At 36.9% G+C, this 975,642-nt stretch overlaps 81 protein-coding genes and 7 long non-coding RNA genes across 129 annotated transcripts; 43 read left to right on the forward strand and 45 right to left on the reverse strand.

Moving 5' to 3' along the window:
• Window positions 1-985: 985 nt before the first annotated feature.
• Window positions 986-1,871, reverse strand: AP-2sigma (adaptor protein complex 2, sigma subunit). The gene is made up of 3 exons (XM_066291051.1): window positions 1,741-1,871; window positions 1,459-1,608; window positions 986-1,402 (listed from the first exon to the last, which is right to left on the reverse strand). The coding sequence occupies exons 1-3, from the start codon at window positions 1,741-1,743 to the stop codon at window positions 1,127-1,129; spliced, it is 429 nt and encodes a 142-aa protein (XP_066147148.1). The 5' UTR covers window positions 1,744-1,871; the 3' UTR covers window positions 986-1,126.
• A 484-nt stretch (window positions 1,872-2,355) lies between these two features.
• LOC136350953 (3'(2'),5'-bisphosphate nucleotidase 1) lies at window positions 2,356-3,929 on the forward strand. Its single transcript, XM_066303153.1, has 7 exons — window positions 2,356-2,751; window positions 2,801-2,932; window positions 2,987-3,124; window positions 3,174-3,285; window positions 3,339-3,514; window positions 3,567-3,715; window positions 3,768-3,929. Exons 1-7 carry the CDS (start codon window positions 2,632-2,634, stop codon window positions 3,877-3,879), a joined length of 939 nt encoding a protein of 312 aa, XP_066159250.1. The 5' UTR covers window positions 2,356-2,631; the 3' UTR covers window positions 3,880-3,929.
• A 107-nt stretch (window positions 3,930-4,036) lies between these two features.
• LOC136350962 (dynein light chain Tctex-type 5-like) lies at window positions 4,037-5,395 on the forward strand. Its single transcript, XM_066303163.1, has 3 exons — window positions 4,037-4,888; window positions 4,945-5,138; window positions 5,187-5,395. Exons 1-3 carry the CDS (start codon window positions 4,571-4,573, stop codon window positions 5,350-5,352), a joined length of 678 nt encoding a protein of 225 aa, XP_066159260.1. The 5' UTR covers window positions 4,037-4,570; the 3' UTR covers window positions 5,353-5,395.
• Window positions 5,396-6,569: 1,174 nt separating this feature from the next.
• LOC136343431 (uncharacterized) lies at window positions 6,570-7,346 on the reverse strand. The gene is given in 1 exon segment (XM_066290159.1): window positions 6,570-7,346. A coding segment is annotated over 1 exon segment (777 nt).
• Window positions 7,347-8,399: 1,053 nt separating this feature from the next.
• Window positions 8,400-11,306, reverse strand: LOC136341602 (acidic mammalian chitinase-like). Its single transcript, XM_066286752.1, has 9 exons — window positions 11,163-11,306; window positions 10,950-11,108; window positions 10,808-10,903; window positions 10,631-10,749; window positions 10,460-10,581; window positions 9,167-9,297; window positions 8,944-9,107; window positions 8,769-8,885; window positions 8,400-8,717 (listed from the first exon to the last, which is right to left on the reverse strand). The coding sequence occupies exons 1-9, from the start codon at window positions 11,218-11,220 to the stop codon at window positions 8,592-8,594; spliced, it is 1,092 nt and encodes a 363-aa protein (XP_066142849.1). The 5' UTR covers window positions 11,221-11,306; the 3' UTR covers window positions 8,400-8,591.
• Window positions 11,307-11,774: 468 nt separating this feature from the next.
• LOC136341591 (chitotriosidase-1-like) lies at window positions 11,775-15,919 on the forward strand. 2 transcript variants are annotated; one of them, XM_066286741.1, is made up of 6 exons: window positions 11,775-11,984; window positions 14,623-14,766; window positions 14,821-15,157; window positions 15,209-15,500; window positions 15,551-15,667; window positions 15,718-15,919. In XM_066286741.1, exons 1-6 carry the CDS (start codon window positions 11,921-11,923, stop codon window positions 15,847-15,849), a joined length of 1,086 nt encoding a protein of 361 aa, XP_066142838.1. In that variant the 5' UTR covers window positions 11,775-11,920; the 3' UTR covers window positions 15,850-15,919. The 2 variants fall into 2 exon arrangements, with proteins under 2 accessions (XP_066142838.1, XP_066142828.1); XM_066286731.1 differs by lacking the exon at window positions 11,775-11,984 and adding an exon at window positions 14,278-14,559.
• Window positions 15,920-16,381: 462 nt separating this feature from the next.
• On the reverse strand, window positions 16,382-24,264 carry LOC136343440 (acidic mammalian chitinase-like). The gene is made up of 15 exons (XM_066290169.1): window positions 24,151-24,264; window positions 22,812-22,985; window positions 22,513-22,748; window positions 22,338-22,465; window positions 20,906-21,032; window positions 20,661-20,849; window positions 20,366-20,608; window positions 19,975-20,311; window positions 18,052-18,090; window positions 17,818-17,997; window positions 17,486-17,721; window positions 17,301-17,428; window positions 17,126-17,252; window positions 16,777-16,962; window positions 16,382-16,721 (listed from the first exon to the last, which is right to left on the reverse strand). The coding sequence occupies exons 1-15, from the start codon at window positions 24,212-24,214 to the stop codon at window positions 16,446-16,448; spliced, it is 2,670 nt and encodes an 889-aa protein (XP_066146266.1). The 5' UTR covers window positions 24,215-24,264; the 3' UTR covers window positions 16,382-16,445.
• A 4,868-nt stretch (window positions 24,265-29,132) lies between these two features.
• On the forward strand, window positions 29,133-45,728 carry amon (amontillado). The gene is made up of 12 exons (XM_066286663.1): window positions 29,133-29,352; window positions 35,322-35,426; window positions 35,579-35,825; window positions 37,094-37,131; window positions 37,190-37,266; window positions 38,345-38,433; window positions 39,619-39,794; window positions 40,529-40,741; window positions 43,921-44,021; window positions 44,074-44,472; window positions 44,522-44,639; window positions 44,687-45,728. The coding sequence occupies exons 1-12, from the start codon at window positions 29,182-29,184 to the stop codon at window positions 44,846-44,848; spliced, it is 1,896 nt and encodes a 631-aa protein (XP_066142760.1). The 5' UTR covers window positions 29,133-29,181; the 3' UTR covers window positions 44,849-45,728.
• Window positions 39,417-48,101, reverse strand: LOC136341571 (protein AATF-like). The gene is made up of 3 exons (XM_066286707.1): window positions 46,621-48,101; window positions 46,427-46,565; window positions 39,417-39,584 (listed from the first exon to the last, which is right to left on the reverse strand). Exons 1-2 carry the CDS (start codon window positions 47,895-47,897, stop codon window positions 46,454-46,456), a joined length of 1,389 nt encoding a protein of 462 aa, XP_066142804.1. The 5' UTR covers window positions 47,898-48,101; the 3' UTR covers window positions 39,417-39,584; window positions 46,427-46,453.
• Window positions 48,102-48,306: 205 nt separating this feature from the next.
• Window positions 48,307-49,037, forward strand: tsu (40S ribosomal protein S12 homolog tsunagi). Its single transcript, XM_066286766.1, has 2 exons — window positions 48,307-48,627; window positions 48,681-49,037. Exons 1-2 carry the CDS (start codon window positions 48,438-48,440, stop codon window positions 48,980-48,982), a joined length of 492 nt encoding a protein of 163 aa, XP_066142863.1. The 5' UTR covers window positions 48,307-48,437; the 3' UTR covers window positions 48,983-49,037.
• On the reverse strand, window positions 49,028-50,973 carry TTLL12 (Tubulin tyrosine ligase-like 12). The gene has a single exon (XM_066286674.1). It carries the CDS (start codon window positions 50,853-50,855, stop codon window positions 49,059-49,061), a length of 1,797 nt encoding a protein of 598 aa, XP_066142771.1. The 5' UTR covers window positions 50,856-50,973; the 3' UTR covers window positions 49,028-49,058.
• Window positions 50,974-51,072: 99 nt separating this feature from the next.
• On the reverse strand, window positions 51,073-52,779 carry LOC136341561 (ataxin-10). 2 transcript variants are annotated; one of them, XM_066286685.1, is made up of 4 exons: window positions 52,516-52,779; window positions 51,437-52,466; window positions 51,326-51,389; window positions 51,073-51,266 (listed from the first exon to the last, which is right to left on the reverse strand). In XM_066286685.1, exons 1-4 carry the CDS (start codon window positions 52,644-52,646, stop codon window positions 51,079-51,081), a joined length of 1,413 nt encoding a protein of 470 aa, XP_066142782.1. In that variant the 5' UTR covers window positions 52,647-52,779; the 3' UTR covers window positions 51,073-51,078. The 2 variants fall into 2 exon arrangements, with proteins under 2 accessions (XP_066142782.1, XP_066142792.1); XM_066286695.1 differs by having other exon boundaries at window positions 51,437-52,452; window positions 52,516-52,644.
• A 376-nt stretch (window positions 52,780-53,155) lies between these two features.
• LOC136341582 (trafficking protein particle complex subunit 13) lies at window positions 53,156-54,880 on the forward strand. Its single transcript, XM_066286719.1, has 7 exons — window positions 53,156-53,302; window positions 53,355-53,608; window positions 53,662-53,786; window positions 53,837-54,051; window positions 54,100-54,326; window positions 54,383-54,483; window positions 54,540-54,880. The coding sequence occupies exons 1-7, from the start codon at window positions 53,269-53,271 to the stop codon at window positions 54,805-54,807; spliced, it is 1,224 nt and encodes a 407-aa protein (XP_066142816.1). The 5' UTR covers window positions 53,156-53,268; the 3' UTR covers window positions 54,808-54,880.
• Window positions 54,881-57,503: 2,623 nt separating this feature from the next.
• Window positions 57,504-82,729, reverse strand: LOC136340698 (uncharacterized). Of its 2 annotated transcripts, XR_010732352.1 has the most exons (5): window positions 82,292-82,729; window positions 71,384-71,412; window positions 58,049-58,220; window positions 57,929-57,991; window positions 57,504-57,796 (listed from the first exon to the last, which is right to left on the reverse strand). It is a non-coding gene; the product is annotated as an uncharacterized lncRNA (long non-coding RNA). The 2 variants fall into 2 exon arrangements; XR_010732351.1 differs by lacking the exons at window positions 71,384-71,412; window positions 82,292-82,729 and having other exon boundaries at window positions 58,049-58,641.
• LOC136340654 (protein Wnt-7b-like) lies at window positions 58,826-90,592 on the forward strand. Of its 2 annotated transcripts, none has more exons than XM_066284891.1 (7): window positions 58,826-59,042; window positions 70,347-70,444; window positions 70,581-70,709; window positions 88,272-88,543; window positions 89,480-89,616; window positions 89,670-89,896; window positions 89,949-90,592. In XM_066284891.1, exons 1-7 carry the CDS (start codon window positions 58,972-58,974, stop codon window positions 90,098-90,100), a joined length of 1,086 nt encoding a protein of 361 aa, XP_066140988.1. In that variant the 5' UTR covers window positions 58,826-58,971; the 3' UTR covers window positions 90,101-90,592. The 2 variants fall into 2 exon arrangements, with proteins under 2 accessions (XP_066140988.1, XP_066140979.1); XM_066284882.1 differs by lacking the exon at window positions 58,826-59,042 and adding an exon at window positions 61,840-62,114.
• Window positions 90,593-91,564: 972 nt separating this feature from the next.
• On the forward strand, window positions 91,565-112,304 carry brp (bruchpilot). Of its 5 annotated transcripts, XM_066284754.1 has the most exons (26): window positions 91,565-91,770; window positions 92,671-92,962; window positions 95,546-95,689; window positions 96,106-96,367; window positions 99,163-99,312; window positions 100,280-100,376; window positions 100,800-100,855; window positions 102,113-102,313; window positions 102,494-102,820; window positions 103,414-103,583; window positions 103,638-103,819; window positions 103,997-104,319; window positions 104,552-105,169; window positions 105,255-105,958; window positions 106,050-106,485; window positions 107,102-107,570; window positions 107,653-107,871; window positions 107,928-108,169; window positions 108,293-108,505; window positions 108,647-108,907; window positions 109,145-109,329; window positions 109,387-109,447; window positions 109,688-109,993; window positions 110,050-110,210; window positions 110,268-110,415; window positions 111,031-112,304. In XM_066284754.1, exons 2-26 carry the CDS (start codon window positions 92,682-92,684, stop codon window positions 111,133-111,135), a joined length of 6,321 nt encoding a protein of 2,106 aa, XP_066140851.1. In that variant the 5' UTR covers window positions 91,565-91,770; window positions 92,671-92,681; the 3' UTR covers window positions 111,136-112,304. The 5 variants fall into 5 exon arrangements, with proteins under 5 accessions (XP_066140851.1, XP_066140861.1, XP_066140870.1 ...); XM_066284764.1 differs by lacking the exon at window positions 102,113-102,313; XM_066284773.1 differs by lacking the exons at window positions 110,050-110,210; window positions 110,268-110,415; window positions 111,031-112,304 and having other exon boundaries at window positions 109,659-109,855.
• A 754-nt stretch (window positions 112,305-113,058) lies between these two features.
• On the forward strand, window positions 113,059-115,103 carry Hexim (Hexamethylene bisacetamide inducible). The gene has a single exon (XM_066284914.1). The coding sequence runs from the start codon at window positions 113,232-113,234 to the stop codon at window positions 114,108-114,110; it is 879 nt and encodes a 292-aa protein (XP_066141011.1). The 5' UTR covers window positions 113,059-113,231; the 3' UTR covers window positions 114,111-115,103.
• A 269-nt stretch (window positions 115,104-115,372) lies between these two features.
• On the reverse strand, window positions 115,373-118,313 carry IntS11 (integrator complex subunit 11). 2 transcript variants are annotated; one of them, XM_066284873.1, is made up of 7 exons: window positions 117,774-118,313; window positions 117,334-117,566; window positions 116,667-117,207; window positions 116,452-116,615; window positions 116,265-116,399; window positions 116,082-116,213; window positions 115,373-115,976 (listed from the first exon to the last, which is right to left on the reverse strand). In XM_066284873.1, the coding sequence occupies exons 1-7, from the start codon at window positions 117,884-117,886 to the stop codon at window positions 115,507-115,509; spliced, it is 1,788 nt and encodes a 595-aa protein (XP_066140970.1). In that variant the 5' UTR covers window positions 117,887-118,313; the 3' UTR covers window positions 115,373-115,506. The 2 variants fall into 2 exon arrangements, with proteins under 2 accessions (XP_066140970.1, XP_066140962.1); XM_066284865.1 differs by having other exon boundaries at window positions 116,667-117,210.
• A 122-nt stretch (window positions 118,314-118,435) lies between these two features.
• Window positions 118,436-121,364, reverse strand: LOC136340666 (GMP reductase 1-like). Its single transcript, XM_066284903.1, has 7 exons — window positions 121,098-121,364; window positions 120,512-120,631; window positions 119,914-120,041; window positions 119,516-119,645; window positions 119,150-119,338; window positions 118,915-119,098; window positions 118,436-118,859 (listed from the first exon to the last, which is right to left on the reverse strand). The coding sequence occupies exons 1-7, from the start codon at window positions 121,182-121,184 to the stop codon at window positions 118,660-118,662; spliced, it is 1,038 nt and encodes a 345-aa protein (XP_066141000.1). The 5' UTR covers window positions 121,185-121,364; the 3' UTR covers window positions 118,436-118,659.
• Window positions 121,365-122,015: 651 nt separating this feature from the next.
• LOC136340682 (uncharacterized) lies at window positions 122,016-125,556 on the reverse strand. 3 transcript variants are annotated; one of them, XM_066284943.1, is made up of 8 exons: window positions 125,409-125,556; window positions 125,167-125,363; window positions 125,056-125,120; window positions 124,961-124,996; window positions 123,948-124,092; window positions 122,475-122,519; window positions 122,413-122,444; window positions 122,016-122,366 (listed from the first exon to the last, which is right to left on the reverse strand). In XM_066284943.1, the coding sequence occupies exons 1-8, from the start codon at window positions 125,427-125,429 to the stop codon at window positions 122,176-122,178; spliced, it is 732 nt and encodes a 243-aa protein (XP_066141040.1). In that variant the 5' UTR covers window positions 125,430-125,556; the 3' UTR covers window positions 122,016-122,175. The 3 variants fall into 3 exon arrangements, with proteins under 3 accessions (XP_066141040.1, XP_066141033.1, XP_066141024.1); XM_066284936.1 differs by having other exon boundaries at window positions 122,016-122,351; window positions 122,413-122,519; XM_066284927.1 differs by having other exon boundaries at window positions 122,413-122,519.
• A 2,457-nt stretch (window positions 125,557-128,013) lies between these two features.
• On the forward strand, window positions 128,014-136,209 carry yl (Putative vitellogenin receptor yl). Its single transcript, XM_066287273.1, has 25 exons — window positions 128,014-128,156; window positions 128,218-128,416; window positions 128,473-128,603; window positions 128,655-128,821; window positions 128,879-128,964; window positions 129,019-129,147; window positions 129,288-129,443; window positions 130,042-130,343; window positions 130,398-130,585; window positions 130,637-130,838; window positions 130,891-131,203; window positions 131,254-131,514; window positions 131,603-131,747; window positions 131,810-132,006; window positions 132,117-132,266; window positions 132,316-132,499; window positions 132,796-132,970; window positions 133,023-133,335; window positions 133,389-133,637; window positions 133,690-134,035; window positions 134,337-134,749; window positions 134,846-135,303; window positions 135,359-135,568; window positions 135,618-135,799; window positions 135,849-136,209. The coding sequence occupies exons 2-25, from the start codon at window positions 128,218-128,220 to the stop codon at window positions 136,015-136,017; spliced, it is 5,325 nt and encodes a 1,774-aa protein (XP_066143370.1). The 5' UTR covers window positions 128,014-128,156; the 3' UTR covers window positions 136,018-136,209.
• A 1,517-nt stretch (window positions 136,210-137,726) lies between these two features.
• On the forward strand, window positions 137,727-138,992 carry LOC136341907 (uncharacterized). Its single transcript, XM_066287285.1, has 2 exons — window positions 137,727-137,952; window positions 138,011-138,992. The coding sequence occupies exons 1-2, from the start codon at window positions 137,947-137,949 to the stop codon at window positions 138,719-138,721; spliced, it is 717 nt and encodes a 238-aa protein (XP_066143382.1). The 5' UTR covers window positions 137,727-137,946; the 3' UTR covers window positions 138,722-138,992.
• A 292-nt stretch (window positions 138,993-139,284) lies between these two features.
• LOC136341915 (small ribosomal subunit protein mS37) lies at window positions 139,285-140,003 on the forward strand. The gene has a single exon (XM_066287297.1). It carries the CDS (start codon window positions 139,578-139,580, stop codon window positions 139,941-139,943), a length of 366 nt encoding a protein of 121 aa, XP_066143394.1. The 5' UTR covers window positions 139,285-139,577; the 3' UTR covers window positions 139,944-140,003.
• Window positions 140,004-140,040: 37 nt separating this feature from the next.
• LOC136341926 (uncharacterized) lies at window positions 140,041-141,094 on the reverse strand. Its single transcript, XM_066287309.1, has 3 exons — window positions 140,767-141,094; window positions 140,358-140,486; window positions 140,041-140,302 (listed from the first exon to the last, which is right to left on the reverse strand). The coding sequence occupies exons 1-3, from the start codon at window positions 140,905-140,907 to the stop codon at window positions 140,252-140,254; spliced, it is 321 nt and encodes a 106-aa protein (XP_066143406.1). The 5' UTR covers window positions 140,908-141,094; the 3' UTR covers window positions 140,041-140,251.
• A 643-nt stretch (window positions 141,095-141,737) lies between these two features.
• Sec10 (Exocyst complex component Sec10) lies at window positions 141,738-145,344 on the forward strand. Its single transcript, XM_066287321.1, has 17 exons — window positions 141,738-142,042; window positions 142,102-142,203; window positions 142,265-142,392; window positions 142,446-142,563; window positions 142,615-142,812; window positions 142,864-142,928; window positions 142,984-143,167; window positions 143,277-143,494; window positions 143,548-143,658; window positions 143,722-143,817; window positions 143,873-144,032; window positions 144,088-144,323; window positions 144,373-144,459; window positions 144,641-144,746; window positions 144,803-144,959; window positions 145,013-145,170; window positions 145,219-145,344. Exons 2-17 carry the CDS (start codon window positions 142,171-142,173, stop codon window positions 145,303-145,305), a joined length of 2,142 nt encoding a protein of 713 aa, XP_066143418.1. The 5' UTR covers window positions 141,738-142,042; window positions 142,102-142,170; the 3' UTR covers window positions 145,306-145,344.
• Window positions 145,345-145,482: 138 nt separating this feature from the next.
• On the forward strand, window positions 145,483-147,006 carry LOC136341944 (BRCA1-associated RING domain protein 1-like). 2 transcript variants are annotated; one of them, XM_066287342.1, is made up of 2 exons: window positions 145,483-146,788; window positions 146,863-146,987. In XM_066287342.1, the coding sequence occupies exons 1-2, from the start codon at window positions 145,606-145,608 to the stop codon at window positions 146,904-146,906; spliced, it is 1,227 nt and encodes a 408-aa protein (XP_066143439.1). In that variant the 5' UTR covers window positions 145,483-145,605; the 3' UTR covers window positions 146,907-146,987. The 2 variants fall into 2 exon arrangements, with proteins under 2 accessions (XP_066143439.1, XP_066143429.1); XM_066287332.1 differs by having other exon boundaries at window positions 145,483-147,006.
• A 162-nt stretch (window positions 147,007-147,168) lies between these two features.
• LOC136341976 (glutathione S-transferase theta-3-like) lies at window positions 147,169-148,110 on the forward strand. Its single transcript, XM_066287403.1, has 3 exons — window positions 147,169-147,431; window positions 147,484-147,652; window positions 147,711-148,110. The coding sequence occupies exons 1-3, from the start codon at window positions 147,169-147,171 to the stop codon at window positions 147,963-147,965; spliced, it is 687 nt and encodes a 228-aa protein (XP_066143500.1). The 3' UTR covers window positions 147,966-148,110.
• Window positions 148,111-148,153: 43 nt separating this feature from the next.
• On the forward strand, window positions 148,154-149,642 carry RfC38 (replication factor C subunit RfC38). The gene is made up of 3 exons (XM_066287377.1): window positions 148,154-148,882; window positions 148,935-149,273; window positions 149,327-149,642. The coding sequence occupies exons 1-3, from the start codon at window positions 148,286-148,288 to the stop codon at window positions 149,459-149,461; spliced, it is 1,071 nt and encodes a 356-aa protein (XP_066143474.1). The 5' UTR covers window positions 148,154-148,285; the 3' UTR covers window positions 149,462-149,642.
• Window positions 149,643-149,726: 84 nt separating this feature from the next.
• Window positions 149,727-151,063, reverse strand: LOC136341970 (UDP-xylose and UDP-N-acetylglucosamine transporter-like). The gene has a single exon (XM_066287391.1). The coding sequence runs from the start codon at window positions 150,760-150,762 to the stop codon at window positions 149,734-149,736; it is 1,029 nt and encodes a 342-aa protein (XP_066143488.1). The 5' UTR covers window positions 150,763-151,063; the 3' UTR covers window positions 149,727-149,733.
• A 292-nt stretch (window positions 151,064-151,355) lies between these two features.
• Window positions 151,356-154,237, forward strand: Rbsn-5 (Rabenosyn-5). 2 transcript variants are annotated; one of them, XM_066287362.1, is made up of 8 exons: window positions 151,356-151,600; window positions 151,650-151,909; window positions 152,331-152,481; window positions 152,531-152,745; window positions 152,799-152,996; window positions 153,048-153,225; window positions 153,280-153,450; window positions 153,822-154,237. In XM_066287362.1, exons 1-7 carry the CDS (start codon window positions 151,465-151,467, stop codon window positions 153,432-153,434), a joined length of 1,293 nt encoding a protein of 430 aa, XP_066143459.1. In that variant the 5' UTR covers window positions 151,356-151,464; the 3' UTR covers window positions 153,435-153,450; window positions 153,822-154,237. The 2 variants fall into 2 exon arrangements, with proteins under 2 accessions (XP_066143459.1, XP_066143453.1); XM_066287356.1 differs by having other exon boundaries at window positions 153,280-154,237.
• Window positions 154,238-154,363: 126 nt separating this feature from the next.
• Window positions 154,364-155,228, forward strand: ATPsynCF6 (ATP synthase, coupling factor 6). The gene is made up of 3 exons (XM_066291046.1): window positions 154,364-154,497; window positions 154,639-154,799; window positions 154,976-155,228. The coding sequence occupies exons 2-3, from the start codon at window positions 154,639-154,641 to the stop codon at window positions 155,142-155,144; spliced, it is 330 nt and encodes a 109-aa protein (XP_066147143.1). The 5' UTR covers window positions 154,364-154,497; the 3' UTR covers window positions 155,145-155,228.
• A 726-nt stretch (window positions 155,229-155,954) lies between these two features.
• On the reverse strand, window positions 155,955-165,911 carry DNApol-epsilon255 (DNA polymerase epsilon catalytic subunit 1). The gene is made up of 29 exons (XM_066291012.1): window positions 165,386-165,911; window positions 165,205-165,328; window positions 164,937-165,155; window positions 164,654-164,886; window positions 164,357-164,601; window positions 164,067-164,300; window positions 163,482-164,019; window positions 163,281-163,431; window positions 162,756-162,948; window positions 162,562-162,707; window positions 162,388-162,509; window positions 162,078-162,339; window positions 161,887-162,030; window positions 161,631-161,839; window positions 161,210-161,575; window positions 160,917-161,100; window positions 160,709-160,865; window positions 160,051-160,226; window positions 159,564-159,997; window positions 159,283-159,510; window positions 159,099-159,236; window positions 158,582-158,813; window positions 158,261-158,529; window positions 157,866-158,210; window positions 157,559-157,813; window positions 157,153-157,506; window positions 156,840-157,096; window positions 156,629-156,789; window positions 155,955-156,571 (listed from the first exon to the last, which is right to left on the reverse strand). The coding sequence occupies exons 1-29, from the start codon at window positions 165,472-165,474 to the stop codon at window positions 156,404-156,406; spliced, it is 6,633 nt and encodes a 2,210-aa protein (XP_066147109.1). The 5' UTR covers window positions 165,475-165,911; the 3' UTR covers window positions 155,955-156,403.
• A 592-nt stretch (window positions 165,912-166,503) lies between these two features.
• Window positions 166,504-167,227, reverse strand: LOC136344000 (tRNA-specific adenosine deaminase 2). Its single transcript, XM_066291035.1, has one exon. The coding sequence runs from the start codon at window positions 167,225-167,227 to the stop codon at window positions 166,688-166,690; it is 540 nt and encodes a 179-aa protein (XP_066147132.1). The 3' UTR covers window positions 166,504-166,687.
• Smug (Single-strand-selective monofunctional uracil-DNA glycosylase) lies at window positions 167,159-168,314 on the reverse strand. The gene is made up of 2 exons (XM_066291024.1): window positions 167,542-168,314; window positions 167,159-167,487 (listed from the first exon to the last, which is right to left on the reverse strand). The coding sequence occupies exons 1-2, from the start codon at window positions 168,190-168,192 to the stop codon at window positions 167,230-167,232; spliced, it is 909 nt and encodes a 302-aa protein (XP_066147121.1). The 5' UTR covers window positions 168,193-168,314; the 3' UTR covers window positions 167,159-167,229.
• A 564-nt stretch (window positions 168,315-168,878) lies between these two features.
• Window positions 168,879-170,641, forward strand: Art1 (arginine methyltransferase 1). Its single transcript, XM_066289074.1, has 2 exons — window positions 168,879-169,023; window positions 169,282-170,641. The coding sequence occupies exon 2, from the start codon at window positions 169,292-169,294 to the stop codon at window positions 170,360-170,362; it is 1,071 nt and encodes a 356-aa protein (XP_066145171.1). The 5' UTR covers window positions 168,879-169,023; window positions 169,282-169,291; the 3' UTR covers window positions 170,363-170,641.
• A 1-nt stretch (window position 170,642) lies between these two features.
• Window positions 170,643-176,511, reverse strand: alph (alphabet). 4 transcript variants are annotated; one of them, XR_010732695.1, is made up of 10 exons: window positions 176,361-176,511; window positions 176,086-176,233; window positions 175,256-175,491; window positions 174,955-175,200; window positions 174,629-174,897; window positions 174,450-174,567; window positions 173,033-173,135; window positions 172,925-172,979; window positions 172,705-172,762; window positions 170,643-171,278 (listed from the first exon to the last, which is right to left on the reverse strand). XR_010732695.1 is itself a non-coding variant. In XM_066289056.1 (10 exons), the coding sequence occupies exons 2-9, from the start codon at window positions 176,151-176,153 to the stop codon at window positions 172,714-172,716; spliced, it is 1,116 nt and encodes a 371-aa protein (XP_066145153.1). In that variant the 5' UTR covers window positions 176,154-176,233; window positions 176,361-176,511; the 3' UTR covers window positions 170,643-171,278; window positions 172,705-172,713. The 4 variants fall into 4 exon arrangements, 2 of the variants coding, with proteins under 2 accessions (XP_066145153.1, XP_066145144.1); XR_010732694.1 differs by having other exon boundaries at window positions 170,643-171,314; XM_066289056.1 differs by having other exon boundaries at window positions 172,705-172,734.
• Window positions 176,512-176,666: 155 nt separating this feature from the next.
• On the forward strand, window positions 176,667-177,914 carry Sec13 (secretory 13). Its single transcript, XM_066289088.1, has 2 exons — window positions 176,667-177,422; window positions 177,473-177,914. The coding sequence occupies exons 1-2, from the start codon at window positions 176,802-176,804 to the stop codon at window positions 177,776-177,778; spliced, it is 927 nt and encodes a 308-aa protein (XP_066145185.1). The 5' UTR covers window positions 176,667-176,801; the 3' UTR covers window positions 177,779-177,914.
• A 786-nt stretch (window positions 177,915-178,700) lies between these two features.
• On the forward strand, window positions 178,701-182,762 carry LOC136342823 (BTB/POZ domain-containing protein KCTD3). 3 transcript variants are annotated; one of them, XM_066289015.1, is made up of 13 exons: window positions 178,701-178,868; window positions 178,928-179,241; window positions 179,293-179,478; window positions 179,532-179,735; window positions 179,822-179,915; window positions 179,972-180,153; window positions 180,201-180,404; window positions 180,463-180,579; window positions 180,678-180,698; window positions 181,442-181,581; window positions 181,639-181,955; window positions 182,005-182,186; window positions 182,240-182,762. In XM_066289015.1, exons 1-13 carry the CDS (start codon window positions 178,813-178,815, stop codon window positions 182,440-182,442), a joined length of 2,220 nt encoding a protein of 739 aa, XP_066145112.1. In that variant the 5' UTR covers window positions 178,701-178,812; the 3' UTR covers window positions 182,443-182,762. The 3 variants fall into 3 exon arrangements, with proteins under 3 accessions (XP_066145112.1, XP_066145120.1, XP_066145131.1); XM_066289023.1 differs by having other exon boundaries at window positions 182,249-182,762; XM_066289034.1 differs by lacking the exon at window positions 180,678-180,698.
• A 437-nt stretch (window positions 182,763-183,199) lies between these two features.
• Rchy1 (Ring finger and CHY zinc finger domain containing 1) lies at window positions 183,200-197,465 on the reverse strand. Of its 3 annotated transcripts, XM_066284654.1 has the most exons (8): window positions 197,337-197,465; window positions 195,049-195,232; window positions 185,161-185,289; window positions 184,808-184,969; window positions 184,599-184,754; window positions 184,263-184,541; window positions 184,022-184,115; window positions 183,200-183,970 (listed from the first exon to the last, which is right to left on the reverse strand). In XM_066284654.1, exons 3-8 carry the CDS (start codon window positions 185,254-185,256, stop codon window positions 183,852-183,854), a joined length of 906 nt encoding a protein of 301 aa, XP_066140751.1. In that variant the 5' UTR covers window positions 185,257-185,289; window positions 195,049-195,232; window positions 197,337-197,465; the 3' UTR covers window positions 183,200-183,851. The 3 variants fall into 3 exon arrangements, with proteins under 3 accessions (XP_066140751.1, XP_066140743.1, XP_066140758.1); XM_066284646.1 differs by lacking the exons at window positions 195,049-195,232; window positions 197,337-197,465 and adding an exon at window positions 185,350-185,474; XM_066284661.1 differs by lacking the exons at window positions 195,049-195,232; window positions 197,337-197,465 and adding an exon at window positions 185,350-185,455 and having other exon boundaries at window positions 185,161-185,269.
• On the forward strand, window positions 185,503-186,517 carry LOC136340516 (omega-amidase NIT2). The gene has a single exon (XM_066284673.1). It carries the CDS (start codon window positions 185,616-185,618, stop codon window positions 186,456-186,458), a length of 843 nt encoding a protein of 280 aa, XP_066140770.1. The 5' UTR covers window positions 185,503-185,615; the 3' UTR covers window positions 186,459-186,517.
• Dhc98D (Dynein heavy chain at 89D) lies at window positions 186,815-207,664 on the forward strand. Its single transcript, XM_066284730.1, has 23 exons — window positions 186,815-187,094; window positions 187,187-187,336; window positions 187,419-187,703; window positions 187,755-187,813; window positions 187,873-188,103; window positions 188,156-188,457; window positions 188,510-188,690; window positions 188,738-188,977; window positions 189,032-189,222; window positions 189,272-189,470; window positions 189,526-189,773; window positions 189,821-189,965; window positions 190,022-190,223; window positions 190,278-190,481; window positions 190,531-190,859; window positions 191,042-192,649; window positions 193,682-194,756; window positions 198,339-203,365; window positions 203,527-206,197; window positions 206,249-206,380; window positions 206,437-206,816; window positions 206,863-207,042; window positions 207,099-207,664. Exons 1-23 carry the CDS (start codon window positions 186,851-186,853, stop codon window positions 207,393-207,395), a joined length of 14,580 nt encoding a protein of 4,859 aa, XP_066140827.1. The 5' UTR covers window positions 186,815-186,850; the 3' UTR covers window positions 207,396-207,664.
• Window positions 207,665-207,774: 110 nt separating this feature from the next.
• On the reverse strand, window positions 207,775-209,574 carry LOC136340524 (trimeric intracellular cation channel type 1B.1). Of its 2 annotated transcripts, none has more exons than XM_066284685.1 (6): window positions 209,438-209,574; window positions 208,985-209,145; window positions 208,631-208,787; window positions 208,306-208,578; window positions 207,958-208,247; window positions 207,775-207,903 (listed from the first exon to the last, which is right to left on the reverse strand). In XM_066284685.1, the coding sequence occupies exons 2-5, from the start codon at window positions 209,103-209,105 to the stop codon at window positions 207,968-207,970; spliced, it is 831 nt and encodes a 276-aa protein (XP_066140782.1). In that variant the 5' UTR covers window positions 209,106-209,145; window positions 209,438-209,574; the 3' UTR covers window positions 207,775-207,903; window positions 207,958-207,967. The 2 variants fall into 2 exon arrangements, with proteins under 2 accessions (XP_066140782.1, XP_066140790.1); XM_066284693.1 differs by having other exon boundaries at window positions 209,332-209,471.
• LOC136340484 (putative glycerol kinase 5) lies at window positions 209,524-213,337 on the forward strand. Of its 2 annotated transcripts, none has more exons than XM_066284626.1 (10): window positions 209,524-209,663; window positions 210,303-210,459; window positions 210,510-210,603; window positions 210,658-210,827; window positions 211,022-211,111; window positions 211,787-212,330; window positions 212,534-212,628; window positions 212,686-212,840; window positions 212,891-213,021; window positions 213,079-213,337. In XM_066284626.1, the coding sequence occupies exons 2-10, from the start codon at window positions 210,349-210,351 to the stop codon at window positions 213,234-213,236; spliced, it is 1,548 nt and encodes a 515-aa protein (XP_066140723.1). In that variant the 5' UTR covers window positions 209,524-209,663; window positions 210,303-210,348; the 3' UTR covers window positions 213,237-213,337. The 2 variants fall into 2 exon arrangements, with proteins under 2 accessions (XP_066140723.1, XP_066140732.1); XM_066284635.1 differs by lacking the exon at window positions 209,524-209,663 and adding an exon at window positions 210,005-210,152.
• Window positions 213,338-216,252: 2,915 nt separating this feature from the next.
• shn (schnurri) lies at window positions 216,253-233,124 on the forward strand. The gene is made up of 9 exons (XM_066284592.1): window positions 216,253-216,722; window positions 225,742-228,220; window positions 228,268-228,379; window positions 228,478-228,598; window positions 230,065-230,213; window positions 230,283-231,273; window positions 231,511-231,628; window positions 231,710-231,949; window positions 232,008-233,124. Exons 2-9 carry the CDS (start codon window positions 225,749-225,751, stop codon window positions 232,104-232,106), a joined length of 4,302 nt encoding a protein of 1,433 aa, XP_066140689.1. The 5' UTR covers window positions 216,253-216,722; window positions 225,742-225,748; the 3' UTR covers window positions 232,107-233,124.
• LOC136340559 (uncharacterized) lies at window positions 218,018-219,660 on the reverse strand. Of its 2 annotated transcripts, none has more exons than XR_010732326.1 (2): window positions 219,433-219,660; window positions 218,018-218,846 (listed from the first exon to the last, which is right to left on the reverse strand). It is a non-coding gene; the product is annotated as an uncharacterized lncRNA (long non-coding RNA). The 2 variants fall into 2 exon arrangements; XR_010732325.1 differs by having other exon boundaries at window positions 219,341-219,660.
• Window positions 233,125-234,054: 930 nt separating the features above from the next.
• LOC136340544 (transmembrane protein 50B) lies at window positions 234,055-234,897 on the reverse strand. The gene is made up of 4 exons (XM_066284718.1): window positions 234,695-234,897; window positions 234,510-234,641; window positions 234,316-234,451; window positions 234,055-234,255 (listed from the first exon to the last, which is right to left on the reverse strand). The coding sequence occupies exons 1-4, from the start codon at window positions 234,794-234,796 to the stop codon at window positions 234,155-234,157; spliced, it is 471 nt and encodes a 156-aa protein (XP_066140815.1). The 5' UTR covers window positions 234,797-234,897; the 3' UTR covers window positions 234,055-234,154.
• A 155-nt stretch (window positions 234,898-235,052) lies between these two features.
• On the reverse strand, window positions 235,053-238,504 carry Cse1 (chromosome segregation 1). Its single transcript, XM_066284602.1, has 3 exons — window positions 238,385-238,504; window positions 237,163-238,229; window positions 235,053-236,992 (listed from the first exon to the last, which is right to left on the reverse strand). Exons 2-3 carry the CDS (start codon window positions 238,224-238,226, stop codon window positions 235,150-235,152), a joined length of 2,907 nt encoding a protein of 968 aa, XP_066140699.1. The 5' UTR covers window positions 238,227-238,229; window positions 238,385-238,504; the 3' UTR covers window positions 235,053-235,149.
• A 309-nt stretch (window positions 238,505-238,813) lies between these two features.
• On the forward strand, window positions 238,814-242,016 carry LOC136340477 (uncharacterized). The gene is made up of 3 exons (XM_066284615.1): window positions 238,814-240,704; window positions 240,761-240,868; window positions 240,927-242,016. Exons 1-3 carry the CDS (start codon window positions 239,010-239,012, stop codon window positions 241,002-241,004), a joined length of 1,881 nt encoding a protein of 626 aa, XP_066140712.1. The 5' UTR covers window positions 238,814-239,009; the 3' UTR covers window positions 241,005-242,016.
• Window positions 242,017-242,565: 549 nt separating this feature from the next.
• shrb (charged multivesicular body protein shrub) lies at window positions 242,566-244,460 on the reverse strand. Its single transcript, XM_066284706.1, has 5 exons — window positions 244,174-244,460; window positions 243,909-244,086; window positions 243,689-243,854; window positions 243,558-243,639; window positions 242,566-243,502 (listed from the first exon to the last, which is right to left on the reverse strand). Exons 1-5 carry the CDS (start codon window positions 244,349-244,351, stop codon window positions 243,450-243,452), a joined length of 657 nt encoding a protein of 218 aa, XP_066140803.1. The 5' UTR covers window positions 244,352-244,460; the 3' UTR covers window positions 242,566-243,449.
• Window positions 244,461-245,266: 806 nt separating this feature from the next.
• On the forward strand, window positions 245,267-246,506 carry galla-1 (cytosolic iron-sulfur assembly component galla-1). Its single transcript, XM_066302576.1, has 5 exons — window positions 245,267-245,605; window positions 245,765-245,836; window positions 245,886-245,965; window positions 246,021-246,204; window positions 246,260-246,506. Exons 1-5 carry the CDS (start codon window positions 245,566-245,568, stop codon window positions 246,355-246,357), a joined length of 474 nt encoding a protein of 157 aa, XP_066158673.1. The 5' UTR covers window positions 245,267-245,565; the 3' UTR covers window positions 246,358-246,506.
• Window positions 246,507-247,021: 515 nt separating this feature from the next.
• Apf (purine phosphoribosyltransferase family protein Apf) lies at window positions 247,022-248,078 on the reverse strand. Its single transcript, XM_066302590.1, has 2 exons — window positions 247,703-248,078; window positions 247,022-247,642 (listed from the first exon to the last, which is right to left on the reverse strand). Exons 1-2 carry the CDS (start codon window positions 247,812-247,814, stop codon window positions 247,323-247,325), a joined length of 432 nt encoding a protein of 143 aa, XP_066158687.1. The 5' UTR covers window positions 247,815-248,078; the 3' UTR covers window positions 247,022-247,322.
• A 23-nt stretch (window positions 248,079-248,101) lies between these two features.
• On the reverse strand, window positions 248,102-248,556 carry Pdrg1 (Pdrg1 prefoldin-like subunit). The gene is made up of 2 exons (XM_066290181.1): window positions 248,316-248,556; window positions 248,102-248,268 (listed from the first exon to the last, which is right to left on the reverse strand). Exons 1-2 carry the CDS (start codon window positions 248,554-248,556, stop codon window positions 248,102-248,104), a joined length of 408 nt encoding a protein of 135 aa, XP_066146278.1.
• A 1,125-nt stretch (window positions 248,557-249,681) lies between these two features.
• Window positions 249,682-279,118, forward strand: da (daughterless). Of its 5 annotated transcripts, none has more exons than XM_066282635.1 (12): window positions 249,682-249,806; window positions 253,431-253,480; window positions 253,540-253,797; window positions 266,207-266,518; window positions 268,763-268,936; window positions 269,074-269,145; window positions 269,256-269,451; window positions 269,513-269,627; window positions 269,945-270,031; window positions 271,596-271,741; window positions 272,051-272,175; window positions 272,232-279,118. In XM_066282635.1, the coding sequence occupies exons 1-12, from the start codon at window positions 249,722-249,724 to the stop codon at window positions 272,277-272,279; spliced, it is 1,668 nt and encodes a 555-aa protein (XP_066138732.1). In that variant the 5' UTR covers window positions 249,682-249,721; the 3' UTR covers window positions 272,280-279,118. The 5 variants fall into 5 exon arrangements, with proteins under 5 accessions (XP_066138732.1, XP_066138722.1, XP_066138741.1 ...); XM_066282625.1 differs by lacking the exon at window positions 269,945-270,031 and adding an exon at window positions 270,527-270,625; XM_066282644.1 differs by lacking the exons at window positions 269,074-269,145; window positions 269,945-270,031 and adding an exon at window positions 270,527-270,625.
• A 406-nt stretch (window positions 279,119-279,524) lies between these two features.
• Window positions 279,525-285,246, reverse strand: LOC136339374 (extended synaptotagmin-2-B-like). Of its 2 annotated transcripts, none has more exons than XM_066282580.1 (20): window positions 284,855-285,018; window positions 283,116-283,346; window positions 282,864-283,058; window positions 282,768-282,809; window positions 282,593-282,718; window positions 282,461-282,537; window positions 282,343-282,412; window positions 282,151-282,287; window positions 281,976-282,096; window positions 281,624-281,782; window positions 281,482-281,567; window positions 281,273-281,411; window positions 281,126-281,212; window positions 280,905-281,070; window positions 280,661-280,800; window positions 280,349-280,611; window positions 280,207-280,293; window positions 280,047-280,143; window positions 279,790-279,924; window positions 279,525-279,733 (listed from the first exon to the last, which is right to left on the reverse strand). In XM_066282580.1, the coding sequence occupies exons 2-20, from the start codon at window positions 283,341-283,343 to the stop codon at window positions 279,647-279,649; spliced, it is 2,442 nt and encodes an 813-aa protein (XP_066138677.1). In that variant the 5' UTR covers window positions 283,344-283,346; window positions 284,855-285,018; the 3' UTR covers window positions 279,525-279,646. The 2 variants fall into 2 exon arrangements, with proteins under 2 accessions (XP_066138677.1, XP_066138666.1); XM_066282569.1 differs by lacking the exon at window positions 284,855-285,018 and adding an exon at window positions 285,172-285,246 and having other exon boundaries at window positions 279,526-279,733.
• A 244-nt stretch (window positions 285,247-285,490) lies between these two features.
• Window positions 285,491-287,011, forward strand: Taf8 (TBP-associated factor 8). The gene is made up of 5 exons (XM_066282736.1): window positions 285,491-285,822; window positions 285,880-285,978; window positions 286,032-286,219; window positions 286,273-286,423; window positions 286,477-287,011. The coding sequence occupies exons 1-5, from the start codon at window positions 285,696-285,698 to the stop codon at window positions 286,782-286,784; spliced, it is 873 nt and encodes a 290-aa protein (XP_066138833.1). The 5' UTR covers window positions 285,491-285,695; the 3' UTR covers window positions 286,785-287,011.
• A 1,310-nt stretch (window positions 287,012-288,321) lies between these two features.
• On the reverse strand, window positions 288,322-319,715 carry tup (LIM1_Isl and LIM2_Isl domain-containing protein tup). 2 transcript variants are annotated; one of them, XM_066282694.1, is made up of 6 exons: window positions 319,303-319,715; window positions 298,706-298,898; window positions 297,961-298,280; window positions 292,729-293,036; window positions 290,418-290,618; window positions 288,322-290,362 (listed from the first exon to the last, which is right to left on the reverse strand). In XM_066282694.1, exons 1-6 carry the CDS (start codon window positions 319,445-319,447, stop codon window positions 290,162-290,164), a joined length of 1,368 nt encoding a protein of 455 aa, XP_066138791.1. In that variant the 5' UTR covers window positions 319,448-319,715; the 3' UTR covers window positions 288,322-290,161. The 2 variants fall into 2 exon arrangements, with proteins under 2 accessions (XP_066138791.1, XP_066138781.1); XM_066282684.1 differs by having other exon boundaries at window positions 290,418-290,630.
• A 36,282-nt stretch (window positions 319,716-355,997) lies between these two features.
• Window positions 355,998-388,620, reverse strand: ssp3 (short spindle 3). Of its 2 annotated transcripts, none has more exons than XM_066298252.1 (25): window positions 388,422-388,620; window positions 388,116-388,297; window positions 387,890-388,058; window positions 387,288-387,404; window positions 386,649-387,234; window positions 386,334-386,504; window positions 386,138-386,273; window positions 385,517-385,887; window positions 384,460-384,826; window positions 384,250-384,399; window positions 384,064-384,196; window positions 383,718-384,009; window positions 383,540-383,662; window positions 383,291-383,484; window positions 382,889-383,139; window positions 382,278-382,353; window positions 382,073-382,225; window positions 381,707-381,989; window positions 381,210-381,339; window positions 380,631-380,758; window positions 362,298-362,463; window positions 361,939-362,130; window positions 360,204-360,398; window positions 356,767-356,937; window positions 355,998-356,720 (listed from the first exon to the last, which is right to left on the reverse strand). In XM_066298252.1, the coding sequence occupies exons 1-25, from the start codon at window positions 388,510-388,512 to the stop codon at window positions 356,634-356,636; spliced, it is 4,914 nt and encodes a 1,637-aa protein (XP_066154349.1). In that variant the 5' UTR covers window positions 388,513-388,620; the 3' UTR covers window positions 355,998-356,633. The 2 variants fall into 2 exon arrangements, with proteins under 2 accessions (XP_066154349.1, XP_066154263.1); XM_066298166.1 differs by having other exon boundaries at window positions 382,844-383,139; window positions 388,422-388,619.
• Window positions 388,621-389,266: 646 nt separating this feature from the next.
• Window positions 389,267-392,359, forward strand: LOC136350648 (uncharacterized). Its single transcript, XM_066302604.1, has 7 exons — window positions 389,267-389,726; window positions 389,777-389,928; window positions 389,985-390,145; window positions 390,631-390,737; window positions 390,885-390,970; window positions 391,031-391,750; window positions 391,815-392,359. The coding sequence occupies exons 1-7, from the start codon at window positions 389,473-389,475 to the stop codon at window positions 391,991-391,993; spliced, it is 1,659 nt and encodes a 552-aa protein (XP_066158701.1). The 5' UTR covers window positions 389,267-389,472; the 3' UTR covers window positions 391,994-392,359.
• A 319-nt stretch (window positions 392,360-392,678) lies between these two features.
• Window positions 392,679-397,607, reverse strand: BicD (protein bicaudal D). Its single transcript, XM_066302309.1, has 8 exons — window positions 397,294-397,607; window positions 396,874-397,239; window positions 395,955-396,237; window positions 395,675-395,903; window positions 395,165-395,622; window positions 394,751-394,981; window positions 394,449-394,700; window positions 392,679-394,220 (listed from the first exon to the last, which is right to left on the reverse strand). The coding sequence occupies exons 1-8, from the start codon at window positions 397,489-397,491 to the stop codon at window positions 393,967-393,969; spliced, it is 2,271 nt and encodes a 756-aa protein (XP_066158406.1). The 5' UTR covers window positions 397,492-397,607; the 3' UTR covers window positions 392,679-393,966.
• A 389-nt stretch (window positions 397,608-397,996) lies between these two features.
• Window positions 397,997-399,533, reverse strand: Yif1 (Yip1d-interacting factor 1). Its single transcript, XM_066282707.1, has 5 exons — window positions 399,382-399,533; window positions 399,178-399,330; window positions 398,965-399,128; window positions 398,777-398,917; window positions 397,997-398,719 (listed from the first exon to the last, which is right to left on the reverse strand). The coding sequence occupies exons 1-5, from the start codon at window positions 399,413-399,415 to the stop codon at window positions 398,132-398,134; spliced, it is 1,080 nt and encodes a 359-aa protein (XP_066138804.1). The 5' UTR covers window positions 399,416-399,533; the 3' UTR covers window positions 397,997-398,131.
• A 279-nt stretch (window positions 399,534-399,812) lies between these two features.
• CCT3 (chaperonin containing TCP1 subunit 3) lies at window positions 399,813-402,848 on the forward strand. The gene is made up of 7 exons (XM_066282672.1): window positions 399,813-399,961; window positions 400,023-400,084; window positions 400,381-400,557; window positions 400,916-401,434; window positions 401,490-401,625; window positions 401,895-402,082; window positions 402,135-402,848. The coding sequence occupies exons 1-7, from the start codon at window positions 399,925-399,927 to the stop codon at window positions 402,669-402,671; spliced, it is 1,656 nt and encodes a 551-aa protein (XP_066138769.1). The 5' UTR covers window positions 399,813-399,924; the 3' UTR covers window positions 402,672-402,848.
• Window positions 402,849-402,946: 98 nt separating this feature from the next.
• Window positions 402,947-410,191, forward strand: LOC136339364 (integrin alpha-PS4-like). Its single transcript, XM_066282557.1, has 20 exons — window positions 402,947-403,609; window positions 404,213-404,310; window positions 404,361-404,428; window positions 404,479-404,593; window positions 404,646-404,716; window positions 405,875-406,016; window positions 406,071-406,192; window positions 406,245-406,484; window positions 406,540-406,648; window positions 406,701-406,883; window positions 406,939-407,109; window positions 407,168-407,576; window positions 408,097-408,298; window positions 408,362-408,519; window positions 408,576-408,645; window positions 408,696-409,053; window positions 409,105-409,186; window positions 409,241-409,370; window positions 409,428-409,481; window positions 409,535-410,191. The coding sequence occupies exons 1-20, from the start codon at window positions 403,425-403,427 to the stop codon at window positions 409,733-409,735; spliced, it is 3,168 nt and encodes a 1,055-aa protein (XP_066138654.1). The 5' UTR covers window positions 402,947-403,424; the 3' UTR covers window positions 409,736-410,191.
• On the reverse strand, window positions 410,172-413,612 carry LOC136339380 (zinc finger protein 385B-like). 3 transcript variants are annotated; one of them, XM_066282612.1, is made up of 9 exons: window positions 413,059-413,612; window positions 412,706-413,005; window positions 412,502-412,650; window positions 412,291-412,451; window positions 412,132-412,235; window positions 411,893-412,041; window positions 411,677-411,837; window positions 411,519-411,622; window positions 410,172-411,464 (listed from the first exon to the last, which is right to left on the reverse strand). In XM_066282612.1, the coding sequence occupies exons 2-9, from the start codon at window positions 412,936-412,938 to the stop codon at window positions 410,399-410,401; spliced, it is 2,127 nt and encodes a 708-aa protein (XP_066138709.1). In that variant the 5' UTR covers window positions 412,939-413,005; window positions 413,059-413,612; the 3' UTR covers window positions 410,172-410,398. The 3 variants fall into 3 exon arrangements, with proteins under 3 accessions (XP_066138709.1, XP_066138700.1, XP_066138691.1); XM_066282603.1 differs by having other exon boundaries at window positions 410,172-411,467; window positions 412,706-413,000; window positions 413,059-413,609; XM_066282594.1 differs by having other exon boundaries at window positions 410,172-411,467; window positions 413,059-413,609.
• Window positions 413,613-416,397: 2,785 nt separating this feature from the next.
• Window positions 416,398-426,747, forward strand: LOC136339445 (uncharacterized). The gene is made up of 6 exons (XM_066282719.1): window positions 416,398-417,177; window positions 421,886-421,968; window positions 422,139-422,379; window positions 423,201-426,115; window positions 426,209-426,515; window positions 426,604-426,747. The coding sequence occupies exons 1-4, from the start codon at window positions 416,557-416,559 to the stop codon at window positions 423,312-423,314; spliced, it is 1,059 nt and encodes a 352-aa protein (XP_066138816.1). The 5' UTR covers window positions 416,398-416,556; the 3' UTR covers window positions 423,315-426,115; window positions 426,209-426,515; window positions 426,604-426,747.
• Window positions 426,748-426,876: 129 nt separating this feature from the next.
• Window positions 426,877-433,999, reverse strand: sax (saxophone). 2 transcript variants are annotated; one of them, XM_066302028.1, is made up of 9 exons: window positions 433,927-433,999; window positions 433,221-433,577; window positions 432,958-433,159; window positions 432,608-432,895; window positions 432,027-432,249; window positions 431,730-431,920; window positions 431,329-431,554; window positions 431,081-431,246; window positions 426,877-430,661 (listed from the first exon to the last, which is right to left on the reverse strand). In XM_066302028.1, exons 1-8 carry the CDS (start codon window positions 433,988-433,990, stop codon window positions 431,097-431,099), a joined length of 1,701 nt encoding a protein of 566 aa, XP_066158125.1. In that variant the 5' UTR covers window positions 433,991-433,999; the 3' UTR covers window positions 426,877-430,661; window positions 431,081-431,096. The 2 variants fall into 2 exon arrangements, with proteins under 2 accessions (XP_066158125.1, XP_066158115.1); XM_066302018.1 differs by lacking the exon at window positions 433,927-433,999 and having other exon boundaries at window positions 433,221-433,920.
• Window positions 434,000-434,620: 621 nt separating this feature from the next.
• Sras (Ras converting CAAX endopeptidase Sras) lies at window positions 434,621-438,777 on the reverse strand. Its single transcript, XM_066290983.1, has 6 exons — window positions 438,637-438,777; window positions 435,645-435,750; window positions 435,451-435,589; window positions 435,234-435,401; window positions 435,107-435,175; window positions 434,621-435,057 (listed from the first exon to the last, which is right to left on the reverse strand). The coding sequence occupies exons 1-6, from the start codon at window positions 438,747-438,749 to the stop codon at window positions 434,777-434,779; spliced, it is 876 nt and encodes a 291-aa protein (XP_066147080.1). The 5' UTR covers window positions 438,750-438,777; the 3' UTR covers window positions 434,621-434,776.
• Window positions 438,778-438,900: 123 nt separating this feature from the next.
• Window positions 438,901-449,778, forward strand: FBXO11 (F-box protein 11). The gene is made up of 14 exons (XM_066290959.1): window positions 438,901-439,036; window positions 441,539-441,892; window positions 442,239-442,389; window positions 443,784-443,994; window positions 444,180-444,366; window positions 444,726-444,950; window positions 445,133-445,377; window positions 445,433-445,678; window positions 445,840-446,028; window positions 446,088-446,260; window positions 446,527-446,746; window positions 447,113-447,340; window positions 447,478-447,677; window positions 447,734-449,778. Exons 1-14 carry the CDS (start codon window positions 438,937-438,939, stop codon window positions 447,861-447,863), a joined length of 2,859 nt encoding a protein of 952 aa, XP_066147056.1. The 5' UTR covers window positions 438,901-438,936; the 3' UTR covers window positions 447,864-449,778.
• LOC136343949 (cyclin-dependent kinase 20) lies at window positions 447,944-452,023 on the reverse strand. Its single transcript, XM_066290971.1, has 5 exons — window positions 451,701-452,023; window positions 450,817-450,999; window positions 450,523-450,762; window positions 450,102-450,329; window positions 447,944-449,944 (listed from the first exon to the last, which is right to left on the reverse strand). Exons 1-5 carry the CDS (start codon window positions 451,881-451,883, stop codon window positions 449,804-449,806), a joined length of 975 nt encoding a protein of 324 aa, XP_066147068.1. The 5' UTR covers window positions 451,884-452,023; the 3' UTR covers window positions 447,944-449,803.
• Window positions 452,024-452,442: 419 nt separating this feature from the next.
• Window positions 452,443-453,861, forward strand: LOC136343968 (uncharacterized). Its single transcript, XR_010732889.1, has 3 exons — window positions 452,443-453,058; window positions 453,121-453,433; window positions 453,485-453,861. It is a non-coding gene; the product is annotated as an uncharacterized lncRNA (long non-coding RNA).
• Window positions 453,862-454,971: 1,110 nt separating this feature from the next.
• On the reverse strand, window positions 454,972-457,744 carry LOC136350292 (uncharacterized). Of its 2 annotated transcripts, XM_066301936.1 has the most exons (4): window positions 457,118-457,744; window positions 455,880-456,015; window positions 455,159-455,221; window positions 454,972-455,116 (listed from the first exon to the last, which is right to left on the reverse strand). In XM_066301936.1, exons 1-4 carry the CDS (start codon window positions 457,136-457,138, stop codon window positions 455,088-455,090), a joined length of 249 nt encoding a protein of 82 aa, XP_066158033.1. In that variant the 5' UTR covers window positions 457,139-457,744; the 3' UTR covers window positions 454,972-455,087. The 2 variants fall into 2 exon arrangements, with proteins under 2 accessions (XP_066158033.1, XP_066157949.1); XM_066301852.1 differs by having other exon boundaries at window positions 454,972-455,221; window positions 457,118-457,734.
• Window positions 457,745-462,210: 4,466 nt separating this feature from the next.
• LOC136338780 (uncharacterized) lies at window positions 462,211-463,306 on the forward strand. The gene is made up of 4 exons (XM_066281492.1): window positions 462,211-462,306; window positions 462,416-462,487; window positions 462,539-462,796; window positions 462,857-463,306. The coding sequence occupies exons 1-4, from the start codon at window positions 462,301-462,303 to the stop codon at window positions 462,971-462,973; spliced, it is 453 nt and encodes a 150-aa protein (XP_066137589.1). The 5' UTR covers window positions 462,211-462,300; the 3' UTR covers window positions 462,974-463,306.
• A 4,881-nt stretch (window positions 463,307-468,187) lies between these two features.
• On the forward strand, window positions 468,188-483,898 carry mfas (midline fasciclin). The gene is made up of 14 exons (XM_066282444.1): window positions 468,188-468,328; window positions 473,592-473,743; window positions 473,797-474,079; window positions 477,285-477,476; window positions 479,842-479,932; window positions 480,165-480,332; window positions 480,399-480,529; window positions 481,473-481,684; window positions 481,751-481,888; window positions 481,944-482,159; window positions 482,220-482,530; window positions 482,584-482,778; window positions 482,828-482,978; window positions 483,498-483,898. Exons 1-14 carry the CDS (start codon window positions 468,267-468,269, stop codon window positions 483,740-483,742), a joined length of 2,547 nt encoding a protein of 848 aa, XP_066138541.1. The 5' UTR covers window positions 468,188-468,266; the 3' UTR covers window positions 483,743-483,898.
• Window positions 483,763-487,228, reverse strand: mah (mahogany). The gene is made up of 7 exons (XM_066282492.1): window positions 486,538-487,228; window positions 486,253-486,486; window positions 485,078-485,210; window positions 484,764-485,023; window positions 484,506-484,712; window positions 484,206-484,455; window positions 483,763-484,156 (listed from the first exon to the last, which is right to left on the reverse strand). The coding sequence occupies exons 1-7, from the start codon at window positions 486,677-486,679 to the stop codon at window positions 483,916-483,918; spliced, it is 1,467 nt and encodes a 488-aa protein (XP_066138589.1). The 5' UTR covers window positions 486,680-487,228; the 3' UTR covers window positions 483,763-483,915.
• A 136-nt stretch (window positions 487,229-487,364) lies between these two features.
• Tpr2 (Tetratricopeptide repeat protein 2) lies at window positions 487,365-493,952 on the reverse strand. Its single transcript, XM_066282478.1, has 9 exons — window positions 493,590-493,952; window positions 491,364-491,579; window positions 490,017-490,289; window positions 489,367-489,499; window positions 488,558-488,751; window positions 488,183-488,329; window positions 487,946-488,104; window positions 487,710-487,888; window positions 487,365-487,651 (listed from the first exon to the last, which is right to left on the reverse strand). The coding sequence occupies exons 1-9, from the start codon at window positions 493,661-493,663 to the stop codon at window positions 487,539-487,541; spliced, it is 1,488 nt and encodes a 495-aa protein (XP_066138575.1). The 5' UTR covers window positions 493,664-493,952; the 3' UTR covers window positions 487,365-487,538.
• A 431-nt stretch (window positions 493,953-494,383) lies between these two features.
• On the forward strand, window positions 494,384-495,124 carry robl (roadblock). The gene has a single exon (XM_066282535.1). It carries the CDS (start codon window positions 494,537-494,539, stop codon window positions 494,828-494,830), a length of 294 nt encoding a protein of 97 aa, XP_066138632.1. The 5' UTR covers window positions 494,384-494,536; the 3' UTR covers window positions 494,831-495,124.
• An 829-nt stretch (window positions 495,125-495,953) lies between these two features.
• LOC136339320 (apoptotic chromatin condensation inducer in the nucleus-like) lies at window positions 495,954-502,234 on the reverse strand. Of its 2 annotated transcripts, XM_066282466.1 has the most exons (7): window positions 501,963-502,233; window positions 499,259-500,420; window positions 498,223-498,811; window positions 497,496-497,658; window positions 497,277-497,430; window positions 497,110-497,225; window positions 495,954-497,053 (listed from the first exon to the last, which is right to left on the reverse strand). In XM_066282466.1, the coding sequence occupies exons 2-7, from the start codon at window positions 500,418-500,420 to the stop codon at window positions 496,931-496,933; spliced, it is 2,307 nt and encodes a 768-aa protein (XP_066138563.1). In that variant the 5' UTR covers window positions 501,963-502,233; the 3' UTR covers window positions 495,954-496,930. The 2 variants fall into 2 exon arrangements, with proteins under 2 accessions (XP_066138563.1, XP_066138554.1); XM_066282457.1 differs by having other exon boundaries at window positions 497,110-497,430; window positions 501,963-502,234.
• Window positions 502,235-502,516: 282 nt separating this feature from the next.
• On the forward strand, window positions 502,517-516,265 carry Alh (Alhambra). Its single transcript, XM_066282435.1, has 18 exons — window positions 502,517-502,643; window positions 503,012-503,233; window positions 503,639-503,718; window positions 503,984-504,148; window positions 504,512-504,709; window positions 504,760-504,995; window positions 505,057-505,396; window positions 505,852-506,043; window positions 506,814-507,021; window positions 507,615-507,789; window positions 507,918-508,122; window positions 508,277-508,434; window positions 508,486-508,669; window positions 508,836-508,995; window positions 509,108-509,278; window positions 509,906-510,104; window positions 510,730-510,871; window positions 511,238-516,265. The coding sequence occupies exons 2-18, from the start codon at window positions 503,125-503,127 to the stop codon at window positions 511,295-511,297; spliced, it is 2,982 nt and encodes a 993-aa protein (XP_066138532.1). The 5' UTR covers window positions 502,517-502,643; window positions 503,012-503,124; the 3' UTR covers window positions 511,298-516,265.
• A 2,221-nt stretch (window positions 516,266-518,486) lies between these two features.
• On the reverse strand, window positions 518,487-521,319 carry LOC136339343 (uncharacterized). 3 transcript variants are annotated; one of them, XR_010732130.1, is made up of 8 exons: window positions 521,041-521,319; window positions 520,410-520,550; window positions 520,067-520,246; window positions 519,449-519,731; window positions 519,135-519,389; window positions 518,922-519,084; window positions 518,643-518,775; window positions 518,487-518,587 (listed from the first exon to the last, which is right to left on the reverse strand). XR_010732130.1 is itself a non-coding variant. In XM_066282516.1 (8 exons), exons 1-8 carry the CDS (start codon window positions 521,065-521,067, stop codon window positions 518,560-518,562), a joined length of 1,269 nt encoding a protein of 422 aa, XP_066138613.1. In that variant the 5' UTR covers window positions 521,068-521,319; the 3' UTR covers window positions 518,487-518,559. The 3 variants fall into 3 exon arrangements, 2 of the variants coding, with proteins under 2 accessions (XP_066138613.1, XP_066138603.1); XM_066282516.1 differs by having other exon boundaries at window positions 518,643-518,834; XM_066282506.1 differs by having other exon boundaries at window positions 518,643-518,843.
• Window positions 521,320-521,417: 98 nt separating this feature from the next.
• LOC136339300 (protein toll-like) lies at window positions 521,418-537,008 on the reverse strand. The gene is made up of 5 exons (XM_066282425.1): window positions 536,681-537,008; window positions 525,278-526,759; window positions 524,649-525,224; window positions 524,432-524,596; window positions 521,418-524,311 (listed from the first exon to the last, which is right to left on the reverse strand). Exons 1-5 carry the CDS (start codon window positions 536,681-536,683, stop codon window positions 523,448-523,450), a joined length of 3,090 nt encoding a protein of 1,029 aa, XP_066138522.1. The 5' UTR covers window positions 536,684-537,008; the 3' UTR covers window positions 521,418-523,447.
• A 1,688-nt stretch (window positions 537,009-538,696) lies between these two features.
• On the reverse strand, window positions 538,697-551,233 carry LOC136350729 (protein toll-like). 3 transcript variants are annotated; one of them, XM_066302753.1, is made up of 7 exons: window positions 550,952-551,233; window positions 547,913-549,454; window positions 547,522-547,752; window positions 545,399-546,674; window positions 544,840-545,349; window positions 541,605-541,772; window positions 538,697-541,548 (listed from the first exon to the last, which is right to left on the reverse strand). In XM_066302753.1, exons 3-7 carry the CDS (start codon window positions 547,542-547,544, stop codon window positions 540,748-540,750), a joined length of 2,778 nt encoding a protein of 925 aa, XP_066158850.1. In that variant the 5' UTR covers window positions 547,545-547,752; window positions 547,913-549,454; window positions 550,952-551,233; the 3' UTR covers window positions 538,697-540,747. The 3 variants fall into 3 exon arrangements, with proteins under 3 accessions (XP_066158850.1, XP_066158859.1, XP_066158868.1); XM_066302762.1 differs by lacking the exon at window positions 550,952-551,233 and having other exon boundaries at window positions 547,913-549,237; window positions 549,286-550,919; XM_066302771.1 differs by lacking the exon at window positions 550,952-551,233 and having other exon boundaries at window positions 538,697-540,801; window positions 540,856-541,548; window positions 547,913-550,919.
• Window positions 551,234-553,139: 1,906 nt separating this feature from the next.
• On the reverse strand, window positions 553,140-554,191 carry LOC136344033 (metaxin-1). Its single transcript, XM_066291100.1, has one exon. It carries the CDS (start codon window positions 554,095-554,097, stop codon window positions 553,210-553,212), a length of 888 nt encoding a protein of 295 aa, XP_066147197.1. The 5' UTR covers window positions 554,098-554,191; the 3' UTR covers window positions 553,140-553,209.
• A 16,860-nt stretch (window positions 554,192-571,051) lies between these two features.
• Sema2a (Semaphorin 2a) lies at window positions 571,052-944,431 on the reverse strand. Of its 3 annotated transcripts, XM_066281591.1 has the most exons (14): window positions 944,172-944,431; window positions 868,554-868,659; window positions 678,403-678,490; window positions 629,027-629,078; window positions 606,904-606,966; window positions 587,304-587,411; window positions 583,104-583,248; window positions 582,862-582,987; window positions 579,605-579,835; window positions 576,744-577,157; window positions 576,406-576,685; window positions 575,326-575,549; window positions 575,052-575,263; window positions 571,052-574,988 (listed from the first exon to the last, which is right to left on the reverse strand). In XM_066281591.1, the coding sequence occupies exons 2-14, from the start codon at window positions 868,633-868,635 to the stop codon at window positions 574,914-574,916; spliced, it is 2,100 nt and encodes a 699-aa protein (XP_066137688.1). In that variant the 5' UTR covers window positions 868,636-868,659; window positions 944,172-944,431; the 3' UTR covers window positions 571,052-574,913. The 3 variants fall into 3 exon arrangements, with proteins under 3 accessions (XP_066137688.1, XP_066137698.1, XP_066137679.1); XM_066281601.1 differs by lacking the exons at window positions 868,554-868,659; window positions 944,172-944,431 and adding an exon at window positions 822,318-822,647; XM_066281582.1 differs by lacking the exons at window positions 868,554-868,659; window positions 944,172-944,431 and adding an exon at window positions 775,800-776,335.
• Window positions 677,168-678,674, forward strand: LOC136338917 (uncharacterized). The gene is made up of 2 exons (XR_010732033.1): window positions 677,168-677,272; window positions 678,348-678,674. It is a non-coding gene; the product is annotated as an uncharacterized lncRNA (long non-coding RNA).
• LOC136339227 (uncharacterized) lies at window positions 817,137-817,544 on the forward strand. The gene is made up of 3 exons (XR_010732105.1): window positions 817,137-817,226; window positions 817,287-817,381; window positions 817,442-817,544. It is a non-coding gene; the product is annotated as an uncharacterized lncRNA (long non-coding RNA).
• Window positions 833,037-836,807, forward strand: LOC136338756 (lactosylceramide 4-alpha-galactosyltransferase-like). Its single transcript, XM_066281447.1, has 5 exons — window positions 833,037-833,191; window positions 833,259-833,631; window positions 834,211-834,385; window positions 836,172-836,414; window positions 836,466-836,807. The coding sequence occupies exons 2-5, from the start codon at window positions 833,277-833,279 to the stop codon at window positions 836,773-836,775; spliced, it is 1,083 nt and encodes a 360-aa protein (XP_066137544.1). The 5' UTR covers window positions 833,037-833,191; window positions 833,259-833,276; the 3' UTR covers window positions 836,776-836,807.
• A 3,287-nt stretch (window positions 944,432-947,718) lies between the features above and the next one.
• Window positions 947,719-950,107, reverse strand: LOC136344739 (uncharacterized). Its single transcript, XR_010733010.1, has 2 exons — window positions 949,805-950,107; window positions 947,719-948,054 (listed from the first exon to the last, which is right to left on the reverse strand). It is a non-coding gene; the product is annotated as an uncharacterized lncRNA (long non-coding RNA).
• A 2,333-nt stretch (window positions 950,108-952,440) lies between these two features.
• Window positions 952,441-954,786, reverse strand: LOC136350226 (uncharacterized). Its single transcript, XR_010734116.1, has 2 exons — window positions 954,400-954,786; window positions 952,441-952,654 (listed from the first exon to the last, which is right to left on the reverse strand). It is a non-coding gene; the product is annotated as an uncharacterized lncRNA (long non-coding RNA).
• A 13,458-nt stretch (window positions 954,787-968,244) lies between these two features.
• Window positions 968,245-973,094, forward strand: LOC136338876 (O-acyltransferase like protein-like). Its single transcript, XM_066281657.1, has 12 exons — window positions 968,245-968,470; window positions 968,533-968,672; window positions 968,734-968,942; window positions 968,991-969,076; window positions 969,127-969,329; window positions 969,383-969,555; window positions 969,608-969,779; window positions 972,020-972,213; window positions 972,326-972,467; window positions 972,516-972,687; window positions 972,740-972,882; window positions 972,934-973,094. Exons 1-12 carry the CDS (start codon window positions 968,389-968,391, stop codon window positions 973,072-973,074), a joined length of 1,857 nt encoding a protein of 618 aa, XP_066137754.1. The 5' UTR covers window positions 968,245-968,388; the 3' UTR covers window positions 973,075-973,094.
• Window positions 973,095-975,642: the final 2,548 nt, after the last annotated feature.

Here is a 975,642-nt window from a genome sequence, read left to right on the forward strand (position 1 = left end):
AGTAGATATACAAGAGTTTCATATGCAATTATTAGGTTGCATTTTACGACGGAAAAGGTTCATATGGTTTAAATATTTAGGTAGGTAGTGTACAAAAACCCGAAGTAACTTACCATGCATATTAAGTGTTTATGTATGGACGATTGTAGGGGTTCCATTTTTGATGCTGTCATTTTGGTTTATGTCTCTAATTGTCGATAACATGAGTGATTTTCCGATAAATTATAATCAGAAATTTGTTAATTGTGCACGTAGAGCGTGTCAAAACACCTTGATAATCCAAAATTTTGATATTTTTAACGAACATTTAGATTAAAATTTTTCGACCGCCATGTTGTGTTGTCAGTTTCATGTGTCAAATTAACTGATATTATCCGAAACGTCTTTCAACATAAAAGGCAATTATATGATGACGTCATCGATTGTATATATTAAATACATATATAGTAATTTGGAATTAATTAATTGTTGAATTAAATTAAGAGTTGTCTATAGATAAATTATTTATATATAGCTACATATTTTCCAAACTCAATGAATGTCAATTGAGTGCTAAGGCTCCTTTGGATTCCATATTAAAACGGGAATTTTTTTCAAATTTACTAATTTTCATTTTAATGACCAAGGCCTTTCTTTTGAAGTATTGCCCCTTAAATTTGCCTCTACATGGGTAAAATTCTCAATTTGCTTTCCAAGAGCCTCGTCACATTAGTATTAATTAAACAGTGTTTGAAGCGGAATTTTCATCTTCACGAAGACGCAAATAAGCACCCGTTTTGAGCGTAGTTTTTCCGAAAAAAGAACAAACTGCTATAACGGATTTGCCGAGACGAATGGGCCGCTGCGCAGTCTACGTCATTAGTGCCGGCAATGGGCCGTTTCCGAGACGCGTTTCACTCGACATTCTCGGCGCACATGACCAAATATTGTGTTTTATTTTCGGTCAAACATATTTAGCACCTACCAGGAACTTGTAGAAACAAAATTAGACTTATACACTTACTTTATTCTGCTTCAATTAACATACAACATAAAATATAAATAAGAAAACATTACGTTATAGTGGAATGGCTTCGAATACACAAACACTATTCAAAGCATTTTATACACACACACACTACCAGACCTATTCCAAAGAGTTTAACATGAGCAATTGCTTGAGGACTTTCGTTTGTGACGTTTCTCGGATTTCGCCGGCTAAAAACATTTCATCGACCACTGTGTACACTTTATAAAAATTAAAAACCAAGTCCAACTCGCACACGTTATGAAAGTATTCATTCAACACTTCAACAAAGTTATGAATGGCCTCCAAATAAGACAAATTGTTGTCATTTACATCAACACATATGCAAAAATACAGGCCTGCATATCTGCGGTAGACTATTTTGAAGTTTCTGAACTACAAATTTGAAAATTATACAGACTTATAGCATTTCAGTGACAAAAACAAAATACCTCAACAAAGTTAGTATGTTTAGCATCTCGAACTGTGACCACTGCATGCACTTCTTCGATAAGCTTTTGCTTTTCATCGTCATCAAAATTCATGTACCATTTGGCCAGGCGGGTCTTTCCAGCCCTATTTTGGATCAAAATAAAGCGAATCTGGAAAAAATTTTGAGAGCTAAATGTAACTGGAAAGGGGGCGTCGAGGATGGGAATTTCAGTTTATTGAGGGATTTTTTTATTTGTTTGTATGGATTTGAGGCTGCGGTGTTAAGTAGGGCTTTAACTTACCATTTTGGTTTTATATGAGGGAGTATTTAGTTATTAAAACGAGATTTAATTAGTTTGTTTTCTTAAGGATTAAATTGTTATTTATGTTATTATTTTATTTTGATAAGACGTCAATTTTAGCTAAATATTCGTATGACAAGAAAATCATGAAGTTTGAGGCTACGTAAACAATGTATAAAAAGAAGACAATTTTTGAAAATTTACAATAATCCAATTTAAAACAATATACAAACAATTTCAACTATATAAAACAAACTATTATAAATCAAATAAATTGAAAATAATACACTAAATAATACTCATACACAATGAGAAAGTTAAAACCTATTTAAAAGGTTAAAATGATATCAGCTATATTTAAGATGTAATTATTTATATAAATAATTACGTGTTATTCACTTACATTTGTTTTTATTGAAAGTTCAAATATAGTAAATGATAAAATATATTTTGCTAATGAAACTTTAACTAGATGTTTTTTAATAGTTTTCAATATTTTTAAAGAATTTGGGGACATTTGTGACATTCTTGTATCATAATAGTAAAAACTCATCATATCCTGTTGCTTTATTGCTTTCAGTATAAATCAAAAACAGCTGATAGAAATTTCTGAGGTTATATTTTTATATTTGTAAATTCATTTCTTCAACGTTATTTAATTTTATAAAAACCATTTCTTTCCTGCATTGCAGAATTGCTTATAACACAAAAAAACAATCTATCACAAAGCAGTGGTAAAACTTATTGAGTCATTTCAAAATATTTTACGTTTAAAGCCTCAAAAACGCACCAAAACACATAATTTAATCATAAGACCTCTCATCTACTCAAATCATCATTTAACAATTAAAAACTGCAGCTATTAATCCAAATTTACTTCTAAGTTCAATAATGCCCCAATCTTCTCCACTACTGCTCCGTTTATTGGCCTGTTCTACCACAGCAGCTTTCCAAGCTGGGAAAATTATCAAAGATATTATGGCTAAGGGAGAGCTTGGCATTGTTGAAAAGGTACTTTTATGTTTGATAAAAATTAAGATTTATCACTGAGACTATACAGGGCTCTGACAAAAACGACTTACAAACTGAAGCTGATAGATCTGCGCAAAGGTGCATTGTAGCCTCATTATCAAAGTTTTTTCCTGACGTGACAATCATAGGAGAAGAAGGACCTGACAACAATGTTGGAGATGTATGTGTTTTACTTTTAAATTAGTTGTTTTGGATCTTTTAAGGTCAGTTATAGGTGCCCCTTGAATGGATAGTAAAAGACATGGATAAAGGTGTTCTTGCAGGCAGCTGTCCTACAGAATTTAATGGGGTTAAAGCTGAGGATGTGGTCGTATGGGTTGATCCTTTGGATGGTACTTCTGAATATACACAAGTATGCATTTTCAAGACTAAATTCTCAAAACAAGTTAATCAATTATTAGGGACTTCTGGATCATGTGACAGTACTAATTGGACTTGCAGTCAAAGGCAGAGCTGTGGGTGGGGTCATACATCAGCCCTACTACAACTACAAAATAAATCCAGAAACTGAAGGTTATTTAAGAAGTCTTATTTTAGTTACATTTTTATAAGGTAAATAATTTTAGGACGTACTCTGTGGGGCTTGGTAGGTTTAGGTGTGGGGGGTTTTACTCCGTCAAGTCCTTGTTCAGATAAATTCATAGTGACCACAACTCGGTCACATGCTGATGTTACTGTGCTTAAGACTTTAGAAACTCTAAAAGCAGATGAAGTGATTCGAGTGGGGGGTGCAGGACATAAGGTACTAATCGATAAAGTAACTTGTATGAGCAATTTTTTAACAATAAATTAAGGTGTTACTGCTACTGGAGGGCAAAGCACACGCCTATGTGTTTGCCAGCAAAGGATGCAAAAGATGGGACACTTGCGCTCCTGAGGGAGTTTTAAGAGCGCTAGGGGGCGTTTTAACGGACATTCACGGCAAAGAATACGATTATTCTCGGTGAGTTGAGATTGAAGGAGTCTTTGCATTGTTGACGGAAATGTTTTTTAAGGGATGTTTCATATCCCAATGCTCAAGGGGTGTTTGCTACTTTAAAACAGGTGAATCATGCAGAGCTGATTGCGAAGATTCCTCGAGAATTAAAGGACAGATTTCCATATTAATTTAATGTTATATATGTGTAAAAATGTTTTAATAAAGTTCATTCTTTAAATGTGTTAATTTTAGTTCAAATATATTGTTTGAATTTTCAGAATATCTGAAATAGGCGCCCATTTTGTTTTTGTTATTTTCCATTGGATACCGTAGTTAGATATCTGTCATCTGGCAAATGTAAGTATGACGTCTTAAAAATATGATTTTCATAGGTTTTGACGTAATCATCTACAATGTGATATTGTTCTCAATATCCTAAAAACTTCTTGAATATAATGTGGGCAATATTTAAGACATTTTTTCATAAACTCTGGTTTATAACTAAACCCTTAGAATCGATCAAACCAAAACTTCAATATCTTGTCTAAATCTAAACCAGCATCGTCAGAATGTGAGCCCCAAACAGCAGAACCGCTTGCTGAGACTCCTACTTCATATATCCTTCAGTAACTTTTCACCCATACTCCGACAATTCATAGTTTTCCTCTCTAAATATAAAACATACACCGCCTCCAAAACCTCCATCAATACCTTTTAACCAGGTTTTCATGATCAATTCCCTCTTATTCCTTTTTATCCTGACTTTACTCCTCACATAAACTGCTATTTTCATTTAGATAATTTCTTTAAATTTATTTTACGTTTTTTTCCGTGACGACTTAGGTTGGTGTTGAATATATCAGCAGCCCATCAAATTTTATGTACTTTATTCTGCTGATGCGAAATCGATATCATTTTCTTTCGGAGCCTTGCACGACTATCTTGCCCTCATTATTCGCCTATATAATGGTAAATAATCGATTTTGTGTCTATATTGAAATAGACGCAAGGTCCAGAGGCGCTTCAAAAGAGGTTTACTCCTTAAAGACTTCGCCTGTTAATTCATACACGCCTATGCTCGGAAAACTATTATTCGGCATCATTCTTTGGATTATCGTGATTAGTAGTAGTCTTCGTATAGTCATGAGCGCCAATTCGCTCTTCGGCAACACCATAATCCATAATAACAACGATGAAGTAAAGAAAGTGGTAGTCATTTGCATGCGCTTGGCACTTGTACCGCTCTATTCCAGGGACCTCGTTATCAAAACACGTACAAGCTCGATTCGGACAATCCCTTCAACACGGAGAAAGTGAGTAAGATCTTGCAAGAAGTTATGAACGAGACTATCGAGAATCTGCAGTACGACCCTGAGAAGTGCGCTGCTGCTGCCAAGCAAGCATCCGTGGAAATCAGGGGGAAAGTGAAGCAATTAGAATTCGATAGGTATGCGTCTTATTTCATCTTAATCGGGAAAATGTGTTGTTTTTTTAGGTATAAATTAGTCTGCATTGTATCGATAGGAGAAAAGAATTCGCAAGATATTTACGCAACTTGTAGATTTCTGTGGGACCCTGAGAAGGACAGACACTCTGTTTATTCTCTGGAAAACACCTATGTTTACGCGATAGCTTATTGTTTTGGGCTTTATTATGAATGAATTGTTAATTTATTTTGTTAAATACAGGCGATTCACCTCTTAATTTTTCATTGTTGATATTCTCCCCTGTGTTCTCGTTACCTTAATCAGAGTCAACATGAGACGGTCAACTAAGTGTCAAAATAGAGTTTCCACTACTTCACTGGTCCGCTGTCGTCGGGTCCTGGGTGAAGAAGATGATGCTGTTCGGCCGATCGCATACTTATAAGACATTTGTCTCAAACATGTCTGCGACCAATTCGGAACATGTTTCGTTTGCAACAACAGTATTGTTATGATGATTCGTACACCACTCAAACACGTCGTAAACAAGATTAAACATGTAAACAAATTAAACACGATTCAGTTTGGTCAGATTCCAAGTGACATTTTTCACCGAGACCTGCGCAGAGGGTGAATGCGTATACTTTTAAGATTGAAGATAACCCAACGTTTAATATCATACTATTGCACGTTTGTACAAATAGTAGAAAAAATATAATATTCTATATGACTATACCATGCGAAATTATTCAAATCAGTAACTTTAAGAAAAAACATCGAATAAGGTTGGAAAAAAAGTAAATAAAACAGATACGTTTTTGTTTAATAGTTCTCCCGTATATTTTATAAATTGATGATATTGATTATTTGTTATCATGTACAGGGTCCTTGGAAATAAGTGCGAAATATTTTAAGGTGTGATTCTTCACAATGTAAATCTTGATAGTATAGCAAATAATCTATAGTTCAATACGGATTAAGTTAGAAACTACAGGGTGTTAAAGTTTTATAAAAAGGATTGAAGTTTATTAATTACTCAGAAAGAATTTAAAATATGTTTGTAACATCTTGTAGTTGTAAATTTTTAGGGGTAATAGTGGCAGCTGCACCGGCATGTCACAAGATATTAAAAAAAAAGTGATATGCAATTGTTTTTGTGTGTTTCCAGTGGCATGCCGGTACGGACGCCATTGGTGGACGAATAATTACATTTTCTTTTCGACAGAGACATCTACAGGACAGTTTACACCTACAAAATGTTATCAAAATATCTTCAGTTGTTCCTGAGTAATTAATAAATGTCTGAGTTTTTTTTTAACTTTAACACCCCGTGGTTCCGAAACGAAGCCGTATTGAACTGGACTAAGCTACAAATGTATTCATTACTTTTGATGTAGAATAAACACATTAAAATTTTTCACGTTTATTTACGAACGCCCTATATAGAGTTATTTTTAAATATAATATTTGGACTGCCAAGGCAATGCTACGTACGGCTGATTAATACACGTACATAATCTATCCCATAGCATCATCCGTGCCTCGCCGACTTTGAGGCTGAAAATTGCGTTGTTGCTCGGTGTTATTATGTTACAACCCGTCTGAGTGAAATGTTCTGACACATTTCCATCCATTTTTCTTACAAAATTAAATAATATACAAATTGCTATCACTATTTTATCGGCCTTATTTGGAGAGGATATAATAGGTCTTTCTGGTACTTGAAATTTTGAAATCATTATGCCAAAAGCACATTCTACCCTTCGACGGGACCGTGACAACCTATGGTTGAAGATCTTTTTCGTATTGGTTAAAAATCAAAATCAATAGGGCTTTAGTAAATTTTTGGAAAGCGGAAAGGCAACGTCTCTGGCAAAATAGAAGCGAAAGACCGCTTCCTGTGATTTTTTGAACAGAGGATACGGTCGTAAAATATTGAGCGTGCTTACTTTGAAGTTTCGTCCGATATTTGAATTTCTGGATACTGCACCGTCACCATTTCTTCCATGGTCGCCAACATCAATTGCCATAAAGTTGTTGTCTGCATCTGTTATAGCCGCTAACTGCTGTGAAAAATAACTTTTACAATTATAAAAGGCAGATTCACTTTTGGCTGGACAATGGATACCAATATGGTTACCATCAATGTTACCAAGACAGTTCGGTAAATTCTAAAATTCATCAAAGCGGTTAGTTGTATCAATCCATTGCAGTCCAGTTAAAATCGGCATACATATTCTATCGAAATTACTGCATAATAAAATATAGTATAGGAGAATACATTTAATTCCCTATATTTGGTCATTTGATGATGAAATCATTGTTTGTTGGTTTGTTTAGTCCTCTTGGGCAATTTGTAAGTCGTTTGGGTACATGATGATACATATTGAAATCCTTTCTTTCCTAAGCACGTCCAATTATAATATAAATACCCTCATAAATTTGAGAATGAAGAAGAAGGCAGGGAACAGTTTCAGAAGGATACAAAGATATGAGGGTTGAAACAGCAATATAAAATATTAGGTTCTTTCGCAATACCAAACCTTTAAGCATGCATAGTCAGAAAATTTCTTTCGTACGTGCTTCTTAGTTCTCGAACTGAAAATTGACAGAGAATTCCAATTGCGAAAGAAGCCGTTATTTACTGAATGTTCCTGAAAAGTGAAAAAATGCGGGCTACGAGTAGTTTAGTCAGTTCCTGTTTAAAGTTAAATGTATTAAATGTAAAGGCGTGAGTTTGTCTATCTGTTGTGCTTTTTTGTTGTTCCAAGAAAGTTGGTTCTAATGTAAAGTATAGATTACAGATACCTTCTGTTTTCTAAATTGGGCATCGATTCGTTTTTCCTACATCATTAACGGAATATCTGAACACAAGATACAAAGCCAGCGACATCGTACACGAAAAATATGAAAAGGACGCTTCGCGCGCTCAAAATCAAAATTGCGAAGGCGGCAATGGCAAATGTCAACTTGCAAGTCAGCCAAAACCAACGACCAATCAATGTCATTGTCAGGTAAGGATGGCACGACGTTAAAATGAAACTTCCGAGTTTCGATCACAGTGCTATCTAGACAAAAGGTCCCAACTATTCAACACAGATGCCTATACGAAAACAACGATGTGTGGAACAAGGACAATAATAATTATCAATAGCGAACCTATTCGGTGATTTGGTTCTCTGTCTCTTTTGTGTCTGTTTTAGTTCATATGGGGCAATTAGAGGAGCGCTTCGGCAAAGTGATGCGGCGAAGTATGTACATCGAGGAAGAAGAAATATACAAAATTTTAGTAAAACAGTGAGGGAATTTTGAATTTATTCAATACATATATACTTAACTACATCAGCCTATTCACATATTTTTTTAATCACTTATATCCATTAAAATATGTAATACCTGCAAATTCGAAGACAACAAAAATTTTCTTTTCATAAAGGAAATATTGTTTCTTAATCTAGTAAAGTATCAACGTATGTTTAAGCAATTGCCTTGTTAATTTCCTTCAAAAGAATCTGCTTCTCCCCGCAAGTACCGGTCATATCGTCTTGATTTATGGCCCAAATCATCACCCCCAGGAAGCCATTATCTTTAATCCATGCAGCCTAAAATCATATTTATGAAACAGTCTATTTAAAAAAATAGACAAGACATACTTTAAGCGAAGTAGAATCGGGATCGTCATATCCCAACCACTGATTCCCGTTGTATTTGCGAGGGCTCTTTTGTTCGTCGTCCCACACTCTAGTCCAACTTGAATAATCAGAACAGATCTGGAAAACATGAACCAGATGACATTTTTATTTCAATGTCACAACTGTCATACTATACAGTGGCGTAAGTGGGTGATCCGCCATCGCTTCCAGGTCCGGTAATGGCCGCGTGCAACCCATTAGAATTTGCATCGACTAGTGTGAAAGAGCGGCCATAAAATCCTGTACCAACGGTCAAGCGGTCTTTTGGAGCCCCGGCGTTCACCCAGTTAGAGGCGGCGGCTATAATTATTATTGTATACTTGCAGCCAAACGCGAGGAAAAGAGAAGCGAAGACTTACAAGCTACGTTCAGGTGTGATTTTTCCCACTCTGATTCTACGCTCGATGCGTAGAGTGGAGAATTTTCCCCTGTGTATTGGCTCCAAGGGCCGTAAAAATCGTAGGTCATTATGTTAATGAAGTCTAGATAACTGAAAAAAAAAGTTCGTATTACTGCATCACTCAGTCCAAAGTCGTTCCACCTATTCTAAGATTTCAATTTCTCAAAAATGTTTCAAGGGGTTCCAAATGCAGTCGAATCCCAGTTGTGTTATTCTACTGGGTGTCTCTAAAAGTTATGTAAAAAATTTCACCACAGATTTCTGAGGCGACAACGTAATAATTTTTCAAATAGAGGACGTCAAAATGAAGATTAAAAAACAAAAACAAATTAATTACTTGTTTTGTAACGCTACTGTACTATTATCTGAACAAAATGTCGCTTTGGGGGGTTTTTAAGGGAGAGGAATCAGAATCCGTTTAGATTTTCGATCAATATCATAGAGGGCGCTGTCAGCGCTAGGTGAACTCTCTTTAAAAGGGCATAACTTTTTTCATCACCCGGTATAAAATTTATTTATGACTAAATTTGTGTTCTTCTACAGGTTTTATGAAAAAAAAGTATCTTGGTGCAAGTCTCTATGAGCATTCTTTCTTGAGATAATTGAAATTTGAAGTTCGCTGCCTATCTTGAAAAATAACTTTGAAGTGCACATTTATTCTTTGAGTTGAAGGAAGAAAAATAAAAATATTCAATTCTTACCACATTTTCTAATCTTAATGTTTTTATTTCACAATACAATTGTTTATTATTTATTTTACTGTAGAGTTTAAATAAATATTTACTCTAAAGCAATTTTTCCAGACACTCAGATAACTTTCATCTTCAAATATCTCAAGAAGGAATGCTCGTAGAGATTTATAGCAAGATATCTTTTTTCCATGAAACGTATAGGAAAACACAAATTTAATCAGAAATAAACTTTATGCTGGGTGATAAAAAAAGTTATAACTCTTTAGAGAAAGTTCTCCTAGCGCTGACAGCGCCCTCTAAGTGTGCATCGAACACGTTAACGAATTCTGATTTCTCGCCCCTAAAAACTCCCCGATGGGAAATTTTGTTCTGACACAAGCATTACTGACCAAGTAAATATTTTTGTCTCTTTTTCAATCTTCATTTTAACGTCCTGCACTTTGAGAACCGTCCACTTTTGGACAAAGATTGTTGGGTTAAATCGTCCCGTTTTCACCTCAGAAATATGTAGTAGAATTTTGTACCGACCTTTTAGAGACGCCCTGTATAACGTAACTTACTTCAGCATTTCTGCCACGTTGTATCCATGGCTCTCTACATCAGAGGAGACTGCGGCTGTTAGGAGCCATCCCTTCTCGTTAAAAAGGGATTTAATCTCTTTTAATAGAGTTATATAGTTGTCCTACATAAAAATTTAGCTAAAGCTTAGTTTCTAATGAGCGTTCAGTTACCGAATCTGCAGCCTCCGGGTATTCCCAGTCAACATCCAACCCATCAAAACCGTAGGTTGAGATGAAGTAGGTGGAGCTATCTAGAAAGGCACTTCTCTTGGAGGAGTCGGCAGCCATAGCTGATGATATTGAAATTGGAATGACGGTGGCAATAATTTAAGAAAAAAACGATCTTACATCGGAAGATGTCTCCAGAGCTTTGACCTCCCACGCTGAGCAAAACTTTCAAGTTTGTGTTGCTGTTTTTCATGGCCGTTACCCTCTTGTAGAGATCTTGAAAAATAGATTAGTTTAAGAGATTCTCAGTGGCTCGTCCTACCTTGGCCAATGTCCAATTCTTCATCCTCAACTTTGAGGCTTCCATCCTCCGACAGCGAAATAAAGGCGTAGTTCACGTGGGTGCAGAGCGAAGCGTCGAAGTCCTCAGGGTTGATACCGCTCCATGCCACCCAGCTTTCGTAGTAGCAGATCACGTGAGCTATTGAGAAGTTGAATGGAGTGTTAATAGTAAAAAATTGGTTTTAGAATGTACTTGAGGAGGTCTGAGCGCTGAGCAGCGCTACAAGAAGAGAAAGGAAGAGGCGCTTCATGGCTTTTGGTAGCAGTTGGTTGCGTATTGCAGTATTATCGATTTATGTAGGCAATGCTATTGATTAATTGTTATTGAGTTTATATAGGCCGAAAGTGGTTGTTACGTAGTGAGGATGATAAAGATAATTGCGCCATTGTCGCACTTATTAATCAAGTTTACCTGGAGGCATACTAAAAATTCGAAATGTTAAATATTAATTTACTCGCAAATACATATTATTATCCATATTTTTCTATCCAGAAAAACCAAAAATGTGCACTTTTTAATGATACTCGACGAAAATTGCACGTAACTCAACATCAGGATACGCCCCTGGATTCCACGTCAAAAATACGTAATTTTAATTTAAAGCTATATGTTATTTTCACATTTTTACTCAGAACTACCACTTAAGATACGTATTATCGGCTTTCAAATCAGCTCATGCTTTAATTAGAAGAAAGCTAACGAATACGTTTAATCATTAAGACCTTGGGGTACTCCAATACAGAGGTGTACGAAGATTATTTAAAAGCATTCTTTTCCCACTCTTCGAACAACAAATCTCTAGTATTTATCAGCAGGAACAAGATGAAAATAATAATTCTAACAAGCAATAATGTTTAGTCTGTTTTATTCGGCAAATTAAGTACTCGAGTAATCGGTGACGCAGGAGTGCGTCAGTCGCGCTTATTTTAACCTTTTCTTTTGGTACCGAGATGAGGGAGCAACAGTTGTTAGGGTTGATGATTGTGTTATTCATGGTGGAACTAGGGCATGGAAGTAAGGAACCACAAAAAATAATAATTGCTCATGAAAAGTTTGTTTTATATTCCGTTGTGTCGAACCCAGTGGGCGAAATTTATACCTTTCTACATCGCTAACATTACCTACACCGATTTTTTAGATGCATGCACATTTAATCTACCGAATTATAACAATTTTTCAACTTAAATGGCTTTTATAAATCAAATGAGAACATATTCTACATTATCTACATCGTTGACGTACACGTATTCTAAGCTGCATTTGAACAATAGTTCACATGTATATGTTTCTGTAATACTTTTAGCTAATTAAGACTTACTTAAATTGTGGGCATTGTCTATACCAATTTTTTTTAGATACAGATATATTCTTGGTGTGAAACTATAGAAATTTTTTATCAGGACCGGATCCTAAAAATTAAAATGTAGATTATTTACGTTTTGGTTCGTAACCCCTGTGATTGCAGGGTATACAAAGCATTCATATCTGCAATGTAAACAAAACACCGTAGAAGTAGGTCTTAACTGGATCACAGTTCACTAATAATTAGAATTAAAGCTGCAGAGGCGGGAACTATTAAAAGATTTGGTAATAGTGTCACGCAATACAATTTAAGTATACTTGAAAATTTGTTGTCAAGGGCTCGAGAGGTAAGAGTACATTTAAGTAGAGAAAATATCAGTCTTAGTCCGGAAAACATGCATGTAACGTAGAAAAATGCAAACTGCGTTCTATGACTATAATCTAGAACCGGCAAGTGGCGAAAAATTTTTATGAAAACAATGCAAAAACTGGAGACAAATCCAATTAAGAAAACAATATAAATAATATTCCATAGAAATTATCTCAAGTTTTAAATGTACGCAAATATTCGTGACAATAATGTAAACAATTCAAATTAAATTAGCAGTTTTAAGAATTTTAATTGATGATATAATTTAATGGAATGGTCCATATTATTTTTACGGATGTTTTTTTTACATTTTAAAATTTGAAATAATATCTGTGGATCCTTGTTTCATTGTTCCCTTAATTGGATCTATCTCTATTATTTACATTTTCTTCATAAGTACTTACACCACTTTCTAATCTTAAATTATATCCATCGAACGCAGGGTTTATGTTTCTACATTACTTGCATGCACACCGTATTCAAACTGACATTTTGTATAGTTAACTGCAATTTTAACTGTCGAATCTTTGGATTTTTCAGCGACACACTTTACTTTGATTTCATTAACTCGCGCTATTGATAGATATTTTCATGGCTTGTGTCCGTTTACCTCTAATTCTAACTACACATTAATAAATTTTGGGTTAATTAAGACCCGTTTTGGCTCTATTTGGTTTTGTTTACATTGTAGACATGATCGTTGCTGAGACGCTGCGAACTTAGTAGTTACTTCAACTGCAGCACTTAGGCGTTACCAGACCGTTACCTAATTTGATGTAAAAATGTTCAAAAGAGCAAATACCTGACACGCAATATTCTCATCATTGGTTTGAAATTTATTTTTAGTTTCGGTTCTGTCCTAGTTTTAAGTATTTCCCACTATACCCGGCGATTCAAGAAGGGGGCTTGTTCTTATAACTTATTTGTTTTTAAACTTAGAAAGTTGAAATTTTGGAGGAAGCTATGTGAAAATAGCGTCTATTAATTGACATTAATGACCTTTATCTAACTCCAACTTCTTGACGAAAGACCTTTATTAATTGCCATATTTTTAGACTAAAAATGACTTCTAGATTTCAAAAAAGTAAAAAATCTATAGGGCATTACATTTAAAAATCGAAAATTGAGGTAATTTCCGGGTAAACCGGAAGTGTTAGATAAACGTCATTAATGTCGACCAATCGCGCGGACTTTAATCCCTAAATCTATACTTAGTCTATGATTTGACTTGTTGTGTTTCGTAGCAACGTCGAGGACTATGACACCCTACGCCGCCAATAGTCTGAAGACCAATCCCTTGCGGAAATTAATTTCCTTCATATTCTACTAATTAACTGAACCAATTGTAAATCCCGAAACTGCAATAAATAGCAAACATACGTTTGCATGAAAACTTCAAAGAACAATATCAATAATTTTGAAAACATTTCGGGTGAATAATCACATGCAAATAATATGATAAATATATGGTAAATCCCCATTTATTTTCTAATTATCCGTTAACACATTTCTATTTATCCAGCGGATACTATTGCTGTGAAATGTTATGATGCTTCATAATGCTAGTGGATATCCCCTAAATAAAACTACTGAGAACAATATAGTCGTAATTCGTTACATGGTCAATCTTACCTTGCCTCAAGCTCTTCAAGCAGCGTTGCCACGATTAAATACCCATTATTCCCGTTTAATTTGAAATTATTTAAAATACTATCGGGCAGTAATTGGTCGTTTTTATGGGTAAATAAACCTTGAACATGCGACTGATCAGTTTATAAATCATTGTAATGAATCGTGCAATTGCAAAGTTAAAGTGTGTCTGTTTCGGGTCTGTATTTCTGCTCGTTTTGTGTTACAGAGAGCACATGTGGAAGACTTTAGTTCTAAACCCTACACCGTTGGAGCCTCAGCTCCAAAGTACTGATATCAACGTCTAAAAGGCTCAAATAACCAATCATCATACATTTAATTAATTTGCAGAATACATCGGAGCTTACTATTGGTCAGGAGCCATAAAAACACTCGAGCCGGAAGAAATCAACGCGACCCTCCTTACCCACCTCTACTACGCCTTTTTGGATGTTAACGACGACGCGTCGCTCACAATCCAACGAGAAAAACAAGGTAAGATCTTCGTGATGTTAAAAATCCTCCAATGTTGCCAGATTCGCCTTGCAGGCTTTGTGCCTCGCTTGCTTGCTCTAAAACAAGAAAACCCCGACCTCAAGCTGCTCTTCAGTGTCGTTAATAAAAATGGCAGCTTTGCGAAAGTGATCGCGTCTGCCGATCTACGGGAAAAGTTCGTCAAGAATGCCTACGACATGGTGACCAAGCAGAAGTACGATGGGATAGATTTTGATTGGGAATTTCCCCAAGATGCAGATAAAGAGAATTTCGTGAGTTTGCTCAAAGAGGTCAGCACCGAGTTCAAGAAAAATGGCTACCTAGTCACTGCTGCTGTGAGGGCGATACCCATATATGACAACTCTGGGTATAATGTGCCTGAAATTGTCAAGTAAATTAGATTTTCTACATTATTTACTTAATACTCTTGCACATTTTGAAGGTATTTGGACGTTATTAATGTAATGACTTACGACTATTATGGTTCTTGGAGCAATGTAACTGGAGAAAACTCTCCCCTCTACTCTTCGTCATTGGATGGAAACTATGAGAAGAAATATTTAAACATCAATGCCTCAATGAATAATTGGGTTAACGCGGGAGCCTCAAAAAGCCTTCTAGCAATGGGCATCCCCTTCTATGGGCGTACTTTCACTCTCGTAGATCCAGAACAACACGACCTGCACTCTCCCAGTTCAGGTGGGGGTACCCCCGCAGCTCCGACTTATTACCAGGTAAGCGCCACCTATAAACTAAATACACAACTATACGTTGTTTTAAAAAGATTTTAAAAAGCTACAAGAACTATACCACTGTATTTAACGAGGAACAAGCGAGCAATTACAAGTATTCCGGAACCACTTGGTTAGCCTATGACGATGAGCGATCAATACAAATCAAGGTGCGATGTTTTGTTTTTAATCAATTGAATTAATTGGTTGCTGTTGGTAGGTGAAGTACGCTCAAGACCAAGCCCTGATGGGCGTGTTTATATGGCATGTGGGCGCCGATGACATGGCCATGGAGTTTTCCAGCAGGCGCCAACCTCTCCTACAGACCATCAACGAGGTTCTCGTTAATTAGGTCGTAAACTTGAAATTTTTAACATTCCTTGTTGCATTTTAATGAAATAAAGAACGATGATCTTAATTCATTTTGGAGATTACCATATTGTTTACAAGATTTATAAATTGTAATTCAATTAATTACATGGCGAATGCTAACATTTTTGTTTAATATTAGATGAGATTTAGTTTTGAAGCACGTACATTTTGATTTTGTTGACTCTATACTTTTTACTACATCACTATTTTTCGCCAATAATCGACACGATCCGGTTTTTAAGGAGCAAAAGTTTTTAATTTAAACGTCGGCTACATAACTTGCATTGTGTAAGCCTTTTTCTACATTGTCTCCATCGTGGGCATAACCGTTCGAAATGATTCAATGTAAAATACGTAATGTTTAAATGCAGACATTATTAACGTAATAACGGAATTTCAAATATGTTGTCTTCATTTTTACATTGTCGACTTGAACTCGGATGTTGTTTGCACTCGTTAAACAAACAACTTTTTTATTTGATTTGGGGTGAGGTATTTTGTGAAATATAAAATTTTCATAGCAAAATAGGAACATTTATTGATCAAACTATTTCATATTTAAAGGAATTAGCCGTCTTAATGGTTAGTTTTCAACTTGTAGCCGTGTTCGGCCAGTTTGGTGTGAATGGTCCTGGTCAAGGGGTAGGTGCCGTCTCCGCAAAGACCGGTAAAATCATCAGTGTCAAAGCTCCAGACCATGAAACCTCCCAACTGCTTCTCTAGGGCGTAATCGATTTTGATACCCAAAGACTTCTTGTTGTCGTAACCGATCCATTGGTTGTCGATCACCAAATGAGGCACTTTCTGTTCATCATCCCAGATGTCTTGTGCGTCAGGGTGGAGTTCACAAATCTACATTAATTATCAAAACTAAGAAAAAGTTTAAGATATATCGCATAGAACATACCTCATTATATCCCAAAATTCCATCCATTCTGGTGTAGGGACCGGCAGTACCACCGGAGTTGATGGGTGCGTAAAGGTCGGTATTTGAGGGGTCAGCGAGAGTGAAGGTTCTGGCGTAGGTAGCTAGACCAAGGTTGATTTTGGACGGGTCTGCTCCGGAGGAAAGCCAGTATTCGATACCAGTTGCCTGTAACCCACAAAACGTTTGTAGATGTTCGGAAAATTTTAGCAAATACGTCCAAAAACAAATTTCAATTCAGTCATTTTCGATAATGTAGTATATGTAGGATCTCAAAACTCTCTACTCAAGATTTTAGTGTTTTTTTTGCATTGTAGCTTTAGAAACTTACGATGTTCCATTCGGAGTTGTTGTGTTGGGCGTCGATTTCTGCGGAGTAGAGGGGAGTGTGATGACCGACGAAGGTCTCGAAATTTCCGTGGAAGTCGTAAGCCATCACGTTGATATGGTCCAAGTATCTATGTTCTTAACGTTGGCATCAACGCTACTTTAAAATTAAAACTTACTTAGAAAGAGCAGGGACATCGTAGGAAACATCAATGTTAACCTTAGCACTGTTAACTGCGGCAGACAAGAGGTATCCTTTAGGATTCAGAGCGTTGTGAAGTTCTTCTAACATAAGCGCGAAGTTTTCCTGAAACGCGTCTCGTTGCACTTTAACGAGTCGTCACTCACTCTTAGAGTTACATACCTTGTCGGCGGGATTAGTACTGTCCCTTCTAGAGGGGTATTCCCAGTCAAAGTCGAAACCGTCAAATCCGTGTTCGTCTAGGAATTCCACCACGGAGTTCACCAAGGTTTGTCTCTTCACAGGGTCCGCCACCACGGTGGAGTATTTTAAGGAACCTTCGTTCCATCCTCCCAGGGAGATCAGGGTCTTGAGGTTGGGGTTCTGGGTCTTAAGGCCGACGAAACGGTTGAAACCGTCTAAATTGAAAATCCAATTGTTAACGCTCCAATTACAACTTATCAAAGTGTGAGTGAATCACAAATTTAGAGATGTTCTCATCGATCGATACTTACTAAGTCCATCCTCGTTAGACTCCCAGGCGTCCAAAATGTTCAAAGTTCCATCTTCTTTTAGACCCAAGAAAGTAAAAGTGATGTGTGTGCATAATTCAGGATCGATGTTTTCCACATCAAATTTGCCATTTCCAGGCCTATAGACAGTCCAGCTTTCAAAGTAGCAAAAGATCACTTTGTCTGCAAAGGAAAGTCACTTATAGGCAGCACTCATGGGTGAAAGGGCCAACTAACCATTACTGGCAACGCTGGCCGCTTGGGCACCCAAAAAGGCTGCGCACAAAAAGAGGATAGATGCACTCAACTTCATGATTAAATGTCAGTTGGAGATCAATGAAAACTCGATATTCAGTGGTTGCCAATTTATAGGGTTTTTCTTGAATAGTCGAGTGCTTTATCTTATCTAGGGATGAGCAAACAAAAAATTCTTGTTGCGATATGTATCTAGCTTATCACTGTTGAGTATTTAGTAGTGATGTGTGCGTATTGTCGATTTGGGTAAAAGTTTCCGAATACACAAACATTTTCATCACAATCGTGTCATTGTTCTCTTATCGTATTCTTAGTTAGTTCATCGCCTAGAATTCATTGAATTACCTGAATTAAGTGTTATCTTTAATTTACATAGCCCTGGAATTGATTCATCTTAGCCGAGCCTTGAAAAACTACTTCAAATGGAATGCCGATAAAAATAACGTTTAATATTTTTAAATACGCACATGCACTTAGACAAAGAGGTCGAGAGTACTTTTAAATACTTTTAACCCGTAGATTATGTCGGTGTGAGGTCCAAGGTTGACTGCGTCTTGAAAACACTTATCAAGTGTGAGTGTATTATTTTCATATTTTTTCCCGTTAAGTACGAGTAGGTTTTAAAGATGTTCCAATATGAGTGTGAACTTCGTGATTATCACATTCCCTCCTTATGTTTCCCCGGGATGCTTCTAGAGATGTTTGCAACAATCGATTTTCACTTCATTGGATCATAAAGGTTATACTTCGAAAGAAATTTTGTGACTGTTAGAACATCAGTTTTGCCTTGAAAAGGTCTCATTCTAGAACGAAATGTTTGGAGGCGATGGTCAATTCTTAAAATATCTCAATTTCGATGAAAACTTTTTATCTTAAGTGCCCACAATTATTCAAACAATTCCATTGTTTCCTTTATTTTTCTGTGAATTTTTCTAGAAAATTTTAAGAATTGATCTTCGTCATGTTAAATGGACGTGATACACACACAAAAACACCACTCGAAATTATCTCAATATCCATTATTATTCAATTATAATGCGTCAATGCACATACAATTCTTCGTTCTTTCCTCAAAATTTATTACAATCCATTTATGTGGTATTTTAATTTTTGAACATTTTGAAAATCGCTAGTTTCTCATGAGTTTTGTTTCTTTAAATGTTGAAGATATTTTTTTATTCTTGTTGTGTAGATTCAAAAATGTTCAGACATGAATTATCATTGTATCAACTAATTACTACCGAGTAAAAGGTAAGATGGCGCTAGCATATTCCGGGATTACACGTTTATTCTTAAATTTTGTATTTTATTATTTTGGGGTTTCAAGAACGTTGAGGAACAATGTGAGTATATGAAAAAATTACGAATAACTGATTAATTTTAATTATAGTAAACATCCATTTGAACCCTTGCAGCATCGTGTTCCGCTAAAAACATTTTTTAAATTTAAACAACGTAAAATGGCGCCAACTGACAGTTACCAATTTTCTGTGTTCTACATCTGAATATATTCAATTTTTCAAAGTAATTTTTAGATAAAATTACGTAAATAATCCCTTCTAAAGTGAAATAAAAAATTCACAGGTATACCACAGTATCAATCCCTACCAAGGCGACATTTAAATGCTCAAAAAATGCCTGATATCCAGCTCCACTTCTAAACCGATTTTGTCGAAAATGAGCTCTAGATAGTAGCTCTAGAAGTTGTTATAGGTAAGTACGTATCGTATTGACCTTAGTACTAATTAATAAGTATCGAAGAGCATTTAATAGCTTATTTTATCACAGAATCTCACTCGGAACGCGGCACTTTAAAAGATCACTTGCTACCCACTTACTATTAATTATTATCAACTTCTCATTGATTTACAAATAAGAAGTCCTGCTCTAAATCTTCAATTTAACAGTCTGTAATAATAGTGTGATAATTGCAAATATTCAGCTTGGTGTCGTAATACAGTCCCTTGGCGCAAGTGAAGGTGCTGCCCTCGTAGGCCCCATTGACCCTCCGGCAGTAATAAAACACGTTACAGTCTATGGAACTGCCATAAAATCCTGATCCCGTGCAGGAATTTGCGTTGGGGATCCTCGAGGGATTAGCGCTGATTTCTGAAATTGAAGCATCATCTTCCTTTGCAGGAGACGCTTCTGGTGATTTTACGACTGGAACCGCGCTAGTAGTAGTAGTTGATGTAGGTGAGCTTGACTTAGGGATGATTTCCTCAATTATTGAAGTAGATCCCTTCATGAGATAACAGTAAAATTTAGTCATTGTCAATATTCTCAAAACACGTACCAGGATATCATTAATGGTCTTCAGCAGAGGGTACTGAGTACCACTGAGTCCTCGAAAGTCCCCAGTTTCTATTGACCACAACATCACCGCTCCCAAACCATTATTCTTCGCATATTCCACTTTCAAGGCTATGGATTGTTCGTTCTCAAAGCTCAACCAAGTAGAATCAGAATAGGCGTATGGAACTTGCTGTTCCTCATCCCATTGCAGAGTCCAACTCCCCTCATTGAATTTTTCCACTATCTATTAAAACATTTAATACACAACGAAACAAGTATTGCAAACAAAATCTGACTTCATTATATCCCCAAATCCCAGGAGTTCCAGTATAAGGCCCCGCAGCCACCGCCACCGCTGAAAGGGGGGATCCCGGGGCCGTAGCTCTTGATGAGGCTAAAGTCATGGTACGGCCATAAAACGGTATCCCCAGGGCTAGTTTTGAGGGGGGTGCACCGCGTGCGAGCCACCCTTGAATCGAGGCATTCTGAGAGATTAATGAAATTATATTAGAAATTAAAAAAGGGGGGGGGGGGTACTAACGACGCTATAGTCCGCGTATATGGTGCCAGCCAGTTTAATGGTGCTGTATAAGGGCGCGTTGTGGTAGGCGGCGGAGTTCCAATTCCCGTGGAAGTCATATGACATGACATTGATGAAGTCGAGATACCTTATTTAGAAATACGTAATTTGAATAATCATGAAAATCATTATTAGTTATATTGGTTAATGTGCACGAGAATAAGAATGCTTCTGCAGCTACCAGTTTTTGCCTTAAGTACTATACGCGAACGTGATCGTTTCTGCAGTTATGGAACGAGAACTCCAGAAATGCCTTTAACTTACTCTTATAATATTTTTTCATTTTACGCGGGTTTTTTAATTATGGAGCTCAACCATGGGGCTCTTGCTAGCCATAAAAGATACGAGGTCGGTTAAAATGACGTAATTTCGTAAAATTTGGGGTTCAAAAAATATGCCGTTTTCCAAAATTCAACAACGGGCATATTTTAGAAATTTGAACAAGCAGAATACTTTTGAAATTTGAAAAACGGAATATTTTGGAATCTAGATTGCAAAACTTTGCCCCAATTTGACCGATCTTGTGTATTTTACGGTTGACAAGATTCCCACGGTTAAGTTCCACAAACGTTATATCTTGTATAAAATGAATAGAAAATTGTAACACTTGAGTTGAAGACATTGATTGATGTCTTGTTATGTAACCGCAAAAACATTCCATATAGAGAACTAAAAGCAACAAGTGGTAGTTGCAGAACAAAAGATGAGATGGCGCAATATATGTTGTGAAGACCTGTCTTTTTATTCAGTTCTTTTCTCTCTAGTTTTGAATAAATTTGTAGGTTTACGTTAAATGTTTCATGAAATTAAATAGTAAATGCTAATTAATGACTAGAGAATTTATCTGTAGTTCTGAAGTGCCCATTTTAGCATCCGAAAAGTCTGTAAGTATAGTGTTGCACTAAGCCACAAAGTTGTGTGCGGCATTGTTCGAGAGCTTGCATTAGTTCCAGTTTATAGCATGCCAATTGAGCTATAAAGTTAGTTTTATTACTTTGTTATTGTAATGGAAATAATATCAATATATGTTTCCTCGTGGCCTTTTTGGAAACGCAAATACACGGTCATCGCGGCCCCTTTCGAGAGCTGTAGGGTTGACTGTAAACACGCACGTTATGAATCATACTCATATATTCGTAATATATATATTCAAGTCTCAGTTTAAGACTCAAAAATCTCCATTTGAGCAAGTCACGTATCCTTAAACAGCCATTTAAAATTTATTACTTATTGGCACTCTAAAAACTTCAAAAAACTTAAGAAAATTCTCCTGTATTAATAAATAATCCAGGTTAATGAATTTATAATTCGAAACGGTAAAATAGTGAAATTATCGTCAGATTCTCGCAACTCATTTCTCTATTTTGAAATGGATTGCTTTATTTATACCCACTTAGACACTGCTGGAACATCATAGGAAATATCCACTGAGCTAGGAGTGGCTGACACAGCTGCTGTCAGTAGCAGCCCCCGAGGATTGAAAGCCTGATGAAGCTCTTTCACCAAGGCCGCAAAGTTATCCTTAAAAAAACTGTTAGCTTCCTTTGAAACCTCGCCCGTCACAGTACCTTATCGGCAGCGTTTCTGCTGTCCCTCCTCCCTGGATATTCCCAGTCGAGATCTAACCCATCAAATCCGTTTACCTGTACGAACTTCAGGGCGGAAGCCACGAAAGTAGCCCTTTTCTGAGCATCTGCGGCCATTGATGAGTACTTGGCAGAGCCCTCGTTCCATCCCCCAACGGCAACCAATATTTTTAAATCTGGATTTTGGTTTTTGAGGTTTACAGCACTGGCCAGTGAGCCTGGGTTTAATTGAGCGCTATTACTTAAATTGAAATGTTGGTACTATTGTGGGAGAAATATACCTAAGTTGAAATCCAACCATTTATCCAGCGTGGTTACCTGGGAAGTGAACGAATCCAAGCCTACAAAGGCGTAGATGTAGTGGGTGCATAAGCGGGTTGGGACGTCCGAAATTGAGAATTTTCCTTTACCGGAACGGTAGTGGGACCAAGTGCCATGGTAACAAATCACACTTGCTATAAGTATTTGAAACGGTTTAAACAGATTTGCTGTTGACTCAAAAGCCTCTCGAACATTATGAAATTTAGTATAATGTAAAAACGATCGTAAACAGTGTTATCTGTGTCTCTGTGTTTTTTGCAAAAATAGCACGTTGACTGACAAGGAAATAATACAAATGATGATGATGATGATTGTGTAGTGTAAACTCGCGCCTTTGCGGCCTATTAGGGCCGAATTTGACCCATCCATTACATCGGTTTTTTCCGCGGAAAATCGATTTTTGCGTCAACAATGCTCGAAGTTTCTCTCAATATAAATGTATTTTTATATAGGGTGTTATTTAAGTGCGTGGCCAAACTTCAAAGGGGGATTCTCTGGATTGTTCCAAGACGAAAAATTTACGTAAACATAGGTCTGGTAATGCCTCGTTTTACAGATACAGGGTGTCACACTTTTTTTTTAATAAGTAATGTATTAAATAACAACTCGTAAATCTCAAGATGCGAACCAAGATGATATTGAGATGTGATAACAGTTTTTAATATAGCACGAAGGAACCTTTTAAGCTAAGAATCCTCGTCTTCTTTTGCTGGTGGCGTGCACAGGAGCAACGACAAAAATTGAAGAAAAATCAAATTAAAAAATGCTTCATTGAAACTATACTTAAGCAAGTGAATAATAAGATAAATAACAATAATAACAAAAAATAATATTTTATTGTTTTTTATTTTAAAATTTCTAACTTGGCATCGAAACATTACCAAACTTACGCTTATACTTAAGTCCTTAAGATTTAGGACAAGTAAACCTTAATGAAACTTACATTTATTTTTCTCAAGAAATCCAAAACGATATTAATATATGGGGTGTCCTATTTGAAAAAACATAACTTTGATATTTTTCACTTATTTAGAACACCCTGTATAAAACGAAAACAATTTTAGAATGTACCCATAATCGAGTTCTAGATAACGCAAAAAAAAAGAAATTCAAAATATTAAATTGTTCGGCCGTAATCTGCGGAGACCGCACTAAATGACCACCCTGTATAAACTTTTCGTCTTAGAATCACTCACAGAATCGCCCGTTGAAGTTTGGCCGCGTATTTGAATCACACCCTCTATACAATTGTCGTGCCCCAAAGGATCAATTTATACAAAAATAACTGTTTGTACTTACTGCTTTGAACGGTCTGAGAGATGCCTAACAATATCATTAGGGCCAAAGTATATGTACTTGACATTTTTCCACTTTTTGAACATGAACTACTATCGATAAAACACAAATCGTGTTTCCCTCAGAATTGTTGCTATTTATATTATCTTTTTGGGCCTGTAATGAGTAGTCTAATCTCCATTCTGGGTCTGAGGCCTAATCCTACTTAAGCCTTTTTATGGGACCTTAAACGCTCCGTTATGTTATTCTTTCAAATCTTTCATTTAGTCTTTGGATTTAGTGGGATTTTCCGTATATGTAGATAACTGGGAGGACATATTTTTCTAGTAATTAAAATAGAGGAATTCTCGGAGGGATTTTACTATGTTTTGAATAATGGAATTTGTTTTTTGTTAATGGCGGTGATTAGCGCGAAATTCAATTTGGGTTATGTAAATGAGCAAATTTAAATTAGTCATTTTTAGATCGAAATTTCATGTTGACACGTGCAGCAATTTTGAATTCTGCGTTGATCGAAAATTTGCATTATTTCGAAACGTAAAAATGTCAAACGTTTTCTTTTCATTCCCGATCGCCAAATTTTGAAAGTTTACGCGATTTTTTCGTGAAACTTCGAATGTTCTCATTAAAATTTGCCTCTTTCCCCACACGTCTGTGTAGTTTACAGCTTGTTTCATTTCATAGATAGCACTTTGAAGGCTCCAATATGGGATTTGTACGTTTTTTTTCTTCGCCTTCTTCATCACCGTTGGATTTGCATATTTTGAAGGTTCTCGCGACGATTTTGGTGCAACTCTGAATAATTTCATCGAAATAGCTTGACATTCCCAACATCTACGTCTCTATATTCCCTAATTTGAGTTATTTCAGTGAGGGAACTTCAAACGCCCTAATGTGGGTTTTACATGTTTCTCCTCTCTCCTTCATTAGGGTCGAATTTGCATGTTTTGAAGGTTTTTACGATGGTTTTGGTAAAATTCGAATAAAATTGCTGTAAAACCTAGCATCTACGCCCTTGAGGTTTATAGTTTGTTTCAAATAATAGCCGGAAACTTAAACTTTCCACTCTATACTCTACCAGTTTCTTCTCCATCTCCTTGATAATCAACATTGAATTAAAAGCACAATTACTCTCCACAAAAACCCATTTACTTCCACCATTGCTCACATTTTAAGCCTCCAAACATATTCTAAAGTATCGTAAATCGAAGATAATATTTGTCCGGAGGTGGAAAATTCGAAAATAACGTATAACTAATATACAGTGTGAAATAGCCACACGGAATACCTTCAATATCTGCATATTTCGACGTATGTGAAGAAACACCGGTACACGTCAATTTAAGGTTCGGAAATTACATCCTGCAACGTAAAAAATTCAACACCAAATTGAACCTCCTTTGGGTGGCAGCGGCAACCTCCAAATTTTTACATTCGAAGTATGAGTTTGTGATACATCATTTGAAGGGTCTTTTCATTCTCCATTCAAAGTTGCTTTGGTTTTAAAGTTTATTGCAAAGAACAATAAGAAAAAAATCGTATCATCGACGAAATTCTCTACGCCAAACTAAAAACTTAATAACTAATACCAGTTCGTTATTGATAATGTAATAAAATAACAAATCAAATCAATCTCAATGTGCTACGGGGTGTAAAAAATTTAAGCCACGAGCTTCTTGGCAACATTCTAATCGTAAATCAAAATGTCTTCTAACGTTAATCGACAGCAGAACTGTAACCCATATTAATCGCAATCATTATTCTTCTTCTTACATCAGATGTACACCAAAATTTTCACATATTCCCACAAAAAGTCTGATGGAGTCAAATCGGACAATCGTGCCGGCCATTGTAGCGAGCCTCGGCGCTCTATCCATCAAGTTGGAAAATTTAAGTCGTGGTACTCGCGGCCATTAATATGGTAATGGGCTGGTGCTCCGTTCTGCTGGAACCGTTTCACTTCAGCTGGAACTTGTGGGTCCGCTTGATTAGGATATAAGTTTGTCAACGATGGTACGATATTATCTTGGATTAGTGATAAATAAATATCTATATTCAAATTTCCATGAATGAAAAAGGGACCTGTGATGTGGCCTCCAACTATCCCTGTCCAAACTTTAACCTTTGTAGGGTTTTGCGCATGTCGGTCTCTTATCCGTGGATCATTATCTTCAGACCAAAAATGATAATTTTCATAATTAATATAGCCATGAATTGTCAATGTAGACCCGTTGGAAAATATTACATTTCCTTCTTGGATAACATGACCTAATCCTTGCCTCATTTGTTAACGCGTTTTTCTATCAATATCGTCTCCATGGAGCTCCTGAGTTGGTATAGTTTTAGAGTTTCTAACGTGCTATAGAGAGTTTTTTCCAATATATAAATTTATTTCTTTCCTATTATTATCAGCGACAAAATTCATATCAAATCAACTTTAAATGGAGAATGAAAAGACCATTTACCTGAAGAAACCCACAGGACCGATTTCGAAGTTTGGTGGTTGCAACTGCCATCCAAAGGGGATTGAATTTAGGGATGAATTTTTCACGTTGCAGGATGTAATTTCAGAATTTAAAATTGACGTGTTTCGGTATCTTTTCCACATGTGTCGAAATACGCGGATATCGAATGTATTCCATTTAATTGTTCCACACTGTACGGGGTGATTCACGTAACGGTTTCGTTAGAAACTTTTGGACTTGTAGCTATTTTTCACTTTTCACATTTTGGAGTTAAACTAATAAATACACTCTGTTCTCTAAAAATATTTGAAGCTCATACTACTTCCGGTTATACCGGGAGATAAGGTCAACTTCCTTGTTTCAAATGGAATAAATAGTATATTTTTGCATTTTTGGAATGTACAAATTAACCTGATTAAATTTTTATTAGATATCGCTACCCCTAAATCTAACCTTTTCGAAGATATTTCGATTTAAAAGAATAATCTCTCTAAAACGTCATTTCTCCAAAGTGAAAATTCTCAGCTGTTACTAAAGCGGGCTTCATGAAAATTTGTTGACATGTTAACCAGACGTGGTAGATTAGGTTAACGGGAGAAGTTTTTGTAAATATTATACAGGGTCTCCAAAAAATAATGTCAAATTTAAGGAACTTTCAAAGCAAAAAAGCCGCTTATTTTAACACCCCGTACATATTTCTATGTCTAGATTCTGAATTTTATCCTGAATCGATTTCTGTTAAGTATCCCTATACCTAAAAGCAACGATTTTCCTGTATTTTACGAATTTTTAATTTTGAACAATAATAACAAGAAATATCACTGTTGGCTTTGACAAGAATACGGCTGAAAGGAAATTTATTTCAATTTAAAATTCGATTTGAATTTTCTAAATTTCCGGTTCGATCAGGCTAATTCCTTGATTCCAAAAATGCAAAAGTATACCAGTTGTTCCCTTTGAAATAAGAAAGTTGACGTTGACTTGCAATACAACCGGAAGTAGCATGACCCTCAAAACATTAAAAAAAAATACAGTGTATCTACCAGATGATTCAAGGGGATGGCTCGCTTTTACAACTTTTTTGTTTTTAAAATTAAAAAATTGAAATTTGGAGGGAAACTATATGAGCCGATTGATTGACATTAACGGCGTCTATGGAGAACTTCCGGTTAAACCGGAAGTGCTGGATAAACGTCATTAATGTCGACCAATCGGCTCCATTCTCATATAGCTTCCCTCCGAATTTCAACTTTCTTAGTTTGAAAACAAAAAAGTTATGGAGGCGAGCCATCTTCTTGAATCATCCGGTATATTAGTTCGACACCGAAACATGAAAAATCAAAAATAGCTACAAGTCCAAAAGTTTCTAATGGAACCGTCACGTGAATTACCGTATACGTATGTGTGCACAATATATGGTCAATCTGCGGCTACCATCAAGCCCCTCCTGGCCATAAAAGGCAGCTGGAGATCGATTTTTCTATTGTTTTTCGAATCTTCCGCGTTCGTTTAACACCTCCTTTGGTTGCCCCATTTATCGTCGGCAAGGTACGAACAAGTCGGCAAAGTACAATCAATAACGGATTGTTGCATGTTAGTCACCCGAGAGTGGTTTATCAGACTTTGGTAACTGGGGTAGCACTCCATAGATTAACTCGAGAAAGTACAATCAAAGTTTAAATTAAAATGCCCTGTATTTACACTAACTGAACGCTACTATAGCAAATCCAAGTGAGCCCTAGGAGTCAAGTACCTAAGTATGAATGAGATAACGCGGAGCGCAGAACACTCAGAGTGGCACGCATAGCTTAATGACGAACTGATGATCTCACTGTAAAGGTCTATTTACTTTATGGTAAGTTTCTTCCACGTGGTGCAATTAAGACTAAAAGGGAAGCCAAATATTGGCTATTCGTTAGGCACTGTTTGAGCGTATTCCGCAAACGAAAGTTAATCCACAATCGGGGCTTATCCGACTTTACGTTTCATCCGTTAAAAAGAACCTTTGAGCGAAATTACTGCGATTCTAAGCACTCGTCGGCGGTCGCCTCGGATGCCGGGAGCCCCCCTTCTGGATGCCCTTCCAGTGTACCTTAATCCACTACATCAAACTGCGATTAATCCCTGTAAAGCAATATGCACGACCTCAACAAAACGCCAGTGACATCCGTGATGAATCGTGTTTGTGAACTATTTTTGGGCCCTTGGCAATCTCTTTATCTCGGACTATTTTTCCGCATCAATTATCGGGAGATCGTTAGGACGTGGTTTCCCTTAAAACCGGATAATCCGCGTCGCTGAGTGCCACAATCCCGGCTGTCACTTGCATCAATCCTTCGCGGGCACAGCCCTAATTACATATTGTAAATCGCCATCAGAGGGACTCATTTTTTTTTAATCTAAAATCATTCATAACCAACCCCCCCCTCCCCCCGGCCGTCTCCAGCACCCCCTGTGCTCGTTAAAATCGATGCTGTGACGTCAGAGTGCGCGCTGCTCGCGACGCCGAGTGTCGCTTCCGACCGACGTCTTGTTAGTCGTGCCGTCTCGACCGTGCCCTCGTGACGCTATGCCTCTGTTTTGGAGGCCAATCTTCTTATTGGTTGTAGCCTTTTCGGTTTTTCCGTTCACGGTCGCCGATCTGTTCAGTAACTCCTTTCTGGTCCGGTTCAAACGCGACCTGGAACCTGAGGAGGCCCACCAGGTGGCGAAACGTCATGGATTTGTTAATATGGGACCGGTAAGTTTTTGGCAACAGCTGGTAGTCGCTTTTGTTGACAATGGTTTAATGCGTCCAAATGCACTAGGAAAAGAAGCAGCACTGGTTCGTTCAGTGCGAAAGTTTAAACGCAAGAAGGGAACGCTGAGGACGCCGCAATTGAGCTTCGCTAAAAAATTTGAAAACCCCTAGAGGATCCGACTGAAGCCGGAACCGCGTGAGTCCGATGTCCAAGAAATCATATTCCTAGTGGACTTTGATGGCAGACATTTGTCATGTCTGGAAAAGGATTGCAAATTGGAGCGTTACGATCCTTTCCAACCGCAATCGTTGTTGTCCGTGTTCACATTTACGTGGTTTCTCTCGTTTAGGGTTTTTGGACCCAGATGAAGTTCAACGATTTGAACATCGATTTTCTCAAGTCAACTACGAATGAGATCTTTCGGACGTGGGACTTGGTCTCACGAGACTGAGGTTTGACAGATACGCATTGCATACTCGGTGTGAGTTTCATATTGACAATCTCACAGAACCGTGTGCAAGGAGCATCAGGTGCAACACGCTCTCGCTTAGGGTTCGCTGTTTGTTACACTGACAAAGCAAGTCACATCGAGCATACTACTGTTCACGCAAACCACTCTAAATATTCCAAGAATCGTATGTGTGCACAACTGAATCTAACATATGCTACGTTCCCACGCCTGATTTCTGTGTATGATTACCTTATTAGAGTCAGATTTGTTAGAAGACTAGAGCGACGTGCGAGAACAAGATTAATAACAGAGTGCAGGGCACTGTACAGTGCACCTGGTGCAGGTTTCTGAATTCAAAATGGGGAGAATCTTTCGCACTGCAATTCCCCGATGTACACTGCCACGGTGCATGTCCAAAACTTAGAAAATCGCCCTAACGTAAATGTGCCCATAGACGATCGAGTGGTGTCGTAGGGTGGCGCCTCCAAGCTCGTTTACTTGCCAACCCCCGGGGTTGCGACGTTCAAGAATCATTTGACTGAATTAAGGGATGTTTATGTGCCCGCATGGGGTGCTGGTGGCCTTTTACTGTTTTCGCGAATTTTTCGTACTTCACCAGCGTCAGAGAGCTCTAATGGCTTTTGAGTGATTCTCAACTGAACTCGACTGCTTGGAGAGGTCCAGATAAACAACATCTTGAGACGCCGCCAATTGTTTCATTATCAAATTTGCGTCAGCCAAACCCGATTACTCGGGCGGTTTGTCTGATTATGTGCACCTCAGTTCGAAAGGGTCACTTAATACCCCTTTTAAGCATCGATACTATACGTATTTGAATGTGGGAGTTGGTAGATTAATTAACCCTCATACTCACTGTAAAGTGTCAAACCCGGCTTAAGTCTTAGCGCAGCTTAAATTGCAGCGCGTAGACTTAAGGTTGCTTAAATAAAGTGCGCGCAATCGGCTTTTGTTGTGAGACATAACGAGTTTGGGGCCAACAGAACTCTTCGCCCCCCCCCCCCTTTTTTTTTCTTTTTTCGGATTGTCTTCACCTGGAAAATGGGGGAGCTTGAGGATAAAACCGTGTACTGTCATCTTGCACGATTAAAAAAAAGGAATTTAACGCTTAATGTACTCAGAAAAAAGGTGAATTCGAAAATGTGAATAATGGAGATAGCACGTATTAAAAAAACAGTTGTTGATGGTGGTTGCCGAAAATCGAAACGTCGGATTTGAAATGTGACTTGCCACGTTGTAGAAGTTGAGGAAAACAACGTTTTACCAACATTCTGCTTGTCTTCAAGCACCGAGTGCAGGCCATCAGAATTTTTTTAATTTTAAAATGACACATTTTTGAGCTCCAAATTTAGCAAATTTGCCCCAAATTGACCGACCTAGTACCCTTTATGGTTAACGAAATCCTCTTGCCGAGTTCTGCAAATGGACACTTTGTATAAAAGGGATATAAAGTCCTGAGGGTGATTTGTAGACATTTCCAGATTTTTTTGTTATGTAACAGTAGAAGCGCTCGTGCCCACATATGGACCTTAAACCAACAAATTTTCCAAAAATTTAAAGGATTACGTTACGTATTTGATTAAATTAACAGGGTGCTAAATAATAATTGAAAAATCCATCCATCTATTTTTAAACCGGACAACTTTAATGGTGTACTGGACGTCCGAAAATAATGTCAGTTTGCTATCTAAACCAACGTCCAGCGCGGCTTCCGTTAGTAAATATTAGTGGTTCAGATTAAATTTTAAAAATATTAAATTTCTTCAAAAAGGGCTGCAAATTCCGTAACGAAATTTAGGAAGTGTTAACTGCTATGATTAATGCATGTGCTTTCTTGGGAAGAGAAAAATTTGGACTCGTCCAGTGACGTGCCTGTCTCCACGTTAGCGGATATTTTTTTGGAAACAATGATACTCTACTGGTTTTTCGGAAAATAAAAGTTATTGTTGAATCTTGGAGAAATACTATCTCTTGAGATTTTTTCGATCGACCCACCGTTTCCAGAAAAAAAAATTAAAATAATTTTAACACACGTCTTAAATTAATAATTAGAACATAATGGTGCCGATACTTTACCGGAAATTTGGGAAAAAGGAAAACTATCCACCACATTTTTTTAAGAGTAAAGACAAGCCTTGAATATTTTTACGTTAAAAGTTATTAACGAGTAGGTGTCCATTTATGTATCACATTAACATCGATGTGCACGCAAGCTAAACGTGCAGCAAAATTATTTAAAAAATTTTTACTTGGAAACGGTGGAACGGACGAAAAAATCTCAAGAGAGACCATTTCTCCGGAATTGAACGAGGAATTCGAGAAAAGTTTTTATTTTCAGAAAACCCAATAGCATTTTTGCAAAAATGTCCTCTAACATGCAGATAAGCACGCCACTGGAAGAGCCAACAAATGTTTTTCCCCTGAAGAACTAACGCCTCATTTATAGTCGTCAGCAACTTTGAGATTTCGTTAAAGAGGACGTTTAACCCTTTTTGGAGAAATTTAATATTTTTTATTTTTCAAATCGAAATTTAACGCCCTCTGTCAGCGAGAAGAAACTTCATTGGAAGCGGGTTTATGTTCGAAACTGACATTATTTTTGGACGCTCAATTCGCTATTAAAATTGTGCGGGTTAAAACTGAAACTTCCTGTATAAGCTCCATAAATGGACGCCCTGTATACTAGATACACTCGATTCTAAACCCGGACTCTCTTTTGAGACATTTCACTGCCAATCCCTTGAGCAAAACGAATTACAAACAAAGCATCTAACCCCTTTAAAGATTGCCTTGAAAGATAAATCCACAGTTCAATTCTGTCCCAGAGAGAAATCAATGATGACTACCTCTCACTCTCTCTTGACGTCATTACTCCGAAAAGCGTGACATCACACAACGGATCATAAACAATCATCTTTAATTACTTCATAATACTGAAGTTTATTGGCTCCATTCGTAGTACAATTAACAGCAATATTTCAGGAATTCCTTTTATCGGTTCTATTGCGAGAAAACACGAATAATCACTATTTTCGACACATAAAAACACTCTCTTTCGCGAAGACCTCAGTGAAGCCCTATCGACCTGCTTATTAATGCAGCTCTCGATGCAGTTCCACTTGCATCCACTTAAGCAGGGCTTAAACGGAGGAAGAGGCAAATACGGGTGTCTTATTGGGGACTTTCACCTTTCACTCAGTGTAAATTCAATTTAACGCAGCCCCGATCGTGCTAACTGCATGCTGTTTTGCTTAAGGAACACGACCTCGGTTTAGCTGCTCTGGATTAGAGAGAAATTAGGGTTTTAGGGATTTTCGCTTCATCAGAAATTACTTTCGGCGTATTTAGTCTTTTGTTTATTTTTCATGTTCTCGCGCGAACATTTTTTCGAGTTGGTGAAGGTGAAAGTGACTTTTTGAGGTGCCTTCAGAGCGCGTCACACTTGCCGACCATTTTGTGAAATAAGTACCGAACGTGGCGCCGCCACTTTGCTGATTAGGTCCAAACTTCGCGGGAGATTTTGAGCGTTTCGGTTTTTCACTAATGTGAAAGATCTTTTGGTGAGTGTCCCTGGCACCGTCACTTTGGCAACACTTGGCGAAGCAAGTCGCGCATCCATTTGACGAAAAGAAGTGCTAAACGCGCCGTTGCGATTTTGCTAATTTGGTCCTAATTTTATGCACTACTTAAAATTATCCACTAATTAGAAAGACGTTCTGTCTTTCTCTTTTTTTCTTAAAAATCACTGTCACTTTGGCAATACCGGCAAGGCATATCTGGCAATATCAAACGTCAAATTTTCAAGAACAAATCCCAAAGGCGCTTATTGATGGAGGGTGTGGCCCTCTATATTGTAATATTTGTCTCGTCCTCTCAGATATGACCGCCTGACAACACTGCCAAAACATTTCTGACGGCTCCATGTGTCATTCAGATGCCTCGAAAAATAAATGCAAAACGCGACGTTGCCCTCTCCTCAGCTTAATCAGAACAATTGTTTCAAGACTTCCTCGTTAATTTTCATGTTTTGTTCATCAACCCCTCGTTATTAGCGTTCGTTGGGCCGCATGCACTTACATGCACATTCCACGAATTTACAACCATCGACGATAAATAATATTCAATATTGAACCCGAATTTCCATCTCGATCATTAATCTGAGAGCACACACATGGACACCTACACATGCGGAATCGTTATTAAACCCAGTGCAAACAATAAATCTGTTCATATTATTAATCTATGACAGGACCAACAACAATAATGCTCGATAAGCTTTCGGTTTTTCTCCTGATACGTCGTACACGAGGAATAACATGGAAGACTAATAATAAAACAATGCAAATATTTATTCTATTCTGCGACAGGTCCTCAAGTGGCTTCGAGTGGTACCCACACTCCATCTGCGTATACATAAACACAAGACCCTCTAAAAACTGTTAAAGCCTTAATTATCGAGCCGTAATAGAGTGCCAAAAGGCTGCCAGAGAAATTGGAACTAAAATTCAATTTACTAATGGAGAGCCTTATGAATATGAAAATTGCCGCTTCGGGTTAATAATAACTGAAATATAGTATAAGAGAGGGTCTCCGCCTACCAGAAAACGATGGTGACGACTAGATGTTTTTCTAATATAAATGTTAAGCGTGAGAGGACGTTACGTCAATTCATTTGTCGGGTTGTGTAGGGTTTCATGGGAGGTAGAAACAAATTTTCTACTTTGAGTGAATTGGAAGAACGGGCCATGCCAGCACGCAGAGTGGTTTACGGAACGCATTAAATTAATTGACAAACTTTCACTATTTGACGGAATCTTTGCACTCGGTGTGAGTGCGCGCTGCTATACGTTTCGGAGCGTATGCGAGGTGGAACGCACAAAAATTGATGCCTGGAAACTCTGATTTTAGACGTGCGAATGCTTGAAGAACTTTCTGCTCAAAGTGCACTTGAACGGCACGGAGAACCAACAGAGGGACTGTTGTTGAGGAATACGGCGCGTACACGTAACTCGGGTTCCTCAATGACGTTTGTTTATTGCTTACGGAGCATTTTATAGAAAAATTCATAGCTCGACACATTCGAAAATTCTGCACTTGTCGAGAGCGTTTACATTCCTTTTGCTGCGTATGTATAACGTCCAATTTGTGTGCATTTCAATTTGAAACATATATGTGGATCATAAGCGCGCGTGACACTTGAGTTTGACAGCTCGTCCAGATCTAGTTCAGACGTTCTACACCGAGAATGGGTGAGTGTACGGCACACCTAGGGGTGAGCAGGCCTAAACCATCCCTGTCAGTCTCATATAGTTTTTAATGCTGATTTATAGAGGTACGGCGTTTTCTGAAGTGGATAAAAACGCCCGCATTGAAAACTGGGTCTTAAGTCGGCTTACTAAAATCCTCTAGACGTCACTGTGGGAAATCGGCTTTAACGCTTAAATTTAGCTGATTCCAGCCGTCGCTAAAGCTCTATATTTAATTAGGGAATTGTTGCAGGTCCTCCAGTCTCGTTCAGAGTACCATTTCGTGAACCATGCACTGCGTCCTGCCCGGTCCAAGAGGAGCATCACTCATATGCGCAAGCTCAAGTCAGATCCTCTGGTAAATAGAGAAAATACCCTTATAAATACTTTTCTGAAGGAAAATTGCATAATTATTCAAGGGCGAGCGAGTAATGAATAATTCCAGCCAAATAATCGTCGTCTATGAGATAACTTTGAGAGAACTTTACTCTTTTTATTGCTGAATCGCAGATTCACGCTGCAATCCAGCAGCCCGGTTTCGTGCGGGTGAAGAGGGGCTACAAGCCCCTGAAGGTGGAGAATTTGGTGAAAAACATCGAGCCGCATCAGGATCCTAGCGACCCCTATTTTCCCTACCAGTGGTACTTGAAGAATACGGGGCAGAATGGCGGCAAGGCCAAGTTGGACCTTAACGTCGAGGCTGCGTGGGCGCAGGGGGTTACGGGAAAGAATATCACCACCGCCATTATGGACGACGGTGAGTTTTTTTTTTAATTAATAAAATAAAACTCATTTTAGTTTAAACGCCTTTAAATAATTGTCATAACTACTGACTCCAAAACATACCCTTACTTGAGTTTCAGACATTTTGTCTAAAACAAACATCTGGCAACACCGTATTTAGCAAAACGAGTGTTTAATTACCCTCTTAGCTGCTATCAGTTTTAAAAGGCTCTAAGGCGGCGTTGCCGTTTTGTGTTTCTGCGACTTTCAAATTTTTTCCATGCCTTTGTTGTCAGATCTAGTTTTAAGATTCATCTTAATACTTCCAATAACAACGCGTAACTAATTCTCCTGAAGTTTTCGGTCAGTTTGGCAACACCTGATCTCTCCTTTGTTTCTACAAGTTTTTTTTTGTGTATACAATAATACTTGAGTCTCCAAATTAATTTTCATAAGCGTTTTAGAGGAAGATTAATCAGTTTGGACAGCATTACGCTCTCCTTTGACCGTGAAATATTAAATCATGAGGCGGCACAAAACGCAGTCTCAAAAGGCTCAAAAAGCTAAAGTTTTCTTAAAAAACACATTTAATTAATTGCATTTTCACTCTAATCAGAGGAAGGAAAGCTGACTGAGAATCACTTCGCTTCTTTTTTGTCACCTTAAGACCAATTTTTGACGTCTGTCAATGTTGCCAGATGTAACTTCAAGTCTTGCATCTCACGTGTAATTCCTGATAGTTTTGATCGATTTCGACTCTAATTTTTTAACGGAAAGTTGATGAAAATGAAAACGCCCTTTGGTTTTCATCTTCGTTAATTTGACGAAACCGCATTTAAGCCTCGTACTTCATGCTGCAACTATCTCGTACTTCATTCACAGTCGGGTCCTGAAATTTTGAGTCGACTTCGGTCGAATTCGAGAAAGAAAATTCACTTTGGGAACATCGCATGCCGCTTTTGTTTCTTCAGTACGTGTTGTAATGTAAGCCATTGTTGCCACATGTCGTCTCAAAATTCGCACTCCATGTAAAACTTTTTTGCGCTTCCCTAACTCCGTCTCTGTTTGTTGGGCAATATTTGTCTCTTTTGTGTGCTGGGTTTCGAATGAATGAAAAGCCTCGACTTTGAGAGCGATGTTTTGAAGTAAACAGCCCTGAGGCGCTCCTGAATGGGCTTCAAAGGAAATAAATATGGGAAAACATTGAGTGAAAAGGTTTCACAATCCCGACAGATTGTTTCTGTTCTTACGAGATCTTTTCCTCGATTTTCCAAAATTTCTATAATCGGTCGTTTATTCCAGGTGTCGATTACATGCATCCAGATTTGAAGTACAATTATGTAAGTTTTACATTTTCGTTATAAAACGATTTTTTTAGTATGTTCTCGCACGTTTTAGAACGCTCAAGCCAGCTTCGATTTCAGCAGCAATGACCCGTACCCGTATCCTCGATACACCGACGATTGGTTCAACAGGTAAGTAATTAATGCAATAAAAACTTTTTTAACTTCACTGTTGCCATGTTTGAACTGTGTGGTAAACAGCTCGTTATCGTGTTTTTTTTTGTTATCCCGACAATGTTTGCAGGGGCATTTTGAAATGAGATGTTTATCTACTGAGCAATGGCCAATTAGAGGCAAAGTAGTAAACATAGTTGTTCAACTGTTTTTTGATCGATCAAGATTTGTTTCTTAGCGTTCAAGTGGCATTAAGAGGGTGACGAACGTTTTTTAAGGCTCAAAGTTTAAGCAGCTCCCGAAATTTAATACTCATAGAAACATAAACAAATCAACACGGTACGACTTTAAAATAGGTTCGGCAACATTGGACAAATGAATGAGAACAAAAGACGCGCGTGATGTTGCCACAAAGATGTTTTTTTCCTTAGACGTTGTTTAAGCCTTAGATGAGTCACACATTCTCCTTATGAAGTACCAGCCTTTGACCCGTTTAGAAAATCGTTGGTAAAGCCCTACTTTCGAGTGAAATTCAACTGGAAATTTCAACGCTAGACGCACAAACCTTGCAATTCTAGCAAGTCCCAAAACTGAAGATAGAAGAAACAAAAAAGCAGTGTTGCCATATCAAGAGTTTTAGGATAGGGGCACAAACTTGAACTTAGATCTCGCAACGTTGACATAGCATAAAGTAGCAAAAAAGGAAATTGACATGTTTTCAGCTCCATCTGCCGTGTTAGAAGAAAATATTACGAGAACGAATTAGTCTTTTTTTTCGTTGAAATTGATGTAAAAAGTTTTTTAAGAATTGCACATGGTAACCGAAACTTTGAACGTACTGCGGCAACAACGATGGACATCATTGTTTGAAAAAAATCAAAGAGAAACATGATGTTACCACGCGGACTTTGTTTCTCCGGTGCTGATCTATTCTTGCATGCGCAGCACGATGTTGCCATTTTTTTGCTTCAGTTTGACGTAATAACCTTTCAGAGCTTACAACTTGAGTCTACTTTGAGAAAAATTGACAGCTGTCAAAACAAGTTTAAGCAACGTTACTTTCTTTACTAATTTTCATTTGTTTATCTCTTTTAAGCCATGGTACCAGGTGTGCAGGAGAAGTAGCCGCCGCTCGAGACAACGGAATTTGTGGCGTGGGTGTGGCCTATGACTCTAAAATTGCAGGTAAACCCCCGAAACCACTGTATTACACCGACTAACAACTGTTGCCGCGCTATGGAAGTTACGCGCCTGACGAATCTAATTACGGTTTCCCTCTTTCTGGGTCAGAAGTTCCCCCTCACACGCAAATTGATTGTCAAGGAAGTTATGCGGTTCTGTTTTGAGCAATTTCCATACACGTCAAAACTTGTGCGTGTAGCGAAATAGTGGTGCCCCCTTTTAAGAACGCATTATGCATGCGACAGCCGTCACTCGCAATGGAGGATAACCAAATTATTTTAAACCGCTTCAGAAGTTACCCCTTTTGGAATATTATTTATGGATTTTGTGGAGGTGTCTGCCAGTCCAAAGGTCGTAGAAAACATTGTGCAGTTTCAGATTTTTCCTGTTTAATACAAATATATTCTACGTATTCGATTTCTATGTATATTTTCTAGCAACGATGTGTTAGTTGTCGAAAGAAAAATAAAATCGTATTATTTGTTATCGCATCTGAGTGACGTCACCACAAGTCGTTTTTTCCGAATTTTGAAGATGATAAAAATGGCATCGAGCTTTAAGATAATTTCGAATCTAACTTACGTCATCAACACAGTTCTTTTAACTCGTATTTTGACAATTACATGAACTGTATTAAGTTGGGCGATTCGGCATCTGAGGAGCGTCACTGAAGAATAGAAACTTTCGCAGATATTGAAACTAGCAAAAATGGCGTCGAAGCCGCGGAAAGTCCATATATCAATGACGTCACATTTTCTTATATATTTTACGGCAATGTGGCAATATCATCACACTCCGTGGGCGTTTTTGACATTAAACCTTTGCTAGTTCCAGGCATACAAACTTAAGGCAATGTTGTCACATTGACAAGCAATTTTTTTTGACGATTTTCTCTTCAATTTAGCGTAAATTTTTCGTGAGAAGTTCCCGCTGCAATTCAAGTTGTCCTAAAATTAGGTTCTGTGACAAACAATAAAAATTCGTGATTTTAAAAGTAGACATACTGTACATATATTACAAAATAAGTAACATATAATTATTGATAACTGGGAAGAGGACCTCATCCCTAATTGGGGCCAACATAGCTAGACGACTGCTGTATGATCGGTTAGTCTAGGAAAACAATCCAGTGTTGCCGCTCTTTCTGCTATTTGCTGAAAACACAAAAGAATTATTTTTTTTTTTGAGGCATTCGAATGCTAGACCAGCCGTACATGACCGATCTAATCGAGGCTAATTCAATGGGACACGAGCCGAACTTAATCGACATCTACAGCGCTTCCTGGGGTCCCACCGACGATGGTAAAACTGTGGACGGTCCCCGCAACGCCACTATGAGAGCTATCGTTAAGGGGGTGAACGAGGTGAGTCTTTTCCCGGTTTAAAGTAAGAAAAGTCCATTATTATTCCGATTTGAAACGTTTTATGAGCCCCCCAAGCCTGTTTGCGTGGCAGTTTAAGCTTTTTTGCTGGGATTCGTGTGGGCGGCGGTATTGTGGAGCGTCGGCTTTAAGGTTTAAGTGTATTAAGGACGGAAAGAGTTTTAAGGGTAATGAAGGAAGTCGCCCAAGATACCATCAGACGCATAATATAAAATTCTTCCATGTTGGAGTAACGTTTGTTATCCCTGGAAAACGATAAATCTCGGCACATTGGAAAATTCCTTCGGCTTCGAGTCATTTTATTTATTATATTCATGTTATATTGCGTGGCCGATCGATACTTCACGGGAAATATTCGGATGATTCCGGGAAATTCTAAAAGTTCCGGTTTAATAATAATGTTTAGGGTATCAAGCAGTTCGGTGATCGAAATATCTTTCTAATTAACCCCTTTGGAACTGTTTTTTTTTATTTGTGTTTACAATTGGAAATTGAGCTAAATCTCTCCCTAGACGTTCTCTTTCACTGCGCCTTTGTTTCGCTTAGCCATCAGAATAAAGTTATTTAAGGAAGGGATATTGGATATAAAATATCTGTAAAATTATCGCCACATTTTGATATATGTATAAAGAAATTCCGGTAACTATAGGAGATCTAGACTTTAATCCAGAAAAACCACCCAAAGTATTCAAGTGGTATTTCTCTGCCTCCTACAGGGGCGTAACGGCCTGGGCAACATTTACGTATGGGCCAGCGGCGACGGTGGCGAAGATGACGATTGCAACTGTGACGGTTACGCCGCCAGCATGTGGACAGTGAGCATCAACAGCGCCATCAACGACGGCCAGAATGCGCATTACGACGAGAGCTGTTCCAGCACTCTGGCTAGTACTTTCAGCAATGGGGCCAAGGACCCCAATACAGGCGTAGTAAGTGAGGTTATGCTATACATTTAAGTTTCTTTAGCAAAATGCGCGCGGATTCCACGGCGACTGCGGGCATCCAAAAAGTACATAGAAAATATCCGACTTTTAGTATCGGTCAGAGTCACGTTAGGCACTCATTCGGACGTGCCTCGTGCAGGACTTCTTATATGTGATATTTTTCACACAAGAGCATGCACCACTTTTATCAAGCTAAACTATATAAGCTCAGTAATTTCTACAAAATTAATAATTTCAATAAATCTTATTCACCATATAATCAAGAACGATTTAATACAGACACGTCCCGAATTACAAAGATAAAGTTTATCGAAAAATCCAAAACTTTCAGGTACCTTTTTGACAATTTATATTTTAAAATAAAAAAAAGGCATTTACTATATTGACAAGTAATTTGCTCTGAAACTTCCTATCCGTCAGTTTCAACGCACATTCCCCGCCAATAATTTTTTAATTATTGAGAAGACGCACATTCACCAGATTGACGGGAATTTTGTTCTTCAATAATTCCGTATTATACCATGTGCCTTAAAAAATTTCAAATTTAGCAGACCCTGGAATTATTTGAGCGCGACCTCGTATGTCTTTGATGTGTAATCTCGAACGTAAACGAACCAACCTAACCTCGGTTAAAAATACAACTCTGCCCGTATTATTAGTTGGTTTTTATTAAAAATAGTCTTTTCCAAGACTTCACCAATTTTCGCGTTGGTTAGTTAAAGTTTTCCGAGTGCAAACAATGGTGTTGACACTCGAACAAAAAGCCTTTATGTTTGAGGCTTATTTTCGGAAAGGCGAGTTAATAAACGGAGAATGGGCCTATAAAATTCAACCTGGTCTTCAAAAGTTTTGTGAAAAATTTCTCCACATTACAGTTGGGGAATTGCACTTCGGGACAGTTTGAATTATGTTGCGAAATTGTTTCGTGAAACTAGCGGTATTCAAACAAAATCAGAAAGTGATAGACCAACTAATATTGCGGGCAAACTGAGTTGTATTTTTAAGTAAGGTTAGCTTGGTTCGTTTATGTTCGAGATTACGCAGAACATATCAAAGACATACGGGTTCGTGCTCAAATAATTCCAGAGTCCACTAAATTTGAATTTTTTTAAGGCACACGGTATTTTCATCTGTAGTTCTGCGCGGCTTAACCATTGTCTTAGCCATACTGTGCGTTGGGCGTTAGCTCCCATGTCATTCCCTACTTTGCTGTTACTTCTTATATAATTACGCAAATCCGAATTCCTATTAGCAATCTACATTCGCCAATTTGTCAAGTGCAAGGCAACATGGCTGACCTTTTTCGTTGCCATTGTTTTGCGATGACCCTTTGTTGGGTTCGGCCGGCCATTGTGACAAGTATTGCCCACATTTTTTGAACAGATTGCCAAACGGGCCTCCGATACTCAAAGAGGCCCTTGCTATGGAGTTCTAACTTTTATCGATTAACCAGTACCCAATTAAAAGCACCAGGAATACACGTTTTTACGATCGGCCCTAAATTTTTTTATATTCCGCGCTTGACGGCCCCTTTATATTGCCAGTAATGCGAGCGTGTGCGGGACACGTTTAAATTTCATCCAAGCGATGTTGCCGGGAGTTTTAGAGCGCGTTCAACACACGATCACCTGGACGAGGTGAGTTATTGTGATTTGGCCCGAAATGCCTCACAACATAGTCCGCACTAAGCCTGGGAACGTGATAAAAATTCGAACGGCAATTGGGTATTCTGGGTTAGTTTGAGATGCTCGACAATTAATTCCGTCTAATACGAAACTATGAAAAATACGTTACGTGCACCGGCACAGACTTATTTGCATTTTTATTGCTCGAGAGGGTCATTCTAAAGTCAATAGGGGAGATATATTGTTGACTAGATTTTTGCATTTTTAACAATGATAAAGAGCGTAGCATGTGTTGAACGAATTTTTTTAACGATTATTCTCTCGACAACATGGTGAATGCGTATTATTTTTAAATTATTATGAAACTACAAGTTCTATAATCACTTCAAATCATGCTTCTTGCGTTGGGAGGTAATTTGGTCAATATGGTAAATGCGATTCATTGTATTTAATTAAAAAGATTGCAGAATGTGTGAAATGTAGTATTTGATGCATTTTTGCTTCGGCAACTTATAACTGGTAGTTGAACTATACATGAAAATCTTGGGAAGTAAATTTCTTTCCAATGCGATCAATTCGTTTTATTGCGATTATTTTCTACGATTAAACGGTGTCTGGGGGGTATGCGCTGTTTTAACTGGGTACGAATACACGTGCCATAAATGTTTAAACGATTAACTGTTGAGACTGGTGAATGGACACCGACGTATATAAGAAAAGCTTGAATGGTGAGCTTCTGGTCAGTATGGTGAATGCGATTTCGTAGACATAAAAAGAATTAATTAATCAAAGACTCGTGAGGGATTAACAATTTTACAAACTGTGAATGCGCTCATCGCTGTTTGTTGAGTGCTCACATTGTGAAGAGAGCGCATCTAGGATTTTTGGAATTTGAAAATATTGGACAAGTTTCTGTAGGAGATTGGCGAATGCGTTGGAATCAACTGTTTGATGGTGATGCGATGATGGCTGTGCCATTTTTATAGTTTTTGGTCTACCCATATAATCGTTTTACGGCCTTGAGCATCTAATTAGGACTATAATTGATGGATTATAGGGGAGACTATAAAAGGGTCGATAAATAAAAAAATAAGCTCCCGCCTTAATAGTTAATTATTGATATTGAACACAATAAATTGATTTTAATGGCTTATAAAGGAGGCCGGTCCAACTCACCGGTAAACGCTATAGAATTTTGTTTCGCATATCCTTTGAATTTGGCTCAATTACTCTGTACAATAACTGCCTTTAGCAACCAATTTGAAGAGAAATACTTTCATTAAAACAGACAAATTCAATGGAAGTTCCACGACTTGAATTCCCGAGGAAAGTGCTTTTGGATGCCGAATTTACAAAGGTGGAATTTTCTGGCGGAAAGGAAATTTCAAATATTTATCATCGAAAGGAATGCGTTTATAATTCAACCAAACACACGTGACTGTGAAATATTTAATGTGGCAGAGACGAGATGGCAAGCTAAAGCAGAATAAATACTTAGAACACGCTTGCTTTATTGGAAATGAAAATCTACTTTTGTAGGCTACGACTGATCTGTACGGAAAATGTACGACCACCCACTCGGGAACCAGTGCTGCAGCGCCGGAGGCTGCGGGAGTGTTCGCTTTAGCCCTCGAAGCAAAGTACGCACATTTTCACACTTAAAAGACCAATTTAACCATTAAAGCGTTTCAGCAAAAAGCTCACTTGGCGCGACATCCAACACCTAACGGTTCTGACCTCAAAGCGCAACTCCCTCTTTGATGCGAAGGGCCGCTTTCATTGGACGATGAACGGAGTGGGGTTAGAGTTCAACCATTTATTTGGTTTCGGAGTGTTAGACGCAGGCGCCATGGTCGCTTTAGCCAGGCAATGGAAAACGGTACCTCCACGGTACCATTGCGAAGGCGGCTCCGTCTCAGAGTTAAAAAGAATTCCCACTCGAGGCTCGGTTGTAATGAAGATTAACACAAATGCGTGCAAGGGAAATAACACGGAGGTTCGGTACTTGGAGCACGTGCAAGCAGTGATTACTCTGAACGCCACTAGGAGGGGAGACGTTGAGCTTTTTTTGACGTCACCAATGGGGACTAGGTCAGTTTGATTTTTTTAGTATAAAATAGGTGTTAATTGGGTTATTTAGGTCAATGATCCTGAGCAGAAGACAGAACGACGACGATGGGAGAGATGGATTTTCTAAGTGGCCCTTCATGACCACTCACACGTGGGGGGAGTGTCCGCAGGGAGTTTGGACCCTGGAGGTAAACGGTAACAATGTTAAAACCCGTGATGTATATATTTTTTTCAGGCAAAGTTCAACTCGGAGGTGCCACAGGCGGGATTTTTTAAGGAGTGGTCTCTGATGCTGCACGGTACTAGGGAGCCGCCCTATACAGAGTTACCGGTTTTGGACCCGCACTCAAAGCTGGCCATAGTGAAGAAAGCGCACGAAGCCAGCTCCAAGATGTAAAAAAAAATAATTAAAAAAAATTTTAAACAAAAAAACATGAAGAGATTCTTTTGTATTTTACCTACTTCTGGGGTGTCGCCTTTTCTCGGTTACAAAAACACATATCTGAGATAAAGAATTTTTTTTGATGAGACACCCTGTATGATTGGAAACAAAGCTTGTGATTTTGAGATGAAATTCCAGGACGGGCGCAACTGGTAGGATAATTCCACTTCCATTATTTAAGTGGAAAGCGGCAACGTTGCCCAGTCCAAGATGGCGATCTCGTCATAAACAAACGTGAAAACAATCTAAAGTTCGCTCTCTGAAGCACCAATCCTGGAGCTATACTTAAGGCGCGACGTTGCCACCAATATTAATTGCGCTCTCCCTGGGATGGATTACACTTCGTTATAACGAGAGAATATGGTTTAAATGTCTATAAAGATGATTGATATATTTTCTTAGAGACGAGGACTATGTGACACTCTCTATTAAATAAAAAGTATTGTAGTTTTAGAGGCTGGTTAACCGTTTAAAAGTAATATATCATAAAGATATACTGTCTATTTATAGCGTTAAAAAGTAATTAAGAATTTACAGCATCACTTCAAAGCTCCCCGATTCGGGAAGGTGCCGAGGCGGACTCAATTATTTCCGATCGAAAATGCTTCTTATTAAAATGCTTTAGCGGTATTTAAATAACGTTTAAGAGTAAAAGGAATTAACAAAAAAATGACCAGTTTTATAATAATTGTGTAATAATAATACTGAATAGATTTATTGAATGTTTTGTATAATTTGCCCGCCCCTCAAAACACATAATTGTACATACAAGATGACGATTATCCACAAAAAAACGAGTGTAAAATAAACAGAATAAAATATGTATACACATCTACATCAATGACTTTTTATTTAATAATTTCAAGAGGCACGAAAGTATCGTCAAATTATTGGTAATTCTGAGATTACACGTTGAATACATGAAACTTAAAAATTTTGATACTCCCAAAAACTATGAACTTTGGTTAACTGTCTGTGTAAGTAGAAGATTTTGAATCGCATAAATAGTATGAAATCGCAAAAACTCTAAAAAAAATTACACTCACGTTCACACTGACACACGAGCGTGGGGCTCCTTTTAACCAAACACACTGATTATTTTCCAATTTATAAATGTTTTCGAATTGCATAGGATAAATATGAATATCGTTAGTGAAATAGTGGTTTGTAATATGGGTATTTAGGAAGAGAGAACACGTTTTTACGCCAATCTCTCTCTTTTAACTGGTGCTATGAACTATAGCCTTCCAAGGCACTATTTGCACCTAGATGGAGACAAGAAATTATCTATTATTTTATTTCGGAAAAGACTAAATTGTCCTAGGAGCGCGATTAAAACCACGTTACGGCGTTGTTGACAAACTGGTGAAAATCACCTTAAAATTACCAAATATTAGGATTTGTTTATCGAATCAACGATGTTTATCTACCAGAAAAAGTGAGACAAAGAAACTGCCTAAAGATATCTGTTTGAATCCTACACATTAGAGAATAGACTAAAAATAAAAAGGCACTTTTTACAAAATCCTTTACCTGCAAACTCTCCTTTTATCACACCCTCTAATGGATTTTTCCAAACAACGAACTATACAATTCATTTTTAGCTTCTTCCGTCCAAGAGTGATTATCCATTGGAGCCATAAAATTCACCAATTTCGAGTGAACTGCATATCTACCAATCCATCCTTGTCATTTACCACAATAGTTATTCTAACAACTTAACATACCTAATTTTCCTGCCTTTTGTGGCTCTAGTATCAATTTTCCTTTTCATCTTGCTCCTCAAATTCTGCAGCTGTATCCACTGCCGGCCCAACTGCACTGAATCTGTGATATCTGCAGATTTGACTTCAATCAATTCCCTCAATAGTTGATGGTAAAAGTCTGTATCATCAAATATTTCACTGTTATATTCCTCCAACACTTGTTTCTGGTCACCATTAACTTCAATGCCTTCTTCAATAATTTGGTTCTCTTCACTTTGACCCAGAATCTTGAACTCACTTCTCTTCAGCTGTGTCTTCTTTATAAGCTTTTCCTTTTCTCCTAAAATATGCTCAATTTGACTTACAACAGAATGAGATTGCCCTGAGTTCTTTGTAATTGAAAGTCTCGTTTTTGTGTTCCAGTTCTCTATTACTTGATTTCGATACTGTTTGTAATCTGCATGGAAACTTGAAATATCTTCTTCATAATCAGTAAGTTTGCGTTTTTTAGTGGGTATTACTTCAGTGTCTGATTCCTCTTCCTGCTCATCTTCACTGCTGCTAGTAATTTCTTCATCTTCATTTTCCTGTTTTGCAGCACATTTCCTTAATTTCTTCGTTTCAGGAAATTTTTTCACCATCAAGGTTTGCAATGTTAAAAGCTTATCAAGGATATTAGAAACACCTTTTTGGACTTCCTTTGACTTTGTCTCAAATTCCTCACTCTGAATGCTCATTTCCTTAAAATGATCTTTTTGAGGCATTTTGTTCATTGATAACAAGCATTTTTGCATTTGAATCCTCAGTTCCAATAAATTTTCCCAAATACTCAATTGGTTCCTAATGCATAGCCCTTTTTTGACTTGATCTGACCTGTTAGTTTTATGCATATGTTGAAAATTTGAATCTTCTTCTTGCACATCTGACTCATCTTCATGTGAAACCATACTGGCATCAGAGAGCTCATTTTCACTTTCATCAGAAAGATCTTCAGACTTGTTGATATCTTCTTCTTTCTCAGATTCTAAAAATTCATCTGAACTGTTCTCCTCTTTGAGCTCTCTTCGACTCCCTGTTTTCCCTGCATATCTTTGATCCACATCAGCCAGCAAATCAACATTTACAGTTCTGAACTTGCTAAGCAAAGCCTCTTCAGCCTCATCGGTTTCTTCGAAATCGACAAATTCCCCAAGTTTGGCATTGGAGGTGTCTAAATCCTCATCATCAGAATCGAACTGGGAGGGAGCAGCGGTTAGCACTCCAGCAATTTTATCAGCTAGCGATACTTTGGATGACATTTTAATCACCTGAGGTGCTTTGAGCCACTTTAAATCACTTTAAAAGGTTTAAATGATGAAAAAACTGAGAAAAAGAGACTCCTTTGATCTGTCGACGCAATTTCAAATAACACAAAAAACAACACGATAAAACAACGTGCAAAAGAAAGGTTAGATCTCTAAGTCTTTACACACTTCGAAATATATCATCCCTTATGCAGGATTTCGTTATAAAGAAAGATAAATATATAATCGGAACACTTTACTGTTCAAGGCCAAGCAAAAACGAAGTAAACTAAATTGTGTGAATCATATCTTGATACGTCATGATGATACGGGAGACCATCTTTTACTACTTTTATTGAGCAAACAATCGAAAGCGTGGTCAAAGATGACGTCATAGAGCCATATATACAAATCTAGATGTCACTGTCAAAGCAGTTTATATAAAATCTATAGCCAAACATAGGAGAAAATTTTAGAACCCTAATTTGACCTACTGTAATTACCTTATTTAAACAAGATTACCCTTTTTGGGTTTTATTTTCCATTAAAAACATTATGGCGGATGTGTTGGACATCAACGATGTCGGCGATATCGACGTAGAGGACGAGGGGGACCAAAGTGTATTGAGGCTGAAAGAGAAAGTGGTGACACGAAAGGGACGCGGTTTTGGGGCTAATGAGCCTCGTGATCAGGAGAAAGTCCGTGGCTACGAGAGCATAGACCGTGGAGATGGAGATGAACCTGGTAATTAACCTCAAAAACGCCACTACATCTAACCTTAAAAGAACTTTTTTTAGGGCCTCAAAAGTCGGTGGAAGGTTGGATTTTGTTCATAACTTCAGTACATGAAGAAGCAAATGAGGATGACTTGACTGAAAAATTCTCAGAGTTTGGCCCAATTAAAAACATCAGCATTAACTTGGACAGAAGAACAGGGTTCTTAAAGGGTTATGCCCTAATTGAGTACAATACTTATGATGAAGCTGCAGCTGCTCGCGAAGCACTAAATGGCTCCGCTCTACTGGGACAAACAATTGGAGTTGATTGGTGCTTTGTCAAGGGGCCTAAAAAGTCCAAGAGAAAGAGTCGTAGACATTAAGAATTTCTGTAGTTTTGTATCCTAATTTGAATAATGAAAAAGAGGTTTGTAATAATATCATTTTTTATTTGTTTAACTACAGCTTAAAGAAACAGCCACTATCTTCATTCAAAAATAACAATTTGAAAATATCATTGTAGAAATTTGGATAATATTTACAAGCCCTATCACAGTCAGGCATGTAATTGATCTCAAGAATTTTAGGCTGCATGTCTTGATTTTGCCAATCCAGCATCAAATCAGCAGCATACAAAGCCCTGGATTGAGCATTTTCTGCTATCCCACAAGGAGGTTCAACTGCAGTGGCACACTCCATAATGTTTCTTAACATTTCCAATATTTTCTTTTCAATCACCTCCCAATTATAACTGGCATATTGCACTTGCCATTCCACCTTAAATTCCTCACACTTCATGTGCTTCAAAACCACCCCCTCCGTGTAATTCATCACAGTAAAATGTTTTTCATAGTCATCAAAATCAGTCAACTCAAAGGGCTTATTTGCAAACCTTAGGAAGAAGTTTTTGTACACAAAGACTTCAAGGGGTTTTATGGATTTGAGCAAAATTACATATCGCAGATCAAATTTGACTTTACCTTCACATTCTGGCCGGTAGAATAAAACTGGATTTGTTAGGTATTTTTGAACAATTTTAGGACCTGTAGCAGGCAGTCTCATGATGTAGTTCAAATTGTTTGTAATGTGCATGTCCATGCCTCGGGCTAAGTTATAAGGCTTGATTATCCAGTAATTGTTTTCTGCTCCTTCTGATTCCTGTTTTTGGAAGTATTTGGCAAAGTTTCCCACCTCATTTACGAGATTGTATGTGATAGGGAACCACGGAGCTTGAAGAGAATTGTTCTTATACCTCCGACAAGTCATACACAATAAGTCTTTTACAGTTAAAACATACTCATAAGGAAACTGGTTTATGAATTTATTGGGGTTTTCTTCACTAAGTTTCTTGAAGTCTCTAAAATGTTCCGTGTACCATAAAATATCTGCCTCGCCTTCATTGGTAGTGATTTCAAACTTTTCATCATTTAAATACTTTGCAATCAAATCATACTGAGTATAACAAAGATATTTTTTGTCTTTCTGAAGAGTTACTAATTTTCCTGGAACCTCTGGCAGAGTTTCTGTGATATGCCCACTGACAAAATACTCTTCATCAGGAATTTTTGCCAGAACATCTACATCCTCAAATGTACTAGGAACCCAGGGCAATAAAGCTGCTTTTCTCCTAACTATATCTGTAATACCCTCAGCAAAATCTCGACACATAAGCTCCCCCTCCTCTATACTCTCTTGCAAAAATAACAATGAATAAATACCGCCACTTAAATAAAAAAAGGGCACCATCCTGCAGTTGGGGTTATCACTATGTTGTAAGGCACAACCAATTTCATCAGTGACATACCACATTTGAGTCTGCTCAGTATTTTCCATATTACGCACATTATAAGTGCCATTAATCCTCCACATAGTTTCAAAAATCTTCTCTATAAGTTCCTCACGGGGCAACTCAGGATCTAACCCAAGAATATTGGCTAAACGCACTCTCAAAGAGTCATACTGAAGATTCTTCTTAGCTTCAGTTATATGGTAAGTCCAGGCATGGTCTACTAAATAAATATGCTCAGAATCATTTTTGTCTAAGTCTTTAATCGCTTGCAGACCCCAAACTGGTTCGTGGGGCTTCGGACATTCATCGTATTCGATTTTTACTAGTTGAAAAGACTGACCTGCATCAAAGGTTTGATTAAGTAATTTGCGGTACAGGGACTCCCAGTAAAGTTCAGGTATTCCGGAGGAAAGTAATTGGTTTTTATGTTGATCAAGGAAGACGTTTATTGGCGAGATGAGTCCCATTTTGTTTTGTTTTGCGGTTTAAGTTGGAAACGATAATGTAAGGTTATGATAATTAAAAAATAAGGTTAGGTTAGTATCGAACAAAATTCATCCTTACGAGATACAAAAAGCTGTTGCTGCGTGACGCCATTTCATAAAAGCTGGAAAAACCAAAATTGCAGAGCATTTTAAAGTCCTAAATGTTTCTTCCAATTTTGATAAATAAATAAAAGAAAACTTATTTTTAACGTTTATTTGTATCCAAAATAATACCAGTGCTGTGTTTTCCATCATTATGCAACTTCACCCCAAAGTTCTCCAAAATCTCAGAACTGATAAATTTCTTTTGGGTTAAACCTCCAATAATCAGTTGATTTTCCCTGTTGTTTTCGCAAATATTGCGAATGGCCAAAATTGCCCATTGAATAATAACTAAAAACATATAAACCTCAGAATACCTATACCTAATTTGCCTACATAATAAAACTTACAGGGATTTTTAGCATCCATATTACAACAATCTAACAAAACTGGAATAAGCTCAGCCTCCCTGGCCTAAAAAAAATTGTTTTTATACTTAACAATTTAACCTCACTCCTTACCAATTCCTGCATCACTCGATTCCTCCAACACAAATTTGCAATTAACCGAATTAAATCAGCTTTAAAACCAAACACTAGACTTCCTCTTAAGTCCTCACTAGGATTTTGCAGCTCTTCCAATTTTTGCATAGGAGTAAATACACTTCCTTCACACTTCCCAAGTTGATGTGCATTTATAAGCAACACTCCGCAATTTATCAATAAATCCTTGTCATTTGACAGGTGTTTTAAGTGTAATTCCTCACTTGAAAGGTGTGCAAGAACTTGCAAAAGCACCAAAACTTCTTTGATTGAGTCTGTATTGTTAGGAGTTGTTTGAAAAATTATGCTACCACTGTTGCTGAAAGTCCTTGCTAAGCATTGCAGACAATATTGGGGGGGATTTACTTTAATTATTAATGTATTTTTATCAGGGCTTGTTAAGGCTTCTTGAAGAAAGATTAGGATTTGCAATCGATGGCTTGAGGGAAGTTGAGGGAATTGTTCCCAGATTTGAGACTCAGAGATGATTTTTCCCATTAACATGTCCAGATACTCATTTGTATGATTCATATCCTCAGCAAAAGCTTTAAAAACCCATTTTAATAAATTTTCTTCAGTTATTTGTTGGTCATAATAAGCATTGTACAGCAGTGCACTAATTTCATAAGGAAAAACATTAAGCCCTATAAATTCAGAAATATTTAGTTGAGACCTTAACACCTCTCTTCTGAGCTTTTTACTTTCCTCAATTTCTCCACTTAACAAATTCAAAACAACTTGTAGCAATATTTTTACAAAGAGCTCTGATTGTAGATGCAAAACAACTATCTTTGAAACAACAGAGTTTAAAAACACAGAAAAATTTGAGTCTTTTCTAACTAAATATGTGGCAGTTGTATCATACACAGCACATTGTCTTAGGGCCCTCATGGCCTCAGTTAATGTTTCTAGTATTGGATCATCATTCTCAGAGAAATCTTTATAATACTCAAGGCAAAAATTTAGCCAGCAGCAAAGGTTATCCAGCAGGGGGCCTGAAATGGCGACTCTAGTATTAATTGTAGTGTGTTGTTGAGCTTTACGAATTAAGAACTTACTTGAAATGTTTTATTTCTTGTAAAATGTTCAGACACTCATCAAAAGAATTAGGAGGTGGTTTTGAAGGGTCAAGAGGCAAAAAAGAGGGTTTCGATGTGCGGTCGGATGAGCCATGGTTAGTGAGGCTCATTTTAGCGGTAAATTCAAAAAGTTTCTTGAGAGTTAAATTCTGCAGAAGATTCAGGAATGTTTGGTAATAGAGAACTACAGTGTATTAACTGAAGTTGAGGAAAATGTGAAAATGGAGTCAAATAATAGGTTATAACTAATACCACATTACATGAAAAGTTAGATGTGGCAACACACGTCAATACATTGACGTCATGAAGATACTCATACGACCATTATGATCGTGTCAAATTAAGATCGACATTTAAATTCCAAACTACACAAGCATATTTTTTCTGCCATTTAAAGGAAACAATTAAGGAGGTATAAATTACTATCACTGATTGTATATATGTTAATTTTCCAACAGTGCACTCAACGGAAAAAATACTTTATGTTTTAATTAGTTCTTGGGCGCGTTTGATACTAATACGAATTGCTGAATTCTTGACGCTTCCTAATGTCACAAGTAAAATAAGTTAATTAATTTAGTCAATAGAGGGAGCAACATCAAACTTAAAAATATAGGTTACGTTTCCAAACTGCTGATTGTCAAAATTGACAACGTAAACAAAAACCTATCAATAGCTAAACTACATTTTCTCTATAAAAGCCTGTAAACTTCACAATTAAAACCATCTACAATGGAAGCAGAAGAGCACCTCCTAGCGCTCAAAGGTACCCCGCACGTCATTACTATAATTCCATCCAAAAAAACCGTTCCATATAGTGATGAGACTCACGCGCCCTACTTTGGCGAGCCCCCTACCTATAACATGCGACAGCAAAGACTTACCAGGCAATTTATTGAATAATGCCCTCCAGCAGACCCCCACGGCAGTACCCGGGTCAGAAACCTTAGCCATTGGTCAATTTTTGCTGCTGCCCCAAAACCCTGTCAACATCTACTTAGGAGAAACCTTCTCAAGTTACATCTGTGTTTATAGTGAAACTAAACAAATTGTGTATAATATAACTGTCAAGGTAATATGTCATGGTAAAATGTTTGGTAGATTGTAAGCTTCGTTTGCATTTAGGTGGATTTGCAAACAAGTTCTCAACGACTGCCATTGGCTAATAATCCCTCCACGGCACAGCTCTCTTCAGATGAGACTGTTAATACTGTGATTCATCATGAGGTCAAAGAAATTGGACCTCACATGTAAGTTTAAAGTTGTTGATATTACACAGCATCAAATGATGAAGTTACAGCTTGGTGTGTGAGGTGTCTTACCAGAACTCAGCAGGAGTTCCTCAATCATTTAGAAAATTCTTCAAAATCCAAGTTTTAAAGCCTTTGGATGTAAAAACAAAGTTTTATAATGCAGAAAATGATGATGTGTACCTGGAGGCTCAAGTTCAAAACATCACAAGTGGCCCCATTTGCTTGGAAAAGGTTTCCTTAGATGCTTCTCATTTGTTTAATGGTAAACCTTGGCTTAAGTGTGTTTTACTAGCTAAAAATAAAATTATAGTGACCTGCCTAAATGAAGCTCCAAGTGGGGGCAGTGTGTTTGGCAATGTTACCTTATTGCATCCACAAAATATCAGTCAGTACTTGTATTGTTTGACACCAAATGAGAAATTGATTTCTGATGTTAAGTCATTGAGTGGAGCAACTAATATTGGGAAGCTGGACATAGTATGGAGATCAAACTTGGGGGAAAAAGGGAGGTTACAAACTAGTCAATTACAAAGAATGGTATAATTATCACATAATTATGGTTATATAGCAACTTGAGATTATATGTGTTTTAGAGTCCAGATATTGGAGATATCAAATTGTCAATAATGGAACTCCCCAATTTTGTAGTTTTGGAGCAGCTATTCACTTTTAAATGTAAATTAGTGAATAATGGGTATTGTGCTTGAACATCCTTGAGGAATTGTTTTGTTGCTAATTTTTTTTTTTTAGAGAAAGAAGAGTGGATTTTGTGCTTTATCTGGAAAACACCAAAAACATTGCTTGGTGTGACATATCGGGACGCAAACTGGAGGCGTTAACGCCTCACAGCTACAAAATTTTAGAGTTCAAATGCATTCCTTTAGTGCCCGGTTTGAGGACTTTGTCTGGAATTAAATTGGTTGACACGTTTTTGAAACGGACTTACACGTTTGATGAGTTGGGACACGTTTTTGTTGTTTTAGGTGATAGCAAAAGTGAAGAGAAGGCCAATAATTGAATATTAAAGTCTGTTTTAAATTTATACTTGTGTTTTAAAGTTCTACTGGTTCAATAAAATAATTTGAAATGTATACTTCGTTTTGATTTAAAGTAAAATTTAACTCAACTGATTGTAGGAGAGCTTTTGCTTTCAAGAGCATTCACGTTTTCGAATAGAAAGCGTATCTTCCGTTATGGGAAAAAAATTAAGAGGCGGCTGCATTTTTGAACAAAAGCTCTGTTGTTTTCACTATTTTGTTTGAAAATTTTTAATTTGCGGAACTTTTGCTTTTTTAAGAACAATAAATGGGGAATCGAAACCCGTTTAAGTACTCAACTAGATATTGCCAAAAACACAATAAAAAAAAGGAGTACCAGTAAGAAAGAAATTCTAAAAAACTTCATTATTTGAGAATAATGAGCTACATGTGTTGCAATGCGATTACAATTAATAATGAGAAACCCTCGGTATATATATATATATAAAAAAAAAAACTGAAATTGAATGCTTCTCGGTGTCATCAATCGATTACGAACTAAAACCTGCAACGTCTTCATACAGGAAATGTTCCCTTATTAAACTACAGAATTATGAGGTGAAAGAGGTCTCCAATAGATGGCGGAATGCGTGCACATTTTATTTTGCATTATCAATGGGACTTCCCACAGTATGCGCCTTTGAAGTAAAATTATAATTCAATAAACGCAATTTGTAAAGCGCATAATGACCGAATAATGTACGACTAAATTCAGCACTAACAGAATCCACATTTTGAGATTTAAAATTATACCATTCTCGTGTTATAATATCAATCACGAATCAACGCTGTCATCTTATTACAAATTAATTAGAATTGAATTCCATAACGCGACTTTAACGAGCTAATTAAGGGCAACAGTTGGCTGAAATCCGCACGGAGAAAACGACGCCGAAATAAGGGCCGGAATGGCGTTTTGGGCCAAGTCAGCGGACCCATCTATCACTTTATTTTGCGTCGTTCTTGCCCCTGTCTCATCCGTAGACTTACTCAGTTCTTTATAAGACGCAGAAAATAACTGAAGCGTGATTCCATGAGGCACTAACCTGACCCTCCCACCACACCTAATTAACACTCGCCCGGCCCTATTATAGTGATCTTTCAGGGCCTGATAAGCTTCTTGTTCTTGCACTTCAGTTTCAATAACGGCGGTAGTTGGTGCGAGAAGTTTTGATAAGGCACAATGTGATGATCATCACCATAATGATATTAAAGTGCTTGCAGTCTTTCTGGTAAGTACACGAGTTTCATAAACATATTGACACACCAAACAAAGGGTGTTCTCTTTTAATAATCATGGGCAAGTGCTTTATGGCAGTAGGATGTCTGTAATTGTTATGCAACCAAACCAAAGTTCAATATTTGCCTAAAGCAGCGATAACGAGGGAAATACTCCCTTTATAATAAATTTTTAAGATGTTAACAAATAAGTAATACATAAATAAATTCAAATGCGAGTGAATTGCTTATTGCGGTACAATTTATGGGCAGTTTATTGAAAAACACAAATGTAATTAAGAATCTATGGCTCGCGCCTGTTGGCCGGACGTTAAGTTATTGAAATTATAATTTGAATTTATGTCCATTCATTGGTCATTCCCAATTCACCATTTATTACCCACCATAGAAGCTTATAAGCTTGTTAGATGCAGACAAACTCTACACCTATATAGTTCTAATAAAGACGCCTCGGAATCTCTTATAATTGATGAGCGTCATAAAACCTCTTCAAAACCTCCCAAAGGTTGTAAATATTATTGGCAAATGCAATGAAATATGATCGCTCTTGAGCCAGCTTTTCCCTTTAATTTACGGTTTTCTCTGTGCTGGGTTTTGCAACAATAGTCTCGCCTGAGTGGCCTTATATACCCAATAATTAGTGTTATATTGTGACTAAACAATAGCCGCAGACAGTGTGGTAAAATAGCGGCAAACAGTGCCGAAACATAGAACAATCGAAAGTGATTTTTGTGCCACTGTTTCCGATTCTGGGACAAAACACCGGAACTACAGCCTATGGGTATAATGGGCTGTATACACGATTGCAATTATGGTATTATAATCGTATAGGATTGAGTGTTATTTGTAAATCACTAGTGCAATTGATCACAGAAAAATTGTCATAGTTCAGGAAACAAGATATCAAGCCTCGTAAAATTCACTTTAAAAAATCCGGGCAACAGATTGAGCAAATGCACTGAGAAAACCCACGGGCGGTTACAGAAATTGATTAAAACTAGTACGTTATCCATTTTCCACTCGTTTCTTGCTCAAGTTTGCCACTGTTTGATATAAAAAGTGAACTGCTCATAAAAATATTTTATGCTTAATTATAACGCATAATAACGGTTCGAAAAAACGGCATCTCTGTACGACATTTATAAGAAAACTACGCCACTGCCTTTTCTATATTTTAAAATTAAAAGCTTCCAAGTCTTCAGAAAAACATCTTACGACGAAAATCCAGTGACATATCAAATATGGCCAAAAGCAGGCTAAAATAAAAGCTTAATGACGGTTAAAAAAATAGCGTTTCTATGCGGCATTTATAAGAACGCTGAGCCACTGCCTTTTTACTAGTTTACAATCTTAGCCAACTTAGTGAACCGTTTAAATTTATTACGAAACCATAGTCGTATCAAAGGAGTAACTAAAGGGAACAAAAAAATGTGTTTAAGATTTAATTGAGTCAACAGTTTATACCCAATTTTGTGGGTATGTATGTGTTAAGCCATGGATGAACTAACTAGAACTAACCACGTCTCAAGACACGGTTCCAAAGGTACGGTACCGAAGTCGTACCAAAACGGAATTAACATAATCTTCTGTCTACTTAATAAGGTGTCACACTTTGTAGGTAATTACAAATAAATGAAGGTCGGCTCACATGGGTGGAACCTGACTGGAAAATTTTGTCATAAATTGTCTTAGAGCGCCATTCTACGTCTCTGATTTTCATGTGAGTTTTTCCTGTAAAAATATAAAAATTGTTAATCTATTAACTACAGTCCAGGGTGGTGCAACAATCAAATTGAAAGGAACCTAAACCATTCCATTCAAAAAATTCAAAATGATAAATTTCAATACTGACATTCTACTTACTGGTAGCGCAAATAAGCCAAATTTGGTGCTTTCCTGAGTCAGCGCCAAGACATATGGGAAGCACTAAAACAGTGTTTATTAAGAAATAAGGCTTCGATAATTAAAACTGACGTTAAGTACTTGTGATTGCGTCATTTGCGTCCTGAATTGCGCTAAGCTCGCGCTGCGTTGGGCTGGGGCTTGTCATTAGGGCAACGTTGCTGGATTCCGATTGGCTCGCGCTTTGAAACGTCCGATTACGATGAAATAATTTTGAAAAACTAGTATCTACTGGTGTTAACATGTGGATGAGCTGGTAAGGGCGAAAAGTGTGGAACATTTTTAAATACCACTAAGTATGTCCGAAAGCTTTAAAATTTGTTATCGGTTTAAGTTAGCGAAAGAGAATTTTCAATATCGGGACGACGCCATAGTTTCCAAACACAAATGTCAGTTCCGTGTAAGAATGGGCAATATTGCCGGGCAAGATAAGGACGACAGGAATAAATGTAGACAAATCAAAAATCGACGCTGCGTTGCATATTTTTGCATCATTTCAGGATGATTTGTGGTTTTGAGGAATGATAGAACAAAACTGTGCGCGGCGATAGTACCCCGGAACAAGCGCATACCACCTCAAATTACCGACTGACTACTCCTCTTTCCGCTCGCACCTACCGGCAGTAATTTATTACCGCTAACCAGTTTTCACAATATTGTATTACCGCGCGTATCACGTTATTTATTTATTAGTAATTCGGTTCGCAATAACCAGCACCTACATAATCTACGGCCGCGTTCACACCGCGCGTCAGGGGGGTGCGCCGCGATCCGATTGGCCCGCGCGCCGGACATGAGACCAGATCAACCTGACCGTCGTATATTCTTCTACTATATCTCTCATGTCCGCATGTATCTCTTTTAGTCAATTTCGAATCGCTGACACGGGAAGGACCCGGCACCGCGGCGCCCTCTTTTGTTCGTTTTTGTGTTTTGATGGTGTGTCAAGTGCGTGAGGATATGAGGTGATGCCATGATTCTGACCAGGCCCTTAGCTGCTCAGCATGCTCCCTAGGGACGGATGGAGCGCCGTCAGGGCACTAGTGCTGCTGCTCTCGTGCTATCACAACATTAGGTATGCAACCAACATTACGTGTAGTTTGGATGCTTTTGGACCGCTCAAACTCCAGGAAGTGGTTCAGTAATTTGAGGGATTTCGGAAAATCGGAAAAAAACTTCTGTTGAGTTTAGCCCGCTAAAGCTCAATCTCTTCGTATAGAACACTCTATATATACTCTTTTATTTGTTGTGCATTAAGATCGATTTCCCTACAGATATTTTCCATATACCTATGCCCATCTCTCTTAGTGTTCCTTAAAGTGCCTGAAACTCGATTTTAAGCCATAGAACACCCTGTATATTACCGAATATTATGAATATGGCGTCAAAAGGCAAACTTCCTTAACACACTTTCCTCCTTTCCTAATTTAAACCCTCACGCGATCCTTTCAGGCCAATATACCGATAAGGAGCGCGCCGCAACCCTCCAAAGCGTTGTTCAAGGAACTTTGCACATTCTACAGACGTTGCTCAGCTAGATTTCACCAACCCTTACCAAGAATCTTCCTTTTGGTTACAGCATAAAACCTCTTGCCGTAGCCCATAAATCTACTATAAAGAATTTAATCTATCGTTAATCTCTATTGAAACATCGCTCCACTTTTCACTCGTTTTTTTACGTGCGAGTGGAATTTCTCCAAACCCATCAAAGGCCTCGTTAATGGTGTGGACAAACACCGGTTTATGAAACGTCAAACATCGTAAAGAGAGCGATGTGAAGGCGGCACAATGCGGGTGACAGCAAGATTATGAGGATGATGCCGATGATGATGATCATGAGAGGCTTTTAGGTGTATTTTTGTCTCGCTAAAGTGTGCGGTAGATCGGGGAAAGGCGCGCGAATCAGTGTGAGAAAGGCACGATAGTCAAAATGAACTATGGACGTGGAATATAGGGGCGCTTTTGGTTGCACTGCTGATGAAAAACAAGTGAATATAAGTACAGGGGACTCACAGGTCGCTCCGCAAGCGTCGGCTGCGTCGATTTTTTTTTCAGAGCGCAGGCTTGACGTGACAATATCATGAGTATTTTTGATTTGAAACAAGAAAGTTTTTATGTTTAGGGAAGAAGCATGTACTTGGCAACGTTGCCTGTTTCATCATTTAATCGAGAACACTTAAATATCCCCTGTACATTAAACTTTTTGGGGTATTAAGTCGTTCGAGACTTTTGAAAAACCGTGTATGTTGACATAGGGAGTTTTCTCAAAATTTTTGCCAGAAACCGTGTGTCAAACATTGACAAAGTTATCGCGATGATACTGGGTTAACTCAACTTGATACCTCTTGGTACAAATGTTTCAAAGTCAATGGGTCTAGCTGTCACATCTCAGTCAAACTTTGTGACGTTTAATTTAAATTAGGGTGAAAAAATCACTGTCAAATTCTTGGCATCTGGACGCATGTAGTCCCACTATAATTTAACGAAATGGTCGACTATATACATATGTATTTTTGCTTTAATTTGACGGTAAATTTGGTGTCAAACCGGAGCCTGCTTAAATCCACCATAAAGTTAAACCACAATTGAAAAGAACGATCTCTGCACATCCCTAATCGATGAAATCGGTTGCCGATGAAGGTGCTGCGAAACATAGAAAAATCGAGAAAATCGAGAAAAACTTCATAACCCTGAAGAGTATATTATGTCAAAATTGATATAAACATTATTCTCTTTTTCACACGTTCATATTTTGCGCACCACTTGTCGCACTGCGAAGTTAAAAATGATCAAACGTAATAGAACAAAAGACGACACAAATTTGGTAATTTTGTTTACATTGAAGTTTAGTCGAAATCAATATGGCTGAAGCGTGACGGACAAAAACAGGACTGGATGTATAATTTTTTACGATTTGAGGCCCCTCATTGGCGGATGACAGATTAATCCACGGCGGTGACACCGGAGAAAGTGGCGTTAACACAATTTCTTGCCAATATGACGTTGTCATAGGAGCACTAATACTTCGCGGCTTTTCGATCGAAATATCGCTTCGCTTTTAACGGAACGTCGCCTACATCCTGTTTTTCTAGTTCATTGTCACAGACTCAAACGGGATTGAAAAAAATGGTCAAACGTCATAATGAAACAACAGATAGTTAAAAAATATCATTTTGTTGGACCGAATTCTAGCCGAAAACGACACGATTGGCATGTACCAGAAGCGAAAACGTGATTGAGAAATAAGCTTTATTCGATCACGATAGTGACCAAAATGAACATGATTGACAAACGGAGGCAACCTGAAACAATAACTGACAACTTGTCAAATGTCAGAATAAAACAAATAGCAGTCGCAGAGCTATCCTGTCATCTTCTTGATTTATATATATTTTTTTTTATTTTAACTTTTTTTATAGTTAGAATTAACATGGCCGGCACGTGACAAAAGACGTTTACGGCTAAGGCGGTGATGACAGAAGACGTACAATGACTGTCAATTTAGAAGGAAAATCAAAGCTTATTGCCGCACTCTTTCGTTATCTCGAACTCTGTTATCGACATTTTTTATTGCTATACCAAAAAAAAAAACGGAAAACAAGTAGCACGTGCATCAAATTTACAATGTGTCGTACTCACGGCGACATGTATTACGCCACGTTATCGCATAAAAATGTATCATTTACGTAGCTATTTAGTAACAGAACCCGAGCGCAGGTATCTTCCAATGCGAAGTAACAATAATTTGCCTAATGTGATTTACACTATGTTATTACGAATGATGCTATTTGACTTATCGCACTGAAGCGATCATAAATAACAATAAATAACTAATAAGGGAACGTTGATTTTTTTATTGCGGTCCCGTTACTCCGAGGTCGTTATCAGTGGTACCGATGCAAAACGGTATGAAAGATCGGCCCTAAAAGTGTACAGTGAAAACAGTAAAAATTCATGTTCCGTTGGGTACTTGCTAGTACCACGATGAATCTCATTCGGCTAGTTCACATTTCGGGCGAATAAATTAATCCGCGTGATGCGTTTTTGCATACTCAGTGATGTGCGAGTTTGAGGAGCCGATGGTGCTGATGGGGCACCGATTGCTCAAGGAAATGGTACTCCTGGTGCTTCTGCTGCAGCAATTCAAGTAAGTTTCTCCATTCAAATCTGATCTATCGCTGATTGAAATGCTCCTGGATATTCATCAGTTCCAACTGTCCCATCGGTGCATTTGAGTCACATGTCTGTTAAGTGGTTTCTTAACGCGTCAGACATATTCGGATTTGTAGTGTCGAACGTCAAGGATCATAACATGGGGTAAATGCGAAAGACAAAGACGCACATAGTGTTAGTAGTTAGGCAATGGCAGGCTAGTTCATGTTAGTTTTTGTGCGATTAGCACAACTCTGATTAAGTCCTGCTGTTTCCTGTCACTTCGAGTTAATTAATGCACTCACGTTATTAACGTCCACAATTTATTTACGAGTTTCGCACTTTGAAAAATTTAAAAAAAGACATAAAATAAATAAAGAATGTGGAATTCTAGCAGGAATTTTCGGGGAAAACTGATGTAGTCCTTTCCTAATTAATGTGCCTTAATTGGTTTACAATGAATTAACACTGCATCATCATTATCGTCATTGTCACTATTAAGTCCTTGCAAGGCCTCGATTCACGAGAAACAATTACTGCCGCGTAATCGGAGTATTATGTGATTAATCTCGAAAATGACGTTTCAGCAAATATTTGGTGCACCCGCCCCGAAAATAACACATTGTAGGCGTTTATTGACGCAATAGATAGCTGAGAAAAGACGTTGTAACATAAATCCCTGCAGTCTGTACGTGATAGAAACTTTGATTCTCTAACTATAAAGATTACAAGCGAAAACAGTCAATGATTGGTCACATTTTCAGAGATGCATCAGATTCACTTGTCAACATTGTTGTCATTGTGTCACTGCTTTAATTTCGTTCAAAACAATGCATATACTTCAGATCGAAGTGTCAATACGGCCAGGAACCTCATAATTGACATCTGTCAGTTGTCAGTTGCATTTGTAGTTTAATCAGTAATTTTCAACGTTAACACCGAAATTGAAAAAAATCGCAGCTTTGAATCTCATCATGACGATCTGTTTTTACTCTTATCCTTCAAGTTCAATAATTTGGAATACTTTGACAGCTCACTGTTACCGCTCACTTATCAGTTATTTCAGCACTTCGTTGACGACTTAATTACAGTTCCACAAACTAATTTGAATTGAAGATTAGCGTGGAATTCCACGCAAATTTCAACACTGGAATCGTTTTGAAAAAAATTCCTATTTGCACGATTGTGTTTTTTCCTACTATCGCCATTTGAAGCACACACATCTGACGCACACAATGACGTCTATCAGCTGCCAATTGCCTCCAAGGTACATTTTCACTTAATAATTGGATGCGTGCGCCAATTTGTTTTAAAGTGGTGCCCACTTGACAGAAAAAACAAAAGCATCCTTAATGCAAATATTTGCCGATCTATTGCATGACTGAACAACGAACAGAAGGTCTGCCCCTAGTCAAAAGTTGGCGACATTCTATTGACACGGGTGCCGTTTTTTGGGCTGCAGATCGCCACGCATTAATGGCCTTATTACACGGTTTTGTCGGCGAGACGCAGCATACGTCAGCACAGTCATCATGTATAAGAGGCAAGAGGTAATGCTGACATCATCTCCTTGAATTCGCCACCACGAAGTAGTGTTTTATTTTTCAAAAAGGGGAGAGGAAACTGTAAAAAATAATACTACGTTCACTTCTTTTAGACCGTTGAGAGAATGACGCAAATTGTCATACATATTTCAACTGTCAAACGCAAAACTGACGCCTGTCAGTTTGTCAATTACTATTACGTCACATTCGAACACAAGACTTCGATATATGCCGCTATATTGTTTGATAGGGATGTGCGTAGACCGTTATAATCTCTCTGGTGTTGAGACAAATGAGTAACAAACAAAATATCGACGAACAATAATCGTCGTCTGGCCGATGGTATTCAGGTAGCCGTCGTCACACGGTAGTAAAATGCATTATGTAAGAATTTTAACGCCTGAGTGATAATTAATGGCGTCTATTAAGCCCGCTACTGATAACAACACGAAATTTCTCCGAGGTGTGAACAATTTTATAATCAGAATCGAAAACGTTTAATTAACAGTATAAAGCCGCGGAGGACGTTCAGTCCCCGTTCCGAGTAAATGCCGAATCAATCTTGTAATGAAGTGTTGCGAGGTCTTGCTTTTAATTAATCTTTGCAGCCTAGAAAACGATGACAAGCACTTAGCTGCCAGTTGGAACCCTATAAACAATAAACAAAGTTTATAGAAGAATCGAAAGTACCCAGGATTGTCACTCGATGGGCAACAAATAGGTTTGGTTAAATTCGTGGAGTAAAGAGAAGATGGCCCATATACGGTGGATCAAAAAAATAGCTATTCCTGATGATGTAAAAGCGCCGAAACAAGTGTCAAATATTTTTCAAAACAGTACCTATTGACAACGTTGCCGATCGCCTTTAGTTGGCTCTTAACCGAGTGGTACCACGGTACCACTCCGTTACCATGTAGGCAGATTTTTAATGAACGGCCTCTCGAAATGTTTTACGTTCATTCACGGATTACCGGAGAGATAGTCAAGTGATCTAAGCTGCGATATTGAGGTGCGCCAACGCCATCTAATTTCGTGTAGTAATTGAGAAAGCTTTCAATGCGGAAAAAGTGTGCCCCTCTGGACATTTAATTCCTCAAAACCCATAAATAAAATTGAATATTATTTGTTTAATTCATCTGCTGTCCGCTAGAGTGACTGCGATCAAAGCGGCGGGAGTGCTGTATAGTTATTAAAAAAATAAGACCTCTAGCTGCGTCTCGAGGATAATTTATTAACCTCGTATCTTATTAGTGCCTATACGAAGTCGTTTAGCTCTACACGAATAGATACATAAAGCAAACATCTCTGTTTCGAGGAGAGAGAAAATCCAATCAGGGCCTGACTACGAGAAACGGTCTCTTGTCAACTGATAACACGTAAAAAATTGAACTTCATTCTTGCATAAGAAATGCACCACATCGAGAGGGACAGTGGCATTCTTGAAATAATCGCGAAACCTGTTAAGGTCCGATGATGCGGATTCGAGTTTTCGACACAGTTCTTTCTTTGGCAAAAAAAAATCTGAAATAATTGAGAAAAAGGCTCCATCTAGTGAACTCTAAAAACGCAAAATAATGTGTCCCCATCTAGCGACCATTTATATGAGCACACATGCTCATTCACACCCTCTATACAGATTTTATCACGTGGCAGTTGACAAATGGAATGACTGGTGAGATGATGAACAACAGCCGAACGGCATTTTATCTGATTTTGACAGATAACATGGACTGTTGGACCACTATCTCAATCTGGCCAAACGTGGGTGACGACAGGTGGCCATTCTAACGCACAGACACATAGCGCAATTTCCTTCTATGAAAATAAATGTGATGTTGCCTCTCATACTGATCCCACCCATACCAATCGACTGATTTCACCAACGGAACGAAAAGAAAAAAGGATGCAACGCCCTCGTAAAAATCTCACACTGACTTTGACAAGTGTTGCAGTGACGTCTTCAAATAATGGCGACATCTATATTAGGCTCCTTGACTCGGTGTTTTTTCCGCTTCACATGTAATAATAATGTCTTTTTCTCTTAAACTCAACGAGAGACGTCGGTGGGCCCCACCCATCAGCGGGGGTTCTCGTCGAGGGTACAACTCTTGACAGGGACCACCCGGCGGTGCTGTCATCGACTCGAATTTTATGATTCGACGGTCAAGTTGCATTTCGCGAAACGGCTCTCTCTGATACGACAATGTAAGCGTTGCCAACTGCTACACACCACAGTTAGCTCCACTGAATTGCCATCGCGATAATGAGGCCGCTAATGACCGTCCTTCAAGACAATCCTCGTTATCTGGCCGAAAAAATAAACCGGTATTATATAAGATAGCGCTTAAGTAGGTCCAGGTGTAGAACAAAACAGGTCAATTTTTACGGTTTATTTACGATGCGGTCACCGCAATCGACAGTTGTCAGGGGTAATAAACTTAGAAATTAACTGTAGGCCCTTTTTTTGTCAAGTTAAAACAGTGGCGGAGAATTTAAAAATTGAATTAAACTGAAATAAAGAAACGTTCCTGGTCGAGTCCACCGTTCGTCTCTCCGAGACATAGATTCCCAGTAAGGAAGGATGATTGTGACGCAAGCACGCATATGCGCTACTTCTGACGCCACTTTATGATAAATCTGACATTAGATAATGGAAGTTGTTTTCTTACAACGTTTCCAGCCATAAGGGTAGATTATGTTTGCCCTTAGACCATTGATATTAATCGTTCATTAATCCAATGAGAATGTATTTTTCCCGTGCTCTAAATTGTGTGCCCTGTAACATACCTTTCAGTAAAAATCCATTGACACTAGCGACTAAAATTTTTTGCCCGCGCAAGCGCCGTCTCTGTTACTCTTCAACGTACCCCACATCTACACTAGTCCACTATTACTAAAATAATTGATTCAAATGGTTGGTTGTCAAATGTGGCAGAAGCTCATCAGCGCCATCTAACATCAACTTTATTCGTTACATGACTGAAGGAGGGATATTTTAAGAGATTCCGAGGTTTATTGTCTCAAGGACACGATATCAACGTATCTGTTTTTAGTTTTCTTCATTCCGAAAAGAATGTGTTTGAGTAAATGGAAAGTACTTAAGCAATGCCTTCATGTAACCATGCGCAAGTTTTAAAAACACGAACGCGCCGGCTTGTTACGTTTCCGACAAACGAGGGCGATAAGCGCACTAATTACCGTTTACTTTTACATCTAATTAACGTTAATGACCCTCCAGACCCGCCTTAAGTGATAAATGGGCTGTGTGTAAGCTTCGTGCCTTAGATAGTTAGATGCATAAACTTATCATATTGAGACATGGAGACAGTTTGACATCATCTCGCCGTCAGTCGTCTTCAACCTCTCTACAACCGAACGTGCGGACTTCTTGTCCTATTGAGCACACCGATCACTGGTCACTGCTGTGTGGTCTATCACGCAATAGTTCTCATCTCTAATCAATGAGCAATACGGGCACTGTTCAGAAAACACCTGTTGGTTCCAGTTCGACAGTGGTGCTGAAGGTTACCTTATGCACTTTCTTCTTGTCTCATTGTGTCATCCCGCAATGATTGTATTATCCACGAACAAAGGGTAAAGGTTCTATGAACCGATACCTGAGCAAGCGACCTCCTATTCACTGAGATGGGAGATAAATGTTCTCTAAATAATACTATTTCTTCCCATACTCTTAATTTCACATTCTCGTTACAGCTATTCATTTGTTACCAATTCGTATACCTCCAAAGGAAATAGATATCTCCTGCAACTCCTGCGCCGCTGTTGTCCTCTAGTTCCGACTGATCGAGAGTACGATGGGCGCGTTCAGCTGACTCAATAACTTTGGATTTCTCTTTCCGTCCCCACACCTTTGCAGCGCACACTAAGGCTCTTCGCACAACCCACAACCTAGGTTTACTCACTTCTATGGGATTTCACCATTATTTCACAGTATTTACGTGATCACTATCAAAACAATAATTATTATTAACATATTTGACGAGATTTACCCGAACGCGGCCGCCACAATTGACAGATCCAAAGCACCGACGACATTCCCATGCAAGAATCCGAATCCGCCCATAAATATCTCAAAAAGAGAATAAGCCCATAAATCCAAAGGCTTTAAGGTAATTGGCCGTTTATATCGCTACATTATAATTCCGATTATTAGGGTTGAACTATTTTAATGGCCAATTTGAGGCTGATTATTCGTAGCGGCGGCGTATGTTAATTTTTGGGATAGGTAGCATGTAAATTATCGTTTACATTGCTCGGGCGGCTTGTTTAAGTCAACGATCTTTGAATATCTAATCTGTGGTTTTCTTCACAACTACAGTTACCCAAGAGCGCTCTTGTAACCGAGAAAAAACCTGCAGATGAATAATTATTAATTTCGCTCTCCTCACTCATATAAATATGTCACAGCAGCTCGTTTGATTAATGCAGGTTATCGAGTCTTATTTACACACCTGATACGTTTATGCAAATTCGATTTGATTTTATCGAAACAGTGGCGAAGGATAATGCTTGACGGGTGACAGTTCCCGAGATAATTAGACGCTAATGCCGTTAGAGCTGCAGCCTCAAGAGATTACGCAGACGTCGCTTTTCTCATGGCGCCAGTACAGCAAACAAATGGTTACAATTTTCTTCTTTGAAATTTCCCAAGAGTAACGATTTTTGACAGTTTGTGTAAATGGAGATCTTGTCGAGCCCAAATAGAGAGAAGAAGAAAAGCACAAAATTTCATAAATTTACACGTTACACTGTAGCTACAATATGAAATTTTTCGTCGCTAAGAAGACAATCAATCAAACACCGGCAACAGTGTTTAATATTTTGACATTGCTCAATACAACGTCAGACTGAAAAAGAGGGTGCTTGATAGCGAGACAGTGCTGAGTGCTGCAGTGTTGTCATTTCTCCAAACTGTCCGGCAAATCACTGGACACCGTAATACTCGATTTTTTATCGCGAGCTGCAGATATATTTATAGGCGTTAAATAAAAGTTTTTCCTAGTGCAACAACTATAAAATTGGGTAAAATACCACCTAAGAGAGGTGAAAAGACGTTTCTTGGATATGCATAATCCTCATGTAATTCCAAATATTGCATAATACCGCAATAATATTTTCAAGCTGCACGGCCTAACATGAATGAAGATGAAGAAGCGCATAAGCTTTTTGTTGTGGGGCTACCTGTTATATTGAAGCTTGAAAATTCATTATAACGAGATTGTATTCCAGGAAAAATCCTGGACATACTGGCAACGTTGCTCATCATTTTTAATATTTTCGCTATGGAATTGATGATGTCGAACTAGCAGTGAGGCAGTTTGGCAGCTGGTCAATTGGACGCTGCACCGTTGCTAGTTTATCGAACCGAAAGTTTTTCCAAAAAGCATTAAAATTTTTTGAATACTTTTTAGGTACCCAAATTTCCGAGTTTCTGTTCGCACGAGTTCAAATGTGCCGATTCCCCTTGACGAACTGAGAATTAAAATTAAAACAAGAGTCTAATTAATGAATGCTATATGATCAACCAGACAGGCGTGCTTTTTTCCACAGAATGCAAATGAGCAATAAATCACTTATAGTGATGTGTGTGTGGTTTTTTTCTATTGCGCAGATGGGTGTCGGCAATGAACATTATCATACAAACTGACCATTACTCACGCCAGTCCACCAATGCCACTCGTCCTAGTTCACGCCTATTTCTTTGTTTGTCTCTCAATGAGAACAATAAAACCAAGGAAGCAACCAATCGTATCGCCCCTCAAAGGTCACGCTCTAATGTCGTTATTCATGCGGCGGCATTATTATTATTATTTTGTATGTTTTATGAAAATTTCAAGGAAAATTAATGGCGGCAATTTATTAGCGAATGCCAAAACTGGGCCGCTCGGTAATAAATTAGCAGGAACAATTCAATTATTTATTTGCAAGCGGACAATTGCAAGGCTTCGGTCACCTCCAGGCGGTGTAACGATTCATTTGAAAAAGATCTGACCTCATAAAGCAATCGATTATAATGCGAAGATACTGATGATCGTCCGGAGGTGAAAAGACATTTATTATGCTGCAGCAAAATGTGCCCCAACTAGTGCTGTCTCAGTCGCTCCTCCATATAGTCGATGTTATTGAGCGTGCGTTTATTGTCATGAAACGTCAGTGGTTTCAATGTTTGAAAGAAACACCGCAGCGTCATCTAATATCGGACATTGGAATTATCTGGGAGGGAAAGAATTTGAAGAAACTTCTCGCAATTTTAACCAACGACGCAGGCCCGGCGGAAGGAAGTCAATGTAAAAAACAACGAGTAACCCTTGTCAAAATGCAATTAATTGATTGGTTGCGGTTGCGCTTTATTTTAATTTACGTCTTTTTCGTCAGAGGGTGCTCCGACATTTGAAATCGCTAATTATGAGGTTTATTGACAGCTTTCGTATTAAAAAAATTCTTCTGATTCAGACGCAGCATTTTAGACAGGGAACCATCAATAGCGAATTTAAGTGCCAATTCGAACACCATAAACCTAGATTTGTGTCGTTAAAACTCTCGTTAAACGCGATCAACAAAATGCGCATTTAACGACCGTTTAATTGTTTTAACGGTTCTTCATTTCGGTTCTCATTAAATTGCACCCGGTAGGGGGAATTCACCATCGTCCATTGTTGTAGGATAGTATACGGGGTGTTCAATCTGGGGGCGGAGGTGTTTTGCTCCAGAATACCAGGGTTGACGGCCAGGCAGAGGGACATGTGTCGATCTTCACCAGGTAAGGGATGATTAAGCAATAATAACTAAATTTTCCGGCCATGCGAAGTTAGGAATTCTGCAAATATCAAATTTCTAACCCTACTTATCTGCCAAATAAGTAGTGAATATCGAGCGAGGTTTATTTGATGTTTTAGATGCGATGGTCGCCATTGGTGACGGCATTAGGATGGCCACTGACGAGTGCAAGCACCAGTTCAGACACCACAGGTGGAATTGTAGTGGAATTGAGAATCCTTCTTCTTTCGGACATGTCGTCATAGTTGGTATGTAGGTATTCCCTTGGTTTATTGGTCGTTTTTATTCAATTTTTAATTGTAATTTGAGCCATCGCAAATTGCAAACACGGCGTATACGGCATTACTACATCCGAGCCGCCTCTTAATTATAACAACGTAATCCTATACTTCGCCAGCGGACGAATGTGGGCCGATTAAAGTTATTGTATGCCCACAGCCGCAACTTATTATAACAAATTTATATCTGATAGGACTGATAGGCCCCCTTGATATGCCTTATTCGTGAACAATGGGAACGAGAGAAAGACGCGGTGGATGTGACCGGAATACCGCGGCATCCCGTGAGTCAACGCCAATTTACCGGAGATCTCTTCTCTTGTTGCGCGTAAAAAATCGGGACACTTGTTTACAAGGAATACGCGAAATAACGCACCGCGGAGGTTCGCGAGCACGTCGCGCAACAAAAATAAAATGGTCGTTTAATTAATGAAGATAAAGATTTATTGCCGCGGTGGCAATAAATAATGGTAGCTGGAAAAGGCGAATTCACCCACACTAGCGCGCATTCACAATATTGAAAATAAACGTTAATTAATGGATGCGCGTGTTTAATTTACGGCTGCGTGCGAACATCTTCAGATTTTCATCTGAACCATTAATCATCGTTGAAGAGGGAAAGAAATTTTGCATGGTCTACTTACATTGTCATGAGGCCACCAAGCAATCAAACCTAAAACAACAAACAATTAGATAAGGATAAGTAATTAATTCGGTTGTACAGAAACATCAATGGAGTAAAAAGGCAAAAAATAATAAAGCTTCAGTGCCTTAAAAACAGTCGTACATGTCGAGTACTTCGCTCCAACTGGCCCCATCTCAAGGACGAGTGAGATTTGCCAGAAGCGCATCACGCCTTACTGTTGGCAGTTGAAACCTATCAAGTCCGGCAGGACATTTGATAATTTTTCCATCTTGCGTGCGATAAAATGACTTTACCGCTCGTACTTGCGAGCTGAAGGTTGTACTATACCACACGCATGCAATAAAAAGTTTTATACCACGCAGCAAAGCTTTTTGGAGGTATTTAACATTGGCGGTAAAATTTGTCGCTCTGACCGAACTCCGCTTTGCAGTGTTCGGTTAACTGCAATAATTGTCCGGTTAAAAGTCACTTTGGGGACATTAAATCGGGAATACAGTTCTCATGGAAATACCTCAATATAGCTTTCCTATCTATACTTAGCCTTAATGAGTGTTCACTCACACTTTTATTGTGATCCCAAATGATCTATTACCGATGCAATTTCTTCACACATATCACCAGTCTTCTACGTATGTTTATGGTACCACTTTCTTCTAATATTTAAGCGCAAAATTGGCTAATTTTGTATTAACTTTTTAGGAGAAAATTAAACATCAAATACACAATTTTTCAAATAGAACTGAAACGTCACTGTCAATCGTGCGAACTAACGAAGATTTGTGAACTGATCTGGTCTGATGCAAGATGGCGCCATGCACCAATTTATTTTCTCTCAGCTGACTAATCTGAGCTTTATGTAACGTCACCCAGCAGGCGCTAGGGGCTATTTTTGGGAGACTCAAAATGTTTTTGCGACATACTTAAGACACACCTAAAGTAGATAATTAGAGGGCATTTGTAGATGCCGATGGCCAACTGTTTTAGCCGGCTTCATCCCTGCTAATCGAAGTCGAAACTTAAAGTTACCTAAGGCATCCGCCAATCAGAAATAACTGTTACTCAGTATAGCCGAAGATGTCAAAAGCCTCTGTTTGAGTCAGCAACGGGAACTTGTAGATCAGAGTTTTGACGAGCATCTCGTGACGTAACTGAACAGTTATTGAATATTACAAAATGAGCTTTGCTATAACGGGTAAGGAAATCATCCCAGTAAGTTTCGAGAATCCTTCCGGGCAATACATAAGGGTTTTCGAACCGCTCAAAAACACCTTTCTGATGGGTTTAAACGGCCGCGCTGCAATTTATGAGAACCGCCGACATAAATAAGACTTAAACAAGCAACACATTTGGGACAGTTCATTCATGATAATTCTCTATTATCATCCAGTTTTTCTACCGTAAAAAAAAATCATTAGAACCCTGAATTTTCATGCTTAATATGGAATGCATCGCGGAGGGTTTAACGGGCAGTTGAAGAAGGCAACTGCCCCTAAATTGTCCCAGTTGCAGAATTTGGTGAAACGCCACGGAATGGTTCAGGGCCTTACGGTTTTTCTGCAGTTAAAAGTTCGCGCGTGCTTCATTAGAAAACATTGTTGGAACCTCAAAAAAAGCGCATTTCCTCTGATACGATTTAAACCATCGTGCGTTGATGTAAATGCCGAAGAGAGATAACGATCAGCACGAATAACGATAATTCGCCGGTTTAACGAAGTTCCGGGGCAAATTTATGCAAAGAAGGAATGCGCCCGAAAAGCGCGGCATTCCCTCAGCTGCTTTCTCGATACCAGACCGTTTTGAATTCCAACAAATTCAACGGAAATCCACGTTTTTCTAATCTAAGTGGGTAGAGAAGCTTATTAATTATGCATCCGAGAGAAACTTTTATCGGCCGATTAACTACATCAGCTTTGTTTCAAACACCGAATTAACTGTCCCGAAAATGGATCGATAACGATTCGTGGGCTTATGACAAATGACACTTTTCCCGGTATGTTAATAATCGGCCGTAATGAAGAACTGCACGAGATCGGCAGGTTGATCAAAGTCTCCTCAACCAAATTACACGAGGGAGTTATTTACGTAATAACCATTGTTTTCACCTGCGAGCATCACACCTTACCCATTAAACGGGGATCATTACTCTTCTACAAGAATCAACCTCGAGGATTATCATGTTATCCCATTTAATCCGTGACAGGCCATAAAGTACGGTATTAACAAACATAAACAAGTCCTTAACCAGCGGGTGGATCGATTCAGAGCCGCAGAAAAATATGGCCCCGGTTCTCATGTTATTATTGTAATAAGGAATGTTGGTATTACATTCATTGGTATTACTGCCACTTATTCGGGATTTTTATAAGTCGACGAAGAAAACGAAGGGAGAGAAGATTGACGTGGCGCCGCTAGATACGAAGAATTGCCGTTGTGACATTACGCGCGTCTCCAGTAGTTAATTACGTGCCGCAGATTTATGGCTGATCACGCGATATGCCTCTATTGAGGGCGAAGCCTGGGAACAGCAAGATCGACTTCATAACTAAACGAGTGCGGAGAGTGATATTTTACCGTACATTAATCCGTACATTAATAGATTTTTCTATCAATATTTAAATGATTTATTCTCGAAATTATGCTTATTCAACACGTCGTTAAGGATCCAAGGCTTGGGCGCATTTGCCTTGCCGCTACTTCGGCATTTATCAATGGATTCTGAAAGGTACTGGGAGAAGATTAACCAAATCCGTGCTTGTCGAAATGATAGTACTACCTTGCACCTGTCTTTCGGAGCTAGAGAAATTCGAGGCAGTGGTGATCTGGTTTGCATTGTTCAGGCTGCCCACTCTCTGCCGGTTGTTGGCTTCCTGCAGTCTCTTGTGGCTGTCCATCTTCTTGGGAGGGTCAAAGTTCACCCTATTTTTGACATCAAAGTCTAATTCGGATTCGCAACCTTTAGGAAAATGCACCAGTTCCGCTGCCGTTTCTCGCGTAGTTAAATTTCGTATTTTAGAGATCAAGCGGACAAAGTAAATCTGGCTGTTTCTCTTTAAGAAATTGAACGTAAATCTCTAGTATTTCAATTAAATAAACCTTAAATTCCGGGCTTTTCCAAGTTGATATCCAATTTGTAACCTGTAGGAATTAGATCTAGTCCGCCGATGTGCGGGTCCGACTGGCGAATCCTGGCTATTGAAGTTCGACCGGGAGGCCCCGGCCGTTTATGTGTGACCGAAGATGTCGACGACGCAGCTCCGGCCGGGGAGTCCCCGCCGTACTAATTGTGCATTTGTGCAAAATTGTATAACTCTACAGGGCTTTTGTAGAGTATAGAATAAATTCATTAATATTAAAAGCACCTAGATTTGGAAAAAATCACACAGGTCTTTCATAGAACAAAAAAAAATCAAATATTACTCATATTTATGACGTCGTCGCTATCTGAGATATAACGTCATCGGTCATTTTTTCAAAAATTCCCCGTTTTTTATTCAAAATATTAAAAAAGCATATTTTATGAAATATCAAACGTAACGAAATGAGGGAATTACATAAGACATTTTTTGAGGAACACAGCATTGATTCAATTTACAAAATTAATAAATAAAAAACAAATTATTAAACAAGATGGCCAAACTGAGCTGTATTCGCCGCCTGCCAATAAGCAAGACAGTAAATTCTTTTTGAACATAGTCGATGAAGTCTGGAGTTTAAGTCGGATTTATTCGTCTTTTTGATCGTCTAAATTTAAAAGCTTAGTGGAATATAATTTGCTTCTTAAATATTCCCACAAAAAATAGTCGAGGGGCGTCAGATCAGATGAGCGAGCGGACCACTCTATAACTCCTCTTCGCCCCATCGACCGATTAGGGAAACATTTGTTTAAGTGCGCTCGTATAGGTGCTGCATAATAGGCAGGTGCTCCATCTTGTTGAAATAGTACATATGTGTTTAGAAAGTCTGGTTCTTCTGGATCGTGCTATAAAGGAACTAGCGCTGGGACTAAGGCTTGAAGAAAACTTAAATGAGAACTTTATGAGAACCGAGAATTCTATCGTGTATTATGGCACTTCAAACATTCACTTTTTGAGGATAACAATTATGAAAATCCATCGTCCAATGGGAATTGTTAAAAGTCCAATAGCAACAATTTTACCAGTTGACGTGGCCATTTAAAGTCACTGTGGTTTCATCAGAACAACTTATTCTTTTTACAAAGGTTTTATCATTGCTGCAGAATTCTTGCATTTGTTCGTGAAACTGATTTCGCCGATCGAAATCATCTTCAGAAAGATCATGAATTAATTGTCCTGTACGTGGATGGTACTTATTCGTTTTCAATGTCTGGTGCAGAATGGAAGCGGCCCTATTAAAGAGAGGTGAAACGTTGCTTACTGTGGAATGTAGATCTTCTTGCACTGCCATCAAACTATTAATTTTTTCCTTTTGCGACATCGAGGATCGACCAGTTTTAGGTTGGATCTAGGACATGCCTAAACTCTCTAAACTTTTTTTCGGCTTTTGAAACTGTGCTTTCGTTAATTGGCTGTAAATCAGGATAATTGTATTGAATCGTTCTGCAGCTTCTCTTTGGGTACGCAGTTTGTCTTCAAATCCGATCACGCAGAGGATTTCAGTTCTTTCCCTTCCGATTAGCTTGGCGATTTTTAAACAATTTTAAGTGGCAAGTGCTATACAAATAATCATACAGAGGAAATGCAAAATAATTTAGACTTGACGAATAAATATTCTGTTGCCGTGAACATTTGTTTATTGTTTTAGTTTTTTTCGGAAAATATTAAAAATAACAAAGATTGGTTTGCATATTTCAATGCTATTTTTTTCGAAAAATGTGTTATGTTTCCCTCCCCCCACATTTATTTTTACACTTTATTTTGTAAAAAAATTGTTCTCTAATATTTGAAATGAAAATATGGCGGTTACCACTAAAAAAAAAAATGGTCGATGACGTCATATCTCGAACAGCGATGACTTCGTTAATATGACTAATATCTAAAAAAAATTGTTTTATTTTAACAAAATCCACGTGTCCAATAATTACTTTCAAAACATGTTAGTTTTAATATTAATGAATTTATTTCATACGTTTACGAAGCGCTGTCTAAACTGCCGCACCCTGCTGCGAAACATATTGACTTCAGTTTTCCATTTATTTTCATTTTTCCTTCCATTCAATTCGTCAAAACAATTCACTCAACAAGTCTCACGGGCTTTTTCTTTCGCATGCGGTTCTGGTTAGGGTAGGGCTGACAAATTCAGGCATTCGTGTTGATTCGCACTGAGTGCGGCAAAATGACCGACTTTCATGTTTTATTACGACGTTCAGTAACATCTTTGACAGACGCAGATAAGTTTCGCCGGCCATATTGCCGTATTGGTGTGGCCGCTCGAACTCGCCATCTGCCAACTGTAACCAGAACCACATGTGGAAGGAAAGCGCTGTCAATGTTCGTTTCGTCAATGACGTCACTCGTAATCAATATATTGTCCAAGTTCAGCAGAGTGATCAGTGAAGCAACTGTTAGGATTTCTGCCGGATGACACGCTGTTCTTCAAATACATTTAAATGGGACCTGTCGCAATTTTTGCCCTGACTTGTAACAGTTGCACGCCTGTTGATTCAGCTGGACTCGCAACGGTGCATTTGCGGCGTTACAACGCAAGAATAGAGAATTATCCCCGACTCCGGGAAATCCTGCAAGTCCAGGAAAACGTAATGATTTTTTTTTTTTTTATGTGAATAGGCGGGCGTTTTCTGTGAGAAACTTCTCATGGTCGAAAGTGCGCAACAGCCGGCGGCCCACCGCATACGTCCAGAGATTTGAAATTAATAGCGGCCGAACACGAGAAAATAAAATTTATTATAATTGATTTATAAGGTAGGACTTATTGATATACGGCGCGTTTTTAATTGATTTTCCCGCGATCGGTGAGGTCACGCGATCGGAAAAATGGCGGCGCCAAACACGCGAACACTGATCGAAACGTAATAATTAGCGATAAGGCCAGCAAACGCTCAATCAAAACGTTTCTATTAATCGGGCACAATCGTTTATTATGGTTCTTATGTTTTAGAGCCTTGAAGTGATTTGTGTGAAGAATTCCAGCGGAACCTGCCGATTCTTTGGCACTTATTTGTAGGGTGAACGACATCGAATTATTAAAAAGTCATAAATTAGATTATCGGGCAAAAAACGCGGGCCTTAAGCCTAATTAGGAATGCAAATCCTGCTTAAAATCTGCCCGTAACGAGTCTGCCTTCTCAATTATTACTGACACTACAGGGGCAGCTATTAAACTTTATATTATATTTACAGATAAAACTTTGTTATAGACCTAAACCCGATGGATAAGACACAAAGCAACGCGGGGAACAAATTACGTTATTCGAATCCCCAGGAGATAAAATTTACGGCGTTCAGGTGCGTCAGGTAGTGCGGATTAGTGGACAACTAATATTTAAAGCTTATCTTAATTCGCTGCCAGTCGGGCTTTTATTTATTGTTAAGAAAGACCCGCGAACTATAAACGGACGAAACGGATTTATCCGCGATCGCCGATAATAAATCGGCCGTGCCAAATAGATTTAATCGGCCCGCAGTTTAATTGAAATAAATCGGTGTTTATGTGCGCAAACGTCCGATTGATTTAAATCTGGATGGAGTGACGGACAAGTCACGTCTGTATGGGCAGTAAGGTAATTCTGTCCGCACCCACAAGACAACTTTTTAGTTTTAGATGGTAATAAAAGGCGTGTTATGGTATACCGCATACAAACCATATACAAAAACTATTATATTAAATATTTAAAATCATGTACATGGATGTAATCTGCTCCTATCTCTCTTTCCCGACAAAACTAATGAATAAACATGGCCTAATATCTTGTAGTACCGGTGTAAATGCGGCTTGTTTACATGAAATTGATTGACCAACATGTATAAATTGCCGGCTGGACTTGAACCACGTCACATACGCTGAGTTTATGCGCTGACACGGAGCGCTCAGCGCAGCGGGGAAGCTCTAATGCCTTTTATCCGAGGAGATCGGCCTCATTAGCCCGATCTTTATCGTCACTGCCATCACATGATTTATCGATATTATTTTTTTGTTGCGGTTACGCAACTCGAAACAATTTCGCTATCCGACGAACCTTTCGGAAAGCCATTTGCGATGCAACAAAAAAAAAAGCATTAAATCGGGACAATTTGCATACCGCCTCAATTACAGGGAGGCAGATAAGGTTGCTGTGGGCAGCGGACGTTTTTACGGTTCGCGGATAACATAAGTGGTAATTACTCGATTACATCTTAATTAAGACGGCCATTAACAGCCGGTAAAGTGATTTGTTTGCCCAAGGAAAATAAACCGGTCCGATTCGCTATACTTACGTGAGTAATCAAAAAATTGACTACTAACAACCGACATCTTGGAAATGGGAGAGGTTTCATGTGTCAAATTACCGCACGGTTGCCAATTTGCTCTAATTTTCCCTGCCTACCTAATTTCATAAGCCGTTGATTTACAATAATAATTAAGGAGGCAATGAGGAAATATAATATTCACCTTAATAGACCCATTACGGAGACAACATTATAAGCGTGATTATTTATGATCACTGGCTAAATCTGAAAATGGCTAATTCTGGTTAATCGATGAAAGAACTGGACGTCATATTTTAATATGTTGACAGGGCTCGTTAGCACTAATGTTTTAGACTGTTTTAAAAGGCTTTAAATTGGAATAATCGGGGCGGACGATTGGAGATTGCGTACCTGTCGTCGATATTAAAGATTTAGTAAATCAACCTTTGAGTACCATTTGCCAGAAGCACAAGAACAATCACTTCCAAGCGTGAAACAGATGAGGTTTTTTTGTTTGAACCATAAACAGTTTAAAATAAGCGAATATTTATAGTTTTCCTGTGAGGTAGCAAAGGATAAAAAAAATGGTGGCCTTCTAGGGCTTGGCTGCCGTTGCAGATAGGTATTTCGGACTCAGTCAAAAACGAGTTTCGTTTAGCTGAAGGATTTCAAGCTTGAACTAAGAGGAATGTCATTTAAAATAATCGTTATGGCAGCGAAGATTTATGCGTAAATCGAATTAACACTAGATCAAATGAATTTCTTTTTTACAGCTATGTCAAAGCTCAAAATTTTCCATGAGTTTAAGACACCCAGAAGAAAATGAGCACCCACCATTGCGTTAAGATTGAAACGTCATTTTGTGCATAAAAATTACAGGGTGTTGCAAATCGATAGTCATCAAGTTCCAAAAACGGTAACAAATCACTTTATTCGTCCAAAAATTGGTGGTCTTTTCTATGAGAAAATAACTTCTTTGATATCGTAATACGCGATTCTTTACCAAAAAATACGGATTTTATTAACTCATTTTCCAAACAAGTATCTGCGAGCTTTCGGGACCGTGCAGTGAATTAGGGTACTGGGAGGGTTTAAACAAAGCAAAAAAACATTTGAAAAATGTAATAAATAATATATGAAATATGCAATGTGTAACGAAACCTAAGCGAACCTAACCATAGCCAAACCTACCATGTGTATTTAATTGTTTTTCAATTATGTTATATGCTTGTTTTTATTTGGGTAAGAATGGTTTGGTTGGCTTAGTTTAGGGTTTGGTGAGTTTCGCTATGGGTAGGTTAGGTTAAATTTCGTTACGTTATTTATTACATTTTTCAACTGTTATTTTTTGTTTCATTTTACTCCATCCAGTACCCCTATTCACTTCATAGCCCAGAAAGCGTGTAGATCAATCTATATGGTTTTTCGACTGCAGATTCATACCAAGCGAAACCACAAATCAACTTCTCCTCTAAAAAAAAAAAAAATTAAAAATTAAAGTGAAGACCCCAATATTATTGGCAGATGGTCACATCGCTAAACTAAAGAATGACAGAAAATATTTGGGAGTACCGTTAGACAAAAAACAGAAATTCACTAAACACGCTCGAAGCATGAGAATAGAAATTACTAAAGGGCAAAACATTTTCGTCCGCTGACGTATAAATGTAAAAGAATCAGAACAAAAACTGCAACGAAAATAAATTATTTGCCCGTCAATTCCATTCGCATACCACTGTAAGACCGGGGACACATGCTGAGAGGAAATGCAATGAAAGAAATTAAGCAAACGCACAGTCATGACAAGAATAGGTGAAAAACTGCGACACATTCAAGTAAGATGGAATGACAATCGTCATAACTAGACCATTCTGAATCCTCTTTGCCTTACGAGACAAACAAGATCATTTCGCTTCATTTCCTTTCAACCACTCTATTTATTTATGTACATATAGAGTGACCAACAGCTTAAACGATGCAGTTGATATTAAAAGAAAATCACTTGTCTCAGAGGCATTATATGTATTTTGAAAAAACGACATAATAAAATTGAGTGTTTTAAAATTTTTATTTGTTATACTAGGTGATTCGGTCGTAATGGGGCATGGGAAAACTCGAAATAGGGGACGCCAAAATATGACGATTGGGCCCAACATGCCTTACACCAATGTTACGCATATCAGAATTACTGGGTGTTAAACATTAAAATTTTGTTTCCAAGTTGCCGATTAACTATTTGGATTTCTATAGCATCCACACCGAAATTGGTCTACTTAGGTTTTCTAAAATACCAAGTGAGAATTTTTATTTAATTTTTAGGCAAGTCTTAGAGGGCGTCAGTTACAATCCATCACTTCGGTATGTTTACTCATATTTTTTATGAGTGCAACTAAGGTCAAATTCTATTCAATACAATGAAAGAGTGTCTATTTGTATTCAAAAAAGGTATTGTGGTTTAATCCCGATATTTCTCTTCGTTTAAGAGATATTTACCCATAAGCTAATTCGTGTAGTACCATTTCAATTGCTTAATTCATTAAAAAAATTAATTAATGACAAAATTTAATTTGCCAATCATTAGGAAAATGAAAGGTCATTAACAAGTGAAAAATAAGTCTTATTATAAAATCGATTTTAGCAAAAATGCAAATCATAGCGCGCATCTCACTGAAGGATAAGTTATTAGATCTTGGCCTTGTTACTTTTAAATTAATTTTTTTTACTTAAAAACAACTGTCGAGAAAATAGTCCAATTACTTTGACAAGCTAAAGTAACAGTAGTTAATTAATGAATTGCTATGCGAGTGAACCAAAACCATAACCGTTTTTGAGGATTTGAAATGGTCCGACCTGAATTAGCTCATGGGTAAAAATCTTGTGAACGAAGGGAGAAATGGTATCTACACGAGAGTCAATTTTTTGACTAAAAATAGGCGCTTTTTCATTATATTGAATAGAATTTGACCTCAGTTGCACTCACAAAGAAGCATGGCCGAATATACTAAAGCGGCAGGTGGCAACTAGCGCCCTCTAGTGACTACGTCTAAATAAGATCAAAATTCTTACTTGGAATCTTACAAAACTTAAGTACACCAGTTTTGGTGTTGATGCCATCAAAACTTAAAAAGCTAGTAAAGAACTTTGCATTAAAATTTCAATCTTTAACACCCTGTAACTTTGATACACACACACATGGTATAAAGCATAATATGTTGGGTTCCATCGTCATATTTTGATATCTCCCGTCTCGAGTTTTGTTACGTCCCATTCCCAATAAATCACCCCGTATAATTTTTCTCATTTATTTAAAATTTGAATTTTTTAAAAGCATTTAAATTAACATTTTGCCTCAGATGAGACACACTTAAGAAACGATTTTTTTTTTTTTAGTGAAATTATATTCTATTTTAATATCAAAGCATAAATGGGGCTGAACGCAAAATTGCAACATTAAAATGGGTAGCAAAATTGATATGGCACTGCTAATACTTGATTAGTCCTCCTTTGTTGTCAGTGATTACCTGTAGGGATCTAGGCTTCGATTTTACCGACTTTCGTGTGTCTTCTGAGGTGATGGCGCTCCAAGCTTCGGTAACTTTGCTTATAATATATAGGATGGGGCACCGGAGCAACCCTTCACAGATCCTTTTATTTGGATGTCTGCTCCGGATACTTTTGCGCATAAACTCTCTAAGCTAGTGAACAGTTTTCTTGACACGTACACGCACAAGTAATAAACCGATTTGCTATTGTAAAGTGTAATCTAATTTTTAACTATAAACTTACGAAATTTCACTAAAAACCTTCGGGTAAAAAAACTTGTTTACAATAAGCTAACGACTATTATTTTTTGATGTTCGGATATTTCTGTAACCATAGCAACCAATCCAAGGCATACTCCAGCAATGATTTGTTTTCTTTCATGTTATTATTGAAAACTAAATAAAATCTCATATTAAGGAAAAACGGTAAATGCTAGGTGTAGGACAGCATAGTATCAATTGAAAGGGCATTAATTAGTGATTCTAATTAATACGTAAAAATGCATACTTTCCATTTGATATAAGAAAGTTATAGTAAATGATAAGTGAGCAAAATTTGACCACTCTTTTTGCTCACCTTGCATGTCAGTTTGGTAAAAAATTCATTCTAATGTGAAGAATAGTTTTCACTTAAGACGTAATAGTCAAAAAATAGTGGTCGAGCAACTCATTTCACTTTAAAAAGATGTTTTCTTGCCCCTTGCATTTTTACATTTTCTCAAACTCCTCGAGAAGTGCCTGTTTAAGACCTAATATGTGTTAGGCGAACGGCTACCATTTCCGTCTTCTGATTCCGAATATGTAAAAAATACAGGACACTCCAATAAAAACGCCATATGTTCGAGATGATCTTTTTTTGCACGCCCTGTGCAAATGAATTTTTTTAAAAAGCACCTTGTACACCTCTAGAAACGTTTTTCGATCAAAATAATTTATAAGGACGTATCCTTCGAGGCGCTCCTGGTGCCCTACCTTGTATTTTTGTTAAATGTTGAGTCATTATACACTTTATTTTTTAATGTCAACCGCAAGTTTTCTATTACATTTAAATCTGGTGACTGGGCTGGGTTTTTAATGACGTTCAAGCAGTTATAAAACAACCATAGTTAACATGATAAAAACAATAATTATTATTAAGTCCAAATTTGTGAGCTTTTGACACAAAATTTTGTCTTAATATAAAGGTGGTGCCAGAGGTACTCAACCTTGGATTAAGTCTTACATTTTCAGGATACCATCACTATTAACAAAGCAAAACTTTGATTCGTCGCTCCATATCACTTTGTTCCGGTCGAATTCTATCCAATGAAGATATCGTGCAAAATTAAGTTGGACACGTCTATTTCCATTGGATAAAAGAGGTTTTTCGGCCGGTCTTTATCCATATAATTTTCCTTCAAGCAACCTGTTTCTTACTATTCTAGATGTTACTGCAACACCGAGCTCATCAGAAATACGACCCTTAATTTTGTTCGATCCTAGCAATGGTTTGTTCTTCGTAATTTTAAAAATTTGTTTATCTTAGTAAGATTGGTTTTTGTGGGTTTACCATACTTCCTTTTTACATCAGTATTCCCGGACACTCGATATTGTCGGATAATTCGATAAAGAATTTGTTTAAATTCAATTTTTTAGCAACATTTGCTTGCTTTTGACCATTTCTATACAAATTAACAACACTTACTTTTATTTGCACTGATAAATGTTCGCACCGAGGCTTTTGACCAACGATATATCACAAATGAAATAAATTTTAAGGCAAATATTTGCTATAATTTGATAATTTGCTTTACTTTTTTTCACCAAAAAATACTATTGTTAATGTAAAATTCCACAAAAAAATTAAAATAAAGATTTTTTTTGTAGAAGTATTTGGACATACACTGACTTCCCATTGAACCTATACCTAAATATTTATTACTATTAAAACTCCAATTATATCAATTTTTCAAAAGTTGCTCTGCATTTTTCCACTACCGTATAGATGGCGTTTTTTTTTAAATTTACCTACATTACAAAAACCTAACCTTAAACAGTTTCTGCCTTAAGTTTGAGGGTGTTACATTGGTTTGTCGTTGTTTTGTAGCCCTTTTAAGTTGAACGCTTTTAGAGATTTTGTGTAAATGGGATAACAATTTAACTGATACGTGATTCAATTCTTTCGTTTGAAAGGTCTTAATCCATTCAATATGAAAGCTGAGTTAGATTCTACTCTGGGGAATCTGGTCCTTCATTAAAAACTGTAAAGCTTTGGGTCGCAGAGTTTAAATGCGGTCGCACCAGCGCCCAAGACAAACTTCATAGTGATCGACCCAACGAGGTAACCACTGTAGAAATTGTGTTGAAAATCCTCAAAGCTGCACTGGGAAACCGTAAGCTTAAATTGAATGAACTTGCAGACATGATAATTATTTTAAAAAGTACTGCACATCGTATTTTGATAAAGAAAATTTGATATGAGAAAGGTGTGCGCAAGATGGGTGCCGCGATTACTCACAATTGAACAAAAACAGGGCCGTAAGGATCTGTCGAGGAAACGTCCGATCAAATTCTGTAACAATAAAGCCGAGTTTTTGCGTCGACCCATTACCATGAACATGGATCTATAATTTCAAACCTGAGTCTAAAGAGTAGTCAAAACAACGAACTCAAAGGGAAGAATCGGCCCTAAAGAAGGTGAAAACCGTTACGTCTGCAGGAAATATGATGACGTCAGTTTTTCGCCGTGCATGCGGGGATATTTCTATTGGCAATTTTACCTAAAGGAAAAACAACAAATGGAGAATATTAAGTTTATTGCAACGTTCGAGAGAAGAAATTAGGAAAAAGCGACCGTATTTAGTAAAAATATCTTGTTCCATCATGACCACACTTCCGTCATCGCGATTAGCAAAATCAATCAACTTAGTTTCGACATTTGTCCTCGCCCACCCTATTCTCCAGATTTAGCCCTCTCAGATTATTTTCCGTTTCTACACTTGAAAAAACGGCTCGGTGGAGAGATTTGCCAATAACGAAGAGGTGGAGTCCGACCTTGATGCCTATTTTGAAACGCTCATAGTTTCTTACTATTAACAATGTATAGAACTCATAGAACTTCGCCAAGAAAAGTGTGTCATCTCAAAAGAGGCATGTTAGGAAATAAAGTAATATTTTCCCATTTTTTCCTTAAGTGTTAGGCCGGGTACTTCTAGAACTATCTTCGCATGTCCAAATACACATATCATAGAAAGTTTTGTGCCGCCGTAATTTTCCGTGAGAGAAGTCATCCAAATTAAAATGGTGTTGAAGATCACAAATCCAAGATCGGTAAAAGGAAACAACAAGAAAACGTTCTAATGCGACAGAGACTCGACAGTAAAAACATTTTAAATCATCGACAACAATTGGTTAAATATTCACTTTTGTTCTGCACGTCAGCATAGATAACTACACCTCTAGTTAACATAAAATTTGGTAAAAATGCCTCGAACGTCTCTATCGACTTTTGACCCATTCGTATCGTTACGTTAGCACGAGGGCAGAAATCACGATGACGTAAGAACCTGAAACCGCCATCAGTCAATTGAAGAATTGAAAGATCCTCCTCGTGCCGCATCAGGCTTTACCTACGTGTTTTGGCGCTCAGAAATCGATTTCGAAACGCAACGGATCTTCGCAGATCGTTCCTTAAGGTCACTGGAACGGTTACATCCACTCAAACTATTCGTAACCGGCTTCACGATAGTCACTTAGGAGCGAGACATTTGTGGCGAGGACCGGCTTTGACGGGTGTCACTGTACAACACGATACTCCAGGGCAGGGGCACGTGAGATGTGGAACCTGGAACGCTGGCGCTGTGCACTTTTTACGGTTAAAGTGCGAATCTGTTTAATGCCCGATAGCTATCGCCAACGTGTGTGTAGAGAGAACCAGGAAATGATTAATGTTTTCGACACTGCGCTCCGCACGTGCAGCAAGAGGACGACTCTGTGATGTTCGGCACTGGGATCATCTACGGAAACAGGACGTGGCTCGTCTCAATTCGGGGCTCAATGACGGCTGCGCTATATCTGGACACTATCCCGAGATCTATAGTTGAGTCCTTCCGTCCAAAATTTTTGGTAACGAATTGCTCTTGCAAGACGATAACGCTCGACGTTATTGTGCTCGTATCGTCAACGAGTAAGTCTAAAAAGTTGGGAGTGGACGATTGGCGTGACCAGCATTATGACCCGACGTGGATCGAATTGAACATGCTTGGGATTAACTGAAGGAGGCTGTGCGACGTCACAGGCGCCAGCAGTAAAACGTTGAGGAGCTTCAACAGGTTGCAATTGGGAAATGAGAAAATACTGAATGGCAACGCTGCAACGAGTTAATCGACAGTGCGCGCCATACTATTTAAAAAAATCGAGAAAATTGAAGTTGAAAAGGTGATAATTAAAGTTGTTATTGTGGACACTCTGTATGCTTTTTTGACTATATGAATATTAGTATCTGCTAAGGAGATCTTACGTCAGAATTCATCCTGAAACAGTCAAAATCTAACTTAAGATAACTGCGACATTATTTTTTTTACGAGACACTGCTAATGTCTAAAATTTCTTTTAAAACCTCATGGCTCCGACTCGCTACGTTCGAGGATAAAAAATTTAGGATCTAACACAAGATTAAGAGAGGATTGTGTCACGTGAAAAAAATGCGGGTGATCCCATTAAAAAAAATTTAATTTCACGTCGCCCCGATTTTTCGTGACACCCTGTAGGATTGTCGCTAATTTTAAAATGTATCTTCATTAGCCTCATATATATCCCCATAACTGATTTTTTTATTGGATCACAAGTAAACTTATAAGGCCTAATGAAGTCGCGCCTTTCGATCTTATTTGAAGTTAAACGTTTTTTCACTGCAGCTCTTCCAAATAATCCCTGAGCATTTACACGTCGTCTGGCAGTTCGTGATGATACCTAAATGACCATAACGCTCATTTGTTTGGCGATTTTAGTGGAAGATTTTCTTGGAACTGCCAATAAAATTCGGTTTCATAATTTATTCTGCTCGTTTACTCAACACCGTAGGTCGTCCTGGCTTGAAATTAATTGAAATCGTGCCTCTTTGATTGTACTTTCGAATGATTTTTGAAACAGTCCCTTTTTTTGGAACATCCCGTATAGGTATAGGTGTTTTTGTTACAAAAGCAAAAAAAAACTAAATGACCTACAGCCTCCCCTTTTTCATGCGCGAGGCCTCAAAATGTCCACTTAAATTACAATTCTATTGGTAAATTGAAGTAGTGATAGAGGAATCAGCCAGTAATACAAAAGGGAATAAAGCAGCTCATATATTACCGTTTCTGCGTCTGGGATGCGGCCCACGTGCTGTGATTCACTGTAATCAATTGATGCACTTTAAATTCGCACACGGTGGGCAGATCAAAGACCATCGCTCACGGGAAGTGGATAAATATTGATGCTCAGCTTAAAGAATAAAGCGGAAATTCGCTTCTTTCCGATGAAAACTTAAAATGTTGTATCTGTCAACGAGAGAGCTACCGGGTGTACGACAATAGTTCTTTAAAATAACTTTTTCCCTGATTATCTAATTTGATTTTAAGTTCACCTGTTAAAAACCGCCCACATAACCATTGTGGAACCTTCAAAGAGACTAAACGAGACTCATTTCTGCAGATTCTTCTGAAGATTGATTATACTTAGTACAATAAACTACACCAACTAGCAAACGCCTCTTGTATTTAAATCTCGAACAAACGTCGACAACCTGAAACATATTAGCGCGTCTAATGTGCAAGAGAAAGAGAGACACTATGCATGTGACATTTTGGTTTAACGTCATCAATCTACAGCGAAATGTCCTCAAGTTACTTTTAATACAACGAATTTCTTTGAATTGAAAAAATACATTTATTATTAATTACTAAGAATTTTTATTTAAAACTGATTTTGGTCGTTTCTTTAGGTTCCAGGGAGGCGGCATTTACCTACGCGATAAGCAGTGCCGGGGTAACTTTTGCGATAACAGCGGCATGCGCCAGGGGTAATATTTCGTCGTGCGGCTGTCAGAGCCCATCTAAAACACGAGAATCCGCCCCCAATGGGTGGAAATGGGGCGGCTGCAGCGTGGACATCGACTATGGGACCCGTTTTGCCCGGAAATTCATGGATGCCCGCGAATTCGAGGGAGATGAGCGTAGCTTGATGAATCTGCATAACAATAAAGCGGGAAGAAAAGTGAGAAAGTTTTTCTTCACCATATTGTTAAGAAAAAACAATTCTAATCCTTTTTCGCTCAACTGCAACTCAAAACATTGTGTAGGTTCTTCTACTTACTGCATTCGAATATGGACATAAGCAATTACTCTCTCTTTTTTTCTGCACACGAACCCGACTGCAATTTCTCTTTCATGATACACACATTACAAATGTGCTCCCCTATAGGGCAATAAATTAACATACTTAACCATAACCTAAGACCGATCCACACGACAGTAGATCTATACTTAAAGGCAAGACAAAAGGCGTAAAGTTACAGTTTAAACACGGCCTTTTTCAGTATGTGGCCTGAGGCGTGCGAAAGCCGTGTTATTTCCATATTACCACCATGGATTTAATAGGCGTCCATCTGTAAATCGTAGCAAAAGTGGCCCTCTAGGGTTTACGTGCCGTTGCAGATAGGTATTTCGCACTCTGTCGGGATCGAGAATCGTTTGGTTGAAGGATTTCAAGCTTGAACTAAAAGGAATGTAATTTACAATAATCGTTATGGTATCGGAAAGCTACACGCAAATCGAACAAACATCAAAGTAAAAGAATTCTCTTTTTAGTTAGCTATGCTGGCGCTCTAAATTTAAAACCTACAAAATAAACAAAACTTCTTTACCGTTGCCTCAAAATTGAAATTCTATTTCCTCAAGAAAGATAGATTATTACAAATTGATAGCCATAATTTTTGCAAAAACTAAATTTCCCCTTCACCATCCTGACCGGAAATACTCTCGTAATGTTTTTCTTTTCTAAAAATCACGTTAAAAATTCGACCATTTTAGCAAAATTTGAAAAGAGAAGAAACTTGTGGATTTTATTCTAAAAAAAAAATTACCAGTCTTTGAAAGAAATAAGCTCCTTCGCCGCCTTATCAAGAAATTATGAAAAAATATTCACTTACAGATTGTGAAATTGAGCCTTCTCCTAGAATGTAAATGTCACGGAGTATCCGGCAGTTGTACGATGAAAACGTGCTGGAAAACGCTCTCCACCTTCCGGCAAATCGGTGACGCCTTAATGGACAAATACTACAGAGCTAGGTGAGTAGTTTTCCTTGTTATTTTTAAACATTTTCAGTACATACATTTTTCAGGCCAGTGGTGGCAATACCGCAGCAGCAACAACCGCCCCGGAACAATGTAAATACGCGCAGAACCAAAAAGCAGCACCTAGTGCTAACCAAAGGCAAACTACCAAGCAAAAGACCTCCCAAAAAGGTCGAGCTGGTGTTCCTGCAACTGTCCCCCAATTACTGCGAACGAGATTTGAGTTCTGGAAGCCTAGGGACCATGGGGAGGACCTGCAATATCACTTCAAGAGGTAGAAACGCCGTTTTATCTATTTACATGAAACTGAAACAATATTTGTTTAGGTACTGAGGGATGCGAATTAATGTGCTGCGGTAGAGGGTATAACACCCATCAATATGTCAAGAATACTCAGTGCAGATGCAAATTTCATTGGTGTTGCACTGTGGAATGCGACACTTGCAGTGAAATAACTGAGGAATACACGTGTAAATGAACAAGCAATTATGACGATTTAAGGTTGTACTTATGTATGTAGTTGTAAATATGTATTGTACTGTGTATATTATTAGGGCAAACGTATCGTGACAATAACCACAAACAATTACGGGAAGCAATAATTGTTTAGTCTGCATGTGAATCTCATTATTTTCAGTAGTCAAAAGTGCAATAATTGTGCGCATTAATGTGAATATTTACCTATAGTTTTACTCCATGTATTTATACGATACTGTTGAATTTAAATTGCACAGAGAATCTTTTGTGATATATTTGTTTAGTAAACATTCAAAACCACCACTTGCTTTGTAATTTTTATTTATTTATTGTAAATACATAGAATGTAATTTTATTGTAAACATCATGATTTTTATGACTTAAAACTGTACGTTAAAATTAACAAAATGGCTTAAAAGATCCATAGAATTTTACAGTATTCTTATTGCTCTTTCATAGATTACTAAAAATAGATAAAAAATCTCCTTTGAAAGTGTTTTATTTTAAAAAAATGTTGTTATATCGGTGTTAAAAATCCCTAACCGAATAATTTTAACTTCAAAGAAGATCGGGTTGCCTATCCAATCAGCACCTGAGATTCAAGTAAGCGAAATAAACCCACGACAGGATTAGCTCAATTAGTTCTCTAACTTGATATATATAAAAGTAATCTTCATTGACCCTTCTTGAGGACAATTTTCAACTAAACTTTTCGATTAACGCTAACAATGAAATTAAATTATCTTACTACTCATCAATACTACTATAGCTATCTTTCTGTGATGTTCTATATTTGACCTGCATCTAACTAGAGCTAAAAAAAATTGCGTCATATTCAAAATATTGATTTTCAGGATAATTGAATTAGGACTTTAAATAATATTAATATAAACAATGAAACTTTAGTTTTCATGAATATTTTCTTGATGTGATGGTGAATGCAATATACATTGAATAACATCCACTAGGGTTTAGTTGCTTCCAGTAAAATTCTCTCAATGCCCTTAAGTCAGCTATAAAATTACAAACGCAAGTTGAGGCTTCACTGGATAAATATCCAGGTAAATGGCTCGTGTACTGTGTAAGAAAAACTTCTCCATAGTCACCGTGTCGTTTTCAATGGAAATTAAAACGGCCAATCAAACACTGTAGTAAAGGTTAAAGGACATGGAGTAATGAATAATAGTTGTGGGTGGAATTTCACGTCATAAAGCGCGTGCGAGTCCACCAGAGGCGTAGAATTTCACTGAGTTTGAGAAATATTCCCAAGCCTTCATAAAAAACCATTCAAGTAACTTCGAATTTCAGCCATACTATTTCAGTTTAATGAACTCTGTGTGATAACAATGTTTTAAGCAGATTTAAGGGATGTCTAGCAAAGTCCATGAATGCGCATTTGTACCCCACTGGACTAGTGCTCCAGACGTGCGCGCGTTCCACTTTACACTACACCCGTTTCATTGATCAACGTTGTTCCCGATCGGTTCCCGAGGAGTAAGTCGGCGCGTACGCAGAACAATGTCGGGACAGCAGGATTACGAGCACGGAAATATGTCGGTGGTGGTCTGAAAGTGTGCCGCGAGTGGACTATTACGAGTACTAATAACTCGAATCCATCGATGGATCCGTCAAACCCGAACTAACCTGCACCTACGAGGGTACTAGAACCAGGTACGGGCTTGCAGATCTCTATAGTCGCCCTTTCATTGATAACACTGCCCCGAATTGCGATTACAAGTGAACAAAGTTGTAAATTGTTTCCCAAATCAGGCCAGTGCGGATCGATGCCAGTGGCAATGATGTCTGCCTGTTGTTATAATGTATGGATTAAATAGCGATTTAGGTCGAGTCATGATGTGGATTTCGTGCCCCTAATGTCGATAACGGATTCGACATGGACTTTATAGAAGTTTTCTTCGAGACGACAATTAAGTCGTTCCGCTGACATAATAAGAACTAGGTTTTTACGTATATATTTACACAACTGTCATCAGTCACTTTAAATGACAAGCTCCATCATCAGTTAATGCCAAATCAAATTACGAAGTTTTTATCAGAAATGAGCGCCCTCAACGCCCCCTCAAGGGGCCGAACCCTCAAACTTTTCATCGCCCAATTACACTTCTGGCATATTGATGAGATACTTCCGACTTTCGCTAACAAAAATTTTGTTGTCTCGAAATCATCGTCGGTTAATGCATCGACTGTTAAGTCTATATGGAGAATTACACTCAGCTGAGAAGATTTCACTTTAATATGCAATAAAAAAAAAATTTCTCTACTGGCAACTTTACCTGTAAAAAATTTCGATCGAAATAACGAAACTGACCAATATTGTGGTTTTTGTTTCGTCGTTTTGACGGACATTTTTTATTCTCTAGCTAGAGCTGCCATGACTTTGATCCATTAGCCCTCAGGGAAAATAAAGTCAACGCATATGTGCTGGCACGAAAAATATTGTACTTAACACACGCGAAAATTTCTTTACCGCACTTGTCACTTTTCGCACTTGTTAGGTGAATTCCTAAAATTAAATATCTTTTAAATCGAAGACCTTCTGGCTTCTTCTAGAATGTCATGAAATGTCCCGTGACGCGTACGTGGGGGGCTCCCGCTCCCCTAGGGGCGTGAGGCTGCCCACCGTGGACCGGTCGCCCAGCAGGGCCTACCCAGGGGGCAGCCCCTTGGGCCGCAAGTCCGTGCGCCCCACTCGGTCCGGGAACAACTCGCCGGAGCACCAGGGCTACGGGGCGCCCTACCACTCCTACTACCGGGACGACGAGTTGGAAGACGCCATGTTGGAGGAACGGGGAAGGCCCATGTCCGTGGGGGTGGCTCATCATCGCTCCAGAAGTGCCACAAGGTAAATATTAAAATATCCTACAATTTTCCTTGAATTTGCCAAAAAATGAAAAATACAAAAATCCTGGAGGGAGGCCTATGAATTTAAGTTTTGGTTAAATATCCTGGATAAATCCGCACTTAAAGCAACAAAACTTACAGACGTGCTCTGTGCGGCCACGGGCATTTTACGAAGAATTTAACGGAATTTCTCAAAATAAAATTTTTTAGCTACGCCAATGGAGTTGTTTAGCTTAAGGGGTCAATTTTAATACGTTTAATTCACTAACAGAAAAAATCGCAAAAAGGTTAAATCTGTGCCAACGGCCTTTCACAGGACAACATTTCTTACATTTTCACTTATGAAAATCTGCACGTTGAAAATCTAAAAAAGCATACTCGTACGAGGGAAGTGCATTAAAAACTATGCACATAATGTCTTAAACATGAACAAAAGATAGTTTTTGAGCTACGCCAATGGGTTTCTATAAAATGGTCGGGTTAAAAATCCTCATAAATTTGTCTACTTATTTAGTGGAAACAAGGAGCGTACCAGGCGCACTTAATTATAATAATCAGTACGCCAATGGAGTTCTAAAATGCAGGAATTTGAAGTGGCTCCTTTTATCCTGGAAACATTTGCATTTTGACCCATTCAAAAGCAGAAACGTGTATGGCGGATTTGCTGACAAAAAAATTTCTGAGATATGCCTTGATAAAATCAAAAATTCGTGCGGAATTCATAAACTACTGGCAGAGCAAGAATGAATGAGGACATTATTCCTTTTGAACCAAGACCTCTTTAATTAGCTACAGGCCTCTCAAAATTGCACTTTCTAAATATAGAGAACACTGAGTGTTGTCCTTCGTGCAGTCTCTGTGTTTGTTTTCCCACTTGGGAGCCCCGTTTATGTTTTAGATCAACTCCGGAAATAAATAAAACTGCTCTGCCAACAAAGAGATGCTTTAATTGCGCGATAAAGTGTTGTTTTTCCTATTTCGATTGGATATTTCTCCCGTAACACAGGCAAATATTAAACATCAGACTTAATTTCGATTTTTTCTCATTGATTTTTTCTTAAAAAAAATCGTACGTTTGACCAAAAATTTATGGAGAATTTTCTTGAGAAGAAAAAAAAAGCGACTCACCCCGAATCCGAACCATGAATCGCTTAGTTCCAGCCGTTTCGTGTAACCGATGTTCCACATCAACATTCCCCTTATGGTCAGCTTCGTACAATATAAAGTACATTTAAAATATCATTAAAAAAATGTAAAATAAAAAAAAATGAATTTTTAACAGCAGAAAGTCTCATCAAAAAGAAATGAGCCGAGAGTGATAAAACAAGGAATTGGCCGTAACTTTGAATAGAAACGTTTGTACATATTTTTTAATAATTGCTTCTTGAATCATTTTAATGATTTTTAACACCAAAAAACGTACGACTGCTGTGGTATTTCCGCTGAAAATTTTAACACAAAATAAAGTAATTAAATTAGTCCAACGATAAAGAGCCGTAACTACTCCTTGTTGCTGGGCTCTTGCCCAAAGCAAATATGTCTTGGTTTCAAAAGCATTTTTATCGCAATCCTGATTGAGCTTCAGCTATTAACGACCAAAAGGCCTCGTAAACACGACCAACATATAGACTCCATAATTACCGTTTTCATGACCGAATCCATTAAATTTCGTTTAATGCCGCTGTCTCGTTCCAAACGGGAGCGAATCAATTTTTATTGGCGGAAGCGGCACTTATTACCCTCAATTGAGATGATTGCTTCGATATCTAAACCCCGACTGATTATGCACAGGGGGATTCAAAATGCAGTGGACTCGGGGCAGGTGCTTGTGGAAGACCTCAAAAAATCGAATTTTCTTTGAGGAGTTTTACCAGGCGTACGGTTGCATAAATGTACGTCACAAAAAATGTCTGAAGGACCACCAGTTTCATAGCAAATTCCTTTGATATCTTTTAGAGCTGGAGAAACGGGAAGCTGAGGAAGCTGGCTCTCTTTGCCGAGGAATGCCGTGGGTCGCGTTTACGGACGGAACGAGGTTTTACAGGTAGTGGTGATTGTAATCTTCAGACCAGTACCCGAAGATCGCCTCGGCAATTTAATATATCGCAGCCCACGTCCGTCCAAATACAAAATTGGTTCGATTACATTAAGGAAGTTTCTTAAAGGGCAACCTCCGTTCGTGATCGTTTGATCATACTTTTTCAAAAACCAGAAAATTTCAACGTCTTCCATATTTCCACCAGTTAAGTGCTCCCCCTTTTTGCTGCAAGTCAAGTTCCTGATTTTTCAGAAAAATCACGTTTTTCTCGAATCGGTGTTGCCTACTAGCGAATTTAGAATATTTAGCGTTGGCGTGACGGGACCATTCTGCACCGTTTAGACGAGCATTAGATTGAAGATAAACGGAGAAGTGAAATAACCGCGGATGCCGAAAAAAGTGACGTAACCAATATCTCAGCAACCGTAGGCGTTACGAAAAAAATCATAAGAAAAATCGATTTATTTTGAGGTCTTCTAAACACACGTGTTCTGTGTCCATTGCATTGCCAATCGCCCTGTATAATGAAGTACTGGTAATTTGCAGGCCATCAAACCCCATGTCGGTGCGCTACCAGTCGCTGGACCGGGGACCCACTGTGGTGGACCACGACCGCGAATTCTTGCCCATACGAGACCGCAGGGACCGGTCTTTGGAGAGAGGCCTATATTTCGAGGATGACCCATATCTGTGAGTTAAAAAAAATACTACGTTAATTATGTACATGGTGGCGCAGTTCATACTGGCAAAGCTCGAGAAGGCACTTATGTATATAATTTCATCGAAGTTATGTCAAGGACTCAGTTTAAAAAGCTGCCAAAAACGTGTTCGTATTCATTAATGCTCCTATTTTCCGGGAACTAAGAAGAGCACAAACGTCTCTATAGCTGGATCGACCCTAAGAAGTGCCGAATCTCAGAAATACCTTAATATATTGGGTGTCTTCTATGAAAACATAGTTACTGCGGCCCAGACGTATGGCCACAAATTAAATTTGTTGACGGTCGCTAGTCGCCTACGAAGGCAAAGGCCACTCACGTGGTACACATTTCCCTAAATTGTCAACCCGATCATCACCATTTACCTAATAAGTTTCTTCTATTTAGTTCTCGCTCAGCCCGCCAGTCTCCCACCTCCCATCAGCCCTTCATCGGGGAACTACAGCATCAAAACTCGGATCTGCAACGCGACTTAGCCAATCTCAAGAAAGAGCTGGACCTGACCAATCAGAAACTGGGCTCCTCCATGCACTCCATTAAAACCTTCTGGAGCCCCGAGTTGAAGAAAGAGAGGGCACTGCGGAAAGAAGAGTCGGCGAAGTACAGTTTGATCAACGACCAGTTGAAGTTGCTGAGCAGCGAAAACCAGGTAAAACTTATTTATCGACGTCCCTGCATCATGGCCTTAAATGCGATAAATGTAAATCTTGCGGGGGCTACTGCAGTCCCGGCAGTTCCTCCGCGAAATGTGAGGTTTTCCTCACTCTTTTTGTCCCCCCGAAACTTTTACATTGCCACCGCAAACACACTGGCAGACGCACAGGCCTGAAAAACTTAAACGTACTTTGTGACCTACTTTAACTTCCAATTGAACGTCCGCATGAATCCAGACACATCTCGAAACTATATTTAGATCATAGTCATGTAACTTATAGATTGATTTAACTGAAGAGGAAATTGGGTCGTGTTCCGCGGCCCCAAACTCGCCGGCGGGGCTGCTCATTTCAAATAAGCCCTATCAGCCCCAGGAGATCGCTTTCTAGACCGATCGATAAGAAGACGGAGGTTCGACGACCGTAGGCGGCATTCTGGCCGTTTTTAACCCGGATTTTAATCACATTCCCACCTTTATTACGTGCATAGTTCAATTGCTCGTGCACCTATTCGCCCTTAAACGAGACCTAAAGTGGCCCCAAAAGGAGAAATCGCCACGTAAACAGCAATGCAAACGAGCCTGTAATGGTGACTTTTTCATCTGACTCGTTCTTCTTCAAGTAATAACATGTAAATTTTCTTATTTAAAGGGACAAAATTTACCCCCGGGGGCAAAGTTTCAAATTTCGAAACTTTGAAGGTGTTGAGGCTGAAAGGGGATTAAAGCTGGTTATTCCTTACTTCAAGACTCAGCTTAATTTTTCCAGTGCGCTGGAAATAATGCGAACATTATTATTAATCATCAGAGAACCTCGTCAGAATCTCTCGAGGGGGTAATAATTCACGGAAGTAATAAAAAGTGCGTGAAATTAACTCGAACTATAAATACTTGAACCTCGCCTTGGATTTCATTGCCTCGGACCGACGAGTTTGTACGTTGCATACCGAGTGTTACGAACCTTCACAATAATTCGTGTTTAGGCTGAAGCACTATCAATTTAGGATAATAAAAAAGTTCCTCAATATACAGGGTGCTAAAATTTCTCTAACCATAGACCCTCATGTGACAACTACTCCAAAACTGGTAAAGGTAGCTGTGGAAAGTGCATCTGAGAATGTTGCCCCTTGTAATCGATGGGTTTGTAATGGTGGCCAATGTACAGGGCATCCTAGGGGCAAAAAGGACTTTCCAGAGCCAAAAAAAACATGTAAAAAACTCCCTTTATAAGGCATTGAGGATTGAGCCCTAATTCGAGGTTTCGAGGAAACTAAGAGACATGAGTATAGTTATTTCTGCAGCGAAAATACCGTTAATGGGGAGCAATTTAATAGTTTATTTCGTGAACTATGAAGTTTCTCGTGTGAAAAATGTAGTTTTATCACCCGAGACATGGCAAAACTGTTTTCTCACGATTTTCAATCATCGATTCGTGAAGACTCATTTTGCGCTTAATGGATGGAATATAGGGATAATATACACAGGGTTTTATTTGAAAGAGTGGGGTTTTATGGTCCCAAGCTAAGTAAAATTAACTTCTAAAAACAGGTTTCACGAAACTTAAAGAGTACCAATAATATACAGAGTGTGAAAGGAAAAAACGCAACACAAAAATAATGTGATGTGGAAGCATGAAACAGTGACCGCGAAGTTTGGACAACTTTGGCAATCCCATTTATCCACCAGTACTCTAACTGTGGAAACTTGCTAATTCTGGAATGTCAAACGCGCCACATCATCCAACTAAAATGAAATAACATCTGGTCAGTGTTCCAGACCGATTGGTAAATGTGGATTTCATGAGATCAGCCGCGTGTATTTGCTAAAGAGGCGATCGGAGGACGATAGCTGGTGTAAATAAATAACGAGAACTTTGTTTACGTCGCTTTCCGCTAGTAGACAAACAAGAAGTTATCTAGAGTTGACAAGGTTATTATTTGTGGATAAAAAAAACACTCATTAGTCGAGAGGATTAGTCCATTACACAACGAGCACGAAATGCGGCAATAGTCATTTTGAGTATGTTGTATACGATACTTTTCGCATGAGCACAGCATTTTGTGAAAAATAAAAAGAATTTAATTGCGGAAAACCCCAAAACTCGATACGTCTGTCACCAAAATAGCCGCTGAGCAATTAATGTTTGTATGCCTTGCCTTGTTGCTGTGAATGCCGGTGTGAAGCCTTGAGAAATAAGCTTATTTCTTTATCGTTTTTCGGTGCCCTCATGGGATAGATGGATTTTCAGTTCAGTTAATTACCTGGGAAATACTAATTTTCCGAGTCGTGTGATGAAAAAAATGTTACCCTAAAGCGAACATTATAAACTAGTTGAAGGAAATTCGAGTATTGCCAGTAACAATAAGTGGATGCTAGAAGTTACTGAGAGCCCAGGTAACTGAAACTAAAACCATCAGGCCAATTTACTGAAATCGGCTCTTTAACTCACTGAAGGCACCTGCAGCCAATGAGACGGCGCCATCAAACGTCGCATAATCGCGGGCGCCAATAAACAGGACTTACGTAACACCGTCGTTCTACTTAACCGTTTCTTCTATAGTTTCCGAGATTCGTATGGTTGAGTCCAGAAACCGACACCCTGTATAATTGGTTTTGTAAATGAAATCAAATTGGCCCAGCCGCTTACGCAAACGTATTATAACGAACGAATCTTATTACGTCCCTGTCAGTTTTTTTATTTAATTTTTTTCCAAAAAAATACAAGCACGCTCTGTTGAAAATTGTTTTCTATAAGGGATTTTTCAAACTTCTTATTGAAAACTCTGTTCCAGAAACAAGCAATGTTGGTGCGCCAGCTAGAAGAAGAGCTGCGCATGCGAATGAGAGGCCCCAGCGTGGAAGTTCAACAGCAAATGGAAGCTTTGTACCAAGAAAACGAGCACCTGCAAAGGGAAATAGCAATACTGAGGGACACAATTAAGGTACGCATTTGTTCGCACCTAAATCAACCACATTTCACACGCATGTTGCCACAAAACACAATATTAAACTACGAGAGCTTTCTCATAGCTGCCAAGCCTTAATATAAATATAAAATACGTTAACACGTAAAGTGCCACCTTGTCAAGTTATTTCCTTTTGGTGCTTCGCTTTAGATCGATGTTACTACAGATTCTGGATAATTTCATGAAGGCAGTGGTGAACATCCTCCAATTACGTCATACGATGCGTAATTCGGTAATTTGAGAATTAGAAACTGTCAGAACTACCATGGCACTTTACGTGTTAATAGCGAGATTCAATAATATCAGAAAATATACTAAAAATTCTTATTTACTGAGTAGAGAAAAATGATTCCGGCAACATTGCCTCAGTATGTATGTCTATACAGCCGTCTTACGCCCATGCGGCAGGCAACCCGGGATACTGGGGATTGTTTTAAATAGGCAATGTTGTCATGTCGACTAGATTTTATTTCTTTAATGAAAACTTCCATGTTTGCAAGTTTTTGCTGACAATATGTTCGAAAAACCAATGACATTATTCGTGTTTTCCTCCACTGACGTTGTTTTCAATGGGAAAATCCCAGCTGATTGATTTCCAAAATGTTATTTTTTCCACCTTTCTAACGCATCTTGGCATTTTCCGAACCATTCTAAATAATTATTAGGAGGCACTTTACGAGGAGAACGAACAACTCCATCGAGAATTAGGCGTCTTAAATCGCACGAACAAGGTAACAAGCACCTTCACGATAATAAGTATTAAGGCTTTTGTGACGCTTTTGTCTGGCTTTCGAATTGTTATTCCATTTTATTTCCACATTCACGTTCAACACTTCACTTCTGTTCTATCACACGCACCATTTTTGCAATAATTCCAACGTGCCTTTTGAGCCTCTTCTTCATTGTTGGGTTCACCAAGATTAATTCAAATAAGTCTTTCTAGGAACTGGAACTGCGCATCGAGACCCAAAAACAGACTCTTCAAGCGCGAGATGAGAGCATTAAAAAACTGCTAGAAATGCTGCAAAATAAGGGAATGGGTGAGTACTCGACTTGCCTGCATTTTAAATTATTATCAGTGTCTCGCTTTTATCCCTCTTTGGCACCTTCACCTCATTGCATCTCTTTCTCTCTCTTCCTTGATGTTTTCGTCAATCATTTAAACCAAGGGCGGCAACACACAATACAATATGACTCCCCAGCGATGCGCCGGACCCCGTTAAATACCCAACAAAACCAGTTACAGCATCAATTCATCGCCTATCTTCGTCCATCATCATCTCTATGTGTTGCGTGCCACAGACACCAAACAGTATAAGACACTTCAGAATATTTGCATATGAGGTAGATGTAAAAGCGAGAGACGGGTGTCGCCCTCTGTGCGGTTCGCTGTGGCGTTGACCGTTCGACGCGCAGTCAGTATCATTTAGAGCTAATGCCGCGCGATGGCGCCTCTGTTCCAGGTAAAGAAGAAGAGCGTGCAATGTTCCAACAGATGCAGGCGATGGCTCAAAAACAGGTGCTTAATCTCGTAGTTGAATTGCCTACGGTTGTCGGTGGAAAGGTTTGAGAGTGCGCAGTTGAATCTGTTGTGGTTGGCATAAATATTGGTGTATGATGAAGATGTATGAGAATATCGTCAAGTTATCTCTATTCGACGAGTTTTTTAAATATGTAGTAACAAACGCATATACAGAATAAAAACGAACAGCGCTCGTCAAAGTATTTCATATGCGTACTAAGAAATGATAAAGTGAACCTTTAAACATGGTTTACATATGTTGAAGAGAGATACAGGTATCTGGCTGATGATGTTTGATGATGCATTATTTTCATGAACACAAAAATGGAAGACGCGTAATTCAATTTCATTGGCGGAAAATGTCTATTTTATAGTTATGAATTTCGTTTAAGAAAATTCGAGTATTATTGTAATGACAAGAAATAGACGCCAGAAGAGTAGTTTTTGAGGATCCAGATAACTGAAACTAAAATCATCAGTCTAATTTACTGAAATCGGGTCTTGAACTCATTGAAAGCACGTATAGCCAATGAGACGGCGCCGTCATGCGTCACATGAATACGGGCGCTAATGAACCGGACTTACATAACATTGTTTTGATTAGGCGTCATTGGAAACTAAAAAAAATCTGTCACAGATGCAATGACGTGGATTTCACATGAATTCAAAATATCTCCTAGAGTGAGTGGTGATGGACATATGGCCGATAGTTTGAGAAATAGGCATATTATGCTACTGATAAGACTATTCGGACATTGATAATTCGCGTCTTAAGGATAAATTCGATTAAAATTTAAGGCTTTTTCATAGCGTACGACATTTTCACTGTTCGATAATGTAGGTTCAAGGTTCTCTCTACCTAATAATTGATTTAATTCCACGGATTAGACCGACCACCGTAGACCGTTTTTGGTAGTTAGATCGTGAAAGTGAGGTAGAGTAACGTGTGATTGTGTTGAGAATGTTCACATTCATCTGGCACATGAACAAGAATAAAGCCATCAAGCATGTTGAATGTTGCCATTGATTTAGATGTTGTAATTATATTGTTGTCAACATCACGCTCACGACGTGGGACTCATCATGTGGCGCTGGGAGACACTAAAAAAAAAATAAAATAAAGAAAGATCGGAAGAAAGAAAGAAATAGTGTGATTCTTGGTGATGTGTCGATGACGGTGGACGGTGGTAAAGCTGATGCGTCGCTGCGTGTCCGTTCACCCTAATGCGTCCGGTCACGGTCCTGGTCTTGCAGGAGCTGCAGGCGGCCAACGAAACGCTGCGCACGCTTCAGTCGCAGCTGGAACTGGTGCCCTCGCCCTCCAGCAGCACCATCAAGGTGCTGCTGGACACGAAGGACGCGAGAATCGCGACTCTGGAACGCGAGGTGCACCTCTTGGAAAGGGAGATCGATAGACTGGCGCCGCCCGCGCTTCTGGAGCCTCCTCGCCGCCAAGTAAGTTTTCTGTTGAACGATGTGCAGATCGGCAAGGATGGGTCCGTGATTGGTAGACTGTAACTAGCTGTAAGGCTCATCCGGTCGCTCGCTGGAGAGCTCAGTTTTACCACCTCACTGTCTGTCGGCACGCATGTGTCCCGCATGGTCAGTGCATGCATCTGCTCGTGTGTGCTACAGCTCGACGAGTTCCGCGTCGAGATCCAGAGACGCGACCAGGAGATTCTGGCGATGGGCGCCAAGATGAAGACGCTGGAGGAGCAGCACCAAGACTACCAGCGCCACATCGCGGTGCTAAAGGAGTCGCTCTGCGCCAAGGAGGAGCACTACAACATGCTACAGACCGATGTGGAAGAGTTGCGCGTCCGCCTCGAGGAGAAGAACAGACTAATCGAGAAGAAACAGCAGCAGCACCAACAGGAGAGGATGAGGGCTGGGGCCGAGATCGCCGAGATGCGCGAGCACATGGACATCAAGGATCGGAAGATCAACGTATTGCAGAGAAAGGTGAGTAGTTGCGCTGAGGTTTCGTTCAATTTTCAAATGAACAGAATTTTTTAAGGGCCGAAGAAGCGAAATGTCTCCAAGGTAGAGGCCTTTAAGGCTCACAAAATGTCGGTAATCAAGATTTAAAAGTGCCTGCAAAATGCTTCAGGTGTCAGGTCCCAAAAAATTGAAATTTCAGTTTTTTAAGGTCCAGTGTGTACAGTTTTAAACGCAACGAAATGTAATTTCCTAACAATTTTGGAGACGAAATAAATCATTTTTTAAAGTTTCGCGTACATCCCTTGTAATGATAAATCTTGAAAAATAAAATAATTCAATTTATAATTTTTCAATTATAAATCGACACAGATTAAAGTGTAACATCCTCTGTTGTGTAATATAATTCTGACGTAAGTAGAAAGTTTCCCAATTTTTTTCTAACAAAAATGAATTTATCTCTTTCAAATGGAACAATTTTACAACTGGCAACATCGCGATTCATTTTTGCTTCCAATACTAACCCCCCAAAAACGTCAACAAACATCAAGCCACGTTGCCAACTATAGTCACTTTTCACAGTACTTGGTTCTAACTTCACATGCACAACAATTTAGGTTGAAAACCTGGAAGATCTCCTTAAAGAAAAAGACAACCAAGTGGACATGGCGCGCGCCCGTCTGTCCGCAATGCAAGCCCATCACTGCTCGTCAGAAGGCGCCCTCAGCACCCTCGAAGAGGCCATCGGTGACAAAGAGAAGCAGATGAACCAATTAAGGGAACAGAGGCAGGACCTTTTCTGTGAATGATGGTTTTGTTTTGACAGGAATTTGCCTTGCAGGGATCGCGCAGAGCAGGAAAAACACGAAGAACGGGAGCTGCACGAGAGGGAGATCGCGGACTACAAAATGAAGATCCATGCGCTGAGCAGCGAAGTAGAGAAACTGACCGCTAGATTAGATCGAGTGCAAACGGACAGGGAGCGCATTGAGGCTAAGTTGGAGAGCTCACAGTCTGAATTAGGTAGTGATCAACTTGTGAAGGAGCGCGCTCTAACATCAATTAAAATACATAAAAATCATGAAGATCCTCATAGATGCCCCTACAAATTCAAATTGTTCTTAAACTAAATCTACCTATGTCCAATTTAATCACTTGCATGCTTCGCTGATTCGTATTAACATTTCAATTTCCCAATAGGAAAATCGAAAGCCGAACTGGACAAAGCTATGGAGTTCGGTCGTCGCGGTGACGACTATGACGCCGCGCGTCAGCGCATCGCTCGTCTTGAGTTAGAGAACGAGCGCTTGCGCCAAGATTTGGAGTTGGCGCAAGCGAAAACTACTCGATTCGGCAGCAACATTTACAGTAGCACCCACGAACTGGATCGTATCCATGAGCGATCGGATAAGACCTCGTCCGATTTGCGACGTTGCCAAGCCGAGTTAAGAGTGACGCAGGCGGATAGCGAACGTGCACGTGCTGAGGCGCAGGCACTGCAGGAGAAACTGGAAAAGTCTCAGGTGAGACGCCGAATTACAGTTTATTAATCTTCGAACTTGTTGAAAATCTGGATTTTGCATGGAAAATAAATGTTTTTTCGGGACAGACTATAGAATTTGCAAAAATAAAAGATGTCCATACGTATTTGAAGGATTTCCGGGTTCATTATTTTTTGCATGCCTTCTATCAAAAACCAATTGCATTTTTGATGGTATTGTTTCAGTTATTTAAAGTCCTCTTTTTCGCTTCTAGGGGGAAGTATACCGCCTCAAGGCCCGTCTAGAAAACTCCCACCAGGAGCAGGACAGCATCCGCGAGGAGCTCGAGAAGGCACAATCCACGACCGGAAAATTGCATGCCGACAAAGACCGAGCCTACGCAGAACTGGACAAGCTGAGGGAGGAGCTGGAGCGCACCACGGCGACCTTGGGAAAGGCTCAACTGCAATCCGACAAGCTCCAGAACGCTTACGACAAGGCGCAGACCGAGGCCGACAAGCTGCAAGAGAAACTCGACAAGTCCATTGGGGAGACCAGACGCATCCAGCTGGAAAAGGAAAAACTGGGATACGACTTAGAGAATATCCAGTCGCAATTGGACAAGGCTCTCGGCCAGTCTGCTCGTATACAGAAAGAGAAGGAGCAGGCGCAGCTCGAAGTCGATCGGCTTAGGGATAAACATGAGAAGCTGCAGGCCTCGGTCAATCGGCTGCAGAAAGAGAAAGACAGCTATCAGGATGAGTCCGAGAAGCTGAAGGAAAGGCTCGATTTTCAACTGAACCAGATCACCAAAGTGCAAAGAGAGAAAGCCGATGTCCAAACCGAGTTGGACCTCCTCAAAGAAAGATGGGAGAAGGCTCATATATTACAGGTAACTACTTTTTTGCAATCTATGTCGCCACCGACGTTAAAATCTAGTTCTCCATTATAATTTCAACAATAATCTCAATTTTCAGCAAAAATTGCAAATCGAACGGGACGATGCAGTCACTGAAAATGACATCCTCAAGGACAAACTCGAGAAAGCGCTCTACTCCTCACAAAAAGCGGTAGACGAGCGCGAAAATGTTCACCGCGAGTTCGAAAAACTCATCGAAAAATACGACCGCTCGCAAAGCGACCTCTATCGCTTACAAAACAAACTAGACACAGTGCAGGCAGACAAAGAGCGTTTAGAGCTGGAAATCGAAAAGCAACAAATCTTCATTTCAAAAACCAAAGAAGAGCAGAGAAAGTTGCAAGAAGAAGGACAACGCGTCCAAGAAATGTATGATAGGGCCTCCATGCAATTGGCCCGATCTAAAGAGCTGGAGGAGAAGCACAAAGAGGAGGTGGAGAGGCTCAATATTGATATTGAAATGATACGAGATCGGTATGAGAAAGTGCAGGTGGAGCTGAGGAGAGTGCAGAGCGATAGAGAGAAATTGCAGGCTGATAATGAGAGGTTGCGTTATGAGAATGAGAGGGCGCAGGCGCAGAGCGCAAAAGCACAAGCGAGTTACGAGAAATCTCAAGAGGACATCTCGCGATTAAGCATCGAGGTAGAGAAGCATCGAGATAAGCACGACAAGTTGCAAAACGAATTCAGAAAAGTGGTAGCAGAATATGATCATCTGAGGGAATCCAGTGGAATGACCGCCAGAGAAAACCGATACTCCAGGTAAGTAACTTGTCACGCCAACGCATTTCGTATCGCTTTCAAACTAGATCAAAATCAGTTAATGCAGTTCTAGATATCAATACTCTTTTAGATACGACAGAGAAGACCCAACAAGGACGAAAGAAGAAAACGACCGACTTCGTGCCGAAGTAGATCGGTTACGCGAGCGTCTTGATAAAACCCTCGGCGATCTGGACAAGAGTAGGAAAGAATTGGCGTTAGTGGAAAATTCACGGAGCAAATATGGATTTGAGGAGAAGGAGAAACTGGCCGAAATGGAGCGCTATAAAGAGGAGCTGCAACGTACCCTAAACGCCAATCAACAGCTGGAAACCAAGTTGCACGAAGCTTCGATGCAGCTCGATCTAGCCAGGCAAGATGTGGCTAAAGCGCAGGCGGCACAGGAGAAGCAACGTTTGGAGTTGGAGAGAGCGGTGATCGAATTGGAGAAGCTGCGTGATCGGTATGAAAAACTTAAGGCACAGTGCGAGAAAATGGAGAAAGATAACGACAGGATCAGAATGGAGGTACGTAAGACAAAAAATGGAAAAGGCGAGATTATGTAAGATGTTTATTCACCATCTTGTTCAGAAAAATATTTAAGACAAAAGCCCTTCACAAAAGCCCTTCTCCATTTCGTTCAGGATGTTTGTCTAGAATTAATAATTTTAAGACATCAAAGTCAAACCATATCTTTGCTTTAAAGTTTTCTACAGTGTGCTCAGCTAAAATTTTCCATTCACCGTTTTATCGATATTTAACTTCAGCCATTTTTTTATCTATTATCGATCTAAGCTTGATATGTTTTCAAGCCTTAAAGTTCAGTTCTAATCGTAATAAAGGAAAATTTCTATAGTTTACAATTAGCGTTGCTTCTGTATACAAACTACATATGTGTTTTGCATTTATTACTTGCACTCGCTAAAATGCTAAGAAGATAAATTATTATGCAATGTTGTTGGCAAATGTCGACAATAGGAATGCGATTTGATCAAGGGATTGGCAGTGAAGACTGTAGTATAGATTGAAAGCAGATTTGGCACAGTCCTTCACCTTTCTTGTGTATTTACCATTTTGGACGGAAAATTACGATATTTATTAACAAAAAATTTACTAAAACCAATGTTTCCATCTTCTCCGTAGTCGGCCCAACAAGAACGGAGACAGACCCTGGCAGCAGACAAAGTGCGTAACGACGAACGCCTCGAAGTTGAGAGACTCAAAGACAAACTGGAAAAGGCGATCCAGGCGCGTAACGCCACAGAAATGGAGGCAGGCCGATTGGCGCAGGAACTGGAAAAGTCACAGATGCACCTTACCAAAGCACTGGAAACCAACGAGGCTACGAAAATCGAATTTGAGCGCATGGCGAGCGAGTTGGCACGCATGCACGAACACCTGGAGCGCGACAAACTGGACTGGAAAACCATGGAGCAAGAAAGGGACGTGCTGAGGGCTGAATTGCAACAAGTGCGCAGCGGAATAGACTCGCAGCGGCGCACGTTAGATCATCGAACCCAGGAGACATTGATCAAGTTACAGCAGGAGCTGGCGCAGTCCAATAGAGAAAGAGAGAAGATGGCATCGATGTTAGATAAACAAGGAAGACAAGGTATATTTGTTATAGTAAAATTATATATAATCTATAATAACGACGGTCCGTAACCCACTTATAAATAATTTTGTATATTTAGGAGAATCGATAGAGAAGCAAATAATAAAGTACGACGCGGACATCAAACAATTGACAATGGAAAGGGATCAGTTGGTAATTCAACTTGAAAAATCGCAGGATATGCTGATGAACTTCCAGCAGGAATTAAATCATAGCGAGGCAGAACTGGAGAAGCACAAACAGGAAGTTGTCAGACTTAAGAATGAGCAGAAGAAGATGGCACAGGACGTTGAAAAGGGTTCGAATACTTATGATGAAGTTACATAATAAACTTACATGTTATCATTATTGCAGGAACAAAGGAGGTACTAGAAAATCGCGATAGAGAAATCGCAAATCTTCGCCAGCAACTACAGCAGACCCAAAAAGAGAGAGATACGCACAAACAACGCGCAGAAAAAACTGAGAAGATGCTTCATGAATCGGGATCGAGAGACGACGCTGAACTGGAACAGTGGCGAAACGTTATTGAGCAAGAGACTAAACGGGCCGATCAGGCTGAGAAGACCTCGCAGGATTTGCAGAAGAGAATCCAGGTATATTTTCCCTTGAAGATCGATTAAGTACCATTCTACTTAATTATTCTTAAATCAATATATTGCCTTTATACATTCGCAATTTTGTCAAAATATGTCCCATAATCAAACTTTTTCTTTAAGGTGATGGAGAAGCAGCTTCAGCAGCAACTCAACCAGATGGCGCAATACCAAAGAGAGCGCGGAATTCAGGCGCCTGCACAGGACGACAAAGAGATACAGAGGTTAAGAAAAGAGTTGGAAAAATCCCAGGGAGAGGTGAAGAATTGCACCACAGAAAAAGAAAGATTGCAAGCACAGTTGGAGATGTTAGTGCAGGAGTTGGAGAAAAATCAGGTTTGCTATGGAGGACAAAAAGGAAATAAAGATTTTCTGTTTATTTCTATAGACTTTTTTATTTAATGGTCTGTTGAATTTCTAACATCCCACATGAGATTATATGAGGTTAAAATCTGAGATTTCAATTCTTTCTTTCAGTTGGAACTGCTGGAAACCACGAAAAAGCTTCAAATGGCGCCACAGCAAAAACCTACCGAAGACTTATCTGGGCAAAAGAAGCAATTGGAGGACGAAAGAAGAAAGATAGAAGAGGTTAGAAAACAAGTAGAGGAACAGAGGAAGAGTGTCGATAACAAGCAGAGACAAGTGGACGAGAAGGAACGACAATTGATCGAGTTGGACAAGCAACTGCAGAAACAAAAGCAACAAATGGACCAATTACAGACTTCCCTCCAAAAGGTAGTGATAGTAAAATTCAGGAAAAATATATTTTTTAAATATAAATTTGTTGCATCCACCATTTTATAAGAATCCACAAAATACTTCTTTTAAGAATTTCCAGAATTATTCAAAGTTTTTTCCACAATCTGTAACGCCAAAAAAAATTTATTTTTTGACGAATTACCATACAGATTGAAAAATCGTCAAATCTTAAGTTTCCAGATTAGTTTAACTAGTTTTTTTTACGATTTTTAGACCGGAGGAACGGCAGCAGCGGCCACCGAACTGAACAAAAAACTAGCAGAGTCCGAAAAGAAGGTGGAACAAGCGCAGGAAGAAGCGAAACGATCCGCTACCGAAATGGAACGACTACTCCAATTGGTCCAGATGAGCCAGGAGGAGCAGAACCAGAAAGAAAAGCAGATAATGGAGCTGCAACAGTACGTCTTCATTTTCTTTTGTACTTTTTTTTGCTCAATTTAATAAGCCAATTTCAGAGCAATGAAAAACTTGCAAGCGAAGCTCAAGCAGCAGCAGCAACAGGCGCAAGCGCAAGAGGTACTTACATACTTCTTATTTACTAATGCTTCTTTTTACTAACATAAACATTTTCCCTCTTTTTCTAACACGCTAACATACAGGCTGGACCCGCCGGCTTCCTCAAGAGCTTTTTCTAAACCCTCTAAATGTATCGATAAGTACTAAATTCCAGAGCCTCATTCCTCCGAACGATTTCACATGTTTTTTCTCTTTTTATGTGATTATATAGTTAATCGTGTATGTGTGTGTGGGTGTTAGAGAGAGACACGCGACGAAATAGATGAGTTAGGGCAGCGGCTCCAAACCACCCTCGAGAGGCTCAAAGAGCGGGAGGAGGCTTTGGAGCGAGAGCTGAGGGTCAAAAATGAGGATTTGAGAAACAACAATGAAGATGGGGACATGTCATGGATAGTTAGGGTTAACCAACTTGAGGAAATTGCTGAAGACCGAGAGAAAAAAATCAACAGGTTAGAGGATGGTTTGAGGGAAGCTATGCAAATTGCTGAGGAGCGTGAAGAGGTCTTGCAGAGGGAGGAAGCGAGAAGGAGGCAGATAATGGAAAAGGTATTTCAGATTTCATCCATACGTTATTTAAATGAAATTTTGGAATTTCTTTTCAGGTTGGCAAACTAGAACAACGTTTACTCTCTCTTCAATCTGCACAAGCTCTCAGATGCCACAGCTGTAAACCCTATGTGCTCAGGACTAGTCTTCTAGAAGAAAAGCTGCGCAAATTCATAAACGAGCGCAAGAAAAACCTTCAAGAGTTGGCGCATCTCAAGTTTGTAGTATTTATCTGATCATATTTAAGGGGTTAAATGAGTTGTTTTGTGCTTAGAAGGGAAGCTCTTGAGGCTGCAATTAGCGAAAAGGATTCGCATTTGGCTCTTTTGGAGATGACGGGGATAAGAAACGCTCGGCAAGCCGAAGAAGCGGATAATTTGCGCGTGAATAAGAGAAGACTTGTGGAAATGCTCAAAAAAGAGGTGAGTGAGGAGAGGAGTCTGCTTACTCGACGAATGATTGGAAGTGCAAAATACGAATCCAGAATTGAATTTTGCGTCTCTAGAGTGTTTTTTTCTTCTGTGCAGTGTAACGAGTGCAATCGCTAAGTTGTCAAAAATATTTCGTAGAAAATTAACATTTTAAAACTATTAAGAGACACAAATTTAACATCCGTTATATTGTCAATAAAATTGTTCATTTTTCCAGACAGCTCTAAGGCAATTCAAATTAATAATAACAATTTAATCGAACTTATTTTGCATTTGTTTCACCTACCGATCTCATTCACCATATTGTCCATAAATATCAACTGTATATCAAAAAATTGCCGTAAGTTATAGAATGAAATTAAAACGCCTAACTTGAATTAAAACAGGTTTTCAAATGTTTTGTACTTCTCTAGGAAATTCACGATTGTGCCAACAAATATCGACGACAATTATTACTAAATAAATTCTGTGAAGAAATTAACAGAAATTCTGCACGGTTCTTCGTCGAACTTGTTTATTCACCATTTTGTCCACAATATGACCGACAACCTTTTTTTTTTAATTGACCTACAAAACTCTAAAATAGAATGTCTCGAATATATTTAGGCTGAATCTAGTGTGACCTTAATGGATGACTCGGACATTGATGTTGACGAGCTCTCTACCGACGTCATAGAACCAGATCCGCCCTCGACCCTAAAAAGCCCTTAACAACAACAAAAGTGCTTAATAGATTTAATTGTTGTCCATTCGAACTCCTATTAAAATAAACGAAGAAATTGTGACCTAATTTAAGCGTTAACTTATTAAGCTTAAGGCTAATGGATTGATCTCAGCAATAAGAAAGTATTCTCTATAACATTATTATGTAATTTGTGTGATGGACATTAAAACACGTGAAATCGCCCTGATGCTGCTGCTGATGGTGATGAAGACGTCGGACACATTTCTCACTGCCTACTGTGTATTATATTAACTATAATAATTAAATTGCTATAATAATTAGATTGAATTATTGAGAGCTACATGTAGTTAAATTGCTTCATTAAAGTACCACTATTTCGACGTTAGATATGACAATAATACGGGGAATGGGGCTAGAACTTTTGCGCACGAGGAAAAGTCTTCTCATGGAGAACAAACAGCAGTTTTGTATCATACAGTCATTGTTATTGATTATTATTATTGTTAAGCGTCACGTTAGCACAATTAGAGGCATTGAACTAGGCAATGTTTCAGTCCATATAATTACCACTAGAAATGTTTTTGTTTGAATTATTAACTATTGTATACAGAGTGTGCTTCATGGGAACTCCATTAGGATCCACTCTGTGTATTCATAAAAAACTTGTATATTCCATTGAAGTTCATATCATGATAAATAATTCTATATTGTTGTAATAAAGTGATGATCACTGCCATTCACTTATTGTAGTAGAAGTGTCATGTTGCAGCTTTCTTCTACTTATGAGAAATCATCTTCAATAATAAAGCCCATTCGTATCATCTGAGACATATCTCATTACTTATCAGTTGGATGCTTTTGTATTGTTATTAGTTAATGGGGGAAAGTAAAGGTAGTACCACTATGAACTTCTAATGAATAGGATATAGAACGAAAGTACCGAAGTTAAATGCGCAAGTCTCTTTACGAGGTCCAAACTATTCTTTAACGACACTACAAAAAATTATTTCATTGATAATACTTATATAGTATAATGACATTTAGATTTGCAAACGTGCAAAATGTAGCTGGTGACTGTTTTCGTTCCGCAATTCCATTTTTGAACACGCTGTTGTATACTTATTGATAAAATAATAATAAAATGTTATAAAGGGAATGTAAAATTGTGAGACGAAATGAAAACTTACGAACTCTGCGTGTGGCGTTTTATTTCCTGCTAAAATTTTTGACCAACTTAGGGGAGTTTTTGTGTATAACTGGTTGCCAATATTTTGCGCTGCAGAAAATTAAGGCAAATACAATACGAGGACAGATGCGAAAGTTCAACCATTTTCTTAGATTATGTTAAAGCTAATGTTAAGTAAACACTTACGGGGTATGTGGTTTACACACGGTTTTTCTAGTCATTGCTTGGTATTTTTCATAACTTTTCAAAACGTGTTCCTAACAACAATTACTTAAAACTATTTTAACACACCTCTCCTAGCTCCAGTCGGCTTGCCTTGTTGACTTTTTGCCGTCTTTTTTTTAGCCTTAATTTGAAATTTATATTGCTACTTAATATTCATACAGAACCACGTTAAAATCAAGGCAATGTTCTATATAATCATCTCCGTCGTTAACGTAAATTTAATTGGCAGTGCTAATACCAGATGAATGCTATAGAAATTGTCTAAACCTGAATATTCTAGCCTAAGAATGACGGCAACAATGTGCCATCTACCGCTGGAAGTGCAAAGTAGTGCAAGAGGATAAAAGGTGAAAGAAAATTACGACTCAATTGCAGATATGGAATATCATAAATAATAGATAAAATGTCGAGAATTGATATGATAATAATTGACACTAAAGTTACGTTCTAAATTTAAAAAATCCATAATTCTTCAAAATAGAAATCTGCACTATTAACAATAAACATTCTCTTACCAGTGATCGCTGCGCCCTCACACACCCATTCCCCCCAACCAAAAACACAAAACCGAATTTCCAAAATGGCGATTTCGCTGCAGTCGTGTAAACTCGCTCTCCATTTCGAGTGGTTTTTTAAAGTGCTCCCTAATACCAGCCCTGAGTGAGTATTTCCACTGCTTCCATGTGAATAGAGTGAGCGATTTTGGCGAAAATGAGTGAAAAAGGTGAGGTGGTTAACGGTGAAAATGCAGTTTCAAAACCGGACGACGCTGCTGCAGATCCCCAGAATGACGTCCTCCCGCGGAGTGAGGCGCGCGCAGTCAATGGCTCGGCGGAGTCGAAGATGGCCGAGGCGCCCCCCAAGAAGCGCAAAACCAGACGCGGGAAATCCAAACGCAAAGCCCCCTATCAGAAATACGGAGGGAAGAGCCGCAAAGTGATGAAACCTCGTATTGTAAAGCCCGAGGCCCCCCACAATGATAATCAATTTCTTTTTGAGGATCATGGGGGTTTTGAAGAACTAGATGAGAGACTCAAGAACATTGACCAAGCTTCCACCTCTTCAGTGGTAACTCAAACTCGAGACTCAAGCTTTAGCATTGACTCTGATGGAGAGGAATTTTACTCCTCACCAGATGACGAAGATGAGTTCTTAATGCAAGATTTTAATGATCAATACCAGAGCATTCAAACTGAACAACTACATAAAATGTCCAAGCAAGAGCTCATTAATGAATACCTAGCACTGGATAATCGCAACTCGTTAAAGAACCGAGATCTAGAAGACACCATTGCTCGTCTTCAAAAAGAGCTGGACAAGTATTGTAGTGAAAAGGAGGCATTGCAGAAGGAAATTGAAGCTTTAAAAGTTAAGCTGGAGACCAAGCAGAAAAGCAATTGTGACAGTGAAGACTCGGAAACAGACTCAAGTGATTCGTGTAGTTCTAGTTCTTCAGTGAGCAGCAGTGAGTCAAGTGGAGCTGGAAGTCTGGTGGGTGATGGTGAAAGTGTAGTTGAGGTGTCTTATATGAATGGACATGTGTCACCCCCCATGAATGTTGATACTCCTGTTTTTGTGTGTTCAGATTAATAAGTACTACTAATACTTTCTTTTCTTTTTTTTTTTGAAAATATTTGCAGATGGATTTAGTGCAATTGTACATCTGGCTGTTATTTGTTTATTTATTTATTTATTAAGTAGTAAATTTGTGTACAAAAGATGACATCATTATTGTCAAATCCATCTGGAAATAATTACAGATTATTAATGACATAGTCATAGAGTTATTATTGAGTAGAAGAACTAAATGTGGGATTAGTCTCAATTAGTGATTGTCAAGAATGTATTCATTCCGTTTTTTTTTTTCAAATTTAATATCTGCTACATGAGAATCTAATAGGTGAGCAATGCTTCAAATAGTCCTACCTACAAGAAATCAATTTTCTGGTAAAGAAGTGTTTACAAAACTTTCTTTTTATTTAACTATTTTAACCTAATTTAACCTACTTAATTGTTTTAATAGTAGAGTATAAATTGCGAAAATTAAGTCATATTTTGCTGTATTATAGTATGATCCATTAACATTAATTTATCATCATCATAACATAGACTATAGCCCCTCTCATTGACAGTAATAAAGCTTAACTGGCAATCAGTGAACAGTTAATTTTTCTAGGCGCATAAAAGGCCAAGTTATTGAAGTAAAACAGGGCCATAAAGTTGCTAAATATTTGCTCGTAGTGAAAACAACACTTCAATAATTTGGCTTTAAACTAGGTAAGATGAAGTTAAATTGACAACATTTTGGGGCGCCATTTGATGTTATATTATAAGGAAACTTTTGATCTCAAATATTTTTATTGTTATTTTTGTAATGAAAAACAAAAAAAATCGAAAAATGTATGAGCGCGTGTATGTCACTGGTAAACCAAAATGTTTCGCTGTGATTGTCCCTTTGTACAGGGCAACTTTTTGCTATTTTTGCGTATTCTTCTATTAAGTATAAGTCGTTTTAAATACTTGGCAATTAAAAGTTTTTATTAGTAGTTGTACATTTTATGTAATAAAAGTCTGTTCCATATACCATAGGTTTTCCGTTCGCCATGTCAAGAAAATTCGAAAACATAAACCTTTGAAGTGATTTTTCTTTAGTAATTATCACTGGAACACAACAAAAAGTACTGTCCGTTGTTGCTAAAGTTAAGATTCCGAGAATTAATTTAGAATACCTGTGTAGTCACCATTTCAATAAAGAGTATCATAGGTAGGCAATGATACCAAACTATTCGAATCTTGACAGAATGTGAAGGAAAATCCTTTATTCTGTCAGCTCTCACCCTTAAAAAGTAAAATACTACAAAATACACTTTATTTTGTACTTAATACATTCTTAAACATTAAAAAAACTTAATCTGATATTTTTGCCACTTTCGGCAAAATAATCACAGCTGAGACATCAACGCAGCTCTCATTCAGTAACAACTTTTCACTGCCCCATTACATTAATAAGGCCCAGAATGTAGCTGCCCAAATCCTCATCCTGATTGGTCCAGGACACGTAAACTACCTTCTGCGCCTCGTCCTCGTCCCCCTCAACCTTGACCAAAACCGACTCGACCGAAATTTCCCCCTCTGAGAAACTCACTGGCCATTGGGGCAGTTTTCCACTCAGAAACGAGTGTAGTTTATGGGCAGTGGAGACTGAGGGGCCGCTGTCGTTTATAGACACTGTAGAGGTGAATCTGATAACATGTCTGTTGATGCCGGCTTCTTTGCAAGCGTCGTCTACATCCATCAGGCAAACATTGTTGTCCTTCATGACTAACACGCCGTGCATTATGCGACGTCGCTTCGGGTCTGGAGGGAGAGCGTTAAATTTCTTCGCTTCGGATTTGAGCAAGGGGAGGGAGATGTCTATGGGGATTTTTACTGGCGTTAAGATGATGTTGGTTTCACCTAGAAATTACCAAAACTGAAACCTAAGACTTGATTTATATAAAGGTATTAACTTTTTAAAGATCCCATTTGTGATTTTTCTACTCATCAATTTCATACACTTACCATTGGCAGGATTGTAACATGTAATGCTGAACTCTTGCTGAATTTTCTCTTTTAAAAAAGCTATTTTTTCGGCCTCTCCATGCACTAGCATCACATTTCTAGGTTCACAATACTGTATCAGCTGCATTATTCCTGGAAAATATTTATTAAAAACTTAAAAACCTGTTTGAAGTTGAGGCAGACCTTTGGCATCAGCATGAGCAGAAAAACTCATATACTCAACAGACATTTTAACTTCCACAACTTGCCGGTTTTCAAACTCCACTTTTTTTGCCCCATTGAGAATTTTGTGGCCAACAGTGCCTTGCACGCAGAAACCTGTAATTTTCTATTATTTCACCTCAATACCCTAAATATTATAGTCATTTACCAGGCATTATAATCATGTTGTTTTCATTAGGAGCCCATTTTTTGAAAATTTGTAAACTCAAACCTGCATGTAACATGCCTGGGGTGGCAAATACAACCATGGGACCTGGATTTTCAATAAACTGCCGATCAAATGGCTTTATGTGTTTAAAATCAAACATGTTTCTGGAAAGAAATAACTACTCAAAATCTCCAATAAAATAACCAATATCTTACCTCTGCACAAAAGTCTTGCGAATTTTCTGGTTAGTCCATGTGATGAACATTTTGTAGTAATTGTTGGCTTTCTCAGTCAGCCCCAAAGCAAAATAAATTGGAGCTTTAAGATTCATTCTCTCCCAATAAGTTTCAAGTAAAATGCACAATTCCTGTGCTCTTCCTAATGCAAAAACAGGGATCAGCACTTTCCCACCTCGATCTATGCACTCATGGACCTTTTTTAAAAAATCTTTTTCTCTGCACCGTTTTGAGTCTCTTATTGTGGTCGCGTAAGTTGCTTCAGATATGAGGAGATCAGGGCGGCATTTGTCAATCCAGGCAGCCCCCAAGTGCCTATCTGGGGTCATATTATAATCACCAGTGTAGACTACTGATTGAGACCCCACTCTGATCCAAAACATTGCCGCCCCCAGCACATGACCAGCATAATATGCTTTAATTTCTAACTCATTATCTACAGTTACCGATTGATGCAGTGTAACTGCAACTACTTTTTTCATGCAGTCTTTGATCATTTGAGAAGTGAAGAAGTTTTGCTCTCCTGGATAAGAGTAAGTAAAGATATAAAGTTGTTTGGTTTAAATAAACTTGACAAAGGTAGATTACTGATTTAATTTTGAATACCAAAATACCTCAGCAAACTGCCCTTTGCACCACAATATACCTTTTTTTTCCACAGATACTTTACGCATATCCTCTAAAAGAATGGGTGTAATTGCCTTGGTGGGGTGGGTCATGTAGATAGGGCCGTTGTAGCCCACCATTTCTGACATGTAGGGCAAAGCACCACAATGATCTAAATGAAAATGGGAGATGATGACACAGTCAATGAAGGGGGTCAAAGGGCCTTCGGACGTAATATAACTGAAGTCAGGGAATCTTCTTTCATCATTGTAACTGCAAGGGAATTATAATGCACTTGTTATAAAATGGAAAGGCTGAAACTAAGGGAAAGAAAAAATATATACTATAGGAAAGAAAATATTAACTATGACACTTCTTCTGGTAAAATTAGATAACCGGAAAGGAATTGCATTAATTATAAATCAAACTGAAGCATATTATTTGCTACATTCACAAAACTTAAATGTAGCATTTACATACCCCATATGCATTCCGCAATCAAGCATGATATTTTTGCCTCCCATAGAAAGCAAAATACAACTTCTTCCCACGTCCTGACCGGCTCCCAAAGGGGTCACTTTAAGCTCGGGCATTGTAAAAAAGGGTTGTAAGCAAGGGGGCCTATTAGTATTGAAAGCAGCTGCTTGACATATTCTTTAAAACCTCATGTTTTTATAAAATCATTAACAGTAATATGTTATGTCAAAAAAGACAAGAAATTTTAATTACTTTTGATTAAAAGAATAGAAAATATTATAAAACTTAGGAAAATTTAATTGCAAAGCTATTTGAGGTTATGTAAGTTTAAATTAGTTGTTTCACAAAATTTATAACAGATGCCGCCTTTAATTTCCTATTTTAATGTCACTTATTTCATGGGTAACGTAATGACGTATACGAGAACTAGTAATCGTCATTATAGTACAGAACATTATTATCGATTTCCTCTGTTCTTAGCAATGAATAAATTAATAATGAATGAAAATGAACCATTCAAAGTAGTTATTATCTTATCATTTAATTTTACAATTTTACACAAAATCTAATCATATGTTATAGCACTCGTTATCAGCTGACTAATTTCTTAACAATATGGCGGATTCAAATATCAAGGATTCATATCAGTAATAAAACCAAGTAAAAAATAAATAAAATTCTCATATATTTAATATAACGGCATTCCAAAAACGTAAAACAATAAAAGTTGTGCGGCATGTATCTAGATAACTAATAAAGGCACCGTTCGAGAATGCGTAGTTTAAGCTATTAACTATAAAATTTGCTAAAGTCGAGACTTATAAGTTTCGAAGAACATTAATCAAGCTCTCCAAGGAAATAAATATTGCCTAGTGAACAAAAAGCGAAATTAACTATAAATAGTATTTAGTTGTTGCGTACATCTGATAAAAGTGGCCCTTCGGGGCAGCTCTTTGAGCTTCGAAGCCCCTGTGTATGTGCAAGCACTGCGAAGACCTCCTAAAATATCCAATACAGTTTCCTCTACGTCTCCCCTGTAGGCGACTTCCACAGTTTTTCCTTCTGAAGCTCTATATTCAGCCACACCCCCTATAAAAATAAACTTTTTCTCTTTTCTCCAAAAATAACTATGGCAAGAACATACCTGCATGCTTCATCATTGCAGTATTGGACGCCATTCCATAGAAGAGCTTAAACTTCTTCCCGTTTTTCTCTATAATGTCGCCATCACATTGGTCGTGACCTGCAAACATTCCTCCGGCCATTACGAAGTCGGCACCAGCCCCGAAGGCTTTGGCCACGTCTCCTGGACAATTGCAGCCCCCATCCTAAAAAAATAATCTCTGAAAACTTATAGTTTTTGACTAGGGAGAACTCACAGAAATGATATGCCCCTGTAGTCCATGCGCGGCATCAGCGCATTCAATTACAGCAGAAAGTTGTGGGTACCCTACACCGGTTTTCATTCTCGTTGTACACACTGAACCGGGGCCAATTCCTACTTTAATAATATCAGCTCCGGACAGAAGGAGCTCCTCCACCATTTCTCCAGTAACAACATTACCCGCCTGAAAAGAGGTAGACGGGGTTGGAGGAGGAGAGGCGCAAGCTTTAATCACGCATTCTACTTCCGAAATTAACCCTGATTTGCAACAAACTATCCGAAAAACGCTTCCTTTAAAGACTACATGAATTTTTTTTTCAAATTTTGGTACTAAATAAGCAAATCAAAATACTCCACTTACAATGATTGTGTGTGTAGGAAAAGCCGCTCTTACTTTGCGGACGTAGTCGACGAAAAATTGGGAATAACCATTGGCTACATCCAAACAGATAAAGGTTATTAAAGGAACTGCATTGAGGATTTCAGAGAGCCTATAGGACAAAAGAGATTAGTGTGAGTTACTTAAAAAAAATAGCAAATGTCCAATTGACAAACTTGTTTTATAATTTCGGTATTTGACGCTGAAGGTATTAAAGAACCACATGTTTTTTGCATATACTAAAATATATAGATATTTTTGTGCCCATTTTTCGATGGTTTATTTGACTTTATTAAAAATTATTTAAAATTTTTATCATTATTTAGGTACCTTTAAACATGATTTAAAATATCGTAAAAAAAAATAAAACCATAAATTACCTATTAAAGTCGGCATCTCCAGTTCCAGAGCTGGCAGCCACGTTTTTCAAGACATCTGGATTTTCGTCTGCAAATGCCTTCCATTGGTCCACAGTGTAATATTTGTGGAGACAGGTAAATAAACCGTGCTACAAAGCCATGCAATCATGAAGAAATTCGGCTTAAAAACACATTTTAATAAGAAAAATCTATTTTAATACCATTAAATAAAACTTGCATTTTGCATTGTCGACAATGCTAGCTGCAATTCTGAGCATTTCTTAGTAAATTTTGCTTGACAAAATCAATTTGCAATAGGGGCCAATGAACCGTAAATACCGTTTTTGTTATTCCAGCTAATGCCTCTTATGTAAACATCAATTATTTTGCTTGAAATCTCTGCTAAATTTATGTCTCAATAAACCCAAATTGTTATTTGTTATCTTTGCAACAAATCAGCAACTTGGCATTAGTTTCTTGTTTTTATTTTAACTCAAAATTCACGCAGTACAGAGCTGTGAAATCAGTTAAAGTTATATGCAGTGGATGTCCAAAAATTTTTTTCTTATCTAAATTTCTCTAAATTCACTCAAATCCTGATTCTAAATTTGTTCTTTACCTTCGACAGGGCCTTGGCCATCTGAAACGTCCCCACAGTGTCCATATTGGAGGCCATGACTGGGATTCCATTATAAGTTTGCTTGGAGTTTCTGAAGGTTATATGTCTATGTAAATTGACCTGTAAATTTTCTCTCGTTAGATAAATTACGCTATTATTTACGACCAAAACGAGAATGTTGCAGCTGTCGCCACACAACAAAATATTGGTCCAACGAGGCATTTTAATCTATGCCAGACGATACAATTATTTAAGATATCGCAATAATTCATTGAGATGAAAGTGCTTATCACTCTAGTGTCAAGAAACTGGGCCTCAAACTAGTTTTGTGCAGTTTAAGGGGCACTATTAAAGTTCAATTACAACAGAGGGGTTTCGTTTTGAATGGCAAATTGCTATATAAGAATTTACATTACAATGATGGACCAAAACAACGTCCTCTAAACAAAGCTTCTTCAAGGTGATTGCCTGCCTCATTGGAGGGCAAGCTTTTGGCACCTTTTTAGTAACAACATCTACTGACAACTAATTTTTAGAGTTAAATTAATAAACAGGGGTCTTGTTTCAGAAAAATCAATATACTCACGTCGCTGCGGCTTCGAAGGGTGGACCGTTTAGGCCTCAGCAGCACGTCCTTGAAGTCTAACTTAATTTCATTGACGATGTTGGGCATTATTACTGAAAATTCAACTCAGTGGTGTATGGGAGACGCGGTTAAAAATAGCTTTCAGCTGACTGCGGCACTGGGTTACGTCTAAAAGCAAATAATAATAATAAATTAGTAGATACGCTCCTGTGGCGAAAATCCATCATTTGAAACGGGGGAATTTGGCGCAGACGCCAGTCCCCTCTGATATCATTTTGCGCCTGCCCCGGTTTTTATCAAGCGGTAACGGACGATTCAAATGTGTCCTAAATTAGAAAACTGGATACTATCTGATATACAATGTTATAGGATGGGAATGGAATGACTTTAGGACAAAACCTTTTGAATGGTTTGAACCATTGTCGGGAGTAGGGCTATCCTCGGATCTGCTGTGCATCTGGTAAACTTTAATACTTGCTTTGCAATAGTTGTTGCGAAATTGATCTTGCAACAATCTTACTTTTAAACGGCAGTTTCAGTGAATATCGGCTACCTCCTTTAGAAATCAAGTAGGAATTGCGTTGGGCGGTTTTTAATAAATTGCTTATTCGAATGTTCATGTGTTCGGAAATCATTTGTAATATGAATCGGAATCAAACAGAATTTTACCTTTGGAAAAGTTATGTTAATGCGAATTTTATGAAAAAACTAGCAAAGGAAAATACGCACAAATAATACATAAACTAGCGAATGCCAAAATTACCGCCAAAATGCATAACTTTTAGGACTAACGCGTACTTGTATTTATAGCTATAGCGAATGTTAGTGAGAAGAAAAAGTCGAGAGCTATTTTCATATCTAAAGAGTAAGATGGCAACTTTTGTCCATAAAAACATGCAATAACTTTGACACAATCGGTTCAAAAAACTTAAAGCATGTGCCATGCTATATTTCCCAGTAATTTTGTTGTCAACATTTTTTAATCTTTATTATTACATATTATTATATTGTTATAAGATTACTATAAGATTTGTTGGCATAAAAAATTCGATAATTTTTAATTATGCAGCCACTTAGTCTAACTCTTAGAATCAGTAACACACTTCTCAGTCACTTTATCATAGATCTCTCCAGAGGGGCAGTCATTTAGTACCACATAGTAATTCCAAGTGGACAGGTAGCACTGATAGTACTGGATGTTAGAGCTTGCAGGCCAACGCTGTCCCTCTACGTTGCAGGTTTGAGGACCCGTAACTGCAAGAAGGCGAACTAGTTAAATGAAAAGGATTGATCTCATAAAGAAAAACGGCCATACCCGAAGAGACTGTTGTGGTACTCGCAGTAGTTGTGGAACTCGCAGTAGTGGTACTCGCAGTAGTGGTACTCGCAGTAGTTGTGGCGGTATCGCTGTCCGTGACGCAACTATATAGTATTTAAAAAAAAATACAAATATGAGGTTGTAAACCGTTACTAAACAAACAGCAGAAATTCAGCACGCTTTTTTTTGTATTATCTGAAGCTAGAAATCACGCTACTTTTATTATTATTATGCATTGAAAATGCGTGACCAATTAACTTTATTGTCCAATTATTACTACAATAAAACGGCTTGCAGAAAATTTTGAAAGCAAATAACCGTGTGGCAACACTGTCAATAAACAAATTTACAGGTCCGTTTCACACTGTAGACCCATCCACGATCTACTCCAGCTAAACACAAAGTTTAATGCATTAAGAAATAACCTGAGTGTAAGCGTAAGGGTTGCTTGACCTAGAATATGAAACTGATTTAGTGATACCTTTATTAAACCGTGCAACACCAAATTTACCCCCCCCCCCCCCCCCCAACTTTTTGATAATTTTTATTTATTTACAGCAGCATCAAAGAGAACAAAAAATACCGTCTTTGACGTTTGTTTTTTCAAATGCCACTTACGTCACCGGCGGAGCAAAATGGCCGATTTAAAATGATTCAATCATGGCTCAATTGACACTTCAAATTAAAGTTCTTTTAAAACTCCATTCAATGGTGTATTGAGATTCTAAATTTATCAGGCAGTTTTTGAGACAAACAGGTATAAGTTTGGTAAAAACCGGAACATAAACAAAGATAAATAGTACATAAAAAAAGAAAAAAATTGTTTGTTGATAAGAAATTGGTTTGTTTTCGAATTTGTTCTTACAAACAAGTCTTTGGTTAAACAAAAGAAAAATTAAATAAAGATAAGCAATTACCATTTTTGAGCACAGATTCGAAAACAAACCAATTTTCTATCAAAAAACAAGTTTTTTCATTGCTTACGTACTATTTTACTGAGATTGTACATATTGCAGTTTTTAACAAATTTATACCTGTTTTTCTCAAAAAATAATGTGATAGATTTTAAATCATAATACACCATTGAATGCAGCTTTGAGAAATCTTTAATTTGATGTGTCATTTAACGTATTTTTCAATTAAAAAAAAATCAGCCATTTTCTTTTTACCGGTGATGCAAGCAACATCGAAAAAAGAAATACGCTTCAAAAGATAGTATTTTTTGTCCTATTCAGAGTTGCTTTTGAATTTAAAAAAATTATTTGTTAAATTTAGCACAGAGTGGTACAATTTAGAGCCACACATTGCAAGTAACCAAACGTACATTCAAATCATTCAAAAAAGGATTTTTGAACAATTTCTTACAAAATGGCGAAGGTTAAAACCTGAACTTTACAAATAAATAATTTGGCTATGCTACGAAGGATTTCCAATGCAATATAACCACCAAGGGCTATATTGCTACATGCGTTAGAAACCGAGTTAAAAAATGGAGTTGCTAATTGTTTGAAACTTTCGAAAAAAAGCCTTACTTAGTGGTTCCACTGTTTTCGTTGCAAGTTGTTCCAGTGGGACAAACCACGTAGTCTCCGGTGTACCAGATGAGTCCAAGACCAGTTTTGCAGCTCCTATAGGTGGTCGTGTTGAAGCAGTGAATTTTATTAGTACCACATGAGGCTGTAAAACGATATTATTCTACATCTATAATGTAATTATACAAGGTTTCTCTAAACATAGCGCTATAAATTTAACCACATATTCAAGGTCCCAAGATGTAAAAAAAACATTCATACAAATATGTATCAAAAGGCGATTTGTTTTCGGTATACAGGGTGAGAAACAGTTGGTGCGCGCAGATGATTTTTTTGTTAATATTTTCGAAATGTTTCGAGGCAAATTAATGACATTTTGTACTTTATTATAACTTTTTGTGCTATTTCTGAATGTCTATAAAGAAGTTGGCATATGTTTTGAGGAGAAGGTAATGCAGGGGGCACTTAAAAACCCGTTGAACCTTTCGTATGTAACTTTATTGACGATTTTATAGAAAAAATATAAAATTTGAAGATGTTTACATAAAAAAATAGTCTTGTTAAAAACCTAAATCTCCAAAAGTTTTCGAGAAAATTCCTATATGCCAAATCGGTTGATATCATACTTTATCAAATAAATTTCCGATTTAAAACTCTTTTTTATTAATTTTCTTTAACGATCCCTGGAAAAGTACGGAAATTTTTTCATAGAGTCTCAAAAAAGCGCACAAAAAGTTATAGTAAAGTAAAAAATTTATAAAATATGTGTTTCGTTTATAGTCGTCAACGCCTCCAAAATTTCGTTAGACTCCTTAATCCGTTTGAAAAAAATTTTATATTTTCCATTTTTTAAATTAAATTTGAACCCCCTGTATCTACTGAAGGAAGCCTTATTGAACTTTGGTTTATATAACAAACTAACATTATTTTTGGACGTACAATACACTATTAAAATTAGGCATGTTAGAACTGAAACACCCTCTATATGTATGCGTAGGATGATCCGAAATTACCTTTTAGAGGTGCTGAAGTTGTTCCAACGGTAGAGGCTAAAAACGAAAGTAAACGGAAATGGGTGTATTTATAATAAACAACTAATATATCTTACTTATAGTTTGAGTAGTAGTGGTCGTAGTTGAAGTAGTGGTTGTAACGTCATTCTTAGCGACACAACTACAAGGAAAGGACATTTTTGTTTCCAAAACTAACAGGAACTTACTCTGTGGTGCCGACTTCTTGTTCACAAACAAAACCAAAGTCACAAGTGTATATATCAGGTAAATATACCACAACTGACATGAGCCTGTAGCAAGAACGATAAGAGGTGTCAGACATGCACTGGATAGACCTATCTCCACAAGCAAAGTCCCCCACTACCCCTTTTTGGCTAAGAGAGAAGGCTAGGAACAAGAAAACCTGGAAAAGACGTGAAGTGGCGCTGAGAAAATATCAATGTTTTACCAGAAAAGCGGAAGACGACATTTTGTGATGGTTTAAAGAATTCGGAATTCAATGCCGTGCAATTTTGCACTCCTGCGAGTTTTATGCTTTTCTAGACGACTTTATGTCGCGTTTAATAAAGTTTATTGTGGCAAAAACACTGAAATAAGCCTTTTGTTGATTTAAGCTAATTTGCTTCAAAAATACTTTTTGAGTGTAAGTCTACCTATTATTACAGAACTTCATAAAATTTAATGAGACTGCTTAAATGCCAAAGACAATAACGATGAAGCGCTAAGGAAAAGTGCATATATGGTGGATGTAAATGACTAATTAACGCGAATCAAAAGGTCTTCCGCTGGTGGCAGCAGTCGGTTAGTGTAGAATTTTGGGTCTACTAAAACTATCCTCTCTTTTCTCCCTGGCACCGAAACCGTCTTGTCGGTATTCATTCGAGGCACATTCCTAATTTGTTAACGCCCTATACATCTAAGCTAAAATGTTTATATTGCAAACTTATTTTCTCAAAAATCGGAGCTTTTTATAAAGAATGAATAATAAAGTTTTTTTCCTCTTGTACGCTCCATCCGCAGACACACTGTACATATACAAAGTATTCGAATTTATAAAACCATTTAAAACGATTATTTATTAACCCGGCCCCGTAATTTACAAACTGCGTTAATGGTATCTTATAGTGTATGTTAAGACGTGGCTACCCACGAAATTTGAATTAGTTAGAGCGATACATTAGGTCAAATGTTTTGACCACAAAATCATTGAGTAAAACAAGAAAAACGACCTGTATCTCTAGAATGAATCGACATTTTCCTATGATATGTGGCTAAATTTGAATTATAATGAAGCGCTTTAACGCCTGATAGCGTATATACAGTTCACTCTGACGCACCCTGTATATAGTTAAGCAAATTTTATGCAGGGTATCTCGTTAAATCTGTTGCAAAAAGATATCTCCGTTCTGATTAGAGATACTCAGAAATGTTTTTAGGACAAATTGTGTGGTTTGACGAAACACATTAGGTGGTGAGATTTTACTGTTTTGACTACTTCCTGTCATACCAAAAGCGAGTGTAATCTTCTTTATTTCAAATGGAACCCCCCGTATATTTTTGCATATTTAAATTCCACACATTAAAGTGATTAACTAATTATTAGGTCTCCCTATTCATAAACCTTGTATCTAAATCCCGTAACCGATTTTTGCGTACGGGTGAGAAGCACGTCTGTAATTTCTTCAGTACCCTTCTAATATTAGCAACAGGTCTCCGGAATAATTAATCGTACTTAATGAAATTTGTTTCAAGTTTCAATTTTAATAAATAATATATCGAAATATGTTTGTTAGCTTTGCAAGCAGTATTGCTGGTTTTTGGGAGAATTGCGTAGTCAATAATAGTAGTCGCTTATTTAGTCATTACCATGAAAAATGATCAAAATGAAAGATCAAAAAATAGGGACTAATGATTATTTAATCACTTTAATGTGTTGAACCTGAAAATATAAAGATACACAGGATTTTCCATTTGAAATAAAGGTGAAATTGACTTCCGGCATGACCGGAAATAGTAAAAACAGTAAAATCTCACCACCCAATTCGTTCCATCAAATCAAATAATTTTTCCCCAAAACATTTTCAGGTATTTCTGACCATAACGGAAATATCGCTTTGCAACAGAGCTATTGAGACACCTTGTATCATCAGTCACGGATGAAAATGTGAAAATTGTTATTTACATCTCCTTTGAATTCAGGCGTATATTGTGGGTTGCCTAAATTCAACACTTCTGAAACGAAACTCCTTCTCCTATGACACGCCGGTGATTAGTCGAACTTTAGCCAATCACCGGTCATTTCTACTATAAAAATGGCTAGTTGCCATGGAAACGGGAGTAACAACATATACGAATTCGAACCCTGTGCGCGCGATTTGTTGCATTTAAAATTTCGGTCCATTTTTGCTATAGTGGTCGTCGTAATTGACCGAAATGAGTGTTGAAGCGCGCAACTATGATTCCGTTGATGTAAGTAACTAACTTTTTAGTATTAAAAGGGCCTTAATTCCGTCTTAAATCTGCAGTTTCATCCCTGCTTACCTTGAGGCTGGAACGCCTCCCGTGCCTGTTTAAGGAATTTTCGATGGTACTAGGTAAGGGGACCATATGAAGGAGACGAGTAAAACAAACTTCAGTACTTAAATCCGAAACCATACAATATTATATTAGGGCTACTTTTTGACAGAAGTCGTAATGGCGGCCGGAAAATGGCGATGGTGTCGAAAAAGATCTATTGCTCAAATCTGCGCGAAGTGTGTCGTTTTTGCAATGTCTTCTAGGATATAATTGGCTTCAGGTTCTAGAATATGCTATAATAAAATGGCTGCTCGATATGGGGCTTCAATGTATTTGTGCACGTAGCAAAGGTCTGTATTTGAGCCACCACAAATTTCAGTGCCATCGCTTTCAACCGCATTGATATACTATATCGAATGATAAACATTGCTACAATAACAACAATATAATCTTTGTTGCTTGTATAAAAACCCTTCTTTCTCACATGTCCGAACCTGGCCTATTTCAGTTGGTTCTGCGCAGTAAAAAACCAAAAATTTTTTTGCCTTGTATAGGTAAAAAGGTCCAACAATCCATCCCTTCAAAAATCCGCATTCTTTTCAGTGGAAGATCGAGAACAAGCCACATGTTTTAATAATTTTATGTGTGTGAATTAAACTGTAGAAATTTTAATTATACAGTAAGTAGCCAAATGCAATAAAATTCTTAAATTGTCTTATTTTTTGCGTCGACTTATACAGATGTTTTCCATCACCGCTTTGCTGCTGGCTGGCGCGGTGATGAGTTCCCAAGCGTTCCTGGAAAGCCTCCTGAGGAAGATCCAATACAGCAACTGCCCTTCATCAGAGTTCCAATGCGCCAACACCAAGTGCGTATCAGTCCATTCAAGATGCGATGGTAAAAACGATTGCGAAGATTTCAGTGATGAGCAAGATTGCGGTAAGACTTCTAATTATTTAATTAAGAAGAAAGTCCTGCAGAAAGTTTTCTTTCAGACTTTATTCTATGTAAAGACTCGCACTTTTTTAAATGCGATAATAAACGCTGCATCGCCAAGTCCTTAGTATGCAACAAGGTGAATGACTGTGGGGATTATACGGATGAACAAAGCTGCAATTATTTCAAGGTTTGATCGAAATCCTCGGGTTTATTGAGATTTATTTAATTGTTTATGTAGGCAGAATTGGATTCCGTAAACACAACATGCGCTTCTGGAGAGTGGCAATGCACGGATTCATTATGCATACCGGAGGACTGGGTGTGCAACCAGGAAATGGACTGTCTGGACGGTTCTGATGAGGGTGTAGGGTGTTCTATAAAAGAACATAATTGTGATGGCTTTAGGTGCTGTTTGAAAACTCCTCTAATGTCAAATATATCATAATTGTTGAAATTTTCTAGGTGTATAAACCAAAGATGTATTCCACAGGAATGGAGGTGCGACGGACACGATGATTGCATGGATAACAGCGACGAATTGGATTGCGGTAAGAGCATAATATTTCCGTTAAAAAACACACACACAGAAATCTGATCCACAGAACACCATTTCGACCCCAAACAGTGTACCACCGACCAGAGGAAATATATTTGTTTGGACGGCAAAGCATGCGTCGATTTCAAGATGGTTTGCAATGGCAAATACGATTGTTTCGATAAATCCGATGAAGGTAATAGACATTCTAATGTCTTAGAAAATGTACTTTAGAAGAATTCCTGACGAGAGCGTGAATGAATAATTTTTAAGTTGCTACCTTAAACGTCCCAAATTGGAGTGAAACCTAATTAAAACAGATCATTTTTCCTTTAGGTAAACTATGCAATCACTCAGAACTAAATTGTTCGACTCATGGATGCTCCCACGACTGCTACCAACTACCCACCGGTCCTAAATGTTTCTGTCCCGTCGGGTACCACAACGTCGACGAAAAAACGTGCGTGGACATCAACGAATGTGAAGAATTTGGTAAAAGCTATAGTGAATCTTATTTTACCTTAATGTTTCAAATGACATGAGTTCGTAACAGTATCCTAAATGAACATTAATTTTAAAAGTAAATTAATATTCAAAATCCATCACGTTCGTGTTAACTTTAACGGTATCTAATACATCATATAATTCAACCACCAATCTGCTCGTACGAGTGGATATAGAAAACAATTGCCATAGTTTTTGAACGGAAGGCCTTGTAGTAGTACTCGTATTACGTCATTTTATCGTGGGAGATATGTCATGTTCCAGCGCAAACGAAATATATACAGGGTGTTTCATAAACATACCGACAAACGTTCAATAAGACATAAGATATCATGATGGCGATAACTCCTTCCGTTCTGCCGCCATGGACTAGTACTTAATTTGGCAAACATGTCGGACAAAACTGTAATTAACAATTAATGCTACATCTATTTTCACTAAATCGTTAATCACAGCTCTGTATTTCCCTTCTCCGTTTGAACCTGAATCGATGTTTTCAAGATGCAAACTTAAGTTAAAAACGGGGGAAAATTGTCTTGAAATGGGACTAGTATTAGCTACAACCCTAGTTGTTTCCGTCATACAGGAATCTGTGACCAAAAATGCAAAAACATCCCCGGCTCGTACGAGTGCTACTGCGAGCACAAATACATCCTTCAAGACGACAAAAGGACGTGCAAAGCCGTCGGGGGCGAAGCCACAATGATTTTCACCTCTAAAACAGAGATCAGGTTGTATTTACTCAACACCAATCTCCTCTTTCCGGTGGCCACCAATCTCAAGCAAGTGGTGGGTATCAGCTCGGACGGACACTATATTTATTGGTCCGATGTGTACAGTCAGCATGAGACTATTGTACGGGCTTTAGAGGACGGTTCCAACAAGGAGGTACGAAGATTTTCAAAAAGGGAACTATTTCGTTTTTGTCATTGTCAACTTTAGGCCATCGTGACATCCGGCTTGAGCCAACCCGAAGACTTGGAAGTGGATTGGTTAACCAAAAACATCTACTTTACGGACGCGCAAATGCAGCACATTGGAGTCTGCAGTAACGATGGATCTCACTGCACTGTGTTGGTCAACAAGGATATCCGGAAACCCAGGGCCATCGCGCTGAATGTTGTGGACGGGTGAGAGATATATTTTTTTAAATTAACATATTTGAATTTTTTTTGATAAAGAATTATGTACTGGACCGATTGGGCCGAACCCGCAGAAATCGCCTCGGCCTATATGGATGGAAGTAACGCAAAGCCCTTCTTGAGAGAGAACGTGCATTGGCCTAACGGTCTGACCTTGGATTATCCTAATTCCAGGTTATACTGGACCGACGCCAAGAAACTCACTTTGGAGAGCATCCATTTGGATGGCACCTCGAGACGCGTAAGACACAACTCCAAGCTCAGAAACACTTTCAATAATTTTTCGCCAACAGGTGATTCTGCAGGGAACAGTGAAACATCCCTTCGCCATTGCAGTCTTCGAAGACAAGCTGTATTGGTCCGATTGGGGCACCCATTCCATCGATTCCTGCAACAAATTCACGGGCAAAGGCCACCACACCATAATCAAAGAATCCAATGAATTTATCTACGGGATCAGCATCTACCACTCGGCTTTGCAACAGCGTGTGGAGAATCCTTGCGCCGTTGCTTTTTGCAGTGATATTTGTCTGTTGAAAGGCGATAGTTACGCATGCGCCTGCTCCGAAGGCCGACTTCTAGGGAATGATGCGCACACCTGTCAAGGTAAGCAATTTATGAGTTTGAAGGTAAATAATTATTGATGAGTTATTTAGCGGTGGATAAGAAGCAAATGTTGGTGGTGGCAGCTAAAAACATCCTTATGAGCGTGGAACACAAATCGCTGGGAAAACATTCTATTGGGGCTCTGCCCTCTATAGTACGCGATGCCGGAGCTGTGACTTATAACACGCGCAATCACAGCGTATATCTTGCTGATTTAACCAATGGAAATATTGTCGAGCTTAGCTTGCACTCTTTAAACAGCGTAACGCTACCCATTAAAGGACTGGAGAAGGTTACTTCCATGGATTACGGTAAGTACTAATCCAATATGTTGGTGTTCACAACATTTCATCGTAATAAATGAATAATCGAAAAATACCAAATAAAATAAATGAATAGACCCAACTGGTAACAACTTGTACATCTGCGATTCTGCCAAAGCCACTTTAGAGGTGGTCAGCTTGAACACGTTTGCGCAGAAGGTGTTAATTCATGACGCAGCTAACGAACTGCCCCAATCAGTGGCGGTGGTGCCTCAAGAAGGGCAAGTCTCTTGGAAGATTTTTAAAAACTACTTTTCTACGTCTCTATGTTATGTTACTTTAGAATCATGTTTGTCTCGTTTCGCGACAAAACCGAGGACCGCTCTCACATTGATAGAATGTCGATGGACGGCACTGGACGCACACATGTGGCCGAAAGGAGCATTCTTGGGCCGATCATTCTCCATTTTGATGCGCATTACCATCGGCTATATATGGGGGATAGCAGTACTGGAACCATTGAGCATATGAGCACGGACGGTAAGTGGAATCAATCGCGCTCTAGACACCAGTTAGCTGTCAGGTACCAGGCAACAAACTACTTGGTGCTGATAATGGCAATGATACTCGCTATACTTGATATTTTACAGGGGATGAGAGACATCTTTTCAAGAATGTCCGCTCCACGATTTCTGACGTTACGACCCTCAACTCGGACTTGTTCTGGGCGAACCATTTCTCCAAAAAGCTCTATTGGGCGGATAAGAGTACTGGCAAAAATACGCAGAAAATGATCTTAGGTACTTACAGAAAAGAATGGAAGCAAAGAAATGCAATTTCGTTTTTCAGATATGGCAATTGATATTGAGCGCATGCACCTTACATCGGTCACTCCGGGGCTTCACGTGACCAGCGCCTGTCAAATCAACAACGGCAATTGCAGTCACATTTGCTTGTCTTCGCATAAATCGATAGTGTGCGCATGTCCGATTAGAATGGTACTGGACAAGGACAACAAACGTTGCATTCATAGGTAAGAAAAAAGTATCGAGTACTTAGTACCGATCTATGACGGATGAAATTGGCAACTAAATTTCCTCACGAACCAGGGTCGTACTGAATTTTTTTGGTTAAAATAACCCCTCTCTATGAGACAAGTTTGAACAATCATTTTCCTTAAAAACCAGGTACGACACTGGCTTTAGCTCAATTTTCTGACCAAACTTTTCAACATAGCTTTCGGCGACCAATTTGTTGCACTTAACGCTGCGAAATGGCCCCAAATTACACGACTTTTTCACTTTTTCTCTCAACTTTTTCCATCATTAGACTGGAATGCGACAGCCACGAATTCATGTGCTCTCTGTCCAACATGTGCGTCCTCGCCACACAACGTTGCAACGGCAAATACGATTGTCAAATGGGTGAAGACGAAGAGGACTGCCGTAAAGAGGTTCCATGCCCCATTGGTTACTTTCCTTGCAACAATGGCGAATGCATTCCCGTAATAATATCAAATGAAATTCGTTTTTATAACTTAAAGATCGAATTAAAAGGAGAAGCAAATCTGCGACCATCACTACGACTGCAAAGACAAATCCGATGAGCAGAATTGCTCCGACAAGGCGGGTGCTCTGAGACAATGTGCCCCCAATCGCTTCCGCTGCGCAGACGGAGAATGCGTCGACGAACGATTCGTCTGCGATGGAGTTCCCGATTGCCATGATAGCTCTGATGAGCACAATTGTGTGAGCAACACCTGCACAGCTGAGCAATTCAGGTGCGAATCCGGAGAATGTATCTCTAAGAGTTGGGAATGCGACCACGAATACGACTGCAAAGATTTTTCCGATGAACATTCAGAGTGTGGTTCGTTTCTTCTGATAAGCCATTGCAAGGGTAATTAAATAAGTTGTCTACAGGTAGTGTCACGTGTTCCTCTCACATGTTCACCTGCGGAAATGGAAAGTGCATGGACAAATCGCTGCTCTGCGATGGCTCGGACGATTGCGGAGACCAGTCCGACGAATTGAACTGTTTTTCCCATATTCAGGAAACGTGTCAATTCGCGTGTGCCTCCAATCAGACCGTCTGTCTAGACCCCATAGTACGATGCAACGGAAGCGTGGAATGCCCCGGAGGGGATGATGAAAAAAATTGTAACAGCTGCGGTAGGACAACAAACTTTTGTTCTATTTAAAGATTGTTAATAATTATTTTCAGGAGCGGACTCCTTTGAGTGCTCCAACAAAAAGTGCATTTCTTCTTTCTGGACGTGCGACGGCACCGATGATTGCGGCGACCAAAGCGACGAGAACTCCATTTTGTGCCAGAACACCACGCCTGCTCCCTCCAAGTTCCTGCATATACCCTGCGACCAAGGTTACCGGTGTAAATCGGGAGCCTGTATCTCCTTCGATTTGGTCTGTAATGAGAAGCACGACTGCTTCGACGAATCCGATGAGGGGGGCCTTTGCGCCACCTCCTGCGACTTTGTAAACAACCCTTGTGGGCAAAACTGCATTCGCACCCCCTCCGGTCCAACGTGCACCTGCAAGGAGGGCTTTAGGTTGGTAAAATTGGTAATTTTTTGTACGTTAATGAGGGTCTACTTAATGCCAATCTCAAAGACCATCTTTGTCCCTGTCTCGTAGGGTCATTAAAGCTATTTGTCGCAATACTTAGGCAATATTTGACTCTGAAATTTGAGTAAATACAACACACATCTTGTTCCCTGCAGAAATTTTCGAGTTTGTTGTTTCATCAGTAAATGTGACTTCCCTGCGCCACTGTTATTTAAGCAATTCTTTAAAGTGTGTTTTCTGTACACCACTGATAGCGCCTTTTAACACTAATTGACTTTTTTGAAGGCTGATGGGCGACGGTCGCACGTGCAAAGACATCAATGAATGTAACTTGGAGCCACCGGTTTGCAGCCAACTCTGTGAAAACACCGAAGGAGGATTCCAGTGCGACTGCTACAAAGAATTCAGTCTCAGGGGCGACAAGAGATCCTGCAAAGCCCTGGGAGAGCCACTCACTTTGCTCTACACCATTTACAATCAAATCAGGCAGATCACACAGAAAACCAATTCGCTGCGCATTGTATACGCAGGGAATATACCGAAGATCGCCGCCCTGGAGGTGGCTATAAAGGACAATGCCGTGTTGTTTGCCATCGAGAACTCTCCAACGATTTACATGATGAATTTGGATACTTTGAAAATGGGATATATTGAGCATATTGGATATCCCACACAGATTGCTTATGACTGGGCTACAGGTGAGTTTTTGCAGACACGATGGGTTTTGAATCAACCCTTTGACATCTTAACTAACTCTGCCATCATGGGATGCACATAATTTCTAACATTCATAGGCAACATCTACTACCACAACGCCTTCTCCGCGGACAGATCCATCAGCGTGTGCAGCTTCCGCGACATGGCTTGTGCCAAACTGATCGACGTGGACACGAACCACCACGTGTCCGAACTCGTAATCGACTCGATCAATCGCGTTATGTTCTACTCGCTGACCACCTGGTTTGTGATCAACTCGCCTTCGTTCGTGCTGTACCGTGCCGCTTTGGACGGCACCGCCATCACCGAAATCATCCCAGCCACCGGCGGCTTTATTTCCGGTCTCACTTACGATATGAACAAGAGACAGCTCTTTTACGCTGACCAACAGGAGGGGCAAATCGTGAGGACGACTTACGACGGCCATCAAAAGAGTGTGATATTCGGCAACTTGACTCATCCCAAAGATCTAAAGTTCCACGAAAATACGCTGTATTTTACTACTAATAATGGCGAAATATCCAAATGTTTGCTGGTGAGACTTGCTATGATGCAGTGGGCGATAAACGAACTTATTGTGGGTGTTTTAGTATGGAACCAGGCCTTGTGAGAAGGTGAGACTATCTGCGTACAACTTCGATCTATTCACTCTGGCTCAGGAGGGACTGCAACCTAAAATGGAGGATCCGTGCGCCAACAATAGCTGCGCGTACATGTGCGTGATGGGCAGCTCGCGTTTCAAATGCTTGTGCGAGGACGGCAGTATCGTCGACGAAAGGGAGAAGTGCAGCGATAGTGTGGTAAATTTTACGATAAAAACTCTCGCTTTTCCACTAATGAAATCTTTAGATCTCCAAGAATTCGCCCTCAGTCAAATTCCATCACTCATCTCTGACCACCCCCGAAGATGACTCTGGAGACAGCACCAAAACCGTAGTGACAGTCATCCTCATCTCACTCCTCATCGCCCTCGTCGGTCTCGGTCTCATTTACTACGCTCGTAGGAAGAAGGGAGCGCAAGCGCATCTCAGGTAAGCACCAATTGGGTCGTGGCTCACTTTACTAATGTTATGCTTGCAGTATGCGCTTTTACAATCCTCGTTACAATAAAAATGCCGCGGATGGTCTGGAAAAGCCCATTTTGGTTCCAGGACAGCACGAATACGTCAATCCGCTGCCCGAGTCCAATCAGAAGTCCAATGAGTTCGTTACAGAAAATCGAAACGATACGCATTTGATTGATGTATAATTCTGAATCGGGGGTTCAAGATCTTCCCTGATCCTCGTGTCGTTTAAATTGTGTATTAGGAATTCTTGGTCTTGTGTCAATGCTGAATTTATTTCAAATGGCACGATTTTTAATGTGTTACTTTGTATTCGTATATTATGAATTTTTTAATGTTTACTTGCCTGAGATTTTGAAATGGAATATTTTATTGTAGTTCTTGTGCTTTATTTGCCGGGCTAAAACGATGGATAAACGTGGCAAAACTGATACCCTGAATATTTGCGTCTATTTATTAGAGTCGTTGATTCAGCGGTCCCTAAAGAGGCCTATTATTTTAGTATGTGTACGTCTTAAGAGTTAATTCGTCGTAATTACGAGGCACTTCGTCATACAGAAATGATCGCCCTCTTTCGATAGAGCAGCTCACGACAACAGGAAAAGATGCACATGGGAAACTATATACAGGGTGAATCTTAAGTAGGCATTTTACGTTTGACATGGTGAATACCTCAAAAACACTCGAAAGATGCGCATATGAAAGTTTTAATAATTAACAAAACATTTAATTGTTGTTCATTCCGACACTGGCCACAAACGGTGTTCGAAATCGTCGCTGTTGATTTCATTTACACAATTTGTCGCTGGCCTTATCCACGACTCTGTACATGCTGTTAGAAGAGATGTTTTTCGGCGAATGATTTGTGCCCCGTTTTCTATCCATTCCCGCAACTCTGCCACTATGTTAATTTCAACCGTAAACACGAAACTTTTCATGTAATTCCACAGATGAAAATGACATGGATTTAAGTCTGGCGATCTCGCGGGCCATCTTATTGACCAATTGCAATCCATCTATTTGTTATAAAATGGAGATTTAAGAAGTTCCGTAATTTATGTAAGTTTTTTCATACAGGCATATTTCCGTTGTTTTTGAGCTATCAAAAAAATGTTACATAAATATTTTGTATAGTTTTCTGAGGCCTGTGTCGTGTTAAAAGGAAAACCCTTATTTGAGATTTGCCCTGTATGCACAAGCACGAAGGGCCATGTGCCAGTTTTGCCAATGTGCCGTGCAGGCGTAAGATAGTTTTAAAATGTGCCAGTTGCTTTTTTGAAAAGGAATTGAGCTCAGTGTTACTTGGGATTAGTTGTCTTGAAGTCCACGTGCCCATTCGTAACAACATCGAGGTTAATTAGAATCCGGATGCGTCGAAAAGTAAAACAAATCGGTTACACGATCTTCTCTGGGATCTCCTTAAATGATTTGTGGACACCATCGTTTATCTGCCTTGATGTAAAATTTGCTGCTTATCAAAATACGTGCAGTATTTGGGAAAAACACACGAAAGATCGTTTATTAGTGAAGTACGACGGTTTCCGTATGGGAAAGCCGTAAATCAATTTCCGGAAAATTCAATAATCTTCCAGTGGGTTCGCCAATGTATAGGGTGTTCTATTCAAACAAACGCACTATGTACTTATTTAATAATTACTCGTAAAAGCATGATACATTGCCATGTTGTCTTTCTAGAGGGTGTTGAAATTATGTTTCTCATTCTGCAAATCGGAAATAAATCTTAAATCTTTTGATTCAGATACCGAGTCTATCGAAAATGGCCTAGCTTTATTTCGCAAAATATGGCAAAACTGATACCCTGACCGGTTATTTCTATTTAACAGGGTCACGGATACATAAACAATCAACACGTACGACCGCGCCAATCAAGAAGAGAAAGAAGTCCAATTAACACATGCGGTTGGAGATGAGAAAAGTACCGTACGGAAACGCATTATCCAAAGATGTTTGCCGTTTGCATTATCCGCCTCTCGGCCGTTCCATAACGGCACTATAACGCTCGTGGTGGTGGCATAACATACCTGATTACGAGGGTACGGCACATTTGTGTCTTAAATTTCGCGAGTTGCAAACGTGCACAAAGAACGGGCAACATGTTGGTAAGTGCGAAACAACACTTTTTGGAATTATAAAAAAACGTTAAGTTTTCCTAATTAGATCAATCAAGTTATGGCGGTTGTGGTCATCACCACAATAACAAACTGTTGTGTTAACGCAAAATCGCTATTGAACGCCGAGTCAAACTCATCCACACCATATCCAGAAAAACTGGCAAAAAAGCAAAACAAGGCCCAAAGATCTTGGACTGAATTTGAGGAGGCTGTTCCTGATAAATCAGTCACAAGCCTCATAGGTGATTCAGTTCCCAATTCTGAGAAAATCGCCATTACTGGTGGACCCGTGAAAATCCCAATTTTTTCATCAGACAACGTTCAGAAAGATGAAACTACTAATTTGTGCCCTAAGGAATTAGCTAAACTGCAGAAACGAATAGAAAACGAAAGATACAAAAGGCAATCGTCCTACTACCCGTCTCAAGACCACAATCAATCACCCGGAGCCATCAGACCCAAGTCGATGAACCAGCCGAGAAGCCCCCAAACTTATCATCAAATGCAAAGGCATTATCCCGCTAAAACCCAGTACCAAAACTACAAGCAGCCAGTGAAGGGATATCAGAATCCGAGCGTGTATGTGAGGTATCCGAGTAATGGCAACTTCAAGGGCAACTACTACAAAGTCCAGAGGAGGAGTGGTGGTAACGCTGGGGTTAGAACGCAGTATCAAGGAAGACCTGCAAGCACTACAGTAAAATCTATCAGAGCTACTATTAAGAAGAAGTTTAGACCGTCCCCAATCTTTGTATAAATACACTAAAACGTTTAAGAGATGAATAGCTATTTATTTTATTGTATAGGATTATAAGATTTATAAAAATAATTGTATTGTGTGGTAAAATTAGAATTTCTTCCTTAAAGAGATGGGGTTTTAATGACACAATGGCACCTTCCCTAGGGGTTATATAATTGAGCGTAAAATTCCTATTTATCGATCAAGCTTTTAACGGATTTGCTGTTATTAATTATCAATTTATCAATTACACTCACAGAAAAAATGAGCATTTTGAATTAAATTTTTTTTTAACTCAATTTCAGTTATTGGCGCTTCAACTTATTGACAGCAGCTTTGACATTTGGCACTTCAAAGATTTTTTCGTAGTAAGTTAAGAACGCACTTTAGAAAAGAAGTACTCACGTGATCATCGTATATTTTCCATTTAAACTGATCACATGATAGAGCTGGCTATCAAGGAATTTAAAGGGCATTTAGATATTTCATACAACGTTGCCAAACATTAAATTTTCCATGGAGAAATATAAATTTCAAATTTCATAATCATTCATTTATAATTAGTTATAAAACAATTATAAAATGAAATTCCCAAGAAGCTTTATATGAATTTCCGAAGAAACCGCACGGATACTGGGAAATGAACTTCATTAAAGATCATTATAATAATCGTTTGCTTAAAATTTCGCTAAATAGTTTGGAAATAATCATTACCGGACGTTACAGCACTGCGAATTTTACTATATGACATAACCTCACTCAATTCAGTCCCCTGATGCTCATCAATCTTCAAGGCAGGCAGGAACCTCAAGTATTCAAATTAAAAAATAATTGATAAAAACAATTTAATAAAACCCTTTCTTCTCAATTTATCATGAGAGTTTTCCCTCCCTTATCCGTGAAGCGCTATCACGCCCGTGCCAAACCAAAAGAACCAGTTCCTCTCAAAACCATCATACCCATAAGCCTAAAAGAGAAGGTGTCTGGTAAAGGAAGTAAACTTTCGGACGTGTGCTGCCTACATGAAATGTCTGTGCTATTCTCCTGCTTCACAGCTCACGACTTCCAGCAGGCTCCATGCAGCAAAGAGATCCAATCTTTTCAAAAGTGTTACCAAGTGTACACAACGGAAAAAGCACAGAAGTTCGATAGGGAAATGAAGGGATTGCTAACGCCTGGGGAGAAGAATTTGACATCAAAGCAGCTCAATATCTTATTGAAACGCTATCCAAAGGTTTAATCAGTAAGAAAAGAGTAGTTTATTGTTTTGCTACAGTTGTAAATAAATTTGTTGTTATAATTCTGTGGGTTTTATTATTGGAAATGAAACAACACAATAAAGAGCAAAATAACATTTCCTACTTGAGCTACAAGATTATACAGCACTTAAAAACTAAGTAATACACATAAACTTAATTGAACATTGTTTTGAACTTAATGTAAAAATCACAGTTTTGAATAACCAAAACGAACCGCTACATACATTTTAATATAAAAGATAGGTATTTACAAAACACATGCATCTGAAAAATAGGTACATCTTGATTTTTAGTATTCATTACTATGCATGGGGCATTCAATAGGACAGTTTCCATTTGCCTGCAAATAAGATCACTTTATCAAGAATTAATTATTCTTATATGACCCAACTCACATGGTATCGCTCGTGAGCCTTATACAACATATCAGAATGTCGAATTCTCATTAGTAAACGGTACTGCAAATCCAATTTTTCTATGCACGATTCACACACTGTTTTGGGTAAATCATCATATTTCTCCAGCTAAAAAGAGAGAACAATAGACATAAAATGCTTTCAAGAGTAATATATTTTATGCTTTTGAGACAAATTTTTGGTCCTTTTTTTAATTTTTGCGAATAAAGTTTCACACAGCAGTATGGCTTTTTGCTCTTGCTGTAGAATTGCACAATGTTCAATTATTATTGCAATAGAATATTGTGCAATATCACCATGATACCCATACTGGTATGTGATACATTATTTCCAAAAAAGGTTTTAAATAATTTCAAAAAACAATTAATTGAGTGAAGTCGGTACTTACGCTAATAGGCAGCAATTTAATTTTGTGCAATAAATTAAGTTTCTTGGCTCTGGCTGAGTATAAATGTATCACAACTGTTTTGATCTTGGAGCACAGACGGCAGACAAAACCGACCATTTTCGCTTCGCCTATGCTGCCCATTTTGGAACGTTTTAGTCTAATATATTGTAAATGAACGAAGAGAAACACAAATTCGTTTTAAAAAATCAAACTTTTTTGTTCTTCCACGTGCGACATTTCCATTAAAATGAAGTAAACATCTATAAACACAAACAAGAACTAACACGACTAACGAATTCACAGGAAATTGGGAGCTGTCAAGAGAGAACTGGTAGAAGTGGCGTGAAACGGTGTTGCCAAGCTGTCTGTAGAAATGGCATAAACCATTCCAAAATTATAAAAACAGATGTGGTAAATTTTGCAAATGAAGGACAATGAAATTTTGTATTATGTTACGGTGTAAAATAGCTTTTTGGTAATGTGCATTGACCTATTTCGGTTTATTGAATAATAAAATAAAAATAATAATGCCCCTTCTGGCACTATTATGCACCTAAAAACAACTTTGGTGTAAATCTAGCGCACTCCTACAGCGTCCCATGTTCCCTAATATTTCCGAATGAACCAACTGATATGCGGCATTGCCAAATTGTTTAATAGATATTATTAATCGGGAACCTACATAAAAAAATGAAATATGCGTTAGACTATCTTTATCTCTATCATATATTATCTATATATTATTTTATTTAGATCTGTATCTATGTTAATATCTTGTTACAACTCAATATGGTAAGGGAATACTATCAAATATTTTAATTAATTACCTTTTAATTCTCAATGACTTATTTTGCTGCGTATAAAATGATTAAAACAAATTGTTGATGTAGTTTATTATAAAATACCAAATTCAATTTCAGGCCTACATTAATTTAAGAATATAAGGACATATCAATCAACTTAATAATGTCACACAATAATTGTCTTAATTCGATAGCGTTTGGGAATATCGGATTCAAGAAACGGTTGTCATTTCATATCAGGGAATGAACATAGAGTTAGAAAAAATTTGGTGGAATGAAGTTGTAGTTATACGCTGTTTTTGGTTTGTCACGTGCTCTATCTTATTAAACAGTTATTTATTATCACGTGAACTGAGATTTTCTTATCCAGAAAGTAGAGGAAAACGAAGATACAATTAACAGGGAAGATCTTGCAAAACAGGTGATTACCCAATGGAAAGATGTCAAACTATCAAATATCTGCACAACTTGAGGTTAAAAACGATAAATATAAACAAAATAATAATAAATACTCAAAAAATTGTCTTTTTAGTAACGCAATTACTCTTTAAACCTACAGTTCCGTTTCCGGTTATATACATATTCATCAACTACTTCCAAAATGATGCAACAATACATGAAGGAATTAGAGCAGGCAAGTGTCAACATTTCCCAAATTGATTATATGTAAAAACCTCATTTAACTGATTTTCCAGGAGCCCTTTGACGCAGAAGAATTCGTGGAGCGCCTGGCGTGGAGGACCATTGCCGAAACCAAATCTGACGGCGATGAAGGAGATTTAAATCCCAGCTTATTACATGACTCCTTCGTCCAGGCAATTAAGTAAGTTTTTATCATGTTAAATTCCCTAAGAATGCTTGTACTTCATATTATAGAGACTTGACGTTACTTGAAGAGCGCCAACAGAAAAAGAGTGAACGGCTGGAAGCGGTAGTACGGGAAGATGAAGCTATGTTCTTCCAAGAAATATACACTCTGTTAGAGCAAAATAAAGTAACTACATTATACTGAAAAATATTTTTGGGTAATTCTATTGGGTTTTAGTTGTCAATGGACACTTTCCAAGAGCTGGATGGAAAAATCAACCATGTAGCCACAAAAGTATTGCATTTGGGAGATCAGCTAGATAGTGTTAATGGGCCCAGGGCTCGTGTTGTAGAAGCCCAAAAGCTAATGAGCCATTTAAGTGAATTTCTCTCGAATGGCCCTTTAACTAGCTCAATTTTCAATGATCCTTATAGGGTAAAAATATTAATTTGATCTTAAGTTGCAAATAGAGTTGGGGGATTTTAGATTGATGAGGCTGCTGATGTTATTCAGAAGCTCTTTTTGATTTCCCAAGATTTACCCTCTTCAAAGTATAGATCTTTTATATAATACCAGTTTCAATTTATTAATAGAGTGGTTTATTAGGTTTGATAGTGTGAAGAGAAAAATAGAAAGAACATATTCAGATATTGAGAAGGCATTAATAGAGGATTTCGTCAGGGCTATGAGTAAGGAAGACTTGATTCGAATGAAAGCAATAGCAAATATTATGTCCCAGTTCAAAGGATACTCACAGTGTGTTGATGCATACATTGACCAGAGTCAAATGGTATTAAATAAACAAAGTGCATTTTAAATCCTTTTTTAATCATTTGCTAACTAATGAGCACTTCTCAAAGTTTTTCCTTTCATTGATGCTTTGTTTACAATGATTGCAGGGTTGTTTGTTGAGTAAAGATGTATTTGCCCATTTGGGACCTTTATGTAAACACAACTATGAGATCATAAAGGATGTGTTCAATAACCCTGAGCAAGTAATGGCTAAGTTTGTATTGAACTTGTATCAACTTAAGTTGGCTGATTATGTGCAACAACGACTCGGCTCTAAAGTCGGCAGTTATGAATATTTGCACATTTTGTATGAGATGTATTCTAAGTAAAAGAGTTTTTACGCAAATTTGTCAAACATCTGAAGAATTTTCTTTTTAGAACTAATCAGTTTTCCAATGAGCTGAGCATGTATAACATGGGCAACGATCAGAACTACTTAAATAAACTGACTACTAAACTTTTTAGTCAATACATCAGTGACTACATTCAGTGAGTTTATAGTATTTATAAATAGATATATTATAGAAATAACTTAATAGTTTCTGCAAATAGGATTGAATTGAAATGTTTAAAAGAACGTTGCGCGGGCAATTTGCAAAAGTACTATGATAGCAAAAACCATCAGAAAAAAACCATTCAAAGCGGAGGGTAACTCTATTCTGTTTAATTAAAAGACATAATAAAAGAATATGAATTTCAATAGCTTTCAAGATCTGCGGAGAGATTTGCAAGCAGTAATAGGCACCAGAGCAAACATCAATATAGCTCAGATAGAAAACTATGGAGGAGAGACGTTTTTGTCTGAAGAGCTGGCAATAATGATACTGCAAGACACCAAAAACGCCTTATTGAGGTGTCAGCTGGTAATTCGTTGAGCAATGATCTTAACGGCACGTTAAAGAACATTAAATGTTGTAGCTTTCAAAGTCGGAAGAGAGAGCAGTGAATGCGTCTAAGATTCTCAACACCCTTGTAAACAGTTTGTTATCAGAACATGTAGATTATGCGGTAGAACTGGGCCTGCAGGCTATCCCAGTAGTTGAAGGTGCCAAAAGCCCTCCAGTACTCTATTTTTTTACAATAGTGCATCAATGTAATAATATAACTCATTTAGTGGAAAAACAGTTTATTGACTTGGTAATTCCATTGGTCATGTAAGTTCTAAACTCCAAAATTATGTCAATTAGGAAATTACTGTTTCAGAAATACCTCATTCTATAATGAGTGCTTGCAAAAGAAGAAATTTGTGCTTGAGGATATTGAGCGTAAAGTCAACTTGGGCTTGGACAGGTATTTTTGTTCATATAATAATTTACATTGTCTAGCTACATGGACGTTGATAGCTATCTGTTTTGTTAAGTCACATTACTAAACATCATAATAAAACAAAAACAGTACAAAAAGTTGGCAATTTTGTTGCCGTTGATGGGCGTATTTGCCAATACACTATAAATCATCGTTTTTTTTTCAGGTGTTTGAATGCCTTTACCGTCTGGGTAAAGCTATACTTGCAGGTGGAGCAAAAAAAAGCCGACTTTAAGCCTGAATCTGATGACTTTGACACAGTTTCTTCCCCAGTAATTAACTTGAATTTATTTGGTAATATTGGATCAAAAAGTAATAATGATTCCAGGCCTGCAAGACTGTGTGCCAATATATTAGTAGCGTAATAAAACAGATACAAGGCAATTTGGATGGTAATAATGTAATCGCGGTTCTTGAAGAGCTGGGAGTAAGATTGCATCGAACGATTTACGATCACATGTTGCAATTTCAGTACAATACTGCAGGTTTGTTTCTATAGTTTCGAGCTTAGTCCAGTTTAATTTAATTGTGGTATCAGGGGCGATGGTGGCAATATGCGACTTGAACGAATACAGGTCGTGCACGAAACCCTTAGGGGATTTGGTGACAGAACTCTTTGAAACATTGCATGCCTTGTGTAATTTGTTATTGGTAAAGCCTGAGAATTTGCATCAAGTTTGTTCCGAGGATTCTTTGGTGAGTTTTAGTTTGGGTTCGATAGGTGTTTAACTGTTGGTATTTTAGGTAAATTTGGATAGAGCTATTCTGCATAATTTCATACAATTAAGAAGCGACTTTAAGGCCCAGAAACCCACTATTTTCAAAACGTGATATGTTATTAATTTCAAATAAATTTTTTGTAATATTATAGCAGCTATAACGCCATCTTCTAGCAAGCGTGTGAATTCTTTGAGGACAGATTGTGTGTCAGGCGAATGATATCTTTCTGTCTCTTGAAATTGTTTCACAAAACAAGGACCGCAGTTGATCTTCATGCTTAAGATAAGATATAACAATAAATCCTTTCTTGGCGTCATTTTCAAAAATTTTTAGGTTAAAGTTTTGCATCTCTGAAGTTATTCTTTTGCCTCTCGTATACAATTACTTAAAATTAATCCATAAATCTCTCAGATGAATACACGTGCTTTAATTCTAAACCATCTCAATCGACTAGAAAACAGCTTAAAATGCCCAATATGCAACGACAAATGTGTGAAACCTCTCCGCATCAAAATTTGTGGACATTACTTTTGTACCTATTGTTTGCAATCTCAGAAAAAAGACCACAATTGCCCAAAATGCAACGAATTTTATGAACCATGCCATATCGATTATAACAATATTGCTACTGAGTGTGAAAAACAATTAGAAGAACTGCGACAACTGCTAGAAAGTCAAGAAAAGTACAATAACACAATGACTTACAACCACAATCAATATCAAGTAATCTTCATATCCGCGTCTCAAAAAACCAATGCCAAAGGCGAGACTGCATTGCATTTGGCGTGTAAACGCAAAAATTTAGAGCAAGTCAGGGAACTTGTTGAATGTCCTGATGACATAAATGCAAGAGATTATGCAGGTTGGGCCCCTTTGCATGAAGCCATACACACAGAAAATCTTGAAATAATAGAATACCTGCTTAAACAGCATTGTTTAGTCAATATTCCCGCTCTTTATTTTGAAACGCCTTTGCACCAAGCAGCTTCTCTAAACAATATTGAAATTGTGAAGCTGCTTTTAAAGTATGGTGCTGACGTGACCTTAAAAGATTATTCAGGGAAGATACCTATGGAAAACACTACAGATAAAGAGATAAAAGAACTGCTTAAGATGCCAAATGGCTCTGAAAAGATACCAAAGTTATTCAATGTATTTTTGCCTTTTAAAGTGTCCGTGTATTGCCACAGCATTGATGAACATGTGAAACAGAAACTAAAAAACTGTAAAGATGTTCAGGTTCAAGACAAAACAGACAATAAGAAACTGCCAGATTATCTGATTATTAAGAAAACACACAAGTTGTCTTTTAAAATACTGCAAGCCATGTTGGAGGGCATACAATTCTTGACTCAAGACAGAGTAGATGACTTCATTAGTGGCAATCACTACATTAACATTCCTGAAGAAACATTCTTAAATAATACAGAGCTGAACAAAGGAATTAGGAAAGCTTGCATGAGTGCCTTATTAAAACTTCCTCAGTTGTTCGAGGGCTTAAATTTTTACATAGAAGACCACACAAATCCTGTGGAGATATACAATTTAAAAGTTGACAAAGAGTATCTTCAAAAACTGATAAAATGTGGAAAAGGTAAAGTACTACGCAGACCTCCAGCCACCAGGACTTGTGAGGCTAACACCACGCATCCCTTTTTTGCCCCAAAGGATGCTGCCACTTTCAATTGCTGCAATTACATCATCTACAATGAGACCCATCCCCCGAATTTGCTGTACAAGATGCCTGAGCTGCAACATAGGAGCTCCAAATGGTTAATTGATTGCGTGGTTGGATATGAAATATCTGATTAAGGATTTTTGTATTTGTTTATTATTTTAGTTTGATATATGTATATGTACATATACATAACCTAAAACTTAAGAGATATGATGTCTGACCTTTGGCTTGAGCTATTTTTAATAGTGATTTGTGATCAGTTTACTTGCAGTTTTGATTGTTTGTTTTAATTAACGATGGCCCCTTTAAAATTGTATTATGATTTGATGTCTCAGCCCTCACGAACTGTGTATATATTTCTAAAACTAACTAAGATACCTTTTCAAGACTGCCCAGTTGCGCTTCGCAAGAATGAGCAGTCTTCAAAGGAATTCAAGGAACAATTAAATAGATTTCAAAAGGTCCCTTTCATCCATCATGGGGACTTCAAACTGGCCGAAAGCACGGCCATTGTAAGTTATTTAACTAGGGAGTACCGGGAGCTTGTGTTAGATCATTGGTAGCTAGTCAAATGATTAGTTTGAAACTCTAACTTGGAGATTGCTCTCTAGGTACCCCAAAAATAGTAAAGCACAGGCAAAGTTGGAGGAATATCTGGCCTGGCACCACATTAACATGCGACTTCCTTGCGCCACATATGCCTTTTATAAATGGATGATTCCAATATTGACTAAAACTCCTCCAGATGAAGAAATTTTATCTAAACACAAAGGCAATTTGGTAAATATTCCAGTTATTGAATTCAAAATACATTTTACGGTCCAACTGGGTTTTTAAGGTAAAATGCCTAGATCAAATCAAAGACTTGTGGCTGTCGAAAGAACCTTACTTTCTTGGGGATCATATATCTGTAGCAGACATATTTGCTGCTTGTGAACTTGAACATCTGAAATTGGCGAATGATGATGCTTTTGAAGGACGACCTGAGCTGATAGCCTGGCTGGAACGTGTTAGAGATGTTTGTAATCCAGTTTATGATGAGGCTCATGCTATAGTCAATAAAATTGCCGTTAAAAGCAACGCAAAATTGTAATTGTTAATGCGGGAGTAGAGGGCTGGTTTAGGGTTATTCTGTAAGCATTTTGATAAAAAAAAAAACATTATTATAGTAAGGTATTTAATCATCTTGTTAATAAATTCAATATGCGTTTTTCAAATTAAATGGTTTTATGTTTTTATTCATTTTTTAATTTAAAGTTGTTTTCACAAGGAAATACTAAATCTTATCGATTATATTAACGTCATATTAGCCTAACTTCGCCGCAATCATTCAAACACTTGAATAACATAACCTCAAATAATTCGCGCTCTTCAGTTAAATCGAAACGAAAAAAGGGGTCCAAATTAATCAACATGAGCATGTTATGGGTGGACAAGCATCGCCCCAAAGACCTGTCGCTCTTAGACTACCACCTCCAACAAGCGCAAGAGCTGAAAAACTTAGTGGCACACAGTGACTTTCCACATCTGCTTATTTACGGTCCAAGCGGGGCTGGTAAAAAAACACGGATTATGTGCGTCTTAAGGGAGCTGTTCGGACCGGGAGTGGAACGACTCAAGAATGGGACTGTTACAGTTACAACTCCCTCGAACAAAAAGGTGGAGATCACCACTGTAAGCAGCAACTATCACATTGAAATCAACCCCTCCGATGTAGGAATTTATGATAGAGTGGTTGTTATGGATTTAATTAAGAACATTGCCCAAACTCAGCAAATTGGGACTACAAGTAACCAACGAGAGTTCAAGGTGGTGTTATTAACAGAGGTTGATAATCTCACTAAAGATGCTCAGCATGCATTGAGGAGAACTATGGAGAAATACTCAGGAAACTGCAGACTCATGTTGTGTTGCACATCATTATCTCCTGTAATTCCTGCCATTCAGTCACGTTGTTTGCCTATTAGAGTGCCAGCCCCCAGTATCAATGAAATTTGCAGCATTTTGAAGGTACACAATTAAGAAAGTACATAAATGTAATTAATATCTTGCAACATTACAGACTACATGTAAAAAGGAGGATGTCCCAATAAGCCCAGAGGTGGCAGAGGCCATTGCTAAAGCCTCCAATGGCAATCTACGCAGGGCTTTGTTAATATGTGAATCATGTAAAGTTGAAAAGGGTAACTTGAAAGACAATGTAAACATCCCCGAGCCTGATTGGAAGGTTTTCATCCTTGGAACTGCCAAACTAATCACAAGTAAACAAAGCATTGAAAGCTTGATGAAAGTGAGGGAGCATTTATATGAACTTTTGGCCAATGGAATACCTGCAGAAATAATTCTGAAGGAACTGCTTACAGCCCTAATTTTGAAGTGTGATAAACAAATAATTCCACAAGTGAGTGCTTTGTTTTTGATATAGTTTTGAGTTTAAAAATGTTATTTATACAGGTCATAAGAGATGCAGCTCTATATGAGTACCGAATGACTCAAGGCAGCAAACATATAGTTCATCTTGAAGGATTTGTTACCAAGTTTATGTGTGTGTATCAGAGGCATCTTAGGGCCCTTATGGAAGGTTTTTGAGGGGACTTAATTTCTTTTACATTTATTTTAAGTACTTTTACTAAAGTTTGCTAAATATGAGTGACAGCACATGAAATCAACAAGAGAACGCCACACTGTTGGTCCTACAGTTTATAAGGTTTTTCAAAAAAACTTCTTTAAATATTTATAATTTTTCTATTATAGAGGTCAATAATCATAATGCCCATCTTTTATTGTACTCTACAACTTACAGCTAAATTTTCTTCTACTTGAAACTGTACTGAACAAATAATGATTTTGTTAAAAAAGTCTTAAGACTTTTTGACTTTCTTTTGCTTCTGGCTTTCCATCACTCTCTTAGGAACCTCAGTAAAAATTAGGGTTCCTCCAAATACTAAAAATGTCCCAAACCAGTGAGCCAGGGTAAAGGGATTGTCAAAATAAACAATGCTAAAAACTAGAGACATAAATTTACGGAGCGTAATAACTAGAGTCACAGTAAGTGAGGTACACTCTGTTGTCAACACATAGACTGAACTGATGCACATATATTGAGTGAGGACATTAAAGAACAGGTAAACAAATAAAATAGGAATCACAATGTTTGTGAGGGGAATTTGCACTAGTTCACTTTTGAGTGAGATCTCAAAGTGTTCCCAAATACTGCTGCCATAAATAAGGAACCCTGGGAGAGACAGTAAGTGGGTATAATACAAGGCTTCTGAGGGGTGTTTTCCATACTCTTGGTAAAGTGTTTCCTGGTAGATTCCCATTCTTGCAGACAGTAGCAAAGCACCAGTTAAAAGTAGAATCCCAATTGACCACCAAAAGAACTGAGCAGGATCTACACTCTCAGGTTGCTGCTGCATCACATTATTTGTATCTGAACAGTCAAGGCAGCTCTTTCCAACATTCTTTGATGAGTACAAAGTGCAGATTACAATTCCAGCTGTGATCATAAAGACTGAAAGATATTTGTCCCACGTGTACTTTTTCTTCAGAATTAAAACCCCCATGATAAGATTAGCAATGAGAGACCCAGCCCGGAAAATAAAGTGTAAGGGCACCGGAATATTGAAGGCAAAAGCCCAGTTATTAACCACACTAGTCACAAAAAAGAAAGCCACTAAAGTCAGGTATTCTTTGAGGGGGATCTTGCGCTCCGCCCTCCCGAATTTTGAGGTGAATATAACCCCGTGCAGGGCGATGAAACAGAACTGCAGAAAGGTGATAAGGTGCCCTGCACCTGGGTCCAGTTTGATGATGTACTCCAGGAAGATGTTGTTCAACATACATCCAATTATTACAGTACATATTGCCAAGGAGGCTTTAGAATTCATTGTCACTTAAGGACTATGCCTAAGGGCCACAGTAGGCAAAGTTGTTTGGCTTACCAGCGACCGCTACGTGGAAATGTTAGAGTATGTAGTGTGTAATACTACATAGTCGCCAATATCGCGCCGTGTGTACAAAAAATCATGATTTGCAGTTTGCGGAGAGATAAACGTCCTTTAATTTAAGTACCAATGGTAACTGGAATCTAATCACACTTAATAACTGTTTAATGAATAATAATAAAATACAGGTCCGTTTATTTATAAACAATTTTAGGCCGCCATTAGTCAGTATTCGATTGGTCGGGATTCCGGAGTTTGATGATATGCGCATTATAGCCCTTGGGATAAAGATGGCGCTAAAAGTTGCAATAATGTTTTTAATTGTTTATAATTGATTAAAGTAAGAAAATTATTTTGCCATAGTTCTTTTAAGTCTAATTATTATATATTATATTGTGAAATTTAAAATTCAATATCAAGTGCGTCTTTAGAAAGTTTATGGTTTACAAAGTTTAAGAATGTAACAACATTCATGATAGATGTCGCTAGATCATTATGAAACTATCAAATGAATAACGACTGAATTGGCTCAGCTGACTTTGAAATTTAGGTTAAGTTTACTCACTGATTAAGACTGTCCTTGGATTACTACTAAATGCAATCAAACCTTTCCTAATTGCAATTTAACAGTACTCACTTAAACCTATGGCCGAATCCGCAGACATTCAAGAAGGCTTCCTTTGTCCAATATGCCTCAAAGATCTGCGATCTCCCAGCAATCTAACCGCCCATTTTCAAGACCTCCACTTGGAAGAACAAGAATTCCTAAAATCTTTTAAAGGTTGTCTTTGTCACCCTCAGTAACTCGTCTTAAACCCTCATGGTTTCAGGTATTTACGGCAAAATGAAAAAGAAAATCCTCAAGTTGGATGACCAGGAGTTGGAGGGCTTCAAGGAGCTTACGCAGGAGAAGTATTTTCTTGAGCAAAGCGAATCTCAAGAGCCCGGTCCGTCTAGGAGTCAGACAGATTACTTTAAAGCTGTTAGAAGAGAGAGGCTAGATCATAGGACTACTGAGACCAATAAGTTGATTATAAGGCTTGATCGTCTGCTGAGGACTTTTGGATCTGACAGAAAACAGCAGGAACAGGTATGGAGCTTTCAAAAGCATAGAAAAGATATTTAATACTTCTAAAATACATTTGGTTGATACCACAGACAATGTGTATTGAGACTTTTGATCAAATTGAATTTCAGCCTAACTAGTGACACAATTAAATTTATCGACATTCAAAAAATTAAGTTATAAAAGTAAAATTCAAAAAAGAAACTCTTTAACTAATCTAATTCAAATTTTAAGTTGCCCATGTACAACCCTATAAGCTCTGTACAAGGACTTACCAAAGGGGTACAGCTATATGTGATCTTACAAAGAGGCATAGCCTTTATAAGTTCTTCTATATTTTTGTGTATGTTGGATTTGAAAGAAAATAAAAAAATGTTCAATTTTTTTTATTTATGAATATTTGGGGCCACTTGGCTTTACCGTTACTATGTAAAACAACTTCCAGGAATTGGTAGTATGGCTCGATGGTTCCACAGTAACCAGATGTCCTTCTTGCGCTGCAAGTTTTAATATTGCCCGTAGACAGCATCACTGCCGGCTTTGCGGTAGCATAATGTGCAATAACTGTTCCCGCTTCTTATCCTATGAAGTCGCCCGTAAGCATTTCCTTATCGCACAACCACAACCACATAAACATGCTTCCAGAAAGCATAGTTGCCCCCATTAACAGCGTGAGTGACAAAGAGTATTCAGGCAAAGAAACTGATACTCTAAGGATCTGCAATCACTGCCTAGATATGTTGGAGTGCCGTAGGAAAGTTCAGATCGATCAAATGGTTAAATCGACCACTTGGCAGCTTTACTCTCTGCTTCAAAGCAACAAGAATCATATTCAGTCTTCTGTGGACATGTATATTAAAGTAAATTGCTACTAATATTTTAAAGTCTGTAAGATTGAAGTAGGGAAATTTAGATGTACAACTCATTGACTTCAGGAGAGATTACATACTTGCTGCAAGACTGCCAAGCGTTGAGGTCGACGATCGCAGAAAAAGCTCAAATGATGGACACTTTGAGTAAGAAAATTGCATCAGAACCTGTAGATCCTGAAACGCCTAAAGCAGCCGTGTTGCAGAATAATATTAGAAAGGCAGTTTCTAATTACATTAAGGTGGTTTTGTTTGATTTCTTGGTAGTTTGAGGGTCTAAATTATAATACTAGGATTGCCTGTTGACCCTACCAACACTACCCTCAGTGGAGGAATTGGAGGCGATCAGGCATAAGCTAGCTATGAGCTTTAGGGAGGATAGTTTTATAGTCACTCCGAGACCGCAGAGAATTCAAACAGTTGCGGTAACTACAGGGTGGTCTCCTGCTCCTACCAATGAGGTGCAAACGGGTACATAATTGAGACAAATATCAGGAGGCAGTGTTATTTAGAGATTTTTCACAGATACTGAAGAAAATCCTCTACTTGAACAAATGAAGATTGTAAGGAATTACATAGACCAAGCGAGGCGTGCACAGAGATTCGATGAAGTGGCCTCGTTGGAGGAGAATTTAAGAATGCTGAAGGAGACTTACAGACAACAGCAAAGAGCTAGTTAGGGTGTTAAGTTCATAAGTAAGGTGGACTCCATTTCAAAACATTTTTGCACGAAAAAATTTCTTCAGTTATTTATATATTTATTAACCATGTAACACCTTCATGGGTTAAATGGTGAGTATCACAAATTCAGGTAGAAACATACGGATTATGTGAGTGGGAAAAAAACTGCACAAGGTTTAATATGTCTCTGATAAAGACGAACGAAATGGATAAAGTCGATTTTACTCTGCCTTCGCGGCCTTTGACGGAGGCATATTAAACTTTCTGTAGTTCTTGTGTCTCACTTGCACAATCGCTATGTTTCGACTTGAATATATGCTACTTATATTTTACACAGTGATCAGATATCATATATTTAATAGTATTTTCATTCTACTTATTATTAGAAATTTAAAAGAAGTTAAAATGAAATTCGGAGAAGGGTCCAAGAAAAATGCATAGCAATGTAGGGAGCGGGAGAACAAGGAAAGGCATCTAAAAATTACCAAAAAAGTGACAATGATGAGTTCTAATTGAGAATCCTCCAAATTAATGGAATTCGGAGAATTCTCAGAGTGTACAAGAGATATTTAAAAAACTAATATACATTTCCTATATTTATGTGTTCTTTCCTTTATTGTTTAAGCGTTATTGTACATGAATTTTTTTGTTTATTTAGTTTGGCACCTAAACTTAGTTAATAATTTACTAGTCACGTGATAAGTCATATAATGAGTTCATTATAGGATTAAGCAACAATTTTTGTATTTTTATGGTCATTGTTAGATTCAAATTTTAAAAATTTACACCAATTTAGAAACGCCGCCTTTAGTGTTCTTAATTTTATAGTGCTGGTGCCATCTATAATCTACATAAATAAACTTGAGAGAATACCACCATCTTTTTTTACTTCCATTGAATAGAGAGAGATAAAAACAAGTTTTCTTCTGAAATTTGAGGTTAAATTGACATTAATTTGATGGCATTTTATATGAACTTCTCCTGTTTGAGAGGCAAGTTCTAGTTCTTGTTCCAAATTTAATAAAGCAATTATTTTTGAACCCCTTTCAAGAGCAAGTTAAGGTAATTACGCATTCTTTCTCAATTTTTCCGACGAACGTTACCACCTCATCTAGTCCTCTTCTCAATTTTCAGCCCTTTGCCCATAGCAGTGATTACATAATTTTCTTCCAAGAATACAAATTGTCTTAATTCCCCTTTTAGATGTTGTCCTATCAAATCTTAAACAATGTGAAAACCTCTGTCAAGAGTGCTATTCACAGCCGCAACATTGGAATTTTGGCCCCCTGTTTGCAAAAGGCTACTGACCCAATTCAACAGCTTTTCGTCGACAAAATTAGAGAATACAAGCAAAAGAGCAACAGGCAAGTGAAAGATTCATGTATAAAGTTACAGCAAAAGAATTCATTTTAATATGAATGTCAATAAGCATAAGAAAAAATAATTTTAGTAAATATTATAAAGGTTCATGAAACAATAAGTATAAAGTTAGCATTTGTAGATAGGTCAAATATCCCCTAAACTTTTTTGTTCTTTTCAGCGGTAAATCGTTGGTTGAACCGACCCCTGAATTAGAAAAAGAGTTGAAACAAGAATTGGAAAAGGTGTCCAAGCAATATGGAGGTGGTGCAGGAGTTGATATGTCCAAATTCCCTGACTTTAAGTTCCAAGATCCCATCTTAGACCCCATCAACCTGGAATCCAAGTGAAAAGTATGTTCTTGGCTTTTATTTTTCTTGTTCCCTCTGGTCTTAGAGATTAGAATTATTATTAAACTTATTATCTAAGGAAAACAGGCCAAAAAGGTTTATTTATATTAGCGAACTATGTTCAGATAAGAGCCGCAACAACCTTCTTTCCTAACCAAAATGCATGTGAAATATTGTTGGAATTTGGTTATTGTCTCTTCTTTTATTTTTTTTTGGTGCATATACATACAATACTCTTTTGCTGTTATGCATGTGGAGTTTTAGTGAATGCACACAAAAGGCAATTAGGTGATTGTTAAGTGCGAGGGAGACAGGCTACTGTCATTAACTCACAAACAATACGTCTTAATTGGAGGACGAAACGGTGGTGTTAGTAGAGGTAAGGCTAAATTAAAATTCATCATGAAATTTGTTTTGTAAGAATGCATTCAAATTTCCATGTATGTGCGTAATTTGCGATCTCCAAAATCACGTAAACCTGAATCTGTCCTCGGATTAAAGCGTAGTGCTTGCAAGTCAACGAAGCTAGTTCCTCGTTGACAATGAAAAGAGAAACGGTAGCCCATCTCCCTCGCACTTGCCAATCGCTTAATTGCCTTTTGCATGCATTCACTAAAACGCCATTTGCATAGCAGGAAAAATAATACTATATACATATGTAATTGTGTACTTTCAAAAGCACAATGTGTGCTCTTCTCTCGGGAATAAGAAATGATATTTTCGCCACTAAAATATATTTTGAATTTCAACTTGAGGTTTAAAAACTTTAAATTCAAACTATGCGATTTTAATACAAGGTAGGGTATGGGAATCAAGTGTTTTTGAAATAATCATAGAATCATTAGTTTTTGATATATAATTTATTTCTTTCTTATAACAGCATAATTGAAAACATAGTCTTATATGATCACGAGCAGAAAATTATATCTGGTATGTGTTGTTCTAATGTCCGCGACAGCTCCATAGTGACGACTGGAAGATAATAATAATCAAATTTTATGAGCCAAAGAATGAAATGGCTATTGAGGCACCACCCTTCCTTATAAACGGTGGAGTACTATTCGTTATAAAAACGCTTGGTTTTCTCGCGGCACCTTGTATTATTCTAAACATTATAGTGGATGTTTTCGCAATCCCACTTACTTTTCTCGGTCCGTCAAATACAGATCCCCATGTTTAGAATGAAATTCTTCCTTGTAGTGTTTACCACAAAATTGTTTAATTTCATAAACAAAATTTATTCTTTACAAATAATGTTTTTAAACTAAAGTTAAAATACGTTCTACCGTTTCGGCTAAAGCTGGCATAGAGAACCTTCTTCCCAACTCCAAAAACGTCTCCAAAAGCTTGACTAAATCCTTCTTAGAGAGCAGACATCGAAAGTCTGAGGCACACTGACAGTGTTTGATCAAATTCTCCATTTTAATCTACAAAAATCATCGTTATTGAAACGTTTTTTTTTTTACCATTAAATCTATGCATACTTGCGCGCATCTCTTGCATTGTAAGTCCTGCAAATTATAAGCCAAAAATTTCCTGGAAACTGTGTCTAAAAGCAAACTCTCGATTTCTGCACTTTTATAAGCAGCCTCGCAGTTGGGACAATGCCAGGAGTGTTCTCTTCTATAGGGATCTCTGCCTAAATCTAAGTTCTACAAATTAGAAATTGAAAACATCTTCTCATGGGAAACTTGCCGATATCCCTGCAGTGATTGCATTTGCCGCAAATAATCTGAGGTACCATATAAGACACTGTAGTGTCTGACCATACAGCTTTTGACGAGAATTCCCCAATTCCAATCAGTCTCAGTAAGTTGCTTTTTAAATTGTTGACGACCTCCGACACTGCCGGGTCTAAACCTAATACATGACAGATCGATTTAACAAAGCCGAGAGCAGCACTAGTGCCATCTGGGGATGGTTTTACTACACTGTGCACACGTTCTGTCATCCTAATAACAATCAAAGAATTATAAAGTAATATTAACAGTAGTTATTGGTAATATACTTAAATAAGTTTTGACTAATTTCTCCACTGAGTAGTTCTTTGGCATACTCGATTACTTCGTCGTGCACGGCCAAGCCGAAGGAGGGCTGACTAAGTACTGCGGGCATTTTCACTGTTTTGTTTTGCCTCAGTTTGGTATAGATGGCGTAAATGTAGCCGGCCACCACTGCTTCGAAGCTGCGTCTGCAGTCTGCTCTTTCTGGCAGCTGCTCTATTAAATTCCAATGACAGTCCAGTATAGGCTCCTCCTCCTCTGTAATCTCCTCTTCTTCAGTGTCCTCTTGTTCAGGAGGTTTTCCCACTACTCCCGCATAATTTGCCGGGTCTAACCACACTAGATATTCCCAGCAGCGCCTGCAATATATTATTTTTCTCTACGAGGGAGTTGAGTTTTGTTGGAAGTTACTTGTAACTAATTTCAACGGAGTGGAATAGTTCTTTGTTTCGAATGGAGTTGACGACAAACTCAACACTGGCCAATCCGTCTGCAACGTAATTTTTCTTGGTGCAAACGACGATTTTGTTAAAATTGGCGTAGACAATGATACAGCCCAAACGTTTAAATTCTGCCACTAATTGCAGAAAAAGTTTCTTCATTAGAGTTTGCAGGGTTTTAAGTAGTGCGGGTTCGTAGAGGAGAGATTTGGATGATCTCAGCCATCTACAAGTATTAACGTTAGAGGTGTAATTAAAAGAATAAATGAGTTTTTTGCCTATAAAAGTGTACGACTTGAAAGTCGGCATAGACGTTATCGTGGAGGGAAATATCGCGCATCCATGTTGTTGCCATCACTCTCAGCACTTTGAATGCTTCAACGCACCGTGCCGCCTCATTGTATACCGCATTGGCATTCCCGGAGAGCATCTCGTCGATTGAAGAAGTTTGGTTCACGTCAAAACTGGTAGTGCTGCTGGTGCCCTCGATATCCGTCACGTGGTGCGACTGCAGCAACGTATTAATTGCTAAGCTGTCAATGTCCAGCTCCACACACACCGACGAATACCATCCGGGGGTATTACATACTTCGCTGGAGCCTTCTTGACTATCTGCTAAAAGCCTAATAAAACGACATGTTGTGAATCAATTGAAAAATCAATCTACCAGTACCTAGTATCTGTTTCCTCGCTGCCGCCCAAATCAGGCTTATCATAGGTCGAACACCAAAGCACGTGATTGGCTCGAATTAAGTGCCGAGCAAAGAAGAGGTCCGCCCCGAAAATGGCGGTATCCTCCGGCAGGTTTCCCACGGGTATGTGGAAGTAACGGCTATGCTCGATCATAATATCTAGGGCAGATTCACTGTTGAGATAGTGGCGAATCAGGGCTTTAGCTCCAAGTTTTTGCCAATCCATTACGTTGTACAAATCGTCCTCGTCCTATTTTAATTCGTTATGGCGTTATGTTATTTTATTAGCTTGCGAAATTTACCCTAACAAATATTTGCGTTTGTGGGAAATCCCCGAAAGTGCTCACGAAATTCTGCAAACTCGGAACGTCCATGGTGCTCTGAATTGCTAAAAGTGTGGGGCCTTTCTTCTCCTCTTTATACATCTGTAGAGCTTTGTTGAGGAGCTTGTAAACTTGTTTCAAATCAGTCTCGACGCGCACCTCAAACTGAATCCCTTCGGGAGGTAGTAGACCTTCACTGAGCTTCTCTTTTCTACAGGGTGTGTCAACATTAACGTGCAATAATTTAGTTAAACAGGTGAAAATCTTTTGATTCCCGATAAAATCCTAAATTTTACGGTTTCAATTCGAGCCCAAAAAACTTTCCACAATTATATTTTTGATTTGAACATTATGATAGATGCGCATTTAATCAACGTCTTTTTAGAAAGTCAAGTTTTGGTGTTTCCATAGTTTAAATAGTAATAAAAATACCAATATCAAATTGAGGATTAAAACCTAATAATCTGAAGTCAAAACAAAATCTAATCAGACTTACTTTCCATTGCGTTCCGCTATGTACAAATTCACCATATTCGGCATCAAATTCGTCCTCACCGTATCGACCACAATCACCAGCCCCTTTTTCAAGGGAGTCAGGAATAGGCCAAACATGTGCTGAGGTTTTGATGGATGTCTAAAAAAAATGTGCCGAATTCAAACTTTATAGCACTGCTACGTACCTGTGATGATAAAAAAATAAGTGTTTTAAAGAATCTTTGACTAAATATGGCTGCCGGTGCAATGAAACCGTGTCTAGTTCCTCGAGAGTGAACGTATCCAGACTGGTTACTCCTCTGGAGACTTTAACCACGCAACTAGTGGATATTAAAGCTCTGAAAAGGAGGGATGTTTTGGTCTCATAAACGCCCTCTACTGCCGGGTCTGACATAGCGGATTGCAGCAATTCTCTGCAATTCCGTAATATTAAATATCTTTTTTAATCCTCGCAATCAATACATACTCTCGGTTATCTTGAAACATTTCTTCAGGTATCGAGTACCGGTATAAATGATACACGTGCCTGGCCCTCGGTAAGGTCCTATTGACTTTCCGGAACAAACAGCACTCCTCCACTGCCTTTTCCGTCTTCAAATTGGCGTAGTAAACTCGAGAAATGTGTAATTTTACTGAGTATAATTCGCAATCAACTAAAGCCCATAATTTGAACACCCCAGGGGTGTTGGTATGGCAAATTTGCAACACTTGCCAGGGCGTTGTCAACAGCGTCCTTTGAGTTTTCTGCAGAAAAGTACCCAAAGTCCCGGGCGCTGAAGATCTTAAAACAGCCAAACTTCCTTTAGTTTTCTTCTTTTTGTTGCGATTTCCAATATTCTTTTGTAAAGCCTGAAACAGCCATTTGCGCTTTTGGAACATTATCCAGGTTTCCCTAGACTCCTACAAAAAATAAATGAGTTAAAGTAGTTTTTTGGTATATGGCAGGATTAAACCTTGGTGTCGCCCCACTGAGGCGGGTTTCCAAGGACTTCTCTCCAGGTTTTGTCCAGTTCTTCTTCGGTAAATTGGCTTTCTTTGTCTTTCCCACGTTTTCTCTTAGCAACATAGCCGATGGGCTTTTTGAATGTCGGTGATTGGTCCTTTGAGTGGCCGAAATCTTCCATATCAGCTGGTAGTTTAGTTTGATTCAATAAGTGGGAACAATGTGTGTGCGAATGGAAAACTTGCGAAAACGTTTAAATTTCCTAACTCTAAGCTTATGATTAACTTATTTAAACTTGCAAAATTGAAATTTGTTCCTCCTATGTGACACTCAAACCCTCGTTGCCGAAATACGAACAAGGCCTTAAAATGACAAAATGGCGCTTCCCGTACACTACGGGGGTGCTATAATAACTACACGCTTCGATTTAAATGGAGGCTCTTCGAGAAGCTCTGCTAAAAAATTGGTTTTAAAAATGAAAAATGGGGCGATACTAAAAACTTTAGCCTACAAACGTTGTTCTTGTACAACCGATCAAATTGAACAGGCAAGCGCCAACAACGGAAAAACTTCTAAATCTACCCTGGTACATTAGGTGAGTAGGCAGTGAGATAACACAACGGACCTTTTTATTTAGTTTTATTTGATTAATTTCTACTTGTTCTCACCTACAACGTTTTCTTCGTTTTTCTCTTTATCCGTCCACTTTGGTGCCTCTTTCGAAAACATATCTGTAATCCTTCTCTGTTTGTATGTATCGTTTTTCTCTAAAATCTTTTTATGCAGCCAATCGGGATGTCTGACTCGGGGCACCGGATTTGGAACCTAATTATCGATTACTGACATTAATTAAATAAGTTTTCAATTTATTCCTACCCCCTGCATGGCCGCTGGTATGGTAATAATCTTTTGAATCGCCCCACCTAATCGCTCGATATAGTAGCTCCAGTCTAAAACATCCCTGATGTCAATCTCGTTTAATGAAGTATCTTTGAGCCACTTTCTTAAGTAGTGCTTCTGGATGGCTTCCTCGGCTTGGAAAATAGCCAAAGGAATCGCCCTAAAATGCACGTTCTGAAGGTTAGTTTGGTATGTTTAGCGTTTATATAGACGTAGCTTCGTAACCACTAAAAATTACAACCTTCCAAAAATGGGAAATTTTCTCCCACCTTTCTGTCACGGGTGCCCCAGCGGGTTTCTTCGATATTACATAACGGCAGGACAATCCGGCATCTTTGACCATTTGATCGCCAAGAAACTCGGCCAACCGACGGGCTGTACTAATGGATGTACTTTTCTGAGCCCCATATTCCTCCAATTTCTTGGACATTGAGCGATTCTCCGAAATTAAATCAAACAGTTCAGAATCGGGCATGTTTTTGCCATGTGAAAATAACACATCTAACCAATAATCGGCTACTTGGGCCACAGCTGCGTAGCAGGACTCCAAAGTATCTCCTTTGAGGAAGGCTTCGAATACCGAAGATTGAAAATTTTTGATCAGTTGTAGCTCCCCTCGACGCTTAACTTCGAAACTGAAACGTTTTATAACGTTAAGAGGGTTAGGAGTAAGCGTTTTGGGTGATATACCCTTTGAGCTCAGCGAGGGAGCCGTCAAAATTGAACACTGCGTATCTCTTTTTCAGCTTTTTGCCCTCTTCCTTGCTGGCCGGCAATACCATGGCCTTATAAGGCCCGTCTACTTCAAAGAATATTGAGTTTTCACTTCGAATTTTATACTCCAGAGTTTCAGTGTTAACTAACTCGTGGTATTGATGATTGGTGAAGTGTTCTTTAACCTATACAGGTCGCTTAATGTGTGACTTTTAGAACGTTTTCAACATACCATGGCGTTCAATATGGTATTCGGATAGGAAATGACGAATTTCTTTTTCTTCTCCTGGGATGTGAGAACTGTGAAGTTCTCAGGGAAAGATGCAGGCAAGATGCACCAAATTCCATCGGTATCCAATTCTAGAGGTCTTCCAACCTACGAAAAACGTAAAATCTAGCTTTTTTGTTTTAATAAATTCTCACTTGTTCTATGATCTCTCGAGCCTTCATAATGATGTTGGCTCCAGTGAAACAAACAATGCCGGCCATTTCCATGCTGTACCATCGTGCCCCCTTGCGCATGACGTATCCGTAGAATGAGTTGAGAATGCACTTATGTGCAAGCTGCAGGGAGTCATATAAAATCTCTCGGTTTTTAGCCGATTTGATATCCGAGGCGTCTCCGCCTTTGATCGCTTCCCCAACGGCCTGTCTGGCCTTTTTTGAAAGACTTTTATACTCATATCTGTAAAAGTATCAGTGGACAAAAAATACATTCAATAAAGGGTATCACCTTCGGTCTCGAAAGGCGCGTACAGTGTCCACATAAAAAGAGTTCTCTTTTTGACATATTGTAGTAGTGTTTTCTCCCATCCGAGTTACTTTTAACTTTTTGTAGACTTTGCGGCAATAAATCTAAAACAAATCTTCCAAAACATTCACTTAACTAACTTTAAAAGAGCCAAACCTCCAATCTCTTTTTCTCGACATCGGCCTGCTCTAGTGGGTTCAATTGATGAAAAGCCCTTTGCGGGCCTCCCGGCTGAGCCGGGGGAAATTTCTCCATCTCTAGTTGCTGTTGAATTCTCTCGTATTCACCACGTTTTGCCGGCACTGGAACAATCTTTAAGCTACAGGTTCCTCAAAGGCAAAAATACCTACAGAACTCTTCTCGCATCATCCAGGCCATGCTGCGCTTACAAGTCGCATTAGGGCAGTTGTAATCACAGGATGCGCAGACGGTCTCGTCAACTATCGCGCAAGGCTGCAGACGATTAGTGAGAATTATGTTGGGGTACATCGCCCCCACATCCAAATGATAGATTAGGGGGCGTTCCAGTCTCAAGGGTTGTTCCTGTTATAAGGGAATTTTTAATGATTTATTTATGGTAAAAGCTCCAGAAATTATACAGAAAATATAAATTGTACGCTGTAGTTGAAGTTGTAAACCCCAAATACACAACTACAAACACCTAAAAAGAGTCTTAAAGCTCAATAACAAGATTAAATTAGAAAGAGTGAATACACTGAAAGGAGACAAAACAAAAAAGCAAGCCATTACACACATTTTCACTCAAGTCCACAGGCCCATTATTTCCATCATTGTTCACTATAATTTGCTGTTAAAACTTCAAAGGATTTTATTCTTTACAATATCAGAAATGTACTAGGAATATTCATCCATACCTTCATAGCTGTGAGCTTAGCTTTGATATCATTGGTCAACTCCTCTAGGTTCGTTACAGCCTCCATTGGCACTCCCTCCTCAACCACTATAGCATGTTCCAAAGTTTTGGAAACCTGCATAATCAAAGTATCCACAGCCTCAGGCACAATCCTGCATAAATGCAAGTTTTTTTCCTAAGAAAATTAGTATTTGCCTCTCACCTGAATCTACAAGGAATATCAGCTCTAAACACCCCACTCTCTAGAGCCTCCACATGCCCCCCCACATAAGTCTCTTGATGCAACACGTGCCCATCATGAGTTAACTTATTGAGAATCGTTTCCTGTTTATTGGGGAAAATAATGTTTGCATAGAAAGCTTCTACCATGAGCAGGGCTTCACATAAAGTGCCTGAGCCCTTGCGCAGCACCTCGTCAGGCTCGCAAGGAATTATAGTGCATAAAGCAAAGATGAAAGGGTGAACATATTGCATGTATAAATAGTACGTGGCGACTGCATCTGAGACTGAGTAGTTGGATAAAATTTGAGGGTTTGACGCAGCTAAAGGACACATTTCCTCAGGATCCAGCTCTACTGGGTCATAGCGCAACTTTGCCTTGGCTACAGCTTTCAAGTTCTGAGATCCCACCGGCAAATAAGAGTCTCGTTTTACCCAGCACAAGCAGTCCATGTGTATTGCAGGACGACAGATAAACACTCCTTCGCGATTGCGAGAAAACCCGATTTGCTGCTTCATATCTTAAAAAAAAATTTATTTATGTGCTTTTTAAAAAGGTACTTTTTACCTAAATCGTAAGCTGCGGCACGTGCCTCTACAAAGGGCCAATCGAAAAAATCCCCGTTATATGTGACGAAAATGTGGGGTCTGATATCCATTATGTGATCAAAAAAACGCTGGATCAGGTGCATTTCGTTTGGCTCATTGAAAATTGTAAACTTTCCCTCAAACTCGGGTTTTGGAGTGTACTCAAAGTTTTCAATGTCTGCAGAGAGAATCTCTCGATTTGTAATTAAATAACCTGCAGTGGACAGTCCCAATAGAACTCTTTTAATTTTAATAAATTTTCAAAATCACCTTGCCCATCAATCATATAAGAAATCATCATAATTTGATCAGTAGCTGCATCTGGGAATTTCAAAGGTAGTTTTGTAGTCTCTATATCAAAAGCCAAAACTATGGGTTCAGGACGTTCTATTATGTCTGTTCTCAAGGTTATTTGTGGAACATCAGTAGGGCCCTTTATTTTAATTGAATACCAAGACCCACAGAATATTTTCACGTCTATGGAGACCCTCACATGGTAGGGGACATCATACTCTCTTTTGCAGATGACTGTTCATATTTGAAATCATTAAATATTCAAAATCTTACCTGATATCTAAGATATTCTCCATTTGGTCAGTAGTAATCTTGCCAGCCACAGTCTCACTTCTATTGTCTGTTAAGTGAGTGGCCAACATTTCAGTGTAATAAGAGTTCTCCTTTAATCGGGCCTTATTTCTCCTGGCCTCCCTCAAAAGCTCTTTCCTAACTTTAACCAAATCAGTTTGGTTGTAAAATGAAAGTTTAATGTATCTTTGTTTTAGTCCTTTTAAGTGATTGGGCTGGAAGGCACTATAATAAACTTTAAAAACAAATTAAGCATCCTTATTACCAAGTCTAAATCCTCTTTAGTGACTGTCTCAATTTTCCCGAAAATCCCTGTATATTTTTTGGATAAATATTGAATGACTTCCTGAATAAGTTCTCTTTTAGTGAGGACATAAAAATAGGGCATAAAGGGGTAGGATACTTTAAAACGAGTGCCATCTTCTTCCATAAAATAAAAGTCCACTGCTGCACACAGTCTTTTATCCTCATCAAGGATTTCAGACTAAAGTCAAGATTATATAATTGTGCCTACGAGTTTTTAACCAACTTACGGAATGCATGTTTAAAAGAAATCCAGTTCTTTCAGAGTTGCTTTTGATTTTCTCAAAGCCATATTTAGAGTCAATGGAGTCGTTTTCTATGGTTTGTTTTAATCGATATTCCGAGCTTTCTTCTCTATTTTTAAGCACAATTGCTGTTAAAACCTCTATGGAATGATTTGACTATACTTACCGAAGCACTGGCCCTGAGTCCGCAACCTGACGTTGCTCCGATTTCTCCGGCCGTTCCTGCCGGAATTTGCCGGTGTTTGGTAGCACCATTAGTGGAGTTTTATAGCAAAATTATCTTATCATTAAAGAATCATTAAAATTGAATTATTTTGAGACGTTTAATAGAAAATTTCTAATTTTTTTCAAGGAGGAAAACTGAAACTAAATTATAACCTCAAATCTTATGTTGGTGTTTTAGTTTTCGCGCGATTTTCAATCGTGACGGCTTAAGAAATACGAAGTTACCCGAATAAATGAAAAACTGAAGTGTTAAGCAATGTGGCAACATGCCAAGGGGTTCAATTGTCTTTTTTCCCAGAATATCAGAGAGTTAATTATCTGAAAGTGCAGGATTGAACTTCCTTAATTTTAGTGTGGCAGGTTGCATGAATATGTTTTGTGACAACGCCAATGTTTGTATTAGTCGATGTGAAATGAACTCATAGTTTCACACCTTAGCTGAAGAAAATAGAAAGCTGCTTTTATTCTTAAGCTTCAATCGAAAGTTTAATGGTATTATTTAACTGACCTAAAAAAAAGTTCTTTTTTTTCCTAATTTTAGTTTCCAACTATTTTAAGTTTGCGCTTTCCTCGGAAAAGTGGGAACTGCAATAAAAAAAAGAACGGACGTTTCTCTTGCAACGTTGCCGTATCACCAATTTCTGGCTTAATACAATGGAAGTTTGTGACATGCTTTAATATGACATAATTTTGACATCTGCGAATTAAATTTTATAAGCCCTTACTTGGCGTCTTGATTATCTAACAGCCAGTTAACTTATCAAAAAAAGTAAGTATTTCCATGCATTCCGTTACCAATAACTAACTGAAAGAATCCCCTAACGATTGCATCCCATGTCATGTAGTTCCCTGCTTCAACACCCACTCAAGACTCCCATCGGAGGCTGCGCCCCTATATCTAAACATTACCAACTTTTAGAATGTTCGGCGCCACTAGTTCCAAATTCGTCCAGAGGCTCGCTCAGCAAAGTCGGAATATGTCTGTGATCTCAGGACCACCTACTGTAAGAGTCTCCTTTGCTGAGAAGGTTGCTCACGGCGTTTTAATCACTTTAGGACTTTTGGCAGTCCCAAGTTATGTACTAGTCAACCTCAGAAGCTATAAGAAATCCGATTAAGCTCCATAAGGTTATAACATGTAGTCACAGAAATTTACAATAAAATTATGTTTAAGAATAGTTTATTTTCAGTCACATAGAAAACCCTATAAACTAAAACTTAAAATATTACACAAAAATGAAACTCAACAAGTATTCTTAGCATTAACTTTAGAAGGAGGAGCATTAGGATTTTGGCCCTTATAAAACTCCTTGAGCAATTCCATTGCTTCATCAGCTTTATAACCTCCTTTAACCTGAGTTTGAGGCTTTAAAACTTTACTAACATCAAACACAGTACTTCCTCCAAATCTATCATTTCTGCACCCAAAAACAAGACTCCTAATATCTAATTGATACAGAGCCGCCGCACACATAATGCACGGTTCTACTGTAACATAAACATCAATTTCCTGAAAAACTTCCTTGAAACTTAAATTATGATTTTTGCAATAGGTTACAACTTGGTCAATACAAATAATCTCGGCATGACGAGTGGCGTTTTTAGTTTCATTTACCTCATTGCAACCCACTGCCAAAATTGTATTTTGGTACACAAAAATGCATCCCACTGGTACTTCTTTATGGGCTAGAGCTTGTTTTGCAAATTCAAATGCTTTTGCCATGAAAAACTGTTCTTGTTCACTTAAGTTTATCACAGAACTGTTACTAGTACTCATACTCATATTTACTCCAATTCAAAGTATTTTTTAAGATTGTTATTGTCAATAAACTGCAGGGCCTTTGCAGGCCAATTTTGGTTGTTAATGGTACGTGGACTTGGGTGAGGCATACACAAGATTGGGATCTTATTGCCTGTCCTTTTGAAAAGAAGATATGTGCGCTTCTCAATGTACCTTCCTATCGCAATTATGAAATTGGGTTCCATAAGATTGATTATCTCTGAATAGTATTCATCACAGATACTCTCAAGTTCCTTACATTCCTGCAACAAAAATATCACAACTGCAGGGAAATGAAACATCAATCAGGTCAGTACCTTTAAATCAGCAGGAGTGACATTACGCCCCTGCTTGTCCATAAAAGCTAAAGGGCAGTAATTGTAAACAAAAGCATTTTTAAAAAAATTCTCAGCTGTCCCACACTGACTCTCCCAAAACTTCCAAAATCTGTCCCCACTCTGTTCTTTGCGAATACAGTTAAAGCCTTGGATAGGCCTAAATGGGCACTCATTGGGAGGTTTGGATACCTCCCCTTTAATTTGAAGCCACTCTCTAACTCGACTAGTGTCTCCAAATGGAACTCCAGTTTGACACATCCCAAAGGGACCTGGGTTCATGCCCACAAAAAGCAGCTTTTTAGGTGACTGACAATATTTGGAAAAATAGAGTTCATTAGGGACTTTAGCATAGTCCAGGGGGTTATAAACATACTGAACAGGAGGTTTGAGAAAATTATGCTGATTGAGGCGATTGCTGAGGTTTCTTTGAACATCAAGGATCTGTTTTGTAAAGGACTGCATTGTTAAGGGCGATTGCTCAGTGTTGGAGAAGTATTTGGAAACCTCTCCAGACGGGCAGTTAATCAGGGAGAGATCGAGAAGCGCGGTTTGTTGAACGTTAGATGGAGTAGGTGGGCAAGTGAGTTTAGAACTTTGACTTTGAGGATCAAATAATTTTTTCTTTAACATATTTACATGGGGACTATGGGGAACATGTAGAAGTCAGCGAATTTACTTACTATGAATTGTCAGTACTTAATGAAATAAGTTTGATTTTATCAACGAAAAACATAACACGAAAACTAGATAGCAAATTTGTCATTCTTGTCCTTTATTAAGAAAATTTAAAATTATTAGTCTTGACGTGACATGTGGCAACACCGTGTCTAATGCTGTCGAATGCCATTTCTGTTTACAATTTTTAATTGAAAAAATTTTATATGTGTTTGTTCAATTGTATATGTGTGGAGCTCTAAAAGTTATGTAAAATATTTTTTTAATTTTCTTGATAAAGTATAGTTGTAAAGTATAGTACTTGTAAAATAAATAGTTGTCGAAAAGTAATGTTATTTTGAAATATCCATAAATTTTAAATAAAGAGTTTAAAGTTAAATATTTTTATTTATTAGTTACAAAAATTGACGTGAATTTTTGTGATTTATTTGGATAGAAAAGTTCAAATTCTAATAAAATCGAAAGTCGACAAGTAAAAATAAACAATAATCCGCCAATTCTATAGGTTATTGACCATGTTGCCGTATCTTAATTGTTGTTACTGCCTATTGTTGTGCATAAACAAATATCTGAACATTTGTACTACACCCAGGGTACACGAATTAAATTAAGCTATTAAGCGTCATTGTCATTGATTTTCAACGCTTTCAATGTCAATATTGACAATCAATGTTACTATCCTTGTCAAAGCTTCTTCAATTTTTCTTTTTGGAAGAAACGCTGAATCTTTGTCAGTTTCGGCGCCAAGTTTTTCCTAAAAATACGATAATTAGTCCTAAAAAGCAGGTAATATTGAATTTTTCATTTTGTATTGATTTCCTAGATAGCAATACTTATTCTGGTCAACCGATTTTTAACTCCCTTTAGCACGTGTTATTTCGTTACACACAACAACCGATAGTGGAAACCGGTGTTAGTTGAAAAAAAAAAACTGCTCCTTACCCGAATTTATATGTAACAAAGCGATTATATTTCTCCTAAAGCCTAACTTTCAAACGAGTCACTCAATCAAATATGAAGGAGAATTTTAATTTTTTTTCTCAGGTAAACTGCAATGGACACCATGGAAGCAGCACCTGCAACTAACCACATCGCCGAAAACCACAAAGTGGCGAGGATGGAAGACATCCCAGCTGAAGAGATGACTTCAAGAGATTACTACTTTGATTCATATGCCCATTTTGGCATCCATGAAGAAATGCTTAAAGATGAGGTGCGAACACTAACTTACCGCAACTCTATGTACCACAACAAGCATTTGTTTAATGGTAAAGTTGTCATGGATATTGGGTGTGGTACAGGAATCCTTAGCATGTTTGCTGCAAAAGCTGGAGCCAAAAAGGTCATTGCTGTTGAATGCTCGAATATTGTAGAATATGCCAGGCAGATTATTGAGTCTAATAAACTGGACCACATAATCACTATAGTTAAAGGAAAAGTGGAGGAAATCACCCTTCCAGAAGGCATTGAGAAAGTTGATATCATAATCTCTGAGTGGATGGGGTATTGCCTGTTTTATGAGAGTATGTTGGACACAGTACTCTTTGCCCGGGATAAGTGGCTGCAGCCCAATGGTTTACTTTTCCCGGATCGCTGCTCTTTGTTCATTACTGCCATTGAAGATCGCCAGTATAAGGATGAGAAAATCAACTGGTGGGATGATGTATATGGCTTTGATATGAGCTCAATAAGAAAAGTGGCTATAAGCGAACCTCTAGTGGATGTAGTGGATCCCAAACAAGTAGTAACTGGTCCAGCACTAGTGAAGGAAGTGGATCTGTACACAGTCAAAAAGGAGGATCTAGACTTCTCATCCAGCTTCTTGTTAGGTGTGCGAAGGAATGATTATGTGCAAGCATTGGTCACATACTTCACAGTTGAGTTTACAAAATGTCACAAAAGAATTGGCTTCACTACAGCCCCTGACGCTCCTTACACCCACTGGAAGCAAACAGTATTCTACTTTGAAGATTACATGACTGTACAGAAGGGAGAAGAGATCCACGGAGTGTTCACCATGAAGCCAAATTTGCGCAACAATCGCGACTTGGATTTCGTCATTAAACTGGATTTCAAAGGCGATCTTTGCGAGGTGCATGAAGAGAATAGGTATAGGATGCGCTAATACTGTCTCTAAGGTTGCTTATACATCTTTAATTTTTTTTTATAAATTACCGATTACATCGATAGAATCGTCGTACTTTGTCTCTTGAGTTTTTGGACTTTGGTGTATTGAATCCCCGTGCTTGCGCGGTTTGTTGTGACATTAAGGAGTGGACTTAGTTTTTAATGACATGATCTGTATTGCAAGTGATTTCTTTTTGTAATAACTTAATTGTAGGTACAACCCATTTAATGTACATTCTTGCGATTGAAGATCCAGTAAAAATTTCAAAAGGCAAAAGTTTTACTTAAATAAATTTATTCCGAGTATTCTATCTTATACAGCACACACACATCCCGATTTATTTTTACGTTATTGGGGTACAGTTAAAAAATAGACCAACACTAGTTATTAGTACAGCTAGAAACAATCGTTCACAGGGAATTACTATACAATTGTGTGGATCTTGGAACCATTTTAGTTACTACAACGATATGCCACAATGTATTCACATACAAAAGTGTATTCATATACATAACGTGCTACCCTGTAGAGGCCAAAACACTTCATTGAAGAATAACCGGCCAATTTGGCAGCTCCACCCTGAACAGCTTATGGGCCCTTGCAGGCACGAGACTTACACTTTTATAGGTTTATGTGCAACAACGTTGTTGCGAAAATTCATGTGTAACATTTAAGGGGAATAAATAGTCCTTTATTGTCCCTCTATTGACTGTATAACAGGTAAAAACTTACAAAAAAAAAATTACAATTGTGCTGACACATCAAGATTACGTACTATTAACAAAATGCAGTCACCGATTAAAAGAGTAAAAAAAAATTAAGTAACGAAAACACGTTTTTGTTGGTGCGAATGATGAGGATTTTGGCCCGTTGATTTAATGGCGAACGAAGGCTATCTTCAGCTCGCTTACAACTGTAATTGTATTTATTTCCTGCAGGTCACTGTGTTCTACAATAACGTGTATTTTATAATTATTAATGATACTATTTTACACATCCGACAGTTTTCGTTAAGTTTGAGAAAGTCAGTGGCAGATGCAAGTTTGTATAGAAAAATTGTAGAAAAGGCAGAGCATAGAATTACAGTTCAACAGGCAAACTTTCTTTTGCAGGATATACATTTAGTGTACAAAAACACTGTAATTGGTGGATTAAGACAGACATGTAGAATGACACCACATAACATAACACAAACATAGCATAAGCGTGAAACAAGTTAATAAATTTAATATTGCGGTTGCCAACATGGCTATGAAGTTGGCTTTTGGGTTACATATTTCCACTTGTTTCTCTTTCGTGACATGTGTTTTAAGGCAGGCAGGTGGAAACATACCTACTTAATTCGGAATGATTTAGAATTAAGTTCATTCTTAAGCAGCACACGTACTGGATCCAATTGGAACTGCCGACTTGAAGAAAATATTTTAGGACGGAAATTTTTTGGACGAAATGGTGAATGTGAAAACTTATAAATTCATTACGTTTTTTTACTTTAGACAATTTACGTGAAATTTCTAATAAAAAAGCGAATGACACATTACTATTTGCTAAAGTGTTGAATGTCGGTTCGTGATATGTTAAGCACGTCAAAACCTGTCAAAAAACCCTTTCCAAGTAAGAAAAATATAAAAGCAATATTACACATCGCGCGAACTTACTTTCATTGGGCCAAAAATGATTGGAAACGAGTCATTTTTAGTGATGAGTCGAAATTTAACTCGGTTGGAAGTGATGGGCCATTTATGTGAGACGTCCGAAAGGCAAGCGATTGGATAAAACTTTCCTTAAACCTAGAGTGAAATACGGCCGCGACTTTGTCAAAAAATCCAATTAAAAATCGGCAAGAACATTTTGTCAAATTGGAGAATGCGTGATGCACTACAGATCGAACAAAAATTGTAAAATTAATTAAATCTGTGGCGAAGCAAGGTCGCGATGCGATCAGGACAAATCGATACCACACTAAATATTAATTAAAATAAACATTAATAATTTTCACCAATTTCATGTTTTATGTTTATATAAACTTTTCGTCTTAGAATCGTCCCTTGAAGTTTCGTCACAAACTTAAATAACGCGCCATATAGTGACCGTAATCTTCTTAGGTACCTGCGATTTCGATGTATATAATGTAATTTTGATTTTAAGACACAACTGATGAACAGATTGGTCAAAATTATATAGCTAAAACATTTTTCTTTACTGTACTGAATGCATTTAAGAGTTTTTGCATAAACTTGAATCTGCCGCTGCCGCCCACCCCTCCTCATTAGGCTAACAATAATTAACTTTAAAAACCAACGTACTCTGTACAAAAATATTCTCCCCTCTGTGCTTACCTATTACACTTAGTTGAACGCATCCAAGTCCTATAAATGACAGAACAGACCATTTTTACTACAACAAAAATTACACTGTATTGGCTGTTTGTACTCATGGTTTTTAGTAGAAAACGGTAAAAAAAAGCAACAAAAAAACGCGGTTTATTACTTCGAGAGACATTCACAGCCAATAAAAGCCATCTTAAAAAGCGCCTGGATAATCAAAGTGAAGACTTACTGTGTCCGCCCGGTCCGGTAACAATTGTTTGTACATGCGCTCGATTAGTGCTCGTCTGGAAAAAATAGTTGCGCATAAAAACCCCTAAAAAAAGGTGCAAAAACTTACTTAGAAGGCAGCCCGCCCCCGGGAGGGAGGCCCTCGATCTCTAACGTGTCGAGTTTCGAAAGTAATTGCAAGAACTCAATGTCACTGTTCTGTTCAACGATTTCTGAAAAATACAAAAAGAAATCGGTGTCAATGAAACGCCATTGGTGCCTGCTTGAAACGTTTATTTTGATGTCAATTGCTAAAGTTAGTTTAAAGGGGACCCTTGAGCAGTGACAAAGATTCGAAAAATTATTGCAAGTGCGGCGATTAAAACAGGTACAAATGGGGGCACTTTGGTGGTAAATAAACACATTCGGCATAACATGTACACCTTACAATAACCTACGTTAGAGGCACTAAAATCGCAACAATTGGGCGACCGCCACACAAAGGAAGACTAGATTAATTATTGCATTACTCTTAATGCCTATTGATTAAGCTCTCGCTTATAACAATTTAGTTGGGTCTTTTCTCCTTCTAGAAGTATATCGATTAAGTACCTAAAAATCACATGAAAATCACAACAATCCATTATTGCTATTAGAGAAGGAAAATAATACTGAGTTGGGTGAATTCTAGAAATAAAATTTGCTGGTAAAAGTGACCCTCAATAACATTAAGATTGAAGATAACTGAAAAATTTTGCGAATTTAACGAGACCTAGATATTCGAAATTACATGATTTACGCATATTTAAAAGGTTTATATTTATTGAAAAAGACAGATCTTCGGCTTTAACATACATTTATGTATGTTTGCAGAAGTCTTTGGTTGTATTTTTTCTCTTGAATTATGAGACTGTAAGTCGCTCATTTATAGGAGAATTATGGAAAGACGCTGCAATGTAATTCCCACTTATTAAAAATTCCAACTTATACTAGAATGGAGATGTTTTACCGTAAATAAAACAAAGGCGGTGAGAGTTGCCGAATTTGATAAACGTGTGAGATTAAAAATTTAGAAAATTGCAAATTTTATTAGGAATGTACCAGATGTCTAGCCTCATTCCCTTGTTAAATTTGGCAACTGTCAGCGTTTTTGATTTCTCACTTGCACTCCATAGCAAGTCAGGATTTCTACCAAGATGGAACTACCTATACGCAAAAATTATAATAAAGAACATGACGCAAATCAGCTGTTTCCTTTTGTTAATGTTTAAATGTTATCTTCAAACTTTTCTCCCTGATCACTACCAGCATAAATGAACACAATCGACGAGGAACTGGGGAACATAAATCTAAATAACAACGGGACACATCACAACAAATTGACTAGAATAACAATTGACTAGAACTTTGCGACCCGTCGGTTTCGACGCCGACTATAAAGGAGAATCACGCGGACCGACCGGGACGAGTAGAGCGGAGCCTTTAACGCTATGTGGGGCTCCGCCCTCAAAACAGGTACTCCTGGCAAGTAATATAATTGAAACAACCTTTAATGCGCCGCTCCAACGTGGCCTCCAACTCCTTTTCCGCTTGCACAGCCTCGGGATAGGGCCGCGGCGCTCCGGGAAACACCACCAGCACTATGGACATGTTATCACGACTGCCCTGAAAATTTCAAAATAATTCCTTCACGTTTGCCACAAACCACAAAAGTAACTGGATATACCTTGTACAAACAGGTATCAATAACTTGACTAGTGACCTCTCGTAGATCGTCCGTAACCTGTAACCGACTTCTGACATACGCGCACAGGTCTTCGTTGCTCATAACGTCCCACACGCCGTCGCAAGCCAGCACTAGGAACTCGTCGACTCGGTCATCTCGCTCCTGCATGAATATCTCCGGCTCGGGGGACACCAACTGCTCGCAAGGGCCGCGTCCCTTTACGTTTTTGTACTCAAAATCGCCTAGAGCTCGGCTCACCGCCAGGCTGCCTGCATAATCCCTCAAAATTTATTATAGTTTTTGGTGTGAAGCGAGTAGCAAATTACCGTTCACCCTCTGAATCATAACGCTACCGCCCGCCTTAACGATGCGGTCCCGTTCGGAGGGTAAACCGGGCTTGTGGTCTTGCGTACTGAAGGCGGGTAGACCGCTGCGACAAAGTACTGCTCGCGAGTCGCCGCAGTTGGCAATAAATAGCCCTTTAGGCGAAACAAAGGCGCAGACCGCTGTCGTACCGGACTTGTCCTCACCCGAGCACATTTCAGGTAAATTACGCATTTTATCGTCCAACTCTAGAGTTCAGAAATTGAGTGAATTATTGATTTTGAGTCGATAAAGAGGTATTACCAAGAAATCCCTGTCGGATTCCCTTGATGACGTCTTCGCTGAATTCTTCTTGCGCGACGATAGCGTCAAGAAGATGGTCGGCGCAGTGGGCCGAGACGCGAGCGCCTGCGTGCCCGTCAAAAACGGCGAAATAAGACCAATCGCGCAGCCGTTCGTCGTCGGTCAGACCAGCGCAGCGAGCTGAGTGAGCGTCTTCCATTTCAACGCGCCAACCTTGCATACTGGCCACTGCATACCTGAACATACCGCATTTAGGATCAAATTATTAATGTGATTTAAACTTTAAAATCAAACTAAATTAGAAAACAATAAAGAATATAATGAATGCTTCTACTTCAGTATTTCTTTGCAAATGAACTTGAACTTAAAGCTAACAACACATTCATTATTTAGCCTAAAATCATTTCAAATCCAAATAGTTTCTAATAAAATATTTCTTGCACTAGACCTTTTAAAATAAAACTTGCAGATTTCTGAAAAGCAGAATACAGCAGATAAAGTTGATTAATTTGGCTGTAAGATACAAATTAGAAATCTACAGAGAAAATTAGCATTTTTATAAAAATGATCGCAAGCATTAATCTGACAGTTCTTTGGAAAACACCCTGCAGTTAAAGTTGACACCATATCAATAATTTGGGTTTAAGTCCTCAATTCAGTTAATCTGTTCAAAATTCAACTCAAATAATTAAATATTTACAGTTTTGGCTATTGCTCAAGTTACATAAATCCTAGATGATGCTATCAAGATCAAGGTGGGTACTGCTGATTCATAATCTCATAACTACAAAATTAGGCTAATTGGAGACACACTCACACAAGTTACGAACCTGAGTCCATTTCCCTCTCCGACCTCTTGGAACTTTTCAGTTTTTGGTTTATCGAGAAAAGCCCCCATTGCTTGTTGTTCCCCTTATTACACACTGTCTCACTAAAACGTCCTAACGTAGTTTCATCTTCATATCAAACTCAGCACCGCTGCAATCAGAAAAGTACCCTCTTGTAAATGTTGGCGCGATTGGGGCTTATAACTACACGTGCGGGGGAGAGGGGGCAGGTTCCAGTTTGGGAGAATTGAAGGAAGCCGTTATTAAGTTGTGATTACCTGCAAAACTCTTTCAGTTTATTGGGGAATGTGTGCGGTCTCCATAATCTAATTTAACAATAAAATCCTATTTTTGTGCACAATCGACAACAAATAAATTAGAGAAATGGCGGAAATTAAATGGTCTGACGCGTGCGCTCGGCTAAAAATAGATTTTTGACAGTGAGGTAATTCTTAACCAATCGCGGCAGTGATTTATCTAATGCAAAATCAGTTGACAATCGATTGTGCAATTGTATTCTCTCTCTTCCTTTAAACTATTTAAAACAAAAGGAGAGATATCCCGTAGTGACAAATCTGCCATAATATTGATTGACTTTGACGGTTCATGAACACGTCCTTCAAACTTAACCAAATTTTTTTGTTTTTCCAGTTAACTTCCATATTTTTTTCTTTATTATTTGTCCCATTTACAATATTAAAATAGTTCCATAGTTCGAAATGGTGTCCATAATTAACTCACTGGATACAGGCCATGAGGATATGATCCACGATGCCGAAGTAGACTATTACGGGCTCCGCCTGGCCACTTGTTCTTCGGACAACAGTGTTAAAGTCTACGACATCAAAAACGGAGCGTCCACCCTCTTAGATGATCTCAAAGGACACTTTGGCCCAGTCTGGCAAATTGCTTGGAGCCATCCCAAGTTTGGCAACCTTCTTGCCTCTTGTTCCTATGACCGAAAGGTGATCATATGGAAGGAGACCAATCGCAAATGGGCAAAGTATTATGAATATGCCAACCACGATTCAAGTGTCAATTCTGTGCAATTTGCCCCTGCCGAACTCGGTCTAATCTTAGCCTGTGGTAGTAGTGATGGCTCAATTTCAATTCTCACTTATACACCTGAGACTAACAGCTGGGATGCTAGAAAGGTCCAAAATGCCCATGCTATAGGATGCAACTCTGTGAGCTGGGCTCCAGCAACTACCCCTTTATTTAATGGCAATGAGAGTGAACAGCAGCCATTGGTAAAACGACTAGTTTCAGGGGGATGTGACAATTTGGTGAAGATTTGGAGAGAGGACCGAGACCAGTGGATTGAAGAAAACAAGCTTGAAGTTAGTCAATAAATATGTTGTTTGATTAGGAATTAATGTAATTATTTTAGGTTCACTCTGATTGGGTTAGGGATGTAGAATGGGCCCCTTCAGTGGGCATCTACCGACACACAATAGCATCATGTTCTCAAGACCGAAAAGTTGTTATTTGGAACTCAAATGATTGCATCAACTGGAATTCAACAATACTGCATCTCTTCGATGATGTTGTTTGGAATGTCAGCTGGTCTTTAAATGGGAATATATTGGCTGTTTCAGGTGGTGATAATAAGATTTCTTTGTGGTCACAAAATGCAGAAGGTGTGTGGCAGTGTATCAGTGATGTTTCCAAAGGACAGGGACATATTAATAACTAAATTTTCTCAAAAAGGAGGCTTTCATATTGAATAAATGGTTTAAAATTGCCTGTATTACATATGAGTTTTAACAGTAGCTGATTAGCAAGGAGTCATACAGCACATATTATTGATTATATTTTTTATTTCTTACAAATTTTATTTTTATTTTCACCCATTTATGACAAAGGTTCTTGATTCTATCTACACCACTTAAGGAAATTAATCTCTACCTGCTAATATGACATATGTGTATGAAATCTTGTATAATTAAATAAAATTTAGAGGTATGCAATAAACCCTAAACATAAAGTGCTGAGTAAGCTATTTGCTATCAAAATGCATCAAAGGTGTACTGAGCTTTCAGGAATAGATTGGAGAGTATGAAGGATAGTGAGGTAGTGTCTTTGGACCTTAAATAACAGATTCAAGTGGAATTAATACTTTTTACTCTGCCATCATTGTAGACTTCACCTCGTTTTCATCTTTACAACATTCCATTTGGTGTCTTAAAAGTGAATTGGTGGCATTTCCTAGATCCTGATTTGAAGTTTTCCTGCTGATGAGGCATTACGCCACTTTTTGTTTACCTAGACGTTTCTTTTTTCATCAGCTTTCTCCCTCGTAGGCTATTGCTTTGGAGTACTGTTGGCGTTGTGGGGTAAAATTTTCATGACGTGATATTTTCTGTGGTCTCAAGTTCCTTTTCATCATGACGAAAAAATTTGGCCTTGTTGCCTTTGGTTTTTACTTGATTTTCTCTAACTGTTTCTGCTACGGTAATTTCTGCTCCGGGTTAACTCCATAGCATAATTCAAGGTTTTAAAGAAATTTAAAGATAATTACTGCGAGAAATTGAAATATGAGCTAAAAAATGAGGTTATCTTGTAAAATCAAGAAAAAAAACCTACTGACAGTTAGGTTATAAATCACTGTCAGTGTCAGCTTTGTTTACTATTAATGTAAATACTAAATGTTTCCAATTACAACAATTTCCATTGCCAAGTTTAGTCTTCATCGCACTTAAACATGTATTAACCAAAAAAAGTAACAAAATGTTCCATCAGTCCTATTCTGGCGACATTTTGCATTTAAACGTAGGAGGAAAACGGTAAGAATACCAGCCTGAATTTCTAATGTAGTTGACCTAATTCTCAACACATTTTCCAGATTTTCTACGTCAAGACAAACTCTCACGCTCATTCCGGACACTTTTTTCACTGCCCTCTTAAACGGGCGCATCTCTAGTCTTCGAGATGAAAAAGGTTGCATTTTTATTGACCGAGACCCTAAAGTGTTCTCAGTTATCTTAAACTATTTGAGAACCCGCGAAATTGACGTACAAGGCGTCGATTTAAGGAGTCTTCGACATGAGGCTGAGTACTATAATATTGCTCCCTTGGTTCGAAGATTGATGTTGTGTGAGGAACTATCTCAGTCTGCTTGTGGAGATGTTTTGTTTTATGGCTATTTGCCCCCTCCTTGTAAGTATTTGTATTTCATTTCTGACTTCATTGCCTAATGGAAATCTTCAGCAATACCAGTGCATGACACACAAAATGGCAGTGGGGTTCTAGTGGAGACAACAGCAGTTCATAGGGCACGATTACCAGAAGGAGAGAGTGCAAGCACTGACAACAGCCAATCAGAGGCTGAGTCCACTTCCAGTGGTAGGGATCAGGGCCAAAACCATGGTATTGGAGCTTTTTATAATTCTCAAGGTAACAAATTAAAACTCAAAAATCTTTAGATGAGAAAAAATATACATGTGTAGGTCATTCACGGAATTCTTCATTGGAACTACGACTGCAAGCAGGTCTTCAGGGAAGCTACAGTAGAAGTTCTCAGGACTTGCGAGGGGTTTCCAATAGAGCTCATTCAAGGACAGCTTCTTTAGACCTGAGACATGCACGTAATTCTTCTGCTGATTTGAATAAACTTGTGAGGAATGATTTGGGGCTGGTTTTCGGGACAGCAAGTATGTTCATGGTGTTGTAAAAAAATATTTTTCTTTCTTACTGTAAAATGCATTTAAAAAAATAATATATTAACTATCTCTTTTAGGTTCTAGCTGGGCAGATCCTCTCAGAGTGCAAATCATTAAGGCTCATCACAATTGGATTGTGGTAGCTTATGCTCATTTTGTGGTGTGTTATAGGTAGCAATTTGTTTACTTTTGGGGAGTCTGATGTTGCTTTAAAACCTGTTTTTTAGGCTTAAAGACTCAAGTGGGTGGCAGCAAGTATTCACAAGCCCTCACATTGAAAGCTGCATCGAGCGTATAGCCATAAATGCTAAAATTGGCTCTAGTGAAACCTCTAAAATGGTTGCTATTTCTTATGGGAGTCAAGTGAGGTTGTGGGGTATTTCTGATGCGGGTACCAGGACCAATATTGGTAAGTGTAACCATTTAAAATATTTTAATTTAAATTATAATTTCCAGGCACCTTCAATTTACATGTCAGGGTCGAGTATTTGTTCTTCATTGGCAGCCAATTGGTGGCCCTTTCTCCTTTAGGGAAATTGGGAGTGTGGCATGCCATGACCCAGCATTGGCAGACTCAGGATGTGATGCCCATTGCCTCATTCGACACTGCAGGCTCCATTTTGCTGCTTGGATGCAATAATGGATGCATCTATTATATAGGTCTCTTGTGCACAACAATTAAAACTTGCTTTAATTTTGAAAAAAATTGCTTTTTTAGACATGCAGAAATTTCCTTTGAGGATGAAGGATAATGACCTTCTGGTTACAGAGCTCTATAGGGATCCCAACAATGATACTGTGACTGCTATTTCAGTCTATTTGACGCCAAAGACAAGTAAGTAGTGTGCCAAATAATGTTTTGTTGCATTGGCTGAGCAAATAGTTTAATGTAGATATTGAGCTCTGTAACTTAGGCCTTGTGTTTCATGCCAGCTTCAGAGAGAGGTCGGGAAGGTATGCGTTCCATTCGAAAGCTTTCACAATGATTACACTATGACACTTTTAATTGTTAATAATAACAAAAGAACTAGTGGGAGGGATTTTTGTGTAGTAATGGTAATTTCTTAAATTTTGAAATAAATTCTTTAAAACTCATGCACCCTCATGAAAATGTAACAATGCACCTTTCATTTGTTTCAAAATCATGTGTTATATACAGATATTACCAGCTCCAATGGCCGCATACGGATTATATTAGTGAAAGAAACACCGCACAAGGTTTAATATGCCTCGAATAACGACCACGAAGGAAGCGAAATCGATACTAATCTAAACATCGCAGTGACGGTGACTCTTCCCACTTCGTTGGTCTTTGTCGGAGACATATTAAACCTAATGCTGTCCTTTTTCTATTTACACAATCCCTATATTTTCCTTGGGTTGGTAATACCCGTATATGTATTTAAAATAACAGTGTTACCAATGTTGTTTACTTTTAGAAAGTTTCATACAATTTTTAACAACTTTTATTTGCACTAATATTGTTATACTGAGTGAGAATAGAAATTACTCTGTGTTGTCATTTGGTAGATCTATAGTTACATCATCTGAATATTCTGCGCAATGTCTTAAAGTAGCTGCACATTTTTGCTGGTATACAACACAAGACACCAAGCTACCAGATAACTCTCGTAAATAAATACACATTTTGCATTTAAAAGATCTGAAATCAAAGTGTTTTATGTGGCTTTCTCTAGATCTGTGCGGAAATTGGATCGAAATAGCCTATGGAACCACCTCAGGAGCAGTTAGAGTCATCGTGCAACACCCCGAAACTGTGGGCCATGGCCCGCAGCTCTTTCAAACTTTCACTGTTCACCAAAGTAAAGTCACGAAGGTTGTAAATTATTAATTAATTTCTACCCAAAAGTCTTGACTTGACCATTGCAAATAGGTAACTTTGTCTGAGAAATACTTAGTCTCGGTGTGCTCGGAATACAATCACGTGCGCTCCTGGCGTGTAACTCGCTTCCGAGGTATGCTTAGTACTCAACCAGGGTCAGCTCCTGAAGCTTCGTTTAAGATTGTGGCGCTTGAAGTGGCAGAGCCCTCTTTAGGGGCTTTGGGTACTTCTGGTGGTTTGACCTCAGCCTCTATCGCCGGCAACGATTGCGGCCCCTTTGGTGAGCAAGACGACGAGCAGGTGTTTGTTCAGAAGGTGGTACCGGATGCTGATCAGCTCTTTGTGCGATTGGCTAGTAATGGCAAAAGGTCTGGATTGATTGGACGTGCTTAACTGTGTAATCTAGTGAGTTTATAGGGTGTGCGTCATTAAAGCAGTGGACGGCAGCACTGTAAGCGCCTTTTGTGTGCACGAATGCGAAGGTTCCAGTAGGATGGGCTCACGTCCGCGTAGGTTCATTTTTACAGGTCACTCCAATGGTTCCATACAAATGTGGGATCTGACAACCGCACTTGATCTCTGCTATAAGACTGATATTGGTGAGCAAAAATCTCTTTAAGTATGAGCTAAAAGAATACTAGAACGGTTTTAGAAAAACTAGATGGTGGACCTAACCCCACAGAACTGTTGCGCATGCTCGACCAATGCGACATAAGCAACAGTTTGTGTTCAACGCCATGTATGTCGCCCTGTCCTTCACTGGCTGCAGCTGCGCGTCTCAAAACCTGCAACGTCGCCTTCTTGAACCAGCAGCTACACGTGCAGGACAGTGACAGGAGCAGCGGTTCCACGTGATTGGATGACGCAACCGGCTGTGGCAACAGTGCAATTATCTACTTTTTAAGTGCAATGAAGTTGATATATGTTCTATGCGTTTCTGGCGAATTCTTCATTTTTCTCTTATTTTGTTATGATAGTTTTCAACATAGTTTTGAAAACTATCCGTTCTTAGAGATTGAGAGGAGTTTCAGAGTTTTCGCATATTTTACTCTATTTGTGTATGAGGCATCATTTCTAAACAAAATGAAAGGAAAAATCCTCTGATACAAAAAATCGATAAATTACCGCCACTGTGGTTTAAGCTCAAAGCAGTAATATATTGTTTATATACGATATCGATTTGAGTGATTATTGTAAAATTATTTCAGTCGCAACACAAAGTAGCGTAATCTCATGAGCCCAAACCAAAGGTTTTCTATAAAATCACAATTTTTAACATGGGTTATTAACATAGATATATTGATCTCCTTAACACAGAAGACCTTCTTAACGTCTATTTCTGGTTCATTATTGATGAAGTGACGTCAATTAGTTTGATACAAATCGCGTGTTGCAAGACGTCATAAGACAAGTGACAATTATTAGACGTTTTCCTGACTACACTTACATAGTCAAAATACAGGATGTTAAAAATAAATTGAGTGCTATGGGGGCAGTGATCAAGATAATCTAGAAAATCTGAAAACGTTCTAAGAACAATTTTCCCTGGAATAGCGTTGCCATGAAACTCATTTTATTTGAAGATTTACCAACTAAAGAAATCGACATCGTCTTTTCCAGACATTGGAATGCGTTTTATTGCTACAAATCTAAATAAACAAGAAAACAACAACTTATCAAAACAATTAGGGAATTCAACAAAGACACAATGGCTTTACAGCTACTATCTTGGAGTCTGAGTATACTTTGGGCGCTTGCATTTCTATGACCCCATAATCTCATATGTCCTTTTTTTGCGCTAATACAGGCTATAATTACATAACCATATGACCATTACATGCATTTAATAAAATATAATAGTAGGACCCAAATACAAGCGAATATTAAATGAAATTAAGCAAGGTTTATATAAATATTTTTATATACCAAGTACAAGAACTATTCTTGGACACCCGTACATGCTTAAATACAAAAGATTCCTCTGCAAACATCAATGGAATCTTAATCTTGATTGGCTATCGCTTTGGCACAATGGAGATCTGCAATAAATGCTTCTTCATTCGAAACCACTAGAGCTGCCTTTTGTTCACTTTTCCACATTAAATGCCTAAAACCAGCTGTCCCCTATAACAACATCTAATTTTGGACCGTCATTCTCCCTATCAAAAGTCGATAAGATTCTCGAAAGGTTTAAAGCCCATCAATAATAAAAGAATCACAAGCGTGCAGAAAACAAAGGTCATTATGGACACGATCACCAAATGTTACTGGGCTGGAGTATTGCTGACCGTTTCTGTAGGACTTTCCTCCTGCAGAGGTTGGTTGTTATTGTCAATGGCAGCACTACCCTCTCCAGCTGCTTCATTACTAGCTTGAGCAGATGCTAATAAAAACTGATTTAAAATTCAAAGCTTATGAGATATCATATACTTACTGGCAGGATTCATGGGGCCTTTAATGCGGCACGTGTTGTAAGAACCGCAATGACAACATTTAAAACCAACAACGTGAAAGGGAACTGTACATTCCTGTAATTGTTTTAATAAAAATTGCGTCATTCACAAAAGGAGAGAAATACAGGCTTTGAGAGTTGAAATAGGTTTGACAGGACTTTTAATGAAGATCCCAAAGCCATTTGATTTCTTCAATATTTTTACCTTCATCCCTCCACTTACCTTATGACAATCCTTGCACAATATAAAAACAATATACTCCTTATATTCAGAAGGCATGGGTGTATGAGCCACCTGCTGATCCAAATATTTCCACAGTTGAGTCATATCCATGAGGGAGGTTTGGCAAATGGGACAAGCATAATGACCTGCTTGCAGTAACTGTTCAAAACAGGTGCGATGCAAGAGATGCCCACACATGGGGATATGACAAGGGATGCGAGAAGTGTGAATATCTTCTAGGCAAACTGGGCAATTGGCTCGAGAAACATTTTCTACACACTGGTATTCATTCAAAATAAATAAGGAAGGGGGGACTTATTCTTGGGGAGTTAATACCTTGTGCCCATTTTTCAATTGAACTGGAAGACACATGTTGCATTTTTTGCAATGGAAAAACCGGTCAGCTCCACCAATACGGCAAATACCACACCCCTGGCAGTGGAACTGATTTTTCTCTTCATCGTCAAATAAGTTGCATTCAAGACACACATACTAGAAATAAAGAAAAAAGTTTGTGGATGTGTGGTTTTGTTATCAGTATGTACCTTTCCAAAACGGACACCACAATTCCTGCAATTAGCCTGCACTGGCTGTCGTGTTTCGCATATTGTGCAAATTAGTTCTGTTACCTCCTTTCTGTTCATTGTGTGCTCCTCTTTCTCATCATGGCAAAAGCGGCAAGTGTACACTTTCTTACAACAAGGAGTCTGTAATCAAGGAATTTTTCTCAGAGTTCCAATAATAGAAATTTAGATATAAATGGTTACTAAATTGATATTCTTTGTTAATATACCTATAAATACTTTTAAAACAATGAACTTGTCTTAAAATCTATAAATACATCTCTTCAACAAAGTGTTAACTTGATTGAACTGTCTCCACAAAACTATGGACTTACCACAAATTTGGATTTCCTTTTGTAGTGAGCACATCCGACGACTTTAACCGTCTCTTCTGGAGGACCTTCGGCACTTGGGGTTGCTGCCAATTCCATTTTGAGGGGGTTTCTATTCAAAAATAATAAAATCTGAAACAAACCAATATGACGTTGGTTACTCACTTAACTGGATTTAATAACAGAACAAACCTTAATTAGCTGGTAAATTCAGTCTATAGGCTAACAAATAGTGTTAACTAATATTTATTTAAATTGGAAGAAATTAACTTTTATTGCACAAACAGCTGTTTCGCCATATCACGATTTGATGTCACTGTCACTGTCACTGTCACCAAGTAGCATTTTAATCTCAAATTAAAATTCAAATGTAAACAATGATGATTTCATGATAAATTGTTCATTTGGAATAAATCGCAATTTCAACTCTAAATAAACATAAAGCTAAATCAGGCTATATGCAGTCAGTGATGCGAACCATCCGGACGGCTTTAATCCAGTCGCGAGTGGGGAAAAATCGTTCTGAAAATCTTCAAAACGCCCGCAAACTCATTGACGAAGCGAAATGTCTGGGGGCCCGACTCGTCTGTCTTCCCGAGTGCTTTAACTCGCCCTACGGCATAAAATTTTTCAACGAATATGCAGAATCAATACCCAACGGCGCCACAAGTGAAATGCTATCTAAGGCAGCACAAGAGAACCAAATCTACTTGGTTGGGGGCACTTTTCCAGAAGTAGAAAATGATAAGTACTACAATACTTGCACTGTGTGGGGTCCTGAGGGCAAGCTCTTGGCAAAGTACCGGAAAATGCATTTGTTTGACATCGACATTCCAGGGGGGATCACTTTTAAAGAGTCTGATGTTTTATCTGCTGGAAATGAGTTGGCCACATTCGTTTTAGATGGAGTTAAAGTGGGGTTGGGGGTTTGCTACGATTTGAGATTTGAAGAGCTGGCCAAACTATATCGCCTACAGGGAGTAGAAATCTTAGTTTATCCTGCAGCTTTCAATCTGACAACTGGTCCCTTGCACTTTGAGCTATTGCAAAGATCACGTGCAATAGACAACCAAGTTTTTGTGTTGGCTATTAGCCCTGCAAGGGGGGATCAAGGGTATATTGCTTGGGGTCACTCACAAATTACCAGTCCATGGGGCAAAATCCTGGGACAAGCCAAAGAGGGAGAAGAGATTATTCATGTGGACTTGAATCTGGACGAATGTGACCAAGTGAGACAGCAGATTCCTATTTGTATGCAAAGACGGAAAGATATTTATGATACTGTACAGATATATAAGTGATAGACACTTAAATTTTTATGTAATTATATATAATATATTTGTTATTTATTAATAATAAATCAAGAGTTTTATTTTGGCACCTCAATGAAAATAGTATTTATGAAAGTAGTCATACTTGTTGGTATGGGTAGCAGTCTTAACATATAAATTATTGGGGTACTTCCAGAAACGATAACAGCTAAGGGGTAATTAAGATTTTGTACCTCACACAAGTGACATATTTTTAGTTTTGGATAACCAATAACATTTTTGGGATTCTCGGTCAACAGTATGTGGCTAAATTTATCGTTTCCATGACAACAATGTGGTCTCCCTGACAACAACAAATAAATAGCAAGCAAAATTCAACAACTTTTTCTCTTGATTGGTTTATTTAAACATTACAATAAAGAATGGAGACTGATTTTCGGCGGGAGTGGGTCAAAAACACGGTCACCAGGGTGTTGGGGCTGAACTCTGGCCATTATTTTGAAGATATGATGGCCAGTTCTGAAGAATTGGAAAACAAAATGACATCTTACTTTGAAGATGACCAACTGGACCAAGAGCTGAGTGTCAACAACAAGAGGTTCTTCTATGTGTACAGAACTACCTATGAGAAACTGGTGGAGAAGGAAATTCTAGTTCCTGAAATTGGTAAGCCCACAAGGAATTTTGTTAAATATAGAGAAGCCAAAACAACTACCAAATAAGCTCATTTTGGCGAAAAATCTTTATCCGTTTTGCAGTCAACAGGGAGGCTTCCAAAGTAGGAAGTGCGGAACACGCGGAGAAACCCAAAAAGAAAAAAGGTGGCAAAGAAAAACACAAAAAGGGCAGCAAAAAAGGCAAGAACCTTCAAATCGAATCCCGAGTATCTGAACCTGAAGACTACGAGGGTGAGACGTCATCACATCCATTTATGTTCTCCATTATACTCAATTATCGACCATAAATTCTCTCCTGATGAAGCTACAGCAGATACTGAAGCTGAAACATCAGAAGGTCCTCCTTCAGAGCAACATGAAGCAACCAAGGAAAAATCCCTGAAAGAAGAAAATCATGAAGAAGCCCCTGCAGAAATAGCTCATTCGCTTGAAGCAGGGCTTGAATCACTTTTAACTGATACAGAGGCATCTACTCTGCCATCAGCTGAAGTCACTGATGTGGAAGTTTCTGATATTGAGGAAGGCAGTGGTGGTAAAAAAAAGAAAAAAAAGAAGGGCAAAGCCAAAGGCAATAAGAAGAGAAAAAAAGTTGCTGAAGGTGAGTGATGAAATGAGTGTTACAAGGATTAAAGTTTATTTCATGTAATAGATGGAGGCCCAAAGCCGCCTGAAGAAGAGGAGGAGGAAGATGAAGTTATTTATGTGCCTGTAAGCTTTTATTTGTAGCACCTATCTTGTTTCCAAACTTACTGAAGTAATGATTTTAGAAAATAACTCAAGAGTTAGTAGTGGATTATACCCTCACGGGGGCGTTCAATTACATCACCGAGGGTGTGGCAAACACTGACAAAAAGTTTATCTACTTCTTTAGACGCACTGAGCTGGGAATCCCCAATTTTAGGTCATTGAAAGATGCCAAAATTGAAATGCCTCTATACGTCCTCCTAGGTGTGGTCACTGGGAATTTCATTCGGAACATATCAGTTCTAACAAAAGATGTGCGTTAAAGATTACTCAATATTTCTTAACTTTCATGGAGATTCCTAATAGATGTTTGTGCCCCTTTTCAAAACTATTTTCGCGGAGCCCAGCGAGATCCAGAAAAAGTCGGACTCCTACTTGACCGAAGGTCGATGTAAGTCTGCCACTGGAATAGATCAAGATAAAGGAGACTACAAGAGGATGTCCATGAAGATGGGACATGATGCTAAGAAGCCAATCACTCGATTTTCGGTGACTACCTCAGACAATAAAGAAACCGACGTAAACTTTAACGAACAGGCGCATTCAAATACCCCATTAAGGATCGAGTTATTAAACGAAGTTATCGCATTTCGAAACATGCTAGAATGGTAAGCTTTTGTCGGTGATGTTGATGCACTGATAGTGGTGATGATAGCTTAGGGTCTGTGAACATGTTGAAGACGACATTGATCTGCCAATGGCAGATTTATCGGACATTCTGAAATCGGACAGACCCAATGAGGAGCTTGTAAGAGACCCGAAGGTCCTGGAAGCCTTGGATGATGCAGTTATGGGCTGGGAGAGACACATCACCAAAGTCATCGAGAGTTATTTATCCAAGGTGATTATCAATGGAGAAAATGACTATGTTTGATTGCGGTAGTTTAGACTCCAGTGGGCAATGGGCCGCTCCCAGAGTTTGAATATTGGCACGAAAGAGAGACGGCTTTCAGCTCCATCGTGGAACAATTAAAGAAGCCTACGCTGGTGCATATAAGTGAGCTTCTGAGTATGACCAAGTCGCTGGTGATTGACTCCTTTCTTAACTATCAAATTGACCTCAAGCGGTATTACACTGAAGCGCGAGATAACGTTAAGTTCTTGTCCACGATAAAGAGACATTTGATGGTGATGACTTTACAATTATTAGCTAATTGAGCTAGTTAAACGTGCGATTTTTAGGTGATCAGCGACAGCTACGACTTCCGTAAAGTGAAAGACTGCATCCCGGATCTAATAGACGGTCTCCACTTGATCTGGGTGCTTTCCCGGTACTATAATACTGACGAAGTTATGGTCTCCTTCATGGAGCGGATCGTGTGGTGCTTGTTAGAGAAAGTGCGCAAAGTCTTGGACAGTCAATACATTTTCAGGTATTAAGTTTTATTACCCGAGCTAACTCCTCATGACAATCTAAAACAGGAAACCCCTGGATGAAGTTAAAGGCATCACCACCGAGGCTGCAGACATGTTGAACACTTGGAAGTCCTCCTACATGGCCACTAGGCAGAAAATCGAGCTTTCGGGCAAGGGGCAACGGTGGGAATTTGACAAGAACAAGCTTTTTGCCACCTCTGATTATATGGCCAAAGTCTGCAAAGACATTTATCAGTTTGCAGTGGTTGGTACCTTTTAGGGCTTGTTTGCACAATCCTAATATGATAAATATTTTTTAGACAGTGGGTCATTTTAAAAATATATTCGGGCCGGAGATGCGCGCCATGGTCAACGACCCTCAGACCATTGACAACGTGGCAAAACGCGTGGACAAACTGGTCGTGCACATTGAGAGCATCGACTTCGACATTTTCGACCCTAACTGCAAGGAAAATTGGGATGCGGTGCTCAATAATCACGAGAGGGAGGTGCACAAACTGGAGCTGGAGGGTGTGAATTTCATTGACCAGAGCTTTAAGATGGTTCGGTGAGTTTAGTTCTCTAAAGAGGACCCAAAATCATCAATTAAAACAGGTCTTCTGAGGCCGCTTTGGAGATGATGCTAAAGTTCAAGCACATCGAGACCAGAGAGCTGATTCGGAACAGGCTAATGCAGAAATTTGATGTTATTTTAAATCAGTACACTCGAGAGATTTTGACCGTAGATGACAATTTTACTGTAAGAGATTTTTGTAAAACTCAAGATTTACAAATTACTGACTCATTGCTTTGAAGAGGAACAAGCGACATCCGATTTTAAACAGAAACGTACCTCCACACGGGGGCTCAATTTATTGGGCGCGGTTGCTCTTCTACAAGCTAAAAGGGCCTATTTTGAAGTTTCAAAAAGTGCCCGAATTGATGGACGCTCCTTTAAGGGAGGAATCTTTCAATTCATATTTAAAACTGGCCAAGGAGTTGAGGGCCTACGAGGAGGGTGAGAGGTGGTGCTTTGTGCAGTTGCGGTAAACGTCAAGATTGTTTTTGGCAGCTAAAATTGAAGAGTGGCTGGAAATCTACAGCCCCACTTTGGAGAAAGTCACGCAAATGGACATTTTGAAAATCGCAGAGACGCCCAGGAAAAGACCGCATGTTAAGCTCCACAGAAGCTCTTTGCAGGACATCAACAGATCCAGGTCCCAAATCAAATTTGGGTCCATTATCAGCGGCGCCAAGTCTTTATTCCCCGTCAAAAGTACGCCAGAGTCGCTCGAATTTCCCCCATAATTCTCAATGTCTTTTAGACATCAAAACACCAATGAGAGCTCCGTTGGTTAGCCGCGCGTCTCACACCCTCATGGGGCGCATTCAATCGCAAAAGGACCTGACGTGGCATGAAATTATGGGCAACAACATTATGATCGACCACGGTTTGAAGTTTGAGCTCAATTTTGATGAGTCTCTGTGGCGCTGCTTTAAATGCATAGAACCGTTTGAGTTGTTGAATTTTACTCTACCAGATAATCTACGCTTGATTGCTATGCGCAAGGAGAAAATTTGCCGAAATGTTAATGCTGTTATTAGAATGCTCGAGATGTATAACGGGATTATGGATAGGCTAACCCAGCCTCAGGTGAGCGCAGTTTCTGATCACCTCTGGTTAGTTCAGGTTGTTTGATAAATTAACTTAATCATTTCACCCATAAAATAAGGCACTGATTGTTGTCACTATTTTTGTTATTATTTAATTATATATTTAACTTTAAAATTTCTTCCCCTCATTTTGTGTTAATATCGAAGATCTCGAACTTTTAGATAATGCTGATGAAAGGGAAAGTCTGCGACGTTGAGCTCTACATCCAGCAAGGCCTCTCCCGCATCAAATGGTCCTCGTTGAGCATCTACGAATACGCCCGGGAGTGCGAAGTCCTGATATCCGCCTTAAATGCCCTCTATGAGCACATTGAGCACATGGAGAAGAGTTTGAACAAGCGAGTGCGTAACCTGCAAACGTGCAATCTCTTCGATTTCAAGCCGGTCAAAATCAATCCTTTGAGACTGGCCTGCGACGACTTCTTCAACGCCATGTACGAGGATCGAACAGAAAAGGTGGGGCACCTTTTGAACACTTATGAATCCTTCGGGTCGATTTTAATTAAGTTGGAGTATCTGGTTTTGAGTACCAACACTGGAAATTCCCCAGATATGTGCACTTATTACAATTTCTGGGAGAGTGAAGTTTATAAAGCATTGATTTCTATGACTTTATGGAACTTGGAGAACTTTGCCGCGAAGTTTGAACAGAAAGAATTACTCTTTCAAGTGGACGCAGTTGTAGTGACCCCAGAGATTTTATTGAGACCTACAGCTTCGGAGATTTACAACATTATTATGATGAACACACGCGATTTCTTTGATCAGCTACGGATATTCCCAAGGTGGATGCACGAGACTTGTCTGCCATGCAAACCTATCCGGAGGGATAAAAAGGAGGAGTTTCTGTACTCTTTTTACGAGGAAGTGGTGAAAGTTCCAGATATAACAGACGCCATTCAGAAACTACAAAATGCGGCTTATAAAACTATAATAAATGTGCATCGAGTCCTGCAGAGCTGGAAGCGCTACAAAATGCTCTGGTCCTTCGAAAAAGAATCTACTTGCCAGAAATTCATGACCAACATAGTCACCCTAGAAGTCTATGATGAAAAGTTTATATTTTACAAAGACATCGCCACGGAAATGCTCAATCACGAGAGCTACGTTGACGTGGACAGCATAAGATTAAATTTGCGACCTTTATTGAACACCATAGCGCAGCACTGCATTGAATGGAAAGACACTCTGGGGCACCTCCTGGACGTTGAAACTGTGGGGAAGATGGAGGATATGAAGAAAACAATTGAATATCTGCATTTAACTGTAAGGATGAACATTAAAGAACAGGAGAGGTATACAGCCGTCATGAAAGCCATAACCACCGTACGTAAGAACAACATTCAAGCTGAGTTGGATTTTACGAAGTACCAGGAAATATATGCCATGCTACGTCAGCATGATATAAGTTTTGATTCACAGCATGAAGCCATGTCATATCAGCTGGAAAAAGAGTGGAAGTCTCTGTATTTGTCTGTATTATACCGGGAGCAAACTCTGGAATCTATAAAAGACCGTTTTGCTTTGCTGACTTTAAATGAAATTAATAGTTTCCTGGACGTGCTAGGAGAATTTCTAGGAAGGTTCCAAAACAATGGCCCAGGAGCTGTGGGGGAGGACTTGGATAAAGGGGTGCATCTCATGGAAAACTATCGCTCAGAGTTTGACTGTTTGGAGGTACGCAGGATCGAACTGGTCAAAGCGGAGATGCTCTTCGACATTCCGTTGGCTGATTACTCTGATTACTTCAAAGCTAAAACTGATTTTCAGGTACATTTTTAAAAAATTTCATGATGTTAAGGACAAGTCATTTTTATCAATTTTGTTGGACGTCAATTTCATTTCTGCGTACAAAATTATTTTGACTACTGTGTTCAATTTTTCTGAGGTTCCTCCATCCGTCTTGTAGTCCAGGGTTTCAGCTCTAAATTACCTCATCAGGATGTTTCTTTTATAATCAGAAATGTATGAGTTATAGATTAATGAAATGGAAGAAATGAAAATTTGCTATATTTTTTTGTCTTATTTTGGTTTACGAAATTATTCTTTAGCGTATACAAGCAGAGCAATAAAATTTATTGGTATACAAGTATCATCGGTTCGAGTCAGAGCACAGGAATTGTGCAAGTGGCAGGAGGACTGTGTAAGTTTTAATATGCTTCTGACAAAGGGCGTGGAGAGGGCAGTGATGAAAGTGGGCGGAGTCAGTTCGACCGGCGTGTCTTCGATGTTTAGATTAGTGTCGGTTTCGTCACATTTGTGGCTATGAAAATAAAAAAAAACTAACAGAGCAAAAAGCTGAAATGTAAAGAAATAAAAAAATCGGAAGCACAATAACCCTCTGCGTTAAAATCGAAATTCCTTACATTCTTTACCTGCAGTGGTCAATTTTTTTGTCTTCCGAAATCGTTTTGTACGATAAACGAATCATTGCGTTTCGTTTATCAATTGACCTCAAGTTTACAGCCAATGTAACTGGCTCAATCTTGGACGAATCAAAAGATAATAAACAAATATCAGCGGATTCAGAGGCATCATATTCATCAACAACGTACCTAAGTGATGCTACAATAAGGAAATGTACGATAAAAAAAAAGAACTCTGGAACAGCGAAGACAGATCTGGCAAATGAATCTGGACTAACTCTGCCAACTTCAATTGCTAGCCTCTAGACGCGCATCATTGGAATTTGTCGGAGGCATATTAAAACTTATGCGATCCTTCTCCCATTTCCACAATTCCTATGTTTCGCCTTAAACTGGTGATACCTACACAATTCGGCTTAATACTTTTTCCTTTCAGAGCATGGTCGTACTCTACAAGGTCTACAAGGAGCAGAAGCATGCCCGTGAACTCTGGGGCAAAACCTTGTGGACTGACCTCAACCCCCAAGCACTCCTCGATGGAATTGACGGTTTCTTGAATAAGTTCCGAAAGATGTCGAAAGAGATCAGATCGATGTCAGTAGGACTGAGTTTAGAGATGAAGATGAAGCATTTCCGCAGTTCCGTACCTCTGATGGTGGCTCTGAAAAACGAGGCGTTACGAGACCGTCACTGGGGCCAACTGATGGCCAAGACTGGGATTGTTTTTGACATGGCTGCCGATCGATTCACTTTAGACAACATATTTGCTATGGAGCTGCATCGTTACCAACAGATTGTGAAAGAAATTATTAATAATGCGGTTAAGGAGCTGGCAATTGAAAAGGGGGTGACGGAAATTGCTGAGACTTGGAAGACTATCGCTTTTGCGGTGCTAAAACACCCGAAGGGCAACGACGATCGGGGATTCATCGTTGGACCCACTGAAGACATTATAAAAGTCTTGGATGATAATTCGATGAATCTACAAAACATGGCGGGGTCTCACTTCGTAGGTCCATTTCTACCAGAAGTTCAAAAGTGGGAGAAAGCTTTGGCCAACATTGGAGAGGTCATCGCCCAGTGGTTAGCCGTGCTAAGAAAGTGGGTCTATTTGGAGGGCATTTTTACAGCTGGGGACGTTAGATCTCAGTTACCGGTTGAAGCGAAGAAGTTTGATGACATCGACAAGGTCTTTCGGAGGATTATGAGGGATACCGCCGAGAGGCCGATAGTCCTAGAAGTGTGTGGCCTCCCTGGGCGATTGGAGCAGTTTCAAGACCTAGAAGCGGGTCTGGATCACTGTCAAAAGTCCCTCAATGAGTACATTGATTCGAAGCGCAGGCGCTTTCCCAGGTTTTTCTTCATTTCCACCGAGGAGCTGTTGTCGATATTGGGGAGTAGCGAGTGTACGATAGTGCAAGGTCACATGATCAAAATGTTTGACAACGTCAACTCGCTCCGCTTCACCACCGATAGCAATGGCAGGGTGATCGCATCAGCGATGATATCAAGTATGTACCGAGCGGTCAACTGGTCAAACGTAGATGATACAGGATGTTTTTGTTAATCGCATCCACTATCGCTATTTCCGAAACGGTGAAACGCAGGAAATCATTTTTAAATACCAAAAGAGCATTTTTTTAGGCACTTAAAGTCACTCGCAAAAGTCTTGGTACGGCTTATTATTTCATTAAAAAGTGTTATCTTCTCTATACAATAACAAAATTTTACTACATGGAAATGTATGCTTTCTTATGCGCGCTGCTAGTAATAATAACAATTTGCATAAAAAAATTGACTTACCAGTTAAAAAATATCATTTGTTTTTGTTATAGGTTACATCCACAGAAGTCTTGGTACAGGACACATGTTTTCAATGTTAATGTTTAGAAAAAACCAAAAAGGCACTGTTTCACTATTTGTTTATCACGTTTCCATGACTACGTAAAAAACGCACAAGTTTCTGGTCCGGCACACCTATTTATTTCTTATTTTTTTATTAGTTTTAAACATGGCCAGAACAGAGTTAAGTGTGGATGAACGAAAAATAATTATTAATTTAATTGAAGAAGGAAAGTCTTTGCAATGATATTTCAAAAATCGTAAAAAGAAGGTGTTCTACGGTCCAAAGGGTTACTAATCGTTTCAAGCTCGAAAACAGAGTTTGGGATAAATCATGAACTGGGCTTTCATAACTGTTTTCGGAAAGGGAAACAAGATACATTTTAAATGGAATCAAGAAAGTTTCTGAAAAAACTGCTCCAATTTGGCTTCAGAAGTTAGGCAGTACTTTGGAAATACTGTCCACGAGGAAACAATTCGAAGAACACTTCATAGAGGAGGAAATAAGGGCTTTAGCGCAAGAAGGGAACCGTATGTAAGTCAAGTAAGTAGAAAGAAGCTTTTTTTATTTTTCCAAGCAACACTGACAGATGAAACCAGAATTTTGGGAAAATGTTATTTGGGCAGTTGCGAGTAAATTCAATATTTTTGGACCAGCCGGACGAAGAAAGGTGTGGAGAACAACAGGAGAAGCGCTAAATCCGATGAATATGCTGTGAGTAACTTTAATATTCAGACACTGAAATATTTTCATTTTATTGTCAGTAATTTTACTTGAATTGCAATTAATACTGTACAAAATAATGCAATTTATAAAATACGTGTTTCGTCGACTGCTGACATAATTTTCATTGTAAAAAAGTGAAAATTTCCAACAAATAGTGCAATTAAAATAAAAGTACGTGTAAATTCTGGGTCACTTTAATATTCGGACACTGCATAAAATATTTTTTTGTGCTCTGGAATGTCACTGGAATGTTGTTTTGATACATGCATATAAACTTGGCTGATAATAAAAAAAATAATAATTTCAGTTAAATTTAAGTCATCGTACTATTAATAGGTATAACGGCCCGCAAAAGGAATACCAGTTTTGATATGACGACAACTTGTGATTGTCCATAACGCCAATGGAAAATCTTACAGAAAAATTGCTGAGTACATGTAATGTAAGCAAAAGCACAGTGGCAGATATCATTAGACGATTTATAAAAGTGGACCGTGCAGCCCAAAAGGGTCAACCAAAGAAATTGCATGAGCGTGACAAGAGAATCATCCTTCGAAAAATCAAAAATGATCCAGCATTGAGCCTGCCAGATTTAGCCGATGAACTCTTCAGAGGCACTGGGAAACAAGTCCGTTCTCAAATAATACGCCGAAAATTAACGGAAAATGGATATAATGGAAGAGTTGCTAGGAAAAAACCATTTTTCAGCGAAGCCAACTGAAGAAGAAGATTGAATTATGCAAAAGAGCTCATGTTGAGGCATGATACTTGGTGAAACGACGTGATTTTCAGTGATGGAAGTAAATGCGACGTTTTTGGGTTCGGTGGTTGAAGAATGGTGTGGTGAAAGAAGATGAAAAATTTAAAATAAATAATATTAAACCTACTGTTAAATATGGGAATAGAAGCGTTTTTGTATGGGGGTGTATTTCCACATTTGGGGTAGGCGAACTCGTTTTTATAGATTCTATAACGGATGAACATTTTTATTTAAATATTTTAAAAAATAATTTACGTCAAAGTGCCGATAAAATAGGAATTTCAGATACTTCCAAATTCTACCGAGATAACGATCCCAAACGCAAATCACGGTTAATGCAGGAGCAGTTACTTTACCATTCCCCCAAGGTATTACAACCACCACCCCAATCGCCGGACCTCAATCCCGTCGTAGACCTATGGAGCGAATTAGACCGAAAAATAAGAAAAACTGAAATATGTTCAAAGGAAATGTTAAAAAAAAAACAAACAAACGATTAGAACAAGAATGGGACCATTTTCAAAGAGATTATTTGAAAAAATCACCTGCAATATGCCTGAACGTCGAGGGGCCGCCGATGTAGATATCAATGGTTATCGCACAAAATATTAACTGAGGAAATAAATTGTTTATTCCTACGTGGTAAATTAAGAAAACCAGTAGCGTCCGAATATTGAAGGGACAAAAAAAATGTTCACCTAATTTAATTTTAATTTCGATAGTTGTTAGAAATTGTATTTATTTAAATAAAAATTAAGTTACACGTTAATCAAACACGTATTTTAATAAAATGTATCGTTTCCCGTAGTATTAATTGTGATTTGATTAACATTACGATAGTTGTAAAATGAAATATCGCGGTGTCCGAATACTAACGTTGCTCCCCGTAATTCCAACCGTCAACTATGGAGGGGCCGGGATAATGGTCTGGGGTTGCGTGGCGACATCTGGTGTTGGAAATTTAGCAACAAATAATGGAATTATGAGTCATCAAGTGTACCTTAATATCTCAAAGGAAAATTTGAAACAAAGTGCAGAAAAATTGGGATCGGCACGCAACGATTACTTTCAGCAAGACCATGACCCCAAACATAAATCTTATGTAGTACTCCAGTAGTTGATACACATTATACCACATTTATTAAAAACACCTTCTCAAAGGCCCGACCTCAATCCCATAAAGCATCTACGAGATCATTTGGGAAAAAAGACTCGGGAAAACGTGATACATAGCAAAGGTGACTTGAAAAGAGTTGTCTGAGAAAAATGGGGACAAATATCAAGTAACGTTACGGAAAAGTTAGTTCAATCAGTGCCAAATCGTTTATCGGAATTCCTGAAACAAAAAGGGGTACCGTACTCGGTACAAAACTGACTTTATTAGTTGTAAATATAGTTCTTTTCTTATCTATATCAAGACTTCTGTGGAATTTATTTTTAATTAGAATAAATTAATCTTGTTTTTCTATAAGCAGGTTTAAGTTTCGGAAATAATTTGCATAACATTATTAACATATACATGCACTGAAATACATGCATTTAGTTAAATTATATATTCTTATTATTTCACAAAATTATTAAGGACTTTTATAGGTGGCAACGCGGTGTACCAATACTTTTGTGGGTGGCTGTACATAGTACGCCTCTGGTTTTTACGCAATCAAGTCGCTAATTTTTTTCTACAGTTCCTTGTATCCATACTATTCAATGACGGACCAACCCGCATTTACTTCCATGGATTCTTGAGAGTGATTAACATTTCAGGTGAAGAAGTGATGGAGTTCCAAAACCCCGTGATAATCGAAGGCAAAGTCGAAGACTGGATGAATGACGTGCTGGAGGAGATGCGCCGATCGAACCGATTTATCACCAAAAGCGCCATTTACAATTGCGGAAAAATCCGAAGGCCGCGTACGCAATGGATGCTGGAATACCCAGGGATGGTGTGCTTGGCGGGCAGCCAGGTGTGGTGGACTGCAGAAGTGGAGAATGTCTTCGCTAAGATCAAAAAAGGCAACAAGAGAGCCATGAACGAGTATTTGCAACAGCTCAACGCGCATCTGGACGAGATTATTGTTACTGTGAGGGCGGATTTGACTGCGAGCGATCGGACGAAATTCCGAACCATCGCCGTAGTAGATGTGCATACCAGGGATATTGTGGAGACCTTCGTCCGGGACAGTGTGACTGACGCGCAGGATTTTGAGTGGGAGAGCCAGTTGCGCTTTTATTGGGTCAACCATCTGGATAATTTATGGGTGACCCAATGCACCGGTTCCTTCGAGTATGGTTACGAATACATGGGTTTAAATGGCCGATTGGTGATCACGCCTTTGACTGATCGGGTTTATTTGACTATGACTCAGTGTTTGCTCATGCATATGGGCGGGGCCCTAACGGGGCCCGCAGACACTGGAAAAACTGAAACCACGAAAGACCTGGCAAAAGCCTTGGCCCTGCTTTGCATGGTCACCAATTGCGGAGAGGGGATGGATTTCAAAACCATCGGAGCAACTTTAACAGGGCTTGCGGAGTGCGGAGCGTGGGGCTGTTTCGATGAATTCAACCGTATTGACATTTCAGTACTATCAGTGATCTCCACGCAGCTGCAGACCATCAGAAGTGCACTCATGATGAAATTGGAGAGATTCACCTTCGAGGGAGTAGAAATTGTTTTAGATTCTAAAGTGGGGATTTTTGTAACGATGAATTTGGGTTGTGCGGGGAGGACTGAATTGCCCGAATCGGTTAAAGCTTTATTTCGACCTGTAGTGTGCATAGCTCCGGATTTAGAAATTATTTGTCTGATTTCATTATTCTCGGATGGGTTTCTGGAGGCTAAAATTTTGGCCAAAAAAATGGCGGTGCTGTATAAATTAGCCAAGGAGCAACTGTCCAAGCAGTTTCACTATGATTGGGGGTTGAGAGCTTTGAATGCTGTCCTACGTATGGCTGGAGCCCTCAAGAGGGCTTCGCCAGACATCAAAGAATCTTTAGTTCTGATGCGCGCCTTACGCGATACGAACCATCCAAAATTCGTCCATGAAGACGTGCCGCTTTTCCTAGGACTAATCCGAGATTTATTCCCCGGCATGGATTGTCCCCGAATGGAGTACCCGAATTTTAAGGCCGCAGTAGAAAAAGTCCTCGCTGAAGAGCGCTTTATAGTCCTACCCTGCCAAGTGGACAAAGTAGTGCAAATGTATGAAACAATGATGACGAGGCATTCTACAATGCTGGTGGGCCCCACTGGGGGCGGCAAGACTGTAGTCATCAACGTCCTTGCTAAGGCTCAAGCTCTCATGGCCCTCCCCACGAAAATATTTACTTTAAACCCCAAAGCTGTCTCTGTGAATGAGCTTTATGGCATTTTAGACCCGCTGACTCGAGACTGGACTGATGGGCTTTTGAGCAATATTTTAAGAGAAATGAACAAACCCACTGAAAAACCTGAGAGAAGATACTTGCTCTTGGATGGAGATATTGATACTTTGTGGATTGAAAACATGAATTCTGTCATGGATGATAATAAGTTATTAACTCTGGCGAATGGGGAGCGCATAAGGCTGCAAACCCCAGTATGCGCCCTTTTATTCGAAGTCGGAGACTTGCAACATGCCTCACCGTCCACAGTATCAAGGGTTGGCATGGTGTATGTAGACCCTAAAAATCTGGGATACCAGCCCTATTGGGACCGCTGGATTAACTCCAGAAAACATCCCCTAGAACGAATAGCATTTTCCGAGTTTTATAATAAAATAGTGCCTGATCTTATCGCTTATGTCCTGGAGGGCATCTTGGGGAAGAGACGGGTTTCCCCTCTCAGAACTGTGATTCCTCGAACGGGACTCAATATGGTCACGCAGCTGGGCCATATGATTGATGCCATATACCCTGAACCTGAAGAGGACACGAGGCCTTTAGATGAGGAGGTGGACCTCGATTTGATCAACGCAATTTTCGTTGCTTCTTTATATAATTCGGTGGGGGCCGTTTTGGTCGAAGCTTGCCGACGCGAATTTGATCACTATATGAAATCTCAAATTTCCATGCCGACAGTCAGTGACACAATCGACCAAAATTGCGATTTAGTGCATCTCCCCACAGCATTTCCAACTCTTTTCGAGTATTTCCTGGATATAAAACAAAAAGTATGGGTAGCTTGGCAGTGGTTAGTCCCAGGGTATGTGCATGAAAAATATCTAAGCTTCTCTCAAATTCTAGTCCCTACTGTCGACACTGTAAGAGTCACCTACATTTTAGAATTAATGAACAAAATTAAGAGGCCGATAGTACTGGTAGGGGATACGGGAACATCGAAAACTGCAATAGTTCAAGGCTTTTTGCGCAATTTAGCTCCAGAAGTTTTTATTTTATTAAACATTAACTTCTCCTCTAGGACATCCTCCATGGATGTCCAGATGATTTTGGAGTCCTCAGTAGAGAAGCGCACTAAAGAGATTTACGCCCCTCCAATGGGGAAAAAGCTGATTTGCTTTATTGATGACATGAACATGCTTCAAGTTGATGATTACGGTACGCAGCAGCCCATTGCTCTATTAAAATTATTATTTGAGAAGGGAGGAATGTATGACAGGGGAAAAGATCTAAGCTGGAAGATTTTAAAAGATATCTCCTATGTGGCTGCAATGGGTGTTGCGACAGGGGGTCGCAATCAAGTGGACCCTCGCTTTATATCCATGTTCACAGTGCTGAACTTAGTCGTCCCTACCACAGGCACATTACACCATATCTATTCATCAATTTTAAAGGGACACCTGAACGTCTTTACCCAAAAAATGCAGGTGGCAGAAGTCCTGCTGACGATGACGTTGAATTTATATAATTTCTTGATAGTGCAGCTGCCCCCCATCCCTAGTAAGTTCCACTACATCTTTAATATACGAGACTTGTCCCGGGTTACTGCAGGACTGTGCAAAATCACCCCTAAATTCTTCACCGCTCTTCATCAAATCGTTAGAGTTTGGAGGAATGAATTTGTTCGAGTATTCTGCGATAGATTAATCAGTGTTGAAGATCAGCAATTGGTCCGCAATGAACTGGTGGAGCAGCTGAAGAAGTATTTTCCTAAACCTACGAAAGTTTCACCTCCCACTCCTGACGATGAAAACCCTGTTCTTGTCCATGATGAGGAGACAGAAATGGAGGAAGAGGAGGAGGAGGAAGTTGATGTGTTGGATTATGTCATGCGCGATCCTTTGCTCTTTGGGGACTACCGCAATGCCACCAATGAAAGGGATCGTAGGGATTACGAAGATTTGCTTGACTATGATGCAATTTACTTTTTGTTTCAAGAAATAATTGAGCTGTACAATGAGAAGAAAGAGAAGTTGCATGTAGTGTTGTTTAATGACGCTTTAGAGCACCTGACCAGGGTCCATAGAAGTTTAAGGCTAGAGCGGGGACATGTGATGTTAGTAGGGGTAGGGGGTAGTGGCAAGGCCAGTATCACGCGACTTGCAGCATTTACTGCGGGTTGTGAACTATTCACAATCTCCCTCTGTAGAGGGTACAACGAAACCACCTTTAAGGACGACCTGAAGAAGCTGTATTGCCAACTGGGAGTTGACCGGAAACCCACAGTTTTCTTCTTTGCTGCGACTCAGGTGGTTGAAGAAAGTTTTTTGGAGTGGATCAACAATATCCTCATGATTGGCTATGTTCCCTCGTTGTTCACTGAAGACGATAAAGAACAGATTGTCAATCAGTGCAGATCAGCTGCTGTGAACGCGGGTCATGGAGAGTCCAAGGACAATATTTGGCAGTATTTCATCCAAACTTGTGTGGAGAATTTACATGTGGTATTATCAATGTCCCCTACGAGTGACGACCTCAGCAAACGTTGCAGAAACTTCCCAGGATTGATCAACAACACCACGATAGACTGGATCTTTCCCTGGCCTCTTCAAGCACTGTTCGCGGTGGCGTCAGTGTTCTTGAAAGAAAACACTAAAATTCCTGAACAGTATCGGGACACTATAGTCCAGCACGTAGTCCATGTTCATCAGAGCGTCAAGGAATTCAGCTCTAATTATCTGCAGATTATGAGGCGTAAGAACTATGTCACACCCAAGCACTATCTGGACTTCATCAGCACTTATTTGAGGCTGCTGGAGGAGAAAGGCAATTCCAATCATGCCCAATGTGAGCGCTTCAAGAACGGTTTATTGAAAATTGATGAGGCTAGTGGGGAGTTGGCCATCCTCAACGCCAATCTAGAGAAGCAAAAAGTCGTTGTTACCAAGGCAACTGCAGAATGTGAGGCCATGTTCGGGGAAATTGAAGCTCGCACCGCTGTTGCAGCAGAAAAGACAGATACTGCCTCTTTGAGAAGAACCGAAATCGAGGAGCAAGCTAGAATAATTAGCATCGAACTATCAGATGCTGAGGAGGCTCTTTCTGCGGCAGTTCCAGCATTGGAAACTGCGAAGCTAGCTCTAGCAAACCTGGAAAAAGCGGAGATCACCGAAATTCGCTCCTTCGCCACTCCTCCGGAACCAATTCAGACAATCTGCGAATGTGTAGTGATTCTCAGAGGGTACAAGGAGGTGTCTTGGAAGACTGCCAAGGGGATGATGGGTGACACCAACTTCCTGAAGACGCTGCAGGCGATGAACTGTGACACCATTACGCAGGCGCAGCAGCGAACCTGCAAGGCGCATATGAAGAAGTCGTCCAAATTGAACGAACTGGTGTCCATTAGCAAGGCGGGTTTCGAGTTGTACAATTTTGCGCAGGCGGTGTTGGGATATTGCGCAGTCTACAGGGAGGTAAGTACACTAACTGACATGACATTCCCAGAGTAACTGTCAATTTTTAGAGTAACCTTAGTAATTTTGATTTTTTTCAATCTTCTGGACTTTACATTAAACTGGATTGAACTGAACATTTTCAAAAAAATTCGATTTTTAGTGTTTCTCTCGTTCTACAGGTAAAACCCAAAAAGGATCGTGCGGAACAGCTGCAGAACGAATACAAGAGCGCAAAGAGCGATTTGGAGAAGCTGTTCAACGAGATCAGCAAACTGGAGGAGACCTTGGACCATCTGAAAAAGAAGTATACAGACGCCATGAAGAGGAGGCAGGAGTTACAGGAGGAGACCGACACTATGATGCGACGTCTAGAAGCGACAAATAGGTTGATATCCGGGTTGAGTTCTGAGAAAGCCCGATGGACTGAAGATTTGAACCAACTACACACTGAGAGGGAGAGGCTCGTGGGCAATTGCCTTTTATGCTCAGGCTTTCTAGCATACTGCGGCCCTTTTACCTTAGAATTCAGACGAGACATGGTTTACGGCAACTGGCAGAATAGTATTCAGGATAAGAATATACCACTTTCCTTGCCCTTTCGGCTAGAAAAGATTTTGATCACTGACGCGGAAGTGAGTTCGTGGGCGTCTGAGAGTCTTCCCTCTGACGAGCTTTCAGTACAGAATGGAATTTTGACCATCAAAGGCTCTAGATTCCCCCTCTGCATCGACCCACAGCAACAGGCTTTGAATTGGGTCAAGAAGAGAGAGGAGAAGAACGATGTGAAGGTGCTCAGCTTCGCTGACAGCGACTTTTTGAAGCACCTGGAGATGTCCATTAAGAACGGGACTCCGGTGCTCTTCCAAGACGTCGACGATTACATCGATCCGGCGGTTGAAAATGTCATTCAAAAGAATGTAAAATTATCTGAGGGACGTATTTCTGTGATCCTCGGCGATGGAGCAGTTGATTGGGACCCGAATTTCCGTCTATATATGACCACTAAACTTGCTAACCCCGTTTTCAACCCGTCAGTCTATGCTACAGCCCTTGTAATTAATTATACAGTGACTCTTTCGGGGCTGGAGGACCAACTGCTGGGAATAGTGGTCAAGAACGAAAGGCCTGATTTGGAGGAACAGAGGGAAATGTTGGTTACTGAAGCTAGTGAAAACGAGAACTTACTTCAGCAGCTCGAAGACTCGTTACTCAGGGAACTGTCCACTACCACTGGGAATATACTGGACAACGTAGAACTTGTTACTACATTGGAGAACACCAAAACTAAGGCCACAGAAGTGATTGAGGAGCTGAAGTTGGCTTCACAGACCTCCAAGGACATTGACAAGTTAAGAAATGTTTACCGACCAGTGGCCAAAAGGGGAGCTATACTTTTCTTTACACTCAGTGACATGGCAGTCGTCAATGCCATGTATCAGTACTCTTTGTCCTCCTACCTGGAAACCTATGCTTGTTCTCTAAAAAAAGCTCTGCCTCATATAGTACCGGAGCACCGCCTCTCCAACATCATCACGATGCTAACAAAGAACGTCTATGATGATGGTTGTACTGGCATGTTCGAGAAGCATAAGCTGTTGTTTTCGTTCCAATTGGCCGTGAGGCTGGAACAGGGTGCTGGGGTTGTGACCCAAACCGAATTAGATTTTTTCATCAAAGGATCAATGAGTTTAGAGACACCTTTAACGGAGTGCCCCGCTTCCTGGATCACCAATCAGGGATGGGAGAATGTTCTGAAGCTCTCCAGAGATTTTCCGTCGCCTTTTGGAACACTGCCCGAACAGATTGAGAAGAATGTGGATTTGTGGAAGAAGTGGTATGATTTGGACGCCCCTGAAGCTGGAGATATTCCCTTTGGATGTAAGCAAATTCTAAAGCCTTTTCAACTTTTATTGCTGCTCAGATGCTTTAGAGTCGATAGAGTCTTTCGAGCTGTGGAGGGTTACATCACAGAGACAATGGGTAAGGAATTCATAATGCCCCCAGTGCTCAGCATGGACTACATATTCGGGCGATGCAACGCCATCACTCCAGTGGTGTTCATCTTAAGCCCCGGCTCCGATCCCACTGCAGAGCTCATAAATCTCGCAGATAGATGCGGTTTCAGAGGATGCAAATTCCGCTATTTATCTCTAGGACCAGGACAAGGGCCTATCGCCTTGCAGCTTTTCAACACTGCAATCTCGAGGGGGCAATGGTTGATGTTCCGAAATTGCCACTTGCTCATACCCTTCATCAAAACGTTGGAAAAGCTGTTTGATAAAATCAGAAAACCGCATCCGGACTTTAGGTTGTGGTTGACTACTGACCCTGTAGCTACTTTCCCTATAGGCATTCTACACAGGTCTCTCAAGATCGTTACTGAGCCCCCTAGTGGCCTGAGGCTAAATCTGCGTAACAACTACTGTAAGATGAGGGAGCAACTGTTAGACTCATGCCCCCATTCTGCATTTAAGTCTTTGGTATTCGTGCTAGCATTCTTTCATGCGGTAGTGCAGGAAAGGAGGAAGTATAATAAAATCGGCTGGAATATATGCTATGATTTTAATCAGTCCGACTTTAATGTGTGTGTCCAGATTTTGGATATCTACTTGACCCAGGCTTTTGAGATCAAAGACACTCGAATTCCGTGGAATAGTTTGAGATACCTCATTGGAGAGGTCATTTATGGGGGGAGAATCATTGACGATTTCGATAGGAGGATTGTTAAGACGTATGTGAATGAATATATGGGGGATTTCCTCTTTGACACCTTCCAGTCCTTTCATTTTTACCAGGATCACACTGTAGACTATGTCATTCCTCCGGTTGGGACTAAGGATGACTATATCGGTGAGTTACGCATTCAAGTTATTGTCGTGGCTCTTTTATCCACTTTTATAGCTTTTATTGATGAGTTGCCTCTGACTAACAGTCCAGAAGTAATCGGTCTACACTCCAATGCCGAGATCGGGTACTACACTCAAGCAACTAAGGAAATGTGGAACATTCTCATAGAGCTACAACCGCAAATTTGTAGGTTTCTCAACTGCATTTTTTGCAAGTTAACACTGAAAAACACAAATCTTTAGCCGCGTCGGATAAAGGAATCAACAGAGACGAATTTATAGAGGGTATGGCCAACGAAGTTTTAAAAAAAATCCCTGAAGAGTACGAAGTGTGGAAGGTACGTCGGTACTTCCAGAGGATGATGTCGCCCACCATTGTAGTGCTGCTACAAGAACTGGAGAGGTTTAACAAATTGATTGCCATCATGAGACTCACTTTGGTACAGTTAAAAAGTGCCCTGGCCGGAGATATTAGCATGGACAGCATGCTGGACAATGTGGCTTGTTCCCTGCTCAATGGACAGTTGCCTGCTAGTTGGAGGAAATTGGCTCCGGCCACTTGCAAAAACTTGGGAGGGTGGATGGAGCATTTTGAGGCGAGACACCAGCAGTACTTTTCATGGGTAAGTTCTTTTAAGTTGTTTATGCTCCCTAATGAGCGAATCTCAGTCGACAACTGGAGAGCCTACGGTGCTGTGGATAGCAGGATTGCACCTTCCCAAGACGTATCTTGCAGCCTTAGTGCAGATTGCCTGCAGACTGCACAATTGGCCCCTGGACAGGTCCACTCTGTACACTTATGTTAGCGAACATGTAGACCCAGGAGATGTAATTCTGAGGCCTCCGGCTGTAGGTTTTTTCCTCGGAAATTCCTAATTTATTTGACAAATCAAATTCCCTTCTAGGGAAACTGTTTCATACATGGGCTGTTTTTGGAAGGCGCTTCCTGGGACACTGAAAGCAACTGCCTCAGACGTTCCACCCCTAGAGTTCTAATCGAAAAACTGCCAGTTGTGGGGGTGGTGCCGATTGAGTCATTTAGGCTGAAGTTGCAGAACACCCTGCGCACTCCAGTGTATACTACTTCCTTGAGAAGGGACGCTATGGGAGTGGGTTTGGTGTTTGAAGCAGATTTGAGGACTACGGAACATATCGGCCATTGGGTGCTGCAAGGAGTATGTTTGGTGTTGAACACAGAATAACAGCCAAAATTTTGAGTTTGACGGTTTTGTGTCCGTACAAAAATGAACATAAAGACTAGAACTTTTAGGGACAAGGGGCATGAGAAGTGTTTCCTTGGTACTACCGACGTTGTGTCTGTTTGTATTTAGTTATTAAGGTTTAATTATCGCAAGCTTTCAATTTACATGAAGTTCTCAATAGATAATCTATAAGAAAGTTACTCGGGTAAGTAACCGCTAGTAACTTGATATTGTTCCATTTTATTACATTTAAAATAAACGAACATTCCAAAGTCCCTTCTGTTCATCAGAAAATAAACCCTCTATTCAACTAGCGTTTCGGGGAAGCTGAACAGCATTAAAAATGAATGTTCAATGATAATGAAATCAAAAACAAATATCCTGCTTTATGCTTTTAGTACAACATTACAAAACAAGATGGAAGTGCGCCTTAGAGAATTAACAACAACCTCCGGAATAATAAATTGGACGACCGCACTTCGTCGAACCTACCATTCATCCTCATAATCTGCAAGAAAAAAATTATTTCCTCTATTGGACCCCCCAAAAAGGACGGCACTACCTGTAAAAAATCAATTAGTTTTCTTAATGTCTTTGACCTCGCCTTCCTTAATCTGCCCCCTTCCGAAGATCTTGGCTAGACTGTCCCATATCCCCCCGAAGAACAAAGCGCACATCAAATTCTCGAACGGAATAAAGGGGTCGTGAATCCCAAGAATAATCGAAGACAACTTGAAGTAAACGAAGAAAATCACAATTCCGAAATAAACTAGAGCGTGAGGCGCTGAAATCAGTTCCGTTTTCTTGTCCATAATAAAGATTATCGAGGCCACCAATGAAGCTTTGGTATAGCTGAAACACGCACAGAATTACCATTTTCCTTGTGATTACCAAGTGAAAAAATGCATACAAACTGGGCTGCATGAACTCCATGGCTGTGGGGGTCCACACACCCCTAATGAGCCGCTCCATGAGCCTCGTAAAACCAGCCCCGTTGCCCTTTAATGTCCCTATGATGATCATTATGAGGTAGCCGCTGGGGTAGAGCTTGGACGCGTGCGTGACCCCATCATAGACTTTCTTGCACCTATAGATTTCCTTCATTGCTGAGAAAACTAGCTTGATCGGCAGGAATTTGGCCAGTTTATATCCTACGTCCATTGGGGTGTAGAATACCACATACCTGGGAAAAATTTGAGGTATAAGAGTAGGATAGGCTAGTAAGGGTAATTTACCAGACAGCTGTAGCTACTAGGACTTGAGGGGTGTTTTTGAGAGGCGCTAAAATTGGCTCTGCAAGAAGGCCGTTGGCCACCATGCCTCCGGCAAAGACCACCAACATGTAGGAGAGCCAGCAAGAGAGGGGATGTTTGCGCGAGAAAGTCTGAGAACCTGAAATAATTTTTTGAACAGCTCTCGTAGGTATATAGATTCCAGATAGCCCTCGTAGCATTTAGGAAAGTGACACGATGCGACGTTGCCTTTCATATGATTAGGTTATCACTGAATTATTTGTTCAATTGCGCCAAAGTAAAAATATGTTGGCTCACAACGGATATTATTTGTTATTAATTGGACAATTAACTTACCGCTCCCGAGATCGTCCCTTACAGAAAGGGCACAGAGGGTGCAATGGGCTATATCGAAGTACGGAAACATCTTCAGTTTCACCACCTGATTGGCGATGTCCAGAAAGGCTTCCGGATCCATGGTGATGGCCCTTTTATCGTTATGTGATCGGGATTACTTTCTAAATTGATAATAATTTGACATCAGAAAATCGGCAACGATGTAAGATTGACGCTGTGTCAAATGAGCCATAGCCTTATGAGACAAAAAAGGCCATAACACACACGTCATCAATAACAAGTAGTCTATGATTGTTCTATGAAAGCGAGATTAATTGAATTTATTACATATTTCATAAATTACACACGGCTAAATACTCATTATTTTCTACGGCCTTCTCCGCCACTGTTTTCATTAACTCAATCTTAAAGGCTGCATGACCCAGAAACACACAGTCCAAACGGTTCGATCACCTCTAGAAGCACGTGGTCGCAGGGTCTGAAAACTAGACGTGATCAGTTCCGATGAACTTTCTTTTACCGAAACGGGGGAGACATTTAACGGGGCCGGGGCATTCTGATGGTCGGGAACGGACTGGACCCTCCAGGATTTGGCAGCATTTTGTCCCAGCCTCGGTCTATTTTCAGTCACCTGGCCCCCAATGGGGAGTTTAAGCAACTGCCGTAACGCAATTCGTGGGTAAGTGTTTTCATATACATAGTTGATCGGGATTTAAGGCTATAGAATACCGTGCGAAGCTGCAGCTGTTTAATATTAGCCAGCTTATCTGGCTAGACTAATCGATGAGTTATTTATAATGTTATGTGCACAAACTGTTGGAACTTCAAGGAAGACTGAGTCTTTTATGTAACAAGTCTCGGAAAATTCACTTTTCAGGGATTATTTCTAATTATAATGATATACATATAACGTCATTTGTGACCAAATGCCTCATTACTATTGGTCGCCGATAAGTGCGTCTCTACTGTTGGTGCAAAGTACACACGTGTCATTGTTTATATGCACATGGCAATCGTGACACAATATACGGCTTGTACGGGGCATCCTGGGATTAGTGCGATCCTGTTTGATAAGGCAAATTTAATTATCTAGAATATAACATATTTAGAAGGCAATAAATAAACAGTTAAATTTTAATCGTTGTTATTCATTGCTACTGTTTTATAGGTACGTAAGTACGAATAGGTAACGAATCATATTCCAAATAAAGCTATCACAATGACCTCACATAATCGACATACCCATGTATATACCAACACATTACAAACATTTCTATAAATAAATAAATAAATTAACAACAATCTACCATCACCACAGATTACAGGGCTGTACTGAGAAGCAAACACACAGTTGACCCAAAAATATGTCCAGTGATTCGTTGGGCTTCATCGCAGCCCTAGACATCGGCACCACAACCCTTCGTTGCCAAATCATAGACCATAAGGGCGAGTGCAAGGGCGCCAGCTTCGATAAGGTGCCACCAATAAATCGTCCTGGTCTCCACTCAACCTTTTATTATTATAGATAAATCTACTCTACCCAGACTCGAAATCGGTGGAAATTTTCCCGGATGAATTATGGAAAGCCACTATTGATGTCGTCAAAATGGCTATAAAAAGTACATATATTAAATAGATTTTCTTATGTGGCGAGTTTATAAGTGAAATTGCAGACGCAGACATAAGTGTAGGCGAGGTGCGCTCCCTAGCAATATCAAGCCAAAGGGCCACATTCGTGACGTGGAGGAAGGATACTGGGGAGACGTTACACAATTTCATTACTTGGAAAGACCTTAGAGCAGCCAATATTACAGAACAAATTAACAGTTCTTGGAAAATGGCGGTAAGATCTTGTTGATATTATGTAACAACATTTAGGAAAAAACATGGCATTGCGGCAACGTTGGTAAAACTCCAAATATCTCTTTGCTACAAAATTACTTAATTATGAATCGTTTATGAAGGGAGAAAAAGTTCTATCTAGCTGTAAATGTTCTCAATTCATTATTGAGTTTTTCAGTATAAGTTAAATTATAGGCGCTCCACACTGGATCCTCGGTCGCGCATTTTCTGAGCCGCCAAATTAAATTCGGCATCGTTGCCAATTTGAAATTCACCTGCAGTCATGTAAGTATACGATCAAACTATTCAAAAAGTACGAAAATCATTCTTAAACTCGACTAAATCCTCGAAAATGTCAACAATTTACATTGAAATAAAATCATCACATCGATTGGTCCGTCATTTTATTAATGGACGTCTAGAGCTCCAGCTTTTATTTGAACCACAGGTCTCCTTATCTTATTTCCATATCTGTTTAAGCCAATTATCTCTATAAGAAGTGATTGCCTTTATGTAATTATGGCATTACATAGCAATTCACATGGTTATAAAGATCTGACACAAATACTTTTTTAATTTCAAGAATACTTCTTGAAATTAAGCAGGCAACCTGCCTTGTTTTAAGAGGTGTATGTATTGAACACCTGGCTAACCAAAGATTCAATATTTGCGAAAAGGATAATTTAAAAAATGAAACATTTATTCTAAAAGATGTTGATGAAAAGTTCCGTTATAACGATATATCACAAGTTCATATTCAGAATCAAAATGATGGCAAATTTGATTTGGCAACATTGATTTTCAAAACATCAACATTCTGGCACTATAGTCAAAAGAAATGTGTGTCATTATGACATTTCTTCTATGTTGTGCGTTTTTCTTATAGCTTTATTTACTTTTTGCAACGCCCAGCGATTCTTAATTCCCTGCACATTTCCGTCAATATCCTTAATATTCTAGGTGACTCCACGCCTCCTTTGGCTCTTCCAAAACAACCAAGATGTGCGGGACGCTCTAAGTTCCCAAAACCTCCAATTCGGCACCATCGACACGTGGCTTGTCTATAAACTAACAAGCGGAAAAACCTACGTCACTGACATATCGAACGCAAGCGCCACCGGCCTCTACGACCCCTTCAGTCTCTGCTGGGGCATCATCCCCAAATACTTTAATATCCCCCTTAGCATACTGCCCCCTGTCGTCGATAACGACTTCGATTTTGGCGAGACATGCAGCGACATCTTCGGGGTGCCCGTAAAAATCGGGACTGTGGTGTCGGACCAATCGGCAGCCATGTTTGGAACGCTCAGTCACAATGAGGGTGACGTTAAATTGACTTTAGGAACCGGCGCATTTTTAAACGTTAATACTGGAAAAGGGATAAAAGAAGCCGGGAAGGGGGTATATCCTTTGGTGGGATGGAGAATTAAAGGGAACGGAGTATATTTGAACGAGGTGGCTTGCTCGGATGCGGGGTCGTCGGTGCAGTGGTTATTCAAAATTGGTAGGTTTGACTGGGATACACGTGCACCTTTGAGAAAATGGCCAACATTTTCATTCGTTCGGCCATATTTTCGTAATAAGTGCGCACATTTTGAGGCCCGAATTCGTCATTTGTTTTAAATAGTAGCGCCATCTTTACTGCTAGTAATTTAAAGCGGCATGGACAGATGGTGCCGTAGTAACCATGGTTAAAAAATGTTTTAGGGCTGATTTCCAACGTCAGTGAACTGTCCAATTTAATAGATAAAACTAAGGACAATGGTGGCGTTTACTTTGTGCCTGCTTTCAGTGGTTTGGGGGTAAAATCCACTATTTTTCTTGTTTTTTTTTTATTTGGTAAAAAAACTTAAATCCAGCCTCCAATTAATGACGAATGTGCCGCCAGTGGTTTTATAGGCATCGGAGCGAGTACGAGGAAAGAGCACCTAATTAGAGCAGTCCTCGAAAGTATTGTTTACAGGACCGTATTGGCTTACAACCTCTTTGACAATAAAAAGCTACAAAATATCATGTACGGCCACCATAACTTTTATAAATGTATTGTTAATATCCATAATATAGCGTCGATGGCGGGGTGTCGGGGAGCGACTTCATTTGTCAACTTTTGGCGGATTTGACAGGTGTGAAGGTGCGCAGGGCCAATGAAGAGATGTCAACGTTAGGGGCGGCATATTTGGCTGGACTGAATTGCGGTCAGTACGGTCCTGCTTATTATTTATCGAGATATATAAAAAGTTACTTTACAAAAGGTTTCTGGGCTAACAGTGAAGAAGTGAGGGCTATTGCAAAAGATGGAAATGTTTTCAAGCCTACAATGAGCGAAAAGGTGCTCAAAAGTGCGGTCGAAAAACTGGAAAAATGGAGAAAGGCTGCTGAGAGGTTCATGCATTGGTATGATTCAAAATGAAACGATATTTATCAGTGGTGTAACAGCAATGTAGACTACTCAAATACTTTACTCCATTCCTATTTTTATACTAAATAAATATTTTGGCATTTACATAAAAACATTTTTGACCATTGCCCTTACCCCTCATTGATAGCGCCACTAAAGCATGAGAGTTAAAAAAGTAAACAAGGATCGAATCGATTAAGCATCTGACTATTTACCAGACAGTGCGATCACGCAGCTATCTTAACTGCTTGATTATTCACATGTTGCACTCAATTTATAAAAAATCCTCCGGTTTTAATTCAGTTTAATATTAATTTCTAGAATTGCAAATTTAGATGTGAACAGGTGATGAGAGCAAATCGGCAACAATGCCGCACCTGATTTGTTAACAAGGAAAATGAGCCAAGGACGGTCCAGCGTATAGTACATTCAATAATTGCATGAAACAATTGTTGTCTTAACAAGTGCGGAAAGTGCCATTCTAGCACACGACTATCCGAATTCCGCTGCGCATCGTTCGCGTAAGCAGCCACTTTCCCCAAGAGTCAGTAACAATATTTTTTTCTATGAGTATGCTCTGACCTCAGGTTCTCTGTTTCATGAACAGATGTCACAATTATTTTCACCTGAATCACTTTCTCGCAATAATGGGGGAAAGTGCTATTTTCCGAACGGAAATAGAAAAATTATTTGTGCGCTTTAAGTGTTGCAAATGTCCAATGTGTCAAAGTACTAAGCCCGCAAGTGACGACGGGGAGCATCTGAGTAGAAAATATTTTCTCTTCCCAAGGCCTTAAAGTGCAACATTATTTGCTCTAGAATGCAAATATAAAGAGCCACTTTTAGGCATAGAAGTAAAAGTAGTTTCATAGAGTTGCCGTTCGAGTAGTGGTAAAGCAGTGCTAAACCGATTATCACATCGCAAGGACGACTCGTGTACATAATATCATCTATTGTCCAAACAATCCTAAGAATATTAAATTATAATACAACCAAACTCATTTCAATTAAACATTTTTGCGTTGTACTACATCAAAATAGCGACATAAAAGGGTCTTACGTACGAGACACTTATGTTGACCCCTCATGCTCAGAGTGACCTCTAACACCAGAACATCAAACTTCTATTTGTTGCCAAAAATGTATGATATCCTGAATGTTTGTAACTAATATTTGCCATAAAAAAGTGATTTTAAAGGGATGAATCTCTTTCTCAATGATAGATTCCACTCGTCATTCCCATTCATAGATAATCCGTTTCGAAAAAATAGTATTTATTACGCAGAGTGAAATGTCTTTGCTTCTTTGCTTCGCGCAGCTGCTTAACTTCGTCTCGGCCTTCAATCTATGAGCTGAGTAGAAAAAGACCCAATTTCACTCCTAGTAACATAATCTATTATTATTATTGTTTTCGCTAAATTTTTACTCTGTACATAATATAAAATATATATGACAACTGATAATTAATTTGAGAATATTTATTATATTATCGTTATTCACAGAGCAGTACAATTACGCAATTTATTAAATTATTATTTTTACTGTAGTTGGAGCCTTGTTCCCGCCGTCGGAAGTGACGCAAGCACCCTGAAAAATTGCAGTTTTTAATTTAGCCATGTTGTCAGATTGATGTTAAAGCCACAAATGCCTACAGTAGTGCTGATCTGCCATCTTTCGAATCATTTTCTTGCTGATTTGATTTTTATAAGAAAAAAAAATAGCACAATCATTACCCGTGTTTAGTGCACTGCACATATACTTATAACTACCAGAAAATCCCAATAGAGGGCGGTAGGCATATGTCTGATAAAAACCTCCTACATCTCACACGACCGATGCGTGCTTCACCGTGACGAAACCTGCACAAAACACCTTGAAAATTTACACAATCAGGCCTCCACAATGCCGATATCTCCAACAATAATTGGGACGCTTCTGGCCCCTCCGGGGGGCCGCCTATGCAAGAAGGAAAATAATAATGCTGTGGGCGATTACGACTAAAAGTGTCGATTCTCGGAATAGTTTGGGTATACCTACATAATATGAGTTTTGAACCAACACACGTGCTAAATTTAGCTGTGATAGACTTGGTCTGTAACGTTTGTTTGTTCTTACGACAATTTTTAATTAAAATGTCCCTAGGATATGTCATAAAGTGGTTAAATTTAAATATGTTTGAAATGCAATGGGGTTGTGCCGAGAACAACAAATCATTATTTACTTATTAAGATTAGGGGGAGAAGATGACGTCAGGGTAGATATAGTCATTAGTTTATATTAAACTATTAATGGGAACTTGTAAGCTTGCAGAGTACCAATAAACTTTGCACCACATCGAATGTTTTGTTGTTTCTGCGTCAAAGAGAGAGAGAGAGTGAACCCGTGATATATTTCTGATGAACTCATACTTTTGGAGTCACCTAGCAATCAATCACCTAGAAACCCATTTTACTGTGTTCAACTAATACTTCAATAAACAAAAAATTACATCTATTACATTCATTAAGTTTTTTGTCAAATTTTTTATAGTTTCATTAAAAGATTTAATAGGAATGTGCAGGTTTTTGTTGAGTTGTTCTATATTCGAAGCTCATTGAATGGGCCCGGTTAAAAAGAGAACAAAACAACCAGAGGCGGTCAGGCAGCACGAGGTGAATCCAAAGAAAGACAAAGACAGCTGCCGAACAGGTTTGAGATTCGAGGAAAGAGTCGAGTGAATGGTTGACGCTCAGGGGGGGCGGGGGCGACAGGCGATTCCGGATCAATGTTGTCGTTTCCTTCAAATTCTCTCCAAATTCCACTAATTGCTTTGAACAGCTTTTGCACTTTGGATTCTTTTGAGGGCTTTTCTAACTTTTTCGACTTGCATTAATCGTGTCTTGTAATTATTAGTTAATGAGAAAAGATGATGTAGTTATAATATGGTGATAATTATTCTTTTCAAATGTAAACAAATTCAAATTTATATCTGATGACTAACATGCAGTGAAAGTTGGCAACGCCGTACGAGGCAAGAGCAACAAAATTATTACGGATCTGAGTTGGCCGCGACCGAGAGTGACAGACGGATCGGTGCGTTGCGTCCGAGCGACAGAGACAAACCGATCGGGTGGTAAACATGGCGCCTTGTGACCCTCCATATCATATTTAGTGTGTACCGTACACGCAGTACCTCTCGATTATCTCGTAGCAGCACCAAGTACTTTCGGAACCCATTAATAAATTACAGATAAGTGTTGAATAAATAACTCGACTCAGCAAAAAACACGTTGTCGCGTCACAGCACCAGAGAGAGAGAGGACCAGTGCCAAATCCGTCTTTTCGTGCTGAATTTCAGTGAAAAGAGTGCGTACTGGGGGCCCCCCTGATTCACCAGCAGTAGGTGCCGTCCGTGAGATGAGCGGGAAGGTGGTTTTACAAGGCAGAATAATAATGTAAACAGAAGTTAGTGCGCCGTGCCGCCTGAAGCAGTCGTGGGCGATTCTCCCCGCAGATACGGTGAGCCCCAATTTGTCCGTTTATTGCGTAATTAGGGCTGCGAAACCGATAAATTAATCCGAATAGTTCCAGGAAAATTGAACCTTGAGCAGTATTTTGCATGGGTATTGTACGAGGCGACGTTGCCACGTCCGGTTTGTTTATTTCCGCGCATTCATTCATGGGACGTAATCCTTTTAAAAGCTTGATAAAACCTGATTGAGAACGTTCTCGCTTTTGAATTATCTCAGAAATTCTAAAAATTTGGCTTAGCAGGTTGATAATTCGATTTAAGTTAAATTTTGTTCAATTTATTGTTTATTTATCCATGCTTGTTTACATTTATTTCTCATCCTAGGTAGGTATAGAAGAGGCATGTTCAGACCAGTTTGTAAACAATTGGTTTGTTAGTAAACAGTCTTTTTTCTCATATCCAAGGTCGTACACTGAGTTCCACAGTGGCATTCTGATGTGCAGGATATTAATCTCACTCCAGCTCTTGAAAATGGTGTTAAAAAGTGAGAAAAGGTTTACTTCCTGCTATATTAAGCCCTTTGTGAACAAGGCCTATCAGAGACTTTTTTACTGTCTTTTCTGTGGAAGCCCTATCCATGTTGTTCAGTGACAACTTTATGAGAATCTGTATTCCCATAGAAACTCCACAATAAATATATAATATAAAAATGCCACTGTTGTATACTTCCTGTCACAAATTAAATTCACTTTTAATTCACATTTTTAAAAATTGTTTCTTATTGATTAAGGACATATGTATGTCCAAGATAAGGATGTCCAACATTTCAATAAATATTCCCTTAATTTATTGAGAAAGTATTATATCTGTATGTTCTGCATCCTCAATTTCCTAAGTACTATATTTAATCAATTCTCAAATCAATTTTATAGTCTATGATCGAAATCAATTCCTACCATTCTCTGTTTTTTTTTCATGGATATGATGTGTAACATTTGATATAGAAAGCATTGAAAACACACTAAAATATTTTGCAATTTTAAATCCTTCAATGTGCTTGGACATCAAATTAGTGCCTCTCAACTATTTCCTGATTCTGTGTCATGATCAGATTGCAAAAATACATAAGATTGCGATTGTTGAAAAAACAAAGATTTCAATCAAACTACTTTATGTGAGTCAATACATAATTCTACAATTCTGATTCATGTTGGTTTAAATTAGTCAAATACACTGCGAATTTTTCATTAAGGTCAATTTCGATTCAGATTAATTGTAATGGATACGGTGTTAGGTTAATTTTAAAACCTTAAAATAGATTATGGATAAAAGTACTTAAAAATTTCATTTTCAACTGTTTATTAATATAAGTCGTTTTTCTCAAACGATCAAATCTTTCTTGAGAAGGAACTGCCGCCGGGAGGCTGTGACTGGGTTGCCCATTCTTGGCGTCCCCCGTTCAGTAGAGTTTAAACGTGTTAGTTCTGCAAAACCCGACTTTAGAGAGTTTATACAAAATCACCGTAAGGTGTTTTACTATTGCTTACAGGCACACAATAACATAGTGAAATCAACCTGAACTCAGACCTAAATGTCGAAATTTAAAGGGGAACGTTCCGTAATCGAATGACATCAAAAAGCCGAAAGGTCACGGTATATTTAACTACCTTTTTCTTTATAGAGAGGTTAGAGAAATGGTCTTTTACAATCCCAGATTATCAGTGGTAAGATTGTGGTCGGTCTTGGTATGTGGGACTTTTTGATAGGCATTGCCGATTGTCCCTAAAACCCTTTATTCATTCATTGGGAATTCCACCACCGTAGCGCTAGACTAGCAATACTTCAGGAGGGAAATGGTGTTGAAATTTCCTATTACTTCTTCTGATTTCCAATCGTTCTCAGGTTTCAAACCGTATTTTTCCCTAGTGACTGTCTGCGTTCCCCTTCTTCCAGCCCCCCTGAACGGACTCCCGTTCCCTTTTTCTCTTTCCTAGATCCTTTTTTTTTCATTATTCCTCACATAATACCTGTCGTTACTTTCCATGGTTTTTCCTCTGTCAGCATAACGTCCGCTATATCTTGCACTGTTAAAGCCATCCCATGGAGCTTCTCCTGCGTACTTCGTCTTATCTCCGCAGGCCCCGGGAAAAAGGGTGTGCCTTGTATCGTTCCTAAGTTCAAAATACCTGTATTAATTATTTTCCTGCTTCCTGATTCTGTTCAGGTAACTGCAGAGAACTCCGTGACAGAGATTTACTTGTGTAACGTAAAAATCCATGGTTCAAAATTTCCTATTTACCCAATTTTCAATGCTTTTCATAAACGCTGTACTATCCCGCGTATTGTTCGCAGCGCTTCTGCTCATTTTTAATTAATTTCTGCCTGACCTCTTTCTTGTTTACTCTCTGCCTTGTTCACATTTAGCTAACCCGAACTAACTTGAAATAATTTTTTAGCCAGGCAAATTACAAATTTACTCAACGTTTCAAAGAACTCAACAGAAATCTTTACTGTTGCAAATGACTAGAGTGATCGATAATTGCAAATTACGTAACTAAAGGTTGTTTAGTTGAAACCATCTTTGGGCTTTCCCTATAGTTTAATCTTGAGGTTGGACACCATTGCCTCGAATTCAACATTTATACCACCCTTAACTTAAACTAACCTAACGTAACTTCCCTGAGAACGTTATTAAAAATCTTCTTAATTTTTTGACTAGCTTGACTCGAATTCACGGGAAAATTTGTCATGTCTTGCCTGATCTATCGCGAACTAAACTGCCTTGTGAAGCGTCACTAGGAGGGAGGGAATCTCTTCTATACCACACCTCTGATTTCATCAAAAACAATTTTCTCTCGAGAGCAAAAGGGGGCCCCGACACGACGCGGCAACGCAGCCTCACTGGCGCCAGCTAGACTATCACTTTGGCGTCATACGCTGTCTGTCTCGAACCGAGCAACACGGTTCCCCCCGGGCCCCCGCGCAGATTCCTTTAACCTCCACATGTGAACAACTTCGTAATGACGTTTACTAACGAGCCTGTTGCCAACAAACGCTGCCCGAAAGTTTTTGCCCACCACGTTCTGATTATTCTCTGACGGCAAGGGGGTGATTTCTGAAGAAATTCCCAGAATCGTCGCCAGACGTGGTTCTTGGGTTGGGTTCAATAAGTTTATGGTGTTATACAACGCAGAGGTAGTAAACACTTGTTTTTTCTTAGAATTCCGGCCCGATTCAAGGACCTTTTGAGTCATGTCTGTCGGCGACAGTGGGCTCCTGCAAGGTCGCCCAAGAACATTTCTAGTTAACAATCCAATGCGGAACAGGAGCGATGATTTCATCGGAAAATATTAAGAATTAAGTAGTATGCAATTAAAAACCGATTAATTCAGATGGACGTGAAAATATAGCGCGCTTTTATCCTGTTTTCGAATCGCTTTGTTGTTGAAGAGCATCATCGGCTAAGGGCAAAGGTCGACTGATAGTTTGTATTCGTTTGTAGAATGCATAATAATACCTACTAGTGTTTTTCTAGTTTAGTTATTGTATTCTATATGAAAAAAAAATCCTGAAAATGGTGACGTTATTTTAGCGATTATTCACGAGGCAACGAAACACTAGTTCCCATAAAAACCATGGTCCACAGCATTCAAGCGCATGTGACTTTGGTAGGATAGTTTCTATTGAAATAGCGATCGCCCCAGATTGTACGTCTATTCCCAAGTTAACAAGACCTTTGTTTCCCCAATAAACTTAACTGGACTTAAATAATTTGACGCTTAGCATAATGGAACGGTTGGCGGTTGCAGCTTTTGCTTTACTCAAAATATTAAATTTCTCTCAAACCGTGACACTAACGCTTGTCCCCAAGTGAATGACGTTATTATTCATAAGTAATAACCGAGTTTCCTACCTTGAATAAAGAGGGAATTCTAGAGCCGAGCTCCTTTCCTTAATGCCCTATATTAATGATAAACAAGATTCTTCACGCAATTTAACTTAGAAAGGGCCGCCGGGGATTGAACTAACTAAATATGAGGAAAAATTTACGTTGGAATTCAACAACTATTAGCAGGAATTTTTTAGGTTATAAAAACTGGCTTCGTTTCTTTAATTAGTGTAATTTGTCTCTCTGTCTTTTTTCCACCAGTGCGATTTTATAACCAGCACAAGACTGTGACTAATGCAGCCCGAAATGTGATGTTTGCACCTGCTCTTCCTTCACGCCCCTTCGAGTGAGATTGAAAGCCGCCATTGCCTTACAAGATGTTATAACTGTCTTAAAATCGATGCAGAACTAACAAATATTTTCATTGTTTATTTATTTTTCGACGAATGCAGCCTACTAAGTTTAACCCAACCGAAGGTCGTCGTTAGTGAAATTATTGCCAATTTCACAGGAAAATCCGAGCAGTGTAGCTATTTTTAAACGTCCGCTAATTGAGTTTTCCCTTGCCGGTGCTTACGCGAGAATGAAAATAACCGCTGTGTAATGGCGTAAAGGAAATTATTGTTGCATGGGCGACTCCACCAGAGTACCGCCTGTGGTTCCGACCAACGCGCGGTACTCGGCGATTCCGAGAATACCTGACCGACCGTTACTGATAAAAACAGATGTATACGCGAGAGATCGAGGGACTGCCGCTTATTTTCTCGTTATTGTTATGCATTAAGTGCGGTCAACGCTTGGCACCTGCAGCGGACCTTCCAGTTAAAAGTAGCGAAATTTGCAGAAATTATTTCTGGCCGTTGGGACGCTTCCAAAAATCCAGAAATCGAGGGTTCGAAATGGATGTGTTTTGAAAATCGCGCACTTCCAGCAAATCAACTTTATTTATAGCGAAAGCGCTCGTGCCCGCTAATCGGTTTATTTACATTTCCAATGGAATGACGTTTTTATGCTGCTTTGGGAAAACGATTAAAAGGGGCGCTCATAGAAATCCTCTCACGGTGTTTCTTTACTAAGCGCGCAAAAAGTGTGACTAAATGACACTCTCCTTCTTTAAAGCGAAACCTCAGGAATTTCGAACGAACGCGTCCAAGTTTGTGGAATTACTACTAGGCGGAACGAAAATGATTCGCAGAATCGTTAAATAACAAGAATTGGAGGTATTTTTATAAAGTGATGACTCGTTGCGTCGCCGCTTTTGCCGGTGGTGACCTTCGTGCAAATTCGCACAAAACGGTGACAATGATGTATTGAGTGTGTAGTCGCTCCTCGGCGGATAGTGATCACAGTAACTCTTCCTATTACTTCATCAATTGCAGTGTGCGCATTCCTCAATAGTCAGGTCTCTCGAAACACTCATAACTAGACATTTATTGATTCCTGACGCAAATAAATACTTAATCTTTTTTAAGATTGTGGTATGCAACATGCCTTCATTATCTCTCTCTTCTACTGTGCATCAGCCAACACGCTTAGGGTAAAAACGTTAGTGAAGCATCGCCCCTCGCCGAGCACCTCGACGCTCACCTCACCGGCCGGCGATGATAAACCAACTGACATTGTTTGCTGAGCATCGCACCTCGCCCTTCGCAGCGGGGCGGTGTTTGAAACTTGCTCTGTGATTGGTTCTCTCAACTCCCCACTCCCTCAATACGGCAACCGAGCACGTTGCGTTTAATCAACAGTACCCCATATTTTCCTCTCGATGAGAGGGCCCAACGTACCTTGAGGGTGGAGGAACGGAATATGGGGGTGTTGTTTGAGGGATCAGACCAAATTTAAAATAAACAAAACATAACTAGTAATAGCCACCACATCGAGGTATTCGACGGCTCGCTATCGCTACCTGGCAGAAGAATGACGAGGTGCAATGCTTCACTATGTTTTTACCCTGAGATTACTAATTCAAGATGGCGATACATATTGAATTATCACTTGCAGGTCACTCCGAGTTAGCCAAAAATCCTCATAAAATTTCGCAGCGATTGACCAAAGCTATGTTTTTTAGTCAACCCCGCAAGTGTTGAGAATTTTCGACTTGGGCTAACTTGACCCGGTTGAGAATTCGTAATTATTTGTTTGGATCAGTTCGGTTTTTAACTCTGGTTAGTTTGGGTTAGTCGAAAAAATTCGGTTTATATCAGCCTATATAAATTAGTCAAGAATTTAGTCAATTTGATTTAGGTTGGTAAAGTACCTTGAGAATCCCCTAATCTGATTAATTCAGGTTAACCAAAAATTTTAATTCAGGTCAGTTGAGGATTTCTCGAATTGTTAATTTCCAGAGTTCGACAAGCCTCGGCCAATTCTGGTTTGTCAATGAATCTGTTGATTTTTTATTCAGGTCGATGATTTAAAACTTGAGAATTTGTTAATTTGTGGTACATATCAGTTTGGGTGTGTAGGAAGAATTAGCTTGTGGCTCGTTGGCCCCCGGAAGGCCAGAAAATAGACCTAATGCTGCATTTCATATCTGGCATACAGCCTCCACTGAAACATGCAATTAATTGCGCGCTATCCAGTGGGCGTCTCCCCGAATGCCTCAAAAGGGCTCTTTTTCCCATACCCCTCCTTTCTCCGCTATCTAAAATTATTCAGGAACGTTTCACCTGGAAATTTTCTCATTCCTTTATCGTAAAGATCTGATGTGCCCTTCGCAATCCTGCCCTCGACCCTACATAAGTACTTGCCAACTCTCCCTTATTGGCATTTCTAGAGCACCTCCACACTCCCTTTAACTAGGGTGTTGTCCGTGTAGGTTTGTTGGGCGATCCTACCAAAGTCTTTGATTGTATTACTCATCAATGTGAAACTTAGAGATTTGTGATTTCTGAGGGAAGTCCGTGTACTGATTTTGCTCCTATCTGGAGGTACACATGAAGCCTCTTTGACAGGACTTGAGGTCACTGTTGGAGTGTCTCAGGACATATACGGGGTTATTCAGAATTATGGGATTTTCCCTTCTTTTTTAGAGATTATTCCGTGCGACAACTGAAGATATACATATATAGTGGACGTTATGGTGTTCTAAAACGATTATGCGCAAAAATGTGTTTCATCGAGTTTCAATACGTTTTATTTAGACTTCTTTGTATGAAATGACATTACAGAAATTATTTAAAATATCGTTCTTGAACTTGAATGCATTATAGTTGGGCCGTCAGTGCGGACGACATTGGATCGGCAGAGGTGGTCCAGTCCCGTGGCCCCCTAGGTCACCCGATCTAACGCCTTCAGATTTCTTTCTGTGGGAGACATGTACAGTCATTGGTTGATAAAACGCCAGTGGAATCAGAACAAGTCCTGGTTGCACGAATTTCTCTGGCATTTGAAGTCGTTTAAAGAGGCACATTCAACTTCAAACACGACATTTTGAACAATTATTATGTTGTTATTTTATATAAACAAATTAAAATAAAGCGTACTAAGAAACTAGGCAAAACATATTTTTTCATGCAGGTGCCTTAAAGCATCACAAGGTGGTAGCCCCTTAAGGAGGCACGTCCGAGCATGGGTTCTTCTACACAAATGTCTGCAATTGTTGGCCTGGATAACCCCTAGAAGTTTGATCCCATAGTTCTGAATCCCCCTGTATAAATGATTTGCCTCACTATTAGGTTCGTGTTCATCGTGTTGGCCGATAATGTCACCATCTTATGGCATGGCAGCCATGCGGCCCCTATGCAGTTACGGGGCAAATAATACTGTTGAACTATGGTATGATGGGTGACTTTATACAACCCCACTATGGTTCGAAAGCATTAAAATCAATGTTCCGAGGCTCAGACGTGCTGGCGCGTGCTGGTTTCTGGGCCATATACAGGGTCCTATTTAAGTATGTTCAAGCTGCAAGGGGCGACTCTTTGAGTGATTGGACGACGAAGGGTTTGAACAAACATAGATTTGGTAATGTTTCATTTTTAAGATACAGGGTGTCTAACTTTTTTTGATCGATTTTTCATAAAAACGTTAATAATCCTTTAAGCCGGTTTTGTTGCAATTTGGTGGTGTTATTTATGGTTATTTATACGTTAATGATTTATTAAACCTTTTAAAAAATTTTCGCATTAAGCAACCAAAAATACAACTTGATACGAAAAAATACAAAAGTTTTAGAAAAGTCAGTGGCGTAAATAACAATAATAACCATGAATAACACTGCCTAATTTCAACAAAATCGATTTCGAAAAAACGATTTATAAAAAAGTTCGACACCCTGTATCTGCAAAGCAAAGCATTATCGGACTTATATTTGTAAAAACTTTTCGTCTTAGAATCGCTCAAAGAATCCATAATTGAAGTTCGGCGATGCACTAAATAACACCCTGTAGCCTGGAGGGTGTACGTGCCGAGGTTTCCCCGGGCCGCTCGGCGATTTCTAATTGTCCGTTAGTCTCGCCGCATCTCCCATGTAGCGTTGGTTTTTCGGGTAGATCTTCTTCGAGACTGCTTGATCTCTTGTTAAAAAGGGTACTGAGATTCGGAGGGTCCAGTCATTCCGCGTTTGCTGGACAGAAGTTCCTTACTCTCCAGGAAAAACGTTCCTACTCTACGTGCTTGGCATATGATTGCGATTGTCTTCATGGTGTTTAGGAAACCTTAACTCCATGCATCGACTAACCAAAAATGGCGAACTCTGATTTATCTCGATGCTGTGTAAATCCTTATCCGAAATTTCACTGGAAGTTCCTGCACTCGTAAACAATTGTAGTGTCAAAGATTACGTGCGATTATCCAGGAACCGCAACAAATTACCGAGAAATCACTAATTAATGATTGTATGATAAGTTTAGCAGCGCACCCGAGCGCATCATCTACACTCCACAGCAGATTCTCAGGGACTCCAAACGACTTGACAATATTGATCGTACTCGTTTCCGGTTACTTTGCCGCACACACCCGGTATATCAGCACCCTCTTAAACGCGCTTTCCTCGTGATGTAAAGTAGTCAGATAAGTTTATTTATACGCCACATAATCAACATGGTCCCTTATCTCTCCGCGGCGTTTATCGCTGCCTCTCGGCGAGCGTTAGTGATTCATAACATGTAGCACCGCTAAAAAAAATAACACAACCCACACCGAATACGTGGTAGTAATCCTGCTTTGTGTTACAGAGCCGCGATGGACAGGAGCGTCGACAACTACCTGCACAAGAAGTTCAAGAAGCAGCTGAGCATCGTGGAACGCAAGCCGCAGCCATTGCACCAGCACAATGGCAAAGACAATAATGCAACCGCTGTGCCAAACCAAAGTACAAATAACGAGGGGCTGCAGACCACCAGCAACAGCAGCAAGTCTTCCATATCAGTAAGCGAAAGTAGTGGGAACTCCAAATCGTGCATATCATCTAGTTTAGTGCCACTGCGCCCAGATAGAGATAGTTTTGATACGTCATTTAGTAGCAGACCAATCGGGAGCGATGTGTATTGCGGGGATGAGCACCAGCAGCAACAGCAAAACGAGGAGGCACTGCCGACTCCCGAGAGGAATCCCGTAAGTGGGAAGTACGTGTGCAACTATTGCAACTTGGTGTGTTCGAAACCGAGCGTCCTGCAGAAGCACATAAGGGCACACACCAACGAACGTCCTTTCCCTTGCACCAGTTGCGGATTCAGCTTTAAAACGCGCTCCAATCTGTACAAACATTGCAGGTCGAGAACTCACGCCAATCGAGTTTTGGGAGTCAAGGCCCAAGAGTCCTCAACTGGAGAAACCGACTCTAAATCTCAGAATTACATTGACAACGCCACGCAAACGCAACAAGTTTACCCTGGCGAGGATAATAACTGTGAAGGTGCCAGAAACAAACCGTACAAGCCTCGCTTCCACACTGTGCCCCATCCCCAGCAGCAGCTCGACGACAACAGAGCTATAAGCGGCAACGACTTGTCTCATCACATCAACGAAATCATCAGCAAGAACAACTCTATCGTCAATAGCGAGTCCGCGGGGTTGTTGAAGAGGAGAGGCTTCAGCGAGGCAGATAGCGTTAACAATAACGAGTATAATGACGAGCCGCTGAACTTGACCAATAAGAATCGAAAGAGGTGCATGAGTGAGGCGACTGAGCCCGTAATGCAGAAGAGTCTGATCAAAGAGCTGCTGTTGAAGAATCTATACTCGGACATGCAGTGCATTTACTGCAAAATGATTTTTCAGACCGTGACGGAGTTGGAACTGCACAAGCTGCGGAGCTGCAAAGGCAAGCCCTCGGAAGCTAAGTATACCAGGAGTAGCTCAGTCAACGTGGCCTCGATACTGACCAAAAACAAAAACGCTTTCGATAGTATGCCCCAGTTCCAAAGCGCAGTTTTTCCTTTAAATTCACCGGGACCCTTTTTGGGCAAGACACGGTTGGTGGAGGGGGACAAAAACAAGTCTTTTTCTTTTGACGCGGTGAATCTCCCCAGTCCGACCAACGAAACGTCGCCTAATTACGCCCTCCCCTCTCCAGCCCCCTTTCACGAGGAAAAAAAGCATCACAAGCTCTTTGGAGGGGAGGTAAAGATACACAACAGTTCCGGAGAGAGTAAGACCTACATCATCGATAGCAAAGACACGGCCAAGCAGGTCGAGAATTTTGACTTCCCTAAGGGAACGATGAACGAGAACAGAGTGCTTAAATCTAGTTTACACTCTGGAGGAACTGTACTCACTAACAAGACTTCAAAGGAAGAACCCAGGGTTTATAGAGACATAATCAGAGTATACGAAAACACCTCGGTGTCCCCCAACATCGATGTAGTTAGTCTGGGCAAAAACCACTTCACTTTCAATGAGGAAAATAGGGAATCAAAACCTACAGAGAGCCCTAAGAAGGAAATGAGCGTGCTAAAGTACCCGAATATAACAGACTTTAGTCAAAACGCGGTGAAGTTGCTGGCTCCCAATTTGAAGCACCCCAACATCAAGCTTTCCGGAATGTTTTCACAGGAATCTAAGCACATATCTAAGATTCAGAAGCAGACGGACCAAACCAACAACCTATACAACCCGATGAATCTTCTGGTCAATGGTAGGGTCATTAGGTATGTGCCTGGCATGCCTGGACCAGCAGAGGGACCAATCGATATGGGGTATCCCAGCAGGGCCCAACCATCAACTACCACTGTGACCACTACAGTCACTTCCTCCCCGAAACCTGCGGAACAGCCGCTAAAAATCAAACCTCCCATTGAAACCTCTTCAAGCGAACCTAAGAAATTCGTTAGACCTAACACTCTAGCTCTCAAACCCTCCACTGCTTCCTTAAAACAGCACCATGGGTTAACGCCTACCATCTTCAACCAAATCCTAATCAGTCCTGACACCCCCCGAGTAGCCAAAAAATACGCCCAACACCTCTTCAATGGCAATTACTTCAGCTATTTAGGCCTAAAGAGTTCCACTAAACCAGTTTATTGCACCCTGAACAAAACTCAGCCCTTCTACGTGCCCCATTTCAAGAAGTTGAGCATGTACTCGGAGTGGAGACAGCAGGACACTAAAGTGGACAAAATGTATGTGAGTGCGTACGATTCGAGACAGAGGAATCAGAAGTTTGTTACTGCGGGAAAGACTGATGCCAATTTGATTATGCATTCGAGTTATAAGGTGAGTTGTTGAGGGTTTGAGGCATTGAGTGTATAAGGTCGTTTCAGTTCTTGGTGACAGAGTTGCCGAGCAGGACCGAAAAGGATGATGAGGCGCATAAGGCCGGACTCGTAGGAGGGTATGAGTGCAACGAGGAGTCGCCATATATTAGAGGAAGAGGTGAGTTTCGGAGTGGAAATTTTAAAGATTGATTGTTGATTTTGAGTGACTCGACTTAATAGATAAATTGGAACAGTAAGTATTTGATTTTTTGCTAGGCCGAGGTCGGTATGTATGCGAGCAATGCGGGATCCGATGCAAAAAGCCCTCGATGCTCAAAAAACACATCCGAACCCACTCGAATGACCGTCCTTACACCTGCAATCACTGCAACTTCAGGTAGGTATTGTGTTTTACATTTAAGTACTTTTCATAGCTTGTCACCTTGCACGTGTCTCACGTAACGCGCCTTTTCGTCATTTTTTGAGTTCTTAAGAAAGTCACGTTTTCTTATTTACCTCGCGAACTAGACGATTCACCTTCCTTTTTCACAGTATATTTTTTAGATAAACGTCATTTTAATTCCAAATTCGAAATTCTTGTTTCCCCAAAATCGCTAAAGGCGCATCCACCATATTGTCCATAATTCGGAAAATACTTCAGTCTTTGCCAGAAAACGTCGATTTAAGGATTTATATCAAGGTGTTCCCCTCCTTACGCGGATTCAACGTGCTATTAATTTTAAAAATTCGCAAGAAAATTACGTCTCGTTTTTTTTATCTCTTTTGCCAGTGTATCGGTCCATTTTGTCGAAGTGTGCTAAATAAGCAGGCCATGTATAGGTTGTTGACTCTTGCTGCTTTGTTAGGATTAGCAAGTCGAAAACTTCTTGATATGAAGTAAGCAATCGAAAGAAAAGTCTAATGAAAATTTTTTAGGAAATTAACGTTTTTGGCCTCCAGCCCCCAAAGGGTCGAAATGAGCAAACTTTTTAAGCCGTTGCTGAAAATACCGTGAAAACAATAAAAATTTGAGTAAAAACTAAGATGCATCGCCTTACTTCGGTTTCCTTCATTATCGGATTTTCAAACCCAGAATAAATATTTTCTACTCCTCGTCATTTGCATGTATATTAGTAAAATTCGTTTCCTCAATAAAGCAAACAATGTCAACTTGCAATACGTGATTAAAACGACAATTTTAAGGATAATAAAGTAGTCTAGAAAAATGTAGTTGGTTCCGTGTAATTCAAAAAACCTATCGCCAGTTCCGGTCAAACCGGACGTGAGACTAAATGTTAGTTGCGCCGAATAAATGCATACCTATATATCAAACACCCCTAGAAATGTTCATAATTTCATCCAAAAAAATAAGAAAATGTGATAAGTTATTACATGCTTCCTATCTCACGCGGTATTTCCTACTTAATTTAAATCTTTAATTTCCAGGATTTGTTCTACATTTCTCAATTATCATGCGCGTTCATCATTTTATTAGAAACTGACAAAAGAATAAAGTTTTGTCTTATTAACAAGAGTATCCGCCATTTTGACCAGAATATGAAAGAAATCCCAATCTACCGAAAAATTTTTAATATCAATTCAAATTTTCATTTCAATAGTTCTTCAATGTTTTCTACTAAAATATGAAAATCACGTCGTCCTCTTTACGTTAGAACATATCCTTCATTGGAATCTTTGATATTTATCTCTATCCTCCGGATATGTGCACGAGATGTAAAAATATAAATGCAGAATCCGTAACCTCAATACTTACCGTTTTATAAATAAATATCTCGTACTAAACGATATGTTCATCAACACTTGAGGCGCAAACACCTTAATAATGTGGTACAAAATTTACAGTTTCAAAACCAAAGGGAACTTGACCAAACATATGAAGAGCAAGTCCCACACGAAAAACTACACGGCAACCAGCAGTGGGTCTTCGACGGGGCTCAGTGTGTCTCAGAGCAGCGATTCGGACACTGATGACAGTGGCATGGACAGTAGTGGTGCGTTTCTAGATTTGTCAATGTTCTATTACGTGATAATGTTTTTTTTTTATTTATATGTGTATATAGATGAATCGATGACGCGCCAGCAAGAACACGAAGCGGCATACGGTCTCTTATCTCTATCCCAAAAAACGTCGACCTCACCAACTGAAATGCTGAGTCCCGCAAGTATAATGCGAACTGCGAGTCCTACACCAGAATTTATGACTACCGAAGAAGTCGCATATGTATCAAAGACAAATTATGCGAAAAACAAAATACTGGATGATTTGCAATTTAAGCCCATTACAAGCGACGCTAATATTTCAGGAAACAGCGAAAAAGATAAAGAAGAAGAAAGCCTGGTAGCCTATTTGGGTAAAACCCAAAGCAGCAGTCGACCTCTGACGTATCCCTACACGAGCCCGCTAGTGGAGAATCACAGGAAAGAAGCGCCTAGCGAGCCCAAAAACATAAGACAATTCCATGTGATTCAGAAATACGTCAAGGAGGCTCCGCCAAATGAGAAAACTCCATTCCTGCCAAGCCCAGTTCCTACTCTTAAAGTCAATGATGTGATAGTGCAGGAGCCTCCACCAGCAGAGCGTAAGCGTAAAATCCTCGAAGAGGAGAGCTTCAAGAGCAAGTTGCACCGCAACGACGAAGTCATGGACCTCTCGGTAACCTCGACCGATAAACGTCTCTATTGCACCGCTGATCCGGTTGACGACATGAACTTCCGGAACCTGGATCGCAATCGGAAACTGTCCGAAACTAATTATCATGATGTGGATATGCTAAGCAACAGCAGCGGAGAGTTTACAAGAGCGGCAGAGTACGATAATAGTGCCATGGAGACATTGGCGGATGTGGCCACCAAACAGGTCAAGCTGGACAAGAACACGTCAGCGAAGAACGTGGCCTCAGAATATCTGAAGTTGGCGACGCAGTTCGATGGAGTGGAAGGTGGCAATTTTGTTCTCAACAAAGAAGCAGTCAATGAGCTCATTGTCAAGTCGGAAGGAAATAAGAGCTGTACCATTTGCTCGAAGAGTTTCAACAAACCGTTTCAGTTGAGGTGAGTGTAGTTAGTATAAAATGGTTAGAATTTGCGAAGTTTTAAGGAAATAGTTATTTAAATGACGATTTTCATTCCTCAATTGTCAAGAAAGGTCCGTGAAAGTCGAGAAGGTGACCTTGATTGACAGAATAGTTTTGAAGCTTATTTTAAGCCAAAAAAATTGTTCCCTGATACATTTAAATTGTCTGTTAAATGTATACAGACATATTGTACTCATTTATATCTTTGTTTCAGATTACACATGAATATTCACTACTTAGAAAGGCCGTTTCGCTGCGATTCCTGTTCAGTGAGTTTTCGGACCAAGGGGCATTTACAAAAGCATGAGAGAAGTGCTGGTCACTACAGTAAAGTAAGTTAAGCAGACCGAAACTTCGAAAGGATTTCTTGACAATTGGGTGATGTGTCTATATAGAAATTTTTCTTTTATCAGTTATCCTCATCCCCTGCCCAATCGTCTTCCGAACCAAGGCCGTTTAAATGCTCGGACTGCAATGTAGCCTTCCGAATACATGGCCATCTAGCTAAACATTTACGTTCCAAGCTGCACATAATGAAGCTGGAGTGTTTAGCCAAAATTCCCTTTGGACTGTACGCGGAGTTGGAGCGATCCAACAGTCTACTCACTGAAATCAATACCAGTGACGGGGACCAATGTTTAGAGAGCTTAAAGGTCTGTTCCTTGAAGTTGCCTAGAATGTGTTTTTTATAATCAGTTAACATTGTTTCAGACTTTAGCAAAAAAGGTGTTTATCAACGATCCGGGCAAACTTCACTCGTTGATAAGCGAAGGGGAGCCGGGGTTGGCCCTTATAGACCCAGATAGCTAACTTATAAAAGAAAGTTTTTTTCTGTAGATAGTTATTTTCGTGTATTAAGACTGATGATTGCGGAATCCCACGGATGATGATTTTAATACCCAGAGAAAAATTTGTTCACTTTTGAATATCTGGGAATGCGAATTTCACATATTCACTGAAGAGGGAGAGTTTTGGAAAACCTTGATCTCATCTAATTAAATGTATGGTTGATCTTTTTTGAGTCGGAAGAGGTTTTAATTAGTTGTGATAACGCTTAATTCGGTTTGTGCTGGTTAAAGTGAGAGATACACTTTTATTGAGGATCGCCATTAGAGAGTTTTAGTTTTGAGAAGCAAAACGTCGACTATTATAATATCTACGTATACAACATTATATTGTTCTACAGTGTCAAATTTTTTATTGTGATATACCTAATTATTAACGTATAAATATTAAGAACCATTAAATACCATTTTATTTTTGAGGACCCTGTATTTTTTATCGAGTAGTAAAATAGTTTTTTAACAGGTTGTTATTATAGCTAGGAACTTTTACCTCTAATTTCTACATGAAACATGAGAAAATTTGACTTTTACGTTTATATTCGGGTGACTTCTAGGCAAGAAGTGCAGATTGATTTCATTTAAACGGGGGAATTTGTGGTATCTACTAATAAGAAACAGAAAGTGCAATTTCGTTGTTATTTCGTTTTCTGGACACGCTGCTTGTATTAAACTGCCAACCAGTAACTCTCAGAAGCGAGATTTATGTTTTTTTTTTGACTTTTAAAAAGTTGCTTTATTTGTACATTTTTGTCGCCTCTTGCGAACCACCATAAAACATTATTAAGTAATCAACTCGTAGGCGGATTTTCTGCTGTGCACTTAATCTCGAAGTGCGCTAGGTGGATTGGCGCGCGATTTATCCTGTTTTGTTTCTTGTATATATTTGTTTGTAAGGTATCTATTGTCTATTCATTGTTAATATTGTTTAAAGTGTTAAGAGAAACGCCAGAATTTGTTAATTAAATTTTGTTCAATTCAAATAACTCCATTGTTTTTTTATAACTGTAAATAATAAGATACTCGTATGATTTAGGCATCTAAACAACTGGCACACGGGATAATATTGTGTCTGCCGATCAAGATATGATCAGTGTTAAGAAGATTAAATTAAATATAAAATAGAAAAAAACACAAAAAAAATAGAGCTCAATTTCATTCTCTGCCTATCACAAATAATTGTGGAATAACAGCAAAGGAGATTTTTATTTTGCAATTTCATTGCTTCACATTCACTCCTACATCCGTGTAAACGTCAAAAATTCAAAACAATTTTTCACAGGTAACAAAGCTTCTATTCAAGTTACTTCTATATTCTTTAATCTTCTTTTGTAATGACCCCACCAGATATTCACGTGAAATTTAACAGCAGGACGAAAGATTGCCAATGCCATTATGCAGCTGACCAGTAGTAATTGAAAAAATTATTTATGAATTTGAGCTGTAAATTAATGTTCTCTTGACTTTTGAATTTCGTGCCCATTTGTGATTTAAAATCGAGAACGTTGCCCTTACCATTTTGAGTGATTTTCGAGCGGTATCAAGACGAGTGCCGTGTGAACGTTACTATTAAGGTGCATGCACACATACTGTATTCGCCGCATCCTTGATAACGGGCGATAGGAATATACATTATTTTCACTAAATGTTGTAGAATTGGTTTCATTCAGTAATTTTCCACTCAAGTATGCATTTTGGTATATATTAAGAAGACGCTCCACCATAGCAGTGATTCATAATCTATCACTTTTCATATAATATAAATCACCTTAACCTCATCACAAATGGTAGGGGGACAAATTCATTTCAAGTGAGTCCGATGTTTAATGATAAATAGCAAATGGTTTAACCAAAGTCTTACATTTAAGGTTGATTTTACTGTGAGGTTTTCTTTTAGTGATCATGAAAAAGAATAATTTAATTTAAATAAATATATTACAAATATTCAATTTAATTAATCCTAAAATAATAATCAAGTTCTTAATACCAAAATGCTTATAAGCTGTTATTGTAACACTAATGCCACGCATACTCAGATCTTCCAAACTTGAATATAATAGAGGCAATACAGATCAAAGTATTCTGAAGAAAGAGCGCCACTCCTGGAGCCTTTTTCTCTAAAAAAATTCTTAATTATCCCCAACCACATCCGTTACCAAGGCATATTGCACCATTACCTCTATTAATATAAACAGTAAAAAGGATGCTGCAAGATGCAATTACTGCGGCAAAACCCATGACAAACCCTATAAAAATCCATATCCTGGAACCTCGTGTGCCCATGCAGCCATCTTCATAACCGTCTCCCCTCATCTATTCTCAAAGAAACAAAATTAAACCTCTTTCAGCTATTATGACAAAGAAAACTAACTTGGGCATTAGAGACTGAATTAACCATAATCAAGGATAGAGTCCCTGCAATTCCACACATCCAATACCCTACTGGGATCTGGTTTGGATCAACAGTAGCAGAATCAATGACGATCCACCAGGCTGTGAAGAACTGAATTGATTTATGTTAAATGTTGATTAAATGATTTAGAGCGAGGATCTTACTAGTAGGCCTGAAAGTATTGAGGCGTAGGCGTTCCTTCTATCCCTCTCAAACCAAATGCAGGAGGGCATGTTGAGGTTTGCGAAACAGTCCAGAAGACCCATAAAAAATAAACAATACTTTGTTTGATGGTTTTTATGTTAAAAATTGGATGGATGATAAATCTTTGTTTATTTCTTTTCGAAATTTTATCAACTGACTGTCTTTGTCAGAAGTGTCAATGTCATAAATATTTACACGTTTCAATGAAATCATTTAAATTTTTACGTCATAGTGTATGCGCCAAACGTAATACTTCTTCGAGTAATATACCTTAGTAAAAACTCCAATAAGTTTTTCAACTTAAAAAAAAAGAACAACTTAAAGCGTAGTCTTTATTATTCAATCCAATTTACCTCGGCAAATTCAATAATAAAAAAATATTTATACAACACAGAATAGAAACTTACATATAAGCTTATACTAATTGAACTCCAAACTTAGACAAATAAGTCTGAATGACCATCTGAGATTCCGATGAAGTATTACTGATCAGTGTGGGCACTTTTCCTGGCTGACCCCTACTAAGAGTAGCTAAGCTTTGCACTAAAAACTGCCTCGGTTCTCCGATTCCGACCAGCGGATCTTCCTTTTTGCTATTTGCAAAGCTCAGTTGAGCATTTGAGGTCTGATACGCCGGGGTATCATCAATGTCTATGAAATGATCATCGGGTAGAGTTGACTCATCCGGGGGCATTTCGAAATACATCAATAATGCTTGCAACAACTGCGGCCAGTACTTTCCATATGTCCCGTCTACCATTTCAGGGCTCTCACACAACAATTTACTGACCCCACAAGAGACAATTTTGCGTTCAATGTGCCCATTCACCTTTTGGAGCTCAGGAATGAGTACCTTTTCCAGCACCATTCCGAACATTTGCGGCTGAATTCCGTCGATAAGTGAGACCAGGTCGGCGGGGCCATATTTTACTACAAACAGACACAAAAACACTATAAAACTTATCATAAACTTGGTAGTTTTGCTTGAGGAGAGCCTCTGAAATAGCAAGAAGAATATCTGCTTCAAATATGGGGACATGGTCTCTTTGGGCAGATTCTCAATTAAACTTTGCATGAGATAAAAACCTTCATGGTCGTTGCTTTTTGAGGCTATGAGTTTTTGAAATACGCCTAGAAAACCTGATAGTTTGTCTTGGGCTATTATTTGCGCTGTAGCCCTACTTATGAAAACCCGCAGAAGTCTCACTAGGGGGCTGATATTGGCGGGTCTATCCCACAAAACTGGAGCTAGAAGACAGGGCAAGAGTTGCAGGTAAGACTCGGGAATATTCCCTACAGAGGAGTATTCCATTAGCAATGAGATAATTTGAAACACATAAGGAATAAACTCTTGAATATCTTGCTGCAAAATGATCTGAAAAATGGGGAATAGAATATCTTCAAACGATTTTACGGCGGCTTGGTTGGTTTTGCAAATGATTCTTATAGACAAGGACAAGGTCTCAAAGAGATAATGATTGAAGTGGGGCTTTGACGGGTTTTTGGCCACCGCTTGTAATTTATTTGTCAGCTTTGGTAAAGCGACTCCTAAATATGGAATAACCGCATCTTGCAACAGGTAAAAACTGCGCATTATGGCCTTCATAACATACTCATTCTCTTCTGAGACAGGTCTCTCTAGAACTCCGAACAGCTGTCCGATTAAATCTGCAGTAAATGGCTGAATTTGGGTAGACGTTAGTACCTCATGATTGTTGCTGTCTTTCAACATTAAAATCTTTTCAATGCAGCATGCCGCATACGTGTGAACAACTGCGCTTTCACTGGATAAATGCCTGATTAATTGAGGAATTGTGGAAATTACTAGATCACTAGGTAAAACCGACCGAAAAGTAATAACATATCGAATTGCCGCAGCTTTTAAAATCGGTAATTCGTTTACATCAGCTCTGTCCAACTCGGGTAATACATGTGGCTCAAAAAACTGTGAAATATTTACAAGTTTGCTGGTTTGAGTTACTCCGTGTTTTTGCGTGGCGCCTCGACTTACAAGCGAAATCACCAAGTATAAAGCGGCATCCTTGTTTCGCCAATTTGCCTTAGGATTTTCTGAGTATTTGGCCAACATCACTTGCAAATATTGACTAAAGATTTGCACGATTTTCTGCTCAAAGTGTGTACTTAGAGTTTTTACTAAGTCACAGGCAGCTCTTCTGCGGGTATCCACATCAGAACCTTCGATATCCCGTCTAGTGAATTCTTCAGGGTTATCTTCAAATAGCTCCTGATCCGACTCTCTAAAATGAAATATACATATTAAGACAAATTCATTAATATTATATACCTTGCCTTAAAACAACTAAAAAAATACATTTAACCACTAAGAGATGAGTACCAGATTGAGTTTATAGTGAAATAAAGGGAAATCTTCAAGTAAGCAAATCAAATATAATATTGTTCAATTTACCTAAACTCCATATTGGGTATAATAACTTTCTCACATATGTTGCTCAGCACCTGTTCATCCTCAAATAAATTCCTATAATGATTTCTTTCTGCCACTGAAGAGAGAAATTGCAGAGCATTCGATACTAATGAATCATACTTTGTATCCAACCCAGTTCCCACCAACAAACTCCACACATCTGTCACAAATTGTGGTAAATACTGGCGAAACTCCTCATCATATTTTTGCGCATAGAGAGCGATATTGTCGCAAATTTGGGTCTTCAGTTGTTCAACCACTCCGGGAGCATCATCATCTGTTTGGAGATTTTTCAGATCAGCTGATAGTAATAGGTGAAAATTCTGCATCCAAACTTGCATGTTGTCTTCAAAGAATTCAGGAAGGTCTTGGAAATTCAGGGAATAAAACACTTTGCAAATCAGCACTAAGGAGCTATAAATCGTGCGCAGGGCTGTCACATCATTGGCATGTGTTTGGGTTAAGTTTACAGTTGCTATAAACAAGTCAGTTAAGGGCTGAGCCAGTTTTTCCAAGACATATTTGATTTCAGTCCATAATTCATTGGACTTAAATTCATATCTATATTTTTTGAACAGACTATGTCCAGTTCGAAGAATACCATTGATAACATTAAAATCTCCTGTTGCAAACTTTTCAACCATCTGTGTAATGAGTTCAGGCCACTTTACTGGGAAGTCCGTCTTGCCAATGATACTAATTGCATCACTCAACTGCTTTTGAATTGATTCAGGTGATGTAAGCATGAGAGTTACAATCAGATTTTTAATGGCAACCCTGTCTGACTGATGAATCCTATCAAGTTGGTCCTCTTCAGGATTCCAATTGCGCTTGATGTAGTTTTTGAATGCTACAGATCCGGCTATTCTCACAGTCATATCAACCTCATGTTTATGAATTAAATTGAGTAGAAGCAGAGGATAGTTTTGGTTCACTTCAACACCTTCCAGGAACTTTTCTGCAGGCCTACGTATGTTTACGTTGGGATTAAGGGTTTCTTGGAGGTATCGGGATAGAGTTTGGAGGTTTTCGTCAGAAATCTCCATTTTCTGAAATATAAAGTTTGACTTTAAGAAGCAAATTTCAACTAGTTGTTACAGGGACTAAGAAATTGATTTGAATGATATAGTAGAGCAGAGATCGATGTTTAACTGTGCCGGGAGGTGTCAAGTAGAAGATTAAATAATATTTAATATATACTTACGACTCTTATTCGGTTAAAATTGTATCAAACCTTAAAAAAGTACAAGAAAACATGAAACTGGCTTAGAAAAATCTTCCCGGCACCCGGTGAAAATAATTTCATCTAGTAATGTGACATATATCAACGCCTGGAAGACAGCTGAAGTAAAACAGTCAAGTGGTGCATACAGAGCAACTCTATGAACTAACCTCAAAACATTGGCATATGCAAACAACATTGGCTTTTTTTTAATCTAACAAACTCTATTTGTTATTAACAGTCAATAGTAGTTGATCCACAATTAATTTTACAATTTTTTTGTAATTTTCATAGTCACTTACACATGCATTATAAAAATTAATATTCCTAAAAACTCGTGAGTTACACCCGCTATTCCAAATTCGTAAACACGTAAACGGTGACAATAGAAAACTGACAGATATCAATGCTTTCAAATTGACTTTTATCAACACTACTTGATAGTTCGATTTAAATCGCTAATAATAACAAATGTTCCTAAATCCCGATTTCCCCGCAAAATTTCAATAGGATCTCAATATTTTTGAATTTTAATTTGAGCATTATAACAAGAATTTCATACTGTTTAAACTTACTTAACGTTGCAAATGTAGCGGTATTCCGAAAAATGATTACCCAGTTTCGGAGAGGACCTCTTGTTAATAAAACCAATATTCGTGTAATGGAAGTTCAAAAGAATGCCCAAGCAGCTAAAGCCTCTACTAGTCATCAATATCGCCGTGGAAGAAAGAAAATGCAAGCCAGAACAACCCCTGTTAAGGTACAAGTTAACAAAAGGGCTGTAACGAAAAAACAAGTCCACATGAAATATAAATCTGAATCTCAACATGATACTCCCACCAAAAAGGTGCACAACCTAAGAGTACTGATACCCAAGACTTATGTTGAAGAAGAGTCAATAATAAAGAGCCTCAGTCCAAAAAAGGAACATGTCCCTATTTACAGGCAGAAGTTGCCTGAAGACACCAAAAAAGATGCTAAGGATTTGTATGAATTTAGCGATTCAAGTCCGTTGCAAAAAGGGAATAAACAAACTCATAGATCTTCCATAGGGTTTGATAAGGATACATATGAGATTCTCAAAAAGATTGAGCAAAAGGAGGCTAAAGCTGCTGCTCAAAAGAAAAGAAAGGTTGTTAAAAAGAAAGTGAATAAAAAAGCTTATGAAGATATTGTTTCAAATATTGTTAAAAATGTGTCTAACAAGATTCTGCAGAGACATGACATGATAAAAGATACTTCCAGTTCCAAAGTCCCAATACATAGGACTCCAGTGTGTACAGATCAAATATTGACAAATACTCCCATCTCTGGCTCCTTAACTAGCTCTAATTTAAATGAAAAAATCACCATTGAAAAACCAATTGTAAATAATTCCCTAGAGACTACAAAAACAAGCACTGACAATTGTTTCGCTAAGCATAGCACTCCAATTCACAAAAAGAAATCAATAACAAGTATTCCTAACTGTGACCCTTTACTTCCTAGTTTTAATATAAAGAATGTATTCACCACTGAAAACTCCATTGTCAATAATTTGACAGACACTTTAGATGCAACCATTAACAATTGTTTCGGCTTTGATGCTCCTGCAAAAACCCCAATAAAGATACTGAGCAATATCCTCTTGAACAATGAATCTCCAATTGATTTTGTCACTAGACACCCCAATGCCAACAGTACTTTGGTGGAATGCATATCTAGCCCTTGGAGAGTTAACTGTGGCAATATCAAGCATAACCCCCACTTTTTAAGCCTCAAGCACAATGCATTACCTTGCATCAGCCAGGAGTCTGTATTGGAACACACCTTTGTGGAGAAATTCAAGAATGTATCTCCAAAAATAATTTTAAAGAAGAGCCCTCAGAAAAAAACTTTACATCAACAGAGTATACTTGATTTTATTGATAGTAATGTAGATAAAGAGAATGAAGCAGTACAAGGTTCTTTATATGACTATGAGGCTTTCAATAGTCCTGTGAAACGTGGCTCTTCCAGAAAATATTTAGGAGATTTAACAAATATTTCAAACAAAGAATTGTATTTTGGGTTTGATGAGAGTGGTGATGTGAATGAGGTTGCAAATAATGGGCAGGTTGGCCCTTGCAGGTTTGATGTGTCCAAGCTGAAGAGGTATAAGAAGAAGGTACAGAAAAATGTCAGTTTTAATGAGGAAAATGAAAAAGAGGTAGTAATGGATGGGAGTATATCAGTAATAGAGAATTCTGCTGAAGATGCGGTTGAAGATTGTGTTGGGGAAGTGAATTTATTTGAGGATCCTGAAGAGATGTTGACCAATATGGTAAGTAGTGTGACCTAAACTATGTCGTAATCTCACGTAAAACGCTTTAATTTCAGTCGCCGCCTCATGAAATGAGTAAGAGGAGAAAGAGACTAAACTCCTCAGATTTAGACCAGACAGATTGGGAAAGAAAGAAGAGGAAGGTAAAAAAAACTAAAGTGGACGTACGTTTGAAGTTTTCTTTAAGTATTCCATGTAGGTGAAGTAAAAAGTGTTTTGCAGGTTGAAGAAGAGGCCTGGGTTTCAGAATTTAATAAAATGTGCGACGAAGTCCAGAACCACGAATTGGAATTCGAATAAAGAAAAACTGTTTGCATTCCAGGTGAATTTTGGTGGGGGAAAATGTGAAGTGAACGCATATTTTTAACCAGTAAAATTAAGTGTCAGCTGCTATTGTATACGCAGTAGATCAAGTACAACAGTAACATTTCATAGCTCTCAGGCAAAGTTGCCATATTTTTTAATGCCATATATATTTTAAAATACTCTCCAGATTTCGTCCCCAATAATTAACTAAGTATAACTTAGAATACCGGTATCACTAGTTCAAGTGGATACATAGATGTGCTAGTGGAAGAAGGACCGCATAAGGTTTAGTATGCCTCCAACAAAGACGAACGAAGAGTTGCAAGGCTACCGGCTGATGTAAACAGCCAGTCCAGTATTTCTAGATATCTTACCTCTTCGAAAAATTTACCAATATAGGTCTTAGTGATCGATTAATCGTTTTTTTTTTGTTTATTTACCTTGCTACTTTATGGTCTGGTATTTTTTTAAACTTCCATTGCCATGAAAGCAGCTATATCGATACTAAACTAAACATTAAAGTGAGACTCCAGCTGGATTGAATGCCCACTTCGTTATTGGTCTTTTTCGGAAACATATTAAACCTTATGCGGTCCTTCTCTCATTTGCATAATCGCATGTTTCCTCTTGAACTGATGATACCTGTACAGGATCAAATAATGGTTGCATCATCTTTTTGTATGGATTTTTCATAGTCCTTTTCTTACAATGTATTAAATCTGACCTGCGTAGATCTTTATTAACAAATTCGTTATATTTTATGTTTTTTTTTTGCTTGGTAGAGTCTTTATAGTAATTTATGCTATGTTTTAGGTAAGACCATGTTTTCCATTATGGCTTATTTACATTTTATTTTTATCTTTTAAATATAATCATAGATAAAGTGACATACAATAATGCTCTAAAAAACGATTTTTTGGAAAAAAATTAATTTCTTAAAGATCTTGGTTTAATGTAAAAAATGTAATAAAATTTATAATTTTTAAATAAAAACTTTCAAAACTGCTGTCCTGTCTATGCTTCACTGTTGGTATAATATACTCTGGATGAAATATTGCATTGTGTGTTTCAATTGAAGATTTTACATCGAGATAATCCGTGTTCCCCCTCTTCAACTGCGTAATTTAAATTTTGTCTTACAAAGGCAAGTCAGCCAAGCCGGTTTTTTCTGGAAGCAAAGGTTTCTTAGCTAGGTGTTTATTATATAGTTTTGTGCTTGAGCAATCAGTATTAAACAATCGTTCAATAAACCTCCAAATTAGGAATTCAACAATTGTTATCAGGGCATATATCTATGAGTCACACACATTCTTTTATTTGTGTTAATACAAAATGCAGTTTTTTGTTACACTATTTGTGGGCAAAATAAATCATATGGAAATGGTAGTCACAATGTTTCCTTGTGGCTTAATATACTTAAAAAATTTCTTTTCCCACATGAGTTATTTACTTTGATTCAACAGTGTGTATTGTGTAAAACGATCGTATTAGATGACTGCTTTTTTAACATTAAGTTGGATTGGACTTAGTTCTTTAAAAAGGACTAGAATGAATGTATTCTTATATAAATATATTATTTAATTTTACCAAATACTCTAGTTCTACCCTAATGTTGTTATATATAAACAAAATTCCTTAAAACTAAGAAATAGTAAAAATTAACACCCGATTTCGCTTATCTTTTTCTATTGAAATTACTGATTTGCAGGATGTTTCTTAAACATACCGAGCAAAATGAAAAGAACAGCCTTTGCGTCAAAATAAGAAGAGTTTTAATCTTTTTAAAAATACTTAATTCAACCTATTGCAAATTTTCACCATTTAATAATAAAAGAGTATGTCTTTTAGATATATCAGAGTTTATCCTGAAAATTTCATGGCATGTTCACTGTACACAGGGTAGATTTTAGCTATTTTAACAATATTTAAGTTCGTTTCCTAGTTTAAATTTAAAATTCACATTTAATATAAGACAAGAAATTATAATGAATGGAATAAAATCTTAAAAACCTACAACTGTTTAAAATGATCACCAACTATAATACATCTTTTAAGTGACTGTTGAACACTTTCAAAAGGTCCTGCGTTGTTTCTCTTAATATTCTGTATTCTTTAATGAATCCGGACAAATGTTGAAAAAACTATTTTTTTCATTTTTTTGATTAGAGAAATATCCCTCAAAATTTACGCCCTATGTTTAGGAAACACCCTATATATATCAAAGGTAGGTACAGAAAATCAATGTAACTCATCATGTTAAAATGACAAAAGAAGTCAATTTGGAAGTAATTTTATGTTCTTTCAATTTCATCTTTAAAATGACTTCAACCACTGAAAAGAATCGCTAAGTTTGACTTGTTAAGCTTAGATTATTAAAGTGTTTTATTACATTAACAATTTCATAAAAACGTTAAAGCCAAGACAGATCAAAATTGATTTTTATAAGGCCCAGTTCTCTAACTCTTTCAGATCATCATGATCCTCGACTTTTTCTAAAAGAAAAAAGAAGGGAAAATTCTAATTTATGACAAAACAAAAGAGACTTACTTGCAGGCTTCTTGACCTTCTCTCCTTCATCCACAGTGGGAAGATCTGGAAGTTTGGTCGGTCCAGGGACATCAATAAGACCCTAACAAAATTATTGTCAAATAGAAAATAAAAAACTTACAAAAACACACCTTTTTGAGCTCTTCTTCCTCCAATTCTTCAAGCTGCTTCATCAACTCGTCCTCATCAACGTCCTCACCGAAGCCTACAGGATTACTAATAGCATTTGAGATCTCACTAGCTATATCATGTTGTTCAGCGATATCATCCATAATATCGTGGACATTGTCAATATCCCTATAATGACCAACTATTGACGACTATTGAACCTCACAAAGAAGGAAAATATACAAATTCTTATGGGCATTCTTAAGAGCTGCAGCAGCATCCTTCATGGATATTAGGACAGCAGCATTAGTATTGGCACCTTCCAAAGCATCTTTTTGGAGCTCTAAGGTGGTCAGAGTGCCATCCACTTGTTGTAAGACTTTCTCTAATCGTTTTTTCCTTTTTAGGGCCTGCAGAGCCACTATATAGTGAAATGATAAAGATTATTTTTATCATTGAGTTATATTCGCGGAAAATCGTTAAAACACTGGGACTGTTTTGTACTTACATCTTCTGTTTTTGGAGGAATTTTGCTTTGCGGTTAAATAACAATCGTCGATTTGTTTTTCTAAATACTCTTGTTTTTTGGTGAGCAAATCCTGAGTTTCGCGCAGCTTCTGGATGGCATCACTAGTTGATGGGGGCTCCTCCTTTTTGCCACCGAACAGTTTACCGAAAAAAGACATTTTTGCACTTCAAAATGCAGAAAATTGTGTTTTAGTTGTGGAGAAAAATAGGTATGAGTCAGAATTAGTGGTAATTTTTCTAGATAATAGTTTTGACAAGTTTACAATCTGTGACGGAGCTAGCAGGGCGATGAGCTGTCATCCGTCAGGCCATGACAGCGCGACGTGCCCTAGGGTGTTCGAAAAATCGGCGGGAAAACTTTCCTCCAGAACTTCCTGTAGGATGTTCCTGAACGTTCTGCCAGATGGAATAAAAGACCGTGGTCAACAATCACACACACACATATACTCTCTTTTTTTCGTCAAGATGAAACCTGGTTCCGACCGCCTAACTCCCACAATCACTTGGTGGGCATACTCAAACATTTCATATTTAGTCATAAGTTTATTGTGTACTATTTAAATATACATATTTACAAGTACCTAAAACTATTCTACATCCTGAAGACAATCTAAAGTCGGACAGCGAAAACACTACAACCGTTAACCAGACAATTACTTATCGCGCTGCTAGCTCCGCCATAAATCTTCAATTGACACTTTCGACATTATACAGACCATTGTTGACAGATATATATATGTATAAATAAAAATTAAGATTTGAGATTTGGCAATGCCGAGTGTAACGCTATTGAATGGTACTTTCCGGAATATTTTCATTTACATTAATAATTCATAAATCGAATCGAATATAAAGTTGTTTTTAAGACATATTTCAGTCCCATGATGGTCATTTCGAAACTTTAAAAAACCAAGAGTAGTTTTGCATTTTAGAAAATGCGAGAAAATGAATTATTAAATTCCGTCTCGATTTCCATGTTGCCACATTTCTAGCAGGGAAAAACGGATTATATTAATCAAAAATTTCACTGCGACGTTGCCACTGTTTTCACGTCTTCGAAAACCTCCCTAAATCTAGTGACTTTCTTAGGTAACCTTCCGAATGTGACCTTTCGAACTTAATTGAAAAAGTATTTTTCTAATTTGCAATGTTATATCATTGTAATTGTAATTTTTAACAGCAACATATTCTAATTGTTTTTACCAGTGAATGCATCAAATGCTGCTAGAATATTTCTCGGTGTGCAAAGTTATTGATAAGTAGGTCTTATCGATATTTGTTTACTGTTGTTGCACGCGGCTTTTGCACCCAGTAAATAAAGCAAATTTCCTCGTTTCGTGATGTGGTCACTTACTTTCGATATTTGAAAGAAATGCCTGAGGACTGTGACCCCGACGAGGACCAATTTGAAGGTTAGTTCCAAAACATGTCAAATCAAACAGCTGACTAATGTTTACCTTTGACCCAAATATAATGAGCTAAAGCTCCTTTTGAATTATTGTATAATTGTATTTTTTCTCAGTATTATTAGTTAATTGTCAATATGCTTTTGTCTTTTTTCCGGAAAAAAGTGGGCCTCCTTAAGGATAACAAAGAGGAAGAGGAGCCCAAGAGCAGTGAAGAAATAAAGGATATGGTATTTGGTAAGAGAGCTTTAAATCTATTTCAACATGAAAAACATGCACTCTTCAGATCTATTACGAAACATTAGGGATCCGGAAAAGCCTCAATCACTGGAGGAACTCAATGTAATCTATGAAGAGGGAATATTTGTAAGTAATCTATAAAAATCATTCAAAACTAACACTTTTAGCAATTTTGTTTAAGATTAAACAACCTACAGCAGCTAAAATTAATGTAGTTAGAGTTGAATTTAACCCGACGGTGCCTCATTGCTCTCTTGCGACGTTAATCGGACTTTGCATTAGGATTAAACTGGAGCGTGAGATGCCTTTTCCCATAAAATTAGATATATTTATTAAGGACGGAGCTCACACAACTGAACATGAAAGTGAGGTGTCCTCTATATTGTATGATGAAAGAAGAATTTACATTGAATATTTCAGTAAACAAACAAATAAATGACAAAGAGAGGATAGCAGCTGCAATGGAGAATCCAAATTTGAGGGAAATAGTGGAAACATGTATTAAAGAGGAAGACTGAAGAAAAATATTTTTTACTATAATCAATCTATTAAAAATATATTATAGGTGTGGGTGTATGAGAATTTTAACTTATACAACTTATTTTTCTGAAAACCATCACTAAAAAATAAACAGAATGTTAAAAAAACCTCTCCCAGTTTGTTTCTCTGCTTGGTTCAAACAATATTTCTAAATTATTTAAATAAATTTACACAAAAAACCACTTTATAATTTTAATTCTTAATCTGACTGGATAATATCACTTAAAATGCTTTTGAAACAACTCTCTGAAGAAAATATTCAATATCTTTTTAAATTATATCAGTATTGTCCAAAGATATAGAGATGATTTATTGAAAGTCTATCTAAAAAAATACCTATTTAAATTATGGACTTACCGTATTGGTTATTAATAGGTTGGAAAATTGAAAATCACAGATAAAGACTGATTTTATTAAAAAATAGTCTCCCCTAATTTTACGTTGCTTTTGTGTTTATTCAAATATGTCTTGATTTCGTAAAATCTGCCTGAAAAAGAAGTTGAAAAAAAACTTCAGTGGATCACATAATCGAAAAGTCACAAGAAACTGAAACTCTTATTATGCAGGAACATGAAAGCTTGAAAAAGACCCTGTAACAAATTGATCAGACTCTCATTAGCCTGAAAGGGCAATGAAACGCAATTGAGAGCATCAAAACTAATATAATGGTTGTAGATTCAATGAAAATGGCAAGAAAGATGTTGAATTGGCAAAAGCTAAATTCTCTTATTGAAGACCAAAATAACAAGATTGAATTTAAATCTAACAATTTCAGACCAGTTTGATGATTTTTATAGCTGGAAAGGGAAGTTTAAATGTGCCAAGTAAGCTCCCATCAGTGCCTGCAAATAAGGTAGTGGTGATACCAATTATAGAAAATCACAAGGAAAAATATGATATCAAAGAGTAATAAAAAATTATGTTGATAAAATGCGAATCGATATTAAAAATGTTTGTCTTTAATCAAATATCCCTCATAATCACGAAAAAGTTTTTGCATTTCTTCAAACTTAGCAATTTCACAGGCCTCCTCCAATGGCAGCCACTTATAATCTTTATGTTCATGAGACAATTTCACGTTTGCATCAGGGTTTGTCAACTCTGCAAGCCAATAATGCACAACTTTGGCTTTTCCCTTAACAGGGTAATTAAGGGTCTTCTTAGTATCCTCAAAAACTTTAATATCAGACTTAATAAGCCCTGATTCTTCTTCAGTTTCTCGGTAAGCCGTTTCCAAATCGCTTTCTCCTGGATCTACGTGGCCTATTTGTTTAATAGGGCTATTAAAATTTTCAAAATGGAAAAGACCATTAATATAGTTACCTTTTGGAGGAGTCCAGTGGTGAATGCCATAGGAGGTTTGCAACAGGAGATATTCTATATGATTTGAAACGCGGCGATAAATTACAAAACCTGTAGCTACTTTAGGGGTCATAATAAATTTATACAGCTTATTTAGTTCTTATTTATAGTTAATTTACAAAAACGAACAACAAAGTGCGGTTAGAAAGTCACTGTCAAGAAATTAAAGATAGACATACTGGAATATGACTAACTTTTTTTATTTCATGAATTGGACAAAGAAAAGGCTACATAATAAGGTTTTTTATTTAACCATCAGAATCTCATAATGACATCATAAGATTATTCTTTCACTCAGAGAAAAAAAGGAATATATGACAAAATTTATAAGTTTCCTTTTGAAGTAGGCCACTCCAACAACTATGCACTTCCGAATCCTTTATGCAACGCTTTGGCCTCAGCAACTGAAATGGGTTTCAAAGCAAACCCCTCTAACCTAGGCTCATGTTCCAAATCTCTCAATTTATGCACATTTTCTTTAATCTGCTTATGAAGATCACTTAAATCTTCCTCCGTTTTAGCTATCTCTAAACATTACAAATCACACAAAAAAGGCCTAGTTATAAGCACTCACCTTTGCGAAGTATGGCCTTACACTCTTCAGTTGACTGTTCAATATAAACAGACCCTATTTGTATCCAAGTGGTGCGGTCACAAATGTGTTCTAGGGCTCGTAGCCCTTCTCGATACTTGTTTTGGGCATTGGCAATTTCTAGTTTGTTATGTTTCAAAGAAAGGAGCTCTTGAGCTACGGTTTCAACTTCTCGTAGGTAGGTGAAGGATTTCTGTTGTTCTATGCTAGGGGATTGTGTCATTTTCATGAGCGATTTGTAATTTTTTAATATTTAAAAGATATATTGTTTTATGAGGATTTAAGGAAATTGTTTAGTGTGGGTTTTGCGCAGGGGCATATTAATAAATTATACAGGATGTAGAGGAGAATTTTCAGAGCTTTTTGTTGGTAAACATCGGGTAAATTAATAAAAATAACACAGGAATTTACACCGAACAGTAATTTAATTAAAAAAAGTTGAGGTTATGAAGTTACAAAAAACAGGAATAATCAATGTTAAGCATTTAATATGTTACGTCACGAAGACACCACGACGACCATTAATACTGTTTTCAAGAATAAATCTTAAAGTTAAATAATATTTTTGAGTCTGTTTCAGTACATTTTTAATGAAAACATTAATCTTATAAGATAAAATTAAAACTCACCTACAAGCAAAAATAAATAACACATGAATTGTGATCTAAAACCATATTATTTCATAAAAACCTTTTGTCGCAACGTAAAGCGTAAATTAAATTATAAATACTATGAAATTTACAGAAAAATTCTTATCTTTCAGCATGATCAGCTTAAAAATTTGAACTATACTTGAATATAAGAGTATTTTTTCAAAAAGGTGCCATTTAAATCATCTAAATTATTAAAGTCGTGAATCCTGATGACGTCAGAATCGGTTCGTTTTTTACATTTAATTTATACATTGCATAAAAGAGGCCGCCACTTAGGCGCTTATTTGTATCAAAATTTTCATATTAAAATGTAAAAAAATAGCTTCTAAATTATTGTGTACTGCTTTCAACCATATTTACAGAAGCTCTGGAAGTAAATTTCATATAACTTGTTGATTTAAATTGATGTTTCAGCCTAGTATGCCTTAATTTGCTTATTCCAATATTACAACTTTTAACAAATTTAAAAACTGATCAAAATCTGTGAGTTCGTTGCCTTTTTTGTATTTCCAGCTCTCATTTTAAATAGAAATTTACAAATTTATATATTTTTTTATGTTTTATACTTAAAGTTAGTATTCAAAATCATAAAATGTATGAGTAATTTACTGAAAATGTCTGAAAAGTATGCTTTTTTTTAAACTCCCCGCGATGCATCTGACGGGTAACCGCCGATTGGTTGTCTTTGGTGGTTGTTCTTGTCAAGTTGTCAGAAGTCTCTAGTAGTGTCCCAAAATGGCTGCCAGTGATGATGAACCTATGCAACATTTGTACGAAGTTTTTACCACTTGCTTTAACAAAATAGCCAACAAAGCACCAGGTAGGTAAACTAAAGACCCGTAGTTATTAGTGCAAAGTGAAAACGGGGCCCTTAACGGCGTCCCTCGCGCGTAATCCGACCGCGAAGTGGCGCTGTTGACAACAAGCGTGCGACCAAAAACATACCAATAAAGCCTGTGCGAAGGGCTGGTTCGAGGCAAGAGGTGATTCAGTGCCCTACACAGGGCCCCAAACGGCAGTTACACGTCCCATTTTAGTGAAAAATTCCGCGAAAGAGTATTTGCCCCTCTCGAATTCGACGGGCCTTATTGTCCCTTGTCTCATCTTAAATGCATGGCCCAAAAGAGATGAGATTTCTTTATGTGTGTGTACGGTATGTGTTGCAGCAGCTTTTATTTTTCTGTATATGGGAGGTTTTCGTTTTCAACAGTTTTTGGTGAGGATTCCAGCAGGTTTGTCCAAAATTGTTAGTAAACACTGCAAGGGGACCTGCAGTTTCAAGCAGGTTCTAATGTTATTGTTTATTGTTATGGAAAAATGTAAATGTCAAAGGGAGATCAGAGTAGGGAGGCACCAGAGGTCTGGTTTTGATTGTCTAAAGTTTCTGGACCTGAGTCACTGATTTTGGCAAATAGAGTTGATTAACTGCTTTGAATTTATGTTTAACACTTTTGCCTTTTTTAAATATGTGTCTTTGGTTCTTTAAGCTAAGGAAAATTAAACAATAGATGTTTTCTTTACTTTCTCAATAACTTAAAAGTAAAGTCAAATCAAAATTCACAATCTTCTCAGTATTAAATATCAACTTTTGAGGTTTTGATGAATTTTTCTCTTCCCTCCTTCATATTGTTTTTTCATGTTTTTTAGTTTTTCCACATAGTTTTTAGTAAACCATGCCCAACTCTTCTTTTTCGTAGACTAGAGCAACTGACCATGGCATCTTGTATTATTTTGCCATCATAAGATTTCTAAAAATCACTGCATTCCCTGGGACAAGTTCTCCTATAAAACATTTTATTTTTCCTTATTTAATAAGTATTGAAAAAAAAATTGTTGCTTATACTCATGTTCAGTTGGTATTACAACTCCTAAAAGAAGCCTTTGTGTCAAGAGTGTTATCTAGATGTTAATCTATTAGTGTGTCAAAAGGGACAGAAATGTGACTCAAACATTAGTAACTAGGTTCAAGGTTGTGTGGACAATGTGGGTTTTTTGATGTTATTCAAGGAACCAAGTTGGATGATTGCAAAGAGTTATTACTACAAAAATTCATACAATTTACATGAAACTCTTTAAGGTTTTTCATAGCTTGAAAAGATATAATTGCCATTTTTAGTGGTAGAGTCAATGAGAGAATATTTTGTCAAAAACTGCATTGCAAGTGTGTCCCTATTTTATTTCATTGTTTGCCTATCTTTGTTAACATTAAAAAAAAAACTCTGCAGATTTTCTAATCTGCTTTAGAGGTCAGTTAATGTAGTTTCCTTTATTAGAAATGTGCATTCTAAATTTTAACTAAATAGCATGAAAATTGGAAAAACTGTAAATAAGAAAAAATTACTTTAACAATCTGTATGTTTGTTGACAGGGTTGAGAGGATTTAAATTAAGGGACTTTTTCCAATTTAATTAAAGATTTAGCCTTGCCAGTAGTTGTTTCTGTTTTTGTCCTCAGACTCATTTCTGTCCAGTTTTGTTGTGATGTTCCTCTGGCACTCCCTGTATAATAATTATAGTGGCTGCTAGGCCCAGCAGTGTTGTGGTATAGACCATACTCTTGGTTCTTTTAACTAGGTACATGTTTTTTAACTCTTTCAGATAATTTTGCCTAGATTACCAGTCATGTTATATCCTTATAGAGTTTTGTGGAGAAATCTATGTATCCATATAGGTAATAGATACGACGACAGGTAATAGATACCAGAACAAGTACGTAATTTAAAAATCTCAGCCTGCTGTTCTTGCGTTAATTCGTCATTTGAACTAACGTTTCTCTGTCAACAAAGAGCCGACATTTGCATATCTTAAGTGCCGTTTTAAAGAAAAATAATTACCAAACAGGGGATTAATGCACCGAAATCTCTTCAGCGGCCAGAGTCCGTTATTCCCAGAAAGAAGGGGTCAGCTTTAAGACGCAATGAATGGAAAGTGGCGCGTGCTGCCTTTATTATTAATGTGGGGCATTGCTACGTTGCCATATGCAACCCCCTAAAATGCAACAAAAATAATTGAACACAACCCAATAAAATGATTTTGTGAAACCATAGTAAATTTCAGGTAAAAAAGCGCTCCCACCCCCTCGTGAGGGGCGAAGGTGAAGCTGTAAAGTGCGGTGGAAGATGAGATGCATCAAAGAGATCGAGAGAGAGCCACCAAAACACCACAGTTTCGGTGATCTTAATCGTCGGAGCCCCGGCGCAGTTGGCCGAGATGGGACAGATGTTTTGGTCGGCGTCTCGGTCGGCCTACTAAATGATTAGCGCCATGTTGCCGGTTTTATTTTTGTGTACCCTCTCACCCCCTCAGACACACCTGACAACTATTGAATTTGAGAATAGAAAAAATAAAAATACCCAGATGGAGAGTTACAATCTTATGTGCTGTTCCAAATTCTCAAAAGTTGGGTGGTACCGAGCAAATGTTTTTTATTTACCCGTGAAAAAATAACGGAAAACGACAGCAGCCAAAATTGGCGTATTAGTTAAGTTAGAAATCTAACAAATGTTAAGTTTGATATCTTGTGTCAATGTTTGCTATGGTGAGATTATAAATTCAACCTACACCTACTAAAATGGGGACGGACATAATGCGATTTAAAGCTTAGAGTGTCTTTTATACCGGTATAGGAATGTTGATCCGAAATCGATAAATGGCGATATCGATCTTTTGTTCACAAAGTTAAGGAGGTTTTTATCTAAATAACTATCAGTATGAATGAGTAAAATTGACCAGTTAATTTTTTTCTAAGAGTGGTAGCTTCTAGATGAATCAAATTCAGAAATTTCCGATTAAAATTAATTTTCGTAATCGACATTTTCGATAAATATGGACAATTTTCGCGTGCCTCAATGAAAAATGACGTCACCTCTCCCTGCCTAATTTGCCATTCGTTAAATTTCTGACCTCGCTCATATGTCAAATTCCGCTACTGTCACTGTTATTTATACAGGGGCAAAAGAATTGATGTCCATGACACCGCTCGATTTTTATTAAGTTGAAAATAGCATTATGTATGAAAGTTCGTGCTTTTATTACTGTCCACTGACCAACATATTATACATGTCATACATGCCATAAATCACCCTCAAGACGTCTTAGCAGAGAGCAATATTATACGGTCCTTTTAGTGCGATGGCATTTCCGCAAGACCGGAGCCCTAATGCCATTTGGTGTGACACTTTTAAGTTGTGCTATGGACCGTGAATGCAGTTACCGTAAGTCTGATGGAGGAGACAAGTTACTTAATAGAAAGAGGACGTTTTGGGCTCCGATGCAGGGCCCCTTGTACTCGACGTGCCCTGCCGGACCAAGATGACCCTTTCTTTTAACGAAACTCTTTCGGAAAGTTTACGGTTCTCTGTTTGTGACATCGGGAATTGTTGTCGAGTATTTGTGGGAAATCATGATTTTAGTGACTCAAATCAAACCCAGAACTTTTGTTTCAGAAAAACCTGGGTTCCAGCCTCCGTATGGAGCCGCAATCGATAACGGAATGGTAAGGCTCTACTTCCTCCTTAAAGTCAATAGTGATGTAACCCTGTAAAATCAATGCAGGCTTACGCATTGAGCCCCACCGGCCCAGTGTACACGGGCCCCGGTGCGAGCCCCACACAAGCGACAGGAGAGCCTTTCGCGGCAGACAGCCCCTTTTTTCCCTTTGGAGCCCGGCCTGGCAGCCGGTTGTCTCCTGCCAAAGCTAAAGGGGCAGGAGGTCCCTCGGGACCCACGGGAGCTGTAGCCAGGGGGCCCAAAGAAGAGCCTCAGCAACCCGCGGCCGCCACTACCCTGGACAGCCAACAGTGGACTGCAGTGGTAAGTTAATTTTTCGATATCATTTAACTGGTAAAGCATCGTTTATTACAAGTAAAAATCAACTACGTACATTGATGAATTTCTCCATGATAATCATTGAAATTTTTCATCTCTCGGAGGGTTTCATTGACGCACAGGAAATCGCGACATTTTTATTAACCTGAAAACTACCGTCAGTGCATTGTTACCATTTCTGAGACTGTCTGTACGGACGCCTCTGACGTTTCGTAGTTAAAGAAAAATTGATTTTTGGGTATTTTGGAGTAATGTGCGCAAACTAGTGTGAAGTTTTCAGTGACGTGCTGAAAAGTGAAAAAGTTTTGGTCGCCAGAAAACGTTGTAATCAAGCTTAGAGTGTGTTGTTGCAATTCTTCAGCCCATCCACCGACATCCCTAATATTTTATATTTAAATAAAATTTGGTTTTTGGCATTTCCAGGTCTAAAACGCTCTGTTTCAATTTAAAAGGTCACTGTTTAGCTACTACACAAATTTAGCTCCTTTAATTTCTAAATATTGAATGTTGTTTTGGCTTGAAGCTAAGGTAGCGCTTCATCGCCTCGAAAATTTTAAAAGGAAATAATATGAAATTAAATTTCCTAAACCATTTTTAAAAAATCTGAAAATTTTAAATGTACATTAATACACTTAAAATCCAGGTTCTTAGCGGCTCTCCAAAAACTGGTATATTTTTTAATATATTGAATTTTCCCAGTAAATGATTCAATTCGTTAAAAACACCCCCGTTTTTTGATCTTTTATTGAAGGTAATTTTATGTTGCCTTAGAGTCTTTAGTAGTTTTTCAGCTCAAAACTGACATTCACAGTGGCGCACGTAGAAGCCGGGCATTTTTAACGACAAAGAGTGAAAACCCCTACAGCTAAAAGCAAATTATTTGAACACCTTGTAGACAGAGCACATGTGTGCCAGATCCGATTGGACATTTTCGATTAGAGAATTTATTGAAAAATATTTACCTGCAAGAATGAGCACCGTGTGTGTATACTACAGGGTGTCCTTGAAATGGCCATGCAAGGCTTAACTAAGAGTAAGGCGTTTTAGACAAGCTCATCTTTATCCAATGTCGCTTCGCTGCAAATGATTTTCAGTAATTTTGGAACAGAGAGCTGTTGTGTAACTTGACGTGTTTTGACATAACGGGGAATTGTTTAACGGGTGGAAATTTTAAAAATAGCGTAAAAGACACTGCCCTAATAATCTTAATTTTTTCCTTGCAACTAACTAACCTTATTGTGAAACATTTTCGCCTTTCATAAAATTTCCCCTAGACGTGGCTTCTCCATAAAAATATTATTTACGATACTTTGCAATTCATTATTGTTATTTAGTTTGAACGGACACATGAAAAAGTTTTAATACGAAATGTCTAACTACTTCGTTTAATTTTTGCAACAAATGTTGAAAATGTTGTCCGTTTTCCTGAATACATAAATAAATTCGTTTTGAAAAATTAATCTATACTTTTGGCATCGTGTCGGGCTTTTTTCAACGTTGCTTTCACAACAATGATGGATCATAACGTATCGTAAATAATTTTTTTTTGTAGAAAAACTGCATACCTGGAGAACGTTTTACAAAAGACAAAAAAGTTTCTAAGCGAAGTCAGCTAATGGTGGAGAAAAAACTTAGTCGTTCCCACAGGGGGTAGAAAATGTATACTTTTATTTACGCACCCCGCGCCATTTTTAATATTTCTACGTGTTAAAAACTGATCCCGCTTACGTCGAAAAACGCCAATTTATGCAGTAACTCTTAGTTCAGGTTGGTTTAGGCAGCACCTTTTATTTCCAAAATTAGTGAAAATTGATTTAAAAAAAACCTTTAGCAGTTATTTCAAAAAAACGAATTTAATTTGAAAACGTCGGCGCCCTGTAGCGGCAAAACGAAGCAAGTCGGATGTGGGTGGGTTTACCTAAAACGCCTTATTTTCAGTTAGGTACTTTTGGCTGAAGCGTTGCACTATCATTTCGGGGACACCCCGTATACACGTATGGACTCTATGATGTGTAATTGTAATATAAATCAGTGTATTGGCAAAAACGCTAATACATATCTACACATCTGCACATGTTCTAGTTCGCACGCCAGAGGCTTTTTCCGCTCTTATTTAGGGTACATTACGATATTCGGGGGTGATTAATGAGTTTCAAAAATCGGCTTTTTGTCTATGAATCTCGTGATTTCCTCGTATGTTTTAACTTGCATATTTCTGTGGCTTTAATGTTGCAACGGCTGTACAATTTCGAGTAGGTAGTGGCTTTCTAATATGTATACAATAATATGTAAAGTAATTTGTGTTGTGCCGATTACGGCAAACCGGCTGTCAAATACCAATAATGCTCCTAATTTATTGGCTGGGCCTGTTTATTTATTGTTAAGTCGTATAAGGTGTGATTTTACGCAGATAACTGTCTTTGTCCGGGCTCGGTATATGGAAATCTGCCCTTTTTGGTTGATTCAAACTTGGGTTGCGTTAGTGCATTGTTTGGGAAGTTGTCCGATTTGCGAAAAGACATCTGACGAGGCGATTTGCATAGAAGGAATTTGCGTAGAGGAATATGGAAAAAAAATGCAAACATTTTTGATAATTTGGACGTGGCTGTCAATCCCCCGTCATAAGTGGCTTTATTATGCACAATTCAAAGTCGGCACCGCCGAACGTCAACTTTTCACCGGGGGTATTTGCAGCTTGTTTTGTTAATTGTCGAGAAAGAGAGAGAGACAATGGATTAGTCTTTGCAAATGTGTGCGACTGACCTCATTTAGTTGCTACGTTATGATTAATATGGCGGCTCCAGTAGTGCTAGGCTCCTCTAAAAGTTATATCCCAGCGTGTTCAATTCCGTTGCCTTTCGAAAGTCTCCATCCTGGATAATGAGAACGTAATTAAATTCGGAAGTCGTAACACCGTTTTGTAAAAGTACTAGGCCAGATAACCGCGTCCTTTGTGCCTCAATAGCCCCGTCCGCCACGCGAGGAGCCGCCAAACAAGATTTTTGCGCAATTAAACAACGGCGGCCCTTTTGATGTTCCGCAAACCGAACAGCTTGTAATTAATAAACTACAAATAATTAGGCCGATTGTTGTATTTGATAGCGAGCCGTTTATGGCACGTATAGTACCGCTGTAGCCAGTGTCGTGCGCTAGATGCGATATGTAATTCGTTGAAACGTCAGTAAATCGACGATGACAAGAGCAATTCTCATCGGTCTCGATTAAATCACATTTGAAACACCACAAGGCCGGATTCCGGACGAAATCGTTGAGAGCTACGCATTCCGCCTATGCAGAATGCGATGGCATTATTCAATATACCGAGAAATGACGCTTATTAGCCGCTAATGAAGGAGATATATCAGGTTTAATTTTGCCCGTTGTCATGCACATTCCTACCAGACGCATTTTTTTTGTGTCTCTTATAATAATTCTTAGAACCGCAACAAAGTTTTGTTCGCCATTTCGTCACCAAATAGTAGCGGTTTCCTTGATGAAATCGCTACAAAGCTCACCCCTTTGATAACGTTTTTTTTCCGATTAATAATTTGGATTATTGCACTGTGTGTAGAGAGGCAAAAGTGCCATTCTCCATTCTATGAAAGAACGGGGCGTTTTTGCGAGGAAATTGCACGTTCTCGGTGACGTCTCGAATGTCGTTCGTGGAAATTTTCAAACGTTCTCCCCGCTCGCATCTGAGAGCATTTCAATATAAAAGGTAAATAATTTAATAATAATGCTAATAACAAAGGTGCAGCCGCTCACTTGCGCCGGCAAAAATGCCGCGCTTTGGCGGCGCCCCCGGCCATTGTCTGAAAAAAATCTATCGGATAAATAAATTTATTAGCCGCGTTTAGCGCTTTGAATAAACAACGACTAATTTTTACGCATAAATTAGATTAATCAAAAAGCTTAAGCCGGACGACAGTTTCGACACGGCACAATAAGAAGAAAGCGGAAAAATGCCCTATAAATGGACTGGCCAAGGCGAAATACCTTATTAGTTGCCTCGTCGATTAAGCCCCATATGGGGGCATTTTTAGCGAAAACATCAACTGTGGCCGATTTAGCCGATAAATCAGCAATTCTAGACAAAGCTGGATTCACATGCCACACATTCCCGAAGGGCTTATTCACTTGCATGCAGCAAAGCTAAAGCGAAAAAAAAAAACCCATTGGGTGAAGTTCCAAGACGAAGCTGCTTGTTTTCTGGGGTATTTCCGTTTTGCGTATGAGGCAGAAGACTGTTGAACTTAAAGCCCCCATGTAAATAAATGCAAAATCGTGCCATAACGTATTTTCGTTTCCGTTGGGTGCTGCCATGGGGGCCGTCTTAAACGCACTTTTAATGTCCATTTCATGCTGCAACTAATGTAAACCACCATGGACTAGCTTTGCGACCATTTTGTAATTTGTCTTTTGTCCAAATGGCAGTGAGTGTAGAATCTGCTAATGGTGTTATTCTGAGTTTCTCAGGAAAAATTTCTGAAAAGCTGTAACTTAAGACTCGAAGCGCGGGCACCCGTAAATACCATTAATTGAAAGGAGTTAGTAATCCGATTACCGTCGGCTGTTCAATATTCATATCACAATTATGACAAGTCGGCGCATTAACAAACCGTTTGGTTAAATCCCATTGAAATGCCCAGAAGAAAAACACCTGTTCACACCACGTTACAGTATATCACTGCGAACGTGAGTTATTAGCCTACGTTCCAGTAAGTACGGAACGTAAGGGGGGTTGGTGATAAATTTACATGAAGCGATTTATCGGACGACTAAGATTGGTTTGATCAATACGGTTCAATAATAATTAAGTCTTGATCGAACGGGCATCTAATCTTCCAAGGAAGTTCTTGTGGATTCCAGTGCGCAATCAGATCTCAACACAGATATTTAAATTGCACCCATATTAACTGTACCATTAGCTATTATTTCGTCTTAGAATAGCAGGAAATTATAGTTAGTTTGGTAGATCAGATCTACTGGTAGTTCTACTTCTACTTCGCCTTTCTAGAGTAGAAGTCTATTGAGGACTATCTTGGCGGCCATTTTGTTACTTTTATTGCCCCCAGGGTGGTCATATAATTGTTGTTTGAACAATTGTTCTCCAATGAAGGAAGTGGTGTGTCTCAAGCAACAAGAATCCGATTCTGCAATAGCGATTTGCGCCAAGGATCTGTTGTTTGTGATTCAGCGCAAACGAAAATAGCTGATAAATTCTTTGGGCAAACTGATAAGGCTAAGTTGTATAATAATTATTGTCGTTGTTCGAGAACAATGTTAGCTCGGTCGCTAGTGCCGCTGCCAAGCAGTCTCGCTGGCCGGCCAACGGCACTGACCGGCCTACTATGCCTCTCCAAGGAGCCAGAAACCATCGCTGAACATTTGTCAAATTGTCAAAAGATGTCGAGCAAGCTATTGACCACAATTTGTCAAAATTTAAGAAAGCTTGACGAGTGTCATACATCGTTGCGTCACACGTATAAAGTTGTCTTAAAACCGACAAAGAACTCACCAGGGCCGCAGTTAGATAAACAAGTTGCAGGATTATCTTTTTTTTTCTTTTTCTTTAAATAAATGATAAACCAAACATAATTTTGCGGATCTGTTTTTATCGCGATGAAATTATTTCCTTGAAGGCGCAACGTGTCCCATTTGACCAAGTCTCGATCTGTTATGTTTTACGAAATATTCATGCTGAACATTTTCATCTCGGATATACTGTGTATCTCCCAAGTGTACAGAAATTATCTAATAAAGTAGAGCTGTTGAATACAATACTAATAGGCAGTCTGATTCCGGCCAGTAGCCATTCACGTAGGCCCATCCCAAGGCACCGGGTCGGGCGGGGCGACCGGGGGGGGAAACACATCCATCCATAGCCATAGAGCCGTGTTATTATTACATATTCATAGAGCATAACGTCACACGTCACCGTGCCGAGTACTTCTAATTCAGCAGTCAGTCGTACAGTGCAAGTGTTGCTGTGTGTCGGGAGCCCCGACTAGAAGCAGTTTTACGTGGGGTGCCATCGGTCGATCAGGAAGTGGAACCGTACTATTTAGAGGGCTGATCAAGGTCGCTGAGTACCCGCTGTCTTGTCTATTATAGTACCAATTGAATTTCGGTGGTTGGTTTCGGCGATGAGAATGTGACTGGTGCTCGGATTTTTGTGCACAATGGACTTTCAAAGCCAGGCCTTTGTTAACGGACAGTTGTCCTGGAAGTTCAATCATTATTTGAATGCGGACAGCGGGGTGAGTTGATTTTGGAGTAGACAACCTTTGGGCAGACTTCTTCATGTACTCTAGGGTGCAGAGATCACAGGCTCACCCTTACGGCCGTTTCGTAATATAGCGAGCCTCACGCCGCTCTACTAGAGCCACCCTTAAAATTGTTTTAAATTTGTGTTGAAAAGCTGTCACCGTGTTCAAATTGCACACTATTTTTTTATTTAGTTTTCTGAGGTGTCGAAAAAACAGTGGCGTACTTACCACTCTTCTTAATATTCGCTCAGTGAGGTGTGATGTAAGTACGCCACTGGTGGGACTGTAAATTAAATTCTTACTGCTCAATATTCGTTCCACACACACGAACTAAAAGGGATATTGAAAGAATAGGAAGGCATTTCTTGGTTAGGCGGTTTCCTAATCGCATTTGAGGAAAAGAGAATTTTCCTAAAGACAGTACCTTTCCCTGTCTAAAGTATAGATTTGGAAAAGGACGAATGTCACTATAAGCATAATCATGGTGGTGCCTAGCTGAGACAGTTCTGTTCAAGGTTGTCAACAACAGGCTGCCAAAGTACTTCGAACATTTGAAGATGAGAATAATAAGCGACGAAGCGTTCGTGTTACTTTAAATGTCAGTTCATAATTGAGTCTACATGCACACTCTTTGGATGTAAATGAAGTGGGTTTTTCCATTATACCACCACGATAACAAGCTTCCCTCACAATTTTTAAGGACACACGAACGTGGATCAATTTCACGTGAAGCACGCATGAAATACTTAAGCAACTCTGATCTAGAGATCTTACTAGTAATCATCATTGAAATCTTAATACAAAAATTCCCTGATTTGACCTCAAAGATGCAATTATTGTTATCATGCCGCCATTACTCACTTGACTATAATCGACGTCATTTTTGACGCGTTGCTTTGTCATCAACGTCTAACTACAGTAATGGCGATTACCGCGCAGCTAGATTCTCAGTTGTTTTTGCAAGTAGCTCAGCGACAAAAGAGCGTCGCTTTGACAGCTTTGCATGCGCGACTCTCAATTGTGTTTCCTCAACGATTAAACAGTTAACAGTTTAATGATATAAATGCTACGCGTCTTCAGCTCTCCCCCCGAAAATTCTTTAGGATGAACCCTTTTGGTGACCATACTTTATTGGAGGATCAGTTGTGGTGGAAAATTGAGCAATTGATTGGGGTGAGTGAGGATTTATTAGCAAATGTAGCAATTAAGGGTTAAGATGAAAAAAAAAATTAACTGCTTTCGCCTGTGTGTATATGCGGACGAATCACGCCGCGTCCATCCACGAACAAAATGGCATCTTTATTGCCATATTCCTAATAAAACGATTCGTTAATGTATCGATATAAATTCTATAAATATCGAATAAAACCTGCTTCCTCCAATTATTACGAAGTCAATTTATGAAATATTCAGAACGAGAATGTTGCCACGATCAAATGGCGTTGTACCGGGGCCCCTTGGAAAAGGCGCTTTGAGATTTATGGAGGGGGGGCAAATATAAAAATATAATATGTCGATCTTGGAGGAATTGAGGCATAAAGGAGGAGAATTGCGGTCGGGAAAGTGCTGACTCGCACCCTTGGATAAATCCGCAACCATTGCGGGATTAAGATGATTTGCAATATACGTACTTATAGGGTTCATTGAATTGAGATTTGCGAGCTTATCGGGGGATACTTGAGACTCTGACGTCAGAATTGTGACAAATTAATTGAAATTTGTTAAGTAAAAGTTTGAGTAAACAGTGATGAGTATGAACCACTCGAAAAGCGGGTTTTAATCGCAATTATCTCGTGATTTTGAGTTGCTGCCGTTGATTTTGGTCACGCAAGCGGGTTTTGATTAAACTACTTAGTTTTCGTATCACCAACGAAACCTTGCTTTGAAGTGGTTTCTCAGAACATAACTTGCAAGCTGTGTCATGAGAAAACTGTAAAAAAAATTGAGTAAAGGTGCAGTTTCTCAGTTTAGAAAGGGACGGATACAGAAACTCCCATTCCACGAGGGCAATAAAATCCCTAACAAAGGGTAATAAACCTTAAACTTAGATTATCTCGAGCGACTCCCTGAGCAACTTACAGACGTAAACGCTCGTAAAAACGCTTTTATTCCCGGTTTAATTACGAATCGTTTTTATTCCGCTAGCGTCAAGCAAGTTCATGTTTGCGTGCATTATTATTTAATAAAAAAAAAAAAATGTTGAGGTTAAGGCAGCTTTTTAGTGGTCAGTGTCACTTGTCATTAGTCCAACTTCGACGTGCGACTTTTATCGTGTTTAAGGCACCGCCAAGATTATTATTATTTATTAATTTAAATTACTGTGAGGAAAAAATGCTGCCAAGAAATGAAGATGATTAACGCGGACGCATCAAAATGAGATGTTCTAAATTTAGCTTTCTCGGCATTCGAGGAACAGCCGCAGTGATGTGTGCGCTCAGCAGGAGAGCATTCCGAGAACTTTATAATATATATTGTCAAACTCCCAACAAACTCCTTCAAAGGCGCTAAATTTTCATTAGGCAAACAAGACAATAATTATTTCTAGGGAAAAGTAGTAATTTCCAAACAACTACGATTATTACCTGCTGTTAGGCGCTACGGCTCGATTAATCAAAATCGGAACAAAGACAAATTAATCGCAATTATTACCTGTGCGTTTACTAACCGTTACCGACATTAAAAATGTGTATTAACCCAATTTGTATCCGAGATGAAACTGATACGCGAACGCAGCAGCAGCTTGGGACTTTCATCGTAAATATTTAAAATCGAATTACAACGAAAGAAAGCAGCCTCAAAAATGATTTATTGTTGTGATGCAAATCGCCGCGTTTGCGGCCGAAACCGTTAGGTGTTAAGGCCAAAAAAGGAAATTAAGTTTAAGCGAGTGATGCATGATATTCAAATAAACGCTCTTGACAGCCCAATCAACTTCTACACACAAACACACGCATACACACACACACACACACACACACACACACACACACACACACACACACACACGCACACGCACACGCGCACACACACGCATTTGTTAGTAATATTTGAAACGTAAACGCTTCAGACCGATGAGACGTAAGTCATTGCTGCCCAACTAAATTGTCCCGTCAACGAAACGATTGCGCAACAGACCTATGCGAGTCTAAAAAAAAAATTATATTGACCACGGAATATTATTACGGATTTCTTCAGTGGTTTACCAATAAGATTATTTTAATTGGGGCTAAAAGGTGTGGTTAGAGCACCCGTTAGATTTGTCGAAATAAATTTGAAAAGGGCTTTGAATGCGTGTCGGACACGAGCGACACGACGCGATGCAGTGAGTGCAACAAGAACGAAAGGGCTCGCGAAAAAAAGTGCGAATCAACTTCCGGTAATTCCGTTTCACGTTTTCGTTCTAATGGCGGTCAAGCTATTGTGACGTCGTAAAGTCCATTGAGTTCGACTGTTTTAAATGGTAACAAATTTACTTGATTCTCGCGTTCCGCCATGAAGCGTCGTTACTGAGAAAAGATACGAAAAAAAAAGAAGCTTTTCAAGGCTTAGTTTCCTTAGTGTAATTTTCGGCATTTACTTTTTCTTCGATGTTCCCAGCTTTCAATGGCGGCCATTTAATAATTGAATTGATCAGTGCATTAATGAAGGCAATTAATCATTCACACAGTTTCGCGCTTCGCTCAGGCGTTTATTGAGTCGAGATTATTAATCGTCCATTAATAGACGAAGAAGGTACAACATTTTTTCGTTGGCTACAGGTATTGCTCTTGGTTTTTAAAGAAAATCCAATTTTGGATTTGACGCAACGATTTAGATAGATTGAGCCGGTAACCTAGCGGTTCTCAAACTTTTGTTCTTACTATTCCCACGTTTTAACTCAGGCAATCCCCCCCCCAGTAATAATCTTCAAAAGGCATGGCGGTTAAGCATGTCTTTGAACTAGGAAAAGAAATAGCGATATTTCTAAGCGATGGGGGTACAAGCATTCAGCAAAATTCTACAGCAGATTATTGTTTATTAAAGACTTCTTATTTAGTGGATGTTTTCGAAAACCCTACTATACTTGATGTTCCGCTCCAGCGAAAAGATGTAAATATATTTGATTTGAATCGAGAGATTGACTCTTTTTGCAGGAAAGTGCAATTATGGCATAAAAAATTTAAAGAAAACTGTTTTAAAAGTTTCCCGCGTTGTGTGAGTTTATGTAGAATTTCCCGTTGGAAAAAAAATCACAAACTTGTGATGCTAAAAATTGTGGAAGGACATTCAGAGAATTTGAGTGCAAATTTCAGAGCATACTTCTTCCCAAAATACGATGTAGAATTGTTTGACTGGAACTGGGTTTTATAACGATTTTAAAGTACACCTGTCGGCCTATCACTACAAGAAGAAGAGCTGATGGATGTTTCAACAAGCACCTAAAGAAAATCAAATTTTATTAATAAAACCTTTATCAAGTTTCTGGAACTTCCGAGTGACTGCTCCTTTACAAAATCCAAAGCGCTTAAGATTCTGTTGCCTGTTTCAACATCTTATTTTTGTGAAAATCGATTTTCTGCCCTTGTCGCCTTCAAATGTAAATGCCGAAATAAACTTCAAGTAGAAAATGGACTCAGAATGACCATCTCTAGTATGGAATCAAATTTAGAGAGGTTCTGCGCCTTAAAACATGCGCATGGCAGCCATTAGTCCTTAGAATCTTAGAATAACTTTCTTTGTCTCTTAAATCAGATTTCAATTTAAAAAAAAAGCAATCCGTAGCCCGCTTTAATTACGCAAAGGCGCCCTCTTTGAGGGCGCCCCCCACAGTTTGAGAACCGCGGCACTAACCCATGACCACCCAATTGGAGGAAATCACCAGGACATCTTGCGGCTTTCACGTGCGCCGATTGCGCCAGCCGATGGCGCATCTCTGTCGTCAAAAATGACGTAATAATTGTGCTAGTACTCGTCGCCCTTTCCTTAAAAGACTTTGGGTAATTTTTGTGGACCGCCGGCAATTGTGGGGTCCGTCCAGTCCATTTAAATAGGCTAATTAACATAAATAAAATAGCACGTATGTCACAATCTCAATGCGCAAGTTTGACAGTGACGTGTGAACGCAACCCGCTATTCATAGGAGCATTGCTGGACGTGTGCGAGTTGCTTATTTCGAAAATTAAAACCCGATGGCAGCCACAGAACCGTGACATGAAGCAGGAAGGCACATAAATTTAATGTTTTATATACAACCGGTAATATCGCATTTGTTGATTTTGTATATACTCGCCTGCCTATAATAAAACCGTGCGTTAAAGTGAAACAATTAAAAAATTGAACATTCAAATGGATCATTGATGATGGATTTCGCACATAATAAACAAATGTGTTAATAGTCAGTCGAGAGAAATCACTTTTTTTTTTATTTCTCAGATTTTTTTGTGTTAATTTCAACGCTCTTGCTTATTTCGGCGCGTATATTGTTTTTTAGCTCAAGTGACGCCGCATATGGCAGAGCCTAGAATTCAAATTTTGTCGTGCTTAGGTGAGTCTTTAAATCCCACGTATCGTTGTTGGCAAATCCGTGCATATGAAACTGGCTTGGGTGCGAGTTGGGAGGCACAAATAGCCCTTTTCTTCGTAATTCGAGAAAAACAAATAGGAATCACGTATCGGCCATAAATTCGTCGAAGTATTAGGTGTGCCTGAAGCGAACGAGAGCGTACATAATTTACTCCTACTGCGGCCATGAACAGCTTTTTTAGTGTATACTGCAATAACATTTGAGGAGAAATATTAAGTTATTTTCCATAAAATGTGTGCACAGTATCTTTTCTTGGTTTCTTCAACCAGTGCCCTATTGGAACATGTGGTTGCAAGAATGAAGATGTTTCGGCCGATTAACATCCGCCAATTTAATTTTGTTATCTTAGATCACGTGTTCTTGCGCATGTCATTTGAACTCATTCTCACACGTTGCTGCAGAATGAGGGCACCGGAGAATAGAGCGAAAGTGAATCCAAACTAAATTAATCAACGCAGCATCGAATTATCGATAGATACACGTCATTTTGACACCATACATTCATTTTTATTTCAATTTGACAACCTCTTTTATATTATCTAACCAACTTCTCTTCCTCCAGTATGGATCGGACGAATTCAACGAATCGCCCCGTTACACGTCCCCCGGTGCCACTTCGGGATACTACCTGGGCGATGGGGCGTCCAACACAGTGGGCAGCGGGGACTGGCCACCCACCTACACGACCGCTTACCAGGCCTACGAGGCGTATGGCCTCATTCCAGAGGCGGATACGGGAGCACAGCAGGGTCTGCCACCCATGTCCTCTTTGAGGCCAAACGGGGCCCCTGCCACTACCATCGCAGGCCCTGGAAACGCCTTTGCCAGCCCCAATGGGCATGCGGACGGCGTTGTGGGAAAAGGATTGGGATCGGTGAGTAATGGAAGAAATAACCGACGGTACGTCCGGCAAAGAGCGAAAACGCTCAGTTGTTGCCTTAGTAAGCACGAAAATGGGACAGTTTCAGGCTAATTTCTTAAAAATGGCAACATCGCTCATTGATAACCCTGTTGAATGCGAAGTTTTATTTCATTCATAACATACAAATTTTGTTCAAATTGAAAGACACTCGAGAGATAGAGATATACTTGAGAGTTCACCTTTGTTTTCGACACTTTATTGAGCTCCGGCGAAAAAATACAGAGGGTCCCAAATTCCATTATTTCATTCTAGTATTTCCTTAGAACTTAAATATTTGTTTTGTAGTTTAATGAGCTAAAACCTTGCATTAAGACAACCAATATCAATCGATCCTTTCAATGGTTTTGCCTTAAGCATTCAGTGTTGACTTAGGTTTAACTTTTGCCTACGCAATGGTGACGTGTATAATAGGTGTTACGCCGTTAACCCACGCGTCTCTTACTGGCAACAGGTGACATTGCCATTATCGATGGTAAATATTTTATAGCTTCGATCAGTTTTTGCGAAACTGGGTTATGTTTATTTGTTAAGATATTCGCTCTCATACAGCTTAAAAAACAAAAACACAATGGCAAAACGTCAACTTCCCTGTTGGTATTTCGATGGAAACTATCTTGCGGACACACTTACCAGGAGTTCGACGAATCAGGTCTTACAACGTTATGGATCAATAGATCAAATTCCTCACATTTACCAGGAGGGTAATATCCGTGGAAACGTTAAAGTAAACAAGAGTATTGGTCGGAGTGCATCGAGTAGCAAAATTAGGTATAATTAATTAATACACTCCGTATGTGCGTCAAATAAGTATAGAATGATTTGTCCATATAATAACACAAATTTCGATTCTGGAAAATTTCATTCTTGAAATTTTCCAGAATTGAGGAGAAAACTGTCCTCTGTGGCTAAGTTCTTAAAGAGTTTGCCAACAATGCAGGAGATGCATATCGACGCTTTTTTGAGATTTTTGGTTTCAAGTTCACACTCTCATCGATACGACCCTGTCAGGTGTAAGGCGTCTTAAAAACGATTAGTTGTAACGCATTCTTTATTTTTGTAAATTTCCAACGCCCATAAAAAAAACAATAGCGTACTTCGACTATCTACACATTCTAGGAAATGAAAAATTTGAAAAGTAGGTGTCTTTTCCGATTTTTTCCCCAAAATTGCCAACGCTTTAACCTAAGGGACCCATAGGAAAGTGGTTAAATTAAAAGGTGTACAACTCTGCTTCGGCCGTTTTCCTGTAGAAGGTTTAGTGGTAAGTAATAGTTAAAATAAATAGATCATATACGCCGTCCAATAAACTTGGGCATCTATCAACATAATCCCATGGAAACGTTAGTAATTTTGTGCCGGCATCATAAAGTTATTCTCAATTGAAAATGTCAGTTTATGAACCAACTTCTTGTCATTTGCGGGAGGTTTTAATTTTCTACTTCGATATGGAGAAATCTGCGGCTGAGGTTCATCGAATGCTCTCAAATACTTATGGTGAGACCGCTGTTAGTGAAATGACGTGTTGTGAGTGGTTTTAACGCTTCAAGAACGGTGATTTTTTCACGTCGAAGACCGGCATAGCGGTGGAAGAGAAAAGGTATTCGAAGATTGAGAATTGGAGGCATTACTTAATAAAGGCTCGTGTCAAAGTCAAGAAGAATCGGCACGATCATGCGAGTTTGAGTCTGGGCCAAGTATTGAAAGATAAACGGCCGGAATTCATCGAAAGATATGATAAAGTGATATTGTAGCATGACAATGCTCGACCCCATGTTGTGAAAGTGGTCAAGACATACTTGGAACCGAAATGGGATAACTTGACCCATCCGTCGTATTCTCCAGACGTTGCTCCATGTGACTATCACTTGCTTCGGTCAACGACACATGGCCTGGCTGACAAGCACTTTCGGTCTTAAGAAGAAGTAAGAAATTGGATCTATTCGCGAAAGACTTTAAAAGATGACCAGTTTTTTCAACGCGGGATTAGTAAGCTGTCCGAAGAAATATGGGAGGAAGTAGGGGCCGACGATGAACAATATTTCGAATCATATATGTATAACCCGTTTTTACAATAAAGTCTCCAATTTCGGGGGAAAAACGGCGGAAGCATAATTGTATACACTTTTTAAAAGGCATTTTCTAGTGTTAGAATAATTAAAGTTTTACGCATTGTTCATTAACAATTTTTCCCTGCAGATATATCCTGCCGCTGAGCAAGCCAGCGCAAGTAGTTACAGTTCGGCCCCCTCCACGCCGGTCAGCTCCCCGCCACCACTCGCGCCAACAGGCTGGCTCACCAATCACGGCACACCGCACTCGCCCCACTACACGCAAACCGTGACCACGAATGCGCCCCAGAATCTACACATGGTACGGCCCTTATAGCCACCAACTACCTTTTTTGTGCTTTCCATGTTTTGCACTTTTTTTTTAATATGTCTTCTCGACTAGTGATTTTTCCATGTTTTGTTTTTTGCATGTGTTTTCTTTTTATTTTTCTCGTTAAGCCTACCGCCCCCGAAGCGCAGCGGTTAGACGACGCTATCGGCTTCCTCAGAGATCACGTGGAAGCTACGCAGGTAATGGCATTTTGTTTTGTTTTTTTTTCTTAAGTTTTGTTTTCATTTGTGTTTGCACTATATTGCGTTATTTATGATTGTTTTTATTACCAACATCTATGTCATTTTAGGGTGCGCGAATGGAAGAAAGACTGGATGATGCCATAAATGTACTGCGCAACCACGCAGAATCGCAAATCGGGTTGGGACAGTTGCCCAACAGCCTGGCGCCGCATCAGCTGACGCAGCTCGGATACTCGGCCCCGCCCCCAGTTGATGCCCACCTTGAGAACCCGGTCAAGGTGGAACGGCCCACATATAATACCAGTGAGAGCCTTTTGTCTTCAAAATGAGAATAATTCAGTTTAATGGTTTTTCTGTCTAATAGAAAAGCGCAAAGAGCCTCCAGACAGCGATACGAAGCCGTCGAGCTCAGTGGAGAGTAGCATAGCGCCGAATTCAACAAGCGGGCTAGGCAAGTCATCAAAGCGGTCCAGACGATGGTGAGGGTCGTTTATTTTGAGTAATGTTGCTGGTTCTACTGTTGGTAAAAACCCCTGTCCTTTGAGGGGGTTTCGTGAGCAGTAAAAAAAGACTATATCATTTAATTGCTCATTTTTTTTCCAATGCAAGTGACTGCCATGAGCGACATTACTTTCAACTCGCCAGTATTGCCACGTTGTTTTCATTTTTTGTCATTTTCCAAAATGCTCCTAAAAATTGCGAGGATATGTTTTTGCATTACATGTGTATTTACGGCTTTGTCAAGTTGAGACCCAAATTGTAAATTTTAAGTGTTTTCTCCAATTTCTATAATTAGTAACACCGACGAGGAAGACGGCGAGGACACGACCAACAAGGCCGTGCGCGAGAAAGAGCGCAGACAGGCCAATAACGTTCGTGAACGGTATGTAAACGCAAAGAGTAATTTAACCCTTTTCCGCCCTCAAGAATTCTCCCTTCCTGCACCGCTCACCTTGATATGTAGCCAAAGATAATATATATATATATATATTTCCAAAATTCAAGCAAATGCAATAAAATTCTCTTTTTCTGTTTTTGTTCACTTCAACCTCTCGGTTAACCTCCTTAATATTCTCCGTCTTCCTTCACTAGCCACCAAATCAATTCCAGGCTCATATTCATATTACAAATGTTACGTTTTAGACCCCAAGAGCGTAACATTCGTTTGACGAATTTGGCCAGTGCATGTTGTAGAATTTGATAGTACTCCTCATTCTGTAACAATATGGAACGCATTTTTGAATATGGGCCTGCCCAGAAAAGTGTGAAAAAGGGTCGGTCCTCGTTTGTACGGTCGGTTTTTATAATTGGAGCAAGCTCTTAAGAATCCGTTTGTTTGTTTTTCTTATTACTGCACAATGTGGTAAAGTGCGGTTAGTTGTTCCAGTGCCGATGAGACTGAGGACGGAGATTTAGACCCCGACGTTAAAGCGCAGCGGGAAAAAGAGAGGCGGCAGGCGAACAACGCCAGGGAAAGGTGGGATTTTGATACATGTTTTTTTTTCACTTACCCTACTCGTTTAGTGGCCTATATTCTTGCATGTGTTTCGATATTGTTACACTCTACTTCAGTGTCATTGGGATTATGTGCTAACACGTCAACTACTATCTATAATTAATGTCTCTGTCACTAATCACTGTCTAGTGTCACGTTTTCCAGTGCAACTGGACACAGTTTGCTTTAAATTAAAATTCAATGATGAGCGCCATCTTGGATTAACGTGACCCATCCGTTATCTCAACGGTTCAATGTCTGATATGTTGTTTTATTTCGTAATTAATTAATACAATCTATAAATATTTTTGAAGCGGAATGTCATCGCAGTGGCGTTCAAAAATTATACATTACGTCCGGATCTGCCAGAATCGTAATTTACAGCTTTTACGTCAAATTCTTGCTGAACTAATAACTTTCTAAGGAGTCATCTTGAAGTTTGTATTTTACAATTTTTATTTAAAATTCATCTATGCAGTTAAACTCTTGACGCCAACCTGAGTTAACGGCGTTCCGAGACGCTGTCTTGAACTTTCTATTTTGAAAATTTGATGTAGAATTTCAACTGACAACGGGAGAGACATCTGTTTTCACCATCTTGAAGCTATTAATTTAGTATTCCGATAACGTCAAATCGCCATCTAGGCCGCCATCTTGGAAATTTAATTCTTGACGTTTTAGATAACTGGAAGGAGTCGTCGCACGACTTGCACGAGGTGCGACAGAATAGCCTGCTAATGTTTTTTCTGTTTTATTCTGACGTTTTATAATGTGTTGAACTAACGTACTAAATTTTTGACGGCCATCTTACTATCTTACGGCCCAACTTACTCAAATTAACTCAAAATGGTCCTATCCCTACCCTACTGTTTCTCCTAATTTTCTTTCACTTTCCTGGCTGCACACGTGGCTATACCAAGTTTTACTAACCTCCTACCCTTGTATTCTCTAGAATACGCATTCGGGACATCAACGAGGCCTTGAAAGAGCTAGGCCGGATGTGCATGGCGCACCTGAAAACCGACAAACCACAAACCAAACTCGGCATTCTCAATATGGCCGTTGAGGTTATTATGACGCTCGAGCAGCAAGTTCGCGGTAAGTTTTGTCGGTGTGAAATGGATGAAAAAATCTGTTTGACCCAAAACTACGTTGAAATATTTCGGTTTTTCGTCCCTATGGAGACGCCATCTGTCTTTCAAGTGGGAATTCAAACTGTAGATGCACAAATTTGAGGTTATGTTTAATTTAAAGGACAAAAAACATTGGGAAATATTAGTGATGGTGCTTAAAAATTAAGTAAAGTTATTTTGAAGTCACCTCTGTTATTGAACCAATCTGCTGGTTCGAATAACGCTTTAATTCCCAATTGAAAATGTCCAATATTGACAATTGTTAACGTTACAGAACGTAACCTAAATCCGAAGGCAGCGTGCTTAAAACGGCGAGAAGAAGAGAAGGCGGAGGACGGTCCTAAATTGGGTCCCGGTCCCCCCCACCACATGCTCTCTACCCCTCACTACCCCCTGCCGGTAAGTGGTCCCTAATCGCAGTAGGTTTGGTCGGTTTGCTGATCGGATTTGTACAGGGTGTTCCCAGCAACTTGCCACACAACGGACCCGGACAGCCGCAATAGCATTGCCAGTAGCGCCTTCTCGCGCCGCGGTCCCCCTTTTGCTACCTGTACATAAATACTTTCGTACAAAAGCATTGTCATGGTTATACATTAGCGTAATGTAAAACGATGCCGGTGGGTTGGATGGGCGGCCCCCGTGCCGGGCACCCCGCCCCCCTGCGGAAATTATATTTTTTTAACGATGTTAAGTAAGTGACGCCCCAGCGTCCCGGGATCCCCCCTCCCCCTTATTGAGCTACTTAATTTTTATCTCGTTTAGCTTTTTATATTTGAGACAGCTTTATTGTATGTGTTCCCCTTTTTTTGTTGGTTTTGTCCGGGGGAACCCCTGCTTGACTCAAGCAGAGGTTTTCCCCCCCCCTATTGTTTTGTACGCTATATTTGGTTCGAGACGTTAATAAGGGAAAGTGCCAAACCGTCTAAAATACTCTCTATTAGTATTTACGATTAATTTAGTGTATGTGTATACGTCATAGACAGCTACTTACTTAATGATTTGATCTCCTTCGTTTTGCCATTTTTTTTTGTTTGTGTAGACAATTTTCGTGGGAGACAAGTTTTAGCTTTAAGGTTACGTGGAGTAGAGCGGAAATTTGCGTGTGCCATTTCTAAAATTTCCATTCATCCCGCAGGGAAATTGTTTCGACACAGTAATAACTGCGTGACCGCATTATCGTCCAAATGCAGCAATCACATTGATTGTACTGAAGGAACGGTCGTGCGGCCATAACAAGCAGTGTCATGCATCACTTTGGTTTTTATCAAAGAGCGGAAACAGTGTTACTGTCAATGAAAAAGAGAATTTCGAAGAGATGCATGACAGACGCTTTTGAGTATTATTATCTATGTATATTTCAGTCGAAGACGTACGTAGTAATCTCGAACCACATATAGGTCGAATCGAGCGCCAGTATTTTTTCATTTTTCCCCCATCATATTTTGGAATGGAGTGTTTACAACATTTGTAAATAAGCCCCAAAACAGTTCGCAATACGCATGACATGTTTAATTGTCTTGCGGTATGTTTCTTCAGGTTAGAGACAGACGCGATCTACAGTTAAAAAAAAAAGTTGCACATCGCAATGTTTTTTGTTGGCCATTTTGTTTGATAGAATCCTCAACCGATGTCTTATTGTAGACGTTATGTAACTTCTAACGCATCAAAATGGCCGATAGACGTCATTTTTATTCGAACGTTACGGCACAGATTGTTCGGTCGCATAGTTTTTTCCGCGTTTATTTTATTGTCGCTTTGTCGTTGAATTGTTGACCTGAATGCTCATTTTTATGTTAGAAACTATGATTTTGAAATCATTATAAGCTGGCACTTTATGTTGCGGTTGGTCTATTCATTGAAGTCCCTGTAAAACTGTTCCTCAGTCAACTTACCTCGTTAAGATTTAGGCCATCCTGCGTTTGGTGTTGGTTCAATTTGCCAAACAACCAACGCAAATTTCCCTTAACAAGCGCCCTCTATTGACACCTTTTTGTTTTCTGTTCAAAATTCGTTTCTTCGTCATTGCGCGGCACTTGTTCGAAACAAACGACTGTGGGCACAGAGACTTCACGCAACATTCGCCTAGTTGATTATTCCGAAGAAAGTGCCACTCGGGAGTGTGTGATGCTACACAGGGCTGCCATAGGAAACTTTTCGTCCCTGTCAATTGTATGCAGTGTCTATCGATCTTGCGTGTACACACGTATATGTTAAAGAAAACACTCGATTTTGGTTCTCAAAAATAATTTCTGTTACCCATTTTCTTCTATATTTCACAAGAAACGTATTAAAAAATATATACTTATGTGCAAATCTCTCAAAAAAAAAATATATATATATATATAAAAAACTGAACCAAATCTTTGCTTGCACAGTAATTGATCCCTATGCTGGAAAAACGTTGTAACCGCCAAATATTGTTTTGTTGGGAGATCGAAAAAAAAACAAAAACTGCCGATTGCTTTATCAAATAAAGTAAATATATACCTTATAGTACTAACAAAAAAAGACCATAAATGTATAACAGGCATTACAGACTTAACCACGTACAAAAATGTGATTTGCGAGCATACTTTCTTCATTTCAATCGAGCAACGTTGTATATCCGCATTAGATAAAACGTTGTTTTACGGAACGCCGGTTACAACGTTGTTTTCAAATTAAACACAAAATGTAAATGAAAATAAACGAATTTTTAGACGTCGCCCTTAATATTTTGTTAGAAATCAAAATATTTTAGTGGAATGTACTCACACATATCTAACAAATCGGCAAGTTTCTCTTTTTAGATTGGAAGAGGTCCTCTATACGCCTCCCTTACTTTATCCAGGGTTAGTTCGATGGTCGTCTTCTTGGGTGATTTTAGGGAATAAAATTCCCGTTGTTCGACTGTGTTGTGGAATTTGCTTATCCGGGTTCTGTTCGGATCATCCGAAGTTATTTGTATCCACATTGTCGCATTGATAATCCTTCCAAATTACGTTGATGATGTGAGAACTGTTACGAAATCTTAAATAGTAAATACTTTAAATCAACTTACTTCATCCGGGCATCTTAAAGCTTCTTTAGGGACGTTCCTAGACGAAACGCAGGGCTCCCTCAACCTCAACGACGTTGTCTGACATGCCGCTTCCAAGTGTCAATATGCATCTTTCGTCTTTTACCTCTGTTTAGTTGTGTCATAACAGGAATTTGTTATAGTCATCTTCACTTCTGCTTATAACAATAAACTATACACTAAACATATGTAAACAAAGCAAACATGCGCGAATCTAAAAGGCGCGGGGGCGCATACAACGTTGTTCCACTGAAAAACAAACTCGACCAATCGAAATTTCACCAGAAATCACCAGAAAAATTTCCTATACCCTTTGTATCACTTCCACGGGTTATTTAAGGCCCATACCACGCTACTCCATGGAAGTGCTAGATTTTACAATCATTAGCGGTTAGATCGTTGCTCTATAGGGTTGAATTGATTAATACCTTGTCGAGTAGCCCTTTGTTGTAATTGCTTGACATCTTTTATTTATAAATAAACTGACTTTTTGGAAATTTAGGGGCTCAATGTTTGTCGATTCTCGGCTTGCAATATTTTTGACGAAATTTAATGTTTTCTCATATTTCTTTTTTAAATTGTCCACGCATGCTCAATTGGATTTGAATCTGCTGATCAAGGAAGGGTTTTTAACAATTTTAGGACATTCGAAATTCGCCATTCCGTGTTGATTGCAGCTGGATGTTTTGGCTCGTTGCCATGCTGGAATCTATAAATTTGTATCCAACCTGATTTTTGTGCCTTTTGTTTTATTTTTTTCAAGTTTCCTTATAACCACATTTATTCACTATACCACCTATGAAATAGACATTTCCAACGCCATTTGAGCACATACAGCTCCAAATCATTACAGATCCATCCACATATTTTACAGTTGGGAGTGCATTATGTGGATTGTTATCTTCATCAACTTTTTCTACCCTCCGTAGATATTATTGATCGATACGCATGAATTTTTATTTTATCTGACCGAATTGTGTTTTCCCAAAACTCTTAATATTTATTTATACAGGGTGTTTCTGAATAGATGGTAAAAAACTGAATGGGTGAATCCTGAGCCAAATTTAAGACGAAAGGTTCGTATAAAGACGTGTCCACAATTGTTTTGGCTTCGATTTACAGGGTGTTAAAAAAAAACACTTTTTCGTATTTTTTTTTGTTTATTTTTTATCGAAACTTGCCGAAAAATTGTACATGTCATATGCCGAGTGTTTCCTAAAAACGAAACTTTTCAGGCTTTAATTTCATATACGGGGTGATGCGGATTGATGGGTCTTGAGCTTTTATTTATCGCATCTTTTTTCCTTATGTATATTTCTATACAGACGTAACCGGGTGCTTCTTACCATTAACTTTATTGATGTATAGCCTCTTCCGAGGGGTTCCACCATGAAAGCTTTCGGAATTAAAAGATTTTTTTAATTGTTTCGTTAATCCGAATTCCACAAGTAGATTGGATCATATTTAGCTAAGGCTGGTGAGCTTATTGAAAGATTTTATAAGATCATTTTCCCTAACATTCTCGAATTTTGTATATTTATATTGTTTATATTATAAATACTATATATATATATATATTATATGTTTTTTGATGTACATTACACCTCATACCTTTGGTGGTGTGCAAATTTCTGTCGGAAAATTCAATCAGAGGCTGATTTCATAACAAAATTCCCTTAGCCTTTGTACCGCCATCATTTGTGGCGTTTTCGTAATGTTTTCAAATGGAACTAGTCCAAATTTCCTGAAATAGCAGAAAATACCTGCGATATCGATGAAGCAAATATTGTGTTTTCCCATTGCGTTTTATCTTCGATTTTCTTGGAAAATTGAAAATCGCACCTTCGTTTTAAAATTTATATCTAATATTTTGAATCGTAGAACGCGTTTCATATTAGTTAATCCACCTCTCTTTCTTAAGCTGTAGCCTTCCTGTGCCGCTGCAGCAATAGATTTCTTTCAAAACGCAACTAAGTGCTTTTCGTTTGGATATTGTATATGAAATTGGAGAGAATAATAAGCGAATGAACAGGGCGATACGTAAACAAACATCACTCAACTGTATGGTATGAAGAACAAATTGTTTACAATATCTTATACGCGACAATCTAGTTAATTGCACGAGCAAATGTGTTGTAAGAAAATTTGTTGTTTTTGTTAATTTTATGGAAGACTCGGGCGGGATCGAGATTTGGATGCTCGGCAAGCCACTGCAGAAAACAAATCATTGAATTTTCATAATTCTTCAAGCGTTTTCGATCATGTTATCAAACTGGAAAATGTATGACCAAGAGATTTCCCATTCCGCATGCACTAACATCACTGTTTCCAATAATTCCATGTATTGGACCCAGAGAAAGACCTCCACACTATGTGCTCCATAATGTTTCTTCAGGGTGCTGAAAATGTATCTAGGAACCAGCTTGTTCCCAATTGCTTGATGAACCTTTTGACATCCTGCAGTACCATTCAAATTGAACTGGCTTTCGTCACTGAACAACATTATTTTCCAATTTTTTACAGACCAATAAAGGTGACCTGTTGCTAGTGATCTAGCGGCCTTGTTTTTCCTTAACAAAAGGGGTTTTACCGCCGGTTGATGGGCACCAAATCCAAATTTTACTAGATGTTCCTGGACAATTCGAGAAGAAAGCTCAACATCGCCTAATTCACGGTAAATGTTAGCTGAAGACCTCAAAGGGTTTTCTTTGATTAACAATTTTTTTTTTGCCGACGTCTGTGACAAACGTTTTTGGCTATTCCTCGTGAATGCCCCATTGCGCTTGCCACTGTTGCAATGTCGATAGTTTTATTTCCGCACGTTTTCCCTTGTTCAACGATTGTAGTTTGATGAGTTTCCCAGTCGCAACTTTATTGGTGTTTTTCCTGCCACAACTAACAGGCTATCGGTTTGGATACTCTTGTATGCCGATTCAATCTTTGTAGCTACTAACTTATTTATTATTTCAGGTTAGTTCAGGTTAGTTATCAATTTTCGTATAGTGACTGTATTCGAGATCTTTTTCTTTTTCTGGTTTGCGGAGGCGCCACCATTGAAAGCAAATTAATCTTGCAATTTCGGCCAGTTGCGCATTTTGTTGATAAAAAGCCTTGAATGAAGCATTGCTATCTCTCAATATGTTACAGTGGTTTTGCTCACTTTCAACAACAAAACAGTTAAGTTTTTGCACAAGCAGTCACAGGCAGCTACATTTTTTGTAAAATTTATTTTTTTATGCGTCTGTGATTCTTCTTTGCCTTTTTTCCTCTGATTTTACTGTTCGTATTCATGATAACAAGAGTAAAAATATAACCAAAAAAAATGTATACACAGGATACACGTTGTTTACATAGTTTTATGTATGTTCATGCTTGTAGAATATTGTACATTCGGTATTCCTTCCTTTCGGCCGCACTTTCAGCGATTTTCCATATTATTTTCTCTTCTACAACCCGTATAAATGTACGTAGTAGAAGTTTTCCGCCATACTCAAGATATGCTACAGATGCTACACCGAGAAAACGACGAACGTTTTAGTACGAATAACATTTTTCTCAGAACAATAGACTTCCATCGTTATTTTTCTTGGCTCTTCAAATGCATTGTTAATTCTACCTAAGCGATAACTCACTTAAATAAAATTTATATAAAAAATTAAGGCTCACCGACTGATAATAATAATAATTTATATTATCAGTCTTTATTAATAATAATAATAAAGACCAGCGGGTGAGGTGGTATGCGCCTAAGAAAGATCTGGGTCCGCGAAAAAACCTCCGGATCCTCTTGGAACATTCGACGCCCCCGAACTAACCCCTAGGGGATAAAGTGTGAGTACCGATGAGACGTCTAATTATCGTTTGATTTTATTTTCTTGTTTTCGTTCATTTTAATTTAATACTTTTGCTACTTGCCAACTGATTGTCATTCCTCTTATTTTATTATTTACCGTTCTTCTTGATGGGTACATTCCAACCAGTACTTTTCTTTAACCATCACTGCATCGGCCCCACTTGTTCTTTGCTCACCAGTTACCAGGCATTTCGCAATAAAAATTCCCGAGCACACCCGAACGAGTACTCGTTCGGGTTGTTTTAATGATGTTTTTAATACAGAAGTTTCGAATCCAATTCTAGAAATGCGTTTAGTGACGTCACTCTTGTCTTATCAATTTTTCGCAGGAAAAGATATTTTTACGAAAAAACACCGAAATCTTCTGTAGTTTCTGACGTAAAATAGAGTAGTATTCCGGTCGACAAATCGATGAGAAAACGACAATAAAATAGCTCCCGATCCGAACCCGAATGACACGTATCGTCACTTTTACATAAAAATGACAAATGTCCGCCATTTTGATGCATTAAAAATGACATAAAATTGACAACAAGATGTCGGTGGAGGATTCGATTGACCGAATGGCCGACAAAAGATATTACGATGCGCGATTTTCTCTAGCTCTATATCAACGTTTGTCATTAATCCGGAGAAGTATACTATATAATACCATGCCAACGTTTTAACGCGGATGTGTTTTTAATTATATGACGGTATATATGATTAAAATATTGTGTGATGAGAGGACAACTTAGATTATACAGTTTAGACTACAATAAAAATTATTATCAACTCTATGTAATATACATAAGTACATAATATACTATGCCATTTTTCTTAAAAAAAAACAAGTTGTGTTTCATTTACTCTTTATGAGAATTTATTGAAATCATATAAAACAATTTTTATAAATATAACTTACGGTAAGTTCAAAATTGTCACTTTTTGCTCCGGAATATTACCATGAAGCACCCGCATCAGTCAGACACCTCTTCTTCGTGCAAATCGAACCAATCACGAGCCTGACTTGCGCAATTCTTTATATAACTTAAATCCATTATTTTCTGAAAAAACAATTTTGCCTTTGAGTACATTAGGGGATAGTCAAGCGGGTTCTCACCTGGCCGATTATGCTCGAATTGAACATTTTCTTGTTTTTGACGGTGATTATAAGGCGATAAGAGCTCAGCTCCAACACCGAGAGAAGATATTCAAACTTTTCCTCATATACTGGGTCGCAAGAGTCTATTACAACCTTTAAAGTAAAGATTTCGTTAACAGTTTCAATTGTTAACCTCTGCTATGACAAGAGGCGAAAACCTTGAGTCCAAAAGATACCGAACAGGCCTAACAGATAAATAAGATATTTTTTTATACCTTTGTTCTGTATTTCACCGGACTGATCCCAGGGCCTTCCAGTTTCAGTTTGACGTAAGGATCTGGAATGTCGGTTGGTATTTTCAGTGGTAAACTGCTGCAATTATGCAAGTGTAGAGAATTATAATGAGTTAACGGTTTTTGTGCATAATTTGCTTACGAAGCTCTATGAACGATCACCGAAAATTTTTGTGTCAGTTCACTGTATTCTAAAGAAAGTTCGATTCGGCCGCATTGCTCGGGACGTCTGGAAAATAAAAATAACATATTGTGAAAAAAAAACAAAAAAAATGAACACTTACTGCACAAAATTTGATTTTCTAAACGTCGGAGGCGTCTCGGTGGCCTCCATTTCAGCTCTTCTAAATTTTTCCTCCGTCTCTTTAATCCCCGCCTTGGACAGTCGCGGTGATGACATCGAATCTGCCACAACCATCTCTTCATTGCCTACCTCCGCAACCTCCTTGGGCATTTTCGTCGAAGATCTTTTCCTGATACGCGAACCATCCTCGTCACCCGAGTCCGAATCCGAATCCTCAAACTCAAACTGTGCATTGTGGAGTATCTGGAAAAAGACGTTATACTCTCTATAAAGGAAAAAATTAGCTGCACACCCTTAACTGCAACGAGATAGTCAGAGTGGCCTCAGTTAGCTGCAACTGAAACTCTTTTATGCTCAGCTGCATCGAGGGTGCGTTTAGCAAATCTCGGATGTTGCAGACCAGTTTGTCTAAAGTATTGTTCGAGTGTTTGTCTGAAAGAAAACAACGTTTTGTGTCAAAGATATTCATAACAAGAAACAAGTGATTGATGTTTTTGCCACGGGAACTATTTCGCATTAAATAAGGTTAAGCCTACCTACGATAGTGGCAATTAGAGAGTCATTTTCTGGATTTTTAATCAACAAATAGAGCCCCTGCTTCCATGAGGGATTGCACGTGTGCTTTTTAGTGCGAGTTTTCACCTGGTTGTTGCCCACCGTAAGTATTACGAAGGGGTCAGGTCTCCGGTACGATTTCACTTTCTTAAAAAACAATTTGAATAAGACCTCATCATCATTATTTGTGTTGAGAACTTACAGGCAAGTTTACAGCCGAATCAATATAAATTGTGAGCAAACCTGCGTGAATATTGTCGTTTTTCAGCAATTTGGTTTCTTCACTTGCCTGAAATAGTAACTTGAGTTAAAACGGGTTTTTAAAATAAGAGTATAATTGGAATATTACAGCATTCATGGCCTCTTTGTCGAAGGATAGTGCCAGCCAGCTGAAGCGAAGATGCAATTTTCCATGCTTGGCATGCTCCAAAGAGAACCAACGATCAGTTTTACCTGGTTTGATTGCCTCATAGATTTCCACAGCTCCACTGCAATCATACGTTATCACAAATTCTTTTGGTTAGACTACTAATGGCGGACACGCAAGCAATTAAGTACCTGCCCATAAAGTCGTCCTCATAGATATCGTTCTGATCGAAGAGTTTGAAGAACAGTTGTTGTGCCATGGGGTCCAAAATTATGAACTAAAATAGCATTAGAACGATTGATTGTATAAGAAGATTTTGAAGGGATTTAGTACCTCGCAATAGTAGTCCCATTGAGGGTTCAGGTCGCGTTTGATCACAGGAGTTTTAAATTCCTGCGCCCCCACTTTAAGGATGACGTAGGGGTCGGACTTTCCAGTTATATCCTTTTTTTCCAAATCGCGAGCTTCGAAAACGTGGACTCGCAACACTCCCTGTTAAATCAAATTTAAACTTTAATGAAAACAAATAACAGAGATGTTAGTTATATTCTAATTTTTGAAGGTAGACCCTAAAGACTCTTTTGTTGTGTCTCAAGCATCAAAAAGACGGAGATAATTTTAAAATGCGTGTGTAAGATTTTTTTTTTACTTTCCCTTAAAATATATCAACACAAAAAGGTCTCACTTCAGCCTCGATGGACCTCAACTCGGTGGCCTCAATGGACTTTGTAAATCGCTTGGTTAATTTATTGGGAAACACCAGCTTTCGGTTGATGATTTCCTCCACTTTTTGCCGCACTAAATAACTGCGAAAAAACCAATTTTAAAACTAAAACAAACAGAAGTTTACCGGTTATCACCTGAAACCGGGAATTCCGGTGATTCCTTCCAGGTCGAAGTGGATATCGGGAATGTTAAGGAAAAACAACTGGATGCCGCCTATAATGGGCATTTTGAAGAGTAATGGCTTGAGAACCGTTCTCACGTTCACGCCCATCTTTAAAAAAATTTGGCATTAAGCCTGCTATTTTTGTTATTTTTATCCGTGTTACTTGGAAGTCTTTGATCCTCCCAATCTGAGCCCCGGACATGGAGAAGTTAATATCGCAATCTCCATCGTAGCTAAAACTCGTAATAACACATTGAAATTTTAATAATAGTCTAACTTACAAGATTTCAAAATCGATGATAATGGAATCTTTGGCAACAGCTTTGTTGTAAACCTTCACACCATCAATTCTAGGAGGCTAAAACCATAAGGCTGACATGACAGAGTTTTCATCAATTTAAGGCAATACTGACTCTATTTCCAAAATCAATATCTTCGAATCGAAAGGAGTCAAACTTTTTGCGAATATTGGTCTGAACCTTGGTGCGGCAGTACTTCACTATGTAATTATTCACATTGGGCCATAGCTGCGAGATAATCTGCGAAGGGAGATTATTATCGATTTTGCTGAGAGAGCGTAAGAAATACCTCATTGAGCCATTGAGCTTTCTCACGGTCAGGGAAATGGACCTGGAAAGTATAAAAATAGAGTCAATTAAGGAAGCAAATAATTCAAAAACCTACCCAAGACGGCAAGTCTTTAACTATTTCCAAAATTTCTGTGTTCGATAGGGAGGTGGCCCGCATTTTTCTCTGGATACGCTCTCCCTTGTCTGGTCTGGAATGCTGGTAGTATAAGACGGAGCATATTCCCACTATTGGGAGGGTGAGGGAGAAGTTAAAGTAACATACTAGATAGCCCAATAGAAGCAATAGAACCTAACGGGGCAAATTAATAACAAATGCAATGATTACAGGATTATTATTTGAACTTGCCCTTTGGGTAAACTGGACTGCCAATTTCACATACATATATTCTTGCTTCCTGTTCCCATTCCAGAAATTGATAACTGACGATTTTTTAAGTGAGCTTTTAATGTTCCGGGGTGAGGCAGTGTGCGAAAGCGCTTCTCTCGACTGGAGATCACAATTCGATGGCGCCGACTGGACAACTGGCGCCTGAGGGCGCCTCGATTCCGGCGTATAGTTTTCTGCGCTTTCCATTATCTAAAAATAAAATAGAAAACGTGTAGAGACGAAGATCAGTTACTTATTGACCTTTTGAATGGCCTCGAGAGAGATGGGATGTATGTGAGAAGCTACGAGAAGAGACATCAGGACATTTTTTTTTTTTTTTAATTAATATGGAAAAAATTCTCAAGTGGTAACTGGTAAACACCACCGCCTTCCTGAAGTAATGCTGTGCAGGGGGGATTAGGGGTTAAGGGAGTAGAGAGGATTTTAGTGAGTATTCGGCTATAGCTTGTCTGCGAGTCCCGCACTACCAGATCGATCAAGATCGTACTGTCAAGGTTTGGTGTGTGTAAATGCATTTTCCCAACCTCTATAAAAAAAATGTAGTTGGTTTGGTTTCCGACGGTATATTAGGCCTGGTGCCAGCCAATACTATTGGTAAATGAAGGCAAATTTGTTTTACTTACATTTGTGGAGAAAAGTTTGGGAAATTATTATATAGTTGTTAGGGCTAATAAATCCATTTAGTAGTTGGTTTTGTCAAAATAAGATTCAACGTTTACAAACAGCAAAAACGAAAGAAATCCCAATTGCCATTCGAGAACAAATCGTAAAATAAAAAGGAACTGGAAGAAGTTGTAGAGAAATTTCGAAGATTGCGCAGCTTCCGAAAAGGACAATTTCTAAATCTAAAAAATTAGGAACAACTGTGGATCGCCCTAGATGTGGAAGACCAAAATCTACTAATGTTCACGTGGATAGAACTATTAAAAGAATCGCCCAAGCAAACCCACGTAAGACTGCCAATGACATCCATCAAGACCTAGTACTATCTAACGTCCATAATGTATCCATAAAAACTGTCCAACCTAGACTGAGGCAAATGGGACTCTTTGAAATAAGACCAGTTAAAAAAACACTTAGCGTATTAAAAAAAAAAAAATGGAAAGGACAGTTTATGGTTTGGGAATGTTTTTCTCGCTCTGGTGTTGCCCCATTGGTAAGAATTATGGACAAAATGGACTGCTTTTCTTATGGATATAATTTGCGAAACCATATGCTTCCGTACCTTGAATGGAACATGACATTAATATAGTTTCAAAAACTGATATCTTACTTTCCAAAAATTATTATTACAAAAATCACTAAATTTCACTGAATAATATCATAAGGCGTGTATGATAATATATGTTAAAAAGCATTTAGACAAGAACAATTGAATTTTTGAAAATTTCTATTTTTTATAAAAACGTATTAATCTCCTGCCATTAGGGGCAAATATACATTACATATATCTAACTGAATTTATTCCTAAAAAATTTCATATGGTTCTAGTAAATACAAGATTCATAATAAGTTAATTGGAGTATTTATTTCATTGCTCACATTGTATAAGAGATGATAGGGCAGGTTGTTCGAATATTTAGTTGTTTGAGCACGTACCTAAAATTGGTTTTCACAACAGGGTATGTCTCAAAACTAGGTTACTTGAGTATGATTTTTATTACAATTGTTACTGAAACATACTGTAGCATACTTACATGTAGAGCAAATAAAACTATTGCAGTAGTAATAATATTAAGCAAAAAATAAAAGATTAAATGGTTGGAAAGCAATTTATAGAATGGGAAGCTGCTCACAAGAATATTTAATAGTTTTAAATATAAAGGTGATACAATAAACAAACGAATTAGCTTAATTAGTAATTATTTAGACCAATAGAGAAATGAGGTGTCATCCGAAATTAGCCACAATTACCAGTGAGACTGGCGAGAATATTCGAAATGTGCGAAAATATTTTTTTTTACTTTGAAAAATTCCAATAATCAATAAACTTTCCTTTTATTTACGAACTTACGTCATCAAACTTATCAGCTAATAGTTGACTTTTTTTATTTATATAACATAGTGTCGCCATCTAGGAACAGAGTTAACAACTGTAAGTGCAACCTAATTTTTTGCTCAATTTCCTTAATTATTAGAGTGATTTAGCGGCTATATATATAAATGGTCTTCTCCATATAACTGTAATAATTAATGGCAATCTGTGGAGTCATATAGATGGAATTACAACTCTTAGGTTTAAATTGTCAATTAATATTTTACTGATATGACTACTATGGCCGCCATTTTTTCGGATAACTCCAAGACATGTATGAAGGATTAAAAATAAATAAATGCATAATAAAAATTCATAAAAAATAAAACCAGTCACAGTTTACAAACAAATTACGAACACTAACATAGTTACTAACTAGGAAGCACAACAGTAAAGAGGACTCTTTAATCCGATATAACTCATAGCCTGGACATCTAAACATCATTACTCTCATCTTACCTTAAAATACCCACTTTCACGAATCACTATTAATAAACACCACAATGGAACCACAAATTGATCCCTACAGAAAAATGATAGCTCTATCTGTCTCGGGAATCCTGAAAGAGGCTGGTTTTGAAACGGCTGACAAAGACAGTCTGGGAAGCCTTACGGAAATGATGCAAGCATGTAAGTTTTCTTATAGCTTTAGCAACAGTTCCCTAGTTCCACTTTTTTTTTTCATAGTTCTCTCAGAAGTAGGTTTGATGAGCCGCAACTACTGTGAGCTTTCTGGCCGAGTGGAACCTCTCATTGCAGATGTAATTCTTGCTTTCACAGAAATGGGTTAGTCAAAGAGATCTCATAGAAGTTTTTAAAGCCTCATTTGCTCATTACAGGTTTTGACTTTAGTTCTTTGGAGCACTACGTTAAATTGGGCAAGCACACCTTATTGCCTACTCTGCAGCTGCAGCAAGCACAGAAGCAACTCAACATGCTTTCAGCAGGCACAAAAGAGGTTTTGCCCAGTCACATTCCTAAACATTTTCCATCTTTTCCTGACCCACATGCCTATGTCCGAACTCCTGTAAGTTTTATGATAATCCATGGAAATGTGTATTGAGGTTAGTAGTATTTCAGACTCATAAGCAACCAATTCTGGACTATGAATCGGTGAGGGAAAAGGCTGCCATCCAGAAACGAGATGTTGAGAAAGCACTTACAAAGTTCCTGGCAAAAACGAGTCCTACACATAATCTTTTTGATACTGAGGAATGCAACATTTTTCCTTGTAAGTAGTTTAATGATAATTGAAATTATTTCTGATGAGAATTGTTTGAATAGTGATTGCAATAAAGCCTCCTTATCCACCATACTTGAGTGCCCTAATGCCACAAGATCAAATCTTTGATCCAGAAGATCTAGATTTTGACCCAAAAAGCCAAATTTTGCAGCAGCAACAGGAACATAAAGAGGCGCAAAACATTAAGAATGAAGAGGAAGATGCAGAGCTGGGTGAAGAGGGTGATAATGCTCCAAATGAGTCTATGAAAAGTGAAGATAATGCTCAAAGCACCTCTTTTATCGATAATCCCTATTTGGCTGCTACGAAAATGCCTATTAAAGAACAAAATATTGATGTGCTTGGATGAAAACAGTTGAGAATGACACATGAACCTCTTGAAGTGTTTATTGCAAAACTAGGAAGAGAATCAGCTCAAGAAAACTGTTAATGTGTTGTTTTTATGTGGAGTATGATAGAAAGGTCAGGCCAAATTCAAAAATGTATTGTACATGAAAAATAAATGTAAACAATTTCGAATATTGTCATCCAGTTTTTACTTGTATACCAGTTATAGAATAAATAGTTTTTTCCTAACTAGCGTTTTATTTTCCAGTTCAGTTAAAATGTTCCAAAATACTAAACATTTATACAAATTTAAAATATGCAAATGTAGTATTTCTTTATGGTTTTGCGAATGGGAATGCTATAGCTGCTGCTAAAGAATATGGTCAACGGTTATATCTAAAAAACTTTATTAAAAAATCGCATTAATCAGAATTTGTAACAAGCTGTGCAAAATCAGAAAGTTTCCTAGTACAGACAACAATTAAACGATCACCCAACCAAGGTTTAAGAAAAATAGAAAATATTTTGAATTTGGTTGAAGATGTGACGATTAACCTGAGTAAAATTGCTACGCAATTAAGTATTCTATAAAAAAAAAACAGCAATAAACTGTTCGTGAGCAAGTAACATTCACCCATGGCAGCGGTAATAATGTGTGTAATTCTTATTTATGATCAGAGGAACATTCCCACGTAACAGACGAAAGTAATTTTGAACATAAATTTCAAGTAAACGAGCATGATTGACAGTTATTTAATTCGCCCTTTTATTTTGGAAAATTGGTTCACGAAAGAATACGACTTCGACTTCCTACAAAATGAATTCTCTGACTATAGGATATTCCGCTAAACATAGGAATCCCAAATGTACTATCAGCACGATAGGGCTTCTGCATATTTCGCTCGATAGATTAGGGCACTTCTGGACGAAAGATTTCTAGGGCGTTGGGTTGGTCGCGGTGGTCCTATTAGTTTGTCTCCGGGGTTTTCAGACTTCACACCATTAGACTATTATTTATGGACGTTTCTTTAAAAATGGGGTATACAAAATAAAAGTGAACACTCGGGATGTACTATTTCTACGAAGTTCTAATGCTGCAGTTGATATTAAAGGAAAATATGGGGTAATCACCAGAGCAACGAATGCGCTTCACATACGAAGTAGAAAATGAAAAAAAATCAAAGATGGTATTTTTGAATATTCATTAATAGAAGGCTAAGATAATAAAAATGCTAATGTATGAAATTTTTGTATGATTTATTTTTCGTTTACGCTGTAACTTGTAAACAAATAAAAGTCGGACAACGATATTTGAGTTTTTTACATTGATTTTTTTATATACAATACATTCCTGAAGTTTGGCGTGAACCTCCAGAAAAACCCTCCCTTCTTGCTATAAATTCTAGTAAGAATAGAAGACCAGAAAGGCAATAACTCTTAAGTAGTGACAGTTGAAAGTGAAGAGTGAGAGTTTTATTCGACTATTTCTTGTCACAGTCCACTGCATGCAGTGCTTAATATGGGATTGGTTAGATGGCGCTGCATAATAAAACTACGTATTTTCATCGTAATAATAATGTAATATATCTATATACAACAATTTCATTATTTACATTTAATGGGTCATTTAATTTACCTTAAATAGTAAAGATAAAATTCTCTTACAATAACCCTACGAATACGGTCATTTCATTAATCAGATAGTTTACATGTACACTTTAATACACCGGGTATTTAACTATTATTACTGGGTCCTGCAAAATTGTCATTTACAAACCTATATTACAATACAATATATTTACAAGTTTCATTTTGACTTATTATAGGTCTTTAGCAAGAGGTTTCAAGTCCCTTGATTCATGTCTTTCATATATTAAAAGTAACATTATAACAACAGTAAAAGTGAACTAAAAAGATTAGTAATACCTAGGACATTTTCGTTAGTTAATCAAGTAAAAACTAACATTTTTACAAATTAACATTCATTTCGTTATAAGTAATTGCACTTTTTTTGTCTGTAATTAGTTGATATAGAGGCAGCAAAAATGTAGGCTTCTAGATAACAAAACTATTACTGGATCTGTGCTGTTCTCACGCTCTGGTTTCTATTCTACAAGAAGATGTGAAAGTGAGAATGGAAATTTTGCGTGATAAGATTGGCAAATGGAAAAAAAGCGAATCATCAAAAAATGAAATTTTTGGAAAAAAAAATCTTTTTTCAAACGAAGTTTTTTACCAATCAGCGTCCGCAATAATTTTTATTCTTGCTCTAACATGTTCTTACACACAGTGTCCCAAATCTCATGTGGCATTGCTGTTATCTTCGACACGTTCGTTTCACCCTTTAAAGTGACAAGCCCATTTAATTCACAATCTACCCACTTATCACAAGTGAACGATTTTCGAGTAATTTGATCACATGTCCTTCTAATTTTTTAAATCGAATCATTCAACGTGGAAGGTACTGTTTTGACACAAGAAGCTTCGAGACGTAAAAGTCCATCGGAGTAAGATCGGACGAACGGGTGGGCCAGTTAATGGTTCCATAGTTGTCAATCCCGTAATTTCCCTTCAAATAATTTTTAAAATTTCCACATCGACACCGGCAATTATATTAAGGGGAAAATTATTCAGCAAGTTTTCAGTTAAAATGGATATTGGGAAAAAAGTTTGCTATTTTTTCATTTCTTCAATACACTTTCCGTATAAATATTAATGCAATTTTCAGACAATTTTACTTTTTCGCCAATATCTCAAAATTAAACTATTTGGCATACGACAAATTGAAAGGCTCCAAATATGCCAATTTTTGCCAACTTCAATCAATATTTTGAAAAGAGCAATAGTGCTATATGGCAGTTGGGACACGATGTAGAACCGGGACCCTGGATAGTTGAAAGTTGATTGTAATTTATGACGATGACTAAAAGAGGAAGTGACGGAAGTTAATGACTTTTTTGATATTATTCTGGATGGGTTACAATGCGGGAGTCTCAAGAATTTTTTTAAAGTCTTAATTATTAACGAGACGCCTACACTCTTATTGCCGCGATAGCACAAAAGAGACCAACAAACCGGAAAATAAAGTTAAGTACACATAATATTGATTGATCACAAATTTCCCCAAGGCAACGCTTGTCTCGATCGGTCATAAGCCTACACGTTAGCGCCGAAATTCAGCCCCATCAGATTGTTCCAGCAGGCTCTCATGAGGGCCGCCTGCGCTTCTCCATCCCACAAACTCCTTCGGCTGCCCTTTCTGGGCTTCGCCCGCCCTTCCTGAGCGGCTAGAAGGAGGTGATGCTCGAAATCAAGCTGCGGCTCGCTCTTAACTAGGGATAAATCCTCGGGGAGCGCGCTACTCAGGGGCCGATCAAAGGGCGTCTGCTAACCGCCCTGTTAGGGACTGGCGGGGAGGCTCTCGTCGCTCTCCAGGTAGGTGACGTAACCGTCAGTACTGTCAGGATGCGTCATTGAGTCGGGCGGAGGTGGGGGGCCTCCGGCTCCTAGAAGAGATCCCGGGTGGGGCCCTACAGGTCCCCCAGGAGCACCTGGAGGAGGTCCGCCCATTGACGGTGGTGGTAGATCATACCCATGCATCTAATGATTATAATATGTGATTCTGATTTGAAAAGGTGTTAGAAGGGTATCTTACCTGATTTACAAGCTGTTGGAAGGCAGGCTGGTGGGGCTGGTCCAGGTCTGAGTGCATAGCGAAGTCGTGTAGAGCTTTCCAAGGAGGTTGGTAGGCTTGAACTTCAAGAGGGTGTACTCCCAAGGGGGAGTCATGGCGAACGGGGGAGGAAGCCACCATGGGGATGCCTTGCATGGCGCCGTAGCCCAACTTTCTGCCGTCCTGTGTGAAAAACTAGGCTAGGTTAGTTAATGCCGCGAGCAGGGTATCAGCAAATTTCTCGGGGTTAATGTTTCACGATATGAAAATATTCTTGTATATGTATCACACTGTAAAAGGAATTTTAAATGTGTACTTGGTATTAACGGTATCTACTGTTGGGTCAACTGTAGAAATTCCGGGTTTAGGGGATTTCTTCCGGTGAGTGACTAAAATAGTGTGAGTTTTGCTCAACATGAGTGGCTTATTGGGTGTGATTAAATTTCTCGGTGCTAGATTAGGCATACTGTTTTGAATCTGGAATGAGTACGTTCATTATCGAAAATCTAGATGAGCAGTCAGCTGAATAAAAAACCAATAATTACTAGAACGCTATCGAGGAACGTGACATAAAAAAAACTTGATTTGAGTGAAGAGTTTATGCCTGAAGCCACCCATATACATATAATTTTAGAAACAAGTTTCGACTTAACAACATCAGAATATCGGTTGAACAAGGTCATCCGACCATCACCCAGACAAAAAACGACCATTATTATTCCGAGCTGGAGAGAGAACGAATATATATCGCTCAAATCGATTTTAATAACGAGCCCAGCCAAACTACTAACCAACCGAAACCGAGACAGAAAACATGTTGGAAACAAAAAACCATGGAGCACACAAAAAGAGACGAAACAAAGACTTGTCAGACACAGTTGTTAACAACGTCTCGGCGTACGGGATCCGGCTACCTACACGAGCAAACAATCGAATCGATCCGGACCAATCGCCCAACGCAGTTGACAATCGATGCCGTCAGCGGCACAGCTGATTGGCCGATCGATGGGCCGAAGGGTGGGGCGACGACCCAACAGCCCGCCCCTCGAGATTTATAGCCCGCGGGGGAACTGAGGAGGGCGAAGCACCGAGAATGGGCGAGAGGCGACGGCGACTTAAATGCTTTCATGACGATGTTACGTTCGAAGATCAATGCGTAAGAGGTTGGAGAGATAAAAAAGATTCGTATCAATACTGAGACTTTGGAAAAATCCTCATGGTCGTGAGGTATGTAGCGAATGTGTGGAGAATTAATGAGGGTAGAACAGAATAAAATTTATTCTAAAGCAGGGGGCACACGCATTCTGCAGATAACATTCTCTCACACATACTGTAAAAAAACGCTCAGACCGCAATAAGGCTCCTTGAAATGGCGTTTTCTATTGTAGACGAGAGTAACTAGATTCGATATTATAAACTTTAGGTTTTTAATGTATTCGTCATGAGAAAATAATAGAGCCACAGTTATCTTCGTTGATTTTAGAGTAATTTTAGCCTTTCGAAGTAGTTATTTGAATTTTTCTTGAAAACGATTTTTTCTACGTTTCTGACAAGAACATTCCACTCTTTCGTATGCAACACCCTGTGTATTATCTGATTTTGTAAATTTCTCAGTCATACAGTAAATTTTTGTTTATAAATCCCATTGGAGATATCTTTAGTTAACAGGGAAATTTGCGAATTTAGAGAAGCTCTCCCAGTGATTTCACAAGGTAGTTTTGACACTGCAATCCTCTAGAAATTTGTAGAAGATCAAATGGAATAAATTTCATCACAGAGCAAAGATCAATCGCAGTGCACACAAGAACACCGCAGATTAATCGAGTCACATTTGAAAGTCCCTAAAACGACGATTTTTCACATGCACTGCATACGCTCACACCGCAAAATTGATCTATTACCATTCGAAAGTTCCTTAATATACAGCTCCGATTCAGAATCAAGAACGTGACTTTTTCCTGATTCACCCTCTGGAGCAGAGGCCTCAAAAATCGCATTAATTCCCATTTGAAAATGCCTGTAAATAAATCACCTCGTGACGGGACGAGGGAGAGAGAAAAAGAGAGAGAACGAAAGAGAGAGAGAGAGAAAGAGAGCAAAAAACGCCACCCAGCACCGAAAATAAAAAGCGGGAGTGCGTTGGGGATTGGGGGAGACACAGGCTGGCGCGCGCGGCATTGGGGAATACAACACACAATCGATAAGCGACGCGATTATAACGAATGAAAGGGGGAGGCCAACGAATGGGGAGCGGCAGCACCATCGTGCATCAGGGCTCGAAATTACTACCAACCTTTTCCTGCTGCATCTGCTGTTTCATGAGGATGGTTTTCTTCTTGTCTTTGCACCGTTTGTTCTGGAACCAGACCCGGATTACTCGCGGACTGAGACTTGTCATCTCCACCAGCTGCTCCTTCATCAGGGCGTCCGGCCGGGGGTTGGCAGCGTAGCAAGTGCGGAGGGTGTGCAGCTGTTTTTCATTGAGAACCGTTCTCACCCTGGTGGGCTTACCATCGCCTCCACCGCCTCCACCGGCTGCGCTACCGGACTTGTTACTCCGATGACCTGCGCCTTTGTGCGATCCGCTTTCCGAGCCCGAATCTGAAACAAATGCATCACCGCTATAATCGCTACTGTAGTACAAATTACGTCACTTTTCATTCACGTCACCTAAATGTAACGATTGAGAGTCGCCTTACGTAAAATGACAAGTCATATAAATTTAATATGCTAAAAAAGGATAAAGGAATATTTAAATGTCTAAACGGAACACTGTTTTGTTGCATGATTGCCGCTTGATTTGTTGGCGTTTCCCGGTTGACCCGACAGCTGATATTCTGAAAGCGTCAATTTTCATTCACTTTTGTTGTTTTTGGTGTTTTAAACTCTTATTTTCTTTGTCCATCAACTTTAGCGGTAATAATCTGGTTTTTTGATGATTAAAATAGTGCTTTTGTTTATTGATTGTCGGTGCAGTTATTGTTGGTATAATGTTCAAGTTTTTAAACAGTCGGTGCAAGGAGCTTGTAGTATCCCGGATCGACTAGTTCGAAAGAGAATTGAAAAATAATGGACCCTTGTTCCCATTGAATTCAGTTAGAGGTAAATTTAATTTTAATATTTTGGGATTTAGTGTTTTAAACTCTTGTTTTATTTACCGTGTGGCGAATGCATTAAACTTGAGTTTGCCCACTGTAAGTAAGGTATTAGCGGCAATGAAAGGCAGTGTGGGGCTACATTAAATGAAGATCATTATTATTACTTTTTTGTTAAATTGTATGATAATTGTAAGCTCTGAATCTAACATGGCGTTAAACACTGATAACTTTGCACAAGTACTTGACAAATTGCTGCAGTATAAAATTTTTGAAGAGATTTGGCATCAGCGCTGGCATGAAGCCTGTGACGTAAATAAAAAGTCATGTGATTTGTACTCTACCGAGCCGTGATAAACTGTTCCTTCCTGTTAACTTTTTAACAAATTATTATTTAGAAAAAATCCAAAAGTCGCATTAAATAGGACGAAAAATACTATCTTTTTGTGTTTGTTTATTTTTTTAAATGTTGTTTACATTATCAGTAGCACAAAATGGTCGGCTTTTTTTAAATGGAAATGTAGGTCACGCGACATCTCAAGTTAAAGGTCTTTCAAAACCACATTAAATGGTGTATTGCGATTCAAAATCTATCGATTAGTTTTTGACGAAAATGTAAGTGTAAGTTCGGTAAAAAATGCAATACAACGTCAGTTAAATAGTACGTAAACGATGATAAAAATTGTCGATAGGAAATTCCGATTTTGTGCTGACAAGAAGTTTTTGATTACGTTTTATTTGTCTTTTTTTCAACGAGAGTGTTTTTGAGCACAAAGTCGAGGAAAGAAACCAATTTCCTGTCAACAAACGAGTTTTTTCATTGTTTACGTACTATGTAACCGAGTTTGTACGCCATTTTTTTATCGAATTGACACTTGTTTTCCTCAAAAAGTAACCGGCAGATGTTGAATCGCAATACACCACCGAATCTGGTTTCGAAAGACCTTTAATTTGAGTTGGCACTCGATTTGTGTTTGTATTTTTTTCTAAATCGGCCTTTTTGTACTGGCGGCGACGTAAACAGCATTTAAAAAATAAACAAACACCAAAAAATGGCATTTTTTGTCCTGTTTAATAAAAAAGAACGCGTTTTTGAGTGCTTTTGAATTTTCAAAAAAGTAAAAATTTCCTAAAAAGTTAAAACGGGGAGTCGCAATTTAGAGCTACACGGTGTGGTTCTCAGTGCATTTAGTGCACCAAGTGCTTCCAGTGCGTACACTCGTCAGAGGGCGTCTCAACGCGAAAAAAGGCAGCTCCCACGGGGTATAATTAGTAGTCCTTGTAATATTTTTAGGCGATGCGGTCATTCTCCGTATACTATATTTCTCAAAACCCATGTAAACAACATCTTTGGAGCGGCGGTTATTATAGTTTTATGGCCGCCCTAACAGGCAATAATAAGATCGGTAAATGATAGAAATATTCAAATATTTTAATTAGCGCTTTTTTGCCGCTCCCGGACCACACACACACATGAATATTTCTTTTATTGCCGCTACTGGAGTTGCAAAAAAGCACACAGAAGAGAAAGAAACGTAAAAGCCACCATCACACACATTACGGACGGCATAAGCGTATTAAAAAAGTCCCATAACCAATCCAAACACAGTGAGCAAACACTAGATGTCCAGTTTCTTTTTCTCCTTATTTGTTTTGCCGTCTCTTTTGTTTACATTAATGGCCCGACTAATCAGGTCCTCTCTGTGAGGTCTTCAGTTGTGAAATCCTTCTCTTTTTTAAACGGCAGGGACGTACAGATTTCGTGTTTGAAATCTGTTTTATGTCAGTATTAAATCGGACGAGGGAGAGGTGAGGTGTATGAACAAATTTTCAGATTAATCGCACCGCGATGGTAATGAAAAACAAAAATATGGATTGGTAACGATATTTGTTTTCTTTATATTTTCCTCATTTTCTATTCAGACCAAAAGATCCGCTCCCACCGTGAAACATACTCATGCCGAGAAATCCACTGGTATCGTAAAATGCACTCACACTAAGAAATTAGCCTGATAGGGCACTCCCTCTGACGGACACAATCACTCCTAGAAATACGCACTTTAGCCGAATGACTTAAATGTATATGTTAAATTTGTCAACTGTAATTTAGTCTGTCATCGGTGACATGTGACGGACAAATTGAAAACAAGCCGCCTAATTGTGGAACTACGTGACAATTTCGAATAGATATTGTGACAGTTATTTGATTTAGGACTTGTCTCATGATCCCATTTTCCTTTCCCGATTGTGGCAAATAAACAGTACGCACTTTACCGAAATTTGAAATAATTTGTTTCTGTTGTCTTTGTTCTTTAGATTTCCGGGCCACTCGGTTACATTCAGAAATAATATTATACCGAGAAGCGCACTCATTCTAGGAACTCACTTATAGCATGTGACGCACTCACACCTAAACATCCATTTAAATGTTGAAATACACTCTGAGATTCACAATTACGTAGTGAAAGATACTCACATAAAAAAATACGCAGACGCTCACCCCAAGAAACATTTTTTTAGTTAAGAAGTTCAGTCGGCCATTTTTCTATTATCACATCTAACGGGAAAAGGCCAAACGTGCAAGACAATGGAAATGTCAAACATGTAACGCGCCGGTTCAATTAATGTTTAAAATGGATTTAGAAGTTACATGATGTTCCACTTTTAGGTCTTTTCCGCTACATGTCTCGGCGGACTTAGTGTTTTCATTTAATCAAATATTTGAATCAACCAGGACTGAAACAAAAGTAACAAATTTCGAGTCCGAATTCATATATGCGGTTTCGAATTCGAAATACGTTTATTTCAACTTCCCCTGAACTTCTTTTTCAAAACAGATTTAATTGTTTTGTCATCCACACATTACCCTTTTGAAATAAATTTACACCCCTGTCAGGATTTTTATACAATTTGCATTAACCATAATAACACCGCTTAGGAAAGGAAAATACAAGTTTACTAAATTTGTTCATTTTATTAGACGGTAAAAAACAATGTAGACAATGTCAAGATTCGCAAATACTAATTTTTTACTCCATCTAGTGGCATTAACGTAATGTAAGGTGAATTGTCAAATTGAAAACTTATTGGTTTTTATAACTCTTCAGTCACATCATTGCGTGTTCAGGAATCGCGTAGCCAGTAACATATAAAAATTTGCTCATTCGATGCTCCTTTAACATCGAAGAACTCATGTCTTTACCGCACTCATACTGACTTCAAGGCACACTCACCAGAAGGACAATAATTTCGTGAGAAACATTTATACCCAGAACCAAACTGACAGATGCAGAGACAAACTTACACCAAGTATTACGTTTCTATTTAGTTAATGTTTCCTTTCCAGTGAAAAACAAGAATTTAGAAAGGGAAAGATCGTGTAGACAAACTGAAAAATGGCCATATACTGGCTAAATTTTGCCTGTGATAGCGCCAGTTCAAAGTTAGGCACTTTGACATGATTCAAAGTATTCTCGGATATACCCAGTTTGCGTCAAGAGCTACAGAGCATGAATAAGGCAGTACCGCCACTAATACAGAAACATAGTCACACTGAAAAATCCACTCGCACCTATTATCTACCTCCCGTGAATCGTACTAAGCTTAGGAACTCAGTTTCTCTGAGAGTCACGTTAATGCACTCCAATAATAACAATTTGGACAAAAAACAGACTAAACTAAATTAGAAATTAACACGTGCCTATTTTCATTTAAATTTTCATTTACAAACTTTGATGACAGTTTCCATCAGAAAAAGTATGATGTAGACAACGAAAATAATATCACAGATACATCGATTTCTGCCTTCCACTAATGGTCATAATTATTGTGCGCTATTTACCACTCTATCAGCAATTTAACACCATCCAACCTGCATGTAGATAATGTAAACAATCTCTTCATTAATTCCGTTTATCAAATTATGCATACGTCTATGGTTCGGTCGGGTCGTCTAACCTAAATAGTTGGAGTGTTTGATCTCAACCAAGCCGAACAGTCGAAGAAAGCAGCCAAGAGGCCGGCGATCGCTGTTTACCGTGTCTTTATTTGGTTTAAAACCACGTCGAAGCCGGCCGTTTTACCTGATCAAATATTTACACGAACCAGAGGCTTAAACTTCAAAGGTTGCGTGTTTTTTCGTTCGAGATTGTGCGTTACTCTAGTTAGTTCCAGAGTTAATGGATTAATAAATGGAATTACCCACACCACACACGTAACGTCCTGAAACAACGCGGACGTGTCCTTTTGATGTAAAATGCACAAAGCGCCTTTCTGTCCCGCTCCTAATCCCGACTGGCCATCATTTCACGCCTCGCTAATCCTCGGCTAATGCCGGCGCTAATGGACGACGCAAATCCTCGCCGGGATTATACAAAAGACACCCCCGATTATGCGCCCTTTATGCGCTGAAACGTATAAACAATACTTACCACTCATGCAACCCAATTCCGTGGAATTGCTGTTGTGGTTGTTGTTGCTCAGACTCGTGTTGTTGTTGCTTTCGGTGGAACCCGGATGGGGGGTGGCCGGGCCCCGAGACTCACCCTTTTGACCCTCAATCACATCATGATCTTCTTTGCAATACAAGGCGCCTCCTTCGCGCAACGCGAACTCGTCGCCAGGCACCAGTTGTCGCGCGCACTGACAACACCGGAAACACTCGATGTGGTAAATTTTGCTTTTCGCCCTCATTACGAAGTCGCTTTTACTAAACGAGTTGCCGCATTTGTCGCACTTTGTTCCGAATAACCTGAAAACAAACAAAGTGTATTAAAACTCTCACTCATACCTAGGATGTAATTTCTAAACTCGAATTACGCTCTGATTACTCTAAGGTGCGTTCAGAATATTTCTAGGTTCTGATATGTTGACACTAGAACTGCCGGATTCGCTACGCGTTTGGTGCAAGATTCGGGGTCTGTTTTTACTGATTCATAGAAATATACGCATTACGGGTGGTCTAATGCAGGTGTACCGCATCTTTTCGCTGCTTCCCAAACAGAAAAACTTAAGAAAACATAACCCGAGACGCGGTGTAGGATTTCCCGAACGAACGCCACCCGCAGACACCATTCGTGCATCTTCCTCACAGCTCGGAATGACATGTTGTTTTTGGATGAAAAAACAACAGTCAACGTTTGACACTATAATGAAGACTATACAGTGAATACTCACTTAACATAATCACGTTTGCAGTAGGTTTTACCGTCCCGCACGAAACATGTACAGCTCTCGTCCAGGAACATGTGACACTCTTGACATTTGAGGCAGGCCGCATGCCACTCCAGATCGGGGGCCACTCGCAGGATGTATTGGTCATGGATTTGGCCCCCGCAACCCACACAATGGCTCAGTCTTCGGGGTTTTTCTGAAAAAAGGGAAAACGCCAATGTGAGATCCAAACGAAAAATTTTTAATCAGGAATTGATCCGTCTGAAATTACTCATCGAAACCCCTGTGTAAGACATAATTGTCGTAGGCGCATTCAGAGAACGGCAGCACTGCAGGGTTTCCTTAGATAAAAAAAAAACTGGAATTTTGAATCTTCAATATTAATTGCAATTCATGTCAAATTAAATCGCTAGAGAAAAATTAGGCTGCGAACTCGAGCTGTAAGTGTTGCAGCCTACAATGCACCATCCGCTGCAAATTTCTTAAATACGCTCGTCGCGAATATCATCAGTTCGGAGTACCCCGGTGCAGACTTCGAAAATCCCTTAAAGAAATTTGCACAGACATATGACAGTGACAGTGCTTACTCAACGTTCAAACACGTTTCTAATCGTCGTTGGAGGACGCCGATTTAAGAGAGCCAAATGAAAAATTGGAAAAATCTGGAATTTCCTAGAAAGTTCCTATTGAGCTTTTAGATTCTGCAAAAAGCGCTGGTTTATTTTGATGTTAGATATATTTCATCACTGATTGTTTATAAATCGGCTGAGATTTCTAGGGGATAAAACGCGGTGTTCGGAATCTACGAAGCAAACCGGACGTATTGAAAAACCACCGCTGCGCCACGATTACTTTTCTAAACCTCTTCTTTTAGCGGTTTCCGAATTGGCATCTGGATGACGTGTGGCACGCATCAATTTGCGCTATGATTACTATGGAGCACGGTTGTAATTATACAGTGGTGCCATCTCGGGATAGAAGGTCGCACTACGTGGCCCGGGACATTCAATGTTGAAATGCGCTTTATTGGGGCCTCAAAACTGAATCGGCGAAAAACTAATTAAATTAAGGCGATGTTTGCGCGCTTTTATTTCGGAAATCAACTTAATTGTCTTATCGAAATAATACAGATTTTTTTCCTAAAAATCGAGAAGATGTGAGTGACTTACGCAGCCACTGGAACTAATAAAAATCAAAAGAGAAACGAAGAAACGTTACGTGAACGAAAAGGGAAACCAAAAATATCCATAAGAGCCCAACCTACAGGAAATACCCTTCTTTTCTGCCTGTAAAATATGACATTCTCTACAGCGCACTTTCGTCGCCAGAGGCCCCATAAATGCTTTGAAATTCTCAAGTAATCCGAGTATTTTCTCCATTATTAAGCAAACGGTCGCGGCAAAGTATAATTTTTAATAAACAGTCTGGTGAAATTAAGCTATTTAATCTAATTAGCCGTCATCAGATATGATAAGCCCCATACGGGCATACATACACGCTTTTCCGTTAAATCAGTTCGCCTTGTCGTAAATACCTCTCAATTACCCTCGTTAGTTTTAACTGCAATTTAATAAGGCGGATTTAGGTGCAAGAAAACTGTTACTTTTCTTCATAAATTAAACAGCTATTTGAGCTTGTGTGTCCTGCATTTTCTGTTAGATTTATTACCTGGTTTTCCATTTGAGGGTGTCATGAAGGTAATTTTCAATGAAGCTTCGCTGTAGTTGGCGCTAGGAACAGTGATAGCGATGGACGCTCGAGCTTTCAGAGAACGAGGGAAGCTTCAAGCCTCTTCCGAAAGCCGTTCGATGGTCCATTAAAGGCCTTTTTCGGAAATTTACCTACTTACTGCCCTCACCTTTAGAGCTGATCCGTGGGGTCACTAGCAGACTGCCCCGCGAGTAGGTCATCCGAGTAGACAGTTGTAATAATTTAAAAAAATGCCCGTTTTCATTATGTTTTTCAAATTTGGATCGCGATGTTCTCAAATGTGGCTCTACTACGCTACTGTTTTTATCTATACAAATTTCCCTGATGCTTCACAATGTTTTAGGGATCATTCAGCGCAGGATTCATTGGCGTAGAATGTTTATTAGCTTCTATATTTCAAAATTCCCGAATTTTGCATTATTTTTCGAAGCGTGAAGCGTGGTGACCTGAAACGGGGCTCCGCTACGCCACTATTTCTGTGTTTATGAACCTCAAAATTTTAATAATTATTCGCAACACTTTAGGGATTATTCAGCCCAAAATTCATTTTTGTTGGAAGATTATTTTGGTAGATAAAATTTTTAAAAATTTACGATTTTTGCAAAAGTTTGCCAAATGTGATTCGTAGTGCCCTTAAATGTAGTTTTGCTACGCCACTGCTTCTTCATTGCGAATTTCATTGTTTCTTCACACTACTCAAGGCATCATTCAGCCCAAAATTCTTTCGAAAAAATGATCTGGAAAGTTTATTTTAGTAACTACAATTTTTCAGAGTTTTCGTCTTTTGCAATATTTTTCCAAGTGTGAAGTGTGGCGTCCTCAAATACGGCTCTGATACGCCACTGTTTCTGTGCTTTCGAATTCGCAAATTTTATCATCTGCACAAAATACTTGCGGCATCAGTGGTCAAAATTCATTGGCGTGCAATATTTATTTTAGCAGCCACAATTTTTCCAAACTTACGACTTTTGGAGGCGTATGCCGACGTTTCGACATCCATTCTGTCTTCATCAAAGCAATTCCATGTGCAGAACAAGATTGTTGGTTGGCGCTCCATATAAAAAACTCGTGATGGATTACCATACGAAGCGCCCCGAAAATAACGCAAACCTAACTGGAACCAAGTAGTGTCCAGCTTGGAGGTGCGGAGGGTTTAAAAACAGAAAAATTTCCTCGATTCGGTAATATCAAGTTTTTTTTCCAATCCGGTACCGAGGACTTTCTGCGGCGTAAATCCTCCCGGTGGTCGAGAGGTTCCTCTTCCGCTGCATGAAGAAACAGCCCTATCTGCGGAATAAAAACAAGCCAAGAAGGGTGATTTATGGGGCCCATCGAGCGGTGTCAAGTCGGCGACACGGTCCGAGGCGCCGGCCGGCGTTGAGGTGTCGGTGTCTGGTGTCGCCCGGTTCGAAAATTTACTGTTTCGGGGCTCATCATTAAATGGCCCGAATTACGACTTTTTCGAAGGATGGCCTAATAATTTTAAATGCCCATGTCGATTCGATTCTTACCTACGAATATATTTTCGGGAGAAATGACATAAATAAATAACGAAAACTGTCGATTGGTAGCTGGTGGTTCTCGCCTTTTACGGGGGCCCCCAGACGGGCTAAGTTGCATTATGCCGGACCTTAACGAGGTAAACACGACTTTTATTTGTGATAATACCCCCTTGAATATCGGGTTGTTGTATAATCCCCGTTCAAGCTGGTGCATTCTTCGGGCCGTGGCGCCGCTCTTATCGGCTGCCGGCCTCGCACAGACGTCGACCCCTGAGCGCATCCTCCGCCTTTCACTCTGTATCTCTCCTGGGATTTTTCTAAGAGGATTTCGGTCGTTGTATGTTTACTAAATTCTTTAATAGCTCTCGGGGATTAAGGGCTTAAATGGTAGACGTTTCTTGGTTTCAAGTCGTAGTAACAAGTAAATTGGCAGGTAATGATGACTGGATTAGAGGAATGTCAATGGAGTAAATTTACAACCGAAAGAGACATGATTTACTCCCTGTTAACGTTTGAAAACACCACTTGGCGGTCATTTCACCGACCGAAAATGTGAATTGGCATGTGCTGATTGGAGGAGCTTGCGCAGAGAATCCGGCACGGCAATTTTTTTTTGCGAGTTAGTGGCGAACTCGGGCACCTCAACTAGGGCGCATTCAGTACAATAAAACAAACGTAGAAAAAGTGAAATACTAGTCCACTTGTACAGGGAAAAATGGAGTCCCTGTATACTTAAACATATCAATGCCGAAACGGGGTAATTTTCTGTAGTTATTCTAAAATATTGTATATGTCAATATTACCATAAGCGCGCGCACAAATTACTCAGATTTTCTTCGTATCCCATGGTAATAGAGTATAGTACTATTGCTCGATGTACTCTGAACGTGTATCGCTCCGATTGAAAAACACCACTTTCGCTCAGTCAACAAGTGACATGCGCCGTGTGATTCCGTTTAAAAATCAAGTTTTCAAAAATTGGTGCCTCTAGAGGCAGACTATGCCATTGTGACTTTCTTTTAAATATCAGTCGTATTTATTTTGCTTATAATGGACAAAATGAGAGAGATATCGTGACGCATTTGAATGCTGATAAATTTTTTTGATCAATAAAATTATTTTGTGGGACAAGACGCCGTTTTTGTCACAACAAACGCGGCAAATGTCACAATTAAAGTCTGAAATGTTATTTGTCATCTGCCATCAAATGTCGCGTTGCTACTGTCGCAATTCTTTCCTGAGAATTAATTGTTCTGCTAGATAGGCATCTTGGAGTTTTGAGATTGCTACAGCTAAAACCTGCAGCAGTGGCAGCGTTGCATTTCTTGATAGACAGTTTTGCAGTCTAACGCAACGTCGTTTGAAGGACCAAACTAAGTGTTCGTGGAAATATAAAAATGATGTTACACAAATTTCCAAAATTGCGTTAATAGTTACGCATTGCTGGAAGATTTGTAAGACAAATAATAAAATTTGCCTTTAATTTTTCAACAGTTCGAAGCTGTGGGCACCGACAACGCCGCATTTGACTATAAATGACGTTTGGTTGTCTTGTCATTCTCTGGTTTTGACATACACCCAAATATATTCTGTAACGCGAGAATGACACCCTGTTGCCAACAAACTTTCTCAAACGTTTACAGAACACATAGAGCAGTCAAAACACCTCAGACCTTATACGGCAAACTTTTTTCTTAGTGAACTGAGAACTTTGCTCGGTGTAAACCCACCACAAACGGAACCACTTGAACGTTGAATGGCAAATTCCGGCTCAATGGGCACACAGCGGGGGTCTTGTGGTCCTATTCACTGTCAGGAGGTCATAAATACCGAAAAATGAAGTAATTGCTGCCTTCCTATATACGCCTCCGGTTGTTACCTGACCCTACAAAGTCTGGACAGTATTTACAAATTACTTGACAGGTATCGTATATCATTCTGTATGACTCACGTGACACATTTGGTCCACCATGACACAGTTTATATTGATGGTCGAGTTCATAATGAACATACAACTAAAAATGTAGGATAAACTGTTTTTTCTCATATTACCACTTTTGACACGTTGACGTTTTCTTCAATCGTGTGACAGATTTGGACCAGTGTGACGCAGTTTGTAATGATAGTTGCCTATATATATTATTGATTGTTATAATTAACAATAACCACTCGCTTTTCACCACATATTTCTAGTCGACGAAAAGGGGAAAACAAGAAATGGGCACTACATAAACACACAGTGGATGCGTTTATTTCTCGTTCCATTACCGGCTTTTAGGTTAATTCGTTGCGTCCGCTGACTGATAGGAACATAAATATTATTCTAGAACATGTGTCGGCGGTTTTTTATTTTCATTTCTGAATCAATATTTACGGTCTTTTTTCCATTTGGGCCTCCGGCCCCAGATTTCGCCCGATTATTTTCGGACAAATTTCTAACCGAGTTTATAGTTTGTTTTATGTACTTGTCAGGGTTCCATTTAGTTGTCGACGATTGATTTGTGTGGGGAAGATTGAGTGGAAATTGCAGTTGGTGGTAATCGATTCTGTTGGGTTAAAATAAATGTTTTTGCTCAGAGTACTATGTGGAGCAAATTGAACAAATCTACCACAGTGACCATGTCAAAGGATGACACATACGTTAACTGGCATTTGTCATCAAATGCGACGTTGGCAGTACCACAGATTTTATTGTCATAAATGCAGTTCTTGGAAGGTTAAAAGGGAATTTTAAGGTTTGTTAAGATTTTCAACGACATTTGTCGACGATTTGTACAGCGATTTTGAAGGTGCCTATTAGTTTTTTTGAATTTGCCTAAAATTTATAATGACGCATGTCAAAAAATGGTAAAAACTTCAATAGTCATGTGTCAACAAGCGCAAGAGTGTCATAGCTGCAGATGTTCCTTTTAGCAGTGAGACTGTTGAAAAGTTATGTGTAATTGGTAAGATTTTTGTTGATTTTTTTAATGAATATTTTATAGCGAATTTGATGCTTTTTGAACATTTTAACGCGATTATCGTGCGATTTTTAAAGGTCCTGTTAGGGTCGTGGTTTCGAGTTTTAATACCAACAGAGTGCTGTTGTCTTGCCTCAAAGCCCTTAATGGCAGACGGCGGAGTATGACACGAATATTAACTGTCATTAAATGCGACGTGCCACTGACATTTTGCTCAGAAGTGAAACTTCTAAAACGCAAATTTTAAGATTTTCTTCAAACAATTTTTCGTTTATTTTGAGGCAAATTTGATTGGTCATTAGAAAAGATTAACTGACCATCTCTACAAACAGAGGGTAAACATATTTCCATACCCTCATCCCATGGGATGTTGGTGAGTGATAGATTGTAGTTTTGCTCCTGATTCGAGGCATGTTCGTATTTAAGAAATTATATCCTTTAACCCTCTCAGTTGAAGCGCCACTGCCTTAGGGTTATAATCTCCCGATGCCGCGCAATTCGAGATGAGCGTTAAGATAAGCCCGAACAATTAGCGACGTGTTGGGAGTTATTTACGCCGTCGACGCGCAGGTAGTCGCGGCTCGTCACGCGGACACAGATCGGGCCGGCGCGACGGACGTTGCCAATTTACCGAAATCGCGGGGTGTTTGGGTCCGGACCGCGGGCGAGGAGGTGGCAACGTCGCGGGGGTCGATGCAAATTAGCAACGGCCGCATATATTTTAGGCCGTCGCCGCTAATGAGTCCGTCTGTTAATGGGGCCCCGCAGAGATCGAGCCCCAGATAAGGACCGCGATTACCACCGGTTTATTGGTCTGTTGTTTGCTCAGATGGCCGATAATTCACCGGGAATCGCTAAATTCGCCCGGCTGCTGGCTTTATTAGGCAGGTATAGGTGGAATTTCGAAAATGTTTATAGAGCAATCCGCGTCTTGAAATTGCTGAAATTCGACGTTGGAAACGTGCGAACAATGAGGAATCCCCGGCGTTCAATGTTGCTTTCCAATGCCTCGCATAAATCAAACAATTCAAATATGCGGCAAAAAGATGCCATATTTGATAAACGGCGGCAATTACCATGCGCGCCGACTATAAAAAAATCTTATCGGGTTAAATTTTGTAATTTATTAGGGCCATTTGCATACCCCTTTGTCGGCGGATTAATTCCGGTTTTTTTGAAAAATGTGTCGACCAACGAAGGGAGAGGGACCGAAGAACTAAATAAGCCGTTCGCGGTTTTTCGAGATTTCTCATAGACGTAGATAAAGTGTCGATGGGCGAGGCCGAACCCATCGGTAAAGGTACGTAATGCATTACGACAATTGTGAGGCTTCCGTACCGGCACTTATGCCAAAGCAATGAGGATGGCAAACCTGAGAATTTCTCCAACGATTTGTCAAATATTTGAATATTTGGGTGTGTTAGGCTCGTTCCAGCGCTCTGCCAATTTTTCTAATTTTAACAGAAACTACGGCAACCAGCAAACATCGAGTCACTTTAAATGACAAAATAACAACGTCTGGTTGCTGCCCGTTTGATTGCAAAAACTTTTTTTAAAGAATATTGACAGTTGACAATTCGCCACCTTTTCGCATTGACAAGTTTCGTTTTTAAAACAAATCAAAATCGCTCTTTTGTCGTTTAAATTAAAACATGACTTGAGTACCTTTCAAAACCCATCTCAAAATCGTGGAAATGTCTATGCCACATGCAAACAACATTGCCGAGGAACTCTTCCAATAATTCTTTAAAATCATTCAAGTTTCCATTGAAACTTTCATCAATCACACTTCCTGCAATAAAATCTGTAGCAGTTGCAACGTTGCATTTGATTACAAACTACAGATCATATTGGTAGACGCCATGATAACTTCTGCGACCCACTAAAATTCAATTAGACACGTGACAGTAATTAGACTTACGTCACTCATTTATCAAAATAAGCAACTTCCATTGTCAAGTATAACAAAAGATTTCTGATTAATTCAAATTCGAGGATCACTTATTCGAATTGAGGAATCAAAAGAATTGAAGTGCGAAAGGGCGCCACTGGTGATTTGATGAAGCGATGCCCGTTTCCTTGGGTAAATCGACCCATCATTCGCGGCGGCCCCTTTAACGTCAATGAAATATTGACGTTTCAAATGCGATCTGCGATCGATTAGATCTTCAGGTTCGGTGTGACAGCGCGGACGCCAGTAAGGTGATCGTGATCGATGGATATCGATAGCGAGCTGACTCAAATGTCGAATATCGGGGAACATTTTCCCCTATCCCCCCTCAAGTTGAGTTAAAATTTTAGGGCTAAAGCAAGTCCACATTCTCGCCGCGCAACAACTTTCCTGTTTCCGTCCGAAAATTTACGGTCGCCATCGTATCCGTGTAGCCGCATTCCGAAACTTATTCGGTAATAAAGCCGGCAATAAAACCGTATCGAAATAGGCCCGAATTTGTCTAAAATTCCTTTCGGATATTTCGTGCAGTAAGATTTGATTGTAAGGTGGCGCCAGTGTCGACCTGTGAGTCTGGTAAGGGCTTTAGAAAAATGAATGCGATCAGTGGTGAGGAAGTGCAACACATATGCTTCGGCTCCGAGACCTCTATTTTTTCTTGTTCATTAGGGAGGAAAAATGTCGAGGTAAGGAGAAAGGTACTCTACCGGTTCCTCGAAATAAAAAAATTTAGATTATGCCGGGTGTTCGTTTCTGGAACTTAATCATGAGCATTTCGGTAATTATAAAAGATGCGAAACACGGAGACACGCATTGGCCGGCCCGTTTACCAGATTTTTCCCCGTTAGGTTATTATTTATGGAGAACTTTCTTTATTTAGTTGTTTGTTATTTTGGCATTAGATCCGTCAGATTATCTACTTTCAACAGTAAACACAATCTTGTTAGTCATGGTCCATTCGGAAGGGAGCCCCTCTCACCAGGGCTGCGGAAGGATCGTTTATAAAACCAAGGAGCCTGGGCTTCCTCGAATTAGGAAGCCTCAAGGTCTCCTTCAAGGAATTGCTATGAATAAGGGCAACAAAGACGCGTTTAATAATACACCACTTCAGGGTGTTTCGTCAACTAAAAATTGTTTTATCAAATGTCAAGTGTCGAGTTAAACGTCACGTCAAGTACAGTAAATTGTGACTATTTTGATGCAGCATGCGATTCTCTTTTAACCAATATTTAATGTATTTTTCGAGGGACGCGTCCGGGATTTATTCCAGTCTCAGGGGAGGTAGCAACAAAACAGTCGAATGGCGCATCAAGTGACAGACATAAGACAAGCAAAGCCGGCTCGATCGCACCGACAACCTCGCTATCTTCGTGTCCATCTCGAGTATGGTCGAGCCGATCGTCGTTTGCTCTTATCGGCGGAATTTGCATGCCCAATTGCGAGTTATTAAGCCGACCATCGCAAATAATTGCGGAATTGCCCTGTGACCACCGACTGAAGTGATTTATGTTGATCGCACCGAGGCGTTGGATAGTGCGCGCCCATTTGTCAACGCAAACTCGCGAATAGAAACGTACATTGCGTCCCCCTTCTGATTAAGCCGTCTCCAGTTACACTTATTTAAACGTTTCCTGTGTTCGCCTTAGGCCCTTATCTATGTTAGATTAATTAAGCGCCCTCAGAGTTCAAGTGGGGGAAGCAGTTAAGTTTTACCGGCTAACTCGGACGCCAACGTAGGTATAATCTAACGAACGTTGAAGGTAATTACAATTATATTTTCCGCGAATGCCAGATACACCGGGAACGTAATTTTCAATTAAAACCAGATATAAAATCTCAATAGGCCTTATGGCGAAGCGGAGCGGCCGGCTTGACGGCCGGACCTTGACCCTATCGACCTAAAGTTGGTTTATGAGTGCGGCAGCAGGAACAGTGGCAAAATGTTAGGTATGGCATCTCGATAATTACTCGCATGCAACGTTAAATTTGACATATGGAGTCACTTGAAGTTATGACGTGCTACCTAAATAAATTGTTTACGGGTACGGCAGCAAGAACGGTGGCAAAATGCTGCGCATGATATCCCAATAATTACCCGCGGGCGACTTCTAGTCGGCAAAATTCAAAGCGAGAGATTGACGTTAAGTTTGACATATAATGTCATTTGAGGTTATGATCTGTTACTCGGTTTGTTTACGTTTTCTACCACGCTCAGTGATAATTCTTGGACCGAACTGTAGAAGGGGAAATGATGCAAGCCAATTAGCCTCTAAACTAGCCCAATATTTGCAATATATTTTGTTTGCTTTAAACCAGCTTGGTTTAAATAATGTTGTGATTGTAATCTAATTAATAAAAAACAATGGTAATTTTCTAATTACAAAAAGTTTAGTTTGTATAGGTGATTTTTAGAGGCACAAAAACTGTTTGTATGCGTGCTATTTCCAGTAGTATCGGTGTCATGCTAATAATCATTTACTTAGTTATTAATGAGCCGTGTAATTATTGAAGTTTGTAATTGCCCCGATAAAGAATAATGTTTTTCCGTGAAATATTGTGTTGTTCTTAATAAGCCAAACGGGTCATTAGTAGGTCTCTCATAAATTATATATGATAAGTTTTAAACAACTTTGAGCATGTAGGTATAATTCAGTTTTTAGTTTAATATCAATAGGCACTAAGTCTGGTCCGTATGCGTACACAACTATTTTTCTGCAACAATTGCTAATCGCCTAAGCTTGTTTGTTGGAATGCTTGCCTCTAATTATCACCTGTTTAGCTAATTAAGGCATTAGAGTTTGTATGAAATAGTTCGACGAAAAACGCGCTTCCACAGGGACATTGGTTATCTATGGTAATTATTAATTTTTTTACGAGGGAAGGCTAATTATAGTCGTGACGTTTAGATTAAAAAATGGCGTTTTCTTCCCTGCACTTGATACCTTAATTAGCGGCGTAATGTGCGTTTAAAATTCTACTTTAGATTAGTTTACACGTTGCAGACCGAAGCTAGCGAGAAGGGCTCTGCGAAGCTTAAACAAATCATATGTGTCACATTCAATGTCAGAATTAATCGCTTTGCATTTTGCCCACTAGCGGTCTCTGTAGTTTTATTCTTGAAGCTACGACGGTTTCTCGTCTTTCCAACGTTCAGTTCCGTTAACACACAGCTCGTCAATTTGACATGTTAATTGATACTAGTCCAAACTTGTCGCTATTGCTCCGAGGTGGCATTTGCATGGAGGGGAACTTAGTTAGGGATAAACCGTGAAAAATTCTACGTTTTTTCTCTATACGCATTGAGACACGACTAGGTTCTATTTCACTCAGTACTATAACTCAACATCACAGCCAATTGAGTCGATTGATTGAGCTTCAAATTCGCTGTTCATCAAGTTAGTTTAAATGTCAGTCAGTTGTCAAAGTGTGACTCCTGTTGCCGGATCTTCAGAGGTATCTGAAAGTTTCGGAAGTTTTCGTGTTTGCATGTGGCATGTGTGCTTTCGTAAATCTCTTCCTAAACAGTCAATGACCATGTGGCGCCGTTCTTTTGTTCCAAAATTTTCACGGTGGCCGATTTTTGCGGCGTATGCTAGGGACTCTCTACAGGACTCAGAAATTTGAAACGAATTAGAATGAAAAAAGCTGACATACTTTGAGAAATTAAGAGACCCTGTTTAAGATCTTGCGCACATAATTAATCTTAATCGCACATTATTGAGACGGCCTGACATGACAGTTGACAATAATCACCTGTCATGCCACATCTGTTTTAATTATAATTCAGCAAACCTGTTTTTCACTAAGTGAGGTTAGCAATTTAGAACGCGCCCAATGGAGTGTGACATTTACTGGGCTTCCAGCCTCACTCGTTTGCCAAATTTAGGAGCTCTCCATTATTCACGGTAACGCCCAAATCGTGACGAAATTTTGACGCCACTTCGCGGAGTATCCACGAAAAATGTTTTCGTCGGATTCGTGCCGCCGCTGATGTGACCCCCTCGCCCATAAAAAAAATTAGCACCCGCCGGCCCATAAACGCGGGGGCATTCACTCAATTGACGCAGTGGCGGGGCCCAACAAAGGGCCGCCAGGGGGGCATTTAGCACCCCGGTGCTAACGAGGGCCGTCGCTACCGAGTCTCGGGTTCATTGTGAGGGCACAGGATGCCGCCGCGGCCGCTTCTCGTACCTGACGGGTCCGTTGTTTACCCTCGCTGCCCACCTATTTGGTTTTTTAATGTGTCTTTGTTGGGTGTTATTATCTCCGTTCTGTGGGAGGTGCGGGGGGATGCGTTACCACGTCTTTTAATAGGATGAAACTCGGTGTTATGTGAATTTCGAAGATCTTTTTCTTTTTTTTTTTATGTTTGCAGTATCCGCACCCTATCTTCATTATAACAGTTTGTGCCAGCAGCACTTATCGCACACAATAACGAACTGTATCCCCATATAAAACGGATTATTACGCAATAATTCCTTGGCGGAAGCCCCGCTTTGTAATACGCGTAGGTCAAGTTCCCAACACAGATCGCATATCCGTGACGATGATCATCCTTATCATCTCCATCCATCTCTATCTGAGCAAAAATAGCAGCGATCCACTTGGCAGGGCACCGTGATTGAATTAAAAATACCACCGAGAGAGAGAGAGAGAAAGAGAGAGAGAGAGAAAGATGCCTATCTATATACCTTGGGATGGGTTATTATTATTTTCGTTCTGCAGGTCATCCTGTGAAATTGCCCAGCTCCCGATGGTACCGCTCATCCACGTCCGTTGTTGTTGTTAATTCAATTTAACACGCTTAAGTTGCTTTGTGTTCTTTTTTTCTGCGTTTAATTAACAATAAATTGGTCTTTTGTGCGCGGATGGCGGTAATTAGAGATCACACGGTGTAAGGAGCAGTTTTTTTGGGTCCGTAACAGAAGTAGTTATTTGGGGCGATCTAGAAATGCTTTGATTTTTTTTTTTTATTTTAGATGTCGTTTCCTGCCCAAAAATCTGTGATCAATCGGCTTTTAGATATCCCGCGATGGTCCATTAAAAATTTTTGGATGAAACGGTCCGTACACATATTCAATTTTCAATTTCAATCGAATTATCCCTTTAAAAAAAGGGTCACTTTCGATCTCGCCTGTGATTGACCTTTCCTCTTTCTTTTCGAGATATGATGGCCTCTCGTCGTTGTTAACGTGCAATCGGGTTAATCTGAATACTTATAAGGTGGTTGCATGTAGCTGTTTTTGACGTTTGATTTGACACAAGACATGTTTTTTTATCTGTGTTGTTATGTTAAGTGGTTATTTCATATTTGACATTTGAGTAACAGGTATCAAACTGATGACGTTATTCCCGAAAGTTGATTCGCTCAAATCGCCTTCAACACTGTACCTTAATTGAAGGAAATCATTCAAAAATTAAAAAAAAAAACATTCATTTTGAACTTGCAGCATATTTGTCTGCGATTTTCCATCGAAAAGATAGGTCTATTTTGATTATAACCTCAATATGGTCACGTGGCGCATAATTTGACACTTGACAAATGGCATAGTTTTTGTTTTGTAGTAAGTGATTCACGTTAATTAAATGAAATATTTAACATTTACTTGGTGACGGTATATCAAACATCTTAGGAACATAATTCCTTTAAACGAGTTTAAACGTGATATTTCAATTTAGGGAAGAAATTAAGAGACGATATTCAGGGGTTAAAAATTCAATTTTAATTTTCTATACAATTTTAAATATAAAGAAAATTCTCTCTTAATTATGAATTTAAAATATTGTTCGAAATAGCTTCGCGTCGTATAATTTGACACTTGATATATGGCATGTTTTTTTGTTTTCGCCAGACGCTTTTAGATTAATTTATTAACATATTTTACATTTAATTCATGCATGTTAAGCAGATTTCGCCATTTGAGAAAATCGATTGCTTTCAACTATTTTAAAGGTAGGGTTTTCCTCCAGGAATGGCTTAAAGGGCAATAGTCAAGGAAGGCCCCAATTTGAATTTTTTTAACGACTATTCCTGTGATTTTTTCACTGGGAAACCAAATTATATTTGATTATAACCTCGGCATCGGTCAAGATGCCTACACATCATACCATATGACGTTTGACATGACGCACGTTTCTTTACTTCATACTTCCAGTTCATTCACGGTCATTATTGGGCGAGCAAGTTGAGCCTTTCATAGATTAATTTACTTTGACTCTTCGTTTATTTTGTCGAGCAAGTGCATAGCACTGTTAAACGATTTTACACCTCAGATTTTAATTCAATGAAGAAGAGAAAGGAGAATATTTAGGGCTTCAAATTTAGTTTTCTAGCAATTTGGTTTTCGCGAAGGTTTTCAAAACAATTGTTCGACATGGCTCAATTCTACATGACACACCTCTAAATAATGACCAAAATGCCAATTTCACCTAATTTTTTTAAGTTAGTTTGTTGACATATTTGACATATGATTGATATGTGGCGTTAGTTGATGCATGTAGTTCTTGATTTTCTATCACTTTTTTTTTATTTGGTTCATTTTGATCGTTATTGCGAGTGAATGTTAAAGTAGCCATTAACCTTTTTTGATTAATCTTTATAAATTTTTTTATTAAATCGGAATTTTTAGTTATTATGGACAGATACTATGTTTCGTATCGTCTCTGCCCGTATATACGTCCTTTGATTTTTATTATGGGTTTTATATGGTTATGCAGTAGTACTTCGGTATACGTCTGCTCTAAAATACGTCTTGTTAGGACGAAATAAATTTTGCTTGGTGTACGTCTCAATTCAATTATTCGCGCCATCTATTAACAAGTATATCTATGATATTTACACTATTCAAAAATTTATAATGGGTTCATTTGGTTTAAAACTACGTAATTCCTGGTGGGGAAAGTCGTTAACTAGTGTATACAGTATGTACATAAAGTATGCAATAAGTTTGTTTTCTCGGCCTGGACTTTAAAAAATAAATGATGCTCGAATAAGTCGACTTCAGTTTCAAATTCCACCTACTGTTGTTGGATATTATTAGCTATGACGTCATTATTGTTCCAGATATGACGTCAGTGTTAATTTTTTTAATGGTACCCCTATTTTTGATAATTTTACGAGAAGGGACATACTTTTTATGTACAGAACATATACTTTCACTATGTCATACAACAAATTTTTCGATAAATTCTAAAAAACATATTTTTTTTCTGTTGCGTTCTCTTGATTTATTGGATAGGTCTGTTTATTTATCTAAATAGAGCAGATAATTTTGTTCGTTTAATACAAAACACGCCAATAATGTTTTAATTTTAATGTTGATAAGTTTTGGTTTGACTTCGGGAAGGTTTAATTTTAAATAAAAGTTGTATTACAATGCATTTATTCATAGTATCAAGAATTGAAATTTTTATGAGTGGATATGGCGATAGAGCGTGAACGCAACAAAAGGTGTATGTTTTATTTAACAACAAATACCCGAATAGAAAACGTGTTTTTGAGAATTTATAAAAAAATTGTTATACAACATAATTAAAAAGTTTATGTCCTGTACCTAAAGAATTGCGCACTGTCACATAAAATGACCGAAAACAAGAATCACCATTAAAAAAAATTTAACATTGACGTCATATCTGAAACCATGATGATGTCACCGTTCACATTATCCAACCAAAATATACGGAATTTTAAACTAAACTCAAGGTGCCCAAGCATTTTTTAACATTCTAGTTCCAGATCGAGAAAAAGAATTGATTCCACACTTTATGTACACACTATGGTCTGCTCCCTCAGTGTTCTAGAGTAGAATAAGACCTGTGCGGTGTCACAGTCTATAACTTTATTAAAAAAATCTGATTTTATTTTAATAAAATAGTAAAATAATAAGTAAAATTTTATTCTTTTCCAAAAGCGACACAAGGTAAAAAACAAAAAAGTGAGAAACAAACAAAGAGACAAAGAAGCGAGAGGGCGCTGCTTCCATAGGCCAGAAAATTGTTTTTGCTTTTTTTATTTTTAGTATTAAGAAGAGTCTGATTTGATTTTTATTGCGAATTAACGATTTACATAAAATAATACAATGCGAGAATTTTAAAAATCTATGATAAAATTAATTTTTTATTTATGTAGTCAAGCAGTGCTTAAATTACTTTCCAACCCCATTAGTATAACACATCAAAAGGAGTTTTTTTTTTACATGAGAACGATTAATCATTTTTACGTTACTTCCTATGCGAAAGGTTGGTTTGATAAGCGTCCTTTTCGGCACGAGTCCACACATTAGGAACTGATTAACGTGGTCGCTCAAGTTTCACTTGTCTCGAAATGTTTTTTCTGTTTCTTTACTGAGAAAGTAGATCTCGTTGAATTTGGCGAATTTTGAGACTAAAAACCATTTTACGAAAAAAATAATCTCAATGATAAACAATTTGCAACATTGAGAAAAGTGCGATAATACAATATCTTAACATACTCCACTTGAATTTATCAGTAGGTACATATAACATATTAATCTACAATAAACGTTGAGTCTATCATGCGATAGACTATGAAAAATGTGTCGAAAAATTAGAAAATTTTCAATTTTTTAATAGTTTTAACTTTCCAGAAATTTTTTTCTAAGGCTCAGCTGAGTACTCTTAATTTAAATGAAAATTTCGATAGACAATCAAACGGATATATGGCAAATCTAGAGTTTAAATTTGAGGTCGAGATTAAACCTTGGAAATACTGATCAACGTAAGTTTTATTGACGATTGTTTTTAGATTTTAGATTATTTAAAAAATTCCTGGAGTAATTGTTTAAAAAAAAAATTAAACTCAAATTTACACCCAACGTTTGCACTGAACTGAACCAAGTTCGTTCTATTTTTAATATCACTTTTCTACTTGCAAAATTTTGTTGCAAGCTGCTGTATTGCCATACAATTTTATTGATATTAAGTAGACAGGAATGCGTTATTTTTGTACTTGTTGCATAGAAACGGTAAATCATTCTACAAATTTTTAAGATAGTCACGATTTCCTAAGTCCCAATTGTACAACCTAGTTATGAACTCGTACTCCGGGCGCAAGTCCCGGATTTGACATACACTCTCCCATATTTCTTTATTTGAAAACCCCTATGTCAAAAATTGATAGGTGACAGATACCGATCGCGTGCCACACATAGATGCTGTAACTAATCGCCGACAGTCGTAGCAGCAGCTGACCGCATCCAACCAAGCACAACGCCCTTAAAATCGTGCATTAATGAAGAAAGGTACTTCGATGTGCGACATTAATGAATGATTTTGTATGCATTAAGAGAACTTGTTAATACTTCGTCAAGGCAGAAAGCCTCGGTCTACGGCTGTTGGAAAACGAAAAAGGCTTATTTTATTGTGACCTGTTTAAATACTACGATTTTGCGTTAACAAGATTGGTTCGACTTAACGGGATTATTTAAAGGTCTTTTTAGGTGCTTAATTTGCAGAAAGTATGATGTTTGCCAGTAGACAAAGTTTATTGTTCGTACATATAATAATCAACATATTCCCAAAAATGTTACACCACCCGGGTTTGTTCGTGTCGCAAACTTCTCAATCGGGGATGATAACTTTCATTACATGTTCGTCTAATTATGTACTATTATGTCACTCGGAATAACAAAATTATTAATGCAGAGCGAGGCATTTAATTAAAATTGAAGGAAAAGTCCAGCACCTTCTGGTGGGTTTCGACCAGCAACCACTACCTTTTTGGGCCACGGCTTTACGAATTACACTACAAAGTTTAATTACTGTCTGTGATATCGAAAAACATTTTCCTCTTCATTAATGAATTCCGGACGTTAAAAAAACCATTTCATGATAACAAAAGCATTGATAGGTCCAAATATAGGTAATACATAACATTAACAGAGTGGTAATTGGTAGTCCATACATTTTTTTACATTTTCATACCATATAACCGTTTTTGTATGATTTTTTTTTGTTTCTTACTAATTAGGTTGTCAATGATCATACATTAAATATAATTATTGAAACCTGTATATTTTCAACCTTCCTCAAACATTCAATCTTGGACTCAATAGAAGATATATCAAGCAGGTATTTTATAATAACAATACGATAAATGCCCTTGGTGAAGTCAATTACTAAGTCGTTTTGTGTTTTTTAAGTCTGATTGACATGAGTAAAATACTGTAAAATTGTGTACATTATATTCTAAGGTTGTGAAGTACGTTATTATGACCGAACGTCAAATTTAAATTCTGAAGCGCGCGCGCATCGCTGAAGGGCCAAAGACGTAAGAAGCAACATTATGGGCGATTTCCTCATTGCCTGACTAGGTGAATAATACCTATCATTATTTATTCCTTTTTCGACTATTAAAAAAATATATGGCAGGAAAATGTCCTTTAAAGACATTCGACAAATTTAATTACGATGTCTTTTAAATGTAGTTTTCAAAAATACTATATTATACACCAAGGCTGTGAAGTCAAGTTTTAATCCCGAAGCGTCTGCGTACCGCTGAAGCGTCTAAGACGTGAGAGTCTTTACTGCCGCGATGCGTATATGTATATATGATTTTTTTTCCATTTTTTTACTTTTTTATTTTTTAATTTTTTTGATGATTCTGACCTTCAATAATTGAAAATTATGTTTTGCAGACCCCCGCTTTTACTGGATTAAAATGAATGTTTTTTAAATCACAGAAAACTCTTTCAGTGCTTAATCTACAGTCTCGACTGCGTTTTTCGATCTCTCTCTTAATTAAAAATTGCCCTCACTACGGCTTTGTTGCACTATACCTATGGGGTAAGTTTTCAAATTATGGAGAAGCTCTGCATCGTATGGTTTACATGGGTTAAATCATTGGCGTATCACAGCATTGGGAACTCTAGCAATTTTCGAAATTTTATTTCTTTTCATATGAATTTTGCTTCTTGCTCGAAAATTGTACCCTCCACGCACCTGTTTTACCACTTTCAAATGCATTTTTTTTAATTGCAGAGAAGTGCTAAACCCTGAATATACAATAATATGTTATTAAAGTTCTTATTTTCGATTGAAACCACGTTTTCGAAATGCATTAAATTAATAAACGACAACCAAGACAATTTTTTTTCGACTTTCTAAACTGATAACTTGAACATGTGGATACGCCCCTGGTGCCTATCCAGTGGATTTACAAAGCTCGAAAGGATGATATTTGAATATTTCTGAAAGGCAGTGATGTTGGATGAGTATGAACAAAATTTTCAAGTGCAACAATATAAACATAAAATCGAGTTTGGATATATGAAGAAAAAGTTAAATTTTATTAATTTGTTGAGGCCTTCTCGTCACGACCATGACTGTCTTAAAGTAGCGCAGTCAAGTTTGAGTTTCTGAGCTGATCCATGAAAATCAGTGACATACTGCATTTTTCAGAATTTATCTGAATTTTGAGAGGTAAACATGAACTGTTGTCTGGTTCTCTTCACTTTTTCAATTTCTTTTCTTTGGAGACTGATTTGTTTCCTGTGTTTAATTAACAATCATGAGGTCTCAATATTAATGAACATTAGCGTCGTATTTTGGTTCTCAGAGCCTCTACCAACTTAGTAATTTTGGGCGATCCTTAACGTTTTTACGGTTAAAATTTTAGCTTCGTTAAGCCCTTTTGGAACGATTCTGATTTTTTTGTTGTCACCAGTGTCTACTTCCAACTTATCACCTGGACATACCTGTTTTTATTCACCTCATTTTTTACCACACTGTATCGTTTAATAATACTGTGAGATTTTTCTTGAAAAAATTACATTTCTCATTCATAAGCTGAACATTTTCATATCTTTGACTTTAAAATGAGGCCAGCACGTTCCTGCTGTACTTTTTTGACTATACATAAGAATGAAAAATTCTGATATTTATCCAGTCGAGTGGAATCAATACTTGTTCAATCGTTGGTTCAAGATAGCCCTTTGACATATACTGAATGTGGCGTTTCACCACATGTCAGCACAGATCTACAGGATTCGGGAAGCATTTTAGTCTCTCAGCGTTTATCCACTTTTTCACTTTCTTGACTTTAAAAAGCGGCCAGGCTTTGCTCCACTGCTTTTTAATATATGAACACGAAATCGTAAAACTTTCATATTTGTCAGGTTCAGCACAATCAGCAGTAGCGCAATTGCTGGTTTAAGTGAGCTTGCTGAGTTCTACCGAATATGGTCATTGTAGAGATATTCTTGCAGCACTCGGCAAGCATTTTAAGCGCAATCAATTTTTCAAATTTGCTTTTTGCGTTATTTGATTTGTTGGTCGTTTTTTACTTTTGACTTGAGAAAATTGTAGCAGGTAATGACTATACAAGTGCCGAAGTAGGTACCCATTATGGGTGGTACCTTTTATCGGTTTTGACAAATCGATTGAGGCGTCTATCCGTCGGATACTTATCAAATTTGTATTATTCATTTGCGAGTTTGAATTTTGATCGCTAGTACTCACTGTTGGTGCCGCTCCCATCCACGGAACAGACATCTCCGCCCCCGATGGGGTTCATCACCAAACTGGGCTGCACCAGCCCCCTTTGGTGGTGCATCGGCAGCTGGTGATGCATGGCGATAACGCCTGCCTGCTCTGACATCACCATCGAGCCCCCGACCGAGTCACCACAGTCACCACCCCCCAAACAACATTCACTTGGAAAGGCACATGTAATACACACTCTCCCCCAAAAGGTTCCGAATTCCAACAATCAAAAGTGTTAACAACTGTTGGTCCTGCACACTCCACCGAAAAAAACGATTTTTTTTTTTAGTTAAGTAGTGTTACAAAAATATACCTATAATAGTGGGGTGTATGAAACACCGACCCGACCGTCACTCAACAAACGTCCACACGAACTGACGTTACGATGTTGCCCGTTTAATGCCGCCGGACCGGTCGGGCAGCATCGTCACTAGTTCGGGGCGGGTCGTGCCCCCTTCTGCCGATCGTGGCAAACGCTCCGCCCTGCGCGATTGCGCGTAACGGAAGCTCATTGGCGCGCCAGCCCGTGGGGCACGGACAAAATGGTCGGGTGGATCGATGTCCCGTCCTCCCTCCTTCCCTCCTCCCACCAGCTCCACATAATGTTCGGGTTGTGTATGTAGCCTCGGTAGGTAGCTTGGCGGTGTTTGAGATGTAAATTTTTGCAGGATTGGCTTTACAGGCGAAGCTCCTACCCTTGTTACTTTGATAATTTTGTTATTTGAGTGTCTTGTTTTGGGCGAGGAAAAAAATAGGGTGGTATGTAAATATTACAGGGACGTTGTGTCGCCTACTGTTGTCTATCGCTATGGTAATTGAAGTTCCAGAGGGGAGCGGATAATGAAAAAAAAAAAAAGAATTTCGAAAGGAGCAAGAATAAAAAAAAGAAAGTCGCATTTTTATGAAGCTATTTGGTATTTCTCGCCTTTTAATTGCGTCACGTCGACATCTAACAAGGTCGAATCCTGATGCCAGGAACGAAGAGGCGATTCTTGAAGTTACGGTGAATGGGTTTTCCGATTTTGGAAAGTTCTAACTGTTTGTTTTATTGAAAACGGCACCCTGAGTGGTCGGGGAGCCCCGCTTAAATTACACATTAAAACAGCATGTTGCACATGAAATTAAATAGACACATTAACCAAAAACGGAAATCTACCAAGGATAACTTGAAAACATGACGGAACGAATGCAGATTTAATAATAATTTACTATTCCGACAGAAGTTGATGAACGCGATGCCTGATCGTCAAAACGCGAAGCTCGAACTTGCACTGCATTTGTATAATGTTGTCAACACAATTTTTTTGTTAATTTATAAATTACCTGCTAAGCTACTAAAAGGCAAAAAAATGCACTCGTTCAATGTTAAAATACACAGTGGCATAGATAGGGCTCCTTTCGACGTATAATTTTTCAGATCTATGGACATCTGAGCCTTCGGGCAACTTTACACTTGAAATTTTTTAAAACTTACTTTCTTTGCCAATTTACCAATTACGTGAAATGCCACTGAATGGTAAAATTGATATGCCGTAAGATAGAGAAAATCCATTAGTCAAATATGCATTGGTCTGAGGACATTAATTTTTGAAATGTCTTTTTTTCAAATCTGTTTACGTCTGAGCCCTCAAATTCCTGTAAAAGCTTTTTGATTTATTTTGATTGCCCATTTGTCTGGCTTGTGGCACGCCACCGACTCATATGAGCTTCTTCGCAAGGGAAAAATGAGCAGCGCTCTCTCGACTAGCTTTAGTAACAGCGGTTCCAGAGGCTTTTTTTGGAGCTATTTCGTGACACCCATCTCTGAATTCTCAAACAATCCGTTATATGCAGAACCCAAACATTTGAGAAGGTCGCATTATCATCAAGAATTTTCAAACAGCTCACAAATTAATATTTTATTGTTCAGCGCCTACAGCTGTACAAAACAACTTAATCGCGAATACATGGCAGTCACAACTGTCATAAAAAAATGCATATTCAGACATGCGCACTTTAAAAATATGACCCTCGCGCGTGAGATTCTTGCGACAAAACGAATGCACAGTTTGAACAGTAATAACAATTAAGACATATTTGATGAAAATCCGGGGAAATTCGCTAAAAACCATCATTCACGTTTTCTGTTATTCCCAGCGACAAAGCAACGTCACTCTTCCGCCGAAATCAATAATAAAGCCATTATTATTCCATAAAACCCATCAGCCCACTCTGGCCGATCCCGAAATGCGATAACAAAAATAACGTATAAAATTTGTGATTATAGGGAAACCGACGAATGAAATGCCGCCTTTAGTGCCTCTATTATTGTTATTATGACCCACATTACCAGTCTCTGTCATAAGCAGGGGCGTGCCCCCTCCCCCCACCCCCCACACGATTCGCGTGAGGAGTCTCCGTCTTGGGGAGACGGGCACGTCACTGCGTGGCAATGCATTTATCAAAGACAAAAGCGGCCGAGAAAGATGAATAAATTACAGTCAAAAATCGCAAGTCACTGCCCCTTTTAAGCCGATCCGCCCCCCTTAATGCACTAGAACACCGCGCTCTTTTATTTTACATGTCGCTCTGATTGAAATCGCTTCTATGGCGGCCGCAGCTGAAAGCCACCCATTCTAAGCCTCCTTAAAATCCATGGAAACCGTCTCCAACATTTAGAATGTGTACAAATTTTTTCTTAACATCAAAACGAGTTATAAAGGCCAATTTGGGACGTCCGCACTCAAGATGTGCACTAGGCGATAGGACGCTTTTGCTCACCAAGATCAAAGAGATAAAGACACGTTTCTCGAAGGTGTAATGTGAGTGAAGCCCGCCATGTTGCAGGTGAACACGGCTGAGTAGCAGGTAGAGTGATGGTGACTTGTTATTTGTTTAAAACATTACTGGCGGTTTATGGTGACCAGTGGGCTTCAAGGTCTGTTGGAGTGTTGCAGTGCTCAATGCGTGATCATGTTCATGGACAGTATTCGATCTTATCCATCAAATTAGCAACGTCCTAATTAATTTATCAAATGAGCTTTAAGGCCATTATCCATGACGGGCATTTAGATTGATGCAAGAAGTTGAAGCCTTCAGCACAATGATTTCCCTGGTAAAATAATGTAATTGTGCATTCATAAATTTGCTGTTTCACTTACGCACAACTTGTAAGAGTTCTCTGTTCTGCAACAGCTCCAAATGGCATAGTGGAGAGTCCAAAAATGCGAAAATATATCCAAGTTCCTTCTGATAAGCATACAGGATATCCGGGAAACTTAAAATGCTAGGAAGTTTTAAGGCAAAGCCTTGAACAAATCTTTTCTATTTTCCTTTACCTTTTCTTTGCCTTTTTTTTAGTTTCCAGAGTCGTACAAAACCTGATTTGAACAATCATATCTGTGAATGTAATCTTTCTGTGCCACTGCTCATTTAATTGGTCGGAAAACGGTGGCTTTTGCATAATCGGTAATTTGACAAATGAGGTGAATTTAAAGGGTTTTAAGTAGTCTGAAGACTCACATATCATTTTAAAAAATTATACCTCCAACGCCGATCTTCTTACGCCACAGTGTATTTTGCGGTCGAAAGAGCACATTTTTCCTATTTTTAAGTGAAAAAAATGTGCAATTAGCGGCACCCGACATAAATGATAAATGGACAAAAAGTGAGTGCAAAATCTTATAGAAAGTTTGCAGACATGTGTAAGAGCTAAAAAAAGCATATCTCCAAAACTAATCTTTCTCCGCCACTGCACTTTTCGCTAGTCGATGAGCTAGGTTTTTCCTTTTAATTGAGTATAAAAATTCTGCCAATCAGTGGAGGTTCACGGAATTGGTCAATTAACGACATAAATGACTTTAAACGAATTTTAAGTTTTCAAGAGTCTGAAGATTTAACCATGAATAGATTCGAAAAATTATACCTCCAAAGTGAATCTTCCTACTCCACTGCATATTTTACCGCTGAAATTGCTGAAATACTTTTGTCTGCCTTTCAGCATTAAAATTGTTTGCAGCAGCATTGTTTCATGAGTCGATGCGCATTGTCAATGTTGCCGATAAGGGCATTGGAAACTGTGAACAAATCGAAGAGTAAAAGTACCAAATCATAACCTTCAATGACCTTTTATGTCAAAATCAATGCCGGAACGACTCCCCTCATGATATCTTTACATTTTCCTTAAGAGGTGACTCATTGATACTTCGAATTCCAATATATTCTTTATGTTGGATTTTTGTTCTACATGAGATATTGAGTTTTAGCTCACCCTACGCTTTTTTGTTCAGCAACTCTCCCGGATTTTGATTTTGCTGCTGGAAGCACAGAGGTACCGCGGGGTACCGCCCCCCCTTCCCCCTCCCATATGAGACAGTCAGTTTTGGAACTGCAAATGAACACATGGAGAACATAAAAAAATTAATGCAAATTTGCACGGGGGTGAGGGTTTTAGCAGTTTCAAAAATTTAAATGCCGATATCTCGCGAACGAGTGGAGCAATTGCTCTAAAGAGGTAGCTCAGATTAATCGTCTCGACGCGCTCTGTAAGCCCGCAATAATGGGTCTGCGAAACCCGTTTTGGTTTCTGAGATACAGGGTAACGTTGGCACTTATTCTTTGCGATTTTGAAGGTGCGGTAAAATGAAGGTCCCTAAAAATGATTTTCCAAAGCTACAAGACGTCAACTGACGTAGTTAGGATCAATTTAGGGTCCGTGTCACTCCATTAAGCCGAGAAATGGATTTACTGTTCTCTTGCGTGTGGGGTACACCAGTACATCATAGTAGGACAGGGTGTTTCGCAAAACGCTCTTATCTTGGAGTACCTTCAAAGACAATGATAACGTTAGCATTGAAGGCTTATCTGAAGGTAAATATGTGTGGCAATGTGTCGGGCGAACAAACATAAACAGACATATACGAAACAAGTCTCGGATGTCTCGAAATCGATAACATGTTTGCTCGCTTTGATTCGTGTCCAGTGCCGCCGGGCGAGTCAAGACGTGGCAGGTTTGCTCAGTCCATGTAAAGATGTCTCCACCCTGTAGCAAGGTGCGGGAAAATCTGTCACGGTGAAGTCACCAAACTCCGTCTGCATTTACCGAAATTAAATCTGGTTATTCATGATTCGTCATCGCAATAATACCGCAGAGAGTTAATCATCATCAGAATAACCAGAGCAAGTTTCCAGAGCCAATCAGCGGCGCACAATAATAAATTGCTCTAAATCAACATTCGAAAACAGCGTTTCAGCGAAATCCTAACAATGGTGGTCGTAAAATATGCACCCAGCGTAGGCACTTTACCAAATTACATCTATGTATTCATGAAGCGATTGCGATTGATGCATGAGCGGCCTTGGCAATCGGCTCCCCGAGCAAACAATGCACAAGTAGCGGTACATCTTGTCTCGTTTCTTGTAGGGGGCATGCGGGACCATCCGCGATTTGTCTTGTAAAACGTCACGGTGAAGTTGTCGACCATTTCCGAAACATGCAAAGTTAATTTGCTGTGCCAGAGGCCGAACTGAACTGCCCCTGAACGGTCCGGTCACACGTGACTTCCGCACAGAGAAAAGTATGTCTCACAGACATCGGAATTTAAATACTGCAAGTGAAGCTACTGTCTCGTGCATCCGTCATCCGACTATACAAGATGTCTCAGAATCAGCGATAAAAATTAGTATTGGGGGCTCGAGGGAACGAATAGAGCGATTGCTAAATTTGTCCAATGCGAAAAGTTGCTTGTTTTCGTTCTACAGGGTGTCAGACATTTATTTTTTTTTTATTGGGAATAAATCGCACCATCGCGCAGCGTTGCTCGCACCTCGACAGCTGTCACTTAAATGTCAACAGTAGTACGGAGCAGTGTGCCTAAAGGCCCGGTTCTCCGAGAGAATCAAAAGTCCCGCATAAAATCATTAAAAATTGAAGGAAATATTTTCCGTGAAAGTGCTGCACACCTCAAATGTTGTTTCTGGTTGCGCATCTTGTGACGTAACTGACGTTTATGGGGGGTCACCTGTATATTAAATAAATGTCCTTTTTCACTTTTTTTTGTCAGGACACGCCATGTACATTAAGACGTTTTTAAGTTTTTTGAAAATTTCCGATCATATTTCGTGTAACATCGACATAATGATAAAACTACAATCGATGGATTGTACGAATGGGACAATTAGCGTGGTCTCCTAGATCGCATGGGCTCACCCATATGGGTTTGCTTCATGGGGTTATTTCAAACGTAGAGTGTATTTAGATGACCCCAACAATATACAGTATTGGCCGTAATTATTGCAAGTTTAAAAATTCATTTATATTTTTGTTCAAATCGAAGGGACAAATGTGCCACCCTGTGCATACATCCTTTATTGAACTGCGTTTACTTATCAGAGTAAATCAATTTATTATCTCTTTTTTATATTCACTGATATAAACAAATTTTGTTTCTATGCTGGCCAAAATCATTGAAACTAAATTGTTTCGGTTCAATAATTAACTATAACAATGGAAAACAAAACAAATTTTTAATCTTTAGAGTAATATCCTTTAGCCCTCGCTAAATCTGCTATTCTATTTGGCATAGAATTAATTCATTTCTCACTTATAACTGGAACCATTTTTGATCAAATTTTTGATAGTGATTCGCATAGTTCCGTGGCGTTTTCAAATTTTCGGCCCGAAATTTTCTGGTCCACGATTTTCCTTAAGTTCTCAATTGGACTGAGATCAGGACTTTGGGACGGCCACTTAATAACAGGTATTTTTTGCTGTTCCACCACTCTTTGATCAATGTGGAAGCATGATTTTCATCGTTATCGTGCTGCAAGATGAATTTAAGGGGCATGACCTCATCTGTATAGGGTTCCAAAACGTTCCTCGAAATGTCTCTGTAGATAAACTTATCCATCCTTCCCTCAGTTTTGTATAGACGGTCTATACCAAATGACGAAAAACAGCCCCGCACCAATACAGATCCTTCGCCGTGTTTTACAGTGGGACAAGTGTTTTGGATCCGATCTCTGGCCTTTAGGCCGCCTCATGTGTACCGCACCATCGCTTCTAAACAAATTAAAACTAGACTCCTCACTACATACAACCCTTTCCAACCATTTGGTGTCCAGTGAATGCGATTTGGACAAAGACTTTTTGGCAGGTCTGTAACTATTTGAGTAATTTTCACAAAGTCTTCGCCTTATTGTTTGACCTGAGAAGCCTGATCGTCCTTCTTGGTTGATTTAACCCAGGATTTTCGTTGAAGATAGGAAAGGAGTTCTTTTCGCAATATTTAAAATGTTTCGGCCCAACTGCTTGGAGGGCTTTCTTGGCCTACCAGCGTTTTTAATGGTATTATTCAACCAATACCAACAAATTGTTCGATGATTCTCGACACTGTCGATTTATGAAATCGCAAATTTCTGGCTATTTTGATGTGCCTTAGACCATTGTTAGAAGAAGCTAACCACTCTGGTTGTAATGTCGTCACTATCCGTTTTACTTCGAGTAGTGACGGAAAATTCACTAAATAATAGCCGAATTGAATACAAAAACCGAGAAGCAAAATTTTCTCAAAAAAAAAAACAAGAAAAAAATAGTTTAAATAATTTTGGCCAGCTTAGAAATACAATTTGTTTGTACCAGTAGATGTAAGAAGAGATAATGCACTCCTTTTCTCTGATAAGTAAAGGTACTTTAGTAAGAGATGTATGTATGGGGCGGCGCATTTGTCTCTTCGATTTAAACAAAAATATAAATGAATTTTATAAATTGCATTAATTATAGCCAATACTGTTGAAGAGGAGAAGAAGAAGAAAAGAAAATCACTCAAGAAGCTCAACCAATATATTTCCTTTTTGAATGATAAGAAAAGTTTTTGAGGAATTTGAATTGCGGCTTGCCCACAGTCAGGAGGCCAACGGGGACAGTCCAGATTTAATCCATTAGATTGTAGTGGTTTGTATTGGCATTTTTTTAAAGCATTAATAGTTCTGTCGTTCTTTCTACTTTTTCTAATTTGTTTCGATAACCGTTGAAATTAGACGTGAGCATGTTGCATGAAGTATGTTCAGAACTTTTCAAAGAACCCAAAAACGCCATAACGTACATGGGGTTTCATAAGGGAAAAATGAAAAAATACATTCATCTACTACATGGATAACCCTGCGTACATCTCTGTTACATCAAAAAATGCACATCTGAAAGCAATATTTGAGGTGTTACGACAATTTCATGAAAAATATTTCCTCCAATTTGCCATGGATTTGTGTGGGACTTTTGGTCATCTAAGTACAAAACCGTGAGAGAGTGAAAATGTAGCGTTGACACGTTGATGAGACAAAATTTTCGTGGTCGCTCTCACGTGTTCCTAAAGCGTCTCAATGAAATCGAATGAATGATTAGAAATATTCCAATCTCAAGATCAGCTGAATCGCTATACGCATTCGCACCAATGTTCCTGGAACATCATGTGTATGATGATCGGACAGAACCGCTAAAATTGCTTCAGTGCTGGTTGAATGACGGATGCACATAGGATAATCATTGTATTCTTCGTTGCAAAAAGGCATCGTTCCTCGTTGGTACGGGAGCTTCACAAGTGTCACTTTCGCTATTTCACGCCCAGTCGCAACCGTTGTGTGCAACTTAAGCGGATTGATCCTCTTCAGGGCGGAAAGGCAGCTTTGGCGTTTAAAAAATCCCGTTGGTGACAATGGTTTGGTCCCACGGTCGCGAGGACAAAAGGCCGTCAACACTGCGGGCGCAAACGGGCGTGAACCATCGGTCTTTATGCGACTCTGTCCACTTAGGTCGTGTTTACCTTTCGGTAGCCGGGGATTTTACACGCTACATTAGGCGAACATGAAAATGTAATGCCAAGATCATAGTGTTGGTTCTCGCCTTTTTTTCTCGTATAAATTGTCGTCTGCCACAGGATCTATCAAGGAACTCTACAGATTCACGGAAAAAGAACCAAAACATACATGTAAAAAGTGTCAAATATGGTCTGCTTTACTTTGCTCAGGTCTACTTTTTCGCACGACATATGATGTCCTGTCAGCGTTTAAAAGGGAAGCTAGATCGGCTTAAGTAATGACTTTTTGTCGTCAATGTTAAAGTAAGTAAATCAAGCACTACACATTGACTTTTATCAAAAAAAAAACAAAAAAACTTGATAAAGCATGAAACGTCGGTGTCGCTACATTAAATAAACTACCCTTCCGATAAATTATTGTATCCGCCACGTTTCCCATGAAAAGTCAATTTCCCCTCTGTAATTACCCAATAAGTAAATTGCGGCCGCTGATAATAATCAGTTGACTTTTCCAGCAACGCGGGAAAGCAACAAAAAAGACGCCACGACCAGTCACGTGACCGCCGAAGGCTGCACGCCACCTGTCAATTACCGCGCGACGCTCTTTTGTCACCCACATCCCGATAATGACCATCGCGATCACGAACGCCGAGCCTATCCCATGTTATCTTTTAAACAATGGGCCAATTAAAAAATGAATGGGACCTCTGGTGGATAAGATAGGAAGCGAGTGATTCTGTCATAAAATTTGAAGTTTGAGGTTATGTCTTGGGGCGCTGTCATCGGAGATTTAGTTTTTAATTGGAAGGGACCAATCCGAAGTCGGGTTTTTGAGTTTGACAAGTGAAGTAGATTCTGCTATTAAATTTGACATAAATAATGTCATTTAAGGTTATGATTTTTTACTTGCTTGATTTACGCTTCGCAGCGCGTTCGTCCACAGATTTCATTCATGTTAGCAGATTTCTGAAAATAATTCTTTCGTTTTCCAATGTATCGCCTCATGTGGAACGATCGCCCTTGTGCACCACTTAAACGGAAAAGTCCTAATCTAATCTTGGCACAATAATAGTCGAGGAGGAACGGAATATCAAACGCACCATCGGCACGATCAAAAACAAGATTCAAAGACGCCGACACGTTCGAGAGTGCGTTCTCTACGATAACAACGTCTCGAGAGGCCCTCTTCAGAGATAGCGATTCGGTTGTTTGTCGGAATCGCTGTTTTCTCGTAACTTATTGAATTATTATCCACTTTTGGCCGGTAGAAAATTTTGTGGAAACGACGCGAAAATCCGAAGTGACCGTCACGCGAAATGTTTAACTTTGTGACGTCAGCAGGGGAGATAATCGGCCGCTCGCGTGACCGGACCTTCCCTCGAGGGGATGGAGGACACGCGATGTATGCGTCCATCTGCCCGGACATCGTTACACTGGATTTTATTGAGTAAAGTTTCTAGATGCGATTTTTGGCTTAAAGATCGTTTTACAGTAGAAACCAGTATCGTGCCTAACAGCTGGGAAATGTGTAGAACTAGTCAGAATTATCAAGCAGTCCAATTCAACCGGCGTGCCTTCTTTCGTATTCCTTGAAGCAATTATTTCGTAAATAGCAAATGTTCAGCATCATCTGGCAACGTTGCATGTCACGGAAGATAGGTGAATGGTTGAAATCTTTAACAACACGACTAAAGAATTTAACGATCATGTTCGCTGAAAATAAGCACAAACCGCTGAGTCGTCAACGAAAGCTATACATCTTTGGGATTCTCGGATAGTTCTCACAGAATTCCTCTAAAATCTCAATATTTTTACTCCACTTGGCAACATTGCCTTGCTAAGATGGAACTCGTTTCTCTCAAACTTTAACCACCATTTTTGGGAATAAGCTCCGAAAACAGCATTGCCATCTCCATAACTGAGGACAAGTCATGTGGAACTTCGAGTATTTTCTTTGGGTCAAAACTTTAACGACCACGTGCAGTGGAAAGGACACGAAACCCGCGATATTTCCATCTACATGCAGCAACGAAAACTCTATGACATTGGCATTATAAGAAGGTTCAGGATTAATATACATAATGTCCTTCATTTTCAAATACTTTCACCCAAGTTTGGCAACATTGGTTTCCCACGAGGTAAATTGTTTCTGTCAAAATACGTCCGCATATTTGGATTGAAGTATGGCTATCTAGATTCATATATGAAATTCACATTAATCATCCAAACAAACTCAGTGGGTTAGATAAGCTATAGTTGAACTATTAAACTAGATTAATTTACTCCGTTTGGAAAAATACCGTTCCGACGAAACAGCCCGTTGCTGTCAAAAGCTGAATATCATCTTGGAAAGCAAAAATCGAATGCGGCGTTGCCACTTTAACCGAATCCCGCGTGGATGATGAATTCCCATTTAATTAATAGAACGTTGGAGCTCTAAGTAGTTTTCGAATAAACTATTGGTTTTACTGTTTTCTCTCTTATCTGGCAAGGCTGTCGGGGCGCAAAATGACAATACCAAGGTGTTTCCGTAAAAACGAAATCAAACCGCAACGTTGCTGTATACCTCAAACTTTTTGCCAATCCCCTCAGTAATAGTCATCACAAACTAACCAGGGCCAGATGTTTATTTCTATTTTTACGACCTCTCCCGTATATGCTGAGCCTAATTACCGCTACCATATATCAGATTAGACCATCTGCTTTTGACCTTTGGAATCATGCGAGCCAACACCGAAATATTCTTTGCGACTCCGCAACGGATCGGGGATGATTCAGCAAAGGTGGAGGTAAAACAATTGACAATCTGGCCGCACCGAGGTGGATCGACGGATAGATAGCGCTGCACCCCCGCCTCACGTGTCCTGTCATTGGCTGATTGAAATAAATGACGCGGGGATGATGCCATAACCGGAACATCAATCTTTACGCCACCGGAAAATTCGTTTTTCACGCCGGCGGTTTTGGAAAATAGACCATATTTCGATCCATATGTGGGTCTTTAAACGGAGGGAAAAAATGTGTCTATAGGTTTAACATTCGGTTTGGAGCGAGCGTTAGATTATCTCCCTTGGCTTTAATACATACACAACCTTTGGTTTGAATGGGCGAAACCGCACATGCAGTGGCTCAAAGTGGAAATGATACACGTGTATTGAAACCACTGTTTATTAATAAATTGCCATTTACTTAACGATAAATTAGGGTTGGAATTTTTTAAAACATTATGTTACATCCATTCTATAATATCATACAATTAAAAATTAAAGAAAATAATTCTTACAAAGGAAGGGAAAAAATTAAGTTCTATTTGCTTTCAAAACGAATCTCAAAATTTTCTCTCTTTTTTAATCGTTTTTCTGATAAATTAATATTTAGTTGGTACCCCCTTAGCTAAGATAACTTGGCGAAGACCGTTTGGGATCGATTCTACCAACTTTTTTGTAACATCAGGGGAAATCTTCTTCCACCCTTCGAGAAGAGCGCGTTTTAATTGGTTGAAAATCTCACGTTTCCTAATTTCTCTTCTAATTTAGCCCAAGGATTTTCTATGACGTTAATTTCGGGTGATTGCAGTGGGGTTTTTATCACACGAGGACAGTTATAAAAAGCCACTCTTTCACCACTCGGACGCGCCATGCTTCGGATCGTTGGCTCGGTAGAACATAAAGTCGTTAGAAATTTTCAGTTTTTCCGTGCAGGGTTTCAAATTGTGCCGTAATATGTCCAAATAAACGTGCCTGTCCCCAATGCCATCCATGAGATGAAGTCTCAGCACTGGACATACAGCCCCAAACCGTCACACTCCCTCCTCCATGTTTAACGGCGGCTCTTAAATTTGCTTTATTTAGCGCTTCAACGGGTTTTCTCCAGACAAAATCACGTCCACTCGATCCAAAGAGATTGAATTTACTTTCATTTGTAAACAAGACCCTCTACCAAAACTCTATTTTATCCAAAGGCTCTTTGCAAACTGTACTCTGATCTCTTGGTTCTTCGGACCAACGAACGGCTTTTTTCTGGCTACTCAACCATGGAATTCATGTTTTCGCAAAACTATTCTTATGGTTTCTGGATTCCCTGACTTGTCCAAATGCTTTTCAACTGCTACAGCCAGTTTGGAGGTGTTCATTCGGGAACTTATTTTTACATATCGTACAATCCACTATTCATCAGCACCAGTAAAAATGTTCTGTTTTTTTTTCTTATCTTGTTTCTTGACTGATTTCTAAATTTTTCTGTGAGATATTGTATTGTTGTGGGACTTGTTTGTAGAATATCGGCGATTGCCCTAACAAATTTGCCTTTTTTATGATGACTAATTACCAGCTCACATTCTCTCACGGTGGTATGTCTTCCCACGTTGATTTTAGGCTGAATTATAACAATTATCAGTACAAGCCAACGAGAATTGTTTATTTTTTGCATTTTTGAACATTTCTTTGCATTCACAAATATTCTATTATCATAAAATTGACCTGTGTTATCTTAATTTTGAGATTCGTTTTGAAAGCAAAGAGAACTTAATTTGCTTCCTCTACTTGTAAGAATATATTTTTTCCTTTTTAGCTGCGGATGTTATGGAACAGATGTAGCATAATACTTTTAAAATTTTGTACTCTAGTTTATTGTTAAGTAAATGAAAATTTATTAATAAATGGTGATTTCAATGCAGGTGTGTCATTTTCACTTTGGGTCGCTGTAACATAAGATTTGTGAAGGAATACTTACCACATAGATTACCTGGAAGATCGGTAGACGCTCGCTCAGAACATTGTCGGCCTGTCCATTCTCCAGATACGACCCCATTGGGTTTTTTCTGCGCGGCTACACCAAAAAACCGTGGTTATCGACGCTTAGTTAAAACGTAAGCTGTTTCACTTTTGTGTGTTCATGTTAACAACACAGAGATAAATAAGACACACGCGTCAAATAATAAAAAAATGGCAAAAAAACCAAAACATGCAAAAATGACTAATACTGAATTATTTCAATTCATTCAAAATCTTCATCAGACTCTTATTAGAGTTATCTTCTCAATGTCTTATTGGGAATTAAGTTCGAAATGGGCGTGCGTACGGGGAGATATGTACACGAAGGATAGCCGTGGAAGACATAAAAAATGGGAATAACTGAATTGAGCCTTAGTCGTTTGTTGCGAAACCACATGAGCCTCATCAGACCAACTGACTGCAGCGTTGCCAGGCTTTGATTATTATTATTTTGATATCTGTCGGGGTTCGCAATAGGATATGTCGATTTTGGACCGAACACCGCAAGAGCCTCATCAATATTGTGATGTGAGACCAGGTGGTTTACCATAAGATCTGGACAGTCTTAGGTTGCAAATCGATAATTTAATGTTCTCAGATTTGGACTCAAAATGACAACACCGCGCTATGGTTTTTTTTCTGATAAATCTTGTGGCACAATGGCTTCAGGTGTTAAAATTACTGCAGTGCTGCTAGAGCTCGAGGGAACTTCAGCTTATGTGAAACGCAGAAAGTTTCGAGTAATTTGACATTGTGCTTCATTAGGTTCTCGGATATTCAATCAATTATCCTCGTTTCGACACAAAACAAACGTTTGGATCGCGCTTATTTACAGACGATTAAGTTGACAAGTGCCGTACCATATGGCCGGCAGTGTTTTATGGACCCTTATCGGTTGATTTTGGCTTCATCCACTGTTTGCACACATCTCCACGAATCGTTATCGTGTCGTACATCCAGTTAGGCGAACGTTTGCCCGAGATTAGCGCAAATTTGCCTCCGACCCGACGACGATGGAAACTTTCCATTTTTCATCCATATTTTGACACGTGTCATTTTCCGCCCGATGATGCGCCAACCACTTATGCTAATGCTTCCGACCGCACCAAAAAAAAAAAAAACCGACCCCCCTTCGACAAACAAACAATTAAATAAATAAAACGTCCGGATTTGAGTCATAAATCTGTGTCGGATGGGCTTTGAAAGATCACCCGCAGAGATGGACTTGCAGGGGGGGAGGAACGCCGCTTCGAATTAGGGTATAAAGTGCGATACGGTCCTGGAGGGGTCTTGCGATTCCCTCTTTCGTCCGCGAATGATTTGTCGAGAGTCATTTGTTTCGGCCGCGTGTCCTGATTCCGGAAACCGGAGCCGGATCTTCATTCAGTAGGAAAAGATGTGCGGCTCTTCCCATTCCGATTTTTCTCCCAAGCCGGACCATTGTTGTCATTTCAGGATAATAATTTATGTCCTGGGTATATACGCGGGTTAACAAGAATAAGGAGCCCATTTGGGCCGGGGCGCTAAAAAATGTAAAACGATTCGTAGACAGACAGGCGCTGTCACGAGTGTCATCGCGACGCTCTCCAACCATAAATCGACTAAAAATAGGGCTTTCAAGGAGGCGGCGGTTGGGGGGTAATATAAGTTGTAAAAGGCCGCGGATGACAAGTGGGTACAAGGCGCCGACATGACACCCTAATGGGTCGGGCGCATTACTCCTGAAAGCGCCCCTTTCTTTACACTCGAAAAAAACGTAAAATAGAGCCGCTAATGCTCCTCACCTATATATAGAGTAAACCTTTGCCTCAGACAAAGCGTCTCTAAATGGATTTCGCTGGTTTATATTGGATAAGGCACCTGTTTGTGTCCGCTATACAGATAGTGTCCAAATAGAAAAGAATCTGAAGTTAAAAATGAGTTCGAAACTCTCCCGAAACGACAGTAAATGCGGCCTAAGAAAAGCCGGTTTGCGCATGTGCATAATTAAACCTCAGTGAAAGGTTGTTTTGAGCTTTTTGACGGCCACGCTGTTGCTATTTTTTTTTCAAAAACGTAACGCGACTTAAATCAACAATGAATTTGATCAATTTTTAATGTACAGGGCTCTTCAACCAAGCCGTTCATTAAAAGTTTACTTAAAGTAATAGGAATTTGAAATTTCGAAGTTAACTTCGACTTGTGTTGTTTTTTAAAAATCTTTTCAACTTCCTGTCATTTCCGGTTTAACCGGAACTTTACATTTCAACTCACCAATCTGTCAACTGGCTTATTTCAAGTGGGACCTCTAGTGCATTGTTTAATTTTTTGATTCTATGTAATATTTCAGAGACATTTTCTGTGTAATATCATATACTTAGTCCTTATTGTTTTTGAGATATTCGACCTTGAATTAAAAACTTGCCTCCGTAATGATCAATTTGAAAACTGCATATCTCCATAGTTATTAAAGGCCTAATCGTCATATTTCGCAGAACGTCAATGCATAGTCCTAAGTTTACACTCTTGTAATTTGTATGTCTTAGTGTTACACAAGGTGTCCAAAATTATGTTCCTAACATTCGTGTTTCTGAAGTTGCAAGAGTTAATTTTTTAAAATGAAACACTCTGTAACATTAAGCAGTATCAAGTAGAGAATGTAATTCTCTATCGAACTGTATTAGAGTTACCTATATTCAATCCAAACCATTCTCGAAATGATTATGTTTTATTATGTGAAACTAGTCGTAGCGTAGTAGTACATGTTCATTCTGGTAAATTTTTGTAATAACTGTCATCTATAATAGAACGCATTATTTATTTATCCATAATCAGCTACGTGAAGAGTAAAAACTTGTTAGAAGGAATATGTATTACTAGTTTCACATGAAACTAAATTATTTCGAAATTGGTTTGGACTGAGTACAGGTAGCCCCAATACAGTTGGATAGAGAATTACATTCTCTACTTGATACTGCTTAAAGTTATAGGGTGTCCTATTTGAAAAAGTGGACTTCGGCGGCTTCAAAAATGTGAATGTTAGGAGCTGAATGTTGGACACCCTGTGCAATACTAAGCTTTATAAATGGGAAAAGTGCAAACTTAAGACTCTGTATTGACATTCTGCGAGGACTATGAAGATTATATATTTTCCGGTTAAACCGGAATTGATAAGAAGTTGTAAATATTTTTTTAAATTAATACACGTCGAAGTTCGCTTAAATCCAAATGTTCAAATTCGTGTCAATTTTAGATTCTAGTAAATTTTTAATGAACGGGTTGGTTGAATGACCCCGTATAGTCCGTCCAGAAAGTATCCGGAATTTTATATTTTCCCCAATTTTAACGCATTTTCTGGTTGTAACATTTTATGACAGAAATATTGCATCAAGTGGATTGTGTCGATAATAGATTATTGTCAGAATCGCATGACAACATCGTCTATCAAACGTTCTTGACTGTGAACAGGCTCAGGAAGTGTGAAAGAATGTCGCAAGTAGATAGAAGAAAAGAGGCGGAATATTCGGCCGGAAAAGGTTTTCGGAACGTTAAAGAATTAATACATTTGACTGAACTTGGAAAAAGTACAGTTTATGAGACAATAAGGAGAAGAAAAAATGGCACAGATATGAGACATAGATGAGATTCGGGACGAGGGCGTAAGATAAGCGGAAACAATTTAAACGCTTTAGAGTGACCTTAGGGCGCCAACATCTGCCCTTAGGGTTTCGAAGATTGGCTAACAAATTGGGAGATCGACGAAAATTCAAAGGTGTGTCCAGAAACTGTCCGTATGTCACAGGACAGACGAGGCTACATACCAAGGAAATAAAAAAAAGTACTCATTGTGACACCTTCATACAAGCAATGAAGAATAGATTTTTTTTGTCAATGTTTTCGAGAAAATAGAGTTAGTAATGTTTCAATATCTGAAGAAATTTGTTTCTATATTGGCGTAATGCACCTATGAATTCTATTAAGGGAAAATGTTATCGTTGAAATTTCCAAATTTCCCACTAAAACAACGGTTTTGGGAGCAATAATTCTGCACGGTGCTTAACCCCCCTGTATAGTGCAATGGCACCATTAATAGTACACACAGTATTGTGACATTCTAAATAGTTTTCTTCTTGAAACGGTTCACGCTTTACGGTATACCGAAAGGGGTGGTGTTTTCAGCAAGATAATGCAAGATGCGGTACTTCCGCCAGTACTCAAGCTCGGACGCGAAGACGTCAATTGACAACACTTCAATGGTCAGCAGCTTCACGAGATCTCAGGCCCATTGAAAACATCTGGAGACTAATAAAAATTGAATTTGAACGAGGCACAAAATAAAGAACATTTGATTCGGTCAGTTTCACGTGTCTGGATCGCCATCACCAATCGTTATGGCGGTGACTTAGTTTCGGGCGTACCTGAACGTTTGCTTAACTGTTTAGAGTCAAATGGAGGTTGTGTAAGGAACCGAAATGAATTATCTGTTTTAATTTTATAATTCAAGTCATAACAGTACACTGCGTGGCACAGAAATATCCCGTAAAAATGGTTTTATTTAAATAACTTTTGCTATGCACGTTTCTTACGCTAAAACAAACACTTCACACAAAAATTGAACAAATTTAATTGTTAAAAACCAAAAAAAAAATTAATTATTCGTCGATCCTCCACGGTGTCTTATGCTATTCTTGTACACCTCTAGGCACGGATCTAACAAGGTGATTGATGTCCTCTTGAGGGATTTCATTCCAGGCTAACTGAACAGCATAACATAGCGCCGCTATGGCTTGTGGGGGATGGAGTGAATTATGCAATCTTCTACCTACGATATCCCATGAATGTTCAATCGACGAGAGCTCTGGAGAACGAGGTGGTTAAGGTGGCAAATTGATTGCATTTTGTTGAAAGAAGTCTATGGTCCCTCTAGCCACATGCGGTCGTGCATTGTCGTGCTGGAAAACTGGATTAACAAGAGTTTCTACATAAGGCACGAGATAAGGGTTCCAGGTCTTCTTAAATGTATCGTTGAGCTGTCATACTGCCTCTAGCCAAAAGTAACCTGCTGCCATATGCAATAGCACCCCAAACCATTACCGCGATGGACATACATCTGTATTGTAAACTGAAGATCCCGCCTTTCACCCCGTCTTCTTAGTACTCTTGCCACACCCTCACGCATACCCAAACAGAATCTGGATTCATTACTAAACACGGCATTATGCCATTCCATATTCCAATGTATCCGGTTTTTGCACCAGCGCAGTCGAATTTTACGATGATTTAAGGTGAGAAATAACACAAGATGGCGACGGTAAGAAATCAGTCCAAATCTTTTTATCGGACAATGGACGTTTCGAATCCCAATGGGCCTTCCATACTCAGCAAACCACTGAGCCATCAACGTCCTCGACGAGACGAACCCATCTCTTAGGACCATAATTCGAAGGCGGCCATCTTGGCGTTCTGTAGTTCTTCGAGTACTTCTCGTTCTGCCTGTTTGCTCTTCTTGGAACCATGCCTCACGGCTTCTCGCTATAGTGTTTACACTACGGTACAATCTAGTGGAGATTTCCCGAAGTAACCGGCCAGCCTCTCGTAGCCCCATTATTTGGCCCCCTCAAACTCGCTCAATTGATGAACATTTCGGTGCATTCTGCGTCTAGGCATATTTCAATGAATGTAAAAGGACTTTCTAGGCACGCTATACGCCAATGAATCATATTTTGCAGTCGTATTGTTGATATTTTATTGCAATTTTTATGGTTACAAAAAAAACTAAAATTCCTGATAATTCGTAAATACATTGAAAAGATGGATGAAAATTTAATCGTTTTTAGTGTTCTCGTATACAAACATTAATGCCAAAAATGATTCAAATGAAACCATTTTTACGGGGTGTTCTCTGCTCTAGGTCTCGCAGTATATACCGAGTAATTACAATTGAGCTTTTTTTTCGGGTCCTTTCTAAAATGACTATATATTTTGCACTCACAATCATTTTTAAATTAAAGTTCTGATAATACCGCACGTTATTTGACAAATAGCTTTTATGCAGTCCCAATTACGTACATTTGATAATAAACGAATTAGCGAGATTGGACATTATTTGGCGAATGAATCGTATGATTTTTGGATAAATCGAGAGTTGTTTTGTGTCAGACACGACATTCTCATTTAGTCATTTTCTTTATGTTGCCCCCCAATATCCGCAAAAGATGCCGAAATATCCGAGAACGCTGACGAACAGTATAACAGGTATGAACAGTATGACAGACAATAATATCATTAGTGATTGGTTCCTGACATCTGTTTCCGAAGTAGACAACTAACGTTCTGTTGTCATTTTCAGTCAGAGGACAGAATATGCCTGATTAAGTTGTTGACACCAGCCTGAATTAGCCGCCCCCTGACCGAATTTGACAACGACAAACGATTCAAACTTCACTTTGTTTCTCTGGGCGATTGTGGCGTCATCTGTTTAACATTAAGTTGATGTTTGTTGAACTATCCGATTTTGGCATACTTATTTTGGCTTTGATTCAATGCCAATTTCGTATGGGAAAAGAGCTTATCCGGCAGAGTCGTTCAGCCGTGAACTGGCAATCGCAAATATTAATTCCGGAACGGCTCCGGAGCGTAATCCAAGTGGAAACCCGGATTGCCAGTCACGCACTGTCTTAGCCGAAATTATTGCGTGACCCTCACTCGTTGCGTAATTTATTTGCGGATTATGCCTCCGAGCAAATAATCTCGGTACACTGATTGTCGTTGATGTTGACAATTCGAAGAGATTGAGCTTGACCTTACCGTTCAAAAGTAGTGGTAATTTGTAGGAAAAGCATGCGTTAGCATACTAGATGACGTTCCCGATAACTTCACTTATAATTTTTTTCAATGTGAGTACACTGAATTATTTTTTTAAGAATGGAACTCCTCTCGCCCTACACGTCAGTTGAAAATTAGAGGACACATAAACACAGAGCGGCCGAGGACTTAATAGGATAATCGAATGAGCATGTAACCGAACGAACGGGCCAGAAACGCGATTAAGAGCCCCGGGGACCCCCCAGATGGGGCTGATTGAAAGCGACACTTCCGCGAGGGCCCCTTAAAACAATTAGCGCCGGGGATGGAAATCTAGCTGCAGCTTCTCTGGACCGTATGCTTTGATTTTTGGCGCAGATTATGAGATGTGTAAGTGGATCTGACGTAGGATGATGACGATGTGACAGAAAATTAATAGCAAGGAATGAAGCATGTCATCATAATTTTGGCTGTTTTATGAAGTTTGAAATATGTGTCAAACGTCTAATTAACATCTGTCACTGTTGCTGTGCGCTATCGAGATAATACCAAACGCCTACGATTCTTCATTTGAAATGAAAATTACAAAAGCGATTACTAGAAGTTACTTCAAATGTGATAACACCTCGTAAAACGACTGAACAATACGGCATGAGTGTGACTAACGATGACAATTTTTTTTTAGCTTTGACATCATGAAGCATGTCGGGGTGTTCTAAAAAATATTGGATTAATTTGTTTGGTGTTATCATTATTAAAAATTGTCGATTAAAATGGGTTTGAATTGCGCTTCCTCGAGGGGATAATATGGACCGCTGGCAACGTTGCATAGAGCATCGAGATGTGATGCAATTCGAGCCGTTGCCGCAATTTTTAAAATTTGGCTTCGCCTGCAACAGCACACGAATTTTCGACACTTGACGCTATTCAATCTGTCGCAAAATACACAAGATTATGCACGAAATTAAAAACTCCTTGATGTCCTAATCTTTAAATTTGAGTGCCACTAACAACGTCACAGAAAGATTTGATGCGCGTCAGAATTAGATGTTCCATTTCTTTGAGGGCATAAATGACGGTAATTCTGTAACGGTCAGAATTACCAACAAGTATATATTCTAATTCTTCAGAATTAAAGTGGATACAATTAGATAAGAATATGTTTCAACCGCTGGCGCTGATCTGACGTTGTTTTGACTCAGCTGCTAACAACTGCGTTTTAATTTTTGACACATGGCAACGTTCAATATGTCGCAAACAATTTACAAGAATTAGCAAAAAATTAAAAGCGTGTTGCAACGCGGCATAAAGTTTTGACACATGACACAATTAGATCTGTCGCAACTATTGACCAAGAGCCAAGCAACAAATGAATAGCGTCTTGTCACACTGGCGTGATAATATCTTTTACATTACATAAGTCAGTATTATGAAATGGAAATTTTGATGGAAGCATATGTTTCAAGTAAGCTTTCTATGCAAAACATAATGAGTAAACCGTTGGCAAGGCCACACAAAGCGTCTGACAAATGACACAATTAGATCTGTCGCAGCAATTTAGAAGATCTGCTAACAAATAAATAACACCCTGTTGCCACTTCTATCGAGCATCGTCGGGAAATACGCACCATTCATCAATTTTGAGAGGCATTTTCCGACTAAAAGCATATTTCAGAGAAAAATAAAACGCCTGCCATGACATTCGTGGAGGACATGAATATTTTAGGCGATCATTTATCTACCATGACAATTTTTTATGAGCTCCGTAGGAGGAACTGGTAATTTATTAGTTGTTAAGTTTATTGTAGGGGACAGGTTAGGTAAATATCGTTTAGCGATCGACAGGAGTCGAACCGTTTCGTGTTTGAAGACCATAAATAACATTCCTAGAATAAAAAGGACAAATAATATTGTCGGGTCATTTCAGACTATCAATGCAATTAACAAATTCAATAAAGCACTTCCGGGCATTAAAAATCAGGATATCGCCATATTCCGCTGTTGCAATGGTCCATGGGTTTCACCCTCCTCTTCCCAACTTCCCGTAATAACACTTATTACGGTATTCCGCTAATAAAAGCAATCTTTAGGAGGGAAACAAACACATTTCGTGAAATATTCACAAAGGGCTCAGGTGTAGCGCAGGACAGGCCCATCACGTAATTGGGTTTGTGCGCCAATTTAACGGGCCTCGTTACCGTTACGGTAAATTAGTTTTTACGGTTATAGCCCCCGATAGGGACTTCATGCTTTGGCACGTGGGTTTAATAACTCGGAGCAAAAGAAATTTGTAGAAAACAATTTTGCTTTTTTCAATTTGGCTAATAAACAGGCTCTAATCGGATAACCGCCTTACGGCTCCCTATAGAATGGCATATGCGCGAGCGATACGTCAAGCTATAAGCTTATATAGGGATTATATTCCTGACTTATTCGTTCGTAATCCCGAAAAACAACCATGAATATGGAAAAACTATTAAACCGCGTCCGCAATCCTAATCCGGGCATTGTTCGGAACGTTGTGCACATGTCTGTTTGGGGACACTCTATCATATCACATTACATTTCTTTGTGACACATAAACAACGATCAAGATTGTTCGGTTGGGTCTCACTATCAGCACTAAATAAAATGGGGCGGAAACGAAAAACACAGCGCCAGGCATTTGTTTCATCAACTTGTCAAAGGTATTGTTTGACAAAATTGCTTAGAGCGTTGCCGGAGTTAAAATGAGGAATGCTCTGTCAATTGTCAAGTTTACTGACATTAACAAATTGTTCCATCCAAGATAGCGTAGGTGGCGTCACAAGTGCTCAAAGAAATAGCAAAGCTTGAATGTTAGCTATCAGATTCGGTCAGGAGACGGTAAATTTAGGTTGGTGTCAGTTGTAGCATTTGTGAGCTGCCGCACCCTTGATAAAAAAAAATTGATGGGTTTAGATTAAGTGACGCTCAACGGTCAGTATCACTCATGTGGCGCCACTGGTTCTCTAAAAGATTGCCTGTTAATTATCAGATTTAATACAGTCATAAGGCTCTACTATAGTTCTATACCTCTGCTGCAGCATAAGAATTAGATTATTTCAAGTTGCTTGTCTGTCAAGTTTGGTCAGAAGACGCGATTAGTGTTCAATGGGAAAAAAAAAGAAAAATGAAAAATGTCGTTAGTTTAATTTAGCTTAATTGCCAACTATCATATATACTGCGCATGTCTCTTTTTCATTCGAGCATGATGATGAATTTCTTCGATAAGAGGAAAAACGCAGTTTTTTGGCTGCACGTGTCCCTCGTAAACAGACACCGGCATGGCCAGACAGCAGTGCATCGCATAATCCAAGTGGCCTTATCACTTCCGCATGAGCGATAAGAATCGCAGCAGGCCGGGGATGCGCCATATGCTCCGATAAAACAAAATCCAATCTGTAACGTCATTGACAGAAGCCTCATTCCAGGTGTTTTAAAACGGTAATCTCAATGACGTCACTGTCTTTTGTTTTATCTCGTTGTTTTGGCATTCTATATTCATGTAATAGTCTGCGATTTTGAGGGATTATTACTAGGGAAGTGCCGAAACATGTGGCAAATTCTTCCACGCCATCGCTCTTTTTATTACCGGTTATTTTCGGCTTAGGGTTGATTCTTTCCGAATTACTCACGGCTTGCTAGTTTTAATTGCCATCGGTGCATATGTCGCGCATAAATCAGTCCCTTGTCGAAGAAAAATTGTTTTTATTGGATAGTTCCTATCAATAAAAAGCGCTATATTAACGAGTTAAACAGCCGTAACGTTATATAAGCTGCTCCGAGTTGACTGGTTAAAAAAAGTAATGATGGCGGCGTGACGTTTGACGTTTGTTTCATAGATGTCATAGTTGGCTTTGTCAGAAATGTCTGTTATTTAGAAAAGCAACGTTGAATAAAATTACGGCCAACGTAGCCTAAAGAGGAATAGTACAATCATGATTCCGTGAACTTGAGATGATATTTGCAGCCTCGTTAGAGATTCCCAATTTCTATATTCAATAGTCATTGTTGCGTCAAATACCCACATACGGGTATCAAAAAGAGCCTTAAACGGTGGCAGTGAGCAACAGAAAAGGAAATCGGTGCGAGATAATGTTCGCGGGAGCGGAACCGTTTTAATCTCGCTAATGGACGAGTTGGGCCCCGGAGCACGGCCCGTGACCGAGGGAAGAGCCGACGCGAATCGATGAAAAATCCACACTTAACAGTTTCTCCAGCAAACAGAGCCGATTTTACTCCTGTAAATAACCTAACCAGTTCGGCCAATATGTCGAATATCAACGAGACAGAAAATGGAGTTATGGTGCCCAGTGAATTCTTGATAACGGACGAAAATATAGGAATATGACGTTTGTCAAAAATAAAATCTCAAAATGTACACATTGACAGGCCATATTGTGAAGGTTATTGCAGTGTTGCCATCATGGAAATGAAACTAATCCGGCTTTCAACTCTTCTCTGCCCTGAGTAAAGCCACAGCAAAGGCACATACACACAAGGGGGCCGTTACAACCCTTCCATCCCCCAAGGCTAACCTAATTTGGACTCATCATTAGGTAACTGATACAAGTTGAGTGCCGCGCCTCTGTCGCGATGCTGATACCTAATCACGTTTCGTCCGGAGCTAACAAGTTCCAACAACAAGATATGTAATTGGGGAATTGGTGCTTTGTTTTGTCACTTGTCAGTTGAAAAATATGTTACTGAAATTGTGTAAGTGACTAATGTAAGTGTTCCTTTTGTGGGAAGTAACTGGTATATGGTTCAGAGCACGAAGAGTTTTTTACGTTTTGACATAATTTTTAACAAGTTGGACTAAGAAGGACCGATGTTTTGAGTATTTTATTAGCACAGCTGAAGCTTTGTTTAAGGAACTTTACTACTAATAAGAGTGCCGTAAAACGCAAATAGACCCAGTAACAAAACATAAACTCAAGTATCCAATTTATCGACAGAATAATTAGGTACTTTTTATGCTTGTAATTTGCTCACCAAGTGTCCCATTATTTTTTTTTAGTCCCTAATACTAAAATTAAATTCTCATGCTACAAAAATATATAACTTTACTTAAAACTACGAAATGTTTTCACACAAAAACTTTCAAAATGTGTGACCACTTCGGTGGCTCTACAAATGGCAACTCGCGAGTAATAAACTGATGGGGTTACACGGTGATGCGTCTTTATGATTGCGCCTTCAGGTGGAAGTGTATTTATTATCATTACAGCGAACCCTTTTAAGGGCCCTGGGCTTGGATGTGCCTGTCGTCCCTGGCACTTAGCGTTAATAAACGAAGGGACTCCACAGGGCGGACAGGTACTGAAAAAGAATTACGCAATTGGACATAAAATCTACATAATAAAAACTAAACCAAATGAAATATGGTAATTTTTGTTAGACGTCAACAGATGTCTGTGTCAATCGATGACGTTTGACGTAAGGGTCGCTAAATGGTAATGGCAGAAGGTGACAAGTGACAGCCAGAAAATTTTCAAAATACCTATGAGTAACCTAAAACAAATGGGAAATGTGGTATTTTTTGTTTTTAATTTGACACTCGCTGTTGTGACTATGTCAATTATGGCAACATCAAACTGTGACAGCCAGGAAATTTTCAAAATGGTGGTATTCTCTTGTAAAGTAAAAGTAGATATTAACATTTTCCTTTTGAAGGAGACATTGACGCATTTTTTAATTTCTTATTTGCTTTAGAACTAGAAAAAAATAACGAATTGAAAAATGCTACAAAATGGCGGCTTAAAGTTGGTTGACAGGTTACAAGATGTCGTAATGAAACAAAAGACAGTAAAAAATGTCGGCCATTTCGTGACCTTTAGAACATTGCTTTAGATGCCCACATACTCGATGTAAACATACGATCACATAATGCACCTTTCCCATTTTTAAAATATTGTTGTATGAGATATGACCGTGAAAGAATATGGCATATGTAACTTAAGCCTGGTTAATGGTTATCCGGACCAACCGAAGAAAAACTCAAGTACGTACCCTTCTTAAAAACATGCCGTCCCTGTGCGGTGGTTAAAATCCTAAGGGCCGAAAACAGGAATATGCTTTTAGCGCCCCTCTCGAAGGGAGAGCCTGCTCCCCAATTTACTACCTATAAATACGGGAATCTGTAGGGGTCCGACTTGCTCTTCGACTAGTGACACTCGCCCGTCACTCTGGAAGTCACACATCTCTCTTTGATGCGATTCCGTCACCTTTCAGACTTTAGTTCCCATTAATGTTATGCATTCAAGGGGGCGCAGTCAAAAATTTACGATAATGTAGGAGCCAAAAATGAGGATCTGTACTTAGTTGGCAGTTTATGTGCTGACGTAAACTTTGGAAGTAACGACCGTCCTTTTGGGCGTGAGTTTAATGAAAAAAGGTCCAGTTTATCAAATAAAGAAGCCAACATAAAGGAGACGTAAAGAAGGTGCCCGGCTGCCTGCGGATTAGTAGATAGGTGCGCAGATAGGTAGATGACACGCCGATAAGGCCAGTTCCACAGTCGCCGTACTAATTCGAGGCTGATACCATCGTGACACGGATTCCCTCGCAGACCTGACACAAATCTTCAGCCACCCAGGGCTGGACTCGATATTTGGTTTTACAAATAACCACAATCGTTCCTCTTTAGTGGCTATAATGACTAGGAATCTCATAGCACCATCAATGCTTTGGATAGAAATAATTAAAATAAGTGAATACTATAAAGAAAATAGCGGACGCTTATATAAAACTTTTTAATTCGAACCTGCTCACATCCCGTGCCTAAACCCCATTGACAATGTCTCGGTCGGTAATGAGACGTTATCGGTGTCTCGCATCTTGCCAATAAGTGACGGATTAACCAAACAAAGGAGGATCGATAGGTGAGCGATTCGGCCTTCGAGGTTGACAGAAGTGACAGATGAAGAAAGCAGTGGGTTTTTGTTCGCGGAGCCGGCGGACAGTCTTGACAAGATTAACTGGCCTTTGGCTTATCGGAATTTCTGCCTGATGGGTCTGTGAAATGACGCTCCATTTAAAGGGAATCAAAATTCGAAGATAACTTGAAAGAAACGCATTTAGGTAGATGTTTTTTGCAGTAGCGCCATCTACTGCCCGTATAGTCAGTGAGATTAAGCGAACGGTTGTAACGAAAAACTCTACTGCGCTATCTATGAAATTAAATTATTCTAAAAATTGACTCCTGAAAACGATAATAAAAAACTGAAAAGTTTAGTGCAACGAATATCAAAAGGGGAGATGTGAAAGGAAAATTGAGCCTGAAGGCCCTGTAAGAGAAATATTCGTATGTCACTTGCCAGAATTAAATTTTACGCCTACCTTTCTGCAATTTACGGCACTCTGTGTCAAAGCGAAGTTGTCCAAAACTCAATGGTATTTTCATGTTATTTGTATATTGTTCGTTATTGAGAGTTATAAGAACTCCCGGTAAATGATTTGAAACTCATTAGAAAATGCATGAGTCACTTCAGTATTCCAATATTATATAGATGCAAAAACGAGAGACAAATGCGTCCGTCCTTCCATGCGATTCAATGTTATATTGACAATTTGACATGTAGTCAGTATCATTTAGAGCTAGTGATTAGCGTTGTCGCTTCATTTCTAGGTAAAGAAAAAGAGCGCGCCACGTCCGTACACCTAAGGTAGATCGTGAACTGTAAAAATGACGAAAACGTGACAGCGGCACTTACCTGGTATCGAGCAAATCTCTTCGCTGGAAGAGTCCTCTAGTTGTCAATCGTTATTTGCTTGACTTGTCGTTTGTCAAATTAACCCATCTGCCAAACTGGCAGATTAATTAACTTACCATCCATAAGATGCCGACCTCTGCGAAATTTCAGGTTCAAACTAACCGATTTCGGTTCTCATCATCATATAAAGTAGAAAAACAATCGTCCAATCAACGGGAACGCGTACACACACTTGTCGCTCCCAAAAAGTCACCGCCGCTGGCCATTTCCCCCGCGTCTAATTTGACAATCGACGGTCGTCGCGCAGTCACGTGACCGGATAATGAACCGAAAAGAAACTATCAATAACAAACAGGAGACTGTGATGTTGGCAGCGATTCGATAGGGGGCGGCGGTCACATCCTAAAGGACGTGGGCTCAATTTGCGGGCAAGGGGGCGTCGGCACGTGGCGGCGAAGGTACGTCGTGCACGTGCCGACGTCCCGGTTCGGCGATTTTCGCGCTCGCTCGGCAACATATTGGACCATTGTTCAGGGGGAATGAGTCGGAATATTCGCGCGCTTGATTGGCGCGTCCCGTGTGAACTTTCCTCGAAAGTTTTAAATTGGAAAATGACGCTTGGAAAAGTGGTCAGTTCGGGCCACGTCCGGCCCTGTTTACGCAGTGTTGCAGAGTCGAGAAGTTTGTAAACCACAAGATACTCTGCGACACTTGGTTAGGCTAAATAAACCTGAGCAAGCAAGTCATTCTGACATTAAGTTGAATGAAATTAAAATGATAAATTAGTGATTTTTATTATTGCGTAAGTTTACTGGTGCGGTTTGACTGATTCTACTTATTATGGTTTGGGATACTTGATATATAGCAAGTATTGAATGTGTCACTTGTCAGGTGCGTTCAGTGATAGCCAATGGTAATATCGTAATTCACGTAACCTCAATATATATGAAAGTCAATATAATAATACCATTTTTTAAACATCACATGATAGTAAACAGACATGCGCCGTAGAATTATTTCAACCGACTTCTTGATTGATCTGGTTTAATGACCGAGGAGGGTGTTGCTAGATGCAAACAAATATGGAAGGCAACGAGCTGTTCTATCAAATTTCTATTCATATTTGTCTTCACTAGAAGGCAAGAATGTTTTTGAAATGTCGTTTTACGACCTCTTGCTATGATAAATGTTAGAAAATAGCAATAAAAATCTGTTAATGTTGGTCTGACGCATTATAAAATAAAACAAAGTCAAACAGTCAGTATATATTTTAAATGACAGTATCGTTTCATTCAATGTATGACAGCGTTAAATATGACGTAACTGCAAATGCGCATGGTTGATTTCCTTAGAAAACTAAGAAATGCAACAAATTCGTTATCCCAGCATTGTACCGTTGAAAAGCACAAATGGGTTCTTGTAAAACACAATGCTGAAGTGGATGATGGACTGTACGCCGCCTGAACAGCAGTATTATAGGGAGAAGGAGGACAAAACCGTCAATTAGCGGTGGGACTATTAAGGCAGGAAGTACATTAGTATCGGGAAAAAGGAGAAAATGCACGCCTCCAGGCAATTTCCGCTCAATTTCACCCTTTCCTGTAGCATCGATCGGGACGACGCACCCCCTTACGCAACGGCAACGATTCGACAGGTAAGAAGACGAGTCACGATTAATAAACGAGTGAAATATGGGCACAAATCCATGTCTTTCATGGTGATTTCCCACTGCAGTCGGCAAATTAAATAAAATAAAATTTGATGTTGATAGGCAAGCGACGTAAGAAAAATATGGCAACGTGGGGGTTAGAGTGTTGATCAGCCATTTTGTACGTTTGGTTTTTGGCATGTTTTCACCGCAGAGTCTTGATGGTTGTGTATCATGATAACGGGCAAAAAATGGGTATTGTTGTGGTAGTAACACGTAAGGATCTATTTCTTTGGTATTTCCTCAGTTTAGGTTCAAAAATTTTAATGCCCAATCTGCAAAAACACATGAACAAAATGACCGACTCGTGGTCTAACCTTAACGATTCCTGCATCATCGCTTGTGTAGAACGTCGTTCAATTTCGCGTTCTGAACTACCACACATGAAACACGTAGAATACAAAGACTAAAATAGAAGGTTCAGTAATTTAAGGGAGCTTCACCGCGTTTCCCCCAGGTGGCGCTATATTTACATGTATATAAATTAAATTGAGCTAAAAAACGAGAAAATTTCAAATTGATGTGTCGGGAAAAGTTTCTGCGATTTTAAGATAACATTGGAATTTATTTGATCCATATTTCTATTCTTCAAACTTTTGCCCATACACTCAATACTGCGTTGAAATTCCCATCACAGTTCAGGTGTGCAAATAGAAGCACCTGTGCCGGTGTTTTGTATGTGAAACAAATAACTTCCCCGACCCAAATAGACAAGGTAACTGGCCACCTAACAAACGAAAAAAAAAAACGAAATTCCTATTAAGACGTTTCCGCGGCCAGTTAACTAGTGAAGCAGGGAAATGGACTATGTTTGCGCCCGGTTTAACTCTGAACGGGATTTCCTCATAGCCGAGAAGAAGCGATTGAATAGATTAATTGAGCACGTGCAACTAAAAACAGTGATAATCGCATTTGCAGTTATAGGTGATTATTAAGTGCGAAGCTTAATTGAGAGCGAAGCTGTTGAACAATTTTATATCAAAAATAGAAAACAAACACGATTGTCGCGACATTTCCCATTCGGGGTTCAAACGGGTGTGATTTATGGAACTACTTTACACTTCTCTTATTCTGGAGACTGTTTTAATCTCTCGCGTCAGGCTGAAGTACCGACCGAGTGGTAAAATATACAAACACGATGGCAATTAAATTTATGCCCGTTTTTAGCAGCTCAAGTGCTCCCAAGTTATCCGCATTTGGAAGGAAGGAAAAAGGTCCTTGAGAAAAGGGAAGACCGGCGCCTATGGAGCGTCAAAAAAAAAAAAAACAAGTGGTTGAAGATAGGCCAAAAACGGGGTGTAAAGAAGAAAGAGCGCGTGGAACTCCAAGCCCGAGTTCGAATAATACGTCACGTCACATGACTGTCAACGATGTCAAGAACATACCCCACCCTTTTTTTTTAATTTTAATCATTTGAATCTTCCTCGCTAAGGAGGTGCCAATCAACACTCCTCCATCGAGTAAATGCCGCAGTAGCGTGAAACCAGAGTTCACTGGCGATACTCTCAGCCCCGGCCTAATGATATTACACACGTCACTTCGCCCTGTATAGAATGGGACAAATTATGGTCGGAAGAACGAGGAATGCGATTCGTCAGGATCTCGCTAAATGTAAAAAACATCTTTACACGTGAAAAATTCAAAAATCGGCTGCAAATAGGTGTCTGGACTGTCAACGTAAATGGAAATTTTTGAAAATCTGCCTGTCATCTGTCAGCTGACATGACAACGAACGATCGCAGCATTGCCAACAAACGGGAATTCGTGGTGCTGTCGGTCTGTGTCCTTTCTGTCGCCCGATTGTCATCTTAGTGCAATTTTCGTTTTTCGAGCCGTCGAATTGTTCTGTGCGTTCGAATAGAATAGGCTGATTACACTTGTCGTCGAAGCAATCGGGGTGGTCGCGGGGGAGGGAGGCCCAGATTAAAGCCCAAACACAAAGGTTAACAGCCGCGATTTGTCCCTTTATGCGTGACTGGGCCCGGGAATTGGCAATTCGCGTTATTAAAATGGGCGGAGGAATCCCGACATTGATTGCGTTGGAAAACCTGTCATTTTCGCTTAACAAAGACTCTAATGGTAATTAAAAAAACGACACTGTACTTGTAAACTTAAGTGTTTGTGGCGTATCTTAGACTTGAGTGTCTAACGACTTTTTTCTTACTTACGCGCTTAACGACGTTTCCCACGGTCAGGTGCACTCAATTTGCCTAGAACAAGAAAAGGAAACAGGTACATGAGGGCGCTTTGTCCGGACTTATTGGAATTGTTCTTCCTGTCTTAATTATTGAGCCACCTGCCTACACATCAGGGAAACGTCTTGTTTATGCTAAAGCGACACAGCAACGCAATAACTGCAAATTGCAGAGTTAATAAACAAAAAAATAAACAATCGTGAGGTTTAATTTTAAAGGCGTAGTTTATTTTCATTTAAGTCTCGCTCCCTTTTAACTTCCACACAAACATCCATCAACGATCGGTGCATTAAACTGTCAATTTACTTCTCCACACACACAAACACATAATATACCCAGCAGAGCAAGAAAAATATATAATCGCGTATGCATCCTAATGGACAAGTGCAATGGCCAATTTTTTTTATTGAAACACCTCGAATTACCAGAAAAATATTAGTTTTAAGTAAGTTCCCGTTAGGGAGTGAGGTGTCGGATTTCATTTTCGCTTCACCCAGAAAACCTTTAACCTACGCCTACGACAGATGAGACCTTTCAGGCAGGGACACCCCCTGTTTACGGTCTGGTTTAAAATAAGCCGAAGGTGTGCACTTTTGAAGCCACAGTTCCAAGGATGCAAATGACGGTTTGGGAAATGCTCAATCGATTCGTTATGAGAAGTACCCGCAGGAACGATGAACTATCCTTTAACCACTTCGTAATTTTTAATTTTTAATTTATTACCAGACGTATTCATTCTTGTTTATATTATTTTTTATTAATTATTTTCAAATCATCCAAGACTCCACATCTGCGGCTTTGCCACCTAAAAATGTCCTCCTTAAAAGTACAACTGACGAGTCTCGGGGTTTTCCGAGGAAAAAATTCCATTCAAGATACTTCAGTTAGACCGTTTTAGATGGGCCACCCTGTACAATAGACGCTCGATTATATGAACGGTTGATTACATGAACTAGCCGAAACAGTGAACGCTTAAATCGAAACACATCAGGTTTTGTATAGTGAACAGCTCCGATCTCGATCAAGTGAACATAGAGCTAAATGCAGTAAAGGCACTTGGGCATTGGTAGACTGTAAGATGGGACTTCCCCTTGCATCCGGAGGAGCCGTTTAAATCACTACATAGATTTCAGTTGTTTGGCGTAATAGGCACACATTTTAAGTTTATGTACAGTGTGTCAATGTGAAGCGAAAGGTGTTAATGTTATCAGAAAAAAATAACATTAAAAAAAGCTTAAGGCACGGTGTGAGCGTTATAGGTTTAACTAAAGAGTGTGGTGTCGCCAAGTCTACAATTTCTGCTATAAAAAAGAGAGCATGATAAACGTTCTCAGAGTAAGATCAAAATATTTAGAAAAATCTAAAATAAAAACTTTAAGGCAAGGTGAAATGCCTAGAACGGGAAAAAAACCATGTATATGACTGCGCACAGAGGCTAAAAAACCTTCCGGCGATGAGCGAACTCTTAAAAAAGCTAATCCCAACTCGTTGGACATGAGAATAAAGAAAAAACATCATTTTTTTGCAAGCGACGGTTAGCTGTGGAATTTTAAACACGGATTTGGCATTAGGTTTCCGAAAATAAATATTTGGTGAGAAACTTTTCACAAATCCCGAACTAGTCAGACCATTTACACAACACCTGCGTTCGATGATTGAAAAGCGAAATTTAGTAAACGAGCAGATCTATAATGCTGACGAAACCGACCTCTTTCGGCGATTACTGCCTGATGAAACTTTGATTAGAAGTGACCAAAAATCTGTCCTGGGGAGCAAGACTTACTTTTCTTGCTTTTACCGATGCAACCGGAGCACACAAGTTGGATCGCTTGTAATAGGAAAAGCGAAAAATCATAGATCTTTTAAGAACTTTCCCTTGCCAGCGGATCACGACTATTCCACAAAATCTTTGATGATATCGATAATTTTTTAAAATTGGTTCCACGGGACATTTGCTCCCCAGGTAACAATACATAGATTACGTACATTGTACGCAACATATGTACACACATATCCAGTTCCTGAAAGAACATTTGTCGTTTGTTAGGTCGGGAAACATTTAAAACAAATCGGGCTGCCTGAAAAGGAAATTTTCTTATTGGACAACGCTTCCAGTCATCAAATGACGGAAATATCTTCGCTTTATACATGCTACCAAATCTTACACCGCTCATACAGGTCATGGACCACGGTGTCATCCGCATCACAAACCTCCACAACAGATCTAATTTGTTATCTTCGAATCAATCTTCGAAAATCGAATTCGAAATTCGAAATCCGAAAACTTTTTCAAACTTTTGAAGGAACTGACCGTTACGGGTGCTATAACAAATCATTCTCTGGTAAGGCACAAGATTCAAGCTGACACGATTGGGAAGTGCTTTGAAAACATTGTAAATTTTACTGGAAATGACAGTGATAAAGATCCAGAAGAGAATATTCCTCTTGGCACTTTAAGAGAAAAATATAAAAGTCAAACTGAAGAGTCAATTCAAGAAATTGCAAACTAAGAAGTGGTCGCGCACACAAGAACAAATTTACACACATGTCCTTACGTAAGTTATTGAGCAAAAAATGATTGCAGATTGATGATTCAAGAGATGTCATTCGCTAGTGAAACGATGATCGGGCAGATGAGTAATAAAGCGAAAATGATGATGACGTTGCAAGATGCTGTGGGGATGCAAATGGAAATCATACAGAAAGAATCGGTGTAACCTCATCAGAAGCCATAGACGCATTTAATAAAGTTATTCGTTGGGGAGGGGGAAAGAAACATATTCGATGTTGACCACTTGTTAGTCCTACGAAAGTGCGAAGATCGGACATTGCAAGAGAATTTAGCCGCTTAGAAAGTATTATACAAAAAAATATTGCGTAATACTTTGGTTAAGTGTAAAACGTGTGTAAAAATGATAAATCATCGCGAGTAAAGAAGTTTCGATTATATAAATAATTTGAGATTATGAACATCCTTGGGTTTGCATTAGTTCATATAATCGGGTGCCCGCTGTACACAGGATGTCCCATTTAAAGCATATTACTCGAAAACGGTACGTTGTATTAAAAAAGTTTCAAATGAAAGTTGTCCGGTAAAGAGAGGGACATGTCACGAATATAGTGACTTTTGGCCAAGATGTCATTTTAAGGCCGTTCCAAGGGCAAGCTCCTCTTTCAAGTGGCCCATAATTTTACAGATCATTACAGACCTTCAAAAAATGAATATCTTTCATTTAAACAATTTTTTATTAGACGTTTTGCTGCAGAGTTGCACTTGATTTTTGTCCAATTTATGAGGCAGTCGAAATTATTGTATTTTTTTTTTTTTTAGTTTTGTAATGCATATCCTGTTAAAACTCATAACATCCTTCTACCTAATACAAAAAATATTTCTACAAAAAAAAAAGTTCTTGAATTTCCTGTTGTTTGAGCCTATCTTATAGTAAGGTCTACAGGAAATCGATATTCTTTTTTCGACAATTAATCTCGATAGTTTTGCGTGAAATTATTCAAAAATTATTCTTTTCATTTCAAAATTAAATAAATAAAATGGCTCGCTGCACTTTGGATGAAAAACTAAAAATGTTTTTCATTTATGGAGAGACTGGAAGAAATGTTGCTCGGGCAGCAGAACGTTATGTTGAAATTTTTCCAGATGAAAGAAAGAGTTCTCTGTTGGATTACGTTCAACAGTGTCATTAAAAATTTCAAACACACAAAAACGTTGAAAACAAAAAACGCAATCGCTTCCGAAGTGCGACACATGAAGGCAATTGAATAACAGTTCTTGCAGCTGTTGCCTTCGATTCTCATGTTCTCGGTTGTCGTCAAATCCTTTTATGTATTACTTTTCAGAATCTTCTAAAACTTTCATACGGGCAACCTCTAAAACAAAAATTTGATTATGTTTCTTATTGGCAAAACTAACGTCGTACTCCCCTGAAAAAGTACCACCTTGTACATGCTATCACGTGCACAAAAATTTAAGTTGACGTTTCAAAAACTGAACCAGCTGTCAAATAAAATTTTTGAAAAGTATCAACATTCGAGACCCTGTATTTTGGACACACAGCGTTTTTCAAATAAAGTTGATCTAGTAAACTGTCACCATATTTTAGCGTTAGATCGGGTAGTTCAGTGATATGGAGTAGCGTTCAGAGTATTAGTAAGACTCAGTGAGAGAGAAAAATGGTAAATTAAAAACTTTTTTAAAGATTATGAAGGAACGTGTTCCTCCATTATTTACTTTGGAATGAGTTGATCTATCATAAGTGGTTGAGAAACCTTCACGTTCTTCGAGCAAATCAAAATTCCATGAAATGACAGTTGCTGTAATTTTTATGAATAAAAAAACACAAAACTGGTAACTGGGAAAGATGAGCTATTGCATTAAAAAAATTAAGTTGCGTGTTCAAACGTACGAATTCTGGCCTTTAGGGTGCTGTCGGTCTCTGCCCATTTTCAATGAGAATGCTTTACAGGAATTACACTTTCATGGCAAAACAGGGAATCGGGTTGATTGAAATACGCAGTGAATAGGAAAAAGAGTGCCGGGCCTAACAATGGGACTTTTGTCCGCCCGTTCGGGTCGGGGTCTATCCTGCAAACGCAAATTGCGCTACCGGTATCGAATTTGGGGACGAACACAACGACTTCGTGCCTTTAGCGTTTACAAAAACACTTTTAAATATAAATTACGAGTTATATTATCAACTTTTAGTATGTAAAAATATCTTAATGTAATAAAGAGTTTCAGAAATATACAGGGTGCCTGTTTTATGGGGCCCACCAACGGGACCTTAGTTATGTTCTCAGGTACGAGGGCGGTTAAATTACGATAACGTTGCGCAACTTAAGGTTCACGAAGAACGCGTTTTTAAATCGGCAGCGGTGCAAATACTATTCTAAATATTAGTGAATTAAATTGGCCAGCACCTCTTAAGATGAGTGAAATCTCAAGGATAGAGCTCGTAAAACAGACATCCTGTACACTGAGATTAAATAATAATACAACACCTAAATTGGAATCACAAATGAACTCACTTGCGTTGAAGTGCAGAAAAACGTATATTTTGGGTTGTTTTGTTGTGTCCTTTTCTTTTAGTGCAAATAACGGAATTTGGGAATATTAGAATTTTTTGCCAGCCAAAGTTCAATAATTAAGGCAGAAACCCAACTAAAAACACATAATTTACACACACGTGTTTAACGCAAATTTACTAAGCCACTTTTTAATTTGAGAGAAAAACCACTTAACAAGATATAAACAGTGAGGTGAAATCCTGCTTCAACTAAAAAACATTGCACTCCCGGATAGAAAGTATTCAAACGCCTTTCGCGCATCTCACATTAAGTAGTTGAATCAGTCGGTGATTTTTACCCATCTCCGAGTTGCGAAAGTTCTCTAAAAGCTGATTTTGCGGTTCAAATATTTGTTAATTCAGTGAAACAACTTACATCATAGGAGAGCTCCTGCTTGAGGGTGGCGGTCGTGTGTTGGTTGTCCACACAACAAGCCAAGAGAGTGGGGTAGAGCACCCTGGAGAGCTCCTCCACGGAGAAATAGGGGAATGGCAAATTGCACAGTTGCTGCAACACTGAAGGTGCCTGGCCGCTGACTAGTAACATCTGCAAAAAATGGAAAAAAAAAACGAAAATGTAACAAGCAGGTGGGAACCACCTTCTCAAATATTCTCTCGCGGGTAATGTTGATAATGGAGTAAGCCTAAATACTGTAAACAATGTACATAATTGAATTGCGGGTTGGAGGTGGTGTAAACAAAGCAAAAAATTAAACATTTCTTATCTTAGAAACGTACTCTCGACGCGAAGATGTGTCGCTTCACAACAGCCAAATGAAGGGGAAAAGAGTGCGTTTATGGTATTTATTTTTGCAAAATGGGATGTTCGTTTAACATAAAAATGCATTCAAAAAATACCAATACGTTTAGAATTTCTGCACACTTAAATGTGCACAAGAGCGATGGAGAAAGAATTTAGAAATATTGGTTTTAATGCATTTTCGACGTTTTCAAATAATTTATATTCTCTTAAGCACGCAGGTCTTTTTTGGGCTACACAGATGTTGTTGATTTAAATAGCGCATTCGAAACTGTTCTTTCATGATATTTAAACTCTTATTGGAGGTCCGTGCACGTTAGATATAGGTTGCCCGTGGTTTATGGATAAGACCCGGCAAAGTTGTTTTAACTCAGCATTTTGGAATAACGTTATGACTCACGTCGAAAAAACTGCCATCCCTTAGCGACTGAAAAGAGGAATTTCGAAGTGTTTCACACAATTCAGCTATTTGCCTTTCGTGCATTTCACTTTACCGGTTATTTTCGATTTTCTACTTTTTTTTCTCGGTTTTGAAGGTTTCTGTTTCTAAACGTTCGTGCGATTCCTCAGCAAACGACGAATATTATTCTCAATTAGTTTCGACTGAGAATAACGCGCAATGACACCCATTCGCCAACCTCCCCGCTGGCACGTCAAAGAATCGAACACTTTAATATCGAATTTACGTAATATCATAGTTTGATAATAAATTGATATTTGGCACCGTTCGAACTCCGCCAAATTCGATTTGAGCTTTTAAGTTGGCTGCTCGGTCGTCGTACGACTTCGGATATCCGAACATAAACGACACGACGTTCCCGCATGGTGAAATCAAATCGAATTTTAAAAGTGCGATTTATACCTGTTTTCAGCCGGGCACAATCTCGCAGGAATACTCGTTGGGTTTCTATGAAATTAATCTTCAACTTCAACGAACTTTCCTAAATTTGGTTCACTTTTTTAACTGGAAATTTGATATTTGTCGCGAGCGAAACAGGGGCAAACTCGAGGACGCCATTAATACTGACAACCGACGCGTTATTGTTGTTTCCAAAGTGTTCTTGATTAAAAACATCGTTTCCGCGTAACGGATTTTTGTAAAACCACAAGTCGAATCATTTCTACTGACAATGATCTCACATAAACAATTAAACACTAACAAATACCACTTAAAATAATAACGAATAGAAAAAATTAAATAAAAGAAGAACAATTAAATTAGGTACAATGAATAAACACCAATCATTTGGAATGATTGCATGACTCATAAAACTATCATTCCTCGGCGACCGATAAAACGACTTTCAGATCATTTCACATATTTTACGTATTCACCTTCCATACCTTTTAGGTAATTGTCGAAATTTTCCCTTTTTCTACTTGTTTTTCTTCGGTCCTGAGGATGGTCCAGCTTCGTCAACAAATCGTCAAAGTCCCGCCCTTAATAAAGGATGAATGCTATTCTCAGTTTTAACTGAAAATAATATGCAACCGCAACCGCAACAACAACTTCTACTGGAGTGTGACGCGTTGTTATCCAAAAAAAGCCTGAACAATTCACCTCAACAATATCCTGACCATGTTTAGACCAGATGTTGAAAAGTCAATAAAAAAAACGTTGAAAGTTGTACAAACCAGGATTTAACTTGGAAAATTACTTGTTTTTCTTTTAATAGAAAAAACTGCCAAACTGCCCCTTACGGTCTCACAGAAAATAGCCTCTTGTTCTAATTCGATTTTTTAACCATCTTCCGAGATATCGCATCCATAAACAACCCATTCCGACCGGAATTCCATTACTCAAACGGCCCCAAAAGAAATTCCATTCGAAATGCGTGGACCTGTCAAAACAAACGGTACACAGACCGTCTCGGAACCTATGATTAAGCTAATGTCATTTTTCCATTAGCGCCACCAAGGATTAACGATGCTCGGATGTTTCGGGTGAGGAGTTTTCGCAAGAATCGTTATTTTTGTCAATTATCATTGGTGTATTGCTTATGCGACGAGGAATGACAAATTACGTCTGTGAAAACTTAGTCTTTTTTTGTTTTCAACTGACAGAATTAATGTCCTAAGGTGCAAATTAGTCAAAGCGAGTCAGGAATTTATGAAACAGAAATGCGAAAACTCGTTTCCAAAAATGACACGCGTTCTATTGTAAACGCACACTTGCACATAAATTATTCAGAAATAAGTTGATCATGGTAAGGGGAGGGGGGTTGTAATTTACTGATATTTACCTACTTCCCGCTTCCATTAATCCTGTTTGTTTTTTTTTCTCGAGTACTTAGCCGGACAAATGGTACTTAGACAAACGACTTAAAGGCAAAAAGTATCGGGGAATTTACGACTGTTTTTGAAAGACCTAATTCGGCTAAACGTGAGTTAATATCGAGAAATTTGTCAGCCACAAATGGTAACAGCGAGCAACAATCTATGGCCATTGCTTTAAACAGCGATAACAGGTACAATTTTGTCATGAGAAATAACGAGGTTAATGACGAATTCAGGTGTCGAAAACGTGTTTGACAGCGATAACGACCGAAACTAGAAGAGTAATTCTGACTGAAAAGTACAAAAACCCAAAAAAGGAATTCATATTCCGGGACTGCGTATTCACTGCCGTGAATATTCGATAAATCCATTTTTGACCGATCCCGAATTCCACCCAGCTTAAATATCTCTCGCACTTTCGGGCATTTTACAACCCTATGTTCATTATGGGGATGCCGCAAAAAACCATTAGACTTTGACAATTTTAAAAGCTCCAAACGAACCCTTTCCCTGCCGGTTGTCTGGTGTCGTAACACGTAACAGCACACTGAACCACGTCCCGGACCGGCCGAAAAAAGACGATAAGCGGAGGCCCGGTTGGCGCCCTCTTTATCTAAATGGGGCCCCGCATAACTCACGGGCCCCGCCGAGAGCGTGTTTTATATCAAATTTATTATTTTCGGGCCGCTCTTGTCTTGCCGCGGTTCTGGGAAAACGTTCTGCGCTTGAGATTGCCGCATTCCCCGTACGCCTTAATTAAAATGTGCCTCTTTTACCTGGTTCTCGTTGTTCCCGACGGCGAAGAACCCGGTTACGGCGATCACTTCGTGAAGCAAGCTCTGGTAGGCGGTGGATGAGGCCACGTCTTCTTTTCCGTTGAGTTTGGGGATGGCGGGGGAGGCGCAGCACCACAGCAAATGGCTGCTGATATGGCGGAACTGTAGGGAGATGCCCTCGGCTCCCAGCACTTCCTGGAAACGGAGAAGAACACAAAATCGCCAAAAGTCAACAACGCATACCGAATTCACCCAAAACACCAGGCGTAACAAACATACTCATGGGGCACGCGCATTGGATGTGCAATACCAATAATTGTTCACAAATATCGACGACCTGAAAGTGCTCCTTTTTGAATCGAGTTAGACCTAAACGAGTTCGGAGGTGAAATGAAACTATTTAAGTGCAAACAATGCTCAACCTTGATTAGATGAGATTGTCACAGTCAGTTTTGACGTAACTGTCATTCAGTTCGAAAAAATCTTTTTTTTTTTTTTATTGAAATGTTCTAATATTTGCGGATTGTATCCTCCTTGATACGTACCGGTCTTCAGCAAATTTTTCCCAACGAAGCGATTATCACTCTTAGTTTTGAACTTTCACTTAGTTGGAAAAAATAATGTAGTTTGAAATGGCGGAGCAATTAACTTTGTGAAATTTTGAAACATTTTTAAAACCAAATACCAAATTCAGTGCGACGCACTGATACCGCGCGTAAGATACTTGAATCCGCTTGAAACTTCACCAAAAACAAATAAGTAAAGCCACAATGTAGACAAAGAACACACAAGATGTAATTCTATCCCGTAATGTAGATTATGTAGAAAACTTGTTCTGCTTCGCTCCTCAAACTAATACAGCTTAACAATTACTTCACAAGCGCTACTTTCGCATTTCGAGTGTCCAATTATCTCTTGCGAAGCGCAAACACAACTCCGACCTCAAATCAAACAATAAACGCAGAAGCCGAAGTCAATTTCGCCTATGATCGAAAAGCCAAATCCGGTCCGATGTTTGCTTCGGCGGCCTTTTAATTGAATCATCAAACGATGATCCGGGCCCGAATTGGTTTTGCGTAAATCTCACGGGACCCGCCTAACTGTTTGTTCTTCGAATTGGTTTGTGTTTTCCAACATCTACACGCTGAGTGTGTATCTAAAGCTAATTTGGTTGGGAGGACGTAATTACTAAAGGGAAAGCATCCGCCCAAGGAAAATCAGCGACGACGATGGGCATGCTAAAATTCCACTTAAAAATGGCGGTCGACAAATATGACATTACAAGCCGCGCACTATATTGAACCATTATTAGATGTTAATGCTGACGATCTAATGACAGCGAATGTCAAGTTTATAATTCAAAATGGCCGCTGACAGAAATGTCAATTGCACACAATAAGTTACAGTGCCATCACCCTCAGCAGCAGCCATATTGAATCTTTAAGTAAACATCTCTCAAACCGAAAAAATCCCTTTTTAATTTAATCCCACAAAGGAAAGAAACCCCCGAGTCGGCGGTTTCGTGTAAGTAACGTTGTGTGTGTTAACCCCGAATTCCTCTGGGAACATCTCGCTGCCGTACTTAACGACCCCGCCTCTCCGGGGATTCGAAAGCGTGCCGCTAATTACGGGATACGGATACCCGGCAGTCGGGCGACAGATGGGGTGGTTTCGTCCCGTCTTCCTCCTCTGGAACCGTGAGAAGTCTTTCGTCTTAATTTAGGAAGCAACTCACCTGGAACTTGGTCAAATCAATCTCGGCAACTTGGCGCAGAAGCCTGAAAGTAGCGGTGGCCAAACTTAGACATGGCGCAGGGATGAGAGAGGGGGGTTGCCCCTCAACTCGCGGAGTCGCGTTTGGAGGCAGCAACGATCCGTAGAGCATGGACACGCAACCCAAGAGCTCGGTGCCATGCAGCGTAGAAACCTGTAACAAGACGCCAAATGTCAAAATATAAACCCTCTCATAAAACAATATCATATGTCAATGTCAAATGCCTGAATATCAAATATCACAGTTTCAGCATTAAGACAAGGGTTTCTTGTAAGACACCGAAAACTTAGGAATTTTAGGATTCAACTTCAGTTTCTTACCAGATGGGTGGGGTCACTGTCCTCAGGGCAATGATAGGCTAACGCAGCCAAGAACTCCAAGGCGGCCAGGAGGAAGGCACAGGCGGGAGGCACGTCATGAACAGGCCCTCGGACAGCGAGGCAACAGCGCGCCAGATGCTCGACAATGCCAATGCAAACGCAGAAACTGAAACAAATCCGTAAACAAATCCGTAAGTTGAAGACAAACACAATCACGGCAGCATACACCGGCGCCTCGTCGCTAACTCAATTACAAGTTATAATAAGTTTCCGGAGAGGCAAACACAAAAGGGTAAAACGAGACTTGCGAAAATAAGTAGCGTCGCTGATACACAATATTTGCTGAAACAAAAACAAACACCAGATTGGCCGATCGATAAGGGTGAATCTCATGACGTTCTCGCCAGTTGAGGGAGGAGGGCCGCTCCTTGTTTTGTTTTATTAGCTTTTGGCACGCGCGAACCCTAATAAGGGTCATCTGAACGGACATCATCTGCGAAACCCGGTGCGTAGTTTATAACCCTCGATCGGTGGTCAATTAAAATTCACTTTACGAAATTTTATGAAATGGCAACTATGCAATGCTCATTTGTTCGATCACATTTCACGTATGACACAAATAATGTCAAAAATTAAATGTGATGTTGTCAAAATTTTGAACGGCAGAAAAAAATCGAGAGTACAATAACCTCATTTCGCGTGTCATCATGATCGTCCCTCGTTTCGACGAGAGGTCTTCTTTGCGTCTCGAGACCCGGGGAGTCCCGCGGTGTTTACACAGAGGGAGCATTACAATAACACAAGGACACGACACATAATAAAGAAGTCCATTAGCGGCGTTGCCGGCGGTAACCTCTAGCCCTGTACAGGAGAAATATATTTATGTAGGAAGGCCGTGTAACACTACACCCGACCGACAAAAGGCAAAAAGGCCTTCGGTTTCCCGGCGGAGTGCATCTCAAACACAATTTGTGTTTGAACAGGGGCGGATAAGTGGCCCCGCCGACCGAAAGGGGGCCCCGTTTTACCCGACATATAGGATATCTTTTACAGCTGTCGGGTTCTCTTCAAATTCGCCTTTTTCTTCCTGGAAATAACTGGATTAATTTCCCGGATAGTACAGCTCGCGGTTTCCTCCTTGCACAATTCAATTAACGCGGAAATCTCTGGCAAACTTTTGCGAGCGAGGCCTTCGGATTAGCCGCCGCGAGTTAGTTAACGAATTCATTAAGTTCGTTTTCTTCCGTCTTGCCACTCGGCACGATCGGTAAACATCGTTATAATTACAGGTGCCATCCGCGGTAATATTTTGAGAGGACCATGTTTTTCGTTATCATACAAAGAAAGTGCAAATCTTGACAACGTGTCTAGTATAAACAAAGAATAAGCATTCCACAAACTGAAAAGGCTAAATTTAATCCGTTTCAGACGCAGACAGAGAACAAATCTGGTAGTTAGGCTTCATTTGCAGCGCCATCTATTATTTTGACAGTTGTCAGAACGGCGTACAATAAAAATAATGAAAAAAAAACTGTCAGTTTGTCAATGTAGCCGTCGTAGGTGGCCAGACCCATATGACATACAATTCTGACAACAACAATGTTAGTTGAATTTGACAGTTGAGGAGTAAAAATAATATATCTATTAAAGTTTCATGTACTTAACCTAAGGAGTGATAACGGAATAAGTAAAGTTACCCTGCTTATTGATAACGTTATGTATTTTTTTACAACTATGACAATAAAGTAGAATTACCTCAACAGAAGAGATACATCAAGCTAACTGCAATGGTGTCGGTTTGTAGAATTAGGACCGTTTTAACATGTAAAGTGAATCCGAAAATCGAATATTTACGTGCAGTGGTCAAGAGGCACTGGACACTGTAAAAATTAACGTCAAATAACCAGTAAGTTCCGGAATTCTTCTTAATAAAGTCAATTAAATAGACATTGTCGAAAAGACACTTCAATTTGGAATTATATTTACTTATACATATTTATTTTGTCCTTTGTGCAGTCATATAATTTCTCGATCATATCACTGAAACAAGCGGAAGTCGCGTTGTTGTCACAAAAAAAACTCTGTTAGTACGAGTTTAGGCAACGTTGCGCCCGATGACAGTTGTCAATAAAGACGTAAAAATTGTTTTGTTGATACAAAAAATGTGATTTTGTCGGATCAAAGAAGAAAAAGCTGATTCAAAAAAAGATAAAATCCAACAAGGAACTTGTCAATTTTCAAACTTGGCACACGTGCCGTATGAGCGCAATCATTTTTTTTGGGAATAACAATCAAGTGTGTCCACGATCTTATTATGACAAGCGAAAGTCGCACAGTTGACATGAAGGCAGATGCTTCAAAAAAGGTCGAAATATCACATACGCAAAAATAACGAATTGAAATGAAATGAAAAAAAAAAAAAGCAACGACGCTCTCGACAATTAACGCACGCTTTCGCTTTGACATCCGTCACTCTGACAAATGTACTAACCACGGGAACAAAAGAGCACTGCAATGCTGCCACATTTTAATTTCGGACGAGCATTAATTCATACGGTTATTTTATTGGAAATGAGTGAAAACCCATGAGTGCTTTGCAAGGCGGATAATCCCCCCATCGAAAAATGGGCGAAAGTATCCTCTCCCCTCTCCCCACACGGTCCGTCGAGCACCGTTTCTTTCACTCTAATGCGAATTGAAACATCATCATACACGATGATTGTTTTCCACTCGGGCCCATTTATTATACGTGACGTTTATCGTCCCCTCATTGTGGCAGTCGTCGACTTCGTGAGGCCAAATGGCCTGTGCACTGATTCGCCCTTATTAGAAAGTAATCTGATTAGACGAGATGAGGAGAGCATTATTGGCCGAGAGGACTTCGACGTTTTAATGTTATTCATTCCCTTTGATTAAAAGTAAACGTTTGAAATATTTAAAGGGGGGAAAATCGAAAGACGCGCCTCAAAAAATTATCAAGAGCAGAAAGTCGGCCTGGTAATTAATTTAACTTCGCAGTAAAGAGTTTTTCTTTCTGTCTTTCCTAATTGGATTTCCCGGCGACTTCGCGCAAAGCAAGCAGACTGTCTCTCGGGATGCTAATAAGGGACCTCTTCTTCGTTAGCGATTGCTTTCTAATTATTACTTCCTTTCCTCGGAAAAAAAAAGGAATATAATACTATAGTCGTGCTCACCTCTCTTAGGCGAGATAAAAGGGCGGTTGTCTGAGGGGGCGCCGCGCCAGGCAAGCACTTAACGCGATTAGAGGGTAGTAGTGCATCATGTGTCTTGGGTCCCACACATGTCGAGTACCTTATTCGATTAGGAGGGGACAGATATGCCTAGTTAACTTCCCAGTACTGATTGCGAAGTGTTGGCACAATAACCATAAGGCGACAAATCAACTCGTAATTTTGTTAAAACGTTCCGCGGGGCAATTCACGATTATTCCCTAAATAACGAGGATCAGAATCGTGTGACAGGATGATAGAATGTTTGACGAAATGTCGGAAACCTCCAAGTTTCGTGGACTGGCAACATCGCAGCCTTCTGTCGTTCACAGCTTCAAGTCGGTGTTTTCCCGTAAAAAGTCACATAAAAGCAAGCAATGAAGTGCGAACTGTGGTAACGTCGAGATTGGGGGGGGGTCAACTCGTAATTTTGTTAAAATATTCGGTGGGTAAATTCACCTCTATTTCTTTTATTAAAACCATGGGGAATCGTAATCATGTGAAAGAAAAACTGAGATAGTAATTGTCATAATCTGAGCTTTCCTCGGGGCACAGTTGTCGATTAAGTGATGGCCTGTGGCAACGTCGAGGTTAAAGCAATGATTACTTGCGATTTCGTTGAAACCTCAGTGGAAAATTTCACCTCCCTTTCCTAATTAAAACAGTAAAAACCAGAATTATGTAAAAACAAATTGAAATTAAAATGTTCTGAAGAAACATTAATTCGCCAAGTTCACGAGTACGCAGCAACGCGGCTTTTTTTCATTTACAGCTGTAAGGAAGGTGCTTTTACGCTAAGTGGCACTAAAAGCAAGTTATGAAGTGTGAAATGTGGCAACGCCGAGATTAGAGTGGGGATCGATTCGTAGTTTTCTTGAAACCCTCAATGAGTAAACGCTCCCACCATTTCTTACACGACCTATTCAAGCACTAAACCTGACCTGAAATAGAGGGCTCTAAGATTCTTTAAATAAAAACTTTACCAAATTATTCCTAAAGCATCATGGTTTACGAACAAAAATCTACCACCTCTAGCGGAAATATAAAATATCATAAGTGCTCTCGATTTCTTTATAGCGCGGACATAATTACACAGAAGTACAATAAATTGTTACTATAAAAGTAAATATTGACAATTTGCTGTGTTGTGTGAGGTGCGTCATTGTGAATGATGGACTGGATCGGACCGATCCCTTATCAAGTGATTTTCAACCAATCGCATTGATCCCCGACGATGGTCCATCAATTTCATTTGCGGAACACTGCTTTATTGTACTGGAACCCGATCTACGTCGTCGTTTCCTAAGAGACCTCAAGAACATGAAGTGTGCTGCCGAGGCACAAACGAGAGCACTGTTCCCAAATTGTTCATTGTTTAAATGCTCTGTGCTCTCTAGCTTTTTTCGATCCGCAGATATCAGTCATGAGCCGATCTTATTCGTTATTTCGGTAGAAATGCTTCTTTCAAAACACTTTGGACAAGGTTTCCGGTTCCCCCCTCGCCTTCCTCCTTTTATCTTTTTCACTAAGTAAAATGGAGAAATTTAAGTGGGAGAAATAGATTATGCTGCTTTTTTCTCTCAATTTATGTTTTGTTAGCTCTTTCAGACGCTCTGAGGTCAACTAAAGAAAACCCAATAAGACTTCTCATTTTCAGAAACGAAGGGGGCATTAATAACGCGGCCCCCGATTCAATTACGGGGCTCCGTCGAAGCGTGAGGAATTCCGCGAGATGGGTTTTCTGTTTGAAGAGCATTACGCTTTGGCGACGCGAAAAAATATTATAACCCGGAGTACACACTATTTGGTATTTTAATTTCATTTCATCGGAGGCAAACAGACTTCTGTTTGCCCGACTTTCCTGGAGCGGCCCCTAATTATATTTGGATTCCGCTCTCGCCGCCGTTCCAGATGCGCCTCCGCCTCTTCCATAAACAATATTATATTTGCCGAATCGTAATAGGCTTCCCGGCCTCGCTTCGCTCTTTCCACTCGCATTTTTACTCTGTGCAATATCGGCGAAATATGAATGAGATGCAAAATCAGGTAAACTAAATCGTGATTAATGCGCCGCCCCATCGAGGGGGAGGCCCTCGAGCTCCGCGGGAGCGATGGGTGATGTTTTAAACAAACGTACCAGCCAATTTTCGAGTCGAGAGGCCCGTATATTGGATGCCGTCAAGAGTACAACAAACATTCGGTTTGATGAAACAATCGCATTCTAAACTGGGGCAAACGGAGCCCCCTCGGGTCTTCACGCCTGACCTACCGTTTGAGCACTCGACAGAGATGGTGTATATTGAGTCGAGTAGCACTCAAGCTCATTCCAAAACTAAAGATAACTAATATACTTTCTAGGAGCGAGTTGGCAAAATCTTCTTTCTATCAGACGTCTGGGTGCGAATACTTGCACTCGCCGCTTATAGTTGTACCTATTAACGTGCAAACGAGCTTGTCCCAGCTAACAATTTCTTATTAAAAACATCGTCTTATACAGAGTTAGCCACGCAATCCGTCCATTTTTAACGTCCCACTATCGCATCGTTTCAGTCTAGCGTCAACCATCTTGAATCCAAGTGAAATATTTTCGAAATGGCGGCACTTCCGGTTATACCGGAAACAGCTCGCGTCACCGTTATTTCAAATGAGTTCCTCAAAATTTTTTTGTCATTTTCGGATTTCTCATTCCATTTTACTTCCAGTTTATGTCAAGTGTCATATGTCTAAAATTTAACGTTGTCGAGTCATACCGGAAAATTTATAGATTCTGAGACGTGTAAGGTCCCACGGAAATCGGTATTATACGCTAACCGGTTCGAATTTTGAAATCTGAGTTCTGAGGCTCAAAGAATACCTAATAAGGTACGTTTTGATACATATCAATTTACCAAAAATGATACATGCACCTGAAGTTGCATAAATTCAAACCTCGATATCCTGCTTATTTTAAATGGGACATCCTGTACCTTGAAGCGTTTTCGAGTGTAGAATTGAATTCTGTATCAAATATTATTAAGGTTCCCTTAATCGATTATGAACATGGTGTCCTAGTTGAAATAAGCAAATGATTGAGATTTGGAGTCGTGCAAATTCGGAGACACGTTTCGGTGATTGTGAAAGCCTCTTTCTTAAATCGAAATACGTCAAAATGTAGATTATTTGAGATTTATGGACTCTTTGAAGCTCAGAATATCGATTCCAAAATTTGTAGCGGTTAGCGCACGACACTGATTTCCGTGGGCTCTTGCAGGTGTCAAAATATTTAAATTTTCCGGTATAACTCGAAAACGGTTAACTTTAGGCATAAAATAGTTTACGTAAACTAGCCTTAAAATTTTATGAAAAATCCAAAAATTACAAAAAATTAGGGTGACCCCTATAAAATAACGAAGTTGGTAGCTACTTCCAGCATAACCGGAGTTACCGCCATTTTGAAAATAATTTACTTGAAATCAAAATGGTCGATTCTAGCCTGAAAACCAATTTCATTACGCTGCGATATTGGGAAATGAAATTTTTTCTAACGAACGGATTGTGTGACTAACCCTGTAGAACAGTAACAGAAACATAATTATTACACACGTTTTCATCTCTATTTACTTTCGAACGTCCCGGAAACCTAAAAATTCGTATAAGCATGTACATGGAGTAGGACCATTTGACGATATAATAATATACAGGGCGCTCCATTTGAAAACTGTGACTTTCCGATCTCTGAATGGAAGTCCATTTTCAAGTTCATTACTTCATATATCCATTTATTATCGAATATTTCGAAAATCTAGAGACGTTGAATTAGGACCGTGTGTTGTAAAATTGTTCCTCTAGGGCAGAACAATTTAAGGGCGTAATAATATACAGGGTATTTCACTCGAAAAACTCGAGGTTTCCGTTTCTAAATAGGAAAAAGTCCATTTTCAATTTCATTTACTTCATACTTCCATTTACTCTCGGGTATCTCGAAAACCGAGATTGAAATAGGACTGTGCATCGATAAATTGTTCCTCTAAAGTAGGAAAATACAATTTAATTTGAAAAAATCTAACTTTCAGTCTGTGAATATGAGGATCTCAATTTCGAAGCTCAATTTTGTTTGTTGTGGCCTCTTGGACGTTTTTGTCGATTTTATCACAAAATCCGAACAAATACTGTTCTTCTTGTCCCTTAACATCCTTTGAAGACTTACACATACCAATGGCCCTGCAACTTGCAATCGCTGTCGCTGCTACACTACTAAAACCCAACAATCCCTCGGCAGCGGCGCCATTACTTATTCATAGGGCGAAACGGGCCCGGAAAACCGTCAGCGGAGCACCCTCCCCCGACACGGCACATTACGAAGAGATTATCGGTCCGTCCATCAATCCGTCTATCTATCATTCCCCATCTATATTATCTAGGTGTACATCTACCCGAGGCGGATCAAACACAGCCTTTGTGTGTGGATTTTTTCTGGTTCGTACCGTGTAATTTTATCTTCACGGGGTTGTAGTATTGTTGCCAGGGGCGGTTTGAACAACCATGGCCTGGTAACTAATTAATGATGCGTTTGTGCGATTAGGAAAGGGAGTTGTGACGGTAAATCTTCAAGAGGTGAATAGTTGAATTGATTCAATATAAGGAAAAATTTAGGAACTGTGAAATTCGTCGCACTTGGAACACCCTATACATATATTTTTTTTTAGCTCCGTTAATAGACACTTTCTTCATATATAGTTAAATCCGTTGAGTCTCTAGATTTAAGATTTTGAAAAGTTGGGGCTACCTCTCCTAGATGGAGCCAGCTAGAGTTGTTTACCTTGACCACAAACATGGTTGAATTATTTTAAAATTTTTCAATTTAAGTTTACTATTTCTCTACTTCGCTCACATTCGATTTTTACAAGTAAACCGATATCGTGTGAGAAAACACGTGCCAGTCAACATCCCTCCTTACCAATGCTGTGATGGCATTCCAATGACCCTCAGAATGTAATGTTGCGATTCTACAGCTCCTACATGATATTCCTCCATTATTTCCTGTTCCTAAAGACCTTTCTTTGCTCGCTTATCCATTCGCGCACTGATTTCTTCAGTGCACGTGTAACATTTCGGGTTATTTTTATATTTCTCGGTGTTGCGTTTGATTTTACAACAATTTAGACATTTACTTTCCATTGTGTGGGTGCTTTCCTACTTATTTGTCGAATGTACGTAGCTGCAGCATTTTAAAGCATCTAAGCGGAGAGTGAAATTCTTCCATCTTATACTTTGTCCAATCTGTTCTAATGGAACCCTTTATAACAAATCCGTCGCCGTACATGGGACGTCAACAAGTGGTCAAATGCCGTTTCGCAAACAATCGAGTCAATGCCTAAAATCGTTTGTACTTATATGTAAAATTAATAAATAAATGCTTGAGCTGTTGTAACTTTTGTTGCGGCATCCTGAACCCTGTATACTGAATGCAGTCTATTTGTCTAACTTTGCCAACTGCACCGAAACCGCACCACGATATAATTTTTCCAATTTCCTAATGGAGCAATCCCCAATCAACATTAGTCTCAGTTGTGTTACAGTGGTCTGGCGCGACGAAAACCCTTGTCCTAACCGGATTAAAGGTTGATTTATGACGAGCAAGTCGCTTATGATGAAGACGTGTGTGTGTGTGTGTGTTCACGAAATTCCAGGCACTTTTTCTCCTTTCGCGGAACCCCATAATTAAATATTCCGGCTTTGAAAGCATCCCCAAAGGGGGGGGCGCGAAGTGCGTCGGATTTGCCCAAATAAGTCCTACATCTATTTCGCGTCACGACCGATTATGCCCGATCGGATTTAGAATTTTCCGGGCCATCTGCAGCCTCCTCCATATGTCCGAAATTTAAATACATTTTGCATATTCCATTGTGTGCGGACCAAAGGGGAGGAAGGTGAAATCGCGAGGGTAATTGAGACACATTCGGGGTGGGCTTTTATCACGAAACCCATTTAAAGGAGACCTTTTTATGTTGTGGAGGCCTTTCATTAATCAATCAAGTGGATTTTGAATGGGCGTTACTAGTTCATTACTTTGTAGCTCATATAGGTTGCAAATCGCGACATGTGGGCATTCAAATCTATGAAAATTGCCCCTTTTTGAGGCAGTAGTTCTGTGATTTTGTGCCTAACGGTCGTAGGATTCTTGCGTATATTTCGTTAACTAAAATTAAAAAATTGAAAAACACAAAAAACGATTAAGCACCGGCGATAAAGCCGATACCACTGACATCTACGTGGCATGTCATGGTTAATACGTCAGCACTGATAGTTGAAGCTTGTTGACAGCCGATAAGACGCGCCAATTCTCCCTCTCACACCCTTGCGTCGCTAAAGTTGCCCAACTTGAGCATGATTCAAGACAAAATTTGTATCATGAGAACTGCCTCAGTCTTTTTTTTAGCATAATCAAACATTTTTTTATTCTCTCAAGTCGGCTTAACCCCCCAACCTGTCGCTCTGAAATCTATAAACTACACTGAAATTAAACCCATTCTTGTGGCCCACCGGGGTGGAAATTATATGCAAAACGAGGGCACATGCACCATCCTCCCTTAAATAATCGTCAGGGTATTAAGTGATTTGCGAGTGATTGAAAGTGTTTCTTTCCCACCCCGAGGGGGTGCACCCTTAAAGTAATTCGTTGTTGTTATCCGCGATTAAATTTGTTTCAATGGAAAATTTGCCGGTAAAGTATATGGTCGCCTGCTTATTTAATATTAATGTTTCAATCAGGAAAACAAATAAACATCAGCTCGCGATCAAATATTGTTGTTTAAATGCGACCGGTCCGAAATTGGATTGTAGATTAGCATTAAGTCAAATCCAGTGAAAAAGAGGGCGCTCAACGTGGAGCTAAGGTGTGACAGAAGCTAATAATCAATGTCATCCGTTATTGACACACGGGGAAGTAGGTACCTAATGGCTTTGCTGGACGTTCCAGAAAATAATTTGTAAAACGATTGGGAACTGTTAAAAATGAATGCGCCTTCTGATAGTCGAATTACACAGCGAAGCTTCAAAGTTAAATTTGAAATTTTGTAAGATTATTATTTATTACTCGCTTTCCTCGATTTTTTATACGTCTTACCACCGTTAACAGTAATTTCAATTTCCAATCAAACTTCTAAAAATTAGACCAAATTTCAAACAGATTCCTATTCGAAGTAATTACTCCATTAGGTTTTGACATAATATGATGACATTTGAGATTATCAACTGTCACTCGCTTTGTTTACTTTTCGCAGCGCCTTCATCGGCCGTTTCGTTCCCAATAGATATGTTGATCAAAGGGTTTACCTACTGCAATGTTTTGGTTTGGAATTAATAAACAATTGACATTAAACCCGATCAATGTGATCAGCCCTTGGGTGGGGCGAGCGGGAATTGATTCGAAATAAAACAAACGAATCGGCGTCAGCTGCGATGACAATACAGCGTGTAGGCGCATATAAATGGGGTGGCGGATTTGTCACGCGCTGATTAAAAAATAATAATGATAATAGAGGGCCAGAGAATTCCGATTTTGGGGTTGTTGTGAAACTAACTAATAGCGAGGGCAGGCATTCACAAACTAAATGGGGCTTGGCAGGTTATAGGAATCTTCATTTTTTTATCTCCCTTTTGGACATGCCGTGAAGATTGGAAAGTATGCTAAAAATGTGAGAGTCAGAGAGAGTGCGAGTGAGAGGTATACGAGAGCGTACACTTCTGTCTCGAATGAATCCTCTGGGGGGCGCAATTTCGCCGATGACGTCCCCGTCAATAGAGACGACTCTCCAAATATTGTCGTAGGTGGATGTGACAACCGGAGGGATCTCTTTTCTTTTATGCACATACGTATCGATTCTCCGGAGGGTTCGTTTTGTACAAATTCAAAGCCTTATGTTCAGCTTTCCAGTATTATTGCAGATAAAACGCAAAGAAACAAGACGACAGAGGCGCAAAATGCATGGTAGGAATTAAATATATTCAACCCTATAGTCTGGGGTCTAATGTAGCGTTGCCGCGTGGGGTTTCCTCCAAATTTCAATAGAAACTGAAATGTACTTAAGAGAGAGTGAGATAAGAGGGTTGTTTAGGTACAATTAGTGAACCCGTCTAGTGGTCCGCCATTGCCCAATCTTATTTACGAGCAAAAGGACAAAAAGGTGGCCGATAATGGGGGCCCCACGGCCGAAAACCAGTCGCGGGCGAATGGGCCGCGAGATTTCCGCCATATCTAATCGGACCGATGGTTCCTAGAAGTCCGACGACGACTTGTTGCACGTTAAAATATACGTTCTTACTGATTAGGTACCGGCCCGGAATCCGGGCTAATGATCCGATGATGGACGGCACAATGCCGCAGGAATTCGATATTTCGGTTGTCAGGGCGCCCACTGTGTATTTGAGTGAATGACCCCCCTTGGCCATTAGCTGATTGCGTCCAAGGGGGAGCAACATCGATATACCCCTTTTGCCAAGTTTCCAAGGACGCGCAGATCCGTACTCGTAGAGACTTTTTCGTTTTAGTCTTGGTCCCTAGTCCATTAATAATGGATATTTTGAAGTGATTTGACAGTAACACGAGTCGAGGCAAATAAAGCCGTTCAATCGCGCCCTACGTCCGGGTTTCGGTGACGACGGGGGACGCTACAGTGGCACATGTCGCCCACGATGCGAACTTGACCGTATGGCCACGGAATGAGCAACCCCCAGTATTTCGAAATTGTGAAGGGGGACGACATGTGCTAACAATCGGATTATTGTTTTATCGAGATGAGAAACAACGTTCTTACCTCATAAAAAAATTAAAAATTTTCTCGAAATCGGCCCTTTTGTGCCATAATGAAAGTGTTGTTAAAAAGTTACGAATTTTGCTAATAATGAAAAGGAGACACCTAGTTGTTCCACCCTGTAGAAAATCATGGCTGTCCCTTTCAACCAAGAACACTTTGCAAATTGCGCATGTGCCGTACAAAATTTGACGGAAGAGTTTATTCCTCTGGTAGATCAATGTGTAAATATTGATTCGCAGGTGCTTTAATTCCAAAATACAGGGTGAAAAACACAACCACCCAATTTCTTGTTTATATCTTTTAAAATTCTAGATTCTAGCCGTATAGTTAAGTTGCAACAATTCACAATCCTCAGCTCGTCCAGGGATCAAAACGTGTATCCTGACATCACAAAAAAACCGACGGTTAAGTAGCCGTATCCGATAAGGCGGCACATGATAGACAGACATGAGGACGAGCCCTTATCTGCTCAGCTAGCACATCTGTCGACCCCGGGGGCCCCCGAAAACAGCCCCGGCCGAGAGCGAACAAAAGAGCGCGATCGAATTAAACTCGTATAAATCTCGAATGAAATGATCATCGTCGGATTATTAGGGCTATAAAATATTTATTAGTGGGTGTTTGGGGGCTCAGTGCTGCTTTTAGAGGCGCCCCATTAAGCATATAGGAAAACATATACAAGAGGATTTTCTAGAAATTCCTTCGAGTCTTGTTTAAAAATTAAGTTTTCGATTCATTAATGTATGCGAACAATCGTATCATTTTTAGTTGGTAATGGGGCAGAGCCCTGCCTCTTTGACCTAATAAAATACAGCGTTGTTTGTCTTCAGTTTACATGCGAGACAAGCCGCTGCTCCCTCTAATCATTTAATTCTGCAAAAGCGCTTTTTTGACCTTTCGCAAGAATGTTAGAAAAGTTTCAATTGGGCTGACAAATCGCTCATCGTAGTAACATAATTTAAATAAATAAGACCGCCACTAATAAGCAATATTGAATATTAAAAGTTTCGGGCTGTCGTCATAATTAATATTTCAGTATGGGCCCCAGTGGAGTACTGTTCGTTTTTAGGTTTAACACTGGTGCCTGATTTCATCAGGCATAATCCCTTACTAATGTTTTCAAAAATATTTTTAATATAGGCGTCATCATAGTAAAAATTTCTAAAAGAGAAACGTATTGTAAAAACACTTCTCTATGGTAATTTGCGCCCGGCGAAAAATGGTTAGAAAAGGACTGCCAATGACATGAGTGCACGATCTCGTATTAATTATTGCAGCCCTCGATACGAGGAAACCCCTAATTTAGTTATTATTACTGCATCTCTAGACGATTAAGATCGATTGAATTTTACACCAACTCGGAACCATTTTCGAAGGTCAAATGCAGACATTCTGCCTAAAAAAACCTGGGCACTGCGAAGCATCAGATTGAAAAGGGAATTTTCTAACGATAAACATGGCTTGTAAGCGTCTTTTATACATTTGAAGCAGGTTGGTAATGTGTTTCCTTATTCAAATTAGATATAAGACCTCACACACAAACGGGGACAGTGTTACACGTTATTCTGAATTAAAACTAAGTGAGAATGTTCATCGTTTTGGTAACAAATCTGGCGCCTCTTCCAGAGCCTAAGAGAAATGAGCAGAAAAACGTACATTTCAACAATAAGCCAAAAAACATATCGAAGATGAATAAGTAAAATATGTGAAATGTTCTGAAATTTACTTTATTAACCACTGAGGGATGAGCTTTTTTAGTCATGCAACCATTTCAAAAGATTGATCCGAGGTAAGTGATTGTTGTTTAATTATTGTACCTAATTTAACTAGTATTTTTCAATTAACTTTTTGTGTTAGTTACTCTTCTAAGTAGTATTTGTTAACGTTTAATTGTTTATATGTGGCCGTGTTCGATGACACGTGATTTTCCAAAAAATTCGCTACACAAAAGCGGCACTTTCAGTCAACAAGGCTTTGGAAGCAAAACAATCACACTTCGATTGTCAGTATTAATGGCGTCCTCGAGTTTGCTCCTGTTTCGCTCGCGACAAATACCAAATTTCGAGTGAAAAAGTGACCAAAAATTTGGAAAAATCATACGAATTTGAAGCTAAACTTCATAGAAACGTGTTTAAAATGTGTGAAACGCTTTTGCGGTCCTCTTCTAATCGGTAAGAACGGACAGTTTTGTTTGACATGAGACATACGATAATTTCAAAACGTCGATTTCAGGTAAGTCGTAGGAGTTGAACCTTTGTACCTAAGTAAACCTTTTTTTAAAATTTAATTTTCTGTGTTGATGATTACTCTCTCTGTCTCTCTCCCTCCATCTATCTATCTGTCGATCTATCTTCTTTGACAATTTTCTGTTTACGTTAAAATTAAATTACATGTCAGTTTACGATCGAATACGGGCAATAGATGGTGGTACTGTTGCAATTAATGGTAGATTTTTCTTGATTTTCTCACGGGCTTGCGTCCTTGATCTGATCGATCCAAAATCTTAATTCCGCGGAATCACGAACAAGCGGAACGACAAGAACAAAACTTTATGCGTTCGCTTTTAAAACCACACCGCAATAAAGATAGTCCGAGTAGCGACCCCTTATCGACGAACCCGTTGCATTAACATCGAAATCGGCTTGTAGGTATCGGGTCTATTAAAATTTTTCCTCTCCCCGTTTAAGGTAGGTACAGGTAAGAACGTTTCGACTTTAGTGTTTTAGTCTTTTTACAACTCCTGCAGTAAAAGAATTAGAGAAATTAGCAATGTAACGGTGACTTATATTGAAACATCTTCCTTGGGAAGGGGAAGGGAAGGGAAGCGGGGTGGGGCGGCACGTGGAGTTAGAAAATGTTGACATTGAAAGGTCTAGGAAGAATTTTGACACTATTGTCACGCATTTTTTTCTCAAATTACCGCAAATTACGCTTAAAAAATATTAAAAATGTAAGAAAAAAAGTATGTCGCGACGCTATATTTGGAATAGGACAAGGAAAGTGAAAAACAATTGAATATCGTGACATCTTATCCGGCTTTCCAGACATTTCTGTCTTTTCTAGATGCGTACGATAGAAGAAAAGGCGCACGTCGTAGTCACACCGCTCGAATATTTTTCACGGAACGTTCAATGGATTGGTGGCAAATTCAAAAATATAACTAATTGCAAAACAGCTCATAGAATAATATTTACTGGCAAAATTATTTCATATATCTGTTATAGATTACCTCTATACAGGGTGTCCCAGAAATAAGGCCACAATTTCAACAAATAACAGAACTCGTCAATAATAACAACTTTTGTCGAATAAGTTTTTTTTAAGTCACATCTACTTCCGGTATTTTTACCTATTAAAGCTACTCTATGGACCGCTTATGAATTTAAAAAAAAATCCAGAAACGCACTGGATATTTTGTTGATATTTTCTTATAGTAAAGTTTTTTTACTACCCGTGAGTTAAGCTCTATGCACCGCAAGTCTTGTATTGTTTACGATCGATATGTGTCGTTTCTGTTATTGTGTTAGCGTTTGAAAGTATTGAGAAATTTTCGTGTGAAATGCCGCGTTTTACAAATAATGAATACACTGATATGATGTTAGCTTATGGGAAAGGCCCGTGGAAATTCTAATCGGGCTCGTAAGGTTCATACACATCGTCTCCCGGATCGTTCTACACCTAATAGGTGCACGTTTGTTCGTGTTATTCAAAGACATCGAAATAGTGGAACTCTTGCAGGTGCATATCAAAATCGCGGCAAATAATGGCCTAATCGTTTTGCAAATGTTGAAAATAAAATTTTGAAAAATGTTGGAAATAATCCTGGGAGTAGCTCTCGTAGACTGGCAATAGAGCGCAATGTGTGAAAAAGTTCTGTTTGGAGGACTTTAAAATAACAACAATTATACCCATACCATGTACAAAACGTTCAGTGTTTACAATCGCAGGATTATCATCATCAACAGCGTTTCTGCAACTGGGTTTTAAGAAAACTAAGAAGAATTCCAAACTTTCTTAGCTATGTATTTATTAACGATGAAGCGGGATTCACCAGGGAAGGAGTATTTGATATGCACAACACTCCCATTTGGACAGATGAAAATCCTCACTGTATGAAGCCTCGCAATTTTCAAGAGGAATTTTCAATAAATGTATGAACTGGAATAATAAACGGTCGGTTCATCGGCCCTTACTTTTTACCAAATCGATTAGATGGTAGAAGTTATTTACAGTTTTTAATCAACGAGCTAAATCATTTATTGGAAGATGTTTCGGTGGAAATTCGTGGAAACATATGGTATTTTCATTATGGTGATTCTTGCCATAACGCTCGAATTGTACGAGAATGGTTAAATGAGTACTTTCCCAGTAGGTGGATTGGTCGAAATGGTTCTGTTGCGTGGCCCGTTCGATTCCCAGATTTAAATCCTTGCGATTTTTATTTATGAGGCCATATGAAACAGATCGATTATTTTTCTTCCATTGATACAATTGAAGAACTACAAGAACGCGTTGAAAATGCCGCCAGAATTATTCGAAATGATAGGGAAACGTTACTGAGGGTAAAAGAAAATTTTCAACGCCGAATACAATTATGCTTTGAAAACAATTATTGGATGTGTTAAATTACAAATCAATGTACAAAACTAAAATCTAAATAGTTTTTTTTTTTTTTTTTTTTCTTTCCAGTAACTATCTACAATCTGCTTACATTTGTACTTCAGAAAGCATTCAGAAGATCAGATGAATCATTAAACTTAAATCAATCTGTACTCGTAACACAGCTCAGTAGTCGCATACGATTTTTAACGAATGTGACTTAATCAATTTCAAACATTGCTAGTAGCGAAAGTAAAAACAAAACAACTAATAAAATAAACCAAAACTATAAGCGATTCTAGAACCTCTCCGGTAGATCCTTCGGTATGGCTCTTTTGAGTCTTCTCTCCCGATTATCATTCAATAAGTTGGTGGCCAGGGGGTTCGGGTGTCCCTCAATTCTACTCCGGTACCTTGCTGCTAACCGACCAATCTCCCCTTGGACTGTGGAGACATTCAGATCTCGATGAATTGCCGCATTACTGACGAACCACGGAGCATTTAGTATTTGCCTTAGTGTTTTTGACTGAAATCTTTGTAAGATTTCTAGGTTGCTTGTACTGGCTGTTCCCCAGAGCTCGATGCCATAGGTCCAGATGGGCTTCAATATTGTTTTATATAGTAGGATCTTGTTTTCCAAGCTTAACTTGGATTTTTTTCCAATCAGCCAGTACATTTTCCTAGATTTTATGCCCAGTTCTTTTCTTTTCTTTTGGATGTGGATTTTGTAAGTCAGTCTCTTGTCAAGGTGCATGCCAAGGTATCTTCCGTGATTTGCAGTTTGGATCGGCATATAAAAATGGAAATATTTCTTGTAATCTTTCACGATGCTCGTACTGCAGTAGTATTTCGGCCGTTCATAAGTAAAGTCAGTTGGTGCATTCTTGTTTTGTTAATCCCAATTTCCACTAAATATACTCCTAATTTCCAAGAATAATGGAAGACATTTTGAACACTTACCGTAGTCTCTTTTGTAGGTAAGCCAAAAATTTAAATTATTTTAACAGTAAATATCGTAAAACCCCAATAACTCCTTCTACTTAGCTGTACGCGTTTGTTGATTATTCGCAAAAAAAAACATGCACATCAGAAAGCAGGCAAAAAATTTGATAGGTATCTATGCGAAGGATCCGAAATAGGATGAACAATTTTAGATGCCATACGCGGGTAACGGAATTGTTAAATTTTTTAATGAATTGAACTGGAAAACTACCCCTTATGCAAAAAATGTACTTGAAAAAAATTGTTTTTTACGAATTCTATTATTGATTCAAATTATGGCACTTATTTCTGGGACACCCTGTATATTAACTCCTTAAAACTAGTACACTTTCATCATCTGTCACTACAACATTAACGACTTGGACAGGAAAATATTTTAGACGATAAAATTTAAGGAGTGACCCAAATGGGGTTAAGAACTTGTATTAACAGTCTCATTAATAATAAAGAAGTTCCTGGATAAATCAAGCTTTTAGACCTACAATCACAATTAAGGAATAATTTAAGTCTGTTTTGATACGTAAGTGTCGGGGAATGCCTTGAAGACTGTCCCTATAAGCAATTCCCACACATTAATGTTGTGTTTTATTATGAGAATTACTTCGGCGCACTTAAAGTTTTTCAGTGTTTGTTTTTATAAATTCATCCTTCTATTCGTTCTGCTTTATGAATATCGATAGGAAAGTTATTTTAACATTAAGACTAACCTGACTATGTCGTGGACCCTGCCCGAGGGGGTAGTTTTGGGAGTGTTGTGCAAGACTGCGGCCAAGAACTGCATGAGAGCGGTGCTGAGAGGGTCTGATGGGAGGTTTTCTTCACAGTCATCTAAATCCTGGGAAAACGTAAAAAGTTGAAAACTAGCTTTTCGTTTACAAACACTCTGCAGGTATATTCCGACAATAGTTCGTCTTAAAATTAACGAAACATTTTGCAGTCCCTCTTTTTCTTTTCACATAAAATTGTCTCAACTACATTTCCTAAATGAAAACGAAAATTATGGCCCAAACTCTCGTTTACATCCTAAAAAAGGGTATTTGCCAATTTAAAAAAATCGCCAAATGACCCGACTAAAACCCATCTCTCGGACCCTCGAAATTTCATTCGATTCCGGCGCTTTTTCCTAGTTTTAGCTTTGATACGCGCAATTGCGTTTCCGATTCGAACCGGCCCGAAATGACTTGCAATAATTCGCTAACCCTACACATGAAAAAAAAAATCAATATGGGCGCAACTCGAAATAGACGAGCGTTTTTCCACACTAATGCCCTCATTTTTATACTCACTTGCAATCTGTTGTTCAGCAGATCTACGGCGGGCGTTAGTTTGTTGGACAAAATCACGTATTCGCTGTTTTTTGAACCGTCCGGCCCTTTACAAGAGATTTGCCAGAGATTACAGCAAATTATCAACGTCCTGCAAATATTGAAGTCATTAAAAAATAACCAAATAACATCTGTTTTCAAATTGATTATTTTAGTTTTAAGAAAACATCATCGACAACACGCAAATTGAACAAAAACTAGATATGGACCCAACCATTCAGTCAACTTCTGTATTCGATCGCTTTTGACATTCCAACAAATATTGAAACCGTGAAGAAATTATGGAGGCGCGGTCTAATCTTCTTGCTAAAAATTACTTTTCAATTAGGTTGATCTTTGAAAATTATAGAACAGAAATCAATAGAAATCAATCTAATGGAGATTTGCCATTTGAGGAACCCCTATCATTTTGTTTTAACCAAATTTGATAATCTAAAATAAGCTTAACTAAAACTCACTTGGCAGATATGGATTGATTTCCGTCCAATCCTAACGCGAGCAATTTGCCCAAAACTGCGAATCCACCCACACTCTGGAACATGAGGACGTCATTGGAGTGGCCTTTGGCCAGCAGCCGGGAGAGTTCGTTAAGGATCCGGTCCAGTTGACTCAAAGAAGAAGGAGACAAGCCTTGGGATGCCTGATTCGTGATACTGCCAATGGTGTTAATGCTTCTGTTCAAACTGCGTTTGTTACTACCATCAGTGATTGGTGGTTTGTAGGAACTCTCAAATTCGGCACCTGGGGAAAGTAATTTAGCAAAGATTACTTTGCAAAAAAGCAATTTTGTGAAAAAATAAACCAAAAACCCCATAATGGCTTACCCTTAGTCGCCATCCTCTGTCTGATCTTCTTACATCTCTTCCTATATGACTTTCCTCTCTCTTTGGCGGCGATAATTGTGGGATCTTCCTTCCCATCCGGAGCATCTACTATCTGTTTCAGATTATATTGCTCCAGTTCATTTGCTGACAATCCTACACATTCAATTAAAAATTTATAATTTCAAGCACAAAACAGAAAAATTACCTGGGTCCGCTAATCTTACTGCCTCCTGGTGCAGCCTCCCGCGCAAGTGACTCATTAAGTACACTTCCGATTTAATCTACCAAAAATCGAGAGAACTTTAGCAGCAGAGAAAAACCGTAAGTAACAACCTATTCCATTAGAGTTATATAGAAGCCACAACATCAAAACCAAGCCACGATTTATAACAAAAAGAACTTGATGCCGTTAAAATGATCAATATCTTGATTTGAAAAACTTTGTTACATCACAAAAATATTTAATTCGTGGCGTAAGGAAAAAATTGGATATAAATTATGATCAAATTACAGCTAAATTACAAAAAAAAAACTAAGAAATAGATTTTTTCATTTTAATTTTGACGTGATGACAAAGAAAAACTAATTACAAACAGTTTTTCTCATTCGTAACCAAAGTTTATCAATGTAATACATAAACAACGGCACAACAAAGCGGTGATCTAACGCAAAAACGTTATGACGTTAAAATGAACGAGATACTTGCGCCTTAACAGTGCTTCCTCGTTTAAAATATAGTTAGTAAATGAAGTAATGATTGGGGTTACTTACAAGCACATTGCACACCGTACACAACTTGGCCTGCGGATACGGTACCATATTCGGGGCTTGGTTGTCGTCCTGGTGACATCGCAAAATGGACAACTCGAACGCCTTCTGTCTGATTTGCTCCATGTTTTCCTCGTGTCGTCTCTTTGAATCCTCTTGCTTTTGCTCAATGCGCTTTTGCAACTCTTGAGTCGAGGCCAACTGTTTCTCGTGCAGCGCGGAGAGACGTTCCTCTCGGTCTCTCGCCTTTTCTCTTGCCAGTTCTTGGCGTTCTCGCTCGCGTTGTTGCTGTTGCTGACCTGAAAAAGAGCATTAAATGGAAGTGAGATTTCAGGTGACCTTTCAAGCTTTAAAACAAGTGAAGAAGCAGCACAAATTTCAGATATAATTGTTCTAAAACATTATGTATTGTCGCCAAGTCTTAGTTCTTGAGGATTAAGAGAAACGTACCTATTCTCTCATCCCTTTGCCGCCGTTCGTCTTGTAGCCTGTCCAACCTCTCCAAACGTTCCCTCTCCAAGGCCTTGCGTCGCTCTTCCACTGCTGCCTCCTTTGCAGCTTTTTCTTCCTGTCGCTTCTTCCGATCTTCATGGATGCCTTGAATGCGGCCTCGACGCTCTCGGCAAGACTGCTGGAAATCGAGCCTAGAAAACCCCCTCCAAACGATTAAAATTACATTAAAAACTGGAAATAACTCACCTCTTGTTTTGAGCTTCCAATTCGTTGATAAAAGCAATTTCCTTCAATTTCTCTTCTTCGTCATGGGCTTTCTTCACTATACCTCGTATGTGACGTTTGCGATTTTGAGCAGCTTTTTGCAATCTTTTTGAAACCAAAATAAATGAACAAAATATGTGTTTTTTTACCATTTCCATACCTCAACTCCATCCTTTTTCTCTTCTCCTCAATTAAAAGGCCTTTGGCTGCTTTAACGTCCTCCACTCGAGATGACAAAGCTTGTAACTTCTGCGCGCGCTCCAATTGCAAATATTCTCGCCTCTGTTGCGCCTTGGCCTGTTTTGCTTGGTATCGCTTCAAGGCCTCAGCAAGGCCAATTTTTCTTTGAGGATTCGAAAGTTTTTGGTGTAATTCTAACGCTCTTCCCGGATGCCGCGCATTTATCGCTTCCAAAGCTGCCAAAGTGTCTACTCGCTCGCTCCAAGACATTTCTGTGAATGATATTTAATTGAAAATCCACAAAATTAGGTAAAAAGATTTAATACCTGCAAGCATTGGCTCATATCGAGCCTCCAAGGAAATGTGATCATCATCAAGCATTCCAATGGGACCATCGCCTTGAAGTTCGTCTCCGGTCTCTGTCCCATCAGTTTCAGTATCCACTTCAATGTCTAAGTGCTGTGAGATTATAAATAAACACCTAAGAATTGGGAAATACAATTAATACTTACTTTAAGCTTCTCAATTTCCTTATGAAGCCTGTCTTCTTCTTCGTTAAGCTCCCTGGTTTTCTTTCGATGTTCCTCCTCAGTTGCCATTTCCTCTTGCATTTCTTTCAGCTTGGACTGTTCGTCATCCGTTTCAGAATCCACGTCAGTCTCCTGAATTATCAAAAAAGAAAAACATACAATAAAGATTTCCTTCTTAAAACGAGTTCTTACTTTGTTCTTTCTCTGTTGCTGCATCTGATCGCGTTCTACACTTTTCTTAATACTCAAATTCGCTTTATTCTTCTCAACCATAGAATTCTGAGAGAAACTGCTTTTGCTCATCGTCGAATGCGATCTTTTCAAGCTAGCCAAAGCGGGCTTTTCCTCGGAAATCTCAGCTGAACCTTGTAGCGGATTCCTGCTCGCTACGCTACTTTTCAAGCTCTTCAGGTTGTTAAGATTGTCTTTGACACTCTTGTCGATAGGTTTTTGAGCTTTGCCTGAATCGGAAGATTCTGGTAAAAGTGCAAGGGCAGGTAAACTCGCGGTAGCGCTAACTTGATGGAATCGAGTCGCCCACGACAAGCCGGTGTCAGATCTTGCATTAAGAATATGAAAATAATAATTAGTAGATAAAAAATGACCAAGCGAGAAAAATACGTGTAAATTAATAAAATGGTGAAGACGTGACACCAATAAGCTAAAAATTGAGCCATGATTTTTACAAAATAATGATAGAAACAATGGATGTAGTATAGATTTTTTAAAGAGCATCAATAATGTGTACTGTAATGAAATGGAGCATAGAGAATGCATAGTGCCAATTTTAAATGTATGAAAAAGTGCTATAAATTTTAAACGAAAAAATTACGACTAAATTAACCAAATGAAAAGTGAAGTGAAGTGTAAATTGTGAATTAGGATAAAATAGAGAACGTGTTGTGTAAATCTCTGAACATTTTTTCTGTAAATGAAATCGTTTACATACAAAAACTACGTTTGAATTTTAATAAAATGGTGAGGTAAACAAATAATTTTCAACAAAATTGTTTAAATGGCACAAAAATAATGCAACACTTCTAATGTAATGATAAAGACATGACATTTTTTTAACAGTAAATTAAACTTGCTAAAATGGCGAAGGTTTATATTTTTATCTTTTCTCTAGATAAACATTTTGTCTAAATTCCAAGGTATTATCACACATTTCAAATATTCAAAAATTTACACAATTATGCCCCCATTCTGCAATCACAAATGCGCTATGAAAGTAGCGTTATTTACTCACCTTCTGGGTTTATTATTCTTGAACCTCCTGCCCTTTACTGTAAGCCAACCATCAAATTGCTCCCCCTTAGCACTATCGTTATTCAAAGTCTCTGACGAGCTGGCAATGCTGCTGCTAGAATTGAGGATATTGTTCACATTCTCCCTGCTTTGCCCTTGTGGCACCAATGTCTCCACTGAGCTAGCATACTCATCGAATGATAAACTCTTGGTTAGATGTTCTTTTGTGAGGGTAGTTTTACTCTTTGGCATCGAAACGAAAGGACGTCTATTTGTTGATGGTTTATCCACTTTATTGGGCTTGACTGCTGGTCGAGGAGATTGAGAGGTTTTGGGTCTGGTGTGAGAGGAGAGCAGTTTCATGTCGCTAACCTAAAAAAAACTAAACCTTTTACTTGAGAAAGTATAAAGGGGTATAAAGACCTTATAATTGAAAGGTTTGTAAGAGGTTAGAGTGAATCTAGTTCTAGTCATTGTAATTGGTCATGGAGGTAAAGGATAAGTGGGGAAAGATGGTTTCTGTGGGGTTGGGTTATTAGAATACTAGCCTGAAACATGCATAAGAAAACAAAAATATTGACTGAGTAAAGAATAAAACAACCCCCTAAAAAAACAAACTTACGGTCCTGCTCCTAGTCAAACCCTGTCCCCTTTGATTTACACTTCCTTTAGCACTAGAAGTCTTCACTTCAACTTTTGGCCTTGGAGGCACCACTTTAGCTGAAGCACTTTTGGTCAACGCCATAGAGTAAGCAGGTCTAGAAAGTTTTATTCTTAAAAATCATGAAAATCACATTAAAACCACAGCTAAAGCCCACCTAGAAGTAGTAAAAGATTTCTGAAGAGTCTGTTTTCCATCACCAGACACGCCGCTCTTTCCTGGAGTCGAAGGTCTTATAGATAAAGAGAGAGGCTTTTTGGTGGGTTCACATTTCTCAGGATCAGTCTGACACTCCTGGTTAATTTTTGGCGGTTTTTTAGGCGGCAATCTGAGCAGTTTAAGAAAGTTTTGTATTATATAGAAAATTATTTAGTATAAATTTTTCAACACTACATATAAATTTAATGAATTTACATGATTTTAAGTGAAATAAAGTGCGCGATGTTGATGCTTATCTTAAAAATTTTGTTACCTAGGAAAATCTTCAGTACTGGTGCTTTTCTCAGCACTCTCAACTCCCACCTTCCTCAAAGTGTCGTAAGTTCGCTGATCTTCACTAGGAGAGTCTATGTTTTTTATAGTACAGCTCTGAAAGAAATTTGCTACATTCTCTGTGAGATTCAGCTCAAATTTCTGCTTATTTGGCAGAGACTCCACATCCTCTAAAGCAAGAACGTTTGTTTTAGAGCTTTTCTCTTCCTTTTCTATAGATTTTAGATTATCGCTGCTGCTTTTCAAATTAGACTTCTTGTTGCCTCCAACATCTACCTTAGTAGTTTTCTCCTTCTTCACATTTTTACTCTCTACTTTAGGTTTAGGTTTTGCCAGATTTGTCTTCACTTTTGAACCCTCAGTTTTCTTCTTGAGATTTGTATCAATCTTCGACAGTACTTTTGAGGGAGTTTTCTGCACTTCTTCTTGAACAGTTTCGGCACTTTCTACACGACTTTCCACAGCTTTCAAACTATCACTCCCAATTGTAATTTTATCCTCAGATGTTGCTACACTTACTGGAGGTAAAGGGCTCGAAGGACATGATGTGCAGCTACAGTTTTTGCCTGTCAACAATAATAATGAAATTGAAGAAATGATAAAATGCGAGATTTATTACATTTGTTTGGTATTATTCTAGGGCTGATTTTGCCTGATAGTGCTGTAATAGGGCTGTTGCGCCCACTAGCTGAACTAGGGCTGGATTTTGACAGATTGGTTTTCGAGACATCCCATGCTAGATAAATAGAATATCAAATAAAATCCATATATAATGCTCAAAATCAACTAAATTGTTAATAAAATTTCAGTTATGGAAACTCAAAGAAATCGCTGGTGAATTTTTATGAAGCCATCGTAGTATAGTAAACAAATTAAAGAAATTTTCTACTGAATTTCTTAAAATTTACTATCCCTTCACAAATTACAAATAAAAGCAATTGTTTAGCTAAAAAAACAGAAAATGAATTAATCACAAAACTGAGATACAAATATATTCTTTAATGTAAACATATTTTCCTCAGAAATGCGACACTAAAGACACACTCTGTTGTGATTACTTTTCCATCCACACCTTCAATATGTACATGTAGATCGTGTAAGTAATATAATTGTCCATGTAAAATCTACTATAAAAAATCAAAAGTCTAAATAAAAGATTGAAATTTCTGATTTTTACTTTATTCAACAAAAACATAAATTTGAAAAAGTTAACTAGCTTACCAACTGAAGTGGGCCTCTGTGGTGCGGGAGTATTTTCATAGTCCCACTTCAACCTGAACCAATCAGCCAAGGCAGAAAAGTCTCTTAAATAGTTCTCTAGCACTAAAACCACCTCTTGGCACTCAGTCAGACTTTCATGAGACTCCACAGTGTTATAAATTTCCCCAATCTATGTAAGATCATTACCAATTTAAGATATATTGTGACAAGCAGTTAATTTGCTTACAGATCTTTGCAAATTTCCAAACAGTAAGGCCCAATAACGAGCTCGAAGTTCTGAGTTTTTATCCCTTCCCGTCGAAGCTGATCGTACCCGAGCTCCTGTACGTCCCCTTATAGTTCCTTTGGGAGTTTGCATGCTGTCAGAAACACGAGGGGGGCAGGGAGGCTTTTTTGATATTTTTCCCGCTGGAAAATTGTGTTAATAAAAAATTGAGAGTATGTTTCTTACTTAATAAATAGCTCTTCAAGTGAACGCAACGTTGTTATACTGTATGAATCGTGCATGATGAAGGTAACAAAATCAGCTCACCAGGGAAATTGTTGCCTGCAGATATATTAAATGCAACCAAATTTCTGGCTTCCCGACCCTGTTCCTGCACCAAGAGGCGCACCTGCTCCATCTCTACTACGACCCTTCGGTGCACAAATTTATGATATTCATAGAGGGACTTTTTAACTGTTTTTTCTTTTAATGAATTTGTAGATTATAATTTTTTTCAAAAATCCTTTGATGTGACAGTTGATTGTCAAAATTACCACGAACAGCTGATTATTTACGCATTCAGATTATTGTTTCGATATTTGACAGCTTCGCAATTGGTTTCATATCTCGTATCGGCGATTTTGTACCAGCAATCAACAGATTTTGAGCTCAAATGACTGCACACTAAATTATGATTTTCTAGCTTTCATGGGTTTTCTAAATACCTCTAATGGGCATTCAGCTAAAGACACCCTATATATAATGGTTTTAATTATAAAACCTCACAGTAAGCAGCAAACCGTGAACATAAGACATTGTTTAAAGGATTTGTTATTTATCATGAAACATTTAACAGGGTCATATCTATTCTCAACATTTACATCAACGATACAAATTTGAAACTAAATACAATGATATACTAAGCAATTGTAAGGTAAATTAAAGAGTTACTCCCCATCACTGATAGGTTTGTAATATCTTGGCGATTATATGTGAGATTTAACTCGTTTAAAGTTAAAATAACATTTCAATTAATAAACAATAAAAAATAATATGTTTGAGCGTTGTATTTGCAATGATGCCATTTATAAATAATGCAAATAATTGTTTACGTCACCCTTCTGTCTGTCAACATAATTTACTTAATCATGACATAAAAAGTATGTCTAGTTTATTTTAGATTGTCATTTTTCTAATTGTTCTCTACTATATTATTGTTATTTTGTATTGTATTTCCATTTTAAATTCCATAAGGGCAAAAAAAAGAAACTTTCCCATCAAATCTCACCTCGCCTTTAATTTCGGTTGCTATTTACCAATAAAATACTCTACAACCGATAACAAAATCCATCCTATAGTTTCACAAGTCTTATGTAACATGAATACGCCTGTAAGAGGCTTAGTGACTGACCCATTTTGCTATATTCTCGACAAAAATTTGTTGGGCACTTCAAATGCTCAAGACCTATACAGGATACAAAATCCGTATCAAAATTTAGCTGCATGTATGAAGGCACGTCCTGTAGTGCAAAATGTTACTAACTCCAGATTTGTTGGTGTAAATTTAATTCATACACCCACTGTTTATAGTACTTTGGGCAGTCTTGATCCAATGCCCTCATTGGCTCAAAGGTAGTTTTTTTTTTTTTCAAGATTCATTAGTTCATTTATTTCTTTTCCAGAGCAGTTAACCTTTTAGCAGTAGAACAGTTCAGACGGTCCAACTGCTATGTATGCAACTTGGGATTTCCAATGCAGTCTTATAAAGAGGCACATATAAAGGAGTTCCCTCATTGCATTATGGCACCAATGAAGTCAGAAATGATAAAAAGAGGTGATTTTTAGCTCCTAATATTGTCAGTTTAAAACCTAATTAATATTTCTTTTTAGGATTGGAGGTGGAATTTTTAAGCTATTCAAGGAGAAAGAAGACTTTAACCTGTACTCTTTGTAATGTAAAAATGCTAAATACTAAAATGGCTTCCAAGCATTTGAATGAAGAATCTCACATACAGGTTTTGAATAACTGGTGTGCAAAGTTCACTAAGCGGGTAGATATGATACAGGATGTACAGTGAAGACTCTCTTTACCAAGAGATTTGTTGAGTGGACATCTCTTATAAGCAGATTTCAGTTATGGTTGTGCCATTTATTTAGTAGTCATGTGACGGTGTTTAAAATTTAGCTCCATTCATCTCTATGTTTATTTCATTATATATTCATATTTTTTAATAAAAGACACCTTTCTTAAAAAGGCAATGTATCAGTGCCATTGGTATCTGCTTGTGAGAGCTTTCATTGTATATAAAATATTATACCTTTGAAAATAAGCATGCTATTACTATTTCAATTTTAACATTTATACATATACACATTTCACCAGTTTATGTGCAGATTGTGCAAGTGGGAGATCCATATCACCATGTCAGGTTTAATATATCCTTGAAAAAAAACCAACAAAGTGGGTGGTATCAGTCATTTGTACAATCCCTATGTTTGCTTTTGACTTAATGATATCTATATATTATACATACAGGATTTACCAGTGGAATTGACTCAGCCCTACTATTGTAAGATTTGCAATGTCTTCTTGGATGGAACCACTGATGCTAGCTGGCATTATAAAGAGGAACCACATAGATTGTAAGTAAATACTAAATGGCTGGGGTTATGAGTTTATTGTTACTTTGATATTCAATCATAAATATGTCAAGTATCAGTGATTTTTGACAGTTGTGTTCATTTGAAACTCAATGTGTACTACTGCTTTATTCTCGCTATTTAATCTAGGAGAGTAGCCCAAACTCGGCGACCGTCCAACCTCACACTACCATCATCAAATATTGTCAATTTCGTATGTGAATCACCCGCATCTGGTAGATTTGTCGATTCTCGATCTAAGACATTTGCATCTCTATCATTCTTATTAATTTTAGAGCCAGCTCTCAGCCCTGCTACAGCACGCCGGAAACCTTCAAAACCTACACCTAATTTTCAAGGTCTTCAGCTCAACGACTTCACTTTAATTTCAAATGAAACAGATCGGGAAAATAATGACTGTGTTTCTGTAAAAGACCAGCTATTTAACGAAATAAATAAATTCGTGCAAACTATTTATTACTCAAAGGCGTTGCCTCTCAATGTGTCTTTGCAGTATATAAAGAAAGTTAACGAAGATGTTAAGAAACTTATTGAAAACTATCAAGCGCAGGAAATTGATTGTATGAAAAGTGAAGATAGTGTTGAAGATAAACATGAACTGAGCCAAGAAAGAGAAGCTGTGGGAAATATTAAATTTGTTTCGGAAGCTGTAGAGACTATTGATTTGATGGATAAAGAAGGTGATTTACTTCCAGAGAAAATTGTTGAAACTGCAGAACACGAAGCAGTTTTATCGAGGCGATGTATTAACAGTGTTGAACCTAAAATAGTCAATGAGAAGCCTAAAACCATAGTGGAAATGCTGCAGCAAGTTGAGAATGAAAAATCCAAACTCATGGATACTGATTCCTTTACAATGGAAATCAATGTTCTCAACGAAATTGAAGATTTATTAAAGCAAATGAATCAACCTAAACAGCTTGCAGAAGAAATTCTTAAGTACCTCAAGACATTCAATGAATCTTTAGACCAAGAAAAGTTTATTGGTCATGACGGTAATTAATATTTGTTTTTGTTTGTTTATTTTATTTGAAGTTTTTGTTACTTTCTAATTTCCAGATGAGGGACTTGAGTGTGTGACCTCCCATGAGTGTTTAAACGAGCTGCGCTCTCTAGATACATACTCAAACATCTCTCCTAAAGTAAAGAATTTATTGCAAAACCAAAACGTTTTAGTCGATTCTCTTAACGACGAAGAGCAAAATGGCAAACAAAAGTCCAAATCCTTTGAAGAATAACGACAATGGGATTAAAATCCCAACAATACTGTCGTCAATTTTAGGCCTCAAGTAGTGAATACGTTTTTCTTTTAATTAATATATATTCTTCGTTAATGTTTTGTATTAGTGAAGTATGTCGGCAAAATGTTTCTATAAAAGCAAATTTAAAGGATGTCCTAGTTTCCTTCTTGGCTACCAGTAGGTTAATTAGAATTAATAACGCTTTTGCGATGTTTTTGACCATAATATATGTGGTAAAAATCTGTGATTTTTTCCGGGGAACCCCGGACACAATGACGGGTCAAACATTTTTTATATTTCTTAAGAGTCTATTATGTAAGCGATTTTCAAGAAATTTTAACTTTAATAAATATATTAAATAAACATGATTTTTTATTTAATCAACACACCAATTATCAACGATTTTGTGGAAATTTTTTCTTTTATTTTTTTTCCTTCCTTATTTTCTTCTTTTTTTAATTTCGTTTCTTTTCTTTTTTGGGGTATGTTTATAAGAACTTTTTTATTACTTTAACCTCTAGAATCACTTTAAATATTTCAACGATATTTCTGGACACCCTGTATATGGTGCAAAGCCTGTTACATAGTTTTCATAAGTTTTTGGCTGCAAATGCTTCAAATCATCAGTTTGACCGAACCTGTTATAGGTACATATTCGTATTTGGGCAAATAAAGTGCAAAATCGGACTAATATCAATTTTATTAAAAATATTAGGTACAATTAAGTAACATTAACCACAAGTTAAGCTTACTGTGGAAGTAATAGTCGTAACAATAATATTAAATATACCTATTATCATGAGAAACGCAGATTTCTAAAATGCCTCAAAATCGGTGAACGACAATGATAAAAAATGGATGGATGATTACGTTCAAGTGAGTGTTTTTTCTTGGTTTCAATTGTTGAAAAGGGACGGGAATATTTCCGCGGTTCAATGGACAGAGAAAGGACAAAAACGACTACACGTGTGGACTCGGAACCGACGGAAAATATACGTATGGCCTTTGAGATGAGCTTAGTGAAACCTTCGATGAAACGAAGAACTTCACATGGGACGACAATAATAGTAAAGAAATGCTTAACACTTATTAGAACTAACACCACGTTTTAGACGATTATAAATAAGTTAATTATTTGAACCTACATTCCAGCTTATCTTCAGTAAGGGCCTAATAATCAAAAACATTTACTATAACAATAAATAATAAAGTACATAAATTATAAATAACTAATTACTAAAATGTGGGTAATAATATACTATTGCAACCTGCCTATTATAGTGTGTTTCATTATATGTATTTGAACATTTCGATATAAAAAAATTGTTATAACCTAACAATAAAACACGTTAATTATTATTTATTCCATATTTGCTGTACGAACTGAATTACTGTTTCTACTTTGGCCGAAATATGATTTTTTTTTTATTTAATATCACATTAATTTCTTTTGGGGCTGAAAATAGTCGAATCGAGTACGTGTGAAAATTTAATGAGCGAAATACGTTGTTATGAGGAGGAAAACTGCTACGCACTTTAATCATAACACCTGCAGACTTACTTATAGCTGCGAATACAGCTTACACAGTGTTGCAACTAAATTTTTCTGATATTGTCATAAAATAGTTTCTAAGATTTCAATCATCAGAGACACACGAAATAATATTTTTGCGTTTATTTCTATTTAAAAAATGAATATTTCCTCCCACTGCACGACATTTTAGCTCTCCATATCGTGACCACTTACCCTCTTCAGATTAGACAACCATACACATGCAAAGAAAATACGGTAGAGAGGAACCTGGAAATAAAATTCCTCTTGCAATTACTCGTGTAAAAAATGCTGAATTTCACGCCAATTTTTTTCAGTAGATAATCCAGGCAACACCGCGTACATCCAAAACAACCCTTCACCATTACAGCTTGAAAAACGAGGTAATAAACGCCATAGCGTACAAAATAGGTCTGGGCTAGAACATATTGTCCCTGCCGGACCTGCCCGGCCTTTGGAAATTGCGGTTGGTAGGTCTGCGCGCATTTCGCATCTCCCTGTCCACCTCCAGATCTTCCAATCGCTGGGTAAGCGACAACTTCTGTTGGACGGCAAGTCTGAGAAGTTGATTCAACGTTTTCTTTTCGTCTTCAGCGGCATTCAGCTGCTGCCGCAGTTCGTCTACTTGTGTGACGTATTCCTCGCATCTGGCCGCGAACATTGCTCGTAAACCTAAAAGACAAACAATTCATAAAACATTCAGTTATTGCTACATTTTTTTTTACTATAGGATAAACTTTTTTCAATATCCGTGAATATTTAAAAAAACAAAAAATTCATTATAGTCATTTTCAAAGTATACGTGAACAAATTTCGACATTTTGACATGCGGTCATTAACAAAGTTCACATCCTTTACGTGTAGACCCAGTTTTATTAGAAGCACAAATAAGAATCTTACTTGAGAAAGTAGCAGCATCCTCCTTGAGCAGCCGTAGCTCGTTACGCAGCTTCATCATCGTCTCGGAAACGATCGTTTTCTCATTCTCGTATTTACCCTTAAGGTTCGTTAGCGCCACCTCTGCAGTGTTCTTATTAGACTTGAGGACGGTCCGCAAAGTGGCTATTTGTTCTCTTTTCGTAGACAACAAACTCTTTAGTCGAATCACTTGCTCTTGCAACTCTTGAATCTCCTGGTTGCTCTCCTCATTAGCTGCAGAAACTGATATGTACGCTTGCTTCGTGCATAGCAAGAGGACTTACATTCAAACGAACTGTTTCCGGCAGTCTTCTCCCTCTTGGACTTTTCGATGGTGTTCTCAATGGCTCCACGAAGGTGCTTAATTTGATCCATGATAGTGCATACGTTGCGAGCTAAAATTGCGGTGTCGTTGAGACTTTCCAAGTCGTGTAGAGGCACGTCGCTCTTAAGCCTGCTTCGGAGTAGCTCCAGTTTGCTCATTTCTCCGATCATCATAGGGGCAGCTTCGGTCACTGTAATCGTCCCAAAAAAAATTAGTTTCCAGTTTTACAACTGCCCTGTAGAGCATTCAATTAAAAAAATAGCAAAGTAAGATTTATAAGATTTGTGTAATACATATTATATGTTGTTGCACATAAAGAATTAACGTTTTTTTTTTCGTGAAATACCCAATTCTAGCTTAAAAATAAACTTACTGGGTGTCATGCCCTCCTTCTCATGATCTAAAACAACTCTTGTGGGCGTCTGTCCATTAACCGTGCATACGTGATGGTACAACTGTGCCAACTCCTCAGTCACGCTTTGCAGGTTATTTTGGGACTCATCCAACGAAGCTCCAGCTTGACAAGCAAAGTCCTTGAGCAGCTTAAAGTCAGCGTCCAAATCCATCTGTTTCTGCTCAGTGTCCAGCAACTTGTTTTTCAAGTTGGTAACCTCATTGCGCAACGTTAAAGTGGCATCTGAAATGTTTGTAAGCCGCTCCATTTGCTTAATATCCTCTTTGAGCTGGTCCACCTCCCTTGATGATAGCTTGAACCACTGCTGGTACTGTCCTAGCAGCCTGCTGACCTCCTCTGAAGGTTTCAGCAGCACTTTGTCATAATTGTGTGAAAGGTGCTGCAAAGAGTCAACGTGGGCGGCTAGTTGCGTTAGCCTAAAGTAGTGCTGTAAATATTACGTTTCTCGCCGAGTGAACAAAAAAATACCTGGCAACAAACACTTGAAGTTCTCCCTGGCTCTTCTCAACCAATCCCTGACTGTCTCTCAGGTTCTGATTGAGACTTCCCTTCTCTTTTTCTAACAGTTCCAGCTGTTTTTCAAGTTTCTTAAGCTCATTTAAATGAACTTCGGAAAATAAGTCAACATGTTTGTCATCCGGCGACATCAATTCTGACCCAGTTCCGCTCGACAAAGACGCCTCAATATGCTTCAAACCTGCACGCCCAATTCATTGGCACCTAATTTACACTGACTAATTTAACTTGCCATCCTCCTCTCCATCGCTGCCCAAAACCGTCTCTTCAGTCATGCCTCGTATACTGTATGCCAAGTTATTGATATTGTAAAATGATTCCCTGTTGATTTGTTGATCAAGCTCCTTTTTTAGGGCATATTTGGCCTCGCGCTCACTTTGCAATGACTCCAAAGCTTCCTCCATGTGCTTTTCAGCAATTTTTTTTAGATTAGTCAGTTCTTCCACTTGCAAGTTGAGGAGATCCATTTCCTCATGAAGGTGACGGATTTCATGTTTCAGGCTTTCAAACTCAACCTAATCAAAATTGGAGTTTTTAATATTTTGACACAATCAAAGATGCACTAGTCCAAATCAAATAGATCAAGCAATGTCCTGTGTCTCAAAACAATTATTGTGGAAATATTTTTTGATTTATTATCTAGTTTATTAAATTTATGTATACAGTATAGTCCAAATTGGTAATGTAATCTTTGCAATTGCAATCTTGGTAATTGTAAGAGATGCATAGATAGTTAAATGAATATTAAAGAAAATATCAGAAGAGTATCATATCTGGTTAATTGAAAGTTGACGTGGGTTGAACAAAATGAAATCATATATGAGTCAATCTGTTTTGATTGGACTGATTCTAAATTATTGGAATAGACACAATTGGTTTAAGTTCATATTGATCCAAGAATCTGAAGTTTACAAGAGCACTCACTATATATGTTTGATTAATGATTTAAATTTTTTTTTTAATGTTTAAATTTGTCATTAAATTAGTGAACAGACATAATTTTTCACATTGTGTTTGCAAAGTAATCTAAACTAACCTGATTTTTTCCTACTCACTTTTTAAATAATTTAAATTTAAAAAATCTTATTATTTTCTTCACATTTTAAAAAAATAGCCAAAACAAAAATCATGAAAGTCAAGTCCTCACCTACCTGGGAACTCTTCAATGAAGCCACCTGTTTCTGTAAAGCAATATTCTCCTCCTCTAACTCAGAATAATCAGCAATGAGCCTATTCTCCCTAAACTTGATTTCTCTCAGCTCAGTACGTAGCCTCTTGCACTCCATGCTGCGATCCTCCTTATCTTTGCCCATGTCATTATTTTCCTGAAGCATCCGGTCTCTTTCTGTGGTGACTCTGTCAAGCTCATGCCGCAGCTGCTTATTATCATTTTCAAGATCGATAATTTGAGAGTAGAGTGATGTTTCTCTAGCTGCCGATTCGTGTAACAGTGATTCCTCAGTTTCTATACCAGTTTTGGTGGTTACCTTATGACTAGATTGAAATTTGGCCAATGCCTACAAGAAATGCAATTATTTGTAATTGAAATCTTTAGCCACATAACCAGTTACTTCTTGTGTGATTTGAAGCTCGTGCTTAGTATTCTCGTACAGAGACTCAAATTCTTCACATTTTTGCTGCAATTCCTTCTTTTCCTCCAAAAGGACCAGGCCGTACTGAGCAGATTGAACCTTTTCGCTGCTGGCCTGGTCAAGCTCTCTGGTCAGTCTTTCGATTTCGCCCTTGAGAAGGGCGTCTTGTGATGCCATTACAGGGTTTCCAGCGGCGTTTCTCGTAAATTTACGAGCGGAAAAGGGTTTGTAAAAAGATTTCTGTGGTCAAGACATTTCTCCGACCACCATTTTTTTTGCACCCTCTATTAATACGTCACTGTCAATGTCAAGTTAATTGTCATAAAAATTTACGTATGAATATGCAGAAATTCTAGGCAATCAACAATACATTTAAATTACAAATTTAAAATGAACTTCTATAATCGATCAATATTTTAGAATAATGCCAATCAACTCTGCAATTGTACCTTTTTACATTTATTTTCTGATTATGTTGTCAGTTAGTTGTAGTTTAGATGGTAATTAAAAAAATAGCAAGAAGATGAAAATGATTGAGGCAACCAACAATTCAACCAATCAAGTTTTAATGATAAAAATTGATGTTAAAATCGTAATTGCTCAGTTAACACACTTTCATAATACTAATTTCTTATTACTTATTTTTATATATTAAAGGCAAGCAGCAATAAAACATGACGTATACAAATATATAACATTTTATATTACTAAAAAATTTCATATTAGAATTCACTGAAAAGAACTAAAAAAGCATCAGAACTGTTTCCAATAAATAGCAAATTTCAAAATAATTTCTTGGTAATTAACGTGGAAGCTTTTAAGTAGCTTTAGATTGAATTGTAACAGCAGTGGAAGGAACTAAATGAAAGGACAACCACCATGACAAAACTGTTTGTGCCCCAGCTACAAACAATAAGAAATATAACCTCCTCTTATGCCCTATGGTATTTTGAGAACCATAATAGTTCTGCTCTTTGCTGGTTTGTTCAGACAAAACCTGCACTTTCAGGCTTCGCACCAGGAAAAAGGCCAAAGCTAAATTAGTGTAAATAAGGCAGACATAAAATCCAGTTTTGCCTCCTACTAGACTCAACAAAATGCTAGTTATAATGGCCACAAATTTGTACCCTGAGTAAGCTAAAAGATCTAGGGTTTTGAGGCTAGTTTTTACTTGTAGTATATACAAAGTTGTGCAATAGATGGCCAGTTCTATGATACACCAAGCTAAAGCTGAAGAAGCAGTTATTCCTATTTGTTCTGGACTAAATTTATTCTGCATTCCCAGAACCAGTCCAGCAACAAGAATGTAGGTCACATAGGCCATAGTAGGGATGTAAAGATCAGGGGCATTAATTTCAAATCTTGGCTGTACTGGGCTGTCCTGTTCATATTTAACTGACCAGTCCTGGAAATATATTACTCACTTGAAATTTAAAGTCGTTTATGTTTTATAGCAACTTACTGAGTGGGTAAATGGAAAGAAGAGAAGGGCTAGTTTAGAAATGACATACTTAGTGTCCACAGCAAAATAATACTTTAAGCTGTTCAATGGGACATACTTTTCCATCTCCTGTTTTATTATATTTCTCCCTGCTCCTGCCAGCTAAAAATCAGCTTTTAATTAATTGCAAGTAATTCAGAAGCACAAACCTGTTGTCCATATTGCATAGCCATATCTTGTACTACAGGCTGCCCAAGCACTCCCAAATTAGCCGACATGGGAAATGGGTTTTGAAACTGCTGTGGACCTGGAGTGTTAAAATTAGCCCCTGCTTGAGGAGGGATGTTCGTAAATGACGCTTGTAGTCCAAATCCTTATGAAATAAGTGTTTTATTTCAGGTCTGCAATCTACAATAAAGTACCTTGTTGTTGAAAGTTTCCGCCTTCAGCCGGAACCTCAGGCACTGGACTCGGAGACATGTTTGGGTAAAGATTTTGCTGTGACGAACTATTGAAGGGGTCGTAGCCCATGGCATTGACGTCGCTTACTCTCTTAACTTTCTTACCAAAAGTGGCTGAAATTGGGGTAAAGAGTTAATATATTTGAGAAAGAGCGGTGGCGGTACCTTGTCGAAGGCCTGTGTTCGCGTTGTAATTCATTGTCGGTGCCAATTAAGTCTTATTTTGCCATTTAATTATTCGTAAGTTTTAATTATAACCGTAGTATACAAAACACGTCATCTTATTCCTAACCCCACTAATTACTTATTGTAAAAAATCAGGTAAAGCTGCAACAGCAGTGTAAGTCTCTCTTTATTGGAATAGGTTCATCAAATAGAGATAGAACTAACCTCTTTCTGATGTCAAAATTAATATTAGCTGATTAGAACTCGTTATGGTAAATGGATCCAAGTCCTGGTACTTTTACCGAAATGATAATCTTCATGGAAACGTTAAAATAAAAACAAGTTATTTGTTAGTTTTATGATTTCCATGGGAATTAATTTCCAGATAAAATTGTCAGTATTTTGTATGGTGAAATGACCCTAAAGCAGAAAACTGTCAGACAAATGTCAGAGATATAAGCAAGGCAATTAGACGTCTGACACATCAAAATCTCCTTTTTCGTTCTAAACTGAAAAACTTGTGATTTCCGAAATATTTTTAAAATGTTTGGTGGTGGCCGGCAGCCGATTTTAGTTTTAAGTGAGTGGGCATATAATTTACCCCTTGGAGCGTTATTTTCTATTTATTCCTTTCGTTGTAGGTTCGAATACCAAACGGGAATCCGGGCGGAAGGTTCAGCTGGAAAACATAAACGCCGGAAAGGTAAGACTTTCACGTGTTTTCCACGTTTTTTATATCCCTGATATCTAATTACTAAACTAAATCCTCATTATAGAGCCAATAAGTTACTCATAAGATGTTATTAGTACTCAATTTATTAGGAAATTATGGCTAATAAAAAACTCTTTAATTTCCTTTGTATTGGTTATGATTTGAAAAAGAATCGCTCAGTTGAACTATTCAAAGAAAAAGAATATTTGGACAACACAGGAAATTTTGTTTTCTTTTTTTTCTTGTAATTGTATTGAATTTACTAACATCAAGCCCTTGGGATACAGCAAATTGCTGATGTTATCCGAACATGCCTGGGACCACAAGCAATGCTGAAAATGCTCATGGACCCCATGGGAGGTATCGTCATGACCAACGATGGGAACGCAATCCTCCGGGAAATAACTGTCCAACATCCAGCTGCCAAAAGCATGATTGAAATTGCCCGAACTCAAGATGAAGAGGTAGGTATTATAAGCTCTTTTTACATAGCTAATTTGTAGATATTAGTTATACCTTTAATGAGACAAAGTTATTTCTAGATATAGTTAAAGTAAGGTAAAGATTCCAATAGATTTTGACTTTACAACAATTGGTTTTTAAATTTATTTATAGTGTCATTTTGATTTTTGAGAACAATACCATCTGTTCTGCCATTTTGAGTCCAAATGTGAAATTCTGATTTCTCATTGAGAAAGAATATAATTTCCAAATATGTAAAACATTCACTTTAAACTTCCAGTTGCAAAATGCATAAAATATTGTAATATATATATAAATGTTTACTTGGCACTTTGATTATTAATTTCAATTATTATTAAGGTGGGTGATGGTACCACCTCAGTTATTGTCCTAGCTGGAGAAATGCTGGCATCAGCTGAACAATTTCTTGAACAACAATTACACCCTACAGTCATTATTAGACAGTATCGACAAGCTTTAGAGGACATTATTACCCTCCTAGAAGGACCCTTAAGCATCCCTATAGACAAAAATGACAAAGCCGCCTTGAGCAATGTTGTAAAAGGGTGCATTGGTACTAAATTTATTGGCAAATGGTCAGATTTGGCTGTGAATATTGCCTTGGATGCTGTACAGACTGTTATGTTGGAGGAGAATGGCAGGACTGAGGTGGACATTAAGAGATACGCCAAAGTGGAGAAAATTCCTGGAGGAACCATTGAGGATTCTCAGATTTTGAGTGGGGTGATGCTTAATAAAGATGTAACGCATCCAAAGATGCGTAGATACATTGAAAACCCCAGGATTATATTACTGGACTGTTCTCTGGAATATAAAAAGGGCGAATCTCAAACTAATGTGGAAATTACTTCTGAAAAGGTAAGTTCTTTTTTGGTGAGTTTAAGTGAGAGGATTAAAAGTGTTTGGGCATTAGGACTTTACAAGAATGTTGGAACTGGAGGAGGAGCATGTGAGGAGGCAGTGTGAAGATATTATAACTCTGAAACCAGATGTAATTTTCACGGAAAAGGGAGTCTCTGATCTAGCGCAACATTTTTTGCTGAAAGCAGGTACATAACTCAGCGTAGTTTTCCTTCTTTTTTTGCTAATAATTACTTAGTTAATAAAATAACTATCGGTGCCTCATTGTTACGCACCGTTAAATCTCATATCCAAGGAGAGTGTTTAATCATCCTACGGGCAGTAGATATTTAAATTCTTTAATGAATAAAACTATACCCACTGCTGATAAACATTGAGATCCTGATTTAAAAGTTTTGATACTTTTGTCTGCAATTTTTGTGTTTTCTTTTATCAACTATTCACATTGTCATTTCAGGTATTACCGCTGTTCGTCGAGTGCGCAAATCTGACAACAACAGAATCGCCAGAGCGTGCGGTGCTACTGTGGTCAACCGAACTGAGGAGTTGCAGGAATCCGATGTGGGGACCGGTGCCGGTTTATTTGAAATAAAAAAATTGGGAGACGACTACTTCTGTTACGTCACCAAGTGCAAAAATCCCAAAGTGAGTTCCTAATTACTAGGTTATTCCTTTTTTATTATTGTTCATTTCACAGGCCTGTACGATTCTCCTGCGCGGCGCCAGCAAAGACATTCTCAATGAAACGGAAAGAAACCTACAAGACGCCCTGCAAGTGGCACGAAACATTATTCTCTCACCACGACTTGTCCCGGGAGGGGGTGCCATTGAAATGGCGGTTGCCCAAAAGCTTCTCCAGAAGGCCACTCATGGGCCATACAGGGCGTTGGCTCATGCCCTAGAAATTATCCCTCGTACTTTAGCCCAAAACTGCGGCGCTAACACTATTAAAACATTGACGGCTTTGCGGGCAAAACACGCCAACCACGCAGATGCAAACGCACCCTGCACTTGGGGAATTGACGGGGAAACTGGGGAGTTGGTGGAGCAGAAAGAGAAAGGCTTGTGGGAGCCTCTGGCTGTTAAATTGCAAACGTATAAAACGGCGATTGAAACCGCAATTTTGCTTCTTCGCATTGATGATATAGTGTCAGGGTCTAAGAAAAGAGATAAGGAGGGCATTCCCACACCAGGTCAAGCGGCCAGGGAGGAGGCAGCTGGAATCCAGGAATAAGTCCAGAAATTGAGAGTCACTGCATTTTTTGTTTTCTTTCCAAAAGTATGAAAGAGACATAAATTGTCTCTTTCATACTTTTGCAATTTAAATGATTGTAATCTCTAGTTTTATAACGTTTTTCTGCTAATGGTAATCGATTAATAATAATAACACTGGCGTTTGTTACTGCTGCAATTGGGTTTTATTTAGTCCTCGTATGGATTCACAGGTAATAGTGTGACTTAAAAATCCCCATAATTCCTCTCTAAATGATAATGAGTGGGGTCCACCAACTGACCTGAACATGAACCGATTGCGACATATAAACAACTTTAATCTGATGTTGCTAGACGTCGTTTGTCCTACCTTTATCACACTAGAGTTTCATAAAATTTTGTTGTTTCTAGCAACGCAGGTGCAATCAAATCTAAAGCGGCGAGCGGAAGGAAAAGGCGCATTACTTGAATTCCTAATCGCCCTGTATCGGCTTTTAAACCATACTGACGCCACTGTAATCGCCCCTCTTAAGCGTTTATCAATCGAAGACATCACATTAAAATAAATCGCCCGATGCTAATAATAAGCTATAATACGTTTCTTGCATTAACAATGGAGCTTATGGCATCCTAAGTGTGGTTTTGTTATCAGTTGCGAATGAAAAGACGTTTAAGAATACCGCGAATTCTTTCCGGTTTTGAGGTCAAAATTTCAGTCGAATTTCCATCTCTTCAAAGCATTCCTTGATGGGGATAAAATGATCAGAAGTCATCAATGTTCAGAAAGATGAACGTTTCATTAATAGCGCTTATTGTGTCCCTTATTAGTTTTGTGTTCTCTTACAATATAGACGTGAATCATGCCATTATAGTGCAACCCTACACATTAGAAAGTTCTGGCGACTACTTTGGATATTCTGTAGTGCTCTACAGAGATTCGAAAAATTACTCTACAGGATGGTAAGTTCCTACTTGCAGAATACTAGATCAATATATTCCTGAGGTTAGAGCCCTACGATTTTTGCACTTGTATTCTCGATTGTAATTAAATAAAAATTAACACTGATCGAGAAATGGTTGCCATTTTGGTTTTGTAGATGCAGGGTATTTTTAAAATCGCCCCATGCGCAAAATGGTAAGATCTTTGTTGGCTATTAATTCAATGTCCTAGCAACTTTATTTTTAAGATTTGTTTGCGTGTTTTTGGAATTAACAATTTTCTAATAATATAGATTTCTCCTGTGTATTCTTTTAATTATGATTATTAGTATAATTGTAATTTTTTTTTAATTGCAGGCATGTGTTCGCAACAATTTTTAAAATTTCCTTGCTATTATGGTGAATAAAAATATTATGGTCACTTAAAATTCTTTAATTTTAATGTTGATAAATGAGAGGTAAATGCAAGGGTTAGCAGGCCTTTGGACAAAAAACAGAATTCCACGCAGCCACGAGTCTGCTACTAACTCTTTACTTCAAAATTTGCATGGATATTATCTTGTTGTGTGCACATTTTGACACGTTGGTCCTAAACCTTATACATTTTAATTTTGTGCCAAGCAGGCTCAAGATCGGAGCTCCTAAGCGAAAGAATTCAGGCATGGTATATCATTGTCCTTTCATGAAACCTTGCCAAGTGGATGAAACATTCAACTACTCTTGTAAGTATAATTTCAATTTATATAAAAAGTTGGCATTTTGTTGTATTTAGCCAGGAATTTAAATAACGCCTGGGTTGGCGGGACTATGGACGTGAGCATGCAGTACAAAACTTTATGGGTAATAGTTGATGTCTCCTGAATTCAGAGATAAAGTAGAAAATTCTACAGGTGTCTGCCAGTCGTTGGCAAGATGTAAGTCCAAATGCTCCTGTGATACCTGGAGGATTTTTCTTCCAGAACCTGAGCACAGAGAGGGTTGAGAAGATTTACTGCCCCCTCAAAAGTTTGTCGTTGTTACATGCTTTTGAGCCTATTTAATGTTTTGTTAATTGCAGAGCCCCAGTATGAACAGATGATGCCCTATTATGCCAGAAGCATGGCCGGATTTGCAGTACATTTTCCAGAGGTAAGAAAATTGACAAAACTTGCTGTAAAAATAGAACCACAAAACATTCTCTTTTTTTTCCACAAGTGCTTTCCACTTTCTTCTTATTAAAGTTAAAGGAATTGACCTTTTTCAACACGAAAAAAATCCCCCCCCTTGTTAAAAGACCCAATCTGATGTTTGGGCGACCAGGTACTGTGTAACAGGTAATTCACCGCAACGTCTAAGAACCTCGGAGTTGTTCTTTCCTATTCACGAGGATCCAAAACTGTCCCTGGGGGTTAAAAACGTGAGAATAGGGGAAGCGTACTTCAGTGTTCTTTTTGTATCTGTTTTAAGTTTGTTCTGTTAGAAGGTTCAAACTTCTGTTCTATCATCTCTGTTATAAGGTTTTTTGCAGTCAACGCGTTCACGAATACTACCAGCCGCAGGGCCTGTACTCGGGGCCATTTTTCCGTATTCGGTGTTAGGCAGTAGTTTAGGCTTTTATGCCTGTCTGAAAACCAGATTGAGAGGTCAGGGATCAGTCTCTCAGTTCACCAACCTTTGTCGTACAGACACCCCAGTGCCTTTGCCGTTTCTGATGAATGGCTTGTTGTCTCGCCGCTGGTCTGTCTACCTCAGATATCCGCTAAAAATCGTTCTAGCCTTTCCTCCAGAAGGAAAGAAAATGAAGAAGCACTTGCTAGTGTCTGGGAGTGTCTTAAGAGATACCATACATATGACCCGCATCACAGATTTTTTTTGGGCTCTTTAGCAACTGTGCCCAGTACCGGCATTATGAAAGGGTGGAAGATCAGAAAGGGAGGTTTTTCTTGAGGTAGAGGACGATGATTAAAAATTTCGCCTAGAGCATCGGATCCTGTGTCTGCATACTTTTTTATCTTCCGTATCCAGCTCCAGGTTGAAGCGGCGCAGAAGAGGGGAAAACCTCGTAGAGCATTAGTCTTTTTTAAGAGGATAGGTATTTCATCATTGGCATTTTCCTTTGCAGTTGTAACAATTTGATTAGATTGTTTAGGCACGTATTGCGAGAAATAAATGTCAATTCTGAACTGGACGAATCAATTCGTCTATCTGATTGGCAAATTAAGCCGAGTGTTGGGTTCTTGATATGTTTGATCCACAATCCAGCCATTTTTGGTCAAGGTGCATTTTCTGGCTCTTTAATGTTCACAGAACAATAACGAAGTATTTGTGGGGGCACCTGCAGTATACAACTTCTTAGGCACAGTATTTCGTCTACAAAACCTTGATAAACCTGCTGAAAACTGGACGTACCAAATTGTGAACCCTAGTGGGCAATTTAACGAGTATGCAGGTTCGTTCACATCGGCCATCTTAATCAAAATACTGTGAATTATGCTTTTTGCAGGATATGCAGTGACATCCGGTCGCTTCTACAGGAGATCCGAGGTAACCTACGTTTCGGGCCTGCCCAAAGGCTATGAGAACAGTCTGAATAATTACAAACCAACAAGAATCCCTACTGGAGCTGTAGGAATTTCATAACAGCATCAACAAGGGAAAACTAAGAATCTTCTTGTAGGTCTTTGTATTCTTCTTTACATCTCGATATATCAACGAAAAGAAGTATGAAAACCAAGTAAAAATTAAAGCGAAAGAAATCATTTATGGTGACCAATTTGGGGAGTATTTTGGCTCTGCCCTGACCTCCGGAGATTTAGACAGGGACGGACTTGACGACCTAGTGGCGGGGGCCCCATTTCGCTGTAACGATAATCGCGGCTACAACCACGGGAGTGTTTATGTCTTCTACGGAAACCATGTATGTATTTTTCTTGTAGTTGATTTTTTTTATCTTTATCAGAGTGTTTTGTTAGAAATCACTGGATAATCACCGGAAAATTCGGCTGGACGGGATTAAGTCAGGGGGGCTTTTTGGGGCTGCAATCATGGTTCTTGGGGACTTAGATATGAACGGGTTTAAAGGTGTTTCTTTGGTTTTGTAAAAATGTCTATTGCTGACTCAGAATTATTGCAGAGCTAGCGATTTCAGCCCCCAATGAAGAAGGTTCTGGCGCAGTTTACATCTACAGCTTCGATCTCATGACCAAAGCTTTGAAGCTCTCGCAGAGAATATCAGGCAAAACCATTTCTGGAAACCTAAGAGGTTTCGGCAGCAGCTTCTCCAAAGGAGTTGATATTGACTCTAACGGCTTCCTTGGTCGGTCCATTTTAGTTTTTTTTGGGAGCCAGTCTTCACTTAATTGCCTTTTTAGACTTTGCCGTGGGGGCCCCTCTATCAGGCCACGCAGTGCTACTTCGAGCGATCCCTACAGTTACAGTTTACACAGACATTCGAGTCAACAGCAGCTTCAGCAAGTCACACAACATATTTAACTTCACTTGCTGCTACTACTTTGTGACCATGTCTCCTCTAAACAACCTCAGTAGGCACTTCTAATTCTCAATCTGCTTCTGCGGCTCAAATTCTCCAATTATTTCCAGCAATAATACGAAACGTAACAGTGGATCGGGAATTTTATCGGTTCTACATCCGAAATCACGTGCGTCGTCAGTATTTCGAAGAGAAAGTCTTACAAATCAAGCCGGAACTGCAATTTTGTGAAGATGTTCAGCTGGTCAAGCAGAAAGGAACTGTGAACTATAACGATTCGATTACGATCGAGCTGACCTATAAACTGCCACGAGATCCGCGGCAGGACGAGAGGAATGTGGTGGTGATAAAGAATGAGGGGTCTAAGGACACTTTCTGCAGTGATTGTCCGATATTGAGCAGGAAATCTGTGATCAGACAACGTCGGTTGGTTATTTGGGATCACAACTGCGAGCATTATGGCAGGAAGGAGCCCTGCAAAGCACGTTTGGAGGTGAGGGCCAGATTTAGCAATTTAGGGTAAGTATGTATCCACTACGAGAGACGTCCCTCTCTTCTAATTTACCTTAAGACGCGCCAAAATAAGCCTTTAAGTGAAGAATTTCACGCAAGATTTTCAATATAGCTGTCTAAGGCAAGAAGGATTATTTGCGAAGTTGAGAGATTTGAATAATCCATTATTCCACGGCTAAAAGTAGCTTATAATAAGGCTAAATGCAGCTTTTGCTGCGGTTTCTCACAGCTTATTGAGCAACATTGATCTGGCTACCCCTGATGTTCCAATGGTCACTTATCTGAAATCACTTTCAGAAAATACACAAAATTTTTGACGAACAAAACAAAGACTTTAACAAAATAATACTAATTGTTTCTATGCATCGTCAATTCACATATCTGTCCACATTGAATTGACTCAATGTATTACTCAACTTACTTAAGTTCGCACACGAAATTGACCACCTAGAACTTGGTGAAAATATGTATTTGTTACTCTGAAGGTGTCGGTTTCGGGATCACAGGTTCACGTGGTTTTTTCCAGAAAAAAGAACGCCTTTGTCTTAGGCTCCAAGGAGTCTTTGGACATGAAAATTGAATTCGAGAACAAAGGAGACCCGGCTTATTCCCCCATATTGCATGTCTACATGCCGAATGGAACAGTTTTAGAATCCGGTCCTGCGTCCTGTTTAATTGCAGACATTAACGTTGTCAAATGCGACGCCGGGGAAGTACTCGAGAATCAAGTAAGTTTTACACAATTATTGTTGCTAAAGGCTTTAATGGATTTCAAGCACCATTTATTATAGGTGAGTTACCAGTTGCGGTTTAATCTAAACCCTGAAGAGGCCTTAACAAATTTGTCCTTTTTCTTAAACTCTACTACCATCACTGAGAACATCAGCGACAAAGGTAATATTAGTCTGACCTTGATGCTGGTCAAAGAAGCGGATTTTTACATCAGCGGGTATAACTATGAAGCATCGACCCATAGGTAAATACAATAAAACTGCTCTTTAATAGATACTCCAAAGAATCCAGTTACCTCCTCAACGAACAGTCTCCTTCAACTCAAATACAAAACATTTTTAAGGTAAAAAATCATTAAAACCAAACGTGAAACATTGAAATTGCGTATTTTAGATAGAAAAATTCGGCCCCAGTCCCATTCAACCTTTAAAGGTGGAAATCATCGTCCCTTATAAGCTGCGGAGCCTCAAAGACGGCTCTTTCGCGCAATTCGCAAAAATCCTCCCTTACAACAAAAGCGATCATTCGCTTGTGAGCTGCAGCGACCACATCACAACATATAAAGGTAAAATCTCTTATGCACCGGTTAAGAGACAATCAAAGGCCTATAGCATCAGCTGTGCAATGGAGAACATTGCTTGCGCTCTTTTGGATTGCGTGGTAGGTCCTTTTGAGGGGGCACAAAACAACGCCGAAGTCTCTATAGATGTGGAAGTGAGCTTTGAAACGATTAGGAAAGCCTTGGGGAAAGGTTGAATTGAATTAAAGGTATAAAAGCGGAGAGTTATGGTTTATTTTGTAGATTGGTTGGCGAATTTTGAGCAGATACTCTATATGAGTAGCGGCGCAGTTACCTTAAAGAACTTTGAGCAAAGCGGCACTAGGTGAGACTTTTGCGTATTAAGAAAATTTTGAGAATTATTGGATATTTTTCTTAGGTCTGACGTAGCTGAGCTCGCAAACGTAGTGTTACTCTATAAAGAGGTTGAAGTTTCTTTGTGGATTTTCATCGGATCTGCTGTGGTTGGTTTCCTAATTTTAGTGTGTGTTGCTGTAGCATTGAGCAAGGTACGTATGGAATCACAGATCTAGAAGAATCGTTCCTCATCTCTATTTTTTGGTCAGGCGGGCTTCTTTGAAAGAAAGGAGCACAAAATGTTGCTCCAATTAAAGGAAGAGGTAAATTGAAACTTTCCTAGCTTTACTTGTTAAAAATTATTATGGAATTTTAGGCGTTAAAAGAAGAGAAACTGATCGAGGAAATGATCGAAAAAGAACTGCAATCTGGAGAGCCATTTCAAGGAGATCCAGTCTTCCGGTATATTAATCCCGAAGATTTGCAGACATATTGGAAGCATTTGGACGAAAAAGAAGCAAGTGATCCCCTTTTGAAGTCAAAGAATGCGGCACCTCCAGTAGAAAATGCTAGTTAAAAGATAGATTCAATTTTTTAAGGAAATTTGTAACATAGAGGAAAAAAATATCGAATCTTTGTTGCAGGCCAATTAAATATTGTTTGAGTCTTCTCACTTTGCTTCCATGGACTAATTTGGGTGCTGCATCATTTGAATGCCGTGTTTTCATTCATGTAATTCGAACGTCGTAAGTTATCAGACAGCTTATGTCCCTTCGTGATACATTTTTTTACTAGTCTTTTTCTTTTCTGTTTTGCAATCTAGAATTTCTATATTTAAGTTTTCACGTTTATTACACGTGTTTTTCTTTGGTTTTGAATTCAGGCAGCTTGTACGAGTCTTCGGTAAAAGGTAAATAACATTCTCAGCTAGTTTTAATTGAGAATAGTGCATAATTTTAATACAACAACCCTACTGGTAAGTGAGGCGTTATTCCTAAAAATTAAAAAGAGAATAAACAATGCGCCACATATATTTAGATAACTTTTAATTATCACTGTTGTCCATTAAACATAACGCTGTCTCTAAATATTAATAAATTTAACAATTAAAACATAAATATTCTTTCTATATAAAATTCGTTTAGAGGAATGAAAAAGATTACTTCTTTTTAAAAAACAACTTCTCTGTAATAAGAAATTAAGACATGTCTATATGCACTATAATGCAACATTTTTAACCTTAATTTATCTCTTTTTCCAAAACCGAAAAACCTTCCAACACTTCATTGAAAGTTTTCAGATACTTTAAAATCTCCCTAAAAGGAGCCTTCGGATCGTCTATTTGCTTTAATAATTCCTCAATCTCAGTCAATATTTCAACTTCTAAGTTGGAGGTGTCCTGCTTAATTTGTGACTTTGCTATTTCTACAATCCTTAATATTTCAGGGATGGTTTTGGTTTCTGATTGTTTCTCATCTAGAGATGTTTCCTTACTATTATTAGCAGTTTCAAAGCTTTGCTTCTTTAATTCCAACAAAAGAAATTTATCTTTTACAGTTGAATCAATTACATCTAAAGGAATAGATTTATCACAGGATCCTTCTCTTTTTATAACTCTTAGCAATTCAGGGACGGTTTCAAGATCGTCAATGACGGTTTTCGCTTGTTCCCCATCTAGAGGTGTATCTTCACTATTATTGGCAGTTTCGGAACTTTGGTTCTGTGAATCTATCAAAAAAAAATCTTGTACTGTTGAATCGTTTACTCCTGAAGGAAGAGATTTATCATGAAACTTTTCACTTGTTACAATTCTTGGCATTTCAGAGATAGTTTTGGTATTGTTTATGACTGTTTCTGGTTGTTTCTCATCAAGAAGTATTTCCTCACTATTATTGGCAATTTCCAAGCTCCGTTCTTTTAATTCTGTCAAAAAGAATTCATTTTCTATAGTTCTATTTTTTACTTCTGAATAAACAGATTTCTCACAGGATATATCACAGTTTGAACGAATGTTTTTTTTTTGATGATGCTTCTTGACAATGTCTTCAATATCTCTGTTAATTTTTTTGAGGTGCTGTAGAGACACTTCATAAGGCACTTTTTTTGAGAAATACAACGTTTGTATTAGTTTTTCAAGTTCATTGAATATTTGGGTTTTCAAAGAAAGTTTTGGAAGTGTCACTTTCGCAGTTTCTTCCACATTTAACTTATTTTGAACTCCGTTGCCTTGTGCTAAATTTGCAACGAAGCCTTCAAGTTTCAGATGATCAAAGTTGGGTTTAGTTTGCGTTAGAGTTTTCGCGACCCTACTAAAGAAAATTGTTATGTCAGGTAAAGTTAATATAGTTTGCTAGTACTACTTTAAATGTGATTTTCCTTCATAATGCCTTACAGCATCACTGGTGCCATCCAAGTCATAAGTGCAAATATTACAATGGAACCAATTATTTGCATGCTGTAAATTCTAAACAAGCTTTCAAATAAAAAATAAAATTTCCTCTAGGAATAATGATTTTACCTCTACAGGTTGCTGAGCACACCAGGAATTAAACTTCATTACATGACCTTTTCCCCCAAAATGCGATTTTACAGTCTGAGAATCCTGCATTATGACGTCGCACAAAGTGCACTTTATGGTCTTCCTCTCTTTGGAGTAAGAGCAAAATGTCTTATTAATACCTACAGAGAAAACAACGTGAAAATGTGGATTTTTTTTACATTTTTTTTAAATTACCCATTTTGAGCAATTGAGTTTTGACGGCCGCCAAATCAATGTGAGGAAAGTTGTTCATATGCTCATTCTTTGCAGATTTAACAATGGACATTTTGCATATGTGACAATTGACAATTTCACTGGATAAATTAGAAGAAACACTTTTTGATCTACAATTATTGAAATATCAGATTTCTTAATTTTGAGATATTTACTTGCAATTCCCACAAAAATAAGATCTCTGAACTCTTTATTCTTACCTCTGCTGCCCAGCTCCATTTTTATGCTCATTGGCACCGATGCTGTGTGAGTTCAAATTATTATTTTTAGAATCCAACAAATTCACTGCTGGCTTAGGAAAATTCTAAACAATATTCCAAGGGCAAAGAAATACAAATTCACTTATTGCATAAAATTACCTGTATCTGTTGATCACTGCACCAAATATTGAAATTCTTTAAGTGTTTGTTTCCATTGAAATGTAGATTGCAGTCCTGATCACTACTCATATCAATATTACACAGAATACAATGAATGCTTTTTTTGTTGCTGTTTAAACTATAAAATTCCTTGTCTATTCCTAATAATAAATATAAAATTTAGGTTGTATAAGATATTAGAACAATTTACCTTTATTTAACAAATTTGTTTTCATTGCAACTAAACTGCAATGGGGAAATTCTTTCACATGTTTGGCTTCTTCCATCATTGTAGGTATCTTTAGATTACACAAATTACAATAAAACTTGTTAAGGTACTGATTGGAAACATTGATTGGTCTTAAAAATTTAGTACAATGTTCCTATGTAAAAAATAATTATATTAATCCCTTACTTTTGAAACACTGTTGGAATATCAAAGGTATTCATTGTAGTTCTTGAATTTAAAGTTTTAGGATGCTGGGAATTTGATGCTAGTTGTGCTATTTTTTTTTTATATAATAGTAAGTTATTCATATGCCTTGCTGATGTGTAATGAGACTCAGCCTGCGAAGGGCCAGGTAACTTTGCATTGCATATATTGCATTCAGAATCTTTTTGGATTGATTGGAATAGGGTGGATGCCATTTTTCAAACAGCTGTGATCGCAAGTAGGAAAGGCTTAAAGTCTGTTTTTGTAATGATTGGTGCTACTCTAAAAATAAATTATTTTAGTTTAATATTGCAAATTAGCGTTCCAAAACTTACCCAAGTATACGTTTAATTGGACACGTTGAAGTTAATTTGACTAACAGCTTACTATTTAGATAGAATTTAAAATCTTAGTAATAAACGTAGTAAATCTTAAAAACTACCTAAAACGTAACCTGTAACCTGTCACAGCCTAAGCTGAACATGACAACTAGTTTTTACACAACTCAAATGATCCTAGACACATGAAATTGGCTGTCATATGGCTGTTTGACATTTGACAGGCGGCTATGTAATTTTACCCTACGTTTCAAAAAGATACGAAAAAAAAACGCTGAGTCCATATGTCCTTGATATGTTCTACGTAATGCCGAACATAAACAAATAAACCTAACCTCACTTAAATACAACTCCATTTACTTTGATTTATTAAATTTTATTAAAACTAGTCTTTTTCCAGGCTCCTCAGACTTGTATGTTGGTCAGTTAAAGTTTAACAAGTGCTAAAAGTCTTTGAGTTAGTATTTTCGGTTATGAAATCATAGCGAATTTAATAAATGTGTATTAAATTTATTAATTTTCGTTAATTTAGTAGAATGTAATTAATTTCAATGTTTACTAGTAGCCAAGAAAAAATAAAACTTAAGTAAAACTAATTAATATTTATTTATTTATTCCATTAAAGCAAATGTTTAAAGTATTGTCCATTATTTTCTAAACACAAATTAACTTCACTTTTTACATTATCAAAGACTAATGAGAGTTTGTGGAGGAATACATTCATATTTTTGTCGAATTCTGTCTTTAAAATCTGCAATTCTATGTATTGGAGTTTTAAAAATTATATTTCGTAATATCGGGAACAAGAAATAATTGAGTGGGGTTCAATTCAGAGATTGTGGTGGAAAAATGCAGTCCTTCTGCAGGCTTACTACTCTTTTGTCATAACATTTGCTAAAATGGTTAAAAGTTGTTTTAGAGGTATGGGCCGGCACCGCATTCTGCTCAAAGTACCTCTGCTGCAGTTTGTCAAAGTGAAATTGTTCAATAAATTCACATAACATATTTTAATATTGGTCAGCTATAATGGTATCATAAAAAAATAGGTTTTACTAAATGTCTTCATGTTATAGCAACCCATATTCCAATTTTTTCGAGGATGTAACAAAGTTTCCATAAACACACAGGAATTCTCTGCACTCTATATTTTCATTTTGTGAATTTACATAAGTGGACAAATGAAACTACGCCTTATTAGTGAAAAAGTCAAATCCAGGAGGGCGTCGTGCATTGTTTGATTAAATCACCAATCTGGGGACTGTAATTTCTGAATCATTCACATCTTGCAAGTGACAAGTGCTAGATGATATATTCACTTGTCAGGAAAGTGTTCTAAAAGTTATACTGGGATTGCCATTTACTACTCTCCTAAGATTTTCAATAAGTCCTGGAGTTCGTTTACTTGGTCTACCATTTTCTCATTTTCTTTCAACACTGCTAGTTAAAATTGTTTAATTTCACAACATAATTTAAAGTGTGGCGAAATTGCGATTCCAGCACTTCAATGTGATGAAATTTTCCACGAAACTCTTGAAGACCAATTTGAATTTCAAAGGCCCATTCTCCATTTATAAATTTTCCATTCCGAAAATAAGACTTAACCATAAAGGCTTTTTATCTGAACGTAAACACTATTTTTAGCACTCAAGAAACTTTAACAAACTAACACACAAGTTCGTGAAGCCTTGAAAAAAACTAGTTTTTGCTAAAATCCAACAAATAATAAATGTAAATGGAGTTGCATTTAAGTGAGGTTATGTTTATTTGCTTATGTTCGAGATTACGTAGAACAACATATCAAAAATATACCGACTCCGTGTCAAATAATTCCAAACCCTAATTAACCGGAATTTTTTTAAAACGCACAGTACATAATACTAAACACAGTACATGATACTAAGGTTATTACATAATTGAAACATCGTCGAGGATGTAATAAAATACAAAATCAGTTTGTATTCTTATCCGTACAGTAATTTGGTGACTATCATTGCAGTCTTACTCTCTTTCACTTTCCATTTGAATTAGACTGTTTCGGCAAAATATAAACATACCTCCTGTTTTCTGTTCTGAACCACCACAAACTGTCCACATTCATAAATTTTGTCAAAATTTTATTAATAAATAGTTTTATTGTTTGTATCAAAACGAAAAATATAATAAACCTTTAACCTAATATCAACTACATTTTCACATTTGTGATTTTTCTTCTTCGTAATAGAGTACAAGATAATTGGGTGTTTAATGATTTTAGGCAACCTAACATATGCGAAATTAAGAGTACATTTCACGCATTCTTATGAAAATTAGGGTTTAAATAATTGTCTTTTTACGTGTTGGTCATAAAATGTTTGATAAGGGCAAAAGACCAGAAAACAGAAACAATAAAAATATCGACAAAATGCTCTTTGATTAAACATTATATGTTTTAACTTAAAGTATTGCTGGTTGCATCTTTTCTTCTGTACTCTCAGTAAAAATCATACATTTTACCGCCAGACGCTATCCGCGTTTCGTTAACGAAGTGGCACCAAACTTAGTGATATTCATACAGTCTTATTTTTTAGAAAATCCACGGATAATATGAAAATGACTTTAAGAAAATTAAACATATTTATATTTGTACTATTTAATGTCAATATTTAGCTTAATTTTTGTAGAATTTATAGTGATTTTGCGTATACATTTGAATATTTCTATGTTGTTTGCTTTTTCATATCTTAAGTTGATGTTAATCTAAATGTGCAAATTGCGGCAATAACTAAATTTGTTCGTGGGAAGTAGGCTTAGAAATAGAAGCGCGCGCGGTGCTGGCATGACCGGCGAAATTTAGATTGATGACGCAAACTTTCCCTCCCCGTGAATCAGCATAGGTCACAAGAATGGAGAAAAAAAGAAAAGAAATAAAAGAAGCTTAATCGCACACTCGAGGTCGGCACCCAGACGAAGGAGAATGCGTGCCGGGCGACGTTGCCAAACACTCTGTTCCATGTCTTGAACTAACACTTTAGTAATGTCAAACATTTAAAGTTTTCCTTTAATTGGCTTAAAATGGATTTTCACTTTATGTTTCATTCTGCTTGAGGTATTTTAGTTGTGTGCAACGGTGGCCTAAAACGATTTTCTCAGTATGGAAGATGTAAAAAATCTGACAAAATGGCCACTAAAAGCTATTTGCGTCAATCAAACACTTAATAAAATATTATAAGAAAATCAAATGTCAGCGCAAAAACTCAGCCATTTTGCCTGACTGTACTTAGCGTAACTCTCAAATTTAAGCGAAAAAATCGACGTGACAACAGCGTAATCTTCAAACTTTTATTCATCATATCAGGTCTACGTCTACACTGTGAGTCTCCTGCCTTTTGCGACTGGCCAGACGGCAACGCTCTTTTGTTTTTTGTGCACGCGCGTTCTCCTGATTTTATTTCGTTCGAGCCGGCGCGCGCGACGTTCATTTGTTCCCATCACGGCTGCTCAATCATCACCATCACCATGTCTCAAGAAACCGAAACAGTCAATGGAGCTCCTGAGACGCCGCAGCCTGAAGAGGCTCAGAAACAGGGTTCAGAAGAGCATCAGGTGAGCTCATCAAGCGACCAACCGGTCGTGCAAGAAGATGCGTGCATCTTAAAGTCGCCAAAAAGCCCTGTAAGTGAAGCCACTGAGAGCTTTCTTGAGAACGAGAAAGCTGCATATGAATCTGAGGAAACTCCTAAAGTTGCCTCAGAAGTGATCCCCGCCCTAGAGCCGGACTCAACTTTCAAAATCAACAGTAAACCTGCTGAAAATGGCCAAACACCAGAAATAGCTCCTCCGCAAGTGGTGGAGGTCTCCCTGTATTCTGAATCAGTGGAGGTTGACTCTTCTGAGTCGGCGGAGGAACTGAGTAACGGACATGCCGCTGAACAAGAGAAGCCTGTCAGAAACGGCAGCAGCTGCATCGAAGCTGACCTGGAACCGCCTCAGAATAATGTGAATAAGGCGTTGAACGGCACTATTGCTAGTGAGCTGGTAGCTGAGGACTATAAGCTGCCCGATGTGGTGGAGGTAAAGAAGAATTTCGAAATTTCTGAGCCTCTGGCTCACAACGCCGTCAGCGCCCCGCCTAGGAAGGTAAGTCGATGATTGCTTAGTCATTGAAAAGTTCTGCGAAATATTATTATGATTGAATCACGTCCTATCCATATGATATATGTAAACGCACATTGCACAAGGTGTCCGAATTTGAGTAAGTTTGATTGGAAAAAGGTGAATTGTATACCGGGTGTTTCGAATAGTATATGAAAAGTTGTATTTTAAAATCTTAACACAGTTACTAATATGGGAATTTCTGTAGGTAAATTAATATAATTGAGTAATGAAATCAAAAAATCATCTAATATACAGGGTGATCTGCATTAAGGAGTGAAATTCAAGCTCCTCAAAATTAATCGAAAACGTGAGCGATTAATATTAGGACATGTCTGCTTGTCATTACATCAAATCAGGAATTTTTCATCTAATTAATCACATAAAAAACTACACTCTATTAGAAACTCATTGGCGTACTTCACATGACTGATTTAGGATTTAAAAACGTCCAAAAAATCCTTAATGCTGTTTTCGTAGATGTAGATAATTAGTAGACGGGACGTCACTGATGTTTTTCATCTAACCATGGCCAGTATTTTTCTACTGATTACCGTTTCATATAAAACTATGTTGAAAATTCCTTGTTGTACTCAGAGATTTTTCCTTTAACGAATATCCGAAAAATTGCTTAGAAATTTACGTATCTCCTGCTCTGAAAATGTATAATTACTTTCAGACACGTGGTATTCACATCGGATTAATATGGCTACATATGTGCAACCTCCGATACGATGATTTCAGAATCACGACCATAATTTTTTTTTATTGCTGCAACCTTGTTGGTATTATTTTGGTACCACATTTCATTTCATCCTTTGAAACTACACCTGATTTGAATACATTTATTTTGCCCCCATATTGACCTTGGCTCGAGTCGTTGAAACATGCCTAGTGCAAGCAACCCACATACTGCGGCCTCCGGAATGGCCAGATATGAGGCTGCCGGAGAAAACTGAGAAGACAGCTTTTACTCCTCTTCGTTTAAAAAAAGGTCTAATTATGCCGAGAGATGCACAACCATATCAGATGCGTGCTCGGAATAAAAAGAAAGTTATTTACGAGATATCTACATTCCCAATGGTAATTCCTTATCGATAAATTATTTTGTATTTCATGGAGTCTCAACAAACAAACAAATCGGCGTTTTGCATCCCGTATAAGGAGATTTGTGTATTGTATATATCTCTGGGGTTAATTCGGGCTTTATCGGTTAATAGATGGTTTCCTGTGTTCCGGTAATCGTTTCCGCTGATGTATAAAACGTTGATAAATCTAATTATTTTTGGTAGTAATAATAGGTGGTATTAGTTGTAAAGATGTGGAGAAAAAAATGTATTTCTGCACATCCTTTATCATCTATTTTGATAATCTTCTATTAATCTTCCTTTATTGCTATAGTATGTATTTTTAAAGAAAAAAACGCCTGTTGATGCCGAGAACTGAATTTTTCCTTTCAGTTGGTTAATCATGCATATTCCCCATTATCCCATTCTACAAGTGCCTGACGGGATTACATCAGCTTCTATTGAAATTAAGACCTTAATAACTCATCCGAAATCACATAATTAACCAGATTTAACGATTTATAAAAAGTAAAATGCCATAAATTATTCATGACTCTTCTGCTGATGCTAATTAAAACGAGAAAGCATTTTTTTGTCAAAGTTAAATATCGCGTGATCGCTGTTTGCAAGACAATACCGTGCTAATGCGGTTTTGAGCTATTTGCGAATGAGCACCGTAACATATTAACGACCCAGATAACAGATCACGTATCGGGTAATTCAAATTAAATGCCTGGTTAATCCCATTATTCACATAATAGGCGAAATAAATATTAATTCTGAAATATTAATCTGCAATCTATAGATGAATTATGTAATTTTGTAAATTGACTACACGTACCGCCATATTGGATCGTTCAGGGATTGACAACTTTTACGCTATACATTCCAGTGGGAATAACTAACTGGCGGCTGTGACGTATTGAAACGCGCGTTTACCGCAGCCATTTTGTGTTGATAAAATTAATTTTTCAAATTTCGATGCTTCATGCTTCCAAGTTTAACGGGCCTTGTGGAGGGCCTTGTTTATGGTTTAGTTAAAAATATCCGCCTCCATCAGCCTCTTAGGAATTCCAGCTGGAAGTTAATTATAATGCGCATTTATACCCATTTATGAGTCACTTGGAAAAGGTCCAGAAAAGGCAATTTTGTATGCTTTTATTGTTAAGTTTGGTATGTGTCTTATCAGAGTTACACCGTTAATGTTAAATTATTTACAATGGGGATTTCATGCAGCAAACCTCGTCCTCTGACGTTGTCGGCACAGATTAAGATAAACTTATTTTTAGTTCTGGGCAAATACACTTTGTAGGGCAATAAAAACGAAATTGTTTCATATCACTGTGTCGGAAAAATCCTATTTATGAATAAAAAACATCTACCAATTTTCGAGATATAATTTGGAAATTTCAGAAACTTATTTTCGCTTAGTTCGAGATTCTAAAATTCTACTTTTTCGCACAGAGCACCCTCCATATTCCTGAATATTATACTATGCCTACACCATTCATTCAACATTCCAAAGAGAAACAGTTCCTACGGCGTTGGAGGTCAAGAGTTTTGCGAAACAGCTTAATTTCTCAAGGACCCATCATTAGACGATGTTTTAACGGCGAATTCGTATCTCTCTAATGCGATTTTAAACCGTCATCTTTGATATATGGGAAAGACAAATAGAAACTGCTATTTGCTACTGTTTAATTGAAAGCCTTATATTTTCAATGGCGTGCTAATGGGGCCCAATTTGCAGATTTAGATACTGCATGCGATGGCGATTTGTGCCGCGAAACTGGGTGTTTGATTTAGTTTTCAATTACGTTTTTAATTTTTTGAAAAGTGGACTAAAAGGCAAGTAAACGTGATGAGGCAGGAACAGCAAGCGCTTCAAGTGTGGCCATGATGTTAAACTTTATTACCAAAACGAGTAATTGTTACGTCTCGTGCAGTCCCTCTTTCTTACACATGTCAAGATCGTATAAATCTCACTTCTCCTTGGAAAAAACTCGCAAGGATTCAGACGAGAAAAAATTTGCACGGCAACCTGCAATAAATTTTCATATCTGTTAATACAGTAAAACACACTTGATATCTAAGTTCATTTAACCTGCTTCTACTGATCACTTTACAACGTGGATACATAACTACGGGAAAATTTAAACTGGCCCATGCTTCGAGGATATTAAACTTCTCACAAAAACTTAATTTATTAACTAATTGTACGCTAATTAACAAATTTTAGTAATGCTCTGATTCATCATCTCACATTAACGTTACATAAGATCCTATCTCTCTCTCTCTCTCTCTTTCCTTCCCTATCTTGTTTCTACCCTGCTTTCCACTCTCCGCCCTTGTGAGAGTGTGTGATGAAGTAATACTGCCGCGGAAGAACAACACTTAGTTCGGCAACCCGTAATACACGACCATGGCTAATCATAAGGAATAACATAAAATTTGCAACCAGTGTTGCATATCCGCACTCAATTATTTAAAATTTAAAACAATTTCTCTTTTTGACGCTTTTTTGTTTTGCGTTCTTGGCTTATTCATAATTCATTTTATCTGGAATATGTGGGAAAAGCTCCAAGTTTCAATGATATCTAATCTATATTGAACCCACTAAATTAGCCATAGACCCCTCGGACTCCTTATTTGGTGGATGAACATTTTAGGTATTTCGGGTTTAAGACTGTTGTAATATCAGCAATAAACTTCATTCTTCTTATTATATAATAAAATTTAATACTTTATTATTTTCTTTAGCGCATCCCTCCTCCGCCATTCAATTTGGGAGAGTAGAATTTTCTTTCTTTGTTACTCGTGATGATATTACGTAAATCTCTTATTTTCTAGGATATGTGCATCGGTTAGGTAGTAGAAGTAAAAAAAATTAGAGTATTTCTCGTATATTTATGAATTTCTAAGAGTTTATGTAATTAACGAATTTACACGTTCAACATTGAAATAAAAGTGCAATATAGAATAGAATAATTGCGTGATTTTATGGTAATTTTAAGATATTTTTGGGACAACTTCCAAGAGGCGGAATATTTCATTTGAATATTAATGGATAAGTTGGACCCAATAAATTTTAAAATTTAAATTAATTTCAGAACAATTTCAAGTAATCGTCACAGGACATTTTTATTTGTCGCACACACTGAATCTGCATAACCGTTGCCTATATTCAGGATAACTAAACGTATTTGCGGTAATCTACAATACATTTTCATATACTTTTCTGGTACCAGGGACACTTGACATGCATCCATGATAAAAATATATCCGATTACGATTTCTAGCCATATTTAGCTACAAAAACCACATTGCTTAGGCCCCGTTGAAAGATTGCAGAACACCAGACTTAGAACAGAGCGTTCGCCAATTTCTAGGTTTAGTTACCAGGAGTTTGAAAAACCGGGCTTTAAGCTGTTTATTCATCTGGCATTTATCACCCTATTTTTAGCCCATCGAGGCCGTCGCCATCAGTATTACTGTCTCCTATCTGACACGCCATTATTCTTCTCGCCCTTATCGCCATCACCGCCATGTTTGCAACCTACTTAACATATATCTCGGAACAAAAACATATTATACTGCAACACTGCAAGATAATGATTTTTTTTTAGGGGGCCCTTTCCACCAACTTGGACGCGCAAAGTGTCAAGCAGGCCTACCAAGACGTCCGACACGACGGATCTGAAACCCAGTGGTATGCACAATCGGCACTTTCCCACATTATTGCACCATTAATTACCACATGTGTTAACTAATAATAAACAAATAACTTTCAGTTGATAGCTCATTAGACCGACATATTGCCGATTCCGATGATGTCATAATAATATCATGAGTTGTTGATACATTTTTTTTTAATAATAGGGCGGTGTTTAAGTTCGAAGGACCAACGATCGTCACTTCGGCTACTGGGACAGACTTCGGGGAATTTCGGACGCAGTTCGGAGATGACGAGCGGGCCTTCGGCTACATTCGAGTACAAACGGGAGACGAGTTGTCCAAGAGGGCCAAGTTCCTACTGGTCACGTGGGTGGGGCCTCAAGTCAGCGTACTTAAAAGGGCCAAGATGTCCACTGACAAGGCCCTCATTAAGGACATTCTTTCTGTGAGTATATTTTTTCGGTTTTAGACATGACTTAAACGTGTAATACTGTTTATTTATTCAAAACGTATGGTGCATTATTACAGAGCAAATAAATTGTGTTTACCAGGATTAACTGATAATGAAATTGCAAAAGTCGTCGTTAGAATTATCCATAGGGTCAGGACTTCTAAGATGTCTCATCCATACATATTACAAAATTTTGAACTTAAAGCAAACAAATCAGAGTGGAGGCTTGCGCCATGGGACACCTTGTAGATTCAATTCTGACACTTGAAATCAATATGCAATGCAACACAAAGTCGCGGTGTCAAGGATGTATGTTTTATAACTTTACCCACACCCTTGGATCATAAAAACAATGCCTTATTATTTGATTGCACAAGAAACGTAACATTTGTATGATGACTCGTCGGGGCCTACATCGATACCGCGATAGGAAGGAAGTCGGTTTGGAGCGGCATTTAAACGTTTTTTTCAGACGTAGATAATATTAGCTTTGTTTCACAGTGTACTCCTTTAAAGACTAGCGTACATGTCTCGTATTGCCGGAGCTACTCTGTCGGAGTAAAGCTATTGTGCGAGCCGTAAAAATTGATATTTTATTAAACTTGCTGCGTTAAACCGTTTACATAAACCCAGCGAGCATGTGCCCAAAACGAAACCAGCTCGACCAGCTCTGCCATCGTCCTGATGATCTGCGATGGCCGCCAGATGGTCTCCCCGCATTCCGCTCTTTCAAACGGGCAAAATTTCCTAAAAATCCCCACAGTCATCAGGCAGACGAGCCGCTCATCCACACACTTGTTTCTTTTTTTTTTCAGAACTTTGCAGTGGAACTCCAAACCGAGAACATCGGGGACATTAACTTGCCCAATTTCGAGGCGGTTTTGGACAGGGCTGCGGGGGCTCACTACGGCACTGGCATTCGTAGTTAGTGCAGTCATTTATTTAATTAACTGCCATGTCAAGAAAACAAAGACAATTCATACTCGCAACAAGTCTCGCCATCTAGGACTTGCATGTATGAATTGTTTTTGTAGTTAAATAATAATACGGGACCAAAAATGTATAATGTAACATTCGTGCGCCACTGGCTCGTTTGTAATATTTAATATTAATTATTATATCGGCCCTATGATAAAAAATATGTAAATGAAACTATTAATACTGTTTTAGATTTGTATGTATATTGTTGCTATAAGAAGGTCGTGTAAATATGGATGTGATTTTATATAGTTATGTATCATCACTTTTCGCTGTTATGTACGTGTGACTTATTACTATTTTTTCGTAGAATGTAGATTTTTCGTTGCTTTCATTCAATCAAATTCATGTTGTTAATAAAAAGTAGTAAAAATACAGCGAATGTTCAATTTTTCAATGTTGTTTTAGTGGTATTTAAACGGCAAAAACGGACGCGACTTCGGATAGGCACAGTACGAAAAAAGCGAATCATTTTTAGATATATTTGAGCTTAGATTTTTTTGTTTCCATTTCAGGGTGGCGGGTACTAAATTTAGTATCTAAAGATTCTTCAAATGCCATTTCTTACAGATAGTTCTTCCTATAAAGTAATAAATCCTATGGAAAAAGGAGTGCCATAGAACAGAAAAAGTACCGTTTTGGGATAGAATTGACATCGTGCGCGATAATTCCGCTTAAAAAGCAGTGGCGTAACTGGTTGATTTGAATCCCGAGTCACTTCGAGATATTAGCTCACCAACAACTTTAGAAAAAACATAAACTTTTTAGTATGGTTGATTTCTCGTTCTTACCCTGTCCCAGATTTACATTTAAGATATTCTATATTCTCCCTTTTTTTATCGTTGAGGTACTTCGTCAACCACAACACGATATCGACTTTGAAAATAGGCGTACTTAACAAAAATCTTTGGCTGATACATCTCTTATTTGCAAGTGACTAAGTCATCATTTTTATCATAGAACCGACACCTGAAACTGCAGTAAAGTGTAAAAATCAGCAGTGTTAATCATTGTTTCCGAAACATATGGAGGAGGTCATGATCGAATTCGATGATAATTATGTAAGTACTCATCGGGTTTGAGTTTGCTTATTCCTTCCAAACGAATCAATTGTGTCGAAAAATTGGATATAGCTGTTGTATAACTAGTTGCTGAACTATCACAAAAAAGCTGCCTTCACGCTGTCAGATTTACGAGATGACTCGCCGTATACAGGGAGATCGTAAGAAAACCTCAAGTGGATGACGAAATATTAGAGACGATTCTTGAATAACTTGATCTGTTAAATCGTTATTAAAAGATGTTTGATGCTAAATATTACATGGTTTAATCGCGCTCCACGGTCATTCAATTTGATCCATTAATCAATTTGATTCGAATGGGTGCATCCATCATATATGGACGTAACATTAGAGAAAATTCTTTTTCCAAATTCACTTTGTTAATGTTTATGTTGGTAGGTTTCTTATACACATTTTTGGGTCTATCTCGAAGTGACGTAACTCAAATGCTCATTTTAAACCAAGGAAAAAATCTACTTTTTTTTCCTCATTTCATATTAATATTTTTTCTGGCACGTCTTATCTAATGGTAAAAAGTATGCGGTCTTTTGACATTAATCCGGTATTCGTGCAGGAATTTTTGCTTTGCTAGTTCTCTCATCACATCCCTGTGATCCATATTATTGTTCTCCACAGACGAGAGAAGAATCATTATTAACTGCACGCTTCCCACTATAGAGAAAGTGAGTAAAATGGATTGGAAGGCTGATAATGGCATGATTCTGGAAAAGAAAATTAGAAAATGTGTGGGGAAATTGCTTTGTTTTATAAAGCAAAACGTACCTGTTACTACTTGATAAATTGAAATATAATGAACATAAGCATTTTGTCTAGGGGAGCAGGATGTTACAGAGGTGATTTATTTGACATAAATTTTTATTTTCATTTAATTTTTTGGAAAATGTGAAAGATGTCATTGGACAATGTCTATTAAATAAGAAAAAAAAATTGGTTTGTAGCTGAAAATACTATATAAAATATTGGGATATTTTTTCCCGTAATGACGTCTACAAGATGCGCAAAATTTCGAAGTTTTTAGATAGGCAAGAAATATTTCAATCTAATCATTGTCTTAATGTTTGTATGTAATTCTTGTAATAAGATAAATTTTATTTCCTTAAAGTGTTTTTTCCGTTCCAGTGACCAATTGGCAATGGTTTTTGAATAAGTATAAATGGATCGTTGGTTGAAAAATTAATTAGTTTAATGTTAAAAATCGAATAAGATTTAACTAACTCTAATCTATCTAATCAAATTTAAATATCTTTGCAATGAATTAATACTTGCTATTTAAAGTGTTTCGTTTTTATTTCTATCAGGAACCTTTTTCATCTTTTATATTCTATGCCATTTTGTTAAAAATCGGGTGATGCCATGGAAATTCATTGCTTTTTTGACTGAAAACTGAAACTTAAAATTTTTTAGACTTTAACCTCTCTCATGTGTCAAATCCTGTTGTTTTCAATGTTCCTTATACATACAGAGGCACAACAACCATTTCTATGGCACCGTCCGATTTTTAATAAGTTGGAACAGCATATAGTTAGCCATTATTTATACCCAAAAACCTCTTTTAAATCATTTAGAACGCTGCTGATCGTAGTCAGGCATAGTGCCTATATTTTATTTGTTATTGTATATAAAAGGTGTTTTTATAATAAAAAATAATGTTCCTTATCAATAAATTGATGGTAAGTTCAACGTACAAAATATTAAAAACTGCTATTTTAAAATTTATTTTTCAAGCTTCTTAATCGGTATTGCTGAAAATATTTCTCTTATAGCTTATCTTCGTGCTTTTCCACATTTTTAAAAAGTATGTTAAGGCCGCTCCGTTAGCGGAACCAGAATCTCAAGTCCATCACGGTTTTGGAAAATTCGAGGATCCTGAAGAAGATTTTATAGGAGGATTTGAGAAAGGACTTCAAGTAGGCTTCAAAGAAGAATTTGATGAAGATCCTCAAGGAAGCTTTAGAGGAGAATTTGATGAAGGTTTTCAAGAAGACTTTGGAGAAGGATTTAGGGAAGAACCTCAAGAAGATTTTGGAGGTTTTAAGGGATCACCAGAAGATTTCCGCGGTGAATTCAAAGGCACGTATTCTTATTTTAAAACCAGCCTTAAAGGTTCTGGAAATAAATAAACTGATTTTCACCATCAAAAGTATATATTGCTTTATAGGAGGATTCAGAATATAGCACAGAAGCAATAACCGCCATGGAGAAGGAGTGGACTAGGCGGACATAGTAGCTATTGATTTTAATTTTTGATTTGATTTTATTTTATTTTATACCAAAAGAATAAACCGACGGTTTATATATAGTAGAGGTACCATTTTTTTTATAAATAATTTCCTGAGTTCACTGATTCACGTTCAAACAATGGATGCTCGGATCTCCTGTAAGAATAATGCCATATGCCCATTGCTTTAAGAAATAAAACAACATTTCGTAATTTTCAAATTAAAATGTATATTGCTTAATTATAATTATGAAATAACAAACAATTCAGGGGCATAACGTGATTGTACACAACAATCGTTTTTCACTAAATGAATATACAGAGCGTCCCAAACTCGAGACACGATCTCGTTTAATACAAGCGTATTTGGGCGGTTAACCAATTTCAGTTTTAAATCTTATCGAATTTTGAACAGTTCCAGCCATATCCGAAAAATCTTCGTAGTCATTTTCCCCTGCCTCCATTTTTGAGAAAGTTTACCTTTTTAAGATATTTTTGGAGGGAATTTAGTATGCTAATAATAATTTTCAAATCTGACGTTTTGTTCCTTCAGACTTGTCACAAATTTCTTTAATGCGGACCTGGATTTTTGATTGCATACACACAGTCTGTAGTTTTGACCGTTTTGAATATCTGTGAAGTCCAAAATTTTAGAAAGACCTAAAAAAAACCTTCGAAAACGACCGAAAAATTGTAATAATTTGTACTGGATATCGTCATTACTGCCTCGTTATTAATTCAAAATCCTCTAAAAAATCTTTCAGTGAGTAAAAAGTATGAAAAGAACGTATCTGTCCTCGCAAGAAGTTTAATTGCACGGTGATAAAATTTCAACTGAACTTTTTCAGAAACCTTTAAACATATCTCGGAAAAATCCAAACTCTGGAGAAAATCACAAAACTTGAGTTTTGTAAATCATTTTCCGGGATCTCCGAATACTCACAGTATTTGCGCAATATTCAAATTACGACGTTTTGGTCCAACACAGGCAGCCTCAAGTCAACTTATTAATGGCGAAAAACAACCACGAACCTCATAAATTCCAGTTTTTTCCATTAGGAAGTCCGTAATTTTTAAAGCTGTTCTAACTGCTCAATTCTGCACCCATTTCAACGTGTATTTTTGCGGTTTCCGAAATTTCAATAGGGTAATTTCGATTTTGGGACACCTGCACCTGCACAATAATAATGAAATTATTAACGAAACTTATGATATTAATTTGATGAATATATTGATATGATCAGTTACACAAATAAATAGCAAAAAATGTTTTCATTCACAAATGGAAACTTAATAGGACTGAGCAAACTGCCTTCAAACTTCTCTGGCCTATAATTACTAATTAATGACTAATTAAACAGATATGAGTCTTGATATTATAAACATACATTACTTATATGCAACTCTTACACGTTGATAATAATCATATGTATAAACACTTATTACTTCTTTTGATTCGTTCCTTTTGGTTTAAATTCTAATCAGAAAGTAGCAGTTTTAACACAGTATGTAAAACACTCAAAGCGCTCATTTATGTGAGTAAGGTCCTCATTTTAGTACTATAAAACTCAATGCCCAGGTAACTTTATCTACCTATTTGATCTATTGACCCTAAATCTGTCTACAAAAATCAATACGTTTGGGCATTAACAAGGACAACTTTAACTTAAAAATATTTACAAATGATTGTCGGTGTAGTATGGAGTTAAAACAACATTTCCCTTTTGCAATTAACCTAATTTGGAACATTATAAGCTAATTTGGCACATTTTAATCTACCTAACAAGTGCGGAAAGTGGTGCTGTACGGCACGATGATTGCATTACCGAACCAACGATATACATCATTTTTTTATTTCAATAATTGAAATTTCATGAGATTTTTCAGTCGCTAAGTTTTCAGGGGAGTTTGCAAGTGTTGCAGTTTCCAGTTTTTACTGAAATTTCAGGGAATTCTTATCTTTCAACTTTTAGTAGTTCTTTAAATAGCCTTCGGTAAGTCATGGAATGTAATAAGAAAACAAAACGCGTTTCATTATCCGAAACAGTCGTTTTGTCAACAAAATAAAAAACCTTAAATGGATAAAAACAAGTCTGTTGTAGCCCGTTATTAAGTGCATCAGGGATGTACGCGATTTTTTAGAATTTCAATTCGCAGCAGTGTGAAATCAGAGGACTTCGATATTCAACTTAAGTAAATAGAATAAAAACGAACATAAACACTTTTTGACTCCTGTTAAAAGTTTATCAATTGCATTCCTAAGCTCGATGTTGTTGACGGTGCACCTGCATATTTTACCCGTATTATGTAGGATTATCTCCGAAAATATTTTTGTGAGTCATGGATCGAAAGAAGTGGCCAGTGCGAAATCCTGATTTAAGTTCGTTGGATTTTTTCCTCTGGGGTTACATTAAGTCGTTGGTGGCTGAAACCCCTGTAGCCACCCAAGAGGAACTATTCGAAAGCGATGGCAACCTCTCTTTTCGTGCAGTAAGATCCGAGCATCTTACAAAGGGTGCTCGCACGATTCAATGATTCAAAGAACAAATTTATGTAATCAGGTTCTGTAAACTTTATTATAATTTTGTTTGCGTTATATCTAATAAAAATAAATTAAATATTGAAGTTTTTTTTTATGTTAACGAGCTACAATTACGTTTTTAAAGAAAAGCGACCCTGCAGCCAAAACGGTTCATTTTTGACCAAGGGTTTCTTGACAAAAATTGGTTACCGCAATGTTTCATATAATTTCTTTAAGTTTGGCACAAGCTTTTTAGAACGCCATGTGTATGAAAAAAATTAATGTCTTGCGATGAAATCTTGAACTTTAACTTTGACGAAACGGAACGGAAAACAAGGCTCATTTGAAGGAACACTGGAAGGTTGCAAAAATTCGACAGTTACCCGCATAGATTAGTCATGAATTTAGTTTGGTCAGCGACAACTGATTGAATTATCTAAAATTTAGGAAGTACGAATATTGAATGGCTTTCAATACAATCTGAGACTGTTTCTTAGGTTACATCGTACTTTGACAAAATGAAAAAAAATTTTGGAAAAAGCACTTGACACCCATGACCAGCAACAGGGCGAACATTCGTGCTTTAAGTAATGCTGCCAAAGGTGTGACTACTGATTACCAAGCTTTTCCCTAAACAATAACTCTGAGTTTATTAATAAAATGTATCTTGTCGTTCGGTAGTCAAAACAAAGCTTATCAAAAGAATGTTTACTTTTATAGTTTTAATAGCACGCGTTAGATTTAAGATTAAAAATCACAATACTTTATTAAAAGTGTTAGGTAAACACAATATAACACAGACAATATTTTTGCGAGAAGGAATTATACAAGAACCAGATGACCAATGGAAAAGTATCAAACTTTCACGACTCAACGTCAGTGTCTGTGCAAAAATATTTATACGCACATATGTTCTAAAAAGTATAGACCACATGGGTGATAAGAAAATTTACAGCACGCATATCATTGTAGTGAAGAAATGTCAAATTTCCATGTCTCAATATCAATGTCTGTGTAAAAATTATGGCACGCAGATGTGCGATAATTAAATAATATACATGCACTTGTTAGGTAAATAGCTATTATAGCACGCATATCACAATGCGTGCAAAGAGTTTCTTTGCAGCAATTATGTGAAAAATAAAATTGATGTTTTCTTATTGAAATAAAGTTACATAATTCGAACCCTCAGATAGGATCAGATTTTAACGTTAATGGTATAAAATCAGCCTTTCTATAGTCGCCTTTTTAAAAATAACATCTGCGGCGTGAAGAATTGGTTTAAACTCTTATTAAGTGTATAACTAAACACAGCAGTGTTGCTCTTAAAATTCCCTATATGTACACTTTAAGCCTACTGAGACACTTAACCAATCAAACAATTTATTGAAAATAGATTTCCTACCTTCAATGACACTTAATAATAATAATAATAATATAATGGTGATGGCACTCTTAAGGCGACGGTTGTCTGTACCTGATCAAAAAGAAAAAAACAATCAAAAACTTTTATGTTGTGCTGCGGAGTCTCTCGATTTAATATGGAAACATAAAATTTCGTTTTTTTCTAGGATTAATCATTAATGGCCCGTTACGGTTCTTACTAGTTCGTAGTGCCTTTCTTCAATACTTTTCCCTTCACCGCCTCATTCTTTTACGTTTAGCCATTTCCTTTCGAGTTTTCACAGGGTTTCCATTCTACTATTGACTCCATCCGCCATTCGTTTCACATTACGGCAACATAAGCTTCGCTTAGCTAAGCCAGGCTTAAAATGTTAGATACTACACTTGACAAACAGCAACAATGGCAAAGTTGTCATATTGAGCCCGGCTTAGACAGTAAACATATGTGCGTTCAAATGGCGGATTACAAATCATAAATCACCCTTCACTTACCTCGTAAATTCAGGCATCAAACGCACATCTCGTAATCTTCCACGGAGATCAGGTTGTCGATGGTGGCTAGTTTCATGAGACTTTTTTTGAGCCTCAACGCGGGCAGACGCACTGTCGCGTTCTGGTGCCAACTCTCCTTTATCAGCTTTGCCATACCGCTTAATATCTGCGCAAGAAGTTTAAATTAAATCCTGCTTTGAAAATTGAATTAAAAAAACTAAATTAGGAAAATTCGACTTAAAACCCACCAGGTCACTGGCCCATCTGTTGGGTATGTTCGGCCGTTGTTGATCAATACACACCACCTTGCGCATGTCTTCGAAACTGGGGTCACTGGGCACTACGTCATAGAAGGGTGGCTTGTAGTCTTCAACGATGCCGTTGCTCACTACGCGTCTACAGACTTCCCAGAAGACTAAACCCAAGGAGTAGATGTCTGCGCGTCGGAATGAATCGAATTGTGTCATGCGCATCCTTAAAATTTAACATACAATCGTCTCAAAAACAGTTGGAGATAAATATATTACGTCGTTAAAATTAAAAAAGTGAAACAATTTATCTTTTTAACTCGTTATTAAACATCATTTAAGTTTGTTGCTGTTTCCAAAGTTTTTCATATTCTTGTACCTTTGACAAGTGAGATACTTACGACTCATCCAGCACTTCTGGAGGCATATATCGCTTGGTTCCCACTCTGGGATTAGATGCAATGTCCAACAAGTCCGTGGCCTGGGTGTGCATAACGGCTAGTCCGAAATCCGCGATACTACAGGTTCCATCCAGTTTCACTAAAATGTTTTTAGTCTTGATGTCGCGGTGCGCTATTGCTGGTTTTTTACCCTACATAATTTAATATATTAAAATTTTCAAAGTACGCATGTCTTGTTCAGTTATTTTATTGGTATCTATGATAACCATATAACACACATGGTTACAAAATACATACCTGGGTACCAAAAATTTCAGTGTGTAAATGCACAATTCCATTTATGATGGAGAGACAGATCAGCATTAGTTGCGGGTAGTTCAGGGTGGTGTGGTTGAGGTAGTCATAGAGACTTCCAAATTGGTGGTAGTGGGTGATGAGCCACATGTGAGTAATGGAATTGCGTGAGGCAATGTCCGAGCCTATATATCCAAGGATGTTCTCATGCCGAAGAAGGACTGTGCTAAAATACACTTTTTTTTATGGTAATGTATAATTATCATAGAATTTTAAATTTTCCGAAAAAAAAAGAATATTTTCTGGAAAAATTTATAGAAAATTTCCCAAAGTAACATACAAGGAACCCATCATCTAAAAAGGGCTATGTTACTTATTTTTCTTGAATTATTTTTATTATATTTGTCAGATTTAATGTAGTTTCACAAACCAAGAGCGGAGTAAGCATTAATTGTTCTATATTCTACAACTTAAGTGGACACTTTTACATGTAAAACTGTCAATTTAAGCAAAGATTTGACTTACAAAAGCTTAGTTATAGTTTACACAAAGAGTCCTAGGTCAATAATAATATTCCAATTCACCTGTAAATTTCAGTTTCCCTTGTCCAGCTGGCCTCATCCTTGGAATAGAAAATCTTCACAGCGATGTTCTCCCCATGCCATTGGCCCCTCCACACTTCTCCATATCTTCCCTTGCCAATGCACTCCATCAATGCAATCTGTTTGGCCATAGTGCGTTGCACCAACAATGGAAATCCTGAGCCACTGCCTGATGTCATTGTATGCTCTAGATATTCTCTGAGAGTACTGTCACCTGCTGCTGTAGCTCTCAACAATTCATCTGTGACATAGTATTGTTCAGTGTCCAATCTAATAAATAAAAAAATATGTTGAAAACCAAACTATTAATACATGAACTACCAAAACCTCACCGTGCTTCATTGCACAATCTGTTACGGTGTATCTTCTTCATACAAAACATCACCATTGTGCCAATGAGTGCTAGAATAATTATAGGTCCTAAGATAGCACCCACCATTTTTACACCATATAGGAAATTATCTGAATCCTGCCCAAATGCTTCCACCAATACTGGGGCAAGCTCAGGAAAGGTCCCATTATTACAGAAATCACCTAAAAGTAAAAAACACCAATTATACATTACTCCTTAAGTTTAAAAACATCTTGCACTCACCTTCACAACACTCTACTCTATATTGACCGCTAGCATGCCGTTTATGTTGCGTCCCAAATGAGGGTGTTTTACACAGAAACAGCAGCTGCTCAGATTTCACAGTACAGCCTCTTGAAACACTTTCAAGTCCTGAGCTTTCCCGCACCCGAGACTTCCAACACTGAACTGCATTGTAACATGTAGCTGGGTTAATACAGTGTGGAGGGTCACAAGAGTGACATTGATAATGTTTAGGGGGGTGGTGATACAAGTCATTTTGTTTGTAATATAGTAAATCATCGGAGGATGCATCTGCAGTTTCTTGGTAGTCTTCTTCTGATTCTGTAGATTCTTTCAGGGACGGTTTTTGTTGGTTGGCTAAAAGATAGTAGAATAGGTACACATGAAGGAAAAAAAGGCGCAGAAAAACACAATTACAAATGGGAATAAGGGCATGAAACATTGATTTTTGTTCAACATGAGGCACTGATAAAAATGAGAGTAAAATATTTTCCTCAGAGTTTTTTTTAGTGTGGAACTTAGAACACAATTTGCCTTGATTAGTTTCAATAAAATTCAATCCTTGAAATGCCTAAAATGGCATCTTGGGGGGGCAACTGCCCCCTTAAATAAACGCTGACACTGTACCCTTATACATGTTAATAATTACTAAATTAAAACAGTAAACGCAAATAAAAATAATAAAGAAATTATCGTTGATTTTTACCATAAGTAACTATGAAAATCACAGAGAAAATAAATAAATAACCCAATAATCTTGGTGTCGCCATGTTTGTTGTGTTAATACTGACTGCTGTCATACCGTTGTCATCGTCGATTAGATTAAGGCAGCTGACTGGCAACACCATATATAGGGCGTCTTTGATTTACGAATCGAAAAAAAATTAAAAATTTTTATTCTCAAATGTATTTTGTTACTAGAATAATTCTATACAATTTAACTTGCAACTACAAATTCGAATTTCTCCCTTAAAAATTTGGTGTCATCATGAAATCAGACTCTTTCTTGTTAATCCCAAAATTCGTTGAAAAATACAAACATACTAAAACTATATCAAATCTCTGAAAAAAATTCTCAAAAATGAAAATATAATAAGAATTTTCTTCAAAATTATTAAATGAATGTCGTTAGGAAAAAAAGGGACAAAAAAAATTGAAAGAAGCTGCTGGTTACTTCGTTAAGATCGACAGAAATCTACAAAAAATTGTTAGGAATCGGCATAGATCTCAAATAAAATTCCTAAATCAGGTAAAAAAACCCCAAAGGTAATTTATCATCAACAATACTAAAGACACCACAAACCGCCATTACTATTCTCCTTCATAGTTCGTGGCCTGTAATTAGAGATGGTAAAACCAGATTGAAAGTCGGCGCCGAATTTAAATTGAAACTACATACAGTACTTGCGACAATATTTATTAAAGACTGTTTTCAATACATAACATCACTCACATAAAACAAAAATTGGAAATACAATAATTAATTCAGTCTTCTCTTATTGATACTGTAATTAACAACATTATTTCATCACGGCTCCCCTGCAGGAGAAACAGTTCTATATGGCACTCTGAAGGGCGTACCAAGCAGGCTCATTGGAATACCAACTGGGTTCTGTCAAAGGTTTGAGCAGGTAGCACCACGCTATAAAACCTACTATAAACAAACACCAAACTACCATTTTCTTAGGCTGTTTGTAAGTGGTGACTTCCACTATGTCGGGAAAACCCATGTGGTTACAAAAGGCGTGGACTACAAAGATGGATATGAAATGGCCAGTTCTGTAGAATAAATAGGCTGAATATGCTCCGAATATTGTCGTGTACAGAAACTGGAAACCTGAGAAATTTATGAAATTTATGTAAAGACTTTATATTAGAATACGTACAAGAAATTTTCAACGCAGTGCTGAAGTTCATACCGAACTTTAGTCGTTCTTGCATGTGGTGGAAATGGGCTATAAGCATTTATTTAAAAAATTATCTTTATTTTAGTGATGAATTTCATGTACTTACCAACTCCAAATAGCAGGGGATTAATCAGAATAGCCGTCAAAGGCGGAAAGCACTGTAAAAGCAACGGTAACATGCAACTTCTATATGTAAACTCCTCAGACAATGGTGCTACTATGTGATTTCTCACCCACATTAGATTTGTCAAATTAGAGAGCCAATAGGTTTCCTCTGAAAAAACTTGGTAAATAACTTACACAGACTTGCATTATACAATTACCTGTATAAATTTTAGATAAACCGCTGAAAAGTTCCATGGAAATCGGCCCCAAAAACAGGATCATAGTCAGAAAAAGTGGCATGAAAAACGCTGGCATTAGTCCCCTGCTTTTCAGGCCTAAAACCTCGAAAAAAGACACCTGAGAAAATTGGTCAATTAGTGCTGACTTGAGCTTCAGAATAGAAAGGACGGACCTCTTTGAGCAGCACTTTGTTGAGCCCCACATAGAGGAAGCAGGGTGCCACAAAAAGCATGATAAACACACTTATGAAGCGTCTTGTTATGGTGGATGGATGATCCCTAGAAACAGAAAAAATGCTCTTGAAGTTTTATGTTATTCTTGATTTTTAACAATATTGTTGCATATCTACAGAAAAAAGTAAAGTCAATGTGCATTATTTCCAATTCGTCAAATTAAAACAGTAACAGTAGTGACGTAAACGTGTTTTCATTTATAATAAAGTCTACTAACCAAGGATATGCAGACATAGTTTTTATGTATGGATTCTCTAATGGTAATGTGCTTGAAGCGATAATGTCGTATCAACGTCGACATTTAGAATGACAAATTCCCAATCATGGAACATTTGTGAAAGTCTACCGAATTTTGAAGGAAACTAGTCACTTTCTTTGTTTCTGGCCCCCGCGAAGACCAGACCTCACACCTCTGGATTTTTATCTTTAGACTCGTCCAAATTCTAAAGTGTATTCACAATAGATCAAGTCCAGAGAAGAATTGATAAGGCAAATAGAAGAAACGTGCGAATCCATGCAAGAAAATCCGCGGGAAATTGCTGGCACACTTAATTCAATTTCTCGACAAAGCAGATTATGCAAACGAAAGAAAGGGTGACAGTTTGAACTGTTTTTGCATCAGTTATATCAGTTAGTTAAAGTCCGTTTATGCCATTTACGATTAAAATGAATTTTGTAAAAGTTTTGGTAAGCAATAAATTTTCTGAAAATTAAGAATATTTTGTGTGATTTTTGAGTCTTTCTAAAACAGTTGAAAATCGGGCAATTAGTAATGCATTTTTTTTATGGGAAATGAGTTACATAATCATTCCTTGAAATACTTTTCTCTCATTGGAGAACACCCTGCATAGTAGGTACTATTCTAAAGGAACGCGTTGCTATTTGTAAATGTGACACCCTACGTATTTTGATATTTTCGAATTTTACTGCACATAAGGAGCAGCTAATTAATGCGTAATCGTATATCAATATCTTTTCGTTTTTTGTATTATTTAATGGATGGAAATTCAATTTTTTCAAATCGAAGATTCGATGTTTTATTGAATATTATGAACCTACAATGACAAGTAACGGAAAAATCCCTTTACATGTTCTTCCTCCCATCTCTGTCAGCTTCCAACTATCTATAGACCTAATGGCAGAAATCATTTTCGTGACGTTTTCGGACGTTAAAACTACTTTTTTAGACGGAAGGTCTTGTATGTGTCGGAATGACTACGAATATTTTCTATTGGTGAGAAATGTTAGGATATTATCAAAATGTAGAACGACAAACTAACGAATTTATTATTACTCAAGAGCACCTCCACCTTTCTATATTTCACCTGCCTATTTTTCGCTCTTGCCTTTCCCTCTCAGTTTCCGGAAAATATCACAGTTCAAAATGGGATTCCCCGACACTTGGCCATCTAGTAATGATGGTAATAGTACCCATATTCGAGAGTTCTTCATGTCTAGATAACTATCAATTTGTCCGTCATTATCGCACTATTAACTCTAATATCATTATACCGAAACTTATGAACTACTAAATTTCCCATATATGTATATTGTATCTTCACATTCCTTCCGTTTGATATTCTTAGCTGGAGGGATATCGAAAATGTTCTACTTGAAAATGTGTTGTACGAAATTTAATTGTTAGTGTGTCAGAAAATAGGCAAAAGAAACAGGAAATTCTCATTTCCTATTTACCGAATAATCGACACTGCCAGCCGGAATTGTGCTGTATTTTTAGAGAAACGGGGCCAGCAGGACCGGTCGAGCAGTTCAGTGCAACCGCGTGAATTTAAAAATAATTTCAGTAAAGCTTTTTATAGCAACGCACAAGTCGTGGGAACTGGCGTTCCACCTTCCTTTAATGGAAAAATTAAGATATCTAAAAAGGAGAGAATTTTCGCAGATAAGCGATAATGGCGATAACCATAGAAATTGAGAGGCCAAGCAGTCAGATTTTAATTTACTGCCACAGGTCAAGAAATACAGGGGCATATTGATAAAATTGTACGTAACGATGTAAGAAAATATTTGACGTTAAACGCGGATTTACCCTTATAGATGGAGTTTAGCCTCTTCTGTGGCGATAACTAACTTTACCTATGTTTAAAACCCCTGTACCATCGAAAAGCGCCCCATTTTAAGACTAAGCATAAATTATAAATAACCGTTATTTAAACAATATGCATAAATAAGAGGGAAAGTCTTCGTTTAGCCTAAACCTAGGAGAGAGAGAGCCCCGTTTTGGGGCGCTTCCCAACTCCCAGCAGCCCGGTAAATTAAATATTAAAATATTCGGAATTTTTCCATATCGCTCCCTCGGGTTCCCACGGGCTCGCTCTGACCCTACAGTGTTGTCATGCGCAACAAGCGACGAGCTCAATATAATTGATATTAAAGGTTCATGCAGTAATAAAAGAAATTTTTTTTCCATAACAAAACTCAGCTAATATTTTGGGTATATAACAGTAATTACATATTTAAATTTTAATGAACATTCCTTAAATCGATGGAGTTCTTATGATTAGGAACTGATACTTTGAAAATTTGGTCCTCTTGGCAATGTCTCAACCGCTATTGCCTAGGCATGAGTTTAGCAATCCAGTACCTGGAACTTGGCAATTACTTACAAAATAATCCAGAATTTCTAATTAGAAAAGTGAATATTAAAAAAAGACTATCGCAACAATCTTTTTTTAAATATTAAAGAGAAAATACTTATTTGTCACCTCGTTAGGATGAATTTATTTCAAAAAATTCCTTAGAAATAGTACTTTTTTTACAACGTGGCAACGTTGAGAATGCAGGCAGTTGTCAGACTAGCGACGGGTGCGCGGTTTGGGGGGCGAGAGACGGCTATTGTGGGTTTCTGTGGCAGGGGTTCGCTTTCGCGAAGTGATTCTGTTGAATTTCTGTAGGAATATTCACACTCACCTATTGTACGGGCTGTTCCAAACGTGCAAACTCCCCAGATAAGTCACCGATAATAAAAAGCAAATCCCCACTGAAACAAAACAATTGAAAATCGCCTTGAAATCGTGTTCCATTTTGACATTTCCTCAAGGGTCACGGGACGCAAACTAGGCGCGACTATTGGCCAAAAGTTGGCGCACGCGCTCTCTCCACCGTTCCGAAAATCGCCAGCGGAAAATGGCTGCCAGTGCTAGTGCCAGTGTTTCCTTTGTTTAGGAGTGGAAAATTGCTTCGAAAAAGGGCTCGAGCCGCCGGGACATCATGCCGAGCGCTTCCTTCACGGCCTCTAGGTCGTACGTGCGTCGATCCCGCAGGAAAACCGGCGCCAACAGGATTCCTACGCCTTCCAGAACCACAAATGGTGAGTCGTAGACGTTTTACACCGTAATTCCAATATTGAACTCGACCCGGATTTTCCTGTTGAAAACTGACTTTGAGGCGTCGTTCCACCGCAGAGCCCCATTTTGCCTCAATTTCATTGATTTTCGTTTTTTTTTGTGGGTGTTGTGCCACAAAGGACCTGCCTAGTTTATTTGTCAAAAGTGGAAATGTCAGTGAACGGTTTTATAAATAAAACATTCCTGAACATAGATTAAGCCTCAATACTCCTTCAGCTTGCGGTAACTACTTTTTCCCTCTAGGAAAAATTTCACCATGAAAGTTCTTATGTATTTTACCATTGGTCTGTTTAACCCAAGGTTTGACCTCAGTTTGGGCCTTCTTTGTTCTTGTAGAGGGAGGTGAATCTCATCTTTCCAGACCTTGTTTGAAGTCCTTCCAGACTCAATCACTAGTTTTAAGGATTTCAGTGAAACCTTTTTCAAAAATCTTTTATTTGGTAGAAAAGTTAAGGTCACAGGAAATGGTGTGTTATGTGTTCGATTGAAAGCAGCTATAAATGTTTTGCTCAGTTTCTGTTGTAACCAAGCTGTATAGTAATGTCAAGGTGTAAAAATTGTGCAGTTTGAAGTATGTTCTTAATGAGAAAACATAGGATTATTATGCAGATTTTTATGACCTATGTAATACTAGAGACTATATATAAATGGAAATAGCATATGCTCACTAAAATCAGCCCATTGCATTCACCCTAACTGAGAGCTAAAGATACAGTAGTTTAGTGTAGTTTTAGGTTTTTTCCTCTTTAAAATATATATATAGAACAGCAAATAAAAAATCATATGTTGTTTCTGAAAATTTTATCCTTATGTATTTGAAAACCTCACCCCAATGATTATTTTTAGTTTTACTTATTCACATTTTTAGGCCTTCCTACCTTTTATAAGTACTTAAGATTTCAAACCAATACCAACTATTACATTCTAAGATATGTTTGTTATTATTATGAGCAAACTTGGTAAAGATAAGGAAAGGGGTTTTACAATTACTATTTCCAGCTGATAGTTAATCAGTTGCTTATTTAAGCAACAGTAAAGAATAACAAAAAATGGGGAGTTGATTGATTAAGCCATTTGTTATTTACTATTAAACATGGCAAATGCTTTTTAACAGGTCTGAATTTACTTATGGTTTTCATATGAGTATTTCAATTTTCCACACATCAAAAGAGGGTATTGGGAATACTTAGTATTTCCAAATGAATTGATATTTATTTATTTTGCATTAATATTCAGGAGTTCTTCAGTCCTTTGAACATAAAAACTACTGTATAAGCAAGAAAATATTTATATGGCTTTGGTTTTATTTTATTCCCCAAAAATTCAGTAAAATGACAATCTTTTCTTAAATTTATTGAAAGCCTTTGATATCTTAGTTCATTGGTAAGTTGGAGTATGGCTTGAAAGGAAAGTGTCCCTAATTGATTGTATCATATTTGAAGGGTAGCTATCAAATGACTTATGCCATTTATAATAATGAATTATTATTATTTTTTTAATGCCAGCAATTGAACATGGTGTTAGCCCAGAATTGATACAAGGCCTAAACTTTTCATATTGCTGGGCAATGATCTGTCACAGGAATTGACAAATTTATTAATATGCCAACATGCAGATGACACTTCCCTTATTTTGTGTGAAAAATGGGGGCATGCTATCAGTTGTGGCATCTATGTCTACAATTGAGAGGTGTCAGTTGGCTCATTTCAGAGGGGTTAGGGATGGGACAGAGGTGAACAAAAAACTGCTTAGACAGATCACTTTTACCAGCGCTCCCCAAATAGTGATTTTAAGAGGACTTTTATACATAGAATGCAAAAAAAATACAAAAATAGAAGTTTTGACCAATTGGTCATCATAAAAGTAGAAAGAAACAGTGTTGATAAGAAACAAGGTATGCATAACTTTAATTCTGCCTATTATAACATTAATAATATCTCTAATTTTGAAATATCTAAATAGCATATAAATGAGTATTAATAGGATTACATAGATATTAAATAAAACAACTAAGTGCTTGTGGTTTAAATATAGTATAGTGCATATTTCACACAGTTAAGTACTATCCATATATTTGTTATCTTTTCATAAAATTGTCATTGCGTTTTTTGAGTTTTTTGTTGGTAAATTTGATAATCTTTATTATGTATAACAAGGAAATAATCAGCCTTCTGGTGATTTGATTGAGAACACAATCTAATTGCAAATTGTCTATCAGTCAATAATTTGGATTCATTGCTTATATTTTTTCATTTATCCCCAGTCCTCTTCTGCTCCTCCTCCAAAAATAGTACTCCACATTGTTATACTTTGTTTCTAGTTGTCTCAATAATGGTTTAAAATATAAAAGCCAAGACGTCGACAAAAAACGAATGCTCTAAAAATCCTATCTTAATTCTACAAAACTTCAATTCTTCTAGAGATATTTGATAAATTTAATCTAACTGTCTCTCTTATTCGCACAGAACCATGTGAATCCACCTGCCCCGTCCAAATCGCCCCAGCGCCTCCAATACCGGGAAGTTCCTCGACGCCGAACCAAGCTGCGCCACCGGCTCAAGGGGGTTCTGGAGCGTCCCCTTTGGGTGGGCCGCTGGCCGCCCACCAGTCGCCCTATGATCTAAGAAGGAAGTCGCCCCAACATCATGGAGGCGCCGACGGCGCCGGCGTGCCCGGCCCTAGCACTAGTGCCGCCACAGCTTGCGGGGCCCCCGCTAGCCCCTCGTGCTCCAGCGGAGGCGCCAGTGGGAGCGGGTACAGCTCGGCCATGTTGCCGGCCCGGAAAAGGCCTAGGCGGACGTGTTCCGCGTCTTATGAGAGTAAGTAAATGCATCTGAGACTTCAGGATTTTGTAGAGAGTGAAGGTTAAACTGCAAGTTTGAGCAAGAAAGAGAAGATACTTTAAAATTCTGAAAATGCCAAAGTCAAATTTCCAACTAAAACGAACCCCATGATTTAATAGAGTATCAAGTGTGTTAGTATACTTAATTTTCAATTTGATAATGTTCACAATACGTTTTGACAACGTTGGCGTTCCTTAAAAGGCGCTTCTCTTTCCTTCCTCAGAAAGTTTTTCATCTTCACCAATAACTTTCTGAGTGCCCAAGTCAAGTTAAAACTCACCAGAAAAAGTTAAATTAAACTTACGCCTCCATCTCCTTTTAGCTTGTACAAATACAGCAGCTCACTACCTCCAGTACGAGTTGCCGGACGAAGTATTGCTCACCATTTTCAACTATCTTCTAGAGCAGGACTTGTGTAGAGTCAGCCAAGTTTGTAAGCGATTCAATGTCATCGCAAACGATACCGAGTTGTGGTAAGTTGAAATTATGACCAACGATTTAATACCGGTATTTCACCGGCCAATAATTTATGAATTTCATGGTGAAGTTCGGTTCGTTTATTAATTCACCAACGTGAAACCCTTTTGACACTGACAATTTGGATGTGAATGAATTCACGAAGAATTTTGCGAATTTATTCACGGATTAACGCTTGTTCAAGCTTTCGTCAATTTTTAAGTGAACTCGGGGCTGCCACACTTCTGCCCTTCTGAACACTTCAAAAGTTCCCAGTTATGACGAAAATGTTTCTTTTTATTTGCTTACTATCTTTTAATTTTTGTTCCTTTGGCCTGTAACTTGGTCGCAAAAAGGTGTGCGAAATAATATAATGCTAACAGATAATATAAACATGTTTTAATTTTTAAACGGTTGTTGTTAAAACTGATAATAAACCATTTGATAGCTCATTTCATGAATCTTGAGGTCAGTGTAAAACCAAAAAACTTCCATGAAAAAATTGTGAGCGTAATGCCAGATTAACAAATAAGTTAGCTAATCGGAAGTTCCGGAGATATATGTATATTTCAATATATTAAAAATAATAATAATACAGTGATTTATTACTAGTAACAGACTAACACTACCTATGTTTTTTTTTAATTTAAAAGTTGAATTTAAAGAAAACAAATGTATGAAAACAAATTCATTAAGTAGAAGTTTATTCTGCAAAATTTATTAGGATTTTATCATCTGAATAGGAGCTAAGATGTACTACTCTCGCAGATCCTGCCGACAGACATAATTTGCATTCACTCCCTTTTGCGTTTTAAGTATTAAAAGAAAAAAATATATATTTTTTTGGAGTTCCGAATTGGTTTTGAAGCTTTGACTGTATCATGCCAAACAATAAAAAAGACTTTTGAAATTCTGCTGTTGTCGCAGCACAGGTAATCAGTAGTCTTCATCAGAAAGATGTTTTTCTGTGAGCATAACTTTCCTTAAGCATTTTTATATAAGGCAATAGGAATGTGTTTCAACACTATTTAATGATGCTTACTGTTACTAACGCAGCCTCAAAAAGTTTGAGGTGACAAATTAGTAAAATTTAAAAATGTGTAGATTAACCGTATTGAAAGACATATTTCTCCATTCCATGTTGTCTCTTTGTTGAGAAGTCACTAGGTATTTTCTCAACATTTGTTGCATATCGGGCAGAAAACTGCGTACTTTCTTTTAAAAATCTGCAACGCATTTTATAGCTTTTAAGGCAATGTCCATTTAGTTTTTGCTGTTCCGAGAATTTAATATAACAATACTGCAGCAATTGATCAGCTCATTGAATATATTGTTCAACCTAATCAGAGATATACAGCCTGATATATATATAAAATTTTTATATATTTAAAATTTTTGTTCTCCTTTTCAGGAAGCGATTATATCAAAGCGTATACGAGTATGATCTTCCTCTATTCAATCCAGCTCCGTGTCGTTTTGAATTTATCAGTCCCGAAGAGTCCGAATTGGCCAATCCATGGAAAGAGTCCTTTCGGCAGCTATATCGTGGCATCCACGTGCGACATGGCTATCAAGAGCTGAGTTTCAAGGGCAGGAATTTGGTCTATTTTAATACAGTTCAGGTAGGCACACTTCTCTTAGTATTCTTGATCTTAATGTGAGTTTAAAATATACTTTTCTTCATCCTACTTACGGGATTTTTCAAGAAATTTGATTTAAAGTTAAACTCGAATTCTCGTCTTACGTTTTCGGATGAACTTGACAGTTTGACACTACTGATTTTATTCTGTGATTTGGATTTCCTCAGGGTGCGTTGGACTACGCAGACGAACGTAGTAGCAGCAACAGCACAACAGGTGCTGTGACTGGTTCCTGCGCGAGCAGCCATTCCTCGGAATCCGGCAGCGACGCCCAACAAGGGGCATTGATATTCCTCCACACGGGTACCTACAGAGGCGAGTTTTTGGTTATCGATTCCGATATTGCTTTACTAGGTAAGTCTTTAAGTCCCTAAATTGGTGGTTTCACTAGGATAAATTTTGCTATGTATAATTTTGGATAACTTAATAAAGTGGCGTCAATCATGCTGATTTATGTAAAGTAATTATTCAAATTTTTGAGTATTTATGGATGTTTGATGGTCATATTCAACAAAACTAAAAATGTTGGATGTTGCAGACAGGAAGGCCGTGGTGTTTATAGCTTGTCATGAAAATAAAAGAAAAAATGAAAATAACCAACACAAAAATTATAGACACCAAATGCCTTTTAGTTTTGTATGGGCAATAGATTCATTATTTTGGTATTACTTTTACGGTTTTAAATATTAATTCGTTTTTTTTTATCTCTTTAGGTGCCGCTCCGGGCAACGTTGCCGAGTCGGTAATACTGGAACGTGAGTCGGAATCGACCGTGATGTTCGTTGAAGGTGCTAAGTATGCATACGCCGGACATTTGACGTTGAAATTCTCGCCAGACGTCACTTCCACGGTGCCCCATCACAAGCACTATTGCCTGGAAGTGGGCGAGAATTGCAGTCCCACAGTGGATCATTGCATTATTCGTAGCACTTCCGTGGGTAAGTTTCGCTATACGCTCATTTAGTAAATTTGTCCGTGTACAAGTTTTTTGTCCAAGATTTGAACCAATGGTTTGTAAAATTTCTTTGCCGTTTCTAATGACCACCGAAATTTGCACAGCGCTTTCACTAATTCGTTTTTGATTTGTCTATCGTTAATATTTTGTTAAAATTATCTTCAGTTGGAGCTGCAGTGTGCGTAAGCGGAGTGGGAGCGAATCCAGCTATCCGCCATTGCGACATTAGTGACTGCGAAAACGTTGGTCTCTACGTGACGGACTACGCACAAGGCACTTATGAGGACAACGAGATAAGCCGGAATGCATTGGCGGGCATCTGGGTTAAAAACTACGCCAATCCGATAATGCGTAGAAATCATATACACCATGGTCGCGACGTGGGGATATTCACCTTCGATAATGGATTGGTGAGTTTGTTCCTCCTCTGATACAAATTTGGTCGTTACTTTGTCGGTACTGTAGGGTTACTTTGAAGCTAACGACATTCACAACAACCGCATTGCCGGATTTGAGGTGAAAGCGGGTGCCAACCCAACGGTGGTACAGTGCGAGATTCACCACGGTCAAACGGGAGGAATATATGTGCATGAAAATGGACTGGGCCAATTTATAGATAACAAAATACATTCGAATAATTTTGCCGGGGTGTGGATCACATCGAACAGCAACCCGACGATTAGGAGGAACGAGATCTATAACGGTCACCAGGTAAAGCGAATTGAAGACATAGATCGTAGTAAATATGTATTTCTTGAGTTCTAGAGAGTGTAGTCAATACTCATTATTCTGAATTCTTAGCTAGTTTTTCTAAACGCATTTGTAAAACACATCGTAATCTATTTGATTACATTACTTTTTTTTTACAATAGGGTGGAGTGTACATATTCGGGGAAGGTCGAGGTCTCATCGAACACAACAACATTTATGGCAACGCGTTAGCCGGTATTCAGATCCGAACTAATAGCGATCCAATTGTGCGGCACAACAAGATCCATCACGGGCAACACGGGGGTATTTACGTGCACGAGAAGGGTCAGGGTCTTATTGAAGAGAACGAGGTGATATTCTGCTCCAAAATTATTGTTTTTGAGACAGTTTAATTGTATGGTTCTTCTAGGTCTATGCAAATACGTTAGCCGGCGTGTGGATTACCACGGGCAGTACGCCGGTGTTGCGGCGTAATCGAATTCATTCGGGTAAACAAGTGGGCGTATATTTTTACGATAATGGACACGGGAAGCTGGAGGACAACGACATCTTTAATCATCTGTATTCGGGTGTTCAGATTAGGTAAATATGAGTCTTCTGCTTTCTATAATTATTTGAATAACATAGGAGGAAAGTGCTGCTTTTTTTACTTTCGTGAATAATTTCGAAACATTTGATGGAAAAAAAACAGTTTCTTCCAGAGGTGTACATCTAATTTTTACTATGGCAATCGTCGAATCTACTGTGATGCAAACGCGCTAATTAAAATTCTTAAAAATAGACCACAAATGAGGAGAAAACCTTTGATTTCGATACAGGTGTACTACTACAATTTTCATATTTTCTAGGACGGGTAGTAATCCAGTAATTCGTGGCAATAAGATCTGGGGTGGTCAAAACGGTGGTGTGTTGGTTTATAATGGTGGACTAGGACTGCTCGAGCAGAACGAAATCTTTGACAATGCGATGGCAGGTGTCTGGATCAAAACCGATTCGAATCCGACGCTCAAACGCAACAAAATATTCGACGGTCGAGATGGAGGCATTTGTATCTTTAACGGTGGAAAGGTAAGTATTTTCCGGCCACACGCGATTCGACTCGGTTACATAAAAATACTACTAAGCTTATCCTTACTCACGAAATGATTTGAGCCTTTACCCTACTCTTAACTAGAAGTTTAATCATGGCTACCTTGAGGTTAGTTAAGGTTAGTGTAAGTTAGAACTTTGCCATTTTGGGCTGACTTGAGCTATGATCAGACCAAATCTGAGTCTTACTATTAGTAGAATTAGAAATAATAGTAAAGCAGTGTCAACATTTTACTATTTTCCTTTTACATGGTGTTATTAAGGAACAATTCTTTTAATATTGTGTCATAATACAAGATTATATTTTTGAAACGTTTTTAATAGATTGTCGGTTTCACGTTTCAGGGCATTTTAGAAGAAAACGACATATTTCGCAACGCCCAGGCCGGCGTTCTGATCTCTACTCAATCGCATCCAATCTTGCGAAGAAATCGCATTTTCGACGGTTTGGCAGCTGGGGTTGAGATCACGAACAATGCCACTGCTACCTTGGAATTCAATCAAATCTTTAATAACAGATTTGGGGGATTGTGTCTAGCAAGTGGCGTACAACCTATCATCAGAGGCAATAAGGTCAGTTAAGATACCAAAGTATTGTAAAAAGGAAGTATTTATTATATCGAAATTATATTTTATACATTATAAACTAAAAAAAAATTGAAAAATAATTAAACTGAGTAACACAGTACAAAAAGCTATAAAAATTATAGATTTTCAACAATCAAGACGCGGTGGAGAAGGCAGTCTCAAACGGACAGTGTCTCTATAAAATATCGTCTTATACCTCATTCCCTATGCACGACTTTTACCGCTGTCAAACGTGCAACACTACCGACCGTAACGCCATCTGCGTTAATTGTATCAAGACGTGCCACGCTGGCCATGACGTCGAATTTATACGTCATGACAGGTAAGCAGTCGGTTGTTGACACTAATTCCAACATTATCACATATCTCTGTTCGTAGGTTCTTCTGCGACTGCGGCGCCGGCACCTTAACCAATCAGTGCCAGTTGCAGGGCGAACCCACCCAAGACACGGACACCCTGTACGACTCTGCGGCGCCAATGGAATCGCACACGTTAATGGTGAATTAGATTGGCAACGTTGTTATATCAATAATGCGGACTACTTAATTTTCCGTTGGTGTTGTGTAAATGGGACTTTTTTTTTGTTTAGAAAACGTGTTTGTTTGAGTGTGCCTCGGGTGATATTTATAGTCCTGTTGGAGTTATTGTCTTTGAGAGAATAAGAGGAGGGAGAACGATGGGGTGGGAAAGAGGGTAAGTCGTCGCGAAAGTTCAGTATCGCAGGTAAAGGTAGGAAAGTTGTTATTAAAATAGAGAAAAAACTTCAAGTTTATTAGGAAATTTATTTGTGTCATTTTGAGACAAGATGGCACATATAAATTTGATGAAATTAACAGATGTCTCTAAGGGCTAAAAATACAAATTAAATTATATATTAACCAGTTTTTGAAGAACAAAGGCGTGGATTATAGTTGCCAACTTTTAGATGGCGTCATTTGTGTACTAAATTATATAATGGAAGGATGATATGTTATTTTGTCGAGAAACAAATTATTTTTATAGTTTCAGAAGTATTTCTCAAATGTAAATTCAGATTTTCCCTTTGTTGGAGAGCCTGAAGGCGTTAAAGATTGTCATCAGAAATAAGTTAAACTTGCGGCTTTCGCGACGCCACCCATCCAACTCTGTACATTTTTCTAGCTTTACACTACGTAGAATGTACGCATAAGTTACGAGTAATTCTTGTACAGTAATCGTTAGAAATTTCTTTTTAAGTTTATACTCTCTATCATTATTGTTTAGTTAATTATTGTTATTTGTGTATTTTAATTTATTTATCTTTATTTGGACATTATTGTTGTCAATCGAGTACCTTATAGACAGTTTACGCAAAACGACCTAGTGTCTTTAAACTGATCACCAAAGTAGCTGTCTATAATCTGGGCATTTAAAAACATTTTTATAGAACCTTCTCAAATCAAAATATTAAGAACAAACGGTAATTTCAAACCTACAGATTGAGATATAGCTTTAATGATGTCGTTAAAAAGTGGGGTGATCATGGTGATGTCACTATTCGATTTTTAAGCCAGTATCGCAGTCTCAGTCACATAAGTCAAGAGCTGTCGATTGCTGTAAATGTAATTTTGTAAATAGTTTTTGTACCCTCTTTAAGTGGTGTTTTTTTGTACTTTATGAAAGTTTCGTATATAGCACCGCGACCGATCGAAACGTATTGAAATACATAAGTTGTGATGGTGCCATAGCTTGCAATAGGTTTTTCACTCAAAGTGGCGTCTAGCAATGAACTGTCGAACGTTCATTTTGAAGAATTGATTATCTGGCAACATGCACACAAGTTGTTAGTTTAGGGTATTTTCAGTAAAAAAGTACTTTGAAATCTCATGAAATGGTTAAGGCACAGGGCAAAATTTTTTTTACGAAATATATAGCAATCATGTAGAAATTTCGAAATAACGCTGTAATAAGTCACAATTCTAATGAAATGATGATGGAGTTCTTTAATTCCTGAACCAAAAATCTTAACCCAGCCTTAACCGCCTTTTTTTAAATGAAGTTATTGTAACGGTACTCGTGTTCTTGCCCTTCAACGTGTATCGATTTTTTTTTTCGGTTTTCTCATACGTTTCTGTAGTGTGTAAATAGGGCGGTGGTTAAACGACTAACATGGTATAAAACGGTGGACAGATTCAGAGTTGTCCCGCTACCCTAATCGTTCCTTTGAGAAGAGTGTTTTTTTTATATGACTGAAGTTGCATGTAAAATAAATTAATGTAATATATTGTCCTTTTTCTAATGGTGGTACCACTTAAATGGAGAGCGTAGGTTAAGTGCGTAGGCGTAAGTTAATGTCAGGCTTAAATAGATCTACTGACTTTCGGCGGTCACTAGTGATAGATAGCACTTGTATTGTACTGTGTACATTAATACAAAAAAAAATATATGGTTTCGAAATTGCAAAGAGTTTTAAATTAATTAAATGTTGCCTACGAATCGAAATCGGCAAAGACTGCGTCATCCTCTTTGCAGGGAATGGAGGGGTCACTGTTGTAGTAGTCTTGGCAATCGGGCATGTTTTGTAATTTTGCCGGTAAGGGGTTTGCGATGAACAAGGAATGTTTCAGTGCCTGGAAATGGTGAAGACGCTCTATAAATTTTTTTTAAAACGACAAATATTCCGTTTAAATTGTTACAAAATTATAAAGCTAAAAATAGACATATTCGTGTTGTAGTTGAATTTAAAAGAAAACTGGTAATTAATATTTATATACACTGAAAACTGACCAGCTCTGCGCTAAGTCTTCTTTTTCCATCGTACATGATAATTTGCTTCATAAAATCTATTGTGAGGTTATCAGCAGTGGGTAGAATTACTTCCCACCTCTTGCCTGAGCTGGAAATGAAGGAAATCTTATTGTAGTCGGGCAAATCTGTTAAATCAGGCCACGTTTCTTTTGTGGGGATTCCCAAGGTGCTCAACACTATAGCCAATTGCTCAATGTCAGTTTCTCCCTAAAAAAGTTAAGAGATTTCTTTATTACGTTAGGTACACGAAACTTCGACATTTGATACTTGGAAAAACTATGAAATCATGAAAATATTGTGAAATATAATTTTGAAAGGCGTAATTGCGACAACACTTATTATTTACATTTAAGGAGACGTTTAGATGTTTCTAGCTTGTTTTCGCACACAGTATACTCACAGGAAACAGTGGCTCTCTATTGACCATCTCCCCTATAATGCATCCTACCGCCCACATATCCACCGAGGGCGTGTACGTCCTGGAGCCGTAAAGCAGTTCCGGAGCCCGATACCACCTTGTTGCCACCTGATGCGAATACTGCCTATCCTTCTTCTGCTCATTGTAAATTCTGGCCAAACCAAGATCGGCTATTTTCAACTGCTTTTTTGGGGAAATAAGCAGATTTGCCGGTTTAATATCCTATCATTCAACAGAAATTGAAGCTCTGGAATTCATGGTAACCCGGAAATTTACCCTATGCATTATATGATTGCGATGCATGAATGCGATGCCTTTGAGCATCATTCTAGCGTAACGTTTTATTTGTGCTAGGTTTAGTTGAGTTTTCTTCAATACATCTTGAAGGCTGCAGGGAAGGAATTCCATGACGAGAACCACGGAACTGCCCATGTTGGTGACGTCGATTAATTTCACTATCTGATTTTGAAGAATTTTTGTAATAAAATGTTGGCTGCGCGGATGAGTTGCTTCACCATAAGTTCATCAAAATTATTCTTTTGGTAACGTACCAAAAGTGTAAAATATCAATTAAAATTTAATGTTTTTCATAAAATGATGAATAGATATAGTGAGATATTAATTCGAGGCAAATCTTGATTAGATGATGAATGTCAAGTACTGAATCCAATAAGAAAGTTCGTGATACAGTGATTAATTACCCAAATTTCTTTAATTTTAGAATATTTCTGAGTAAATAGTAATTGCAAAAAACAAAAAGTTAACTATAGAGAAGTGCGCCAATGGCTTTATGAAACCTTTTATTTTATATTATTTTTTCCATTTAGTTACATTCATAGTAATAACAAAAAAATAAAAATAGGAACTATTTAGTAACTTTAAGATTCGCAAATGTTAGGTTGACAGTATTGGTGAAAAATGTTTGACGTTTCTGGGTCCCATTTTTAATATTTTCCATTTAAATTATGTAAATGAATCAGAGCTGTACTGTCAGAGAACTCATAATCAAACTATTAATAGTACGGTTATGAAGCCCTGAACGTTCCAAATTAGAATCACCATATTACAAAGTAGACAATGATGTTCGTTTTTTCTTAATAAGAGCGATAGCTTCTGAACTCTGTTTTGAAGTTGAATGTATTTATAAAAGTCGCACTTACATTTTTGGCTTTTAATACGCGTAAAGCACAGATTTCCCTTAGTGTATTCTTTGAAATTCCCTGTACCACATTAACGCTGATTTTCTTCAAAGCTACCGATTGACCAGTTTGCAAATCGATGCCCCGAAACACGTATCCATGGGCCCCTTCCCCGGCCTTTCCTGTAATCTTGTAATTTTCCATTATTTTTCCCAATGTAACGAAATGTATAAAAGTGAAATAATTGTAATTGTGTGTATTCAAGTGGTGAGAGTTTGGAAGGTGTTTCTATGGCAACAATTCTATCGAACGGTTGCAAATGAGAACATAGCCGCTATGGTTGTGGAAAGAGCGTAAAACAAAAATGAAGAGCATACTCGATGACGCAATAAAAATTGTTTGTTTTACATACGTTATATCACGTTAAACTTATACGTTTAATGCTTTAACATGACGTACATGTTTTGCCAACACCCGCAACAACTTTTTCTTTCACTGCCACTGATTTAATTACAGCGAAACCTATATCGCATATCAATAATATGCAGAGGCGAGCCGCATTTTTACTTACTTGCACGTTTACTTTTATCGTAAGAACCCCTTAATTAAACCAGAACCTGTTTCACGAGGAAGAATTAATGCGCAATTTATAAGCCATTGGCCGCATCTCGGTCTTTAGGCCCCGTTCAGTGTAGTTTTTCTATATGCAAAAAAATGTGTGTTAAAAGTTCCAATACAAAAAAAAAATAAATTGTGTTCTGGCACGTTTAATAGAGATTTGAAAGTGCACAGCAAATGACACAAAATTGCTGTTTTTTTTTCTACTATTTTTATTTTACTATGAATTTTCATAACATTTAGGCAACATGTCCCGTTATCAATTTAATCGTGGAGGACAGGCACAATGTGGTAGAGATAAAAATGTCGGTGGCTCTCAAAGTGAACAAAACGGCCGATTTAACGTTAACGTTAGAAGAGTTCTATATATTGGGACCATATTAGCCGTGAATACGTTAGCCATAGTCGTCTTAGCTTTGATCTTCAGATGCTGATGTATTTAAATACTTGCTTTCCATATTTTAATTTACAAATAAATAATTTGTTTCAAAATTTGTTTTTATTTATATTTTAGAGATTATAAAAAACTAATTTATATGTAAATAATTGCTTTAAGCAATTATTAAGAGAATTACAATTTTCTCTGCAAAAACTAGTCTACGTCTCGGCAATTCCTTCAAAGCTAAAGAACCTGGTCGATTAAGGGGTCATTGATAACGTTTATAGTCAATGTACAGTGGGATATATGTGCGGTTACTTCATCTGGGAAAACTGCAGTACAGCACCTTAAAATTACCATGGCAAATCCAACTGTTCCAACGGTAAGTTAGCAGAACCAAAATTTAAAGAAAATTTACATTTAAGAACATACATTTATATTCAGCAAAACGTTTATTCAAGCAGTTCAACATTTCAACCAAGTTAAAAACAAAACTATTTCTTTCGGACAATCTTCATTATCATACTTATAATAACTGTGGCAAACTCGCAAGAGACATGTGACAAGATAAGGTCAACTGTTAGAAATCAACGCAGCAGACATGTCAATATTGAACTCCACCGGAACCAATATAGCGGTCAAAATCCTCATCAAAACCATAATGGCGGTTATCAGGGAAGCCAACATGGCGGTGATCACGGAAATCAACATCACGAGAGTAAATATTACGAGGGAAACGGGCCTCCTAATTATGGAGGTAGGATTTAACTTTTTTTTTAATAAATGAGTATTTTGCAATTTATTTTAGATAATCATGGGAAATCGCAACATATAGGGCATAATCACGTCGGTATTGGCATCCCTTGGCAGTAGCGAATAAGATTTTCTCTGTGATAGATATTAGGAAAAATTGTGATTATTTGTGAAAGTAATAAACATTCTAATCTGATTTGATTTCATGTTTTATTTACCTAGAAAAACCCTTATTTACACCTAATAAAATTTTAATAATAAAAAAAATTGTGATTAAATCTCAAGTACTTAAGTTAGTTAATCTAATTGTTATTATGTGTCATGCCTATTCATGTATTACTCATGTACAGTTAACACTAATAGGCCCCATATATTATGCAATTTGTTTTAGCTAGGTTTTCTTCATAAACCCAAGATACAGGGTCTTCGCGTAAAAAAATACACTGCCCCTTAGTTTTTTATTTGAATAAAATGAACGAAATTCGATCTTTTTATTTTTGATGTATAGAATTTTCTCGTAAATACGTTTATTACGTTTAAGGTCTTATTCGTTTTTCCTTTAATTTCTTGGTAACAACGTTTCGTATACCAGCAACCTAGAAAAAATAAGTTAAAAAACGAGAATGAATTTTAAAAATTTACCAACAAATTTATTTAAAAGGAATTCACTAGCCGCATAGAATTTTTACCTTTCAATGCAATTTTTCTTAAAAAGAAGCAATTTGCCCGAATGCGCATTTAACCATCTATTTAATTACAGTAGGAATACTTCACATAAACCTAATAAAACTGTCATTAAGACCTAGAAGAACTTTCCCACACTTTTCAAAGCCAATCGTCTTTCATAAATGATTTTTGCTGACGCACGATGGCTTTTACCCTAGTATAAAGCACCGTAAATATTCTAAAATCTATCAAATTTAATCGGTTCTTCACCAACTAAAGAGTATTCGATAGACACACAAGAAAACCATGTATTTCACGAAGGTAAGAAGATATTTTTGAACACAGATGTATTATACGTGGGATGTTCTAAAAGCATGGAGAAGAGCAATATGCGTTATTTCGCCCACATCTCTCATACGCATTATTCAAACAATTCTGTTTTTTAAAGTAGAATTAATTTTTCCCTTCGCCATATTGTCATGATAATTTGTGAAATTGTATTAACTTCTAAAATAAAAAAATCCTTATATACTCTATAAAATTAAAACTAGCTATTTTCTATAACAACAAATAATTAATGTTTTTTTAGAATACTCTGTATATTTTTATGTTTTTTTTTAAATGCCATATATCATCAATTATATTTTTTTTAATTATATGAATAGATGGTCATGTTGGCGGTACTAATCACTCTGATGATGACAACGTTGCTTTCCGAAGTCAGTACTAATCCATTATTCAGGTCGATCCATTTGAATGTTGGTTTAGGTCGTAGTTACTATCCCTATCCTCCTACATACCAGGGATATTACGGAATACGCTTATTGGGATAAACACCTTCTGTGACCATAAGTAAATGAATAAAACATTTTTCAAACTGACAATAATTTTTTATTACTCCTTTTTAATTTTATTAAACTGTAAAAATTTGGGTTAATGATGTTTTTGGCAAGAGAAGGGGCTCGTCAAAGAATTCTTTTAAACGCAGTCAATTATCCGTAATAGTATCCTCCTCTGTAACCTCCGTACCCGCCCCTATAACCTCCGTACCCGCCTCTGAAACCTCCGTATCCACCTCCAAAACCTCCGTAACCGCCATATCCGCCAAAACCTCTGTGACCGTATCCTAAAATAAACCTAAATAAATGTTAAGAAATTCTCGTAAATTTAAAAAGTGTTATAAACATTTTTGGTTGATTCTATATAAACTTAACGAAAAGCCAGTTAATGAGAACAGTAATTAATCAGATCTTTTCTTGGTTCATTCAAAATTCGACAAGCCGCAAGAGAACAATGGCAACATTGCACCAATGCTCACATCTTTTCCTATCTTACATTAAACATTCATTTTATGGTGCCCTCTTGCCAATTACGAACAAACCTGCAATGTCGAGTTTTTCTTAGCTTCCCTTACAGATGGTGCTACAGTAGTAAAGAATCTATCTAATCGCAATCACAACAGATGTCGTACGATTGAGCTAGTCAACACTGCTGCACAGATAATGCATCAACTTAAAGATCATTAGATTAAACTATTGGTGTTGGGAACTAAATATTATATTTTCTCAAAGTTTTTTTTTACTGCTAACTTCTAATAAGTTTATCTGTAGTTAAAATTTTAATTAAATGTACATGTTTATTTTCAATGCAGTTCCAAATGATAAATTGGAAGTAAAAAAATCTGATAAAAATAAATTTAATCAAAGTAGCGTAAATATATATTTTAATAAATAAAAAAATAATTAGGCTTAAAATTTAGGCTAGAAAAATTGGAACAAACTTACCGCCATATCCACCTCCAAAACCTATTGGATGTACGTGTCCAACAAAACCTCTATAATACTGAGGATCGGCCGCAGCCACCGGAACTGGAGTGGCATTAACGTACATCGCAACTGAGAAAATGCTCATAAAAAACAACTAAAAAATTCAGAAAAATTGACAAAATCTATACAAAAAAAACGACATCAAATATTATCGAGAGATTTAGGTCAATGTGCGCGATTGTGCCGAGGGACCCCCCGTGTATTATTGTATTTTAAGCGTTATCAAAAAACTGCGATTGACATTTAATCTTAAAGAATTAATTAAATTAATTGAAACGTAAAAGTAAACAAAGACAAAAAGACCTTTTTCCTAGATCCAACTTCATGGTTCTCAAACTTATTTGATATGTGTTTTAAAAACTTTATGTTATTAATTAAACATTAAATAGTCGCCTTTTTTCTGAGCTTTTGGAAATTTGTAGAAGTTATTGAATTGGACGAAAGAAAACTTAATAAGTAATTAAAGTAAATTCGATTTGTAGAGTTATTCAAAAAACATGGACATTTTACAGTTTCGTTTATATATAAAAACACAAAATAGAGAAATAAATAAATATATGGGGTCTCCTAACTTTTAGAGGTCAAACTGTACTACGATTTCTATATAGAGAAATAATCGTTTGTTATATAGATTATATCCCAAAAATGTTTCGTAACAGATATGCGTTAAAGTTTTTGTAGAAAATTATAAATTTATTAATTTCTCATAAACTGGTTGACATATTTAATTGTAATTTTTAGGTATCACATGAAACGGCGGATTTTTTTAATTAACATATATTCTTTTATCAATAAGTATGATTAAAGTGCCCCCCCTAACGCCACTAGAGTTAACAATTTTAATCTAGTTAGGACCACATTAGCCCCTTATTACTACAAACAATGCTGCCAAATTTCAAAAAAACGTTCAGAAGATTTTCGAATTATATTTCGAAAACTGTTATTTAAAAAACAAATTCACACTCCGTATCGTGGAAACAATACATTTCCGGGCCTATGTTTATAGGAACGTTTTTTCATAAAATGACCTGAGAAATTACCCCCTTAAATATTGCTGCGTCTTTTTTAAACACCCTGTGTAACGAATTATCATTATTTTTGCATGTAGGAATCGTGGTAAAGTTTGTCGTCTAAAATTTGGAACATCCTGTATAACAGTACAAACTACTACCGGGTACAGACAATTGAATACTTACTGCGATTATTTTATTGTTCATTTTGACTATTGGCACAATTTCGTCGAAAACAATTTAATTTTCGAATTAGTTCTTCTATTTGAAGACTTCACTAATCGACTATGGAACTGGGGTGTAGCTCAGTTTTATTTATACAAGGAAAGTTTCGATTTGGCGGTCAAGGTTACTTATGTGGGTAACCGTCAAAAAAACCAGACGGATGACCCCCCGTTCCTTTTTGAAGACGAGATTATCCACAATATCAAATATCAATAAGAATATTATTTGTCTATATGTCACGGTTTTCTTTTATTACGTTGTTTCGATTACGTCCGAAAACAAGGATTATTGTAATATCCTTCTAATTAAGGCCTATATTCGATATTAATTAATTCCAAGAATAGCAATTTAGTCGGAGGTTTTACATGTTCAGGTAAAGAGTCATTATTTATAACTTTAAGAAGAAATTTTGCTTTTTTGGCTATTTGCGCGGACCGCTCTATATTTCCTTGAACGACTTTGGTATAGTGCAGATATGTTGTATTTAAAAGTTGAATAACCTTTTTCAATTGAAAAATGAAACCATTGAAACAAGGGCAGTTTATAACACGAAACTTCGTATACAGGATGATCCTCGGTTATTTTGCGTTTGGTCGCACTACAGCGTCTTTCAGTTTCAACCTGTATAACTTCAATAACGTACTGAACGTGCAAAAATAATACCAGTTTGTTATATAAACTAATGTCCAATATGGATTTTTTAAAATCAGATTTGAGGGGTATGAGGTGAAAGAGCGTTAAAAAATAATGCTGAACGTGTGTTATATAAAACACGTTTCTTTTCAGTCTACAGAGCGTTAAAAAAAACCTTTTGTTACTTATCCATAAGCATTATATTTTGCAAGTTTCCGATATGAAATGTTGCACAAGCGGATTTTTGGGTACACTAAATCTATTTAAAATGTCTATTTTTAACTAACATTTAGGTGGCACCGAATAACATAACTTTTTAAGTAACCCTCGTAGCTTGATTTATTTCTATAAATTTAGAAAAACTAGACCCTTTTATAGAGAACAAGTATACTTAAGAAAAGTGCGCATCTCTAACGGGTTGCGAGATATTTGCAAGTACTCTTTCCGGCGCATATGTCATGCATGCACTGTCAGCAAATCACGAAAGGTTTTTAAAATGCTATGGAAAAAAGTTACTTTTATTATATGTGAAATACTTGTCATAGAAGTATTATTTGTGAATTTGTTTTTTAATTTTTTTATTACTTTTCTCATTGAATCAATTTAAATTAAACGGAAACTTATCTAACTTAACTTCAATACTTAAATAATAAAAATAATAATACAATCACATTAAAGTACGCTGGTTAATAAATTAGACATTGGCATCTAAGCTCTGACGTGGGTTTTTCGAGTTTCACTATAAAATACATTAACATCCACTTAAACTAGTATGTTAAAATTGTCGATATGAACTGGTATTTCCTAAAGCCTATAAAAATGACTAAAAGATTTTTAGCACTGTTTGCCACTGCAACCTCCTCCCACTTGTCCCGAATAGTAGTTCAATGCTTGCCGGATAATGTAGCTTAAAATTAGCGATTGAATGGGTCCAGGACCACCTCCTCCGTGGTGGTGGTGGTTATTACCACCTCCGAAACTAAACCGAAACGCTCGTGCAATGAAATTGTCTTACTATCAATCTTATGGAAATTGCTTCATACAACTCTGATCAATATGGCGAACGCACTCCTAAATTACTAAAATGGCGCCATGACGACTTTCGACATTCAAAAAGCACTGAAAATAGTAATGTCACCAAAAGCCTTCGGTCAAAATCTAATTGTCTTTATTAAATTGGGCAATCTCCTATTTCGTGATCATACTCCGCCACCATTTTGACCAGAATTTTTATTTTGTTTGGTTACTCTTTCATTTCTTAAAAAAGCACTCTTACCCAGTTAATGTGCCGAAATACTTATTGTTGGTGCTTTCTTGATTCTTCCGAGGCTCTGGTGTTGGTGAGCAACAAGAGTTTCCTATTAAAGCTATGAGAAGAGAAAGCAAAAAAGCAGTTTTTCTCAAGCAAAACATTTTTATTTTAATGAAAGTTTTCCAATACCGCACTGTTATCGTCAATATCTCGCAGAAAACTGAAGATTTCTAAATCGATGCCGAGTACACTTAGACATAAAGGAGAAATTTCGATCTCAGGTCCGGTCGGTGTGGTTGTTATGCAAACCTTGTCATATTAAACCCCTTGAGGCGGTAATGAACGACGAATGAGCCATGTAGTAATAAGTAACAGTACTTTACTGAGTTTATTGGATTTATGTTGTATATTAACTGCAGAGGTGGGGCATTGCTAAATCATAAGGAAATGAAAAAAATGTGTAATAAGTAACAGTACCTAATTCAGGATGTATTAAGTGCATAGGAGGGTAATTGCCAATAGAATTACTCCGTGTTATATAAAGATCAAAGTGAAATTCGCCTGCTTTCGTGCGTATTGCTACGCTCACAAAATACCGACATCATCATTTCCTATAAAAGATTTTCGAAGCACACTCGGTGGTTGATATTTTGAGATCCAGCTGTTGAAGAAACATGCTTAAAGTAAGTGTTAAAAGTTTGCCGAATCCTCTCATTAATTATTGTTTTACGCATTCGCAGAAAACTGCCTTTGCTCTTTTGGCCCTTATGTTCCTCGTGACATCAAGCATAACCGTGCATATAGCAGAACACAAGGGCAGCAAAAGTTCCTACAGATATAGGACTTAAAACCTTCTGATTGGTAGATCGCGTACTGATGTCACTTCCAGCGGAGCGTATGTTCTATTTCTACCACTTCACAGCACAGTGACACTGAAAATGATACTCGACAGCGCATGTGCCGCTCATTTATAGGAAAATGAAATTTGTCACAGTGAAAAATTGAATTTCCATAAAAAATTTAAATTGGAACATTTTTTACTTAATAAAAGAGGGCGCTGGTATTGTAAACATTCGAATTTAAATAACGCCATCTAGGCATAGAGTTCATATCTGGGGGACGTCGCTTAGTGTAGGCTTCAACTACTAGATGTCGCAGTAGCAAATTATTAAAGAGCCTAAAAATATCAAATAATTTCATAATTTTGATAACTCTGAATAAGTCTTATAATCTAGTTTGAAGCAGAAACTTTGGACTACTTAATGTCCTGGAGAAATTTGGCAAAAATTGCTCAAAGCGTGCTAAAAGTTATCATAATCAATAAAGAGGCAAAAATATTTAAAAAATTAAATGTCTCCTCCTTTAGCCGTCTGTATAGACTTTTTGAACAATCGCCCAATGGCGTAGTTTAAAAAATAAATGTGGGGCTAAAAGATGGAGTGGAGAAACTAAGCAAGAAGGCTAAATACATTATTTAAATTTGTAGTTTTGGGTTGCTCATGCGTTTCTATTTTGAATTTTCGCACAGACACCTGATGAGGTAAATTCAAGCAGAAATCTGGTGCAACAAGATTTTATAGGGGAGGCCAATAAAAATGAAATAAGGCAGATAACTTATATTTATCGCTCTTTCGTGGGGAAATCTTTTGCGCATATTTTCAACATCTTCGGGAGGGGGCGAGGGGTAAGATGCATTTTTTAAATCTTAAATGGGATTAAGGGGTCAAATGACATCTCATTTTAAAGCTGATCGGATTTTCTTTTTAATGCTTTCAATTTCTCTGAATTTCATACAGTAATTTTCGACAAAACGCGTTTATAAAATATTTGTCGATAAAGGAAAGCAACTTTTTCATCATCTTTCGTCGTTCGTATAATTGCTATATCCGAAGTGCTTAACACTTCTTAACTTGGAAAGGAATTAATATAATTAAAATTTAAAGTAAATGCTGAATGTAAACGTGTTGAATTATCTCCTGTTTGTAAGGTTACTTCTATTAAAAACTTAAATCTGTGCTCAGAAACAACGACTTTCTCAAAGAAATTATTATTGACAAAATTTACATTACGAATTGAAACTGAATTATTACTTTTTTAATGTTGACTCGTTTAACATTAAAAAGTGATTTGTTGAAAACTATTGCATGAAATTGAGAGAATTTGAAAGCGTTGAAAAAATAATTCGATGACCTTTAAAAGCTGGTATCACTTGAGCCCTAATTTCACTTAAGATTTAAGGGGTGTATATTATCCCTCAAAGGGGATAGAAGTGCCCGAGATGAAAATATGCGAAAAAGATTTCCCCCCAGGAAGTAGAAATCGACGGGTCCTAGCGATTTTTTTCTGCAAACGATAAATGTGAGAAGTCGACCTTGTTTCGTTTTCATTGGTCCATCCTGTATATAAAGGAATTTAGGGCAAATTTTTCATAGTCAGCAAAAAAATTTATAATCAAGAAGATGGCAAGAACTGAAAATAACTTAAACATCTCCCTTTTCAGCCGTCAATAACTTGTAAATTTCAAAGTTTCGAAAAAACACCTAATGAGATCATTTTAAGCAGAGTTCTGAGGCTACAAAATGCTGTAGAGAGACCTGGAAAAAATCTCCCATAGTGAGCTGCAAGTAAAAAAATAACAAGAATCCATGCCACACCCAAGAGGTATTTATGCTGAAATACCACAGTAATTTTCCTCTTCGTAAAAGCCCAGTGAAAAGTTAAATATCATTTCCGTAGCAGTAGCGCCCTGGGAATAAAACCGGATAAGGCCGTCAGGAAGCAGCTTTTTCTTAAGATCTGCTCACCTCTCTGGATAAACACATCCTCTCCATTTCAATAAAAGATCAATGATAAGAGATTTCTTCTCTGAGATTATTGTTGTATGGGTTTAGTCATAAAACCCATAGAGGGACTTTAACCCATATGGATTGATTTAATCCTAGTTAGAACTTTAATAAAGGATTAGGCATAAGCCAACCTTCTTCCAATCTAGTGAACGTTTATATGTGCAAATTCGGTTAAATATTAAATAAAAATATTAAATCTTTACTAAGATTTATTGTGAAATCGTAAAAGCACAGATACGCGACAAATCGCCGTAAATAACCGCACGTAAAAAATGTACATTTCGAGTTCTCATAGCATAATCGCCCCCTTATCATACCTAGATAAGATTAGCTACATATCGTTTGTTATTGAAATAATACCGGAGAAATTAAGTGTTGTCTCGCCAGTACAAATGCTTAAAACTACGTGAAAAATGAACGTAAGTTTACTGAAAATTTACCATATTTTGTGGATTTTCATCTATAACTAATATAAATGTTACCTCTAGTGTAAAGCTTTATTGCATACCACATTACATTTCATTATAGGTTCCTGTGGCTTATCAAGGAGGTTTGGCATTCCTCAATTCCTACTCAGGATTGGTTAAAATCCTCGAAGCAGTAAGTTATGAAAATGATAATTTATCATAAAATTAAAATGAGTTCATTAAGGGCCTCAACGTGACCCTGATAGTATTCACCGCCTTCCTAGGTCAAACTTTCAAACCCCAATTTCTCTGCGGTTGCTCCATCTACGGTTTCTTAAGCGTGGTAGTATTAGTAGCCTTTCATCTTCGGGGGGTGGTAGAAAAATCCGATTTCCCATGGTTTTGGGTGGAATTTGTTAACAGTTCAGTGCTGGCAATGTTGCTTCTCATTGCCTCATCGCTGCTTGTAGCTACGCTAACCAAGGGATGCATCATCACTGGAGTCAGTACTCTTATCTTTTATCTGATAACTCACTTCTACATATTATACCATGTTTTATAGATAATAGGATTCATTGCTGTGATGGTCTATATTTTGGATGCAATAGAGAAATTTAATCTGGCAAAGAGTCCACGGACAAGATACGTGTGGTCGATGCCTAATATGGAGCAGGCATAAAGTAGCTATGATTAGGTAATGGCTATGCTCGAAATATGTGTGTGTGTGTGTAAATGGAGCTGCTCTTATGGGAATCACGTAGGTATTTATAGAGAAGAATAATCGATAGAGGTATGAAAGTTCTAAGTGCATCGAAATGACATCATATGGTACTAAGTGTGAGGAAAATGCCTTGTCCAGTTTAGGACAGCCATGCTTAATGGTGGTTTTATGTTACCAAAAGTAGTATTATTTTCTGTTACATGTAGGTCTAAGATGTTCGTTTATTAATTTCTAGAAATTCTGTGTATGTTTTAATGGACTTATTAGAGCAAATTACAAAGATAATGAAAAGGTTTTATTTATCTTCGAAAAACCCATGGAAGATAGCCGTAAACCCAAAATAACCCGGCGAAGCCGCTAATTTCTAAAAGGTTGATAAGCAGCAATCGAATCCATAAAACTCCTATAACAGTGATAAAGTTCCTATAGTCTGTCTCAGATAAGGAGGAACCGCATAAAGATTTTGGGAACGCTACCAGGTACTAAATTGCGTAATTTAGAAAAAACTTGCGCAATCAAAAACAAATGAACAATCTGTTTTTATACTTGCAAAATTCTGAGTGGTTACAGATATTTGGAAAAATAAGAATTTGGCGGTATCCAGTTTTAGCAAATAACTCTCATACGGTTAGAATGAGTAAAATGAATGTTTTATATTGTTAAGACACTTTTCTGAAAATTCTTAGCCATATTACCAGCTTTCTTGTTTAGTTCTTACTTCCGAAGATAAGTTGTCAAACACGTATATCTTTTTAATTTGAGCTACTCTGTATATGTTATTGTTTCCATGATCTCAACATAAAATGGAGCTCTGTTTTACTCGGAAAATCTGCATAATAACTCTAGAAATTCGTGATCAAAGAAATGAGAAGTATATGAGATCACTGCGTTATCTGTGATGAACAGGTCACAATACCACATAAATGAAGATATCGATTTTAAGACTGAACTGAAAGCTTCATTTAATTGTTTCCGTGTAGATGGAGACACCAACAATATGAACTAATAAAATTCATATGGGGAAAGAACAAGAGTTTTGCGCTTCCACCATTTTGTCAATTTTTAACATATACAGAGTGCGTCAGTATATATGAAATAAGGACAATTACTTCTTAAATAATTTTTTCATCAAGAAATGTTTTAAGTAAAAGTTACAAGGTTAGGTTATTGTCACTTCTTAACGGTCTTAAACTTTTTTTTCTTATCCAATAACGATCCAAAGGAGACAAGGTTGAATTTTTCAAATGTGACCCTCTATTTCCGAATTGTTTATTTAAGTTCTATATATATATATATATGTATTAATACCTATGTTTACATTTGGATTAGGGACGTATTATCCCTATACCGTGTTAATACGAAATTACTTAAAAACTATGCAGCTTTACTATAAGTAATTAAATGTAAAAATAGGTTTTTTTTTCGACGTAATTTCGTACTACATTAAAATAATAGAGTTAAGTCTAAATTTTTTAAGTTCTGCCCATTTGTTGGTGCCCAAGTCGGTTCTATTTTTAAGGACACGTTATAGGAAATACTAGGCAAAGCTTGGCCGCGTACTAAAATTTGGATCTTCTACAGAATTATGGCAAGAAAATGTACACAATATTATTGACTTTGTTAACAATTTGCAATTCTGTGGGCACCTGCATCTGTCACTACCAACATTCACTTCTCAGGATGTCAACACATTAATAAACTTGTATTAAAATTGAACGTATAATCTAAAAACGCAATAATATATAACGTGTTCCGTTTAAAATAAGCAAGCAGTATCGACTTCCGGTTGCACCGGAAGTGTGACGTCATCGAAGATATTTAGACGAGGTTGCTCCGAGGCTTTTACCAAACCACTAAATTTTCGTAACTTTACTGTTCATAGTTTTCCCAAAACATTTAATGGTAGTTCCTAGATGGACACCCTGTATTTATACCTCTAGGGTATTGTTTTGTGGGAATTAGCGAAGAGCAAGCGATTGGGCATTAGAGCGAAAAAAATACAGTTTTACCACAAGAAAACGTAAGTGTACAACAATTTCTTTAAAATTACAGAATGTTTCATAATAAAGGAAGATATGTCTCATTGTCATGTGAAATTTATTTCCATGAGGAGGGAACAGAAATGGAGCCGGTCTTACATTTCGTGGGGCCCCAAGCTGGAGAAGTTGTACAAGAATTTTTGGCTGCGGTAAGATGCAACTTGACGATATACACCTTAATGTAATGCTGTATGAATTCATAATAAGTGGAAAATTCACGAGAAATCGGAGTGAATTCGTAATCCAACGATAAGTTGTAGCTGAGATATTATGTTGTTAATTAAAGATTATCTTTGAAGGACTATTGGATTAAATATAATGATGTCATTAATCATCGCATTCTAAGCAAAGCTTTAAACGTCTCCGTGTTGAACGACTATAATAATTGTTATTTTCCTGAACGTTTCATATTATGGCTGGTAGTACCACCTCTGGCTTAATTTTAGTCAATGTTTTTAAATTAAATAATCGCTACACAACACATTTTGTAGATAGTAATTGTTATTTAAAGTTGCAGCGATAAACATTGTTACTATTCTAATACGTTGTTTTATTGGGTCTTATCGCGAAACTAAGTTTCAAATCGATGCCAAATCACCGAATTCAATGGAGTTTTCATGCAGGCTTAATGTGGAGAATTTTTTGTATTTCGTAGGGAATTTCTATAGGAAGATTTCTAGTATTTATATGTAAAATTCCAAATTCATCAACATCGCTTCGGCGATTGACAGCACTCTGGATGACGTTGGGCTATGCAAATCGCTCAAGTCCGTTGCCAAAACAAGATAACAGTGTTGTTTCTCAAATTTCAATAAAAATTCGGGTAACGTTAAATTAGATTGATATTTAACCATTACTGAATCGTTGCTTCTTTAATGCGAAATTAGCACAGCAACGGATCACCAACAAAGATAATAATAATTTACGTAAAATACGTTTATTTTTGAAATCCGGCAACATGGCTTCGGAAGGTGGTAATACCCCTAAAGGCGTTTCAGTATACGAAAGCGTGGACATGACAAAAAACGATCGCAACGATGCCAATTCTCATCTTTCACGGAAAATGTCTCATATTCAAATTGTTAATTTAAAATAATTATTCCACATTCAAGAGACGCGGCAGAGGATTGAAAAATGACCAATTCCATTAGGGGCTTATCTGAAAATTTTCAATATGGTTTTCACAATTTACTTTATTGTTGAAATAATACCGGTCTCGAAAGTTCTGATGACCGGTACCGCGTAGGTACATAAACGTTATCGAGAAAGTTCCCTCATCATATTCGTTTTATTTTCGATAACATTGCTAGATTAAGGATGTTTCCGTATTCGTCTTCATCTTTCACTTTTGCAAAATCATTTCTTGAAATTAACATTTCTTATCGAGATCAAAGGGAAATGTTGCTTAATGTAATTTACTCCCAGATTATTTGGGTGTCAACATCACAAGGGGCCGCAGTTGCATCTGTGATATGGGGTAAATATTGCACTTTTTCACCTGCAGTATCCCAAGCAAGATCGATGGGTGAGACAACTGGAGATCTGTTTGACCAAGGTACCACAATGATTTCATTTGGTTTGAAAGTAGTCCGATGGAAGTGAGGTCTCATATACATACGTTGTCTTGGTGGAAAATTGGATTAGGGAGGGTACTGACATAGGGCAGATGATGCTGCAATATATGTATTGTTGGGCGGTCATACTATCGTTTACGAAGATCAAAAGTGGCGTGCTACCATTAATCCAACGGTCTGGTGCACACGCCTCACTATTGCAAATTGAGCATCGTGTCTTTTACCCCGTTGCTTGCCCACTCTTGTTTGACCATCGTGCATAACGCAATCTAAGCATTTTCTACTCCAATTCAATCGATTCCGTCAATGCTGAAAGTCGAGAGATGACACAAGATGAGGACGATATGAAATCAATTCAAAAGGTATTATCTGGTGGTCATTTTTCCGTGGTCTGCAAGCGGTCTCGTCGAAATGAAGACGTAACTAAAACCCTTAAACCAAAGGGCGTAGACGATGATTTTCATGTTCTGTCGGTCTTGGCGATATCCTGTAGCTCTCTTCCTTTGTGCTGGGCCTCTCTGGAACTACGCCCGAAAGCAATTCATTGCTGTATTTGAACTTTTTGGCATCCAAGTAGGAATTTTTCCACACAGGGTGTCTCGACATAACGTCGAAATATTTTGGGAGGTGATTCGAGATAAAAATAATAAAAAAAGTTCTTACATTCATGCTCTAAAAATTGCTTCTTAAAGGGGTTAGAACTCCTTAAAAAGGGCACTCTGTGAATGGTTTTTCTGAAAAATTTTCAAAATTGTTTACGCCAAAATTATGAAATTCGGTATACCTCAATAAGTTGGAGTGAGTACATTTTTTTGTGTTAATAATTGCAGGTTTTAGTCAGGGACGTCTCACACAGGAGGTCTCCTAGGTAAGTGCTGCCCTAACTTTTTTGTTTGCTGCGAAGAAATGATAAGTCTTTAATAGTATTAGTCTTCTTATCGCTGACTAATAAAAAAAATATTTCTATTACAAAGATGCAGGCTATGTTCATTAAGATGCATTTCGGTGTTCACCGTTTCGAAAATATTATACAAAAACCATCTTTAGAGTTCCCCCTTGGAGAAGTTCTAGGCCCTTGAAGAAGTAATTTTTGGGGTATGTTTATAAGAACATTTTTTTAAATTATTTTAATCCTTAGAATCACTTTTCGACATATTTAGACATTATGTCCGGGCACCATATATGATAAACCAGTCTGTCCAATTCGCTAAGTTGATGAAAATTTCCGCAACTTCAGATTATCGAGCATACTGAATAGAGAACTTCTTCGAAGTGGACTGTATGGAGAAACATCATATTCTGACACATTGCCGTTCTATCGTCACGATTTTCGCGTTTTCGAAATATTGATTTTTGATAATGTAGAAACAAATGTACAATTATAGTTTCAAAGCTTATCGGTTTTAGTACTTATGTAAACATATACATATGAAAAATTTCAATGAAATATAATGAAGAGTTCTGGACTGTAAACATCTGGTTGATTATACGCCACTGCAAAGAGACACAATCTCCCCCCACGACCCAGTGTCGTACGTTTATAAATTGCGGAACCTTCTGCGATTCTTCTATAGTTAGTTCTGTGAGAGCGAGCGCACACAGTGAGCCAGAAAGCATTCCGAGAGGTTCAAGTTCAAAATGCTCCGGCAAGCATTTGTATTGTGCATTTTAGTCTGGGGCATTAGGGGAGATTATTTCAAGTGAGTAGACCAAAATAATTCTTTATCCTTCACTTATTTTACCTTTTCGAAAATTCTTCTCTTTTCATCTATACTCTACTACAACCAAAGAAATAGCGCTGACAAAGAGTATTCCGCCAACAATAATCGATTTTTTTCCACTAATTCATCATCAATTAAATCTATTCGACCGTGAAATAGTTGATAATGGAAAATTGTTCGTAAGTTAGTTAATTTATGTTAATTATCATTAGTCATTCGAACATGGAAATTATCGCAAATCCTCCATGGCCGCTTCTAGAACGGTCACCATCATTGACCGGAACCACGCAAACAAATAAGTTCAAGTTAACGCTTATTATGCAAAGATAGTTTTATCTTTGTTACTGAGGTTTAGAAATTGTTATCTTTTATTAATTGAGAGAGTACGGAGAAGGTTACTATCTCCACTGTAACGGATATGTGAACTGCATTTGAGTTGAGGAAAATAGGCTCTATAATTCAGAAAGTAAATCGCTCAAAACGAAATAGGAGCCCCCTCAAATAAGCGTGGGAGGAAGAGTTCTTTTTTGCCGTTTTCAATAGTGCGCGTTAACTGGTAGGAACGAACAAAACTGCTCAATATCGTGTTTTAGGTAAAGGTGCTGTAAAGGTCCTCTCCAAGATGCCAATTAGCCGCAAGACGGTAGAAAAATTATGTTTTATTTCAGTTTTACTAATGGGAAAAAGAGAAAAATCGAGGTTTATTATCTTAAAAACAATAAACCACTGTTAAAATATACAATTAAAGCTTTAGAGCCTAAACATACTCCCTATTTCTAAATTAAATTCAGGTCATTAGGACTTCATATCTTTTTGAAAATTTGTCTTTATAGAGCTTGCCTCCTGAGGCTTCACTAATTATTGAAGTCATTTCTTAAAAAAATTACACTGTCAAAGTCTAATACCAATAATTGAGGATTACAGATAATATCGCGTTCGCGCGGTGGAAGAAAATGGTTAATTCGTCGGACAAAATCGGTTTCTGCCTAAAATAACACAGCGATTTTTAAGAAAACGTACTATAGATAAACATATCAAAAGCCTTTTTATTTTACTATCATTATAAAAGAACTCGTTTTTGTCTGACTCAATGCGTTGGAAAAATCAAAATACCAGCAACTTCATCTGGAAGATAGTTGTCATGCAATGCAATAAAGTAGCCGCTGCTCGCTATATTTACTCTTTTTTTTTCTATGTCTGGCAGTATTTCGCAAAAAATCTGCAATCAACCCGGAAAACACTAATAAATTGAATCTTTAGAAGAATTCCATCAAACATCACACTGTGTTGCCCACAAAGAGCGAACGATTACCACCTTGGGAAATTCCTCTATAGAACTCGCGAATTGTTTCAAGTTTACGATCTAAATATCTAAAAATATAAAAGATCAATTACATGGAAGAAGCGACAAGATTTTTGATCAAATGAAGCACGAAACAAAGGAATGGACAATGAGAGCTTTGTTTCATTGTTACTATGGAATTATTTATATTCATTTTAGATCTATTTTAGAACAAATGTGATGGTCCAAAACGCTGACATCAAGAAATAACCAAAATACCAAATTTTTCAAAAAAAGCAGTACGCCAATTTATCCAAAACACCTTGCAACACCGACTTCGGACAGACCTTGTTTTGAAATGAAATCCGATCATTCAATCATCAAAAATGTTTAAAAAAGAGTGTTCTGATCTTCAACATTTTTCAAATCGATTTGTAAAAACTGATTTTGAAGAAATTTTCAGACCGAAAAAGTCAAAAATAATGCTAAAAAAACAATGCTAGAAAATATTAACCAACATACTAAAGAAATCATGGTTTTTTTATGTTGCTTTAGAGAGATCAATTATGAGAGCGATTTCGGAATCTGGCGCCATTTTGTTCTGAACATTATAATTAATCCGCATGCGAGGCGACCATTTTGAAGAAAAATCTCGATCTACGACCTCGCAAAACTAAACGTAAAAAACAGTTACCGGCATTTCCCTCAAATTGGTCCTATTTTTTTTTGGCCGGAAGGCCGCCATGTATTAGTGTCTTTATGACCTTATTTTGACGCCAGAGATGTGTCATCGACCAGCGCCATTAACACATATGCGACATAAGAAATTATGGTGAGGTCGTATCGTCGGTTTTGTTAAACAGGACAGACAAAACTGAATTGCAGCTGAAAAAATTTTAAAATGTGGAATACCCCGCGGGTTTTCAGATGTTCGTCATTGAGGACTTTGGTTTTAACCCATAGATGGACCGAAAACTTGAAGGTTCAGGTGTTAGATGATGACGACTCCTTTATCCGGCGTTTCATCGCCTGAAAATCTAGATTTTTTCTGTTCTATGGTTAAAAATAAAAGTCAAAATATATCACTTTTATACCCTCAATGTTGCTGTTCAGATGTTCCTCTTCCAGAAATTTGAGAAAATCCGATGTTCACATGTTTTTCTTTCAGGAATTTATAATAGTTAAATTCCATTAAACGTTCTTATATGTATTTTTTTACTAGTCACGGAAGAAAGAGTGGGATGTTATCAGGATTATAGTTAAAATGACTTATCTTTCCCATCATATTGATTCTTCTTTATTTAATACTCTAGAATGCAAACTCGAAGTTTCTAGAATAGGACATCGGTATTCTCTTATGTAGGTCTTGAACTTCCTTTCAGGTAATTCCTCAGAACTGAAAGATGGTTCAGTTCCTGGAAGATGCAGGTATAAATATGAACCGTACCACATATCTAATTCATGGTTTCAAATGTCCGTTGTCGAGTTTTTCACTGCTGAAAATTGGAATGTTTCGCCTTTGGCAGCTTTCTTGTTACATTTCCAATTCCTCTGTTAAAATTTCTGTTATAGTCTTTCACATCTCATTTAAGTGTTTCCTCCTTCCAGAACAGGTTAAACAATATTACGTTGTAAAGCTACACAAGGTGTTTCAGAACTGCGCGGTACTATTTGAGGTATGCATTCTCTAGTACCAAGTAAAAAAAAAACGTTAAGTGGTGGAGTTTCAAGGTTTCTCCTAAGTTTCTTCTGAAATTTTTTAAATAAATAAGATGCTCAATGAACATGCACTCAATTAAAATTAAAAAAATGAAAACTTGTGCACCAGCGAATGCACGTTTGATAGAAAAGGAATAACCAACGATCGTCAAGGCGTACGTGCGTGTATTAGAAGAAGAAGGCACCATTTCGAACAATACTCTATGTAACATGCATAAATTTTGATTTTTTCTTAAAAACAAATGTAAATATCATTTTTGCTGTTATTTTTGTTGTACGTTTTCTTACTGTTTTTGTGAATCTTTGAAAATTTGTGCATTTTTTCTGGAACCCGTTTTGATTTGTTAAACAAGTAATGACTCATTGAATGGCTATTGAAATGAGGAAGTTGGAATTGAAAAAGTTGGAAGAAGTTCAGTAACGGGTTTTGAAAAATAATTCAAATATCTTTTGACTGATTTTTTGAAATTTGGTAGCGTTGTTGGTGGTAATACGGGGAGGATAATATGTGGCCCTAACTAGATTAAAATTATTAAGTCCAGTTGCTTGGGTGTGTGGGGGAGGAGGTGGATAGAGAGAGGCACTTTAACCAAATTTATTCACATAAGAATGTACGCCACTAACTTTAATTAAATTTCGATATTTTTTGGGAGATGAAGCATCTAAAAATACAGCTTTTTTGTTTCTTCAATTTCTGTTGTATCTTGCTTCGTTTACGAGATAAAAAGTAAAAACCGCTTTATTGCATGTCCATGTAACATACAAAAACATTTTCAAAAAATCAAAGGGTTTATTTGTTTATTTTTTAAGAATATTTTGCGCTTTCGTGGCTTTTAAATGGTTTTAAAATATCGGTCAAAAGATATTTGAATTATTGTTCAAAAAGCGTTATTGAAAAAAAATTTAACACCCCGTATCTTGGAAACAATACATTTCCGGACCTATGTTCAGAGAAACTTATTTCCGTAAAATAAGTTGAGCAACCACCCTGTTAAATATCGCAGCGTCTTTTTTAAACACCCTGTGTTTCGCAACCGTTCAGAACCAGTACCTCCCAAGACATATGAGCGTTTATTAATCTGAACCAAATTTAATATCTTCAATTTCCTGATGTAATATTAAAATGATTCCAACCCCTCCTAATAGGAGCCCCAAAGGATAATATCTGCGTCAGTGCCAACATGCGAAATAATCGGATTTTGACAGGTCTGGTAATGTCAAACAGTTTGACAAACAAATCTGCTTTACTTTACTAGTATGCAAGAAACTTTCGCACTAAGGTGGCTAAATAGGGGTTTAGTGGTATTTATGGCCTTCTGGTCACAACAGACCATCAACAACCACTGATTTCATTTCAACCCAAAACTAATTTATTTGCCATGAGATGGTCGATTTATTTTGAATTTTGGGGACAATAACGTTTGATTTCGCATTAAGTCAAGGAGTCTTTATGAATGATTTGCGTAACCAGACTTTGCCTTTATTATTGGCTTAAAGAACGCTGTCAAAAAATGACATAATTATTATAGAAAATTACCTTAATTGTGGGCCTATTACGGTCGGGAATATTTGAAAAATTCTGTCGTCATGTTGCTTTCAACTTTTCGTCTCTTGGTGATCTTATTAAAGCTGATTTGTGGTACCTTATTTGTGAGCAAATTTCATGTGCTGAAAAGCGCAGAAAACACTGTTAAAATGCGTCATGATGACAAAATAGAAACCTGATTTTCTCACTGTAATCACTGGGAAACCGTGAAAAATTCTTAAGACCACCGCCAGCTCGCTTTCCATTTTCTGCTGTCTATTATGTAAAGCAATTTTGTCGTTATTACGAATTTCTATTATAACTTTAGGAGAAAAGAAAAATTGAGATAAAAAGAATGCAAGATGGTTTTGGTCAGATATTCGTTTTAACTTGAAGGTCTTGACGAGGATTCTAAATCTGAACTAAGCTGAATCTTGAATTATCATCATACACCAGAAATTTTAGTGCCCCTTTTTTCCATTTTTTAAGTCATTATAGGGGCATTTTAAGTCTCAAAATGGCCCCTTTTTCAAAACTATTTTAGTTTTACTTCCAGCAGCATCTCTCCGCTGAAAATGGTCATTTAGGCTGCGCGACTATATTTGATGTAGTGACTGACTCATATTGTTCTCGGAAGCAAGACAATGAAGTGCACGAATTTATGTAATTTTAGATTCAAAGCGAACAGTATTAAAGCGTTTTCTTCGGAATTTCAGCGACCTCTCATTCCTGGAATGGGACCAACCTTCGATTTTCAGTGGAAGAAACGCTGCGTCCTCCTCCGAAAGCCTGGAGAGGGACCGCGAACCTCTTTCTCCGGACTTCCAAGATCCCAATCCTCAAAGTACTGAGGACAAACCTGTCACTGGTACTTAACAAGAAAAAAGTATTTCGCGGGTATACCGAAACATGAAATTTCAGCCGTTCCGGCATCAGGGTCCACGGAAAAGCCTTCAGACACCCCTGTGTTGAATCCCAAAAAGGAGACCCTCGTGCCCAAGCATCCTCCTATAAATTCCTTCCTCCCCGGAGGAATTATAAATGTAGATGCAAATTCTGGAGGAATTCCCTCTTTCTCCAGCCCATTTGGACCGGAATTCGACTTCCCAGCTCTTCCAGGCCTTCCCGGTCTAGACAGGCCTATTTCAGGGATTGGAATTGGTGGTCTTTTCGGGATGGACAGCGGCAGCAGGTGGTGGAAAGGGTAAGTCGACGTTTCTGCGGCGAACTTTCTCTGGTTATGATAAATGGTTATTATTCACAAACAAACTTTACAATAGGAGAAAAGTAGGCCTTTTAGGTGATTGAACTTGAAGAAATCTGCTTTCATATTCCATGTGGGCTTTGTTTGCGCTGAATATTGATATAGTCTGGTCAAAACACTGGAGACGGTCTGGCAGATTTCTTACTTCGCTCCCATGGCTTTGACCTAGTGGCGAAATTTCATTTTAATTTTATTTGAAGCGACTTAGGCCGGTTTAATTAACCGATAAAGTGGGTACTTCATGTTTTTTAGGATCAGACAAAAATCGGCAAACAAAAACCGTGCATAGGTGCTTTCACAACTGTACTTCGGGCTTAAAGTTCATTAACCAGGCTGTTTGCTATTGCCTAGGTGTGCTAATTGCAATTGCTGACTACCAGGTGTAAAATGACACACATCTTACGCTGGCACTGCAACTAATTACCTTTTAGAATGTGTGCGATAATTATGTGTGTGAATATAAGTCATTATAAAGTTTATTTTCCCAGACTTTTTCTAACATCCATAGAGATCAACGTACTAATTAGTACTTGGATTTTTTTAATGGCACTTTGGCTTGATAATTCACCATTTTGTCCCTTTTCACCGATTACTACAAATTATCGATTTATTTCTAATCGGCGGTAGTTGACGATAAACGTGTGCTAATTAGCAAAACAGGAGCAATGTCGCGCATTACCGTGGTCATTAGGCGCTCTTGGTGGTTGTTATTATTGTTAAGTGTTCGTAAATCAATTAACTCTCGCTCTAATTTCATGAAAACTCACTGCCGGGATGTCAAGCGTGAGTCAAGTACAGGGTGTCCATTGAACAGCACTTGAAACTCCCATGAGTTTGTTTCTAATTTCATTAAAAAAATCAAGCTGGAGCATGCGCACGAGGCCAATAAAGGTAAATTTTAAAATTAGTGACAACCCTGGTGGTTGTCCCAGAAAAGCGGGGCGTCATAAAGTGTGATTTTCTTCCCGCTTAAATTTTTTTCGCGTGATGGTATCCTCTCTTGATCCTGTATTGGTTCCTAGGTTTCTTCCATCTCGAGGTGCAGTGAATCGAAGCTGTGATGCTTTGAAAAATTTTTGGATATTTTCAATGCCTCATGAAAAATTTATTTCGCATTCAATTCAAGTTAGATTTTGACAACTTTAAGATGGATTCCCATTTAAGATCCTCTTAGGAGGTGCGAATACTCGTTTAGCCAAAAATACATACAGGGTGTTCACAATAACAACTTTAATTTTCACATTTTCGACTTCAATTTTCTGGATGTTTTCAAATAGGATGACGTGTTTTTAATGACGAAGAATGAAAGAAAATTAAATTTTCTTCATTTTGATGTAAAACAATGTAATGTTTATCTTAAACGTTCATGGGATTGTTAATTAGTTTAGGAAAACCCGCCTTCATGGCTAAGTGCCTGAGTGGTTAGATCTTCGTGCACGCCTTGTCATGTTTTCGTTATTGTTTGTTTTTAATTTTCACAGCTCATTCACCTCCTGACTAATATCTCTGATGCTAATGTTTAGGTTTTCTAGTATTGATAAAGTGATGTGTAATTGATTTTCTTCTCTTAAGACCTTCTTCTTTCAACTTTTCATTTCATAATTAACAAATCCGTTCGTTCGAAACCCTCGTTTAGACGTTCTAGGCTCCTTACATTAGGATGTCCTCTGTTAGGAAATCCTTGTGCCGGGATAGATATAAATAATTTCCATGATGTGCATCAATCTCTTAAATGATACAGTTTATCATATAAGTTCTTGGCGAGTATGCTTCATTTTGATTACAGTTTTAAAATAAATAGACAATAAACAGACACTTAGCCATGAATGTAGATTTTTCCGACATAATTAATAATTCCGTTAATGTTTAAGATAAATATGACAATATTTTATACTAAAATGAAGAAAATTAAAGTTGATAAGGCGATAATTTAAGTTGTTATTGGAAACGCTCCGTATATTTTTTGGATAAATCGGTATTTATGCCTGCTAACATGATCTTACATGAGAGTCCACCCTATAATTTTCGAAATCTAACTTAAGGTAACTCTGAATTTAATTTTTTTTGAGAAATTGCAAACATCTAAAATTTCTTTATAAACGTCATAGCTTCAAGTCCCTGCATCTCAAGATAAAAACAAACTAGGAATTAACACAAGCTCAAGAGAGGACTCTATCACGTGTAAAAGATGCACTTTATAGCGCCCCGCTACTTTGAGACACCCTGTAGGGTTGTCACTAATTTTGAAATTTACTTTTGTTGTCCTCATACATATTCCCATAATTGATTTTTTTGGATAAAATCACAAATAAATTCGTAGGAGTCCAAAGGGTCGTTAAATGGACACTCTGTATTATTAAGTGTAAGCAATGAACCAACAAAATGAGAAAGGGACGGTTGCTCTTGGGAGTTCACTGAAAGTCCATTGGGATCTAATTCGGGTCGTTCAAACAGGATACCCTGTGTTTTATTGCGTCATTATTTTGTAATATTAACCCTTAGCGAACGAATGCCGCCATAGTCGCGACATTAAAAATATTCATGTATACAGGATGTTTCATAAACATGTCGACAAACTTTCGGGGGATGCAGGGCTCACAAAAACAAATATTTAGATCGAATAAAGTTAGGTCCGAAATCGCTTCAATTCTAAGATACTGAGTGTTTAATTTCTTTTTATAAGTATCTCAAAAACGGCTTGCGATAAGGACATGATATTAGGAACATGCTATGGCGGGATAAATGTGTATGTTCTGGAACATGTAGAATATTTCCACCTACACCAATGGCTTCCGTATGGCCAAGCATATGTTTAGAAAAAGAACATGTTTATATAATCAAAGGCATGACGTCTTTCTTAAGGGGGAGCGGGGGATGGAGGGTTACACGTGCTTGATTTTTTTATAGAATTTTTTTGCAATATAAAATTTTGAACGTGATTTTTAAAATTGACTTTTCTGGGAAACTGTAAGTTGAAGCGAATTTGAGAAGGGTTCCTTTTTATTGTAGAAAAATCGCTTTTTACAATTACGATCTTTTCCTGTCAAAATTTTCATCGCTAAACTTATCTGATATTAATATCTTAGAAAAATGCGTTCCAAACCTGGAAAATGGTAAACATGGACACTATTTTTAATGATTTCAGTAAGAACGTCTGCATAGAGCGAGAAGAAAGCACTGACGACGAAAAGGACGAGGACAAAGAAGATTCTGAGGCGGCCAAAAACAAGACCGAAACCAGCACCGAAGTTAGCAGTAGGGAGCCCAACTTCTTTTCCACCTCGATCCGACTATCTAACTGTTTCGAAACTGAGAATAAGTACGAGTGCGTCACCAGGTAATGTACCTAAACAACTTGCAATTTATCATTGGTTTTTCCCTTTCATTTTGAAATACCCAAAATAAGAAAAACCTCACTTATTACAACCTCCGATCAGTGCCCCAATTATGCCATTTATACAGAGAACCTATCATCCTGCACAAATCCATTAACAATTGATGAAAATGGTTTTCGTGAAAATTATGCTGGAACACGTCAAATATTTTTAGTTGTGCATTTTTTAACGTACCAAACGTATATACAGGGTAACTCATGAGGTAAATAAATGTACTCTTTATTTTTTTTCTTAGAGAACCCTCTGCATCTTACGACGTTTTTGAGTTTTTTAAAAATTTTTAACATATTTCATGTAATGCGCATGTTTAAATTCAACAAATTAAAAAATATATACAAAAACCAGAAATAATGAGAGAACTATTACTACTGAAAAAATAACAATATAAACTGCTATTATCTAATGAATTAAATGGTCGAACTGTGCCGCGTTAATTTCCTGAGTGGGCCAGCTGCAGATTCCACAAGAACTTTTCTTATCATTTGAGGAGGTATTCGTTGAGCTTCTTGAGTAATTTTACTTTTTAACACTTCTATATTGGTGAGCTTATTTAAATACACCCTACGTTCGGGACGATCCCATAACAAAATCCATGGGGGTGAGGTCGGGCGATCTAGCGGGCCGCCCTGATTGCCAATATTTCAATACCTGTTGAATATAGACATGGGCATGTCGCATAAAATATGTTCAGAATTTCTCAAGGAACGGAAACACGTCATAATATACATGGGACTCCATAAGAAAAAAAAAACGAAACAGAACATTTATTTACTACACAAATGACCCTGTAGACATGTCTGTTGCGCCAACAAACGCACAACTAAAAACAATATTTGACGTGTTCCAGGATTTTTATAAAAAAATATTTCCTAAAATTTTTAACGAATTCATGCGAGACTTTTGGTTCTCTATGTATGAGAAAGAAACGTGCAGAATTCTGTTCATTTTGCTTTAGCTACGGTGCTTCTTGTGCAGATTTAGTAACATTGTTTCCTAAGAAACTTAACTGCTTAAAAAGTGAAAATAAATTTCAACAGCCACAGTTACTTCTGCGTTGAAAGTAAAGGAGGTTTCTAGCCTACAACCATCGCAATGGCCATATCGATGTTTAAAGTAGTCTAAGTAATCATCAATCGAATATTAAATTTTAATTTCACGGTTTCAAAGTTACGGCCTTTGAGAGTAAATTAACAACCTTAAAATCCCGTTATTTAAATTGATATTATTTGCTAAATTTAACTGTAGATGTTGATTAAAAAAGAAGCGAAATCGGAATAATAATGATGTGATTGATCATGGGGATCAAGGTGATTTTGTTGCAAAAAGGAGGGAAGTATCAGATTGTGTAATGTAAAAAAAATTATATTTCGTGGTGGGTTTTAACACCCCTTTAGAGTTGAGACGCGACTGAGTTTCTCAACGTGTTGCTCAACGTTACGCGCTCTGTGCCTATGAACCAAGGCTCAGCAAGAAGTTCGAGATTCGAAGGCTCAACCAGATTTAGAAATCGGATCGTCCAAATAGAACTATTTAGAAGGGCGATCTCTATACAACGTTCGAAACATGAATGTTCATTCTCCAATTGCGTAAAACACGGATTTCCATTTTTCTGGATGTGCTGGATTGAATTAATTGTAGTGATCTCTAGACGTGGAAATTTGGAAAATTGAAATTTTGAAATAAAGAAATATAGTACCTTAATTTCTGGGTAATTTAAGCATCAACATATAGGCTGCTTGAAATCTGAGGCCAATCTGCCAATGTTTCTGTATTTTCTAGACGCAATTCAACTCGTCTCCAATGTAACTCCAACTTAAACTCGCGGATTTAATTGATTGAAAAATTGAAGAATTTAAAAAGTGTATTTTTGGACATTTTGAACACGAACGTATGAACTTTAACTCCTTGAAATCTGAGGTGAATCTGCGAATTTTTCTAGATTATCTGAACTCAATTCAAGTAATCTCCAGAAGTCAAAACTTAACTCGAGGGTTTGATTATATAACTCCCTAATAGAAGAATGTAGAACGACCGTTTCTGGACATTTTAAGCATTAACCTGTTGTCTTCAATTGCCTTAAACATGGGATCAATCTGTTCATTATTTTTCAACTGCCGGACTTAGTTACCGCCCGACATTTCACTGAGACATTTGGTAGCAAAACGTAAAAATTTGCAAATTTCTTCTTGTTCTGTGACATGTAGGTGCTGAAACTAAGTCAGTATTTACGTAAAGTACTTAAATTCAATTTTTCCATCAATGGATAAATACGCGTTTAAATACTTACTTGCTATTTACTTTTTTTAGAATCAACAACCATGGCGTGGTGAAAACCTTCACGGTCCGCTACAAGTGTTGCTACGGGTTCAAGAGAACGTCCGACGGATGTACCAAACAGGTATACCTCGTTTCTTAATGCAATTTTCTATTTCACGAAAATATTATTGAAAAACTTATACCTCGAATAGAGAGTTAAAGTCTACGATTCTTCGTCTAAAGCTCCTGTCTCAAGCTTTTCTCTGCCTTCGTACTATCTAATATTATTCAAAAAAATAACTCTAATAATCACCCATTTAATCATAACAATCACTTATATAATTCCAATTTCAATATTGCTTTGTACCCCGCAGGTCGACCTTAAACCTGTCCTTAAAACTCTAGATGACCTGAAACTGGATGAGTTCAGAGGGATGATTAAATCTACATCTCTAGATAGCACTTTCGAATCTGGCAATTTCACTATATTCGCTCCTAATGATGATGCTGTTCACGACTATAGTGACAAGCTTAGTGATATTGTAAGTTATGAAGATGTGAAAGTTTCTGTTAGTATTTAAGGTCAAATTATTTGGGTATTTGTGCAGAATACTGTATATCCAGCAAGGAGACGTAGAGCAATTAAAAATGCTTTGACTTCGAAGGATTTGGTCTTGAGTCACACTGTGGATGGGTTTGTTGAGCTTGCTGATTTGGAAAATGAGCAAATACTTCAAAGGTATGTTAGAATGTACCCATCTATTTTGTGTTGTGAGTGTTGTACTGAGTCTAAATACAGGATGTTGTAAATTAGCACGCCAATCCGCTAACCACAGATTCCTTGAGCGAAAATAATTAGACTTTCCTTACACCACTTTTTTCTTTAGCGCTTTACGTTTACTATGCAGAATGTTAAACATGTTAAAAGAAATTTTGTTAATAACTTCGATATTTGTTGGTACATTTACAATACGATGGGGGGGCACTTTTTCTATAATTTGAATTTAAAAAAATCAGAGTGAGGAAAATAGAGAGTCATGGATATTACTCCTCCCCCACACCTTTTCTTGGCACCCCCCCCCCACCTTTTTTTGGCACACCCCCCCGATTAACGCGTTTAATTCTTTTGACTAAATGTTTCTTTATTTTCATTTTTTATTTTATTTTTGACGAGTATGTAGCTAACATAATAAAGTTAACAATAGTAATGGTTTTTGATATCGTGGTAAATCACTTTTACCATTTATAGGAAAATGCAATTCTAATGCTAGTTTAGTGGCAAGACGTTTTGCAGATGAATTTCCTAATCAGTATCATCCAAAAAGAAAATTCTTCTCTAACTTAGTTAAGATAGTCATGTGGCAATACATCGTGTTTTTAAAGATATATTCCCGAAATAAACGAAAAATAGGTAGCATATATTAAGAAGCAATTACTGGAACAGCTGGAATATATTCTAAAGTAAGAGATAAATTAAAATTTCACAAAAATGCAGAAATTCAGATAAAGGAACATTTAAAATTTTAAACACCTTCACAATTGGTGAGTACAAAACAAAATTGAGAGAGGGGGGGTCTCCATGACTCCCCATTTTCCCCACTTCTATTTCAAATTTTCCACCAACATAACGAGTACCTAAATGTTACTGTTTGAATTCGTGCCTTTTATGTATTTTTTTGCAGTAAAGACGATCAAAAGTCCACGATAAGGATCAACATTTACCCCACGCACACTTATGAAAAAATGATGACTGCTAACTGTGCAAGGGTGAAAAAAGGCAATGTTTTGGCTGACAATGGAATCATTCACATTGTAGATAGGGTGGTTTTGGCTACGAGTGAAAGCGTTGAGGATATTATTAAAAACAACCCCAAATTGAGCAGCTTCAGAAAAGGTTTTTAGAGAAAATCCAGTAGCGCAATTTTGGTATGTTCTATAAACGTAAATTTATAATTTCCAGCTCTAGACAATACTGACATTCCCAAAAAATTCAAACCCACCGGTCATTATACGATTTTCGCTGCGACCGACGAAGCCTTTAGCAAATTGGACGAAATCCAGAGGCAGAAGATCTTGAATGGAGGTGGATGCGCGTCCAGTAAGCATTATCATAAATACGCCCTTCTTATAATAAATTTACCCTGAATTTTTAGACATCTTGAAGCATCATATCGTGGCCCATACAGTGTGCTCTTCAGCTATAATAGGAAACGCTACAACTCACAATGTCGAAGGGGCTGTGTTGAATATGGAAAGAACCATGGAAGACGAGCTCATTTTCGAAGGCAAAGCAAAAATCACACAAGCAGACATTGTCGGAACAAATGGAGTTGTTCATTTAATCGATACTTTAATTATTCCCGAATCGGGTTAGTTCCCAATTTGCTACAATAGGGCTCAATTCCGTAATGATTTTTTGTTGATTTCAGGCCAGTACATCGGAAGCGTCCTCAAGGCCCACAACTACTCAAAATTCCAGGATTTGGTCCAGAAAGCCGGTCTCATTGACGAATTGAATAACTTTGACAACGCAACAGTGTTCGTGCCTGTAGATGCTGCTTTTGATAATGCAGACACCAAGAAACTACTTGAGGAATTGGCAACGAATCAAGAGAAACTGAAGGAGTTGGTCAGGTATCACGTGGCCGACAAGCAGGTGGAATCCAATGACATGTCTAATAATATGATGATTCCCACCAATGACCAAGAAAAGGAATTGAGAGTTAACTTATATTCCACTGTGAGTGTCTCGAGATTTTTGATGCAAGAAGTATATGAATTACTTGATTGCAGCTGCCACTTTTCACAAATGTAATCAACAGAGCCACGATCAACTGCGCCAGATTGATCGGATTTGATGAAAAAACGTGTGGGTCGATCGTGCACGAAGTGAGTCGGGTCTTGGTGCCTCCCAGTAGTAATATCATTGAAATTATCGAAACCGACAAAAAATACTCTACTTTAAGGGATTTGCTGAAGGGGACAGAGGTAAAACTTCATATCATTAAGCCAGATACTTTATATATTTGTGTCTCAGGTGGAAAAAATCCTGCAAGAAAACAACAGGTCTATCACTTTCCTGGCTCCGAGTGACGAGGCCTTTGCAGCCTTAGAGGAAAAACATAGAACGATGCTTAAAGAGAACAAGGAGAAGGCGAATGAGATTTTGAAGAATCATGTTTTAAGTGGTAAGCTCAGGGTTGATAATCAAAGTTGTTAATGAGATTGTAATCAACTTTATTTTTGGAGATTTGTGAAACCACTGAATTGAATTCTTCAGCTTGATTCATTGCAGCCCATTCATTCTCTATTTTTTTCTCCTATTTTACAGCCTGGTCAATGTGTTGCTCACATTCTCTTACCTGTAATTGCACTGAAACTGCTTTAAAAATCACCTTCATCCAAAAAAGTTGAGTTGTCAAGTACCTCCGGCTTCTAGTAAATGGAGGAATTACCGATTCTTTCGGTCCTGTGACATTTTTTTTTAAACAGAATTCAGACTATTTTATAGCGTTGTGCTGTGAAAGGGGTTTTTCTATTTCCCCATGGATTCAAATCGACACAGAACTTACTCCGATTGTTTTACTTTCGTTCCTTGATTTCGCCTTTTCAATATGTAGAACAAACTGAAACTAACTTCTGATCAAACTCTGAAAATTAAAACTTTAATCAAAACATAGAGTATGAACTACACGATCGACTTTCAGAGGTTCTCTGCTGCTCGGGAGTTGGACCTCACACATGGGGCTTCAACAGCTTCGTCCCCACCTTGGGCGACCAAAGGGTGGAAATCGGTAGACTAGGAAACCAAATTCGAGTCAATAGAGCGACAATCACGAGCTGTGACACTATGGCCGTCAATGGCGTTTTGCACACAATTAATAGAGTTTTAGCTCCAAGAAAGCGGCCTGTAACGGCCATGGAGGGTGGAATTCTGTTCTTTGACTTATAAACTGAGGTGTTGTGGTTTAAATTATAAGGATGTTGATCGTAAAGATCGGTGATATGATGATCGGTTAATGATTAATTTTACTTTTTAGGTTATTATTTATTGTTTTTATTAAATAGTAATAAGGGATGTTTTCACAATAAACATATTCCTGAGTGATTATTCTTGTTTGTTACTCACAAATACAGCAAGGCATTGGAGACGTTATAGATGCATGGTTTCGAAAAATTCGAGTAAGACAGAATGGCATCGGTCAGATTCAAATAAGTGGTGACTAAAGTCGCCACGAAACTAAAAAGAATTATAGCTCCGCAGAGCAATAACTCGATCTTTTTATTACAGACCCAAGCTAGCCAGTCCCATCTCTGGTTCTCCAATTCTTCTCTGAACCTTTGGTCATAATATTTAACTAAATTCCTAAAAAAAAATAATTAAAGCTCCCAACTAAAGTAATCCTCCTTTCTACCTAGGATATTCCTCCTCATGGCTATTCAAAATAGCATTTGAAAACTCCTGTCTCTGCAATTTTTGACTAAAACTTCGATGCATGTAACTGATTCTCATATAGAAAATCGGTGGTAAAATGAACACCAAAGGCCCAGTGAGAGTCCCACCAATGAGTGACATCACAAGATCAAACCTGGGAACTGACTCGGCTATCACTATTGCCAGAATTGTCAAAATTGTTCTCAGAATACAGCGTTTGTGATTGAATTCTAAAATTATTTATATTCTCAGATCGCCTCATTCGCAACAACTCAGTTACCTCTAGAAATATTGAGGCAATCCTCCATGTGCTGGTAAAGAGTGCTATTACTGACTGCTGAAGTGAGGCATAGCTGAATAGCTACAAGAGCAGCTGCGAAGTGTAAAGGCGTTGAAGTAGGTAGAGTTTCCAGTAAACTTGGTTTTATCGAGTTTCCATACTTGAGGGCTGTTATAAGGGTTGTAGTGCCAAACATAAATAGCGTTACTAAAACAGATTTTTCGTATTTCTGTGTAATAAAGCGAGTTTTAAAATTACTTAAAAATCCTCCAAAAATGACCGATGAAAGTTTCGTTCGGTCTTTCATGTCCATTTGAATGGTTAAAATTATAGGGTGAATATCGAATTGAAACGCGACAATTCCGTAAGCCCCCATCACAAGTTTCCATAATTGTAAGTTGCTTTCGAAGTTTCCTTTCGGTTTTTCTATAGTTTCCGTGCTAGTGGTAAACAGAAGACATGCGCATGTCAAAATATACACCGAGGTTACTATAAAGACGGAAATGGTACAAAGAAGCCTGTAAATGGAGTTTAAGCTAAATATAATTTTTTTTGGTTCATACATAACCAACTTCATATCTTTTGGACTTCCCAGCCACAAGACTGGGCACAATAAGACTCCTAAAACCATTATCCAATAACAGAAAGAGATGTCGAAGGTACTGTCGCTGATTCTTAGTCCGAGTAACTGGAGGTTCTGAGCAGCTGAAAACTTCCATACAATATGTTATTGCCATAACATGAGAGAAAACTGTAATTTTTCTCACATTGAAAATGACAGAAATCGTTTTAGATATCCGATGAAGCGTCTTATAAGAGCTCTAACGTGGACATCTCTAAATTCACATTCGCCCTTGAGACCAGTTTAATTAAGGGGCAAATTTGACTACGTATTAAAGATATACAAACCCACCTTTGAGAATAACATACCAATCAAATTTAAATTCCTTTTATAATTTTTCTAAAATTAGCAATATTTAAACCTCATTATTTTGCTTATTTATATTCAGTTTTTTTACTATTATAAAATTCAAGGTCAAGTCACGTACGCCTCTGAATTGAATGAAACTAAAGCTTCAATTCGACAGGTTATTAAGGACATGCAGGGTCATCTCTTAGATTAAAAGAGTAACAAAATGTTGATTCTTTTGGATTAGTTTCATTTTTTTTAATTAACAATATTTTCCTTTAATTTTTTTTTGGTCATTCATTAACTGCTGGTTTAAGTCACATTCAGGACCATCAGGCTTTATTAATAATCCCATGTCAAGCATCTTGAAGAACCCTCAAAATGTTTCAAAATAGTTCAGTAGCGCTTCTAAACGTTTAAGACTCAATCATAAGTTCGCTCAGCAATATCTTCAAGTAAAGCATCCAAGTGGTCCGGATGCATTGCGGCTCGCTTCTCAAATAACGTTTAAAACGGACTAGCTTTGAAGCGTAACTGAAGAAATTACTTCAGGATCCTCATTCATATTTTGAACATTATTAGAGTTCGAGAGGCGTTAAGGTAACGACTAAAGAGCTTTCACAACTTCAGTTAAATGCAAAGTGTTCTCTTTAATATTCTTTCTAAAAATTTGAGCTAGAAAAGTCACGAGAGTACCTCTCGAGGCCTTGAAATGGTTTCAATACTGTGCAGAAAGAGCTTTGAGAACCTCAAGAGTTTATCAAATAATCTTAAAACTGTCCTTGCTTCGTTCATCCACCGGTAGTTGGACCCCTTTTCAGCACCCATTTTACTTACCCACAATTAAATTTGGGATGCCTGCTCCAAAAACTGTGATATCAACCAGAAAATTTACAAACCAAGAGTAAGATTTCCCAAAAGTAATTTCTGCCAAGGCAGAATAAGGGTAGCGATTTTTCTTGGTTATGCTCGAATCCATTTCTTCTGCCAAATTCCAGCATTTTCCCAGCAATCCTGCTGTGTAAATTTGAGTTACACAAACTAGGCTTATTATTGCAATACCGTAATAACCTTAAAATAATATGGAAGATCGAGTTTAAAGGTAAATTTCAGTAATTTTACCGCAATCTAGAATAGGTTTCGGTAACGCCACAACTGGGAACACTCCAAAAACATCAACCACACAAATAATAGAGAAAACCACTGAGAGACCTTTTCTGACTTCATGTCTAGGTAAAAGAGGAGTTGATTCATTCGTCTGCATATCTCGAAGTATACTTGAAACTACAGCTATTCGGCTTCTTGTTAATTGAACCTTCTTATATAGAATTTCACGTGAAAGTCTATCTAGGGAATCGAATTTCTACTACAGGAACGGACTTTAAATTAATAAAAATTTTAATTCACCAGCAATGATTCAGAATTGCACAGGACTATAAAAAGAAAATTCATATAAGTATACGTTCATTCTCGATCAGTAACGAGAGTTGTACTATACTAAAAATTAAGAAAAACATTAGTTTTTATTTTATTGTGCTTAACGTACTGCATATAGGGCTTGAAAATTTTATACGCATATTAGGTAATAGGTACTGCTTAATACGAGAATAGATTGCCTTCAACTACTATACAGGGGAGCGTATTTTCTGAGATCTTGATCCATAAAATCTTTTAGAAAAATTTAGTCGTACACCACTGGTCATATGTTGATTTCGCAACATTTTGGCGGCTCAGTCAACACTGGAACGCGAAAGCACACCTCCGGAGCAATTTTTTAAGCACTGTCCAAAGACGCCCGCGTCGACTAAATTGTATAATCTGAGGCTATTTAAATCATCCAAGACTATCATGTTTGGGAAGATATTCCCACACCGTGTGTTGTGGACGGGTATTATCACTTCCAAAAATTTTGTGAGTTTATGTAAATGCGCATATAAATCTTCCTAATATCCTACGAATTTTTAATATATTTCTATTTTATTTAATAACATAATAGTTAAGTAATGAGCCAAACTGGAAAACTACTTGTATACACTGTCTAAGTCAAAGCTAAATGGGAACAGGTGGAATGTGCGAAACAACTAAAGAGATATATAGTGCGCAGCGAAAGGATCTATATTTGCTTAGCTGAATTGGAAAGAAAATGATCCTGGAGATCCTCCACCGAACGGGAATTCCGCCCCGTAACCACCACCGCGGCCGAAGAACGTTTGAAAGACCTGCGTGGGATCTACATCTAAAAAAAATATATATTGCGATGAAAAAGAAATTTAAGAGGATTTAATGGTTAATACCAGACATGCCGCCATCCATATCATCCATATCCTGCCCGCTGTCGTACCGAGCCTTTTTCTTCGGATCTGAAAGGATACCGTAGGCCTCGCCAAGCTCTTTGAATTTCTTCTCCTGATCTTTTCTTTCCGATTCGGTGGCATTTACGTGTCGGTCCGGATGATGAACCAGAGCTCGCTTCCTAAAAAGGAGAAACTGTAGATAAATGTTCATCTTCAAAATTAATATTAACAAATACCTGTAGGCTTTCTTAATTTCGTCATCACTGGCATTTTTTTCAATGCCTAGGATCTTATAGTAATCCTTCCTTTTGCTCTTCTTTAGAGCCAATTTAGCTTCTTGTAAAAGTCTTTTGTTCTCTCGACTCTTGTCCAACTTGCATACTTTTTCATAGTCCCTGAAATAATCCTTTTGATTGGAAATAAAGAAGGTACTTCATGGTAAAAAATATTAAAAAAACATAAGGTCTACATACTTGACCGCTTCTTCAAATTCTCCAATGTCTGAGTAACACTTTGCCCTTCTTAAAAGTGCCTTTAAGTATGTCTCATCTAATTTTAAAGCAGATGAGCAGTCCGCTATAGCTTCCTTTATCTTAATAAGCCTCGAATAAGCGGTAGCTCTGAAATATGAGTTATGTGAAAATTCCAATTGGGGAAAGTCCACATAAATATTTAACTAAAGGAATATGTGACATTACATTCAGGTGAACATACGACATAATCGAATGATCGGTCTGATATTGAACCGTGATTAATACGTCATTACCACGTCATCTCTTCAGAAAAGTGGCGAAAACAGTAACGTCACATTGCTACCTAAATAGTTAGATTTTATTATTAACATTTACCGGTTAAAGTAAAGCTTTGAATTTGTTTTCCGGTTTAATGGATCGATTTGCAGTGCTTCCGTATAGAGATTGATCGATTCTGCGAATTTGCAGTTCTTAAAAGCTTCGTTGCCCTGCTCTTTCATCTTCTTTAGATGTTTGGCCCTCTTGTACTGTTCCATGGCTTTGGCGTGGTCGGGAGCAAGCCGGAGGACCTGAGTAGGCAATTTTAGTGCTATTTTTATGTTAAAATACTAAGATAACTTTTTCTATTTTCATTGATGTTACTAAAAGATGTAAATATGTCTAAAAAAATTTTAAAATCAAAAGAGTTCCAGGAATCTCAAATTTAATAAGAGCCTGGATATATTCAAATTATAAGCAAAAAAGTTTCGATATACCGGCGGCATCCTCTGCACCATCATTAAACTTATCTCTTTTCCTAGTATAGCCAATTCTGAAAATCTGGGTCTATATGATGATATTTTACGAGATATTAGGCTATTCGTAAACCGTTTAATAACTGAATAAACACGCAGGAAAAATTATATTTATTCATAATAGTTGGTACAGGAAACATATTATACATCATGAAGCAGAGACAGTGACACTTCCTTTCGGCCACCATTTTGAAAACTTCAAAAATAATTGCGACGCCTAGTGGGCAAAATATGAAACGAACAATTCTGACATTAACTTTACGGAAAAAAAAAATACATTTGAGATTATCATTTCTTACTCGCTTTCAGTTTTATATCGATTTTGAGTAATATTAGACACACGACTTGACAGTACCTTGGACTATAGTACTCCGTTGCACACTTACTTACCTGCTGAAAATGGCTGAAAGCTTTATCAATGTTGTCTTCGTAATAGAGACATAAACCACGGACATAAATGGCATCAGCGCTGCCCTTCTTAAAGTGCAAAATGTCATTCGCAATTTCCTGCGATTCTTGATACCTAAAAATAACACTTTTGGATAGTTTCTCTACACACATAGTGTGTGGAATACGGGAAATGAGCCTCGATTTATTGAAATACGGATTGAAGAAATCGCCGAAAACATCCCGTTCGGAACAATGTAAGTATTTTTTAAATTAATTATCAAAAATTACTGCGATCATTAAAAACGATGTATGTAGCAAAATCGGAGAGATTATGTTAATAATGATTCAATACGATCTTGATCGGTAATGTCATTTTGTAAAATTAAATAGCCAGCTTTGCGTTAGCTGATTAAAGACAAATACATCAACGCAAATCTGTAACAAAAAAGGCACTACAGACATAACACAACTGGCATATCCATCATTGTAACTCTTACGAAACCCCCTTGCAGGGAGTGCCGAATCACAGTCGCAGCTACTTATAGTGCCATCACATTTTTTTTTATTACAGAAAAGATTCATTACAATTTAAACGTTTTTTAGACCTTGTAAACTTAGCTTGTAAAACATTATTTAAACAAATAACCTACCTGCCCAAAAATGCCAATGCTTCTGCCTTTTTTAGTTTGAATTTTTCGCAAGCTGTCGCTTCATCCAAGCATCTATCCATGCAATAAACCACTTTGCGAAAATCTTTTGCCCCATATGCCTTATTGGCATCTGCCTCAAATTGCTTTATTTTCTCAATCGACTTAATTTCATTAGAGACACACCCTGCTTGTATTTGTTCCGCCTGTAAGACGGCATTTTCGGCTGTTACTACATCCCCAAGGGCGATACCACATTTGGCAATGCGAGTATAACTGCAACGAGGAAGTAAGGGATATTTTGGGGCTGTATACATACAAGGAATGTTTCAGTTTTAATTTGCGTCCTTTCGAGAATGTTAGAAAATTAAAAAATCTGTATCAAATTCAACATCCAATATTTTCCTTAAATATTGAATTTTTTATATGTTCTTGAATATTATACAGGGTTAGCCACGCAACTCATTCATTATAAAACTTTCGACTTCCCATTATCATAGCCTAATGAAATTTGGTTTTAGACTAAAATTAACCATTTTCAGTCCAAGTAAAATATTTTCAAAACAGGAGCACTTTCGATTGTACCGGAAATAATTCTAACCTTATGATTTTAAATGTACCCCGTAATGGGTTTGACACTTTCAGATTTCTCGTTAAATTTTAAGACAAATCTACGTAAAATGTCTTTACGGTAATCTATCTTTAAAATTAACCCTCTCCGAGTTATACAGGAAACTTTGAAGTTTGACAACCGTAGTATTCCACGGAAATCGGTACTTTGCGATAACCGCTGCGAATTTCGTAATCATTATTTGGAGGCTCAAAGAGGGCCTAACAAGGTACTTCTTGACGTATTTCTATTTGACAAAGCCTTCCACAACCTGCGAAGCATGCCTCCGAAGTTGCATAACTTCAAATCTCAATAATTTGCTTATTTCAAATCAAATGCTCTGTTCGGAATCGGTCCCGGGAACCTTAATAATATTTAATACAGAAATAAGTTTTGGACTCGAAAAAGCTTTAAAATACAGAGTGCTCCATCTGAAATAAGTAAGTGTGATATTTGAAGTCCTGTAACTTCCGAAGGTTTCGGCGGAAGTGCCGTCTTTTTGAACATATTTGACTTAAATTGAAAATGTTAGATTTTAGTTTGGAACAACTTTAATTGGGGCGCGACAATGGGACGTTAAAAATTTTCTAATGAACAGGTTGTGCGTCTAACACCGTATAATTTTCGAACGACTGCATTTGAAAAATCAGTTAAAGTTTCTACTAGACATGGCGGAACATCAACAATTAGAGCATGAACAACATTTTCTTAAAAACTCATCTAATAATAACTTATCTTACCCCTTGATGAAATTCGGATCCAATTGAACGCTTTTACGAGCATCTTCAAGGGCTTCCTGATAACGGTTTAGCATCATGTAACAGGCAGCCCGGTTGCCGTAATATGCAGGTGTATCAGGACACAAATTGATGGCCTCAGTGTAGAGTGGAAGAGCGGAGCGGTATTGTTTGATTTTGAAGAGTTGGTTGCCATTTTCTTTTTTTAAATCAGCAATTCTGAGTTGAAAGGGAGAATTTTCTCGGTTTGAAATAGAAAAAAAAAACGAGATCGAAGGGTTTACCACATGGTATGAATGTTATATGGTAAGCTTAAAATTCTTGAATCTACATTAAACAAAAAAAAAGTATAACTATAGGGACATATTTTGTTGCTTCAATACATGAAGGACATATTAAAATATAGCTTGATCTGACGACAAAATTTGATATAATTCGTCGCGACAGGCTATTGGCAGTATTAATAGGGGAATCGTATTAGGGCACCATGTAGCGTGCCCTTAAGAACTATTCAAAGGGCAGGCATTTAACTCGAAGATTGGAAATATATTAAGCAATATACTAAATGAGGAAATTAGCATGCCCCAAAAGAATATGTTGGCCTGAATACTTTTTACCCAGATTAATAACCCCTGCAACACGAGTGCGAAAAAATATTATTAACAGGTCAAATATATGTATCCAAAAGTGTCAATAAATAAGTGCTTAAAAATGACAATTTCTCGAAAAACTTGTCGATATCTCCTCACATATAATAGATGGGCATATTCATCTATATATCAAAAAGTTTTATAGTTATGATGAGAATATAATCAACTACTCAAATACAAGGTATACCATTCAAAAAAAATGTAACTTCTGAAAGCCATATTTTTTGAGCGACTCTATCGGTCTGTAAATATTTTTAAAATATGCATATTTCATAGCCATATTACATAACAAATTCAGTTTCAGGTTAGTTCCTAAGTAGAGTTGTGGGATAATTGTGTGGAGTGGCTAATAATAATACTTTTAGACAATTCAATGTGATATAAAAACATATATTAGAAATAATTAATAACAAAAATTAATGAGTTCTTAACAGCTTAAGTTTATACACAAAAAGTACTGAATGTTATGTCTCCATACAGGTTGCTCCAAAATTCCAAGACACTATTTGAAGTAATGTATTTTCTAATATAAAATAAAGAAAAAAGTTCATATAAGCATGTGTGGTCGATTTCGATCAGTAGCAAAGTAACAGGGCATCACAAATTAAGTAGAAATTAGGTTTCATTTTATTGTGCCTGATTTACTACAGACAGAGTCTTCAAATCTTATATGCATATTAAGTAATGGATGCTGTTTAATAAGAGAGTAGATTACCTCCGACTATTATACAAGGTAGTGTATTTTCTGAGGCCCTGGCCCATAAAATCTTTTAAAATAATTTACTTGAATTTCACTGATGAATTTTATCTCTCTCTTGGTTTTTGGTCGATTTCTGTTCAGTTTCCTCATACATAAAGTTATTTATAGATTCAATCAAATCTATATACCTTAGAATTTCAGAATTCCATGATTCTTTGACTCTTTGGGCACTATTTTTTTAAAACTGAACGGAAAAAAGTTATTTGAATGTAAATGCATAATTTCACTACTTAGAAAAACAGGAAATATAAACAAAATTGGTATCTTCAAAATAAGAAAGTAGTAGCATTTTTTTACTTACTTGCTTGAAGAATTTGAGATCACCTGTTGGAAAATTCGTATGTTTGATTTTAAATGGATAAATGCTTGCAACTCAAGTTGTGTTTACATCTTTTCAAAAAACTGCTTTGAAATCTGCTGCATTGAGACTGTGCTTGAGGTATAAGTGCAGTCGATTAAACTCTAATATCTAACTATATAAAGCGTTTATGGAGCAATTGCATGTGAAATAAAAAAATGTAAGTTAAAAAATGCTATAATCCTCATCAAACACCACTAAATTCTGAATGATCATAGGTGCATTTTTCCATACTACACCTGATTCAGGCTGCAATGAGTATTAAAACTTAATAGCTGCTAGACTCTGATAATATCCCTTAAGAGTTTAATTATCCTTCAAAATATATTATTCGCATACACATTGTTCCTTAATGGAATAACTGCACTACAGTTCACATCAAATGATTATTTTAAATGTGAAGGGTGTGAATACACTATAGGGCAAAAGCAATGATATTCACTCTAAAGATTAGAACTTACTCTTCAGTGCTCTTGGGAAGAATATCTTCGTTCTCATCAGAGTCCATGATAATGTCCTCTACTACTTCTACCATGATTCTGGTTTTCTTAAGTGTAGATTGGGTACAAAGAACTTTCTGCTGTGGTTTATATGTGGGTTATTCTAGGAATAGGAAGTGGTAAATCAGCACTTATTAGACAATCAACTATATAAACGAATATTGTGCGAACTACGACAGACAGATTCAGTGACTGAATTTTGCAATCAATAACGAATCAATCATAATAATCACAAAAACATCACAAAGTCTCCAGTATCTAACCCGAAAATCTTGTCAATTTAATTGTACATATGTGATTAAGATCAGCTTGTCGGCTTGATTTAAGTGAGTATCGATATCGAAATCACATAATAAGGAAATTTAAAGTAAGTTTCTCAATATCGAGTAGATCAATTATAAAACAATAGTCAACGTTTTATTTTTTTGACTCAAAAGAAAAATAAACGGTTCACCTTAAACATACAGAATATATGTATAATCGATATAGTCTACACCTACAGAGGTTCAGAAAATTACAGATTGTATGTGTTACTATCTAAGCTATATATGATCGTTTTTGCTGAAGAATATATGTAGTAACATCAAAACCCATCATATCACAATACCACAGAGATGCAAGGGGCTGAAGCGTTAGATCTTGAAATTGTGATACACCGTGAACCTGAGATCGCGTAGAACAGTCACTTATGTAATACACTCGCACCTCTTCTATTGTGACTAAACATTGAACATGAGTCAGACTTTTTTGACAAGTTAAATCACTTGTCAAATTGCAGTCGCTCAATTTATAATTTACTTTTTGAAAAAAAATTCTTGTAAACAAATTGATTTGAGTGAACTCAAAAAATTTCATCATTAAGGCAAATCGCCCGCATTAAGAAGTAATTCCTCCACTTTTCTGCCACTATGTCTAATGAAGTAGAGGAAACCATGAAAAGGATCCAGTCCCATAAAGGTGTGGTAGGGACCATCGTGGTAAATTCCGAAGGCATCCCTATCAAGACAACCCTCGATAATACTACCACAGTCCAATATGCGGGCCTAATCAGTTCTTTGGCAGATAAAGCAAGAAGTGTAGTTCGCGACTTGGACCCCTCCAATGATCTCATGTTTTTAAGGATTCGATCCAAGAAGCATGAAATCATGGTAGCTCCAGACAAAGAGTTTATATTGATAGTCGTGCAAAACCCTACAGAGTGAGGAGAACTTAACAAGATTTAAATTTGTAATGTATTTGGGTATCATTAGTACCCTTGATCTTTCAAATTCCATTAATGCTTTTTAATAGGGATTTTGTTATGATCAATTCATAGTTGTGTAATTGTAAGATCTTGCAATAATATAATATCCTACAAGTTAATTTCCAGTTGCTGTCATGTTTGGAGTAGTGTGAGATTGATTGATGGTATATGTTTCTTCTAACTTTTACAGAACTGTAGACTGTGCTAATGTTAAAATATTATTTTACTATTTATTAAAAACTTTATTGACTAATTTGTTTTAATAATTGAAAAAAATGTCTATACAGGGTGTTTCAAAATTAGGATAAAATTTTATACAGAAACATCAATTAAACTCAAATTTTAAATCGTAATGATTGTAGACAAAAAATGTCATACATAATAATTATGAATTTAAAATTAGCATCATATAGAGTACTATATAAAAGGTAGTATATAACAATGACATGTCATTAAAATATAAAGTGAAATTTAAATAAAGCTGTTGCAGGGAACCAACTGAAAAGGATTCGGAGTAACCCTCATGTCTGACAATAAATCAAACATCCTTCAACAGCGAAGAATACACTGCTAAAAATAACTATAGCTCTCATTTGAGTAAATTCAGATTTGATATCCTTGTTATCTCAATAGATAGCACAATAAATTTATCACCTACGAAAGAGATCGATAAAAGAATTGAGCAGCAACTATAGCCATGTTTATCTACTGTAGTGTAAACAAATTTGTAATGTTTTTCACACAAGCAGTTTTTGGGAGTAAGTAGTAGTGGTATAATTAGTATTTTTCCTGAAAAGTTTATATGTATATAGATTACGGAGATGTCTGCATAAAGATTAAGTGCCGTTTTACGGATAGATTATCCATGAAATGGAAGGGGTTGATTGGGGAATGCATAGGTAACTCGACGTTTCTTCGCTCCCAACTCCCGCCTTATCATTATTACTAGAAGTATGCTTTAGTTACTTGGAACGTGTAACTTCGCGTTAAGTGTCAATAAATGACAATTAGTGTCATATTTTTCAATCGAATCTTCTTCGGTTAGACCCCTAGAGTTTTACATTGTTATATAAAAATCCCAGTACTTTCTAACCAATAATTTATTTAGTGCTCCGATAATACATTTTACTACTTTCTATCGAACAGCGTACTGAAACGCATTAGTTTCAGAAATACAACTATGCAAATTGCGCACAGTGGACCAAAGTACATGTTAACATACACCCAAAAGTGTTGCTCCGTCTAGATCGGCCCATAAATCCCTTCGGCGAAAATGCTCGGATCAGATGATTACTGGAAATCCTATAAAAAGCTGGATTACATCACTTATACTCATCCGCATTCATTCACGTCACAACCTAAAAAAAACCGTCCAGAGGAAATTTTGCTAGATTTTCTCACACTTAGTCGTTTTAAATCAAAAGTTCAACGGAGTATAATATATTGATAAAAGGCGCAACCACAAGATTATACTGATAATTTGGAATGAAATAATCATACAATGCCACATTTATTTATTTGTCCAACCTGTGACAAACTTTGGCATTGCATTCTCTGTCTTCACCACTATATTGTCATTTCAAAGACGTCAAAGTAACGGCAATAGTGAGTTTTGATAGTAACTTTTTCGGGACTTGAAACGCCTGAAAAACAGCTACCATAACTGATAAATGTCTTGTACAATGAGAGTGAAGAGAGAGAGAGAGAGAGAGAAAGAGGAGAGAGATCGAGAGAGTGAGAGAGAGAAGTAATAAAGTAACTGGAAAACATTTGTAGAAATTTGCTAATGTGGCACCGTTGCTGACTACTTACAGAGTCTTTTTTCGAATTAGTACCGTTAAAATTTTGAAAGTGAAAATAACAGAAAATACCCAAAAAACTATAATTTCTCTCTCGCTTTTTGCGTTCCCGAAACCAACTGCTATACAATTCAAACAAAAGTCTAATAAACAGAAAATAAACACAATCATACTCTTTCGCGCCGCATTCAAACGAAACCCTCTCGAAAAGGATCTGCAAGAGAAAAAATGAATACGAATTAGTCACACCCTGGTGAAAATTAACGTCTTCGGAAGGTTCGATCTCTGCGGTCTCGAATTGAGGGTCGAGATGAGCGAATTTCTTCAAGGCGACGTTTGTTTTCTTCTAGACGAGCTTGGCGTTGTTGCTGTTTACGAGATATCTAAAAAGAAATGGACCATTTTTATATATTAAGTTATGTTAACATTGAGATTTTACTTCTTCGGGAGAGAGAGGCTGCCAATAGATGCTTGGAGTTGCTTTCGTTTTCAGAAACAAATCATCCATCGCTTTTTGCTCCACCGGCTCTTCTACTTTAAATCGTGTATTCTGGGCTGGAGAATAATTAGGTAAAAACAATGGGGATACTTCAATATTTGACTTACCCTCTGGGGTATAGGATCTGTGTTTCCGTCCCTCTCTATCAACGCTCGTTGATTCTGACACTTTACGCCTGTCCTCCTCTTTTCCCACGTTCCACTCCCGTTTCATACTGACTGAGTCTCTCCTCCCCCCTTCTTTAACATCTTGACTGGGTCTCTGTAATAACAAAATTTATGGCTGTAATTTCACAAGTCCAATGAGATGACGAATGCATTTGGTACCTTATTCTCCTTCTCTGGCGATTTCTCGTTCTGCAGAACCGCAACCGGCGGGTTTCTCGCTTTCTCCATGTCCTCCCGCGTGGCGTAATCGATGATCAGCTTCTTCCCGTTGCCGACGGGCCAGTGCACTCCGTGTAGGGCGTTCCTCGTCGATTCCGCTTCTCTGAAAGCAGAAAAACTTTGTAAAATGCGAATATCGAAAGCGTATAAAGAAGACAAACCCCTTACATGATGCTGCACGAAAATATTTGAAAAAGTTAGATGGTTAAAAACCACAATAAATCATAGAATTTTTTAGAATATTTTAATTGTTCGAAAACATTCGTGAATATTTTAACCATTTGAGAGTATTAGCGACTATGCCTGAGCAAAGAAATGTTCGACAAGATTGGGAATTATCGGTGAAGCGTTAAAATTATAGGTTTGCGAAGATCCGTAGATGTAATAAATTCTAAAATTTCTGTAAAATAAAAACGTGATTAAATCAAAACATATCATTTAGCAATCCTTAGATTTCCTCAACTTTAAAATTTAAAATATTCTTTCAAAACCTCTACTACTGTAAAATTACCCTACTGAGGAGTAAACGTTAAAAATTTCAAATCAAAATTGTTCTAATAATTTAAAGGAAATCAACAACACACAAAGGGGAAATTGAATGAAATCCGGAAATGAGTTGGAGATCAAGAATAATCAAGTTGAAGCAAATAAATACCAAACAACTTACCCAACTGTTTCATAACAAACAAAACATTTCGACTTGATCTTGTCCGTCCAAAATCCATCCTCTTCAATCTTCCCTGTCCTCTCCAAAAGCTCCTTCAGCTGTTTTACCGTAAAAGGTCTCACCAAGTTAGTGATATACAAAACTTCGGAAACAGGGTTTTTGGCTGGGCTCGGTGGTGGATTTAATTTATTCCCAGTATCTTCAACGATACTGATCTTTCGATTAATGGCAATAACATTCTGGTTGCTTTGGTTTTGATCGACTTCCAGTTCTTGCTCCGCATTTAGTTCTGCCTCAATATTTTCCATTTCCTCATCTTCCAATTCTTTAAATGTCAATCGTCTGGATTTGTCTGATCTCTTTTCTTTGACAGTGATTTCTAAGTCAACTTCGGCTTCTTCCAAGAATTCCACAGAGGGGCAAATTTCTTTGATGTCATGGAATTGAACAGTGTCGAGAAATAAGGATTCTGAACGTTTCCATTTACACTTTTTTGAACCATCTTCACTGATTGGACGTGAAGGTTCCTCAATTGTTTGAGAAAGGCGTCTCTTCAATTTTACTGGTTTTGTGGGTTTTTTCAGTTTTTCTGAAATCCATACAACTGTGATAAAAACGAGAGTTATGGGCATTTTCGCAGTACTTATATTAAAAGAAAAATCAAAGACCTCATTCAAGTGATTGAAGGGGAAACACTCTTGGTTTTATAAAGCAAAAAATTAATGTTCCGCGTGGCATAATAGATTTTTAAAACATTGTCATTTATAAAGACACAAAATAAGGTTTTAAAATGATTCTACATCTATCTCCTCAAATTTCTTTTTGTTGTAAATTTAAAATACCAAAAAAATTAAGTAATTACTTTGGTTTTTATAGCCATCCAGTGTAACTATGAAACTCGACAGTTTCCTGCTATCTTACGTCATGATAAAAAAGGAGAACCTCTTAAAGTTGTCCTGAATTGAAACCAATGACGTCAAAACTGAGGGACTTAAATGTATTTTTACATAATTTCAAACCTACACTTAACACTTACCCTCATTTTCCCTTTCCGAGTTCTCAGTTGACATTCTAATTCGTTTTTCAACGGTTACATAGTCTTCTTTAACTAGTTGCTCCCTTTCTACTGATGGGGTAATACCCGCAGAGACATTTATGGTTGCTTTCGCAGGCTCCTCATCAGTAGTTCGTCGCTTTAATGTGATTTTTTTCCTTGTTTGTTTAGAATCATCGACGATTTTATTATTTTTTGACTCATAACTGGAACTTCGTGGTTCTTCTTCTTTCTCTGTTTCCTTTTTGGTTGGAGAAGAGTTATGATTTTCTTCTTTTTGAGCTGGTTCCTCGACTTTAACAACGTCAGGTTTTTTTAGTGTGACTTTCTTTGCAGTCTCTTCTACTTCTTTCTCTGCTTCATTCAAACTTTCTTTGATACTTGCACGTGTCAATCTATTGAGTCTGATTTTCTTTGATTTACTTTCCTTCTTGGGCTCTTCAAATGATTGTAGCTTGTCCATAGATTCTGCGTTTTCCTCCTGTGGCCGAATTTCAGTTGTAGAAGTACTGGCGACATCTATTATATTTGCGGGAATTATCGTTTCTTCGGAAATTGCTTCCACAGTTGTTTCTGACACAGGCACTACCTCAATAGTTACTTCTGATTGAGTATCGCATAACACTTCCGCAACAACGCTTTCAGACTCCTCGACCTCAATCTCTTTAATTTCCGTCCCATTTTTCGACAGTTCATCAGTAGGACTCACATGGTTTGGTGACTCATCTGTCACCTGTATATTTCGATTCTCAGTTTCCGTACAGGTATTGTCGCTATGGGCCCTATCTATACACTTAGACTTACCTTCTGCATTGTTACCATCTTTTACCTCATCCGCATCTGGTAGCTTAACTTCCGATTTCTTGCCGGAAAGTGCAGTGTCAGCTTTTTTCCGCTTGGCGTTGGTTACGGCACTAGACCTCGTACGTTTTTTCAGAGGTTTTTTTGACTCTTTGTCAAATTCAGAATCCGATGAGGCTTGTTTTAATTCAGTTACCTTCTTCTCGATTAGTGCAGCCACGACTTCATCGTCTGAGCTTTGGCTCTTTGAGCTGCTTTTTCTTCTACGCGATCTTCTAGGTAATTCTCTTCGCGTTTTCTCGCTGGCTTTCAAAGCTGCTGCCCGTGTTGTTTTACGAACCATCTGGAAATAAAATGTAAATTATATCAAGGACGTTGAACTGTAATGTTTATCTTATCTGAAAGGTGACAAAATGTAACTAAAAACATGCATTAAAATGCAGGAAAATTTTGCTATGTTCTTTTATAACTATTGCATATAGTCTATCTTTATCACAGGAACATAATTCCTTTCTTTCCAAAAATCCCCAAATGCCAAATACAAAATTTCTGCTTTCACTACAAAGTACTCAACATCACCCTACAAAAATATAGATATATGAGAGTTTCTGGAAACTTTTTTAACATTAAAGAGAAAGTGAGTGAAAAAGGTGACAAGATAAGCATAGTGGAAGTTGTAAAATTTGATAAAATTATCTGTGATAACCCAGGTATTTTTTTCATAAACGCAAGGGTGCAACTATTGACTGAATATATACCATGTACAGCAATATCTGCAAAATTTTTTATTCATATATTACTTTTAAACACTTTTAATAAATCTTTGCTCAGTGATATGTTTATTTAATATATAAGCTAAATACATAAACTATTCTTCATATTTGGAAGACTTAACACATTTGCTTAGCATTTTACACTATTATCTGAAATTTATCATATTTAATAAATATCTGATGGCAACTATATGGGCTTACTATTATTCATTGGCATTCCAGTTATAGAGTAAACGATGATAGATGAAAAAAAGAAGATAGGTGTAATAATTCTTATTTATGAGCTTAACTTATTGATCAAAACAGATTTGGCATATCTTCATTTTTTACTGATACATGAAAGATTTTTGAACTGTTCAATTTTTATGCTTTTTTGATTTCAGCTATTATGTATTTTACCATGAAACTGGGAATGGTACCATATACTTTTCTATGCAAAGTTAAGTGACATACTCAGCTAATTCTTCTTAGATCAACAGATGAAACTAAAAAATTGGGCTCATAGCATCTGTCTAATTTTTTTCTATCACCATTTATCCTGCAACATGTAAAGTCCATGAAAAATAGCCATCCTGTAAAATTATATTGCATTGGGTTAAATAATTACAATCTTTCGTAAAGTTGAACTCCTTTGAGTTTGTTGGAGGGCTTTGAAAATCACTCAATAGTTTTTAGGTTCAATCAAAATCATTAATAACTTTAATGCTATTTTTGGATAAAAAATGGACGCAAAAATGAAGGTTTATGAGGGTTTATTATAAATCATGATATTCCTGTGCTTCGAAGATTACTGTTCATTCACATTACATTTTTAGATACTTAATTAAAACTGTCACATTTAATTATTAATTCTTCAAGCTTGAATAAAGGTTTTGTAAGAAAAGCAAACTGCTTTTATCTGAGAATCCTATTCTCTAAGGTAAAGCCTCTTGAAACTCTGCATCTATCAAGTGATGTCATTCTGATAAGCTTACTGAAATCAATTGGGTACAAAAATGATTGAAATTTAAGTAAATATAAAAATAAACTAAGAGCCCTAAATGTTTACTTACGCCCTATTTTTTATGCTACAGTAGGCTCAAAACAACATAATGTTTAGATTTGTTTCTTACCTTTTCCGGCTCACTTTGCCCTTCAAACTTAAACCACAGAAAATCGTGTTTTGGGGTTCCACAAAGCGGTGATATTTCGGGCGATACAAACGTTTAGATATTCCTATTAGTTAAAATACTAAAAATGATGAATTATTCTGAAGTTATTGTGATTTGGGGCTTCAAAAAACACTGCAATCAACAATAATTAATAATGAAGAGAAAATTGAAATTCACATTCACAATCACAAATAATCACTCCGTATTGAAGATGCCATGAAGACTTTTCGCTATGACAATTTACAATTTGACTTGGACACATGACACATGGGAAGTATTCAAAATGCTCTAAAAGAGTTCCTTAATTATTGCTGTGTAAGTATTTAATTTTTTTTTTATAAACTTGTTGGATAGCTAGAATAACTATATGCTTTTAATTTGAAAATAAATAATAAATAGCAACATGTAGTTATAGTATGTGCTTGATGAAGTTCCTATTCACGTTCGTGTGCTACGTGACGAAGTGCTCACACTCTACTCCGAGGTAATGAGGTAACATTGTTCAAATCCCGCTCAAATGTCAAACGCATGTTGTACGAAGTGCGCATGCAGAACCGCGAAGTGTTTTGCGCAGGCAAGGCAAGAGGCAAAACAAAATGGTTTCTTGTTTTCTTTATAAACGTAATAAAATGTTGTATTGCAGTGAGTATATTACTGTCTGTCTTATTAGCATTTAAGAGTTATTAACAAACAAATTATTAATTCATTTCTGTGGAATATTTGCATAATCTAACACGGTGTGGGGTTCACCTCACACACTATCCAATAATAAGCACACTTTTGGGGGTCTCATGCATTGAGTGCATTGAGGTCTCACAGCTTTAAGTTCCTCAAGTGACTTAGATACTTTTTTGTCACCATACAAATTAAATCGTAAAACTATCTTAAAAAAATTGTACTTCTTGTTTATTCACACATTGAAAATTTTTTTAACCGATTATCAAATTGATGTTCTATACACACACACACAAATCAACAACATGAGGAACAACTTTAAGTTTTTTTTTCAGTGTTTTAAGATTTATGTGCTGAAGCTATGAAGGAAGACCTGGGATGGTGGTCCAGGGAAGGATTGGCAGTGCATCGCTAATCGCTAGTTCAGCAAATCAGTGTGTACTGCAGTATGAGGGAAATGGTAGGAGGGTGTTGTGTTTGTTCTGATGATAGAGGCTGGCCAGAGAATCCCTTAGTGTATTGTGACGGACAATCTTGTAATGTTGCTGTGCATCAAGGTAAGGTTGTGATTGATAATGTTTTAATATCTATTGTTTATTTTGATGATTATCATTAATGATGCATTCCCAAGGATGTAAGAATTATAGTGTATTGTTGTTTTAACTACAAGTATGTTATTCTATTGGTTTTGAAAATTTTTAAAAACTTAAATAGGCAATTTCTACAAAATAAATTTTGGTACCTATGTATATTTGTTATTTATGCACTATTGAGGACAGGATAATAAGAATTACTTCTTTTCTTATAGATTGTAATTTAAATTGGGTGTATTTTTATACTAATCACATCTTTAGCTTACTTTTTTCCTTAATTTCCAATCAAATACTCTTTTTGTAAATATTAAATTTTATTCATGTTTATCATTAAATATTTATTTAATAATGCACTAATTTTATTTCAAGCTTGTTATGGAATAGTGACAGTTCCGACAGGTCCATGGTATTGCTGCAAATGTGAGAGTCAGGAAAGGCCCACTAAAGTAGTAAGTATGATTTTTTTATTAAAAATATTGGTGTCAATTTGGTCTCATATATGTCCTGTTTTTTTGAGATGTTTTTTTAAGTTTACATTAAAAATCCTGGAATAAGAAACAAGATGGCAAATGTAGAATAAAATTTACTGCATAAACCTGTTTTTGAAAAAAATATAGAAAGTAAAACTCATTTTTTGGTTTGAAACCATTTGAATCTATTTTCTAGCCATACCTAAAAGAAATGATTGTATATATTTCTTTTTATTCTGTACAGAAGTGTGAATTGTGCCCTAGTAGATATGGCGCTCTTAAGCGTACTGATAATCAAGGATGGGCCCATGTGGTCTGTGCATTGTACATCCCTGAGGTGCGATTTGGAAATGTTTCTACAATGGAACCAATTCAGTTGCATTTGATTCCTCCAGAGAGGTTTAACAAGGTAAGGTATTGTTCCTTGTATAAAATGTATTTTATTTGTATGTATTTATTTAAATTCTTTGTGTAGTAATTTTCCAAAAATCAAATAGAGTTACATGAGATACATAGGCGTTTTAAGTTTCTCAGTTCACCTACAAAAATAAGCAAGTTACTGTTTTTTTTTTAAACTTAAAATTTTTTATAATTCAATTTTGTTAATTACAGTTTTACTAAATCTACTCTTACTAAAGTGATTTATTTAGAATAAATATCATCTTCATTAAAGACTTTAGACATTAAAAAAGGTAGACTAGAGAAATATTGCAGTAAATCAATCTAAAGTTTAAGCCGCCCTGTATAAGCGTTTTTTAAATTCTATCTTTAGTTATGCTATATTTGCGAAGAGAAAGGTAAACCTGCCAATGCGACTGTTGGTGCATGTATGCAATGCAACAGAGTTGGATGTAGGCAGCAGTTCCACGTAACTTGTGCTCAGAGTTTAGGTCTTCTGTGTGAAGAAGCAGGCAATTATTTAGACAACGTCAAGTATTGTGGATATTGCCAGCATCATTACAGTAAATTGGTATGATTTGTTGGTAGTAAATTCATAGTGTTTTTAAAGATTAATTTCAGAAAAAAGGGGGTAACGTGAAAACTATCCCACCTTATAAACCAATAAGTGACACTCATAATTCCGACTCTAATTCCGAGAAAGAGTCGGAGAGTGGTAGTCCATTAAAGGGCAGTCCTTCACAGGCAGTGGGAAAGAGGAGATCTGCGCAAGGAGGAAAGCCTAATCTTGTAAAACCGCCGATTCCTAATAAATCATCGGTTTCACAACCGAAAAGTGGACATAGCAATAATAAAGGGTATGAAAACTTCTCTTAAAGTATTTAGTATAACACCTACTTTTAAAATCGTTCTTCGCAGCCCTAGTGAAAGACGACTTGCGAAAACCAAGTCCGAAGATATTCAACCTTCCCCTTCTCCGTCTCCGGATAACAAATCCGAAAAAAAGGATATTAGGAGCGGCGATTCAGTGTCTGAATCCGACAAGGAATCGAAAGATAAGGACTCGAAAATTGGTAAGAAACGGAAAGGAAGCTCGAGTAGGACGGCTACGCCCATTCAGACTGAAGTTAGTGTAGTGGTTAGCGCGTTACCGGGATCCGATTTATTGAGCGCTAGTAACGCGGTGAATACGGTTGCGCAGGTGGACAGAAAGAACTGTGTTAGTGTTGGTGATAATTCACTTGATAAACTGAAAAAAGTAAGTATTGTTTCTGAAAAAAATGTCGAACTTATTTTTGTGTTTTTCCAAACTTTGTATTGTATTTGATGAAATTTCCGAAGTTGTTCAAAACAAGAATGGCGCCATGTTTTGGGTTGGAGAAAAACTGCTTTTGTTGTTGTCTTCAGGCGTTCAATCAGTGAGGATTTGCATTAGGCGCTTAATATGTCTTACTTTAACAGCCATGATGCTTTGGATTTGTCCGTGTTGGCCTAGATATTCTTGGCTTGTCTACATCTCACTTACTATGAACTTTGCGTGTATTTTTTCCTATGGCTATGTTTAATGCCTGGTAGACGTACCTTTTTGATATTGGAGTTGCAGTTCAGTTACATGTCATTTCCTTTGTTTGGTTATGTTTAAAGCGTTCGTATTTTAAGCGTTCTCCAGCCATTTAAGCCATTTTTAAAACCTAAACTTCTCATTTTTGTCAGGCCAAGCTGGAAAATACGCAATTGATTATTTCAAATCAACCAGTGGTTGCTTTAACCTCCATATCAACTACAAGAATCACTTCTTCCCCCACTACCTCAACTACCACTACGTCTTCATCTGCCTCTACAATTCAAACTGAAGCAGTATCAGTGGGTGTGCCAACCTCATCTATTATTCAATCTACTAGCCAGGTAAGATTAGCTTAGTGTACAGAGGTTGAACCATAAGGTAATTAAAGTATTTGTTTGTTGTAAATATGCTTATTTTTTAAAAAATGTAAAAAAAATGGAAAATTATAAGTATAGGAAATATGGTCCTTGTAGAATAAAATGTAACCAATTAGTGATTCAGCACAAAATCTATTGCAAACCATTTTTACCTAGCTGAGATGTTGGACAAAGGGAATCGAATGGGTGTCCTAAAATGCAGAAGTTTCAAAAAACACATTGAATCTATGAAATGAACAAGAGTAGGACATATCTGTTATGATCAATGCTGGTTTCATTAAAATTAAGTATGGTATTGTGAAAACCGTTTTCTTTTGAATTTCCGTTTTTCTAAGTATTTTTCTTTTTGGGATAGATAGTAGAGGATCATCTTACATGGGCCACCTGGTGCAGATGAATGAAATGTAGAAACTTAATTTTCTAAAAAAAATGTAGTATTTGTATATGCATGGTTGTGAAAATTGACACACAACAGATTAAATTGGAAAGAATGAAATGAAGCACAATGAATATTGTAATATTTTCTAATTTATTTAAAATGGTAGGTATCTTTAGCCATTTCCGAAAACGAGTGCCGATTTTTATGGTGTTCCTGTCCAAATGGTAAATGGTTTAAACCATACTAAATACATTTTTTTTTTCTCTTTTGATCATCATTCTTAACAAGTTGGAGTAATGTATCTATTCATATCCGGAGCGTTCGGGACGGTATTACCGAACTTACTCACTTATAGGCGCAATCACTGCAACAACACCATCCACCTCATCCCTCTCTGGTGGTTTCGGTACCTCTAGCTAGTACCAGCATTACTTCGAGTCAACATTTAGGCGCCAATGCTGCCAATTCTTTGGTGGGGACCTCATTTGTTGTAGCGGCGACTGAAAAGAAATCTGGAGTATCGACTATCGCAGGAAGGTCCACACCAGCTGCATTACCACCTGGTAAGAGAAATCTATAACCATTCTTAGGTTATTTGCAGGGAATCGGTATGCCTTGAAAATTTTTTTTCTCTGTACAGATTTCCATTTTGTACATGTCACGAAAATAGACGATATATGGTATAACCAAACCATGAAACCTTATTTTTCTATGTATGTAAATTCATATATAAAATACAGACAAAATGAAGAGAACCACCAAAATCTTTGTTGCATCCGGAATATATCGCATCATCGGTTAAACATAAGGACCTTCATTGTTTTCAATATTCGTTGGAAATTGTACCTTTTGTTGATAATAGTTTTCCAAAGCTTCGATTTTTTATCATCTGGATCAAAACTGCACGAAGGATGTTGAACGTTAAATACTCTCTCAAATACAGTCATTGACGTCACTAGTGAATGAAAGATATAATTTTATATAACCGAATATTTTTATAACACCGAAATCTGGCATTCAATTACATTTCGGTGTTTCTAATTCCCGTTCAAGCTTAATTACTGTCAGTTGAAATCAGTTCTTGCGACCCGTTAATGGTTTTATTGATCGATATTAGCTTTGTCGCTACCAATAATTACTGTTTAAACTTTTAAAGATTATCCTACAATGCCTTCGAGTAGTAGTAATCAGAGCCTTGCCGGTCCCGACAGAGACGGCGGGTTGAAGATCACCTATGAAAATCAGCTTGATTCTATCAACACAGAAGTTGATATGGAGTTGGAGGTGGATACACCATCATCAATTCAGCAAGTACCTGTTAAGAGAACAAGGTACGTAGTTTTATTTATTTAGTAAAATTTTTGGGAGAATCAATAATTAATATAGAAGGTTATGGAAATTTGAAAGAAATGATTATCTATATATCCGATTTTAAGGTAAGACAAACTAAAACTTTTAGATCTCAATCGAACGAAAAGGCGGAACGTAGTAGTCGTGCCAAAAAGCGGAATAGCATCGGAAACGGGCTTCCGCAAGTACAAAGTAGCGTATCACTCCCCGCCACGATGCCCAAAAGGTCTAATCGTTCTCAACACTCTCCTCCTTCTCCGCTCGTTACCACTATACAGTTGCAGCAACCTGGTGCTTTTGCTGCTGTATCACAAGTAAGAATTAATAAGCATTACATTGAGAAATAAGAGAATTGCAACCAAAATATGTTTAGTTTGTGTTAATATTTGCAAAATTATTAATATTTTTTTCCAAGAGCGTTAAAAAAAACACCGATATATAAATATATGTATGATATTTACCTTACAGGATAAAATGAAAGATTCGCCCCCTAGTAGTCCGAGTTCAGAAGGCCAAGGAGCCTCAAATGACACTGGACGAAGTCGCACCAAGAATCGAAAAAGTACGCCTACGGGCATTAACGTTATTCATGGTTTATCCAAAGACGAGAAAAAGGAAATAAAAATGTGAGAGTTAACCTTCTAATTTGTTTCATTATTTTGTCACATTATATATAGATTTCAGAACGGAATCGCGTCGGCCCCGCACATGTTGGGAAATCAGTTAAATCCTACCTCAAATATGCATCAAAAGATGACTGATCATTTGAGCAATGAATTGGAGGCTCACAGCATTTATTCCTGTGATTCAGCTCCCAATAATTTGGTCGGGCCTCAGCTACATAGAAGGGTTCTACTGTCGGTAAGAGATTTTTTTAATCTGGAAGATTTGGAGCATCCATACTGAAATATTTTCGGTTATTTTCAACTTTGCTACTGCCAAAAAATTGTCGATTGGGTTTAATCCAAAAAGTTGCATTCTTTGATAATTTCTGATGAATTACTTGTTTAGAAACTGAATATTTTAGGTGAGGGCTAGTAGTTCGGGCTCAAGCACCGCCTCTGTAGGCAGTGGTTTGTCTTCAGTGTTGGGTGGCATCTCAATACCAGCTACTTTTGATCAGCTTCTGGAGAGACAATGGGATCATGGATCGCAGTTCCTTATGGAACAAGCTCAACATTTTGATAGTAAGTTCCAGTGAGATTTATGTGGATAATATTGAACAAAATAAATTTATTTCTAGAAGTCTTGATGTCTTAAATATATATATATAATTTCACAACGTTTTTTGCTTTTCAGTTGCGTCCCTTCTCAGTTGTCTTCATGAACTCCGCGGAGAGAACCTTCGTTTAGAGGAACATCTCAGTTCGCTAATTCAAAGGAGAGACCAATTAATGGCCATCAATGCTAGATTGACCGTTTCTCTGACAGGTGCTTCGACAACTTCGTCGACACATTCGTCACATACTGGTAATTATATGAAAGTTGTTTTAGATTATCAAATTTGTGTATAAGGTATGCAAAAAGTGGGATAGTCTAAAACGAACTTAAAACTTTCGTCCCGTGTATTCGTCATGCGACGATACGATGACCTGATGTTACTACTGCTTAAATTAATTTAAAACATCGTTTTACCTTAGTCATATTCTTGTTAAAAAAAATAATAAAAAAAACGAACTTTACATGTTTTCAAATTAGTAGCATTGGGCATTAAATTTGTGTCTCTATGTCCTACGTAAAATAAGAAACGGTTTGTATCTTTCCGACTTAGGTATAAATCTTGTAGCAGTATTCTTCATTTTTGTGATGCTTCGTGATCGCTCCTGAAACAAGAGAAAAATCCATTTGTGTATTGCAATTTCTACGTTATTGTATATTTGGTACCAGCGCTATTAATTTGTGACATGAAAAATTTCCCTCATGATTCTCCCAAAAACAATAGAAAATGTTGCGTGTGCGGGCTTGTAATTTGATACCTAAAAATAAAAAACAAGCTGTGCTTCAATGTTCTTAAATTGGTGTTTGCCACAGTAGTTTTACATAAGATTAAATCTCAAATTCTCTTGAACCTCAAAATAGTACTGACACCTTTTTCAGTAAATAATATTCATCCCAATGTGTCAATGGGCCATGCGGAAGGTATGTCTAGGTCGTCTAGACATAGTGGTGGGTCTTACGACCGATATCCTCAGGGTTCACTTTCAGTACCTGTAGAGAATGGATTGCCGCAAGATGCTTACGCGAATAATCCACATCGGGACGCCATGGGAAGCGGGCAACCCAGTCCTAATGTAAGGTAAGAAGTTAAAAGTTTAAGCATATTGGCTATTGAGTTTTATATCATTAAATTTAATAATGTTTTCAATTAGGAGAACTTGTTCAAATATAAATTGTTATTATTTCTGCCTACTGAATGTCAATAAAATAGAATATTCCGCTGTTAACTTTCACATTAAATTAGTTTCCATAATAATTGGGCTCTATTCTAGTGTTTCTCTGGCAGTTAGGTAAAATTGACATTGCATTGATAATTTGGGTCTAAATGTAATGAATATTTTATAGGTTAAGAAATATATGCTGAGTTGGGCCTGCATTATGAATCGACGCAGCCTTGAATTATGGGCTTATGTTGAGTTTATTATTGTTAATTTGTTGTTTTAGCATTGATATTGAATTGATTAGCGTTAGGGGAATAAAGCCTAGAGAGGAACAAGGAGTTAAAAGCTGAAATGTAAAATTCTATAAGTTAGATTTTTTTAAAGGAAGAACTATATACAGGGTGTTTGTTTTTTTAATGCACAAAAAATGTTTCTGTACATATTTTTACATCCGAAAACGCTTCGTTTAGGTTAACGAAAATTAAGTTAAATACATATGGAGATTTTAGGATTTTGTCTGTATCTGTGTACTTTATTATGTAGAAACTCTCCGGCGGTGGCCTACTCGAATAACGGGTTGCTGCGTCAATGCGCAGACACGGGGGCTAGATCTACTCCTAGTCGTCAACAGCCGTATCCTCTCTATGAGAGGCCCAGCTCTACCCATTCTGCCTCTTCCCAACAGGTGTGATTTTTTTATTGTTTCCTGCAATTGACGTTATCTGGACGGAGCAGTGTTTCCATGGTTTTGAGGTTATTTTTACCAAAGAAATACCGGGTGAACAAGATGAAGATGTATAAAGCAGTCCATATATCGTTTTTAACAGACAGAATTAACGATGATTAAAACTAGATGACTTATTACTGTAAGGCTAAGAAGAAAAATGTAGAAATTGAATACGGCGCCCGTAAGAGAAAATCTGTTTTTCTACAACTACCTTGAAAATTGAACAAAAAATACATTAATAACATAACCTGAAAATCCCAGATTGCAAACTTTTGGTTTGGTTTTTCATTTTTAGTTTATTTTATTAATCCTCTAATTTTGTAGGTGGTAATTAGACGAGACCGAGATCAAGACATCTTCAACCATAGCTCCCATCTGAGCTGAGACACGGCCGTTAATATTTTGTTGTGGCCATTTATGTCGTTTAACGACGAACAGGAGTATTGTAGTCTAGGAAATAAGCATTGACCATGAGGTGACACATTGCGTTTCACTTAAGGTTTCTTCGATTAATGAAGATGAAAACCTGTGACGTCATGGCCAATAGGTATTTCGTAGGCTATAACGTAGTTATTTCTGCGCTTATTTGTCGCTGACTGAAGTAATTTTAAACGGTGTAATTTTCGGTATGAATGTTGGGTAAAGCTAATTTTGGATTACCAAATTTCTTGTTCAATATTTTGTACGTATTGCAATTTTTGATGCAACTTGCAGTGTAAGCCTGGTTTAAAGTTTTTACGCTTTTTCCTGAATGAACCTAGTTTGCCCGAAAATCGAGGATTGGGAAAGCAGGCTATTCCCATGCCCCAAGTTCGCAATCAAATTCCGTATAGCCGATACGTAAACCTATAAACCAAGTTTCAAGGGTATTGGATCGTATTTAATTTTAAAAACAAAGCGAGATAGAAAAAATATTAAGGCACTGAAAACTTACAGTTTGGAGTGCCCTGATTGAAATAGTTATGAAAAGTACAAACATCTACTGGGATTTACTATTTTTGTATAAAGTTTCGACAGACCAGGCTTATGACCGCACCCTTGAAAGTCCTGGATGCGCTCTGATACTTGTATATCTAAAAGACGTACCATGAGATCGTTATTTAATGGTCAACATTTTATTTGAATTGTCCTAAGCATTAAAAAATATTTATTTAAAGAAACTGTTTTTTTCTAAACTTCGACACTGTTTATACGAACTTTTTTTAAAATTTTGACCTAAGGAGTATCCCCTCAAGTTTCTGCCATATGTTTACAAAACATACGGCACTATTCATACGCACCATGCATATCAATGTGTTTAGCTTCTTAACGATACGTTAACAATTCCTTACATGAATTGATACACCAGGATTGATATAAGAATTTTGACGTATTTCAAGTGTTCAATCTCTTGTGTAAGAAATTTGATAATCTAAAATCAATTTAATTTACAATTTTTATAGAGTCGAGCAACAAGGTTTACACATTTACCTGTTTACATACGCAAAACTATTGGCGCTAGTCAAGTGACACCTATGATTCATGCAGGTGTGAACCATGCTCAATTTACTGATTTATTATTTACAATTCGCGAATTGTACTGGGTTGTACACGTACGTGTTATACAGGTGTTCCATTGAATGATATAGTTTAATTTCGTTTTAATGATTAAACAAAACGAAAAGTGAAAAATGTTTACTCAGGTCAGTCCCGGCCTGGACGATATGACCATTTTATCTTGATAACATTTCAATTTACAATAACTTTTTTACTTTTAAACTATCGATAAGCGATAACGCTTGTTCTGTAGGATTTTTTTACAAGTTGTTTGTAAAGTTAAACTGAATTTGCATAACTGTCAAATTTTGACATTTATTAACGTAACTGGTATTTTTTTAAATGGGACATCCTGTATATTTTCTCATTATCGCATTTTGGGGAAAACTCTTAAACATATTTTATATAGCACGTAGTATGTCTATCTCTTACCATTAGCTTATTATGCCAATTTAAAACTTGAAGAGGTTTCATATAAAACGACTTCTCACTTAAATGGCGTTATTAAAGTTTGCCTTCCGTAAGTAATAGTAATAGTATGAAAACACAGTATTGAACTAATTTTTCTTTACAAAGTCATAAACTTATTCTTTTATTACACTTCTATTAGGTATCTAATGAAAATAAGTGTAAATAATTAAAAACAAATAACAATTAATTATCTATTACTATTTGTTAGAAGAATTACTGAATGTGGCCGTCTCGTTACTTAACGCATTTTTGATAAACTTTAATAATATGTACAGGCTTCGTCAAAAGTATTTGATCACCTCAAGAAATTGCTAAACATGTTAGAAACTGTCAATTTTAAATAAAACTAAAGAAAAGTCAGAATAAATGACTATTTTTATTCATGGAAATCGATATTTTGTTGCACCTCCCTTAGAAGTAATCACTGCAAGCACCCCTCATGGCATCGACGCTACAAGTTTGCGACATATTTCCGGAAGAACTTTTTTCTACTCCACTTCTAAGGTCTCGAAAAGACTTTGTTTGGCAGTTATTTTATGTTTGTGCATTTGTTTCTTCAAATGTGACCACAAATGCTCGCTAGGGTTGAGTTCTGGTGACTGGGCAGGTCAATCAAGGCATGAGATGTTGTTTTCTTTCAACCGTGTCATAGTGCTTTTCGATTTATAGCAAGGTGCATTAACTTGTTGAAGCTGGACACTTTCCATATTGACTTTACCAAAAATTTCCGTGAACGATGACTGAAGAGTCGCTTCGAGAGTTTTTACGTATGTCGCACTATTCATACGCCCTTTATAAAGATACATTTCGCCGACGCCACTGGCATCCACGCACTCCTAGGTCATAATACTTCTTCCTTTCTGTTTAACAGCCCGCCATGCATTCGGGGTTGTATTTTTCTCTAACACGACGACGGACAAAGGTGGCACCCGGAGTTGGAAAAGTATTCAAAAATGAAAAAATCACTTTTATGGAAAATGCCTTGTAACTTTTTTCCTAAGTTTGTAACAAATCCAGATTTAAAAAATGAGATATAACATTTAATTAACGTGCCTCAAAATTTGATTCATCACAGGATATTTTCCCAATCTGCAACCGTCCAATTTTTATGTTTTTGAGCCCATTTCAACTTTGCTTTCCGATTTTTTTTTTCCAGAAAGCCAGGGACGTTTCCTGTCTTTACAACCTGGCAGGCCTGCTTGGTTTAAGCTTCTTCTTACCGCCCGAGCCAATATATTATGTCCAACTTGCTCTGAAATTTCGAGGGCAAATTTTGAAAATGTTTTTTGACGATTTCTCAAAGATATCCGAACTAAATTACGATTGCGAACAGTAGTAAGTCTTTTATTGCCTGATTTTGATCTTTTCTCGTACGTACCACATTTTTGAAGACGTTTTAAGGTATCATATAACAGTGCCAATTGAACATTTCAACTTCTTCGCAATACCGCGGTAAGATCTTCCTTGGTTCGCGTAAATATAAAATTTCAACGCGTTTCTTCAGGCTGAGCTCTGTAGTTTTAGCCATAAATCAATCACTGACTTAAGTGCCAGTATACAATAATGAAAGCACAAAATTTCTAAATGATTCACATCAGCAGAGATTCTAATCGAGAACCGACATTTTGTCAGTTTTACTTGTTTATCAAATTCTTAGACACTCCGGTAATACCGGTAGCATGTTGTTTTAGATTTTGAAATTGATATGTAATTAAATTCGGAAAGTTCTCATTAGCCTTATCTACATTACTTTCGTATGCCTAAAATCTTATTCTCAACTTTAAATATTCAAATACTTTTGGCCAACGCTGTATGTTTCGTAGAATTATTGAGGATTTACTACGTCTTGAGGCGGTTCGTTGATGTGATATGCAATTTCGTGTTGCAAAAGTTGTAAATAAAGATTACCCGTTAGTTTTTTATCTGTAAATAATGACCTAAAATGTATCTGTATATTATCCTGCACTAAACATCAACGGACTCGTATTGCTGCCTCGTTTCATTAATAATTCTCCGATTTTCTGGCGATTGATAGTGACGATTTTGTTTTTTTGTAGCCTTTTTCTGACAAAAAAGGACCTTTGCCTGTCGAGAGTATGTTTTTCAGCAAAATATTGTTTTCATCGTACCGATTTAAAAAATATAACACACAAAATCGTATATTCCTTGGCGTCGATTTTTAGTAAGTCTTTGCACTTGCTGATATTTTGAAGTTCTATATTTCTTTTTTTTTTAGAACTTTGTATGCAGAAGCGTAACTAATTCTTTCTTTTTGAAGTACCGTCCTCACGGAACTAGTTGGTCGAGCTTCAAAGTACCCTAATAGGGCTGTTTCGCTAGCTTCATTTAGAACTGAGAAATTGTTATAGATTTTCTTGCCGCGTTTGGGAGGCCCAGTTGCGATAAACCTCTTATAAACCATCAAATATTTGTTTCGAGGGAACTTATCGACGCAAAACCTCCCTAATATAATTTTGACGAGCTGCAGTTACACTTTTATTATTCATTAAAAAAAGATTAAGAGTATATCTTTTTTCCTGTGTTGAGAATTGACGGAACACTATTATAAAAAAATATATAAACCTCAAAACAATTAAACTAGAATTAGAAGGATTTATCATTATATATATGTATATATATATATATTTTTGTCATAATATTTCTTACGATCTTTGGTTTAGATTCGAGTTTAATCTAAAGCAGTCTTTGATCATTTTGTATCGACATTTCACACTTTTGCTTTACACATAAGTAGCCATTTGGGTTAGAGGCTACCTCCCTAATACGAAAACTTCAATTTCTAAATTGGCATACTAACCTGACGGTATGAGACGGAAATACTGTGTTATGTAAAATATGTTTAGAATTTTCCCTAGAACATGAATATGAAAAATATACAGGATCTTCCATTTCAAAACAGTAGAAGTTACGTCAATAAATGCGAAAAAGTGATTGCAAAGTGAAATGATATCAAGACAAAATGATCAGACCTGGCATTACTACGTTCGGTTACAGAATCAAACGCCGAGTCTAGTCATCGGATCTTAATAGCTTTATAGTTCGTTATTTCAAAAACTGTTAAAGATAGGAATAGAAACACCACACTGTCTTGAGATGTCTCGTAAGTTTGAAACTATTTTTTATGAGATGTATCTAAAAAATTTAACGTACCATGCATTTTTCCTAATTTTTAACAGTTTACACGTAATCGGACTAATTCATACAAATGGGACACACTGGACCCTATATAGGCGATACATATTTTATACACATTGAAATTGCTCCCTCATTGCCTTTTGATTCAAATAGTAATAAAGTGGATGTAATAGAAGTATAATAGTGAAACGAGGTTTTTATTTTTAACACCTGTTTATGTTCCTATTGCTTTTTGACTTTGCTTCGTAATAGTTCTTTAACTTGTCTTAGTTTTTCTATGCCATTCGCCTGCCCGTTTTCTTTCCTGTTGGTTCCAGCAAAGCTTTTGATTAGTTGTATCTTTCAATACTCCCGAAGTTTCTTATCTTTGAAATTTCTCTTTTTTATACCTGAATTTCTGTCAGAATCAAAACTATGTAACACTAGAAAAATTGTTTTAGCAGAAGATTTCTGGAGTAACTGATCCAAAAAAAAAAACAGAACCAAGTTTCAATTCTATGTTAATCCAAACCAGAATTTGACCAGATCTTACTTTATTAAAAACTCTTAAAGTTCAGAACTTTACGCATCTAAGACCCGTTGTAGGTCCGAAAAACTCCATTGTTTGAAACTGTAGAACATTAAGGAAATGTTTCAGAAAGGGGCATAACATCCAGAACCATCTTTTGTGTATTTATGTGAATTATAAAATTTATTTCCAGTATGAAATTTTGACCAGTTCCCGAATCAAGGTAAGTCAAAAATTACAACATTTTTTATATATTGGAATTTAAAAACTAGCTGGATAGCTAACACAGCTCGTCGAGAGGAACAATTTAATAATCCATTTTGTATTTTACAGATTGAGCTAAGTTATCGGTGTTCTACTCATTTTTATACAGTTCTGTAATGTTCCGTCCTGTATTTCTGGAAAATGAGAAGTGAAAAACCTGAAAATATTCTCAAAAATACTTAATTTGCATATAACCAATTCGCCTTGCGAAGAAGTGGCCAATTTTTAAAAGTTATATTTGCAAAATTTCACTTTTAGGCAATTTTGTGACTGTTCCATTACAGATATCGGAATAGGTCTAGCTCCGTCACAAAGCGTGAGGTTTTCTGTGCGACACAAAATTGAATGTGTGTTGGATGAAATGACGCCTATTTACAAGCATTGCCTGAATCGGATTAAATTCTATCAGCTTATTTTCAACCTATCTCATGGACCTGAGATTATAGTTAAGCAATTCATCCACCTGATCCAGATCATCATTTTCGAAAACGTCTATGATTTGAAATTTTTTAAAACAATTAAATTTTCACAAGTGTAATTTTCGTGTAATCGAACCTCGGAACATTGTATCGGATATTGTCCCTATTTTATCAGTTTTATTTTCAGATTAGCAAAAAGTGTGTTCCAGAATTGTAGAGTACTGAATGGTTGCGTAAAGTTTGGAGTCTTCGGGAGAGTTTCGAAGCCACTTCTGGTAAGTTTGAGCAATATTATTAGCTTTAATAACGTCCCTGGCGATATCTACAGTATATATATGCTTATATACTTACCGTTAATGAGTTATAACAAAAAATTGAAGAGAAAAAAAATTCCTTTTTTATATAACAAAATTGTCGATAAGTTCTTCACTTGATTGCCTATGCCTATCCGGAACTATCACCGCCTATCAATTTCTAATGGGGATAAAATAGTCGGTTTCCTCCACTGTGTACTATGATTCGTCGTAATGTGCTAGAATGAGGAATATGGTTTTAAGGCGCCATTTTGTGTAGCCCTTTTTTGAATGCTCCAACTTTCGGTTAATTGAGTACCGAATTAACATTTTTAGGAGCAGTCAGTGGCGTAGATTAAAGGAATTTGGTAGTGGACAAGTACATTTAACTCAACGAAAAATATCATTTATAAGGTTTATGTATTGCGCTAATACAGAGTGTTTCGTAAAAAGCGAGTATACTAAAGTTAGTAAAATTTAGGGCAGTCCAGAAATGAGTCGAGATTTATTGAAATATCACGTTGTGACGATACTGATAGTTTGTAAAGGGCGATCCTTATAAAAAACCTCAAGTAAACATGAAATATCAGAAGCATTTACCTCTTTGTTAGGTAAATGTTTGATAATAATTACCAAATGGCCTATAAACGCTCTACGTTTACGGTTTATCGCCTGCTGCGAGGATTTTTTTTTACGATTACCCTTGATTTATTGACACATGTTAAAGTTAAGGAGTTATGGTCAATTTATTAATGGTAAGCTGGGTCATCTGAGGCCTCCAATGAACGATCTTTCAAAACTGATTGCGCCTATAAAATTCCATCGAATTTGGTTACCATCAACGAAAAAGGAAGCGCAGCAAGCGTTCCGAATATTTCGTGAAAATCAACGAGATTAATATATGTATCTAATCAAAATGCGGTGAAAATATTAAGAGAAATTTTATTGATAATCGCCTCATGAAATCATAATACATCAATTTCTGGAATGCTACTACCCTCATAACCGAGTCGTCCGATTATAGCAGCTGCAAAACGGAACAATGAACAATGTTTATAATGGCGTGTAAATTACGTTTATACCTTTCTAAAAGTCTTCTCTTTAAATCAGGTGGATAGGTAACGTAGATGTAGTCACTGTCCTTTTCGACCCCAATGTAGTCTTCTGAATATAGCTGATGACCATCGGTAGACGCATCTGATCGCAATAGGCGGGCTGGAGATGGAGTAGATCGATCAGTTATACTGGCACTTGTCACGCTCATATCGTCGGTACTAAAAACACTATTGTGATATTTTGTAGTGCAAAATAATCTAATTCATGATTGATAACAGAATATTTCTTTATGTTAAAATACTCACTCAAATACCACCCAGACGATATAGTAGCAAAGGCACACCCCTAAGGAAAGGACCATTACAATCATGCATAAAAGGCCCCATGGGAATGACCTCAAATCGGATTGGGAATCTTCCCAGTAGCGATCGCATGTCAAGTACCAACATACAGATCGATTTAACTCATCTGGGAATATTTTCAATATTTTTCTTTATTATTAAGCCTGGGTATTTTACCTTCAATATCTTTGAAATCATTATCACTCAGCTGCACTAACAACCCGGCAATGCAATCTCTAACTAGAATTTCACATTTAGTTTTAATCTTCTGCAGTTCTTCAGGCTTGCAATTGGCCTTTAATTTCCTGATATTATTTAGTCTCTGCTGGAGTCCGTTGTGTGACGGAAAGGCCGAATCCACAAGATCGGTTTGGCAAACGTTGTTCGAGCTACTATTTTGTTGGTGCAAATCTTTGTCCGATGCACTGCTGTCTTTTTAATCATTGAAATTTTGATGATTAGTGACTCGAAAGTTTGATATTGTTTCCTACCTTTTGTTTTCGCAGCCTTTGGGACAACTGCAGATTCACACCATTCTTCATTTTGCTCTTTACCAATTTTACGAAGCTTGGCAAAATTCCCATTTTTCATGGTATATTTAGTGACACCTCGGAGGCCAGGCGCAGTTAACGCTTTGGAGTAGGAAGAAGCCTCCCTCCAAACCTCTATGTCTGTGTTTTTCTGATTAGAACCCATACTTTTTAATTCTACTATATTGATAACGTCGCATCTCATAATATCGCAATAGTCCGCTAAACACACGGCATCTTCAGCCTGAAAATTAGATGATATAAGTTGCTTATTATACAGAACTTGGATTAAATTAGTATCAACTCCATTTTAATTAGGTCATGTAGAATACTGCTGCTGGACGGCTTCAGAACATAAGCGCAGCTAGAAGTAATTTAGAGGAGGAAAGTGGTGTCAGTGGTCTAAGCCATAAAAAATTTTAACTTGCCGAATGCAATGTCAAATTAAGGGAAAATGAAGTATCTGAGATCAATGAGAGCGAGGCTAGTACCCCCAAATCACCAGCTTGGCTAGGTCTATGCAGTTCCGTCCGGCTCATTCAATTCAAAATGACATAGTATCTAGTCAGGTTTATCTACCATGTTTATATGATCTTTATGACGGTTATCAAAATGCAAGTCTAGGAATTTTTCTTCGAAGAACGATTTCCCACATATGCCGCAAGTCCACTGAGAAGGCCGGTGCTGTTTCTTCATCACCTCTTGGGGACCAAATATGTCTCTTTTGGGGTGAAATGGACAGTCCAAAGGCAAAATTACCTAAAAAAAAGTGACGACTCTCAATAGTGTTGAATTGCATTGTTTTAAAACGACACAACACTAAATAATTGAAAGTCCAAAAAATCGTTAGTTCTTCTTGACTTAAACAGGTATTGGATATCGTCAAAACTCGACTAACATTTAGTTGAAAAACAGCCTTTACCTTGTATTTATTCAAAACGGGAATCCATTTGCTTTGCACTATCTTTCTCACTAATCTGGCGTTGTCTTTTCGACATGGAATCTTGAATATGGTCGGTCCTGGCCAGGGAATGAATGAGAGCATCAATAGTGCTATGGTTATCTAAAAATTATTTATTTCAATCATAGAAAAAATTATACATTTCCTCATAGGCGCGTAAAAAAAATCATTATCAATAAGTAAGATAGCAAACAGATCATGTTAATCGAATTATTTTAGTCATTTTTGTTAATGTGAATAATAATCCAACATATTTTATGAACGTGTCTTATATTATGTTTTATCTTACTGCAGAATTGAAATGTATTTAGAAATTTTTTCATATAAAATTTTTAAATTTCTTCGAAATTTTCGGGCCTTTAAACATGCAGAGTATGTTTAAAAATGGAATTTTCCATGCAGAAATTGAAAGGATTGTTTACTTATAAACTGCAGATTTTACCCCGATTTAAGATACTAATATTCAATATAATGGATTCTTTATAATTCGACAGTGCGGTAAATTTCTTAGTTATTATAAAAGCCAATAAATATGGCCAAACATGACAAAACCAACATCTCCACATTAAGCAATTTTATAATCCAATCTTACCGGAAAATTAGCACAATTAGTCTTCATTCATGCTCATTTGGTACCTTCGTTTAAAATTAAACCTTTACAAACTGATTCAATGGCAAAGTAAATAATTTAGCATTGCTCTTAGATACATTTTCTTTCGACTAACTGAAGCGCCGTCGCTGAAGTTGACGCCTGCCCTCCATAGTGGAAAATCTGTCGATTTTCCGGCGCTACGTTCCTATGGAAACGACGCCCAGTGTTGAGGGTTAGTTATCATGGGACAAACCTGAAAGGAAATATCCACGATTTGCCTATGTCATAATACATTATTATAATATTTAAGTGCAAATTTTCTAGGAAAGCCTTCATATGAACTCTGAAGCTAAAATAAGGGAAATAAAAAACCATAATTTATATGAAAATTTGTTTTATATAAGTTCTTTGTCAATTATTTACAAACGGACAATATACACAGTAATATGCAAAATTTACAATAATTGTTATGAAGAAACTAAAACTAAAACAACTAATTTTATCAGTAACATGTCAAAATATAATCCCGTGATAAATTTAGCACGACGTTCAAAACGTGACCTTAAAAGAACATTAACTTGCAATAATTACAAATCAGTATATCTACAGATCTTATATGTTTTTTTTTAAGACTTATGTAGATATTAAATAATTTAATATTGATACATGTCTTTATTAATATATTTTCTTATTAATTATTATGTTCGAGGTTTGTTCTGTGATATTGAGCAACTTTCTGAAGTGCATTTAAAACTAGCGAAATCGCACGATTTTAATTAATAATAATTATAATATTGCATCTATAATTTGTTTTTAATGCTGAAGACAAAGGTCAAATATTTGACACAAATGCAGAGACATTGAAGCAGAAGGCCTTTTGTATTTCTGAAACTCTTAAAATGCCTGATTGCGGATAATCCTCAGGATTTGTAGTAATTGAAACGGTTAGAAAAACATGAAACGGCAACACAGCGCCTATCATTTGTTTTTTAAAATGAACGTTATAATCGATAGAAATGCTTAAACATTTATGTAAACAACTTTTCCAGATGTGACCAGATATATCCTTAATTTCCAGTTCAGTAATGTAAGATTTTGCCTATCATTAGTTTTTTGTATTTTTAAGCTTGAAGGGGTAAATAAATAAGATAAATTATGTTAATTAGATATCGCGTCTTTCGTTTGCCTTTTAAAATGAATATCAATAGATGTTTTCAGTTTTTAAATATCTAGAAATTGCAACAATTGCAACGTCGCGTTTTTTAATTGTTTTTAAAGTGACATGTCATACTTAACGCAGAAGCGTTGATAAGTAGGTATACATTCTTGCCTGATGCAACCGTGCATATTCGCTATTTTCAGAGTATAAATTTTCAGATATTGAACAAGTCTTATCGCTTATGAAAATCGAGAAAGTGTGGAATTGAAGGATGGAGGGGAAAAAGAGCAACCCCAGATCTAACTTTTTTTTAATGATCGTTGTTTTTGACAGAAAGGCCTGGAAATACGAGTAGACAACGTTGCCGGATTGAATCATAGTGCCGCCTGGATTGGACCCTACGCGTAAAACCGAAAACATCAGTTCTTGGTTATAATACCGAAAGTGAGGAGAAAAAGATTTTCGGTTTTTTGAAAATGCTCAAAAACGGAGAAACTCTGGGCCACACTGTAGAGATTATTCATAAACAATCTAAAAAACCGAAGAAATCGAGCGGTTTAGTAAAAAATGAAATTGTAATAGCGCATTGCGGCCATCATTTATTTTAAAAAACAACGTTAAAGTTGACCGAAATCTGGCGACATCTGACGTTGCCAAATCGATTAAGATATCGGGCGGTTTGAGGCATTTAAAAGCGTTTAATGTCGTATTTCGCACCAGGAGGGTGTTTGAGTTCAAGTATTCAGGCTGCAACATAATGAAAATCCAAAATACTCATTCAAATTCTTCAGCCAGGTAAATAATAACTTCGTCATTAACTTTTATTTTAAAGAGGTTGCAATTGAAATTGCTATGCACACAAATAGCGTTGCCGCATGATGTGAAGTCTTAGATTTGCAAAAATATTTAGTAAAAATCCTAACTAAAATTACCTTAATTTATTTTGTTCTTAACACAGTCATGCGCTCTTCAACTCATTAAAATCGTTAGGAACATTCAAACGGTAGGGATGACAACTAGCATCGCCATTAGTAAAAAATGCCAATATGGCACCTTTAAAACTAATGGAACTACGCAAAGCGAAAGCATAATTGAGCAGAAAACTTATTGTCTCTTAACTGAAAAAGAGTAGTCTGATAACTGTTACCCAGATTGTGCGTTCCATCAGAGACTTTTCATCTTTTTTAAATTATAAACATGAACATCACAGATTTGGCACGCAAAAATGATATAAAAAAAGGAACTAACCTAAACTGCTTTAACAAGCAAAGGATACTCGCCTTCAATTTGCTTTTCTAGATTAATTGCCAACTCCTTTGATTCCAGAAACGCTGGATCTAGAATAATCGGAGGAGTGCTAGTATTACTAGGACTAGGAGGGGTCTTGATTAAGTCAAACTTGTCATCGATCTTAAGCATCACTTTAGCATGCTTTTTGTTGGCCTCGTAAAAGTTTCCTCTGGAGTGAGGTAAGGCATACTTTAGCTTGTTCCAGAAATATTTATCTCCCCATCTCACGTAAGTATTCGTTTTCAAGTAGCTCTTCAACTCATCATCTAATTTACCCTCATCTAAATCCTCGAACAATACCACTACCACCCTGGCTCTACCTTCAGCAATAGCTTCAGTATGCGCAGTCCTAAATTCTAATTTACCCCAAATACTATCTACAAAATTGTTCGAAAGCACTACCAATGTTCTACGGGAATCTCGGACACTATTGACCACTTGTTCCGCGATAAATTGTCCAGGTATCCAGTCCCTAATGTGGATGCAGACTTTGTATGGATGGTCCTTGCATTCTAACTCTGGAAGAAGGTGCTCTTCGACGAACTTCTCGTCTTGGTGAGCGTAACTAATGAACACGTCGTAAGTTTTGCTTTTGTCCAGTTCCTCTTCGGTGACAAACCAGAGGCATAGATTTTTGGCGTAGAGGTAGACCTTGATTTCGGTTTGATAGTGGTAGTAGAGAAGGAGAGCAATTGCGAACAAGAGGAGGCAGGCGAGGATCACGGGGAGGACGATCATGAGGTAGGGGGAGACTTTACAGATATCTGAAAGTTTGAGGAGTTCGCTTTTTACGTTGGTGCAGGCTACGTCCGATGGGTTAACCTGGAATTTTACGAAAAGAAATTTTGTCAAAACAAGGAATTTTTGAAATCTTATAGTAACTCTGAAGAACATTCTGACTTCCATCTGAAAACCGCAGGAACCTTATTAATTTCTTCTTACCTTTCGGAAATTATGCCTGAGGTACTCTTGCAAGTACTGAGACTTGCAGTTGCACATCCATGGATTCCCTTTGATATGCAGACTTTCAAGCGCAGTGGCATTCTTCAGCTTCATCACCATCTCCTTATTGAAGTTTTTAAAGGAATTTCCATCTAAATTCAGCTCCTAAAAATCATCCTTTAGCACTTATTGTTAACAAGAAATACGTTAAATTCACTTTTATGTGAGGAGGAATCCACTTCAACTCAGCAATAGCGTTCCTTGATAAATCTAACAAGGTTATGTTGTGGTAGTTCCCTTCATTTCCAGAAGGGCCTTGAGTGAGCTGGTTTCCACTTAAGAGTAGATAAGTTTGCTCGTGGGGCATATGGAAATTAAAGTCTGGATATGTAGTGAAGTTTCTGAAAGAGCAGTCCACAACCACAGCTTTCACCATGGATTTATAAGAACATTTGCACGATTCAGGACACCCATCCGCTATAGGACATTCCACATCGTTAGGGGCTAAATCCAGGACTTTGGTCTTCTTGTCATTGAAACAAACGAGCCCATCTTGCTTAATGTCAATGAATGTTTTGAGCTCTGTTTCGTTGTTATATACGATGAGGTCGTAGTTGGAACAATCGCACAAAATGGGATTGTTCCGTATGTCCAAAACAATACTCTGTTGTTTGGAATCGCGTAGATTTTCACGCAATAAGTACCCTGCCAGTCGGAAATCTATTTCTTGGATTTTATTGTGACTGACATCTATTATTTGTTTTTTCCCGTTAGAATGGGCAATATCCCTGATCTGAAAGACACATTTTACTGTAAAGGTCTTCAAAGGAAGTTGAGGGGACTTACCGAAATGTTGGTGATCAAATTGTGGCTGATATTTAAGGTGGTTAAGTACAATGCAGTAAGAAGTTGTGGAACATCAGTCAGCTGGTTATGACTTAAGAGCATTATTTCCACATCAGTGAGTGACCACAAAGGAGTTATTGGAAGGAAGTAGGAGTTGTTCCATTTGTTTGTGGACATATCCAAATATTTTAAGTGTTTCAACGCTGAAAATGCATTTAATCGAATTTCTGATATCTCGTTCTTCTGCAGATATAAACTCTCCAATCTATCCAGGTTTCGCAAGAGATTATCGCTGATTATGTTTAGTCGGTTCCCGTACAACTTTAACTCTTTCAAATTTACCATACTTGCAAAAACATCGTCTGGGAGATACATAAGTTTGTTTTGCGACAAGTTCAGCTTGATCATTTTCTTTGAGTTCCTAAACACCCCCCCTGGCAAGGTTGTGAACGAGTTTCCACTCAAGTCAACTTCCCTCAGAACCACACAATCTTCAAACAAATTCTCTGGAATTGCTTCCAGTTTATTTCCACTTAATTCCACGGTTACAAGAGCTGTTAGGTTGGCAAATATACCATTTTCCATCACGACGCCACTGTTATTTCCCAGTCTGATATTTTGCAGCAAATTATTATTGATAAATGTGTAGCTGTAAAATCTCCTAATGTGATTTCCCCGCAAGCTTATATTGATCAAATTTCTAAGATCTGCGAAAGTATCCTCAGGAACTTCCTCCAATTGATTCCAGCTCAATTCTAGAAGCATCAAGTTGGTGAGTCCTGAGAACTTGCTTCTAGATATGCTGCTAATATTGTTTCCAAACAGCATTAGCTTAGTCAAGTTCGACAACTCCTGAAAAACTCCGTTTGGTATTGAAGTGATGTAGTTCGAAGTCATATCCAGTAGTCTCAATTTGGGAACATGGTCGAAATATCTATCTATTTCCCCCGTGGAGTTTCTGAGTATAGATAGGACTAATAAATTGGGTGTATTGACCAAAAAATTTCTCTCCAAGTGGAGGTTGCCGTGGGACAAAGTGAGTCGTTCCAGACTTTGCAGAGACTTCAAACTCTCTTTAGTTACTGTAAAATTATCGTGGCTATTAGATAAACCCTCAAAAGTCAAAACGCTCAAATTCTGAATATTAAATTTCTCCAAAATATCGTGGAAACTCGTGTTTAAATAGCAGTAGTCGATTTTGAAATATTTAGCGTCGGATATGTTGATATCTGGAAGTAAATCTATATCCAAGTATGAGTTTGATTCATCATCGCATTGTATAGTGACGTGGTGTGACTTGCTAATGGATATGGTGATCCTGGAGGATGTTTTAGGACACTGAACATCCGTTGTGTCATATTCGAAACAATCACACTTAGTGGTGTCCACATCTTCGCAATCAATGGTCAAGGTTGTCTGGCACAGGCAGACAATGATGAAGAGAGTGGTCCAAATTACGTTGACAGTCATCTTGGTGCTTCTCTGGAAATGAAGGAAAATATTCGTGTGTTTTAAGATCTCAGGAAGTGCTTATTTGCTAGTAGAAGGTTTAAGTTAGTTTGAGTTGAAATGATCGAAGGCATGATGTTTAGAATTATGTCCTTGAATTAAGAAAGTAATGGACGAAAACCTTTTTTTGTGTGTATACAGGGTGAATCAAAACTCTAGGCGAAAAATTATAGAACGTGTACAGTTGGATTTTCTTGTTAAAAAATATAAAGTAACGTTTTTGCTGGCAAATCTTTGTTTCGGAATTATCACACTTCAAAGCTTCTGCATGTCATAACTTTTTATCATTTTAATGAATAAAAGCGAGTCATGAAACACGTGATAAGAATATCATAAGTCATAAAGGAGTTTATTTTTGAGCTTTTTAAAAGGTCTTTGTTGTTTATTTTGTTAAATATGCAGTTTTGTCATCCTTTGGCTAAACGAAATTTTTATCGGGAGACAGTTTGGTGGTCGCGGTCAAGTGCTATGGCCTGCGAAATTACCTAACTTCCATCCTTTGTATTACTTTGTACGAGGGCATATAAAATTATTTGTATATGCGATAGAATTTGATAACCATGAACAATTAATGTAAAGAATAATCATCGCAGTCGAATGCATTCAAAATAGACAGCATTGTTATAATTATTTTATTATTTTTATTGGTTAATTAATAATAATGAACAATTGTAATTATTTAATTATGATAATAATGAAAAATTATAACATGCACAAAATTTTAAGAGTAATAACTTGGAAACAAATGCTTGCCGGCAAAACTATTATTTTACATGTTTTAACCAGAGTGTCAAACTGTATGTTCCTTAATTTTTCGCTTGGAGTTTTGAACCACCCTGTAGAGCGAGTTGGTGAAATACGTTTCATACCTACTGATAGCACAATGTTAACTTTCTTTTAGTCGTTATGTTTCTCACAGGTACATGTCTAATATATAGGATGAGTCGTAAGGAATTATATATACTTCTCCCATGGAACAAGATTACTAAGAGGGATATCGGTTGAGCGTTAAAAATGGCTCGCATTTTTATTATTATTAAATAGGGAGTTTTATGCATTTTGTCGAAAAATGGTTTAGGCTATAACTTAGTAACATCAAATTCCTTTTTTTCCATTTTCTGGTGAAAGAGTACACTATTATGTATAAGCAAGATAATATATTCACAGTTCGAAAAATCCAAGACCGTCTTCAAAATATTTAAGAAGTTTTTGCAGACTAAAAAAATCACCCTGTATCTAAGTTTTGTAAAAAGCGCAATGTATATTTGCTAAAGATTAGATCGACTAATAGTTATAGCAGTCAACAAAATTGTTACACTATTTATTGTTTTGTAAAAAAAGGAAGTTTACGAAAATATTAGTTTTGAATATTTGGATGGAGATTGTGATAAGTTCGTTGGCTGAGTATAACTACGTATTAGTTCATATAACCTTAAACAAATTTTCATAGCGCATTTTCAGAAATTCCGATACAGGGTGATTTTTGTAGTCTAGAAAAAATCTACTAAGTATTTTGAAGACGGACCTGGATTTTTTTAACTCTGAATATATTATCTTATTTATATATAATAGCGTACTGTTTCACCAGAAAATGAAAAATAGCAAACTGGTGTTACTAGTTTTTAACCAAAAAAGTTTTTCCACAAAATGTGTAGAACCCCTTGTATAATAGCAATGTGAAATTTCACCGACTTTTCAATGTTTATTCGATATTCCTCTTAGTAATCTTTTTATATGGTAGTGGTACGTGAAGTTCTTCATGACTCACCCTGTATATGCAGATATCTTGAAAAACGAGTTAAGATATATTTTTGATGTTAGGAGTAGTTTTCAAGTAAGCCATTTTGAACCATATCCTAAAAATGTCTAATTTTTTATGATTGGCATAAAATTGTGCACATGTTTCAATATGTATCTTCTGGGTACAGAGCAGCTAATCTTATCGCTCCTGAGTACGCATCAGTTTCATCGAAAACTTTGTATCGCATGTTTACGGACAACCCGAATGGAAGTGACTTTGACCTATTAAATATTTGATACACGGTACAGAACACGTTGTAGATCTGAATCGCCTAGCTTTTGACGACAAAGGAAAACTTGATCAAGTTCCAGAAGAAAAAATTGGAAAATTTGATGTTTACGGTTGCTAAGAAAACGATAGTTATTTTTCGAACGGATCTTTCGATATTTTTCTCTAGCGAAAAGGAAAATCGAAACGGCAAGATCTCATCAATCGTTCGGGAACGAGCAAAGAGTTTCATGAAGAATATATTTTTCTCGTAAAATGAAAATAAGAAACTTTTTCGTCTTGGCAAACCCATCCAAGGACATACTGTGTATTATACTAGCACAGGTAGATTTAAAAACGATTTATAGCACACAATGTGACCAACCTTGTTTGGGAAAATAGATTTTACATCATATTTAACCGCTTTAGTAAACGAATATTAAAATATGTTTGTCGATTCAATTCCAAACTGGTAGAACAAGTTTTAGGTCCGGGCATGTTGATAAATATAATAAACAATAATTATGTTGTTTAACATCACCACGCAAAGGTTAGAAGTTATGCGCACCAGTGCGATTTCACATCTAAGTAACTGAAATAATTTAAGCGAAACGGTTAAGGAAGTACACGATTAGTTTAAGTTAATTATTAATGCATGATGCACACATAAGAACAATAAATAACCATCTGAAAGAATTTCAAGGAAATATCTTCATTTGGTCGCTGAATCCACTGATAGCTCCTAAGGCTTGAGAAAATCCGTTATTTCGCTTACAATAATTAATAATAACCATTATGACGTTCAATAATTAAACTATAGACTGTGAATTACCTATTCCCAGCACTCACTTCAGGACACAACACCGTTAAATGCGCTACTGAGAAATCAGCAAGAAAGGACTTGCAGTTTCTTCGAAAACTGAGAAAAATGAAGAAACTTGTTTTGCGTCTCAGACGCTCTTCAAAGGGCTCCCCTCTACAGGTACTAATGAGGGTCTTCTGTCTATGTTTGGCCCAAGGAAATTGAATCTATACATAAACGTTTCTTTATTATGGCACGTTTCAAGAAGAACCGTTCATGGTCGGCACCCCAATTTTAATGTATTTATTGCAGCTTCGTACAAAGCTCCAAATGTTTTGGGCCACTTAATCTCCGGTTGTAATGGATGCATGTCTTGGAAATTCCCATTAATTTATAACATTAAAATCTTTTTGTTTGGAAGTCATTAGAGAGCCTGTATGTAAATAAGAATCAGTATCTATTTATTGTTGTTCCTCTTTGATTGTGGTAAACTCGAGTACAGAATCTGCATATGATTTCAAGTCTTATAGAGATAATAAGGGAACCCCATCGTCACGAAAATAAATTTAGGTATATCTGGTCGTTTTTGCATGTACGATGCATAATTGCAGATGAGTGAGAACAGCCTTATCGAGAAAACAAACAATATAATTACCAAAGGTTAATGATCTTATTAATTACATTATGGGGAAACCCCTGCTCAGAAGCTGGTCGACAACATAATGACATGAGGGATATACTATAGTGATAATTGTAAATTTACGACTCCTCATTATTGCGACCACAAGAATGAAAATTTAACGCTTAATAAATGTGTTATTTCAGCTGTTTCATTGAAGGAGTTTATCGATTTCGAGTGCAAAACGTTAGATTATGGCACTCGAGATATCTATATCAGCGCAGTTCAGATTTGATGAAGTTTAAGTTGTTGGTACTTGGTTCGTTAGTTTTTGAGAGGGAAATTGCGAAGGGGATAATGTATTTCATGTTGAAGAATTCTGCCTATATCTCCCTTAAAGTGCTTCTTCAAAATAGTTTTTATTGGCAATTACAAATGCCATGAGTAATTTCCAATTTGCAGTTCAGGATCCGCAAATACCCTCAAGGCTTAATTTATACAGGGTGTCCCACCGACTAGACGTTTTAGGAAAACTATCAATAGTAAAGTTATCAAAATTTAGTTGTTTGGTAAGAGCCTTGAAACAATCTCATCTAAAACATTTTCGATGGCGTCATGCTTCCGGTTGTACCGGAACTTGATACTTGCTTATTTTAAACGGAATACCCTGTACATAATGTTATTGCATTTTTGGATCCTACGTTTAATTTTAATACTAGTTTATTAATACATTGGGTTTCTTAGAATTAAGGTTTTCAAGATATGTATATGCAATTCAATGTTAAAAGTGAGAGACGCAGATCTTTGCAGAATTGGAAATTGTTAACAAGCGGAAAAGTATTTAGTAACCATTTTTAGCCATAACACTATAGAAGGCCCATATTTTAGTATGCTGCCAAACTTGGCGTAAAATTTTCTATAGAGCGTCGACAAAAATAGAGCTAACTTGGACGTCAGAAAATGGTCAAAACTTAAAAATTTTAAATTGAACCTGACCATTGTTCTGATGTATTATGAAACTACGTCGAAAAAGAACTTATGTTCACATTTAATTACTTAAAATACAGTTGCATAATTTTGGGGTAATTTCGTTATATAAGTTGCTGCAGGGATAGTATATCCCCAATTTTACGCTACAATGCGAATGTGACAGACATATCTATGGAAAATGTAAATTCCAGGAGAATGCCATTATTATGGAACATATGTAAGTGAGCCACACTTAATTAAGAAAGTTAGTTATATAAAACCAATTTAATTACTACACGTTAGCTTAGAATCAGAGATGTCCTATCCTTGCACTAACTTATGAAACGAAATTACCCAGAAACTATACGTTTTAATTAAAAAAAATTAAATTCGGCGCGTTTTAGGAAATTTGGCAACCTTGCAAATTTTCGCAAAAAGTCAAGTTTCCATGGTTGTTTTTTTTTTTGTTTGGAATTTTAACTCAATCAAAACTATGTGTAGCATCTGTAATACAATTCAATTTCAAGTAGACAACACCGTTTTTTTTTCTTTGTTCCAATCGCAGCGTCTGAATTGCCTCAGTCGAGCCTCGTAATTAAGCGTTGCCAGAATTAATATTTGTTTTTGATCTTTAGGTACGTATTTAAGAAAATTTGATTATAGGCGCGTTCGAAGCTTCTAGATTGTTCTCTAGAAGCTTTGTAAATATTTTATGACCACCCCGTAATGGTATCAACCCGGTAATCATAAACTTATAACATATTATAAATTCGAGGAAGTAACATAAAGGTAAACGTACCTATCTGTTTATAGAAAACCTAATTCCGCTGATTATTCACTTAGATTACTCCAATTCGTCCCGGTTGGTTTGATTAGATATACACGGACAGCGACTGATATTTCATTGTTTTAAGCTTTACCCCGATTTTTGTACTGATTTTTTTCCTTATGGAAAGCAGCTTCATCGTCTAGGTTGGTGGCTTTCTATAACTGATACAGTTACAATGGTAAAATTTTTTTCTTCGTCAGGTACTATTAACACGCTCAAGAATTGTCGGACTAAGGTATTATGCATAACCATTGTGGTATTAATCAAGAACACGAAACTTACCATTGCTAATAGTTTTTGAATTGTGTTGTTGATCACGTAGAGTGCACATAAAAATGGTCATGGTAAGAATATCTTTGGAACGATAAGAACCAGCTGAAACTGTAAATGGGCCCATTATAACTGTATTTAAATTGCTTGTTTACAGTGATACATGTAAGATTTACTGATGGGTTAAATAAAAATTCAAGAAATTTGCTTTTTAAAATTGACTTTACCCCATCGCTCTTTCTAACCGATCCCCATATCTTTTTCCACCACGAATCACCAAACTCTGACCAAACACTAATTCATTTTACATGTCACGTTTTCGAACACTATATCAAGTGAGTAATATACATATAGCTATTGTCCAATAATATTAATGAACGATTTTAATAACAATAAGTAATGAGCTCACATACAAACATCTTTCTCAAGAATATAACCTTTCTTCAATGTATCTTTAGTTATAGGAACCAATCATATCCTCAAAGTCTGCATAACTCATAAAATCTGTTTTTACCGCCACCCTTTCGATCACTGAAGCCCACTCTAGGACATAACTCGGGAAATAGCTGTCATATGGGCAACGTTGCATTGATGGTATATGACGTGACAAAAACACATCTGTCATGCAAAGCATTACGCCTAACGCTTTGTTGCTATTTTTATAGTTTTGTTATTATTGACGAGAGTCTAACGCTATTCTAAATCCTGGGAATTAGCACTTGAGTGAGATAAAATCATATTATGAAGCTTTCTCTAAATTTAAAACTCTAAATTCTCTTCTCTCAATAATTCATATGTAATTTATAATCTAATAATAGAAATAAATAATCTCACAAACAATTCATCGCACAACAATGCATTCATGTCTTTCACAGTGTTCTTCAAGTATGAGCTACTAGAATGTACCGTACAAAAATTTCAAATCATTTAATGAATGAATGAATCTTACATTAAACAGATTGTGATATTTGGAATGCTGAGTCACTATTCACGTATATTGTGCCTTCACTCTTTTCCCCTCATTCAAGCATTTAATCACTTCTGATAGTTTTTAGGGGTTTGCAATTTTCTCTAAAGTTGATTGAAATTGCGGTCGTGATTAGTTCAGGTTGAATTTTAATAGGTAATTCATAATCCGATGAAAAAAGTTTTGGCTAAGGTGTTCTTAGTTAATGATTATAGAAATTTGGTTTTTTTTTTTGAAAAATTAAAATTTCAAATTTATTGAACATACAAAGTACCACCACGCAGATAATTTCTGTGTTGCTTCGAAATTTTAGATTTTGGAAAAAGGGCGGAAATCGGCAATCGCGTAGCATTTAAAAAGGAATAAAAAAACTCATGTGAAGCCTTCCAGGCACATAAAACTTTTAAATTTTAAATTACTTTTTATTGTTTTAAATCATGAATTGGTCATAATTTTTATTGCGAAATGCACCATCACTGGTTCTACAGAATTAGATATCGTAAGTATCCATTTTTTTTAGGGTTAACATCAGCGAATTCGTATCGCAAGTTTTCCTCAACAACTGTGTTTTTGAAAAGAAAGTTACAATCCTTCAAAAAAATGCCGATTGGCTGATATTTTAAGGGAGTTTCAGACCCTCAAGTGGTCAGTTGGATATCTAATATTTCGGCAAGAATTAGGGCCATAGGAGGCAATACTTCCGATGGAGTGAAAATCTCCAGTTAATAAAGCAAAGGTCCAATGTCCTAAAGATCTGCGATATAATATTCTGGAAGACGCTCCTTCGATGTTAAAGGATTTAAGTCCTGGAATATTGGTTTAATGCCAAGGAATTTAAAGGCGAATTTGCAGGTAAACATGTTATCTTGGACACCTCTTGTAGAAGGATCAACTGTCTCAAAGAACAGTCTTTTTGCAAAAAAAAATCCAGTCCAGTTATACTACTCATGTTAAAAGAGAGATTGCAACATTTGTAAAATTTTCGATTTTCTTTAGACCTCTGGGAGTAAATTCGCGATTTTGCAGAAATAGGGAAGTTAGCGAACAGAGTTTAGACGGGGATAAAAATGTAAAATAACACAAAAACGTTTTAATGAAAAACTCTTTAATAATGTTTGGAATAGAAAACAAAACCACCTTATACAATATTAAATCATGAATGCTCTTATTTATTCTTAGGTAATTTACAAATAATTATGTAAGCACCAGTGCCGTCTTGAAGGCAATTTGCAAAGAAATCAAAATATCTTCAAACGATACTCTTAAAAAAATTGTTCAATACCTAATAGAGACTGCGCCACTTTAGAAGGGCGGTTGAAGCTGGAAACTGTGAAAATTTTTCTGAAATCTAAGATTTTTCAGAAATCAGGGCCGCATCAAACAAAGTTTAAAAGGCTGTATGCGAAAATCTATGTAAATAACTAACCCACAGAACATTCAGCTTTTAAACAAATTACATCAGGATATTTCGATTAGTGGGCAGCATGCACTCGGTATCCCCAATTTGTCCATTTTATTGTTTTCAATTCCAAGTAAGGAACGAGGAAAGATCACGTCTATTTGAGGTACCAGATGTTTACCAATTACCGTTCCGATAGAAATCGGAGGAAAATGAAAGGTATAAAACATCGCATAAAATTCCCAGGAAAGAAACGTAAATTGCTTCTTAAAGCGACTTTGGATGTACACGGAATCTGGATAGTTATCAATATTCTTCAAATGTCCTGAAGATGTTAAGGTTGACACAAAAATAGCCCGTACTGCCTTATATTAACCTGAAGGGAAATATTGCTTGGAAAAGATGGCTCCAAAGAAGAACTTATATGAGCACAAATCCTGATGGTTCAGGAATGTTTCTGAAGGAGTGGATTATTCCTAGACAGATTCGAATGGATTCCGAAGGGGGCTTTATTGGATTTTTTGTTTGAAAGTCTGGATAATTTTAAACGATTTTCAGACGTTCAGGTAAATTGTTGATCTTCAGAAGATATAGAAAAGTACACATGTAGTAGCTGGGTTACCGTGCTGCTCTAAAATCTCCTCCTTCAGCACCATTATTATTTTAAAAAAATTCAAAATCAGCATTAAATATAGACAAAAAAATACTATTTTGACGTTTATTTATTTTAATTTAATGTCGATTACTCAATCGGTAGGGCAAAATTGTTGATTTTAAATAATTAAAAAATGAGTCAAGTGACACTTCAAATTTAAGGTGTTGCAAAACTACATTCAACAGTATATATATTATGATTCAAAACATATCGATCAATTCTTGAGAAAAACAGATATAAATTTGATTAAAAAATGCTATACAAACTCAGTTAAATAGTACGAAAACAACGAAAAAATTTATTTGTTGATAAGAAATGTGTTTGTTTTCGCTTTTGTGCTCACAAAATGAAAAACGAACCAATTTACTATCAACAAATAAGTTTTTTGATTGTTTAGTTACTATTCAACTGAATTTATATTGTATTTTTGAATAAATTTTTATCTGTATCTCTGTAAAATTATACGATATATTTTAAATTACAATACACTATTAAAAGTAATTTTGGAAGACCTTTAATTTTAGGCGTCACTTGACCAGTTTTTATTCAAAAAAATTGGCCATTTTGCGCTGCCGCTGACGTAACATTAAAGAAAAAATTCCACACGACAGTAGTTTTGGTCCTATTTAATATTGCTTTTGAATAAAATAAAAAATTGCTAAAAAGTGAAGGGGTCCGAGTTGCACAATTTAGAGCCGCACGGTATGACAAACTCATCTTAAAAGTGGTTATTGTTAGTAGAAATTGTTTTACGAAACACCACTGTGAATCTGGATTTTTCCCACATAACGAACACATTTCTCAACTGCTTTACCAAAGATGTTGCTTTTTCTTATCAGCATAGTTTTTGTTTCAATTGGAATCTGGACAATGTTAAATGAGAATATTACATTACGATCAAAGCGTCATGATTTATCATTTCTAAGGATATATGAAGCAATGACGCATATAACTGATAAAACAAGGCAGAACCTGTATTAGTATTATCACCGTAAACACATTTTTACACATGATTAATCAAATAATAACGTTGAGCTAACAAACTTCCTTTCTGTACAAATAACCGAATAATCCGATCAATCTTAATCAGTAATGCGTTGAAGCCTAAAATTTGCTATTTGGCAATTTTAATGTAGTCCAGAGGGCGAAAAATCCCCTGTTAATGGATGTGCAGTAATTTTGGAGTGATCATCGCGTATTCAAAGAGGTCAATAGATGACCTGCTTTGGTACAGATAATTTTATTAAAACTAGATAATCAACTTCAATAAAACTGCTAAATAAATAAATAAAGTCCATGCATTTGCTTTAAAATTAAAACCATCGGATCATCTTAACACTCAAAAAACACCTTATGCTAAACATAAATTTCCATACCATTTCTCCTTCTAATTTCCACTACTGTTTACATTACGAAATGGACCATATTGTTCACTTTCCCCTTATGCAGCATGGTCCTCAAAGTGCTCATCTCTTTATCCTTCACAACTCACAATATCACTAACTTGATTCACAGCTGCTAAAAAACCACGATCCGAAAATAATTGCAAACCGAGAAAAACAGCGTTAAAGGCATAGCAAACATCATGTATTAAACCATTATAGTCCGGTTTGGCCTCGCAGGAATTCGTTGTTTTCTATTTGAAACTATCTAGGCAGTACCTGGTGTTCGCCCATCTCTGTCTAATTAAAGTGGAAGAGATTAAAGCTTTCTCTTTCGGTACTAACGGTTACTGTGTAGTGCGAGCTTTCCTGCTAAACTTTGTATCGGTGCGTCATGATGTCAGATCTGTATTTGGTGCTTTTATTCGGGTTTTGGTGTGGTGTAATTTCATGTTTTTTGCCTCTATCTATGATAGCGTGATAGCTTCGTGTTGGTGAAAGTGCAGATGATGATTTTGTATCAGCATGTAGAGTTCCCGTTTTCTGTTAATTTTTGGAAAAATCATTATGTATGCTCAGTTACTCGTGTTTTACATTAAGGTATTTTACTCTACATCACTGCTCTATGATTAGAAACTTATAGAAGCCAATGATGTATTCCTTAATGCGCAACTTGTCAAATAAAGTATGTTTAAAACAGTTTGTAACTCATACATCGTACTCGTTTTTGCAAAAGGTATTTACAACATGGACCATCGTATGCCATTGCACTTACACCAGGATAAAGACCAGGATTTGCGTTATTTTTCTTTCGAAATTCACAAAAGTCAGTGCCGTAGCCTTTGATCGGCAGACTTGCAAAGAAAGCGTTTATAGTCATTCGAATAATCTAAAAACAGACACAAGGTTCTTTTTTAAATATTGGATTTCGTCAATGATTTCTACTTCTCTATTGTTTTTATAAGCGCTAAAAAGAGTAGGTTTTACTCTATCTTTCTCTAGAAGCTTTAGGAAATCAGAGCGGTAAAATTGAATAAAAACCAGTTGTTCGGCCCGATCTTAAAATCGTCATATTTTTCTTAAAAAATGATTTAGAAAAAAAAGTATTTAAAAATATATCTTGTATTAATGTGTACAATACGCCTCTGAAGTAGCTGCCTGTACTTTTGGATCATCCCATATTTTTGTAACAACTCCTCAGGGACTTTTGCTCCTAACATTTAAACGATAACACATAAGAAAAACAATCTTTGACAAAAATTGTGAATAAAAGCAGGATCTACATATTTTTTCCAAATTTAGATATGTTTCTGGAAAATATATCATCGATGGAGTCATAACTTCTTACTCCCACATTTTAGAACTGCACTTCTTTAGATCGATACGGAGATCATCCAACCCTATTGATGGCGCACAGTTTAAATTATTTATATTTCTTTTCGTTTTCATAAAATAGATATAGAAGGGTCGAGTATGAAACACTCTGTACCTAGCTTTCCATTTAATTATCTGAAATCAGACGTATTGGTCGTTTTGAAAAACAGTTTTTCCGTACCCCATTGTGTTATAAAGTGCTGAAATGCTTCGCGCCTTTCTCTAAAAATATAAAGAAATCTCCATAAGAAAGAAGCCGGCTCCGTTTTCTTTAAAGTGCAGCTGGAAAAAATGAGTTTAAGACTTTTTGAATATTCACACATACGCGTTTTGGAAATCTGTATTCCCATAATGTTTCCTCTCACGCCACTGCACTTTGAAAAAGCCAAATGAGCAATTTTTTTTTATTTCTCTGAGAAAATTTAAAATTGACAGTGGTGTTCCGGTGAGAGGCACACCTTCAGAAACGAATTCAATAATAATTATTCCAAACATATGTATAGCAAAGCGTCACTAATCCGGATTAATTAAAACCAGTTGGATCCGGATTTCGGAATCATTCGGATTTTGGAATCATTAAAATGATGTGTAATGAAAGGTAAAATGATGGCAACTTATGTGGTTTAAGCATTTGCAATAGATTTATTTAAAAATTTATATATTGACAACGTCTAAAAATTATTTTAAAAGTTTATAAATTTTTGTTTGGCGAACATATCCCTGTCTAGAATCCATTGATTGCATGCGAAGTATTTTAGACGTAGTGGTGCTGTCTATTTCGATGTTGTTTCCTCTTCTTATCGAATACACGTGGACGAACATTTAATAACCTCTTGATGCTTTATTTATAGTTATTTTTGGTTAATTATCTATGGAAACTTCATCGTCAGAATAACCGCTTCCGTTTTCGTCAACGTTACTCAATTGTAAATTGTTGTCATATCCAATGATTCATTCACGTATTTTTAATTTTTCTGGATTGTAATTGCCAGCGTTAATTTTCTGCAACATTTTTTTGATTTTAGCAAATTCCTCTGGATCGTCATTCCATTTTTTTAAGAGTTGCCAACGGAATATCGTCATCTGAATCTTCTTCGTTTTCATAATTTGATGTGGCCCATTAAGGGTTCGTCCATTGAATTACAAAATATTTTTTGCCAATATTTTCGTATCACCTCAGGTGATAGTTTGTTCCAGGAATCAGCCAAGAAAAATACTGTATCTTTCAAATTGACGTTCTTAAGTGTTTTTGAAATTTTATTTTCTTTTAAAGATTATACATGGGCCAAATTCATTGTATTTATAAATTAATCAATTTATAAATACGATGAAATTTACGAACCCCAGGGTTTTTTTTGGAATCTTACGATTCGTTTATTCTTTTTACGTCATTTTTTAAAAACTAAACGGATTTCATAGTATTATACGTCGATCTTTTGTGTTAGACAAATTATATACAGTGTAACCCATTCGTTTTGGGGTCAGTCTGTAAAAAGTTTATTGATTGTGCGATTTAGCCCGGATTTTTCTTTAATTATGGAGCTTGATAAACAGCACATTTTCAGCAAAAACGGCCTGGTTGACATAAAATTCACGGCCTACTATGACAGTTTCTAGGAGCAAAATTTTAATAAATCGCATTAGCGATGTTTTTAGAAAAAATCTTTGCACGTCACTGGGTTAACACCTCTCAAAACGGGCCTGTGTCAGAACTTTGTCGAAAAATGTAAAGTATTAACGATTTTGTGGAAGAATTGAAAATGAACGCGCAGTACTTAATTATTTTGAAAAATTCATAGTAGGCTATGGAGAACAAGTGAAGTGTTTAACTGTCAAACAAACGCAACAAACATCAACATCGATATTAGAACTTATTTGTACGTAGTAAAAACCAAATTATTAATCGTGATAATTACGGAAAATTTAAGTGTAAGAGAAAAAACAGAAATTGTCCGTTTTGTTGGCGACAACGTGTGGTCGGCAGCATGAACTGTGGCAGAACGCAGAATCCAACAGCAGACATCGAGATAGACCAGTAAGTCGAAGTATATTCTTGTGACCGAATGCTATAAAATCCGTTCAGATAAAAAAAAAAGTATAAAGCAAAGTATCACAGAATTGCGAAATATAATTCAATAACCCTGGGGCACGTAGATTTGATTTTATTTGTACATTTATTAGTTAATGAGAAAACTGAACAGAATTCAACCAAAAATCAAGAGAGTTAAAAGTTAGTTAACAGGTCGAAGAATTTATGAAAAGTATAAAATTTGAAAATTTTATCTGTTAACTTTTAACACTTTGTAACTCCTTTACCATCACCGAGATCGGACACCTGCTTGTATGAACATTTTTCTTTATTTTGTGCTAGAAAATACGGACCTCAACTAGTGCCGTGGAATTATAAAACTCCCTGTACATTAACTTACACAACTAATATTTCTTATTGCCTCGATAAAGCAAAAATATTTAAAAACTATATATAATTTTTTTAAAATTAATATTTAATTGTAAAACGAGATTGCTGGGGTAACTCGTAAATACATTTACTTAGAATAATTGCATTAGAAATTATATTAAAAAATAATATTAAAAAATAGGAACAAATTTGTTGAAATCACTCCATCAGTTCGATGCACAGTAGAGCTTCGCTTTTGCGTCGATTGTCATATTTCGTTAAAAAATTCTTACACTTCATGATTTAGTCCATTCTCTCCAATATCAACTGTACAAAATTCGCCCTTAAACAAAGAAGGGTCTAATATAAGAGAAGGCCTCCTGAGATGTTCATTTACTGGCACATCTTCCAAACACTGCAATTTTCCAGCTTTTTTACTGGAATGTGGCAGGGCATATCTGAGTTTCCTCCAAAAGTGTTTTTCTCCCCAACTGATATAAGTATTGCTGCTCAGGTAACTCTTGAGCTCACTCCCCACATTGTCCATATCCAATTCCCCATAAATGACCACAATCACCCTTGTTCTGCCCTCACGCAGGGCCTCAGTGTGAGCAGTGAGAAATTCCATTTTCCCCCAGTGGCTATCCAAAAAGCTGTTTGTAAGCACCACCAAAGTCCTTCTGGATTGACTAACACTCTTGAATATTTGCCTGGAAATAAATTCTCCGGGAGCCCAATCCCTTTCATGGATGCACACTTTATAACTCTTTTCTCCACTTTCCAACCCTGGCAGTAAATGATCTTTGACGAATTCCTCATCTTTCTGACAGTAGCTGATGAAAACATCATACTCTTTATCTCTATCCAGTTCTTCTTCAGTGATCCAAGAGAGGCACATATTTTTACTGAAGAGGTAGATTCTGATGTTCTCCTGATACCGGTAATAGAGAGCGAAAATTGAGGTTAAACAAAGGATTGCCCCCAGGAAGGGTGGTAGCATCAAGTTCAAATTGAGTGGTAACTCACAGACAGCTCTAGAGATCAGTTGAATATCATTATTGCCCTTGCAAACGATTTCGCTGGTATTTACCTGTAAATTTTAGGGAGAAGGTTACTTTCAAGCCTTGAATAAACAGAGTCAAATACCGTTTTGTGATTTTCAAGCAAAAACTCTTGCAGTTCCGCAGATATGCAGTTGCACTCCCAAGGGTTGCGTCCAAGATAGAGTTGGTGCAAAGTTTTAGAGTTGTCGAGAGATTGAATAAGGCTGGAAGAGCGTAAGCGCCTTATTTGGTTATTGCTGAGATCCAGGCTCTATTTAAATATGTAATATATTTATTATTGGTTGAGGATTCATCAAATGATTGTTGCTAAACCGAAATATGAATTAGTTTTGAAAACAAAGACGATAACGAAGATCTTGTATGAACTTTACAGGAAGATTTAGCGCTAGTGATAAATTACTAATTGGTACCAAATTTGACATATCGCGTAATATAAAGGATATTTGATATGAAAAAGTTGAGCTTTAACGTTAAGATGTGCTTTTAAGCAAAACTAGTTTTCCGGAACTTTGACGTTTTGAAGAACGAAATTACCCGAAGGCTACAAAGATAGCTAGAGTAGTGTATGGAAAAAATGTTCCTTGTGATCAACAGATTCATAATAAATATTCAATAATATATAGAGTGTATCATGAAAGAAAGTCGGGTTTCTAGTACTTAATAAGAGACATGTTAAAAATTCTGTTTGAGAAACATTGATATTTCTCGAAAACTAACAGAGGTGAACATAGAAATTTCTATAAATAAATTAACTGTGTTTAGAAGAGCAATAAAAAAATAAAAATTTATAGAAGGGGTTCTGTGTGAACCAGTTCGATTTTTGTGTACCAGGGACCTACAAGGTTAACCAACCATGACATTTATTAGATTTTTTTTTATTTCGCACTATCACAGCCCGATTAAATTTAGTTTCAGGTTAGAATCGACAATTTGAATTTAAGTAAAGTATTTTCAAAATGGCGGCACTCCCGATTATACCGGCAGTACGTATCAACTTCGTCATTTTAAATGGAACCCAATCTTTTTTGTAATTTTCGGATTTCTCGTTAAATTTTAAGGCCCGTCTACGTAAAATGCCTTATGGTTATAATTTACCGCTTCCGAGTTGTATTGGAAAATTTGAAAACTGACAGCTACGAGATCCCACGGAAATTGGTATTGTGCGCTAACCGCTGCGAATTTTAGAATCGATGTTCTGGGGGCTGTACGAGGACATAACAACATATTGCAATTTGACAAAAAGTCTTTCACAACCTTCGAAACATGCCATCGAAATTGCACGATTTCAAATCACAATAATCTGCTTATTTCAAATGGGACACCTTATATCTTAAAGGATATTCGAGTCTAGAATTTAATCCTGTCTCGATATTATTTTTAAGGTTTCCTGGACCGATTCTGAACAGGTTGTCCTATTTGAAATAAAAAAGCTATTGAGATTTGAAATCATGCAATTTCACAGGCACGTTTCGGGAGTTGTGAAAGACTTTTTGTCAAATTGAAATACGTCAAACTGTAGCTTATTAAGTCTTCTTTGAGGTCCAAAACACGAATACCAAATTTGGCACTGTTTAGCGCACAATGTCGATATTAATGAGATCTTGCAGTTATAAAAATTTTCAAATATTTTAGTATAACTCGGAAATGGTAAATTTTACACATAAAAAACTTTATATAAACTGTTTTAAAATTTAACAAAAAGGCCGAAAATTACGAAAAAAATAAAGGGGTCCATTTAAAACAACAAAGTTGGTAGTTACTTCCGATGTAACCGGAAGTGCTGCTATTTTGAAAATAATTTATTTGAACTCAAAATGGTCGATTCCAGTCTGCATCCAAATTTCATTAGGCTCTGATAGTGGAAAGTCAAAACTTTTCTAATGAACATTTTGCGTGACTAACCCCATAAAAATTTGTTTCCAGAAATATTGAAATTCACTAATTTTTATCACCAAAAATCGCAAAAAATTGTTTTATGCCACTGAATTTTTATAAAAGAGAACTTCTAACTGAACTCATCAATTTGAAAATTGTAACTAATGAATGACCATAGAGTGGCTTACTAGGAATGAAATTAATTAAACACGGTTTTCAGGATTATTTACAGTTTCCTATGAAAAATAACTAAATTTAAAAATATTTCTGTAACAACAATGAATTTTCGGATTTTACATTAGCAATAATAAATCAATTGTCTGCCGGTGTAAGGACCTTTACAGACTCGACGCGAAAGTTGCCCTTTGCTTGCTTTCTCTCGTCATTTACGTGAATTACTCAATTTTATCAATATTGTCTTTTACCACGTTATTATTAACCGGTAAAAATAAACTTTAACCACAATAAGAGATATTGCTGTTTTTTTTTGCACGAAACAGTGTCTGTGGAACTGCAAGCTCAGGGTCGTCCGAATGTAAGCATCCAGTCCGTGGTTAGTTTGACGGGCAATTTTTTAAATTTCAAATTCCAGTAAGTACCCTCGAAACATATAAACTGAAATGAATCGAAACACAAATCACGAAATCTTTATCAGATCAAAAAAAAATCTACGCCACTGAATTTTTATAAAAGTTTATCTTTAAGTGAATCACTCAATTCGGATAATGTGAATTAACTAACGAGGCAGTGGCGTACAAAGGATGATACCGAAATGAAAAAAACTATTTAACGCCACCGTATTTTTATAATGGACGACCTTCACTGAATTTCTCGATGGTGGTTTTGAGAAGTTCGTGTCTGTGACCACCATGTAGATATACAGTGTGTCCATATAACACCTCCTCGGATATCTATAAGTTTATGTCTGATTTCAGATAAAAATCAATTATGGGGATGTATATGGAGCCAATAGAGATAAATTTTGAAACGTCATAGTTTCGAGTCATTGCATCCTAGTGTAAAAAAAAAATCTGGGAATTAATACAGGATCCAAAAAGTATTTTATTTTGTGGAAAAATGCAGGTGATCCCATTAAAAAAAACACTTCTGATGTCCCGCCTTTTTGGGACACCCTATAGGATTGTCGCTAATTTCAAAATTTACCTTCATTAGCTTCGTAATTTGTTTTTTCATGAAATCGTGTCATGACTAAGAAATTCAAATGTTCGTCTAAAACAATTTTTTTTTCTGAGCGTTCCCTCGAAGGAACCGCATACTGCATATCTTTTGAGTGTTTGCGATGATTAATTTGAGATTAATTTGGTACTATTAAATCGTAGTTTATGATCTTAAGTATATGATTTTTAGAGATTTGTAGAAGGATCAAAATTTTTTTGTGGAAAATATAAAATAATAACAATTTTTAGGTGTTAAAAGCTTACCTTTATATTAGGAGAAATCGAATCAATGTCAGTCAACCGATTTCCCGACAAGTTCAATTTTACCCCAAATTCCTTCTTTACGAAATTGCAGAAATTGGCTTTATAAGATTGCTCTAGAGAATTACTCAACAACTTTGGATCTATCAGCTTCAAAAACGTGTGATCTTTCATGGAAAATGAAGTTAGATTTCTTGAGGAACAATCTACAGAAAGTTCTCCTTTCCTCTCATTATAAGAACAATTGCAGGTTTTGGGGCAATTTTCCCATACTGGACAATCAATCGCAACTTTAAACTTTGGATCGATGTTACTTAAAATAGCTGAATTCATTGTTTTATTAACGTAACGATATAAGTCGATGTTGGAACAGTCGTTTGCAATTGGATTACTCTTCAAGTTTACGTGTACTTTCCTTAGAGAGTCTTCAGAGATTTCCGAGAAATCAATTTTCTTTATCTTATTATAACTTAAGTCAATCTCCAGGATCCTCGAATCAACAATGGACTTCAGCTAAAAATACTTAATTACCTTAAAATCAACACAATCATCAACAGCCTACCTTTAGCGCTTTGATACTGTTGCTTGATAAGGTCAGTTTACGAATTTCCAGCCGTAATATATCTGGAAACTCAGTTATTGCGTTGTTACTGAGGTCTAAGTCAGTCTCATTGGTGAGATCCTGGAACAAGCTCATGTTAACAGCCCTAAGGACATTCGAGCCCAAATTGATAACTTTGAGCTTGGGCAGATGCGAAAAAATACCCTCTGGAAGGCCTCTGGAAGAAAAGTTTCCAACTCCAGACATGTTAAGTTCACTCAAGAGTTTTGAGTGCTTAAACAGACCTTCTGGAAATGAGGTCAACTTGAGGTGTTGCAAATTTAAGCCTTTCAATTGTGGGGAAGCCCAGAATAAAGTTTCAGGGAGGCTTTTCAAAGGGTTGTCGTTAAGCCCGATAAATTCAAGGGCGGGATTTTGATTAAATATATCCTTTTCGAGGAAGGCGATATTGTTCGAAGCCAATCCAATCGCAGTCAGAACCTTGAGCTCTGAGAATGAGTCACTTGCCACTTTTTCAATACGATTGTTATCCAGATTTAAGGTTTTAAGGGATTTTAATCCTTTAAATGTTGTCCTGTTCAGTGAAGTAATTTTGTTATTCTGTATATACAACCTAGAAAGAGACGAGAGATTCCTGAAGCACCCTTCAGGGATTAGATTTATGGAATTATCCATCAGAACTAATTTCTCTAAATTGGGAACGTCGTCGAAATGCATGGTAGTTTCGTTAAAATTCACAGAATTCAGACTTAGATTCCGCAAATTAGGGGTGTTTCTCAAAAAATTCCTTTTAAAAATCAAAGTTATCGAGGAAATATACAAGGTTTCCAAATTTAGTTGACTGCCTAGCTGGAACTCGTCGAAGATCTCCATTTGAGGGGTCTCCACGTATTCCGTCCCAGTTAAAATTAAATGCCTCAATTCCCCCATATGCAACTTCTCAATAGCCCGTTTAGGGCTATCCTTAAAGCCACAATCTTCAATTGACATTTTTATGTATCTGGAAAGATTTAAATCCGGAACATCTTCCACGTATCGCAGATCAGATTGGTTCAGGCACCTTATGGTTATTTCTCCAGTTTTCTCGAATACCGAAAGGGCGATTTTCTTGTCATATTGATTAGGGCAGTATAGTAATATAGTGGAAGAGTCGATGCGGGTGCAACTATTGTGAGAGTTGATTTCAGAGCATGTGAGGCTATAGCATGTCTTCATTAATTCCACCAAAAAACTCATTATTACTATTAGTCGTAATATGAGATGCATTCTGGCTAACCTGCAAAAAAGAATTATATTAGAAGAGGCCCTGCAACACAAGGGTAAACTTACAATTGTAGATTGTAATGTACAGTTATTGCAATTTTAAGTTGAAAGTATAATTTTAATCAAATAACATTTTCAATCTATTAAAAGTATTTAAAACCTTGAACGTTTAGGGAATCTTGATTCAATGGTGAAGGATGTGTTTAGAAAGAATTCCCAATAAGCTCTTTTAGTTAACACGAAATTAAAATGACCCCATGGCGCACATAACTAATAAGCTTTCACTACACAACATCATAGAATCAATATCCTCATTTTCATGACTAATACTGACAGGTACCCATCATTGTTGACTTTCAAATTCTTTATTTAATAACAATCCTAGTATTAAAATTTGCATGCATTTTATGCAACTTTAAAAATCAATTGATTAAAATAGAAATGTATCTAAAAACTTGATTTAACCGAACGTCAATAATTAGAAATTCTTTCAAAGATACTTTCTCTCATCGTGATTTTCTTTCGGTTTTTAATAACTAAATCGCCACATCGTTATTCGAAGAAATTATTGACTTAAGTACTCATTTCAGTGTAAGTGGTTACCCATGGTGTGAGCTTATTAACAACACGGCTTAGAACCGGCACACATGTCCATCGAGCGATGTATTGTTTTAACACAAGAATTGTTAAATTAGAGAAGCAACAGTAATAAAATGATCATAGTTGAAGAACCAAATTAATAATTTTAGTTGAGAATTTTGAATCACTAAGGATTTTCTAATCTGTCTTGTGTCGAACCTTCTAATCTGCTTCCAATAAACTAAAGGTGCCCCTATAAACGCCAAATTGTCTCTACTTACTCTATAACTGGAACTTCCTCCATTAAGGCCACACTTTTCCATCTGCTATCTGGAGCAGGTCTCGTAGGTAAAAATTAGCACACGCGGCCAAAACACTCGCATACCCACACATTTCAAAACCATTAATAGTTCCATCAATTTGATGGGCTTTGATGGGCAAAAACTTTAGCGTATCTCGCTTTAGGCATCGAGGCGAAAGTATAGTGGATAATGCGGTTATTTTTAGACAAACTAAAGACAAAAAAATGTTCTTAATTTACTTTATTATGGAATTGAATCTTCCGTTAACACGGTCTTCACTAAACTAGTCTGTAAAAGGTATTTCGTTGGATATTTGAATGGGAGATTGTGAGAATTCGGACCACTAGAAGGCCGCTTTTGGACATCTTACCTGAATGGGGAAGAGCATTAGAGTGGTTTTGAAGGGATGATACTGAAAACTAATTCGCAATTTTCCTAAATAATTATTTATTTGCTGACAACTGCAAAAAATTGGTTCTAATTATAAAGAAGATGTTGATATGAAAGTATTGCGATCACATTTAAATATCATATAATTATCAGCAGTCAAATTAACCTTGTTCAACACATTTTAAGCTGTTTACAATGTGCAGAATTAATTATGTGTTATACGGCTTCAGTGAACTATGTTCAGCAAAACTTCGCAATAGCCTTCTCATGACTCAAGCACCCTGTAGAAAAGATAAAGCGAATCTGCAAGTTTTGCGTATGTCCCTAATATATATAATCCATCTAAAATATAAATTTTCGTGTTGTAAAGCCTCATGGCAAAAAAAAATGAATTCTAATTTTTTTCGAATAGATTTAAAATTGGCTTGTTACACTTACTGGTTCCTTGATAAAATATTGGCGAGCAAAAGCTGAACTTATTCTAATTTTTGTTACATTTAAGAAGTGGCGCATAAAGGGAACTTTTTGTCTGTTGATCGATTAAAGAGGAAAGTAATGAAGCACATTAGAATGGCGACTTCTGGTAGCTAAAATTGTTGCTGAATTCTATTGGGGCAAATCATCAAATCCTAATGAAGCAGTTTCATCGCTTATCTGTTTTTTCTCTAAGTCTTAAGTCGAACTCCTCGTAAAAAGTACGAATTGCTAATTCGCCCCCTTTCTTCAACTCTCATGCCGAACCCATCAGGGAGAGTAAAATTTTGTGGAATCTCAGTCTATCTTTTCTGACTGTTTGATGAAGAAAGCCCTGCTACGGAAATATCGATGCGTAAACTTGTAAGGAATGTCCCCAATTAAAGGTAACGAAAACATTTATTCATTGTTTATGGTATGGAATAATTACTATAACTATTTTATCTAACTTGCTCCCACCTGAAAAAGATTAATCTGCAATAAACAGTTCTTATAAATATAAGTAGGAAACGCTAGAGACAATTTACTAAATTAAAATACGCCAATGAATTTATGATATTTAGAAATATATTTTTAACGTGCCAACATTACGACCACTATGTGTAATTAACTGTTTAGATTTAACTGATGCTTTGCCTGGATGTATTGACCATTACCGAATAAATAGTTTCACCTCTCGGGTTCACAGCTGTCAGTGATCGGAAATAGAGCTGCAGAGTAGCGTAAAGACCGAACATGCCTCTCTCATCACACTTTTGGAAACTCTTCTTCACCTTCTGGTTCATTGGGTTCAATACTTGCCAAAGACCCTCCAGAGGTCTCCAAACAGCCCTAAAAGTTGCCTTCTTATTCAATTTTTGCGGACTAATCTAATCCGACCTTTTTTATCTGAGATTATTTCAGCTACATTCACTGATGTGACCAATTCCCGAACTAGTAGTTTTATTCTCCGATCCACAGTCTTCAATTATCGGAGGAACAGCTGTAGAAGTGGGCAAAAGCCGCACATAATCCTCCCATGGCACCTCTGGAAAGTCTACTTCATCTCCTGGTTCATAATATTCAATATTTGCCAAAGGCTTTCTAGAGTTCTCTGGGCAAGTTTAAAACTTTCTCTCATATAGATTTTATTACACATTTATGGTACATCGGCAATCTCATTTATATACGTAAGATATATGTAAGTCAATCTACTCGCTTAGTGTTACCGTTACTTATGTATTTACTTCGTCATTTAATCGTTTTTCGTAATGGGCTCTAAGTTAGCATAACTATCTTCATTTCAATAGAGTACGCAACTCTTCTCTTAGTTTACATTGAACGTTACGTAACGAGGTCTAATCAATCTGGTTAGTTTTGAGTACGTTCCCGATATTTATTTTTGAAAATATAAATTCTCGATAGGCGACCTTGCTCGGGTAAAAATATAAACGGCATGAAAGCTTTTTTAAATTGCATACAAGATTCTGCAGGATATGTATATACCGTGTTGTAATTTTAATAATTTAACACAGGGTGTAATATTTAAGTTGAGATATTCCAATATCTCGAATAATAAGGGCTCTAAGAAAAAAAGCCCATTATGAAAATTTAATTAGTCCGCGGGGGAAATACATTGATGTTCAAATTAGTGTCCCTCTACACCTTTCTGTGGGGGAGACGAGAGGCAACTTTGAATTCTTAAAAGGCATTTCTTACTTTTTATTGCAGATTGGAATTATACGGCTAAAAATACGTAGAATTTTTCTGGAATTTTTTTTCGATTCATGATGGATGGCACTGTAATCAACAAAATTTAATTTTCCTTTCGCTTAGGATTTATCAGAATGTTTGATATGTCGTGCATCCCAGAATTACAAAACACAATTGCAACTTTATTCTAATAATGATATTGTTCTAATGCTTATCTAGAGAAATTGTACCCTTTTTCACTCTGGGGATGTGAAAGCGAGAATGTTTTTTGGGCTCTTTACCACCCAGTAAGTAAGTAATGAGAAATATTTTTCCTTCTTTTCAAACCCAGCGTAAGTCTCTATACGATAATGTATTTACATAGTCTTGGAGAATTTGTGTTATATAAAATTCTGATGATCCTGGTCCTGCGTCGGTACCCCCTAGAGTTTAAACTACAGCAAAAGAACTTTTATGGTTCTGACATATGAATCACAGTTCAATGTATTTTAAAATTTTATTTAAATTTAAGGTAGGGAAAGAGCTTAATGAACAAGATGCACTTATCTATCCGCAGAAAGGGGTTTTAGTTAGTGTGTGCAAAAATAGATGAGTTTTCCATCCATTTATTATGTATATTGACTTTGATTCACATTTCAAAACCAAATCTAATTTTTACTAAAGTCCTTCATTTATCTATTTGACTCTATGGAAAATTATGTTCAGTTTCATTCTCTATGTGTAATAAATATGCATTTTGTAATTGCACTTATTTTAGCGTTAATGCCACAAGTTCCATAATTAAATTATTTCCCTCAGAAAATATATCTTCCATTCAATTACTAGAAGTAAGTTTACTAATTTAAATCCATACCTTCTCATAAAGTTTTCTTTTCAAGCATCATGTGGTTTCACATTTAGGTCCCATTAATATACAAAACCTCGAAGCACGCGACCGTAATTACACTCATACACAATTCATGGGTATAAATGCAGTTTTGCTGTAACTTATTTGTTATTGACTGACAATTACTAGCTAATGAACTCTCACATAGAATAAATTATTGTTCTGCCACTATTGTTGTAGTGTCTGCCCCACTATACTTCCCACTGAAGGGGGAAATTATTTATTTAGAGGGAAAAATTGATAATTCCAATATTTATAACCCAAAATTTTGGATCAGGTTGTTAAAAAAATGAGTACAATATTAAAAGTTTCGGTTTTCTAATAAATATACTGCGTGAAATAGAAAAGAAAACCCTCCGTAAAAATGGTGCTACTTAAATAATATTTGGTATGCATGTTCATTACGCTTGTTAAAAACAAAACAAAAATTAATAATTTGTCGATCTTTCACGGTGTCTTATATATTCCTGTACACCTCTAGGCGTGCATCTAATGAAGTGATTGATGTTCTTTTAGGGGATCTCATTTCAGGCTGACTGGAAAGCATGATATAACGGCGTTAAGCTTTGTGTGGAGTGGGGTAAATTATGCAACCTTCTACCTATAATATCCCATGAATGTTCAATCGGTGAGAGGTCTGGAGATCGAGGTGCCCAAGGTAGCAAATTGATTTAATTTTGTTGAAAGAAGTCCATGGTCACTCTAGTCACATGTGGTCGTGCATTGTCTTGCTGGAAAATTGGAATAATGAGTTGCCAGATAAGGCACGAGATGAGGGTTCCAGAGCTTCTTCAAAGTATCGTTGAGCTATCATACTGCTTCTAATGAAAATAAAGATGACCCGCTATCATATGCAATAGCACTTCAAAGCATTAACTCAACAGTCTAATGAACTAACCTCCATATCGTTTCCCGTCTACTTCTCTATTCGACCTCTTTTAAACTCGCTCAATTGATGAAAATTTCACTTCATTTTGCGTCTAGCAATATTTAATTAATTTAAAAGCATTTTCTAATTACACTATATACCGATAAATAATATTTTGCAGTCTTTTTGTTGATATTTTATTGTAATTTTTACAATAAAAAAAACAAAAATTCCCGATAACTCGCAAATACATTGATAAATGTATTTGAAAATTTAATCGTTTTTTGTGTTCCCATATACAAACACGGATATCAAAAATTATTTAAATAAAAACATTTTAACGGAGTGTTCTCTTTTCTTTGTCTCGTAGTATATGTAAATAGTCGAAAAGTTTGATTTTTTAATTTGAATCATTAATATTAATTTGAACTTCAGCTTAAATCTGATTAATTGGTGACCCATCCAGATGCCATATATCACTGCCTTCCAGACAGTCTTTCACACGACTCATTAATGTCAAGGGATGTACTCTATCTTTATTCGTTTGTAAGCTATCTTATTACACGTGTCCGTTAACTGTCGCATTTTCCATCGCCCGTAAACAGATAAAGATCATAGAGCCGGGTATGAGGCCCCAAATCCATTTAATACACCTTCCGAGGCCCTAATCCGACTTTAATCTCTCAAATTAGTAAGGTCGCAAATCCTGTTAAAGGTGGAAGGGAAATGGAAACTGGCCGAGTTTGATAGGAGAAAAATGGACCTTAAATAGTGTCATTGAAAGAGCATTCGAAATCCTCCCTTAAAACGCCCTTTGAAGTTACGCGTTTCACAATTTCTTGGCCTTTTCGAGTTTCCGTTACTCCTCCAGGCTATTTCCTCTTGCACTGTGCAGCTACTGACGACAAAGAAACTGTCTCGTTTGTATGCGGGGCCAATAAATCGCATTATGAAAATGGTCGGCGACGAAGTGGCTCTTGTACATGTTTCAGTTTGGATTTTTATTGATTAAAAAGGGAAAATTCGAAAAGAAGAATATTTATAAGACCTTGAGTTTGATATCAGTGGAAAAGACTGGAAGAGGTGTCAATGAGCAACCAAATAGATGTAACATCAAATTTCATTTTCTTTCAGTTTTTAAAATGATTTAATTACGGAACTTTATCAAATCTTATTTGTTGGCAAGAAACTTGTACAGCAAAGTATTGCTTCCTCATTAGATGCATCTAATTTGTACTAATGAACTTTTCTCTTTTTCAAAGGTTTAAATACAACAATACAACTGCATTTTACTTATATTTTTAATAAATGCTGTTTCATGCATACATTCAACAAATTTAGAATGTCAAAAACCTTTCTAATACAATTTCGTCGATATAAATCCTTTGCTTATAGCAAAACCAAACATAAGAGTAACAGCACTAATTGTCAGTATAGAAATGGCAACATAAGAAACATCATCATCACTCGTCTTGGCTTTGTCTTCATTTCTAATATATTTCGGCTCTTTGGGCAGATCAGGCAGATATTTAACATCAATCCTCTTGATATAATTCACCAAATTGGGCCACAAAGTCACCAGGCTGTTAATACTGTTTGAGGGAAATGGAAGTTTCAGTAATGGGGCTAAGTAGCTATAAACAATTATGTCTAGGGATGTAGGGTTATCTCCATAAAAATAGTTTAAGTTGCTTAACCGAGCTGATAGTGATGTTAAGCATTCAGTGACTAACATTGTAATGTTATCTTTTGCAGTTTCCAAGGAACAATCACAGGGGTATTGGCTTTCAATTAAATCTAAGGCATTGTCTTTCAACCGTTTAATGTGAATGTTGTTGAAAGGGAACGGCAGGGCTTTCGCATACCACAATTGAGTAAATTCTTCACAGTTTCTTTGGTCCAGCCAAAACACATACTCCAAGGCAGGTCTCAGTTTTGCTTGCACTAAGGTCTTCAATGCCAAAGACTCACTCTGCTGCTTTGGCGATAAGTTCACATCTAAGTTATAATTTAAGGTGTTTAGATATAAGACACTCTCGTGGAATGACTTAAGGCACACATTTTTGTGCACAAAATAGGAACCACTGTGAAATATACACACTTTTAAGTTGTTGAAAGTTATAATTTGAAGTGGTATTTTGGCAATTGAGAAGAAAAGGAGGGTTTTCGTACATTCTACATCTAAGGAGGGCAAGCCGTAGTCTCCATCGTATATATATAAAGTGAATTTATCGTTGGCGATCATGATTAGAGGGGTTTTCAGTGATTTTGGTTCAGTATTTCTTGTAATTGTTATTGTATATTTTTTAGGTTAGATCGGTTCACATTCATTTTGAGGTTAGCAACGTTGTCAGATCGAGGGAGGAAGTAGATTTCGTAGGTCAAATTAGTCGAGATTTAGGGACAAGTATATAGTAATATATACAGATAATAATTATTTTCTATTATCTTAATTTTGTTGCTATTGTTGCATTGCGATTTTTAATGCTTTTATTTTATTGTTTTACACTTTGATCACAAAATGTTTCTTATAAATTCATTACTCTGATGTGATGTAACAATATGAGAACGCAATCATGTCCAAACTCCACTAAAGGTTAAGCGCTATTTATTCATAACTAATTTTTGAATTTTTCTTAATACCTTTTCTCATGTTGTCATTAGAGATATTTAGCTTCTTAGCAAAGTTTCTGTATTATTTTTATTAAAAATCCTTAAGTTATGAATCTGTAGTTCAGCACTTCAAGCGATTGTTTTATCGTATTTGAATGGGTCCAACTCTGAGCGCAAAACGTATTCTATCATTCTGATATCGATTTGTATTATCGAAAATGGAATTAGACTAGAGATGGGCAAGGGGAACCGATGGATCTCAAGGAAGTTCTGAAGAGTGTTTTTTTTTCTAATTTTAACATACATATGTATGTTTATTAGTTGTTTTCTATTCTTTAGAAGGTATATTTGATCAAGTGAAAAAAAGTTAGGGATTTGAAATAAAAACGTTATTGTCTCAATAAAACAAGTCTTCCATACTACCATGGCATTTTTATTTCGCCTTATAAAGGTACCTAATTCTCCCAAACATAATTATGCAAATATTAATTAACAACGGAATTACATTTCTGATTATTACCTTTGTGTAAGTATGGCTCCATTAATATTAAATCAGTGCTGAAAGCACAGTCGAAATGAACAGTTTTGTTGGCGATAATGGGGTGCAAAACTCAATTATACGAAATGTTCCATCCACTTGTAATTGATCCTAATAAATTAAAATTTCAACTTCCAGTTTTCCTATTCATACGGGATGCTCATTAGCGTGAATATGTAATTTTATTACTCTCAGGTCCAAGTCGGACCAGGTACCTATTAATTAAGGATTAAATTAGCACACCCTATATGAGAAAGACCGCGGCGCAAATTTGCTACATAGATACAGGTCTAGAGCAAAATAATATAATACAGGGAATGGTAAAATTCTAGTCTCTTTTGCTATAATAAAACTGTAGATTTTTAGGTCCCTTGAGGGCGTCTAGACGAAAAGGGAATCAACGTTACTATGCTCTCGTTATGTATAGGGATAATTGGATTGTAATAATTTATAAAGCGGTCATCTATATGAAGTTGCGGTCGGGTCACACCAGCGCACCGGCTTTATTGTTTAATTAGTTTCGAGCTATATTAATTTAGTTTTTGGGACCTAATTAATTGCAAGTGAGATGAGGTTGTCCTGAAATTCAAATATGGGAAGATATCTGAAAACTGGAGTGTAACAAAGGTACTGCTGAATCCCATTTTCTAAAGACAACCCAGCGAATTAACTGAAACTTATAATTCCCACATTACTTAACGTTTAGCAGCCGGAACAAATAATAGTAAGGGATTAAAGTTTGATAAGTTTTCGGAGGACATAACTGCAGGTAAACTGGAAAAGCTATAAAATTCTTGTGATCCAGAGAATTAATATTGGGTTTCTTTTTTAAATCCGACAGATTTCTCAAAGATATTTTTTTCGTGGTAAAAGTTCTTTAACTTTAAAATTGAAATTTTTAAATTCAATCTAAATGAACAATTAAAAATAGCGTTACAGTACTTTTGTGAGCGTTTTCATTTTGAATTGTAGATTACCGCTTCCATAAAATTCAGTGTAAGCATGCGGGTAAATTATTGCCATTGTTTGGCAACGGCGGCACAAGAGCTTAATTGCACTTTCAGCAGTAAAAATTTATCTAATTTACAGATTTCAATTCATGATTAAATCCGAAGCTGAAAGGCGGGTTTCGAATTGTATTGTTAGCCATGAAGTTTATAATAAAGCTCGGCATAAAGCGGCTACTTTGCAAATAAGCTGGAAATGGATCGCTCTGCTGCACGCGACTTCATTTCAATATTCTGGATAATTCTTCCACAATTAATTGCCGTAAGAAGCAATTTCACCATATTTGCCAGGCGAATACAGAACATTATTTATCGGTAATAATCGAAAAAGGCCCATCAATCATATTTATTCAACGTCGGATGCCGAATTCAAATTTTGCCAAATATTTGCAAGCCCATAATAAAATTTTCCCTGAGCATTGCGTTTTTCCCACTTTAAACCCCCTGTCAAAATTAATTTATTTCTGGCAAAAGTGTGTCGCCCCATTTCCAAAGCTTTCGTGCTAAATACATTGCTTTCCATAGTTCAATGGAAAAGAATTTGAAATGGTTTCTTCGAGATATATTTTAATAGCAAATATCTGAAGACGGAGCTTTATTTCATCAACCCCATTAAAAACTCATCCTCCAGCCAAACTCGAACTCATCCAGCTTTACCTTTGAGAAAGCCGCATTAAGGTGCAGGCTTAAAACTGGATGTTAATTACCCTTTAAAGTATAATGCGAAGCACTAAAAAGCTCCTTTGTGAGGAGTATGCATTTATTGCATACACAGCTGACTGCCTAAGTGTAAAATCCTTTGAGGATAATTCCCCAAATAAACCTCTAAACGGTTGCTTTCAAAGCCAAAATGGCTTTGATTAAACATAAACACGTTTTCGACTAAACCGCCTGGAAAAAACAGTTAAGGCTTCATAATTTCGGATGTTAATACCCCCTTGATATAGGGACCTTATTAAAATCATAAGTCTAGAATGTTCTTTTTTTATTCGACAGCATGGCAGATTGTGTGTAGCATAAAAGCAAATATGCTTTGTTAAATTTCTTAAAAACATATGATATTCTTGATAGTTGTGAAGTCTCTAAAGCACATTAACGAATGTCTAAATATTTATTGAATTAAAGCTTTAGGTATAAATTCGATGCTTTTAAAAATTAAAGGAAAAAGCTTACATATTTTCCAAAAATTTCTGAAAGTCTATACTGTAGTTGATATTTAGAGAATTTTCTTGATTTTCAAACATTTTTCAAACTTGTGAAAATCAAGAAAAATTTGTAAATATCACCTAGATAAATTATATATAATTTTCAACCATCTGTGTGCTTTATAGAAGTTTTTTAAATATTTTGAGGGTCATTAAAAAGAAGGTGAATTGTAAAGTAACCTATAGATAATTTTCACCAATTCTGTATTCTATAATGCATTGTTTTGTTGTATACTTTAAAAGTTTCGTGAGAGTTTCAGGGAATTTCAAAAAAATGAAGAAATATTTATGAAAATACAAATTATCAATGCATTCTTTCAATATTTTGTTGGGTAACCTTTACTTTTAATAACTGCTTGGCATCTTTTGTTGATAGATTCTCTCAGTTTTTTAATAACGTCTTCCAATTTGTCACCCCAAGCTCGTAGTAAAGCAATGCTTCTTTATTTTAAAATTTTCCCACATTTTTACGTCTCATATCAGCTTCAAGTTGGTCCCACAAGTTCTCCCACGGAGTCAAGTCGGGGCTCTGCGCCGACCATTTTATTGCCTCAACTTGTTCAGCTTCCAAAAACTTCTTAATTAATTTGGCGGTATGCTTAGAATCATTGTCGGGCATAAATTTCCAAGTTAAAGGTAAGTTTACTTCAGTATATGGTAACATTGTATTCTGCAATATATCGAGGTACATATGCCGGCCCATGATCTCATTAATTTATACTAGTGGTTGTACTCCATACCCAGAAATACATCCCCAAACAAGGATGTTTCCTCCTCCGTGTTTTATTGTGGGTTTCATATATTTAGGGTTGAATCATTCATTTGCAGGATGCCGTACCCATTTAATGCCATTCGATCCAAATGGATTGTACAGAGTGCCCAGTTTTCCACATTTTTGCAAGTTATCTCAATTATTATTGCAGTTCTAGGGTTCGAATTTTCGTAAACCTGCTTCATTTTTTTTTTACAAAAGAAACGATGCCTCAAAGAGATTTGTCGTGGTCCTCTTGGTTTTTGAAATACAGGGCGAAGTTGAAAATTGTGCATTTTCAGTTACCTTTTGAAATTCAGTTATTTTATAAGTTGTCGACCAGGTAAAAACGAAATCTTGCTCAGTTTTTTAAGTAGAATCTAGTCACACACTCAGTTTTTTCCAAGTGTCCCAGTTTCTGAAAAAATTACCAAAGTTGAGATTTCTTAAATGGGACGCTCTGTATATTAATTGGTAGATACATTCTACTTACTAAAAGCTTTCCAGAAATATATAATAGTGACACTTCGATTCAAATCGGAGACTAGAATTAACATTTTTTTGAACAAGCTGTGCAGTGCCATCAAGAAGTGATATTATTTATTAAGAATGCACTATTGTCGATAAAATATATCTTAAACGTACTTGGTTGTTTGATTGTAAACTCTTTAAGATATTTAAAATGTAAATAGTAAAACGTTATTTCTTCTTATCGTGACGTCTATTAATTAAATAATTAAAAACATTTTTATCTGAGAAAAAATAATATACCTTATAGTTGGCCATGACTTCGGTGACGCGAGAAACAAATGCTTCACGTTGTTGTTGATCTCCTGTCAGAATTGTTTTAAAATAATATTATCGGAAAGTTAATGTTAATAATGTTTTAATATAGTTTAACGATGACTAAAAAATATGACAATTACGAAAAATATGACGTAGTGGTATGTTTTATACAAAGTTTCGGGGATCCTCAAAGCGTTGCCGATTTATATTTCAATTGGCAAGTATGCAAGAATACACTTTTCTATTTTTTATTTAAAATATTTACAATTATTCGATGTGCTTTTAAGTAGAATCTTAGATAGGCATGGACAATAATAAAGTCGTCTCTCATTATTTTGTAGTTATCCCGAAAGAAGTTGGCCATTTCCCGATAGATTTTCCATACTTAAAAAGAGTCTCTGTAATAGAAAACGGAGCCTTTACGAAGCCTCGACCCAAAACATACAACAAAGAAAATAAAAGAGTAGACGAGGTAAGCATTTTGGCATGGGCAGAAGCCATTCCTTTAACTTCTTGCAGAATAATAGAAAAAAAATTGGTATAAGTAAAACTCTTTTCTCGAAAAATTTTAAGGGGGCACAAATACCATCAAATGTTACACCCTCGGGATGCAAATCGGCGATTAACGTTTTGTGGTTCACATACAGAAGAGATTCGAGCTAATGCCAATTATTAACATTTTCTTTCCGATAATATTATTTTAAAACAATTCTGACAGAAGATAAACAACAACGTGAAGCTTTTGTTTCTTGCGTCACAGAAGTCATGGCCAACTATAAAGTATATTATTATTTCTTAGATAAAAATGTTTTTAATTATTTCATTAATAGACGCCGCAATAAAAAAAACCTTTTTGCTAGTTACATTTTAAATATCTTAAAAAGTTTACGATCAAACAACATAAGGTACGTTGAGAATATATTATTTCGACAATAGTCAATTTTTAATAAATAATATCACTTCTTGCTGGCAATCTATAGTTAGTTTGAAAAAAATTTAATTCTAGTCTTCGACTTGAATCAAAGTGCCGATTATTATATATTTCTGGAAAGCTCTTAGTGAGTAGAATGTAGCCACTAATTAACATACAGGCCGTCCTATATAAAAAATTTCAACTTTGGTAATTTTCTGAGAAACTGGGACACCTGAGAAAAAACTGAGTATGTGATTAGATTATGCTTAAAAAACTGCGCAAGATTCCGTTTTTACCTAGTCGACAACTTATAAAATAACTGAATTTTAACAGGTGTCTGAAAATGCACAATTTTCAATTTTGCCCTGTATTTCAAAAACCAACAGGACCATTACAAATCTGTTAGCGGCAACGTTTATTTTACAAAAAAGTGACGCGTGTTTGCGAAAACCCCAACTCTCGTACTTCAATAATAACGAAGATATCCTGCAAAATTATCGAAAACTGGACACCCTGTACTTACTTTCGTCTGAGTGCATTTTTCAAGTAGTCAAAGATGCAAGTCGAATGTTCCAAGGCCAATTTAAATTGATCTATCTATTTTTTTTTTAGATATGAAGGGTTTTTTGGTAGGCCTTCGAGCGTACAGTTTTTCTTGGCACAAGTCTCTTCTAATTGATCTAACAGGAATCGAAATCGATGGGTAATCTTTTTTAATATCTTCAGCACTTACAAATAGATTTTTTAAAGCGCATCTTCAAATTAACTTGTTTGTGGCTAAAATCGTTTTTCTGGGTCTTCCAGGTTTAAGAACATTAGCAAGAGTCCCTCGACTTTGTATCATTTGAATTTGCTTGGAAACAGCACATTTATGCAACTTTAAATCTTTAGCGATATTAACTTGTTTCACGCCAAAATAATATTTCTCAACTATAATTTGTTTAATTTGATCAGAATAATTCGTACCATGAGGCATTCTGGTGGCCCTTTTAAATATACTGCCAAAATCTGAATCTATTTAGGCGAGCAAAATTCATAGAGTGGTAACAATAAGAAAAAGTTACTTTTCGCTTAAAAATATGAACAATTTTTTTCCACTATTTATAAAGTCGTTAAATTTTGTTTATATGCTTTAAGAAAAGCGTTTAACGGTAAATACTTTTCTGAAATGAAATAAAGCTTATAACGCCTAATTATAAAATTTTGAACAGAATGTAAAAGTTTCTCCATTTTTGGCCGGTACTGTATATGCCGGGAGTATCATAACATATATTTTAAACACATGCTAAAATTTAGTTAAATACACTTCCATGCAAATGAGACTTAACATATTAAAAATCGGCAGTTGCACAACATTTGCACTTAATTTTTCTGCAACGTCAAAACTGGACGGAAACTTTTAGGTTTCATAAAAACCAAACATAAAACCTGCTTCTGATTGACTTGAGAATTAAGGTACAAAATTTTCAACGATATTTTTGTGAAAAAAGACAAATATATGGAAGTATCCTTCAAAACTACTGTAAAATCTGGACAGTTTTCAAAGTTCGAAAAAATTCCGTTTATTCATTCTTGCTTGAACTTGGAAATGAAAATGATTAACAAAAACTTTTTTAAAAGTAGGGAAAATCTTTTCGGAATTTTTTCGTAACGGTTGTTAGAGTGACACTTAAATGTGTCAGTGGGTTATAGCTATAATGTAATACAGGCTTACTTGGACCTAAACCTAAATTCATATTTAAAGCACCCCTCAAAAAGCCAAACTTGTGATTTTTGAACATTACAATAAAGCATGAATTATTATCAAAAAAAAGCAGTTATCCCGCAACAAAATCTTCCACCGCATCCATTACAACCGTAAATCAGATTTTTCGAGAATCCAAATATTGGGAAAAACTGACTGGCTGGCAAACAAAGGCACCGTTTGCGCCTAACTCCATATACATAGTACACGAAAAGCTCATTTGCAATAACGGTCTGGCAGGCAAATATTGATGGGGGATGCTTTTTAAATATGGAATATGTTCTGATGTTTGTGGGTCGTATACATTTATTAAAAAAGTCGACGATTTATTTTCCAAATTCCGTTGAGTATCATCGATCATAAATCGGTGACGTACACATACATGAAGAAAAGCTCAATTAAAGAATAATTTCAGGGATGTTTATTTTATGCATAATCCGAAGCTGCTTTGGAGTCGGTTTTCAAATCGCTCTCGGTATATTATTTAAGAACTGTTATAAATTTTAACCCCGAAACGAGGCCAGAATGGTCTCTCCGCACAAATTTTCGAACTTTTACAATTATGAGAAAAAGTTTTGCAGTTAGTGTTAAGCAAAAGTGTTAACCTTGCAAGAGTAAGCTCATTTACGTAACAGGCATGTTAAACATGTTTCCAACCCCCTTAAAGAAAGTAGAATAGTCCAGACTCCAGCTGCCCTCGCTGTTAAGTCACTAATACCCAGTGGCTTTACGTCGACTCCCTCTAATTTATAGATCATTACCCGAAACGAAATGCATTAGATCGGAGATCAGTCTGTCTTTACTCTTTAGTGACTCCGACAAACAATTTCCTCAAAGGGTGCTTTTCTATTTTCCGACTGATAACTTTGAGCGTATTCCGTAATTCTCGAGAGACCTCTCGCCCCCCAGCTTAGCTTGGATCGCAATAACTTTTAAAATAGTTTTCGTGTATGCATCTTCTGATTTCCATCAACGCTGAAATCCATTGATCTTTTCCATTAACGTTCCTTTTTCACATCTGATTCCCCTTTTCAGTTCGATGCTATTTTATGAAGCGGGGGTGGGAAATATTACTGAAATAAGGCTTTAGAGTAAATGGTAGTTTTCGATTGTATGTGCGTAGATATTCATTGGCATTCACTTATCAGGTTTTTTATGTCATTATTAAGTCCTGGCAAAATTAAAGTTTCTCTTTTAAATTCACATTTAGAACTTCTGATTGAGCTAGATACAAACTGCTGAATAAGCTGTAAGTTAAACGTTATGTATACGTTATAATTTCGTCCCTAGTACTATTGAAGATGGTCGCCTTATGAATTTTTATTTTCTGGCCGTTCAACTTTTACTAATCAATCAAAATAAAAAATCAATAGAGTTGACGTAATGTCTCAGTATGTTCATACATTTTATTTTGGCTAAATCCTTTTATTTGTATTACTTTCCTTCTTCATTTATTTGATTTTCGTGTAATTTATATATCGTTCAGAAACTTCCGAGGAAAAATCTCAAACTTTGCTTTTGTACAGTGATCTACAGAAGCATCCGACAACGCAGGATGTGTTTAGATGATTTTCTAAAATTTACCTGGTTGTTAGATATTTCGTTTTATCGAAATTACTATTATTTTCAACATTTCGGTCTGATATTCATTGCGAGCAACATTTCTGTTCTTGCCCTCATAGTGAGTGCGCGTAGTTAACCGCAGTGTATCCTCCGAACGGTGCCTGAAGAGTCGAATCTGAAGAACTGTTAAAATCATAAAAGAAATCTTCACCGATATTTTGAGCACTTTGTGAAATCCAGACGACTTGTTACGATTTTGCACCGATATGACACTTGTCCAGCCTTTTCGTTGGAGTTTGACACTAATGAATGAATTATTTATAAATTTTAATAAACGATGGACATTTTCAAAAATTTCCCGAAAATATTTTTCAAATATCTGAAAATGAAGGGAAACTTGACGAAACGAATTTAGTTCTGGACAATTTGAAACTGAAGTTAAATCTATTGTTTCATTAGATACAGAATATTTAAAAAAACCATGAAACTATAACTCAGTTATTTATGAACGAATTTTGCTGAATCACTACATATTGCAGTAAAACCGATATCATGTTTGAATTTCGCGTCTCGGAAAACCCTTGGATACTGAATTTTATTGAGATATTGCTTTTACGTCCGAAAATATTTATGAAAAATTGAAAAAAAACTGCACACTCTGCATCACGAAAACGAAGCAAGATGGGACATACGCTTATTAGAACTTTTTTTCATAAAATCCGGCAAGGAACGACCTCTCGAAGTGAATGCCATCATTTAGTGGACACCCTGTATATAGGAATCTCATTTAAAATTTTTTCGTAAACGAAGTTATCGCAAAGTACTCTCAAAACAACCACACAACAAAGTATTTCTCTTATTCTTATTCGCTCTATATGATCCTAGATGTGGAAATAGCTATTCGATGCCGTAAATAAAATCCACAGTGGCACAATACCGCTCCATGCCATAACTCTCCGAGGAATTTCAGTTATTCCCAAGTATTGAGCATTGTTTAGAAGGTACGCTTCTGGATATATTTCACGTCATTAATCTTCTTGCAAAGACTTTCCTGCAAGTTTAATCCAAAAATCAAAAATGGAGACAAAAGAGTATTGAGTCGGAGCGTTTCTAATGAGCACAAATATCCTAGAAAATAGTTTGATTAGGGAATAAATGAGGGTACCTTTAGCAAAATCATCTATTCAAGTTGGTTAAAAATTCCTTTCTCGTTGCATAGTTTCGTCATTATATTTATAGGGCCATTGTGCTAGAAACCCGCGGTATTTACGTATCAACTTAAGGCCAATTTATTTATTTTACGAGTTTCGAGGATTGCAATGTTCCGTACAGCTAGACCTTATTATTCTGTGCAGTGGTTTTTATTAATACATACTTTTTTCTTCTGATGTCCTGACAAATTCTGTTCATTAATGCCAACAATAACATTTTTAATTTTCTCTATTTGGAGCACTACAATTTTGAAAGCTTACGCAAATAAATATGTGAACAGCTCTTGTCACGCAGCCCCATGTTTATTAATTTCAACTAAGCCATTCGATTAACCGGGCATCACGGTTGATGTGTATTTGTTACCGAGAATATATGCGGAAGAGTCGATTTTAGAAACAATGTGCAACTAGAAAATTAAATTCATCGCTCATTGACTACCTCACAACAATGAGATGAATCAAATGTTTGCGGAATTCGGTAATGGGTTTCCGCATTATGGGTTATATTTAATTTAATAAGGATTATTGTGATATATTGGGAAAATCAGCAGTAGCAGATGACAATGTAACGGCAAACTCGGCAAGATTAAGGTTCAATTGTTCGGTTAGGGGTAGACTGGTTGACCTTTGGAGTATTGAGGGTAAAACGCGTCCATGAAGTCATTCTTTTAGCTTAGTAGCTGGTTTTACCCTAAACTTACGGGACTAAGTTTGCCGGAAATAATTTAGTGTATACATTTGTCTGGACTAAGCGGCCTGCGTCAAGTTAGGTGCGCAATCGTCGCTATTACACCCGCGAAATTCGCAAAAATATCGAACCTAGTGATATGTTTCTGTAAAAAAATTGCTTAATGATCAGGTTTTACGCAGGGGCACCGGGCAACTGCTTATTAAGTTCCATTAGTATAACAAGCTTCAATACTAAAGCTCATTTAAAAATGTGTAACTTTCATACGTTATTTGTTATAGTAACTAAAAGCATCAAAGATGTAGAATTTGATGATATATTTGATCCAAAAAAATTGCATGATGATCATGTTTCACACAGGGTGGGCAGGTATACGGTACACAAACACATATGAGGTTTTGACTTGAGAGAGCTAAAACGTATTGAATACTAAAAAATTGTTTTTTTTCAATGATTAAAGTTTTTAAGTCAATGAACTTCATCAGGGATTTAGATTTTAGTGATACATTTAACTGAAAATACTGACCTGATGATCAAGTTTCGTGCAGTGTCGTACGACAGAGAAACTGACCGTGAAGTTTCGACCTGCGCAACAAGCTTGCGGTCTTAAATCCGTAAAAAAATTGTAAATGCCAGTTGCTTGGTATAGCGTGAAATTGACTTGTTTGAGAAAAAATGGCGTAAGAATTACGTTTCACACATGGTGTGTGGTATTTTGAAGTAGGTAATATTTTGATGTGAGTACATCTGCAAGTTTTGCGAAATTCAAAAAGGAACGATATTCCGCCCTTTTTATTACGGCATTAAAGGTGTAACAAGCGAACCAGATAGCAGGAATTTAATGTGCGAAAAACCAGGATTTAGGGATAGTCGGATAAAAGTTTTCCGCATGGTGTTTTCCAGTGACCCAATTTCCCAACGAGGAAATCCACTATTAACTATTTCGTCGGGCTTTAAAGCGGACACCCGCAAACATTATTACAGCACTCCACAAATGGAAATCGTAAACAATGCAATATTAATAATAAACGGGTCTCTACTTTAATCCCTGTAAAGTTTTGTGCATTTCGCGCAAAAAAAATTCACTTTTCCTTTGCGAGTAAACATGCAGGTGCAATGCAGCAAAAGCTCCGAGCTTTTATTTTTACTACCGGACTTGCTTACAAGAAACAATTATTGCCCCTCTCGCTAAATAAACTTTAGCCATAAATATCAATCTTTCCTCAGCTTGTTGGTCATTATCTCCAGGAGGCTTGAAAAAGTTCAAGCAAAGGAAATGCACTTGGGCTCTGTCTATAAATTTCAGTCCTGCAACTGAGAGTTTTAAACTTCGCAGCTATTTGGTTACTCTGTATTGTTCGAGGATAAATCTGGAGTTTGAAAAAGTTGTGGATTAATGTAACTTGGTCGTGTTCAGGATTTCATCCCCACAATAGCGAAATCCCCAATAACCGAAGCCAACATTACTAAGGCATTTTGTTTCCTTCTTCGCTATCTGCGCTTTATGGTAATACACATCTGAAGTCTCCAAAAGTTCTTTGATGCCGAGCAAACTTTTACAGGGAAAATTGAAAATAGTGAAACCAGTTTCACCTGTTTTCATTCGGCGTCGTCAGGAAATCGGTCCGAAAGTTAGGCGTGATACGAATGTGGAATTGGTTTAACTCTCAACTTTCTTAGTTTCTCTAATGTTTATCTTTTACACGGAGACGTGGATGGAATTCCGAAAGTATCCTTTATATTTGCTCATACTAACGAGGCGCTATTAAATCTGTTTAAATCCGGGATTAATGTATAAAAATTAGGAAGATTGAATGATTCAGCTCAATTGCTATTCAGAATTTCATTTCTGTTCCCGTCATTTGTCGGAAAGAAAAGATAAAAGTCAGCCGATTACTTCCAGACTATTTAACAAAGTAATCAAAAGTTGAAAGATGAGATTGGATAAGGGTTTATGTCTCCGCTATTTACTCTTGCCTGGCAAAGGATTTCGAGCTCCAAAGAGCCATAAAACATATTTTTCTAATACTTGCAGTTTTCCTCTTCAAGGAGCCAGGAATTTTATCGTATCTTTGTGCTGATTTAATTTGTTACTTAAAAGTTCCAGTTTAATTTTTAAATTTTAATTAAGTCGTTTTTAATAAAACTGACACAAAACCTAATAAAACGTAATATCTTTTTAGGAGACAAGCAAATACCTGATTTTTTTTTCTTTTTCCGTCAAAACAGACAATGCTCTAAACGGTGATGTCACGGACATGTTTGCAGTCCTTTGCTGATAAGAGAGAGATGATAATCAAGCTTAATGCACATTTTTTATTATAGACTCGAATATGAACGCACAAAATTTCAGAAATTTAGGACTTCAGGTCGGCAACAACGTTCTTCTTTTTGTCCCTTTCGAGTTATATTCCAAAATTGATGCCTGTTAAATACAATAACGCTCAAACGTATTGTAGTGATGTGGCTCAAGGGATTGAGCCACACAACTACACTATGTTAAAAATACATTTGCTGATTCAACAACGGAACTGACCAGTGTCGTCGCTTATATTCCGGAATGGGCGATTTCTCCAATGAGAATATTCTAGGATTAGGTAGCGTGAAGTCTCCATCTTTCGGATACCTCATTGACTCCCTCAATCTTAATTCTAGTACCTTGAACCCGCCTGAATAGTAATTAACTTCAGAATTTCAGGTTTTCAGGTATACAGGTTTACACAAGTGAGCCAGATGATTTGAGTAAGGCCGGTTCGAGGTTTTCTTTAAAAACCGCCTACATACAGGAAATTTTACAGCAGCAAAATCTCCATATAGAGTAGTCGATAAATGTCTTATGTGACTACATCCGGACTCTTATTAATAGAAAAGTGTGGAAAGTTTCTCTTCACTGCGCGTCAATCCAGACACGAACAACTTACCAATCGATAGTATAAAGAAGAAATTTTATATTTCCAGAAAATGTTGTAAATTGAAAATTTTCTCTAGGACTTCTGATGCTCTGGAGCGAAATACAGAAAACTCATTCGCTCTTTCTCTGAATATCCCAGAAACACATTTTATTTACTCCAAACGATCATTTTCTTCCACAATAATTTTCCGGTACGGTCTCGCTCGCGAGCAAACCAATAAATAAACGAAACGAAATAAACTCGTTTCAATTTGAAATGGCAAAAAGAAATATGGACCCGATAATATTAAATTAAGCTTTCCATTTGGATACATACAATGCGCCACATATCGCCGCCTCCCGCGAATGTGATAAGCCAAGCTACACTCGCTCTTTGCATTTCATGCGGAAATGATGTTCAAAAATGGAGGCACGGCCATTCGCTTTTCAATGTGCATTCGGTTCAGTTTGCATATTTGTAAACTGGACCGCTGCCTTTGTATGTTTACCGCTACTGTCCATAGCAAATAGTGATCGACGTGCGTCATTTGCCTTTACCGTTTTTCCCTCATTTTAGTCATTTGGCGTAATACCACCACTTTAGCCTCTTTTTCATCCAAACGAATCCATTAAACAATCAACTAGCGCAATAATTTGATGCAGTTAGGGAGTTTGATCTAGTTTCATTCGAACCTTAATTGCCCGTACTACAGTTGCCTGCGTTAAGAGGGGTGCGCACGCGTTTTCATAATAGCGCGTCTCGTAGTTTTTCTTAATCACACTAGACAGGGTCCCACGTAAACCTTGAAGTCCTGAATAACGTCGATTAGTACGGGTGGTTAATTCTGGTGAATTTTTTTTATACGTATCTAATTCTGGGAAATTTCGATTCTTATTCTCTCTACGATTCAAGTTGGGGACATTTACTCAATGCCGTAAATAAATGAGATAATTAGCAATAAATTATTCTAATAATAATTGCATCTCACCGCCGCCTTAGTTGATTCCTATCAAAACCCGAATTGAAAATGTGATAATAATATATTGCTGTTCATACATAGAAGCAACGTTGTGAGATTTTGTGCAAAATTTTAGATTTCTCTGACATGAATCCAATGTTTTAAGTATTTTAAGAAAATTGCGAGGTTCTAAGTCTGTTAATGGAGTTTTCCAACTGTGAAATCAACAAAGGAGAAATTATACGTCTCAGATGTGAAATTTTAGGTATCTACGTACTAATTTAGTACTTATAAGTTACCAAGAAATATTACCTAACTACGTCATTTCCAAGTTCAAACCCTCTATTTATTACTATATCCAATATATCCCTATTCTAATCCAATTCCCCTCCATATACAACCACTTTTCATAAATTATTAAACAATCTCCCTAATCCCCCGATCGACCCAGAGTGAGACACCACTTTTGTTTCTAGGAGAGTTGACTTTTGATACTAAAACGCTTCCATTGTCTTGCCAGGATATAAAGATGCCCCTATGGGGTAGGCCTTATCAAACCGCAGGCCCATTCCCCCAAATCGACCCCAAACGTAATCAACAGTGCATGATAAATGTTGCGCATTAACAGGCTTTTACACGGAAACAACAGAAAACTTTCGCTATGTCTTCGTAATGATTTAATGTTATGATTTATTTTTTCGATGGGGGGTCTTTCCACCCCCACCCTTATGTGATATAGTGATTAACGAGCCTTACCTGTGGCGCCGCCTATGGGCACGTTCCACCGTTTTATCGCTTATATTTTTATGTTTTCCTTCACATTACCAGATTAAACACGTTCAGCACATGGGGCTTGAATACGATCGTAAACTTTACGCTTGTTTTAAAGGAAACTTTTATGAAACGCGGTTATTACTTAACCCACCGGGTAATGCTTCATTCATTACATCCGACAAAAAGGTTCTCATTTATCGACAATGATTACCGAATACCTCTACCTCTATACCTACACCCTATAACTAATATGGGCACCGTCAACACTCAAATGCCAAAGCCAGTGGAATTTCCAATGCAATAGCAGCTATAACAATACCACATATCCGCATTCAAGTGTTATTGGAGGCCCTTAGAGCTAATTGCATCTCGTCGGATTATTAATATCTGTCCTAATCAAAGGCAGATCAATCGCAATTGTTCCTGTTAAATTCATTATTGGGCCAAGCCGATTTAAACTCTGCATCCCATTGATAAATCATGAAATTACTGCTATCTCCATTGTGTTTTGGCACCTTTGTTGGATAACTAAATAAGAAATCAGGCTAAAACGGGAAACCGGCAACGGTGCAAAATCCCTATTAAATGACGTCATATGAATAAGCAAATGATAATTTTGCTGCAGCTAGATCGTTCAGGATCCGAATCTAAATTTTGGGAATATAAAAAAAAACATTTTAAGCTCAATTAAATTGAAATAAATACTCATCTCGATGTCGTCAGGTTAAGTTTCTTTATTTCCCTAATGTCGCTCTTGAATTAATATAGACTACACCCTTGGGGAATCCAACAAATTTTGTGATTGTGGCATTTACACTTCAGAATAAGATTGGAAATTTCCCAATTATCGAAGTTAGGATCTCATGCTTCTTTGAAATCAAAATACTGAAGTTTACCGGTCAAAAGTCAGTGGTGAAAAAAGGTGCAACTATGAGTATGACACATTAACTGAGATATTCCAATATCTCATAACTTTCTGTGGATGTGGTCTCTTCAAAATCTGACAATTTGAAATGTACCGGAGGAAAAACAGAGGCGTCGAAAGAGGGAAAAACAGCCAAGTACTTTAATATTCCAAAATTTAGAAATTCGTTTTAATAACAATATCCAAGTCGAACTTATGAATTGTATGTAGCTTCACGTCCATCAAATGTTCCACGAAACCTTGATATTTAGAAATTTGACCCAAAAAGTTAAAGTCATACGAACAGGTGAATTTCTTCTAAAAAACGCCAAGTATTATATCTATGGAACCTATCCCAAAAAAGTTGTCAAAATGTCAAAAACTGATTATGGAGGTAACAATTTTTGCAATCAACGAAATTTTTACTTTTTGCACATTAATCTAATGGTTAACTAATAATTTGCATGTTTTTAAATATGTAAATGCAAAAGAATCCAGTAACCATATCCTTTTAAATATATTGAATTTCCGTTAGATATCGTCAAAGGTACCTACCTTTTGCAACAAAAGCAAAGCGCGATGTTGTCATGCCCCCATTAAAGGAAAATCTTAGGGATTTGGAATTACACAATTTGGACAAAAAAGTGTGGTCTTTTCACATGTAAATTTATTGATAATATTTTCAAAGAGCAATTATAATAATAGCATTTCCATTACAATAATTTACATGTGCTACGTCCTAAATGTTATTTAACTATTTGCATCAGTTGTATTATATTTACAGGTCTGGCAGTCGCAAAAACAGTTAATAATAATGAAAAAAATATTATAAAGCTAAAAATTAAAATTAAAAAATAATCTATAAAATATAATAAAACTATACTAATTTGCAAAAATACTGTAGGGCCATAAAATTGCAATTAACCAACTATATTATTCAATATTAATATTATGGCTACTTCTAAGTAAGATTATCAGTCAGCACTAAAAAACCTGCTGCCATTTTTTTTTATATATTACAAGTTTCACAGGTAAGGTATAAATTTATTATTATTACTAGGGCTGTCGTAGTTTAAACCCCTTTCACACTCCATCATAGAAATGCGAATCTACCCTTCATGCTGCTTTAAATTCGTTTAACAGGATTATATATACATTTTAATAATAAATAATAAAATGTTAAAATCAGGGTAATACACATTTTGTTATTGCGAAATCGTTATAGATATGTATGTGTATTAAGGGTTTAAATGAAAGTTTGAATAAGCACCATTATGTGTGTATTAAGAGTTACTATTGTGTATTGAGAGAAATATGTAATATTGGTAAATCAATGCTTTACATAGGTATTTACATGACAATGGTCAAAAGATTTTTTTGTGACAAAATTTGTGAAACAAATCGAGTTTTCGAAAATTTTCTTTTGTGATTGTCCCTTATAACGATCAAAGTCAATAGTTACTTTACATGTTTTACACGAGAACCAGATAACATTATATTATCAACAGTATGCAATTGAGAGACAAAAGGAGGTTTCTCGACGAAAACTCATGGTGGCTCTACAAATTCCATTATAAAATGTCTGCAGTGGCCCAAAGAAATCCCATGAAGTTGCAATATAATACTTATTCCTACTTACTCTAAATAAGAAAACAAATAGATTTAAAAATTGCGTAATAGTCCTCATGGAAACGAGTATTGCTTTGAATACGGCACCAAATTTACAATAAATTTCTCAAACTATCATATTTTAAATACGAAACGAACACGCCCAGTTACATCGACTTGGTCCTAAGTATTTCGAAAAGCATGTTTTACTAACATTCATTCAAAGTCGAGATTATTATTAAAATAAATACTTTTTTCACTTACCATCATACATGTATATCACAGACCTACATATTTAAATGCGTACGAAATTTTGAAAAATTGGGTATGGGGTAAGGTGGTGAATATGGGGTATTTAGCTAATGAACATATGCAAATAACCAAAATATTCTTAAGAGAAAAAAATTGAACCAGTTTTTTTAAAATTTCTCGAAAAGTTGAGGTATTTCACAGAAAGTGAGATAATTCAACATATACATTTCACAGGAAATTCAAATACTCTATAGCAATTGCAGGAGAATTTCGGAAGATATTTTAAGTTAAAAAAATCTTCGTTTTATATGAAATCTCCTTCAGATATGACGCGAATCTTTAACAGCAAATGCAGATTTCATAGAAATTTTATAATTTCATGAATGGCCAGATAGCCCTTTTTCTTTATAAAAAAAAAACATTCTGGTAGTTCTTGATTTGGACGTTGATATTCTGAAAAATTTTAAGTTATAGAAGAGCTTATCGCTAATGTTCATATAGAAGTTCATACGACGGCACAAGAAATTTTGTAAGTTTTTGAGTGATTTTCCAAAATTATAATCGCAATTATTTTATTCGAATTATGGTCACCAGAAATTTTTACTTCCCAAATATCGTCGAAATATCGTGTAATAGAGTTTTAAGTTCAGAAAAGGTAAACATTTTAGCAACTTTTGGGTTTGAGGGGTATACTCCAGTTCCTATTAGAAAGCGCTTGTATGTGACATTGATCTATTTTTCAAATTGACCTAAAACTTTTAGTAGTTTCAGAGGTAGACTAATTTTCCCAAAATATGCATGAATTTTTGACGAATTTGTTAGATAATGGTGATAAAAATTGTACGTTATTGGCTTATCAGTTTTCTACTTTGGCAACTGCGTTTATATATAAATATGATTTATATGCCGAAATCTAAAATTTTTAATTTTTTTTTGTTTTCAAACAAATTACAAAACCATCGTGCCAAGTGTTGTATTAAAAAACTATATTCTTTACTTGAAAAACTATTATGTATCTTTTTTGAGAGAGAGATGATGAGATTTATCTTTTCCAATTAAGAAATTCAGTGGTTCTAGAAAATCATTAGTATTACCGAAATCGAAAACATGTAATGAAACTTTAATTCCTTGAATAGTTACAGTTCTTCATTACAAAATTATGTGGTGTCTATTTACTCTCTTGAGATTCATTAAATTCGCATTAAAATCCCAATAATTAAATAAAACACCAACAATCTTTTAATGGAATTTTCATTTCCTGTAAAGTTAAAATTTCGGAAAAAAATTATTTTAAAGAATGAGCTCCTCGATTTACAATAGAAGGATAACATAGTATCGTCCTGAGATTTATCAAAAATTTCAGTACTTTCTGAAACTATCAGTACTACTCTGCCAACAAGATTTACTTACGTAGTTTCCGTTCTTTGAGGATAAGCACTATTAGAGTTTTCCATTTAAGGACGGTTCTTCATAACTCACAAGAAAAAGGTTACGTAGTAATGACATGTGATTTATGTGATTTTCAAGAAATCCCAGTGCTTTTAGAAAATAATTGCGTGATATCTACGTATTGCATTGGGATTTATCAGATCCACCTAAAATCCCAGTAAATTGAACAAACTGTCAGTACTATCATCAATCAGGAATCGGCAAGTTTAGGCAATAAACTTCCGCTTTTTGACAAACTAGGAATTCTGGAAATATTTGGTTTTAAAGAATGTACTTTTGGGTTTATAAGATAAAGATTATTTGGTAGCAACCTTTTATTTATTATATTTTATTAAAAATTTGAAAGCTTTCAGAAGGTGACCAGTACTACTGAAATCAACAAAGTTTGGTAATGTAATCTATTTTTTTTTGATAATATGGACTTTTGAAAAATTTGGATATTAGACTGTGAAATCCCTTATTCAATACTAAAGAGATTTCACAATACTTCCGTGCATAGCACTCATTTGGGAAACATTCTCCTAAGTGAAAATGTTTATTTTGGAGGCATTCGTTGTTTATTGCTATAAGATCATTTGCACGTGATAAGTTGTATGGTCTTTTGAATAGACGCACACACGTAAAATTAACGATAAAATTACAATAATTCACTCTAGTTTTGTAAACGATTTTCACGGAAAAAAATCCGTTCTTTAGCGTCTTGTATTTGACAAATAGAACTTTATCCATGATTTATCGTTTCAAGAGTTTTTCTAGCAACTGCCACATCATATCGTTCCAATCAATACCTATTCATTAGCTAAATTACCCATACGCTGGAATAGAGGTTCATCGAAACAAACACGTAAGTACTTACCTGAAATTCCAACTGAAAACAAACCCAAGTAAGCATGATACATGTGCTACAATACGAAACGTTATTCAGCAAACAATAGCCTTATTATCAAAGGATTATAAAAGGGGCACTTGTCCTAAAGGAAAATATCATGAAAGCGTTCATAATTTGTGGAGACACCCTCATAATATGAATATCATAACGGACGAAAGAGTCCTTATAGGTATCTCTACAAATTGCAAAGAAATCTATCGACAAATCTAGGAATAAACTCTTCATAGTTGGAAACATATTTACAGAAATAATACGAGAGTCCACGATAGTGGGATTCCTAGATAAGTGAGGGAGAGGGGACCTCGTTCTACGAGCTATCACACAAGAGGTCGAAATATCTCATTTGGGTGGCTGTTTTGGTTGCTGCTCGAGTTTTGTCTCGTGCTACATTGCTGCAAAGAAGCAGAAATATGCTTATATACTCCCTAAATCGGAGAGAAACCATTAATACTTACAGTTTGTTTCTTCTCCCAAGTCTTCATCGCAGACTTGTACTTTTCAAATTCATGACACCAATCAGAATAAATCTTCTGATAGTCATTTCCCTTTGCAGGGGGAGAGCATCTATGAGCGTCTACAGTCACGTTATATGAACACAGCAATGAAGCTCCCATCCAGCAATCATATCTTCCTGCATCAGTCTCCGTTACCGAAATTATCACCAATCCTGTAACAAAAAATCTCAGGTAAGTATTTGTTTTAATTTTTCTTCATTTATGCCCAATTTACCATGCTCCGAAGTTTCAATGTACTTCTCAGGCCTGTATTGAATCTTATAACGGCCCTTTTCCTTGGAGTAGTGGTACCATGTGATAGTTTGTGAGGCTAGTACTGCGGGCATTTTGAGAAAACAGCCTAAATGCAGGCTTTGACCCCAGGTTACTATCATTTTCTTTTTTACCACACTAGTGTCGCAAACGTCTATTGTGCTGTTCGATACGTCTTGTAGCAAACTGAAAACGAAATCTAGATTTTACTTTTTTATCCAGAAGTGAAGCTTCCATTCAAAACGAAGTGAAGTTTCGAATAGACAAAAAGTTATGGATAGAAATTTCGTTATTGAAGTTATAGATTTTAGAAGTCGAGGTCCTCTATAATACTAAGCTTGAGGGTTTTTAGCGTTTCAAATGGCTCTTTACTGTTGTACTTCCAAGGACAATAATGCTCAAATGTTCTATACACTTTATCAAATTAGTACGTTAAGTTGGTTTTATGTTTAGACTCAAAGTAAACTTAAACTTCTTTATAGCTGCAGGAATCGCCATTTCCCTACTGTAATTTTTAATTAAACTAATTCTTAAAATGTTCCATATAATTTGGAGAATTTTCGATTTGATTTGGTTTGAGATCTGATCGGAACGAAACTCCCATTGCGTTAATATATCAAGGAAGCTTGAGATGTTTGAGGTTCAGAAATAGGATTTTCTTTAATTTACTTTTTTAGGAATCAAAATCGAGAAAATGTACGATGTAAGCTGGCAAATTTGTGCTTTGATTCGGTTTTATGTGCAATGCATGTGGCTGTAATGCAACCTTAGTTGAAGAAATTGCCATTTTTCACTGAAACTTTTGCGAATCCTCAAAAAGGATATGTAAATGTTTGAAAATTGTTGATGTTTTTTCTGGACTTCTCGCAAGGACAATTTATTGGGTGTTTCTTTTTAGTGATCAGGGATCTTCGCTTCACTCGATTTTTTTTCGCTTTCCCTATTTTTTCTCAATTTTTCGAAGAAAATTTTCATTTTTATCTCTCGCCATTCCAATAATGAAAAGATTGCACACACTTGTTAGTAAGAAATTTTCCCTTACCCTGGAGAATACGGTTTGCAGACATTGGAATCCTTATCCCAACCACAATACGGATCATGCACGCATCTGAGGCAATTATCATATCTGCGATTGCACATCACTAAATCCACTTGCTTCACTCTATTATCGGAAGCGACATAAAGAGCTTTGTGCTCTTTAGAGAGCTCCATTATCTGAATGGCTTCCCCTGGAGTAACATCAAAGATATCCAGAAGGATCGATGAAGAACCTTCTTGGTGCTCACTAATCCATTCTACAATTTTATGAACTGTGCCTGTAGCTGAAAAACAATGACAAATTTAGAGGTTCAATTGTGAAAACTGTAATTAAACACTTACTAGTTCCCGCATAATATACGGTATAATCGACGACAGCTCCTCCAATATCCACACTAACTTTATCCACAACCAGCCGGGTAAATAAAATATCCCTTTTGAAATATACAGGTTTCTCATATTCATGCATGATAGCTGAGTCCATGAGAGGATGAGATCTGATAAAATTGAGTACACTGTCTGGTAAGGATTCAGTGTTGTTTACGCAGGTTCCTGGGCGTGGTTCCGGAACTCTGCTGCTTAAAACCGGTAGCCACGCCGATGATGAAGTGGCCTGTTCTTTGAATTTTCCATCAAATGCTGCCTGAATATCTCCGAGAGTAAAGGAGCAAATGGCAGATCCCATGAGCCCGTTGGTTGAGGTGGTGAAGGTACCATAAAATCGATTATTGTCTCCTGGGACTCTGAATATACTCTCTGCAATAAAACATAAGCCCGGATTAGTTCGGCCGAATAGAAATCTATTTTCAAGGAGTTTCCTCTTGGAGAAACTAAAGGAAAGTCGCATTTTTACGGCACGACACTTCTCTTTATTTACGGACCAATATATGCACGGATTTGCATTGTTAAGGGACATAACATGCTTGGAAAGCTCGGGCATTTTCTTCAAAGCTCTTCGGAACTGCCGGTATCCAGAGAATTTTTCTCTAAAATGCATTTTCCTTAAGTTTTCGGTTTAGAGCGTACTTGGCTTGAATAATTTAAAGTAATCGCTTCTCCAATAACAGGAATTCCTCGGAAAGATGTTTCCGGGAAGAGACACAGCTTTCCTTTGTACCTCCAATTAAAATAAAGCTCCGGGAAAGGAGCGATAGGAGGAAAGCTGTAATATGGATATATTTGCTGGAAAAGTGGTAGATGCAGCTCGAAAGTGTTTTTGTCGAGGTATAGAGACTTGTTAGTTATCCAGATTTATGGAAAAACGTGTAAGCTAGGGATTGTAAGATAATGAACTGCCACGCCTATGCAATCTTCAATAAAGGTTTTCAGCATAGGTAGAGAAACTGGCGGATTGAGAAATGTATATAGAATTGATCAAGCAAATTTGGAATTTAACATTAACTTATAATGTCAGTGATGATAGTTAATTTATTGAACTCCGTAAGTTTTTAAATTCGTGTCGGTCTAGATATATTAGATAAATTTTAAATCACATTTTGTTCAGACTAGTGCAGTGGGTCAGGTTTCCATTAGAGAGGTAGAAAAACTCGAAAAGCATTAATGAAGAAATACCTAATATTAAAATATAAAATTCTGCTAAAATGAAGTATGTAGGCCTATAATTTACCGAGATAAAATATTGCTACTATTATGGTGACATAAATGGTAAATAAGATAGTTCAACGATAACAGAAACGTGCAAAACTTTTATAGACACTTACTCTCAGAATTTAATATCTCCCTAAAATGAAGAACGCATGCTTGTGATTTTCTAATGAAGAAGTATGTGGAATTACCTGACAAACTAAACTGTTATTAAATTCCTGTCAAGACAAGCACAGTGAGTAAAATTTTGACTTATTATTAAAGGTCTGCTGAACTGAAAAATTTACCTTTCATAGTTTCATTAAAACGCATCGAATCATCGTTGAAATATTGAAAATACTATGATGAATTAATTTCGTAATATTTGTTGGTGTGATAACGTAAAGGGCCAAATTTCCGTCTTGGAAAAATTTGTAAAACTTCCATAATGAAATGCCTACTACGTGCGGTGTGATTAAGATTATAACCAAAGCTGGAATTTTTTTTTAACTTTTCTGAAAATAAACGGCTCTCTGGTTTTGGCAATCCAATACACATGTAACGTTACTGGGGTTTTTAACGAATTTAAACGGTGTTGGTTTTCTCGACACGTAAGGCAGTGGCGTATCAATTCCACCACCAGATACAATAGATGAGATTTAGTTAAGCTGCAAAATCACCATCCAGACGTAGTTTTTAAAAAATTGAAGAATTGAAAGTTTTTTCGGAAGTCAGTCAGGGACATAGCACTTCGCTAAACTCAACGAACGAAGTGATTGTTTTACATTGAACATTTTGTGAATAAAACGTAACGAATAATGAATAGTAACCATGATTTCTTGTAATAGAAATGCTGTTTTATATTGAAAAAATAAGCTCCCCAGAAAGTGAAGCAGGGGTGTTTGAGGTCTGTTACCAAAACAAAAAAATATTATTTCATTCCATTTGAGGCTTAATAAAGACACGTTCATATAATTGTCAATATATATGCGACATTTTTGAAACTTCATTAAAAAAAAAAGTTTCCTTGGAGATAAATCAGGCATTGCGTCAGAGATGTGCCAAGTCTTATGTATAATGTGTCGTTATAGTATAGTTCATTCAAAATTATGGGTTAGTTTTAGGGCAATATGGATGAATGAAATATGGGATGAAAAAAGTACGAGTGCTCACAGTGCATGACTGCTTTTCGCTGATGCCGATTCCATTAATATCTATTAATCTAAAGTTATCCAGAATTTCTGATGCACGAGTTATATTTGGAGGATAATTTCAAGAGTCAAATGTTACGTTTTCGATGTGTGGCCTCCGAGACGTCACGTATATATTTTTACTGAAGAAAGCTTATGATAATTCTTGAGAGAGAGAGAGAGGCCAGTTGCACTTATAAATTCAACAAACGTAAATATCTTCTTTAAACCTTTTAATAAAGTCGAATAGCTTATAAAAATGTTTTCCACTGAATTTGAGAAATGACAAAATCCTAAAACTTCCAGATAATGAAATTTTCCTTCAAAACATCCTCTACAACACTTCGGCCCCAGTGTTTAAGAGAAAACTTATATCTAGACTGTACCTTATTCAGACCACTTATAACTCTTCAAAAATTTCATACTTACGAATTTCGTTGAAGTAGAATGGAAATTCTCCCGGAATAGAACAATTCAACCTGGCTTTCAAATATGTAACCCAATTTTGGGTTAAAATATTCCTCCCTCCCGTATCTCTCTTGCAGACACGTGCCACCCTGCTATAGACGCTCTTCCCACAATTAATGTACTCAACTGCGGTTTCCCTGAAGAAAAACAGGACGAATTCGCCGATGTCAAAGGACCCTACGAAGTTCGGTTCTGAAAGGGAAAAACATATAATTATATCCCTACTTTTAGTGTAGGTACCTCCGGCAAATAATATGCATGCAAATTGTTTCATAAAAAATGGAAATTAGGTAATTATATTAGAAATTCTGGAAGAAAATGGCGAAACACTGGGAGGGCAACACCTGTTAGATGAGTCTAATTACGCCTAACGGATGTGACTCCTTAACCGTTAGTAGGATCGTTTAATAAACTTTTACGGAAGTAAGGAACATTAGGTTTTTTAATGGCCCTATTTCAGTTCCCAAGGGGCAAGGAAGTTGATATCTTCACGAGAGAAATCAAATGCGCCACTGTCTTAATACGGAGACATTTCTGCAAGAATTGAATTTACCCCATTACGTTGTTTTCCTACAATAATTATTGTCGAGTACTTCTAAGATTCGATCCAATTTAATCCGGCGAGTGTAATACTCCGTTTGTCCAAATTAGAAACGAGGTAGGTAGTTAAAATTAAATCCTTATTTCGTTAGAGAGATTACGAAATCTCTCGTATGAGAAAACTGCAGCTGTATTGAATTAACCTTCCCTTTACGACATAAGCCATATTATCAGAGGGTATAAGGGAGCTGTGTTCATTTTTAACCCCCTTTCGCGGGGTTATAAACCAGTGTGTTCAATTTTTCTTGATATTTTAAATTTTCAGCACTGTTCCCTGTCAAATTCCATCGCATTTAAATAACATAATTTAACAATTTACCGCTCGGTTGGACGTTTCGAAAAAAACGTACTTTAATCCAGAACAAAACGCATAATCGCGTTAAACGAATTCACTGTCAGGCCTCTCTGAAATGTACATTTTCCACGATCAGTTAAGCAGTAAATTTGTTAAATCCATTAGTATTTTTTCAATTGGGAAAATTCTATTACACGATTTCGATTTTTCTTTAAAATTGGAAGTAGAAAATTAGTTCAGGTATATCTTAAACAACACTATATGAAGATTTTTGAAATTAGCGGAAAACTGGGAAAACGGCGAGATTTGGGACAAGAATATAACTAACTTCAAGGACACATGAGTAATTACATGTCACTGAATATGAAAGGGAATATCCTGAAAAAATAAACGTATATGACGGAACATATGCAGTGTTTTCTTCAAACTGATTAACTTGTTTTCTGGAATTCTCTAAAGACGGTTTTTTTAGTAAGATTGCGAACCATATTGAAAATTTCAGACCACAAATTCAACTGTAGTAAATTCTCCGTACGCCTCTGAAAATTTGTCTGAGAGTCCTTCTTTTTTTCACTTATCTGTGTTTATTTATCCCTGAAACGAAGATTTCTCGAAGGAAACAAGTATAGTACCTACCCTAACTGTAGAATCGTCGAGGATATGTATTGAGAATCAATCTATGTTTAAATTTTTTTCCATTTTCAGTTTTTATCACTGAGTTTGCAGTTTTGTGGCGGTTCAGTTTTTTCGACCGAAAATTCGGAAATGAGATGAGGCAAACTAAAATTCTATGCTTTCGTTTCGTGCAGAAAAAAATAAAACTTCCAACATTCAAACCAAAAATCCAATTTTAAATGTAAAAAAAATGGTATTAACTAATTCTAGTCAGTTTTTAAAGTTCCTGCATGCTATAAAAATAATACAAAAGTTCCAAATATTTCAGATTTTAACTTCAAAAACCCTTACAATACACAGAGCGTTCTTTATGCAAAAGTGAAGTTTGAGAGTCCTAAACTTAGCGAAAGTAGTTTTCCAAAAAAAAACTTGAAAATGTGTATAACAACTCGAAAAACCTAATTACTCGCAAATCGATCGAAAGGAAAGTAATTTAATGAATTTTTTTCCGTGACTGATAGGTTCATTATCTTCAATAATATGCAGGATGCCGTATGAGAAAAAAAAAGATTTTTTAACTTAAATCATGACAATGGGTCTCATTAAAAGGCATTAGAGAGGTGGTTTTGTTACTACTTCACATTACCGGAAAACTAAAAGAGACTGATATTTATTATTTATCAAAAAGTAGAGTGTTAGCGTTAAAACTGATAAAAACGGGACGGGAGAGTGCATTAGGAAAATATTAAGCGTACATTTTATATTCAAAATATGTAGTAATAATAAAGTTATAAGGGAAAGTAATTTTCTTTGTCTTCCCTTCTTATACGATTATGAACCTCTTTATATTTATACCCTTCAATTCCAGGAATGAATTCTGAATACCAAATAAACCCCCAAATAACTATTACGTCAATGACCGACGGTCAATAGGCTAATTCCTAACCCCTCCTTGTCCACGGACATCTCGCATATTATTTGACGAGTTCTCCTCTAACTTTCGGGACAAATAAGTCATATCTCTCTCTCATATGACGACCCTCCGGTATAACGGCATATTTCCTACGTCTTTCATTTTTGCGGATGCGAAGAGTGCACGGTTTCGCTAATGAGAGGCCATTCCGTTATTACACGTTACAGGCAGTCCGAGTTTATTAAACGAGCCCTGGGACGTGCCCCGACTCTTCATCGGGTTATTAGGAAAAATTGCGAAATGTTTATGTTTGCTCTCAACGTAATTATGATATTGAATTTTTCAACACCATGTTTTTGGATATTCGCCACTTAAGATGTAATACCAAAATCTCGAGTGACAAAATACAACTCCTCCATTAGCGACTATTACCTCTCGCCTCCGACCTTATTAAGGTAATTTCATGATAGAGCCTTCATAAAATATTTTATTAGTAAAGTGAAAGCTTCTTATCGCAACTATAAAAGCCTAATTACGCCATTATTTCTTCCCTTTTTTGCGTCAATGTAAGACAAATAAGAAAATCTCTCCCATCAAAACTGGGATATGAGGAGCATATTTTCCGAGTAAAAGTGTGAGTAAACAGAAACATTAAAATTTCATCTCGCTCCAATTTAGTTCTCGTAAAATTGGCTTAGTGGGGAATGAATTTGCATTTTTATAACACCGATTATCTGCGTAATATGCACATCAACAAGGAAAGTTCTCTAGTTGAATAATAACAGTAATACTCACTATCCAGCCACTTGGAATCGTATTTCAACGTCCTTTTGAAGTTGTACTCCTTCTTTCCGGTGGTTAAATTATGCAGGTCGGTTCGAAAAATTACGGTGTCAGCTTTTGTAAACTCGGCATTAGTCCCTGAAAATTTAATGCCGACTAAGCTATTGGATAATCAAAAATTAATATCGAGATGACCTACAAATCACTACCGCATGCAAAGCTTTAGTTCTATTAATAATTCCAGTGCGGCTTACCGGAGTATAATCCAGGTAAATCGCCTGGATTTCCATGTTCCACCCATACAGCCGTAGAATTGTCTGTAGGATCGTAAGGGCATTTGGCAATGCCCATGCCGATCCCATGGACGAAGACGTTTCGACTGAGATGTGTCAAATTAGCCTGGAAAAAAAGATTAGTTGTGAATTTTTAGTGAATTTCAATGATTGAAAATGTCATACTGAATAAACCTTAAAAAACCAAATTCAAGGAGAAGACGCTCGTTAAGGTCCTTTTATAAGCCTACGAGTCAAGCTATGGCGAATGCGTACACAACTGATTAGAAGGGCGTGATAAGAGCCTGAAGGCCTCTTCAGAAAATTTCGAACCTTGAAGATGTTGCCCAGCAATCAGGGTCATATTGACGCGAATATAAGCGAAAAATTAAGTCAACAAGAAAAGAGTTTTTAAACATTTTTGTCCTAAAGATCTTGTATATGATGAGGTGTGCCTGCACTACTGAGTTAGAAAGTTCTACGACGGCCTGAAAACTGTTCCAAAAATGTTGGATTCATCTAGATTTTTATCTTGGTAATCGGGACTGAAGACAAATTTGAGAAAAAAATCAAGAAAAAAAAACACTGGAAATGTCCTTTTGAAGTCTTCATATGACGCTGTTGTAACAAGATATGCATGGAAGCAATTTGGCTTAAGGGCATGGAAACTCTTCCAGAAAACTTTGATACTTACAATTTTTGAATCCGAAATTAGCGGTGTATTATGTAAAGTTGAAACGAAAAGAAAATCCGCAAAAAGCTGTGTTTAAGGCTCTCTTTTTTTAGGTTTTAAGAGTGACATTGCGATGAAAAAGTTAGGTACACCATTTAGGTATGAGGATTTATGGATGGACCTAAAAGCTCTGGCGGAAAATTGTATATTTCTGAATTTTTTCGCTACAAATCAGAGTTACAGTCACTTAAATTTAAAAAAAGTTACGGAGAATACACTGCAAACCGCTCCATCCTGACGCTATTCTTGTCTCACTGTGATAAATACGAACTACGCTACTGATTAGTGAGATTTAAGGACTTGAAGGATATTCTGATTTGTCAAGTATTGTCAAAACCAGGGTCGAACTGAGTTTGACTTAAGTTGACATAAATATACTTCCTGAGACCTTTTCTACAATTATTCATGTGACACTATAAGGAACAAGCTACGCCATTGAACTGTACGATTAAAAAACTTTAATACTCTTCACAAAAAAATGAACGCTTGTGCCACATAAGGTTCTACTGCACTTTAATTAAAAGAAAATTGACAAGGGAATATAATTTAAAGTAATTTTATTTAATTTTTTAGTAATACTGCGATAAAAAAAATTGATCTTTTCTCTTCAAATCAGTGTCATACTGAAAGAAACTTAAATTTATGCAGTGAAAAAGAAAACACGTGAAACTGTTGAAGCTTTCATATGGCGATCTGATGAAAAGTGACGGTTGCAAAAACTGTCACATTTTGAATTATTGGTTACCAATTTCTACATGAAAAATTTTGTATAGTTTTAATGTTCGGAGAGTCCTTTACAAAATAGGTAACTTGATGCAGTAGTTCTTTCAAATCCGTGACGTACTGAAAAAAAGTTTTAAAAAACAAAACATGCAAATTTCGTTTAATGAGTAAGTTTCAGTAGAACCTTCCTACGCCACTGATCTTGCATATTTCTAGCGTCCTTATTTCCCAAAAGATAGTAGCATTCTGTAGGGGTTTACTGAAGCTAGGGCGCAAGAAAAACTAGAAATTATAATTAAAAAATTTATAGTATCACTGGTTTTGTTTTTCTCATCTAGTTTATCTCAGCGGCGTGTTGAGAGATAAGTTGCTTGAGCACTATCTTACTTTTCCTTCTATGAAGTTTCTTTAGTTTTCTCCTAGATTCAAATTTAATAGCTTGTCGCATATAATAATTTACGAAAGAAATCAGGTTCCATCTGCAGAGATGATGAATAATGGAGCACTACTCTATACGCAGAGTAGATAAGAGCTATACAGAATTCCTTATAAATGCAAAAGCAAACCACGAGTGCGATAAGACATTTCCGTTCACTCCTCGTAAGACTTATGTTAAATATGCAAAGCTGCATTACTGATCATGCTTGGCAAATGTGACTTTCTGGCCCATAAATTCTCCATTTACAGTTGATTTCTAGTATCTCGAATAACCTTCAAAATTGTTTTTGCAGTGTTTTGCCAAGTAAGTGCATTTTAGCAAAAATAGCCTCGACGGAGACGTGCAGGTTTCATTAAAAAAATATACCTTAAGAACACAAAATTATTAATTTTGTAGAGAATCTTTAGATATCGGAAACCCATGTCTGAAGTTTTGGAACATTAAACGTATATAAATTCGTTTTATTGGACTTTACTGGTTTGCCGGATCAAAAACCGTTTATTCGCCAGTGGTATCGTAATAGCCCATTTACAGAGACGTACCAACATTATTTAAATTATTTTTTCTGCATTGTATTTTATAGCTTTGGACATTTTCTATATATTTTAAGCCACTGAAATTGTTTATTTTACAATGCAGTTTTAGAAATTAATTTTGTTCGTGCTACTACGCTTTTGATTTTTGAGTATTATATGAATTATTAAGCTGTTTAAAACCAGGTATAGTAGATCTTTTAAGTAAAATTTTATAGTTTTACATTATACCGAGTTCAAAAATCCTTTATACTGGTATTGTTTTTGAATAAATGCAACGAGGAACTTTCGATTTTGAAGTTAAATGCCTGAAAACAAACATTTTCGCCTTTTCCATTTAATTTTCCGGGGTAAAAGTTCAAATAATTAGTGTCTGTAAATATACCATTTTACGCGTTTCCAGCTTTAGAAAATCCCTCAAAATGCTACTGTGGTTTGGAAAATAGTGTCAAACGGTTTTGAAGTGAAATCCGTGGGAGGAGATCTAGCGAGGATTAAATATCTCTATTAAATCCTGGAAAATGGTATATTAAAATTTTGAATTTGGCATTTTCCGAAATTTAGAAAGTTCTATCTGTATTAAAACTTTGCCGAATCAGATAAAGTAGCATGTTTGAAATATGCATTCCTTAAAACATCAGTACATTTTGGAACACAAAGTGTAAACTTTTTCAGTTTTGAATGGATTCATTTGAGTATTAAAATTAGGTAAAACTAGTACTGTCATTAGTCTTTAGGAGGTTTGGGTCGAAATAAAAGGTGTTCTTTTTTACATTTTTACAGTTCCCCTCTGACATTTACCTTTTTTAGTGCTCTTGTCGATTTTATATACCAATCCACAGACTGTGAAAATCTGTAAGAAAATAGTGGCGAATCCAATTCTTCTTGCACTTTTCTTCTTTGTTTACTTGCCATAATGCGCTATTAAATTTATGATTTTTTTCAAGTAGCAGCGTTGCCAATTCCTCACGGACATCCGATCACAGTTTGACAAAAAATTTCACAGCACCATTACAGTTTATTATTGTTAGAAATATGCGTGCAAAATAGGAAATCCTGCTTATCAAATGGAATTTTTCAGATAATGAATTTATCTAAAAAGCAGTCGCGTGCATAAACATCCGACTAATATTAAATTATGTATTTTTGCAGTTTCATTTTAATAGTCTCCAAGAGACTGCTGTCACATATTTGATAGAGAAATAAAGGAACAAATTAATTTTGCACAAGCTTCGAGCCCGGGACGTGAGAGGTAGGCGTATAACATGCACGTGTCTAAAGTGGGGTTCCAAAAGTTTTAGACCCAGATTAGTAAGTCCCTGATTTTTTGACTTTCTTAATATAAAAAGTGCCATTTGAATGGAATCATTTTCTATTCCTGAAATTCTAAGCAAACTTAGTGACGTACTTTATTAACTATCAGATGGTGTAAGACTTCCCTACATTCATCTAAGTTTCTAGAGAGGTAAATTAAGACATAAAATGCGTTTCTGGCGATTTTCATATATTTTCGCACCCACTGGAAACATAATTATCAGCTAAAATGTTTTTAATTAACAGAACCGTTTTTATTTCGTCCCTCTGAAGTGTCAATGAATGAAAGTTTTAAGCGTCGGCAAATAATGTTTTCAATTTGGACTTTTACGTTTGGATAATCAACGGAGTTGTTCAGCGGAGCTCTAATCGGATTAAGAAATAAATAGGGTTGTGACAGAGTAATTAAAAATTAATTCCTCATATTGTAAAATACTCACATTTATCACCCAGTCCTTGGGGTTGTGCGCGTTTGTCCCGCAAACGTACAGCCGATCTCCGTTTCCCATAGACTGGATCACTCTTATGTGGTTTCTGCAGTCGAAGTGCTGCAAAAGAAGCAAAAAATTGGTATAATAATGCACAATACTGAACAACTTAATTATTGAGAGTTAAATATATAAGTTATAGATGACTGAGTAAAAACAATGACCGGATTTGAATTGAATCCTATCAATGTCTAGTGATCTTTTAAACAGCATTTGGTCCCTTATGAAGTTTACTGAACCGTAAAATTACGATTTACTTCTTAATAAACTCACAACATGGTTCATTTCAGAGGGCTTAAAGGTCATTAATATAATAAACCGATACATTCCCCAGTTGATGTTAATTCTTCCTAAGTGGAGGGTCCCTGAAACCCAGAAGTTTCGATCTCGCATTTGCTCTTTAGCACTTTGACAAGTTATCAGTAATTTGCTGTAGCAAACTCCTTTCATCTAATCCTCTCATGTCGCAGGGGAGAGTGTCGAGTTTCATATTTCCCTTAAACTCTTGTCGCATTTAATAAACCTTGAAAATCATCGGGTATCGTCTGGCAAAAGGGAAAATATATCTTGTAAAAGTTCCCGGATATTGTCCGAGATAAGGATAAGATAATAAAGTGCGGCTGATTTATTGGACCACCTAGTAGATCCAGAATAGCCGTTAACCTCCAGTCGCGTAGATATTCCGGCGGAATCGATTCCCCAAGGGAGCAACTTCTTACAAGCTCGAAGAAGTTAACTTTTCCCCGGAAGGGCTAGAGTTGTCGATCGTCGTTGAAATTGGCGAATTACACGCCGCTGACCGCTGGGACCACTCTTTCGCTATTGGCAGCCTGGTTAAAGGAACTGGATTTTTGTTGAGAAATATTGTTACGAAGACACCGAAAGGGCCCTGAAGAGGGGAAAACTTAAACTTCCCTTAATCGCTTTTATGGGAACGTTGAACGAGGTTCGCAAAATGCCCTGAAATAGTTAATGAAGATAACTAAGAGAAATTAGTACTTCAATTTGTAAAGCGTACAAAATATTTGAAAAATCTTGCTGACTCTGATATTTTCACTTTGCATTGATGTAGACTGTGGCAACAACACACTGATTTTAATGTATAGTGCGAGTTTCTAAGTTGGAATAAATTCAGTAAATCAAAGACAGTTTTTTTTGGAAATATATTCGAATATATCGATTAGTATTTTGAATCGCCCTCTTTTTGATGTAAAAAAAATTGAGAGGGCGTGTCCCAAATTTAAGATATGACGTCATCGACAATTTCTTTAAATGGCAATCCTAGTTTATAACTATTCTTAAAGGACATGCCAAGTTAAACGTGCGTAAAAAAATGAAAAAAATTTTATTCATTGTCGTTTAAAATATATTTAAAAAACATTAATTAATTCGAAAAATGAAGAAATCTGATTCAACTCAATAATTTTTCTTCAATAAATGCTCAAAACGTTCTCGATTTACCAACTGACAACACGCTAAACGGGACTGAAGCTCGTTTTGAACATTTCTAATTACTTCGGCGGAAATTAGCTCACACCCCTGTCGTATTCATTCTTGCAACTCCTTGATGTTGTCCGGTTTGGTCTTAAAAATTTTGTTTTTTTCAAGTACCCCCATAAGAAATAATCCATAGATTCTAAATCGGGAGACCGGGGTGGTCATTTAGAAGGTCCTCTTCTACCAATCCATCTGTTTGGAAATACATCATCCAGATACTCATGAGAATGAAGAATGAAGAAGAATTCTAAATATCCTGCCTAATTGAGATTGCCTTGAAAGAAAATTGGTTCTAATACTAGATCAACAACAATCCCTGCCCAAACATGGCCTTTTTTAGATGTTGAGTGTGGTTTTTCCTCGTCTAGTGTCCAGTGTGGGTCGTTGTCTGCCTATTAACGACAATTTTAACGATTTATCGCAGCATTTAATATAAACATCGATTCATCAGAAAACAGAATGTTTTCTATGTTTAGAATATTTTTGTCTAGTAGATCTACCATTTGTTCGCAAAACTTAAGTCGTCTATCTCAATCATCTTCAGTGAGTTCCTCGAGGATTGCCATTTTATCAGGATGATTTTTTAGGCTTTAAGAATGCTTGTAACCAAAGACTGACTAATTTTGAGTTCCCTAGCTATCTGCCTAGTGGAGGCATGAGGATTTTCTTGAACAGAGACAAGAACATTGATTTTGACTTATTCATTGAGCGCACTCTGACGATAATTGTTTGTTTTTCTTAAATTCTCATTTGCCCTAAACTGTTTTTCAATATTGATTACGGTACTTTGCGATATGGGTGGTAAATCAGGATAGTTCTCTCTGAATAGATGAATGACTTCATTTTGTGTTGTTGTCCTATTTCCGGTCCAATCATCATGAAAATTTCAATCTTGTGGGTTTCAGTTAAGTACGGCATTTTGGTCGATTTTTCAACAAATAATGTTTCTCACAAAACGACAAACTAATAAATATCCTCGCTCAATACAACTGGCATGCATGCGATGCTGCTCGTACTTGTTCACCATTGTGCAAAACGTCAACCCAGTTTGACAAAAAATGACAAACGCAACTTTTGACATGCAATTTTTAAACTGTATAAAAGTTTTATTTAGTTGAATCAGATTTATTCATTTATGGAATCAGTAGATGTTAAATACTTTTCAAACGACAATGGATAAAAATTTGGAATTTTGTACGCATGTGTAACTTGACATACTCCTTTAAGTATAGTCATAAGTAAATTTGGGTTGCCGTTTAAAACAATAGTCGATGACGTCATACCTCAAATTTGGGACACGCCCCATCAAATTTTCTTACATTAAAAAGAGCGTGATTCAATATATTAATCGATGTATCCGACTATATTTCCCCAAAAAAAAAACCGTTTTTGATTTGCTGAATTTATTCTAACTTAGAGACTCGCACTGTGGTTGTCACAATCATTTTTCAGGTATCATATTGAATTATTTCTACACCACCAATAGCCACCAGTCAAAGACGCACCGAGAGAGAAATTTATATAAGAAATGTAGTTGAAACGTTTTTCTTATTTTGAAAACTTAGTTTTGTCACGTTCTAAACCCATTGCGCCACTGAGTTTAATACGCCCTTAGAGCGCAAAAATAGTTCTTTAAGCTTTGTTTTGTATTTGATTGCTCAATCGATCAAAATTTACAGGCGTACCTAAGGCGGTAGATATGACTGCGAAACAAAAATATTGTTTGAATTTTATGGAATTTTGATGATTTTATTTTGTCCAGATACGAACTGTTACGTCACTGATTTTAACACAGCTTCATACAGCAAACATCGTTCTTCAAGTTTTGTATTTCGTCACTTAATTAGTGGCGTACTCATTCAGGAGCGAACTGAAGGGGGTATTTACGACTACGACACAGAAAGATATTTGCATAATTTTATCGTGTTCGAAGCTTTCATTTTGTCATATTACGGGCTTGTTGCGCCACTGATTTTAATAGAGTTTTAAAGCCCGTAGACCGTTCTTCAAGTTTATTATTTCATCACTTAATTAGTCGAAACAAACGGGCACGCTGAAGAGGTTATTTACCTTCAACTGAAAACCAGAACCTGAAGTGACTTATGGGATAGTTAACGGGTGATACTTTGAACTGAACATCGGCGTATCACGACGTTTTATTCCGATTTTATTATGTTTTTAGGGGGCGATCAGTCTAAACATATTTTCAGAAAGTTCTTGGCGTCTCACTACGTTGTTTAGGAGGTGATTTTCTAACACTGAATAATTTCTAATAATTGTTGTGTCTCATACGGGGCTTGCACGTTCCTCTCTTTGAGAAAAATGATGATATTGCCTTGAAATTACTGCCACTGCACAACGTTCTATTGGCAAATGTTTATAATAAGGAACCCACTCAAAATAATAAGATGCACCTGGGTTAAAAAAACTACCCGCAACCAGCACAACGAGAACAAGCGACCCCTGTGCAAACCAGACTGCTTTATGGTGTTATAATAAGGGCTAATTAAAAGTTGGAAAAGCCGCATCGCTTTATAATTACAAATAATTTTACTCCCGCGTGTTCCGTGAAAGTTTTGGCCAAAGCAAAGTTGGCAAAAGTTTTATCGCACACCTGCTTTTACCTCACTAGTAGTATTATATAAACATTATAAATAGATTAAATTATTTCGGCCCGCTACGAAGTTGCCGAGAATGTTGGCTTTAATTTGCCGCCCTAACAGAGACTAGAGGTGGAATGTGGAAAGAGGGTAATATTCTCCAAAGAATGAAAATGTGGGCGAATGTCAAGTGTGGAGAGCTTCTCCCCATATGTATGACAACGTTGACACGTATTAAAAGACTCAAGTGTGAACTCAACTTATTCTTAATTTTTTAAAATTAACTTATTAATTAATAACTTATATGTATATAATACATAATGATTCACTTTTTTTTTCGTTCAGTCTATTTTCCGAGTGGTAGGAAGAATTAAATTTTCGAACCACTTTGCACTTTATACGTTAAGTGGAGCGATTTGAGGGTGAATTCTAATTTGCACCTCGTATCGACTGCTTTTGAAGTGCATGTATGTAATGGAAGAGTCTCTCATCTCGGCATGTTCTACTTTATACGACACCAGCATAATACTTGGTAGCGCTAGAAAAATTGAAAAGTAGGTTCAGTTTCTTGCGGATCGAAAATTTTTGTTGCTGGGATCGAGTTTAAATGGTACAAAATGTCAAATTTAAAGAATTGTGAAATTATCTTAGAAAGTATGTCAAAGTCGTTTTGGCCAACGATCTTAAAATTTCCATATACATCCATATTTGACAAACTCAAAGTTTGGTTCAACTTATTTCGAATCTTCCTCATTTGAATCTTTTTTTTTCCGTTGAATTATATGTTACGCGGTTTTGTTCGTTTATCTACCTCAGTACCAACAATTTGTTCACACACTTTCTATTCTGTGTCTTTTTCCTTCTGTATCTTGACATTTCAATGCATTACCTTGTCCGCATTGTTCTTCCTTCAACTGGGTTTGTAAAAAATGATAATTCTACATATTATCAATTCACCTACGTCTCCGTTTCATATTCTTCAATTTTTATTTTGGTCTTCTATTTGGTTCTTTCCGGATCCTTCTAGTTTTTTTGTAATTAGTTAAATTAATTCCACTTTCGGTCTTCACCGGGCATTGTCGATTCAATGTCTCTTTTCACACATAGAGAGTTCCTCAGGTTCATTTTTTAAAACTAACAGCTAAACTAAAGACTAGAAAGCTAAAATGATCTATTATCTAAGCAATACTTTTTTCCAGAATATTTCCTTCTTACATCCTTTGAATAACGAAATTCGATATTTATGATCTTCAACACATCACACTTTCTACTTTTCACACACAGTCCATATTTGGTTCAGTTTAACTTTGTTAATGCGCCTGTATCCAGATACGCGTTCGATTCAAAGAGTCTGCTGATGAAAGCAATCAAGAACCGTCCAGGTGTATGTATTCCCATTAAACTGAACTGGAGGAATGACCGATCAAAGCCAAAACGTGGAAAAAAGATCTGTATATAGAATACAAAATTAAAACATTTGAAATAAAAAGTTTTAAAATTCATTGTTGTTTTTCTGTGCCTTCGTTTAAACAAAATCTCGTTGTTTTGCAGGAATTTACTTATATTTTTACAGGGTGTTTGTAAAAGTTGGAACAAAACTTAAGGTAACAGTAGACACAAAAAGAATTAAAAAATTTCGCATAAACATTAATCTGACGGAGCACCGTTACTGGTTTATGGCCCTCCAAAGGGGTCCCATCATTTGCACACTTTTTAAAATAACTTTTTTTCTAATTACGATAATAGAATGACAATTGTAGATAATAATCATATCATAAGGGGGGTTAACTCATAAGTGTCATCAAACTCGACTATAAATAATAGTAGTTTTTTTACTATCCATAACAGAAATTTTTCAAATGTTCTTTTTTCATTTGAATTGTCAAGCAAATAATATTAGTTTTTAACGAATTAGACTTTTTTGAAGAAAAAAGTGTTTTGCTTTTTTTCGTATTCTACATAGTTTATCCAGAAATAATAATTTTTTAAATAATGTACGGCTCAGAATAGTAACTTTTAAAAATATTTTCACATGGAAGGCATCTTTCACAGTAACAGTTTTATTGTAGTGATTGTCACTTACATATTTTTAATGCAATTTAATGATTCAAAGTTATAATCTAAAACTGAATTTAAAAATTTATTTCTTTTACTCTTTTTATTTTTGTTTTAATTAGCAACTTCCTACGTATGTCCGTAGGACAATCGCTATAACGAAACTCTCAACATGGAACATGCCTATTACGTGAAAATATTAAAAATGTTGATGTTCTAAGTCATAGATTATTTTTTAAATAATTATTTCTGCTTAAACTATGCCAAATTTGAAAAAAAGTAGAGAAGTTGCTTCTTCGAAAAAAGGCTAATTCGGAAAAAAAATGATATCATTTGCTTGATAATTGAAATGAACCAAAATATATTCGAAAAATTTCTGTTAAGTGAAGTTAGAAAATTACTCTTATTTATAATCGATTTTGATGAGACTTATGATTAAAAACCTTTATGGCACGATTATTACCTACAATTTTTATTCCATGATCTTAATCAGGATGAAAGTTATTTTAAAAAATATACAAATGACAATATTTATAGGAACTTTTTTTACTATTTTTGCCTCTGCTTTTACTTCATCAAGTTTTGTACGAACTTTTCCAAACATCCTATCCGTTGTCCTTTGATTCTTGATAAATTTTGAATCGTTTTTCGAATCGAGCTTTACTTCTAAATGCGGGTTTCAGATTTTTGATCTACATCCTGTTTCTATGTTTTCTTCTTACATCCGGATTTAAGCGTTTTCGTTAGATTTTCCTCATATGGTTCGTTTACTTCCATTCGAAAGCTGGAAAGGATCGAATGGAAGGAGAGTACTAATCTACCAACCAGAAATAACCCAAGCCAGATTTTAGCTCATAAACAGTTAAACCAACGATCAAATATTCAGAAAGACTTTAGAGGCAAAAATCCTGGAGTGCATGTTCGCGTTCCCGATATAATTAGCCGGAGCACCATCAAGCTAAGTGGTTGTAATTGGGAAACGAGCCTCTTCACTCCATTTGGTCGCGTTTGGGGATTTCAAATTAATATCGGTCCCTTTTATCTCTTCATATTAAAATTTTGAGAATTAATTCCCTATGATGGGCGAGTTTTATTTATACGTCCATTTTGCCGGGGATCAATTACTTCTGGATAAGATAAAAGCATTAAATAACCAATGGAAAATGCATTGCACTGGCAAATGCAACATTAAAAGTAATTAATAAATGATGACTATAAAACAGGCTGTCGATTTTTGAGAATTTAGTGTTCTAAATTACACGAAAAGCACATTTGGTTTATTTGATTTGTAAATACTAATTCGGATGGCTTTGCAGCCAGTTCATCCGATATTTGCAGCTGCCATAATACGCCTGTGTAAGCGGACCTATTTGAAGGGATTGCGGCTGCAATATAGAATTACCTGTACTAGCGTCCATTTGAACAGATAATTAAATCAGCGAAAATTGATATCAGGAAGAAATTTCATATTCCTGCACACAACATTTCCCCGTTTGGGGCAAAAATCAGCTAAAAAGAGTTAGTTTCAACCCCATTAAACTTACCGTATATCTAATTTAATCTGGCGCAGCGTGAATCCAAAACCTGAACATGAAAAGTTATCCAGTTATCCACTTGTTCTATAAATTTTAACTTGTAACGTGACAGTTTTACATACTACCTATTTTATATTCCGGATAACTTTATACGGAACCGCGGCGTAGTCCATACACATGCATGCATTTTACCAAATTGGATACAAATCAGCATTAGTATTATTTATAATGCCAAAGTTGGAAACTGTTTGAATTCACTAGAACGAACCGTTAAATAAATGCCGAATCTTTATTAGTTCTGTTCTAGACGCTGGATCACTCCAGACCTCCTTTATGGCAATAATGGAAAATTTTCATTTGGTAAAAGCTTGGCTGATTTACATATTTATAGAAAAATGAAGATAAACAGTTATGCTTTCTTTCCCCCTATAGATGTCACAAATCCCGACATGTGTATGTCTGGAACAAAGGAACTGGTATATTTTTTAAAATGCAATTGCTTCTCTTGCTCTATCACGAATACAAATATTTCATGTGTTCTTGGAAGGGAAACGTTGAAGGACTTGACACGTGTGTCTGCCTGGGAATTGTGTTTCAGGAAGTCTTGTGACGTACCTGTATGGTAAGTGTGCTTTAGGCGCACATTGATGGATGGTTTTTCACTCTGGGCTCACCTAGTAATTCTGAATTGAACGGATAAAATGGCTTATGTACGAGGATAATCCCAGAAGTACCCGACCTGATATATAGTTGCCTGCAAAAGTTTCTGGCCAAAGACGATTTTATAAATAAAGAATATGAACTCCGTTAGATGTACTATCAAAATGACCAACTCAGAAATGCATTGGAAATAATCAAAACATATATATATATATATATATATATATATATATATATATATATATATATATATATATATATACAGTGTGACATAGAAAAGAGAACACCCCGTAAAAGTGGTTTTATTTAAATAATTTTTGGTATGTACGTTTCTTACGCTAAAACAAAAACTTCTTTGAAAAAATTTAACAAATTTAATTATGAAAAACCAAAGAAATTTAATAATTTGTCGGTCCTCCGCGGTGCCTTATACATTCCTGTACATCTCTAGGCACGGATCTAATGAGGTGATTGATGTCCTCGTGGGGGATCTCATTTCAGGTTTACTGGACAGCATGACAGCGTCGCTAGGGTTTGTGGGGGATGGGGTAAATTATGCAATCTTCCACGTACAACATCCCATTCATGTTCAATCAGTGAGAGGTCTGAAAATTGAGGTGGTCAAGGTAGCAAAACCGATTGAATTTTGTTGAAAGAAATCCATGGTCACTCTAGCCACAACATGTGGTCGTATATTGTTTTCCTAGAAAACTGGATTAACAGGAGTTTCCAGATAAGGCACGACATGAGGTTCTAAAACTTCTTGGATTTATGGTTGGGCTATCAAACTACTTCTAATGAAAAGTAAAGGTTTCTACCATATGCAGTAGCACCCCAAACCATTATCTCAACAGTCTGATGGACATGCCTCAGTATTGTAAACCGAGGATCCAGTCTTTCACTCCGTCTTCTTCTACTCTTGTCCAATCATCATGCATACCCAAACAGAATCTGGATTCGTTACTAAACACGATATTAACCCATTCCAGATTGCTATGTATCCAGTTTTTGCACCATTGCAGTCGGTTTTGACAATGATGTAAGATGAGGGCTAACATAAGATGGGGATACAAAATCAGTTCAAAACTTCTTATCCGGCGATAAATGGTTCGCATCCCAATGGGCTTTCCATATTTAGCAAACCACTGTTTCGCCAGCGTCCTCGACGAGACGAACCTATCTCTTAGGGTCATAATTCGAAGGCGGCGATCTTGGCGTTCTGTAGTTCTTCGAGTACTCCTCCTTCTGCTTGTTTGCTCTTCATGGAACTATGCCTGACAATCTCATTATATTGTTTACACTACGGTTTAATCTAATGGCGATTTCACACTATTTGGCCTCTCTGAAACTCGCTCAGTTGATGAAAATTTCGCTGAATTCTGCATATAGGCATATTTGATTAATCTAAAAGCACTTTCTAGGTACAGTATACACCAATAAATGATATTTTGCAGTCAAATTGTTGATATTTTATTGCAATTTTTAGAGTTAAAAAAAAACTAAAATTTCTGATAACTCGTAAATACATTGATAAATATGGCTGAAAATTTAGACGGTTTTTGTGTTCTCATATATAAACATGCGTACCAAAAATTATTTAAATAAAACCATTTTTACGGGGCGTTCTCTTTTTTATGTCACGCAGTATATTTTTTCCCCGTTCAAAAGTATCGGGCCAATTAAATTTAAATAATAAATACACATTTGAACGTCTTTTATAATGAACTCGAAAAAATGCAAATCTGTTATTTAGTCAATACTTCGTACCCTTCCCGATGTGGCATAGGCTCAATTAACTTTTGTATTATCTCTTCTCTAATGTTGTACCATGCTTCTTACACTTCATTCTAGAGATCATTCTGTTTAGAGTAACTTCCAGCCACCACAATCAATTTTAGCTCTCGTCATAAATGCTCAATCGGGTTCAAGTCGGTAGATTGACTGGGCCATTGTAGGACATGTAGTTTCTTGGTACTAAACCCTTTTTCTACTAGCCGAGAATAATGTTTCGGATCATTATCCTGCTGAAAAATCCAGCATCGCGGCATATTTTGACAGGCAAGAGGAAGAATGTATGTTAAAAGTATCTTTATACTACATGATAGTATTCATATTGGTATCAATTTTAACTGTCAGATTAACACCTTGCCACGAAAACGCACCTCAAAGCAAATAATGTTACCATTGTCATGCTTAACACTTGATATTTAGTACCTAGAATCATATCTAGCACCTTTTGGTGGTCGCATGTAATGTCTGAGATCGTTTCCAAACAAATTTATTTTTGTTTCGTTGGACGAAAGTACTTTTTTCCAATCTTCCATACTCGAGTGTTGATGCTCTTTTGCAAACTTCAATCTTGCTTTCTTATTTTTTGCACTAATCAGTGGTTTTCTACTACCCACTCGCCCAACAAGTTCCACTTTCTTCAAGGGACGAGAAACAGTGCTGCGACTGATGTTTGCAAGATTTTCATCGTGTAATTCCCTCAGCTACTCTCACATTCATTCTTTTTCGAATCCGCGATTGCTTTCCTTTTTATTAGGATATCTCCACGATTAATAGTTTTTCTCGGTCTTTCTGAAGCATGCTTGTCTCCTTAATTCTCCGTCATTTTCTATTTTTTAATAATATTGTTCACAGTTGTCCTTCCGATCGACAATAATGAAACAATATCACGTAAATATCCTCCTTCTCCATGTAGCTTTATAATACATTGACGTGCTTGTAATTGAGTGCATTTCGGCATTTTAACAAGATAAAATTTTCTTTACTATTCACTCGTCAATGAATTATTGATTCGAAGATATTTAATCAATATTTGATTAAATATCTTCTCAAAAAGAAAAATAAAATCATTCTAAGTGTGTGCTTCGATATTTTTGAACAAAGCAAAATATTTATTTTTATTATACCTTTTTTTGATTATTTCCAATAAATTCCTAAGCTGTTGGTTTTAGTTGTAGCTTTAATGGAGTTCATGTTACTTCATGTCGTGTTCTTAATTTTTGTGTTATACAGTGGTGGCCACATAAATAAAAACAGTGTTTAAAATGTACCGACGTTATTTAAAATCAGGAAAATAAAAATATTTATCTATCACATTAGTATTATATTAAATAATGTATATTTTTATTAACATTTTTATCGTTTCCAATAAAGATTTAGGTCGACAAAACAAATAAACAAAATTCTTTTATACAGGGTGTCCTCGAATTACGTGGCCAAAGTAATACCGCAGATTGTTTGAGTGAAAATAAGTCGATTTAACTAAACTTCCCTCAGTCCAAAAGTTGATAATTATGGAGTTACAAGGTGTTAAAGTTGAAAAAAAAAATCACATTTTCTTTAATATCTTTCGATTTATTTGAGTTAATTTCACGAAATTTCATATTTGAGGGTGTTTTAGGATAGGAAATTCAAATTTATTAACGATTTAGTTGTTTCTTCTAGGGGGCGCCACAAGCGACCATTAGGACACATTTAAATCTCTGTAACTTTTTCGTGCCACGGTGTATATTATTTTGGTATTTAAAAACCTTTTTCCCTACCTTTTATACTTAGAAAAGGTATACTTTATTGACGTCGCTAGAAGCAACGGTTTTGGAGAAAAACGCATAATTCTAATGCGCTGCATATTTGCGTTGGCGCTTTTAAGTAAATAACTCAGTTGGCTATGTTTTTAATTGACATTTTAACACTTGAATTTGTTTCTCAAATGTCAGTTTTTTTATTTAGCCCTCAGTTTTTCTTGTCAGTTTCGCTTCTTGTTCCTGTAAATATCCATAAGTATGGCCAATAATAATTTAATTAATTAGTAAGTGTTATTCTCGCTTGTTGTTGTTTCTTTGTTAATTATTATTTTTGTTTTCTATTTAATAATATCTGATTTTGAAAAATTATTGTTGTACCTTTACTAATAATTATTTTTGAAAAACTTAATTTTTTTTAACGGAAAATAATTTTAAGGTAATTTGCATGCATCATCAGGCTTAGATGCATTTTTCTCCAAAACCGTTGCTTCTAGCGACGTCAATAAAGTATACCTTTTCTAAGTATAAAAGGTAGGGAAAAAGGTTTTTAAATACCAAAATAATATACACCGTGGCACGTAAAAGTTACAGAGATTTAAATGTGTCCTAATGGTCGCTTGTGGCGCCCCCTAGAAGAAACAACTAAATCGTTAATAAATTTGAATTTCCTATCCTAAAACACCCTCAAATATGAAATTTCGTGAAATTAACTCAAAGAAATCGAAAGATATTAAAGAAAATGTGATTTTTTTTTCAACTTTAACACCCTGTAGCTCCATAATTATCAACTTTTGGACTGAGGGAAGTTTAGTTAAATCGACTTATTTTCACTCAAACAATCTGCGGTATTATTTTGGCCATGTAATTCGAGGACACCCTGTATATATATAAATAAATAAACACGATTCCATTTAAATGAAACTTTAATTCCAAAATGACTTAAACTTACCAATAATCATATTTATACTACTACTAAACTGAAACTAATATTTAGTTGGGTATCCGTTATTCGGGATGACTTCATAACACTGTTGCGGCAAAGAGTCAATAAACTTCTGGCATCGTTTTCCAGGTATGGCATACCAAATCCGCTAAATTTCTTCGTAAAGTTGAGTAAAATTTGTTATATTTTTATCCTTTAGTGTCTGTTTTACATCCCACCATAAATTCTCAAATGAGTTCAAGTCAAGACTGCAAGCAGGCCACTTAATAACATCAACTTGATTTTCTACTAACCACTGTTTTACAATTTTCGCTGTATATTTCGGGTCATTGTTGTGCTGACACTGCCAGACAACAGGAAGGGTATTCTTAGCATATGGCAGCACAACATTCTCAAGAATATCCCGATATTTGTGAATGTTCAAGATATCGTCAATTCTGGTAATGGGTCCAACTCCATGTTCAGACATACACCTCCACAGTTTAATATTGCCGCCACCATGTTTGATGGTCATTGTAGTGGCCTTAGGGTTAAATTCTGTATTACGAGGTTGTCTCACATAAACTAGACCATCGGAAATGAATCTGTTAAGTTTTATTTCGTCCGACCATAACGCATGTTTCCATTGAGAATTTGACCATTTAATATGAAGTTTTACAAATTCCAACTGTGCAGTTCTATTTTCCTTTATTTCATGGGTTTTCTTTTGGAAACTCTTCCAAACTAATTTTCCCCATTTAAACACTTTCGTATTGTTCTTGTTGAAACTGTGGGTGTTTCTTAGCCGATGAGCTCTCTTTGTGGTTGGATGGACGTTAATTTTGGATCTTTTTTTTATGGTATTAATAAATGTCTATCAAATAGGGCTGATGCTTTTCTTTTGTTTCGTTGTCTTATAGGATTTTCTAAAGTTTTATGGGTATTAAAATATTGAATTGCATTTGCGACGATGGTTTTAGAACAATCTAAATGGTCAGCAATTTTTTGATGGCTCCAACTCTTTTTCACTACAAACTTAATTTTCGCAAACCTGGAGTGCAATGCTTTCTTCCACCTACTTTATGTTCTGTTAATATATTTTGCACATCACAGCATCACAAACCGATCTACAAATCATTTCTTGAAAAACGATCTTATTTATTTGACCAAAGGAATTTTGTTTATTTATTTCTTCGGTCTATAGCATTAATATAAAAAAATATGTTGATTAAAAATAGATGTATTTTATTATAAAGCTGCCCGATCACACATATTTGTTTATTGTTTCTGTTTTAAAAAAGTTTGATCATTTTAATTAACGTTCTTATTTATATTGTCACCAGTGTATGTTATTTATGTATAAAATCATCTTTGGCCCCAAACTTTTGCACGCAACTGTATAGACGACGATTTTTTGTTAAAATTTACCCATGTGATAAAGACCTAACCTTAAACAGCTTATGTATAAAGTTTGAGCGTGCTACGTTGGGTTATGTTTGTTTTGGAGTCCTTTTTAGTGGACGCTTTTAGAGATTTTGTGAACATGGAAAAAATTCATCATTGGTACGTGACTTAACGCTTTCATTTGATGGGTGGTGTGTGTTGAATTTCGCCCTTCCCACCGAGTTTGATGACCTTTTCATTGAAACCCGAACCAGTTCAATGTTGCTCTAACACCACCTCTTCTTCCACATTAAATTAACGAGATTTTGCTTTATGATAAAATTTTACATTGTTTAATAGCTAACTAGGATCTTGTAAGTTTGGAGCCCTAGTTTGGTTTTGGTTTTGGGTTTAAAGTAAAGTAAAGAAGTGCGGATGTGACATTTAAAAAATACCTCAGCTGGTGATTTGTAGGTCAGTTCACGGCGCAATGTGTAGTTATGTGTTGTGATAATGGAATCCGGTCGATTATTGGATTCATCTAGGATCTTCTAGACACTCGACTTCTTGACTAAGTGTTTTGCAGAGGTACTGGCATTTTTGGCGGTGAACGCAAATGATCTCTATTGAGTTCTGAGCACAGATGAACAAACTCGATTTGAAGTTGACCGTGCAGTATTGAGGGTGGCAATAACACATGGTAATTCTCAATGTGCTCAATCTTTCTTCTTTGAAACTTATACAAGGTGAAACGGCTCACTTGAATATAATAAGTTTAATTTTCTATAAATGGCATTTCTCGGTAAATTGAATTTTTCTACAAATCGAGTTCCAAAAAATCAAACTCAATTAACTACGCCAAAAATTAGGTTCCCCTATAAAATCAGCTTCGAGCCATAAATCTAGCTTTTACATAAATTTAGTTCCCCTTCAGTAAATCCTGATTCAGGATCAAAATGAAAGTCATTAATACTGAGTATAATATGAAAAGTTTTTATGACCCTTCTAGAAGTTCAGCTCCTTTGATCATGAACCGAGGAGTGATGTGGTTGAACCAGCACCAGATATTAAAACAAAGTCACCAAGGTGGGATGCTAAATAATTTGATTCAGAGGCAGAATGCAACGCATTAAATGCAGTTTTGGATTTCGAGGTTTGACTAACCAAATTTAACCAGAATTTAGTAAACGAAAAAAAAACGAAAGGAAACGAAACTTCTGAAACTTGGAGGTGCGATTCAAAAGTTTACAATAATTCTTCAAATCAAATACTTTGACCGATTTGCATTCATGAAACTGCAAAATTTGGTTATTTTCAAGTTTAGAGTTTAGTGATTTCTCAGTAAATCCTGTAGATTTGCATAAATCCAGAATTCTATTGACACAATTTTCTAGAAATCGAAAAAGATGATTTTCTCTTTTTTGTCATTATGTAGCGCGTTTCGTAGAACTGTATATCTATCGGTCTATAATTGAAAGGAAATTCTCCTGAGTAAGATAAGTTAAATTTTCATAAATCCTGCGAAATACTGTGAATATTCTCACTGTCCTACTTATGTTGCATCTTACTGCAATTTCCTGCATAATTTTCTATTTTCGCTTCTGACTTAGTTTAATTTTGTTCTGCTATGCTTCAGATCCCTTATATATTTCTAATTTTGTTTTACTGATTCCACAATTTCCATAATTTTTTTAGACAATTTAACCCAATAAGCCAATTTCCCGGCATATGAATCTAAAGTAGTCATCTGGTTTTCCCAAATAAGAGAACCCTTCAGAGGCCCGGAAAACTTTTTCTCAATCCTAAACTCTACCCTTATGTTGTTTTATGTATAACATCTATCTAATATGGATATGCGGCAACTCCCTAGCTCATTCGCGCTCTGTCGTAGATAACATACCAGGTTGGTCCCAGAAGTATCCGATCTGACATAGAGATGGCGATTTTTTTCTTAAAAATTTGCCTATATTGCAATGACTTAACTTTAAAAACGTTTATGTCTTAAGTTTGGGAGTACCACGTTAATTTGTGTTCTCTTTGGGGTTGTTCTTAGTGAACGCTTCTGGAGATTTTGTGAACATGGGAAAAATTGCTTGCCAACATCAAAGCGGAGCTAGATTCTACTCTTGGATAATCTGATCCTTCGTTAACAACTGTAAAATATTGGGTGCCAGAGTTTAAGCGCACTGGTACGAGCTGGCAAGAAGACCTCCGTAGTCGTTGACCCAATGACACTCCAGATCCAAACACTCCAGAAACTGTGGTGAAAATCGACAAAACTTTAGTGGAACATCATCGGCTAAAATTGCGGGAGTTAGCAGACATGATCGGTATTTCAAAAAGTTCTCTACATCGTATTTTGACCGAACAATTCAATATGAGAAAACTGTGCGCAAAATGAGCAAAAAGAGTGTCGTGAGGACGTTTCAAGTGAGCGTTTGGTAAAGTTTCACAACGATTAAGTTCAGTTTTTTGGTCGATTTGTAACCACGGCTGAAACATGGTTCCATTATTTCACAGCTGAAACGAAAAAGCAGTCAAAACAATGAACTCAAAGGGGAGAACTGACTTCAAAGAAGGCGAAAACCATCACTTTTCATTGCAGATTTTTGCAATGAAAGGTGATGGAGTCGCTTTTTTGGGATGCACGTGGGATAAATTTTATTGACTATCTCTCTGCAAGAAAAACAATAAACGGAGAATATTATACAAATTTGTTGCAGCGTTTGAGTGATAAAATTAGGAAAAATGGAGCATATTTAGCGAAAGAGAAAGTACTGTCTCATCAAGACAACGCGCCAGTCAACACATGCGCCATCGCTGTGGTCAAAATCAATCAACTTGGTTTCGAACCATTTCCTCGTCCACCTTATTCGCCAGATTTAGCCCCCTCAGATCATTTTTTATTTACCAAGCTTGAAAAAATGGCTCGATGAAAAGAAATTTGTCAATAATGAAGAGATGGAGTTCGACATTGATGCTTATTTTGAAATATTCGAAACTTCTCACTCAAAACAGGGTATAAAACATCTCTGGGAAAAATGTGTCAATCTCAAAGGAGACTATGTTGAGAAATAATGCAATATTTTCCAACGTTTTTTTTTTTCTTCTGGGACTATCCTCGTACATATTCCAAAAGAGTTGGGAATAGCGGAGATAAGGAACGTGCACTAAATAAAATTTACCACTTCTCCTTCGCAATTCAAGCATATTTTTTTAATCGGGATAGCTTGGTAGCTCCAGTTACTCATTCAAAAGCCCGCATTATGGGCTGTCAACGTTAAAGTTACCTACGAATTTTCTTACTAAAGGGGAAATACAAGTAGTTCGTTGATCACGCGATCCGGACATTAGAAACGTGTTATTGAGCCAATACGTCAAAATAGGCGTTTTTAGATCCTTAAACTTTAGCTCCCTCTCGGACAGCCGTTCTGGCTTTCTTTCAGAGGGCGTGTCTCGACATATAAAAAATAGCAATAAAACAGAAAGTAATTATTTGTTATGCGCCTAAAATTAAATAATCAATATTCGGACCAAAGCTTCTGGGGGAGTTCACATGTTTCAATCCATAGCTCCGCATCGGGGTCTTTTCGCATTCAATCAAAAAAAAATTAATTACAATCATTGGTTGCAGTTCATCAGGGGCAAACGTAAACTCCTCCACACGTCATTCATGTTTAAAATTGATCCTTCAAGATGATCAATTTCTATGTTCTGCGTTAATTGGACCTCCAATCAATCTGGAGAACCACAGATTGAATTTAATTTAAACCGGGATTACGGTGACCTAATTTGAATTGCAAATATTTTGTTAACTCTCAACTCAAGGTCTGGGGGGACAATTCAGTGTCCGCGTTATTGGGGAGTGCATACAATCCTATCTTAGAGCACTGTATTATTCTATTATTGAACTAGTGTTATACTATGGTAATTGGCAATTCGTCCCTGATCTGGTGGTTAATCCTGCAGCCGAAGCGTGTGATTTCTGGGGTGGATTAAGGCGTCGGGTCAAGTTTTAGACATGAATCTCTAACTTTTTGGTGACAGATTGATAAAAACTGATGTGGTGGTTTTAAGTTTTTTTTTTTGTTAAATTTGATGAAAACGGAATTCTGGAGTATGTGTACTTGTAAGTTTTCTTTTCCAATTAAAAGATCATGGGGGGAATATTACGCTTTTCAGCTTCAAGTGTTGAAACATGTTGAATCCTAGATACCAGAAAACAGATTGAGGAATCACCGAATTGTCTGGAAATTTTTTAGAAACCAAATGATCCCCCAATGACCTTTCAAGATCCTTTATGCTTGCTTTCAATTATAAGATTTTGTCCAATTTTTTTGAGTATTTCTGTAAGCCGTTGGCTTAAGTTTCTCTTATGGCCAAGTAGCACTTCAGTCAAACAATTTCAGAGAAAAGAAGTAAAAACGTAGTTTATCCCACACGGAAAAAAATATTGCCCCATCTACTAAAATTTTGTTAAATAATTGAAAACTAATTATAAGTATTTACACTCTGTTTTACACTCTTAAATATAGAAATTTTAGATCAAAGATAATAAGATAAGGGTTTTACTTTTAGAGAAAAATTGAAAAGAAAAAATTATTGCTGATTCTAATGAAACTAAAAATAAAAAATAAAACTACAAACACACTCCTGGGCGTAGAATTTTTTTCTCTGAGGATTTGTTCTACTTTTAAAATGATACAGCATTGAAAAACCGTTTAAAATTTTTAGGTTTTAGAAAACGGAGGCCCAATACATATTTTTTCTCAAATAAAAAAAAAATAATTCTGCTCTGACTCCCGTTCATAAGACATTCATTCAGTTCGCTTTCATTTATATCGATCTAATACTGTGCGTTCACCATTTTGTCAAGGACTACTGAGGTGTCGAAGCTATAAAATTAATTTTAGAAACCACGTCAACCGCTACTAAACTGGCTTAATAGTTAACTCTAGAACGCAGTTCGTGAAGCGTAAACTAGATTTAAATTGTAGCTGTTTAATAATAACACAGCTACGAAACTTTGTCGTGGAAAATATTCGAGAGCTATGCAGCGTTGTGAGGTTTAATTTCAGCCTCAAGGAGCCGGGTCGAGGGCTGTTTAATTAAATCAGGAATACGTTGCCACGGGTCCTAATTCTACTAATTGTAAGAACAAAAACACTATTCGGGGTCTTTTTATTGTTCCAGATTTAATGAAAGAGAAGATACGATCTTTCGAGCGAGGACTTAACGCGCAAAAATAAAATAATACTGATTTAACTAAGGGACTTATTTATGCAAGACTAATGGTTTCAAACATAAAAGGGAACTGTTTAGTTTAGTGACTTTCGAGAGAGATTCTCTCTTCTACTGTAAACTTACCTCCGATTTTCCTTTAGATACGCAATTAGCTACGTTGGAAGGCTCCAAGTTGAGGGCGTCTCTCTGCAACAAAACCAATATTCAATAAACCGATAATTTCCAATTAAGCCGTATAAATAAATCGACATAAAATGATTTTAACTAGCGCAATGGTTTAATGACGCTATTAGGAAAAATAATGAGGGTGCAGCTTCGGTCCTCAAAAGTGCTCTAAATTACATCGTTAGGATTTTTGCAAGATTTTAAATAGCGCACGTTTCGGCTCTCATTAATATTTGCACTTTAATTAAACAGCCATAAACGAAATTCCATGTCAATAGATAATTCTTTTAATCAGACGTTTTACTAATTACATGCCTAGATATATAAAGATTTAAAAGTGCTTTGTATTGACACATAAAAATAAAGAATAATTCTCAGCGTGTTGAAACGATCCCAAATTTCCCAGAGTTATTTAGATATGCAGTGACCGACGAAAAGTACGTACCATATGGATTTTTTTTCGGAATTCATCACAAAAAAGTTGTTTATCTTATTTCATACGGGGGAAATTCGAAAATGATGAAAATGGCTCATAAGTAAAGTATGTTTACATTTAATTTTAGAGGGAATGTGGGTTGAAAACGTGTGTTGTAAAAAATTTTTTAGAATTAAAATATAAGCCCAACAATGAAGTTTCGAGTTTCTATTCCACAAAACACTTCGGATTTTTTTATGATTTACCCCGTATAGAAAATAAAACAAATGTGTTTAATATGTCAGTTTCGTTTCGTTTTATAATCTTTTATGAAACGAAGCCACTTTCGTAACTTTCGAATCTCCTCCGTAGGAAATGAAATATACAAATTTTGTAAACTGCGTTTTGAGTTCGCAGGGATGGACAAACTTACACCAGAAACGAAATTTTCTGATAAATTCAAATTAAAAAAAAAAACCATATGGTACGGACATTCTGCCGGTCACTGTACGTAACCATTTTAGGAAACTTTCAGTTTTACAAATTTGTCAGTCAAAAAAGTGCCGCGATAATCATTTACTGGAAACGTGTTATCCTTCTCTTGTCGTAAAAGGCAGGGGTGTGCAGTGCCTGGGAGTTAAAACTGAAATATAATATAGATATTGTTTTCTCGAAGTATTTAATTATCTTTTTTCCTCGACGATAATTTAAATTTCATTGCACCTGATGAGGTCTTGAGACTCAAATGTTCAGCCATTGAGGCCATAATTTCAGCTATTACTCAAATTGCTTCCACTCAGCTTAACGGTGGTTACGGAACAAACTATCAACTTTAAGGACCATTTAAAAATATACCTCTGCAATTGCGTTTTAATAATGACAAGATGCATTTTACGGTCGAATGAACCGGGAAATTGTTGCTTTAACTAGACGAGAAATGGGAGATTCTTTTTATTTCATTTTAGGTCTATCAGAAAGATACTTTCAAGGTGGAAATAACTGATATCGTCAAATCGTTGGACAATAAGTAGACTTGACATTTTATAAGGGGAATCAGACTACTAAAGCAGGGAGTGAAATTCAACTCGAACGTATTTGAGTTTTTTTCGTGTCACTTTTTCAAAATTGTAACTGTTTTCTTCAAACGGCTGCACTTGTGTTTCAATTTTCAATCGAGAAGGAGAAATGTGTGCAGGATCTCATACAAAAACTTGAAGCTTACTAGCTGCCACTAGTGAAACTAGTTGGAACCCTTATTTTTCTGTCTCAGTCCCATTTTCAATCTCCAAGTATAGAATTGAACCATGTGCGAGATCTAATGTTTATACTGGCTGCCCTGGATGAGAATGCGTTCTACAGGGATCTCGTAAACCAGAAGAGATACGGGGGTGGTTAAATTAGATAAAAGTTACGCCTTCTGTGTTTCGCAAAATCTCGTTTTCAAATTTGAAACATATCAAAACGATCCGCACTTATTCGGAAAAATGAGCGATTTTTCGAAGTTCCTTTTTTACTGTTTTAGGATTTTATTTTAAAAAATATGTTAAAATAAATTTGATATTCTTGCTGCCACTTTTTCTCTTCTAAAAAATGCTGTTTTTAAATTTCCGATCCGACGTTTTGTCTCTTTCAGCCCATCATCAATTTTTTTTAATAGTTAACAAATTTAATTTAACGCTTTGTAAATTCTACTTTTTTTTCTGAATCCAATGATACGTCGCACTCACGTTTTATCAAATGATTTAGACCAAAAAATCTCATTATTCGTTTTCCGACATAACGTAAGTTTCATTCGACATCATGAGTGGCTTTTAAAAGAAATTGTTTAAATTTGTCGCTTAGCGATGAAGAAAAAAAACACACAAAAATCGGTAGAAATTATTTTTTATGTTCAAATATTCCACTCTCATTCTCCAAACATAAATTATACCGGTTAACAGCTTCTTCCATAACACTATTTAAAATCGTTGGAGTTATCTTCCTTACTGCAAGCCGGTCTGTAACCTTCACTTCATCATTTATGAAAAGTCCATTAACCCAAAGTGATCCATTAATGTTTAAATTTTCAAAGAAAGAATAGAAGTAAATGAAAAATCTCGTACCGAGGGTCTTACTGGGGCTCGTCGTTTTTCTGTCGGCCCTTTTCTAGTATCCAACAATACAAGCCGACCTTGTGTGTATTTGCTCCTACCGAAATCTTTTCGCTCACAGAAATCAAGCATAAACTACTGTTAGCCTTTGTTTTTTCTTTTGCACCCTCCTCAACCTTTAGACAAATCATAATGCATTTTGCCCTAAAATTCTTAGCATTTCAAGACAAAAAACACAAAAACGACATTCTTCTTTCAAATTTTTTCCAATCTGTAACAGAATATTCGTACATTATTTTAAACCTCTAAAATATGAGAGGAAAGAATGCGGTGGTATTTGCGCAAGGGAGGGGGGAGAGACAGAAATTCCACCGGGATGGTTCTCGTCCTCGAGGAAGAAAATTTCGAAGAACAAAGCTCCCCCAAATAACACCTAATGAAAGCATCAATTGAATGTTTGGCTAACCTGAAATAACCTCTCTACCGTTTTACTCGCTTCCAGGGAATTATTTTCAATTATTCTAGTCAGAAAACGTAAACTCCTAACGGAAAGTGTTTTGTCGGCCAAATGTGATGTGGGATTGACACGGCTGCGAGTACAGAATTAATAAGTAGGTTTGGGATTCCTCCAAGAGTCGACGCTCTACTTGTTAGTTAGATAAATCGCAGCCAATTTCCAGATGTAAGATAATGACTTGCTTGAGAACTGCGAAGCCTCAAAACAGGCTTGATGTATGTCATCTATTTTCTATCATTTCTAATTCCAAAACATATAGTTTGAACCTCTTTCCTGGAGATAACCGTGAGTTTCAATGGCAAGTAGGGGGTGCGTAATTTTGCATTAAATCTTGGACAAATCTGTGTTGAAAAAAAGGAGTAAGAAGTTTTATTACAAGCGACACGATCCCATCGTTTCCTAAAAGCATTCCCTTATTCGCCGTGGCCTCCAGCAAATATTGACACTTTATCCATTCGTTGCTCTTCTCAAGTCTTCGCCGCTCGCTCATCAGCATTGGTTTTACCGGGATAAAGTGTTTTTGTTTCCGTATAAATTACTTTTCCAGTTTTACGAAATCGTGCCGTAAAACTTCCCCTCTAGCGCAAAAGTTATTTGCCGGGAGTTATTTTAAAATAAAGGATCGTAAAAAGAGTATACGATTTTACTTAAAACTTTAGACGAGTTCGGTTATAGGATTTGGACTCGAGCGGCGTTCCGTAAGTGTATTGCTAAATTGCAGCTTTAAGGGTACTCATATTTCAAGTTTTAGTTTGACTTTCACTTCCTCCTATACAAGGCTTAGATGTGACTCAATCAAAACTTCTGCGTTGCCGGCCGCCTTTCATTGATCGCTTGGTTCATTAAAGTTTCCTTCGTTATTTTAAATATACATTCAATCCTTTTAAAAATACCCTGGTACTCTGGAAGATATCCATGAGAAGTTATCTGGAGAAATGGCTCCTTTCGTTTTCTCAATCAACTGCTGGTCCAGTGAACCATTTGTGTACCTCTTATAGTATTTAATTTTGAGGCCGTTTTCTTCCATTAATTGCTGGTTCCGAGATCCATTAAATGTCTTTGCGTAGTTTTAAATCTGCCCGCCATCCTTCTTGGATGTCAGCATTTTGTGGAAAAACTCACAATTTTTGAATCGATGTGATAAATCGAATTCACGTCCCTTTGACGGCTTTTGCGATCACCGTTTAGTCGTTCTGCCCTTGTGATAAAAATATTTATGTGTGTACATAAATAATCATTCCTAAAATGCAAAGCGTGAAGAAGGGAAAAAATTATTTGGAAGTCTTCCAATCGAATTGATGGGACAAGGGAGCGCGATTGTCTTTTAAAGCAAAAAAGGTTAAGAATGGTCCCTTTCTGACAATTGTTGGTTTGTGTAGAGTGTTGCAAGAGTGCTCCAACTTTGTAATCGGTCTTAGTGCATTAATGTAATATTTTTCGTAGTTTGTGCACTGCAATGTAAAATTTTAGTGGAGAAAAATTGCAAATTAGTAATTTCTGCATATAAAACAAGAGATGGAAACGAGGATTCAGTGGTCTTCTCACTGAATTGCTGTCATCTAGTCGATTCAACGCTCCATTGAAGTCTTATTTACAGCTTAGAATTCGTACTTAATTCCTCTTGATGCCGCCAAATTTCGATGAAAAAGGTTATAATAATTAAATTACGTCGGTTAATAGGTAAAACTTTTGAGAAATGCAGTCATCATCTATTTTCTCTATTGAGTGCTAATTCAGATCCTCATTGAAATTTCTTTCATAACATACAAATAGTTTTAAGAGGGCTATTAGAGGTTCTGCTCCTCTGTGATGTTCTTCATTGATTGGAGATTTATTTTACCTCATTTCCTAGAATGGCTAGCTTTAAATTCGCTCTAAATTTCTTCCTGATACCATCAATTTTGCTTAAAAATATCGCAATACTAAGTATGACAAACTAGAACTCTGCTTGTTTGTCTTCAACTCTCTTCTGCAGTGATTCTAACATAGTTTTAAGAATGTTATTAACGTTGTTGTTAAAATTGTCTAAATTGAAAAAAAAATTATTTCGATTTCATGATAATTGTCGGTCCAATGTTTATCCTGAAACATTTTTCATAATTAAAAATCTTCAGTCTTATTGCCTTCTGAAGCGAATAATTTGCGTTAATAAAATCTAAAATTTACTTCTCTAATTGTTGGTCCTAGACTTTATTAAAAACTTCCACAGATTTTTATTGCATCAAGTAAAAGGATCCTGCATAATTCTGTTCCTCCGTATCATTCATGGATTGTTAGTTTTCACAACTTTGAATATGCATTTTTCCAAATTTGCCTTGTTCTGCATTTTGCACGAATTGCTGATTTGTGATCTGAATTGCTGATTTACCAGGACAGTCTCAGAAGTTCCCTACATAACACTAAAAAGAAAAAAATGCTCGGAAAATATTACATTATTTCTCTACATTAACTCCTTTGAGATTGGCACATTTTTCCTAGCGATGGTCTATAGCCTTTATAGACTGTTTACAGCAAGAAGCTTCGAATATTTCAAAATAAGCATCAAAGTCGGACTTTACCTCTTCATTATTGGCAAATTTCTTCACCGAGCTGTCTTTTCGAGTTTAGAAATAGAATATAATCTGAGGGGGCTAAATCTGGCGAATAGGGTAGGCGAGGACAAAGGTCGAAACTAAATTGATTCATTTTGGCCGTCGTGATGAAAGTGTGCATTGGGACGTTGTCTTGGTGAAACAATACTTTTTTTCTCCAAATGCGGTCGCTTTTTTATTTTTTTGCTCAATCGGTGTAACAAATTTACATAATATTCTCTATTTATCGTTTTTCCTTTAAGGAAGTGGTGAGTAACAATTTTCTCACGGGCATATCTCCAAAAACCTGACGTCTTTGCCTTTCTTTCAGATGGAACACTTTTCACTTTTGTTGGAGCTCATTCTCTTCTTTGAGTCAATAGTTTTGACCGCAGTTTCGTCTCAGGTGCGAAATGACACCCCCATGGTTCATTCTTGGTTTAAAATCGACCCAAAAGCTCAGTTTCATCGCTGGGAAATTTTGCTAAAAACTCACTTGAAACGTTCTTACGACGATCTTTTTATTTATATTTCGTACAGCCTTCGCATATCGAATTTTTCGATCAAAATACGATATATAGCACTTTTTGAAATGCGTAACATGTTTGCAACTCACGCAATTTTACCCGTCAGTCTTCCAGCACAGTTCTGGGGATTTTCACGACAATATCTGGATTGGTCAAATCTGAAGCGTCATTGGGTCGATCACTTCGGATTTCGTCTTGGCAGCTCGTTTCACCGTGTTTAAGTCCTGCCTCCCATTATTTTACAGTTGTTAACGAAATACCAAATTTCCCTAGAGTAGAATCTAGCTTCGTTTTGATATTAAATGTTCTTAGACCTTTCAAATGAAACTATTGAATCACGACAAAAAAATCTATGACAAAAATCTGACAACGCGAGCATTAAAAACAAACGCAAATTGGCGCGGGTTCCTCAAACTTTAAACATAAACTTTTTAATGTTTAAAGTTTTTCTAATATAAGAAAAAAATTTCAACAAAAAATCGCCATCTACGTCTCAGGGCGGGTACGTCCGGGACCATCCTCGTGCCATTCACGACATTTAAATATTTTCCCTATCTTACGTGGGGTCCCACCGTCCGAAGGTTTCTGAAGCTAACCTGATCTAACCAAATTAAACGATCCCCCGAAGCCAATCTCGTTCCAAAAGAATTCAGCAATATCAACTGAAGTTTAAAAATAAAATGAAATAGCCGTTTAACAATATGGCCTCACAGTCACATTTAAGAAATTGGTATAGTGTTCGGCTGTATTCAAGAGAAATATATGTTAGATTAAAAACACATTTTCCGATATTAAAACTTGGTTTACGGTCTATTAGAGAGCTGGGTCGAGGTAACGGCATTCACCGAGTGAGATATTATTAACTTTATTGGAAAAGGCACAAAGCGGCCTTGAATAAGGAAACTTTCGGGAATACTAGATTATCTAAAATCAAGCAATTTTCGAGGAATTGTTTGAGCCACATCACTGCAAATAGATTAGAAGGAAAATATTTGGAAACCTTTAAGAGCAATAAAACTTCTATCCTTCGGGAAAGTCTGGATGTCGGTCCTCTTAACGCAAGACGAATAATGGCCGCCATTTGTTCTGGAAGCGGAATTAACTACTTTAATTAGTTTGGGACAAGGTGAATTTACGTATGTTCCCTGGCATGGCCGATTTCCTAGCGGAATTGGTTTACTAAAAGTTCTTCGTGCCATTAAGAGTGCCAAAATCGAATCTATGCACTGAGAGATGATTTATATCAGCTTCTTAAAATTGACATGTAAACTAGGCCCATATATCTTCCTGAGCATCGCTAATGTATTTCGAGAAGATAATGAAAACAATCCTGGTCCCCTCCAGGAAATCAAATCATGAAGACAAATCGCTATCGCGACAACGTTCGCAATGGCTTTTGAATTTTTTAAACCGTAATGCCTAGTCGGATCTCTTGCCACGCCAGATTTAAAATTGTCTTATCTGTTATAAGAAGCGTTTTATTGCCAGCCATTTGTTTTGAGCTTTTTCTGAATGCCTGAATACTTGATATGACGTCCTTTTTCTGGATCCTTTTTACTTATTGAGTTATCTCAGGTTTCAGCCACAGTTTCCTTTCCGGAGGCCCAAAAGCAATTGCTGGAAAATCGTTCCACTTTAAGCGAGTTCACGCTAATTCTTTCAGTTTTTTTTTGTTATTATTATTTTTTTTTTATTAAGCCCAGTATTGGCCGGAAATAGTTTTCTCTTCACAATGCAGGTTAGAAAATTCATTAACCAACGGAAATTACTTTTTAAACTCGCCTGCTGGCTTATTCGATAATCGGCAGATCCTTTGACCGGTAAAATAGACAGAAAAGTGCAAAATATTATGTTTTAACGCAATAAAACGCAGCTAATTTAACGCTAGATAAAGCCCGGGCAGTATTTTCAAACCTACGAACGAAGCAGCTAAATACAGTCAGTACCAAAAACATTGGGACGGAGGATGAACATTTACAAAAACAGACATTTTTCCGTTAAAAGGTGATAAATAAATAGAGATTTTTTGTGACACTATATTAAATTACCAACAATAAGGACTTGCAGTAGGAGCTTCGAAATATCTACCAACAAAAATATACAATTAATAAATATTTAAAATGATAACATCTCGATTGTCCAAAAATATTGGGATGACTCAGATCTTATACTTCTACGGGAAACACCGATTTTTTAATATTTAGTGCGGCCACCTTTTTGCTCAATAACACTTTGTAACCACTTTATCATGGAAAAAATATCTGTTCAATTTATTCCATTCTTTTCCAAGATTTTTTCCGTGAAATTCTTCCATGTTAACCACGAAAATGGATTCGCCGGCGTATTGTTTGAAGAGAGACCTTTTTCAATTTAACAACAATAAAATTTTGAGTTTTGGAGCCATTAATTTTTGGATCTTCTTTAATTTTTCGCATAACAAGACGTTGGCCCCGTCGATTCAAATGTTTTGAACGGCCAGTTTATGGAATAAAGTCCAGTGTGTCTTCGTTATTATATCGTAAAATAATATTTCTCACTCTACTTTTATTAAGTTTTAATATGGAACCAATTTTACTACAGGAAAAACTTTTTCCATAATGATACACTACTACTAAGTGTCTTAAATCGAAATTCGTGTTTTTACCGCGCCCCATACTGTAATTAATTTGAAAACTAAATAGCACTACTTAACATAGCACGAACAAGTCGAAACACGTTTTTATTTATTAATATCGTATTGTTGATATCAAGAGCATTATGAGTCATTTTAAGGGTATGTAATGGAATCGTTCCAATATTTTTGGATCGTCGAAAGGTTACCATTTGAATTGGTTGTTGACTGCGAATTTTTGTTGTTAAATATTTGAAAACTTCAACTATTAGTCTTTATTGTTGGCGACTAAAGGTACTATTATAAAAAAAAATCTGTGTTTGTTTAACAACTTTTAATCGAAAAATAACTTATTTTGTAAGTGTTTAGCGTCCGTCCCGATATTTTTGGCACTGACTGTATGTGAAGGGAAGGGTCAAACATGGGCGTCATTTCCACTTTCTGATTGCATACGCCAGTAGGGAATATAATCAGGCATATGCACTTTTTGCTCTGTAAACTTTCAAGTTAGCTCAATTATGCGGTGTGTTAAATAATGATTTTTATAACGCGGGCATTCAAAAATCCATTACTGTAGCTGTCGCATTGTTGCAGTTGTAATAAAATGTTGAAATAAATCTACACTTGCCACAACTTAGAGAGAATTCGATCCGCAATTCGTTAGCGCAGTATTCGAGGACTTACAATTTTTCACAATTTCTCTTCTGTTAAGTATCTTTAGTAGTTTCCAACGTAAGTGTTCAAGCTCGCAAAATGGACGTCATTATGTTATTTCCAATGTAGCAGCATTTTTTCTTTTTTACATAGAATATCCTAGGGATAACCAACTCGGAAATTGGTTGGTGCGGCACGTCTATTTTGGCAATAGCAGAATTTTCAAATTATTGTTTTTTTTATTGTTTAGAATTGTGCTCTCAGATATACCTAAATGAAGCCTCGATACGCTACTGACTTTTTGCCATTCAAGGAGCGAAATAAATTACACATTCATGATACTTGAGTTGATTAGAGATGTAAAAGACTTGTTTGTAGATATAGCGTTTTTTAAATATTTTTTATAACATTTTGCTAAATTAGTCTCTCGTGTCTACAGATATCGCTCTACCGAACCATTCATTTCTTGAAAAAACGTGAAGTTTTTTCTGGTGTACGTTCTTTAGTTTGCAATTTTCTTTGATTAAAAAATTGTTTGTGTGTGCAGAATATCTACTCGATTCATTGCTGCAAAAGATCTATTAGCGTCGCTGTAAGTTTGGAAATATATATTGTTTGGAACGGGCTTTTATAGCGCAGTTTCTCAAGTTTTTTAAAGTGGTTAATCTACGCTACTGCTGCTGGATAAGTAAAGATTAAAAATTTGTTGTGTATAAATAATATCTACTTAATTGGTTAGCCTGGGATTCATCGGTATACAGGGTCTATTCGTGTTGTTCCAATTTTTCAAAATCCTCTCTGGTGAAGTTTTTTATAATGCAGTTTCACAAGTCTTTAAAGGTGGTTCTTTGACGCCACGCCTCTACAACGGGATCTTAAAAAATTCCTGTATATAGATATTATCTGCTTGATCAGATGACCTCCGAATAAGGTGCAGAATATCTATTCGGGTGTTTAGTCGCAATTTAAAAAGATCCTTTGCGGAAAATCTTGTTATTATAGATACTCCTACTTCAAAATATGGGTTCATTACGCCATTGCTCCTCTCCCACTCAAGCTACAAAGGTTACTGCAAATACGTAGTATCTAAGGGATTATTTTACCCGAAATTTAATGGTGTAGAAGATCTATCGGGTCCTGAAATGTGGTTTCAGTACGCCTCTTTTTCTCAACAACTTAAGCTATCAAATTCGCTGCTAATGCACAATATCGGAGACATTATTTCGCATAAAATTAATTGCCGCAGAATATTTATTAAAGTAATTAATATTTGTATTGTGTAAAAATGTTATTCGTTGAAGTATTTTGAAATGCCATTTTTCATGTTTTTAAATCCAATTCTTCTCTACCAGGCCCTGCTTATTATAAATTGGACTTAAGTATATCTGTATACAAAGTAACGTCTTGATTAATGAAAATTTTTCGGTTTATGTGTTCTTAAATAACATTTTCGCCGCCATCCGTTTCTTTATCGATCCAGATGCAAAATTTTCTGCCCTCATAGTAACGGCAAAACGTATGTGCACGTTACGATTTTCTCGATTTTTAAAATTATTGTTTTAAATTAAAAAAAAAAGAAAACATTTTAAATATAAAGAATATATTAAATTTATGTATTGTTTATGTTAAAACAAAGTTTCTACAAATTGAATATTCGTAGGAAAAAAAGGAAATTATGAAAACCACTTAGAATAAAGTACTTGCAAACTGCAACTTGCTTGAATTTTTAAGGCTTACAAGGTTTTAATATTTAGTAAAAAGTCCATTTGCATCAATAATCGCTTGTAAGCATCTTGATACAGTATGGACCAAAATTTTTATATAGTTGCTAAACAATTCTTTCCCATTCTTAAGTCGGTAGGTGTTTAAGTTGATCGCATCCTGAGATTGTATATTTCCTTATCCTTTGATCCAGATGGTACCATAAGTTTTCAATTATATTAATATCAAGAGATTGTGGTGGTGCATGCAATTGCCTGCCAACATTATATACATATTAGCCACTCTTTGGTTTTTCGGGCAATATCTTTCGAATCATTGTCCTGTTGGAATATATAGTAATTTTCAATGACCATTTTGACAGCACTTTGCCTCAACTTTTTTAGAAGTTTGCTGATGTAACTTGTCGTATTTTAGTTCCCTTCTATTCGAACTAGCATATCCATCTCATGGTAAGAAACGCAACTCCACACCATAATATGTTCATCATCACGTTTGACTAAAACTCGAACATTTTGTTTCTTTAATTCCTCATTATGTCTTCTTCAGATTGTTTTCCTACCATCTGAACCAAACAAATTGAACTTGGTCTCGTCTGAAAAGAAGACATTTTCCCAAAAAGTTATCGGTCCGCTGATATATTTCTTTGCAAAGGCCCGGTATTTATTACGGTTTGTTTCACTGACATATGGTTTTCTCCGAGGAGCTCTACCATGGAGGCCATCCGAATTCAACGAATTTCTGATGGTTCTTTCACTAACCTGGATTCCAGTAATAGTTTGAACCATATTTTCTAATATCGGTGCGCTTATAGTAGGATTTTTGAGAGCTTAATTTTTGATGTTCCTTAGTGTTCTCAAGTTAAGCTTTCGTGGACGTCCTTTGCGAATCTCATTTTCGGTTGTACATAGACCCTCATACCTTTTGATATGTATCGAACAGTGGAAAAGTTTAACTCAAGGTAATCAGCAGTTTGCAGCTAAGTTTTTCCTTGATTTCTAAAAAAAATGACGTTTGCTCCTGTACCAGAACTTAATTCTCTTGTTTTCACCATGTTCGCGAACTGAATTATCTTTAAAACTTCTTCTAAGTTATTCGAAACATCGAAAAACATTTTAGCGATGTCTTTGAAAAAAAAGAAATTCCTTATACGCCAATAAATAAATAAGGAAATTGGAGCAAGTGCATGTGAAAATACTGTATTCCAAGCAGTTTTCATGATTTTCTTTTTTTCCTACCAATGTTCAATTTGTAAAAACTTTGTTATAATATAATTACTTACTATACTCTTTATATTTTAAATGTTTTTTTTTTATTTAAAAACGATAAATTTAGAAATTGAGATAATCGTAGTGTGCAAATACTTTTTGCTGCCACTGTACACAGTAGAACACGGCTGTCACGAACCCCCAAGGGACTTGTCCTGTCGTTCGTTATATGCAGTGGTTAGTTATAGTCGACCGAGGAAAAAAGCTTTCTGATTCAAAATGTTTGTTTTAACGAAAGGCGAAATTGTACAATTTGCAGGTGTGGTAAATAGGTGTATGTATATTAAATGAGAAAAAGAAACAACAAGAATCTTAAATAAAGAAGAATTTTAGGTAGAAAAGAAGTCCGTAATTTGATTCTGTACCTTGCGAATTTTCAATATCTTATCAGTTATTTTGTTTTGCGAAAGGTGTGTTGCACTCAAAAAGTTTTCAATTTCTGGAGAAGTCATTTGTACGTAACATGTTACGATCTTCAGAGCAGAAAGGGCTTCTCGAGCTGTGGGAAGTGAAACTTCATCATTCGTGACAACTTCCTCCTCATCACGCGAACCGTTTTCATATTGATAATTGGCAGTGATTTGAACAATGTCAAGATCACTAGGAAATTCAGTAACTTCCTCGTGTACATCAATCATGTTACACTAGTTTGAGTTTATTTCGTCAAAATCAGAAATGTACTGGTTTTTGACCCATTCCCTCAAATCTCTAGCAGCTCGCTCACAGCAACATCTCCCAACGGTTCGCTATAACCGAACTCAAAGCTTCAGAAAATAATAAATATTTTAGGTTATAACTGAGTGTTCGTTATATCCGGGTTTGTTATACCCGAATAAAAATACATTAACTTTATAGGAACTAGGACGGGACTTTTTTGTTCGTCCGTTATAACCGAGCGTTCGCTACAGTCGAGTTCTATTGTTCTTCTACTAGAATACGTCACATACAATTCGTTGGTGTAGTTGGTCTATTTGGTCAGTTACACATTTGGAAAATGCTTATTTTCCATACAGGTTCATAAAATTGCCCTTTACCTACGTGGAAATGATTTCAAAACTCACAATGGGTATCAACTAAATGAGTTTTAAACTCACAATGCACTTTCCTATTTTTCCTATCACCAAAAATCAAACCCTCTCTAGACGAACATTCAAAGCAAACCTAATCTAGTTTTTTCCCTTTTCCTTCCCCTATTAAACAGTAATTCTGTTTCTCGAATCAGTTTTAAGTTGATACGTGATAGGAATCAATTGGACTTTAAACTTCTTTGGCCCCAGTAATAATTTTCGGTTACTACGTGATTGGACGTGGTTTGCCACTCTAAAGCAGAAAGTCACGATGCCAGTTAATCTTTCGTTCTTTCTGTGATGCAACAGTTTCGAGCATAATAATCAAACTTAAGGCAAACATCTCATTTTAGAGATTTCAATTTCAGTTTTGATTATTGTTTGCTCAGACGCAACCTGACATTAAATTCACTGTGTTTGCAAACATAATCTCGGAAGTAGCTCCAGTCGCTGTTTACTATTCTTACGGTAACTGGATACGAGCAAGATTTAGATAAAATAACATTATCGACCAACAAAATGTCCTAATAATCTTCTTTCGTTTATTAACGGAATCACCAAAGCAAATGAAGGAAGAGATTGGATACAATTTTATGTCCATATTACTGTTTGCTTAAAGAGGCATTTCTAGAAATCGATAAAGTTACAACTGTTATTACCGGCTTCCCTCACAGCCGGAGGCTCTATGGGGAGCTCAATGTATACACGTTTAATATCCTTTCAGTAAATATAGAGAAAACTGCCTTTTAAACGATGTTTCATGTAATGCAAGGCCGAACTCATTTGATTTCTATATACCACGGTTGTCTCAAGGAATCGATATGTCAATACGGCTTTTCGTGACTCCAGACGGGATTTACCATACTTTGAAACGTCAAAAACAAATACCCGAAGTTATCCGACCGTATTAGTGTTTTATTCTTATCCGCATGTCTCAAACTTCCCCTAAGTCCTGCCGCTGACTGCTGGTTGCTGATAGCTCTGGCTGACTGCTGAAAATTTAAAGTTTCGCTAACTTCCCTTCGGGGGAATATTCTCGCCACATATTAAAACAATTTCTGGCTGATGGTTTGGTCGGCTCTTGCTAAGTTTCGCTAAATGGATATAAATAATGACAGTTTGTTTTGGATGAGAGCGTGCGGATTTGCTCCAAGAAAAGGCTCGAGTAAGGTCAGATTAGCAGATTTTTAATTTTTTTAAAAGTTCTTAACAGCCTTCCTGTATCGCAACGTTTCGATAAATTGAATCAGTAGGTGTACTGCGTACCGTGGATTCACACTAAATTTTGAATTTCGGGTAGATAATTCGTGAAGCCACACGACTGGTGACGTGAGTCAGGCTTAACGGTACGAAAAATTGCATTGCAAATTTTTTCTAACCACAAGAGAAAATTGTTAAAGGTCCTACTTGCTTACATAGACCCTTTATCCTAACCAATTTCCGGGAAAATAATCTGTGATATATTGGGTATTTAGAGTAAACTTTCTGGCTTGGGTGGTGGAGAAATAGAAGTGAAATATATACTGCGTGACATAGAAAAGAGAACACTCCATAAAAATAGTTGTATTTAAGTAACCCTTTGGTATGCGTGGTTTTACGCTAAAACAAATACTTCATTAAAAATTCAACAAATTTAATTGTTAAAAAAATATAATCATAATTTGTGGGCTCTCCGCGGCATCGTATATATTCTTGTACACGTCTAGGCACATATCTAATGAGGTGATTGATGTCCTCTTGGGGTATCTCATTCCAGGCTAACTGGACAGCATGACATAGCGCCGCTAGGGCTTGTGGGGAATGGAGTAAATTAGGCAACTTTCTACCTACAATATCCCATACATGTTCGATCGGTAAGAGATCAAAAGATCGAGGTGGCCGAGGTAGCAAATTGATTGAATTTTGTTGTAAGAAGTTCATGGTCGCTCTAGTCACATGTGGTCGTGCATTGTCTTGCTAGAAAACTGGATTAACGAGAGTTCCCAGAGAAAGGACGAAATGAGGTTCCAGGACTTCTTGCATGTATTGTGGAGCAGTCATACTGCCTCTAATGAAAAATAAAGATGACCTGTTACCCAAACAGAATCTGGATTCGTCACTAAACATGACATTATCCCATTCCAGAGTCCCATGTATCCGATCTTTGCACCACTGCATTCGATTTTGACAATAATTTAAGGTGAGAAATATTACAAGATGGGGATAGGAAATCAGTTCAAAACTTCTATCCGGCGATAAATGGTTCGGATCCCAATGGGCCTTTCATACTCAGCAAACCACTGATTCACCAGTGTTCTCGACGTGACGATCATATCTCTTAAGGTCATAATTCGAAGGCGGCGATCTTGGCGTTCTATAGTTCTTCAAGTAGTTCTCCTTCTGCCTGTTTGCTCTTCATGGAACCATGCCTGATAACGTCTCATTATAGTGTTTAACCTACGGTTCAATCTAATGGCGATTTCACACTATTTGGCCTCTCTCAAACTCGCTCAATTGATGAAAATTTCGCTGCATTCTGTGTATAGGCACATTTGATTAATATGAAAGCACTCTCTAAGCACAGCATACACCAATATATGATATTTTGCAGTTATATTGTTGATATTTTATTGAAATTTTTATAGAAAAAAAAATTCCTGATAACTTGTACATACATTGATAAAATGACGGAAAATTTAATTGTCTTTTGTGTACCCATATACAAACAAGTATACCAAAAATTATTTAAATAAAACAATTTTTATGGTGCCGTTCTCTTTTCTATGTCACGCAGTATATTTTCGGACACCAGAAATTACATTCATTATCATGTTAAATGCGCCACCCAGCAATAATAATACGTAAGCTTTGTACTTTTGGCAAAATAATGCTTCATAACAGAGCATCAAATGATCAGAGTTTCAGTAAAAAAACATGTACTAATAAAAACGTTAATAATGAGTGACATCGCGTCGTACAGCGATGCAAGCGTGTATTCTTCGCGGCATAGTTCAGAAACAAATGATCAATATCCTCCTGGGGTATTTCATTCCATGCTACCTCAAAATGGTGTCGTAAGTCATCCAAATGGTTTGAAGATCTCGATAAATTTCGTAGACCACGCATGCTCCACAGATGTTCGATAGGTGATAGATCCGGTGAGCGTGCAGGCCAAGGCGGCATTTCCAATAGTGCTTGTCCTAGGTATCTTTGAGTAATATTCGCAGGATGTGGACTGGCATTATATGCATATGCAGTGTGGTAACTTTAACTGAAATAAATTCGGCATCTATATACGTGGCATTTGATTTATAGCTAAATTGCTTAAACACGTCAATTTTTTTTTATCCGAAACACTTTTTGGCAGTATTCTAATGCTGCAAATGTCACCCCCTTAGCTAGGGTGACAGTTACCCTTAAAAGTTTAAATGGAATGGGGGTTCAAGTGATACACCAGTGTGAAGCTGGGCGAACGCAACAACTCAGGTATCAACTACAGATCAGTACTGATTTTGTAGCTTGATTATTAAAGAAGCGGTGGCGTGATGAAATTATAAGTAAAGCACTAGAAAGCGCACTACATAAGATTACTGAACTCGCTTGGGAAATCTGAATAAATTTAAAAAAAAAGAAAATTTTTCTCCCAGTAGGCTCCGATTACAAGTGAAGGAATTGTGAGAATTACTGAGTACTGGGGGTGGTCACTGATAGACTTATATGCACATTTGAAGTTCCACTCAGCGTTGAGGTTCTATAAGCCGAACCAAATTGCGCTTTCAAGTAGCAGAAATCTAAAAGTTGTCTTGCAACAAACCACCGCACAATTGTATTGAATTTTCGGCAGCATAATTTTTTCAGTTTGGATTTCAGCTTCTTGTCTTCTTTAGTGATTAGAAACCGTATTGTCTCATTCACCAGCAATCTCCATTATTAAAATAGATAATTTTACGTTATATTATTTCGCGGAAGAATGCAAAGTATCTATCATTTCTATTCGCCGGCATGGAACTAATTTTACAAATATTTCAATTTCCGCAAAACTTTGTCCAGAATGCTCGCAGGAGAAAATAGAAATAGCAAAATGGCATGATGGCCTGCTTCAGAAAGCTTTGTTGTATTTAAATGAGGTTCACGTTTAAAGCGATTGTACGGACTGATTCGATAAACTTTCGGCTCGCGAATGTTTAGTTTCAATATTCAGTTTTGACATGGCCTGCATTGTTGTGCTTTTCTATTATTATTTGCACTCTTCATGTTTCTGAACCTGCGTTAGTTACGCCAGTTACGAGGATTTTGTGAAGTTCTCTGTGAATTTTTTTCTTTTTGGCTATTTTGCAGCAAATTGCCAATTTTGTTTTATTTTGTAATTTCCGATATTAAAAGAACCCCCGGATTTCGCGATAGCTCATAACACTGCCGATGCAGGCATATTTTTTAATTCAGCACACAGTCAGCAGCAATTGGAAGGTCGTAAATTTCCTGCTAATACGGCGCAGCTTTTGTCTCGTAATTCACATGTTTAGGAGATTTATGCCCTAAAAATCTATTAGGAGCAGATCCCGTATCATGCTAAAGTCTTCATTATGTGTTTTAGAAGCAACTTTGCACGTGTTCCTTTTGCACAATCTCGCCTTTTTGCCTAGACAAACAATTGGCAAAACCCAGAAGGAAATAGACGGTAAAATACGTTAAGAATGTGTCGGTTTCCGTGATAGATGGCTATCGCGCGTGCAACCTTAATCGAGCTATTTTTCCGTTTTTATTACCGAGAGATTTCCGATTCACTGTGTTTATGGGAAGCCAGCTCTTGTAGATTTCTCGCCGAGATGCCACGATAAAAATATGGTCTTAAATATTATATGTCGATGGTTTATATGGGCCGTGGGCTATGAATGATAGATTTGTTTCGGTTTCTCAACAGTTGGCTTTTATTTGTAGTCGGGAGATTAAATTTATACTTATTAAAACAAGATATTATGACAGAAGTCCATTCTAAAGAACGAAAAAAACTGAGAAATATGGCAGTTTACAAGTTTAAACGAAACTTTTAGGGGGCTTAAAACATCCGTCAAGAAACTCAAAAATTGAAAGAGTATAGAATAAACTTATAAACAGTGAACTCACGCCCAATGAGGTGAAATGACATCGAATTGACTTGGCCACACCCACGATCTATATTCATTGCGCAAGGATTACTAAGCGGTATGCACATCAACCTGGAAGAGTCTACAGGTTAAGAGATACCCGATCGGCAGGGATTCACCTAAGAGTTGACAGGAATGTCCGCTACGGCGTTTCGAGACAGTGAAGGCCGCTACGTTAACGATAATTCTTCTTTTCAGGCACCGAGTTATAGAAATATGCAAAAAAGAGCGAGAACATCTAAAGGCGTTTATAAGCGGATGTGAAATGGTGCGCTGTTTTTATTTGATTTTAACTTTACGATCTAACTTTATTGGTTGGGGAGACAGGGCTAACTTTCGACCTGCCTATCAAACAGCAAAGGCTGGACTGGTAGGTTTTAAGCCACATCTGATTGGAATGAAAGGAAAGAAACATGTTCTAAGCGGTTCTGAAGGTAGAACTGTAAATACCAAAAAGTTGCTTTTCAAAGATTGATAAAAACCGTTCTTGTGTTAAAATGGACTTCTATATTCAAAATTTTATATTTTCTACTGCGCAGCTGCCTCTTATCCGGCATTAATTAGCTTAGAGAAGAGTACCAGTGCTTCCCACTGATGAGATATGCGCCGAGCTGACAGGGACTCTACTTTGTGACACTCCTAATCGGCTAATCATTGCACGAGAGAGGCGCATCCTGATTGATGGGCGTTACTTATTCCCTCCATTAACCGGTGAGAATATCAATAAGGCGGTGCCAATTTTATATAACGATAAACGGGCGTGGCAACATTTTTGTTGAAATTGCCCCCTCCAAACAACAGTAAGACAATATATTCTCCTATCTCACCCTAAAACTATTCGCTGTATAGAGCCGCATAAACGAGCATGCATCATGTTTCGCTAAAGTTTATTAATGAGTCCCGTATAGAGCTCTAATTTGCTTTGACATAGTTCTGCCGCTGAACTTCTGATTCAGCATCCTTCGCCGAATATCGTTTGATTATTCCTCAATTTGCGACTAGTTCTCGAGATATCGATATCAATTATAATTACCATCGGCGGAACCATACAGGGAAATCTCTATGTCTTTATGCACCTCGCTATCATTATAAGTTAGTAATAATTGGATTGTTTAACTCCAAATTACAGCTTCTATGCGATTTCGTGATGTTTGTACGGGATTGCGTGTCGAGGTTGATTGATATCTTTCATGGGGTGATACCCAGACACCCTAATTATAATAATATCCCTCTTTCCAGCCTTGGGCTGGGCATATCTGCAAACATGCTATAACTCAATGGAATTGCTACTTACTAGCTGCAGTTGCTTTCCAAACTACAAATAAGCACGAACGTCAAAAACGAAGGCAATAATTTAAATTGGGAATTGTCTAGGACGCTATATTTGTTGTCAGATTTATTTCGATGCCTGAATTTTGATTACCGTGCCTATAGAGAAGAAATTAATTTAAGAGATGCTTTATAAAATTTTACCATCTTCGGCCAATTAGAAACCTTACAGGGCGGAGCTATCAAATAGTAACTCAATGCGAAACAATACTCTTGGATACACCCTCTACTCATTAGAGGAGAGCTGATGCAAAGGGGGAGTGGTTTCGCCTGATCAGGTACTATGTGACTGAGCAGGCAGAAAGCTCCATTGGAGAATGAAGCTTTATATAAATTTATTAGCGGATTTATCTCGTCGCTCGGAAGATTTAATTCTCACAATACACAGTACGTGTGAATGCCTTTTAAGTTCAACAAACCAATTTATACCAAATGAAAAACAAATAAATTGGAAAACGAATGTGGAAAAACAAATTTGGTAATGTACTCTTGTTATTTTTCAGATTTCATTTAAATCGGCCGGAAAATTTAACGGATACAGCGGGAAAGTAAATGTGGGTCACTGGATTGTGTTTTGTGATAATGTGTAGTCAATTTGCGTAACGACGCGGGTTAATTTTTAAATAAACATACACAAAAAAGCCGGGGAAAGGTGAATTGATGATAATTCTGTGATTTGAATTAGGATGTAAAAAGAAATGGAAAAAAAGGTACTTACGAATAGGAATCGTCCCTGTTTGCAGAAATTTGGCTGATTTTTATAAGGTTTGTGTACAATTTGCCAACTAGTTTAAATTAGCATAGAAATAGTTGAAATTTTGCAACTAGCGCCGCCCCACCATAAGCAATTTGTTAGGGAATATACCGCAGGCGTAGGTTAAGGCTTAAGTTGTATGTACCGAACTTATTAACAGGAAATTCGCATTTTTTTTTACAAATAGCTGACGTTTAGCAAAACATCTAGATTTTGTTACGTTTTTATCGGCTCCATTAAAAATACGACCATTTTTTAGTTGTGTCTAAAATTATTTGACGTTTTACAATATATATTGCCCTACTGTAGACTATTTGCGAAGAGATAACTTTAGGTGTGACTAATTTACTAGACAGTCCAATTAAGTGAAATTGAACCAACAATGTTTGCACCGTAACGCAGTAACATGTCTAATTAGAACTAAAGAATTTAGTAAAGTTGTTCGAAGAAAAATGTGGCGAGATCAGTGTAAATTTTCTATCTACTAAATCAGAGCTTATATGCCAACAGTATTACGTGTTTATAATCAATTAAATTCAGTTGTAGAGTGCATCACTGGTTTGACTTGTCCGTAACAGTGATGTCTCGATTTGACTAAGAGGCGCGGTGAATTTAATTTAAAAAAGTTGAACATTTTTTATATCAAGAGTATATTCAATTAACGCCTGGCGTGACAGTAGTTTTGCATATCTGCTTAACCTAAATTTAGCATAATTATCACCTAATTCTAGCACTTAAGCGACAAAATACTCTACTATCAAGTAAAAAAAAATCGTTAATGATTTTAGGGTAAAACCGCAGCGTCGCAACTTGAGCCACGAGATTTTTTGTTCCAAATATTATATATTGCGTTATATAAACAATAGTATATATTGTATAATTAAATTATTATCAGACGTAGACTATAAAAAAAAATTTTAGGGACAGTTCTGTATCTGTAATAAAGAGGGACTAGTTTAAAGTATTGGGAAACTCCTCGCCCATATCGCTCTATAAAGATCAGCAATGTCGTTTATTTTTTAATTAGTGACAATCGGAAAAACCGTAATTTCTCTTTGAAAGAGTAGCTTTCGAAGTTCATTTTAGAGGGAGTTTTAAACCCACGTCAGTTCGACCAGATCAGGGTATAAAAACACCATCACTCTAAGCGCTAATCACCCAAAAACGGGTGGACTTCTAGGGAATACCGTTTTGGACTAACTAAAACTAACTCACGGGCACGGACAAGGGAGCCGCATCAAAATAGAATAAACTAGTAAACGATTAAATAACGACGAAAAGTCGAACGTTTGTTACATGACCAACGATGATTTGTCAATTCGTGTCAAATTGGTAGTACGCCCACCCGTAAAGTGGCGGATTTTCTGAAAAGCGGAGGCTAACCCGAGCTAACCGAAATAAACTTCGAAAGAAAAACGTAGCACCCTGTTCACTTACCTCACAGCTGGATTGGTTAATATTGCTTAGGTTCAGTCGGAAAATGCGGTCCCTGGAAAAAAAGGAAATTGTTTAGTGAAATTTATCTCTTGGGAATAAAGTGCATCTGTAATTATTACAATGTAACCGTGCTGGATCTGCACCCGCATTCTGAAGCATTTAACCTTAATAAGTCAACTATTCGAGAACGATAAGCTTTCTATAGCGGTCCTGTTTACAAATGTTGGGCAAACTGAACTGAATGCACATTTGAAGCCAAACCGCGCAACCATTTTTGGGACATTACTTCCGCATGAACGTGTCTTTGCAGGAGCGGGTGCCTGGCTTATCGTGTTCATGGAGAATGGAGATATATATGGCGCTTTGTACGTATCCAAATGGAAGGCTTTATTTAATACCATCGATTCGATATTAGCCCCTTTTTTCTCCGGAGAAAATTCGAAACGCAGATGCCGAAACTAAATTTCATACTTGGGAATGCGCGTCGATTTATCTAGCAAGGAACTGGAATTTCGATTATTCGCTTCTTTGTATTCTGCAGCTTTTCACATTTTACAATTCTAGGTATTTTGAATATTATATTTCACAGTGGTGCGGTATGGGAGTTTCCTAATCGGAAAACAGAAATGAATCCATAACTCAATCATAGAGGCACAATAATTACATTTCGGCCTGTATCTCGCAACAAACTCATAACGCTCTATGTAGTTTGTTTAAACAATTCATTGCGGTAAATATTAATTTATATTTCGAAGCTGATTACAGGAATTTAAACATAATTTCCTCACTTCGACGAAAATCGAAACTGTGTTATTAAATATACGCAACAATATCAAATCAGGGTTTAATTCTGAAACATTTGGAAATTCTGTTTGTTAAAATATTGACGTTGATGCAAAAATTGAATTATTACCCCTGCCTTTCAGATTCGATTCGTCACATGATTAGTACAAAAGCATTAACAGGGGATTGTTCGGTTTTCGATTTGATCCAATTCAATGTCTGTAGGTTGAAAGCCACCATTATAAAGAAGTCCCTCTGTTTAAATTTGTGTTTAGGCCAAGGCCCTATCGATTTCCCTAATATTCTTTTACCAAAATTCGGATATGTTTCTCCTCCGCGAAAATCCAACTGGCTAACGTGCAATATTTCTCTACCCAATTCGGCCAGGTTTTATCTAATATTCATGGCCCCTCAAGAAGTTAGAGACTCTAATGTGAGCCGAAACAGTCCGAAACTAGTTATACTTATGACATTTTGATTGGCGTTTGCTTTCTATAATCGAAAACCCTTAGGAGGTATACGATACAATATATCCTGCCTTCTAAACTTGATATTCTGACATTTGGCTGAGGTTGCCTTTGTAAATGTTGCAAAAGTGTGTGTTCAATATATAATTAACCACTGTCCCCATTGGTAGTGGAAATCTGCTCATATTTAAATATCTTTTGTAGCTCAATTTTTAATAATACCGTGCAAATAATAGTAAATAGGCGGCAAACCGGAAATTTAAGGCTCATAACGCGAGCAAAAATATCGTAAAATAAAAGCGCACATCCGAGCTCCATCCAGTTATAAATCTAGCATATTCTTTTATTAAATTCATATCCGAAGCTGCTGGCGAACATAATAAGCTTTTATTTAGTGCTAGTATCCAGTAGGGCATTATTTAAAGTCCGTGTACCCACACAGTTTAACTGACAAGTTTGCACTTGATCGCCTCTGCGTAAACAAGTTAGAAATTGATTTTTCAATCCCATGTGCAAAACAAAACACCCTTCCTTCTTCCCTCGCTGGAAACTGAGGGGTATGTCGATGCAGGGGTTTGATTTTTATTTCTTCGTTTCTGGAAAAGAATACCGACGATTGTTCAGAGGGTGTACCACAGGAAACCATGCCCACTTCCATTATCATCTTCTTTGGCCGATGCTTCGACGAACGGTAACATGTTATAAGCCCCCTAAAAATGTATAGAACGAAGGTTTCTCCTGATTTAACCCTTCAAGAAATGTAAGACAGACTCCCTGGGTATGTACAGGGGAACGGTTCTTTCCAATTTGTTCCTTGCCAACATTTTGATTGGTTAAAATGTATCTATATGGAAATATGCCTTCAAATTTTAAGTGGTGATAAGATGAAAGGCGGAGCGAAGTAAACCGCGCCTCCCGCTTCCCTCATTAAATTCTCCTATAAGTCAATTTAGATAGGGGTGTGGTTTTCCTCGATTTGTCTCTTGTGAGCCTATAGGATTGGTTAATCATATTTAGAGCAAAGCGTAACATGTTACCCTCTTCCCTCACTGCTTAAGACTTACTGCGATGTTATTGCAGAGGCGTGGTTTCCATTTAAATTTCACTACTGAAAAGGAGGCCAACACCCTTTGTTCTTTTTGGGAAGATTTTCATTGGTTGTGGATGGAACAAAGGGTTTAGCAAAAGAGACCACACCTCCCTATTCCCCGAACAGCGGTTCAGATTGGTCGGGGTTTGCCCCAAAGTTTTGATTGGAAATTTCGGAAAAGAAATCAAAATGTCCAATACGTTGAGTAGAAGGATCTTTGAATGCTTGTTTACTCATATCAATCTTCAAAGTTAATTACCTTCTTTTACAAACGAACAGCTTAAATGCACAAACTTTTCACAGCAAAAAAGTCCGTTTTCCGGTGTACTTAGCGGAAGTTAGCCATTAGCCAAGTCGAAAAACCGCATTTCAATTGTCTGCCGGATTGCTTTCGTATTTTCCCTGGCCCTTCTTCCTGTGCCAAAGAAGTGGACACCAGAATCTGTCCCGAAATTAATGGGACGGCATCTTTTTAGGTCACGAGACATGTTTCTACATCAGACCGTTAATTGGAGCAGCTTCCTTTGAAATATCGGAGCTTTCTTTGTTCGAATATGAGTAAGTAGATTGGTGTTTTTGTAAATGGGGACAATAAAGCTAAGTGTCGAGAGCTTTTAGCTCCTTTATTTCCCCCGATATTAGGTGAGGTCGTTTTTTATTGGTGGTAATAAATTTTATTTCTTGCGTTCCTGTTTTATATTATCTGAAGGTAAATGATTTTGGCGTCTTTCTCTCAGAGGGCAAAAACCTAGATTCGTTTTTCGATTTATGTGAGGACCAAATTTGCAAACCATAACGTCATGGTATTCAATTGAACTCGACCGAACACATTTAATTTGCTTCTAATTAAATACTAATTTCTGATAAATTATTGTATTCCCATTAGGGCTCATTACGGAAATCGAATAAACCTTTGGATTCAATTTCATTACTACAATTTGGGTTTGAATCAATGACATTATTGTTGTTACTAATTATTATTGGTATTTAGGAACAAATTGCATTAACAACAGAAAAATATTGCCTATAGAGACCTTTGTAGTCGAGTCAGTTAAGGTAAAATGATTCCATGTATAGCCCAGACAATAAGCTACACAATGCTACAAGAAAAGTAGATCCAAGATGTCCATTTAATTACGCACCGTTGTTTATCTTACCTTTTATATTACTACAACTTGTCCTACTAGAAATCAGGGCCAAAAACTTATTAACTTTTCTGAAATTTCGTATTCTACTTCATTAAATACAAATTCTTCTATTTACGCAGCACGTGCTAAGATGCTGAATAGCAGAAGAAAAGTCGACGAAGACTGTTAAGTTAGGGCCGTAACGATTTTTTTAACATGAAACTCTTTCTGTTCCAAGTAAGTGCTAGTAAATAATATCTCCCATCTATTGAATGTCTCGTTTTCTACCGAAGTAGATTCAAATTCTACTTTTTATCGGTAATGTTATAAGCTGTTGAGTGAAACAAAAAAATTAGATGGATAATGTTTATGCATAATGTATAGTCGTGCATGCAGAATAAAAGAAAATATTATTGTCACTTCACGTCAGGTTCACAATTTCGTACTTACTATTCCACATGTCGTATACCCAAATAAGTATCCATTTCACCATTTACAGCTCATGAAACAAGCTATAAATGGACGTCGCAAGAAAAGTGGATTCAGGGTGTCTATTTACTGGGGTTTTTTCCACTCAAAGTCATGTCTAATATGTCTGACTTATTTATATACTTGTTCTACCAAATCAACAGTTCTACCATCCTCAAACTATCAAATAAACCGTCAAATAATATTGGAAAAGTAAATTCAGAAATTCTAGTAGGGACGAAAGTATCTCTATTTCTCCCTGATATCAAAGCTGAAATAGTCTTTCAATTGAGTCCTTTCTTTCTGCTGAATCAAGTTCCAATTTTACGATTTATCACCCTTGGATTCAGTGATTTAACGATCCAAGAAACCTAGGTCTAGATTAACCATTTGGGACGTGGAATTTTTTTGACTATTTATACTATTTTTCCTACATTAAGTTTGGGTTAATTTGTTTTCGCACTTGCTGGTGCTTTTATATCGATTCTTTTCGATTTCTATTAAATTTTTTAACGGTTAAAATCGCCTAGAAATAAAAAAACACGTGAGAAGAAAAGTTGAACTATCGAGTGACTTATTTTTCACAAAATAAAAATCACCATTTGTAGTCTATGGAAAAGGATTCTGAACGATGCAGGAAAAATAGATCTCGAATGTGTGTTATGAACATGAGCATTTTTAAGAAATTGTTCGAACTTTTTTTACTGATAAGTAGAGATAATTTCTCCTGTCGCGTTATTTGTCGAATCAGGAAACAACTATACAATTTGCAGTTCTTAAAATAAACCGCCAAATAATACGGGAAAGGTAGATTTAGAAATTTTAGTTAAAAACATAAAATTTTCTTAAATATTGTCGACACATTTTCGACACGTAATAAGCTCTATAGCCTTCCATTCACTGACTTTATTGCTTTCCACTGAATCGGGTATTAATTCTACCATTAATAGACCATAAAATAAACTAACGAATAACATAGAAAACGAAGTAGATCAGGGATGTTCAGTTACGGCTGTAGGATTTTTTTTTATGTCAAAATTTACTGCTTTGTCAGTGATTGTTTCTTCAAGGAATCTGAGATTTTAACGTGTACCTTTTTCCACCGAATCAAGTATCAATTCTAACATTTTAGCCCATAGAGTGAAGTACATCCAGGAGATCAAGATAGAGCGTTGCACAGGAATTTTAAGTCACGAGTACATCTTTCGTACGTCAGCATTGACATTGTAGATTATTTTCGAATTCTCAGATTCCATATACGAGCATAGTCCCAGAAGTGCTCATCCGAACATTTAATGGAAAAAAATTGGAAAATATTTTATTATTTCTCAACATAGGCTCCTTTGAGATTAACACACTTTTCCCAGCCATATTCAATGGCTTCTGTATCCTGTTTGTTGTAAGAGGCTTCGAATGTTTCAAAATAAACATCGCCCTCAGACCTCAGACGAGTCCACCTCTTTGTTATTGGAAAAACTTCTACTGAGCCACTTTTTCAACATTCGAAATACAAAATAATCTGAGGGGGCAAAATCTGGGGTATAGGGCGAATGGGGAAAAAGTTCGACCAAGTTAATTGATTTTGGCCATTGTCATGACGGAAGTGTGGACTGGTGCGTTGCCTTGATTAACCAAGACTTTCTTTTTCGTTAAATGCGGACGATTTTTCTCATTTTTTCACTTAAATGTTGCAATAAATTTGTATGATATTCTCCATTTATTATTTTTCCTTTCGGGAGATAGTCAATCAAAATTATGCTAAGTGCATACTAAAAAACTAACCCCATCACCTTTTCTGCAGATGAAAAGGTTTTCGTCTTTTTGGGAGCCGATTCTCCCCTTTGAATCCATTGTTTTCACTGCTCTTTCGTCTTAGGTGTGAAATTATGGGCTCATGTTTCACCCATGATTATGAGTCGATGCAAAAGCTCGGTCTTGGTGCGAGGCTTTGCCACACACTCCCTTGAATCATCTTAACGGGGCTGCTTTTGTTCAATTGTGAGTGATCGCGGCACCCATATTGTGCACAACTTTTTCACATCAAATTGTTCGGTCATAATACTATATATTTAGAGGAATTTTTTGAAATATCTACTTTCCAGTACAGTTTTGTGGATTTTCACGACAATATCTAGAGTGGTTAAATCTGGAGTGTCCTTGGATCGATCACTGCGGAATTCGTCTTGGATGCTTGTTCGACCATGTTTTAACTCTGCCACCCAATATCTGGCAGTTGTTAATGAAGGTCAAGATTTCCTCAGAGTACAATCGGATTCCGCTTCAATGCACGACGGACTAAGACCTTTTAAATGAAAGTATTGAATCACGTATCGGTGACTAATTTTTTCCATGGATCACAAAATCTCTGAAAGCCTTCACCAAAAACGGCTCCGAAACAACCACAAATCAACTTAGCACCTTTAAACTTTACACATATGCCTTTTAAGATTAGGTCTCTGTAACATCGGTAAATTTCCAACACAAAAATCGCCATCTACATGTCAGGTCGGATACTTCTCGTAACATTGAACAGAGTATGTATCTGTATTGTCACCCACCTGTATTGTCAATCTACCATTATTCCCCTAATTCTTGAGACTGATAAGAGCAGCTGTCGAAGAATCCCGTAACTTGCATTATCATTGAACAATTCACAAAAGGATTATTCGCTCCCAGGAATCAATACGCCAAAGGGATATCGCATCCAGACGGTGTGTGTTGACGTGCTAGGACAATCTGTCTAGTCAGCTGTTTTGATTTCCAGCTCAGCTTAAGTCTGGATAAACTCGAAATTTACAAAGCAAGGCAGGATTTGAGATAAGCTTTTCGATGTTGTATAAATATGTACGTCGATAATTTTTTCCGGCGAGGTTGTAGGAACCACAGGTGCTCTCGAAGCAGAACTAAATTTATATAGAACTTGCGAAACCCTGTAACTTTAGCAATTTTACAGCCTCTGATGGCAACATATTGTAAACAAACACTCTAACGTGTTATTGATATTGTTCCATCCCCCGATCCATCGGAAAATCGTGTTAAAAGTGATGCCATATTCCGGTTTTGAGGGGATGTGTGAGAACTCTTCATATATTTATGTATCGAGGTGTGTATATTTTGGGATATTGGGTGCGAATATATTATGTAAATTAGGGAAATTTCCTTCAGCGGTTTGACATTTTGGAGTTTCGGTTTTATAAAGGTGGTCATAAACCGGCCATTTTTGAGGCTGCTAAAGGGTTGTAAGAGGCCGGCGCAATAAACTGCGGAGTCAACGTACCTTAACAATTTATATCCTCAGATATGGAGACAATATCTATGTTGCATTGCCAGAAAATCCTGGCTTTTATTAATCTTATAAATCAGCCGTGGAAAGTTTGGCAAGATTTGGGAAAACAAAGAAATAAGATCAACCGTAAAACGAGGCGCTTTCCGATTGAGTAGCGACATATTTGCTTTTATATACATGGGTTGTAAACAGAAGGAAACAGAGGGACTAGCATATAAAAATCTAATACCATTAGCTTCAGTGCGCGAACTTCGACGGCGCCAGTTGAGGCAAAGTTTTCTCCATACACGTGCACCGTCAATTGGATATATTTACCGGATTTAAGGAAAACTGGAAAACGAATATTCGGCGTATTTGAGATGTATAATTCTAATAAGCTTCGGATTTGCTCCTCAGAAAAAGAATGGAATTTAAAAATTAAATTTTGCCATACGCGACAACAGTCCCAAGAGTGCCCAACTTGTGATATAGATGGCGATTTTTTTGTTAAACAATTCCCTATATTACGAAGCCCTAACCTTAAAAAGGTTACGTGTAAAATTAGAGGGTGTTAAGTTTACGGTGCTAAGTGAGCCGATTTTGGAAATTCTAAGAAAATGGAAAAAATTGGTCATCGATACGTGATTCAATATTTCCATTTGAAAGGTCTTAGGCCATCGAAAACCAAAGCGGACTTAGATTCGACCCTGGGGAATTTTCGTAATTTGATAAAAACTGCCAAATATTGGGCGGCGGAGAATAAACGCAACCGTAACAGCTGCCAAGACGAGTTTCGCAGTGATCGGCCCTATGACACTCCAGACTTGACGACTATAGACATTGTGGTGAAAATCCACAAAACTGCATTGGAAGACTGTCAATTAAAATTTCACGAGTTACCAGCCACAATAAGCGTTTCTAAAAGAACTATATATCGTATTGTGATCGAGCAATTCGATATGAGAAAGTTCTGGACAAAATGAATAAAAACAGCGCCGTGAGGATGTTTCAAGAGAGTGTTTGGCAAAGTTTCGCAACGTTAAAGCCGAGTTTTCGCGTCGATTCATAATCGTGAATGAAACATGGGTCCATAATTTCACACCTGAGGTGAAAGAGCAGTCAAAACAATGAACCCAAAAAGGAGAATCGGTTCCAAAGGTGGCGAACACCGTTCCATCTGCAGGAAAAGTGATGGCGTCAGTTTTTTTGGGATGTACGTGGGATCATTTTTACCGACTATCTCCCTAAAGGAATAACAATAAACGGAGAATACAAATTTCTTGCAGCGTTCAAGGGAAAAATTTGGGAAAAATGGCCGCATTCGGAGAAAAAGTCTTGTTTCATTAAGACATCGCACCAGTCCACAGTTCCGCCATCGCTATGTGCAAAATCAATCAACTTAGTTTCGACCTTTGTCTTCGCCTACCCTATTCTCAAAATTTAGCCCCCTCAAATTATTTCCTATTTCCGAACTTGAATCAAAGGATCGGTGGAAAGAAATTTGCCAATAATGAAGAGGTGGAATCTGACGTTGATATCTGTTTTGAAACATTCCAAGCTTTGTATTATAAACAGGATGTAGAAGTCATGGTACATCGCTAGGCAAAGTGTGTCAATCTCACAGAAGACTATGCTAAAACAATGTAATATTTTCTACACATTTTTTTAGTGTTAGGCCGGGCGTTTTTGGCACTATCCTCGTGCTTTAACCCCATTTCAGATGCTTAGAATGCAGCTAAATGCATAGAATTCGCTGAAAAATAGGAACACCTACCCGCTTGATGGGAAAGTATCGAAAAACAGCAAAACAACTATCTACCTTCTCTAACTATGCCTCGGAGACTTAAATGTCGATTTCACCATCCAATTTACATTGAAAATGGGATAAAAATGGATATCTACTCACTCAATTTTGTGGTTTTTCCTCAAAGCACATCTCAGATACTTAAATACTGTTACGACCGGCGGGAGACTACCGTATGTAAAAGGAGAGGGAAAAAAGGTTCAATACGGAGCTGAGGCGGCGTGTGATTGATTGCTCCTTTTTATGTATGGGACAATAATTGCTTTAATTTAGTAAATTTGTTTATGTCTATAATTGCGTGTTCCTAAAAAAACAATAAAATGTTGTAGTTATAGAACTTTAGTTACATGGGGAGACCATTGTTAAGTAGTGAGTCGGACTAAGACTAGTACAACTACGAGAAGCAAGCGATGTTAAAGTTTTTAGTAGTGAAACAGTGGCTCATTAATGAATTGCTAATCGGCGAATAATTGTAGTTGTGTTCGTTGATTGAATAAATGGTGTTCACGTTGAAAGTGAGCATGCCGGAATCTTTTAAATCCGGCAAATCGCAACAATATTGTATGTATCGCCCAATTTTAAAATTACCAAAGTGTGAAGTTCTCCCTCAAATCACACAATAGACGATCAAACTGACGTGACAATAAAAAAATGCGACAAAAGTAACTCGAGTGTCTTTTACAGGACGCACTCATATTAATCTTATAGACACTAGTGCACTCCCTACTACAGTTACAGAACGCGCGCTAGTGCCCCTGCCGATACTATAAAAAATGAGAGTTCGAATAAATCATTTTTCGACCTTGGGAGACAAAAATTCTTATTGTTAGGCGATACCGTGCGGCACAAGCAAACGAAATGTTCCACTGGTCTTAACAATGGAGCTTCCCATGGAGGTTCTGCAATTTTCACACATAATGTCTACGTCGAGGCTCGGATTTATCGAAATGGGTTGACTTCTTATTGTGCGATCTTGAATACGCGAATGTGAAAATCGACACTTTTGTGGCGCAAATTCGTGTTTTCTCGACTGAAAATGTCTCCTTAACGTGTCTGCTTTGTCTTCACTTCAACCCATAATTTATATCTGAGAAAGTGTCTGCTTTGGTCTCCGGGTAGACAATTCTCTCATTAGGTCACGGCAGACACTGGTGCTGGTTGGGCGCTGGGCTACGCCACCCCCTGATAGAACTCACAATAACAATAGAAACTCCTCTAACCACACCTGAGACATGGGAAAATTGACTTTAACATGAAATAATACCCTCTCGATTGGGCCAACTTCGTTTGTGGATTCACTGATGCAATTGGTTTTGAAATATCACACGCTTGGTTAGAGGAACCGGAGAGCTTCCAAATTTTTTTAATTACCTTATGGCCCCACAGGTTTCGTTCGACTTTGAAAAATCTAATTTCATTATGAAATGATTCCAGGGAGCAGCCAAAAACGCAAATTCGAATCCTTATAGAAACAAATTTCAGGGTATCGATGCAATAATATTAAAGTTTTAGTAATAGCGACCCATATCGTCCAAAGAGCAATTACTCTTATAGTTCGGTCACAATTAATTTCACTACGGAATTCGGCTCAAGGAAGGGTTTCTTGATATACGACGGAGCCCTTTAAGGGATAGCCAAATATTTGTACTGGAACCAATAAATTTAAATTAGAGGATGTACTAAACTGCGATGAAGGAAACGCGATATGGGGCTAATTGTTTGGAATTGCTGCGCTATCCTTTCATGGCGTTGTTGTACTAATTGTTATTAGTTCTGGCTCTGTTGTGTACTCCTCTCCGCAAACGCAACTTTGCAAATATATTTATTCGCTCGTCAAGAGGACTTTGAATTATCCTTTTCTGGCTCTAATCCAGAAGTGAAGCAGTAGTGGACACCCAGAGAATCAATGTGCGTCCAAATTGCTTTCATTGCGACCATCCTTTATTCTTTACGTCCATAATTTCTCGAAGCGCTTTTATGTTTCTGGCGCAGCAAATTTGAAGATTTATATTTTTGTTTGTACGTTTATTAAAATTTCCGTAATGCTCCTAATGGGAGTTAACCAACTTGAAACGCGCACTGACGTACTATAAATGAGAACAAATGCGACTCCCCACATTTCAGTTAATTACTGTTGCGTTCGCGTCGCGACGCTTTAAATAAAAGTTTTTTCAGCTTACAATGCCATCATTAAGCCATGTGGGTATAGTGGCGATATTTCGGGGTTTGCCGGTTCAATCAATGCCTCTTTTGCTGATGCAGGAGCGCAATCAGGCGGTTCTTTGATAATATGTGAAATTCGCTAATGTCAAGTCCAGAAATATGAATTGCATTAGTAAGCGAAACACTTTAAATGCCGGTTTTGTCCTAGCAAAACGGTCCAAGCAATCGACGGCAATCTACCTACCTAGAGTCAAAATGCCTTAAAGTGGTACTGGAAGATCGAAAGGAGATGATCTTTAACATCGTGAACGTCTCCATACCGTGCAGCTCCTCCCTCGTTAATAAACAGCCTTTTGTTAAAAATAAAAGAAGAAGAGCAAGAAGATAAATAAAAATAACCAACAACTGTTTGTGCGCACGAAATCGAAAAAAAAATAACAATTTCTTATCAACAAACAAGTTTTCCCATTGTTTACGTACTATTTAACCGAGTCTGCATTGCATTTTTATCAAATTTATACGTATTTACTCAAAAACAAATCGATTTATTTTGAATCTCAGTACGCTCCTTAAAGTGTTTTTGAAAAATTTTTATTTTGAGTGGTCACTTGACCCATGTTTCAATTGAACGAAATTCCGCCATTTTGTGTTAACGGTCACGTAAGCGACATTGATGAAAATGAACGAACGTAAAGAGATAGTAGTAATATTTGTCCTATTTAATGGCGTTTTAGATTTTTTTTAAGTTAACAAGAGGGACAATTTAGAGCCGCGCAGTATAGAAAAAAATTTATGCTGACTTTTTATTAAAATGGTAATTAAGGCAATTTAGATTGCAATTCATTACGTATGCTAGGTGCGTTCTACGAAAGTTTTAACGTTCAACGAATATTCGTAAAAAAATCGCCCTTAAAAAAAATTTTGAAAAAATGTGCTTTTTTGATACAACATTTGAAAGTGAACAAATTCTGTCAATGTTTCTGAAAAATCGTCATATAATTCAGGTATGTCTTAGTAAAAATAAGCATTTGCTTTCCAGCTTCCTGGAAAAATGTTCTGTTTGTTGTTTAGAAAGCTAGGGAGATTACGGCGAGCTTGCCTAATTTCCTATTACAAAAAATATCTCAGAAGCGTCTGAAAACTCATGAAAAAAAAAGGAGACTCTATTCGGATGCTTTGAGATCTGTCCTTGAATTTCTTATTTGCTTTTGAATATACCGAATTTTGAAAAGAATTAGTGCAATACACTACCGTACTGCAATTTTTAAAACTATCAGAACTTTCCTAAAAATTCAATACAATTTTGATTATCGTTTTACGACGTCCCTGGAAAATAGTAAATAAACTTTGCTAGAAAGGTTTGATAAAAATCAGTTAGGTGTACCTAGAAAATCGTGACAACCGTGAGACATCTGCCAAAAAAAAACTTATTGTTTTCCAGGCTTTTAGAAGACTGCGAAGACAATTATAAACTGCATTAGATGGGGAAAAATAGGCGTAAAAAAACATGCTTTTTTTGAAAAAAATAAAAAATTGCAAGTTATCTCAGATGATTGAAACGTGGAAGGGAACCCTGTAGCCTGGAAAAACTAAAAATGTTACTAGAAATCCGAAAAAGAGCAACTAATGTTTTTGTGAATTTTGAAAAAGATGTTTAAGTATGAACAGACCCTGGAAAATTACCAGTTAACATTCCTTGAACATCGTGGTATCATTCAAGTTTTACGACATTTCGTGAAACTCAGTGCTTTCCGGTCCCTGGAGTCTTGAATTTACTTAGAAAATCTCGAGAAAACAAAAGTCAGTTTAAATCACTGGAAAGCTGTGAATAGCTCCAGATAACTCATAAAATTATGCTAAGTTGCAGTCTTTTTGATTACACTGGGAAAATTATGCACAAGTTGAAAAATTTTACTAGAAAGTTTTGAAAAATGCATCTACACATAAACAACGTTCATATCTTCACGCAAATATCCATGTTTGTGGAATTTTGCGTGACAATATTTATTATTGTATTTATTATATTGCAACAACTAAAGAAAATATATAGGTCAGTTGTGATCAATTTGAAAATGTGAAATATGTCGAAAATTGAACATTTTGTGGACAATTTTGAAAAAAAATCCTTTGGTTATGATTACTGGATAATCGTGACAAAATGTATGTGTCTCTCTGGAAAGTTGTGAAAAAAATCGGTCAAAGCCTCTGGCAAATCGCGATAAAGTTAAATACCTTTAAGGGCGACGAGTGAGTTCCTTCGGTCAAATGAAGTTTTAATTTTAATATCAAATAATGGGAAACATTGCTGGAGAACCCCTGAGAATAACTATGACCAGTTAGGTTTATTGATCTCCTCCCAGTAACAACTGTTACTGTATAACTGTCACAATACTCCATTAGTCTCTAAGGCCGAATGGTTATGCAATACCTGATATGGCATGTTCACATCATTAACCTGGAACATTGTTAAGCGAACTGTAGTTCTCCAGATAATAACAATTTCCAGATATCAGTCAACCCATCTGTAATAAGAGATCGTTGGGCCATTGTATTTGATTCGTGCATATGTCAGAGATAATGCATAAATAAATGTTTGAGACATCTCTGAATAAAAAGCAATAAAGCTCTGTTATGATGCCACATTTAGGGTTTCTTAAACAACCCGAAGGAAAAACCCAAACTTCGGGGAACTCCTCCATCTTATCAGTTGAAAACGTCAGCAAACTATTTTACTTTTATGGTCTCTAGCCAATCTTCAGGGGGCGGCTTCAATTGTGTTGCCTTCCGGCCAAATACATATCTTTTCCTATATGTTCCCTACTCCATCGATTCTCCTTTGTGTTATTGTTATAATAGTGGCTGTATTTTCACTTTTACGTCCTATTCGTGCGGCTTTCTCCTAGCAACCCTTTCCTGCCTCGGCAATTTATCATTCGAAATCGTCTTTTTATTTGAAATAGGAGAACAGGGTTGCCTTATACATTTTGAAACGTGCATTTTTTTCCTATTAAAATAGAGTAAAACTGGTGTAGTACAAACAAAAACAATGTGAAGGGGTTACAAGGGTTGTCCTAGAAGTACCCAACCTGACATACAAGGATGTTAATAAAGTACATGTACTTATTTCAAGGGATGAATCTTTAACTGATTTTATTACAAAAAGTTCTTATGAATGTAGGCTCACAACGTTTTTGTTTAAGAACTAGAGGGTCTTTAAATTTCTCTTTAATTTGCATCTTTTTTTTCTTTAATAGTTCCTGACGGTGATGTAATTAATAATCGTGCAAAATTTGGTACACGGAGGATTTTTATGAAGCAAAAAACTTTGATACATCCGATATATTTGAGGTTTTCGTACTGGAGTCGCTTATTCTGTTTTTCAGGTCTTCTTCATTTTTCGCCGAAGTTTCGTACAGTAGAAATTTCAATTCATCCCGAAAAAGGTGATCCAGCGGATTCTTGTCTGGTGACCTAGGAGGCCATCCGACATGAATTCCGGCAAAGAAGATTAAAACCGTTTCATTGGTAGGCAGGATAATGGCGTCACTTTTTTGACGTGCAAGTGGAATAATTTCTATTCGCTGCTTCTCTAAAAGAAAAACAATAAACGAAGAATAAAATATAAATTTATTTTACCGTCCAAGCGAAGAAACTAGAAAAAAGCAACCGCATTTTGCGAAAAAAAAAGTTTTGTTTCATCAAGACAACGCACCAGTCAACACTTTCGCCATCGGAAGGGCTAAAATCAATCAAGTTTGTATCGAATTTTTTCCTCGCCCACCCTATTCGCCAGATTTAGCCCCCTCAGATTATTTTCTATTTCTAGACGTGAAAAAATGGCTCGACGAAAAAAGATTTGCCAATAATAAAGAGGTGGAGTTTGACGTTGGTGTCTATTTTGAAACATTCAAAGCTTCTTACTATAAATAGGGCATTGAAGCCATGGAACATCACTGGGAAAAGTGTGTCAATCTCAGATTAGATTATGTTGGGAAATAATGCAATATTTTCTTTTTTTTTTCTTTAAGTGCACGGCTGCGTACTTTCATGATTATCCTCGTAAAACGATTGAGGGGGTAATCAATCTTTTTCGGTTTGGTAAGCGTGTACCCGTCAATTGTAAACTTCCCATTTCTTGTGAAAACGCTAAAGGGCGATAAGGGTAATTGTCGTCGTGCAACTATTTTACATATACATACGTGATTGAGTTAATAAAGTAAAAGTTTCTTCTGACAACCTTGTAAATTTGGGATTAAAACGACGATTTCGCTTGAAGGGTACATGAAAAAAGTACGACTCCAACGAAAAAATGTCCGAGTAAATGCATAAACGAATTTGTAAAAAAGGGCACATGCTCAAATTCAAAAAGGCCTTTGTAATCCAATCCCCATTCATTTGCATACATTGTTTCCATTTTAAATTTAAATTAATAATCAAAATATACAATGGCGTCACTATAAATAGATTAGATTTATTTGTGCATCGATAAACTATTATTCCAGCATTGAGCACCGTGGGCTATTGTTTAACAACAAAGAGTATAATGTTGATATTAGCATTGTAAAGTCACCCATTATAGATAACTGTTTGTCTTCGAACGCTGTTGATTCAATATTACCGCCAGAATTGTTAATAACAATGTAATGTTCGTATTTTAATAGAAAACTTCTCAGGTTAGCGCCTCTATTACACTTGAATTTAAGCCCGGTTTCAAGTCGATTGGCTCTTAACAATAAACCTAAAATTTGCTCGGGATTTAAAATGCGAAGGGGGGCGAATTTATCGCATAAAATCCTCGGGAATAACTCGGTTAATTTGACAAGCTGAGCCCTTTGTATTGGCCGACATAATTCGCAAAATATTCTGACAGCCCGGAATATCTGGAAGGCGCCAAACTAACACGAGAACGGGTTATTGTATTAAACGGCCCTAATTTATTCCCGAACGCCCTTAGGGCGCGAATTTGTCTCGCGTGTATCGGCGGCAAGCTTCGAGAGAAAATTTCGATATTAAAACGGGACAACCACGTTAAATTAACCAGACCGACTTCAAAGGTGCGACCCTATAACATGTCTTCATCAAAGAAGCGAAATGGGCAACTTTGAGGGCGAAACGCTTTTTAGATCGCGTTAATTGAAAGACGTTTTTAATTAAGCACAAAGGGCCGATCAATTATATTTCGCGTGTGTATTCCTGCCAGTCAAAGGGATTAAACCACCCTTATCGCTTATGCAGATTTTCTTTGGTTGGCATTTCGTTTTAAATGAACACCTGCTGGGAGAGATAGCGAGAAAAGCTGCAGTTCTTTCTACCGCAGGTCATTAACATATTAATGGATATCCTAAAAAAAAAAAAATTTTGAGAACTTCAAGGCGGGAGAATTATTCCTTTCTGGAGAAGAAGGAACACGTTGGGTACGTTGACGAAAAAAAAACAGGGGGTTAAAACAGAAGCGGAAAAAAGAGTGGACGACGAAAGATAACATTGAGTCATTCGTACAGCACCAACGAGGAAGAATTTACGGAAATCGTGGAGGGAAGACGAAGAGAAACTACCTAAGGAACAAATGAGAGGAAAATGACAAACACTATTCCACTACTATACGTCTTCTAAGATTTTGGCACCGGTATTTCCACATACCAGACGATTTATCCAGTTTTCCCACACTCGTCTAAAAGGAATTCAATGGAAAATTAAGGAGATTAATTTCCTTGCGATTGTTAAGTAGTTCTTCATTTTTCTTTAAAAATTACTTCAATGCAGCCTTTAATAGAGAGTTTGGAGTTTTCAGAACTTTGGAAACTCCAAGGACACATTTAAATCAAGACAGAAAGTATCAAACTACTCAGTATCGTTCTAGATAAATCATTTATAGGCTCTTCCGAGATTCCGGATACAATAAAACGCAGCTAATTGAAACGTCCATTTCAGAGAATTTACAAGCATTGTCTAGAAACTTCAAGGAATTTTATGCCAATTTATGCATAAAAAATCGACCAGACAAAACATTCTGAGTGATTGCCAGAAATTTTAATTTGTTTGATTGATTGATGAAAAATGTTGATTTTTGACGAAAATGATTTTAAAATGTCCTGGAAGCAATTGATCTTGCAGCATCCGTCTAATTCATAGGTTTTTATGGATATTTGAATCTTTTATGAGTTCCACAGGAAATCGAGTTTTTTTAGAAAATCATTTCCGTTTCTGGATAATTAACTTAATCTAATGGCATTTTCCAGTTTCCCGCAATTGACCCAACGGAGTTGTTATTTATTCAGAAAATATGACACCACCGAGGGTATTTTGTCCGGATTCCAGGAATTGTACTAACGTTCCGGAATATTTAAATTATTTAAAATATCTGAACACAGCATATGATAAATTAATTAGGAGAATTTAGAGCTTCTTAGAGGGTTTTTCGCAAATAACCCAAATCCGAATTTAGCGAACATTTTCATCGATTATCTGATATACTAAAATAAACTGAGCAGAACGGGGTAAAAAGCTATGGTTTTGCATTTAGTTAAGAGAAATTTTTATTCAATTTCAACAAAGAGAAATTTCAACGAATTGAGTTAGTTTTGGGAAATAAATGATGTTGATGAGTTCTTACTATTATCATTAGGAAATTCTATAAAAATTATCTCATTTTTTTTTCGAAATATCGACCAAGACTATCAGTCTCTATTTACCGGAGCATCATGGAAAGTAGTACCTAAACTCTATTTCAGAGATATTGGCAATCTCCAAAATAAAAAATATATTTCCTGGAAAGTTGGTGTCCAGGAAATTGATTGGTAATGCCACTGCGATTTTTTCAAACACAGTAAATAATATAGGCTTTCTTCTACATTTACTCAGCAGAATTGCTTGCTCGTTCATACTTCGGAGGTCATTTTTGAGGATAGTTGAAATTCTGGGAAATTACTGCCATTTACCGGTTTGCTTTAAGCTTCTGCATTCCTTTCTTTCTGCAATTTGAGATTTCGCAGTATCTGCACAATTTAGATTTTCAGTGGTTAATTTAGATTGTACCCTGAAAAGAAGAAACTCTTGACCATATCGATAATTTTGACAAAATTTTGAGATTTCTTACAGACTAACAGCCTCGAAAACCTTTTTCCGTATACATAGGTTCATTGATTATCTAGGCAGTTCTACATCATCGCCATACATCTTTCCGACATTCAACTCGATTTGATAGATTTCCTGTGGTTTCCAGGGAAAAATTTTCAATCTCAGAGAACGAGATAAAAGTAGTGAATTTTAGGAGACTCTTTAGGTGTTTTCTCTCTGTAATTTAAATTCTACTTAAAAAAATACTTTTTGCCAGTGCCAGTACTTCAAATGTAGCTCCATCCTGCTGAAAAGCTGACTCTTTCAATTTTCCAACTTTATTGAAATCGAACTACCCCAAGTACGAAAGGGATCACTGAAAATGTCTCAAATGCCAATCTGTACCGCATATCGCCCACCCCCAAAAAAACCTGAAAACTCAGTCGTGATAAACATTATTAATAGCGTATATTGGATTAAAAATGATCCGGACATGATAAAGCACGTTCTGGTGATATGAAGTATGATTGATGTTAAAGCTCGCCCAGGTCAATTCCTCCTCAGCCTTCCTCATACTGCCGAATCACCCTCACATACAGGGTTTATTCAGGGCATGCGATGTTTTAATTATGGGGATTTATAAAAACCGATTTCCCGTGAAAGGAGCATTAGCATTTTTACGTCTGGAGATGGCAAAAGCTTGAATTTCATTAATGAGATTTTATAATTAAGGCTTTAATAATACAAGAATATGAGCATCTCTGTAGTCTGCGAAATTAACTTGTCAAAGTTGTTATTAAATTGAAAGCTAACTCGATTCCAATTAAAACTCTGAGATTGGTTTTAGAGAAGAGAGAGCGTTGATTTATTTGTTTGAAGGTTGTAACTTCAGTATTGTTGGATCGAAGTCAAACCTCTACTTCTGCTACACACTCACTCACTACTTGTACAATTTCAAATCTGAGACCACGAAGAGTGGTCCGACAGATTCCCTGAGAATTTCCCGTCGTTCTTTCCTTGTGAACATCCGGTTGAACGATAACGGTCGACACTTTGGAATGAGATAGACCGGAGAGATACACCTGCTTCATTAAGGAAACTGCACTTTGGCTGATAGCTATACGATTTTGCAATTTAGATACACGGCCTTATTGCTTAAAGGGCGATAAAGGTTGAGTAATTGCTTTACAGATATGAGGAGAATTCTGAGGATCCTCTCCGGATTTTCTGCATGAATCCTCATGGACTCAACGAAAAACAAATTACCTGAGAGTCGGTAACCAGCATGTTTCAAATCACCGAACGACACATTCGCCCACAGATTTCCCTGGAAAATATTTCGGGGGTAAATATTTAAACACGCCAGTTTTCCAGCCTTTTGAACACGAGTTTCCGTACCGTGACTCGCCGTACGTCACTGCCACTCATGATGTAGACGTGTTCATCTCAAGTGCAAAAAAGGGTAAAAGGGATAACAATAGGGCCCTAGGAACAATGAAAGCGCATGGCGCGAATGAAAACGGGCTCAGTTTTAGCACCTAGATATCAAACAAAGACGGATGTTTAATGGCTGAGCATAACAAAGTGAACAAGTGAACAATTTAATCTAGGTATGATTTGAGGATTCGTTTTGTGCACCTATGTGCATTACGCTCTTTTATACGTGTTAAAGGGGTATTATTTTCGGTTTCTATGCATCAGATTGGGGATCATTTAACCTTCAGGACTAAAGAAGGGACTTTAACCAATTAAATTTTTTATCTTCTTTTACTCATTTTGTCTCTCCCTACACAGCTTTAAAACACTTTTATTATCTTTTGTTTCAATTCGGTCCAGATATCCCGAAAAGCCTTTCAGGCAGTATTTTATAGTCAGGAACCCTAATTCGAAACTTTTTATATCATATTTATTCGGGCATTCGGCATGGTGACTTATCGCCCCTTTGCGAAGGGGTTTCCGGCCATATGGAATATTCCCTATTCAACTCCCATAAAAAGCTATGAACACGTAAATAAGAAATTCTATTCTATATAGAAATCGTTTATATATAGCGGGGAATTTCGGAGTGAGAGGTTCGTAAATATTTAATGCCTTATTATCAAACAAACAGCTTTTTCGCTCTATATTTCGCTGTGCAAAATCTTCCCCTATCGATGCGAAATTGAAATATAAATGCGATATTAATGGAAAACCTTGAAAGATATTGTAAGAACAATAGTAGTTAATACACGCATATATATCGCACCGACAAGGTACAGGGTGTCTAAAAAAACGGGCGTATCTATAGCACAGCTATTTATTAAAAACAAATTATGAACCAAGAACCAAATAAAACAATATTGTTCAAACTACTAAGTAACGTCAAAGTTGATTGTTTTCATAGTCAACTTCCTTCTGCTTCAGATGCCGAGTTGAGAATTTCAAACACAACTTCATATTTTTTTAAACATTTTTTATAGAAGCTATTTTTATAAATTTAATGATATATGACAAGTTAACGTTGAAACCATTGTTAACTGAAAAAAAATTGAAAATTTTGAACAATATATAATTTATGTAACCATCAGTATCGTCATGTGGCCACCTGCGTTATGTTGTGGTCATCTGCGTTTCATTACATCTCATGCTTTTATAACATCTTGTACAAAGTGGCGCCCATATGATACTCAGCGGGAAGAGACAAGATAAAGTCGCCGTTAACTATTTGAACCACATTACCCTTCCTGATCATTTTCTGTGAACGGTTATGTTGCAAGTATGATTATTGTAAATTTGTTCTTTAGTGCAATAATAACGATTATTAGTATTCTTACTGGCGACAATTATCAAGTGTCAGTTTCAATAAATACGTTTTTAAATCCAGTAGAAAAATCTTATTTGCAATATTCAAGCCAATGTATTAGTACTCAAAGAAGCAAATTTTTCAATTTTTTTTAAGTTTAAAATTGTTTTAACATTACCTTGCCATACATCGTTACATTCAAAAAAATATTTTCCATCCTAAAACCTAAAAAAAAAAGAGTTCTATTTGAAATTTTGAAATTAACATCTAAAGGAGCAGACCTCGGACTTTAAAAAAAATCCACTTTAACGTTACTTAATAGTCTGAAAAACATAATTTTGTTTTGTTTTTAGTCAATCAAAATCCTCTCATAAATAACTGAGTTACAGCTTTACTTTTTTTTTTAACACCCTGTACATAAAGCAAACTCAAACTGAATTATTCAGAAACTTAACGACATATCACTCGTTTCTTCGTATCTTAAAATCACTCTAATGATATCATCATGTTTCGACATGTTTTACCGGTTTGAGGGCCCTAGCTGTTTCTACTATATGGGGAAACTAACAGCTAAAATTTCTTCCAAGATTTATCAGTAGCGTATATCTTCTTTCATTGGCGCCATATTATTAAGAAAACAAAAGGATTAAATCATCGCATGTCTGAAGACCTGGAGGCGTTATATGCCTCCGTTGAGCGTGCCACTGTTTCTTAATTATGAGAACCACAACTTGGGTACTTACTAATCATATTCAGAAATACAGTGGCGAAGTTAAAATAATTTTCCGCCTATAGTAATCTATAAAATTACCTGATTAAATAACTGTTAGTGAGGTTCCCACGTTTTCTCTTGGCCGTTTAACTGCAATCTTAAATGTGAAATATCACCTTTATTTATATGGCTTTATTGAATTTATGAAGAGTACATAAATAGTTTTACAATATAAGCAGTTTTAAACGATTGACTATGAATTTCAGGAATAATAATTACCTAGTTATTAACTAAAAGAAGTAATATTTGCAATTTGACTTGTCAAATATGTGTATAAGAGTGTATAAATGTGTATAATATGTGTGTATTTGTATAAGTGTGTCCTATTTGCGGACTTGGCAAAGTACATTTAAGGACAAACCCAAAAATAGGAAGTTTTGAAAAATTCCAACAAGTTAAAAGGAACTTCTACGCCAATGAACTCGAAGGAAAATAGTCGAGTGACTATTCTCTATAAACAAGAAAATATGCAATCCAGTTATCAAAAAATAGAAGTGCAGATAAGTCCAATTTGAAGACACTTCACAGAAGAACACTTAAGATGCAGCAAAGAAACTGAATTTTACAGTATCCAAAGATGCTGAAGAGAATTTCAATGTCACTGAATTTCCAACAGAGTAATCTCCCAATTATTATTGTATAAAAATAAAACATTAATGGAGGCACAGTAGCTTGGAATTACCATTTCGTTTCATGTGAACTTAAAAATCAATAATTTTACAATGTTAATCTACTTTAGTCTACAAAATCTCTATCTATCAGAACATAGTTGATATACAGGGTGTTGTTTAAGTACGTGACCAGACTTCGAAGGGTGATTCTTCGACGAAAAGTTTAGATAAACATCGGTACTGCTTCGCGTTCAAGATACAGAGTGTCATTTTTTTCCTTTTTCACGTAAAAATTTTAATAATCTTTTAACCGATTTTGTTGAAATTTTTTTATTTATTTATTGTTAAATGTTTTTTATTTTAAAAAATTGCGTATCGCTTGTTTAAATGTATTATTAATAAAGCGTTTATCTTGTTTGTTTTTTCTTAAATTTCCGGAACTACTTTGAGCACGTCACTAACAAAAGAAGAATAACAATTTTTAGCTTAAAACATTGCTTTACACTACATTAAACACTGTCACCAAGTTTCAACGTCATATTTGCTTTTGTCGCCTTGTCATGTGGGAGTTTTTTTATACAAGGTGTCTCATAAACACGTCGACAAACTTTCAGGGGACGTAGAGCTCATAAAACAAGTATTTAGAACGAAAAAAGTTGGGCTCGAAATCGTTTCATTTCCAGGATACGGGGTGTTTAATTTTAATTTATTTATTTTTAATATTTCAAAAACGGTCGGGGACACGGATATAAAATTCAGGACACGCCTTGGCGGGATAAATGTGCACGTCTCTGAGCAGACAGAATATTTCCATTTATACTAGTGGCGTCACCAGTTCGACATCCTGCGACACATATTTTTATATAAACTTCTCGTCTTAAAATCACTCAAAGAATCACCCCTCGAAGTTCGGCCACGTACTTAAATAGTACCCTGTATAAATACGATATTAATTGGACGTTTTGGTAGATATAGTAGGACGAATAATGGTCCAAATATACACCTAAATGGGACACCAAGACAATCCCACATTCAGTAATTGGCATAGAGACATAGAGCAAACTCAAAGTGCAATAATCTATTTATCACTGTATCTATCGCAGACAAGCTAATCTGCGGTTGTGGTCGGTTGTTCTATTAGCCGTAATTTAATTGGCTTCAAGCCCTAGGCCTCCAGGCAAGCCCGTGGAGAAAAAGGACTATATATTTATCTTAGTAAACGAAAGAAAACTTCCAGTTCCATATCCATGTAGAAGCGGTCTGAATGAATATGCGGAGTAAAGAATTGCAGGCATAAACTTCCAGAAAAGAAACCGACTGTATGAAGGCGTGACACAAAGATAAATATGCCTTTAAAATAGCTAAATACGGACCAACTGTTGGAAAAGGGCTCCGGCGAATTCAATGGCTTGAATAATTTATTATTTGTACGCTCTAAGCGGCCCGCTAACTCTGTCCTTATATTTCTGTTATATATCATTTTTGGGGGTGGCTTAGAAAGATGAAAATTTTTTCCAACCAAATTTTAAAATTAAAAAACTCTTATTCTAGGCGCCCGCAAATAGTAAAAGATAAAAAGTCTCCGGAAAAACTCAGAATTTGAGGTTTAAAAATGGAAAAACTATATGGTTAGCAAAGAAGAAAATTGATTTTCGAATCTATATTTTAAACACATAAATGCGATGTGGTGTTGGCTACGAAGACTGATGGTCTGGCTGATCTGGCACAACACCGAATGCAGCTTATGCGCTTTTATGTTACCCAGAGTTTCCAATTTCGGTATGAATCAGAAAAATTCATAGTTCGCAGTCATTGATATAGAGAAATTCCTGCAAGATATGGTCATTAAAAATGGAGATAAATCACTCTATCATTGGCAGGCGAAGAGTGTGTAGACATGTTTCCTAATTTGTCTATTGATAAAGATTCAAAGGAAATGTGTTTCTCTTGTACTGATAAAACCAAAGATTTCCGAACATTTTCTTGGAAAAGTGTTCTCCTTTACCTTTGTTCCGTCGCAGTCATTACCCTCTTCTATGTCATGTTTTTGTCCAAAGCGACATTTCTGCATTGCCACTGCAACATTCACTTGGTGACGTTCCTTAACTGACGACAAACACACATTTGCCCAGACGCATTTTTTCTTTTTAGTTTCACCTTCTCTGAAAATCATCGAGGAACCTTCAAAGAAATCCCTTTTTGATATCTTTGTTTGTCCATTTCTGTAATCTTTATTTTGACTTCTTGTTTGATTTCGTGTTCCACTTTAATTGTTTGGCCTTCATGTATTTCGTCTCACATTCGAGTACGAGGATGGTGCCAGAAGTACCCGACCTGACACGTAGATGGCAATTTTTTTGTTGGAAATTTGCCGATATCACAGAAACCTAATCTTGAAAAGTTTATGTTTAAAATTTGAGGGCGCTACCTTGACTTGTGTTTGTTTTGGAGCCGTTTTTAGTAGCCGCTTTTAAAGATTTTGTTAACGAGGATAAAATTGGTCATCTATACGCGATTCAGTAATTTCATTTGAAAGGTCTCCGTCCATTCAACGTCAAAGTAGAGTTATACCCTTCTCTAGGGACATCTGGTCCTTCGCTAACAACTCTAAAATATTGAGTGATAGAGTTTAAACGCGATCATACAACTTGCCAGGGCAAATTCCGCAGTGGTTGACCTAATGACACGCCAGATCTGACCACTGCAGAAATTATTGTAAAGGTCGAGAAAAAAACTGGACGATACGCATTTAAAAAACTACAGTACATTGCATTTTGATCGATCAATTGAATGTAAGAAAGTTGTGCGCAAAATGAACAAAAAGCGCGGGGAGGAAGTTTCAAGGGAGCGTTTCGCAGTAATAAAGCCGCGTTTTCGCGTTGATTCATAAACATGAGTGAAACATGGGTTCATAATTTCACACCTGAGACAGCAGTCAAAACGATGAAATCAAAGGGGAGAATTGGCTCTAAAGAAAGCGAAATCCGCTCCATCTGCAATGAGAGGTGATGGCGTCAGTTTTTTGGAATGCACGCGGGATAAATTTCATCGACCACTTGCTTGCAGGAAAAATAATAAACGGAGAATATTATACAAATTGATTGCGGTGTTTAAGCGAAAAAATTAGAAGAAAACGATCGCATTTTTTGAAAAAAGTCTTGTTTGATCAAGGCAACGCAACAGTCCGCACCTCCGCCATCGCCATGGCCAAACTCAATTAACTTTCTACCGAAGTTTTTTCTCATCCACGCTATACGTCAGATTTAGCCCTCTCAGATTATTTTCCGTTTTTAAACTTGAAAAATTAGCTCGATGGAAAGGGATTTGCCAATAATGAAGAGGTGGAGTATGACGTCGGTGTCTATTTTGAAATATTCAAAGCTTTTTACGCTACACAGGGCATAGAATTCATGGAACATGGCTGGGAAGAGTGACAATCTCCGAGGAGACAGTGTTTAGAAATAATGTAATATTTTCTATTTTTTTTTTTAAGTGCTTGATTGGGTATATCTGAGGGTATCCTCGTACCTTCGAAAATTCCATATTGCCATAATTCATACATCCCGATGATCTGTCTCCTCTTTAAATTCAGATATATATTTCTTAGTTTAATCGCCAAGTTCTACCTTCGAGTTATGATCTGGTGCGAAATGATGCGACTTTTCTGTCAATAATAACTCAAAGAGAGTGTCTAGGATTGTTCCCAAAACTCCCACGATAAAGTCAATGATCCTAAACATTTCCCAGGCCAATTTCCAAGATTCATCCCTTTCCAGATTCAACAATAACCCGTTAGCATTCGCAATGAATCGGCCCCCAAATCGTTGTCCCCCGCTTTACTGAGTATAGCACCGAACACGTGTAAACAGTGTTCCGTTCTTGATAGATTGTGGCATGTTGTAGGCCATTTGTTATTAAGGGGGTGCAGGGGTTCCTACCCTCAGGTGTAATTAGAATTATATCCAAAATGGCGGCCATTCATCACGCCCAGTTCGCTCTTGGCAATTACCGGTTTAAGTATTGGTAGTTTGTTATGGTGAGGCATTAATGGTGCACCGATATTTCACTTGAATAAGTACCTGATGCACATATGAGAATCCATGTAACTGCGTAATTTACTTCATTTTGGATAATTATATGACTCTAAGTGAAATTAACTTACCTAAGATTCCAAATATTGGACATTTTGATTTAAAAATACGCACGAATTTATTGATAATATTTAATAAATGTGAATTAATTCCTGACTATTATTATAATAGCACATTCTGCTATGAGTATTAATTAATCAACATCTAATGAAAGTTTAATTAAACTACATTTCCACTTGTGGCACTCATACAAAATTTGATTTCAATGTTTTGCGGGAAGTGCAACAAACGTAATTTATAATAATTGCACAAAATACATACGATTTTAGCTTCAAAATAGCTGCAAAACACCAAGGTTTTTAATGGAAACATCGAATTAAACTTTTAATTAATTACATCGAAAATTACAGATAAATTCATTCGTCTCTTGGGGCAGACATTTATGCTCTCCCTCTACATGTTTGCAACAGCAACATTGGGGAATAATTGAAATTTCTAACTGTCTAGCTATGTAGGAATGTGTATATCATTCAGATATTCCTGGAAACATTTCCGGTTATCCAGAAAATGAGGTTCGAGCGAGAGAGAAAAACGTTTGGATTTTCGGTTAGTTCAGGTTTTTAAATTCGATTTCTCTTCTGCGTGGCATCAATTTATGATCGCACCGTGTCACGTACGAAGCCCTCTGGCAGCCCTGGAACGGAATTTCCAAGAAATGTCAGAATTAGTTGCAAACTTAACGGGAGCAAAGGCCCGGGGGAATTGAGACACAATTATTGTTTCTCTAACGTTCCTGGATTCTCCAGGTGAGGCACCTGTGATTTCTAAATTTGTCCTGACAATCGCGGAATACAAGATGAGCGTTGGTTGATTCTGCATTGGATTGCTGGGATTTGTTGCAGTTATACTATACGAAAAATTTATTGAGATTTTTTTCAACTACTGTAAAGCCTAACTACAACGGAACAAGGACATCACAAGGACTTTATGAATAAACTTAACCTTTCCGGATGAGATCTCTATGAATTTCAATTAAATGCCCCGGTGCAATTGCATAAATGTGTTGATTAGTCCGCTCTAATTAAGTATAAACATGATTAATATACCGCTCTCCCTCGACGGAGGCAAATTATTAATTTACTATTACAATATCGCTTAATTGCGTTATCTTAGACAACAATAATAATATATTAACATTAGTCCACGCATCTAGTGTAATTGCGCAGAATGCAATTTGGGAAGAGGAATCAGTTGAAAGTTGATAATTTCTCCAGAATTGGGATGGAAACCCAGGGAAGTTCAAAATTGCTCTGGGCCATTAAGAGAGAGAAACGGTAAATTTAAATTTCTTTATGATCGAGACCGAGACCATACAAGGTGGTTCAGAACTACGGGATCAAATTTTGAGGAAGTATTCAATGCAACTATAGAATACATTTGAATATTAGAAACCATATCCGGAAATGTTTCTTTAAAGCGTTACGGCCTTATGATGTTTGAAGATAATTATGTCAGACAAAAATACGTTTTATCAAGTTTTAGTACGTTTCGTTTTAATATATTTGTACAGCAATACTTAAAACTGTCCTTAAACTTTAATGCATTTGTTTAAACGATTTACATGGTTTCTAGGAACTTGGCTAAACATTTCTGATAATCGTTTTGAACCATTTCAAATGTTGCAGTAATTCGTGCAAGCAGGTCTTGCTTTGTTTCTACTGGCGTTTAATACACCACAAGTTTTACAGATCCTCGCGGAAGGAAATCTAAATATGGTAGATCGGGTGAGCCGGGGGCGCCACGGAACTAGATCACCTCCGTCGACCCAATGCGTTCTGAACTGATGATCCAAATACTGACTCATTTGAACAGAAAAGTGTGCAGGCGCACCATCATGTTGCAGTCGAACGTTTAATTAGACGTTTTCAAATGAAGTTCCCACTTGAAAATAAATAAAATAACTCAATATCACACTCTTTTGCACGTAACTGTCTTAAGGCATCATAAGGCTGTGGCATCTTCGACAAACATTTCCGGATATGGGTTTTTGTACTTAAATGTCTTCTCGTGTTGCACCAAATAATCCTTAGAAGTTTGATCCCATATTTATTGCCTTTTGTATAGCAGTGTGTAATTGATATGGAGGCAAGAATCCCGAAGATCAAATAAATTTAAAGAAGAAGAGGGGAACACGGATAGACACCAAAAAAACTACATCACACTTTCTAACGACACGAAGAAAATTGCGCTAACAAAATTAAATAAGCATGATTTCACACGTCATTTTAACTAACGGCAATAACACGATTTCACACATATACATATTTCACGTGGCAGCTTGTTGACTCCACTGGTATTTCGGAGCCCAATATCATCAGGAAAATTGAATTTTTCCGGACGCATCGTTACCTGGTTTTCATTCGTGTAATTCATACGTGTTTTAACGAACGATTTCACTGAAATTTCACCTCATCTGAACATATTGAAATAGATTTATTGAGATGCGGCAATTTTTTACAACCGGTTTTTCTGGTCAGAACTTCTAACCACCGGAATACTTCTAAAATCTAGTTATCACCAGATGCAACATGAAGACATTAAAATGTTTTACCAGGCTCTCAACCCCAAATTGAAATAATATTGCTCGGTAATCATCCCTAAACATCCAGAGAACCCTAATGTGTCCCGTTTTGCTCATTAACCCAAATGTTCCCTGAACGGACCCGAATAAAGATGGGCTCCGCAAATTTTTGACCATTTTTGGTAATTAAGGCCCATGCTGGAGAGGTCAGTCGAATTAAAATTCGCCCTTTTTGACGAATGTCGGCTAAATTTGTTTTTGATGTTTTAACTCGAACTTCAGCTTTTGCATCATAAATTTTAACCGAAGCGTCCTTCCAAAGCATTCTCTACACTGCCTTCTCCATAAACTGGCAATTCCAGTCACGTGTCGATCCTGTAAGCAACAATGGGCGCAAGACAACGTTGCTAATTGCATTGGGCTTCGTGCGTTCTAGTTCCTGCCAGTCTTTGTTATGCCTTGGAAACCGCAGATCGGTTCTAATTCAGCACATCCAGACGAAGTCCCGGAATGATATAGGACGATTACCTCGAGAATGTGAGTTGAAACATAAAACGAAAAACTTTTCGAGGAATAGCGAAAGAAACTATGTTGGACGGCAACGCCGCGTTACTTAATCCCCTTCAGTTATTACGAGGATAACCCAAGAAGTACCCGACCTCATGTATAGATGGCGATTTTTTTTTTGGAAATTTGCCGTTATTACAGAGACCTAACCTTAAAAGGCATATGTGTAAAGTTTCAAGACGTTAAGTTGATTTGTGGTCGTTTCGGAGCCGTTTTTAGTGAACGCTTTCAGAGATTTTGTGAGCCAGGGAAAAAATTGGTCACCGATACGTGATTCAATACTTTCATTTGGGGGGTCTTAGTCAATCGAACATTAAAGCGACGTCCGATTATACTCTGGGGGAATCTGGGCCTTCGTTAACAATTGTCAGATGTTGGATGGCAGAGTTTAAACATGGTCGAACGGGCTGCCAAGACGAATTCCGCAGTGATCGATCCAATGACACTCCTGATTTGACCACTCCAGATATTGTCTTGAAAATCCACAAAACTGTACTGGAAGGTAGATATTTCAAAAGGTACTGTAAATATATAGTATTATGACCGAACAATTAGATATGAAAAATCCGTGCTCAAAATGGGTGCTACAATTACTCACAATTGGACAAAAGCAGCCCCGTGAGGATGATTCAAGAGAGTGTGTGGCAAAGTTTCGCACCAATAAAACCGAGCTTTTGCGTCGACTTATAACTATGGATGAAACATGGGTCCACCATTTCACACCTGAGACGAAAAAGCAGTGAAAACAATGGACTCAAAGGGGAAAATCGACTCCAAAGAAGATGAAAATCTTTCCATCTACAGAAAAGATGACGGAGTTAGTTTTTTGGTATGCACGTAGCATAATTTTGATTGACTATCTCCCTAAGGGAAAAATAATAAATTAAGAATATCATACATATTTATTGCAGCATTGGAGTGAAAAAATCAAGAAAAATCAACCGTATTTAGCGAAAAAGAAAGTAGTGTTTCATCAAGACAACGCACCAGTCCGCACTTTCGTCATCGCAATGGCCAAAATCAATTAACTTGGTCCAGCTTTTTCCTCGCCCACCTTAGTCGCCAGATTTGAGCCGCTGAGATTATTTTTATTTCCAAAGTTGAAAAAAATGGCTCGGTGAAAACAGATTTGCCAATAATGAAAAGGTGGGGTTAGAGGGTGATGCCTATTTTGAAACATTCGAAGTTTCCTACTATAAACAGGGCATACCGAGTGATTCAAGAAGATGGCTCACCCTTGAAACTTTTTTGTTTTCAAGATTAGAATGTTGAAGTTTGGAGGGAAGTTACATGAGAATAGAGCCGATTGATTGAGATTAATGGCGTTTCTCTAGCACTTCCAGTTTAATCGGAAATTACCTCAACTTTCGATTTTTAAATGTAATGGCCTATAAATTTCCACTTTTTAGGAATCTAAAGGTCATTTTTAATCTAAAAATACGTCATTTAAAAAATATATACATTTTTTTGTGGTTTTTTCATGTCAAGTTATGCCACCGAGGCATAATTTTAGATCAGAGTTATGGGGAAAAATACTGATTTGTCATTTTATTCGGTACTTTTTCTTTAATAAGCAATTTAATTACCGAAGAACCGTTTTTCCAATATATTTTCCGTTTTTTAAACGGCAATGCGACGACTCATTGCGATTTTCTAAAACTCTTTTTTCCTGAATTTTTTGGTAAAAAACTCAACGTATAGTCATTTAGAAATTAACAGTTAATTCATTAAAAGCTTTCAAATTTAGAAAAAAATTCTTTGGCGATTGAGCACGACAGGTCCGCTATCTAAATGGCGAAACTGAAGAAAAAATATTTCTACTCGCAGAATTTTTTAAATTAAATTATATAAAAGCACGAGTTGACTCCACTCCTAATAATCGGGAAGAATTAGAAGAAAAAGTTCGTAGGTCTATAAATAATATTACCCCAAATCAACTGGAGAACGTTATGAGAAAAACAGGTCAAAATGCTTTTTCTTGCCGAGGACAACGTGGCAGTCATTTTGAATATCTCGATTAATTATTCGTTGATAATCACGAGAAGACAGAAGTTTTTTCAAAACTCGACACCCTGACGAATAGCTAATTTCACATTCTAAAGGTGTCTCACGAATCGATGTACTTGAATTAACTTCTACCACAGTTAAAACGTCGATTTCTTTGTCGTTACTGAAAATAAAGTTTTCTTCTTCATTAGCATTTCCCGATTTCATTTTATTCACTAATTATTTTAAAATGTTGCGGCCTGGGTAGTTCCTAAGTGGAAACCTTTTCGCAAGTCGCCCAGCATCGGAAGGCCTTTGACGACATTCTCCAGGTACGAACAGAATATCTATTTTTTCACAAAAAAAAAAAAAATTAAATTACATATTTTTAGATTAAAAATTAACTCTAGATTCCTAAAAATTAAAAATTTATAGGGCATTACATTTAAAAATCGAAAGTTCAAGCCATTCGCGGTTAAACCAGAACTGCTAGATAAACGCCACTAACGTCAATCAATCGGCTTTGTTCTCACACAGCTTCCCTCCAAATTTCAACTTTTTAAGTTTTAAAACAAAAAATTCCTAAGGGCGAGCCACCTTCTTGAATCACCCGGTATATAAAAGTCGTAGACTTTGTTGAGAAATAACGTAATATATTCCAATTTTTTTTTTTAAGTTACTTCTGGCTCTATCCTCGTATCTGCAATTTGGTGGGCTCCAGATGCTCGCTAATTCAGAGTAACCAATATCAGCTCCTTTGCGAACAAAAATTAGACAAAATTAAATTTCTACCATGAAAAATCGGATTTCAGGGATTGATATCCCCCTAATCCTACCTTCCTGCTGGTAATTTGGGCTTGTTTGCTTTGACATTTATTCGAGATGCGTGACTACCGACCCGGATAGAGCACGACTCTAACATTGATACCTGCTTATTTATTTTGAACGCCATGTCATAAGGGGAAATGCGACCTGAGTGCGTAGGGTGTCGATATTTCCTTATTGTTTACTGTGCGTGTCGAGCCCTTTCCACCTAAAGGTTAGTGAAAATTCCCTGGCAGTTTCAATTATAACGCTGCATTCATCTTGTTCATTCATGTAACATATCCGGGAAAAATTCAATAATGAAAAAGTGAACTTACGTGAGGGTTGCCGGATAAAGTTTTCTAGTTGATGTACGGAAGGAGCGGGCGCAGGACGTAACGACGCTAATTCCGTTAGTCTCGCAGAATGTAATTGGTAACCCTATACGGTATTGTGTTCCTTTTCGGGTCTGGGGCTCCACTACATGAAATGCAATAAGCATTTAGGATGAGGAATATTAAATGAACTTGGAAGAATTTGTTTCCTAGGGAAACAAATTAAGAGCTGAGATTAGCGAGATGCAATTGGAACTGAAGGACAATGAATAAGTTGCAGAGTGGTCAGCAAGAGCAGGATCAACTATGAACTCTAGAGGAAACAAATACCTGGTAGGTGAGCAACACTATAAAAACACATTTAGGAAAAATCAATAAGGCATGAAACTGAAGGATCGGACCCCATCTAAACCCAGCAGTAATTAATTAAAATTAACTGCAATCGATAATTTTAAACTGAAGGGTTGGTCTTTGAATGCACCCTTAAAACCAACATAAACATTCCTGGATCAGAATAAGCGTGTTCTGATTGTACGCAAACCAGAATGGTCTGAGTATGACATTTATCAGGATTAAGCCTCTAGAGTTCAGCCTATGGTAGTGTTATTGATCAACCCTGAAACGATTCTGCAGCGTTTGATGAAGATATCAGTCGTAGGGGAGATCTGCACGCAAGTTTCGAATAATTAGTGCCACAGTTGTTTTTGATTATTCCATCACCGGCATTCCCAGCTGTCGATGTGCATTGACCAAAATATTTCGCTTGTTATCATAAGTGAACAAGGAGAACACCTCTTTAGGATGATGCTGACTCCCTTCCGTAGAACATCTCTCAATGGTAGCATTGCTTTACAGAGCAACGAATTAGGCAGGACATAGCCCAAATTATCAAGTTCAAACTTCTCTTCATCGGGAATGGGAGGTGTACCTTTCATAGATTTAGGACAATGTTCCTTCAGCTACTCAACCAGCTCATTGTGCACTAATTTCTGGAATTGCACAATGATCAATCTATGGCAGAAGATGCTTACGAACTCATTCCACCATATTCTCATAAATTGGTGCAGAGCCGTGTTTGGGGATGATTTTGCACCAACTTGCAACCGCCCGATACAAATCCCGCATGTCGAAGATGGTGGCGGAACTCGCTGAAAGTGGGGGCAGTGGAAATATACACTAAAACTACCATGGCATACAAGGTGTTGCAGAGAGCAAAAGTCCCGACATCTGCACTCCTTAGCGCTTAAGCGTTCCATTTAAGATCGAGGAATAGATGCGATATAATATCCCTGCAGTGGGGAACACTAGGCTTAGCAATGTGGTTTTTGATACAAGGAAGAGGTCTACGTGTCTGCGATCCGCTCCTGTAATTCGCCTTGTATCGAAACAAAAAATTACCTTTAGAATTTTCCCGTTTAGGGCTTTCCCCTGTCATATCTCGGGGGAGGTTATTTGAAATACAGAGGCCGAAAGAGTAGAAACGTGCAGTTTCTACACCATTTCCAACTGTAATTCATAGGAAGTCAAGTGTACTTGAGAATTGTCAACTACGGTACGGATTTTACTCTAGAATACTCAATTCCATGGGAATTGCTCATTACAGAATCAAACTCCTCATTAAATTTGTAGCTATTTCTCTGCAACTTTCATCAATCATCGTCCTTAAAGTCAGCGTCGCCCAGTCTTGAGTGCTCCCGACCAAAATTTAATATAATAATCCCCATCGTACTTTCGAACTTTGGCGCTATAACAAGCCCTCTATATTTGCCATATTAAAAGCTATCTGTCATCTAGCGACGAGAAACTGAGAACGTCAATTAAGCAGCTAATTGAGACAAACGCGTCTTTAATTATTCAGCTAAACCGCGTTAGTCAAGATTATGGATCAGCGCCGGAAGTTGGACTAACCTATAATTGCTGGGGCGAAATATTGGTCAGCGTGTAATGGGATTTTGATAAGCGTCGCTATGGAAGCCTCCCGTAGGCGACATACTTCAGCTTCGCTGTGATCGATAACAATATATCATTTCCGATTTCCCCGATACTAATGGATTTCCATTAATGGGTCAGAGATGGTTAATAGACAGTAACTTCGACGGGAAAAATTCAACAAAAAGTTTTGGTGAACGCGATTTAAAGGGGCTGAAAATGCCCCTGTGGGATCAAAAACAGATCCGAGGCGCGTCCTTTTGTAGTGCGGCTATTAATTAAAAGAGGTATCACGTTCTTGGACTTTTTATTAAATCCGCGGACCCTTCTGCAATTAAAAACCATAAATTGATCGTTGAATATTTAAACGGCGTAGGTCTCTAAGCCGGTTTCACATTTTACTGCTTATAGCTTTATCGAAATTAATTCGATAATTATTCTCCTAGTTTAATACAGATAATTCCTGCACCGCTGATTTCACGACACATTTCACAACAGACCTTCATCTGCAAGAAAATAAATCCGCAGCTCCACTTACACGCCACAACGCATGCAGGACCGTAGCGGAGGAAATTTTGAGGGAGTCAGCAGAACATTTTCTTGTATGCCGCTTTCTCAAAATTTTAGCCCGTTACTGACCCACCTACGTCATAGATTGTAATATATGCATTCAAAAGCCGATGTATGAAGCCATGAATAATTGTTAACGTCTCTTACAAAAGTTAGATATGGGGGATGAGGCTGCGTAGATCTTCTCATTTCTCTATGGAGTACGTTAAATTATAGTAAATTTCTTTTCAATCTTAGTTAATATTAGATATGCCACGGTATATGCCTTGCGATTCTCATCTTCACATTTTAGAGCAGAATAGTGGATTTCTCAGCACACATCTGAGTTGTTTAAGAAATAATGTCGGTTTTTATAAATCTCGTTTAATTGATGTTATGCTGCGTGACACAGAAAAAAGAACACCCCGTAGAAATGGTTTTATTTAAATAATCTGTAGTATGCACGTTTCTTATGCTAAAACTAATACTTCATGAAAAATTGAACAAATTTAATTGTTAAAAACCAAAAAATGATAATAATAATTTTTCGGTCCTCCGTGGTGTCTTATACATTCCTGTATACGTCTAGGCGTGGATCTAATGAGGTGATTGATGTCCTCGTGGGGGTCTCATTCCAGGCTAACTGGACAGCATGATATAGCGCTGTTAGGGTTTGTTAGGGATGGGTTAAATTATGCAACCTTCTACCTGCAATATCCCATACATGTTCAATCGGTGAGAGGTGTACAGTTTGAGGTGGCCTGGGTAGCAAATTGATTGCATTTTGTTGAAGTTTGTTTTGCTGGAAAACTGGATTAACAAGTGTTCAGGTAAGGCACGAGATAGAGTTCCAATGATTCGTGGATGTATCGTCGGAGTGATATACTGCCTCCAATGAAAAGTAAAGGTGACCTGCTACCATATGCAATAGCACCCCAAACTATTACATCAACAGTCTGATGGACGTGTCTCTGAATTATAAACTGAGGATCCCGTCTTTCACTCTATTTTCTTGTTACTCTTGCCCGACCATTATGGATACCCAAAGAGAATCTGAATTCGTCACCAAACACGATATTATCCCATTCCAAATTCCAATGTATCCGTTCTCTGCACCACTGCAGTCGTTACTGATAATGATTTAAGGTGAGGGCTAATACAAGATGGGAACAGTAGGAAATTAGTCCAAAACTTCTTATCCTGCGATAAATGGTTGGAATCCCAATGGGCCTTCCGTATTCAGCAAATCACTAATCCGTCAGCGTCCTCGACGAGACGAACCCATCTTTTACGGCCATGATTCGAAGGTGACAATTTTGGCGTTCTGTAGTTTTTCGGGTACTTCTTCTGCCTGTTTGCTCTTCAAGGAACCATGCTTGCCAACATCTCTCTATAGTGTTAATACTACGATTCAATCTAGTGGCGATTTCCTAAAATGACCAACCAGCGTCTCGTAGATCCATAAATTCGACCTGTCTCAAACTCGCTTAAATTAATGAAAGTTTCGATATATTCTGCGTATGGGCACATTTGATTAATCTAAAAGCACTTTCTAGGCACAACATACACCAATAAACGATATTTTGCAGCCATATTGTTGATATTTTATAACAATTTTTGTAGCAAAAAAAAACTAAAATTCCTGATAACTCGTAAATATATTGATAAATATGGCTGAAAATTTAATCATTTTTTGTGTTCCCATATATAAAGGCGCATACCAAAAATTATTTAAATAAAACCATTTTTATGGGATGTTCTCTTTTCTATGTGACATAATATATTTTGACGGAATCTTCGTAACGTTTTTGTGCATGTTATATGTCAATTTAAGGCGTCCAAATTCCTTTATATTTCTGTTAGAATCACTTAATTATTTAATTTTAAACAACGCGTTTCTTAATTTTACAAGTTAACATGGAAAAGAAGCTATTAACGTATCCTTTTCTTACACGAATTTAAACTGGGTCGGGAAACAAAGAGACTTCGCAATATTGACGGCGCATTCGGCGAAGGAACCACTAACGAGAACGTAAGCTACAACGTTCGTTCCAAAAATCTCGCGAAGATCAGACACTCGAAAATGAGGAAACCCATGGACCAAAGACGGCCATCGATAATGACCAGTTGAAGGCTTTGGTGGAGGCGAATCCTCGTACAACAGTTCGAAAAGTTGGAGCAAATTTCGGTATCGATTGGAACAATTTCGCACCATTTGAGAGAACTTGGCAAGTCAAAAAAGCTCGCCCAGTGGATTCAACACGAATTGAACGAAAACCAGAAAAATCTTTGGTTTGAAGTTAATTTTACGCAATAAATCGGCCGGATTGTGACGTGCGGTGAAAAGTGGATATTGTACCACGACTAACAGCGGTCGCCTCAATGGTTGGACCATAATCAATTCCCACAACATTTTCCAAAGCGAAATTTACACCAAGGAAAGGTGATAGTGAGTGGTGGTCTGCGTCGGACCTAATTCATCACAACTTCTTGCAAATCGGCGAAACGATCACGACGATGTTATACTGTCAGTAAATTGCCGAAATGAACCGGAAATTTCGACATCATCCGGCATTAGTCAATAGAAAAGGACCGATTTTTGTCCACGACAACGCTTTGTCGCACGTCGCAGAATTGACCCTACAAAAATTCAACCAGTTGAGCTACGAAATACTGTCACATCCACCATACTCGTCAGACCTGTCACCTACTGACTACCACTTCTTCAAAAATTTGTACAATTCCGCAAGAGATAAATGTTTTCGGAACAAAGACGACGCCAAAAATGCGCTCTATGATTTCATCGCTTCCAGAACTGCGGAATTTTACGTCAGTGACGTAAATAAACTTGTATCTCGTTGGTCAAGGTGTATTGAATCGAACGGTTCTCATTTTGACCAATAAAGTTTTGTTTCACTTAAAATACACACATTAACAGTTTAGGGTTAAAAAGCGACATTATTTTTAGACGCCCAATGGATGTTCTCCGCCTGTACGTGGAGAGCGTCATAGAAACCCTTTTTGCCATCGCCATTAAAATGTATGGGATTTTCAGGGACATTTTAGACAGGGACAAAGGCCTAATCGCAGGGCTTAGGTCACCTCACGCATTACTACTAATTCTCTGTTATTACTACCGATCTATGTACCGGGAAAAAAAAATCGGTCATTTCGAATCGAACACAAAGAATTTATTGGAAAATTGTCAGAACTAATATGAAAACGATAAAAAGTAAACGAAAAATTTGTCAACGCTGTTGGTGGCTCGGCGGCAAATTCTGCCCCATGAACATGAAATTATGGCCAAAGACTAATCCAGCGTTGCATAAATAGTCGCGGAATAAAGCAAACAATTGAAGAAATTAATCGAAAAATTAGATTTGATTTCGAAATGTGAGTAAAAGTCAACGTATGGAACAATCGTGTACAAAACCCGTCCATTTTTGGACAGGGTGCCTGTGAAATCATTTTCGGCAGATGCGCCTGCTTCACCAAAGCCCCTTCTCTAACTTTAATTGGAATAGCAGGATTTTAGATTTTATTCGAATTCGATTCGTCTTTCATAATTCTCAAAGTTGTCATAGAAAAAGGACCACGACGGAGAGGGATGTAAACAGGTTTTAGGGAATCACTGCGACAGACTTATAAGGGCCATATACGCGCAATGGATGAATAAAAAATGTACATTCTCATGAAGAATCCTGGTGTCGAAACTAAATCTGTCTAAAATCAATTTGTTTTTCAAAGTTTAATACTCGCCATTATCAGAGGTCGATTACCTGAAAATTCCACCGAGACTTCTTCAACCGCGTTAACAGTTTTTCTTCTCCCGCAAAATTAAGGTAAAAACATCCCCTGAATGAAACAAGTCTTGTATAAACATAAAGATCTAATGGCACATTCATTGAAACCAAATTGCTTCATTACCATCAGGCAAAGTACACAAAATTGCGATACATAAAAATGGCACATGCATGGAAAACAAGGCATCCAGACTGGAAAGTCTGATGGCATGATAGTTGAATGGACCATCCTACACTTAATTTATCGGCAAGCACCTGCCTGGGGCCAGTTTTCAGCTACATGTAAATTCCCTTAAATATGTATAGGACCAGTGGAGGCTTCGGACCCAGTTTTGTGTGTAATTTTCGGGCATATTCAATAAAGTTGCCGTAGACTATCCATATTTAATTATGATCTAGTCGAACTATAAAACAAGGATAAAAGGTTTGCATTGGAACGAAATTTTATATAGGCTTAAAGAATTACTTTCCATCCACTTTTCCAATACCTGCATTTTCAATGCATATAGAATTAATGTGCCTCTGAACTAAACCACGCAAAACCCATGAATATTATTCCTGGATAAACTAGCAAATTTCAGGTTCTATATTTAAACGCCGCCGGCTGTATGGAAATTATGATAAAATTCAAATCCGAATTGAATTATTAACTCCTCTATTTAAACCACTGTAAAATTGACAAGGTTCATTAAAAATGCCCATAAAAGTTGAAAATTTACATTTTAGCCAACTATTGCCTTTTAGGGTTGAAGTTGAGTATTTCAGGATGAAAATTCATATATTTGTTCCGAGAAGTTTAATGAATGACGGTTTAATGGATGTGAATAATTTAGATATGGTCATTATGAGGGAATAACAATTATTCATATTTTATAATTGAATTTCAAACATTTCAGTTATGAATCAAAATTTATCACGCAGAGAGTTCAGAAATGGCTGAAACACGGCAGTGTGAGTTGATGGACTGGTTAATATGAAATTCTTCACGAATCTTTGACGGAATGACAAAGTAGCCCAACGGATTTACGTTCATGTACATAAAGATTTCACCTACAGGACTTCTTAGCTTAAACTTGAAAATTGTCCCATACGGTTTCTTGTTTGTTTTTCGTTTTCATTCTTAGTTCCGTATTCGCATTACATAATTGGTTTCCCCTATTTGCAAAACTTAACATTTAAATGCATGGCTTTTATTTAAAAATAAAAACTCCAACTAGTCTTAACGGCTTAAACCGAAACGAATACAATCCAATTAAGGCCCTTAGGACATTACACTCTGGGCGTCAGTGCTTTCGAGGTTAATCTGATCTTTTAATCGGTAAAAAAGGCGGTTGTGCGAATTAAGGAAATTCCAGGGTTAGATTTTGCTTATCAGATCACCGGTAGAATTTTCTATTATTGAGTTTTCTCAATTGGTAATTGTATTTACCTTAAAAGAGGCGGTCGGAGAAAGAGTTAAGGCCACTGGCGAATTGTAATCGAATTGTGAAGTAACTCACAGTTGGCATTCAGTCACTTCAATGAGGACTTGCATACAATCAGCGACTGTCAGTACAAATTAGTGCAATTAAAAGCTGAGATAGAAATGTACGGGAGCTTATTGGAAGTGGAGGTAAATACTTGTTTACAGGTTTCAAAGACGCCATTAGGTAGTTTAAGGAGCAGTTGTAGGACGGTTCCAACTACAAAAATTCTAAGTTGATACGGGCATAAATCAGGAGAATTTAAATGGTAACAAGCAGCGAGAAGCTCATAACCGGAGGATTTGGATTTCGTAAAAGGAACGGTGGAGATTACCATGAAATCGTAAAGATAGCTTGAAGAAGAGAATTAGAAAGATTATGAAGCTTACGTAGGGGCGAGTCAGAAACTTATAGCTCAACTGCAAGAAACTTCAGTCGAGTACAAAAATGACATTATCGCGATGAACGACAATTTAACAACAATTTCTAACAATGTGGAAATCTTAAGAACCTCGAAAAGTTCCTGGGAAACCGTCAGATTTCTCTCAATCAAAACATCCTTTAGGACCAATGAATATTAGAAAACATCAACAATGCTTCTAAAACGCACAAAATTAAACGAAGGTGTTCTCCGATGTCCAAAATTTTGTACATTTAAGGAACCACGTGTGTTTCACTACGGTTACGGCGTCATAAATTAATTGTGTTAAGTTTATGTTAAATCCCAAAGAACTTCCCAGACCGTTTCCATTGTAGCAAAACTAATGGCGTAAAAAACAAAATATGAAAATTATTTTAAGAAAAACCATTTAATGAATCATTACTGATTTTTAAAATTTCTTGTTTTTAAAAAGCAATGTGATCCATTACTGCTTATAATTCGAGAAAATAGCGTTAAGTTTCCAATAAATCAGAGAAAAATTTTAACTTTAATTCCTCAAAAACCAGAGGCGTAACTAACAAGATTTGCAAAGGATTATAGGGAAATTCTTCGAATTAGTCAAAAGGGGTTTTCAATTTTTTTAGAAAATTTAAAAAAAAAACGCGTTTCGCCACTGATTATTTTGTCAAATTAGTCTAGTTCATGCGCGAAGTTTTGTTATTTGTTCCGCAAATATCAGAGGCATAAAAGGCGAGCGAGCGATTTTGAAATATATCAAAAAGTATTGTTAACAATTTTTATAATTAAAGACATATGCGTTCCGCCCCTGTTTATCGTACGAGATAAACTCGTTCACGCTCTAATAAACCAGGGGTAATTTCGAATTTGTGGTGCTCAACAATTAGAGGCAGAAATGGTAATTTAATAAATTGAGAAAAAGACAGTACGGGGACTTAAATTAACCTAAAAATAAATTAGCAAAACTATAATCACGTGGAAAAACTTAGTGTCGCCCTTTCACATTATTTGGGACAATCTTTGGTTGTTTTTATACTTATAATTAAATTTTCTACTGTGAAAAACTTGGTGATTTTTGAATTCAGGGTGAGGATTTAGTTTCCTTTCGAGTTACTCTCAGAGTCCGAGCTTATGAGATCCATCTGATTTGGAAATATCACAGAGCAGTAAATGAGATTACAGGCACGTAAAATCAACTTCGAGTAAATAAACAAACTATGCCTGCGTACTTTAATAACTTTTTAGCACCTAGAAAAGCGCCAAAAATCGTATAGAAGCCCCTGTCATCAAAGTGGATTGATCAGAGTTGGCAAAAGAATGAACTTTCCGAGGTAGAGTCCGGGGAAACTCTAGAAAATGCATTTAAATCACTTTCAGAAAGTTGAGATTCAGATAAATCGGAAGACTGAGGGCAATTGAGCATCTTTTGGAGCTCCTCTAAAATCTTCGCCTCCTTTCTGGTTTATATGAAGGAAGCCGGATCAAAAAATGCCTCTTTCAGGTTGCTATCAAGTTACAAAGATTTTCCAAACGTTCTAGACTTTTGCTTAAAAAAATATAAATAATTTAGCATATTTTTAGCGCAATTTAACACATAAAATGTGTAGGAACTCGAAGAAGTGAAACTGAAAATGCGATGGAACATTTCGAATTACTACAGTTCTCCTTTAATGCCTGCCCCTCAAAGATCGAAGGATGAAGCGACAAAAACGAACTACAGAAAATGATCACCTAGAGACTAAATAAATAAACTGCAAACGAAAAAATAGAAAGTTGTAATGAATAGAAAACAAAAATAACGTTTATGCATCTGATATCGCCGAGTGATTTTTCTTAAAGTTCCACTGTAAGTATTTTACTGTGGTAAGAAATAATATTGGCATAGTTTTCTCCCTTATCCCCTTTAGCTATCACTCAATATTCAGTGTAATAGCGACACAAAAGCCAAGTTATTAAATACTACAGTGCCGTGTTGTGGAAATGATAAATTGTTTGTTAATAGATTCAGTGACCTTAAAAGAAAGTGAATTTCTGACAGCAACGGAAACACGAACGACGTGAACCTCCTAATAAAACAACCTGAAATTGTAGTTCAACTTAAAAATAAATTTTCCACGGTTATGAAATAAAAGTTTCCTTTCTAGGCAATGTTTTGTTTTCGCCGCTTTTGTGTAAAAATTGCCGGCGGCATGATCTTAGTTAACGACCTTTTCATCGAAAGCTTATTAGTCCAGAACTTTTATTTTGAATCTAGTTATACTCGCATAATCATGGAATTTGAAATTTTTCAGTAATTCCAACCCTTAAAAGCCGCCTTTCCCGATGCGCTTATAACTCTCCCTGTAGATGCAACGAACCATGAAGCTTACAGGGTGGTCGACGGAGCGTGGAGCGCAAACGCTCCGACTAACAAGGGCTTTTGCATAGTCTTTTACAATGTCGCCACATAAAGAAGGCCAAATTGTTTTAGGGATATGCAAAGGCGAATTCAGAGTTTCATTTTACACGTACACGTACATTTACATATTTGTTTATATCGTAAATATACGAGCATTAACCATACAAGAACGAGCCTATTCCCATATAATCGTCCTTAATCCCGTAACCAACGAGAAACATTAATTCCGTAATTTTGGAATATTACTACATCCCTCAGGCTTGATTTGATGATATTTTCCGAATTAGGACTAGACCTCTTACCATAAAAACTAACCCTGCTGTAACCTTAGTCAAACAATCAGACCATTTATCTTACCCTTTTATAAACTGGGATGCAGTAATGAACTAGGGGGAAGCGCAAATACTCACATTTCTACGAGGGTGCTAACAATGGAGAGTTAAACCTCTTACATGGTAATGTTCTATACTGCGTTGCGGAAAATCACTCTTTATTCTTTTTGCAGTAATCTTATTAAGGAGACCTGGTTAGCAGGAGGCTTTTGGCTGAATAAACGGTTTTAAGTTTAGATAAAGGGGTTTCGGGTGACGCGTGGATCGAAGGCGAGGTAATCCTGCTGCTGTCGCGTTAACTGGAAAATTATTGATACCGAACAGAGAAGGGGAAATTGGGGCACAACACGTTCATTAAAAATTAAGGACGAGGCTAAGAACAATTCAGAACGAAAATTGAAAACGTTGAACTTCTATTACCCGCAAACGAGCTCTGAACATTCTGTTAGCCCGGAGTTTCTTAGATCAGAATCGAAAAACAGAACCGATTCTCCCTTAAATACAATCTAAACATGAACCAGTCAAAAAATGTACGAACGCGTCAAGAAACCTTCAAAACTAGTGCTGTGAAAACATCAGAATTTTTCTTAACACTGGCAACACTGCGACAGTCTTTTGTCAAATGACCTTGCCAGATTTGATCAAAGTGACAACGGCCTGGATACCAAAATGGCGGCTGATACGTGATCGTCCAAGAGCAGTGATGTTTATATTGGAGCATTTTTTGACCTGCTCTCAGCATCTTTGAAAACTTGTCACCTTTCAGTTTCGTCCATATATTTACTTAGTCTCACCGCATAGTTTTCTCCTATTTTTGCCTACATTGATTTATATAAATAATCAAGGAAGTGAAACAAATCTACGAGAACATGAATAAAATATACAGTGAATAATAGACTTTAAGTATTGAGTTTTCTAGGAAAAAACGTGCCTGCAACATGCAAATACCTCCTTTCAATATACTCCGTATTCCATTGATAACGCATTGATTTTTCCCAAGTTTTTCTTTATTACGGATATACGACGAAACAAAAATAAAATGGTTAAATCTGAAATATCTCTGTTTTTTGGTATTAGCGCCGATTTTCCTAGATTTTTTACATCGAAAAATGTACAGGGAGAACAAACTGAATAAGAAATAATGGATTTATTAAATTTTCTTGGTTGAATTGTCAACCAGACTGTGTGCGTTTTTCTAATCTATTTTAACACTAATTGTTGTAACTATAGAAAACGGTTGAGATCCTCAGCAGATAAAAACTCAATAGCATACAGTAACTTTTTTGATCTGATTATAATAAACGCCCAATAACATATTGGATTAATAATAAGTCTATATTACAGGCAAGAAAAAATCAACGGAGAATAAAAGTATCAGTTTAATAAAAAAAAAAGATTTTGGCTATTAAAGCAATTCTAAGCAACTTTTTCAAGTAACATTTTGCTCCAAAATAAGAAATAGAGTTCGTTTACTCCTAAGTCAAAACCATGTGTTGAAAGATTTCGAGCTCCCCGTATAAAAAAATCATTTTTTGTAAGATCGAATATTGTTTTTAGAAGACGCAAAAATTTTGATGAAGAGTGACTTTCTGTCGAAAAATGCAAATTTTGGTCCATTTGTGGAACGGGCGACCTAATTTGTGGACACCCTGTATTATATAAAAAAAAACAATATATTGTTTTACCAATAATCTTAGTTAGCCTTTATTGCTTGACACTCTAATGAGATACAACCCCGATTTCTTTTGCATATGCGAAATTTGAGACTCTGTATAGGAAATCTCCAAATATCAAATCAGTGGCGTACCTGAACGACCTGAATATAGACTTTATTAAAACATTTTAATTTGCTTTCACCCCTTCAAGCTCTTACGTGAAATGACTATTGATTTCTATTAAACACACACAATTATCTCATTTTGTAAAGATAAACTTAATTAACACTCGTATGTAGCTGGGATTTGATCGATTGATGTGCAGGTATGCCTTCTTAACAAGCTAAATATAACAGACAGCTTGGAGACGGAATTGGGATACAATTTCATTTCCACAATCTGACCTAGATCTTATTGATACTACAGATTGGCGCATAGCATTCATGCACGTTTGGTACTAGCTTTTGAAATTTGAAAAATTTGTCATTGTACCCAAAGAATGATGGGCAGAGATTGGAAGGGAACCGGCAGACCAACGTGGTATGGCAGTTACATACAAGTATTAGTGGAATTCGTGGATAAAAATCGGAAATAATTTAAAATGCACAAAAAGAACAATAAAAAATACCTGACCATGTCTGACCTCGCTTGATTTCGGTGATCTGACGGGAACCTCAACTCAACTCCAAAAAACTTTATTTATAAATTAGCAATTAGCACGTTACACCTTAAAAGCTCAGTATACGCTGAATATACGAGAACTACAAGTGTTTATGCCAAACATGTCGGACATATGTAGTGGTGCGCCATAAACCGTGCGAAAGACACGGCGGACAGTGATATGCCCAATCGTCATAAGAGGGTGCATGAACGGGAGAACGTTGGACAGTTCACCACCTGGAATCTTGGCTTTCATACGAACACTGGCAGCACTCATACGTACATGAGTGTGAGACGAGTGTTTGAAAGGTAGACGGTTTGACGCATGACGTAATGTTGTTGGATTAAAGAGTCTACTACAAAATCAATGAAAAAAAAACTGTTTAAGAGGCAGATTCTAGTACTGCGTACCCACAGAAATCGATACCCTAACCTGTTATGGTAATTGCATGTGAAATTTTGTGGCATCAGCGGGTGAAATTCAGAAATAAACTGAAATATACAAAAAAAAAACATAACTACACGTATTGTTCCCAGGAGGTCACCCATTCAGATACAGATCTAGAATCGGACGAAAACCGGCAAACTAACGTGGTACGTGGCTAACCGCTACCTACTTAGACCGCCTGCTACATTAACAATCTCCTGAGGCCAATATTAATATTCTTCATGCAAACTTTACAAAATGGCATTTTCCGACAGGATAATGCAAGGCCGCATACTGCAAACGTTGCTCGGCGGTACCTGGAACAAGCACAATTGCTAGCGCTGCCTTGGCCTGCACGCTCACCGGATCTGTCTCCAATCGAACCTCTTTGGGACATGATGAGTCGCCGTTTTCGAAATTTCCGAGGCCTTCAAACAATTCGAATAACTTGCAACAACACCTTGAGAGAGCATGAAATGAAATACCCCAGGAGGATATTGATCATTTGTTGCAAAGCATTCCGCTTATATAGCTGAAATGCTGACGGAAAAGGGAGACATGAAAGAAATGAACAAGGATAAATGGGCTTGAGGGAAACTATAAAGAACTAGAGGATTTCACTCATTATTAACTTATTATTTATATATTATTAAATTAATAAAAAAAATAATAAGTGAACAATAAATGTGTTTTTTCTAAAACTCTGGCCGTTTGATATTCTGTCATGAAGTATTATTTTTCCAAAGTTGCCAGACTTAATTATTATTATTACTGGGTGGTGCATTACATACGGAAGTCAGTGTATACGCGAAAAATCGAAAAACTTAAGGTGCTCAACAGCTTACAAGAAGCGCTCAACGTTTCTTCTGCAGTTTCGGGGGAATAACAAAAAATTCCATGTGGAACTAACGGATACGGGTATCTACAACTACGAAGAGTGTTAAACGGAGACACCGCGGAGAATAAACCTAAGAACTAACGAAGGGAAAATGGATCCCGAAGATTCCCCTATCAAATATGGGTTTTCACGGTTTTCCACATCAACCTGCTACGTACGCGAGAAAGTCGAGCAGTAAAATCAGTAATTTTTCATTGAATACGACTGCCCTAAAAAATTTATTGAACTCACCTTCAAGCAATGGAAACATCAAAGCAGTGAACGAGATCAATTTCGGCAACATGGGAGAGAAACAGAACTACAGGCACATGAACTGGGCAAAAATTAATTAGAAACGGGCACGTGGAATACTCATTACGATTTTTCCCATTACATTTTTATTGCCCGAGTTATTTCCGGGCGTTAATCAACTACTTTTCTCACTTTTAGCTTCAGAACAATTTTATTCTTGTTGTTTGAAATTCCTAATAGACTTTCATCTCACAAAACCATCGTCATTCCATCCATCCTTTCGTGGTTAAACCAGTTAGAAATAAACTCTATCTGCTCGCTCCCGGTTGTATTTTTAGAAGTCACAAAAGTCGACTAATTTGATAAAAAAAAAATAAAAAAAAAAAAAAACGCGAATTTCCTGACACCGTTCAAATTAACGTCGCCCCGCCGAATCGTGACTAGACTGCCTTTCTGTCAAAATAAAATGCACCCCGCAAAGGGTGTTTTAACGTTTCCTATCTGGCAATCTTAAACAATTCCCAAATCGAATAAACTATGAAATGTCCACATCTGATATGGTCCTGAAATATGGCAACTCCGGAAAAACCGAATTAAACTGTCGTTTATATACGGGAGAGGCGGGCACAATCAATTTAAGTCATGTCAGAAAGTGACATTCTGTATACTCCGTTCTAATCTCTTATCGGCATCAAATGCCGTTTCAAAAGGGGTGATAAGCCTGTTAAGGCAAACTTGAAATCAAGCGGGTAAGTTTCCCGTAATGCTTTTTAGTTTTGGAGTAGTTTTAAAACTGGTCGGAGTGAAAAATTTATTCCGATAGGGAAAACTTCATCGTCAAAGAAACCCGAGTTTTCTTTATTGTTTCCCTCATTGCCCTGTCTTAATAAGTCCACATTTCCGTCACTGGCTCAATAATTTATCAACGCCTTCGAGTTCCGGGCTATAAATATTTGAAAACCGACTGTCCTGATACAACTTTTTTCCATGCCCTAATTAAATTTCATCGTTATCGTCGAAACCCTAAGTTTCCTGAGCTAATAACAAAAATAATAAATCTTGCAGGAGTTTAAAGCTCCCCGGGAACAATAAAAAAGGAATCGCTTGATAAATTAAAGGAACACAAAAGAAATTGAGCCGCTAGAGCAGAAGGTATAATAAGGATTTAATTAAAAAGCAGTTAGGCTTCCAGCGCATAAATTATGTACGTATTAATTAAACTACTTCCTTCTGAAAAAATCCGAGACTTCAGTGAAACAATTATAGCTAACAGTTTGCTCTGTGAAATTTAATATTTGAGAAGACTACCTCAAAGTGCCTCCCTTGTACGCGCAGACAATTGCATGAATAAATTATAAAATCCCACACAAACGGGCATTTCAATTTTATATTCGAAAATAAAAAGACACATAATACACATCGCGTGTCACCGGCAGATGTCACCTCACAATGCTCGTAAAATGAGGGTGGAGGTTAAAAATTTACATAAATGTTGAGGGGCCCGAGCAAAGGCACATAATCGGTCGGGGGATAATTCTCGTTGATGCCCAAATTACCTCCGGCAACTTTCAGTCTTGAAAAACCCGAAAATCCTCGAAACATCAAATCAAACCTAAGGGGTGGCGGGGAGAAACGTTACAGCAGACAAAACAAACTACGGGCACGTGGCACAGCTACGAGGTCGCGTCCTCATGCCAACCCCTCTCGAAAATACCCCATCGAAAAGTGCCCATTTCAATGGTCTCCCACTAAATTATTTTTTTCGGGATTAAAAAATAAAATATTCGCACTCTTGTTTAATCATTTTGTTTCTCCTTGTTTTAGTCTCGACCTGTGGTCCTGTGGGCAATAATTATGATAAATAAGGGGTAGTACTCACATTGCGCCGACGTATAAGGCATCCCTCTTCACGTCCATATGAAAAGTGCGATAGTACACTGGCCCGCATGAGAATTCTCTGACATGATCTGAAAAAGAGATATTTCGTTATTTGGTGGATAATGAAAATTTGCGCAGGGACGGTAAAATAATGACTGGCTCTGAGTGCATGCATGTAGTAGTAATTACAACCCCCTGAAGATGTTAGCCACACTCACACGGTAACATTTTGCATTTACTTGATTATTTTTTAGTATACTTTATTACTATGAGTATTATTTTATTTTCATTTCAAATATGGACGGACGTTGATTTCTCGGGCTCAATTCTTCCCTCTCCAAGCTCACTGTACTTGTCCAGTTCTCGCTGAGGATATTTAAGAGGGGTATCAAATTTGACGACCATTGTTCGACGCTCCAAAACGTTTTTCCTCCAAATGAAACATTTTTCACTGTTTTACGTAACTTATATTAATGTCGAAGAATTGTCAATGTTCTCTGGGTTTGAGCTCGAAGCTCCAGAATTTGCTGGAGACCCTCTTTTAACTCTAAACCAGTTTTTCATATATTTCAATATGAACGAGAACAGAAAAGACTCACTTCTCTATCTATCTTCAAGAGATGTTTTGGTTGTTAATAGTGAGAAACTGCTAGTTCAACTCATACAGTCTTAAAGAGGATTTTCACTGTGGTAAGCATTTCACTGTATATGAAGAGTTCGTGTCGTTATCCAACTCTCTCGCCATGGAATCAGTTCAGCCGTGAAAACGATTTTATAGAGGCCACTTGAGGAGTAAAAAAATCGGTAAAATTGAGATATTGCAGTGATCTCTGGATTGTCTCTATTCAATACAAAACTTCTACTGAAGGAGATTTAAACACAAACTCGCATACTGAGGTATTCTCTAACTTCTATAAGAGATTTTCCGCTGAAGTTAGGAACAATATTTTTCAACGGGTGTTAGGACTGTTGGATTGTTACCGACGCAAAAATGATTTCAAAACCTTGGATCTATTTTTATTTATGTTTTCTTTAGGAATGACGCATTTGACCCAAGTAGGAGTTAAGGGAAGATAAATATTATAGGTACGGCACACTTAGATTAACACACATCACAAAGATAACAAAATCTATTAATCCCTTTTTTTTGCGTATTTTCTTGTCATTTCCTAAATGAATAGTGCCGCACAACACTCATGAAACATTTCCCTGGCAAAATTGTTCCCTCAATTTTCGGTGTAGTTAACAACTCCACCGCTCCAACAGTTCCTGTTTGGGTGGGATGCGCCCTTCCGAAACAAATAAAAAAAAATCAATCCTCTTCTAACGTATTGAGCATATTTAACCTTCATTTAGTCATAATTCCATTTCCTACGGGTTGCGCGCGCAACGATAAGGAAACAAAGTTATTTCTCATGGCTTCGTGGCGGTAGCCACAGCAACCAGATGAAACAAACATCAACTGCCCGTCAGCCATTTTGCTGACAGCTGTATTGAATTTCGAAGTGTTAACCAGTAGATACTTTTTGTTTTTCCCAAATTGTTGAAAACATAGGGAAAAAAGTCGTGTGCAACTTGCATAAAATAACCGTTTCCTACTTATATGACTTATTGCAGTCGCTCAGCCTTTCGTGCTCGTCGTTCAATTTGTTTACTACCGCGAATAAATAGAAACATTTTTCATTTTGTTATTGAAACATATTTTTTTTCATACCTCTACGACTCTAATCTGAATAAAACACTGCTTTTAGTTCCATGTTATTTCTTATGTATAAATTAAAACCACCGCTTGTTTTAATTAGCTTATCCATCTATGCTCGTATAAGGGAGAAAAGAGAGCTTGATAAATGCAAAAATAGGCGAAATTGATGCCTGCAAAAAATACAACACGAGTGCCGGCAAAAATTTTTCCTGCACACATTCCTGCAAAATACTAGTTTTTACATTTGAGTGCGTGCGGGAAAAACCAGTTAAGCGCGCTAATAGGAAAATGGTATATTACGGTACAAGTTTCATAAGGCAGCTCATTGCTACAGCAGTTCAAATTCCAAACTCAGCGCTTCGCTCCTCGTTTTGCAACGGTGTTATCCGTTACGAGCGGACATTGATGGAACCTACTATTTTATCGATTTCAGGAACATTTATTCGTTAGTATATACACGCCATTTTCAAGGGTGACTGGTACCTTTGTCCTCTATTATTTCCTCTTTTATTTAGTATTTAACAATCCCTAATGCCGAACAACTTCAGATACGATTAAAGGATTTTCGTAGCCCATTAAAATCTAGGAAGATTCGGCTTTCGATCGCGAATTTTACTGATATATAGGTAATAGTTGTCGCTAGTAGTATCTAGATAGTATGAATAGTTATGGTTCTATTTAATTTGGGGAAAATATTGCATTTAATGTTTACGCAAATGATTGCCTTTGTTTACGTCCATCAAAAGTATTGCATCAACACGTCCGAAGCACAAAGAAAAGGTTATTCTCTAAGGAAATTTGGAGTCTTTCAATAACAGGTGTAATAATCTTTGAATGATGTTGTCTTCCAATTGTACAGGGTCATTCGAAATTGCGGACGCATATTTTAAGAGAACATTTTTGGAGGTCAAAATAAGACTGTTTCGTCCAATAACCCTTTGGAGCTGAAATTAGAGAATGTCGGACGAAAATGTAAATTATTTCAAATTGTGACCACAGTCACCAATCACATCTCATGAAAATTTGAAAGCCCTTGTTATCTTTTTTTAGGCGCGATATCGATTTTTTGCCTCAAACATTATGTAAACCTAATTTCAGAAGGGTTGGAAAAAGGTCTACACCTTGCATTGCCCGAATTTTATGCTTCCACCGGGAAATTCTAAATTAAACTATCATTATTTCGAAAGTCGTGGAAAAACCATAAATTTTGATGTCTTGAGTTTTCTCAAAACAACTAATCGCTTGCAAGAAAATCCTTGTTAAACGAAAGGGAAGTGTCATCAAAACGACAAAGTAAAAAATTTGATGGGCTGTGACCGCTGCGACTTCTCACTATTTTTTATTCTCTTTTTTCACGTTTCTTCTTTCGTCTTTTAGTTCCTGTAGTTATTGTTGCTACTTTGAATGACGTTCTTCCTGTTTTTCGTTCTTCGAAAGCGTTAACTCGTTAGCGTAGCTTGTCTTTTTCGCTTTTCAAACGTTAAAACGAAAAACGAACCATATCAATTTGAACATCTCGCTGCCACGCCTTATATTCATGGTCTGGCCGATGGTACCGCACTTGAAGGTACAAAATTTTTATAAAAACTTGATCGGTAACTGCGGTCACAATTTGGCGCAATCGATGTTTTTCACCAAACTTTTGATGGCTTCATCACCGAAGGGGTATAATTTAGGACAACGATTTATAGGAAAAAACAGTCTTACTTTGACCTCAAATAAACCCCTTAACATTTTTTCACTAAATTTTTAATCGCCCTGTATTTTTTTGTATTTTTTCATAAGGTATGTAATCAATCGCTTAACTGCATTGGCAGAAAATCAATTCATATTTGTTGTTATTACCAATTATCTATTTTTTATAATATTATTTAAACAGCATTTTTCGTGCTGTGAAATATCGAATAACTAAAAAGAATTCGAGTGCTTCCCCAAGTTCTCAAAATGACAAAGTTCTAAATAGGTATTTCGCTAGCTGTTTTACCTAATCGCGCACGCTGACATGTGAAAAATACGCGTCACCTCATTGATCGGCAAAATTTCCCATCACATTGGTTAATACATTAGTTCTTATCTATTTATAGGATTTCATTGAATTCCAAACACAACCCAGCCTGATCCCTAGGCCTCAAGATTCCCCTTTGCACATTTTCCTCAATATAAACGATCTAATACTATAACTACCACTGATAATAGAATTCCGGGGACAATTCGTTGTCCAATATGTAATCCGCAAAGAATCACAATAACAAAATACAAGAATGACACATCGTGGGAAACACGTGTCTGACCGAAACGGGAATTTATGAATGTGCCTTCTTCCTTGTCTTACTTCCTGGTTGTCAGTTTGATGTGGTTATTGAGGCAGTAGGTATTGTTGGGCCTAAACCGGCGTTGTGTAGGCCCGGAATGAAGTACCGCATTTGTTTCTGATTTATGTGAGTAAAAGCTAAAAAATGACGCACAGATAAGCATGAAGGAGGGTAAAGACCCGGAACAACACGGACACATACAGGGTGTCCCGGGAAAAAGTATCCACCTTGAACATCTTTTCTGTTTTTCGTCGAAAAAAGAAAAACGCTAAAGCACGTCAATTTTGATAGGGAGTGGGATATAATTTAGCGAAAAAGTTGTTCTCGAAACGTCACCCCTCCACCCCCGAACGCCGCCCTTATGAAATTTTCAAGTTGAAAGAGGGGTTGTGTTATACCTCATTTGAAAGGTAATTTTATTCTCTACATGGCGAGGCGTTCCGTTAGTTTTTTACGTCGGTCTTGTAGAAATAAAACAAAAACCAAATAACTTGGTATCAACCGTGAATACTATTGTAATGAATATTGGAAGTATACAGTGAAACTCGAAACATTTCGCCGTCCCAAATGTATCAACTACAATTACAGTTTTAAAAATCCATTTAAAACACATATACTTTTGTGGTTGATATTTTTAGAGGGACGATTTACTGATATTGCCCTGTACAGCTAATGGTGTGAATAGTTCGTGACGAGACATCACATTGCAGTTCGTTCAGTTTTTAATTTAATTAAAATGGTTAACACGTTACAAGAGAGAATCGAGATTGCGAGTTTCTATTACAAGAAGAGTAATTCTGTAAGAGAGACACCTCGTGTCTTCAATTTAGATCATCTCGACGAAATGGTACGCCACGCTTAGCTATTTAAGTTGCTAATTAAATTCAATGAGACTGGTTCCGTCAAAAATAAAAAAACACGACATTGACCGTCCAATGTGACGGATGAAGTCTAAGTTACGGCTCTCGGACATGTTCAAATGGACGATGGAACATCTGTAGGAATGATTGCTGACAAACCCGGCGATCTAAAAAGTATTGTTTATATGATTTAAAAAAAAGAAATTACATCTTTACGTCTTAAAACTAGTATACTACGATAAAATCAGTATAGTTATTAGTATACTGTAGAATAAAATTCTGCGAATCCTTTAGTAACACGTTACATTTAAACAGACATTTGTTGTATAATGCATTTTCTGATGAATCTTCATTCTATTCAATCGGTGAAGTCAACAGACATAACTGTCGTTACTGGAATGACGTCAATCGTCACTTGTTCCGAGACTCGTACTCAACGACTTCAAAAATTGAACATCTGGGCAGGGATTTCGGATGATCACATTGTTGGGCCATTTTCAATTCTTGGATACTTAAATTTAGAAAACTATCTACAACGTGTACACGACGCCATATTTCCCTGAACGACTGAAATACTCGAACAGGATCGTCGATTCTTAGAAAAAGATTTCTTTTATCGACAAAATGGAGCGCTCCCACACTACACTGCTGCTGTACGATAATTTCTAGATGAAGATTCCTCTGGAAGATAAATTGGCAAGGGAAGGCCAGTAGAGTGGCCCGCGAGATCCCCTGACCTTAGTCCCCTCGATGTTCTTTTATGGGGACATTGAAAAACTAAAATCTATGGAACACAATCTGATTACTTCGAGGAGTTACGTGCCCGAATCCTCGAAGAGAGCAGATTAATAACGTCAGAAATGTTAGATAATGTGCGACGATATTTTGAGGTTCATATGCATAGCAGTCAATGGAGTTCGCTTTAAACATTTGTTACTCTAAAATAAATAAAAAATCAGTAAAAATGGTTAAAATCAAGTCATTTGGTGTTTGTTCAATTTCGAGACGTACAAAAATGAAATACAAAAGCTTGACCGTGTAGGGAATAAAATCACCTCCTAAACGAGGTATAATACAACCCCTCTTCCAATGTGAAAATTGGTGATACCCAGTGGTGAAGGGATGACATTTCGAAAACAAGTTTTTCACCAAACGATGTCCCCCTCCCCTATCAAAGTTGACGTGTTTTACCGTTTTTTTTTTTTTTTTTTTTAACAACAGGAAAGACATTCAGGGTGGATACTTTTCCCTGGGGCACCCTGTGCAGCGTTTCAATGTTAACAGTTTGATATCCCACTGTTCAATTTGAGCTGCCAGGGCTATTTTTCGGTACTTTTCCTGTATTGAATTTGCGTCTGAGTGCATCCCGAATATCTAGGAGAATATATACACTTAACCTTTTCGAGACGAGAATAAACAATTAATGTCCTCATCATAGGGGATGTTAATATCCGGCCTACAAAGATTCCTATCGCCTGCAGCTATTGCAGCAAAATGGCATCGATTTGGTTTACCCCAAACGAGTACGGTGGTCAAGGGGTCCCAACAAAGCGCGTGTACGGCCCTCGTCGGAAACACGCCAAGCATTTTTATTTACGTACGTATTTTCCTCTTATTGAAATGTTACAACTGAGATTTACGAGTTTAATCACGTGAACGGTACAAAACGGACGTCAATTGTCTACTTTTCAATTAGCCGAGATTTATATATTTCTGCCCTTCGCCTCAGGCGATTCAATTGATTCGCTCCCAGAAGAAATTATTTTCAGTTAAATAGAATTAATTATAAAAAAAACTCACTTGTGTGAATGCTTTAGTATCGTCGATGGCATTAGAATGATTTAATGTGATGAAAACGTGTAAGTTTCGGTAGTTTCCGCCTACCCGCAGTTTCGACTTATCCATTCTCAGACTTCTCTTACGTAAAATTGATCTTAAGGCACTAATAGTATAATAATTGTCAATCCGAACCTCCAACTTCTATAAAATTAAATTCGCATTACCTCTCAACATTTCGACTTGCCACAGCTCCGCTAATCCAATTCTGATGCTTTCAGTGAAGTCAAATTCTCTTTGGCAATAACAGCAAATTAGTATCTTCCCTCCACTACATAGAGAATTGATAATTGTAATTACCCTCCATCAATGAATTTTATCATCCAATGAAACGTCGAATTGCCAACGTAAAATTCTATGAAATTGGGTCGTTTGATTAGCTCTACTCGTCAATTTGCTACTCTAATGCCTCAATAGCATATGATTTATGAGCTATTTGAATGAACTACGAACCAAGAATGCTGGTTTTATGCCAGATCCAGGGAGATATTAACTCGCACTGATAAAGCAATGCTATATTTTCCGCGAAATTGCTCTTGTTGTTTGCAAATGGGTCTATAAACCTTGTTATTACTGCTGGGTAAGTTTTATGAGCCAGTTTTTCTTAGTAATCATAACTCAGAATCAAGGACATTCATGCAGATTTTCTTTTATTCCAGTTTTTGTCGCGGTCGATAATTTGAAAGCTATTTGGAATCAATGTAGGGAGCAGCAATGAAAGTTGGCTTTAGTGTATGTTTACAGCAAAATAGTGTCTAATCGTGTGTTTTGCCCTTTTTTACATCACTACTGCGCAGATTTGAATATGACTTTTTCATCTAAACACCTCTCAGACAAAGTCAAATAATTCTTTTAGCGATAACATTCCATTTCATACGGGAACTTTTTAAGTCGAACCTCACATGACTTTAGTGAGAACCGGTGGAAATGGCCTTTACTCATATAAAATCATTTTTTTTGATATTTTGATCAAACTGAAATACTAAACCGTAACATGTGATACATCGTCGAAATCAGAAAAAAAAAATGAATTTGAAAATGAAAAAATCCAAAAAGGCGTATATAAGAAAAACCAAAATTAATGGTGGCTGTAGGAAATCTAAACGTCCGATTTCAAATATGATATCATCACCTTGCAGGAAAGAAAAATTGGCAATTATGATGTGTCATTCGTTTTCAATTATCTCTTCAAATAACCTCAGTAGAGAAGAGAAACTTTTTCCGAAATTTTGTTTCTTGTGAATATCTTCGATGTAGTCGAAATTTCTCAAATTTTGAAAATTCCTTTTATTGAGCTCCATATTGCGTAAATTTGCCCCAGTTTAACCGTCCTCGTATCTCTTACGGTTACGGAGATCTCAATGCTGAGCGTCGATCCGAACAACCCTATAGATAACTTTTATTTTGCTATAGGTCAGTTCTAGACTTAAATCTCGCATATTTCAAATAGAACGTGCTATACATCACTACGATTTCACTACCTACGAACTATTAAGATCATTTTTAGTATGGATATTGCTATACCCAACTTTCATAGGTTTTGAATTATCCGAGTTTTCTTTGATGAACTTCAGAAATGCTTAAATTTTCTTCCACTACTGCCCATTCGCAGGTCTAGACTTTCATTTTAAGGGTTCTCATATTTTAGTTTCTTAGATCTGGAAATGTCCGAAGTTTCTCTACTGGAACTAAATAAAAACTACCCTTTTACCATTCTTCATTTCCAGACCTAAAACGCGAGTTTTAAGAATAAGAACTCTTGTATAGCATCACGATTTCACCCTCTACGAGCTACTAGGACCATTTTGAGTATAGATCTACCTATATCTAACTCTTTTAGTTTTGGAGTTATCCGAGGTTGCTTTACTGAGTCCTAGCAATATATTTATTTTCGAGCGTGTCCGTTTCGCAGGACTAAATCTTTACTTTCTTAAATAGAAGACCCTGTATATAAATTCTAACTCCATTTTAAGAATGAGTGTTTTTAGTCTTCTTGGGTTTTAAGATATTCAAGGATGAATTATTGGATCCAACTAGAAACACGTTTTTTTTTTAATTTTGAAAAAATCATTTTGTATCCCTTTCACATCGATGCACAGACACGGGTTTTTACGAATAAATTACTTTGTAGAACTTCAAGACTTCTGCACTTGGGGAACTTCTATGGATGGGTATAGGAGTTGGAAAAGATCAAAATGCTGACAATCACAGGAAAAAAAACGGGGAGTTGGCGGAAAAGTTAAATTCCTAATGATGTCTCGAAAGCTATTCTAAATGTGGTTACCTGGATAGTTCAGAAATTTGCTTCTACCTGGAGCCGAAAACTCTGAGCTGAATATGGCTTTTTTAAGACAATATTTTTGTGATATTCCTTCAACTAATTTATGGCCCTTATACACTTCCAGTTCCACAGCACGTTTCACTCCTCCACTATTCTATGGAATCCCATTTTCAATTCTAGGGAATATCAATATCTTACTTTATCCAAACATATAAAAGTGTCAGCTATTCGCGCCTTTGGATGTTCCCTGTAAACTACGATACAATTTGCAAAGCATTAGAATAAACAGAAGGGCTTTATTTCAGGGCAGCAGGTGGCACAATTTTACAATAATTCTACTTTATGTACCATATTAGGGCTTATGTGCAATATTTACCCCTGCGGAAAAGAATACATTTTCAGTGCTTTTCTTTGCTCCTCTTCTCTTCAACCACATTAATTAGGTTTTAATTCAGATCAAAGGCTTTTGTCCCGCCTTGCATACACTTAGCCCCGGTTATGTCAACTTAGATATTGTTCAGAATTTACAAGAAATCCAAGTTTCGACTAACTTTGTGCCTTTCTTTTCATACTTGATCCGAACTTCTGCTAACTAGATCTCCATTTTATAATTGCTTTTAGCTAGACGAGACTACAATCGACTTTAGAATAACTTTAGGATTCATTCGCGAAAGGGGCTAAATTGCCTTGGATAATATTATGAAAGCTTCCAGCTATAAAACAAAAATGGTATCTTACTTCAGCCATTCAGAGTAACACATTCATTTACATGTTCATGTCGCGTATACATAAGTTAGGCAGTTTATTATACAGTGCTATTAGGTCTTCGAATGACTTATAGCTTTCGACATGCAGAACAGAAATTCCATTTTTGCACGCATATACACCTACATGTGTATGCTGATTAGGATGTTATCTGGAAACATATTGAATGAATTAAATTACTTCCCATACAATGTGGCTGTTAACTTGATTTAATGCCGAGGCAAATGAATTGAATCGTGTACCTACACGTGTTCTGTTATTTATCTCTTAGGTACTTTACTGTGTGTTGTGTTTGGAATGATTTGCTCCGAGACTTCCGGAAAATTTTCCACGAAAGTGCGGCTTTTTCCAAACTCGAAACCAACTAATTATTTTCTTTTGTAACCTAAATAAGTAAAATAACTATTAACTTTGAAATTATGTTCTTAGAACTCACGAACCGCTTGAAACTTATAAAGTGCAAACTCAGCAAACCAAACTTTCCCCAAAGTTATGCTAATTTGGAATTTTAAATTGTTTTAATCTGCTTTCTGGAACTTTTACTTCACGCTTCCAAAAACTCTAATTTTTAATTTTCCGTTTGTCTTGAGTCAAATCAATATTTCCAATATGTGCCTTTTTATTTAATTAAACGTTAGTCATTCCAACTGTTTGGTCTCGCACGGGACAGTACTCTGTGGATACAGAGCTTGGTACGTGGAAGCACGCAGTCGGGTTTCAGGACGTTAGTGAACACTTTTCATTTTACACTCCAGGACAGCTAAAGACGACTAGCAAACACCTCAGTCAAGCTGCATCTGCTTGGCGCAAGAACGCGACCCGATTTCTCCTAAATTAACACTTTTGGATGTGAGCTTTGAAGCCATCCCCATCTTATACCTGGATAATCATTTTTCCATCTGCCTTATTATCGAATTCCACGAACTGTCGCTAGGCCGGGGCGAGTCACCATTGCTAGTCACTATGCACATCTGTGCGAGCGCCCGACTTACCATTGCGATCATAAACCTTCTCACTGGTGGTTGTTTTGTATCCATGGCCAGGGTTTGCGTCTAGATTTTTCCACTAGGACCCTGCGAATCTTATTGAATTATTGGAAACTATCGCTGCTTACGGTTCTCATATTAATGCTCAACTCCGCCAGCTAATCCCTTAACTAAATAGTGTTAGTAGAATTAGTTCTACTTTGTGGTAATCTCCTGGAATTGTATGTCGGAGTTTGATATTTTCTTTATGGATTATGCCCTGTGAATTTAATTACGCTTCTTGGAAAAGACGCGGGGCAGAATCAAGCCTCGTAAGTTATCCCCTCGTATCCCCCCCCCTCCCCCTCCTCCCTCAACCCCCAAGACGTTTCCACGGATCTAACGCATTTCTTGAATTTTCCGAAACGAAAGTGTCATCGCAAATCGACTGTTTGCCGTTTAAATGTGAAGAAGCGTATTTTTAATAAAAGGTCAGAATGGGCCAACACTTTCTGCCAACTATTCAAATTACAACGTAGATCGAACAGCTACAACAAATCGCCAGGGGTATACACGAAATTCTGATAAATCGGCGTTAATTTAGCGATTATTCAATAACGTAGCAATTTCCAATTTGTTTTGTCCGGTGGTGGCAATTTTAGTTGGTTGTTTGATACAAGTATGGTATATCAGGGCCGCGGGGAGTTAAAATATAGATTTTAATTGGGATGTTCATAAAATGGCCAAACAAGGCCAAACAGCGAATTAGCTATCGTGAAAAAATATGTTTCATAATTTTTGCCTGTCTGAAAACGGAGAATTAAACGCGTTCTAAAATTGCCAAATAAACTTTCTGAATTATTTAGTTGCAGAATACAAATTGAAATTGTGTCGGGTTAAAATATTCCCTTGATTTAGTGCTGTGTCAAATTAAATGAGTTAATTTCGATTAATGTAGTTTTTTTCAATTGCGGCAACCGCCTAAATATGCACAAAGGGTTCGCGCGTTCGCGCGCAAATCGCACTAAATGTGGGAACCTTAGAATCGTCCCCGAACGATCAAAGGGCATTCGGAAAAATCCCGATGTTCCGGCGGCGTGGGTATCTACACGTTTACCCAAAAACCCCTCGAAAAAACCTTAAAAACACATCGAATTCTTCCTAGGGCACTTCGAAAATTTAATAAAACTACCATGTACCAACTCATTGAAACAATACGACAGTTGCTTTCAATCTGAGTGTATCAAGACCATCTCAAAATTACTCGACAGCTTCGACAAGTCTCACGATGGGGCTTGTATTAGTCTCCATAAGAAATCATCAACGGGGAGAGACGATTAAAATGGCTTTAATTTAGGGTTGAACTAGTGTGTGCCAGTGACACGAGATCGACGCATAATCCTCTGCGAATGTTCCTCTCCGAACGTCAAAAGCACTTCTGCTTAACGCACTTAACCAATTTAATGACAAGTAAATCCTGATGCGAGTACATGTTAGATTGAAGAGCTAATTCTCCTGAATGGTTCCTCGCCTCTACCATCAGGGATCCATGGATAATCATGTATATTCGAATTCATAACTAATTCAAGCAGTGTCGCTTGACGGATCGGGACGCCTTAATAATTAAACTTTTCATATTTACCGAGTTTAATGGAGTGAGCGAGTGTTTAATATAATTGGTAAATATCCAGAGGCTGGTAAATACAGACACGTACTTAGTATAGAGACTAAACTGAGCTCGAATTTAAGGGACTTTAATAATCAATTAGAAGAATTTAATAATTGAAGTCAAAGTTGGGGAAATAGGTTCGGAAATGCCGGATTGTGATATAAGACCACATTTGCATTTCTGCATGTTTGGCAAAGATATCTGCATAATTCTCTTAATGAGTTAAAATTTGAAATAAATGAAAATTCTCGAAATTCCCCACTAATCCGGATGTCTGGTTTTGAATGACCTAGGTGAGGAATGATACGTTTTACCGAATTGAGTGATTTAATTTCATTAATTTGTTCTTCAATTATGTTAACGTTGTTTTACTGGGAAGATTTAATTATCGAAATTATGATAACTGCGCGTCTTTGTGTCCCTTAAACTTTCGAAACATCATGCCCGATTGTGCAGCATCACTGTGAGGGATAGATGTTAATATTTCTTGAAATTCATTAACACGGTTAATATTAATTTCTGCCGCCGTTTTATCGAGATTTAATTTTTAAAAATGGCACATTGCGCCTCTGAAAAATTCCAAGCGCGCTGCCAAATTTTGTGCGCCGCCCCTGAATATGTTTTTTTTTGCATTTCATTTTAAAAGACATTTTAATCTGTTTTATTGCTGAGACAACAATTGTCGAAGTTACGGCAATATCGCGTTCGCTGTTTGTTAAAATTTTCGAAACATGTTGCCAAATTGTGCAGTATTGCCACCAGATTGGCACGTTGTGCAAATTTTTCTCGAACGATAAATATTGACATTTTTGAATATCATTAATCTGACTCTCGATAACTTTTAAAGCTCCGTTGTAATAAATTAACTTCCAATATTGTCAACATCGCGTCGTCATGTCTTTATGTATCCTCTGAATTTTTGAAATATGATGCCAGATTGTGTGATATCGTCTTTAGTTATGAAGGATGGCATTGGCTCACTCAGAAAAGTGTATTTCCGAAGTGAATTTCGACTGATCATAGAGAGGCTTTATCAGCCTCTTGAATAACCTTAATTGGCCCTAACTAAAAACTTATCTCAAACTAGAAGCGCTCATAATAAGGTACGTACCTGTTTCTTATGTGGTAAATTTGGTTGGTTTTAGAATGGCGTTAGATAGATTGATCCAATGCGACAAACCAAAATCCTGATCTTCTCTACAAAACTAAACCCAAAATCCATCTTGTAGAGTGTTTTCAAAGAGTTTTTTTTGGGATTTATTGGTAAAGTTGAAATTATCACATAAATAAAAGTTATTTTTGTTTATATCTCTCGAAACTCATGAAAATTTTATAACCAATGGAGAAGAAAATGGTGCCCGAAAGACGTCACAGAGTTTGATTCCAGGCTTCCCCCCAAAATATACGTAAATCATTTACTCTAAAACAGTTTCGTGCTTAGGTCGAATTCAGAGATCGAACGTGAATGGAAAAATTATACCGATTCGAGGGGGATTTGGATAAATCCCACGTTATTGGATCACTTATCGGATTTCGGGATAAATTAAATTTAAAATTATTTCTGCTCAGAGTTGCTATTAAATTTGATCCCGGTCGATATTACCTGGAGAAGCCACTTCAGTAATGCGACTTCACTTTGCTCTCCCTTTCGAGAGGTTTATCGCACAAAAACAAATTTTCGTTTATTATTCTTGCAATTTCAATTTTAGACGAAATTATCATTGCGACAAATTGAACAATATCGGAGTTTCATTTTTAACTGATTTCTCCGCAATTTCTGGAAAGTACGTGGATCTGCCCCACTTGGAAACTGTTAAAGAAAATTGTTTAAATATCGACACTGTTATTGCTTTCTCTAAAAAGTTAATTTTCTCTTGAAAGATAAGATTAAAAGCTCTTGCCGTTTATTTATCTGAAAGGCGAATGAATCGTCTTTTTATTAATACCTACTTACAGATCACATCTGAGGTTAGTTTAGCTCTAATTGTAAGTCTAATCCAGATTAATTAAAATGAACTCTTTTATTAGCACGTTGCGATACTCGTTTAGCTTGAAAAGACAGTTACTACAAATAGACAGAATATATCTCTACATAATAAGACACATAGAGAAAACGGGAAAATCAACGCTTCTGCTGTCTAAGGGCGACTATTCCAGCCCTGCAATTACCACAACGCATTCGCCATTTAGTCTAGAATTTTTTGGTCTTTTGAATTTCACAAATTAATGTATTCATGTATCCAGTGGAAAATAAAGACCAATCGGCCAACAATTCGATTATGTGCATAGCGATTTTCATTAGCGAATTCCACAGCGAATTGTTTACCAACTTGGTTGGGATTTGCTGCACTATTGTATTTATCAATAGAACGGCTCCCCGAGGAGCGACATGTTATGGTAATGGCTGCAACTCAAAAACTGTTTAATTTATATGGTAAGTATTAAGCTCCAGGCCCATTAAGGACTTAATTGAAGCTAAATTGTGTGTAGCATTATCTATGTGAGGCCAGCGTTTTACGCATTTCGGTGTTGCCAATTGATATCACCGGTGAATTTCTTAGTGAACTTTTCCCAATGGTAAATCTTGTTTTTTCCTTCCCTTCAAAAACACCCTAAAAGCCACACATAGACACGGTATATTGCATGTCAGGATATACCTCCGACAGCAAGTTTTGAACAGTAATTTACCCGAACTTTTTACACTAAAAGTTTTATGGCACCGTATAAGCTGTTCTTGTTTTACATTTATATCATTATAATCACGTAAAGCTCCGACAGAAATGCGAAATGGAAAATTTTATTTTTAAAGTATCTTTTTATTATACGTTCCGGCTTTCACGAACGTCGTAAATTGTCCAAGGCTTTTTTCGGAGGGAGGGACAGGGGGAGGGGAGAGTTCGGTAAGGTGAGGAATGTATTATTGTCCTGAATGGGCGAATTTTGTAGGCGGCAAATCGGAAAAGTAAAGGAGGAATAGTTAATGGGGCCCAGAGGATTTTTGCAAAATAGTATACTTCCTCAATTGTCCTTAAGAAATCAAAAAAGTTTACCTTATCTTTCGCTACTTGATCGCTTTTTCTTCAAAACGCCACCTACGTATTCTCTAAATAAGTGAATTGGATGCATTGGCTGCCTCCCAACTTACTTTTTCAATTGTTGCCACCCAGGAAGCTAGGAAATTTCTTAAAAAAATACAATACGATATCGCATTTCTAGACATACAAAATCTACTGGAAAGATGCCTCTGAGCCAGGTCTGCCGCCATCTTCGCCTTCTAATCAAATATCATTGGAACAGAATATATTTTTTCATGTTTTGGGTGTGAACTAGAAAAATATATTTCCAACAAAAAAAAATAACTACAACGTTTTTCGAACTCCTAAATTTTTGAAACGAAAAAATATTCTAAAATCGGTTAATGTATTAGTTGAGAGTTGCGCACCCCTGCTTTTCAGTGACATTTTCTCGATTTTCAGGCGGCGACTAAAAGATAAAATTTTCGAGTTTTTTCGAGAAATAAGTTTTTAAAATTCTAAAATCTTTTTCCCAATTTGTTTTCCAGAACTTATTTTATTATTTACTTCACAGATGTGTGAAAGGCAGATGCCTATTTATTTTATACCTGGTCGACCTGAGGTACTTTGTCACCTTCACGGGATCTTTAAGCACGTTCCGACCATAGAAAATCGATTGATCGTTTGTTATCAGCAACCTTTTATTAAAAAAATAATTGTTACAGGACCCATAAATACTTCATACAATTTTTAGTATCTCCTAGGAGTTTCTAATTTAATTGCCGTTTTTATATCTACCGATTAGTTAAGAACATGCAAACATTCTTTTACTTCATATGTGGGTCATTTGGAGCTGAGGTATTTTGTCGCCTTTAGGTAGCTTATGAATGATAAATTTTGAGTTTTATGACAGATTCCCTGAGTTATCATTCGTTTTACGTTAACGTTTTGTATCAAATTTACTGTTCTACCGAGTTTTGTCTTTTTCTGACCTTAAGCCATGATTCGTGATTTTTGGCTCCCTATATCTGTCATTTCAATACGATCTCTCTATTAGTATTCAAGCATATCTGGTGGTTTTCCCATTCTAATACATAGAGTGTTTCAGTACTATGACATCCAACTTTTAGGGATTGTTCAATGCATGAATAAAATACATCTGAGTATAAAAAACAGTGCCCGAAAATGTCTCCCTAAGGCTCTACAGCCTTATGATGTTCGAAGACAGTTATGTGCGTACATGGGTTTTATGTAGCTCTGGTACGTTTTATTTTAATTTTTTTTCTACAAAATGTATACCTTGAACTATGATGCACATGTTAATTGCTTTTTGCTAAAAGTTAATCTTAACAAGGACTAATAACAGAAATTCTTCGTTGTTAGTTTGACGCATTCACTAGTTTATTTTACAAATTTTAAGAAGTTCCGAAAGTACTCGGGGTCTTTGTGGAGAACTACAACAATCAAGAACTGGCAGTTATGCAGCTGGCATATGGAGCAACAAATTGCAGCGCAAAAGATGCTGCACGGCTTCAACGAGAATGCTATTCCGTAAGGCAGCATGCAGGGTAAGTTTGTTGCAATTTATCGACGACTTACCGAGCCTGGTGCAAAAACACCGGTAAGAACAGTCCATTTTGAGGAAGAGGTTTTTTACCGAGATGCAAACGAACCTTCGACTAGCACTCGTCAAGTTGGATATAGGTGCGACTTACGTTCCCGTTGGCGGATATTACCTCAGCAACCACTTCATCCATACCATTTACAAAAAGTCCAAGGTTTGACTCCAGCCGATTATCATCCAAGAGTTCAGTTTTGTCAATGGGTGCCTCTCCAAATTATTGAGGAGACGATTTTTTTACGTTTCGCTTTATGGACGAATGGAGCCAGTTTTACAAGAGATGGCATATTGAATAGGAATATCCCGATTTCGTTCGAAGCAAATCCACACGAGATATTTGCCGGAAGTCATCAGCAACGTTGGTTAGTTAACGCGTGGGCTGGTATCATTTGGGTGGGCCATACTTGCTGCCCAACCATTTAACGGCGCCTATCTACGGGCGTTCTCTACGAGACGCCTTGCCGAAACGTCTTTTGGAAACGTCCCATTAAACGTTCGACGGCAAATGTGGCTGCAACGTGATGGTGCGCCGGAACACTTTGCCGTTCAAGTCCAGTTCCGCGGCCCCCTAGGTCACCCGATTTAGCACCTATAGATTTGTTTCTGTGATAACATGCAAAGTCTCCGGTTTATGCAACGCCAGTGGAAACAGAGCAGGGTCCGAGTGCACGAATCACTGCGAATTTTGATGTCGTTCAATACGACTATCAAAAATGCTCAGCCAGGACCGCAGAAATTATGTACGTCATTTACACGGGTGCAAGGAAGATCAAGGACGACGTTTTGAGCAATTACTTTAGTGACATTTTGTGCAAATGAATTAAAGTTAAATGTGCTCAAAGTCTATAAAAATATTTGCTCGCATAACTGGCTTAAAGCATCGTAAGGGCGCGCCGCCTTAAGGAGACGTTCCTGGACGGGGGTTCTCATACTCGGATGTCTTCTATTGTTGCACCGACCTAGAAGTTTGATGCCATAGTCCTGAAACACCGCGTATACGCCATCAATCAAAGCAAATGTTACATAAGTCTCTCTTCTTTTTCCCAAAATTTCTAATCCTCTGCTCCTCTTTGTTTATGGAAGTACTGAGGACCCTTAATGTATTACCCAATCTACGATAATGTTCCTTCCTCCCCTATTTCCTTAGTTCGTGCATGAGCATCCCAAATATAAATATCTTGCCCCGTTCCCCTCCATACTTTACATTTAAGTAGGGTAATCCCATTACCGAAATGCTTTTCATCACTAGTTTCAATTGAAAGTAACTCTTGGTGCCTACAAAATGTTCATGTAAAACAAATAGTCCATGTCGTGTTCTCGATAGGAAATATGCATAAACACCGCCAACAAAGTAGCAACTAAGACCCGATTTCAGGGGGGTTTATTTTAGGAAAACCGAATAGTTTGTCACGTTACACTGGCTTGAATTAATTCGCCCCAAAACGCAAAGCTGCCGCTCATTTGTCATGCGAACTAACCGTTTTGGGCTATTACCATCCACACGGGGCAGAAAACATTCCTAAGCTAACCCAGAAACACAATGGCACATGTAGAAAGCAAATAATTAAGATTAACTAGTTGCGATTAAGGTCTGCTGATAACTTTGAACTTTTCGAGGTTGTTGTAGCACGTCAATTGAATAAATTTGGAAAAGACGAATGGGTAAAAATGACAACAAACAAAGGCTCGACATGGAAGAGTGACAGTTTAATTCAAGCAGCCAAGTCAATGAAGACATCATTTCACGTTATTCCATGGACTCTCCCCAGCATCATTTTCACGGAAGTCTCCTTATCTAGACAGTGTCACTTTCCTAAAAGGTCCACCCATCTCGTTCGGGGATGATTTATCGATAAGTTTTCTCCTGCGATGTATTTCAATATCAGGGTCTCAGGTTATGCCATTTATTCGGAGGGGAGACCAAAACCTGTCTCGACTCTTATAGACACGAAATTGAATAGCAAATATAGTGGAATTTCTCCCGTTACCGTGACATCCGCAATCTGTTTTTGTCCACTAAAACTCATTGGATTACAGAGATGCAATTTCTCAAAAAAATGTAATAAAAGTCAACATCGTAAGAAATAAAACTCTCCGGAGAATACACTTCTGTGCACCAACTAAAACGACACGAATACTTGCAGTATTAATATTCCATTTCTTGGAGAGGAGCTGCGGTTGTAAAGAGCAAGTATTATTTGAGGAGCAGGCAACTGAAATCTCAAAGGGAATTAATATCGTAGAAAGATTAGAGAAATGGTAAAATCCCTTGTTGTGCGGCAAGACCGAATGAAATATTTAAGAAACGTAATATTGAAACCGAGCACTTCTGGCTTTAATAAATTTTTAGTGGATTTTGTCAAAAGCTAGTTTGGATGCCACTCGTTATTATGTTTCCAGAAGGGATTTATTTCGAATTTTAATTCCTAAAATGGACCCGTGAATATATCTTTGAACCAATTACTTCCCCCACCTGAGGTAATTACGACAGAATCCATTCTCTCCCCCAGTAATCGAACAGAGGCTCGTAAATATTTTATAGATCATAAATCCCGACTAAAAATGCAGGGCCACAACACCGAGATCTCCCTGGAGGTTCCGAGTAGGAACTAACGCCTCTGTGGGCAAACAGTTCCGCCCCTGATGCCGCACGCTCATGTATTTTTTATCAGATTTATTCTGTCAGTCTTGCTCACCATTTATGCGTTTAGCAAAAATTTGTTTGGCCTTTTAGCAATACGTGACGTAATTCGTTTGATGTTCCGCATGTCCCTTCCAGGATCGACGACTTTCGATTTATATCATTGTTTATTGAGAGGCGATGGGCGGTGTTTATGTTTAATCCTGGAAACTGCAATCTTTCGAGCGACTGCCGTTCTGAGGATAATTTAATGAGAATACTTTGCAGAAACTGTCCACGAAAGGGGTCGTCTCGCGGTTAACCTAATTCGAAGTTGATCCGGGCTCATCTTTGACCAAGAACCACGTCAAAACTGGACGTTGAATTATACGCAACTCGAGATGTTTTGCTTGGCGTCGTTCGGTTCTAAACAATTCTTTGCATTTTTATTTTAAAGAGCTTCGAATAGGCTCTCTGACCCGTCAGACTTATTTATCATGACAGTGTCACCCCCAAATCAGCCCTGATAAATTACAGTTACTTATATTGATTTCGTCTTGTTTTCAGTGAGTTTTAATCCGGGTTCTGCGCCGCATCTAGACGAGATCTCGCGCTTGCACGTCTCAAATGGTGAAAATCTCGCCATATCTTACATTAATTTCACGTGATTTTCGGCAGGTTTTATACTAGTTTTAGTGCGATTTCTCTGAGATACTTCATGCTTCTTCTCGTCCAACCCTAAAACACTTACTGTAGTTTCCTTTTTGGGAAGACTTTGAAAACGTTTTTATCGGGTTTGCAGATTTTATCCTCGTGACAATGTCAGTCTTACATGCTTCGACGTGGAAAGAACTGTCGGTCTCGTTTGCATAATTACACTCTTCCACTTTCGATATCGGCCATTTTATTCCACCCAGTGTTTTTGTCCACTTTCAGCCCTGATCCCAATCCCACTCGGAGGAACGGCGCTTTAAATTTTTGATGATTTTCGACTCATTTTTGACGAGTTCTAAACTTGAAATGTCGCACTTGCACCCTCTAAAACAGCGACGAATTCGCCTTTTGATCTCTTCTCGATCGATTTCGGTCAATCGGTGTTTCGCGTTACTCAAAGAAATTTCGCATGTCATCACGCATCCGAACCCGACAAACGATCGGCGCGTTTAATTTTTGATCAGAACAAGTTTCAGTCAAATTTCAGACTTAAATCTCATCGAAATTTATGGTCGCGGCCCTCAAAACCTGAAATCCAAACAAAAAATATTTACATTCGCATTTATCCGGTTTTGATGCTCCACACCTATTGACACAATGCTGCCGGTGTTCTTTAGGCTTCTGCACAAATTTTGCTCTTATTGCAACATCAGCCAGATTCGACCCTCCTGTATTTGAAGACAAAGCCCAATAACAAACTGGAAGGGTTAGTTTTAATATTTATTTAGAACAGTCCTACAAACCCCTCCAGAATCATTCCGCCAAGATTAATGAAGTGTTGCCTGAAAGGATATTATTGCCTCTTTGAATTCGTTACAATTTTAAGCAGGAGTGGTTAATAAAGTAAAATGAAAAGCCATTTTGTTTGCCGAGTCAGTATCTCAAATATTTCATTTGGCCCGAGTTTAATTAGAGGCGAATTGTAGCTATTTGTCTGATGATGAGTATTTTGTTGGCAGTTATTCGAGTTGAAAGGAGACGGGAGATATTAATAGTCGAATAAATGGATTGAACTTTGGTATGAAACAACAGGCACATTCGGAAACGCAGAAATTAAATCCCTTAGGGCTGGAAGGGACCCTATAAAATTTTGGCATAGCGGTGCAAAATACCTCCGGCTCAAGAAATCTTTGTGAAGATACGCATATTTTTGTAATAGATTCACCCTTGTTAGACCCATGTCGACGGCCTTCGAGAATACATCAGATTTCAACCCTCTTTTATTTGCTTTGCCCTGATGTAAGTGTAGGACTATAGCGGACAATTTAAATGTCGCCGGACACGGGTACAAATCGAAGGGCCTCAGGCCCTGCTTGTATTGAGTTCTAATTTTATTTCCCCCTTGCAGAGGTTCTAAATTACTTCTTGAAACTAAATTGCGTCTTAAATTCGTGTCAACCACATGCAGCGTCGCGAAATGTAAAACTCGCTTGCGAGACCATTTTGCGATTAAATGAAATAATTAGGCTGATTTAAGACTATCAGTGGCATGCTCAGAAACTATTAAACTGGAAGTTTTGCCAGCCAACATCTTTATGCAGGAAAATACGAGGCGATTACATTAAAGCACTTATTTCCTTATGTAAAAGGGCATCTGGATTTATTCACTACGTGAGATTGTAATTAGTTTTTGCTCGGTTAGTTAGGATAGGAAAAAACCTGGGATTGTGGAATTTTTGGGGCTGAAAAAGCAGAGATTGGTTTAAACTGGACCACTGCAAAAAGATGAAAGATCGGTGGGGAGAATTAAACTATGAAATTGAAGATGATTTATGAAACCATTCTTCGAGCGCTCTGAGGCCGTATATCTCTGAAAATATGTTTGTGAGGTTCCCAGAGAAACCGCCCCCACGCACACCCTTCACAGTTTCTCCGCTAAAGTGGTTCGAAGGGTATTAAATTTTCCCAAAATCCCGGGGAAAATCCCTATTTTGAACTAGTTCCCTTCTTTACTCGGAAAGCCTGTTGAGAGGAGTTTTCTCAATTATTTTAGAAAGGAGATTTAAACTCCCAGCACTAGCCTCTTTGTTGAACTTCTCAGAAAATTGTTTTAGACACAATAAATTCATGAAATCTCCCATAGAAAATTCTGTTTCCACTTCAATGTGTGTCTAAGTTCTCATCCTATTTTGGAGAACTCGGTGGAAGAAACGTTCTGAATATTCTTGGAAATTAAATTCAATCAAAGGTCAATAAATCCTGAATTCTCCTCTTGGAAAATGGGTTGGAGAGAATAAATTCACATAATTTTACGGCGGAATCCTAATGTAAACACTTTTGAAAATCTGAATTCTAGCCTTTTCTTAGCAAAGTTGTTGAAATAAACTTTCTGAACCTGATCGGACAAGATTTGTGCAAGACACTTTCGATCACTTCACGCTTCACCAATTAAATTCACTGCAAATGTAGCCCTCAGCATTGTCTTAAAATAAAAAAAATATATATATATATATATATATACATATACACTGCGATCAATATTCAAAAAATGACATCCTGCATCCAGATGTTGGGTTATGACAAAACTTTTCCAACAAACTCATGAACGAAAATCGATTTGAAAATATGTAACTTTCGAATGCAGTGTGTTACGCCAATAAAATTCATTGCAGATATACTCTTTAGTATTATCTTTAAGCAAAAAAAAAGTGCATTAGAATTAAGCATAAAACAGTGGCGTGCGGCGTTCAGATATTAGGTTACAAAAAGGCTCGTGCATGAACCCGGACGACGAAAGCCAATTGAAAAAGATTTAATATTCCGATACTTTGCAAGCTTTAAGCTAAGTTTAGCTAAGTTGAGCCACTTAAGCCGATATAAGAATCTCGAAATTTCGAATACATTGGGTTATGTGAATTGAATTACGTTAAAATATAGTCGTTATTCTTTAGTTTAAGAAAAAAACTTGGTACTAGAATTGAGGTTCAACAAAGCGGTCTGCTACAAGTAGATGACGTGAGACTCGTCCAAATAATGTTAGAAATTAACGCCGATTCAAAAATTTGCCACTGTAAAACTCACTGCATTAATTTCTGTCTTTAAGCGAAAAAAAGTGACACTGTGATCAAACTAACCAGTGGCTTGCGGCGGCCAGATATTGGACTTCACTCAAGTTAGTATTGCAAAACGGCCAAGATGGACAGCAAATGCCCCTTTAAAATTTTCTAACTTTTGAACAATTTATGCAACACCAATGAAATTCGCTGCAGATAGACAAATTGATTTTTGACATAAACAACGAACTTGGCAGCGTCGCACAATGACGTGCGAATTTTTTTAGTTTTGATTTACACTTACAAAATAATTTAGGAAACTAACTCCGATTTAATAGTTTATAACTTTTGATTACCAATTTTATGCCAATCAAATTCGCGATTAATGTAGACCAGTTTGGATCGTGTATCTGGTATGTTCAAGTTGCAGATTGAATTAAACAGTGGCCTGCAGTAATGAAACATTCGGTTACCATGCGCTCGTAAACCCAATTCGACAACAAGCGCATTTCTACCAACTACATCCCCTTCCTAAATATCAACTCTATACTAGATTTTCCCATGGAAATAGACTTAAAAATTCAACGAATTCCCAACAATTGAAAAACCTAATTTCCTTTTAGTCAGCGTTTAAATTTCCCAGATTTCTTATATGTAAATTTATATTTCTGGCACGATATACTGTCTTCTCGTTCTGATGAAGTCCATGATAGACGTTATTTGAGCCGTTTAAGTTTCTTGGAAAACACGGATAATGAAAATTGAAAATCATTATTCCTGCAAGTAAAACCTCTCCCTCCTTAGCACCACTGCATGCAGCATTATTTAAAGATCCCATTCAATTCCATTTTATAACTTTCATTTTCCAAGGAATTACAAAGAGATCTCCCAGCTCCCATGCGAGCAGACGTAATTCGTTATAAAGCAACACAAAACCCACTCTTGGCGCGATAAATCGCCATCAAGAAAACTTCATTTAAGAACGTATCCAGTTGGGTAATTTACTAGCATGTTTACTATACTTCTCTAGTTTCTCTAGCTTTAAGATATCGTACTACTTTTAGAAAAGGTAAACTTCTCCGTATGTTTACTTACAGTTTTGGTCAGTTTTCCATTGGGATTCCAACCCGGCTTTGCATTTTTTCCTGTCCCCTGAACAGGAGATCAAAACTCAAATCCAACCGATAATTTCCCAGGGGTTATGGAATCCGTTTTGTTTTCTGCAGCATAATTTTCTATTAGATTTTATGTTAGGGCCACTCATACGCACGCACCCGCGATAAATAATCTCCAGTTGCTCCTGGGATCATGGAATTCAAGAGGGAGCTTGTTCCAGACTGGGCATGTATTGCACAGAGGAACACGAGAGGACTAGCCTGTGCAGGACATGTAAATCCGTCGGCGATAAACTCTTTTTTTTTTTCAACAAACTACTTCAGTTCACACTTCAATTCATCACAGTACCGACATAGATGTTTGGGATCTGAGAGATAAGTCTGGAATCGCACCCCTAAAATTTCTCATACAAGCTACGACTATGTAAGGGGCGAATCGTACATTAGGAGAATGGCCGGAAGCAAGATATTGGCAATATGTATTTGTTGGACTTCAAAGAAATGGTTTTACTTCCAGAGTTGTGATTTCTAAATTGTTTTCGAGATATTAGGCTTCGAGCTTATGGGGGATTTCTCAAATCGCGCCAAGAAGGAATGTCGAGTGCTTTATTGCATCCCCCGTTTGAGGGGGATGTATACGGACATTGTAAAAATTCGGACAAAGGTTTTTAACCGAAACAGGCATTTATTTTTAAAGGCTCCTTACCGTCAGCTCATAAATTTTAAACGATTTTAAGGGCATCCCTGAATTTCAGTATTAAACTCCTAACCACACATTATGCTCGTGAGTGGTATCGGAATGTATACATTTACTGCAGTCACACACAAACTTCGCAGGGCAAAATTCGATAAATTCTCCTTTGTTTCCTTCACGTTCAAAAATATTTGTTTTTTTCTCTCCCTATTTACCTAAATAGGTGTTGGGTTGGCGTTCCTTCACGCCCTTGGAAAAGGAAAAGAATTCCTAAATTGCGAGCCCCTCGGAAGATACATGGGCTGCCAGTTTTTTCAGGTCCCTTGTCGGTGAACTGAATGCCTAAATAACCGTTAAGCCGCTTTTCGAAAGTTGCACCCTGACAGGCTTAGAAGGGATCTTCTAATCCCGTTTTTTATTTGGAGAATAATTATTTATGGCCTGCCCGTTTGCCGAACCAGCGGAATTCCGAGTAAATCGGCGAAAGTCACTTAATGAGCGGTAAAATTACAGGCCGTGTGAAGAATAAAGGCTGAGTTTGTTCATACCTTAAAATCAGCGAATTCTGATTGCAAAAATTCAAAGCTTCGATATCAAATTTCAATTAACGCTCAAGCCGAGGAGAAGCCATCATTTCTTTGGATGCATCAATTCACATAGCTGGAGAGCCTTCTTATGGACCTTGAATCGGCGAGACCCGGAATTCGTATAACTTCCGGTACTGGGGTGGCTCCAAGCGATGGTTATTCCGCCTCCTTTATAATTTAAATTCAGACCTTAGTTGTTAAGATGATTCCATAGAAATCTGTTTTTGCACCGAAATTTGATCCACAAACAACATTTAATACAATACAACGTAATAATGGAGGACTTCGTGAATCACTGCAGCTCAAAAATTAACTAATTTTCATGATCTCATAATTATTAATAAGTTATTATCTGAGAGGTTGCTTGAAATGAGTAGTGGTATAGTGCTATCTATCACCGAGTTTGCACAGCATAAAGGATAAACTGTTAATAAAACTTCACCATGTCGTCGAGGAATTACACCTCGTTAAGACTCATCTTCGAAACCATAAGTTGATAGCTGAAGACATAAAAACTTATCTGTGCGTTGTGCCATGCCGTAACATTCAATGTTCGGATGTGCAAATATCGCCAGTTCCAAATTCAATTTCCGAGCCTTCGCTAACCCGAACCGACCTAAATGAACTATCACTTGTTTGAGGGAGCTATTACGACCGAGCATTAAATTACTTCGCCATTTTGTCAAAAACTACCGTCTATTTAAGATTCAATTTTCCAGCCCTAGTTGTGACTAACTCTGATCGAGGTCCGCAGATATCACGGCTCGTCTGTTAGTCATACATTCGGCGTTTTAATTCAAAAATTTCATGAACTTACGATTCCATTTTCAAGTATCAGTTCGAGCCATCATCGTATTTGGAGTATATAAATATCATGCGGTATACCGTAAAAGGTCGTCGTTTCCATCTCTCACGCAATGGGTTGAGCTAACTATCACCGATTTCCGGTAGAATACAGACTAACCTGTAATACGTTGCCATTTTGTCGATAAATTTCGTCCATTTAGGATTCGATCCTCTTACCTGGAACAAAAAGAAAATAATTAGTATTAGAGTCTGAAAAACTTAAGAACTAATGCGACTTGCTGAAGTAAATAAAAGTCTTAAACCCCTTAATTCAATTTTAAACATACTTATTGCTTTTTGTTCACAAAGCCGCTCACGATGGGACAATATTGTTTTTAAGCATTAGGCCGCGAAAATGCGTTTCAAGCTTTATTTAGTTTGCAGATTATTTCTCCTAAATGGAAGAATTTCAACAGTTTCATCCCCTGAGCAGACAAAAATTTGCATAAATTACCCAAAAGCTCATTTCCAAACAAATAATTATTTCTCCAAGACGGAGAATGGTCTCTGCGCGTTGCATGGGAAAAGCGAACCACTCTCCTTATCTGAGCATACATTTCTCCGAGTTTTTGAACCATCAGAGCGCAAAAATAGGGAAGTCTTCATCGCCAAACTTTTGGCTTAATGGTTGGAGGGCACAGAAGTTCCTGGAACCGATGTGTGAAGTCATCCATGTGTGAACAAATATTTCCCGAATATTCTGAAGCAGAGAAATTGAACCATATGTTTGCAGTATAAATTGCGCCCTAAAATGTGACCTAGGAGAACTAGTTTTTCACAGTCAGAGGCGTAGATTCTATTCGAAAAATATTCTCTATTAAAATATGAATGTCACTCACAGGGGTAAATCAGTGCCGACGCCACGCCCATGTCGGGGGGTAAAAGTCTTCCGATATTCCCATTCACGCACCCAATCAAGCTGAAAGTTTACGTCTGATTTCTCTTGAATAATAACTCAACACTTGGAGTGTTAAACTTCGCGAACGATTCCCCACGAAATTCAGACGGTCGTGCATCAAAGATCATGCAACGTCTGTCAGAAGGAAAAATTTGGGGGTTTGAGGCCTTTCAGAAGGAACGGTTTTTACACTTGACAAAACATTGCAATTTTCTTTTTATTTTTTATTTTTGAGTTAGAAACTAAATCTTTCAGGGGTAGTTTTCCATTGCGTCCTGAGGAGATTTTGAGGATTCAATTGCCGCGAGGGACCGCTTTGGTCTCTTCAATATTAAAAGCAAATAATTATAGTGACTTATGAATGCTTAAATGAAACCGGTGAAATTTTAATCAAAAGGGCAATAATACGCCTCTCCTGTGCTCTCTAAATATTTTCTAATTTTTTCCATTATAGAGAAGTCTTGCAAGTTTTGCCGAGAGCTAAGTGATGTCTCTGTGAAATTACTAACTGACTGTGAGCAAAACGCACATCCCGATTTATCCTACACATTTATGGTGTTTTTTACATTAAAAACTATTGCTGAATGTTGAAACTATATAGTTTTATTTAAAAAAAAAAAAAAAAAAACAATAGCGTTTAATGCAAATTTTACGATTATATATAATTCAGCATTGTAAAACAAATAGATTGCCATGTTGGCCGGAGAAAATTGATTTTCATCCGCCTCTGGCATTCTCTTTTTAATCCAAGTTCGTTCATTAAAGGGAATAGCTGAAAGTTTTGCCTTGTAAAAGAAAGTGGCAAACAAAACCTTTGATATGCTTCTGGTGAATTAGAATCAAATGTGACATGCTCCTGATTGACCCTTCAGGCTTACGGATTGGTCCAATAATGAATGTGTATAAAATTTGAAAAGTAGCATTTTCTAAACGCAGATAGTTAAATAAATTGATTGACCAGAGAGAGTCGAAATCAAACTTGCACGCCCCGAACTTACTCTCAATATTTTCATTTTTTTCATTTAAGGGAAATTTCGAATTTTTAAAAACGAAGCAGAGCTGAACGTAAATTTTGTGATGGTAAACAAAATTTACGAAAACGTCTCTCACACAAAGTCGGGATCTTTTTGGTGTTCGAGAACAAATGGTTAGAGCTTCCCCTTGTAAAGTCACAATGGCGTTTTCCTTCTTTCTTCGTTAATTTTTCAACAACATCATATCATGGGGTGCCTGATACGTCTCTGACTTACGTTCAGCTACAAGTTTTTACCGTAATACCTCCTTTAAAACTTAAGAATTCTTTGCGCGATTTTGCCCAACAAAGAAGTCTTCAACAACCCCCTTTCCCCGCTTCTTTAAGGCTCCCAGATTGCCTGTTAAAAAAACCAATATACACTTCGAATCGGCCTCTCTAATTAAAAACGCCCATTCACCGGAATCCTCAACGACCAAGCCAAGAATCAACCCTTTTCACCGAAATTTACATCTTAATTTCAACAATTTGCATTCTCACCCCCCGCCTCTTCGTGAGCCACTTTGGGGCTGCCTCCACCATGTCTATAAATAAACCACTATCTTATCTGAGTAAGGGATAGGGGTGACTCGTATAAGAGTGTCAATGAAGCCGCATATATAGAGGGAGAGACACGATTCGGGAGGGCACAATTGGGCGTATCGTCCCTTACAGAGGTCTAGATCTAACAAACTTTGCTAGTAAAAAATGTTGGGTTGAGCTGTTGATAAAGCAGCATTAAGCGAGGCCCTTGCCATTAGCTTAACCTAAGTTATTCCCTAAAATGCCATAAAACCAGATCCCAGATATAAAATTAAATTCCTCCATTATGTGACCCAACCAAGGACCTCTTAAATTATCCTCCCTTACACTATTCCCAGGGTTAATTACATAAACAGATACATTTATTAACTACAACTGCTCAATTCTTTCACGTTCACAATCCTTGCAAAGTACAATTTCAATTGAGGATTTTCCCGTAAAATGGATGGCCTCAAAGTAGGGTTTCCATAGTTTCCGGGCTAATGTAATAATTATGAGCGGTCTTCCTGTTTCGGTCTCTTGGTTCGCCAACTGTCCATAAAATCAATCCCGACAAGAATTTTAGGTTTCCCAGGTATAAAAGCAACGAAGTGTACGGAAACCCTTCGCTAAAGTCCTTAGATGCAATTCAATAAATGCTTTAAATTGAGCTGGAAGATCCGTACAGGGCTGGAGTTGGCGCTTTTCCCTTATAACACTAATATGAGGTTTAAATGAGAAAAAAGAAGGAATTTCAGTCCTGTAAAAAGTAAATTCCAGTCGAGACGATATAAATCGAGACCTGGCACTTAAGAATGGTAACTGATTTCGAACCCTTCAATAGACAAGAGCTTAGGACCGATAAACTCATCTGGAAATTTTTATTAAACGATGTCTGAAGTGTTCTTCCACTGATTAAAAAGCCTGCAAATTTACTTATCAACTTTCAATATCTACGGGCCTGTAATAATATTCTGATAAGGATGAAATTCCCCACAATACAAAGATAATGAACGGATAGGAGATGGACGTACCACAAAAGCTCTACAAAGATTGTGAAACTCTGTTTCTCGGGCTTTTCGATCTCGGGAAATAAGGAAATTAAGGCGGATAGGGAAGATACAGCCTTAAATGGATTTAATCCGCACGTTTACATAGGGAATAGGAATGTGAGGTTTGCTCTGCGGAATTACGATACGTTAAACCAAAATTCAAAGAGGAAACTTGAGGTTCATGACATGAAAGTCATATATTTTCCAAAATTTTCTAGGTGACTCATTGAATGACGTGATTCTCCCCTGATCCCCTGAAAAAATGATCGTTACTTCCAGTTATATTAATTACTTTCTCCTTCAGCAGTTCTCCGAACTTAGTTTCAACCACTTCTGAAACCCATGTCTTTTAGATCAGGTCCGTAACTCTAGAGGTTTTTCCTACCAGAAAATTTACATTTCGTATTTACATTCAAAATATAGAAAAGTTAATATTTCGACACACTTATAGCAGTCACGCTTTGTGAAAAATACACTTGACTGGAATTTTTTCGTGTTTTAACCCTCAAAAAAAGTTAAAGTTTCCATGCATAATTTACCATCAAATTCACCCACGTACTCACTCTCATAGTAGTGAGAACGTCGATATTTCTCCACTTTCGTAACAATCGAATCTGCTTTAAAATTTGATTAATTTGATAAAATACGGGTGTAGCCACATTATTTTTAATTTTTTTTTAATGATTTTAATACGTATTTTACCTAAAAAATTTCCTAATGAAACTGTGCAAAATCATGGACATAACAACTTAAAATTTAAACGAACGCTAATTACTATTCCAATCGTCTTTTTGTCGTGACTCTGTCGTTACTCGAACCACTTTTAAAGGTGAACTAGACTGGACTGGACATTGATTTTCCAGTCCCGATGTGTCAGTAATTTCATTCCGTCGAAGGTTTTAATATCAGATTTCCTGAATAAATCATTATTGTATTGTTGTTTTGTATCTTCATTTTCTCGTATGTTTAACGTCTCAGTCCCTCATCTCTGTTGGTATTTTGCTCTCGTTCTAGCATAATACAAACCTTCCGGATGAGTATTCTCTGCTATCTTGGATCGGAATTTTTTTTTAACTTGAACTAATCTCAAGAGGAACCTTAATAACATAATTTCGCAAAGAAAAATATTGAAAAGTGGATTTGCTAGGCTGCTTCGAACGTAATCTAAAACTTCGCCGCTAATCCGCAACCATCACTGCCAAAGTACTCCGATATTAATTTGCCCTCCATTTAAGCATAAACACTCTTAATCCTAATTGAAATTTAATCACCCTGTTTATCTCATTCCGAACTTCTGGTAAATATTTACCGAGTTCGCGTGAGATCCCTTAATACCCATCCCTCTTCAACATTATCAATCCACTATCCCGAAAATGCACCCGGTCGTCACAGACCTCGCGAAATGTCACGACACCATCCCCCCAACCCCCCGCGGAATCTCTCCGTCTTATCTGTGCCCCATTTACCTCCCCCTCCAGCAAATAAACCGCCCTGGTTTCGTCTAATATTTTCCCGGATTTCTCCGTTGATTTAGTTTAATGGAGCCCAAATGGAAGCGACTCGTATGACAGACAGTTCCCCGAAGTTTTCTGGGAAGAAAGGGGGAGTGATATCCAATTAAAAAATAAACTATTAAAGTCTCAAGTAACGGGAAACGACGGTGGGGCTTTTAAATAATGCGCAATCCCCTGGAAATTTCCACTTAGCTTTGTAAGCGATTTTTTGATGATCTGACGTTGGAAAAGTCGCACAATATACAGGGTGTTCTGCGTAATAAAGTTTAATTCGTGAATTAAGGCAGGAATTCAACATTAAAAAGAAAATCAGCCTCGCAAAGCTGCGGGTGAAATTTCGAAAAAGTCAGTTGGAACTGTTATTTCAGCAGGAATTCCGGTGTTAAAAAATGGCTTCCTTGAAGTTTGAAGACGTGGCAGAAACGAGTTTTACTGGTCACGAAAAGAAGAGGCTGAAAACAAATAGGAAATTTCAGCTGGAAGTCAAGCTGATTGCTTCCTTCCAACTTGAAGAAATCGCATAGAACTTGTGTTTCAACACTGTAAAAAGAGAGGCTGGAAACTTCAAAACTGGAACTCGTGCTGAAATGTTTTCAGCACGAATTCCGAGAGAGACATTTAATCGAGCTTTGCACTATTCGATAGTTGAAAGACTCCTCTATTAACATGCTTTTAGCTTGAAATTTCTATTACAAGACTCGACGAAATTTAACGCTCAAAAGGGGGAAAAGCTTCAAAAACCTCTATAAGACCAATATTTAAAAATAAATTAACTCCCATTGGGAATGGGATATTTAACAGACGTTTATATTGTTCAATAGGGGAAGTACTCATCTATTAACATTCTTATAGCTCGAAATTTAATTTGAATTGCCGGACCTTAATGAAATTAATCACTCAAACAGGGGAAAACTTCATGAAACTCTAAGATGAGAGCTATAAAAAAATTATACTGTTTGTTTCAAGCAACCCGGCTGAGTGTCGGCGAACTACCAGAGGGCACCCATCGATAAAACTTGCTTTATTATCTAAGATGAAAATTATAAGTGCGAAAGGACTTTCAAGAGTTAACATCTCTAAAAATTACAATGGAGAATATGAAACACTTCATAATTTTTTTAAGCTCTAATAAAATGTTGAAATAAAGCTGGTCTGCTCCTCCACGTATAAAACTTCGATACGTTTCCCTGCCATCTGCAGTAAAAAGGCCAGAAAGACCTAAAGTGTTGGCCATAAGTTTCGAATGTTTCGGTCGGCTGTACGACTCTGTGACCGAAGTTATTGCAAACAATTTGTATCCACTGGGCAACAAATCTCAATGGCGTGCCAGATACCTTTCCAGACTATTTATATTTATTTCCTTGTAAGCCTAGGTAATGGACAATCTGGAGCAGTGTAAAACCCTTTTTTCTTTCAAGAATTAATCCCGGCCTTGCGCTAATAACCACATTCCTGTTAAGTACCCCAATAAATCCTCTCTTTCCCCGCCTTTGTGGCGTAATTTTTACCTCTAGACTTACCGAGAGAGACTATCGATAAATTTTCATTGCATAAAAACTTCCGTCCGCCATATTGCTTTCCCTCGAAACTTATTGCCTCAGGATTCATGGCGGTCGCCCGCTTTTGCGACTGCACTGAAAATTTAATTAGATAGGTAACCGTGAAATTTTTCATGGTACCTTCCACAATTAAGAATTTACCGCACTTGGGAGCTCATTTCGCTTAGGAATTTTATTGTTTAAAATCGGAGATAAAGCGAGAAATACTTCAAATATTTACCACGATTTGGGCGAAAAGGGAAAAAAAAAATCTTGATGGGAATTATGGAGGTAATCGTCCATGGAATAGCACTGGAAATTAATTAGAGGAGATAACCATAAGATCGTTCCTTCTGTTCTGTGCACCCACCGACTGTCGGGAATTTTGCTTGGCGGACTATTATTTCCGGAAGTTCATTAATGTTACTAATTAATAGACCTCCTAAAGGTTCTCGAGCCACTCAATTTTCTTAAACGCTCGGTACGTGAATATTTTATTACACAGTTAACGGAAAACATATTTTGAACGCAAAGACTTTAAGCTTGAGGCATTCGAGACGCGAAAAATGTCCTCTCCAATTTAAAAAAAAAAAAAAAAAAAAAAAAAAAAAAAAATATTTAAGTTGCTTTTTCACACGTGGCATTTTTCCTTTGTCCCTGGCGCTCACACCTCACGCGAGGAACGCGTTGGTTGTGAGCTCCAGTCGTTAGTAGTAGTTTCTGAACTATTTATTTTACGCTTATTAGGGAGCTCGCCTAAGAATTCCTCAATGAGCATATGTCAGGTTTGTTTGGCATTTGAATGTGCCGTTCCTGAATTTCCAGTTTTTCAAGTCCACATTGCTTCTCCAGTGACGCACACACTACCGCGATAAAAAATTTGGTGATTTTTTCATTTAAACTTCGCGGTTACTGCTAGGTGCGCAACTAAAGTTCCGGCTTTGACATAGGGATGGCGCCAACGGCACATGTAGTCGTCATATACAGTATCGGATAAAGTTAAATTGACTATGAATTAATAAAAAAGCAATTAATTTAACAAGGAAATATAAAACTTTTTTAATACTATATTGTTCACATGGCCAGTGTCTATTTCAGTTTATCTACGATTAAATAAAAATGAGAACACTCTAAAAATGTTACGTATAATTTTTGCGACAAAATTAAATTGGCCCAAGAAAAATATATACAAAATCATGATCAAACTTAATATACAAAACATAATTTTAATATTTTGTCCAATGACCTTTGTTTTTAATAACTTTTTGACATCATTTTGGCAAGGAAGAAATGAGATTCCAAAGTGTCTCGCTATCTACTGGGTTCCAGGCCAACTGCATGTCTTCGAATAATTGCTTTGTTAATGGTGGTTATTATTCGAATTTTCTTCTCTACCATTTCTCAAAAGCTCTCTATTAGATTGAGATCCGATGACTGAGCAGTCTAAATTAAAACATTAATTTCGTGGTCAACAAATCATTTCTTAACCAATTTCACGGTATGTTTCGGATCATTATCATGCTGGAAAGTAAATTTAAGAGGCGTTTCCCACTTTGCATATGGAAGCATCACATTTTCCACTATATTACAATAGATAAATCGATTCATGTTTCCGTCTATTTTATGAATAGGGCCTACACCGAATCCGGAAAAACAGCCCCATACCATTATGTTCCCTCCTCCATGTTTTATTGTGGTCGGAACATACGTGGGATGTAATCTTTGGTTAGGTGGACGATGAACAAATCTTAAGCCATCGCTTTCAAATAAATTAAATTTTCTTCCAGTCCTTCGCTATCTAATTAGGATATTGCTTAGAAGATGCTACCCTTGCCTGTCTATTCTTCTTGGATAGTAAAGGTTTTTTTCCTGGAAGGCCAGCTTCTACCAACCGTCGCTGAACTGTCGATGGGCATCGCTGTCAACAACAACTTATCAATGTGAATCATGCATCTCTCGAAAAGCGGTCAGAATGGGACATGAGACACGAACGAGTGATATTTGCAGCACGCCAATGCTCCATGTCAGCGCTCACTTCCATCGTCCAGAACACCATCAGCATTCTGAAATGGGTTCTGCTACCGCACCCGCCATATTCATCAGACCTGGCCTCTCTCGATTATCCCTTGTTCCGGTCGATGGCACGTGGTTTTAGCAGGGCTACACTGGGCCTATTTCGAAGACGTGCAAAATTGGTTAGGTGAATGGTTTCGGTCCAAAAACGCATTGTTCTACCGTCGTGGTATTCATGTATTAGCAGAAATGTGTAGGAGGCGAGGGACGATCCTTTGCATAAACCATTTTATGTATTTCTCTGGAAATTTTCCATTTTTCATTGATAAAACAAACCCGGAAACTTAGTTGCATACCTAGTATAAAAACATGAAATTATTCTTTTTTTGCCGGTCGCTAACACTCTCTATGACAACCGTACAAAGTTCCATATCAATATATTCAATTGCTGTAGAGCTAAACGTGTTTTGTAAGCATAGAAAAGTGAGTTTTTCGATTTTAGCTGCGCCTGCTTTTGTTAAGCAAAGAATTTCCATTAAACTTTGCGGAATGAATATTCTGCCGCGGAAACGTTGAGGATGTTGCAGAAGGCCTTTGGTGATACGGCTATGCCGCGAGAAATGTTTACGAGATAGTCGAGAAGGACTTCAGAACGAACAGCGTCCCGAACGACCATCAACCGATGAAAAAACACGTCAAGGCAATCAGATATTTGGTGCTCGCAAATCGTCAGCTGACAATTGGAGACCTTCCTGAAGCGTGCTCTGCCCCGGGTCCAGAGTCATGGGCACAGAATTCTCGGTTGTTGCACCACGATAAAGCATCCACTCACGCTGCATCGATTCTTCGAGAACGTTTTGCCAAAAACCGACCCGTATCGTTCTAGAACCACCGCCCTCGCCCGATTTGGCACCGTTGGACTTCTGACCGTTCGACAAGCTCAAAAGATCGCTCCGGGGACACCGTTTCGAGTCGATTGAAGAGATAAAAGTCGAATTTAAGAAAGTATTGAAGTCCATCGCGGAAAAAGACTTCTTTGACTGTTTCGAGCATTGGAAAAAACGATGACATAAGTGCATTGTGTCGGACGGGGAACACTTTGAAGACGATGAAATTTATTTGAAAAAATAAATAAAAGTTTGTCATTTTATAAATAAATTCAGCTTACTTTTCGATCACAGTAGTAGGTCAGTAAAGAGTAATCTAATCCATATGAATGTGTAGGTCAAAGCTCAACTGACAACATGGCTTTACCTATGTGCCATTAACTATCACATTCCGTGCGGGCAGAGAGACATAACTCCAGATAAAATCAGGTTACATGTTCAAAAAACTAATATTACTGTAATAAGACAGCTGTTTCACGTTTTAAATGAACGTTTTGGAAGGCCTGTCGAGTTCGTCATAAAGCTACCTTATTTCCTTCCTTGGTTAATTATTATAATGGAAGCATATTGTTCAATGGAGGACTATTTAACCACTCAAGTAGACCTGAATAAAAAAAAATCCCTTCACCGCTTTTCACACCAATCAAAAAAACCAGCTTCACATTACTATTCAATTAAATTTCCAATTCCACGTTTCAAATCGTGTCGCATATCCAATGGAAGCATTCTGTAATTTTACGGCTTAGCTCGGATTTAGTATCACCGTATCTCGTAGTAATTTTTAATTTTTCTCTCTCTCTCTCTCCCTCTGCTTTTTAGGGATTAAAGGGCCCATCCGAACGTAACGTCCGGACAGCAGTTAAATCCCAGTTCGAAAATTGTAGATTTCGTATTAATACCTCGAGCATTGCAATTAGTTGAGATTTTTCATTTTATTGATTTATGGCATATGGAGACCTTGGTTCGGCTTTGCTGGGCTAGAACCTTGCGCTGCCTAGCCATCGCAGTTAGAGACGATAGAGCCATTTAGAATCATAATACAGCTCCAATTCTGAGATTTAAGGTATTTTTTAGACGCAAAGCCGCTTTTCAGCTTCCCAATTGTCATTTTTTGGATCCACTCAATTAAAATTTAAGCTCTTAAACTGGACCAGATAAGTCAACATTTTATTTGAGTCGAGTTAAGGCAGGTAGTCGTGAGGTATTTGTGGAAAGTTTAATTTCGGAAATTTGCATTAAGGTCTTGGAAATGGACTCGAATTTCATAAAATGTTTTCAATGAGATGGAACCAGCTCGAGCTGCTCCCCTTTTCGAAATAGTCCTAAATTTCTCTTTATCAGTCTCACCTAACATGTAGAACCATCATAGAACTATTCCATTGACGTACGAATTTGAGTATTATGGGGCCTGAGGCCCACCTGACAGAAACAATCGCAGATAATCATGATGTCCGATAATTGCATAATGAAGTTGTACAAACGATTTCACTCAAATTCAGTGTCCTATAAATTTCTTTACTAGCATGCGTGGGGATTTTCACTGGGTGTCATAATGTCGCCTTATTCATCACCTTCAAATTATATTACTGGGTAAATAGAAAATGTTTCATTCCAGTACGTTATCGACCATCAAAGAGAAAAAAATCACCTTTCCGAGCTCCAAATTGTTGATTTTGAGCCGATTCGAAGTTAATTTCAGTTGACGGTTAAAATTGGGGTTTTTTTAGTTTTCAACAGATAAGGGCGAGGATTTACATTTTACTGGGAGCGTCGAGAGATAAGACTTTAATTTTCGACATTTCTATTGAAAATCTCCGCAAACTGTAGCAAACATTCCTATTAAATCGACGGGATTTGTCGTGTCAAAGCAATGATTAACACAGATAAATTTTGCAAAAACCTCGAGTTTTACTTGCTCGACGATGAACAAGTTGAGATTTCAGCATTATTTAGCCATGAAATCTTTGATAAACGAAAGCTGACTTCCTCCAAAACTTATCGTAATGAATCTTGACAATTTTCACTTTCGCTCTTGTCCTTAAAATCCTATGAGCACACCTGCCTCAAAGCGAAACTGGCACAATAGCAGGATTTGTTTGTCGAAAATTCAAATTGGGTAATACGAGTTTTAGGGCATGTTGAAATCCAAATTAAACCTTTGTGATGTAGGAAAAGGCTGAATGAGGAATATATTTTATTTGTACTAGTACACTCTGAAAGCTGAATAACTTTTTTCTTTTTTTTCTTTTTTTTTTTTTTTTTTTTTTTTGTTAAAAATAGGTCGAGAAACTAGGAGCATATTGAGATAGTCTGAGCCGAGAAATTTCCCCAATGAGAGTGAGCATTTCGTTGGGGCGAAGGCGGGCTGGAAGCAAAAGTAATCCCGGTAATCAAATAAAAAGAGATAATGGCAAAGTGGCCTGCTCTTTGTCACCTACCAAAAAAGAATCTGATTGCTCTAACTTAATAAAGAAGTTATATGAAGACCGAAATGAATGACGCGTAAAGGGGAATGAGATTTGTTATTAAGTTAAAATGTTGTTAAGGGGGATGTGATTGTAGACCCCACATCTCTACATCAATCTCTTATTTCAAATCCGTATATGCATTATTATATGTACCTACTGGCCGCTAACAGCTCCTGACACATCACGTATCTTCGGCATTATCAACATTTCACATTTTCAGGCAGTTACCGGTGCATTTAGAGCACTGAATAGTTTTCAGTCGTATTATGAACACACATATCTCAGTTTCCCAAGCAGTGCCCCGTAACCCCTAAATCTCCTTTCTTGGGTACAAAGACAGGGCAGGCACTCCATCGGGAATTGCCGGTGCAAGAAATAAAATAACCTGGCTCCATTTCCTTCTTAGGTAACCTATCAGTGTCCGAAACTTAAGATTTAGTGTCGCCAAGTTTTAATACAATTTCACTAGAGATTGCAATTTCCGAAAGTTCTCTGGATATGTTTTTTTCATTCCTGCAATGGGTTATGGATATCGGAAAAGCTTTCAGCAAAGCGATTTTCCGAGTTCAAGTTTGATGAAATTGAGTGCATGTGTGGTGTTGTAAATTGAATTCAATTTCAAAATGTGGAAAATCACCATTTCGATCACAATGTTTTTTTTTGTCTGGATCCTGATCAAGTTATTTCTTTATAGACAATGCTCAAAGTTCCCGTTTGTATGATTTGAAGTGCCTTCGGCTGAACTTGAAATATGCTGCGTCACATAGAAAAGAGAAGACCCCGTAGAAACGGTTTTATTTAAATAATTTTTGTTACGCATGTTTCCTATGCCAAAACAAATACTTCATTAAAAAATTGAATAAATTTAATTCTTAAAAACAAAAAAAAAATTAATAATTTGTCGGGTCTTCGCGGTGTCTTATACATTCTTGTACACGTCTAGGCACGGATCTAATAAAGTGATTGATGTCCTCTTGGGGATCTCATTCCAGGCTAACTGGACAGCATGACATAGCGCCGCTAGGGCTTGTGGTGGATGGGATAAATTATGCAATCTTCTACCTGCAATATCCCATACATGATCAATCGGTGCGAGATCTGGAGATCGAGGCGGCCAAGGTGGCAAATTAATTGCACTTTGTTAAAGTTTGTCTCGCTGAACAACTAGATTAACAAGAGTTTCCAGATAAGGCACGAGATGAAGTTCCTGGACTTCTTGGATGTATCGTCGGGTTGTCATACTGCCTCTAATCAAAAGTGTAAAGTTGCCTGCTACCATATGCAATAGCATCTCAGATCATTACCCCAACAGTCTGATGGACATGCCTCTGTATTATCAACCGAGGATCCCGTCTTTCACCTCGTCTTCTTCTCGCTCTTGCTCGACCATTATGCATACCCAAACAAAATCTGGATTCGTTTCTAAACACGATATTATTCCATTCCAGATTCCAATGTATCCGTTCTCGACACCACTGCAGTCGATTTTGGCGATGATTTAAGGTGAGAGGTAACACGAGATGGAGATAGAAAATCAGTTAAAAACTTCTTATCAGGCGATAAATGGTTCGAATCCCAATGGGCCTTTCATATTCAGCAAATTACTGATCCGCAAGCGTCCTCAACGAGACGAACCCATCTCTTAAGGCCATAATGCCAAGACGGCGATCTTGACGTTGTGTAGTTCTTCGAGTGCTTCTCCTTCTGCCTGTTTGTTTTTCACGGAACCATGCCTGACAACATCTCACTATAGTGTTTATACTACGGTTAAATCTAGTGGCGATTTCCTGAAATGACCAACCAGCGTCTCGTAGATCCATAAATTCGGCCTCTCTCAAACTCGCTTAAATTAATGAAAGTTTCGATGCGTTCTGCATATGGGCACATTTGATTAATCTAAAAGCACTTTCTACACACGGCATAGATCAATAAATGATATTTTGCAGTCAAATTGTTGATATTTTATTGCAATTTTTTGTAGCAAAAAAAAAAACCGAAAATTCCTGATAACTCATAAATACCTTGAAAAATATGGTTGAAAATGTAATAGATTTTTTTTGTGTTCCCACGTACAAACACGCATACGAAAATTATTTAAACAGAACCATTTTTACGGGGTGTTCTCTTTTACATGTCACGCAGTATACTTTTGATGAGCTCGTATCTTTCACATGTCACCGTAGTGCGCGGTTTTTTTCCTATACAAATTAGAACTCCTGGTGGAAACTTCAATGTTCGTGCTGAAGTGCGAAGTGTCTAAAGTTCATCACTCCGACAACAATGTGACTTCTGTGAGTTAACAGCTCTGAATCTGCAAATCAGACTCTGCTGTTCATTTTTCGATGGTCTTGAAAAATGAGACACTTTGCACGCAAAAGTTCAGATTTCCTGTCGCTGTCGTCGGATTTTACGTGTCTTTCGTAATCTGTAAGATAGAAATTTTACAGCTTCACAGCTCTGACATGTTAATCCCTCGTCTGAAACGTCGAACTTGAACGTAATATAGCTCTCACACGGTCCTACTCATCCTTCAATTAAAATGATTCAATTTCTAGTTTTGGTTTTCCGCTCTCGTGCAATGACGTTGCTCTGGTGATTTATTGCTCCTTTAAAAGGTTCGATTTGAATGCGGCTCTAAAAGGATCCTGTTTATCATCGAATCGCGATGAAAATGAGTCAACTCAAAGAAAAATTTTCAGGCTTTCTGATCCCAAATTTGGATTTAACTATTAGGCGCTATAGGGGCTTGGTGTTTCCATTAAATGTGGACACCAGAGAAGGTGCATCGATATACTAAAGCTACACGTAGTTTTCAAATGGAAATACAAATCCCGGCAATTATTTGCCTTTGAAAGTGAAATTTTCTCCCGATTGACGCTCAATCCGCACCCGTTTTGCACCGGCGAATGGCTAAACGACCTGTCTGAATACCTGCTCGAAATTGAATAAAAAATAGGGAAATTTGAAGCGAGACGTGAATATTGGAAAATTAAATCTATATTGGGCCGCTTTGCGGATGCATCCTGTTGCATATGCATTTTCCCGCGCTCAGACTGGGTTTTAATGCGTGGCATTTTGAATGCAATAAAAAAAAATCTACATCTAGAGCTATTGCCAAAGTGCGTATCCTCTGATGCAAATTTCCCCGAAAAGTTCCCTTTGTATACAATTTGGAATAAAGTTCTATTGTGTTTCGTAAGGCGGGCAATTTCGAAAGCGAATCAAGAAGACAGAAAAGAGAAAAAATAGCAACCAGAATTACGACCGGTTTAAGAAAGAAACTTTACGAATATAAATTATCAGAAAAGTTTTATCACTTTCCAATGCTCTCCTTTATGCCGCAAAGATTTGCTTTCCGGCCTCGTGGCTTGACGTAGCTCAGACAATAAGAAGCCATTCAAATGGGGCTTTCAAGAAGCCGGGGTCGGAACTATTCTTGCAGGAATTATGAACCAAAGAAAATGAAGCCGCATTCCGAATTGGGTAATTTCGGCTTCTCTTCTTTTCATGCAGATGCGCCCTTAATTTAGAACTTCCACTTTGAGGCTATTAAGCTTAAGAATGGACTATTTTTATCGAAAAAGTTGCCATATTCGTCGCTTGAAAGGATCAATGGCTTATTTTGGAATAATGGACAATGCAAGAACAGTAGGATGTGACTCTACTAAGCAGTTAAATTAAGAGTTGAATTGTGAATTTTTCTAAATCTACAAGCGTCACCAATATAAGCGCAGTTACCAACTAACTGCTATTCCTCTGGCCAAGACCTGCGATTTCTTAGACGACTGCGAAGCAGGAGACACGGCAACGGCCGTTTCGACATTTATTGCTTCAAATGCCGCCAACAAGCAACTTTTGCAGTTTAATTCTTTGAAAGCTGTTCAAAATCAACTGCTGCAAACTAAATCAACGATTTCTTAGTAAATTTGGATTATAAGAGAAGTAACGATGTGCCAGTGGATTTTTCCAAACTGGCGGCATTGTCACCCCTTTGCCCTTTGCACCTGGGGTAACTTGCAGATTAATTTGATTAAAAACTGCGAGCAAATGCCAGCTCTTCTAGAACCGTCCGTATCTCTGAAGTTCGGAAAGCAGGAGATGTGAAAACTTACTTTTTCAAAAAGCGGGTACCATTTAACCCGGAATATCCAAACATCTCGAATACTACGCATCCTATAAGGAAATTTTTAGTATCAGGCCTTAATCACTCTGAGGGGGAAATGTATTGATGCTAAAGTTGATTCCTTTCCATCCCCCGTCTGGGCAGGATGGGGGTGAACTTTTTAATGTCAAATAGCAACCTCCATTTGTAGAAAATTTCGATGAAACACAAAGTAAATGACGGTAATGAATTGCGACAAATAAACAATAACGTGAACCAGTAAAACATTTACTTTTAAACATTTTGTTTTTAACACTGCTTCAGAGTGGAGCGTTTGATCGTAGAAGAGAAAATCCAGTTGGACTCTTGTATGGAGAAGTTGGTAGACATTTAGATAACGCATCAGTCTCTTCGCTCAGCATTTTCCTGAACGACCACGATCTCGGACTTCTCTCTCTCTCTCGTGTGATTAAAAAATATATCAATGAAGGGACTGTAAATCACAAGAAAGGAACTCGTCCAGCCGCTATGTGTAGAGTGTGCAATCAAATTGCAGTCCTGTGTGCTGTGGCTTTTAATTCCCAAGTGAGCACAAGAGAAATATCAGCAATTTCTCATGCGAGTGTGTGGAGAATGCTGATGATGCACAAGTATCATCTACATCATCTGTCTTTCCGCCAAAAGCCTCGTGAGGTAGATTTTCAAAGTCGCTTAGACTTTTGTGAGTGAGTGCCTTATTCGTTGAAAATCCGCAATGGCTCCACCAAGTCGAGCACCAGCGCGCTTCGACTGCCAACCAATGGCGGCGAATCATTGGCAGTCGATTTATCGGCCCCCCCACATAATTGAAAACAACTTGAACGATGAGATGCACCGAAATGTTTTGAAAAACGAGCTACCCATATTATTCGAGGACTTAAGCTTAAAAGTGCGTCAGAACATGTGTTTCGCCACAACGGTTGTCCAGCTCACTGTTCTGCGGCAGCACGGGAAGTTCGTAATGGGATTTTTAACGGTCGATGGATCGGCAGGTTAGGTCCGGTGAACGGGCCTGCTGGATCTCCAGACCTTACTCTTCCGGATTTCTTTTTGCGGGGATCACTCAAACGTCAAGTTTACAAAGTAATGCCAACGACACGCGAGGACGCGATTCTGCGAATTGTACACGGTCGTGCCAATGTTCCAAAACTTCACTTCGTGGATGTGAAGAGCCCTTTAAAACGCGGATAAATAAGTGTATTGAAGTTCTGGGGCACCATTTTGAGGATTCTCTTTATTTAAAGGTTGTACAAAAATTCGCGTTTTCATTAATTCTAAAGCAAATATTACCGAAGCCTTCGTTAAATCATAAGCGAAACTGATATTGAATTTCGTTAACTACAGTATTTTCTAACATGAACCGGAAAAAATGCTTCGGAAAATGTTTTTTTCTTATTTTTAGCCTTATCTGAGTCTGCAGAAAAATGGCCATTTGAAATTAAAAAGCTAACCCCATCTCGCTCACACGGAGAGTGAAGGGTATTGAACTTTAGTACCAACACGTTTTCCCCTCGAAGTGATTAAAGCTCGATACTTGAGCATTCCTTTATAGAATGCCTAGTATTCGAGATATTTCGATATTCCAGGTGGTCATTCGGTTTGGCCAAATTCGCAAAACGAACTGATGTTAATTGTTCAATTAATAACAATGACGGTTGAAACACTATTTATGAATGAATTAGTTAGTAAAATTAATGTACCTAAGTACAACGATCCTTAATCACTATAGGGTGGTGCATCTCAACATACTTGGTGCAGTGTGGCAAGGTGTTATGACGGTCGGTCGCGGCGCATGCGTCGGGAACGTTCGTTAAGAAGTCTGGCTCTTCTCGTGCGAATTTTGGGGAGTTCCGGGTCGGCAAAAGGGCGGGAGGGACCGCTTCTTGGTACCGAAATCTGGTGTTCGTCGCTGTAAAACACGTGAGGTGGACATCTGCGCTTCGGGACAATTGCAACTGAACATATCAATATCGGATCTTTTTGGAATTACGTGAGGATAGAAGAAACGTGCCCTTGCGAATCTGACAAAAAACGGTCCTACTAATGAGTCTCTGTCAAAAAGCTGTTAGCGGAGAGGGAGTAACAGATAAGCGTTCAACACCAGGTCAAACTCTTCACGCCGTACGTCTCTATTTGTCAACGATGGTGGCTCAATTTGCAGTTCAACTTCCCTCGAAACCATTTCTAATGAAGTGGCACCTCTTATAAAACCAACGATTCCGTGGAAATTTCGTAAGGAGGCGATGAGGAAAATAATCTTCTCGAAATTCATGGTTTCAAGTGTCGCTAATAGGCACTTAAGTCTACTGTTAAACTATTTTCGAAACCGTTTAAAATTGACTGGCACGAAGTAAATCAACGAATTTTTCGAAGTTATGCGCTGCAGCTGTTCCTACTTCTGGAAACGTATAAACTCACCGTATCCTGGAAACATTAAAAAGAACCACGATATGCCTATGAATTATGCAATTTAATTCTGTTGAAAACTGTTTGAAACTAACTATTTTCAAAACACTCAAAATTATTAATTGCACATACAATGCATACATCCATTATACGTACACAGATGGCGTCGTCGGAGGGACCGCTAATAAAATTTTAAATTAACGACAACAGATGCACTTGAATTTAAATAATGTATTCAATGGACCGATTTCGTATTCCAATTTGTTGTCCTTGGCAATGGAACAACGTGATTGATTGGTGGCATTTATTTTAATGTGCCGGGGACGAACTTTATTAAAAACCGCAAGTGTTTCATCCCCTTTGTACCGGCTTTATTAAACGACATTTTTTTATACCTTTGTGGCTTCCTCCCTTGGGTTGACAAGAACTTGATTGATGAGGTGTCCTTTGCAAGATAGTTGGTTTATCACAAACATTTTTTTTTTTTTTGAAGGGGTGTTCTTGTTCGGCGATTATGAATGGAGAAACACTCATTCGGAAGGGAATCCAGCCCTACATTAGATAAACAGAAACACAGTTCTTGGGTTTCCAAGGCACAAAGATTAAACCACAGAATCATATTGACGAACTGAAATTACCCTCTGTGGCAATTGATTGGGTTGCAAAAGTTACTGCGCAACGTCATGTTACGGAAACTTTACACGATTCCAAACAACAAAGTGCGGCGTTCGTGGTAAATCTAATTACCATCTTGTACCAAAACTTGGAAATGGCTGCTCAGCCGACAAATAACTGTGAAGCAGCGGCAATTATTGCCGTCAATTGTAGCTTCTTTAATGTTCTCTAACTGATTTTTAACTACCATGAAGATAACTAACATTGTTGAAATCCTCGTCTCAGAAATTGTGCAATCGATTAGTCAACGTTGAATCGCCAAGTCCGGAAACAGACGACTCGGTTTAGCCTTTACAAAGGGAAAGCAAACGTTTATTTTGTCCTTTGTTATCCCGACTAGGACTCGGGTGTTTTCTTTCCAATCTGCAAAGCTATATCGAAATTGTTCGAATCAAAGTCAAAGGGATTACGGATTGAGTTGAATTGATTTGTCAGGAGCTTTCGGGATCAAATCGGGTTTACTTGTGTTTAAATAACCTGTACACTCCAGAAAAGTCATATTTATGAGTTTGTTTCCGTGGAGCTTAGTTTAGTAAGTAACGAAAACTTCAGTTCCTTTAGTAAAGACATCCTTGTTCGGGTACTTCAAATGATGAGTTCTTCCTAGGTTATCGAACAGGTTCCAGACTCGAGCCAAGTTGGCACCCGCAATTGGGCGATGAAATGCACGGAGGATAACCCGAAACTCCAACGCGACAAGAAAGAATGTGCACCGACCGCTTGCGCGAAAAGAACATCGGAAATTAACTGAAAACATTTTTGTTTAAATCCTCACTTTCGGTCTCCAAACATCTCCCCCTCACAATTCTCATAACTAAAGAAAAATTTGATTCCAGGCGCGTTCCCCGTTCAGGAGTGCCGTTGCGATCACAATGTAAGGTGAATTGTTCACGTAAACTTCGCGGGAACTATAAAATCACGAAATTGATTTTCTTATGTAGGTTGTTACTAAATTGCATTAAATTTTGTTTGCGGAATGAATATTCTGCCGGGGAAACGTTGAGAATGGCATTTTACAGATTTCAGACTACAGAAGGAGTTTGGTGATAAGACTATGCGGTAAAAAAATATTTACAAGTGTTATAAAGGCTTTAAAGAAGGCCGAGAAAGAGTTCAAGACGGGTAAAGCCCCGGACGATCAACATCTACTGTTGAAACTCACGCTAAGGGAATCAAAGAATTTGGCAATCCAAAATCGTCGATTGCCAATTAGAGCCATTGCTGATGCTACGGGCATTTCATTTGGGCCCACCCTAACCATTTTAAAAAATGTTTTGTGACAAAGTCTCGATCGGTTCTAAAAACTAAATTTGCTGGGGAAAAAGTGTCGCGTTGAAATCTGTCAAACAATGACATCTGACCGCCAGGACGTCATGAGACGCATCATTACGGGAAATGAGACTCGGATCTATGCGCGCGACCGGGAAACAACCGACCAATCGAGCAAATATGGTGAAAAAAAGGCGAACCGAGACCGAAAAAATCGCACCAAACTCGCTCAGAGATTCAAGGTCATGTTGACAGTTTTTTTTTTCCAATCATGTTGGTGTTTTGCATTATGATTTTTTTCCGCCAAGCCGAACTGTCATCAAGAAATATTATCTCGTCGTTATGCGTGACGCTATTCGTCTCAAATGACCAGAATGATGGGCAGACAGTGCCTGGTCGTTGCAACACGCCCCACGCTGTATTGGTCCTGCGAGAACGTTTTGCCAAAAACTCAGCCCATATCGTTCCGCGACCACCGCACTCGTCTGATTTAGCACCGTTCGACAAGCTCAAAAGATCGCTCCGGGGACACCGCTTCGGCTCGATTGAGGAGATAAAAATCGAATCGAGGAAAGTATTGAAGCCATGCCGGAAAAGACTGCTTTGACTGTTTCGACGGTTGGAAAAAACGATGCCATGAGTGCATTGTGTCGGACGGGGAATACTTTGAAGACGATGAAATTTATTTGGAAAAATAAATAAAGATTTGTCATTTTATAAATGAATTCACCTTATTTGTTTATCACAATTGCATGGTGGTGTGTTCCATCGACTTTAGTTAACCTGGAATGGCTTGATTTTTTTGATGCCCACCTTCGCCATGTCTTTTTTATGCACTTCCAAAAAATTTCAAAATTTCATTCACTTCAAAATCGTCGGTTGAATTTGCATCAGTTTTGGACGAGTACGGCTGGTTACCTAAACTGCCTGGGGCAAACGGCCCAAAAAATGTCCAAGTACTCGTGGAGCTTAAGTTCAAACCGAAAGGTGCACGCACGATCAGCTGGGCGGCGATCTGAGTACTTTTAAAGAATATGCAATCACATATTTCAAAATGTACTGCTGAAAAGTATTGGGCCATGTACCACTTATGTACTTTATCTATGTAACACGTATGTACTGTGTCCCCTTCCGACGGGAAACGCTGCAAAAACGTTAGCGAATAATTGTAATTAAACGATAAGTAAACTACATCTTGGCCTGGACTGTTGTGAGGCACAAAAAGAACAAGAGGAAATTGATATTTAAATGTAGTCCGACTACGTAGTCGCAGAACTAAGCGGGTGCTTATGAAGCTGTGGGTTTTTGGCAAAAGTTATTAGCAGCCCTTGTCTGCGATAATTAGGCGCCTAATTAAAACTGAGGTTTATAACTTGTCATTCTCAAGCTCTGCAGCGAATTTCCGGTGCTTGGCAGGCGATGTAATTTAACAGCCCTTAGCACCGCCCTTCTTGAATGCGCTGCAAGTTCCTTACCATCTGTAAAATCCTCAAACATTTATATTAGAAATTTAATTAACAATGCCCTCCATAACAATCTCATCTATTCCAGGATTTAAATGTTGAATTAATGCGAAAAATAGCTCTGCCGAAAACTTCGTCTCTGTCTTGCAAAGTTTCCCTGACGTGAAGCTCTAACCTGACTACCGCGGTCTGATTCCTCATTATGTAATTACCATTCTCATCAAGTTAGTCGACTTCGAATAATGGTCCCAAGAAACTGCCACTGACGGATATGTATTGTTACAGAAGTAACGACCTCTTTGCACAAGACGAGCTTTGTTTACCTTATTATGTACAGTTTGGGACCAAATTTGAGTGGAGTTTGCATCTTTTCTCTCCATTTTATCAGAACATTTTCAAATATTATATTTCCAGCCCAGAACTGGCAACTATTCAAGTCCGGCAATTTTGGTGGGTATAAAATTATATAGCGAAGAATAATACCAGGGGGCAAACTAAGGCCCGACATGTCAAAGAAACTTTGCAAGACTGCAAACAAGCCAGAGTTTCGTGGCCTGTTCAATTACATCCAGGCCTATAATTTATCCAGACGGTGGCGCAGGCAATTCCTGCGATTAACTCGGCTTTCCTTTTCAAATCTCATTCAATATATCTGTGGCTTTGTGTCGAATGCGAGGAAATGGGAATATTAAATGTAAATTCTGACTTATTCAATATGTCTTTAAAAAATGATGGTGTCTACAAAAAAATTTAATGAAATATTTGAGAATTCGAGACTTCCCAAACCTGGCGGAAACTTGTCGAACTAACAGGTAAAGTACTGCGTGTCATATGTACATTGGATTATACCGAGTGTTAAAAATGTGCAGAGAACTACAGCACATATCCGACATCAGCAACAGAACGAACGTTTTATTATTTAAACTCGCAAATGGATCGTTATCGAGATACGGAGGATTTAAAAATGCGCTTCGATACCTTTTTTTACAACTTTTGGAGTGAATAAGACGTTCGCTTGAAGATTCAGGACGAGTACTGGTTTGTAGGGTGGGTACTGCCTTGGGGCGATATTTTTGAATCTGAGGAGTAGAATTTTGCCTGGTAATGACCGCAAACACGTCGTTTTGACGTCTTTCTCCCGGGAGCGCTACTCTGCACATTTCGCAATCTAGCTCCTATTAGGGGCATCCCAACACCACCCCTTCCTTCTTTGTTGCTTACTTTACCTTAGTTTTTTCCACCCAAAATATCACAAGACAAAAATACTAAACTAAATGGGTTTAAGGAATACCTTTACTCATTTCACAGAGGTAGACGCCCCACGAACTAATCCCGTGTAACATAAAAATAAGGACCCAAGGGGACGGCAACGTTTCATCATATCAAACGTACGTATGTTACCAACTATGAGACTTTCTCAAGTTGCTATCTGCGTTGCTTCTCTTCCATCCTTCCATTCTTCCGTCATTCATATTTCATTACTGACCTGAAACCATCTTTGATTCTCTACAACTGCTTTCGCTACCTTTAAGTGTAGATAGTCCCTCTTCCTATTTCTCTTTATTTCTCATTTTTTTTTCGTCCCAGACCCACTGGCCTTCATTCGCTCTTTTTCAACACAATTTTACACATTACTTGGCTGCATCCCACCTACCAATCTCATTTCTTCTCCCCCGCTTTGGCTTTGACTCAATGTCTTCATAACTTGGTGAGTAGTCTTTCCCTTCTACTCTTAGGAATATTCGTAAGAAGAGCATTTGCTTGTGTCCCGTTGTTATGTTTCGTTTAATTACTTGCGTCTTGCGTTTGGCTTTAGTCATCAGTTTTATATATTGTTTTCAATCATTTTACTGAAAACCTGTTTTTTTTCTCTATTTTCGATTGGTTTCGTGATTTTTCATCGCAAATGATTTAAATTATTTTTATAGCTTCATTCCTCGTTATCTTTAGTTTTTCAATATTGCTCTTTGTTCGTTGCCTTTTTGTCGAATTATTTCTTTTTTCAAGTTCCTGTATTATCTCCATTTCCTATTTAACCCTCCTCGCATGCATGTAATACTTATTTTCTGTCGCGTTCACTCCAATTTATAATAGCGGAGACCTGTTTTCTCGAAACTTTAAATTTTTGGGGGTCTCTTTGAATACGTGAAAAATGTACGGAAAAACGAGAAAACATGGCAAATATGCAAAATTGTGGGAAATGTCTGAATATATAGAAAATATGAGTAAATAATGTAGTTTTATTGACTCGATTTCGAACTGATTCAAATATAATTAGCCACCAAATTGCACTAAAAAGATTTATTAATTTGACAAAGTTACATATTTTATAAAATTAGGTTTAATTAATTCAACATCAAGTCATATTTCAAATAGAGACCCTATTTTGGTGATTTTAGAGTGACGGAAATATACTATTATGATAGTCAATGTTGGGGACCTAAATTATTATTAAAGTTGCAAATATACGGTTTTCGCAATTCTTTGCTTAATTTCTACGGAACGAAAACCGGAAGTAACAGAAATTTTAATTTCATAAAAATCAAGGAAAGAATTGCGAAAACTGTATCTCTAATTTGTATAATATAAGTGAGAGAGCCCTTAAACCCATAGAATTGGAAGTGCGCTATACATTATTGGTTTAATAATTTATTGCAATAAATAAACGCATCTAATAATCTAACAATATACGTAATTAAGAGTTTGTACGACTATACCACAGATTCTTTAGATCAAACCATTGAGATTAAACCAACTTACTCGTGGGCAAAAATGGATAATAAGCAACATACAGGGAGTTGAAGTTGTAGCAAGTGGAAAATTATTTTTGAGACTAAAAAACTTGAAACTTCAACTCCAGCGGATTTTCAAATGATTCATAAATTTGAATGTTATTCGGAACGCGATGTAAGATTGAGAGGGGAGCTTTGGGAGGTAATTTCCCTAGATTACAAAATTTACAATTTTCCTATGGTGAAGTAGGTATATGGATATATCGAGTGAAAGAAATAATTCTTCCAACCTTTCTACGTAAAGTTTGTATACCTCATAGATGTCATTCATCATCCGTATTCGTTGAAAATTTCGTGAAATACTTTGGAAATGTGCATTTCAAATTTGTAACAAAATGAAAAAATACCAAAAACCCAAGGAGAATATCAAAAATAGCGAACAAATGAAGAAAATGCAGACAATGTATCGCAATCGTATTGACATTAAGTTATACACATTTTTAAAACTGCGATGCGGTAAAGGAGATTTGAGGTGAAAAGCGGTTAACCCCATCGATCGGTTAATTCTTTATTCAACATTCTTGAGTTAATATAAATTCCTGAAAATCTCGATTCTGATTCACATTGAAGAGTACTAGTTTAATGGACATCGATGGCCCTGCGGGGTTTGCACATGGCAGCACAATACAAAGTATAATCGGTTTAACATCTGATATCAGACGCTTCATATTCAGGCATTGCCCGTGGCTTATCAAAAGAATAATAAATTTAAAGCACCAGGGCGTGTCAAATGCGGGTTTAAATCTCGTTGGAATATTTTCCCGATCCCTCGATCATTATTACGCGGGTAAGTGATTCTTTCTGGGCGAGCCCTTGTAATCCTGGAAAAGACCCAGGGAATTTGAAATGGGAGAGGAAATGTTGATAATTCAGATAGCGAATGCGGATTTCTCATATTCAGATGTAAGAAGATCCCCTTGAAAGCCCGCCAATTCTTTTTAAATCCCACGACTTACAAAGCCAAGGAAAACTTTGCATAAGTGCACCTTAAGTAATCTAAAATCTCATTTAGGTTCCTTCCTCAAGACCATTCCTACACGAGACTTATTCTCCGAGTAAATAAGCAGCAACGGCCTTAATTTAAAGGAATTTAAAATTAAATATTTGCCCTCCATGCTCCGAACCAATAATACAGTAATCTCGGAAAGCCTGATTTTTCCATATCAATCAATCTGATTGGAGGAGACCTCATTTTCTTGATTTTTCTCGGAAAGGAAAGTCGTGAGGTAAATAAACATTTTTCTGCTTTTGAGCTTGATTTCATTATACCAGCGCTGCTTTAAGCAGTTTAATCAACTTTAATGAATTTATTAAAAGAAGTAGAAAGAAGCATCCGGGAGATTATTAGTGTTTTACTGAATTTTAACATATTGTCCGTTAATTAGGAAAATTAATAAAAAATTTCATTTGGTGGTGCTTTATTCCACATTCGCCTTATCTTTTAACATAATGCGGCAATCAAGGTTTCGTGTTCTTTGGCAATTAACAAAATGATTTCAACGTAAACGGGTATATTTACTGAAGACCCTATTCTATACTGTAAGTAATTGGAAAAGTTAGGGCAATTATTAGGACACTTTTTATACTTATAAAAACCCAGTTATTAAATTCGTAGGATAAATCCTCGAATAATAAATCCCTTTTTTTATTATCAGCAACATGCTGTAGAAAAACTACTACCTACACACTTCAGCTCTAGATTAAAAACATGGTGGCGAAGATAGGGAGTGTCATTAAAAAAGTTTTCTCATAAAAACTTTGGGTCGGCAAGGCCATGATACAAATTTAAATTAGAGCCGTCCAACATCACTTTTATACGAGGCTAAAAAGTTGGACACCTGAAATGGCAGTAATTAAGACCTACAGACAAGTCAGATTTATGTGACGGCACGTTTTGCATTTAATTGACTAGTCTTGGCTCGAACGAAGTCACTATCTTTTCATCTCCGCAACCAGAGTTTTAAGACAATTACCAAATTTTTCATGAATTATACGAAATACCCGAACCATTTGGTATAATAAAGGTATCGCGACCTTCACTAGTTGAAACTTTTTCCCAGCTCCAATAAGCTCAGTCGTCAACTTATCAGAATGAAGGGGACCACCCCGCTCGAGATACATCAGTTCCGTCCGAAGACACCGAAAATTTTAACATTTCAGGCAAATTTTCAGCACAGCCTCAGAGAGATCCTCGCAGATCTTTAGTTGGCCCAAATACAGGTTGACCCCTTAACATCCCCTCAAACACCTGTGACATTGTGATTTCATTAAAAAAAAATCAATTGTGGGGACGTACGTGAGGTAAACGAACGTACATTTTAAAATTAGCGGCAACCCCACAGGGTGTCCAAGAAAAACCGGAGCGATATGAAGTGTCATTTCTTTAAATGGGACTACCCACATTTTATTCACGCGATAGAGTCATCTCTTAAAGCTGTGTTAGTTCCTAGATTTTTTTTAACTCTCGGATGTAGCGACTCGGAGCTATGACGTTTTAAAAAGTTGTTGTTGGTGTTCTGTAAACATCTGACTTTAGTTTCGCTCAAAAGAAGTAGTCCAAAGGGGTTAAGTCGGGCCTCCTTGGCGGCCATGCGACCGGGGCTAACGGAATTTCACAATATCGTTATAACCATCTTGAACCTGCATTGTTGTTACAGACCTTGCCTACCAACCCATTTTTCAGGAAAACGCATTGAAAAGTGTTTTCGTGCACGCAAACTAAAATCAGGTGGAGCTCCACTTAACTGAAACCACATTTAATCTTTTATCCGTTCCGGATGCGATCAAATAGAGGTGGAAGATCTTGATTTAAAAAATTTAGGAAAACATCTCCGACCACTCGTCCTTCGAAAAAATATGAATAACATAATTGCCAATTATTCCTGCCCAAGCATTTAACCTCAACTTCTGTTGAAAATAATTGATTTGAATAGCGTGGGAGTTCTCTGTTGCATAATAGTGAAGGTTGTGCTTGTTAACAAAACCATTCCGATGGAGGGTGCACTCATCAGTGAAAAGAATTAACTTTAAGAAGTCCTCCCTATTATTTTATTGCTTCATCCTGTCCGTCCGTTCGGACGCTCCTTTAGATTTCCCAGGCTCCTTACATCAGGATGTCCGCTATTAGGAAATCGTTCCGCGTAAGCCCGAGATGTTAATAAACAATTTCCATCACACGAAACAATTACATAAATCATACAGTTCATCACATAAGTTCTTGCTGGATATACTTCATCTGGATGGCCAGTTCTGAAACAAACAGATTTCGAAGGAACAAAAAACCGTTAATGAGGTGCTGCTAAACACTCAGCCATTTATCCATGAGGTTTCCTAAAATAATTAATAATTCTATTAACAATTAGGATAAATATGACATCAATTTATACCAAAATGGAGAAAATTGAATGTTATTTCGTTCTACGTCATCAAAGAAACGCACCATTCCTATTTGAACAAATCAAGAGAATTGAAGTTGAAAAGGTGAAAATTCGAGTTATTATTGTGGACATCCGGTACGCACTTTTGGCTGAATGAATATTAGTACCTGCTAGGGGATATTACCTGAGAACCCATCAAAATCGAACTTAAGGTAACAACGATATTGATCTTTTTATGAAGGACTGCAAATGTCGACATTTTCTTTTAAAACGGCATAGCTCCGGGTCACTGCATCTGAGGGTAAAGAAAAATCTACGAACTAATTCAGGTTTAAGAGGGAGTTCTATCACGTGAAAAAATTCCGCGTGATGCCATTAAAAAAAAAAAAAACCTCGTTGGGACTCTTTTGGATTGTCGCTATTTTTAAAATCCTTCGTTACCCTCATATACATCTCTCTAATTGATTTTTTCCTGAAATGGCATATAAACTCATAGGAGTCCGAGGAACGTTTAATTAACGCCCTGTATATGATAATGTTACAGCTTTTCGCCTCATCTGAAATTCCAATTTATAACGCTTCCCACAAACTTTAATGCTTCTGAGTCTCAGCAGCTATTGCCCAAGATAACAATTTCTATCCTTATCTTACACTTTGTACTTAATCTTTATTATTATTTTTTCTTACTTGATTTTTTCTAACGACTTGCAGATTTTTTTACAACACTTGACGAATACAGATTCATTTTCCTCTTCATCGACCTATTTCTTCAAATTGCTGAACTTGGAATCATATTTACAGCAACTGGTAATGCCATAAAACACTTTTTTGGATTTTTAGAAACTTCTTCCACAGTAACAGAAGTATGTAATTTTTCATCTCCTATATAGCAACAATTTCAAACCGTCCTCGTTTCACAACCTTCTTGAAGACTTTTCCCTTCTTCATCTTTTTCGACAAAGTTTTGTTATTAATTTTGCTAATTTGTCTACTGCAAATGGTGAGTTCTCCTTAAAAATTTCCTTCTTTGGAACATTAATACATCCCTTACTCTAACTTTTCAAGACTTTATTATATTAAGATCTTTATCAATTAATCCCTAGGAAGAGATAATTTTCCTTTCTTCACGTCTCTTGATCTCAATTCAATTTAAGAGGGTTTAGTTATTTAAAAGGTAGTAATTTTTTTTTATTACAGTTTCCCTTCTATTTTGTTCTGTCAGATTTTCATTGCAAACTCCATTTCAGTTTTTCTTTTTTTTCTCTTCTAGACTCCCTGGGGTATTTGCGTTTCAAAGGGTCCCTGCATCGAATCGGCCGACCTCTGAAGTGCACAGAAACGTGCCATTTCCAGGCCCCGGAACCAACATAGATCAAACCCCCCCACAACTGACATACCGCATTCTGGACTACTCTGGAAGATTAAATATGTCGCACACGAGGCCACAAACATGTCGCGCCATACTGATTTCCTATTAAGTGACCGTCACTACCTGATGTCCCGAAAATTAATACCTGCCTGCTTGTCCAAGGGCTTTTGTCCGTGATGAATTCATTACTGTAATAGATGCGTTTACGAAACGCTTTTCCATTGTGAAGCAGGCAATTTGTCAGCTAATGCAAATTTCTATGCAAATTGCAGCCGTTTTAGCCTATTACCGATGATATTGAGACAATGCATTTAGCACGCAGCTTAAAAACCCACTTAATTTATAACTGAGCTAATTCATCATTTAACAACGAAATTGGCTTAGAGGATGACTTACCGTCCCTTGACGATTCTGTCTATGATCGTGCGTTATGGAGTATTCATTTCGGGGATTTTAAGCTGTTGGGGCGAAACTAATTTATCTTTTGTTATGACGCCAACTGGCAAAAGTCATTTGGGGGCGCAGTCAACCCTTCGGATTCCACCCTTGCGTCAGCGATTTTGAGAGGCCGGACCACGAGGCCCGCGGTTGACTAATGTGAATTTGTGTATTCGTTTAACACCGTTAACACGCGCGATCATCAATCAAGGCCGGAATCCAGTCTTAAAAACGGTTTATTTTGATGTGTCTTGTTCAAAGGGTTTGGATCCTTTTTGGCTCATCACATTTGCAAGAAAAGGGGAAGAACAAAATGGAAAAACTTCCATTCAGAAAAGAGAGTGTGGTCCAGCCAAACGGAATAAATTCACTACGTGTCTTAATTAGGTAACGTGAATATTAATCAAATCGTGGAATATGTCAAAATCCCATTTAGCCATTTGAAAGTCATACCAGCACATTATTCATACGCCCACTCTAGTTAATTTCCTAATAAATGGAGAGAAAGATACATTCCCACACGTCCCTGACACTGAGCACCATCTCTTTGGGAGTTTGCAGAAGTCTTTGCGAAACTCACTTTTTACCAGTTATCCAAAACATCTCTTCTCAAAGACGACCAGATGATTAGGCAATCTCAGGATTATCTTCAACTTAGCTACCAAGTTGAAATCCTTGTTAATGTTGAGGGTGGTTACTTTAGTAATAGAGTTTGCAGAGTATCTTGTCTGGTTAAGTTTTCTTGTTCCCTAAGGTTCTCAATGTAACACAGAGTTGTTGTGACAATAAATGTCCTGTGTGAGTTGGTTCTGTTTAAGTAATCATCTGGTCGGCCATTATACAACCGCCTCACCATCAGTATCTTATTGCTTGCTTGGAATTTGATTTTTCTCCCTCCATCTTCGAATTTCCTTTAACCGGTGGCTTTTCCAACTTGTAGGTACTTATGTCTCCCTCGGTAGCCACAACAACTTCAGTAATGTTCTTGTAATGGAGTGTAACTACCTGTGCTTCAGTTCGCCAACTTGTGCCTGCAGGCCAATACACGCAATGCACATGTAACGTAGACGGATTTTTCCCAGAATCACGTGTCCTACAATATATTTATCGCTACAGATGTGCTTCAAACCCGTGGAGTTCTTGTTCTGCAACTGTATACAGGACACTCAAATCATTACTCTGCCTCAAGCTCAATGGGTCTTAAGGCCCGGTTACCGTTGTTTGTTCTGCATTAAACTTTACCTTCCACCAACTTCTCCCGGATATGTTTGTCGAGGTCTCGCCATGTTTTCAGAGCGGGGCATCTTTTTTTATCGAGACATAAAACCTGTGCGGAATAATAGCCAAATGGAAGATTTTTCACTCATCATCTAAGAACTCGTTTTTTGGAGACGTACTGATCGATATCCATGAACGAAAACTAGTTTGAGCTCATTGCTTTGAGCAACGTTGAAAGCCACTCGTATTGGAAAGAGATTCTTATATGAGTAGATCACAGCAAGTATTCACGACTAAGAAGTCGTAGATATCCTGATCTCATTCTTGAAATTGAGGAAATTTCAGCCGATTCCACAAGCTGATATCTGCATGTGGTTCCCTCTTATACCGTTTTATACAGGAGTGTCTTGTGTTCTTATACAAGTGCTTCATAGTTGTGGAGCTGGAAAACGCTTATAAAGTAGCCAGCACATAGACTTAGTTTAACAAAAGCTCGACAATATTTGCAAACATTGAGTACAAAAATTCCGGCAACCCTCAAACATCTCGAAAAATAAACAATTTTCTAAAAAATACCTCACATAAAAATTGAGGGATTTTACAAATTCTACCATTCTGTGGTGTTCATGAATATTGTGTAAATTGAAGTTATATGTTTTCTCTTATGTAATGGCAAAGTTTTTATGACATTTTCTGATTCACCCTTGCGTTCTGAATACATTTCATGTAACATGTCCTGTGGCTAACCTTGGCGGTTTAGCAGCTATAGTAGAACCAAAGAAAAAAGGGAAAAAAGGAAATTGTTCTCATGTAAATGAACTTATTTTTATTGAAGGGAGGGCCCAAAATGTGCCTCCTGAACTGCTTGACAATGAGCTAAATTGTAATAGAATTTCTCAATAACATATTTCAGCATTTCAACAATAACGAGACGGCATTCGTCTTCTTAACTTATTTAAATCTGCCGGTTTCGTGACATAAATTTCACTGTTTAAGTCGCCCCGCAGAACATAGTCAATAGGCGTCAAGTCCGGTGATCTGAGGGGCCATTCTGTTTCGCCTCCACGTAAAGTCGGCCGTGGAACATGAAATGTGTTCAGAATGCGAGGACGAATCAGAAAACGTGACAAAAAGTTTGCCATTCCATAAGAAAAAACAACTTCGATTCACTGCTACTTTGTGACGCACTTCGTATATTTATAAATACTGCAGATTGGCATTTTTCAACTGCTTCAATTTTTATATGAGGTATTTTTGATGAATTGTACATTTTTGAGGGTATTCAAGGGACTTATGCACAATGTGTAAGAATGTACAATAGCTCGTCCTTGTGTGTAAAACAATGACAGTAAAAAAGTCTTAAAAATGAATTTACACATTTATTAGCAGAGAAGGGAACTACAAGCATTGAATGAGTTTTTTGTATGTGTTACTGTAGTCTAGTGGACGTGTGCGTTCCTTGTGGTTGCGTTTTAAGCGTTCTCTTATATTCTCTTCACCGTTAATAACCCCGTTTCCATTGTGTATTTGTTACATTATTACATGTATTTGTTTAAACGCTTTAAGAAATAGAGGGAATTATTATTATTATCGTTCCATCACTTTTGAGATAAAAAAAAATAGATGAAGGAGCCCGACCAAGAACTGAAGGATGAATTAGTAAACCAGGAACGAAATGCAACAGAGTCAACAGTGTTCGTCTTAACGCCGGTACCATTGATGTTCTCTACGATTTTATCGACCTGATGTCTCTTCCTTTGCACCTTCCAAGTCTCTTCCAACCTAATTTCTAGGTTTCTGAGCTCGCCATTTTGTCCTTTAATATGCAGTGAGACCCGCATTATTATGCCATTTCTTGCAGTCTCCAAAGACATCGAAATAGCCTCCATAAAAGCAAAAGGTAGCGGTATAACTTGCTCACAAATCCAATGAAATGGAGACGAACGAGCGCAGTCGAGTCAGTTTGATGCTGGGTGCAACTGCGTTACATAGATAAGGTGTAGATGAATTTACATTCGGGCTACTGCCTGCCTGGCGACATAAAACATTTATGTGGGGTTGTAAAACTCAGGTTACAGATAAATGTAATATATCAGTTTCAGTTGTGCATACATATTTGTGCTTTTTCAGCGCATGAATCTTGTTATTACATAACTACAAAATATGGATAAATTGGCGAAATATCTTCCAGGAACTTATCCTAAAAAAGATATCCAGGACTAACGCAGCCTTTCACGAAACGCGGGGTCAAATCGCCCAGTCATGACAGGAGATTTCTCCTTCTTCCCATATTGTTTACATTCAATTGACCTCGGCTTTGCTTATACAGGAAATCCCTGGATCAAAAACTGGATTCCCAGCCACGAAAATACCATGAATATTATATTTTGCTTTTGTTCTCCTTTTCGGCTAAATCAAGACATCGCATAAATCATTGGGTAAACACATATCAACTTAGGTAGATTAGGAGAATTTATTTCATTTGTATTTAAATAATTCCTCGCTTTGGAAATGGAGGCTGGGAAATAAATTTATTCCGATTTATCGGAATGCTTAACTGTGCTTTAAAATAAACTACGGACTGATAAAGGAAGCTTTACTGCGCATATTTTCACTCTGTGGCTCTCGTAAAATGTCGCCAATTTTAGGGTTTATCTTTATCGTTTGTTTGGAGCACGAGATATACTATTCCGCATTATCTTCTAGGAACCTAGGAAGGATTATTTTAGTTAACATTAAAGGTACGCGGGGAATAATCTATACGTTCTCTGACAATTTAATAACCAATGATCGTCGATAAGACCGAGAGTTTTCTCTGCATGGCAAATGAGGAGGGTCTGAACACACCCACGTACATGCCAAAGCAGAGAGATAAAGCTGCGAAGACCCTTTCAGGGTCTGAGTTTGAATACTCTTTCTTATCAGTCATCTTTCGAAGAAGTAATGGATAGCCGTATATATTAATTTATATTAAATTTCTGACATTGCAAACATTTGGTATGAAATGTTTACGACAACTGGTCCGGAATTATGGCACGACCCGTGAAACAGAGAAAGTGACAATAACGCAAACGTAAAACTTAATAATTGCTCAAAGAATCGAAAATGATGGTGCAAAGCAGTTAACTAAAAGTAGGGAACAAGAACATCAAAAGAAATAAAAATCGTTTTTCTTCGAGTCCAATGTTGTAGTCACAGTTACATTACTGGTGAAATTACCTCCACGAAACAAGCCTGGACCTATGTAGCAAATTAGGAAGCCACATAGAAACCTTCCTACATTACCCTTACCATTACAGAGACCTTTACAGTGAGGCTTTCTAGCTGATTTTTATTTTACTTCGTGGGCGTAAATCAGGTTATTTCAAGTTGGATTTTTTTAGTTTCCAAGAATTTTAGATTCAGCCTAATCGAGAGTAATTCAGGTTAGGACAGAATACGTTTTTGGGATTTCAAATTCACATTATGCCATTACAACTTGAGTTCTTTTAATCTCAAAATAAAAAAATAAAAATCTGTTTATAAGTTCAAGATTGCGGGTTATTAGGATCAGCCTCTTTAGAGCAATTTGCATCGGGCGTATTTTTGAAAATTTCATAAGAACAATTTGATTCGTTTTTCAGGAGTTTCAAAGTGTCTTCAGTGAATGTTATTTCAGGTTCCATAATTTTTAAGAGAATTCAATAAAGTAAAGGAAAAACACGTTTTTGGGATATATCGAGATGGCCGTAGTAATATTAATTCCGATCAGTTTCCACATTAATGAATATTGAAACCTAACAGTGTTTATTGATTTTACATTTAAAAAGTTCGAGATCAGCCAAAGAGGGCTGAAGATCATCGTGTACCACTATAAATTATAACATTGCGTAGAAATGATAGACGAAGTGCGCCACTGATTTTAACACATATTGAAACCTGAGAATTTTACGCTTCGTAAAAAATCCGGGCCGCATAGGAAGATAATCTATCTTTTCCCTATTAAAAAAAAAAAAAAAAAAACACAATTTATGACTTTTAAAGGGGGGCGTGGGAGAGCTTAGAAATGTACCATTAGGGGGAGGAGAAGAGGAAAGCAGGACGCGCCCACTCCTAGGAAGAGGTAAGCGAGTTCTCCTATACAACACAGTTTTTACAACATGTCACCCATTCCTCGGAGATCGATATATTAGTCTGCAATGACTTATGAGGTCTCTCATTAGGTCCCCGGTGCATTTCCGACTCTCGCATTTCTTACCACTTTGATGCTCTCAAACTTTCAAACTGGAATAACTTGAATTAACTCAAGTTTGAAATTTTTATCGTTTACGTAGAAAAAGGTACAATTAATATGAATTTCGTAATAAAATTGCAAAATGGAAAGTTGCAAGCAAATTTCCATTGTAGTAATTCCATTTGTGACTTTATGCTACTTACAGTGGTGCTATTTATACCATATGCATATACACACTGCAAAGAAGTCTAAAAATATTTTTATAAATACATTGAAGTTCTTCTGAAATTAATTAGAAAATAAAGTTATGCATTTACAGTGTTAGAAAATGTTTAATTTACAACAAAACTGCACTTTTGTTGATAATTTCCAAATTATATTGATTTACTTAAAAGTTGTAAATGTAACTAGAAACGCCCTTTTAAGTTTTACAAAACGTTCTCAGCAACCGAAAAAGATTAATTCTAATACAAATTTCGGCCTCCACTGTTATTAATTACGGCCCTAATTTTGTCGTCCATACTTAAAATCAAATTGTTGATTTCCACTGCGGTATCCTTCCCCATTCTTCTGACAGTAGCTCCCGCAATTGAAAACCATCATGAATGTTGGTCACACGTGGCGAAAGTCTTCTTTAAAGCTTGTCCCAGACATGCTCAATTGGATTTAAGTCTGGCGGCTGTGCTGGCCATGGCAATACGACGACTGCTTCGTTGGTGAACCAGTCCGTCACGATACCGACGACACGAGGACGAGCGTAATAATGGACGAGGATAATGGAAAGTTTTGGCGAACGGCGCCAGCAACTGGTCGGACTGTAGGATCAGGGATGGTATCGACGTAGTGTCGAGCTGTTAGGAATCAGATTTGTAAAAACGAGGTCAGTCCCACCGTTAATAGTTATTCCGACCAATACGATTATTTACCATCTTGTTAGGAATAGACTTCCTGGATATGTCGTAAATGTTCAAACTTCCCAGACCGTCTCCGCACTCTTATTCGAGGAGAATCTTGTCGAAAACCAAATCTCGATTCGTCAATGAATAAAACTGTAACCCAATCGATTTCATTTCAATTTCGATACTCTTGGCACCACTCTAGTCTTGCAGCGTGATTTCCTCCAAAAAGAGATGGATATCTCAGCGGTTGTCTTCGATTATGAAGATTGGTTTCATCTACAGGATTTCTAACAGTATCTTGGTCTATAGTCACGCGGTGGGCCCGTTGTAAATCTACAACCAATTCAGGTGCCGATAATGGTTGGTTGGGTTCTAGCTGTTAAAACTAAAAATCGATCTTGAGCTGCAGCTATAATGCATCTACGTCCTGGGTGTTGTTCGGCCGGAGTTCCCAGTTTCCCTAAAGCGCTGCAATAGTCGATTGATAATACTTGGGGAAACACCCACGCGCTTAGCTGCTTCTTTTGCTTTAAACCAACTTAAAGAAGGCCTACTGTTCGATTAGTCTTATCCAGAATTAAATATTATAGCTTCATGGTAAAACATAGTATTTTCAGAGAACCCACTAAACACCGGCCAGTATTAAGGGGATGAATTGAACCAATCTGATAATTTAGCAGAGTAGAAAATTCTATGTATCTATACCTTTAGATTGTTTGAGTCAATTGGCATATATGTCTATTCAGAGTGACGACTTACACTAACACAATACAGTATAAACTACAATTGAGATTATTTATTATCTGCTCTATATATATTTTTTTAATATCCTTAGACTTTTCCGGTGTGCGCATATACTATTTACATTTATTTAGTCACTGTTAATGTTTAATTTGATTATCTGTCTATCTGTAACAATCAACCAATGAAATGGCCAGAAGTAGAATTGTTGACGCAAATTTCCATTCTGCAGTTTTATTGCTGAGTTCATATAGTACCTATACGCAAGGTGTCCACGAGAAAAGTCCCCCCCCCCCCTAAATTTTCAATATATTGAAATTAAAAGAAAATTAACAAAAAGTTCTTGGAAATTCATGTAGTTTTCCAGGATTGTCAGCAGTTTTATACAGGGTATTTAATAACTTCATCGTGTCATTTATTTCATAAACGTGTGCCAACTTAATATTGCATTTTTGAACAATTAAGCATTACTTTTTTTACATATTTGAATTCTACATTTTACTACGAATTCAGCGCGATAAAACGTAAATATCCTGTATAAAACGGCTGACAATCTCAAAAAAACTACATGAACTTTCAAGTACTTTTTGTTAGATTTTTCCCTGTTTCAATGTATAAAAGAGCTAGAGGAGGTGTGGGACATTTCGCGTGGGCACCCTGTATCTGTACGTAAATGCTAAAAATTCTAAACTTAAACCATTTTTCGCAGCAAATAAACCTTCTATTCAACAGAGCTAAGGTGCACGAACTCTGGTGCAAAAATTGAGTTAATCCCCTCCTGCGTCATAGGGATGAAAAGCAGAAATGTGTACCTCCAAACAAACGCGCCATTCTTTTTCGAAAAGAATGTCTTCCACGTCGCGTTCTTTTTTTATTTTGCAATAAATAGGACAAAATATGGAAAAAAAAAACAAGTTTTAGTCACCACATACGACCTCACTTAACACTCACAATCAAAACCCCTTTCCTGGCTCGGTGGTATCCTGCAAAACTCCACAATAAAACTACCTCAACTCCCTTTCTGCTTCCTGCTAATACTTAATAGACAGCCCGCTGGGCCGGAATGCTTTTCACCTTGGGGGCCGAACAGACTAAAGAAAGAGAATAGGTATCATCATATCATAAGGGCGTTAACGCTGCTTCCTGGCTTCAAAACAGTCCATTCATAGAGACAACTCCCTTGTTTCGGGGTGTTTATGACTGAAATAAGCCAAGAGGACTGAAATTTCTCCGATTACTTTAATATACTTTTTGTACTTTCAGCACGTGTGTGATAAGCAGGATATGAATGAATCATTATAATAGAAGGGAAGCTCTGCCGTCAAATTTAATACTGCTTTGTTGCCATTGCGTCATGTTACTTGTCGCATTAGGAGTTACAATGAAGCGATATAGCTACACAAAGTGGATAGCTATCGTAGTAATAATTGCTAATCTTTAGATAAGGGTTTCATGGAGAAAACGGGGATAAACTTGACAGTTTTGGATATGGGGAAACAATTTTGTGTTACCATTCGGGTAGGTGTAAGTCGACAACCTTCACGACGATTGAGACACAAATCTGACGTTCGAAAAAATAAAATTCATTTTCTAGATCCCAGCGATGATAATCTACCATATTCCTGAATTGGTTGTTTAATAACATAATTAAAGTCTCGGCTGAGTCGAGAATGAAATAATGATGACCTTATATAACAATGCATATAAGAGCGTGTTCTTGCCGGTGTTGAGACCTCCCATCGGCAACAACGTTGCCATAATAAAGATGTCTCAGGCCACTCCTTTAATCGTGACAAGGTAAATTGCAGAATCATGGCAAAGATGGGGAATTCGGCGTGATGTTGATGTGATTTATTAAGTTCCGATTTATCACTATTCACAAGGAATTACTTTGTTGGCCGTGAATGGGTTCACATCAGTAACTACGCGTTTCTATTCATGGGAGTGTATTAGCATAAGAATGTTGCCCTGAGATTCGTCTTCTAGACAAGAAATTCTTGGGCAATGATAAGAATTTATTTAAAATGGCATGGGGTCAGTTCTCATTAATCTCTCCTAACATGACAAAATGGGGGAAAACCAATAGATTTCGAAGGAAAACATGGAAGATTTTAATAACATGAATCCATTATGATCACTGAACTATTGCCACTTTGTGAATTTTTCGATATAAAATGTGACGTCCAATAAGCACTTTGCAAAGTCCATTAAAGTACTTCCGCCTGTATTGCATTTTTCAATTCTGAATGGAACAGATTCATTTCAGGGGAATGAGAGGAGTGATTGTGTTGCAGCTTTTGTGCGGATAGGTGAAAATGAACGCTTTGTTTCATTGTGCCTATTTCCTCTTACCCATATCCAAAGTTTCCATATAACCTAGAAACCGCCCTATTCTAATAACAGGCCACAAATCTGAGGATCAGGAAATTTTTCAGCTATTCGAGAAAACAGTGTCATGGTTGTTCGAATTTTGGTTTAAGGGTGACATTAAATATCAGAAAAATAGCACATATTTTTAACGGTTTTTGCACAAATTGTAAACCTCAAATGAAGCTCGTTAGACGGAAGAAACTGCTGAGAAGAAACTGATATATTTCCTGCGAAGCTGTATAGATGTACAAGAGTCTACGTTTAAATAAATAAAAATTTGGTCAAATTTGAAGGCACCTTCAATTTATAACCAAATATTCTCAATGAATGGGAAAATATTCCATTGAATTCACGTATGAAATTGTTATCACAGCTGACATAAAAAATAAAAATCATGATTCCTGAGCCAAACGTGAAGAAAATTTAATGTTCAAACCAATGCGCTACTTAAGTTTAAGCATTAAAAAAAAATTAAAGTATCCTCCATTATTCATAAAACGCCTTCTAAATATTTTTTTATAGAAAATCTTGGTATAGGGAGGTGTCTCTGAACTTGAATTTAAAAATTAAAAATTATATTACAAATAAACAAATTCAAAAGAACTTTGTCTAAACGAAGCATGATATTAGATCAAATTTAAACACTGATGAAATTAAGTTAATTAACTGAAAAAATATAAAAATTTTGATGGAAACCGGTAAACTAGAGTAAGTAAAAAATTTTAAAAATGCTTTTTTAACCAGTTTTTAAGGAATTTTTGTGTCCAAATGAAACATAATATTAGGACACAATTTATTATTTATAAAAGCTAAAGTGCTCCCAATTATCTCGATACTGTTCCTTAATTTTCAATAAAAAGATCATTAGTAAACGTGATTTTAAAATGTCAATTATATCAATGAAGTTTTTATGAAATTTTAATGTTCACACGAAGGGCATTACAACGAAGTTCAGTATTGATGAGGCTCACAGTACCTTCACGTACGTGGCTTTTTCTTGAATTTTGTTTAATGGCGAAACGTAGAAGACGGTCAATAAGCAGATTTAAAAGATTTTTTCGGTTAAAAAAAAGCACGATATTAAAGCGAATTTAATCGTTTGTGAGGCTCAAAACATTATCAATGCCCTATGAAATATTTTCTGAATATTGGCGTAAGCCGTAGTATATAGAAGATTATCAATATAACTCACTTAAAAACCAGATATTAAGTAAATAGCTATAATTTGCAAGAAATTTTAATGCCCGAAGCAAACACGATTAAGTGCCTATGAAGCTCAAAGTCCCCTCGATTACTCATAATTTTTTTAGAAAACCACCGAACATGCGGATTTACTTTCAATTCTGACTTTAAAATTAAAATCATTTTTAAAGAAGTGTCTGCATTCGAAAGAAATATTTTATTTAAAATTCTATGTGCCGTACCGTATCATATATGAACAGGTTCTCTTCTCTAAATTCCTTTGAAAACAGTGGCGTAGCCGATTGGAAAGAAACCTGACATTTCAACAATTTTTTGATAAACGAATCGATTTTCTAGAAATTTTAGCGTGCAAGAGAAGCATGAAATCGAAGCGGACATTAAATGTTACGTGTCATCCACATATCTACGGTAAAATATTTTCTGAAATTCAGTGGAAAGCAGTGACGTAGGCACTTGGAAATAAACCTGACATTAAAATGCAAACTATACGTCTATTGGATCGGTGTTGAAGGGACTTTAGCACTGAAATCAAGCATGAGAACCGAGAAGAATGGAAAATATTTGACAATTTTTGTAGAAAACAGGGGCGTAGAGAGGTGTATTTGCAGAGGATTGTGGGGTTATCACGATGTTAGAACGACTTTCGACCTTCACGAGGCATACCGTGTGAATGCGAAAACATTTTCAAAAATTTTAAGGAAAAAGACGGGATTGGAGGGTGTCATGACACCCAGCTTTAAAAATAAAAATGGTAATGAAACCAATTTAAAGCAAATTTTCGGGTCCGATGGACGCTCGGATACTTCAGTATATTTGACTTTCAAAGTAAAACATAGCATAAAATCATTTATCAAAGAAATGTTTACTGTTTTATTTGGTGTTTACGCAGTCCGTGGTGTCCTCCGTAATCTGGACATTTAATTGGCCGTTCTTAAGGCGATATGCCTTAAAAGTCTCTTCACACATTTAATATGTTCATGCAAGACGCAATCAATAAAACACGAAGAACCGCGTAAATGAGTATTAACCAGTTAAACTGCTCGCATAATGAGTTTGCAGACTGCAAACGCTGTTGGTAATTTATCTTAATTTACAGTAAGAGATGTTCACTGGAGACGACGTTTTCAGTTTACGGATTTAATTTAAATGATTTAGGTTCCAAGTGTCAAAACCATTTAAGGGGGAAATTGTAGACTTCATAAAATTGATTTCATGTTCGACTTGGCTTGTGCGTCCTGTAAATCAGTCTGTAGTGGCTGCACGGTGCAGACAGGCTTGTAATCTCTTAAGGGCTTTCGAATCGCAGTGAAAGCCCCTCTATGTTTAGTACCTCAATGTATAGACGATTTTGCGTGTTAAACGGTGTTTCGCATAGATTTTTCATTCAGCACGGTCGAGCGCAGCAGGATCCATCCTGTTCGCGGAAAAAATTAGATACGATTTTATTTTCCGCATTGGCGAGTTTTCTGTTTATGAATTAAAACTGGGGCAAAACAGAGAAGAATGAATCCAGATTTAACATTATCCATCATGCACTGTCATTTCCCAGACCCGACCGTTATTGATGAGTTTTATTATTCGGGATGTGGCTTAAAAATTTCAATAAAAAAAACTTCAAAGAAGCGAAATGGAAGAACGAGGAGGTTTGCGCGGATGGCCGTGGGAAATCTCGGGGTGCGACTGGCTTCGAACGCACCTGAACCCGATCATACAGGGTGTCCTCGAATTACGTGGCCAAAATAATACCGCAGATTGTTTGAGTGAAAATAAGTCGATTTAACTAAACTTCCCTCAGTCCAAAAGTTGATAATTATGGAGCTACAGGGTGTTAAAGTTGAAAAAAAAAATCACATTTTCTTTAATATCTTTCGATTTCTTTGAGTTAATTTCACGAAATTTCATATTTGAGGGTGTTTTAGGATAGGAAATTCAAATTTATTAACGATTTAGTTGTTTCTTCTAGGGGGCGCCACAAGCGACCATTAGGACACATTTAAATCTCTGTAACTTTTTCGTGCCACGGTGTATATTATTTTGGTATTTAAAAACCTTTTTCCCTACCTTTTATACTTAGAAAAGGTATACTTTATTGACGTCGCTAGAAGCAACGGTTTTGGAGAAAAATGCGTCTAAGCCTGATGATGCATGCAAATTACCTTAAAATTATTTTCCGTTAAAAAAAATTAAGTTTTTCAAAAATAATTATTAGTAAAGGTATAACAATAAGTTTTCAAAATCAGATATTATTAAATAGAAAACAAAAATAATAATTAACAAAGAAACAACAACAAGCGAGAATAACACTTACTAATTAATTAAATTATTATTGGCCATACTTATGGATATTTACAGGAACAAGAAGCGAAACTGACAAGAAAAACTGAGGGCTAAATAAAAAAACTGACATTTGAGAAACAAATTCGAGTGTTAAAATGTCAATTAAAAACATAGCCAACTGAGTTATTTACTTAAAAGCGCCAACGCAAATATGCAGCGCCTTAGAATTATGCGTTTTTCTCCAAAACCGTTGCTTCTAGCGACGTCAATAAAGTATACCTTTTCTAAGTATAAAAGGTAGGGAAAAAGGTTTGTAAATACCAAAATAGTATACCCCGGGGCACGAAAAAGTTACAGAGATTTAAATGTGTCCTAATGGTCGCTTGTGGCGCCCCCTAGAAGAAACAACTAAATCGTTAATAAATTTGAATTTCGTATCCTAAAACACCCTCAAATATGAAATTCCGTGAAATTAACTCAAAGAAATCGAAATATATTAAAGAAAATGTGATTTTTTTTTTCAACTTTAACACCCTGTAGCTCCATAATTATCAACTTTTGGACTGAGGGAAGTTTAGTTAAATCGACTTATTTTCACTCAAACAATCTGCGGTATTATTTTGGCCACGTAATTCGAGGACACCCTATGTATTTACCTCAAACCTTAATTAGACAAAACCCCGCAGAAAACCTGTATACACGAGCAAATTTCCGTTTCTCCCACTTTGGCCGACACGCATTAAAAAATATCCACGTCTGCTTCGACTCCAGACGTACCAACTTAATGCCATTAATGGCAGACTTAATTAAGGAGATAAAAACATCGCTGTCATGGCATCAGAACTTCATTAAGCATTGGATATACTTTTAAACACTCTGAGACATCTCAATCCCTTGTGTATTGATTGCTTCCCCTTATGAATGTCGTGATTCACGATAATTAAAGTATCGTAATCAACGATGTTCTGGGGGGGTTTAAAGGAGACTTACCGGCCCCCTCTTTGTGCGTTTGTCAGCCTATCGAAAGGCGTATGACATTTTTCTGACCCCGCTCACAGCTAGTGCAAGTCCGGGCTCAATTGATCCAACCCCTTTATCTGAAGGAGCAGCCATGTTTTAAAGGCATTATCACTTTGTTCTCTCAGAGGAAACGTATAGACCAGCTTTAAGGGAACACTTCCTTGATTACGCTGAACGAAAAATAAATTTTATGTGAGTTTGAAAGTAATGTCGAGATTAGTCAAGGTGGATGAGTCACGCGGAAGTTGCAAAACCTGCCTCTTCATTTGGAGGACTCATTAGAGGTGGCGAATTCATAAATTGAAAATCGTTTTGGTCCGTAAAAGTTGTGTCGCCCGCCGGCAACGCAAACCCCAGCTTTTTAACTCAATATTTTCTACCTCTTCAGAAGGTTAAAAATCCTAAATCAGGAGATATCTATATCTCGGTCCTAATGTTCTCTTCTCGCTCCCGAGTTCATAAAATAATCTACCGAAAATTGCAGCTGTTGCTGATATGGACTTGTTTGAGATGCGAGCCCTTGTACCGCCTTCATATTAAATGAGGGATCCTGCAATGAGGTTGAATCTACAATATTTACGACGCGTCCTGGTTTGCAATGATCATACGCCTTCATCCCTTCCATTGTTCTCGGTGGTTGATTTCGTCCACATTGGAAAGATCAATCACGGAACGTCAGTCTCTGCTTGAATGATTTATCCGCATTAGTCTGATTTTTCTTATATATAGAAGTCGTTCGGCAACGTAAGCACGCGATAATGAAAATATTGCATAAATGTAAACACAAAATTTGTATTACAGGATCAAGCGGAAGGCGCGATAATGTAAACACCGTATACGCTTGATGACGTAAACGGTTCTTGGCGACACACAAAGCAAAGTTAATGATGATACGAGAAGCAAAAAATTCGCGTTAAATTAAAAATTTGCATATCTCTGTTGATTATGACTGGTTAAAAACCGCTGAGATGACTTGCGGGATATTTCTGAAATGGTTCCACAAGCGCTTGGTCCCCAAGGTGTGACAATCAATTTGTAATCAAAAACGTTCTACAGATTCATAATTTAATCATTATTTAATTTCTAGGTGAACAAATTCCTTGAAACAGAAAGATCCATTAAAAACGTTGTAACAATTAGATAATGATCCAAGTCATCTTCCACAGCAACGACTGAGGAGCAAGGATGGGGCAATTCTTGCCATACGTACCGCCCAACTTAACCCCATTAATTCAACCCATGGACCAGAACGTAATAAGACTCACCAAACTATACTACCGAAAATTTCTACTTTCGTCAAGCTCATCAAAGAATTCTGAAAACATATCTGAGGCTCTGACACAGCTACCATACCGGAAGTTGTTTTAAACTTGCATTTGATCCAGTTAATCAGCGAACTATTCAAAAATGTTGGAACAATATCTTTTGTATCGAGGATTAAGATGAAGATAATGTTTTCTTAAGCGTAATTCGAGAGCAATTGCGATTCTCTAATGCTGATGTCCCGGTCAGTGCGTCACTGGATGTTCTTGATTTATTAAAAATGGTGAATCCCAACATCGGTACTCCAGCTGATATTGATTTATGGAACGAAGATAAGCAGACGAATGATGTTAATAAAGAGGAAGATATTGACAGTGAAGACGACGAGGACGTTCCCATTGAAGTTAGAAGTGTAGTGACTAATGCTTAAGCTATACAAGTTTTTAACCTAGATTTAGATAGGGCTGAAAGAAAAAAGTATTGTACGCGGATATTTTAATTCTTAGTAAATTACGGGTGCAGGCGTTAGAAAACAATGTTAATCGCCAATTTAAGCAGGCTAAAATTGAAAATTATTTTTCCTCTAATTAAAAAATGCTTATCACTATTAGAATATTTGTTTATTTTGTTATGCAGTTGCGGAAACAAGTATGGAATACTTTTTTGAACAACATTTTCTTGATGATAATTTTTGTTTTCGTCTTCAAACTTTGTTGATAAGGTAAAGGTATGTTCCCAAACTTACCGTACAACATTTGGCTTAGGAATGTTGTTTTTAAAAAATTTGTTGTTAAGAAAAATTTTTTGTGTACGAAATACTACGTAGTGTTGTTTATCGGAACATTATTAGTTGCTCGGTCCGGTTGCGTGAATGTGCCAAAGAAAAAGTATTTTTCAAAAGATTTTCGAAATTCTATAGTCCAAACGTTACGTGATAGCTACAACCAAAAATACATCGCTAAATTTTAAGATAATTTGGCACTTATGAGGATCTAAAAGGTAGTCTAACACCTGGACGTCCACGAAAAACGAATGCCACTACCGATCAACGGATTAAGAAAAATATCATCTGCAATCCTGGCAAATTTTCCAAAATTACAAAGCAAGAAATCACTAATAATAGTGACATCAATGTAAGCGATCGCACCCCTCATCGTCGGTTGTACAAAATGGTATTGGTAGGAAGGATTGCAGTGAAAAAACCATTAGTTTCTAAGAAGAACAGAAGAACCGGAGCTAAATTCGCTCAGGAAATGTTGTTTTGGCCACCTTCAAATTGGAATATTGTTCTCTTCAGTGATCATCATCATCATCATCATCATCATCAGTGATGAAACTAGAGTTAATATTTTTAATTCTTATGGGAAAAGTTATGTTCGTCGACCTGTGCGGGGGCTAGGTTTGATCCCAACCATCAAGAACCAACAGCGAAACATGGTGGTGGAAGCATTATGGTATGGGGGACGTTTTTTCAGATCCGACGTTGCACCATTTTGTGAAAATTGAGGGAATTATGAATCGTTTCGATACAAAGCCATCCTTGAGAACCCTAAGCTGCCATTTGCTGATAATGATATGCCTTTACTTTGGCTTTTCCAGCAGGACAGCGACCCTAAACATTCGTCTCGATTAGTAAAAAAATGGCTGAATGATATTAACATTCCCGTATTAGAGTGGTCGTCTCAGTAGCCGGATCTCAATCCGATTGAGCATCTCTGGGAACACTTAAAACGAAAAATTCGAGCCAGGAACGTGTCCAATCGCAATGAGTTGTGGAAAGTTCTGCAGGAAGAACGGGGGAAGATTCCTCTTTCTATTTGTGAAAATTTAATCGATTCTGTGCAACGTCGATGTCAGACTGTGATCGACTCGAAACGGTACATCACAAAATATTAGCTTAAAATCTTGTGTTGATCGTTATGGATTTTATGAAGTATTCCATTCTCTTGTCCAGCATAATTTAGTGTTTTTGTATTTTTTTATATTTATAGAAATGAACTTATTTGTTTTTGTTTATTATATTGCTAAATATATACTTGGGTTTTTGGGTAATATGTTTATTTTTTAATAATCAACTATTCTGATATAAAAGTATGATGGATTTAAAATATCCCATTTTTTTGTCCACAATTATACATATATATATATATATATACGAAGTTTTATTTAATAAATCGTTTGTTATTGAAATCACGTTCGCTAATGTAAACATTTCGATAACGTAAACCGCACTTGGTTTAAATTAGTTTGCATCATCGAGCGTCTGCTGTATTGTTAGATTTTCTTTCACGAACATCGTTTTTTTTTTTTTTTCACCGCGATGAACAAGTTCATGTTTAAAGTATCCGCCCAAACTACCCACAAAAACAAGGATGACCGACAACAAAACCATTATTACCCAGTAAAAACTGTTCTATGAGGTGTATATCGGCGTAAACGCGGGCTTAGATGAAATAAACTTATTGTTGTTCGCTGAAATCCCAACAAAACTCGGTTTATCTAATGATTGATGATCCGTGGTTGTTCGCCCGCCGCACTGGATAGCACCTAATCTTGATGAACAATGGAGCCGGTTGAGTTAGCGGGATATGTCTGATAATTACCACGATCAAGGGCTATTGTTATGGATTTATAAAAGCGCACGTTAATCCTCAACGAAGTTCTGAGATTTTAATTACTATCGAAAATTCCACAAAAGCCGCCTCCACTTTAGCAAAACCACCTCAAAACGAATGGCTACATAAACTTTAGATTACTGTTACACGGTGTTTTCACTAGTCACTCTCATTCAACAAGTTCCATGTTCCGGCACAAACACGCAATAATGGGAAGCCATTGAAAATGCCAGACATACATGAATGTGTACTTTAGTGCAAAGTAGGCAGGGGTCATCAAACAAAAGAATCTGCAAAGGGATTACCGCTTTTGTTTTTAGGTTTTACCCTTAGCCAATTACCGGAGGGGTCACGGTGCATCTCGTCGCTGATTGGTGCCGGTTGCATAAAGGAGGATTTTCAGAGGAGAAATTTCAAGACCACCGCACTAAAAACCTCAAATGGAGATCTATAAAAGTGATTGAGTAAGAAAACGAAGCAACTTAGAGTTAAGCCCTTTCAGTTTCGCAGGAAACGCCTCAGAAATTAACGAAGGTGTCCAATAAAACGGTTTACAGCGCGAGCAGGAATTTTCTTGGAACCAAACCGGAGCCGTAAAAGACTCATAAAACCTTAGTATGGTTTGTGTTATTTAGGGAACTGGTTAATGACGCCTGAGCAGTCGTAAAATTGGGCTAATGAAAACTGCCAGGGATACGCTAAGGGATTCCTGGGCTCGCCTACTGACCAACTAAAATAAGCATAAAACCCTTTATGACCTCCCTTAAGTCCAGTTCTACCTTCAAAAATTTATGACCAACTTTAGTAAGAGTTTCAACTTATTTCTTATAAAGTCCCATAAGTTTCCTCGCTTGAGAATTTAAAAACTAAGATTATTGTAATAAGAAACGTTTAAAACATGTGAGGTTCCTTTACCAAATTGCAAAGTTGTCGTGTATATTTTTGCATTTTTTGCTGCCCTAAACGTTAATAAGGTGTTTTTGCGCAGCAGCGGCTAGAACTAAAACCAGGGTAGGATTTGTTAGCAAAACATCTATTTGGAACTCTGGCAAACAGTTTATTTTGCTTCAGACATGTTTGGAATGCATCTAAAAAATAGGTTTTAAGCATTATAGAAGGACTTTACACTTGCATCGGTAAGTACGTGTGTAAAGGACACATGTGACTCACTCATCGCGGCGTGATTGTCATAATTACGTGCTAATTTATCAGCGTGCGCCAGTTGAAGACTGTTAATTTACTGATTTAGAAATAGAAACGTAAATTTAATAAATTTCATGTGTCCACTTAAGGACTGGAAAAGATGGTGCCCGTGGTGTGGTGCCCCACGGGCGCATTATACAAATCGCGACAACGCGTAGAAAGCGAATGTGGTATCCCTGGAACTCGGGTACCAGAATATAGAGGTTGAGAGCTTAAACAACGTCACTATATTATCGTTTCCCAGGGATTTGTCCGAATATATGACCTGTAAAGTACCGGCTAATTTTAATCAATTTCCAACAGAGGAATAATATTTTACTTCTCCGAAAACTGCAAAGCTGCAAACCCCATAACTTTGTTCTTTTAAATGGAACACCCTGGATTTTCCGTCCTTTACATATGTATAAAATAAGTTTGTACGGCAGTACCTACGAAAATACATTTTGCACATATTTGTTTTTTTATTAATATATATGTATGATATCGTCATATTATACATGTGCGGCAGCACATACGAAAACCTGTGATTTTTTGTCAAATGGCACTCTAAAAGATTAAGTTCTCGGAAATTGAAAGAGTAATCATTGTGAGCACTCCAACCCTCACTTATTTCTCTTTTAGCATTATCCATATCTATGACTAATATTCTCAGACCAAACTACGAATTATCTCTCCTACCTAATCTATACACATCACGTAAGTTAGCCCCTCTACCCAACATTCTATTATTCATTGTTCCTTAGAAGTAATAAGCAGTGGGCAGCAGGCCGCCTAAATCATCCTTAAAGAAGATTTACCACCAAACGTCGACTTAAGTTAAAATCCTGCCTTACAATGAACTATCACTGCTTGCATCTGAAGACTCATTTATGCGACGCCCACATTCCTAAGAGAATACCATTATACATACCATCAGGAAATGGCTACATACAAAGCGACGACCATGCTTAACAACCATTGTCTGGTAATTTATGTTCGCGCTGAATGTGAGAATTTTAGACTGAATTTCAGAGTACAGGTACATTTTTGGATAAATTCTGACTAACTTCCCTACTATAGCAGTTATTTCATGAAACTTCATTTTCTATTGGGCGAAAAAGCCCGGAAGTTTGTGAAATAAAACTCCGTTTTTTCCCATCTAATTGCGGCTAACTTTTTCTTTTCCAAGGGAAACTTTTATGCTGTGTGTTGGATAAAGTAAAGAATCGTTAAATTTGGTACGTAGCGAGGGGTCACGTTTTAATGTCTCCACAAAGAATTCTAGCAAGACGTGTTTTATAGTTTCTAATGGCGCACCCGCAGGATAACTTATCGGACTAACTTTTTTTCGTACAGTCAGCTTTAATTATTATCGTAATTATCGTTAGTTCGGGTTCTAAAGGGAACTAGCTTGAAAACTACTCCCCACGTGTCAAGGTAAATCAAGTGAGCTTAATTGGCTTTCAGGGCTTAACCTTCGCGGATAGGAAATTGATGGAAAACAACTAAATTTCCCAGTATTTCCAGATATTTCGTGAGTCCAGTTTGTGCGCTATTTTACCGGTTTGTATGAGGATTTTGCATCTATAATAAGATATTGAAGCTTCACTAACACGTATCGAACAATCATTTGCTTTGTCTAAAACATCCTGCACATTAACGAATTTGATCAACCTCCTACAAAGAACGCACGTTATGCCCACTGATATTAGCGACGACTCATTAGGGGTGGATAATCAGACCTGGAAAATTAACAATTCTTTACGCAATAGTAAAATATTTTACATTTCCTAAATTAGAAGGACGTCTGGACTGACGCTGAACACGACTCCATAGAGGCAATAACTGGAGAATATACTGCAAAATACTTCACCCCGAAATGAGAGTCACCATGCACCGACAATGTAGAGAACTCCATTCCATTCACTAAGTAGCTCTGGGACGTCGAAAAGTAGAACTGGGATGGAGCGTGCGGAATGGCACACTTTGTTGCTTTCAATTTGTTTCAACCCATATTCTGAGTAGAAAATCGAATTTTGAACTTTTAATACGATGGTCAGAAAGTTACTAACCCCTTCAAACTCAACTGAAGAGAGTCCGAATCATCCTGATTAACTTTGTTACCTACGTCAAGTCTTTTATACCCTCCTCCATTATGGATCCTTTTATTGAAATATAAACCGTGTTAAATTGAGAAGTAATATCACTTAAAATAGGAATGTAGCCGGGGTTCATAAATTCCTTCGAAAATTACTTTAGTTTGCAAAAACCAAGATACCCCAGCTCAACTTATCGACTCTCAGGAAATCGCCTTTATCTCTGCTTTATATAGATAAAGGACCAAAAGTCCCGCATAAATTCGTTAAAAATTGAAGAAAATATTTTTCATGAAAATGCTGAAACACCTCAAGTATTGTTTTTAGTTGCGCATGTTTTTGAGGTAACAGATACAAGTACAGGGTTGCCCTTATTGTATTATAGGTAAACGTACTTTTTCGTTTTCTTCGTACGAAACCCCATGTATATTGTGACCTTTTGAGTTCTTTGAGAAACTCTGAATGTACCTCATGTAACATGTCCATGTCTTAATTCAACAGGTTTCGAAAAAAATTATAAAAAATAGAATTAACAATAGAACTTAACTAATACTTAAAAAATAACAATACAAAGTGCCATAATCTAATGTGTTAAACGTTCGAATTGTGCCGTGTTGACTTCAACGTCAGCAAGCCGCAATTCAAGTTCCTCAAGAACTTTTCGTAACATTTGAGGAGGTATTTGTTGAGGTTCTCGAGTAATTTTATTTTTTGATCTTTCTACATTGTTGGGCTTATTTAAACACACCGTACGTTTCAGATAACCTCATGAAAAGGTCCATAGAGGTGAAGTCAGGCGATCTAACAGGCCACTCTAATCACCACACTGCGCAAATACTTTAATAACTGTTGAATTTAAACTTGGGTGTGTTCCGTAAAACTCAAAAACGTCATAATATACATGGGATACGATAAAAAGAATGTACATTTATCTACTACATGGGGAACCCGGTATACATATCCATTACGTCAAAAAATGCACAACTAAAAATCATATTTGACATGTTCCAGATTTTTCACGAAAAATATTTCCTTCGATTTTTAACGATTTTATACGGGACTTTTGGCCTACTATTATAGAAGAGATGGCTGATGCATCCTTAATTCACAGTCGTTGTCCTATAGGTATCTTAATCAGATTTCGAATAATTTGAGCCTTAATAAGATGTTGCCTAATTTTCTGAAAATTATTCCCGCCTAGATTGCGACACCAAAATTCTACTTTTTCGCATAGACCCTCCTGTATATTATGCGATATTTCGAATTTGCATACATTAAGATTATTTTACTAATACAAGTACCTGTACTCGTCTTCGTTAGTTTTCGAGTAGAAAGTAGAAAGGAAGTTTTATATGTTTTTTTTTATTAAGGTACTTTTTGGCATAGTTGTTTTTAAATCCTAAAATATCGATATTTTCATAGAGCCCCCTAGACATTGTTGAATATTATGAACGTGAGACTCACAAGAAACGGACGCTTAATGCACTTTCCTACGGGGTAAATTCTGTTTCGAGTAATTTGACTCTTCAGGGGATATGTTTTTCAAAATTAAAAAAAAATGTTTTCTCGATCAGACTACTATATTGTAGATGATGCGACCCTTTAGACAACTGTACTTACAAACCTTGAAGTGGGCAGCAAAGCAGCAAAAGTTGAACTTACCTGAAATAAAAGTAAACTCGGTAAGTGACACAAAATCCGAAAGTGATGGTCGTACATTAATATAACAAGATTTAAGTAAATTATTGAATTTCTGCTAAATCTTTAAAACGGTCTTTAATAGAAAGGTGAAACCAAACCCCGATTAAACAACCCAAAGCCCTGAATTTTTAAAGGAAAGTGCCTAAATACATATAGCAATACCGTTTGCTTCCAGTAACCACCATTACCTTTTTAAGAATTAAAACAGTTACCTAAAAATACCTCCATTGTGTATAAAACTATTGATCTAAGACATAAATGAAACTAGCTGGCCTATTCCGGGAACAAATACTTTAACTAAACGATAGTCATATTTGGGGTATTTGATCGGAACTCTTTGTTATGATAAATAATTGTTATAACTAAGTGGACGCCTAACCATTTAGAACTATGGTGCAAGTTCCCTAGTAGCTGTAAGCAATTGAGTTATAACTTTAACAGCACAACGAGCAATCTGAAAGCGACATTCATCACGTCAATTCACCAAATTCTATTACTCAAGCTTATCACCCCTTATAAAATGTTACCAATCAAGATTCCTTGATGATGGCTAATATTTGCTTTTCTAGTTCAACAACTCGTGTGCTGTCACAGTGCACCAACCAACTATTATCTCGACAAAATTCGATTGCTGGCTAACATGATAAAGAAAAATAAATCAGAGGGCCTATTTCTATCTCCCTTGTCGGCAAGGGGCTATTATTGTAACTTATTAACCTCCCCCAAAAGTGGATATTGCCATAAAACCTTTAGGGCGTCTTACATGACCGGATCACAATATGCTCCACCAGTTATTTTATTGGCTTATTTTTTTCTAAACTGTAATATTTCAATACCAAAACAGTTTTATAGCGTGACAATAACGATTAGATTTTTTTTTAATTTTTTTATTTCCATACATTATATTTTGTTGGTACTTCACAACAATATTCTTCAAACAACAGAATCGTTATCGGAAGTGTTTGAACTTGAGGCACATAAATCAGCAAACCCTATCGGTCGTTGGAAGTGAGTGTAATCAGTAAAATTATACAAGGAAGGTGAAAATGTGGGGTCATTTTGATGACTCAGTGCCAATTAAGTAAATGATGAAAGGGATTTTACGGTCATGGATATAATCCTGTTATATGCACGCATAATTTGTCTGGGTGTAGGTGAAAGTAAGGGGCAAATTTCAATTAAGTTCCTTACTTTTGGAATACTACCGTCACTGCGAAACTATTGTCTCATATTCCGGAAATTAAATGAATATTTTATAAACTGAGAGATCTCTGTGCGAAAATCAACTAGATTTAGGTCAAATTTATCAGGAAGTTTTTCAATGTCCTTCTAAAACTTCATAAACGAATTTAAATGAAATAATTGGATCATTCATTTAGGACGCATTTCAGAAATTCGAATTCATTCAGAAAATTATAACATATTTCTGAGACGCATTCAAAGAAAGTTTTCTTGAGATTTGAAACATTGCCGACAACTTAGAAAAACAACCTGCAAGTTTTAAAAATCTATGAAATACGCATAAAAATGCTGCTCCGCAACTTTTTTAAAAGTTTTGATTAAATTTTAAAAATTTCAAGAATCCTTATAAACCCTCCCGAAAATTCGAAAAATGCCTGGAAAACTTAGATGTGTCGCAAAAATAAGTAAATTCCTTTGTACTTTTACGACTCTCTAGAGAATAAAAGCGAATTTGCACATCGGTAGGATAATCTCAACGAACAAATTCATTATTGCTTTTGTGAGTTCATCCCCTGGCTTCCCTCAATGATCGGTTACCTCAGATTTTCGTGAATTCGTGAAACTCCACAATGGGATTTCGCCAACTTCGCGACTTTTATATTTATGCCAAGACCTGAATCCTAACAAAATCTCATTGTGCCTATAAATTGACGAATTTTTAGGATTCAGAAGAATAAAGGATCTTGCCAATTCCGGAAATGATATGTTCTGTAACCGAAAAAAAAATCCACCAATAAAAAATGATAAAATGTTCCCTGCTAATTTAGTTGTTCGGCATCAAAGAAAGTCTCTCAGACTAAAATAATCGGAAAAAAAGATTGGAAACTTTCAAAAACTCGAACATTTCTAGAACATTTTCTAGACCGATTTTAGACAACAAATCGTTTGCAATTTCAACAACATTTCAAAGGTATAAAAAAGAGTTCAGATTACTTCGGAAAATTAAAAAATACATATTAAAAATTGTCAAAGTCTAAAAATTCCCTCTGAAAAATTTCAAAAATCATTGGAAAACTCTAAAAAATTTCCAAAGAATAGGCGAAAGTGTTTAATAATTTCGAGAGAGATTTGAAGATGCGCAACGCCTTCCAATATTTTTGGAAAACGTTTGGAAAATTCCTAAAGGATCTGTTGGAACAAATATTGAGAAAATTAGACACCTGTACAACTTCCAAGTGTTTAGAAATCGGCGCAAGCCCTTCAGTGAATTTAAAAACTTCAAAAATCACGACAAAAAGATAGTTTAAGACTTAAAAATTAGACAAAAAATCTTCAATAACGTCAAAACTCGGTAGAACGTTTTAAAACTTTTATAAATAACCATAAGGAAAATGCTTTTGGAGAAAACGCTAAAAGTAACCAAAAAAACTTAAAAATACTTATATTTCTAGACACACAAAATGTTATATACAGTTCCGACACTATCAAACTAGCAACATTGCGAAGCCTCTAAAAAATTGACTGATCTCTGAAAATGCTCTGAAATTCCGCTATAATTCTGATATTCTGAAAATTCGAAATAATACTCTGAGAAGTACTCGAAAACTTCAAGAACAATCACAACGAAGCTTTTCAAAAATCTCTAAAATCATCTTTACAGTGGCGGATCAAATTTAATTGGGCAATAAGCAAAGAAAAATGTGAAAATGGCACGATAATTCACACAATATCATAAGCTGAAAATCCGATATTTCTAATATGTTTGAGTACGTACCTTTCCTTTAAAGAAATCTATACGGAGATATAAGTTTTGTTATACGAACCATTCAAACAAGCACAAAATGAAGTATAAGATCAGTGATACCGGCTTTAGTTAGTCGTATTACGAGTTCAATAAACTAAACGTTTGTCGCCACACTTTATTTAAATAAAATGCTTTGTAATTCTACTCTGCATTGTAGAAAATGTTTATTTTCAGACAATCTCTCGTTAAAATGAATGTAGATATTTTTAAACTAATAAAATTCTATAAGTAAACGCAGCTGTTGGTATTAAAGCACAAGCCAGCAGTCCATTAAGTGTACAAGCAGAGAAAAAACACTTATTATACAGGATGGTCTCCAAAGGTGTTCCGATATTTAACGAGCTGATTCTCTGGATTGTTCTAAGACGAAAATGTTGCAGAATATAAACGTATGTAACGTATATAAATACACTGCTTTTCCTTCCTATTTAAAGAAAAATTCTGTAACCATAGACATGCGTAGCGATTGTTACGTTAAATCTTATAGGGGAATGGGGGGTACGCCACTGGTATTTTTCAAATTGCATACATATATTTAATTACCGATTCACAATAACGCATAAACGCCTCTTTTGCTTTTTCGAAACGATAAGTATTTTTCGGAAAAAAAATTAAATATGTCCTGTTGCAAATTTCTGTAGAAAACAATAACAAATTTGTTAAAGAGATAAAGAAGTCCATGCAAAAAAATTAAGTGGCTGAAATGCATTATGGCAAATGGCGAACATTTTCAAAAAGTGTTACAATGTGGCTAATTTTGAAAATGCCAGTGACGTATTCCCATCCCCCTATAAGAATTAACATGGTAACCCCTACGCACGCCTATGATCGCAGCAGGTAGAAAGATAATGTACTATTTCGACTACTGTGTAGATATATCGAGTTCCAATAACATATCTTGTGCTATTTTGAAAATGCGAAAAAAAATTTGTATTCGCTTTATATTTAACACTCTGTATCTCTGACACCACTCATTTCAGGGCGTACGTCCTAAAACGAGTTAGAACGTATCAATTTATGTATCATTTTCGTCTAAAATCAATCCGGAGAATCCGCTTCATAAATCTCGGAAAACCTTTACCCACCACCCTGCATATAATCCGGTACAGGTAAAGATGGAAAATCATACATGAAGTAACAGTTCCATTGGAAAACCTTGGAACACTCGAAATGTTTTCCGCTTGACTTTTTGCGGTTAAAGGTTACATTAGCACCTTTCTGTGTTACAACCACAGCTTCTCATTCAGCTGAAAAGAGACCTAAAATCCTTCTAACCGCTAGGTTAAGAATAGGTCGATTATTAGGGTATAGAGAATCGGCCGAGCCCTCCGGTATGCGGAACAAATTCGTTTTTAACGTGAAGGTGCTTTTAGGAAATTATCGAAATTAACCTTAATATAACGTTCATGAGCTTAACAGCTAAGCCCAGGATTTATAATTTATTCGAAGCGTCAGGCTTTTAAGCTTTTAACGATTTTAATTCTGTTTTAATGGCCGCCATTTCCTTACTATAGACAATATTGTAGGCGATGTTTCCGTTAAGCGAAGGTGGGAATTTAAGCGACTACGACAAAAGTTATTAAATTGGATAAGCCGCATTTAGTCCTCTGCATAGGAAAAGGTTACCATAATTTAATTATGCGCATATATAAAACTTCAATTTACTGGACGATGGAAATTAAAAACATGCAAACCCAAAGCTTATTTGCTGTGCTGAGAGAACGGTCGGAAAGTTTGCGCTTTCGAACTCGCTGAAATTCCGATTCGTCCCGCACAAAAGGCCAAAACAGCCGAGAACTTGAACTATTTCAACTAGTCAGGTGACTGTAGAATATTGACCCACTGGAGGAGAAACCTAAGGCTTAAATTCAAGCCAAGGCCTAAAACATATTGCACCGCAAAACAGAAAAAAAAAGAAAAAAAAAAGAGTGCAAAAAGGGCTTCTCCATGTAATTACACTAGAGCCATAGAAGTTAAAAAGCATGTAAAAGGAACCTGGAAAATTGCTATTGAGGGAAAACACGCCGCAGGAATCGTGCACACATACACATTTTCATAATTGCACTGCCCTTATTAAAATCCCTTATCTTAAGATGCATTTTAGATCGAGCTTTCGCGAGCTTAAGCGAGCGAATTCATTTATATTCGGTCATGCAATCACAATCGAATATCCAACAATTTGTTCGTTTCAGTTATAAAGTTGATTTGATCGCCCCTCGTCTGCCCCTCTGGTTCGCACGGGCCAAATTGTACGAAGTTTGACCTCGAAGAACGGGGGATGAACTACTTTGAAAATTTTCAATAATTTTCACATCAAAACCCCCCATCATTCGGAATCTATTTATTCTTTGAAATTAAACCTAATACTTGAATTACAGCCCTGTGTAGATTTTGACCCATAGAAAACAACCAGCTATACATAAAATGAGCCTGTAATTGGTAGGTTGGAGATATCGACTACTAAAAATAGAAAACCAGGCACTAAACGTGGGACCTGGTCTGGAAGAGAAATCGTGGCATTAAACACACCTGTGCATTTTCATAATTGCACTATAGATATCTATATTATTAGTGGCTTAATTACTTAATAATCAATAGAGCTGCAGCTTGGCCGAGTATGAATCATTTTATTCAGCGGTGAATTTTTTTTGACCTATCATAAGGGGGTGGTTTTCATGGCAGCGACATATGGTGGGTTGAATGCCTCACCCCTCAATTTATAATTAAGTTTGTTTCATTTTCAATATATCCACGGAAATTCGGTTTATACCGCGATAACATGAAACGTTTAAAGATTCTATCAGGACACTTTATCGACAAAACGTTTAATCATCGTTAGAGGGTTGTATTCGCTGGGAGGTACACAAAATCAACTCTGAAAATGAAATGTAAGAGAACTCTACATTAACTTAAATACATGTAATTTAAGACTGTTTACGGGGGATGTTTTTGTTTGATTGGGATTATCAATTGTGTACGTGTGGGTACATAAAAAAAAAATGGACGTAGCTTCCGAAGAAGTCGAGTACCCAGAGCTTTGGTTGAATTCATTACAGTCCGAAACCAGTTTTCAAGTGTGTCTCCAAGGCAGCGGCCCCTTTACATTGTGTGAACGTCCTGAAATAATATATAGAAGGTCGGGGCACCAACTTAAAATTACATTGTAAAATGTGACGCACTTCATTACGTTTCTTCCGCCTTGCCGCTTCCACGCAACTTCTGCCACCCGGAAAGCTGTCCCTTCCACTCAGCCCTAATTTTTACATAGCGAATTTTTTCGTCGTGAGAACAAGTGATGACTGATTACGAAAGCACCGCAGAGTGACAAAAAATCACACGAAACAAGGGAAAGGAGGAAAATAGCCCGAAGCTCTCCATGTTTGCAAAACACACTCGTTGTGTCGGCGATGACACGCGATGTCGTTTAGTTTAGGAAACTTGGAAACTCTCCCGACACTAGACGAGCTTTTCCTTCCGCAGTCTGTCTAACCGGGTAATGAAGAAAATGTCTTGTAGCTGAAACGGCTGCCTTCTGTCTAATTAAAATTAATATGTAAAGATGTGGCAGTTGGTGTATCTAATAAACCTTTATTAGATTTGGGGCTGGATCGGGGTTAAGCATTGTTTCTCCAGAGGATTTAGCCGCATTTTCAATCTCCCCTAGAATTCCGCATTCTGTTACGGGAAAGAAGCCAGCCATTGGAAAAAATTATCCCCCTCAAGATTCACCTCATTGAACAAGAACATTTTGATAGCGAGAAATCAAATCGGCCTGCAAAAATCGCATCATGAGAGCAATACTTCTCTGTACATTTTTACCATCACCGTCACCAAGAATCCACATGAGAGGTTATGGTGAAGACGTCTCAACAAAACGAAGTGCTCATGACAGAAACTGATATTAAAAAACGAAAGGAAAGAAAATGTTCAATTGATAGGCAAATACTACCCAGATGAAGGAGATGGAAAATTTAAGGATCTAAAAATATAAAGAGGTGAGGTCAAAAGGGGATGCCTTCTATAAGAGGATAAAAGATTCAGAGGATTCGCAAACCTCTACAGAAAAAATGATCCGAAAGGAAGGGACGCTTTAGAATTAGTGCTCGGATGCAGTTGCTCCAAAACAAGTATTCCCCCTTGCTCTGATACTAAGAATAAATAAAGTTTATTGTTCGGGCTCAAAAGCATTGAAGAAGTGACAAAAACTTGTAGTCAAGGTCGGGTGCACTGAAAGAGAGACAGGAAGAAGTTCAATAATCCCAATTAAAAGTACATTTTCCCACAATTTGCAAGCTGAATGTAGCAACAGAACTAAAAAATAAAAATCAACGAAAACTTATATTTAATACGCTCTAATCTTCCATTCTATGGTTGTATAATGTGCGTCACACTGTAAATACAAACTTTTTTGCGCATCCTACTCCTACAGGGTGAGCGTGTTTTGTGACACCAACCTGGCAGATCCAAACAATGAAATAAAGATTTTATTTGTTTGTTATCTATGATCTTTCAGGCGGGGAGACAATTTTATCATTATGAAAACGCATCTGATTCCGATAACTTGCATGTTTCGGAAAGCTGGTGCGATATCGGAAATATCGTCGATAGTATAGTCCCTAACCAGGTATCTAAAGTCCCCACTCCCTTTCCAAGTTTTTCTCTTGCAAGGAACTTCTTGGTTGTTAGCATATTATGGAGTTCAAAGATATTTTTGATGACTTACATCATTTTTCCAAGCTGCACTTCGGCTACTTGTCCCAACAGACCTCGGAAGGTGCATATTGTCACGCAAAATATTCTTATGCTCATATGGACAGATTACTGATAATTCGTAAAATTAACTTGTTTCGATAAGAAAAAAGAAAAGAGAGATCACGTTCCTCATGTCCTCTCTGTTCTTGGGCGTTTCAGCTTCCGAGTGTTACGTATTTTTCTCCCAACGAGCGGACTAGCACCGACAGCTATAGAGTATTGATTATACTGGTAATGTTAGGATGTTAGAAAAACTCCCGGGATTATGACAATAACCTCTCAACCAAAACATCACAGCTATAATGAAGATAAGGTGTCAACAAAACAACTCATACCTTAAAGCTCTTTGAAGCCTGGTTTCTGCTTCGTTCCCGACTTGAGGAAATTTACAGTCGATCGTGAACTTCGTTAACAAGGGTTGGTAGTGTTCTCACGTACCTCATGAAAACTTTACTGCACGTATGTGGTAAAAAATTTTATCGCACCTAAATCTAAGACTGAAACTTTTTACGCACGCTAATATTTAATTGTACTTACGGAAGAGGTTAAAGTTAACACACATCAATCGTAAGAAATATATTGTAACAAACACGTGCCAAAGTGTTTTCTGTCTGCACCCCCGTTGATTGCAACTTCAATCAGCAGACTTGTTAAGTAAATAACTAGTAAAAGGACCCACTTAGCTCTAAACTATTTGAATGAAATTTATGCTATTTTCGAGCGAAGCTGATTTTATCCCGTATTGGAATTTGAGAAGATCCAATTTTCCGTTATTGTAGAAATTCCGGATAACGTATAAATGATTACCGAGGATGGGGAAATCTGATGTCTTCACTGCTAAAAGAGTTTCGAGATAATGAAGACCTATGCAAATAGTTTTTGGTATTGCAATACTTATAGACCAGGCAGTCACTGGATTGGTAAGTTAAATCAGTTAAAGCTCAGGATTAAAGGGTTTCAAAGCTACTCTACAAAAACAAAAACTCGCCTAAATTAGGAAATTTGAAGACATCGACATCTTGTTATTTCTTTTTAGTTTCGCACGGGATTTCAGATCGAGTTCTACAGATTTAAAAATACATTATTTTACATTTTAAATATCCATTAGACCCGTCTTCTCTAAGTTGCTGACAGACCGCCTAAAAAAACTAACAAACTGCTTAAATTAACCGCCACACCGAGGTCTATAATCCTACACAAATTGTAATTTTGTTCTCGACATACGCATATCCAGTTAATTATAGTCGGCCTCAGAGTTAATTAGAGGATTTCTATCGATCGATTAAACCGAAAAATTGCACGTAAAAAAAATTAGAAATTGTTTGAAAATTTTAAAGGGAAGTATACCTGTTCTTTACCCCTTTTCAAATTTAGAGCACCGATATGTCGAGAATACTTAAAGATGTTGCCTTAAAACATAACTCAATTTAATCCCATCTCTGAATTCTAACCCTGCACAAACTCTGTTTCAACGTCTCTTTCGGTTTCTGGTATACGACGTTGCTTGAGAAATCTCAAGTGACCCCGTATCGAAGACTCCCCCGACCTCAGTGACCTTCATTAATTTTTAAAGTCAAAAATATATTCTAATAAATTCAGCACTTGAGTATGAGTTCGCAGAAATCGGTCGCTCTAAGAGACTTGAGAGAATTATAGGAAGACAAAAATCAAAGCTAAAACAAATTTCGATTCTCTACCTTTTTAAATCCGTTTTAATCCTTTGAATTTTTTCAAACTCGACTATTTTTCTTAACACTAAAACATTATAAATTTATGTTCGCAAAATAAAAAACGTAACGTAAAAGTTAAAAAAAAAAACAATCAATTTCTCGACTCCTTCAGAACTGATGCTTTCGAGAATCATCAAAAACTTTGGTTGTTTAAGGTTCGCAGCTTCTTCAAAACTAGTTGTTTTCATCAGATTTAAAGATTCTTACGCAATATATCTCAAAATAAATCAAACGACTTTTGTAATTTTACTTGATTAGAAACTACGTTCCACCACAACTTGGATTTTGAAAGCAGAAAATCTTCGAAAACTTTTTTTTTAAATGTGTTTTCTATGTGACAAATACGACAAACGGTTTTTCACAAAATTGCTTTGCATCAACGTTTAGGCCCCTACACCAAATTCAAATATCCTATGCCAACCTTGATCCCTCATTTATTCTCTTATTCATTATTGTACCACTCAGGAACTTTGTTAAAAATTTTGCTTTTTCATATTAACAGAAATCTCGAGATTTGCCAAAGATGTTAAAAATTGGAATAGACGCCTAAATATTCGTTCTAAACAACTTTTCTTAAAAAATCTTTGTCATTTTTGCCTCACGGAAAGCACTTTAAAGACAAATAATTTTATTGAAAATCCATGTTATGATGGAAATTTACCTTTAAATAAGCAAGGCCGAAACGCTAAAAATTAAATTTCAATTCGAAACTTTTTGAACTTTTAGAGGAGTCATTTGATCTAAGTGAGTTCAATTTCATATCAAAATACGAAAAACTGGCATTTTTTTCTTCTTTAAGGTGTCAAAATTTTAAATTATCTGACACTTTTGAGTTCATGTAACAACCGAAACCAACAATTATGGACTTTGCAAACGTTCAATCAGTACACGTCATTTTGAGCTCGCGATCTCCACTCAAAAAGAGAAATACTCGACTTTTCAAAAACCATCAAAATCAACGTGTAATGTCATTCTTGAAACAATGAGACATCGGAAATTTTTATCGTATTTCCATGTTCTAACACACGTTCTAAACTCACTCTTTTAGATCGTGAATTTTCGACAATTTCGCGTGCCAAAATATTCAAAAGTGGAACTGAGGCGGCGTTTATGATTCGGCAAAAAATCATCCAAAGTGACGCTTTTTAGGAGGTTCTTTTGAAAAAACGAAATTAATATTCAGGCCTCCTGAATGATGCAAAAAAATGAACGATTTCTACTGCGAACTCGCCGCTGTGCAACAGCCATTCTCGAAACACATGGTGTATTGAGATTCCAAAACACAGCAAAAAGTGGCAGTGTTCGTGATGCTAGAAGTTCCCACGGAAAGACTTCTCGAACTTACAAAAAGTGACAATTTGCAATTGAATCTTTCAAATCTGCTAGAAGGAGAATGCCGCAGTTTTTTTTCTTTAAATCTTAAAGGCTAAAAGGGACAGAGAATTCGACGTTCTCAATGCCAAATTTGCGTGCACCTACGTAAAATGTTTTAAAATATTCCTTTCTTTTTTGTACGTAAGGGATACTTCGTTTTCAAAAGAACACCAAAGACGTATTCCCTGGCCCTTTTCTTGTCCTAAAAACTTGTGTTGGGTGTCGAAACCGTCACGCTGACATGTACATACAAGTCACCCTAATAACTCGGTAAGCATGCGTTTATTTTGAAAATTTGTTGTAACGCGAGGGCTCCCTTGATGATTAATGATTGCTGATGAAATTTTATTTTAAGGATTCTGCCAGTCACGTCCCTTATTAAAATATACTAAAATGCGCGAAAGTAATTGCCACCAGGATAATCGGAAGTATAATTAACATTTGATTTATGGGGCGGCGGCATTGATTATGACGAAATTTGGAGATTGTCGCCCATGATGCTCCACCGCTATTAATCGCTGCTGTTGTGTGGAGGGATGCTTTCCTTGTATGCGGTTTGTAGCCCCAAACAAAGGGCTCGCCCTCGAAAGGGCTGCGTCATAGTTTTTATAGGTTACCCACTTCCAGCGCTCATTAAGGGCCGCATTTTGTGATATTTAGTTCAAATTTTGCAAAGTAATCGCCTTTTAGTTTATTATGCTACAGGCAAGTTAACCCAAAAAAATATTTTGTTATCTACAGAAAAATCGCATTGTGTGTTCAGGCTGATTAACAAAATTAAAATGCATTATCAAAGGTGGTTCAACTCCACTATATACAGGATGTTAAATACTCTTTCATTTAAATGGAAAATAGTAAGCCATTAATGTGAGATGTTCCTTTCCGGAATACAGCGATAAGTACGTAATTTCCACCTGTCATCCCGTTTGATATTACCAAGTTCCCAACTCATGATGGCTCGAATAATTATTTATGGTACAGTGGTAGTTAGTCGGTTCGTTAGTCCATGAATGCATAAGTTGCATTAAACTTATAATACGGACATCGACAACATTATTATTCGCGTGCAAAATTATAGAGTACAGAATAGAGCTCTGCTAAAGCCAATTATGAACTGGTGGGTAATTGGGAATAGAGACAAAAATAGTTAGAGAGAGAATGCTTGCTATATGTAAATATCTCTATTTTGAAACAAAAAAAAATACGAATACCTTAATATTTCTCCCTTTACCTATTATACGTCAGTGACTCGAACTCTGATTTCGGCGATATCCTTTTACAAAAGTTAAGGAAAACGATATACGCAACAGAATTTTATAGGTGAGCTCGATTCGATCCGACATCGGCATGTACTATACGATGGGGAATCGGCTTTCTATTCGTTTTTATGGCTAAAATACGAATAAAACGAATGAGAAGTATGTGCTCAAAGGGCAAAGCTTTATGGGCTGAATCAACTGATCTGTACTCGCGCAGCCACACAAAGATGAATAATGTCGATGGTTTTAAATGAGATTCTTTACTGCCACTTGCGAGGATCGTCTCGTGTAATGGATATGGGAGCTGTATTCTTCATTTATGGAGCTGAAAATTGGGTAATCACCGAGCATCTCTCTACTTTGTTATTGCTCGTTTTAACGTGAAATATTTTCTTATTTTTGAGGAAACGTCACCATCAAGAAATATTCAATGTTAATACAAGGAGGATACCGAAGCGACATAGTTTATTTTAAAAAAAATAGCAACATTTTACTGCACTGGAACAAGGATGAAAAATTGTTTTTTCACTTCGAACTGTCGTGAAATTCTACTTTCTGGTGTACATATAAAGGTTCGGACGGATCTAAACACTTCTCCGAGCATCGAACAATATAACGAAATACACAACACCAAATGAAACATGTTCGCGAAAGTCTCTGGCAATGAAAATATGAAAAAAAAAAGAAGCGAACCGTTTGCCAAACAAGAAATGAAAATCAATAAGTGATTTCTCATGACTTATCGTTTTCTTTCCGAACATGAAGTAATAAGAGGAAACATCAAAGAGTAAATAGTATCTCCACACATTCAGGCTGTTTGCCATTCGCTTCATTGTAGCGATCAGCAAAGTGTTCAAGTCTGTGCGACGCTTCATACCACTCCACTAAAATACCTGAAGAAATACATTAAACTGCATACAGCATGGCCCATTTAAAATAGTCCACGCGAAATATCTTAAATGGAATTTTTTTCTTCAGAAAACTTCGAGACATACCAACTTTAATTTTAAGAGGGACATTTTTAGATCATAAATTCGTAGGTGTAGAGTCATCCCCCTAAACGGGGTGGCAACCCCTTCAAGAACCTTAAACGGCAGGTGGGGTCAAGAAACACATCAAATCGAAGGTAATTCAATTCTCTCTACAAGTTTGCTGATTTTTTTTTGCTCCGCCTCTGTATATTGTAAAAAAACCGTTTTAAAACATCGGTGAAATAAATCGGAAAAAACACATTTTTAAATAATGTTTTATTTAATTTAGCGTTCAAATGGCGATCCATTTGCTTTTATTTAATAATAAAGTCTTTGTTCAATCCCTTCCCGAACATTTTGTAGCAATTAGGGAGTTATTTTACTACATATTGCCACTATTCCGTGGCGAAAATCTCCTAAAGAGGTAGATTTCGGTTTTTAAACAACAGTTTTTAAATGACCCCATAAGAAAAAGTCCAACGGTGTTATTCAGGCAATTTTGGAGGCCATTCAATGAAATCTCTTCTACCAATCCAGTGTTCGCGAAAATGTTGATCAGAAGTCACGTACAAGAACTGTATACAGAATATAAAAAATTGGAATTGATCAAAATGCTTGCACTCGTAGTCTCATAAAATTGCACACGGTGATCTGGATCATCTTCATTGAGCTCATTAATGAGATGCATCTTATAGAGATGGAAATTATGTTTTGTCAAGATCCATTAAACACTATTATGTGGAATAGCTGATGCTGCTTCTAATTCTCGGGTGCTTGAAATAAACTTTTCTTGATTTACATGATTCAGTTCAGTTTACCCTAAAATTGCAATCTGTGCAGCCTCGTTGGTGACGGTGTGTCGCCTTTCATGTTTTTTTTGTTAGTAACGGATCCAGTCTCCATGAATTTAGATATTAAATTCGTCACGTAGGGATGGCCAAGATTCTTACCGGAATGCCTTCCATTAAAAATTCTTACAGTCTCTCGGGCTATTTCATAGTTTTTGAAATGATGGTGACAATTTCATTCCTCTCTTGAGTGGTATAAACCATGATGCTTTGAATCGTCGGATGAATCGACAAATTTCGCTGTACAATTCCGTTAAGTATAAAATCGGAACAAAACCCATCGCCTTATCTTAAGAATTCGATGATAAACATTATTTTTTGTAGCATTGGTGAGTTTATTATTATTAAATTTAGATTATTTTTTTGGATTTGTTTCACCGATGTTGAAAGGTGTTTTTTTGCAATACTTAAAGGCGGAGCAAAAAATCTTTAGCATACTTGTAAAGAGAAATGAAATGCCGTGGATTTGATGCGCCTCCTGACACCCCCCCCCCCCCCCCCCGTGCCATTTAACATTGCCGAAGGAGTCGTCACCGCGTTTAGGGGATGACTACACTTACGAATTTATGATCTGAAATGCCCCCCCTTAAAAGTAAAATTAACACATCTCGGGGTTTTCCGAGGAAAAAAATTACATTCAGGTATGGTAATGGTACAAGGTATTTCAGGTGGACTGTTTTAACCAAGCCACCCTGTATGACATATAAGATCTGAACATTTCACCGACTACCGAGAAGCACAAAAAATCGCAAATAGCCGGAATATATTCTTTTCTTAAATGAATTAGGCAACAAACTTAACTTGTTAATGGTGTTAACGCGATCTTTTGAGAACCTGAAAAGCAATTGTTGCAAATCATTAAGAATACACATCATATTAATAACCTGGAACTCAGCATGCACTAAGTTTGTTGCTCTATCTCCTTTAGTACCCGAGATATGTACTAACATTCATATTAATTTTCGCGATTTTGATCTTGAAATGGCATACGAATTCTCTTTCTCTCTCTCTCTCTCTCTCTCTCTTTCATCTTCAAATTTCTATCCTTGTTACTAAGTAATCTTCACCTTTATGTATATGAATTCTTACTCGTCCTCTCTTTCTCATATCTATGTTGTTCTTTCTGTTCTTGCGTGTTAGCCGAACCATCTCTTTTTTCGATTTCTGTGAATATCTGTTAATATCTCTAAATCTAATGAATTTTTTCCTGATGTCTCTATCCTTGCCTGCAACAAGTATTTACCTTTATTCTGGATGAAACAAAAATATATCCATAAAAATACCAAACTGATTGAACTCTCTTCGTATGGCTTCCGAATTTTAACAAAACGAAGAAAGAAGTGTTTAACATAAGACATAATCCCCGTTACTACTTATCGTCAGCATTCACTTTTTCCATAAGGCTTCCTAATAAGCGATTATTCACGCAATTGCATAGGTAAATGACCGCCGCAATGGTTGAACTAAAGACAAACTTCTCCTTAAACATTACATAACATTTTAGCACATGTGAAACTCAACCTTTCTCGACTTAGATACTGAAAAATCTACCTTAACCATCTGTCTAAAATATCTTCTACCTGCATCTAAACCGCACCCAAAACATTAATAGCTGGGGAACAGACAAGGAATACGAAGTCTGGTGCCTTTGTTAACGATATCCAGTTGATTTGCTTTAATGTTTTAATTACATTCGTTCGTTACCAAGTTTAATATTAAAATATTTGCAGAGGAAGGGATCCCGAGAGCCCTGGGTCTGAGTCCTTCAAAAGGAACAATAGGTGTCGAGTGTATGTCCGAGGTTTAACGAATTTATTAAGGTTTTATACGAGTTTAAATGGGAATACCGGTTAATTGAAAGCAGGTTTAATTTTTTTTTTTTATTTAAATGAAAGAAAGTAAACTTTTCACAATCTATGGCGATTATAGGCTGGGAATTTACTTAGCTACATAATAGGTGTGGATAAAGAATCAAACACAATTATGGAAGAAAAGCCTTAAGCTCGAAGATAATCTTAGGTTTTTGGTTTTCTAAGTCTGCAAATAAAATAGTGTTTTCTGTTGTAAACTCTATCCATGGACACGCTGTATAATAACAAATCATTAGGCGGTTTCAAAACCACCTCCTGAACTAACCTGAACGAAAATGTAGTTTGGGTCTTGAGCGGAGCGATCGGACTGTTGAAAAGTTAAATTTGAGCGTCCAGGGGGACGTGGGAACATGACCAACCCTTGTTAACGAAATCGTAAACCAGAATCCAAATTGTTAATTTTAATCAATGACTAAATTGTCTATGTCGGGAAGAACAGTCTGAGTCGCTGGAAAGTTCTTTCACTATCCACCACACGTGTCCTAAGGAGTCTTAAGGTAAGAAAATTCGAATTGTATTCTTTTATTGTGAAGACCAGTTTTTATTGTAAGGGAGTGGTGATATATTTTTTGCTAGCAACATTTAGGGTACGGAAAGAATTCGTAGTTTTATGGTAGTAGACCAATGGAAATTATTGGCCTTATTAAAGTTACCTTGGATTTACGTTCAACTATAGCTTTTCTTTAAGATCAATATAACCCTATGGGAGCGGTAAGATCGCTATCGGTACCGAATCCTTTGTTACTACCGGATTCGTAAAAGAGTTATATTTTCCTTAAAATTGATCTTTTAATATTTTCAGCCATTCTCCAGCCCTACCAAAAGAGAATTTCTGACAGGGTTCAACATCTCTCATTTAAACCAACACGGCCCCAGCATCATATCACATATGTACAGAAGGTAAATTTTAAATGGAATTCATTAAGTTACTTTATAATTTCATTGATTCGCACTGTGTGTGAATCAATGAAACAAGACACAAGACATTGAACACAAGAAAGGAAAGGAAAGGAGACCTGAAAGAAAATGTTCAGAGGGCTTTTGCTCAGACAGTTTCATATCAGAGTAAAAGAAAAAACTTCGGTACTGGTAGGTAACCGTGCAGTCCCCGAAGATAAGCTAAGGTCCTAGGTGTAAGAGCAATTCAAGAACACTAAAGTCAGTAACATTTAGCGACCTACTTGTTAAGAACTACAAGTTCCTCCCTTACAATAACTCGAATAAATGGATACAATGAAAATTTCGCCACCTTACGATCGATTAGGCTCTATGATGGGTAGCGAAGGATCTATCCAGTGACTCATTCCGGACTTGGAGAATTTGACGTTGAATCGACCTAGGGCCCCATTAATCGCGGCCTATCAATTAAGCGGGTTACTTTGTAAAAACTAAATGCTTTTAACTAATTAGATATTATTGTATCCCATGGAGTATTCTAAGTTCATATATACGCAGAATGACACATTTTCTTGAATTGAGACACTGTGACGTTATAATGTCTATTGAACAAATATGGTATTGAAATGAAGCTACAACTTGGGACAAGAAATGCATTTATCGAATGGATAAAGTCAAATTTTCATGTTGAATAAATATGTACTCATACAGTACATTAAGGTAAGAAAATACTTAAAACAAACAGGCGCCATTTCAATTAATGTTTTATTCCTTTCGATTCGATCGATATCGAATTAAGGAAATTATCGGAGGATTAAAGTATTGATAACAAGTGTTCATTTTTTTTATCCTCGGGGTTGCTCGATTTTTTTAAAATCCAAGATTAATTCACGTCAATCTGTCGCGAATAGACAAAAATTATGCAAAAATAATCACTACAGAGTATTTTTGGTCAAAACCCTTTTGGGAAAGTTTCTAGGAGGATCAATTTTGTCTTTATTCCTTTTCTGTCAGCACCCAAATCAGCATATCTTACAATTTTCATGATAAATAATTCATAAGTGGATGAAATGGATAGATATTCATACGTACTTGTTCACTTTCAAAAATCTTTACACGTTAAAAATGTGTTTATCTGCAGAAAATCCTAAACTGCAATAGGCACCTGTACATACAAAGCAACGGTACTTTGTTAACCCCCCGAAAACCAAGCTGTAGCTCCATGGAACATGTTTATTTGCTAGATCTTTCTTCTATTGGTAAATATTTAGCCCCTTATAAATAGCTTTCGCCATTTCCTGACTTCTTGCACCTCGTTACCATCCCTCCACTGGAAGGTGTTGACAGAGGCACAAACGAAATGATTAGAGCTGATTTCAAGGGCTAAGTTGCTACACTATATGAGGAAAACGTAATGCTTTTCATGGTGCGAATCTACTATGGAAAGAAACCCTTCGGTCTACATGTAAGTCATGGAAACAAACCTCTGTGATGTCTGACATGATGATTCGAGTTCCCCGAACAGCAGGGCTGCTCCATGTACATCGTCCAGCTGTTTTCGAAATCTGCTTTAACACACAAAAACAAACAATAGTGCACTAACGAAACGAAGAACCGTAGTTTGGCCATATTGGATTTGTGCTTCCCGAACATGCCGGGTAAGATAAACATCATCCACGTGGTCCGGCGACAGCAGCAATGTTTGGACCGAGGTTTGCACACGGATTACTGTAGCTGATGTCCGATTGTTTGGGTTAATCCTTTCGGTGGTTGGTCTCCAAACAAAGACACTTTAACAGTCTACAGCTGCCGCAACGTGGAACAAACGGAGAAACTAAAATAATCGGTTTAAGTTGGGTCGCTTCACATAGTAACCCAATATGGCTATTCGAGGGTTTATGTGATAGTTAGCTGGTTTCGGTTCACAAAGTTCTGGTTTTTGAGTCACAAACCATTGTTTATTTCGTGTCGGGACCAGACGGGAACGGACAAACGCCCCAAGCTGAATATCGCACCAAACTGAAAATGGAGCGAAGAAGAGGACTAAATCCGTGGTCTGTTTCAGTAAATGGCCATGCGCTCGGCCTCTTCCGAGAACGTTCGGTCGTCCTCGTCTAGTTCACGTAACTCTTGGAGAGAGGAGAGACAGAAATCGGAGATTAGACTTTGCCTTTCAGGGATCGCCGTGTTTCGTTTATTCACTCGTTTCGACTGATCGACGCAACTTTGTAGATTGCTTATGCATTTCCGCTTTTATTAGCTTTTCGAGGGCTTATTTTACCTTTTTCCCCCTGTAGGGAGATGTGCTGGGATTGGGCCCGACAGCGACACAAGGCGCCCCGAAATAAGGGATCAAACACACCCGTGGTTTGGGAATGTGTAAGCTTTAAACTTTCGTGTATGTTGGTAATGTAGCAAAAAGCTTTCAGAGACCGTAAGTGTCAACCTTTATATGTAACCAACAATTCGCCTTTTTTAGCCTGCAACCCGCGAGAGCAAATCCGGTGAGATTAGGATTGATTTTAATTCCAGGAATATCTGGTAAACCTGAACGTTCAACACTTCGAAATGAGATATGTATTTGTGCGGAAATTTACGGATTCAAACCAAATCTGGCAATGTTGGCAGGTGTCATAGCCTCACACGTCGAACTATATATTATAAACAAAGGTGAAGAGTGATGTTGCCAAACAACTTGAGAAATATCACTTTTCACTTGTGAATTTGGCAATGAGAGACCAGTCTGTAATTAAATCCAAGTTTGACAACTTGGACATGTGTCAAACGAGAGAAACAAAAATAATCAGTGTTGCCAGACTTACATATTTCCTGGATAGATATTATTTGACGCTTTTCATTTTTTTTATGTCGAAATAACATTTCACATGGATGTAGGGGTGGTTAGATTGATGAAATTGTACACTATTCCCAGTTAAAAGTAACTGAGATTAACATTCACCTTTCACTAAGCGCTGAGACGACAGTCCTTGATAACTTCTTTTTTCTTGGTAATTTTATAGACAAAATTTCGAAGAGCCGATAATGACGAAAAATCAAAATAGACCTTTTTCAAACCTTCTTATACCATAGCAGGCACGCATATATTAGAAAAAAATCAAATGATAAGTACATTAATTAAAAATACCAACAGTTTTTACCACAGAAAATACGCTACCTTGGTCCTCACAACAACAAAACTACGAGATGAAAATATACATATAAAAGTGTTCCGTATAAAATTCCTTTGCGAATGTTAGAAATTTTATATTGGCGAAGCTTCTAAACCTTAAAAGTCTCCTAGGCCAGAACTACATTAAAAATAGAGAATTACGTAGCTTAAATACGTTGTGTCGGAGATAAGGATATCCAGCACGGAAATATCGTAACCGGTGGTAGATTCAAATTTAGCAAACTTTAACCTTTGGAATCAACAATTAGAGCCATCGGACGATAGTAACATGCTTTAATGTGGCATTATTGCTTCCAAGATATACCAAAAACTTGAAAATTTCAATTGAAGAATGAGCCATTATCCATAAAATTTGTGAGTATGTTCCAAATCTGGCAACAGTAGAGCTTGTCATTTTGAAGTATCAAACTGAAGAAACAACATGTTGTCAAATTGACATCCTGTCCTATGTAATGATTTTTAGTTTTGTGGATCTCAAATTGAAAATTTCAGAATTTTATGCATTTGATATAGAAGATATTTTTCCTGACTCGTAAAACTTGAGCGTTTCAAAAACGTATTTAAAACTGAGCTATTTATCATGTAAATATCTTAAAAACGGACCACCTTCATGAATTTTAATACTGCTCTGGGTTTTATAATACTGTGTGGCTCTAAATTGTAACCTACCTCCCCGGTTAACTTTTTGACAAATTGTTTTTTTTTTTTTTTAATTCAAAAGGTTTATTCTATGGTAACTCACGTTCGACTATGTAAAGTTACGTTCGCTTTTACGGTTATGCGTTTGTTATCTGGAAATTCAGTGATAGATTTTCTGATTTTATATTCTTACATAAGAGAAAAAAATTCGAATGAGAGGTTTTCCTATTGAGGTCTGGTGGATTATACCAGTACAGGGTGTTTTTTAATGTCTCGTAAAAAATGAAATGACTGAATCATGAGCGTTTTTTAAGATAAAGACTTGTTCTAAATTACTTCTATTTTGATTTACAGGGCCTTGAAGTTTCTTTTTTTTTTTCGATTTTCATTAATTTCTCTATTACGAATAAAAATGATTAACTCAAAATTGGTAGTACTAATCATTTTAGAATTGCGAACAAATTGAAATTACAATTATTTAAAATATTCCACAGGGCGCTACTTTTTTCGTGGTCGCTCTCGATATTTTACATCAGAACTTTTTCGACGATATTTTTAAACTTTATTCGTTAACTTCATTTAATCATCAATTCAATAAAATCTAAAAATATCATTAAGGAAATTCTGATGTAAGATTTTGAAAGCGACCACAAGAAAAGTATCGCCCTGTAGAGTATTTAAATAATTGTTATTGCGGTTTATGTGTAATGCTAAAATGATTGTTAGCGGCAATTTTAAGTTCAGTATCTTTACAAATGACAGAGGAATTAATAAAAACAGGAAAAAAAGAAAGTTTAACATCCTGTAAATCAAAATGGAAAAACTTTAGGACATGACTTTATATGAAGTTATCTTAAAATAAGCTTATGACTCGTTAATTTCATTTTTTACCATCCATTAAGAAAAACCCTGCATATTATTAAGGTCCACTCAGACGTCCAGTGTTCCAGAGTTCATTCTGAATAATGCAGAAGGTTGTCAAAACTCTGACGACTCTGACAGCTGACTTTATGTTCAATTATATCCAGTTCGAAACAAAAAAGTGCAGAGTTACCAGTTATTAGTGTTTCGCTTTATATTTTTGCACTTTACCTCTCGACGTCTAACAAAACTGAACAGGCTGACAATTCTGACTTATTCAGTGATTGTTGTTGCGGAACAAATGCGACTTTGCCATTTGACGACGAGGTCTATCTAAGTTCCATACAACTGAACTCATTTCAGGATTTGACGAGAAATAGGTTTATGTAGTTCTGATAGTCTTATAGGGCGAACGGACATCTTTCTGATAGCTTCCGTTATCAAACAAAAGAAATATGTGTTGTATTTTGTAGAAAGTTTTTTTTGTCATATCTGAACTGAAGAAGAGTGTCGGGAGAGAAACCTTTTTCATAATTCATGGGTGTTTTTAAGTCACTTTCCTAATAGTTTCGGGATACGAGGGGCAGGAGGGAAAGGTCAAGCATTTACTTTTCGACCTATTTTCCGCTTCTGCGCTTTTTTACGATACCTTCAGCCATACGTTCCTGTTCATTAAAACACACTAAACTAGGAATATGGCTTTGTGTATTTAGTGCTTTTTAGAGAATTTCATTACGTGCGTTACACAAACGCGAATGCACACATTCCAATGCAGATCCATTGAGTTACCACCCATCGGATAAATTCTTGTAAATTCATTATCTAATATGTTTATTTAATAGAGAAACTTTCGTGCTGGACTTGACGCACTAAACTCATTTTGGATTGACGAGTGGAGGAAGTCATTAAAGATACAGAAGCCGTTACCATGGAACTAATGTTGTTTCGTAGTGGCCCTCTGTCTCTGAATTCGAAATTAAATATTCATATTCCACGAATCCGGGCTATTTTGATGTAAAAGTTCGAAAACTTTGTTATTGAATTTAGGAACGAGCTCTCGCAGTTTTTTGTAATATTTTCTTGCTTCTAAAGTGTAATAAAATAAAGATCGTGAAATCCTATTTAAAGGAGGCAAAAGAAGAAAGTTTTAATGAATCCTTTTAAATCACGAGAGTTGGGAATAATATATTTAATGAGATTTCGCGAATATCTGGAACTGGTCTCAGTTCGGCTCTAATTGAGAACACTGTTGTTTTTATGTGGACATTAATATCCAATATTGGTTGTCACCGCAGTTTTCCATGCAAGCCAATAAATCCCTGTCGAGTGCAAAAGGGACACCCCTGTAGTTCACGTTCAGCTGCCATACGTAAGAGATATCTTATGTTCAGTTTCGTTAATCGGAAAAACTGATTCTGGTATTTAAGCGCACGATTGCCCTTTGGACAAATGCAGTGACGCGGTTAACGAAGCTGAGTCCAATTCAGCTTCAGCTCGGGACATTTAAGTTTCCTCTGCAGGCATACTGAAATGTTATATTGCTTATATAATGTACAAATTAAACTGGTCAAAAACCCTTTTCGAAACTTGAACGCAAGCTTTGTGGAAATTAATTAGTGGAGATGTAACAAGTGAAAAAGAGTTTCTTTTAAATTAAACAAACTATTAATTGTAATGAATAAGACTGAGCTAAAACGTTCGCATTTTTGAATGAGATGTACGGAGAATTAAACGGTCACGTGACTGGATGGGGCAGAGTCGGCCTTAGCAAGTCTGGCGAACTGAGCGGAATTTTTAATTACCGTCTCTCTACCCCCCCGGAAGAATCACCGACCAGGAAAGTCCCCCGCCGTTCCTGGTCTGTCGTCCTGGGCCGTCCCCGGACCTCGCTGCCCCATAAAGCTTGTACTGGATTGTGGGACTTTAGCTTTAGTCCTTCGTCTACTCTATTCAAAGTGGCGCAAATTTAAAAATTATGACTATTTTATGCATTTTGTAGCTACACATACCATTAAAAAATGTTAGTTTTCTCTTCTTTTTCAGCCTCGCAATTCGAGGTTTTCGGAAGTCCGAAAAGCACATCTTACTTCCACAGATTCAGCGGGAAATTTATGGCCAAAATCACGTGTAACTTGATTTTAAAAGTATTCATTTTATGTAAATCGCCGTTATCTAGCGCGGGTCTTTTTATACGAAATTTATGGGCGAACTTATAATTTAATTTAATCTACATTAGAGGAGCTTTTATCTTTTTAAACCTTTCTGTTCCTGCGAAATATAACGACTTTCGGTACTTTTAAAATCTAATGAAAATCTAGGGCGAGGGAAAGAAGGAAATTTTATACTCGTCGCTGTATCAGGAACATTTAGCAAGATGCCTCGAGCCGAGGGGTTGAATTTTCTGATTGTACTGATAATTAGGGAAACGTCACCTCGATTTAATTAAATTCCAGGAGATTTTATTGGATCAGGCAATTAAGTTTATATTTTTCCAAACAACCGAAGCCGAAATTAATCAAAATTTCTATTTTCCTTTTGTCTGGAGCACGAACTAACAAGGAGTTAAAACCGGGAAATCGGTTTAACACCGATTAGTGCAAAATATATCATAAAGCTCAGGGCGAGCAGCTTTATTTTAACCGAAGAGCAAGTAGATTTACATAAAATCTCATAAGCCCCCGGCGAAAGGGTGAGGCTAAGACCAGACGAAATATTTCAGTTATTTAGGATTACGGTGAGCGAACCGTTCTCGGAAATATAGACTTATATTTATTGCTTTAATCTCTGTTTGTTGAATAAACTCTTCGGGAAGGAGGTTAGCGAATAAATTCTGCTTAAAAAAGCAGACGTTTTATCAACAACTTTCACTTCTATCACAAGGAAAAATCACAAGAATTTTACCACGCGGCTCAGAAAAGGTCGTATTACAGCAGCACACTTCGACTCTAAAATCGCCCGGACTAGTGTCGATAATGGTGAATTACAAGTCGACAATTGCTAGGACTAAAACAAACGCGTGCGCAGTCTAGGCTGAAGGCGTTCTATGTGCTGCCGCCGGCCAATCAGGACAAACGCTGTAAGATGTCACATGTACATCTTAAACAAGGCGAACAAATTTCTACTTTTCCATGTAGAAATCTACACATGCAACGTAAAGAATGTCTTCACTGCAAACCGCAGCATGACTATTTCCTATTATTGGGGATTTAATAATTTCGGACTCATATTTCCGTGCTGAAATGTCAACAAGAGCATATTTTTCTCATATTATTATTACACGTGCGTGCAGACTTGAGGGCAGACAGGTTTGCAATTATTATTTCCATGTGCATGACAACGTTATAACTAGGAGTTACGGTATTTTCGTCAGAGTCACGCAGACGTGGTAGTACTGACTAATAATTACTGCTCGCTTGATTTCATGTGATAAACTATCGAAAAAAGAAGGTAAACATTTGTAATTAATCTGAACGCATGGCCGGCATGATATCTAGTTGCATTGCGGTAGTTTTCCCTTTTCAGGTCAGGAGTAGTCATTTACCATAATGCGCTATTTGAGAGCAATTCGGAGAATGGAAAACGACATTTTAAGGGGAATCTGAACGGTTTGGCAGCCATTAATCTCTACTGAATAGCAGAGGTGGAGAGCTGAACGATGTTCCTCTAGACATCGTTCAGAAAAATGACGCCGGACATATTATGGCAGATGCCATTTTGGACGAGGCGAGTGGAGTGCTGAACGGTCTATTTAGACTGACATTGCACACTAAAATTTCACGACTTGACGGTGACTGGTATTTTCAATATCTGGAGATATGGGACCTAACTTGTGCTATTCCAAGTGCTCAAAGTTCCCAGTTCGGAAGGTGTCGAGAACCCAAAAAGAGAGAGTGTAAGTGAACTTTTATGCAAGTGAAATGTATCGAAGAATGCGACAAGATATAATTAAAGAGGTCAATTTCAGTCCTCGACTCATCTCATCCAAAATATCATTTAATCTTATCGTCGACTTCATTTCGATTAGGACAAACGAAGGACCGACCATTTTGCCAACCAGTCAGTAAAGAGAAATCATTAGGTCTTTTCGTGAGTATGATAATAATCCTACAAATTAGAGATTTATCCCAATTCGTCACAATTAAGCCGCCTTCATCGTCGAGTGCATAAAGAGTCTTGACGTTCCCTGGCATTAGAGGTTTACCGGGCCTCAGTGAAGACCGGAAGTAATAGGTCACGATCTCGACGGTTTCCGGTGTCCGTCAAGTGGGACAGCGTTGACAGGCCCACTATTTGGCATTCGGATTATTAGTTTGGACAGATTTATTGGCCAGTGTTATGAGACGAGGGAACGTCTGTTTGGATTTAAATCGACCTATTTCGATTCAATATTACTATAAACAATCTTTATTTCCTCGGACAAGGCTTTCAACCAAATTAGTCTTTCTGCTCATGGTATAAATTCGTAAATTCAGGTGATTAAATATTACAAACCAAACCTATAAGCTACATCTGGAAATATATCAACAGGGTGGTCGACAGAAAAAGCGAGCGGGATTGTCTTGTCTGACTTGTTAAGCGAAGTGGCTTCGCTATAGTCGAATTGTGGAGACTATTCTTCCAGTTCTTCTGCAGTTGTTGTCTTTCGGTTATTTTTATGATGTGTGTGCGTTCCTATAGTAATTAATTGGGTAGGTTATGTAACGGGTGTTCGGGGTGTCTTGTTTTTATAATAACTCTTAGTGTAATATGTTCTGTTGTTTGTTTATACCATATACTTCATTTTTTTTTGCGCAGTTGCTCTTAATCTGTGTCCGTAGTCTAACAGTGGCATGTAGATAGATTTGTATATTTGTGTTGCAGGATTAGTGCTCACCCCTTTGTTCTTTATATATTAAGGTTCGGAAATATTTTTTCCTTTTACTGACTTACAATCTGATGTTCCATACATATTTAATGCGTTTACATTTTTTGTCGATTGCAATCTGTATGTTTTTTGCTTGGTAACTCATAATTCTGTATGTCATGGCTATATACCGGGTGATTCGAGAACATGGCTTGCCTTATAGCTTTTTTGTTTTTAAACTTCGAAAGTTGAAATTTGGAGGGAAATTATATGAGAATAGAGCCGATTGATTGAAATCAATGGCGTTTATCTAGCACTTCCTGTTTAACTGGAAACGATCTTAATATTCGACTTTTAAATGTAACGCCCTATAATTTTCTACTTTTTTTGAAACTAGAGATCGTTTTTAGTCTAAGTAGTTAAACTGGAAGTGCTAGATAAACATCATTAATGTCAATCAATTAACTCTATTCTCATATGGTTTCCCTTCCAAATTTAACTTTCTAAGTGTAAAACCTAAAAAGTTACAAGGGTGAGCCACCATCTTGAATCAACCGGAGATTTATTATACGTATTTATTGATTATTATTAATATACTATAATACCAAAATAGAGGACCAAAAGTTCCGCATAAATTCGCTAAAAATTGAGGAAAATATTTTTCATTAAATTGCTGGAACCCATGAAATCGTGTTTTAGTTGTGTACTTTTTGACGTAATATACGTGTATACAGGGTAACCCGTGTAGTAGATAAATGTGCTTTTGTATTTTCTTTATACGAAAGTCCATGTATATTATGAAGTTTTCGATTTATTTGAGAAATTCTTAACATATTTCATGTTACAGAACTATGTCTAAATTCAACAGGTTTCGAAAAAAATTATAAAAAATAGAATTAACAATAGATCTTAACTAATACTTAAAAAATAACAATACAAACTACTCCAATCTAATCTACTAAATGTTCAAACTGTGGCCCGTTGAATTCCTGAGTTGGCCAACCGCAATTTAAATCCCTCAAGAACTTTTCTTATCATTTAAGGAGGTATTTGTTGAGCTTCTTTTCTATTGTTGGGCTTATTTAAAAACACCTTTTATTTCAGATTACCTCATAAAAAAGTCTTTATGAACGAAATCAGGCGATGTAGCTGGCCACTTTAATCGCCTCCTTCATACATTCCATGAAGTGTACCGTGCGTTGAGAAAAAATCCGGCCGAGTAGGTTTTAAAATTATTTGACTCCGAACCCGTAGGTGTTTGATACGTTCTTCGTAATGTTGAATATAAAAAAAATAAACATAACCTTACATTAGTTTTAACCTTTACCAGCGATCAAGAAAACATGAAACATAAATAAATCTCATTAATATTTATTTATTTACCCCGTTTACAACAAATAGTGAAAATGGGGTCCGTTATTTTTCAAACACAAATTAACTCTACATTTCATATTATCAAAGACTCCAATGAAAGTCTGTGAAGAAACGCTTTCACATTCATGTCGAAATCTATCGTTGAGGCCTTCAATTGTGCGTATCGGAGTTTTAAATATTGTATTTCTTGCGATTGGGAACAAAAAATAGTCGAGTAGGGTTAAGTCTGGAAATCGTGGTGGATATATGCTGTTCGTCTGCGGGCTATTATTATATCATCATAGTATTCCCAAGATAATTAAGAGTTGTTTCAATCGTATGGGCCGTCGCCCCGTCTTGTTGAAAGTATCCGTTCTTCGAAGTGAAGTAGGTTGATGAATTCACTCAAAATATTCAGATATTGGTGAGCTTTGACGGTGTCATCGAAAAAAATAGGTCGTACAAAACGTCTCCATGAGATAGCAACCCATATTCTAATGTTTCGAGGATGTAAAGATGTTTTCGTAAACACATTATGATTCTCTGCACTCCATATGTTCATATTTCGTGAATTCGCATAATCCGACAAATTAAATCAGAACTCGTCAGTAAAAAAAAATTAAACATCAAATCCAGAAGGTCGTCGTGCATCGTTTAATTAAACCAATTGCAATATCTCCGTCTCTTTTCATAATCCGAGGGCTCCAGTTCCTGACACAGTTGCACCTTGTGCGGATGTAATCCGAGATTTTTTTAAAAGAATTAAATGACAAGTGCTAGGTGATACATCCACTTGTAAGGAAAGTGTTCTTAAAGTGGTGCTGGGATTGTCATCCACAGCACGCATCACATTTTCAATAAATTCTGGGGTTCGTTTAATTGGTTTCCCACTTTCCGACTTCCTTTGAACACTGTCAATTTCACGAAACAATTTAAGACAATGTTGAATTTCAAAGGCCTATTTTCCATTTATGAACTGTTCATTCAGAAAATAAGATTCAACCAAAAAGACTTTTTAACCGGTATATAAGTCTGTCGAGCTTTGAAAAAGACTAGTTTTAATAAAATTCAACAAATAATAAAGATAAACAAGTCAAAACGTAGAATATTAGGTCCTCTGGGAGCCCCATAAGACCGACTCCGATGTTCGCAACGGTTAGGGTATAGCACTGATTTCCATGAGACCTTGCAGCTATCACACTTCGAATTTTCCCGAGTAACTCGGAAACGGTACATTTTTGAGATAATACCCTTTACATAAACTGACCTTAAAAAGTGACGATAAATCCGAAAATCACTGAAAATTAGGTGGTTTTCTTTAAAAAACCGTAACTTGGTAATACAACACTTTGATGACGGACCTCGTCCAATTGAAAATAATTTTCAAATGCGTATGTCACAATGAACAAAAACTTTGATGTGAAATATTTCCTTTTAAAACTCATATTTACTGAGATATCGCACTTTGATGCACTAATGAACAATCCTGTACGTGGGGTTCCATAGGAAAAAAATGTAAAAGTATATCTATTCACTACATGGACGACCTGGTATACATGTTAGTTGCGTCAAAAGATGCATAACTAAAAACAATACTTTACGTGTTCTCCTATTTTCAGGAAAAACATTTCCTTCAATTTTTAACGAATTTATGCGGAACTTTTGGTCCTCTATGTATATTATAAAGTAGGGGTGAGAGTGGCGAACCCTGTGGGAGTTCATATTCAGGAGAAAAAGGAAAAAAGGGAGTGGTATCAATTCGTACTTTGAGTTGTCGGTTTTCAAGTAGATTTTTAATTAAGTAAAGTAAGTGTTTTGCTTGGAATTCGTGTGGTTTGTGCAGCAGACCTCTTTGCCGAACATTGTCAGAGGCTTCATTAATGTCCACAAATAGACTTGCTGTTCTTCCATCGTTTATTTGTGTTGCTTGTATGTTGCTCATTAAGACACATAGGGGGTGTATAATCGAGTGTTTTGGTTTAAAGCCAAATTGGTAGGTCGATTAAAGCTTCCTGATCAGTTGTTGAAGTCCGTTTTTATGTGTTCAAAAATTTTACTTGTCACCGGGAGTAATGTAACAAGTCTGTAGTTGTGGTGTAGTGTGTGGGTATGGTCTACTCCATTTTTAAGTACAAGTATTATTATGCTAGTCTTCCGTGAATCTGGGACCCTTTTGATTATGGTATAGTTGTATATTTAACACAGAATGAATTTGTGGGTTTTCTGGAGTTAGACTTTTAAGAACTTTGCTTTCTATTTTGTCTTTTCCAGGTGCTATATCTCTAGTGTTTGCGAGTGCTTCGTCGTATTTTGTCACTGTAATTAGCTTATATGTGTCGTCTGATGAGTTGTTAAAATAATTAATGTACCAATTATTCATTACATTCCAATTATACTCGTCAAATTCTGGATTTGCCGACGTGCTGAAAGCAATTTGGAAGTGTATTACGAACGCTTCCGCCTTTTCTTCTCTGCGCAAATGTTGTCTTCGCCCTTAATTGTTTATATCTATGTAAGTTGTTTTTTTTATAACATTCCAGTTTTTAAACTTTTTGCCAACATAATTTTCGTTAGTTTTTTTCAATTTCTTAGCACATCTCTAACCATTTGTCGTATCTACCTTAAGCTCGTACAGTTCCTTTCTTTGTTTGATCAATCGCAATACGAATTTCGATAAGGAATGTTGATAAAAAACATTCTCGAACCGAGGTAAACATTTTTCTACTGCCAAGGTCAGTTATTTCTGTATATCTTCTATTGAAATGAACTGTGCCTCTGGTTGGATGTAGTGGTGTACAGGGTGCCTCGTCTTTTATGGCATCGGGAATTATCATCGAAATTACTGTAGATATTGCACAATGGTTTCCGCTATATTGCACTATTTTTTCGTTAAACAGACGATGCTCCCAACAAAACTTTTATCGCTAGCTGCGATTTTGAACTGCAGGGTGATTTCGAAAAAACGCCATTTTAGGTCTCCCCTCATATTTCCTTTGCCTTCTGGCTTATGAAAACGGAGAAAATGAATTCCCAAGTAGAATTTTTCGTAGAATTCAGAGGAGTACTGAGCTTTTCTATATCTTATAGTTTTTTAGTTATTGACTTTAGTGGGTAAAAATTACTACTTTTATAGTTCAGTATTTCGTTGCCCTTTAATGCAACGGTCTATAAGTATTCAAAGAGACAGATGTTTTAATTGCGTCATAAAACATCATAATTTATAAAATGAAATTTTTTTGGTTAATTCTTTAATAACTCGCTTACTAAAATTATTTAGCAAATAACACATTAATTTCGCAAACCAAATAAAGAAATGACCCTATAGTACATTTTCTAAAAGAGAATTACAAGTAAACTTTTTTAATGAATAATAATAGAAGGTGTCCCAGAAGAAAAAAAATTCAGCTTTAGTCAACAACTAACAAACTATGACATACAGAAAAAAATTGGTTTTTGTGTAAATTTTACGAAAAATTCTATTCAAAAAACCATTTTTTCCGGTTTGATAAACCAGGAGGTAAAAAAATACTAGGGTAGCTCCAAAATGGCATTTTTTCATAATCGCCCTGTACTCTATAAACACAGCTGTATATGAAAGTTTTGCCAGCAACATCACGTGTTTAACAACAAAATACCAAATTATTGCGTTCACTGTTTTACAATATCTTCAGTAGTTTCTACGACACCTGGGAAAACTATAAAAAATGGGCCACCCTGTACTTGTCCCCTTACTGTATCCGTTCCTATGTTGGTTAGGTCAAATTTTTCGCTTACGGAGGGCATAGGTTCCGTTTGTTGTAGACTGATGTTAAAAGTAATAACTAAATGATTCAATTCAATATTATCAGTCAAGCTAATGTTATCGACGGTATTTCTCAGGTTCCTTGTATGTAATAAGATTTGTGGCGTTCAGCCTTGGTGCCCGGACATTAAACATGTCGGTGATGTATGTTGGATTCAACATATTTGACGGCAATTAAGGAATAATTTTACAAAAAACATGAACTCTCTCACCTGGCTTCGTGACTGGAATTTCTCTCCTCATTCGGTCATTATTCATCGACGTTGATTTCAATTCGCGAATTGCGAATGTAATTCAGAGCTTTTGCAAATGTAATTCACAGCTTTTAGGGCCGATAATTCGGGAACGCGCTTTCGAATTCCGAATACGTGCGATATTGTTATGGGCACGATTGGGGTTACATTTTAGCAGATTTTGATTTTTCTGTTGTATTTTATGTGGGAAAAGACCGATAACTGTGACCGTCCCGGAAAACTCCAGGCCTGGGGTCAGATGCTATACGAGGAAAAAGTTTTAGGAAAAGGCAATTTCGTTTTATAGATTAACCAAGACTAAATTTTGAGGTTTACGACTTTGAGCCTTTGGCAAACGATTTTCTTTACGGCCGAGTTTTGCAATTCTAAAGAGGCCTGTTTACTTTATGTACTTACTAGACATTTGACCAACAGCTGCGTCCATGCATAGTTGCTAATTAAGGGCAGCCGCCCTTCGTCACATGCATAGGCTGGAAACCCCCACAAAAACTGTTCTGGGTCGAGAGCGAGTTTTGGATTTACAGCCTTTATCAAGCCCCGGGGATAACTTATTGTGTCTTCAACTCCCGAAAAGTTTATAAATTATTGTCGCCAGACTGTTAATTAATGCCGACCGGAACAAACCACTTTACAAGTACAAATACGAAAACCCACCCGGTATTTTAGAGCGGTCGCCCTTTGTTTTGGGGGTCATGTGATTCTATAGGGGGCTGCCAGTTGGTGCATTTGAGGGTTGCCTTAAAACTGGAAATTTTGATATATACTACGAATAAATAAGGCAAACTTCCAGACTAATTTTCTTCAATTTACATGTAGCCTTTGGTTCGGTTCGAATTCAAAACGAAAACACAAATCTATGCTGTTTTAAATAGGACCGGCGGAAGAAGGAATGGGTCTCTGAACTGAGAGGTTCTGTGGCAGTTCGGTTCTCTATCCGTGTTAGGTCCCTCATGGAGCATTTTAACGATAATTCTTTATTAATTATAGCCACTTTCCAGTATGTTTTCCCGACCGAACATAGAAATGTTATAGCACTAGTCACACATGCCGAAAAAAAATATCATCGACGAAGCCAACAAGACAGTTAGACGTTGAAAAGTATGGCGCTATGAGCATGTCTAGCTCAAGGTGGTGCTCGAAGGTGTGATCCTACTTGAATACTAAGTGAAACGAGGGCCTCCCTTGCTCTCTCACGTATCACAGCCTATTAACATTGAGAAGAGCTCTAGGAAGTGAAATCTCTTGGAATGGCTCTAGGAGCGCTCTATGAATAGCTTAGCCGTTGCACGAGGGTAAGGGGACATTCTAACTGTCGAGATACCCCATTGGATGGTCCCACAAACAGGACGGGGCGATGGATTTGTTGTGCGACTTTTCAGGTTAAGGAGAATGATGTAATTAGAAAACGTCCTCGACTGTTGCCACATTCAAAACGAAGCGATGAGAATAGAAGATCGAGGTAAGATGAAGTAAGGACAAAAGCATAGTGAAGCATGGCACGTCGCCAAGAATGGAATATCTGCGCTGATTAACGTAGTGAAGAACTTCGCATCGCCGTTTATCGTAATTTATGTGTTTAGTTTCATACGAAGAGAGATAATTTAAAATGTTATCAGATTGAGATTAGATTTTGATAGTGTTAGTGACTCGCTAAATACTGTAAAGCTTCTCTAACCCAGATCAATTAAAACTACTCCAATCCGGATTTTGAAATCATATTAAAATAATGTCTAATGAAAGGCAAAATTATGGCAAATTAACAATATCGATTAGACATTTAAAAATTCAGAAATTTTTATTTGGTGAATATATCCCTCTGTAGCCTCCATTGCATACTGACGAAGCATTCTAAGTCTGTTCATTCGCTGTTTATTTCGTTGTTGTTTTTCTCTGTCCATTGATATCATATAGATAAATATTTAATAGCCTCTCCACGTTTTATTCTTGGTACATTTATGGAAACTTCATCATCAGAATAACCGCCTGCGTTGTCGTTCACGTAATCCAATTGTAAGTGATCGTCGTCTCCAAAGATCCATTCATGTATTTCTGATTCTCCTGGATTGTAATTGTCAGGGCTGCTTTTCTGTGACATGTTTCCGATTTCAGCAAATTTTCCTCGTTCTTCATGTGATTTCTTTTTAAAAGTCTCCAACGGAATATCGTCATCGTCTGAATCCTTTTCGCTTTCGTAATGTAATGTGGCTCCATCAAGACCTAGTTCGTCCATTGAAATGTAAAATATCTTTTTCCAACATTTTTGCATGACTCTAGGAGATAGTTTGTGCTAGGAATCAGCGAAAAAAGTTACTGCATCTTTCAAATTGACGTTCTTAAGCACTTTTGAAATGTCATTTTCTTTCAAAGATAATACATAGACTAAAAGATCTTTGATAATACATTTTGATTAAACGTATGATATTTTGGCGCATAGGATGAACAAGAGGGGTGCAGTTAAGTGGGAGAAATATCATTTTTTCTATCGTCGCTTATTAGTTTTTCCTCCGAAACGTGGCTAGAAGTATTGCCCACTAATAAATCTACTTATTCACTTAGATTATTTTGAAATTCTTCGCTTGCACTACAGATGAATCATCAACCTTTTTATGGATAAGGCCGAGGTCATCCAAGCTTTTTTTGTTGACTGGTATTCGACCAGAAGCTCAACGGATTTTAAACCTGTAGAATTTTTGGTTTTGCCAACAATCATTATTTTGACCTTATGTGCTCTATCGCTATTTGCACAGTCAAGAAAAGTTACTCTCTTGAAAGTAATTCTTTCTGGAACAGTCATTTCTGCAGCCTGCATCAACTTCGGATTGAGTAGAAGTTTCTAGTACAATTCAGATGCATCCGCGTTATATAATTCATATATATGAGGAATGCCAGTAACTACAACTTGTTTATTTTTTTGTTAAATTTTCGTAGAAAAATTTGCACTCAACATGAATCACAAGAACATTTTTTTTCCCAACCGCTTTCAAATAACGAATACTTTGTCTGTTTTGAAATATATAAATAATGAATAAAATAAATAAATTTATTTCCAGTATACTTTTTACAGTAAATTATCATGTCTTTCTCGTTGTGAGTGAAACCATGCGTACGATTTATTTTTCATTTCTGGATACATAGCTGTTTAAAGATCTAAAATAAATCTTGTTATATTTTTCTTTTTTTTTATGTCCGAAATTGTCGACGCACCAACACCACATTTCGTTCTCAACACTTTTCCACTGAGACTTCTATTCTTTTATTCTGTTTATCACCAATGGTTACCGTTTTACGAGGTATTTTCGGAGTCATATTTCTTAAACATACATATATAAAACTGATTCGGGGATTTTCCTTCATTCTCTTAGTCCATGCCGGGGATGCCCTGCGCTATTTACGTGCAGTCCCAGATTAGGCTGAAAGGCACATAATAGAAATTTACATTTTTAAAATGTTGTCTGAACTACAAGGACAGCCGGATTACGAGGGATTCAGATTAGCGGAGCTTCCCTCCAGCCTGATATCCTCTACATTGTAAAAACATAGTGAAACATCACACCTCATCGTCCTGCTATGGTAAATCAAAACAATAGAATCATATAAGAACAAACAAACTGATGTTGTTCACCAAAAATCGCACCTCGCCCCTCACATCGCCGTCAAATGAAGGACAAAATACATATTTTGGTTTTCCAGTGGCGAGGTACGTGAAATTTGCTCTGGGATTGGTTCTCTTTACCTCCCACTCCAACCACACGCCAGCAGTGCACATTGCGTTTAATCAGCATTACTCCATATGCTCGATGCGATGAAAGAACCCAATGTATGTTGAGAGCTGAGGAGCGGAATATGGGGTGCTGCTCGAACGACCAGACCAAGTAAACGTAAGCAAAGAATCATTAGTAATAGCTAACATATAAAGGTATTTGGTCACTATCACTATCACTACGTGAGCTAGAGAAAATTTTTACTACTGCTGTTAGTAAGAAATGAGAAATGAACTACGATAAACGGCGATGCGAACTGCTTCATTATGTTAATCAACGACGATATTCAATTCTCGGAGAGGTGAATGGCGAGGGGAACGTCGAGGTGGCCGGCGAGATGCGATCCTTCACATCGTGTTTGCAACTTGGTAAGAAAATCGGACGGAGACAATTACGCCATTTTGAATAGCACCCACAGATGACTAAACGGAGGTCTCTTAAATGATTGCCGTTCTGAAGGTTCAATCCTCCGTGTGCCCCATTCAAAATGAAAACCGAGCGCAGTCATTTTGAAGCAAATGAACAGAGGACTGAACTAACTTAGAATCGAACAGCCGAGGAGCACCGGCCAGTCCTCCGCCCGTCTTTTTTAATTTAAAATCGCAAACTTTAGATTTGAACTGAATGAGAGATAATGGATAATGGATGCACGTGGTGCGAAGTGGGGATTCTTAAAGTGTTAGCTCATTAACACCACTTTTCATGCATTCGACACATCATCACGTGTTCAGTCCAAATTCAATGGATCAAAATTTACGACATATCGAACAGGACACACAGAGGACTAAACGGAGGTCTGTTAAGTAATTGGTGTTGTGACCGTCCAGTCCGCCACTGGTCACATTTGAAATTTTACAGGATGAGACCATTTTGATGGGGACGAGCAGAGACACTGTTCAAACTTCCCCCCTCTGTCAGAGTAGTTGTAATTCATTTTTGTACATGACCGTCTAATGTTTCAAAGAATATTAACGTAATTAAGGGTTTAGCAGCACGTAACTGCTGTAAAATGGAGGGGAAGTTTTAAAGCAATTTTTTCGCAGCATGAGCGTTTAAGTAAAGCCTGGTTCAAATGAGTTATTACTTTTAGCGCTGCCGTCTTTTCAATTTACTAATTGTTAAAATGATTTAAGCCCTTAACTGCACAAGTCGGAACGGCGTTTCCAGATTTTCAGCACGTTTCCGATTATTATTTGCCCGATTGTAGTTTCTAGCTTACTGATTGCAGTGCTCTATTTCATGTCCTAAAGTGCTTTTACGAAATTCCTAGAAACGTTTATTGGACAAGGATGCTATAGACGTTCGCAAATTTGATTTACCGGTTAAGGCACTGGTCAAAGGAAGACATAGTTTTATCTAATGGATTTGAATGAAACGGGTATATACAAACAATTTTACCTTTTGTCGAATTCGGTTGCGTTGCTCATTGAAATAATACACTCTAATCGGTTATGGACGTTCTAAACGTATTATCACGCCACGCTATTGAGCGGAAAGTTGACTGCATTTATCGATAGTTCCACATCCAATTAGGAGCGAAAATTGCTTGTGTCGATTAGAATTAACCACTTGAGAAAATTGAAGGTCAATCCTGAGCAAATTCGTGTAAACATATTAAGAGCTGTGAATAAATTTCTTTGATAATTTCATATTGTGGTTGCCAACAGGAAAACGGATACCGCCGTTTGAATAGAACGGACGAAGGGCTGAACGGTAATTGAACCAAACAGGCAGGAGATACCGTTCAGTCCTCCGCGTCCCACTTAAAGTTTCCGAATTCTGAAATATTACTAATCGGGAAATCAATAATTTCCTCTTAGGAAAATAAAGGAATCTACACCGTGAGCAATTTAATTTCCACTTTCCATGAAATATTTAGCATCTCGCCCACATGCGATTAACCCAATGGCCCCTTAGCGTAACATTACACATTCATTGAAAATTTTATGAATTATGTTGTACGGAAAAGCTCTTAAATCATTTTCTAATATTAGAAATTGGGAGAACGCTGTTGCCATAACTCACATACAACCCTGCTGATGCCAGGCGGTGATTTCTCTGTTACATCCCCAACCGGAAAGGTACAATGTTGCAATTTATGTGTACGAAAAGTTTTAATGTTACTTTTACTGTGTGAATAATTTCAAAAACTAATTTCCTCCTATGAAGAGCAAATTAGGAAACAGTTTTTGAAGCAGAATTTATTCCTATTTTCCTGCAGCTTTCTATATTGCATTTAAACATCAAACTGCGGCATTTCGCACTGTCGCATGACAGAAGAGGCTTATAACAAACAGCGCTAATTTTCCTGCTAAACCGAATTGTGAATTAGGCAATTTAATGGTGCGGTGGAGGCCTGGGGTGTTAATTATCTATTTTCGTCATGTCACAACCATTTAGGTGTTTTAATTACCTGGATATGTATGCGACTTTTATACGAACAAATATTTGAACACAGCTTTTACCTCCAACGGCAACCCTGTAATTTGTCACAAACCACAATAAGCCGGAAAATTAATCCGTTTAATCATATGTAATGCAATAACCATGAAATAGCTAACGCGTCCACTTTTTGAAGGAGCCCGATTTTGAATAGGGAAGTGGAGGACCGAACGGTTTTTGCTCTGTGATTTGATAACACCGTTCGGTCCTCCGGCCGATCCAGTCCTAAGTGCCACTCTAAAGCCGTGTTTACACGGGTAGTGAGCGACGATTTCGTGGGGCACGAAAGTATCAAATTACCATTCGTGAAATAAGAAAGTAACCTGTTTACACGGGTCTTAAATTTGGCCAGCCGTGAACGTGGCTTTCTTTAGGCGTGTGCTAAAAGCTGCTGTAGTGACGTGCCAGATCCTAGGACATTATTTCTTTACCGTACCATGGCACCATTGGGGAGATTTCAAAAAATGGAAAAAAGCGCGGATAGTGGATGAGGGAATGGATTTCAAATTGAAACATAAATCGGAGCTACGCAATTTCGTACCAAAGAGCTTCAAATGTAATATCCGGATTATCTTAAGAACTTGCTTCGCATGTCGGAACACAACGTAAATTTTGGCAAATATATGGGGTGTTGGGGCGGATCGTGTCATAAATTCATGGGGTTATAGAGAAAGCCAAAATGATGATGGTACTTCATATAAAAAAATTGCTGGCGGCCTTCATTACCAAGTTGTTCGCTCTTAAAGCAAGAAGTTAAAAAGCAAGCATTTTTGTTGAACCTTTTAAACAATTATTATGGTAATGATGAAAGTGGGACGGTTTAAATAATTCATAGTCGTGCTTCTTTTCATATGTAAACAGATGTTTCATGTTTTCGTTGTAAAGGTGAAAGTCAAAATTTTTAATTTAAACCGATTTATTTTTTAGCGAATTAACGAAATCAGTATTTTTTCCGTAGCTTGATTTTTTCAAAATTTTACTACAAGAAAAGTATACCTTGCTTTAACCGATCTCTTTTAATACCAACATGCACCGTATATGCCAACAATTTCAAATAAAATAAAATAGCAATTTATTATGAAAAATGGTAGATATTACAGCTAAAATTATCAAGATTGTTTAGTGTGAGAGGCTTGAACTGCAACGCAGGAGCTTCGACAAAATTACCTTCTGCAATTCGAAACATTAGATGCGTATCTGCATACTCCTCATTGCTAAATTTTAAGATATTTTTAAAATATGGAAATGTTAAAATAAACATTTTTGATAACTTTAACTCTAATACATACCATATTTAACAATAAACTGCTATTTTGTTGTACTTCCAAGTGATGGCATGTATGGTGCACGTTGATAATAAAATACGTTTTTCTCAAAAACGATTCAAGGTGTCGAGTAATGCAAAAAATATATATATATATATATATATATTTTTTTTTATAGAAAAATTATGATTTAATCAGGCTATAAAAACACTGATTACGTCAACTTACTAAAGAAATGAATGAGTCTAAATGAGAAATTTTGACTTCCCCAGTACCAGCATTGTTTTAGCCTTCTCTACAACCCTTGGAATATATGACATGACCTTTCCGGACGCCCCGTATATCATCAGAAGCAGCACTTTTTCCATTTCGACTTATTTGGCCCTGACGACCTCCGTAAATTTTAAAATTTATTATTTACACGAACGGCTGTGAAATTTAGCAAACTTAATGCTTCTGCGATTTTATTGTCTGCTGCGATAAGCGCTTCCCTTTTTTTACATCCCTTATTTGTAGGGTCCCATAACGAAGGTTCATTTCTATAATACTCCAAAAATTTTAAAGTCTCGGAGTCACTCGTGCGTGGCCCATTCTTGTTGATTGCCGCTCCACGACTGAGTCAGGCAAAAATATTTAACACTTTTGATACCCGAATTCATGATTCGTGTCTTTCGTTTCGATTCTTCTTTCCCTAACGTACTGTTCACACGGGGCGTACCCCACGAAATCGCGGTTCGCGATTTTGACTTACTATGAGCGTAAACACGGCTTTAGGACCGAAGCCTAAAAGCTTTTTTAGCCACTCCCAGACAAGGGACTAACTAGAACGGAGTGTCGTTATCAAACGTGTTACCAAAACTTCCCATAATTTTGTTTTGCTGCACGTATCATGCGAGTTCAAAGAAATGCTTCGAGATTATACAGGAACAGAGTGAACCTATTTCGGTCGCGGATGTCCCAGATATGAAAAATATTCAATTCAATCACCGTATTTGACATGAGCAACATTGAAAATGCATAACTTTCTAAAAATGTAATTCCGAACTAGGCAAGCGCTCAGGAAGGGGTGATAGGGTCGTCCTACCTTTGAAGTCTGAAATTCAAAAGCAGGAAAATTGAATTTCGGTGGAGCGCCTTTACAACCTTTTAGCATATTTAATCTGAAAAAAGTTTGAGGAAAAAATAAATGTGCAATTATTCTTTATAGCGAGCGTAGACGAGGGAATGTGACGAAGAGATTAAATCGAGTTTGGAGGCGCCTGCGATGAAACTGGAAATATGAAAAATTTGTTATTTGTTTTTTCCGGTGCTTATCTCAAAGAACCGGTTAAGGGCCTAATCTCGTCGAGAGAGAACATGGCTTTATAAATTACGAGGGGTTAATTTAAAGTGGTGAAACTTTTGAGGCTTAATTGGCTATAACTTTCCAAACAGCTGCATAATACTACAAAAAATGAACTAGCATTTTTAATGCCTCGTAGCAGTTAACGATCGTGTTTTCCGCCCTGAAACCTTCATTTTCAGCTCATTCCGACACATTATCCTAGATCATAATCTGTTCAATTTAAGCTTCCCCAAGTTATTTTCCAATTTTCTCTCCGAGGGATAATACAGAAAAAGTGCCCTCGAGTAGAACTTTTCCTTATGAAAAATAAGAAGTAATATACGAAGAATGGAAGAAAAATATAGCGACTTTCATTCTTGAGACGCAGGGAATTTCATCTGAAAGGAAAAATTAATCAGAGAGCATTAGAGTGCGCAAAATAGGGCGAAAGGACAAATAGTGCGTCTATCAACGGAGCGCCACTCGTCGGCCACCGGAAACAACCCTGATCGTGACTTATATCGTCCGGTTTAAACTCACTTCGAGGGATTAGGGGATAACCGGGGTGAAATGGGGAGAGCTCAGTTTTTTCGGGAACAGTGGAAAATGTATTACAAGTTGAAAATCGTGCTAATTAGATCTATCTTGTGATTACGTCTACAATTTCGTATACGCCTTATGATAGACTGAACTTTGTCGCCTTTCTCATTGGTTTGGAAACCGTTCCAGAATCCAACCATCTCTTGTGGCAGTCGTTTTGACTAGGATGAGCAAAGAATTGATGTCAGTCCTCCGTCCTCCTGTTCTCCGCCGCAGTTAACACAGTTAAATAATCTCTATCTTATCGTCCAGAAACCTTTGTCCACCGACCACGTTTCTTCTCTAATCACTAAACTCAAATTTCCATTGCAGGGTTTAATTTTCGTCTGGAAATTTCGTCATTCGCGCACCGATCCCTCGTCGAATCGGTTAATACTAAACTATTCGAGCCGATGGGAGGACAATTCCCAGAGCCCAGAGCACCACCGCGTTTCTGGTTGTGCAATCCATTGAACCATTAATTCCGGTTTGTTGCTTCGTGGAAAGAGACAAATAAGATGTTAGGTTCGATTAAGCCTTTCAGGCAATTAACTATCTGGAACAAGCCTGATAGATAATAAATCGACTTAATTCATTCACTTACGAACGTTGTTTACCGCTGAATTCCACAAATGGTAAAAGAGGGAAGGTGAGAAAAATCGGAAGACAACAAATAGGAATTAACAATGCACCGGTGAGCAAGGTTATTGAACGATCCCCTTGTTAAACCTTCAAACGGCGGCTTCATTTCATTGAAATCCGACACCATCTCCCTCATTTTTTCTTTACGAAGAGAGACTGAGAAAATAATTGCCTTTTAGGAATTATTCTTAATTATTTTGTTCCTTCTTTCGATGGGTATCAGTCTTGATTCGGTCGATATTGGATGACCCAGTTGTCGCTCAGGCATGGAAGTCTTTTTTAGGATAATCCTAAAACTTCCATTTGCCCTGGTGACAAGCCCAAAAGTTTAATAACAATGACTATGAATGGCGGGAAACGCGGACAAACGTATTATTGTCTAGTTCCCTTCCGGATTTAATTTCTTTAAACTACTGTTTTTCCGCTTAAAGGAAACACCTAGAGTTTAGATTAAAAGTTAAAAATTTTTAAATTTAATTTTTCTAAATTTTGATCGAGTCGTTGGCTTCAGATTCGTCGAACTGATTTTGTCCCAATAGTGAATTCTCAGATGGTTCGATATACAAGGTGCCTCTGAACACAGTGCCACAGATTCAACCACGTATTTTAGGCCCCCAACAATGACGAAAACTTCTAAATATGAATCGAAAAGAACTTCGCTTTCGACGTGCGGGGCGTGAAAGGTTGGTTCCTGAGGACGGTTTTCATTAATATTTTCAAAAAAATTCCAGATAAATTAACAAGATTTTCTACTTTATTATAACCTTTTATGCTCTTTCTAAGTCTACAGAGAAACTACCACACGTTTCTGGGGGCGGGTAATGAAGGGGGCTAACATTTGAAATATACCTAATTTCTTTTGTGTTTGACACTACTGACAGTTCGAAAAGAGATGTATTAAATTTGAAATTTTTATAAAAAGGCACTTTTGTTAAAAGTCGAAATTTCCAAGAGTTTTTTATTTAGAAAATTGATATTTAATCGATCACATCAAACATTTAGGATGGGAACACCCCTGTAACGTTTGCATTTATAACTCGATTTCAAAGAACCGAGGCTCAAAAGATGAAGAATAAAAAGCTCTATTTATGTTGTGAAAATAGTTTTCTAACTTACTCCATCAAGGCTCACGATAACTTGTTTCCTATGTCAAATACCGGATAAGAAGGATTAGGCGTTTTGTTTGGGAAAAAATAAGCACTGCACTGAATTCAGCATTCTTTAAAAAGGACGCCTATGAAAAAATAAAAATTATTAACCGTTTCAGAGAAGTTTATTTTATATTTGCAAACAACATTATTTTATCAAGTTAGCAATAAAAAAAAATTCAAACGATTTAAATTGGATAATAAACGTCAAATGAATTCAATCCGTTTGTCAGAAGTAACGTAATTGGTGGTTTGGATGGAAATCTAAATGGCCTAAATGTTTTAGAATTTCTTCAGCAAGAAATAATGACCGCTTTGAACGTTTTGCCACCCGCGTATTTAAGAAACCTCTGTTTTCAATTGGATGGCCGTTTTGTTCATAATTCCACTTTCGTGGGACAATATTTAAATTTGCATTTTGAAAATAAATGGATAGGCTGCGATAGTCCATCAATCGAATGGCCTCCCCGATCTCCCGATCTTACATCCTTATATTTTTTTCTGTGTGAAATAACTTCACAACCATTGAAAGATGTCCAAAAGGACATTTTAAAAATATTGCAATAAATATATTGAATTAAAGATTGGTCTACTGGAGGCTTCAAAGATTTGGTTAATTATTTTATTTGTTTTATTTCTTATTAGTTTTTATGGCTATCTTGGTAAAATAGTATTGTTTGCAATAATAAAATAACTTTTTTGAAATGGTTAACAATTGCTATTTTTTTTATTAAATTTGGTACGTACTCATTTTAAAATAATGCTGAATTCAGTGACGTGCTTATTTTTTCCAACACAAACACCCTAATTGTTTTTTCCGGTTTCGGACATAGAAAGCAAGTTATAATAGGCCTTGGTCGGGTGGGTTAGAAAACAATTTTTACCGCATAAATAGAGCTCTTTATTCTTTATCTTTTGAGCCTTGGTTCTTAGAAATGGAGTTATTAATGCAAAGTTACGGGGGTGTTTCCATCTTAACTGAGTCGGACTGTATATGTATATAAACCATCTTTAATTTCTCAGATAACGGCTATCGGCCAAGTTGGTCTTTTTGCTTCAAATGTGCTATTTTTCCTATAAAATCGTCATTAAAGTTAGATGCAAAAAGGTATAGCGCCTTTTTAAGCGCTACTCCCCTGTATTTCCATCCCCTGGAAAAATGAATCAGTTTCTTTGTAGAAACTCAGAAAGAGCATAAAAAGTTATGACAATGCACAAAATATAATTAATTTATCTGAAAACGTTTTGAAAAAATCAATAACAAACCATCTTCAGGAACAACCTTTCACATCCTGTACATCGAAAACGAAGCGCCTTCCCGATATAATTATGATTCTGATGTAGCTTTCGTCGTATTGCAGGGTGTAAAATGCGTGCTTGAATTAAGAGCACTATGCTCAGAAACACCTCGTATGGAATATCGTAAATTTCATATTTTGGTAGACAGAAATTTTCTGAAAAACTAAAATATGTAGATTTACATTTATCGACATTTCGGCATATCTTGAGTGCGCCTCTGGCTTTAATTTCTTCAGGCGACTGATTCTCTCAGTTAAGGTAGACACCTAGAGAGCGCCCCATATAGAATACCTATTCAACCAATGTCGTGTTTTGCAATTAACAATTAGTCCAGAATTGAATTTTTCAGACTCTTTATTTATATTTTATTCACCGAAAGTCCAGTGAGGTTCTGGTTTTAATTTTTTAAAGCTACCATTTTTTTTTATTTATTAAAGGAGATATCTAGAGGTTGCTCCGTAGAGGACACTATGTAAGCTAATTTCATAATTTAATAACGCTAATTCTGTAAAAATCTTTACTGAAAAAAATTCAATAACATTAGTTGCAGACCAATGCCACCTTCTTCCTAGCTATAACTGAATTATTGATAATCTAATACATGTCCCCCTTTACCCTTTAATATGCGTTATTCCCAACTCCACATTTATACAAAAGGGGATTAGAATGCCAAAGTTGGTGGAAGGCAATCATAGGTATGCAAATTTCGCAGAATGAAATTTATTTCGGGTTGGGGCTTCAGCGAAAATATGTTGATTGATTCGAGCTGCACAGGGCCATGTTCATCGTCACCCATTCATAATTCTCGTATTTAAACTGAAATTTACGATCCTCAAGGAAATTACAGCGAGCACAACACAAAAGTATAAAGAGCCCTCTTAATTTTCGTTTTCTCGTGCCCCAGTAACTTAAGAATAAAGTAAGTAGAGTGTGGCATGAAAAATAGAAGGAAAAGTACTTTAAAATGAGTTTTCGCCACTAGAGGAAACTCCATGCAAATAAAATTCCAAGTTGTATATGAATTGCTGAAATATGCATTCCAATTTAACATTTGGCCATTACAGTTTCTGGGATTTTGCTGCTGAAAACTTAAAAAGGGATGTCTTTAGGGCTTGCTCACGCAAGTTTCTTGTACTTCCTTTTATCCGAAACGTAAGGCACTAGATGAAGTTCCTCAACGGTGGTCCAAACTATTAGGAGCAGGTGCGAATGACGACGAAAGCTGGCGAATTTCATATGAGAAAAAAATTGAATCGTAAATATCACGGTTTTTGGTTTGTAGGCGTGAAATTCCTGCAAGGGAAGTAACATAATATATTCGTTTAAAGTCTCTGATATAAGCCAATTGACGCATCTACGCCTTACCGAGGTGCAAAAAATCGACATAACTTTTTAATCATTGTCGTTAACCTCAGTATTTTTACAAATTTTAATACTCTAATTCTGTTACATCAAAGAAGCATTCTACAAAAGCTCATGTCTCTAACGGTTTTCGAGATATTTTTTTATTACGTATGAGTTTTTCTTCTTTCAGCTGAACTTCCGGAAAAACTGAATGGAAAACAGACCTCCAGCTTCTGGATAAACGACTTACTTTTAGTGTTGGAAGGTGTTTCTCTCGCCTAACGATGATGATTTCGGCTCATTACCCAATACATGTAAGGAAGTGTTCAAACCTGAATTTTGCTCATGAATGGATGGGTCGGAGTAGTAAAGATTTGTGACCACCACGACGTTCCGATTTAAACCCATCTTTTTTTTGTGTTTTCGAAGTAATTGGTATAAAATCGGTACCTAACAGCAGAGAAGATTTTTGGAATAACATTTTATTTTGAGATATGTATATTAAAGGTGAAAAATACAATCAGAAACAATAACCAAACTTTGTTCAAGTTCCATAAAATTTTGGTTTATAACGTAGAAAATGGAACGCTCTTAGTGTAAGTAAGGATAATATTGACTTAGCTAAATGAAGTACACGTAAACTACAGATATCTGGATTCTTTTCTAAAATCTTACGAACCCATCTGCTACAAATAATACAGAGAAATAATTTTTTTTCACATTTTATCTGGCAAGAGCGACGCTACAAAGAAGTATAGTGAGATCATTTAAATTTCATATCTAGCCAGATGCAGAATTTTACACAAGAGAAATAGAAGGTAAAAAGTAGGTCGTAGCTTGATCATATGCCGCGAAATGAGGTTAGACTATTGTATTAGGTTACTTAGGTAACCAAATATGAACAAAACGATGATCGGCATACGTGTTTTTCTTCTACAAATTTCACAACTGACAAGTCATGCAATTTGAATAATCTCCCGGTATTGTCAACAGAGGATTGATGAAAATGCAAGAAATCATTTAATTGAAATTTTCTCGAAAACCGTTAGAGAGATGAGTTTTGCAAAATACCAGTTTGATGTGGAAGAGTTCAGAGTATCAGAATTCGGCAAAGTACTGGAGTCATTGGCACCGGTAAAGAGTTTCCACTTGGGCATTGCTTGTGATATGTTGCACAATGATCTGACATAAGAGACCAGAAGTATGACCCTTTTCGTAGGACCAAAGGGAAGTGGTTCCGCAAAATGGCCACCAAGGTGGGTATGAAATGAATAATCTCATGCGGATCTCCCTGGGTTCGCAATCTCCGAGACACTATTTCGTGCAAAAGTTACTAACTATAGCTAGGGATTATTGGTAAAATTATTAATTTGCGTGCTAAACGGGCCGTTTCACATTTACAAAGGTAAACAATACAACATCCTGTAAAATGAACACCGACAACTTCTGTACAAAGCTAAAATGCAATATTTTTTACTCTCTAACACCTAATATTCCTTTAAACCGTTTTTTCGGGAACGTCCTACAGATCCAAAATTAATTTTAAATCCCACAGAATTTTTTTTCCTTTTCAAATTCAACTCTTGTCCATCCAGTGCACTCCCCATCCCTTGATAAAACACTCCACCCTGAAGGTTATTCAAATGTATGCCAAGATATGCTAAAATTAATTTTTCTCATGACATCGTAAAGGGAAACATGATGTTAGGGTGAATAGATTCCGAGTTCCATCTCAGTGTTTTAGAGCCGGAATTATGGTAATGGGCATTAAGTATGTAATATATTTGTAAATGAAGCGGTGAGTTTATGGGCTATGGAGTAATTTCGATGCTTTAGGGCTTAGGGCTCTCATAGAGAGGAAAAATATTGAATTATTGTCTCCGAAATACAGAAGAACGTCTGAGACAAGTGGAAGAGATGTGAGAATTCAGAGTAACGGAGACTAAGGTCCATCGAACTTTTAACTACCACAAGACTTCTGCAAGTTTTAAGCCCTCTAAGCTCAAACCCATGTAATAATAATAAACCCAGCCCTTGAGTTAAATAATATTAGACGTACCAGACACGTTCCCAGATAGTTTCACCCAAAACTTACTAATGCAGTTAGCGAAATATTAACCGAGAGGGCGAGTTTTGTCATGGCCAAATTAATGAAAACCGTTTTCTCAAATCTAAATTTTCTAATGCAGCATAAAGCCAGGAATAGCACTAGCTCGAGCCGCAATTGTGTGACCTATAAAGGGCTATCTAGTGTATCAATTTGGATAGAGCGCACTCCAGCATTATATGCATTTAGAGTGCGAGCGGAGTAGAGGCCATCGTCAGTTCTGCAGCGCTAATTGTCTACTGAATTGTTATTAGCCGTTGTGTTACAAGTTACCTAACGATGTTATGTATTGAAAGCGGTCCTATTAAAGTCCATTTTCGACGCGGTTGTAACTCGCCTTGTTTAGAATTCGCTGGAATATCCAGGAATACTTTGCGAGTCTCTACATTTTGTGGGGGAAATACTGAAATACAACCGCATCACCAGTAACCTACGAGCATCACCATTTTCACGAGTAAAAATTCGCAAGTCACGGGAGTTTCCTATGACGTATTACATTTCATCTCATACTATTTAATTATTGGTTTTACGTGACTAGTTCGGTAAGAGCTCTGTTAGATTCCCGAGTTCGGTTATTGCCGTATGAAGTAAACCGTTCGCGAGTGTTCGATGCGGTAGGCTTGAGGCTCATTAATGCAATTTACCCCAATCGGGGTTGAGGAAAAAAGTGGTAGTTCACACTACAAGTAATGAGCGAATACTACTACAATCACAAGTGGAGGATACCGCTCCCAGCTGGTCAGAAAATGGTTACTTCGCATCTTTTAAATATTTTTGCTGAGGCAAAATTGCTGCTAAAGGATTTGCTTCCTCTTCGATTGTGTTCATGAAAAAGAAGTAAATTATATTGCGAATGATTAATTGATTTCCTCCATAGTCGTTAATGCTTGAATTGATTTGGTTCAGGAAAAACTGCTTTCTTTGAGGTGCGTTAAATCATCGTTTACATAAAAAATTTAGTTCATTACTTTACGAGTCGCTATTGAGTGCTTCTTCATTCACGTTTAAATTTATTGATAAAGACACATACGAATATTGAATATCTATTCATGTCTCTACACAAGCAAAAACTCCAGAGTTTAATAATAAAAAGCGGTTTAAATATGCGGCAAACTCATGAGGGTTCCTTGCAATAGATTTTACCGAAAATTAACTCCCTCTTTACTGATGGTCTTCAGAGCTTTTCAGTGAGAAAGTTATTATTCACTTTATGATTTTTAATGAATTCTACTATTAAGCCTCTCACAGTTTTCGTTTTTTCTCTTGTGAAAGAGATATACAGGAAGTCCCGAATAAGAATGCACTCCACAGAGATCTCGTAAGCCATAAGGGGTACAGAGGTGGTTAAACTAAAGAACAGTTGCATCTTTCCGTGTTCTGCAAAATCGTATTTGAAACTTCAAAAAATTCCGAATGCATTCGAAATTATCTGCAAAAAATGGATTTTTTGCGATTCCTTCTTTAATGTTTTGTAATTTTATTTCAAAAGATATATTAAAATAAATTTTACAGCTTCATCGCCACTTTCTCTCCTGTACAAGATGATGTTTTTAGACATTCGATCCGACGTTTCGTTTCTTCGAAACCATCACCCAACTTGTTTCTTTAAATAGTCAACCAATTTTATTTTACGCTCAGTAGATTCAGCATTTTCTCTGAATCCAACAATATATCATACGTATGATTTCTTAAATGGTTTAGTCATGTATGTGACGTTATGCCTCCCAAGATAACTTCACTTTTATTCGACCACATGGTGGCCATGAAAATTATTTGTTTAAATTTGCCACCTAGGTCAATACTTGTCAATACCTGTCAATTATATTTAAGTATTTTCATTTAGCAGTTGTTGATTTTGTGTTGTGTTTTCATACATTGAATTTTAAAACAACAGAACATTGTTTCAACGAAGAAAAATTTTATACGCTTTGATTTTATATTGAAAATCATAGAAGTTGTGTTCAAGCCGAGATGTAACATTTTCAAATATATCCCAAACAACCTCATCCTAATCGGCCAATTTATAAGCGATTAATTACAAATTTCAAAAATTATGAATCGTTTAAAAAAACCAATGTTGTATCGCCAACAAAAATAAATCTGAATAGGAAATTGCTGTTTTGCTTGTTTTAGAAAAAAACAAAGACGTAAACCTTCGAAGTACTGAAAATACCATGCTGTTCCTAAAACAACAACACAGAGAACTATTCGTAAGCAAAGATGCTATAATATATATATAAGTTAGATATCATGTGTGTTGTGATATTTTAGCTACATGAGTTATTGGATCCATAATTTCTGAGGGAACTTTAAATGCTGAAAGATATAGACAATTTTTAAGAAACCAAATTGAAGATATTCGGAACGACTTTCCTCTTACAGTAGTCGGTAATATGTAATTCCAACAAGATGGAGATCTTTCTCATAACTCTAGAAATAATATTGAATATTTAAGAGGCAGTTTTTAAAGTAATTTAATTTCCACATAAACTGGCCACCGCGTTCTCCTGATATTACACCAATGAACTTTTTCTTCTGGGGATTCCGTAAAAATGAAATTTACTGTAGGACTTTTCGAAATCATGAATTGAAAGTTGCAGTTCGAATTGTAATAAGAAAGATAATTCCAGAGATTTTAAATTGTGGTATGGAAGAAATTTATGTTGTTTGGAAAAAGGGAATCGCGAAAAATCGGTTTTTCTCAAATAGATTTGGCTCCATTCGGAATTTTTCAAATCTGAAAACATGATTTTGCAGAATACAGAAAGGCACAACTTTTCATTAATTTGACCATTTCCCTATTGCTTATGGTTTACGAGATCTCTGTAGAGTGCATTCTTATCCGAGACGCCTTGTATATTTGACTAAAAACCAATTTGTTCCTTCGTAACATATTGTTCCCTCGACTCTCTCAAAGATAAACGTTCATATTTATTTAACAAATGATGCATTCACCCAAGTGACGTGTTAATATTTTAAATAGCATATTTCTTGTCAATAGCTTTGTATGAATTTTGTTATACTTATATATATATATATGTTTTACATTCTTACTGCAACCCCAACTTGAAGGTATTGCCTTGGTGAGGTTGGCTCAAGAGCGTTTTCATTTACGTTTGACTCAAAACTAGTTTTCGCAGTATCAATACATTTTCCAATCTTTAAGCACTTCAATGAAAGAAATTACATATTTTTTTTATGAGTGATCAAGCAGTAATATGCTCACAAGTGAAGTTTAACGTTAACAGGTAAGTGTGCAATATGATATATCACGAGTAACACTAATTTGCTCGCTCTATCCCTAGTTCAGTATGCGATTTAATATATTTCTATCTATTTTTCATAAGAACACAAGTTATGCAATGTAGGATATGAGACAAACAACATAAACATTTCAGGATTTCGTAAGGTATTAAAGGAAATAATTAAAGAGTTAACTGCATCATGAGTGGTCGTTATTGCCATGCGAGTGAATAATGAACTAAAGGCGGTTAGATACTGGTGTTAGAAATCATGTGGGGAACGGGGTGAAGTCGCACACTTTAAAAGCATCTCAGACAAGGTGATAGACACAATCTTTTTACGGTAATTCTTCTGAATAAAGCTCTGGTTTAATTAGGTTAAACTAACACAAAACTAGAAAAATTTAATCTTAGAATGTTTACATAAGGATACCCCCTCGGGGTAAGGCAATTAGCACTTGTCATAAATTATAAGTTTCCCCCAATTAAGGGCAAAACCACCCTAAGAGGATAAGAAATTCCACTCTGAACAATTAATTGGAATAATCTAAAAAGCCTCGAAATCGTTTCCGGGGAGCCCAACAAAAATTAAAAAAGTTCGAGAGGCTGGCGGCGGCGCCTGCAAATCAAAGATCAAATTTTTCAGGTCCGAGGAGAGTTATTTAACTTATCTCAATTACGATTGAAATTGATAAATGAAAAGATGGTGAAGTGGATTACGAGAAATGTTATTGAGTCTATTTCGGAATTTTCCAGTTTCAGCTAATAATATTTAAAGAGGAATTTGACGAGTCCTGAAATTGACCTTAATCAATATTTTAAGGTAAGAGACAATTTTGCAGAATTTCTACATTCTAATTCTTCACATTTTGGTGGATGCGCATAGAATTTGACTGGTTCCTGACACTTTGGCAAATGCAAACTAAAAACATACTGTTTCTATTTTCAACCACATGTCATTATTTGGACCTAATAGGATAAAACCCTTTACGCATTTTTCATGGTGCAATTAAAACCCATGCTACAATTAAGTAGAGAAACTATTAGCATACACGTTATTATTCATGATATTCCGAGTGTTCCTAGTTCTTTGTATGTGTGCGGAATAACTGGCAGGCATATCTCGAGGATGGGAAGGTGTAGGGCTCGGCTGAAGGGCCCTCGGCGTGAGACTTCCGGCCCCATTTTAACACCTTCCCTTGCATGCAGAATGCGTTCGTTTGTCGTGTAAGTGAGAAATACCTTTTTAATTTTTGGCCTCAATACCCTTTTAAATTTCGAAGGGCTTTTGTCCTCCACGTCTGATGAAGATTACTTTTTTCCGAATGAGTGGGTCTGGAATTAGAGCCGACGACATATGGGTTTCGAAATTTGTTCGTTTATAAAATGTCAATAGCCCGAACTATTCAAAGAAATACCATGAATAATTCACCTACAAAATATTCCATGTATAATGTAGTATGTTTCAAATATGACGCAATTTCGGTTTTCCCCGACTAATCCCAATTTTAATCCATAATAATAAATTCAAAATTAAAAAATATTTGGCCAAATGAAAATCAGACATAAAACCAGGGAAAAGTGTTCAATTTCGCATAAAAATCAACAAATTTTAGGCAAGATGAGATTCATTATGGGTAGTTAGAGGTAATGCTATACTTATTCGTTACAAGTTTGGTTCATGGTTCGCATCCCCAAAGTGATGGCATGTACTGATTATATCGTAATAGGTAGTAAAGTACGAAAATAAATCAATTTAGCGCAACCAGAATTCAGTGTGGTACATATTCGCGAGTATGTTATGAAAATTTAACATCTGGAAAAAGGTTGCAACGTCACTGACTCTAATAGGACAGTTTGGCTATAGATGTGGCAACCTATATCCAACAAAATTGAGAGATTTAGTGATTGAAAAGGATTTACTCCGTCTCTGATTTTAATGGAATATATTGGCTCTAAATGACAATTTTATCCCGAAATATCTGCAATGCAATTGGTATAAAGCCACAGGCGCAGGCCTTGTCAAGCTGGGAATGCAATTGTTAGAATTATTTTGAAAGCTTAGTGAGATTTTTAGAAAGGAATCATTGCCTTAGAGGTAACGATGCGCCACTGATTTCAATAGAATATATTTTCTCTATACAGTGCGTACGTACGCTATGGAATAAATTCATTTTATGGGAATGGGATTAAAATAATAAAATATCCGTGAACACGTCAACTTTGGTTCCAAATTCCACATATTTTGGTTGGATATTGCTAGCTGTGACGTGACCATTGTTCCAGATATGACGTCAGTATTAATTTTCTTTAATAGTTGCTGGTGATTTTATATGAAGAGCTGCAGTTTTTTATATGCAGGAAATACGCTTTTTCGCTACGTTGCATAATACATTTTTTGGACAAATTCTCAAAAATAAATTGACTACCCGAATGCGCAAAAAATGCTGTTATGAACACTGTTGTGCCCATACTCTATTATTCTAAGGATTTTAATTATTTAAGTTATGGATGAACGCATTGCAATATAACTTTTGTTTGAAATTAAACCTTCACGAAGTCAAACCAAAATTAACAAACACGAGAATTTAAAAATATGTGTATAAAAAATACTATTTTGTAGGAAATAAATAAACAAATCTACCAAATAAATCAACAAAAGGCCATCCCGACCCGTTTAGTGGATGTCTATCTTTTGTTGTTAGGTACTGGATAAAAAATATGTTTTTGAGAATTTATCAAAAAATTTGTTACGTAATATGCACATAAACAAAATTACGTCCTGTATGTAGAAAAGTGCGCATTCTCACATAAAGCTATCAAAAATCATTAAAAAATTTAACGCCGACCTCATATCTGGAACAACGATGACGTCATAGCTAATATCATCCAATCAAAATGTGTGCGATTTTAAACTAAACTAGACGTGTCCGAGCATTTTTTATTATTTTAATCCCGCGCCGAGAAAATGAATTCATTCCATACTTTATCTACACCCTGTATGTTTGCTATATCCAGATAGTGCAGATTATATCAACCTGCGAAACTCCTCCGTTTTCCCAGCAAGATTTCATTTCTCATCTGCTAGAATAGTAGGAGCTTTCTTTCAGAACTTTCTGCAATTTCAAAGTTAATCTGAATTAATCTCCTACTAAAGACGCCTTTAAACTCATAACTATGACATAAATTTAAAATGTGGAAACAAGCGATTTGTGGACTTACAGCTGAATGAATTGCATTATACAATAAAAACGTTATTTATCAGACATAAAGTTCGTTTAATTTCTTCAATAAGTAAAAAAAAAAAATGAAAATAACTCGGTCTGACTCATCTGTATGGACCATGTTTTGAAACGAATATCGACAGGGTGAAATCGATAAAACTTCAAACAAGCAAATACTCTTAAAAAAAGTTATCGCAATAAATTTTCCCACCAAACCATTCGGACTTTTTCGAGAAAAAACGCATCTACCTAGTTATATAATTTCAGTGATGGAAAAGTATTGATGGAACCATAAAATATTCCACAGAAAACTTATGCAGAGTATTTATTAAGTACTTGTTCAAACTTTAAAGAGAGTGAACCTTTCACTAATTTTAAGATAAATAGTTCGTATAAACATGGGTCCGCCTCGGCTTAGTACTTTCGATAGAGGGGTTAAAAACTTTTTTTTTTGGTTTAGTATTTTGATTAATTGATTTAATTTAACGAAATTTTCGACACAGGATGTAACGGTGGTTAAAAAGACAAATATTTAGATAGCTTTCTGTTTAATGTTAGAGGGCGCCACGTACATTGTGGTTCCGGGATATAAATAACGATAATTCTCAGCATTAGTCTCTGAAAGAAGTCGTTTTCAAAAAGCGGATTTAAACTTAAATGGACGTTGCAAATTTGTAAGTTGAATCACTGATCGTTCTTGAAAAGTAAGTAAAAAAAATTGTTATTTGTTGATTGCATTTTGATGTGACAAACGTACATCACTTAGAAAACTAAAACTAAACTACTTTTGCTTTATAGGTATTTAAATCCAGTTATAACGCTACTAGTGGCACCCTCTAATATTAAGGAGGGAAATACAAGCAGAAAAAAGTTTTTAACATTTTTTTTCCTTAAAATGGTGAGAAAACATCTCTAGAATAATCTGGGAAAACTGTGAAACTGATTTCGGGTTCCCTTGCAAATTATTTCTTGCTAAAAATTCGATGAAGTCTGATCGACCGGAGCACACAAGTAGAGACGATGCTCAGAAAGGGAGGATACAACCATCCACCTTATTTTCACCACGATGGGTAAATTAACATTTCACCTATATATGGGACAGTTTATAGAAAGGCAATGAAAATTTGAACGCATACATTTGACGTTCCTCTCTCTCACACTTCAAACGCGTTTTTCTCGAAATTGGAAGTGCTAAGTATATCTAAGTGTCCACCCTCACTCTCTCACGCTATACAGCCGCGTAACGTGGGGAAGTCCTACAGAATGTAGGGCTAGGGCCTTACAGGATGAGGATACTCTCTATGAATTAGAGAATCTCATGCACAGGGTGGTGTGATGGATGTGTGACGTAAGTTTTCAGGTGAACGGAAACGAAATAATTGGGGACACGTCGTTGGCCCTCAAGATAAACAGCCATTTGATGTAGGAAAGTCTAAGGAATCAGGATGCAAGACTAGCTAGATGAAAGCAGGAGATCGAGATATTATGGATATTATACAGGATGTTTATCAAAGTTCCTGGAAACCCTTCGACATCTAGTATATCTTTATATTGAACATACTGTACAATTATTTATTTTTGTAATGCATGGTTGCAAGGGTACTTCAGTTGGATGAAATTTTATGTTTCTAGAATGTTTGGAAGGTATCGATCGCCTTTGTCCTTCGATCTATGACTGGTACCTTTGCAACAGGCAAATTTTAAAGTTGTTTATATGTTTTCGTACCGATATCGTTTCTTCGGTGATTCAGTCGTGTGGTGGTACGGAGACAAAGCAGATGTGCTCATAATCCGGAACTATGAATAGGGAGAATCCAGTGGTTAATTGTTCTGAAGAGTTGTGAGATATGTCCCTAGTGTAGTGGACACAAGGGACCGAACGTGGGTGTCGCGTAATGGACATTTTCTGTTCGAAAACGGGTTTCGTGTAACTGACATTTAGTGAGTGAAAGTGCGTGTCGCCAAAAACTGTTTTTCTCCTTATGGGGTAAAAAAAAGTGTGTGCCCCTGGTGGTCGGAGGTTCGTTCCCCCCACAAGGCTAAGTAGAACGAGGTCTCCACCCGTGCTCTCTCATTTTAAACTGTCACATTCAACCGTGGGTCTAAATGAGGAAGTGCGATAGGATGTAAGGTCTAGGGTCTTGCGGGGGGGGAACAGTTCCTCCGATTGAAGACGTCGTTGGATGGTGCCTACCCCAGGATGGGGTCATGAAAATCGAACATCGGGGTAAGATGAATTTGTGGTTTAATTAAGGGAGTTTCTAATTGTTGCTTCTATTATTTTCAGGTAAGTTTTTGAAGAGCAACGAGAACGTCATAACTGGAAAGACACCGTTGGAATATATCAACCTCAAGATGAGGTTGATCGAAAACGGGTTTCGTGTAACTGACATTTCGTGAGTGAAAGTGCGTGTCGCCAAAAACTGTTTTTCCTTTTATGGGGTGAAAAAAGGGTGAGCCCCGGTGGTCGGAGGTTCGTTCCCCTCACAAGGCTAAATAGAACGAGGTCTCCACCCGTGCTCTCTCATTTTAAACTGTCACATTTAACTGTGGGTCTAAATGAGGAAGTGCGATAGGATGTAAGGTCTAGGGTCTTGTGGGGGGGAACAGTTCCTCCGATTGAAGACGTCGTTGGATGGTGCCAACCCCAGGATGGGGTCATGAAAATCGAACATCGGGGTAAGATGAATTTGTGGTTTAATTAAGGGAGTTTCTAATTGTTGCTTCTATTATTTTCAGGTAAGTTTTTGAAGAGCAACGAGAACGTCGTGACTGGAAAGACGCCGTTGGATGGTGCCAACCCCAGGATGGGGCCTTGAAAGTAAATAATCGGGGTAAGATGGATTTGTGGTTTAATTTAAAATAGGAGATTTTGATTGTTATTTTTTGTTACAGGTAAGTCTTTTCTGGTCCCCGAGAACGACGTAGAAGAAAGTTGAAATCGATTAGTTTTGCGGTGGGAATCAATGTGAGTTTTAAACTGGTATCTGACATATCATACAATGAAATCGGAAAAGGCTCTTTAAGCCTACGCAATAGAAATTATGACATCTCTTTTAGTTTTTGAGATATGGGATCACGTCAGTGCCTGTCATGCGAATTTGAAAATGTTGTTGAATGAAGGTCCCTATTGTTGCATTTTTAAAACTGGAGGACCTCAATTGCTATCCTAGAACATTTACGTCTAGAAAGGCTCTTTAAGCCTACGCAATAGAAATTGTGACATCTCTTTTAGTTTTGGAGATACAGGATCACGTCAGTGCCTGTCATGCGAATTTGAAAATGTTGTTGAATGAAGGTCCCTACTGTTGCATTTTTAAAACTGAAGGACCTCAATTGCTATCCTAGAACATTTACGTCTAGAAAGGCTCTTTAAGCCTACGCAATAGAAATTGTGACATCTCTTTTAGTTTTGGAGATACAGGATCACGTCAGTGCCTGTCGTGCGAATTTGAAAATGTTGTTGAATGAAGGTCCCTATTGTTGCATTTTTAAAACTGGAGGACCTCAATTGCTATCCTAGAACATTTACGTCTAGAAAGGCTCTTTAAGCCTACGCAATAGAAATTGTGACATCTCTTTTAGTTTTGGAGATACAGGATCACGTCAGTGCCTGTCGTGCGAATTTGAAAATGTTGTTGAATGGAGGTCACTAAAGATACATTTTTATAGCTATAGGGCCTCAATTGATAGCCGGAAACAATAAGGACACGTATTTTTGAAAATTATATTTAGAAAGGCTCTTTAAGCCTAAACAAGTGAAACTGCAATATCCCTTAAGATTTTTGAAACACCGGATGACGTTAATTCGCATTTTTGTAATTTCGATAGTGATGTAAAATGTGTGTCCCTAAGTGAGTATTTTCAGGCCTCCAGAGCCCCAATTGCCATTTCCAATCAATATAGTATTTGCAGTTTTCAATTAAATCTATAAACGTTCTCTAAGGTTATATAACCGAAACTGCCACATCTCTTCTGTTCATTGATATACGGGGTCGTGTTACTACCTACTTTGCTACTTCGAAAATTCTGTACGATGAAGGTCTCTAAAGATGCAACCCTTAATCTCCAAGGTCTCAATTAACATTCGAGGTCCGTATCACTCAATTAAATCGAAGGAGGCTCCAGTTTCGGCTCGTCAAGAGTCAAGACCTCTCTGAGCCAATTTGTAGCTCGAAATGTTGAGGGCGGAGGCGCGTCCTTTCCTCAACGCTAAGTATATCTAGGTGTCAATCCTCATTCTCTCACATTATACAGCCGTGTAACGTGGGGAAGTCCTACAGAATGTAGGGCTAGGGCCTTACAGGATGAGGATACACTCTATGAATTAGAGAATCTCATGCACAGGGTGGTGTGATGGATGTGTGACGTAAGTTTTCAGGTGAACGGAAACGAAATAATTGGGGACACGTCGTTGGCCCTCAAGACCATGTACATCTAGATTCTCACCCTTGCTCTTTCACTTCAAACAGCCATTTGATGTGGGAAAGTCTAAGAATCAGGATGCAAGACTAGCTAGATGAAAGCAGGAGATCGAGATATTATGGATATTATACAGGATGTTTATCAAAGTTCCTGGAAACCCTTCGACATCTAGTATATCTTTATATTGAACATACTGTACAATTATTTATTTTTGTAATGCATGGTTGCAAGGGTACTTCAGTTGGATGAAATTTTATGTTTCTAGAATGTTTGGAAGGTATCGATCGCCTTTGTCCTTCGATCTATGACTGGTACCTTTGCAAAAAGGCAGATTTTAAAGTTGTATATGTTTTCGTACCGATATCGTTTCTTCGATGACTCAGTCGTGTGGTGGTGCGTGAACAAAGCAAATACTCCATAATCCGGAACTTTTAGTCGGGACAGTCCGGTGTTCGATCATTCTAAAGAGTCGTGAGACATGTCACTAGTGTAGCGGACATTTAGTGACCGAACGTGGGTGTCGTGTAATGGACATTTTCTGTTCGAAAACGGGTTTCGTGTAACTGACATTTAGTGAGTGAAAGTGCGTGTCGCCAAAAACTGTTTTTCTCCTTATGGGGTAAAAAAAGTGTGTGCCCCTGGTGGTCGGAGGTTCGTTCCCCTCACAAGGCTAAGTAGAACAAGGTCTCCACCCGTGCTCTCTCATTTTAAACTGTCACATTCAACCGTGGGTCTAAATGAGGAAGTGCGATAGGATGTAAGGTCTAGAGTTTTGCGGGGGGGAACAGTTCCTCCGATTGAAGACGTCGTTGGATGGTGCCTACCCCAGGATGGGGTCATGAAAATCGAACATCGGGGTAAGATGAATTTGTGGTTTAATTAAGGGAGTTTCTAATTGTTGCTTCTATTATTTACAGGTAAGTTTTTGAAGAGCAACGAGAACGTCGTAACTGGAAAGACGCCGTTGGATGGTGCCAACCCCAGGATGGGGTCATAAAAATCGAACATCGGGGTAAGATGAATTTGTGGTTTAATTAAGGGAGTTTCTAATTGTTGCTTCTATTATTTACAGGTAAGTTTTTGAAGAGCAACGAGAACGTCGTAACTGGAAAGACGCCGTTGGATGGTGCCAACCCCAGGATGGGGTCATAAAAATCGAACATCGGGGTAAGATGAATTTGTGGTTTAATTAAGGGAGTTTCTAATTGTTGCTTCTATTATTTACAGGTAAGTTTTTGAAGAGCAAGGAGAACGTCGTAACTGGAAAGACGCCGTTGGATGGTGCCAACCCCAGGATGGGGTCATAAAAATCGAACATCGGGGTAAGATGAATTTGTGGTTTAATTAAGGGAGTTTCTAATTGTTGCTTCTATTATTTACAGGTAAGTTTTTGAAGAGCAAGGAGAACGTCGTAACTGGAAAGACGCCGTTGGATGGTGCCAACCCCAGGATGGGGCCATGAAAGTAAATAATCGGGGTAAGAGGGATTTGTGATTTAATGTAAAATAGGAGATTTTGATTGTTATTTTTTGTGTTACAGGTAAGTTTTGGCTGGTTAAGTGCAGCGACGTAACCGAAAGCTGAAGTGGAGTGATTTTGCAGCAGCATTTTATGTCAGTTTTGAACTGGTATTTACATTTTTCCATTAACTTTAGTTTTCTACATTCGCTTCCGGTTCACATATTGTACATTTATATCGAAAAAGGCTTTATAAGCCCATACAAAGCACATTTCAACATCCCTTTTGGTTATTGACGTATGGGGTCACATTGATACTTATTTGGCGATTCTAAACGCAGAGGGAAATGATGGTGTTTAATGGTGCTCTTGTTAGGCGCAAAGATATCAATTGCTATTCGGGATCAAGGTCCTTCATAAAGTCGAAAGAGGCTCTATAAGCGTGTACAAACGGTATTGTTGTGAACATGGTTTTTGTTCTTCACATAAGGTATTATGTTAAAAAGTGTTTTCATCAAGCTCAATTATTATCCGAAATCAACATCCTCTAATTATATAGTTCATGTTAGGGTCAAGCTGTTGGTGCTTGGACGTCTGTTTCTGCCTGAATATTTAATTACAAAAACGGAATACCCTCTTCTTGAGGAGACTTGCAATAGGATAGTCCTATGCACAGGAGGGTGCCATAGGGCTGTGCTGTAAATTTTCAGATGAACGAAAATGACGTGGTGAGAGATACATTCTCAGCTGTTGTCATACTTGGTGTGGAACTATGAGAGTAGACGAGGAAGGTAAGATGGGTTATAGTAGCTTTGGAGCGATAAAGGTAGAAGGTTGATACAGCTCATATTACAGTGTTTTTCTCATTTTTTCATGGAACTATACGCTCAAATGCGATACAAGATAAAACAAATGATTGGTATCTATGTCGCATATTTTATAAATGTAGGTTTTTACTTCGTTGGTCTAGAGTATAATTCAAAAATGGGTTTATGAGGATGGATACGGCTTTGGTCTTCACATTAAAATATAACTTTTGAAAATGCCCAATGCATAGAAAAATATCACCGAATTCAAATAGTGATAGGAATGGAATACGATCTCCCCGTCTTCGGGAAAATCTTAAATACTAAACCCTCTGGCGACGCACCATGAACGTACACTAATTGGTGTGCTATCGACACGACGTGCACTACCCGCCGCATTGGACTATGGTGCCAAAACTGATAAAAGGTCCTTGGTTGGCGATTTCGACAATTGTAATTGCATTTGCAATATTAGGGCCGACAAAGCTTATCACAGGTAATGCCCATGCCGACAAAGTCTTCCTCGGGGAACCCCCTTGCCGACAAAGTCTTCCTCGGGGAACCCCCTTGCCGACAAAGTAGCTCGGTGAGAATTCTCACGCACCAACTAAAGTCTAGCATGGGAGTGCCAAAAGAGTACAACAGTTCCTTAACAATAACTTAACCCTAAGTCTATTTACAATCCATAACAATTCTGATAGTCTCAACCTGGTCAAAACACATAAACGATACAATTAAAAACTATCTACAGGGTGGTTGACTTGACTACTAGATCCTACATGAATATGTCCAACTTTTACATATTTTAATTAACAGATGGTTTTCCTTCTTGACTGCTATCATTCTAGATTCTAAAAACAATGAAGCATTTCCCACCAAATCGTTAACTAGGGTATTCCGAGCTTTTAGTAAAAGATTAATGTTATTCTCAGTTAACCTTAGCTGAGAATGCTGTAGAATTACTGTCCTTTTGGATCTCGTTTTTGGATTTCAAGTTAACAAGGACTTACTGTGCGAGCATTTGTGCGAAGGTGAATGTTATTCTCAGTTAGTTTTAGCTGAGGGTAGTGTGGAATTCGTGTTCATTAACATCCCCATATTGGATGTGATGTTTACTGGGGCCTACGTCCGAGCCCTTGCGCAAGGGTGAATGTTATTCTCAGTTAGTTTTAGCTGAGGGTAGTGTGGAATTCGTGTCCATTAACAACCCCATATTGGGTGTGATGTTTACTGGGACCTACGTCCGAGCCCTTGCGCAAGGGTGAATGTTATTCTCAGTTAGTTTTAGCTGAGGGTAGTGTGGAATTCGTGTCCATTAACATCTCCATATTGGGTGTGATGTTTACTGGGACCTACGTCCGAGCCCTTGCGCAAGGGTGAATGTTATTCTCAGTTAGTTTTAGCTGAGGGTAGTGTGGAATTCGTGTTCATTAACATCCCCATATTGGATGTGATGTTTACTGGGACCTACGTCCGAGCCCTTGCGCAAGGGTGAATGTTATTCTCAGTTAGTTTTAGCTGAGGGTAGTGTGGAATTCGTGTCCATTAACATCTCCATATTGGGTGTGATGTTTACTGGGACCTACGTCCGAGCCCTTGCGCAAGGGTGAATGTTATTCTCAGTTAGTTTTAGCTGAGGGTAGTGTGGAATTCGTGTCCATTAACATCTCCATATTGGGTGTGATGTTTACTGGGACCTACGTCCGAGCCCTTGCGCAAGGGTGAATGTTATTCTCAGTTAGTTTTAGCTGAGGGTAGTGTGGAATTCGTGTTCATTAACATCCCCATATTGGATGTGATGTTTACTGGGACCTACGTCCGAGCCCTTGCGCAAGGGTGAATGTTATTCTCAGTTAGTTTTAGCTGAGGGTAGTGTGGAATTCGTGTCCATTAACATCTCCATATTGGGTGTGATGTTTACTGGGACCTACGTCCGAGCCCTTGCGCAAGGGTGAATGTTATTCTCAGTTAGTTTTAGCTGAGGGTAGTGTGGAATTCGTGTCCATTAACATCTCCATATTGGGTGTGATGTTTACTGGGACCTACGTCCGAGCCCTTGCGCAAGGGTGAATGTTATTCTCAGTTAGTTTTAGCTGAGGGTAGTGTGGAATTCGTGTCCTTTGGGATTCCTTTGATGGATTTTATGTTAACAGATATTGCTGTCCGAAGTACGCGATAATTCAAAAACTACTTGACCGATTTCCCTCAAATTTTGAGAGAACATTTCTTAGCTCATTACCTTTTTGCATGGACCTCTCGAACGTTTCGTATTTAACCCTATAAAAAAGTTATCAACTATAGTTTCTAAAGAAAATATGACCATTTTTAAGTTCCCTTTTTGGAATTCTAAAAATTTTCATAACTTTTTAAGTTATTTCAAAGCGTGATTTCATAAATTAACGAAATTTTTTTTGTATTTTTGTTACAAATAATTTTACCAACCCCCCCAGTGTACCGTAGATTTTTAATATGTATATTTTAAGTCGTCATTATTTCACAATTAGTAAGTATTTTAAAAAAAGTACTTTGCAATTATTATACCCAACAATAACTATATAAAATTGCAAATCAGATGACGCAGTAATTTTTGAGAAAAAAATTCTTAAAAACCAAATGTTCTAATGTATTTCCCCCTTAAATTAAAAAAAAACTGACTATATATTCGAGTTTCTCTTCGTTTATACTCGTAGAATCCAGAATATTGTCAAACTGATGTATTATTAGATAAAAATATGATCAAAATATCTATAAACTTTTTTTTTGAAACCCCGAATTCCAGAACCAAGCTGATACGGACCCATGTTCACAAGAACTTTTACTTTAAAATTAGTCCCTCTTAAAGATTGTACAAGTAATTAAGAAAACCCCCGTATAAGTTACGCTTCTTATCATAATATCTTAATTGCATATCACCTTAGATTGAGTAAATATTTTATATGATCACATTTAAAATGAAGACTTCGTTATATTAATTACAGTAGTCTTTAGCCTGCTGATCCTGGAATACCTGGAAAACTAGCAAGCAGAAATGGTTGAATATCTGACATCTAAAAACCTATCATTTTGCCATAGTATCAGCAATCCCTTTAAAATTTTTCCGGATATAGGAGAATTTCCTTTTGACGGGGAGAAAAGAAACATAGTTTTTCTTCCTGCAGCTCCTATAAACTAGCATAAATATCCATAAATTCTAGAAAAGGATGCGCAGGAGAGAGCGCTGCAAGGCTTAATCCAGATATTGATGTTTATATTCTGTGTCTCCAGCAATTAGTGTTGGTAATTTTCTCACTTTCAGTAAAATTTTCATTTAATATTTCTCTCTTAATTCAGAAGAGAATAGTGCGAAATCATAAACTGTTTCTATTTCAAGATTTCGACATTATGGAAATATGGCAGAATTCACCTGAATCTGGGCGTGGTTGTAACAAAAAAAAAACTATCATGCACTTTCAGGCAATGTTGCAGGATCTAAAGGGGGCCATTTGAGAAGTGCTGCTCTTGGCGTTAGAGCCGTCGCAAAGCCGGAATTACATTGCCCAATGCTCAAATGAGCTTAATTTTATACTCGTCCTAAGTTAATATCTCGGGAAGTTTTTCATTACTCCCTCAAGAATAAAGTATTAAATTTACATAGAATAATCCTCAGGAATTGTCCTCAGTCCGATTCACAACCAATAATCCGAATTGGAACTTGTGAAGTCTTTTATATCTCTCTTCAACAATCTATATTTTATTCTATATTAAATGGATATACTATTTTAATGACGCTTTCGACTTAGCTACATATGTACAGGGTGTCAGGCAAATACCTTTAAAAAAATCTTGTGAGAATTGGCAATGTCGCGTCGCGTTTATTTCATTTCGATACCTCTCTAAATAGCCCCATCACAGGTGTGCATTTTTAGACGGTTTTTTTATGGATCTGATAGGTTTTACAGTTAAAATTTAAACATTCCAATATTCTTATTTTATTACTTTGACAAGGACCACTTACCTTAGAATGATTGTTGTCACCTCTAATCGGTATAACGTATTACGTTCCACACTTTACATCACCCACATCACAATAAAAAACACACATTTGTTATTGTTTTTACTACATTAAATTTTGGAAAAGTCCACCACTTGAGGCCATGGATGCACGATAACGTTTTAACCGATTTTTCCGTACACGATGAAAAATTCCATTTGTCGAGCTAGAAGTTTTCTTTCTGAGTAACGATTACCGTAAGTGCGTCCAGGTTCTCAGGATTTTTGTAATGCCTCTCCATAAATCAAAGGCATCTCATGATACTCGCGTAAAGAATACATTTTCACGTAGGTACTGTTAATAAATCCGAATAAAGTCACGTACTAATTAAAGGTCAGGCCTTATCAGCTATCGTGTATTAAGGAATTGCAAAAAATTATCATAACAAAAATAAACTTCTTTTTCTCGGTCACGTACAGTGCGACGTTGCCGCTTCGGTTTACTTTTACTGCTGAAGATACATTGTTTGTTATTAAGTTTTTAATTATTTTTAGCAAAGTTTATTACTGAACGATTATAACTGATTTGTTACAGATTACACAATGAACATCTGTCAAGAACGTTTTTTTATTATTTTATTAAGATTTCAAGCTTACCTTAGCTTTTCGGTTAGAAACTTTAACATATTTTTTTTTAGCTGGATATTAGATTTTGGCCCCCCCTTGTGTGGAATTTTTTTCCTCAAAATGATGTTCTTAAACATTGTTCAATTTTGCGAAAGTTATTTCCTTAACACCCTGTAGACAAAAGCGGCTGCTTGGTTCATATCTGGAAATCAACTCAGATTCAAGGATATTCAAAGTTGAAGGGACAGGGCTCAAATTGCACTTGGACAGATAGTATTGTCCCCACGTTGTTGAAGAAATTAACGAATATTTTTCGTGAATTAATGTTCTGACTTGCGCTTCTAACTTACGGATTGAAGCGAAATGGAATAAATTTTTTATCACATTTTCAACCTCGTTTCAAGGAATCTATAATGACCTGAAATAAATATCAAAAGTAAAACCAATATCTAAATATAATTTTGATAGTTAAAGAAATGAGTGTATTTTATGAGTATATGGTTTTAACGTAATGAGTTTTACCACAAGGATAGAGCAGCAAAATTTCCAGATGAAGTGCAAGATATGACAATTTTAGATAAAAAAATATTAATTTTTCATACATTTTTTTGACCCTTCATGCATTTTTCGAGAGCTTTTTTAGTCCCTTAATAACCGCCCCAGTTTTTTTTTTAATAATTACTCCAAATTCGATGATCCATATCTGGAAATTTCTACCAATTTTTCTATTTAAATAATTCATTAACATACAGTGCGCGACAATAAAATAGCACACAGTGAAATTTATGTCAAAAGTCATTTGTAATGCATTTTATTTAATAATTTTTTGTTAACTTATGTAATACATAACAAAGGAGAATGATTGCTTTACAATTTTTATGGAAAAGAGGTGTTAATAACTAATACAATCAAAATCGTGAAAAGTTAACGCGACAAAATAATAGCACATTCTTCAAAAATAACTAATATTACAATTATTTAATTAACAAAACTTAATACATTTTTAAGCTAGTACTTTGTACTACCACCTTTATTTTTTATCATCTCTATAAGACGATCTGGTATTGATTTGAATAATTTTTTAATATATTTTCTAGGAATCTTATTCCATTCATAAATAATACAATTTTTTAAATCTTCTGCATTATTAAATTGTCTGCCATTTTTGTACACAGCTCTTGCAAGTTTACCCCAACAATTTTCGATTATATTCAAATCGGGTGATCTTGCTGGCCATTCCAAAATAGTAATATTATTCGTTTCAAAATACTCTTTAACGCACTTTGCGGTGTGTACAGCTGCGCTGTCTTGTTGGAAAATAAAATTTTCTCCTGATATTTGTTTAGCATACTTTTTTAGTTGTTTATCAATTAATTTTATGTACTCACGACTATTTAACCGTCCTTTAATAAAGTTCAATTCAGTCTTTCCTCTATACCCGATACCAGCCCAAATCATAAGGCTGCCTCCACCCATTTGCCGACGACTTAAATAAACTTCCTCCTTTCTCAAATCATGATAGTAATGATTCCACCCATCTGGTCCATCAAGATTAAATTTTTTTTCATCACTAAATATAACATATTTTAATTTTTTTATAGATTTCAGATGTTTTGTCGCAAACTGCAAACGAGCCTCTTTGTGTCTTGGAGATAGGGGTGGCTTCTTTTTAAGTTTTTGATGTTGTATGATTGAGGAATGTTGAAGTACACGTTGTACGTTTCTGATATTAGTATTTATGCCCACTGAATCAGCTATTTCTCTGGCCGTAGCAAAAGAGTTTGATGCTGCTCTCAAAATAGCACGTTTCTCACGGTCTGTTAAAGCTGGTGGTCTGCCCTTACCTTTTTTTTGCCATAATTACTGGGATTTTTAATTAAATTATATATTACTTTGCGGCTTCTACCCACAATTTTGGCAATTCTTAATATGGAATATTTTTCTTTCCATAGGCATAGAATCTTAGCGATTTCACTCTCATTTAACTTTGTACCTCGCCCCATGACTTCGAAAATTGAATGGTATTTGTGTTTATTTATATTGCGTATGAGTTTCATCCTTCATAAAAAAAGATTAAGCATAAATACTTCAAATTACTATTCGCTGAATCACCGCAGAGATAAATCAAACCAAAATGTGCTATTATTTTGTCGCGTTAACTTTTCACGATTTTGATTGTATTAGTTATTAACACCTCTTTTCCATAAAAATTGTAAAGCAATCATTCTCCTTTGTTATGTATTACATAAGTTAACAAAAAATTATTAAATAAAATGCATTACAAATGACTTTTGACATAAATTTCACTGTGTGCTATTTTATTGTCGCGCACTGTACCAAAAACGCATACAAACTTCCTAAAAACGTTCCTGTTTTTTGAACTTTTCAGTTTTTGTGTAATCAGAGGTGTACTGAGCCGTAACTAATTTTTAAAATCTCCAAAAACAAGATGGAAGACGGACTTCATTACTTCAATTTTCGATGATTTCGAGGCGTCCCTGCAATTTGATATTAAATTAAATATTGATTTCTAGTATCTCCAAGAGTTTGGCAGACTGTTAGCTTCTTCCAGGTGCCTTATGTGGCGCAACAAAAAAATGGAATTTCTTAAAATTATTGAATTTCAAAGGAAGATGTACCTACAACGCTATCGGACTTTTTAAGCTCTTTAGAAATTCCTATGATTTATAGTAAGCTGAGGAAATCTATATTCATGATATCTCAAAGTTGTAACAATTCTTGAAGTAAAATTCAGTTTTTACCAGCACACAAAAGGTAACGATTTTTTCAATATCGCGAAGCCCGGGAAATAATGAATGATTTTCATTCATTGGACATTCAACCCCTTCAGTGTTTTAACTGTATGTTATTTGTGTCTTTACATATTTCGGTTAATATTAATCGGGAATTTTTCGAGGGGTTTAGCAACCTTTGAATGTAAAATAGACCCATTCAGTGGTGTATCAAAAAGGAAAACTTTTCGTTAGCTTATTGAATTTGAAAAGAAAACTGAACTCCGTTGTTTTGCTGTTTAACGCTCCTAGGAGCCGCCCATATTCTTTTTTCTTTATTAAAGGAAGTGTTAAAATTCCAACATAGCACAGTTGAAAGAGAACTTTTAGGCTAAAAGGTATTAAACGTCCAGGTTTTTAGATAATTAAATCGGCTTTTCAAAATTTCCCTAATTTCACCTGCGCCTTTATCTTCATATCAAGTTGTCCAGTGGCGTATTTTTATTTCAGAAAAGGCACGTTCATATTTTTTAATTTTATCAAACCATTTGAAAAATAACTTACCAACATAAGAATACCGTAGGAAAGACGTCGACATTTCAAGACTTTTAAGACATATTTATGACGTCTTTCTGATATATGACGATGAGTTTGATAACCATGACGTCAGAAAGGCATCATAGGTATCAATTATCATCAAGTTAACAATGTTGTATATAACATTTTAGTTAGTTAAGTAAGTTCACCACTGATTGCCTCAATGAAACTGAAAGTTAGACTCTCAAGAATTCACTGAAAAACCGCACAGAAACATTTCTAGCGTGGATTAAAAGACTCTTCCAGATGTTTCAGATCATTTTCCAAATGATGACGGTATAAATGTATTTGTTCTAGAAACTTCCTGCTAGAACTTTCCTGCAATTTATGCAAAAGTAGAAAAATTATGTTGAAAAATATGTAGAAATGGATGCTCAGGCATTATCAAAACTAGTTTTGGTATTAAAAAGAATTATTATTAGTTCTTTAAATTTAGATGAGGAAAGGGCGACCAGTTTTTCAACATTTTAATAGGTTATAGTAACCTGTGGCTTCTAAACTATAGCATAAAAAGATGTATACAGTGTGTTTATCTAAAAACTTATCATCCCAAAAATCGGAATGCAAATAAATTCTGAAATGCTGTTCCTGAGGATCTCAAAGGTCGTAAGGGTGAACAACCCCCGTCGCCCCGCGTTCACGATCTTAAATCGGACCCAACTTTGATGTTAGCCTTATATGAAAGGGCATTTAAAATCCATTATTTTGATGTAAATAACTCTAAAATTGATAAAGTTTTTTTCGAGAAATTTGTTAATAACTAAGCGTAACTTTGTAATACAATCTTTTAATGTGAAACTGGATTTCTTTTCGATAAAGACATAAAATATTCTAAAAAAATTAAAAACTTATAAATTAATATTTCAAATGCTCAAATTCTCCCTAATTATTTTCTAAAGAAAGATATAATTTTCTTTCGACCTGTTCTCGGAGTCCTCTGAGAGTTTCTCTTGTAATCTTTCGACATTCTGCAGTTATTCGATTTTCTAAATCATTAATATCCCGAGAAACCGTTTGGTAAACTGCAAATTTAAAGTATCCCCAAAGAAAAAAAGTCAAGAAGCGTTAAATCAGGAGATCTTGCTAGCCATTCTGTTCTATTTGTCCTGTCAATTCACCACCAGTTTATGATTTTTGTTATTTTGTGCACTAAACCTAATGAAATTGCGGTTTCATGGGACACTTTCGTCGGTGATGTGGTTGGCTCGGCTGTAAAGTGTCCAAGCACTTTGATCTGAATAGTTTCATCTAACACCCTGGAACTACTTCGTTTTACGTTCACTACAGATCTAGTCATTTAAAATTTTTCAATAGCTGAATAACATAAACATGCGAAACGTATTTGTCCGGATGGCTCTCATAGAATATCGCCGCAATTTGAAAAGTAAATTCATTATTTGCATCATAAATTAATAAAAATTCGACCATTTCTTCCATGGAATAAAGCACTTTTATTAACACTTTAATAATACATAACAATAAATTATTTGTCAGCTACTAAACAGCAATATTCAAATATAACTGGGTTCTGGCAAGTTTATTTATTGTATTAAAGAATTGTTTTTTTTATTCTTTGAAAACAAATTTATCAATTTTAGAATCGTTTACATCAAAATAATGTATTTTAAGTGCCCATTAATATGAGGTGCACATCGACGTAGGGCGCCATTTAAGATTCTGAAGTTGATGGTGGCTGAAGGTGTGCGCAATATTAATACCGCTATTGCCAGAAATGCTCTTTCTTACGACCTTTAAGATGCCCACAAATTACATTTTAGTATTTCTTTTTGTTTTGAGCTCAAAGTGAAGTTAAGTTTTTAAATGAACATACCGTATATCCAGGAGACTAAGGTCCTTTAGTTTGAAAACCGTCCACTTTTGGGCTAAAGTAAATTTGTTTAAATCGTCATACTTTCATCTCAGAAATCTGTAATACAATTTTGTGCAAACCTTTTAGAGACGCTCTGTATAATCTGAGGACGTCTTAGGAAAGTTAAATAAGAAAAGTTTCGCAATACTTTTGGCCACTGATCAAAATGGTACCATAAGGGGAGGGCATAGCAAATTCGATTATTGCACTATAGTCTTGTAAGTAAGGTCACTGACCAATATAAGAATTACATCAATTTTATGGGTTGATGATTTCATAAAATAAAGGCCAAAAGCTTCCTTTTTAGTCCGAAAGGTCAGGGAGATCGTTAAGACAAAAGTTCAAAAAAGGGAATTTATTGGTTTCTTCATATTTAGACCCATGACTAATTTGATTACTGGAAAGTTCCATAGACGTATTCAAGAGACATTATCAATTAGACTTAATTTAACTTTTTTCTTCTGTAAAAAAACACTGGTTTAATCGCTTTTAAAGAACAATACACACGTGAAAAGCGGCAATATAATAAAAATGTTTTGTGTTACATCTTCAACATGAGCCCTGTCTAAGGAGAAAAGTATTTTCCTGTCCAGGAAACTGGCAATCCCTTCGTTCGGGAAAACAGCTCCGTAACTCACTTTCGGGAAAGTCTGATTGAAAGACGCGTCAAGAAAATCTTGTTAAGGGCTTTTGTTCGCATACGTCCTAATTTTATTTTCCCGGCTACGTTACTTGCTACAAAATGGATGTTTATCTTTTTGAGGTTTGTCGTGTCATAAGGTCGAAATTGTGGTCCTGAAGTCCTCAAAATGAGCCATGGAGGCAAAAATCAAGTGGACCCAACTTTGTAAACGTAATGCAATACCGAGTATGGGTTCGGGGGTAAACGAAAAAGGTCGCGGAATGAATTTCCAATTTGATTATCAGCTTAATGAAAACGATTTTAAGTTGGAGTTTGCGTATTTTGAAATCGCATTTTCAGCAAATTCTGAGAAATTTCTTTCATAAAACAATTTTAACTTGTCCAAGAGACAGGCCTGGTGCGTGTCTGTTTTCCGGTCATAAATTTAGTGAAGCTTTACTGGCAGAATTCCTGAAAACCGGCAAAAAATAAGGCAGTTTCTTAAACACCGATTAGTTAACTCAGTTATCAAGCTTTTACCTCCCTGTTGACTAAACTACGAAGTTTTTTAATGTTTATGGTTTCATGGGACAGATATACCGTCCGCCTTTAAATTATCACCCTGTTAACTTTTTCACAATTTTTTTAAATTCCAAAGCAGTATTACAATGGAACAAAAAATTAGTGAATTTTAACGTTTGTCTATTTTTTTTAATATTGCTTACGTCACCGGGAAGACAAAATGGCTGATTATTTAAGATTGAAAGCTAGATCAAGTGATAACTCAAATTAAAGGTATTTCACAACTACGCTCAATAGTTTAGGGTGATTCAAACTTCATCGATTAGTTTTTAGAGAAATACTTGTAAATTTCGTAGAAAGTGGGATATAAACTCAGTTAAATAGAACGCAAACAATGAAAAAACTTATTTGTTAATAGGAAATTGGTTTGTTTTCCATTTTGTGCTCACAAACAGTTTTTAGTTAATTTTGTTTATTTATATATTTTTTCCCTTTTTTTACCAACGACTGTGAACACAATATCGAAAACACATTAATTTCGTATTAACAAAAAAGTTTTTCATTGTTTACGCCCTATTTAACTGAGATTGCATTGCATTTTTTACGAAATTTATGGTTGTTGTTGTCAAAAACGAATCTATAGATTTTGAATCGCATTGCATTATTGGATGTAGTTTTGAAAGACCATCAATTTGAAATGTTACTTAATCGATGTTTGAATTTTAAAAATTGCCCATATTACCTTACTGCTTATATAAACAATATTTAAAAATATAAACATACGTTGAAAGATAAGATTTTTAGTCGTATTTGATGTTGCTTATGTGTTAAAAAGTTATTGGGAGGGGCAGAGTTTAGAGCCGCACTCTATAAGAACTATTTTTGAATAAGTTGCGGGTTAGCTGTTTCGGCGGGGTCGTGAATTCTTAATTTAATGACACTGAGCTCCAGATTTTTCACTTAAAAAATCTCGATGCATAAACCTATCTACAATTCCATCAATAAAATGGATGTTTCCAACACCCCCTAAAGACATACAACTCCAACACATTTAAATTCCGCCACCACGCTTCAGTGCGGGCTTTAGATGTTGTTTTTTCATAGCTTTTCCTGGTTTTTCCACACCTAACGATGGCCGTCTAATTTCAAAATATAAAATTTTCTTTCATCTGAAAAGATTGCTCGAGGCCAGAACTCCATTGACTTTTTCACGTGCCCTTTTGCTAATTGAACTGTCTTGTTGCGATTTGTTTTATTAATCCGAATCTTTTTCCCAATACTCTGTCCTAAATTCTAGCTTTTTTTAGAATATCTCTAATAGTTTGCTAGTCTTGGTCTAGAGCCAATAGCATTTTCAACATCCGATGCCATTTTTGCGGCAGTAATTGAAGTTGCTTTGCCGATTATTTGTCTTTCTTCTTTGTCTTCCTGCACGGACGGTTGATAGGACATTTCCTGTATTCCTGAATTTATTTATAACGTACTGAACGGCAATATGAGTTCTTTTTACAGTTTTGACAATTTTATGCGGCGAATTTTGTTCTTTATGGGGATGAACAATTAGATTTCACACATCAAGGCTTAAATCGGCCACTTTTCGAAGTATGTTGATATCTGGTACTACAGGTAAGTTATTTAGCATACAAAATTCACTGGCGATAAGTTATTAATACAATCTTTATGCGAATAAATAATAGCATGATAGAATTTTCGTCTCGATGTCTGAATAATTTTTAGACGTGTGTTTTCTGTGCTCATGCAAAAACATGTTATTAGAAATAATCTTAGTGCAATTCAAAATTTAACCCTAAATATTTCGGTGATAAAATCGACATGAAACATACGTCGATTTTATTTTCAAGAGGGACATTCTTTAAGTCCATTTTTCATTAAATTGCATGCACCATTTAGCGGGGATGGAACCAATCACTAAAGTCTTAAATGGGAAGTAAGTTGAGTTACACCTCACTTGAAAGATCTTTCAATCACATTTTCAAATGTACATTTTTTTTCATTTGAGATATTTTTTGAAAATCATGTCCAAACCGTAAATACGGAAAAAAATCCAGACATATTAAATCGGGCGATCTTGGTGGCCGCTCATTTGGTTCTCTCCAACTAGTCCATTTGCCAGGATACGTATCGTGTAACCATTGCCTAACAGAAAGAAAATAGTGCGGAGGAGCTCCATCTTTTTGAAAATGGAGATCTTCTTGTAAATTGCCATTACCAGCCGCGTCAACTTGATTTTCTAATTTCGTTGTTATTTATTGATATATTATCTTTTTTAGCAGATTTAAGTAGAGCTCACCAGTTTTAATCGCTCCAGTATCGACAATTCTGTTTGGTAACATGTTCATTAAGGAGGAACGTACGCTCGTCATTAAAGCAAATGTTTGTAAACCATTTCGGTTTTCCTTTATAAAATCTGTAATTTTTTCACAAAACTGAATCCTTCGGTAAAAATCGTTTGACAAAAAGTTGTTGAGGGATTTGCATTTGATATGGGTGGAATGTATTTAATTTTAGCTCTTCTCTTACTGTTTCGTGAGATATTCGTGCCTCATGTGTCAGAGTACGAACGGATCTCGTGCGTTCGGCAAAAATTTCAATTTGAACTGCTTCATTTAAAGCACGGAGAAGAACTATTTTTTTGTTGACGGAACCAACGGAACCAGATTGAGTAAAATTAGTAACTAATTTCAATACGTATTATGTTTTAAATGAATTTTAGAAATTCTATCATTGAAAATTCTTGCGGTTATTGTCGTGCATCTTTCACATCCTGCATACAAGATAATCTCCGTGCTTTGTGAAGCGTGTGCCATTTTAGTAAATATTCTTATAAACACACAGTCTTTAACACGTAAAGCAAAATTTCCAATAATAAATATCTAATAATTCAACGAAAAGCCAGCAATGTCATAGTAGTTTGTTAATCGAGGAGTGTTATTCTTCCTTTTTTTTTCTACAGGTAAAATATGTAAATAACTAAATTTACAAATACCAATAAACAAATAAAAACCAAAATAACCATCTTTTGTTTGCGAAACCCAGCTGCAAGACCTGGAGGAATTCAAAAGAAGAATTACAGGTTCCTGTAGGGAAATTCAAGTAGAAATCTTTGTGAATGTTAGAGAGGAGTTTGAAAACGGACTTGCTACTGTTCAGAAAATAATGAACAGCATTTTGAATATTTAAAACATTAGTAAACATTTTTTCTATAATACAATTGATACCGACGCTTGTTTACGGTTTGGACATGATTCTTTGAAAACCTCTGAATGACACAAAAATTACATTTGGAAAGGTAATTGAAAGACCTTTCAAATAAAATTTAACTAAGCCTCCCAAAAGATTTTAGTGGTTGCTTTCACCTCCGCTAGGGGGTGCATGCAATTTAAAAAGCAACTTAATTAAAAAATGTCCCTTTTGAAAATCAGGTCGATATGTTTTTGCATATTTACAAATTTTTTATGATCACCGAAATATCAAGGGTGGTTCGTTTTCAAATTGACACACTGTATAGAAAATATTTATTAATCAAATGTACGAATGTTTTTTTTTACCCTCTGTAGTAATTTTATGTTCGTAATAACATTTGCAAATCTTATGAATGTGAGTACGCCTGATATCATTAATTCCAACTTTCCAGGAACGTCGATTGCGCCACATTGTCAACAATTCTGCTACATGAGCGTGCGTATCAATAAACCACAAGTAAACATATATTTAAAGCCTCAAACTTAACCTTCCAGATAACTAAAACCAGGTATTAAAGTTTAACTTAACAGATAATTAGTGAAATTACTGCGTGTCCCCACTGAATGCTGTCATAGAACTATTCTTTATTAACCAGCGATTGCACGTTTAAAGATGAATTGCTTTTATTCACACCAATCGATAGATTAAAAAGCTGTTTAACGCAGGTAAGAAGTGACACCTACTTTATGTAATTTTTGATAATACTACTTAATCAAAATTCTAATATTTCAGGTTAAAAGCAAATATGTGATGATCCCAATAGCCGGAAAAACACGAGTTCTAGTAGCCATATTTGCAATATTTACTCTAATCGGCATTATGGTATTGACTTATAATAAAAAAACCTACAAAATCTCTTCGAAAAGTTCCAATGACGTGCTTTTTTGCCATGGAATTGAAGACTTTGACGCTCTTCCAGACATTTCCGATAAGCCCCCCGATAAACACAAGAGAAACATATTTTTCCTGGAAACCACCTGTAATTCTGCCCTGAGGGGAAAGTTGTTTATCCACCCCAGACAAGCATGCGCCGTGGAAAGTGCTGCAAGATTAAATCCTAATTCTGATGTTTATTTGTTGTTTGCTTCAAGAGGTGTTATTAAAGGTATTTAATACGTTTTTAAACTATTAGCGCGTAAGTATAACCCTAAGCAGAATATAGTAAAAACGAAAATTTCTTGCAAATTTTGATTTTATAACTTGTATTTGCAACCATTTTTTTCACGAGAACTTTGATAGTTCTGAAAAATGAATCAGCCAGGCATTATCTAAAAATTCATTATTTAAATTTAGTCAGAGGAACGACACTAAGTAAGCAAGTGTACTCTCGCAATTGCAAGAAGCGTTTTCGGAATTTTTTTTTCGAAAAATATATAAGATTTTCATCCATTTATTCCATATGTCGGCTTTAGCTCATGTTTTACATCAAATTTAATTTTTCGCTTAACTTCTTCAATTACCTTCTTTGTTTTGTGACAATTTATTTTCAAACTACATTTTTTACTCATCTGTAATAATCAGTCGAAATCAATGCGGTAAAACAAATTTGCTTGCAAAATTCCGTTTTGTAATTTTAGTGCTTAATTTATGTTCATTGTTCCCACTTCAGCGTATATGTGAAAAGTTACAAAATCAAACAACTATTTTTGGATGATTTTTGATTTGTTTTTTTTTTATCGTTCAGATGAGAATACAGTGTCTGATCGGATACTACAGCTGCTAAGCACCTTTCCAAATATTAAAATACTGCATTTTAATGTGAATAAGTATGTTAAGAACAGCCCGGTGGAGAATTTGTGGGCTGAAGAGATAATTAAGAAATCTTCATATCCAGTTGCTCATGCCAGTGATGTTTTGAGGTAAGACCAATTAGATTAAAGAAAAAAACATTTTCTATGCATTAATTCATGAAATGTGACACTGATTTTCATGAACATTCAAAAGTTATGAAAGCCTCGATATACAGGGTCTTTAAAAAAGACGCGATAATATTTAAGGGGGTGAATTCTCAGGTCATTTTATGAAAAAAGTTCCTATAAATATAGATTCAGAAATATATTATTTCCAATATACAGGGTGTAGATTTTTTTTAATAATGGTTTTTCAAAAATAATTTAAATATCTTTTGACTGAGACGTATTTAAATAACATTTACATTATTGATTTGTAAATACATTTAGTATGTTAGTGAATAAAACGGTTATTTTTAATCGAATTGGTCGCAAATGTCCCTGGAATATTTGAAAATGTTTTCACATGATAAATGGACATGTAATAAAATGGTTTTTATTTTCTATTTCGTAACCGAGGGAAGATTCGATGAAAATTCAAGAGACAAAAAAGTTGTATTTTTAGTTGCTTCATTTTTAAAAAAATAGCAAAGTTTATTTAAAATCAGGAATTTTTTTTGTCAATAAATTTGGTTAAAATGTCCCCCCCTGACGCCACTGGACATAACGATTTTAATCTAGTTTGGGCTAATTCAACTCCTTATTACTAAAAACAATGCTACCAATTTTCAAAAAATTCAATCGACAACACTAAAAAATTTGAGGATTACCCTTAGAAGTAGAAGGTAAAAAAATGGATAATTCCTAGAGATAATATAGTGTAAAATTCACATCTCGAAAATTGGTAGACGTGGAAAACATATAATTTTATTAAATATCATAAACGTCAATTACTCATAAATCTTGATTTAGCAACGCTGTTTTCCTAAAAATAACAACGTACTAAGCAGTAATAAATAAATTAATACAATCGACTTTTTCGTCGAATGAAACACGAGTTCATCTTACAAATTCGAATGTTTTTGCAAATTTTGCAAAATTAGGTATGCAACTGATTTATAAATATATTTGAACTTCATAGTTTTGAATTTTGTAAATTAAGAAAAGACATTAAGACCGTAACAACCAATACTAAAATGATTTATTATTCAAAAAAATTGATAGTTCTTCAGTTTTAGTTTTTTTTTTAAGTTTTGGAAGTTTCGATAAACCAAACGCAATTCTAGTTTTCAAATATTACAATATAGACTGGCCCGAAATTAAAAATTTAAATACCGAAATTTAATTGGTTGTCGATAAAATTCAGGTATTTCAAAAATTCCCTGGAACGAAGACACCTAACGGTGGTTTTCGGGACCAGCGCAATCTCATAAATCGGAGTTTTTCATATCAATTTCGAAAAAGTCTGAGACATATAGCTATAACTGATTATATCAAAATATCAATTGATATCAAAATTAACAAGAGTTTTTGTCCATAACTTCAAATTTCTAAAATTTGTGAAAAAAGAGAAACTAAGTGTGCCAAAAAATTTTGGAGCGCTCTAGTGCTGCTAATTTTTTTAAATTTGTTTGAAAAAATCGAAAGTGTGCTATGTAGAGTTAAATATTATTTGAAAAACTTGTTGAAGAAAGGTATCGTCAGTTCCAAAAATCGCTACAGAAGTTTGGAAATTCGGAGAAGCTTTCAGAAATTAAGTACGCTGCTGGATTCTGTTGATATTATAAAATTATAAAACGAAATTTTATTAGTAATATTTAAAAAATTAGAAACAATTAGTTCATAGCACATTAAGTTGCACGTTAATGCTGAAAAATTAGTTTTTGGAAACACATTTTCGGATCTCAAATTATAGATTGCTCACATTATGGAAATATGGAGGAATTTACTTGGACTTGGATGTGATTGTAATCAAAAATATGGAAAATTTACCAGATAATTTTGCCGGAGCTCAATCAGATAACCTCGTGGCAAACGGTGTCATGGGATTCAGCTCTTTCGGCAAAGGCAACCTGTATGTTAACGAATGTCTCCACGATATGAGTAAAAACTTTAATGGCAAAGAGTGGGGGTTAAACGGGCCCCAACTTATTACTCGGTATGATACATTTTCCCAGCAAAGGAACTTTAATTGTTAAAAACATTTCAGAAATATTTTCAAACATTGTCGTCAGTTTGACACGCAAATGCTGATACGTTTCGGAAAATGCGAAGAATTCCGAATATTCCCCTCATCGAAGTTCTATTTGATCCCCTATCACCACTGGAACTGGTTTTTTAATGAAAACTACACAGCTCATATATTGTATTATTCCGAAGAAAGCAGCTATTTGATTCACACCTGGAACAAACTCAGCTACAAAACGCTGATTAAAAAGAAAGACGTTGATGTCCCTTATTTGAACATCGCCTCGAAATATTGTCCAGGCACAATCGAGCAACTTGATGATTATTTTTAATTATTTAATATATGTTTTTTTATTTTACAGAACTTCGTATTGAGAACTTAACTGAAAATCCTCGTGAATCTGTGAACTTTTGCAGCCGTTATTATTTGCTTCTTCGTACATACTTAATCAGAATCAACTAAGAGGAATTACGAAAACCCAAATGTGCTCGCTTGTATTTTAGCTGCGTTCGGGATGTCTTGAAACATTTTACAACTTTACATTTTGCCCATTAAAAGATCCATGGCAAAATCAACCCCTTGAGGAAATATATACAGTGTCTCTACGTGCCTTGTGTATATATTGTCACTCGGAAATTTATCCAGTCTGGGTTATAGCAAGGACTGCTTGTTTGTTTGGAATGTTTGAGGGGTCTGATACTTTGACTCCAATTTGAAATTTTTATTTCCAAATGTTTTACGTTGATATTAAATGCGGAAACATATTTTTGCCATATTTCATAATCTACATCGAGTTGTAGCGCCGTACTGGTTTCATTTTACGTTAAATATTTATTTTTCTCCTGGATATTTTGGGCGTCAGAATTTATTTCATTCGAATGTTTGGGAGTGGAATACAAATATGGAAAGTCAAAAATTACCATTTTTAATTAAATTTAAAACATATTTTTTCAATGGCCATAAATTTGATATAGGAGTTGTTACGCGGACAGGTTGGAGGGACCCAAAAGATGTTTCCACCTGTAAGTTGAAGATTTGGCACGTGTTGTTCGAACCCTTAGTAATCTTCAAATTAAATTTAAAACAGTCTTAGGAGCTTTGCAAAATTTTCACTAAACTTCAAGTGGCACATCACTTCTGAAATCCTCATCTGGAAAGGTCCGGATTTTACAACGTCCTTGTGACTAACTGTAAAAAATTCAACCAATAAGACACATGAGCATTAGTATTGGCTCTTCAGTTTCTCAATTTTCCACACATTTTCCAAGTTCTTAAAATTCAGATGGAGCGCAGCCCAAACGTACTGTACAAGGGAGAGTCAAATGAAAACCTTAAAATCAATTTTAATATTAATTTATTGAAACAATGTCTAAAACGAACACGTCACTTTTCAATATATTATTACGCTCAGCACACCTCCATCGTTTTGGAAGTGTTCTAATACCCAAAGAAAAAAACTATCGGCAGGGCGCAGAGCCAGTTATGCATCGTCTAAATCGCTTCATCATTAATTTGGAATTTCTTCCAACCCAAAGCCTCTTTAAGGCGATCAAATATGTGCGTGATAATCACTGGGGGCGGGATCAGGCAAATATGGAGGTTGTGGTGGGCATTCAAACTTGAAATTTTGGATGACTGCTGCCGTTGTGCGGGCACCACGTGGTCGCGCATTATCGTGTTGCAAAAGTACGTCATTACTCAGAGATTGTCACTTTTTGGTTGTGATGGGAGGCTTGGGACGGTTCTTCAGAAATTCTGAGTATGTAACACTAACAATTGTACCTCCAGATGGCATCTGGTCTTCTAAAATGACCACTTTAACATTCCAAAACAGGGCCAACATAGTCTTTCCTGCCGAGAGCTGGGTGCGAAATGTTTTCGGCTTTGGTGCAGAAACGCGATTCCAGTTTTTGTGTTTTCTTATTTGGTTTCAGGTTGATGATAGTGCGCTCAGCACTCATCTCCAGTGAGAGTCCTTGTCACAAAAGGCATCTCCTTCTGTTTCATACCATCGCAAGAGTTCATCAGCATCAATACGTTGTTGTTTCGACGAAATGGGAGGTCAGTTGCGTTGGCATCCACCTCACTGACACCTTATGGAACTGGAGAATGTCATGCATAATGTGGTGGTGTGCGCGGAACCACGGCTCATTCAAAATTTCAGCAATTTCGTTAAAAATATTACGATTTTCTTTCACTAACACCTCAACTATTGAAACGGAGCCAAGTGTGACAACACTGTTTGCTTGACCAGGATGGGTACAATCAGCTACGGAAGTTACCCCCTTTTTGAATTTGTTGCTCCATTGATACAGTTGCTGGAGTGTTTTCAGACTGATTCATTGTAGACTTCATTCTATTGTGAATATCAATAAGTTTCACCCCTTCACTTCGCAAAAAACGAATAAGACAACTCTGTTCTTCCCTGGAACAATGCTCTAGTGAAGTTGCCATTTTGAAACTCTCAAATTGTGAACAATTTCATTTGTTGTTAAGTCACGATTCTTGCTAGGCCTTTTATGTCTAAAAAATGATATTTTTACGCATTCGCAACATGTAATTCCCCACGCGATTTAATTTGAGTCTTCCTCATAGTTATGTGGCCCAGTTGGACGAATGCGGTAAAATATTTGATAGTAAAGAAATATGTGCAGAAACTTCCGTCTGTCCATGACCCTCAAAAGTGGCACTTCTCCATTAATAAAAAAATCCATTGAAAGTTCAGAACTTCGACTAAAACCTCTAAAAGTCTTTCTGAAGCCTTTAAGAATCCTCTTCTCTATTCTAGTTCCTTGAATAATCTAAATTTCTGTTAAGCACAATGACACGCTGCGGTTGTGTGACTCAACGACTTGAGTCGAGTATACTTTTAATGGACGTCTTGACATATGGCAAGGATGATGGAGTGAAGACCTCTACCGTACAACTGCCCTTAGATTATGTACAACATTGAATTTTAATGACTTTGCTGATTGCAATGGGATTTCACTGCACAAAATTAGCGCTTATCATGCTGCAATATGTTAGGTCAGTAATAAATAGCTGAAAGCTGTAATTATGCCACTAAGCGTTTAATTGGAAATTTATCAGACCTTCTTATTATTATTACAACTTTGAAATATTAATGGTTTTGGAGTCTGGTTGTTACGGCGTGAAGTGAGTCGTCAGATAAATGCATCTAGTGATTTTAATACAGAAAAAGGACAGTGGGATAAATTAGGAATATTTCTTAAAAGTCATGTGTACCAAGAACATTCTGTTGGGTCAGAATGAAGTTTGGTCGTCACCTATCAGCCTCTCGTCAGTAATATCATGATAATCATTAAGCGTTAAAGTCCAACCTCTGTTGATAGGGATTCAACGCCTGGTCTTCAACTCTTTTGATATTCCTAATCAAACAGTGAAGACTTCCCTGTCGTGGTGTTCATAATTCAGTTGCAGGTTTGTCAAGGAATTCCTTCAGCTAAAAAAACTAAACGAGTTATTAAGTCTGACATTATTCACCACCTCCTCATTTTTTCATGAAGAACAGATCTCCAGTGGCGAATTGCAGCAAATGCTGCAGAGAATGCAGAAAATTCAACCCTTTGTGTCTTGGAAATGAAGAGATTTCGGATGTAATTTATTCGATCTAAATATTTGATTTTATGAGCTGTATATATGTCCTAAAAATTTGTGGGTATGCTTATGAAACGCCTTGTATATCTTATAATCCCATAGATTACTGTGTTCTGTCCACGCCTCCCCTATATTCTATCTGTGAAAGTTTCTACTAGTTTCTCCACATATTCTCCTATCTTGATTTCTCAACTTTAATCATAAAATTCGTTCTGGCCTTTTTTTGTATGTTTCGTGTCTAAGACATACACACATTGAGACAAATATTTTTATTTCCACAAATGAGGACACTTTATCCGTTGCTTTAGACACCACTTCATTATTGTCATTTTCTCCATTTCACGTTTTAATATAAATTTCATTTGTTTTAGTTCTTCACCTATCAGCAAAGTTAGGTTCACGAGTATGTCAAACTCACATGGGCGTGGAAGACGGAACTGGAAGAACTAGAACTAAAAAACTCAAGCTAGAAACTCCCAGATTACTTTTGGGAATAAATTGAAAAACTTTGTCTTTTGTTTATTAAAGCCATTGAAATACTGGAAATCGATCTAAATAGTTCCATGAATTTTGGAATATTGCTTGTAGATATTGGAGAGAGGTTCTAATTCTGGAAGTTCCTAAGGTTCAGTCATCGCTAAAATCCTCTGAGAAGTTTAGCATTGTAAAACGTTTGAAAGCATTTGCTTAAAGTGTGTCAAAGCCACGAAAAGTAAACCTTAATTAAAGGAGAAAATAATGAAATAGACAATTCTGTCTGGAGCTTTCCATGCATTTTGAAAGGTTTGTTCAAGTCTTCATGAAACTCCTTGTAAGAATTAATTTATAGATCCATATTAAAAACCACTGGAAAAGATTTTGAGGTTCCGCAGAAGGGAATTTTCCATTAAAGAATAAACCCCAAAAATCGGAGAACTCTGACTATGAATTCAGACTAGTTGCTTCAGTTCTCTTTGTATAAACTTTTGTAAATAGGATTCCTCGTGCCTATTGAAATGCAGATTTTCAGGGTAAAATCATATTTCTGCTTGTCTTATCCGCATTTAAATATAAAGAAAGCGACACATTTATGCGAGAACTCATCCATTAAAGAAAAACTTTATCAGCAGGAAAATATAAACCTTTCAGGACGAAAGTCCCTCGCACGCCAAATTTAAATCCTGCATTTTCTCTAAAACCTCAAACCTGTGGCAGTTTTTCGAAGCCTGAGTGTAAAAGTAAAACCTTGTACCATTAGGATTATTCGAACCACACTCTGGATTTGGAGACGAGCTAATGAGTTTCCTGGCAATGGCAACTTGGGGAAACTCCTGTGCTGCTAAGCTGTATCGTATCTATTATGTCTTCCAATACCTGCAAGGGAATAAATAAAGAAAAAGTTAAAAAAAAAAACGCTTTATTTTAGAGGTGTAGTGGCCCTTTTTAACAAAAAGGAGATACGGGAGCTTTAAAGCTGCCACAAGCTCGTAAATTGTATCACTCCTGCAGTCGAGCACCACGTAGGTCGCTGGATGCAGGAACTGGACGTGAGAGCGGCTGGGAAATATCCCCAGTGGGAAACTGGAAAGAACATTAAAACTACAGCAAGCACTGCGGACATCTCCATTTCTAGGGTAATTTTTTTGCACCAGAAACCAAACTCGAAATGAAAACGCATCACGTAGAGGATTTTCTTTAAAAAATGCTGATTCGACAGGCCGAAGACGTTAGCTGCAACACAACACGCCATTTCCAACAACACATGGCAGAATTCAAATGGAAACGGTCCCGGCGTTTGAATACAAAGCAGACGTTCGCATATCTTGCAGGAAATAAGCTGCGAAGATGACCATTGACAATCGCTCCAGACTGAACTGGAAAATCGTGATTGGATCGTGCATTTATTGAGCTTTGAGGCAGCGATTAAGAGTATTAGAGACTTGGAAAATGGAGAGGACAAAGAAGGGAGAATTTCAGGAAATTTTAATTTCTCTCTGAATAAAAGTTTGATCCTTGGGTTTAGTTTCTCGCCCTCGGGCATGATACACCACTCTGTATTAAGCGATCTCCCTGTACATTTCACAGGTGACTAACTGCGCCTATAGGTCTGATCATAAAACAACAGATTCACATACGTGGTCGCTTTCGCGACAATAAATTGATGAAGTTTGATTTTTTTCACTAAACGAATACTGAAAACATTGACTGAATTCTTCAGTTTAAGTTTTCGTTCGGGTATGGTACGTCACTGAATATTGCTTGATCGTGCTGTATATTTGGCACTTGATCGTGAACACGTGGAGACAGAACTCTACTGAAAATTTATTGACATTTAATTTGATTTTATTTTATTATTTATTAAGACAAAATGTTCATTTTTCACTTAACGGACACTGAATTCTTTAGCTGACCTTTTGGACCCGGACCTGAAGTGGAATGATTTAAAAAGTGACTTTGCTAAACTTTTTGCTGTTTATTGAAGACACATAACATTATACTTTGTTCCACGATTGATTATCATGTTTTAGTCAATTTAATGAAAATAATATTGGTATACTTAGTAAGATACCAAGTAAGAAGTTTGATGTAATTTTTACGTAGTTCCTAGAGGGCGCTTGTTACAACCTACCGCTTCGGTACATTTGGTCATATTTTTTTATGAATATAACCAAAGTCAAATTCTGTCCAATAAGATGAAAGAGCGCCTATTTTTAATTAAAAAAAATCTCGTTTAATTGCCATATCTGCCGTTGTTTACGACATTTTCACCCATAAGCTGATTCGAGCCGTACCATTTTAAATTCTCAAAAACGGCGATGGTTGTTGTTCGCTCCCTTAGCAACACATTACTTAGCTATTGTTACTTTACTTTGTCAAAGTAATTAGACTATTTTCTTGTGAGTTCCCCTTTTTAAGTAAAAAATTATAATTTAAAAGTAACAATGCCAAGGCATTTTAACTTATCCTTTACTGAGATGCGTGCTGTAATTTGTGTTTTTCCTTAATGGGATTTTATAATAAGACTTATTTGTTATTTGTCAATGGCCTTTTATTTTTCTTAATGATTTAAAGACTAAATTTGTTCATTAATTTTTTTCTTAAAAGAATTAAGAATTTCGTATAGCATTACACCAATCAACTGATGGGTAAAAATCTCGCAAACAAAGTGAAATGTCGGGATTGAACGAGAATACATTTCTTGACTAAAATAGACACTCTTACATTATATTGAATAGAATTTGACATTAGCTGTGCACATAAAAAAGTATGACCAAATACACCGATGTAATGGGTTGTAAGTAGCGCTCTACAGGAGCTTCGAAGAAAATAAAATAAAATTTTTACATGGTATCTTATAATACAAAATCTAAGCACACCAATGAAGAAAACGCAAAGAATTAATCAGAAATTTTCAAACAAAATTTTAGTGTTTAACACTCTGTAATTTTGAAATATGCAACATTGATATAAGGCATGTTGGGTCCAATCATCGTATTTAGGTATCCCCTATCTCGGATTTTGCTATACCACATTCCCAATGAATCACCCTGGATATTAAGTGGCCCCACTGCACTTTATGCTGTTTAGTGAAGCCTCACGCAGGTAAATTACGCAGAATGTAATTAACAGTTCTTGGGCGATTTAATAACAATCAAATCACAAAAATTCTTACTGATTACCACGAACTATTAATTGATCGGTGGAAGTTCTCGGCTATGGTTCGCCGTTGTTCATTAAGCCATTCTGCTGCACATTTCGCAATTTATTGAAGACACATTGAGGCAAAATTATGTTTAAAATTCATCAACATGTCGTGACTGGTTTAGTAGCAATTAATTAACGAATTTGAAATTTTTCACTGAACAAGCTTGGAAATTAGCAGTTCAGACGCTGGACCTGGGCGCGATACGCCACTGATTGTGATTAAGATCGTGCTATGTAATGAAACCTAACCCAACCATAGCCAAACCCACCATATGCATTTTAATTGTTCTTCAATTATGTTATATCCCTGTTTTCCATTTAGGTAAGAGTGGTTTGGTTAGGTTAGGTTAGGTGTGATTATGTTCTTTCGAAGTAATGCCTAACGGCAGTCCTGGGGGGAACAATGGGGAAGACAGGACAAGGGGTTTAGTTGGTCGGCGTTCTCTTGATTGGGACGCCGATCCGACACAAAGGGGGTAAAATAAGAACGCTCCATGCCAAGACCTCAATATCTGCTTGCAGATTCCCCTCAACCTCTATAAAAAAAAGATGTGATTGTATTGTTTATTATGTTTTTTAACCGTTTTTTTTTATTTGTTTTACCTCACCCAATACCACTATTCAAAAATGGGTAAATAATCCGCAATTTTTTAAAGGAATCGCACATTACAATATCAGAGAGGTCGCTTTTGCAAAGGTGAAACCATTAATTTTTGGTGATTTAAAGTGATATGGACTCGACATCTAGAGATTACACATTTCCTAGATAGCTACCCTAAACGTTATTGGACTTTTGCAAATTGGGGAGAAATCAAATTCCAGCACTTGAACATTCAATACCACCATAGAGCGTCTGAGTCCCTAAGGTAACCAAGTTGCAGTGTTTGATAATTATTGAGAACACCTAGAATTACTAATTATTATGCAAAAGTTACGTAAATTAGTGATTTTTGGAAGTGTAAATTTCCAGAATTAATTATGTTTATAGTGAGCGCCACAGTGAAGCTTCTGAGTCCAGATATGCCCTGTTAACTAAGAATTCCAGCTGCAATTCTTGGAGCCCTACCCGGGGCCATGACTGCAGCCATCGAAAGCAGAACTTGATTAACGTAGCTTAGAAATTTCCGGAGGAGTAAATTTCTAAAAGTTCAATTATTTTTTTAGAAAAACTTTGAATACTGCAATAAGTCCTGAAACTCAGGTGGCGTGCCCCTGTTGAGAATTGTGTATTTGTCGCTGGAGGAACCGCCGGAACTGCCGCGTTTGAAGTGACATTTATTGACACTTGACAGGTTTGGATGTCAAATTTCACATGACATTTGAGCATATTCGCAAGGTCGTTTTAGATCGAGGTTAATCTAACTCGGAACCGGCTCAAAACTTACCTCAAAAATGTTTTTTTTTTTTTAATTTTTCAGCATGTCCTTTTCTCGGAAGACGACCTGACCGTTTGGAAATGCCATGCACCGTATCTATGGCAAACGATGCACTTTACTGAATTAAAAATTGCTCATAGTCACATTCTATTTCGATGTCCAAAGCTTTTAAGTTTATTTAACAATTCCCGGCAAGACACGACCATTATCAGCATTACAAATTTAATAACGCCCTGCAGACAAAGGGAATACGTAATACCGGGAAATTAAAAGAGAGCAAACCTAACCCCATTGTTTCTCATTTAGTCTGGCGCGGTGGAAATTAAAAGATTCTTAGTGTTGCAATTTAAAAGGATATTTGGGAGTTCCTCGCTGCATAATTTAAAAACTAATGTGCCTTTTATTGCCGATAAACGGAGTTGGAAACTTCCGGGAAGGAAACCATGAATAATAATCCCGGATTTTGGCTTTATTTTTCGAATTCATTATAACATTGTCTCAGCCACACCTTCGTGCTGTTAAGGCACATCACATTGTTAATTATGTCTCATATTGCCTTAGTTGGAAAGTTCCAACTTTGCAGCTTAATTAAACACGAGCCCCAAGTCAACACACACGATGGCACACTTTAGGGCTCATTATATCCGGATTCTTGCCCAGGTCTTTGCGTTACCAATAAGAATCTTGCCAAGAAACCAACGTTAGCGATCCTAAATGGAATGGTTTATGCCAGTTGGAATGGCTCCAACTCGAGTCCAGAATAACAGCTGGGTTTTTATTAGACAAAAACAGAATGAGTTATGTTATGACCTTTTCCCCTTAGAACGATCCAGTAATTAGTTACTCTAGCGTCAGCGTGGAGGAGAGACAATGTGTGTTAATGGGGCTTTATTTGGAAAATGTCCATATTAGTGAGACATGCCTCAATTCAATCTCACGTCAGGTGCATACTTTTTAAAATTGCACTCAAACTCGCACTCAAAACTTCTCTGACGCCGTCTTTCGCGTCACTGGTCTCTCCTAGAAAAAATTATAAGTTTTCCCATTACGGAGAAACGTTGTAAAGATCATGTGACGAGTTACGCTCTGGAAAAAGCTCTGGATAAGGTTATTTCGGAATTCCAGGAAATTGAGTCCGAGAAATTATATCTGCAACGTAAATTATAAAACTAAAACTGACGGTTCTCGCTGCTCTTCCGTTACAGGTTTTTAATTTATTTATATAAATATTTCGTATTTTTGGGGCCCAATTTCATGCTCTGACGTTTGTTAATTAACGTTTATAGAGTTGTATGATGTTTCTAGTTTAATTATGTAGGTCACTTTGCTAATGGAATGATTTAAAATTCGCCAGAACGCTAACGAGCTTTGAAAGGTTTATTTTTGGTATTTAGGTTTTCCCTGACATGAGAAGAGAAGTCGATTACAGTAGTAGAGTGGTTTTAGCGGAGAAAATGACACCTTGGAGAACAATACGTTACAAGTTATAATTAGCTCAATTCTTTCTTTTTCCACGGGAAATTCCGCTTTTCAACATCTCCCTTCTCGATTTAGGTTTAAAATTTTCCAACAACCGGAACATTTGGATAGTTCTGGATGCAGTCTTTGGACCTTTCGGATAGTCCATGTACGGGATCACAACAGATGGGCTTAGCAAAGTAATTTTCTCACCGTATGAAATAAGAAAACCTAATCTAAAGTAAATGCTAAAACCATTACAGTATGGGAAGCGGTGTTCGGTGTCGCGACGCCGACGCTTTTTTTTCCAGAAACATACCTTTCTTCAAAAATGCTAATATCGATACATTTTAAGACAAATTGTGTGTAAAAAGAGTTTGAAATTTCAAATCATTTAAAAGCTACAGGAAAATCGAAAATATTTTTCGTTTGTTGATTATAATGCTTTTGATCAACTGTTTAATAAAAAAAAACTTAAAAATAATTAACAATTTAAATGTTTTTTCTTGCCATTCCTAATATTAGCATAAGGTTACTTAATATGTTAAAATTCGTCTCTACTTTAGCTTGTAAATGATCAAAAATTTCAAAACCATTTTATACAAAACTTGTTTAAAATGTATCGACACTCACAGTTTTGAAAAAGGTATGTTCCTGAAAAAAACATAGCGTCAGTAAAAATGAGACGCCGAGCGTCGCTTTTCATATTTTAATGTTTTTAGCATTTATTTAAGTTCACATCCTGTTATTTAATGCGGTGAAAAAATTGCTTTGCTAAGCCCATCTGTGTTCGCATAAAATGGGTGGGGCGTCGAGTTCGAATGACCCCGTACTATCCAAAACTATGTGGAGGTTTCTCCTGTGATAGTAGACATTTAAGTATTGGTGAATGCTTTAAACTTTATTATGTACGAAAACTTTGATAACGGCAAAAAATTTTTGGAAAGTTGTTGCACGAAGCTTGGTAATAAACTTAACGAAATTCAAATATCTCGGGAGTTACCAAAGGTAAATTGTGATGAGTGAAAGTCTTCGAAAATCAAAGATTTCAACTAAGGTTAGATGGCGCATGTCAAACGCATCTTAACCTTCCGAATACCGGGTGCGCAGTGGACTAATTCAAATCACACGTACCTCTCCGACCCCAATATTTTATATCCCTCAGGGACAGTCCCTGACCAGCAGGAGTTTTGGCGAATCTCACACTATCCGGTCACCAGGACGTCCGATCGGGTGTCTTGGTGACGATTTTATTTTTCTTATCTAAGAAAACAAAAAAAAAACAAGAAAAAATTTACAAAATGTACCACGTGGGGTCCGTCAAGAACCCCACTCTTTTATTCTGCAGTTTTTATTAATAATTGTAATAATTGAGTGCTATAAATAAAGAAAATCAAGTTCAATAAATTGTAAGATATTTTAAAATGTTTTGCATTAAAAATATAACATTGAAATACAAAAGACTTAAAAATTTTAATTGCAGCACGTTCATAACTTTCACGAACCTGAAATGTTTCAATAACATTTAATCATGTATAATTTTATTTAAAAAAAGATATATAATGCATTATTTTCAATGTTCAAAATTTTCACCCCTATGCAGCTATCTTTACGAACTTTTTATTTTCAAATGGAGAGATGCCCACTGCAGCAGATGAAATTAACGATAATTTAATAAAGGACACAACGGTATACTCAAAGCTACAATTGGATCTGCAGTTTCCTTAAAAAATGGAACAAAGTCCATATCCCAGAAAGTTTATTATTATATTTAATAAATACACAATTAACACATCTTTGTGAAATCGCCATCTTGGTTGTGTTAACAACAGGGACTTGAAACTTCGAAGATTATAAAGTATATTAAATTTACTTTATAACGAGGTGTCATTCCATCCACTCTTCCATTTAAGATTGGGGGGTAGACATCCTCCCTCTTACGGGGTTGTGGATAGGAAATGTGAATTGTCGTAAAATGTTTCCTTTTTAAAAATACGCTTTACGCAGCCGAGCTTTTTTCATAAATTTTCTTAACTGTTCAGAACTGCGCGTGTTTCGTTTTCAAATGGCCACTCTGCATACGGGTTCCTTGATATAATTGATATTTACCACTGCTTTTAAGCACACTGGCAGGGTATTACCTAGTTTAACACAGCTGTAAAAGGATTCATGTTCATATACAATAAATTGATAGTTTATGTAACATAAAGATGTAGTTTAATGTCCTGTTTCCATAGAACAGAACTCCAATACTACGATAGGGCTATAAAGGGTTGGTCAGTATTTTGGCCAAAATTCAAAAAGCACGCTCTAAAATCATTGAGCATATGCACAATGGATATGAAGGGACGATCTGCAAGTGCAACAAAGTGTATGTAAGTTTACTCCTTAAAAATCACATATCTTTCCTTGTTGCCGCATAGAATTCCATCTCAAATGTTTAATGAAAGTAAAAACCGATTTGAAACGATCTTCATGAATCTCACGTGGTTGTTCTCCAGCCAGAACATGAATTTTTTGAAAATTCTTTATTGCATTTTTGGGCAAAGTCACCTCACCGGTGAAAATTTGAATTAGCGAAAATAGTTGGCGAATTTGGATTTGCAGCAGGAGGAAGTTCTGAACGTGTTGAATGTGATACAGATACAGCAATCGTGCCTTCGAAATTTTTTACATCGTCTTATAAATTATTACTGTGATCAAAAATTAAGTTGATTTTTTTAATATTTATTATTTCCAATAAATTTCATCGCCTTCAAACTCCCCGTCCGACACCAAGCACACTTATGCCAACGTTTTCCCCAATCCATGAAAGAGTCAGAGAAGTATTTTTCCGAGATGGCCTTCAATACTTTCTTCTACACCGCTTTTATCCCCTCAATCGTGCCGAAGCGGTGTCTCCGGAGTGGCCTTTTGAGCCCGTTGAACAGCCAGAAGTCCAATGGTGCTAAATCAGGCGAGTGCGGTGGTCGTGGGACGATACGGGTCGCGTTTTTGGGCAAAATGTTCTCGAAGAGCCAATGCAGTCTGAGACGGTGCATTATCGTGGTGCAAAAATGAAAAATTGTCTATCCGTTGTTCTGACCTCTAGAGGCGAATAGCTTAATGCAAACTAAGCATAACGCTCAAATAATATTCCTTTGTTAACAGTTTGGCCTGGGGAAAGAAGTAAAAAAATGCACAAAATCGCGATAACCGAGGAAAGCTGGCAACATGAACTTGATTTGTGTGCGTTTTTTTCAGTTTACAAGTCGTACGTATAGATCCAAATCTCATCTTTCGTCATGATGTGTTCCATGACGTTCGGAAAATGGACAGTCTACTAAGGTCAAGAAGGAGCAATATTATGCAATTACGCTTCAAAATATCTACTTATCTCTTCAGACTCATTCAGATATCTTGAAAGGCCCAAATGAGGAAGACTATCCAAATATAGAGTGCGGCATGGGAACCGAGTACTTTTGAAATAATCACAAAATCGTTTGTTTTTTATATATAATTTGTTTTTTATTATAATATCATGAGCGAAAATATTGCATTTTATAATCGCGAACAGAAAATTGCATCTGGCATATGCTGTACATTCTCGTTGACGCAATGTTGAAGACGTTCCAAAAAGCTGGCTTCCACCCTTTCCAGCAGGACACCGTTGATTTTGGTTGGATTGCTTGCTTTAATTCTTCTGATGTACCAGGCTTAGTCTCGTAGACACGTGCCCTCAGGTAACCCCACAAAAAGAAATCACGTAAGGAGGGGTCAGGCGGCCGAGAAGGAACTGCAGTTCCACTCACCACTCCTAACAAAACAATCAAACGAATATTAAGTGTTCTAACGTCCACGACGGTTCCATGGTGGCAACTGGAAGATAATGATAAAATGCCATGAGCCAAAGTGTTAAATGCCTGACGAAGCAAAATCCTTGCATTGTACATGATCGAGTACTACTCGTTCAAAAAATACTTGGTTCCCGCGTCGCACCCTATTCACGTGAGAAATAATAGAGAAGGGTGTATTACAGAGGGTTGCAGAAATGTTACCCTTTAATATATAAACTAATACTCTCTTTGATTTTTTCCCAAATGACCCAGATCTTTTCTCCAAACATTTGTCGACACGGATGAATTATTAGGGGGGTGGGGGATTACTCGCCCCTGATGCTTTTGGGTTAATTTCTTGCGCGCAGATTTAAACTGTGGGACTGGAGACATTTGCAGTATCGGAATTCTTTCAACATGTTTTCATTAATGAGCAAGAGGTGAAGAGAGGACAAGCAAAGAACAGACAATCTTGATTCCATAATCTATCGCTTTCATACGGATTTTTAACCTTTCTTTAAAGGCCTATCATACTTCATCAAGTTATGGAAAATGACCTGGCTCATTTATAATACCAAAAAACACAAGAAAATTTGTCAGGAACTCACATTTCCTGTTGCACAAAGCAAACGCTGACAATACATGAAACCATCATGAAAACCAGAATTAAAACTTACAAAAGCCCAAAAAGTTTCATCATTAAAAACGAACTATGCGAGTTATGATTACCCTGCTACCTATAGACAACAAAGGCCAAAACTTTGGCGGATAAATAAAACTGGCAACTTTCTTAAGGCTTCGCCGTCGAACTGGAAGAGTAAAGTTAACCATAACAATCTCCTGTTTTAATGATCACCTTATCTCGTAATTAGAAGACACTGTAAGGCTGTGCTCTCACGTTTATGAGCTGCTCGAATTTCGTCCAGGTATGAGGCTTTTATGGTTCAAGTTTATTAGGTAATAACAAAGACTTTGTTGTTCACTGACAGCCTCCACATCGTGTGAAATTTAAATGAAAAATAAATCAATTTCAGCCTAGAATTGATGCTATCTTTTAATGTATCGAGATTAAGGCGTGTACGTGGCTGCTAGGGGACTCGAGGGGAGTATCGCAGTTAAGAAATCTCATAACGATTTACCTTCCGCATTTCGCAACATGGTCTACCTGATAAGCAAACCGGAGTTAGAACTTTTAACATTTATAGCGCACTATATCAAAGCCGAGAATGGCCGTGACGTGTAATTTGGCCCCTTAATTGAATCTCACCCTCCTTTTTTAAATCAGATTCCATGCCCAGTGCATTTGTAATCCCCGTCTTTTATTTTCTTTATTAGGATATATAAATATGAAGCAGGCGGAACAGATTCCGAGATATAATTGCTTAGTTAGCTCGTGCTCTGTGTCTAAATTTGCTTTATTACCTGAATTTTTTCAAGGGTGGAAGTTTGTGTTACGCAAGGAAATTACAAGGGAAATTACACGGATTTCCTCTGGTCTCATAACGTTATTCAAATGGAGGAGATTTTTTCAAATTTGCTCTTGAGACGAATGAAAACATCCGATTTTGCGTCGGGGGCTATTAATTCTCATTTAAGGTGCCTTTGCATTAGAAGAGTTTTCTCAAAGGCGAGGGGAACCTGAAAATATTTGCCCTCCAGCATCGTTCCTTGCACAGAGTGTATATTATTTAGAATTGTAGATAAGTTCCTCTAATCTACGGTCACAAACTGAGTTTTCAACATCTCTAAGAACATTTGCTTTTCTTTTTTGAAGCACTCGTAGAGCAGCTTTCCCACTTGACGTTCCATTTGCATGTAAAAGCTAACTTTCCAACAACTCTTTTGTCAAAATGTCTACGAACGGTGTAACAGATCGTCATGCATGAATTTCAAGAGGTGGTAGTATTTGGTAAAATAAGAAGAAAATGCTAATATAGCCATAGTCAGGAACGCAAAGGGTGACAGAGCTCGATTTTTTTTCCATTTTTTGCTATTTTCTTTCGTATGCTTAAAGATGACTTTTTGAAATTTCGTATCCCTGAGTTTTATAAGACCCTCTACAAGGAAATGTCAACACCGTTGTCTCCATATACAGAGTGTTACGTTTTCCTGAGTCACGTGCTATTTTGTGTTTCTTAACTTTTTTTAGCAGTTTTGGACCACCTTGTATGAGTTCTGATGTCACATTCATTCCTAATTTCGTTAACTTTTTAATCTCTTGCATTATTTTCTTATCTCTCGCCATTTTCGAAGAAAATACAATATAATTTCAAAAAAAAATTGCATAAAAAATTGTGGAAAATGGATTATATCGACGAAGAAAAGGTAGAAATAGTTCACTTGTATTACAAAAACAGCAGTAATGTTGCTCAAGCGCAACTGGAGTATCAGCGCATTCATCCTCGAATGCCAGTTCCTGCCAAGTTCACTTTTTATTTTTTTATTTTGCGGATGGAATAAAGAAAATCTGTGAGCCGAAGAAATAATAATTACTAACGATGTTGAGTCGATTTGTTTAATCACGGAAACTGCGATTTTGAAAAAACAATATAACTCAGGTGATTAAATGCAAATATCGCGAAAACGACTAAACCGAATGTCGACTTCTTATACAGGGCGTTTCGCAATGGATGGTAAAAAAATAAAATGGCTGAATCACGACCGTATTTTAAGACAAAAAGTTCATATAAAGATACGTTCTAAATTGCTTCCATTTTGATTTACAGGGTTTTGAAGGTTTTTTTTTTTCGATTTTCATTAATTTCTCTATTATAAGTGAAGATAATTAACTCAAAATAGGCAGCAACAATCATTTTAGCATTGCGAACAAACCGAAATCACAATTATTTAATATATTCTACAGAGCGTTGTCATTATTTTACACTGGAACTTTTTTATGACATTCTTAGGATTTATTCATTCACATTCACATAAAAGATTAAATGAAGTTTATGAATTAAATCTAAAAATGTCATAAAAAATTCTGATATAAAATATTGACAACGATTGCGAAAAAAGTAACGCCCTGTATTTTATTATTAATTTCATTATTAAATTAATAAAACTCGAAAATTAATGAAACTTCAACAGCCTGTAAATCAAAAAGGAAGCAATTTAGGATTTACCTTTATATGAAGTTTTTATGTTAAAATATGCTCAAGTTTCACACATTAAATTTTTTACCATCCATTAAGAAGCATCCTGTGTATTTTCATATAGAATCTACACGATGTTCCATTATAAATTTGCCAGATTTGTGTTCTTTCGTTGTTGCTTCAAAATATTCATTTATTAGCTTACGTAATATTTTCAGGCGATTTAGGATAAACCTTGCAACTTTTGTATCAAAAGTTTTTTCTTTTTGTGTAATAAATTAAGTAGATAATGTTCAAATATACGGACCAACTCTGTACAAAAACGTGACATAAAAGCGTGCTTACACGGATAGTGAACCACGGTCGTGAACCACACTTTCATGGGGTACGCCCCGTGTGAACCGTACGTTGGTGAAAGAAGAATCGAAACGAAAGACAAGATCGTGAATTCGGGTATCAAAAGTATTAGATATTTTTTACCTGGCCCAGTGGTGGAAATTTGATACTTTGCACTTCACGAAAACGTGGTTCCCGGTCGTGGTTCTCTGCCCATGTGAACGCGCCTTAAGGGCACATCACTCTAGCGCTGGAAAGTAGAAAACGTTCCAGCTTTGGTTTTCGTTAGAAGCAATAAAAAAACTCAAGTTTTCACCGAAGAAATTTTCAGTTTTCGCTGGTTGAAAGTAGCAACCAAGCGAACGACCCTCAGGGAGCAGTTCTAAACAAATTAAACCCTGCGAGGAACCTGGAAACCACTGACCAGTTCCACAAAATGGACAGGAAGTTATTAGGTTTCTTCTCCAGTCCATTTTCCCCGAAAATAGAGCACCCAAAATTACGTTTTTCCTTTTAATTACAAGCATAGAACTTTGCGGCAATAAAAAACCCACCTTTCAGATCGTATCGGCAACAGCGTTAAAAGGGGAAAAAGGAAATTGGAAAGCTGAAAAACGGACCAAACTTGCCGGCACTGGATTATTTTGGACTGCAAAAACAAAACGCAAGGGTGAATAACGAAGAAGCTGGAAAGTGATGAAACCGATTTAGTATTCTGGAAATGACCTCTGGACGAACGGGCTGGTTATGCGAAGGCAAATTCCAAGATCTAGGGCTTAAAATACATTAAAAATGCAGCTGAAGTGTGTGATTTTTTCCGTCCTGAAGACTAAATAAAAGACTCAATCACTGGATTCATTTTCCATGAGTGACAGCAGGGAAATTTATCATATCTACTGCATAATAAAATGTTTGTTTCCACTTTGAACAACTGCATTACGCACTGTCATAAATAAATTTGCAATTTATATACGCTGCCCCTGGATTTATGTCAAATGGAACAACTGCGATCTGCAATCGAAATAAAACAACTTGTGCCTTGTCAAAGCAGGATTAAAAACACTCGATTTTCAAAAACATCTAAGTGTGGTATGTTCATAAAATAGGGAAAATTTAGCGTTGAAATAAATCGAAAGCATACAGGATATAAAAAATGTTCGCAAATTAAAACTGCCAGTGTAAAAATGTAATTATTTAGGGGCTTTATCTGTTTGGAGCGTTTAGTTGGAATTTATTTCCTCTAGTTTTATTTGACCGAATGGGACCGTATAAAGTGATTTTATTAAAGAATTTATTTCAGTGAAAGCGGAACAATATATCAGTTGCAGATATTGCAACTTTATAGTTGCGGTTTTACGTTAAAGTTGCATGTTTGCGGTGGGAGTCGATCGGAAAAATTTACGTTGCGCTAAAGAGGGAATTAATAATAATTGCCGTTTCCAGCCTAGAGATATAATTTCCCGAGTCTTTAAAGACTCGGTAATTATTATTTAGGTGTAGAGAGTTGAAAGAAGAAGATTATGCCTGCCACCGAAGTTTGTGGCCCCACGTGAAGCGGAGGCCCTTTGTTCGGTCTTTCCGATCCGACCCTTCTCTCGGCCCGCGGTACGTACTTTTCACACACAAATGATATTTTATTAATCTCGTACATGCAAGTAAAATCACATTATGTCTGGTTGCTTGATTAAAAACAGTAAAAAGAAATTGATAGGCGTTGTTGTTAATTTAAGACCCGTTGCCCCTGGCAACGGGCGGGATTGTAGGTTTATGGCTCGTTGCCGTGAACGACGGCCCGTAAAAATACGGGAAAGCCTGTTTATCGTAAGATCATTGTTTTTGCCTTGAAAACAAATATGTGAACAAACAGTTTCGATCTATTTGTGCGTAAATGTTCCTTATGTCGGAGCTCGTTGCGGATAACTGGTCTTTGTTACTGATTTGTTGTAGAAACAAAAATATTGCCATTTACACACTTTTGCGTATTTCCGAAGCGAATTGACGGCAGATCTTTCTGATGCGGTGGTCCCCACACCGATTTTTAGCCGTTTTACACTAGCCGAACCGGGGTCCAAATGATTTTAGTTTACGCAGTATTTCAGCCCCACCAAAATTTGATATTTTTTCAAGCCACGCCCTATTTATTTTTTGATTTTTAGAAGGCTCCATGCGGTAATATTATTCTAATAATTTATAGCGATAACTAATTGACTGGCGTAGTCTTGCCAAAATGGAACCTTGGATAATCACGTGAGAGGTATTTAGTGAGCAACGAGGAAAGTTCCCTTGAAAAATGCATGTTTATTAAAACCATGTTAAATACTAAATACCGGGTTCGTTTTTCGAAAATTTTCAGTTTTGATTTTCCACCAGAAACTTGAAAGATGGTGTTTCGAAATCTAAAAACAGATATAATTTGATTAAATTTTGGAAAAAATGTTGTTTTGATTTACGCCATAAGTCGAGGAAACGCCTAGTTTGGTTATTAAAAAGTTTTATATAATTTATGGCCCTGTAAATTTCCAGATATGGGGAGAGATGTGGTGTTCCTTAAAGTTTTAAATTTTCTTCAACATTATTTATTTCAGAAGGTCGAGGAAAGCTGCGCTTATTTAATGAAAGGCTTGAAACATATTAAGAAACTGAAAACTTTATCATTTCAAAAAAGAACAATTTTATTTGTGTTTTAGAAAATATTGAGATCTGATTTAGGATAGAAATCGGTGGAAATGCGAATTAATTTAATTGATAGTTGGAAATGCCTGAAGAAACTAAAAATTTTGTTACGACTTGCGCACTCGATAAATCACTGATGGCCCTTTGTTTTTTTTTAGTTTAATTAATTTTGTTCACGTATAAATCTAAATTTTGCCTCGAAATCGAACACTCTTCTATGTACACATCAGAAAAGTCTAAGGATATTTTTATAAATGAATTGAAGTTTTTGGAAAATAACTAGAAATTTAATTTATACTTTTATAGTATTAGAAAGTGTTTAATGTGCAAGAAAATTACGGTTTTGTTGATAGATTTCGTTTCGATTATATTGACTTACTCATAAACTCACTATTGTAAATATAATTAGAAACGCTTTTTACTAGACAAAACATTCTCAGCAATCAAACAACATGAAGTCTAAGACAGAATATGGCCTCCACGGTAATTAATTACAGCCCTAATTCTGTCGTCCATACTCAAAATGATATTGTCGATTTCCACTTGTGGTGGCCTTCCCCATTCTTCTGACGGCAGCTTCCAGAATCGAAAGATACCGTGGATGTTGGCCATATGTGCCGAACCTCCTCTTTGAAGCATGCCTTAGACGTGCTCAATTGAATTCAGATCTGGCGGTTGTCCTGGCCGTGGCAACGCGACGATTCCTTCGTTGGTCAATCGACCTGTCATAATTCCGGCAACATAAAAATGAGCATTATCATTCATGAGGCGAAAGTTTTGGCCAGCAGCCCCAGCAAATGGTATAAGGACTGTTGGGTCAAAAATGGTATCGATGCACTCTCGAGCTGTTGGGAATCGATTTAGAGAAACTAGGTCGGTTCTATCGTTAATCGTTATTTCGGCCAATACGATTGTCTACCATCTCGATGGGAATAGACTTCCTGGACATGTCGTAAATGTTCAAAATTTCTAGACTCTCCCCACGCTCTTATTTGAAGAGAATCTGGGCAAATCTAAATGTCGATCCGTCAGTGGATAAAACCTTAGCTCAATCGATTTCATTTCAGTTTTGATATTCTTGGCACCACTCTAATCTTGCAGCGTGATTTCCCCTGGAAATAGATAGATGTCTCAGTGGATAGCTTCGATTATGAAGATTGGCTTCATCTAGAGGATTTCTAACAGTATCTTGGTCTATAGTCGCGCGGCGGGTCCGTTGTAAATCTGCAACCAATTCAGGTGTCGATAATGGTAGGTTGGGTTCGAGCTGTTAAAACTAAAAATCGATTTTGATCTGCAATTATATAATGCACCTACGTCCTGGGTGTTGTTCGGCCAGAATTCTCAGTTTCCCTAAAGCGCCGCGATAGTCGATTGATTATATTTGGGGAAACACCCACGCGCTTAGCTACTTCTTTTGCCTCAAACCAGCTTGAAGAAGGTCTACTGTTCGATTAGTCTCATCCAGAATTAAATATTATAGCTTCATGGTAAAACACAGTATTTTCAAAGCACCTGGTAAATACCAACTAGTATCGAAGAAGTGAAATCGAATCCACCTGGCGAATTAGCAGAGTCAAAATTTTCATTTTCATATCCGCAAGAAAACCGAGTGAGGACTAGCACTAATATAGTATAATGTAAACTACGTCTAAAATTACTCCTTATCGGTTTTATGATTTTTTTTTTAATATCTTTGTCTAGATTGAGTCATACACCGTTATTTCAAACTAACTTAACCTGAGAAAGTTATCCATGATGCTTTTATTTATCACGTTTAGATTCAGGCAGACTTCTCTCGGAAATGACTCGAAGTCCGATTTTATACTCAAAGACAGTCACGTTTAATCTCGCATTTAGACGTGCTCACGATTAGGAAGAGCTATTTCATACTAAGCTGGCACACATGCTAGTTCTTCCAGATAGTAGTTTTGCTCGTATTTTCTCGATTGTCATATTTCTCCTGAAGGTTGTATAAAGAAGTCCTCGATATCAATAAACCTTCCTAAGTATTATCGCACTCAGTATTATATAGGGAGATCTAGTAATTATTTGATCATTTTAAGGTGTAAAATTAGAAACACAGGGTGTTTCATTCGAAATAAGAAAGGTGACATTGACTTCCGGTGTAACCGGAAGTAGTAAAAACAGTTTTGCCCCATCGCATAATGCGTTTCATCAAAACAAAACAATTTGTCCCCAAAACATTTTCGAGTATCTCCAACCCTAACGGAGATATCGCCTTGTTAGCGAGTTAATGAGACACCCTGTATATGCAGGGCGGTCCCTTTTAGAATGCTCACCACTGAAATTTCCGAACGGTAAGAGTTACAGGATCAGCTAAATTGGGGAAATGTGGCGCGTTTTAGTGCTCATTGTGGAACCATTTCGCTTTTGGAATTATCTGCCGTGGTTCTTGAAATATCCGTAAAAAACTGAAAAAATGCTATTAATTAGCTTTTGTATTTTTTAAATTAATTAATATTAAAAGTATAATAATAAAAGTAAATGTACAATGCAATAATAAATATAGTATAATTTGCACCAAACAGTTCTCTGGTACTGCAAACCGAGAGTGATCCGAACGTAAGATATCAAGTCCAAAATCATCTTGGCTGTTGATTTGTGAAAGCACCACAGCTCCGCCATCGGGAAGGTCGGTACCTCCACCCCCAAATCGCATTTGGTCCTTCAATCTGACCGAACAAATTTCTACTTCGAAAATTACACACATTTTAGTAAAACTCCTGACAACATTAAGGTTCTATTTATTGCTGAATTTTAGGGAAATGGGCACTCTGTTAACGGAAAGTTTGAATTACCTTTATAAACTGAAAATTTCGGCACCTAAAATGAGAGTAAATTTAATTAAGTGCTTATTTAAGGCAGAAATTTGAGGAAACGTGCGTTTAATGGAAAGTCTTGAAGCACTGAAAACGCCTGAAACATCATCCGATTCACGCTTTTGATCAATATCCCCATCTAAGTCACCGATGACCATCACTCCGTGCATCTGACAAATCTGTCGGAAAAAAGGAGATAAATCATTACTTCGTGAAGGCGGCCTAACCAAGACTATTGATGCAAAATGTAGGAAATAAACCCTTTTGCCTTGATTACGTGTAAAACAAGCCATCCATTTTTAATACCCCTTGGGTAGTAAAGCGATGCCTAGTAAGCTCTAAGGAAAAGAGGCCTTCGAGTTATGGCTCTCAAGGGAATCGCGTAACCAATAAAACATAGCTATGATCCAAAACACGGCCTCTATATCTTCGCAGTAAACTTAAACAGATACCTACGTATTTACATTTTCAGGTGCCTTTTGATTCACTGGGGACCCCAGAGGTTTCACCCAAGTAAATTCAGAGCCTCGCAGAATTTTTACGACCCAGTTTTGGTCTTACTTTACGACTGCGTGGCCGATACTCGCAAAGACGAATATTCAATCCTGTTAAGCTCCTCTTTCATTAGGGCGGGTTATATAACCAATAACCGTTACAGGATAGCTGAAACTTTCAACGAGTTAAACGAAATTTTAAAGTCCCTTTTGAAGCCCAACTGCCTCCGGCAATAGGGGAAAGATCCCCAAAGTTCGCAGGTATTTTTGAAGTTATGATATAATTTTATACAAGAAGGTAAATGGAAGTCTACGGTACGATCGTGGGCTTTGCACCTTTTTTTTCTCCAAAATTACGAAATTTTCTAGCCCAAGTTTACGCTCATCAGCTAAGAGATACATCCGATTTTATTCAGTCATTTCTCCAGAATTTCCCCTGGAAAAGGCTCGTAGAGAATAAGAGATTACGTTTTAGGGCGGATTGATTTATTTAGGCTGAAAGGAGGTCGTTTGAAGCATATATGAATCACTCAACTGTAAAAAGCGGGAATTGGGCTTTCTATACAAATCTCGGAGGTGTTAAATGGAAGGTTAAGATTTACATCATTTGCCAGGTCTACGATTGAACGGGATTATAAAAAGCAGGTAAGCTTTTGGTAGTATCAATCTTCATATCTCTCAGTCTCTAGTGAACTTGACTGCTGATCACCCTCAATTTCGTTTTGATGAATTTGACCCTTCAAATGAATATAATTCCAGAGGGGTGAAATATAAAATTACCAAAATTTAAACTCCTTTGTTCCCATCCAGAGAAACTAATTTCCCGGAAAATGTATTTAAATACGTTGCCACATCGTGCTGTGTTCACGTCGTGAACCACCTTAACGTACCTCTTTGTGCCTTTGAAACTCCCTAATAGTTCTAGTTCGGTAAACTGGCAAAAATAATGAGCCCATAAATTTATGAGCACATTTCTCGAGGTGGGGGAGGACTATAGTCCTTTATTTTAACCGAATGACATTCTGGACCAGCCGAGCATGAAATAGGGAAATCCTGCATAAGGATTCTTCCCTTCTAATAAACTGCCGTTCGTCATACCCAAACGATTGGCTAATTTAGTGTGAAATATTTTATACTTTTATCAAAAAAATGAAGTGGGAGAGCACATGTACTAATACTCTGTGAATAAAGAAAGTTTCCTGATATATTCGATTAACGCGAATATGAGCAAGTTGAGTTGCTGCTTCCAAAATGAACATTATGGGACAGCAGTCTTCATTGCTACCGAATTTGAAGATATTAAATCATAATTAATTTAAAAATTACGAACTTTCGCTCGAAAACTTGGCAACACTGTGTGAGGCACTCTTAAGTTATTTCAAGCAAGGCTCCCTTACTTTATTAAATCATCTACGAAAAATACAAATTGATGAGCGAAATGTAGGCAACTTATTTACCGCTCACATTTGCAATGTTACTAGTGTGATCAAGAAATTAAGTGAATTTTTCATTTAAACTCGCGGGTGCTAGAACATCATAAAACTCTACTCTAAAGCTACACGTGTTTTTGTAAACATGCAAAAGTGATTTTTTCGACTTTTATTGTGCCTGATTTTGTTGAACAAAGAACTTGCATTAAATTTTGTATGCGGAATTAGTGTTCTGCCGCGGAAACGTTGAAGATGTTACAAAAGGCCTTTGGTGATGCCGCTATGTCGTGAAAAATGCTTACAGGAAGACCGAGAAGGAGTTCAGGACGAACAGCGCCCCGGTCGACCATCAACACCTACCTATGAGAGTCACGCCGACGAAATCAGAGATTCTGTACTCCAAAATCGTTCATTGGCAATCAGAGACCTTGCTGATGCTACGGACATTTCATTTGGATCAACCATAAACATTTTAAAAGATTTTTTGCGACAAAAACGCATCAAATCTCGGTTGGTTGTAAAAACACAAATTTTTTTGGAAAAAAAAGTATCGCGTTCAAATCTCTCGCAGAATAATCTCTGACTAAGTGGACGTCATGAAACACATCATTACGGGAGATGAGACTTGGATCTATGCATGCGACCGGGAAACAACCGACCGGTCGAGCGAATATCGTGCAAAAGGTGAATCAAAATCGAAAAAACCGCACCGATTTCGTTCAAAAATCAAGGTGATGTTTAGAACTTTGTTCGATTATCGCGATGTTGTGCATTATGAATTTCTTCCGCCAATCCAAAATGTTAACAAGGAATATTATGCGTCGCTTGCTTGAAGGTATACGTCTGAAAAGACCAAACTTACGGACAAATTTTTACACCGCGATAATAGTCAGAAATTGTAAGAAAAAACTATTATAGTCAGAAATGTGTGTTTGAGCCTCCAAGGTGGTCCGAACGTCCAGAATGGTCTTGGCGGCCAGTTTGTAAATTTCCAGATCCACGTAACACAGCACCTTTGGTCCTACGAGAAAGATCCAACAGGCTTCGGGTTACACCATACCAAACGCACCCGCCTCAACATTTTCGTACTCCTCCCTCGCTTCTCCCTGCCGCCTCACCCCTTTTCATCATCTCTGTCGTCTCACCCCTTTCCATCCTCTCTGTCGTCTCACCCCTTTTCATCCTCTCTGTCGCCTCACTCCTTTTCATCATCTCTGTCGTCTCACCCCTTTCCATCCTCTCTGTCGCCTCATCCCTTTTCATCCTCTCTGTCGTCTCACCCCTTTCCATCCTCTTGGTCATCTCACCCCTTTTCATCCTCTTTGTCGCCTCACCCCTTTTCATCATATCTGTCGTCTCACCCCTTTTCATCATATCTGTCGTCTCACCCCTTTTAATCATCTCTGTCGTCTCACCCCTTTTCATCCTCTTGGTCATCTCACCCCTTTTCATCCTCTCTGTCGTCTCACCCCTTTCCATCCTCTTGGTCATCTCACCCCTTTCCATCCTCTTGGTCATCTCACCCCTTTCCATCCTCTTGGTCATCTCACCCCTTTCCATCCTCTTGGTCATCTCACCCCTTTTCATTCTCTTTGTCGCCTCACCCCTTTTCATAATCTCTGTCGCCTCACCCCTTTTCATCATATCTGTCGTCTCACCCCTTTTAATCATCTCTGTCGTCTCACCCCTTTCCATCCTCTTGGTCATCTCACCCCTTTTCATCCTCTTTGTCGCCTCACCCCTTTTCATCATCTCTGTCGCCTCACCCCTTTTCATCATCTCTGTCGCCTCACCCCTTTTCATCCTCTCTGTCACCTCACTCCTTTTCATCCTCTCTGTCGCCTCACCCCTTTCCCTCCGCCGGAACAGATACAACGTTTTGATCCTTCCCACTAGACCACGAAACAACAGCTTTTACCTTTTAGAGGCTTGTAAGGCTGAAAACCGAAAGCAAAATCAAATTTCCAACACATTATTCCAACCGAATTAATCTCACCTGGTCTAAACCAAAGTGACCTTAATGATTGGTCTGTAAAGATTCCGTTGGGAATGTAATGAAATATCTGCTGAGCCATTCATTTATATTAAATAGATAATCGATGTGGAATGCATTCGATGAGATGAAAGATATTTCAGTCCTAATATCCCTGCTATTCTGTTAACACGCATGTGGTCAATTCAATTAATTTACCAATGTCTGGATATTGCAAGCATTCAATACATTTTAGTAAAGTGTACGGGTAAATTCCCGAACAAATTAGCATAATTAGTCTTCCAAGTCTGTTAATTTTATCACTCCCGTGCCACGAAAAATTTACAACAAACTTAAGAATTTTAATGAAACAACAATTACCATCACCCTTGCCTTACAAGAGAAGCTCGAAAGTGAAGGTAGACATAAAACCCTAGTGGAGTTTAATTAGTATTTTCCCAAGTCAGAAAACTTTTAGCATAAATTGTCGGTTTTAGGAAGTTTTTAACTGAATGCTGCAGATTAAAAAGCGCTTCTAGACAGGTATGCCCTAAGAGCCTATAAAAATACCCCTCACAGCTTACACTTTGGGAAGACTGCACTTAACAATGATACTATGTCGATTTGGTCAAGCGGTCTGACAAAAAAGAGTTTGGGAAACTTATTTACGGGAATAAAAATAGCTGTACGAAACTTTATTGACTTCTAAATGGGAAAAAGAAAATCGGAGTTTCCGCGAAAAGAAAATGGAAACTTTGTCTTGTACGATTGGGAAATTCTCGAACCACGCAAAAAGGAAAGTCGATAATGAGTTGGCAAGAATTAAAAAGAATGAGTTTCGACATAAAGAACGTTACCGCCGCTACTTTGCAGTTCGATAGCCTTTATTTTGATTTTTGAGGTGCCAACCAAAGACAATCATTACTAATTCAAACGCCCATTTCCTACACCGGCGACCAAAGATATGAAAAGTAAAATCGTTACACTCTTTTTTTTTTTTTTTTATAACTCTCGCCAAACATTCAGTACCTTGTTGCATAACCCTTCGCCTTAATCACTGCTGCGCGTTGTCGTGACATAGAATCCACCGGAGAACCGCAGTACCGCGTAGAAATCCTTTTTTATTCTTCGTTTAATAAATGATCATCAATGCAAATCATGTACACTGGTAATCCTGTTTTCATGAGCTTGTCGGTCTAAATGCTCCCAGAGATTCTCCCATGGAGTTTAGATCTGGTGAGTGGGACGGCCAATCCATTAGACAGACATTATTTTCACTTAACCGATTCTTAATTAAATGCGATTTGTGCTTCGGGTCATTGTCCTGCTCAAAAACCCATCGTAACGGCATTTCTTCTTCGGCATAGGGCAACATGTTATTTTTCAACACGTCCCGATAGACAAGGCGAACCATGCCCTTAATTTGAATTAAGGGCTCAGTGCCAGACCTAGAAAATCAACGCCGCACCATCACGCTGCCCCATCCGCGTTTCGTAGTAGGTAATTGATATGTACAGGGTGTCCTATGTGTTTATTTGTGATTTCATAAAAAAATCAGCTACGGGGCTAATGAAGGCGCATTTAGAAATTACCTCACAAGGGTGTCCCAAAAAAGTGGGGCGACAGAAAGTGTAATTTTTTTAAATGAGATCACCCGCATTTTTCTCACGTGATGGAGTCCCTTCTTAAACTTGTGTTACTTCCTAGATTTTTTTAAATCCCCGAATGCAGTGGCTCGGGGCTATGACGTTTTAAAGATTTTATACATTTGCAGGGCCTCATAAAAGATTTATGTCATAGTTACCTTAAGTCAGATTTTGATTATTTCTAGATGGATTCTGACGTAAGATCCCCTTAGTAGGTATTAACACTCATTTAGAAAGACATGCATACAGGGTGTCCAAAATAACGACTTTAATTTTCACCTTCTCAACCTCAGTTTCCTTGATAATTTCAATTAGGGCGATACGTTTTTTATGACGTGGGACGAAAGGACATTCGATTTTCTTCATATGGCTGAAAATTTAATCATTTTTTGAGTCCGCATATACAAAAATACGTACCAAAAATTATTTAAAAAAAAACCATATTTACGGGACGTTTTCTTTTCTGTGCCACGCAGCATGCATATATTCTTAGCGAATGTTATCATCATGGTATTAATACGTTACAACCGCACCAGAATAAACCGACAATTTTTGCAGGAGAGCAATTAATCAGAGAGTATATCTGATGCAGAAACGTTCCATGGGTAAAACAAAGCCGTCGGTTTTAAAACGAACCGCAAATCCAAACAAGCAATATCTGCATATGAAATATTGACCCTCTACATCCCAATAAATTCTTTAATTGCATCACGTTACATCACACGGTGAAATAAAGTTACAACACGCTATATTTCAGCGGATTGCAGGATTTTTGTGAGCTTTAATCGAGAGTTTATGATGGCCGTATCTTCAACGCACATACACGCTGGGAGGGCTACAACAAAAAAAAAATAATTTTTGACCCACCAGAAATTCCAAAAATATAAGAGAGAAATTTCGCGTATTTCTGATTAATCAGAAGGGCCTCAAAGTTGAAGTATTGTTTCTCGATTTTAGCGTTTATAAGAGCATCTTTGGAAATTTCGGAAGAATGATCGATGTAATCTTCCAAGGCACTTGACAATATTCGAGCACTTTTAAAGTGAGGATTTTGCTCCTTTTGAAAGTGCGAGTGGTGCGACATTTTTGCATCGACGAGATCTGAATCAGTGGCGTCTCAAGCTTTTCGAGAAGGTTATGAATAATATGAATGAATATAAATACGTTTTAGCTCGTTTTCGTCCACTTGAAATTGGAAATGGTACAACTCTGCTGTTATTCGCCCAAAAATTTTCTGCCTAAAGGCAGTTTCCCCTTTCAGTTCCGTAAAAAAACAGTGGCGTTCCAATTTTTTTGAAGGGAGTTATATTTGAATATTTTACACGTTTAATTAGGAGCTTTTAGCTCGCTTTTGCTCTCTCGAAAATGGTAGAGCTGCGACTGTGTTTTTTTAAACCAAAAAACTTGCACATTTTGGTGTCAGTACAGGAAACTTCCTCTTTATGGTTTATAAAAAAAAACGATGGGGTTTCTATATTTTCAGCTTACTGACCTATTACTTATTTGCACATTCGATTAATGATTTTAGCTCGTTTAATTGGTAATGCTTCAATCTTGACTTTATTATCAAAAATTTTCCACATTTTCGCCCGAAAAAGAAAACTTCCACATTGAGATAAAAAAGTCTCGTTTCCAATTTTTTAGCCTAGTTATGGTTATTTAAAAACTGATCAAATTTAATTACAAGTTTTACCTCAATATCAGCCCTCCTATTTTTATCACATTGAAAAAAAACCTTTATAGGAAACTTTTTCAGCAAAAAAGACAAATGTGAGATTTCTGCTTGAATCAGTTAGAATAATCAGTTACTAGTTATTATTCCGGGAAAAGCCTAGATTGAAATAAGAGAAAGCTCCTTTCGGGAACCATTCCAATTTGCTCAGAGTACTCAAATAACATCATTAAAATTCAAGCCCGACTTTTTTCGAAAAACTTACGGCAAAAAATAAATTTTACCAGAAAATGCATCCGGAAATCAATTGAAGTTTCTCGAAAAGCTTGTTAAGTAAGGTCGCGCAAATTTCCTTCTTCTCAAAAAATTATCAACATTTAAATGGTAGCAAAATCAGCCACAACTGTTTCTGAAATACACATGGAAGACACATAGAAAGAGCTGTTAGAGTTGATCAAAATTCCTCTAAATTTTCCCGAATCGTAATAGGAGTCATTTCCAGTAAAGCATGTTCTAGTCTGTTCGAGTTTGTCAAATATCTGAGAATAATAATTTTCTTACTTGAGACTATCTTTATCAAAATCCTGAATGTTCTCATTGAAATTCTGTTTATGGTATTATTCATAGAAAAGCCTCTTACTATCTGTTCGTATTCGCCAAAAATCCTGGAACAAGCAATTCCTGGAAAGCTAGGAAATCTTATAAACTTTTCTTACTAAACTTGGGCTGTATCAAAATCTTAAAAAATCTGCTTCTAAATCGACGGCATTATTCTTAAAATGGCCTTTTAAGTCTGTCCGGGTTTATCAAAGATAAAAATACTCACAAACTCTGGACTTGTTGTAATAAGGTCAATTGGGTGATTTCTGGAAAAGCTTATTTGGATGAATCTTATCTCACAGCCAGGAGAATTTAAATCATTAAAATGATCTCTATGACGGTTTAAAAATACTCAACAACGTTTTGGTGCTGAAATTTCTTAGATTTGGGAAGTTTCAGTAATGTCCCGTAAATATGTTGGAGCTTAAAAATTTTAATCTCACTGAGGTGTTTTTCCTTCAAAATCTACCAAATCATGATTAAGATAGGTTTTTCTGACCTTAAAATGAATTTCAAACGTTTGCAAAATATTCCTTTATTTCTGACACATCAAGGATTATTAAATCAACCGAGGTATTCGAGTCTGGAAATGAAATTCATGTAAAATCCCTACCTTCAAAGAGCCTTATATTAAAGAGAAATATCTTATAGCGAAAAATCTTGGTAAGGAAAAGTTTGCACTGAGAAAATTTATTCCCAGCTCTTCGTGGTCGAATAAACTAAATTAGTTTTGTTCTAATACCACATTAACACACTCGGATATGTATAAACAAAAGTGAATCCCGAGACTATGTTTCACCCCCGTAACGCTCACCTTGTAATAAAACCGTAATGGAGAAATATGTATGGTGCAAAGCAAATTTTATCATCATGTATCATTTCGGGGTCTCCATTAAGCACTCCAAAGTCTCTGGAGTCGTATATGAAGCCAGCAATGTTAAACTAATGGGGATGTGTTGTCTCGCCACTGCTAAAGCAAGCAGGTCACGTGAGTGTTGCAGATCTCATTTCCATGTCAAAATTTCATCCCTCCCCTTGTTATTTGATACGAAATTACAGATGGAGATTTTGGGGGATTGCAGTATTTTGGGAAGGTTGCAAGTGCAACTTTTAGATACTTTGTGTAACTTTTGATGTACAAAGTAACAAAATTTACCGGGAAAGATTTATGGCGTTGTAAAAATGTTAGAAGCGCTATGTCGCATCCGTTCTCTCCGTTCTTGGGTTCGGGGAAGATCCCCCGAAAAGAAGGACAATTTAAGGGAAAACAAATATATTTAAATGTCGTAACGTTTTTATTTTCAATGATTTATTAACAGGGGAGGCATTTTATTGCCCGCTTCTCCCGTTTCTTTGAGACTTTTTAGTCTGGATATTCTCGTTTTAGTCGGACTTACCTGGATTAAGCTGCTCGTTTTCTAGTTTCTTTTGGGCCAAAGCCACTGTCAAGAGGAGAGACAGCGGAATCGTCGGCACCATCCTACTGGAATTGTGAAGTTATTCCTGGAAGAGAAGGCCCAATTGAATAAATCATCTTTAAAAGCAAAAAAAAAAACCGGGAGATCGTTGACAAATCCGGCCCTGAAAAAATGTTTCTCTGTACTGAAAAAATTCCTGATGAAATCATAATTCTCCGCCAGTGGCAGATTGAAATATCGGCGCACAAGAACGATAATCGCGAAATAATCACGGCAAAGAGGGTCGAGATTAGCCAGATTTGCCATCGGATAGTGTCATTTATATTCGTTTAGCATGGAGGGTTGTTGTTGCCCTTACGTCTTCGTGCGCCTATGGGCTTATTTAGTGACACGTGAAAAATGACAGAATTCCGTGGCCACCCAAACGGGGAATTAATCATGGCCAATATTATATTTCTGTTAGTGGGTACAAGTCATAACGATGTAATTTTGATAACCAAATACTCTGGATCGTTTGCGGAAAACGAGATTGAGTGCTAAATACGTCTAAAACTTACCTTCAGACTCAACTGAAATCAGAGAAGTTTGCATCCAGAAGATTCACTAAAGTCTTTAGTAGCAATCACTGGCGCTAGTAAATTGCTAATGAGTCATGCATACAGCGACTCAGAAAAGTATTCGTGCACCATCGTCGACACCTCCATCGACTTTGTTTTTTTAAAATAGTCAACACATTATAATTCAGGCACATTATACTTGTGAAATGCAAACTTCAATTAATCATTTTGAGAATTCTAGTAGTAAAGTTCGTTTATAAGGGCGCCCCAGAAGAAAAAGTCCATTGGTGTAATATCGGGAAATCACGGTGACTGCTTCACGGGAACTTTGGTAGAAATTAAGTTATTTTGAAAACGGTTTTCTAAACTTCAGTATTACATCCAGAGTTATGAGGAGGAGTCCCATCTTGTTGGAACCACCTATTACCGACTGCTGTTAAAGGAAGTTCGTCCAAAATGTCTTCAATTAGTGTCTGAAAAATTCTCAATTTCTTTCGGGATCTAGAGTTACCTCGTAAACTAAACTTTTTTTTGGTTACCACTGCGGGAAGTCCCTTTTTATGTGTCTTGAAGTATTTAGCATACCGTGCGTGTATGAATAGTCGTGTACGAAAATTTATATATATATCAGAAGTAAATTTCGTCTTGTAAATGCTGAGATCAAAACGGGCAAATTAAACAAAAAATTCGATAACATAACGATAAATTGTGATTCTCACCTGAATAAGGTACTGCAAATGCGAAAGGTTGGACCAAAGTTGAGGTGGCAGTGGTTGGTGTGGTTACCGTTTATTTAGGTGAAAACGACAATGAGGATGAAAGTGGTCCATACATTGAAAAAATTTGCCATTCCGAAGCCGTTAGGTCATTAAATATAAATGGGATTGCAAGAAGGGAGTGGAAAAAACCGCGATCAGCGATGTAAAAAAAATATGGCTCTGATGTAAGGGAAGAATTCGCAAAAAAGCAGGGAAAAATTAAACTAACTCTTTCCTACCAACTTAAAATCCGTTTTAAAGGTACCGCGTCGGAAAATTTCGAAACTGAAACACAGAAATCTCCATCGTCATCGACGTTCATCCCGCGGGACACTTCCGGGACGGCGAAGGCTGTAAGTGTAATCCCGAGGTTTTTGGTGGGTAGGCGAAGTAAGCGAATTCCACATTGTCCAGCCGTCCGGACAACAAGCTGGATGTCTTTTGAAGGTCATTAAATATGATCACTGAATGGTCGAGTCAAAATTTGATAAGTATTAGCTAAATAATCACACTTGAAAGAATTTTCGAACAAGCCGTAATGGCCAAAGATTCCGAAAATAACGTCCAAAAATAATTATCGATTCCTCTCATCTTTAAAATGTATAATTTGAGCTGGTGTTTATCAATTAACTTCATTTAATCATACCCTTTTTTCTGTGAACAACCTCGTCGGCATGAACTACCGTCGGTTTTTTTGTTCACACAACCGCAACTGGGCTGCATTTGAAAATTAGTTTCAGTTTTGTAAAAGCCACAAATCCAATTTTTTTTTTTTCAAGAATTAATGGATAGCATACATTTCTCTAAGCATTTACCGAATTGCGAAGCAGTTTTGCCGCTGTCCCCTTGTATTCTGCTTCTGGAACATCTCGATAAACAATCCAACAATGATCCGCCATCGTTGAAACGTTACACTTGCCCTGATATCGTTTTTCCATCGTTGCGATGTCCTGATGAAAGCGCTCCCCATGTTCGTCACTAAATGCCCCACAGTTGTCAGGAAAGAAGTCCAAATGAGAATATAAGAAATGGGTTTTCTGAGACATCTTGCAATCCAGTTTTTGGTATAGTGATAAGATATTTTCAACAAGTTCGGCATAGTTGTCACTCCTTCCATTTCCTAGGGCGGTTTTACCGCAAAACGAAAATTGTCCAAGCTTTTTTACTTTGCCTTTCAAAACAGTTCAAAGTTATTATCTTTAAATCAATTTCTCATTTGAGGACCGACGAATATAACTTTCTTGATCTTAGCTTCGTTTAATCTTGATAATTTCTAGCGAAGGTATTGAAAAGCAGTTCCGCTATTGTTCATTGCTTTTCCATAAGCTCCTAGTTTAATGTGCAACGATGGAAGTAACACTTTTTTTTTGCCCAAGTTGAAGTAACTGACGATAAGGCCACGCCTTTTTTTTGTAACGTTCTTTTCTATCACGAATGTCCCATTTTCAGATAAAACGACAAAACTTCGTGTAGTCTAATTGCAGTCCAGGCAGAAGAGCTACGAGCTATGTACGATTTTTAAATCTCTGCAGATTTTCCATTGATGTTCTTCGTACTTAATTCGCAAAAGCGCTTTCATATTTTCATAAGACTCTCTCATATCCACTGCGTGACCCATAGGAATGGAGAATAAAATATTTTGATTATGTAGCAAAGCACGTTTTAAATTTATCTTGGAGCTATCTACGGACATGGAAACTGTTCCATTATTAGTTCATCTAAACCCTACTCAATGTGCATGGCGCTTTTTCGAAAATTCGTGTACAAGGGGATCTTTTGGTCTGACCAAAACTTATTAAATTTTTTTAAAGACAGTTTCGGATTTTTTTAATGTTGAATATGTTATCTTACTCGTACACAATAGTGTGCCTTGTCACCAGAAAATGTAAAACAGCGAACTGGCATGACAAAGTCATAGCGAAAATTATTTTTCAAGAACACGCGTACAACTCCCTGTATAATAACAAAAAAAAAACATGCGAGCAACTTTTGATGCTCATTCGATATTCGTCTAAGTAATCTTGTTCCAGTTAGTAGAAGCATATGCAGTTTCTCGCAACTCACCCTGTATATATATTTTGAATTATATGGGAAATCTTTGTCATCCATCCTAAACAATAAGACTAGCTGGATAAAATTTCTAACCGTTATCATGTCAGAACCAACTCTTTGTAGGGTGTACGAATACTTTTCTGATTCTCTGTATCCATACCATGCTGGGTTTAGACAAGCATGGCTTATTGGCGCCAGTGCCTGTGCAATCACTGGCACCAACTGATTTGTTTGTCGGCAAATTTACGTGTGTATTTTGATATTTAATCACTGCCGCTACTAAACTGCTGCCAATAATTTTTCCATATGTGAACCCCGCTCAGAGACCCCCCTCCCGCCCCCCGTCCCTAAAAGCAGTCTCCACAGAAGTGGTACGATGATCCCTCCTCAACCCAAACCGTAATGTTTCCAGATTGACTATATGTGTATCTTCAAGGAGATCCATATGTCTCTGGAACCTACAATGGTCTTTATGGACTCCCACTACGATCCCGATGCATTGTAGCCTTCTCTTAGGTAACCATAATGCCTTGAACGTGCCCCGGTCGGCGAACACATCTTTAGCTTGTCTCCATCCCGTTGACGATTTCCAGTTTGCCGTTGTTTTTTCCCATGCCGAAAGTTCAGCACGTGGGAGACGTACCGTTTGCTAAAACCTCTAAGGTCAATGAATTATTCAAAAATATTTTTCAGGTTCTGAAAGCGAAGCCTAAGTGCCTCACGTTGAAATTATTAAATACATTTTTCCATGAAGATAACAGGAGATTTCCATTTATTCAAGTAGGTGTCTTTCGCCACGGCAACTTTCTCTAAATTTCTGATAATTTTAATAAAATATTGTGCAACATTTTCGCTTTTATTTTTTTTTTCCACTGCATTTTGCAGAACGCAGCAATATGGTTTACGTTTTCATGTTAATTAAGCAGATACCATCTTTTGTGTTATTCACAATTCGCAGTCATATATGTTCTTTAATTAACGCAAACCGTAATGCAACATTGTGCTGAAATTTTGACCCAAATTCACTCTTATTGCTTAAACAAGGAAATTAAGTTTTTGCGGCCCAAGTGGAAATCATAAACAACGATATATGGTAATAATTTCCCCCTGTCTCTGGTGCTTTTAATTAAGCACTGAGCACTAATAGGATTTTGGGGCGTAAATTTTCACTCATGCATATTTGCTAAGCATGCCAACGCTCATAAACCGCAATATACAATTCCAAATTAAGAATTTGTAGCAAAATTTCGACTGTGTTCAAGTAGAACACTCGATTTGGCATCTACCTCCAAGTTGTAATAAAGAGGGAGTTATGGCTCCGGGTTGAAAAATCTTGGCTCCAACATCCAGGTAAATCACTGCACTTGGCAAAAGTCGAACACCTATATAAAGGCGCGTTTGAAGCTTGAAAGAGAAGAATTTATAGCTCCAAAAGGGCAAATCTAGGACAAACTCGAATTTTCTGGTTAAGTTATTACGTGAAGAAACGCTCTATAAATAAATGACTTGGCAATAACCCAGATACAAATGAATTTTCGCCGAAAACATACGTCAATTGGATTATATTTTGTAATGAATGCTGTCTACAGAGAGTCTTAAAAGTTGCCTCAAAGACGCTAAATCCATCCTTCCCTTACCCCCTGTCTCTAGCATGTCTTCCTAAGTAAAAACTCCCATCAATCAGAGTAACAGACGGTTGCGCTCCCCATGCAAGCAAAAGGCAGGGGATTAAAGTGACCAAATTGAGATTTAAGAATCTTATTGAACAGAACAGAACTGTTCGATTCGACGCGTCTGGTTTCGAAGGAATTAGCTAATGCATCCTGCATTATTTTATTCGCTCGTTGAGCTGGAAAGATGATGGGGCTTTCCAAACCTTTCAGGACAGGGAAAACCAGAAACCGAAGTAGGTGAGAGATGCGTCAACTTTGATTTCAAAACTTGAGTAAAATATTTTGATAATGAGGATCGGTCTGCCCTTGAAAATAAAAAAAAAAAAAAAAAAACGTTATAGCTATATCGTATCTGGAAAAAAGCTTTGAAAGCAATGCTAGCGGAGCAATTAGAAGATTCTTGTCGGTCTCGCAACAACAGTACGGTGCTTTTAGGGTTGAGGACAAATTATAATTTAATGAACTCCAAAAGCTGCTCAGAAGTATGATAAACAGTTGCGAAGAAGTTGAGCGAGAAAACTTCCTTCTCCAAAACTGTTTTACGCCCATCACATTGCCATTAAAAAGCTATTTATCTTAAGAAATACTTCATTTCTCAATTGCTCTCGGAGCGAAAGCACTTCTGAAGACTTTTTTGGCTACACATTTTAAATTTGAATTTATTCATTTAAGTAATTTTTTTTTAAATTTTGCGTCGATTTACTTAACTTGCACCCAACTAAATCTCCTCCTGCAGAAGAATTTTCATTTAACACTGATCTGTTAACGGTGAATAAAACATCTCTTCCTTGTCTACTTTAATGAGAAATGGCTGCTGACATCGCCGTTCTTTTAAGCACAGTCTGAGACAAAAGCAATTATTTTCAGTCAAGCTATTACACGCCTTTGTCTAAATATAGAACCAAATTATATTGAATAGCTATAATTGTTTTGCATTTTAGGAAAGACTTGATCGTTAAAACCTGAAGAAAGGACTCTTCTGCTCTGGCGAGCTATTAATTTTCGAGGCTTTATGGACTTAAATTGGGTTTCTGAAATAGCTACACTTCATTAAGAACTAGAAGCAGGAGAGAATAAGAATTTTTGGTGTTTGTTCAACGGAGACAGATTTAGCAGCAAGTGAGATCTCTTGCAGTACACCATTCGTCCATCATGGAGTTCTGGGATATAGCAATTTACCGAACTTACTTGTCCTTTTCGTCGCCCCTGGCAATTGCGTCCAGTTACTACGCCATCGTTTTTAATATAATTAAATGTAAATTTCTTCACATCACCAACAACTTTTACATCCCCCAGTATACATGAAAACATTGGCGCACCGCAGCTTTTTAGCTCTCACTTGCAAATAACCTCATTCTATACGCCCTCATTTTTACTGTATTAAAATGCATGTTCGCCACATTATGTTGTAGATAACACAGTGTTTAACATACCTATAATAACTTTACAGTGCCTTTAAACAAAGGTTTACGGTCTTCGAAATGTGTCTGCTTTTCCTCAGCAAAAGTAAGTGAGCAAAAGTCCTTTCGCTTACAACTCTTATTACCGTTGACAGATGGCGAATTCAGGCATCCGCACCAGTGGGCACTCCGTGGAGTAGTATGGCGGACTTCCTTGATTGGTCTTGTTTTATTATGACGTTTGATTACATATTAGATAGACGTAGATATCTTTGGTTAGCCGTACTGCCGCCCTAATGCCGATGTTCGAATTCGCCGTAGACCAACCGTAGCCAGAGACATACAGGGTGGTCCATTTAAAACAGTCCACCTGACGTATCTTCAATGGAGTTTTCTTCTTCGTAAAACACCGAGATACAGATCAGTTTTACTTTTAAGGAGGACATTTTTAGATTATAAATTCCTAAGTCTAGAATCATCCCTCTAAACGAGATGGTAGCCCATTCAAGAATCTTAAATGGCAAGGGGGGTCAAGTGGCGCATCAAATCAAAGGTATTTCAATTCTCCTTAGCAATATGCTAAAAATGTTTTGCTCCGCCTTTACATATGAAAAAGAACGTTTTAAAACATCTTTGAAATAAATCGTTTCCCGATCGTTTTTCGACATGCGATTCGGGACGTCCTGTAGATTCTTTTCCAACTTTTTATTACTAGTGGTTTTCCACTATTTTAAAATTTATTTGAAAAATCTAAGATTTTTTCAATGTTTTTTAAATAGAATTCAGGGCAAAAAGTCGATTACCAATTCAATTTTTGCTATTTTTCTAAAGCGAAAAATTAGAATGCTTTTCCACTGCGAATTTTTCTCGACCTGCAATGGACTGTGTCAACGTGAAAATATTTAGTCAATCACTTTTCCAAACTTCTAACTTCTTTTTGAATTTTGAAAACTATGGAACTTGAGAACAATCTTTCAACTTGACGTCACTCAGATGCGATTGTCTCCAACTTTGCTGAATATTTGTACAATTTCCACGCACCACATGGGATTCAATTTGTCTTTAACTGTTTCCATTACAATTGATAAATTTGACCATATGCTTAAGTTTCAAGTTTTTCCAAGGATCATCCACATTGGAAAGATGACTATTTTTTACTTGAGAAACACTTCTGAAATCTGACTTACTGCAATTCGCAGCTACATACGTGCACACTGCACTGACACTGAAGATTTTTTTATAAGATTCTATGATTTCTCCTACCTAACTTCACATAAAATAAAGTTCGTATAGACGAGAGGTACCTGCATTTCGCCCACCAATGGTCGAATTCCAATAAACTATTCAACAATTAGATGGGCCAGGACTTGGTTTTGCGATTTAATTAATTCTTTCGGTTTGGTTATTTACAGTTTTATCATTTCAAGCAAGTTCTATGAGGCATTTGCCATTTTATTTACTCCAGACTAAACAGAACAGATCTAACGAACTATGATAAATCCCACTTAATTGGAACAAGGCACAGTTAAGAGAATTGAGAACAGCTGATAATTAAGTAGGATGCACCATGAAAAATTGAGCTCATGCAAAATAAGAGAATTGAAGATTTTAAGCTTTGGAAGATTTTAGGTTGCTCTAGTGAATTGCGCCAGAGGCGTAGATGAGCAGGGTTTGTCATGACACGCAAGCCAGATGCGTGCCGCATATTGACGGCTTCTGGGTGTTTCAAGGTTCTCCACCCGTCTATAGAAAAGCAGCAAAAATCATGGTAATCATTCCCAGGTAATCATGGACCAATATCTTCGCTGTGGCACGGAGGGCTCTCTTTTTACAGGACGACAGCAGGAAATTGAAAATGTTATATATGGAGACGAACCGAGATACATTTCCCGTGCAGGATTATTTTTACCGTTCGAATTTATGCTCCTATTTGGCATCAAACCATGGAATTTTTTCATTACTTCATAGCGAGAAATATCAGGCATTCAAAGCTAATAAATTCATAGCCTTTCACACCGAAAATCGTGGCATGACTTTCGTCTTAACAAGATTTCCCGCTACATTAGGACCAAGTTCTTTAAGCTGGGAAGGCTTTTAGCAAAGTTGTAAAAGGTTTTCTAGAATATCATTAAATGCGGATCCGTTTCTGACGGAATCTAATGGAGCAGCTCTTCTTCTATGATAATAAGGTCGAGCCGTAGCCGAGAACTTCTAATGCACTTTATCGTCAACTTGGGCAAGTTTTCATTTACGGTATGCGAGATAAAGGCTTAATTCATTTTATCGAAGACGAATTTTGAATATTGAAATGCACAATATTTCAAGATTGTCGATTTAAACGCGAAGAGCTAAAATCTGCTCCTGGTGATGCAGGAAATAAATGACGTAGACGTCAGATGGATTAAAGCCACATGAATCAAATGCAACTCCGCTCGGGTTCTAAACGGAAACTCCCTGCATGGAAGTTAGTTGTTCATAATAAAACAGTTTATTTTGCTTTGCGAAGCAGATATTGCTTAGATTAGGTTAATGCGAAAGGTTGTGTAGTTGGATAATTTAATTCCTTAAAGTTGTGTTCTAAACAACTGGGGATTTTAGCAGCTCAGCGGTTTAGCTGAGCTTACGAGCTTTCACTGAAAAATTTTTAATTCCCCATAAATTCCTCAAGTTTGCAATTTGCAGGCGAAATTCCATCGTCGATTTGCAACCTTAATAATGCCGGTGCCGCCCATTTTCCCCTGAAACTCTTAATGCTTTTATTAAAGTTTTGTGCTGTGTCATCTCGGTACACGTGCGACACCTGCAATCTGTTATTCGCATTATTGAGAATTTTCCGAGACGATATTATTAAATTAATATAATAGACGAGAGTGTTGACAAGGGCGCGAACGGTATCACCTTCCCATGCAGATAATGGAGGGTGACAAATCGTTTTCCCAGAATTAATAGACCCTGTATCATTACTGCTTCTTCTCGCAAATCATTTTTATTTATTCAATTCCGCGTTCACCCCCCAAGCTTCAGCTAAGGAAATCGTAATTAAGATGTAAACGAAAACCTTTATTTTTTCGCGCCGAAAAGGATATTAATGAGAAACGAACAGCTGGGCCTAGTTGTTTTTCTAATGGAGCTAAAAAGCTGTATTTTTAGTTTCATTTTCCGGCATTATTTTACGGCTAATGTAATCTGAGAAGCTAAAAAATCTTTTAAAGGACGCTTAATACAGCTGAAAATATGAGGTCCGTCAGTCAATGGGCCCTTCTGGAGAAATTAGAGGGCGCAGCCTGGAACGACGGAGTTATTAAGGATAGAAAATCTTCTGTTTACGTCACAGAGGTAGGCATCAGCTGGAAGTGATGGAGAATTAATTTTAGGAATATATTGACACACGTCAGTTAATGCCGATAGGTCCATATCCAGGTTTTTCTCATAATATCCGTCAGAGGTGACGACCGGCTTTGATAAGTGGAAATGGGTAGTATGGAGGGACTGTCTCATTTCCCATGAAATTCAAACAAAGTTTAAGATAACGAAAAATGTTGACTTTTTTTGTGTCTCCCCTCTTTTCTACTCAGATTCAATTGTCTTCTTTTTAACTTTTCTTACTTCTGCGAGCAGGAATTGTTACAGCTCCAAATTAGTCTCGCCTTTGATATACGGAGTGTTTGGAAAAGTTGGTATACAATTTAAGGATAATAGAGCGATAAGTAGAGCTGAAAGTAATAAAAAAAAATTTCCATAAACTTTGATCCGAAGGAGCATCGCAAAGAGGTCGTAATATTTGGATATGTTTTAAAACAATTTTCTTTCTAATTAAGATAATGGAATGAAAATTGTAGATAATAATTACACCACAAGGGCCTTTCACTATCATGGATTTCATCAAAGTCGATTACGGCTATAAATAAAGTAATAAGTAAAAGTAGTTTTCTAACTATCATTAACAAAAATGTTTCAATTTTATTTTTCCTTTAAATTATCAGGTAAATTATATAATCTTTTGATTAAAAAAAAAGTTCCATACCTTTTTTCGAATTCTGCATAATTTAGTTAGAAATAATAATTTTTGAAATAATGTATGGCTCAGACCAGTAACATTTTCATATATTAAACATCTTTCACGATGACAGTTTCATTGTAGTGATAATCATTTACATGTTTTTTATGCATTTTATAATTCAAAGTTATAATCTTAAATTTAATATAAAATTTTATTTTTTCCACATTTTTAATTTATTATATTAATTAGCAAGTTTGTATGTATCTTCATAAGTTTCTTTCAGCGTGCAATATATTTCCATTATAGAAACTGACAATCACTGCAATGAAACTATCACCGTGATAGATATTCACTATAAGAAAATGTTAAAAAATGTTACTGTTCTGAGCTATATATCGTTTTTAAAATAATTATTATTGACTAAGCTACACAGAATTAAAAAAAAACGTAGAGATGTTTTTTTTTCTTTAAAAAAAATCAAACTAATTATAAAATTATATTATTTGTTTAATAAATCAAATGAATAAAAAATGCTCGAAAAAATATCTGTTAGGGCTAGTTTGAAGACTAGCCTTATTTATAATCAAGTTTGATGACACTTATAATAGTTAAAGAGCCTTATGATATGATTGTTACAATTTTCATTTCATTATCTTTAAAAAATATCCAAATGATAGGACCCCTTCAGAGGGCCATATCTCAGTAATGGAGTTACGTCGGACCAATGCTTGTAGGAACTTTTTTTACTACTCTCACCTCCTTAAGCTTTGTACCAACTTTTACATACACTCTATAAAGTAGGAGACAAATATTTACACGTAGCCAACACCTCCCTGTTCATCCGAAATCGGTTGGATACGTGGGTTCTGGTTGGCCCAATTACTTGATGAAAGAAAAACGCTTATTGATGTAACTTGGAACTCTAGCGGCTACAAATCTTGAATTGTGGCAATTTGCTTATGCCATAGTCACAATCTCATCTATTTAACAACAATTTATCACTGGATGCGATATTGAGAATTTAGTACCTCATCGCCAATAATAAAGTCTCGTGCCTTTTGAATAACAAAGAGCATGTGCTCAGTTTCGGCCAATAAACGCCTCAATATCTCAAGAACGGTTCGAGATCGATATTAATATTAATAGCAGTACAGTCTCTAGAAAAATCCACTTTCATACCAAAGAAATATTTAGAGATAGAACTGCATATTAAGTAACATACAAAATGCTTATTTGAAAAAATGAAATTTCGTTCCGTCAAAGAAGACAGAAAATATTTTAAGCTTTTTTCGTATAAATTCGGGAAGAAATATTTCGGAATCTGTTGAAGATCAATGTAGAAAAATATATTGAAAAACTATCTCCTACCCCTATTGAAAACCACTTACATCAGCTATCTCGTTAAAACCAATTCGCGTTTCATGCTTCTAAATCGAAAAGAAAATGTGGTAAACTTTTTGTGCCATAAACTTGGAAGTATCTCGACAATTTCTTGACATCGACATAGGACTATGTATTGGGAAGTTCTTGTTTTTTACTAAAAACATTAAGAAATATAATTATATAGTCTATATATATTCTAAAGTGTCTTTACAAATCTGGAGAACTCATGAATACATACAAACATTTAGCACAAAAAAATTCAATCCTAAGCAGTCGAAAAATATCAAATACAGATGCACTCATTACAAAAATACTTTCTTTGAGCTCCCATAATCTTGTCCCACACATTCAATCCCATCAGCTACTTAATTCAACAATCCTATTTATATCTAAACGGCTCGTTTGAAAACAGAAACAATTTACTCCTTGCAATTGAGTGCAAGAAGGAAAAGAACCGTCTGGAATAGCAGCCGAAGCCTAATGAGAAAAGTTTGATATAGAATTTTTCAACTTGTGTAATAAAATAAAGTCCTCGTAGAGCGCATTTATATATCTCGAAAAACCTCAACTCGTACACCGTACAGCTCATTTATATCACTTTATTTCAGCTCCACTAATGGTTATTTTTTTGTGAGAATAGAGAAAAATACATTTACTTAGATGCTGCTTAGAACATTGAAGTTTAATTAAAATAAATATTTATGTTTATTTATTATTGTATGGAGTGAAAGAAAGTTACAAAAAAAGTGTGTAACTTTTGATCTAGTTAATGAAACATTAACGAATGGTCAACCTATAAAAATACCAGTAAATGTTTTTCTGTTTTTAAATAAAATTAATTATTAACATTTGTATCAGAAGCGCATTAGTTGATTAAATAAAATTAATGGGATTTTAATGGCAATCATCAGGGTAAAAAATGGCTAATAAAGGTACTTACCTTTAAAACATCATCAAATGCAGGAATTAGATTATTACAAGTCTCTTTGTAGAGTTGATACATAGTCAATATTATGTTTTTTTTGGCGATTTTAATTTATATTTTAAAAAAATTACAGGAATGTTTTCATTCGCCATTGTATCAAGAAGAAATATCGCATGTTCCGAAGCTTCAAGCATGAATTTATAGATGGCATTACTTCATCCAAAGCTAGCTATTGATGACATGGCACCATCTATGAATGTGACCTTTGATATCATCAGGATGGTAGTTCAAATTCTTTCGCAAGATTGTCAAGAATAGTGTGAAACATTAAATTCCACATTGTTGAAATATAAATTTCCAATGCCATCTAACATAAATCATCTCCTTTCTTTTATGAATAAAGTGAAGTATTTTCAATCAATTCTCCATCGATAATCTGATGCTACCCAGTAGCAAACCGCATTTCATTCTTAATTAGAGATTAAAGATATTAAATCCCATCAAAGAAGTTTTCCATTACGTCGGGTTTCGGTAATAAATTCCTATCGCATACTGTTAATTATTGGATGGTTCGAACATGAAAGGGCACTTTGCATTGAGGCAAATTAGTTTTGAGTGCTAGCGAATCTGGATTTTCTCACGATCAGGCCTACGGTATTTTAGTCCTTTGGTAATAGGATTAGTCCTAATTGATAATTAATTTTCTCCTCTGTTCGGCGATCGATACAAGTTCCAAGCTGGTGCACTCACTTCTCAAATTTTGATTTAAAAGCTGAATATTTACGTTAATTAAACTCCAACACCAATCAAAGGTAAACACATCAAAGGTCTTCTAAATCAGAGTTGACCTGCACAAGTTTATACAAGGCAAAAGTTTAAAATTTATTTGGTTTCCAAAACTCTTATTTCGCCGGAAAGTCTCTTTTTTATCTGACAAGAACCTTAACAGACGTGTAGTCTAAAACAGATTAAACGTTAAACTTTAACGAAATAAATTTAAGGGAGAATTTCCGGACGTCGTTAATGGTTACAATGGGGGGGCAGTGATATGCTCGGTGCCATTCGAATAATTAGAACATAGAATAGTACTCTAAATCCGAAATGCTCAGAAATAGCAAATTAAGAAATTGATGAATGAAGTAACATTTTATGAAAGTAGCATTCTTCGAGCTTCTTTCGGCATATACTATCAGCTACAACCATTAAGACAAACTAATTTCTCCACTGTAACAACCCTAACTGCATCACAAAAAAGCATATAAATCAAATTAACGAAGAGAGGGAATCCAGACCAAATTGGCTCTAATAAAAGTGACAAATTAGTTCATCCAATCAAAGAAATTTCCGCAGCAGAAAGATGCTCTATATATGAAACACATCTAGAGCTGGGAGCTAAAACTAATCAGGAAATTGGCACACAGAGAAGATCTGAAATTACATTATATCCTTTCAAAAATCCTGAACAGAAGCTGAATCTCTTGACTTGCAATAAACGGAAAAATTGCTCCAAAAAATTCCCGGAATAAAAGGACAGACACTTTTCGCTATCAAAAGGTGTTAAAACTAGTCCACATCTCCACGAATGTAGTGAATGCTCCTGTGAACAGACAATGTGAAAGAGAATATGTAAAAACACGTACATCTGCATATGAGTCTATGAGTTTTAATGAGAACGGCGAAAATGAGGAGTTTTCCTTGATTAAAAGTGCAAATTTTCTGGATAAACTATATATGCTCCTTTACCTAACTAAACAATACCGTGTTCATTATACATTTGCAGCAACTAATCATTTGCCTCACAGCAATTTTGGATTATTGTTGTAGATATTTCTATTTGGAATATGTGGATAAAACTTCCAGTGCCCTCTACACTCCAAGGTTGCAAGTAGAAATCAATATCGATCCAGCTTTCGAAACACGCGCAGTTTACAGAGGGAAACTCCAATAGCTGCTCGAACGATCCCTTTACTATGAAATCAATATCAGCTTGAAATAGTTTGTGAGATTGACGATAGAGGACAGAATCTAAACTAGAATTTGAATACACATTTTTCATGAGATATTCTCCAAACTTGAAATAGATATTTAACTGAAAACATTGTGAAAAAAAGTGTTTCAATGACAAATTTAAAGAATTATGTAGTCGCATTAGAGTCAATTAGTCTCATTCATGCCGCAACTTCAACAATTTGATAAAAGATGGCGCTCCCATGGATGCTGTTTTGTATATTATTATTCTGTTGACTCCGTGTACATTCACCATATTGTCAATAATTATTGTCTCGCGTTCTTAGTCGAACGCAAAATAATGAGTGAAACTTAATCAAAAAACAAGCAAATGAACTTTACTTTTATGATTTATTTTTGAAAAACTTCAGGTTATCGACACCATCATAGGACTGGGAATAAACTCCCAACTCCCAAAACCATTAGAAATTTGAATAATCTATGCGGGTAATGCCTTAGAGAGATACTGCATTACTTGCGATTCAATATTGCGTGGCGTAATGAGGTTAGGGCTAACAAGGCGCCCTCAGGCATCTTCCTTTAGTGGTAACTAGACCTTCTTTCGGTTAACAATCAATATGGAATATATCCCTCCTTTATATCGATATTTATGAGCTATATAACGGAAAAGTGAATTATGTATCTAGACAATTTCAAATAAAGACGAATAATATATTCGACAACTCGTTTCCTTTATCGGTCTAGATATTGGTGAATTTGAGACTTTTAAGCAAAACGTTGTTCAGAAAATTCTAGGGCAGGATCCACGTTTCACAATTGAGCCATATTATTCTGTAATGCAACTATCATCTTATAGTTATAGATTCTATCAACTCTAGCTGATATGTATATCATAAGTGAACATCATTAACATATTCAGCACCAGACTCATTTTGTATTTACACTTTTAATTGATCTGGCCTGAGAGATGAAAACATTAATAGATAGAGATATCTGACACAGATTCCAGTGTATTCAGCCTAGCAGTCATCTACACTTGTATCTTATAAACTCTGAGATCCGTAGAGATTATTTCAACACCCTACATATTGGTGATGGGTAATTTCCAGTCCTAGGTCTATTAAATAGGTACATATTAAATTTTGTAATAATTTTGGATGCAGAATGTACCGTCCAAATACCTTAAAAACATTTTTTACCATACATATTTTTGTTCTGTTCCTTAATAGATTTAAATTAATTTTCCAATATGTATTATTGGAATTATATATTATTATTATTAATTTCCATTATGTATTATTGGAAAGTGCTAAAAACTGACTAGAGCATCAACAGTACCGTTTTAATTTTCTCTATTTTTTATCAACTGTTGACAAAATGGCGTACAAATTATTTACATTGGCGCAATCACGCGACACCAGAGTTACTTATTATCATCTGCTAACAAGCTGTTGGAGTTTTCGCAATGCTTCATGACACTATGGTGGATATACTTTCAGCTCCCGAATATTAAGTCAGATTATAATTAAAACACCTTTTGTAGATTGGCCCCTCTACAAATATGGTTCTGCTCTCATTTTACGTTTACTCAAAACAGTTATTCATTGTTTCCAGCTCATAACTGAAAATGGAATAACCCTTTTCAAGATAGGAAACTTTTAGAATACCGAAGAAGATAAACAAAAGGCCCAAATTTAGGCATTTAAAGGTGCCTAAATGTTTTCTAAATAGGGCAATGTTTTCAGAACGCGGTCCTAACTTTCTTGCCCCAAAAATCTCCATTTTCCCAATAGGCTACCGGCTTGCCATTTTATCCTTTTCACCAACTTTCTTATTGTTTCTTCCAACAAAGAGCCGCTCATTAATTTTAAGGAATCTCGTTCCGGGTGTATTTTTTGCCGCATTCTTTCAGCTGTTTTCCAACAGTAAATTTTGGGGATAGGTAAATTGGCCCCTTGAGAGACCGCCATCGATTTTACGCAGATTTAAATCGGGAGTTATTGATGTTAACTTCGAGATTTCTTATTGGAATTTCGCAATTTGGTGGGGATGTTTTCAATAACGTTTAAGTCTGCTTTCCAGTCGGGCTATTTTTCATCAAGAGCATTTTAATTTTCGATAAGACAAAGCCCACAGTTTAAATTCAAAACGTTAGTTCGCTGAATAAAAATTCATTGTTGAGAACAACATTTTTTGAATACAAAAATTCCAATTTCCCTTCATCACTATGCCTGAATCATTTATTAGAAAGGGTTTTTTTGTTTTTCCATTGCTCGGCTTTCGGCTTATAAAGCAATTGGATGCTTCACCAGAAAAAAAAACGGGAAAAGCACATATCTTCATGTGTGAAAATGGGGTCAGTATATGTTTTTTTTCATCGGTTTATTGGACTGCAAGTGATTCCCGGAAGGGTGACGGAGGGGAGATTTACACGTTCTAGAAAATAAAAAACCATTTTGGTTCAGAATGTTAATGAAGGTGGGGAAATGCTGGCAATTTGGCGAATGAAAATGTAAAGACACCAATATAATATCTTTGGAGGCTCCAATGATGTAATCTGGTTTAATTCGTTAGCATACTCCTAGAGCCATAAAACCTAATCCTGACACTATAATGAACTATTTAATTAGCATTATCAGATCCAACTTGATCGTATCAATTTTCATAAATAGCTACATTTTAAAATTAATAACTCCGTTATTCTGATAAATACACTGAAAAACTAAAAGTCATTAACCAGGTCTGAGGCTCCCTGGATTAAACCAAGTTCGGTGGCTGTCTCTAAGGAGAAAGTTGGAATTGGAGAGCGGAGCTTATGTACCTGGAGTCCACAGAGAACGCAATTTATTTTAACTTTAGACGACAAATTAGTTTCTGAAATACGAATTAACTCTAAATAGGTTTAGTAAAACTAATCGTCTGTCACTTTTTTTTTATTCCTCGTGACAAATCTTTCGAAAGCGAACTTTCGAGGCGAATCCTGTTGAGTTTTACAGCAGTATAAACCTTTCAAAAACAGCGGTCAATCTATATTTAAAACGTATGGCATTTTCCAGTTGGCCAATCCTCACATTTGGCACGGAAACCCCAATTTTCCGATTGCTTTGACCCACTGCGTTTTCGGGATATCGATATACCTCATCCGATTGACTGCCCGCGGCTTTTCATAAAGACTCTTCATATTGACTTTCCGCTTCTCTGATCGTTGGGCTTAAATTCGGAATTGCAGACATATCTATAGAATGTTCTTGCTTATTGAAATCAGGAAACATGTTGAATAGAACGAAACGATTATTAGTGTCGACCTTATCCCTGGGCTGGCTTTATTAATCTTGTCCATCACCGTAATGTCAAGAAACATTGTCACCTGCTCGATATCCGCAAGTTTCAACGGTCCGTTAAATACACGTATGAAGGGCAGAGCTATTATAAGAAATACAGAGTCGGCCAAACGGAGAACGTTTTAGATAATTTTATAAGGATTTCGCGTCTGGTTTAAAAACTGCTTTTGAGTTCACCGTTTTCCAAAAAAAAATAAAGCGTAGTGAAACATTGGATTTGAACTTTGTCCGGTACGTCCTTTAAAATTTTAATAATATTTATATTAGGGCCCTTTTTACGTAGAGAGCGATGGCGTATAAAAAATGAAAAAGCTGTTCTAAGTCACTCTCAAATAATTTCAAAACCAATTTCAGCTTGATTTAGAAGCTACAGGAAAAAGTTTTAAATAGCGATGTTTTATATTTAATATAATCTACAAACAGTTAATTCTAAGAGCATGTTACAAGAGGATCAAGGGTACAGCGTATCCTTATGGTACTTACATGGCCAGCATTATCCTGTACCTTAGAATTCCTCGCTACATGCTTTGTCAGCGTGGGGATCCCCAGAAAAATGCTTCGTCGTTCTAGAATTGCAGTACCAATGCCGATTAGCGTCATCTCCAATTAAGCATTTTCCTCCACGGTTTAAAGCGAGGGGTAGTTTAGATGTTGTTAATTATACCTCAACCAGCTTACGCCCAAGGTTTATCACTAAAAAATTTTAGTATTTAATTTTGAGAAAGCGCATTCTTGCTCTATTCTTTCTTTCAACGCGGAAGCTGTGAACGCGTTTGTGAATTTGTGAGCTAGCTTTGTACATTATAAATTGGTACCCATAGTGGTAGTTTTTTGCAGGGGCGGTTCTCTTTTTTTTTTCATTTTGCTGCAAATTAATAATGTCCAAAACAATTTTTAAATCCGATATGAGTTTTTCGCAAAATTTTCTCCATATACGCGACTCTGTATCTCTGATGGTAACGAAAATTCTCATATGCCATATGCAGATCCTGTTTGGGGCACAGGATGTAAACTTGCTATAAGGTTATTACTGAGGAGTTATCATTAAAAAAACTGCAAGTAGATGGTGAAAAATCAGAGGTACTTCTAAGTAAACAAGAACTGGCTTAATCAATGCCCTACGTTTTCAGTTCATCTCCCACGGCGAAAGTTTTTGAATGATCATTAGTTATTAACAAGTTTGGGCATCGGCAATCTAATTAATATGTTTCCAAATTAATAATAAAAGAGGTACAGTCAAAAGTCGGCCACATTTTCGCGGTGATCGGTGCGCTAATATGGGTGCCCAAATTCGCTATTAGTTCCTCTACTCTCCATCGTTGCCGGTGATTAGCCATTATGATAGTATTTATACTATTTCTTGCATTCTACATGCCCGTCGATACCATGCAGGCTTATTCTTGGTTGCATAATGGTGGTTAAACTCGTAAAACCGCGACCCAAATGGCTCAGATGAAGAAATAATTATTAAAATAACTAAATTTTGAATTTGTATCTTCTCGATTTTAGTTTAAGCTTAAGTGCTGTCTTCTTTTGCTATAATTTTTTAATTTGTTCTATTATGTATTTTAATAACTTTTTCGTATTTTTGTTGTTCGTATGCAAAAATGGCGGATGCGCTAAAAAATAGCAGTTTTAGAGTGACGTTGAGAACAACACTGATTCCATGACAACTTCGGTCGTACCATGTCCCATTTTCGTACCATTTTTGTACACTTCATAATAATTTGATTCCACATTTTTAATTGATTAATTTAAATGACTAAAAAGCATCGAATAATGCATACGTGAATGTTTCACCGTACAACGAACCGAACGCCGACATCATATAAAATACTAATTTGGACGAGATAACACATCCATAGAATTTGGACCCCTGGGTGTATCCATCCCGTCGAAATGAGCTTTTTGTTCGGCGTTATGTTCGGTGTTTGTTGTTAAGGACTCCTATGAAGTTTCTAACCGATTGATATTTTTATTTAATTAATACCAGGTATTAAAAAAAAAGTAAAAAATATTTAAGGAGGTAATAGTATGGAAGAAATAAACAAAAAGGTCTTAGTAAACATTGATCCGCAAAGTAACAGTTTCGGAGATACGAAGTATTATTCTTTTTTGAAAAGCTTATTTGCCCTTATCAATTACTTAATTATTATGTAAAAACGAACAAACAAGCTTCTAGCATAAATAAAAAATAAAATTACATAACATGTTCGAAATGTCCTCTTTCCATCTTCAAGTGGACATGATATCTTTGTTTGAAAGATATTTGAATTCTCTCCCGAGCTTTGAAAACTCCCCCGTTAGTTTTGGTTAATTCCAAGCTGAAGCTCCTCGAAGCTACTTACAAGATAACCATGGACTAACGTTTTTAAATAACAAAAAAAAAATAAATCTGGGGGGTTTAAATCAGGCCATCTTTCAGGCCATAATACAGGTCTATTCCTTGTTATCAGTCTATGTGAAAAAGTTTGGTTAAATGCTCATAAACAGCAATCTACAAATGAATTGAAGTCCCATCATGCTGGAATCATATTTGTTGCCTTTGATCTAAAGGAACGGCGTCCAAAAAATTATCCATTGTCTTCTGCAGAAAGTCTAGGCAAGAACGCCTTTTACCCGATTAAGTAAAACAAAACCTAAAAACCAGTCGTCTACAATACCCATCCATATATTTAATGAGAATCGCATCAAATATCCAGCTTCCATTAGAGCATTGAAATTTTCACATTTCACACATCAAACATGCATATTGGGAAAGTTAACAACTTCGTTTCGTGCGAATCCGCTCTCATCAGTAAAAATAATATCAGCACGAAATAGGAGATTAGCGTTATTGCGTAAAAACTAACGGTAAAAAATCAAACGTGTTGGATGATGAAGTGAATTTAAGACCTGTAGTAGTTTTATGCATGTTCATGGATGATTCTCCAACCAGGAGAAGCGCTAATTCCTACCGCGATCGATATTCTTCACGTACTCGCCCCGGATTATGATTTAGCTGTTTAAGAATTTCTTCTTCTGCTTTAGGAATAAATACGGACCTTGATCTTTCTGATAAATATTTACTCAATGAATCGGTGTCACGCAAACTTTGGTGAATTCGTCTGAACATACATACAATGTATAGGAATCAGGCAATTCTGATACGCTTCAGCATAAAGACATTGTTTTGGTGGTAATGCCATTAGCACGACCAAACACGAAATGCATGTGGGTTACTCCTGTGTTAGAGTACACAGCCGTAGCAAACAAAAACTTGTGCACTGAGAATAATAAAATACGAGAATAGTCCCAGAAGTAGTCGATCTAATATCTAAAGAAAAGAAATATTTTTGGAAAATATCACATTATTTTCAACATCATCTCCTTTGAGATTGACACGCTTTTCTCAGCGATGTCTTCTATACCCTGCTTATAGTAAAAAGCTTAGAATGTCTCAAAATAGGCATCAACCCCCGACCTCACCTCTTCATCATTAGCAAATATCTTTCCACCGTGCCGTTTTTTCAAATTTGAAAATAAAAAATAATCTGAGGGGACTAAATCTGGCGAGTAGAGTAGGTGAGGTAGAAGTTAGGAACCAAATCGATTGATTTTGGTTTTATTGCGATGTCGGAAGTCTGGACTGGTGCATTGTCTCGATGAAACGAAACTTTTTTCGCCAAATGCGGTTGTTTTTTTTTCTAATTTCTTCGCTCAAAGGCTGCAATAAATTTATATAATATTCCCCGGTAATCGTTTTTTCTTTAGGGAGGCAGCCAATAAAAATGATCCCACTTGCATCCCAAAAAACTGACGTCATGACCTTACCTTCAGATGGAGCGGTTTTCCTTTTCTTTGCAGCCGATTCTCCCCTTTGAGTCCATTATTTTCACTGCTCTTTCGTCGTCTCCCGTGTGAAATGATGGACACATGTTTAATCCATCGTTATGAATTGACGCAAAAACTTGGCTTTATTGCGGCGAAACTTTGCCAAACGCTCATTTAAAATATCCTCACGGCGTCGTTTTTGTTCCATTGTGAGTTATCGCGGCACCCATCTTCCGTACAATTTTCTCATATCCAATTATTCGGTCAAAATTCGATGTAAAGTAGTTTTTAAATGCGTAATGTATCTGCTGACTCACGCAATTTTACCCGTCAGTCTTCCAGTACAGTTTTGTGGATTTCCACCACAATATCTGCAGTGGTCAGATCTGGAGTGTCATTGGGTCAACCACTGCGGAGTTCGTCGTGATAGCTCGTTTAAACTCTGTCACCCAATATTTTGCAGTTGTTAACGAATGACCAAATTCCCCCAAAGTAGAATCTAACTTCGCTTTGATGTCGAACGGAGTGAAACCTTTCAAATGAAAGTATTGAATCACGTATCGATAACCAATTTCTTCCATGTTCATTAAACTTCTAAAGGCGTTCTCTAAAACCGGCTCCAAAACAAACCCCAATCAACGGACCGCCCTCAAACTTGAGACATAAACTTTTTAAGGTTAGGTCTTTGTAATATAGGAAAATGTTCAATAAAAAAGTCTCCATCTATAGGTAAGGGGGGCTACTTCTAGGATTATCCTCTTGTTTAATGTTGTTACTACTGAAAAAACATGCAAGTTTTCCAACATAAAAAAGGAGGTCAAAAAATAATAACTTTTATTTATTCGTACATGACAAGCAAGTAATAAATAATTGCGAATAAGTGTTTCAAAAGAGAATAGTCTTCGATATGTCCGAAACGGCTACTTTGAGGATTCATGTTTACTAACACTTGTTTTGTTTATTTACCCCATACTATTACTTCTTTCATTAGTTTGCCCTATTTTTTCAACATCCTGTATATTTGTGAATATATTATAAGTTTTTCTTGACTTAATGGAGATTTATGCAATTAAAAAAACAAATGAAAGTCTATTGCCGTTCATCATAATAGAATTTTTGCACCGTTAATATTAAGACGCATATTTTTACGAATAATACGGAAAAAAAAATTATCGATGTACGTCACCCAGATGTTGTTTCACTTTAAAGTGACTGTACCCGCATGGCGTATAAAAAAAAACCTTTTTCACAAATTTTTTGCCAAAATGGCAGTTTTATAATTAATGACCATTTTTTCAAGGGCACCAATGGTGTCCCATACCGTGATTTATTTTCCTAACCTGGCAGCAGTGGATTTTGAACTATTGTGTTGTACTTGTACTAGTTGTGAAACAGTAGTTGAAAAGCCAAACTCCTCCGGAAAACGGAAATAGACTTCCATCAGTCCTGCCTTGCTGGATCTCGCTTTATTTTTTCCAAAACTCTTTCTCTTTCCCCTTTTTGAATTGTGAAATCGGGGTCTCGTGTCGCGGTCAAATCTAAATTTACACTTCTGAATTTTTACAGAACTAAAACTCAGCCCTCACATTTCTTTTATCATTAAAATCATTACTAGAGATATAATTTAAAATCAGTTCTCGTTCGATTCTCCAGTTTTATTGCCATTTATCCGTTTCCATCTAGGTATTATTCGCTTTTGCAGTTCTACAATCTTTTTTGGCAAAACCGGCTTTAGCTGTAACCCGAATTCCAGTTGATTATCGCTGGAGGCAACATCGATGGACTTAATTAAATATGTGTTGGCACAGTGGAAGTTCTATTAGGTGGTGCATATCGAAGCCACGTTCATATAAGTAATTTGCTCTGAATGTTTGTCAATTTGTATATCGATTTACACTGCAATCTTCCAGACTGTTTAACGTAGCTTCACGAGTGTTATGACGAGGACCTGGAGTGTAATTAAGTGTAGCTCTCTGCTGTTACGAGGATGTGGACATAATTGAGTTATAATCGGAGGGAAAATTGAAATTTTGGTGTAAAACATTCAAAAACTTTCATGGTAATGGACTAGGTGTAGAACATCAAGGGGGAATCTGTAAGTGCTAGAGGTAGAACATGATAAACAAACAAAACTACTGGGTATAATGGATATTGATCCAAATTATCTGAGGATTACCATCTCTCGGGGAAGTTTATTTCAGGCTTGTTATAAACTGAAGCGAACCGAAAGTTACACTTTATAATTAGTAAGAACATAACGCGTAGTTTGCCTGCCAAATAACGCATTAACAAACTGCGAACTACTCAGTCAAATAGAAAGTTCCAATATACAGTGAATTGCAAATTTCCATTGAAATTTCCATAACTGTTAGCTGAAAATTCCGGAACGTGTTTTAGAGATAATTTGTTTTTCTCGCGTCACGTTATTTTTTTTAAAGGCGCATTGCCAGTTTAATGAGATAAATAAATACACGTTTATTGCTTGTTTGGTGCAGTCGGCGAATAATTCATTAAATTGAATTTATTGCATTAAAAAACGAAAAATGTGAGAAATAGATGAAGTTTAGAGAGAGCGACTGCATTATTATCCTGGTTTAATCTCATTAGTTCTGCCTAATTATTTCAATTTTGCTCGTCGGGAAAGACTTCCAGTTGTGCATATATGTGCAGGCGTCAACAGATGGTGCTAGCTCAGAAGAGCGATGCCTCATTATCTACTATTTTAATGACAAAAAATTCATTCGCCAAATTGTCAATAACCAAACTATATTCGTAATTTCAAGTTTTAAACTAGTTATAATGTAAAAATTAATTGGCGTATAACGCGAATTTCATCAGTGTTTTTTAGCAACTGGAAAACGCATTTTCCTCTATAATTACCAACCTAAACTGACCGCAGTATAAAACTCTAATCTGCAAAACATTGATCAACTAATTACGGCCTAAATCCAAACATTGATTGACACCTCATAGATTAACGTTTATATCCGAAATGCGGGATTTGAAATTTACGCTTTTGGCTTCGCGCATCACAGGTGCTTGATCTCTTTACCGAAACTATAAAACTGAGTTGTATGTAATTTACGGGGGTGTAATGTGGTAAAATAATACGCATTGAAGGTGTTAAAGATGCCCTATAAAATTTTATTTCTCTTTATGTGTAAACGGATCCCGTCCCTAAATAACAAACATGATGTCACTTTGTCTTTTCCGCACCATGAACAGCGACATGAAAATCGTTTACCTTTAGCGACGATGTCTGAAACTGTATCAAATTTCTTTCCGTTCAAAAAAAAAGTTTGTCGAATACGTATGCTGAAGATTGTATTAAAACCTTTTTGATTATTAGTATAAAAGGTATCTGAAAATTAAATTTTTTAATTATTGTTGACAATTTGGTGAATGCACACTTGGCTAAAAATAATATCAAAAAGCGGTACAAAGATAAATTGACGACATTAAAAGAAGAAGTGTTCACATTTTTTTCATACTGTATAGTAAAATATCGCCCATAATTTAATATATTCTAGGCACTATTAAAAGAGACATTACACAGCATGAATTGCCCAGAAACTGGAAATTTGATTATATCTACATTATAAAGGCAGGAAAGTAACGATGGAAATTAATAATTCCAATTATTCGCAAGAACGAAAAATTTTTAGCTGTTGGAATTTCATTCTAAATGAGCGGAAATAATTTTTTAAAAGGCCGAAAAAAGCAGCTGACAATTTAAATCCCTCTCAAGACCAAATTGGAAAGTCCTGATAGTTCAGGAATCGATAGTTGCGATAGCAGCCTAACAATGACTTACTGCAAATGCAACTTGAATAGACCGAGGAAAGCCGAGTTCCGACGTTTCAGTTGGTCAGTTAAATAGCACTGATAAGCGACGTGTAATAGTGTCCATTTCCGTGAATATGCAATGAGAAAGAACGAAAAGGTATTCGTACCCGTTGTACGACCGTTCCCCGGACATTTAACCCATGAATCATAAATAATCTATTAACGTGAAACGAGAAGTGTTAACTATTCATGCACACTTATATTTAGGCCTGAATTCTTAATGAACCCCTACCGGAATTTACCATCCTAATTTCCATAAACGCTCAAGATAAGTCTTGATAAGCCGATCTTTAGCAGGGAATAGGTCAGGACTTTAAGGGCTCCCTACTAAGCGCGTTTGGCATCCGGAGCAAAATTTTTGTTCTAGCGAAGAAGAATTTCACTAGAGCTGAAGGGCATTCCGGAAGTTCAAATTCTTTAAATTTTAGATCTTTGAAACAGCTGGCAATATATTGAAATACAACCCTGCCCTGAAGCAAAATAATTGTTCCAGATTATTGCTTTTCTTGTCTTCTTCTATTTGGACCCTAATGCGAGCAAAACCGTTTTGTCCTAACCCGCTGGATCCAATTTCAGTAATTAACTGACCGCTAATTTCAAATGGACCCGAATCGAGAGTTTCGCTCGGTATAAATGGGCTGGAATGTTTTGCTGGATATTTTCCTGTAGGATTCACGATATTGCGAATGCGGTAAAATTGCTCCCATTTTGTGAATTTGCTGTACCACTCCTCCTGTTTTCGGCATTAAATTGCATCCCTCAAAGCCCATATGACGCACAATAATATATCAGGGCAGAATTTTGTTCTCGGCTTCGCCTCGAACTCCTGAACTTTTCACAGTAAATATAGCTCACATGTAACTTGTATCTCATATATCACAGTGATCTAGTAAAAGGCGAGTTCCTTGACAGCTCATACTGAACAACCCTGTTAAGGAAATAAGGCCCGTCGGCGAAGAAAATAAAACACAAGCTGCATGACAATGTACGTTGCGCCCTGCAGCAGGGCGAATGCAGGAAATAATACATTCGGTAATTTTAATATATGGAACCCTTCTATTCATAAATAAAGGCAAGTAACATCTCAGCAGTTTTCTCCTTTTTGGCGGCGAAAATCAATATGAAGGGCCCTCTCCATGACTGGCAAATATTTTACTGTTTCAGGAACGTTCATAAATGGCAGATATTCCCGACGATCGTATTATGCCCAAGCTGTTGGGTCACCGGAAAAGCTACGTGGCTTTTCCTCTAAAAATTTATTGGATACATATCACATATTTATTGCCTCTAGAGGGAAGATATTTTCTGTTTTCTCTACTGCTGTGCCAAGCAGAGACTCAAATAAAATTGAATTAACGTTACAATATTTACGAATAAAAACGTAAATTAATTCCGGTTTGTGGAAATGAGTAAATTGAGAAGAAATTCTTGACTATGTGGCCAATGTAAAGTTTGGAAACAATATGCCCACTGAACTATGTAGGCTAAAAATTACGTAATATGTTCGAGAGCATATCTAGTAACATCCCAAAATTTTAGTAATTTCTTAGGCTCCGAGAAAAAACACATTAACATCATATCTACAGGGACCAGCAATAGTGGGTCAGACTTCTTTAGATTCTAAAGCAATAAATTTCAAAATTTTTTTCTTCTACAGGATTACACAGCACACAAAGGCGTACATAACAAAAAAAATTGGGGGGTTCTATTTGAAATAACGAAGTTATTGCATATCGTCACTTTTTTGAATTCACCTTATATATTAGAAAATGATTTCTGGAAATACGTCTTCATGTGCCGTATCCTAATCCTGTAGAAGGAAAAAAATGTTATTTTTACTGGTGTATAAATTAAAATTTTAGAATAGATAGTATGTAAGCTGATCGCCCACCTAAAAATGTTTAAACATTTCTTGTTATTACGTTGTGTTAAGTATAATGTCAATAAAATGATCATCAAAGCACCGGAATTGTGACCATAATTGTTGACAATTTGGTGACTTTACCGCTGACCCGGCACTTTTTGTTAGAATTGATTGAATAAAGCTCAAATAATGTTTTAATTAACGGTAATATGTAAAGTGAACGATAGAGCCAAAATGTCACATAATACGCACAAATAAGTCCTAATGCCGTATTTTTTGCGAATTTCTTTTAATCCAAGATTTTAATATTGATTCTTTGAGATGTCAGAAAACATACATATCTAAATAATCAATAAAGGACACTTGGAATTTTTATACACCTTTGGAGAAATTGAGAAATAGGCGAATCACCAACCAGACACCGTAATGATCCGAACTAACCCGAACGTGCCGAAGAACTTCGGGATCGATAAAGTAATAAACCTAAAAAGTATGTTTGGGAAACGGAAATAATATTTTCTGTTCTCCACTGCAGATGGACAAAATTTCAAAGGAAAATGAAGTCATGTAATAAGTTTTAAAAATGAAGAATCAAATTGATAATTCAGGTTGTGAAATCAAATAGAATGAGAGGGTATATCAGAGTAATTTCTCCAAGTTCTTTTTTATTCTTGACAATATGGAACTAGAGTGTATAGAGTAAAACGATTGCAATACTCCCCAGTGACGTTGATTGGGGATTATAGAACTTCATGCAATTACTTCTTTTGACAATTTGGCAAGTGAACGTTACAGACCAAAGGTAACATAATACACGATATTATGTCAGAGTTTGGAATTTTGTTCAAGAAATAAAATTGAGATTTTTAACATTGCGTTTGAGGCTAAATGTGGATAATTAAAATTTCATCAAATTACTTCTAGAAGTATTTTTGAGAATTTTTTTCAAAATATTTACTTTGCCAAATTCTGGGTATACAGCATGGAACGCGGAAGACATGTAGTTAAATATCCGTTTTGTACTGTGCAAGGATAAAAGAAAAGTCCCTTTCAATTTGAATTTTGAATAAGGCTTCACCATTTTAATGACTCAATTCTTTATTAAGAGCAACAAAATACAGAATGCAGCACTGCCAGGGGGATTTGGCGACATCTAGTAATGAAGCGTCCAAGGCAGATAAAATTTTTCCTGACACTCTGGCGTAGGCTCGTGTCAAAAATTTTTTAATTTCATGCTTATCTAATTAATTACTCAGTGTCCGTAAACTCGTTACCAATAAACGTTCTAATCCATCGATGTTGCCGTTTTTAAAAAAGTTATTAATTATTCCAAAAGCGTGAGATTTTTAATTGAAATTAATATAAAACTTAAACATTTCCGAGAAGAATCTTGTACTCAACTTAATACCAGGGAAATTGCAGTTAAGAATTTTCTCCAGTTGTTCCCAATCAGCTCAACATATTGATTAATATAATAACAAAAGGGCCATTCATTTGCTTTTGAAAACTATCAATTTGTATTAATTTTTCCAGTTGTCAAATGGTCATTACCCATAATCGATCATCAATTAAACTGACATCCAGTACGATTGCCACCCACTGCATATTTCGTTGAAGCCATTTAGCACGAGGGAACTCACATTCGCTTTTTCAATAATTGAATTTTTTGACGATTTACTATCGACGTAAAAACGTCAATAAACGGAGGATTGACAAAAAACACAATGGCACATTCATTACATATGCAACTACAACAAAAATTCTTCTGTGTTAGGCCAGTTTCATAGGACATATGGAATTTTTTGTGTTTTTGTTCTGAAAACAGTTGAAATTTTAATAAAGGAAAAAATAAGGGTAAGCTACGCCCAAACGATATATGGATCATTTATTTTTTGATTATATTAATACATTATACTTAAAGTGCCCAAATTAGATTCCAACCAGATTTCTTTTTCCCAATTTAATTTCCTTTTAAAAAGTATCTTTACAAAACGGCAAAGAAAATTTCGCCTTTATTTTTTAATTCTTTGTTCGAAAATAGCACCAGGTTGCAATTGCGGTAAATGTTTTTATTGTCCAAATAGTCTTCCACCATATTGTCAACAAAGCTATAGAGAAGTATTTTTTAAAGCTCATTTGTAACCCTCTAGCTTCTTGAAACCCTCAAACGCTATTTGGGGCACACTTTGACAACAGGGTAGCTGAGCTATGTGAAACTACAATGTTTAATAAAGTTTCAAGGGCTCAAACTTCCCTAAGTTTTAGGCACGACAAGGACAAGTAAAACACCAAGAAAATGGTTACTGAAAGTTGTAAAATCGTTCCTCTCAATGTGGGGAAAGAAAATACGAGAATTGCTGCTAATAGTGCCAGCACTCAGCATCGAAAAAAAAAACTACATCATGCCCTCTTATTTCTGTAATAAACCCTCGACAGGTTAGGTAAAAGGAAAAGCGTGTTTGGCCAAAAAAATCTTGCCCAATAAATGGAGCAAATGTAATTAACCGGCACCAAGTTCCCCTGCCTTGATAAATATTAAAAAGGTAGGTGAATAGGAATGCTTTTTTTAGTGCTCATTAAGTGTGATTATCATTTTCGCTTAAAGAAATCAGAAAAGATCTAATATCTAATGAAAAAATTTCATGTTCGAAATTAATTAAAATTTAATTCCTAATTTTTCCTCAAAAATTAGAATTCCCAGCTCTTCTAACGGGCTATTTGACCAGGCAGCTTACAAAGATTAAACTTCGATTTATTATCGAAAAATACGCTTCCGCAAAGTAAATCCTCAAACAGATTGCAGGCCTGAAGCACTATTTGCGGCTTCCGCTAATCTGGATTACGTATGTGAGGGAAAAATTATGGCCCTTGCCAGAGATATCATAATTTGACCGTTATACCTTTCCTCCCTACATTTTATTAAGGTTTCAAGAAGAATGATGAGGGTTGCCGAAACTTTGATTTATGTTTAATAATTCACGGACCAATGGGAGTTCCATTAAAGCGTTCCAATTTCAGTGAGCAGTTTTTCCTATAACTCACGAGGGGCTCTAATATTAGATCTGAAGGTAATGAGTAATGAAATCATTATCCTGATACTCCAGACACGGCTGAACAAAGTTTGGCATATTCTCTGAGGCATGTTGGAACTATATTGTGCATATAAGACGTCTAGGATAACCAATTTATTCTCTGGATGCTAAAGTTTCGAAGTGCACCGCAGAGTTGCGGTTTTATTCAAAATGCATAGATTGAATAATCTTGACAGCACAGCGTGATAACCGGCTTTGCATTATTCACTCGACAATTATTTGAACATATACCATAGAATGAATGCGTACCTACAGGATCAATTTGAGAGGATTTTAACGGTGATGGGATGGATTTTGGAGGGAGATTTCCAGCAATACGTCTGCTGCAATCAGGTTTAAATTTTGAGTTAATACTTATTATACGTACTTGTTGATTATTATCAACATACTATAATACATTCATAGAGGATCAAAAGGCTCGCATAAATTCGTTAAAAATTGGAGGAAATGTTTGTCATGAAAATACCGAAACACGTCAAGCATTGTTTTCATTTGTGCATTTTTGAACGTGACAGACATGTATACAGGGCACCCCATGCAGTAGTTAAAAAATAACAATATAAACTGCTATTATCTAATCTGTTAAATATTCGAACTGTGCTGCGTTAATTTCCTGACAGTGAACAAGCTGCAATTTAAGTTTCTCACGAAATTTTCTTATCATTTGTGGAGGTATCTGTTGAGCTTCTTGAGTAATTTTATTTTTTAACTTGTCCACACTGTGGGGCTTATTTAAATACACCCTCTATTTCAGATAACCCCCTTAAAAAGTTCATAGGGGGTGAGGTGAGGAAATCCAGTAAAACACTCTAATTGCCACATGGCGCAACTATTTCAATAACTATTGAATTTAGACATTGATATGTTACATAAAATATGTTTACAACTTCTCAGAGAACGCAAACATTTGGTAATATACATAAGGTTCCATAAGAAGAAAATGTACATTTATCTACTACTGGGTACCCTGTGTACATGTCACGTCAAAAAATGCAAAACTAATTTTTTTGCAAAACAATATTTGACATGCTCCAAAATTTTCACGAGAAATATATCCATAAATTTTTAACGAATTTGTGGGGGACTTTTAGTCCTGCATGTATATTAGTGTTTTAAGTGCCAGATTCTAGATTTTGCGTTCCAGATTGCGCCATCCCATCTCCTGATAAGCAAACTTCCCTTCTATTATATGTACATCATCGTATTAATCATGAGATTCTATATTTATTTCCACTATGACAAACTGTATTGATGCTATCTCGGCAATATGGCTCTTGTACATGGTGTTTCATTTAAAGTGACACAAGCGATTATTTTCGAAACCAAATATAAAACAAAAAAAAGGCTCAAACATTTAATGGAGATTTCGGGGCCAACCTTGTTTTTTCAAACAAAACGCAAATTTTTTTGGTAAATTTACAAAGAGCTTAAAAAATTTTGTATTTTGATGGGGAAGTTTTTTTTCTAAAATTCCTCGTTTTCCTAAAATCAACAAAAATTGAAGTGGTACTTTTAAAATAATACATCAGTTAAATTATGAAAGAACTTTATTAATGGAAATTAAAAATTCACAGATTCTAAAAATTAATTGAAAATCATAGTAAAAATTGTTGTCAAATATTTATCAGTTAAACAAATACTTAAAATGTTGACCTTCCGCATCAAGACATTTTTCAATTATTATGATAGACGATCTCGAAACATTTCCAAGCATTTCTTCGGTATTTGCTTCAAAAGCTGCTTTGAAGCGGTTCTTCATGCCAACCGGAGTTGTTGCGACTTGAACGTACACTTTTTCTTTAAGATACCCCCAAAGAAAAAAATCTAATGGGGTCCAGTCAGGTGATCTGGGTGGCCAGGTTCCTGGACAAGTATGTCCGTTACCTATTAATTTTTTAGGAAACTCCTATGATTCATGAAAGTGGATTCAGCAGAAAAGAGCATATTGAAGAAGAAGTTTTCATTCAAATCTAATTTTTCTCTTGAACAAATACAAAATCGTACCGGTCTTTCAATATCGTGGTCATGTAATTTTCAGTGGAGGGTAACATAATGGGGATGCAACTTATTCAATTTTAAAATGCAATGCACACTGCCCAACGAAATGCCGGAATCCCTTGACAACTGACGGTAATTTACATGGGGTTCAGCCCCCACAGCCGCTAAAATAACTATTTGGTTGTTTTCGTTGATCGCAGTTATTTTACTTCTTCTTTTACTTGTCTCCACGTCGCCACTTTCAAGAAATTTCTAGATTATTCGATAAAAAGTTCGCCGACTAGGTGCTCTTTTTTCAGGAAATCTTTGCACATAAATCCAATAAGCTTCAGCGCCGTTTTGACCACTTTTTCCATAAGCTAATACTATTTGAATATTGTGTTCTTTAGAAAAGTTTTCCATTTATTACTTTTAAATCAGCAATTTTGGTGAAAACTAAATAATTAACTTCGTCTTAAAGGTTCCTTTGAGGTTTATAAATGAATTTGATACCCAGAAAAACACAATTACGAGTACATACCAGTGAAAACATAGGTTTTTTGTTCGACTAATAAATGTTTAAAAATAATTTTACGATGATTTTAGATCAATTTTTAGAATCTATTAATTTTTATTTTACATTAATTAAGTTTTTTTCATAACGTAAGTGACGTGTCAGTTTGATTTTTGTTGATATCAGAAAAACGAAAAATTGTAGAAAAAACTCCCAGCCAAAGATACTTAATTATTTAAACTCCTTTCAAATTACCCAAAAACAAATGACAGTTGCATTAAAAAAAAACAAAGTTGGCCTTGAAATCTCCTTTAAATGACCTTGAGTAAAAATTTGCTTATGTGCGTTGAATATACTCTTTCATTACAAGCAATGATTGCTTGAAACTCTATTTTATTTAAAATTTGGTTTCGGAAATAATCGTTTGTATCTGTTTTAATGTCACACCCTGTATATACAAGATGACCCTTTATGTTTGCAGCAGCATTTTAAACACGTATTATATGCATAAAAATAATATTACAATAGTTTGTTATATGAAATTTAGTCGAGAAAAAAACTTTGTTAAGGAAAAATGGGTGTTGAAGTTTGGTGTTATTTTCAATTTATCTTTTATAGCTCTCAAAGTTCCTGAGATATTTAATTCAAATTTTGAGCGTAAGTTATTCTTTAGAAGGCCTACATTATTAGATAATGCTAGATGATTGTACCAATCTACGGGCTGATATATTGATTTTTGTTGTTAATGCCCACTTCATCGCCTTAAACTTTTTTGTGGTGCACCACATAGTATTTAATTTTAGAAATTTAAATTGCCCCTACAAATTAGATACCTTTAAGTGTTTTGGCCATTTTGGAATCTGTCTTCGTTTTTCAGTTATAGCTTGTGGTTTGGATCTGTGCACGTACCTCATAAACACGAGTCGTATGCATCTAATCAATTGAAGTTCAACATAAAATATGGTTAGTGGCGTGGTAAAAATTTTATGTTTTTGGATCGGAATCAAAAAGCAGGCTTAACAAACGCAGGATAATAAGGAGATGAAGGATTATTAATTTTTTAACTAAACGCCAAAAAAATTAAATTAAAATCACAACAACGGCAATCATTAGCATATGTGTATTGTTACGCCTCTGATCCTGCTAGAGTGGTAACTAGGAACCAACTTAACCGCATACTTTCATGCCACCATCTTTATTCAACCCGTACACACTCGCACTATCTATTTTGACCTGTTTGTCAAGTCTGTAGAAGACGTGCATATTATATCTCTGTCTCTGTTATTTGAATATTACGTTCCCCGCACACACCTTAGACACGCACGTCTTACCTAATTCGATACACACGCAAAGATCCGAACTACAAATTATATTTGCAAAATGGCGAAGTAATGAATGCTATTACTTTTATCAAGTAGGCTTGTTTGTTTGCTGGTATTTTCGTTATCACGTCATGAACAATAGAATTTTGACATGTGTCAAATTTCCGCTATTACGTTTACAAATAATAATTTAAGTAATGCACGGTGCGTTTTCGATTCACTAACGAAGAAAATGCAAATATGCATTTTTCATGAGGATATTACAATGGAAACTCTGCTAGTGCAGCTCGCGAGTGACGAACGAGAGCCGCATCCAGGCGTTTTCCTGAAGGCACATCAAACGTTTCAAGCCAATGGTTTAAATCAAGGTGGAGTTGATGAGAACGGTCGGCGAAGACTTAGAAGGTTACAGGCAAGAATTTTAAATGGTTTTGAACAGGACCGTCAATTAAGAACCCGTAGGGCGTCCAGGCAATTACACATTTCTAAAAGCACAATGTGAACTACGTTAAAATAAAACAATATGCACCCACATCATTTGCAGCCGGCACAAGGATTACATCGTGGAGATTCTAATCACACAGTACAATGTTTTCCCGTTGGTTGTTAAATGTCGTAGAAAATAATCCTGATTTTCTTAAAAATATTATTTAGACGGACGAATTGCACTTCACTGGACATGGCATTGTCAACTTCTATAATTGTCACGGGTGGGAGAAGAAGAAACCCCATTTCAATCGTCCGAGAAATTTTCAGAACGAACTTAGTGTAAACATTTGGATGGGAGTTTTTGACGATTTAGTTTTGGAACCATACAGCGTGCCCCACAGATTAAATGCATTTAGAGTCGATGAATTATGAGAGTTCCGAAAAAAGATGGAGAACACTGGGGCCCGTAAAGTTGGTCGAATTTACAATTTAATTAATTTATTAGGATACTGAACGGCATTCCAAACAACACTCAGGAGAGTTATAATTTAAGTAATAGATCGAAGAACTTAAGAAAAATATTAAAATTCACCAGTGACATACACAAATTCTCTGGAGGCAATCTACTCTTGTATTAAGCAACACCTATTACCTAATACGCATATAAACTTTGAAAGCTCTCTCTCCGGTAAAACAGGCATAACAAAATGAAAACTTAATTTTTTCTTACCTTTTAACACCTTATGACTTCGCTACCGATCGAGATCGGATACATGCTCATATAAACTTTTTTCTTTATTTTGTACCAAAGACCGCATACCTCAAATAGTACCATCCAGTTCTGAAACCTCCTGTATAGTCACGTTTTTCATTTTTTTTTCTTCATTAATTTCATTTTACAATTTCATCTTGTCCAGCTTCTGTTGACAATATGCACAATGTCGGCCAGTAATGCGTTCCTTAATATTTCTTGGGTAAAAGGACTGTCGGTGCCATTTGTTATCGACCTATTCAATATGGACATTTTCCTAACGTTGTGGTGAGCGTGTTTCTTTATTAAGAACTGTGGTAGTAGTAATGGTGCGATATTGCGAGAAGTTTTGGATTAATGTTCTTAAATCCGTTTCCAATTCGAGCATTTTTTCTGATAAAACCCCCCTGAAGTTTTAACTAGGGCTACAACAAATTAGCTAAATGCACCTACTGCTTTTCCGTGTCAAAGAAAAATAATATATGAGTAATACGCAACGAACTCAAAAGCAGAAGCCATAACAGTAAAATTAATTAGAAAATTTCACGCTTCCAAGTTTCCTCTAAAACTCTAAAATGCCAAATTACGTTTTCCGATATCTACTTAGCATTAAATTTATTTGCGGTCATGCCAACTAAAACAGAGTTGCTCGTTATTGGGCCAAAGTTGGAGAATTTGAACCTTTCTAATTTATATGAACATCCAAGCAAACAAGGAGATTAATTTAAAACTCGGAAAAGGGCTCTCTTTGCATTTGAAGGGCTCAAATCGACGGAACAAAAACCGCTATTTTATGGGCTTCCGTTGACAAGTAGGTTTCTAAATTTTTGACTTTTCTATTATGGATCTCCCTTTGAGAGCGCATAAAATAAATAATAAGCTTCACATAAAGCCGCACTCCCCATTTATTCCCACCACGTTACCCGCAGAGATTTAGATTAGATAGAAATTATTCCCTAGAGATTTCCCTCTGAGGCCTTTCCCGACATCTCATATTTATATAACTTCAAAATAAGTTGAGAAGATGGCTTGAATAATAAATGACTTTTTATATTTCGGAACATTTATTTACTGAAGCTGTCAGAAATGGAAGTTAACGGCTTCTCTAGCATAGGAGGAAAAATTCTAATATTGCTTCTCTTGACATGCAAGGGAGAGAATAGACATATAGAAAACTTTTAGCATTGATTTATACTCGTATGTCATGCCATAAGTCTCTGAGATTGGTGAAAGCAATAATGCTGCCCATCAAAGACAGGAGTCAAGAAAAGGTCTTTCCAATTGCAGAAGTGTTACCCAAGCGATAGATAATCGGACAAATTGAACCCTTGGGTCCTCATATAACCGAACGTTCACTATAACCCGAAAATCGTTCGAGTATTAGGTTATTAGCTTGGGAGTGTGCAATCTGTCCCGTATGTATTATTTTCAGAATAGAGAAACACTGGAAGATACAAAACAGTGTAAGATTTGAGATTTCAGGTGTGAAATTAAGACATTTTGGCCGTTTTGTCTGGAAGTTTATTACACAACTCAACGCCGTATTAAACTAGGAGCGTTTTCTTTTAAATTAACATGAAGCCCTTTTATAAGAAAACGTCCCTGGTTTAATAGGATGTAGAGCTGGGCAGTAAGTAGTATATCTAAATTAAAAAGCAGTTGCTGCAATATTTCATGCTGAAATCTCCCAGGGCTGGCCACTGAGCCAAACGGAGCAAAACTCATATATCATGTAAAATGGCGTAGTACATTAAAAAGCAAATGGGATTTACTCAAAAAGTATATAACGTTAGTTTGCTTTTAGTTTTCAATTGGGAAGTTTTGTAAATGCCTGGAATTTCACGTTTGAAAAGGAATAAATTTAGTATAAAATAATTGTTTTTAATGGCAGTTCAATAAGACAAAAATCGAAAAATTTCAGAGTATTTCCTCTTGATTGCTAATTCCATTTACATACCCTTCTCTGAAATTGCACAATTTCTGGTCTCCATGAAATATCTCTACCAATGTCATTTCAATGAAGCATAGCCCGAACTTCTCCTTATTCATTTGGCTAAGTTCCATTTTTACGGAAAATTTCGCGGTAAGAAATATGAGACTCGTTTGACGGAGTCATTATGGAAACGAGATGCATTTTCCTGCAAAGTGTAAGTTTGATGTGTTTGCTTGTTAGCGAGAAAAGTACCAAAGAGACGTATCTGCAGTTCCCTCATTTCTTTAACTTCAAGTTTTTATCTGAAAGTTTACACTTCGGAATAAGGAATCGAATTTTCTCACATGAGGCGTCTGTTGAATGGTCGGGGATTTTATTAAGCTAATTGAAAGAATTTATTTAGGCACGCAATTTCCTAATCATTAACGATTTTTGACCGTAAATATCCATTAGGGCACTCGAATTTCGCTTCTTGAGATGTCAGCGGCGGACGTTAAATTTGATTTTGAAACCTGCATTGCTGGTTGCATGACATGTGCCGGCTGTCGGCCATTTAAATAATTTAAAATTTCCACGTTCCCTGCAGGCAGGTAACCAGTTTAAACTACTGAGAAACCTTTGTAATTTCCTAAATTCAAAATCTCGGTCTTTGAATTAAACAAGATCAGAAACAGCCTGAATTGCCCCGCATTAAAATCTAACTTCAAGTTTCCCTTATGCTACAACACGCCGCGTTTCTAAATTACCTTTACGTGCACTAAAAGGGGAGGTTTTTCTAGGTTTGCACGTATTGCAAGTGATGAGATACAGGGCACGTGTTTTCCAGTTCTATATATTGTGAATGAAATGGAGTGAATAGAGGCTGACTTACAATGAATGCTGCACGGAAAGTTTAACACACAGTAAAAGATTTTAGGTGGGGGCTTTTTGGAACCGAAGGCCACGTTCGCCTTTTTGGCTAGGTCCTGCTCAAACATGCGTATATAAAGGATTTAAAAAATTTCCCGCTCGATGTGACAATGCAATTATTCTGCGGAAAGATATATGTATTCATGTTCTAAAATGAAAATTCAAAAGGCAATATTCACCGGGAAATCCAGATTTAAAATAGCCTGCTAAACCCGATTTCCCGCACCAAATTTACAATCCGCGAGAAATGACATCTCGTTCACATTTCGAAGCGAGTTCTCATGCCAGCCATATTACGTAGCCATTTTATTCAAATAAGCCATTTTTATATATGTGAGGCATGCTGCGAACATACGTTGTCTCCAAAATGGCTGCCGCAATAAACGTATGATCTGCATATAAATTACTCATGGTCTGATCGGAAATGCCTTACTTTGCGCCCAAGTATATGTCATTATTTCCGGGCGTGCGAATCATTGGGTAAATTTGAATTCCACTCCGGAATAGGACTTTTAGATTGAAAATGTTCAAGAGGAAAAATGTTTATTCCTCATACACGAATCAACCTTCACAATATTGACTGATTAACATAGGCATATAGAATCAATTATCGCTCGCAATTAAAAGACAACAGGGACCCCCAGAACAAATCTCGATTAATGGATACAATATACCGTGGCCCATATCAAATATGATTATAAAATCGAATAGAGAATGGCAAAGTTCCATTAGGATGTATGTGGGATTAAGCAATCGTAATTTACGGTCTGACAGAAGTGAGCTATTCTCTCTTAAAATATAGGTCAACATGTGTACGGATTGGGTTTTGTCGTAGTATTCTAATAATTGGTATATTGCGAGAAAATTGATTAGCATGATGGGGGTAATTTATTTGTGCACTGGAGATGCATTAAAAGTGATTTAACTCGGTAAAATTGGAATCGATCAAAAATTTTCCTTTGGAATGCCAAAAGCTTTCTTTTCTTGACAACATGGTGGCGAAATATTCTAGTTTAAAAACTCGTATTATTAGTTGTGAACGTATATACCCTAAGCTATGGGTGTTGTTTATAAAATGCAGGCATTCCTGGTTACGTAACCTAATTCGGCTTAAAAATAATAAATAAATAGAATTTTGTTGTCAATTTAGCAATTTAATTTGCTTAGATATCCTTTTAGTCTTCTTGACGTCTAATTCTGGAGATGAGAAACTCGAGTTTTCTTTGGAAACATCGATTTCAAGTCGATGATCAAATACATGTTTTTGATCGTGAAAAATTCCACTCGAATCTCCTTTCATTGCACCAATTTTAAATAAGCTTTTTTCCAGATTTTATCCCAGTTTTGCCGTTCTTCGACAACTCAATAAGCTACTTAACTAAACAGCTAAACACCGACAAAGAGAAACAACTTTAGATACACGAATCCAGCTAGTTCGAGATCAAATCATCTCAATTGGGCCTCAAAAGTGGTTCGGCCTGAGGCTCTTGGGGAGATTGCACTGACGAGGAGGTATTTCATTACGTTTAGGTCCAGATAACGCTATCTGGAGCAAAGTGTCTATCTGATAGGGAGCCGAAAATTGAGCGTATTCCTTTTTTGATACGTATGATTGGCCCCATTTTCGATGATCGTTTGATGTGCGGAAATTGCTGCTTTAACATCGAATTAAATCTAGAACCTAGTTAATTGAATAAGTTTCCCAATTTAAAGCTCACTCTTTAGACTAACAACATAATAGAGAGAAACTGAGAAAGATGATTCGTAAAGAGGATAAAAGACAGAAACCAAAAAGATGATTTGTGCCCCAATAAAAGAAGTCATATTTCCTGGAAACGTATAGTATTTTTATTATCCGATCAATTTATTGTAAACACGACCTATTAACTCAAGGAAATTACAGAAATTGGAAGAGGAGAAACCTATGGCATTAATAAAAGAAAACTATGAAATCTGGATGCTCGCGTTGGCATGTTTCTGCCCTTTGTATTTTTCACGAAGGTCTGATTGAGGTTTTGTACAGTTTATAGCTTCCTGTCTGGGCTATAAACCCTATTCGGTGAGGGTTGTAAAAAGATACACTCTGAGCACAGTGCAGGGGCGTAGGTAGACTTATAAGTTTGGGGTGGGGGGGAGGGGCAGGGTTAGGTCAGCTTGTTTGTGTACATAGCCGAAAGCCTAATGGGGAGTATTGGGCTCGAGTGTCGTCAGAAAAAAGGCAATGTAATCCTACTTGCTTTCAATCAAATCGCGTTAACCTTCTACCTATATTGCTTTTCACCTTTCACTTTGTAATAAGCTTCTCCTAAAGCCCTCATTGTAAATAAATTTTTCTTCATTATCCATATTTTCATTTCATTCTGTATATACAGAACTGGAAAATACCTGTACCTCGCTACTTCCAGCACATGCAAACCTATAAAAACCTTCCATTGAGGTGAAAGTAGAGGTAATTTAGAAACTGGGTATATTACGTTATAAGGGAAACTTAAAGCATCATTTTAATGTATGACAAATTTCTATGGGTGGTTTGTGGTTTTTCTTAATGTTGTAATATTTATGTTTAATGTTTGAAGGAAATGGAATGTAGGAAACCATTAAGGTTTAAATTAATTGAAACTTCTCATCAATCATCACCATTATTTCAAAAAATAAACGTTTTATTTTTTTTCTTAAATCAAATCAAGGGAGGGTAACTATGGATTCGTCAAAGCCACTTTAAGTCGGGCACCAAATGGTGGGCGGCTCATGCAACCAGTCATGCAGATTTTCAATCGGATTTAAATCTCTACCACCAAATTTTACAGAAAGAGAAAACTAATATTCGGGAAAATAATGCCCCAAAATTACTTATTATTTCGAAATTGCCTTGAATCGATCTAATTTAATCGTATGAAAAGCTGTTCTGAAAAGAGAAGTTTCGAAAACGAATATTAGAGAGATATTTTAAACATGGCTATATATTTAGGGAGTTACTTAAGTATACGGTCCAACTTCAAAGGGTGATTCACTGAGTGATTGCAGATTAAAATTTTATATAAACATAGGCTCGGTAATGCTTCGTTTTCAAAATACAGAGGTAAAATCAAATACTGGGATGCAGAGATAAAAAATAATTTCTTCATAAACATTTTATAATAATATAACCGATTTTATTGAAGTTTGGCATTTACTTATTGTTAATTTTTTTTATATAAAAAAATGCGCACCATTTGTTTAAGTATAGTTTCAACGTAATATTAATTTTTGTCTTCTTATAACTTAAGAGGTTTTTAAATATTTAATGATTAAAAAAATAGACACTCTGTATCTTGAAAACGAAGCGTTATCGAAGCTACTTTTATTTACACTTTTCGTCCTAAAATCTCTCAAAGAATAACCCTTTGAAATTTGGCTACATACTTAAATAACACTCTGTACGTATGTACACAGGGCATTTTAAATTCGATTCTGACCGTTGGGATCTAGGAAACTAGAAAAAATACGAAGAAATTTAAATAGGGACAAAATTACCTAATTTAGAACTTGACGAAGTGCCGTATTCGAAATTTGAGTTTTCCGAATACTTCTGAAAAATGCTGATAAAAAAAAACACAAAACATTAAAGATTTCATTTTTATTTTTTTAACATTATTTCACTAGGAAGCCCATAATCACAATTACATTTTCATTGTCACTTCTTCTCAGTTACACGATGACATTTTCAGATTTACAATCCGATTACTTTTCTTTGGAAAAATTCAAGGTCGCGCCCATACGAAAAGCTAAAGTTGATGGTGGTAGCCGAAAGACGAAACTTTGAATGGCAAATCTGAAAACATCACCGTGCGGCTGAAAAACATCGGCAATGGAAACGTTCTTCTGGGTTTTTTGTCAAATAAAGCTAAAAAAAATTAAAACGATATATCTACCTTTTCGTTTTTTATCGGATATCTTCGGAAGCACTCGGAAAATTGAAATTTTCAAAACGACATTTGGACGAATCAGGCGCTAAATTACGCAATTTCGCCCACATCTTCGCATCTCCTCTAGTTTTCGACATCTCAATGGTCGAATTTGAAACGCCCTGTGTAAATTCATAATTTTCCTCTACCTTTTTTCGCCCGCTGACAAGAAAATTCTGCATAATACTCATATTTCGTAGAAAAACCCTTGATACAGACATGCACGGCTAATGTAGTTTTTATAGTCAAAACAGCAACTGCTGGCACACTTTGAAATCGAGGTTAACATAACATATATAAATTGCCCTCGCGAAGTTAGAATTCCCGACAAAATCTATGGAGAAGCGTGAAAAATGCAGTGCAATGAATGACAAAAATGGAAAAGATTACTGGAACGCAGCGTCTATGACTGAGATAAATCGGTTTAACAGTCCGCCACGTATAATGTAATAATGACGCTCGTCAACTAAATTAAATGCTTTAATTAAAAATACTTTTGCGGAGAAAAATTATGTCTTTAAATTCAGCTTCTACATTTCCATAAATCGATCGCTTTTTTTCCTGTTCTTGGCTCAGATTGGAAATTTTTTCATTGCGAAATATTACATCCTTTCCAGCCCCGGATCCAATCTTGGTGGAAATTTTATATTTATATTCCGCACGTAGGCCTATAAATCTTAGTCCTTCAATCTACATTTAAACAGTGATAGATTAAATTTGGCACCGAGAGGAACAGGAAAAAGGAAGCTGATACGTGTCAAAGTCGAAGGAAGGAAACAGTTTTATTTGATTGCGGTGAATTTTATACTACTTAAAGTTTATGATTTAACCCGAAACCAGCGCAACAGTGCGGAATAACTCAAGTGGAAGGTGACAAATTAACTTGAAGCACACACATACATCTTGTTTTATCTTAGCCCTAAATTCCGGGCAAACTGACGAGCCCTGATGACGGTCTCACTTATCTCCTTAGGGATATTAGCATCCAGATAACAATGCCCAATCGTAGGCCAAAACGTTCTATTTCGAGGACAACCGGAGATGTAAACAGCGGTCTTATTGATCCTTTGGAGAGGCTCGATTTGCATTATTTTAAAACATCTTTCTCTCTACATTATTATTTTTATTCTACTGTCCATGAAACAAACAATACATTTTCGCAGTTTTAAAGTGGAAAATACCACCGAGAGAGATATTTAAATAAATGTCAGTCATCAGAGTATAAATTCTATTTACAGGATAAACAGATAAATCTATTCATCCCAGCTCCATTGTTTTTGAAACATTAACGTAGATTGCTTTTAGCTGGAAAATGGAGATTTGGAGCACTTCTATATCTTGGACGTATGCAGTTCGTGTGCCTTTTGTGTCTGGCGGTGAAATGTTTGAGAATGAAGAAGAGCAGAGCGGAACTTTCATGTAAAAGGGAAGTTTAAGAAAGCAATTTGATGTGTGGATTTCAAAGCAAAGGAGTATTTATCCATAAAGCTTTCTCTGGTCTTGGTGCAGGAAAGGGGAATAATGGATTTTCTTTAACTACACAAAATTGCTCAGTTTATTGCCGTATATCCATCATAGATTTGAGGAGCAAGACCCTACCCAATACCTCCAGCAAATTGTTTCCGCGACGATGCCCTTGAGAAGTTAGATTTCAAACTGAAAATTGCTCCGAGCATATGCAATGAAGCCGGAGAAACACCTCAATTTTAGTCTGAAATACTAGAGGCCTGCGAGTATCTTAAAGGACTTAAGATACGCCTCTGATGAGAGACAAATTATTAGGGATCCCTAGTATTTCCCTGAATAATATTCAATTGCAATTAGACACTTAGAGGCAGTAGCGCCCCAGTAAGGCTTGCGATATTAAAGCGTTATGCCTTAACGTTTAAAGAACTGTTTGACTTCGTAGCGAATCACTGAAAACTTGAATTTTAAACTGTATTTTCTCAATTTCGGTCATTGCAGCGAAAGTGGACATGTTTAACAATTACGAGCTAAAAAATCGTGGCTCCATACTGTGGCACTGAGAAACTCAATTACTGCATGACTCAAAATATACGAGATTAAATTTTAGCCAGTGCCGCAATCACATAAATAAGGAACAGAAATTAAAAAACCTTCGATTTCGCTGTACGCTACTGGAAATTTTAATATAAAACTGAAAATTTCTGACACACGTGCAATAAAGTCGGTTTGTCACATGAATGTCAATGCAGGTAACCAGTGGCCCATCCAAAGGGGCAAAATACTAAAAAATATTTATTGTTTTTTTCAAAAATTTAAAAAATGGCGGCGCCACAGCATACCACTCGGTCCCTCAATTTTATTGTGCCAACTCAACGAAAATATTTCACATTTAATCTCAATTAAATATCAAGAATCATTAGTAGATCCTAAATAAGGGTTGAAAAATTAAGACAGTGTGATATTTTAGTTTTGTTTCTACATTTTCAGAATTATAAAATACTCTTGACTTGGTATGGTAAGCCAATGAATATTGTATTGCTGAAAAAATCTAAATATCTTATATTAAACTTTAATTAAACACCAAGAATTACCAGAGTTCCAATAGGTATTCAAAAATGATCTTAACCGCTAGGTTTAAACTTTTATGTTTTAGGTTTAAAGGTTTTTCATTTTCAATGATTCAAACCCCGACTTTAAATGAAAAACTTATTCAACCTTTAAAAAAAACTCAGTTCAAAGTTTTGCATTAATATTGCACTCCAAATATAAAGTGTACTGACAACCTAACTCCTCCTGCGAAAAATATTTAAAGCATTTTCTCTCATTATGATAACGGCTTCCATTGAGAACTGCCCCCAATCCTTATGCATATTTGATCTTCGGAACAATCACGTTGAAACCCATTTAAACTTTCCCAAGTAATTTTACCGCTCAAAATACAAATGTTTTAATACTCATCTTTCTTGACAAATTGATGAAGAAACTTAATGAGGTTTCAAATCACGTACCGCTGATTGCCTGATCTCACGATCACGATATATCGTCGGTTAGTAGGTATTTTAAGAGTACGTTTAAATCGCTGAGGAAATCTCATGATTTTTTAGGCTTCAAATTCTGATACTTCTCAGTAGTAACAGCGTTAACCTGCATTACCAACTACCTTATGAAGCGCGCATAGCGTTGAATTATAAACTCAATTTTTTTTATTGCCCATGAAAGATTTTAAAAGATAACTGGCCTCTCTTACTGTTGATAACTCACCTTTCAGTCCACTGAAAGGATTGAGGGTTCCGTTGCAGTCAACTGTCCCCGCATAATTCTGATTTATTTCTACCTGTATTTCACACTTGAATTTCATCATAGGACATGTCCATTGTCTAAATTAGATTTTAAATCTTCTAATGATCATGTTTTTATTAAAAATTCATATATAAATTAATATCTACTTCTCTCACAAATTGCATGTTATCACACCTAGCCTGAAAACTAGAAAAATAATTCATAGTAATGGGGCTATTCGAATGCAAATGATGGTTTCGGGGCCATAAACACCAATCGAGGGCCATTAACTACTAGAAGCGAGGATACAAAAAACGGGGCTCTAAAGCTTTCCGCCGGAAAACGGGTAGGAGGGTGCACATCATTACGTAAATTAGGGAGTTTTCAGCCGAGATTGTATAAGTAAAGTGTGGCCCAAATTGAGGTAAGCACCGACATGACAGTGTTACTACTTGGAAACTTTATTGCGTTTGGGTCAAACTTTAGTACCTCGAGTCAAGGGGGACGAAAATCGAAAGGAAAGTTTGAAAATTTTAATGTAATACTCCATTTTCCGATAGTAAAATTAATAACGATTAAATTTGGATCGGCAAACAAACATAATAATCTCGTTAGAATTTTACACGTTTTAATTAATGCAATTTATAATGGGGCTTATAATAGCTTATTTTATTGGGAATTAAACAATACAATCTGGCATATAATCCCGATACATTACAACTCCATATTAATTACTCTAATATTAGATAAAACTTAGGGAAATTATTTATTTCTGACACAGATATTTCAGTTAAAAGTTGCTATATACAGTGTGTAAGATTTAACCTGGAATATTGAAATATCTCGAATACTAGGTACGCTATACGGAAATGTTTAGTTCCAAGCTTTAATCACCCTGACGAGAAAATGTATTGGTACCAAAGTTGGTTTCTCTCCACAGCCCATGTGGGTAAGGTGGGGGTAACTTTTGAATTTCAAATGGCAACCCCCACTTCTTTTACAGGTTCGTATGACACGGCTGACAATAAGGAAAATTTGTCCGAAACATTTTTTGTAATTCACGCTGGATAGCATTGATTAACAAAGTTTAATTCATATCTTAAACGAAACCTCCATTAAAAAAATTATGGGACAAAAAATCTATAGTAACAAAATGTGACGAATAAACAATAACGGAAATATATGAAACATCTACTTTTAAGCAATTTGTTGTTAATATTGCCTCACAATGGAACATTCGACCGTAGAAGGGAAAATTTGAAATGGTTTTGGTGTATGGTGAACCTGACAGGCATTTAGATAATGCCGTCAATCTCGTTGATCAGGCTTTTCCCGAGAGACCACGACCCTGGGACTCCTTCCTATCGTGTGACTAAAACACTTATTAATGAAGGAATTGTAAATCAGAAGAAAAGATATCACGTAAGGAATGCTTGTGGATCGGCAGATCTGGTCCTATGAATTGGCCTGCTAGATGTCCAGATTTTAGTTCGCCGGATCTCGCTTTGTGAGGATATCTTAAAGATACAGATTGTAAAGAAATACCAACAACCCGTGAGGATAGCGTTCTGCGAATTGTCTATGCTTGTACCAATAATCCAGAAGACACATTTCATAGATGTGAAAAATCCTTTGAAATACGGATAAATTAATGCATTGAAGTTCAGAGACACCATTTTGAGCATTTACTTTCAATAAAAGCTATAAAAAAATCAACGTTTTCATTAGTTCCAAAGCAGATGTCATCAAACCTTTCGATAAATCATAAAGGAAAGAGATAATGCATTTCATTAATTACAGTGTCTTCTAGCGTGAATCGAAAAAAATATTTCACACAAATTTTTCTTATTTTTAACCGAATTATCCGAATATCCTAAAAAAAGGAGTTGCAATTGGAAAATAAAAATTTAACCTCAATCCCTCCCATACGTAGGTTGGAAGGGAGTCAACTTTAGCACCAATACATATTCCCCTCAGAGTATTAAAGCTTGAAATAAAAATTTCTTTATAAAACACCTAGTATCTGCGTGACATAAAAAAAAGAGGACCCCGTAAAAATGGTTCCATTTAAATAATTTTTGGTATGCACATTTCTTACGCTAAAACAAACACCTCATTAAAAAAGTTTACAAATTTAATTGCTAAAAACCAAAAAAAAAATTTTAATTTGTCCGTCCTCCACGGTGTTTTATACATTTCTGTACACCTCTAGCCACGGATCTAATGAGGTGATTGATGTCCTCTTGGGGTATTTCATTTCAGGCTAACTGGACAGCATGACATAGCGTCGCTAAGGCTTGTGGGGGATGGGGTAATTTATGCAACCTTCTACCTGCAATATCCCATATATGTTCAATCGGTGAGAGGTCTGGAGTTCGAGTTGGCCAAGGTAGCAAATTGATTGAATTTTGTTGAAATTGGTGCATAGTCACTCTAGCCACATGTGGTCGTGTATTGAATTGCTGGAAAACCGGATTAACAATAGTTTCCAGGTAGGGCACGAGATGAGATTCCAGGACTTCTTGAATGTATCGTTGGGGGCTGCCTTACGGCCTCTAATGAAAAGTAAACGTGACCTGCTACCATATGCAGTAACACCCCAAACCATTACCCCAACATTTTGATGGACATGCTTCTGTATTGTAAACTGAGGATCCTGTCTTTCACCCCATTTTCTTGTTACTCTTGCCCGATCATTACGTATACCCAAAGAGAATATGGATTCGTCACTAAACACGATAGTATCCTATTCCAGATTCCAATGTATCTGTTTTCTGCGCCACTGCAGTCGATTTTGACGATGATTTAAGGTAAGGGATAACACAAGATGGGAAAGGTAGGGAATAACTACAAAAGTTTTTATCCGACAATAAACGGTTCGAGTCCCAATGGGCCTTTCATATTCAGCAAATCACTGATCCGCCAGCAGCCTCGACGAGATGAACCCATCTCTCAAAGCCATAATTCGAAGGCGGCGATCTTGGCTTTCTATAGTTCTTCGAATACTACTCCTTCTGCCTCTTTGGTCTTCTTGGAATCATGCTTGACAACATCTCACTATAATGTTTACACTACGGTTCAATCTAATGGCGATGTTATACTATTCGACCTCTCCCAAACCCACTTAATTGATGAACATTTCGCTGAATTCTGCATATAGGCATATTTGATTAATCCAAAAGCACTTTCTAGGCACAGCATAAACCAATAAATGATATTTTGCAGTCATATTGTTGATATTTTATTGCAATTTTTGCACTAAAAAAAATTCAAATTCTTGATAATTGATAAATACATTGATAAATATGGCTTAAAATTTAATCGTTTTTGGTGTTCTCATATACAAACACGCATAACAATTATTTAAATAAAACCGTTTTTGCGAGGTGTTTTCTTTTCGATATCAAGCGATGTATTTGTGAAATTTCGGTATTCCAAGTTAAATATTACACTCTGTATATTGGAAATAAAAGCCTATTTTCATCATTGTATAGTCTTACGCTGCTGCAAACGATAACAACTAAAATTACCACAGAAAACAGAGACCTGTTAATTAAACAACTAGTAGAGATACCAGATCTTGACAAGAAATAAGTGCTCGTCTTCCTATCCATCTGAATAATTAATTTTCTTGCACTGGATGCTTAATTAAACTTTTCAGAGCGTATTCCCGGATAGTTGTCTGCCGGTATTTATAAGTAGAAAGATGCCACAATAGATTAACCTTTTGTCTTGTCAAAACTAATTACAAAATTAATTTGGTTGCTAAAAGTATTGGGGTATTTTGATGTTTATGGTTCTGAATAAAATGGCTTATGCCATTTTGAAAAATCCCGAAGCTTTCAGAGCAAGTTGCACAACTGCAATTCCCCTTCCGAAATTCGACTCTGCTTTTTAGTCGCAGAACTAATGTGATGTTAATAAATTGGAGTTGAATTCTTTCTCTCTCTTTCTTTCTCTTTCTCTCTCTCTCTCTCTCTCTCTCTCTCTCTCTCTCTCTCTCTCTCTCTCTCTCTCTCTCCACCTGAAAATCCCAGTTCAGTTTTAAGCCAAGTTGCAAAACTGAGCTAAAAACAGAAATACTAACTACCGATGGAGAACGAAATTTAAGCCTTACCTTCGCTTTGCTAAACTCACGGACTTCCCGAACTTTTAGCACGTGAGCTCCTTTACGTAGTTTCTCGTTATTTACGAGGCACTTCATTATTTTCTAATGGTAACGTTTTCACGAAATAGAATAAAATTGTAAGGCTGTAGCAGCTCAGGATATGTCCCGGGAATAAATGCGAAACGAGAATGGCAAATACAATTTTATTCGAAAGCGACTTGGCTAATTTGATTGCTTTTCAGTTGTCAGGTTGATTTTACAACTTTAAGTGATTAGTTTTGACTTCAGTGAATGCCACTTTACGGCCGAGCCAATACATCAAAATGCTGGTAACTTTGCCAACGAATTATCCATAGAAATGATAAAATCGAAGTAGGGGCATCGGTCAATTTTTCCATTTCTGCGAAGAACGTCTTCTTGAGACAAATGGGACAAGGTGTACTGATGAATTTATCCCGAAGAGGGATGAATTTTCTTGACAAGTTGGTGAAGGATATATTGCGGTTTCAAAATATGTATTATATGACTGCCCGTCACTCTCCGCCATATTTGCTAAATCATTATACATATACAGTGCGTTCATTCAAAAACTTACCATGCCACTAAGTCCAGATCAAAAAGAGATCCTGAAATGCGGCTTGTGGGGAAATCAAAGGTCATAACGGGAAATATTTGTGGCAGCAGCAGTGTTAGCATCATGCGCACCCCTGGCTCCCAGTCACAACTAATTACAACTTTCTAATTCAATTTTTTATTGTCCAAATTAATGCATTTTCGACAAAAACATGAAATATTTTGCACATAATAACAGACAGAAAGTTTAATATATTAAATATTCACATACTCCCCCATTATTGTCTAAATAAAGATATAGGTTTCTTCCTGCCTGTTCTTTAGACTCTTCTGAAAGTCTCTCTTATAATCTTTCGATATGCTACAGCTACTGAGTTTTTTTAAATCATTAATAGACCGAGGAACCTTTTTGTAAATTACAGATTTAAGGTACTCCCTCGCAAAAAAATCAAGCAACATCAAGTCAGTAGATCTTGCCGGCCATTTCAGTGACCCAGATTATGATTTTTTATTATTTTGTGCACTGAAAATAATGAAATTGTGGTTTCATGAGACACTTTCATTGGTAATGTTGGCTCGTCTGCAAACTGTCCTAGCAATTCGATGTGAGCACCTTTATTTATCTCCTTGGGACTACTTCGTTATACGTTCACTACAGATTTAGTCATTCCAAATTATTTCAATAGCTGAATGACTTAAACATGCGAAACATATTTGTCAGGATGCTTCTCATTGAATACCGGCGCAGTTTGCCAAAGAAATTCATTATTTGCACCATAAATGAATACACTTTCGACACTCTTCTATGAAATAAACCGTTTTTAAGAAATAACACTTTACTCTTAGTAGTAAATTACTTGTTAGCTCCTAAAGATCGATACTCAAATTTAATTGGGTTCTGACCAGTTTCTTCATTCTGTTAAAGAATTTTTTTTGGAATTTCTCGAATATAAATTTATCAATTTTACAGATATTTACATGAAAATAACGTATTTTAAACACCCCTTAATATAAGATGCATATCGAGGTAGGGCGTCATTGAAAATTCTGAAGATAGGGCGGCTGAGAGTCAACGCGTGTATGTAATATTAACACTGCTGCTGCCAAAAATATTCCTCCCTTATGAAGTTTGAGACCACCAAAAACCGCATCCGAACTTATTGAGGTGATAAGTTTTTAAATGAGCACTCGGTATATTACTGGCTGCAGGTTGGCGAATCGACTTCCCGCCTTTTTTGATTACAAATCAAATATATCAAAAAGTCTACTTTACTCTAGATAGTTTGGTAATTTTAATTCCCTGAAAAATCTTGTAGCTTTTCAGTTCTATTCCGTCAATTTCTAGCACTTCTAAGCGGACGAGAACGTTAAGCAACATCAAAGAGGGCAACAAGGAAATTGCCCTGTATTTATTAAAATCTGACTTCCAATTTTCCTAATGCCTTTCCAATTTTATCTAGAAGATGGTAACTATAAACTATCATTTCCCTGATACATTCGCGTCGGAATAAAGATGTACACATATAGGTTTAAGGCGCCGACATAGAAATCTCGCGTAAAATCTATATCGAACTTGCTTACCTAAACAGTTCCTTATTAGTATGCCTTCAGGGGACCATTGTTAATAGAGTCATTAATTACAAAATAATCTTATCTTTGCAATATTCCTACACCCCGTGCGAATACCAAGTGCCTTGGCAGATAACTTGCTGAGCTGTGTGCGAGATGTTTTGCTAGTAATATAGCGTTTATACATAAAGGACTAAAAGTCTCCCATAAATTCATTAAAAATTGAAGAAATTATTTTTCGTAAAATTGCTGGAACACCTCAAATATTGTTTATATTTGTGAATTTTTTGACGGCACAGACTTGTACACAGGGATTATGACATTCTTGAATTTTTTGAGAAGTTTCCAACATATTTTGTGTAACATCTCCATGTCTAAATTCAGCAGTTATTGAAATATTTGCGCAATATGGCGATTAGAGTGGCCTGTTAGATCGCCTGATCCTGCCACTATGGGCTTTTTCTATTAGGTTATCTGACACATAAGATGTGTTTAAATAAGCCCAACAACATAGAAGAGTTCAATAATAAAATTTCTCAAGAAGTTCACCAAATACCTCTCAAATGATAAGAAAAGTTCTTGAGGAATTTGAATTGCGGCTTGGACTGTCAGGAGGACGACGTGGAGCAATTCAAACATGTAATCCATCAGAATATAGTAGTTTATATTGTTATTTTTTAAATACTAATAGTTCCATCATTATGTCCATTTTTTGGTTTTTATTTTTCGAAACTTGCTGAATTTAAACATGGGTACGTTACATGAAATTTGTTCGGAATTTCTCAAAAAACTCAAAAACGACAATATATAAATGGGTTTCCATAACAAAAAATGAAAGAGTACATTTATCTACCATACGGGCGACCCTGTACACATGCCTGTCAAGTTAAAAAATGCACAAAGTAAAACAATATTTGACGTGTTCCAGGATTTTCATGAAAAATACTTCCATAAAGTTTTAACGAATTTATGCGGGACTTTTGATGCTCTCTGTATTTGGCCTTGACCAAAATATTTTTTAAATTTATTATTACACAATGCATTTTCCCCCGTTGCTTCAAAAACCTCTGCCACAACTATTAGAAACCAGGTTGCTGACATGGCTTCAATTTGAACAGAAAAGGAACAAAGTATCGCTCGAAAAATCGGAGCTTTTAAGCTTTAGGTCGGCAAGTTTAGTGGATAAATCCATTACATAAATTGGTAGATTTCCGTATAGGGACTATTTGAGGTATGGCTAAACTGTCTATAAATCTAAGGCTTTTTGATAATAAACCAGTTCAAGAGGTAATTTCGTTTGTGCTTGACACAGAAAGCTCCCCAAAAACAAGCACAAAGATGTTTTATGTAACAAAGGGCGAAATTAAATATCCATTTCTCCATAAGCCTGCACAAAGGGCAGCCGCAATATATTACAACCCTCGTCATAATCTTTAAAGTTCCAAAACTCTGTCACAAGAATAATAAATCTACACACTTCTTAGCAAAACGCCTGCTTGAGGATCCTAAATTTTCTTTTGAGTGAATAAATTTATGATATTCAGGAGGGCTCAAAAAAGGAAACCGGTCCGTCAACGAGTTGCCCCAAATTTTTCCTTTCTAAACAAAAATTAGAGAGGAAGACCTGCTATGTTTAAAGAAAAAAGATGATGCTTACATAAATTGGCTTTATTGATTTTGGTTTAAAAGAGAGTGTCTCGACAGGATCTTCAACCCCTAAAGCAATGCAGGATGATATTTTCCATAAGGTCGAATTTTCGGAAAAGTGTAAGGGGTAGGTTTAATACTAGTGGCGCGACTTCATGTTTGCAATCCTTTCCATTGCCATTACTATCCATTTTCAAACGTTTAAACATCTTCTCTAGCGATAAATGCAAAACGGATACAAGATACATAAATACAAGAGCAATACTGTCTATGCAAGAACAAGGCTAAGATCAACCTTGCAAGACTGCACGAAATACGGGATTTGTTAGGAAGGATTATTGCTAGTCTTGCATTTCGAAACTATTATTATAAAGCTTTAACTTTAAATTTAATAAAATCGTATTTCAATAGATATAGAGGTCGGAATATGCATTAATTTTCAGGGTTATTACGAAAGTTTAGTGTCAGAAAATGTTCGATCGTTAAACATGCATGGTAGACAAAACGTGCATTTTTAACTCCAAGCTATAGTTAGTACAAATGTGTAAATTATAGAGATTAGAGTTTGTTTAAAAACGAAGGATAATGGGAGAATACTTCATCTGGGTGTGAAACCCCTATAGAGTATGTTCATTTAAAAACTTACCTTTCAAATACCATGAAAAATATATATGAATGTACTCAATAAGATGGTCTTCAAAGTAGCAAGGGCGAACCCAATTGGCACCCCTTGCCACCATGAAAATTTTGAATGACCCCCTACCACCCCAAGTGCACCTAATATTAAAAATTATTGAAAGTAATAGATATCCGTGTGTTGAAAAATTCAATTCGAAAAAAAGTTTTCGAAAAATCAAGGAAAAATTAAATGAGTGTCAATTTATTATTATTTATCAATGTGACTAAAAACATCAACTTATCCATAGCAAATGTGTTATATACGTATGTATATGTGTAACTACACAATAAGCTTTTAGACTTGTAATTTTGTCACATTTAACTCACCAGATGTTCAAAATGATTTCCATTTTGTACTTAACCCAAACACAATCGGCTTTCACGAACTTCCGTCGGACCCTTTAAAAAGTGTCTCCAGTAATGTCCCGACATTCTGCATTTATGCGATTTTTTAATCCAACAATATCTTTAGGATCTGTTTTATAAACAACTGATTTAAGATGATCCCAAAAGAAAAAAATCAAGAGGTGTCAAATCGGAACACCTTGGAGGCCATTCAATTGCTCCTCTTCTGCCAATCCATCCACCTGCAAATTGGCCATTAAGCCATTGTCACACCGGCATGACGTAATGCGGAAGTGCCCCGGTCTTGTTGGGAATGTAAAATATTTTCGTTCAGTAGATAATCGCCATTGTGATCTGCTTACATTGCCGTGGCCTCCGTTACAAGATGATCAATTGACTCTTGTAATATATTCAGATGTACTTCACCATCAAGATTTCAATCGACGAATAATAGTCCAATTACAGCTTCTTTTCAATATTTTAGTGCACACATTAACTTTTTGAGGCCACCGAGTATGGTCTTCTCGAAAAATGTGAGGATTCTGGTCGCATCAATGACGACAATTCTGCATGTTAATTAAACTATTCAAATAAAATGTGCATTCATTGAAACAACAGGTATATTTAATCAAATTTGAGGTAGAGGTAATCAATGGTATCACGTTTTCACAAAACTAAATTCTGAAATCGGGATCATCCTCAGGCAGTGCATGATGAATTTCCATTTTGTACTAGTAGAACTTGTGCATTTTAGTCACTTTTGCAATAGAATCAATTGCAAATCCAGTTTGACGAAATAATTTTTTAATTAATGTAGTTGCTTCAGCCACAAGTTGCCCCAAAAGTTCAATTGTGACATCCTTATTCATTATTATCGTTTTATATCGCCTCAAATTTGGTAATTTGGTACTGACTGTTATATTTTTTAAAATAATTTCTTAATTAAATTTAATAATTTTTTTAATTAAATATTTGTGAAATTAGTTTCTGCCCTGAAATGATAAATGGAAGATGTTTCATCTCATAAAAAAACATTTGTTTATTTATTGGTTGAACGGAAAAGAATGCCAAAAAGGATTAGAAAGTCGAAAATTCATTGTATCTACTTGAAATCATGGTAGCAGATTTTCCTTGTGCTTTCAAAAATACTTTGACAAATCGGGTTTGTTAATGCACCAATATTTTGTGCTTTTATTTACCTTTAATAAGAGGTACAATTCAGTGGGGAGTGCTATATAAAAATTTCAAGTAATGGTAATGGGTTGGCAAGGGATTACAATTAGATTTAAGCAGATAATATCAAAAATGTCTTCCTTCGCTACCTGAAAAACCATCTCACTCAGTATTTTCATATGTATTTCCCTTTATACAACATTTGTGGTGTTAAGTTTTCACATAAGCACACTGTACAGTCATTGAAGTAGTCTTTTTCCTGATGACTTTGAGCTCCCTTTGTTTGCCTACGGCCGTCTGATGATCGCTATATATCTCGAAATCGCTGAAGGCCTGGTTAGAGATTCTGAGCTCATGTGCGATAACGAACGTTCACCAATATGTTAATATAACTTCCCATAATAATGAAATTGTGTTTACATGATTTTTTTCGATTTTAAGTATTTCTTTCAATAAACGGAGCTGAGACAATTACATTAAAAAAGTATTTAAATACAAATACAAGAATTTTTGTGCCTATCGAGTAGGATTGAAAAAATAGACCAATATCAAGACTTTCCATGCAACACACCATCATTGTGGCTTTTGGTGCAGAAATCTGGATGAACTCATATTAATGGAGGTATTTATGACAAAAAAGTGCGAACTCGTGGAAGGAATCAGATGAATTCGGAGATCAAATTTCATATTACTGGTACCCAAGTCTAGAACCCAACAAATTCAATATGTTTCCTTATTAATTTAATTTCCTTATTAATTTAATTTCCTTATTAATTTAATTTCCTTATTAATTTAATTTCCTTATTAATTTAATTTCCTTATTAATTTAATTTCCTTATTAATTTAATTTCCTTATTAATTTAATTTCCTTATTAATTTAATAACAACTTCCTTCACTTTTTAGGTATGTACCCAGGTGGGTACTTGCGCCCCTTTGAAATATTACAACTGCGTTTTGCAAGCAAAGTTCGAGGGCAAAAGCGACGCTTCTCGATGCATATTACACTTTTTTGCTTCTCGACTCTTCTTGAATTCTTGAAAGAAACTGAGAAATCGATTAGCTAAGATGTAACAATTTTGATGAGCCATGCACAAGGTCCTGGTTGAATTTCCATCATTGTTGGTTAGCAAAATTTGGGACAAAGCGAGCACATGAGCAGATGATGATGAATGAGCGTCTGTTAAAAACTACTTGTAAACACAAATTGTGTGTGATCTCTCTAGATATTAGATAAGTGAAGTTTGTAGTTTGAATCTTTATGTAGGTACCAAATTAGGTAGAACGTACACGTCTAAGGTATGTGAAGGGAACACAATATTCAAATAACAGAAACATAATATGACGTCTTCTACAGGCTAGACTCATGGGTCAAAATTGATAATGGGATTGTATACGGGTTGAATAAAGATAGTGGTATGAACGTATGTCGTTACTTGTTACAACTCTAGCAGAATCTTATGCGTATTCAGGGTGTCCCGTAAGCCTTCGACAATACTTCGCCTGATGGAAGGTCCATCCTTACTTACACTTTTTTCAAAATCAAAAATATGTGTTAATGATTTCACCGTTTTCCGTGTAACTATAGGGTGATTCACATTACAATATTGGATATTTTTGAAACGTAAATGCATTTGCCAGCGGCAACGTGAGATTTATAAACTAAAAACTGGAACAAAAATGGTAATGGAGCAGTATATGACGGAGCAACGTGTTAAAATTATCCAAGCCTGTTATCAAAATTTCCGATCAGGAAAAACTGCATTTCATGCATTACGTAAAATTTTTAGCGCGCAAAATCGACTTTCTGAGAGAACAATTCGGAATCTGGTCTAAAAATTAAAGTAAACTGCATCGATTGGCCGCCACGATCATGTGATTTAACTCCCGCGGATTTTTTTCCATGGGAGTATCTGAAGAGCAGAGTGTACAAGAATAAATTCAACATCATTGCAGAACTGAAATAGCAGATCAGACGCGAAATAGCCGACGTCGAACCGTATTTAAGCCGCAGAGTACTCGAAACTTTTCACGAACGGATTAGGTCATGCCACATGAACCGTGACGGTCATTTACATGATATCAACGCTCACACAGAATTGTGATGAATCAACCTCGAGGGGCAAGTAAATTGTTTTTTGTATTTTTCAATTTCTCCATGTTCTACTCAATACTTTTCTGTGGAAATCCAAATAGATTCACCCTTTATAAAGAGTTTTCGTGATTTTTACTTTATTTTTTTGGTGTTTAGATTATAAAGGAATAATTTTTCATCTCCTCACTCTTTACCTAGCTTTTTTATTTCAGTTCAAAACACGAAATTTTTCAAATGCCACCGGTCATATTACATATTAACCTTGATTAGATTCATATGATTCGTATGCGTGAGGCAGATGCCAAGATCGAAACCACAAACGACAGCTAAGTTATTTTCCAACTTTATGAGTAAATGAGTTAACATCATTGTTAGAAACAGTACTGATGCAATTTTCGTTCAACCAACATGAAATATTCCGACTCTTTCGAATATGAAAACCCTGACGTTGGTAGTCAACTGAGATTTAACAAGAAAAAGTATCTATGCCTGAGATTATGATATCAAGATATCTTGACCAATCACTTGAACAACGAGGGAGCCTCGACAACCTTCCTAAGCATTCATGCACAAGTACTGTGTCGCCGTTCTTGTGATGATGGTTCGGAAAACACAATTGAACCTCCAATAATATCTAGAATTAAAAGCACGTTTTCCATAAGACAATCGTACCTATAAAAAAATCAACAAAACCTCTTGCATCTTGCCTATTTGGAGTGAATCGACAAATTTCAGAGCGATTTGTGCAGGGAGTTTTCGAATACAATATTCTCTAGAGCGTATTATTACTCGGTACCACTCCCATAGAGAAAAATACTGATTTTTACCTTTTGGCTTACTTAAGCTGGCGTTATAAGTGTTCATGTACTTGGACGTCATAAACTGCGAAGATAGCGCAGTTTTCCCTACACCTACGTCACCCACAGTCACCACTCTATATTTGGGTACCATATCTACTATATTAATCGAATCGAAAGAGGCGGAAATTACTTTGTAAATCCGGAACCACAACAGAACCGTCGAAAGCGGAACGATCTTTTGAAATATTAGATCTAAGTGTATCCATAAATTAAAAAAGTTTTGATGAATACAGGGTGCCTATTTGACAGCCCCTCGGAGTCCTATGAGTTCATTTGTGATTTCGTAAAAATATCAATTGAGAGTTGTAAATGTGCCTAATGAAGGTAAATTCTAAAATCGGTGGGGCGTGATAAAGTGTCATTTTTTCATATGATATCACCTGATTTTTCCCATGTCATAGCCCTCTCACTTGATCCTGTGGTAGTGCACATCATGCACCTGGTTTAGTGTTGCGATTGCTATAAACCTGAGATTCCACCCTTTCTATTAAGCGGGAAACCGACTGGGTTAGGCCGCATGGTAACCTTTAGACAATGGAGAAAGGGGATTGGAGTCCAGCGGATGAAATGGAAACCATGAGGAAGCAGACAATGGGTTTATTGCGGGACTAAATAATTAGGACCAAGAACAGGATGATAATTATTTGAAGGCAGAGGGGTGAAAGAAGAAGATTACACCTTCCGCCGAAATTTTAGGTCGCATGCGAAGCCCTTATACGGTCCTTCTGATCCAATGCTTTGTTCGGCCCATGGATGTATAACGTTTTACGCACAAATTATATTTTTTTAATCTTCTACATGAAAGTAGTACAGTATTATATTTTCTCTGTCCTAAAATAAGGCATACAGGGGGTTCGGAATTGGAGTATTTTACAGGAAAATTCAAATTCCTGTCTAGATAGGGAAAACTAGCCTAGATGTCAAAAGCTCGATTTTTGAGAGAATATTAATGGCGAAAACCGTATTTTGATATCCTTACACTCCACGACGCTAAAGGGTGTTCTGCAAATTTCCGCCATTTTCAAAATTTCTCATAATCTTTTTATTTAGGACAATATCGAAGTGAAACAAAAACGTTATTAAGGCACTTTTCCAATTTGATTTCAGTAGCGTGTTTAGTTTTTTGCTACAACGTACCATTTTCTCAAAAATCTACATAATTTTTTCTTTCAAATAAAAACCCCAGTCGGTTATAACTTAAAAAAATGTCCATTTCAAACCATTTTCAATTATGCAAATATGTTTACTTTATTTTTACTGTGTAAGTAAGTAACATGTTTTTAGGCTAAAATGACCCCTAAATTGCAGAAAAGTAAAAATTTCTAGGGGATCACATTTATTAATCGAAAGTTGAGGTCATTTCCTGTTAAACCGGAAGTGTTAGGTAAACGCCCTCAATGTCAATCAATGGGCTCTATTCTCATATACCTTCCCTCGGAATTTCAACTTTGTAAGTTTAAACATAAAAAATTATAGAGACAAGCCATCTTTTTGAATTGTTCAGTATAGTAAGGCAGCAACTTTTTCTAGAAAGCAAAGTGGACTTTAAATTGGTCCCCTAAAGCCGCAATTCTTTCCCAATTCCACCGACGTAGTAGCTCTGCTAGTTTCCGGGATCCTTTCACTATTTATCAAAAAAACTCACCCTCTATAATCGAATTTGTGAGTGAGATGTAAATAGCCAAAACGACCGCATCATTAGCAATGTCAATAATTTTAAATTTTTGCAGAAATGTATACCTCATTTTGGTACAGAAGGAGCACTGGTTATTTGATTAAGGACAATTAAAACATACACGAGGATTATATTTACTTTACGACCCGTTGCCAAAAGCGACTGGCGACCGTAAAAACGAAGCAACGCCCGTTGGTCGCAAGCTCATTGTTTCGCTGTGCAACAAAGATGTAAACTCCCTGTTTCGATCTCTTTACATGTACATTACAGGATATAAATGCATTGGACAAATGGAGGAGTGCTTTACGCAAATAAATCAATTAGGCTAGTAAATGGTCACAGAAATCGGAATGGTAATGGTTAAGAATCTTATTTTAATAAGACGGGGCGGCATAAGCTAAACGAGTCTGGGGTGGTACGGTTGGATAACGGACCGGGTTCAAATAATTATTCTGCGTTTCTAGGGTCGGATTTTCCCAGGATATTGGAAATAAATTACGTTTTAATTGAATCTATTACTTCACGAAACTGATTATAATCTCCGGACTTTTCAGTGGGGAGATTTAATCAACAGTATGGAAGCACGCCCACAGAAAGTTACTCACCGCTGAGCGCTTCTTCTCTCAGGCGTAATAATCAACCTGGAAAACACCGTGGGAAGATTACTATTTTACTTTTCAGCAAGCCAAAACGACCTGCTGGAAGATTTTCTCAACGGCGGGGAATCTGCCTTGAAAAAAAAAAATTTTACTTCATTTCTGATATTCAGATTAATTAATCAGCGTGGAAACACACCGCGGATTAGGTATTTCTCTCGTTTGGGCAAAGAAATTGCCCACGAAAATTTATTTAAATTGCGAAATTACAGTGGGCCTCAATACGGAAACAGAACGCAAAACTAGCGTTAGAGCGATGTTAGGGAGAGTTCTTGGCCAAAACTCACATTTCGATGGGATTTTCACCGAGGGTGAAGCACTCCAGTTCGGTTGTTCGGTCAAAAGTTCTTCACATTTTCGGAATTGACTTTAAATTTTAATAATGATTGCCTATTTTCAACGTCAACTGTTTCCAAAATATGGTACTTTAAATTAAAAAAGTAAATTCTAATGCACTGTTTTAGGCCACCCCGTATATTTAAAATTAAGTTTATCCAACGCCTCGGCCTCCATCTTATAATATATATATCGCCAGTTCTATCTGTATGAAATAATTGCTGTTATATGAATATTTTAACCAAAACCAATCGGCTAGTTAAACTTATTGAAGGTTAGCCATGAATATTTCCTAACGGAGGCGTGACAGTCAGCACTTGCTTGTATTGGATCTACTAAATTTTAAATTTCCTTTCCTATCAAATTGGCACGACTTAAATTCTTCCTCTAATAGAATTGAAATCGATCCAGTTTTTGAGTTTCCGGCATAAATGTGAAACTTGATATTTTTCGATTTTATCCATTTCAATATATTCAAAATTTGATCCCTGCGACTAATTAGTATTCCTTATACATAATGTCCTGGAAAAGGAGGCGGGTGTGATAACCACTGATTCTTCAAGCACAAATAAATCTAAGGTAAACAATTTGATTTTCAATTTCTCAAAGCTTCAGGATATACCTGAGCGTCGAATTTCAATATCAACTACAAACTCATCCTACCGTAGCTGAGCCTACTGTTGGCTTCTTGATCGTTAGCTTAAATCTACAGGATGATATTTCTTTTGTGGTCAGCCTCCTTTTTCCATACCAAACCTTTTTCCTGGTATGTCCTGTTTAATCTGAATTTCCAGATATACGACGTGTCTCTGAACATACTAGAATCAGTTTTACAACGTGTTTTAGGATCCAAAATATGACGAACATGTCATATATAGAAAGATGCTCCGTTTTCGATATACAGGGTGTGAAACGTTGATTCGTAACGATGATTTTTATTTATATCTTCAAAACGTTTCGATATAAAATAACGGAATTTTGTACTTTATTTTAACTTTATGTGCTCTTGTTGAGTCTCTAAAAAGAAATGTTCTCATTTTTCCAGCGGTGGGTAATATAGAAGGATAGCACTTCAAAAGTGCCTCAACTTTTTTGTACTTATTTTTATTTACAATTTGATAAGAAAAATGTGAAATTTGAAGCTTTTTCACAAATAGATAGTCTTTCAAAATCGAAATCTCCACTTTTTGAGAAAATTGAGATTTAACAAACGTGTGGATGCTATGTTTTATTAAATAAATTTTTTTTTTCATTTTCTGTACAATAATTATAATTAAACACTACTCCGGTGACAACAAAAAACCACCAGATTTTAATGATAAATGCTATCATATACGGAAATGTCAAAAATGTTTTTTTTTGTTTTACTTTAAGGACAACTAATTTTTAACTCCGATATTTATTTAATAAAATATATTAGCTGTCGATTTGTTAAATCTCAATTTTTTCGAAAACTATTATTATGTAAAAATATTTAAGTGTAATATTTTTCCAGTAAAATCGTCTATAAAGTTAAGTATGAAAAACCTTATGTAATTTTTAAGCACTACCCCCCTATATCACCCGCCCCTGGAAAAATGTGTCAATTTCTCCATAGTGACTCAAAAAAAGCACTAAAAATTTTCATAAAATGCAAAATTTCGTTAATTTAGCTCGCAACGTTTTGAAAATATCGATATAAACTATCGGCAGGAACAACATTTCACACCCTGTATATCAAAAAGGTAGCGCCTTTCTACATATGTTTATATGAAGTTTTAGTCATATTTTGGGAACTAGAATATGTGGTTGAATTTAAGACACAATGTTTACAGACATCTTGTATTGCAAATTATATTAAAATTAAAGTAAATAATCTGATGAAATTCTAGGAACCCGATTTTTACCATAATTTATTATCTGAAAATCTAATCTTGAACACCTGAAGATACGTGTCGTGCACTTTCTAGTAGAACACTACCCGCGTTCCTACTTCCTACACTTTTGAAATTAACTGGAAAAAGATGACAGGTAAAGATATGATGTAAGAAATAAAAAACTTTAACAGGGGATAGAAATATTGACAGATAATCGGCCCCTAAGAACAGGTTGTTATGCAGAAGGCGAGGCTAAGACCTGAAAAAAATACTACCCTGTAGATGTAGGCAAACAATTGAGAAGCCCATCTATATAGATTCAGTGAGTTAATCGAATAAACTATGAGAAAAAAATTCAGTAAAAAATTTAAGTTTGAACTTAACACCTTGTATATCTTTGAAGAATGGAATTTCAATTTAATACCCTTAGATTACTTTTTCCTCCAAGAAGCTCTAGTTAGAGGAACTGACCTTCCTTTTCGGACTACCATGTACTTTGATTTCCTTCTTATTACGTCTCATTCATCTGAGTTATATCACAAAAATGAAGAGATGCTTAAAGAGGGCCACTTTCAGGCCAACGAGTGGAAGGACTTTAGCTCCTTATAACTAATAAGATTTTTCCACCAGTATTGCCTTCAGTTATGGAGCAACTTTCCTTACATCCTTCTGCTTCCACTTTTGGAGCACATGCATGAAAGTAAGATTAATAATGATGTTGTACAGGGTGCCCGGTTTTTTTTTTGTAGCAGGATATTGACCACGTACTCCATGCATAAAAATAATTCTAGTTTGCTCTATAAACTATATTTGAGAAATACTTTTTTAAGAAAATACAGGGTGTTGAAGATCTATATTTATTCAAATTATCTTTCGTAGTTTCGAAAGTGGTTGAGATATTTAGCTCAAGTTTTGAGCATAAATTTCCCTTTAGTGTTTACATGATTAGATAATACCAGATGATCGGAAACAACTATAGCATGATATTTTTGGAGTTATGATCAATTTTATCGTCCAACACTTTTTTGTGCTACATCAAATAGTGTTTCATTTTTGAAATTGAAATTGCCTGTTCAGTTTAGAAACTTTTATATGTTTTCACCATTTTAACATCTGGCTCCGTTTTTTAGTTATTTACAAAATGAGGAAATAATGCTACGTTTTCTATCGAGTAGATTTAGTTGATTTTTAGCATGTTTAACGTTCTATTGACATGATATTTTCTGACACACTACTACGACACAAACTGGAGTAAGGAGATACTTACTGACGATCTAAGAGTAAAGCGGATTTTCAACAGCAAAGAAAAGAGAAATAGTGGTAGACAAGAAGACAACAGTAACTTCAAGTACAGAATAAATTCAACACCGCCAATTTATCCGATAAGAAAATAATTTAAATCAGCATCAAATTGTTATTATTACAGCAACTGTGCGCTCTCACCAAATGATCACCATTGCGTCCTACACATAAATTAGAACGTCACCATAATGGCCGTGCGAATATCTCTCAAATTCTGAACGGTTATCCTAAAAGCATAATTTCTTATCCGCCTTCTTGAGAGTTTGCAAAGGTAGAATACACATTTTCCTTCACAAACCGTCAAACGTAAAAATCTAGGGGTGTCAAATCAGGTGGTCGAGGAGGCCAAACAATTGATCCTCCACAACCTACCCATTTCCGTGGATAGTTTTCATTTAGCCAGTAACTCACCAACAGGGAATAATGTGAGGGACATCCGTCTAATTAGGTCATTAACTTATGCTCAGAGTTTGAGTTAAATATCTCGAAAACTTTGGTAGTTATGAAAGGTAAATTGGAAAAAAATATAAAACTTCAGCACTCTGCATTTCCTTAACAAAGCATTTCTCGATTATAGTTTCTGTAGCAAACTAATACTAATTTTATGCGTAGAATACGAATTTAAAATTCTGCTAGAAGAAACCCAGACGCTTTGTATATCTTACATTTATTTGAATCTTAAGCATAATTACACGCAAATATTCAGGTATTAACCTGAAACTGAATTACTCTTTATTCTGAATCCCAGCTGTTTTTCCATCGTCCCCTAGAAACTACCCGCCTTTGAAATCTACTTAATTGCATTTCAGCTCGGTCCGAATTAAACAAAAATTCCTAATTTCCTTGGAATTAGAAAGAAAATTAAACCCGGTCAGTAATAAATTAGGGGAATTTTTCATTCCTGCTAATGTAAAATTATTACTTCTTTAACCAGGCAGGTTCCACTGGGGTGTTACGTGATTACGTATTAACCACCGCTCTCGATTCGAGTTAATTGCCATTCCAAACGGGTAGAAGCAAACGCTATCGACTTTAATTTATTACGTGTATGTTTTTAACAAAGAAAGCAAAAAAGAGGAATTACATCAAAAATTGTATATTTAATTTTCCTCCAGTTGTTTATGTAATTCTTCGCCCTGTTACCCCATAATGTAATATATTCTCCGCAGGAGGGTTGTAATTTGTCATGTCACAGCCAAGAGGTGGCAACGGTATTTGCCAAGTCATACAGCACTCATTTTTTATACATACAGGCCGAATATTTGAGTCTGCCTATACCAGATGTTGTCAGACAGGCTATGAATCGATGGCAGCTAGTTTTCTTTCCCCTTTCGATCTAGGTCGGAGATACTTTTTCTTTGTGTCCTGTAAACATGCCCGTTTCCAGACACTCCAGCGCAAACACATTTTTCTTGCGCTAATGTTTCAAGTAAAATATCGCCATAAGGCATTAAATCTACTCTAGGTTTCGCTGCGAGCCCTCTAATATGTTGGTGATCGTTTCCAGACCATAAAGCAAGACATATGGATTCCAGAAGTAATCTGTGAGCAGAGCCGGGGAGGGTAAATTACGACACCAAAGCGAATCCGCGGAAAGGTGCTAAACGTCTTTGGGATTTAGTAGAGGGTAAATTTATCCTATCGTTAAGCTAAAAACTAAAAGGTATGACATCTAATACAGGTGAAATTATCCCCAGCATGACGACGAAGAAGTCTAAAAGTTTCCAAACAATTCCAATTTATCAACATGAAATAGTGCTAAAAGGGAATAAGGGAAGATTCCCCGAAGTGGAGAGTGAAATATTAAAAGAGTACGTAATATTCCCTTTTCGTATTGTCTCTGAAGTCTGCAGAGAGTCATCTTGAGGACAAATTGCCTCTATAAAAAATTAGCCTCATCCTCGAACTTATAGGAATATTACCCGAAATAGAAGTTTAGATTTATTGATTTTCCAAAAACCAGATTTGCACAATAAGTTCATTTGTCATTTGCGTGTCTAGTAAAACATTCTTCAATGCCGCGCTACCACCCTAGTAAGCCTCCAGGAAAACTGGATTACGTGTTCGTCAAAGTGAGAAACACAGTTAGATAAAAATAAAAGGCTCGGCAGAAATGAGCCTCTTTGGCTTTTGATCTCGACGAACAAAAGAAAGCAAAGTTGTGTGTGTCTGTGTTTTCTTATCATCATATCCATTCTGGACAAAAACACTGGAGAAATATATTATTGTTGGGGCTGTTGAGGACAAATACAGTTAGGATAGGATTTGATTTGTTACATAATATTTATACAGGAACCGTCACTTCTTCATCTAGAAATGAAATGGAAAGCGAGATCTGCAGATCGTAATAAACAATAAACCATATACATGATGTCCCGGATTTTATGTTAAACCTAATAACACACAAAAACTCGTAAAGGCGGAAGATTAATTTAACTATAAAAGTTAAACGACAGAGCCAGAGACACAGGATATTTAAAGAAAACGGGAGAAGCAATAACTTTTAGCTAGTTATTAATGAACGGATTTTGATAAATTAAAACCCAAATAAAATGATATTTTTCAGCCTGCTAATTAGCGACAAATTTGATTCTTTTTTAATTTCACTTTTTTCCAGTTAAAAATCCTTTTAACATTAACTTTCATACGACATTAAATTCAAAAAACATATTTCCTATCAAAAAATGTAAAACAAAATATGGAGATGTATTTGGATTTCTGAAGTTGAGGCCTAAAGCAAACGAACTAGAATGAAAAGAAAAATAACTTAACTGTTACTTAATAGGATGAAAAATATCATATAGTTTAGTTTTTAGTTCATCAAAATCCGTCCATAATAACTGACTTAAAGCTTCCCCCGTTTTTTTGAAACACCCCGATATGCTGAGCATAACTTTAAATATACGCGGTGGCCCAAAAAACTAGATTAAGATTCACATTTTGTACTTTAGCGATGTCCCTTGTTGCAATTTTCTATTCCTCGCCAATATTTAATATTATTCTGTTTCAACCTTTTTACACATCTACGACTGAAATATGACATTTCTTGGACTTTTGACAACTCTAACTTTCGAACGATTTGTGTTGTAGAGACATATCGTTTACATTCGTATATTAGTAATGCAACACAAAGTGCAATACGAAATTTCGTAGCTGTCAAATATTTTGCAAATATCAAATTTTCACAATAACTCAAACGTTTGGAAATTACGAATGACGAAAAGTGGAACAAGTACTATGTTCCGTACTAACCTGAACTCACCTGGACTTCAGTATCTGGAAAATAATTGGAAACCGAGATATTCTAATTTAAATGAAGTGACGTGAAAAATTTACGGGTAATTCATAAAAGTAGCAATACACGGAAAGTTTCATTTTAGAGAAATGGCTGGAAATTAATGCACTTTTGTGAACCACCACGTGTGTGTCAAATTATATTAAGCGCATACCTCTGCTTTCGTATTATAACTTTTGAATTTAAATGGTCCCTCTAGCTCTCATTGAGGTCTTGAAGGAAAAGCGAAAATTCTACTTACATATGGAAAAGTTTTTTTATTCTTTTGAGGACGAAAATAGATAAAAGTGGGAAACCCGAACCCTGCGGAATGAGGTTCATGAGAATTGAGAGTAATCCTCAATATCCTCATTGGACCGAAATTACTTATCAGCAATGGGAAAGGCACTTTTTCGTTAAATGTGACGAAAACGAAAAAAAAAACTTAAAGGGTAAAGAGTCCCGAAAATATCACGGGATAAGGCTCATGTGACTCAAAGCTAATCCTCAATCGACTGGAAATGAAAATCCTACAAATGTTTTTATGTCAAGTTATTAATCGTGTGTTCCTACGAATATTATTTTTTTATAAAACTCCTATCCCTCATTGCACTGTACAATACTGCACATCAGTAATTAAGTTCGTTTTAACTACGTAGTTGAGATTCTCCCTTAAAATTAAAAATGTACAAAATTTCAAATTTCCATATCTTTTTATAGTGATATATTATTTTTATGGCATACAGAGTGATGCGAAGCAAGGAATTTCTTAAAAGCCTTTAGACTTGTCTTGAGTGGTTGCACGTGCACCAGATTTTCTTGCCGGTAATGTACGTATATGATTTCGAGGAAGTTTTTAGTTGAGGTGAAAAACTTTTAGGCAAAAGCTTAAAAAACTTTCGAGAGTGGAGTTTTCAGGAAGGTCATTAAAGAAAGCCCATAAATTAAGTTGTACAATGCAGAAAAAAAATCCTTAAGACGAAACCTCCGAGTCATGCTCAAATTTTACCATGTTGTAAACTACTCTTGGCGACGCTCTTCAACATGTTTGCGATTAAAGGTAAATCTTATTTAGGATATGTTGTCACTCACAGATGACATCATGATCGATGACGCAAATTCACAAGTTCAATAATCACTCTACATTTACAAAACGCATAAAATAAGCAACTTGAGTAGATTCACTTTTAAGGTTGTCAGACATCGAGGATCTGCAGGTGTAATGGCAGCATAAAATTCGCCACGGCGAGAACAACCCCTCGCCCCATTTATGCTTAAGCCGTGTTTGGCCTTTATTGTCAATCACTTACGACTTGAGTAGATTCTCTTTTGAGTTAGTTAGGCATAGAGGATCTGGGGTTGTATTGACAACATAAAGTCCAATGCGTCGGGAATGACCCTTCCCTTATTTATACCTAAGCTATGTTTGCCCTTCATTGCCAATCAGCTCACTGACATAATAGATTGTTGCTTGGAACGGGGATATTTCCCGGAAAGTTGAAGAAAATCTTTAGTTACAGCTGTGACTAAAATTCCTCGCGACCAGAAACTTCCACTTTGATATTAATTTGGGCTGCTTTTTTAGGGTAATTTACAAAAGAAAAATCACGTATATCTTGCTGTTTGAGGATTATTTTGGATTTTTTTTTAATACCCCTTTTTTGGATTGATCGATGCTAGTGCACCATGGTGGTGATGGAGCAACTCAACGCAGGCCAGTTGGGTCCCGTGAGCCGCAAGACTCCGTTCTAGGATCCCTATTATTTATAGTTTGCATCTTTGTTATATTCAATATGCAGCTACTGCAGGGTGGAATCGCTAAGGGGAATACACTCAATAAATGCATATTTTCACGTATGTGGGAAAAATACCGAAACACGTCAATTTTAGATTCTGAAATTACATCGTGTAACGTGAAAATATTACATCTAAATTTAACTCACTTTGCGTGACAATTGCAACCCCCAAATTTTTAAAATCGAAGCATGGTTTTGTTGTAGCTCAATTGCAAAGTATTTTCATTCTTTATTCAAAACTACCAACGATTTATATTTTATTTCGAAAAAGAATAGCACAAAAATGCATGTAATTGACGACATTCTCTTCAATTAACTTGAAACTTAATAACTAATGGTATTTCGTTACTGATAACGTAATAACATAATACAACAAATCAATTTCAATTTTCTATGGCATGTTCAAAATGCATCTCTCGAACCTCTTGGCAGTATCCTAACCATAAATAAAAATGTCTGCTAACATTAATCAACATCTGCAGCGGAACCGATCTAATCGCAAGCGTTATTCTTCTCTTTAAATCAGCTAAATTGCTGCTGCCTGTTTAATTTCGTACATCATGCTGTTCACATGTCCCCATAAGAAGAACTCCAATGGAGTAGGATCAGCTGATCGTACTGGTCACTTTGACGATCCTCGCTTCCCTGTCCACCCACTTGGAGAAATTAAATCGAGGTCCATTGAGATTGATTTGTTTTATTATTTTATTAGGTTATCAAGAGCGAGTTTGCATTGATTAGTAACTTTTCAGTTTATCATAGAGAACTTCGTCAATTGGGTGAATTTTTTTTTTTTTCAATTAGTCTTTCAAATAGAGTTTTTAAAACCATAGCAATTTTGAATAGAGGATGAAAAGGCCTTTCAAATGAGGTATCGCAAGCCCATATTTCCAACGTAAAAATTTGGGGGTTGTATTGCCATGTAAAAGGGGTTGAATTTTTTCACGCCACAGAATTTAATTTCAGAATCTAAAATTGACATTTTTCGGTATTTTTTTCACATGTCGCAATATGCAGATATTGGACGTGTTCCATTTGACCTTGCCACCCTGTATAGTTAGACACGTCCGGGTCGGGCAGGGCTTGGGTTCTCTCGAGCAAAGGGTTGGTGAAAATTGTCGGATTTCAAAAATTTAAAAATTACTTGGACTAAACCGATTTTCGAACTTTTCAAGCGCGCATGAGCAGCGGCAAAATTCGCGAAAAACCTCACCCTAAATTAAAATTTTGAAGGAGGGGAGAGCTGCTTTTTTTTCTTTTAATTGAGAAGAAATACGCGCAAATCCGGAACACATTTCTGTATCGTCCAAGCACAACTCTCCCGATATTCGTGCGCTAAATACCTAATTTCTCTTTTCGTAAAATTGCAGAATTAGTGAACTGTAGGAAAAACGATATTCCGGAACAATTAAGTACCCATGAATATGTTTCTCTCCAAAATCCGACACGGAGGAATAACAAATATCTGCCAATTTCAAGAGATCTTCAGCTGCGAACTCTAGAGTATCTAACGAGGAAAGTTTACCGTAATCATTTTCCCTCCCGAAATGAAATTTTAGAGGTAGAACACTTGGAAAGCTTCCGAATCCTTTATATTATGAGCGGATTTGGCGCAAAGTAATAGGCAGCAAGACAAAATTTAGTCCTGAAAATAAATCGGGATTGTTGCCGAACTTTACACGGTCCCTGCAAATTATGGCATTGAGTTATTCAAGACGTTTCAAAGTTCTCAAACAAGATGCAGCAACATTTCAAAAACGACTAGCGAGACTGTTTTAATTAAATCTCGAAATGAATATTGAAGTTCTTTGAGGATTATTTTAAAAGCTTAATACTCGGAAGTTCATCTGCTTGTGCAGGTGCTTTTCGGCAACCGCGGAGAGTGCAGTTTCCAGCTACGACAGTTTTATTTACATTTACTGAGTGGATATTTCGAAATGTGGAAATCCTCCAAGGAAGCATGGATATCCGTCGAGAAGTGGAACAGCTTTTAAAGCCAGGTGGAGCATTAATTTACATAAAACATCGCTTATGTGAAGAACTAAATCCGCCCCTGCTATGAATTCGAAATTTCTTTATTTTAACATTTCTCAGTTTATTGACTCTAAATAACAGGAAATTAGCGTTTGAGGCATTAAATTTTCCCGCCGGATTTAATCCTCCAAGTAGTAAATATATAAATATTAATCCTTGAATAAACTCCAGTTGATTCCAATAAGATCGACTAAAAAAATGTTATTATGTTGAGTACGTTAATTATCACAATTCCAGGATACCGGTAAAATCAAGTTACAAATAAACAGAGTTTTAACATTAATAATACTGTTTCAAGTGTGCTTTTTGACTGATTACCGACAATGGAATTTAAAGCTTTCCTAATACCTGCATTCTTTATCCTTATTAGTCTGGTTTAAATTTGTTTTTATCGTTACAATCAATCAATAAGTACAGTTACATGATGCAATGTTATTATAGTAAAAATAATTATAGATGTTCGTGTGTTTTACTATTTATCATTAAACTAATGATTCTTGCGAATCTTGCTGAGATTCATTTAATCTTGCGATTCAAACGGAGCTTTAAGTTTGTTAAATCCCGCAAATTAATAGAATTTCCTTCAGCTCGTAGCTAATTTCTACGTAGTTTATAAAACGACCTCAATGTACTTTACTAGGTATTAAAGCGTCAGACGGAAGAAACCTTAAGAACTTACGAAATCTCACAAAATATTTAAAATTTTATCATTTATTTAAGTAACGTCTATACATATGTAGACAAATCTACCACAATTTTGAAGCCTATATTAGCCACACGTCGCTAGAGCCGATAAAGTTCGAAATTCTAACCAAAAGCTTGAAGTCTTAAGCTTTAAAATCCTGCATAAAGAAGAATTTTACCCAGTTTCCAAATCCATCCAGTATCGGACTGGATGGATTTTGAACTAGTTCAACATGAATTTTGGGAGCTTAATATCTAGTTTTGTCATGATGAAAAAGCTCAAACTTTTCAGCAAGTTCTCCCCAAGTTTAAAGCCTTTTTACCGCACTTTACGAGACCAAAAAAGGTTGCGATTCTGATGAAAAGTTTTGAGGTTTACGCTTCTGGAATTCTACAACGGGCTGAATTTACTTCTATTTGGGAATCCAGTTCAACATGAATTGTAGAGCTTCAATTCATAGGTTAGCAAGAGTATTGACGTTCGAATTTTTGAGCAAGCTCTTGACATTCGTAAAGCCACTTTGCAATACTTTATTCGACTAAAGCAGCCTGCTAGAATTCTAATTAGAGCTTTTGAGTTTTGTACTTCACAATCGCACAAACGAATAAGAATTTGGTTCTACTTGTAGAGGTAATTCAATTTTAAGACATCAGTATCTAATTTTGAAAAGAAAAAAAAATTTTAAGTAATTTTCCAGTTCTAAAGCCATTTTACCGCACTGTACAAAACTAAAAAACTAGAAATTCTAGTCAAAAATGTTAAATTTTAAGTTCCCTGGAAACCTTCAGAAACCAAGAGATGCACAGCTCTGTTTGCTAGTTAAATTGTATTTTAAAATTTCAGAATTTAAATAAAATGTTTTGTACTAGAGTTCTTGAAATTTATTACGTGGAACACATGAAAATGAACATTTTTATCAAATCTTGATTATTTTGTGCCATTTCTATCTGGTGCGCTTTACTCTAGAATTCCTGAGAAAATGTTATCATTTATAGAGAAAACCTTGAACTGCAAATTTACACAAACATTATTCGCGTGGTGTGTTTAAAAAACAGTTAAAATGTTCTCAGAGATTGTCAAATTTTTGAGAAAATCTCCTTCGTTCTAAATGAAAGTCATTGATATAGTATATAAAGTCAGTAACGATTTTCGCAAAATTGTTAAATTTGTTCCACAGCTTGTACATCTCCAGACATTTGTCTGGCACGCCTCCGTTTCCCCCCGAATTAATTTAAACTCACAATTTAAAGCGATCATTTGCTGCTACAGATGTGCATGTAATATATTAGTATAGTGTAGTTCATATTGTAATTACGATTTTTTGATATAGTCCATTTTTCCCATAGATTTTACTTGTCTAGTCTTCTGCACATCTTAGAAACCATTTAGAAATTGCCGAAATTTTACGGACAATTTTTAGCTACAAACCATACAAAAATCACTTGCGTAGTGCGTTTCCAAAGGAAATTCGGGCGGGCAAAAAAAAGATTCTGTTGAAAAACTTAAACCAGAAGATATTTGAAATTAATATAATCTTTAAAAATATTATAAAAAAATTAAAACGTTAATAACATTTAATGAAAATATGATGTGTTCCAATTTTTAAGTGTGTTTTCTTCTTGATGGATTTGAGGTCTATATAAATTACATTTCCATATTTTTAAAGTTTAAAAACTTCAGGATCCTAAACAAAGAAACATGCAGGAAAGGAAAAATTCTTTAGTTTTACTCCAGCATTTATGAAACTTTTGAAATTCGAAACAGACTGCTGTAAAAGATTGAAAATCCCTTGGGGAACCTCAAACATTTCCTCCAAATCTCGCAATTCCAATTCCTTTGACAAAAGCAAGACAGCCAAAAATGCATAGAAATTTCTCTATTATAGTGAATTGTAATGGGAAAACACAGTTGCAATGTTTTTTACGCATGGAGGCAAAAAAAATCCAAGAAAGTATACAAACTTCGGTAACGTTATTAATAACGACTTATTCGAGAGCTTTGATAGCTCTTTGGTTAACTCAAAAATGTTCAAAATCCTCAAACTGTAGGGAAAAAATTCTAGAAATATAGTGAAAATTTTTGTTTAAAAAGAATCAAAATTGACTTGGTATAATAGAGAATATTATTGCTATAAAAACTAATAGTTTTTCATGATATTTAAAATCCTACCAATAGTATTTATATAATTTACAGAAAAAAAAATCAAATTATTAGAAATTTCAAACAGACGAAATTTATATACGAAAAAAAATCACTTTTCTGACCCAAAACTTTTTGAAATACCTTGAAAAAAAAACTTTATAGTTGAAAGTCCACAAATCCCATAAAAAGTGGAGCCGTAGGTGCCACTTCTTTACCATATTGTTCACGTTTAAGCAGGTTATTTCAGGAAAAATATATTTTTAAAACTCAGAAACTTAAATTGACGGCTGTTTCGATATATGAATTTGTGAGTTAAGGTTCAGAATTCCGAAAATTTGAATATCCTTCATATTGCTCGTTCATATTAACCCCAACGCACTCTCATCGGTAGGTACCTGATCTCAGCGCCACAGAGTCAAAGGCAGCTCCGACATCATTACAACCTTAATAATTAAACTTTAATTTGATTATGCTGGTATGAATTAATTTCTACGCCAGCAACGCCCATTTAAATACTATCTCCAGAGAATTTTAATGGTTCAGTGTAGATGTCAATGCAAATTTAATGTTTTCAAATTGAATACAATCAAAAGAGCGCATTTCCAATCAATAGCTCTAGAAGATAAATTTTCCAAGTTTCTATCCCTCATTAAATTGCAATGGCACGAAACTATGATGTTTCCAGTTATCGAATTTGCACTTCAAATTTCACAACCCATTAACTCTAAAAGCAACGCTCTAGTCGAATCAACTTCAAAGTCCTGGTTGGAATCGTGCTTGAAAAGTGGAAAAAATAAATAAAATTGTTCGCACAAAATTCCGAAAAGTGTTATTTGTTTATTACTATGGAAGCTCATTATAGGGGCAGGTGCCTAGAGAAGGAGGAAACTCTGGAATTTTATAAATTGGAATGTCAAGATTCCTTTAATCTTGAGATTAAAGGGATATCGATAGGGAGTGCTGATGGACATTCATTAATTTTACTGTCATGCCACGTATATAAACCTAGGAAGAGGGAAATATTGACTCTCCAGGATTATTTCAAGAATTTAAAATTATTATTTAAACTTCGGAAATTTTTTTCGTTCAGAAGGTTACCTATGATAGACGAGCGTCAACACAATCCAAACCAAATTGAGCCACTCACAATAATCCAGGAGTTCCAGACCGACCACACTCACTTAAACCGGCCACACATGGTAACTTACAATTATTCCCCTGGAAAAGGGAAAATAAAAGAAAATTGCAAAAATAAAAATGTTTAGGTCCGGCAAATAAGCCCGAACGTCCACGGAACGAGTCGAGTTGTCCCTCGAGGGCCCTTCTCTTCGCGTGGTGTATTTCTCGCTAGGGGTTGCCAACACTGACACCACCACTTCCAAAATTGCAGCACATTGGGGTAAATTTTACGGCGGAAAACACGTGGCCGTGCCCGTTGCGCATGGAAAGTGTCCAGAATGGCACACGAATTTCAACAGGGTGAGTAAAGTCAATATGTATCGGGAATGTTTTTCCAGACTGAAGTGTGTCGACAGATTGAGAGAAAAAAACTTGTGTAAGGAAATTGAATTGAGGGTAGTTTCAACTGTAATGCCGCTGATTGGTGGGAGCCAATCAGGTGATAAGCAGCAAGCAGAACGGAAACTTCAGAAAACGGCTAAAAATCTAGGTCACAAGAATAGTGAGCGATAACGAAAGAGACGAAACTGATCACATTTGAAATGTTAATGTAGTAGAAGAGGGATCATTCAAATTAAAGAAATCAAAGCGACAATGGCACTACTACGCCTAAAAATATAATGAAAGTTTTCTCAAAGGAAATCCATGTGAAATCAACAGGAAAGAAAGCAAAGAAAACTTAAGAATAAAATCTGGTTGTGGTGGATTAATGGGGAAAACGATTATAAATTTTATCCTGAATTCCGGTTTAAAATGTATATTTCACAAATGGGAATTGGAAACATTGTTACTTCGCAATTTTAAGAGTTATTTGGTGCTTTATCCAGAGTTTTATATACAGAATGTCCGTTTCTGGAGCTTAATCATGGCGGTCTTAGTTACCATAAAAGGTGCAAAATGGGTTGAAGTGGAGGAAATTTATGCAATTTAGAGTTCAAGAATGTGCCTTCTTAGAATTTGAAAGATTTCGATGACTTTCGGATGTATGAAGAAAAAAGAAATTTTTGGAAAAACGCTTTTATATTTTCCTCAGCTTATTTGGCGAGTTAATTCAAGATAATTCAAACTTCAGCTCTGCATGTCTCCCTCTTCTATGACGTGACGATATCATATTTAAAATCTGACCTTTCGATTTCTGGCGACTATCATCAACTTTGTTTTTCCAGGTAGGTACCGTCTTGGATTTTAAGTTTTTAAAATTCAGCATTTTTTTTCTGAATATAGTAATTTACCACACGCTAAGGTTCGGTCTTGCAATTTGGTGGACGCATAATAAATCCTGTTTTTGCAAAGAATAGCTTGAAAATAACGAAATATGAAACAAGTAAATGAAGGAAATTACAAGATGTGCTCGAACGGTTCACGCTGCGGCTCCGAGCATAACAACGTGCACCTCCTTAAATTCTGCGTGTGTTTTAAAATGTCTTTTCTTACCGATTTGGTCCTTAAAGCTGTGACATTCCTGTGAGGCTGATTAACATCGATGAATACAGATATGTAAATGAGGCACTTCATAGGCTCCCATAAATAATAACCTAATGGGGAAAGATCTGGTGAACGTGCTGGCCAACGCACGTCTCCATTGTTTCAAATGACCCCACCGGGAAAAATTTCGCACAAATAACGTGGCGGAGCACCATTTTGCTGAAACCAAAGAGAGATAAATGTTGTTATCGATGTAATGCATAAAGAAGGTCCTTAAAAAGTGCTAATGCCCATTTGTGGTTAAATTGTCTTCGCAAATACATGGGCCAATTATTGCATCGCTAAATAAACCAACCAGTACATTTAGCCCGAAGCGTGCTTGTGGCAGCGGTTCTTGGTGTTCGTGTGGATTTTTAGTGGACTAACATGTCCATTGTGACGATTGAACATGCCTGAGTTGTTACGCTTCATCCGTGAACATTACGGTGGAAAACGTGTGGGATTTTGTGTCAACCACCTATAAAATACTACCCTCCATTTAGCACCTCCTGGATATAAGACTTAGGTGATACGAATTTTAAACGGGCAATATTTAGGTTTTTCAAAACACTCCACGCTGCCTGACGAAATACGTTGATTTCTTCCTCAATAACTCTGAAGTAGTAAAACGATTATCTTGAATCTATTGGAGGGTGCAATTGACTGCCATTTATTATTTTTGCGAACGTTTTAAAGTTTAACTCATCGCGTGTAAAATGCCTACTTCATTTCCACGTGACCTGCGAGCAGAGCTAGAAAGTGCACAAAGCTCATCTAAATTTCTACGAAGGGGAGTAGAAAATGATCTTGAACCGATAGTGGCTTCTCTGCATACCGCTGTAGATATGCTACTAAAGTGAGATGCACATCTGGATGCGAGGCGTAATATATTTCTAGAACATTTCGTTTATCTTCACTTGAAAAAGCATTTTTGCTTTAATAAACCCAACATCTTTACTTAAAGAAGTATCATTTTTGAAGAGGGATTTTTGATGTTTGCAACCAGAGCGCGAACTCAACCCGAACAAGCGATACATCGTGGTAATACAAAAAAAAAAATTTCAATTTGAAAATTCACGATTGCGCCCCTGGGAAAACACAAAGTTGATGATGGTTGTCGAGGATCGAGACGTAGCATTTTCAGCACGGCATGATCGCGTTCTTGACGAGGAAAAATTGCAACGATTACTGCGAGGGGTCTGGCCAGGGAAGCGGAGGAAAAAATAGAAATTTTTCAAAATATCAGTTTTTTCCAATAGTTTCGAAAGCCATCGGGGCTCTTCAGATTGTGAAGCGGCATACTCTTGAATGCCAAATTGTGCCCGAATTTAACCCACCTCGTATCTTTAATCCCCGTCTTCAAGCCCCAAAAACGGACGCCTGGTATAAAACAGCAGCGCAAAACTATAATCTGAATTCAGCAGTTACGATCCTCTTCCATTCTAACCCTTCTGAATATTACAAATTTCTCTCTACTTCTAAGAAACGGGTTTTCGGCACTCCAATATACATACTTAATATTATTCCCCGATCTGAACTATCGCCATATTCTCCTTTGTGGAACCGAATCGAATATTTCTCAAATATATTGGAAAGTTAATTGAATTCGATGAACGAGAATGCCAAGCGGAAGAATCAATTATGATGGTGAAAATTAATAGTACATACATCAATTTTAACAAGAATTTCGTATAAATAGATAACAATGAACATACCTTTACTGATAAACACGTACCCAGACAATTGAATTAATCTCCAACAATAAAATTACCCAGACAAGGCGGGAATGGAAAATTTGGATTATAAAAAACATAACTGAATTTGCCTAATTTATCCCGTACACGGAGGTATGAATAATGCAGCACGTTGTTCGTATTTAAATTGTATATACTTTTCCTGATTTTTAAGGGAGTTTGCAGGGAGGACTATGCTAATTGCCAGAACAAAACCTTTCCGGATTTGCATCTTTTGTTTGTTACTTCACCGCTAACAGAGAAAACCATTACTTGTTAAGTAAGTATATTTCCACAATAAACATTTTTATTAACATTTATCTAAAACTAAAAACAATTTCCTACAACGGAATTTTAATTCGCAATTGAAATACAAAAAGGAAAGCAACATCAACTTTGTTTACATGTTATGTATTTCATACATGAATACAGTTTTAGTATAAGTGCGAACCCTAATCATTGCTCGATGGATGGATTGAAGGGTCTGATGGGTCGTAACAGCCATATCCGGGTATGTAGCAGCATTGACGACAGCATGCAAGAATCTCATTTGAAGCAGATGCTGCCCCGTTCGTTTCTACAGCTGCGAAGTCGCAATCAACAGTCTGGAAATAAATAAAAATTTACGTCGGTGGCACCTGTATTTCGTGGTCTCCCTGGAAACTCAGGTTAGTTCAGGTTAGATGGGGTCCCAAAACAAGGAAAAATGTGGCAAAATCGACTCCAACACCGTCGTTCTTTAGAAAATCTCTAGGAGAATTCGTAAAAAAAGGAAAATTTTCGCAAAACCAGGTGGAAAAATGTAGGCACAGCCCCATACGTTAATGAAAAATGGATTTCACTTGATTTTTCTATTTCCCTACCCCGCTCGACACGCCACTGATATTCCTGACATGTCTCTGGAAAATCTTAGTTATACTCAAGGCACACAATTTACGATATTTGAGACTATATTTAGATGCCAGGGACTTTAAAAGTCTCAATAGAGCACTTGAGGCTTTTTTCGATTTTACTACTTTTTGCCCCCATTGGGCGACCTTAGCGTCATTGCGGTATTTTTGCAACATTTTCTAGTTATAAAAAAAGCTTAGATTATGCCAAGTCTGAGAGACCTTTTAATTTTTAACCATAAAAAATAGGATGAAATTCACATTACAGCTCTGGTTTAACTCAGATATTTCTGCAAAATTTTCTAGTTATAAGGCGAAGTCAGGACTAGTATTAACTAAAAAGATTTATGCCGTATTTTCCTAATTTCAGGTCCCTCCTGGTACGGACCTGATCTTTTGAAGCTGTGTTTACACTAGTGGTCAGGTTTTAGTAAAATTCTCACAATATAAAATATGAATTTTCCAGTGGCGTATCTAACTTGCAGAATCTCTTCGATATATTCGAGTTAAAATAGGCCAACTATGTTTCATTTTTTGGGCGTTTTCTCTTTTCATGCTACTCTTCATACGACCCTGGTATTATTAAGAAGCTTCTGCAAAAATATTCCGTTAAGGGAAAATGTTCAAAAAATAAAATTTACGATGCTCAGAGTTATGAATCAACTTTCTAGGGATTTATTATAATTTTGAAGTTAAAAGAACTAAGTAGCGTGAGCTTTACTCGATTTTATATTTTCATGATGTTGCTGGTACAACATTGATATTATACGGACGATTTTGCAAAATTTTTCGGCCATAAACAAGACCCAGTGTATGAAACATGCAATATTCACTATCGTGGATGACTCCTGTGAATATGTGAAAATTCTCAAATTTAAGGAAGATTAAATGCAATTTTGTTTAAAATGAACTTTTCATTGTTTCGCGCCCGCTGGTACCTCCCCGATTCTCATAAAATATGGTTCATCAATTCAAACAAGAACTGAAAAGAGGTGCATTAGCAAACGAAAAGGACCCGTAAAATTTTTTGTTTTCTAATAAGCTTTGAAAGCTAGTTAGCTCTATGTACTCCATATCTAAACTCACTCCTCATTTTTTTGCAAAGGCTTAGGAATTATAGAAAAAATGAATTCCGTAAATGAACAGAGTATACATGGATGAATACTTTGCGCTGATGGCTTGTATGTGGGTTTATATCGGTAATATTGAGCACTGTAAAGGATTATGTATAAAAAATATCTGAGAGTTTTAATCCTCCTCTTATGGGTATTTTAAAATGCTTAATGGAGGAAAAATTAAATTAAATTAATAAATTAGATACAATAAATCCGAATTAGCCTGAACTAACTATCAGATTATTCCGTGCGTGGTAGAAATTAAAAAAAAAACACACATTTTTCAGAAATAAAAAAAAGCTATTTTGGAACAGGAAGCTTCAAAATTATTATATAATTATTATACTTACTCTAAGTCGCACCCCTTTTCCCTCATTTTCCGTTTTAATTAAAACCCGGGCATAAACGGCATTCACAGCAAGCATGAGGACTAAAAAACTTAAGGAAAAAGCTCCTGAACTGGCCATAATACTTCTCTGAAGGCACTCACTCCTAATAATCAAAATCGTTAACTTCACATGCTCATTATATTCTCCTAATTACTGGCTACGTATTCGTGTTAAATATCGATAATCCAGTTTCATCTCTATAAATCCAGATTAAATATTTTTCACTAATCCGTCGCTTTGAAAACAAAGTACTACGCAGAAATAAAGAAAAATATGCAAACGCAAGTAAATAGGTAGGATTCATTGGAAAATTGTGCTCTGTTATTTGTTTGAGTTAAAAATTTTAGTTTTCGCCTAGTTAGAATTTTCTTTATTAAAAACCAAAAAAATAATTGAAAAATGCCACATCTAATTGCTAAATAGAGAATATAGAAATTTTAGAGAATCAAACAATGAAAATGTGAAGAGGGGAAGTGTTATGTATGGGATTCTTAGCTTGTCGTCTATTATGTACTAAAAAACAAAATTCTTCCCTTTGAATATATTGAAAAGTTTTGACGCTTATTGACGTCTTTATAAGTATACTACAGCATTAAGAGCGAAAATCAGTAACAAGAAGCACAAAAAAAGAATAAAATAACATAACTAGGGCTAACTAAAAATAAATTATGTAAATTATAAAACTGTAGCATAAAACTTAACATAAAACACTCTCATTGTGTCGATGTATAGAGAAAAACAAACTTTTTTGCTTCCGGTTTTCCCCTTTTTTTTTAATAAATCCCTATGCATTTCCTAATTTTTTGGCAAAACGTATGCCGATCTTTTAACTCTATAGATTCGCATCCGGCTCAAAATTTGCTTTCCTTTCATCGGTTCTAAAAAAATGTAAAATAGCTACAAAATAATAAAACGCTTCATTTTACACTTTACTCGATAGTTTTAAAATGGAGCAAAAATTGATTTTGAAAGTAAGACCTTACTAGTGGACTTTTATACATAGAATGCAATGGCGTATCAAGAAATAATTCAATGCCACCACGTATGGTACGTGGACAGCGTCAGAAGTAGCCGACCTGACATATAGCTGCTGATTTTTATTTTTTTTTTATTTTTCTATGTCACAAAGGCCTAATTTTAAACAGCTTATATCTAAAATTTAAGCGTTTTACGTTAATTTCTGTTTACTTTGAAGCCGTTTTTAGTAAACACTTTTAAAGCTCTTGTGAACGTGGAAAAAAATTGGCCATCGATACGTGATTAAATCCTTTCATTTAAAAGGTCGTAGTTCATCCAACATCAAAGCTGAGTTAGATTCGATTTTGGAGGACTCTGGTGCTTCGTTAACAAGTGGAAAATATTGGGTGGCAGAATTTATACGCGATCGTACGAGCTGCCAAGACGAACTCCGTAATGGTCGATCCAATGACGCTCCAGATCTGACCACTCCAGAAATTGTCGTGAAAATCCACCAAACCGTACTAAACTTGCGCGAGTTAGCAAACACGGCAATAAAGCCGAGTTTTTACGTCGATTCTTAGTCATGGATGAAACATAGGTCCATCATTTCACAACTGAGACGAAAGAGGAGTCGGAATAATGAAGTCAAAGGAGAGAATCGGCTCCAAGGAAGGCGAAAACCGTAATTTTTTTTTAACTATCTCCTTGAAGGAAAAACAATAAACGGAGAATATTATACAAATTTATTGCAGCGTTTGAGCGAAGAAATTAGGAAAAAGCGCCCGCACTTGGCGAAAAAGAAAGTCGAGTTTCATCAAGACAACGCATCAATCCACATTTCCGTCATCGCGATGACTAAAATCAATCAACTTGGTTTTGATTTATTTCCTCGTCCTCTCTTTTCGCCAGATTTAGGCCTTTCAGATTATTTTCTATTTTCAAAGCTGAGAAAATGGCTCGATGGAAAGAAATTTGCAATAATGAAGAGGTGGAGTTCGAGGTTGATACCTACTTTGAAACATTCGAAGTTTCTTACTATAAATAGAATATAAAAGCTGTAGAACATCGCTAGGGAAAGTGTGTCTGTCTCAAAATAGACTATGTTAAGAAATAATGTAATATTTTCCAATTTTAGCTCGCTTTAAATGTTAAATCAGGTACTTCTGAAGCTAACCTCATAACTGCGTAAATTTTTATGGGCTCCATATTGTTTTTCGCATTGTGTGAAACAGCTTAAAAAAACTTTCCAACGGTGGAGATGGGTGTGGAACCCATTATTCGCATTTTCAAAATATAAAACAGGATTCTTTAAAGGGAAAGAGTTTTTTATCTCTTTTCCGAAAATTATACTTTTCTTTCTTCTCTTTAGATCATTTCGCTATCGCGTTCTATGCACAAAAGTGCCCTAACAATATTTTATTTCAAAACCACCTTCAAATTGGTTAAAAATCTGTTAAACAAAATTTAAAATTCTGTTATACAATTTTTTTTTTAATATTTTTCGGGGAAAAGGTAAAAATTTAAGCAAATTTAAAATTTGGTTTGGTTTTTATTGTAAAATTCTCTAAATCTTTGCCCACTTTGTCGTTTCTGAGCCTCCACCAATTTGGACCACTTTGCATTGAATATAACAGAAGGATGATAAAACTGTTTATTTAACATAAAAAAAATTAACAAAATACATTGAATAAAATGACACAATTATGCGTATTATTTCGGACGCAAATTTGCAGGCCTGAGGTCCACACAGCCATAATCAGGAATGTATACGCATGTTTTGCAGCATGCAGAACTCTCGAGATCGTGTAGAGATAAGCGATCCTCTAAAGCTATTGAGAGTCTCTGTGCAGGCTAGAATAGAAATTTTTATGTAAAAGATAATACATAATCAATACAAAAATAATGAATATTCAGCATACCGGACTTAAACTACTTAATCTATTCAATTCGAAGATGGATTATGATCCTTGATTTAGATCAGCAAATCCGCAGTATTGATCTTGATATTTCTTGAGTTAGAGCCTTGTTTTACTTAATATGAATCTGGAAAATAGACCATTATAAAGGTATCCAGGATTTCGAAAACTAGTCTTAGCTTTTGGTAATAAAAAAAATACATTTATGGTGTTTGTTCCTCTTTTATCATAAAGACTTTTCATTATGAAACTTCCAAGAATTTTTGCAAATTTTGAATATTTTTGAATTAAAATAAATGCGATCAATATGCGGAGCAGGTAACTTCATTGCCGGTCCTCGACATTTCTGTGCCTATGTACAGGGTTAATTTTTATAACTTGACAAGGTTCTTCGAGTTTATTGTTAAACATAAGAAAAAGCTGTTTATTTAAAAGCTTTATATATTCACGTATATTTTTATAATATCATATTAGAAAAAACATGAATGAACATCACGACCTTAAAAGATCAGTGAAAGTAAAGTTTTTTTTTAACAAGACCCCTTATATATTAATGCATATTTGGATTCCGCCAATTTTTCCCCCTTTCCCCGCTCGAATAATTTTCAATCTTCAATTGAAATAAAACATTGAAAAAACGGGGGGCGCAACCGCAAGCGAAACGAAAAAAATATAAGACGTTAAAGTATTATTTGCTACTTTCGTGCGACATCAGCTTATTTATTACTGTTTGTCCAATTATCAAAAAAATATAAGGTAATGTTTAACGAAGAGGAAAAGTTTGAAGTTGTTCGTTTAATTTACAAAAATAATAAAAATGTTAATGCAGCTCGGGGCGAATACGCTCATTTGCATCCTAAACTTCCGCTGCCCTCTCAAAGGAGCACCTCCGCAAAATATAGCAGCAGTAAGAAATTATTTAAACAATAGGTATGAAGGGTGAATAGGCAAAGCAGGAACTATTCTGTAGCCTCCGAACAGCGCAGATCCTACACCGGTGGGTAGTTTTTTATGCAGCTACTTAAAAACTGAACTTTATAACGGTACGAATGCAAAGTTAAATTAAATGAGATGAAATTGAACAGTGCACACACAATGTAAATGAAGTAAATTCTGGTTTTATTACAAATGCGATTTTTAAACTTAACACAGATTACACGAAATGTATAGACAATATGGTGGTCATATTGGACTTATGTGATTATTTTTGTTTCTTTTTTTTATTAACCTGATTCGTTTGAGAAAATATGTTTTATCGTAGGTCAACGTGGTGCCAATGCAGACAAGCTTTTATTTTATTTTAAGGCTTTGACGCATTTTAACCCATTGGTCATAGCTGTTTTTGACCTGTCAGGCCGCAGAGGCGCACCCCGTCCCCTCAATTAAAATATATCGAAAACTACTAGAGCAAACGTTGACAAATTGTGTATTTTTGAAGAGGAAAAAATGAGTAGAATTCAAATATGCATTAATATATATATAGAGTCCCATTTAAAAGAACTTAACTTTATTATTTTTTTCGGATTCGGATATTCATTGTTTTTTTAATATCATATAAAAATATTCGTCAATACGTGAAATTTTTATGTAAACAACTTTTTTCTAACTTCAATAATAAATTTTGAGTAAATCGTCGAATTATAAAAATTAGCCCTGTGCATAATGGAAATGGTTACTCACCTTATATGGAAGTAGCTTATCCGCGTCATACTCTTTTTGACTCAAATTCTTAGCAAAAATGACATTCACAATAACTACAAGTACCATGAAAATACGAGCATAACTATTTCCATTTGCCATATTTTCTCTACTTTTATCTTGACAAACTCTAATAATAATCTACACGTTTGACCCGCAACTTAGTTGTATTCGTCTGGAGTCCGTGAATTTACGATAAATCACATTCAGGAGTTATACACCCGCACATAAAAAATACTTCAGTATCTTACTCTCGAACAAAATTGAAAATTAAATAAAATCATGAATTGATTACTCATGTATTGGCAAACTGGGTGTAAACCTTTGTTAACATGAGAAATGCGTACATCATAATAAACTTTATCTGATAAAATGATAGGTTGTTTGATGTTAACGATGGAAGGTGTAAATAAATATTTACTCGTGAAAGATAGAGGTTATCGAGGATTATCTGGAATTTCTATTTTCAATAAATAAAAAACAAGAATTTTACCGTCTAATATTTGTCTAAAATTAATCTGAATAAGTCTTAAGTAAACTAAATTGCATGGAACACTTAAATACTAATAATATAACTACCGATATTTTTATATATTCACTCCGAATTCCGGAATTACATCCACCGAGTGGTCAAGATAAAATCTATCATTGTCAAGAAATATAATCATTTATAGAAAAAAATGATCATTTCACGCATTTTGTTTTAAGTAGAGAGTGAGACTCATCACGTGCAAATAATTCCCTTATTTTCAGTTGAAAAGAGCGAATAAACATAAAGAAGCCTTCGTGCTTCAGAGTAATCATTATACGTCCGTTGAATGCTACCCTATCAAAGAGCGAGTGGTGTTTAATGCTCACACCTACCCATGCATTTTCAGCCCTGTTTTATCCACAAGGGTGATACTTATCCTTTTAGATTTGTGTCATTTCGTTCTCCTTAATTACTTCCTCGCGATGGGGTTTGTCAAGTAGTATAAGAAACCAGTCGCGATGACCGAGTTTGCAAGGAACATAAATGTTTTATTTAAAAATAAAAATGGAAAATTTTACTATATGACTATCGGTTAATTTGGATTAGGATTGTCAGTGATGGTCATGAATGGTAAAAATTGCAATTTAAAAAATATCTAAAATATGGAAGTTTTTCGAAAATAATTGCAGTGGTAGTAACGCGTTGCGGAGCTACGATTTGGTTCTCTTTGCTTTGCGATGCACTACTTTTCACACCATGTGGACTCCTTCCTCCTCCACAAAAAGGCCACTCCTCATTCTGAATTAGGGGAGAGTACCCCATTCTATTCAAGAATCGAAAACTTCTTGGAAATGAGAAAGACGTGGCATAAAGATGCATCTCTCTCTTCATAGCACTTGCAGAGCGAGTTGTCCTCCGTTCCCAGGACACGCATGCCTCTGTGTAGTCTGCTATGACCTGTGGCAATGACCTGTAATGACCTACTATAGCCAAGAAACCTTAGTCGGCGATTCAGGCCTTTTGCATCTAACTCTAGGTACGAGATAACCCTCGAATGAATGGCTTCGCCTACTTTTAAACTTCAATCCTCCCATGGAGAGTCTTTCGGTCTAAACAAACTTCTACAGCCAAAAATCATTTTTACCTTGTTATGAGATACTATATCTATGTATATTCCTGTCACGTTATTGTTAAGTTACTCGTCTATTTTTGTAATTTCATTATCAGTAGTTTTGTCAATGAGTTAGTGCCCTTAACTTTTATAACATTAATGTACAAATGGATGGAAACTGTTTGGTTACATCTTAGTTTTCATGGGAGAAAAAATGAGTTCACGACAAGCGGGCGTTGTTTTATTTTTACACCCCGTCGCTCACGACCACGGGCCGTAAAATTACAATAACGCCCGTCACTCTTGACAACGGACCGTAAAGTAAAAACAAATCCCATTAATTTTTTTATCGTTTTTTTATAATTAAAAAAAAATCATTTATACGCAAAACGTACGTACCAAGTGTAGAGCGAAAGATTACGCCCTTTGCCGAGTAAAAGAAATTGCAACTAAAACTTCTACCGCGGTCATAATCTTCGTCTTTCAGCCCTCTGCACGTAAATACCCGCAATGAAAATGCTCTTAACAAATTACGATAATTTTACCTAACATTCAATAGATTTTAACAATAAAAGAGAGATTACGTTTTAGATTCTGTAAATAAAAGAATAATTTTTGAATAATTTCACACAAAACAATTAGATCGACTGTCGAAAACAGAGTATCAATTTCCTATAGACCTTGTTATATTTTTTTTTTCATAGAAATACTTCTTTTTGATTAAATAGAAGGTTTTTATTAGTTTTAAACAGAATATACACTGCAAAACTTTTCTAGAAAAAAAATGCAGTCATTTCGACTATCTCAAAAATTGGACAAAAATCACGAACAACCCTGTAGCAAAACGTCTAATAAACAAATTGTTCAAGTAAAAAATATTCATTTTTTGGAGGTCTACAAGGATCTGTAAAAAAATACTGGGTTCCATTTGAAAAAAAAATTGCCCTTGAAATGACCTTTAAATGACTAATATTTTGGCTAAAAGTCAATCATGGTATGTCCTCCTCTTTACTGGACAACTTTGATTTGAAAGCTTTTTTTGATACACCGTACCGTTTTTGAGTAATCTTCAATCAATCTTCAATTTAAATGAGACCCCCTGTATATCCCATATTATAACTTCCTAATCCCCCTGGTATAAAACTCTTTTGTTTGCTGTCAGAGCCACATTTGCACTTGAATCTTAACTTCTTCGTTCGTACCGTATTTTTTCCCACGTTGAACCTCTCTGAGGAGACCAAACGTAAGTAAGTCTCGAGGGGCAAGATCTGGTCTGTAAGGAGGGTGCGAGAGAATTTTAATTCTTTCTCGAGTAATCTGTGCCGTAGGCGGCTTTGCGTTATCGTGAAGTAAAATCACACCTTTGTCAAAAGTCCACGACGTTTAGTACGAATGGCAGAGTTGAATTTGTTTTTCAACATATCAGTGTAATATTGGCTGTTGATTGTTCGGTTGATCTTCGAGAAAATCGCATAAAATAAAGCCTTGCAAGTTCCAGAAAAGCGTAGGCCCCACTTTACCCGCTGATGGCTGCACCTTGAATTTTTCCACTTTGGAAAAGTTGAGTGTTTCCACTCAAGGCTTCGTTTCTTTGACTTCAGTTCACGATGGTGTATCAACGTTTCATTGCATGTTACAGTTCCTTCACAAAAAACTTTTTTCTCGGTAAAAAATCGAGCTTTCGACTGCTCACTGATCTGAAGCCTCGTTTCTTAGTGGGTATCTCTAAGTTGTCTTGAAACCCATCTCGCACATATTTTCTTGTATTACAGCTTATTTTGAATGATTGTTATGGACAACTCCAACAGGAGCAGACACTGCATCAGCAATCATTTCGATAGTGGTTCGCCTGTTGTTGCGGATTATCACTTCAATGCAAGATTCAAAGGGAGCAGTGTGGCAGCTTCGATCAGTTGAACGCTTCGCTACTCATCAACGAAACTTTAGCGGCCATTTGTAAACTCTCCAACCCATTTGTAAATGTTCGAACGGCTTAAACGATTGTTCTCATACACTTTTAACATCTTTACATGAATTTTATTACATTTAACACCTTCGGCGACTAAAAATTTAATGACAGCACGTTGTTCTTTCGCGGTGTAATTCTCAATCGAACTCGACATCTTGAAGAGACCGATTTATATTTTAGGCTTTCAAAATCTTATTCATCAGCTGGCCAGCAGCCATCACAATGATGCCGGCTTGATGTCCTAAAACTATCGAATTGATTCATGAAACCATTTTTTTAACTACATATATCGATTGGTCTCGATACTTAATGAATGACCCTCGTGAATGTAGAGCAATACAAAGTGGAAGCCCTCTTCTTTCGCCGATTATTTTGATACTACACAAGTTCTTACATTTTCGGGTTAATAATCAAGAAATCATCCTTCATGTTTTACTTTTGTTTTGAAAAAATCCGTTTTTTAACACGCAATAAAAACAAGATAAAATAAAATTCTATTCAATTTATCGCGGTAAAGTGAAACAGGCAAAATAACTAAATGTAAATAACTGAATTTGCGCATCTCTGGGACGCCGGCAACTTGGTTGTGTTGATAGCAGAGACTTGAAACTCGGGGGTTATAAAGTACATTAAATTATCTTCAAAATGAGGTGTCACTCGACCCCTTCTTCCATTTAAGATTTCCGAGATGAACACCCTCCGGCTTAAAGGGTTGCAGATAAGGGAGTCCGAATTAGGCTAAAATGTTTCCTCTCAAAAATAGGCTTTATGCGTCCGAACGTTTTTTCATAAATTCTCTTAACCCTTCTGAACTCCGCGTGTTTCATTGTCAGACGGCCACCCTGTGTATTTAGACCGAAAAGCTCTTACGTACTCCACTGAATAATATTATCCACCAACATTTTTACTATTTAAATTACTAATCACATATTTAAAAAATTAAATTAACTTTCAATTATAAAATTCTGTTCTTTGACTACATTCTACACAGGCACATTGCTGACAAGTTGCCAGATAAGTACTGCGTCCCTGGAAATTGACGAAATGTTGGCGGTGTTAATAATCCAAATATTGTTTGTTAATGTGTATTTATTATTAGTCAAAAAACTTTGTTTGGTCTTTTATTATAATCCTCAAACACATCCCTACTTGCGTTGTTCACATAAAACACTTAGTTCTTTTTAGAATTCTCACAAGACAACTTTATCGATTTTGTGAGTTTCAATCGTGCCATTAAAATAAATTATTAATGATAATTAAAAATTTCAGCAGCATCTAGTACAGTAAAAAAAAATGTTGACTTTTTTTTGGAAAATTTGAATACAATACGATATATTGATACTAATGGTTTTAGAGCGAAGGCGAAACCGGAAAATGTTAGGAAAGCGATGCTAAATGAGCTTCAAAAGGGAGCTTTCCGTCGTTCTTTAAGTGAAAAACATGAATGCTCACCGGGGACTGTAAGTAACATTCGAAAAATGAATGCAGCTCATTTGGAAGGGATTGAAAAGAATAATGCTGGTCGTAAACCAAAACTCGCTGATGCCTACAGACGTGATATTATTCGTTCAATTCGTTCAGGGGAATTTAATAATGCCGTTCAAAATACAACGGAAGCTTAGGAGGTTTGATAATATCGCCATCAGCACCGGAGGAGTTCGCCGTGTCTTGAGGGAAGCTCGCTTGCGAGGAAGGCCAAAAGTTAAAAAACCACTATTAACAAAAAGGCATAAAAAATATGTGTACATTATACAGAAAATTATTGATCAAATGTTGCATGGTCTGTCAAAATCAAAATCAATAGATTCGAGTTGGACGACAAAGATTGGATTTGGTAAGAGCGAAATGAACAGTTACAGATAAGGCATTTTAAACCAACGATAAAATTTGAGGGTGGCAGAATCGTGGTATGGAGATGCTGCATATCGAAAGGGGTTGGTTTAATTCAGAAAATAAAAGGAAGAATGGCTGCAGTCTGCTACGTTCAGATTTTAAAGCGCAGTTTGATATGAAGCCTTGAAAAGCTCAATAAACGTAAAAGGGACAATCTTTTCCAGCAGAATAATGATCCCGAACACACCGACCAAAATATATTTCGACAAAAATAGGTTGGAATGGCCACCACAATCTTCTGACCTAAACCCCATAGAGAATCTGTGGGCTCAGCCGAAGAAATCTGTGACTGAGATATGACAATCAAATAAAACATTATTTCAAAATTTATTTTTTTCGATTTATTTCACTGATATTTTACAATATTTAAAGGCGGAGCAAAAAAAATCATCATACTTGTAAAGAGAGTTGAAATACCTTCGATTTGATGTGCCACTTGAACTCCGTGCCATCTAAGATTCTTGAAGGGGTTCCCACCCCGTTTAGGGGGATGACTCTGCACCTATGAATTTATTATTTAAAAATGTCCCTCTTATAAGTAAAATTGACGTATCTCAGGGTTTTAAAAAGAAAAACATTCCACTCAAGATATTTCAAGTGAACTGCTTGAAATGAGCCGCCCTGTATATTATATTACACGCATCTATAATTATTAGCGTTTGAGTCTCCGATATATGACTTCCTCAAAGTGTCGGTGCGTGAAATAAGACAGGGCGAACCCCCAAATCTATTCCTGGGACAAATGGGGGCTCCGACAGGAAGGATTTGCATGAAAATTGACCTTTGCCTTCACGATCCCTGCCACTTCCATTTTCCGCTTATTTTTTCCGACATCATCCATTTTTAAGGATTCAAACGCCACAGTGGATTGCTACACTGGAGTTGTTGGTGAAATATTAAATTCACTGAGCAATGATCATCATTAGTCAAAACTTTTGAGACATATAAAATAATGAAGGACGCATTTTGTGCACAATTTCCCAAAAGATCTTTATCGAGATTATTCCTGAAACTTGCTTCAAGGCCTACAAACCGCCAATTTTCTCCCACTGTAAAGCGCTTCATGTGTAAGAGCAGATGGCCACATTCATCATTTTGAATATCTTCCTTCCGAGATGGATACGAAAAGTGATGGTTTTCTAATATAAGTAATTACTAAATCTTGATTGATGTACCAGTCCTGCTAATAATAACTGCTGGATGAACGATAAGGCCTTGCGAATAGGGAAGGTCACCCACTACAGTGACCTCTTTACTTTAAGTCGCCCAGTAGAGAAAATTATTTATGAAATTTTTTGGCTACATGTGGGGTTTAAATATTTTCTTAATTCTTGAGATTTGCTTGTATTTTGTTGTGACCTAAAATGTAAATTAATAAGGCTTGAATTGGAAATACTCAGACATATTCGTAAAGGTCTTGGTCCGCATGAAAGCATTTTTGACAAAGGGGTTGCCTCCACGGAATTCAGAAAAAATAGAGGTCCTACACAATGGAACAGTTTTCATCAGTACTTTTTAGATAATTTGACACGAAAATACATAATTCTGTTAATGTGTAAAACTGCATATTAAGATTTCTCAAAATTTCTACTATAGTCGAAATTGTCTACTGGGTATATTTTGGCGCAATGAAGTATCTAAAGGGTGTTTCATTTAAAGTGCCACAGACGATTATCTCCCAGACCAAATTTAATATGAACAAAAACTTCAAACAAATATTGCTTGTTATGAAAAGGGACATCCAACGCACTTAAGCAATTTTTTACTCAAAGTTAATTAGAGGACATTTAAAGGCCAACTTAGTTTTTTAAAATGCATCACTGATTTTTTTTTTGATAAATTTGCAAAGAGCTTAAAAAATTAAGCATCTTTGAATGTGAAAGTTTTTCTCTAAAACTTCTCGTTTTCCAGTTATCAACAAGAATTAATGTGACATTTAAAATCACACATAAACTACGGAAAAAATCTCATCAATGGAAAATAAAAATTCATAGATTCTAAAAATTAAACTAAAATCATAGAAAAAATTATTTTGAAGCAATTATCAGTCGAGTAAATGCTCAAAATGTTGACCTTCCGTATCGAGACATTTTTCAATTCTCATGACAAACGATCTCGAAACATTTCCAAGCATTTATTCGGTGTTTGCTTCAAAAGTTGCTCTGATGAGGTCCTTCATGCCAACCAGAGTTGCTGGGACTTAAACGTACACCTTTTTCTTTAAGATAACCCCAAAGAAAAAAAGTCTAATGAGGTCAAGTCAGGTGATCTGGGTGGCTAGCCCACTGGACTATTACGTCCTATCCATTTTTCAAGAAACTTCTATGGTTCGTGAAAGTAGATTGGTCAGAAAAGAACAGTTGAAGAAAAAGTTTCCATTCAAATCTAATTTTTTCCTTACCCAAGTACAAAATTGCACTCGCTTTTCGATATCGTTGCAATGGAATTTTTACTGGGGAAAAACATGAAAAGGATGGAACTTATTCAATTTTAAAATGCGATGCACGCTGCCCAACAAAATACCCGAATCTTTTAATACCTGACGAGAACTTATATGAGGATCAACAGTTATAGCCGCTAAAACAGCTATTTAGTTGTTTTTGTAGGTGGCAGTTCTTACGCAGAAGTTTTTACTTGTCTCCACGTTGCCACTTTCAAGAAATTTCCTGGTTAATGGATAAAAAGTTCGACAACTAAGTGCTCTTTCTTTGAGGAATCTTTGGACATAAATACGATAAGCTTCTGCGCTATTTTGACCACTTTCTCCATAAGCTCCTTTTAAATTCTGTATTCTTTAGAAAAGTTCTCCATTTTTCACTTTTAAACTAATAACTTTAGTCGAACGAATAATTACCGTCGTTTTAAATGTTCCTTTGACATTTAGAAATAAAGTATATATCCAAAAAAGAAATTATGAGTACATTCTATTGAAAACATACCTTTTTTGTACGATTGATAAATATTTAAAAATAATTTTTACTATGATTTTGAGTGAATTTTTAGAATCTGTGAATTTTTATTTTCCATTAATAAGGTTTTTTCCGTAGTTTATGTGTTATTTTAAATGTGCCAATTCAACTTTAGCTGCTATCTAGAAAACGAGTAGTTTTAGAAAACAAAATCCCAGCAAAAAATATTAAAATTTTTAAACTTTTTAAAAACTTACCATAATAAATAGGTGTCCTATTAAAAAAAAAACTAAAGTTGACCATGAAATGTGCTTGAATTGACCTTGAATAAAAATTATGTTCGTTGGACATTTTCATTCGCAACAAGCAATGTTCGTTTGCAAGTTTTATTTATTTTAAATTTGTTTTTTTTTTAATTCTTAATGACATTAGTCTTGTTATTGCTGGCTAATAAAGAAATATTTTTATTACAAAGATGCCTATTATGTTCATTAATACGCCTTTCAATATTTATGCAATCGTGCATCAGTTCTTAAAAACTTATTTTTATGGAGAACACTCTATTCTAAAATAAATAAAGTAATCGATAAACATGTGCGATTTCATAATGTAATATTACCTTCCAAAATATTTCAATGTTATTTCCGGGCACCCTGTATAGTTACGATACGTGAAAACTAATGGAAGTAGGCTATTGTGATAATTTAAAGTAATTTGATCTCAAATTTACATAACCCATTAAATTTGGCAATCACCTTCTAAAAAATTTGCATCGTTAGCACATCTCTATAGCACCAGTAACGTTTTTTTTTTAATTACTCATTATTTTTTAATGTGAACAACGTTTTAAATATCACATGAGGGTCGCTATCCTTCTCTATAATCTAATACGTAAATATGCATTTTCCAATCTCCGGGATTTCACAGTTTTGCTCTTGAAAAAACCCATTTTGCGAATTGAAAATTTGAAGGCTCAAATTATGCATAATAAGAAACCTGAAAAGAACTTATTTCCTTGGGCAGAAAAACATTTTCATTTGTCCAAAATAGTAAAACCCTAAATACAGATCTCAAAGAAAAGGTGTGAGGAATATGCCATAGATGCCTAGAGTTACTAGTTGAGAAGAGACAAGAAACTCAAAGCAAGAAAAATGGGAAAAATCATCTTCTTGGATGGAATAGAACAGAGTTTAATATTGTTACTGGATAATTCTAAGGGAATCTGAAATTCGGAATCCATCGGGATATCCTGACTTCATTTATCACAAACAGTGACCGAGGAGATTGTTCTCCTGAATAGAAAAAGAAGATTCACTCATTATGGAAAATGTAAAATTGAACAAATTTCTGCCTTTTGATTTATATAAAAAAAGTCCGATTATTGAAGTGTAAGAATCTCGACTTTTTCCAAAAAGGACATCAGATATATTTAAATTATTTCGAATTGTCAGATCCTAAACGATCAATTTCCTAATACGGAATACTGCATTATGACCTTTCGAATAAGTACTTAAAAAAACATTTTCTTGGCATTCAGACACCTGATACTCAAGTTTTTCACATAAGACCCCCAACATATTTGTATGATTTCAAATTTTGTAGATCTAAATGAACAATTTAGTACGTATAACTATGGGTATAGCACTGCACCTACCTCAGATATTGAAAAAAAAATTGATAAAATATATTTCTTTCCAATTAGAGACCAGGACAATAAGTTACATTTATTACACTCTGAGCTTACCCTTAATACATACCTCGATACGCAACGTTGTAATTTAACTAGTAACGTAAGAGTAAGAGTTCTACTACGACATAACTGTGAAGTCCTTTTTAATGTGTTTGAAATGAATTGTGCTAGAGTTGAGCAAGCATGCTTAATTACACAATGTGTACGAAAAGTCCGGTAACTTTGAAATATTTATATAATATACAATTTATTAAAAAATGCCTTATAAAAAAATTAAAGGAGTTAAAAAGTTCTACCATCTTACGGCATTCAGTAGAATACAAGGTGTGTCCCAAAATAGCAGTGAATTAAAGTTACGTTTTTTCTTATAGAACGACACACATTTCATGTAACACGCCTTATGGCTACCTCTAGCGGTTCAGCAGATATTGTAGAACTGAAGAAAAAAAGGAAATAGCTTTTATGTAAATGAACTTGTTTTTATTGAAGGAATTGCTGAGAATGTACCCTCTGACCGAATGACAATAAGCTAAATTGTAATAGAATTTCTCAATAACATATTCCAGCATTTTAACAGTAATGGACGGCATTCGTCAGCAATTCTTCTTCTCCACTCATTTAAATCTGCCAGTTACGTCGCAAATACCCTATTTTTCAAGTAGCTTCATAGAAAATAGTCAAAGGGTGTCCAATCCGGTGGTCTAGGAGGTCATTCAATTTCATCTCCACGTCCTATTCAAGTTACATAATAATTTTATGTAGAGTAACCGAGATTCTAGCACTCAATTCTAACTTAGAAATAGAACATATTTTTAATATAAATCCATGAATGAACAAGGAAGTGCATTAATAAATTACCCCTGTTTAATAACAGTTTCTAAGAATAAATAACGTGCATCAGGTTTTTACAGTTGAATTAGCATATGTACATACAATCGATCAAACATACACGAACATGAGAAAACAGGTCAGTTATTATTCAATTCATATTTGTACCAATAACTCGAAAATTGCTAGAGTTTAACCTTCAGAATGTTCACCTTGTTCCCAATTGTTCAGAACCTATATAACGCATTCCCGGACAAATTTAAACGATCACTTTGATATTTCCTATTTTTTTCTATATATAATATGGGAACCCGAAAAAAGTTATACTGGCTGTCTCATTAAAAACGGACTAAGCTGTAACTCAGCTATTTATGAACGAATCCTGATTAACTGAAAACCAAATAAAATTATGTATCTCAGACTACTAAGTAACGTCAAAGTTGATTTGTTTAAAATCAATCTCCATTTCAGGTATCAACTTTAGAATTTTAAATCGAAATCTGTATTTTTTTTTTTACATTTTTTGATGGAAAAATTTGCATGAATTTGATGATGTATGACAAGTTAATGGCATAACAATTTTTAATCGAAAAAATTCAAATATTTGAACAAAATAAGTGACGTAGCCATCTAAGGCGTCATGAAGCCATCTACGAGTATCCTGTAGCCCCGTGGAGTAACGCCGATTGCCTATTATTCTTATATGAATCCAAATTTTGCTTAAAATCCTCAGACAAACATGAAAGAATATGAAGGAGGCCAGGTGAACGGTTTGCAACCTGCAACCTTTCACCAAGAATAAATTTTGGTGGAGGTTCCGTGATGGTTTGGGGTGTCATCAATCTAAACGCCTCCACGGAACTAGCGATGATGGATCGGGGTTCTTTAACTACTGCCAGGTTTACCCACATATCTTCGAATCTCTTGTGGTGCCTTTCGCCCCATTTGCAGTTCCTCAGTTTTTATTAATGCACGACTCCATGTCGTTGGGGTTGTTCAAGAGTACATACATGGAGTGAAAGTTGAAACTGTGAACTGGGGTGCAAGAAGTGCTGACATGAGTCCAGAGGAACGTATGTGGGACATGCTTGGAAAACAGGTGAGAGTCCGGCAGCCACAAACATTAGAGAAATTGCGAAATTGTGTGCTTGAAAAGTAAGAAATCATTCCTCGAGAAGAAATTAAACATTTAATAATAGCAATATGACGCTGCTAATTTTTCAATTATCCAATTATGTTGCAAAAATATTGTTTAGAGATTTTTGGATTCTTTGCTTTAGGGACGATAATCTGCTTTAAATTTAAAAAAAAATACGAACGATAATATTATAAATGTTGCTTTATAATATCACGAAGCAAAAATAGCCGGAAATGTTGAAATTAACTTTTAATTTTACTCCGGGTGTACATCCTTATTGACACTCACATATTACTCAACAGTCCATGCCAATAACCCAAATAATAATCAAGAATATTCTTGACATCTACATTATCATTATCGGCAACTAACAGGTGATCATCAAACCTCGCGATAAGCTGCAAGCAGTAAACGTAAGCCGTTAATGAAGCTATTTGTTACTTATGATCAAACATCAAACGTTAATGAGACATAACAGATAAATTAATTCAATATTCAGGGCTGGGCCAAAGTCCGGGATAAAACTTATATCTTTTCAACGAGGAACTTAAAAAAAAAACGCTGAAACACGTGAATTCAATGTGACTAGTAATTTTTTTTCTACAATAAAATAAAATGCTTCCCTTCAACCCCTTAGCTGCTTAGCTGCAACCCTACCCAACTTTTTTTAAATGGAATCACATCGTGTGGGGGCTCGTTAAAACCCTCGTGAAAAATGAAATCTTAAAATAATGAGTTTTCACTGATCATACTCTTTCCAAATGAAGCTGTCTTTTATTTAAATCAAGTGGTTAACAGACAAAACTATCGCTTCTGAAGTCAGTAAAATCCACACTGGATGTGTGAAGCTCATACGCCCTCAGAAGGTAAATGTATGGGCAGGTATTAACAACTGAACTGTAGGGCCATTCTTTTTTCAAGAAAACTTTACATCTGGACGCTACTTAGATTTTTAGTAGTTTTGAATCGATGAACGCTGTAGCTGCTATGTTCTCTAAAGAAGTATATCCAAATGTACTCATTGAAAAAAATTGGTTTCAACAAAACGGCTCTTTCCTAAATTTTGGTGTTAATCTTAGAGGATATCCTGACGAAATATTTGCGAGTCGGTGGTTTGGAGGACGTGGCACAATTGAATGGCCGTCCAGATCTGCAGACTTAATACCATTAGATTCGTTTCTTTGGGGATATCTGAAAGATAAGGATTTTGAAAATAGGCCAATATTAGTGTGGAGTCAAATAACATATCGACTGAGTCCATTCGGAATTTAACCGACGGATTTTTCCATCGTCTGGGAGAACGCCAAGGAGAAGATGGAAGACATTTTCAGCATACGCCGCTACGTTAAATAACCTGTAGATGCGACTAAGAAGGTATTAGTAATTTTTTTTAAGAGCTTTTTTTTTTATTTCCTAATAACCACATTACTAAAAGACTAAAAAGGCATGATAAAATTCTATTTTTCGTGCGCTTTTCAACGAGCTTACACACGATTTATGTTACCATTAAAAAAAAAATGAGTAGGGGTGCAGCTAACGGGATGAAGGAGAATATTTTATTTTATTGCTAAAAAATTCGTATAACTCAAAATCAATTCAAATGTTTTAAAGTTTTTTTTTTAGTCACTCGTTGAAAAAATATAAATTTTAATTCGGACTTTCACCCAGCCCTGTGCATATTCGCATGATATTTCAGATATCACTAATTTTTTTTTTTTTGAACAAACAAACTTTACATTTAGTACGTAAACTATACGTAGACGCTTTGCATTGCCAAATATAACTACAGAAATCATTAAGTTGTTATATACGGGAGGTAATTTATAAAAAAGGCAATTAGCACTCAAACGCTGCAGAAGTAATTGATGTTTGATTCGGTTGTTATCGTTCGTATTTCAGGCCTAAAACTGCCGTTGATAGAGACGATCTTAGTGGAATCCTATAAGGCATTTTGAAAAAATATGTTGAAATGGTGGTCCCTTGTTTTTTTCATAACTTTATTGGGGAAATCCAGTTTTTCGCACCAGAAAACTGGAATTCGCGGTAAGTCTCATGTACTCCAATATCTATGGTACTTAATATTCAACGATTGAATTTTATTTCAGGAAACTCCATTGACGATAAATTTCCGAATTTGTACGAAATGGAGGATTATTACTCCTGTCCCCCGGGATACTCATTTTGTACTATAAACATGAAGCTCATCCCTCAGGATGGAAAATCTGATATTTGGAAAGAGTTGGAAGTATGAGGCAGGAATTTTATCGGTTTACCATAAAAAGCTTCTTATTCCAAATTTATTCCAGTCATGGAGCGTATCAGATTTCCACTACAATCGAACCGTCGTGCACAGAACTCTCTGCATTCCTCCATGTTTCCGCAATGGAAGCCAACTAAAGCATTTCGCTGAAAGTAAGGTTAATAAAGAACTCGAAGCATATAATTTGACTACGCAAATGTTTAGTTATGATTGTCTGAAGCACCAGGGAGACCTGAATGATTTTATGCCTCATCTGTAAGCATGTAAAAGATAGTAGTGGCATTTTTTGAATAAACATTTTAGATCAATGTTCACTCTCCATTTGGGTTTAATTGTTGTAGCAACTCTGTACCATCTATATGGAGGAAGTGGTGATAAGCCAAATATTGGTGAGTTGCAGTACTGAGTTCGCGAAATTTTCTGCAATTTTTTTTTCTAGTTCAGAAAATCGTGCTTTGCTTTTCCTTAATGCACTTCATAAGGAATTTTTCCAAAGCTTTCAAAACCGAGAATTTGGACACTTTCAAGAAAATAAAATGCATGGACGGTGGCAGGTTGTTATCCGCAATTTTTGTTATAATTGGTCATGCCTTTCTGATGATAACCTCGAAACAAATCAAAAATCCCAACGAAGTAGAACAAGTACTTAAATACAGCATTATCTCACCGATTATTAATTTAAGAATAATTTTTAGTTCTTTGAATGGCCAATAATTCAAGTACTATCCAAATTCACTTTAGTGATTATCCAGATTTACTTTGTGATATCCTCGTGGCTATTAACACGTCAAATTTTGAATTTACACTTTTTAGAGGGAGAATTTTCAATTCGACATTGCATATTAACATTTGTGCACAGGATAGCAAAGTAGGTAGTATCTTATGTATCCAAAACATTTTCAGTCCTTTTGCACTTTTAGAATTTGGCCACCAATGATTTATATAATCTTCGTAATAATACCACCGTCCTTCTACTTTTTAAATGGGCCCGCTGGTATAGAAATAACAAATAGATTAAAGGAGGCTTGTACTTCGTCACGTAAATTCTGGAGCTTTCTTCATGTCACCAACTTGTTTAGAAATTTCGATGTTGTAAGTACCAATAAAAAATTTCAGAGGAGCCAAATTTACAGCGCCTACAGGAAAGAGTTTTCTCTTCCAAGTGAAATCCAGCTCATTACGGTAATGGGAACGAACCCAAAGTTACGTGGTTCAAAAGTTAATTAAAAATTTTATATTTCAATAAATTAAACTAAAACTTCTATTATGGCCATTTTGAAAATATTGGAAATTTTGCTGAATTTAATAAAAAAATATTAAGGTATCCATATTTGCAAGGAATAGAGAGTTATTGGTTAACAATGGGACAACTGAAAGTTAGCGATACTACGCGTTAAATGATGGCGATTGGAGAACATGTGCCCTTTTCGAAAGTTGAAAGTTTCGGATATATACAGGGTCTTGAAAGTTAAAAACTTAATTTGTTTTGTTACCATCATTCTGAAGATATCAAGATTAAAGCCTTGAAAATTTCTCAAGTTATGTTTTCATGTGTTCTAAAAAATGAAAATACACTTGGTTTGTTTTGGTTTCTTGCTAATTTGTCGTATTATGAAATTTAAACATAACGTTTATTAAATAGATTTTTCTCAAAAACGGATCGATATACTGAAATGAAACAAAAATACATAATTACTGAAAAAATGATTGCTTTCTTAGATTTAAGATTAAAATGTTAAAATATAGGGTAAAAAATTATTAACCTTGCATTTTGTCACACTGACCGTAAGTAGCACCCTTTATCAGCAATGCGGAAATTGCTGAATATATTTTATTTGTCATCTAAAAAACATAACTTTAAAACTTTTCAAGTGTTTAAGCTAGATATTTTCAGAACAATAGCAAAAAAATTAATTAAAATTTTAATTTTCAACGCCCTGTATAGATTGGAAACTATAAATTTTCAGAAAAGCTGTATTGTCCATAATCGACTCCGTTTGACGTGTAATATCTCTAGCTTTCAGTTGTCCCATTATTAATGAATTACCCTGTATAGAGGGACGTACCCTGTTTCATACTGGCTGTCTCATAAAAAATAAGCCAAACTATATCGCGATTATTTATAAACAGATTTTGATAAATTAAAAACTAAATAAAATGACTTTACTCAGACTACTAAACAACGTTAATTTTTTTTTATCTCAATTTCTTCTGTTTCGGGTATAAACTCCAGATTTTGATATAGAACTCTGCATTTTTTTTCATTTTTTGATGGAAATTACTTTTCCGAGTTTGGTAATGTATGACCAGTTAATATTAAAATTATTTTTAATTGAAAAAAATTAAAAAATTTGAACAATATGTCGGAAGAAATGATCCAAATGGTTGTTATTATTATTATCATTATCAATATAGACAGTCAAAAATCTTACAATGATTTTTTTAGCTTTTTAAAAGATCCGTAGGGTCGTCACATGTGTCCCAAAGGTTTAAATTGATCATGACTAGATACTTTTCTATTATAAAACGGGTAAAATGAAGACGTAATGCTTCACAGGATTTTTTAATGCATTAGACACATGCTTCAAGCATATCTCCAAAATCAGTGTTAATTTTTAAATATTTTTAACTAAAATTGAAAATTGACAATTGTCGTTAATAATAACATTAATAACAATAAATCACCTGTACTGCGTCATAAACAAAAATAAAAACTTTCTTATTGAACACTTATTGTAACATATTATTCAAACTTAAAATTTTTTCCCGATAAAAATTGTTTTACCGTTACTTTAACATACATCACCAAATTCAGAAAAATATATTCTATCAAAAAATGGAAAAAATTCAGAGTTCTCTTTATAATTCCGAAGTTAACACCTGGGGCAAAAAAAAATTGAATTAAAAAAATCAACTTTGACATTTATTAGTAATCTGAACAATATAATTTTATTTAATTTTTAATTCATCAATATCCGTTGATAAATAACTGATTTATAACTTCATCCGTTTTTTATGAGACAGCCAGTATAGAGTACATGGCACCAATATACTGGAAATTATTCAAAACTTCCTAGTTCCACTGGGTTCCTATAGTAGTTTCAGAACTATGCTATAATTTTCTTTCAGCATTTTTACCTTGGAACGTTTCCGATGGAGGTAGACTTCTTTCTTCAGTTTTCACTCACATATGCATTTATTTGTTACCTAAAGTTTTAACATAGTTTCCTCCTGTCTAATCAGTCACTCATGTCTCTCCAGCTTCTCTTTCCACGTCCTTCGCAATTCCTCCTCTCCATTTAAACTCAATAACCCTCCTTCAATTTTTCTAGTGTCACGTTGGATTCTGGTCCCTATCCCTGGACACGCAATACTACCTAATAAACATAATCTTCCTCTACATAACTTTGAAGTACAAAATAGACATAAAAAAAAGCTTGGCAATTTTGTTTGTCATGACGTACTTTATCTGGGCCTTTCAAATGTATTCCAACAATATACGCCTTTCAATGTGGATGAGTATGAAGTAAGTTTATACCTGATGTCTCTGTATTCAATATGCTATATGTCGCTCTACAGACTTCCCTCCGGGTAATTAAGGGTAATTGTAGGTATTAATATAATCAACTATTTTTTAGGTTACTTGGATATTTCAGCGCTTTGAACAAACCCGAATTTTCCTACATTTATTTCGGATTTTTTGTGAATTACGCATCAAGCCTTGTTGGGATTCTGTTTGGCTACATTGATTTCCAAACTAGAAACATAAAGCGCCCAGTGGTAAGCCATTTACTCACTATTTTCGATTCACTTTTTATTCTCTTTTAGGCCTCTAAAAAAATATATAGACTAATTACCATAAGTCTCGTATTCTCCTTCTTACTCCACAGCAGAAATTATAGCGTATTGGCAACTTCCCTTTTATGCCCAATATTGAAGATATCGTTTTCCCTGGGCGTTGGTTTGACCTTTTATGGAATTTCCAGGAATATTATTCGAGGTATACTTAACATGTAAGATGAAGACAAAACTTCATTAAAATATTCCGACAGGGCCTTTAAAATGGGTGTTAGAGCATAAATACGTGCAAGTACTTGCAAGTTTCTCCTATGCAGTATACTTATTCCATTTTCTGTGGGTCATAAGCAGGGGAGCCCATAATAGCTCCGTCCTTGAATTCACATTACTCGGAATGGTGAGCAACTTTATGTCCCAGGTACACTAGAATTCTATAATAATTTCCCAGCTCTGGATATTTGTCCAAGACTGCGTAATGTGTTTCGCAATTGGAATTTTTGCTACACTGACGATTTCCATCCCTTCCCTACTCCTGGAATACATGTTTTTGCCTCAAATCCGTAGCAAGAAACAGGAAAAGGAGGAGTGAGTTTGAAAGTAAAGACATGTAATGTGATCACGAAACGTAAAATAATAGTTTTTGTCATTGTTGTTATTGTTTGTCCTCTTCCTTAAAAAAAGGTAATAATAGAAATAAAATACATTTCTTACTTCAACTACCCAAAGTTCTCAATGTTTTTCTAGGTTCAATATGCTCATCCATCTGTAATATGGGCATTTATTACCGGTTTCGAAATCACAATAAAGTTACGAATTAGTAGGAGTTTCGTACTACAAAGGACGCTAACCACATTTGGTTATTGTCTATTATCTCCCATATTTCGTCAAACAAATGGAGAGTCACGCCTAAATGCGCTTTCGGTAACAATGGGAAACCATACATATCATATAACATCACACTAAAATACTTGTGCAGTATTTGATATGTAGGTAGAAGGATTTAATTCAAGATTAAAATGAATTTTAAATCTCCTTTCAACCCCTTTTTGTCCTTCCCATCGCTGATGCGATGAGTGAAGTGTTGCAAATTTGCGTCAGAATAAATAAACAGTTAAGTACATACATGCCTTAACAGCCCTATATTTAATCCCAGGCACTCGGTGGTACTGAGCAGTCACTAACTTATTTTTTGGTCTTGTGTGTCATGGAGAAGATCATCTGCACTGCCCGACAAAATTATAGGCCACCCCAATTTTTTACAATAATTGTTAAATCTAGTAGACAAGACTTTTTGAAATTATTTTAGGTTTTACAAAATTGCAAATAATTAGCAAAAAACAACTTTTTGATAACACAATTTATTTCTGGTTCAAATACGAAAAGAAAATAAAATTCAAAAGCGACAAAAACATAGGCGCGCCTTTCTATATCTGCTGATTGTCTCTATATAGTATATAGTTTTTTTATATACTAATGTGTTGATCCCCCGTTGTTTTCAAAGACTCCACCAATCGGTTTGAAAACTATTTAAAAGTGTTTGTATGTATTCTTGTTGAATATTGACTCAATTTTCTATGATGCAAGCCTTGGGTTCTTCTCTGAAGTTGGAACTGTTTCCTTTGCGCATAAATTGCTCAAGAAAATTCTTTCTGATCTGATGATCGGACTTGCCAGGGTCAAGCCCAACTGTTTTTTACTTCAAAAAAATATTTTACCATACGTGCTGTGTGAACAGGTTTATTGTCTCGTTAAAAGATAAATCTCCGTCTTGTTAGCTGTCCCCTTTCAAAGATCGTTTCTTGAATAACTTCTATACATTTTTCTCTGTTGATTTTTAGCGAAAAAAAATATTAATTCAGTCTTTCCATAACGCCCTATCCCAGTCCAGCCCATGATACCTCCTTCCCCTAGTTGACGTTTGCGTAAAAATATTTTTCTCTTAGGTAAATCATAAAAATAATATCGATGTCCATCAGGACCATCTAAATTTAAATGTTTTTCATCACTGAACATAACTTGTCCCCATTTATTTTTCTAGGAAATATGTTCAGTTGCGAATCGCTTCCTGTTGGCTTTATGGGCTTTTGAACGAGAAGGTTTTATCTTGAGTTTTAATCGCTTTAAATTTCTGACTTTTTGCAAAACATGTTGAACATTTCTGATGTTTGTTTGTACTCCGGCTTATTCGCAAATTTCCCTTGTAGTGGCTGCAGAGCTGGACGCTTGACGTAGAATTGCTCTCGGTTTCCGGACAGTTGTAGCCATGGGCATGCCTGTGTTCTTGTTTCGGCTATAATATATTTCGAATTAAAATTCGAGCAATTTTCGAAATTGCCCAATTTTTTTTCTCGTAAAGTTTCAATAAATTTCTTCTCACTCCCTGGCAACACTTTTGCTCTTGACATTATTAATTGAATTTAATTGCATTGAATAATAACAAATAAATAGTAACAGAAAGGATTTAATGGTTCAAAACTAAATTATTACTGCGTTTTGAACAAGGTTACGAGCAAAAACCGAGCATGGCCAATGATTTTGTCGCCTTGGAATTTTATATTATTTTCGTATTTCGACCAGAAGTAAATTTTTGTTATCAAAAAAGTGTTATTGTGTTTATTATTTGCAATATTGTGAAACCTAAAATAACTTTTAAAAGTCTTATCTACTATAATTAACAATAATCGTAAAAAATTGGGTTGGCCTATAATTTTGGCAAGGAGTGTATGTTAGCAAGTATCACAAGTGCAACAGTGCATTTGGATGTACAAAGGCTGTTTTTTACACCGTCGGATTGTGCCTTTATTAAATGCGAAATACGTCTGAGCCTGATCTGCGCGACGTCAGATTGCGCAGCAGCAGCGGAGTTATATACTGCTTCATAAATTGGTCGTAGAAGGAACACGAGAGGCTTGGTTTAACGTAAGAAACACCTGGTCCACACATTAAACCAAACCTCAAGTAAGGGTAAACTTGAGTAAAAAATGCACTTCAGTTTGTTCATAAAACGTATCTAGATCCATATTTTGTGAGTCATCATACAGGGTGATAAAAAAAATAATTTAATGTTTTTAGATCCAAATAACCCGAACTTACCTATTTCATAATCTATATACTGCTCGCTCACGGATACATGGATAATCCTACTGCGTTTACACTT

Source organism: Euwallacea fornicatus, chromosome 1, assembly GCF_040115645.1.
Source record: "Euwallacea fornicatus isolate EFF26 chromosome 1, ASM4011564v1, whole genome shotgun sequence".
Classification (NCBI taxonomy): Eukaryota; Metazoa; Arthropoda; class Insecta; order Coleoptera; family Curculionidae; genus Euwallacea; species Euwallacea fornicatus.

Bases quoted from the DNA above. Each gene is read 5' to 3' on its own strand.
- LOC136339320 (XM_066282457.1), bottom strand. From the start codon at position 500,420: ATGGTTCGTAAAACAACACGGGCAGCAGCTTTGAAAGCCAGCGAGAAA. The intron at 498,812-499,258 runs GTAAGTGTTAAG...TATGGATTTCAG, and splicing joins CTCGGAAAGGGAAAATGAGG to AAAAACTGAAAAAACCCACA. The intron at 497,054-497,109 runs GTAAAATCTCAA...ATTTCTTTTTAG, and splicing joins AGCCTCTCTCTCCCGAAGAA to ATATCTCGTAAACAGCAACA.
- LOC136344033 (XM_066291100.1), bottom strand. From the start codon at position 554,097: ATGATCGCCAACGATAAATTCACTTTATATATATACGATGGAGACTAC.
- LOC136341582 (XM_066286719.1), top strand. From the start codon at position 53,269: ATGGAAGCAGAAGAGCACCTCCTAGCGCTCAAAG. The intron at 53,303-53,354 runs GTACCCCGCACG...CGTTCCATATAG, and splicing joins GCACCTCCTAGCGCTCAAAG to TGATGAGACTCACGCGCCCT. The intron at 53,609-53,661 runs GTAATATGTCAT...GTTTGCATTTAG, and splicing joins TGTATAATATAACTGTCAAG to GTGGATTTGCAAACAAGTTC.
- LOC136341926 (XM_066287309.1), bottom strand. From the start codon at position 140,907: ATGGGCAGCATAGGCGAAGCGAAAATGGTCGGTTTTGTCTGCCGTCTG. The intron at 140,487-140,766 runs GTAAGTACCGAC...CTCTCTTTTTAG, and splicing joins TTAAATTGCTGCCTATTAGC to CTGGAGAAATATGATGATTT. The intron at 140,303-140,357 runs GTGAGTTGGGTC...TCTTATTTGCAG, and splicing joins AGGCTCACGAGCGATACCAT to GCAAATGGAAACTGTCCTAT.
- LOC136340666 (XM_066284903.1), bottom strand. From the start codon at position 121,184: ATGCCCAACATCGTCAATGAAATTAAGTTAGACTTCAAGGACGTGCTG. The intron at 120,632-121,097 runs GTGAGTATATTG...GAAAATTTACAG, and splicing joins CCCTTCGAAGCCGCAGCGAC to GTCAATTTACATAGACATAT. The intron at 120,042-120,511 runs GTAAAGAACAAA...ATGGCTTTGTAG, and splicing joins TGGCCAAGGCCCTGTCGAAG to CACGGTTTATTTACCTGTCT.
- tsu (XM_066286766.1), top strand. From the start codon at position 48,438: ATGGCGGATGTGTTGGACATCAACGATGTCGGCGATATCGACGTAGAG. The intron at 48,628-48,680 runs GTAATTAACCTC...AACTTTTTTTAG, and splicing joins TGGAGATGGAGATGAACCTG to GGCCTCAAAAGTCGGTGGAA.
- BicD (XM_066302309.1), bottom strand. From the start codon at position 397,491: ATGGCATCACAAGACGCCCTTCTCAAGGGCGAAATCGAAAGACTGACC. The intron at 396,238-396,873 runs GTAGGTGAGGAC...AATTTTGATTAG, and splicing joins CTTCATTGAAGAGTTCCCAG to GTTGAGTTTGAAAGCCTGAA. The intron at 395,904-395,954 runs GCAAGTTAAATT...TTGGGCGTGCAG, and splicing joins CAGCGATGGAGAGGAGGATG to GTTTGAAGCATATTGAGGCG.
- robl (XM_066282535.1), top strand. From the start codon at position 494,537: ATGTCTAATGAAGTAGAGGAAACCATGAAAAGGATCCAGTCCCATAAA.
- mfas (XM_066282444.1), top strand. From the start codon at position 468,267: ATGCTCCGGCAAGCATTTGTATTGTGCATTTTAGTCTGGGGCATTAGG. The intron at 481,685-481,750 runs GTTTTTAGAGAA...TATAATTTCCAG, and splicing joins ATTGAGCAGCTTCAGAAAAG to CTCTAGACAATACTGACATT. The intron at 482,979-483,497 runs GTAAGCTCAGGG...ATCGACTTTCAG, and splicing joins GAAGAATCATGTTTTAAGTG to AGGTTCTCTGCTGCTCGGGA.
- LOC136350729 (XM_066302753.1), bottom strand. From the start codon at position 547,544: ATGGAGGAAGTTCCAGTTATAGA. The intron at 546,675-547,521 runs GTAAGTAGAGAC...TCTTTTTTGCAG, and splicing joins GAGGAAGTTCCAGTTATAGA to GTTAGCCAGAATGCATCTCA. The intron at 541,549-541,604 runs GTATTTGACTCT...TAAAATTTACAG, and splicing joins TGCTTGAAAATCACAAAACG to GTAAATACCAGCGAAATCGT.
- amon (XM_066286663.1), top strand. From the start codon at position 29,182: ATGCCTCTGTTTTGGAGGCCAATCTTCTTATTGGTTGTAGCCTTTTCG. The intron at 35,427-35,578 runs GTAAATAGAGAA...GCTGAATCGCAG, and splicing joins AGCTCAAGTCAGATCCTCTG to ATTCACGCTGCAATCCAGCA. The intron at 44,640-44,686 runs GTAAACGGTAAC...TATTTTTTTCAG, and splicing joins AGGGAGTTTGGACCCTGGAG to GCAAAGTTCAACTCGGAGGT.
- galla-1 (XM_066302576.1), top strand. From the start codon at position 245,566: ATGCCTGAGGACTGTGACCCCGACGAGGACCAATTTGAAG. The intron at 245,837-245,885 runs GTAAGAGAGCTT...TGCACTCTTCAG, and splicing joins AATAAAGGATATGGTATTTG to ATCTATTACGAAACATTAGG. The intron at 246,205-246,259 runs GTGAGGTGTCCT...TGAATATTTCAG, and splicing joins TCACACAACTGAACATGAAA to TAAACAAACAAATAAATGAC.
- ssp3 (XM_066298166.1), bottom strand. From the start codon at position 388,512: ATGGAGCAGGTGCGCCTCTTGGTGCAGGAACAGGGTCGGGAAGCCAGA. The intron at 388,298-388,421 runs GTGAGCTGATTT...ACAATTTTCCAG, and splicing joins TGCAGGCAACAATTTCCCTG to CGGGAAAAATATCAAAAAAG. The intron at 362,464-380,630 runs GTTAGTCTTAAT...GATTTGTTTCAG, and splicing joins AGGGTCCACGACATAGTCAG to TTTCTGCGTTTGCATTGGCA.
- LOC136341976 (XM_066287403.1), top strand. From the start codon at position 147,169: ATGGCCCCTTTAAAATTGTATTATGATTTGATGTCTCAGCCCTCACGA. The intron at 147,432-147,483 runs GTAGCTAGTCAA...ATTGCTCTCTAG, and splicing joins GAGCTTGTGTTAGATCATTG to GTACCCCAAAAATAGTAAAG. The intron at 147,653-147,710 runs GTAAATATTCCA...TGGGTTTTTAAG, and splicing joins CTAAACACAAAGGCAATTTG to GTAAAATGCCTAGATCAAAT.
- LOC136340484 (XM_066284626.1), top strand. From the start codon at position 210,349: ATGTCCAGTGATTCGTTGGGCTTCATCGCAGCCCTAGACATCGGCACC. The intron at 211,112-211,786 runs GTAAGTATACGA...TTAATATTCTAG, and splicing joins TGAAATTCACCTGCAGTCAT to GTGACTCCACGCCTCCTTTG. The intron at 212,331-212,533 runs GTAGGTTTGACT...AAAATGTTTTAG, and splicing joins GCAGTGGTTATTCAAAATTG to GGCTGATTTCCAACGTCAGT.
- da (XM_066282625.1), top strand. From the start codon at position 249,722: ATGGCTGCCAGTGATGATGAACCTATGCAACATTTGTACGAAGTTTTT. The intron at 253,798-266,206 runs GTAAGTTAATTT...CTCTTCCTCCAG, and splicing joins GCCAACAGTGGACTGCAGTG to TATGGATCGGACGAATTCAA. The intron at 269,452-269,512 runs GTGAGAGCCTTT...TCTGTCTAATAG, and splicing joins ACGGCCCACATATAATACCA to AAAAGCGCAAAGAGCCTCCA.
- LOC136341561 (XM_066286685.1), bottom strand. From the start codon at position 52,646: ATGAGCCTCACTAACCATGGCTCATCCGACCGCACATCGAAACCCTCT. The intron at 52,467-52,515 runs GTAAGTTCTTAA...AATTAATACTAG, and splicing joins CAAGAAATAAAACATTTCAA to AGTCGCCATTTCAGGCCCCC. The intron at 51,390-51,436 runs GTAAGGAGTGAG...AATTTTTTTTAG, and splicing joins ATCGAGTGATGCAGGAATTG to GCCAGGGAGGCTGAGCTTAT.
- LOC136341591 (XM_066286731.1), top strand. From the start codon at position 14,430: ATGAATCGTGCAATTGCAAAGTTAAAGTGTGTCTGTTTCGGGTCTGTA. The intron at 14,767-14,820 runs GTAAGATCTTCG...TTCGCCTTGCAG, and splicing joins AATCCAACGAGAAAAACAAG to GCTTTGTGCCTCGCTTGCTT. The intron at 15,668-15,717 runs GTGCGATGTTTT...TGCTGTTGGTAG, and splicing joins AGCGATCAATACAAATCAAG to GTGAAGTACGCTCAAGACCA.
- Sec10 (XM_066287321.1), top strand. From the start codon at position 142,171: ATGATGCAACAATACATGAAGGAATTAGAGCAG. The intron at 143,659-143,721 runs GTGAGTTTATAG...TTCTGCAAATAG, and splicing joins TACATCAGTGACTACATTCA to GATTGAATTGAAATGTTTAA. The intron at 144,747-144,802 runs GTAATTAACTTG...TAATGATTCCAG, and splicing joins TTGACACAGTTTCTTCCCCA to GCCTGCAAGACTGTGTGCCA.
- alph (XM_066289056.1), bottom strand. From the start codon at position 176,153: ATGGGGGCTTTTCTCGATAAACCAAAAACTGAAAAGTTCCAAGAGGTC. The intron at 175,492-176,085 runs GTTCGTAACTTG...CGGTATGTTCAG, and splicing joins GGAGAGGGAAATGGACTCAG to GTATGCAGTGGCCAGTATGC. The intron at 175,201-175,255 runs GTAATACCTCTT...TCTGAACTCTAG, and splicing joins AATCCGACAGGGATTTCTTG to AGTTGGACGATAAAATGCGT.
- IntS11 (XM_066284865.1), bottom strand. From the start codon at position 117,886: ATGCCCGAGCTTAAAGTGACCCCTTTGGGAGCCGGTCAGGACGTGGGA. The intron at 117,211-117,333 runs GTATATTGTGGT...ACTCTTATCCAG, and splicing joins AGTATCTGTGGAAAAAAAAG to GAGAGCAAAACTTCTTCACT. The intron at 116,616-116,666 runs GTAAGATATTGG...ATTTCTTTCCAG, and splicing joins CGCAAGACTTTTGTGCAGAG to AAACATGTTTGATTTTAAAC.
- Taf8 (XM_066282736.1), top strand. From the start codon at position 285,696: ATGGAACCACAAATTGATCCCTACAGAAAAATGATAGCTCTATCTGTC. The intron at 285,979-286,031 runs GTTAGTCAAAGA...TGCTCATTACAG, and splicing joins TCTTGCTTTCACAGAAATGG to GTTTTGACTTTAGTTCTTTG. The intron at 286,424-286,476 runs GTAAGTAGTTTA...TTGTTTGAATAG, and splicing joins GGAATGCAACATTTTTCCTT to TGATTGCAATAAAGCCTCCT.
- LOC136340682 (XM_066284927.1), bottom strand. From the start codon at position 125,429: ATGTCGTCTTCCGCTTTTCTG. The intron at 124,997-125,055 runs GTAAGATATATT...TTTCGTTTTTAG, and splicing joins CACTACTACTCAAACTATAA to CCTCTACCGTTGGAACAACT. The intron at 122,367-122,412 runs GTATGGCCGTTT...TCATTTAACTAG, and splicing joins TACCACAACAGTCTCTTCGG to TTCGCCTTCTTGCAGTTACG.
- Cse1 (XM_066284602.1), bottom strand. From the start codon at position 238,226: ATGGAGATTTCTGACGAAAACCTCCAAACTCTATCCCGATACCTCCAA. The intron at 236,993-237,162 runs GTAAATTGAACA...ATTTCATTTTAG, and splicing joins ATACCCAATATGGAGTTTAG to AGAGTCGGATCAGGAGCTAT.
- LOC136341970 (XM_066287391.1), bottom strand. From the start codon at position 150,762: ATGAATTCTAAAGCCTCCTTGGCAATATGTACTGTAATAATTGGATGT.
- ATPsynCF6 (XM_066291046.1), top strand. From the start codon at position 154,639: ATGTTGTCCTATCAAATCTTAAACAATGTGAAAACCTCTGTCAAGAGT. The intron at 154,800-154,975 runs GCAAGTGAAAGA...TGTTCTTTTCAG, and splicing joins TACAAGCAAAAGAGCAACAG to CGGTAAATCGTTGGTTGAAC.
- LOC136341602 (XM_066286752.1), bottom strand. From the start codon at position 11,220: ATGAAGCGCCTCTTCCTTTCTCTTCTTGTAGCGCTGCTCAGCGCTCAG. The intron at 10,582-10,630 runs GTAACTGAACGC...ATTTTTATGTAG, and splicing joins ACCCGGAGGCTGCAGATTCG to GACAACTATATAACTCTATT. The intron at 8,718-8,768 runs GTATGTCTTGTC...ATATGATTTTAG, and splicing joins CCGATTCTACTTCGCTTAAA to GCTGCATGGATTAAAGATAA.
- brp (XM_066284754.1), top strand. From the start codon at position 92,682: ATGTCCCGTGACGCGTACGTGGGGGGCTCCCGCTCCCCTAGGGGCGTG. The intron at 102,314-102,493 runs GTAAGTTTTCTG...TGTGTGCTACAG, and splicing joins TGGAGCCTCCTCGCCGCCAA to CTCGACGAGTTCCGCGTCGA. The intron at 103,584-103,637 runs GCAGGACCTTTT...TTTGCCTTGCAG, and splicing joins AACCAATTAAGGGAACAGAG to GGATCGCGCAGAGCAGGAAA.
- LOC136340524 (XM_066284685.1), bottom strand. From the start codon at position 209,105: ATGGATCCGGAAGCCTTTCTGGACATCGCCAATCAGGTGGTGAAACTG. The intron at 208,788-208,984 runs GTAAGTTAATTG...AAATTATTTCAG, and splicing joins AAGGGACGATCTCGGGAGCG to GTTCTCAGACTTTCTCGCGC. The intron at 208,248-208,305 runs GTATGCATTTTT...TGCGTGTTTCAG, and splicing joins GAGTTCATGCAGCCCAGTTT to CTATACCAAAGCTTCATTGG.
- CCT3 (XM_066282672.1), top strand. From the start codon at position 399,925: ATGTTTGGTGGTGGCCGGCAGCCGATTTTAGTTTTAA. The intron at 399,962-400,022 runs GTGAGTGGGCAT...CTTTCGTTGTAG, and splicing joins GCAGCCGATTTTAGTTTTAA to GTTCGAATACCAAACGGGAA. The intron at 402,083-402,134 runs GTGAGTTCCTAA...TTCATTTCACAG, and splicing joins CCAAGTGCAAAAATCCCAAA to GCCTGTACGATTCTCCTGCG.
- Sras (XM_066290983.1), bottom strand. From the start codon at position 438,749: ATGGAACACGATTTCAAGGCGATTTTCAATTGTTTTGTTTCAGTGGGG. The intron at 435,590-435,644 runs GTCCGTCCTTTC...CAATTTTCTCAG, and splicing joins ACAAAGTGCTGCTCAAAGAG to GTGTCTTTTTTCGAGGTTTT. The intron at 435,402-435,450 runs GTAATTGTATAA...AAGTTTTTTCAG, and splicing joins TTTATCTAAAATTTATACAG to AGGAAACCTATTGGCTCTCT.
- LOC136339300 (XM_066282425.1), bottom strand. The intron at 524,597-524,648 runs GTGAATTTAACG...GATGATTTTTAG, and splicing joins GGATTCCTCCTCACATAAAA to GAGCTGAATTTAGATGGAAA. The intron at 524,312-524,431 runs GTAAGAAGAAAT...GTAAAATTCCAG, and splicing joins TCAGGCATAATTTCCGAAAG to GTTAACCCATCGGACGTAGC.
- TTLL12 (XM_066286674.1), bottom strand. From the start codon at position 50,855: ATGGGACTCATCTCGCCAATAAACGTCTTCCTTGATCAACATAAAAAC.
- Art1 (XM_066289074.1), top strand. From the start codon at position 169,292: ATGGACACCATGGAAGCAGCACCTGCAACTAACCACATCGCCGAAAAC.
- LOC136338756 (XM_066281447.1), top strand. From the start codon at position 833,277: ATGATCCCAATAGCCGGAAAAACACGAGTTCTAGTAGCCATATTTGCA. The intron at 834,386-836,171 runs GTAAGACCAATT...CTCAAATTATAG, and splicing joins CATGCCAGTGATGTTTTGAG to ATTGCTCACATTATGGAAAT. The intron at 836,415-836,465 runs GTATGATACATT...AAAACATTTCAG, and splicing joins GGGCCCCAACTTATTACTCG to AAATATTTTCAAACATTGTC.
- Hexim (XM_066284914.1), top strand. From the start codon at position 113,232: ATGAGTGAAAAAGGTGAGGTGGTTAACGGTGAAAATGCAGTTTCAAAA.
- LOC136350962 (XM_066303163.1), top strand. From the start codon at position 4,571: ATGTACTTTATTCTGCTGATGCGAAATCGATATCATTTTCTTTCGGAG. The intron at 4,889-4,944 runs GTAAAGAAAGTG...GCTCTATTCCAG, and splicing joins TCCATAATAACAACGATGAA to GGACCTCGTTATCAAAACAC. The intron at 5,139-5,186 runs GTATGCGTCTTA...TTGTTTTTTTAG, and splicing joins AAGCAATTAGAATTCGATAG to GTATAAATTAGTCTGCATTG.
- LOC136339364 (XM_066282557.1), top strand. From the start codon at position 403,425: ATGTTCAGAAAGATGAACGTTTCATTAATAGCGCTTATTGTGTCCCTT. The intron at 404,717-405,874 runs GTAAGAAAATTG...TAATGTTCACAG, and splicing joins TTGCAGTACATTTTCCAGAG to AACAATAACGAAGTATTTGT. The intron at 406,649-406,700 runs GTGTTTCTTTGG...GAATTATTGCAG, and splicing joins AGATATGAACGGGTTTAAAG to AGCTAGCGATTTCAGCCCCC.
- LOC136339445 (XM_066282719.1), top strand. From the start codon at position 416,557: ATGTCTCAAGAAACCGAAACAGTCAATGGAGCTCCTGAGACGCCGCAG. The intron at 421,969-422,138 runs GTATGCACAATC...TTTTAATAATAG, and splicing joins GACGGATCTGAAACCCAGTG to GGCGGTGTTTAAGTTCGAAG. The intron at 422,380-423,200 runs GTGAGTATATTT...TTTTTTTTTCAG, and splicing joins TCATTAAGGACATTCTTTCT to AACTTTGCAGTGGAACTCCA.
- LOC136338780 (XM_066281492.1), top strand. The intron at 462,488-462,538 runs GTAAGTTATGAA...GAGTTCATTAAG, and splicing joins TGGTTAAAATCCTCGAAGCA to GGCCTCAACGTGACCCTGAT. The intron at 462,797-462,856 runs GTCAGTACTCTT...CATGTTTTATAG, and splicing joins AGGGATGCATCATCACTGGA to ATAATAGGATTCATTGCTGT.
- LOC136340477 (XM_066284615.1), top strand. From the start codon at position 239,010: ATGATTACCCAGTTTCGGAGAGGACCTCTTGTTAATAAAACCAATATT. The intron at 240,705-240,760 runs GTAAGTAGTGTG...CTTTAATTTCAG, and splicing joins AAGAGATGTTGACCAATATG to TCGCCGCCTCATGAAATGAG. The intron at 240,869-240,926 runs GTACGTTTGAAG...AGTGTTTTGCAG, and splicing joins TAAAAAAAACTAAAGTGGAC to GTTGAAGAAGAGGCCTGGGT.
- Alh (XM_066282435.1), top strand. From the start codon at position 503,125: ATGAGGGAAATGGTAGGAGGGTGTTGTGTTTGTTCTGATGATAGAGGC. The intron at 503,234-503,638 runs GTAAGGTTGTGA...TTTTATTTCAAG, and splicing joins TAATGTTGCTGTGCATCAAG to CTTGTTATGGAATAGTGACA. The intron at 509,279-509,905 runs GTAATTATATGA...CACCTTTTTCAG, and splicing joins GACACATTCGTCACATACTG to TAAATAATATTCATCCCAAT.
- Apf (XM_066302590.1), bottom strand. From the start codon at position 247,814: ATGACCCCTAAAGTAGCTACAGGTTTTGTAATTTATCGCCGCGTTTCA. The intron at 247,643-247,702 runs GTAACTATATTA...TTAAACAAATAG, and splicing joins CCACTGGACTCCTCCAAAAG to GCCACGTAGATCCAGGAGAA.
- Yif1 (XM_066282707.1), bottom strand. From the start codon at position 399,415: ATGAATTACAACGCGAACACAGGCCTTCGACAAG. The intron at 399,129-399,177 runs GTACTTTATTGT...TTATTTCATAAG, and splicing joins CGGAAACTTTCAACAACAAG to GATTTGGACTACAAGCGTCA. The intron at 398,918-398,964 runs GTTTGTGCTTCT...GCTGATTTTTAG, and splicing joins CTATGCAATATGGACAACAG to CTGGCAGGAGCAGGGAGAAA.
- LOC136339374 (XM_066282569.1), bottom strand. From the start codon at position 285,231: ATGGCGACACTATGTTATATAAATAAAAAAAGTCAACTATTAGCTGAT. The intron at 282,288-282,342 runs GTAACACGGATA...ATTTTTTTAAAG, and splicing joins GGAGGATCAAAGACTTCCAA to ATGGGCGTGAACGTGAGAAC. The intron at 280,612-280,660 runs GTGTGCAGCTAA...GTCTTTTTCCAG, and splicing joins CTATCTCGTTGCAGTTAAGG to ATACTCCACAATGCACAGTT.
- LOC136340516 (XM_066284673.1), top strand. From the start codon at position 185,616: ATGCAGTCAGTGATGCGAACCATCCGGACGGCTTTAATCCAGTCGCGA.
- Rbsn-5 (XM_066287356.1), top strand. From the start codon at position 151,465: ATGGCCGAATCCGCAGACATTCAAGAAGGCTTCCTTTGTCCAATATGC. The intron at 151,601-151,649 runs GTTGTCTTTGTC...TCATGGTTTCAG, and splicing joins ATTCCTAAAATCTTTTAAAG to GTATTTACGGCAAAATGAAA. The intron at 152,997-153,047 runs GTGGTTTTGTTT...TTATAATACTAG, and splicing joins CAGTTTCTAATTACATTAAG to GATTGCCTGTTGACCCTACC.
- DNApol-epsilon255 (XM_066291012.1), bottom strand. From the start codon at position 165,474: ATGGTGCTACCAAACACCGGCAAATTCCGGCAGGAACGGCCGGAGAAA. The intron at 163,432-163,481 runs GTGAGAGGCAAA...GCATTTATGCAG, and splicing joins GATATTCCTTGTAGATTCAG to GATTGTGCCTGAGGCTGTGG. The intron at 162,708-162,755 runs GTAGGTATTTTT...AGATTGTTCCAG, and splicing joins GATGATGCGAGAAGAGTTCT to TGCCGGCAAAACGTGGTGAA.
- FBXO11 (XM_066290959.1), top strand. From the start codon at position 438,937: ATGCCGAGCGCTTCCTTCACGGCCTCTAGGTCGTACGTGCGTCGATCC. The intron at 443,995-444,179 runs GTAGGCACACTT...GGATTTCCTCAG, and splicing joins TCTATTTTAATACAGTTCAG to GGTGCGTTGGACTACGCAGA. The intron at 446,261-446,526 runs GTAAATATGAGT...CATATTTTCTAG, and splicing joins TATTCGGGTGTTCAGATTAG to GACGGGTAGTAATCCAGTAA.
- LOC136341944 (XM_066287332.1), top strand. From the start codon at position 145,606: ATGAATACACGTGCTTTAATTCTAAACCATCTCAATCGACTAGAAAAC.
- LOC136338876 (XM_066281657.1), top strand. From the start codon at position 968,389: ATGTTGAAATGGTGGTCCCTTGTTTTTTTCATAACTTTATTGGGGAAA. The intron at 969,077-969,126 runs GTGAGTTGCAGT...TTTTTTTTCTAG, and splicing joins TGGTGATAAGCCAAATATTG to TTCAGAAAATCGTGCTTTGC. The intron at 969,780-972,019 runs GTAAGTACCAAT...CAATTTTTCTAG, and splicing joins TGTTTAGAAATTTCGATGTT to TGTCACGTTGGATTCTGGTC.
- LOC136350292 (XM_066301852.1), bottom strand. From the start codon at position 457,138: ATGAACAATAAAATAATCGCA. The intron at 456,016-457,117 runs GTAAGTATTCAA...TGAATTTTTTAG, and splicing joins TGAACAATAAAATAATCGCA to TTGTTTTTTATGAGCATTTT. The intron at 455,222-455,879 runs GTAAGTTTGTTC...GGTTTATTTTAG, and splicing joins TTTTGGAGGTGGATATGGCG to GATACGGTCACAGAGGTTTT.
- LOC136344000 (XM_066291035.1), bottom strand. From the start codon at position 167,227: ATGAGTATGAGTACTAGTAACAGTTCTGTGATAAACTTAAGTGAACAA.
- LOC136341915 (XM_066287297.1), top strand. From the start codon at position 139,578: ATGAGAGTTTTCCCTCCCTTATCCGTGAAGCGCTATCACGCCCGTGCC.
- LOC136342823 (XM_066289015.1), top strand. From the start codon at position 178,813: ATGTTCCATCAGTCCTATTCTGGCGACATTTTGCATTTAAACGTAGGA. The intron at 179,242-179,292 runs GTAAGTATTTGT...GGAAATCTTCAG, and splicing joins TGGCTATTTGCCCCCTCCTT to CAATACCAGTGCATGACACA. The intron at 179,479-179,531 runs GTAACAAATTAA...ATACATGTGTAG, and splicing joins AGCTTTTTATAATTCTCAAG to GTCATTCACGGAATTCTTCA.
- sax (XM_066302018.1), bottom strand. From the start codon at position 433,662: ATGTTTCATGCCCTTATTCCCATTTGTAATTGTGTTTTTCTGCGCCTT. The intron at 432,250-432,607 runs GTGAATTGGAAT...AGTGTATTTTAG, and splicing joins AGGGAAACTGAAATTTACAG to CACAGTCCTTCTTCGGCATG. The intron at 431,921-432,026 runs GTATGTATTTTG...TAAATTATGTAG, and splicing joins CTGAAATTTTTGGTACCCAG to GGTAAAAAACCAGCAATAGC.
- Sema2a (XM_066281582.1), bottom strand. From the start codon at position 775,989: ATGATGTTTATCTTACCCGGCATGTTCGGGAAGCACAAATCCAATATG. The intron at 583,249-587,303 runs GTGAGTATTTTA...CTTTTTTTCCAG, and splicing joins CCAAGGACTGGGTGATAAAT to GCTAATTTGACACATCTCAG. The intron at 577,158-579,604 runs GTAAGTATGAAA...GTTTTATTGCAG, and splicing joins ATTCTACTTCAACGAAATTC to AGAGTATATTCAGAGTCCCA.
- Sec13 (XM_066289088.1), top strand. From the start codon at position 176,802: ATGGTGTCCATAATTAACTCACTGGATACAGGCCATGAGGATATGATC. The intron at 177,423-177,472 runs GTTAGTCAATAA...TAATTATTTTAG, and splicing joins TTGAAGAAAACAAGCTTGAA to GTTCACTCTGATTGGGTTAG.
- Smug (XM_066291024.1), bottom strand. From the start codon at position 168,192: ATGTTAAAGAAAAAATTATTTGATCCTCAAAGTCAAAGTTCTAAACTC. The intron at 167,488-167,541 runs GTACTGACCTGA...TTTTTGTTGCAG, and splicing joins TCACTCCTGCTGATTTAAAG to GAATGTAAGGAACTTGAGAG.
- LOC136341571 (XM_066286707.1), bottom strand. From the start codon at position 47,897: ATGTCATCCAAAGTATCGCTAGCTGATAAAATTGCTGGAGTGCTAACC. The intron at 46,566-46,620 runs GTATGTTAAGTT...ATGGATTGGTAG, and splicing joins ACAAAAGGCAGGAAAATTAG to ATATGCAGTTCACTCGAAAT.
- Tpr2 (XM_066282478.1), bottom strand. From the start codon at position 493,663: ATGGTAGAAGTAGTAGAGGACATTATCATGGACTCTGATGAGAACGAA. The intron at 491,580-493,589 runs GTAAGTTCTAAT...CTTTCAACTCAG, and splicing joins CTTCCCAAGAGCACTGAAGA to AATTGCTGATTTAAAAAAAG. The intron at 488,752-489,366 runs GTAAGTAAGTGT...TTGCCTACTCAG, and splicing joins CTTTCAGCCATTTTCAGCAG to GTCCTCCGGCTTGCTCCCGA.
- LOC136339380 (XM_066282603.1), bottom strand. From the start codon at position 412,938: ATGGCATCCACCCTATTCCAATCAATCCAAAAAGATTCTGAATGCAAT. The intron at 412,651-412,705 runs GTAAGGGATTAA...TAAATTTTTAAG, and splicing joins ATTCCAACAGTGTTTCAAAA to ACCAATCAATGTTTCCAATC. The intron at 411,838-411,892 runs GTAATTTAAAAA...TTTTCTCTGTAG, and splicing joins AACTCAATTGCTCAAAATGG to GTATTAATAAGACATTTTGC.
- LOC136340654 (XM_066284882.1), top strand. From the start codon at position 62,026: ATGTGCGAGTTTGAGGAGCCGATGGTGCTGATGGGGCACCGATTGCTC. The intron at 62,115-70,346 runs GTAAGTTTCTCC...CCATTGTTGTAG, and splicing joins CTTCTGCTGCAGCAATTCAA to GATAGTATACGGGGTGTTCA. The intron at 89,617-89,669 runs GTGAGTAGTTTT...TACATTTTTCAG, and splicing joins GACAAATACTACAGAGCTAG to GCCAGTGGTGGCAATACCGC.
- yl (XM_066287273.1), top strand. From the start codon at position 128,218: ATGTTTTCCATCACCGCTTTGCTGCTGGCTGGCGCGGTGATGAGTTCC. The intron at 128,604-128,654 runs GTTTGATCGAAA...TTGTTTATGTAG, and splicing joins AAAGCTGCAATTATTTCAAG to GCAGAATTGGATTCCGTAAA. The intron at 129,148-129,287 runs GTAATAGACATT...TTTTTCCTTTAG, and splicing joins TTTCGATAAATCCGATGAAG to GTAAACTATGCAATCACTCA.
- tup (XM_066282684.1), bottom strand. From the start codon at position 319,447: ATGGTGATGTCAGAGCAGGCAGGCGTTATCGCCATGCATCACCAGCTG. The intron at 298,899-319,302 runs GTGAGTACTAGC...CCCTTTTTTCAG, and splicing joins GGATGGGAGCGGCACCAACA to AAAAACCCCGAAGACTGAGC. The intron at 298,281-298,705 runs GTGAGTATTCAC...GTTTGTTTTCAG, and splicing joins TGCAAACGTGATTATGTTAA to GTTATTCGGAACAAAGTGCG.
- Dhc98D (XM_066284730.1), top strand. From the start codon at position 186,851: ATGGAGACTGATTTTCGGCGGGAGTGGGTCAAAAACACGGTCACCAGG. The intron at 187,337-187,418 runs GTGAGACGTCAT...AAGCTACAGCAG, and splicing joins TGAACCTGAAGACTACGAGG to ATACTGAAGCTGAAACATCA. The intron at 206,817-206,862 runs GTAAGTTCTTTT...AGCGAATCTCAG, and splicing joins ACCAGCAGTACTTTTCATGG to TCGACAACTGGAGAGCCTAC.
- LOC136343440 (XM_066290169.1), bottom strand. From the start codon at position 24,214: ATGTCAAGTACATATACTTTGGCCCTAATGATATTGTTAGGCATCTCT. The intron at 20,850-20,905 runs GTTAGTACCCCC...TTAATCTCTCAG, and splicing joins TATACGCGGACTATAGCGTC to AATGCCTCGATTCAAGGGTG. The intron at 20,609-20,660 runs GTCAGATTTTGT...ATGTTTTAATAG, and splicing joins GGATTTGGGGATATAATGAA to ATAGTGGAAAAATTCAATGA.
- AP-2sigma (XM_066291051.1), bottom strand. The intron at 1,403-1,458 runs GTATTTTGTTTT...TCAAATTTGTAG, and splicing joins AACATACTAACTTTGTTGAG to TTCAGAAACTTCAAAATAGT.
- LOC136343949 (XM_066290971.1), bottom strand. From the start codon at position 451,883: ATGGAAAATTACAAGATTACAGGAAAGGCCGGGGAAGGGGCCCATGGA. The intron at 451,000-451,700 runs GTAAGTGCGACT...CTTCAAAATCAG, and splicing joins GCGTATTAAAAGCCAAAAAT to ATAGTGAAATTAATCGACGT. The intron at 449,945-450,101 runs GTCAGTTTTCAG...CACCATTTCCAG, and splicing joins GAAGACTTAGCGCAGAGCTG to GCACTGAAACATTCCTTGTT.
- LOC136339343 (XM_066282506.1), bottom strand. From the start codon at position 521,067: ATGAAGACTAATTGTGCTAATTTTCCG. The intron at 519,085-519,134 runs GTAAAATACCCA...AAATATTCCCAG, and splicing joins TGATTTCAAAGATATTGAAG to ATGAGTTAAATCGATCTGTA. The intron at 518,588-518,642 runs GTATAAACGTAA...TCCGTTTTGCAG, and splicing joins AAGAGAAGACTTTTAGAAAG to CTGCTATAATCGGACGACTC.
- mah (XM_066282492.1), bottom strand. From the start codon at position 486,679: ATGCAGACGAATGAATCAACTCCTCTTTTACCTAGACATGAAGTCAGA. The intron at 484,713-484,763 runs GTAATTTTAAAA...AATCTGTTTTAG, and splicing joins CATTTTTGGAGGATTTTTAA to TAACGCTATTTATGTTTGGC. The intron at 484,157-484,205 runs GTAGAAAGGAGG...ATTTTTTTTTAG, and splicing joins CATGAGGAGGAATATCCTAG to GAATTTAGTTAAATATTATG.
- RfC38 (XM_066287377.1), top strand. From the start codon at position 148,286: ATGAGCATGTTATGGGTGGACAAGCATCGCCCCAAAGACCTGTCGCTC. The intron at 148,883-148,934 runs GTACACAATTAA...GCAACATTACAG, and splicing joins AAATTTGCAGCATTTTGAAG to ACTACATGTAAAAAGGAGGA. The intron at 149,274-149,326 runs GTGAGTGCTTTG...TTATTTATACAG, and splicing joins ATAAACAAATAATTCCACAA to GTCATAAGAGATGCAGCTCT.
- LOC136350953 (XM_066303153.1), top strand. From the start codon at position 2,632: ATGCCCCAATCTTCTCCACTACTGCTCCGTTTATTGGCCTGTTCTACC. The intron at 2,933-2,986 runs GTATGTGTTTTA...GGTCAGTTATAG, and splicing joins CTGACAACAATGTTGGAGAT to GTGCCCCTTGAATGGATAGT. The intron at 3,515-3,566 runs GTACTAATCGAT...CAATAAATTAAG, and splicing joins TGGGGGGTGCAGGACATAAG to GTGTTACTGCTACTGGAGGG.
- shn (XM_066284592.1), top strand. From the start codon at position 225,749: ATGGACAGGAGCGTCGACAACTACCTGCACAAGAAGTTCAAGAAGCAG. The intron at 231,629-231,709 runs GTAAGTTAAGCA...TTCTTTTATCAG, and splicing joins GTGCTGGTCACTACAGTAAA to TTATCCTCATCCCCTGCCCA. The intron at 231,950-232,007 runs GTCTGTTCCTTG...ACATTGTTTCAG, and splicing joins AATGTTTAGAGAGCTTAAAG to ACTTTAGCAAAAAAGGTGTT.
- LOC136350648 (XM_066302604.1), top strand. From the start codon at position 389,473: ATGAATACGCCTGTAAGAGGCTTAGTGACTGACCCATTTTGCTATATT. The intron at 390,146-390,630 runs GTAGATATGATA...TTATACATACAG, and splicing joins GTGCAAAGTTCACTAAGCGG to GATTTACCAGTGGAATTGAC. The intron at 390,738-390,884 runs GTAAGTAAATAC...TATTTAATCTAG, and splicing joins AAAGAGGAACCACATAGATT to GAGAGTAGCCCAAACTCGGC.
- shrb (XM_066284706.1), bottom strand. From the start codon at position 244,351: ATGTCTTTTTTCGGTAAACTGTTCGGTGGCAAAAAGGAGGAGCCCCCA. The intron at 243,640-243,688 runs GTGTGTTTTTGT...TAATTTTGTTAG, and splicing joins AGGAAGAAGAGCTCAAAAAG to GGTCTTATTGATGTCCCTGG. The intron at 243,503-243,557 runs GTAAGTCTCTTT...TTTTTCTTTTAG, and splicing joins GAAGGTCAAGAAGCCTGCAA to AAAAAGTCGAGGATCATGAT.
- Rchy1 (XM_066284654.1), bottom strand. From the start codon at position 185,256: ATGGAATTGGCAGCAACCCCAAGTGCCGAAGGTCCTCCAGAAGAGACG. The intron at 184,116-184,262 runs GTAAGTGGAGGG...AAACAATTACAG, and splicing joins TGTGCAAGGATTGTCATAAG to GAATGTACAGTTCCCTTTCA. The intron at 183,971-184,021 runs GTAAGTATATGA...AGTTTTTATTAG, and splicing joins AGGCCCCATGAATCCTGCCA to CATCTGCTCAAGCTAGTAAT.
- Pdrg1 (XM_066290181.1), bottom strand. From the start codon at position 248,556: ATGACACAATCCCCTAGCATAGAACAACAGAAATCCTTCACCTACCTA. The intron at 248,269-248,315 runs GTGAGTGCTTAT...TGTAATGTTTAG, and splicing joins TAAGGCCATACTTCGCAAAG to AGATAGCTAAAACGGAGGAA.
- LOC136340544 (XM_066284718.1), bottom strand. From the start codon at position 234,796: ATGGGTCTTCTGGACTGTTTCGCAAACCTCAACATGCCCTCCTGCATT. The intron at 234,642-234,694 runs GTAAGATCCTCG...AAATCAATTCAG, and splicing joins CAATACTTTCAGGCCTACTA to TTCTTCACAGCCTGGTGGAT. The intron at 234,256-234,315 runs GTAATGGTGCAA...GAATTTTTTTAG, and splicing joins TACTGTTTATATTAATAGAG to AGAAAAAGGCTCCAGGAGTG.